Source organism: Ursus arctos, unplaced genomic scaffold (genome assembly GCF_023065955.2).
Source record: "Ursus arctos isolate Adak ecotype North America unplaced genomic scaffold, UrsArc2.0 scaffold_26, whole genome shotgun sequence".
In the NCBI taxonomy this organism is placed as follows: domain Eukaryota; kingdom Metazoa; phylum Chordata; class Mammalia; order Carnivora; family Ursidae; genus Ursus; species Ursus arctos.
The window spans coordinates 40343216-41496648 of record NW_026622941.1 but is presented as its reverse complement, the minus strand read 5'-3'; the positions used below and the strand labels follow the sequence as shown (position 1 = coordinate 41496648).

The 1153433-nt window shown below is 42.6% G+C and overlaps 24 protein-coding genes and 2 long non-coding RNA genes across 101 annotated transcripts; 13 read left to right on the top strand and 13 right to left on the bottom strand.

Moving 5' to 3' along the window:
* The first annotated feature begins 12450 nt into the window (after positions 1–12450).
* On the top strand, positions 12451–46733 carry GALNT6 (polypeptide N-acetylgalactosaminyltransferase 6). 3 transcript variants are annotated; one of them, XM_057319040.1, is made up of 12 exons: positions 12451–12534; positions 19134–19256; positions 23380–23972; positions 25697–25869; positions 34732–34881; positions 35958–36192; positions 39336–39453; positions 40854–41054; positions 41590–41721; positions 42328–42429; positions 43860–44012; positions 45034–46733. In XM_057319040.1, exons 3-12 carry the CDS (start codon positions 23482–23484, stop codon positions 45145–45147), a joined length of 1869 nt encoding a protein of 622 aa, XP_057175023.1. In that variant the 5' UTR covers positions 12451–12534; positions 19134–19256; positions 23380–23481; the 3' UTR covers positions 45148–46733. The 3 variants fall into 3 exon arrangements, with proteins under 3 accessions (XP_057175023.1, XP_057175024.1, XP_026357629.3); XM_057319041.1 differs by lacking the exon at positions 12451–12534 and adding an exon at positions 14268–14435; XM_026501844.4 differs by lacking the exon at positions 12451–12534 and adding an exon at positions 15236–15355.
* A 3697-nt stretch (positions 46734–50430) lies between these two features.
* Positions 50431–67501, top strand: CELA1 (chymotrypsin like elastase 1). Its single transcript, XM_026501851.3, has 8 exons — positions 50431–50470; positions 51134–51216; positions 52335–52435; positions 53328–53453; positions 54721–54857; positions 56337–56482; positions 66468–66617; positions 67374–67501. Exons 1-8 carry the CDS (start codon positions 50431–50433, stop codon positions 67389–67391), a joined length of 801 nt encoding a protein of 266 aa, XP_026357636.1. The 3' UTR covers positions 67392–67501.
* Positions 67502–70101: 2600 nt separating this feature from the next.
* BIN2 (bridging integrator 2) lies at positions 70102–99076 on the top strand. Of its 5 annotated transcripts, none has more exons than XM_026501848.4 (13): positions 70102–70230; positions 76882–76962; positions 84844–84898; positions 85191–85285; positions 85855–85950; positions 87349–87456; positions 87776–87861; positions 89008–89083; positions 89952–90034; positions 93389–94139; positions 95836–95916; positions 97325–97399; positions 98587–99076. In XM_026501848.4, the coding sequence occupies exons 1-13, from the start codon at positions 70150–70152 to the stop codon at positions 98614–98616; spliced, it is 1698 nt and encodes a 565-aa protein (XP_026357633.2). In that variant the 5' UTR covers positions 70102–70149; the 3' UTR covers positions 98617–99076. The 5 variants fall into 5 exon arrangements, with proteins under 5 accessions (XP_026357633.2, XP_026357632.2, XP_057174989.1 ...); XM_026501847.4 differs by having other exon boundaries at positions 93386–94139; XM_057319006.1 differs by lacking the exon at positions 70102–70230 and adding an exon at positions 74155–74233 and having other exon boundaries at positions 93386–94139.
* Positions 99077–103053: 3977 nt separating this feature from the next.
* SMAGP (small cell adhesion glycoprotein) lies at positions 103054–117601 on the top strand. The gene is made up of 5 exons (XM_026501855.4): positions 103054–103146; positions 103265–103670; positions 104428–104499; positions 116073–116153; positions 116859–117601. The coding sequence occupies exons 1-5, from the start codon at positions 103054–103056 to the stop codon at positions 117035–117037; spliced, it is 831 nt and encodes a 276-aa protein (XP_026357640.2). The 3' UTR covers positions 117038–117601.
* Positions 117602–118792: 1191 nt separating this feature from the next.
* On the bottom strand, positions 118793–126005 carry DAZAP2 (DAZ associated protein 2). Of its 2 annotated transcripts, none has more exons than XM_026501853.4 (4): positions 122740–126005; positions 121629–121747; positions 120978–121223; positions 118793–120245 (listed from the first exon to the last, which is right to left on the bottom strand). In XM_026501853.4, the coding sequence occupies exons 1-4, from the start codon at positions 122750–122752 to the stop codon at positions 120117–120119; spliced, it is 507 nt and encodes a 168-aa protein (XP_026357638.1). In that variant the 5' UTR covers positions 122753–126005; the 3' UTR covers positions 118793–120116. The 2 variants fall into 2 exon arrangements, with proteins under 2 accessions (XP_026357638.1, XP_026357639.1); XM_026501854.4 differs by having other exon boundaries at positions 121055–121223; positions 122740–122860.
* An 11576-nt stretch (positions 126006–137581) lies between these two features.
* Positions 137582–167766, top strand: POU6F1 (POU class 6 homeobox 1). Its single transcript, XM_026501856.4, has 11 exons — positions 137582–137862; positions 150326–150419; positions 152437–152632; positions 156395–156516; positions 157422–157647; positions 158171–158421; positions 159072–159200; positions 159818–160021; positions 162600–162741; positions 163300–163468; positions 164464–167766. The coding sequence occupies exons 2-11, from the start codon at positions 150372–150374 to the stop codon at positions 164807–164809; spliced, it is 1833 nt and encodes a 610-aa protein (XP_026357641.1). The 5' UTR covers positions 137582–137862; positions 150326–150371; the 3' UTR covers positions 164810–167766.
* Positions 167767–174380: 6614 nt separating this feature from the next.
* On the top strand, positions 174381–223057 carry TFCP2 (transcription factor CP2). Of its 6 annotated transcripts, none has more exons than XM_026501862.4 (15): positions 174381–175372; positions 206121–206272; positions 206782–206858; positions 207726–207831; positions 210721–210827; positions 212859–213011; positions 213852–213962; positions 214299–214387; positions 215462–215510; positions 215919–216012; positions 216922–217012; positions 218745–218866; positions 219283–219425; positions 221077–221128; positions 221548–223057. In XM_026501862.4, the coding sequence occupies exons 1-15, from the start codon at positions 175251–175253 to the stop codon at positions 221583–221585; spliced, it is 1506 nt and encodes a 501-aa protein (XP_026357647.1). In that variant the 5' UTR covers positions 174381–175250; the 3' UTR covers positions 221586–223057. The 6 variants fall into 6 exon arrangements, with proteins under 6 accessions (XP_026357647.1, XP_026357648.1, XP_026357645.1 ...); XM_026501863.4 differs by having other exon boundaries at positions 174536–175372; positions 221551–223057; XM_026501860.4 differs by having other exon boundaries at positions 174536–175372; positions 215462–215528; positions 221551–223057.
* Positions 223058–229596: 6539 nt separating this feature from the next.
* CSRNP2 (cysteine and serine rich nuclear protein 2) lies at positions 229597–244966 on the top strand. 3 transcript variants are annotated; one of them, XM_026501864.4, is made up of 5 exons: positions 229597–229833; positions 234616–234852; positions 235958–236217; positions 239198–239494; positions 241496–244966. In XM_026501864.4, exons 2-5 carry the CDS (start codon positions 234702–234704, stop codon positions 242417–242419), a joined length of 1632 nt encoding a protein of 543 aa, XP_026357649.1. In that variant the 5' UTR covers positions 229597–229833; positions 234616–234701; the 3' UTR covers positions 242420–244966. The 3 variants fall into 3 exon arrangements, with proteins under 3 accessions (XP_026357649.1, XP_026357650.1, XP_057174855.1); XM_026501865.4 differs by lacking the exon at positions 229597–229833 and adding an exon at positions 229840–229942; XM_057318872.1 differs by lacking the exon at positions 229597–229833 and adding an exon at positions 230125–230647.
* On the bottom strand, positions 237453–242047 carry LOC130544870 (uncharacterized). Its single transcript, XR_008961553.1, has 2 exons — positions 241291–242047; positions 237453–241069 (listed from the first exon to the last, which is right to left on the bottom strand). It is a non-coding gene; the product is annotated as an uncharacterized LOC130544870 (long non-coding RNA).
* Positions 244967–245429: 463 nt separating the features above from the next.
* On the bottom strand, positions 245430–254224 carry LETMD1 (LETM1 domain containing 1). 6 transcript variants are annotated; one of them, XR_003317000.3, is made up of 10 exons: positions 254073–254222; positions 253377–253528; positions 251232–251347; positions 250524–250606; positions 248578–248764; positions 248353–248454; positions 248095–248247; positions 247565–247661; positions 246287–246423; positions 245616–245718 (listed from the first exon to the last, which is right to left on the bottom strand). XR_003317000.3 is itself a non-coding variant. In XM_026501866.4 (9 exons), exons 1-9 carry the CDS (start codon positions 254192–254194, stop codon positions 246353–246355), a joined length of 1083 nt encoding a protein of 360 aa, XP_026357651.1. In that variant the 5' UTR covers positions 254195–254224; the 3' UTR covers positions 245430–246352. The 6 variants fall into 6 exon arrangements, 5 of the variants coding, with proteins under 5 accessions (XP_026357651.1, XP_057174856.1, XP_026357652.1 ...); XM_026501866.4 differs by having other exon boundaries at positions 245430–246423; positions 254073–254224; XM_057318873.1 differs by having other exon boundaries at positions 245430–247661.
* Positions 254225–272501: 18277 nt separating this feature from the next.
* SLC11A2 (solute carrier family 11 member 2) lies at positions 272502–328659 on the top strand. Of its 13 annotated transcripts, none has more exons than XR_007189460.2 (19): positions 273756–273954; positions 287136–287207; positions 288821–288969; positions 289537–289662; positions 290060–290179; positions 291627–291733; positions 292267–292337; positions 292442–292509; positions 293755–293910; positions 294633–294791; positions 295569–295655; positions 296540–296659; positions 297033–297182; positions 297723–297796; positions 298383–298536; positions 300493–300546; positions 306315–306478; positions 307885–307992; positions 327934–328659. XR_007189460.2 is itself a non-coding variant. In XM_057318871.1 (17 exons), exons 1-17 carry the CDS (start codon positions 272613–272615, stop codon positions 306390–306392), a joined length of 1791 nt encoding a protein of 596 aa, XP_057174854.1. In that variant the 5' UTR covers positions 272502–272612; the 3' UTR covers positions 306393–307586. The 13 variants fall into 13 exon arrangements, 6 of the variants coding, with proteins under 6 accessions (XP_057174854.1, XP_026357657.2, XP_048072729.1 ...); XR_007189458.2 differs by lacking the exon at positions 327934–328659 and adding an exon at positions 324566–326492 and having other exon boundaries at positions 273876–273954; XR_008961552.1 differs by lacking the exon at positions 327934–328659 and adding an exon at positions 317743–321673 and having other exon boundaries at positions 273876–273954.
* Positions 309530–325347, bottom strand: HIGD1C (HIG1 hypoxia inducible domain family member 1C). The gene is made up of 3 exons (XM_026501879.3): positions 325252–325347; positions 320658–320792; positions 309530–310208 (listed from the first exon to the last, which is right to left on the bottom strand). The coding sequence occupies exons 1-3, from the start codon at positions 325343–325345 to the stop codon at positions 310144–310146; spliced, it is 294 nt and encodes a 97-aa protein (XP_026357664.2). The 5' UTR covers positions 325346–325347; the 3' UTR covers positions 309530–310143.
* An 11565-nt stretch (positions 328660–340224) lies between the features above and the next one.
* On the bottom strand, positions 340225–348013 carry TMT1A (thiol methyltransferase 1A). Its single transcript, XM_026501880.4, has 2 exons — positions 346960–348013; positions 340225–341826 (listed from the first exon to the last, which is right to left on the bottom strand). Exons 1-2 carry the CDS (start codon positions 347455–347457, stop codon positions 341590–341592), a joined length of 735 nt encoding a protein of 244 aa, XP_026357665.1. The 5' UTR covers positions 347458–348013; the 3' UTR covers positions 340225–341589.
* A 9984-nt stretch (positions 348014–357997) lies between these two features.
* TMPRSS12 (transmembrane serine protease 12) lies at positions 357998–393059 on the bottom strand. The gene is made up of 6 exons (XM_026501618.4): positions 392859–393059; positions 383465–384038; positions 382582–382777; positions 375376–375644; positions 360716–360858; positions 357998–358327 (listed from the first exon to the last, which is right to left on the bottom strand). Exons 1-6 carry the CDS (start codon positions 393057–393059, stop codon positions 358076–358078), a joined length of 1635 nt encoding a protein of 544 aa, XP_026357403.3. The 3' UTR covers positions 357998–358075.
* A 10141-nt stretch (positions 393060–403200) lies between these two features.
* ATF1 (activating transcription factor 1) lies at positions 403201–476419 on the bottom strand. Of its 5 annotated transcripts, XM_026501883.4 has the most exons (8): positions 476284–476419; positions 470025–470123; positions 434668–434787; positions 432152–432252; positions 417196–417326; positions 413588–413770; positions 413347–413506; positions 403201–406254 (listed from the first exon to the last, which is right to left on the bottom strand). In XM_026501883.4, the coding sequence occupies exons 2-8, from the start codon at positions 470115–470117 to the stop codon at positions 406110–406112; spliced, it is 933 nt and encodes a 310-aa protein (XP_026357668.1). In that variant the 5' UTR covers positions 470118–470123; positions 476284–476419; the 3' UTR covers positions 403201–406109. The 5 variants fall into 5 exon arrangements, with proteins under 5 accessions (XP_026357668.1, XP_026357666.1, XP_026357670.1 ...); XM_026501881.4 differs by having other exon boundaries at positions 413347–413770; XM_026501885.4 differs by lacking the exon at positions 434668–434787.
* Positions 476420–486664: 10245 nt separating this feature from the next.
* DIP2B (disco interacting protein 2 homolog B) lies at positions 486665–700261 on the bottom strand. Of its 13 annotated transcripts, none has more exons than XM_026501889.4 (38): positions 700015–700261; positions 599246–599317; positions 578765–578893; positions 563802–563927; positions 553251–553463; positions 550441–550596; positions 549809–549928; positions 546317–546514; positions 543655–543746; positions 541743–541853; positions 540297–540420; positions 539583–539692; positions 536959–537061; positions 535544–535608; positions 533242–533335; positions 532639–532758; positions 531132–531246; positions 530438–530577; positions 529459–529595; positions 526661–526741; positions 524413–524540; positions 522528–522642; positions 519135–519336; positions 513436–513545; positions 513216–513296; positions 509080–509203; positions 507710–507831; positions 506347–506458; positions 504101–504210; positions 503242–503372; positions 501493–501661; positions 500226–500396; positions 499130–499191; positions 498149–498206; positions 496015–496089; positions 494428–494605; positions 492409–492532; positions 486665–490752 (listed from the first exon to the last, which is right to left on the bottom strand). In XM_026501889.4, the coding sequence occupies exons 1-38, from the start codon at positions 700112–700114 to the stop codon at positions 490500–490502; spliced, it is 4731 nt and encodes a 1576-aa protein (XP_026357674.1). In that variant the 5' UTR covers positions 700115–700261; the 3' UTR covers positions 486665–490499. The 13 variants fall into 13 exon arrangements, with proteins under 13 accessions (XP_026357674.1, XP_026357673.1, XP_057174850.1 ...); XM_026501888.4 differs by having other exon boundaries at positions 549806–549928; positions 700015–700248; XM_057318867.1 differs by having other exon boundaries at positions 541761–541853; positions 700015–700248.
* Positions 700262–721635: 21374 nt separating this feature from the next.
* LARP4 (La ribonucleoprotein 4) lies at positions 721636–914453 on the bottom strand. Of its 9 annotated transcripts, XM_026501893.4 has the most exons (19): positions 914210–914453; positions 901236–901344; positions 791356–791685; positions 767847–767994; positions 767055–767207; positions 765127–765202; positions 760787–760923; positions 759037–759140; positions 756437–756547; positions 755478–755531; positions 742202–742414; positions 741496–741599; positions 736705–736917; positions 736018–736066; positions 735568–735672; positions 733129–733287; positions 727809–727933; positions 727526–727694; positions 721636–726178 (listed from the first exon to the last, which is right to left on the bottom strand). In XM_026501893.4, exons 3-19 carry the CDS (start codon positions 791365–791367, stop codon positions 725840–725842), a joined length of 2271 nt encoding a protein of 756 aa, XP_026357678.1. In that variant the 5' UTR covers positions 791368–791685; positions 901236–901344; positions 914210–914453; the 3' UTR covers positions 721636–725839. The 9 variants fall into 9 exon arrangements, with proteins under 9 accessions (XP_026357678.1, XP_048072735.1, XP_048072736.1 ...); XM_048216778.2 differs by lacking the exon at positions 735568–735672 and having other exon boundaries at positions 901236–901341; positions 914210–914390; XM_048216779.2 differs by lacking the exon at positions 735568–735672 and having other exon boundaries at positions 736018–736051; positions 914210–914372.
* Positions 793828–854385, top strand: FAM186A (family with sequence similarity 186 member A; the record flags this gene model as incomplete). Its single annotated transcript, XM_057318828.1, has 12 exons — positions 793828–794004; positions 825226–825442; positions 826360–826530; positions 835429–838085; positions 838152–838901; positions 839046–839405; positions 839550–840131; positions 840378–842062; positions 845761–845953; positions 848311–848462; positions 849719–849901; positions 854364–854385. Coding segments are annotated over 12 exons (7149 nt in total), but the record flags the coding sequence as incomplete, so codon positions are not given.
* A 30882-nt stretch (positions 914454–945335) lies between the features above and the next one.
* Positions 945336–1001842, top strand: LIMA1 (LIM domain and actin binding 1). 2 transcript variants are annotated; one of them, XM_026501899.4, is made up of 10 exons: positions 945336–945471; positions 959364–959409; positions 967766–968230; positions 980840–980924; positions 982008–982156; positions 984776–984883; positions 988520–988577; positions 990189–990298; positions 997292–997425; positions 999554–1001842. In XM_026501899.4, exons 1-10 carry the CDS (start codon positions 945353–945355, stop codon positions 1000563–1000565), a joined length of 2286 nt encoding a protein of 761 aa, XP_026357684.2. In that variant the 5' UTR covers positions 945336–945352; the 3' UTR covers positions 1000566–1001842. The 2 variants fall into 2 exon arrangements, with proteins under 2 accessions (XP_026357684.2, XP_026357683.2); XM_026501898.4 differs by having other exon boundaries at positions 990186–990298.
* A 3752-nt stretch (positions 1001843–1005594) lies between these two features.
* Positions 1005595–1034885, top strand: CERS5 (ceramide synthase 5). Of its 6 annotated transcripts, none has more exons than XM_044385476.3 (11): positions 1005595–1005911; positions 1024210–1024306; positions 1024892–1025022; positions 1025870–1025927; positions 1027794–1027844; positions 1028531–1028623; positions 1030341–1030469; positions 1030603–1030709; positions 1031485–1031641; positions 1032651–1032759; positions 1033936–1034885. In XM_044385476.3, exons 1-11 carry the CDS (start codon positions 1005715–1005717, stop codon positions 1033941–1033943), a joined length of 1137 nt encoding a protein of 378 aa, XP_044241411.1. In that variant the 5' UTR covers positions 1005595–1005714; the 3' UTR covers positions 1033944–1034885. The 6 variants fall into 6 exon arrangements, with proteins under 6 accessions (XP_044241411.1, XP_026357687.1, XP_026357686.1 ...); XM_048216780.2 differs by lacking the exon at positions 1005595–1005911 and adding an exon at positions 1006070–1006096; XM_057318863.1 differs by lacking the exon at positions 1005595–1005911 and adding an exon at positions 1012415–1012482.
* Positions 1034886–1048681: 13796 nt separating this feature from the next.
* LOC113257633 (cytochrome c oxidase assembly protein COX14) lies at positions 1048682–1053644 on the bottom strand. Of its 3 annotated transcripts, none has more exons than XM_026501909.4 (2): positions 1053542–1053644; positions 1048682–1049089 (listed from the first exon to the last, which is right to left on the bottom strand). In XM_026501909.4, exon 2 carries the CDS (start codon positions 1049079–1049081, stop codon positions 1048908–1048910), a length of 174 nt encoding a protein of 57 aa, XP_026357694.1. In that variant the 5' UTR covers positions 1049082–1049089; positions 1053542–1053644; the 3' UTR covers positions 1048682–1048907. The 3 variants fall into 3 exon arrangements, with proteins under 3 accessions (XP_026357694.1, XP_057174843.1, XP_057174844.1); XM_057318860.1 differs by lacking the exon at positions 1053542–1053644 and adding an exon at positions 1053353–1053445; XM_057318861.1 differs by lacking the exon at positions 1053542–1053644 and adding an exon at positions 1051563–1052274.
* A 681-nt stretch (positions 1053645–1054325) lies between these two features.
* On the bottom strand, positions 1054326–1063344 carry GPD1 (glycerol-3-phosphate dehydrogenase 1). Of its 7 annotated transcripts, none has more exons than XM_057318859.1 (11): positions 1062714–1063344; positions 1062341–1062573; positions 1061936–1062035; positions 1061162–1061360; positions 1060480–1060657; positions 1059534–1059674; positions 1058802–1058940; positions 1058451–1058563; positions 1057550–1057783; positions 1057223–1057329; positions 1054326–1056214 (listed from the first exon to the last, which is right to left on the bottom strand). In XM_057318859.1, the coding sequence occupies exons 4-11, from the start codon at positions 1061200–1061202 to the stop codon at positions 1056118–1056120; spliced, it is 1050 nt and encodes a 349-aa protein (XP_057174842.1). In that variant the 5' UTR covers positions 1061203–1061360; positions 1061936–1062035; positions 1062341–1062573; positions 1062714–1063344; the 3' UTR covers positions 1054326–1056117. The 7 variants fall into 7 exon arrangements, with proteins under 7 accessions (XP_057174842.1, XP_057174838.1, XP_057174840.1 ...); XM_057318855.1 differs by having other exon boundaries at positions 1062341–1062556; positions 1062714–1063229; XM_057318857.1 differs by having other exon boundaries at positions 1062345–1062556; positions 1062714–1062799.
* Positions 1057542–1066563, top strand: LOC130544869 (uncharacterized). Its single transcript, XR_008961550.1, has 2 exons — positions 1057542–1057805; positions 1065896–1066563. It is a non-coding gene; the product is annotated as an uncharacterized LOC130544869 (long non-coding RNA).
* Positions 1064177–1076703, bottom strand: SMARCD1 (SWI/SNF related, matrix associated, actin dependent regulator of chromatin, subfamily d, member 1). Of its 4 annotated transcripts, XR_008961548.1 has the most exons (14): positions 1076408–1076693; positions 1075569–1075756; positions 1075241–1075283; positions 1075024–1075146; positions 1074446–1074568; positions 1073295–1073411; positions 1071912–1072013; positions 1071460–1071621; positions 1071268–1071365; positions 1069548–1069683; positions 1067489–1067611; positions 1066018–1066119; positions 1065262–1065891; positions 1064177–1064763 (listed from the first exon to the last, which is right to left on the bottom strand). XR_008961548.1 is itself a non-coding variant. In XM_026501907.4 (13 exons), the coding sequence occupies exons 1-13, from the start codon at positions 1076582–1076584 to the stop codon at positions 1065838–1065840; spliced, it is 1548 nt and encodes a 515-aa protein (XP_026357692.1). In that variant the 5' UTR covers positions 1076585–1076693; the 3' UTR covers positions 1064177–1065837. The 4 variants fall into 4 exon arrangements, 2 of the variants coding, with proteins under 2 accessions (XP_026357692.1, XP_044241415.2); XM_026501907.4 differs by having other exon boundaries at positions 1064177–1065891; XR_008961549.1 differs by lacking the exons at positions 1064177–1064763; positions 1065262–1065891 and adding an exon at positions 1066236–1066410 and having other exon boundaries at positions 1066033–1066119; positions 1076408–1076703.
* Positions 1076704–1078330: 1627 nt separating this feature from the next.
* ASIC1 (acid sensing ion channel subunit 1) lies at positions 1078331–1118443 on the bottom strand. Of its 2 annotated transcripts, XM_026501906.4 has the most exons (12): positions 1118407–1118443; positions 1100270–1100647; positions 1099408–1099603; positions 1083321–1083471; positions 1082577–1082704; positions 1082141–1082291; positions 1081707–1081763; positions 1081097–1081250; positions 1080574–1080665; positions 1079986–1080065; positions 1079793–1079897; positions 1078331–1079636 (listed from the first exon to the last, which is right to left on the bottom strand). In XM_026501906.4, the coding sequence occupies exons 2-12, from the start codon at positions 1100629–1100631 to the stop codon at positions 1079532–1079534; spliced, it is 1581 nt and encodes a 526-aa protein (XP_026357691.1). In that variant the 5' UTR covers positions 1100632–1100647; positions 1118407–1118443; the 3' UTR covers positions 1078331–1079531. The 2 variants fall into 2 exon arrangements, with proteins under 2 accessions (XP_026357691.1, XP_026357690.1); XM_026501905.4 differs by lacking the exons at positions 1099408–1099603; positions 1100270–1100647; positions 1118407–1118443 and adding an exon at positions 1086117–1086776.
* A 4185-nt stretch (positions 1118444–1122628) lies between these two features.
* RACGAP1 (Rac GTPase activating protein 1) lies at positions 1122629–1149950 on the top strand. Of its 3 annotated transcripts, none has more exons than XM_057319054.1 (17): positions 1122629–1122747; positions 1129369–1129453; positions 1135258–1135460; positions 1136469–1136605; positions 1137568–1137637; positions 1140204–1140257; positions 1140905–1140985; positions 1141631–1141748; positions 1142311–1142441; positions 1143112–1143276; positions 1144472–1144567; positions 1144818–1145016; positions 1146760–1146865; positions 1147041–1147173; positions 1147294–1147429; positions 1148375–1148483; positions 1148812–1149950. In XM_057319054.1, the coding sequence occupies exons 2-17, from the start codon at positions 1129369–1129371 to the stop codon at positions 1148885–1148887; spliced, it is 1899 nt and encodes a 632-aa protein (XP_057175037.1). In that variant the 5' UTR covers positions 1122629–1122747; the 3' UTR covers positions 1148888–1149950. The 3 variants fall into 3 exon arrangements, with proteins under 3 accessions (XP_057175037.1, XP_026357698.1, XP_057175038.1); XM_026501913.4 differs by having other exon boundaries at positions 1122630–1122747; positions 1129365–1129453; XM_057319055.1 differs by lacking the exon at positions 1122629–1122747 and adding an exon at positions 1134889–1134987 and having other exon boundaries at positions 1129366–1129453.
* Positions 1149951–1153433: the final 3483 nt, after the last annotated feature.

Below are 1153433 nucleotides of genomic sequence, written 5' to 3'. Positions count from 1 at the left end.
GTGCCTAATGTTAAACCAATCACTTGTGGCCAAAGGATCACAGGTCCACTGTTGGTGCTGGGGAGTGAGTTGGGCCTCATCTGAACTTCATGGAGGAAGAATCAAAGGGAGGTAGTCCCCTGATGATCTTCTAAACAAAGAAGGTGGCTCTTTACACTTGACCGTCCCCATCCCTGTGTGTCCTTGTGCATAGGTAAGCTCCCCAATCTCTCCTGCATTCGGGAGTCAACTTCTAGAGACTGACAACGTTATTCTCAGCAGGCAGCCCGAGGTTCCAAAGCTGTCATCGGGTTCCAGGCAGCTCCCGACATCAGATTTGGGTCTGCTCTTAGAGAAACGGGAGCAGTGGCTAAGCAGCGAGAGTCCTAGCGTTCGTCCCTAAGTCAGGCTTCACCCCTAGCGAAGCCCACCTCCCTTATCTACCGGAAGACAGAGACCACTATGGTGGGCCCTGGGCAGAAAGGGGGCTCCAGGGCCCTGCGGCCGTGGCTGGCACACGTCCTTGTGCAGCTTGTGTCCTGACACGGGGCTGCATCTGCCCAGAGAAAGGGGCACCCTTGAACAATTCCAGCAGCTTCCAAGAATTCATCAGACTTCTGACAGGCTAACAGCCACTTACATGCAGCACAGGGACAGATAAGGGGTCCTTGCGTCAAGGCCGACACAGGAAGAATTTCCACGCTTGGACTTAGACCCGAGCGACATGGCTTGGGTATCGGCATGATTGCTTTATGAGGTATCTTTGCTGTTCCTGGGTGCGATGTGGCTGGGGTATCAAGATAGTGAACCCGCAGGCCTGCACTGCTCTGGTCTGGCAGACACCTTGCTCCCCATTGCCTGCCAACGCCTCCAAACTCTGCAGTGGGGCCGTTTCTCTGTGAGCTGATGCCCGAGGCTTCGGGGGGTGGCGGTCACCCACCTGCGTGGGCCTTCATCTCCTGTCCATCCTGGGCGCTGCTTTCAGCCACTTTAGGAGTAAACCAGAATGCAAGAAATTTGAACAGGATCCAAGTGGTCACTCTTGCCCATCCTCAAACCCAGACCAAACTTCACGGGTCAGTCAAGTTCATGGAGCTGCGAGGCTCCTGCCCAAACTCTGAAAATGAGGAAACAAAACTGTCAGGTATAGTTACAGGTGCATCCCAAGAAAGCTACACGTTGAGGGGCGCCTGGGTGGTGCAGTTGTTCGTTAAGCGTCTGCCTTCGGCTCAGGGCATGATCCCGGCGTTAGGGGATCGAGCCCCACATCAGGTTCCTCCGCTGGGAGCCTGCTTCTTCCTCTCCCACTCCCCCTGCTTGTGTTCCCTCTCTCGCTGGCTGTCTCTGTCAAATAAATAAATAAAAACTTAAAAAAAAAAGAAAGAAAGAAAGCTACACGTTGGCTCCACTGACCCTTCTACTCAGGCCTGAGCGGCCCCCGCACGTTTAATAGAGTTCAGTGGCTCTCCTTGGTGGGAGAGGGGAGTGGCCTCGGGGGCCTCTGGGGTTGTTGTTGAACACGGAGTGTCTATCATCTCTGAGCAACTTAGTGATTTGCGCATATCATCTCATCTAAATCTCACAGCAGACCCACATCATCTCTGAGGACAAGCGGCTTGTCCACTTTACGTTCATGAAATCACTCTCTGAGTCTCTCCTTTGATTGGGGGGAGGTCTGTGAGGGCCTCCCAGCCCCACATACTGAGATGTGCCTCTTCCATAGCCTCGAGACATGGGGTGACCCAGGTGAAGTGACTTGGCTCCTCTAGACCACTCCTTGGACTTGAACTCCCTGCTTCCAAAAAGGGACGTACTCCTCTGCAAGGTCTCAGAGAGGCTGCTCATATGGGCAACAGCCTCCGGATCCCATTCAGACATGGCTTTCTGGGTCCCTGGAGTTTGAAGGTTCTTTGACTCCCCGGGTAGGATTGTTTCCACTGTTGGATTCCAGGTTCTGGAGAAAATTCTAGTTTTTGTAGGCTCAAAGCAAAATCTTAAAGCCCTTAGAGAAGGTCTGAGCCCCTTGAGGCTGGTTTTCCCCTTCGATCCAGTCAGCCCACTAAGTTCTGTCACCTTAAGGGATGCCAGCGAGGGGTGGACCTCGTGAGCATGGTAAGTTCCAGCTCAACTGTGCCAACAAGGGGCCCAGGTTCTGTTGTCCCTCTGCTCCACCCTGTGACTGTGTGGGCTTTATTCTCAGGGAGGCTTCTCAGGGGCTATCCTTTTCTTGAAACTGTTTTTTTGTTTTTTCGTGTTTTCGTGGGTTTTTGTTTTGTTTTGTCTTTTAAGGAATGAGAGCTTTCTCAGAGGTCCCCAGCAGACACTCTTCTTTGCCCATCCCTGGCAAGAAGAATGGGATCACTACGTCGAGCTTAGATTAATCACCAACGGACCACGAAATGCCAAGGGGTAAGCTACCCTGACCACTCCAGCCTTATGAGATATTATGATTTATAAGAAATATATATTTGGTCTTCTCCCAGGGTTCCTGGCTCACAGCTCTCAAAACCTTTGCCATTTCTGGCAGCACTGAGAGCTTAAAGGCGTCTCTTGTGTTATGCTAATAAGGTGACTTTTGGAATGCACCTACAAATGGGGCTGGTTTCGAGGGGAGCCAACCATGCGATCAGGAGGGTTAGAACCTTCAGTCCTACCTACCTCATGACCTCCAGGGAGCGGAGGAGGGACTGGAGGTTGAATCATTTCATCACGGTCAGTGATTTTCAATGACTCATGCCTATGTAATGAAGCCTACATAAAAACTCAAAAGGACAAGGTTCAGAGAAGCTTCCATGTTGGTGAACACATGATTTGGGAAGAGGGGCATGCCTGAAAAGGACTTGGAAACTCCACAACTCTTCCCACATTCCTTGCCCTAGGCATCTCTTCCTTCTGGCTATTCCTAAGTTACATCCTTTTATCATAAACCAGTACTCTAGTAAGTCAAATGTTCTTCTGTGAGCTGCTCTAGCAAATTAGTCGATTCCAAAAAGGGGTCTTGGGAACCTCTGATTTATAACTAGTCCATCAGAAGCATAGGTAACCAAATGGGCTTGCAACTGGCATCTGAATTGGAGGCGGGGGGCAGTCTGGTAAGATTGAACCCTTACCCTGTGAACCCGATACTAGCTCTGCACAGATAGTGTCTGAACTGAGTTGAATTACAGGACACCCAGCTGGTGTCTGAGAACTTGCTGGTGTGGGGAACACTCCGCACGCACGCACGCACGCATGCACGCACGCACTCACGCACGCACGCATGCAAGCATATCAGAGCATATCGGAGGTGGGTCCAGGAACTTCATTGACCTTGAAGTTTAGAACCTGTGGGTTCCTCAGAGCATTGAATGCTAGGACAGGATAGCTCATGACAGAACCCGTCAAGGTCCTAAAACTCCATCTCCAGCTCCCTGCAGAGGACATGCTTCTATTCTTGAGGCATCCTTGTTTGGTACCTGGTAAGCCTGGAATCGTTTTCCAGGCACCTCTGAGAACAGCTGAACCCCAGGATATGTCAAGTCTTGACAATTCATGAGTGGAGCCAGTATCTTTTCAAAGTTTGAGGTCACCCCTTATTGCGGCAAAAATCCCTGTCACATCTCACTGCAATCTGGCAGAATGTGCAATTATCACGGAGCCGCTCTGGGTCTGCCTTCTCCTGGTGGTATAAGATGTGAAGGAGTTCCTTCATGGGCCTCTAAGGTTCTGGTAAAATAATTACGTCACGTAAATGAACTAGATAATCCACATCCCACCTTGCCTTTAGCACGGAGTGGTTAGAGGGATCAGGGGTCCCTGAGGTGTTCTGGGCATCCCTTCAAGTTGCTAAAACACCACAGGCAAGTAAGAATATATTTTTTTCTTTCCCTCACTAAGCATAGATTTTTCTTAATACCACTCCTCATCAAACACCAACTCCCTGTATGGCAGTAGGTCCCATCTCTGAGAAAACCCATGCACACCCCCATTGTGTCCAAGCGTTCTACCCACTACCCGGGAGTGGGGAGTTCACAGGGCCACACTGATCACCAGTAGTTCCTCAAAGCGTTTCTGTACATCTCTAATTTTAAACAATAAAAGCTATCTTAACCTGCTTTCAGCAAACATGAGCCACACTCCTTTCCTGGAGAAAGAAAAGCTTACTCTAGTTGAGCTCTTCCTTTTCAGCCTCTCCTCCTGATCTCGGGGTGGTTAGAAATCGCTGAGATCAAAGCCCTCCGGATTTATCCGCAGGCCCAGGTAGAAGAAACCCAGAGGAGAGCAGGGGGTGGTACCTGGCTCTGTGTGGCCTCTGCCCACTCTACCTACCACATCTGGGGAGGAAAGACCACTTTGCACCGACACACTGCTTTTGGAGAATGCTATATTTTATACAGGCTGGATTTAAAAATCAGACATCTGGTAGCTGGAAGAGCCAGGATTCAACCCAGGTCTCGCTCCAAAACTGTTTTCACTTTGCCAAAATTATATGTTGTTGATATGTCTGTCTACTTAGAAAACCCAAGAGAATCAATTAAAAATCTATCAGAGCCGCAAAGATAGCTCGGTATGTTGACTGCTTTTAAAATAACGTTAACCATTTCAGACAATGTAATGAAACCATTGACTACTTAAGGTACCTGCAAACATCAGGGTGACTCCTTCTCTAGGCTATGTTTCTAGAAAGAATCAAAAGAAACCAGGAACCGTGGCTTCTTCTGGGAAGGAAAACTAAGTGACCCAGAACGGGAGTAGGAGGGAGACTTACACCTCACTATTCAACATCTGATCGTTGTGCCATGGGTACATGTTACCTATTGAAAATCAAAATTCCGTGGGATTAATAAGCAGTGAGGCAAAAAGCTGAGGATATCAGGGCACCTGCCTGGCTCAGTCGGAGGAGCCTGCGACTCTTAATCTCAGGGTCCTAAGTTCGAGCCCCACATTAGATGTAGAGATTACTAAAAAAAATGAATATAAAAAAACTTTTTTAAAAGTTCAGGATATTAACAGGACATTAAACATCAGGACATTAGAACGACTGTTGAGTCATTCTATCACCTCTAATCATTTTCAACCTAAAATAATATTAAACGACACTCAAACGCTATCAGGTAGCATTTCAACCCTCTCTAATTAAATTTACTGTTTTTTCAAATGTCTAAGAAGATGGGAACCTCCTCTCCTCTTTTTAAGGGATAGATTAACAAAGGTTGTGCTGTTACCCGGAGGATAGGTTGCTCTGAGGGATAGTTTATTTCTCCTGTTATTATTTTCCTCTGGGTAAAATGACTGTCAGGTTAAGATCCAATTATCTCTGTCTCAGAAGGTTCAATGTGCATCTCTCTCTCTCTCTCTCTCTCTCTCTCTCTCTCTCTTTTTTAAGAAAAGCTATTATACAATACGATATCATTAATTTGGGGCAGAAAGAGTTCTCACAGCAAAACCTTACGAGCATTTCGATGTTTTATTCTTTCCAGTTATTAAAGTTCTCTTTTGCAAAAGGTACACATAGATCGTGGGCACCCTGAGTGCTTTTAAGGAGAAGAGTCCATTGTCACAGTTTGCCAATCCCATGTGATTTTCCAAGACAGGGAAAACTATTCATTGTAGCATAGAAGGAGGCCTCTGTTATACAGAAGAAAAACTGACCAAGCGTCCCCTGGAATAGATAATATTTACATCAGCAACCAAAATATAAAATACCAAGAGATCATTTTAAGAACTGTGCAGACTGGGGAGGGAAAACACCAGAAAAAACTTTCTGAGCTTCATAAAACAGGGACTTGAATAAATGGAGAGACTTGCAGAAAGTAATGGCAAAGACCTCAGCCCCTGGAGTCCCAGGCTCTGCTGATGTTATAAACTGCTCACTTGTAAAAATGAGGGGGTTCCTCGTACCCTCTACAGCAGAGAACAACAGAGAGACGCCTACAGAGAGGGGGCACTGTTACCTGTCAAGTAGTCTGTGTTATGCTGGGTTTCACAGAGCCCAAAGATGCCAACATTTCCTGCAATAAATGGGGCAGAGGCCTAGACAAGTTGGGCCTAAACCTGTAACAAGCTGTTTTTTCTAGCGGATTCTCCATACTTGCCCAACGTCCACAGTCTCACCTCATGCATGGCTGTCATATTAGTCAGGTTCTCTAGCGAAACAGAACAAGATATACAGAGAGAGAGAGAAAGATTTATTTTAAGGAATTGGCTCATGCAACTGTGGGGGCAGGCAAGTCTGAAACTTGCAGGGCAGGCCAGCAGACTGGAAACTCAGGCACGGTTTCTACACTGCGGTCTTGGGGGAGAGCTGATCCTTCCCAGGGAGACCTAAGCTTTGCCCTTACAGCCTTCAACTGATTGGATGAAACCCACTCATATCATAGAGGATAATCTGTTTTACTTAAAGTCAACGGACTCTAGAGGTCAACGACATCCACAATCTGGAGGATCTAGACCAGGGTTTGACCAACCAATTAGGCACATAGCTTGATCAAGCGGACACAGAAATTAGTCATCACAGCCACCTCCCAATACAAGCGATCTCCTGGACCCACCACTCAGGCCATCACCTCCTTCCTTGCAGGTGTCCAGGGGTGTAGCATTTCTCCTTTGAGATTCCCCTAACGCAGAAAGACCGATAACAGCTCACTTTCCTATAAGCTGGATGGCTACCTTCTGTGGGACCCTCGGTGCCTCCCAGGGTGGTTACCACACACACACACACACACACACACACACACACACACACACCCCTACTCTCGGCGGGAAGGAACTACTTCAAGGTGAGTTATCTCAAGCTGAGCTCAAAGGTGAGTTATCCCCCAAATGCCAACCACAGTGACTTTCTGGCTCCTCTCTCATTGGAGAATCAAGTGAGCAGGAAAGAAAAACACATACAGATTTAACCTCTAATGGGACAGCCAGCTACACATAATAGGAAAAAAAAGACAAACAACCTTAATGTCCCGAAATAGGTGGTGGGCTAAGAAAAAAAGAAGGCTTGTCTATGCAACGACCACTATGCAGTGATTAATGATCTCATGTGAGATTATTTCATTACCTTGAAAAATATTCACAATATAGTAAGTCAAAAAATCGGGTTATAAAAACAGCATATTCAGTATGATTCCAGCTGGTCGTATGCATATAGTAATTAAATGCATATGTAATTCTGTACGTATATATATAATTCCATGACTATATATATAGTTATTTAACATGGATTTGTAATACAAATCAGTATATTATATACCAGTAAATGAAACATTGCTAATCAAATTATGACATCATCAATATAAGATACATCCTGGTCTCGGGGCCCCTGGGTGGCTCAGTTGGTTAAGCATCTGACTCTTGATTTTGGCTCTGGTCATGATCTCAGGATTGTGAGATCAAGCCCCACATGGGGCTCATGCTTGGCTGGGAGCCTGCTTGAGATTTTCTCTCTTCCTCTCCCTCTGCTCCTCCAGCCCCACTCTCTCTCTCTAAAATAAATAAATCTAAAAAGAAAAAAAAGATACATCTTGATCTCAGAAATGTTAAAAAGTGAAAAAAACGCATCTCAGAATTGATGAATGCACATGTGCATGTGAATTATATATACACAGAAAAAACCAGAATTGTAAAAAACCAAAACTGAAACAGTGGTTTTTAGGTATCATAATTATGAATAGCTTATTTTTTTGCCTTTGTGTTTTTTGTGTTTTCTAAATTTTATATGTTGGACATATGATACTTGAGTAATTAGAGAAAACAACATGCTATATTACCTACCCTGCAACTCTTCTAATCCCTCTTCCCTTATGGTCCATCGCCTTCGGGTTCTTTGGCCCCTAATCTCGGGCCAGGCTGAGCCATATGGGAGCCGGAGGGAAAAGGAAATTGGCTTCCATGAAAGCAAACTTATCGATGATGTTTTCAAAATCTAATTCCTTGCCTATTTCACTTTCCACTGAGAGACTGTCATGCCTGACAATTTTTTTTGACCAAGTGATCATCTCAAAGAAATTTTAATTAATTTCTGCTGAAGTGAGATCATAGTAAATTCACTTTTGGTATAAATTAAATATTTAAACTGAAAATAATGTTGTGAGTTTTAATACACCTACTTCTCAATTTTTCAATAGTTTTTCAGTGATTTTAATGTTATAGAAAAAAATAACACTGAAAAATATATTTTAAAATCTATATGGAGTGCGTGAGCCTTTTCCTTTTGCCTCATGGACGAAGAGTCTTTCAGGATCTAGACAGTAAAAAGGAGTCTGAGCAGACACCATCTCCACAGCCACGGGCAGCATTTTATAGCAAGATATACACAGCTCTTTCTCTTTATTTGATAAAGTTTTGTACAGAAGACAGAAGATAGCATGTCTTTAAGAGCTCTTAAAGTGGGTGGGGGAGGGAAGAAGGGGTTGTTAAAAAATGAATTGAAATTTTCTGCGATATTAAGCTGGTGCTAAATAAGAATAATTATAAAAATTTTTCTAACATCTCAAAAAACAATTGTTGAGGGGCGCCTGGGTGGTTCAGTGGGCTAAGCATCAGCCTTCGGCTCAGGTCATGATCCCAGGGTCCTGGGCTCGAGCCCCCTCCCGCTGAGCAGGAAGCCTGCTTCTCCCTCTCCCTCTGCCACTCCCCCTGCTTGTGCGTGCTCTCTCTCTGTCGAATAAATAAATTAAATTTTAAAAAATTGTTGGTATTTTGTCCAAGATAGATTTTTGCATTAATTTGAGTGTGTTAAAATATTACATTATATTAATGTAAAATATTACATTAACTATTACTTGATTACTGAGGTTTTCAGTGTTCCCTTCAATTTTGCACCTAAGGCTAATACCTCACTCACCTTACCCTAGCCCTGGCTCCTCCCCAGTCATCATCCTTTTTACATTTTTTTCCTGTCCCACTAACAAAGTTTATTTTCTATAAAGTTGTTTTGTGAAATGGTTTGTGTACATTCGTACATTTATCAGCCTCCCTTCTTACACTGTAGGTGTCCTGAACAGAGAGCTGGGCTTATTTACCTTTATATCTCTGTGTCCTACCCCATACGGAGGCTGGCCTGTGCTGGGCTTCCACGCCGTTTTGCTGATGGTAGAAGAAGAAGGAAAACAGCTAATGATAATAGTCAACATTCTAATACTTACTGAGCGCTTATTGTGTGCCAGGCGTTGGGTTAAACATTTTATTTATTTAATCTAACAACTCAATAATAAAAATAATATTTATACCCATTTTACAGATAGGGACATTGAGGCACGCCCAGGTGAGTGAATTGTAATGCTTGAGGGATTATGGCAGAATTTGGGACAGCTCTGCTTGGGTTCCTGAAACATTTTTTGCCTTGAGGGTTTCTGTTTTGGGCCTGAGGGAAATGAGATGAAAAGGAGGAAGGGGAAATATGGGCGGAAAAGATAAAGAAACAGATGTAACAGAAGAACCGAATTATCACACTTTCACATCAGTTATCTGCTCAAGCTTTACAACAAACTAGGCATCATTAACCTCCCTTTCCAGATGAGAAACGGAGACAGAATGAAGTTCAAGGATCTTATTCAGTTCCTTCTGCTGGTTGGCCACCTGCGGGCGGTGGAGGCGGGGTGGAGTGATAGCCAGGGTGGGCAGGCTATCAGGCAAGCCAGATGTACCCCACCAGCACCTGCCCGGCAAACTCACGGCAGCTTCCTGTGTGAACTTGGTCTGCTAAGTGGAGACAGCGCCCTGGCCTACTGGGCAAGTCTCCCTCCTTCCGCACCATCGAGAGGTGGGCGTCCCCTCTCTGGGACTACACGTGGAAGGAAGAGACTTGATAAGGGCCAAAGCTGATCTCAATAGCCTTGCAGAGCTGCCCTTGTCTTGCGTGCTTCAACCGATCTGTTCCCCACCACGTTTCCTGCCTTACGGGGGAACCCCCTAAAACACACCAATGTCAAAGGCGAGACTCAGAACACCCAGAAACAAAATCTAAAATGACCAAGAAAGAAAAATAAGACTGTAAGAAAATAACGAAATTCACAGGACTTCTCGAGGAATTCAGGCGTGTTCTACAGAAGAACTTAGTGATGGGAAGAGCTTCGCTCATGAATATGCAGAGATGATTTCTGGAGAGGACTGAAGGTCTAGGAAGGAGAAAATGCACCTTCCTTTTTACAGTGCTTGAAAAAAAATTTTAACCACGTGCCTATATAACTTTTTCAATTCAAGAAAACTATTTTGTTAAGTGGCTTGCCACCAGTGACAGCTGAGGTCACAGTCACCATTCAGCAGTGGCCCACCTCCAGACCTTCCCGGAGTGGAGGGCAGGGAGCCCAAACTGTCCTTCCAGCTAGGAGTGACAGCTCGGTGTGTGACACATCAGGGGTGGGTCACACATCCTGCAGACTACAGGCACCTCCAAATTAGGCAGCTAATTATTCTAAGGACTCAAAGTCATGTCTAAAATTTGAGTCAGCTGAAGTAAAATGGGATGAGTAATTTGCTTCCGGAACGTGGAGCACACAACACAGACAGGTGCGGCTTCCTGGAGAAGCCGGACAACACCCTCTCGGGAACCCCAGGCTAGGGTTGGTGGTCATGACTCTGCCATGACCTGGGGAAGAAGTGAGGCTTCGGGTCCAGCCTAGCCCATCACCCTCAGGTCAAGCTGGGTCCTGACTAAGGCTCAAGGGCCAGGCTGGGATCACACAAGCCCAAGGGTCCCAGAGGCGAGTTCGAGGAAGGGCGGAGCAAAGACAAAAGGATCAGACCATACAGGAGTGTCTAGCCCCCAGAAGCCCAAACGAGGAGCGGCAGCCCACAATCTTCCATAGGAAATGCCCTTAGTCTGAGTAAGACAGCTGTTGAACAAGGCAAGTGACAAGAATGGTAGCAGCTGGAGCAGTGGGCGTTACAGCCCCGACGGTCTGTAAAGGCGCTAAAAGGGATGATCCAGGTAAATTCTGGAGAAGGTCTCTCTTCCAGAGTTTACACCCCAGAGAGAGTCTAGTGTGAAAGTAAGGGAGTTGGGGGGGGGGGGATTGGAGTTAAGAGAGAGGTGACCCTGCCAAGAGTGCATGGACGCCTCTCTTTTCACCTCCTTTGGGGAGAGCCGTCCTTCCTGGTCCCTTGATCTAATGTAGCCGGGCAAGGTCTTCTCCGGGTTCCCTGGCCTGCCTCCTCTTTCCAGACTCCATCACCGGACAGCCTCTGGCCTCTTTCTGAATAAATAGTTCAATTCTACCTCGGGGTCTCAGATTAGAAAAGAAGATGACTTCCCTTAGACCAACCGTGGATCACCAAGTGGCTTCTCTGCCCTCCCGGTTCATGTAAGAGCAGTCTCCTCGCTCAGTAAGGGCAGTCTCCTTGTTCAGATTTACGCACCCACACGCCTGCTCCCAGAAATCCACGCGCATTTAAATACTCAAACAAAAGGAAAAACAGAATCAGTGGTCCAAGCTTCTACCGCAGAAAATTTCCAAATAACCAGCTCTTTGTAGCCATCCCTGCTACTTCTCTATGACTGAGATAAGGCCCTAAAAGACGACGTCACAGAACCGTAGAGCTGGAGAGAACCGGTGCGCTGCCCGAGGCTATGGCAGGGAGTATTCGGAGCCTGGGCTTCGAAATTGAATTTATTGATTCTCATCGTAGCCCTGCCACTACTTGTGCAATGGTTCTCAAAGTTGAGCAAGCACCAAAACCACCTGGAGGTCTTTTAAAAATGCACACGGCTGGGCCCCATCCCCAGAGTTTCCTATTATTTAGGTCTGGGGTGGGGCCCAACAATCTACGTTTCTAACAAATTGTCAGATGGTGCTGATGCTGCAGGTCCGGGAACCACACCTAGAGCCACACTCTAGCTGTGTGATCAGCCGCCTCCCGAGTGTATGCTGGCTAACAACCGGAGTCGTTGCTGGGGTCGGGGTTTACTTGAGACCTGGCGGACGAAGCCCTTAGCACTGGCGGTGGCACACAGTTACTACCCGCTCTCTTCGTCGGATGGAGGGGAGGAGTCACTTGCCCAAGACCACCCCGCCAATGAGAAGCAAACCTGGGACGGAGCCCCGGGGCTTCTCGGCGGCCGGCCGCGTTCCTCCCCTCCAGCGCCGCTGCCTCGCGGTTCGGAGCGCTCCGAGCCCGCGCGCCGCACGCTGCGGTTCCCTGCACACGCTGCTCCGCGCCGCCCGCGGCTCGGCCTACAACCTCTGGTCTTTGGGGTGACTAGGGCGCTCCAATCTCTTTCGGCGCTGAGAGCCTGGCCGCCGAGACTGCACCCCCGGGTGGGCTGAGAGCTGGAGAAGCTGGAGAAGCTGGAGACGCCGGGCTTCTAGCAGCGGCGGGGCGGGGAATGCCTGGGGCGCGGGGCGCCCTCCGCCCGGCCGCCAGCCTCCCGGCCGCCCTAGGCTCCCCGGGGCGTTCCGCGGTCCGCAGCGGCGCTCTAGGGTGAGCCGGGCGGCAGCCGGCACCTAGCCCGGGAGGGGCGCGAAGGGCGCGTCCCAGCCGCCGTGCAGGGCCCGCCCCGGCCCCGCCCTCCAGGACGTCCCGTCGGGAAACCCGCGAGCCGCACCGCGCAGCGGCCGCGGCTCTGCCTCGGCGCGACAGGTAAGCGGCAGAAGCAGCCGGCGACCCTCGCAGGCCCCCGCGACCGACCCCCCGGGCCTAGAGCGCAGAGCTCTCTCGCTTCTCGGGACTTCCCTCCCAGTCGAGCTCGCTTCTGCCAGGTCCTTGCTCCCCACCTTCCTCCTCCACTGACCTCCTCTTCTACTTCCTCCTCACCCCCCCCCCCCCCGCCACCCAGTGAAATGAAGGGGTTGGGCCAGACTGGTCCTAATCTGTCTTGGTGGCCTCTAGCTCCTCCCTCGGTAGAACCCCCCCCCACCCCCCTCCACCTTTGGAAGATGAATGAAAAGTTCAGACCTCTGGGACTTGGAGGGGTGGGTGGTAGAGGGACAGGCCGTAGCAGTCCCTCCAGGGTTCTACAGCCTTTTCCCTTTACCCGCCCATGCCCTCGCATCCCTTCTGTTCCCCTTCTTCCCAGATTGGGCCACCCCATGTGCTCTGGGTGCAGGAACCCTTTCAGAGAGCTATCCTCCTGCCAGTGCCACGTTGCTCCTGAATATAGGTGGGGTCTCAGATGTCCTCTCTCTGGTGTCTTGGGCCTTTTGGGAGTGGGAGCTGTGTGGTATTGTGGGAAGGGAGTCTCATGGGCGTTCATGACTATGACTGTCACCAACTTCCCGATTTCCCCGTCACTTGTTCCGACAAGCCCCAGGCGAACTGAAAGGAGAAACCGTTTGTTACTTGCCCAGGGAGCTAGTCATCTCAGACCCTGACTTCTGCAGAGGGTAGGACAGGGCTCTCCTGTGTGTAGGGGGGAAGGGGGGCTCAGTTTGTCAGCAAAGCTTAACACAGACCCCCTCTATTGGCGAACGCCCCATTGCAACAGTGTCAGGAAGGGTTTTAACGCTGCCCGTCCAGACCCACAAATGCAGTTTACAGGCACTGTAAGGTGAGGTTAGCAACTCTAGACCACCAAAGAGATGTGTGGGCTTCTGCTCATTTTACCAGAGATGTGTATGCACCACACAGGCCCTGTTCACCTCTCCAACATACGAGCCCCGTCCCTACCCATCAGAGGAAGGGTAAAAAGGATGAGACAGGCAAATTCACGGACAAGGTAAGGTGAGGGGTTTGAAAAATACTTTGGTTCACATTATCGTGCAGAAGCCAGTATCACTGCAGATACTTCCCTAGCTCCTGTCCCTCAGCCCCATTCATGTAGGCACACAGAGGTAACAAGAGAAAACTGCTTTCAGGGCCATCAGGACAGAAAGGACAGGACTGTCAAAGAGAAGAGGGCGTCTGGAGCCAGTAGAACTCCGAAGGATCCCAGGCTGCCCGAGATGGCCTAGTCCTTGGTAATCACTGCCCACAGTTGGCAGGACAGCTCATACCCACCCACAGCAGCGTGGAAGAACTCATGCCTGGAAAGGGGAGGTGCTGATGCATGTTGGATGCCCTCTGAGATCAGAAACCTCTCAGCCCAAGTTCAGTTGTCCTGGACAGGCCATAGGACCCTAGGCTTAGTCCAGGTAGCCATTGCCTAGAACAGAAGTGAGGAAGAGGAGGGGCGGCTAACCCTAAGACCAGGGGCCTCCCAGTGCAGCCAGGCAGTTGGGTATCGTGGATCCAGGCAGCTGACTTAGCTCCGTCTCTAATTTAGCTGTCTACCCTTAGCCAAATCACATAAACACTCCCTGGGTGGGGAGCAGATGAGGAGGTGTCTACGAAAGTGCTTTGGCAAAGCTCCAAGCAACAGCCAAATAAGAGGCAGCGTGGTGTCCTGGTTAGGACAGTGGGCTTTGGAGAGACCTGGGACCAAGTGCAAATTCTGCCTCTGCTGCTTCCTTGCTTTGTGACCTTGATCAAGTTACTTAACCTCCCTGTGCTTCGGCTTCCTTCCGTGTAAAATGGAAAAGATAACTGTCACGTGACTTGCTGTGGTGAGTAGTGATATCAAAAGCGGTGGTGGTATTGCCCTCCGCCTCCTCGGGCTCACGCAGACCTCACCAGCTCTGGAAGGCAAGCTGAGGATCAGAGAGGGTGTCTGTGCACCAGAGGGACCCAGCGAATGGCCATGCCAAAGACTTGGGTGAACTTGGTTCTTCATACAGCCCTCTGTCCCACTCTGGGAAAGCCCAAAATGTCCATTCTCATTCAATGAGAATGAGAGTGAGGGTTTGAATAAGCAAGAGGTCAAGTGCAGGGCAGTGCCTGTCTCTGTGTTGAGCTCAATGCTGTAATTGTGCTGTGTAAAAGGCTCGCTCAGTGAACAAGGTTGGGTTCAGTCTGGGGGAAAAAGGACTGTTAGAAGACTCTTTTGTGGCACCTGAGAGCCCCATGGGGGCAGGTTATTCTCCTGTACCCTGTGCAACCTGGTCCTAAGCTCTAGGTAGGCTTGAAGGAAGGGAGAAACCCAATCCGCACCCTCAGCTCTACCTAAAACAGAGAACAAAGGACAGACAGACCAAGGCAGTCGGAGAGCATGCCCAAATCCCCCAGGGCTGTGGGATGCCGTGGGGCTGAGAAGGCTAGCTGGGCTGGTCGGGGAAAAGCATTCTGGAGGCGGAAGATCGAGGACGAGGAAATTTAAGGACTGAGAAGGAGAAAGCAAACAATCTAGGTAACCTGAGTGCAGGCCTGTAGGTTCTCCGTCTCTCACAAAATCTAGTGGGGAAGTCCCACAAGGGGGAAGTGTGGGTGGTGAAACTTAGAAACAATACACAGGGATCCTGAGGGCAGGACGAAGCCCCTTAGTCTAAGAAGGCTTCTTGGAGGAGGGGAGCCTGAGGAAGACTTTGAAAGAGAAAAGAACACAGCTCGTTTAGCAAGAATATAAGGGAAAGGCTGTGAGGAGGAAAAGGTAATCCAGGGAGGGTGAGTCACAACAGGAAGCCGACTGTCCAGGCCCCGGTTCTTGCTACGATCAAATGGCGCTAAGGGAATAAGAATACAGCTGTTCGGACTGTGGAAGGGGGGGGCAGCTCCTGCTGATCCTCCAGATGTGGCGAGATAAGGATGCTGTCTTGAGAGGGAGGGGAAGAGGGGGATCCAGGAGGCAGGGAATGAATCAGCGGGACCTGGGAGTGGGCGTGGAGTGAACCTCACATTGAGAAGGCACTGAAAACTATTGTAGGTGCCTGGGAGCGGGGCAGGGGCAGGGGCTGTTGGCAAGGATTTCCGTGCTACTGGCAGCGACGGGACGTCGGGAAGGACAGCCGACTTAGGGGGCGGGGCGTAGACCCCGCACTCAGGGTGTGGCAAGCTGAGTGTGGGTGGTCCTGGGTAGCAGCCCTACACCCGGGAGCAACCTGTGGGGTGAGGAGAGGAGGAAAAACCACAGTTCTGCCCTCTCCCCTTCACCACCACCTCCTCAAATCTGGGGCCCTGCCCAAGCCTTCAGAAATACCATTTGGGGGTCTCCCCTCCCCCCCCCACTCCGGCAGGGAGGAGCCAGCAGTCTCGAGCCTCCTCCCTTCGAGGTCCTCTAGTGAAAAACCTGTGAGCTATTGAACTTTGTTTGATCATGTATTATTTTGATTTTCAGTGGCTTTTGCAGACTTGGAATAAATTAACAAACATTTATTGAGCACCGACTACATGCCAAGCACTGTTCTTGGTATATGTTGTGAGCAAAATGTGGGTTGCGTTTTTCAATGGAATATCCATGTTTGGGTAACTTTGGCTTAAAATGTTATGCAAACATAAAATGAACCTAGATACCCCCGGGGGGAGGGGGGACTTGAGAGATTAGCTACAGAAATAACTTTCGGTGCATCTTTCTGAGAAAATACGCCACAGTCCTGCAGCTTGACTCTTGAGGAAAAGCTGAACCGTTTTAAAGGTGTAATTAAGGGGAAAGTGAAAACCTCCTGGCATTCTGTAATCAAAAGGGTCAGAGGGTGGGAGGAGGGGTTTGCAGGAGAGAATTTGCTACTCATGAGAACAGAGGAAGTGAAATGAGTGTTGTGTTTGATGGAGAAGTGCTGGTGACAAGAATCATCTGGCCCCAAAGGGCCTCTCAGTGCTCTCCCCCCACCAGTCGCTTGAAATTGACCCGCCCCCTCCCCAGCATGATGTCTAGCTCCACACACCTGTGCCCTCGGTGAGAAAGGTGACAGTCATCGCTTTTTCAAAGAACCTGTAATTGAGCTGTAGTCTGAGTAACTTGAGCAAACATCCCCGCGGTGCCGTCGACTGCTTACTTCCTGGCTGCCACGTCTCCCGGAGGTGAGCAGCTTAGCTGATAAACAGAAACTTTGTTACAAAAAGGCCACCTGGCCAGCAAGGGCGTGTTCTGGGGTGGCTGACTCTGGTTGTCACAAAAGCTGACACTTTGCCTGGGACTTTCAATTTTGTTATTGTTAAAGCATTTGTAGTCGTAGGTAGGATCTGGGGGAAGGCAGGTGCCAGGTAGGGGCGGGGCCCCCGTGAGAGTGGAGCGGTGGGTGGCAGGGAGACTCAGAAAAATAGCCAGGCTCCCAGGAGCCTCACCCAGTCCCCAGACACCCCCCACTGCCGCCCCAGGTGACCTCCAAGAGGGAGGTAAGAGGACAGGAGCAGAGCAGTGGCCTGGGAGGTGGGAGACTAGCATCTGCTCTTAGGAGCCACAGCTGTGTGATGCTAGAGAAGCCACCTAACCCCTCTGGCCTCTCCTGGAAGAGGAAGGCGCTGGACTCGCAGACAGACCCAGTTAAAGTGGCCCGCTGAGCTGGAACAACAGAATATCACGGACCTCAAGTGCTCGCTGCTTTAAGTGCATTCAGAATGTCTAGCGAGTTCAGCGCTTACCCTTGTAGCTTGGAACAGGTCATTTTAACCCCTCGGGCTTCATCTCATTGAACAAGGGTTTATGGAGTATCTACTCCCTGAAAAACTTGTGCTAGACTTTGCAAGTGACAGAAAAGGCGAAAACACCTTGCCTCTCTGGCCAGGCGTCCACGAAGGGGTGAGAGAGAACAGACTCCTCTGACCCGAGGTGGGCAGTGAGGAGGGCAGCGTGGAAGCACGCAGACAGAAGGGGGGAGAGGGGGGAGAGAGGAATTCTGCTGGGAGATCCGAAGGGGCTTCTTGGAGGAGGCTAGGATATAAAAAGGAGAGACTGCACTGCATCGCTGGCTTTCAGACTTCTGGGACTGGGCCGAAATATGACAGACATTTTACAGCAAGACCTAGCGCCCACTCACATATGAGGGCTGTCCCAAAAGTCTCAGGGCACTTTTACACTTTACTCCCACTGGAGGTATGAATTCTACACACCGACAAAAAAGCATCTTTCACCTCTATTGAGTTTTATGAATTTTAAACAACAAAATTTGCCTTTTAATTTTGTATCAGCATGTGTGGTTTATCATCTCCAATGGGCGGAGACAAGCATTAAATAAAAATTTGTTACTCAAAATTAATAAAAATCAAGAAAAAATTCTGGTAAAAGTTTCAAATGATGTTCTTAAGTCTGTAGTGTTCACACTTCTGAAGTTATTAAAGCTTAAAACTGCTAAGACTTGGTACGCTCTACGTGTATATGTAATAACTGATATGAAATTTTAACAAAACAATACTTACCCATATTGCATGTGATACACTTTGGTATTTCTTTTTTCTATTCTATTCTGATCTTTTTTTCTAAAAGATTTTATTTATGTATGTATTTATTTATTTGAGAAAGAGAGAGAGAGTGCACGTGGAAGAGCTGGGGGAGGGGCAGAGGGAGAGGGAGAGGGAGAAGCAGGCTCCCCACTGAGCAGGGAGCCTGATGACAGGCTCTTCCCAGGACCCTGAGATCATGACCTGAGCTGTAGGCAGACGCTTAACCGACTGAGCCACCCAGGCGCCCCTCTATTCTGATCTTTAAAGGATATTTTCATGCTGATTTGCAACACTTTAAATTTATTCCACAGTCCTACAGTGGGTTGTAATCACTGGTTTAATGGACCCTGGGGCTGGGTAAAACCTCAGTGAGAAAAAGTAACCTTGTGTTCTGGCTAGTGAGGCCAGAGGGGCAGGTCCCATTTGTTCAATCTAGGAAAGTTTCCTGGAAGAAGAGGTTTTCTGGCATCCTCTCAGTACTGAAACTAAGATGGCTCCATGTGCGGCAATCCCACGGGTGGCTGGAGGAAAAAGAGTTGGAAATGAGTGCTCGGCAGTAGCAGGAGGGGAATGAGTGGGTGAGGGCTCTGGACATGTTTGCCAGTGGTCCTGGAGGCCAGGTGTGGGAGCTCAAAGGTGAGGGAGCTATACAAGACCCTGGAGGGAGGATCCTGTGAACTTGACCAAGTACCACATACAATAGGGACCACTCCTTGACCAGGCTGGTGGAGGGCGGCCTCCCCACCCTTGCTAACCACACTTCTGGAAATCTCCCACGCAGAGGCCAGGAATCCTTACTCCCAAAGTCCTCTGGCTTCCATCCGATTATGTGTCCCTTCTATCAGGCTCTTTCCTATTGCCCACATGCTGAGCAAACAGAGACCTAGTCCCTTACCGCCACGGCTAATCACAGGTGTCTCATTTCATTTCAGGATGTGGTTAGTACCTTGAGGAACTGCAGACTCCAGAGAGCAAGGCTTAGACAGGCAGGCTGGATTGAGAGAGCAGATGCCTGGGAAGAACTCAATTTAACCCTAGGTCTCTTTATCCAGGGGACATAAAAGGAGCAAAGGTGAACCCCACTGCAAAGGACCACGAGGCAATGCCAGGACAAGAGAATTGGAGTGACTTGGGTGATTCTGAGTGAATCAGTCAGGGAGGCCTTCCTGGAGGAGGTAAGTCTCGAGCACTTGGAAGCAGCTGGTAACCAAGCTGTTATCAGGTCTTTGTTTCTAACTGTGTTCCCTCTTTCTTGCTGGAGTGGGAAGGTAGACAGAAAGTATCAGGGAAGATGCAGCCTGCAGGATGGTTCAACACGGTCATGGCAAACACTCCCCACTTTTCGGGTCCTGTTGTTCGTGCTTAGCTGGGGCAGTTCCAAAATTGAGGCGGTGTGTAGCTCAACTGCTTGTGCTGCCCCAGCATCGCTCAACCACTGGGGCAAAAATCTGCTTCTACACTGACTCCCCGCTTGAAGCCTTCTTCAAGCCCAAAGAGAGATCTACCTCTCTCAACTTAGCACTTTCTGTCTGTGCTGTTATTAAGTTTTAATTTTATTAATTCTTGAATAGGTAATGTGGTCAGGGTTCAAAGTGCAAAAAGGTATTCCGTGCAAGCTCTTTTCCCTGCTCCCGTTTCCTCCCTGGACGGGTGCCACCTGGACCCCGGGCTAGCAGTGCTCATTCTCCACCTGGATTTTAAAATCCCTTGGGGAAAGGAATTCTCCCTATCGCTCCGTGTCCCTTTGTGTCTCAGCTAGGGTGAGTTCTCCCATCCCATCACCCAAGGCAGTTTTCCTTGCACCACGTCCTCCCTCCTCATCCGCATCGCTGCTATCTTGGGTCAGACCCCCTCCCTCCCCAAACCCCCCGCATTGGCCATCCAGCTGCCAATCAGACCCATCTCCTAGACACCTTCCACCAGCTGTCATTACTGTTTTCCTGGAATGCTGGGCTCTGGCGAGGCTTTCGTTCTCCCATACCTCAGGTCAAGGGCAAACTCCTTGGCATGATGACCCAGTGGCAGCCACCTGTCCAGGCCCGTCCTCAGCTATTCCTGTCTGTCTTCTTGCTCCCACCGTACCGAACTACTGACAGTTCTCTGCTTGGCCGTGCTATTTCCTACCTCTAGGCCTTAGTCTGTGCTGTTCCCTGTGCCTGTAATGTGCTCACCTTGCCTGGCCAGCTCCTACGTGTGGGTTAGTGCTCAGGGCAAGCTCCTCCCACTGTGGGACTTCTTCACAGACACCACCCTTCCCCACTTACTTAGTTTCCTGCGTCATCTCTTCCTGGGCCCCGAGGGTGCCTGTCTCACTGGGCGATCTCCATTTAAAATCTGACTTTCCAGTCAACTATACTTCAATTCAATAAAAAAATCTGACTTTTCCAATTGACTACGTATGCTCCTTGAAGGCTGAACTTGCTCATCTCTGTCTCCCCCATTGTGATGAGGAAAACAACTTTTCAGAAAGACTGCTTTGTTTTTCTGAGTTGCTGCCTCGGCATTTTAGCGAGTATGATTACCCTACTCACATCCAGAGTCTGGACGTTTAGATAAGGACTTGAGTTTAGAACACCTGCCAAAAGTTCCTGCTTTGCTTTTAGGAAGACACCTTTTAAAATAACTTAAGAGTTAGGCCTGAGAAAAGTTAGTGACCTCCGTCCCAATCGCCTTTGAGTATAGGTCTATCTCTGTCTATCTCTATCTCCGTCTCCTGCTTGCGGCGGCCCCTGGCCGAGGACTTCCCTTCCCCCGGCTCATTACGCCCCCTCGCTTCTGGGATCCGTAAGTAATAATAAATCTTGTGCCTCTGCTTCCTTTGCTGGTTGTGTTGAAACTGCGCCTTCAGTCAGAATGACCCCACGTGTTTCACTTCCCCAAAGTGGGACCTCAGATGCTGGGGGAGCCACCTGCCGATGCCGTTGGGGGCAGCTTGTGCCTCCTTGTTCAGCAGGTCGTAGCCTGAATATTCTTAATTCGGTACATAAGCTCCCACTTAACACACCCGTGTCTGGCAGAGCCCCTGGCATGTAGCAGGTATTCAATCAATGTGGCAAAATGAACATATTTCCTCTCCTATCTCCTAGACAACTCCTGATACAAAATAGTTTCTCGAAGAGATTTCATTTTATTTGGGTTTTGACGATGCTCTTGAATCCGCTGTTATAAAAGAAAACCACCTGTCTAGCCCTGCGCCCTCTTGAGATCACGATGGACACATGTTCCCCAGATCCAGGTGACTCCAGACACCAGGCTTCTCTCCATGGGCAGGAAGGAGCTTGCATGTTTCAGTAACAGCATTAAGTAGCTCAACTGGCATTACGTTTAAAGAAGACATGCCACAGGTAATGAATGTGGCTTTGGCCGAGGACCAGGTACTCAAGGATAATTGCTGGGAAGCTGAGCAGGGATTAATTCATTATAATAATAGAAATAATTGATAGCATTTATTGAGGGCTTAGTATGTGCCCGGCACTCTGCTGAGTACGTTACGGACATTATCTCTGATTTCATCCTCACTGCAAACCTGTGTGTTAGGTAGTAGTTACCCCCATTTTCTAAGTGAGGAAATGGAGCCCTAGGGAGGTGAACTACTTGGTCCCAGGGACACACCGATGCTAATAATGGACACTAACATTTTTTGAGAACTTACTATGTACAGAGACTGCTAAACTTTTCTGTGAATTGTTTCGTTGAGCTTAAACCCTTATAACAACCCTAGGAAGTGGGCGCTATTGTTACTAGAAGGGGCAAAACTGGGATTTGTACCCAGGTCTCTTGCCACCAACATCTCGCATTTAACCAATAAGCCTTATGTTTTCAGGGGCGCCTTGGATGGCTCAGTCGGGTAAGTGTCTGCCTTCAGCTCAGGTCATGAACCCAGGTTCCCTGGGATCCAGTCCTGCATCCAGCTCCCTGCTCAGCGGGGCGTCTGCTTCTCCCTCTCCCTCTTCCGCCCCCCCTTGACTCACACGCATAAGCACACGCATGCTCTCTCTCACAAATAAATAAATAAAAGCTTTAACCAAAAAAAAAAAAAAGTCTTATGCTTCTAGAGTTCTCCGCAGAAAGTTTTGCACTCATCCTTCGAGCCATGCTACTAGAGAGCCTAAGGCTGGAAGCTGGTGAACACGTAATCCCATTTCTGCCTGCAAGATGTTGTCACAGAACCTCAGGGTTTGTTTTTTTCTTTAATTAAATATGAGTAGATACAGAAGAATATTTATAAAATACATGTAAGGGAGTAGAGAATAACAGTTCCACCAGCAGCCACTTGAGAAAAACTACTTCCAAGTCCACTGTGGGCTTCTATTCCCACACATTTTCCTCCCTCTCCAGAAATTGTGGTTTTCCTATTCCTTCAGGGTTTTTTTTCCCCTTCATTTTTTTTTATAGCTTGACCGCTCATTCATTTTTGTGTTCGTACACAATATATTTCGTTTTCCAAGGTTTTGAATTTTGTGTAAGTGGGTTCGTCCTGTACGTATCTTGCTGCAGCCTGCTGTCTGGCCTCAGCGGTTGCCCCGTGCAGCTGCTTCTAGAAGTAGCTCGTGTTTTGTCACTGCCGTAGAGTTCTCTGTGCTGCCGGTATTTCACACTTGTTCTTTCTGTGGGTGGACATGGGATTGTTTCTAATTTTGGCCATTTTACTCAGTGCTGCTAGGAACTTTCCCGTACGTGCCTCCTGGCTCATAGACGCAGAAGTTTCTCTGGCATGTAAAACTGGGAGTAGAATTGGAGGGTCATAGGGTGTGTGTAGCGTATTTTTTTCTTCTTCATTATTTTTCTAAAAGATGTATTTATTTATCATTGGAAAGAGAGAGAGAGTGGGAAGAGGAGCAGAGGGACAGGGAGAGAAAATCCCAAGGAGACTGCCCGCTGAGCACGGAGCCCGACCTGGGGCTCAGTCCCACAACCCTGAGATCGTGACCTGAGCCAAAACCAAGAGTCAGAGGCTTAGCCTTAACCCAGGCACCCCGGGTGGGCACATGATAAATGTTGCTTGGTAACGCCACATTGTTTCCCAAAGCGGTTATGTTGGTTAAACCTCTTCATGCAGAATTTCAACGTTCATAACATCCGATCCCTGAGTGTCACAGTCTTCAAGCAGGAGAGAAGCACTGAGTCTGGTTCCTCATCTTGTGGATAGAGGAGATTTAGGCACGGAAGAGTTAAGTGGCTGAGCCGAGGTGTGGTCACCATTCGGCAGCAGAGCCTGGACGCAAACCCCCAAGCCCCCAGACTCCCTCCATATCTCTGCCTTGGCTCATTTCTCTCTCTCATCCCTTCTCTTCTCAGGCTGAGGCCTGAGGTGTGGCCGCCACAACCTCTGGAGCTCTTGCCGGGGTCGGGCCCAGCACCCGGAGCTGACCCAGCCAGGGTGCCCGTCGGTTCCCCAGGATGCGGCTTCTCCGCAGACGCCACATGGCCCTGCGCCTGGCCATGGTGGGCAGCGCCTTCGTGCTCTTCCTCTTCATCCTGCACAGGGATGTAAGCAGCACGGAACAGGCCACCGAGAAACCATGGCTGAAGTCGTTGGTGAGCCAAAAGGATCACGTCCTGGACCTCATGCTGGGGGCCGTGCACAACCTTAGAGATTCGATGCCTAAGCTCCAGATCAGGGCTCCAGAGCCCCAGGAGACACCAGTCTCCGCAAACCAGTCCTGCCTGCCTGGGTTCTACACCCCAGCGGAACTGAAGCCCTTCTGGGAACGGCCACCCCAGGATCCCAACAGCCCCGGGGCCGATGGGAAAGCGTTTCAGAAGGAAAAGTGGACCCCCGTGGAGACCCAGGAAAAGGAAGAAGGCTATAAGAAGCACTGTTTCAATGCCTTTGCCAGTGACCGGATCTCCCTGCAGAGGGCTCTGGGGCCGGACACCCGACCCCCTGAGTAAGTAGCACCCAGAGTCCTGGGGTGGGGCCAGGGCTCTGCCCGAGGTGTGACTGGTGTGGTCATGGCCATGGGCCAAAGGCCAGGTAAAGAACTGTTGGTGATTGTATGATATGGGCAAGGATTTCCTCTAAGCCCTCCCTTCCTTTCCTGAACAGTGCCCTTATCTTCACGGTTGGTATCGTGGTCAGGCCAGAGGCCCAGGGAGACCATGACAGTTAAATGACCAATTATGAAATTACAGTTACGAAGGTGACAGGATCCAGGAGGAGGAGCGCAGGGCCTGGGACCAGGACCTGGCATAAGGGTAACTGGAAGGGATGGTTCCAGACCTCAGACTCCACAGAGGCCTGCCCGAGAGCCTGTGGGACTCTGCCGTTGAGAAAGGGACGTTTCCAGACACAGCCCGGATCGTCAGGACTATCCCCCCGCCTCCTGGTTTCCCTCTGTGAAGGGCCACAGGACCAGGAATTCATTCCAGCCTCTAAGTGAAGCCGTGTATACTTACGGTTCTGGGCAGTGAACCAGCACTTGGATCTCTGAGCTGTGGCCACCTTGCCCCGAGGCTGCCGTGGCTGAGCTCACCCGGTCCTCAAGTCAAAGATGTTGTCTCTCCCAGCTCAAGAGTTAGACCCTTTCTGGCCTTTTCTTACAGGGCAGGCCCCTCCCTTGAGTTCAGGATTCCTTAGGGCTGTGAACCTAGGGTGCCTCCGACTTGGCCCAAGTATGAAAGCCCTAGAAGGTGGGGCCGCTGGGAGTTATCAGGAGCTCCTCAGCAGGGAGGCGGGCAGGGCAGGAGGGCAGCCAGTGGAGGAAGCTGGGGAGTCTGTTCTGCAGGATTCGTAAGCAATCTTTCTGATGGCAGAGGCGGATGAGAAAGGCTGTCAGGGGTGCCTGGGGGGCTCAGTCGGTTAAACGCCTGCCTTCGGCTCAAGTCATGATCCCCGGGTCCTGGGATGGAGCCCCACGCCCGCTTCCTGCTCAGTGGGGAGTCTGCTGCTCCCTCTGTCCCTCCCCCTGCTCCTTCTCTCACTCTCTAATAAGTAAAATAAAATCTTAGAAAAGAGAGAGAGAAAAAAATAGAAAGGCTGTCAGACCACATGATTCGCTGAGGTCTAGGATTCACACTGTCCCACCCCCAGGCGAGGCAGAGTGTCAGGAGTGTGGCGGCGTGGCCACATGCCCAGCGTAGCTGGAGTGGAGTCAGTGAAGACAGAGGAAAGGTCACAGGAAATCGTGCGTGATGGTAGTATCAGATTACAGGGGATTAATGAGGAAATGAGTTAAAGCAGCACTGTAAATTGTAAAGAAAAGAGTCTTTTTCTCTCCTTGAGTACGGAAATTGTAGCCACTTTTCTCAGATGTCAGATTTGCCCTTTATTACTTCCCCTCGGGGACCTCTGGATTGGATTACACTTCTTGCAGTACGCACATTACTGAGGAAGAGAGAGCCAGCCCTGGGAACTCCTAGAGCAGACGAGAGAAATCGCGGGGAGGGCAGGGGAGCCCTCCGCATCGGAGCTGGGGCACCGAGCCAGCTGTGGGGCACATGGGGTTTGGAGTGGGTTCACTAGGACCTGTGCAGAAGCTCAGAGTCGGTGGAAAATCAGAGTAAGCCGGGAACAGGGAGCAGAGGATGGTGATGGCAGCCTGTGGACAGGGCCCTCCCACCCCTGGAACTCCCGGGGACCTGGAGAGCTGTATCTACGCCTCCATCCTTCTAGATGTGTCGACCAGAAGTTCCGCCGCTGCCCTCCGCTGCCCACCACCAGCGTCATCATCGTGTTTCACAACGAGGCCTGGTCCACGCTGCTGCGAACCGTGTACAGCGTCCTGCACACCTCCCCTGCCATCCTGCTGAGGGAGATCATACTGGTGGATGACGCCAGCACTGACGGTGAGGCCGGAGGGGGCCCTGAGGAGGGGGCCGCTGTGTCCCCTGTACTCTGGGGAGGAGGGCGGGTCCTCTCAGGGGCGCAGGCACCCCCACCACCTGTTGCCTGACACCACGGTTCATCTTAAAGGCCAGGAGCAGGGAGAAGGCAGGTAAGGGAGAGGAAGGTGGGGACAGGGGGCAGGTAGACCCCATTCCCGGAGCCTGAATTCTATTCCCACTTCAGCCAGTGAGTTCCCAAGGCCTTGCAGTTCTGGTTTCTAAGACTCTTAGAGCTGTCCAGCCCAACTCCAGGTCAGACGTGCTGGGAGAAGGCAGGGCAGCGGTGGGGGTGGGCCTTCCTCTCTGTCTTCTACCTGCCAGAGCACTCTTCTACTCCCGGAAGAATCTAGCTCAGACGCTCTCTTTGCTGTAGTCGGTGAGAGGTAAGTGAGGTTGCTACCCAAACTTCCACCCTTTAAAGAAATTCCACAAACACCTACTGAATAGTCTGCCTGGCCTTGACCCAGGCAGAGGGGACACCATGACAAATGACAAAGGAGACAGAGCTGCCCTGAAAAGGCCAACAACCCACATAGGTCAGAGGGCCGCTTACGACACCAGTCACGTGGTGTGGCCCATAAGACAGCCCTAACAAACGTGAAAGAACATGGACTCGAGGGTCTGACACCCAGGAATTCAAATCCTAGCCCTGACTCTTCCAAGCTCTGTGACCTTGGGCAAGATACTTACCCCCTCTGAACCTCAGTTTTCTCTCCTAAAAATGAAGACGGTTGACTCCCTCACATGCTGGGCGAGGGATCCGAGATGGGGGATAAAGGAGATAATTCACGCCCCACGGAGAACTCAGCATCAAGTAAGAGCTCCGTAAGCCTGAGATTCAGTTTATTCTTTGTACGGGAGCAGTGCGCCGTGAGGGTACGTGGCCAGAGTTATTTCTGCATGGGACGCCGAGAGTGGCCCACGGTGCAGGCCAGACGGAAGCTGGGCCTTGAAGCCCGGGTGTCTGGGGAGAGACGAGGCGCTGAAGGGCATTCCTAGAGGAGAGAATAGCAAAAATTGAGTCCTAGAGACGTAGTGTGGACAATCGAGAGGTTTGGTGTGGCGGAAGCTTAGGTTTGTTGTAGGAAATAACACAAAAGGTGTTGAATTGAAATTCATGCCATGCTAAATGTATTTAGGACAAAAATGAGGAGTCATTGAAGGTGTTTAAGCTGGAGAATGACATTATCTTAGAAGGGTGGCAGCTTTGGGGAAGGGTAAGTGTCAGGAAGGGAGGCAGAGGACCCCAACTCTGGAGAAGAAGTTCTTAGAGTCACCTGAGAGTGGGATGACGGGCCAGAACGAGGACAGGGGCTGTGGGACCGATGCCATTCCCATTAGGCTTGGCACCTCCTCCTCTCCCCTGTGGCACATGACATCTGTGGCTCTTCTGACTTGGCCTCGGGCACCTGTGCCCCCTTTTCAGGGGCAGGAACTAATCCCACACTTCCCAGTGTATGTCCTGGGGCCACTCCAGTTTTGCTGCTGCCTCCATACCTTCCCCAGTCTCCCTCCTGTCCTAGAGGAAGGCTGATGCCAAAAAATGGAGTAGGGCCAGGGAAGGTGCTAGAAGGAGGAGCCGAGTGTGAGCACCATGCCTGCAGGGTGTTCACACTTCCCCAGGGAGAACAGACACCCAGCAGCAACACTTAGAAAGCAAGGGCAAGCCAGTATCTGGGATGCAGTGAGAGGGTCTGGTGGACAAGGGGCTAGAGATTAGTTTTCTAGAAGGGAGGAACACAGAGTTTGGCAGACAGAGGAGTGGCGTGGGAGGGTCCTGCAGGGAATCTCGGGAGCAATGGGATGGCTGGAACGAGAGCAAGTGTATCAGCTGCCCTTCCTCTCAAACACGGTTCTCTGGAGACCCTTCTCCCCACCACCACCCCCCGCCCCCCACCCAGATCTTGGCTGCCCAGCCTGCAGAAGCAGCTTACCTTGAATCACAGGTGGTGGAAGTTCTAAACTGTCTCAGCTTGCCACCCGGAATTTTGTGCATCCGTAAGGGACAACTCTTCTGACCAGGCAGGACAAGTGACATAATGCCAGGCTGGCGTGGGCAGCATCTGAAGGGCACAGCAGCCTGTGCCTAGTGGAGTGGACTTGGCGGGAGCCCCCGTGGCTCCTCCAGAGGGTCTGCCCCTAGCTGGCCCCCAGACACGTGCTCCCATTCTGTCTCAGAGCCGGTTCCAGTGACCCAGAATCACCTGCCTGAAAACCAAAAGCAGTCCTTCTTCTGCGGCTGCATCCTGGCCTCTTTGACAATCTGTTAAAAGCTCCGCCCCCCTCCCTAGAAGAGCGTACAATTGCTACATCAGTGGGCACGCACCCACATTTTTGGCATGTAATTCCAGGGAATTCGCAGACCCTAAGATAAACCTTGAGGGCTTTTGGACCTAGAGGTGCTTTCAGCAGCGCTCAGTTCCGTGGGGAAAAGGAAAAAAACTCAGATCCATGGTCAGAGATCACCACAGCCCACAGCGGGATAACATTTCCCACGTGTCTGACCATTTGATCAGATTAACTGGCTCTCGTTACGCGCGCGCACACACACACACACACACACACACACACACACACACACACACGGGCTGTGTCTCTGCGGAAACACAATGTCCGTGCTCTCGTGCCCTCCTCTCTGGCGCCGGGCGGCAGCGGTGTGGCCATGAGTGTACTGCCATTGGATACTGGCCTGGCGGGAAGAGGCCTGGGGCCAGGCTGGGGAACTTTCTCTTTCCCACTTTGGAGTCCGAAGCCCAGGCAACCGTGCCCCCAACAGGGCATCACTGTGTTGAAAGCCCTGCCCTGCCTGTCGGGGAGCCTGAGGGGGAGGGAACCTAGGCCTCCCTCCTGTGGGAATTTGCTAGATGGATGGGAAGAAAGGGAGCGAGTACCTTAGGGAGAGAGGAGTGAGCAGGTGGCGATGGCAGCAGGCGTTGCTTTAGGAAGGGAAGGAGGGAAGGGCAGCCCCGGAGGAGGGAAACACACTGAAACCCAGGAGAGGAGACATTTGGGGAGCACTTTGGATTAATTCAAGATTTCCCCCACTTCCATCTCCCCATGCTGCTCAGAATTGGAGTGGTAGGTCCGCTCGGGGCCTCCTGAACTCCTGAGTAATGCAAGTTGGGAATTGTTCAAAGCCCCTGATTTCAGTCGCATTACAACTTCCAGTGTGTATTTCAACAGGTCAAGTTGCCGGATCACCTCTAGCTCCTCCCTCTGCACGTGTTTTATGATATAAGAAGGCCTCTTGATGGTAACTCTGTGTCCTGGATTTTCCGGGGAAGTTTCCATTTCGCTGTTTCCTTCTGTTTCTGCCCATAGAGAAATTCTGTTTCCACGTGTTATTTCATCTGCCGGCCTCCTCCTTACACCTGGAAATGGAAAGTGGCCAACAATGAATCGTGATTTAGGTTTGAACGTAGGGCCCTGTGTCCGTATCTTCTATCTGGACCAGTGCATTGTTGAGCACGCCCAAAGGGTGTCATACTTCTTTATTTCTCCTCTTATCCTTCCAAAGGGATTAATCAAGAAAAATTTCCCAGTTGCAGTTAGATTCAAGGCTGAATAGAACACAGATGGGCATGAAAATAGAATAAAAACAAACAAAACAGGAAAAATGAGTGAGGAAGTCCTGCCTACAAGAAAGGCTTTTCTCTTGTTCTTTTCTAGCTTTTTCAGAAGCCAAGGAAGAGTGGGACAGCCCACAAGAGAAGAGAAAACAAAGGCAGGCTTTCACTGATTTGCTTAATAAGGTTTTTTTTTAGTTACCTACCGGGGACCACACCCTGTGCTGGGCCATGGGGCGACAGCAGTGAACACGCAGGGCAGGGTCTCTGTCGTCTTAGAGCCTACTTTTTTAATGGGAAAGACAGAAAATAAATAACTTCAGATAATAAGTGCTCTGAAGCAATTAAATTAGAGGAAAAAGAAAAAGAATGCAGGGTGATGGGCTAGTGAATAATCAGGGAGCTCTTTTAGTCACAGTAGCCAGGAAAGGCGACTCTGGCTGGTCCCCTGTAAAGGGAACAGCAGTGGAAAGGCCCTGAAGCTCGGTGTATTAATGGGGCAGAAATAAGGCCGCGAGGCTGCAGTGAGCAAAGAGACAAAAAGAATACTGGTACAAAGTGAGTTTAAGAGATGAGCAAAACTGAATCACAAGACCTTTGTAAGCAACGGTCAGTGTTTGGATTGTTCCTGTGTGTGTATGTGTGTGTGGTAACATGTACATAACACAAAATTTACCATCTTAACCATTTTTAAGTGCACCCTTCGGTGCCGTTTAATACGTTCGTATTGTTGTGAAACCATCCATCACCAGAACTCCCTCATCTTCCCAAACTAAAACCCTGCACCCTTTAAACAATAATGCCCGCATCCTTCCTTCCCCCAGCCCGTCAACCCCATTCTACTTTTCTGTCTCTCTGAATTTGACTAAGGACCTCATACAAGTGGAATTATTCAGTATTTGTCCTTTTGTTTCTGGTTTATAATGTCTTCAGTGTCCTCCGACTCTTGATTTCGGCTCAGGTCATGATCTCAGGGTTGTGCGATTGAGTCCCACATTGGGGCTCTGTGCTCAGCAGGGAGTCTGCTTGTCCCTCTTCCTCTGCTCCTCCCCCCACTCGTGCGCGCTCTCTCTCTCTCTAAAATAAATAAATGAAATCTTTAGATTCCACAGATGAGTGAAATCATACAATATTTGTCTTTCTCGGCTAACTTCTTTCACTTAGTGTTACACCCTCTAGGTCCATCTATGTTGTCACGAATGGAGAGATTTCATTATTTGTCATGGCGGAGCAGTATTCCCTTGTGTATCTACACCACATCTTTATGCATTCAGTCGATGGATGCTTAGGTTGCTTCCGTGTGTTGGCTACTATAAATAATGCTGCAATATACATAGGGACGCACATATCTTTTCAAATTAGGGTGTTTGTGTTCTTCAGGTAAATACCCAGAAATGGAATTAATGGAGCGTTGGTACTTCCATCTTCAGTTTTTTGAGGAGCCGCCATATTGTTTTCCACAGTGGCCGCACCAGGGCACATTCCCCCCAACAGCGCACAGGATTCCCTTTTCTCCTCCTCCTCACCGACACGTGTTTCTTGTCTTTTTGATACTGGCCATTCTGCCTGGCGTGAGGTGATATCTCCTTATGGTTTTGATTTGCATTTCCCTGATGATGAGTGACGTCGAGCATCTTTTCTTCATGTGTCTGTTGGCCATCTGGGTGTCTTCTTTAGAAAATCGTCTATTCAGGTCATCTGCCCACTTTTTAATCAGGTTATTTGGTTTTTGGTGTTGAGTTGTATGAGGTCTTTATATATTTTGGGTATTATATTGACTATATCATTTACAAATACCGTCTCCCTTTCAGTGGGTTGCCTTTTCATCTTGTTGATGGTTTCCTTCTCTGTGCAAAAGCCTTGTGATTTGTCATAGTGCCAATTGTTTATTTTTGCTTTTGTGTCTCTTGCCTGGGGAGACATATCCAGAAAAATATTGCCAACGTTGATGTTCAAGAGATTACTGCCTATTTTTTTTAGGAACTTTATGGTTTCAGGTTTTACGTTTGGGCCTTGAAACCATTTTGATTTTATTCTTGTGTATGGTGGAAAAAGTGGTCCAGTTTCATCCTTCTGCGTGTGGCTGTCCAGTTTTCCCAACACCACTTATTGAAGAGACTATTTTTTTTTCCTGCAATGTATGTTTTTGCCTCCTTTGTCATGGAATGACTATATAAGCGTGGGTTTATTTCTGGGCTCTGTATTCTGTTCCATTGATCTATGTGTCTGTTTTTGTGCTTTGAACACTATAACTTGTGGTTTGAAATCTGGAATTTTGATATCTCTATCTTTGTTACTCTTTCTCAAGATTGGTTTGGCTATTTGGGATCTTTTGTGGTTCCATGCAACCTTTAGAATTATTTGTCCTACTTCTGTGAAAAATGCTATTGGTATGTTATAGGGACTGCATTGAATCTATAGATTGCTTTGGGTAGTAAGGACATTTTCACAATATTAATTCTCCCAATCCAAAGCATGGTATATCTTTCCATTTATTTGTGTCATCTGCAATTTCTTTCAACATCTTATAGTTTTCAGAATATAGGTCTTTCACTTCTTCGGTGAAATATATTCCTAGGTATTTTATTCTTTTTTTTTTTTTTTTTTAAGGTTTTATTTATTTATTTATTTATTTGAGAGAGAGAGAGAGAGAGAGCATCAGTACTGGCTGATGGACTGATTGTGGTGAGTGAGAAAAGGGAAGAATCCAGCATGACTCCTGGGTTAAACCAGCTGGAGGGAAGCTGGTACCACATACTGACAGGGGGAGACTAGCAGGGGCAGGTTGGGAGAGAATCTGGATCCATTTTGGGCGTGTTAGGTTTGTGGTTCTGTTAGACACCCAAGTGGAGATGGCAAGGCCAGGAGAAAAGACCTAGGAGCCGCCTGCGTATAGATGCTATTTCAAACCATGGGACCGAGTAATGTGCGTGTGTCCGAGGTCCCAGGAGTCGCATAGACTCCAGTCATGAGGAATGGAGCTGGGCTGGGGTGGTGGGTTGTTGAACCCAAGTTAGGAGGTGAACGTCTGGGGGACATAAGAGAGTAGGGATGGGCTTGCCTGTATCCCCACACTCAGGTCAGCTATGCTCATCTCTGGACCATATGTTCGGTGGGTCCAGGGGTGTGACGGGAAGGAGAGGCATTACTTAGGGGAGTTGTCCCCTAGAAGGGCCTGAGGCTCATGCTCAGAATCCCCAGGTCCAGCCTAACCACCTGAGACTGGAAGGAAGGCGTGGGAGGAGGGCTCTGTAGAGCTTAGCACCCCCTGGGGTTCACAGCTCAGCGCTTCTCAGTCTCTTACCACAAAACCCACTTCCTATGATGCTTTGTCCTTGGGTTATCTCCACCACCATGAACTTCCTCTGAGCACAGTTAGGCAAGTTCTCAGGGGGACACATCAGCCACGCTGAGATGGTGAGGCTCCTGGTTGGTGTTCCTCCCTCCTCCTTCCTGTTAGAGCCAGCACTTGGGGCTGTCGTTACATTAGGAGTCCAGGAGCTTCTTGAGGGCAAGACCCGGACCAGGCCCATCCCTGCCCTGGATGATGTCTGGCACCTGGGCGGCGTGTGAGCAGGTGTTTGTGGAGTTCTGGGCTGCAGCTGCCAAATGAGGTCGATTTGGACGCCTAAACGTCAGGGACAGTGCCCCGGTTTCAGAACATGTTAGTCTTCCTAGGAAAGAATAAGTAAGAAAGTCAGCATGTAAGCATCTTGTTCAATGGCAGCCACGTGGTAGGTGCTCAAGTATTTGGGCATAGCGTGTGCGTGTGCGTGCGTGCGTGTGTGCATGTGTGTGTGTGTGCGCGCGTGTGCGTGCGTGTGTGCGGGTGTGCGCGTGCGGGGGTGTGTGCGTGTGTGTGCGTGCGGGTGTGCATGTGTGTGTGCGTGCGTGTGTGTGCGTGTGCGTACGTGTGTGCGTGTGTGTGCGCGCGTGCGGGTGTGCGCGTGCGGGTGTGCGTGCGGGTGTGTGCGTGTGTGTGTGTGTATATGTGTGTGCATGCGCGTGTGTACGGGCATGTGCGTGCGCATGTGTATGTGAGTGTGTGTGTGAAAGGGAGAGAGAGGGGGAGGGAGAGAAATCAGACTCCCCCCAAAATGAATTGATTTCAGGCCCCACCGTTCGTATAACACCACATTTGAAGCAAGGCCCAAGCACTGGGCTGATCCCAGAGCCCCGAACAGAAAGGCCACACTCCTCTGTCACGCCTGCCCTCTGCCTCCTCTTTCAAAACTCTAGGCCCCTCCATTCTGCACAGTCGGGAACAGAACTGTGGCACAGATAAACCATATAGTGGTGAATAAACCATAAGTAAGATTCCGAATGTGGTTCAAGATGGATTATTTCAAAAGAGAGCTATTTTTAAGCCCTGAGGATTTCAGAATGAGTAGCAGGGTCATGAAGTAAGCCCCCCACTCTGAAGGAGCTGGAGATCTCAGCAGAGCTACTCCCCCCCGCCAAATTCAGGATGTCTGTGCCTACTGCAGGCTCCCCCAGCCCTGCATGACCTCTGGGGGGGTCACTGATCACCTCCCTGCAATCGCCACTTCCCTGGGCGGCAGGCTCACCCCTGTGCCTGGCACAGGGCCAATACTTGGTACATGGTTTTTTTTTTTAATTTAATTAAAAAGCTGCTCAGTATCCTTTCATCTTCTTAAAGATTTCTCCATGCAGAGGGGTTAATAAAGAGGATTAGAGTACGACTTCTTGCTGCTGACCCAGCAAGCCAGCAATCAGCATTTGTGGTGCCCTACCTGTCCGCTCACTCGGAGGAGCCTGGGAGACAGGGAGTCAGAGGTACTGAGAGAGGACTGCCACACCCCCAGGCGTGGAAAGGAGAGGAGGCCGGAGTCACAGTTCCGAAAGATAGTGGCTGAGAAGATGCAGAGACCAAGGGGCCGCCGAGAGCCTTTGGCGGAAGTTTATACTTGATTTGAGACCAAAGAAACGCAACTCCGAGGTCCTGGCTTGGGGAGTAGAAGAGGTTCCTAGGTAAACAGGCCCAGGATCGGCAGGGCAGAGCCAGGCTCCCGACACGGTGGGCTTGGGGTGCACGGGGTGCTGGGCCACACGCAGGGCTTCCTGCTTGCACCCGCCCCCGACCTCCGGTGCCTACGGCATTCCCTCGTTCGGTAGGTGTCCGGCCACCGGGAGCCCCGGGAGCCCCGAGAGCCCCGGGAGCCCCGAGAGCCCCGGGAGCCCCGAGCTGGGCGCTGACGGAGCCCTGAGCCGGCACCAACGACACTGTCCCTTCCAGACTACCTAAAGGACCAGCTGGAGCAGTACGTGAAGACGCTGCAGGTCGTGAGGGTTGTGCGGCAGGAGGAGCGGAAGGGCTTGATCACTGCCCGGCTGCTGGGGGCCAGCGTGGCCCAGGCCGAGGTGCTCACCTTCCTCGATGCCCACTGTGAGTACAAGCCGACCAGCCTGGCACCCAGGAGGCCTGAGGGCGGGCCGGTCCCCTCCCCCGCTCCCCGGCAGAACGAAGAGCCGGGGCCAGGGCATCACCAAGGCCCCCGCTCTTCTGGGATTAAAGGTGGCTTGGGGCTCGCGTCAGCTAGCGTCAGCTAGCGTCTCGTGCCCTCTTCTCATCCCAACCCCAAGGATGTCGAATCAGCAGGCACACAGGGCCCTAAAGTAATCGTCACCCCGCAGTTGCTGGGAGTGTGCTCTGGAACCCCAGACTCCTCTCTCTCTTCCTTGCTTGCTCTGTCCCTCATTCTGAGCTCACCCCTCGGAGAGGCCCCCTGTCAGCACTGGGAACTAGTTTGTGGTGCTGTCCCATAGGGCCACGTGGAGCCGAAAAGGCCTCCCCTTTGCCCCACACCCAAACACCTCCCCACGGTGGTCTGGAAGGAAATTGTTCCCTGAAAGCAGTGATATGTATTAGGGAAAGTTCTAGACTCGGAGTCAGGAAACCTGGGTTTGCCTTCTGACTCTGCCAGTAATTAAGCCTCAGTTTCCCCATTTGTAAAGTGGGAATGAGGATACCAACCCCACCCACCAACAGAATTACTACTCCAAGGGCCAGATAAAGTAATCTATACAGTTCACTGAGAATCTCAGAGGGCTAGACGAGCGAAAGGGATTATTGTTCCGCAAGCAGAACTGAAGCTTGAGGTGCGGTCCCCCTGGGAGAGGGGACACCCCCCCTTCTGAAATCCACACCGGGGTGGGGAGGGCGGATTCGGACAGGCTGGAAACCCGGGCTCTTCCCTGTGCTTTGGATCACTCCAGTTGACTGTGTTATTCCCCTGAGACCTCCAGTCTTCCCTTCAGAGTTACCTCCACCTTTTGGGGGTGGGTAGGAGGGTCCCAGGAGATCTCTCTCTGCTTTCTACAACTGTGGAGCTTGCCCATGTTTCTCGAACTCTGCGGAGTAGGGGGAAGGTTCTCTTGTCCTCCTGAGTCTCCCTGTTGGTGTGGGGCCTGGGCTCAGCTGTGGCACGACCCTGACTGCTGTCTCCTGGCCCCGACCTGCAGGTGAGTGCTTCCACGGCTGGCTGGAGCCCCTCCTGGCTCGCATTGCTGAGGAAGAGACAGCGGTGGTGAGCCCAGACATCGTCACCATCGACCTGAACACTTTTGAGTTCTCCAAGCCCGTCCCGAGTGGCAGAATCCACAGCCGTGGCAACTTTGACTGGAGCCTGACCTTTGGCTGGGAGGCTCTCCCCGCCCATGAGAAGCAGAGGCGCAAGGATGAGACCTACCCCGTCAAGTAAGGACCGTAGCCTGCTCAGCCCCAAGCTGGCTTCCAGGGCCCCGGGCCGTCTTAGGTCCACATTTATCAGGCACGCCACAAAGCGTGGGATGTAGTTTCCTTACTCCTCATCCCCTGTGAGGCGGATACTAGGATTAGCCTATTTGACGGGGAAGAACACAGCCTTCTAGGGGTGAGCAGTCGGCCTCAGATGGTGCAGCTAGCAGCTGGTGGAATAAGGATCCAGAGCCCACGCCCCCAACCGCGGCCCTGCGCTCCCTGCCACCATGACCGACGGCTCTTCTTCACCACTTGCTCTGCGCCAGGCACTAAGGGCTTCACGTAGTTTGTCTGCTTGTTCCTCCCCGCACTAGAAGGTCGTGACGGGTGCGTGCAGAGGTGCCGAGGGCGGGTAGAGGCCACTGTTACATCGCCTAAACATTCTGCCGTTTGCAGTTTGTTACAGACGCCCTGAGTTTCTCCGGTAGCGGGCCCGACAGCAAGTCGTTTGGGTTCTGCCAGCTCCGGACAGTCTGTTGCGTATTCTTCCTTGTTGTTAGTTTTTGTGTCACCACCGTTGGAAAGTGTAAAAATCATTCTTTGCCCAGCACCTTACGAAGTCAGGCCGGCTCTGGCCCGTAGGCCGTCGTGTGCCTGCCGCTGAGTTATACGGTGGATACTTGAAAGTTTACCCACGGGTTAATGCCCAGCCGGGTCTGCCCCTCGTTCCCCCGCCCTGGCCTTCCCTCTCCGGATTGCCCGTTGGCATTGTTAGAGACGACAAGTTCATTTCATTTTGTTTATTTTTTTTTAAAGTAGGCCCCGCGCCCAACACAGGGCTTGAATTCACCACCCTGAGACCAAGAGTCGCGTGCTCTGCTGACTGAGCCAGCCGGGCACCCCCACCAGTTTCTTTTAACAGATGTCTCAGCCAGCCTGAGTTGGGGAGTGACTTTTAGAGAATCCTCTGGTTTTGGATCGTCTGTGCCACTGGGTTCCCATACTGGCTAGGAAACTTAACTGATTATACTTCAGGGATGGAGGGAAGCAGAGGCTGGGGATCCAGTGAGCAGAGAGGTAAGAGGAAAGGCTTGAAAGGAGGAAAGGGTCAGAGTTCCTCCCCCTCCACGGGCCCAAATCCTAAGACATGCCGCCCAGAGCCTCAGTAGAGTGGACCCTGTGGGGGCCACAGGGAGGAATCCCATGGACCCTGAACAGCCTGCTTGCTTTGGCTCCATTAGAAGGAAAAGAAGCAACCGGAGAGGGAAAGAAGAGAAGGCAGGAGAGAGAAAAGAAATTGGAAGTCCCTATTGACCCTCCGCCTGTTTCGTAGATGTCTTGTGTTTGGTGTGCACAGCACCAAAGCCCCCCTCCCCCAAACGGGGGGACAGGCATACAGTGGGACAGTCAGGGACAGGGCACCTGGCCCCTGCCCATCACTGCTGGCCCCTGCTCCAGTGTCCGAGGACCATGCAACTAGAAGACAAAGCTCCAGTGTTCGAGGAATGAATTTGCTCCAGGTGTAAGCGCCCTGGTTGTATGCATGGCTTCCCCCAGGCATTTTGCATGGTGCCCCACCAGGAAGCCTGTGGGCAGTACCCTCCCATCCTCATTCTCGAAGCTAGCAGGTGCCTAAGAGGAGCGGTAAAGGACCCAGGAAGTACAGGGTGTTGCCAGAGGAGTGTTGGGTGTGGGTCTGCAGTGAAGTCCCCAGGTAGGGCTTATCCTCAGAGGTAATTGGTCAGCGCCATCTTGGTCAGAGAGACCCCTCAAGGCCAAGAAACAGGCCCAGGTCAGAGAAGCTCTCAAGAAGAAGCAGATGAGCTCCAAAGTGCTCACCTGGAGTCCCAGGGCTCTCGGAGTCTTTCCAGGACTTCTCTGGGGGGGTGCTTAGAGTGCCTGGGAGAGGCCAGAATCAGGGACAGAAAGCCTGCCTGAGCACGAGAGTCTGCTGATTGAAATTCCTTCCAGAAAGTGGCTCTGGGAGCCACCTCCTACTTAAGGAGTGACAAGTGCAGCCACAGGGTAATGCCAAGGTCAGGCTTCTAGACCACTCAGTCCAGTCTGGTGAATACTGACGGAGGCCCTGCTGTGTGTAAAGCACCTTGATAGGTTCTGGATTTACAGAGAAGGTTTCAGCCCCTTTCTGCTTGAGTGTGGCACCTACAGCCACCCACTGAGGGCAGCAAAGCCCTACCCAAGCCAGGCCGGGCAGGGCGCGGATGCCAGCGGCTTATGATTACGTACAGACCCCCGCCCCTGTCTTCCTCGGGTTCCGACCCTGCCCTCAGCCCTTAGCCCAGCCTCTCTTGTGAGCAACGTGCTGTGTGAGGTCTAGGACTGAGACTTTTTTTTTTGGCCAGTTTGGCTTCCAGTGGATCTGCACCTCCCTGCCTTTGTCTGAAAGCCAGGAGAAGCTTCTTGGAACATCCAAATGCTCCCGTTAGTCCAAATGGAGCCAAATTTCACCTCACTTCCTACTCTGGTTCCGGGAGCATCTCATCAGTTTCCTCTGCTCAAAGCAGCTGGCAGCTTTCCCCAAAGCGGAAGTTTCTCATGCAGCAGGACTAGGCCCTCCTAACACCATGGTTTTCTAGTCCCTGAAAAGGACCAGGGATTCTGAAACAATGGGGTCCCTCCAGGTCATGACATTCATGCGTTCCTGGTTTGAATCCTCGTTCCGAGGACAGTTTGACACAGCTTCTGACAACAGTATTTACAGCGCTCTAGGAACTTTGCCGCCACAAAGCAAACGACGGTGCCTCTCCCGTCGGCTGCTGGACTGAGCTCTCAGCCAACGAGAACTTTCTCGGCTGCATGACTAATGGGCAGCATGGGCCCTGGTGGCCCGTGTTTGACATATCCTGCCTGGAACGAATGAATGAGCGCCTTTTCAAAGAGAGTGATGATAATGACATCTCTCCTTGACCTGGTCCCAGAAGGTGGGAAAGAGCACATCAGAGCTCCGGAAACGTTTGCTGAATGAATAAGGTAGTGGAAGAGGGGCTGCGCATCCCAGGAAAGAAGAAAGGAGGCAGACTGGGGGCAGGGGGAGGGGGCCAGTGGCAGCCTAGCACCAAGTCCACAGCTTTCCACACCAGGCTTCTGCTTGTCTTCCCCCCACCCCCAAGATGCACTTGCTTCTCCCTCTGTCTCTCCAGATCCCCGACGTTTGCCGGCGGCCTCTTCTCCATCTCCAAGGCCTACTTTGAGCACATCGGTACCTATGATAATCAGATGGAGATCTGGGGAGGGGAGAACGTGGAAATGTCCTTCCGGGTGAGAGTGAAGAGGGCTTCGTGGGGGAGCCACCATGGCCCAGGGGACGGCCTGAGCCCCTGTCTCTCAGGCCGTGGCAGCCTCGGGGATATCACAGCTGGAACTGGACTTAAAAGGGTGTTTGTTTCCCGTCCTGGCGGCACCTTTCCTCTGCTCCCCCCACCCCCGTCCGTGGCAGGAGGGCTTTGGGAATCAGATTGGACAACTCGGAACAAATTACTGGGCAGAATTCCTCAGAGGGAAGGGATTATAGTGGTAAAGGAACCGGACGTCTGAGGCTCGGTGACGGCTTTCGTGAGGTCTGTGGGGAAAAGTGTTAGGGCGAAGGTGGAACAGCTCAGTCAGCAGTCACTGTCCTTTCTCAGGAGAAGTCAGGTTTCCCCTTCCAGGTTAGAGGACACAGGCCCTGGTGGCCTTTGAAGCTTTCCTACCCTCTGCTCAGCAAGCTGTGTATCACTGAAGATGGTGGCCCCAACTCTGGTGGACCCCACAAGTCTGAGGGAATTCCGGGAATAAGGCAAATCAGGATTAGGTTAGGAAGAAAGAATTCCCCCTGCATGAAGTCCGCACAAATCCCCGCGTGAGGGGGGAGAGGTGATTTGCAAGTAGATGAGCTCGTGTGCGAAGTCACCTCTCACGGCATCTGGCATGTATCAAGCATGTCATTGATGCCTGTGTCACTATGACTAGGACCGTGTATTTCTGTTGCTGCTGTACGAAAATGAGTAACAACTTATCTACTAATATAAAACCTAAGAAAGAGAGGACGCAGGTGGGAGGGATGTCTTAACCCAGCCCGCTAGCATAGAGACGGGCCACCAGGTCCGGCCCCGTAACTCCCAGGGTTCTGATTCTAGGCTCATCCAGGAGCCTCTGACCTCTGTTCTCTCTCCTGGGAAGCTAATGTGCTAAAGGTTCAGGCGACTACCCCAGCCCCCCTGGAAATTGACTATCCTTGCCATAAGTGAGGCACCAGTGCTCTCATGGGATCACAAGTGTATCTTGATTTGAGGGAGCTTGAGTTTCCAGTAACACCTGGGTGAGCTGAATAAAATCACATTTCCAGGTCAACAAGCCAAGGGACCGGAGCTCAGAGTAGGTATACAGACAACAAAGTTAGCCGACCATCTTTTCTCTAAAGTGGGCCTTGACAACCCTCAGGACCCTGCAAATCTCCATTTGTGTAAATAAGAGTTGAACTAACACCATAGAGCGAGGGATTGCGTAGTCATGGCCTAGGAAGGATCCTGGTCCATGCCCTTTTTTTCTAGGAGAGAGAGCAGAATTTCCCTGAGTGCTTAGACCTGGGACCCTAGTGCCCTGGGACTAGCACAGCTGCTTGGGGGGGACGGTGACCCACGACCCCTCTGATGGCCCTATCTTGTGTCCTCTTGTGGCAGGTGTGGCAATGTGGGGGCCAGCTGGAGATCATCCCCTGCTCTGTGGTGGGCCACGTGTTCCGTACCAAGAGCCCTCACAGCTTCCCCAAGGGCATCAGTGTCATTGCTCGCAACCAGGTGCGCCTAGCTGAGGTCTGGATGGATGGCTACAAGGAGATTTTCTATCGGAGAAATATGCAGGCAGCCAAGATGGCCCAAGAGGTGAGAGGAAATGGCGCTGGGTAGGGGTTGGGGGGAAGAGAAGTGCAGCATCCCAGACCCTAGTCAGGGGCTTAATGGTAGAGGCCCGCCCATCTCTCCCAGCTGGTGCCTCCCTTTACTCCTCAGACCCTGTGAGCTGGAGCCCAGGGAGGCCAGAGTTTGAAGGCTAGCGATGAGAGGAGCCTGAGCAGTCCTGGCATCTTTTAGGAGGGGAAGGAGAATGGACTTGAAGAACCTCTTACAGGAGGAGGGTCTTTGCTCTGAGAGGCTGAGAAGTGAGCGCTGGGAGGAAACCGACAGAGAAGTCACAGGAGATGCAGGAAGGAGGAGGCTGTGGGTGGGGGTCCCAAAGCCAAAGCGGAGGAGGGGGCAGTTAGATGTGGGGCTAAGCCAGTAGCCCCAACAGGTTCTGAGCAGGAATGAGCAGGAGACCCATTCTGGGAGAAAGTGGCCCCAGAAACTCTGGGCAACTTCATCCGTACAAGCAGGTCAAGGCCGGCAGGACTGACCCTTTGGGGCCTGGCTTGGTTGGCAGAAATCTTTCGGGGACATTTCGGAACGACTGAAGCTGAGGGAACAGCTACACTGTCACAACTTCTCCTGGTTCCTGACCAACATCTACCCAGAGATGTTTGTCCCCGACCTGAAGCCCACCTTCTACGGAGCCGTAAGTCTCACAGGCCAGCTTGCCCACCCATCTTCACAAGAACCCCCAGGAGTAGTTCAGAACCACTTACCCCACCCAGGGGTGGCAAAAAGAATCCATTTTTACTCTCTACACTCCTTTATCCCAAGGAAGACTGAAGGGCCACTCTGGGGCTTCTAGAGAGAACTCAAACTTTGTAAGGGGGAAACGACCCATAAGCAGTGGTTCTCAAACATTCACCTGCATAAGAATCACCTGGAAGGCATGTTAAAACACAGATTGCTGACTCAGCAGGACTGGAACGGGGCCTGAGAATATGCATTTCTAACAAGTCCTCCGGTGAGGCCGACGGTCTGGGGATCACACTTGGGGAATCCCTGCTCCTGAGGAAATTCCCACGTGCTGAGGGCTTCTCGCAGAGACCTGGCAGCCTGGGAGGCTCCCCAGCCGGCCCGTGCCCAGCCTCTGGGCTCAGCACCTCACTTTGCTATTACGTCCAGGCGTCTTGGGTCCGTGAGCAGAGGAGAAACCCAGCCGTGCAGATTGAGTCCAGTTGAGCCCCACACCACAACCCAAACCATTCCTAACCGAGCCATCCTGGCTCCCCTCTCTGCTCTCATCCTGCAGATCAGGAACCTCGGCATCAATCAGTGCCTGGATGTGGGTGAGAACAACCACGGGGGGAAGCCCCTCATCATGTACACCTGCCACGGCCTGGGCGGCAACCAGGTACCCAGCCCCCCACCGGAGCCGGCAGGCCCCGCGAAGCCAGCTTCTGGAACAACTCCTCTCTTCACGGGCTTCTTTCTCCACTCAAAATAGTCCTTTCCTGGGGTGCCTGGCTGGCGCATTCGGTTAAGGGGCCAGCTCTTGGTTTCGGCTCAGGAGGTGATCTCAGGGTCACGGGATCGAGCCCCACGTTGGGCTCTGGGCTCTGCGGGGAGTCTGCTTGGGACTCTCTCTCTCCCTCTGCCCCTCCCCCTGCTCGCACTCTCTCTCTCTCAATAAAATGTTAAATCTTAAAAAAAAAAAAAAAAAAAAAAAACCTTTCTGAGGACTAGGGTCAGGAGATCCAGGGAGAGGAAGAGATAGCAGTACCCCTGCCCTCAGAAAGCTCCCCGTCTGAGATGGACGCGGTCTGAAGTATGGAGTAGGCACATCTCGGGAGCACTGGGCACCAGCGGCAGGGCCTAGAGAGGGCGCGGGAGGGGATGATTATTAATCAGGAGGGCTTCCTGGAAGGGCCCAGTTGCTGAGGGAGGTTTTGGAGTAACTGTGGAAACTTTTGGAGCACTTGATTTCACCCACGCCCAGCTTCAACGCCTCCCCTGCCCAGAAGCCACCGCTCTGACTCTGTCACCCAGCAGTGACCCCAAAACAACCATCTACTGACATGTCACAGTTACCTGGCCTGCTGGGAATGTGCCCCATGTTTTACGGTGTCCCAGCTCTTCCCTGAGGACTAACTAGTGACCTCCCTGACCCCGGTCCCTCAGCCTGCTCTGAATGCCCAGTGTTTGGTAAGGAAGAGGCACTTGACCCAGAGCTGAAGCCAGGAAAGGAGTGGCGTGGGACACTGGACAGGCTGCCAACCTGTGCAGTCAAGACGAACTCATTATCAAGCCATGTCCTATACCGCTGGCCCACACGATGATTTTAGCGGTACCTTGGTGAACATTTTTTGTTTTAAACAAAGAAACTAGCGTAGCAAGCCCATGATTTCACAGATAATGCATACAATGAGGCTAAGTTAAATTTTGAATGATTTTAAAGAAAAAATACTGGGGCACCCGGGTGGCTCAGTGGATTAAGTGTCTGCCTTCGGCTCAGGTCATGATCCCAGGGTCCTGGGATCGAGCCCTATATGGGGGTCCCTGCTTGGTGAGGAGACTGCTTCTGCCACTCCCCCTGCTTGTGCTTTCTCTCTCTCTCTGTCAAATAAGTAAAGTCTTTTTTAAAAATAAAAATAAATATTAAGTAACTATTATTCCAAGTATAACCCAGATATGGTAAAAATCCTGAAGGTAGCACACGAATTACCGATGTCTTGGCGCCCCCTCCCTCGCCTCCCCCGGAAGGTCAGGCCTGGTGGAATCTTAGGCAGCTGGCTCTGGAAGGGAGTGGGCAAACTCTCAGCCTCCTCTTGTCTTGACTCCTAGTACTTTGAGTACACGACGCAGAGGGACCTTCGCCACAACATCGCAAAGCAGCTGTGTCTACACGCCAGCGCTGGCACTCTGGGCCTGAGGAGCTGTCACTTCACTGGCAAAAACAGCCAAGTCCCCAAGGATGAGGAATGGGAATTGACCCAGGTGAGTCAGCTGCCCGGAAAGCTCAGAATCGAGAACCTTCAGCCACGACCCTCCCCCCCCGCCCCCCCCCCCCCCCCCCCGCTTCTTTTCTGCATCTTCAGCCATGTAGCGGATCAGAACAATGGAGAACGTCTGGAGAGAGTGGGCTTGGTCACGGGCAGGGTTCTCGGGGCGTCAGTGATGTCTGGTGAGGTCTGGCTCTGGCTGATACAAAGTTGAGGTTGGGAGTTATGGTCCGTGGCCATCACTGTCATGGCTCAGGTATTTTTAAGGCTGAACCCAAGTCGATGAAGGTGAAGATTCACCCGTGGCTCCTGCCCGCCCTGTGTGTGCCAGGTACAAAGCTATGTACCCACACAGCATGAGTGCGGCTCCTCTCTCAGAGGCTCTTCCCAGGGAGGGAGTGCCCCCACGTGTAGCGATGAGCCAGCTGAAGCCTCAGCCAGTCTGTGACTGGCCCAAGCCCCATCGTAGTAAGTGGCAGACCTGGGATTCAGACCTAGATCATTCTGACTTAAAAGCCTGGGTTCTTTCTAGTACACCACACTGCCCCAGGGTGTAGAATGTAACTTCTATAATACTGGACCCAAACTAGCACGACCCATGAGCCTCCACACCCCAGCCTCCCCCAGTCTTCAAGGAAGATCGGGACTCTAGGGAAGGGAAGAGTATAAATAAGATTGAAGGCAGAAAGTGAAAGTGTGCAGCGGGGGCTCAGGCCTTTGAGCCTGGGCATCCAGAGGAGGGGTCCCTGAAAGCGTTAGCCCCGTGCCCGGCCTTCCTCTATTCCAGCTGCTCAGGCTAAAGCCGGAAGTGGGAAACTGACACTGGACACAGGGGCAAACTCAGGAATGCACCCTGTCAGGGTATCTGGCATGCAAAGAAAGAAATTTGGAAGTGTCTTCTTTGTGCCTTGTTGTATTTCCTTTGCTTTTTACTTATTGTTCCCCATCTCATTGCCCCTAGTAGCACCGTTAGAGATCTGAAGCCCAGGTTGACCTTTTACTGTGTCATCTTTTAGGACCAGCTAATCAGGAACTCAGGATCTGGTACCTGCCTGACGTCTGAGGACAAAAAGCCAGCCATGGCCTCCTGCAACCCCAGTGACCCCCACCAGCACTGGATCTTCAACTAAGCCCTCGGTCACCCCCGTGGGATTTCCCATGGGGAAGCAAGCCTCTCAGGAAATAGGATTTTAGAGAATCTGATATTTGAGAACCTGATTATCAGCTTCTCTATGGCCTTAAAGATGGATTTCTAAACCCAGTGGCTGTCAGGGCAGGATCTTCCTACTGCTTGCAACAACACAGGGCCCATTTTCCTTCCTCCACGTTGACAAAAGAGGCCGTTGGAACACATGACACTTGGTCTAGGGCTTGCCTCCTGTCCTTGAAACAGACTTCCAGGCGGAGAAGGCAGCCTAGGGAGGGCGCGAGGCAGCAATACTGAATTCGAGAAAAGTCCCTGGCCATGCGGGGCACCCACAGACTAGTGAGGTAGCACCTTCGAACAGAGACGAGGGGTCTACAAGAGTCTCCCTGCTCATATTGCCCGAAGGTCCTAGAGCCAATTAGTTTCTAGAAAGCACTCTGATAGAAATCCTTCATCTTCTTTCGTCTGCACAGTAACCCTGTGAGGAAGACAGGCCGGGAACCACCAGGCCCATTTTACAGATAAGAAAGCAGAGGCAGAGAGAGAGAAAGAGGCTTGTCTGTAGTCCCACAGCTAGTGGATGGTGGGAGCCAAGACTGAGACTTGATCTCGAATGCTGGGCCGGAGCTCCTTCCGCCACACCACAAGAACACTAGACCCCGAGCCATCAACCTTCCCGGTCTCTCTTCCCTCCGTGTTGACCACTTCCGGCTGGCCTGCTTCCGTACAGCCTAGAACGGCGGCTCCAGGCAGCCACGAGGGAGACCACCGTTGGGCGTCCTGGGATGTTAGTGCCGAGAGCAAGCTCGTGCAGCCAGTGAGTCTCAGCTCTCAGTCCCAGAAGCCTTTTTTCAATGCCCCGTATATAACGTAGATGACAAGCCGAGTGGCAGGGGCGAGGTTGAGGGTAGGTGAGGATAATCCCGACAGCCCCTGAACTTCTAAAGGTCTGTGAGCACCATTCGAAACTGTTGTTTTAGTCTAACCCTACCGTTTTCCTATTGTGAACCTGAGGCCAGATGAGTAATTTGTCTAACACCACACGGCAAGGTATCGGCAACCTGAGACCAGACCCCCGATGAGTCCAGCAAGAGCCCTGGGCAGTCTGAGGAAGCGGGGACAGTGTGGAGAATTGAGCATGACCACAGCACTGGCCTCGTCTGCTGTACCCGCACGGAGTCCCCGCGTGGGGCAGACCCACACGCGTGTCATCTCTTCTCCAAGCAAGTTGGACCCCACCATGCCTGGCCACTTGGCCTGAACGAGAGAGCCCAGCTGCCCAGAAGGGCTTCAGACTTTCGGTAGCAGGCTGTCATCTCGGGCATCCCCACATGAGGGTGCCATGGGACCACAGCCGCCTCTCCCGGCACAGCCCCCACTGCAGGGGGTCTCCTCAATTCTGAGAGCCTTCGCGACCCTGTAGGGGAAACATTCTGGGCTAGCCCAGCTAGTGGGAGAGGAGAGAGTGGCCAGGATACAGCCAGCGATGGGGAAAGGGAAAATTCTTTGCTGGAAAGAGAATTGGACCTGAGATCCCAATGAAAATAAAGGTCTTATGGCGCTGGGGAAGCAAACTTGCCTTTTGTTCCCCCTCCCCCACGTTGCCCCTTAGCTGGCCCATTGGAGAATCCATTGATTCAGGCTGTGGAGAGCCACACACGTCTGAAAAGTCCTGTCATGTCACTGTCTCTTGTCCCCAGACATCCTCTGGCCCCCGATCTTGCCTACATACTGTGTGTCAAGCCCACGTAGACATGAGGTGATGTTAAGATGAGACTCTTCCCCCGTGGAACCCACACTCTCGCTGGGGAAGCAGATGGAAGCCAGTCAGGACGAGCCTGGAGGTGTTCAGAGCTGTGCTAGGTGACATGGAAAGAGCAATTCCTGCCATCTAGGGGAATCGGGGAAGGCCTCACAAAGACGGTGACATTTGACCTTCGGCCTCAGGGATGAGTTCTTAGCTGGGATCTCACGCAAGCAGGTGGGATCTGGGATGAGAAAAGTCACAGAGAGACGAGGCTGCAGTGGCTCTGAGAAAGCAAGGCGACATCAGGGCAAAGGAAGAGTGGATGCAGAAGCGGAGGGTTGGGCCACATGACTCACGGGACCTAAGTCCTCTTGTCTTCACAAAATTCTTAAATTATGTTTTACAACTGCATTGGTACAAAGATGAATATAATCCAGGCTGATGGTATTCCTTTTATTTCTTCTGATTTTTAAAGAAACTAAAACTGTGGGCCCTCGGCGCTCTGCCTGCTGTGCCTACTGGGTAAGTCAACCCTGTTCTACAGGCTTTGAAGGTCATGCTCATGAGGGTAAACCATAGGGAGCCATAGTTCCTAATTCTAGTCCTAACGCTACTCTTGGTTCCACTAAACATCCGGATGTTTGTCAGGTGTTGATTACTTGCCAATTATCCCACTTCCCCTCCTACTCTCTGGCATCACTCAACAGCCCTCCAGCCCAATCTTATGCTATGTGCCCAACCGAGGTGCCCCGTTGTGCCAAGCATAACCTCTCCTGGGGGCAGGCAGCTAAGAGTGACTCACAGGGAGTGAGAGGTGCAGCAGAAGAGGGAAAAAAACCACACACCACACCTAGAGAGTAGGCCCAGATTTGGGGGCGAGGGGAGGACTAGGGAAGGTACGTGGTCCAGAAGAGGGAGAGGGCACTAATGGGGTGGTATAAGGCTTCATGGCCTCCCCTTCGCTGAGGCTGGGCTCACCGTAACCCAGTATCTACACAATTGCTTAAATTCATCCCTCTGACCATTCTCAGAGTTAACCTAAAACCTTAAAACCTTGCTTACATCTCGCTTAAAACCTCGACGCTACCCCTGTGCCACTATCTCCCGGCTCCAGAAGCCTCTCGCCTTGGCACTGAATGGCTGGTCCCTCCTAGGGACCTGTTTCCCACCTGAAGAGTATTGGTGCCATTGCCAAAAACAGCTAATACCTCAGAAGGTATTCTTATTTTTAATTACAAAAGTAATGCTGTAGAGAAGCCAAATAATACAGAACAATATGAATTTAAGAAGTGAAATCGATCCTCACAATGTCCCCAGACCTATCGATTCATTCTCTGGACGTAATAACTTCTGTGTATAGACCCTTCCGTCCCCTCTTCCTATGCGTATACGAATAGACACACACCCAGGACCATATCATGTGCAATGGGATGCCTTCATTCACTATCTCGAGGACATCTTTTCATGTCCATTTAAGTCTAACTCATTCTTTAGAAGCTGGAGAGTATTCCATAATATGGTTAAACCCAATTTCTTTAACCTTTCCCTGCTGATGAATACTTGGGTTTTTCCCAAATTTTGCGACAACTTGGTGACAAACGACATAACCCACAGCCTCGTACATTTATTTGTGTGCATGTGTTTATTTCAAAAGGATGCATTCCTAGAATTAGAATTGCTTAGAAGAAACGCAGTGCCTTGAAATTGAAACCCAGACCACTGTCTACGCCTAACCCTAGGAGTGAGACTAGAAGAGTCAGCCCAGCAGGAGAGGTGAGGCTGCAGGTGCAGGTGAGGCGGGCTGTGAGGGCCTCAAGCGCCGACCTAAAGAGTTGGGGTTTTATGCAAATACAGATGGGGCTGCTCTGAGATAGGCCAAGCATGCAGAGGTGGATGGGACCTTGGCCCTGCCCTTACAGGCTCGCTTTGGAGTATGTGATGTGGAGGAGTGACCTTTAGGTGGCGCTAAAGCCTCCTCCTGGCTCCTTGTCCCAGGGCTAGAGCTGTGTCCTTAGCTCCAGAGCAGGCAGGGAGGTGGGGGGAGGATGACAAAAAAGGCCCTAGTTTCCCAGCTAAGCTCAGCCCTCTTCCCCATCTACTTCTGTTAGAATACTGGGGATGGGGCTGGAAAGGGGGCCCTCGGGGTGACCAGAGAGCCATATGTGATTGCCCTGAACACCTCAGGGACGAAGAGTACAGAACTCCTTCCAACAGCCTTTTCCGGGCCTCTCCTGCACCTGCAGGCTCAAAACTTGAATTCTAGGGGCGCCTAGAATTCTAGGGCGTCTGACTCCTGGTTTTGGCTCAGGGCATGATCTCGGGGTCGTAAGATTGAGCCCCATGTCGGGCTCTGAGCTCAGTGCAGAGTCTGCTTGCGATTCTCTCTCTCTCTCTCTCTTCCTCTGCCCCTCCCCCTGCCCATGTTCTCTCTCTCTCTTTAAAATAAATAAATAAAATTGTAAAAAAGAAAGGAACGAAGGAAGGAAGGACAAGAAAGAGAGAGGAAAGAGAAAGAAAGAAAAAGAAAGAAAGAAAGAGAAAGAAAAAGAAAGAAAGGAAGGAAGAGAAGGACTAGAATTCTTGAAAGCATCTAGGTCACAAACCCCCAGCTGAACCAGGTGACTTTGCTGCCTCGCTACAGGCTTCCTGGCTCCTCTTTGCCTAAATCACAGCTCCACTCATGGTCCTCCCTCTGGGGCCTCCCAACCCGAAGTCCTTTCCCACCCAGAGCACCTGCTCCTTCCGTCCTCCCTCCCGACTTTGATGGGCCGAGCCTTGCCTCTTCTGCAGCACGTGCCTGTTCCCCACCTGCTCTCTGCCCTCCATGCTCACAGCCCTCAGACTCTCTCCCTAGCCCGGGAGCCCCCCCTTCTAACCTGCCTCACGTTCTCCTTCCCTGGGAGCAGCTCTCTTTGTGGCTCTCCGTCTGAGTCTCCCCAGACCTGTTTCTTAGTACCTTCCTGCACCGGAATTCTCTCCACTGTTATCTACTCTGCTTTATCTCCCTGCGTTTACACCTCTGTCTGCGTCCTGCGAGCATGTCCCACCTCCCTGCTTGGGCAGGGGGCCATTGCTGTCTCTTCTTTTCGCTGAGCACCCTTCCCTCCTCCACACCTACCCCTTGCCTCCAGCTCCCCGTGCGCGGAATGGATGTGTGCACCTGCAGCGCCGTGAGGACAGGAAGGCAGTGACAGCCCATGAGGGGGGCACTGTGAGGACAAGGCCGGTCCTGGCCCCCGCTTCTCATTTCTGAGAAGGAGTTTATTGGATGCTTTTCGCCTGAAGGCAGATGATTAATTCAGCCCTAACCGGACCTTGTTCTGTCTTTGAACAACAGACAAATTAGTTTACTTGAAAATCGATCTTTTCGTTTGTATTTCCATGTCACCTGGGATTTTCCCGCCTTCCACCCGCAGCCCTGCCAGCTGGCAGCAAGAAGGTCAGCAAAGCTGCTGATGAGAGGACTATAAAGAAGGCTTGGTCCATGGCAAGGGGGCAGTGGTCTACTCAGCTGGCAACATGCTACGTTTCCTGGTGTTCGCCACCCTGGTCCTTTATGGTAAGTGGGTCGTTCGGCCTGAGCTCTAGAAGGGGGAGGATTTGAACAGGAAGGTTAAAAGCGATCCTTAATCCAGGCCTGTTCTCTATCCCAGAGCGGGATGGAGCATTCTGTGAGTCTAGCAAAAACTTTACCCTCCTGGAGCCCAGGACAGGAACAGTCAGGGCACTCTCCGTGCAGAACCCTCTGGTTGGCAGGACCTTGAACCACGAAGCAGAGAAGCCCCTTTCGGGGGCCTGGGCTTTCTCACCACCCCCACTGAAAAGGAAGACATCCTCAGCAGGTGCTGACTGGGATGAGCACTGCCTTCCTTGCCCCCTGGAGAACCGTGCCAAAGACTGTATGTGTGGGTAGAGATGGGGGATCACCTCAGGCCATGAGATGCCCCGAGCAAGGCTGAGGCACAGGGAGCCTCTAGAAACCCTAGCCTAGTGACGTGAGATGCCTCCTTCACAGCATGCGACAGTTCTGAGGACGCCTGGGGGAGGCAGAAGTTGTTCAGACTCCCCCATTGTCAAAAGGGGCTCTCCTAACTCTCAGCGGGGCCCCTCATTTGCTAGGGAGGAACTGCGAATTCGCAGACAAAGCAAACTGCCGCCCTGCCCCCCACCCTGAGCTGACCCCATGCTTAGTCATCACTCACTTTTCTTCTGCCCCACAAAGGACACAGCACCGAGGACTTTCCAGAAACCAATGCCCGGGTAGTTGGAGGGACTGAGGCCAGGAAGAATTCCTGGCCCTCTCAGGTGGGTGTTCCTTCACAGCCCCGGACTTCTAGCAAAACAAGCGTTGCCTGTAGCTGGTGGACGAGATTATGTGTGTTTGTGTACGCCCGTATCCAGAAGAAGCTCTCCGACTGTCTGGAGTCTAGATTTAGAAGATGAATGGGACCAGGCTTAGGTGGAGAAGGCACGCGAAGGTTTTGGAGGAGGGGATTTGAACCCCAACCCCACTCACTGTCCCAGGACACACCCAAGCACAAACCACATTTACGTCCCCAGAGACACCACTGTGCCGCACTAGCAAGACTGTGCCAGACCCACACCTCCGACTCCTCACACACACCCCCCCCACTGCGCACCGCGTGTCTCTGCATCCGGGCACACCCCCACCCCGAGGAGAGCTTGTTGCTTATTTGGCTATTTAGAGTTTCTACCTTTGTAACAGGCCAGCCAGGCTTTGATTCAAGCAGTTCTAAATGTGTAAAACTGGCAAATGAACTGGCGAATGGCCACATTTTCAGAAGCATCACGACAGTTAGAATGAAACTCAGTTCACAAAAGTCTGCGGCGCAATTTTCAGAAGTAGAGCTGTTGTGGAATAGCAGGTGCTGAAGACGACCTGAGCTGATAAAAATGAGTATTTCAGGGGCCATTCTGAGTATTCCCTGAAGGAGGGGGACAGGGTATGTCTTGACCTTGGAGGCGGAGCTCTGGAGACCTGAGCCTGTGGGCTCAGGTGATGGCGAAATTCCATGGCCACATTTCCTACCAAGAGGGAATGGAGGTAACAGGACCTGGGTTCTTGGCCCTTTGCAACAAGCCAGAGTAGGGATGTCAAATACACTGTTGTGTGCCTTTCCTCCCTCACCCATGGACACAGCAAACATCACCCAACAACGGAGCACTCTGCTGCTGATCCCAGGGCCATCTGCACACCCCCTCTCGCCACCACTCCAGGAAGCCACCAGCAACCGATCAGTAGCAATCGGCAGGTCCAACGAAACGCATTGGCCATCTCTGGCCCACAAAGTTGGAGAAAGTTCTGAAGGATGGCAGGAATTGAAGGAAGTGTAACAGGTAGTTTGGAGCAAAATCTTTTAAGAAACCCCAACCTCTCCTTCTTTTCTCCCCTCCCCTTCTAGATTTCCCTCCAGTACCTGTCTGGGGGCAAATGGTATCATACCTGTGGAGGGACTCTCATCAAACAGAACTGGGTGATGACAGCTGCTCACTGCGTGGACAGGTGAGAAAAACAAAAACCAGCCTTGCTGAGCCCCTAGAAGGGGAGGAGTCTGGCCTTTCTGCAGGAATATGTGTCTTTGAGCATTCGGGGCAAGACTTTAAGGGAGTGTTGGGGGGCCGGCAGGGAGGTAGTAGGATATAATGAAAAGTACAGATTTTGGCACCAGGCAAGCTTAGGTCAAATCCCATCCGACCTTCTTCTACCTTTGTGACCTTGGCTGACTTACTTGGCTTCTCTAAGCTCTCATTCTCTTATTTCTAACATGGGGTCGCAATACCCACTTCGTAGAGTTACTAGGAGGATTAAGTAGATGAACATCTCCGTGCCTGGTCAACGCCTGGCTGGTAACCATTTTTTTCATATTTGCCTTGAGCCATTGTTCTCAAATCTGAGCATGAGTCAGAGTCACCTGGAAGGCATGGATTGCTGGGTCTGGCCCGGCAGCGCTTCTGACTTGGTAGGTTCAGGCTGAACCTGATAATCTGCATTTCTAACAAGTTTCCAGGTTATGCTGATGCTGCTGGTCCAGGGGATCATGCTTTAAGAACTGTTGGTTTATAATCTCCCTCAGATCCCTCTGTGGCCATGAGCCATTACATCATTCATGCTCACCACGCCTCGCCCAGGTTATGAGATATTCAGTCCATGAGGGTTAGCTTCATGAACTGGGCAATGAAGTTGATGGTAGTTTTTGTCCCTCCACCAAGTCAGTAAATTAGAGGAGGAGAGAGCTTGGTACTTGCTCGCCTTCCAGGGTCTTTCGTCCGCCCTCTGTCTGGGCTTGAAAAATGGCTTCCTGTCTTAAAGACAGGACGTGAGATGGTTTCCCAGCTTTTCTCTGAGGGGAAAGAGCCCCCTGGATCCCTCAGGGTCTTCTCTTCTGTCACTGCAGTCAAATGACCTTCCGTGTGGTGGCTGGAGAACACAACCTGAACCAGAACGACGGCACGGAGCAGTCTGTGAGTGTGCAGAAGATCGTGGTCCACCCATCCTGGAACAGCAATAACGTGGCTGCTGGGTAGGGGCGAGGCTGGGCTGGCCTTGGGCTGGGAGGTGGAGGGCTGGCTGGCCAGCAACAGTGTCTTGGCGTCCCTCACGTTCATCCAGAAGGACTCTGACGATTGGGATTTTGGAAGGCTTCGGAATTTTTGAAGGTCTTTGGGATTTCTTGGATCTAAGCTGGTCTGCATGACTGGATCCCCTTAAACTTCCCTGCAGAGTTTAAGGGCTCCATTTGTGTTGTTATTATTCATTTTCTGGAAGAGACTCCATCAGCAAAAGTACATTTCTTAAAATGAATCTTATATGAAAAAACTCCTGCAATACTGAGCTGTGAACTTTTGGAGAGGAAGTGGTTAAAATGGTGGTGGGTTTTCTGGAGTGGGGGCATTGGTGGGGGGGGGGATTCGGGTAACTGGGATATTTCTGCAGAGCTTTCAGAACCACGCAGTGCTTTTCATCTTTCTTCTTTGAGAATTTTTCTCTGCTACCAAGATCATACCACTTGGCTCCTTTCTGATTCCCCCTTCATAAGTGAAAGCTGCAGGCTCCACTCCCCTGGGTTGCAGAGGTCGCAGCTAGACCACACCAACAACAGCTCGCCAGCAGGTGCTGCTGTTAGACAAGGAATAGCCTACCACCCGGCTATGTCGCCTGTGAGCCCCAGGGAATCAGTCCCCTCCTCCTTCAAAGTCATTAGTTTCTTTTTTTTCTAATAACTTTTTCTTCTTTTCTTTTTTTTTTCCTTTAAAGATTGACTTGTTTATTCTAGAGAGAGAGAGAGAGAGAGAGACAGTGCATGCATGGGGGAGGGGGAGGGAGAGAAAATCTCAAGCAGACTCCCCGCTGAGCGCAGAACCCCATGTGGGGCTCGATTCCACAACCCTGAGATCATGACCTGAGCCAAAATCAAGAGTCGGACGCCTAGCCAACTGAGCCACCCAGGGACCCCTAAAGTTGATAGTTTTGGGTTTAAGATTTTATTTATTTATTTATTTATTTATTTGAGAGAGAGTGCACTAGAGAGAGAGCAAGCACAAATGGGGGCAGAGGGAGAGGAAGAAGTAGACTCCCCGCTGAGCAGGGAGCCCAATGTGGAACTTGATCCCAGGACCCCGAGATCATGACCTGAGCCGAAGGCAGACGCTTAACCAACTGAGCCATCCAGCTAAACTAACTAACTAAAGCTGTTAGTTTCTGATTCTCTGGGGACACCAAGACTTAGTGAGGGCCGGCCCCTACGCTGACCTGAAGGAAGGCCTGAGCTGGCTCCTTTCCTCCCACAGCTACGACATTGCCCTGCTGCGCCTGGCCCAGACAGTTACCCTCAACAGCTATGTCCAGCTGGGTGTTCTGCCCCCGGAGGGAAGCATCCTGGCCAACAACAGCCCCTGCTACATCACAGGCTGGGGCAGGACCAAGAGTAAGTCACCTGCATGGGCACCACCCACCACGTGGATCTTGAGAAGGCAGCAGGGTTTCTGGGGCACATTTTCCTGTGGTCCTAGTTGTTCAGAGCCAGAATCAAGGAACCAGAGATAAGATAACTGGGGCATGAAATCAAGCTAAGAACGGGCCACGCAATAGTCAAGTCACTCACCCGCGTCATAACTAAAACACAACAACAAAACAAAAACAAAAAACCCTACTGCAGAGAATATTTTGTACCCGCCTCTCATTTAATTTAATTTTAAAAGATTTATTTATTTATTTGAGAGAGAGTGCGCAAGTGAGCGTGGTGGGGAGGAGCAGAGGGAGAGGGAGTCTCTAGCAGACTCCCTGCTGAGCCCAGAGCCCCCCATGGGGCCCGATCTCAGGGTCCTGAGATCACAACCTGAGTGGAAATCAAGAGTCGGACGCTTCACCGACTGAGCCACCCAGGCGCCCCTGCCTCTCATTTTATACGTGAGGAAACTAAGGCCCAACAAAAGTAAAGACCTTGTGTAAGATCATGTGACTAGTTAGTAACTAGTTAGCTGGGGCCGGGACCCAGGTATCTTGGCTCCCACTTTGGTGGTCATTACACCATCATGCTACGTCCGTAGATAGTCACCGGGCTGTGGGTTGGAGAGAATAAACCAGAAGGAGCTGTAGGTCCAGAGACGTGAAGGCAGAAGAGGCCTCAGCTCTCCCCTGACCATCTTGGGAAGACTTCTGGTGGGGACTGCCCTCCAGACGACATGGAAAGGCAGGAGGGCTTTGAGCAGAGACAGTTAAGAAGGGCAGAGACAGTGGGCCTGACAGAAGTCTGTCAGCCAGGAGGCAGTATTTGAGCTCTGGAGGAGAGGAGAGGCGAGGCCTCGCTCTAGGCGGCCAGTCTACTGGTAGAACCAGGAGCTGAGAGAGAGAGAGAGAGAGACACGCTTCTAATGCAGCTGCTCTCAGTTGACTTAAAGTCATAGTGGTTCTATCTCCTGATCTATAACTTGAAGGGGTTGTTGTAAGGATACAAAGAAGTAATTCATGTGCCAAGGCTTTGGAAAGTCCAAAGAGCCAGATAAAGGAAAACCGCACCAAGCTCTTACGGAATGAAAATAAGGGTGTACGGTCCCAGTTCTGCTTCCTACGGTTTGCAGTGTAAGGTAAAAGCAGGAGAGTCATCAGCAAAGAAGACCATTTTGTTCACTTTCTTTTTTTTTTTTTTTTTTCTTTTTTTAAGCAGGAGTAGAGATTGGAGGTTGGTGGTTTGGAGCTTGGGAACAGTGATGGAGGATGACCCCTGAAGGAAGGGGCCTGTAGCTTCCACAGAAGGGGGTGGGGTTCTATGGAATGCAAGGTGCAGAGAGAAGGTGCTTGCCCTGAGTTCAGCTTTCAGCAGAGCTTGGGAAGGCTAGGCGGGATGTGGAAGGCTTTCCCCCTGGAGAGCATCTGGGGTTGACCTCCAGCTCTGTGTCCTGTTCAGCCAACGGGCAGCTGGCCCAGACCCTGCAGCAGGCTTACCTGCCCACCGTGGACTACGCCACCTGCTCCAGCTCCTCCTACTGGGGCTCCACCGTGAAGAACACCATGGTGTGCGCTGGAGGAGACGGGGCTCGCTCTGGATGCCAGGTGAACACGTGCAGGGAGTGTCAGAAGTCCCACACTAGGTCCCTCCCCTCTCTGCCTCCCACCCCCTACCTTCTCCTCACTCCCTTTTCCATACCTACTCCCACCCCCACGTACAGACCTGACTTGCTACTCTGGCGTCCGAGTGAGAGTGAGTCTGTGCCCGGAACTCTAGACTCACAGAATCTCAAAGTTGAAACGACCCCTAAAATTCATCGTGCCCAATGCCCTGACCTCAAAAGCTGGTATGTGGCCCAACATTTGTGTGTTGGTGTATGCGTGTGGTCCTTAGAAGCTGTTAGCCACCTAGACTTTTTACAGCCCAGAGTGGTGGTTGCAATTGTGCACGAGGAAGCTGTCTTCCCATCAACCCCAGCTTTTCTTGAGTTCCTCCTCCACCAGCCCTTTACCTCAGTAGTATCTCCAGGAGGATAGACAGGTGAATATGGCAGGAGAAAGTGCACAAAATAGTGTTATAATCATATATATATATATTTATGTATAATAAATAGAATCTTCTTCTATTTAGACAAGATCAATCAGCAGTATACCATCTTACAGATTTCTTAATGCAGGTCAACAAATGTTCTTGATTACCTGTGAAATGCCAGGCACTGTGCTAAGTGTTAGGAATACAAAGATGACTCAAACTGAATGGTCAGTGGAGGAAGGACAGGAGCAGACACGTGATGGAACATTGTAATACAATGTGAGTAAGTGTTATAATAAAAATATGCAAAGAGCAATATAGGAGCCTAAAAGATAGGCACTAACCTGTACCTGTTGGAGTCGAAAAAGACTTGCCTTCCCCAAGAAAGCAGAGTCTGTAGGTGAGTCCTGATGCTTACACAGGAGAAAGCCAGGCAAAAGGGGAAAAGCTATTCAGAGAGAACAACATGAATGAGGGCATGGGCCAAGAAACCATCTAGAACACTTGAGAATTACAGGGCGTGCCCTACAGCTAGAGCAGAGGTCAGAGCCCACAAACTTCCAAATCCTGCCTGCTGCCCGTTTCTCTATAGTCTATGAGCTAAGAATGGTTTTTACATTTTTTTAAAGTTTTTTTTAAGGTTTGTTTATTTATTTTGAGAGAGAGAGCACAAGCAGGAGGGACAGAAGGAGAAGGAGACAGAATCTCAAGCTGACTCTGCTCAGTGGGGAGGCTGACGTGGAGCTTGATCTCCCCACCCTGAGATCACGACCTGAGCCCAAACCAAGAGCTGGCTGCTTAACTGACCAGCACCCAGGCGCCCCAGTTTTTACATTTTTAAATGGTGGAGAATAAATTTTAAAAAGAATAATGTCATGACACATGAAAAATATAAAATTCCAATGTTTATAAAAAAGCATTTAATTGGAATAAATATAGCCATATTTGTTTCCTTGTTTACTTGCATATTGTTTATGGCTACTTCCATAGAGTTGAATAGTTATGACAAAGACTCTATAGCCTGCAGAATCTAAAATATTTTCTATTTGGCCTTTTATAGAAAAAGTGTGCTGACCCCTGGGCTAGAACATAAACTATCCCCATACCAGGGAATGTCAGGAAATGACGCTAGAGGCAAGTAGGAGTCTCTTGACTTAGTGCTTCAAGTGCCATGTGTAGGGGAAGAAAATTTTTCCCTTCCTCCCTTCTAGGTTCTTTGGCTCATCTAATAATTAAATTGGCATAAGACAGATTAACAGGAGAAAAACAGATTGAATTTCATATGTGCAGAAGCTCATAAAAATATGAGACTCAAAGACAAAGGCCTTTTAGATAAAGAAATAGTGAATTTGTGAAGAATTGAGAGGGCAAAGAAGTTTGGTCTTGGGGTAAATGAGTGAAGAAGCAACAGGGTGAAGTTAACAAGGTTTGTCATATAGCCCTCAATTCCCTCTCTCTAGTGATAAAGAGATACCTCCTGGTACAGGAAGAGTGCCTTTCACATGGGAGGTTATTTTCTGCTTGCAGAGGAACAAAGTAGGGTTAGAATGTCCTTACACTGTCTGTTCTTAAGTAACTTCAATTCAGAATAATCAATAACCCGAAGTGGCATATGTGGGGGCAGCAGCCAGCCATGAACCTCCACCATATGCTTAGGGACATGAACTTCATCTCCTAGGCCTGGGAAACCATTGAAGAGTTATGAACAGGAGAATAGCATGATCAGATTTGCCTTTTAGAAGCATTGTCTGATGACAAGGTAAGCATGTCTTTGAAGAGGGTAAGGTTGGCCAAGACAGGTTAGGAGACTACTGTAATTATCTGGGCAATAGATTTGAGGGCTTGAACTAGGGCAGCAGAGAGGAGGGAGAAAGAAGGAGGATCTGGAATGACTTTCAGGCGTCTGGTTTAAGCGATCTGGGGAGGGGTTTGTTGCATCCAATCAGAGAAGGTTTATAGGACTTGGGAGAGAAGGTGATGAATTTGGTTCTGAACAAGTTGAGTCTGAAATCCCAGTGGGACCCTCAGGTATAGTTAACCAGTAAGTAATTAGATATAAGGAAGTAGAACTTGTGGGGAGAGCCAGACTAGAGATACAGCAAGTGAGATCCACCCCCCAACCCCCACCCACCGCCATCCCACCGGGGAGAAGTTGTAGAATGAGAAAAGAACAGTGAGTTGAGGAAAGAACTGTGATAACATGAATACTTGAGCACTTCTGGATAGGTGGAAGACAGAGAACCCGTAAAACTAGAAAGGGATTAGAGATCATAAGGGTTTTCCAGAATGTCAGGAAATACTGATGTGTCACACACAGTATCCAGTGCATCCGGGAGCCACAGGAGATAACCAGAAGCGCCTACTTGGGCAGTTGGTGGGTCACTGGTAACTGAGGCAAGAACAGTGTCAGGAGAGGGCAGAGGGGAGAAGCTTTATGGAAGGTAAGAAATGAAGAGGCAATGAGAAACATAGTAAGGAATGGAGAATCCTCTTCCAAGAATCTTGGATGAAAGAAAGGGACTAGTCGGGTAGCTTTCAGGAGGATGGCAGGTCACGGAGGGGTGAGTATAGTATGGTACCACTGAGTGTGTTAATAGGCAGAGAAGAAGGGATCTTGTAGAGTCAGAGAGAGGAAGGAGTGAATAATGGCACAAGATCCCAGAGGAGGAGAGGAGGAGCCAAGGGCACAGGTGGAGCTGGAACAGGAAGGGAGACAGCAAGAGACCAAAATGTGCACGGATCTGAAAGAGTGTGAGGGCTGGGCCGCTGGGGGACGACAGGGGTTCTGCATTATTTTTTCAATTAACTTGTAAACTAGCAGCCAGTTTGAACACTGAACATGAAGGAGCAAGGGTTGTACGGGTCTGGATTAATGCAAGTGAGTGGGACAATGATCGGCCTCCAGGATGTTCCTGAGAGGCTGGAGACCACGCAATGACTGAGTATATGATTCATTCCGTTTAACTGGAGACCCAGTTGCAGGGAATGGGTTAATCCAGGGCTGGGTTTTCCTGCCTGAACTGGAGCAAAAGGACAAGAGTGCAGACCGACGGCAAGGTCTGCGACAGGTGAAACAGAAGCCAGCAGCAGGCTGGGAGGCTGACTGAAATAGAATCGAATGATCAAAGACTTCTGGTGAGCACTTAGAACCACGGAAGTAAGGCGGGCCAACGCCTCCCAGTTTGCCCAGTGTCCTGTATCCTGGGAGCCCCACATGCAAGTAGGGCCTGATACACGAGGCAGTCTCTGCCAGGTCGTCACCCGCTAGCTTCCCCTTTTACCTTAAGGTTTAACCTTTCTGAATTAATTCACTTTCCCTCTGCTCTCTCAGAGTCTCGAACTCTGAAAAAGTAGAGTGCTTTTCTTCTGGCAGTTGGCTCCAAATTGACAATTCTCTGAGGCAGTTGTGTCTCCATGGCTTTTCCCACTGCAGTTTACCAAGACTATGTCTTCTGGGTTTTCAGACTGCTGGGCCCCAACCCTTTCCCTCAGACTGGATTCGCTGAGCCCCTCTCGCCTCGATCCACTCATTCCCACTGAGCTCTTTTCCGGCTCTTCCTTCTACCCTCAACTCCTCAGCCACACCTTCCATCTCTCCAGAGCCTGTTTCTTTTTAGTTCAATTAGCATAGGACAATAGAATTATATATAACTTAATTACCTTCCATTCCTCTAGTCCTGAAATATTCTCAAACCCCTACTAGAATTTGGGGGGAAGAGGGGCGCCTGGGTGGTGCAGTCAGTTGGGCGACCAGCTCTTGGTTTAGGCTCAGATCGTGATCTCGTGGTTGTGATCTCGAGGTCACCGGATTGAGCCCCATCTGAGTCTGCTTGCAATTCTCTCTCTCCCTCTGCCACTCGAGCTCTCTCTCTCTCTGAAATAAGTAAATCTTTAAAAAAAAAAAATCTCCCACTTTTGATCAGCGTCTCAGCTTAACTGAGCGGTACGATCAAAATGGAAGGCATTAGGGCCGCTCTCTGCTCCTGCTCTGAAGTTCTCACGGCTTTTTGTGAAATTCTGTTGATCCTTTGTGTGGTATTCACAGGTCACTGTGGTTTTTGGCTTAACCTGTGATATTCTACAGGCCAAGCGACATCAGGTTCACAATCTATAAGTTGCTCATTCTCTTCATTCCTTTCTTGGTGTTTCTGTTTTGGGGAGATCATTTGCTTGGTGGTCAGTGCCTGTGAACATGCATTTGAAGCTGTTGAGAGGATAACAGTGGGCCAAGGAGACTATGATGATTAATTCCTGGTGTTTGGGAATGCACTTTGGAGCCATGGTCCCCAACGCCCAAACCAATCAAAATCAAAGAAGTCAAAGGGAGGTCCCATTGTGGGGTTACCCTTTTCAGTCAAGTTGGCTTGCTCAGTGATCTTATGTGAGTTTCAACTCCTCCAGAAGTGTTCATCCAGGTGCAACAGGTGGTGTTGGCCACAGCGGGGACATCCCCTTGCTCAGCTAAAGATAATTAAGGACTATGCTATCAGCAAGAGCGGCTGTGGCCAGAGAATCTAAGGGTCTTTGATGGGCAGCTCTTATCTTTGTCTTGGCAACAGACTTTACCATATCTTCAAGAGTTAAAGAGGTTTCTGATCATATTCTGATGTACATTTCCTCTACTCCTAACCAGGGAAGTGTGGCTCTACCAAAGGAAGTGAATCCCGAGTCATGAATAATCAATGATTCCTTTCTAACTCAATTCTTCCTCTAACTCGATGATGTAAATCCAGGGGAGTCGTACAAGGAGGGGTCTTAGTTCATAGATGGCAAGCTGGGGACACACTTGGATGACCTAAAAGGCACTTCCTGGCTGTGTGCCAGCTATCTAGTCCTTTGGAGGCCCAAGGAGAGTGCTAACCACCAGGGACAAAGACAAACCCTCTCGGGGCACAAACCGCTTCTCGATCAGGTGGCACTGTTAGGTGGATTCATTCTCGGGGATTGTTGCGTTTGCCCATTCGAGCCAGGGGTCAGTTAGGTCTTCTCTTAGCCTGAAATAAAAAGTTGTTCTAAGTTCCAAAGGTTACCCCCTCCTTAGCCGTGGCCCAGGACGATGTGGAGGATGGTGTTATCTTTCCAGGCCAGCACCAGAGTAAAGGAAAGGGAAGAGGAAAGGACTTCAAATTCAGTTAAAGTATGAAGTCTTGATCTGGCGTCTTGGGAGGAAGCAGTCTACCTCGACGTCAACTACTTCTCTCCCTAGTCACTTTGACTGGGAGGTCTCTAACACTTGTGTGGCACCAGATGTCAGGTGGGGCCTTCTCCAGCTGTGAGATGCATATCCAAGGTTTAAGTCCCTGGAGACTGGCTGCCTTCTGGGTGGTGAGGAGGACCTGGTGTCCTCCCTTCGAAGGAGATTCAAGGGCAGTCTTTGTTCTTAGTGATTCCAAATCAGAAGGGTGAGAGAAAATTGGAAGTGTTAGTTTGAAGAGTCATAGCCAGATTTTTCAGGAAACTAGAAGAATTCAGGATCCAGTCCAATTGACAGGTATATAATTAGAACCTCTAAGACAATTAACAGGATTAGACTCTAATCCACAGGAAAGTGTAAACATAATTTCTTCTCTCACAATTACCTTCATTTTTATAGTAAAACTAATTTGTTTGCATTAAACTTTGCCTGATTATTTACATAAGTGAAGCAAGAATAGTGATTACCACGTAAGTTCTTTTTAAAAAAATGTTTAACTTCATTTAAATCCAATTAATTAACATAGAATGTATTATTAGTTTCAACATAAGCTCTTTTTAAGACTGCTTTGCTGGAACCTTGTAAGCAAAGTACCAGCTCAATTTTTCCCTGAGACTTTATTGACTCTGTAAGGTCAACCTTAGTTCCTTAAAACTGTCTGGTCATATCTAAGTCTATGCACAACTTTCTCAAATATGATATTCTAATCAGAGCTTTGGTAATATAACCAATGTTTCCAATTGTGTCTTGTTTTACAAGGAGATCAGATTCTCATTGAACCTATATAAATAACAACAGTTTCCCTGGAACAACATGGGTTTGAACTGTGTGGGTCCACTTACATGTGGACTTTTTCAAAAAATATAGAACAATAAGTGTATTTCTCTTCCTTATGATTTTTAAATAACATTTTCTTTTATCTGGGTTATTTTACTGTAAGAATACAGTATAGAACACATATAACAAAAAATATGTGTTAATCGACTGTTTATATTAACCAGTAAGGCTTCTGGTCAGTAGTAGGCTACTAGTAGTTACCTTTTCTTTTTTTTTTTTTTTTAAGATTTTATTTATTTATTTGTCAGAGAGAGAGAGAGCACAAGAGCACAAGCAGGGGGAGCAGCAGGCAGAGAGAGAAACAGGCTCCCCGCTAAGCAAGGAGCCCCATGCGGGACTCAATCCTAGGACCCTGGGATCATGACCTAAGCTGAAGGCAGACGCCTAACCAACTGAGCCACCCAGGAGTCCTGTAGTTACAGTTTTGAGGAGTAAAAAGTTATACGGGCATTTTTGACTATGCAGGGAGGGACGGTCGGTGTCCCTAACCCCCATGTCGTTCAAGGGTCAACTATATATTATCAAGAAAAGAATACTCGAGAATTTTTGAATTCTGGAGAGATCAGGTAGGGAGAAAAAGGAAATGTTTCATCTTTGGTCACAAAGATATATCTCACCAAATTGTTGATAGCTGAAAAGCAAAGAAAAGAAAAAAGGTTTCCTAAAATCTGGAAAAGCAAAACATTAGAGAACCAGCAATGTTTTAAACGAGAAGTCATACAAATTATAATCATCCTCCCCAATTCATGAGGGCCCATGAAATTAACATTCGTCCTATTTGAATCCATTTTTTTCCCCATTAGTTCTGGAAATTTTCAACCAGTTCAGTTGCTTGATCTGAAAGTACCAGAAACCTACATTCTAGAGTACTGTCAGATTCTTTTCCATGAATTTCTCTGAAGATAAAACACATCTGCAGGAAGCTTTTGTAAAATCATCTGAGTAAAACAGTAACTCTGTAAATGATAAAAGACTTCAAAATGCCCATTTTTAAAGATCTGATGAGAGTTCATTATAATGGAACTGACAAAGGGACTTACCTGTGGCCCTTGGAAATGGCGAGAAAGACCGTAAACTCAGTGTTCGCAAAATGTCACCCATGCCTATTTCTTGGTGTCCCCAGAGCTGTCAGAAGTGTCCTTTGGTCTGGCCTCTGCCACCAAATCTGTTAAGTAACAAAAATTCAGCTGAATAAATTTAGAGATCCAAGTGGCTTCACTGATTCATGAATCAGATAGCATCCTATCTAGAAAATAGAAAAGAGCTTCATTAAACTGTGGAAAAGAAAAAGGTTTTAAAGGCAAAGAGAGAATGGAAAAAGGAAATTATTAGCAAAGAATACCTTGTTTTAGGCAAGGCTGCCCTCCTAAGAGGTCTATCAGCGGATTACCTCCTAGGCTGACTGGGAAATTCTAGGTTGGCTGGTTAAAGGTCCCATTTCTGGGAGAAGCTGAAGGTACAATTAGGCAGGTATTAAGTCTCAGTAGAGTTTGGCATAAGTGACTTTATTTGGGGCCTGCTGTCATTTTTTAACAGTTGGAACATTTTGGAAGAGTGCTTTGTGATCAAAAGCAGCTTATAAGTGAATTATATATATCTTCATGGAGTCAACAGCTGCTCTTGTCTGTCTCTGTTCTTCCAGAGACATGCTTGGCACACCCAAGCGTGTATATGTTTTATTGTGGGTCCCTGGTCATGTGTTCCTCTATTTCTCTTTCTTGTCTTAAACACTATTTGATGTTGCAAATCCTTCAGTAAGTTCATGAGAAAGGGAAGCAGGTTGTTTGGGGTTTTTTTTTCCATTTCTTCCCCCACCCCCACCATCCCCACTTTGGCAACCACCAGTCTGTCCTCTGTATCTATGAGCTTGTTTTGTTTTGTGTTTAGATTTCACATAGAAGAGAGATCATAATGGACCTGTCTTTCTTTGTCTGACTTGTCTCACTGAGCATACTGCCCTCGAAGTCCATCCATGTCCTTGCAATTGGCAAGATTACCGCTTTTTTCATGCCTGACCTCTCGTCTGTATTATATTCTAAAATTACCTTTCATTTCCTGCAGAACTTTGTTTTCCCTGGAGTTAATAACTGTCTTTTTAATTTGAATAATGTATATTCCTCTCATCACTAATTCAGCCCCACACTGGTTTGTAAGTGACTTACTTTATCCTCTCTTGACCCCAGGGTGTTGTGTCTTGGTATGGGTCTATTTGCATTTATTGTGAAAGAGACTTGGGGGGGTTTTCTCATTTTAGAAACTCCAGAACTTTGGTTCTGAAAATGTTTATTGGTTGATGATTTCCTCCTCTCCATTTTCCTGTTCTCTCTAGAATTTCTGTTATTCACCTACTTACCTCCTTAGTCCTCTTATTTTCTTCGTTTCTCTATATTTCGTTTGTTCTGTTTTATCTTCCAACCCTTCTGATCTTTCGTTTCTATGATCATAGTCATAATTTCCAAAGGTTCTTTTTGTTTTCTGAATGTTCTGTTTAATAACATGCTGTTCTTGTATCACGAATGCAATATTAATCATAGTTTTCTATTGCTTGTTTCCTTCTCCCTGCAAATCTTGGTTGCCTTCATTTTTTTATTTCTTTGTCTCCTTGTTTTGAACTTTATTGTTACATTAGGGGCTTTCTTCAGATGTTTGGTACGCCTTCACCATCTGCTCTTATTTCAGAGTGAGGGTAATAAAAAGCTGATCAGTACCTCTGAGCCTTCGGTGGGATTCATCCACAGTAAGCTGGTCTTTAGGGTGATTTAGTGAGGCCACGGCAGCCGGGGACCTCCAATGGCTGTATCATCTGGTCTTCCCTCTTATGCTGGTCAGATTTTCCAGAGAAATATCTCCATTTTCTGTCTGGAATTACAGAACTGGCACCCTGGGAGCTGAATAAGGAGGAGAGTGTCAAGGTCATATTCTATCCACCCAGGTTCCTCTGATTCTAAGCCTGAGCATGTAACCACTACCCAATATGTCACTTTCACTCCTCTTTACCCAAGTATTTTTTTCCTTACCCAAGTTTAGTTTAACATGTTGACTACCCACCCTGTGTCTAAACACTAAGTCTAATGAGAACCATTGGTCTGTGTGCTGGGGATGAAAAATTCCTTAGAACACTCTACTCCCCCTATTCCCAGGTGCGATGTAAGTCAATAAAAGCTATTGAGCTTAAGATGGTCCAAGTTCTATGCCAGCATTGAGGAGAGGAAACATATCAGTGAGACACAGTTCCTGTCTCAAGAAGCTCATAGATAGGCGTGGCAGGTAGAAACAAATTATGAAACCAAAATACAAGGCAGAACACGACATGAGTGCAGCAAAAGAAAGGAAGAGGTACTGCGGTTGTTCGGACAGGAAGAAGAGATTTCATCTGCATTGTGGGGATATGAAGGAAGTGGGGGTTTCAATTGGAGCTTTAAAACTCACCGGATTTTACAAGCAGAAATGGGGAGGGGGTATAAGCAAAAGCAAAGGCTCAAAGATTTAAAAATGGAGTTTTAGGCCCCTCCTTCTCCTCCCTGCAGGGTGATTCTGGGGGCCCCCTCCATTGCTTGGTGAGTGGCAAGTACACCGTCCATGGAGTGACCAGCTTTGTGTCCAGCCTGGGCTGTAATGTCTCCAGGAAGCCCACAGTCTTCACCCGGGTCTCTGCCTACATCTCCTGGATAAACAGAGTGAGTCTTCGCACATGACAGGTTGAAACAGGGTCACCTGAAGACCCATGCACTGGCTGGGTGGGAGAGCAGAAGCTGGCCAGGGGAAGCCGTCATCTTCCTCACCACATTCATTTGTTTATTCCTGTCCCTTGCCTCCGTGGGGCACTTTCCCTCGATAATGCTGCAGTCCTGGGTTCCCCTCCGCATACCCACTCGGGCTTCACCAAAGTGTTTACTGCTTAGGGCAAGACAGTGACAACAGCAGACCTCAACCAGGCACACATCAGTGCTGTCCTAAGTCAAAGCCAAGGGAAAAACGGCTGCAGCAAGGCCCCCGTGCTCCCAGGCAACAGAAGAGTCACTAACATTTTCTCTCATGAGCTCTTTCTAAGGGCATTATGAGGATCTGCTCTACCCTTTGGCAAGCGGTTTTACTATCCTAGACAATGCTCAAAGGTTAGTGAGACTTTACCTACACACTGACCTAATGGCTTCACCATCAGCCCGCCTATGCCCTCCAGCCTTCAAACACACTCGGGAGTCTTGTGGCATGAACTTTGCTTCACAACCATTCCGAGGCCTGTCCTTGCCACTAAGTGCTGGGTATGTGCCTATAACACCGAATTGTCCTGACACAGCTGAGATCTACTTCCTGCCCCCCCCAACTCCCCCAGAAACCCAGTGCAGGGCCACACTCAACCAGGAGTCCCGGAAGAAAACAGAAGGGAGGTGGGCAGAAGTTACTGACTGTGGACATATCGGCTTTTCCTCCAGGTCATTGCCTCCAACTGAAAATCTTCCTTGAGTCCAATGGCCTGCCCAGGATGATGCTTAGGTCCACACTAGGACTTGAGGCCATCAAGGAAAAACCATTCTGAGAGACCACCGAGCCAGATACAGAAAAGCAAATAAAACTGAATATATACATTATCATCCTGAGTCCTTTCATTTGCAATGGAGCCTTCTAAAGGAAATGCAGTTCTAGGGTCCACATGGGATGTCACCATCTCTGTGCTCGTTCTTCCATTTACCGCCTCCTCTACCAGTTCACAAACTAAGCCGAGTGGGAGTGGTTTTACATTACCCTTTTTGCATTATTTTCGGATCTACCTATCTATCAACCTGCCCATCTGCTCTTCCTCCCACGTAGATTTGCTATATTCAAAGGCACAGAGTGCTTTAAAATGGTCTTGAGTGCCTAAAAGTGCCCAGACTCTCCCAGGCACACTGTGGGCTCATCCTTCTCTTGTTCCCGGCCTTCAGTGCCTAGAACAGGGGCTCCCCCCAAAGTTCTGGGTGATGGCAGCTACTAGCGTACACTAGAGATAGGAGTATAGGATTCGGTGGTAGGTCAGAGGCCAGCAGAGAAAGAAAGTGACAAATTTCAAAGGAGACGAGGAAGGCAAGAATAGAAACCAGGAGAAAAGAAGATACTGAACAAAGAGAGGAAAGGGTTGAGCAGAACAAAAAGGAAGAAGAGACAACAATATAGGGCCTCCAACTAAGTGTGAGTCAGCATTTCAAGGCTGGGACTAAAATAGACAACCGGATCCGGGGTTCTATAAACCACAGAGAACTGGGAAGCTGATATTCTGCCCGATCCTGGCCTGGGTTCAGTCTTTCGGAGTGGCCTACAATAGACTGAAGAGGGAACTGAAAGAAGGCGAAGAGGATGAGAAGCAGATGTTCATAGCGATCCCGGAGGACCAGACAAGAGGGAATAGGTAGTTAACGTTATAACCGGAGAAACCGGCTAAGACCGGTCCTGGCGTTTGTAGGCTGCAATGTCTGCAGAAGCCTCTGGAACAGTATATGCACTGTTAGAAGCTGGGTCAGGACGCCGATGTTCCCAACTCAGTTCCAACACTGGGGAACTGGGTAACCTTGGGCAAGTCACCAGCTTTTTCTGTGAGTTTCCTCATCCAGTCAACTTCTAAAGATTGTCCCTGCTCTAAAACCACATGATTTGATGACCATCAAATGACCATTTTCGTTCCTAAGAGATTGGCACAGAAGAGGGTTTCTTAGGAGGCATTGGCTGGGCTGCATTGCTGACGATGCTGTGGACTGCCGAGAGGGACAGAGGTGTTGGCCTCCTCCTGCTAGTTACAGACCCGTTATCGCGACCATCTTCTCTCAGTATTCCCACAGTACCGCCATCCCCTGGGCTTCTCCCCTCTTCTTCCTATCCAACATCAAGTCCTTCCATTTTCAGCACTCTGCCCCTTCTAGACCATCCCCACAGCTCACGTCCAGAATAAACCCCAATGACCTAGGACCTGACAATTTTGTATCCATCTCTATAAATGCATCAAGCACACAATATTATAATCATCTGATGACCAACCTCTCTCCACCTCCAGACTTTAAGCATCTTGAGGTCAGATCTCTCTCTCTCTCTCTCTTTTTATTTATCCTTGGTTTCCTGACACTTTCAGCAATGCCCGTCACACAGCTGACCCTGAGTGCAGTATGTCTGTTTGGGGGAATGGCCTAGAAAATGACAGCAGACAAGGGCCTCCAGCTTCCCTCTCCACTCCTCAGGAAAGTCATCTTGACCCTCTTCCCCTCTTGGAGGAAAGTTACACCACTCTAAAAATCTGTGAGTCAATGATACCTCCAAACCCAGTGTCCTAATATCCAGCTATCCCCCTCAAAGGGTCAGCCTGGCTTAGGAGACCTCGGTGGGAGCAACAGGTGTGTCTGGGCAGCCTCGTCCCCACTTTCCCAGCCTGTGTCTGTCTCTGCCTCCACCCAGTACACGCACCAGTCCGTCCAGCTAGGGAAGTGTGCTCCCCTCCCCAGCGCGGGCTTCCATTCTCTCCTCCTCAGTCCTTTTCCAGTAAGATCCTCTCCATTTCTACCGCTGGCTCCTCCCTTTCAAATCCCACCGTGGAGTCCTGCCCCTTCCCGCACTCCGTCCCTACCGGTTCTAGGCTTACAGCCAACGTCCCCGGCAGAGGCTTTCCATCTTTAAAAACCGTAGCCTGGAATAAGACGAGCATTTTACCCGGCAACCCAGAGGACACGCGCATGCAAGTGAAACAACGTTTCCCAGTACTCTGGCTAAGCGGAAATCGCAATCTTTCTACCCCATCGTTCCAGTTCTTTCCCAGTGCTGATGGTTATGGCGAATTGCCTGCGGGCACGAATGGGTCTCGGCCCACTTTCGAAAACTCTGTTCCGTGGGGCGGGTGCTCCTGTCCCTGCGGGGTGCGCAGCTTCGACGCTGGATTTGAAGGAGCACCCCCTGAGGGCAGGCCCAAGTGTCCAGCCTCCTCCTCCGAACAGGGGCAGCCCCGCCTGCGCTCCTGGGGTCCCCCTCGGGGGCCGGGGCTGAGCGCTGGTGGCCCCGGAGGCCTCCGGGCCGTGGTGGCTGCGCGCGGAGGGGGCCTCCCGAGGAGCCTGCGCGGCCGCGGGGGTCGCGAGCGGCGTGGGGCGGGGCGGCCACGGCCACGGCCGGATGCGAGGCATGCCGGGAACCGCACTTCCTCCTCGGGGGCCTCCAGAAAACCACAGGCCGCCGGGCCAGGCGCCCGGAGCCGGCAGGATGGCGGAGGGCAAGGCGGGAGGCGCGGCCGGCCTGTTCGCCAAGCAGGTGCAGAAGAAGTTCAGCAGGGCCCAGGAGAAGGTAGGTGGCCGGGCCGCACCACCCGCCCGTCCCGCCGGCCCGACGCGGACAGAGGGGCGTGCAGGGTGCCCGGGGGGCCTGGGCCGAACTGAGGGGTCCCCCGCTTCCCCGGCAGACGGGAGTGGGACTGGGTTTCCCTTAAAACGGAAAGATTTGAGAGCACGGAGGAAATCACCCGATCTTCGGCAAGGATAGAGACGCAGAGGAGACAACAGTCTCCCTCTGGAACCCTAAACAAGGCTCAGGCCGACCCAGAAAAGGTGGGAGTTTTTGTCCTAGCAGCCCAGCGAGGACGGTACTTTACAGATGATGAAATTGAAGGTTCGAAGGAGATACTCTGCGCAGAGTCATAAGGCAGCCGTGACCAGCTGTGCTGCCCGCGAGGACCACCTGGTCCACAAGCACAGAGTAATTCTGCAGGGCTCCCTCTGTACCCACCCCTGCCTGGTCTCTGTGCCTTGTTGAAGCTGATGTAAGCAGTAGCCCGTATCTGCCTTCTGTGCGGTCTCTTTGGTGTTGGAAAGTACCGGCCCAGGGTGATGAAGGAGCCTCTCTTTCTAGATTGTGTCCTTGGTTTAGCTCTGGGTGGCCCTACTCCAGCACTGGCATTTAGGTAGGCTGTCCCCCCGGAACACCTCTCTACACATTTTAATGACATTCTTGTTTCTACCTGTCCAGAGTATGTCCTTCCCTGCTAACCTGAACCTCTCTGCTCTCTACCTATCAACCCTGGTAGATGAATCTCCTCTTTCTGTCTTGAGGAAGCCAGGGTCATGTGAAAGAGTGGAGGAAAAGGAAAGATTCTGTGTGGCTGGACTTCATTACTTCACCTTACTCTAACTTCACCTTGATCGTGGTTTCAGCATCTTGAAAGGAGGTCTAGTTACAAATCTGATAGCGATCAGAGCCTGTGGGTAGGTCTAGTTAGAAGGGGTGTGGAGGAACAGAAGGCACCCGCTGCACTATGGGTTGGAAATACAAAGAAAACCCAGAAGACCAAAAACTCATGGATGAGAATTATTTTGAAAAGACACAGCAATTGGGGGCGCCTGGGTGGCGCAGTCATTAAGTGTCTGCCTTTGGCTCAGGGCGTGATCCCAGCGTTCTGGGATCGAGCCCCACATCGGGCTCCTCCGCTGGGAGCCTGCTTCTTCCTCTCCCACTCCCCCTGCTTGTGTTCCCTCTCTTGCTGGCTGTCTCTGTCGAATAAATAAAATCTTTAAAAAAAAAAAAAAAAAGACACAGCAATTGATTTTACCTCACTCTTTCACCATCTGTCCTCATCCAGCCTATCATCAACGCTACGCCCTTGGCGTGGGATTCCTTTCCTTTTCTAAACATGGACTCCAAAGCCTTAGATAAATAATGTCTCTGCTCTGGGCTTCAGATTCTGCACCTGTAAAATGAGAGCGTCGATGTTCAGTGATTTGGAAATTCAACGTGGTAAGGATAGCAAAGCGAGAGAAGGGGCGAGGGTGCCTTAAACCTCGGAGGCAAATACTTCCCAAAGGGAGAACCAGCCACCCAGGTACACCCTGGTCTGAACCCCGAGAAGAACAGAGAGAGGAGCCACCTCCCATCTGCCTTAGGGAACTCGCAGGTTAAGGCTGAAAACAGGAAGATGCTGTGAACCCAGACATAAACACAAGGGCAGGCAGACACTGAACTCGGAGCAGTACCTCTGGGCCCTAGAGGTCGTGGATGCTGCTTGGATAGAGCGGGGAAAATGGCCTGGAATGCAGGGAGGGGCCAGTCCTTGAGTCTTGGGAGGTTTCTGAAGGCAAGCAAAAGAGAGGAAAAGCTCGGGTCAAAAGAAAGGAGTCCCTGGAACACTTTATAGTTTACTGTAAGCTGTTGGCTGTAACCTTCTGACTAGTATGAGGTAACTCGGCTATCAAATAGATGGCTCAGATATCGAGCACCTACGATTGACAAGGCACAGGAAATTAAGGAAGACACGATCTCTCTCTTTATGGAGCCAACACTCATGACACGATCTCACTTCATCTTTGCAACACTTGGAGGATGTTATTAACATCCCAATTTTAGAATGAAGAAATGAGACTCAAAAGAGATTGGCAAGTGGCAGAACTGTCACTGAAGGCCAGGTGGCCCGCCTTGGATCCCAACCTCAGGCTGCGCTCTTGACAAAGCTCCTGATGAACCATTCTCACATCTGGGTCTGCCCACTTCCTGCGGATCTCTCAGGAGCAAAACCAGGAGTAGAAACACCTTCTGCTCAGGCCTCCTCCTCTGAAGTGCTAGGAGTGAAGGCCCAGGGACTGTTACACACAGTGGAGATGAAGTGTTCTTCTTGTTTTATTTTCCAGTTTCCACCCAGACTCAACATAAGACTGAATTGTGTTTTTACAGCAAGATACTTCTTCGCATTTCAGATGAATGCTTTCACCATCTGTTTGTGATTTCTCTGTGGCAAACCTCTCCGTTCTCCCCGGAGAAGGGGCATTGTTTACCACTTCTTTGTTGGTCTTTTCCTCTACTGACTTTTACTCAACTTGTCTCCCAGAGGGTTCTGTCAACAATACTTACAGAAAAATTCCTTTGTCCAGGATCCTGGCCTGGACCCAGGAAGGAGTTTAAAGATGAGTAAGAGGCACTCTCGAACCTGCCAGAAGCTTACAGTCTAGTTTAAAAAAAAAAAAAAGGGTGCAATGAGTCACCTGAGAGATCTGCACTCTGTGGGAATTCAGAGGCGAGAACGACGGAGGAGAATCGAAGGAGGTTTTGTGGTAGAGGGCGGAATTTAAGCTGGGAATTACGGCTGATTAGTAGTTCCTCAGGCGAGCGGTGGGGGAGCATTCCAGCTGAGGAATGCCAGCATGAGCGCGGCCTGGAGTGTGGAAACCGTTTTAGGCAGAACAGTGAGAAATGCAGCTGAGCTGGAGTACAGGGAGTGGTGGCAGAAAAGGCTGGAAAGTATTTTACGGCCATGTTAAGGAAGAGCCTACTTTAGCATATATCCTGAAAATGAGGATTTCTCACATAAACTACAGTACTGTTATCACACCTAAGAAAAAATTTGTAACAAAATTCCATAGTATCTTACCCGGGGCCTCTATTCAAATTATTCCAACTGAGAGAGTTAACTAAAATATAATAAGCGATTATGGGGGAGGGTCCTGGTAAAGAACTATAGCCACCGAACATATCTGCAATGATTTTTTTTTTTTAAGCTTTATCCTCATACCCCAATCTACGTAGACGTTAAAATAGGTCAAGAACCCGGGAATATTCTTTACCTTTTTCACCAAGCGTTAACATTTTGCCACATTCACTTTGTCTCGTGTTCCTGTTCTTTCTGTCTAAATGTCTCTGCCCCCCCCCCCGGGGGCTAAATTCTTAGTGTAGCACGTTAGGGACTCTCCTTGGGTGGGCTTTCATTGGGAAGTGGCCCAAAGGTGGAATTTATTCGGTCTTTCAGATCTTTGTTGAGCACCTGTGCGTTCTCTTCCGTCAGGGAACTCTAGTTCTAGCGGAAGAACGTCAGTAGCATAGTTCACGTGCCCTGATAGACCCAGCCCTGTTGCTAATGGCAACAAGCGACTTTGGGCCTGGGGCACTGGGTTATGCTTTCAGGGTGATCACACTCCTTTTTTCAGTTTCAGAGTTAAAGGTGGGAGTGTTCAGCACACGCACTCCCACCCCCTTGAAGACTTTTTGCCTCGAACCTTGTGGGGGCTGGGGAGATGGGGTATGCCACATTAACTCTAGACTGAGCTGACCATCCTTTCAGCCCCCTCCACCTAAGAAGAACCATGCCCCGGGCAAAGGAAGGGAGGAGTAGCAGGAAGGAAGTGAGAGCAGTACTTACCACTTAGACAAGGTGGTTTTGCAACTTTCTGGTAGAGGATGGTGTTTTGTTGGCGGGGGAGGGAGGGGAGGGTCAGGGAAGCCGGCAGACTCTGCGTACCCAGGGTCAGGTGTTCGGTGAGATGAAGTCAGAGACACAGACGTCTGGCTAAACTGAGAAGGAAACAGACAGGTACTCCTAGGGAAGGGGGTGGAACTGCACAGAACAATGGTGGATTTGTGTTAAGCGCTCCCTGCAGGGCCGCCCTGGGAAAGCATTTACAGGTATAATGTCGTTGAATTCTCCCAACAGCTCCAGGAGGTGCTGTTATCTTAGTGGGGGAAGGGGAGTTTTGTAAAGGAGACTCAAGAGACGCATAGGCTTATTTGCCCAAAGGCTTATACCGTAAGTGTAAAGGCCAAGGCAGGGCCTGTATCTGTTTGACTCTGGAGCCTTAGATCATAACCGCTCCAGAGAGAGCTCCAGAAGTCTGAGATGCTAACCCCGGGATTAAGAATGGGGACACATGGGTCCGAGGCTGTGCATAGAGCCTTCCTCACTCCCGAGACCCTGACACTTTTGCGTATGATTCACAGCCCTTCACGGTGAGACTGCCATCTCCGCTTCTAGCCCCCTTACCCACCACGCCCCATGACACACCCTAAAGCAGCCACACTGAGCCATCTCATGGAGCTGTGTGAGGATCGGTACTTACTTTCCTGACTTTGTCTTCTTTCCACTCTCCCCCCTTATACTCTATTCCAGTCTAGCAAAATCTTCGTTTTTTAAGATTTTATTTATTTATTTGAGAGAGACAGAGCATGAGCGGGGGGAGGGGCAGAGGGAGAAGAGCAGACTCTGCTTAGCAGGGAGTCCAAGGCAGGGCTTAATTCCAGGAGGGTGGGATCGTGACCTGAGCCAAAGGCAGACACTTAACCAGCTGAAGTACCCAGATGCCCTGTAGTTTAGCAAAATCTTCATTTAAGGCCCCCCCAGTTGATCCTCTCCTATATCAGGCCCACTCTCCTTCCTGTTAGAAGTATTAAGTATCTCTTTGCTGGATACTGAGAAATCTAGATGAGTAAGGCAAGTACCCGCTTCTCAAGGTGCCCACAGTTTAGAAGGAGACATAATTAGATAAATACAAATAATAAAACAGTAATAGAAGTGTCTGCAAGGTGCAGAAGGTGCAAGCGCTTAGGAGGGAGTGATTAACTCAAGTAACAGGATGAAGGAGAATGTGGTTAAGTGTCATAAAGGATGTGGAATATGAATTGGTTTTTTTTTTAATTTTTTTAAGTTTATTTACTTAAGTAATCTCTACAGCCAACCTGGGACTCAAACTCGCAACCCTGAGATCAAGAGTCTCCTGCTCTTCTTCTTCTTTTTTTTTTTTTAAGATTTTATTTATTTATTTATTAGAGATAGAAACAGCCAGTGAGAGAGGGAACACAAGCAGGGGGAGTGGGAGAGGAAGAAGCAGGCTCATAGCAGAGGAGCCTGATGTGGGGCTCGATCACATAACGCCGGGATCACGCCCTGAGCCGAAGGCAGATGCTTAACCGCTGTGCCACCCAGGCGCCCCGAGTCTCCTGCTCTTCTGACTGAGCCAGCCAGGTGCCCCTAAATTGGGGCATTGTTTTTTAGATAGTTGCCTGAGAGACAAGGAGGGGAAGAACATTCCAGAAAGAGGGCACAGCATCTACAACGAGCCACAGGACGGCTTAGTCAGGAAACTAAACAAGTGTTAGGGAAGGAGACCTGCAGGAAGGAGGAATAATGGGGGGTGAGCTTGCTGCGGCGTCGGATCGTGGAGACCCGTCTGCATACTAGAATTTGAACTACAGCAGATAGACACGTATGGGCATTTACTACAAATCCATTGAGCAGACGAGTGGAGAATCATTAGAAGGTTTTAAGCAGCAGCATGATAGGCCTGTTGAAGCAGGCCAGGCGAGAAACAGGGAGTGCTGAGAACAAAGCCATGATGGAGAGACTCGAAGACGTGGGGTGGTTTCCAGAGATGGGCACAGTGAGGAATTCCATGAAGGAGGTGAGAGAGAAGTAGTTGAGGGCAGCCCTGAGATCCTTACTTGGACCTGGGGGAGTGTTAGTGGTGCCTCCTTTCAAAATGGGGGCTACAGGCAGTAGAGCCAGGGCTTGCTTGCTTGTTTATAGGTGAGTGTCCCCTGTAAGAACAGGCACTGTATCTTTTTCATTTCCCTCCCCTTTGCTTTAGCACTGAGACCAGTGTGGTGGCTGGCTCTCAGGTCCCCAGGGGAGAGGAGACAGACACAGAGAGCATTCATTTTGAGCTGAGTGTTAAATGCCTTCTATCTGCTCCTCACAGTTTTCCACAAGGGGCCTCCCAAGAAAAGAGTCTCCTGCCTGCCTTTCTCACCTCATCTATCTAGAGGAATCTGTGGCTGTGGCTGGAAGAGTGTCTCTCAAGTGAAAAGTCTTCAAGGCTCATGTTTTACCTTTAAAAGCAACGTACCTTTTACATTCTTCTTATTAATCCTTGTTTTAATATAATACCCCCCCCAAAAAAACCCCACTGTAAATAACAATGTCATTCCCAGCCTATATGCCGTTTATTCCAGGCTTTCTATATACCCCTTCGCACACTGCTACGTACCCACAGGACTATCCCAATTTGAGAAGAACCCCAAAATGTGATCTTTTTTGCAGCAATGTGCTATATTTTAAATTCCACTGGGCTGATAGAAACACAGACCCCTTCAACTGCATCTGAGACTCAGAAGCCAGGGTCCCATGAGGCCAACGGGTGAGAGAGACTTGACTATAACCTTGTGGCCCTTTCCAACTCACATTCCCAGGTACTGCAGAAGTTGGGGAAAACTGTGGAAACCAAAGATGAACGGTTTGAACAAAATGCCAACAACTTCTACCATCAACAGGTAATCCGGAGGGTAGGGAAGGGAGGCTTGGAGGAAGCAGGAAGGGAGGGCTGACTGGCAGGAGAACAGCAGGCTCTGAGAACCAAAAGGCATCCCTCCTAAGCCATCTTCCCCCCTGGGGAGAGGGCCACAGGGTGACCTGCTGCTTACAGAGAAACTTCCATTTCCCGTTCCTGCTGCCCTGGGTTTTGGGGGACAGACAAGTGCTCTTCTTTTCTCTTAGTGGTTCCCCCAGCTACAGTGGCATCACCAGGTCCTTAGACAAAGTTGTAGCGAGCCCCCGCTCCCTCTGTTTTTGGCTTATCACTTCCCCAGGGTGCCTCTTTCCCACCCTCCGGCTCTTCTCGTCAGAGTAGCACCCTATTTTCCTTGTTTCCTCTTTGTCCACTCCCTCTGCCTCCCCTGAGCCCTCGTTTCTAAATCATCCCTCCGTCTTTCACCTGTCGTTCTCCCCAGCAAACCTCCTATTCTCCCTGCGCCTTCTGTCTTCACTGGATACTACAGGTAATTTTATGTAGAAATTTCCATTAAGAAGTGGATACCGGGTTTCACCTCCCAGGGGATATTTCATTTCCTGTCTCCATGTGCGAGGCACTGTGCTGGGTACTTTCATGCACATGATCTCATTTAACTGTCGCCTCAGCCCCGGAGTTTGGAGGTTGCAATCCCCTCCTTGTCATAGAAGGGGGTTATTAACCTCCATGAATATCCCATTGTCATGCAGTTTCACCACTTAACTCCGCGGAGTCAGGTCACAGCTCAACGTTAAGGGCACAGTCGCCCACTAGACTGCTTCGCTGCAGACACCAGCCACAAGCCTGGAGCTCCCAGGCCCCCTGCACTATACCAACGCTATAGACTTGGGGGTTCCTACTAGCCACTCAGCATCCACAGTCCATGAGAACAACTCACAGAACTCAGGAAACTGCTCTATTTACAATTACTGTTTTATTACCAACGATACAAATGAGGACGAGCCAAGTGAAGAGACACATAAAGTGAGGTCTGGGAGAGCTCCAGACCAGAAGCTTCTGTGTTCCCAAGACATGTCACCTTCCCAGCACGTTGATAGAGGATTACCAACCAGGGAAGCTCACCCACATGTCAGGTGTCTAGAGTTTTTTTTAATTGTGATTTATTAACCTAGTAAATCACTGGCCACATGATTGAATTTAATCTCTAGCTCCCTTTCTCTCTGGCTCCACTGGAGGTCAGGCTGACATCACCTGTCTCAAAGGCCCACCCCTCTCATCACATGGTTCCTCTTTCCAGCCTGCCGGCCACCATCCTGAGTCATTTGTTTCGCATAGACTGACTAGGATCTGAGAGGCCCACCATGAATAACAAACACATTCCTATCACTCAGGAAATCCGAAGGAGTTAGAAGTTACTTCCCAGGAACTGGGGACAAAGGCCAGCCAACTTCTTTACTGGACAGTATCAGTAAATTGAATTATATGGAAAATAATTCTCTAAAATTCTATTAAAAGGTCATTCACTATAATCTAATTCAGCAGTTGATTGTATATTAGAATCATTTGGGAATATATATATATATATATATATATATATTTTAAGATTTTATTTATTTGAGAGAGAGAGCATGAGGTGGGGGAGAAGCAGAGGGAGGGGGAGAAGGAGGGGGAGAAGCAGCAGACTCCCTGCTGAGCAGGGAGTCTGATTTGGGGGAGGGAGGTTCGATGTGGAGCTCAGTCCTAGCAGCCTGGGATCATGACCTGAGCCAAAGGCAGACACTTAACAACTGAGCCACCCAGGCGCCGTTTGGGAAATATTTTTACATGTGAGGTCTCTGATAGTAGCGCTTGGGAATCTGTACTTTTAAACTTGTTTTAATGGAAGTTTTCAAATATATGCAAAGCTAGGAAAACTTGTATAATTAATCCACACGTACATACCCATCTCTCAGCTTTAATAATTAATCAGCTCATTTCTGTTTCCACCTACTTTCCCCCATCCTTGATTACTATGAAGCAAATTCTATGTATCACATAATTTTATCCATAAAAATTTCATTATCAATCTCTAAAAGATAAGGACTCTTTTAAAATATAACCACAAAGCCATTATCACACCTAAAAATATTTTCTGTGAGATATTTACTCATTACAACTAACCAGAAAGGACAAGGAAAACATGAATTTAAAAAATCCTGATTTGGAGGCACCTGGGTGGCTCAGTAGCACCTGTGTTCGGCTCGGGTCACTATCCCAGGGTCCTGGAATGGAGCCAAATGAGGCTCCCTTCTCAGCGGGGCGCCTGTTTCTCTCTTTCCTTCTGCCCCCCCCCATGTGTTCTCTCTCTCAAATAAACTAATAAAATCTGTTTTAAAAAACCTGATTTCACACCGTCCCATGCTACCACCACTGTTGTTTTATATCCTTACAATCACTCTGCTATGAATGTGTATGATCTTTAAGTAAATCCACAATAAATAAATAGGTTTACAAAAGTGAGATTATTGGGGTGCCTGGGTGGCTCAGTCGTTAAGCGTCTGCCTTCAGCTCAGGTCATGATCCCAGGTCCTGGGATCGAGCCCCGCATTGGGGTCCCTGCTCAGCAGGAAGCCTGCTTCTCCCTCTCCCCCTGCTTGTGTTCCCTCTCTTGCTGCCTCTCTCTCTGTCAAATAAATAAATAAAATCTTTAAAAAACAAAAAACAACAAAAAAAAAACCAAAAGTGAGATTATTCCATTGATACTGGTTTTATAACTTGCCCTTTTCAGTTAACAATATAATACAAATATCTTTTCTGATATTCCACTAAAATGTAAGATTAAGTGGTATCTTTAAAAAGTAGGAATAATTTCTTAATACAAAATATCCAGTCAATGTTCACACTCCCCTAACGATGTCTTTTTTTTTTTAGTTTGTTTAAATCAGCAACTTGTTGGCATGTTTAAGTCTCTTAGGTTTAAAGTTAAATCCCTTCATCTGCGGGTTTCTGATCCCTCCCTCTTTGCGGTTTGTTTGTCGGTGACACTGGGTTATTCTCTGGAAGTTTCCTGCAGCCTAAACTTGACTGAGTCCCCACAGTACAGTTTAGCATGCTCCTCTGTCTCTGGTATTTTCTGTAAATTAACAGTTAGATTTAGAGGCTTGATGAGATTCAGATTTTTGTTTTTGTTTGTTTGGGTGGCAAGAATACTTGTTATTTTTATAGGTGTGAGAGTTTTCCATCTGGAGGCACAGAATGTCTGCGCGTCTCCTTTTTTCGTGTGACATTAACAGCCTTGGTTGATCATTAACCAGGAAATCTATGTTTTATATAAAGTTTCCAGGTAATTATGATGTAGTAGCTAGTCTGAGAACAGCATTTGGCAGCCACTGATTTGGTCTAACTCTGGGCAGGGGGAGTAGGATCTGAGAAGGAGGTGATTTAATCAAGGGAGGAGCCTCAGAGTTGCAGAGCTAGGGCTCCATCTTAAACCCTGTGCTTTTCCGCCAGCACCTCACTAGGAGGCCTCCGCGGGCCTCCGCTCAGCGGCAGGGACTGTTTGCTTCTAACTGCAGCCTGAAACGAATAGGAACCAGTAAGTCGACACCCACATCGAGAGGTTTCCGACTCTAGGCCCATTCTGTACCTCGCTCTTTCCTCTTCCTCTCTGCCTTAAAGGATGGATCTACCGATGAATGGCAGGTGTGTGGGTAGAAAGGGTAGGAGATGAAGGAAAGACCGTCGAGAAGAAGAAGAGGATCACATGTTGACAGTCCCCTCAGAATTTCGCGGGTGAGCCCACCAACTGAACATCGCTTGAAGGGGAGAGGAGCTAGATTTGAGAAATGAAATGGAGGTAGCCTAGGAATAGGGGAGACTTTTCTCCCGAGAGCAGGATTTTCCTCTAGTAACTGGTGTTTGAGCATGCGTGGAAAGGTCATTTCACAAGCATGTCACGGGAGCCTGCTGCGCGCCGGGCATCTGTGCTACATTCTGGAACTTTGCTGTGACTAAGACAACACGCCTGCCCTCAGGCTGTCACGGTTTCAGGAGAAAGACAGCGACAATACAGTCCGGTCTGAGACTGGACCTGGGGTAGCTAAGACGAACAGGAGGGCAAAAGACAAGGTCAAGGAGTTTGAAAGTGAAGTATACCAGAAGGTGGACCAGTTGGCCATGTGCCCAGTGCCTTAGCACAATCAACTTGTAGGTAACTTTTCATTAATAAATAAATATCACTCCCGAACTTCCCAGCCTGAGTTCAAGGCCTTGCCACTTGCCTGGGTTCCTAATCAAATTTCCATGGGTAAGTTCTCCTTGAGGGCTCTGCTTTGCTTCCTCTTTAAACTATATGAAATAAGAAGAATTGTTACCCTCAAGCAGCATTTTAGTCTCTTGTTTCTGGTAGTGACAGCTGCTTCCAGTTCATTGCCTTTAATATCAAACCTAATGGGGCACTTGGGTGGCTCAGTAGGTTAAGCCTCTGACTCTTGATTTCGGCTCGGGTCATGGTCTCAGGGTCTTGAGATCAAGCCCCACATTGGGCTCCATGCTCAGCAGGGAGTCTGTTGGAGAGTCTCTCTCCCCCTGTGCGCGCGTACGAGCTCTCTCGCTCTCTGTCTCAAATAAAATCAAATCTAACAATTCAGCCTCTTCTCTCCCTTCTGGACCTCCATCAGATCAAGCACTTTCAGCACTTGCTCAGGATTGGTCATGCTCCTTACTGTTTTGCTGAGTGTTTGGGTTTCTCTGGGTCCATTTCTCTCCAGCAAGCGGGGAACCCCAGGACAAGGACCTCCTTAGCACATAGCTTTGTCTGCCTAGGTGCTGAGGACAAGCTTCCGGAGTGAGTGGTCCATTAACTGAGGGCTGGGGCTGTTTGTGTAAGGGATAGGAAGGGCCAACTCAGACTCTCTATGGTGCTGCCAAGAATTTGGCAAGGATTCAGAGAGCCAGAGTGATAAAATCATAAAGACTAGAAACGCTGTTACCCGACGTTTATAGAGGAGGAAAATAAAGCCAGAAAAGTGGAATAACTTGCAGATTTTTAACTCCCAGACAAGTGGGAACCTAAGAGTGTGAAAGTTGTATCTGTCGAGAAAAAAGAACGGTGCTGGGATTCTTCAGCCTGGAGACATTTCAGGCCTGGGGGACAGGGACAGACAGGCCAGCGAAGTAAAATGACACCCAGTGGTGTCCTACCACCCCACTTCCCGCTACCACCACACATGCGTGCGCACGCACACACGCACACACACACACACACACACACACACACTTCACCTTCTCAAAGGAAAGAACAAGAGCATAAAGAAAGAACTTTGACCTAAAGGTTTGATCCTAAAACACGGAAGTGGGGTTGGGCTTTTGTGAGGCGCAGTGGAAGGCAGCAGACATTCACATTTTATGGACTGGGGTATCAATAGAACGCCTGGTTTTGAACAGCCGCATACAGCCTGCATAGTCATGCGTGGTAGCCTTGATTACAGATCCGATTTTTCAGGCCATATAATATCTAATGGAATAAAAAACCAATTTTGATTTGTAGAAATTATTTGTAGAAATTATGCAAGATGGTTTAACAGCTTTTGTTACTCAGATGTGTATTTTGGAGACCAAATTTCAGGGTGAAGTAAAAAGTTGAGCCCATGTTCTTTTCTTTCAAAAAAGAACTTGAAACCCTTGTTGATTTTTATAATCCTCAAAACTTTTTCAGAGCTCTCTCGAACCTCGGCTATCACATTTTTAAAGCTCTCAAACTTAGACACACCTACCATATCCATGTTTAAAAGATTTTGTGTACATTGAACATCTTTAGATGATTTCAACTTTTTTCCCATAAATGAAAAAGCAAAGAGGAAATGAGACATCCTTCCTGGTGAATGCTGAGTGTTTCTGAATTTTGGTGACTGACTGTCTCCATCATGCTGTTGAAAGCACTTTCTCAAGGTCACCGGTGACCTCCAGTTCCCAAGTCCAGTGACTGTGACGGTTCTTCCTGCCCTCTAACCTCTCCGTAGCATCTGGTCCCTCCTTGGTCATTTCTCTGACGCTCTCCTGATCCTCTCTTGCTGTGACACCCCACACAATGTCGGTTCTTCTCCCACCTCTCTGACAGTGTCCTAAACTCCCTTGAGACCTTCCCTGGGTTTGTCTCCCTTGAGCCCTGGCATTCAGCCCCAAGGACTTTTAACCTGAGGTATGGTCAAGAGTTCGGACTGGCTTAGAAGTGAGGCAAAAAGATGGATGAAATAAATAGTCCAGTTTTCTTTGACTGAGTTGACCTAGATTTTCTCTTGCTAAATTTACATCATAATGATCTTTCCTGCAAAGATTTCTACAGATTTAAAAAAATTTTTTTGAAGATTTATTTATTTGAGGGAGAGAGTGGGGGGGGGAGGCGCAGAGGCTGAGGGGGAGAGAGAACCCCAAGCAGACTCCCCACTGAGCACGGAACCCAACGTGGGGCCAATCCCACGACCTATGGGATTACCATCTGAGCCAAAACCAAGAGTCAGACACTTAAGTGACTGAGCCACCCAGGCGCCCCCCCCAACAGAGATTAAACAATCTTTGTTAGATAGATTTTCTGATTTTCAGTTTTTCCCCATAAATTTTTTTATACCGTTGTTATGCTCAATAGCCTTTCTAATGCTGAACACAAGCAAGTAACACAGATGAACAAGTTCACAAGTGCTTTATGGTGGACCGCATCATGCATCTTAGCTTAAATCCTCCTCCTCCAGAACTGGCGTGAGGATCACTATTCTGACCCATAGGCCCTGCCCAGTAGAACACCCTTAAGTGGGCTGCCCCTTTCAGTCCAGGCCCACACTCCTGAAGTCAGGCTCCAAACGTCAGTAGTCTGGCCTCAAACTCCCTTCTCACACAACTTCTAGAAGCTGGAGTCCACGCAGAGGAAAGACACCGGAATCGGAAGGGGCTCTAAGTAACGCCGTGAGGAACAATAGAGGGAGTCGATGAAAGAGAAGACTCAGTGAGGAGTCTGTGAAAGATGTCTTGCAACATATGTGCAGGAGTTATCAGGTCTGCTCTGAGTACGGAGGACCAGCCCAAGGCCAGTGGGCCAGGGCTCTAGTAGAGCTCTTGAAAGCTGAAGCACAACCTTAGCAAGAGCTCATGAGCTTCTGGTTGCTGGAGGTATTCAGCAATGAATGAACATTTGTCAGGGTTAAAACCAACGTGGTTCATCTGTTGGCTTGAGATGCGATCTTCCAAACTTAAATAATACCTTCCTTTCCTTTTCTTCTTTCTTCTTTTTTTTTCCCCCCAGGGAGGAGATCTAATCTGTGTTTGGGAGGCCTAGCCTAAAAAAATAAGAATTCAGACACAGGAGCAAAGATAGGACTGGGTAGATGGATAGAGATAGAGATGAGGCCATCAGAGTTGGGACAGAGGGAGAATCAGTGACAAGCCATTTGGAAGAGAAATGTAAAGCACGTGACGGATGGAAGGGAAGGGCAAAGGGAGGCAAGGCAGAGAAGGACGTCGGGGGAGGAGAGGAATGGCTGTGTGGGGGTTCACAGGAGGAAGAAGGCGGAGTGTCTGCAGAAGATGGTGGCAGTTTACTCACCCAGAGAGGAAGGCGTAAGCCAGAGGCTCACAGAGAGAGTGTCACACAGGACACTTAAATTTCAGCAGAGGAACTGGGGTACAGGCTTTAGTTCACCAGAAGGGAGAACAGAGGAAAGAAGGCCTGCCAGTGCCGTGGGAACAATCTCCAAACAAAAACTACCCCCCAAAAGACAACCTACATCTTCTTGGTAAAGAGAACAGAGGCTCATTTATAACGTTTGCAGATTCCGGGATTGACTTCTGCTTTTATTAACCTCTTTTTCTACTTTGACCTTTAAAGCATCTTTCCAAATGTATCTCTTTAGTCACCAAAAGCACTTCTCCCTTTCAGGCAGAAGGCCAGAAGCTCTACAAGGACCTGAAGAACTTCCTCAGTGCAGTCAAAGGTGGGTAGCGTGTAGCACAGGAGAAGCGAGCTCCTGAGAGCTCTGAGGATGGAAAAGAAAACAACCTCTCAGGCGTTTTCACTTGCCTGCCCCTGATGCCCGGAACTTGTGGGCATCAGAAGAGCGACTTTTCCTGTCCCAGCCCCGCCCAGCTTTCCTCACGGGTCACCCGAACCTTCTGGGTGTGCTTGTCCTTCTGAAGTGGACCTGCTGCTCTGCCCGTTCACCGGTATGATTATAGCAGCCTGCTTTGGGGGAAGCTGTGTGGTAGGACCGACTTCTCTCCTTTCAGTGATGCACGAAAGCTCGAAGAGAGTGTCAGAAACCCTGCAGGAGATCTACAGCAGCGAGTGGGACGGTCACGAGGAGCTGAAGGCCATCGTAGGGGTAAGAGTGTCCCGGCGTCCAGCTCCTCAGCGCTCACTCTGCCCTCAGCTCAGCCTTCTCTTAGCTTCTCCATCCACGCAAATAGGAAAGCAAAGGAGCCAGTCCGCCTCCTTCATGTGTGTAGCCTCAGTCATGGGTGGTAGCACAAAGCCACAGCCATGAAGGTCAGACCAAGCGTTCCCTGATCTGCGGATTCCTCTGCGGTCGGCCATCTTCCCCTCTTTAAAGCCTTATGGACGTTGTGCCTACATACACCCAACTGGTTATCTTTGAGAACTAACTTCATGTAGTTTTTCCCCCCAAATTTCCCTGTCCTTCAAGCTCTAGAGTGCAAGACTGACCATCTATTCCTGCCTTGACCCCTGAATGTATGTCCAGTGTCTTATAGGGCAGTTTCTAGGGCCAGGGCTGTTTCTTCATCTGACTCTTCACCAGAACCCAACATGACATTCTCAACACAGCGCTCCAAAAAGGAAGTTTGCTGCAGGAAGAATTTGGGTTTTTCCCCGGTATGCAGTTGTTTCCGAGAAGCAGGGCCCTCACCTCTGCCCTCTGCCTCTGCCCCACAGAATAATGATCTCCTTTGGGAAGACTATGAAGAGAAATTAGCTGACCAGGCGTTGAGGACCATGGAAAACTACGTAGCCCAGTTCAGCGAGATTAAGGTAATCAGTTTACGACGCCAAGGGTGGCCCCCAGACGTTAGAGAACCTATGGGGTAAACATCCTAAGTAGAGTTCAAGCCCATGGCTAGGAATGAAATTTCGGAAAAAGGATTAAAAGTCGGGGAGGTTAGGGGAGAGGATTAGAGGTGTCAAGGGCATGTTTAGAATTAGGTTTTGGTGAACTAGATCCGAGCTGGTTTTGAATTAGATCCAGGTCAGGGCATCCCTTTTAGTGGTGGGAAAAAAAAAAAACAACAACAACAGCTGATAGGGACATCTGGGTGGCTCAGTTGGTTAAGCGTCTGCCTTCAGCTCCTGTCATGATCCCAGGGTCCTGGGATCGAGTTCCACATCAGGCTCCTTGCTTCCCGGAGAGCCTGCTTCTCTCTCTGCCTCTGCCACTCCCCCTGCTTGTGCTTTCTCTCTCTCTCTCTCTGACAAATTAATAGATAAAAATTTTTTAAAAAACAGCTGATATGTTTATTGTAGAGAAGAGGAAACTTGGAGGAGTCATAATAATTATCTTCCAATACTGGGAGGTCTGTTAGGTGAAAGAGGGACGCAGCCTGTTCTAAACGGCCTCAGAAAGCAGAGTTAGAATTCATGTATTCATTCAACTCAGATTTATGAAACGTCTACTCCGTCAGGCACTGCGCTGCTTGTAGATTAATAGGGAGAAATTAGAGGGATCCTGACTTGTTTCTCGTAGAGCTTTCCAACACTGACATATACTGTGAAGTTGGGAGTTGAGTTCATCTTCAAGCAGAAGTTGAACTACTTATTTTGAATATTACAGAGAAGCTCCATGTATTAAATAGGAAGTTGGACCAGATAATCACGAAGATCCTTGCAAAGTCTATGATTGGATTTGCAGTTGGGATGAGCCTGAGTAGACGCTCCCTCAGTGCACACAGTAATTTACTATTTTTATTATGCTTTAGGGTTTTCAAAGCACTTTGTAGTCAGCGTTTGATCTTTAAAATAACACCGTAGAGCAGATGAGGCTGCTGAGGTTCCAGAAGAGATGTGCCTCACCCTCCGTCACGAGGCCAATAAGTGGCAGCCTTGGGAGTAAGACCCCAAACTTCTGACTTGAATTCAGCTGGATCCTCAAGGCCATTTCTCCTGGAGGCTGAACCCGTTTTTAGGGGGTTCATAGGAAATATTAATACTTAGTGCAGGCTTCTCCGTGCTCTGTAGGATTTCCCTTTCTCTCTCTCTCCCCTACGCTCTAACGAGAATTCCCGTTCTATCCAAATAGTGAGGGAAGTCCCATGGGCACAAAGCTGTTAGAAAGTGAAATTTGGTAATAGGACGCAATAATCGTGCTACTCTGTTATCTTCCTCCTGGCCCCTGAAAAGTGAATATCAAGGCCCTCTCTCCTGACTCTGGGTTAGGAAAGAATTGCCAAGCGGGGTCGGAAACTTGTGGACTATGACAGTGCCCGACACCACCTGGAGGCCGTGCAGAATGCCAAGAAGAAAGATGAGGCCAAGACTGCCAAGGTAAGAAAAAAAAAAAAGCCTGGTGAAACCTTCCTGCCCTCCGTCCCCCCATAACGGTGGCAGGTGGCTGGGCCAAGCCGGGTGTAGGAAACGATAAATTCAGCATCCAGCGTCCTGAAGGAAATCCTGTTTCCCCTGACACCGGTGCTCGAAGGATAGTCAGAGACGCAAGGCTGGGGAGGGCGTGGGTCTGGGAAGGGAGAGGCATGCATGGTTCCAGGGAAGCCTAGTCCCTGAAAGAATGCGGGGAATAAAGGAGGCAGTCTGGAGCCTTCGATTCGGGATTGAGGGAAGCGATCCTGTCTCTCTTACCCCCCAGGCAGAGGAAGAGTTCAACAGAGCCCAGAGTGTGTTTGAAGACCTGAACCAGGAACTACTGGAGGAGCTGCCCGTTCTTTATCACAGGTAATGATTGACAGGCAGGAGAGGCCTGGATTCCGGGGCCACTGGAGGCCCCGGCGACCTGGCAACCCAGGCGTGTCACCTCGTGAAAAGAGCTCTGTTCGAAGAGTGGGATGTCGCCTCAGCCCTGCTACTGACCTGCTGGGTGATAATAGGCAAACTGCCTTATTGCCCCAGACCCTGGTTTCTTCATCTGCAATACCGAGATAGCCGAGCTTGCCCTGCCGGCTTTTCCGGTTTAAAGGCAAGATGCTTCTTGGATAGGAGAGATCTTGGCAAGTAAACTACTGTCATCATGGGAACTAGGAATGTCTGGTTTCATGCTTAAGTGTGTATTGTTTTAAACTAGCTTGGTTCGTGAACATCCAGACCTCGAAGATAAACCATGGGATGATTATTTCTATTAATGATGTCTTTGCTTCACAGAAGGTAAACGTGTTTTAGGTGTATCTGCATCGAAATTCTATTTGTATCCGGTTTTCATTGACAAGATATGCTGCAATGCAGTTGTAGTCAGTATTTTATATTGCTACTTAAATTTAGTCTATGTATGATGGAGCCTTTTTAATAACTACTTGTATCCTGAAACACTAATTATGTGATTCCTAATCTAAATAGCATTGAAATTGAATACAGTTTCTTTAAATATAAACTTCCCCAATTCATTTATAGTAGAATTCCATTAATGTGCGTACAGCTCCATAGCAGTCCAAGTATTGCATAGTAAGAAAGAATAATTATTTGTTATGATAATTATAATTGTATGACCATATATTTATAGCACACTTTAAAAAACCTTCAGAATACTTGCATTCCTATCACTGTAATACCCAACGAGCCTGAATCAAGAGAGCTTCATGCAACTCGAGGTCTCTTATACTTTGGTGTCAGACGGGGCTGATAAGGGTCTCCGTTGACCTTCCCACCCTTCCGAGAGTCAAGTGTGCTACTGGCCTGGCTCTGCTGAATCCAGATCCCAGAACATCCCGAGTCTAGGGTGTGGGGTGCTTTTCTCTGGGGAGTCTTGGTGTTGGCTGGCGTTGGCTTAAGCTCCTACCTTGTATTGCAAAGGTTTCCTTTACCGACCCTTACCTGTATGTGGGGTTTTTTGTTTTTGTTTTGTTGTTGTTGTTTTTTGCCTCCTGATAGTCGTATTGGCTGTTACGTGACCATCTTCCAAAACATTTCCAATCTGAGGGATGTCTTCTACAGGGAGATGAGCAAGGTGAGAAATCTCTGGCCCACGTAGACTCCTAGGTGGGTTTTTCTAGGAAATATGAAAGTAGCCCTAATTTACATCATCGCCTTGAATATTGATATTGGCACCACAGGTTTTTACTTTTCTCTCGTGATAAAAAATAGCACTTCGTTGACTGTGTTGAACTGCGGTAAAGCACATGTGTACCTATCAGAGGGTCCACCCGATCGCCATTAACCACTGAATAATGGCGTCCAGACTTGAGCTTCAGATAAACAAAGGAGGTTAGGCCTGTGGAAGGAATAGCTGGAATGGGGAACCAAGCTGTGAAATCTTTATCTTTCGTTGCTAGGGAGCAAAAAGGGCCGTGTTTAAACACAGGTCAGTCTCTCAGGTATTTGGGCGTGAATAGGGAAGGCCAGTCCTGTTCGGTGACAGGAAGCCCCAGAACACCACCTCCTGGGGCCTTTTCTAGTCCTGGGATTCCAAGACTCTGCTGTTCCAACATTAATTAAATTCGTGCACACATTTACACATTTCTCTCCATAGTCGCTTTAGCTAAATTATGGTTTGCCTCGTTAGTATTAAAATGGATTTTCCTTCCCTGGATTACCTGAGAGAAGCTGGAACCTCAACTCAAACATGAAACATCAAGGACCCAGCCTTGAGAGAGCCTCCAGTCTGAGGGAAGAGGCAGAAATTAAGACACAGACAGTTGAGGAAGAAGGGGCGGCAGGACAGGACCCTGAACACTAGTGCAAAAGAGACGAGGGGGAATTTTATAGTTCAGGGTGGGGAGGTTTTATTTGGGGAACCGTCTGAAAGGGAGGAGACGAGGGCTATGCCCGTCTCCGGTTCCCATTGGCTAGCAACCCATCTCTCTTGCTGGCTGTAGCTGAACCACAGTCTCTACGAGGTGATGAGCAAACTGGAGAAGCAACATTCCAACAAAGTCTTTGTGGTGAAGGGAGTATCAAGGTGAGCAACTCCGGAGACTCTCTGCTCCTTCGCTTGTCCTGCGAACGTATGCCTCACCCTCATTTCCATCCCCGATCTGGCCTTCCCTGCGTGTTCACGTGCATGAAATTGTTTGTTATCTGCATTATGCCGTATATAAATGCTTTTTCCTTGTATGAAATATTTCCGCTATCACTAAAGGTATAAAGAATAATACACTAAATGAGAAGAGTACAGTAAAGTAGCCATATAGCTACCAAATTTAAGAGCTCAGCTATTCTGTGTACTAGTGAAGTGCCCAGTGTCCCCCTCCCCACTCATCCTGCCCCTCAGCAAAGGTAAGCACTGTCTTGAATTTAGTATTTACTTTTTCCATGTTTTTCTTTCTTACTTTTCTTATACACATATATACACACACAGAAAATATTGTTCTGCGTGTTTTTAAACTTCATAAAATGGAATTCTACTGCACGTGTACTTTGGCAACTCCTTTTGTTCTCTTTGTACTGTTGGCGAGCTTCATTCATCCTGTTGCTACACGCGGTCAGTCTTCCCTTTCCCCAACTGTTATGGATGCTGTTGCGTAGCTAGTCTGCAATTTATTTATCTGTCCTCCTGCTAATAGACATTGGGTTGTTTTCCAGGTTCTTGTTATTACCAATAATGTTGCAGTGGACACATTGTCCACTGCTCCTGTGACCATTAGCAAGAGCGTCTTAGGGTGCGTAGTGGGCGTGGAGTTGCTGAATCAGGGTCTCTGCCTCTCGGCCTCCTCAGCCCTGGCCTAGTCAAATGGCTCTCCTAAGTGACCGGTCCAATTCGCAGCCCGCCAGCCGTACATAAAGCCCCCGCTGCACCGTATTCTTGCTACACGTGACTGACTGCCAGACTTACTAATTTTTCCAAACTGACAGGTGTGAAGTGGGATTCTTTGCAATTGTAATTCATATCTCCACAGTTGCTTGAACATCTTTGCATGTTATTGGCCATTTAAGGTTCCTTTCTGTGACTTTCCTCTTTATCCTTGTTTTCACATTTTTCATTTTGATTGTTTACCTTTTTTTATTTTTTTTGGTAAGATTTTATTTTCTTACTTATTTGTCAGAGAGAGAGAGAGTGAGCACGATCAGGGGGAGCAGCAGAGGGAGAGAGAGAAGCAGACTCCCCGCTGAGCAGGGAGCCTGATGTGGGGCTCAGTCCCAGGACCCTGGGATCATGACCTGAATGGAAGGCAGATGCTTAACCGACTGAGCCACCCAGGTGTCCCTAGATGTTTACCTTTTTAAAAAAATTGATTTGTAGAAGGTATTTTTGTGTGTGTTTTTCGGGATATTACTCTTTTAATGATGTGCACGGCAAATATCCTGTTACGGTTTACTTTTCCTGTGTGTGTGTTTGCATACATTCTTTATGCTGATAAACATAACCAATTCAGTGGTCCTTTAGAATGTGGTCACTTTCTCGTTCTGAAGCCTTTGTTCGGGAAGATTTAAGCTCCTTCTATGTACAAGGTTTTATGCTGAGAGTTAGGGATCCGAAGACAGAGGAGACGTGTCGTTTGGGTGATTTACCGAAAGTTGGAAGGACAGAAAGTATGTACCTAAGGAGACAAGGAACGATATAAGCCTGCCCATACTAAGTACCTAATGAGACCAGTAGGAATTCCAGAGAGGTAAGTACTTGCCATTGTATGGATGGGCAGGGGAGACTTTAAAAGGAGGTGGTGAAACTGATCTTGGGACTTGCAGGAAGAATCGGGCTCACGTTTGTTATTTGTACTATTCATCTAGCAATTTGTTACAGACCATTAAAAATAATTACTTAAGGGTCAATGTAGATTTCCTAGATGAATTCCATTTTGCTCCAAAAATTCTGTTTCTCCTTTTCCCAGCATGGAAAGCCAGAGTTCTTTCTCATTGTCCATTCATCTGAAACCCACTCTCACTTAAACCAGGATGTCCCAGGACCTTGTAGGGAAATCTGTTTTTTTCTTGCTATGTCCTGGACCTTCTAAACCTGCTGACCCCGAGAATGCTAGTGCTGGAAAGAACCTTTGTCACTCAACTTATCTCACATCAGAAATGCCCACAAGGCAGGAACTAAGTTTCTCTCTCTTCCTCTCCCTATCTCCCATCCTTGTGCCCACATAATTGTACCTGTCGAGTAAATATTTGTGCGTTGCTTAATCAGCCTGTGGACAGTACGTAGGAGGAGGTGAGTAGGAGACAAGCTGATGTTGGCTGTAGAAGCACCCAGTGGGGTACCCAGCATACTCGCTAAATGTTCTAGTCAGTTTCGTTATTCGTGGCACTTGCGTTCTATAAAGTCACAGGGAGCACTGGATTAGTGAATACCGAACCATTGCTGCTAAGGGGAACACAGAGTTCGGTTCCTGTGAGCCCCTGCTCCCAACATTTTCGTCAGCCAGTCAATACGTAACCTTGTCTCATGTGTGTTTCTGTTTAAAGGCACCTTATTCAACACATATTGCTGGGGTGCCTGCGTGGCTCAGTTGGTTATGTCTGACTCTTGATCTCGGTTCAGGTCATGATCTCAGGGTTGTAGGATCTGGCCCTGAGTCGGGCTTCACATTCAGCATAGAGTCTGCTTGAGACTCTCCCTCTCCCTCTGCTTCTCCCCTCCCCCCCATTTGTGCTTGCTCTCTAAATAAATAAATAAATAATGCATATTGTTGATTCCTTCATATTGAACTCCTAGCCAGCAGCACCAGTGCTCACGCTGGAGTGAAGCTTCTCTAACGTGTTTTTTCGCTGTAAGGCACATCACAGTCTTCTGGCTCTAAGCACTTTAGTGCCATAGTTGGAGGCCATTTTAAACAGTAAAATCAACAAAAAGCACAACAATCTGAACAACATGGCAAAAAGGACACATTTGCAGTGTAAGAGTTGAAACAAGGCAGAGGACTGCCTTCTTAGACCTCACCTGGGAAGGTGCTCGCCAGGAGCTCGTTTTTCAAAGCTCACATATGTCCGTGGCTGGCTGCGAAAGTATCATGAGTATTAATTTTGCAGTTGCAAATCCATTGAGTGAATTTGTAAATACAGAATCCTCAAGGATTGACTGTATATCACCCACGGAATCTTTTCCACGGAGAAAATATTTTGTCAGTGTGTTGCTGTGTTTCTTTCTAGTCTTGTTTTCTTTATACATTTTTACATCCTTGAGATCGTGATATGGATAACATAGCCTCTTTTTCGCTTTGTGAAGCATTATGGCAACGTATACAGACGTTCCCATATTTTACATTGCTGTATTCTGTTTTATTCTTATGCGCGTGCGTCATTATTTCTTTGGGGGTGTCTGGGCTGCTTCCAGGTTTTCTTCTGAATCTGAATGCTTTTACTTTCGCAGCAGCAGCCGACGCTCCTTAGTCATCTCTTCCCCAGTCCGCACGTCCGCCGTCTCGAGCCCCCTGACCTCACCTACCAGTCCCTCTGCGCTTTCTTTGAAGAATGAGAGGGACTCCACCTCAGCAAGTGAAGAAGAGCTGGCATCTGATGTGGCCCAGGGAGAAGAGGATTCTGAGACTAAAGAGCCCTTCAAAGACAAGGAAATAGAGGAGGAAGAGTCTGAAGCAAGCTTGTCTGAGGAGGAAGAGCCTCTCTCAACTTGCAATGGCCCCGCCCAGGCCCAGCCCTCTCCCGCCAAGGAGGGCAGCAAGCCCCAGGAGGAAGTTGTCCCGTGCTCACCACCTCCATCACCAGGCAGTGCCCTTATCCCTTCAGAGCAGCCCTCATCCCTCCCAGAAGTAGTCCTCCGGACCCGCACCTCAAGTGAAGGATCTGAACAAGCAAAGAAGAAAGCTTCTATCCAGAGGACCTCAGCACCTCCGAATAGGCCTCCTCCACCCAGAGCCACTCCCAGCCCCAGGCTGTCCTCAGGGAACATACCCTCCAGCCCTCTAGCCACTGAGCAGGGTTCACCTCCCAGCCCCAGGGCCTTCTTGGGGGCTGGGACTCCAAGTCCTAGGGCCTCCTTAGAGGTGTCTCCTGACCCACAGCCACCAGAGAAGCCAGTAAGAACTCCTGAGGCCAGAGAAAAGGAAAACATCAACAATCTGAACCCAGAAGAACTTTGTACTTCCCCTACCCTGATGATGTCTGAGGTGAGATTGGATCTGGTTGTCTTTTTTTTTTTTTTTTTAAGATTTTATTTATTTGAGAGAGAGGAAGTGCACGAGAGGGGGGAGGGTCAGAGGGAGAAGCAGACTCCCCACTGAGCGGGGAGCTTGATGCAGGGCTTGGTCCTGGGACCCTGGGATCATGACCCGAACAGAAGGCAGACACTTAACTGACTGAGCCACCCAGGTGCCCCCAGGTTGAGTCTTTATTCCCTTTTATAACCTCCATATAGATCATCTTTACTATAGTCAGCTGGCCCCAATTGATAAGATCTTATGTCATTAGATTACAGTTTTAAGGATCTTCTTGGACACGTTTTTTGGTTCTGGGGATTGTTTCACATATTCATGACCTGTACTCTTAGGGTAGTTGACTTCTGCAAAGGATTGTCTCTAATATTATTATTATTATTATTATGAGCAGATTCTTGCTAATTTCTTTCTTTTGCTCCAAGTTCTGGGAGTTCCCAATATAAAGAATCTACAACTGGCATCCTGAGCTTTACCTTCTTTAGGGGCATGGGGAGGAGGGTCTCATTTCAGTTTGTCCTACTTATGACTATGGTCAGCAAAATGGCATTTACGAATTTCCGAGGTCTATCTTCTTTGATGAGAGAGGCGTAGAAGAAGGAACTCACCGGGGAAAGTAGAGCAAAAGGGACGGTCTTTTGAAAGGTGAGGATATGGATGAGAGAAGGATTGTGTTAAAATAGTGGCGGAGATCCCGTGGAGAGCAACCAGTTCCATGAAGGATCTGGAAATCAAGTCATATTCTATTCAAATTATATGGAAAGGCTTATCATATAGGAGAGAGGTTGGACTTGTTTTATGAGATTCCTGAGGGCAGAACTATGTGTAAAGTTTTTTTTTCAAGTACATTTTGGATCAGTATAAGAGGAACTTTCAGCAGTTAGCTCTGTTAAAAAATGATACGGAAAACCAATTTGAAATATAGGGGAAAGGGGGCACAGGGACTTCGAAAAACAAAAATAGAATAGGCCACCTTGAGAAATAGCCCTCCTTCCTTGCTGTTAAAAGCTGAGGATATATGATCACCTGTCAGGTGCATTGTAGAGAAGATTATGTGAGACATCTAACTAGAGATGGCACCAACATTCATTCATTCATTCATTCATTCATTCATTCATTCATTCCCTAATTATTTACTGAGCCCCTGCTATGTGCCAGGCACTTTTCTAGGAGGTGGGATATTACAGTAAACAAAACCAAAAATTCTCTGCCTTCCTGCATCTTACATTCTGGTGGGTGGGGGATGGGAGGAAAAAGGGAGATACGCAAGAAACAATAAATAAGTAAAATGACAATTTAGTGATGATAGAGGTAGAAAAATTAATAGGGGAAGGTACAGGGAGTGAAGGCTAAATTGCAGTTTTAAACAGAGTGGTCAGAGGAGACATTTGGGCAAAGAAGGAGGCCAGGCCATGAGCCATGCAGATATCCGGGAGTCTGAGACTTCTGGCGCCCCCCAGTTCACACCACCCTGGGACTGCCCGTGCCTCACTGAAGGCTGACCGGGCTATGTTGAGAGCTTCCCGTTCTCTGGACACGGGTCCCATGCCGCTACCGTGGGTACCGGCTAGCACAGACTAAGTGTCCCGGGGTGGCATCCAGGGTGTGGAGGTGTGGGACTCTCTCCTACGTTGTCCACTTTGATCCACAGGTATTTTCAGAGTCTGACACGGCAAAGAAGATCGAGGACAAGGAAGAGAACAATCAGCTCACCGCTGCGGACTCCCCTGAGGTAGTGACATCTAAGTCGTCGGTGCTATTATGCTCAGGCTTGATTCACCCGAGGTGCGGGACGTCCCAACGGAGCAAGAGATGAAACTTTCTCCCTTCGTTGGCTCCTAGGCTGAGGAAGCTCTACTGATGGGGGGAGATGTGCAGGGCGTGTAGACAGTGAATAAGCCGCAGGAGAAATGTGCGGTTTTGAGTAGGTAAAGTGTAGCCACTTTTCACTTCCCTGCACTAAAAAAAGAAATTCAACAGCGTGGAAAATTCAAAATTAATTTAAATTGGACTTCGTCATGTATTATATGATTTTAGTATGTGGGGTCCTCAAGAGTGAATAAAACAGGTTTGCCTCTTGGACGTTCTCTTATTGTAGGGAGATGACGGGGGCCAAGATACTGTCTATTTTTGAGGAACAGGCTGGTAACGCTGTCCTTGGGAAAGAGATACAGGGCACAACCTCCTTCCCCCTGAAGATACCTCCTTCTGTTGGAGATTTATAGTGTTCTCTACTCTCAGCCTCTCCTCTGGGATTGCTTGGTCATCAGCTAAGGAGGCATATTTTTCCTGTGGAATTAAGCAGCTAGCGCTTAGATCCTAGCCTGTCAGAGTCCTCAACCTCCTGAGCCTGTGTCCTCCGAGATCTGTTCACTTCCCTTACAGAGGCGCCATAAGTCATGGTTTCCCTCAAGCAGGATTACGGATAGATCACATATAAAAACGGGTAAATAAACCGCGAGCAAATCTGTTCTTGCTCAGCGTTTGAATCACCTGAGAGAGAACAAAGGTTCTCTGAAAGAACAGTGACTTTCTGGGAGGTGGTATTACCTTTGGGACCGTTCAGAGCCTGGAATTGGAGGAGGGAATAAGGAAAATTCCTTAAAGGCTAAAGCACTCTGAGTGCCAAGGTCTTCTTCCCCTGGCTTAGCTTTCCACACCTCGGGTTCCCATCTCAGAACCGAGAACTTTTCCCAAAGAAACCGTCGTACCGCTTGCCTTTCCTAACCACCACGGCTTAGGATCACGTGAGTGTGAGAGCTGCGGTGCGTTCCCAGGGAGGGTCAGTCTAAAAGTGGTAGGTAGTGGTTTTAAGGCCTATATTTATACCCTCATGGACTCCCACGTAGATTTATATACAGATGCGTGTCACACAGATCACACGGTGTCTGATCATGGAAACAATGGGAGTCCTAAGACCTGGTTCCCGCTCCCCGGAGGTCATTTGACCCTTTGAATCTCGATCTCTTGATCCGTGACAGAGAGTGACAGTAAAGCCTTCCCTGATGCTCTCAGGCCATAGGAAAACGACATTGTAGGTCTGCCCTTTGTATTGTCTAGGACCCTCGTAAAGTGTAGGGCGCAGAAGACCCTTCTAAGGGTTGAGCCACCTCTCACTGGCAGCACTCTTCTTTTTGTAGAGCCAAGATCTTCAGCTTCATGTCTCTGCAGTTCCAGAAGAGAGCAATGTCATGGCAGCTGCGCCTCAAGAAGAGGTAAGGAGGCCAGATTACACAGAGAACGGGGCGAGTGGTAGGACTGGGCATTGGGGGTGGACGGAGGTTTGGCTACAGGCTGGAAACCTCACCATGGGCTACCAGGGGAACCCGGCTGCGAACAACATCCTCAGGGCAAAGTCAAGCAGGCGGGAGCCAGAGGAACCAAGAGTAACCTGGGACTTTGTGGTTTCTGTGCCCATTTCCCAACATTTGGCCTTGAACCTCTTGACCTCTCACCATAGCCTTGTCTCCTAAATATTTTTTTTAAGTTTTTATTTATTTATTTGACAGAGAGAGAGCACAAGCAGGGGGAGAGACAGGGAGAGGGAGAAACAGACTCCCCAGGGAGCAGGGAGCCTCACGCGGGGGCTTGATCCCAGGACCCCAGATCACGACCTGAGCCGAAGGCAGACGCTTAACTGACTGAGTCACCCAGGCGCCCCCTAAATATTTTTATCTGAACTTACTGCAAAAAGGAGTTAAGTGGGGCGCCTGGGTGACTCAGTTAAGCGTCAGACTCTTGATTTCAGCTCAGGTCATGATCTCAGGTTCATGAGATCCAGTCCCACATCAGGCTTCTCGCTGGGCATGGAACCTGTTTAAGATTCTCTCTCTCCCTGCCCCTCCCCTCCCCCACTTGTGTGCACGCATGTGCTCTCTCCCCCCACCCCAAAAAAGGAGTTAAGATATATAAAAGGCACACAAAAAGGTAAATACACACACACAAAATATACTCAGAAGTACATTAGTAACAGTGACGTAAAATGGAGCCATGAATTAGGCAAATACAAAAATGCATTCTATAAAATAATAAAATTACTGAGGATGGACCACAAAGTTGGTTTCACACTTGCTAACATCCAAGAAGAAGAGGCAAACCTGGTCAGTTCACCCAGTTCATGGTGCCCATTCCTTAAGAGAGCAACAGTTCCAACTACTAAGATGAAAAAGAAAGTTCTCCTGTGAATCCTCTTAAAGAGAAGGCAAATGGTTCAGTGAGTATCTGCAACAAGTCTTCACGGTAATTCCAACAACCAGTTTCACACACCTTTCTCAACAGAGGCCAGTGCCTTACAAGAAATAGACTTCGATAGAAGCAAAATGAATCCTTCCCTCCCCCCCCCCCCCCAGTGTGGTTGGTGGAGGGCCGGTCAGCATCTAACCCAATCCTGTTTACTCTCCAGGTATCTGCAGTTCAAACTGACTGCCTCTGAAGAGGAGCTGCCAAGACCTCCACACACACCTCCCCAGAGAAGCCCCTCAGCTAGAGGGTACATAGGTCAGAGGCGCTTAAGATCTAGCGTTCATTTTTAGGTTGTCCAACCCTGTGAATGCTGGCAGTCTCTAAAGATCTAGCATTAATGGAGGCTGAGGAGCAGACTTAGGGGAGGGAGGGCGGCAGGCTTGGGAGAAGAAACTGTTAGATCCCGGGAATATTTAATTCAGGCTTTAGCATTGTTAGAATAAGAAGACTTCCCATGTTAAGCAAAGTGGGCCTAAAATGACTAGAAAGCGTGAGCACCTGTAGACAGAGACAGGTCCACATGGAAACGCATAACCACACAGACTCAGAGAACAGTGAACCGATCTTTGCCTTACCACTCATTTTGCAAGACTTAGAGCCAAAAGAACAGATTTTCGGATTGTTAAATAAAGTATTATTCTGACTGTGTACAGATTGGTTTGTTGGACCCAGGGGGCTGCGCCAGCCCCGCACTCCGTTCTCCTCTCAGGTAAGCTTATTGCTTCTACCCCGCGTTCAGATAGCTTTACTCACATCCTTGACCCCCAGCCCCAGTCGGAACCACGCCAGGGGCCACAGGCTCCTTTCCTCAATCCAGATGCCCCACGGCATGCCCCCCCCCCCCCCGCCCGCTTCCAGCTAACGAGCAAATACCCTGGGAAAGGGGTTACATTTTAGAGCTATTGCTAGTGTGTACAGTCCGCCACCTGGTGTAAATGAGCATCTGAGCGGGGTGGAAGGAGAAATGGAACTCCCAAGTGAAGGCAAAGGATACAAAATATAACAATAGAACGGAAACGGTGCGGAATTTAGAATCCGAAATCCTGGATTCCAGTCCTATCATTTACCTGTGAAAACATTAAACACTCACTTTGAAGTCCTGCCGCCCCAATAAGCACATATGTGCAAATGCCCCTCCCTCTTCGCTGGCCTCGGGGTTGTGGACGATGTCACCGTTCAGGCAGTCGTTCCGGCAAGCATTCATTAGTCGGTGCTCCAGACCAAGCACCCTACCAGGTACTAGAGAAACAACGAGGAGGAAAGAGTGAGAACTTCATGGAGACAGGCTGTTGAGCAGGGAGCGGAAGGGGTGAGAGGAGGAGACATGACTGAGGTCGTGAGGAATTACTCTGGGTTGGGCTTGAGAGACTAGGATTTCGTGGAGCCATTCTCTGAAATGGTGACTATAGGAGGACGGCATCATTGCCTGTGGGTTCTCTGGTTACAAACAACAAACCGCCCCAATTAAGCAGTAAAGAATATGTTGGAAGGACGTGAGGCAGCTCACAGAACTGAAAGAACAGGAGAACCAGCCCAGCGATGTCTGTGGCAGGAAGGTGTTAGACTGCCCCTCTAAGCAAGACTCAGCTGCCACCCCCTTCTGCTTCTGTGTCCTTTCCAGATCCAGGTTCCCTGGAGAAAGAATGACACTGGCCCAGTTTATGGAGAGGCGTGGTAGTGTCTACAGTGACCGGTAGACCAGCGGCGGGGGTGGGACGGGGTGCACAAGGGAACTTTTAGAGAGATGGAAATATGCATAATGTTGTGGCGATTGTTTACTGACTACATACATGTGTCAAAACTGATCACATGATACACCTGTGTAGTTTATTGGGCGTCCTGTACAAACGTCAGATACAAGGAGCTTGAGAACTTGCAGGACTTTCCAGAGGATGTGTCCGTCAGGGAGCTGGAAATAAATGTTTGTATTTAAGAGTCATTCTTCTAAGATCTAATCCTGCTACTCTCAAAAGATTTCTGCTGAAATGGAGAAGAGGTTGCATGCCCCCTATGAACTATATTTTAATACCTACTGCCTATATTTTAATACCTTCCCCATAAGGCGTCCCATTCCCTTGGCACTCAGAATCACGGCTGGGAGAGAGACTCCGGGGGGATCGGCAGCGTGGGGGAGATGCTGGGAATACAGGCCCCTAGCCGTCCAAGGCCTTCCGTGACCTGCTTGGAATCGCCTCTCCCACATTCATCCAGCAAAATCCAATTCGAGCCTTTTCTCTGCAGGGCTTTCCCTCCTAGGAAAAGAGTGTGCCGGCGAGGACTTCTAGGGACCTGCTTCTAGGGGGACAAGCAGCCAAGGTAACTGCTACGACAGGCACCACAGAAGTGGAGACATTTACCGCATTTTGAGATTGACGCTTCGTGAGCAGGTGGCCCTGTAGGAGGTTCCAAGAAGGAAGGGGAAGGGGCCAGTATGCCGGAGTAACTAGAAATTTTGCTTATTTAAGGCAGATAGTCTTGGCTAGGAACCAAGTTGTTTACCGATTTACAAAATGGTATAGTTGGGGCTCCTCCGTGGCTCAAGCGTCTGCCTTCGGCTCAGTTCATGATCCCGGGGGCTCAATGCTCAGAGGGGAGTCTGCTTCTCTCTCTTCTCCTCCTCCTGCTTGTGTTCTGTCTTTCCCTCTCAAATAAATAAATACTATATATATATATATATATATATATATATATATATGTAATGGTAGAGATGTCCAGGGGAAAGCCTAGGATTTAGAAGACTGCCATCCTGCAGCAGCACAGGAAGGGGCTAGAAGCCGATCAACTGACCAGAGATGAGTATCTCTCATTCCCTGCCCTGAGGCCCCTGAGCTCTGTTGACAAAAGAACCGCTGCTCCAGTTTCTGAAGTTTAGCATTCACTCCTTGGAGAACACCGCCAGTTCACCACCAGTGAGGCTCCATTCATCATCCATCTGTATGCATCTCTATATAAAATTAATTGCAAGAACATCACCCAGTCCCTGCCTTCCGGCGATCTGAAGGACAATGTTGACAGGCAAGGTGAGATATCTGGAGAACACTGGAAACATGACAGTGTTATGTCATGTTTATACAGGATACACCAAAGAACAGCATCCGCACGCTGTTTACAGTGTTGCTGTTTTGTGCTAAATTAGGTGCTGAGCATAGGCATAGTGGATCTTATTTTTCTGCATATTTACACTTTTTAAATGAATGGTATGTGCCTCCAGGGATAAAATCATGTACCAGCAAACCTTTTAAGGTGACATTTTAAAGAGAAAAAAGTTACTTGTGAGTGATGAACCATCAAATTGTGAAAGTAACATGTTTCAGTAGAGTCTGTTGGGCTTGACGACTCCAAGTCCGCGGTGGGTCGGGAGAATCTTTAGTACATAATGGAATAGGCTATGGGGGAGATTAAGCAGATAACAAAAAATCTCAGCCTGTCCTGGAATTCTTGATCAGCTTGTCAGGAAATGCAAGCAATTGTCCACCTTTGGAATATAACCCTTAAGATTTGAATTTCCTTTTCTCTTGGGTATTCTTTTATCTGAGAACTGGCCAGGCTGACCTTTTTCTTAACTTACATACATCTTGCCTACATGTTACTTTCTTTGCCTTTCTTAGTTGGACTGGTAGTTTTCCCACACATGAGCTTTCTTCTTCCTCATTGATAACTACCGTGCCTTTAAAAATCTATTTAAATAAAATGAATTTCATCAATTTACTGTTTTTCCCTCTGGTTTTTACCAACCAAATAATATCTTTAGGAATGAATGCAATCACCCTTATTTTATGTTTTTGCTTTTTTTCTCACACTACGCCTCTATTCTCTGAGATTTTTTTCTCAGTCTTTGTTCGCAAATAACATGCACCAGACCTATCAGTCTATAGAAATATTGATTTCCAAAACTACAGAACTCCTCACAGGAATAAGTATGCAAGGAAATCTCTTTCACTGGCAGAACAACCACTTGAGTCCTAACCGTAAATAGGAAGCCAAGATACGTGCCGGGTAAGGTTCTAATGCTTTAGATGTATTAATTCATTCTCTCCCCCCAGTAACTTCAAGAGACAGATACTGCCCTAGGGAGAGAAAAGAAACCCAAGTCGCTTGTCTGAGATCACACAGCAGAGGGGATTCCAGAGCCTGTGTTTATAGTATTACATCCTTAGTCACTGAGTTCATTAATTTGGGAACATTTCCTGCCACAGAGAGAAGTGAGTCAAGATGGCTGAAGTACGGCACTGATGAGCAGTTAAATTGAGGCGCTCACCATGTGCTAAACGTGTGCCTATGATATGGCTTCATTTCAGGGATGAGGCCACAGATTTTAAAGATGTTAAGTAATTCGCCCAGAGTCACACAGCGAACAAGCGGCGGGGCTGGGGCTGTTTGAACCCGAAGTCCATGACACTCTTAACCTGTATACCACCCGGCCTCCGAAGAACGTCAGCCGAGGAAGATCCGGATGGGGCACCGGTCCCCACCCCCCCAATCCTCCCAGCTTCGCGGCCGCGGTGCGCCTACTGTGCTATGTTAGCTTACTCTCCAAGCTTCTGGACATCGACCCATTTACGTAAATGATATGCAAACGCAAGTAAATGTAACTTTCCACATTTGCTGGAAATTCAAATTAACGTCGATGGGGGCAAGCGGACAGATCCCAGTTATCCCAGTTCCGATCGCACGCCGTCTGGAGCCTCGGGGCGAGGGAGGAAGCGGCTCCGGACGAAGAGTAAAGTGACAATCGGACAAGGAAAAGCAGCCTTTCCTCCCGGGGGAGCAGCGGCCGCCGGGCGGGCAGAGGGAACCTGCAGAGGGCGGTTTCTCTCCTCTTTTCCTGTCCCACCCAGTCGGCCGGTCCCTCCACCCCCCCTCCCGGCCGGCCTCCGCAGCTCGCTCGGCGCGTCCGTCCCGTTTCCTCCCGCTCCGCGGCCCGCGGCCCTTCTCCGCGAATCTCCGCCGTTCCCGCCCCCGGCGAGTTCAAAAGGACGCGCGGAGCGGCGCCCGGCCCTCCCCCGGCCGCCCGTCCGACTGGTAAGGTGAGCACGCGGAGGAGGGCACCGGAGCAGGGCACGGGGGAGGGCGGCAGGGCCGGGCGAGCCCGGGGGCCGCACGCACACCGCGGTCGCCTCGGCCACGGCAGCGACGCGAGCCCAGAGCGGCCGGAGCCTCCCGTCGCGGCCGCTCGGAGCGGGCTGCCCCGGACAGACGGACGGACGGCCGCGCGCCGCGGGCTGCCCCGGGAGCCGTGTGCCGGTAACGCGGGAGGGCCGAGGCGGGGGCGGGGCCGAGACCCAGTCGCTGGGTCCTCGCCGCGCCAGTCCCGACGTCCGCGCCGGGCGCCGAGTCCCGGGCCGGGCCAAGTGCGGTCGGCGCTACCGGCCGGCCGGTGGGGTGCGGTCGGCGGTACGCGGGCGGCACAGCGGACAGAGAAGGGACGACTGGGCGGGAGCGGGCCGGGGCCGGACAGCCGCTGCTCGGGGACGCGCCTGAGGGGACTGAGGCCCCTCACCTCCACGTTCCTGTGTCCGGCTCCCCGCCCCCAGGCCCCGGCCCTGCCCCCACGCGGGCACCGGAGCCGGCGGGTCCGGCCCTCCCGGCCCTCTCCTGACCCCTAGTGGACGTCTGCGCGCAGACTCCCGGCTCGGGAGGAGCGGGGTACCTGTGCCTGCCTCTGGGCGAAACCGGGTCCAGTGCTAATTTGCATACCTTCGCCTAACTTTCTCAGGCCGGGAGAAATCCCTTAGGTAAATGTGGTGGCCAGGTGAAAGCATCTCGGGGTAGTACGTTCAAAGGCAACCGACAGCAAGTACCAGACGTCTCGGCTCTGCTCTTGGCACCTGCAGCCTGAGGAGATAACTCATGGAAACCAAAAGAGAAGGGTTTAGGACTTCCCATAAGGGAAGGAATCCGGGAAAACCTGGCCCCAAAGGCTTTCCTGGGACTTCAGCGTCTCCAGGCCCAGGGAGGGGCCCGCGCATCTCATTGCCTGTCTTTGTCCCGCTTCCTACAGATCTGCTGCTGCCCGGAGGTGCCCATCCCCTTGCTGCAATGCCTAGCCTGCTAACCACGCCTTCTCCTGGAGGTAGGTGAAGGCCTTTCCCAGTAGCAATGGTAGAGAACTGTTAACATTCCCCCACCTCCAGCCCAGGCCTGGAATTCCCTGAGGCCTCAGCCCAGATGTGTTGACCCTCCCACTTCCATGTGCCCGCCTCACACCGGAAGAGGTCCTGGGAAGCTGCAGAGGGCAACCAAAATGCTTACTTCGGTGCATTTGGAATCTGAAGTCTCACGGGCCTGGGCCAGTTCCCAGTACCACCACTTAAAGCTCTGTGACCTTGAGTGGGTGACCACTCTGTAAGCTCCAGTTTTCTCATTTGTAAAATGGAGGAAATAGTACTTATCTTATGAGATTATTCGTGAAGATTAAGTGAGATAACCCATATAAAATACCTAGCACCAGTGTCTCATATCTAGTAAGCACTCAGTAACACAGGTTGTTATTATTAACGGGTGCTTGTTAGAGACCCTCTTTTCCTGGAAAGGAATTGTGCCTGCTGTTTAATTGCACTCCTCTGATGATACACTCCAGCATCAAAACCCGTTGTTTCCTGGAGCTGTGCTCAGGCAGGGATCCACCTCTCATCACACTGAGAAAGAATTCCCACCTTTTGTTAGTGACCAAGGTGAGCCAGACAAACCAATAGTCGTTGATGGTTTTGTTGTGTACTGTAGGGTAAGGGAGGAGCAAAGCCTTGGTTGGTCTGTGCACCTCTGTTTTCATGTACGAAGTCTCATTCGTCATTCATTAGGGCAAATATTATCTACTGTCCTGATGTGGAAACAGGTGAGTGACAACCCCAGGGAAGTTGAAGACGCTGTCCTCTGTGACCGTGATGCACGCAATTCAGAATGGCTATTGTCCAGCGAGAGACGAGAAGAGGGAGAAGTGGATAGAAGTCTAGATTGGTCAGCAAAGGCTTCATGCGTAGGGAATGGGATGGGATGGAGCCCTTACCAATGAAGAATAGCTGAGGTCTGTACAGACCCAGAAGGGTGCAGTGGCTGTTCCAGATCAAGTTAGTGTCGTGCGTGAGACCACGGACTGCATCTGTCCTGGCAGGTGTTCTGAAGGAGAAGGCAGAGGACCTCTAGAATAAACCTGCCCATAGGGAAAAGAGGTGATGCTTTGGCAGCTAACTGAGAAGTTAGGACTTGGGCAAATTCTTTTGTTTCTTGTTTCTTTTTTTAAATTTGTGGTGAAATATACATAATATAAATGTTCCCATTTTAACCATGTTTTGGTAGTTCAGTGGCAGGAAGTATTGATTAACGTTCACACAGTTGTGCCATCTTCATTACCATCCATCTCCAGAACTCTGTCATCTTCCCAAACTGAAAGTCGATTAAACAGAAACTCCCCATCTCCCATCCCTCCAGCTCCTAATGACCAGCATTTCACTTTCTGTCTGTATAAATCTGACTAGGTACCTCATATAAGGGGACCATACAGTAGTTGTCATTTTGCGTCCGGCTTTTTCGCTTGGCATCTCAAGTTCATCCATCTTGTAGCATGTGTCAGAACGTCCTTCCTTTTTAAGGCTGGATAATATCATACACCTATCATTATATATACATGTAATACACCATTTCGTGTGTCCACTCCTCCATCAAGAGATTGCTTCCACCCTTTGGCTGTTGTGAACAAGGCCGCTAAGAATATGGGTCTACAAGTTTCTTCTCGAGTATCTGCTTTCAGTTCTTTCGGGTATATACCCAGAAGTGGAATGGCTGGATCACGTGGTAATTCCGTTTAAATTTTTGAGGACCTGCCACACTGTTTTCCACAGCAGCTGCACCATGTTACAGCCCTACCAGCAGTGCATAAGGGTTCTGATTTCTCTGCATCCTTAACATTTGTTCTTTCCTTTTTCTTTCTTTCTTTCTTGATAGTAGCCATCCTTTTTTTTTTTTTTAAGATTTTATTTATTTATTTATTTATTTGACAGAGAGAGAGAGACAGCCAGCAAGAGAGGGAACACAAGCAGGGGGAGTGGGAGAGGGAGAAGCAGGCTCCCAGCGGAGGAGCCTGATGTGGGGCTCAATCCCAGGACTCTGAGATCACGCCCTGAGCCTAAGGCAGTGGCTTAACGACTGAGCCACCCAGGCGCCCCTATAGTAGCCATCCTAATGGGCCATCTGCATATCTTCTTTTCTCTTTTTTCTTTTTTGCATATCTCCTTTAGAGAAATCTCGTGTTCAAGTCCTTACCCATTTTTTTTTTAAAGATTTTACTTATTTATGTGACAGAGAGACAGCCAGTGAGAGAGGGAACACAGCAGGGGAGAGGGAGAGGAAGAGGCAGGCTCCCAGCAGTGGAGCCCGATGTGGGACTCGATCCTGGAACGCCGGGATCACGCCCTGAGCCGAAGGCAGACGCCTAACGACTGCGCCACCCAGGCGCCCCTTACCCATTTTTTTTAATTGGCTTGTTTTGTTGTTGTTTTTCATCTTGCTTATTTCTTATCCCAACCTTGTGAACAGGTGTTATTCTCATTTTACAGAAGCAAAAACCAAGGTTTGGGACAATTAAGAAATTTCAAGAGGTTAAATTCTCCCAAGGTCGTGTGACTAATAAAGGCCGAGGCAGGATTTTGTGCCCAGTCTAGATTTACTCCAAAGCCTGTGTTCTTTCTGTCATGGTACACTGCTCTCAGAGTCTCACTGCACCCCACTGGTCCAAGGACACGAAAGAGAAGGAATGAGAAAGGAAGCAGAATTCCAGGGCGGGTTCCCATGGAAAGGAGAACTGGGGGAGCCGCCCTTTGTTGGGTAGGTCTAAAGCAAATAAGTAGGTTGGCAGACTCAGGTGGTAAAGGATCTGATGCCTCGGTGATAAGAGATTTAGCCTGGAAACAAGGGCCACAAAGAAACCAACAGGTATCTGGGTCAACAACAACCAGAAAAAGGTACGGAAGCAAAATAGATCTTGAAGTTCGTTTGCTGTGGGTCAGGATTTGGGTGGAGCCTCAAATCTTGTGGTCCTCTACCCCAAGGCCCCCCACCAGAGAGAAAAATGGTATTACAGTCCTTCCTAGCCTGAGGAGAGGGAAGGAAGAGAGTAACATCCTTTGTTTGAACAGGGAGACAGGAGAGAAATGGTACAGAAACGAGATAATGGGGGGAGAGCGGTAAGCCATTCACCCCCTTTTATGCCAGGCTTCCTGAACTTAAGTTTACTTTGTTGTTCATTTTTTCATTAAAAAGCTCTTACATGCCCCTTAAGGAATAGCCTTCTAGACCTTTTCTGTGTATGTGCAGACATATATATGTGTGTGTATGTGTGTTCATAGTTTCATTTGCTTTTTTTCAAACATGTAATCTTACTACACATTACTGCCCTAGCAATTTGCTTTTTTCATCTCAAGATATATCCTGTGGAATTACAGATCTACCACATTCCTTTTGACAACTGTATAGTGTTTCCAGAATGAATGGCCTGTAATTTATTTAATCATTCCTCTGCTGATGGACATTCAGATATGTGTCACTCTTGCAAACAGTCCTACAGGGAACACCCTTTCCGTTCTGCAGTAAAACTCAGGGAACCAAACCCAGTGGACACATGAACAAAATGGTTAGCTGAGGCAGAGCAGAGATGTTTCCAGAACCTGGAGAGTTGAGAGTATGTGGTGGGAAAAACCTTGGAATGAGGAGATAGATTCGAAGCCCAGGTCGGCCAACAGCTGAGTGAACCTGGGCTGGTCGATGCAGTTTGCTGAGCTTGAATGTAATGATGATACCAGCCCTGCTTACGTCACTGCCGTGGAGTGGAGAGAAAATAATGTATAAAGTTTTGTAATCTGTAAATAACAAATATAGATGACAGTTCTTTTTTTTTTCTTTTTAAGTAGGCTTCACGCCCAACGCGAGGCTTGAACTTACGACTTTTAGATCCTTAGATTAACAGTCGCGTGCTCTACCGAGTGAGCCAGCGGGGCGCGCCCACCGATTACGGTTCTGGCACTTGAGGCCTGAAGACCCTAGCTCATTAGCACGTCGTAGGACACCTGGGGACCTTTAGTCTGAAACAGTGCTTTTATGTGGAGAAGAGTTCAAAAATTTGATTTTTTTTTTAATGCAAACATTTTATTTTGGAGTCATTTTAGGTTTATAGAAAAGTTACAAAAATAGTACAGAAAGTTCCCATGTGCCCTTCAGCCAGTTTTCCCTAATGTCAGTATCTTATATGACCATGGCATGTTGTGAAAACCAAGAAATTAACATTGGTATAATACTGATAACTAAACTACGCCTTCGCTGAGATTTCACCTGTGCAAAACTTTGGTTTTGAGGAGAATTCTGATAGAACACTTCCGATTTATAAAAATTCCAAAATTAAGGCTGAGAAGGGTCCTGAGGGTCAGCTGGTTGAACCACCCATTCTGTGCTAGAATTCTCTCTCCAGTGCCCCGTGAAGCTTTGACCAGTTTTGCTTTTCCTTCTCTGGGAGAGAGCTCTCTCTCCCATTAGTTTCCGCCGGGGGTCCTCTTGCACGGGTTATCCATCAGCATATTTGAAGATAGCATTCAAGTTCTAGGCTCTCCCGAAGTTTCCTCTCTGGGCTTTCTTTTGCCAGCTTTCCTCACCTGATAGAATTTCCAGGCCATTCACTATGTTGGCTGCTTACCACAAAATTGTCATACCCAGACACCGCTCAGCAGCCTAAGAGCGGCACAAAGTAGGGCCGCACTGTTGCCTCCATTGTTAAAGACCATATTCATATTAATGGGGCCTAGAATAACAGCAAGCTTTAAAATTTTTTAGATTATAAAAGAACAGTTGACCCTTGAACAACATGGCGACTAGGGGCGCTGACCCCCACAGTCAAAAATCCACGTGTAAGTTTTGACTCCCCCAAAACTTAACTGCTAATAGCCTACTGTTGACCAGAGCCTTACCAATAACAGTCAGTTAACTCATATTTTACATGATATACGTACTATCTACTGTATTCTTGCAATAAAGGAAGCTAGAGAAAAAGACAATGTTGTTAAGAAAATCATAGGAGAAAATATAGTTACAGTACTGTACTGTATTTGTGGTAAGTGGACCCATGCAGTCCAAACCCATGTGTTCAAGGGCCAACTGTATCATCTTAAGAGATTTGGAAGATAAAGGGAAGCATATAGAAGAAAATAAAAGCCATCCCAAATTCTACAACCTAGCTGTCACTCATGTTGCCATTTGAGGGTATATCCTTCCAGTGATCTCACTCTTTTATATAAGCTGCTGCCAAGCCATGGCATCCCCATTCTTTCTTTGTCAGTAGTTGAGCAAGACTGAGGAATCTGTCAGATTCTCGTCTGGTTCAGTTTGGCCCATTTCTCCAGTTGTTTGAAATCTCTCTGGTTATCAACTTATTAGCTGCCCCTCTTGTTTGGAGACTTGCACGAATTTGCCAGACTTTTCCTGGGCCTGCAGGAGCCCGCGTTTACCCAAAGGGCACGAAGCCCTTGCACACCCAGCTTATGTGGAAGGCACCAAGCAAGCAGGTCACCAAAACAGAGATCTTGCAAAGAATTGAATGTGCAGTGTTTTAGAAAAGTCAAGCAAAAAAAAGCCAGGGAACAATGATATCGAACTTTCTTATACCTGTCTTGTGATGTCATATTTTTATTTTGAATTACAGGAAGACCTTAAGTTTGGTCCTGGCATGGCTTGACATGAGAGTATCAATCAAGGTCCAATCCCAGTGGAAGGAGCTGTGGTTAGACTTGCACCGCTTCATTCCTTGATGGCCGGTTACTGCTCGACCTAGTCCTTAGAGCCAGGCTGTATTACCTCGCTGGAGATTATAAACAGTCTGTTTAAAAATATTTATTTATTTATCTGGGGAAGAGAGTGTGGGCATGAGCTGGGGAAGGCAGAGAGGGAGAGAGAGAAGCAGACTCCCCCCTGAGCAGTCCCCGGACCCTGGGACCATGACCTGAGCTGAAACCACGAGTCAGAAGCTTCACTGACTGAGCCACCCAGGCGCCCCTATTATAAACAGCCTTATCCGTGTTCTGTGATAAGGCACCATTTATTCCTGCAGCACCTTCAGCTCTCCTTAAACTCCGATCCCCATCCTCACTCTCAGTGATGACCCTGCATTCTATTTTCTTGAGCAAATTAAAGTTCTCAGAAAGAACTGCCAAGGCCCCCACTGCCCCCATCTCTCTGGCGCCTGCCTCTGTTTCCATGTGCATGTCAGTAGCGCACACTCTGCCCTGTCTGCAGCCAGCCCCTCTCTCCAGGCACCGGATCCCATCCCTTCGAGGACGTGCTTGCATCACTGTCTTCCCTCAGCATCCCCAGCTGCTTCCTCTCATCCAAGTTATTCCTATCCTTCCTATCCGTACATAAACATGCTATCATTTCTCCCATCCTTGAAAAAACAAACAAAAAAACTTGAACTCCCTTCCCCCTCCAACTACAGCCCCATTTCTCTGCTCACATTTACAGAAAAAAAGAGTTTATCTGTATTCTGCCTCCAGTTCCTCTTCTTCCTTTTTTTCTTTTCCCCTTGAATCCAGTGTCACCCAGGGTATTACACACAGCACGTCACCAGAGCCTCTCTTGTGTGGGTCTTTCCTGAGCCCCGCATAGCAAAACCCAGTAGTCCTTGTACTTGATCTGTTTGCCTTCTACTTCTCAGTTTCTTTTGCTCTTTCCTTTCTGGGCTCAGCCCTTTGGGCCTCTTTATCGGTACTTCTTCCATTGATGATCTCACCCATACTCAAGGGCTTAAATATGCTGACTCTTTAAATCTCCAGTCCAGACCTCTTCCCAAAATTCCAGTCTTAATAGCTGCACTTGGGTATCTAATAAGCAGTCGTGTCCAAAATTGAACTCTGATCTTCCCTTCCAAATCTGTTCCTCCCGTAGGCTTCCCAGCTCGGGTGACACCATGCTTCCTTCTCTCCAGTTACTCAAGCCCAAAACCTTCATGTCATCCTTGACTCCACCCCATATCCTGTCAGTCTTAGCGTCGAACGCCTCCAGAATCCTACCACTTTTTCACTGGGCTACATTGGGCTTCCTCACAACACGGCGGTCTCAGTGTTTCAAAAGTGTGTTCTTTGGAATTTCAGGCCTTACCCCAGACCCCCTGAATCATTTTAACAAGATCCCTAGGAGATTTTTATGCACAACAGAGGTCGAAAAGCACTGCTTTGAATATAAATCCAGTCTCTGCCCCAAAACCTCTAAAAGGTTCTCATTTCAGTCACTGAAAAAGCCAAAGCCCTTCCATGGCCTGCAGCACCCATAGTATACAGTCCCCTGGATTTCATCTCGTCTTGCCTCTCCCTTGCTCTGTTCAGTGACCTCTGTGCTGTGCTTTAAGCACGCCAAGCAGGCTCAGCCTCAGTGCTTTTCACTCTTGCTGTTCCCTCTGCCCAGATCTCTGCCGGCCTCCCTTTCTCACCTTCTAGGGGTCTTTACTCAAGCCACCTCCTCAGGGAGACTCCCTGACCACCCCTGTCCACATGCCAACCCCCCGCCCCACTTCCTGCTCTTCTATTCTGCATAGCACTAATCAGCATCTAATACAGCATATCTTTCACTTATTTACTTATTTATTCCCCATCTCACCTTCTCAGAATGTAAACTGGATGAAGCAAAGGGTTTTTTTAATTACAGTAAAATTATACATAACATAAAATTTACAATATTTAAGGATACAATTCAGTGGCGTTAAATACATTCACACTGTTGTGCAGCCATCACCACTATCCATGTCCAGAACTTTTTCATCTTCCCAAACGGAACTTCGTACGCGTTAAACAACAACTCCCAGCCCGGGGCCTCTGGCTGGCTCCGTCAGTAGAGCACGCAACTCTTGATCTCGGGGTTTGAGGTTCAAGCCCCACATAGGTGGAGAGATTACTTAAAAATAAAATCTTAAAAAATAAAAAAAAACAGTCACAGCTGCCCATCCCCTCTCTCCCCAGTCCCTGACAACCACCATTCTACTTCCCCCCGTCCCTATGAATCTATTCTAGAAACCTCATATAAGTGGCATCCATTTCATAGCATATGTCAGAACTTCCTTTGTTATATTGTCCCGCCTTAAAAACAAAGGAAATTCTGGCACATGCTACAAAATGGATGAGCCTTTGTTCCTGAGGTGTGTGCTTCCTCCTTTTAGAAGTAGATTCCAGAGAGCCTTTGCTCCCAACAGAGACCAGTTTCATCAGAAGTAAAACTCTGATGCAGGGTCGGCCTCCTGCATTAATCCGTTGTCTTCACGAAGAGGTAAATTTCTTGTAGCCCCTTCATCACCAGATGGCTTATTCTAAGTCCAAACCAACATTAACTGCGTCCAGGGAAGGCACATCTGTCGAAGTGTGTGTTTCTTTTCTTTTTTAAGATTTTATTATTTGTATGAGAGACAGCAAGAGAGCACGCGTGGGAGGGGGGTGGGGGTGGAGGACCGGAAGCAGGCTCCCCGCTGAGCAGGGAGCCCAGCTGGGGACAGGACCCTGGGACCTGACCTGAGCCAAAGGCACACGCCTAACGGACGGAGCCACCCGGGCGCCCCGAATCGTATGTTTCTGAAGGTCTTCCTGCGTTGCCGAAATGTGCTCTGTAGTTGTAGCGAGCCTGCCTCTGAGCCCATGAAGCGTTCGAGTTAGGGAGGCTGCCCGTGAAGCAACACGCTTGCCCCTTTCACTGACGTCGCTGCCCGCTTACCAGTTGCCCCGGAGCAGTCCACATTAAGGACACATTCTTTGTGGCCCAATAGCGTAGAGTTGATTGTGGTCAGCTGGTGTTCCTCCCACTTTTAGCTCTATTTTTTAAACCCTCGAACTTTCTGGAAAGCTTGTTGTGCTGCCCCGTGGTAATCTTTCATGATCTCTTCCTCTTGTTCCCTGTTGGAAAAAAGAAAAGGACACAGGAGGAAGGACTAGTATAAATGCCTCGCTTGGGCTTTGGGGAGGGTAGTCCTGGATTCAGATCCTGGCTCCGTGCACTGTTCCTTCATGTGTGATACGAGCCTTGTCACTTAACTCCCCCAGGGCCTCGGGGTCCACGTTAGCAAATAAAAACCCCTACTTTGAAGTGATTGATGTGAGGATTAATGAGTATGTGTATAAAGCACGCAGCTCGAAGCAGGGACTTTGTAAGTGGCAGCTGTTATAATCGGGAGCGTCTGCAGAATTTCCCAGCTAGCGATCGTCCTCCGTCCTCCGGGAGTCATACGTACCTGTCCTCTGAACCCTCACTGAGATGGAGCTCCATGGTCCGGGCCCTGGCTGACCTCGTCACTACCCCTTTCTCAGCATCTCTGACTGTGCCGCCAGCACGTGGTGGGGGCAAAGTAAATTGCTGTCGACTGATTGACCTGAATCTTCTGAATCTGCGTCAAGCTTCCGTACATAAGCTGTTCTTCTCAGTGCTCTGTGTATCTTACGTTTTGTGATGTTGAAGAAAGGCAAAGCTAAGAGCATCGGTGCAGAATTCCAGATCAGTGGTGGGAAGCTGCAGTGCAGCCCCCGGAGGTCTGGGGGAGGAGAGCGTGCGCGGTGAGGGCCTCAGTCTGAGGCAGGGATCAGAAGGGTGAAGTTCAGGGCTTCTCTTTGATGGAAGGCACAGCGTGATCTCAGAAGTGACAGCCCGTCCCTTTTGCTGTAGTCTCTCTGTGAGAAGCCAGCCCGTGGGTCCAGCCCACACACAGGGAGAGGGGCTTAGACAGGCTGTAAATAAATACCAGGTAGCAGGGGCCACCCGGAGCTGGAGCCGCCTCACCAGCCGCCCGCCACACTCCCATTTTGTGATTCAAGAAACTAAAGCTCAGAGAGGTTTAGTAACTTCCTTAAGGTCACCCAGTAATATGCTGGGGCAAGGTTCAAACCCCGAGTCGCTTTCCCCTTTAACCACCAAGCACATGAACAGCGTCACTCTGTGATTGCTTCCTGCTCTGTCACTCAGGCCTCCCGCAGAGTTGGGCTAACGTCGCCCCCAGTGGCAGCAGGAGAGTGCAGGAGGGAATCCAGAGAAGTAACCATTGGGCCCGGCCTTGGGAGGGGAGGTGCTCTAGACAGCCCATCCTGCTTTCTCTGTTGCTGGACCAGGTTCATCAGCCCTCTTCTAGGCCTGTGTGAAAAGACCCCCCAACACCAGTGGCCCCTTTCAGCACTGCTCGCAGGCTCCCAGGCCCAGCGCTGGTGACTGCATCTCCCTTGCCCTGGATGGAAACCCGAAGGCAGCAGGCGTCAGCCAGGAGTCAGGTTGTGCCCTGTGCTCCAGCCGCACCGGCTCTTGTTCCTTTTACCCCGTAAACTGCCACCCCTGCTTCAGCTCCCAGCTCAGATCTCACCTCCGGGGGAGGCTGTGCCTGCTGGAAGACTAGATCAAGGCCCTCGGTCCCGTGCTCTCCTGCGCGCCCGAGACGTCCTTTGTCTCGTGTACTGCAGTCATTCACTGTGACCCCTGGCATGGTGGAGGGTCCGCTCCATTGCTTACCATTATATCCCCAGTGCGCCTAGCCCCGTACCTGGCGAAGGGTAGGCGGTGAATGAGTGCTGCTATTACTTGTTGAATGAATATTGAACAGCGCCTCCTGTGGGCGATGTCAAGGTCAGCCGGCCTGTTCTCCCCAGGATACTTCTGTCCTGCAGTAACCTTAACTCGGTGCCTTTTCAAATCCCTACACTCAAATGCTAACTAGGGGCAGAGCTCAGGGACTCCCTGACTGCCTACGTAAATACTTTTAAAAGGGACCCCTGGAGACCACTAGCTTTGAGTGTTCCAACCCTGGGTAGTGACTTCAGGGGTGGGGCTCACAGGCTGTAAAGGATGGATAGACCAATAGCAGGAGGAGGTGTGCGATATATCTTAGGGTTAGAAGAGGCCTTATCTCAGAACCTTTCAATTACAGGGCCTACTCTGGTGCTGTAGGAAGGGGTTTTAATAAGGGAGGAGCATTATTTCATTATTTAAAAATAATGTTGGGCGTCTGGCTGGCTCAGTTAGCAGAACATGTCACTCTCGATCTCGAGGTCATGAGTTCAAGGCCCAAGGTGGGCATGAAGCCTACTTTAAAAAAAAGCAATTAAGAGAAAAAAACTAAATAAAAATAATGTTTACGAACAGTTTGTAAGAACATTAAGGAAATGCCTGTGCCAATATAATGTAAATATGTATACACGTATATAGAATCATTATTTGATCTCATCTTTGTAAAAGCTAATAATAGCTTACCCTTATTGAGTTTCTTACTACCTGTCACAGCGGCCCTATAAAGTAGATACTATTATCTCCATTTTGCAGATGAAGACGCTAACGCACAGAGGGGTTAGGTGATTTTCTGAAGGTAACGCAGCCAGTAAAGGACAGAGCTCCAATTCGAACCTCATCAGTTAGGCTCCAGGGCCCATACTCTTAACCACTATATTGGACAGGGAGAAATCCATCAAAATGTTAATTGTCTTTGGATGGTAGTTTATTTTCTCTTCCGTTCTGCAGGTTTTTCTATACAGATTTCCTATAGGAGTTGAATGATAAAGTTTCTCAGGGAAGAGGTGGGGTGGTGAACTTTGAAGGACAAATGTATGCCTTAGGACAAAAGAACTCACCCCATTTCCTTTTTCACTTTTCTAAATGTTCTAGAAGAACTGATGACCACCCCAGTTCTGCAGACCACTGAAGCCCTGTCCCCAGAAGCCGAGGCCAGCACAGCACTCATTGCAGGTAACAAAGGCCCTGAGCCACATCCAGAAGGCTTTGTGAATTCAAGGGCTGTCTCGCTCCATAGACTGGGAAGCCAGTGTGGTGATCAAGGATTTTCCCGACGCAGGAAAGCACCACATAGTGGAGACCAAATCCGTTACTGGGGTCCCTTTGGCATGTAGGTTATCTTCTACGCACACACGCAAGGCTATAAAAGACTTAGAGGCTTCACGCCAAAGACACTGCCAGTGAGCGTGGGACGTGGCCACCAATAGACGTTAAGTGTGTACGGGCGCGACACTCCGGTGTGCGGGTAGGGATGAGGGTCTGCGTGGTTTGTCAGGTGGGTGAGGACGAGGATAGGAGGGATTAGAGACATCCCTGCAGGCGGCTGTGGATTTAAAAACGCCTTCCTGTTGGGATAAGCTATTTCCTGTTTCCCTCCTTCCTGTTTCTATCAGAATCATCAGGCACTGGTTGAGAGGGGGTTGTTTTGTTAGAAATCAAAAGCCGCGTGTGCTTAGTTTAAGCACCAGGGTATTCTGGATACCATGCACCGTGGAAGTGGACTTGGGGGGAATATGGATCTTGGAGGTGGACGCCGGATAACTAGAACAGGAGGGTCCTTATAAAAAGTGAGGGAATCATTGATTTCGGGGGCCCCCATGAATTCCGGAGACAGCCTCAATCCTGACCCTCTCTGCATTCTCCCCTCTCCTTTCCAAGTCGTTATCACCGTGGTCTTCCTCACCCTGCTCTCAGTCGCGGTCTTGATCTTCTTTTACCTGTACAAGAACAAAGGCAGCTACGTCACCTACGAACCCGCAGAAGGCGAGCCCGGCGCCGTCCTCCAAATGGAGAGTGACTCAGCCAAGGGCAGGGACAAGGAGGAATATTTCATCTAACGAGTCCCGGGCCCCAAGGAGCTTTTCCAGGCTCCAGGGCTCACACACTATTTATTAGGTGAAAGTTTTATCTGAAACCAGTGAGGAGCACTGACTGATATGGGCAAACCTGAGCTCCTTCTAGGACACAGGCCCAAATGCCAACATCACTGATGCCAGGGACACAGAGAAAGCTGTCGATGATGTCTTTAGCCAGGCCCTTGTGGTGTAGCTGGGTTTGGTGGCTGCCCAACAGGGCAGAGCGACACGAGGCCATATGAGTACGTGCCCAGTCATCTCCACTTTTTTCAAGATCGAAGGGAAGGAGAGTTAGGGTCGCTGGCTGCTCCTCTGTCCCCTGCCTGGTCAACTGGTGACAGCCCGAGCAGGGATAAGTGTCCGCAGAAGTTCTTCCCAGGTGCTGGATGCCATGGTAAAAGGCCACGCGGGGAGGGGCAGGAGACTATGGAGACCCCACCCCCTGATGAATGTGTTCTATCTCCTAATCTGAGCCCTTCCTGCCCATATTCCCCAACAACCTTATACTGATGTTATTTTTACCACAATTAAAAATGTTCATTGATACAGAAATCTGATTCTTACGTGCCAGAAATAACCACCTTTATATTTTGACTTATCCATGCTTAAACTTTTTTGACATTTTCTTTTGCTTGTTTAACTCGTTTGCCTATGTTCTCCCAAACAAAAAGAACCCTAGGGAAGTTTCAGAAGTTCCCACAACAGTCTCAGGAGTTTGAAACAAAGATGGTTGTGGGAAGCTTGTCCCAGGGGAGTGTCATTAGAAACATACCCTGGGAGATGAAATGGTTTACCTTCCATCCTGGCAAGGGCCAGAATTTCTCAGACTCGTCTTTTTTTTTTTTTTTTTTTTAAGATTTATTTATTTGAGAAAGAGTACACTCGGGAGAAAGGATGAGTGAGTGGGGGAGGAGCAGAGGGAGAGGAGAAGCAGACTCTCCACTGAGCAGGGAACCCAACTCGGGACTCCATCCCAGGACCGTGGATCATGACCTGAGCTGAAGGCAGATGCTCTGCCGACTGAGCCACCCAGACATCCCTTCCCAGACCCATTCTTTGTATACACAGAGGGAACCAGAACAATCACCCTACCACTCTTCCCACCAGTGTCCTTTGAATCAAGCCCAGAGAAGCTTCTTGGTTCTCAGTCCCCAGATGAGATGTGTTTAAAAGACACAACGTTTTCATAGAAATCATAGCTCCGCAAATACTGTTTACTTTGGAATTAAGCTAAATCTCCTTTGAGGTCTTAATTGTATTGCCTCCCTTGTCCAAGCTCAGTTCCTCCCGAGGTAAGACCCAAGAGTTGAAGAATCAATTTTGACAATTCGTTTTCAGTATTTCTCCACACAGAATTTTGGAGAAACTGAAGGTCACCTTGAACTTACACAGACTGTCATACTAAAATATTTTCCTCAAGTCAAATTCTAGAGCAAGTTAGAATCAGTCGTTGCCTTATTTCTAAGTTTGTGTTCTGAATACCTCTGGCATAACAGGCTCTTAAGATTCTGAAAGAGCTTAGGAAGTAAAATGAAGAAAAGTAAAACATTTAGTTTGGGACTCATGAAAATGGTCAGATCTTTGCCTCGTACTCCTGAATTTATTTCAAAGGCTCCATTTAAAAAAACAAAACAAAACCACCGAGAACAGCAGCAGCACCTATCTGAATTCTGGGTAGGACGTAAAAGATAGATGGAGAAGAAATGTAAAAACAAGTTGAGTAAGGAATCCTTGAAGTGAGGTGTAATGCAACTTCATCACTTTATTCAAATCTTCAAAATAGTCTTTATTCTACATTTTTAGTATAAAAAATCCACAAGTTAAGTGCACCACAGTGTAGAGAGAGACATACAACGCTGAACTTCCATAACAGTCAATGGTACAGTCAAACATCACATGTACAGAACACAAAATTTAGATGAACTGAAATTATAAGATAAAATAAAATAAAATCCAATTTCAGAAAACAAAAATCAAAATATTAAGGATCCCTGAAATAGTCTTAACCCTAATGAGATTTCACTGGACTCAAGTCATTTTGTAGTGAGGGATTCATAAAATGACCCCACGAACCCAGCTGAGGAATTCTCGGGAGCCACGAGGGCCTACATCAGACGCTCCGACAATAAACGGTAACCAATTTTTGGATGGGAAGACATCCCCTAATTTGGCTCTCACGTCATCAGGCTTTTGAAATGCATCCTCCTCCTTGCCCCCCCGTTTTACACAAACCCGTTTACAGTACAGTTTGCATTGAAACCCTTTGTTCAAACAGAGCTCTGTTTTTCTGGCACCGAAGCAAATTTGGGTTTGGTTCATGGACGAAGAAACAACCTATGAGAAGGGTCCTAGAGGCACCCTCCACTTTTGCCTGAGGAGATGCAAAAGCAGAAGTAATGGGGCCTGTGCTCGGGGCACAGAGGGGGTTTCAGAGGATCCTTGTGAAAGACTAGTGAAAAGATGGCGAGTGGGGACAAGTGCAAGGAGAGAAGGAAGTTAGTTTGACTGGCTTTCTGTCCTGCACCATTGATTCAATGGAGATTGGCGGGAAGGAACTGGAAGACTAGGGGTGAGGGTGGGACATGGGGCAAAGGATGGAAAGGGAAAGGCAGACAACTAATGCGTTTCATTTATAACAAGTAATAGAAATCAAAGACTTAAAGGAGATTAAAGACCAATCAGAATAATTTGGCAACTTTAATTCTTAGGAAGATCAAAGTTCCCTCCAAACCTAATTTGATGTTTTATTACTAAGAGCAAAGACCAGTAAGGTACAGTATTACTCCAGAGGAATTAAAGGAAGATCCTTAGGGCTGCTTTACCCACATTCATTTTATGAATGGATGCCTCCCCTACCTCAAAATGCTTTAAGGAGGTACTGCTACCAATACATGGTTCCTTATTAAGTTTGAAAAGTGCCTGAAAGTTTGGGCACCAGAAAGACACCCCAACAACATGTGTCTAAACTGCAACTTCAGGTTAATATGACTAAAGCAGTTACATTGTGAGAAGTGCTGAAGGTATGTGATGTCTTTCCCGGCACAGAGGTGGCCTTGGTTCTTCACCAGATGGTGTAGCCACCATCTGAGCCACCCATGAAGAAGTTTCCCTTCCGCTGAGTTACGAGGACATTGGCTCCCTGCATGACTGCAAGCTGAGCAGCGTTGGGAGGGCATCCAGGGGGTGGAGGCTGGAAGGAAAAGACAAGGTTGATTGGGCACAGGGCAGCTGAGACAAGGGAGGTGGGACACAAGGGAAACAGGATCCGTTAGGAAGATGGCAGTGTGCTGACCAATTACATCTTAAAGCTAGTCCTGCCACCAATTTGGGTTGTAAAGCAGGTCTGTATTCTCTGTGAACCCAGAGATACAAACAAGAGCCTACCACTCATTCAAAAGCGTTCTCACCTCATTTTAGGTATATGGTTTTGAGTGGATGGCCCCAGGGAGGACCATTTGGGCTCTAATCCCTATCCGTGGGAGAACTAAGCCGGAAACAACTAAAATTTCTAGTATCTTTCTAAACGCTACTTAATAGGGATGATGCTTTCTCCATTTTTAATCATCATGGTTCCTGATGGAATGCCGTGCTGATGGCAAATTTGAAGTAAATGCTTATGGAATGAATAAGGAGTATTACTAGACCAGTTTCAAACTGGAACTGAAAAGGCAGCAGGCGGGACTCCTCCTAAGATAGGAAAACAAAGGCATCTGGTTAACTCAGACCCCAGGGAATGTGCCAGATGCTACTGAGTTGCCACAGTTCTCCTGCCCCCTCAACTGCTTTCTGCCTGACTACTGGGTATCAGTGGTTACACCAAAACCACAGCTATTAGCCAGGGATGGTGAAAGGATGAATATGTAATCTCTTCTGAAAGTTAAAACACACAAGAGCGGAGTTTTTCTGGTAAGGTCATACTCACAGGAATGTTGCCAGCGGTAGCCCCAGCTCCAAATCTGGCACCTGCATCATACCCTCCTTCCACCAGCACTGCTGAACCAGGTGGATAGATGGGACCAACTGGATAATAAGCCATAGGGATTGTGGAACCCAAAGGTCCAACAGCTACAGATTGGGCCATGGGAAGATACAGTGAGGCGCCAGGAAATGCAGCTGACATGGTGGGGACTGTGGCAGCCCCTGGGTGCACAAAGCTCGGACGATAGAGCTAGAAGAGAAGGGAACAAGTTACTTTACGACATTCCAATTTCAGATCTCTTTCATGAGTCAATTCTTAATTGTCCTTGTGCACATTACACTGTGAGTTACACAAACTGCCTTTCCACTGCCACTCAGTATTCTCCTAGGTCACTTCCTGCTATAGCTAATGTTAGGCTCAAGGAACGCAAACTCATCTTCTTAACCTCAGCCTGTGCCAAAAAAAACACAGAATAATCAGATAATGCATTCTCAACCCCAACAGAAATTGCTGAAGTATACAGTGCTTCAGACTATTCATGTGAGCACTCTCTCCTCTTCGTGGAGAGTAAATAACTATGTGGAGTCAGGCTTAGCTAAGGACTGAAAGCGGGATCCAAGCGTATTCAGTTCAAGTCTAGTAAAGTGGAAGCACCTCTGAGTAGGCAGGTGGGGCATCAGTATAGGGTGGAGCCTGAGGAAGATGCAAGGTCTGAGGGTACACTGGATTCCCAGGAGGCTGCACGGGGTAGGTTGGCTGCGTTGGATATTGACCTGGAAAACAAGACAAAAATGCACGTTGCCTACCATACAGAGCCACCAAAATGGCACAGAGCATACTGGGTAGCTAACCCTGTGGCAGCAAGCAGATTTGATTTCGGAGGCCAAGAAAACTACGCATTCTCTTTGCACCCTCATCCCCACTTATAGCTGAAGATGTTGGATTCTAACTGGACAGAAAGAGCGCTCTTCCATTAACATACTGGTGTAAGGGAAAGTCTAGCTGGACCCAAGTTTCTCCACCGATGCAAGGCAGGTCTGGGCACCCCAACGGTGGGTACATCCTGCCCCTGCTCTGGGTGGTCTTCACAAGCCTGGTGTAACGGCCCAAGACCCCGTTGAGTCATAGTGCTTATGACTATTTGCCGCATAGATGCCTACTCAAGGTCGACTTCCAAATAAAGTGAGTGGTGGAAGTGAACCTTCAGACTCGAGAGAAGATAAAGGGAAACGTCCTGAGAAACAGCTGAGGATCGTGCTCTGCCAGGCACTAGTACAATTACAAGAATCGGGAGAACTTCGGGCCACCATCGAAGGAAAAGGGGGAGAGAGAGACCCTTCTGGCCCCCTGGTCCGCCCACCAGCGCCGGCACCTCACTAGTTAAGCCCGGGCGCCAGCCTCTGGTTCCGGAGCGCGGCGCCCCGCCTCCGCCGGCTCTCCATTGGCCTACCCAAATCCCTGCTATAGCTCCCCATTTGCTCCTGCAGATGCCCATCATGACAAGCCTTTCCCCCCCCACCCCTCCACCCGAGCCCGCAGCTCCAAACTGCGCCACAGAGTTAAAGGAGGAAAGGGCCGGGAAGGAGCGAGTAGCCGTAGTTCGGGGATGACGAAGGCGTCTGGCGCAGCCGCCGGGACTGCAGCTGGTCCAGGAGCGAGGCGCAGCTCGCCCCAAGCCTGGCGCTTGGCGACCCTGGGCTCCGGGCCCACTCGCTCCAGGCTAGCACTATTCCCCCCGACGGCCCCAGCCGCCCCCTGTCCTTGCCTTTGCTGTTCATGGTGGCTGCTGGTCCGGTTCGGCTCGGCGTCGCGGACGGTTATTTTTTTCGTCCTCTTCCTGTTCGTAGTCACTTCCGTGTCACGTGACGATTCGTCCGCCTAGCGTCACCCGACGCCCGACTGCCGCTACCACCGGAAACCCCGCCCCTTTGCCTGGCTTCCAGTAGCTAGAGGGAGGGCTCTCGTGGTCCCGCCTACTCGCGCGCGTTGGGCCCGCCCCTTGGGTCTTGTCTTCCAACCCCCACCCGCGTCCCACGACGGGAAGAAAACCAAATACAGGTATTGTCTCAAAACAGGAATTTTTTCTCTTTTGGGCACTCGGAGGCAGAACCATTAAACTATTCTCCGGAACCTTTTTCCACCTACGCGCAGCAACTCAAGGTCACCTCACCTTGACAGCCTTTCCAAAAGGGGCAGGGATTTCTCATTGCTTCCCTAACTGCCTGAAATACGCTCCCCGAACCTTAACCTATCGAGCAGTTTCCCTCCTACGAAGCCCGATTTAAGCCTCAGCTCCGTCCAGATTTATTTTGCCAGTCTGGCTGTCATTGTCCTTTTTCAAGGTAGACCATCGGCGGAATATTCGTTGCCTTGTCTGTTCCACCGACAGGCTGCCAGTGTTTACTTGTGTCGCCGTCTTTCTTACCAAAGGCAGGGCGTGCGCTGCGGTGTCTTCCCCAGCAGCCAGCACTAAAACCGACACGCTCGCGGTTCCCAGGGAGTGCTTGTGGCCCCTGCCCTTGGTTTGGCACTTGTTACAGGTGACCTGTATGGTGCCTTGTGTATATTTTCTCTGTTTCGTTTCGCCCCTAACCTAATTGTCCTTAAGGGCAAAGATGCCATCCTTGAGCGCAGCAATTAAGATTTTCCTTACATCCTACATTTTATAATATGCCTCCTATGTGCAAGTACAGAGATGGAACTGAGCAAGACATTTTTAATTTGGTTCAGACTAATATTAGTATTGAAAATCCTATCATATTTACCTTTTCCTTTGTGTTTGACTCTAATCTTCCCGAAGGCGGCATAGTGTTAGATATTCACCCATTCAGCTTATTTGTGAAACACAAATGCCACGCACTGCTCTACGACAAAACAAAGCCCTTGCTCTCTTGAAGCTCACCTTCTGGTGCAGGGGCTTGCAAACTTTTTTGACCACAATCCACAATGCTATGGTTTAAATCATGACCCAGTGCGCGCGCGCGCACACACACACACACACATTTATAACAAAAATTTTTTTGACCTAGTATTTAATCCTTCTACATACAGTGCACTGTAGTATTTTCTATTCTCGTGTTTATTTTTTTCAAATCTGGTTGTGGTTTCTCATCCCACTAACAAGTCAGGACCCACAGCTTGAAAAACAGTGGTTTTTAGTAGACTTGGATCTCCAGAGCCCTGTACTTTTCTTAGCATGAAGTTTGCAGTCAGTAATTGGTCAGTAAAGGAGTGAATAAATCCTTGAAGGTCAGATCAGACAAATCTTCCCTGTATCCTAACTTTTCCAAATTAGATCCTAAATTGAGTCTACCCCAAAGCCTGAAACTGGAGAAGTCACTAATCTATCCTAACTCTTACCCTATGCTCAAGGCTTCAGAAAATAAAGGACTGAACCTGGGAAAGGTTTTCTTTCCTTATTCTCTCTGTGGCCCTTGGGGACCCTAAAATTGTGTTGACTGAAGCAGCCCGTGTCAATGAGAGTGTAAGAAGTGGCCACCAAATCAAGACACTAGTTCTGGTTCTCACTCTGTCACCGACTGATTTTGGTCCTCATCTATTCAGCTCCCACCTATCCCATACTATTTATTAATCAGATCTTGCACGGGTGAACTTAACAGATGTGTAATCCATTGTCCATCGCAGACTGAGGAAAGGTGCAGATCAGGAAACTGTATTTCAGAGCAGTTAAGTAGTTGAACTAAGTTACACAGCTGCAAAGCCAGTATTCAAACTCAGGTCTGTGACTTTATAAGCACTGTTTTTAATTTGTTCACATTGTTTAATCTGTTTACATTGTTTTTAAATCTGTTGCATCCCAAGGGTCTCAGTTTCATTGTCTGCCAAAAAGGTCACACAATCCTTGTGTCACCTCCCACTCTAGACTCTGTTTTAGGGAAGGAAAGGAGCAAAGGGAAGCCTGAGAGGACAGAGGGGAAGTGGGCAGAGCTGATAATCAGGTTGTAAGTTTTGGTCAGGCCCTACCAGGTGTTAAAAATTCAGATACTTCTACTGGATGGTAAATAGCCATTGCCCCAGATTGTCTCCCCAAGTACACCTCTCTGCTCTGGCCCTCCACTGGAGCCCACCCCCAGCCCAGGACCTAGCTCCAGCCAAGGCAAGTTGCCCTCAGATTGGTCAGTGCCTCCCCTGCAGGACGTTAGGTATTTTGCTTATCACTCTGGGACCTGGGCAGAGAGCAAGGGAGGGCGGAGCCAAATGAGGTTACCAAGAGAAATGGAAGGGTCACAAGCCACTGTTTTCTCTGGCAGGTGGGATTACGGAGCAACTGGCTACTTTCTTGGACAGGAGTCAAGAACCTTTCTGTTTTCTTTGTTCTCCTGGGTTCCCCCACCAAGAGGAAATGTTCGTTTAGGCATTTATCAGACATCCTTTCTTGAATGAATTCAGCGACTATTTATTGAGCACCTACTATGTGCCAGGCCCTGAGATAGGCACTAGGGAAACAGTAGTGAAAAAGCAGGCTTAGTCCCTACCCTCCCAGAACTCAGTCCAACCAATGAGAGAGACAGAGAAGTAAACCAATAATCCTAACGTAATGTGACTAGCGCTGACATGAGGACAGTGTGGGGTGTTAGGAGAACACACAGATGAGGTTCCTAATCTCTTGCACGGGGCTCAGGGAGGGCTTCCTGCTGGGAGTGATGTTTGATAGGAAATCTGAAGGCTGAGTGTAAGTTTAGCAAGTGAAGGGAATTCCTCCAAGAAGGAACAGCTTATGCAGAGAGCTTATGGAAAGGAAAGGGAGAATGTGGAAACACTTGAGTATGGCGGGACCATGGAATGGGAGGTGAAGTCTAGTAAAACGTGACGCTAAAGAGGTAAACAGGAGCCAGACCATGCAGGGGACCTTGGAGCTTGTGAAGGATTCCATCTTAAGGCATTGGATACTTGGGGGCACCTGGGTGGCTCAGTTGGTGACCTCAGCTCAGGTCATGATCCTAGGGTCCTGGGATTGATCCCACATCGGCTCCTTGCTCAGTGAGGAGTCTGCTATCTTAAAAAAAAAAAAAAAAAGACATTGGTTTCTAACTAAGGGCACTGGTTAGCCACTGAAGAGTTTTAAGCAGAAAAGTGACGTGATCCTGTTTTTATTTTAGAAATAGCTTTCTGGCTACAAAATGTAGAATAGATTAGAAGGAGACAAGAGTGGAAATATGTCTGGGAGAGCAGTCAGAATACCAATGTAGTAATTTTAGTGAGTGCTGATGGACGACTGGCCCAGGGAAATGGCAGGGGGTAGAAAGAAGGAGGGCAGCATTCCAGAACTACATAGGAGGCAAAAACGACTGGACTAATACTCAGGGTTAATGTCCATGACTAATTAAGAGAATTGATATCAGGGATGAAAACTACATAAAGCGAAAAGACAAATGACAAATTGGAGAAAAGATATTTGTGATTTGTATCACAAAGGGCTAATCTCCCTGTCCCAGAACTCACAGACATCAGTAAGTACAGGACCAGCCATCAGAAAAAGTAGAAAATGACGTTTGCAGACAGTTCAGAGAAAAGGAGATACAAATGGCTTTTAAACATGTGAAATGCTGTTCAGCTTCACTCTTAATAAGAAAAAGGCAAATTAAAAACCACACAAACACCGTTTTCAGATTGGTAAAATCCAAACATTTGCTAACTTTATTTGCAGTGCTGTGAATAAAACACTCTAATTTATTTCTTTTTGGGTTTTTTGAAGTTTTTTTTTTTTAATTCCAGTTACTTAGCATACAGTGTAATATTAGTTTCAGTTGTACAATATAGTGATTCAAGACTTCCATACAACACTGGGTGGTACTCACCACAACAAGTGCATTACTTTTTGGGGGCGCCCGGGTGGCTCAGTCCTTAAGCGTCTGCCTTCGGCTTAGGGCATGATCCCGGTGTTATGGGATCGAGCCCCACATCAGGCTCCTCTGCTGGAAGCCTGCTTCTTCCTCTCCCACTCCCCCTGCTTGTGTTCCCTCTCACTGGCTGTCTCTCTCCCTGTCAAATAAATAAAATCTTAAAAAAAAACACAAAAAAACCCCACTTACATTTAACAAGTGCATTCCTTCATCCCCACCACCTATTTCACCTACCCCCCAACACCCCCCTCTGGTACCCATCAGTTCTCTATAATTAAATCTGCTTCTCAGTTTGTGTGTCTCTGTCTCTCCATTTTTCCCTTTGCTTGTTTGTTTTGTTTCTTAAATTCCACATATGGTATTTATCTTTCTCTGACTACAATCTAATTTGATTGTGGGAGTGTAAATTGACACAACTCCTATTGGGTTTATTTGGCAATATCTGTCAATATTATGCATTACCATCCCCACTTCTTCTTCTTCTTCTTCTTTTTTTTTTTTTTTAAGATTTTATTTATTTGTCAGAGCACAAGCACGGGGAACCACAGGCAAAGGGAGAGGAAGAAGCAGGCTCTCCGCCAAGCAGGGAGCCCATGCGGGACTCATCCCTGGACCCTGGGATTGTGACCTGAGCTGAAGGCAGATGCTTAACCGACTGAGCCACCCAGTTGTCTCACCATCCCCACTTCTAGGAATGATCCCTACAGATATATTTGCGCTCATGAGACACAGTGTGTATAAGGTGTTCACTGCAGTATCATAATAGCAAAAGATTAGAAATAACCCATATGTCTAGGGCACCTGGGTGGCTCAGTCACTTAAGCATCTGCCTTTGGCTCAGGTCATGATCCCAGGGTCCTGGGATCCAGTCCCATGTCAGCCTCCCTGCTGGGCGGGGAGTCTGCTTCTCTGTCTGTCCCTCCTCCCACCCATTCTCTAATCTCTCTCTCTGTCTCTCTCTCAAATAAAAATAAAATCTTTTTAAAAAAGAACCCATATGTCCATCAATGGGGAATTAGTAAAATAAATCTTAGTACGTCCATACAATTAAATACTGTGTGGCTGTTACAAAGAATGAGAAGGCTCTCCAAAATGTTTTTTTAAATGAAAGGTTCAGAACAGTGTGGTTAGCTTGATACCTTTTGCAAAAGAGCAGAAAAACTAAGAATATTCATTAGCATTTGAGTAAAGAAATTCTGAAAGAATACACAAGATACCTATAAAAGTGGTTACTGGTTGGCATGGGGAGACGGAGGCAAAAGTGAGACTTTTCACCGTATACCTTTAAATTTTAAAAAATTTTTTGAACCATGCGAACTCTTATCAAGTCAAAAAAGTAAAACAATGTTGGCACACCTATTAAAATGGCTAATATAAAAAGCCTGAATATATCAGGTGTTAGAATATAGAGCTATTAGAACTCTTACACACTGCTGTTAAGAGTGTAAAATGGTACAACCACTTTGAAAACAGTATGGCAGGATCTTTAAAAGTTAAACATACACATAACTACCTTATGATCCAGCAATTGCACTACTACGTATTTACCCAAAGGATACAAAAGTACTAATTCGAAGGGGCACACATACCCCGATGTTTGTCGCAGCATTATCAACAGTAGCCGAATTATGGAAAGGGCTCAAATGTCCGTCAGTTGGTGAATGGATAAGATGTGGTGTACATATATACAATGGAATATTACTCATCCGTAAGGAAGCATGAAATCTTGCGATTTGCAGTGACCTGGATGGAACTAGAGTGTATTATGCTAAGTGAAATAATTCAGTCAGAGAAAAGACAAATGCCATATGATTTCACTTGTGTGGAGTTAAAGAAACCCAAAATAGATGAACATGGGCGGGGGAAAAAAAAGAGGCTAACGGTAAAACAGATTCTTAACTGTAGAGGTTGCTGCAGGGGAGGTGGGCAGGGGGATGGATTAGATGGGTGATGGGTATTAAGGCGTGTACTTAGTGACGAGTACTGAGTGTTGTATGGAGGGTGATGAATCACTGGATTCTACTCCTGGAACTAATGTTGCACTATATGTTGACAAACTGGAATTTATTTTTTTAAAGATTTATTTATTTATTTATTTTACAGAGAGAGAGCGAGCAGGGGGAGGGGCAAAGGGAGAGGGAGGGAATCTCAAGCAGACTCCCTGCTGAGCGTGGAAGGCGCTCAGGACCCTGAGGTCAGACCTGAGCCGAAACCAAGAGCTGGGCGCTTAACCAACTGCGCCACCTAAGCGCCCCATGAACTAGAATTTAAATAAAAACTTGAAATAACAAAAAACAATAAACAAAATAATTTTTTTTAAATTAGACATTCACGTACCATATGATCCAGCCATTCCACTCCCTTTAACCCAAGAGAAATGAAAGCATGTGAGCACACAAGGGTTTACCAGGGTATCTATACCAGCTTTAGTTGTAACAGCCCCAGACTGGGAACAACACAAATGACTGGCAGTAGGTCAATGGATAAAGATATTGCCGTGCAGTAAAAATGAATGAACCATGGATCCACACAACATGGGTGATGCCAATTATGCTGAGTGAAAGAAACCTGGCCAAAAAAAAACCAGAGAGAATGCATACTGTAGGATTCCATTTATATAAGATTTTGGAAAATATAAATTAAGCCGTGGTAACAAAAAGCCTGGGGGAGAGGAGACAGGAGGGAGAGATGGACTCTGGGAAACTTTGGGGGGTGATGGATGTGTTAATTATCTTGATTGTGGAAATGGTTTCATGGGTGAATATATATGTCAAAAATTATCAAATCATGCATTTTAAATGTGCGGCTTATTGTGTGACAGTAAAGGTGTTTTAAAAAATAATGTTGGGATGAAGAAAAGGGAAAAGCCAAGGATGATGGCTAATGAACTGCCAGTGTGCCTGGCAAGACAGACGCTGGGAGCAAAATTCGGGCAGAACTTGGTAAGTGCTGCAGTAGAGATGGGTACGCTGTGGGCTGAGGGCTCAGGGAGTCCCCTTGCCTCCTCCTGCTGGGTCCCTACTCCCAATCGGTCAGGCTGGGTAGAGCTATTTTATGTACCTTTATTGAACACCTACTATGTGTTCTGCTCGTGACTCCTGTAACTGCAAGAACAAAACCACCTCGCATTTTCCAGCCCAAAGAGGGAGGGCAGAGGTTTGTGGAAGAATCCAGTCAGGCTCTTTGAAGCAGCTTTTTGAAAGCTTTGGCTGGTTTTTGTGTAACTAAGGGAACAGGGATTACAAGATATCTGACTCAGAAATGGACCCTCCTTGCTCATTCCAGGCCAGCCTTTGTAGGAGAGGCACTAACCCAGCTCTGCATAATAATGCAGAGGGCGGGCTCCCCCGTGGCAGGGGCAGCCTAGGAAATCCTGCGGCTGTGTCTCTTCTTTGGGGGTTTTGATCAGTTTTTCTCAATGTGAAATCACAAGCTACCTGCATCAGAACCATCCCGTCCTCATTAAAAGTCAAAGAAATGGAGTAATGTTAACACACACCGACGTTTGCCGGTTTGGGGGTGGAGACTTCATTTTCTCCTTCAAGGTGTGTGTTTGTGTTCCCAAGATTACTTACTTTCCAAAAGACAGAAGAATAGAGCCTCATCTGCATCTCAGTCTGGCCAAGAGACTGGAACGGTTCTGGACTTGGGCGCCAGCCCCCGCTAGACTGTTCTGCCGGGTGGACGTACTGGGACACATGCTGTGTGGCGTCTTCCCTCCGTTTCACCACACACACTCCATTCACCTCTTCCAGACTGGATTTGTCAGATTTAGGGGAATATACTGGGGGTAGCTGAAGAACAAGAGGGAGGGAGGGCCTGGAGCTTCCCAGAAAGAAATGGAGATTTGAAGGAGGAGTTTCTGGGGAGGGAACAGACCTGAGGACAGGGAGCCAGGTCAGGGTCGGGGCTACACCCATGAAAGGAACAGACCCTTTAATAAAGATTGAACTTCTCAGCTGTTTTTCATTTGGCTTATAGGCAAAGTTAAAGGCAAATTTTAAGCTTTCCCTTATTCATTGGAATTCTCTTTAGTCTTCCCCCAACCTTCAGAAGAGAATACTGTGTGTAGTCATGTTGGGGAGAATTCACAGCTCTGCCCCACTGTGAATACAGTTGCATTTCATCCAGAGGAACCACACCAGGAGGTCCAGGCTGTGACCAGCAGCCAAGTGAGTGGCCCAGGACCAAATGGAACAGAAGGTCAAGCAGAAGATTTGGGAGACAGGCATGAGACAAACCTTGCCTTGCATTCTGCTTCCCCAAATACACTAGAAAGAAGTGACCCTTAAAATGGAGGGGGAAAAGAGACGAAAATGCTGACACTTGGGTTTCATATACATTATCTCCCTCAACACTTACAAAAACTTAGGAGTGAGCGTTATTCCCATTCTCCAAATGGGAAACTATGGCTTAAAAAAGCTAACTTGGCCAAGGTTGCACAGCTCGTAAGCGACCATGGTCACAGCTGAACGCAGATCCGTGGATCTGATTGGACTATAACATCCCCAGCTTGCTCCTGTGGCGGTGGGGGTTGGCAGTCACAGCAGCTAACTACCTGTGCAGGTCCCAGGGACATCTGTTATTCTCCATTCTATGGAACTTAGTATTATTTGATGCTTTCAAGCCTAGACTGCTTTTGCAGTTCACAGAAATAATCCAGATACAAAAAAAGGAAAATAATAAAATCAAAGGTTCATGGAAAGCATTGTGAAATGCTTCTATCTTGGGACTGGTGGGCTTTATCATCCAGAGGCCTTAGGAAGACTATATAAAGAACATGGAATGTGAAAGAAAATGTAGGCTCTACTCTTGGTCTGGTCATCACCAGCTGTCTGGCCTTAGACAAGTGACTTAACCTCTCTGAGCCTCAGTTTTCTCATCTTGAGCATTATTCCTACCTCACAGATTTGGTGTGAAGGTCAAATAAGAAGATAAATGATAAATACTCCTTGAGTTGTAGAATGCGACCTGTCTCTTAGTTAATGTAAGTACTCTATCAGATTTGCTGAAGCTGCTCTTTTATTGCAAGGAAGGATACCCCCTCTGGCCACTTCCTGGGCACAATCTCTATGCAAGCAGGAATCAGGGGCCTTTAGCCAAGCTAAATGAATGGTGGTTGATTCTGCCAATTTATTTCCTACTCCAGGCTTTCTTTCCCTCTTATCTACACATCTGCATGTCAGGAATAAATTTCTGCTTCCTACAATATCATTTTTTGATGGAAACTTCCAGACTTACTCAGATGGGAGAAAGGAGGGGGGAGAACAAAAGACCACATTTCTTCAGCATTTCAATCAACAACCTCATTTTCTTCTAACAGTTGAAGTGAACTTCTTATGAATAATGGATGATGGCCTGATGAATATGCACACAGCCTATTACGCCTGTGAGGTTTGGTAAATAATTTATGAGCTAAAATGTTCCTCACCTTGTTACTATACAAAAATTATGGGGAAAAAACCACATATTTACCCTTTGAGCTGGTAGGGTGATCTGTCAGAGTGACAGCAGCCTAGTACTACAATTCTACATCATTGCTAAAATTAAAGTAAATAGAATAAAATATACGCATTTCAGGGTGGGAGGTCTGTGAAAAAAAAATGGAGTATGCGTAGCCCTACTCTCTGTCACAAGTTTTCAAAAACTCTGGCTTCTTGGGGAAAAAAAGAAGAAGAAGAAAACCCTTCTGGCTTCTCACCTTAAAATATCCCGCATTGTCAGCGGTCCTCGGGGACCTTCTCCTTCATCACCCATTCTCACAAGGACTTCAATATGACAAGTCAAGATGGACAACAGCTTCCTTGTTTCCTGAAAACTGGCCGACCACAAGCTATAAGGTGGTAAAATTGAGACTCCAGAGATTTAAAAAAAAAAAAAAGCCTAATAGCTTCCAGAGAGAACAAGCAGGTAGCACAGAGAAGGGAATAAAGTGGCGGAGAAGCCCTTGGAAACGCATCGCTGTCTTTCGCCTCCTCCCCGTTGGGAGGCTTTTCCCGCTGACCACCCTGACTCCCTCGGTACCATCCTGCGACTCACGCCCACCTGCCCACCCTCATTCCCTTAGCAACAGCAGCGCAGCCTGTAATCTGGTGATTAGAGAGGGGGAGGGGCAAAATCAACTATGGACACAAGGAGGTGTTGGGGAAAGTAGGCGTGGGTCCTGGAGAAATGTGATCGTTCCACGACAATTTTTGAAGACCTGGAGCTGGGTTAGTTCTCAAGGCAGGGAAGACAGGACACCAGGGATTATTTGCTCAGATTTCCAGAGCTTTCCAGGAATGGAGGACAGTGCTAAGGGAGCCTCTTCCTGTCAACAGCCTCTTGCTGTCCCCCTGATATGCTCAGTGCTCGGAGGAGATCAGACAAAAGAGGAAATAAGGCCCTGCCCCACCTCTGTTGGGGAAACCAATATAGTCTCCAGAAAAAGAATGAAACCCTATAAACTACCAATTATATAATGAAGTCATTGGAACAATGATGTAATTAAAATAATACTAATTAGAACAATGTGCTATTATTCAAGAAGGCTTTTGGGAGGAGATAAACGTTGAGTGGAGTTTGCAAAGAAAGCAAGAACCTAATTAAACTGAAAGATTAGAGGTATATATGACCAGGCCTTCCCGATGTGGGCCCGGCCTGTCTTCCCAGCCCCATTTCGGGCCACTGTCACTGGCTGTGTTCCAGCCATATGGATCCTCTTTCGGTTTCTTAAACGCCAAGTTCTTCCCTGCCTCATGGCCTCTGCCCTGCCTCTGCTGTTCCTTCTGCCTCCTGCTTGTCCTGTCTTTTACGCTTTGCATTATATTTGACTCCTTCAGAGGTCTGCCCTGCCCTGCACCCCAGCGTTACTCTTTTGTACCACCGTGTTTTCTTAAACATCACGTGTAATGATATATTTGTGCTTATTTTTTTGTTTAATGTCTGTTTCCCTAGTAGACTATAAATTCCAAGAGAGCAGTCCGTTTTGTTTCCACTGGACACTTAGCACCTGGTGCACAGTAGATAATAACGATTTGTTAAAGAAATGCAGCCTCAGAAGGCTCGGAAGGCATGGGAAGTGGGAGTGCGGGAGAAAAAGAAAATGTGCGGGGCTGAGGAGACTGCAGAAGAGTTGTCTTTGGCATGGGAAGCAGAAGGAAGCCACTGGCAACATCTCTCTCTACCCATCCATGAAAATATTTATATTGTTGAAGCTTTTTTCTGATTATCAAATACATACTTATTCCAAAAAAGACTGTGCTGCAATGTTTTTAAAAAACTGTATTACAAGTGTTGGAGGGGATGTGGAACAACGAGAACTCTCCTATGTTACTACTAAAGAAATAAATTGGTTCAAAGATTGTTGAAAACTAGCAGTATCTACAAAAGTTAAATATATTCTCCAAACCTAGCAATTCCACTCCTCAGTATGTACCCAGGAGAAATGAGTGCATATATTCACCAAAAGACTTGTACGAGACTGTTCATAGCAGCTTTATCCATATAAGGGACAAAACCAGGAGTAGCCCAAATGCCCATCAATAGTAGAATGGATAAATCATGGCATAATTACGCAATGGAATATATACAGCAATAAAAAAAGAACAGTACTGCTAGACACAACAACATGGATGAGTCTCAGAAACGTATGTTGAGTGACAGAAGGCAGACGCAAGAGCACATACTGTCTGATGCCATTTATATGAAGGTCAGGAACCAGCAAAACTAATCTATGGTGGTAGAATTCAGAATAGTGGTAACTGGGAGTTTATTGACTAGCAAGGAGCACAGGAGAGTCGTCTTGGGTGTTAGAAATGCTCTTTTCTTTCTTTTTTTTTAATTATTTATTTATCTATTTATTTATTTATTTATTTATTTATTTTTAAGATTTTATTTATTTATTCGACAGAGATAGAGACAGCCAGCGAGAGAGGGAACACAAGCAGGGGAAGTGGGAGAGGAAGAAGCAGGCTCATAGCGGAGGAGCCTGATGTGGGGCTCGATCCCATAACGCCGGGATCACGCCCTGAGCTGAAGGCAGACGCCCAACTGCTGTGCCACCCAGGCGCCCCTCTTTTTTTTTTTTTTTTTTTTAAATAGGCTCTACGCCCAACATGGGGTTTGAACTCACAACCCTGAGATCAAGAGTCGTATCCTCTGCCACCTGAGCCAGCCAGGGGCCCGGAAATGCTCTATATCTTGTTGTGGGTGGTGATATAAAATTATGTAAAAATTCAAGTTGTACTTTTAAGACTTAGGTACTTTACTGTGTGCCCATATTAGACCTGAATGAAAAAATTAAACATACAAAAAAGTTAATATATGCTCATCATCAAAAATTCAAGCAATGTAGAAGTATATACAGTATAAATTAAAGGTTTCCTTTTTCCAGAGAAAACCACAATTAACATTCCGGTGTATGTTTCCCTCAACCCCTTCCATCACATCCATTTCTTTCTCCCAACTATCCTTGGCAGGGCGCCCGGGTGGCTCAATCGGTTAAGCATGTGCCTTCAGCTCAGGTCATGAACCCAGGGTCCTGCGATCAAGTCCCACACTGGGCTCCCTGCTCAGCGGGGAGTCTGCTGTTCCCTCTCCCCTTGCTTCTCCCCCCTGCTCAAGCTCTCTCTGTGTCAAAAAATAAATAAATAAATAACATATTTTTAAAGACTATCTTTGACGTCACGTCATTCAGAGCATTTGAGCTGTGTGAAGCACCAAACCAGGTCACACGGACCGAGAGTTTCTGCCTTCGTGTGACAACATCCAACAGCAAGACTGTGCCCCTCCTTCACGCAGAGTAGTAGGAAATACAAGAAGGATTAAGTCACACCCTGTGCTCTCGAGGAATTTACAGTCTGAGGGGAAAACCAGAGAGACTACAGACAGACCAGACAAAACTCCCAAGAGACAGAATACCATGACATGTGTCAGAGGCGCACAAGGCCATTAAAATGGATGCGACTATGGGACACCTGCGTGGCTCAGTCGGCTAAGCGTCTGCCTCCGGCTCGGGTCATGATCCCAGGGTGCCGGGATCCAGCCTGCTTCTCCCCCTGCTTGTGCTCTCTCTCTCTGACAAATAACTAAATAAATACAATCGGTTTTTAAAAATGGTTGCAACTGTAGAGAGCTTATGGTTTTCAGAGAGCTTTCACATACATCCTCCCTATCCTCACTGTTCAACTTCTTAACCCTCTGAAGTCGAGATCATAGATAGCATCCTCATTTTATAAGTAATGAAGAAGTGAAATTACTTGCCTGGACTGTGAGCAGAAGAGTTGGGACTCACACCTAAATATTCTGACTCCTAATCCATTGGCTTCTTATAAATCTGCCACCAGCCTTACCTCCTCGCCCTCGGGTAGAAACAGCAAACGGATAGAACCCCGAGCCCTGCTGGCCAGGCAAATGATAACGTCAGGCCTCAATGGAAGCTTTCGTGAGCAGGACCTCTGGGGGTGAGCAAGCGCCAGGCAGCCAGGCAACATTCTGGAAAAGTGTGTACTAGTGCCGGTGTGGAGCCACCTGGGCTGCTCCCCCTCTTCTCCTCCCCTGCAGTGTCTTCCACCAGGGGGCTTCAGGAACAGTCCTGGGCGGGCTGGGGCTCCACTTCCCTTCTCCTCACACTATGGAACTTTCTCCCCGCTCTCCATTAACCACCAAATTGGGGAGGGAGGGCAGGCGGGGGCGGGGGGGAGGGAGGGCAGCCCAGACGGACAGCAGGCCGCCTACCTTGAGGGATCCCCAGTCTGAATTTACAGAGCCTCCCGACTCAGTTCTTCTCCCCTCATTCCTTTTCTTCCCCTTTGGTCTTCAACTCCTTCCTCTTCCACTTGTCAACTACCTCTCCAATCTGCTCTACCCTCGGCCCCAAACTCTTCCAATCCCTTCCCCTTCCCCTACCTTCAAAAGCCTCTAGATAAACCAAACCGTCTGCACCATCACCACCAGCAAAGCACAACGTTGTTCTTTTTTTCTACTGAACTTTTTTTTTCTTTACATTTTCGTGGCTATTTGGATAAGAAGGCAGGGAAGTTGTCTTTAGACAATACAGCCCACAACCAACCGCCACTGGGGTGAGGCGGAGGGAGCATTCAGGACCTGGGTCCCCTCCCTGAAATGGAGCCGGGGCACAACCAACTGGAGGTTCGACGCTGCCTGAACGGCCGTCTGAGCCCCCCTCCGGTCTTGCACTGGGGTTCTGGCCTGGGGTTTGGGAATGGCCTGAACTTGACTTTCGGCGATGAGGCGCGCAGTTGACTAGACAGGAAAGGCGGCGGTGGCTGGGAGTCACCGCCCCAACCCTAGACTGAACGGAATGTGGCATAGGGTGACCACTTCGGACTCCCAGGCTCCTGCTCGCTCTCTCGCACCTTCCAAAATGAAACCACCTCGAGCGGCACCTCCGAGGGGGCTGCGTGACCCGCCCCACGGACCCTCCACTCCAGCCCGGGAAGAGAGCCCCTGGGGCCTCCCGGCGTGACCGAGGGCTGAGGGTGCCCACCCCACCCCCACCCCTCCTCTTTCCCGGCTCCCCAGATGCCCTCCCTTCCTCCACCGCCCGCCCAGCCCGCCGCCCCCGGCGGCTGGCGCGCGCGGTGCAGCATGCGGCAAAGCTCTTTGCATAAATTATGCTCATGACGCAGCAGCTAAAAAAATCCAAGTAGCAGAAGGAGGGAAAAAAGGGGGGGGAAGAAAAAAGGGGGGGCTGTGGAAGGGGGAAAAGAAGAAAAATATATATACCTGCCCGCCCCCCCCCCGGGCTCCCCCTTCCCGCTTCCCGGCCGCCCCCCTCCGCCCAGCGCAGCCCGCGGAGTCCCCTTCGGCTCTGCCTAGCCCGGCCTGGGGGCCCGGGGGTGGCGGCGGGTCCCGACCGGCTCCCGGGCCGAGCCGAGCCCAGCCAAGCCGCACTGGCTTCTTTGTCTGCGGGCGGCGGCCGCCCGGCCCCGGCCCCGGCCCCCTGGCCCGAGCTGTGAGATGAATCTCTAATCGGTGGCCGCCGGGCACCCGGGGCGAAGGCGGCTCGGGCTCGGGCTCCGGTAAGTAGCGGGGTCCGGGGCGGGGAGGGGTTTGCACGGAGGGGGAGGGGGCCGGGCAGGGGAGGTTTCGGGTTTGGTTAATATGCAATGCCCGTAATTAGCATAATTTATATATTTATGATAAAGAGAAAAAATGCCGCGGGGCCGGGGTGCCGGGATGCCGGGCCGGGGCGGCGGGGAGCTCTGGGAATGAGACTGCGCGCGGCCGCCCGCCTGGGGCCGGAGACCCCGGGGGCCGCGCCCTCGCCCGCCCGGGGGCCGGCGGGGACCGGGGCAGGGGAGGGGGCGGCCGCCAGGTGGACCCCGTGGGGAGCTTGGACCTGGCCCCTCCCCTGGAGCCCAGGTGGGATACGGCCCAGAGCGGACGTTAGACACAGACCCCGTGGCGACCGGAGCGGATTCCCGCCCCACCGGCGAGCCCGGACGCCTGGGTTCCCGGCGGTTAAGGTCAACTGAGTCAGCCTGGGCGACCTGTCACAATTCTCCCCAGCCACAGTACACTGGGAGGACTGGTGGGTCTCGGGATTAGGAACCCAGACGTTGCTGGAAGCGTGGAGGGATGGTGGGAGGGTCACCATCGAGCAGAGCATGAGCACTTCATAAATATTTAATAACAGTATTATTATTAATAAATAGTCATAATAATGGGCCCGCTATGTGCGTCCTGGCCATTCTCACCTGGCAAGGCCAAGGGAGCCCCGGGTGCCTTGTAATCCCCACGTTAGCGTTGGGATCCCCCACTCAGCGGTGATTGGAAGCCTAAAATCACAGACTAGCCGCTGCTGCAGAGCAGGGGGAAATGAAACACGGTCAGCGAGCCTTTCTGGGCAAATGAAAAGAAGTTCTTCGCAGAGATTTTAGCCTCATCTGCCTTTCCAGATTCCTTGCTCCAAAAGTAGGGGCTGGTCTTTAATTGTTCATGGACGTATATCCCCCTCCTCCCCTTATCTTGGTATTCTAAGGCAGCCGACAGTGACAAGCAGGGCCTTTCTGAGGAGTCATTACATTTATTCCATTTTGATTGAAGTCCTGGTGCTCAGGGTGGTAGTTCTGTGACCTGTTTTTTGTTTTTTTGTGTTTTTTTTAAAGATTTTATTTTATTTATTTATTCGACAGAGATAGAGACAGCCAACGAGAGAGGGAACACAAGCAGGGGGAGTGGGAGAGGAAGAAGCAGGCTCCCAGCAGAGGAGCCTGATGTGGGGCTCGATCCCATAACGCCGGGATCACGCCCTGAGCCGAAGGCAGACGCTTAACCGCTGTGCCACCCAGGCGCCCCTGTTTGTTTTGTTTTTGTATATGTGCAGTAGAACTTCATTTTGTTCATCGGTCGAACAAAAATACCTAGTACGTGCCATGCTCTGAACAATACAGATAGAACTTCCCTGTCATGGAGTTTTCATTTCAGGTTAGGTGGTGGTGGTGGTGGTGGTGGTGGTGGTGGTGGTGGTGGTGGTGGTTAGGGGTCAAGGGAAGGCAGATTGTAAACATGAAAGCGTACAAGGTAATTCCATCACGTGATAACGTGTGCGCGTGTGCGTGTGTGTGTGTGTGTGTGAGAGAGAGATGAGCTATTTCTTCTCTATTGAAGGTACTACCTAGGAACTAAGAAAAAGTGAATCAGAAGAAGTTTGCTTCCCTAAGGGTTCTCTGCATTACGAAGGAACGTGGGATAAAATCATATTCCTCTCCCCAAGATGTACTGGCTATAAGATCGTAATAGCAATGTTTTATAGTTTTTAACACTTTACAATTGAAAACATTTTTATACGCATGCTTTACTTCAATGAAAAATAATAACAATTATTATTTTACTGAGCCTGGGTGGTTCAGTCGTTAAGCATCCAACTCTTGATCTCAGCTCAGGTCTTGAGTCAGGTTGTGAGTTCAAGCCTTGCGCGTAGAGCCTGCTTTAAAAGTAATAATAACACTAGTAGTAACTGTTACATAGTGTTTGCTGTGTGCCAGGCCCAGTTCTAAGTGCCTTACATAAATGTTAACAATTTATTTATTTATTTATTTATTTTTTTAAAGATTTTATTTATTTATTCAACAGAGATAGAGACAGCCAGCAAGAGAGGGAACACAAGCAGGGGGAGTGGGAGAGGAAGAAGCAGGCTCATAGCAGAGGAGTCTGATGTGGGGCTCGATCCCACAACGCCGGGATCACGCCCTGAGCCGAAGGCAGACGCTTAACCGCTGTGCCACCCAGGCGCCCCTAAATGTTACCAATTTAATCCTTACAATAACCCATGAGGTGGGTACTATTATTTAGCCCCATTTTACAGATAAGAAAACTGAGGCTTAGGGCGATTACCCAAGGGGAAGCAGTACCCAACCTGGGTCTTCTACCTTTAAGCCCCAAGCTATTTCTGTGTCAAAATGAAGGTCAGTGAGGCCACAGAGGGAATGGGAGGGAAGCTGGATTGCCACATTAGGAAGGGTAAGTGTGGTTACGGTTCTCCAGAACTTACTGCTACTTCTTTGAAATAATTTTTAAGTGGTCCTAGGACTGTAAATGAGGGCAAAAAAATCGAAATAGGATCTGTGTTTTGAGGGAGAAGGTGGGAAATATGAGGAGAGCAAGTGATATGACCTGATTTCTTAGTTTGTATTTTTGGCTCATAGTCATGGACACCCCCCCCCCCCCGGTTATATACCATATTATACCAGGCACTGGGGTATGTTAATAAGTAGATATGTCTTGGAGCTTACAGGCTAGTAAGGGAATATTCCTACTTTTTATTTTTCACATTTAGTTTGCCCCCTCCCTTCACCCTGCCTGGGATGAATCATGTTTGGGCACAAGGGAAAGGGAACAGGAGGAGAAACTAAATATAAACGTGTCCTTATTAAGCTAGTGTTTACTGTTTGTCTATATATGTCTAAGATTATACAGGATAGTTTGGAAAGGGGGAATTAAAGTTGTTCACTACTTTCCTATCTTTTTCTCCTTCCCTTTTTTCTGGCCCATGTGAATGCCTACCTGGTCTGTCAACAGCTTACCAAGCTATTTATCTCTGCTCATGGATGGGGGTGGGAGGGTGCTGGAGGAGAACTGAGTTTCCATTTTACAATGTGTCCTGATCCTTGGGGGCCAAAATAGGCCCCTTACAATTCCAGAGAGGAAGTTTGGTGTTGTGTTAGGAGGATAGGGGTCTGGGACAGGTGGACACTGCACTGAATTTTGAATCTGCCGTTGACTTTCCTATGCCCTTGGGCAAGTCACCTGACCTTTCTCTACCTCCATTTCCCTGTCAATAAAACTGGGGATCATAATAAGACCACCACGCTAAGCATTTCACTTACATGATCTCGTATCACTGTTATAACAACCCGATGAGGTTTTCCCATTTAATCACCATTTTATTTATTTTTCCTTAAAGATTTTATTTTTTTATTTGAAAGAGAGAGAGCATGAGCCGGGGCGGGAGGGGGGCAGAGGGAGAGAGAGAAGCAGATTCCCCACTGAGCGTGGAGTGGGGGATCCCAGGGCCCCGAGACCATGACCTGAGCTGAACTCAGGGGCTTAACTACTTAACCGCCTGAGCCACCCAGCCCCCCTTAATTTCCTCATCTTTAAAATGCCGATTAGGGGCGCCTGGGTGGCTCAGTAGGCTAAGCATCTACCTCCGGCTCAGGTCACGATCCCAGGGTCCTTGGATCGAGCCCCACGTTGGGCTCCCTACTCTGTGGGGAGTCTGCTTCTCCCTCTCCTTCTGCCCTTCCTCTCCTCCCCCCACTCATTTTTGCTCTCTCCTTGTTCTCTCTCTCTCTCTCTCCCAAATAAATAAATAAAATAATTTTTTTGAAAAAAAATTTTAAAGATTTTATTTGTCAAAGAGAGAGAGAGCGAGCACAAGCATGGGGAGAGGCAGGCAGAGGGAGCAGCAGACTCCCTGCTGAGCAGGCAGCTGGATGCGGGACTTCATCCCGGGACCCTGGGATCATGACCTGAGCCGAAGGCAGATGCTTAACTGACTGAGCCACCCAGGCGTCCCTAAATAAATAAAATCTTAAAAAAAAAAAAAGATGAGGAAATTAAGTTTCAGAGAGATTAAGTCAATTGCCCAAGATCTCACAGCTATTTCATGGCCAAACTGGGATTTGAGTGTAGGTTTCCCTCCAAAGCCTATACTCTTACCTCTCTTTAATCCTCAACTTTCTATCTATAAAAATGGGAGTAATAATAGCTAATTGTTCTTAGCGTTTTATACAATAATTCCGAGGTAAGGTTTCCTATTATGTATCCCTCAGAAAACAGAGAAGTGACCTGCCCCCCTGTGGAAAGTCACACAGTTGGTCAAGTTTCAGTGTGTGTTTGCACTATGGTCTGGGGGCGCTGGTGTCAGAATTGAGTAATAATAGTTAATATACATTGACCCCTTATGCGATTTACTGTAATGCTAGCCCTGTTTCAAATATGATAACTGAGGCATAGAGAGGTTAGGTCCTTGTCCAAGGTCTCACAGCTAAGAAATCTTAACACTGAGAGATGACTCTAGCTTCTTAACTGCTGCCACTAAACTGAAATGACATCATGTATGTAAATTTTTATAACAGCTGCCATTTTCTGAGCCTTTACTATGTGCCAGGCATTGATCTAAACTTTTTACATGCATTAATTTTTTTTTTTTAATTTTACAGAGGGAAATAGCGGGAGAGGGAACACAAGCAAGGGGAGTGGGAGAGGGAGAAGCAGGCTTCCCGCTGAGCAGGGAGCCCGATGCGGGGCTCGATCCCAGGACCCTGGCATCAAGACCTGAGCCGAAGGCAGACGCTTAACGACTGAGCCACCCAGGTGCCCCTACATGCATTAATTTATTCAACCCTCGCTATAACCCTAGGAAGTCGGTGCTAGTTCTCTCATCTTTTCCGATTAAGAAACTGAGGCACGAAAGTTAATCATTTGTCCTGAGGCCCACAGCTAATAAATACCAAAGCTGAGATGATGAACTCGACAGTCTGTCTCCAGAGGGTGTTCATGATAATACTGTGTGTAAAGGGCGTGGGTCCCCATAAACTAGCAATGATTATGACTCTTCAGTAGGTTTAAGGAGGGAAATCTGTCGTGGGACCAGAAATGGGGAAGGATGGGGGGACATGCAGAAAATCCATCAGGCAAGAATGACTTAGAGGTGGCAGCCTCTCTGGAGTCTGGCAATTTAAGAAAAGGGCCGATAATACTTGTGTGCGGGGATGTGGTGTCCTTCGCACCAGGTACTAAAGCGTGTGGACCAGCGTGGTGCTGTCAAGTCCGGAGTTCTGGGCCTATTGGAAGGGAGAGCCCGTGGGATTCGGTGAAGGAGCAAATGTGAATAATAAGAGAGAAGGCAAGGATGATGGCAAGGTTTGTGGCCCGAGCATCTATGGAAGGATGAAGCTGCCCGTGGGCTGAGATGGGGAAGGCTGCATGCGGGTGGGACAGGTTTAGGGGCGTCTGGGCGGCACAGTCAGTTAAGCGTCTGACTCTTGATCTCAACTCAGGTCTTGATCTCAGGGTCGTGAGTTCATGCCCTGTGTCGGGCTCCACATCGGGTGTGGAGCCTACTTAAAAAAGAGAGAGAAATCAGGAGTTTGGTTGTGAACATGTTGAGGACGAGATGATACGAACAATCGGTAGGCGTTTGGGTATCTGAGGCTGCCGTTCGCAGATAAGGTCCCAGCCGGAGATTGAGATTTGGTCCTTGTGTGACTGAGTGAGCCCATCTAGGGAAGGGGTAAAGCGTTGATGGCACCGCCCAGCTCAGCCCCAGTTACCGATCTGTGCCGGTCTCCTGCGTCCCGGCATTGTGTTCCTTTTGATTGGCAGCTCTGAAAGAGGTAGGTGCAGACCCAATTTAAATGTCAAAGTAGCTCAGCGCTGGACGGACTGATGCCCACAAAACCTAGCCTGAGAGAATTAAGACAAATTTTTGAAGGGTGATTTCCTAGAATAAATGTGGCTTTCTTTCTTTTTCTTTCTTTCTCTCCCTTTCTTTCTTTCTTTCTTTCTTTCTTTCTTCTTTCTTTCTTTCTTCTTTCTTTCTTTCTTTCTCTTTCTTTTTCTTTTTCTTTCTTTTTCTTTCTTTCTTTCTTTTTCTTTCTTTCTTTCTCTTTCTTTCTTTCTTTCTTTTGTAAGATTTTATTTATTTGAGAGATAGAGTGAGCGAGAGAGAGCCCATGAGCGGGGGGTGGGGGGGAGTTGGGAGAGGGAGAAGCAGGCTTCCTGCTGAGCAAGGGGCACGATGTGGGGCTCCATCCCAGGACTCTGGGATCATGACCTGAGCCGAAGGCAGATACTTAACCAACTGAGCCACCCAGGTGCCCCAATGTGGCTTTCTTTCAATTGATTACAGGTAAAGCTGATTCAGCTTAAGCAGCCATTCCTTAGAGCCCACTAACTTCACGAAGAGGCTCTCCCAGCTCCAAAACGGACTGTAGACTGAGAAGGTATCTTACACCTTGAAAACCTCAACCACGTGAAGTGTGAAGGGAGGGATGAAAACCACAGAAACGAGGGGCACCTGGGTGGCTCAGATGGTTAAGCTATCCATGATCTCCAGAGTCCTGGGATCAAGCCCCACGTCGGGCTCCCAGCTCCGCGGGGAGCCTGCTTCTCCCTCTGCCTCTGCCGCTCCCCCTGCTTGTGCTCTCTCTGTCTCTCCCTCTCTGACAAAAAAATAAATAAAAAATCTTAAAAAAAAAAAAAACCACAGGAATGAGTCTGAGTTAAAAGTCTGCATCCCATATGAGAATTTCCATTTTCCTCCACATGGCAAAAGATTCTTCATCCATAAAATTTCATGTTGGAGCCACATGCCACCCAGGAACAAGGGGGGGGAGGACCGCCCCAAACTGCCGTAGGTAACCCTTCTGTGGATCCTCTAGCACGGACTGTATTGGGGTTCTCTCTTTGTTTCCTTGACTCCCATGTCAGACCGAGGGCTTCTCGACAAAGCCGGGGAAGGTTTTCTCCCCCGCTGTACCCCCAACGCCCAGCACGTAGTAGCCACTGAAATATTTGTTGAATAAATGAAGGACGAAACACTTCAGGATTTTTCCTAATAGGATCTCAGGCTATTCTAGGGGGTTCGGATGTGTTTGAGATTACTTTTTTTTTTTTTTAAGATTTTATTTATTTGTCAGAGAGAGAGAGAGAGCACAAGCAGGGGGAGCGGCAGGCAGAGGGAGAAGCAGGCTCTCCGCTGAGCAGGGAGCTCGACGTGGGGCTCGATCCCAGAACCCTGGGATCATGACCTGAGCTGAAGGCAGATGCTTAACTGATTGAGCCACCCAGGCGCCCCTGTTTGAGATTTCCTAATGCTCCTCTGGGTGCCTTGGAAGGTTGCCCTAAGCAAGCCCAAAGCAGTTGCCAAAGGAGAATGAACATAGAACCAGGCCCCCTAACTCAGTCCCCTCCGCTGGAACTCCTGGATGGTCCCAGGCCTCCGATTTTCGGATGGTGGGCAAATGCCTCAGCACCCGCAGTTCATCCCCCCACGAGGTTACCTGCGTTTTTAGATGTTAGCCCAGGAAAGCGAGGGGTAAATGAACTCTCTGGGAACCAGCTGAGATGCTTTGCCAGGTTTGAGTCAGGTGTTTGTCCTTCATCTCCCTGGAGAAAGAAGACCAAGGAGGAGGCTCTGGGTGGGCTCCAGCTCCCGTCCCAGCTTTCCCTGGAGCAGCTCCACTGAGCACCCTGTATGGTGTGGGCTTCTACTGCCAGGGCCAACACAGGAGTCCCTTCTCTTAAAACAGACTGCGGATCGTCTCTCCTCACTGGCTGTCAGGCTATGGACACGGCGTGGCCTTGTGAGCTCAAAGGAGGCCGTTCACCCCAGTCATTGGGGAACTGGTCACAAAGCGAACTGAAGACGGCTGGCTCGCCAGTGAGACCAAGCCACAGCCTTACGCTTGAAACTCTTTTTTTTTTTCTGGACAGAGAGCAGGAGAGAGCGTGAAAGAGCACAAGCAGGGGGACGGGCAGGGGGAGAAGCAGACTGAGCGGGGAGCCCGACCTGGGACTCGATCCCAGGACCCCAGGATCATGACCTGAGCCGAAGGCAGTGGCTTAACCGACTGAGCCAGCCAGGCACCCCCAGCTTTAGGCTTGAAAAATGTGGAAAGTTCCTGACAAGGGGCTGGAACCAGGTGCAGGAGAATGCCTGCCCAGATACTGAGCTAGGGGACACACAGGACAGAGCTCCGAGTCAAAATGCTGAGTGTCTGCAGCTTGGAGAGGTGTTTCTGTCGCATGCATATCTCTGATAGGAGCCATCTAAAGCCAAGACGAAGAGAGACAAGTAAGTTCTGGGGTCTGAGATGAGGGAGGCATTTGCCTCTCTTCTGCCTGCATTTCCGGTGGGAGAAGCCTGGTTGGTGGGTCAGAGTGCGCCTGTGTGTGGCCAGAGCCCTGAGCCAGGACTGCCTTTTCCCTTGGTACAAAGGACTAAAGATTGAGGACCCACGTCCGCATAAGCTCATAGAATTTCGAGGGTGGAAGGGGTGTTAGAATTACCCGAGCCTCTCTACTGCTTGAATTCCCCGAATAACACAGTCATAAAGTGCACACTTGCTTAACCACTCCCTGCGAGTGGCCCTGACTGGCCCCAGGGAACCAGTGGCCCAAGACTAGGAGCAGGCTTTAAGCCCTTCTTGAGCAGATGGTCCTTGCCCCACAGTGCCTGGCTACTGAGGCTTCCTGCCCAAACGCCTTTGGAGTTGGAAAGTTCTTCCGCTGTGAAATGTATGTATCACGCTATAATGGGCCCAAATTTACTTTGCACACCTTTCCACTCTGTTTTGTCTCTGCCTTTTATTTGAATTTGCAAAATACTTGCTAATTAACTTCTATACGTAACGAATTTCATGGCTCATCCCGATTCCCATCCAGAAGTGTGGTAAATTGCCAAGTTCTTGGCAAAACTCATGGAAGGCTCCCATGTACAAAATCTGGAGGAGGACGTCACCCAGGAATGAGGCCAGAGTCCCGGTGAGGGTGGGAGATGCCTACTAGCTCTTCCAGCAAATTCCTCGGCCCTTCCTGCCCTCCCTTGTCCTAAAGGGAAGCCTTGTTTACTCTGTTTTTTTTTTTTTTTTTTCAAATTGCTAGGTGTCTTGAATTCCTTGCCCTTCCTTTCATCTCTACTCTAGGTGATTAGGGAAAGAAAGGGCGAGAAGGAACCTCATGGTTCTCCTTGCCTCCTTGGCCAGGGAACATTCTGCCAAAGAGTGAAGACCCTAAAATCTCTGAGGTGAGCCAACAGTTACACTCTTAGGTATATACACGAAAGAATTGAAAACAAGGGTTCAGACAAAAACTTGTACAGAAAAATTTACTGAAGCACTATGCACATAGCCAAAAGGGAGAAACAATCCAAACCAGGGGCGCCTGGGTGGCTCAGTCGTTGGGCGTCAGCCTTCGGCTCAGGGTGTGATCCCGGAGCCTGGGATCGAGCCCCACATCGGGCTCCCTGTTGGGAGCCTGCTTCTTCCTCTCCCACTCCCCCTGCTTGTGTTCCCTCTCTCGCTGGCTGTCTCTGTCAAATAAATAAAATCTTTGAAAAAAATTAAAAAAAAAAAAAAAAAAGAAACAATCCAAACCACCCACTGATGAATGGATAAGCAAAATGTGGTGTATCCATACGATGGATTTTTTTTTTTTTTTGAGACATGAGAGTTTAATTGCCTACTAGACCATCCAGATGGAAATATGTGGTAAATGAATGGAAACCAGGGTCACAAAATTAGGAGAGAGGCAGGCATTTTTAGACCAGTTCAGGTCTAGACATTCACCAGGTTGGACTTTTTTTTTTTTTTTAACATTTAAAATAAAACTTTTGGGGCGCCTGGGTGGCACAGCGGTTAAGCGTCTGCCTTCGGCTCAGGGCGTGATCCCGGTGTTCTGGGATTGAGCCCCACATCAGGCTCCTCTGCTGTGAGCCTGCTTCTTCCTCTCCCACTCCCCCTGCTTGTGTTCCCTCTCTTGCTGGCTGTCTATCTCTGTCGAATAAATAAATAAAATCTTAAAAAAAATAAAATAAAATAAAATAAAAATAAAATAAAATAAAATAAAACTTTTTACCACAATAAACAGAACAATATGTTAAAACTGACTCTCAGAATTGTCCAAATTATTTTTTAATCATGATTAAACTTTTTCGTATTTCTTTAAATATCACATTTTCTTTGGCAAATTTACTCAAAATACTCAATTTTTGTGTGATGACTTAGTTTATCTAACAGAATGCCCTACATTGACGTTCAGCAGGATACCTTTCTCTAAGCCCTAATGGTTTATATCTTCCCTTCAAAATGTATAAATATCTTTAAAAGGTGTATAAATATCTTTAATTATGTTATCATTTTCAAAGAAATCCTAGGGGAAAAACTATGAATTAGACCCCGTAAGTTCTTCATTTCTGCTGTAGGGCAGCAGTGGGCCTTCTAACCCGGCGTGGACTGGCACCTGAGCAAGGCTGAGCCCACTGCCCCGCGTAAAGCAACAGCCGGTCACAGCTTCTCCACTTCTCTTCGAGCCACCCCGTCCCTGACACAAGGCATTCTTTGGTCTGTACCTGATGCTAGTTTTGGTCCCCGAAGAAGGTGTTCCTTTTCCTGAACCTGCTTCCTCCGGTTTTGCTTGGTCTTCCTTTCATCCTTGTTTGGGAATCCTCATTTCACAAAATCGTGTTGGAGACCGCTGCATGACCCAGGATCAAGTGCATAGATTCACGTGCATAAATATTCTTGAAGGTATTTTACGGAATTTGTGCTTTCTTCACATTCACGATCTATGTGTTTAAAATGTTCTTAAAATTCCAAAGTTTCCTTCTGGCAAAGATGCTGGTTTCTTTGAAAAGGTCTGATAGTCTTCTTCATTCTCGACTCCAGGACATGCTGTAACGGGGATTAAGTGAAGATCTTGTTTTCCTTAATCATTGTTTCAGTGTTGCCCTTACAGATTTTTCTCTGGAACTGCTTGTGTGGGGAGGTGGTGGGTCGGCACGGGCCTCCGGGAGTGCTCGGTATAGTCGCAGCTCGGTCTCTTGCACTTTCCATCTCGGAAAGGAAACCTCGGTTTGCCCCTCCCTGAGCTGGTGCAGAGAGTGCCAAAAACCCACCCAATATTATCCATTATAACATCGCTATAAAAAGGATTAAAGTCTCGATACGGGCTACAACGTGGACAAAACATGTTGCTAAGTAAGAAAAGGCAGGCACAAAGACCACTGATTGTACGATTCCGTTTATATGAAATATGGAGAATAGACAAATCCATAGAGAAAAAAGCAGTTTAGTGGCTGCCAGAGGCTGGGGGTGGCAGAGAAAGGGAGTAACAGCTAATGGGTGTGGGGTTTCCTTTGGGGGTGATGAAAATGTTCTGGAACTGAATCGTGGTGATGGTTGTACCACATTGTAGATCTGTTAAATTCCACTGAGTTTGGCACTTTAAAATGGTTACAGTGGTGAAGTTTATCTCAATCCGTAAAATAACAAAAAAAAAGGAAGACCGATCAACCAACCCAGGGTTGAAAGAGGAGGAAGGGAAAGATCGGGAATCTGGAACATTTCTCTGAGTTTAGTTTCCTCATCTGTACCGTGGTGGTAATAATGCCCCATCCCCCCAACTGTTGAGTAAGGAGCACGAATAAAGTGTTACAGAAACACTTAGCACCGAGGCACTCAGGGTCAATGTTGATTGCCTTCTTTTCTATGTAAGTATCTAAACCTATTTGTCCCCTTTTATATCTTTATTTCTTATGACCCTATGGGTCGTGGCTCCAGTCTGCCGATCTGTTCTTCACAAGGGCTCCTCCCACTCCCTCTCCCTGCCTTGGGCCAGATGCATCTGGGAGGTTGTCCTGCCTCTGGTGTGAAAGGCCAGTAGGGTCGTTAGGCCACTGCCACAGAATCACTTAAGAGCTGATTTTGTGGGACTCCCCTGCTGAATCAGACTCTCTGGGGATGCTTGCTTCAGGGGAATCTGGTGTCTGTATTTTTCATAAATGCTCCAGGTGATGGTCGTGCATGTTCAAGTTGGGGACTGCCGGTTTCATTTATTCCTGTCTTTACCGTCTCCTCCAGGAAGTCTGCTCGGACTCCTCCCCTGAGAAGCGCTCTGATTAGCCAGAGTGCTCCTTCCCTGTGTCTGAGGTTCTTAGTGTCTGGGCCAAAGTCAGCTTGGGTTCGGCTGGGTCTGCTCTCTCCCTACAGACCAGGGGACTCCCAGGGACAGATGCCTGGCCGTCTCTTTCCTCTTGTCACCCTGGTTCCTCCTGAGTGTAGGCTCTCCGGGGATGCTGTAGGAAGACTCTTCAGTTTTAAAGCCTCTAGAATCCTGTTTACTTCTACCGATATTTGGGAGAACTTAGATTCTCTCTCTTCCTACCATTCTACTCCTGACTTTTCGAGATGATGCAGAAATTGTATTACTGTGTCACATCAGCCTTTGCTTTTCCTGTCCCATGTCATCCCACAGATGTGCTAGGTTTGGGCTGGCCCCCACCCCACCCTGACAAGTGACCATGGATCCTGGAGCCGGGCCAGAGTCATCTCTGACTGTCAATGAGCAGGTATATGCCGGGGCAGGAAGAGGCGGGGGGAGTGAGTGTCATGGACCCCGGGGTATGGCTGGGAGGGAAGACTCCACAGAGCCTGTCGGTATCTGTTTCTTACCAAAGTTCTTGGTCACTTCACCCATCCAGATGTAGTTACCAGCTAGGGCTTCTTAGGGGCTGAGTTGGGGGATTTAAGCTGTGACTTCATTTTTTTTTTTTTAAGATTTTATTTATTTATTACAGACAGAGAGTGTGAGAGAGAGCACGAGCTGGGGGGGAGGGGCAGAGGGAGAAGCAGGCCCCCGCTGAGCAGGGAGCCCTGATGCAGGACTCGATCCCAGGACCCCGGGATCATGACCTGAGCCGAAGACTGACACTTAACTGACTGAGCCACCCAGGTGCCCCTAAGCTGTGACTTTAAAAAGTGAAATTAAAATAAACAAATGTGTGTGGGGCACCTGGCTGGCTTGGTTGTGACTCTTGATTTTGGGGTCCTGAGTTCAAGCCCCACACTGAGGTAGAGTTTACTTTAAAAAGACAAGTTAGGGGCGCCTGGGTGGCGCAGTCGTTAAGGCGTCTGCCTTCTGCTCAGGGCGTGATCCTGGCGTTCCGGGATCGAGTCCCACGTCGGGCTCCTCCGCTGGGAGCCTGCTTCTTCCTCTCCCACTCCCCCTGCTGTGTTCCCTCTCTCGCTGGCTGTCTCTGTCAAATAAATAAATAAATAAATCTTTAAAAAAAAAAAATAAAAATAAAAATAAAAAGACAAGTTAAATAAAAATTTAAAAATATATACACCAATATGTATATGTTTACAGAAGGAAAGATTTGGACATCATGTAATTTACTGTTTTTTCTTATATATATTTTATCATTTTTTGTACTGAACATATTTATTACATCACTTTTTAAAAGGGAAAAAAAAAGACTAACATCTCTTAAAATGTAATTGGACTGAAGTCCCTCATAGGTCAAGTTTGCATCAGAAAGGGAACTGCTTTTGGAAGTTTGTTTCACTCATACGTCCCTGATGGGTTACATTGTCACTTTTTCCAGCAATCTCTGGCTGGATTCAATTTTCAGGCTTCAGGACTGTGTTGTGGGAGTGCCTTTGGGTACAGGCCAAGTGCAGGCGAGGCCTGACAGAGCTTTTGAATATACAGAGTGTTCCTGACTCTTGAGTGGCCCAATTCAGAGCCCATCAGTGCTGGAGGTAAAGAGCCAAGGCGTGTTGGCTGTTGGAGCAGGAGAAGAAGACCGGGTGTTCCAAGGAGGCCCAGGGGCTGCCTGCACCACTGGGATGTGGAAGCTTCCCTTGAGGTCGGGCATGCCCGCAGATGGCACGACTGGACCTGCAGGCAGGCCCACAGGGTCCAAAGCTCCAGTCCAGGGAGGTGGGGCATGAAGCCGCATCTCCAGGATTCCTGACCCTCATTTCAGGAAGTTAGCTCGCAGGGAAATCTTGGCCTTTACCCCGGGGTCTTGGAAATAAAGGAATCACGAGCTTAAACAGTTACTCAACATTGTGGAGCATTCATTTTCCACCCCCTTCTATCTTTGAGGGAACTTCTATAAGGTTTCCAAAGAAGGGAAGAGGGATTTGCTTCTTGGCCCAGCTGAAGCTGTGGGTACTGTGTGAGGGACCTTCATCCCCACACTCCGATATCCTAGCAGCTAAGAGGACACCCTTGCAAGGCAGTGGGATAGGCCACTTGCCACTCCCTGAACTGAGTCCACGAAGGGGGGCAAATAGAAATATCCCCAAGTGGTTTGGCTCTGTGGGGCTTTTTCCAGCACATGTCAAGCCCTCCCCTGTCACCAGGCCCCCAGTTCCTTTTAGAAGCTCCTTTCCTGGAATCAGGGAGCTGCAGCCTGCCCCAGGCTGTGAAATTGCCACAGAGGACGCAGCCCTCAGGCAGGAGGTCCGAGTCTTGAAGTGCCCTCTCCGCTGTCGCCCAGCAAACCCAGAGCTGTGCGCCCCAGGAGCTCGACCGGCCGCTCCGCACCAGCGAAGTCCCCTGTGCTGTGTTTGCAGGTCATCGTGATGTCAGGCCACGAGACCATCCGCGTGCTGGAAGTCGGAGTGGATGCCCAGATCTCTGCCGAGGAGGAGGGCAAAGGGCTGGAGGGTGTGGCTGCCGAGGGCTCCCAGAGCAGAGGCCCTGGCGAAGCGAGTGAACCCGCTGGCGAAGCCGGGCCAGACAACCCGGACTCCTCTGCTGAGGCAACTGGTATGAGGCCATCGCTCCTATCTGGCATTGCTCTACCCGAGTCTCTTTCTCGGGCTCCTTGGAGAGCCAGCATGAGCCCCTGGGCCCTGGGTGGCCTTAGGGTCTTGTTGTCTTCCTGTCCACTGGGCAGCCTCTGGCCACAGCTCTCCTTCCACTCAGCTGCCAGGGCTGTCCTGCCCTCCTTGTCCCGGGAACTCTAGATCTGGTTTCAGTCACTTCCACACCTGAGCTGAGATGGTCAGGCTAAGGTGCATGGGGAGAGGCAAGGCTCCGTTGAAGGGATTGAAGTCACCTGAGAGAGGGAGCTCTCCCTGTCTAGGCCAGACCCTCAGGCCCAATGCAGAAAGGACTAGGTCTTTGGGATCCTGACAGCCCTTCCAACTCGGTACCTTCAGTGGTACGTCTGGGAGGTCCCAGCAGCTGGGGGTAGGAGGGCATGTTACCCCCCCCTGGACTGAGGGTGTGAGTGAGGTAGGACCTTCCAGAATCTCAGCTCCTTACTTCCCAGCTGGGCTGCTGTGAGTCAAGCCTGGTGGCCTAATTTGTGTTGTCCTCTAAAGACAACTTCGGGGCGAGAGTTCGATTCTCCTGTATGGGGAATGGAGAGACGTGATTCACCCACACGGCCTCTCCTAATTACCCTGCAGTGTAGCTGCGACACAACCAGGGCCATTCTAGAGGCTGGGACTGGTGCCAGGCGTGGTTTTCTCGCCGTGGGGCACCCTTTCCTGGACTTTCGTCACTGATGCTTTCCAGCTTTTGCTGGAAACCTGGGACCTCCTTAGTCAGTCCCCCCAGAACTCCACGATTCATCTCCCCTAGGCTTCTGCTTATCTTCCCTTCCCTAGGTTGGAGATCTGGGCTGAGATGGGGGTGGGCCAAGAGCCGGAGCCAAGAAGAGAGCAAGTGAGGACAGGCTTTCGGGAAACAGCAACTCCCGAGTAAGAGAACTGCAAGGCGTCGCATCCCTTGCTATACCCGCAAATCAGTGTGCAGATTCACTGGGGACCCTAGTAACCCTGGGTTATTTTTTCTCCTTTTGAATAAAGGAATGGCAAGAACATGACTGTTTTCTCCTAGCCTAGAAATGCTCCGATCCGTGTTGAGGCCAGGGTGGGCGTCACCTGCCCCCGTGGGGCAGTGCCCTGGAGAGCAGGCAGCCAAGACAAGGATGTTCATCTGGCCCCCCTTCTGATTCCTTTCCATGGTGGGGATCGGGCCCCTTTTCAGAAAATTTGGGAGGTATCCCAGGTTTATCCACAGTGTCCTGATTTCCCTATTCACTCTTTTTTTTTCTTTTTTAAGAGAGGGAGGTCAGGGAGGGGCAGAGGGAGAGAGAGAATCTTAAGCAAGCTCATGCTCAGCATGGAGCCTGATGTGGGGCTCGATCTCAGGACCCTGAGATGGTGACCTAGGCTGAAGTCAAGAGTCGGACGCTTAACCGACTGAGCCACCCAGGCGCCCCATCCCTTTTTACTCTTTAATCTGTCTTCCATATCTCATTTCTTCTGGTGCCTTAATTCTGTTCTCGTCCAAACCTGCTCTCAGAAACGGACCCTAAATCAACTATTTACACCTTAGTATGACTGTTCATGGCAGTGTGCGTCTTCTTCCGGAGGTTTGTATATTTAAGCCTTTCACGAAAGTCCTGTTCTCTGGAAAGGAAATTTTAGTGGTCACCAAGAAGGTAAGGGAGGCATTTTGACCGTACCTCCAAGAAGTTGCCAGCTTAGACTGTGGCCTTGCAGTCTTTCTAGTTACGCAATATTAAGAAGAGTTTCCTCTTCAAACAAAACTAAGTAATGGGAAACCTTTTCAGGATGAAAAAGATCGAGTGATTTAGATCGCTCTAAATTACTACCCGCTCCTTGTCGCAAGTATGTGTTTATATGGTTGTGGCCACCAAGGGTAGACCGTAATAGAACACTTAACCACCATATTATTCATAGGCCCCTTTCCTTATTGTTATAGATTCACACACCTGATTCTGGGTTTGGCTGTGGCCAAACTGTCTGGTTGTTCATTGTCATAACCGGTACTGCTTTGAGTGCCTTTGTACTGGTCCTTTGAAAAATTTGTTTTTTCCTTTGAGGTATAGTCTACTCGAATTCCTTTTGAAGAGAAGTCCGTTGTGTACATAGGAGGGAGTCATCACATGGAAAAATACAAAATCTATCGATGAGAGGACATGTAATTGCCTATAAGGTACCACAGGCCTATTAAGCCAGAAAAATAAATAAACAGTGATAAAACCTAAGTTGGGTGGCCCTGTGAAGAAATAGGAACATTATTGAAAATGCTGTGAATTGGTTCAGTCTTTCTGAAAAGCAGTCTCACAGGAAGTGACAAAAGCCCTGACTGTATGCAAACCCTTGGACCCTGGGCCCCACTTTGGAAATAAATCCTAGTAAAATGAACATGTCCTTTCTTTAGATGGTAAGCTTTTTTCATTCATGTCCATCACATTCCCATGTTCCTACTTTCTCTTTTTTAAATTTCATAAAATTTTGTCAAGCAAAATATTTTTTAAATTTTCATAGGTTCAGAGTGTCCTTACGTTCTCTGATTTTTTTCAGTAGTTAGAACTGTATTTCCCCTCCACAGTGGAGATAAACCTGCCATTTTGTTTTCTGTTTGAATTTTAGAAGGCTTTAGTTGTTGCCTGTTTGTCTCTTTAATTCCTTAAGCAATTGGATTTTTTGTCATTATATACTGTGAACATTACAGGCCGGAGTTAGGTTGCTGCCTTTCCAGATTAAAAGGGGGGCTGGGAACGCAGGTTGGAAGGCTATCTAATTCTGTGGCTCCCACTCTGGCTGTGAGCTGTATCACAAGTGAGCTTAAAAGAAAGAAGGGAGAGAGGAGAGGTTGCTGGCCCCCACTCCTGGACATTCTGATTCAGGAGGCCTAGATGAGGGCCTGGAAATCCATGCCCAGCCAGGCTTAAGAGGCCACCAATCTGGTCTAACCTCCATCACCCCATCCATAGTCTCACCATGTATTAAATAATAGCCCCTCTCCTTATTGTTGTGTGGCTTTGAAGAGGTTTCCTGGTGGGGGTCCTCAGGACCTGACTAAGCCAAGGGAACAAGGGGAAGCGATAACGTGGGTGAAAAGCTCCGGTTTATAGGACGTTCCTTTAGAAGCTCAGTGAAGCTTCTCTTCCAGACTTCAGACCTCAGGCACTGGCAGAGAAACGCTGCCCAGCCTGGAGTGCCCCTGGGTTCCGGAGTCCAGTTTTCAGGGACTGTCACTTCAAGGGCTTCACCCTACGGGAATCCTTGTGGCCTTCCCCAAGCCAGCACCTGCATCCAAAAAGAAGCCCGCAGGTGGCGTGAACCGTGATTCTGTCACCTGATGAGCCAAGGAAAGTTGCTCCCATCCATCCTAGCTCCTTCCCTCCCTGACACGCATTCCCTTCAGGCCCTTCTACTGATTATGTGATAGGCCACGGTGTCCTGCGGAGCCAGGAAATGAGAGACAGAGCCAGCTGTGCATACCTGCGTTCTCTTCAACTAGAGGTGGGAAGAGGGTAACCTACCTTGCAGGTCTGGCACAGGGCTCCCCAGCCTCCCGTTCTCACAACCGGCAGCACTGGGGAAGCAGTCTCTGCGGGGCCAGGGAAGGCCAGCGATTGGCCTTGGGTTATGCAGAAACACAGTGTGAGGCTGGGAGCTGCCACTTCAGGCTACAGCAAGATGCTGTGCTCCCTCCGCTCACGCCAGGCTCACTCCTTGTCCTTTCTCTCCATGCCACGTGAAGTGAAGTCTCTCCCGGGGATCCCTCCGAGCCCTGCCCCTGCTCTTGCCACCTTCAGCCAAGCCCCGAGCCAGCCTCAGGCATCGCAGACCCTGACGCCACTGGCTGTACAAGCTGCCCCCCAGGTAAGGGCCACCCGGAGAGCTGAACAGAGGGTCCCGGGCAGGAGCAAAGCATGGGACAGCCAATGTGGGGTGGCCGCGGGATGTGGGAATTTCCACGGGCAGAACAGGGAAGGGGCTGTGGCGTGGAGGAGGGAATCCCCTACTAGGCACCCCCTGGCCTCTCCCCTACCCCAGATCAGGCCCACTGGGAAAATTAGATGCGTGTTTGCCAAGTCATATCCGTGGGTCCAGGGAGGACTGTAGGGAGGGATAGCATTAACTCTTTGGTGCCACAGGCGTCTCCATTTATCTCATGACTAAAGGAGTGAATGCCCTTGTTAGCCCCTCCAGTGGGGATGCCTGGAAGAGTTAATGGATTGTTCAGAGTCCTCATTTCGAGCCAGGGGGCAGCCCCAGCGCAGTGAGAAGCTGCCTCCCGGATCCCCGAGCCATGCTGAGCTCCCTGTGGCCTTTCGCTCCAGGCACAGATTTGCCAGGCATCCAGCAGGGGCTTCCTCTATCAGAGCTTCCCAGAGGCCCGTGTCGGCCCTCAACCAGTTGGTTCCACCAGTGCCCGCCCCTGCTTCCTGGCCACAAAGCACCAGTCCTGTGGGCAAGGGCCGAGGAAAGGCCTAGGAGGCGACAGACGGTGCCTGTGCCTCCTTTGCTGTCCCGTGAGCAGGGCCAGGCGCTGTCTCCGATGGGGGCAGCTTCTCTGAAGACAGGATCGTGCGCTCCAGGCACCCCCTCAGGGTTGGGCCTCCGGCTAGGGCTTGTCTCTTCCCCACCCTCACGCGGCCTCTCCCCCCACCGCCCTCAGAATGCTTTGTTTGTGCTCAGCTGGGTCCGAGAGACCCGGTGTTTGCGCTATGGATGTTGATTTTTTATTTTTTCTTTTCTTTTTGAAATCTTGTTTGCTTTTGCAGGTCTTGACTCAGGAAAACTTAGCCACAGTTCTGACAGGAGTTATGGTTCCAGCAGGGGCAGTTACTCAACCTCTTCTTATCCCCATCAGTATTGCAGGTCAAGTGGCTGGTCAGCAGGGGCTGGCCGTGTGGACAATTCCTACAGCAACCGTGGCCACCCTCCCAGGACTGACAGCTGCTTCTCCCACGGGGGGGATTTTCAAGCCACCTTTAGCCGGTCTGCAAGGTAACGGCAGCTCTTCCCCAGGACTGCACCAGGCCCCCCACCACCCTATACTACTCTCCCTGCACGCGTGCTTGCCATGTTGGACTCAGAACCCTTGGCCCACCGGGGCCACAGCCCTGGAGTCTGGATTCGGTGTCCCAGGCACCCAGCCACAGAGCTGCTGCACCACCTCGGACTCTAGGCCATGACACCATGCTGGCCCAGCAGGCCTCTCCTACTTCCGCCAACTGAGACTGCCCCTCTCCCCCCACGCCAGAATGCACCCCATGACCAGCCTCCTGAGAAGGACTGCAAGAAGATCCGACTTCTGGTTTTGAACCTCTGCATCTCCAGGCCCAAGGGAGGGGGGATGAGAGATGTTGTCTTGTGCTGCCCCTGCAAGGATCAAGGGAATCACAGCCGCCTGTCCCCTCTGCCCCGCTCTCCCAACCCCCTCTCATGCTTGTGCCACATCCCTTGGGAGGAGCCGCTCTGGGGCCGCGGCTAGGCGTTTGAGCACCCCTGTCTCTGCCTTGCTCCGTAGCAGCTGCCGTGCTGAACGCCGCTCTCCCGACACCGGTACAAGCCGTCCCACCGGTACAGGCCGCCTCCTCGCCCACCCAGCCCCGGCCGGCAGCCCAGCCCCAGACGCTGTTCCAGACCCAGCCGCTGCTGCAGACCACGCCTGTTCTCCCGCAGCCCACTGCTGCCGCCGCTACTGCCCCCACCCCCAAGCCGGACACCCCCCCACAGATCGCCGTCCAGCCTGCGGGCTTCGCGCTGAGCCCAGGAATTGTAAGCTGACCAGGGATGGACCGAATCTTGGGCCAAGGGTGGAAACTGGCCCTTCCCACAGGGGAGGAAGGAGGTGGAGGACCAACCCCCCGAATACGGCTCTTTTCCAACACATCAGCAGAGACGGCTCCCTCTGAGGCCTCCTCCTTGTGTCTGCCAGACAAGAGCAGACAAGCTCCGCCAAGAGGGCCGGGCAAATTCTCCAGAACCTGAACCACTGGACCGGCCTTGGAGGGTGGGAGGATGTCTGGGGATTGCACGCTTGGGAGCCGTAGCTAAGGCGGAACGAGAGGCTCCCGGCCCCACGCCAGCGTCTGGCCAGCGTGGCTCCTGGCTTGGCAGGGGAGCTGTTCGATGTGACTAGAATCACATCGGTTCCTCCAGTCTGGACTTTCCGTCCTCCCAGGCCTGGCCTGAGAGATGAGCCAGAGTTACCCTTCCATGGCAGCGGCCCCACCCCTCCCTGCCAGCCCCCTGCAGCCCCTGGCCCTGGATACTCTTCAGCTGGTGGACACGGGCCTGCAGGCCACAGTCACATCTGCCCAGCGCCTGTATCTCTCCCCGCCCCCCCAGCCCTCAGCCTTCTCCTCTCTGCCTTGGGCTCCTTCTTGCCCCTTGGCCTCTGAGCAAGGCTCTTTCTCCACCCACAGATCAGTGCTGCTTCCCTCGGGGGACAGACCCAGATCCTAGGCTCCCTCACTACCACTCCGGTCATTGCCAACGCCATTCCCAGCATGCCGGGGATCAGCAGTCAGATCCTCACCAACGCTCAGGGACAGGCAAGTGGTCAAAGGCAGGGCCGAGGGGCGGGGGCCGTGGAGAAGCTGCCTGGGGGGGCCACGACTCGGGCGAAGTGTCAAAGAAACTCGAACAGGGTGTCTGGCCGCTGTCGCTGTGCCTGGTGCGGCCGCTCTGCGCCGGTGCCAGGCAGGGGCATAGCCCCCACCCCGCCCTCTAGGCGTTCCCTCTAGTTGGGGGCTTTCATCGGTGGAGCACCCACTCTGCAGCCCGGCTCTGTGTGAGGTGCTTTCTCACACATCAGCTCACCTCAGTTTGAGTGCAGGCCTATTAGGTGGAGATTTTCATTCCCCTTTCACCGGGGAGAAGGCTGAGGTTCGGAGAAATGAAGCCACCTGCTAAAATGTGGCAGGGCAGGGACTCGCATCAGGGCTGTGTGAATCACTGTGCAGACCCACTCCCGCCCCACCACCACTCTGGAGATCGAATAAAGGGAACGGCTCCCAGAGGATGAACCCTTTCTTTAGTGATGACGAAACTGAGGTGCAGAAGGGTGAAATGATTTAAGTCCCTTCCCCTGCCAGCGTGGGGGTTTGGGTCAAGGGCAGGACTGGACACTGGCCTCACACCCGCGGGGCCCTGCGTTGTTTCCTCCCAGGTTATTGGAGCACTTCCGTGGGTCGTGAACTCGGCCAGCGTGGCAGCCCCAGCACCAGCCCAGGGCCTGCAGGTCCAGGCTGTGACACCCCAGCTGTTGCTGAACGCCCAGGGCCAGGTGATTGCAACCCTGGCTAGCAGCCCCCTGCCTCCGCCTGTGGCTGTCCGGAAGGCAAGCACGCCTGAGTCCCCTGCTAAGAGTGAGGTACCAGGGCTGGGGTGGGGCAAGGGCAGGGGTGGGGGGGTGGGCGGCCGTCAGGGCTGTCTGGCATGGGCTGCCTCCCTCAAGACTGCAGGGCAGGACAAGATTATCTTCTGAAGTCCCTGGGAAACAGAGCATCTCTCCAAAGTGAGGGGAAATCCCAGGGTAGAAGGCCCAAGAGAGTCCCCACATACTCCCCCCTAGGGAAGGAGCACTCCCCCACCCCCACCCCCACACACCCAAAACACGCGGACGTGCCCTCAGAGGCCAGTGTCAGGCTGAGAAGGCCAGAGAGGTGGTCAAAGTAAACTGCGTCTCGATCAGCTCCGGGGTGAACAGACCACCAGAAGAGCCCCAGGAGGTTATTTGGCACCCCCTCCCACCTCACCCCTTCACTCTGCACTGTGGCTTTGATTATTCCTTTATTTGTTCATTCCAGGAGCAGTTTTTGAGTACCTACTATATTCCAGGTGCTGAAGATCTAGACATGAGTAAGACGTCCTTCCTAGTCTTAGGTAGCCCAGCGCGGGAGACAGTTGCAAGCCAGCGTGACAAAGACTATGATAGGGACCTGATAAGATGCCCTGGGGACCCAGAGAAGGGAGCTCCTGACAGACTGGGGAGTTCAGCAAGGCTGCATAGAGAAGGGACGGTGAACTAATCTAAAGGGATGAGTTGGGTGGGAGAGTGGGCCCCCCTTTACCTAATGCAGGAATGATAATGTGCCAGACAGAGCAGCGGTTCCCAAACTTGAGTGTGTGTCAGGACCACCCGGAGGGCTTGTTGGAATGCAGATTCCCGGCACACACACATATCCCGCCACCCCCAGAGTTTCTTATTCCGTAGGGCTGGAGTGGAGCCCAAGAGTTTGCATTTCTAGCAAGTTCTCAGGTGATGTTGAGGCCATGGCTCTCAAATGCAGTGTGCTGCTTCCAAGCTTTGTGAATAATGCCTTAGCCTATCTGTAACATGGAGATGATCAGAGTACCAACTTCAGAAGGTTATGAATGTTAACGGATATGTTACACATAAGACAGTTAACATTCTGGTATACAGGAAGCACTGGGGAAATGGTGCTTTTATTTTATCACTGTTATTATGTAGCGGGGAGTCATGGAAGGGTTTTTAGCAGGGAAGTGGCTAGATGTGTATTAAAAAGAAATTGCCCCGAGGGGAGCCTGGGTGGCTCAGTCAGTTAAGCATCTGACTCTTGGTTCCAGTTCAGGTCTTGATCTCAGGGTTGTGAGTTCAAGCCCCATGCTGGGATCTACTCTAGGGATGAAACCTACTTAAAAAACACAAACAAGCATTAGCTCTTATCCAGGTGGAGCTAAGAACTGAACAGTGGCAAGACTTGAGTCCTTGTCCCCTGTGAGGAAGCAGCTGAGACGGTTCTAGCAAGAAACGAGGAGACCTGACCAAAGGCTAATAAGGTTCTGGAGTTGAAGAGGGAATAGACTTAAAAGCTATCAAGAGGTAGAATCCAGGGAATAGGACCCAGCCTAGAGAAATCTGCACTTTTCAGGAAGCTTTAAAAAAAAAAAATCATACTGGGGCACCTGGCTGGCTCAGTCAGTAGGGCATGGGACTCTTTTTTTTTTTAATTTTTTTTTATATAATGTTAGTCACCATACAGTACATCCCTGGTTTTTGATGTAAAGTTTGATGATTCATTAGTTGCGTATAACACCCAGTGCACCATGCAATATGTGCCCTCCTTACTACCCATCACCAGCCTATCCCATTCCGCCACCCCCCTCCCCTCCGAGTAGAGCATGTGACTCTTGATCTCGGGGTCATGAGTTCTAGCCCCATGTTGGGGGTAGAGTTTACTCAAAAAAATCATACAAAAAATACTAATTTCATATATTTATAGTTTCTCTTGATGATAAATATGATACATGATTTTTATAACAATCCCAATATTATGTGTAATGGAAAAAAGTAAAAATCCTTTCCAGTTCCACCTCCAGAGATGACTTCTGTTGACAACTCGCCTTATATGCCTCCAGATTTTTTTTTCCTGGAAACTCATATGTATTTTTAATAGGAATTATTCTCCAAAAACTGTTTTCACTTTACCTTTTTTTCCACTTAGCACTGTGACCCAGAGCTCTTTGCTTGTCAGTAATTGGAAGATTTACTCTACTCTTTTTAATAGCTGCACAGAATCTCACTGTAGGGAAGTCCCAGGAATCACTTGCCAGTTCCCTGTCAATGGACAGTTTGGACCTGGGAGGCCCTAGAATCAGGTTTCGGTTTCTGCTATGAGGGAAAGGATTTGAGAGCAGTTATCTCAAGGGTGGACACTTGTTGGGGCTTTGACCAAGTGTACTGAGCCCTTCTGAGCCTCTGACCTGCCTGCGTCACAGGTGCCTGTGAGGCTCCAACTTGGTCATGATTGTTGGGTGAGTGCTAGTAAGTAGCTTCTGGTCTTGCTTTGTGATGGCACATAGGTAGGAGTGTGCCAGGTGAGTGAGGATTTCATGCCCATCTTACCCTGCCTCTGGTCCTTGCAGGGACTGCAGCCCCCTGAGCCAGGCAGGTGGGCGGTAGGGACTCATTGGCTCTCTTCTCATAGGTGCAGCCCATCCAGCCCACGCCAGCCGTGCCCCAGCCTGCGGTGGTCATCGCCAGCCCAGCCCCAGCGGCCAAGCCGTCTGCCTCTGCTCCCATTCCAATCACCTGCTCTGAGACCCCTACTGTCAGCCAGTTGGTATCCAGTAAGTGGCTCCTGGAGAAGGTTGTAGAGAAGAGGACAGGAGGCATTAATTCAAATACCTCAGCGCCTTTAGATGCTGTTGTCCTTAATAAACTTTCTAGAGTCCAAAGGGGAAGGGCAAAGGCCTGACACCTGGGATTGGTTTTCTTATTCTCATTCCTGCTGAGCTGGATTCTAGGCATAATGATAGTGGAGGCTGCTTCCTTGAGAAACCAACCCATTGGCTGTCTCTCCTTTGGTCTCTCACCCAGTATTTGAGGAATGTGGATGGCTATGGTGTGTTTGGAGCTAGGAGTAGGGAGAATGGGGGAGGGTCGGCCATTAGAGCGAAAAGAACTTGAAAATAGACCCCTACTTCCAGACAGGTTAGTCCAGGCTCCTTTCCCACAAGTCTTTGTGTTTAGGGAATAGGGGTGAGGAGGGTAATAAGGGTGGGTACATGGGCCTTTTGTCAAATGTCCTCATCCCTCACTACTTTACCAGGCCAGGCCAATAAGCTAGATAAGCAATGATATCCTCTGTCTTACACACTCACCTCTGGTCCCTTCCTCTGGCCTAGAGCCACATACCCCAAGTCTGGATGAGGATGGAATCAACTTGGAGGAGATCCGGGAGTTTGCCAAGAACTTTAAGATCCGACGGCTGTCCCTGGGCCTCACGCAGACTCAGGTGGGTCAGGCTCTGACTGCCACGGAAGGCCCAGCCTATAGCCAGTCAGCTATCTGCCGGTGAGTAAGGCCTGCTCGGGCCCCTCATGTTGCCGGGCACTCATCGGGACCTAGGCGCATGGCTCCTTTCCATGTTCTCCTGTGCTCCTGCCTCCTTCCACATCAGGAAGGCTGTTTTAAGGGTCGACATGAACACCTAGAGTAGCCAAAGACTGATCCCATCCATCTGAGGGCCCTCTGAAGTTTATCCTCCAATTCTGAGCATTTCTGTGGTCGTTTGGTGGGGAGAACCCAAGACCCTAATCCATTCAGGAACCCTACGGGGAAAGAAGTACAGCCTATGAGGCTGGTCACAAAAGCGGGACCTTCCGTACTGACTGGGCTCTCCACCGCGCCCCCGCTCCCCCGGCCCCTGTCATGCTCCATCTCCCACTCCTCCAAGCATGACTACAAAGGGATGGCGCTGGGTTTTCTGTGTGCAGTGTTCAAACTGGTGCTGGTGCCAGCATCAAAGGAGGGCAGAGGGTTTCAAACAAGAAGGAGCGCGTGGCTCAGGGATGGCCCAAAGGTGCCTGCGCGCTCCCCGGGTTAGCCGAGCGTGACTGCTAGAGCGGGTGCCCGGTCGCATCTGGGCTTGGCCAGAAAGAGTTGCTGACTTAGTGACACTGCTGTGAGGCTGAATTGGAGAGGTGGCACTCGTGACATCCATGTGCCATCTCTGAAGGCCTCTCTAGACAACTCCTCAGAGGACCTCACTCACTGGGGTGTGAATGTTCTGGAAGAGTTATTCATACAGCAGTTGCGCTGTTAACCTTGCACTACTGAACTGAGGCCATGGGAGTGGTCTCCCAGGTATGACCTGGGATACAGGACAGTCTGAGGAGTCTGGGCTTGGCTGGGCCAGGGTGGTCTTGGTGGGGGCGGTGAGGGGTACATTTAGTCCAGTGTCACCACTCCTGAGAGGAGTGGCCCCTTGTGGAGAGTACTCACAGCCCAGTGCAGGGAATAAGACATTCTCCCTGTCCCTTCCCTGGCCGGCCTCGGGTCACCCACAGGTTCGAGAAGCTGGACATCACGCCCAAGAGTGCCCAGAAGCTGAAGCCAGTGCTGGAAAAGTGGCTGAATGAAGCCGAACTCCGGAACCAGGAAGGGCAGCAGAACCTGATGGAGTTTGTGGGAGGTGAGCCCTCCAAGAAACGCAAACGCCGCACCTCCTTCACCCCCCAGGCCATAGAGGCTCTGAATGCCTACTTCGAGAAGAACCCACTGCCCACAGGCCAGGAGATCACCGAGATTGCTAAGGAGCTCAACTATGACCGGGAGGTCGTGCGGGTCTGGTTCTGCAATCGGCGCCAGACCCTCAAGAACACCAGCAAGCTGAATGTCTTTCAGATCCCCTAGGGCTCGGCCCCCAGCCCTGCGTTCCAGCACTTTGTACTTTTCCCTCGGCACCGGCTGCAGCCACTGCCGGGACGGCACCTGTGTTCTGCCGCGTGCAGCTGTGCTTGTCCTGGGTCGTGAGACTCCACTGTGTGCATGTGTGTCCACTGCCTCCCTCCTCTCCTCCACGTCTCTCACAGCATGGGGAGGGCGGAGGGGCCCACCGGAGAGCCCCAGGCTCGGGCCGGTCACGCCGAGGGACCCCTCCCTTAAGTGGTGTCACTTAAAGAAGCACTTTGCTAATGTGGTTTTCGAAGGGTGAATTCTGGTTGGGAACCAGACACGCCCCGTCCTTGGGGCAGGGCCGCAGCAGCCCCCAAAGGACCCCTGGCCATTAGCTCTTGTTTTTGATGGCATTCTCTCTCCGCCCTCTCTTCCCCTTTGCTCCTGTGTGTAAGTGCGACAGGTATAGCAGCTTGCCCGTGAACCCGCAGCCTCCCCTCCCACCCTTTGCCTGCAGGCACACTGTCCCCCCCAAAGGACCCAAGAGGCACAGGTCTGAAAAGTGTGATGAACTGCTCAGAAGGTCAGGCTCAGTGTCTGCCTTGCCTTCAAGGTCAGAAGGTTCCCACAGCCCTGGGGCTAGAACACGTGATCTCCTTTCCCACTTCTTCCTGATTCCTTTTGGGGGGAATTGCACTAAAGCAGAATCTTTTCACTTTAATCCATGTTGGAAGGAAGCAGCTTTGAATTCTAGCTGTCCTGGAGTTGACCTGGGCCGACAGCAGGGTGGGAACTTGGTAAATAAGCCCATCCTCCCAGACTTTCATCTGATCCCTGCCCTAACCCTATCTCCCCCACTAACAGGGAGGGTTAAAGAATGGGCAGCCTGGAAAATCCCATTGCCCAAGCTCGCAGCAGCCTGGAGAAAAATGAGGGAAGGAACGCTGACTCTCTCTCTGGTCCTCCTACTCACCCCCCACCCAGTACCGGGCCTTCTCAGAGGGGGCAAATGAAGCACTAAACCAGAGCAAGGCCCTAGGGAAAAGGCCAACATCCAGAAAGAACGGATGGCAGCCCAGGAAGGTCTCTTGCAGAAGGTGACTTAACTCTAATTTTCTTTGAGACTAGAGCCTTGGATACTGGAGGAGAAATCTTATTTTGTCCAAAGTCGGAGACCACGTGTTTGTGCAAACAGTCCCTGTCTCCCCCCATCCCCCCCGTGCTCCTCTGAATCAAGAAGACCCCCAAGGCAGGATGGGTGTCACCTGTAGAGAGGCTAGCTATGGCACGTTGAGGGCTGGCATCTCGTCCGAGCTGCTAAGTGAGTTTGCAGCCTCACGGTGGCTGGACAGCCCCCGGAACTTAGTATTATTTCTCTGGGAGGTCAGGAGAGCGCTAAGAGGAGAGCTTAGGTGAACCCAGACTTGCTGTGTAGACCGTCCCCTAAAGGGGCACAAGTCACAGAGCCAGGTCCGTAGCAGCTGCCCTCCACCAGACCTCACACGATACAGCCTGATGAAGTGGCTGTGAGGCGAGGGCACATCCCCACCCCCACTGTCACTGGTGGCAGAGCTGTCACCTAGTCTGGCGTCCTCTGGCTTGCTGTTGTTTCCTGCCTACACCTGGTCCCTGGCAGGCCCTCCCTTGCCGCAGTGGCCACCCTCTTGGTAGCCCTGCCAGTGAGAGGACAAGTGTGTGTCAAATTGCCACACACACACACACATCCCTACCTGCCCCACTGCGTTCAGACCAACTAAACCTTCACGAGTGTGGTGAGAATGAGGAAGCAGGCGGGCACCTTGCCTGCCCCAGGCTCCCAGGAGACAGAGTGTCTCCCCGGGGTGGGGGGGGAGGCTTCACACTCAAGGTTAAGGTTATCCACCCTGTCTGCATGGGGTGAGGAGCTCACTGGGGAGAGACATGGTAAACATTTTCAGTAAGAAGACAAAGTACTGGGGTTGGTAAAGGATTCAGTGACTTACCCTTCAGTAAATTAGAGAGAAGCAGCTTTTCACCCTCGAACACTTGCGTTCAGATATGCGTTCTTTTTTGGGAGAGACAAGTGGGTCACAGCTGGAGCCCTGGGAGTAGCCTATAATCCAGGGTGTGTCCATAGCAGGGGAGATGCAGGGGGATACCATCTGTCCTGGTCTGGGAAAAGAAAAGAGATAATGAAGTTCTGGTCTAAATTAGGCCTGGCCATGCTTTCTCAGCTCCTCCCTTTTCTAAATCTGTCTTCTGAGGCTGGACGAGAATGAAACCATTTTGTCCTCTCCAAGAAGGATGGGTAGGTCTTTCCGAGGGGCAGAATTTTTGCAGGCTGAATTCCGCAGGCAGGGGCGTGCAGAGTATCCCTGATAGGGCCCAAGGCAGAGCTCACAGGCTTGCTGTCTCTGCTCCTGCTCCCCCACCGTAGGCCCCTTGCGGAGCAGCTATCTGTACCCGAGGTGGGTTTTCTGCTTTGTTTCTGGTAGCACCAGGCTCCGAGGGGAGTCTATATAACTTTTGTTTTGAAAGCACCTTTCTGGACTCTGGACGGAAGCCAGAGCTTAAGCAGGAGAAGGGGCAGAAGTGATTTAACTGTCTGCGTGTGGTATTGTTTGTTTTTGTTTTAAATGAAAGAAAGACCAAAACTTTCTATGGCCCAGTGAATCAGCTGGGGTCTTCGGCCCTGCGCTATCCACGGCATTCTGTCCAGTGGGGGCCCAGGAAAGAATTTGGCCACGCAGATTGAGAAACACACTTGAATTTGGAATGAGAGAGACACTGACGTTTTTTGTGTCCTTGGACCCACTCACCTTCCTATGCCTAGATTCCCTTCCTGTCTCATAGGCCAGGCCCTGACACTGAGGTTCTGACTGTCCCCCCGACAAGGGGCAAAGCCTGCTGAGGGCTGGAGTGCGGGGTGGGGAGGGAAGAATGGGGAAGAAGCACTTGATGTAGTTGTGTGGAATAAACAGTATTTTTCTTTTGTACGGATCTGCTTGTTTATCCTTCGCCTCTCAAGGTGGGGCTGATAGGGAGGAGCCAGAGAAGTACTGGGGAGCTGCCTCTATCAGAGCTCGCAGCCTGGAAAACCCCATTGCAAGAGGGCGAGGGTCAGTGCCGTGGCCTCTCGCTTCAGAAAGCCCTGCCGTGACCCTCCAGCCGTGACCCTCCCCACGGAATGCAGAGTCAAGAGGATGTGCCCTTTCTCCTTCCAGGACCTCAGAATTCCCTGCAAAGCCCACTTCCGACCTCTCTTCTCTGGGTCTTGACAGACTGTGCTGTGGGTGTGCACTCTCTTACACCCCAGAGGTGACCAAAGGGCGACTATTTGTCAGAGAGCTGAATGGATGGAGCTTGGATATGCAAGCTGGAGTGTTTATAAATAGCCACAAAGCCCTTTGCCGTGTGAGGTGGGTCTGCCAGGGGAAAGAGAACGCAGGCTGTAGGCTGGGGACCAAGGCTGCGGAACATTCTAACACAGAACTTCAAAGAGTGCTAGAAGTCTAAATTCAAACCTGGCCTTCCAGGTTATTATGAATACGAGACGAGATCATTCCTTAGACTTGACACAAATTTAGCTGTGTGGTAAGTGGATCTTAATTTGTGCTCTTCCATAGGCCTACAAATGTTAGGGGCAGACCTGGCACTTGGGCTTCGAGCAGGGAGAGCATGACTGCAATACAGGCCTCACTCTTTACTTGTCTATCTCCTAGGAGTTGGGTTCATGCCATGCATGTCTGCAGCCCTCCCTCCTCCCCCTTCCACCTAGCTGGTATTGGAGAGGTCTGGGCTCCATCATCTAAACTGGTGAGAGGAGGGTATCACCTTTGATTTCACCCAATCAACATCCCTGAACCAGGCCCCGTGCTGGATTCTAGATCATGCCCTATCACCCCACGTCTGCTCAAGGGACAATAGGTGTCCAACATTCTGATGCAAGGCCTAGGGATCAGAGGAGCTTTACAGCACTCTGAACTAATGGGGCAGATAGAAGCCAGCGCTTACCTCTGCATAGATCTCACGACCCTGATATTAGCTGTCCACACTAGGCTGGGACTCCTCAGTACCCAGGTCAGGGGCACACAGTAGGTGCTTAATGACTGAATGCATTTGCTGTCCTCTCCTTCAAGGAAATAATGAGAGCTGAGTCCCTGACTTCACACTACTGGGAGAAAGCAGGTACAGGGATTCTGCTTAGCTATGCAGGGTTTAGTCTGTGATATGTGGGAGTGAATGGAATCTGGGCAGCGACTGGCCCTGACCCAAGAAAGGCAGCTCCCAGCTGCTCCCACCAGAAGAGTTTGTGGAAGCTGATATCTCTGGCTTAAACCAGTTGACTGTGGTTCCTGGCATTGGGCCCCCCGACAGCCTGAAAGGAATGGGGGTGTGTGTGTGGAAGACTGCAGTTTCTATTCCCAGGCCTGAGAAGTTCTTTTGGGTTCCCAGACCCAATACCGATGTGTGTGTGGAAACGTTCCCATACCAATAAGCAATTCTTGGACACCAACAAGGTATTCACTAATTCAACTCAATTCTGACACTATCTACCTGAAGATAGCATCAGATTCCACAGGTAAAAGGCTCAGTCCCACAAGACCACCCTCCACTTGGGACACCATCACACACCCAGGTTGTTAACTGTGCTTCTGACTGACCAGCTACAAAGTGGAGGTTCCAATGGTTCCCTTCCAACAGGATGCCAATTCTGAGTATAGGTTGTTGTTTTTTTTCCCCAAGATTTTATTTATTTATTTGACAGAGAGAGACAGTGAGAGAGGGAACACAAGCAGGGGGGAGAGGGAGAGGGAGAAGCAGGCTTCCCACTGAGCAGGGAGCCCAATGCGGGGCTTGATCCCAGGACCCTGGGATCATGACCTGAGCCGAAGGCAGATGCTTAACGACTGAGCCACCCAGGCGCCCCTGAGTATAGGCTGTTACCCACACTTCTGATCAACGGGCTCTAAATGAGAGGTTCCCATGAATGCTTCTTTGGGTTCAATTAATTTACTAGAATGGCTCACAGAACTCAGGAAAACCCATTTACTTGCTAGATTACTGCTTTATTACAAAGGTTATTAAAGGATACAAATCAACAGACCTATGGAGAGATTCATACGGCAAGGTCCAGAACAAAGGAGCTTCTGTGTTCATGGAGCTTGGGGCCCTGGCGCAGTGGCACATGGAATGGTTCAGTTTCCCAATCTGGAATCTCTAAACACCCTCCTTTGGGATTTTTACGGAGGCTTCATTACATAGGCATAGTTGATCAATTCATTGGCCATTTGTGATTGATTCAAACTCTAGCCCCTCTCCCTTTCCCAGAAATCAGGGACTGGGACTAAAAATTCAAACCCACTATTCATGGTTGGTTTCCCTGGCAACCAGCCCCCATCCTTAAGTGCTTTCCAAAAGCCATCTTCATTAACAAACCCATCCGTGGTGGAAAGGAGCTTGTTATGAATAACAAGACACACATTTCACCTTCATGGCTCTGAAGCATTTTCAGGAACTGAGGACAGAGATCAAATATCACAGAAGATGTTCCCATAGCTGTATTGTTCAGGAAATTCCAACAGTTTTGGAAGCTGTGAGCCCATAACTGTGGGTGAAGACCAAATATATGTGAGAACATATTTTGGTCATCTGGATGTATATATATTTCTTACAAATCACAATATTGCAGATGTCTACTGTGCTGAGGACTGCTGTGAGGCGGGAACGGATCTTCTTTGGACTGGAGAAGATGTGGGCTTGTTTCTAGATTACAGATAAGAGACGAAGGGAACCCAAAGTTGCTTGGAGCTGCATGGCTGTGAAAGGTTTTGATTTTCTTTTCTCTCAACTACAGAGTCCTTCAAAGAAGCCAGACTGTGGCTCACAGTCTTGTCTGGGTGGGATGTAGGAAGATGTGAAGAGTTGAAATTAGGTGGTCAGTCCCTCAACAAGGCCTGCCTGGATAATGGTTTCTTCCTTTATCTAGAAGAAAATGTCCACTAACTGGGGAACCCAACAACAGTGACTGATTTCAGTAAATCAGTGGCAAGCCTAGGGGATAGATGGGTGCTGACCCAGAAGCTTGAGCCCTCAAGCCTCTGAGAGAATTGGTTTCTTTTGAAAAGTAGGCAGGACAAGTGCTAAAGTCCCCTTTTTGTCATTCATAATAGCTAACCCTTACTCATCACTGACTATGTGCTAGGTACTCTTCAAAGCACTTAACATGCATTATGTCAGTTAATTCTCACCATAATTCTGTAAAGGAGTACTATTATACCCATTTTATAGATAAGGACTTGAGGCACAGAGAAGATGAGGAATCTACTTAGGGTTGCTTTGTTTGTGAGCTGCAAAACCAGGTCTTGAACCCAGGTAGGTTGTCTCTAAAGCCTGTTGCTTAACCTTACCCCATGCAGGATGGCACTTGGGAATTGCCCTTCTGTCCTGATCTTATTGGGAGGATTTCCACATGTTTTTACCACCCAGGGTTAGCTCTGCTGTGTTCCGTAGAGGAGGAAGAATTTTTCTTTACCCTTTTAGGTTCTTTTGGTGGGTCTATTAATTACATTGGCAAAGAACACACAAACAGGAGAAAAACAAATCTAATTACATATGTACAACAGCCCCATAAGAATATGAGCCCCACAGGTGGTCAGGCAATTGAGGCTTATACCCATCCTGAGCTATGGCAAAGTGGGTAGGGGTCTGAGACTTCAAAGGGGAAGAAGATAATTTACAGGAAGATGGGAAGAGCAAAGGTTTGGTAAGCAAACGTTTGCCATGGCATGCAGAGACAATGGAGCCAGAAAGGAATCTGAACAAACAGGCCCTACTGAGCTTTCCACAGCTACCATACTTAGCTCATCTTCTTTGTAGTTATCTCTGATCATAGTTTTCTTTTTTCTTTTTTTTTTTTTAAAGATTTTATTTATTTATTCGACAGAAATAGAGACAGCCAGCAAGAGAGGGAACACAAGCAGGGGGAGTGGGAGAGGAAGAAGCAGGCTCATAGTGGAGGAGCCTGACGTGGGGCTCGATCCCGTAACGCTGGGATCACACCCTGAGCCGAAGGCAGACGCTTAACCGCTGTGCCACCCAGGCGCCCCTGATCTTAGTTTTCTTCCTGGACTAGGTCCTCTATCTAAATCATTTTAGGCAGTGAAAGGGAAGATAAAAGCTCTTCCTTAGCTTTTCAGGCCTTGATTGACTTCAGCTCAAAGTAATCCTCAAGCCAAAAATGCATATTTAGGGGAGGCTCATTCTGAACCCCTTCGGTTCCATCTAAACCGTGTCTTGTTTCAGGACGTAAATCTAGGGAAATAAACCACTTACAGATAAGCCTGAATTCCACCCAATGGTCCAGAATACTGAATTTGGAGCTCTGTGCCGTGGGTGCTCTAATTAATTAGTCATATTTATTCTAGCTAATAAGAACCATGATTTTTGTTGTGGGATAAATTTTACCCATACAAAATTTGGTTTATTGATAGGTGGTGCTGGATTTCCGGGGGGAATACCTGGTAATTATTTTTTGGAAGCAGAGCTCCCAGGGCTATCCCTGAAATCCCTATTTCCAGACCTGGCACTCCAGTATCACTTTTAGTTACATTGGGAAAGAGAGAGGAAGGGAAAAGCTCACTCCCCCCAGTCATAGCATTCTAGGGGTAAACAGTCTGTAAAATCATTTCCCCACAGGGGGATCTGGGCTCACAGACATAAATCTCAAGACTGATCTGCATTCCTGTTGGGAGGGGCCGAGGCTTAGGAATTACTTCTCATCTTATCTCAGTTTATTTTAGAATTAATAAATGACAAGGACTTTTGTGGCCTTTATTTTGGTTCAGATTTTAAACTTAAGCTCAAACATTTCTGAGAAAGACGAGACTGTTTTTTTCTAAATATTTTCCAGAGGACAGGGCTCCATAAGATTCCCGGATATGGTAATTATCTCCTCCAAACATCTAATATGAATATCTCTTGTTTTATTTTAAATCCATTCACTTTGAGCTGGTTTTTTTTTTGCATATTAAAAAATGCTTCATCCAAGATATCTTCATGTGTGCATTTTTTGATAATTTAATATTCTTACCTCCACAAGCTTCAAAATTCACCTCTGAAAAGAAGAAGAGGTAGGAAGCAGATCTTTTTTAGATGTCCAGACTATGAGATCAGTCAGGCTTCACCACTCACAAGCTGGGTGATCCTGAACAAGGCAATTAATTTTTCTAGGCCGTTTCCTTATCTATGAAATGAATCTAATCATGGTACCTTTCTTACGGGAGTGGTCTGAGAATTAAATGAGATTCTATACATAGAGCACCTCGTCAGGGCTTGGCACCGAGGAGGGGCTCAGTAAATATGAGCCTCTCATTATTACATCAGGGATTTAAAATTACTTGCTGAGATTATGCAGGTGGTGATGGTGCTGTTACTCAAGGAGGCATGGTTCCACCTAACAGGCATGTAAAAATACTCTAGATATAATATTTCTTTACAAAGGACTTTGATTATGGCATCTCTCTTTTGGTTTCTGAGCCCAGGACCAGTTGCTTTACTCATAAGCACGTGTTTTGAGATAAAACTGGCTCAAGAGAAGAAGAAATGGCTGGAAGAGATATTGAACATCCCAGGAACGAACCAAGACTTGGATGCCAGGGCTTATGAAGGTAAGCCTAGAGCCCTCAAAGAGAGAATCTTGTGGCTGAAACTGGGGGCATGCTGTTAACTTCACGTCAACCTCTTTCCTTTCTTAATTCAATAAGATTTTTTTTTAAGTCCTATTGAATGCAGAAACTATACTAGGAGATACGTAGAACACAAGCCTGAAAACGATTTATTTTCTCTTATTTAGGAAATCACAGTTTAGCGAAAAAGGCAGATATATATGACTCAAGACAAATTGTAAAAAGTCCAATAATGGAATACAACAATGAACCACTACTTTAACATATAGACAATATTTTATAGAAAAATTTCAGGTTTTGGAATCAGCTCTGAAGTTGGCATAGCAATTTAGCCGTGGCAAATTTCAGCCCGTAGGCTTCTTTCCCTACTGGTAAAATGAGGGTCATCATATTTAACTTTAGAACTATAATTCTAATTACAAAATTGCCTTGAGGATTACTAATGATGTCATAAAGTTCCTTGTATATAGTTGATGCTCAATTAAAAAACAAGGAAGGTGGAGCAGGGATGGTTATCTCTACTTTTCAAATGAGGAATCGAAATCTTAACGAGATGAAACCATTATTTGAGAACCACCAAAGTAGTAAATGCCAGCCCAAATCCTAATCTTCAGACCACGACCTTTTAAAAACTCCAACTTTCACCTATCTCCTGCTTTCCTGTTCAAATGCATTAGGGAGAATGCGGAAGATCAGCATAAGCAGAGTCTTGACCTTCGGAGAGGTGAGTTTAAGGAGAGAGGATTCCGGGAGCAAAGGAGCCCTACAGGGTACGCGGTGGGGGGGGGGGGGGGGGAAACGGGGCAGAATCCTCCAACGGTAGGGGTGGGTTCGTAAGACTAGAGTGAAGGCTCCACCCACGCCTTAGAGTGCCAACTCAGCACAAGGCGGAAGGCAGTCGCCAGGTAGCCACAGAGAGGGCCATTTAAACAGGAGACACCTGACGCACGCCGGGTCCTCTCCCAAACCGCCCAGCCCATCTCCGGGGGCGGGGGGCCGTCGCGCCGCTAGCCTATTATCACTGCCCAAGCCCGCGAACTCTCTTCCTCATTGGCGAGCCACAGGGTGACGTCACGTTCTCCGGACCTGCAAAGGAAGAGGGCGCCATGATTGGTTGGCGCTGGGGCGGCGGGCGGTGGAGGACCCTCGCGAGTCTGGGTTTCCAGCCGGTGCTGGACTTTCCCCTTCCATGTTCCGAGGCCGTGGGGAACTGCAGAGGGCGGGGAGTTGGCTCGGCGGAGACCTGGATTTGGTTCTAAGAGCCTTGGGGTTGAGAAGGGGTGACCGGAAGTGATCGTGGGACTGACCGGAAGCGAGGCCTGGAGGGGAAAGAGAGAGCGGGTCCCCGGAGGGAGGGGGGCTTCCCGCAGAAGGGGACCGGGGGAAAAGGTGCGAAAGCGGCGTGGGAGCGCCGGGCAGTCAGCGGGTCGCTGCTGCTGGTCTGTTTGGAAGGCAGCAAGTGACTACCACGAGCTCAAGGGGAGAGCCCAGGGATTGAGAGTACGGGAGTCCAGGGCTGCTTCGGGGGAATCTGGAATAGTTAAGCAGAGGGGCCCGCGCGTGGCTCCAGAGAGCTGGGAGGGAGGGATTTTGGAAGTCGAGGCAGGAGTTAGGAGCCGAGGGTACAGCAGATTAGTTGTGCGGGCAGTGCGGTTCAGGCTTGGGGTTGGCCAGTGGGAACTGCGTGGGAGATCTTGGTTGGAGTTTTCGACAGTCTTGGCCCCATTGGGTAGAATCAGACTACTTGCCTTTGTACAAGAAACGGTGTCTTCTGGGGCAAGGAAGGAGCCAGCATGGCCTGGGCTCTGAAGCTGCCTCTGGCCGATGAAGTGATTGAATCTGGGCTGGTGCAGGACTTTGATGCTAGTCTGTCCGGGATCGGCCAGGAACTGGGTGCTGGTGCCTATAGCATGAGGTGAGTGAGATTTTTCCCAGACCCTGCACCTTCTAAATAACAAAAGCAGGAAAGAGAATAAGGGGGTGGGGTGGGGTGGAGGGAGGTATTTAGTTAAATAAGCTGTCTGCGGTTAGGGAACATTGACTTGTTTCTTTGTTGCTTTGAATAGTGACTATTGTGGAAGAAATGGAACAAGAGATTGTAGGCAGTGTCAAGTCTGTGCAGGATCAGTGGAAGAAGCAAGAATGGCCCTTGGTTAGCAAAACAGATGAATGTTGAGAGGCTGTTTGTTGTGCCAGTGTGGGAGACTTGGAGACCCGATGGTGTGTGTGTATGTGTGGGTAGGTTGGACTGGAAGTGTGTAAAGGGGCCACATTGAGCATGTTAGGGATGTCTCGGGAGTTGGGAGCTGGGGCTTAATGGTGAATATTGGTTGACTGCTTGTTGCAAGGAAATGTGAGACCTTGGTGAAGAAGTCCACACATCTGTACCTTAGTCAGCTTTAAGGAATAATTGTAGGATGTCTGCCTTTTGAAACATAAACTATGAAAAGAAAAAGTGTCAGAGAACTTTTAGATACTTCTAGACTTTAGTGTATCAAGTCAAATGTTGATCATAAAAATCTCCTATGAAAGTAGCGTAACTTCCCATGTAGTTTATTTGCATATGCATTAACTACTTCATTCCCCCAGTATGGTTTCATTTATGAGATGTACAGGAATCATGTCTGGAAATGTTGAAACATATGCACCTTAGGGTTACATGGAATATAATTGGGTTTCCAAATGCATTATAAGGCTCAATCTAAATAAGTGAGGCAAAAGAGACTTTAGAGCGTCAGTTCGAATTTATGAGTTTATAGGGGAAAGATTTTTTTTTTATGGGGAAGGTAGACAAATTCTGTATTCTGATAGTGAGATCCTTTGAGAGTTATGTAATGTAAAATTCTTGTCTCTATCCCTGCTAAACCAAAATGGATTTTCCTCACTGAAGTAAAGTAATGAGTTAGAACTTAATACCTCATCTTCAGGAATCTTTGCTTACAGTTAGAATAATAAAGGCTATCCTTGTATACATAATTTTAGTGATTTTCAGGGAAATTTAAGCACTATCATGCAGTGCTCTTAGTGTTGAGAAATTTAACTCTGGTTTTGCCTGTCCGTGTTTACATAAGTCTGCCCTTAAAAATAGAGATTATCTTGGTCTGAAAGTAAATGTCCCAACCCTGAGCTTGCACAGCAGTAGCTGACATCATATTTGACAATTCATGCTGTTGTTCACGTAAAGACTAACACAGCAAAAAGTTTAGTTTTCTCTAGATTATCAGAGGATGAAGATAATTAAATATAACTGTACTTGTTATAAAAATAGTTGACATCGTCACCAAACATTCTGTTAATCTGTTATGTGCTTTCTGTACCAGGCAACCTTACATTTAAAAATGCTTCCCTATGTCATTCCCTGAGTGATCTTCATTGGTATTAGCACAGGGGTTTGTGTATTTACACATTTAGAATTTTTTGCCAACATCAGTTCTACAACAGTTTTCAAACATCACTTTCTGTTTTCCCTAGAGCACAGTGTGCCAAAATTTGAAGTATTTTTCTTTGGTTTTTCACCTTCCTCTTTTTTATGCGTTTTGCTCTTGTCACTCTTCCCTTGACTCTGATACATATTTAATCATTTGTGTTAACTTGGGTTGATTAGATACCAGTTCTCAAACTTTAGTGTTCATGAGAGTCATCCAGAGTACTTATTAAAAATAGTTTCCGGGGGCACCTGGGTGGCTTAGTTGGTTAAGCATCTGCCTTCGGCTCCGGTTGTGATCCCGGGATCCTGGGATCGAATTCCGCATTGGGCTCCCTGCCCTGCTGGGAGCCTCCCTCTCCCTCTGCCTTCCTCTCTCTCTCTCTCTCTCTCTCTACCTCTCTCATGAATAAATAAAATCTTAAAAAAAAAAAAAGATTCCCAGGGCCTCATCTTCAGTGATTTTTCTGGGGCAAAGGCCAGAAATCTGATTTTTAAAACAAGTTCTGAGATTTTGATGCAGGTAGTCCAATGACCACATTTTAAGAAACACCGGCTGGAGGAGTTTTCAAACAGAAAGACAATGATTCTTTGCTCTTTGTGTTTCTCCCTTTAATTAAACCTTATAATCAATTTTCCTACACCCTCTTAGGGAAAATGTTCTCTTTTATAAGCTATTTGGTTTTGTAAAATATATTCCCTAGTGTAGTCATTTTACCCTAATTTGCATTTTTTGCTGCATCTTATAATGGTTGCACTTCAAGTCTATTGATTTATATTTTATAAAGATTCATCTTAACTGGATTTCTGTTTTGGACTCTTGGTCTGCTGTTGTATTCAGTAATGTTCTTTTTCTAAGTGGTTCTTTAATATTCTTACTTTTTTTTCTTACATTTTAATGCATGGAACAAATTTTATAGTTAAAATAAAGGAAATTCCCTGAAAACATGCTAAGTGAAAGGACCCAGTCACAAAAGACCACATAGCATATGATTCCACTTTTATGAAATGTCCAGAATAGGCAAACCTATAGAGACAGAAAGTAGAATAGTGATTGACTAGAGCCTGGGGAAAGAGGGGATTGATTGCCAATGGTATTGGGTGTTTTGGGGGAAGGGGGTTGATAAAAATGTTCTAAAATAGTGGTAAGGGGGACCTGGCTGGCTCAGGTGGTAGAGCATGTGACTCTTGATCTTGGGGTGATGAGTTTGAGCCCCATGTTGGGTGTAGAGATTACTTAAAATACATACATACATATATAAAAATAAATGTGGGATGGTTGCACAATTCTGTGACTACACTAAAGACAACTAACTATACACTTTATTTATTTATTTTTAAATTAAATTAAATTTAATTTATTTGACAGAGACAGCCAGCGAGAGAGGGAACACAAGCAGGGGGAGTGGGAGAGGAAGAAGCAGGCTCCCAGTGGAGGAGCCTGATGGGGGGCTTGATCCCAGAACGCTGGGATCACGCCCTGAGCCGAAGGCAGACGCTTAATGACTGTGCCACCCAGGTGCCCCTACACTTTATTTTTTTTAAGATTTATTCATTTATTTATCAGAGGGAGAGAGGGCGCACAAGCAGGGGAACAGCAGGCAGAGTTGAGAAGCAGGCTCCCTGCTGAGCAAGGAGCCCGATATGGGATTTGATCCCAGGACCTTGGGATCATGACCTGAGCTGAAGGCAGACACTTAACCGACTGAGCCACCCAGGTGTCCCTGAACTATACCCTTTATTTATTTATTTTTTAATATTTTATTTATTTGTGAGAGAGAGCAGAGTGAGAGCGTGCAGGAGTGGGAGGGGGAGGGGCAGAGGGAGAGAAGAAGCAGATTCTTGGCTTGAGCCGGGAACCTGACATGGGGCTTGATCCCAGGACCCTGGGATTGTGACCTGAGCCCGAAAGCAGACAGTTAACGGACTGAGCCACACAGGTGCCCCTGAACTATACGCTTCAGATGGGTGAATTGTATAGTGTATGAATTATATCAGAATAGAGCTGTTATTTAAAAAGTAAAGAAGGGCTCTTTCTCTCTTGCTCTCTCTCTCACAAATAAACCTTTAAAAAGAATGAAGATTAAATTTTGTAGTTTATTTATTTATTTTTCAAAGATTTTTATTTATTTGAGAGAGAGAGAGTGTGCGAGCAAGCATGGGAGGGATGGTCAGAGGGAGAAGCAGACTCCCTGCTGAGCAGGGAGCCTGACACTGGGCTCTATCCCAGGTCCCTGAGATCAGGACCTGAGCTGAAGGCAGACACTTAACCAACTGAGCCACCCAGGCGCCCCTATTTACTTATTTATGGTGGGCAGCAAAGCAAGGTTTATTTAGAGTACAAAGCTCCCAAAGAGTGAAGGGATCCAGGAAGTTGCCTAAATTCTGTAGTTTATAAAGAATTTTCCATCTTTCATTTTTTTGAAGTTGATGTGAAATTCACATCATAAAAATTAGCCATTTAAAAGTGAACAATTCAGTGTTGCTAGTCTATTCACAATGTTGTACAACCACCACCTCGTCAGTCCAAAAGAAAAACCTGTACCTTTTATGCAGTGGCTCCCCATTTCCCCCTCCCCTTTCTCCCTGGCAGTCCGTCTGTAAGGATTTACCTATTCTGGATATTTCATATAAATGGAGTCATATAATGTGTGACCTTTTGTATTTGACTTCTTTCACTTAGCATCATGTTTTCAGGGTCCATTCATAATGTAGCATGTATTAGTACTTCAGTATTTCATTCCTTTTTATGTCTGAATAATCTATAGATAGATAGATAGATATCACAGCTCGTTTATCTGTTCATCCATTGGTAGATGTAGGGGTTGTTTCCACCTTTTGACTCTTATGAATAATGCTAGTGTATCATTATGTTTATAAAGGAGATGACCATGAAATATTTATAAGCATTCGTGTACAAATTTCTGTGTAGATTTCTTTTAATTGGGGTATAATTGATATATAACGTTGTATTAGTTTAAGGTGCGGAACATAATGATTAGATATTTGTATAAATTGCAAAATGATCAGAACGATAAGTCTAGTTAACATCTTTCACCATACATAGTTATAAAAAAATTGTTTTCTTGTGATGGGAACTTTTAAGATCTACTCTCTTAGCAACTTTCAAATATGCAATACAGTATTATTGACTAATCACAATGCTTATTAGACATAAGTTTTCATTTCTTTTGGATATATTTCTAGGCCTGGAATTGCTGAGTCATATGGTAATTCAATGCTTAACTTTTTTTTTTTTTTAAATTTAAAGTCTTTTTAGAGCAATTTTAGGCCCACAGAAATAGTGAGAGGAAGGTACGGAGATTTGCCATATACCCCCTGCCTCCACGCTTGTATATACTCCTCTTTTATCAACAGCCTTTACCACAGTGGTCCACACTCTGTACCTACATTGATGAGCCTGCATTGACATACCATAATCACCCAAAGTCCGTAGTTCACCTTAGAGTTCACTCTTGGTGGTATACATTCTGTGATTTTGGACGAATATATAATGATGTGTATCCATCATTAGAGTATCATACAGAGTATTTTCCCTGCCTTAAAAATCCTGTGTTCTGCCTATTCATTCCCCCACTCAACCCTGACAGCCACTGATTTTTTTTTAGTGTTTCCAATTTTGCCTTTATAGAATGTCATATAATTGGAATCATGCAATATGTAGCCTTTTCGGGTTTGCTTCTTTCACTTAGAAATATGCGTTTAACATGCCTCCATGTCTTTTCATGGCTTGATAGCTAATTTCTTTTTAGTGCTCAATAATAGTCTGGTCTGGATGTATCACAGTTTATTCATTCATCTACTGAAGGATATCTTGTTTCCTTCAAAGTGTTGGCAATTATGAATAAAACCGTTACAAAACGTCCATGTGCAGGGTTTTGTGTAGGGAGAGTTTCCAACTCCTTTGGGTAAATAATAGCAAGGAATGCAATTCCAGATCATATAGTAAGAGTATGTTTAGCTTTGTAAGAAACTGCCAAACTGTCCTCCAAAGTGGCTGTACCATTTTGCATTCTCACTGGAAATTAGTGAGAGCTCCCTTTGCTCCACATCCTTGTCAGTATTTGGTGTTGTCAGGGTTCCAGATTTTGGCCATTCTAATAGGTGTGTAGTATATACGAACCTTTTTCAAGAACTGTCAAGCTGTTTTACACAGCAGCTGAACCAGTTTATGTTCCACCAGCAACGTGCTAGTGGTCCTATTTCTCTACACTCTTGTCAGCACTTCTTTTTTCCTGTTTTTGTTGTTGTTGTTCTGATTAAACCTATCCTAGGGAGGGTGAAGTGGTATGTCATTGTGATTGTGTTTTGTTGTATTCCTTAGTCACCATGAAGTTGAACATCTTTTCATGTGCTTGCTGGCCATTTCTATGTGTATCTTATTTGGAGAAGTGTCTATTCAAGCCTTTTTTGTTGTTTTGGTTTTTTTTTTAATTAATTAATTTTTAGAGCATGCATGAGTGCATGGGGGAGGAGCAGAGGGGAGGATCTTCAGGCAGACTCCCAGCTGAGTGCGGAGCATGTTGTGGGGCTTGATCCCACTACCCATGAGGTCATGACCTGAACCAAAACCAAGAGTTGGCCACTCAACCGACTAAGCCACCCAGGTGCCCCCACTTTTTTTTTAAGATTTTATTTTTAAATGATCTCTCCACCCAATGTGGGGCTCAAACTCACAACCCCGAGATCAAGAGTCACACGTTCTACCGACTGAGCCAGCCAGGTGCCCCATCAACATATGGTCTCCAAGTTACGATGGTTTAGCTTATGATTTTTTCACTTTACAATGGTGGGAAAGTGGTATGCATTCAGTAGAAACCATACTTCTAATCTTGAATTTTGAACTTTTCCTGGGCTGGGGAGATGCAATACAATACTTTCTCATGAAGCTGGATAGTGGCAGTGAGCCACAGCTCCCAGTCTGCCAGGCGATCACAAGCGAAAACAAATGATACGCTTGTAACTACTCTGTATCCATACAACCATTCCATTTTTTACTTTCAGTACAGTATTCGGTAAGTTCTATGATATTCAGTACTTTATTATAAAATAGGCTTACTGTAAGATGATTTTACCCAGCTGTAGGCTAATGTTAAGTGTTCTGAGTATACTTAAGGTAGTAAGCTAGGCTAAGCTATGATGTTTGGTAGGTTAAATGTACTTTTTTTTAATGATTGCTTGATTTGACACAGACAGAGAGACAGCCAGTGAGAGAGGGAGCACAGGCAGGGGGAGTGGGAGAGGAAGAAGCAGGCTCCCAGCGGAGGAGCCTGATGCGGGGCTCCATCCCAGGACTCTGGGATCACGCCCTGAGCCGAAGGCAGACGCTTAACGACTGCGCCACCCAGGCGCCCCGGTTAGATGTATTAAATACATATTTGACTGACAATATTTGCAACTGAGGATCGGTTTATTGGGACATAACCCCATTGTAAGTCCAGGAAGATCTGTACATGTCTTTCATATCATTGGTTAAATTTATTCCTGTGTATTTTATTCTTTGGGTTGCTATTATACATGTAATTGTTTTCTTAATTTTCTTTTGGGATTGTTTATTGCTGGTATGTAGAAACAACTGATTTATTTGTGTGTGTTGCTCTCATACCCTGCAACTTTGCTGAATTCATTTATTAGCTCTGGTAGTATTTTTCTGGGTCCTACAGGATTTTCTATATGTAGAATCATGTATAGCTTCATTTTTCTTTTCCTATTTATATGCCTTTTATTTCTTTTTCTTGCATAATTGTTCTTGCAAGGACTTCCAGTACAGTGTTGAACAGCAGTGGTGAAAGTGGCCATCCTTATCTTAGTCCTAATTTTAGAGCGAAAGCTATCAGTCTTGCACCATTGAGCTGTGAATTTTTCATAAATGCCCTTTTAATGTTAAGGAAGTTTCCTTTTATTCCTGGTTGGCTCTGTGTGTGTGTGCGTGCGTGTGTGCGTGCGTGTGTGTGTGTGTGTGTATGCTTTATCATGGTAAAATACACATTAGATTCACCATTTTAGCTGTTGTTAAGTGTGCAGTTAGTTCAGTGGCGTTAAATACACTCACATTGTTGTGCAACTACTACCACCATCCATCTCGAGAATTTTACATCATCCCAAACTGAAACTCTCTACTCATTAACCACTAATGCGCCTAGTCTCTGGCACCACCGTTCTAGTTTCTGTCTCTGTGCGTTTGACACTCTGGAAATCTCATGCTAGTGGAATCGTACACATTTGTCCTTATGTCACTGCCTTATTTCACTCAGCATAATGTCTTCAAGGTTTTGCTGAGTGGGTTTTTCAGGCAAATGTGTTAAATTTTATCCAGGACTTTTCTGTGTCTATTGAGATGATCGTGTGGATTACACTGATTTCCTTATGTTGAACCACCTTGTATTACTGGGGAAATCCTACTTGGTCATAGTGTACAATCATTTTAATGTGCCATTGGATTCAGTTTGCCAGTATTTTGTTGAGGATTTTTCCGTCTTTATTCAGGGATGTCGGTCTGTGGTGTTCTTTCCCATGCTATTTCTGTCTGGCTTTGGTGTTGGATAATGCTGGCCTTGTAGAATGTTGGAAAGTGTTCTCTTTTTTTGGAAGAGTTTGAGCAAGATGGCTGTTAATTCTTTAAGTGTTTGGTAGAATTCGCCAATGAAGGGATCTGGTTCTAGACTTTTCTTTGTTGAAAGGATTTTGATTACCGATTCAATCTCTTGTTATCGGTTTACTGAGATTTGTTACTTCTTCTTGAGTCAGTTTCAGTATTTTGTTTCTAGAAAAAATTTTTGTATCTAAGTTATCTTATTTTTTGGTGTAAAATTGTTCATCGTGTTCTCTTAATAATCCTTTCATTTCTATAAAATTGGTGGTAATAGCCCACTTTCATTTCTGATTTATTTATTTGTGTCTTCTCCCTTTTTTTCCTGGACACTCTAGCTAAAAGTTTGTCAGTTTTGTTGATCTTTTTAAAGAACTGGCTTTTGGTTTTGTGGATTCATTACTATTTTTTTTTTATTTTCTACTTCATTTTTCCCTCATCATCTTTATTATTTCTTTCCTTCTGCTGGTTTTGGATTTAGTTTGCTTATTTATTTATTTATTTATTTATATTTCCTTAAGATGTAAAGTTAGATTATTTGATTTCAAGTCTTTCTTCCTTTTTATGTAGGCATTTACAGCTATGAATTTCCCCAAGTACTGCTTTCACTGTGTCCTATAAGTTTCGATATCTTGTGTTTTCATTTATTTCAGTATTTTCTAATTTCCCTAGTGATTTTTTTTCTTTCACTTATTGGTTGTTTCAGAGTATGTTGCTTAATTTCCACATATTTGCAGATTTTGCAGTTTTCCTTTTCCTTTTATTGATTCCTAGCTTCATTCCATTGTGGTCAGAGAAAATCGGTATGATTTTGATTTTTTAAAAGTTACTGAGAATTGGTTTACGGCCAAACATGTGGTCTACCCTGGAGAATGTTTTATGTGTGCTTGCGAAAAATATATATTTTCCTGTTGTTGGTTGAAGTGTTCTGTATATTTCTGTGAGGTCTAGTTGATTTATAATTGTTCAAGTTGTTCAAGTCCTCTGTTTCCTTATTGATCTTCTGTCTAGATGTCCTACTCATTATTTAAAGTGGGGGTATTGAAGTCTCTAACCACTGGTAGAAATGTCTATTTTTACCTTCAATTCTTTCAGTGTTTGCTTCTTATATTTGGGGGCTGTGTTATTTGGTGTGTACATATTTATATTTTCCTTTTTCAAGATTTTATTTATTTATTAGAGAGAGAGAGGGAGAGAGGGAGAGAGTGCATGCCCAAGCAGGCAGAGTGGCAGGCAGGAGCAGGTGTCTAGCTGAGCAGAGAGCCCTATGTTGGGCTTGATCCCAGGACCCGGAATTGTGACCTGAGCCAAAGGCAGACACTTAACACTTAACCGACTGTGCCACCCAGGCACCCCTTTAATTATATTTTTTTGATAAATTGTCTTTTATTTTATTTTATTTTTTAAAGATTTTATTTATTAATTTGACAGAGAAACAGCCAGCAAGAGAGGGAACACAAGCAGGGGGAGTGGGAGAGGAAGAAGCAGGCTCCCAGCAGAGGAGCCTGATGTGGGGCTCGATCCCAGAACGCTGGGATCACGCCCTGAGCCGAAGGCAGACGCTTAACGACTGCGCCACCCAGGCGCCCCCGATAAATTGTCTTTTAAATCAATATAAAAGTCCTTCTTTGTCTCTTATAACAACTTTTGACTTAAGTTCTATTTTGTTTGATATTTGGTTAGTCACTGCAGGTCTCTTACGGTTACTATTTGCATGGAATATCTTCTTCCATTCTTTCACTTTTAGCCTCTTTGTGTGTTGTATCCAAAGTGAGTCTTCTGTAAGCAACATATGGTTGGTCATTTAAAAAAAAATCTTTTCTGTCAATCTGTGTCTTTAATTATTGAGTTAATCCATTTGTACTTAAAGTGATTACTGATAATGAAGGACTAGTTTCAGTCATTGTGCTATTTTTTTTTTTTTAAGATTTTATTTAGTTTAGAGAGAGAGAGACAGCAGTGGGGGAGGAGCAGAAGAAGGGGGACAAGCAGTCTCCATGCTGAGTACAAAGACCAACGTAGGGCTCCATCCCACAACCCTGAAGTCATGACCTGAGCTGAAATCAAGAGTTGGACGCTCAACCAGCTACGCCACCAGGCGCCCTGTGCTATTTGTTTTCTACAGGTCGTGTTGTTGTTATTGTTGTTTTTCAATTACTCTTCTTTTGTGTTTGATTTTTTCTAAGGTACCATTTTAATTCCCTCTTTATTTCCTTTTTTTAATTTTGTATATTTTTTAAGTTATTTTCTTAGTGGTTACTGTGGGGATTACAGTTAACATCCTTAGTATATAGCGATCTGATCTGATACCAGCTAGACTTACTCTGGTGATCATTTTGCAGTAGACATAAATATGTATAGATATCAAATCATTATGTCGTACACGTGAAACTAATATACTGTTATGTCAATTATATCTCAGTTTTAAAGAACAGCATACATTAACTCTGTTCCTATCCAATTCCATTTCCTGTTTTTATTTTCTTATTTTCACCAATTATGTCTTTATACATTGTGTGCCTGTTACCATAGATTTATAATCATTGTTTTATTCGTTTGTCCTTTTTTTTTTTTTTTTTTAAGTAAGTTCTACACCTAACATGGGGCTTAAACTTACAACCCTGAGATCAAGAGTCATGTGCTCCACTGACTGAGCCAGTCAGGCACCCTTACGCATTTGTATTTTAAATCGTATAGGAAACAAAAAGAGGAGTTACATACCAAAAATACAGTATACTAGCTTTTATATTTACCTATGTAACCTGTATAATGATCCTTTTTCTTCATATGCCTGTGAGTTACCATCTAATGTTTCATTTCAGGCTGAAGGATTCCCTTTAGCATTTCTTGTAGGGCATGTTTACTAGTAATGAACTCCTGTAGCTTTTGTCGAAATATAGCTTAATTATTCCATCATTTTAGAATTCTTGGTTTTTAGTTTAATCACTTTACACATATCATCCCACTGCCTTCTGGCCTCCATGTTTTCTGATGAGATATTGGCTGTTACGTTCATTGAGGTTCCCTCAAAATGTGATCTTTGAAGATTCTGTTTTCCAACTAATGCACATTGGTGTGGCTTTCTTTGAATTTATTCTTTCGAAGTTTGTTGAGCTCCTTGGATGTGTAGGTTCCTGTCTCATCGATTTGGAAAGGTGTTTTTTTTTTTTAATAGATTTTATTTATTTATTAGAGAGAGAGTGCTTGCATAAGTGGGGAAGGGCAGAGGGAGAGGGAGAAGCGGAGTCCCCTCTGAGCAGGGAGCCTGATGTGGGGCTTGATCCCAGGACCCTGGGATCATGACCTGAGCCAAAGGCAGATGCTTATCCGACTCATCCACCAGGCGTCCCAACGTGGAAAGTTTTTAACCATTATTTGTTTTTTTCTTTTTTTTTTTAATTTTTTTTAAAGATTTTATTTATTTATTTGACAGAGAGAGACAGCCAGCGAGAGAGGAATCACAAGCAGGGGGAGTGGGAGAGGAAGAAGCAGGCTCCTAGCGGAGGAGCCTGATGTGGGGCTCGATCCCAGAGCACCGGGATCACGCCCTGAGCCGAAAGCAGACGCTTAATGACTGCGCCACCCAGGCGCCCCCTTAACCATTGTTTCTTCAAAATTTTTTCTGTGTCTTCCTCTCCCTCTTCTCTGGGAATCTCATAATATGTACATTGTTACACTTGATGGTGTGTTATAGGCCTCTTATTTCTGTTTGTTTTTCTTCATTTATTTTTCTTTCTGCCCCTCAGTCTGAGTAATCTCAATTTGCTATCTTCCAAGTTTGCTGATTCTTTATTCTGCTGATCTGATGTGAATCCCTGTAGTGAATTTTTAATTCCAGCTCTTGTACTTTTGGGTCCAGATTTTCTATTTGTTTCCTTTTTATAACTTTTATCTTTTATTGCTGTTCTTTACTTGTTCATACATGGTTCTCCTGATTTCCTTTAGTTATTTGTCCACGTTTCCTTCAGCTCTTTGAGCATATTTAAGGTTTTTGATATTAAGTTTAGTATCTGGGCTTGCTCAAGGATAGTTTCTGTCAATTTCTCTTTTCTTGTGAATTGGCCATGCTTTCCTTTGTCTTTATATATTTTGTAATTTTTTTTGTTTAGAACTGGACATTTTGAGTATTGTAATATGGTAACTCTGGAAATCAGATTCTACTCCCTCCCTGGAGATTACTGTTGTTACTTATTTAAAGCTGAAGTCATCCATTTGTTTAGTGACTTTCCCAAAGTATTTTTGCAAAGAGTATGTTCCTTGTTTTATGTGGTCACTGATGTCTCTTCTGTTACGTCCATGGTCAGCCAGTGATTTGACAGAAATTCCCTTAAATGCCTGAATCTAATAAGAAGAGAGGAAAAAAGAATGTTCTGTTTCTTTAAATGCCCTTGTCTGACTCTGCTGAGGAAGCCACCTCAGGCACGGGGGTTGGTACAGTGGCCAGCCTGTGTGCCAGCTCTTCAGCAATCCAAAGCAGTGATCAGAACATACAACCTTGATTTTTGGAGGACAGGGTCCCACCCGGACACCAGCAGCCTGCAACAGGATCTCAGGCTATGGTCCCCACAGCTGCCTGCCATGGGACTGGGAACTGGGGGAAGATAGATGGTAGGCCAAATGCTGAAATTCACTAACATTTACCAGCGTCTTTCTTCATCAGGCATTCCCTTGGATGCTGCTGATGTTTGACTAGATTCCAGGTTTCCAAAGTAGTTGGTTCAAGCATTTCTGGCCAGCTCAGTAGTTATTTTTGGTGGAGGGACCAATTCCTGGAGCTTCCTACTTTGCCGTCTTTCATGACCGCTGGCCTTAATCTGTAGCAGCCTTTTAATTGGTCCAGCCCTGCTTCCAGCTCTGCACTCGTTACCCCCGCAGCCTGTTCTCTACACCGAAACTTTTATAAGTGCATGTGTATTTTGTTTATAAAAAATAGTAATTTCAGACTTGCAAAAACACTACAAAGAATTTGTAAATACTCTTCACCGAGATTACTCAGATGTTAACATTTTGCTGTATTCGTTTTATCTTTTTCCCTCCCTCTTCTCTCCAACACCTATAATTTTTTTTTCTGAACTGTTTAAGGGGTTCCTTTGGTGGCTGAGTCGGTTAAGTGTCTCACTCTTGGTCTCAGCTCAGGTCTCGATCTCAGGGTCGTGAGTTCGAGACCCACATTGGACTCCATGCTGGGCATGGAGCCTACTTGATTTAAAAAAATAATAAACTGTTTAAGTTGCAGATGCAGTGCCTCTTAACACCTAATGCTTCAGTGTGGTTTTTGTTTTTCAAGGATTTTATTTATTTGAGAGAGAGAGAGAGCGAGAGAGAGAGAGGGAGAGTGTGTGCACGACTGAGGGGAGGGGCAGAGAGAGAAGCAGACTCCCCTGCTGAGCAGGGAGCCCGATGCAGACTCAGTTCCAGGACCCTGAGATCATGACCCAAGCCGAAGGCAGGCACTTAACTGACTGAGCCACGTAGGTGCCCCTTCAGTGTGTATTCTCTTACATAACTGTAGTATAATGATCAAAATTAGGAACTTAGCACACGATATTGCGATCTAATCTGTGGACCTTACTCAGATTTTGCCAACTGTCCCAATAATGTCCTTTATAGCAGAAAAATATCCAATATTGTATTGATTCAGTTGTCATGTTTTTTGTCTCTTTTAATCTAGAACGGTTCCTGACTCTTTGTTTTTTTGTTTTTTTTTGTTTTTTTTTAAGATTTTATTTATTTGTCAGAGAGAGAGTACAAGCAGGGGGAGCAGCAGGCAGAGGAGAAGCAGGCTCCCTGCTGAGCAAGGAGCCCGATGTGGGATTTGATCCCAGAACCCTGAGATCATGACCTGAGTGGAAGGCACCCGCTTAACTGACCAAGCCACCCAGGCATCCCTGTATTTTTTTTTTTTTTTGAGATTTTATTTATTTATTTGACATGCAGAGAGAGCCAGCATAAGCAGGGGGAGCAGCAAGAATCGGGAGAGGGAGAAACAGGGTCCCCACTGAGCAGAGAGCCCATGCGGGTCTCGATCCCAGGACACTGGGATCATGACCTGAGCCGAACGCAGAGGCTTAACTGACTGAGCTACCCAGGCGCCCCTGACTCTGTATTTTTATGATATTAACAACTTGATGAGTATAGGCCGGTTATTTTGTAGAATATCCCTCAGTTTGGGTTTGTTTGAACTGTTTGCTCATGATAGATTCAGGTCATGCACTTTGGGTGTACTACTTAAGAAGGGATGCTGAGTTCTCTGTCGTATTAGGATGCACGTGCTATTGATTGGTCCCGTTACTGGCAATGCTAATTCTGACTACTAAGTTAAGGTGGTGTGTGCCAATTTTCTCGATTATAAATTTATTATTTTGCTTTTTGTAATTAGTAAGTATCTTGTTAGGATATATTCTGAGACTGTGAAAATATCTTGTTACTTTCAAACTTTCACCTACCTTTTATCCATTTGTGGATGATTCTTGCCCCAATCAGTTTTCTTTATGATGATTGCTAAATGATGATTTTCTAATTATGTCTTTCCTTCTACATTTATTGGTTGGCTTTCTGCTGTAAGAAGGAACTTTTCCCTCTTTATTTATGTTTAACAATGTTGCCTCGGAGATTTTTACTTTATTCAGTATGTTGTAATCTTTTACTACCACTCTATATTTTGATCAGATTGTTCCAGATTTGGCCAGAAAAACGCCTTCAAACTGGCTGTGCAAAGAAGCCTTTTAAAATTAAGGTCTTTTTTTTTTTTTTTTTAAAGATTTTATTTATTTATTAGAGAGACAGCCAGCGAGAGAGGGAACACAGGCAGGGGGAGTGGGAGAGGAAGAAGCAGGCTCCCAGTGGAGGAGCCTGATGTGGGGCTCTATCCCAGAACGCCGGGATCACACCCTGAGCCGAAGGCAGACGCTCAACGACTGAGCCACCCAGGCGCCCCTAAAATTAAGGTCTTTTTTTTTTTTTTTTAAAGATTTTATTTATTTATTTGACAGAGATAGAGACAGCCAGCGAGAGAGGGAACACAGCAGGGGGAGTGGGAGAGGAAGAAGCAGGCTCATAGCAGAAGAGCCTGATGTGGGGCTCGATCCCATAACGCTGGGATCACGCCCTGAGCCGAAGGCAGACGCTTAACCACTGTGCCACCCAGGCGCCCCTAAAATTAAGGTCTTAAAAAAAAAAATTAAGATCTTGTTAATGTCTTTTGTCCTGTGGTAACTACTAATAACGCCTTCGTTCGCTCCCCCAAGTGTCCCTGTTTAAATGATATATTTATGATCATTAAATCATCAAGGTGATAGGATCACCTTATTTAAAATGTAGAGAAAAAAATAAATAAGTTATTTTTTCTTTCAAAAACTGTCCAATGATTTTGCATCTCACTTTGAATTCAAGCCTCAGTTCTGGTTCTGGTGTACACAGGATGCCCTTCTAATCATCGCGTCTGTATGGACTCTCCTCACAGCCGGCTCTGTCCCAGCCACATCTGGCTGTCTTGCAATTCCTAAAACACTATGCACACTCCCACCTCAGGACCTTTGCATTTGCTGTTACTCTTCCTGAAACAGCCTTTTGCATTCCCCACTTCCTTTAGGTTTCTGCTCAAATGTCACTTTATCAGGGAGAGGTTCCGTAGCCACTTTCACATAAAAGAGCAAGCGCCCCCTTCTCGCCGGTACTCTGCCTTCTCCACTCTGCTTTATCTTTTTCTGAACATCTGATGTCTTATTCATTTGTTTGCCTCTTTCCCCAACTAGAATAAATGTTCCACGAAGGCAGTATACCATGTTTTAGAAGGGTGTACCTACCAGGTAGTTTGTGTGGATTTGTTGGGTATGTGAACTGAACTCACTCACTCCTTATTTTGTTTGAAAGGCAACTAGTGGGGGCGCCTGGGTGGCTCAGCCGTTAAGCGTCTGCCTTCGGCTCGGGTCATGGTCCCAGGGTCCTGGGATCGAGCCCCGCATCGGGCTCCCCGCTCAGTGGGAAGCCTGCTTCTCCCTCTCTCCCTCCCCTTGCTTGTGTTCCCTCTCTCGCTGTCTCTCTCTCTGTCAAATAAATTAATAAAATCTTAAAAAAGAAGAAGAAAAGAAATGAGTAAGAATGTTTAACTCAAAATTCAGGTTGCTGTTGCCTCTGGAAGTCGGAGGGGGGCATAATGGGAGAAGGACACAGAGGGCTTCACCTGTTAGTGCTCTGTTTCTTAAACTGAGTGCAGCGTACACAGGTATCGATCAGACTTTTTTTCCTTTTTACATGTCTGAAATAGCGCATCATAAATTTAAGGAAAAAAGTGTCCAGCACATAACGATTGCTGGCTAGCTTTCCTCATCTTTTTAAGTTGTCCTATCATTCATTGCCTTTTTTACCAAAGGTCTGTAAATTTTTCTTTGCTTCCTTACAGTTTCTCGCTCTAATAATTCTTACGGAAGATGCCCTCCAGTCAGTGTTGCCGTTCCTTCCTTCTCCTACTTTGTTACCTTCTTTCTTTTTTCCTCCTCCTCCTGCCCTGCCCTCTTTCTTTGTCCGCCTTCTGGGCAGTAATTGCCATTTGTAGCTGAGAGCTGGTTCTCCTGATGCATCACGGAGCTAGAATCTGGGAGAAAGATAGATTGGGGACTTTGGATACACAAATTGTTGTTCCGATTTTCCTTTCGCTGCTAGTTCGTGCTTGGTGTGCACATCAAGTCTTGGTTGATTCAGTCACTCAGCAGATTTTTCTTCATTCCACAAATATTTGAGTGCCTTTTGAATGCTAGGTTTTGTACAGCTTGGCTGTGTAGCTTTGAGTCTTTACCGTATGCTCCTATATGCAGTGCTGTGTCTGGTGCTATAGGATTAAAAGACAAATCAAGCAGGTTTTTGTCTCTATTTGCTTACAATTTGCTAGAGAAGATGAGACATGTATATAAGTAGGTATGATACAGGCTAGAAACTGATATGCCAAAACACTTATAAAGTGCTGTAGGAGTTCAGAGCATAGAAATACTACTTTTACCTCCTGAGGGGGTATCTGAAAGAAGAGTAAGGTTTGGCCATGCAAAGGTGGAGAAAGAAGATAATTCAGGGCAGGGGGATTGTAGGATTAATGTAATTGCTGGATTATGAAGTTTGTGTATCTTTATACAAAATAATACTAAATTGTTTTCCCTGGTATACTTGGGAGTTTAAGTGTTTATGTTGTTATATATCCTAACCAGTACTTATTTAGTCAGTGTTTTAATTTTTGTCAGCGGATGTGAATTTCATCGTGGTTTTATTTGCATTTTCCTGATTTTTGATGAGTCTGAGCACCTTTTTAATATGTTTACTAGCTAATCCTGTTTTCTCCTGAGAATTAAGTATTCAAGTTTTTTTTTTGGGGGGGAGGTGGGGTTTGGTCTTTTTCATATTAATTTGTAGGAGTTTTAAATATATTTTGAGTCCTCATTTTTTGTCAGTTATCTGTATAGCTGGTATTCTTCCTGTTTATGGATTGTTATTTCACTTTATGTGTCTTTGGTTCCAAAGTTCTAAATTTAATGTATTATAACTTATCAAATCTTTTCCTTGATGGCATATGATTTTTATTTCATCTAAGAAATTCTTCCTACTCTAAGGTAATAGAGTTATTCTCCTATCAGTGTCTTCTGAAAGTTTTACATTTCTGAGGCGCCTGGCTGGCTCAGTCTGTTAAGCGTCAGACTTTTGGTTTTAGCTCAGGTCATGATCTCAGGGTCCTGAGATCCAGCCCCAAGTCGTATTCTGTGTTCAGCATGGAGTCTGCTCAAGAATCTCTCTCCCTCTCCCTCCCCCTCTGCACCCTCCTGCCCCCGCACTTGTGTTCTGTCTTTCTCAAATCAATCAATAAAATCTTAAAAAAAATAAGTTTTACATTTTTTATTTTCATGCTTAAGTCTTTAATCCATTTAGAATTAATTTTTAAAAATAATGATTTTCGTACTGAGTGTTGGTGAGGCTCCAATTCCATTTTTCCTCCCATATAGATGTTGACTTTTTCCCAGCATTATTTTTTGAAAAGTTCAAACTTTCTTCACTGAGCAGCAATACCACCTCTGTCGTAAATCAAATTTTTGTATATGCAGAGTTGTTTTATGGGCTCTGTATTCTGTTATATAGGTTAATTTATCTGAGTCAATTCCATGATGTCTTAATTACTAATGCTTTGAAATAACTCTTGATATCTGACAGGATAAATCTCTAGTCTTGTTCTTCTTCAAGAGTATCTTGGCTCTGGGCGCCTGGGGTGGCTCAGTTGGTTAAGCATCCGACTCTTGGTTTCAGCTCAGGTCATGGTCTCAGGGTCATGAGATCAAGTCCGGCATTGGCCTCCACTCAGCTCTGAGTCTGCTTGTCCTTTTCCCTCTGCTCCTCCCCCTACTTGTGTGTGTATACTCTCTCTAAAATAAATAAATAAATAAAATCTTAAAAAAAGAGTATCTTAGCTCTTCTTGGCTTTGCTCATTGGTACACATTTTTGAATTAATGTGTCAAATTGAATTTATTGAATCTATAGATCAATTTTGGAAAAATTGACACCTTTATCCGTCTTTCAGTTCTTGAACATGATATAGCACTCTGTTTAGGTCTTATCTGAATATCTTTTGAATTTGTCCCTTTGTCTCCCTACTTTCATTGCTGGTTCAGATTATCATTTCTTACTTGGGCTATTGAATTAACTTTGAACTGATCTCTGTATCTTTAGTCTCCTTTTTGCAAGAGGCAGCCTGGCATAGTGAGGTCTGGAACCAGATTTAGGAGCTTGAATTCTGGTTCCATCAGTATTGGGCAAGTTAACTTTAACCTCTCTTGCTTTAATTTAAGAGATAATAGTAGTACCTACCTCATGGGGTTATTATGAAGATTAAATGAGTTAATATATGTAAGATAATTAGGACAGCATCAGGCAAACAGTAAATGTTCAATAAATGCTATTATTAATTTTTTTTAGATTTTTTATTTATTTGAGAGAGAGGTCAAGGCCCACATTGGGCATGGAGACTATATACATACATACATACATAAATAACAATTAAAAATTTTTAAGTAATCTCTATACCCAACATGGGGCTCAACCTCACAACCCAGAGATCAAGAGTCACATGCTCTACTGGCTGAGCCAGCCATGCGCCCCTCGTTTGAGCATTTTGATTGATCATATTGCCATCCAATACAAGGGTGAGAAACATGGCAGGGAGGTAGGCTGGGTAGGAAAAGCAAGAGTTCTTTGAGTCTGGTCCATTTGCTATCCCTGAGAGGCATCAAGGAGGCGAAGTTATGTAGGTATTTAAGTATTTAATATTTTTGTGAAGTCAGTTATTGATACCATCATTCTCGTAGTATGAATTGAACCAATAGCCACATGGAAGTGTTGGAACACACCACCTTTAGAAATATCTTTGAAGCATTGAATGGAAGCTTTTGATGATGCTTTTTTCCTCAGGAATGTTTTTGTTGTTTTTTGTTTTGTTTTTTTTATGAAGAGTGGGAGAGGGAGAGAGAGAATCTTTTTTTTATTTTTATTTTTTACTTTTATGTGTTTATTAGCGAGAGAGAGGGTGAGAGAGAGAGGGAGAGAACACAAGCTGAGAAGAGGTGGCAGAGGTAGAGGGACAAGCAGACTCCCCACTGAGCAGGGAGCCTGATGTAGGGCTCCATCCCAGGACCCTGAGATCATGACCTGATGCCCAACCACCGTGGCACCCCGAGAGAGAGAATCTTGAGCAGGCTCCACGCTCCATACCCTCCCTGAGGGGCAGGATCTCACACCCCTGAGATCATGACCTGAGTGGAAATCAAGAGTCGGAGGCTTAATGGACTGAGCCACCCAGGCGCCCCCCACCAGGAATCTTTTGAACAGCTGCTGCTTTCTGCCAGTCATTGAGTTATAATAAAGAAGGACAAAATTTGGATAAAATTTGTTTACTGTTTCCCCACGGCCTGAAACAGTGCCAAGGAGGCACATAAGTGCTCACAAAAGTATTTATTGGATGAATGGATGCATAAACTCGGATTTATATCTGCTTTTCACAAGCTGTGTAACCTCTCCTATTACTTGAGTCTCAGTTTTCTCCACTGGCAAGCGAGGAGGGGGAGACAGTTCCTCCTGCCCCGCAGCTTTATTATATGGGTTAAATGTGAATTTATGTGTAAAAAAATCTGTGGCAACAGTTGAGTGGGAGTGAAGAACAAGGGAAAGGAACTGCAGTTTGTTCGTTTGTTGGCTGGAACTTTTAAAAGGGGGACAGAGATGTGGGACATATGAGAGATGAGACATGAAAAGGTAAACTGGGTCCACTTTGGAAAGACCTTGGGAACCCAGTTGAGGAGCTAGTGCTTTACCATGATTTCCCTGGGAAGTGATGAAGAGTCGTCAACAGAGTAATGACATTTCAAATTTACATTTTTAAAGGTTACTCTGACTGCAGATTGGAGGATAATGATAAAAAGCTAGTTATCATTCCAGAGAAGGGTTGAAGCTTAGTGAACTGGGTATCTTCTGCTCTGCATATCTTTAGAAATGCAAATTATACTTTCGTCTGTCTACTATCCATAAAAGAAAGGGAGCAAATAACAGTTCTGCTCGGATTACATCATCAGGCCTAATTTGAGATACCTTGAGGGAGTGTGTTGGCCATTTTAGAAGACTGGGCTTTCATCAAGTATGGTCTGAAGGAAGAGCAATTTGCAGAGTCTTACCACTGTGAGCATGAAGGGGAGAGAGATAGCTAAAACCTTTTTACCATTTCATAGGACTAATGCTCTCGTAGCTTTAGGATTTTCCCAAAAGTCATTAGCAGTTAAAACCTTAAAAAAACAAAAAGATCTAGCCTTGTCTTCCACTGCGGGGAGGAATGGGAGACCAGGGAGATTTGGGGGCTTTGAAGCGAGGCCGTGGTAGTGGGGATGGGACAAGCATGGCAGAAGACCCTCAAAGGATAGGTGCGGAGTGATGCTTGCCCATGAAGAGGGAGGGAAGCTGAACTGGAGGGAACCCAAACAACAAACTGGTAGACATTTGGACCTGAAAAGAAGCTTCGAGGCTCAGCACCATAAGGGTCTAAGTGTGGTTTCCCTTGTTGTTTTCCCATATAGTCATACTATGATGGTAGATACCAGATTTTGAATACTGAAATGGGAGTTCCACTTTCTATATCAAAATTGTCAGATTCTTGGAATATATAACCCACGCATATTGTTGCAGGCTGCCATTCATCACCTAATGCGAAGAGTCGGTAATTTCAAATTTAATAGAAGAGCCTGGTACTAATGATGCCACAGGTGATGTTTTCAATTAGCAGTGTTTTAATGAGATTTATAGGCTGGTAAGAGCTAATCCTGTAATGTAGGAAAAAAACTGAGAAAGCAGGCCTATATCTGGCAAATCTCCTGAGGTGGGGCTTTGCTGATTCGGATCTCTTTGATTAAACTTGTAATATCTTACGAGTTTTCTGGAAGTAGATTTGTATCTGACATTGGTCAGATACTTTTCAGCTTCCAAAGTAGTAAGGCTTGCAGACAAGTTTGAAGTGAGAAGGTTTTTTTTTAGTGACTTTCTAAGCTAAAGGAAAATAAAAAGCACATTGCTCTAGAAGTAAGTAAGTAGTAATTGGCAAATAATTCAGCAGAGTAGAAATGAGGAAGATTCAGAGACTGGGGTGGGGGGAGAGAAATTAGCTTCATTTTGGGGTAAACTTTGAGATATACGTAATGAATGACGACTTTCAAACCGCTGGTCTCTCATAATTGTGAAGAAATAGAATGGTTCATATCTAGAAGTACTTCTTAAAGTGCTTAAAGAACAGTAAGCCCAGAATTGAGATCTAGAAAGAAGTTTTAGAAGTACTGTTTCTAAAGAGAGACTTGTCGGATGACCAGTATCTCTGTCGGGGCAGCGTCCGCATAAAGTCCGACGTGGTGTTTTAGTCTGCTGCTCACTTGCCTTCTAATGTCCTACCCACTGGACAGTCTGCACCCCAGGTTTGAAGTTGGAAGGGCGTCGTGGAGTTAGGCTGCTCGGGGCAGAGTTGCATAAAACACCTGCTAGAGATATACTAAGCCTTTCTGAGTTACATCATTTTTGCTCTATATTTTAAAATAATTTATGCTTACTTGTAATACTGTAAGGACAATGAACTGGAATGTAGGAAAACAATAGGTATTTATAGAATAATGCAGTATGATTTATTGCTGTGCAGAGATAGAAATTTAGACAATGATGCAATACTTTGTAAGGGGACCTCATCTATAACTTGATTATTGTTCTAGCCCTGCCACCTAAAATAGACCCAGAAGATAATAGGTGCTCAAAGACATTTGCTGAATAAATGAAAAAAAAAAAAAAAAGATTGAAGAGATTTAGTGATTCAATGTCAAGCTGAGTGTTTCCCTTTAGTAGTTGGCTTTGGTGATATATGCATATGCATAGACCTGAACAAACTCCCTTTCCCTTAGAGATGATGTTTCAGGATGGCTCAGTGAGGACCTCTATAAAATCAGATTTTGGTATAGAGAGGTGGTCATCTTAGATGACAGAGATCAAACCCATTTCGTTGACTTATTAAGACATAGCATTTAGTAATTAAGCTCACGATCTCCCCTCCCCCTTCTGATTTAATTGGCACAGGATGTGGCCTGGAAAGAAGTTTTAACCAGCCCCCCACCCCCGCCATGATTGTTAATATGCACCCAAGGTTGACAGCCACTGCTATTTATATGCCTTCCATACAGACCTGACTCCTTTTAATTTAGTTACGCAGTCTACGAGTTACGGCAGAAAATGACTTGAGAACTATTTTACTTCCAAATATTTTCTGACTTAAAAAGCAGGATCGGGATTGCAGTTTTTAAGACAGTCTTCAGTGCTACCATGCTGGCCGTTGAATTTAGCATTGCTCTTTGTTGCTTTGCAGTGAAGAGTTCTGTGCTCTATGAGTTTAAAAATGAGAGAGCCAAAGGGGAGCTAATAAGAGCTACTTTCCTGTTGGGTACCGTCTGTGTTTACTCTTTGTGTGAGTCTGTATTTGGTTAATTATCTGTTAGAGTAGATCTCTTCTTAAGTAGCTGAATGACAGTCTGATCTGGAAGACTTGTCTTTTATTGTGTTAGTTGTTTGTTTTGTTTTGTTTTGTTTTAAGATTTTTAAATTTAGGGCAACCCTCTCGGGTCCCCTCCCTCCTGAGAAGCTTTGTACTATCACTTTACTATCACTCAATACACCTTGGTTTGCTGCCCACCAAAAGAAAAAAAAGAAGATTTTTTAATTTATTTGAGAGAGAGTGCGTGGGCAGAGGGAGAGAGAGAAGCAGACTCCCAGCTGAGCAGGGAGCCCAACTCGGGGCTCCATCCCAGGGTCCTGGGATCATGACCCAAGCAGACACTTAACCAACTGAGCCACCCAGGTGCCCCTATATTAGTTTTTTGAATACTGTTGAAGGGACTGTAAATTAATTTAATTTAGTGCAAAGTTTTTTTTGTTTTGTTTTGTTAAGATTTTATTTATTTATTTGACAGAGAAAGAGCACAAGCAGGGAGAGGGAGAGGGAGAAGCAGGCTCCCTGCTGAGCAGGGAGCCCGATGTGGGGCTCAATCCAAGGACCCCAGGATCATGACCTGAGCTGAAGGCAGACGCTAAACGGACTGAGCCCCCCAGGTGCCCCTTTAGCGCAGTTTTAAGGAAAAGATGAGCAGCAGTGTTTTCAAACTGCTGGTTGTGGTCAGCATTTTACAAACTGAAGTCAAATAGAAAATACCAACAGTAAGAAGTATTGTTTTGTGAAACTTGTTTCAGTTCTGTAGACACGTACTGGGTCTTAATATAAAAATGACTAACTCGGGGCGCCTGGCTGGCTCAGTCGGTTAAGTGTCCAGCTCTTGATTTCGGCTCCGGTCATGATGTCAGGGTTGTGGGATTGAGCCCCACGTCAGGCCTTCTTAAGATTCTCTCTCTCCCTCTTCCTCTGCCGCCCACCCCCAGTCACTTAATGTAAATGGTATTCAGACAAATTTGAGGGACGCCTGTGTCTCCCTTTGCCTGCCACTCCCCCTGCTTGTGCCCTCTCTCTCTGACAAATAAATAATATATTTTTTTAAGTAAAAAAGAAAAGAAGAAAATTGAAAGCCGTAGGACTAGAAAAAGATGGAGGAAAGAGGTGGTCGTCCTATTATTCTCTTAACGGGGCCAGACTCTCTTTTTCTCTTACTGTCTCACACTTTTGTTTTTTTACCCAGTTGCTTATTCTTTGGATCTAACCACATTGTTCAAATTCTTTACTACTGTTTCTTTACCAGAAGAGTGAAAATAAGTGTGTTTCATTGGCAGTGTAGTTTTTATAGCATTAACCTGTTTTTTAATTAATTTATTTATTATTTACATTTTTAAAATTTGAGTATAATTTACATACAGTATTACATTAGTATCAGGTGTACAACACAATGATTCCACTTCTCTGTATGTCATGGTGTGTTCACCACAGGTGTAGCTGCCATCCGTCACCATACTACGCTCTTACAGTATTACTGACTGTATTCCTTACGCTGCACCTTTTATCCCCGTGACTTACTCGTTCCATAACTGGATGCCTGTATCTTCCCCTCCCCTTCACCCATTTTGCCCATCCCCTCCCTCCCCTCTTCCCTTTGGCAGTCATCAGTTCTCCACAGGTCTGATTCTGCCTTTTGTTTGTTTACTCATTTGTTTATTTAGAGTCCAGATATGAGTGAAATCATATGGCAGTTCAAGAAGGTTCCCCAAGACACAAAAGTGAAAGCTGACTATCCTTAAAGATTACTCCCGGGGTGCCTGGGTGGCTTAGTCCGTTAAGCGTCAGACTCCGATTTCTGCTTGGGTCATGATCTCACAGTCATGAGATTGAGCCCTGAGTCTGGCTCCATGCTCAGTGTGGAGTCTGCTTGATATTCTTTCTCTCCCTTTCCCTTCTGCTCACATGTGCGTGCACGCGCGTGCTCGCTCTCAAAATAAATACATAAAATCTTAAAAAAGGTTCTCTCTCTCCCTTGCCCTCTGCCCCTCCCTGCTAAAAAAAACCCAAAAACCCACAACAACAAAGAACAAGGCTACATTTGGATCACTCAGATTTCATTTATTTCCATTTCTCCCCGAAGGTCTGTGTCCAGCATTTGCTGTGCTATAGATAGGGACTGTCTAGCAACTGTTTAGTATAAGTTAAGCATAAATTGAAAAGAACTTAATAAATTGGTTAGGGGGAAGTGAGTACAGGATGGAGAACAGATGATATAAACTTTGCGTTAAATTGTAAGAACTAAAAAGATGTCCCATTCATTGCCTATTACTGAAACATGGAAGACCAAAGGGCGGGGGAATAAAAGAAAGAAGGAAAATAATTTCACTTAAAAAAATTGATACATAGTTTCTAGTACTTAGAATAGTGTCTGGCACTAGTAGGTACTCAATAAATATTTGAACGAATAATTGAAGTTTTCTTTTTAGAAAGGGAGTTACCAGTACCTCAGGAAACTTGTGTTCTACTTACCGGCTGGTTCATACCTAGTTTAGAAGAATGTATTCTGAGAGTGTAGTTCATTAGAATCATGTTTGGCTAAATAAGATGTGGGCTTTTTCTAAGAATTCAAAACCTTGTATGTTTTGACTTTAACTGAGAATACCATTAATTTTTTTTTTTTTTAAGATTTTATTTATTTGTTAGCACAAGCAGGGGGAGCGGCAGGCAGAGGGACAAGTAGGCTCCCCCCGGAGCAAGGAGCCCGATGTGGGACTCAGTCCCAGGACTCTGGGATCATGATCTGAGCCAAAGGCAGCCACTTAACCAACTGAGCCACCCAGGCATCCCGAGAATAGCAATTTTAGAAATTGTCTATGTTAAAGAAAACAACAGTGATGAGTCTTTTGGATTTGGTATACAGAAGAGTTTGCATGCCTAGATGTTGTCCGTGCCTTTATGATGATTCATTTAGTCCTTGTTTTGTCATGGCAAATACTCAAGGGTCAAAATGAAATTAAAAACAACAACAACTGCGTAGACAGGTTTACAAGCCAGTCGGTCTAGCCAGTGTATAGGCTTGTGTAGTTACCATTCGGCTGCTAGCTTCTGTAGCAGATGCTGTGGAATAGACGTTGGACTATAATCACAGGGCAATAGTGAGATTTCCGCCTGCTAGAGGCTACTGTATACCAATTACTACTTTCTAATAATCCGTAGGAACCCTAAGCTTATCTCAGTGCAGCTGCTAAAACCCAAACAGCCTCAAAACATTTATTCTTTTTAGAATAATAAAATAATAGAATTGATTTGGAGGAGATAAAGGTCAGCTTGTCCAACCCTGAACTGATGATTAAATCTCTTTATGGAGCAGACCTAACAAGACTTTGCTTCAGACAAACATCCTCATTTCCTTTACTTCCTCTTCAGATGGCATGACTCCAGGTCCCCTCACTCTTTACTTAGATTCCTAAAGTCCTCTCTCTCTCTCTTTTAATTTAAAAGATTTTATTTTTATTTATGAGAGAGAGAGTGAGCGGGGGGAAGAGCAGAGGAAAAGGGACAAGCAGGTTCCGCACTAAGTGCGGAGCTCAATGTGGGGGTCGATCCCACAGCCCTAAGATCAGGACCTGGGACAAAACCAAGAGTCAGACACTTAACTGAGCCACCCAGTCGCCCCTTAAAGTCCTCCTTTTAAAAGTCCGCGCTCAGAACTAAGCACAGTACTCAAGTGTAGTCTGATTTGCATAGAGAAGAATGTCATTTCCCTTATCAGACTTTGTTTTTAACAAAACCTGCTATCAGCATTTTTGGCAGCCGTGTTACACCGTTCATCTCATTGAAATAGATTGCAAAGTCCTAGTCTATCTCACATGTATTGGCCCATTTTGCTGTTTTTAGTTCTAAGTGCGTGATGTTATATTTATCCTTATTAAATCTTACCTCGTTAGATTTAGCCTCCTGTTCCAGCCAATTAGAATTACTTTAAAAGTTGATTCTATCGTACGGGATATTTGCTTTCTCATCCTATCATTTATATATTTGATCATCGTCCTCTTCAGTGTCCTCATCCAAGTCATTTTTTCTTAAAATTTTTAAAAAAGATTTTTATTTATTTATTTGAGATAGAGAGCAAGAGCAGGGAACAGAAGGAGAAGCGGGTTCCCCACTGAGCAGGGATCCCAATACAGAGCTCGATCCCAGAACGCCGGGATCACACCCTGAGCCGAAGGCAGACGCTTAACGACTGAGCCACCCAGGCGCCCCCAGAGTGGGTTTTCCTAATCAATGCTCAGTTTACCTCTGAGAAGGAGTAGACTTTTGAATTTCCAAAATTGTTGCTTACTTAATCTGTTACTGTTTTGCTATAGACAGGGTCCTAGAACTGTGCTCACCAGTGACCTTTAGCCTCCATCTCTAGGAATGTGGAACTGAATGGTGCTCTTGCTCCCACAGCAGAGAAAAAGAAATGCAGTGTAGCAAGAACATGAGTAATTCAAATATATTTGAGGTTTTTGGATCTTAAAATCTCTCTCTTTTTTTTAAAAGGTTTTATTTTATTTATTCGACAGGGAGAGCCACAGAGCACAAGCGGGGGTGGGGGGTGGGGAGGATGGCAGAGGGAGAGAGAGAAGCAGGCTCCCCGCAGAGCAGGGAACCCCCTGTGGGCCTCGATCCCAGGATCCCGGGATCATAACCTGAGCCGAAGGAAGGCAGATACTCAACCGACTGAGCCACCCAGGCGCCCCAAGATCTTAAAATCTCTGATGAGAAAATATAGTTTTGTGTATTTGGCTGTTTTGTGTTTTTTTGGTGTTTTTTTTTTTTAAGATTTTGTTTTAAAGATTTTATTTATTTATTCGACAGAGAGACAGCCAGCGAGAGAGGGAACACAGGCAGGGGGAGTGGGAGAGGAAGATGCAGGCTCCCAGCAGAGGAGCCTGATGTGGGGCTCGATCCCATAACGCTGGGATCACGCCCTGAGCTGAAGGCAGACGCTTAACTGCTGTGCCACCCAGGCGCCCCATGGTTTGGCTGTTTAGAGTAAGCTAATTTTAGGGGTAACTTTTAGAGTCATTTTTAAAATTTCAGCATCAAATTGCTTAGTCATGAGGGATTAGGTGTAAAGCCACATTATATTGAGAAGACTAGGGACTATTGCTATGTATTAACCTTGCTAGGCAGTAATATTTGAGAAGAAAAAAAAAAACCACCCTACATTCTAAAAGTTTGAGCTGTTGCTATGTTGCAAAATCCGATTTGCCTTGATTCCTGATAATCTTCCCTAATCTTTCAAGGCGTCGTCAGCTGTGGTGTATTTGAGCATGATAGGTATCGAGATACTTGTTGAGAATGATAAGGCAACAAAGTCTCCCAAAGACTAGCACCATGTTTCTGAAGTTTTGTAGTGTTTTGCTTTATTTTCTGTACTATTTGTTGTGGGAGGATTGGTAGCTTCCTGATTTTGAGAAATGGAAGAACTGGGTTAGTACTTTTCTAGGAAACCCAGTGCTTCCACAGTTTTATATAGTCTCAAGGGATCCGTAGTATGTTTCACCTGACAATATAGACAGAAAGAAGGATTCCTCACCTTCTCCACTCAACCCCAGTCCTTTGAGCAAAGCACACACACCTCCAGACCTCAGGGAGAGGAAAGCACCCTTTGCTTTTCTAGCCTTTGAAATACTTTTTAGCAACAAGAAACTTGTGTTTCATAAAAACTGGTTTGCATCTCAGGTGCCCGGATTCAACTAATAACCTATAGCCTTGCTATTTAGACACCAGCAGAAAGAGAAGTTTCTTTCTTTTCTCTTCCCTCCCCCAGCGCCCCCCCCTTTTTAAGCATTTATGCCATTAAATGTTTATTAATCCTATGTGGATTGTTAAGACAATAATCAGAAAATTTTCTGCTTATTTTGTTTTCCATAAGAATTTATAATGTTTCTAAAATTTATAGGCATTCAGCCATTTTCCTGTCAATGGTGGTTTTTGCCTGAATGTAATGATTCTGTAATGTTTGGGGAGAATGTCTCCTGCCGAGGGTGCGTATAAAGAATTGCCATGTAACCCACACACTTAGCGTTCTATAGAACATTTTTATCTCCCCAGAAAGTTCCCTTGTATATCATCCAAGTCAGTCTCTGCCCTGCCAGGAAACCACTGTTCTCCTTAGCTTTGCCTGTTTGAGAACATCATATAAATGGAATCATACATTATATATTCTTTTTATCTAGCTGCTTCTGTTCAGTATTATGTCTGCGCGATGCATCCATGTTGTTGCATCCGTTTGCTTTGCTGACTGGTATTCCATTGTGGGAATATGCCACAGTTTGTGCGTCCCGTTCTCTTGATTACAAACATTTGGATTCTCTCCCATTTTTGCTTTTATGCTGTGAGCATTTATGTACAAGCCTTGAGTGGACTTATATTTTCGTTTCTCTTGGATAAACACCTATGAGTAGAATTGTTGGATCAAAGGGCAGATAGATGTTTACTTTTATAAGAAACAGCCAAACCTTTTTCTAAATTGGCTGTGTTATTTTACACTCCCACTGGCAAAGGGTAGGAGTTCTGGCTGTTCCACATCCTTGCTAGCTTTTGGGTTGTCATTCTTTTTCACTTTAGCTGTTCTGGTGAATACAGGTACAAATTCTATAAGTGAATCAAAATACATTTTTGTAAAAGATTATTTATTTGAGAGGGAGAGCGAGAGAGAGCGAGAGAGGGAGTGTGCGCACGCGCGAGCACGAGTGGGGGGAGGAGCGGAGGGAGAGGGAGAAGCGGCTTTCCTGCCAAGCAGGTTGCCGCAGGAGGGCCTCAATCCCAGAACTCCAGGATCATGACCTGAGCCCAAGGCAGACGCTTAACTGACTGAGCCGCCCACGCGCCCCTAATTTGGTACATCTCTTAAGATTCTTTTAAAGGTTCGTCTGGGGCGAATGTTAATCGCAGCAGTAGGTCTCCAGGATAGGGCCCAGGATATTCTTTGCCACTAATCCGTGGCTAGAGTTTATGAGGGAAAATTAATGTTAATCCTGTACATCAATTTTAGTCCCTTGTGGTTTCCAGAATATTTTCTCACATATTTACTCTAGATAGCAAATGTGATTCCCGTTTTATAGATGAAGGAATGAAGACTAGAAAGCTTGTCTAAGATTTGCCTAAGGCTTTTAGGGACTGAAACATAGCACTTTTAGTTAGTTGTATTCCACAGAATGTAAGCTGACCTTGAAATACATCCTGCTCATTGATTTGTCCTTTTCAAGTGGCTTCTAGGAATTCTGAATCTCGTTTTAGTCCCTAGAGTAGATCAGCTGATATGGTTATAGAGATACCTGCAGTTGGTGCCTTTCAAAGAACAAATACATTACTGAGTGTCCTAAATTGACATTTTGGAACTCTGCGTATAATTTTCAGAGCCCTTCTAGGAACCCCTGTGTAAACAGTTTTAGCAGTGAGTATCTGTCATTGCCCACGTTGTTGTGGTGAGGGGTGGTACAGCAGGTAGTCTGAACCGAATGGTTGGGAAGAGACTTCATCAAAATGAGTAGTGTTTATAGTTTTCCAAACCGAATTGCAGTCACCTTGTCCAACACAAGTCCGCTTTTGCAACACGGTCGGCTGTTAACATAAGTTGTTTGCTTTATTTCAGTGATGTCCTTGCGTTGCCCATTTTTAAGCAAGAAGAGTCAAGTTTGCCCCCTGATAATGAGAATAAAATCCTGCCTTTTCAATATGTGCTCTGTGCTGCCACCTCTCCAGCAGTGAAACTCCATGATGAAACCCTGACATATCTCAATCAAGGTCAGCTGCTTCATTATTTGTTAGTATTATTGAAGATCTGATGGATTGATGATATTTTATTAGGTGTACTTATATGTAAAAAGTACATCTTTCTAGTGTGACCTGTCAGAGTTGAAGCCTTATATCAGAGATTTTCACTTTCATGTCATATTTGATGTATCTCACTGACTTCTTTTGTGTACCTGCCCAGTTTTAGCTCTTATCTCCCTCTTTCTTTCTAATCCTTACCCAGCTCTATTCACCAATTGTGTGACCTTGGACAAGTTACTTAAACTCTTTACATTTCAATTCCTTTATCTGTAAAAATGGGATTGATAATACTTTTGAGACTTGTATCGATTAATGATATAATATATGAAAACACTTAGCACTGTGCCTGGCATATAGTAAAGGATTATAGTTGTTACTAATACTAATAATATTATATTCAGTCAGCTGAATTTTATCCTTTCTGAATCTTGCAGAGTTAATTTATGATGAATATAATATATAGCTACTTTTTCTTCCAGGACAGTCTTATGAAATTCGTATGCTAGACAATAGGAAACTTGGAGAACTTCCAGAAATTAATGGCAAGTTGGTAAAGGTAAAAGAAAATGAAAAAATCATTCCTCTGCACAATGTCCTTTTACTGACCCTTTTTGGGTAATGTTCGTTTGCTTCTTTGCTACTACCATTTGCTGGCAGGGTGGTAAACTGTTATTTCTTTGGAGTGAGTGAGCCCCCCCCATTCACATGGATTTTTTTCAGAGCTGCAAAAACAGAAGGCTTATTACTCCATGTCAAAGTTGTCTCCTGGTTCAGTGAAGTTCTTTGGGGTGGAATAGAGTGACCTCCTTGAGATTTTTAGAGAAACTCCAGTCTTTCATTGGATGTGTGGTCTAGTAGCAAGAAAAACAAAAACTACTGTTGACAAATAGCAGTTTCCTTAGTCTAGACTTACAGCAATGGATTCACAGCACAATTGGGACAGAGGAATTTGGTCAGCAACTATAAAAGTTAGTGGGAGGGATATTAATAACCACCTTCACAAAGTAAGAATAACAAAAGGAAAGTTGACAGATACAACCCCAGCTCACTCTCAGTGCTTGACTGGTGGGTTAGCAAGCAGGGAACTTGGTGAAGAGCTGAGCTGGCTATTACATGGTAACAGTAGAGACAGGTAGGAATGCTTCTCGTAGGAGTCCTTTATGCCCGGTCCATGAGGACTGATGTTTAAGCCAAGTTTTAAATATGGTACCACTTAACTATAAAGATTGTATCTGAGCAATTATAAAATTTACCCTCAAATAGAGTTTGGTATGGTATGGGTTTTAGAGTGAAACAGATCTTAAGAAAAATAATTTTACATTGTATCTGGAAACCAACTGGAGGTGACTTCTGATAGTTTTCCTTTATCAGCGCTGATCTTTAAAGGATCCTATTATCATTCGATTTTGTTGCTTCCGTTTAGAGTATATTCCGTGTAGTGTTCCATGACCGGCGGCTCCAGTATACTGAACATCAGCAGCTGGAGGGCTGGAGGTGGAACCGACCTGGAGATAGAATTCTTGACATTGGTGAGTTAAGGGAATCTCTTGCCCAGGAAATGCCTTTAAGTATGGTCTGAGAATTGGTTTTCCTTCCTTGATGTTTACGTTGACTCAGAGTGCCTCAGGGGCTCAATTAGCATAAACCCGGAAGTATTTATTGACTAAACATAAAAAAAATTACTGGGATGTTAATACCAAAATTGAAGTTGGAAGTGTAGACAATTCAGTTCCGTAACATTTGCACATCTATTACTTTAGGGTGATTTTATTTTGTTTTTGTTTGTTTTAATGTAGTTGTGGTAAAATACACATAACATAAAAGTTACAATTATGAAACATTTTAAAGTAAATTCAGTGACATTAAGTACATTCACATTATGTAGCCATCACTACCATCCATCTCCAGAACTTTTGTCATCTTGCAAAACTGAAACTCTGTACCCATTAAACAATAACTCCCTATTCTCCCTATTCCCTCTTCTCCCCAGCCCCTGGCCACCACCGTTCTACTTTTTGTCCATATGACCTTGATTACTCCAGGTGCCTCATATAAGTGAAATCATCCAGTGTGTGTCTTTTTTGTGATTGGCTTATTTCACTTAACCTAATCCTCAAGGTTCATCCGTATAGCAGTATGCATCAGAATTTTCCTCCTTTTAAAGACCGTATAATATTCCGTTGTGTGTGTGTACCACATTTGGTTTATCTGTTCATCCTTTAGTAGATACTTGGGTTGATTCTACCTTTTGGTTATTGTGAATAATGCAGCTTATGGACGTGGGTATACAGATATTTAGTTCAGTCTCTGCTTTCAGTTCTGGGTATATACCCAGAAATGGGACTGCTAGATCATATATGGTAATTCTATTTTGAATTTTGGGGGAACTGCCATACTGTTTCCACAGCAGCTGCGTATTTTACATTCTCATCAGAAGTGAACAAGGGTTCTAAATGCTCTACCTCCTTGCCAACACGTGCTATTCTCTATTTTTTTTTAATAGTCGCCATCTTAATGAATGTGAAGTGGCTGATTGTGGTTTTGATTTCTACTTCTCTAATGATTAGTGATGTTGGGCATCTTTTTGTGTATTTTTTGGCCATGTATGTATCTTCTCTGGAGAAATGTGTATTCGAGTCCTTTCCTCACTTTTGAATCTGGTTGGTTGGTTTTGTTGTTATTGAGTTGTGAGTTGTAGGCATTCTTTATATATTCTGGATATTAACCCCATATCAGATAGATGATTTGCAATATTTTCTTTCCTTCTTTGTGGGTTGTCTTTTCACCGTGTTGATAATGTCCTTTGATGCGTAAAAGTCTTACATTTTGATGTAGTCCGGCTTATTTACTAATTTTATTGCCTTGCCTATGCTTTTGGTGTCATACCTAAGAATATCGCAAAACCCAACGAAGCTTTTCCTGGTTTAGGTGTTTGATCCATTTTTTAGTTGATTTTTGTATATGGTATAAGGTAAGAGTTTGCCTTCATTCCTTGTATGTGGATATTGTTTTCCCAACACCATTTGTTGAAACAACCATCCTTGCCCCACTGAATGGTCTTGGCGACTTTGTCAACCATCATTTGACCTTGTATGTGAGGACTCATTTCTGGGCTCTCCATTGTATTCTCTTTGTCTATGTCTCCATCTTTATGCCAGTACCACACTGTTGATAACAATAATTTGTAGTACGTTTTGAAATCTGGAAATGTGACACTTCCAACTTTACTTTTCAGGATCGTTTTGGCTGTTCAGGATCTGATCATTTGTTTTGTGTGTCTGTAAGAGGGGCCAGGTTTTTTCCCCAAATGCTGCAAGTTCTTTTATTTCACTAATACCTGAGAGGCAGATTAGTGGTTCGTTTTACCTAAGTTAAGAGACCTGGGATTAGAATCTATGTCTCTTGATTTGCAATTTGGGTTTCTTCCCTACTGCTCTGCTAAATAGAGTAGAGTTTATTTTTCTTAAATCATAGGGCTTAAGGGAAGTTCCTTTACAAACATACATGTGGTCTCTCTTCATGAATGTACTTTTAATCCTGGCATCTATGTCTTTGATCTTTTATTGGTCATTATCTCCAACTAGTAAACACTGTTGTTTATCAAAAAAGTACCTACTAATTTTACCTGAGAAAACACTGACTCTTGTGCAGATATCCTGATACCCATTTGATAAAGTGACCTTAGGATAAATCCACTACAGCTCACACTGTTGGAGCCACCTTCTTGTCCGAACTGACAGTAAACAGTAGTATAGTGATAGTTACGATCATAAATATCAGCCCGGTTTTCTCTCCCCAGTTTGAATATCAGTAGGAGAAGTCAGGAAATGCTATTTGAGGAGAGGCTGTGTAGAATGGCAAGCAGCGTCCTGCTGGAGCTCGTTCAGGTTTGCTTCCCTCTTGAGTATCAGATTCGCTGCTCTGTTACAGGGCTATTTGATGACTTGAAGGCCAACATCGATCTTTATGCTAATTTTTTCCCACTTCTATCTGTAATACAATGCTTCTACCTTTATTCAGACACTCTGCTTTATCTTTCTGTAGCAATCCTGTTACTGTACTTCTATCAGTAACTCTAATCCTAAGACTGTAAGTGAAGCAGATAATATTACAATTTTCATGACACTAGAGCTAGCGTGTAGACTAAATCTATCTTTAAGTAGAATTTTGGCAGATTAAAAAGAAACTGTGTTTAAATTGTCTTATTTAAAAAACCTTTTAAAATGGAAAAAAGATAGAAGGAAAGTACTTAGGTCAATTTTAGCTCTAAACAAACCTTTTCATTGGCAAAAAGAGGTTTAGGGCGTAATAACGTAAAAATCTTGGTAACTGGGGACCAATAATAAAACAATCAGTACTATCTTATTTAAACCCAGTAGCCCTCACAGTTGTTCAGTGATTACCATTTTGTTTCTCAGATATCCCAATGTCTGTTGGTATAATCGATCCTAGAGCCAATCCAACCCAACTGAATACAGTGGAGTTCCTGTGGGACCCGGCAAAGAGGACATCTGTGTTTATTCAGGTAGGGCACTGCAGATGGGGTTCCAGTTATGAGGAGCATTTCTTCCTACCAATGTGTTTCCTTTTTTTTAAAGATTTATTTATTTATTTATTTAGGAGAGAGAGATGCGAGCGCAAGCAGAGGGAGGGGCAGAGGGAGAGAGAATCCAAGCAGACTCCCCACTGAGCACACAGCCTGATGCAGGGCTTGATCCCAGGACGCTGAGATCGTGACTAGGGCCAAAATCAAGAGTCAGATGCTTAACCTGCTGAGCCACCCAGCCTCCCCTGCCAGTTTGTTTCTTGAAGGATAAAACATGTTGAATTTGAAATTTTTATAGGGTTCCAGCCTGACTATCAAGTCCAGACTCCTCAATACTTGCCTGAGGGCAATGAGGAGTGCCTGAATTGCCCTTCTCATTTCCCCAATTTCTTTATTTGCATGACAAAACAAAATAAACAAACAAAAAAGTTGCTTGCTAATGGCTGTATAATATTCCGTTCTTTGGGTGCACTATAACTTCCCTCTTATGTAGCATTTAGATTGTTCTAAATTTTCCCTATTACCTGTAAAGTTATTTTGAACATCTTTATGCTTAAAATTTGTTTTACATATCCGATGATGTCTGTTGGGCAGACTCCTTTAAAATTCTTATTTGTAATGGAGGCTGTGGTTTATTATGTCCCATTAGATAGTCACTATGTTAAGTAAACAGTTTGTGTACATGATTTTATTTAAAACTTTCAGCAGTAATCCTGTAGAGTAGAAATCGTTTTGAGACTTAGAAATGAACAACCTACCTAAGCTAATATTTGGTCAAAGTTTCACTGTTACGATTCACGAGGTCTTCACTTTGTGCGGTAGCAAGCGAGTCTTTGCAAACCTTTTTCCCACTGTTGCCTGTGCGCTTTCATATTTGCTGTTTTCCCAGCATGGATGTTGCCTCTGCTTTCTCAACTTTAACTTCAAGTCCAGGAAACTTACTAACAGAAATCATTTCTCGTTTATATTAACTGTATTCTCTGAAACAGTTAATGAATTTAGTTCCTCCCAGTAAGTGTTGTTAGCATTGGATCTGTATATTTACTTTGTTTCATTTTTTTAAAAAAAGATTTTATTTATTTATTTGACAAAGAGCGAGCCAGAGAGCACCAGCCAGGGGAAGGGCAGAGGTAGAGAGAGAAGCAGATTCCCCGCTGAGCAGGGAGTCCTGTGTGGGGCTCCGTCATGACCTGAGCTGAAGGCACTTAACTGACTGAGCCACCCAGGCGTCCCTACTTTGTTTCATTTGTAAATAATTAAGTTTCCTTATTTCCTCCATTAGAACATAACACTCTTTAACATCAAAAGGAGAGTAAAAGGGGTTTTTTAATTTTTTAATTTTTTTAAGGATTTTATCTATTTATTTAGAAAGAGAGAGTGAGAGAGCACTCAAACACAAGCAGGGGGAGGGGCAGAGGGAGAGGGAGAGAGAATCTCAAGGAGGCTCCGCACTGAGTGTAGAGCATGACACAGGGCTTAATCTCACTATCCCGAGATCATGACCTGAATAGAAATCAAGAGTCGGATACTTAACCGAGACATCCCTCAAAGTTTTTCTTTTTTTTTTTTTTTTTTTTTTGCCCCCAAAGATTTTATTTATTTATTCGAGAGATGCAGAGGGAGCAGCAGGCTCCCCAAGGAGCAGGGAGCCCGATGTGGGACTCAATCCCAGGACCCCAGGATCATTTCCCGAGCTGAAGGCAGGTGCTCAACCGACTGAGCCACCCAGGAGCCCCTAAAAGTGTTTTTTTTTTTTTTTTTGAAGGTTTTATTTACATAGATGTTTTTAAGTAAAGTCTACGCCCAATGTGAGGCTCGAATTTATGACCCCGAGATCAAGAGTCCTATGCTCTACCGACTGAGCCAGCCAGGTGCTCCTAGCATAAAAGTTTTTTCTATAGGTGTTCGTAGTGTTTTTAAAGGTTTTGCTGTTAGTAGTTGCTCAAAAAATATCGTTGACTGATGTGGCTAGCTGGCGGTACTGCAACCTGGATGCTGTATTCTTCGTAGGTACACTGCATTAGCACGGAATTCACTATGAGGAAGCATGGAGGAGAAAAGGGAGTGCCGTTCCGAGTACAAATTGATACCTTCAAGGAAAATGAAAATGGGGAATATACTGAGCACTTACACTCCGCCAGCTGCCAGATCAAAGTCTTCAAGGTATTCCTGGGCCTCCTGCTGTCCCTTCTATCTTTCCCCCTCATCGTTTTAACATTAGCTACCAAGTCAGAAAGTCATCTTGTCTTTTCTCAACAACTGTGAAAATTCAGTCTAGGCTAGAGTCCTTGAGATAATTCCTGAGATGCCTGGAAATGAATTTATTTGGGGTTGGGCATGGGAGAAGAGGAACTTGGAAAGGGAGTTAGAGGCTAAAACATGGATTTTCACCGAAAGCTCTTAAAGTCTGTTGAAATTACAAGCTCTTGTAAAAGCTCACAAAATTATGAAATGTTTATAGTTTTGGTTACGTTGGTACTTGACTTTCTTTTGTTAATTTGGTCTTTATTTGTTTTTATCATATGGATAAATGTATTCTCATTGCAAAAGATTCATTAATACTGAAGTATTCAGACCAAAGTGCCCCTTTACCAGTTTTACGCTGACTTCCCAACCTTTCCCAGAGATCGCAGCTATCATAATTTAGCACGTATCCTTCTAGTCCCCTTCTGTGCTTTTATATACGCATGTACATAAGTATATACGTATTTTCTAAAAACATCAGTATGGTTGTGTTGTATGAATTGGGGAGGCTCGCTTGTTTTTAGTTAGCTGTGTGCTGTAGAGATCTTTCCATGTCCATCGCTATGGATCTCTTACTCTTCTTCAACTCCATCACACTGTTAAATTTCCTATTTTCAGACTTAGATGCGAGGATGCCTCTTGTCTTTACATCATTGTACATACATCGTTGTTTTGCATGGGACTGTTTAAGCTTTTAGAAATAATATTGTTGGGTCAAAAGTCAGTCGATGAGTCAAAACAAAACATTTCTCTTTCCAGCCCAAAGGTGCAGACAGAAAGCAAAAAACGGATCGGGAGAAAATGGAGAAACGAACACCTCACGAAAAGGAGAAATACCAGCCTTCTTATGAGACAACTATACTCACAGAGGTGAAAGGATTTCTTTTGGTGATGATTTCAGTTGATACATTCTATTCTTAAAAGAAAATCCCATCATTTTGCATTATATACGTATATCAAATAGTTATGTTGTACACCTGATACTAATGCAATGTTGTGTGTCATTGCAAACAAACAAACATAACAAACCCATAATTCCTAGCCTGGTCAAGATTTACTTGTCCTGGGTATATTTTCTCTTAATTATAGGGCCCTCCGTGCAATTAAGATTTACTAGTCAAGATGTGCTATTCATGTAACGGTATTTTGGTGGGACACTAGGGTCAAATGTACTTTTTCAGTATTTAAGTTGTTCTTTGTTTTTAGTGTTCTCCATGGCCTGAGATCACATACGTCAACAATTCCCCATCACCTGGCTTCAACAGTTCCCACAGCAGTTTTTCTCTTGGGGAAGGGTAAGTGTGGGAAATGAAATGAGGTTGTATTTGTCCTAAATACGTCTTCTTTCATTATCTGCCATGTAGAAGCTCTTTCTAAATCAGTACGTCCTATTCGGTCCCGCTTCGGTAGATCCGTAGATGAGCTGAGGTTTGGATTATCTTCGAAAGTGACTGAAGAGTTCTATGCAGTCCTTTCTCCTCTTTTTTCTTCCTACTAGAAAACAGCATTTAAAGAAAAAAAACCAGCATTTATAGTCGGTTTTTAGTGATTCAGAGACTGATTTTTGGGCTTTTCACTTCTTGCTGTCACTGCTTATCTTGTGGTCATGTCACTTCCTGCGCATACTTTCACCAGTGGTCCTCAGGAACTGAAACACAGTTGTACAAACGCGAAAATCTGTTTTGTTACTTTTTTAAAAATTATTTTACTTTTTTAAAGATTTTATTTACTTATTTGACACAGAGAGAGTAGGTAGAGCGGCAGGCAGAGGAGGGAGAAGCAGGCTCCCTGCTGAGCAGAGAGCCTAACTTGGGGCTCGATCCCAGGACCCTGAGATCATGACCTGAGCCGAAGGCAGCCACTTAATGGCTGAGCCACCCAGGCGCCCCAATATTGATTGCTTTTATGTTCTGATATTTTTGTTTCTATTCTTATAAATTTCTTACATTAAGTATTCTTCATGCCATAATTTATCTAGTGAATCCCAATTTACTGAAATTTTCATTTTTTTTCAATTTGTCCAATAATAAAAAATGTTGGAAATGAGAGTTTCTTCCCCTCTCCCCATAATCTTAATGTTAAATTAACAGATAACTGAAGTACTGACTATCAGACGAAGACTGCTTTGGGAGAGAGCACAGATTCCTTTAAATCTCTAGCTTGAGGGCCCCTGGCTGGCTCAGTCGGTGGAGCCCTTGATCTCAGAGTTGGAGTTTGGGGCCCCATGTTGGGTGTAGAGATTACTTACAAATAAAATCTTAAAAGAAAAAAAATCTTTAGCTTGAGACTTACTATGAGGATGAAGAATGAGATGATGAACCCTAGTAGGTGTCGTGGACTCATCCTTTTCATTTTCAATGTTTCCTTAGAAATGGTTCACCAAACCACCAGCCAGAGCCACCCCCTCCAGTCACAGATGTAAGTCTAAAGTTAAATGTAAGTTATTTGCAATGTCTAATACTAATACTTTGATAAATGTGCAGTTCAGTAGAAATGCCCAACTTTTAAGGAATAATATTTATTCATTCATTAAACAGACATGTATTGAATTTTGACTATGAACTAGACACTATGCTGGGGACCAGGGATGTGAAACAAGTTAATGCAGGACCCCTGCATTTAAAGAGTTTATAGTCTAGTAAGAAAGATAAGGATGGAATCCCGTGGGCTTCTTGCACGGTCAGGGAAAGACTGATGAGGTATAAACAACTTCCAAGCAAACTAGGCCCGAGTGCGGGTGTGTTTAGCTCCGTATTACCTAATGATGTCAGAGAGAAATCTCTCTACTTACCAAAAAAGAAAAAAAATGCTTGCTTTCTCTTTTAGAACCTCTTGCCGACAACCACACCTCAGGAAGCTCAGCAGTGGTTGCATCGAAATCGTTTTTCTACGTTCACGAGGCTTTTTACAAACTTCTCAGGTTAAATTTATTTGTCCTTTTGTTCTTCCCAACACAGGATATTCCTTTACATTCTAGGGCCTCCTAGCATCCGTGTGAGGGGGTGTGTGTGTGTGTGGTGTGTGGTGTGTGTGTTGGGGAGGGAGAGGGAGGAAGGGAGGGAAGGAGGGAAGGAGAGATCTTCGTGCATTTTTAGGATTAAGTGAATTTCATAGAACCCTTCAGACTTTCTCACCAGCGGCATCTGTGCTGTGAAATACTTAAAAAGAAAGACTTCTTAATTTAAACTCACTTTAATTTAAAAATATTTATTCTCTACAATACTTTTTAAAGTATATTCCATACAGTATTTTATCAAGGGCATTTGTAGGTGGTCTGAAACTCCCCCCTTGATATCACTGTGTTGTATTTTATTTGCACATCCCACCTTATTTAGCACCTCCTGGGTACCAGGTATGGGAGGACTACACAGATGGGTAAGACATACTTTCTGATCATTCATCATCTAGTATCAAAAAACAAAAAAACAAAAAACACCCCAAATCAAATCAAAAGAAAAGCCTGAAAAAACAAGTAACCAGTTGTGACGCAGTAGATGAGTGGTACAAAGCAGGGTGTTGGGAGAGCGTCTGTGGTTAGGGAGCGTGTGTAACGCACAGGGTAGATCTTGTCTGTTGGTCAGACAGTGGGAGATATTTCAGTCAGGAGGAACAACCTGCTCATTAGACCCCATCAGTATGATGAAAGCATAGGGTTAAGTGGATGAGTTAATGGGGTGGCAGTTGAGGTGAGAAAGGAAACGGGCCAGGTCATGGAGAGGCTTATGTACCATGTAAAAGATTTTGGACTATAATGTGATAGAGCCTTTTCAGTGGTCATTAACAAAGACAGTCTTTGCCTTTATCACCCATTTTCTTATATTTATTCCAGGGGCAGATTTATTGAAACTAACTAGGGATGATGTGATCCAAATCTGTGGCCCTGCCGATGGAATCAGACTTTTTAATGCATTAAAAGGCCGGTATGTAATTCGTGTAAAAAATATCAGTGAGGTTGAATTTCAAATGGATTTGGATTCAGGGATTCTTCACAGTATTCTTTCCACAGCTCACTGCATCTTGTCAAAACATTCTTTTTGAATGCCAGCTATGTACCAAATAAACGAAGACGAAAAATAATGTTTCCTACAGTTGATCCGAGGAATTCCTCATGATATCCCGTTTTTCATTTCTAGGTAGTTTTTTCATTTGATAAATACTCATTATCCCTGTTACAAACCAGGTACTATTGTAGGCTCTAGGGATACATTGGTGAGTAGAACAGACAAGGGACCATTATTAGGAGTTTACTTTGTAATGGGGGGAGAGAGAAAAATATGAACAGTGAATATTTTTGATAGTGGTAAGTGCTTTGAAGGAAAACCAAACAAATAAATAAAAACAAGGTTATAACCTGTAGAGTACCCAGAATATGGTCAGGAAAGACCTCTGTGAAGCAGGGGTTATATGGGGGGGGGGGCGGAGTTATGGGGTCATATGAGGGAAGAACACTCTAGGAGGAACAAAACAGGTGCAAAGGCCCCGAGTCCACTTTCACTGGAGAAGAGGTCATTCTTGAATTGTATAGGAACTACTTAAGTGTCCACTTACAAACTGTAAAACAGAGTAATTGGTAGTCCCTATTTGGGATTTTCAGTTTCAAATAGGTAATAGTATTAGTGGAAAAAACATACAGGTTAATGCCAGAGAACCAAATCAGTGACTCAATAATGAAACAGACCATGAAGTATTTTGTTTGGGTACATCACAAGAAATGTCGAATCAGGTTGGCTCTAATCTTGGAAAATTTTGAAGAAAGAGGAAAAATTTAGGGGTTGATGATTTGGAGAAAAAAGAGTGGGTCTTCAGTTTTTTAAACATACTATTTAAAGAGCATTTAAGGGGCACCTGGGTGGTGCAGTCAGTTAAGAGTCCGAGTCGTGATTTCAGCTCAGGTCATGATCTCATGGTCATGAGATTGAGCCCCTCCTTGGGCTCTGCACTGGGCATGGAGCCTGCCTAAGATTCTCTCTCTCTCCCTCTATTCCTCTCCCACCCCCACCCCCCACCCCCGCCCCGGCTCATGTGTGCACATGTGCGCTCTCTTAAAAAATAAAAGAACATTTCAAAATAGAAATGCGATGATCAGATCGAGAGGTAGTCGAATTCCATCGTCTAAGAAATAAGAACAGACAGGAGGCTTAGGCTACTTAGGAGAAGGTAATGAAGGAAATACGATTCTTCGTTTTATAGCGGGGCTTTTCAGGAGAATGGACCCACGCAACAGCAGCTCCCACGTTTCGAATATTTCTAACATTTACATCCAAGGTCATAAACTCAAATGACTACAGAGGCCGCATGTAAACGAGAGGGACAGTCAAATCTGGGGTATACTGAAGAATGCATGTATCATGCAAGGAGAACGGCCGATTGTCTTCTTGTAAGAACGAGGGTCTCAGATTGCCAGACCTGATTTTTCAAGAAAAGCCCAAATCGCAGAGGTTGGAACGAATTCCGTTAAAATGCGTGCACGCGCGCTCTCCTGCGCACACGTACGCCCCAGCGGGGGGCTAGCGAGCGGCGGATGAGCCGCCTCGGCCGCGGGCTGCCCGTGTTCGACTCCGCTCCCTAGCGCTCGTCTAGGCTCGCAAGTTCTCCCTTGAAATGTGCTTCCCACGACAACCGTAAGACTAACAGCCTTGTTTTCCTCCTCAGGATGGTGCGCCCAAGGCTAACCATTTATGTTTGTCAGGAATCCGTACAGTTGAGGGAGCAGCAACAGCAGCAGCAGCAGCCGCAGAAGCACGAGGACGGAGACGCAAACGGTACTTTCTTCGGTAGGTCGTTCTGGACGGGCCAGGACGCGCGCTAAGGCCAGGGGAGGAGAGGCCTTAGGAGCCGTGCGATCAGACGGCAGAATCAGCGTTTGCTAGGATAATGGTAACTACCGACGTTTACGGGGTTCCTCCTACGTACCGGGCACTCTTCTCAGCGCATTTACGTGCTTTAATTTATACAAGCGGTATCTCTTCCTTGCAGTACCGTTGTTGTTCTCGCCGGCACGTAGATGAGAACGTGAGGCTTAGGGGCGTTACGTAGCTCGGCCCAGTCCCGCAGCTGGCAAGTGGCCGAGCCAGGATTTGAACTCGGGCAGTCCGCGAGTCCTTTAGAAAGGTGGGCATCCCTGGTGATGGGGTGACCTTTCAGAGCAGAGAAACCTGTGTTGACTGCCTTTGCCCTGTCCCTTTTGCAGTGTACCACGCCATCTATCTAGAAGAACTGACAGCTGTTGAACTGACAGAAAAAATTGCTCAGCTCTTCAGCATCTCCCCTCGCCAGATCAGCCAGATCTACAAGCAGGGGCCGACGGGGATCCACGTGCTCATTAGCGACGAGGTAGATTTCAGTGCCGCTGAAAGGCCACGTGGCGGTTTGTCAGGCCGCGTGACGGGAGCGAGAGCCGTCCTCCTGGGGCGCAGGCTCTGTTTACCAGACCGGGGCTTTTCGAATGTTTTCGCTTACTTTCCAAAAGAATTTTTTAAAAAACCGTGTATCCCCTTGCACATTTTTAGGTTGACTTAAAATTTTTTGTTTTAAGTTTAAATAGTTGCAAAATATGTCATTTCTGGGCATATTATATAACCTTTAAAAAGGAAATGGTCACATCACTATTCTAACTATATTCCATGTAACCCAAATAGAAGAGTGATTTAATACTGCCATCACTGTCTTAAATACATGAATATACTTTTCTTTAACAGAGTTTTTATATCATTTCTTTCTTTCCTTGAAGTCTTATTTCCAGTCACTTCTCCCATAGAATTTTATCTTCCCATAACCTGTTTTTATGTTCAAACATCTTTTATTAATCATCCTACCGTATTTCTTTGAAACAAATTTGCTTCAACCAAAGAATTTGTTTCAATAAAAATTTAAAAATTATTTCTTCTGAGTAGAATGATCACCACTATATAATCAATGAACATAATGTATTATATGTTTTGATAAATTTTTAAACATTAAGAAAAATGTATTAGAAGTGTATCTATTAATGAGATGGATGGTATTGTCTGATTCCCTGCCCGCCCTGCCCACATTAATTCATGTATAGGTGAATACTCTGTACTGATCTCTAGAATGAAATAGAGTTTGGCACCACTTCCGTTCTGTTTTATTCCCCTAGATGTAGTGCTGTGGAATCTGATTCACATAAATTGACAGACAGGAATGGATGGAGTTTTCTTATAACAGAGTCACTGGAATTTTTTTTTTTTTTTTTTTGAACTTTGGAGTTAGGTACCAAAATTATATAGTGATGTTACAAAGAATTATTTTGAATCACCTATCATTTGACAGTTTGTGATTAGGTCAGTCTTCAGTTCTGGTGCAAGGAACGAATTAGAAACCATGTGACTCACAGAAGACTTTGTTACCCAGTCATGAAAGTTCACATTAACAGTTACACTTTGGCATTCTGTACCAGAGGCTTTTGTACCCTGGGGTGGGCCATCTTGGTAAGATTCCAGGAGGGTGAAACGTCTGACTCTATTTTATAAAATGGGAGAAGGGAGTTTAGAAAGGAAAGTGGGTAGGGAAAACCGAAGAGGTGCTCGGGCAGTTTTGGGAAAGAGTCATATGGCAGATGAAGACCTGGAAGTCATTTCTCCCGAATGGGCCTACCAGTGTCTGTGTACCCTTGCAACGTCTTGGGGTTATTCCAGGGAGATGCATCCTATAATTTTAAGATCACTTGTTTTAGACTGCTTAGCTTTTATTTTTATTTATTTATTTATTTTTTAAGTAGGCTCCAATGCCCAACATGGTGCTTAAACTCATGACCCTGAGATTAAGAGTCACGTGCTCTACCAACTGAGCCAGTCAGGCGCCCCTAGACTGCTCAGCTTTTAAAACTTAAAAACTGAGCGGGAGAAAACAAAACCAAGGATTATTTTTCCCTTAAGTCCAATATAATAAAAAGCCATCTAGTCTAAATAAATGCAGCAAACCCAAGTTTTTAATAATTAGCAACTTTTCTTGCTTTTCTCAGATGATACAGAACTTTCAGGAAGAAGCCTGTTTTATTCTGGACACAATGAAAGGTAATAAAATAGTAAGACAGATGCCTCTCTCTAAGGAGTTTAAGAGATTTTTTTCTTAGTTTACTTCTTTGAGGAGAGGGGAAAGTATCAACCACCATATTTGAGGTAGAGAAGGTGATGTCTTTGGAGATTGTTCCTTTGTATGAATTGGCTTCTTGCCATTATCAGAATGGACTAAGTGTAACTGATGACTCTACTCTCTCCCACCTTCCGAGGACAAATGAGGAAATTAAGGCATGTTGTTTTTATAATGCATATTTATTGTAACTATTGTGTGATAATAAGTAGGTTGCCCTTTACCCTGCTGGGGTTTTTTCCCTTCTCAAAAGATCCTTACCATATGTTTTTTTTCTCCTACTCTGTTTTAGAGGTGACTAAAGATGATTCTCTCTCTGTCTCTCTCTCTCTTTTTTTTACAGCAGAAACCAATGACAGCTATCATATCATACTGAAGTAGGTGCCGGGCAGTCCGTCCGCAGTGGCTGCTGCTTCCTTCAGCCCCTGGAAGCTTCTCTCTTGAAGGGAGTCGCTCGCTAACGGAGATTGGAAGGTCTGCAGGAACTGACCCATCTGACTGTGGGGGGGGGAGTCCAGGCCACGGAGGCAGAATCCCAGCCATCTGTTGGCCCAAGCTCTCGTGGCACCCACGGATTATTGCCCAACATGCATTTCTGCAGCTGTTTCTTAGTTAAAATTTATGGACCCTGTTGTTGTTGAATATCATTAGAAACTCCACACCATTTAGGGTGTTTGTAGGGCATAATGATGATGAGAATCGTGTGATGTTTAATGGAAAGATGTTAAATTTTGTGATATGGAGCCATGTAATTTTTTTCTAATATAAAAGCGAACGTCTATATTCCTAAGACTAGACCCTCAGTCTCTTTTGCATCGTACATACTAGCTTTCGCCACAGTCGGCCCCTGAAAACCTCACCAAAGAGGAGAAATACAGAGATAGAATAGAATTTTTCTTTTGGTTGCCCTGTAATACCAAGACTAATAGTAATTTTAGCTAACATTTACTGAGCATTTACTTGTGCCTAGTAGTGTGATAAATTCTTTAAGTGGATTACCTTGTTGAACTCCTTTTTAATAATCCTCTCTGAAGGAGGTAATGATGGCCCCTAACTGAAGGTGAGGAAGTGGAGACCTAGAGTGGCTAAGGAGCTTGCCAAGTGACAGGCACCTAGCAAGCGGTGTCGCTGAAATCCAAACCCAGGCAATCTTGCTCATTTTAACTGCCGGCCACGACGCTGCCCTTGCAGTACCCGTGCTTGTCGCCGTCTGTAACCGCGGCTGTTCTGGTGGATAGGACGGAACACCGCCTGACAACCAAGGAATCAACCACTGACAGGGACAAACCACACCTAAATAATGACGCCCAAACGAAGGCCTACAAAAACCGAAAACACACGTGCTTTTGAAGCATCAGCTATCAGATTCACAGACTCTGAGGTAGTGAAGACGAGGGGTCATCTGTAACTCCCCAAATTCACTGTTCCTGAATGAGCTTCTCGAACTATTAATGAGTTTGGCTAGCCCCTGCTTTCTGTTCCCCTCTCTGCATCTTTCCTCGGTATAGGAAGTTCTTTTACTCCTGTAGTGCTCTTTTATATAAGCTTTATGAGACATTCATTCCGATCCCCGTCACACTCTTCCCATTTATCTTAGTTCTTGAAGAGTGTGCGTGTGTGTGTCCGTGCGTGTGTATGCGTGTGTGTGCATACGTGTGTAAGACTATGGGTTGTCTTTTTTCACATGTAGAGTTTTATCCAGAAATCCCTTTACACATTACGTTGAGGTGAAAAAAGATAATGTTCAAAGCTTCTGTAATGGATTTGGATCTGTGCGTGTGTGTTTTTAAAGCATTTGATAAAGTTTCAATGTTTTTATACAGAGAATTTTGTTCATTAAAATCAACCCACAATACGGTCTGATTTCTTTTGGTTTGAAACAAATTGAAGACTTTGAAACTGGAAAATGAAGTTAAGTGACTTTTAAAAACTGACCTGGGCAATTTGACATACCAGGCAAAAATACTTTTTAAATGAAAGTATTGATTACCAGATGTCCCTGTTTCAGAAGGGGGACGTTTCTGGTTGTATTATGTTCCTGGGACTGTTCTCAGTTTCAGAGAAGTCAGTTCTCTCCTCAGCAGGCTATTAGTTTTTTGTTTGTGGTTGTTTTTGTTTTTGTTCCTGTTTTTTTATGATTCTGTCTGAATATTAGGCTGGGAGGGTTGGACTAGATGACTTTTAAGGTCCCTTCTCAATCTGTGATTCTTCTTTCCTGTAAATGACATATAGAAATATTTTTGATGTATTTACCACAAATTACAGTTACTAATTAGGGTTAGAGTTTTTTCAGAGTAGTCTTCAAATTTATTATAGAATTTTTTTTTTTTTTTTAGAAATTATAGGGGCGCCAGCATGGCTCAGTCAGTTAGTTGGGCGTCCAACTCTTGATTTCGGCTCAGGCCATGATGTCAGTGTTGTGAGATCGTGCCCAGCATTGGCATTGGGCTCCGTGCTTGGCAGAGAGTCTGCTTGAGGTTCTCTCGCTCTCCCTCTGCCCCGTCCCCCACCCCTGCTTGTGCACACTCTCTCTCAAATAAACCTTTAAAAAAAAAGAAATGAGTTTATACGAGTTTGCAATCACAGATCCTAAATTAACCAGAAAATCGTTTAGGCTTTCTTTAGCTCCAAAAGTATTTATAGTGCCAATGCTATACAATTGGTAAGAATTGGTATAGTGATAGAACACTGTGATTATTCAACTTGCTTTTAAGAATCACATCTGTTTACTATTATTGATCCTTTCAATTAAATGAAAATTTTAAACTAGCTTTTTTATTATGAAAATAATACACAGTGATAAATCCAAACAGTAAAGAGGGGTATAACTTTTTTCTACTTACCTCCTAGTCCCACTCTAAAGAGATAATAACTGCAAAATACCCCTCATCCCCCTCCCTCCTCCCTCCCTCTCTCCCTGTCTCTCGCACACACACAAATACTCAGATGGGCTCATGTTACACTATGGTCTGAGGTTTGCTTTTTGTATTTAACGTATTTTGAACATCTTCCTATTAGAATTTATAGTTCTGCATCGTTCTCTTTCGAAGATGGCCTTTCCCTGTGGATGTTGTTGAGGTGAAGTGCATTTTTTGCATGTGCCTCTAAGATATATTCCTAGAAGTAAAATTTACTGGATTTTATCTTTTTAACAATGTAACAGTTGATACTTAAACTGAGTAGACGGTTTAATGATTTTATTAGAGTGAAAGTATTTGAGAAGGACGATGGTTCGATTTAGGCCCTCCTGAGAAGCGGATTGGCTCCTATTTGAGTATTGTGTGTACTGTTCCCTTGAAAGGGGTAGGATCTATCTAGAAGAAGCTATGTAAAGACTTGAGAGTTAAAAGGGAGTTATTGGGAAATAAAAGGGGGGTAGGTCATTTTAGGACTCCAAGGATTAAAGTACTAGTCATTATGGAAACATGGCTATTAAATAATAAGATTGTCTAATATTATGGCCTAGGAAGAATGTTTACCCACAGAAATGATTTATTCAGGAAGCTATTTAAAGGAAGGGGAAATGGAAATGGTCGTAGTGCCTGGAAAGAGAGTACAGTACACCAAGCACAAGACCGTCGGAGCCCGAGAGACCTGAGAAAGTGAGAGTGCCTGGAAAGAGAGTACAGTACACCAAGCACAAGACCGTCGGAGCCCGAGAGACCTGAGAAAGTGAGAGTGCCTGGAAAGAGAGTACAGTACACCAAGCACAAGACCGTCGGAGCCCGAGAGACCTGAGAAAGTGAGGTTCACACGAGGGGTCAGATACTCTGATTCCTGGATGTTGGGCACAGTCAGGCACAGTCAGGCCTACGTATGCTGTGAGGGGTAGAGCGTGATCTCACTGCTGGGTTGGAGGAGTGCGGGGAGGCTTGGTGAGTGAAGAAGGCTTGGCAAAATGGAACTAGTCCTTTCTAATTTATGGCTAATGGAGGAGTGTTCTGAAAACCTTTTGTCCCCAAATATTCTCAGCAAAAAAAATTTTTTTTAAAGATTTCATTTATTTGATAGAACACAAGCACAAGCAGGGGGAGCAGCAGGCAGAGGGTAGAGGAGAAGCAGGCTCCACACTAAGCAAGGAGCCCGATGTGGGGCTCAATCCCAGGACACCGGGATCTTGACCTGAGCCGAAGGCAGATGCCCGACCGACCGAGCCCCCCAGGCGCCCCTCAGCAAATCTTTGGGCAGGGTTGCCGCAGAGATCGGGGCTGCCTTGTAAACTACTGTGAAGGATTGAATGAAGGTTCAGTTTTTGGCTTTGAAAGCAACACAGATTTGGGGTGCAAATATTTGAAGTCAAGTCTGAACTTACCCCTCTTCACTGTAGCTTTTTTCTCTAGCCAATACATAACAATTCCAGATAGCTTGATCAGAGAGCTGAAGTTGAGCCGTTTTTATCATTTTACTGAATTGTTCTGCTTCTTTGGCTGTGGATGGGTCCTCTATAGGAATTTGATCTGTTTGTAGCCTCTCCTGGTCTGTTATGAGAACGCCAATCTCAACAGGAATGGCACAAAGGCCCCACCTAGCTGCATCATTTATGTACTAATTCATACAGAGTATCCCGCATCATTCTTCTGCTTCTCCTAAAAATGATCTATGTTCTCAGTTGTAGGCTAGGGCTTTCCCTAGAGCTCAAATATTTATTTTTTTTAGTTTGTGATTAAATTTGTTTCATTATACAAGCTCTAAGGTTTAAATGAGAAAGAATTTACTACCACTGCAAAAATGATGGACTGGAAAAAAGATGTCCTATGTGACATCAGCATCTGTTTTTTCCCCCTGAATTGTTAATATTTTATTTCTCCTTGCTTCATTTAATGACCTTATATTTTACCTTGATCTTATATGTCCATCTATTTCCACTTCCTCCTCTTTCTTCATCTTTCTTTTCACTTCTAGATCTCCTCTGTTGTTCCTTATGAACACAGGCCCAATCAACAAATTGTACCTAAGTCTAGCATTTGCATTCTCAAATTCAGAAGTTTAAAAGTTCTATATGAATTAAAATTTTCAATTGGCTTAATTTGAATTATAAGGAAACTTGCTATTTTAAAAACACTAGTGTATTTATATTATCGTACTATTTTGTACTAGATGGGCTCTTTGTGGGCGTGAGTACTAACCGGTCTCGTGGAACCTGTGTTGTCACACGTCTGTATAAGTGGAGGTCAGCAGCCCTCATTTTAATCCCTACAGATTCCTGTTTTCTTCCTGAACTCTAATGACTGATTTTTTTATTTATCTTTCCCTACACATCTTTAAAACTTGGCTTCAGACTTCCATTCACTTCCTTTAGGCTTATTAAGCTGGCCCTGGCTAAACTCAACCCTTGCTCTCTACCCCCTTAAATCCGATTGTTATTTCGCTTTTTTAAATAGGGTGTGTGTTGTGCACATATATAGACTAATTTGTGTGTGTCCTTTTTGAAATCTTCCTGAAGCATACGGCTCCTTCCTTATTTGTGCCTTTAAATTGCTGTGGCACTTCCCCCCAGGTTGGTGCCTCCTGATCTCTCTCTGTTGTTGTGCACCTAGTCACAAAGAGGTGCCTGCCTCTCTGGATTTGGATTATAATTAAATGTAAATTAGTAAAGCAATGTCAACCTCAGGGCTAAATCTGCAGGTTAACTCTTTTTCTCTAAGAAGTTAAGCACATAGTATCCTCTGACCTTTTCATTTTCAACCCCCCCCCCCCCCCCCCGCAGAGTGTATTCTGGTTCGGGTGGTAAAGAATAGTTGATACAGTATGTACTTTGGTGTCAGATAAGCCTCTGTTCAAATCTCAAATCTTGCTCTTCCCGGATGTGACCTTGGACAAAATATTCTCTTCAACCTCGAGGTTCTCTTAAAAGGGAGATCATACTTAATTCATACGATTGTTTGGGACATTAAAAAGGATATTGAGTATAAAACACAGTTTTGTATTTAGTACACTCACCCAGTTGCTCAGTAAGCTGAGGATACTACTGATTACAAAATCACCTCGACGTGTAGAGACATAACAGCGAGACAGATTTGTAAACTGCCTCGGACATGAAATCTGACCTTTGGTTTCCATCTGTGGCTGCTGTTCTTGGTTGTATGTCTTTTCTTCCTGTTCTGCTTTGAGATTTTTGTCCCTAAAACAAACCACCCATTCGTGATTTGTGCATTCTGAGCTGGTTCGTACATATGTTGCAGTGTGGTTTGGAACAAAGCAGTAACATTTAGAATTAGATGTCAAAGGCTATCGGCACTTCTTTTCACTTTGTTTTTGTCAGTTTCTGTTCCGCATTTGAGCTTCCTGGTCATTTGCCCTCTAGAGGCCCTGCTTAGGTGGGAGGCAGAATTGCAATTATGGGCAAACTGGCACCATTGTAGTAACTTACCTAGTGTTTCTACCAAGACAGTGCAATATGGTGAATAAGTGACTCTGTGATATGTAGTCGTGATGTTTGCTACAGGTCCAGCTGATCTTCTGACTAATACAGAACTTATTGCCAAGTTGGATTCTGCGGTGATTTCAAAGCATGTGCTAACTTTGGTTTGGCTCTCTTCTAATTTGGCGTCATTAACCTACAAATCATGGGCATTGAGGCTGATGGTACCCCGATGAATTTCCATGACTCAGACTGTGGATCCGTAGGCATATGAGACACTTTTTAAGCCTATCCAACATGGCCTTTTGGCTATTACTTTGTAACTCCACTCACTGATTCTACAGAGTGGTCTGGGGCTTTCTCTTTTTGTTATCTGTGTGTCCAGGAAAGACAGAGTCATGAACATTTACATAGCACTGACTATATTGTAAACATTTGATACTATATTAACTATTTAATCTTCATGAAATCCTATGAGATATATACGGTTCTCCGTATTTTGCAGATGAGGAAGCTAAGGCACAGAGAAGTTACATACCTTGCCAAGGGCTATACTACTACTGAGTGGAGGAGTGGGTTTGTATTCAGGCAGTCTGGCTCTGGATCACATGTTATATCATACCTACATTTCAGCAGATAGGGAGATGATCAGTGCATGGTACGCTAAGGACTGCTTTTTTACGATGTGCTTTTTCACTGTTGTTTCCTGGCCTCATGGAGCCTCTGATGTCACCTAGGTGAGAGGACTGGAATTTTTGGCATTATATCCAAGCCAGCCAACTTCTCAGTTCTAAAACTGAGATGGCTTGGTAGCCAGCAGATCTGGTTCCATAGTTCTTGGTTGCAGTGAAAAGTGCACTAGGCTATGGAAGCAGCCTAACCTGAGTTTAAGTCCTGCCATCCAGCCACTAAATATCCAGTAAATATCTAGTGAGTTCCTAAATGTCAAATGCCAGGCCTTGTAGGGGATGCTCACGATGCGAGTAAACAAAGCAATTCCTTGTTCTCATGGAATTTAGTCAAGTGAGAGAAGACTGAAAAATATACATCAGGTGGCAAATGCTAAGAAGAAATCTAAGTCAAGAGGATAGAGACTAAGGGGAAGAACCATTTTAGAAAAATGGTTAAGGGAAGCCTGATATGGGGATAGTTGAGCAAATAATTAAGTGAAGGAGTGTTTTAGGGAAAAGGCCCCGAGGTGAGAGCACGATGGTTGAAGGAACTGCGAAGAGGCCAGTGGGCCGATGTAGTTAGAGTACAGGAGGAGAATAATAGAAGGAAACAAGATGGATGACAGATAGGATAGGGGGTGGTGAGGGTAGTGGGGAGAGGGGATGTACCTACCTATATGTGGTAAGGCCTTATAAGTCAAAGAAGAGACATACACTTGTATTCTGAGTGAGACCGGAAGCCAAGGCTGGGTGTCCTTGGCAAATGACATATAACTTCTGACTTCTGAGTCTTCGTTTTTTCCATCTTAAAAATGAGTTGCGAAGTTGTGAAGATCAGAGATCATGTAAGAATATTTTTGACAGAAAACACATCAACCCGTCATACGTATTGCGGTAACAATACGTTATATTTCCTTCTCTATACCTTGGGCAGGCTGCAGCACTTCATGCTGCTTAAGACTGAGCTCCCATGGGCGAGCGAAAGGGGGATTATGTTCTTTAGGCATGGGAGTGTGGTCCTGGAGAAAGGAAAACGGGAGCTTTAGAGGCAGGTTCCTTTAGTCATTGAAGATCTGTGGCTGAGGCTGTCCCCCCTCCTGTTCGAAAGGCTGCAGAGGCGCCAAACTCGCTTTCCCAGGTTCCACTGCAGCAAAGACCCCGCCTCCAGAGCCCATCTGCAGGCGACTTTCGGCTCTGCGCCGGTCGCCGCCTCCAATTCCCGGCATGCCGCGGGCGTGGGGCTGGCACGTAGACTCCATTTCCCAGCTTGCCCCGGGGCTCGGTCAGGACGTGCCGGCGCCTATAAGAGCCAGAGCGCTGCGACCGGAGCCTATTGTTAGCCGGAGCCGGGGCGGTTCTGGGCGTCTGCTACCGGGGGCGCCCGAGTTGCTGGAGCCGCCCGCCCTCCGCCGCCTGCCGGCCGATCTGCCCACCCGCCCTCCCTCCCAGCCCTGCCGCCCTGGGAACTCCCCGACCGTCGCCCCGGGCCCGGGACTCGCTATCTCCTCTCTCCTTCCCACCCGGGCTAGGGCGGCGGCGGCGGCGGCAGCGGGGGCGGCAGAGACCATCACGGGAGGAGGCAGCTGCGGCGGGGCCGGTAATGGGCCTGGGGGTGCGGGGCAGAGGGTGCCGCCTCGTCCTTTCTCGGGATCGGCCCTCGGGCGGCTGTGGAGGAGTGGTCAACCCAGAGCTGCGCGGATGGAGGGGTCAGAAATGAGGGAGGCTCGGACGGGAGCGGTCGGGGGGCGGGGAGCCAGGGCGCCGCTGGGAAGGGAAAGAGTCGGGAGAGGCGTGGGAGCTAGGGGCACGGAGGACGCGGGCCCGGACTGCGGGGGCAGCTCGGGGGAGACCGATGGGCGGCTTGGAGGCTGGCAGGATTGCGGATGAGGGTTGAGTTCGGAATGGAGTGGAGATGATGTAGGATGGAGGGAAGTGAGGGAAGGGGAGGGCGGATAGAGGAAAATGTGGGAGGAGTGGTTGGGAATTTGTGAGTAGCAGGCAGGAAGGGATGAGGAAAGCTGGGCAGGGGCTGCAGACGATTGGAATGAGCGGGAAGGTTAGCAGGAATCAGAGAAATGGGACGGGAGCTGAAGGGTTCAGCATGGGTGTCCATTAAAGGGAACTGATGCCTTGACATGTCCTTTCAGCTCAGGTTCCTGATGTCGCCCATTTTTCTGGCGTTGTGGGGGAAAACGAAAGCATCACTTGCCCTGGCTGCTAGCTTGATCATTTTTCACAGGCCCAAACACGCAGCTGACTGCCATCCATCCCTTTTAGTGCCATGGTCTTGATTTATCCCTTTAAAGGGGTTAGAGTGGCAGTGTGATACACAAACCGTTCTTCAATATGCAATGTTAGAAGTTATCCCCAAGAGACACAGTGTCCTCTTGTCCTGCAGTTTTCAGTTTAAGGTAAATCCGTAGTTGATTCAGATTTTCATTTTCTTTTCTGACTTCACATCTTGCTAATCTCCAAAGCCGGGAGGATGTTGGTGTGTGCCAGAGTTAGAAATGACTGGATATCCTTGAGAGTCAATGGTTCCTGCAGCATCATGTGCCTGGTCTTCCACAAAGATCTTGTGTCCTCCATACGATGGTGGTTTAGACATGGAAACCAAATTCTAACCTTGTGTCAGTGAATGGGTAAAAAAACAAAAAACGTGAGGGTTAGAGGGGGGCTTCCTTAAAATACCTAGTTTAAACAGTATGTTTGCACTCAAGCACTTTATAAGTTCATGATCCTGGTAATCACAAGGACACATGGATCCATGAAATTCATAGTATTTGAGAATCAACTGCAATATCTTGTGAAAGGAGAAACAGGTCAGGTCATCTTACTCAGGTTTATCCAAACATTTAGCAGCAAGCCTGCCTTCCTCTAACCCAGCTACAGAAGGCAACTCCGACAGTCTTACCAGAGATTTTCGTCCCTTGACCTTTAGCAAAAGGTTGGGTTCCAGTGGAGTGAGGAGGCTTTCTCCTGTGAGATCTACCTTGTCTTATGATTTTATATTCAATTAAGAGAGAGGCTTTCGTTACCTAACTTTGCAAATAACATTTTGAATCCACAGACTTTTTTCTGGCGGTCCCTTTTTTGCTGGTCTCACATAGGCTGTATTTTTTGTTTTGTTTTGTTTTTTGGGAGGTTGTAATAGGAATCCTACAGGCCTGAAAAGGCTTAGATGTAGGACTACAATGCATATACGCTATAGATCCTTATTTGGTGCTAGCCTCGTATCTTCTCTTTACCGTGGATATGCTTTATTTCATATACCTCTGGGAAATATTCAGCTAGAAACACTTGAGAAAAGACCATAAGGCATGTAGCCAGAAAGTGTCAGCTGACCTTTCATTTCACTGGCATTAAAAAGCTTTTATAGGGGTTTGTATTATTTTCTCCAAAAGCATTTGTTGTTTGAGTTGGTCATTTTGACAGTTAACTGTCAGTTATGGCCTGCGTTTCCAGTCTCCCCTTCATTATTTCTGTAGGGGTTTAAGTGCTTGGAGTGTAACTCGCAAGTGTTTCTCGAACACAGGCATTGATCCTCTGCCAGTGAATTGTTGAGAGAGGTGGGAATGACGGATTTCGAATTATGGTTTGAAAAGAGATTGATTTGATGAACTGGAAAGTGTGGGACCTATTCTAGTTCTTTCTGTTGCAAAGAAAGGTCTCTTCAGGCCACTCTGGAAGTGGATGGGAGGTTTGCTTTTGGTGCCCAACGAGTATCTTTTTCTGACAAGTTCACACCAGAGTTGGACAAGGAAGGCTGGGTTGAAATTTAAATATATACTGGTTGTCAGGACAGAATCGATGGATTTTATTTATGTGTGTGTGTGTGTGTGTGTGTGTGTATAATATATATATAGTGGAGTGAAAGTCAGAGAACGTGATGCAGACATCCTGGGTAGGGTGAGGAGAGCTCAGTCGGTATGCACACGACTCACACATGTAGCCATGGGTTCAGATGATTCTCCGGCATTTTAAGGAAAATATCTTTCTCCTAGGTTTCACGTCTTTTCTTTCTTTTTTTTTTTCCTCTTTCTTACCTCCCTCTTATCATTGCCCAGAAGCCACTGTTCCGGGAGTGGGAGTGGGGAAGACCTAGAGACAAGGGCGAAGGAGAACGGAACAAAGAGCCAGCAGTCCTTGCTGCACCAGAGGAAGCCGTACCCCTGAGGGCAGTTGGGTTAAGCCAGTGAGGATTTTAATAATAAAGATGACTTTGGACCAAACCCAACCTCATGCAGGGCTTAAAGAGAAATATTCAAAGGGAAGCCACAACTATTGGAAGCAAAGGGACACGGGAGGAAAGAACAGGTCTCCACATTTGCTTCCAGTCATAAAGCCCTGCATGCTTCCTGACTGAGGAAAAAGCCACTTTCCCAGTAGCAACACTAGACATCTCAGTTAAAACTGAAGCTGGGCTTATTAGGCCCTTTCTGAGAAAGCAGATTTTCAGCTCCATCTGAGTTTTCATGTGGTTGAGAACGTCTTCAGGTGGGGAGGAAAAAATTCGGTGGTCAACACTATTCTCTCTCTTTTTTTTTTTATCCCACCCACCTAAGTTCTCAGTTGTAAAGATTACCAACCCCCGTCTTCGAATGGAATAAGAAATTTGTTAGTTAAGAGGTGTCTTTAAACCCAGCTCCAACCTTACCCCATTCAAAGGTCCTTGGCTCTCTCCATGCTTAATATGTCCTAGGAATGTGAGCTCTAATGGGAAGATCAGGAACCTGAGGAACAGAATTGACACTCTGGGTTCGTTTTTAAATTTCATTACAATTCTTACCAAGTACTTGATTCCCCCCCCCCCCCGGCCAAATTTATTTCAGGAATGTGCTTGTCTGAGACCTATGATGGCTGAGGTTTCTTAGGTACATCTTGGGACTCGAATGCAGAATTTTGATGAGAGCTGGATGGATAGATCAGGAAATCTCTTTGCTCGAGTACTTATTAGGTCTGGTTGACTACGTAGAGCTGATCCAAGAGCAGGCGAATTGCTTCTGAGAGACACAGACCAGAAAAACAGCTCTGTAGCAGGCATCTCTTGACACCACAGTATATTCTGGGTAGCTCTGCAGTAATGCGGCCCTGTCTTTCTGGGCAGTGTTGTTATTCCTGCTGCATAATTAGCAACTAGTGAGATCATAGTCTGGGGAGATTCGGGCATTACTGAGGCGAAGCAGGGAGGCTTCGTATCATCACATGTGGCCCCGGCTCTGACAGCATTTCTGTCAAGCAGATTTATCTTCTTGGGAACTTAAGTCCAAAGAAGGAGAAGGAGAAAGATTTGTACCTGGGAAATGGACCATCCCAGACTCTGTGTGTGCGCGACATGTTGAAAACACTGCCCGCCATATTGATGTCACCAGAGTCCACTGTCACTTCTTTAGCTATTTGTTTTCCCCTTGCCAGCTTCTTTACGGAGGACTAAAATGGTAAAGCTAAGTTTTCCTCGCACAGGGGATGATGATGATAGACCCGCTGAGCCCTATTTTATGGAGCTGTGTGAGATTGGAAGAGATTCTGGGTTTTGAAGGCAGTGCAGATTCTAACCTTCAGTCCATTCTTTGGAACCAAATTTGACCTTTCTAGGAGCCTGGTGAGACACTTCACCCTTGTGAAAATCTGGGTAAAGTGTTTCCCTGGCTTCTGATGTACTGTGAACCTTAGAACCGAGAGCAGTATTTCCCAAAGTGCGTTCCAAGAATCATTTGCCCCCTGAGACGCTCTGGGAACAGGGTTCCATAATCGGGTATGGGGACCCCTGCCCTGTGTTTGCTCTCACCCTTCACCATGCTTATTAACATATTTAAAGCCTCCAAGCTATCCTCTCAAAAGCACTTTTCTAAACTGTTTGGAGACAGCGGTCCTATTTCCATGTAAAGCTATTAATATCCATGGAACTGGTTTATTTAATATATACACTTTGGGAAAAGCCAGGCTAAATTTTCACTAGGAAAAATAATTGGATCTACTCTAGGTTCAGGCACAGCCTAATTCTGCCTCTGATCCCCAGTCCCTCCTACTGGCCCCTTGGAGAGCTCTCCTGTGTGAGCACAGGAGCAGCTCCCGTTATCCCCGGGCTAATGAAACCCAGAGCCCAGCTGGCTTGGAACCAAAGGCCTTCACTCTGCTCGGAAAGGTGCCGCTGTTACTCATCTCGTTATTCTATGAGCCACTGAGACTGGAGGGGCTAAAGGGAAATAAAAGTAGGAGATTGTTGGCCAGAATAAGTAGAGAAATGACCTAGTCTCGAGAGACCAGACATCAGTGCTAGCTCAGGGACTCTCTGTCTTCGCTTGGAGAGCTGTGCGTATAGACTTGGGAGGGGTCTGGCTCAGGATGGGAATGCTGATTCCTCTTTTCCCCTGGGCAGAATCCTAATGCACCTGGCTAACTGGTGGTGAGCAGGGGCTTTGGGGCCAACGTGGTGGGCTCCCCAAGGAAACCCCTTTGAAACCAATGGATGCATTCGCGGGCTCGAGTCTCAAGAGGAAGTTTGATGATGTGGACGTGGGCTCATCAGTTTCCAACTCAGATGATGAGATCTCCAGCAGTGACAGTGCTGACAGCTGTGACAGCCTCAATCCTCCTACAACTGCCAGCTTCACACGTGAGTGAGCCCCTCCACCCCCTGCCTCCACCCACATCCTCTGAGCATCAGAGCCCATTGCAGTCCCTGAGACAGCTTCTCTCTGGCTGGGGGATTTTCCCTTAACCGTGATCTTTTCCACTCTTAGCCCAGCCTCACTCTTTGGAGGACTTTATTGCTCTAATATCATAGACGTAGGTCTGACTTATTCTAGCTGATTTTTCTTACGCTGTGGTTTATAGGTCCCCAGAATGGGCTGAATTAAATTGAAGAAGCAGAAATCCAGGATTTTACCCTTACCCACCAGAGTCCCACACAGTTGTCACTCTAGCAGGACAAATGGTGCCTGGACAACTGGGGCAGCTCCGGATTTCTTAGTTCTAATGGCTCCGTTAATTTCTTGGAAAGAACTTCTGATTCTATAGACCAGAGGTTGCCTACAGACCAGATCTGGGCCACTGCCCATTTTTGTAAATAAAGTTTTATTGGCACACAGCCACACACAGTGTAATTGCTTTCGTGATACAGTGGCAGAGTTGAGTAGTTGCAGCAGAGACCTCATGGCCTGCAAAGCCTAAAGTATTTGCTGTCTGGCCCGTTAGAGAAGAAGTACACCATCCCCAGCTATAGAGAACACTGTCCAATAGAATTTTCTGTTATGATAGAAATGTTTTATATCCACACTGCCCAGTACGGTAGCCATTAGCCATATGTAGCTTTGAGCACTTGAAATGTGATTGGTGTAACCGAGGAGCCGAATTTTAAATTTTCTTTTAAATCATTATTTTAAATCGCCACGTGTGGCTAGTAGTTGTCGCATTGGACAGTGAAGCCATATAGATGGTTATATCCTGAAAAGATTACCTAGAGATCCTCTTCCCAGCTGATGTCCAGAATTAGCTCTTGTGGTCATCTGTTCGGGGAAGTCAGTCTGGAGGCCGTGGTACGGACCTGCTGATGTTCAGGGTCCCTCCCCACTGTGCATTTATCATGTGAGGATTAGAACTGTCTCAAGGTACAGAGAGCGCTTCGGACAACAGTTGAGTGCCTAGCCGGATGAGAAAGAATGAGGGCCGCGGGCAGGCCGATTCGGGGTTGGTGAGACCGCTCTGTGCTCCCTTCTCAGCCACCTCCATCCTCAAGCGGCAGAAGCAGCTGCGGAGGAAGAATGTGCGCTTTGACCAGGTGACCGTGTACTACTTTGCCCGGCGCCAGGGCTTCACCAGCGTGCCCAGCCAGGGCGGGAGCTCTCTGGGCATGGCCCAGCGCCATAACTCGGTTCGCAGCTACACGCTCTGTGAGTTCGCTCAGGAGCAGGAGGTGAACCATCGGGAGATTCTTCGCGAGCACCTGAAGGAGGAGAAACTCCATGCCAAGAAGATGAAGGTGCCCAAGGGGCCTGGGGTCCGGGTTCTTAACCATGTGCCAAGATAAAGTGGGAAACTGCCTAGGTCTCTTGATTATTTGTTCTTTTTAATTTCACTCTTGCCTTTGGCATGTAAAGATTCCAGATCTTTCTAGTGAGAAGCCTCACATTTGGAATCAAATCTCGGTCTGAGACACCTCCTTGTTGTCTCTGGTGGGGATACAAGATAGCAAAATGGCTTGCCTAGACTTCCCTCCCCTCGCCCCCTCGGCAGATTTTTTGAAAGTTGGAGGTGCGACTACCTGAAAATATTCAGGTGCGCCACCGGCGGAACCTGAGGAAGCACAGTGTTGCAGGCTCTCGTCAAACGACCGTCTAGTGTCCCGGGGCACAGAACGGGTTTCCTCCGAGAGACCCTGCGGTCTCTGTGACCCCGTCTCCCGCGGGGCGCTCTGTCGGGTGTCCGCCACAGCGTTGCCAAAGGGCTGTTTCACTTCGTGGGGCGCCGCGCGCCCTCTGCCGCCACACCAGCTCTTCAGGCGCCGGAAGGGGACCCGGCTGTTCCAGGGCGCCCTTCGCAGCTGCCCGTTTGCTCTCGGCACCGCGTGGCGCTCCACGCCAGGCCGCAGAAACTTCCCCGGAGCTCCTAGCTCCCGGTTTGGGCACCGCTGCTTTCGGCCTGGCCAAGTTCCGTGCGGCCCTATTCAAACGGGGCTGCGTCTGCCAGGGTCCAGGGCGAAGTCCTCACGAGCCACGCCAAAATGTCGTGTGGCCGGAGGATGGGGGCTAACGACGTCCCCTTCCTCTCTCCCTCTGACAGCTCCGTCCCCTTCGCGCAGCCGCCTCCCAAAGCCTCCCACCTGTTTTTCTGACTGGAACGACATCGAGGCGTCCCTTTCTTGTGTCTGAGGAATTCCGTCCCTGACCCTGTGGCCTTCCCGCTGCTATAGCAACAGCGGGGGAAATAAACACTGTTCTCCTCGTTGGCCGTGAAGGCTTTTCTTCCTTTTCCCTAGAAGAAATCTCTCTCCTGGATCTGGTAGAGGGATGACCTGTCAAAGCATGATTCCATCCTGTTCTGTGGCCCCTTGTCCGAGGTCTAGGGACGGAGCTGGGCAAACTCAAGGCCGACAGAAGACTCCTGCTTACTAGCCGATTTGGTGAACAGCCGCACTAGTGGCAACGAACGCATCTTTGTGTCGAGAGAAACCCTCACTTTGCCCTTCCCGGGTCCAGTTTACTCTTTTCTTAGAAATTTTTCTTATCTTTAATACTCTACAGGGGAGACTGTCGATGTAAAAAAAATACATCTTTCACATCTCCGTGTGCCGTCTCCTATTAATTTTCCTCTTTAGGTTGTCCCCTTCCCCCCAGAAAAGCTGGTGCTCCGTAGCTTTAATGACCTATACTTCTTCTAATACTTTCACTATTTTTTAAAAAAAATTTTGGCCTTTTATTCACTTGGAATTCATTATCATGGGTAGTATGAATTGGGAATCCAACTTCACTTCTTTTTCAGAAGAATATCCAGTTATCCCACTATCATTTAATGAGCAGAGTACTGTCTTTCTCACTTGGTTTGAAATGCCACCTCTGTCGTGTTGCATGAAATTCTTACATCTACGTGGGTTTCTTCCGATTGCATCTCTGATCTCTTTCCCTTGAGAGGACAGCAGGAGGGAGGGTGCTGGGGAGGAAGGAGGCCATGCCCAGCAAAACAGGCGGGAGCAGCCCCAAGGTCGGCAGAAGGGCCCCTCCGCGTGGGTCTGCCTGGGACAGAAATACCAGACCAGGAAACCCCCAGAAACACCACTGCGCCCCCCCCCCTGCCCACAAACAAACAGAACAGGTGTGGCGCTGATTAGCGGCCCTGTTGCATCATGTCTGTCCCAGGAGTTGTTCCTCCACGAGCGCGGCTGGGTCTGATGAAACGAACCCGCCCGCCAGGAGCTTGCCTCGCATCCTGCTAGGAGCTTCCAGAGCTCTGGGAATCCCGAAGTCTCATTTTCTTTCCTTGAATTCTCCACTGAGTTTTCAGAACTCATTCAGCCAGCTGTCTTCAGCCCGTCCTTCCACGAACACTCCCTTTCCCGGTTCTCCGTCCTTCTTAGCCCAGAGAACCCAGATTCCTGCGTACAGATCGCGCCTCAGTATCATACATGCCAGCCTACGTCACACACGGCTCTTCTCTGAAATCAAACAGGGAGGTTAGAAAGGGCGACGACTACATTCTAGGCTGTGGCGTTGGAAGTGCGGGCTTTCTCGGAGAGCCGTGAGGAATTTGGTCCTTTTCTCCTCCTCCCAGTGACACGAAGCTCTTCTGTGTCTGCAGATGATTCTTCACACTGTGGGGATTCAGGGTCATTGACAAAGACCTGGTAGCCTCGTTCTACACTTTAGTGTGCTCTTCTTCCCACAGTGTGGTTTTGGGTCCTTTGGGGTGCAGATCGAAGGGTGTTTTGCCAAAGGTTATCTGTACATCCAGAGGTTATCTGTACATCCAAGGAACATCGGCCATGGATAGACCTTCTCCTCCCTGTGTTGGAAGGCAAGTTAGCTGAAGTTACGGGACACAGGTCTGGGGGGTGGAGGGTATATTTGTGGGAAAATCCTATCTTCTGGGAGGGAAGATGAGACGCGGGCTTTGAGGAACTTCGATCTGGAAAGGTGATAGCCCCTGTGTTGACAGGGAGGTGACAGAGCTGCATACGGCTTCCTGCCGTCCTGCTCTAGACTGATTCTCTTCAACTACCCAGTATGGTCGTGACTAGCCACGTGGGGCTATTTTTACTTTATTAATATGAAGTAAAATTAAAAGTCCCCCTTCTGCTTAGCACTAGCCACGGGTACAGCGCGCAGGAGCCCCGTGTGCCGCGAGCAGCGCGGATGTGCCCCTCATCGCAGAAAGTTCAGTTGGGCTCTGCAGCTCTAGATGCTGGGTGTGGGGCGGCGCCTGCTGAGGACACTGGAGGCTAACCTTCCCTTCCCGTCTCCTGGCAGCTGACCAAGAATGGGACAGTGGAGTCGGTGGAGGCCGACGGCCTGACCCTGGATGATGTTTCAGATGAAGATATTGACGTGGAGAACGTGGAGGTGGACGATTACTTCTTCCTGCAGCCCCTGCCCACCAAACGGCGACGAGCCTTGCTGAGGGCTTCGGGGGTCCACCGCATCGATGCTGAAGAGAAGCAAGAACTGCGAGCCATCCGCCTGTCACGGGAAGAGTGTGGTTGTGACTGTCGCCTGTATTGTGATCCAGAAGCGTGTGCCTGTAGTCAGGCTGGGATTAAATGCCAGGTCAGTCCAAGTTGGCCTGAGACGGTAGATCTCCTCCAGAGTCCGGGGGATGTGATGGGGGTACCAGGGAACACGGGGGGCTGCCTATCGTCCGTGGGTGGATTCCCCAGGGCTGGGAACACTGCCTAGTTCCACAGCCCTCCTCCACCAAGGGAAAAACCAAGCATGGCGGGATTCCTAGGCTGGGGAGATAACAGTGATCTTTTCTGTAGTTCTCACCTCATAAGTGATAAGCAGCAGCTGTGAGCAAAGGGGGGAACATGGGTTAGTAAGTTTAACATTAGTAGCTGTTCCTTAAATATTGACTGATGTCATGAGCTAAAGAGAAGCAGAGAGATGGTGTAGGCCTTTAGATCTTATCTTGCAAACACTCAGAGGACCTCTACTCCAGTTTTGTGAAACTCACAGTAATTCTCGGGTTTCTGTAACTCAGGATCGGACTTGGCCTGGCAGAGCTTAAGTCCAGTGTCTTAAAAGATGGAAGACATCATCCGCTAGCTGGCCTGACAAGGAAGGGACAGTTTAGAAGGCATATCTCCGTTGAAAACAGCAGTACCATCCCAACGGATGACATTTATTTCAAACTTGTATACTGAGGATGTGGGTGCCGAGTCCTTGTGGTTGAGTATATGCTAATGAACTTTTTCTGTCTTATTTTTAGGTAGGTAATAGCGGTAGCAGATCTGGCCAAACACTTCTTTTCAGACTGAAGTCCCATAATGAGTCAGTCTGTTATACAGTCCTGAGAATAGTCCTAAGAATTGGACTGCTCCTAAGAACTGGAATGGAGAGTTCTAGAAGTTGATACCATAGGAAGACATTGTGTATTTGTATATACATATTTGCTTACGTTTATTTTATTTTATTTTTGGTATGTGTGGGCTTCTTTCCTTTTGGGAGTCCAAAAGGGGGATAAGGAGGCAGAGAGGATCTCCTTTCCAGATATTCCTGGTCTGTAAGTTCGTTATCTTAGTAACTGCTCCAGACGCAAACTGGTCAACCGTCAGGGAAAAATGAAGTGGGTGGTGAAAAGCTGGCCGTTATTATGTTTGAATCGTCACTACAGTACCCTAGCAAAACCAAGGCACTTCCGCTTAGTTTCCCTAGAAAATATTGCTTTGGACCAAGCAGCTAGATCTTCTGCTTCCTTTCCCTGTCGTTGCAGAAGGCAGTAGGCTTGGGCCTCTGCCTTTGTTTTCTCAATAGACTAGGGAAGTTCTGGAAGTCTCTGAGGCACAAAAATTTCTTCTACTCTGAGAACTGTCAGCATTCAGAGCGGTATCTCTGGACTCTTAACTGGAAAGGCCCTTTAACGTGATTTTTGGCTACATTTTATTTGGAACAGGAAACAAAGCCCTGGAGAGATAAAGGACTTTTTTTTTTTTCTTTTTAAAGATTTTGTTTATTTGAGGGGCGCCTGGGTGGCTCCGATGGTTGGGCATCTGCTTCTGGTTCAGGTCTCAATCTCCAGGTCCTGGGATCAAGCCCCAGGGCCGGCTCCCAGCTCAGCAGGGAGTCTGCTTCTCCCTCTCCCTCTGCTCTGCTCCCGCTCTCTCTCTCTCAAATGAATAAAACCTTAAAAAAAAAAAGATTTTATTTATTTGAGAGAGAGCACAAGCAGGGGAAAGGGCAGAGGGCCAAGAAGACTGCGCTGAGCCCGGAGCCCGATGCGGGGCTCCATCCCATGACCCTGAGATCATGGCCTGAGCCTAAACCAAGGGTCGTATGCTTGACTGATGGCACCACCCGGGCGCCCCTGAGGTAAGGGGCCCTCCTGAGGGCACAGTGCTACTTACTGGCTGTGCTGGAGCTGAAATGCAGGTGGTCTGATAACTACCCCCTGGTGCTCTGGTCGGTCAGGCCGCGCGTTACATTTGTCCTGCTTATTTCTCTTTTAAGACCTCGAATCCCAGCTGCCTGTGTTTGCCAGCTCATGTCTCCTGTCTCCATCATTGAATCTGTGGGTCTCATCTTCCCTCACCCTTCTCGTCCCCTCCTCAGGTGGACCGCATGTCCTTTCCATGTGGCTGTTCGCGGGACGGCTGCGGGAACATGGCGGGGCGCATAGAATTCAATCCAATCCGGGTCCGGACTCATTACCTCCACACCATCATGAAGCTGGAGCTGGAGAACAAGCGGCAGGTGAGCCGCCCCCCCGCCCCCGACGAGGAGCCGTCCCCCGCGGCCAGCGGCAGCCCGACAGGGGCCCAGGGCTCGGAGACACAGGACTTCCAGGAGTTCATTGCCGAGAACGAGACGGCGGTCATGCACCTGCAGAGCGCGGAGGAGCTGGAGCGGCTCAAGGCAGAGGAAGATTCCAGCGGCTCTAGTGCCAGCCTGGACTCCAGCATAGAGAGCCTGGGCGTGTGCATCCTGGAGGAGCCCCTGGCGGTGCCCGAAGAGCTGTGCCCGGGCCTGACAGCCCCCATTCTCATCCAGGCTCAGCTGCCCCCGGGCTCGTCGGTGCTGTGCTTTGCCGAGAACTCAGACCACGCTGCTGCCTCGGCGGTGAACAGCCCATCCTACTTGAACAGTGGGCCGCTGGTCTATTATCAGGTGGAGCAGAGGCCGGTCCTGGGGGTGAAAGGAGAGCCGAGTACAGAGGAAGTCCCACCCTCTTTCCCCAAGGAGAAGGATCTGAGCGTCTTCTCTCTCCCTGTTACCTCACTGGTGGCCTGTAGCCCCACAGACCCAGCCGCCCTGTGTAAATCGGAAGTGGGGAAAACGTCCACTCTAGAAGCGCTAGTGCCCGAAGATTGTAACCCTGAGGAGCCCGAGAATGAAGACTTCCGCCCCTCTTGGTCCCCCTCGAGCCTCCCCTTCCGCACGGACAACGAAGAGGGCTGTGTGGTGGAGAGAGCCTCACAGCAGAGTGAGGACAGGCCCCCCGAAGATTCTTCCCTAGAACCCCCTCTGGCAGTGTGACACGGGGATGGAGATTCTGCCTCTTACCCGTTCTCTATTTATTCCCTTATTTTACCTAACACCATTTCAAAACAAAACTGTAGACGCAGCTGCTACTCCCATGTTATTTTATTGGGGTCTTGGGGGAATGGGTGGGAAAGAATTGTTTGTAAAGGTATTTTTTAAAGGGTAAACGGAACCAAGGAGATCAGTCCCGGCTTGATCTGGGGAGAGTCCCGGGGCCGAGGCGGCTGCGTGGTGCTGAACGCTGAGCTCTCTGGGCCACTGGATCAAAGAATGAGGATCTCACAGGAGAAGCTGGGTAATTCAAGCAGCTATTCTTTATGTAGGGACCAGAACACAATAATTTGAACAGCATGGCAAAGCCCCTTCTCCTTTCCTGAGCTCCAGATGGGGTACAAGCTCATTGTCTCATCAGTCAGCCCGATACCCCACTTTGGTGTTACCGTCATCAGCTGGAATGTCATCTGGTCACATCTAAGGAGGAGTGGATCGAAGGGTCTCTGCTTCTGTAGACGACCTCCAGGATTTATACAAATGTACCCTGCCTTCCCTGGCCCCTATTTGGTAAATAAGTTAATATTTGACATGTTTGGTGTTCTCTGACCTGTTCCCCACACTGGGGATTCCTGGTCTGTAACTTGAATTATTTCTTTCACATGTTCTTAGGTATTAGAGTTAAGCTTGTCCATTTATCTTTTTCCCCCCTCCTCTGTTTCCCTCGAAGAAAAAGCTAGATTGGCTAGGGATGTGGCCTGAAGAGCCGGAGTCTTCTGTCTGCGTCTAATGCCCGCTCTGTCAGGCGGCTCTAGGCTGGGACTCGCACGTCCCATGGGAGGCATATACGGAGCACTAACTGCGTCCAAAAGAGGCAGCAGGAACAGGCTGCCGTCTGGAAAGAAGACTTTATTTGTGCCACACTTGCTTTCTCACCCAGGTCCCTCCCACTCTGGGAGGTTTGAGCTTTAAAGGAACATAGGATGTGGCAATCTAAAGTCACTGACTAGTTTTTGTTCTTTTTTTCTGTATCTACCCTCGTGGTCCTTGGATAGACAGGGTTGGAGAGTTCTTAAACTATTCCTGTCCACCCACCGCCCCCGCCCCAAGAACTGCAGACGTTTATTGGGTCCCTCCATCTTGATAATGTCAAAACTGCAAGCCAAACTAATTCTTAAATGCAGCTCCCAGGTTCCAAAGAATTCAAGTTCTGACTATAACCTTTGAGATCGATCAAGTGGGACGCAAACTCAGTTCTTACCTCTCCGGGGGGGGGGGGGGGGCGGGCACAGTTCCTATTCACCTTATGTCCAGCTTACGTTCCAGGATGTGCTCCACTGACCACCACTGAATTCTTTTTATTAGCAGTTACCTCCGCTCCATTCGGAGGCAGGAGGGAGCAAAACACTCTTCTCCAGCACCCTTGACATCATGCTTCACTTCTGGTATGGTTCATTAACCAGGAAAGAACAGCGATAAAACCTTTTCGGTTTGGGTGGGGGAGAGAACTCTTCCCACTTCCCTTGCTCACCGAGCTGCTTCGTGGAACGTTAACGCACCCTGTACGTACGTCGCAGCAGCGTCCCACCCATGAGAGCTCTCAACTGAGCCTGCGAGGCCTTGTACTTAGATCTTGTAACCCAGTCTGCCTCTCCTGTTCATTCTGGTTTTGCTTGGTTTTACATTTGGAGGGGAGTTCTTAAGTACAGGACCTTGTCTCCCCCCATCCTCTAGCCTCACGAAACAGTCTTAAGTACCCGAGATCTAGACACTCTCCCACCTTCAGCCGGCTCCTTGAATACAAGTCTGAAGCTTCGCTGCAAATTTGACTCCGGAGAAGAATCTTCCTGAAAGTTTGTGTTGGAGGGGGAGGGTGGGCTCCATACATTCCCTCCTTAGGAAGGCTCCAGCCTCACCTAGGAAGTGGATTCCAGCTGCTCATTAAGAGACACTTTAGCCTTTGGGATCAAACCAAGAATCTGAATCTAATTGTCAAACTGCCTGCCAGCCCCCAAAATATTTGGTTTTTCTGAAACACTAGTTTCTTCACTTGATCTTAGCCAAAAGGCCAAGAAGCGATATCTGAAAAACTAGTTTCTTAATCCAAGTCCATCCCTCCATTAACAATTCTGACTCATGCTGATCCCGAGTTTTTAATGCTGAATATTAACATTGAGCATTAATTGTCTTGTCAAGCAAAGGGCCTTTTCTACAACCTAGTCCATCTCGTTTCTGGTGCTACCTGAGCTGGACAGAATTCTAGCTCACGGTTGCTAGAAAAGCTAAGCCTAGGCCTCTGATCACAGGAGCAGATGGCTTCGGTCCTGCTCAGTCTCGGCCTAGATAAAGGAAATCTTATTGCAACTCGTTATTTTCCAGTTTCCTTTCTCACAAACTGTATACAGGTAGTATTTTCAATGTGAATCCAAAGCTTGTCTGGTTCTCCGAAAAGTTTTTTTTTTTTTTTTGCCTTTTAGGTCCTTTACATTGTGATAATGCTGTATTTAAAGAGAATATTTAAATGTAATATTAAAGAAATATTCAGAAGAACAGTGTGTTATTCTTTATCTTGGCAGGCTCGTTACTTGTTAGAGAAAGGGTATTTCTCTAGCGTCATACATAAAACTAATTAGGTCAGTTAGAGATTAATGTTAACAACATTATGGTGGAAAAAACCAGAACATTCTCTTTGGAGCATCAAGAGCTTGACTTGCATCATAGGCCCTTATGCAGCTCTTCAGCTGAAGCAGGCCTCGACCCTGCGCTGTTGGAGCTTTTCCCTTCCTGTAGTCCCTCCTCTGGGGGCTCATTTGTTCATTCCAAAGTCTCTATTCCCTGTTACCATCTTAAAGTCCAGCAAAAAAAGAGGATCAATGTCAAATCAGTTCCCCCCGAACTTCCACCAGAAGCTTCTATTCCAACCGACTACCTCCCCCATTAGTTCGGTTTTGTCAGTCTTGTCAAAGGAGCTTCAGCAAAATAATTAGAGTATGCAGAAGTCACTTCCAGCAACTGGTTTCAGGCAATCTTTACTTGGCTTTAAAACAGTGCTTCATGCATGCACAATAAGTCACTACAGGTCAATGTACACAGACAACAGCTAACCCCAACTCACAATGCGGGCCTCTCCTGGGGTCCCAGGCGGGGCGGGATCAGTACCTTAGAGGTTTACTCCACGGCCCGGAGGAGGCAGCCCCCGGCCGGTACAGCCGGACCGCTGCAGCACAGTGGAGGTAGCGGAGTTGAAGATCCTTCGGGGCTGCACCACAGCCCAGAAACGAGTAAGACAAGGGGGGTGAAGGCTGTAAACACGGGAAGGGGCAAGAAGCACTTGGCATTTCCTTTCATCTTTTCCATTAGAAAGTGCCCATGTATGAATGACTATTGGCTTTTAAAAAAAAATGTTCAAGGATTAGGAAAGGAAAGAGAGTGGTTAACCCAGTGAGGGGACCAAAAAATTTTTTTAAAAAGCCTATTTTTGGTCATCACAAAAAAGATTTGAGGGCAGCATCGAAGTACACGCAGAGACGTAAATGCTCCAATTTAAACAGCGCCGTCCCCCCACCGGCCAGAAAGCGTAACAAAAACGCGGCTGTGAAGAACGTGGCAGCGGGTAAGCCCCAGGGTTTCCAGCTGAGGCAAGAGCCCGCTTCCTCAGCTCTGAACCTCACACGCCACAAGGAAAGGCCAGGGCAGAGGCTGCTGCCAGCTCGGGCTGATTCCGAGGAAGCTGGGTGACAGCTCACGTGGGCCGCCCCCGGTCAGAGGGCGTGTTTCGGTTCCAGCTCCAACCCGGGCACCAGGCCGCGAAGGCCAGGCGCCTGGTCCTCCGCCTCCCGCACACCCCACCGCGCACAGACCCCTGCTGACCGGTGCCGCTCGGGACGCATGCCGCCCCGTGTGACTGCAGGACGGTGCCGTCCGCGCCACGCTCGCTCAGCGCCTCGTCCCCGTGTAGTTGATGGAGAGCAGGACCACGCTGTGCAGCAAGAGGGACAGCTCAGCTTCTGTAAACACCGTAAGCGTCAGTGGCCGGGCCAGGAACAGCGAAGCCTCCTAAGCCTCGGGGGACAGGGCTTAAGACAAGAGGCGGAAGCCGTGCAGAGGTGACGTCAAGGGGCTACTGTTCTCAAAGTTCCCCTGCTTCGTTCCAGTCCCTGCATGTATGTTTTCCTTTCCTTCAGGATACTCCTTTCTACCCCTCCTCAGTCCTTGACTCTTAAGGGGGGGCGGTAGAAAATCAGGAGATGGTAACGATACTAAACACCACTGCCACCCTTGGGATTCTTCTGGTAGAAGCTGGTGCTCTGGAAACATTTCTTGGCTCCAAGGAGAGTAGTAGGCCTACCCTGACATTCACATGCTTAGAAAACATCAAGGCCTAGCCAAAGGTTCCAACGAGAGACCCACAGGCCGAACACCCACCTGCAGGTACTTTTTATTTAACCAAATTGAGTGTTTTTGTTCTGAATTTGAGTGCCTTTCGACTAGTGCTCCTCAGTTGAGGTAATTCTATTCTCCTCTCCCCCACTGGACATCTGGCAATGTCTGGAGACAGTTTTGGTTGCCAAACTGGTGTGGAGGGGCACCTGGTGGCTCAGTCGTTAAGCATCTGCCTTAAGCTCAGGTCATGATCCCAGGGTCCTCGGATCGAGCCCCCCATCGGGCTCCCTGCTCGGTGGGAGGACTGCTTCTCCCTCTCCCACTCCCCCCGCTTGTGTTCCCCCTCTCGCTGTCTCTCTGTCAAATAAATAAATAAAAATCTTAAAAAAAAAAAAAAAAAAAGAAAGAAAAACAACTGGTGTGGAGGATGCTGTTGGCACCTAGTGGGTAGAGACCACGGATACTGCTAGAGATCCTCTAACGCCCAGGACATTAGCATCGACAGTGCTGGGGCTGAGAAGCTGCCTCAGACGGGCATGCGTGCCGTCTCGGGCTCCCACAACCCTCACTACTCCCTCTTGTCTTGTACAGTCCACTTCATTACCTGCTAAGGTCCTGCAGGCAAATGAGTTTATGCCCTTTCAATTAGATACATACATTAAATAAGGGTCTCACAGTACTCAATAATCAACTCCAAAATAATCTTAGAATCAAATAGAAAAATGCTTCGGATTTTAGTGTCATAACCACAGGGCTGTGTCTTACCTTTCAGGCTGCAGGAAATCTGTAGCCACTCTCCTAGCCAAGTTCGACACCTCTCTTCAGCAATATGGGTTGAATTCAGGCCACGAAGATAACAAGCCTGTATCACTCAGAAGGGAACAGTCCTCAAGAATCACATAGCAAATATGCCCATGAAATGTAAACCCACAAATAATACAAAATATAACAAAAGTTATAACCTCACGCCCACAAGAAACCTTTCTCCACAGCAATCTGAACTACGACGGACAAGAGGACATGCAAAGGGGCCTATATAATCGGAAACAGTAGGTCTAAAGAATAGTGTCTTTGGTTTCTGAAGGGCCAAGAGAAACATAAACCAAAATTACTATGGGCAATTCCTTTTCCATGAGTTAAGTTCGCTGAGAAAAAAGACACAGAAGTGAGGTGAAAGAATAAAGAGTTTGGGCTTTGTTCTAAGAAGCAAAACAGGGAGCTCTCTGTAAGCTCCCAGCCCCGTGAGCCCAAGAGCCCACCAAGGACCGAGGGTTGATATCGCAATGAGTTCTTACCGATTTCACCTCCTGAGGAGTCAGCTGGCTAATCCCGAGCTTTGCCAAAGCTTTGTCCAGTTGGTGAATCACAGTGGTGTGAGTCTTTAAACGGTGCCTCAACAAGAAAGGAGGCAGATAAGGCGTGAGAAGCATGGCTCGACTCAAGGCTTTCTGTAACACAACAACACAGGAGGAGAAAGTCAGCACGGTTATTACCACACGCAAGACCTGAGGCAAGGTGAGGCTGCGGGACACAGAAAGCCTCAGAGTGCTCACCATTTGCAAAGCATGGAGTTGCTTCATGCCCAGAGGATGGTTAGAGAAACACTCTCTCAGAGCCAGGATATCATGTATTGCTGGGTGGGTACCATGCTGGATCTTGGGAGAGGTGAGAGATTGGTAGAGGTTAGGAAGGTTCTGCCTGGCCCTTTGTCCTAGTTTTAGTGCAAACGGGATCGCACAAGAGTCGGAGTTTGCAGGAAGGGTTAGCTGGAAGAGTACCTTGGTGCATAGCTCTGTCATATGCCACCGGAGTCCTGCATCAGAGACGAGAGGGAGAGCCTTTTCTAAATGACAAAGGATTTCTGGGTGCGACTGCTTCCGGCGAGCATGATAGATATCTAAGAAATCAATCTGTTGCCTTGGGGTCCAGAAATGTTGGATCAGTAGCTGCCTAGGAAACAGGTACCTGAAAGGAAAAGGAACCGCGAGGTCACCTGCTGAAACAGGCATCTTTCAAAGCGATCCAAGAGAGCGTTTGGAAGACATGAACGCCAGGAAGGAGAGACGGAGACGTGACTTCCCTACCTCACTGCTCTTTCCTGTAAATGAGTCTCAGACCGAGGCTTAAAGGTACACGGAAGCACAATTCCAGGCAACATGACTGAGGTCACGTGAAAGGACGCGGTAGCGGGGCAGCCTCGCGTGCGGTCACGAGACGAAATGACTTCACGGGAACTAAAGCATTTGAAGAACACACTTTGGACCGAGCTGGAGAGAGCTGCAGACAGAGCCGGTCACCGTATGTGACGCTGACAACCTCACACTGTAGCGCAGTCCGTTCGTGTGTATAAAATGTTCAAGGCAAAGGCGGTTTTAATTCATTTTTCTACATGGGTGGTGGTTTAAAGCATGGCCGCAAATTCCCTGGCATTCCTCTTATTGAGAAGGTCCCTGTCTCCTTACTTTTTAAATCCGGGTGACTGATTGAACCAATAAAACAGAGCAGAGTGAGTCTTTGTGACCTCGGAGGCTAGGTTATAAAAGGTCAACCAGATTCTTATTTGCTGAAACACTGACCCCCGGAGCCCTGAGCTGTCAGGTAGGAAGCCCCATGACTCTGAGGCCACCATATTTAAGAGGCCACCCGTAGGCACTCTAACTCAGAGCTCCAGCCTTCCAGCCATCCCTGCTAAGGCACCAGACAGAAGAGTGACTTTAGACCATCTAGATTAGTCCCTTCATCAGCTAAATACCCCTGAAGGACTTCCGTCAACACCACATGGAAGAGAAAATTCAGTCACCCACCTGAACCCTGCCCAATTTCCTGGCCCACAAAACCATGAAAAGCTACTAAGCTTCGCGGCTGTTCGTTATATAGCAACAGATAACTAAAATACCATGCAAGATCAGAGCTTAAAAGTGTCACCTTTGGGGGGCCTGGGTGGCTCAGTTGGTTAAGTGTCTGACTCCTGATTTTGGCTCAGGTCATGATCTTACCATTATGGGATCGAGCCCCCTGTTGGGCTCCATGCTCAGTCTGCTTGAGATTCTCTCCCTCTGTCCTCCTCCCGAGCTCACTCATTCTTGCTCTCTCTCTCTCAAAATAAATTATTAAAAAAAAAAAAAAAAAAAAAAAAAACTGGGGCACCTAGGTGGCTCTGTCGGTTAAGTGTCTGCCTTCAGCTCAGGTCGTGATCCCAGGGTCCTGGAATCAAGTCCTGCATTGGGCTCCCTGCTCAGCAGGGAGTCTGCCCCTCCTTCTCCCTCTGCCCCTCCCCCAGCTCATGCTCTCTCTCTCTCAAATAAATAAATAAAATCTTTAAAGTAAATAAATAAAATAAAATAAAACTGTCATCTCTGGATACAAAGTAAAGTAATAAAGATTTATGTTATCAGAATATGAAATGCATTTCTCTCCTGAAAAAAAAAAAAGATTCTCCCAAATTGCTATGCTTCTCAGGGAGTGGGTTGCTGCCTCTAGGGATGATGGAAAAGGTCATAATATTATTGCCCATCACATAGGGGCTGCTAAGAGACGGGTAAAGCTAGGCGACCTACACCTGCAGCCAGCTGATCCAGTAATCCAAGTGCTACTGAGTGGCTCACTGGAGCAGGAGGTGTGATCATCTCTGCCTACTTCTGAAATGGAAAGTTCTTGAAATAATTTTTAATTAAAAAAATCTATATTTCTTCAATATGCTGGCAAGACAGAAATCTGTACTCACATTAGCAAGAAGACCAGGTAGTTGGCAAAGGGTGGAATGGAAATAATACCTAGGAAAAGACACTTGGTGACGTCTCGACGGAACTAAGCAGAAATAAAGACAGATGCAGTTTTAACCCAAGTAAGTTCTTAATACAATTAACAATCCCTCCCCCACACTGTGCAGTAAACTTCTATTGCGCCCAGAGAAGGATCAAGGTTATTTCTATCTACCTCTGGTTAGCAAGTTCCTCGGGGACAGAAGCCCTGATGTGTTCATTTTTGTATCCCAAATAATGTCTAGTACGGGGCCCGACATTATGCTAAATCCCTCAACAAATTCTTCTTGATATGCTGAACGGGTCCTAGGTTCTCACTCTCAGCTTCAAAACTACCCATCAAGTCACCACCAAATACTACTTTCCCGCTGCCTTTTGGATCCTTGCAGATTTTTATATAGTCAGAACTGGATTTTAGTATTTTATCACTTTTATTCAGGACGGAGGCCAGAATCGCCACGGAGCTCTGTTACAGAGGGCTACACCTCTGAATAAACCCAATGCTGACAGGTTATAACCTGACGCTCTCCTTTAGTTCAATACTTTGATCTCCCAGTGCAGGGGAAAAGGGTGATCGGGGGTGAACAAGATAGGAAAGAAAAAAGCTTGAGCCCTTGGTTAACTTGAATTACGTCACCATGAACTTCTGGATATCTGCCCCTGGCCCATACCTGTCTCAAATGCTCCATCTCCCGGTACGGAAGTTGATGAAACTTTATATTGTGCTTCCACATATTTGCCTTTATTCTTCTAGCCTTTTTGGCATCAGCCCATAACATCTGCAATCCTGCCTCATTGAAGTAGAGGACAGAGAGTGATGTTATCCCAGTTTGAATCTTACCACAGCTTCCAACTCCACGTTTACCCACAACACACATACTTGTCCCTCCCCAACACTACTCTAAATCAGAGCTCTAACCTAGGACACTTGAAACTCTTGTGAGGCCAACCTAGATCTCTCTTCTCATTCCTTATCCCCCCAGCACATCACCTTTCTTCCAGCCAAGTTGGCCTTCTGTGATCTACTATGGGATGCTCTTCCTCTTCCAGTTCACTACTCACTCCCTCTTTAAGACAAAAAATCAAAAGCTCCCTAACCTCAGGAAATCTTGCTCAATTAACCTTAGGTAGTCCCCAACCAGATATTAACTTATTTCCTTTCTAGAAGACTTTCAGAAATATAATTCAGGGGCGCCTGGGTGGCACAGTGGTTAAGCGTCTGCCTTCGGCTCAGGGCGTGATCCCGGCGTTCCGGGATCGAGCCCCGCATCAGGCTCCTCCGCTATGAGCCTGCTTCTTCCTCTCCCACTCCCCCTGCTTGTGTTCCCTCTCTCGCTGGCTGTCTCTCTCTCTGTCGAATAAATAAATAAAATCTTTAAAAAAAAAAAAAAAAAAAGAAATATAATTCAACATATTTCTATGACTGCATCTTTTTTGTTGTTGTTCATCTGATAATTCTTATATTTTACCGAAGGCTTTAGTTTTTTAAAAATGCCTTCCTATTTATAAATGAAATGATATAATGTCTAGGCTGGCTTCAAAATAATACAGGCGAAGGCAAGTGTATAAATGAATTGAGATTGATGGCCACGAGTTGATAATTGTTGAAGTGAGGCTGAGTACATGAAAATTCATTACATTATTCTATATTTGTGTATATTTAAAATTTTCCATAATTAATAAGTTTAAAAACAGGAGCACCGGGCTGGCTCAGTCAGTTAAGCGTTCTGCCTTTGGCTCAGGTCACGATCCCAGGGTGCTGGGATCGAGCCCCCAGTCGAGTTCCCTGCTCAGTGGGGACTCTGCTTCTCCCTCTCCCTCTGCCTGCCCCTCCCCCTGCTCGTGCTCTCTCTCTCAAAAATAAATAAAATCTAAAAAAAAAAAAAAAAGCTTAAAAACAAACCAACCAAAATGCTTTTCCAGACCCTTTTCTCATTTAATTCTAGTTATAAACCTGGTAGCAGACAAAGCAGCCATTCTATTTCTACTTTAGATTTTGCAAGTCCATGAAGTTAGTAATAGTCATGATAATATTCACAGCCGACAATACAGTAGTTTATTGTAACTGCTGTTACGATAAAAGTATAGAGTACAATAATAGGTATAGATACATTTATTGAGCACATACTATGATCAGGCCATAAGTACTTTACATGTATTGATGTATTTATTTAGTTTTCACAACTACGTGGTCAGTATGTAGGTCCTATTATTTTCCATATTTTACAGACAAGAAAATCAAGGGACAGGGACGTTAAGTAACTAGTCCAGTCACACAGCCAGTGACAAGCTGGGATCTGAAGCCAGGCAGTCCGGCACCGGTGTGGACACCTGTCATTATACCATCTTCTAGTAACCAGCACAGCTCTGATCTGAATGAAAACATTCAGAAAATAAATATATGTAGTGCTATTTCCACGATATGCTACCTAGGGCAGATTTGTGACAAGCATTAGACCACATTTTCTTATGGGCCCAGTCAACTGATGAATCATAGGGCCGGTCTGTGAAGCTGTAGATGCCTGGCCTTATACATGTCAAAGAATTTCTGCAACAGTCAGCTGTGTGTGGTTAAGAAAAATGCAAAAATACCTATATTCCCCCTGGATGTTGTCATAAGTTGTTTGTCATAATACTTTTCTAGAAACATTCTTCAGAAGTGCTAACTTAGAAGAACTAATTTAATCCTCAAGCATTTATGAAACAGAGAACACCCCAGTTCACACCCACATAGCAGAACATGCAAGTAATCTTACTTATTCTAAACTCTTTGGCATTGCCCACGAACGGATTCAAGGGATTTGTTTTGGTTTTACCTTTCATGAAGACTGTGTACAGGACATAGAAGCGGGGGAAATGACGACCCAAGAAACGATGATATTTCCCATTAATCACTTTAGTCTTGGCCACCACATAAGAAATCAAGCTCTTCACATCTGCCTTTGGTGAAAGGTGAAGCTTTGAAGACCTACAAGGAAGATCAAAGAGACTGTCTGGGAATCAGTCCTGGAGCCCCTTTCACTAATGTAAAACACCAGTCTCAGAAAATGTATTCTAAGACCTGAATCTTCTGAAATCCAAGGAAGATCTTGGGCACAAGGACAGATAAGCAGACGGAGAAAAACATCGGGCAGTTGAGACATCAGGCAGGAAGCAATGTCGGGTGTGGTAGGAGTCTGCAGGGAGCGCAAAGCCTGAGGGACCATTTGAACAGCATGCTAAGGCCAAAGAGATGGGATCCAGATAAGAAGCCGTAAAACCTAAGCCAAAAAGGGAGGCTGAAGGATGAGTTCAGGACACTTGGGTATTTCGGAAAACATGGGGCACTAAGAGTTGTGAGGGTCAGGAAGCCGTATCACTAGCGGCGATCGGGATGCGAGTTCCCAGCAGCATAAAAGCCCCCGGGCCAGGGCGTGGAACGCTGAGAATTAAGAGACAGCATGCAAACAAGGTTGAGACACTTGGAAAGGCCTGTACGTCAGAAACGCTTTCCTTTCTCCCAGGTCCCTCACCGAGGGGCCCCCCAGGCCAGGCCACAGCGAACAAGTTGCAGCTTCCGGGTGACATGAGGTCCGGGAGTGACCGCTGAACCCCACAGAGCAGCCCGAGCCCAGCACACCCTGGAGAGCGCCATCTTCACAGCGAGGGAGGGGGAGAGGAGAGGAGGTCGCCTTTAGGTCAAAGTTCACCGGACGTCACGTTCGTTCCAGAACGCATGCGCCTTTCCTGAGTGCTGATTGGTATCCATAGCTAGCCTGCCTTGCGCTCCCCCGGTGAGGAACCGACGCTAAGACTGAGTGGCGAAAGAAGGACCAGGATTGGACGCAGCCAGTATTTCCTGATTTAAAGGCGCCGGAAACGGGCTGTCCTCGAGGCAGTGAGGACGTATGGCAGTGGTCGGGTTTGTGATCCTGAGGGCGTCCTCTCGCTGAGGGCCTGCTGATCCCTCGCGATTCCCTAGGGCTTCCTAGCGCCGCCCTTGCCCTCTGTCCGTACCCCGGGCTTCGGGGCCACGACGCGGTGGGTGCCAGGTGTCAGTGTAGCAGTGCCTCAGGCCGCGGCGCCTCCTGGGGCCTGGGGAGACCCGCGGCGCCCTCTAGTGGTGGCGGCCAGACTAGTCCGGGAACTGTCCAGTGCCAGTGAGGTGGCCCGCGTTGGAGGCCTGGGAGCGGCCCCTGTGCACACTAAGTACGTTTTTATTTTAGACGCTGGTTTCCAAACTAGGTTTGTGGGGAAATGCAAACTTTCGTTAAGCGCCTCCTGAAGACCAAGGTCGGGTTTCAAATGTCAGTTTTCTAAGAGGCTTTCTCTGACTACTCTATTCAAAGTAATGCCCATGATAAGGATACACATTTACCTCCATCACCTTGTATATTTTCTTTATAGCATTTCCCACTTAAAACTGTTTATACATTTGTTTCCTTGTTTGGCCGGCTCCCTCAACTAGACTGAGGGCAAGCACCTTCTTGCCTTGTTCATTGCTGTACCTTACTCCTAATCCTAGGTGCCATTCCTAGAATGTAGTAGGTGCTCAATAAATATTATGTATTTTTTTTAAGTAGGTTCCACCCCAGTGAGGAGCCCAATGCAGTGCTCGAACTTACTACCCTGAGATCAAGACCTGAGCTGAGATCAAGAGTCAGAGTCTTAACCAACTGAGTCATCCAGGCACCCCTAGGTGCTCACTAAATATTGTTGAATAAATTAATTACTGAAACTGGGAAGGATTCTTAGAAGTAGCACTTAGCTGCCTCTGAGAGTTTACTGTCTCAAGTACATATGAATATTTACCCTCCATGGAGAGTTGTAAAAAGCATCCCATTTGGAAACAGGATCTAGGTTCAAATCTTAGCACTGCCATTTCCTTTAGCATGTGTGACCTTGGACATGTCACTTTAGCTCTGGGCTTATTTCCTCTGCAATAGTACTCATTTTATAAGAATTCTGGGAAGATTCAAGAAGAAAATGGTTGTGAAAGCTCCATAGAATGCCTAATGGGTCAGGGAGCATTCTATTAGCATAGGCTGTTTATGACTGCACCACTCATGAAGTCAGAGAAAGTGTTCTCTAATGACGATCTCTACAAGTGTTGGGTAGATGAGGTGGGTGGGATAGAAAGTTGACTAAAACATGATCTCTGTCTTCAGGCAGTGTCTAAGTTCTCTCAACCACTATGTATCTCAGAAATGTTCAGCTCTAAAATTCTAGAACACTCCTGGAAAGAAGGGGACAAGATCAATCAGAGTCAGTTTTGTAGAGGAAATGGGAAGGTATTGTGCCTGGAAAGATGGCGTAGAGGGAAGGCATTTCGTGCAGTAAATATGGCAGGAATACGAATTCCTTCCATCCCTCCTTCCTTCCTCAAATACGTGTTTATTGTTTAGTGCCTCTCCCTCCATGCCCCCTCACTGCAGCATACACCCAGTAAGTCTTGCTGGTTCTGCCTTCTAACTATTTCTTTAGTCGTCCAGTTTACTTCTCTCTTCTGTGCCACCACCCACCCCTGATCTAGAAGACTGGATCAACTTCCTTACTGGTTTCTCTGTCATCTATTAAATAGAGGCCAAAGGCCTCTTTCCAACCAGTTTCCCATTCCATAGCCAGAGAAAGCTTTGAAAATTGCAAATCTAAGCTTGTCACTCCCCTTTATAAAACCTTCCAGGTTTCCTCACTCTTAGGATAAAGTTCAGACTCCTTAACCCGACCTACAAGGCTTTGCATTATTGACCTCAGCCTGTCTTCGCAGCCTCATCTCATATCTCATGGTGTCCTTTGCCGCTTAGCTTTCTATGCCTAGAAACGCTGGCCTTTCAGTTCTGTAGGCCAAGCAACTTTATGCTCTGGGCTGTTGCTCATGTTGCTCTTCGCTTAGAGTTTTTTCTTTTCTTTCTTCCTTTCCTTGAAGATTTTATTTATTTATTTGAGAGAGAGAGAGTGAGAGCGAGTGGAGGAGGGGCAGAGGGAGAGAATCTCAAGCAGACTCCGTGCTGAGCAGGGAGTTTCATGCGGGACTCCATGCTACGACCTTGGGATCATGACCTGAGCCAAAGTCAGACGCTTAACTGACTGACCCACCTGAGCACCCCTGCTTGGAGTTTCTTCCCTTCCTCCCAGCTTGTCTTTCCAGTTCCAGCTGAAATGACAATAACCGCTGGCATTTATTAAGCAGGGACCACGTGCCAACATTGTACTTAATGCTTTATGTGTATTAAGTCATTTAATCATCAGTGTAACTTCATGAGGTAGGTACTATTGTTAGCTCCACTTTATAAATGAGGAAAGTGAGCCTAAGAAACCTATTCAAGATCTGAGTCAGTATTTGAACCCAGGTAGACTGGGTACATGAATTACTGCTGGACTGTATATAAATAGCACTGTTGGAGAGACTGTTTTTTAAAGTTTTTTTTTTTTTTGACAGAGAGAGACAGCCAGCGAGAGAGGGAACACAGCAGGGGGAGTGGGAGAGGAAGAAGCAGGCTCCCAGTGGAGGAGCCCGATATGGGGCTCGATCCCAGAATGCTGGGATCACGCCCTGAGCCGAAGGCAGACGCTTAACGACTGAGCCACCCAGGCGCCCGAGAAACTATTTTTTAATCCCACAGACTTAGGTTCCTCTATTACACCTCTATCTTAAGTATCCAGGTATATTTAATAGTGCTTAAAAGGATCATAATTAGCTGTGGCATTATACATTTAATGACTGCATTCCCCATGGGATTCTAAGGTCACTGTATCTAGTCCCTGGCACAGTGCCTGGCACACAAGAAATGCTCATTAAATATTTGTGAAATGAACAAATGTCTCATATACCTGAATATAAGGTTTATTTTTCCTCTCAAAATAATTTTTCAGAAAAGAAGTTGCCTTGTAATTTGTGTTCTTACAAAGCCTCTTATTAGAGTGCATGATGTCTCTTTTATACATTTTGTTTTGAGTTGAAGGGTTTGGGGAAGATGCATCCTGAAATAACCTCAGTTGATGCTAGTTCTTTTTTTTTCTTTTAAGATTTTTAAAATTTATTTATTTGAGAGAGAGAGAGAGATTGAAAGAATGAATGGGAGGAGGGGCAGAGGGATCATGACCTGAGCCGAAGGCAGATGCCCAACCGACTGAGCCAACCAGGCGCCCCAGTTGGTGCTAGTTCCACAAGCTTATAGACATCACTGGATGGAATCACTTAAAAACAAAAAGGAGGCCAAAAAACTTAACATAGATTTAAGGAATTATTCTTGGATTAGGACTTTACAGTTTCAAGTGTTTGATCTTGTTGTAAGCCTTTTAGAAAGCAATAGGAAGGAGTTATACTGTGGATATCAGGAATATATATGCATGGTATGAATTAAAAAAAAACTGTCCTCAAACAATTTGGATATATGTGAGGATGGTGTGATCTGTAAATTGAGCTAATTAATGATGAAAGTGGCTTGAATGATGAAGAAGGCATTGGTAATTTGAATTGTGTTATAAAGTTTGAGTGAGAAAGCATTCTCTCTAAATAAATATTTCACACGTGATTTTAAATATGTGTTGCTGAATGATGTTAGACTTATATTTTCACTAAATTAGTACCTACTTAAAGTAGATATTTGACTATTCATATATATGAAGTTGACCAAAATCCTTTTTTTTTTTCAGTTGTTCTTTTTGAGAAAACAAGGCACTGCCTTGTGTTTGGGCACATATATTAAAACTTGCAATACATTTTATTAAGTGCTGTTTATTAAGTATTAGCAGACACAAAGATGGGCTGATAGGAGCTTGGCGTATATAGAGAACAAGAAGAAAACTAGCTGAAACAAATGATTATATACTAGGAATAGTTCGTCTGTTCATTAACTTACCAATTATTGAGCATCTCCCCCAGGCCAGCCATTGTTCCTACTTCTCGGAATAAGTCGGAGGTCAGACAGGTAAAGATTCCAGCCCTAGAATGATCGAGCGATGTGTTTGGAATACTAAAGTGAGGCTGCATTTCTGGGGGCCTCATGTGTGAAAACTAGAGATTTAGATTTGATTGGAAAGGGTTAGAGAGTCCTACTGCATTTTGCCCAAAGGAATGACAAGGTGAAGATGATGTTTTATAAAAATTAGTCTGGAGCGGTGTCCAGGGTGGATCAGAATGGGAAGAGACTGGAGATTAAGGACACCAAAAAGGTTTTTATAAGGATCTGGACAAGACATAGTGAGGAACCAGTAGAATGCCTCAAAATGGTGACCATCTTTAAGTGGCCCAGATTTGCAGTGTGAAAATGGGAATCCGATTTGAGCTCCCAAAACCCATGTAATTTAGTTAGCCATCGGAATTTGGTGTTCATTTTACAAACATCTGAGGGTCCACCCTACAGCCATTCTGCTAGATTCTAGGAAAATAAAGGCAAATAAGAGGCAGGACTTTCCCTCAAAAAGTTCAGATGTTTAGTAGAGAAGATTCCATTCAAAAATTATTGTGCTATCACATGATAGGTGCTGTAACAGAGAAATGTCCAAGGCACAGTGCAAGTTGAAAGAAGGAGTAGTAATTGATAAATTCTGGTGGTGGGGAGTAGGGCATCCAGATGAAGAGAAGTCAGGTTTGAACTAGATCGTGGGAGATGAATTGGAGAGTGCCTGGCAGACAAGTACTGGAAGGAAGGGCTTTGTGAGAAGAAGCAGCAGCATGTCCAAAGACAGGACAGACTGAAACTTCAGGGAAAGAGAAATCTCTTTTGCTAGGAGAAATACCAACCGCAGTGATTTGCCAACTTCAGATACCAATTCATTGAGTTTGACAGGCTGCCTTTGGCAGGTTATTCTTCCCACGGCACTAAAATAAAAAAAAGTCCCAGGATGAAAGAGTTTTAATAACCATTGCTTAATACAATTTTATGATACCCTCTCAAAATTCTGAGCGAGATGAAAACTTCTTATTTGCATTTTTTTCTTCTGTATTAAAAATGTTGTTGGGGGGGTGCCTGGGTGGCTCAGTCGGTTAAGCATCTGGCTTAGGCTCAGGGCATGATCCAAGGGTCCTGGGATCGAACCCCACGTCGGGCTCCCTGCTCAATGGGGAGCCTGCTTTTCCCTCTCCTGCTGCTGCTCGCTCTGCTTGTGCTTTATCCCTCTCTCTCTGTCAAATAAATAAATAAAAAATCTTTAAGAAAAATGTTGTTGGGGGGCATGTGGCTGGCCCAGTTGGTAGAGCATGTGACCCTTGATTTCAGGGTGGTGAGTTTGAGCCCCATATGGAGTGTAGAGATTACTTTAAAAAATAAAATCTTAAAAAAAAAAAAAAAATATATATATATATATATATATATTTTAAAGTAGGCTCCACACCCAACTTGGGGCTTGAACTCATGACCCTGAGGTCAAGAATTGTGCACTCCATGGACTGAACCAGGCAGGCATCCCCCTAAAATAAAAATAAATAAAATAAAAATGTTGGGGTGCCTAGTTGGCTCAAAGAGCATGAACCTTTTGATTTTGGGGTCGTGAGTTCAAGCCCCACATTAGGTGGAGATTACTAAAGAAATCTTTTTTAATCTTTAAAAGGAAGAGAACATAATACTATAACATTCATTTACATATCTACCACCTAAAATCCCATTTTATTCCCTTATTGGGCATCCTCTTTATATCAGTCCACTTTTAATACTTTGAATATATATATTATAATATATAATTATATATTGAATATATATTATATATGTATGAACATATGAATATATTACACAATTATATATATTAAATATATATTGTAGTGTATAATATATATCTTTGAACATGCATATATATATCTGCACAAATAGTATTTGTACTTTTATTTTTTTTATTTATTTTTTTTTAAATGATTTTTTATTATATTATGTTAGTCACCATACAGTACATCCCCGGTTTCCGATGTAAGGCTCGATGATTCATTAGTTGTGTATAACACCCAGTGCACCATGCAATACGTGCCCTCCTTACTACCCATCACCGGTCTATCCCATTCCCCCACCCCCCTCCCCTCTGAAGTCCTCAGTTTGTTTCTCATAGTCCATAGTCTCTCATGTTTCATTCCCCCTTCTGATTACCCCCCCTTTCTTTATCCCTTTCTTCCCCTACCGATCATCCTAGTTCTTATGTTCCATAGATGAGAGAAATCATATGATAGTTGTCTTTCTCTGCTTGACTTATTTCACTTAGCATTATCTCCTCCAGTGCTGTCCATGTTGTAGCAAATGTTGAGAACTCGTTCTTTCTGATAGCTGAGTAATATTCCATTGTATATATGGACCACAACTTCTTAATCCAGTCATCTGTTGAAGGGCATCTCGGCTCCTTCCACGATTTAGCTATTGTGGACATTGCTGCTATGAACATTGGGGTGCATATGGCCCTTCTCTTCACTACGTCTGTATCTTTGGGGTAAATACCCAGTAGTGCAATGGCTGGATCATAGGGTAGCTCAATTTTTAACTTTTTAAGGGACCTCCACACTGTTTTCCAGAGTGGCTGTACCAACTTGCATTCCCACCAACAATGTAGGAGGGATCCCCTTTCTCCACATCCTCTCCAACAATTGTTGTTTCTTGCCTTGTCTATTTTTGCCATTCTAACTGGCGTAAGGTGGTATCTCAGTGTGGTTTTGATTTGAATTTCCTTGATGGCTAATGATTTTGAACATTTTTTCATGTGTCTGTTAGCCATTTGTATGTCTTCATTGGAAAAGTGTCTGTTCATATCTTCTGCCCATTTTTTGATTTGTTTATTTGTTTCTCGTGTATTGAGTTTGAGAAGTTCTTTGTAGATCTTGGATACCAGTCCTTTATCTGTAGTGTCATTTGCAAATATATTCTCCCATTCCGTGGGCTGCCTCTTAGTTTTTCTGACTGTTTCCTTGGATGTGCAGAAACTTTTAATCTTGATGAAGTCCCATAAATTCATTTTATCTTTTGTTTCTCTTGCCTTTGGGGATGTGTCATGAAAAAGGTTGCTTTGGCCGATGTCGTAGAGGTTGTTGCCTATGTTCTCCTCTAGAATTTTGATGGATTCCTGTCTCACATCGAGGTCTTTCATCCATTTGGAGTTTATTTTTGTGTATGGTGTGAGATAGTGGTCAAGTTTCATTCTCTTGCATGTAGCTGTCCAATTTTCCCAGCACCATTTATTGAAGAGACTGTCTTTTTCCCACCGGATGTTTTTTCCTGCTTTATCAAATATTAGTTGCCCAAAGAGCCGAGGGTCCATTTCTGGGCTCTCTATTCTGTTCCATTGGTCTATGTGTCTGTTTTTGTAGTATTTGTACTTTTAAAAAAATTTTTTAAAGATTTTATTTGAGAGAGAGAGAATGAGCAGGGGGAGGGGCGGGGGGAGAGAGAGAGAGAGAAACAGACTCCCCACTGAGCTGGGAGCCCAATGGGGGGCCCAATCCTAGGACCCAGAGATCATGACCTGAGCCGAAGACAGCTCAACTGACTGAACCACCCAGCTCAACTGACTGAAAACACCCCAGTGTTTTAAAAATTCATACACAGTTGACCTTGAACAACATGGGTTTGAACTGCACGGGTCCACTTTTTTCAATAAATGCAGTACAGTACTGTAAATGCATTTTCTCTTCTTTATGGTTTTCTAAATAACATTTTCTTTTCTCTAGCTTACTTTATTGTAAGAATACAGGCTATAACACACAGAACATACAAAATATGTATTAATTGATTGTGTTTTTGGTAGGGCTTCTGATCACTAGTGGGCTATTAGTTGAGTTTTGGGGGAGTCAAAAGTTATACCTGGATTTTTGGGTTTCCTGGGTGGCCCAGTGGGTTAAGCATCTGACTCTTGATTTTGGGGTCATGAGTTCAAGCCCCATGTTGGGTGTGGAGCCTACTTAAAAAATATATATTTGTTTTCCAAATCCATCCATGTAGACAAATTCATTAATTTCAGCTGCTGTGTGGTATTCCATCACATGAATATACTCCATTTTGTCATTCTATTTGTTACTAAAAACATTAATGTTGTTTTCAGTGTTTCATTATTACAAACACTGCCTTGTAGGGAACACCCTTGAACAAATCTCCTTGTTCTTATGTATGGAGGTTTCTCTTAAGCAATGTTTTCAGAGTGGTTTTTTTTAAACCATAACTCATAGTACAAAATACATTTTATATCAAGACTCATTTCATATATGAAATGAAAGTTTAGTGAAGTAATATGTACTCAGGTTATATGCATTCTATTTCCTATTCTATTTCATTTTTGTAGACTACTGGACCTGAGTCCCTAAATTGATTTCATGACCCGCTCATGGGTTGAAAACACGGCTCTAAGGCAGTGGACTTTCTGCATCAAAGGACAGGCACAGTTTGGACTTGAGTAAATGTTGCCAGGTTGCTTCTCCAAAGTAGTGGTGTCGGTTCTACAGGATACGCAAGTCCTAGTTTCTCACCAACACTTAGCAATGGTCGGACTTTAAAATTATTGCTAACCCAATAGATATGAAATGAATCTCATTGTTAGTTTACTTTGCATTTTCCTGGGTACTGGAGAGGTGGAATAGATTTTTACATGTATTATTGCTTATTTGAATGTCTTCTGGTAATTATCTATTTATACCTTTTGTCCGTTTTTTCATTGGGTTGCTTATCTTCCTTTTGTTATTATTAGTTCATAGGAATCCTTTCCAGATGCTAAATACCAATCCTTTTCTGATATGCATGTATATTGCAGATACCTTCTCCCTATCTCCCCCTCTGTCATTTGTATTTTAACCTTGTTTAGGATATCTGTTGAGGGTCACCTGGCTGGCTCAGTTGGTGGAGCACGTGACTCTTCATCTCAGGGCCGTGAGTTCAAGCCCCACGTTGGTGTGAAGTCTACTTTAACAAAAAGATGTCTTTTGTGTGCGAGTTTTTAAGATTTGTTACAGTCAGTTTTATCAAAATTGGCTCTTATAACTCCTGCTTTTTTATAATTTTATCTTTTATTTTTAATTTTTTTTTTTACTTTTTAAAGATTTTTATTTATTTATTTGTCAGAGAGAGAATGAGGGCGAGCAGGGGGGAGCAGCAGGCAGAGGCAGAGGGAGAAGCAAGCTCTCCGCTGAGCAGGGAGCCCGATGTGGGACTTGATCCCAGGACCCTGGGAACTTGACCTGAGCCGAAGGCAGACGCTCAACCAACTGAGCCACCCAGGCGTTCCCATAGTTTGGTCTTTTAAATTCTATCTTAAGATCATAAAAATATTCTCTATTTTTCAAATAATTTTGAAAGTTTTGTTTTACAATTTTAGGTCTTTAATTCACCTGGAGTTTCTTTTTGCCTGTTCCTTTCCGTCTCCTGAAACATGTGGGGCTCATCATTTGACTCTACCACATGTCCCATTTCAGTAATTGTCTCGGGCACCCTAGGCATCTTATTGCCTCCTCCCTCTAAGTCTTTCTCTTAGAAATAACAGAATGGGACTATAAATGATCTCCAGGCTAAGGAAAGTAGCTGTTTGGAGGCCTGTAAAGAAGAAGCAGTTGGCAAAAATGAGGTGAAGAGAGTCATCAGGAGGAATCTCTGGAAAAGATGATACGCAAGGATGGTTCATCCTTCACAGCGGGAACCTGAGGATCCTGGAAGGAGAACTGCGTTTGCAGGGAGAAAGAAGAGTGTCTCAGAGCTGGCCCTGAAGGAGAGAGACTTCTGACAGGATCCTTGTATCCTAATTTTGAAGCCCTTCCACATCTACCCCATCTTTCTTTCTTCCTTTCTTCCTCCCTTCCTTCCTTCCTTCCTTCCTTCCTTCCTTCCTTCCTTCCTTCTCCGTCTTCCTTCCTTCCTTCCTTCCTTCCTTCCTTCCTTCCTTCCTTTCTAATTTTATTTATTTATTTGAGAGAGAGAGAGTGAGCAAGAGAGAGAGAGCACACGAGCACGGGGAGAGGGAGAAGCAGACTCCCCACTGAGCAGGGAGCCCGACGCGGGGCTCAATTCTATGACCCAGAGATCATGATCTGAGCTGAAGGCAGATGCTTAACCGACTGAGCCACCCAGGTGCCCCCCATCTAGTTTCTTATTTTACCTCTCGTCCGTACCTGCAAGTCCTGTGAACCTCTTCTGTCTTGCACTAGAAGAATGTGAAACTAAGGCATGTTAAGAATCACATGGATGTTGATGAATCTGAGATTAGAACCCAGGTCTCCTGGCCATCAAACTGAAAGGTGTCAGCTGAGTCCAGTGGAAACCAGTTTGCAAGAAAAGACTTATGAGAGAGGAGGTTAGCATTTCCAGAGGGGCAGCAGTCCAAAATTACAGCAGGTAGCCTTTGATTTCTAGTGTAATTTACAGTCTTAATCATCATCAAAAAGCCTTTATCAGCGCCTGCTTATAATGGGCAATTAAGGTAGACACTGAACTAAATGTAGACTATATTTTTCATGAACATGGTCTAAGAATTCGTACTCTATGAAAATTAATATAAACAGATAAGCAAAGGACATATCCATCTGACAATTAAAAAAAATGTAGACCAATCTAGCCACTGTGGACAGTAAAGAATTAACATCAAACATGCCAGAAGTCAGGTCAATTCAAGGATAAGGGCATCGCTGGATGAAGAGCAGGGCCAAGTAGGGATTGGTTTAGGGGTTCCAAGTTCAGGGAAATTGTCACCAATCAATTAGGGAGGGCGAGTCTCTTGCTTTCTGACTTCTCCCACTCCCTTCCACCCTCCACACACATGCCCCACCCCAAGCTTTTCTTCTTACAGGGGACATAACCATAACCCTTGCTAAGGACTGAGATCAGAGGAATTTTTCCTTTGTGTTAGTCCTTGACTTTGGATAAGGGACCTTTACCCAGCATCAGCAGGAACCACCCTCAAGAGCCACTTTGTGCTGCCTGGCACGTCCACAGCAATTAGAGCAAAAGGACAGAGGTAAGAAAACTAGAGGGAAGTTCTCCCCACCCAGTGTTGGTAGGGTCACCCAGGACCTCTACCATCAGTCCTGACATTCACTGTACGGGGCTCATTATCCTCACTTGCACCCTTTACTGAGCTTCCCCTGGGTCCGATTTCTGTTGTATGGTGAAGTTAAACAGAAGAAACCATGAAGTCTTTCTTTTCTTTTTTTTTTTAAGATTTATTTATTTATTTATTTATTCGACAGAGATAGAGACAGCCAGCGAGAGAGGGAACACAAGCAGGGGGAGTGGGAGAGGAAGAAGCAGGCTCAGAGGAAGAAGCAGGCTCATAGCGGAGGAGCCTGATGTGGGGCTCGATCCCATAACGCCAGGATCACGCCCTGAGCCGAAGGCAGACGCTTAACCGCTTAACCACTGTGCCACCCAGGCGCCCCATCCATGAAGTCTTTCTAAACCAATTCTATTCAGCTTTAGAAACTTGGTCATTCGGAATCTCTGTCATTCGGAATCTCTGACCCCATCCCTACAGAAGACTCCCCACCAATCTCTTTGTCAGTCCAGGTGACTCAGGTAGGGCTGACCACACCCCCTAGCTCTAAGGGTCAGCTCGTGTTCCAGGCACCCCTGGAGCACTGTTTTCAGCTGATAATACCTACCCATGCTAGGTAACAAACAGAGCCCTCCCTGACACTTCTGCTGGAACAGCAGGGGAAGAGGTACTCTAACCTGCAAGCTGTGAGGATGACATCAGTCCAGGGCAGACGGTGGCTGTTGTCCCACCGAGCAAGGAGAACCTGCCGGAGAATGAAGTCATGCTCGGACTGATGCAGAGCGCAGAGTGAGAGAGAGAAGGAGACAGGTGGACAGTGGCTTGGCGATATTTGAGTCCTCAGATCCAGCCCAGCTCAAAGCTAGATGTGCCATTGGATTTCCCACTGATGTGAGAGATTCATTTCCCTTTGAGCACAACAGATCTGAATGGGTTTCTGGCTGTCACTCACAATCAAAAACAAGACGAAAATCATGCCTAGTGCACATTTATTTTTATTTCCTAGTGCACGTTTAACTGTAAAATTTGTACCACATCGATTTTCACTTGTTTACTGAATAACACATGCAGGTTTTTACCTAAAATTTTTGAACACTTTTATACTTCACAAAATAACCTCGTGTGTGTTTATAAAACTTAATTTTTTAAAAAAAATTTATTTGAGAGAGAGGGACCAAGGGGTGGGGAGGGGCAGAGGAAGAGAGAGAGAGGGAGAATCAGACTTCCCACTGAGCAGGGAGCCCACCCTGGAGCTTGATTCCCCTGACCTGCAGATCATGACCAGAGCCAAAGGCAGACGCTTAACCAACTGACCACTCAGGCACCCCGAGGACCTAGTTTTAACAAAGTTATGTGAGGTGGGATGTATTTTATTCCTTCAGTTGGTCAAACTGAAGCTCGGAGAAACCCAGCAGTTCATTCAGCATCACACAGCTAATAAACTCTAAAGTAGGTCTTCTGGCTCCAAATCCCAGGCCTATTCTATAGCTCTTCATCTGCGTAAGTACTTGTAGGATTTCTTCAGGAATTAATTTTTTTGTCTCTCTTGATACAAGAGAAGCTCACTTAAGGACAGGACGTTGCTGTTTGTGTTGAGTCCCTGTTTGACTTCCCCTGACAGCTTCCTGGTATGAGTGGGACTCAGAGTAGGGGGTTGGCTCTCGCTGATGGTAAGATTAGGGTTTGCCAGATCTGCTTTCTCTCATCAAGGAGCTTATAATCAGCTGACTGAAATAATGCATATGTATTACAGCGGTGTTTTTCTGCCTTTTCTGACTGCAATGGTAAGAAACTATACACACATTCTTAAAGTTTAAAAGCAATACCTACCTTAGTACTTGTGACAGTCTTTGATGTTTCCCATTTCACTTTTTTAAAATTCTGATTGTGACCCGCTAAACTGATTTCATCATTCAATAAAACGCATTGAAACCCAGTTTGAAAAAGCACTGTTACAGGTTACGTATATGTAAAGTCAAATCCAAGCTAAAGTCCGATATCACAAATGCTTATTGAGTGCTAAGTATATTGCTAGGTGCAATGAAAGATACAAATAACGTATGTATAGCTATATGACACTCATAATCTAGTGACAGAAATCAGAGAATAAACTCAAATAATTAATAAAGGGAAAAATATGAGCCAAAAAACCCCCTGCAAAGATTCAGGTGCAGTAGAAATCACATCCTGTGAGAATCAGGAAAAGCTTTAAGGAGCAGGGAGCATTTGAGTTAGGTCTTGAGAAGCGGCTATTAGAACTGTGAGTGGAGGTAACAGAAGGAGCCAGCATAGGGTCAGGCCATGTGTTTGGGAAAGAAAATGAAATTCAACTGGAATGAAGGCTTTGCATGGTGGAGAGGTGGAAGATGAGGTGGAAAGAAGGCAGGAACCGTGGCGGGAGGAGCTTTGTCAGATGAAGTCTGTTCTGTATTTGAATGTGGTGTGTGTGTAAAACATCCTCCACATGGCATGAGGTAGCACTCAGTTAATAAGACCTCCCATTTCCTTCTTTACTCCGCAGGCAATAGGACATTTGTAAGTGGGGAACGGAAATGCTCAGGTCGATTGGGGGACATTGAAGCTGTGAGGTCAGTGCTGTGGAGGCCCAAGCAAAAAGGTAGCAGTTGAAATAGAAGGGGACAATTGACCTTGTGCAGGTAGGCAACGGTAACTGGCATTATTAGATGTGAGGGAGGGTGAGGAATCCATGATGACTTTCAATTTTTAAGTCCCAAATGCTGGGAATGTAGGAAAATTTTAAGAACAACCTGGTTTGAATAGAAAGGAGGATAATTAGAAATGTTGACTTTCTAGGTGGACAGCCAGGGAGAAAGTCCAAGAGGCAGTTGTAGCTTAGGGAAAGAGGGTGCAGGGAGTAATGGCATTTGGGAATCACCATCGAGAACGTGAAATGGTGCCATGGCTATGAAGGGATGTGACCGTGGCCTTGGAGTCCTCCTTGAGGATACACCACTGAACATGACAAAAGTCCTGGCTCTCAAGGAGAAATACAAACAGCAAAAGCAATTTGTGGGGGTAGTGCTATGGAAGGGAAGAATACAGCCTAGTGCACATAGGACTACATAGAAGACAGGCCTCACTCAGACACTAGCCTCAGGGAAGGCTCTTGCAGGAAGAAGCATTTAAAGTGACACCTCAGTGGTGACGTAGGAGTCAGCCAGGTGAAGGATGCATAAATCAAGAATGTTCCGACAGAAGCACAGCATGTGAAAAGATGGGGAGGCAAGAAAGAACACTGGTACGTTTGGGGAACAAAAAAATAGAGGGAGCATCTTTATGAAGTTGGTATCATCCCCACTTCAGATAAAGAAATGAAACACAAAGATTTAATAACATACCCATAGTTTCCCAGCTGGCTAGACCCGGAACCCTGGTCTACTTTACTCTTAAGAGGTTGTTCTTTCCATTATTCCAACCTGTCCCACAAATGTCTCTAATGCTGGGTGGGTCCTGGTATTACATCGAAGTTGCCAAGATTAGGTAGAGTTAGAGGACTAAGGATTGAACCTAAGGAATGCCTACATTTAAGGAGTAGGAGGAAAGAGAAGAAAAATAGCAACTGAAGAAAGCTGAGGAAGGGCAATCCAAATAGGAGAACTAGGGGCGCCTGGGTGGCTCAGTCGGTTAAGCAACCAGCTCTTGGTTTCAGCTCCGGTCGTGATCTCGGGGCTGTGAGATCCAGCCCGGTGTTGGGCTCCGTGCTCAGTGCAGAGTCAGCTTTGAGGTTCTCTCTCCCTCTCCTTCTGCCTCTCCCACTCATGCTCTTTTCCTCTCTCTCTCTAAAATAAATAAATCTTTAAACAAAACAAAATAGGAGAGCTACCCAGCAAACACAGTATGATGGAATCCAAAGAAAGAACTGGAACAGGAGTGGTACAACATTTCAAATGTGGCAAGAGCTGAAGAGTTTGTGGGTTCTGACCATAGACAGCCAATGATGATATCACTTAGCTAACAAGAAAGCCATTTCCGGGGTGGATCACAAAGAGTGGAAAAATACATGGGTGTTCAGGAAGCAGAGTGAGTGCAGATCACTTTTTCAGAAACACTGATTTTGGGTTGCGGGAGGAATTAAGAAGGGAAGCCAACTCAGATGGAGGCAGCAGTTTTATTAGGAAGTGATCTTGAGATCGCCGCTAAGGGAAGGGAAGGAAGCAAATCTGCACAGAAGGAGAAGTTGGGCTGTGACATAGGACAAAGGCTCAGCCAACCTTCAGAACTGTCCGTTTGGGATGAGAAGGATGAATCTTTATACTCCCACGTAAATCAGTCATTCAGCATGGGCTGCCTGAGAAAGGGGCATGACAGGACGGCTGAGGGCCAGCTGCCAGCAGCATTCCCTCTTCAAACAGCTGGGGTCCTAAGTCCTTCATTCTCAAAGGGGGTCCTGCCTGTGCATTCCAGCATTTATCCCAGGAAGAGCCTTACAAGGCTAGCAGAAGTCAAGGGAGGAATATTTTTAGGATAGGTAAGACTCAACTTTGGAAATAGATACATAAATAGAAACAGATATATCCTAATTATTATTCTGTAATGCCCTGTCAGGAAACATGTCAGCCATAACATATTAAAAAGCGGGCTAATACATTTATGAAACACCTCCCATATATCTGGCCTTTGTTAGCAGCAGGTGTACAAAGATAACATAATCACCCCTAGGGTACCTGGGTGGCTCAGATGGTTAAGCGTCTGCCTTTGGCTCAGGTCATGATCCCGGGGTCCTGGGATTGAGTCCCACATCAGGCTCCCTGCTCCTTGGGGAGACTGTTTCTCCCTTTGCCTCCCCCCATGAATAAATAAAATCTTAAAAAAAAAAAAAGATAATCACCCCTATTGAGAAGCTTACAATTTAATGGGAGAAGAAGAATGTATAAAAGCAATAACCCTATGAGGGGCTGTGCTTATCTTATTTGTGCCATTATCTGTACCACCCCGTGTATGCCTAGCACATAGTAGGCTCTCAAATATACACAATGAGCCAGTGGTAGAGTAGAACAAGAGGTCCTTGGGTAGAAGACAAAATGTAGGGCTAATGCTGCCTGGAGGAGTCAGGGGGGTATATTTTAAGGGAAGCTTAAATAATAATAATAATAATGTCTACCAGGTAACGAAGGGGAGGGGTAGGAGTAGTTAAATTCCAGGCAGCTGTTTCAGGGAAAACAAAAGTAACAAAAAGAATACTTGGAGAGTGAGTAGAAGGTAAGCATGGAAAGAAAAGTCTTCTGTTTCAATAAAGGGCACACATGATGCAAATACTTATTAACATCTACACAGAAATGAGTTGGCCTGGGTGGTAGTGTGGAATGTTGAGGGAACTTACAATAGGATGTTACGAAAGATTATTTTCAAGCTCGATGTGAATGAAAGGGAACTGTTTCGGGTGTCCACAATAGAGGCAGTACAGAATAGTAGTTGAGGGCTGGTTCCTGAGGAACAGATTTGTGCTCAAAGCCTGGCTCTGCCACTGACAGATGTATGTACTTAGGTAAGAACCTCCCTAAGACTTCGGTTCCCAAACTGCAAAATATAGTTCCTGCCTCACAAATCTATTGTGAGCATAATTCAAGTTTGTGACGTTAAATGTGGTGTTTGATATAGATATGTAAGAAAAAGTGAGCTAATGTTGTCAGTAGGAATTGCAGAGCTGGAAGGCACGACTGGAGTGTACGTGCTGGGAGAAACTGCTGGGAAAGGAGACAGGAGCTATGGTGGAGTCTCTTATAAAATCCACTCCTATTTTTGGAATTCCTCAACAAACGTAGGGCTTTTTCTTCCAACATTTGAGTTTGTGGCTGATTTCATATGTACTTCTGTTTTCCTGTGGAAGGAGACAAATTGGTGGCCAACCCCATCTAAGGCAGCTTTAGATTAGGGAACTTGTCTGAGGCAGAACAGGACAGGGAGCAGGTCAAGTTGTAACGGTAGGACTTTGAGTGCTTGTGTGCGTCCTGGAGTAAAGAGATCTTCATCTGGGTCCAGGGCAGGAGATCTAGAGATCCTTCTGCTGACCCTATGGCTGTTCTGAGTCGGAAGCAGAGCCACTTGCTAGAAGCCTACTTTGACTAATATAAATCTATTACTCTTTTCTTTCTTTTCCATTGTAAGATATTTCTTTCTATCATACTTAATATGCGTATGTTTCTTATGGTATTAAGCAGATTTTCTTTAAAACTATCAGGAAACTTTCTGAAGGCAGCAACTTCTTCCTCCCAGTATCCCACTTCATTCTCCTCACCTCCCCCTTCTGTCTCCTTTCCACCTGTGCCTCCAGCTGGCCTACTAAACTATTTGCCAGAGGCATCATTTCCTCATTCTTTCAGTTCCCTTCCTCCCAGACTGAGAAATTCTGGACTTGCTCTGGATTTGTTTTTCTCGAGTCTCGGGTTTTTTTTTTTTTTGTTTTGTTTTTTTTAATTTTGTTTTGTTTTGTTTCTTTTGCTTTTCCGTCAGGCATCCCAGTCCTGGGTTTGCATGGCTTTGTAGTCGGCCTACGGATCACTGATTAACCAGGTTGATGCCAGCAGGTCCCTCAGATCCCAAGGAATAGACTGGGCGGTATTTTTACCCACACACTGAGACACATCATAATTGCATCAGTGCTGCACGCACCTATGGAAAATACTAGTAGACTGTCAGGCTTGGGGTTAATTGGTTTCAGCTCACGCCTTAGGGGAGCAGAGTCCTTGCACACTTGCTGGCCTGGTACAAGTGCCGCAACCAGCTTCACACTAAGGGGAGTGGCGTCCTGAAGGAAAGCAATTCCTTTAACTCCACCCCTTTCATCCACTGGCATTCACAGGCTGCCCTCCATCTCCTGCCAAACGCATCAAAGACGAAATCTTAGAATAAAAGTTTTCTAACTCAATTAATTGCTCATTAATATCCAGGAGTGGCCGATATATGATGCTTCCCTTTTCAGGGCAGGTCAAAGATGAAATCTGATCAGGCTTGGAAGGGTGTGGCTTGCCTCTTGAAACTCCCCGCTGTGTCTTTACCAATGCGGTGTTGCTCAGGGTAGCCCCAAGTGACCTTATCTAACCAAGGGAGGCGCACTTGTCTGCATATATAGAGGCAGGAGGCGACACTGGGAAAAGTCAAATCCAGTCTGCACAATGAAGAAGCAACCGAAGACGGAGGAAGCCCCACACTGTGAGCTCAGTAAGTAGCCAGCAACTATGCAGAAGCCCAAGGAGGTGGCTCAGCTGAGCAGGCCTGGCAGGTGACAAGAATGGCTCCAGCCATTTTACTTTCTAGCGGCAGCAGAGGCTCCCAAAGGAAAGGTTCTGGTCTGGAGGGACTTCATCAAGTCTTGCTGAAACTACCCAGATGTTTTGTTGAGAGATTCTCAGAACTAATCTGCGTTTTCTTTCTCTCTCCAGGAGCAATTCTGTATGGAGAACAGCCTGTATCAGATAACTGACGATGCTCGGCCCAGTTTTTTTGTCCCTGAGTTTTTTACTTTGTATTTGATTTGGATTTTTCTTTTTGCAGTTCACTCTCCTATCGTCCTCTCTCGGACTCTTTTTACTATCTAATAAAATTTTCTCCTAGCAGTTTTTACATGAAAAAAGAAGTTGGAGGGGTTGATGCTTTTCCTTTCTAGACCTACAATTTGGTTAAATAAGCTTGGTTATCTTTAATGTAAGCTGTAGGGGGGTGTCTAAGAATGCTTCTGGATGTTCTGAAGGACACTACAGAAAATGAGGGTGGCTTGTCAGACCATTTTCCTTCCCTCCAAAGCACTACTAGTCTGGCCATTATCTTCAGGGAAAGACTGGCGCGTGAGGTTGAGACTAGAGTGGGACTGCTTTTAGGTAGACAGAGATAAAGCCTGGGGGGAGGAAGCGAGACAGACCGGTAGGATGGGAGCAGCGCACCTGATGCGGTGGAACTGGCTGCACTAGCTGCCGTTTCGCGGTTCCTCCCAGGTATGGATTGCTTTTGGCGAGGAGCAGATACTGTGATGTGGCTCTGGGGACAAGAGGACACGGTCCTGCCAGGTTGGCTAAACTTTCTGTAGTGGAGCCCTACCTCGTAGAGCAATGTCTCCAGAAAAAAAAGGGGGCTCGACCGCCGGTACCTAGTGTGAGGCAGCGGCTAACTACGGTAGGTAATTTATGTGACCCGGGAGCGCCCGCGCCGTGGGAACTTCCGAATCCACACTCGGCCAGCAGGACGCGCGCAAGCAATGGCTCCGCTGTAGGCACCTCCCGCCCAGGCCGCCGTGGCCCCGCCTCCAACTTGACCCCGGGGCGGGCGGAGCCTCGGGACGCCGTCGGCTGGCCACGCGCGCCCGCAGCTACGGGGAATACGAGGAATCCAGCCAATGGGAATGTGCAACTGCGGTCCTGTGGGCCAATCGCGGGGCGTGTAGGGGGTTGGCCGGCTTGGCGCTAGCTCCCGGGATATGGAGCGGCCAGCGCGAGGGCCTCTTGTCAGGTGGTTGCAGAGCCGGTAAGGCGACGGGCCGGCGAGGTCGGGGGTCACGCGCCCGCGCCGCTTTCCCTAGGCGGGCCGGGAGGGCGCAGGGCGGCTCGAGGGTGCGCCAGGGAGCAGGCGCCGGGGCCAGTATGGGGCGCGCAGGGCGCCGCGCGGAGCAGCGAGAGGCTGTGCGGCTCGGGAGGGCCTGAGGCGCGGGGGGCCAGTCGGAGCCGCATTCTTAGAAGGAAGACGGAGAGCGGGGGGCGGGAAGCGGACGCCTGAGGTTGTGGGGGCCTCGCCCCTTCCCCGCCGAGGCCTAGGAGAAATGGCAGAACCCCCGGCCGGACCTGCCACCGCGCCGGAACCCGTGACCGAGGGTGCGCTAACCCGCTTCACGCCGCGGTGGAGGCGACGGGCACAGGGCAAGGTCCCGCCAGCCTCCTCCTTATCTGCAGAGCCCTGGGCCCGCGCCCGCTCCCTGGGCCTCCCGCCGCTCCTCTCCAACAATAAAGTTCACTTCAGTGCAGCCAGCATCCGTGGAGAGCTATCGAGTGCGGGGCCTGGGGAGGCCGCTGAGTACTCGCGTGTGGATCGGTTTTAGGACTGTTTGTGCGCCTGCCAGGCTCCAGGTCCTTTTATAGGGCGGCATTGTGGCGCACGGTGTGTAATGGGGTAGATGCTTTCCGACTGTTCGGTTTCTTATAGCCCTACTTTTAAAGCTGTATTTTGATATTCCGTCTTTGGATTCTTTTCCAAAAGAATATTAAATTATCAAAACAATTCTTTTGATCTCCCCCCCCAAACCCCACCTCATGTATCCTACGATTTCAAAGAGCATCATTAGGAGAGAAGTTGAGAAACCTGGGCGCGAGTTTTCCTGTGCGTGAAATGAACATGTTTTCATGTTGTCTATTGCTTTAAGAGGAGCGCTGTGAAGTTAAAGGAACGTGGCATATCTTTGAAGTGGAAGACAAAAGGAAAAATTCTGTGGAAGGAGAGGCAAGGGCAGATAGGCTTCCAGAAACTCTTGCTGGCCATAATTTTAGTGAATATTGGTGAAACCGGGGGACACTGTTTACCTTGACTCCTGTGAAATCGAAGGCCCACCAGTTTGCACCACTTCTTGGCTGTGTAACCCTTTGAGCAAGTTGCTTAGTCTCTTGGTTCTTTTGTTTCCAGGTACTTAAAATGGGGATTGATAATACCAATCTTACAGGGTTGTTGGTGAGTATAAAGTAACAGTACACATAAGGTGCTTAGAACAGTTCTTGGCATGTAGTTTTTATTACTTACCTGTGCCTTCCTTCCCCTGAAGATTCAAAACTAAAGAATTCTGACATTACTACTTAATGTTTGCTCAGAATCCTGAGCCTATTGTGAAAGAACCCTTAGGCCCTTGTTTTCTATCCGTGACCGTAATGTTGACCTGAAGGTATAGTATAATTCCATATGATTAGAGGCTTTCTACTGGGTGTTTATTTTTATCATTAAATAAGGTTGGAAACTATCACTATACTAGGTGTGTCTGTGATAGCTGTGTTGGGTAAATGAAACCTTGGAACTTCTTTGGCTGTTTAGTTTTTCATCGGAAAATACTTCATTTACGGTCTTAGGCTAGGCACAGTTTATTTTGGATCCAATACCAAAAAGGCCATGATTGCAGCAATACTTGGTTTCTCATGTTTCCGGAATGGCTGTGGGACTCGGGAGGGGAATTTCTGGGCAGTCTGGCAGCACTTCTTGTTAATGAATGGGGAAGCTTGGTATGACTCTAATCTTACTTTACTGTTAGGATATCAGCAGTAGTTCCTTGGATTACTCTCTGGAGCAACTACTAAGCAGCTTTATGTCAGTTTGGACTCAGGGAAGGGAAGGTTAGAGGTTAGAGAATGGTATCCATAAAGTAGCATCTTTTGGGGGGATGCTGTGGAGTCAGAGACCTCTTTATTTATTCCTTGCCTTCTCTCCACGTACACAAATACAAATGTCTGCTGACAGATAGATACCCTTTCTATGAGGTTAGTTTTAAGTTATCTGGAAGGCACTACTGAAAGACTATTCTGTCTTCTGATTCTTCCCTTCCATGAAAGCTGCTTTTTATACACATAGGATAATCACAAAATGAGAAACTGAGTTTATGAAAAAGAGCACCGCTTAACTGCAGCAGTATGCTGGCCCGATTTGGGTGAAGTAGGGATGCTATAAGTTCACTTATTTAACTTTGGAATGAGGCAGTTTAATAGTTCTGTAGGGTTGAAAGTTGAATTTGGTTTGTTGAGAGTAGAGAACAGTGTCGTCTTGGAACCTCTTTATTTGTTCCTGAATAAGGAGGAAGGGGAGTGACGTCTTGGAAGAGTTGAGTGTTTGAGGCAGAAGGGGAAGCATTTTGCCCTGGTATTGTTGTCATCTTTGTCTCTGTGGTTTGAATAAAATATTTTGGAAAAGAAGGCCGGGAGCATCTGAATGTGCAGAATATAAAAATTTGGAAGACCCTGACCCTTGTCGTCTCACTCATCAGATGCCATTTATTGTTTTGATAATTTTTTTTTTTTAAGATTTTATTTATTTATTTGACAGAGACAGCCAGCGAGAGAGGGAACACAAGCAGGGGGAGTGGGAGAGGAAGAAGCAGGCTCACAGCGGAGGAGCCTGATGTAGGGCTCGATCCCAGAATGCCGGGATCACGCCCTGAGCCGAAGGCAGACGCTTAACGACTGCGCTACCCAGGCGCCCCTGTTTTGATAATTTAACAAACACATATTGAACAGTTGACATTTATTGGCCCGTGGAGACACAAAGAACAGCCCTTCAGGTATCATCAGGAATATCATGGATAAAATGCGACATTGTTTGTATTATAAACTATCATAACATCAGAATGGAATGTAAAACATTTGGCCGGGAATGATAAAAATATATTTATTGTCTCATTCCTCTTCCACTTTTAATTTATGAAGTAACTTACGTTTTTTTTTGACGTAAGGACCAAAGCTTCCAGTAAAAACTTAAATTGGGAAGTTAGGGTTCTCAGTCTTGTCTTTGTGCTTATTGCTAGTGGGTCATCGTGTATGGGTTATTTTTGTTTGTATTGGTCCCATTTATCACTAATGATCAAGTGTCTGTTAAAACTCCTAGGTAATGGAAGGAGAAGGCTACAGGTTAGTTATTAAAATTTAAACAGGCTCCAAAGAGCAGAAGGAGGCATATGTGCAGCCGGAGAATCTTGTAGTAACTGTTGTCTGTCTGTACATACAATTTTTCTTTGCTTTAAGAAAAGGCATGTCGAGGAAAATATGTACTCAAATTTTTAAGGCCAGACTATATCCAAGAGGGCAGTATGTGTCATTGGAATAAATGAATTGAGTAGTCTAATAATAAGCATTCTTCACATTTGCGAGAGAAAAATTATTCAAACAAGTGTGAGGGCAGAACATTTTTTCTGAGGCATGAGTGGGTGTAAGTTGGTTTAATAGACTGTATTATTTCAATATAAAGGGTCTCTGAAATTGTTCACAGAGCTTTGAGTTGTGTTCTAGGATCAGTGTGTCAGGCCGGGAGGCCGTGTTGGTTCACCCAAAGGGAAACACGCTGCTATATACCTCTGGTTAGGAGGAAATCAGAGGAAGCTCTCTGTCTGAGAACTAAGAGGAACAAAGACCAACCTATACAGAAGCAAGACTTCAGTGCCCCTGACATGTCAGCAGCCAAAGAGGTGTGAAAGCTGGTTAAGCCTCAGCTTCGGGCAGAAAGTGTTCTGTTTAGTAGGTATCAGGCCCTTCTAATTCTGAAGTCTCTGTTTGATGAGTGATATTTTTGTCTAAGAGATCAGTACTTCTTGACAGCCTGGCCACATTTCTCCCAGCTGTTATCATCTTTGACACCCAGTCAGCCAGTTTCATTATCAGCTGTCCTCTTTCTCCCCATATCTGACTCTTCCCTCCTTGCTGCTTAACATTTTCTTTTTCTTCTTTTTTATCATTAGATGTTCTCAATGTCAGGTTTTTATTTCAACTCTAAAACATAGATTCTCAGAAGTCCAGCTTAGGTGAGAAACCACAGACTTGACGGTGAGTTGAAATTGTGCTGTCTGGTAGACTAAGCAAGATTCTCCCAATTTCGAGATGATTGCTACGGTATACAAAGTCAGTAAAAGGAAGAGCAGCCTAAGCTGGTGGCCGTTGTGCCAGCGTGAGAAAGAGCGACACACAGAAACCCTGATGCGCGTTAAGCACACGATACAATAGGAGTACTGTTTGTACTTTATGAACTGGGTGTGTTTGTGTGGCTTTTGGCTGAAAACATTCTAATATGAAGACATTCTCTACTTAGGTAGTGTGGATTAGAATTTTCAGACCTTTTTCTTAAACTAACACCACAAGGACTTTTCAGTTTGTTCCTTCACAGAAGTAGGTGTAATCAGTCCTCAGCCTATCTTTTCTTCATTTTATCATTTTATATCAAATTCATCTTCATAAGAGAAAAATAGGATACACTTATCCTTAAATTTTAAAAATTGTAAACTTCACATCCCCAAGAATAATTCAGGAGTTCACATGGCTCTTTAAAAAATTAATTACTATAGTTGACATACAGTGTTACCTTAATGTCAGGTATACAGCAGTGCTTTGACAATTCTCTACGTTTTGCTTACTGCTGGTAAGTGGAGTTACCATTTGCCACCATATCATGTTATTACAATATTATTGACTACATTCCCTATGCTGTGCTTTTCATCTCCTTGACTGACTACTAATTTTATAAGTGGAAGTTTGTACCTCTTAATCCCTCTTTACATTTTGCCCATGACAACTATATGGTCAATAAACCATCAGTTTGTTGTATATATTTAAGAGTCTGTTCATTTGTTTGTTTTGCTTTTTAGATTCCACATGTAAGTGAAATCATATGGTATTTGTCTTTCCCTGTCTGACTTGTTTATCTTGGCATAATATCCTCTAGGTCCATCCGGGTTGTCACAAATGGCAAGATATCATTCTTTTTTATGGCTGAGTAATAGTCTACTGTGTGTGTGTGTATTTATCACTTTTTCATTATCCTTTCATCTATATACACTTGGGTTGTTTCCATATCTTGGCTTTTGTTAATAATTCTGCAGTAAACCTAGAGGTGCATATGTCTTTTTGAAGTGGTGTTTTCATTTTCTTTGGGTAAATACCCAGTAGTGGAAATACTAGATCATATGGTATTTCTGTTTTTAATTTTTTGAGGAATCACCATTTTCTACAGTGATTGCACCAGTTCACATTCCCACTAACAGTGCACAAAGGTTCTCTTTTCTCCACATCCTCATAAACACTGTTTTGTGCCTTTGATACTTCCCATTCTCACTGGTATGAGGGGATACCTCATTGTGGTTTTGATTTGCATTTCTCTGATGATTAGTGATGTTGAGCATCTTTTCATGTGTCTGTTGGTCATCTGTATGTATTTGGAAAAATGTCTGTTCAGGTTCTCTGTCCATTTTTAATCAGATTTTTTTTTTTTTTGGTTTGTTTTCAGTTTTAGAAGTTCTTTATGTATTTTGGATATTAACCCCTTATCAGATATATCATTTGTAAATATCTTTTTTTTTTTTAAGATTTTATTTATTTATTTGACACAGAGAGAGAGACAGCCAGCGAGAGAGGGAACACAAGCAGGGGGAGTGGGAGAGGAAGAAGCAGGCTTCCAGCAGAGGAGCCTGATGTGGGGCTTGATCCCAGAACGCCAGGATCATGCCCTGAGCCAAAGGCAGATGCTTAACGACTGAGCCACCCAGGCGCCCCTCATTTGTAAATATCTTATCCCTTTCTCTAGGTTGCTTTTGTTCTGTTGATGTTTTCCTTTGCTGTGCAAAAGCTTTTTATTTTGGTGTTGTCCTAGTAGTTAATTTTGCTTTTGCATCCCTTGCCTGAGTTATATCCATAACTATGTTGCTAAGGCCGGATGTCCAAGAGATTACTTCCTGTGTTTTCTTTTAGGAGTTTTATGGTTTCAGATCTCACATTTAGGTCTTTAAATCATTTTGAGTTTATTTTGTGTATGGTGTAAGAAAGTGGTCCAGTTTCATTCTTTTACGTGTTGGCTGTCCAGTTTTTCCAACACCGTTTGTTGAAGAGACGGTCTTTTTTCCATTGGATCGTCTTTCCTGCTTTGTTAAAGATGAATTGACCATATAGTTGTGGGTTCATTTCTGGGTTTTCTGTTCTCTTCCATTGAACTATGTGTCTGTTTTTGTGCCAATACCATCATCAGGGAAATACAAATCAAAACTACAAGGAGATATCACCTCACACCAGTCAGAATGGCTAAAATTAACAACACAGGAAACAACACGTATTGGTGAAGATGTGGAGAAGGGGGAACCCTTTTGCACTGTTGCTGGGAATGCAAACTGATGTAGCCACTCTAGAAAACAGTATGTGAGCTCCTCAAAAAGTTGAAAATAGAACTGCCTTACAACCCAGCAGTTGCACTATGAGTTATTTACCCAGAGGATACAAAAATACAGATTCAAAGGGTTAGGTTAGGGATTTCATTGAATCTGTAGACCGCTTTGGGTAGTATGGACATTTTAACAATATTAATTCTTCCAATCCATGAGCATTGGTGAATCTTTCCGTTTGCTTGTGTCATCTTCGGTTTGTTTCATTTATGTCGTGTAGTTTTCAGAGTACGGGTCTTTCACCTCATTGCTTAATAGATTTATTCCTAGGTATTTTATTCTTTTTTGGTGCAATTTTAAGTGGAATTGTTTTCTTAATTTCCCTTTCTGTTACTTCATTATTAGTGTATAGAAACACAACAGATTTCTGTATGTTAATTTTGAATCCTGCAACTTTACTGAATTCAGTTCTTAGTTGTAATAGAGTTTTCCTGGGGTCTTTAGGATTTTCTGTATATAATATCCTGTCAGCTGCAAGTAGTGCCAGTTTTACTTCTTTACCATTTTGAATGCCTTATTTGTTGTCTGATTGTTGCAGCTAGGACTTCCAGTACTATGCCGAATAGAAGTGGTCAGAGTGGACATCCTTGTCTTGTTCTTGATCGTAGAGGAAGGGCTTTCAGCTTTTCACTATTGAGTATGATGTTAGCTGTGGATTTGTCACATATGGCCTTTATTATGTTGAGGTATGTTCATTCTGTACCACTTTGTTGAGTTTTTATGATGAACAGATGTCATATTTTGTCAAATGCTTTTTTGCATCTACCGAGATGATTGTATGGTTTTATCCTTCCTCTTGTTAATATGGTACAGCTCATTGATCTACAGATATCGAACCACCTTTGCATCCCTGAAATAAATCCCACTTGATCATGATGAATGATCCTATTAGTGTACTGTTGAATTTGGTTTGCTGATATTTTGTCGAGGGTTTTTGCATCTATATTCATCAGGAATGTTGGCCTATAGTTTTTTGGTGTGTGTGGTTTTTTTTTTTAAGATTTATTTGTTTATTTATTTGAGAGAGAGAGTGAATGGGGGTAGGGGCAGAGAGAGAGGAAGACAATGAGAATCTCAAGCAGACTCCCTGCTGAGCACAGAGCCCAACATGGGGTTTGATCTCACGACCCTGAGATCTTGACCTAGACCGAAATCAAGAGTTGGATGCTTAACCGACTGAGACACCCAGGTGCCCCCGAAGTGCTTTGTTTTGTAGTGTTTTTGGTTTTGGTATCATAGGGTTATGCTGACCTTGAAGAATGAAATTAGAAGTTTTCCTTTCTCTTGTATTTTTTGGAATAGTTTGAGAAGAATAGGTATTAACTGTCATTTAAATGTTTGGTAAAATACACCTGTGAAGCCATCTGCTCCTGCACTTCTGTTTGTTGGGAGCTTTGATTACCATTTCAATCCCATTACTAGTAATTGGTTCACATGGCTTTTCTAAGCTGTTTCTTTCCCCCCTCATTCCCAGTGGGGGCAAATTGAGTTTTGGAACTAATGAGGTGGACATCCTCAATGGAATGACTCAGAAAATGGTACTTATTCATTGATTTGGAATGAAAAACAAAACAATAATCTCTTATTTAAAAAAAAAAAGTGGCTAGTAATCTTCCTTATTAAAATACATAGGGTTCAGAAAACGATTAGCTCTGTTCAAACCACTTGAATATTTCCGAGTTTTGTTGACTTGCAGTCATCCAGGACAGGAGCTTACTTTCATGAAGAACATCTTATATGACGTAGGTTGTAGATCAATAATAATGGTTTAAGAGAAATATCAACTACTTTAGCCATAAAGGAGACTTTTAGGGAAAAGGATTTTAGATCTGGAAATTTTTACATTTCAGGACAAATGGAATTTTTCTTTTTATCACAATTCCTGTTATTCTCAAATAAGTAACTCGGGTATCACTTTCTAAAGCCTTGCTCTCTGCGTTTGGCATTTTTGATTGTGTCACCAGCATGTTGCTGGCACTGAAAAATTGTCTGAGGGGAGCATCAAGAGGGAGAAGAGGTGGTTTTGCCAGTCAACCTCATTTTATTTTATTTATTATAATCTATATTTTATTTTTTCCCCAGAGAACAGTTTTTGTTCGGTGTTTAAGGACTTAGCACCTTACATATGCTTTGGTAGAAGTTGGGACGGCACCAACAGGTCTAAATACAGGTGGAGGTGTTTGGTCTTTCCCTGTTTCGCAAGAACGATTCCTGACTGCCTTGCTGTGAATTTTGCCAGTCAAGTTAAACATTCCTGTTCACATTTATTTAACCAGTTGCTACCATACAAACACTTCCGGTTCTCTCTATAAGAGTTCTTTTCCTACTTTAATGCTGTCTTTGATTTTAGTCATGTAGGGAAGGGAAGGTAAAAAGAGGGGATGAATTAGAGGACTGTTCAAAAACATTCCTCTTTAAACCTTATAATTAATTTTAGGGAGACCTTTGCAATGTTGAACACAGCTCTGAAATCAGTGAAATAATTTCGAGGACCTTTGTTTTCTATAGGGGAGTTTTATAAGAAAGAAGTATTTCAAATTCAACCTTTCTTTTAACCATACGGGGAAAACATTTAAATGTTTTTTAGTATTCAGTATTTCAGACTTTCTTAGGGGCAATTTTTAAAACAGAGTTGGGCTATCTAAATTGTTCTTTTTTTTTTTTAATTTATTTATTTGAGAGAGAGCAAAAGCAGGGAGAGTGGCAGAGGGAGAGGGAGAAACAGGTTCCCTGCTGAGCAGGGAGTCCGATGTGGGGCTGGATCCCAGGACTCTGGGATCATGACCTGAGTTGAAGGCAGATGCCCAACCGACTGAGTCACCCACATGCCCCTATCTAAACTGTTCTTCAGAAAATTGTTCTTCTAGAGTTCTTGTGAATGCTAAAAGAACACGTGAATTCATGTTACTTAGATGTTCAAAATTGATTATAGCTAGTATGTGTTTGGGGAGATACCCAAATTATCTTTCCTGACGACGTGGCCTTTAATTTTTTGCGTTCATGTGAAACTCCCAGTTCATAATTGCAGAGCATGGCTATTTGGGCACTAAGACAAAGTAGTAGTAAGTTAAGCTTAAGACAGTGTGTGCCTGCCAGCTGGATAGGTGTAGATCTCTGATTATCCACTACAGAAGTTTTGTCAGACAGAGTTCAACTACACATCCTGAGAGTGTTTGTTTGGAAGCTGAGTGAATCCATATGACCTTTATATTTTTTAAAAATAAGTAATACAAGTACATGACAAAAATTTTTTAAGTGCAAAACGGTGTACAGTGTATATTCAATGAGAGGTCTTCCCTTCACCTGACCTCATTTTTGCTCCCCCACTCCTTCATCTTGGGGACAGCATTACAGTCTTGGTGTGTGCCTCGGGAGGAGACCATACATGTACATGTGTGTATTATCTCTCTTTCTTTTTCTTCTTGACATAAATGATGCATGCCATTCTATACATTGGGTTTTTTTACTTAAAAACATGTCTTGGAGATTGTTTCCTATCAGTACATTTAGATTTGCTTGATTATAGTAGCTGTACGGCACGCCATCCTGTAAATGTACGTAGTTTATTTAACCAGTCCTCCACTAATATCTAGGTTGTTTGTAGTCTTTTGATACTACAATGTTACAGGAAATTTCCTTGCACATACTTCCTTGTGTGAGTATTTCTTTAAGGTCCATTCTTAGAAATAGAATTGGTGGGTCAAAGGGTATGTGCACTTTTGGCATTTTAGACAGAAAGTGTAATTTTATTGGCCTTTTTATCTTGTAAAACTTTTTTTTTTAAGTAACCTCTACACTCAGTGTGGGGCTTGAGCTCATGACCCTGAGACAAGAGTCACGTGCTCTACTGACTGAGCCAACCAAGCACCCCACTTGTAAAACATTCTTAACAACCTCTTTTTGGTGGAGGGGAGGAAGGGCAAAGGGAGAGAGAGAATCTTAAGCAGGCTCTGCACTGGGTGTGTGAGTCTTGCTCTTACAACCCTGAGATATGATCTGAGCCTAAGTCAAGAGTCGGACACTTAACCGACAGAGCCACCCGGGCACCCCCATTCTTAACAACTTTTGATAAGGAATGGGGTAAAATAGTTATATTACATTTAACCAAGAGTGCCATTTTTTCTGCTGTTAATTGCTGTTTGACAGGAGGAAACTTACTGGATTTGGAAGAAAGTGACACTTTATGGTTGAGGGTGAGCTAGAATATAAAAGCTATATTAATCATAATTATCAAAGTATTGTCAGATTGATTCTGGTTGCTTGTGTTGCAACTTGATCTTTTCATTAATATAGTTAAACGACTGAAACAACCTGGTGGCATGGTCCTAGAAAGCAAAACTGTTTTAATATTAACTGCTTCTGTATGGGTCTTAAATTTCCACGGAGATTAAATACTGTGCAGCTCACCAAGTATAACTGACCCACTTTATTTCCTGCCCTAGTCACGTTCCGTAGACACTGGAAGCAATAGAGCTTATAGTTTGGTGACTAAAAGTTTTGATGAGAAAGTTGGAATCTAGAATCATTTTTTCCTTCTTGGAATAATATATTCCTGAGCTTTCAGAGAGAAGATCAGACTTCTTGTGTTTATTAGCTCTGTATGTAAGTAACATAGAAATAATCCCTTAGGATACTAATAACAATTGTTTAAAATTTTATAATGAAATATTTCTATCTAAGATTATTCAACTATCACTTTTTTTTTAAAGATTTTATTTATTTGAGAGAGAGCAAGAGCATGAGCACAAGTGGGGGGAGCAGCAGAGGCAGAGGGAGAAGCAGACTCCCTGCTGAGCAGGGAGCCCGATGCGGGACCCCATCCTAGGACCCTGGGATCATGACCTGAGCCGAAGGCAGAGCTTAACCGACTGAGCCACCCTGGTACCCCTGACTATCACCTTTATGGACTACAGACTCAGGGGAAAACGCACTACTATCTCAATTGTTTGTTTTTTAAATATAATTTAAAAGCTTATTTTGGGTAGGAAATTTCCTCAGATGCATTAAACACTTCTGTGACTTACACAGGTCGTCACCACAAAAGTAATCTAATTTAGTCAGTTCTTGGTAAGTAGAGCCACATTAGAAGAAACTTGAGTTATTCTTAATAATAATATAATTAATAATAATAAAATATTAATAACATTATTTTTAATAATAATGTTCTCAGAGTTGATCAAAGTATAAAGAAGAGCTCTTTGCCTCATATGAAGTGGCCCAAGACCTTTTCCTATAAGAGTTAAAGTCCTGGAGCTGATTTGTGGTGTCTAATTTATTATGGGTTAGGATAACCTGGCTTCTCAGAATTGTGTGTAAAATAAAAGTATAAAGGCTCTGGGTGGGGCCAAGGGGCTGAGCTGTAATTGGAATCCAAGTGTCTACTGCTGTTCTCAGTGGTCAGATATGTAAATCCCATTCGGATGAGATGCTAAAGAGAGTTTGAATGTAGTCAGTGTTACTGGCATATACTGGCTGGTGTTTAGCCATCTAGTTGCTTAAAACCTGATGGGAGAGACATGGCTAGTTGTCCACTGTAACAAAATACTTGATATTGGTGAGTATAGAGGTAAAAGATTATGTTATCCAAATTAGCAAGTGGTGGTTTGTTTTACATTTTGGAAGATGGATGAAACCTAGAACCCTTGCGGTCTGAATTCCATAATTCTTTAAAACAAATACGGAATATATTGGTAAATTATCTAAAAAAAGAAAGTAGAAGAATGTTCAGATAGGAACAAGGGAGAAGAGAGAAAAAGACTTTCTACAGTAAAAGATAACTAAGGAGAGACTTTATAACTTTTTTAGTAGGATCGTTCTTAGTGGGATTTAAGTGGGGGTTGGGGCTAACAGTAAATATTACCTCATCTTTCTCCTTCTAAATTTCAAATCACCTGAGAAATAGATTCCTTAATCAGTAGATTAAATGTAAAAAAAAAAAATCAACCTTATTGGTGAGGTTGATTGGAGAGTATTCCGTAGACCTGTGGCCACATGGGCTCACCACCATCCCTCCCCTCCCTCTAGTTAAACTTAACCTAATAGGGTGCTAGACCTCTGGGACAACCCCTCGTCCTTAACTCCCTTGCCGGATGGAGAGAAGTGCTGGCATCCTGCAAACTATGCCTAGTCTTCCTGGTGCCTCATCTCTCTCTGAGTGCCCAGGAAGGTAGAGCCATGGTGATTAGTTTCTTCTTCTGGTGCTGAAGGGTTGGGGAATGAGAAACATTATAGGGGAAAATTCTGTCTCCTCAGGGAAATATGAGGCTGGGAAGTAATGGCCCTCCACTACTAGTATGGTGGTGAGGTGCTTTTCTCCTTCCATTCCAGAAAATTGAATCGTGAGCTTAAATTGTTTCTTAGATCAGAGAGAGTCATAGATCTTTGTCCTTAAAAATTTGTAAAAGTTGGGGGAAATCAATCTGGTTTTAAATAAATATTTGAGTTAATGTCGAAGCAAAGGCAGAGAGACTGGGGGATTGCTTAGCAGCCTGTTTGTGGGTGTATTAAAAGTATTCACCTACTTCCCTGAAATACCTTTTGCTTCAGTTTGGTTTTAAAGTCTTGCTAGCAAAAAGTGATTAAGACTTTTTAATTTGTACTAAATATCTCTTAATCATTTCTGAAAACTGTAATTATTTTCAAGGTTCTCTAATTTAGTAGAATTATTCTTTTCATCTAGTATGGGTCAGTTGTACAGAGTAACAAAATGCTGGTTCTGAACTTGTTAGCTTTTTCTTGCTGATTCTTGTCTCCCTTTTCTCCTTTCCAGAATCCTATTCTAAGAACTTGGACACTCAGGCATCCACCATGGTGTTGGGTCCTGAACAGAAGATGCCAGATGGTAATTTACAGCTGTGTTATTGTCTGGTTTTTACTTGGACTTAGGTTTAAATCAGCAATAAAAATTGACCATAATGTTCTTCTTGTCATCTGTTACAACAAAAATTGTCCTTCCCTAGCTAACAGTGCCATCATGGAGACCTGCTCCAATCAGGTCCAGTCCAATCACATCTAGTAACTTGGGCTGTAAATGATAACCATAAAGATCTGTCTCCTGTCTTATTTCCAATTCTGAGATGAGCCAAGATTAGCTGCAAGTTTGGTTTCTGTAGCAGTGATGCTTGCAAGGGCAAGTATTAATCACAGGTTTGGTGTAAAAACCTTTAGAATGCTTGGGCTCTTCACAGCACTTCAGGTACGTTAAGGAACCGTGAAATACCGAGCGCCTGCATTAAACTCTGTATTCTGTTAGAGCTTCTGGAGTGTTCTAATTCTTTCTAGTTCTCAGTTTCACCTTATAGAATTTTCATTCCTTTTCTTTAAATTTCCTCTTCAATTCAGGGCCATTTCACACGAAGTGGGTCAGCTCCCTATAAAAAGAAAGCTTTTGTTTTTCTAATTGGATGTTGCCATTTGATGATTACCAAACTGGGCTTTGTATCCTTCTGGCAGATTAGCCCTTTTCTCCTAGACCCTCCCCTTCCCAGCATTTAAGATTACCTGTAAGATGCAGGACTCGGAAACACTGATAAGCAGTCTAAGATGAGTCCTCCTGTCACAAGGGTGCCCACACCCCGTGACCTGAAGCGCTTCACTGCAGGCCTTAGTCAGGGTTCCTGTTTGGTGGTTTCCCTGCAGCTTCAGATTTTAGCCCAACTGGCAGGATTTTTCAACTTCCACGTTTTTTGAGAAGCCTGATGGAGGTATAATGTCCAAGGATGATTCTTTAGCGAAGTCCTACCAAATAATGGTTGGGGGTGGGGCGGAGGAGAGTAGTAACCCACTAGACAGATGTAGTTCTGTTCTTCTTCTTTTTTTTTTTTTTTAATTTATTAGAGAGAGAGAGAGAACGAGCAGGGGGAGCAGCAGAGGGAGAGGAAGAAGCAGGCTCCCTGCTTAGCAAGGAGCCTGATGCAGGACTTGATCCCAGGACCCTGGGATGATGACCTGAGCCGAAGGCAGACGCTTAACCAACTGAGCCACCCAGGTGTTGTCCCAAGTTCTGTTCTTCTCGAAGTTAGGATTTTAGGTTACCAATGTGGCTCGTTGGGGAATGTTACATTTTGAGCCCTAGGCATCAATGTTTTTAGAAGAAAATGAAATGATTCTAAAAATTGCCAACTGGGAATACAGAAATGTGAAAGTAGGAAAACCATTGTGAGATGAGCATTAAAACTGATCTAGAGCAAAGTGACTGGGGAGGAGGGGTGAGAGGGAGCTTTTTTACCATCAGCTTGTTTTATTTCCTGAATTTCCATCCATGTGAATATACTGCCTAGTTAAGAATTAATTTATTAAAAATATAGATGAAAATAAAATATTAGAAATAAATTGAGTAGAGCCAGGTTGGTCTTGTGCATTTAGGTATTTAAAAAATTTAATTTAAAAGTTACTAAGAACAAGTTGTTAGTGTATTTTGTTCATTTTTATTTCTTCTCAAATCTGTCAATTTAGATGATGCTTCTGGAGACCATGGGGACTCTCCCAGTCTTGGTACCCTCAACCCTGCCTACAGTAGCTCATCTCTCCCCCAGTCCGCTGAGGACTCACAGGAGCCCTTTACCACCTACTTTGATGAGAAGATCACCATTCCTGAGGAGGAGGTTAGTGACAGATCCTTGGAGGAAAATGTTATTTAGGGAAGACTTAGGAGTGAAAAGTCTACTGGACACTCAAGATCAACAGCCTCAGATCTAATTTTGGCAAGCAGTCTCTGAAGATGACTTTTATAATCAGAGTAACTGTTTACAGTAACCGTTCAGGAAAACGAGGGCCTTGAAAACAGTTGCCACATCGTACTAGTGATTATTTTTTGATCTAGAAAGTATGAATTTCACGTTCTTTTTTTTTTTTTACAGTGGCTTTTGTCCCTTTTGGGTAGTGGTTGGGCACAAGGGTACTGATACTGTTACTCAGGTTTTAGAATGAGAGGCTGATTGATGGAAAGAGCGGGGAAGGGAAGGGCTCCTATTTGGACAGAGAAGTGGCCAGTTTATTGATAAGAAGTGGGTAAGATGGAGGTTTGACTTGGACATACCTAGTATCCAACATCCTAAATCCTTTGTTCTTGTAAAGCTGATATTGTTGCTTTATATGTGAAAAAATAACAGATAAATTAGATCAGTAGTTTGGAGGTGACAATTAGTTTGATCTCTTCTTCTCTTGTATAGCATTCTTGTTTTAGCTTTCGTAAACTCTGGGCTTTCACGGGGCCCGGCTTTCTTATGAGCATTGCCTACTTGGATCCAGGAAACATCGAATCTGATTTGCAGTCTGGAGCAGTGGCTGGATTTAAGGTGAACATCTAGTCCTACCCCTGTCCCTTTTAAATGCACACAGTACACCCTCACATCCTTTCCCTACTCTGCCTGTTGGATATCATCAGCCTTAGCAGTTACATGCACACAGCTTCATTGGCAGTGACACTTAGGTGACAAGTACTTTGCCACCTGGTTTTTAAAGTTTATTTTATTTTATCTACTCCGCATAGTTTTCCTTGAACTAGGGAAAAATTAAGGCTCAGAAAGGTTTGAGGTGACGTAGCAGGATATGTGCAGAATCTGATACAGAACTCAGGTCATTTGATTCCTGACTTGGGCTCTTTCCCGAATGTAGTATTTCTCATTCACATCACCAGACGAAAACACTCCAGTTGTCTAATGAGTGTTATGATGGGATCTTGTTCTTCTCTAGTTGCTCTGGGTTCTTCTGTTGGCCACCATCGTGGGGCTCCTGCTCCAGCGCCTTGCAGCCAGACTGGGAGTGGTCACGGGGTTGCATCTTGCCGAAGTCTGTCACCGTCAGTATCCCAAGGTGAGCAGTGGAGTGTCCTGTTTGTCACTCATCTCAGAGAAACCTGCGTGTCTGGCAGAGTGTGCTGGCCTTGTGGTATACTGAAATAGTGGAGTACTTGGTGGTCAGTGACCCTGCAGATGAGTCCCAGGGGGAATTCTGTAGCCCCTCTTGCTGCTAATTCATATTTCTGTACGCCTTCAGAATTTAACTTTGAGATTCACTTTTTGCCAGAAAGCTTCCTTAGAAAAATTCAGTTTGAGTAAATATTTACCATTCATTCTGCCTTCTGACATCCAGCAGCGCCCAGCCCAAGGAGGGGTGGGAGTGCTATAAGCACTTTCATTCATACATCCATATTCCTGTTATACATATTTTCTTTTTTGTTTGACTTTGTCATCAATTTGAAAAATAAGGTTTTCTCTTTTACTGCAAACTCTATGTGGCAGGATCTTCGGATTTGTTAATAATTATTCTTCAATTTACCCTGATCCTGGAGGTTACACTGTCTTCCACAGCTTTTTTTCTGGACATTTTGGGCCTTTCTTACTGCTACCTAAGGCAGGAATGGACCCTATGTCTGGAAGGTAGTTGTAACCTAGCTTCATCTTGAGATAAGATAGTGATCTGCCTCTGGTTTGTCCTAAGTGTTTAATCTCCTTTCCTGACTGTGAAAAACTATCCTTACCTGTTTTTTTCCCCCTTATATGCTTCTCAAAAAAACCTTAGTAATTTATAATTTCTTGTAGTTTCTCTTCATGTATCCTAACAGTTGTTTTTTGTGACAATTTTTTGTGTAGTAGATCCCGGAAGGTGGTTTTTGTTTTGTTTTTTGTTTTTTCTTGGCCTCTGTGAGCCAGTATTAACTAAATCTGCCTTTCAGCTGGGTGGTTCGACCAGATTAGGTACCTGTTTTGTTATGTGCCACTCAGTTTCAACCACTTTGCCCTGAGTCCCTTTACATATTTGTCCTTTTTCACTTGCTTATATATTATCATTACATTAAGGTTGACCCTAACCTCTTCATTTTTGTTTTGTCTCTTCAGCCACGGTCAGGATATTTTCTTCTGTGGCCATTTTCTGTTCTCTTAACAATATTTTGACCATATTAGCATCTTCATTTCCCCCTAAAACTTTCGGATTGTTTTTAGGCAGGAAATTAAGTGTAAATTAGTGATTGGAGATTCCATTCCTCTGTTGAGTGGAAGGTAAGAGAAGAAATTAGGATCAGCTGCTGTCCTGACCTTGGTTTATAGGCACCACCACATAGAAGCACCCTTGCTTTCTCCAGCTGGGGCCCACAGTGCAATGACAGGCCACGTGGAGCCCAGTTCTGGTACTTCATCTCTAGACTGAAGCCTTATGGAGGACTGTTGATGGGTCAGTGCCAAATGTGAATTCCAAACTATAGAGAAAGTTCTTAGAAATGATTAATTAGAACCATGTCTTTCTGCTGTTTGGTATTTAGGTCCCACGAATTATCCTATGGCTGATGGTGGAGTTGGCTATCATTGGCTCAGATATGCAAGAAGTTATTGGCTCAGCCATTGCCATCAATCTCCTGTCTGTAGGAAGGTGAGGGGGTTTTCCTCCAGAAAGTAATATTTTGCTAGATTTCAAAGCAAATGTAAAAACAAAAACCAAACTAATTTTCAATTTTCAAGGTTCAATTCAACTATTATTTTTTCTGTGGAACCTTTCTGGAGCCACCTTCTCTCCCAGCAGCTGTAGGCTCTATATGTTCCGTGTTCTCATGTTGGGTTGTGCATCCCTCTATTATACAGTGTGTGACATTGTGCGTTACAATTATTTATTTGTATATCAGTTTGTCCCACTAGACAGTGAGCTCCTTGAGGGGTAAGACCCACACTTTTCAGCTTTGTATCCTAAATGTCTGACTTCGTAGACAGTCAGTGTTTGAATGAATGTACTTTATTCGGTTGGTGCTATGTTCCTAAACTACCCAGGGCCTGACCTCCTGCCACTGTCCCCTCTCCCACGAGTCCTTGCTTCTCCAAGTATTGTGTATCTGGAGAGCTGTTCTGAAGAAAGTGTTCTTCAATGTTTCCTTTCTTCCCACTAATCTCCATTTCTTATCTCTGACCTAGGGTTCCTCTGTGGGGTGGAGTTCTCATCACCATTGCAGATACCTTTGTATTTCTCTTTTTGGACAAATATGGTAAGGAGAGTGGGAATGGAGGGGTCAGAGGGGCTACTTTGCAGCAAGTAGCTGATGGAGAAGTCTGCCCTTTTGTGAGCTCACTGTTGCATTTTCCCCTCTAGGCTTACGGAAGCTAGAAGCATTTTTTGGCTTTCTCATCACCATTATGGCCCTCACATTTGGATATGAGGCAAGTGTTGCAGGCTATTCATTACTTTTTAAAACAAAAAAGATTTTTTTTGCCTTTTCTTTCAAGACTGTATAATGGTAGGATGGTTTAATTGTATCACATATTAACAAAAAGCCAATTCAGCCTAGGCCAGTTTTGAAGAAATACGATCTATAGAGACCAGTCTCTGGGAAGGCCTGCTGGGTCTCCTAGGTCAAACATAAGCAGATTTTTTAGGACTTTCTAGACTAGACTCCCTGGTTCCAGGTTGGCTAGCCCCACAACAGAGCAGCCTTGGAGAGGGTTAAGGAGGGAGTTGCAGGGTGATTCCTGGCTATTAACTTAGAGGGGTTCTGGTTTTGCTTATCCTGGTTTATACCAACTGCAGCTTGAACTTTCTCTGTATTGCAACTGTTAATGAGCTATAAGGTATATAATGGATATTTCCTGATTTGTGCTCCAACCCAGATACTCCTAGGAATCAGTACCATTATATGCAGTAGTAGTAGCTTTCTATATCCAATTGTTACAAACTCATTTTTGCTCAGTGGCCTGACTAAACTTTTAAAAGTACATCTAATCTGGGGTGCCTGGGTGGCTCAGTTGGTTAAGTGTCTGACTCAATTTCAGCTCAGGTCATGACCTCGGGGATCTGATTCTCTCTCTTTCTCTGTTCCTCCCCCTTCTCACGCTCTCTATCTCTATTTCTAAAAGAAATAAAATCTTTAAAAAAAAAACAGCATATCTAATCTCCGAGTAGATTATGCAGTAGATGAGTCTCAGGCTTCCAAGAGAAGTGCTGAACCAGGAAAAAGTATGTATGAGAAGTATTTATGAACGAGTCTCAGCATACGTTAGTGGCACACGTACGTGATTTTTAGATAAACATAGGTGAATAGAGGTGTAAGGATGGATAATCAAGAATTGACTATATTCTTGGGTCTGCCTCATAGGAGTGGTTGTGAAGCTAATGTCAATGAGGCCCTTAGCCGCCAGCTAATTCTTTAGAATATTAAAGACATTCTCCACACATCTTCTTTGTATACCTACAATATGGTGTGAAATATTTGGATATCCCAGTCCTGAATTCTCAGACCTCTGGAAGCAAGCACTCATGCTGCTTGGTTTGCTGATGGTGCTATAGTCCTCATTATTCTAGGTGGTTGTTGAAGAAAGTGTTGTAAGGAGCAATGGATGCTGAGTGTTTCCTGGTACGATGCTACTCCCCGGGCCTCATATTCTAATAGTTGTTATGTTGGTATGTAGTATGTTACAGTGAAACCCAGCCAGAGCCAGGTACTCAAGGGCATGTTCCTGCCATCCTGTTCAGGCTGTCACACCCCGCAGATCGAGCAGGCTGTGGGCATCGTGGGAGCTGTCATCATGCCACATAATATGTACCTGCATTCTGCCTTAGTCAAGGTGAGCATGGCTCTTCTATCCGTGCCGTCCAGATAGTTCATGTTTCCCGGTTTGTGCCCCAGCCCAGATACGCCTAGGAATCGGTACCATTATATGCAGCAATAGTAGCTTTCTATGTTTTTAGTTGCAGGGGACACACACTTAGTTTAAAAGCGTTAGAACCCTAAAGGAGTGGAAGGTTTTTTCATGGTTGGATGTTTATAAACTTCACACACTCAGACTCTGTTTTTATCACAAAGGTGACAGAAATAAGTGACTCCACAGAGAAAATGGGACTGAAATTCTTCGTAAAAGGTCCAAAAGTATGCCACATCTCTTGTGTTTAAATCCCAAAAGACTGAGTGACCTTGAGATCAAGAGTACAGAGCCCAACCAAGGTTTTATCAGTCTTACACAGTAGTTTGCTGGGAGATTTCAGAGACCTTTATAATTAAGGTTGTTAGGACTGAAAATCAGGTTGTTTTTGTGTGTCAGTGGTTCTTCTAGCCACAGTAACTGAGAGCTCAGTAGCATGTAGTCATCATTTCCTGTTTGGGGAACGTACAGTGTTGTCAGAGGGTCACGAAGTCCTTACTTCACGAGCTAGAATGTAAGTTTTCTCACATTTCTTATGGTCAGTTGTTTGCCCTCTAAACCTTTCAGCTAACTTCAAACTCATGGAATATTACAAGGAAACTTGTTCTAACTAATCAAAAAATGACTACTGCTGTTTATCTCTCTAGTCCAGACAGGTAAATCGAGCCAATAAGCAGGAAGTCCGAGAAGCTAATAAGTACTTTTTCATTGAATCCTGCATTGCTCTCTTTGTTTCCTTCATCATCAACGTCTTTGTCGTCTCAGTCTTTGCCGAAGCATTTTTTGAAAAAACCAACGACCAGGTGGTGAGTAAGCCAGGGTCGTGAGTGATAGTGAACGTTGAGGGTAGTGAGGGCCGGAATGGGGTAGGCAAAGTGACAATGACTTGGAGCTCAGGGAAGACAGATCTCCAGCCTCAGGGCTGCCCCATCATCACTGCACTAGTTAGGGTCTAGAGTCTGGGGGCAGACCAAGCCTAGACCCATTTTTCCCAGCTACTGGCTCAGAGTGAGTTTGCCTCAGAATAAAGGTTGCCTCACACTGTTGTGTTTGTGGCTTCATGTGTGTTTGGTTCTTTGTCATCCCCTTTTGTTTCCTGTTTATCAACTGCCAGCCTGCTTTGCCAGTCCTGTCATTTAGTGGTGAGGATAGGTAGGAAGGAGTCAACAAGCAGAAAGCAGAAACTGGCCTTATACTTTTCTGCATTTTGAGTTCTCTATCATCTTGATACCCGATTGCCTATCTGTAGGACTCCTCTGACCCAGGAGTCCTCTGCTGTTTCTTAAGGGCCTCTGCTCCTGCCGTCACTTAAAGTGAGCAAGCATTCACATGCTACCATGCACACTCTTAACTCAGTAAATATTTTTGATGGCATGACGGTGTAGAAGGATTATGAAAGAAGACCACAAGTGCCATTGCTGCCAGTCCCTGCTCCCGTTGCAGCCTGTATCCAGTGTCTTACCTCCAGCCTTTCTCCTAGATGACTTGAGTGTGACCTGTAGTTTGTGGTCTGCCGGAGAGTTCTTCTGGTCTGGTCCTTGCCTCAAAAATAAAAGTTGCTTCTAAACTGCTTTGTGTTCCAGATTGCAGTCTGTAGAAATAACAGCAGTCCCCACACTCACCTTTTTCCTGACGATAACTCGACACTGGCTGTGGACATCTACAAAGGGGTAAGCCTTTTCAGATTTGTGATCACTGCCCCTGAATCCGCATTCTTGCCATCGTATCTGATCTTCTCTGTGGGTTCACTTCGGAGCTGAACCTATCTTCCTTGGAGTGTCATTTATTTCAGAGTCTAGATGCCAGACAAGCATTTTTGGATTACGTGGGAGGGAATAGAGGATCAGCTGAAAGATGAACTGTATCAGCAATCCCAGAGTTATGTTGGTAGTACATAGTTTTGTAGGGTGTTAATAGGGGGAGACTGAAGAAGGTGCTCCTGGTAAAGTATTCTTTATTGGGACCTCTCAGTCTCTTTTATGCTCATTACATTATGAATCTCCCAAGAGTAGAATACATAATTTATGTCGTGTTTCCCAAATGTGCCGACCTTTCTCTTCACTGCTGTTACTATCTTCCAGAATAGTGTGTTAAGTAATATAATTTGGGAAATGTTGTGTAGACTGCCTGCCTTTCTTTCTTTCTCTTTCTTTCTTTCTTTTTCTTTCTTTCTTTCTTTCTTTCTTTCTTTCTTTCTTTCTTTCTTTCTTTCTTTCTTTCTTTCTTTTTCTTCCTTCCTTCCTTCCTTCCTTCCTTCCTTCCTTCCTTCCTTCCTTCCTTCATATTTAAGATATAGGTTGACGATGAAGGCTTTAGGAACTTGGAGAAAAGACTAAGCAGAGGAGTGAAGGAATATCCAGGAAAATTTAGGTTGAAGGCCTCTAAAATGAGGTCAGGTTCTGAGTCTAGCTTCTGGGGAGTAGCACCCAGCACAGCACTTGGTGTAGGTTGGTACGTAGCAAAGAAGAGGGAGAAATGTTGCAGAGAAATTCTGTTTTGGTCATTGTCTAAGCAGACCACTGACACAAACATCTTTTTCCCTTTCCTCTCGCAGGGCGTTGTTCTGGGATGTTACTTTGGGCCTGCTGCACTCTACATCTGGGCAGTGGGGATCCTGGCTGCAGGACAGAGCTCCACCATGACAGGAACCTATTCTGGCCAGTTCGTCATGGAGGTATGTGCTGTTTTGACCGGTATAGATTAGAGGAAGAAAATATTGCTTGCTTTTTTGTTACTTTTTTTTTTATTAAGATTTTTTATTTATTTATTCGACAGAGATAGAGACAGCCAGCGAGAGAGGGAACACAAGCAGGGGGAGTGGGAGAGGAAGAAGCAGGCTCATAGCGGAGGAGCCTGATGTAGGGCTCGATCCCAGAACACCGGGATCACGCCCTGAGCCGAAGGCAGACACTTAACCGCTGTGCCACCCAGGCACCCCATCCTTTTTGTTACTTCTTAATCCCATGTTTCTAGGGTCTTCCCGAACCTCCCCAAACCTTTCTCTGTTTCCCATTCTTGACATTCATCCTGCTTCTGTTTTCTTCCAGGGATTCCTGAACCTAAAATGGTCACGCTTTGCCCGAGTGATTCTGACCCGCTCTATTGCCATCATCCCCACTCTGCTTGTTGCCATCTTCCAGGATGTAGAGCATCTAACAGGAATGAATGACTTCCTGAATGTTCTGCAGAGCTTACAGGTGAGGAGGGAGCTGGGGAAACTCCCATCTCATTTAATCAGGCGGTATTATGTATTGCCCTTAGGTACCAAGCCTGTAGTGCTGGGTTCTGGGGACAGTTCAGAGGAAGAAAGAGGACACAGTCTCAGTCTACAGTAAATGTATGGAATCCCTGGTATCTAAAAAGCTTTTAGAAATGATTTGGTTTGTAAAAGCCTGTTGAATGGGAATTATCTGCTATAATTACATATAGAGTATAAAATTACTGTTTTTTAATTCAAGCAAACATTAAATAACTTAGGACACTGCTAGGTCCTATTGAGGTTAAAAAGGCAAGGCAGATACGAATGTTTATAAAGATACAGGATCAGAATTGATGCCAAGTTAATGATGGCTCTACAGGTTTCAACATAATGCACGAGCATCTTGGGATGATAGGAATAATTTCTCATGGGGTTGATGAGGCAGGATGTGTGTTTCCCTGGTGCTAACAGTGCTGCTCTTGAGGATAATACAAGGATCTCCAGTAGCCCCATCTGATCTTCATTCTTTCTTTTCCAGCTTCCCTTTGCTCTGATACCCATCCTCACGTTTACGAGCTTGCGGCCAGTAATGAATGACTTTGCCAATGGAATGTGAGTGTACTTCTCTCAGTTCCCCAAAAATATGTGGGGAAGCATATCTTCATTGAATTAGGCCAGTCAGAAACTGAGTCATGTAGGGGAACCACATGTGTTGAGAGGTGAATGCTGGACCTGCCCCTCAGTCTTTGGCTCAGAGAACAGAGACTGTGAATGTGGTAAAGAAGGCAAGCACGTTTTTCATTTCTAGCACGAGAAAGTTCCGCTCTTAGGGCTTTAATTCTTCAGCTTTAGTCACTGAACTGTAAAGCACCTTAATTCCATGTTAAATGATCTTAATGAGAAAAGCATAAACGAATACCTTTATATACATCTTTAAATGGTCTGGGGTATTTGAAATTACTTGTTGCATCTGTAGGTACTCAGGACTTGTTGCATTTCTAGGGACTTAAATATTAAGGATTATTTGATAGTATTTAACCCCCTCTTTCTCCCTGTTGATGTCTTGGGACATAGTAACAATTTTCGGTTCATTTTGAAATGCCTCTTACTTCTGTCCTGTCTGCCCTACAGGACAGTGTCCTTTTCTGCTTGTGAATGGGTTGGACTGTTCCACCAGTGACTGATGATTCTTTTACAGAGGCTGGAGGATTGCAGGCGGGATATTGGTCCTTATCGTCTGTTCCATCAACATGTACTTTGTCCTGGTTTATGTCCAGGAACTCGGGCATGTGGCATTGTACGTGGTAGCTGCTGTGGTCAGTGTGGCTTATCTGAGCTTTGTGTTTTACCTGGTAAGTCCATTCAGGAGGGGGCAGGGGTATAGGTATCAGAGATGGTAGAGATGGGGGTTATTAACACCAAAATGGAAGGACCCAGAAGAGCACATAGCAATCTTTTTTTTTTAATTATAGCACATAGCAATCCAATCTCCAGGTTAATGAGACAGTTTACATGAAATTGTTAAGTCACCTGTGGTTAAATAATATTTTTAACCATAAAATTTATTTTGGCTCTTAAGAGCTGTCATGTTACTTCTATCTGGTTTCCATCCTTAATTCCTGATAAGAGGGGCACCTGGGTGGCTCAGTCAGTTAGGCATCTGCCTTCGGCTCAGGTCATGATCTCAGGGTTCTGGGATTGAGCCTCATTTCAGGCTCCCTGCTCAGTGGGGAGTCTGCTTCTCCTTCTCCCTCTCCACTCATGCCTGCACTCTCTCTCTTTCTCTCTCTCTCAAATAAGTAAATAAATCACTTAAAAAAAAAAACCTGATAAGAGAGTATAGAGTGTTTGAGGAATTAAAAGAACAGTATAGAAAGTAGAGAGTGATACAAGATTTTAATAGCTGTCTACTAAAGAAAGAAGAGTGATATTCTCTCATTAAATTACTCTAGAGTTATTTAAAAATGATGGTTATAAAATCATAGCTGCACAGAAAATTACTGCAGAATAATGTATTCCAAGATAGTCAAATTTTTCTTCAAAAATCCGGGGTAAATTATGTAAAAAATGGTGATAGTAATTGTGTTAGGATGTTTCCTTGATGGTATATTCTTTTCTCTATTTTCCAAATCTTCTTTAACATTACTTAGAGTGATGGAAAATAGTTCTAGCAACAAAGACAACAAACCCACCTCCCTGTTTTATACAGGTTTCTCTGAAGAATGCATGTGTGGAGGGTTAGGGAGAGCAGAATTTATACCACATATGCTGCAGAGAATGGTTAAGGATGGAGGCTGGAGACCTGCTGATCTTTTTAACGCTTACCTGGCCTGCACGCCAGTATCTTGACACAGGTTAAGTACTAGATTGAGAAAATCACTGTAGTAACTATTGAAAAATTATGTCCTGGATTGATTTATTTTTTCTTCTTTCCTCCCCAGTAGCCCTTGAGCATGCTAGGGTCATGCTGAACCTGTGTTTTAGGGATTTACTCCAAGGAAACCCAAGTAACTGAACATGTCTTTGACAGGAATTATTTAAAAAATTCATTACAGAAGTTAAGAGAATCCTTCCTTCCTGCAAATTAGCTATGGAGAGACTGAGTTGTCCTCAGTCACCCTGAGAATGTCGAGGTTGTTGACACATTTTTAGGCTGAGGACTAATTCCAGAGTCGGTGCTGTTAAGCCCCCAAACACTTCATAGAGCAGTTTGGGATACAATCCCAGTTGTGTTGGTCTGTCAGTCATTACCTCCACGTGCATCATGACGAATGGGGTAGGACTGAAGAAAATGGTCTTCAGGGAACTCCCAGTTGGACAAAAGAAACAAACTACAAACAGCGGTAGGAACAGGGAACTCGATATTGAAAATAGTACAAAGACATTATGTTGAGGAAGGCAGATTCCAGGATGTCTTGGGGGTGTGGGGTTGCAACCTGGGTGGTAGGAGATGAGCAGAGCTGGATGTTCAAGGAAGAGAGCAGGGGGACGCCTGGTGGCTCAGTCGGTTAAGCGTCTGTCTTCGGCTCAGGTCATGATCCCAGGGTTCAGGGATCGAGTCCCACGTCGGGCTCCCTGCTCAGTGGGGAGTCTGCTTCTCCCTCTGCCTGCCACTCCCCCTGTTTGCGCGCTCTCTCTCTCTTCCTCTCTCTCTCCCTCCCTTCTCCCCTCTCTCTGACAAATAAATCTTAAAAAAAAAAAAAAAGAAGAGAGCAGGTTTGCATCTGAGCAGTGCGGTGTGAGCAGTCGTGATGGGACGAGGGATCTGCAGTGCGGTTGGTGAATGATGACTGTACTTTATCTTTCAGGGTTGGCAATGTTTGATTGCATTGGGCATGTCCTTCCTGGACTGTGGACACACGGTAAGCATCTCTAAAGTCCTGCTGACCGGAGAAGCCACTGATGGCTATACTAAGTAAACACTGGATCAGTCTGTCTTCCACAGGTAGCCATCAGAGCCAGTGTGTTTCTATGGTTTACTGTGTGAACATAGCCAAAAGTATGTGCTGTTGCACAGACTGCACTTAAGACTCAACTCTTTGTTGGGAAAGACTTTGTTTCAATATGTGTTCGAAAGATGGAATTTTTTTTTCTTCCTGACCTTCTAACCTGGGAACTAGATTAGATAGGATCCTTGAAAAGCTGACATTTGCTGCTGTCATTCCAACACAAGCTCTTAAGTAGCTGCCCAAGGGCCAGCTTGTTTTATGCTTGTGAGAGATAATCCTATATGCATGATTCTTAACCAGGCTATGCATTAAAAGAACATATTTGAGAAATGTGATAAAGTTTTCATAAGACAGATTACAGAATGGGTATGCAGGTTTGGTTTATAAAAAGCTAAAAGACTGAGAAATAACTTCTCTTAACGCGTACCCCATCAATTATTTTAATTATAAAAAATAAAATCTCAACTAAACTGGTTTCATCCATAATAAATATAAAATTATGAAACATCTACCTCTTTCAGGTTTAACTTCTTTCCACTTTAAATTTCTTGGTGGAAGTTAAGAGGGATGAGAAAGGATAAAGAGGGTAATAAGTAGTAAAGCTGACATGTCGGTGGTGGTTATTAATCACCTTGGAAAATCACTGAGCAAATTTTCCTCAGAGATTGAAGGCTTATCAGAGTATTCTTGCGAGTCCTGATTTCCTTAACTTTCATGTTAGTACGGAGTTTTCCTGATGACACTTACTCTTGAGCACATAGAGTTGTAAATCCTTCACCTTCCTCCTTCAGGAGGTTGGTTATAAACAAGATGGTAGCGTTTATGAACTGACATTCTCATGAGATTTTGGAATGAGAAAAGACTTTAAAGGAAAGAAGAACCACTTGTTTTATTCCTAAAAGACACCTCCTACCAGGATTGTCGTGGTTTTCCGAAGCATGCCCAGGACAACTTGCAAGGCAGCCTCAGGAGCTGTGGACCTAACCGTTGCAAAGCTCTTTCTCTCTCTCTCAACAAGTCAGTAGGAATCACTATGAGGGAAAGTTCTCTCTCAGCAAGGTTGCCCTGGGCTCCCTCTCTTCAGCCATTCCCTCAGAGGGAAAAACTTTTGAGACCAGATGGTGGAGCTCTGGAGTCAGAGGAAATGGGTCTCTTCAGCATGATGCTGCTGCTCTTCAGCCACTGCTGACATTTTTACATGTGGAGCCTGAGATCATGTGATTATATCAAGTCAAATCACACTTGTCTGGTGGAGATAAATAATCAAGTCTGGTAGAGCCATTGACTTGACGAGAACAGTAATGGGAATGGCGTTTGAAGGACTTCTCGGTTTTGGAGCTTTCCTTCTAGAGTCCTGGTTGATGGACATTCTCTATTCATCTGAGCCCCTAAATGCATTATTGCTGATATTTTGCACACAGTCAAGAGTACAGACTGGATGGCTTGTCTTTTATAAGCATAAGGATCAACTGCTGTGTATCACTGACCATATTACCTTAGCCCCTCAAGTAATATAGCACAGGATCATGAAAGATAAATTTCCCTCACTCTTCCTCCTCACATCTGCCCCTCTCCCTGTCGTCACTCCCCAAACTGGTCATAAGGGCACTCTGAAGATATTGGGGACTGACATCTTCATCTCTCATCTGGCTGGACTAGGTGAAGGCAAAATTGACAAGAAAAATTCTTTGTAAAGACAGTACAATAACACTACCTTTGTCCTGAGTCTGGGTGGGTCCAGTCAGGCTCAGATTCACACTATTTAGAAGTTCAAGTAAAGCTGCTTGTTTTCTTTTAAAAGTTTTGTTTATGACTTAAGATGATGGAAAATTTCTTCCCAGTTAAGTGGCATTTTATAATATTATGTGTGTAGTGTTTGACAGTGTTAAAAATACTCTATACTGTATTCCATTTGATCCTGTCAGCCAGTACTCCGGGTGCAATAAACAATGCTTATGAAGCCTCCCAGTGCCAGCATGCCAGTGTTTGTGCCGAATGTTAACGGTATACAGTTGTACCTTATGTAAAGTGGTCCTTGTCCTCCATAAATGTAACATGAAATAATTGTGCTGTCACAGCACACAGGGAGCTAATGGATGGGGAAGAGCTGTAGTTCGGCTCCTGTGAGGTCCTGCTAGTGGTATTACAAGTGGTTACACTGAGCTGTTAGTGCCCATTTAACAGTATGTAAACTTGGTTTGTAATTAAAAAATTTTTTTCCTTTTCCTGTTTGGTTTCCTGGGTATTTTTTGAATCTTGAAAATACTTCCGGGGATACCGGGGTGGTTCAGTCGGTGAAGCCTCTGCCTTCGGCTCAGGTCGTGATCCTGGGGTCCCGGGATCAAGCCCTGCGTCAGACTCCTTGCTCAACAGGGAGCCTGCTTCGCCCTCTGCCTGCCGCCCCCCCTGCTTGCACTTGTGCTCTCTCTCGCTGACAAATAATAAAAATAAAATCTTTTTAAAAAAAGAGGAGGAAATACTGCAACATCAGCCACCACCTGCATGACATTTTAAGCCCACACTGTTAGTGATTTTCTCTTTTAAAGGGACGGAGGTGTAAATAGGGTTAGTCTCAAGAAGACTTGATAAACTACAGACACCAACCACTAATACCAGTTCACCCACTTATTCAGATAGTTCTGCTGTTGCTAAAGGTCACATCATTGCCATATTTAGACTCGAAAAAATTTGTTATTCTGCCTTTCTTTGCTCTAAGCTTAAGGTTTTTCTATCTCTAGTCTGGTTTCACCATTGAAGTAAGCTTTTATATTCCGTATATGCTGCCAATGAAACGTAAGAGTATTTGAAAAGAGAAACCAAAATTGTTTAGCTTAAAAATTGAAAGCATTTTGGCAGAACTGATATAAATGGAAATATTGGCACCATTTAATAAAACAGACAAAGCTCAGGCATACTGAACTACAGGCCCTGTCACCATATGAGTGACAGGAAAACTGAAGTCAGCACTTCATTTATCCCAAGGTTGTCACTAGAATTTCACCGTCCCTTTCTCTGTTGTAAGCTTTTCCTGTGTGTCTTACAGGAGCCAAATACCGTAACACAATAGATGTAATCTGGGAATTTGTTCTCCATGTTGTCCTCCCTCATTTAGGTCTCCTTTCTTAACCTGGGTTTAATTTCAAAACTACATTAGGATGCAACAATGTGGAGATCATGATTTGAGATGTTTCTTTTAGCTCCACCCTCTGGAATGCTTTTGGCTTCTTTATTGGATAGGTGTCAGCTTCTTTTGGCACTTTAGCTTACGAATGTTAAAAACGGCTCCCACTGACTAGTGTGTGCTAGTCCTGGTCTGAGCGCCCCTATCATCTCATTTAATTGCTATAACAAGAGGATCAACCTCTTTATAGATGAGGCAACTGAAAGGCCAAAAAGGAACTTCCCAGCATCACATTGCTGGTAAATAGGCAGTTGGCATTTTGACTCGAATAGCTTAACTCCAGAGCCCACATAGTCATTACCAAACCATCCTATATAATACATAGGACACACTCTGTGCAAGGGTAAGACACCAAGCTGGGTGTTTGGCAGGACCAGGAACACATCAAAGCATTTGGGTGATACTCTGATTAGTGATAGAATATGTTTTAGCTCCCAAGTTGCCACCTGGAAGACTAATTTTGTTTGGCCTGTTCTAAATTTGAAACAACTTGGAATGATTTTTGGTAAGCGCAAAAAATGGACAGGGCAGGGCTCTGTGATCCTACCCCAGGAGTAGCTAAGATCTGTCAAGCTTACTCATTTGCACTACCTCTCTGCCCCTGACAGTATATAGCCTATTCCTGTGTCATTTAGCCCCATTTCTCAGTGTCACAGAGCAAGAAGACAAACTCCTCCAACGAGGAGGTTCTGTCTAGTAAGGCATCTGAGTGACTGGGGATCACAGGACTAATAATGCAGCCCTTGCCTGCTACATAGTGAGGAAGCCCACCACTTCAGCTCTTGTGAAAAGGCTTCAGTGAATTCATAGTGTATCTGACAATCGCTCTTGGTTACTAAAACCTGAGATGTAAGACCCTGAAGTGAATAAGGAGGCTTGACTGAAGAGTTGTCTCTTTGGCCCAAGGCCAGTGTTAGTCATTTCCTAGTCCACTGTTCTTAGAATGGTTTTATCTTGGGCTTCATCTGGGGTCATCTTTTACAAATAAGTAGGAGGAGGCTCCAAAAGGGTACACGAACTTGCTTAAGGTCACAGGAAGTGACAGGGTTGGAGCTTGAACCCAACTCTGGTGCCTTTTCCACTACACTACTCGAATAGGGACATTCTCCTTCTGTGGGTTTATGGTCTACGTTCTGCATTAACTCACAGGCTGTTGATGCCAAGGGGTGATAGCATTCCTAAAGCCCTAAGTAATAACAGTAGGGCTAAATTGAGATTCAGTGATTATCTCATGGTGTATGCAGAGGAGAGAAAAGGAGTCAAGTCCAACTTTACGGATCCCAACACAAACTATAGGGATACAGAAGAAGAAAAAAGGGGCGCCTGGATGGCTCAGTCGGTTAAGCATCTGACTCGTGATCTCAGCTCAGGTCTTTATCTCAGAGTCACGAGTTCAAGCCCGGTGTTGGGCTCTGTGCTGGGTGTGGACCCTATTTCAAAACAAAACAAACCATAGGGATTCAGGTTTCCAGGAAGGCAGTCTGGCAGTGTTTTTTAAAAAGCAGTCCAAGTGATTCCAGTTCAGCCTGACAAACATTTGGGACCCATAGTTCATTTCCCTCTCTCAGCACTGTTTTTTTTTGTTGTTGTTGTTGTTTTAATGAAAGGCTTTCTCTGCTCAGGTGCCAGAAGATCATGAGGCCTGGATAATACGGCTCAGGATTTAGAATGAGCTCAGGATTTAGAATTAGTATTTAATTCTAATAATTTAGAATTAGCATTTAATTCTAATATTTATTTTAATTATTTAGAATTTATTTGATTTCTAAAACAGTAGAATACAAAAGCACCCAGTGTGTTGTTGGCTCTCAATGCCCTTATCAGAAGTAGCCATCCTGGGGGTCTGGTTGGTTCAGTCAGTTAAGCGGCTCAGGTCATGATCCTGGGGTCCTGGGATCCAGCCCCAGAGTCCGAGCTGGAGGAGTTGGAGTCTGGGCTTCCTGCTCAGCGGGGAGTCTGCTTCTCCCTCTCCCTCTGCCCCTCCCCCTGCTTGTGCTCTCGCTCTGTCAAATAAATAAAATCTTTAAAAAAAAAAAAAAGAGCCAAGTGTGTCACAAGAATAGTCACAGTGCAAACTTGGCTGAGGGCATTTGGTACTATCTCAGTTCTTAACTGTTTCAGCTCCGAGCTATTATTTCATGTGCCATAGACCATTCATGTATCTGTAAGCCATTTCTTTTCTGAAATAAAAATCAATATAGCAGTACTGAAAAAAGGCCTCTGTTGATGTGCTGATGATAGGTCCCTCACATGCCAGTTACAGTATTTAAATACTTGCAAATCAGGGGGCACCTGGGTGGCTCAGTGTCGTGGTCCCAGGGTCCTGGGATCAAGTCCCACAAGGGGCTCCCTTCTCAGCGGGGAGCCTGCTTCTCCCTCTGCCTGCCACTCCCCCTGCTTGTGCTCTTTCTGTCAAATAAATAAAATCTTTAAAAATAAATAAATAAATAAATAAATACTTGGAAATCAGTCTAACCCTTTTCCGTTTTCTCGTCCTTAGTACCGTCTGGGATTGACAGCTCAGCCTGAACTCTACCTCCTGAGCACCGTGGATGCTGACTCACTTGTGTCTAGATGACCAACAGCCTGAGACTATATAAGAACCCCTTTGCCTTAATCCTTTTGTGCCAGGTGTCCTGTTAACATATCTCTGTTAGTTCAGAGGTGAGTTTTGTTCAGATGTTTTGAACAAAAGGCAAAGATTTCCTCATGGGAAGGGCATTAAAAGCTGACCGCTCTAAGTGTAGGACAGAGACCCACCCATCTCAACAGTCCTACAATAGCCAGAGTTAAATGATTGGCCTGTCATGGCCACACACCCCTATGGGCTTGTGTCTTGACTTCTGGTATTTTAAAAAAATATATATGTGTATATATTTATGTAAACCTGAACATATCAGTTTGGGTAGAGTTTTAAGGTTATATAAAATTGATAGGCCTGTCTTATTTTTTTAAAGATAGTATTCAGGTAAATCAGATGCTTATTTTATCTGGGTCCCAAGTGAGAAAGGAGAGGGAGTAATGCTCTTCTTCAGAATGATCTGGTCAAATTAACTTACCTTTTAAAGTGATACTTGACTATGGCCAGTTAAATTCCACGTCGGTTTTCATCGACCAGACCCTTAGCGACTCCTTCATACCAGCACATCATTTCTAAGGAAAACATTTCCTCTTTGCAAGCAGTCATATTTGGTCCTGGTTATTGGCATGCTTTGTAATTACAATTCTCTCTGTTGCTTTTCTTGAAATCTTGTCAGAGGTATGATGGTATTTTCCAAAGAGCTTAATACCTTGTAATAAGATTCAGAAACCGTGCTCTAACCAATGATCAGTTTTCCATGTGACATGGTAACTCAGCCCATTCTAGCCTTCAGGTTTTAGGTATAAAAGAAGAAACTTCTAACATTTAATTTTGTAAAGTTCCAACAGAAGATGTTGGAGGTGTTTGTTTTCTTTCTAATGTTTGTAGAGTCCTACCATGTCTTTTCTTCCCATTTTTCCCATTAAAACTCCAAACACCATTTCTGGGTCCAAAGTCTATTTCCGGGAATGGCTAATATTTCTAATGTTGAATTTCCCTGAATGCTAAGCATTTTATTTTAAGATATTTATACCAAGTAATATGAGATTAGAACTAGACTAGGACTTGGACAACTAGTTCTTATGTCATAAACCGCCTGCCTACATGTGGGTTATAGACCTTTTTGACCCCTTTTCTTCACTGGGACTTTTCCCTTATGATTTTTGTAATAAAAAAGTTAATACTTAAAAATTGAAAGCTTTTGCATAATTATCTGAGTGAAAGAAGATTTTCAGCACGGCTCACGTTCCTGCATGGAATCACAGTTGGCTGGGATGAATGGCCGCTGTCCATCTTCGTGGACGCTTCCGCGGGGCGGCACAACTCCTTCATTTCCTTCCAGCCACAGAGGCATTGCGTTTGCAAACACTGCGGCTTTTGTATGACTTTGAGAATCATTTTCCTCTTTCAGCTTAAAAGGTAAATATCTGATCTGTCTTATTTTAAAATTTAGGGATTTTCAGTAAGACTTTTCTTTTGTTAAACCCAGACAGTGCTCATCTTCATTTATAAAGACTTGGCCCTCTAAGCGGCGAGTTTTCTAAGAAGATACTTTAAAATTCTCTCATTTCTACGTCAGGGGCCCTCGAAACTTCTGGTAAGTGTAGCATCCTTACAACGAACATTAGCATCCTTCCAATCTTAAAAATGAAACTGAGTTAGCATCAATGAACAGTTTTCACTTGAAAAAGAGATTTTTAAAATGAGTGTCAGTATTTTAGACTCTTTATACACAGAGAACAATGCTAGATGTACCAATTTGGATTTTTCTCCCTTCCTGGGCAATTAAATTTCTCAGTTTTATTACTAGAGAGTGTTAGGAGAAAGAAAAAAAAAAGTTAAAAAATCCTGTTTTGCCACTCCTAAAAAGATGAGGTGCTTGGTTAAACAGACACTAAGTACTTGGGGGATTCTGTCACTTATCTCTCTCCTTTAGCTATATGTTACTAGGAAGAGATTACAGTTCACAAAAGTTTATAAGTATACCCTCAGGTCATATAACTCCTGTAATCAAAAAATTTGATAACCTGAGTCATGCTAAAACCAATAGAGAAGAGTGATTTCTAAAGAGTGAGTCTTGGGTACACTTCTTTTCTAAGTTAAGAACACTTATTCTCTAATTTATGATTTACAAATCTGGATTTCTTTTCTTTTCCTTTTTTTTTTTTTTAGATTTTATTTATTTATTTGACAGAGAGTGAGAGAGCGAGCACAAGCAGGGGGAGTGGGAGAGAGAGAAGCAAACTCCCCAAGAGCAGGGAACCTAACTCAGTGCTCCATCCCAGGACCCTGGGATCATGACCTGAGCCTAAGACAGACGCTTAACTGACTGAGCCACCCAGGCGCCCCCTTAAGTCTATTTTTAATGCAGAGTGTATACTTAGAGAGTAGAATCTTCCCAGTAGCCTGATTAGAAATATCTTTTCATTATGTAATCAACTTGAAGGATGACATTTCTATGCCAGCTGTTCTCAATTTCCCTGACCTCCATGGAACATAGTAGGTCCAGCTGCTGGACTATTTAGTGGAATAAAGTAGTTGGATTCTTTCCTTGCCTATTTTCTGAAGAGGACAGTGTTGACCAAAATCTGTATACTTGTTGTTGGCCCTAGAAGAGCCTCGTGATAGGTATATGACAATTTTAAAAATTATTACCTGTGCCAATGGAGAAAAGTATATATAATACACAGAACAGTGGGTTAATATCGGGAATGCAGACAGATTTTCAGATATTCTTACATCTTTTCCTCTTCCAAATACTAGACTTCACCTTCTGTCAAATTAACCCTCCGCTAAAGGAGACATCAAGGAAAAGGAAATCACCACCACAGGTCATTTTATAGTACATGCTTGATTTTATTTCAGTGAATGTTTTTTCATTTGTTTTTTTCCCAGGCTTGGAGTCTAAGGGGAGTAAATCTGAGTCATAACAGTTAGGACTTCAACCAAGTCTAGTTAATTTTTTAGAAGCTTAGGGCAGTTATAGAGGAGTCTGGGGTCACAGGCACAGTTAACATTTAATGTCTGCTTTGGTTTCTGTGTTTTCTAGTGTCATTACTAGTGTCATTACTAGATTGGCAATAGCATGAGACTAATTCCTTTCATACCCACAATTGCCATCTGGGGGAAAGGGATTTTTTTTTTTTTTTTTAGCAATTTACCTTTGTTTTCCTAGAAATAATTTCAAGACGTATAGAAATGAGTACACAGATATAGTTGACTGTTAAACATTTATGTTTGTGGCAAAATAGTCAAGTTTTTAGATTAGAGTAAGGTGCACAGCGGTAAACCAAATTTAAATAACAGCATGACCATTCTCCTCTTATAATTGTTTCCCATTCTCTAAAGGAATTTATAAAAGCTCTAATTACCTTGTCCTGTATGGAGAGAATTAAGTGATGACTTGAGCATCACATTTAGTATGGATATAGATAACTTTTCTGTAGCCACTATATAATTTCTAATTTTCAGATTGGTTTGGCATAATATAGATTATTTTTTGCCACTAACAAGAAAATGAAAATTCTGAAAGTCAGAAAATCATGTCCTAGGTTCTGAAAGACAACAAGGATATTTTTAAGTTGACTGTGATTGTTGATTTGGAAATTAACTTTGTAAACAATTGAGACTTACTATACAAGGCTATGAGAATCCTGTCTCATTCTTCTGCAGTATAATTTGCTACATATTGAAAATTTATTCTTCATAATAAATAGTGTTCAGAAGCCTTCTTGTCTTATACGTAGCTTCATTTTTTGGACCCACTGAAGAATCGAGGTCTGACGTAATCCTTATACATAGAATAAAGAACACCTAGAAACAAAAAGACATATATCAATACGGTATTTGTGGAAAACAAGCACTGAATTTCTTACATTTGTGTTCTTCCAAAACTATCCCTCAATTTATTTTATTTTATTTTTTAAAGATTTTTTAAAATTTATTTATTCGACAGAGATAGAGACAGCCAGCGAGAGAGGGAACACAAGCAGGGGGAGTGGGAGAGGAAGAAGCAGGCTCATAGCGGAAGAGCCTGATGTGGGGCTTGATCCCAGAACGCCTGGATCACGCCCTGAGCCGAAGGCAGACGCTTAACCGCTGTGCCACCCAGGCGCCCCTATCCCTCAATTTTTTTTTTTTTTAAAGATTTTATTTATTTATTTGACAGAGAGAGAGACAGCCAGTGAGAGAGGGAACACAAGCAGGGGGAGTGGGAGAGGAAGAAGCAGGCTCCCAGTGGAGAAGCCTGATGTGGGGCTCGATCCCAGAACGCCAGGATCACGCCCTGAGCCGAAGGCAGACGCTTAACCGCTGTGCCACCCAGGCGCCCCCCTATCCCTCAATTTAAAAACAAATGCCTTCCATCTTATTAACTTTTGGCTTGGATCATGTAAGTGGCTCCAGACAAACAAACCTAAAAACGTTAGAGCCCTTTAAGAGCAATATAAACCTAAATCCAAATTTATACTGTTACTATGCCGCCCTAGAATTTGAATGTTAACATATTGATGGAGAGGGAGAGTGGGGAGATTCGGCTAGATAATAAGATAGAAATAATAAACATCTCAACCTAGCACACCTGTCTGCAGTGCCTACTTGTGTTCAGTGTCTCGAGGGAAACAGGTGAAGGGATCGAATCCTTGCTTCTAGAGGTTTACAGCCTAGTGGTTAAATTAGCTGTGAGCTAGGCAGAGAGATTGATGCAGGTCTTCCGTAAGGGTGAAGTCCTAGGGCTGTGCAGAAAGGGTAAGTAGTCAAGGGAAAGAGCCTGAGGGCTAGAGTTGTTTTCACTGACGTGTAGGAATGTCAGCATGTGTTCACAGAGCGAGTTAATAGAGTCCGCTCACCTCCCCCCCACCCCCACCATATCAGTTATCCAGACACCAGCTATCTAGTCGATTGTCTAAACTAAATCCTTTACTTCCTTTCCTTCTGCTTTTTTTTTTCTGACGCTGCTTGTTAGTATCTTCAAAGAGTGCGCAGAGAGTAAAGGGTGGGTAAAGTTGTTATTCTCGTCTGCACACTGCCGCCAGGTGAGGCAGCTGTCTGCAGTTTTCTAACGCAATAGTAGTATAACTCACCGATGTATAAAACCCAAGGCAAAAACATGTGTACTTGATGCCCTGTGGTATCTATAGAAACATTCTCAGATGCAGAGAGAATTGCAGAACTCATTTCCCTGTGCTTACTAGACAAAGATAATTCTTACCTCTTGCCTACCTCTTAAATGTTGGTGTTCCCTGGAGTTCTGATCTCAACTCTTTTCTCACCTCATTCACACCTCTTGCTTCACTGGTAAGCAAGTAAGATCTCTCTTCTGAATGTGAGACCCATATATTCGTTATACCATATGTGAAATTTCCACATACATAGATAGGTGGCGGCCAGACACTTAAATTGTGCATAAATAAATAAGTTGAACATGCCCCTCAAAGTGTTCATTTATTTATAAACAATAGAAATGTACTATGGCTGGTCTACCTATGAGGAAAGCTTTTCTGTTTTCAAGATAAAAATATTTTCGGGGGCGCCTGGGTGGCACAGTGGTTAAGCGTCTGCCTTCGGCTCAGGGCATGATCCTAGCGTTATGGGATCGAGCCCCACATCAGGCTCTTCTGCTATGAGCCTGCTTCTTCCTCTCCCACTCCCCCTGCTTGTGTTCCCTCTCTCGCTGGCTATCTCTATCTCTGTCGAATGAATAAATAAATAAAAATCTTAAAAAAAATTTTTTTTCGGGTAGCCCTCTTGGGTCTGCCCCCTCTTCAGAAGCTTTTGTACTCTCACTCAATAAACTTTATTATCGCTCAATAAACTTCGCATTGCTGCCCACCAAAAAAAAAAAAAAAGATAAAAATAGTTTCTTCCTGCATACCCATGGATCTCCGTATACATCTCCTAGGGTATGAGTACTCTGATTTGGAGACATCTGCCATAGGCACCTCAGTCAGTATAATATAAAATTAAGGGTTCCGGCTCTGGAGTAGATAGCCCATGCCATTGTGAGTGAGAAGTTTTTTTCCTCTTTAAGCCTCGGTTTCCTTATCTGGAAATGGGATTATAACAGCACTTACCTCTTACGGTATTGTTGAGAGAGACTTTGGTCTTTGTCCGGAGTTCCTGGCATACAGCTTCTAAAATGCTTGGAATTTCCCAGCTAGAGAGGGGCGCCTGGGTGGCTCAGTTGGCTGAGCGTCTGCCTCTGGCTCAGGTCATGAGTCCAGGGTCCTGGGATGGAGCCCTGCCTCAGGCTCCTTGCTCAGTGGGGAGCCTGCTTCCCTCTCTTACTCTGTCTGCCACTCCCCCTGCTTGTGTGTGTTCTTTCTTTCTCTCTGTCAAATAAATAAAATCTTAAAATTTTCCCAAATAGAGGAGTATCCCCCTTGGATTATACCGAATTTCTGTTAATGGGGTTACCCATGCTAGGCTCCTAGATAACTTCAGGATGTGGCTAGTCATGCCAGAAAGACCAACCGTATGATCAGAGGGTTCTTAGACCTCCAGGCTCTTTAGACCTCCACGGAGGGGAGTAGGACTGGAGATTGAGCTCTGTCGTGGGGCCAGTGATTCAATCATGCCTACATAATGAAGCCACAGTAAAACCTCTGGAGGCTGAAGCTCAGTTGAGTTGCTTGGTTGGTAGACACACTGATGTGCTGGAGGGGTGGCATGCCCTGATTCCGTAGGGAAAGGGTATAGAGCTTTAGAGTTTGGGACCCTCCCAGACCTTACCCTATATGTCTCAAATTGCCCGGTCTTGACTTATATACTTTATAATAAAACTGTAGTCATACGTATAGATCTTTCCTAAGTTCATAAGTTCTAGTGAAATATCAAACCTGAGGGAGTCTTGGGAACCCCTGAATTTGTAGCCAGTTGGTCAGAAGGGCAGGTGGCCTGGGCGCCCCCTCGTGGCTGGTGTGTGCAGTAACCGCAGTCTCTGGGAACCATGTGCGTAAACCTGTGGCATCTAAGGTGAGCTGCAGACGGTTGGCATCGGTACTGAAGTGCACACCAGGTGGTGTGAAGGTGGTATTTATTAAGATTAAATCACTGTAGTGTATACCTGAAACTAACATCATACTATATGTTAACTATACTGGAATGAAAATAAAAACTTAATAATAAAGTTTACCTACCAAAAAAGATTAAATGAGATAGTGTGATATATAAAGCAGAATGGCTTGCACATCATAAACACATTAACTATTAGCTGTTACTGTTTTGTCCAATATGCACTTATCCTCGCACCAACCCTGTTCTTCTTCATTCTTTATATTAGTGAAGGCACACCTTTTATCTGGTTGCCCAAACCAGAAACCTAGGAATCATCCTTGATTCCTCCTTCCTTCCTTCTCCTAATCACTTAGTTGCTGAGTCCTGAACATTTCTAGAATCCACGTCCTCTCCATTTTCATTATTACTGCTTTAATTCAGACCTAGTTCATCATCTAATTGACTTCTCTGCCTTTGTTCTCACCCCTGCTCTATAAACCCCCACTAACCATTTTCTTTTTCCTCATAGTGAAATATAATATGCATGGGAAATGGTAGACACAACCTAAACGACCAGATTAACAGACAGGTGTAGAGTGAATTGCCTGGAATTGCAAGTCAAGAAATAGGATGGGGCAAGCATCCTGGAAGCCCCTAGGTTTCCCTCTCTGACCATATCTCCCACTCCTCTCCATAGATAACCACTGTTCTGACTTTTCCGGTTGTGACCCTCTGTTGAAACAGTTTCATATCGCCTGTGTGAAGAGGCATCTTTCTCAGCTGCCATCCTGACTACGTTAGTCCCCTGTTGAAGTCTTCCGCTGACTCGTGTCATCTTGTTGACACCTCAGCTTGCAGCTGTATACATCTACCGGGGATTGTTTTCTTTCTTTCTTTTTTTTTTTTAAAGATTTTATTTATTTATTTGACAGAGATAGAGACAGCCAGCGAGAGAGGGAACACAAGCAGGGGGAGTGGGAGAGGAAGAAACAGGCTCATAGCGGAGGAGCCTGATGTGGGGCTAGATCCCGTAACGCCGGGATCACGCCCTGAGCCGAAGGCAGACGCTTTAACCGCTGTGCCACCCAGGCGCCCCCCGGGGATTGTTTTCTATCAGTGTAGCTATGCTGTCACTGTTTTTTTGCAGAATTCCTGTCCCTGCGTATTTCTGGGTTAGCTTGGCTCATAAGAGACATTTTGCTTGAGATTTGAAGGTGGAAGTTGAAGCAGCAGCTGCTATGGTCTTTTTACACTTGGAAGGCTTGGTGCAAGGTGCCAGGCGCTGTTGCACTTGGGCATGTTGTTTACCTGCTGGCTCACCTCGCCATTGCTGGGCAGCAGTCAGAGCCACAGATCCCTCAGCTCCTTCTGGATCTCCCCCTTGAGCTTCTTCAGCTCCTAGGCCAGGGGATGAGCTTCATGATAGAGGGTCCAGCTTCTCCTACAGGTCACGCCATGATCAAAGTTGGAGTCAGTAAGAGACTGACTCGAGTTTCTCACTCTTTGTGAGAAACAAAGATACAAAGTTTGGTATCCGAAGCTTCTAGAGGAACATAACCATGAAGGTAGGTTCTCTGAATTGGTTCTGGGTCATCTGGAATTGGTTCTCTGATCTGATTAGATTTAAAGATATTAATGGCTATTTTTTTTTCAGTAGTAAAGAGGATGCTAGCAGTCCATGGCATGCAGTAGTAAAACATTTCTTTAGATTGTCACCTATAGGTAACCTTAATTAGATGCCTACAGAAAACAGGCTTTGGGTGATCAGGTATTTACTGTCATAGAACATTTAGTGGAAATAAGGAGTATAATTAGGTTGGTTCCTTCCAAGTGTGCTGGAGAACTTGGGAAAACAAAATGATGGGCTCAGGGCTTTCAATTCCTTAATCCAGGTCCTGTGAAGGACCTGAAAGCCTTATGACTTTCCAGAAAGAAACTTAGCTCCCGTAGCTATGAGGCTGATATTTTTGAAAAACATACACAGGAACTAATCCTGTTAGTGGCTACTCACAACAATAATAAAATCCCCGACCTCACAAAGTCTCTTATGTCCAAGTTAGGGCATTGCTTTGGAAAGAGTGGGATCCTGAAAATTGGGATGGGGGACCTATGGGCAGGTTTCTGTGAAACAAGGTCCTTGAACCCCTATATCTGACTGAGACTCCTTTCCACTCCTTCCTGCGAATGACTAAAACTTGGACCAAAAGGAAATCTCCACTAAATGAAGTTGAAATGCCAGAGCTTTCTTGGTGTACGTCCAGGGTACAGCAGGGATTCTGTACTGGCAGTCATTCTTTACGGGGGCAATTTTGTTCCCCAGGGAAATCTGGCAATGTCTGGAGGCATTTTTGGTTGTCACATTGGAGGTGGGTGGGTGCTATCTGCGTCTGCTGCGTAGCTGCTGGGGATGCTACTGAACGTCTGGTAAAGCACAGGACAGCCCTCCACAACAGGGAACATCCCGTCCAGAAGTCAGCAGCGCGGAGGTGGAGAGACCCTGCCGTTACGGAAGGCATCCAAAGGCTTAGGGAGATTGGAATGTTCAAGTGATTTATGCTGCTCACTCACCCCCTAAATATATCTATTTCCTTCACCAGGGCTGTGAGAAATACATTTGTGAAGGGAGTCCCTGGCATCCTCGAAGAGAGTTCCGTGGTGACTGTCTTCTGTAAGCCAGAAATGACAGTGGGAATTGCTAGGCTCCCTGAATTCAGTAGAGATGGTGGGATCCTGAGTGGCAGGGGTCAAGTGGCATCACTTAATTGACAAACATGAGGAAAGCATGATTACTGTAATGGGCAGCAAAGACTAAACAGTAATCAGGATAGTCTAAGCCACAAAGATCTTTGGCGTTGGCTAATCGATTATGGTGTCCCTGGAGATAAAAGAGATGGGCAGCATACAAGCAGAAAAGCTCTAGGTTTGGTGAGTAGAAGTCTCAGCTGAGTCATCACAGTAGACAGCCATGTCCTAACCAAGTCCCAGATTTGAGTCACTTCACAGACCCGAGTCCCTTGAATAAAGGAGAGGTCAGATCTCCTTAAGAAAAGACCCTGTTACACAGCCAAAAATATAAATACTGTAAATACTCCATCTAGCCTTTCCTAAAGGGATCTGTGACCGACCGTTCACCAAGGTGCCTGGGCACGAGGAAGGGCAAATAATCACATTTGTGGGAGATTATTAAATATTGGTTCTGAATTGATACCAATGCCTTGAAAATTAGGGTGGTCTACCAGTCAAGCTAGGAGTTTATGGAGGTCAGGTAGTCAGTTGGCCTGGTGGGTCCCTGAATTATTTCCCCAGTTGTGGAATGTGTAATTGGAATGGACAAACCCAGCAACTGTCAGAATCCTCACATCACTTCCCTGACCTGTGGTGTAAGGGCTGTTATGGTCGGGAAAGCCAACTGTAAGCCATTCTACTTGCTTCTATCTACCAATAGAGTAAACCAAAGCAATACTACCTTCCCAGATGGATTGTAGAGATTAGTGCCATCATCAAGGACTTTCAAGATGCTAGGGTGGTGATTCCCACCACATACGCATTCAGTTTGCCTCTTTGTCGGGAAGACATGGATTTTGGAGAATGATAGTGGATTTCTATAAACTGAATCAGGTGATCACTCTGACTGCAGCTGCCATTCAGCTGTGGTTCCATGGCTAGAGCATGTTGGTACAAACATATTTGCTATTTGGTTTGCAGCTATTAATCTGGTTGATTTGTTTGTTTGTTTGTTCCTGTATACCTTTTAATAAAGACTCTCAGAAGCAGTGTGTTTTCACCTGGTAGGGTCAAAAGTATACTTTCACTATTCAGTCTCAGGACTACCTGAAGTCTCCAGCCTACACTGTAATCTAGTCTGCAGGGACCGTCATCATCTCTCCATTCCACAGGACATCACGTTAGTCCATTATATAGATCTGATCTATCAAGGGGAAATTAGGTCACTACTATACAAAGCTGTGTGTCTGGAATGTGTATCTTCTGGGGTATTTTTTAGTACTCCCATATCCTGTGATTAAAGACAATGGAAAACTATACCCAATACAAGCAGGATGGCTAATGACCCAGACCATTTAGGAATGAAGGTATGGGTCACCATGCCAATCAAATAACCTTTAATAGCCAAGGTGCTTACTGAAGGAAAGGGAGTATGAAATGGCTCGAACATGGTGATAACACCAACCATGACCATCTGACCAGTTGTAGAAACAGTCTGATAGCTAGGACTATTTCTTCCTTATTTTGATTTGAATACATTTGTGTATACATTAACCTTTTTTTTTCCTATTTGCCACTTCCATTTATCTACTGTCTAATGTAAGAAGTATTAATTATCCTTATATTTCAGGATTTAGCTTACAGGATATCAAAGGGAAATGTGACTCTGCTCAAAGACAAATCAACGCCACTCAAAGAAGGATAAACGGATTTTGTATTCTCTTTTGGGAGAGAATTAACATGTTTTTGGTTATACATTGGATGGTTGACTTTGCCATCGTCTTTATTTCAAAATTAAGTGTATTGAAAGAGGTGTAGATGGATGCCAGGTTGACAAGGGGTAGACAATGGTGAATTTGTATTGTGTCAGCTTAGCTAAATTATAACTACATTTTCCAGAATTCCTTTCCTTTTATTCCCTGAGTTATTGCAAAAGGGACATTTAAAAATTTTTTTTATTATATTATGTTAGTCACCATACTAACTTCCGATGTAAAGTTCGATGATTCATTAGTTGCGTATAACACCCAGTGCACCATGCAATACGTGCCCTCCTTACTACCCATCGCCAGTCTATCCCATTCCCCCCCCCCCGAGGCCCCCAGTTTGTTTCTCAGAGTCCATAGTCTCTCATGCTTCATTCCCCCTTCTGATTACCCCCCCTTTCTTTATCCCTTTCTTCTACCAATCTTCCCAGTTCTTATGTTCCATAGATGAGAGAAATCGTATGATAATTGTCTTTCTCTGCTTATTTCACTTAGCATTATCTCCTCCAGTGCCGTCAAAAGGGACATTTTGCATAAGATTTAGAAGGCAGAAGTAAAGCAGCAGCCAAATTCATTTTATGCTTGGAAGGCACTGCTGAAACATATTTTTGCTTATCTGCTGGTCCCCTTTGTTGGCACAGGGCAACAACTAGGAGTACAACTGCTGTGGCTTCTGTCACATTTCCTCCTTCACCTTTTCTGACTCCTTGGCCAGGTCCATGTTTAGCTCCAATGAAGGGCATCATTTTTTCCCTCTGTCACTCCCATCATCGAATTTAGAGGCATAGAGATGGTGAGAAATCCACAAGGGTTCCAAACGGTCCATCCTGTGTGTTCCCAGCTCATCCTTGCAGGTTCCAGATTTTTCTTGCTTCTCTCACTTTACATCTACTTTTTCATTCTAAGTGCTTGCCCGGCCCACTGCAGGCCCCAACTGCTGATACGTAGGCGAGAGCCTCACAGTTACGTAATTCCAAATGCCTATAGTAAGTCTCTTATATATTACTGCTGGTAGCTCTGCTTCTCTCATCGAACACTGCCTGCTTCACTCACCACACCAAGCTACGTCGAGTTCCACAATGTGCCATGCTTCTGTGTCTTTGTTTTTTCCTCTGTCTCGAATCGCGATCTCCTTCTCTGCCTAGCTAATTCCTCCACATGCTTGGCTCACATAGTTTCCATCCTTAGAGAAGCCTCCCCTGGACTCTGGGCGCTAGTTAGAGGCCCCTCCTTTGTGCTTGTGCTCCCAGAGCAACTGTGCTATCTCTGGCATGGTATCTGCGATTTTATACTGTCTCCTTCTGTTCTTGGTCGTTCTCCCTAAGGAGACTAGCCTCTTTGAGGGTAGGGACTGAGTCTTATCTTTGTATCTCTAGACTGGCACAGGCCTTGCACATGGCAAGTGCTCAGGAGATGTTCGCTAAATGATGAAAATGAGCATTGTGATTCTGTAGTGAAGTTTCTTGTATTTTGTTCAACACCTGCATTTCACAGCCCATGGTAATAAAGTAATTACCATATAACTCCCTATACGCAAGCCCCACACCCATCATTCTGTAATCCTAGACCTCCTCTTAGGCTGACTCAACTCTGCACAGCATGAAGGAGAACTAAGAGCATTGTGACTTGTTCTCACTAATGTGCACAAAAAGAAAGTTTTAGATAACTAAGGTCCCGAAGTGGACTTCTTGTTAGAACTATCTGGTTTAGCTATTGATATAACTGAAATTAACCAGATAATTTGACACCTGTTCTTTGGATTCGACTGTGTTAAATATTGCTTAATTTATGGGCTAATTAAAAAAGGTTTGCCTATTGCTCAGACTGGGAATAAAAGGAGAACAGATGTTGAGACTTGTGGGCTCTAAAAATATATTCTTCCCAGTTAAAACTACATTAATAATTATATCTGCTGTTCACGTAGGCTGGGAGCTATGACTTAGGTGAGCGATAAAGGCTGGAATCTAGAACCACTGCTTTAGTTGGGCTCCATAGGGTACAAACCGTTCACTGCTCCTTTCACTATGCAAGATAACAGAACCCATAACCTAGTTCTCTACCTTTTTAAAATTTTTTAGGTATAATTGACCTACAACATTATATTTGTTTCAGATGTACAAAAGTGATTCATTATTTGCATATACCGTAGTGATCACCACAGTAAGTCAGTTAACGTCTGTAACCATGCATAGTTACAGAAGTTTTTTTCTTGTGATGAGAACTTTGAAGATCTACTCTCTTAGCAACTTTCAGATATACCAAACAGTATTATTAATTATAGTCACCATGCTGTACATTACATCCCCAGGACTTATTTTATTTTTCATTATTTATTTTTTTTAAAGATTCAATTTATCTGTTTGAGAGAGAGAAAGAGAGAGTGCATGCAAGAGCCGGGGTGGGAGAAGGGTGAGGGACAAGCAGACTCCCCACTGAGTGTGGAGCCCAATGCGGGGCTCGATCCCATGACCCTGAGATCATGACCTGAGCCAAAATCAAGAGTTGGACGCTCAATGGATTGAGCTACCCAGGTTCCCCAGGACTTACTTATTTTATCACTGGAAGTTTGTACCTTTCGTCTGCGGTTTTTTTCTTTCAGTGCTTAAAATACCAAGAAGTTAAAGCCTCTTATGGGGAAGTAACTTCAACCAAGTGAAGTTCTCTGTCTTTCTTACCATTCCTCCTCCATTATATCACCTTGACCCAGTATTCATTTTCTAAAATAAATTAAAATATTCTTAAAGACAGCTGAACACAAGATAGGAATTAAGCAGGTTACCTAGAGTCACAGCTCCTACAACAAATCCTTGGGCAGCAACTCTCATGTGAATAAGATGGATGGACATTTTCTGATCTTTTCTGTACTTTAACTTGTAAAGACCATAGGACACCACAGTCATAAAACCTGCTATTCCTGTGAATTAAAAAAAACAGAGGTTATGTAAATAGTAGGCTAGAATCCCCAAGATTTAGAGAGCTTTACAGAAGACTGTCCAAAGGATCAGTACTTGGAAGATAAGCAGGCCAGACACCCAAGAATACTTTAAGAAGAACCCTGCTGGATTTGATTTGATTTGATTTGATTTTTTTAAGATTTTATTTATTTGACAGAGAGAGCGAGAGAGCACAAGCAGGGGGAGCAGCAGAGGGAGAAGCAGGCTCCCCACTGAGCAGGGAGCCCAATGCAGGGCTGGCTCAAACCCAGGACCCTGGGACCATGACCTGAGCCAAGTGCCCCTGATCCGCCAGATTTTAAAATAGACCCTTAACAAATGTGGATTCAATATACACGGTTTTGACTCTTACCAGAAAAACCTGAATCATGTAGTATAGTAATTTCTAATGTTCCTGAGGCAAAATCTTCTATTGTGCATGCTGAAAGGCTTTTATTTGAGGCAAGTCACTAAGCCAGTGAGCAAACCAACCAAACATCCCAGCATCCATAGCTTTCAAATGTTTGGCTTTCCTCCTCTCTACTTGTTATCAAATAAGGAGTTAACCTAGTAAGGTGATAAAAATTTTGATCTTCTAAGAAATGAGATATTTAAGTTTTAATGAGATGAAAAGGTATGAATATTTTCACAAGAAATATGTGACTCCAGAAAGATCTGTGACTCTAGAAAACTCCAGAAGCACACACGAATATTTCTATATTCCCCACAAATGTCAAGGGGTGAATATACTGCTGTGACAACCAAGATCCTGTAATTGGCTCTAAGACAGAAAACTGACCAACTGAATAGGAAAGATTCTAGAAAGAGATTTAAAACACTGTGAGAACAAATTCATGACAAATCAAAATAACCAAATAACATAAAGGAATAGTTACTTAATAAATACCATCAGTACAATTTTTTGGTATGGTGAACTAATTTGGATTTGTATCTCACAGCAAACCGTACAAAAAAATCTGCATGGGTTAGATTTAAATGCAAACACAAAAATATCAGTAAAAACTAGAAGAAAACAGAATAGCATATTTATAACATCTAAAAGAAGGTAAAGTAGACTTTAGAGAAAATGATGAGGACAAAATGCCATATTTTGACATAAGAATAGAGAAATCCTTGCATGATAAAAGCATGGGTCTATTTTTGGGGTTCTCTCTTCTATCTTGTTGATTATGTATTTATCCCTCCAGCAACACTACACTGTCTTGATTACCATAGCCATATAGTAGGCCTCAATATCAGATACAGTGATTTCTCCCAATTTATCCTTTTTTTTTTTCCTTTAAGATTATTTTAGGACTTCTGCCTTCACATGTAAATTTTAGAATAAGCATGTCTTATCTACAAAACCTTGCTGGGATTTAGATAGGAATTACATGAAACCTGTAGGTCAGTTTGGGGAGAACTGACATATATTCTTTGTATTTATATTCTTCTTTACTATATATTTGGTCTTGCAATCCGTGGACACAATACCACATGTAGTCTTTACATTTATTTGGGTCCTTTCTGATTTCTTTCATTAACATTTTGTAATTTTCAGCATACAGATTGTATACATGTTTTGTTACGCATATATCTAAGCATTTCATTTTCTTTGGAGTGATTGTGAATAGTGTTATGTTTTTAATTTCAGTTTCCATATGTTTGTTGCTAATATATAGACATGCAATTGATATTTATGTAGGATAGCAAGTTTGGATTATTTATGTTGGCACATGTGTGTCTCTGGGTGGGTGAGGATATATTCTTTCAGAATCCATTTATTTTTTTTTTAATTTTTTTTAAAGATTTTATTTATTTGACAGAGTGAGAGGCAACCAGTGAGAGAGGGAACACAAGCAGGGGGAGTGGGAGAGGAAGAAGCAGGCTCCCAGCGGAGGAGCCTGATGTGGGGCTCGGTCCCAGAACGCCGGGATCATGCCCTGAGCCGAAGGCAGACGCTTAACGACTGAGCCACCCAGGCACCCCCAGAATCCATTTAATAGATGGAAGTAAGAGAGTAATTGCATTTACACGTATATTTTATAGGCTGATTAGCAAGTGAAATAAAAATTAAAATGACAAAAACAGCAAAAAACAAATAGTAATAAAACAGTGGTAGGCACATTGACAAGCAGGTGCAATGCTGAAAGCTCTGTAAGTTTAGCCACATCTCACCAACTCTGGAAATATATAGTAAGTGGTATTAAACTGAACATCCTTCCTGCCCTGGAAATTCATATTCCAAGGAATTAAGCAAAAGAAACATCAAGAAGTTGACAGAGATATTTATGGCTACACTACGTATGAGGAAAAACTGAAAAACAGCAACAAAAACTGAACAACAAACTGAAATGGCCCAAAGAGAGGAAACACTGCCAGAGCTATGAAAAAAGTTGTGAAGTATAGGAAGTGCTAAAACACAGAAATATACATATGAAAATGTTAAGTGAAAGGAGCAAAAACAAATTATCAACAGAGTTTCAGTATATATGTAATGTATGCACAGACCTTAACAGTGATCATAAGACAATATTAAACAATATAAATAGATTATAATGATGGAAGTTGTTTAATAAATAAAAATGTTTTATAAATTTCCTGCAGCAGGAAATACATCGTAGATATTATTAAAATAACAATAGCTAAACTATTCAACAATATTCAATTTTATCATTTATTTTCTAGCAAAAACTTGATTCTCTTCCCTTATCAAATCAAGGCTCTGTTCTTAGTTAAATTGTTTTGTTTCCTTTGGAGATTAAAGTCAGAACATTTACTGTTTTCCATATAGTGTCACTGTAGTTTGTATATAATTGAATTTAGCTAGAAACACTTTTATCTTTCTACTTTAATCACCTTAAATGTCTCTGGAAAAATAATTTGATTTATGATAGCCACACTGATTAATCTCTGTTCATGACAGTGGTCTGTCTGTACAAGTGGCGTCAAGTTCTTGAGTTTTTTTCTAGTTAAAAATGCTAAGGAAGATGAATTGAATTAATCACTATAACATTATTTGCTCCCATTTTTTATGGGTGTTATTATCACGTTGTTGTTTTGTTTTGTTTTAAAGATTTTATTTATTTATTTGACAGAGAGAGACAGCCAGCGAGAGAGGGAACACAGGCAGGGGGAGTGGGAGAGGAAGAAGCAGGCTCCTAGTGGAGGAGCCTGATGTGGGGCTCGATCCCAGGACTCTGGGATCACGCCCTGAGCCGAAGGCAGACGCTTAACGACTGCGCCACCCAGGCGCCCCTATTATCAAGTTTTAATCAAATTAAATTAGACTTCTAAACAGCATATTACTATAAAGTAAAATTTTGATTCTTTTTGATATGCAAATAATGACATTTATGAAGTTGCTAGATTGGCAGTGACAATGAAAACCTAACGACATGCCTGTTGGGAAGGTCTTAAGGAATTAATCACTTACGTAAATTACACTTACATAATGTAAGTCTCATTTAAATAAGCTATTTTAATAGTTTCCAGACCAAATGAACACCAGGAAAGAGTCAAGGCTGCAGTATATAATAATGCTTAGATTAGCTTACGCATCCAAAAGAAGAAAGAGAAAGCTTCAGTTTTAAAACATAATATTTTGTGCTTATGTGCTTAGATTTTGTGGGGTCTTTTAAAGTCCAGATACAGAGTATTTGTTCTAAATGTAAACATATTAAGTCTGTGTTGGGAAAGGATAAAGAGGCTAAGACTCCAGGTCTAATTATAATCACACTTCTTTAATCTACAGTTTACTTAACCATCAGCCTCCACATCTGGAACACATTGGGAAACCTGCAAAAAGGGCCCCGGGACACAAGCATCACGAAGTCCGTGCTCTCCAGTGCACAGACAGGCAGGGAGGCAGGGGGCCTAGGCTTTCGTTCAGAGCTGCTTGACTCGGAAGTGACTCACAGTTCGTGAAACTTGTGTATCTAGCTTCTGGTGCCACCGAATGCTAGAGGCAGGTTTTGATTGCACTCAACAGTAATGGAAGCGACAGAAAAACCTGCAAATACCAGACACGAGAACTTAAGGGTTGGAGTGAGAGGACAGAGAGACATAACGCATCTCCGTCGCTAACAGACTTCCAGTATAATGAGCCCATGCTGCTGATGACCTTGAGTCATCACAAAAGTGTTAAAGTTCATTCACTCTATTCCAGTTAGCGTGGCTGGGAATCAGTCATTTGAGATGGACCTGGAATGAAGGGGACTTAAATAAACAAGATTTGAAGCTTCATAATATTAATAGCTAACATTTACTGGGGATTTGCCATATACTAGAAACTGTTCTGAAAGTTTAACTCACTTTAGAGGGGGTTCGCTTCACTTAACATGAAAAATTCAATGATATAAAACATCTCATTCCTCAAAGATACTGGGTAAAGCATTATTACAAAGAGTTCCCCGGTGTCCAGTCAAGGCTTGTACTTACCTACGGGGACAAAGGGGGAGTCCCTAGATTTCCTGAGCAGTCGGGAGAGTTGGCCTTCTTCCTCATCTGCTGACCACTGGTTATCTGAAGACATATTTCTCTCTAGTAACAGGAGGGAATAAATGTGGTTGCTGCAAATCATTAAAAATCTGTTTATCCTCTCCTACTATGTTGTTGGTCATGTGTTCGACTGTCTTCAATTTGCTTGATCTGCCTGTCTGCTCAATGGAAATAAACAGTCATGTTTCCTTCATCCTTTTCATTATGGAATCCTTTCATTTTGTTTGGGTTAAGGGGTAATGATAATCAGATTCCATGAATACAGAGTAAAGACAGATCGTAATTGGGTTATTCAGTCTCCTTTCACTGCTCAGCATTTGAGATCATTGGGAACCTCAGCACTGCTTCCACAAACAGAAAGAGCGTACTTTTACAAAATATCATTTGAAAGAACGATGGCAGTGCCAACATAGGCAAAATTACCTCCCAATTTACAGGTGATGGGAGAGGGATGTGCAGGGCATTATGAAGTCATTGAGAGATTTACCAAGCACCGACCACGACCCAGGTGCTATGCCAGACAGTGGAAATAATCTCCCTTGTCTACACAGGAATGAGGAAACTCGCAAGAGCAACCATAATCACACTCACCATGGTTTAGCAAGCACCTCAGTCCATTATTTGTGCAACCCACCATTTTCACCTAAAAATTCAAATACGGTGGTTTCATCCTATGAATCCGCTTTCATCAGAAAATGTAACCTGGCAAGTGGCAGAAGGAGCGTACCTTTGGCGTAGCCCACCACCTCTGTCTGTCTCCTGGTGTTCCTTCAGCAGGACGCTGTAGATCAGAAGAGGCTTTTTAAGTCCAGGACACATTTATGTGCAATTTCCTACTAATTGACAATGGGAAAGCCCAGGACCAATCCTCCCCCACCCCAGGGGGCGTGGCCAGCTGGTATTGGCCAAGGTTTCCACATCCCCAGCTTGGAAACTCGCTATTAACAGCACCTGGACCACAAACGCTAGGTTGTCAAAGACGTTGAAGAAATATTAAGGCTTTGAAGAAGATGCTTTTACTTTTACTCTGCCTTCACAGGGAGCTCCCAACTTCCCTCTCTGGCTGTGAGTCCCCCTACCTGATTCCAGGACCCCAAGTTAAGAGGAAAGTGGGCCCACTGTTACAACACTGGGCGTGGGTGGCAGCGGACATTATTAGCCATCTGAGGCCAAGATTTTTGTCTTTAAAGAATATGCACTTGCGAGAGGGACACCTGGGGTGAGGTGCCACGGGCCTGCCCGGGGTCACCTGGAGGCGAGGCCCTCACACCTGTGACCGCGGCAGAGCCTCGAGCTGCACGAGCGCCCCGCTGGGAAGGGCGGGAAGTCCCTGCACCCGCGGCCAATCCGAGGGCCGGGCAGGTGGGCGGGCGCCGGGAGGTGCTGAGTCAGCGGCTGCCCTGAGCCCGTGCGGGGAGCACGAGTCTTGGACGGCTCCTGGGGCAGGCTGGTGTGGACGCCGCTTTTGCCCCCCGGCGCTTGAGGCCTGGGGAAGTCCTGGCTCACGGCCTCTTCCTGACTGCAGCCACAAAGACGGGCGCAGACGACCAGGTAGCGTTCACGGTTTTTTCCTTACAGCTTTAATTTTTTTAAATAATTTCAAATTTACAGAGAAGTTCCTAGAATACTACACAGAATTGCAAGCCCGACACCCAGATTCCCTCTTGTTAACATTTAACCACATTTGCTTTATCATTTTTCTCAAGAAAAATCTCTCCCTTTCTTCCTGAGAACCATCTGAAAGCAAGTTGTATACTGGTGCGCCCTAACCCCTAAAAACTCTTGTAGGCTTTTGGGGCATTCTTTTCTGTAGCCATAGTACCGTAGTCAAAATCAGAATAGTAGTATTGCTATAATACTATAATCGAAAGGTGTTATTCTTATTTGACCAGTTAAGGTCCCAATGAAGACCTTAATGACCATTTTTTTTCCTAGTGTAAGACTCAGTGGGAATACATACTGAGTTTGGTTGTCACGTCTCTTTATTTCCCTCTAACTTGGAACGTTTCCTTAGTGGTTGTATTAGTCAAGATTCTCTAGAGAAACAGAACCGGTAGGAGATACATATATACACACACGTATGTATGTATGAGCTCGCGTATCGCCATAGGCCTCTGTTCATGTATATATACTTAGAGATGAGGAGATTTGTTGTACGAATGGGCTCGTGATTGTGGGGGCTGCGAAGTCTCATGATCTGCCATTTGCAAGCTGGCAATGGTGTAAGTCCCTGTCCAAGGCCAAGGCCTGCGAACCAGGAGCCCTGATGTCTGAGGTCAGGAGAAGATGGACGTCCCAGCATAGGCAAGGAGCAAATTCCCCCTTCGTCTGCCTTTCTGTTCTGTTCAGGCCCTCAGTTGGTTTGATGATGTTCAGCTGCATTGGTGAGGGTGTTCTTTATTCAGTCTCCAAATTCAAGGGCTAATCTCTGTGGGAAACACCTTCACAGACACACCTAGAAATAATGTTTTACCAGCTATCTGGGCATCGCAGTCCAGTTGACATAAGGCTAATCCTCACAATCTTCTTTTGTCTCACGACCCTGATATTTTGCTAATGCAGGCCAGTTAATGTGTAGGATGGTTCTCAATTTAGCTTTTTCTGATCCTTTCTCATCATTAGGTTGAAGTTACACGTTTTTGTCAGAATACCGGAAAGGGGATGCTGTGTCCTTGGTGTACGATATCAGAGGCACGTAAGTTAGTTTGTCTGGTGGTAGTAACTTTGATCTGCTGTTCCGATAAGTGACTGACAACTGGTTATCCAGAGGAAAAAGAGCCCTGATTTGTAATATTTGCCCATTTCCATGGTGTAAATACGCCCACAGTGGCCAATTTCAAGCTTCCGTTTGTCATCACCAAACACAAATTGGCAAGAGATGTGCCACTCCTGAGTCGGTGTGAGTTTACTCTGGCACACCACAGTTTTGATCATTGGGATTGAGGTGGTATCTGCCGATTTCTGTAAAGTTACCATTTTTTCCCTTTATACTATATAAGTATTTTGTGAGGAGCTACTTTAATATGATATAAATATACTGTTATTTTTCAAACCTTTACCCATTAATTTCAGCATCCATTGATGACCCTTGCCTGAATCAATTAATATTATGTTTGCCAGATGGTAATTTTCTAAGTCCATCATTTTTATAATTTTCACTTGGCATTCTAATAAAGGCATCGCTTTCCCTTCTTTCTTACTTTCCCCGAGGGAGAGAGAATCCCAAGCAGACTCCCCACTGAGCATGGAGCCTGATGTGGGGCTCAATCCCACAACCCTGAAACCATGATCTGAGCTGAGATCAAGAGTCAGATGCTTAACTGATTGAGCTCCCAGGTGCTTCCCCCAACCCTCACATTTATTTTACTATTTTTTTCTTCTTTCCTATATAATTATTCATTTATATCTGTTTGAACTTATGAATTTCTATTTCATTCAGTGGCTCATAATCCATTGCTATCATTATTTATTTTGATGATCAAATTGTCCCAGATTTGGCTATTAGGAGCCCCTTTAAGCTGGCTTCTATGTCCTATTGACATGACCCCATCATTCTTTAAACATTCTTCTTTATATTCTGGCATAACAAGATGTTCCAGGCTAAATTTGTACTTTTTCTTCCCCAGTCCTGAAATCGGCCATTTCTCTATGGAGCCCTAACTCATTTTAGTGAAGAATGGTATTTAGAAACCAAGTTCTGGGCGTTACAGGTGTTCATCATTACTGGAGTGTCATTACTTCTAGGCCCTCTCAGCAGACAGAATTAGGATTTGTATCTGTGTCTAGTCTATTTTATTCCTATGTATCTATCTATATTAAAATCATGAGTGGGTAGTAACATCTCCAAGTTTAACCCAATTCCACAGGGTTCATTCTGGTCTTCCCCTTTTCATATTTGTGATTCTCTCTGAGAAGACTCCCACTATCTTCAGGATATTTACTTATTTGCCTAATTCTGGAGAACACAAAAATTCATTTAAGAATTTCTGACCCATACTTCTGTGAAAGACAAACCTATTAAATATTTCTTATAGTTCTTTTTTGTCAGAGGGAAAATAGTCAAAATACTGTCTTCAAAAATCACTTGGAATGAAAACATATTTCTTTTTTTTTTTTTTTAAAGATTTTATTTGTTTATTTGACAGAGATAGAGACAGCCAGCGAGAGAGGGAACACAAGCAGGGGGAGTGGGAGAGGAAGAAGCAGGCTCATAGCGGAGGAGCCCGATGTGGGGCTCGATCCCATAATGCCAGGATCACGCCCTGAGCTGAAGGCAGATGCTTAACCGCTGTGCCACCCAGGCGCCCCTGAAAACATATTTCTACATGAAAACTTGTGTGCAGATATCCATAGCATCATTATTTTCAGGACCAATAAATGGAAACAACCCAAACATCCATCATTTGATGGAGAAAGAAAATGTGATCTATCCATACAATGGAATATTACTTGGGCATAAAAAGAAATGAAATACTGATGTGCTATACAATAGATGAATCTTGAAAACATGCTAAATGAAAGAAGCCAGGCACAAAAGACCATATAATGTGTGATTCCATTTATATGAAATGTCCAGAATAGGCAAATCTATAGAGAAAGAAAATCGATTAGTGGTTGCCTAGGGCTCTGAGAGACAGTGGGGGGAAAATAGGGAGTGACTGCTCATGGTTACAGAGCCTTTGCAGGGGTTAATGAAAAAAATTTTAAATAGATTGTGATGGGGGCACCTGGGCAGTTCAGTTGGTTAAGTGTCTGCCTTGGGCTCAGGTCATGATTCTGGGGTCCTGGGATCGAGCCCGGAGTTGAGCTCCTTGGTCAGTGGGGGAGCCTGCTTCTCCCTCTCCCTCTCCCTCTCCCTCTCCCTCTCCCTCTCCCTCTGCCTCTGCCTCTGCCTCTGCCTCTGCCTCTCTCTCTCTCTCTGTCAAATAAAATCTTAGATAGATAGAGAGATAGAGAGATAGAGAGATAGAGATAGATGATGGTTGCACAACTCTGAATATAATAAAAACCAGTAGGGGCACCTGGGTGGCTCAGTTGCTTAAGCTGGCAGCTGTTGATTTAGTCTCAGGTCATGATCTCAGGGTCCTGGGATCGGGCCCTGGGTTGGGCTCTGCACTCAGCACAGAATCTGCTTGAGGATTCTCTCCCCCTGCCCTCCCACCACTCATGCTCTCTCTCTCTCAAATAAATTTAAAAATCCTTCTTACAAAGCCACTTAATTGTATACTTTAGGCAAATTTTATGCTATGTGAATTATATGTTAATAAAGTTTTTTTTTTTTTTAAGTTACTTGGAAAAAAAGCTGTTTGGGTTGCTTTTTCTTTCCCCCCACTCCTGCATCAATGTGGTTAGTCTTCGTTTGGAATACAGTTAGATGTTTTTTTATTTTTCCATCTTAGGGCCCCCCTCATTTTTCTTTTTTCTTTCTTTTTTTTTTTACATAGACATTCTTTTGCATATTTTATGTATGACATTAACATGGTTGCAAAAATCAAAACTAAAATGATACATTTAAAAACGTATCACTTCTCCTCTTTATTTCTACTCTCTTCCCACCCACCCACTAAAGATAACCAATGTCATTAGTGTCTGGTTTATTCTTCTGAAGTTTCTTTCTGCAAAAATAAACACGTACCTATGTATTTTCTTATTTACCCTTCTTTTTTTGGAGAAGGTACCACACGATAGACAGTTTTACCTAACAGAGCTATTGCTTACTTAGTATTTCCTTGAAATCACACCTTATCACTTCCTGGAGCTCTGTGTCACCTGCCTTAGGAGCGTGTAGCGCTCCACTGTGCAGAAGGCCTCGTCCGTCCAGGCAGTCACATGTATGAGCACCCAGCCTGGGAACATTACAAGCGATGCCACCACGAATTATCTTGTGCATCTGGATTTTCTTATTGTTGGAAGTGTATCTTCAGGAAGAATTTCTAGAGGTAGGCTTGCTGAGCCAAAACGTAAATGCAGGCTTACTGTTGTTAGATATCGCCAAATATATTGCAGTATATGGAAATGCCTGTCTCTCCGTGGCCTGCTCACCTGAATGTGTTGTCAGACTTTGGAAGTCTTTGCCGATCCGATATGTGAGAAATGGTACCTCAGAGTAGTTTTAACTAGCATTTCATGTATTGTGAGTGAGCTCAAACGTATTTTCATACGTTTAAGGCCAGTTTTGCATGTTAAAAATTATTTGTTAGGTTTCATAATTTTAAAGTGCCTGAAGAATGTGGGGAAGGCTGGAAGATAGCCTCAGGCTCATCAAAGGGTTCCAAGTTACGGGATTCATACGGGAAGGCTCCCGAAATAGAAATGATCGTTGTAACATGGGGAGATTTGTCAGGGACAGACACGAACTGTCTTATAAAATGCAGCCCAGTTTTCTTCTTGAGACCTAGAGTGTGCAGACAGCAGTTTGTCCCTTTGTAGCCCTCATTCAGTTCTTCCTGCAACTGTTTTGCCATTCCACACTGTGCTCCCCTTGGCTCTGTGTTAGTGCAATCTGGAGCCTCGTTACAGTTCCTGCTATCATTTACATACTGGCCTTTTCTTTCTTGTCCAGTCTAGCTGAGATGGTAGACAGAATAATGCCTCCTCTTCCCCACTCCCAGGTATGTCCGCACCCTAATCCCCACAACCTGTTGGATGTATTATGTTACATGGCAGAGGGAAATTAAGGTTGCAGATGGAATGAAGGTTGCTATCCAGTTGACCTTGGGATGGGAGGTTATTCTGGATTATCTGAGTGGGGCCGATGTAATCACAAGGGCCCTTGTAAGTGAAACTGGGAGGCAAGAAAGTCAGTTTCAGAGAGAGATTTGAAGATGGAGGAAGGAACCATGTGCCAAGGAACCAGCGTGGCCTCTAGAAGCTGGAGAAGGCAAGAGAAGAGATTTTCCCTAGGGCCTCCAGAAAAAACAACCCTGCCAACACCTTGATTTTAGCCCAGGGAGACCCGTTTTGGACTTTTGCCCTCCAGAACTGCAGGATAATAGATTTGTATTGTTTTAAACCACTAAGACTATGGCCATTTGTTGTGGCAGCTACAAGAAACAAATATGGCTGACACGGGCCTGGCATGCTACGCAGCCAGTCTGCCCCAAAGGCCAGGAGAGGGCGGGGATGGGGCCTTGGACGTGACAGCCCTGTTGAATTCCACAAAGGGAAGTCTGTGGGAATAGAGAGGACTAAGGGTGGAATCCTGGGGAAGCAGGGGGCAGCCAAGGAGCTTGAAATGGAGCAGCCAAAGGGTCAAGAAGACTCACGAGAGATAGAGGAAGATCTCAAGAAGGGCAGCCAGAATCAGATATTACAGCGCTCATACGGAGGACGACGCCTTCGTATTTGGAAAGCGGTAATGACTTTGTGGAGAACAGTTTCAGATAGGCTGGAAGCCCAATGATAATGGATTGAGGAGTGAGTGGGCAGTGGGGGAAAAAACTGGATTTGATATTTTTAAGAGATTTGACAGGGAAGGGAGGAAAAGAGCATAGCAATTTCAGGGGAAAGCAAAGCTAAGTTTTTTGTTTGGGTTTTTTTTGTTGTCGTGGGGTTTTTTGTTTGTTTTTAGTGTTTTGGTTTTACTGGAGGAAGGTGGTGTGTATTTTAGGATATTTGAACACAGGGGAAGAGTAACGATGCAAAAAGGAATATGACTTGGCAGAAAAAAGACTTGAAAGAGATGACTCAAGAGCTCAGGGCTGGCCTTGCTGCTGTGGTCAGGAGAGGGCACCCATGAGGTTCTTAAATCTCCCAGGCCGGCTCAGCGGCTCTCTTTTTGTTTTTCCTTCTGCGCAGTGAGTAGTAAAGTCATCTGCTGAGAGCAGAAGTGCGGAAATGAGCGTCGTCAGGGTGTGGCCTCTGTGGCAGCTGAGGGTAAATTGTGAGATTTCTGAGCAGCCCTGACATGTCTACCTCTGGCTTCCTACTCTCTCCTGACAGCCCCAGCAGAGGAGGCAAATGGCTGGAGTCGGTTGTGCGTTTCACAGAGCCTGGGTGCTGCAGATCGAAAGCTGAGTTAAGACCCGCGCCCTGTCCCCAGGAAGCTTGGGGACAGGCAGAGAGCAGACAGCCAGACAGCACAGGGTGGAGAGCCAGCGATGGGCGTGGCCTATAGAGGACCGAGCTTCGTCGCCAGGGGGACCGGATCACAAGAGCCTTGCATTTTAGGTGAAGGATTTTGAGGTTTCATCTGAAAACCGTGAGAAGCCATCAAAGGATTTGAGGCAGGAAGTGATATTTTAATTTCGGTTCCAGGGAGCGGCACTGAGACAGATTGGAGGGGTCAGGCTGAGGCCGGTTAATCCAAGTAAGGAGGGATGTGAGCAGACGTGATGGGGGAAGAAAGGAAGGGACAGTGTCTGACTGGCTGTGGGAGGTGAGGAAGAGAGAAAGCCAGGATGATGTCCTGGTTTCCAGCTTGAGTGAGAGTGACAAAAATAGTTTTGCCATTTTACTAAGATAAAAAAAAAAAAAATAGAAGCAGCAGATTAGGGTAAAGGAGACCCTGCAGTCAGAAATTGGCAGGTTTGTATGGCAAGAGGAAAAGGAGGCGTGAGTAGGAACGTGAGGATGGACTGGTTTTGACTGCTGTCCAGTCTGGTTAGAAAAGGGACGCCATGTGGGCTGGCAGCCAGGGACAGCCCGAGGCGGAGTGGTGGGGTTAGAGGTCTCTAAGCTGAAGAATAAGTTTAGTGGGGGAGGTAAAAGGCTAAAGGCTACTTCAAGAATAGGATTTCAGAGTTTGAATATTCATATGTGGCAATTTGGAAATGATGACAGTATACTCAGGCACTTGACATGTCTGTTTCCTTCTAGAAATGGTAGGTTTATTTGTAGCAGCATTTTTCCAGGGAGAGGATCTAGACCTTTCATCAGAGTCTCAAGAAGTTCCTTAGGACCCTATAAAAATGAAGAATTGATACCAGGTGGCACCATTTTTACCTAATCTTCACATTTTCAGACATATCTGTCATCCAGGTATAGGTGGTATGCACTGGCTGTGTGAGCAAAAGGCAAATGTTTTTTTATAAAATTTTACACAAGGTCCCAGAAGGCCTCCTTCCCAGAATATGAAGGGAAGAAAATAAAAGCACAAGAGCAAAAATGCGGGCTGACAGGTTAATGATTTATTAGTTGTGTCCACTTTCTCCAGTGTTTTCTCCCAGTTTCAGCATTGGGGCAGAAGGGGTTGTATGGATTGGTAAGCAGTGTAATATATGGCAACATTTATATTTATAAATAAATATTAGATATTTATTTTTATATTGCAGCTTTTGCTTTTAAAAAAGGGTTTTTAGATTTCTTTCTTCCTAAGCTTCGGTAGACAAAATCGAAAAGAAACTCTTCCTCTGGGATCAGAGTAAATGATCTGTTCCCATAACCTGAGAGGTGAGATAGAATTTGAACTGAGTGCTGCTGCTTTCATGGTCCTAATACTGCCTGCTTAGCCTGACAGGTAACATGTGAGCCAAGATCGAAAGGATTTGGGAGATGATATCTGCATCTTTAGCATTTCTGTGTAGAAGTTCTTTGCGGCATCTCGCGTAGGTGCCAAACTTTTTATTGTTAGATGCAAAAACTGGAGCTTTGCCAAGTTATTTTTTGAAAAAAATTTTAAAGATTTTATTAATTTGACAGAGAGAGAGAGAGCAGGAGCAGGCAGAGCAGCTGGCAGAGGGAGAAGCAGGTTCTCCGCTGAGCAGGGAGCCCCACGTGGGGCTCGATCCCGGGATCATGACCTGAGCAGAAACCAGATGCCAACTGACTGAGCCACCCAGGCGCCCCCATCCCAAGTTATTTTTTATGGGAGATTTCTTTAAAAGTGTACCAAGTCTCCAGAGGGGCTTCTGGGTGGCACAGTCGGTTAGGTGTCCAACTCTTGGTTTTGGCTCAGGTCATGACCCTCAGGGTTGTAGGGTCAAGCCCTGAGTGAGCCCTGAGTCGGGCTCTGCACTCAGCAGGAAGTTTGCTTAAGATTTCCTCTCTCCTGGGGCGCCTGGGTGGCACAGCGGTTAAGCGTCTGCCTTCGGCTCAGGGCGTGATCCCGGCGTTACGGGATCGAGCCCCATATCAGGCTCCTCCGCTATGATCCTGCTTCTTCCTCTCCCACTCCCCCTGCTTGTGTTCCCTCTCTCGCTGGCTGTCTCTATCTCTGTCAAATAAATAAATAAATCTTAAAAAAAAAAAAAGATTTCCTCTCTCCCTCTGCCCCTCCCCTCGCTTGTACTCACAGATGGGAGCGCGCGCTCTCAAATAAATAAATAAAATCTTAAAGAAAAAGTGTACTGAGTCCCCAGAAAGCGTTATGGTGTATAGCAATCCAGTCGATTGGAATTACAGGACCCCATTTATAGGAGTAAAGTATCTTTGCCTACACAGAAAGTTAAAGTCCGTTCTGTTCCTCTCTCAAGTGCTTACGGAGGCCGGGCCCTGCCCCGTGTGGAGAGGCTCCAGCCCCCACGGCAGTTCGGTAGCTGACCAACTCCTTTTGCATTTATGTCCTTCATCGTCACAAGAACCGTAGGAGATGTAGGTGGTGGTATCTTCTTATACTAAGTGAACAAAATATTAGTAAGGTGCAGTGATGAGATTTGGATTCAAATGTTGTGACCCCAAATGCCATGTTTTCGCCATGGGCCCACAAAGCTGAGAGAAGTGTTGAGGTGTCTACTGACAGATTCTCCTAACTGCAGAGCCGAGAAACTTCCATTCAACTTCATGCTGAGGAGCTTCCTTTATCGTTTTGAGCTGCAGGAATGGCTGAAGTGTTCTGGAAATTATGGGCATGAAGACAGAGGTGGTGAAGGCATGGAGACCCGTTTGAAGCATTTTCTAGCACGAGAGATTGTGACTTGGATCAGACACTCGTGCCTTCCTAGGAAACCATGTCTTTGTGCCCCAGGAAAGTTATTTGCTGAGGTTCTGTTTCTCCATCCTAGGTTAGTGGGGTGAATTGGGTGGAGGAAGGCAAAGAAGGTTGAGTCTGTTGCAAGAGGAGTGTTTTCCAACTACTGTATCCACATGTAGTATCTTCCCCTCACCTTAGAGCTACTTTTCTGCCATGTCCCTGAATCATGCACTACGTAGCAAGTTCCAGTGTAAATGCTTTGTCATTCCAGCTGTCCACACTCAGTCTGTATGTGCAGCCATCCAGGGCTTAGTTCCCAGATGAAGATGGCAGCTGTGACCATGCAGTAGAAGGGACCAGCTGAGAGGTGTGTAGAAGAGGCAGGACTTGATGATGAATTAATCGGTAAATACTTTTGGAGCACCTGCTATCTCCTAAGTACTGTGTCTGGCATGTAGAAGAAAGGAAGAAGAGATTGGTGGTGTGAAATCACACCCGTGAGTATGCTAAGAGATTTCTCTAGGAGGAAGCTTCTTGAAACAGCCAGCAAATGCTTTCTAGAAGGGCATCTCTTTATCTGGTCTTGGGAAATAATTATAGGTGTTGAAGAAATTGGAAAGTGTTGCTTATTTAGGGAAGGACCCAGTCAATTTTGTTTTTGACATGTTCAGTTCTCAGAGAAATGGCAAAAGTGTGAGGTTTAAGAATCTTTTTCAAATAGGTGATGGCTCACAACCTAGGAGTATAAGCAAGGCTCAAGGGATTGAACACAGACCGAAAGAGTCTTGGGGGACCATTCACCACAGGGCCTTGTGTTCGAGAAGACCTCAAGAAACACTGTAACATTGTGGAGAGGCCTGGGCTCTGGAATCAGGTAAGCTATGTAGGCATCCTGCTGTGACCACTCACCATGTGGCTTTGGGCAAATGATAGAGCATCCACTGGTCTGCTTTCTCACTTGTCAGTTGTAGTAACTTACCTGCCTTGTAGAGTTATGAGTATTATATAAAATAATTGTGTAGGGACGCCTGGGTGGCTCAGTCGGTTCACTGTCTGCCTTCGGCTCGGGTCATGATCTCAGGGTCCTGGGATCGAGCCCCGCATCAGGTTCCCTGCTCAGCGAGGAGTCTGCTTCTCCCTCTCCCTCTGCCCCTTACCCCTGCTCGTGCTCTTGCTTTCTCTCACTCTGCTTGCTCTCCCTCAAATAAATAAAATCTTAAAAAAAATAATTGTGTAAAAAGTTGGTGCCTGGCATAAAGAAGGCACATAATAAATGGACATTTATATTGTTAGCTATTCGAGTCATGGAATAAAAGATCATTCCAAGGAAAAGGTTGACATCAGTGTCAGACACATTTTAAAGATTGAGAAAGACACAGCCTGAATTAAGGCTGTTGGACATGAGAAATGTTTACTTTTAGAGTGGTAAATTCTGAATGGCCGTTTTCCTTGTTTCTATGTAATTCTTTACAGGTTCCCAAGTACTTTCCTTTGGGAATAAAATAAATACCTTTCTTGGTCGGCAAATTACTATGGTTTTTTTTGTTGTTGTTGTTATGTTTGTGAACTAGAAATTGGGAACATTGGCACTCTACATTCATTTCCTGTGCCCTCAATTAACATGACCTCTGTTCTTGGTTCTGGTGGTTCCATGGGTCAGGGGATTCTGATTATTCTTTAATGTTGCCTGAATGCTTTTGGTTTTCGGTATTGAAATCATGAAGTGATGCTTACTGAACAGTTCTCTTTTTTGCTTTTGCTGACATTAGGCGGCTGTGATTCAGTCCACTCTGATGGCCTTTAGTAGATTAACAAGAATTGAATTTCAGTTGTGTTAAGTTCTGGGTTTTTTAAAGCAATGCCAAAGGGAAAGTCTTCTGTTAAGGATCAAGAGTACAAAAGGAACTGTTACACAATGTTTGCTTCACTTGTTAGTCAAGTCTGAAGTGTGTAGGAACTCAAAAGAAACAAGTACAATGTTAGAAAACTTAGGAACAGAATGTTTTATAATATAAGTATAAGCAATTTCAGTGGTGTTTTGTTTTGCTAGCCATTAATATTAAGTATCGCACTCACAGATCCAGGGGCTTAACAAGATAAGAAGCTGGTGTAAGCCGTCAGCCCCACTCCTCCCCTTGGGCTCTGGTGCCCGGCCCTGCCGGCCTTCAGCTCCTCCAACGGATTGTGTTTCCTCCTTTTATTTGTCTATGGCTCAAGCTGTCCTCTTACACCAAAACACTAACGTCCTCTGGAATTCAGGTCGGATGTCACTTCCTCAAGGAAGCCTGTGACCCTCCTCCCCGGCTGGGTCAGATTCCATTCGCAGGGCACCTGGCACTTCTCCTCGCAGCTCGATCTTTCCCTGCTGTGGGCTCCGTGAGGCCAAGGAGCAGGTCGAGCTGAGTCAGGGCCCCGCGCCGAGCCCCGAGCCAAGTACACAGAAACTATTTGTTAAATAAAGTTCAACGTTTATTAAGTACCAAGCGCTTCACGTCCTTCATTCCTCACATTAACCCTTTAGGTGGATATTCTCATCGAGAGATGAGGAAACCGACACCAGAGACATAACTTGCCTGAGGTCACATGGTCAACAAATGACACAGCCAGGACTTTGGTCACTTTGAGGCCAAGGCCAGTGTCGTTTTGTCTTTCATTTTCCTCGTTGCCGGCGTTCTCAGCCTGGTGCTACGTGGTCTATCACAGGAAAGCAGGCAGAGGGTCTGACGGAACTGCAGCCCTGTGCTTCTAGGGGGCGTATGTGGTGGGCCTTCTCGGAGGGCAGCCCTGCTCCTCCCGGTCACAGGCCCTGTTTTCATTTGGAGGATGACAGCTCTCCCTGTCCCAGTGCATGTGGTCTGGGCGCGCTCAGCCCCAGGAATGAGGCACTGTCACCTGTTCTCGAGCCAGGCAGCACGTAATCCATCGGATCCAAACAGTACCATTGGTTCAGCCATGGGCTTGTGACTCAGTATTGCCAGTAGGAGCCAACTGAGACCCAATCCAGAACTTTGGTTGGAGTTTTTGCAAAAACAGTCGATCTCTCCAACTGGTCTTGGCCTGTGAAAGCATGAAGATCGGCGCTACTTCCTCAGACTCCGCACCTGGTAGGACAGACAGGAGGGCAGAGGGGACATCTGAGAATATCAGCGGAGCCCCGCTCAAGCCGTGCCTGAGGCTCTCTGTCCCTGTGCTTTCCACTAACTTGAGTCATAAAAGTCCTTTTTCTACAAAAGCCTTGTTTCAGTTCAGAGTTGTGCCACTCGCAATCCAAGGAATCCTAACCAGCACGGTGAATGTGTTTGCCTTTCTCTGTTCCCATTTTGCATGGGCTTAGGTCACTTCCACAGGCTGTTGGAAAGACCATACGTGTGTGTCTTCTGGCCCGTGGAGGAAAGCCGTGAGGAGGTAACATGGCAGCGATGATATCGAAACGGGTTTTGTGGTTTGGGGAATTGGGGCTTCTAGGACCTGCTCGGTAACTTGTAGAATGTAAGAAACCTCATTTATTTATTTCTCTGCATCTTCGTTTTGTACAGAATGTGAGGGTAATATTTGCCATGCCACTTAGACAAGAAGGAATTGATAAGAATGTGTGTATACTTCGTACTCGGGCATTACTTCTCTCCAGCGTGCTGGTAACATTTCAGCCTGTCAACCCGTGGTTTTTCGTATTTCTCAGTCACTAGACTAACCTAACCAATAGTGAGGTGGGTAGTTAAGGAGGGTCCTGCTTTGGGGAGACTGTAGAGGGAGGAGATTCCTGTTGTAGACCTCAGGAGGCCTTCAACGACTGTCCCAACCTCATCATAACAATAACTGTCTGCATGTTCAAGAGAGTTAGAATAGTAAGTGTCCTTTCTTTCTATGCTGTGGATTTTACAAGTGGGGGTCTTTGGACTTGAACTTTTCAAAACTCATTCTGATCCTTCCAAAATTGCTTTCTCTAAAATCCACTAGCTGCGTTTATAGTTATCTGGTAGTAGAAAGAAAAATCTGTATGTTCAAAGAGCTTAATTTTCCCCTCCCAGAGACATTAAAAAAAAAAAAAATGAAGCCAAGCCAGCAAAGATATAAACCATTTATTTCCATTTCTAAAATCTATGTGAATTGATTGATTGATTTCATATTTAAAACCATCCCTTTGTAGAGTCATTATACTTTACAGAAAATATGCTAAATTTATTAAAATACACATAAACTATTGCCGAAAATGCTATTCTTAATCCCTCTGACTGACCAACCCAACACTTGTTTTCAAAGCACTTACGATTTTCAGAGGTTTCCATGGGGGCAAGGAACGAAGAAATCATCTTGGGACAGGAGTGGAAATTTGGTCAGAATAATCCCCCAACTACGTGTCTACTTCTTTTTCTTTTATTCTTTTCTTTTTAAAGATTTTATTTATTCATTTGACAGAGATAGAGACAGCCAGCGAGAGAGGGAACACAGCAGGGGGAGTGGGAGAGGAAGAAGCAGGCTCCCAGCGGAGGAGCCTGATGTGGGGCTCGATCCCACAACGCCGGGATCACGCCCTGAGCCGAAGGCAGACGCTTAATGACTGAGCCACCCAGGCGCCCCATACGTGTCTACGTGACAGAGTGCCTAGGTTTTAGGGGCCCTTACAAAGCGTACCTAATTATACAAGGTTTTCCTTGTTACAGTGGGCCTTTTCCTTACCTACAATTTAAGACATGCAGCAAAGTATATGCTACATCATAAGGAAAATGTACTCAAGAAACCGAAGTGCCTCGGCTGTTTTTCTGGGTATACTAATGTGTCAGGTACCATCGTCATCTTAAGAACTGAAGACTGGGATGCAGGGAAACAAACGTCAGTGGAATCCGGGAGTAAAAACAACAATGCTGGGCGGAGCTGGGTGTGGCTTAATTTAGAAAACCAGCCCCCTGATACTAAGAACGACAAATAGATTCCTATTTCTCTTTCAAAAAGACCTGGGCTATTTCGATTTGGGTTTTCAGCGAGTTAGTATTTCTTGGTTCAGTTTGTGAAGTATTAAGATCTTGTCACTTCTCCCTTTTCAAGTCCTCTTTTGGGTGATTTCACTGGTTCTTAGCACCAAGCCCTTGAAGAAGGGGTGAAAGGAACATCTGCCAGGTAGCAATTGAAATAAGACAATTGGAAGGATTTGGAAGTTATCGCATAAACTAAAGTTTGGGGATAATGGTAAACTTCAATTATGAAGCCCAGCGTTTCCTTTTAAGGGAGAGCCCTGTGTTGCTTTGGTTTGGTCTTGACCCTCTTGGGAGACGACAGAAAATGGCCAAAGAGGTTATAACATAAATTCTTAGGGATGAAATGCAACTTTACCTTAAAAAAAACCCAAAGATTTCCTTTGTTCCAATTAGGATTTTAAGTGTACAAGTGTAGCCTGAAGCTATGAGCCATTGGCTCTCTGCTCCCCACTCGGGTTACTTCACAGCATACCCACAGACGTGGGGGCGCACCAGCTCCCAGGACAGAGGAGCCTGGAAGTGCTGCAGCTTGAGCTCGGAGAAGCGTGCGCGCTCCAGCGCCTTCCAGCTCTCTCTGGTCAGGTGGCACCCGTCAAACAGCATGTACCAGCAAGGATGCAGGATCTGCTGCCAGAAGTAATTCCAACTTGAGCTCTTAGCTACGACATGCTCCAGGAAATAGAAAGCCCCTCCCTGAGAAAGGAAAAAAAAACAACAAAAAACAGGATTCTAGTTTTGGAAGAACAGGTTTATAAGATGATGGAAGCTTCGATTTCAGGGGCCCTAAAGGCTAACTTCATGAGAAGGCGTGGATACATTAGCACTTACTAAGACGCCATTTCTTTTCTTTTTTTTTAAGATTTTGTTTATTTATTTGACAGAGAGACAGCCAGCGAGAGAGGGAACACAAGCAGGGGGAGTGGAAGAGGAAGAAGCAGGCTCATAGCGGGGGAGCCTGATGTGGGGCTCGATCCCAGAACGCCGGGATCACGCCCTGAGCCGAAGGCAGATGCTTATCGACTGAGCCACCCAGGCACCCCTAAGAGGCTGTTTCTTAGTTTCTGTCAAATTTAATCCAGAGCTGCCAATCTAACGCAATTAACACATACTTTCTGATCATAAAAGCAATATGTCATGATAGCTAAAACTTGTGGCAGCTCCTGCCTGCAAGGTCCTACCCTTAATGCCGATCACGTATCCACTGCTTTAATCCTTATGACACACTTCTTCGGTAAGTATTATCATTCCTATTTTTACCGATGAGGAAAATGAGTCACACAAGAAAGAGCAACTTGCCCAAGGTCACACAGCTTATAAATGTCAGATCAGGTTTGGTTTGAACCTGGACAGTCTGGCTCCGGAGGCTGGTAATACTGCCTCGCCCATATGTGGATCTTAGGGAATGTAAAAAGTCTAAACAGAAAAACAAGGACTATTCTTCCTCTCAAGGGAACTGCTGTTAAGATTTTGTGTGTACATCGTGTGATTATGCCTCTTTTCCCTAAAACTGGGACTAGAATGTCCCTTCTGTTTTGTAACCGGCTTTATTTTATTTATGCATTTGAATATTGTTCTAAAACATTATTTAAAAGCTCTTTACACAGTATTTCACGCCACTGAGGGCACCATCTCTTAATCCTTCTCATTGAAGTTATTTCTAATTTTTCATTATTGTAAATACTATTATAGTGTCTATCTTTATCCATATACATCTTGGTGCCCATCTCTATTTCCAAATAAGTAACTTGCTAAAAAGTGGAACTGCTGAGTCAAAAGTCTGTGCCACCTTGAAGATTTAATTAATTAGTTTATTTATTCTTTATTTTTAAAATATTTTTACTTATTTGAGAGAGAGAGCATGGCGGGGAGGGTCAGAGGGCGAAACAGACTCCCCACTGAGCAGGGAGCCCGACATGACCGGCAGGCCTGGATCCCAGGACCCCAGGGTCATGCCCTGAGCCGAAGGCAGATGCTTGACCAACTGAGCCACCCAGGCGCCCAGGTCTGTGCCTTCTTAAAGCTGTCGGTGCAGGTTGTCAGACTGCCCTTTGGAAGAGTCATCGCAAGTTTACATTCATACGAGCAATGGGTGCGAGTGCCCATTTCCAACAGACTCATCAGTCCTTTTTCCTCTATCCTGTCAGTTTGATGGGTGAAATGGTATTTCATTTTCAATAATATGCATATCTTTAATTTCTTAATATATATAACTTTTTTTTTTGCTAAACCTTATTGGTGATTTGGACTTCTTCTGTTTCGTCTGTTGATGTCCTTTACCAGTTTTCTAATAGGGTGTTGGGTTTTTCTTACTGCTTAGTGAGGGCATTTAGTATAATAAGACTACGTACAAACGTTTCCCCCAGTTTGTTGTTTGCCTTTTCTTTTTTTTAACATTTTATTTTTAAGGAATCTCTACACCCAACATGGGGCTTAAACTCACAACCTCGAGATCAAGAGTCCCACCTGGGTGGCTCAGTCTGTTAAGCAGCTGCCTTCCGCTCAGGTCGTGATCCCAGGGTCCGGGGATCCAGCCCCCTGTTGGGCTCCCTGCAGTGGGGAGTCTGCTTCTCCCTCTGCCCCTCCTCTGCTTGTGCTCGCGCGCTCGCTCGCTCTCTCTCAAATAAGTAAATAAAATCTTAAAAAAAAAAAAAAGTCACATGCTTTGACCGAGCCAACCAGGCACCCAAGTTGTTTGCCTTTTAACAATTTTTTTTAACTTCTTCTTCTTAAAAACTTTTTTTTTTTTTAACTTCATCTGAACATTGTTCTTGGGTTCTGCTTCGCAAACCTGTGAGAGAGTCTGAGTCCACCCCCAGCACTGCCTGAGGCTAAACAGTCACATCTTATACTTCCCTACCGTTGTCACAAGGATGTAAATACTGTGATGAATGAAAATACCGAAGCATCTAGAAGCATTACTGAAGTCACTGTACCACCGTATCGTCAGGGATTTTATTCAGTGGATATAATGTGTAAATCACTGTCCCGTAGGAATTAGCAACCGCTGTTTTCATCTAGAACAGTCCTATAAATGTGGGTGACATACAGACAAGATAGACGTTATACGTTCTCAGAAGGACTTCGGAAGGCTTCTCCCCTTCTACCTCGATGGGGAGTAAGGGGAGAGGGACCTCCAAATCCCCTCCAAAACCCGTAGTGATGGTCACACTCTTCTTAGCCTCCTCTGGCTACTCGAGCCTTGCGTGTCCCAGACAGAGAGCGGGGAGGTGGCAGTTTCCCAGTTCTGTGGTTAGGTGTAAGACCTGTGTTCAGGATTGGAAAACCTGGAATTTCCTGAGTGGGTTAAAAAAAAAAAATTTTCCGTAGATGAGAACAGGAGGAGGCCCAGGTCTGGGGAGGCGGATGTAGCCCTTGGGGTAACACAAGTTAAGCAAGAGATGCCTGTCACCCATTCAGGTGACCGTTGCATAGAGAGCTGGATATGCAGGTTTGGGGTTAGAAGAAAGATCTGGGCTAGGTATTTAGATTTGGAAACTACCTGGGTACGCAGGGTCATTGACAACTTTGGCAGGGGTGGGGGTGGGGGGGGAGGTCCATGAGATTGCCTTGGGGCTGTATTTAAGTGAAATGAGAGCCAAAAAAGAAAGTCCAGTATTTAGAGATGGGCAGAGGGAGAGCAGCCAGCAAAAGTGGTAGAAATATTGAAGTCGGAGAGATGATAAGGCCCTGATGACAAGCACTGTGATGCAGCAGTAAGAGTATTTGCATTCGAGAAAGTCAGAGCCACTAGCTGTGTAACCTTGAGGAAGTTTCTCAACCAACCTCTGTTTCCTCAACACACCATGAAGACAGTCTCTGCTTTAAAGGACTGTTGTGAGGGTTAAATGACACTGTGATAAAGCTCCTGGTTACGTTCAGCAGAGGGCGGGTGCCTCACCGGAGCTAAGGGAGATGACCAAGAATGAGATCTCATTAGGATTGCTAGAAAATGCAGGTAAGCATTACTTCCTTTGTAGGGGTAACACTGTCAACAAAACACTTACTAGCCTTGCCCACTCACTGCCCTGTCTTAGGACATAAGAACCCAGCATTTGGATGTAAAAATCAGAACATCTCAGGGCACCTGAGTGGCTCAGTTGGTTAAGCATCTGACTCTTGATTTCGGCTCGCGTCATGACCTCAGGGTCGTGGGATTGAGCCCCATGTCAGCTCTGGCTCAGCATGGAGTCTGCTTGAGACTCTCTCTCTCCCTCTGCCTGTCCCCCATGTGCTCTCTCTCTCTCTCTGAAACAGGTGGATAAGGGACACCTGGGTGGCTCAGTGGGTTAAGTGTCTGCCTTCAGCTCAGGTCATGATCCCAGGGTCCTGGGATCGAGTCCTGCATTGGGCTCCTTGCTCGGTGGGGAGCCTGCTTCTCCCTCTCCCTCTGCTGCTGCTCCCCCTGCTTGTGCTCTGACAAATAAATAAAAATGTTTTTAAAAAAAGTTTCTTGTCTATCATTCCCATGAACATACAGACATACGTATATGTACGTATGTGTGTGGGTATAAGCCCTCACACAATGGGCTTATACTCTAATAGTCTATGTTTTTATTGCTTTTTGTCATTTAACATTATCTCGGGGAGTTTTTCATATTAACATAGATAACTCTTCCTTGTTCTTTTTAACAGATGCACAGAATTTTTTTATACTATGTGGCAGACAATTTACTTGAACAGCCTCCTACTGATGGACATTTAGGATAATTCCAATTTGTGCTGTTACAAATACTCCAGTGAATGTCTTTGCATATAGACAAGTTTTTGCGTATTTCTGCTGTATAGCTATAGGATAAATTACTACTGGCTAAAAGACTATGTACACTTTAAGTTTTGAATATTATCAAGTTACCCTCCAAAGAGGGCACTTCCTCCAGTGCTATGGGGGTATTCTGCCTCTCAAACAAACCCCAATACCATATTGACCTTAAAAGCCTCTGACAGTATAATAGGTAAAAATGTATCTTGCTTTAGTTTCTTTGTGTGTAAGGTTGAGCATTTTTATCAAATAATTGGCTTTTTTTTTTTAAGAGAGCGAGGGAGGAAGTGGGGGAGGGGCAGAGAGAGAGGGAGAGAGAGAGAATCCCAAGCAGGCTCCATGCCCAGCTCCAGCCGGAGGCGAGGCGTGATCCCACTACCCTGAGATTAGAACCCCAGCGGAAATCAAGAGTTCCTCCTTAACCCACTGAGTCACCCAGGCATTCCTGTAACTGACTATTTTTATTTATATTTCTGTTCCTGCTGTTTGCCTATTTTTCTCTTCTGTTTTTCTTATTTGTAAAAAATCCTATTGATCCCTTGCAGTGTCTTTTAAAATGAAGGAGGGGCGCCTGGGTGGCTCAGTCGGTTGAGCATCTGCCTTTGGTCATGATCTCAGGGCCCTGGAGTGGAGTCCCACATTGGGCTCCTTGCTCAGTGGGGAGCCTGCTTCTCCTTCTGCCTGCTGCTCGCCCTGCTTGTGCTCTCTCTCTCTCTCTCTCTCAGACAAATAAATAAAATCTTTAAAAATAAATAAATGAAATTAAGGCAGTTAACCTTTTTGTCTATCCTCCCGGGCAAATACTACTTCTATGTTTTGCTACATCATTTACGGTACTTTTTTTTCTCTCTCTCTCTCTCTCTGTAGAAGTTTTTAAATTTTATGTACTCAGAATCAGTCTTTCCCTTTATGGCTTCTTTCTGACTCTAAGATTTTTAAAAATTCAACAGTGCCATCTCCAGTAGCCTTACTTTTTGTGTTTGAGTGTTTGATCCGCCTGAAACTGACCGAACTGCCTAGGTGATAGGGCTGCCACCACCCAGTCCTCCTCACAACCCCTCACTCACCGGCCTCAGCACCCTGCGCACCTCCTGGAGCATCTGCTCCTGGCTCTTCACCGAGCACAGGACCAGGGTACAGACCACCACGTCCACGGAGCCATCGGCCACCTGCGACATGTTCTCTCCCGCAGCCACCACAAAGCGCTCGAACTGCAGGTGTTGGTTCTCCGCAACACTCTTGATCAAGAACTTCTCGAAGTTGGGGTTGGGGTCAATACAAGTCACCCTGCATCCCGGCGGGTAGAACTTGAAGTTGGCCCCGGTGCCGCAGCCTACCTCCAGCAGGGAGAGTGTCCCGGAGGGGCCCACAAAGTCCTGCAGGTTGCCGAAGAGCTCGCGCTTCTTGCTTGCCATCTGCTCATTGTATATCACGGTGAACCTCTGCATGAAGTGGGGGAACCATTTTTTGGATATCTGGCTCCACAAGCCCAGAAAGTTCAGCAGGAACATGGGAGATGCCAGGATGTAGACGAAGAGCCTGAGGATGAAGATGGTGAGAGCCATCACTCAGGAGACAGCGAGCGACCAGTTACCCGGGACTTCTTTATTGAGAGAGGAAGAGCTCTGGCCACACTCCAGAGCCAATCAACTGCAGAGGAAAGAACCGGCTGGGAGAGAGAGAGAGACGCCGTGGAAGTCAAATCAGGGGCGAGAGGCCCGTTTCACCTAATTTATAGGCGTTTGGCAAAAGATTCAGCTTAGTTTTCATGAAGCAAAGGGAGAAGGTTCCCAGCTTCCTTTAGAAGGAAAGTTGATCACAGTCCCTTATTCCAACGCAGCGCTCGCTTCTCCTTGGCTGGGTTAGGGCTGCTGCGAGTTTCCAGCCGCAGTTTTATAAGCACAGCGCACTTACGCCCTCTCCGGGTGCTCCAATGACATCTGCAAAGAAAACAGAATCTGTGGGTGGAGCCTGGTGAAACCCTACCGGAGGGCGGCTGCCAAGTGCCCCCCTCCTACTAACCCTTTGGTCCCTCTCCTTCCCCGACGCCGTTTTTTTAAAAAGAGGAAGTGACTAGACACGCTTGCTTGGCCACAGTCAATAAGAATGTCCCCCTTTTGCATTCTGGGCTGAGGCTCTCAGACATTCATAACTCAACAGGGTTATTTTTAAGTCACTGTTTTGGCCCGCCCGTTTTTTAAAGGGGAAGTTTCATCTTCAAATTGTGCAGGACTGCTACGTTACTCAGCTAATTTAGATAAAAATCGTCCGCAGAATACTCATCTTTGGGAAACTAAAAACCTAAAGTGTAGAGAAAATAGTTTCAAGCATTCATCTGTTTTTAACAAGAAAGCCTTGGCTTTAGAGTGGGTCAGGGAACACAGAAATTTTCAAAAATAATAGTAACATTTTTTTCTTTTTAAAAGATTTTATTTAGAGAGCGTGAGCAGGGGGAGGGGGGGAGGAGGGGCAGAGGGAGAGAAAATCTTAAGCAGACTCCTGGGAGTGGGGAGCCCTGGGCTGGGCTGGATCCCACAACCCTGAGATCATGACCGGAACTGAAATCAAGAGTCAGAGGCTTATCCACCGAGCCCCCCAGGTGGCCCTGGTGACATTTACTTTTTTAAACTGGGTGATGGATACAGGAGTGTTCTGTTGTTTCATTATTGTTATATCCTATACATATTTTATAAATACTATCTCTTTTCCATTTTTAACAGCTTTTTTGAGGTGGAATTGATATAATAAACTACATAAAGTGTACAGTGCAATATATTTTGGCCTATGTACAGACTTGTGATGCCATCACTTCAAAGTAATGAACGTATCCATCACCCCCAAAAGTTTCCCATTGCCCTTTTGTAATCTCTTCTTCCTGCCCTCCTCATTCCAAGGCAAGCACTGATCTGTTTTCTGTCACTAGAGATGGATACACATTTCCTAGAATTTTAAGTAAATGGAATCCGGCATTACCATGGAATCATGTGCGTTTTTGGTCTGACTCCTTTCACTCAGCATAATTATTTGGAAGGTCAGCAACATTGTTGCATGAATCCATTGATTTTATTGCTAAGTAGCATTCCCTTGTATGGATGGATAACAGTTTGTTTATCCGTTCACCTGTTGATGGACATGTGGGTTGTTTCTTTGTTTTTGGCTTGTACAGATTGAGCTAACGTGAACGTTAGTGTACAGGTCTTTGTGGGGACATAGGCCTTCATTTCTCTTGGATAAATTCTTACGAATAGAATGTATGGGTTACATGGTAGGCAAATATTTAACTTTTTAAGAAACTGCCAAACTGTTTTCCAAAGCAGGTATAACATTTTATATTCCCACTGTAAAGGTAGGAGAGATTTAGCTGCTTACACCCTCAGCAATACTTGGTGTGGCTGTCTTTTTAAATTTTAGCCATTTTAAAAGGCATGTAGTAGTCTCTCATTGTACTTTTAATTTGCGTTTCCCTGATGATTAATGATGTTGAGCACCTTTAATGGGCTTATTTGCCATTTGTGTGTATTGTTTGATAAGGTGTCTGTTCAAATATTTTGCCCATTTTTAAATTGGGTTCATATTGAAGATTGAGAATTCTTTGTACATTCTCAGTATAAGTCATTTACCAAATGCGTGATTTTTTCCCTAGTCTGTGGCTTGTCTTTTTATTCTCTTAGCACTGTCCCCATCTTGTCCTCTCTTCCTCTGCCTCTGGCAACCACCAATCTGTTCAATAATGAATTTTTTTTTTTTCTTCTTTTTTGTGGGGTTGGTTTTCCCTTCCTTCCTTCCTTGCTTCCTTCCTTCCTTCCTCCTTCCTTCCTTCCTTTTCTTACATGTAAGTGAAATCATATGGCATTTGTCTTTCTCTTATCTCACCTAGAATACCGTTAAGGGGTGACTGGGTGGCTCGGTCAGTTGAGCATCCGTCTGACTCTTGGTTTCAGCTCAGGTCACGATGTTGGGGTTGTGGGATCAAGCCCCGAGTCGGGCTCTGCACTCAGCAGGGAGTCAGCTTGGGATTCTCTCTCCCCCTCTCCATCTGCCCCTCTCCCGCTCTCTCTCTCTCTTTTTCTCTCAAATAAATAAGTCTTTAAATATGAATCAATCTTAAAAAAAAAACGCCGTTAAAGTCCATCCATGTTGTCATTATCTTAGCTGTGTCTTATTTTGATAAAGTCCAATTTGTACATTTTCTTCTTATGGCCCATGACTTTTCCCCCTAAAAACCCTTGCCTATTTTATGGTTGTAAAAAGTTTCTCTTATATTTTCTTTCTACATGTTTTATAGTTTTAGATTTTGTATTTAGGTTAGGTCTGATTCAATTGAAGTTTTTTTTTTTTCTTTTTTTAATATATGGGATATGCGGTAAAGGACAAGGTTGATTTTTTTTCTGGTTTTATTGAGATATAATTGACAGAAAGCACTTTATAAGTTTAAAGTATATAGCCTAAATGTTAGTATTTTTTCTGTATGGATACATAGTTACTCCAGCATAATTTGTCAAAAGGACCATCCCGTCCTCCATTGACTTATCTTGGCAACTTTGTTGAGAATCAGTCGCCCATATACGCGTGGGTCTACTGCTGGGAATTCTGTTCTCCTTTATTGTCTGTTTGTCCATCCATATGCCAGGAACACACTGTTTTGATTACTGTGGTTTTATAGAAAATCTTGAAATCAGGTAGTCTAAGTTCTTTGACTTTGTTCTTCATCCGCAGAATTGTTTTGACAATTCTAAGTAATTTGCATTTTAAAATAAAATTTTGAAATTTTAAAAATTATATAAATATACATATCGTTTATTTTTCATTGCAAATTTAATTTCCTTAGTAAATACAGGAATATTAAGATTTTCTAGTTCTTCTTGTGTCTATTTTGGTAACGTGTCTTTCAGAAGTTTGCCACCGTAACAAGTCTAAATTGTTGAATATATTGGTACAGAGTTGTTCACAGTATTCTCTTCTAATCCTTTTAATATCTGTAGGATCTATAGACATGCTTTCTTTTCCATACTGATACTGATATTTTGTGTCTTTTTTTTTTTTTTTTGGTCAATTTAGCTAGAGGTTTTTGTTTTTCCAAATTTTTATTTAAATTCTAGTTAGTTAACATACAGTAATATTGGTTTCAGGAGTAGAATTTAGTGATTCATCACTTACATTTAACACCCAGTGCTCATCATAACAAGTGCCCTCCTTAATCCCCATCACCTATTTCACCCATCCCCTGCCCACCTCCCCTCCAGCAACCCTCGGTTTGTTCCCTATAGTTAAGAGTCTCTTGTGGTTTGCCTCCCTCTTTTTTTTTCTTTCCCTTATATTCATCTGTTTTGTTTCCTAAATTCCGTATATGAGTGATATCATATGGTATTTGTCTTTCTCTAACTTATTTTATTTAGCATAATATACTCTAGCTCCATCCATGTTGTTGCAAATGGCAAGATCTCATTCTTTTTGATGGCTGAGTAATATTCCATTGTAGATATATACCACATCTTCTTTGTCCATTCATCAGTCAATGGACATTTGGGCTCTTACTATAATTTGACTATTGTTAATGGTACTTCTATAAACATAATGGTGCATGTGCCCCTTTGAATCAGTATTTTTGTATCCTTTGGGGTAGATCCCTAGAAGTATAATTGCTGGATCATAGGGTAGCTCTATTTAACTTTTTGAGGAACCGCCATACTGTTTTCCACAGTGCCTGCACCAATTTGCATTCCTACCCACAGTGTAAGAGGGTTCCCCTTTCTCCACATCCTCGCCATCATCTATTGTTTCCCGTGTTATCAATTTTAGCCATTCTGGCAGGTGTGAGATAATATCTCATCATGGTTTTTTTTTTTTTTTTTAAGATTTTATTTATTTATTTGACAGAGATAGAGACAGCCAGTGAGAGAGGGAACACAAGCAGGGGGAGTGGGAGAGGAAGAAGCAGGCTCATAGCAGTGGAGCCTGATGTGGGACTCGATCCCATAACGCCTGGATCACGCCCTGAGCCGAAGGCAGACGCTTAACCGCTGTGCCACCCAGGCGCCCCTCTCATCATGGTTTTGATCTGCATTTCCCTGATGATGAGTCATGTTGAGCATCTTTTCATGTGTCTGTTGGCCATCTGGATGTCGTCTTTGGAAAGAAGTCTATACATATATTCTATTTCTTAACTGGATTATTTGTGTTTTTTGGGGTGTTCTTTATAGATTTTGAATACTAACCCTTTATCAGGTACGTCATTTGCAAATATCTTCTCTCATTCGTAGGGTGCCTTTTAGTTTTGTTGATTGTTTCCTTTGCTGTGCAGAAGCTTTTTATCTTGATGATGTCCCAGTAGTTCATTTTTGCTTTTGTTTCCCTTGCCTCTGGAGACTTACCTTGTAAGAAGTTGCTGTGGCTGAGGTCAAAGAGGTTGCTGACTGTGTTCTCTTGTAGGATTTTGATGGTTTCCTGTCTCACATTTAGGTCTTTCGTCCATTTTGAATTTATTTTTGTGTATGGTGTAAGAAAGCGGTCCAGTTTCATTCTTCCCCATATTGCTGTCCAATTTTCCCAACACCATTTGCTAGAGAGACTTTTTTCCATTGGACATTCTTTCCTGTTTTGTCGAAGAGTTTTGTTTTGTTTGATTGGGAGGGGGAGAGCGAGAGTGAGAGAGAGCGGGGTGGGGGGGTGCAGAAGGGCAGGGGGAGAGGGAAGTCTTAAGCAGGCTCCATACCCAGTGTGGAACCCGATGTGGGGCTCAGTCTCACGACCCTGAGATCATGACTTGAACCAAAATCCATAGTCAGACACTAACCCACTGAGCCACCCAGGTGTCCTGGTTGTTTGTTGTTGTTGTGTTTTTTTTTTTTTTAATTGAAGGACAGTTGACATACATAATACAATATTATATTACTTTCAGGTGTACAACATACTCATTCAACATTTATATGCATTACAAAATGCTCACCACCATAAATGTTGTTATCTTCTATTACAAAGTTATTACAATAATGGAGACGCCTGGGGGGCTCAGTTGATAGAGTGTGTGACTCGATCTCGGAGTCATGAGTTCAAACCCCAACTTGGGTATAGAGATTACTTTAAAAAAAATCATGTGAAACTTGGACTAATTTAAGAATTTTTCTTTGTACTGCTTAATTCATTTATAAATATTTCACATATGACTAGCTTTCCTGTATGTTTGAAGATGATGGCTTAAATTCTGAATAATAAATAAAAGAGGGGATGCAAATGTTACTGGGAAAAAAAGAAAAGAAAAAAGACAATAAAATTAACCCCCTACCCTCTCAGAGACCCTCAGTTCAGATTGGTCCTCATTAAGTAATGAGCAAAAGAAGCAAGGTACAAGCTTGTGTGAATGGAGAAGTGGAAAGGTCTTTGCTGTTGTAAAAGTGCTGATATTTGCTATTTGACTTTCTGATTGTGAAAATGAGAAATGTCACATTAAAGAAACAAAGTTATTACAATATTATTTACTACATTCCCTATGCTATACTCTATTTCACTGTATACTCTATATCCTTATTTATTTTATTGCAATTAAGTTTGTACCTCTTAATCCCCTTCACCTGTTTTGCCCATTCCCCTATGGCAACCACCACTTTGTTCTCTGTATTTCCGAGTCTCTGTTTTGTTTGTTCATTTGTTTCGTTTTTAAGAGTCCACATATAAGTGAAATCATACGTATTTGTCTTTTTCTGTCTGACTTATTTCACTTAACATAATACCCTTCAGGTCCATCCATGTTGTTGCAAATGGCGAGGTTTCACTCTTTTTATGGCTGAGGAGCACCCCACACTAAACTTCCTTACCCATTCATGTGTTGGTGGGCGCTTAGGTCGATTCCATATCTTGGCTATTGCATATAGTGCTGCAAGGAACACAGGGGTGTATATATCTTTTCAAATTGATGTTTTCATTTTCTTTGGGTAAATACCTAATAGTGGAATTGCTGGATTGTATGGTATTTCTATTTTTAATTTTTTGAGGAATCTCCACAGGGTTTTCCATAGTGATTACACCAATTTACACTCCCACCATTAGTGCATGAGGGTTTGATACTAGCCATTCTGACAGGTGTGAGGTGATATTGTGGTTTTGATTTGCGTTTCCCTGATGATGAGTGATGTTGAGCATCTTTTCTTGTGTCTGTTGACCATCTGTGTGTCTTCTTGGGAAAATGTCTATTCAGGTCCTCTGCCTATTTTTTAAAAAGATTTTATTTATTTGAGAGAGAGAAAGAGTGAGTGCGGGGGGCAGAGAGGGAGAAAGAATCTGAAGCACACTCTGTGCTGAGCGCAGAGACTGACATGGGGCTCGATCCCACGACCGCAAGATCATGACGTGAGCTGAAACCAAGAGTTGGATGCTTAACCAACTGAGCCACTCAGGTGCCCCTGTCTTCTGCTCATTTTTAAATCACATTGTGGTTATTTGGTGTTGCATTGCATGAGTTCTTTATATATTTTGGATATTTACCCCTTATTGAATATATACTTCACAAATATCTTCTCCTATTCAGTGGGTTGCTTTTTCATTTTGCTGAAGGTTTCCTTTACTTTGCAGAATCTTTTTAATTTGATGTAGTCCCAACTGTTTATTTTTGGTTTTGTTGCCCTTGCCTGAGGAGGCAGATCCAAAAAAAGATTGCTAAAACCAATGTCCAGGGACGTCTGGGTGGCTCAGTTGGTTAAGTATCTGCCTTCTGCTCAGGTCATGATCCCAGGGGCCTGGGATCAGAGTCCCACATCGGGCTCCTTGCTTAGTGGGGAGCCCCCTTTTCCCTCTGCCTGCCGCTTCCCCTGCTTGTGCTCACTCGCTCTTTCTCTCTCTGATAAATAAACAAATAAAATCTTAAATAAAACCAATGTCCAGGAAATTACTGCCTATGTTTTTAGGATTTTTATGGTTTCAGGCCTTTCATGTAAGTCTTTAATTGACTTTTGAATTTGTTTTTCTATATGGTGTAAGAAAGTGGTCCAGTATCATTTTTTTTTTGCATATATGCTTTCTTTTGCATATGTTTTTCTAACACCATTTACTGAAGAGACTGTCTTGTCCCCCATAGTATGTTTGTGCCTCTTTTTAAGTAACTATATAAACATGGGTTTATTTCTGGGCTTTCTATTCTGTTCTATTGATTTATGTCTCTATTTTTGTTCCATGACCATAGTATTTTTCCTACTAGAGCTTTGTAGTACAGTTTGAAGTCTGGGAGTGTGATACCTTCATTTTTGTTCTTAAGATTGATTTGGCTAGTCAGGATGTTTTTTAGTTCCATACAAATTTTAGGGTTATTTGTTCTAGTTCTGTGAAAAATGCTATTGGTATTTTGACAGGGATTATGTTGGATCTAATTGCTTTGGGTACTAAGGACATTTTAACAAAATTAATTAGTGCGTGCTAACCATAGTGTGGTATATCTTTCCATTTATTTGATTTGTCTTCAATTTCTTTCATCAGTGTTTTATGATTTTCAGAGCACAGTTGGTGAAGTTATTCCTAGGTAGTTTATTGTTTTTGGGCAGTTGTAAGTGTGATGATTTTCTTAATTTCCCTTTCTGCTATTTCATTATAAGTATATAGCAATGCAGCAAATTTCTACATATTAATTTTATATTTTGCAGCTTTATTGAGTTCAGTTATTAGTTCTAGTAGTTTTTTGGTGGAGACTTTAGGGTTTTTTTTTTATATGATGCCATGTCATCTACAAATAGTGACAGTCTTACTTCTTCCTTACCAAGTTGAATGCCTTTTACTCCTTTTTCTTGTCTGATTGCTGTGGCTGGGACTTTCAGTACCATAGTGAATAAAAGTGGCAAGAGTAGACATCTTTGTCTTGTTCCCAATCTAAGAGAAAAAGCTCAGTTTTTCAGTATTGAGTATGGTGTTAGCTGTAGCTTTGTCATATATGGCCTTTATTATGTTGAAGCATACCTCTAAATCCACTTTGTTGAGAGTTTTTCAGCATGAATGGATATTGTATTTTGTCAAACACTCTGGCATTTGTCGAGATGATAATATGGCTTTTATCCTTTCTCTTGTTAATGTGATGTATCATGCTGATTGATTTGCAAACATTGAACATCCTTGCATCCCTGGAATAAATCCTACTTGATTGTGGTAAATGATTCTTTTTAATGTATTGTTGAATTCAGTTTGCTGATATTTTGTGGAGGGTTTTTGCATCCACGGTCTTTGTTTTAAAGTCTATTTTGTTTGTTATAAGTATTGCTACCCTGGCCCTTTTTTTTCTTCTTCCATTTGCATGGTATATGTTTTTCTAGGCTTTCACTTTTCAGTCTGCATGTGTCTTTAGTCTGAAACGAGTCTCTTGTGGGTACCATATAGGTGGGTCTTTTCTTTTTTTTAATCCATTCAGTGACCCGATGTCTTTTTATTGAAGAATTAAGTCCATTTACACTTAAAGTAATTACTGATAAGTATGTACTTATTGCCATTTTGTTACTGTGTGTCAACTAGACTCAAAAAATTAAACATAAAATTGCAGTCTGTATTCTAATCGTCTCTTTTGGTGGAGGGAAATGTTATATAACTGAATTCCAGTTGCCTGACGTAAGTGATCTAAGCTGGGCAAAAGATAAGCAGTTGCTGGTAGCAGCTCCTGCCTGATTAGAAATACATACCTAAAGGGTGATTAAGACATTGCTTTGAAGTGAAAAACAAGAGCTTGCTGTCAATGTATTTTAGAAGAGTTCCTTAATATTAACATTCGGGGCTATCAAGTGAATCTGAATGGTACTCAGATAGTATAAATAGGAAAAGACTAATACATTATGCTGATTGCTATGCAAGCATTACCAACGAATTCCTTATAAGACCTTGTTAATGGGTAACGTAGGGTCTCTTTTAAGAAAGAACAGTCAGTATCCCGGCAGTGTTGCTTATAAGCTTATAAAAATCACAATCTTCTACTTCTTGAGCATTAAACCAGTAATGATCCCTAAGAGAATTTTTTTTGAGAGAGAGAGAGAGAGGGCGAGAGAGTGCATGAACGTACCTGTGTGTGTGCACGCACGCACTTGAGCACGACTAGGGAGGGGAGGGGCAGAGGGAGAGAGAGTGAGAGACCCTCAAGCAGGCTCCCCATTCAGCATGGAGCCCAATGCTGGGCTCAATGAGATTATGACCTCAGCCAAAAATCAAGAGTTGGATGCTTAACCAACTGAACCACCCAGGCGCCCCCCCTGCCAAGAGAATTAGTAAATGGAAACTCATGTTTACTTTCAGTTAAACCCTGAAATTAGGTTAAAGCAAAACAAAATGACAACAACAAAAACAAAATGCTTGGTTTTAGCTAGTTGAATATAAAAACAAGGATGAGAAAATTATTTCTCCTTTACTACATGGGTTCCCAAAGTTCAAAAGAGATGTGAATTTATTAATAGTAGATACTAATTCAATCAACTTGTTCTTTTGTTTTAAATAACTTAATTTATAGATTAGTCACCATAAAGTTTATCTCAAGTTGGATTCCCTCTTTACCTAGCGAGCATTTTAGCCACCTCTCCTCACAGTTAATTCAGAGAGCCCAAAGAATACAAAATTCAAGCATGGGATTCTAGAAACTACGTTTAAAAAGTAGGTAAAAGCTGTAAGAAAGTCACATTATAAATTTTTAAATAAGAAGTAAATTATTTGGGGGTGTCTGAACCATCATTCTTTTTTGGCATAAATTGTTTCAATTAGAGTTTTAAAAATAGCAAATACTCTTTCTCCAAGTATACTTTGGAACCAGAAAGAAGATAATTAAAAAATATATATCAAATAAATGGCTTTAAATAAAATCTAACTTAAAAGGACATGGTTTTGATTAACTTAACAGAAGAACAGCTTTCATTTTAATTATAAACTCTTTATTATTTGGCATTTATATGTAAGGTATATATTTAATAACTGAATATTCTATACAAACTCTAGGAAGATCTTCCAAATGTGAAATTATGATTATAACATAAAAAATCATCAAAATATATCAAAGAAGCATGTGATTCAGTGCCAAATTTATAACCACATATTTAATATGTCACAATCCTTTTGTTCCAAAAAACGTTCACATGAGGACTGTAAAGTGGGCAATTACTTGCCCAAAGGATAAACGATATTCATTATATAGAACATGGAGAGGGACACAATGCAAAACAAAGATTCTTCAGAATTTCATTATGGAATTGCTAGTAAGACAACAGAACCCGAGGCTACAAGGACCTGTCCGAGTAGAATATTTATGTTAAATATGCCAGTATTGCTTGCCCGGTAGAGGTGATCCGTCAGCCACTGTTGGTAGAAGGATGGCCCACAATAGACACCAGGAAAATTTTTTCGACCACAGCCATATCCGTAACTGGTAATTCCCATTACAAAAAATCGTTTATGTTCTGGTAAGTAGCACATTAATGGTCCACCACTATCGCCCTATTAAAAAAGTCCCCAAATAGGGTTAGTTGCTTCTAGCAATCTTTAAACAACAGTAAAGCTGGAATAAATTAATCACATTAATCATACATTTATATAAATACACATTTTTAATATACCTTCAAGTTATAAAGATCCATAGATTTTCAGTTTTATATTCCAACTCAGACAGGAGGCATTCAGTCTGGCCTGATATTTAGAGGAGCCATAAAGCTGGTGAATAAACTATCTGCATGGTTTTGAACCAGAATTGTATAAATCACATTGTTTGGATTTTTTAGTACAATTACTCAGGAGAAATATAATTTAGGAAATAATGTGCAAAATACTGTAAACACCAGTAGGATACTTCTGTTGCTTAATGTTTTATATGAAAAGCGTAGCTTTAAGATGGATAAAGGATTCTTTAAGGCGTGTGCGTGGTTTGCGAACTAGAGGAGAGGAGTAAACCAGCATCTCGCAACGGGTGGCGTCTTTCTAAGTGTTAACGTCGGCTGGCGCGGGGTAGCAGGAATAAATGGCTAGGGCTCTCAATTCTATTACAAATCACAGATGTCCATCCTGGTTTATGCAAGATGGTCAGTGCACCAAAACACTATTACTAAGGACTGTTACTCACTGAAAACAAGGACTTTGAGATAACAGTTTCAGCACCTGAAGATTAAGGACTGCATTTCTAAGGTGTTTTCAGTTTCTCTATATAAGGTAGGCATTGCATAGTTTTTTGGTTTTTTTTAAAGATTTTTTATGTATTTATTTGACAGAGACAGCCAGCGAGAGAGGGAACACAGGCAGGGGGAATGGGAGAGGAAGAAGCAGGCTCCTAGCGCAGAAGCCTGATGTGGGGCTCGATCCCAGAACTCCAGGATCACGCCCTGAGCCAAAGGCAGCCGCTTAACGACTGCGCCACCCAGGTGCCCCGCATAGTTATTTTTTTGATAACGACGATGTTTTGCTTATGAATGCAACTCAATTAGATTCTCTACTGTTTTACTCAGCAGAATTTTTAAGGAAAAGGACACCGGGAAGATAAACCCTGGATTACAGAAACCAGAATGAGTAGGACAAGGTTAGAGTATGAGGTACTGCTCGCGAGTGAAGTGCTGATATATTCAGAAGTAGTGAGGAAAAGAGAAATATAGATTCAAAAAGCACAAGAGACAAAACCAAAAGATAAATTGACTTCACAAAAATAAAACAACTTCTGTGCTACAAATGGTAACATCAGGGAAATGAAAAGAGAGACCACAGAATGGGAGAAAATATTTGCTAACCATATATCTGGTAAAGGACTGGTATCTAGAATCTATAAAAAAATGCTAATACTCAACAATAAGAAGATAAATAACTCAATTTAAAAATGGGCAAAGGGTCTGAATAGACATTTCTCCAAAGATCTACAAATGGCTGGCCAATAATTACATGAAAAAAGGCTCCACATCATTAGTCACCGGGGAACACAAATTAAAACCACAATGAAATACCACGTCATACCCACAAGGATGGCTCAGATTAAAAAGACAAGTGCAAACCAGGATGTGGGGAAATTGGAGCCTTCATATTGCTGGTGGGAATGTAAAATACTGCAGCCACTCTGGGATGGAGTTTGGCAGTTCTTCAAAATGTTAAACACCGACCCAGCAATTCCAGTCCTAGGTGGAATTTCCAAGAGAACCAAAAACCTGCCTACACATAAAAAAATGTATACTCAACATTCATAATGGTTAAAAAGTGGAACTAGCTCAAATATCCATCAGCTAATGAATAGATATAAAATGAGGCACATCCATACAATGGAATATTACTGTCAATAACATGAATAAAGTAGTAATCCATGCTACAATATGGATGAACCTTGGAAACATTATGCTAAGTGAAAGGAGCCAATCACAAAAGACTACATATTGAATGATTCTATTCACATGAAATTTCCAGACTAGGCAAATCTATAGGGATTAGTGGTTGCCTAGGTCTAGGGGCAGGTGGGAGGAGAATGGGGAGTGATTCATGGGTAGAGGCTTCTTTTTGGGTTGACAAAAGTGTTCTAAAATTAGATTACGATGATGGTCCCACTGCTCTGTCAATACACTAAAAATCCATTGAGTTGTACACTTTAAATGGGTGAATTGCATATATGTAAATTATACCTCAATAAAGGTAGTAATAAAAAAAAGAAGAATCCAAGGCAAATTTGTCTCAAGTTAACCACGAAACCAGGGTATCAGGAAAGCAAGAGGATTTGGATTGTTAGAATGTAGTTAAAAAGGAGGGGAAAAAGTGCAATACTTGTAAACTTGATAATTAAGACTTCTGAAAGTGATCAAAGGCCTTGTTGAAGTTTCTTTCTAGCTTTAGAAAATATTTCAAAGGAAAATTATTTGGTCTTACCCGGCAAGTATCAAAAATCCCATCTTCATCACCTGCACAAAATGAAGTATTAGGAATCATGTTCCCATAACTCTGCTCAGAATCACACATCTTTCGAGAGATATAATGCACTTTTGCTTCCTGTAACACATCCGTAACATTACCTGTGAACAACAACAAAAACGCCAGTGAACGATTTCAGAGAGCAGCCATTTTGACAGTCATAGCAAATGTTCGCGTGGAATAGATTTTCTTCCCCAGGTGGCTCAACAATTACATAAAACCGTATCCATCGGTGCACGTATGCCTAGGAAGACTGGAAGAATGGTCGTCAAATGTTAATGACCATTATCTCTAGATAGTCGGGATTTCAGGTAATGTTGGTTATCTTTGCTTTCCTCTATTCCTTGAAGGTCTTTCAAAAGGATCTATACTTTTTTGAGATTTATTCCTTTACTCGTGGGGTGGGAGGGGCAGAGGGAGAGAGCGTCTCAGGCACACGCCCCGCTGAGTGCAGAGCCCTCGCAGGGCTCCCTCCCACCGCCTTGGGATCACCACCCCAGTGGAAACCAAGAGTTGGACGCCCAACCAACTGTACTGCCCAGGCGCCCCAAGGACCTATACTTTTTACAAAATAAAGCTGTAAAAAAATTGTCAAGGGCCAAGGAGGTAAATGCTGAGATCCGTCTTCGGTTCTACGTTGTGAATAATTTTTATTAAATTTCTTAAGAATGCTAAGTTTTGAAGCATGGTCTACGTGAAAACAAAACGGGTTTTTAAATCATACACTCCCTTCACTTCTCTGTTAATTCCTGAACGTAAGTGGCTCTTTGTTACTGCAAAGAGGAAAATACAGGGCAATTCTTCAGGGACTATTAAAGGACAGATCATTTTAAGATTTGTCTGTAGAAAAGCTTCTGTAACGGCAGCCTCTGATAGTATCAGCCCCAGAGCTGCTGTCCTCACATGCGGTGCCCCAGTATTCTGTGTGCCCTGCATCCTTCCCCATTGTCCCCTTGGCCGTAGGTGGGCCAGTGATCTAACTGTTCCATTCTGAGAATTCCATTCTCCTAGGACACCGGTTGGTCTAGGAGTACCTGTTGTGTTGTGTTGTGTTGTATTTTGTTAAGTGTGAGTCTAGCCACTCGGAATGCTTCCCTAGCACTGCTTTAACTGGAGCTGCCGGAGGAAAACCTTTTTTCACTGTCGTCACGTGACTGCTTAGTTCTAAGTTCAAAGCAGCTGCAGCCAAATTTGAACTTTCTGATGACAGGCAGCCCGAGAAAATAGTCTATATGCAGAAAGAATAGGCACAGGAAATAGAAATGAAATATGTCCCGATGACATTCAGATCCCTAGATAGAGGCTTCTTTGAGGCCAGCCACATTTCTACGCTTTATTTAAAAGTAATTGAAGTAACACTGGCTGCATATAACAGAATATTTGTCACATGTAAGTTACAGAATATAATAACGCCTGTGAACCTACCACCCAATTTATGAGTCTAAACAATACTAATACTAGCAGGCATTGGTGCAAGACTATTAAAAATAACTAGAGATTTTCAAAGTGAATAAGACAGCCGAGAAACAGATGTCTGGTCTTCTATTCTGTTCACCTGGTGACTTAGAATATCCTTGCACAAATATAACAGAGACTAATTACTACAGCTTTAAAATAAACTTTGATTTCTGGATGGCAACTCCTCTAACATATTTTTCTTCTCGAGGAGTGTCTGGCTGTTTTTGGGTCTTTTAGAATGAGCTTTTTAATTGCCTCAAAACACATGTTAGGGTCTATCATTCCCTGTTTTGTTGTTGTTTTGTTTTGTTTTCAGTTTTTCAGGTAGAATTGCCATCTTTATGACAGTGAGTTGCCCTATTCAAGCATGACGTATGCCGTTCCATTCCTTAGGTGCTCTTTAATGTCTTAAAAATGTTGTAGGATCTTGCCCATAAAAGGCCTGCGATCTCTTGTTAGATAGTGCTTAGCTACCTAAGCAGTTTGGTATTATTGTACATTTAATTTGTTAACTTTCTTCTCCAACATTTTATTATGAAAAATTTCAAACAAAAGCAAAGATAAAAGAATTTCTCAGTAAACAACCATATGCCCACTTCCTATAGATTCTTTAGTATTTTTGTTTCATCTGTTAACTGTTTCTTAAAAAGATTTATTTATGTATGTATTTTAGAGGGGGCGGGGGGAGAGGGAGAGGCAGAGGGAGAATCTCGAGCAGACTCCCTGCTGAGCGTGGAGCCTGACGTGGGGCACAGTCTCATGACCCTGAGATCATACCTGAGCCGGAATCAAGAGTCAGATACTTCGGGGCGCCTGGGTGGCACAGCAGTTAAGCGTCTGCCTTCGGCTCAGGGCGTGATCCCGACGTTATGGGATCGAGCCCCACATCAGGCTCTTCAGCTTTGAGCCTGCTTCTTCCTCTCCCACTCCCCCTGCTTGTGTTCCCTCTCTCGCTGGCTGTCTCTATCTCTGTCAAATAAATAAATAAAATCTTTAAAAAAAATTTTTTTCTGAATCATTTGAGAGTAAATGGCAGACATTGCACTCCTATATCAGTAAATACTTTAGTGTATATTTCTTAAGAACAAGGACGTTTTCTTACATAACCACAGTACATTTATCAAGATCAGGAAATTTAACATTGGTACAATACTATTAACTAATTCATGTTTAATCTCCACGTATTATTGGATTTTCCAACTATCTTTCTGTTATTGTTTTATAGTTTAATTTCATTGTCTATAGTTTAATTCCTTTAAGTCACTTTCTGTCTCTATGATTTGCCCATTCTGGACATTTCATCATATAAATGTGATCAGACAATATGGCGGCTGTTAGGTCGAGCTTATTTCACTTAGCCTCACATTGTAGCACGTATTAGTACTTCATTCCTTTTAACAGCTAGGTAATACTCCATTGTATGAATATACTACATTTTGTTTATCCATTTATCAGTTGATGGATCTTTGGTTTTATTTTTTGTTTTTGCTATTTCAAATAATGCTCCTATGAGCATCTGAGTACAGGTTTTTGTGTGGACATGTGTTTTCATTTCTCTTGGGTATACACCTAAGCATGGAATTTCTGAATCGTACGGTAACTATATGTTTCATTTTTAAGGAGCTACCAAACTGTATTCCAAAACAGCCGTGCCATTTTACATTCCCACCAGCCACGCGTAAGTGCTCCAATTTCCCCACACCCTTGTCAACACTTGTTCCTAACTTTTGGTTATAGACATCCTCGTGGGCGTGACATCTGTTAACTTTGAAAGTTACATTTCCTAACTATGGATAGTGTATAAAAATGAAATAGATTTTGGTTTATATCTGGACATTTTACTAGACTCTCTTCATTCCAATGTGTTATAGATTGTTTATTGCAGATAGTCACATCACCTGTGAATAACGGGTGTTTTCTTATTACCTGAGTCTTTTTTTTTTTTAAAGATTTTATTTATTTATTGGACAGAGATAGAGACAGCCAGCGAGAGAGGGACCACAAGCAGGGGGAGTGGGAGAGGAAGAAGCAGGCTCATAGCGGAGGAGCCTGATGCGGGGCTTGATCCCATCACGCTGGGATCACGCCCTGAGCCGAAGGCAGACGCTTAACCGCTGTGCCACCCAGGCGCCCCTGTTATTACCTGAGTCTTAACATGTTTTTGCATCTTTTTCTAGTGTTACTGCACTTGCTAGAACCTCTCCTACAATACTGATAAAAGTAGTGATGGTGGGGGAAATTGTTCCTGATTTTAAGAGAAATGTTTTTCTGTAATAATGATGTTTACTGTAGCCTGGAGGTGGATAACCTTAATCAGGTTCAGGAAGTTCACTTCCATGTCTCGACTGTTATGTTTTTAACAGGGCTGCTTCTGCGCCTATTGAGATAATTTTTAAAAAAATCCTTTGATCAGTTAATGAGGTAAACTACATTAAGAGACTTTGAACATTAAGCCACCCTTAAATTCCTTAGATAACTCATCTCGATTATGTTGAATTCTATTTACACTACTCTTGATAGATGTGGTGTGCTAATGTGTGTGGAATGTCTGCATTTATGATATTGGCCTTTCTTGTACTATACTCGACTTGGGAATCATACGCCGAGTTGGGGTGTGTTCCCTCTTTTTGGATTCTTTGGAAGTATTCATATAAGATTTAAACTATCTGTGGTAATTAAGGTAGGGTTCAGTTGTTCTGAATTCTGATGTTTTATTTTTGAAAACAATAATTACTAATTCAGGGGTGCCTGGGTGGTTTAGTTGGTTAAGCATCTGAATCTTGATTTTGGCTCAGGTCATGATCTCAGGGTCATGAGATGAGCCCCACATCAGGCTCTGTGCTGGACATGGAGCCTGCTTAGGATTCTCTCTCTCCCTCTGCCCCTCCTTCTCTCTTGCTCGCTCTCTCTCAGAAAAAAAAGAAAAAAAAAAAAAAAGACTGATGGTTTCTGTCACTATAGGTTTGCCTTTTCTAGAAATTTTGTATTAATCAGTTGGCCATAAGTATAAGGTAGGTTCTTCTTCTTTTGATTCTATTGTGTTCTATTGATCTCTGTGCTCTCATTAAACAAACCAATACCATACTGTCTTGAGGCTATAGTTTTATAGTATATTTTGAAATTAGAGTAACTCCCTCAACTTTGTTGTTTTCTAAAACAATTTTGGCTACTTTAGGTCCTTTGCCTTTTCATATAAGCTTGTCAATTTGTATAAAAAAATCTTGCTGGGATCCTGATAGGGATTGCATTGAACATATAGGTCAATCAAGGTAACTGTCTGATTAACAATACCGAATCTCACAATACACAAATGTACTACGGCATTCATCTTTTAGGTGGTCTTTAATTTCTTTATGTGATATTTTGCAGTCTCCAGTGTATAGACCTTGCACAACTTTTGTTGACTACAATAAGTATAGGTATGGATCACTCTCATTTTTCTAAAAGATTTTATTATTTGAGAGAGAGAGCCAGAGCACAAGCAGGGAGAGAGGCAGAGGGAGAGGGAGGAGCAGACTCCCCGCTGAGCTGGGAGCCTGACACAGGGCTCGATCCCAGGACCCCAGGCTCATGACCTTGAGTTGAAGGCAGACGCTCAACTGACTGAGCCACCCAGGCATCCCCTTTTTTAAAAACCTTAATTGGGTATTTATTGAGCTCTTAAAAATTGATTTTTATGAAATTTAGGGAGTTTGGAGCCATATTTTCTTTGAATATTTTTTCTTACCCGTTTTCTTTCTTCCCCCTTCCAGAAATCCCATTACACACACGTTGGTACACTTGATGTTGTGCCACAGGACTCTGTGTGCGTTCGTTTCACTTCAGTATTTTTTTCTATGTTCTTCAGATTAGGCCACTTCTATTGCTGTTTTAGTTCACTGATTCTTTCTCGTGCCACTTCGAATATCTAGAATTTCTATTCAGTTCTTTTTAAAATTGACTATTTCTCCGCACATATTCCCTATTGGATAAATCCTTTTTATCACATTTTCCTTTAATTATTTGAACAATAGTTTCTTTATTATGCATATTTAAAGAGCTTCTTTGAAGTCTTTATCTGCTAAATTCAACATTTGAGTCTATTCAGAGTCAGTTTCTAATGACCAGCCCCCCCACCCCCAGTATAAGTGACGGTTTGGGGGGGAGTTTTTGCACGTCTTATATTTTTGTTGAAAATGGAGCAGTTTAGATAGGTTTGGATTCCGTCCTCAACAATGTTGTCATTCTTGAAAGTAACTCGCCTGGACTTAAATTATACAGTCTGTGTCCCCTAGGGTATGTGACTGTTGACGTCTCTGCTCAGCGTTTTAATTTAACAGTGATTTTTACCTTCAGCGCAGCTTCGTAGGGCTTACCTGGGTACCTGCGCAGTTTAGTGGTCAGCCAATGATTTGGACTGTTGGTGAATGAATGTGTGTGGGGGTTGGAGAATGCATTTAACAAGTTCAGTCAGTTTTTTGTTTTAATTTTTAGAGGTGGGGGAGGGGCAGAGGAGAGGGAGAGAGAGAATCTCAAGCGGGCTCCACGCCCAGGACAGAGCCTGACTCAGGGCTTGATCTCCCAACCCTGAGATGACCACCTGAGCTGAAATCAAAAGTGGGATGCTTAACCGACTGAGCCATGCAGGGCCCTTCAGTCAGTGTTCAAATCAACCTTAACTTTCACCTTTTTGTGAGTTCTCTTGGGTTTTCCCCATACATGTGTGGTTTCCAGTAAGCCAAGAATGTCTGGGGATCTTGTTGAGCCATTCTGCAGCTCTCTCATTTGGGGGATTTTTCTGTCAAATTTCTGGCTGTCTTACTGCCGGCTCTTTCTAGGACTATAATCCCAGGCCAGCAGCGCTGTGGATTTTCCCCATTTGTCTCTTGCTGCTGAGTCCACTACTTTTACTGACAGTGCTGCTAGCCTGGATTTTCAACTGCTCTTCCAACCAGAGTTCACCTCCTCTGGCAACAACGCTCTGCTCTTCATGGCCTTGGGAGAACTACGTACTGACTGATGGGACAGGGGAGTTGGGAGCACCCACGAGCAAGAAAGCTGCAGAGTCATCTTTTTACCCAAATTTATAGCTGTGTATGATCAATGTTCCTCAAGTTGTTGTATACTTTGGTTGATTTCCAGGACCCTGAAATGGTCGCTTTTGATGATTTTGTCCAGCTTATATTTATTTGGGGAAGAGGATGTGCCAGCCTCCCCATGCTGTTGTAGCCAAAATTCCCACCCCTTTTATTATTTGTAAATGAATCATAATCAGAGTTCACAGTTTGTACATTACCTATCTTTGAACTTGGAGTTTTGTTTTATGGCCTAATAAGCAGTCGATTTTTTTTAAGATTGATTTATTTGAGAGAGAGCGTGTAGCTGTGCAAGTGGGGGGAGGGGCAGAGGGGGAGAATCTTCAAGCAGACTCCCCAGTGAGTGAGGAGCTTGACTTGGGGCTTGATCTCATAACCCATGGGATTATGACCTGAGCCAAAAACCAAGGGTTGGACGCTTAACCAACTGAGCCACCCGGGTACCCCGAGTGGTCAATTTTTAAAAGATTCCACCTGCACTTCAAAAGAGAAAAGCCTCTGAATTTTTTAATGTACTCATTTGGCTGTTAAATCAAGCTGGCTAATTTTGTTGTTCAAATATTCCAAATCTTTACTAAGTTTTTATCTGATATGCTAACAATAAAAAGGGAGTTGTATTAAATTCTCTATTATCAAGGAGGAGTTATAATAATTGCTGTACAATTATATTTTTCTTTAATATTATCTGGGTCCTACTTATTAGGCTCAGAAGTCTAGAATTATTCTATCTTCTTGGTGAGTTGAAACTTTTCTAAATAGAAATGATCTTTTTTATCCTTTTGTCTTAAAGTCTGTTTTGTCTTACAGTCTATTTTGTCTGCAATTTGCATAGTGGTACTAGCTTTCTTTTCATTTTAATTTACTTGATATATTTTGTCTTACAGTCTATTTTGTCTGCAATTTGCATAGTGATACTAGCTTTCTCTTAATTTACTTGATATGTTTCTTTACTATTGTTGTACTTCAGTCCTTCTATATCCTTACATTTTAGGTATCTCTCTAGGTAAGCTGGATTTCCTACTCCCTAATCTGATTTTCTGTCTTTTAACTAGTGGTTTAGTCCATTAACATTTATTGGGATTATGGGTATATGTGGGTTTGTTTCTATGGTCTTATTTTATACTTTCTATTTTTCTCACTTTTCCTAAGCTTATTTCTCCTTTCTTGATTTTTTAATTAAGATTTTTTCTTTAATACAGACGTAGTGAAGAGAAGGGCCATATGCACCCCAATGTTCATAGCAGCAATGTCCACAATAGCTAAATCGTGGAAGGAGCCGAGATGCCCTTCAACAGATGACTGGATTAAGAAGTTGTGGTCCATATATACAATGGAATATTACTCAGCTATCAGAAAGAACGAATTCTCAACATTTGCTGCAACATGGACGGCACTGGAGGAGATAATGGTAAGTGAAATAAGTCAAGCAGAGAAAGACAACTATCATATGATTTCTCTCATCTATGGAAAATAAGAACTAGGATGATCAGTAGGGGAAGAAAGGGATAAAGAAAGGGGGGTAATCAGAAGGGGGAATGAAGCATGAGAGACTATGGACTATGAGAAACAAACTGAGGGCCTCATAGGGGAGGGGGGTGGGGGAATGGGATAGACCGGTGATGGGTAGTAAGGAGGGCACGTATTGCATGGTGCACTGGGTGTTATACACAACTAATGAATCATCGAGCCTTACATCGGAAACCGGGGATGTACTGTATGGTGACTAACATAATATAATAAAAAATCATTAAAAAAAAATAAGTCTGACATGTGACCTCAGCTCCTGGGAGGTTATCTCTAAGCCCTTGGGAAAAAAAAAAGATTTTTTTCTTTATTTTCTTATTCCATAGGTTTCTTATTCCATTCCAAGTTATATCCCCTATGTCTATTATTCAAATTTGACCATTCATGCTTCAATCTAATGTTAATCAGTATCTTAACACTTCTGAATAATACACAGACCTGAGACCACTTTAATTCTGATCACCATTCTGAAATACAGCTTCTCCCCAATATTTAAGTATCTATTTTTTTAAATTCCATGAATTATACATTATTTTTATTGTGTTCTGAGGTTTCCCAATCTCAGCGCTATTGACCTTGTAGGCCAATAATTCTTCGTTGTGGAGGGTGAGAGCACTCCCCCTGTGCACTGAGGACGATGAGCAGTATTCCTGGCTTCTGCCTGCGAAGATGCCGGTGGCATACGTACACCCCGCCTAGTAGGGACAAACACAGTTTTCTCCAGACAGGACCACATGTCGCCTGGGGACAAAACTGTCCTTAGCTGAGAACCACTGCTGTGTACGATATTTACCTATATGGTTAGTTATTTGCTCACTTCTGCATTACGTACCTCCCTTTTGGCGTCGTTCTCTTTCTTTCCGATACATTTCCTCTTTCCTTTGGTGAAAGATTATTGGTGGTAAAGTCAGTTCTAGTTCACTCTTACTCTCCAGTGATAGCTTAGCTGGGTACACAGTTGAAGGTTCATTTATTTTCTCAGTATTTTGACCGGGATAGTTCATTGTATTTTGATTGTCATTATTGCGATTGAGAAGTTTTCTGAAAGCCAATCTGTAGTTATTTTGTAAGGATTTTAGTTTTGTTTCTGGCTGTATTCACACCACTTTTTTCTTTCTACAACTTCATTACAGTGTGTGTAAAGGAATTACGTTTTGTTTTGGATATCCATTTGTATGGGAATATCCATTTTGCTCATGGATATCTGGGTTCATGTTTTCTCTCAGTTACAGAAAAATTTCAACCCCAATCCAGTGAAGATTGCCTGTCCTCATTCTCTCCATTTGTTCTTGCTAGCACTCTCATTACATGTATATTTGACTCTCTTATTCCATCCTTCTTCTACTTTGCTTTCTGTCATAACCTCTCCTTTTATTCCTCTGTGCCACAGTCTAGGCAGTTTGTTGAGACACAGCTTCTGGCTCACAAATTTTCTCTTCAGCTGAGTCTAGTATGACACTGAATTCACCTAGTGAGTTACAAACTTTAGCAGTTACGTTTTTTCATTTTTAAAGATCCTATTTGGTTCTCTCTCTCTCTCTCTCTTTTTTTTTGGGGGGGGGAGGACCAGAAGGAGAGGGAGAGAGAGAATCCCAAGTAGGCTTCATAACCAGCATGGACCCCGACACAGGGCTTGATCTCACAACCCTGAGATCATGAAATCAAGAGTCAGATGTTTATGCACCGAGCCACCCAGGCACCCCTGGTTCTCTTTTAAGTCGGCTTGGTCATTCTAGATAGTCTATTGCTTATTTCTAATTCTACTTTTTAATTTCCTCAAACAATTTACATATAATTATTTTGTATTCTATACCTAAAATATTAGTATTGGAGATCCTTGGGGGATCTGTTGTTTTATTTCTGTTGACTTTCATTATTATGGTTTTTCTCCTAATATGTTTGGTGATCTTTGATTGTGAGCTGATATTTGGTTGATTTCAATCTGTGGGAATCCTAAGTATTTTCTGGCTTGGTACTAATTTAGTCCATTGAGTTTATTTCAATTATCATATTTTTATTAACTTTTTTTTTTTTTGTTTTTAGAGAGAGAGCACACACACACGAGCTGAGGGGGAGGGGCAGAGGGAGAGAGAGAATCTTAAAGAGGTTCCACATCCAGTGTGGATCCTGACATGGGGCTCGATCTCACAACCCTGAGATCATGACCTGAGCTGAAATCAAGAGTCAGACACTTAACTGACTGAGCCACCCAGGTGCCCCTCAATTATTATATTTTTTAATTATTATCATTGTTTGGTTCTTTTTCATAGCTCCTTTTTATTCATATTTTTAAGCACATCTTTTATTTCTTATAATATATTAAATACCTTTTTGCAGGTCTTTTTTGGATGTTTATTGTTTCTGCTGGCTCTTACTCCTAATGCCTTATTTGCTTTGGTGTTTAGTGGTTTTTAAAATTATAATCCATTCTCATTGAAACTTTATCAGGTGGAATTCTTTTGAGGTCTTAGGTGAAATTCAGTTTCTATACAAATGATGTGCATTTGATTCTCTCAGCCACCTGGAGACCTTAACAGTCCATGACCTATTTCAACTAAATCCTAAGCTTGAGTCTTTCTATTCAGAGCGATTTGGGGCAGCAACTCCATATGAGTGGTATTTGTAATTACATGTTTTCTGGGAAATTTTCTGCCTTTTCCCCCTTCAATTAAGCAGTTTTCCTAGAAATCCTGGAGGTGAGGGTGGGTGTTGAGGATGCTTTGGTTATATCTTGTTCTTTTAAAAAAAATAAACTTCATTTCAAAATAATCATAGTCACAGGAAGTTGCAAAGGTAGGACAGTGAGGTCCAGCGGACTCTTTGTCCTGTTTCCTGCAATGGTTACATCTGTGTAACTAAAGGACAGTATCAAAATCCAGAAACTGACATTGGTACGTGTGTTTGTGTAGTTCGGGCCACTGTGTTGTATGACTATAATCTTATAATTACCTCCACAATTAAGATAGGGAACTATTTCACCATCACAAAGATCTTCAGGCTATCTAGCCTTCTTACACCTAGCAACCAGTAATTCGTTCTCCATCTCTATAATTTTGTCATTTTGAGAATGGTATATAAATGGAATCGTATGTGTCTTTTGAAAATGGCTTTTTTTTCCCACTCAGCATAATGTACGTTGATGCACGTATCAATAGTTAATTCCTGTTAACTGGTAAGTATCATTCTGGGTTAAGGATATACTACCATCTGTTTAATCATTCACCTAATGAAGGACATTTAGTTTTTCCCAGCTTTTGGACGCTGCAAATAAAGCTTTTATGAACATTTGCAAATTGGTTTTTGTGCGGAAATATGTTTTCATTTCTCTGGGATAAATGCCCAGGAGTGTGATTGCCGGGTCATATCATAAATGTATGTACATGTGTGTGTTTTTAAGAAACGATATCTCGGGGCGCCTGGGTGGCACAGCTGGTTAAGCGTCCAACTCTTGGTTTCGGCTCAGGTCATGATCTCAGGGTCCTGGGACTGAGTCCTGTGTCAGGCTTGGAGCTCCGCACAAAGTCGGCTTAGGAGTCTCTCTCTCTGCCCCACCCCCACTCACGTGTGTGCAAAATAAATCTTAAAAAAAAAAAGCGAGAGAAACTGTATTCTGGTGTTTAGTGCGTGCAGATTTAGGACCGCCATGTCTCTTTGTGGGTTTACATTTATATCGTTGTTCTGTTCCTCACTGTCCCTAGTAGTTTTATTTGCTCTTAAATCTACTTTATCTGATATTACGTAGCCATTCCAGTTTTCTTTTGATTAATTTGGCCGTGATGTACCTTTACCCACCCTTTTATTTTTCACCTTCCTATATCATATTTTAAGTGAACTATGTATAGATGAACTCTATGCTGGGTCATGAGTCTGACTCAGGTCAGCGCTCTGGCTCCAGCTTTGAGAATCTTCCCCCACACTCGAGCAGGCTTTGTTCTTCGACCCTCTCAAGGCCCATGGGACCACAGAAATTCACATTCAGTGTTACCACTGGCAAATACCCTCATGATAAAAGACAACTTCAGTGCTTCCGTTATCTAAGTTCCCATCTTCACATTCAGCCCTTGACCTATGTGTTTTCTCTCTTAATTGTTTTCACTGGGGGGCGCCTGGGGGGCTCAGTTGGTTAAGTGTCTGCCTTCGGCTCAGGGCATGATCCCAGAGTCCTGGAATCAAGTCCCGCATGGGGCTCCTTGCTCAGCGGGAAGCCTGCTTCTCCCTCTGTCTGCCACTCCCTTTGCTTGTATGTGCCCTCTCTCTGACAAATAAAATCTTTAGGGGCGCCTGGGTGGCTAAGTCGTTAAGCATCTGCTTTCGGCTCAGGGCGTGATCCCGGCGTTCTGGGATCGAGCCCCGCATGGGGCTCCTCCGCTGGGAGCCTGCTTCTTCCTCTCCCACTCCCCCTGCTTGTGTTCCCTCTCTCGCTGGCTGTCTCTCTCTCTCTCTCTCAAATAAAGAAGTAAAATCTTTTTAAAAAATAAATAAATTAATTAAATAAAATCTTTTAAAAAAATTTTAAAAATAGTTTTCACTGGGAAGGTAGGTGTGTGCATGTAATCTACCAAGTTGCTGGGGAGCCAACTTAATCCTTAAAACAGCTCTCTGACAGGTATTACCGCTCTCATCTTACAGATCATGATAATGTAGGACAGTGTGAAAGATGATATGGTGGAAACATGAGTTTTGAGGCAGGCCAATCTGGAATTGAATTTTTACTCCTCACTTAGCTGTGTGACTTTGGGTGGCTTACTTAATCTCTTTATTGTATTTATTTTTTTACTTACATACATACGTACTTATTTATATATTTATTTATTTAGATTTATTTGTCAGAAAGAGAGAGAGAGCACAAGCAGGGGAACAGCAGGCAGAGGGAGAAGCTGGCTCCCTGTGGAGCAGGGAGCCTGATGCAAGACTTGATTCCAGGACCCTGGGTTCATGACCTGAGCTGAAGGCAGATGCTTAACCGATTGAGCCACCCAGGCGTCCCTCACTCAGCCTGTTTAAATCTGTTTATTTATCCATGTCATAGTACTTCTCATGGTGTTAGTGGAGGCATTAAATGAGAAATGCATTAAGGGTGCTTAGCATTACGTACCTAGCCCTGAATAAATGCAAGCTACTCTGATCATTGTTGTTCTAATTGTTGTTAAGGGGTCAATAACTTGCCCACGTCATTCTGCTAGTATGTTGCAGGGCTGAGATCCACACTCAGGTCTGTGATTCTAAAGCCCATACTCTTTTCCCTACACATGTTGCTTTCTTAACTTGTTTAAACAGTATTCATAGAGGAAAAAAAGAAAAATAATAATTCACAGATCTTTCATACATTTATCTGTATCATATCTAAATAATCTACATTTATTTAATTATTTAAAAGTTGGGTTGTTGTTTTTTTTAAGTTAATGTATGTGTGTATGTGTGTAATCTCTACACCCAACATGGGTCTCGAATTCACAACCCCAAGATCAAGAGTTGCATGTTTTTCAGACTGAGCCAGCCAGGTGCCCCTAATCTACACCTATTTTTCTTTTTAAGATTTATTCATCCATCCTAGAGACAGGAGGGGGAAGGTCAGAGGGAGAGAGAGACAGAGAGAGAGAGAAAGAGAGAGAGAGAGAATCCCAAGCAGACTTCCTACTCAGTGGGGAGACGGATGCAGGGCTCCATCGGGGACCCTGAGATCATGACCCAAACCAAAATCAAGAGTTGGATCCCCAATCAGCTGAGTCACCCAGGCGCCCCTCTACATATATTTAAATGGCTAATTTCTCTAGTCTCAGCACTTGATCTCACAGATCACTAACTAAATTTTGATTCCGTCAAGAACAGTTCATACTTAATGCAGTACTTAGATATTCAGGCTGTGGAACAAAGAAGACCTGGATTTGTGTCCTAGCTTCTCAGCCTCTAAGATCCACAATTCCTGGTCTGTTAAATGGGAATAATGACATAAACTTCCAATTAGGAATATTTTGAAGATAAGATAAAATAATATATTTAGAAAATGACCTAAAACATGGTAAATGCTCCCAAAAGGTAACTGTTTTTAGTACCAAGGCAGAGACTATTTTCTACATTTATTTGTTCATAATTCATAATAGTTCAACCAATCAGTAATTAGTGCTCATTTGTGCACTAAAGAAAATAGCACTCAACCTGTTTGATAGTAAACAGGGTATTAAATTAAAAGGACACTTAATTTGATTCCTTACAGCCAGAAGCTTATTATTTATGATAAGCAATCCTCTTACAGAGCTGGCTCTATCATCTATGAGTCTCAGAAACTACAAAGACACTTAGAACCATCATCCTCTCTGAGAATGTTTACAGGTTCAAGTATCTTAGCATGCATAACTAGAGAAAGTCTCTATTTCTGCTTTGGAAGATAATTTTCTCTTTCCTACAAGGAAGAAAAAATACAAGAAAAAAAGACATTTCCTTTTCAATGGTTTATAAAGACCTATTGCTCAAATTCATGATATAAAGTGATGAAGACATAAAAGCGTTCACCCTCTCCAATAATTAGGGAAAATGTATAAATAAAATTCAGACTATAATTACCTCCCTCTTCTGTTCTTCCCCAGCCGCTTATAAAACACTTTGTGTTTTGGTCCAGTTTTTGGAAAACATCAAAAGGCAGACAAATAGGCTGAATATAGTCATTATACTTCACTGCTTTTCTTAAATGAAACAGGGCAATATCGTTTACATAGGTTTCCAAGTTGAAGTCTGGATGGATAATGATTGCTTTAACTTTTATCTTCTTGGACTGTGGATGACGCCTTTTTATACTATTAGTTCCAATCACAGCTCTCCACATTAAAGGGTCTCTGAAAGAGAATAAATGTTGTTATAAACGTGTTATTTAACTAAGTAAATATTCTTAATCTCCTAGTTTTTGTTGTTCTCATGTTAGATTAATAACAAATTTAATCCTACTTTCATGTACATGAAGTCACGTCAAATAAAAACCAAAAGATGATGGAGGAAGGAGAAAACTATCAGTGGGACAGAGGGTCTGAAACAGATGTGAGTACATGAGATTTTAATATACGATGAAGGTAGCACTTCTTACCAGTGGGCCTGAAGAATGAATGATTTGATAAATGGTATTGGGACACCTAGCTAACTAACTAGTTTGAGAAGTGAAATAAAATTAAATCTCTGAAAAACATTGAACAGTAAAATAAACTTGATAAACGTTTAAATGTAAAATATTTTTTAACATAAAAATCTTTAAAGTCTTTTTTTAAAGATACATAAAGTGGTATATCTGAGATTTGCTTCAAAAAATTGGAGGAGTTGGTGAAGATTAAGATGAAATAAGGTCAGGCATGAGTTGACAACTTGAAGCTGGGTGATAGCATATGGGAGGTCACTAAACTATTCCTTCTACTTTTGTAAATTTTGAAGTTTTAGAATGAAACATTTAGATATTAAATTAACATGCGAATCATAAAAATTAAGCCAGAAAGAAAATGTAGATGAATATATAGCAATGATATCATTAATATAAAACAGGAAGCAACTAATGGATCTTGACAATCTTAAAAAAACAAAGAACAAGTAAAAAACCAAACTAAAAAATCTTTTGTAGGTCAAAATCAACAATTAAAACCTTAAGTATTTAATAGTTGTTACATTTGGAATTGGATTAGGAAGGAGGACCTTTTACTTTATACATTGTTGTTTACAAATGCTGAAATTCCTTTTCATCCTTCAAATTGACAAAGTTTATGAGTGAGTGTGTGTGTGTGTGTGTGTGTATGTGTGTGTGTGTTTGATGATAATACTCAGGACAAACAACAGTCACAAAAACAAAGGAACTCTCAACTCATGTGGCAAGTGTAAACAGATGGGTATGTTAGCAGCGTGTATCAATAGTCTATAAAAGTTGCATTGTATTTTTTTAAAGATTTATTTATCTGGGGTGGGCAGAGGGAGAGAGAGAATCGCTAGCAGACTCCCTGCTGAGTGCAGAGCCCAACTCAGGACTTGATCTCAGGACCCCGAGATCATGACCCAAGCCAAAACCAAGAGTTGGACGCTCAACTGACTGAGCCACCTAGGTGCCCCAAGTTGCACTGTATTTTACTTGGCAATTCTGCTTCCTAGAATTTCTCCTAAGGAAATAGAAGACATTTAGCTATCTTAAAACTGGATTAGGTGACCTCTAGAAAGTTTACAAAAAAAATTTAAAGCTGCAGTTCTATTTTGTATAAAAAGAAATCACTGCCTTAAGCTACTTTGAAATAATGATCTTTCTTTTCTTTTCCAAACTTAGTCTACTTATATTCCTTATTTACTTTAATTTATATCAGGCCATAAGATTAAAAGACAGGCTGTATACACTGAACACTGCAAAACATTGCTGAAATTAAAGAAGACATGAATAAATGGAAAGACATCCCATGTTCATGGATTGGAAGGCTTAGTATTGTTAAGATGACAATACTACCCAAGGCGATCTACAGATTCAATTCAATCCCTATAAAAATCCCAATGATATCTTTTGGAGAAATAGGAAAATCCATCCTAAATTCATACAGAATGTCAAGGGACACCAAATAGCCAAAATAATCTTGAAAAATAAGAATGTAGTTGGAGGACTCAAATTTCCAAACTTCAAAACTACAGCAAATTTATAGTAATCAAAACAGTGTAGTACTGGCAGATACACCCCCCCCCCAAAGGAAAAGGATAGAGAGCCCAGAAATACAACCTTGTATATGGGCTCAAGTGATTTTCAACAAAAGTGTCAAGACAATTCAGTGGGGAAAGGACAGGCTTTTTCAACAAATTGTGCCGGCAAAATTGTATATGTGCGTGCAAAAGAATGAAGTTGAACACTTACCTTACACCATATGCAAAAATTAACTCAAAATAGATAAAGGCCTAAATATAAAAGTAAGACAAGGGATGCCTGGGTAGCTCAGTTGGTTAAACATCAGCCTTTGGCTCAGGTCATGATCCCAGGGTCCTGGGATCAAGTCCCACATCAGGCTCCTTGCTCAGCAGAGAGCCTGATTCTCCCTCTACCTGCCACTCCCCCTGCTTGTGCTCTGTCTCTGATAAATAAATAAATAAATAAATAAATAAATAAATAAATAAATAAAATCTTAAAAAAATAATAAAATAAAAAACACTTAGAGGGAAACACTGGAGAAAACCTTTATGATATTGGATTTGGCAATGATTTTTTGGATATGACACCAAAAACACAGGTAATCATAAATAAATAAATAAATAGATAGATAGATAGGACTTCTTCAAAATTAAAAACTCTGTGAATCAAAGGACATTACCAAGAGAATGAAAAGACAACCCACAGAATGAAAAAAAAAATCAGATTATATATTTGATAAGGGGTTGATATCAAGAATATAAAAAGCATTCCTACATCTCAACAAAAATCCCAATTCAAAATGGGCAAAGGATTTGAATCCCAATTAAAAATGGGCAAAGGATTCAGAGAAGTTATACAAATGGCCAATAAGCACATGGAAAGATGCTTAACATCTCTAGTCATTAGAGAATTGCAAATCAAAACCACAGTGAGATACCACTTTACACTCATTAGGATAGTTATAATAGTAGTAGTGTAAGAATAAGTAGTGTAAGTGTAATAGTGTAAGTTTTTCTAATCGTGTGGAGCCCTGGGAGACAGAGGAAACAAATTTAAGAGCTACTGCACAGAGAGAACTAATTCCCTAGGTGAAGGAGCTGTTGGTGATGCCATTATCTGGAAGAATAGAGAAGGAACAGGATTAGAGGAAAGATTTTTAAATTGATTTTCCAACTTGTGGAGACTGTGACTCCAGTATAAATGTAGGGAGCTGGAAATATGACTCAGCTGGAGAGACTTGGCAGTTTCCAGCACATGGTGATTGCTGAAACAGAAGTAGATGAGACATCCCTAGGAGAGAGTACAGATGATAAGGCAAGAGGATAAGAGTGGAAAAGGTTGCCATTTAGATGATGACAAAGACTCATCAAGGAAAAGGAGAAAATTAGAGAGAGGTGACTTAGAAATCAAGAAGAGAGATAGTTTCAAGAACAGTGGTCGACTCTGCCACATGTTATAAAGATCAAATAGGATGGGAACTGAGAAGCGGTCATTGGGTTTGGCATGGACGTGGATCTTGAATAGTGTGTTCTGAGCACAGAAATCAGACCGCAATTGGCATTTTATAAGTCAATGCAGATGAAGCAAAAGGGAGTCTCTCAAAGAGAAGGGAAGAAAAGAAATGGTAGGGTTTGTTGATCGGTTGCTTGGGTTTTTAAATAACGATGGAGTGACCAAAACATGTTTGAAGGTTGTAGGGAAGAAACCAGAGAGAAGATTGAAAAAAACTAGAGACAATGAGGCATAATGCAACAGCACAGGTTGAGGAACCAGGTTTAGGTCAGGGGGCTGCTATTTAACAGCAGTGCGATCTTGGGCAAGCGACCACATCTCCCTCATCTCTGGATTCCTCAAGTGTAAAACAAATGGTAATAGCTATCTCAGGGAGTTACTGGGAGGGCTTGTTTTCTTTTTAAGATTTTATTTATTTATTTATTTATTTATTTATTTGAGAGAGAGAAAGAGAGAGTGAGCACAAGCAGGTGGAGGGGCAGAAGGAGAGGGAGAAACAGACTCACTGCTGAGCAGGGAGCCCAATGCGGGGCTCAACCCCAAGACCCTGGAATCATGACCTGAGCCGAAGGCAGATGCTTAACTGACTGAGCTGCCCAGGCGCCCAGGGCTTTTTTTTTTTTTTTTAAACACAGAATTATATGTAACATACTTAGTACCTAATCTCAGAACAAGTCTTTGATAAATGGTTGTTCTAAGAAGGAAAAAGGTATAGGTGATGGTGCAAGGTTTAGGAAATGAGGGGGACTGCAGCAGAATGTGGCAAAGTTAGTCCTCTGACAGGAGGACGCTCCTGAAAAGTAGAGAATATGCCTCAGTAATGTCTACTGCTTCAGCACCTAGACCGGTCCCTAGCATATAACGTACACTCAGTAAATGTTGAGTAAAGGAGTGAAAATATCAATAAGATTTAGTCTTGAGAAATGTTAAGTGGAATATGACATTATCTTCAAATGCTTGGAAGAGGAATTGGGTTACATATATATGGCTTCAGAAAGCAAGAGACCAAAGACCAAGACCAAAAAACCAAGACACTTATTTCAACATAAGAAAAACTTCCTAAGAATTAAAGCTGTCTGAAAATGAAATGAGATTCTTCCCAAGGTAGCAGTCCGTCATCACAAGAGTTGCTTCAAGTAGAGAGCCATATGGTATAGCTTTGGTTATATGTGTGGGTTTGCATTCTGGCAAACCTGGATTTGATCCCTGATTTTGCTCCTCTCCAGCCAGGAGCAAGGTACTTAAGAATGCTTGAGTCTGGGACGCCTGGGTGGCTCAGTCAGTTACGTGTCTGCCTTCAGCTCAGGTCATGATCCCAGAGTCCTGGGATTGAGTCCCACATCGGGCTCCTTGCTCAGTGGGGAGCCTGCTTCTGCCTCTGCCCCTCCCCCTGCTTGTGCTCTCTCTCCCTTTCTGACCAATAAACGAAATCTTAAAAAAAAAAAAAAAAAGAATGCTTTAATCTCAGGGTCTACCTATAGCAAAGAGTGGTTGTGAAGATTAGTGGAAATTATGTATGAAAAAAATGCCTGGCTTAGTAAATTGAAGCAGTATTATTTTAGACTAGACAACCCCTTACTTCAATATTGTAAGAAGGATTCGTATACAGGACAGAGGATTGAACCAGACCTTTAAAATGCCTCTTTGAATGCTAAGATTCTATGACAATATAACAAAGATATGTTATTTGACCAAGGTCCTACATCTTGTAGGTTTTGGAATCTTCCTTAAAGCCACAGCACCAGAGTGTCGGGGGAAGACTAGGATACAGGTCTCCTCAAACTCATAGTTCTTCCTATTGTGTCAAAGGACTTGACCAGTTAAAGCACAACATCAGGACTTACTAGGCAAGAAGAGCTTTCCCAAGAATCTTCAAACCATACCAAGCAGGCCTTTCCTCCCTCAATTTAAGGTTTGAAAGCTATTGAAAAGCAGTTTTTAAAGATCGCATGTTGGGAGGCCTGGCTGGCTCAGTCGGTTAAGCATCTGCCTTTGGCTTAGGTCATGATCGCAGGGTCCTGGGATCAAGCTCTCTGCTCAGCAGGGAGTCTGCTTCTCCCTCTGTGCGTTCTCTTTCTCTCTCTCTCAAATAAATAAAATCTTAAAATAAAATGAAGATAGCATGTTAAGGGTATCTGGCTGGCTCAGTCAGTAGAGTGTGGGCTCTTGATCTTGGGGTCATGAGTTCAAACCCTATGCTGGATATGGACTCTGCCTAAAAAAATAATAGCATGCTATACAAGTGTCGTAAAACACCCCTGAAAGAACATAATTTATTTCTAACTCTGAAACTTTTCTTCTACCTCTCTTTTGGTACCCTTGGTACCTTAGTATCTTATTATTTTTCTACTTCTGTTTCTCAGAAGGTCAGTTTATGGAACTGAAATGCATGTTTGAAAAATGTAGTGTACAGGGGCCCTTGGCTCTCACAGTTGGTAGATCATGAAGCTCTTGGTCTCAGGGTCATGAGTTCAAGCCCCATGTCGGACGTAGAGCTTACTTAAAAAAATGTAGTATGCAGACTAAAACCATATTATGTACCCCATCAGGCCAGTTGCCCTCAATTGAATTTTGAAGTTGTTAGTTCCTCTTAAAGACTTTTCATTCTTCTCCAAGAGAGCTGTTCTCTTCAAAATTAAAGACTAAAGGGAAATTGTATGACAGGTACCATGGTTTCCCAAGGATTTTCTTAGAGCTTTGTATTAAATGGTTAGGAGGGTCATAAAGTTCTATTCTAACTGTGGCAAATCCTATTTTTCTAAGACTGACATCATCCATAGAATCAATAAACATTTATTATGTTTTCTATTAAGTAGGCCAAGTCCTATATTAGTCCGAGCAAAACAAAATAAAACATGGAGCCCTAGTTTTTAAAAACTAGTGATCCAGGGGCACCTGGGTGGCTCAGTCAGTTAAGCATCTGCCTTCAGCTCAGGTCATGAGCTTGGGATCCTGGGATCAAGCCCCTCATCCAGCTCCCTACTCAGTGTCTTGTCTGCCTCTCCCTCTCCCCCTGCTCGTGCGCACACACACGCACGCTCTCTCTCCAATAAATAAATAAAATCTTTCAAAAAAACCCCAAAAAACTCATGATCCAATGATGAGAAAGAAAAACACATGGTTACAATATAGTAATTTTAAAAGCTAAAGACAATCGTCATTATTTAAACCACAGTCTGACAAATCCTAACCCATAGGCCAAATCTGACCTCTTTCCTCTTTTTGTATAGCCCATGAGCAGGGAAAAAAAAAAAAAGTTTTTTATATTCCTAGATGTCTGGGGAAAAAAACCAAAAAAATAGTATTTTGTTCGAATTTCAGTGTTCATAAAAAAAGTTTTATTGGGTCACAGCACACTTATTCAATTGTATTGTCTATGGCCACTTTGGTTTTATAGTGGCAGGGCTGAGTCATTGTGACCGAGTCCTTAAAATTTTTACTATCTTTACAGAAAGTGTGTTGACCTCTGATTTATAGGATTCATTTCAACAAATAGTGTGCGAGTGTGAAGCATTATGGCTACTAGTAAACACACAGCTTAACTGAACATGGCTGAAATCAAACGGTCCTCTACTACTTCAAAATATCCCCCAAGAGAATAAAATAGGAGTTGTGTTCTGAATACATACCTAGTGTCCTTAGTGCAGTGGGCAGCTGTGAGGACCCACTTATTCTTCACTAAGCTTCCCCCACATATATGAGCAAGAATTTTGCCTGATTGAATCTGCAGGCTAACTACCCATGGCCATGCGCCAGTTTGAGCTGTTGTGCCCCCTATTATCCGAGACCCTTCCAGTGCATCTGCAAGTGGTGCTGTCCCACAATCTAAAAATAAAAATCATATATTATTTGTACTGAACATCTAATGATATGTATTCCTAATCTTAACAAACTAATAAAATCTTTTAGATTCCTATTTAAAAAACATAAAGCAATCTGGATACCTAAGGCATGCCATATTTTGAGAAAAAAAAAAATCTTAAAGGAGAGTTAAGACAAGCATGCCTTAAATGGTTACTATAAATAGAAAGGCATTAAATCAACACAGTTTGTTAAATTTAAAACTCAATTCCCCCAAAATATAAAAATGAGATCAGTTTCTCTGACCAGGTATCACATTGTTCCCTGTGCAAAATGGTAATTAAGAGCCTGGGACTGGTGAATGAAGAGCTGCAAGTTCTAATATTCGCCATCTGACTTGTTGGGTGAATTTTTCTCAAGTGTAGTAGGACAAGGTCACCTACCAGCCTTTTCAACTCTGAATTCCACTTAACTATTAATCTTTAAAACGGGAATGACAAACCTCTGAATGTTTTGAGCACACAGAGCTGCGCTCCACGAGCGTATGGCATTTTTGCTACGACGACTACACTGTCATAATTAATCGGACTGCGTAGGTCTGAACATTTTCAAGGCAGTTGGGGCAGCAGAAAAGGAGGGACCCAAATTCAAACACTACAGAAGTGGGGAGCACGCACGGGAGGCTGTTCAAAGAAGGGAATGAACGGATACTGCCCTCTGTGGCCTTCGCTCCCTCCTCCAGGGCCTGGAGCGCCTTCCACCTGCCGCGCGCGGCCGCCCGCCACCCGAGTACACCGGCCTGCTCCCGCCAGGAGCCGCGCCCAGTCCTTCCGGGCAGCGAGGCGCGTCCGGAGTCGGGGAGAGCGCTCCCCACGAGCAGCAGCGCGGCGCTCAGGAGCCGCAGCCCCATTTGGGAACTCCTGGAGGGCAAGATGGCGGCGGGCATTGGCCGCCCCTGGGCCGCGAGTCGCGGCCTAGGCGACGAGATGTGAGGCCCGGCGCGTGGGCCGGGAGGGCCAAGCACGCAGAGGAGCCAGGGGCGTGGGGGCGGGGGCCCCGGAGGCCGGCTGCGTGGCCCGGATGCGTGTGGCCTGTCTCCATATTCGCGTTGGCGTCCACTCATTGGACAGGTGCGCCGGCCAGCGTCTGAGTGCTCCTTAATGGGCCAGATCCACAGGCTCGTCCAGTAAAGCTGGGAGGGGGTTGCAGAGGCGCTGGGCCCTGCTAGTTCAGATTTGTAGGGCCCAGAAGGCTTCCAGAAGTAAGGGCATCTAAACCGAGGCACCTGGGAGGGAAGACAGAAAGCAGAAGACAAAGCAAGTGCAGAGGTTGGGACCTGAGATGAGATAGGCACCGAGGAACCCAGATTCTGTGATAGAGATCCCCCTCGTTATTGTTTTGGAGTAGTTCGTCTTCAACCCATCACCTCAGGGTGAGCTGATAAAATCAAATTGAAGGACCTGTAAAGTGAGGGACGAAAGCTGACTGATGTGATTGCATGCGCTCTAGCTCTCTCGCTCTCGCTTGCTCGCTCTCGCTGCCCCCCCCCCCCGCCTTTAGTCCCTAGCCTGAGAGATGAATTCTTCCTGGCTCCTCTCAGAACCCCTGAGATGCCCTTTGACATTCCAAACACTATGAGGGGAGGACACGGATAAGTGGCTCCAGTTAATGGATCCATTGAACAAGTAGGTATTAACCTCACACTATGCACCCATGTTGAAATAAATATCACATCACAAGAGGGGTGTTAAGACCTGGCCCTGGGTTAAACAACTCATTTTCTGCGCAGGTCATAATCTCAGGGTCGTGAGATGGAGCCCCGCCTTGGGCTCTGGGCCGAGAGTAGCTCCTGCTTAAGATTCTCTCCCTCATCCTCTACCCTAACCCCTTCTCTAAAAAAAAAAAAAAAAAAAAAAAAGGAGAGAGAGAGAGAGACCTGGCCCTCTAACCCAGAGAACATTATAACTTGGCTAGCAGAGAAAATCACTTGGGGAACAAAGAAATAAACCACAACACCTAAAACAAATACACATTCAGACACAAAGGATTGGTGTGGACTGTGGCAGTCTGGAAAGGTTTCCGGAAGGAGGGGGTTGTGAGCTGGGCCTAGACTGAGGGGAAGATCAAGAAGAGGAAGGAGATGTACTGAAGACCGGCTAGGCTAAAGGTACAGCATAAACAGAGGCATGGATATGTATCCATGCTTCTCCAGAGAAAGAGAACCAATAGGCTACGTAGAGATACATAAGATATTTATTATGGAAATTGGCTCACGAAATTAAGGAGGGTGAGAATTCTTGGGATATGCCATCTGCAAGCCGAAAAACTAGGAAAACCAGTAGTTCTGGTCAGTCCCAATCCAAAGGGCTGAGAACCAGGAGCTCTGATGTGGCAAGACAGGAGAGATGGCTGTCCCATGTCAAGGTGAGAGAGAGTTTACCCATCCTCTGCCTTTTTGTTCTGTGTGGGCCCTCCGTGGATCGTACTGAATGACACGTGTGTACGTTGGTGAGGGTGGGTCTTCTTTCCCTCCGTCTGTGGATTTAATGCTAATCTCTTTCAGAAACACTCTCACAGACATACCCAGAAATAATATTTTACCAGCTAGCTGGGCGTACTTTCAAGTTGATACACAATCAACCCTCAGAGTAAAAATAATGTGGTGTGTGTATGTATCATTTTACTATTGTTTTTACTGTTTTCTATTGTAGAGACAAAAGAGAGAAGCCATGCCTTACGATTTTCCATCAGGATATGTAAGAGAAAAGATTAGGTTAAAGGCTTCCTCCTGGTTTTGTGTTTGATTTGATTCTGTTTTGAGTCCAGAATCAACACATATGGCGCTTCTTCCCTTGAGCAGAGTCATTTAATATGGTTTTTAGATGTGCAGGAGTAGGTCTGGAACCTGTGTCCTACTTAGGGGTAAGGACATTAATTGATCGGCATCACCGAAGAGAAATTTCTCAGTGTGCAAAGGAAGCTGGGGAAGAGGGAGGAAAGAAGCAGACAGCCCAACAACATGGCAGAAGGCCAGTCCTGAGCCAAAGAGATCTATGAGCGTTTCACAGGGTTACGTTGACCCAGGGGTTTTAAGAACAGTGATGTCTAATGTTTGGTTTTAAATTGTTTTATCGTTGCTATCTTGAGCTGTGCTGAAGGTTGCTTCTGTTAACCCCACACCTTCCATGACAAGGGAACAGTGTGGCCTGTGGTAGTCTAGTCCCCACATGATTAAAGTAGAGGTCAGCAACAGGACAGCAGCCTGGCTCATATCATCTCTCTTGAGGTCGTCATGGTTGGCAGCATGAAATCAAAGGAGGCTATTAGTTGGGGCTGACAGGTAGTAACAAGTGGGAAAGGGAACAGATCAGGGCAGGGCTGTGCAGAAATCAGTGGGTGAGAGGTAAGGGATATCGGAGGAACCAAGTTGCAGCTTGGACTGACCCCCGGGCAGACAAGAAACAGATTCCCTGTTCCCCAGATATTTTAGTGAAAGGAGATGTTGGGGTGTGTTTCTCTGGGGGGGGGGGGGGGTTATGATCAGATTGGGTATGGATGTGAAAGCAGGTCAAATGACAGGTCTTGCTGTGACAGATAACAGAGATTTAACAAATTTCTGTGACATATTCTGATCAAAGACAGGTGCATATAGCCAAGTCACGGAAGGGCACTGAAGAATGCAGTGGACCAGTAACTGCAGAGGTCCTGTGCCTGGATTTCCTCTGCATTTTCTAGATCTAGATCTTCCCTCCTGTATTGTCACTTCCTTTCTTTGTGAGATCACTCCCATCAGCAGACAAATATGCTTGGGGAGAAAGGGGTAGGCAGCCTCCCAAATTACCTCCAATTAGCCCTCTCCTGGTATTCACACCCTCATTAAACCCCCACCGCCATTAGTGTTGGCTGTATTTAGTGACATGTTTCTAGCAAATAGAAAGTGGCAGAGGTGATGGGCTATCACTTCCAGTATTTGGTTATAAAAAGATTGTGACTTGTTCTTGATGTTCTCTCTACCTCTCTTGCCCAGAGGGAGGCTGGCTGCCTTGTTGTGAGTTGCTCTATGGAGTGGCCTTCAGCAGTAGCCAGTGAGGGACGGAGTCCTCTGTCTTACTGCCCAGGAGGAACCCAATCGTAGCACACCACATGAGTGGGATGGGAAGCAGATCTCCCCCGGTCCAACCTTCAGATGAGACCACAGTTCTGGCTAACACCATCATTTTGACCTCAGGAGAGACCTTAAGCCAGAGGCACCCCACTAAGACACACTCAAGATTCTTTCCCCCACAGAAACTATGAGCTAATTTCCTAATCCATTTTATGAAGCCAGCATTACCCTAAAACCAAAACCAGACAAAGATATTACAAGAAAACAACAGTTCAATGTTTCTCATGAACAATTGCAAAAATTACCAATATGTTAGCAAATCAAATCCAACAATGTATAAAAAGAATTGTACACTATGACTAAGTGGCATTTATCCCAGGTATGCAAGACTGGTTCAGTATTTCATTTCATTTTATTTTACTTTATTTTTGAGAGAGAGGGAGGGAGGACAGGGAGAGAGCAAGGGGAAGCAGCAGAGGGAGAAGGAGAGAGAATCTTTGGGGTTGGCTGTGTGGGGGGGGCAGGTATCAGGGTTGACTAGGTCTGGAGTTGTGCTGTACTTGGGGCATATCTGAGTTAGTTCTAGAAATCTTTTTAATAAAAATATTTTATTATGCAGACTTTAAATAATAACAATGTAAATATCCACGTACCCACCACTTCATTCACTATTTTTGTTTTATTGAATATTTAATCCATATAAAATCTAGTACAGTGTATGTACAGTTTATTTATTTATTTATTTATTTTTGGTGGGCAGCAAAGCAAGGTTTATTGAGCGATAGTAAAGTGACAGTACAAAGCTCCCAAGGAGGGAGGGGACCTGAGGGTGTTGCCCAGTGTACGTAAGGATTAAAGACTAACAATACAAGGGTACCCACTTAAGAAAAAGAACGTTATTGTTACTTTTGAAATCCCCCGTGTCCCCCTCCCTGATTCTCTCCCTTTCTCTTTCCTTTAGAAGTAACCAATATTCTAAATTTTGTATTTATTATTCCATTGATTCTCTTTATAAACCTGGGCGTACAGTAGCCACTAGCCACACGTGACAATTTGTTTGTTTGTTTGTTTATTTTATTTGAGAGAGAGCACAAGCAGGAGGAGTGGCAGAGGGAGAGGGAAAGGCAGGCTCCCCACCAAGCAGGGAGCTTGATGAGAGGCCCAATCCCAGGACCCCGGGATCACGACCCGAGCCGAAGGCAGACGCTTCACCGACTGAGCCACCCAGGCGCACCGACAATCTAAGTTTAAGTTTACATTAAATAAACGTTGAGTTCCTCAGTCGTGGAAGCCAGATCTTAAGTGCTTCATAGCCGCATACGTCTAGTGGTTACCATACCGGACAGCCAAGTTGTAGAATACTGGCATCACCGAAGAGAGTTCCATTGGACGGCTCTGCTCTATTCCATATATTGGCGAATTTTGATGTTTTTGAACTTTATATATAAAGTCGAATCATACAGTGAGTTTTCTTTTGCAGCTAGCTTTGTTTCACTCAGTATTTATTCATGTGTTATCTACGGCTGTAATTCATTTATTTCACTATTCACATCCTGTGAATATGACACAATGTATTTAACTACTCTGGAATCTATTACTGACGGACATTTGAATTGTTTCCAGAGTTTTGCTCTTACAGTTAATACTGTTGTGCATAGAAGCATGAGTTTCTCAATACCAGATTGAGATTGCTGAGTCATAGAGAATACACACATGACCTTCTCTAAATAACACCGAACTGTTTTCCAAAATGTTGTAACAACATCGTCTCCAACTAGCAGCGTATAAATGTTCCCGTTGTTCAGATTATCACCAACTCTAATTTTTTACAAATCTAGTGGCTGTGAATTGAGAATTCATGGTTTCTTTTTTTTAATAATTTTTATTTTGTTATATTAGTCACCATACAGTACATCCCCAGTTTTTGATGTAATGTTCCAGGATTCATTATTTGCGTATAACACCCAGTGCACCATGTAATATGTGTCCTCCTTAATAACCATCACAGCCTATCCCATTCCCCCACCCCCCTCCCCTCAGAAGCCTTCAGTTTGTTTCTCAGAGTCCACAGTCTCTCATGGTTCATTCGAGAACTCATGGTTTCAATCTGCACTTTTCCTGATTTTGAATGAGTTTCAGTAGTGGATTATTTTTTCATATACTTAGGGGACATTCATTAATTATTGCACATTTAGTGCCTATTTAGGTTTTTATTTGATTATCTTTATCTTACTGATTTCATTAACCAGCAGCCTCTGACCTTTTTACTGTCTCCATAGTTTGCCTTTTCCAGAATGTGATATGATTGGACGCCTACAGTAGGTAGCCTTTTGAGATGGGCTACTCTCACTTAGGAATATGCATTTAACATTCCTTCACGTCTTTTCATGGCTTGATAGCTCATTCCTTCTCAGTGCTGAACAATATCCATGGTCTGGATGCACCACAGTATCCATTCACTTACTAAAGGACGTCTTGGTTGCTTCCAGGCAATTCGGCAATTCATGATTTGGCAATTATTCTCTCTCTCTCTCTCTCTCTCTCTCTTTTTAAAATAGGCTCCACGCTTAATGTGGAGTCCAATGCAGGGCTCAATCTCATGACCCTGATATCCTGACCTGAGCTGAGATCAAGAGTCAGGTGCTCAACCCACCGAGCCATCCAGGCACCCACATAATTTGGCAATTAGGAATAAAGCTGCTGTAAGCGTCCATATGCAGGTTTTCGTGTGAACATAAGTTTTCAGCTCCTTTAGGTAAATACTAAGGAGTGCAGTTGCTGGATCATATGATAAGAGTTTGGTTAATTTCGTTAAGAAGCTGCCAAACCGTCTTCCGAAGTGACTGTACTGATTTGTATTCCCGCCCACAGTGAATGGACTTGCTCCCCATCCTTGCAAGCATTTGGTGTTATCAGTGTTCTGGATTTGGACCATTCTTTTTCTTTTCTTTTTTTTTTTTTAAGAGAGGGAGCAGAGGCAGGGGAAGGAGGGGCAGAGGGAGAGAGAGAATCTTAAGCAGGCTCCATGCTCAGCACAGAGCCCGTCGCGAGGCTTCATCTCACGACCCTGAGATCATGACCCAAGCTGAAATCAAGAGTCAGATGATTAACCATCTGAGCCACCCAGGCGCCCCTGGATTGGGGCCATTCTCATATGGTGTCCCGTGGTATCTTGTTTTAGTTTGCATTTCCCTGATGACATATTATGTGAAACATCTTTTCGTGTGTCTATCTGCCATCTGTATATCTGCTTTGATCAGATTAAGGTCCATAAGGTCTTTGGCCCATTTTTTTATTGGGTTGTTTTTTTTTTTAATATTGAGTTTTAACATTTCTTTGTATTTGGATAGCAATCCTTCATCAGATATGTCTCTTGCAAATACAGCTGACCCTGGACCATTGCGGGGGTTAGGAGTGCTGATCCCCCACACAGTCAAAACTTATGACTCCCCCCAAATTTACTAATAGACTGTTGCTGACCAGAAGCCTTACTGATAACATAAACAGTTGAGTAATGCATATTTTGTATGTTATATGTTTCATACACTATATTCTTACAATAAAGTAAGCTAGAGGAAAGGAAATGTTAAGAAAATCATAAGGAAGAGATAATACATTTATAGTGCTGTACCGTATTTATCAATACTGTAAGTTTATATCATGTCATTACCTACCTCCATATTGTCTTATACAAAACACTGTAGATATTACACATTTTGCTAACACTAGACATCAAAAGTGAAATATAATGTGAAAAATGCATATTTATTTATAGGTATCATGGTTCATACATTAATATCAAGGAAGCAACAATGTGATTGCTTTATGATAGCCTGTGTATACACCGATGAATTAATCACTATAAAAATTTTATGACAGGGGCGCCTGGGTGGCTCAGTTTGCTAAGCGTCTGCCTTTGGCTGGGGTCATGATCGAGCCCTGCGTTGGGGTCATGATCGAGCCCTGCGTTGGGCTCCTGGCTCAGCAGTGAGTCTGCTTCTCCCTTTGTCTGTGTGATTGCTTTTGCTCTCTCTCAAATAAATAAATAAAATCTTCTAAAAACATTTAAAAAATAAAAAAATAAAAAAATTTATGACATACAGTATCTCAGTAGTATTCATAATACAAGATTAGAAACATTGTCACATTTTAAAAAACCACTCACCTGTGATGATAGGCCGATGGGAAGTTTCTCCAATTATAAGAGAGAGGTGTACTGGACAATAATGTCATTCTCTGAAAGCACTTGTAGGGGCGCCTGGGTGGCTCAGTCGGGTAAGTGTCTGCCTTCGGTTCAGGTCATGGTCCCGGGGTTCTGGGATGGAGTTCCGCATCAGGCCCCCTGCTCAGCAGGGAGTCTGCTTCTCCCTCTGCCCCTCCCCCTCCACCCTGCTCCTGCACGCGCTCTCTCATAAATAAATAAAAATTAAAAAAACAACCGGTGACGGGTAGTAAGGAGGGCTCATATTGCATGGTGCACTGGCTGTTATATGCAACTAATGAATCATCGAACGTTACATCAAAAAAATAAATAAAATAAAAAATTAAAAAAACCAACTGTGAAGAGAAAACGATACACTTTTTTTTAATTTCTTTTTTTTTAAATTAATTTATTTATTTGAGGGTGGGGAGCCAGGGGTGGAGGGAGAGAATCTTAAAGCAACTCCCTGCTGAGCACTGAGCCGTCAGGCGGGGATCGATCTCACCACCCATGAGATAATGACCTGAGCCGAACCCCTCCCTGTGTTTTTCTTTTATATTTTGAAGGTGTAAAGAATCTCAAGTGTTGTCATTTAGCTTTTTTTTTTTTTTTTTTAACAAGTTAGGGGTTTTTTTGTTTTCTGTTTTTTTTAATTTAAATTCCAGTTAGTTAACATCCAGTGTAATAATAGTTTCAAGTGTACAATTTAGTGACTGAACGCGGGCGTACAACATCCGGGGCTCCTCACGGCGGCAGGAGGGGGGCTCCTGAATCCCCATCACCTGCTTCGCCCGTCCCTGACCCACCTCCGCTCTGGTAACCACAGTGTGTTCTCTACGGCTCCGAGTCTGTTCCTTGCTTTGTCTCTCTTTTCTTTTCCTTTGCTCGTTTGTTTCTTAAATTCCACATAGGAGTCAAATTTAAGAAACAAGCTGTTTTAAAGTAGAAAAAGTTCAACAGTAGGAGATAACGCCAAAGCAAAAAAATAAATCAGGAAATCCCATGTGTGGTTTTTTCCAGAGCGTGGCCTTCAGTAGAAACTGTGATTCCTTAGCATTCTTTCAAGATGGAAGGCAATACACCTTAAAAAAAAGTTATAAAACAGTAAGAAAAGTAACACATTCTTAATTTTAAATATGCGTCTGAGGATAGGCCCCCACCTCCATACCAGGCTTTGCGCCTGACGGTCTACAGGGCGGCTGCTCCGGCGGTGATGCTGGTGACGCAAAAACGCCTCAGTTTCCGCCCTACGGTTCCGAGATTTTCACGTGAAGACACGTGCACAGCAGATGCGTTTATTTTATTTTTTTATTTTTTAAAGATTTTATTTATTGGACAGAGATAGAGACAGCCAGGGAGAGGGAACACAAGCAGGGGGAGTGGGAGAGGAAGAAGCAGGCTCCCAGCAGAGGAGCCTGATGTGGGGCTCGATCCCAGAACGCCGGGATCACTCCCTGAGCCACCCAGGCGTCCCAGCAGATGCGTTTATTAACTGTTCCGCATGGCCGGTGACAAGTCACTGTTCATTCAGTGCAAGGGGATCATCCGCACTGTCTTCATCCTCGTGTCTCCTGCAGCGTTGGGGGTGGCGGAGGCGAACAGGTGCACGAGGCCGAGGGGCGGGCGCGCCGAGTGTAACTTGGCAGAAAGACGTGGTAAATTGTCTTGTTTGCTTTTTCATTTCTCTGAAAATGTTTCCACGTGATACTAATCCTTCTCGCGCCACTTGCTCTAGTTTCAGCACCCGTGTCCCAGAGGGGTCCCCGGCATAAAGGACAGCAAAAGCAGACTCGACTCACTGGAGCCCTTCTGTCCGATTCTCTCGTGTCATGGCGAGGCTTCTCCTGCGTCTTCTCGTTGTCTGGCCTGGGTTCAGAAGCACTCACCTCCATCAAGGCATCTTCTGTTAAGTCCTCTGGGGTGGTGTCTGTTCGCCCTCGAATTTCTCCAAAATTCGTCTCTTGATACCCTTCACCCCTTCCCTTTCTTGCCAGAGCCATAATCTCTTTCATGATTTGACGGGCTCTGTTGTAAATCCCGTGTCCAACATCTGGACACAGTTTTCTCCAGCAGGAATCAATTGTTTCGGGCTTCGTGGCTTTCGTGGCTTTTTCTGTAACGATGGCATCTTCCAAGGTGTAATCCTTCTAGACCTTCATGATGTTCTCTCCCTCAGGGTTCTCTTCCACGGTGTTGACCATCCTGTCCATAGAGTGGCACGTATAATGATCCTTAAGGGTTCTTAGGCTGAATCAGAGACGTTGTGTTTGGGGGCAAGCAGACGACTTCGATGCCTCTGGTGTTGAAGTCCTGCGGTTCTGCGTGGCCAGGGGCATTGCCCACTATTGAAAGAGCTTTAAAGGCAGTCTCTCACTGGCAAGGTACTTCCTGACTTTAGGCACACAATCCATCCAGAGAAAAGGTCTTGTCCAGGCCTTCCTGTCGTACAACCAAGACTGGCAGCTGGTGTTACCTTTTCCCTTTAAGCCCGGGGTCTGTAGCTTTCTGGATGAGGGCAGTCCTGGTCATAAACCTCCCTGCATTTGCATAAAACAGTAGAGCTAGCCCGTTCTTCCTGCCTTGAATCCTGGTGCCCGCTTCCCTTCCTCACTAATAAATGTCCTTTGTGGCACACACCCCCCCCCCCAATAGGGCACTTTTAGCTGCATTAAAAACCTGTTCAGGCAGATATCCTTTCTCCTCAATGATTTTTTTAAATGGCATCTGGGAACTCTTCTTGTAGCCTCTTACGCTGCTTCTCCTGTTACCTTGACTTTTTTTTAAAGCCAAACCTCTTTAAAATTATCAAACCATCTTGTGCTGGCATTAAATTCTCCAGCTTCACATCCTTCTTCTCCTTTTTGCTTTAAGTTGTCATATAATGATTTGTCTTTTTCTCACATCCTATTGGAGTCCGTGGGTATGCCTTTCTTATAGCAGTCCTGCACCCCCATAAAAGGCACATTTTCAGTACAAGATGGAAAGGGATTTCACAAAAAAGTACAAGGGTTTGTGTGCCTACTGGTGTAGCATAGCGATGGCGTCATCAATTTTTTCCCCCAGTGCTCTTTACGCTGGATTCATTTATCTTGAAATGGGCAATCCCAGCCGCAGACCTCCATCTCTGGTACCTATCAAGCAGCTAAATGTTTTCTTGTAATGTCATGACTTCTCCCTGCTTCTTGAGGGCACTTCCAGCATCACTAGTGGCATCCGTACGGATCCTATGATGTTATGCAAATGGCTTAGAGTACTGCACGAGACACGATGAAAAATACCGAGAACCTGGAGAGACCACTTTTGACTGTGATACACAGTTCACTGGAGACGAGCTGCTCATGGGGTTGGGGGCGGTGGTAGGATTCGCATCACAGGCTGCTTTCAGTGGGTCCTTGCCACACTCGCGCTCGCTGCAACGGCGACAGGAGGTGACTGAAATTCACAGAAGCGCAGCATAACCTGCGGTTAATTTCCACAGCTCTGATTTGATGCTGCATCTTGCTGTTTACCTTTCTCGACTGAATGGCACGAGTACAGCCTGTGTGTGTGTGTAAGTTTTGATAAATTTTAACTTTTTACAACAGAGTTGTGTGTATTTGATGGTAATAAATGGTAGAATAGACTAGTGTCTACATATATTTTATGCATTTATGACATACCTTTTTCTTAAATTTTTTTGATATTCCTGGGCTAAATGGTTCATCTCTACCTTTTTTCAAGTTGTCAAAAATCTTCAGAAAGGGGCGCTTGGGTGGCTCAGGTGGTTAAGTGTCCGACTCTTGATTTTGGCTCAGGTCATGGTCCCAGGGTTGTGAGATGGAGCCCAGAGTGGGGATCCGTGCCGGGCCTGCAGGCCGCTTAAGATTCTCTCTCTCTGGGGCGCCTGGGTGGCCCAGTTGGTTAAGCGACTGCCTTCGGCTCAGGTCATAATCCTGGAGTCCCAGGATCGAGTCCTGCAGTCCCAGGATCGAGTCCTGCATCCGGCTCCCTGCTCAGCAGGGACTCTGCTGCTCGCTCTGACCCTCCCCACCTCATGCTCTCTCTCATTCTCTCTCAAATAAATAAATAAAATCTTAAAAAAAAATAAAATGATTTCCTCTCTCCCTCTGCCCTCCCCCCCAACTTGCACTCTCCATCTTAAAAAAAAAAATAGAAAACCTCCAAAAAATATTCCAATATATTTATTAAAAGAAATCAGTGTATAAGTGCATCCACTCGGTTCACACCCATGTCGTTCAAGAGTCAACTGTATTTTCTCTGGGTTTATGGTTTGTCTTTTCATTGTCTTCGAGTTGGCTTTCACAGAGCAGAAATTGTTAATTTTAATGAAGTCCAGTTTATCAATTCTTTCTTTCATGGCTCATATCTTTGGTGTTCATTTAAAGTCCGCCAGATCCAAGGTCATGTATGTTATTCTCCTGTGTTCTGAGACTTTTATACTTTTGTGTTTTACATTTATGTGTGTGATCCATTTTGAGTTAATTTTTGTGAAGGACGTAAAGTCTGTGTCTAGATTCTTTTCTTCACGTGGACGTCCAAGTGTTCCAGCACCATTTGTCGAGAAGACCGTCTTTGCTCCATTGTAGTGCTTTGCCCCCTTCTTGAAGATCAGTTCACTGTGTTTGTGCGGGTCTATTCCTGTGCCCTCTGTTCTTTTCCACTGATCTGTTCTTTTGCCAATACCGCCCTGTCTTGATTACTAAGGCTTTATAGTGTGTCTTGAAACCAGGTACTGTTAGTCCTCCAACATTATTCTTCTCCTTCAATATTGTATAGTCTGTTCTGAGTCTTTTTGGGTTTTTTTAAGATTTCATTTATTTGAGAGAGAGAGAGAGAGAGAGAGAACAAGCAAGGGCAAGGGGGAGGGGCCGAAGGAGAAGCAGAGCAGGGAGCCCAATGCGGGGCTTGATCCCAGAACCCCAGGACCACGACCCAAGCAGAAGGCAGCACCCAACTGACTGAGCCACCAAGGCACCCCTATTCTGGGTCTTTTTCCTCCCTGTCTAACCTTCAGAATCAGCTCTTTGATACTTGTAAAATAACTTGTGGGGATTTTGACTGAGCTTGCACTGAATCTGTAGACCAAGTTGAGAAGAACCACCATCTTGACAATATTATCTTTCCTAACATGGCATACTTCTCCGTTTATTTGGTTCTTCTTTGATTTCTTTTATCAGAGTTTTGTAGTTTTCCTCATATAGCTCTTGTACATATTTTTTGTTGGATTTATACCTATTTCATTTGGGGGGTGGCTAATGTAAATGTTATTGTATTTTAAATTTCAAATTCCATTTGTTCATATCTGGTATATACGAAAGTGACTGCCTTTTGTGCATTAGCCTTGCATCCTGTGGTCCTGCCGTAATCACCTCTTAGTTTCTTTATTGAATCTTCTGGATTTTCTGCATAGATGATCATGTCATCTGTGAATAAAGACAATTTTATTTCCTCTGTCCTAATCTGTATACCTTTTGTAATTCCTTTTTTTTTTTTAAGATTTTATTTATTTATTCGACAGAGATAGAGACAGCCAGCGAGAGAGGGAACACAAGCAGGGAGAGTGGGAGAGGAAGAAGCAGGCTCCTAGCGGAGGAGCCTGATGTGGGGCTCGATCCCAGATCGCCGGGATCACGCCCTGAGCCGAAGGCAGATGCTTAACCGCTGTGCCACCCAGGCGCCCCTCCTTTTGTAATTCCTTTTCATATTTCATTAGCTAGGACTTAACAGTACAATATTGAAAAGCAGTGGTGAGAAATTGCCTTGTTCCTGACTTCAATGGGAAGGCTTTGGGTTTCTCCCTAGTAAGTGTGAGGATACTTGTAGGTTTTTTGGTAGATATTTATCAAGTTGAGGAAGTTCCCCTCTAGTCCTTGTTTACTGAGAGGTTTTGTTTTAATATTGAATGGGTGTTGAACTTTCTTTCTTCTTTCTTCTTTTTCTTTCTCTTTCTTTCTTTCCCTTTTTCTTTCTCCCTTTCTCTTTTTCTTTCTTTTTTCTCTTTTTCTTTCTTTCTTTCTTTCTTTCTTTCTTTCTTCTTTTTCTTTCTTTAAGATTTTATTTATTTGAGAGAGACAGAACGAGCAGAGAGGAGCAGCAGGCAGAGGAAGAAGCAGGCTCCCCGCAGAGCAGGGAGCCAGAGGCGGGACTCAATCCCAAGCCCCTGGGATCATGACCTGAGCCGAAGGCAGATGCTTAACCAACTGAGCCACCCAGACATTCCTGTTGAATTTTTCATATGCTTTTCCTGCATCTATTGTTATGTGATTTTTTTTTCTTTAGCCTGTTGTTATGGATTTATTTTAAGATGTTGAACCAGGGGCACCCGGGTGGCTCAGTTGGTTAAGCGTCTGACTCTTGATTTCAGCTCAGGTCATGATCTCAGGGTCCTGAGATTAAGCCCCACATCAGGCTCCATACCAGGCTTGGAGCCTGCTTAAGATTCTTTCTCTCCTTCTCCCTCTGCCCATTCCCCCACCTCCCTCCCCCCCCAGATAAATAAAATAAAATATTGAACCAACCTTGCACACCTGGGATAAATGCCACTTGGTCATGGTGTACAATTCTTTTTATACATTGTTGGATTTGATTTGCTAATGCATTGATAAGTTTTGCACTTATTCATGAGAAACGTTGGTCTGTGGTTTTCTTATAGTATCTTGGTCTGGTTTTGGTTTTAGGGTAATGCTAACCTCATAAAAGGAATTAGGAAATATTTCTTCTGTTTATGCCTTCTGATAGAGATTATGGAGAATTGGCATAATTTAATTAGTACAAATATAATTCCTTAAGTGTTTGGTAGATCCACCAGTGAACCCATTTGGATCTAGTGCTTTTTATTTTGGAAGGTTATTCATTATTGATTTCAAGTTCTTTACTAAACGTAAGTCTATACAGATTGTTTGTTTCTTCTCATGTGAGTTTTGGCAGGTTGTGTCTTTTGAAGAATTGGTCCATTCCATGTAGGCTGTCAGGTCTGTGGGCACAGAGTTGTTTAGACTCTTCCGTTATTCTTTAAATGTCTGTGGGAACAGTAATGACATCTCCTCTTCCATTTTAGTATTAATTTGTGTCTTCTTTCTCTTTTTCCTAACCTGTTTAGAGGCTTATCAATTTTATTGATCTTTTCAGGGAAACAGCTCTTGGTTTCATTGGTTTTCTCCATTGATTTCCTGTTTCCAATTTCATAGATTTCTGTTCTAATTTTTATTATTTTTCTCTTCTGCTTACTTACAACTGAATCTAAACATGTTTCCCTGTGTTTTGAACTTTTTTGGTGACTTTAGGATGTACTTTTTGTGACCCATTTAAGAGATCTTTCCTTAAGTTGAGGTCTTAAAGGCATTCCTTACGTTACCTTCTAAAGGTTTTTATAGTTTTTGTCTCTAGCATTTAAATCTTCCATTCACCCAGAATTGATTTTTGTGTATGGCATGAGGTAGGAATCCAATTTCCATTTTTCCTATGTGACTAACCAGTACTTCCAGCACTATTTATTTAGTTTTTAAACTTTTGGTATGGAAAAATCACATATATACAAAGAGTAGTAAACTCCATGACAATTATCATTTCATGGCCAATATTGCTACATTTATATCCCTATCTACTTTCCCCACCACCAAAATTACTTTGAAGTAAATTCCAAAAAAATTATGTAATTTTATCTATAAACATTTTATTATTTATTTCAAAAATATAAGTATTTTAAAACATAATTGCAACACCATGATCACACTTAAATAATTATAATCTTTAATAGCAACTCATTAAATAAATCCAGCATTACCCTGATACCCAAAACCAGATAAAGACATTACAAGAACATAATACTGCAGACCAGTATCCCTCATGAACAAAGACACAAAACTCTTCAATAAACATCAGCACATCAAGTCCAGAATTTAAAAAAAGATTATATATCATGACCAAGTGGTAGTTCTCCCAAGAATGCAAGACTGGTTCAATATTAGGAAATCAATTAATAAAATGTCATATAAACAAACTAATAAAAGCCACATGATGATATCAATGGGTGTAGAAAAAGCATTTGATAAAATTCAACATCTGTTCTTGATTAAAAAAAAAAATCTCATGAACTAGGAATAGACAGAAACTCCCTTAACATGATAAAACTGAGTGGTTTTCCCCTTAAGGCTGGGAGAAATTAAGAATGAAGTCCACTCTTACCAATTCTATATAACATTGTACTAGAAATCTTAGGCAGTAAAATAAAGCAGGATAAATTAAAAGCATACAGGTTTTAAAGAGAGAAAATTGTGTCTCTTCACAGATGACATTAGCGACACTGAACTCCCCTGCCCCGCTCCCGGCTATAAATAGCTATAAGAAAAAAAAAGTAATAGGTACAAATCTAACAAAATACATGCATGGCCTCTATGCCAGAAAGAAAGAAAAGAAAAAATCTGAGGAAGAAAATTTAAAAAGATCTAAATAAAGGAGATATATTGTGTTTATGGGTTGGAAGCCTCAGTATTGTTAAGATGACTGTTCTTCCCCAATTGATCTATATATAGGTTTAATACAACCCAATCAAAATCCAGCAGGATTCTTTTTTTCTTTTTATAGATACAGGCAAGTGGATCCTAGTATTTATATAAAAAGGCAAAGGAACTAGAATAGCCAAACCAGTTTTAATGGGGAAAAAACCCCCCAAAACAGAAAAGAAAACTTAATTCATACTACCTGGTTTCAAGACTTCCTATAAAGCTCCAGTAATCAAGACTGTGGTTTTGGTGAGAGGACAGACACATCGAGATCGATGGAACATAGTCCTATGAACTCAGTCCTATGAGGAATTTGTTGAGACTTGTTGCCCAATATATGGTTCTCTTTTTATAAACACTCTTACGTGTTTGAAAAGAATGACTTCTAGCTTTGTATTCTATGTCGAAGTTCACCGATTGTAAGATGCAGATTTTTAACGTTTCAACATCTCTGAAATCTGTATGCATCTGGCCATCAATGGCCTGTCCTACTTCCACTGGCGGTGGCTTTTCTTTCTTGCTGATACTTACGGGGCGCCTGGCTGGCTCTGTCGGTTAAGCATCTGACTCTTGATCTCAGCTCAGGTCTTAATCGCAGGGTCTTTCTTACTTGTACTTAATAGTATGCCTTACAATCAAGAGTGGTTTATAGTGGGTGAAATTCAGTGTATTAGGTCAAGTTTTTTACTTGTTCAAATCAATGTCTTTACTGGTGGTTTTCCTGGTTTTTGCATCAATTATGAGAGAGGTATGTTAAAAACCTACTAAGATTGTGTATTTTTCTTTCTCACTTCTGCATCTGCTTCACATCCTGACCCTGTATTTATTGTGTGCGTTCGAGGTTAGACATTTTATCTTCCAGATGAATTGAATCTTTCATTTTATAGTGACTGTCTTGTCCCTAAGTAATAATGTTTTCTTTAAAGTCTATTTTGTTGGGGCGCCTGGGTGGTGCAGTCAGTTAAGCTTCCAACTCGTGGTTTCCGCTCAGGTCATGATCTCAGGGTTGTGGGATCGAGCCCCATGTCGGGCTCCACGTACTCAGCGTGGAGTCCGAGATTCCCTCTCCCTCCCTCTTTGCCTCTCCCACTTGCGCTCACTCTCACTCTCTCAAATAAATAAATCTTTAAAAAAATAAAGTCTGTTTTGTTCAATGTAAATATAGCTATACCAGTGTTCCTTTGGCTAGTATTTGGTGTTACTTTTTCCATGTTTTTCCTTTCAACCCTTCTGTATCCTTGTATTTCAGATATACCTTTTGTAAATACCATATAGATGGATACTGTTTTCTAATTCAACGTGACAATCTTTGGTATTTAACTGGAACGCCCAGTACATTTACATTTGTCATTACTGATATGTACAGATTTCTACCATTTTACTTTGGGCAGTTTGGCCTATTTCTCTCCTTTCCTGTTTTCTTTTGGACTGATGAGCACCTTTATTAGGTATAGAATTCTAGATGTTTTACTATGTACAATGATATAGTTTTTTTTTTTTTTTAAGATTTCTTATTTATTTGACAGAGAGAGGGAGCAAGTGAGCACGAGCAGGGAGCAACAGGCATTGGGAGAGGGAGCAGCAGGCTCCCTGCTGAACACAGAGCCTGATGCGGGGCTCAATCCCAGGACCCTGGGATCATGACCTGAACCGAAGGCAGACGCTTAACGACTGAGCCACCCAGCTGCCCCAATGATATAGTTTCTCAACAGGGGGTTTTCTCTTTTCCCCAAGCAGTTTGAGCTTGTGAAACACAATGTCTCATGTTTTTGGTATTTTCACCAAGCCCAATGTTTTGTACATGGTTAATTCGTAGAAATTGCATTTGATTACTTATGAAGATAATGAGTAGTGGGCAAAGAAGTAATATGGCCTTTTCTTTTTCCTTTTTGAAATTCATTGTTAGAAAGTCTAAGTCCATTTTTGTTTAGTATTTTGTAAACTTAATCTAAGTGTCATTTGCAGAATGTTTCGGGAATTAAAAAAAATTTAGGGGGGGAGGAAGCATTCTTTTCCAGTTGTGATATTAAATATCTAATTATTGTCAGTAGAAAACAAAATGCTTTGATGTTCATTTATTTTCCCCCCAAAGTATTGTTGCCATAGATAAAATCCCGTTTTGTTTGGTCTTCTTGACCTTTCATTTAGAGAATGGCCCATTATGAAGATACCATTTATGAACTTCTAAAAAAGACAGTATCATCTAACCTGTTATTTATGGATTCATGTAGTAAATATAGAAACACAGACTTGGGGGCACCTCGCTGGCTCAGTCAGTAGAGCACGTGACTTTTGATCTTGGGGTTTTAAGTCCCAGCCCCACGATGGGTGTGATTACTTAAAAAAACAAATCTTATTAAAAAAAAATGGACTGGATTCACACTAAACACTTCATGATAGTGGTTTCCTTTAGGAAGAGAAATTGGACTAGGGATCAGAAAATGATCTAAAGATAACAGAATGTTAACATTTATTATTCTGAATGGTGGGTGTACAAGGATTTGATATGTTAAACTTGCATTGTTTTATATTTATTTATAGTTTTAAAAGTTTAAAATGAAGGCTGCCATCTAGTGGACACATTTAACAGAACTTTAAAAATCTCTGATAATGGGTAAAGACAATGGAACAAAGCTTTTCAGACACCTGAACACAGATAAGAAGGTACATAATGATTAAGATTTTGGAGTTGATTACACCTAGCTCTGAACCCTAGTTTTGTTATTTACTGTGTGATTTGGGCAAAGTATCAAACTTCTCTAGGCCTCGGTGAGTTAAAACCCCATTATGGAGAATCCCTATGAACCAGGTGAGTGCTGCTCTGGGCTATGGGGAGAGTCTCCCCCTGGGGTTTAATAAAGAGGAGAGCCTACTATTTTACTCTATTTTTAAAATGGGATTAGTGCCCTTTTGTTTATTTATCTTTAAAGTAAGCGCTACACCCACGGTGGGGCTTAAACTCACAACCCTGAGATCGAGAGTCGCACGCTTTACCGACTGAGCCAGCCGGGTGCCCCAAGACGACTAGGACCGAATGGTTCGCTATTAGGTTTAAGTCCCAGATCCCTAGTTGTTGATGCTCGTATAATCTAGACAAGTAACAAGCTCATGGGATGACACAGGCATCTAAACCAGCGCTGGAACGCTGTCTCGCGCACCACTCTCTTCCTAGTAAGGCGTGACGTATAAAAAGGCCTTTAATAAATACCCGAAGGAATGAATGCCATGACCTCAGTAGTTTCCTCAGTAAACAGGAGATATTAAGGAAATGGTAGGACTACGATGTTACATATGTAGGAATCTCTGGATTTGTAACAATTTAAAAATTTTTACATATTTACTAAGTTACCAGTTAAAAACCGCTATATGTATTTAAGGCAATTAACTACTACATATATGCTGTCCATTTTGAGGAAAAGGATCCCAACCATGAAATAATAAAGACTCGATCTCTAATGTCTAATGTTTGCTATAAAGAAACTTACACTGAGGGGTTAGGGTTACCAGACTCTGTCTCTTAAGAAAAAAAGTTAAATGGCCTAAACCTCCCCCAAATGACTGTCCTCGGAAAGATTTCTTGCCGACCGGCACCTAGCACAGGCTTCTGAATTCTACACCCTTAACACAAGCATTCCTTTACTTTGTTTTATAGTAAAAACAAGCAGTATTTATTAAAAATAAAAACCTATTTTGTATGACAAATGTAACCATAGATTTTCATATATTTGACATTATTCTGTTTCACTATAACCTGTGACTTTTCCTTAAAATCAAGCCCTTAGTCAAATTTCACTCATTTTAGATCATTTTTACAGCATTTTTTCTGAGAATTTGAACTGCCATTATTACAACTATGTAATTACAAGCCATAAATATTGTTATATCATTCCTATGTCCACATATTTTCACATTTAACCAGTAACTTTGATATAATTGAACAAATATGCAGCTGACCCTTGAGCAGCACAGGTTTGGACGGTGCAGGCCCACTTAAACACGGATTTATTTATTTATTTTTTTCGATATAGTACAGTACTAGAAATGCATTTTCCTTGTGATTTTAATATTTTCTTTTCTCAGCTTTATTGTAAAATACAGTATATAATACCTGGAACATACAAAATGTGTGTTAACTGACTGTTGTTGGTAAGGCTTCTGGTCAACAGTAGGTTCGTATGAATTTTGGGGGAGTCAGAAGTTGTGCGTGAATTTTTGACTGCATAGGGGGTCCGTGCCCCTAACCCCTGCGTTGTTCAAGGGTCAACTGTAGTAAGATTTTCAAAGCTCTAATACATGCCATTCATGCTCTGTACAATGAAACGAACATGATACCTTAATTTATATACTCAAGATTTGTTCATGGGCAGTAATTATTTCCATCAATATAAAATATACACTGGTAATAAATTTATGTAAAACAGTAAGTTGAGCTAAGGAAATAATTTCATCAGTAACTGAACTTTTGGAGTCTAATTTAGGTTTGGACTATAATCACTTTCGAGATTCCATAATCCCCTCACTGGATGCAAGTTAGACCTCTTGAGGGAGACTTATGGGATCATCAGTAGCTTGCTCGCGCCTCTCCCACGGTGCTGGCCGAGGCCCCTGCTTCAGTGAGAGCGAGGCCGTACAGCGCAAGTGGGCAGGCAGAGCTCAGTTCATAAACGTGTCAGGGCGTCAGGAGCTAAGCAGTCCCTGTGACAGCCAAGCCTAACACCTACCCTGTATTATCTTCTCAACTACTCTCGATGTAATACACTGACCCCACGCCTGCTCTTGGCTTTATACGAAATAATTAATAAGGGGGATGTAAGTAATCCCATGGCTGATCTAACTTTTTTCTTTTCATAAACTGCTGCCAAATCAACAGAGTCCCATTTTAAAAAATACTGTTAATGAAATTTTTCATTAGGATTACACAAATTTGTCAAATAAGGTTTCTCCTTAACCACGTCCTAATAAACACTTGCAGAGCAAAAAATTTAGCTTTTAGTTTATTATAACTGGTTCTGACTGAATCAAACATATACTCTCTTTTAAAATAGGCTGCGTAGACCAGAATTTTAAATTTATCCTCATTTTAAAACTAGAAAGATACTACAGTTAGTATAATGAACAGAATGGCTATCAGGAAGCTTGTTGTTCACATATCAAGCAATATATTTTACATTCAGCAAACTTAATTTTATCAAATATCCTTTAATTTCACCGACGACAATATGATACATATTGTGTAAGAAGCGCACACAGCTCTGCGTACAGTTTCGAAGTGTGTACAGACTGGAATACAGAGGTTCAACACTGGTGTACTGACGGCATTCTGGAGCTTTGGATAAAACTGCATACAAAACTTGCAATTCAAATATTAGCCGATCTGGAAACTTTAATATAAAAATGATACTTTGAGATGCAAAATATTTTTTTTTTACTAAACAAACTATATAAACATTTAAAATAATCATTAAAAACTCAACTTCAGGATTTATAAAGATTAGCTATAAAAATATATTGGCAGTCACTTTTCTTAGAAAGGTACCATTCACTACATTACAAAATAGACTCTCACATACAATTGCCGTAAGAACCACACTGTGTGAGAATCTGATAACCCTTACATTACATTGGTTATAAAATCCTCTTGGAAACTTTGGTGTGCGTCTGCAAAAGGTTTTTAAAAAATACTCTAATATCATCTCAAGGGCCTGTAAACATTCCATTCTATTAAAGCACAACAATAAGTAATGTATATTCAACTGCATACAGAATATAGAATCAAGAAACAATTTATTATATATTTGTAGAAAATCTCCATTCCCAGAGTAACCAAAAAACAAGCTATTTAAAAGTGTCAAACTTTTAAACAGAAGTTCTCTTTCCATTCTGATAAAAAAAAAAAAAGTTACAAAATCACCACACTCCATTCATGCACCTTAGACGCCTTTTAGGACAAAGCCTCAAAACCAGTTAACCCAAGCAAGTCTCAAAACCCCTCTCAAGTCCAAAAAACAAACTTTAAAAAACCCATTTACAAGATCTGATGATAGAACAAGTACACGTAATCAGAACACATAATTTATATATTTATGTATTAGCTTTTCTATTTGTAATTTAGAATTTATTGGCAGAAATAAAACAGATACACACACGCACACTCACACACACAATTGAAAAAGGTAAATTTTAGGAAACAGTAAGAAATGCAAACCTACAGGGTAAACTGATTTATTTTAAAAATCAGTTTACCAAATTTCATCTTATCTGCCACTTTTGGATTCTTGTTATTTAGAAAATTCGAATTGGTGAAAGTTCACTTGCTGCGTCTTGAGGAGGGTTACTTTTGTTTCCAGTTGTGCCAGTAACTTCCTTGAGGTTATTTTCCACTTCATCTTCCTTCTGTCACCAGATCTCTTGCATAAGATATTTATCTTTGAGTTGCAAAAGCCTAAATAAAAAGCTTCATGTTTGACCTTTTAATTTATAAACTCCACTAAAGAGAAAAGAAATCCATCTAATTTTTAGGCAAGTCTGCAAAAATATTTTCTTTCTTAATCAAACACTTTTATGGGAATAAAGATCCTTCAAAGTTTTTAACTCTTCTATTAGAGTTTTGTTTTGATTTTCCAAGACTGCAACTCGATTTTCCAGGCATTTCACATATTCTTTCTTCTTTCTGCGGCATTCCCGAGCAGCTTCTCTAAATGCAAGCATTAAAAACCAATGTTAGAAAAGAAGTTCACCTTCTTTAAGTGCTAAATGCACCTCTGCGGTCCTCCCTGGTCGTCTAAATACAGCCAAATACGTTCATCTTAGGTACAAATTCAATCCGCTTGGCAAATGCAGACACCTGTATAACCCACACACTTCGCAAGACAGAACGTCTTTGCTGCCTCAGAAAGCTCCCGCGGGCCCGTTCCTGGTCAGTCCTCTCCCCAGACAACTAATGTTCTGATTTTTATCACTACAGATGGAAGTTTTTCCTATTCTACAATCTCCTACAGAACGTCCTCGTGTCTGGTCTCCTTTCACTCACTGTATTTCTGAGGCTCGTCGATGTCTCTGCGCGGTGGTCTTTACCGTACTGTTGCTGGTGTCTCCACTGGGTGCCCGTCACCACGGTTTACTCATCTGTTCCTTGGGGCTGTGTCCAGTTTTAGCCGCTATGCTTATGCCTGTCTCTTTGTGAACAGATACCCCATTTTTCATGGATAAATACCACGGAGCGAAATTATGGGTCCTCTCATTAACTTCTGACACAGTTTCTTTAATTTTTATTTGGGTTTTAATTACAAACAGTGCTTTATACTCAGTTTTGTACATGTCCTCTTAGAGTATTTTTTAAAAAGATTTTATTTATTTAGGAGACAGAAACCTCGAGGGGTGCCTGGGTGGCACAGCGGTTAAGCGTCTGCCTTCGGCTCAGGGCGTGATCCCGGCGTTCTGGGATCGAGCCCCACATCAGGCTCCTCCGCTGTGAGCCTGCTTCTTCCTCTCCCACTCCCCCTGCTTGTGTTCCCTCTCTCGCTGGCTGTCTCTATCTCTGTCGAATAAATAAATAAAATCTTTAAAAAAAAAAAAAAAAGAAAGAAAAAAAAGAAACCTCGAGTAGGGGGAGGGAGAGGGAGAAGCAGACTCCCCACTGGGTGGAGAGCCCATGTGGGCCTTGATCCCAGGATCATGACCTAAGCTGAAGGCAGACGCTTAACTGACTGAGCCATCAAGTACCCCTAGAGTATTTCTATGAAGTCACACACATGTATTACCTACATACAGAAGTAAAAAAGTATTATTCTGAGTATTTTTGATACTATGTAATGTAGGTATTATCTGCAACTTGCTTGTTTACTCATACAGTTTGAATTATATTTCTATGTTGTACAGATCTTTGCCATGTGAATATTTCATTGTTAATTCGTTTTCGTTTCCCTAACTACTACTAGTTTGACTGAACATCTTTCCAAATATTGGTCTTTTGGATCTTATATAAACTGCCTGTTTACACCCTTTCCCAATCATACCTTGTTTTACGGAAATTACGAACCTAAGAACACTCTCTGTGCATTATACATATTAATCCTTTATCTTTTTAAAAAAAGATTTATTTGAGAGAGACTGTGTGCGCACCCGTGCACATGCATGGGGGGAGGGGCAGAGGGAGAGTCTAAAGCAAACTCCCAGCTGAGCGCAGAGCTTAACCCAGGCACCCCCCCTCTTTATCTGTTTTTATATGACTTTCTCATCTACCCATGACTTCTCATTTTTATATCTTACACCATAAATGTTTTTTAGTCTTTTTCTTGGCTTAGATTAATATTCCATGCACTGTATGTTCTTCTCTTAATTTTAAAGATCCTATGGCTTAATTTTGCCACAATGAAGTCTTTAATCCATCTGGAATGACTTCTGTACGTGATATAAAATAGGAGTCCAATTTAATTCTCTCTCCGATGTGGAGCTGTGCCAGTTAACATTTATTAAATGAACCATCCTTTACAAGTGTTCTACTTAACTAACACAAAAAGCTAATTCGGGGCTCTACCGTGTTTGCTAGTGTTACTGTCTGCCCCTCTGCTGATACAACTTTCGGGGTTTTTTGTTTTTCCACCCAGGCACCCCACTTATATCAAGTTTTGATTACAGTTGCTTTAGAGAGTAGGTTTCAATGCCTAAGAGGACAAATAATCTCTTTCTGTTCTTGTTTTTTTTTTTTTTTTGTAAGATTTTTATTTATTTATTTGACGGGGAGAGAGAGAGTACAAGCAGGGGGAGTGGCAAGCAGAGGGAGAAGCAGACCCCCGCTGAGCAGGGAGCCCAAAGCAGGGCTCGATGCGGGACTCGATCCCCAGACCCTGGGATCATGACCCGAGTGGAAGGCAGACGCTTAATGACTGAGCCACCCAGGACCCCAGTTCTTGAGCATTTTTGAATACTTTTTTCTTTTCATGTAAATTTTCATCTTATTTTGCCCAATTCCATGGAGATCTACAAAGATTCTAACTTGAATCACAATAAATTTACATGCGAATTTTGGAAGAACTGACATTTTATATTAAAAGTCCTCATTGAAGAACACTGGTATTTCCTATATGTTTGGATACTGTTTTAGCTCTCAGTAAGATTTTTAAAATGTGGATCCTATGCCTTTCCTATTGAATTTACTAAGTATTTTATGATTTGTCACTAATGTTAATATTACTTTCAAAATGGTAATTCATAGAAAAACAACTTACTAAGTTTCCTTATAAATCAGTGTAGTTTTAAAATTTATTACGGAATAGTCACACACAAAAGACTGTAGTAGTGTAGAGATCAGTTATGAAGCATAACGATAAAGTGAACACATGTAAACCGAACACCCAGCTTAGTGAGAGAGAATATGACCTATGCTGAAGAAGCCCGTGCCTTTTCCTGATTCCATACCGCTGCCTCTGGCCCGGAAGCAATTACCAGCTTCAATCTTTTACTTATTTACTAAAATTACAACTTGTTTTCCCTCAAATTTATTTTTCCTAGTATTTATTCATATTAAAGTTATCATTCACTATTACATTGTATAAATACAGCCACAATTTATGTATCCATTCTGTTCACTTACGAATATTAGGTCGTTTCCTGATTTTTGCTGTGTGAACATTCTTATGCATACTTCCTGCAATAGGCTCTCTCACAGAGAGTAAAACAGCTAAACCGCAGAGCATATCCAGGTCAACTGTCCAAGATAAGGCCAATTAACTTCAAAGTGGCCATACCAATTCTCACTCCTGTAAGCAGTCTTTGAGTTCCACTGTTCCAAAAGCTTGCCAATTTCTGGTTAGACTCTTTAGATTTTTGTCAACTGGGTGGGGATAAATGATTCTAAGTATGTGGTATTACTTTGCATTTCTCTGATTACTGATAAGGGCAAGCAATCTTTCATAGGATTATCATCCACTTGTGTTTTCTGAGAAATGCCTGTTCATCTTCTGTTGGCTTGTACTTCTTAATTTGAAAGATGTAGTTTTTCAAACACATATTTTTGGGGGGTTCGATATGTTACATATATGCTCTATAGGGGCTGAAGCTTATATTTTCACTCTATCTTCTGATGAACAGAAATTATTAATGAAGACTCATTCATCTTTATGTTAATGTTTGTGTGCAGGAGGGGGTGTGAGGTGTTTGAAGGGATCTTTCCCTATTCCTGAAACCGTAAGATTATATGTTCTCACTGAAACATTTCAAAATGTCACCTTTCACATTTGTGTTTTTAATCCGTCTGCAGTGATTTTTGTGTATGGTGTGAGAAAGAAATCCAGTATTTTTTCACATATCAATAATTATCCTAGTACTATTTATTGAAGAGTCCCCCCTTCCCCCAATAGTCTGTCCTATCGTATCAGGGTTTCATGTGTCCATGGATCTGTTTTTGAGCCATTTCTTTGGTCATTTTGGTTTTTTTTCTCAATGCCAGTTATCACATTATTTCAATTACCACAGCTTTAAATAAACTTGGTATCTCCTCACCTTATTCTTGTCTGGAATATTTTGGCTGTTCTTGCCCCTCTACTCCTCTATAAATTTTAGTACCACTTGTCAAGTTCTTCAAACAACCTGTTTGGGTTTTGATTGGAACTGCATTGAATCTATGGATCAACTGGGGGAAAAACAGTCATCTTTATAATACTGAGTTTCCATATTTATGGACACAGTATTTATTTCTCCATTTATTTAGATCTTCCTTAATGTCTTTCAAAAACACTGTGCAATATTTTTCATAAATGTCCCAGATATCTTTGGTTAGATTTATTCTCAGGTATTTTATTTGTTGATAATATAAATGTATCTTTTTAATAATTATTTATCAAACCATCACTGATGTAAAGAAATAGGATTTTTGAAAACAGGCTTTATATCTAGCAATCTTATAAATTCATTTCTTCTAATTATTTTTCTGTAAGTCCATTTTTAAAAAAAATAGGCAATTATATAAAAAATAGGTTTTCTTTTATTTAAATCCTTGTAATCCACCCCTCCAGCCCTTTTCCTGTTTTACTAAACTGTCAAAGGTTTCCAGTACAATGTTGAAGAGAATCGTTTCTTTTTCAAGCTTTCACACTTTGTAGATGATTCTCGATATTCTAAGCAGATGACTATATATTTGCTACATTATAATAACATTTTATTTTTCCCAATTTTTATAGTCTCTTGATCTTTGATGATTTTCAATGACATCCTTTCTTTTCCCTTTAAATAGAGTAGACAGATAGTGGAATACTTTACATAACTCATTCTTCTGTCTGCTCTTCTGACTAGCTCCTGAAAGGTAGTGTGTGGTATTATCTAAGTCTCTGGACTCTAAAACTTGGACGCATCTGTTTAAATCCTACCTCTACCACTTACTAAGTAGTTTAACCTTGGGGAAATAAATTCACCTAAGCCTCAGCTTCCTCATCTCAAAAAAACTGGAAATAACATATACACCTCAAAGATTTGAGGTTTGGCATAAAGGTTTGGCACATATCATGATGGAGTCCTAATTCCTTGAGCAGTCTGTGATTTTTCAACTTGTATTTGTTAGAACTCGATATATGGGAATTTGATAAAGCCTATGTTGAGATTGCTTTTTCCCCAAAAAGTTGGGGCACTATGGCCCCAGACCCGTTTTTAAATTACAGCTGACTCTTGAACAACACAGGTTTCAACTGTGTCAGTCTACTTATACGAAGATTTTTTTCAATGAATATAGTACTGTAAATGTATTTTCCTTATGATTTGCTCAATAACATTTTCTGGCTTATTTTATTTAAAGAATACAGTATATAGTACATAGAACATACAAAATATGTGTTAATTGACTGGATTCTGGTCAATAATAGGCTAAGTTTTGGGGGAATCAAAAGTTATACATGAATTTTCAACAGTGGGGGGTCAGCGCCCCAACTCCTGTGTTGTTCAAGGGTCACATTTATAACCCTCCATTTTTGGTAGAGCACTTCTTAGATGCTGACTTCACGAAGAATCTCTGATCCAGTGTCCCACCCTGAACAGAGCCCAGGCTGTGTCCCCGCCCCCTATGGGCACCAAAGCCACACGAATCACAAAGATCTGAATTCATCTACAGAACCTACAGGGGCTGCTCAGCGCTGACTAACCTCATGGTCCTGTGCTTCTGCTTCATTCCCGACCTCAACGGGTATCTCTTACTTTTCCTCCAGGCTCATCCGATCATTTAAAAGGGTGGTTTTTATATTTCATCAAGCTTTTAAAAATATTGCATAGCCTAGGCCCTACTGTCCGAAAGAGAAGTCTCATTCTAGTAATTTTTAACAAGTCTTTTGGATTTCCTAGGTACACAATCATATCATCAGCAAAAAACCACAGTTTTTTCTAGCATTTATAAAATGTACTTCAGTTCCTTGTCTTAATGCATTTCTTGGAATCTTCAAAACAACAGACAATCCCTGCCATGTTACCAAGTTCATTTACAATGATGCCTGCTTTTAGTTTTTAGAAAAGAAACATTTTATCTTGAAGTAATTAAATGTACCTCTCTGTTTCTTTTAGAATAATTTTTAATGCTTTAGAAAATCATCCTTTTATTCTAGCTTTCTAACTTATTGGTGAGGAGCTGAAAATAGAATCCTATTTAATTTTTTAAAAAATTGTTTTATTCCTGGGTATTTACCCTTTTTGGTTCCTAATATAGTTTACTGGTGTCCTTTCTCTTTTTTTCCCATGAAATCACTGCAGAAAGCTACCCATTACATTCTTTTTCTCAAAGAACTGGTGGTTTTCCATGGCTGATGTACATACATCTCATATAGCTATGTTTAAAATACATTTAAAATGAAGGGCGCCTGCGTGGCTCAGTCGGTTAAGTGTCTGCCTTCAGCTCAGGTTATGATCCCAGCATCCTGGGATCCAGCCCCGCGCCGGGCTCCCTGCTCAGCAGGGAGCCTGCTTCTCCCTCTCCTCCCTGCCTGAGCTCTCTCACTATCTCTGTCTCTCCCCCCCCAGTAAATAAATAAATAAATCGTAAAAAGAAAATACGTTTAAAATGAAAGTAAATATTTCTGGAGGTTAAATCACTGCTACATATTCATGGGTGAAATTTATTTTTTAGGAGCACTGCTGTGTCCGTCAGTATTTGCAGGAATTCTTTCCTCCCCTTGCTGTCAATGGCAAGCAGCAAATTATTATTTTCATTTTTGTCAGCCCCACAAGAATAAAATATATTGTTTGAAAAGCTTTCCTTAATAGTACTATTCAAAAGACACACTATATTAAATAAGGCGACTGAGCAATGGGACACGCCAATCCACTGGAAATGAACTAGACACAATCTAACACTCAGTTAAAAAAAAAAAAAAAGCCAATATAAACCTCTCTCATTTTTTTTTTAAAGTAAGCTCTAACCCAGTGTGGGGCTCAAACTCACAACCCCCAGGATTACAAGTCGTGTGATTCACCGACCGAGCCAGCCAGGTGCCCCAAACCTCTCTCATTTTTATTTATTTTTAAAGATTGTATGTATGTATGTATGTATTTATTTGACAGAGAGAGAGGGCGAGGGAGGGAACACAAGCAGTGGGAGAGGGAGAAGCAGGCTTCCCACTGAGCAGGGAGCCCGATGCGGGGCTCGATCCCAAGACCCTGGGTTCATGACCTGAGCTGAAGGCAGACGCTTTACGACTGAGCCACCCAGGTGCCCCCTCTCTCATTTTTAATATACACTTCCAGGCAATCCCTGGTTATGTTCTGAGATTCAGAAAAACATTACCCATTCTGGCAGTACAATTTGACTACCTACCTGTTTTTCATCAACCTTATTTCTCTTTTCAGTTGGGGGTCATCTGTCTTAGTTGTTTGAGATGTAAGAGTCACAGGAGAGGTCATCACCACGGTCTGTGGCAGCGAAGTGGCTGAAGGCGTGGTACGGATCTGGTATGTCTGCATATCTCCTGATGCAGCTGTGTGGTCAGAAGAATGAGTTAATGCGTGTCTTTGAAAGGACACTGGGATGTTTTCCGTAGACACTCGAGCATACTTACTTTGTACGACCACCTGGTTGCTGGGCACAAGAATCTGCTGTCCGTCAGAGGTCTGTGCGTACTGGAGAATGGTTGTACCTTGCTGAGTACTGCCTGAATTTGTCATGGTTAATGTCTGAAGTCCCTGTACTCCATCTGTGCCTGGACTGGCCAGTTGTAAGGCTCCATTTGGGGCAATGGCAACTTTAACCAAAGAGAGAACATAGCTATTGTAAGGCTAGACAATACACTAATTGCAAAGGATTGGTGAAAAAAAAAAACCCAAACACTAATTATTAAAACAGGTTTGAATGCAGTTCACTTCCTAACTGGCAACTACTCTGAGTGAACTATATGTAAAAGAAATAAAATGGCATTTCTCTATAGAATTTTACAGTTCAGATGCACTCATCTTAAACTTAGTCTCAAACTGCACAATAGAACTGATTAGTCAAAACACATTTTAGTCTCCGTGAAGCACTGCATGCTAATTGCTAATGTTATCACAGCAGCTCTGGGCATTAGGAGAGGGTACTTCTGGCTAACTTTTAAAGGAAAAATAAGTAGAAGGAAACATTAAGACAGTTTGTAATTTTTATTCAAATAAGCTCAAAAGTTTTGAATAGATTAGGTGTGCATCTGGAAAAATTTTACATAGGATTAAAGGTTACACAATGAAAACATAAATCTTCATACTGTTTCTGAGCGCTGCTGTCCAGTGATAACCACTGTTAAAAAGTATTAAATGTTATTTACGTAAGTGGCATTTTACAGATGTAATCGTTCAAGTCACTTCCTAGTGAAAATCACCAGTAAGGTGCTCATGAGAAAGCCCATACATAGACCCATTACCACTATGTGCCGCCCAAGCATTTTTCAATAAATTTTACTTATGTTAATGCTTTCCTCTCAAACCTTATGATAACACCCAAAAAGTTTGACTGAATAGAAAACATTTTAGCATTACTCAATTCCACATAATAAATCCCCTTTAGAATTTCATGCCTCATCTCTGTACTCTCTTATCAGATTATCATTATGCAACTTTTTTTTCTTTTACACTTTGGCGTCAGAAAGCCAAAGCACACTTGTCTGGATGTGTGTGTTTTTTTTTTTTTTAAAGATTTTATGTATTTATTTGACAGAGACAGACAGCCAGCGAGAGAGGGAACACAAGCAGGGGGAGTGGGAGAGGAAGAAGCAGGCTCCCAGCGGAGGAGCCTGATGTGGGGCTCGATCCCATAACGCCGGGATCACGCCCTGAGCCGAAGGCAGACGCTTAACGACTGCACCACCCAGGCGCCCCTGGATGTGTGTGTTTTAACTGAAAATAAAATTTCTTTCAGGAGTTTCTAATCCCTCCCCCACTGCCACACAACAAATATTCCCATATACTGTAATTTATATGACTTTAGAAGTGACAACAGTGTTTAGATGCAGACATTTGTTTTAAATTTATATTAGCAATTATTTGCAATCTCCTATAATATACATAACATACGTGTGTGTGTGTGTGTGTGTATAAAGTAAAACTCCCCATTCTCTATCCCTATTTATCCCACTAGCTACCCCACACCCTCATCCTGAAGTAACCATTATTTTTGGTTATATCCTTCCTAATCTTTTCCTATGTTCATATAGACTGATACAGTAATACACATCAAAATATGTGGGTCCATACACAATGTATAGATATATGTCTTTTGACGTTAAGTATAGGCAACAATACAGAACTGTTAACATTTTGTAACATATCTTTTTTTTTTTAAGATTTTATTTATTTGAGAGAGATGCATGAGCAGGGAGAGGGGCAAAGGGAGAGAAGCAGCAGACTCCCTACAAGCACGGAGCCCAATGCGGCCTGATCCCAGGACCCCAAGGTCATGACCTGAGCTGAAGGCAGATGCTTAACTGACTGAGCCACCCAGGAGCCCCTTCCTATTTTTGTTTTACCTGTGTATTTACCTGGTTGAGTTTACTCTAAATCTGCACTGATACAGTAGCCATCAGCCACAAGTGGCTACTTAAATTAACTAAAACAAGATAAAAAATCCAATTCCTCAGTCTCACCAGCCACCTTTCAAGTGCTCCGTAGTCACCCGTGGCTTAGCAGCTACTGTACTGGACAATGCAAATACAGACCATTTTCACCATCAAGGAAGTTCTGGATCATGCTGTCTTAAATACTAGCTGGTACTTATTGCAATTATAACATATGAAATCTCAGCCTAAGTTTCTATGTAGTTTTCATAATTTCTAATTTTAATTGTTTTAGAATAACAAACCATATTAATGTATCATAATTTTAACTTGCTAATATGCTGCTTTAAGAAAATTTTTTTTTGAAAATAGTAATGCATGTATATGGTTAAAAAAAATTTCAGTTTTATTTAAAATGAAAGTGAACTTCTCAACTGCCTCTGATCCTGCTCCCAGGTTTCCTTCCTTGCAACCACTCTTCTCAGTTTCTTATGTGTCCTCATTGAGGTGTTTTATATATATTCTTTAAGTAATTTATTCATAACAAACTTCACCGAAAGCCTACTATGCACCAGGCCTTCTACGCCTGGTGTTCACAGCTGTGAACAAGACAAAGTTCTTTCCCTCAAGGAACTTATCCTTGAGAACAGATCATAAATAAGCTGATCTATAATCTATAATTAAAAAAATATATACTTTTTTATAATTACATATAAATGCTATAAAAATATAAGAAAGTTAACTGAAGACCATATTTTCAGAAGAGCGGTCTCTGAGGAGGTGATACTTAAGCGGAGCAGGAGTGAGGATGCAGGTCATACGAGGCTCTGGGATGAGACTGTGCCAGGGAGCGGGGATGACAAGCCCAAACATCCTGAAGCAGAAACAAGCTTCGCGTGCTGGAGAAACAGCAAGGTCTGTGTTGCCAGAATGCCGTCCAGTGGCAGATGAGACAGGCGTTGGGTAAGCGAGGCCAGATCCTGGATGGAACTTACCCTACAGAACTTATTCTAGGTGTGATGGAACGTCACTGGAGGATCTGGAGCAAAAGTGTGATCTCACTGACATTTGAAATAAATCGCTTTGGCGGCAGTATGGAAAAAGTGAATGAGAGCAAGAACGGAAGCAAGATGACCACGACAGTACTGAGATGAGAGTATAAACCAAGGTGGTGGTGGTGGAGACCGTGAGAGGTGGTCAGATGGGACACAGATTTTGAGGTAAGAGTCAATTAGACTTGAAGAACAGGAGTTAGGAGTGGAAGGAGAAATCATCTACAACGGGATAGCACAAAGAATTCTGTGGGGTGATAAAACTGTATCCTGACTGTGGTAGTGGTTAGACAACTCCATGCATCTGTCAAAAATCCAAAGTAAGTGTATCACTTACAAGCTGTGTGACTTTAGGGACATTATCTAACCTCTCTAAGGCTTTATGAGTTTCCTCATATTGATAATAGCCTATCTCACAAAGCTGTTGTAAGAAGTAAACGTGATCATGCTGAAAAAGTACTTTGCATTATTTTTGGCTCAAAATGCTATTCTTCAATTATCCTCACTATTAAAGCACAACAGTCCTTCTATACATCACTTCTTTATGAAAGTTAGTGTTTGTGTGTCCATCATATACAAATTTATTCCTATACGTACTGTACTGTCCACTGCTAGTTTGATAGATGGGAGTTGGAACAGACATAGAAGTGACAGCAGAAACTCCAGGGTTTTCTCCGTCTCCTTTTCTGCCCCGTGTATCTTCAGAAGATAGATCTTTCAAAATTTTTCTGTGAAAAATAAAACTCTGTTAATTGGTAATGAGGACAGCTTTACAAAAAACAAATTGGTAAACCTTTTTCGGTCAGGTTAAAAGTATAATCGACTAGACAGCTAAACTCTTACGTCAAGGAGCCCTTTTTAGTTTAGCACAGACTATTGTAATGATGGGTACTGCAGGCTAGCTACGCTTTATTTCATGGCTACTGAAAAGAGACACTAAATAAATACCTTTCAATATACAAGGCCCTTACAGAAGTATGAAATGTCTCCCCCACAAGAGAGATGACTCCATTGTGAAGTATTTCACTAATTAACGAGAACAGTACTCATTTTCTAAATAGTGACCTTCATTTAAAAAGACAAAGTTAAAAAAAAATTTTTTCAACCTTCAACTCTATAGTGAGAAGCCCACAGTTCTAAGAAACAACAAGAAAATTAAAAATACTACTATAAAAAAGCACAGAGTATTAGTGGTAAGTGAAATTGTTTTTATTTATGAATGATCTTTTATTATTTTTTTAAAAGATTTTATTTATTTATTCAACAGAGAGAGAGACAGCCAGCGAGAGAGGGAACACAAGTAGGGGGAGTAGGAGAGGAAGAAGCAGGCTCATAGCAGAGGAGCCTGATGTGGGGCTCGATTCCATAACGCCTGGATCACGCCCTGAGCCGAAGGCAAGGCAGATGCCCAACCGCTGTGCCACCCAGGCGCCCCTATGAATGATCTTTTAAAAAGTCATCTCTACACCCAGCGTGGGGCTCAAACTCACAACCCCGAGATCAAGAGTCACATGCTCCACAGGGTAAGCCAACCAAGAGCCCCAATAAAATTGTTTCTTCCAACAGGAAGTAAATATAATTCCACAGGTATCCCTCGGACTGGGTAAAATGGGACTTATCATAGCAGGAATGTGAGGACAGGGCGATTCCTTTCTGAATCTGAAAGGAAAGACCTTCCAAAACACAACTGGGGGTGGAGGGACAAATAAACATTATTTGTTTCTAAGGAGAGAAAAAAAGGGAGGGAGGGAGGAAGGAAGGAAGGAAGAAAGGAAAAATCTTTCCATAAGAATTCTATGTTCATTGTAGAAAGATCAGAAAACTGAAATACTTGTGTGGAAGAAACAAAAAATTGTCAAAAGGGGGGAGAACCCCTTAGCACCGAAAAGGAGCTTTCATTTATCTACGCCAACCCTCCAGCCTATGCAGGAATTCCCTAACATCCCTAACAGCCTCTATTTCAGGGAATGAGGCACCCACAACTTCCAAACAGCAAACCATTCAATTACTAAGCCCTTTCTTATTTAGACCCAAAGCTGGTTCCACCCAGTGAAGTAAAGAAATTTAAGCTTAATCCTAACTCTATATCCATGCCCTAACTTTGCAACATTTGACAATTGCTACCGTCCTTTATTTGAGGCCAAATAATTTGTTCCTTTAGCTCTTCTATAACGTGTTGAAAATTGTTCTCCAGAGCGATCTCCTTACTCTGGACAATGTTCCCACAAGAGCTAATACAACTATATACTGTATCAACAGCTGTCCCACATAGAGAATAAGAGAGGTGGCTGTCCTACAGGACTCCGTGTTAGGCACCTGTAGAATGATCACACTGGTTCCTAAACCTGCTTATGTATCAGAATCGTCTGGAGAGGTTTACTGAATCCACATTCCCATGTGCTATCCCTAATGTCTGAGTGGGTCAGGACAGAAGTCCAGAATGCCTTTAACAGATGCCTGCATGGTGTTCTGCAGCTAGCCTACCATGAGACTGTGGAATGCTGTGCCCATTCTTTTTCACTTTGAAGTTATGAAACATTTTAAGCATAAAGTACAGCAATTAAAACACCTGTGTACCATATACCAAGAATTAACAGATGGTAACACATCCTGCAACCTTGCTGAACTCATTAACTACCTCTACTTCAGTGGATTCTTTAAGATTTTCTATACATGAAATCATGTCATCTGCAAATTATTTAATTCATTCCATCCTTTCCAATCTGGATGCCTTTTATTTCATTTTCTTGCCTAACTGCCTGAATACAATGTTGAAGGAAGTCATGGGAGCAGACATCCACAGCCATGTTGCATTCATGACCTTAGGGAGAAAACATTCAGTCTTCCACCATTAATGGGCTGTTGGCTAATGGGCTTTTGTAGAGGTGCTTTATTAGGCTGAAGAGCTCCCTTCTAGTCGTCTGATGAGCATTTTTATCATGGAAGGATACTCGATTTGTCAAATGCTTTTTCGGTGTCTGCTGAGATGACCATGTATTTCTTGTTCTAAATCTGTAAGTATGATGCATCACATTAATTGATTTTCAGATATCTTACATTCCTGGGATAAAATCCTACTTGATAATAATGTATAGTGACTTTTATATGTTGTTGGATTCAGTTTGCTAAGCTCATATTTTGCTAGGGATCTCTGTGTTTATATTCATGAGGAATACTGGTCTATAAGTTTTTATAATCTCTTAGTGAGTTAAATCCATGTCTTAATATAATTACTGACATCACTTGATCTACCAATTATTTGCTTTCTATTTTTTAAAGTCTTCTGGGGGTGCCTGGCTGGCAGATCATGCAACTCTTGATTTTCAGGGTCCTGAGTTCAAGCCCCATGTTGGGCATAGAGCTTACTTAAAAAAAAAAGTCTTCTGTATTCTTTTGGGTTATTGGAAGATTTTTCAGAACTCCATTTTAATTTATCACATATTTGACTAAATCTCTTAATATAATTTAGTAATTGCTCTAAGGAGTTATAATATTGATACCTTGTCTACTTAGAACCACTGTTTTTTGTTTGTTTGTTTGTTTGTTTTTTTAAGATTTTTTATTTTTTTGCCAGAGAGAGAGAGAGCACAAGCAGGGGGACGAGCAGGCAGAGGGAGAAGCAGACTCCCTGCTGAGCAAGAAGCCCCACTCGGGACTCAATCCCAGGACCCTGGGATCATGACCTGGGCCTAAGGCAGATGCTTAACCAACTGAGCCACCCAGGTGTCCCTAGAACCGCTGTTTTACCAAGTCAAGTGAACCTTAGAAAACTTACCACCATATTGAGTCTCTTTATCTTTCCCCCTTACGTTGTAGTTGTTTTTATATATTACATCTACATACACTGAAAGCCCCACCAGACAATCCATCTTTTCTTGTCAACCAAACATAGTTTAAAGAATTCAACCAGAGGAGAATAGTTCATTATACTTGCCCAAATATTGCTGCTGCTGTTTCTTCATTCCTAACCTTCCAAGTTTCTGTCTTAAGAGCTTTCTCAGCAGTTACTTCAGAGCAATGACTGCTCTTAGTTTTCTTTCTTCTGAGAATATTTATTTCACCTACCATTTCTGAGGGATATTTTCACTAGATACAGAATTCTGGATTGATGATTTTTTTTTTTCTTTCAACACTTTAAAAATGTCACTTTCTTCTAGCCTCCTTGGTTTCGATGAGAAATCTGTAATGATTCACATGGTTCCCTTTTAAGTAATGTGTCATTTTTCTCTGGCTGCTCCAAGAGTGTTGTCTTTACTCTTCAGCAGTTTGATTATGACCTGTCTGGGTAAGGGTTTTCTTATCTATGGCTTAGGATTTGCTGAGCTTTTTTTTTTTTTTTTAAGATTTATTTATTTGAGAGAGAGAGAGAACACCAGCGAGCACAGTGGGGTGGGGCAGAGGGAGAAAGAGTCTCAAGTGGACTTCACGCTGGGGCCAACATGGGGCTCGATCTCATGACCCCTGAGATCATGAACTGAAACCAAGAGTCTGACACTTAACCGATTGTGCCGCCCAGGCACTCCTGCTGAGCTTTCTGAATCCGTAGGTTTCACCAAAGATGAGAACACTCGAGCTATTGTTCCTTTAAATTTTTTTTCCCGCAACACGCTTTTTCTTTCTCCTATGACCCACAAATGTTAGAACTTTTGGTATTGTCTCACAAGTCCTTGGGAATTAGGGAATTTGTCTAATCTTTCTTATTCAGATTGAATCATTTCCAATGAACTATCTATCTTTGAAGCTGGCTATCTCATATTTATTCTCCTACTGAACTCATCCAGTGAAGTTTTATTTCTGTTACTATATTTCTCAGCTCTAAAATTTCTATTTGGTTCTCTTTATATCTCGTACTTTTTTGCTACAAGTTCCTATCTTTCCATTCATTTCAGGAGAATTCACGCTTAATAAGAACATTTTAATAATAGCTCCTTTGAAGTTTTTGTCACATAATTCCAACACCTATGGCATCTGCTGACAGTCTTCCCAAGCAGTTAAGATTCTTCCAGGTTCTCTGTATGCCAAGTAATTCGGGACATTTTCAATATTATGACAGACTCTGGGGTCCTGTTTAAACCCTATGGAGAATATCTGATATTTTTGTTTTAGCAGGCTATCAACTTCACTGTATCTAGCTCACAACTTTTTTTTTTTTTTAAGATTTTATTTATTTATTTGACAGAAATAGAGACAGCCAGCGAGAGAGGGAACACAAGCAGGGGGAGTGGGAGAGGAAGAAGCAGGCTCATAGCGGAGGAGCCTGATGTGGGGCTCGATCCCAGAACGCCAGGATCACGCCCTGAGCCGAAGGCAGACGCTTAACCGCTGTGCCACCCAGGCGCCCCCCCAGCTCACAACTTCTGACCAGTATTCAGTGGACTGTGGTTCCAACATCAGTTTTCTAAGCCTTTGTAGTGTTATTCAGATCCGGTCCCTGTGTGCACCATGAATTACTGGTCAGTCTGGGACTTGAGCCATTGTCTGTCCTATGTGTAGTTCAGTTCCCCAAATGCTAGGGAAGCCCATTTTCTTACCTATTTGCTGAACATTTATGAATGGGTGCTGAAGTTTATCAAATACTTTGCATTTATTGAGTTCTCACTAATGGTAGTTTCTTTCCTTGTATGTTTGATGATTTTTCACTGTGAATTCATATTTGGTTGGTCCTAATCTGGTGTACTCCAGAAAGCTTAACCTGGGGAAGCTTCCTTTCAGAGGTTCTAGCCTCCTGCAGGGATCCCAGCTTAATACAGAAAACTCAGGTTCAGAGTTCCTTCCTGTACTAGACCTGAAGTAATGGGTGTACCTTGGTTTTCACGCTGGCTTCCGCTTCCCATTCTGGTTTTGCCTCATGTATTTGCATTGTTAAAAAGAAAACCACAGGGGGCGCCTGGGTGGCACAGCGGTTAAGCGTCTGCCTTCGGCTCAGGGCGTGATCCCAGCATTCTGGGATCGAGCCCCACATCAGGCTCCTCCGCTAGGAGCCTGCTTCTTCCTCTCCCACTCCCCCTGCTTGTGTTCCCTCTCTCACTGGCTGTCTCTCTCTCTGTCAAATAAATAAATAAAATCTTTGGGAAAAAAAAAAAAAACCCACAGGCCCAAAACGGCATCATTTAGGATGAGACCCCAACCCAGGACTTAAAACCTAATCTAACTGCAGTTTTAACTTCCCCCACAAATGTGGTGTTAACTAGTCAGCCAGAAGTGTTCAGATCAGTGCTGATGAGTGCCGCATGGGCCCACTCCATCCCCCAAGGAAGGCGAGGTAATCTGCATCATAAGAACCCCTGCTCTTCCACTAAGAGAAAGAGACCTTGCCTGGAATAGCCCATTTCATTTGCTAAAACTTGTCCGTCCCACCCTTCTTCCAATAGAAACCTTTCATTTTGTACAGCTCCTGAGAGCTCCCCTCCGCTTGCCAGATGGGATGCTGCCTAATTCATGAATTATTTAATAAAGCTAATTAGACCTTCAAATTTACGTGGCTGAATTCTGTTTAACAGTTCTGGTGATGTCTGGATCAAAAGCAAGCTTCTGGCAGCATCTGGGGACAACAAAAAACACAGGCATGGAGCCCTATAAGCCCTTCAGAGTTCAAGGTCTTTCTCGCCTTATCTAAGGGCCCTCGGTAAGTCCCTCTCAGCTTTAGCTCTGTTCTTTTTGCATCCAGCTGCCAATCCGAATTTCCAGGAAAGGGTTAGTGGGTCAGGCTAGACTGATGAGGTTCTAAGGGAGTACCAGTCATTAACCCTTGGTTCAGCCCACACTTCCACCTTGGAATCCTTTCCTAGTTCCAGTGCACGGGCTGGCTTAGTTCACACTGGGAATTGCTCGTGGTACGTACACAAGAATTCTTTCGGCCTTGGCCACTCCACAGCGACATGTTTTGGTTACTGCTGGTGTGATGAGGTGCTCGTTTGTCTGTCTTGTGTAAATAAAGGTTATTGCTAGTGGGGATTTCAGAAACGGAAAACCCATACAAATCGGTGGGCACGGGTCAAAGCGTTCAAGAGCTTTTAGAGCGCTTGCCCCCTAACTTAAAGACTCCCAATGTTCGTACACGCTGGTCAAGGAACGGGTCAGGCTGACACGAGTCCACCCACCGACTTCACGAAAACCTGCACGCACTGTAAAACAACCCATGAATCTCAACCCCACGGCAAGTCCCTCTTCGGTGTTAGTTTGGCTCTGAGAAACCCAAAGGCCTCGTTAAAACAGATGGGATCCTTTGTATCTACAGAGCTGAGCGTGCCGCCCTCTGGCACACCTGCTTATTTATGTCTAAGCACTACAGTCCCAAAGTTAGACACCTAGCAAGATTAAACTTTTCTTTCTAAGTAAAACAATGTGGAATTACAATGGCTGTTATGAGGAACGCTGAATTAGACAAGATTATTTGAGAACCTTTACACTTGAAAGCAAGGGTTACCTGTTCTAATTGGTAAGAAGCCTCTGAAACATTTCAAAATTCCAAAACAGTCTCATTAAAAGAGTCGTGGCAAAAAGCTAATGAAAGGAAAGGGGACCTAAACCGAGACTGACGTAAATCCTCCGGCTCCTCCGCCGTCTGAGGGCTCCGCCCGGGGAGCTTCTGTCCCCACCGCCCTCCCGTTCTCCCCAGGAGGCTGTGACCTCTGGAAGTAGGACCACCTGGGGCTCCCAGTGACCCTCTTCAGGAAGCTCTTACTCCTTGCTCTAAGGCTGAACTGAAGGCCACAGTTTAAAAATTATAAACACTCTCGAGGGTCCTCCTGAGGTTTAAGAAAAGAGAGTCTCTCCTGACCCAACTGGATGAGGGAAAATAAAACTTCATCTTGTCCCTTTGTTTCCAAATCCAGACCCAACAGATAATGATCCTTTCTCTCCTGGGAGCAGCTGTTTCCTTTCCGTTTGTCTTGGTACCTCCTAAGAACAAGGCTTAGCTCCCTGCCGGTCTGGGACAGGAGGCTAGCTGTTCTTTCTCTGGCGGTCTTTGGGAGTGACCCTAGATCTTCTTAAGACAATCTTTCACTCCCTCATTGAGGAGGCATTTTGGGTCCATCGGGTTGCCAGAAATATTTACTCTTTTCTCAGCTGACAAGATATTTGAAAGGATTTAATAACTCTTTAATCAGGAATGTGGCCAAACTGGAAGCTGATATTTAAAGGCTGATAGGAAGGCGAGAGCGCGTGAGTGAGTACAAGCAGGGGGAGCAGCAGACTCCCCACTGAGCAGGGAGCCCGATGTGGAACTTGGTCCCGAGACTCAGGGATCATGACCTGAGCGAAGGCAGACGTTTAACCCACTGAGCCACCCAGGCATCCCTCATAGGAATTCCTTTTAAAAAGGCCTTATCCCCTAAGCTAAATGTACCCAGAGCGAAAGAAGACATTTCCATAAGCGCATGGGTGTGTCAGTCCTTCGGTATCCTTTAGTCACCACCCAATTCTTCTGAGGAATTAAAGAGAGCTGTCCTTGATTTAAGAACGTAGTCTTTACAGGATCAGAGGTGTGGTTCCAAGAACAATTCAAAGACCACCAATTCCCAAACCTCCCCTATTTATCTCAAAAGGCTTATAAATGTAAAAATTCTGGTTTGGGAGAACAGAAGGGAGTGGGAGGGAACAGAAGTTCTGGGAGAAGCTCGCATTTTTCTCCTGTGTCCTTAAAATGTACGTGTTCAGAGTACCTGAATGGCTCAGTTGGTAGAGTGTGAGATTCTTGATGTTGGCGTTGTAAGTTCAAGCCCCATGTTGGGTGTAGAAATTACTTAATAAATAAGTAAATAAATAAAATGTAAATCTTCAATGTTATACCTGGTCTTTTCTAGGAACTCATATCTAGTCCATCTCTTTAAAATACAAATTTAATGGAGGTAATTCTTTTCTTTTTTTTAAAGATTTTATTTATCTGAGGGAGAGAGAGAGACAAAGATAGTGACAGAGAGCACAAGCGAGCTGAGTGAGCACAAGTGGGGAGAAGAGGGAGAGCAGGCTCCCCGCTGAACAGGGAATCTGATGCAGGGCTCAATCCCAGGATCATGACCTGAGCCAAAGGCAGATGCTTAATGGACTGAGCCACCCAGGCGCCCCTTAAGAGGTAATTCTTATTAAGAAAAAACAAAAGGAGGAAAGGATGTTTAGACAGACACGTCTTTAGAACTATCCACATTAAATAGCAAACTTCCTCTGTGTAGGTCCCTGTTATCTCTTATTCTGTCAATAAAATGTAATAGCTTAGGATCATGGCTGGCTTTGTCTCATGTTCAATGAAGTTCTTGTAGGTAATCTACACATAAAGACAAATGTATGCAAGATGAAAGTTTGTCAGTGAACTTTTCAGTGATATTAGGTCAATTTGAATAGTTCTCCCCATTTATTGGGGGGGGTTAACCTAAAACCTTAAAGTTTTGCTGAGTTAGATTAAATGAGTTAAAATGCTAACCTCATTAAATATCTAAATCATTTCCAAATAAGACAAAATACTGCAACATTAATAACTAAACACAAGTTTATCTACTTCCAGCTTATTAAAGAGAGGCTAAAAGATACTTAGATATGTTAATGCTACACTGGAAAATTTTTTAAAGATACGCTGCTGGAAATTCTGAAATGTATTAATAAATTTGCAAATTTAAAGAATGCTTATATAACAGTTCACAGTTGCTTATTTCTTATTTTCACGAGAAATTAAGGCTTCTAAAGGTTAAGAATTCTAATTAACATACGTAACTAAAACGAACAATAAGGAAAACATCTCCATATGCCAGGAAAGTAGGATGTGCTTTCAATGGGAAAAAAAAAAAAAGGTAGGAGAAATACACTTTTTTTTTTGGTCCTAAAATGAGGCTAGCTGTCTACAGAGGAAAAATATAGGACAAAATCAGAATGTAGGAAAAAAAAAAGTTGTAGAAGGTTTGTGGCAGAGGAATCTTTGAAAAGGAATTTCAGTGTGTGGTCCAGCTGGTTAAGACTAAAATAAATTTATTTTAAAAAATGAGCTTTAATATCAAAAGTAATCTGATGCAAAATTACAATTTGGTTTTCTCTCTGGTCTGATTTTGGTAAGACTGTGAAAATTTCTTTACCTTTTAAAATTTCATAATGATTTGTGATCCTGTTTAGGCAAGTGCTTTAAAACCTATTTTTGAGGGGCGCCTGGGGGGGGCTCAGTCTGTTGAACATCTGACTCTTGTTTTTGGCTTAGGTCATGGTCTCGGGGTGGTGGGATCAAGCTGTTGGGCTCTGCTTGGCGGGAACCTGCTGGAGAGCCTCTCTCCCTCTGCGCCACCCCACCCCCCAACCGCATGTGTACTCTCTCACTTAAAAAAACTTTCAAAAATAGGGTTTTCTTTTCCTTTTCAAAGGTTTGTTTATATATATTTAAGATTTTATTTATTTGAGAGAGTGACCGAGAAGAGCACGGGGGGGAGGGGTAGAGAAAGAGAGGGAGAAGTGTTCCAAGCATTCTGAACACCTGTGACAGGACTTCATTCATTTGCCACCTAATACAGGGGTGATCAAATGTTATTGTATGTGTGTTTTCTGGAGATAGACTGAAGTTTGCCAGGGTGAGGGCGTATGTCTTGCAGCAGGAGAAAACCAACAAACAAAACCTTTAGAAAACGTGTTTCTCACTTGGGCTATGCCTTCTGTTGAGGCACCGAAAATCATTCAAGCCTTGAAAAAGGCCTTACAAACACCCTGGAATTATCACTGCCCCTATCACCCTCAATCATCAGGCAAGGTTGAAAGAACTAATGACATTCTCAAAATCTCTAAGCTTGCTGAAACTGCTGGATCCCTTGGCCTAAGACGTTGCTACTGGCCCTGCTCAAACTCACTCCACAGGAGACAGTCGCCGACAGACCGTGGCTACTGGCATACGACTTTCTGCTGATTCCTGGGTGTCGTGTGCTAGGATAACCACCCAGTTACTGTAAGTAAGTCTGTAATGTCTTATACTAAAGCCTAGCATCAACAGGTTAAAGGAACCTTCCCTCACCTTATCAAAGGATACTGTTATTCACAGTCTGGAGCCTGGTGACCAGTATTTTGGAAAGGTTATCAAAACAATAAATAAAATAAACAATCGAAACAGAAACACCCAGCTCTCCAGCCTGTTGGAAACTACCTTACCAAGTGCTCCTGACTACTGACACTGCTGCAAAACCAGAAGGTAGCCTTGGGTACACACCACACAGCTGAAGAAGGCTCTACCAGACACCTGGTCCTATACAGATGCTGGAGGTCCCTAAATCAAATTGACAAGAAAAGAGAAGTAGCTTACATCAAGGTAGATTGCTTCCACCCAACAAGATGGATCAAGACTTCATAGGGGCGGCACCTGGGTGGCTCACACTGGGTAAGTGTCTGCCTTTGGCTCAGGTCATAATCTCAGGGTCCTGCGATTGAGCCCCACATCAGGCTCCCTGCTCATCGGGGAGTCTGCTTCTCCCTCTCCCTCTGCCTCCTCGCCCTTGCTCATGCTCACTCTCTCTCAAATAAATAAATAAAATCTTAAAGACTTCATACATTTATTGCATTATCTGTTGCTAAAGCAACAGCAACCCCCCTAGCCAAGCTGTCCTTGATAACAGAATAGCTCTTGCTTCATCTTTTAGCTGAGCAAGAAGGTGTCTGTGCTGTGGCCAACACCACCTGTTTCTGGGCCTGGATTAACACTTTTGGAGAAGGTGAAAGTCAATTACAAAACATCACAGAACAAGACATTTGGCTTAAAAAGGGGACTCTCCTTCCACAAGGAGAGTTACTTGACTTACTTGATTTTGATTGGTTTAGGTCTTGGGGACCATGGCTCATGGCTCTAAGTTGCACTCCAAATATTGATAATTATTCTACTTATAGTAATCATAACAATTTCCTGCGTGCGCTGTATTCTCTCAAAAGCTTTCAATGAATGTTCATAGCTGCTGACCACCGAACGATGATCTCACTGAAGACTGAAACCAATGGGCACCTGGGGGCTTCAGTCAGTTAACCGTCTGCCTTTGGCTCAGGTCACGATCTCAGAGTCCTGAGGTCGAGCCCCATTGCTTCTCTCTCTCTCTCTCTCAAAAAAAAAAAGACTGAAACACAAAGACAATGTGAACCTGAAGCTGTGACCTGTGAATATCACAAAATGAAGAAGAAGAAGAAGAAAAAAGTCTGGATATCACACAAAAGGAAAACAAAAACCACAAGAACTTTTGAGTGCTGAGAGCAGCACTAATGCCTTAAAATCTGATCACATCTCAGTTAAGCTGAGTCTGATCAAAAGGAAGGAACTGTTGAAAAGCAAAGGCTCAAAATGGAATCACTCAGGCCAAGTCCCTAAACTGGGGCTTAATACTTATTCTAATTGCAGTTTCAGCCTCCCCCCGAACCCTCACAGAAATGTAGTCACAACTAGTCAGTCAGAAATTTTCAGATGAGCACCAGTGATGTAACTTGTCACATGGGTCCTCTCTATCCCCCCAAGGAAGATGAGAATCTGTATGATAAGGCCCCCTGACTGTTCCCCCTAAGGGAAAGAGATCTTGACTGGAACAATCCTTTTACTTACAACTCTTGCCCCACCCTCCTTCCTACATAGAAACCTTCCATTTTGCTCCCCACCCCCTTTTTAAAAATAGGCTCCAGGCCCAGTGTGGGGCCAATGCAGGGCTTGAACTCATGGCCCTGAGATCAAGACCTGAGCTGAAATCAAGAATTGGATGCTTAACCGACTGAGCCATCTAGGCGCCCTTCCCTTTTGTATGGCTCCTCAAAGGTCCCTTCTACTTGCTAACTGGGATGCTGCCCAATTCATGAATTCTTTAACAAAGCCAATTAGACTAAATTCTAACATTATGAATATGGTTTTTATGTTTACGCGGGAAGGTGATATTTCTATTATTTCCTATAAATGCACAATACATTAACAAGCATTTTATCCAGGAGCTGTTTTGTTGTTTGGAGATTGCATCCAATAATCTAAGGTTAAGTCCAATCAATACCATATAAGTAAGCACATATTTCTCCTGGTAAAAGTCTTTGAATTTTTCTTAAAGATTTATTTATTTGAGAGAGAGAACAAGAGCAGTGGGAGCAGCAGAGGGAGAGGGAGAGAGACCCCCCAGGCGGACTCAGAGCTGAGCCTGACACGGGGCTCAACCTCATGACCCTGAGATCACGACCCGAGCCGAGAACCAAGAGTTGGACGTTAGCCACCTGCGCCACCCAGGCGCCCCTGTATTTTGTTTTTAAACTACCTAAACGGATCATTATCATTCTAAAAATCAACGGTTCTGAGAAGTCAAAAGTCAGTGTATCTGTTAGTTCATCATTTTTTCTTATATTCACATTCCTTCCACTTGGATGGAATTTTCTTCTTCCTGAGGTATATACCCTTTAGTAATCTCTTAAATCAGTTTGAAATAATTTTTATTTCACCATTATTTTTGAGTGATTGTTCAGTTGGGTATAAAGCTCCAGAATGACAGCTTCTCTTGTCATTTGAAGATTTTCTAGGGGTGCGTGGGTAGCTCAGTTAAATGTCTACCTCTGGCTCAGGTCCTGGGATCAAGCCCCATGTTGGGCTCCCTGCTCAGCGGGCAGTCTGCTTCTCCCTCTGTCCCTCTCCTTGCCTGTACGCAGATGTGCGTGTGCTCTCTCTCTCTCAAATAAATGGAAAATCTTAAAAAAAAAATAAAGATCTTCTAGTCCATTGTCTTCTAATACCACCATTCAAAACCTGTTATCAGTCTAATGGTCATTCTTTTCTAGGTAATCTTTTTTCTTTAGAAGCTTTTAAGATCTTATTGTTATCTTTGGTGTTCTCCAGTTTTATTTAAATAAGTTACATCTAGATTTAGGTCTCTTTTAATTTATCTTGTTTGGGACCTTGTTTTCTGAAGCTGACAGATGCATGTCTCAGAAATTTCAGTCATTAGCGAAAAGCTACTGGCACTGCTCGTCGACATTCTAGGTCATTCACTTGAAGCTATAGCTCCCAGGTCCCTAATTCTCTCAATTATATGTAATCTGCTATATAACGTTTAAAATTCCTCAATAGTTTTTAGCAATTATATTTTACTATCTGAAGTTCTTTGGTGGTTTCAATCTTATTGTATCACCTGCTGCTTGCTAAAAATGGATTCGTTTCAGTTTTTTATAATTTCAGGTTGTGAGCTCATTTTAGTAGGGTTTCTTTTTCATCCCTCCCATCCCCACCAAAATTCACAAAATTTGTCTGTTCATTAACTGTTTATTCAACAGAGTCCAAATTCCTTAACATGGCAATAAGGTTCTAACAGAAATTTGGCTCTTGTTTACCGTTTTTTGCTAAACCTCTTCCTTAAGTTCCCAATTTCCAAAACGGGACAACCTCTTTCATACAATACTTTGATTACACTGCCCCTCAGCCTAAGCTCTTTTCCTGCTACCAAACCCCTCCCTGCCCCTTTCTCACAAAATTTTTCAGATTGCTGGTGATCCAAATGACATCTTTTATGAAGTCTTTCCTATTTATTCCACTAGGCAGGAATGACTATACCCTATACAGAGTTCTCTTACAACATCTAAAATCTTACTGTATTTGTTTATATGCTTTCAAAGACAGCATCTCATCATTTTTTTTTTTTTAAAGATTTTATTTATTTATTCGACAGAGATAGAGACAGCCAGCGAGAGAGGGAACACAAGCAGGGGGAGTGGGAGAGGAAGAAGCAGGCTCATAGCGGAGGAGCCTGATGTGGGGCTCGATCCCATAACGCCGGGACCACGCCCTGAGCCGGAGGCAGACGCTTAACCGCTGTGCCACCCAGGCGCCCCGCATCTCATCATTTTCTGTCTCCCTTTCCTCCTACCTTCTAGCTGTTTCATTCAACACGTAGTGACTCTTGCATGGTCACTCTGCGATGCAAAAAATTATTTAAGAGCATGGCCCGTGTACTTTTTTTTTTTTAGTTTCTTTTTAGTAATCTCTTTAACATGGGGTTTGAACTCACGACCTACCCCCAACCCCACCCAGATCAAGAGTCGCTTGCTCTTCTGACTGAGCCAGCTAGGTGCCCCTGGCCCATGTACTATTAACTGGAATTCCAACAGGATGAGATAAATACTATTAACGGGGATCAGTAAAAAGAATGCCACAAAAGACAGACCTAACTTGGTCTCAGGAGTTGGAAAGAAGGTAATCAGAAGACTCCCAGGAGGAAATAAGGCTTAAAGTATGTTCAGGAGTTACAAAGAATGCAGAAAAATGTGTTTCGGCAAAGGGACAAAGGCCCAGCGTTAGGAAGCTAAGAAAGGGAACAGAAGCTAGTTCAATTCCTTAAATCTACAGTTCTTCTTCCACGTTGCTATTAATTTTCTAAAAGTAAACATGGCAATCTAGTACTCTGCCAGAAGGAAGACTAAATTCCTCTTTAGGACAGCAATTCAGGCCCTCATAATCTGGCTCAAATCTCTCTCTCTTAACACTTCCCATCCTATACAGACACATGCTCCCTCTATATAATTTGCTTTTGCACAGCACCATTCTAACTCATCGGTATCACATCACACAAGTAGTATTTTAAACACGAGTACTCACCTGTAAGATGGGCGCCGTGCTAGGATCCCGTGGGCTTTCTGTGAGGAGCCTATACTGTCTGATGAGTCCTGAGACTCCTCACTTTCTGACAAAGATGATACCTGAAAAACAGAACTCGTTTTATGGTGATGAACAACGCAGGTGGAAAACAATTTAATTTTTACTTTCAGAAATATGTTCTGTCTCCTGCCACCCAAATTCATTTGTCATTAAATCTAAGGTCTAAAAGAAAGGAACAAAAGAAAAAGCAAAATTATTTCAGAGGCCCAAACTACTTAAAGGAACACACAAAAATACAGCATGCTCCAAATTAAGAAGACAGTCTGTCCCTAAAATAAAGCAATACTATTTTACTAGAGTTACAAAGACCAGTCTCTGATTTCTACCCTATTTCTAAAGTGATGCACAGTACTCATTTTTTAAAATCAATAATCTAATTTGGATTCTGGACATGCTAACGCTGAAATGGCTAACTTTGAAATGCTATTAGAAATCCAACTATTATAAAATTATTAAATAATAACATTGCAGAGACTGCTAAATATACAAGCCTTTGAGTCAGGGAAAAGGTCTTGGGCTGGACATATAAACTTGGGAGTCACAGATCTTTAGAAATCCTTAAAGCTGTAAGACTGGATGAGCTCAGTATACAGAGAAGAGGACCAAGGACAAAACCCAGGAATACTCTTAACATTAACAGGTTGGGAGGAAGGGGAGGAACCAGCAAGTAAGACCAAGAACAAGCCACCATTGAGACAGGAAGAATACCAGATAAGTGACGTGTCCTAGAGAGCTAGCAAAACCAGTGTATTAAAAAGAATGATCGACTATGTCAAGTGATGCTAACAGGTAAGGTGAAACAAGGACTGAGAACAGATCATTAGGTTTAGCAAGATGGAGGTCACTGGCAAGGGTGGGTATAAACATGCAATTCAGGGGCGCCTGGGTGGCTCAGTTGTTAAGCGTCTGCCTTCGGCTCAGGGCGTGATCCCAGCGTTCTGGGATCGAGCCCCACATCAGGCTCCTCCGCTAAGAGCCTGCTTCTTCCTCTCCCACTCCCCCTGCTTGTGTTCCCTCTCTTGCTGGCTGTCTCTCTGTCAAATAAATAAATAAATAAAAAACATGCAATTCAGAAATCTGTACTAATTATTAGGCTTTATCTCACTTTACAATTAAATGAGTTAATACGTGTAAAGCATTTAGTGCATGGCATATAGCACGCACATATTAAGTGGTAACTATTAATAATAAGCCCTTTAAAATTATGTCAACACAATAACCACATGCAAGTTTTAAGTTATCTTACTATTAAGAAAACAAGTTATTTTCAATTTTTAAAATATATTAAAATTCCCAACATTTGTCCAAAGTTGTACTGTGACGCCTGACTTCATCTTTATCTTAAAAAAATAAAATAACCCAAACAGGCTTCTAGAAAGGACATAACAAATCGATGCTCTACGTTACCATCTACAGAAAGCTTTCCCCTAAAAGGAATCAGACTTAGATCTTAAGCTTCCAGGGAAACTTGTTTTACATTCTATAATCTTCAAAAACAAGTTCGAGTGTACAACTACTTATTTATATCTTATATTTAATCTGTATCTTTTGGCAGAAAATGATGAACTGGTCACAACCTGTAATAATTAAGAAATAGTAACAGATATTATATTTCCTCAAGCACCATGGATATACCAATCTAACCTAAACCTTTAACTATTTTCACTGTCCCTAAATTTACTCCAAAGTCTCCCAATGAACTCAAGAAAATAATTTCTGGAACTAAGAGATTACTTATATAACTAAGATCTAATATTTCTCTTTAATGACAGCACTGGCAAATAAGAGTGAAATCTTCATATAAAAACTCAAAAATCCATGCAGTAGCCACTGTTCATACAGGAAAACCGCATTAAAGATACAGCTGTAGAGCAGACAACACCGCCAGATACTTTATGAACAGCAGGAAAAAATGAGGCATGACCAAATGCGTTCTGAGACCCATGGGAGCCAGCAGATAAAATGGGGAGAAAGAATAGAAAGAAAAAGAAGCCAGGATTGCTTTTCTTTCTACTGCTGTCAGGTGGTAATATGAAGGTAGACAGATCTTATTTAGAACTTGCCTCTACTACGAGAGAACTCTCTTATTTGATCTCCACAAAGCATAAGGTATGCACTTTTATTACTCTGCTGACACTAACACCATCGCCCTTGCTTCAGAATTCTCCTTTTCATGAAAGATACCACTGGGACAAAAAGGTGCTTTCCCATAAGGAAGTCTCATTTCCAAGCAATAACTTCCCTCCAAATTGTCTTACTTTTTCCCTGGGTAGTCTATACACAAAACTAGAAATTCTCAAACTTTTCTATTTGCCTCATTTGTCCTACAGTCTAATTTCAAAGACCACTTTATTATCTTGGCTTATAATACTGTAGCTATAGCAACTTCAATGTGTCCAAAGACTCAGGGTATAAAAGTCCCCTCTCTCAACCACTAAGTCTTTGAATTTCTGTACCGTTTGCACGTGTGGTGGGTGAATTACAGAAGACTGAGCTGTCTGGATGACCCCCTGAACCTGTACTTGCTCTCCAGGAAGAGGTATAATTGTCACTGGCGCAGATCCTCTTAATGCCATCTAAGAACAAATAAAAATTCAATTAACAAATATGTATTATACCTATGCACATAAGATAGCTGAGTTCTTAACACTGGAAAACATATGTCAGAGCTTATTATATTTAACCACATCTATTAATCAAACATTAGGTATCTTCTAGGGGCCAGACACTATACTAGGGGGTTGACATTACAAACGAATTACAACAAACCAACCAAGAGCTAAATATAATAGGAGAGAAAAAAATAGAAAATACTGTATCATGGGAGCAAAGAAAGGGTGCTACCTCATCTGGGTCTTGAAGGATAAACGATTCCCTGAAGGTGCATATGGGGGTGGGGGTTGGAAGATTCTGGGCAGAGAAATGATTGTGCAAAAATGTGGAGGCTCTTTAGAACATCTTAATCTGAAGAGATCTGGTTGAAAACCAATCCAGAAACCTAGAGTCAAAAAGTGAGAGAAATACCTACTTTGGGCAGTGTTTTTAAAGAAAAATCAAAAATTTAAAATTAATAATTCAATCATGAGATTATAATTTATTTCTACGGAAATCAAATGGGGTTTCACGGAAATACCATAATAAAATGCTAACTCAAGAAAAGCCCACCCATCATTCTTCAAGGCTCAGCTCAAGTTCTACCTCTCCCAAGAAGCTTTTTTTGTATGTTTACAGTTAACAGCGCTCTCTCACCTTCCTGTGGACTACACTGGTTCATACCATTCACCCTGGAGTTAAATAACAAAATAAAATCCAAGGCTGCTTTCTCAGGTCCTGTAAAAGTCAACTTCCTGACAGCTCCCCTTCTTTCTTTGTTTGCATAAAGCCCCCCAAACAATGCCTTATTCCCTTCATTGAAGGTTCTTTTCCCCTTCCCAAGATGGGAGTAAATTCCAGGCTCATCATCCCCCAAAATGTCCAGGTCATTAAATTTTGTATAGAAAATGTCATCCAGGTACTGAGAACTGCAAACTCTCCGGACATACAACTCCATCAGCTTCTCCCATCACATACTAAGAGACATAACCAAACACTAGTACGGCTTTTATCAGCTTAAGGTCATGTCCCTAGGATGACCCTAAGCCCCCTTAAAAGGCCTGCCTGAGAAGGCTGGTGCTGCCAAAACGACTCACTGTTTGTTCCAGCTAAAACCTGACTAGAGGTCCCTGACCTCACTTTGCTTAGACCATTTACTTTAGAAAACCTGCCGTTATAAATCCTTTCTCTGATCCTTGAGATATAAATCTTCTACAACCCAGAAATGTCTTTTCTCAAGAACCTGGGAGCCGTTGCTTTGAAATGTAATCGTCAGGAAGAATAGGGCGCTTGTCTCCCAGTCTCTGTGGGACAGAAGTCGAACTTTGATAAACATCAATGAGCAAACACAGATGGCCTAATCACATTGACCAACCTCCCAAACTAACATCTTCGGTACTTTTCCTTTAGCACATCCCGGCACTGAAAAGGGTTCTCACCTTTTATTTCAGTAGATTTGAACTCAATTTGTGCTGCAGTCTCTCTTCCCTACTGCTTTCACTATTCTGAATGAACTCTGTCTCGCTACCTTTAACATATGTCTGGCTATCTTTCTCTTTGACAGTACCCCAATAAGAGGATACAAAAATTAAGGAGTTAAAATATAATTCTCAAATCTTTAGAATCCAGCTCTAGAGTTACCATTACACTCAGAAAAAAATAAATGAATGCCCCCTTACCTTTTAGACCCTAACTGAAACCAATCACTCAACTAACAACAGGGAGAGCCTGTGGTGGGATTAATTTACATTTCTACAAAGATAAAAAGCAATCATTCATCCAGGGTTTCTGGCCATCCTTGCAATTTTGTGCAGACTGTGGGTCTGGCAGGTGGGGAAAAAAGCACCAGATTTTGTTTTAGCTATTAGTAATCCCCCACCCCTTATAACCTCACAAAATGCTCATTATTCAGGGTCCCAAAGCCTGGTATTTTCCCACCCCCACTCTCCAACTTCATAACTTAAATCCTGAGGTCACTCTGAAAGGAATAAAAGCAGCTGGTCCCCCAATTTTAACATGAGGCTGAAACAAAGCTGACTACCTCCACATTTTACGTTTCAGTACTAACCACTTTCTGCAATGGTGGAAGTGTTCTGTATCTGTACGATCCAATACGGTTGCCACTGGCCACATGTGAATACTCAGCATTTGAAATGTGGCTAGTGTGACTGAGGGACTGATTTTCAATTTTACTTAATTTAAAATAATTTAAATTAAAATGGAAATGTCCACCTGTGGCTAGTGGCTACCACAATGAACAGTGCAGTTCTAGATTTTAAGAGCTGTAGAACTTGGTAGCACACTACGGCTGCAACCTCAGAACTTCTCCTAGGAGAGATTATCAGAGGAAGTAGAAAGAAAAGGATTTTGCTGGAGCTGCTCTGGTTAAATTGGGAGCTACTGGACGAACACCCGATTTCCTCTCACTCCCTGGGGTAGATGAGCCCAAAGTTCCTCTTATATAAGCAACTACACAAAAATTATTATGCTCCTTAAGCTACCTAATTAAGGAATCCTTGGACTGTAAATACTTGGGTGAGGGAGGGGCAGACAGTTAGCAGAACGTCATGGGAAAGAAGCCTCCTGTTTTGTCAGAGTTTGAATCCAAAGTCTTTTGGCGGGGGTGGGGGGGTGGGGTGGGGGGATCTTAAGCAGGCTCCACGCCCAGCGCAGAGCCCAACTCGGCTGATCTCATACCCTGAGATCATGACCTGAACTGAAATCAAGAGTTGGGATACTTACCGAATGAGCCACCTAGGTGCCCAAATTCAGTTTTTTAACTCCAGAAAGGCACATAGGCTTTGGAGACAGATAAGCTTGGGCTGACTTTCAGCTAAAGGCACTCACTAACTCTGTGATGCTAAGCAAGTTACTTAACCTCTCAGGACCTCAGTTTCCTCTTTTGTAAACAGAACTAATACTATCTTTTTCACAGTCTTATAGTGAAGATTAAAACAAGGAATAAGGTAAAGACAAAGGGTGGGGTAAAAGTTGAAAAGAAAGAGCCTACATATATGTCTCTTATTTGGATGCTGGCTCAACAAACTGCTGAAAAATGTATGTGTGTGCATTGTGAGGAAGAGGACAGCATAGAAGGATCCTGTGCTCATCTCATCCCACAGACACACAAAGATAACAGCTACATCTGTGCAACCAACTGAACACAAGCTGAAGACTGGCAGAACAGACCTTCACAGAGAGGAGGCCACCTTGGAAAGGGTAGGAGGAGCAGAGAGGTGGGTGAAAACCAACACCCCTGGGGAGACTAACCACAAACGGGAGAGACACCACAAGCACAGAGAAGCAAGAGGATCATACCCCACACCAGACACCCCGTGCACTGGGCACCCACACTGGGAAGGCAAGTCTCCACATCTGGCTTTGAAAACCAGTGGGGCTTGGGGCGCCTGGGTGGCTCAATCGTTAAGCGTCTGCCGCCTTCAGCTCAGGGCGTGATCGAGCCCCACATCAGGCTCCTATGCTGGGAGCCTGCTTCTTCCTCTCCCACTCCCCCTGCTTGTGTTCCCTCTCTCACTGGCTGTCTTTGTCAAATAAATAAATAAATAAAATCTTTAAAAAAAAAAAAATGAAAACCAGTGGGGCTTAACTTTGGGAGCTTTAAAAATACGTGGGACTTAACTCAGGGTACTTCAAAAATCTGGGCTTAACTCTGGAAGAGCTGGAGGGAGATGGGAAATGGAGTCCCCATCATTAAATAATCAGCATAATAAGTAACCCTGCCTGAGACACAGCACAGAAGCAGTAGTTTGAAAAGTGCCTGGGGTATATATGAAGGAGATATATTTATTTACTAAAGGGGCAGGGATCTTTGAGAGACTTCCCCAAGAACAAAAGTGATGGTGGGTGCCATTTCTGTTCCTCTTCCCCAGCCTACAGAGCTGGACACTTGCAGGAGCCAGTGCTATCCTTATTAGCACCATGTGCCACACCCCAGTGTTTCTCCAGCAAACATGCCCTATCCATATGCATAACTCAGAAGGCACCTCTCCAAGGCAGCTCCTGCCCCACCACACCTTGCAAGCAGCCCCCGGAGAGACTGATGCTACTCCAAAGTGACTCTTACCCTGGTGAGAGGGGAAGATAACCACACACACCAGCATGCACACTTCCAGCAGCAAGCCTTTTAGCTGGCCACGCAGGGAGAAAAATCCTGCCCATCAGTATGTCCCCAACTGTGACAGAGAGACAAATTGCAGACATCTGCCCTGACTGCTGACCCACCTACCAACCAAAACTTCTCAGGTGGCCGAGCACAAAGAAAGCCTTTGGTGGGCAGAGAGAATAAGCGTAGACACCCAGCATGGCTGCTGACCCCGCCTATCTGCAGAGGACTCAGACCCCTCAACAGTGCAGGGACCAAACTCTGTCCCAGTAAGACCACAGCAGGAAAAGTGGGTCATTGCAGTCAACTTGGTTGAAGGCAAATGGGCCTCAGCCACAATAATACGGTGCATAAAGCCCACATACATGAGACAGCCCTGGAGCACCTGGTTCTGGTGATAAGGGAGCATTACACTACAGGGCACCACAAGACCTCTTCTACACAAGGCCACTACTTTTAAGACCAGGAGACAGAGCAGACCTCTCTAATACACACACACAAACACTGAGAGTTAGACAAAATGAGGAGACAGAGGAATATGTCCCAAATGAAAGAACAGGACAAGATCACAGCAAAAGAGTTAAAAGAAACTGAGAGAAACAATATGCCTGATAAAGAATTTAAAGTAATGAGCATAAAGATACTCACTGGACTTGCGAAAAGAGTGATTTTATTTCATCAAAATAAAGAGAAAGGAATTCCAGCCTAACACTAAAGAAAGCCATCTAACCACAAGGGAATAGAGCAAGAGAAGAAAGTAACAGAGAAGCACTACAAAACACAAAAAAAAGTAGCAGAGAAGGAAACAAATAGCAAGATGGCAATAAATACATACCTATCAATAATTACTTTAAATGTAAATGGACTTGATGCTCCAATCAAAAAACACAGGGTGACTAAATGGATTTAAAAAAAAAAGACCCACCTATATGGTGCCTACAAGAGACTCATTTCAGACTGAAATGAGACATGCAGACTTAAAGTGAAGGGCTGTAAAAACACACCATGCAAAGGGAAGGGGGGAAGAAAAGCCAGGGTAGCAACGCTGTATCAGGCAAAATAAAAGCCAGGTAGCAACACTTGTATCAGGCAAAACAGACTTTAAAACAAAGACTGTAGCAAGAGACAAAGAAGGGCACCACATAATGAAAAAGGGAACAATACAAGAGGATTCAACAATTATAAATATCTATGCACTCAACATAAAACCACCTAAATACATAGAGAAACTGACAGTAATAAAATAATAGTAAGGGACTTTAACACCCCCACTTACATCAGTGGATAGATCATCTAGGCAGAAAATCGACAAGGAAACTGGCTTTGAATGGCACATTAGACTAGATGGACCTAACAGATATATACAGAACATTCCATCCAAAAACAGAATACACATTCTTCTCAGTGTACAGAGAACATTCTCCAGGATAGATCACATTTTAGGCCAAAAAAAAAAAAAGTCTCAACAAATTCAGGAAGACATAATAAGCACCTTTACAAACACAACTGTATGAAACTAGAAATCAATTATAAAAAAAAGTCTAAAAAGAACACAAACTACATGAAGGCTAAACAACATGCTACTAAACAATCAACGGATCAACCAAGAAATCAAAGAAAAAAATAAAAAATACATGGAGATAAATGAAAATGAAAACACGAGTGTCCAAATTCTCGGGGATGCTGCAAAAACAGTTCTAAGAGAGAAGTTCATAACAAAACAGGCCTACCTGAAAAAACAAAACCAAAAACCCTCAAATGACCTAACCTTACACCTGAAAGCTAGAAAAAGAACAGAGCCCAAAGCTAGAAAGAAATAAAAAAGATTAGATCAGAAATAAATGAAATAGAGACTTGGAAAAAAAAAACAAAACAAAAGATCAACAAAACCAGGAACTGATTCTTTGAAAAGATAAAACAAAATTGATAAACCTTTAGCCCGACTCATCAGGACAAAAAAGAGACAGGACTCCAAATCAGAAATGAAGGAAGAGAAATAATCAACACCACAGAAATACAAAGGATTATAAGAGAATATTATAAAAATGTATACGCCAACAAATCAGACAACCTAGAAAGTGGATAAATTCCTAGAAACATATAATTTTCCAAAATAATCAGGAACAAATAGTAAATTTGAACAGACTGATTACTACTAATGATGTTCAGTCAGTAATTTAAAAAAAAATCCCAGCAAACAAAAGTCAAGGACCAACTGGCTTCACAGGTCAAATTCTTTAAAGAAGATTCAACACCAATTCTTCTCAAACTATTCCAAAAAAACAAAAGAGGAAGAAAAGCTCCCAAATTCACTATATGAGGCCAGCATCATCCTGATACCAAACCAGACAAAGACACTACAAAAAAGGCCACTATCTCTGATGAACGTAGATGTAAAAATCCTCAACAAAATACGAGCAAACTGAATTCAACAATACATTAAAAACAATCATTTACCATAATCAAGTAGGATTTATTCCAGGGACACAACGGTATTCGATATTTGTAAATCAGTCAGCACGAGATACCACATTAATAAGAGAAAGGATAAAAGCCATTATTATTATCCATGTATCCCCTGTACAATTATCTACTTACTAATTTTCTTTCAAGTACAGCCTCCATAAATCCAAATGCACTTAAAAAATTTTTTTTAAGATTTTATTTATTTATTTGCCAGAGAGAGAGCAAGAGAGTTTTAGAGTACAAGCAGGGGGAGCAGCAGGCAGGGGAAAAGCAGGCTCCCCGCTGCCCAAGGAGTCCGATGTGGGGCTCAATCCCAGGACCCTGGGATCATGACCTAGTTGAGGCAGATGTTTAACTGACTGAGACACCCAGGTGTCCCCAAAAGAAAACTTTTTTCACTATAAGTAAAAACAAGTACCAGTTGCCATAACTATATGGTAACTATAAAAGTAAATATAATGAAAACAATGTTGTTGTTAAATACTGTATTTTTATTTTAAAAAACCAAACAAACATCATATATTATTTTAAAACGCCTACTAAAAAACTCCTTACCATGGTCTACAAAGCCCCGCACAAACTGCCTCCTTCCTACTTCTCCTGCTTCATCTTAAACCATGTTCCCCTAGTTCTGCCCACAGTGGAGCCTGACAGTTTCTTTTACTTCTCCTGCTCCCTCCCAAGGCCTTGGCATAAGATACTCCCCGATACTCCCCCACATGCCTAGAAAGGACTTTCCTTCCTTCCTGCAAAGTTAACACCTGTTCATCTTTCAGAACTCAAACCAAGCATCATTTCCTTAGAGAAGCTGTCCTATTCCCCACAAGCTCAAATCACTATTATATAGGTTCTCATCTATCCTATGTATGATCCTTTGTACTTCTCAGGGTTACACTTTTACATCTGGGTGAACATATGGTCCATGTGTTGTGTCTTCCGATAAACAGCAAGTGCTATGAAGAAGAGGAACCTGCCTCTTTTCTGCCCCACACTGTATTCTCAAGCTAGGGTCTTAACTCCAACTGCCACATTCGATGTTAAACAAATCAAGTTTTATGAATCAATGAAATATTTTCTGATTTTGGACATTACAACTTAGTGAAGTTATTACAATGCTTTCTTCTGGCTTTGTTTTTGACTTTTCTAACTTGAATTCTACATTTCCTCACTTCAGGGCATTTGACCAACATTTTTATTTCCAACCAAGCAATATAAAGGGTGGGGCACAAGAAATGATGCTAACTTTCCCATCTTTCTCATGTCAACATGGCCAAGGAGAAATGTTTTCTGCCCTAAATTTTAGTAGGGCCATTTTCATTGTTGACAATCCAGCTTGTCCTAACCAATGCCCTAACTTTCAAGTAAGCAATATGGTATCTTTGAATTCAACACATTAAAATAAAAATGTTCATCCATGCAGCACTTAAAGAGATCTGGAGTACCACCAGTGGTGGAATGTGTACTATATTTTGAGAAACACCACTACAGAATTGGAGTGGGGGTGGGGGTGGTTAGATAAGCAAACCTAGGCAACACTGTGTTTTGAATATTAGGACTAAGAGTTCCGATTAAACAGATAACACGACCCGGTGAGAGTCACCTCTGTGCCAGGTGCTGTGCTACACCTTCAAAATAAAAAAGACAACTGACAGTCACCGCCTTCAGGGTCAATGACAAAGAAACCAATGAAACAGTTTTAAATATACTGTTTCAGTACACATATGCTTCAACATATGGCATTTATTTGTTCTTAAAAGCCTGGCTGAAAAAGCAAAATTTCACACACACACACACACACCACACACCCAAAAAGTATAAGTGTATGGGGGTATGTGTGCAAAGAGGTCGGGACGTATGCGTAACAAAAGTAAAAGAATAAAATCATCTAGTTTTCTGTCATCTAGAAAAAACATTCTGGGAAGACAGAAACAAGGAGAAAGCAGGACAAAAAGGACATATTCTTATATCCTTCTGGTTGAAAGCCAATTCTCTATGGGTCTCGTGTTTCTACATGTCTTCCGGCAGAAGCAACTTCTGTTCTGGGCTATCTTTTCAAGGATGTTTGTATGGTGAACAGCTCTGGAAGCCAAGTACATATTTTCCTTCAGGACAAAGGGCAGATCTGTTTGGTGTCCAGAGTAATAAAGGTAAAAGTCTCCTCCAGGACAAAGTTTGGACAGGCATGCTAGCCGCTTTCTTTAAAAGTCTGGGGTTTCTTAAGCTTGGAGTCCCCCTCAGCAATGATGCAAATTCTACAGTACTCTGTGCAATCTGGAGGGCAAATGAGACTTAGCAAACATGAAATTCATGCTATTTCCTATACCACGAGTTATAAGGCCCCTTTTCTCTGAACCAGGATTCTCATGTCTTCTACCAACATCCAAAAACCTGAGGCACTCTATCTTATTAGCTTGATGACAGGGTAAAATGTCAGACCTTTCATATTTCTTGACACTTCTCTGTCCTCTGCTTCACTTATACTCCGAAGACTTACTCTAGATTCTAAATCACCAGGGCAAAATCTGAGCTTAGGCAAGAACAAATAGTGAACAGAACTGCTTACCAAGGTAGATTTGAACGCTCAAAGGAGAGTGGGACATGAAAGGCCAGGGTTTTATTCTAGGTAAGGATAGGAGACCCTCCCCCGCTTTTAAGCTGGGACTTCCAAAGGGCCTCGCCACCCTCAGAGTAAGGTAATAGAAGGAAAGTTGCATGGATATGGGGAAGGGAAGGGCTGAAGCCTCAAACCCTGAAAATGGTTCCCCAGACACCTGGTAACAGTAAATTCTTTCTGGTGAAAGGCACTCTCATCCTTGTCCACAAAGAATTCCCATAAACAATTTTTCAAGATCAACAGACAGCAAAGAATAAAAAATAACCAATCATACCAAGTACCATGAGCAAGAAGAAAAACAAGAGACAGCAGAATCAGACATATTATATTATATATATCAGACATATTATATCATATTATAAAACAATTATGCTTACTATGTTTAAAGAAACACATGATGTTTCAAGATAAGCTAGAAAATATCTTCAGGAAAGACAAAACTACAGTAGGTTGGAAAATGAACGAGATATAGCACATCAGACAGAGCTAGAAGGAGAATCACTGCACTAGATGGCACGAAAGAAATTACATGAACTGCAACACAGAGACCGATGCGGAACACATGAAACATTAAGAGACATGAAAGACAGAGTGAGAAGGACAAAGAGTTGTTCAAAGGCAAAATGTGAAGAGATAATGGCTGAAAATGTTCTAAGACACCAATCCATAGATAAAAGAAGCTTAGTAACTCCCATGTGGAATAAATAAAAAGAATTCTAGGGGCGTCTGCCTTCAGCTCAGGGCGTGATCCCAGCGTTCCGGGATCGAGTCCCACATCAGGCTCCTCCGCTGGGAGCCTGCTTCTTCCTCTCCCTCTCCCCTGCTGTGTTCCCTCTCTGGCTGGCTGTCTCTCTCTCTCTCTGTCACATAAATAAATAAAATCTAAAAAAAAAAAAAAAAAAAAAAGAATTCTAGACCATAAACATAACGGAAGCTGCAGAACACCTGAAGATACAGACTTTATAAAAGCCACCAAAGGAAAGAAAAAAAAAAAAAGATAACCCATTATATTTAAAAATAGCAATAGTTCCCTGACTTCTCAAGGGCAACAGCAGAAGACAGAAGCCAGCACAAAGTTATTTTAAATGTGAAAAAAAAATAAAGTAGAATTCCATGCCCAGTGAAAATCCCTTTCAAAAATTATGAGATAGGTATTTTTAACAAAGAAAAACAGTCACCACCATCTGCTGACTTACATCAAATGAAATTCTAAAGCAGTAGTTCTCAATCAGGAATACTTTTCACCCCCAGGGACTTTTGGGGTTGTCAAAATGTGGGGTGCTGCTGACATCTAGTGGGCAGAGGCCAGGAATGCTGCTAATCATTTCACAATGCACAGTCCCCTACAACTAAAAACTATCCAGCCCCAAGTATTTATAGTGCTGAAGTTTTTCTAAAGCATATACTTAAGGTTAAAAAAAAAAAAGTAATTGCAAATGAAATTTTAGACATGTATGAAGGAATGAAGAGCAAAGAAAGTGGTAAGTATGTGGGAAAAAATAATTTGCATGAAATAATTATGATGTTTTATGGGATTAAAAGAGAAAAAGATAAAATTAAGTCCTAACAATGGTAGTAAGTTATGAAGAGGATAAATGAAAACATGTGTTCCAAGGTTACCGGATTATCTGAGAGTAAAGGTATTCACTTTAGACTTTACTAAGTAGATGTGCTGTAATTAGAATAGTCACTAAAAAAGTGGTAATCAAGTCTATGAGCAGTCCAAACTAATACAAGTAATGATGAGACAGAATAAGAAATGATGCAAAAGACAAGAAGGGAAAGAAAAAGAAACATGGAACTTGTGGGTCAAAAAGCACAAAGAAAGATGGTAGTCTAAACTTAAATGTATCAGTAACTATATTAAATGTACATGGACCAAAGTTCTGTTAAAAATCTAGGAGAGTACAGGGGTATCTGGGTGGCTCAGTCAGTTAAGCATCTGCCCTTGGCTCAGGTCATGATCCCAGGGTCCTGGGATGGAGCCCCGAGTTGAGCTCCCTGCTCAGCAGGGAAGCCTGCTTCTCCCTCTTCCCCCAACCCACTCAAGCTTTTCTCTCTCTATCTTGGTCTCTCTCTCTCTCTCGCTCATAAATGAATGAATGAATAAATAAATAAAATCTTTAAAAAAAAAATCTAGGAGACTACAATGGCATTACTATTCAGCCATAAAAAAGAATGCAATTTTGTCATCTGTGACAACATGGATGGACCTTTAGGTCATTCTGCTAAGTGAAATTAAGTCAGAGAAAGACAACCTATGATCTCACTGGTATGTGGAATCTAAGACAAACAAAAAGCCTAAACTCACACAGAGAACAGACTGGTGGCTGCCAGAGGTGGGGGTGGGAATTAAGTGAAATGGTGAAGGTGGTCAAAAGGTACAAACCTCCAGTTATAAAATAAATAAGTCCTGGGGATATGATGTACAGCATCATGACTATAATCAATAATACTACACTGCATATTTGAAAGTTGCTCAGAGTAAATCTTAAAATTCCTCATCACAACCAAAAAGATCGTAACTATTATGGTGATGTTAACAGACTTAATGTGATGATCATTTTGCAGTGTATATAAATACTGAATCATTTTGTTGTACACGAAACTAATATAACATTGTTATATCTCAAAAACAAAACAAAACAAAACAAAACACTAAACCCAACCCAACCAAACCACAATGAAATCCACCAGATGATTATAACTTAAAGAAACAAGAAACTCACAAAACCAATTTGGGCTTAGGTGGTCAACAGTTCTCACTTTTTTTTTTTAAGATTTATTTATTTATTTGAGAGAGATAGCATGCACATGTGGGGGTGAGGTGGGGAAGCAGAGGGAGAGAGAGAGAGAGAGAGAGAATCTCAAACAGACTCCGCTGAGCACGTAGCCCAACATGGGGCTCCATTCCACAACCCTGAGATCATGGCCTGAGCTGAAATCGAGAGTAGGCCACTTAACCAACTGAGCCACGCTAGCGCTACAGTTCTCATACACTTCCGATGGTATTAAAAACTGGCACAAGATTGTAAAACTGTTGGCAGTATCTTCTATAACTAATTATCTGGATACCCTATGACCAATTATGTGCAGCACAGACATATACAAGAACATTCACTAAGTATAATTCACAATATCTAATAATTGGGGGCATGGGGGGAGGAGGGGTCCAGGAGACTAGATTAAAAAAATATAGCTATAGATTGTTAACAAGAGATACATTTAAAATATAAGGACACAGAAATTTGAAAGTGAAAGCACAGGAAAAAAAGATGCCATTAAGATACTATCAAATTAAAGCCAAATAGTATCACATTAGACTTTAATACTTTAAAAAGTATTTCTGGAAATAAAGATACAAATGAAAGGGACAATTCTCCTGGAGTATTCAATAATTTAAAAACCTACAGTGCAGTAGGCAGTGCGTCAATCTCATAAACTGAAAGTCCTAAAAACCTACAGTCATATAATTATATAACATGGCCTTGTAACATACACTCAATCACACAGCAAAAATTGACGGACCACTGGAAGAAATCAGTCCACAATTATATTGGAAGATTAATACATTTCTCTTAGCCATAGATCAAGCAGACAAAAAGTGATAAAGATACAGAAGATTTTTTTAAAGATTTATTTATTTGTCGGGGGCAGGGGGGAGAACAAGTGAGCACAAGCAGGGTGAGTGGCAGGCAGAGGGAGAAGCAGGCTCCCCGCTGAGCAGGGAGCCCGATTCAGGACTTGATCCCAGCATCCTGGGATCATGACCTGAGCTGAAGGCAGATGCTTAACTGACTGAACCGCCCAGGTGTACCAAGATACAGAAGATCTAAACAACAAAATCAACTTGACCTAGTGTACAGAGCTCTGCATTCAACAATCACAGAATATACTTTCTTTGCAAGCATGCACTAACATTTTTAAAAATTTACCATAGATTCTATGAGAGCAAAGTTGTATTGCAAATTAGTTCTTGGTTTATTAATGTTGGGACCAAAATTATACACATTCTACTACTTCATGGGAAGAGACATTAAAGAACCACAAAATGGGGGAACCTGGGTGGCTCAGTCAGTTAAGCATCCAACTCTTGATTTCAGCTCAGGTCATGATCTCACGGTCACGGGACTGAGCCCTGTGCTGGGCTCTGCCCTTAGTGTGGAATCAGCTTGAGATTCTCTCTCTCCCTCTGTCCCTACCCCCACTTGTGCACCCTCTCTCTCAAAATAAATACAATCTTAAAAAAAAGGACCACAAAACTGCTTCTCAGGTAAAATACTCAAACTGTATCATTATGTAGAAAAATGCACTTAATATGAAAAATCTGAGATACAAACTCAATATTTTTTAATGAACACACCAAAGGTGGGAGTCTTAACCCTAAGGACAGAAACTTGCTGATCACAGTGCCTCTGAATGGTTGTAGGTGATACAATGTGGCGAACTTTCTTCTAAGGCCCAACTGTTCTTAGTCCTATTATCACAAAGCCTCTTTTATCAACAGAATGCTACTGTGTGTACTTGTATTTCCTATGGAGAAACTCACGCATAATCAAGACCTCTTGGGTTTCCACATCTACACATTTTCAGTATACTCACCAACTCTATCTTAACACATTGTAATACTGTTTTGCTACTACCACACTTCAGCTGTAGATGAGAATATTCATTTTGTATTTGGGGGAATATTCACCTCTTATCACAGACTGTTAAAATGAGACCTCTCATGTCAAATTCCTCCATATACATTAAACTTTTTTTTTTTTAAAGATTTTATTTATTTATTTGACAGAGATAGAGACAGCCAGCGAGAGAGGGAACACAAGCAGGGGGAGTGGGAGAGGAAGAAGCAGGCTCATAGCGGAGGAGCCTGATGTGGGGCTCGATCCCATAACGCCGGGATCACGCCCTGAGCCGAAGGCAGACGCTTAACCGCTGTGCCACCCAGGCGCCCCCCCATATACATTAAACTTAAGTTATGAACCCGTCTGCTCTATTAAGGTCAGACATGTTACTTTGCATAATTTGGAGCTGTTATCTAACATTTTTATGGGCCAACTCTGGAATATTAGAACACTACAGACACAATTATTATTATAAGATGATGTATCTAAATTACCCTAAAATGTCTACTATGGGTAAAATTTTATTACAGCCTGATACCTGCAAATCACATCTACTCTCACATCCCTCTGAAGAAATTAGATTCCTTATATATTCCTTATATATATAAGAAATTTCTTATATATTTTCTCGTATTTTCCCAAGCTAAGAGTCATTCCATTCAATAAAATAACTCATCTCATGCTGTCTGCAAAATAAACAGATAGATGATGAGAACATTTGAGCTGTTTTAACTCTTAATCTGCTTTCAAAATGAAAGATCTTTTCAAGCATCCATGGAATATTCAAAATACCATATCCTAGATAATAAAAAAAAAACCTTAACAAATTTAAAAGAATTGTAATTACACAGAATGACCATAATGGAATCAAACCAGAAATCAGTAACAGAAGTACAAGAGAACATCATTAAACACATGGACACTAAACAACACACTCCTAATTAAGCAACTGTCAAAGAGGAAGTCTGAAAAGAAATTTAAAATATACACAGAAGTGAATGAAAATGAAAATATAACATATTAAAATTGTGGGAAGCATCTACAACAGTGCTGAGAGGGAAATACATAGCATTAAGTATTCTCCGTAACAAAGAGAAAAGATCTCAAAGCCATAATGTAAGTGCTGGGGGCACCTGGCTGGTTCAGTCAGAAGAGCATGTGACTCTTGATCTCGGGATTGGGAATTCAAGCCCCACACTGGGCACAGAAATTACTAAAAAACAACACTACCACCACAACACAAAACAAACTTAAAAAAATAATGTAAATTCCTACTCAAGAAACTAGAGAAAGAAAAAGAAAGTTGAAAAAGATGAACAAAATAAACTCAAAGTGAGAAGGAAGACAATAATAAAGAGAGCAGAAATCAATGAACTGAAAACAGGAAAATAGAGAAAATCAACAAAACAAAAAGCTAGTTCTGTGGGTTGGGGGTGGTGGTCAATAAAATCTATAAACCCTGGTAAGACTGACAACAATATAAGAGAGAAGACACCAGTCACCAACACAAGTAAGGCAACGGGGGATACTGTTATAGACCTGTGAAAATTAAAGGAAAACTTACTGAACTGGAGTGGGAGGCCAAATTGGAGGGGGGGGGGTACTACTCAATGTCAATTATAGGAAGCATTATCAATTATAGGCTCCAAAAGGGAAAGATGTACACTTCAATTCCTAGAAGAAACCATCCCTGCATCTCGGCTAATGAGAAACTATCATTACCCTGAACTCATGCTTTTCTCCAATATACTCTCTTTCAAAACAACCCCTTCCAATTTCCTCCTTCTCATTCCTCTCCTGTGTTTGTGGTATGTGTCTATGGTTTTGCCACAGCTTGCATGTCTCAAACTGCAATTTTCTGTTATTCCCAAATAACAAAGATTTATTTATTTTAGAAAGATGGAGAGGGACAGAGAGAATCCCAAGCAGACTCCCCACCGACCAGAGCACAGAGCCCAACCACCGGGCTCAATCCCATGACCCTGAGATCATGACCTGAGCTGAAATCAAGACTCAGATGCCCAACCGACTGAGCCACCCAAGTGCCCCTAAGGTTAATTTTTAACATCATTTGGTGATGAGAAGTGAGGTCAAGGGAAGATTCCCAATAACTCTAAGTTTGGTAAGCAAACAGGCACCAGCCATAGAGCTGATTGAGCTCACTACTTTCTTACTCACCCTGGAGTCTGCAGGTAAGTTTCCCTCTATATTCAAACTCTGCTCTCCGTGTTTGGCCTCTCCAGGCTTTCTCGAGGATCTGCTTTAAGGCTTTGTCTTTTCTGAGAATACTCATTTGGCCTTCAGTCCAACTCCTTTTTAGAATCAGACTGTTCCGATTGAACTGTACTAACCTTCAGTCCGATTCCTTTGGAACTGGGCTGTAGCTACTGGAATGCGTTGGCCTTTGGTCTGATTCCTTTTGGAACCAGGCTGTCCCTGTTGAAACTGTGCTGTTTAGGAATTTGTTTTTTTGCTCCACAAAACAAAGAAAACCCTAAAAAATATGAGCCCGGTCATCAAAATGCTTTGACGGCCCACCTCCTACTGGGACCCTGGCTGATTTTATATTTATTTTATTTAAAAATTTTTAAGTTTTATTGACTTATAGGTAATCTCTACACCCAACAGGGGCTCGAACTCACAACTCTGAGATCAAGAGTTACATGCTCGTCCAACTGAGCCATCCAGCTGCCCCCCAATTTTATATTTAAATACTACAGTCCTTCCTTGCGCACATTTCTAGTAATTAGACCAACTGAATCAAAAGTAACTTAGAACCTCAAATGGCCATTATGGGAAACTTCCAATCTTTCCAAACTTACTTTTCTCAAAACTGAATTGAACAGCCAAGGCTCTAAAATTGTGGAAACTGAATGGGGTGTTTTGATTCATATTCTGAAGCTTCCAAATGTTATCAGGAATCTAAAATTGCCTCTCCCTAAAACAGAATTTCTAGACTAACTGAGGCAAACCTTTAAAAAAAGACAAAAAGGCTGCTGAGGCCTCTGTTCCCCCCTCCCTTGTCTTCTATGCCTCAGGACTGCAGCAGACAGAACTCAGGCCTCATTTCCAGCACCATCCACCATCCTGACCTCTTCTCTGTGCCCCCCTGCTTTCCCATGCTAATCCTTTCACCAAACTTCCTTTTTTCTCTGAACCTGTCCCCACTCCCTCTTCCTCTGAGCCTATCAGAACCTGTCCCTTTAAAGTTATCTTTTGAGAGGGACACCTGGGTGGCTCAGCCGTTAAACGTCTGCCTTCAGCTCAGGTCATGATCCCGGGGTCCTGGGATCGAGCTCCACATTGAGCCCCGCATTGGGCTCCCTGCTTGGCAGGAAACCTGCTGCTCCCTCTCACACTCCCCTTGCTTGTGCTCTCTCGCTGTCTCTGTCAAATAAATAAATAAATAAAATCTTTAAAATAAAATAAAGTTATCTTTTGAGGATCCACATGAACCCCAACTTTCCAGGTTCCCTGGACTAAGGCCAAATTGAGAGTCATAGTTAAAGAGTTTGCTAAAGTGACGGAGGGCCACCCCCATAATAGCTTTGCTGAAGAATTTATTTATTTATTTAAAAGATTTATTTATTTATTTATTTATTTGACAGAGAGAGACAGCCAGCGAGAGGGGGAACACAAGCAGGGGGAGTGGGAGAGGAAGAAGCAGGCTCCCAGCGGAGGAGCCTGATGTGGGGCTCGATCCCACAACTCTGGGATCACGCCCTGAGCCAAAGGCAGACTCTGAACGACTGCGCCACCCAGGCGCCCCGGCTGAAGAATTTAATAAAGTTACTCAAATTCATAGTTTTTCAGATTTTTATCAATTAGTCCACATGCTTGTTGGCAAGGGCCAGGCCAAACACTGCATGAAGCCAGCCTGATGGGAATATCCCGAAGGGGATTTAGAGAAACAAACCCCTAACTTTTGGCAGGATGCTAGAACACTCACTATAAATCTCCACTGAGCAACTATAGGAGCTTTTCCTAAGCCTGTTGATTGGAACAAAATTCAGGCTTGCACAAAAAACCCTGATGAACCTGTTTCTGACCACTGCAATCAACTCCAAATTGTCTTTAAAAAATTCTGGTCCTCCTTTAGATGTTGAATCTGCCTCGGTAGCGTTTAGCTGTATTTATTAATGGGCTGAACCAGTTCTTCCGGGATGGGAAACTATGCCCACTCCAGATTTAGTTTAAATTTAGCAAACCAGCTTGCTAGTACCCTAGAGGAGCCACCCAAAATAAAGACTGCTAAAATTCTCAACTTTTAACTCTGGCAAATGAAGGACGCTCATCACAGCCCCCCAGTTTCTGCTATTACTGCAAAGGGCCAGGACATTGAAAAAAGACTGTGACCAACTTAAGTGCTCCAGGAGCTTCAGCCGTCTAGTCAGCCTAACCAATATCCTCCTAATTCCCAACGACAGAGCTCCAAGAAACTACGGAGGCTCTTCCCAATCTTCCCTCTTAATTGGCTTGCAGAAACCACTCTCCATATTGGGAATGAATCTCTTTCTGTCCTTACTGACATGGGAGCTATGCTCTTGGTGCTCAACTCCAGTGCCGTAAAGCTCCTCTGTCTCAGAGTCCTGAAACAGTTCAAACAGTGGAGTCTCTAAGGAACCTCAACAGATTCCTGTCTTTGATCCTATTCCCTTTTGTTTAAGCCGTTTGAGAGATACCCATCCTCTTCTCCCTTAGCTCCTCTAGCCCTATTCATTTGTCAGGCTGAGATTTCTTAGAAAAATATCATGTGGGAATTTCTCCCAAAAGGGGGAAATAAGTCTAGAATTTGACAGCAGTAATCAAGATAGCTAACCAGAAGATTAAATTACCCTTGACATCTTTTATTTGCTGTCTCTGATGGCACTATAGCTGAGTCTGGGGACACTGGTCATTTGTTCCTACTGGATCAACTACTTTCCTCTTTAGGAGCAAAATCTTCAACTGTTAACTGGCAGCATCCACAGTACACCTCCCATCAGTATTCAGATCCCTCAAAACCTCTTCCCAGAATGAATCACTACCCTGTAAATAATGAAACCCTTCAAGGTATCAAGCTCATAACAGAAGATTACAAAGCTCAGGGCCTCAATATCCCCTGCACTACTGCCTGTGCTACCCCGATTTTGCCTGTGCGAAAACCCAATGGCTAAAGATAGAGGTCTGTCCAGGAAATAAATATCATCATTATCCCTTGGCACCCTGTTGTTCCTAACTCCCATATGCTACCGGCATTCATTCCCACCGAGGCAAACTGTTCACTATAACTGATCTATGTGGTGAATTTTTTAGTATTCCAGTTGGTAAGGGTAGCTTTTTTTCTTTTCACTTGGGAAAAACAGGCATACAATGGGACAGTAATGCCGCAGGGTTACACACACAGTCCTCTGACTTCGCAATCTTTACAAGCTGATTTGGATGATATAAAGTTTTCTGCAGGCTCTGCTTTGTCACAATATGGAGATGATTAGCTTCTCTGTTGCTCTTCTCCACCCTCTTCACAGAAAACAGCATCACATGTTAAAACTTCCAGCTGTAAAGGGACATAAAGTCTCCAAAAAAACTCCCGCAGTTTGCTCAAATTCAGATTTGATACATAGGGCACCTAATCTTGAAACAAGGTCCATATTTGGATCCAGGAAGGCTTCATGGCATCCTGAACTTTCCAAAACCTAAAACTACACACCAATTTCAAGCTTTTCTTAGACTTGCTGGCTACCACTAAAACTGGATTCCAAACTGATTTTTTATGGTTCAAGCTCTATATGCTTTACTAAAAAATGACGAACCTGATGCTATTATTTAAAAGATCAGGAAGATATAGCTTTTGAGACTTCAACAGGTTTTTTAAAAAAGATTTACTTACTTAATTTGAAAGAGAGAGAGAGCATGCATGCATGCATGAGTGTGTGCCTGGGTGGGGAGGGGGGCAGAAGGAGAGGGAGAGAATCCTAAACAGACTCTGCACTGAACGTGGAGCTCAACCTGGGGCTCGATCTCATGCCCTGAGATCACAACCCAAGCTGAAACCAAGAGTTAGATGTTCAACTGACTGTGCGACCCAGGCACCCCAGCTTTTGAACTTTGCAGAAAAGCCTGATAAAGCCCCCTCCCCTCAGACATCCTAATTATCAACGTCCCTTTCTCCTCTTTGTATGTGAGAGGGAAGGGAATGTCCTTCGAGTAGTCATCCAAAAACATGGGGACCATCATCAACCCATAGGGTATTATGACCTGTAACAACTGAAGCCTGTGGCATGGGGATGTCTCCTTTGCCTCAGAGCCATTCCTGCCACTTCCCTTTTAGTTAAAGGCACTGAAGAAATAATCCTAGGATCCCCTTTAACCCTCTGTGCCCCATGCAGTAAAGGCCCTCCTGAATTCTCCTCACACTCAGCACTTCTCAGTCATCTCACCTCCTAGGATATCCTGCTGCCAACGGCTCCTCATAGAACTCTTTCTTGCTGCAATAACCTTAACCCTGCTAGTCTTCTCCCTTCCTTCACTGCCGACACCCCTCATGACTGCTTAACGCTGACAGACCATCTTTTGACTCCCTGTGACAATTTACACAAAACTCCTCTAACCACTGCAGATTGTTAATGGTTTACTGATGGTTCTTATTTAATGCATAAAAATGCAGGGTGCCTGGGTGGCTCAGCCGGTTAAGCATCTGCCTTCAGCTCAGGTCACGATCCCAGGGTCCTGGGATGGAGCCCCATGTCGGGCTCCCTGCTCAGCGGGGAGTCTGCGTCTCCCTCTGCCTCTGCCCCTTCCCCCCCACTAGTGATCTCTTTCTCGCTCTTTCAAATAAACAAAATCTTTAGGGAAAAAAAGGGTGAAAATGCTAAATATCATGTTAGGTATGCTGTTACAACTTACTTTGAAGTCACCAAGGCAGCACCTTTACCTCTGGCTACTCAACACACTGAATTTTACGCCCTCACTCAGGCTTGTGTGTTGGCCAAGGGTGAAACCGCAAACATTTATACCCATTGTCAGTATACTTTCGGAACGTTATGAAAACTAAGGTTTCCTTACCTCTAATGGGGATAAAATTAAAAATGGCTCCTATGTCCAAAACTTACTAGATGCCACACTTTTGCTGCTGCACTTAAGGTTCCTGGGCATTGCAGACTCGACTTCCTGGGTGCCAGAGTAAACCCTGCTGATATTGCCACCCAAAACACTGCTCTCAAGGAAACCAATAGCCAAACCTCTGTCATGGTCCAAAGGGATGTTCTCCCAAATTATTACTTGGGAAAACTAACAAGAGATACCCAACAATTAGCCCCAGAGGGGGGAAAACAATATTGGAAATCTAGTGATTGATGTTTTGATAAAAAAAATGCTGGTTTGGACCAAATGACAATCCAGCCCTACCAAAAATTCTCAAGTTCCCACTTACTACTGTGCATGCACTAAACTATTGGTCTACTGACAAAATGGTATCATTCGTGAACCAGTATCGGTAGGGAAATACTAATAAGGCTACAAAAAGTGCCCATCCTCACTTGTCCTGCCAGTCCAAAGAACAATTGAGAGAAACTTGTTTGCACAAATGGATTTCATACAGCTTCCCTGTCTCATGGATATAAGTATGATTTAGTTATGGTTTGCATGCTTTCTCAGTAGACTGAAGCTTTTCCTTGTAGAGAGGCCAATGTTTTTTTTCTGTGCCTAAAATTCTGATAGAAAAGATTATCCCTACCTGGAGAACTTTTCTCTGAACCTCATACTGATTGGGAAACCCATTTTTCCAGTCAGGTGCTTCAACAAGTCTGTGCTGTCTGGCCGGTTTTACAACACTTTCATTGTGCGTACTGTCTTTAGTCCTCAAGGTCAGTGAAACACATACATGGCACTATTAAGACTCAACTGGCAAAATCTGTAGAGACCGTCCGAACACCCTGGCTAACAGTGCTGTAAGTCCTTCCAAATTTCAGATCCACCCCCTTTGGAACTCATAGATTCTCATTTTTTGAGACAGTCACAGGACGTTAATACACTTGGCCCCTGCCTCCTCTGACCCACAGTTGATAAAAAGAGATATACTCCAATGTTCTAAAGGCCTAGCTACTTCTATTCAAAATAACTATGCTTTGGGACGCCTGGGTAGCTCAGTCGGTTAAACGTCTGCCTTCGGCTCAGGTCATGATGCCAGGGTCTGGGATCCAGCCCCGCATGGGGCTCTTTGCTGGAAATGGCCTTACTAGTTACTGTTAACCACTCTTGTGCCGCCAAACTCTAAGAAACAGATTCTTGGATTCGTGTGACACATCCAAAGAAAGCACCAAACCCTGACTGGCCCTGTATGCCACCTGGTGACCTGAAAGTAAAGATTTCCTGGAACTGAAGCAGAGGACATCTGAGAAGACAGCTTTCCCAAGATATCTGGGCCAGGCCTGTGCACCCTTTTCTCACTGTTGCTGCTTCTCACTTGTGGAAAGACAATGAATGCCCTTGTCTGCATTTCCCAAACCCTTACGAAGGGAGGGAAAGCTCTTCTTTTGATTATGGCCTTTCAGAAACAGCCTCATTGTGATCCCATGACAAATTAATTTTTCACTTGCTTCTTCTAAAAGGTTCAGAATTCACAAAAGTCCTTCATCTTAACTATAAACTGACTCTTGGATTCTTATCCAAATTCACGGTCTCTGAATTTGCAACCTTACCAACTACAACACATTTGGTTCCAAACAGTTCTTTCAAGATAACAATGCCATTTTAAAATGTCTTTGAAGTTTTGCTGTTTTGCAAAAGTTCATCAGCTACCGCTTCATGTTTATACCTGCACTGTATCTTCTAAATGCACTCAAGTTAATTCTTTCGGCGTGCTCTTGCTGTATTCACTATTCTGCTTTCAGGGCAGCTTGAAGTGGAGACTTCCAAGAGACATAAACAACTTCAGATTTGCTTCCATAGGGGTAACTTCTCCCTTAAGTTGGAGTAAGTGCCAATAAATATTTTTAGTTGGCTACTTTCAGATCTAGGATCCCAGTTTAGATCCGCTGCACAATTTAGAATTATCATGTTACTTTCTTCTGTATTTGTTTCCTATCAAACTTTTGTAAAAATGATGTTCCCAATAAGGAAATGATCTATAGGGCTCACGATCTTGGTAAGTATGGACTATAAGGTGGGCAGAGCCTGAGAGGTCTCCCTCCTAACCTTCCTTGTTACTCAAATGGGACTTAACTGGTTTCCGATTGCTATGCACTTTCCATCTGATATGCGGCATGACAACCAAGAAAGGTCTTTCCTGGCACTGAGGGTCAAAAGTTCACTGAATTAAAAAAACCTGACTTTTGATCAGCTATACTTTCAGAGAAAGACCTTGATCAAAAGGGAGAAATCTGAAAATTAATAAATGGAAACCTCACTAAAGTGGAGTTGGGAGGCCAGAAGGGGGAGCCCTACCACTCAGCGGCAATTAGACTCCAAAAGAAGAATGATTAACAGGAAGGAATCAATGACAGGCCCAAAGGCAAGGACGGACACTGCACCTCCTACAAGAAATTGACTAGCCCCGCATCTCGATCAATGAGAAACAGTTATCACCCTGAACTGGTGCTTTTCTCCAATGTACTTTCTTTCAATATAACCACTGCCAGGGCGCCTGGGTGGCTCAGCCGGTTAAGCATCTTTGTTCAGCTTGGGTCATGATCCCAGCTGGGGTGCTGGGATTGGCCCGAGTCGGGCTCCCTACTCGGCGGGAGCCTGCTTCTCCCTCTCCTCCCCAGCTGTGCTCTCTCTCTCATTATCTGTCTCTCTCTCTCAAATAAATAAATAAGAAAGAAAAAGAAAAAACCACTGCCAACTCCCTCCTCCTCCTTTTCCATAAAATAACGTTCCTCTCCTTTGTTTATGGTACTGGTCTATGGTTTTGCCAGAGCCTGCATGTCTCGGATTGCAATTTTCTGTTATTCCTGAATAAACTTATTCTTGCTGGTAAATTAACTAACTGTTGGATTTTTAAGGTCACAGACCATACAGCCATTAAGTGGGATAAAAAGGTACTACTATGAACAACTTTATATTCATAAATTTGACAACTCGGAAGTAATGCATCAATTTCCTCAAAACCACAAATTACCAAACTCAGCCATGATAAAATAGCCTGAATAATCCTGTGAAGAAAAGAAATTCCAGGCTCCAGTTTCACTGGAGAGTTTTATCAAACATTTAAAGGACAATTAATGCCAATTTTATACAATCTCTTCCAAAACAGAGAAGAGGAAGGAATATTTCCTGACTTGTTTTATGAGGCCCAAGATATTACACAAACATACAAACACACACACAAAGAAAGAAAGAAAAAGAAAACCACAGGCCATTATCTCATGAATTTAGATACAATTTCCTCAACAAAGTATTAGCAAACAGAATCTAGCAACATAAAAAAAGAATATACCACCATGACCCAGTGCTATTTATTTCAGGTATGCAAGGCTGGTTTGATATTTAAAAATCAATCACTCCACTACATCAACAGGCCAAAGAAGAAAAAAATTATCACTGCACACCAACTGATGCAGAAAAATCTCATTTCATAAAACTTAATCTCATTTCATGAAAAAAAAAAAAAAACCTCTCAAAAAACTAGGAATAGAGGGTACTTCCTCAAACTCACAAAGAGCATTTATAAAAAAGCCTACAGCTAACATCAGACTTAATGATGACAGAATGAATGCTTTCTCTGTAAGACTGGGTACAAAGAAAAGATGTCCATTCTCATCACTATTCAACATAGTTCTGGGAGTTCTAGAGAGTGCAATAGGGCAAGAAAAAATAAATAATACATATTCTAATAACTGGAATCAGAATAACTTGAATAAAATTGGAAAAAAAGAAGAAAAAACATCTCTATCTTTAGATGGCATGACTCTATGTAGGACATCACAAGAACTATTAAAAATAAAACAAAAAAAATCACTCCTAAGACTAATGTTACAAGGTATAAGATCAATAAAAATCAATTGCATTTCTATATCCTAACAAGTAAAATCCAAAATCAACACAGTACCATTTACTATAGCTCCAAAGAAAATATGCAGTATTATTTACAAGTGTTCCAAAGAAAATGAAATGCTTAGGTATGAAGCCTAACAAAACACATACAGGATCTGTATGCTGAAAAAGACAAAATGCTATGTAAAGAAATCGAAGGTGATTAAATAATTAGAGAGATTTACTATATTCAAGGATTGGAAGATTCAGTAAGGTATCAGTTCTCCCGAAATTGATCTATAGGTTTGCAGACACAGACAAGCTTACTGCAAAAATTTATATGGAAAGGGAAAGGCCCTACAACAACTTTGAAAAAGAAGAATAAAATGGGACTAATCTTTCTTCTGGATGTTAAGGGTTACTATAAATAGTAATCAAGACAGCATGCTGACAGAGGGACAGCACACAGATCAATGGAACATAACAGAGAAGCAGAAGTAGGTAAGTATGCCCAAATAATTTCTGACAAAGGTGCAAAAGTAATGCAGTGGTGCTGTAGCAATTGTACATCCAGAGGCAAAACAAAACAAAGCAAAAACAAAACAAAAAACCAACCCCAAACTCTCAAATCTATATAAAAATTAACTTAAAATGGATCGTGGAATTACACGTAAAACATAAACCTATAAAATTTCTAGGAAGAAACAAAAAATCTTTGAAATTTAGGACTAGCAAGGAATTCTTAGACACCAAAAGCACAATCCATGAAAGGACAACTTGATAAACTGGACCTAGTCAAAATTTAAAACTTTAGGCTCTATGAAAGACCTGCTAAGCAAATGAAAAAGAAAAATCATTCTTCCATTCTCCCATGCCATCCACGCTGGAAACATCCAAATAAACTCACCTAGATTTCTAAGTTACTCTATAAGAGAAATCTTTCTCTACCAAAAAGTGAAACCCAGATGAGCTAGAATATCCAAGATGTTAGATAGAGTATCTCCAGGTAAGAAAGGATTATCAAAGGCACTGATGCACACACACATTCTTAGCTTATCCCTGGATGAACCTTGAGTTAAGTCTTCATGTCAAAAATATGAATGGCATGGGGGCACCTGGCTGGCTCAGCTGGTAGAGCATGTGACTCCTGATCTTGGTACTGTTAGCTCAAGGCCCACCACACTGGGGTGTAGAGATTACTTAAAAATAAAATCTTAAAAAAAAAAAAAAGAATGGCATGAAGATTAAGCTGTGTTAAAAGTGTTTTGGAGCCAAGCCTATTTGTAATTTCTTCCACTATTCTCATTTCTCTTCATATTCTCCCTGGAGGCAACAAAGGACTGGTGACTACAGACTCTGGAGTTGTGGTGGGCACTACGATGCAACTCGCAGACCCCGTTTCACTAGTAAAAGACGCATTCCCCAGCTGCTGGAGTAAAGCTGCTGGCAGTGTTCAGCTGTCAGCTGTCTTTGGAATTGCCTTGGCTGATGACTCACCTGTCACTAAAGTCTCATACACCCCTTCCCAGGTCAGTCAAGATCCAATGACTGATGCATGCTGGGATATGAAGGCCTGGCTGGCCCCTTCCCCCTATTTTGAAGAGCTATCTCATCTTCAAAGCTTTCTACAGGGTCAGCTGAGGCCTTCATTGAGACTGAACCACAGTCCCACTTCTCCCTCTGCCCAATCCTCCTTCCTTCTCTTCTTTTCTTTACATTTCACAGGTGGTAATTCCAAGAGGACGCCCTAATAAACGTCCTGCATGTTAATCTCCACCTCACAGGCCACTTCCCAGAAACCCCAAACTGTGACAGAAGTCAAACGGCTGGAATTCAAATCACGTCTAGATCCTTAGTAGTCCTGTGGGAGTTATAAAAGCAGAGTAGGCTGACATGAGGTTTGAAGGTATTAAAACATGTAAAATGCTTAGAAATGCACCTGGCAAACAGTGGACACTCAATTGTTACTATGATCATTGTTTTCCCTGTTCACACTTGATTAAAGTGTACAAATTTCTTACAATATGAGAATTACTGAGAGTTATGAGCTGGAAAAGACCTTAGTCTGACACGTAATTTCCAGATGATGAACGTCAAGTCTTACTAAATAACTGACTTAGTCAAAGCTCTAGAGTCAGTAAGTGACAAAACGTGGGTTCCGACCCAGTCTTCTGACGGCTTCCATCATTCTTTCCATTAAGCAAAACTGCCTGTCTCTCAATCTACATATAATTTGTAATTAAATGAAATTCAACAAGTACTAAGTCCCTCCCCTTCACCTCCCTGCCATGATTGAACTTCAGCTCTCTTCTCAAGAAAAGTGCCTCTGCTATAGCTCTCTCCTGCACTCATCCCATGAGCCTACAGATAAGGTGCGCGTTTCCCTTGCTTTTCATCGGTACTTTCAGACCACTGCCCCTTCAAAGTCCTCCTCTAAAAGCTCCCAACTGCAAGGCTCATAGCAGCAGACTGGCCTTATGGCAGTCACGTCCCCTCATTTCTTTAAGACATTAGCAGCCAAACCAACCTATTCTAATACCACTCCTGATAAGGTTTGTCATGATTTCAATATGCAACATTCAGTAACCTTCCACACCCAGGCCTCTGTTTTTTATTCTTCTCCAAAGCCCTGGGTTCCACCCTCCTCAGCTACCTGCTCCTGTTCTTATACTCTACAAGGTTTCTTTTTTTTTTTTTTTTTGGATTTTATTTATTTATTGGACAGAGATAGAGACAGCCAGCGAGAGAGGGAACTCAAGCAGGGGGAGTGGGAGAGGAAGAAGCAGGCTCATAGCAGAAGAGCCTGATGTGGGGCTCGATCCCATAACGCCGGGATCACGCCCCGAGCCGAAGGCAGACCCTTAACCGCTGTGCCACCCAGGCGCCCCTCTACAAGGTTTCTAAACAGGCATTTTGGGCAGGACAATTCTTCCAATGCAAAACATTTAGCATCTCTGGTCCCCACCCACTGAATACCAGTAGCACCCTCCCCACCCCCAAACACACATTTCCAGACGTCTCAGTGTGGAACCAGTACACTCCAGTTGAGAACTACTTAATTAAACCGTATCATTGTCAATAAATAAACCCCTCCATAATCTCAAATTCAAGCATCCCTCTGAGTATCACCTACTTCCAACTCATTACCTCCACTATTTGGACTCTCAACAATTCTTGGACTGCACAGGAACCTATAATCCATTGAATATACTATCTTCTTCCCTGCTCTTGACCCCATCAAGTCCCCACTTCCTTCCCTATACAGCTTAAATTATGTGGCCCCGCATCTAAATCACTCTATCACACACATCATCAATGTCCTTGCCTTTTCTTGCTTCATCATAGTCCCTTAACTAAACATCGACCCTGTTAACTCCCCTACTCAATGCCTGTAACCTGAATGCAAACCACACCTGAATTAGACTGGAGAACACATAATTGAACTTAACCGTCTCACTTTAAACTCATGATCAAACCTCAAGTGGAGTGTTCGTAATCTTCCTCAATCCTGTTAAATATCCCTAGTCCACTTACATCTCCTACTGTCCTGGTAGATGATTTCATACTTTCTCCTCCTTCCCTATCCTCTTAAAACGTTTTATTCCACTGAAAAACAAAGAAGTTATCAAAAGAGCGGTGCCTGGTGGCACAGTCAGTCAAGCGTCTGCCTTTGGCTCAGGTCATGATCTCAGGGTCCTGGGATTGGGCCCCACATCGGGCTCCCTACTGGGCAGGGAGCCTGCTTCTCCCTTGCCTTCCGCCTGCCACTCCTCTGCTTGTTCTCTCTGTCAAATAAATAAATAATCTTAAAAAAAAAAGTTATCAAAAGAAAGCTTTCAGAGTATCTCATCCCCAATCTACCCACCTAACCCGCATTTGCTTTCTTACTGTGAATGATGTACCGTGCTCATATAAGATAAAGTCTTCCACTTGTAGACTAAATCTCGTTCCTGTCCCTCCTCAAGGATGTCATCCCAGAACTGACCTCTCTTTCTGTATCATCAAGTGTTCCCCTTCTATTTAATCAATCCCACTGGTATACCAACAGGCTGTTAATTCCTCCTATCTTAAAAAGTAATAATAAAAGTAAAGCTTTGGAGCATTGACCTCCAACCCTCTCCAGCAACTTCATTTCTTTGCCCCTTTGCAACAAAATCCCTTAAAGGAGTTGTCTATTCATTCTGTTGTCAATGAATGTCTACTCTTTTTCCCCCCTTTTTCCATGCTCTCTTAGATCTAATTAGATTTTTGTCCCCGCTCCCATTGAAATAGTTCTTGTCAAGGCTGTCAATAAACTCCAAGTTGCTAAATAGTCAATTCTTGTTATTTGCGGTATATTCTATAAAGTTGCATGTACGTGGAATTAGCAAATCTGAACCACTGCTCTGGGGGGAACACGGAGTTAGGCTCCTGCAAGCCTCTGGGCACATTATTTTCATCAACTGGTCAATATATAACTTTGTTTTAAGTGTTTCTGTTTAGAGACACCTTTTTTAGTATATATATTGTTAATTCATTAATACTGAACTCATGGACACTCATATTTGAAGGACACTTCTCTAACACAGGTATTCTCTCCTCCTGGCATTCAACTCTACACTTAGGAGGCCATTTTAAACAACAAAATCACTAACAAAAAGCACAAACATGCAAAAAATATGCCATCAGTTAGACCACCAAAAGAACTATTTACAGCATGAGAGCTAAAATAAGAAGACAAGGCCCTGGTGCCTTGGTTCAATGTCAGTGGAAAGATGTGCGTCAAGTGACTCCAATTTTTCACCACTCTGGGCAATGACCACAAAAGTGCTGGACTGATTTTGGGATTACATATAAATTTTATCAAGTAGGCAAATCTGCAAATACAGAATCCTTGAATAATGAAGACCAACTGTGTTAGCAGTTGATTTTTATTTCTTATTTGACCTGACAGCACATTATACAGTTGACCATGACCTCATTCTTAACTTCCAAGATTCTTTCTCTTGATTTTCCTCTTAACTTCACTGACCACCCCTCTTCAATCTTCCCAAAGTCCAACAAATGTCGGAGAGCCCTAGTCAAATCCACAGACCTCATCTCTGAGTATACAAGACCTCCAGTAATCTCATCTAGTGCCATGAATTTAATTACCCTTGTGTTAAATCGATATTGTCCCCCACAGCTCTTAGATGCTCTGTTCTGTTTTCCCCCTACTTGTTTTCTCTTTGTTTTCAATTTCAAATTCAAATTCACTGATTCTTACCTTGGGTATGTTAAGTCTACTAATAAGCCCCAAAACATACTTCATCTATATCAAATTTTTATTTCTAGCATATTCACTTGACTTTCATATACTTTCCATTCCTCTGCTGAAATTTACCATCATACATGTTGTCCACCTTTTCCACTAGAGCTGTAATATATTATTCATTTAATTTTTTTAAATAAGATTTTAAAAAATCTTCTTCAAAGATTTATTTATTTGACAGCGAGAGAGAAAGAGGAGTGCACGCACATGCGCACAAGTGCGGGGACAAGCAGAGGAAGAGGGAGAGAGAGAAACAGACTCCCCGCGGAGCATGAAACCAACGAGGGGCGCCTGGGTGGCTCAGTCGGTTAAGCATCTTCCTTCAGCTTAGGTCATGATCCCAGGGTCCTGGCACTGAGACCCACATGGGGCTCCGTGCTCAGCGGGGAGCCTGCTTCTCCCTCTCCCTCTGCTGTTCCTCCTCCTACTTGTGTGCTCTATCAAATAAATAAGTAAAATCTTTAAAAAAATAAATTCACTGCCTGACAGTTATCAAATGTACCATCCTCAGTCTATTGGTTATTTTGGTTTTTGAACAGTGAGTAATTTTTTCTTACTTTTGTATGTTTCATAATTTTTGCCTGAATGATGGATATCATGTGTAACACAGGAGACTCAGGAAACAGTATAAAAATGGGTATGGCTCCTTTCTGCAAGCTATCAGTGGGGTGCTGAGGGGAGGGGTTGAGCAACTTCTTCGGGAATTACGCCGGGTTCGGGTTCTGCTGTTAGGACTCCCTTAGGTGCACCACCGGCTTCAAGTTCCTCTAGGACACCCTTCTGCTTAGGGTGGGAGCTGGTTTGCCGGAGGGTACTTCTCAGCCTGCTCCACCCTCAGTGCGGACTCTCCACAGTCCCCAGGGGCAGACTGCTGTTGCTTTACTTGCTAGTACGGAACGGGGAAGTTCTGTTACCCTAGCGGAGTCTCAGTCTCAGGCAAGTCACTATCCCTGCGTCTCAGGGCATAGGGCTTTCTCCCTATAGTAGGAAAACTAATGGTCTGAACCCAGAAGTTTCCTCCCCTTCCCTCCGGTTTTATGCGTTTTTGTCTTTTCACTCCTCCCAGCCACAACGGAAAATGGAGTTTATTCCCTTCCCCCAGTGGCTTAAAGCCCTTTTCCACAGGGAGAAGAGAGTCCAGGTAGGCCCATACCACCTAGTGAGCCTTACCCCTGTCTTCCTTGCTTTCCCAATCTCACGAGAAACTGTTGGGAAACCTTGAAGAAAAGCCTACGGGTGAGCATTACCTACCCTGTGTCTGCAGCTCTCAAGGATTCTACAGGCTCATGCCAGCCCACACTTAAGACTTTAGCAACTGATCAAGACCGTAGCTGAATTCTTCTTTACCCCTGTGCGAGAGCCCTGCCTTCTTCCTGCACTGTTACAGATGAGCCAGATCCCACCACCGATGAATCAAGAGAAGTTATGACTTTGTATATCATAGCTCATTCTTATTTTAGGATGGGAGCAATACTCTTTTCAGCTTTCTATATCCTAAGTGGAAGCCAGAAATCGCTTTGTGTCTTTAAATACCACCTACATATCCAAGAACGCCTACACTTAACATTTCTAGTCTGGACTTCTCCTCTGGACCCCAGGCCATATACATCCAGCTGCCTTCTAAACAGACCTGTTTGTACGGTTCGGCAGACAAACTCTAAGGAGGCCCCCATGATCCCCACCTCCCGGTATTCACGCCTTTTGAGTAATCCTTTCCTCTTGAGAGTGGGAGGGACCTGCAACTTGCTTCTAATTAGTAAAGCAAAGATGATGGGATGTCATTCCCATGATTACATTTTATGGCAAAAGAATGGGATATCACTTCCTTGATTATGTCATATGGTATTATACAAGACTCTGTCTTGCTAGCCAACTCACTCTCACCCTCTTGCTAGACTTAACAGAGCAGCCTGCCATGCTGTGAACTGCTTTTGGGGAGGGCCACACGGCAGTGAACTGCAGATGACCTCTAAGGCTTGAGGGTGGCCTCCAGCCAACAAAAAACTGGAGCTCTCAGTCCTACGGCTACAACAAAATGAATTCTGCCAACAACCTGAGTGAAGTTGGAAGTGGATTCCTCTCCAGTCCAATCCACAGATAAAAATCCAGCCTCAGCCAATACCTTGATTGAACTTGAAACACCAGAGAACCTAGCAGCTTCTGCCCTCATAGAAACTGTGATAACGTGTGTTCTTGTGAGCCATTAGATTTGTGTTAATTTGTTTTGTAGCATAGAAAAGTAATACAGACAGCATCACAAACTTAACATGCCTAAAAGCCAAATTCCTGATTGCCAATATTCCCCCCAAAATAAAAGAAAAACATGCTGCAGTGTTGTCCACCTTAAGAGGTGGCAACTCCATTCTTACCATTATTTGAGTCAAAAACTGTAGGGTCTATCTTCTTTTTTTCTCTAAAACCCACATCTAATCCAAAAGTAAACACTGTTGGCTTTACAACCAAATTATATCAAGAATCTAACTTTATCTCACTACCACCACTGCTACCACCTTGGTCCAAGTCACCATCACCTCTCACGCACATTATTTTAACAGCCTCTTAACTGGTTTTCCTGCTTCTACTCCACAAAGCAGCCAAAATGATCCTATTAAAACATCAGATAACGTTTTTACTCAAAACACTCCAAAGGATTCCCATCTCACTCAGATTAAAAGCCAAAAGCCTTACAGTGGCATTCAAGGCCTACCTTATCTGGCACTCTCCCTTCCCACGCCAAACCTCTCTGCCTCATCTTGTATCACTCTCCCCTCATTCATCTGTCTCCCACCACACCAGCCTCTGTGCTGTTCCTTAACTATGCCAAGCACCTATCAGTCTCAGCGTTTTACAACTGTCAGTTCATGTAAATGAAGAGTTCTTTCCACTAACGGGACTTCTCTGACCGCTTTATATAAAAAAACAAATCCACCTGTCCCCACCAATCCCCATCCCTCTTACCCTGCTTTGTGAGTCCCCACAGTACGTACTATGAACTGATATCTTATTGCCTGTCTCCCCAAAATTAGAAGTAAAGTTCATAAGAGCTGAGACTTCTGTTTATTGCTATGTCCCCAGCTTATACTGAATGACTGAATAAATATTACTGCATTAGATATGGTTTCCTTACAATATTTAGAGGCTAATGAAGTAATCAAGCCACAAGAATTTGGACATGAAGTCAGTGACATTATTTTCAAAATCACTACAAAGTTACTTCCACTTAGAAATGGACTTACTCACATTTCACTGAAAATATGCTTCTAAGGAAACTTAGAAAACATCCACATCGAACCAAAATAACTTAAGTATACAAATAAGCCAAGTGAACTTAAACATCTCTGTGAAGGGCTCTATTAACAGAAAGAGAGCTGAAAGACTCCAGAATTGTTTTTCCAGCACCATTTGGAGAAGACACCATTATTCTACAAGAATATAGACAAATAATAAAAAAGGATGCATCAAGCTTGAAGGATTAATCCTTTAGGGCCTTGTTTCTCAAATTTTTTGGTCTCAAGACTCTTTACGCTCTTAAAAATTATTGAGGACCACAAAGAATTCTTATTTATGTAGGCTTTTAATCTACCAACACATTTAAAATTAAAACAGAAATTTTAAAAATATTTAACAGTTCATTCTGAAGTAATATAAACCTATTAACACACTAATATAAATAACAATATGTTTTCATTTATAAAACTAAACTTCCCTCCCCCCAAATTAGTAAGAGAATGACATTTTACATTTCTGCAAATCACCTTAATGTTGAAAATGGCTGAATTCTCTTACCTGCTTTTACATTAACTATGTTGCCATATGTTGTTTTGGCTGAGGTATATGAAGAAAGTCTGACCTCACACATATATGAAGTTGAAAAAGGGAGGACTGTTTTTAATAGTGTTTTCAGATAATTGTGGATATTCTTCTTTGATACCACTTTAAAACTTAAACAGGCTGTAGTTTCTTAAAGGTTGTTTGCAACATACAATCTTAATGTTATGTATTTTTTAAAAAGACTCTATTTATTTGAGAGAGAGGGAGGGGGAGAGAACACGCCTAAGCAAGCACAAGCGGGAGTGGGGGGTGGAGGAGCAGAAGGAGAGGGAGAAGCAGACTCCCCATGGCGCAGAGAGCCCGACAAAGGACTGGATCCCAGGACCCCGGGATCATAACTTGAGCTGAAGGCAGACGCTTAACTGACTGAGCCACCCAGGCGCCCCTCAACGTTATATATTCTGTTAACATTAAAATCCACTGGTCTGGGGCGCCTGGGTGGCTCAGTCGGTTAAGCCTCTGCCTTCAGCTGAGGTCATGATCCTGGGGTCCTGGGACTGAGCTCCACATCAGGCTCCCTGCTCAGCGGAAGGTCCGCTTCTCCCTCTCTCTCTGCCCCTCCTCCCTGCTTGTGTTTTCTCTCTCTCGAATAAATAAATCTTAAAAAAATAAAATAAAATCCATTGGTCTACCTTGCACTCTGAATGAATCTTATACTAAAGTATGACTTTGTAACACAATTTTGTAATGAAAAAGTCTGTAGCTCCTGGGAAACTATAAAGCTCACAATGGTGAATACAAGTTTTCCAAAATTCTAATTTTTGCTTGAAAGTTCAAGTCTATCACTGGCAACAAATACCATCCATTGTTTTCCTTGAAGTGGGTCAGGTGCATGGATCAGACAATTTGATATTTATAAAATATCAGTTCTGCAATATGCATGCCTATCAATTTAAATTCTCTAATATGTAGTACTATTTTCCAGTTCAGCAAAAAGATTTCCTATACATCCACAATAAATCTACTGAATTGAAGATGGTTTGTCTCTTGAAACTATTAGTCTGTTTTAAGTTAGCTCAGAGATAAATTATTTTTCATTTTTCTTATGCAGAAACAAAATCAGTCTGGAAAAAATCGAAATAATCACGCACCACATAAAGTGAAATCTACTTCAAGTTTTGAAAAATATATACCTATTAAAACAACATTAAATGTACTTTATATAGAAGAAAATAAAACTGAAATAATCTTGACAGGATGTTTAAATCAAATCTACCTGCCTTCCATACATTTCAACGTTTGCAGTTCTTTTTGCTTGGTTCTTTTTCACAAAATATTCCTAATTAGCTCAACATTTTGGCTGGATCCTGCCTTACCTGTTGAGCAATATGAGAAATAGGAGCTCCCTGAACCGCTGAACCAGGCTGCGGCGCTGCCTCTGAAGTGTTACTCTTGTGGGAATCTTCCATAATCAACTAGAAGAGAAAAAAGGTCAGTTAGAAAATGATTTCTAACTTCATTTTCAAGAAATCCCAAGATAGCTCTTTCCTTAACATGTGTACTTTTCCAGAGGAACAAGGTGAAGTTTTTCTATACTACGTGCTAGCTCAATTTATCCAGACTCAGTATGTTCTGATGTTCTGTTCTGTGTAGAAATCTAATTATAAGATCTCAAGAAATGGCAAATAAAGAGCACTACAGAATATGTATAATATATTGCATGGCTGTATAAAAATTGGCAACATGGCTGCCTCTGTGGAAGAGAATTGGTAGCTATGGAATAGAGATAGTAAAGACTTTTCCGTGCATATTCTTTCACATTTTAAAAAGTTTGATCCACATGAACATATTAAAATTTAATAAATGGCACATCTATACATAAATTATTGTGACGAAGTTTCCAAATGTTATCCCACTTAAGAAGTATGACAGTCTTCCCATCCATGGATGCAAGCATTCTTCTACAGTCTCGGGAACAGTTTCTAATTGCACAGATAGTTCTACATGGAGAATTCATTAAGTGAATGCTGAAGTAAGTCAGCACAACTGTACCTAAGGAGGTTCTAGAGATCTAGGCAGTCCCGGCAGGATATGCAGGCTGGCAAAAACGAGGATAAACGGCTTATGAGCGATGGAATATGTCAAATGGGAGGACAACCACTTAGACTGCTAGAAGAATTGGGCAGAATTTAAAGTTTTTAATGATTACATACAAAAACATAAAAAGAAAAGAGAGGGGGCTGGCCAGCAAACATGAAAAGATGTTCAATATCACTAATCATTAGGGAAATGCAAATCACAGCTACAATGAGATATCATCTCAACACCCATTAGAATGGCTACAATTTTAAAAAACCAGAAAATAAGTGTTGGTGAGGATGTGGAGAAATTGGAACGTATGTGCACTATGGTTGGGGATGCAAAAAAGGTGTAAACACTATGGGAAACACTATGGTAGTTACTCAAAAAATTAAAGATAGAATTACTGTATAATCCAGAAATCCCAAATCTAGGTATATATCCAAAGGAATTGAAGCAGGGTCTTAAAGATATATTTGTACACCCATGTGCATAGCAACATTATTTACAATTGTCAAAAGGTGGGATCAATTGAAGTGTGCACAGAGATGAATGGATAAACAAAATATGGTATATTCAAAGGCTACATAATAGTCCATCCAGTGAACATACATTTTTTTTAACCAAACAATACTATGATTAATATCTTTGGTACATAAACACAATTAAAATAATTTCCAAAGAATATATTCCAGAAATGAGAACTACTTGATCAAGAAGTATGAGTAGCTCAAGTTTTCTGAAAGAATTAGAGCCCATCAGAAGCACAGGAGAAAGTAGTGCTAGGTGAGAAATGACGCACTGTTTACAGTTCCTTAATTCTCTATTAGCTGTCTTGGCCCTGTTCGTACTACTTATCCACCATTTATCACCAAATCACCAATGTTTCTCTTATTAGCCTGTCTCTTTTTTAAAAATATTTTTAAAGCTTTTATTTATTTATTTAGAGACAGTGACAGAGAGAATGTGTGCATGAGCGGGTGGAGGGGCAGAGAGAGAGGGAGAGAGCATCTCTGACTGCAGAGCCCGACGTGGGGCGTGATGTGGGGCTGGATCCCAGACCCTGAGATCATGACCTGAGTCGAAATTAAGAGTCAGATGCTTAACTGACTGAGCCACCTGGGCGCCCCAGTATATAATTTCTTTTTTTATTTTATTTATTTATGAGAGAGAGAGACAGAGAGAGCGCGCACACACGCACAAATGGGGGAGCGGGAGAGGGAGAAGCAGGCTCCCTGCTGAGCAAGGAGCCTGATGTGGGTCTCGATCCTAGGACCCTCGGATCATGACCTGAGCCGAAGGGAGACGTTTAACCGACTGAGCCACCCAGGCATTCCTAATATTTCTTAATATAAATTTCATTTCTAGCATGTGGATACAAGTATCGTGACTTAACTATGATTATTTTAAAACTTTTAATTTTGCCAAATTCATCCAATGCTTCCTATCTTGTTTCTTCAACTGCTTTTAAGCTTACATATACTCCCTTCGTTAGGAAGAGCACAGTGATTTTTAATCTTCACTAATACAAGTATAATCTCACAGACTAAACACTAAGACAGCACCAAACCTGGCAATTACATATTTTCTACATACTGTCTGTATTAAAAATGCCTTTTTTAAAAAAAGATTTTAAGTAATCTCTGTACCCAGTGTGGGGCTCAAATTTACAACTCCAAAATCAAGAGGCACACACTCTACTGACTGAGACGGCTAGGCAGCCGAAAATGCCGTTTTAACACCCCATTTCAGAAGACGTAAGTTGGAATGTAGAAAAGAAAAAAATACATAGTGCTAAAGCACTGCAAGAACCTATAAAAGATTTTTCAAAACCTTATTAAATTACTGGAAATGATACTTCTCTGTTTCACTGTGACTCACTGATTTTTCCTCTATAACAGTATTATTAAGAAGCCCTATATCTAATGGAAACTAACACAATCAACAAAACAACACTACAGTCAGCAAATAAGATTCTGGACAATTATTACAACCACATTTCCTATGGAAAATAAGATAGCCTATTTTCTCTAATTTTTTAAAAAGAAATCAACTAATCAGCTTTTGTTTTCCAAAATGAAAACAGCTTTATAGTTACATCTCACTGTAAACAATACTATATATTTTTTAACGTCAGAGTATAATCTTCATTTGCTCACTCTTTTCAGCTATTACTCTTAAAATTGAGATTAACAATCTGTTAAAAACTGGCTCAACACAGAATAAACTGTATGTGTACAAAAGCATTTTCTATGAAAATAACGTATCTCCCAGCTAGCAGAAGGAAGCTTAACATTAGACAACAGTAAGTAGGGCAGAATCACAGGGGGCAGTGAAACACAGCTTCAAAAGTGCCATCAATGGGAACGAATTTGGGAGGCTGAGAAACTGCAGCAGCCTGTGATCTCGCTGACATATAAGAAAAAATGTAAGTAAAAGGCATGGTACTTCTAAGAAAACTTGCAAAGAAAGGAATATTATATGCTAGGCACCAAACGAAGAGCTTTTTTATGTATCATTTCCTGGATTCCCTATTTTAGAGATGTGTAGATTGAGCCTCAAGGAAATTGTCATTTACTACGGAACTCACAGTAAGATGTGAATACAAGACCTGAAGCCAGAACTATTTTAACTCAAAATCCATGGTTTGTTTTTTGTTTTGTTTTGTTTTAATTCCACACTGCCCCTCTTCCTCTAACATTGCTAACTTGTCCATCTGGCAAACTCCTACTCTTTTCTAGTTTCATCCCAAACCTTAAGTTCCCAACTGCCCCAGGTTCTTTCTTCCTTCCTACTTTGACCGTGCCCTGCATATATTTCTAATGAGGTCACTGAACACTGAACTGTGTTTACTGGCATGTCTGTTTCCCCCAGTCTTTTTTTTTGCCGGGGGGCAGGCGGGTGGTGTTTCTCCCAGTCTTAAGGTGCCTAAGGACAGGGCCTGTATCATATGAATGTATGGTCTGTGCCCAACAGAGACCCCCATGCATGCCGTAAACAATAAACATCAACAAATACAGTTAGTATTCTCATTTGACGAATGAAGGTCTCGGTTTCCTCACCTATAGAGAATATTGACCTATGATAAGCTTGAGGGCATGGAGTCTCCCACTCGACATTTCCACAACTGAACTCATGATCTCCCCTCAAAATTGTGCCTATTCGTCATGCTGAATTTCTTTCAGATCTTCCTATGTGCCTACCTTGCTTTCTCTCACCTTCGGACTTTCACATATGCCACTCCCTCTGCCAGAAACACTACTCCCCTCTTCTCTTCATGTGGCCTATTCCTTTCAGTTATTTGTTCTCCCAAGCAGTCTTTCATGACTCCCTCAGACTGGCCGAGAAGCTCTGGCTGTATCCCCACAGCACATGCTACCCCCTCTTCTCATGGCACTCATCCCAGTACTGCAACGGCCTGTTTCTGTCTTGCCACCAGAATGCAAGCTCTAGGGAGTCAAAGGCCATATCCTGTTCCCAATATAGCACTAATACCTTGCACATTAATGGTGAATAAATCAACGTGTTTAGTAGGGTTTGTCTAGCTAGCTACAGACAGAAATAATGGTTAAAGAAATACGTTCAGGGGCGCCTGGGTGGCACAGCGGTTAAGCGTCTGCCTTCGGCTCAGGGCGTGATCCCGGCGTTATGGGATCGAGCCCCACATCAGGCTCCTCCGCTATGAGCCTGCTTCTTCCTCTCCCACTCCCCCTGCTTGTGTTCCCTCTCTCGCTGGCTGTCTCTATCTCTGTCAAATAAATAAATAAAATCTTAAAAAAAAAAAAAGAAATACATTTAGACAATTACTTCAACTCGGCTTGAGAATCAAGACAACACAGGCACAAAAAAAATCCTACTTTAGAGATGGAAATTCATTGTAATTAAGTAGGATAGGTGAAGAAAAAGCATTTTTAGACGGGACTACCACCTACTGGTGATAGAGTGGTACTGTACAGATGCAGCACAGACCAAACATAACCTTAAGGGATAACAGAACTAACACGGTCAGTGTTAGGACAACTGTCCTGATTCTAGTTGGGACACCGAGGAACACGCATATTATAAAATATACAGGAAAAACAGCATTTTAATAAAACTGCTTATCTCTGTTGGTAACAAAATCCTTGAGATAAAATGCATTTTGCAAACACAAACAAACACAGCATACTATCACAAACCAGGCCAGTTTGACAAAGAGGGTTGCCAAATCTGTGCTGAAAAGCCTCAGAAGGGTACTCCCAATGAATACTACAGGTATCCCCCGCTTCTTGAAAACTCGTGTTACATCACTTCACTTTTACGAAAAACCTACACTAGTACCTGATTTCACTAACCGAAAGAAATCAAGAGGATTTTCGCTTTCAGGAAAAAAAGAAAAAAGTGAAAATAGCATTCTGCGTTTGTTTCAGAGCCAGCCATCACAGAGGCAGCCCGGACCACAGCAGCAAGAGCGGCCTGGCAAGCTCCCTCCCCCAGAACTACACTTAGCATCTCAGCACCAAGTCTCCACAGCTTTGAACTGCGTCTGTGAGCATCGGGGCTTTATCTCAATTTATTTTGTTAGTAAGATGTGTCCTAAGGAATCAGAAAAGCCTGAGAGATTATTTTGGGGGTCTGAGAACACTGAAAACATTTTCCATTTAAATTAATGGTAACTGCTTCTTCGCTTTAGGCCATTTCTCTTAAGGAAAGGCTTCACAGAATGCCCTGATAGCTGAGGAAACCCGTATCAGCCCACAGCTCCTCAAAAGCTAACAAAATCAACATTATTTAACATCTACAATGATTTTAAAGCAGATTAAGCTGCACGCTCCAACGTGTAGCTGATGCTGGGAACTACCATGCTTAGTTTCATGATACGAGAGAAAACCAAAGAGTTTCCTCGGCTTGATCCTCTGTCCAGACATAAACAGAGCTTCTATTATCCCACACTCTCCTTCCTCGCCCATCAGCTACACCTTTCCATTACTGTTGCGTGCCTCTGTGTCACTACTGTCTACCTCCCCACTGGACTGCAAGCTCCCTGCGGGTAAGAGCTGTTTCTGCCCTCCACCGCCAGCCGGGGCCTCGCACGCCCGGTGTGCTCTGTGGGCTCCCTGGCGGACATAACCGGTCTCGGGCAGCTGGGCGGAAAACGCGCGGAGGCCAAGGCCACTCCGCCCTCCCCGCCCCGCCCTCCCCGCCAATCTCGAGACCTTCGACGGAGGGCGCTCGCCTTGGGCCGCAGAGGGGCCGCTTCAGAGGCGAAAGCCACCCCCGGCGGGAGGTCTCCGGTTTTATTTTGGTTGGGGGGGGTGGGAGGCAGGGGAGACCGACAACTGAGGGGGAACAGCCGGGCCAGGCGCGAGAACCGGAAGGGCGCTCGGCCCGGGGACAGCAGGCAGCCCCTCCCCCTTCCGCCGCGCGCCCTCCGCGCCCCTCCCCCACCGTGGCCGCCGCGCGCGACCCCCCCACCCGGCGCGAGACTCGACTTGGCGTCCTCGCCGGCGCCGAGTCCCCGCGCCCTCCCTCTGCCCGGGGACACAGGAACACGTCCCACCCCCGCCCCCTGCTTACCTGTGGCTGCCGCCTCGCCGCTGTCCGGGGCGGGAACTTCCACTCCCCCCTCCCAGGTGGATCCGAATTCTCTACCCACTTCCCCACCCCCTCACGCGGCGGGGGCCGTGCCTCTGTCTTAGGGGTCAGGCGGAGCGGGGAGAATCAGTGTCACTTAACAGCCAACTGTCCTAGGCTACCGTTTCCTCGGCAGTCAGGGCCGCCACTGGCGGCATGATCTACACCAGGCCGGGGGCGGGGGAGGAGAGGGGGGCAAAACTGAGTAAGTGAGCGTGGGGGGTGAGGTTAAGGCGGTCCCTCCGTGCGGGCCGCCGTCCTGCGTCACCACGTTGCTCACGTGACGTGCCGCCATCTTGTGCCGGGTTTCGTCGGACCGCCAGGTGTGTCTCCCGAGGTGGTCACTCCGGCGAGGGTCGGTCGTGAAGGTTACCTGTGGTCACTTTTCGCCTCGGGAGCTCTGCCCGCGCTCCTCCCACGCGTCTGTGTTCGGAGGCCCTGGCTGGCGTGGTGGTGCCAGGAGGCCGCTCGGTGTGAGGCGCTTTTCGTCGGCTAGTGGCGTCGCTCTCAGCTCAGCTCCTGCTTGCTCTGGTTTGGGTGATCAGACCCAGAATTGTCCCTGGCTTCGACGCCCGCCTCACCTGTCCGGACCTCGTAGAGAGAAGTGACAAGCGTGGAGGCTTGCCCTCATCGTCTCCTAGTTTAGTCAGCCTGTTTGTAAGCCCATGAAATTGCGTTGAGTTGCAGTCTTTAGCCCATGAAAGGATTTTTCCCAAAGGCTGATTTCCCACACACACACGGTGCCGGAACGGAGTTTTGAGCTCCACCGAGGGTGTCACTCCGAAACAAGTTGACCTCAGCTGTTACAGTGGAGCGTGGTAAAATAAGAGGTTATACGCCGTCATTTTAATACATTGCAAAAACTTGTAAAGATACCTTTCTGGAAAAGGGATTATGCATTATTCTGAATTTTTTTTCTGTATCCATTTCTTTGCAAAATATTTTATGGCTTTATAATGGTAACAAATAAAAAATGATAAACCTTTAGTGTGCTCTTGTCAAAATAAGTTCCAGGATTTTTCTGGAGTTTTACTAGTTTGAGGTCTCCAATGTAGAAAACTGATTTTGTGGCTGGAGCCCTTCCGGGTTTTGACCTTTAAGGCCTGGGTGGCTCAGTTGATTAAGCCTCTGCGTTGGGCGGAGGTCTCGGTCCCAGCGCCCTGGGGTGGAGTCCTGCTGCGTCGGGCTCCCTGCTACGCCCTCTCCTCCCCGCTGGTGCTCTCTCGCTGTGTCTGTCACAACCTCTGTCTCTCTAAAATAAATAAATAAAATCTTGACGTTTAAGGTCAGATAATGTGATTTAAAGCTCAAGAGTTAACTCTGCCAGGCTCCAAAAAGCTCACTAACGCTTAGCTAATGCCATTCATTCAGGAAACATCGTTGACTATTAAAACCTACAACAGGTGACTGCCTTTATTTTCGATTTTTGATTAGGCAAATTACACAAACCTCTCTAAGCTTTTCTTGTTATCAAAATTGGGAAGAGTATAATACTCAAGCCGTGTTCCAGAATCATTTAAAGAATCAAAATGTCATATACCATAGGAAAGCAAAGTGTCCTATAAAGGTAAGGAGTGAGGAAGAGGTTCTCAGACATCGGCCTTTCCTGATTAACAAAACCCAGTATCAATCATTCTGGCATCCAGAATATTAATGTCTGGAAGGCTGGCTCTAAGTTTACTCTGTGTGTGTGTGTGTGTGTGTGTGTGTGTGTTTGGTTGTTTCTTCCTTGGAACTCAGAATGCTTAACAAGTATTGATCAGTAAAAGAGGGGTGGGGGATTGAAAAATGTTATCATTAAAAGAAACTAAATTTTACTGAAACCTTCAAACTGCACCTACTGCTTCCTCTTCAGTTCCTCTTCACCTTTAAAGCATCTTAAGCTTAAATCAGATACCACGCTGAGCAACACGGCCCCTCACAAATATTTCTGCCCTACCTGTTTCTCATGGAAGTGTCACCTGCCGTACCTACCACTCTTTCTGAACCTTGAGGAATAACTGTAGGAGAAAAAAAGAAGTCTTGGTTATGACACAGTTCTGTCTGAATAGTAAGAGTTTATTTATTTATTTTTTTAAAGATTTTATTTATTTGACAGAGATAGAGACAGCCAGCGAGAGAGGGAACACAAGCAGGGGGAGTGGGAGAGGAAGAAGCAGGAGCCTGATGTGGGGCTCGATCCCAGAACGCCGGGATCACGCCCTGAGCCAAAGGCAGGCGCTTAACCGCTGTGCCACCCAGGTGCCCCGCGAATAGTAAGAGTTTATAAACCAGATGGACGGGTCTTTGACTTCAGAAGTGAGGAAATAAAGTGAAATAATATAACCTAACTTTCAAAAGCCAAAGGTAATTGTTTAAAATAAACTGGTCAAACCAGTGGTGGTACCTCTTTGGCTCACCTGGTGCGCTGTTTTCTAGTTGAGAGGGAGAGACAGTGTGAGGAAATGGGTTTAATAATACTACCTATCCCATAAAGTTTTGTGGATTGAACGAGTTTAATAGATGTAAAGTTAGAGCCACTCCTGGCACACAGTAAGCACTAAATGTTGGATATTAATATGGAAAATACTGCAGTGTGACCACTGGAAGCTTAGCTAAAAACCATTAAGTGGCCACATACCCCGGGAAGCCTCACGGTTTAACAAAAGGACTGAGCTGGAGTGGAGGACTTGAGAGCCATGAAACAGTGGAACAGTCCACCTCTCAAAAGGCAGAAATTATTTCAAGCTAATAGATGCAGACTTTATGGTCTAAATAGGCTTCATTGTTTTTGTTTCTTTTTGTTTGTTTTGTTCTTTTTCAATACTCCAGGTGAAACACAGGACAACCTAACCAAAGACAGTTACTAAATTCCCGCGTGGGCTGTATGAAACACAACCGTACTATTTCAGATAACTCAGCTCTGAAACGGCTTGCTGTTTCATGTTAACTGTGCTTGAATTGAACATATAAAACTCTCGTCTGTGGGCCCTGGGAGTAGTGGACAACTATCCCTCTTACTCTTATGGAACCTTCTCACAGTCAAACCAATCTTACCAACAGTGGGCCCCTGACCCAAGCTGGCCACCAGTCTTCCCTACGGACATTAATCTTTGACCAAAAATTGGTCTTTCTCTAGGTAAATGGACCTAAAGCTTAGGAGCTTTGTAATGAGCCTCTTCCATCTGTGAACAATGCAGATGAGCTGAGAAAGCAAACCAGTGGCTTTCTAGCCTGTAGTTTTGGAACCTGAGATGCAGCTGCCTGCCACAGCCCTTAGGTTCCACAAGCCATCCTTTGTCCTTGAAATGAATAGCACTTTTCTATTTAAGCTAGCTTACTTGGGTTGATGTTATTTCTAGAGTCCTGCCTATTACACCTGGATACAGGAGAAATAATTTCCTTGTGACTACCTCCCCTTCTCTGTACCCCATCACCTTAGTCCCAGCTGTCATTACTTCTTGCATTGTATATTGTGGTAGCCTCCTAGCTGGTGCCACTAGGAAAACCCTATAATGAGTAAGTGTTGGTTCTGTTGTGTGGTTGGATTGTATAAGCAAACAAATTATTTACCTTCAAGATTACTATTAAAGAGTTGTAGCAAGACAGCTTGGAACTAAAATTCAGCTTACTGGAGGAACCTTCTTTATGTTGGTCAGAGCAGCCTGCAGGTGTCATGTACCTTTATAAGCCCCCAGGTAGTGACACTGAGTGGTGCTCTGATGGCAGGAGAGTCAAATCCTTACACCAAAACCATAAATCTATTCACGTGAAAACAAATTACTGGCCCTTCTAGGATGGAAGAAGCCCAGTGTTGTCAACTATCAGTGGCCACTTAGTCTCCTTAAGAAATAGTGTCACGTTGGGAGTTCAGTATTGGTTTGTGTCAGTGTTTCATGGAAGATTCGGAGATAGCAATAGCTAAAAAAGCCTTGGTAAATGGAAGTCCATACTGCTAGGCCCTAACATAGTCTCCATCTCAGCCACCATGGCTACTCCATACATGTACTCATTGTGCCAATTCTGAGATGCTCAGCGGCTGCTGACACCAACCAGTCAAGTCATTTTGTTTATATGGATGTTCAATGTCTCTCCCATGGTGAATGCCTAATAGTGGGCATGGACCTGTGAAGCAAAGATCTTCAGACTTTGTTCTCCCTACCCTATATCTATCCATATACCTCTACTCCGGACCTTGTTATATCCAGTTTTCCAGGCTTTTTCCTTTCAAGACACTGACCAACTGGTTAGGCTGTTTGCCACTGCCCAGGAGTCCGTTGATATTCTCACTTTGAGCTGCTTGTTGCACAGAATGGGTGGTCATTTTAATATCTGCCTGTTGGGAAGATTTCCCTTGAAACAGAATGGCCAGAACCCACTCAGAGACCCAAACCATAGCCCACGCATATACCAAAGTTGGGCTTTTTCCACCTACTTCAGCAGGACGTTTCCCCCATGCTCCATTACGGCCATGGGTATGAGCCGAGTGAAGAACACTGGTGCAACTGTAGTGTGCAACATGGGTTTCTGGGGCCCTGCTCATGCAGATTGCGCTGATCCTGCTTAGGCTTGATCCCAGGTGTAACATTTCCATCTTATGATGGATTGGTACTGGGCCCATCTGACTTTATGACAGTGTGTCTGACGCAACCCAGCCAGTGATGGAAAGTTCCAGATGCATGGTCACTGGGTGTGGCCTGGTCAAGTTTTCCATCTCCATTGTGGCCCAGTGGCATACGAGAAGCTGCTTTTCAAAAGGCATATAATTCTCTGCTACAACTCACAGGTTCTTCCTCCAGAATTTTAACAGCTTGCATTGAGATTCTTCCACTGGCTCTTGCCATAAACTTCACGCTGGGTTTTTTTTTTTTCCCCCACAACTATCACCTCCACCACCATGGGTCTGCCGTATCATATGACTCCAAACCTTACTTAAAGCTGTCACCTGGTTTATTGTGCAGTGCAGTATTACCAGGGATGGAATGTGTTGTCTTCACAACCTGAAAAGGCCTACTAAGGACTTTGTTTCCTTCTTGGAGAAAAAGGATGTAAGATGCGTTAACTTGTCATTGCTTAAGTAAGCTATGCCTAACGTGGGGCTTGAACTTACGACCCAGAGATCAAGAGTCGCATGCTCTAACTTACTGAGCCGGCCAGATGCCTCAGTAATTTGTTTTTTTATGTCAGGAGATACGTCAGCAAAGCTGCTTGCTAGACCTCTGACACTTCCGAGTTCATTTCCCATCCTCTGGATTGCACGCAGCTTACCAGACCTTCAATGTACTAGTTCTTGCTCCTTCTGTCTCATCAGAGTGATGTAACACGGCTCTGGGACAAAACTATCAATGTATATTCTTAACCCTTCAGTGTGAATGTGAAATACTTCTGATTCTCTTTTTTAAAAACTTTTAAAAAATCGAGATCTAATTGACATACAAAGTTATATATTTCAGATGTACAACATGCTTTGATATATGTATGTATTACAAAATGATCCCCCTAGTAAGTGGCAATAGTTAACATCCATCACTGTGCATAGTTACAGATTTTTTTATCTAGTGATGAGAACGGACTGGAATAGAAAAGGACGCATTTGTCAAGGCAATGGCTGCATACCACGTACCTGAGACCATATTAATCTGATCTAGCGAAGATACCAGATCAGGTGCAACAGCTACAACTGAGCTACTAGTTGGTTAAGCTGACACTGGTATCCTGCCATCCTCGAGGACCCACGAGTTTCTGTAGAACTAGACTGGTGTGTTAAATAGAGCTTAAACAGGGACCATTACCTCTGAATCCTGACATCCTTACGGGTGGCACTAATTTCCCCATTCCCCCCCAAGATGAATATTATTATCGTTATTGATTCATTATTTGGCTGGGTTGGGAGCAGTGTCAGAGGTTTCTCCATTTATGGGCTTTCAGTTCTATTCCACTGACTGATATAGTCTATCATTACGCCGGTACCATAGCTTTGTAGTAGGTTTTGAAATATGGAAGTGTGACTTTGTTCTTTTTCAAGATTGTTTTGACTTTTCTGAATTCCTTGCATTTCCATATGCATTTTAGGATCAGTTTATCCACTTCTGCAAAATAGGCATCTGGGATTTCGAGAAAGATTGTATTGAATCTGTAGGTCAATGTGGAGAGTATTGCCATCCTAACAATATTAAATTTTCCAATCCATGAACATGGAGATGACTTTCCATTTGAAAGATTTTATTTTACTTGAGAGAGAGAGAGATTGAGAGAATGAGTGGGAGGAGGGGCAGAGCAGGGAGCCTGATGCGGGACTCCCTGGGATCATGACCTGAGCTGAAGGCAGACGCCTAGCTCGCTGAGCCACCCAGGAGCCCTGACTTTCCATTTTAAATCTTCTTTCTTTCAATGATTTTGTAGTTTTCAGTATGTTAGTTGGCACTTTCATTAAATTTATGAAGTATTTTATTCCTTTTGATGCTATGTTAAATAGAATTGGGTTTAAATTTCATTTTTGGAATGTTCATTGCTAGAAAATAGAAATAAAATAGATACTTTTGTATTGATCTTGTATTCTGCAACCTTGTTGAACTCGTTTAACAGTTCGCGTGTAGGATTTTGTATATACAAGTCATTGCATCTGTGCCTAGAGGTAGCTTTAATTCTTCCTCTCCAATCTGGGGGCCATTTTCCCCTATGCCCTATGTGCTCTCAATAGAACCTCCAGCATAATGTTGAATAAAAGTGGTGAGAACAGCTTTCTTCCATTGTTCCCAACCTTAGAGAGAAAGCATTCAGTTTTTACTATAAAGTGTTGTGTAAGCGGTGAGTTATTCATTGATGATCTTTATCAGATTGAGGAGTCACCTTCATGCTTGAAGACTTTTGCTGGATATCGAACTCTGAGTTGACAGATTTTTCCCTCCTCCCAGCACTCTAAATATATTGTCCTGTGTTCAGAACAATTGTTCTGGCTTCCATTATTTCTAAAGAAAAAGTGGTTATCATTTGTGTCAGTTTTCTCCAATATGTAATGTGTTACTTTCACTTGGCTTCTTTGAAGACTTTTTGCTTTATTGGAGTTTAGCAGTTTGCCCATGATTATGCCTACATGTGGTTTTCTTTTCTTTTAATTTTTTTTATTTGTAAAGATTTTATTTATTTATTTGAGTGGGGGGAGCAGAGGGAGACGGACAAGCAGACTTCATGCTGAGCATGGAGCCCCATGTGGAACTCAATGTCATGACCCTGAGATCATGACCTGAGCCGAAATGAAGAGTTGGATGCTTCACCAAGTGGGCCAGCCAAGCGCCCCTACGTGTGGTTTTCTTTATACTGCTTGGAGTTTCTTGAGCCTCCTCAGTCTATACATTTATGGCTTTCCAAATTTGGGGAGCTTTTGCCAGGAATTCTTCAAGTATTTTTTATGTCCCATTCTCCCCCTCATCTTTGTGGAACTGCAATTGCAGATATGTTAGACCACTTGGTATTTTCCCACAGGACTCTGAGGCTTTATTTTTTTCCTCCAGCCTTTTTTTCCCTCTGTTCTTCAGATTAGATAATCCACTGATCTATCTTCAAGTTTGCTTATTCTTTATTATGCTATCTTTAGTCTGCTGTTCAGCTCATTAAGTCCTTGAATTTCCAACTCCGGAATTCCCATTCTTCTTCTTTTTTTTTAATAGTTTCTGTTTCTCTGCTAGATTCCTTATCTAGGAATTCCTTATCATCCATTTGTACATTTCCCTTTAAGTCTCAGTGTATTTGTAATAACTGATTTAAGGCTCTTGACTGCTAATTGCACACCTGAGTGATCTTACAGTTGCTATCTTTTCCCTGAGTAAAGATATTTTTCTGTTTCTTCACATTTCTAGTAGTGTTATTACTAGAATGAATTATATTACTTTACAGAGTGATTTTTTTTTATTTCAGAAGGCAGTTAATTTGAGAGGACTTAATTTCTGGTCTTTTTCCTCTGTCGTAGACAATGGCTGAAATTTCTGCTCAACTCTTTCATTTTCCAGCTGCTTTTTTTGCCTCCACCAGGAACTCTGGGTTTTCCTCCATATAATTTAGTTTAGCCCCCAAAGATTTCGACACATTCTATATGCAGATTTGAGGACTTACACCTTCTGGGGCTCTCTCCCTTCATAGATTTCCCACCTAACTATCCTCTGACTCCCCTGCCAACATGGAACCCTGTCCTTTCATACCTTAAGCCAGTAGGCAGTGGTTATCACTCAAGCTGCTTGGAATTATGGTGATGTCCTCAGACCAAAAAAATCACAAACACACAAATGTCACCTATTGCATTTCATCTTTCAAAAGTAGTTACTCTCCAATTTCTGTCTTCTGTGGGTCATTTTCCAGTGCCTTCAAATAGGTAAAAAAAAAAAAAAAATATATATATATATATATAGATAGATAGATAGATATCTATCTATAGATAGATAGATAGATAGATAGATAGATAGATAGATAGAAAGATATTGTTCAAATCTAAAAAATTCTATCTCTGGGAGGATTAATCTGACCAGGTTATTCCACCATTATCACAAACTAGAGGCTTGTACTATTTTTGTTTATTATGTATTCAGCAATCTTATAAATGCCTATTTGTTTATACAGTTGTAGATTTGCTAGTATTTTCCACACAGACTAGCATACCCTTACCAGATGTTTCTGTTCCTTTGTATCCCATTCACACGGCTCATTTTTCTCCCTGACGCGCTGGCTGTAATCTCAATGCAGCGCTGAGTAGAAAGTGAGCATCCTCGTCGTCGTTTTGACTTTCGTGGGAGTGCTTCTCAAGTGCCGTTGTTTTCTTTTTTACTGTAGGCTTTTGATACATGTTCTATCAGTTCCAGAAGTCTTTCTTCCTTGCTTGTTGAATTTTATTAGTGTCAAGGTTTATCTTGTTTTTCCTGAATCTTTTGAGATGACCGTATGGTTTTCACCTTTAAGCTGTTGCTGAAATTCCTTATATAAATAGATTTTTCTAATACTGAACTATCCTTGTTCTGACCCTCTTTGAACCTCATCTGTTATTTCTTACACATTACTGGGTTTGCTTTGCTAGTGTGGAAGACTGTATTTTCCAGCGCAGTATCTCCACATATACCCACAAAGTCTCTCCCATCCCATATGCTCTTTCACAATCCGACTTTGCCTCTCTTTCATCAAGACATAGAGTCATCTCCCTCGAATCTGGGCTGAGCAGTAGAATGCAACCAAAGTGGTGTATGGCCTCCAAGAGTGGATGAGACGTTCACAGCCTAACATGCTCTTTCTCCTGAGGTTTCTTTTGAGAACCCGGCCGCATGTTCCAAGAAGCCCACGCTATTAGGAGAGGCTACACTGAAGTGCTTTGGTCAATCAATAGTCCCAGCTGAGCCTCGTCCTTGTTACCTAAGCCTGGGCTTCAGATGTGTGAGTAAAGACGCCTAGATGATTCCAGCCCCAGGCTGTTCAAATCACCCCCAGACAATGGAGTTTTTGCAGCCAAGGGCAGACATTTTGGAGTAGAGATGTCATTCCTGCTGTGCTTTGTCCAGTTCATGGTGCCCAGAATGTGTTTCTATGGCTTTGTTTTATGCCACTAAGTTGGGGTGGTGTATTACACAGCAACTAAAACAGCTAGGTTTTATTTATAATTTGCATCTTTCACAGGTGAGATTGCTTTATTTAAATAGAAACTGCCATAGTCGGATTCTGGTATCAAGAGGAGTTGGGTGGCTTTTTCTTGTATGTGTGAAACGGGATTCTCTTCCTTGTGGGTTTGGTAAAATTCAGATTCTCTTTCTTGAATGAATTTTCAAATTGCATATAGAAAATCATCCATTTCACTTACAATTCAAGCTTGCTGCAAAATTACAAGACACCAATAAACGTATTTTAGGTGAAAAAAATGTTCTCAGCTGCCTAAATAGGTTGGACAGTAGTAGTTCGAGGACCAGGGCTGGGGAACACGCACAAATGGATGCGCTCCCATCAAGTTTCTTGAAACCAAGACATGAAGAGCAAACGACATCACTTTAGTGAAGGCTGAAATCCAGTCCAATCACGGATTAGAAGAAAAATAAAATTTATGATCCATAGTTTAAAACTACCACATGCCGCCTGGGTAGGAGGAAAACGAAACTTTAATTGTTCCTGACAAAGCCTTCTTAGTTTTCAAAACGACCCACTTGTGTCCCTTGACTTGCCTTCCTGTCACAGCACTGATTTACTGAAACTTTGGATCTCTGTGTTTATTTTCCCTAGACCACTCGATCTATCTTTAGGTCTTACCATCCTAAGTTAAATTTACAATTTATCAGTTCCAATTGATCAATCCTGCCAATGTGTGAAGCATTAAACACAATCAGGCATCAATATTTATTAACACAAGACAAAGGAAACACATTCAATGAGTTAATAGAACACTGTCCAGCCAGATGTTAAATTTAAAAATGTATCTAATCTAATTTCAAATAAATAAAAAAACTTTATACATAATTACACGGTACTATAGTTTGAATTTGACACTGGTAAATATCTTGACAGAAAGTAAACAAAACATCATTTAGGACTAAAAAATTATTCTTAGATCTTTACACTCTCTCCCTGTGGACAAATAACATGGCCCGTCTACATACACCTAGACCAGAAATGTTGTATGAATGATAGAGAAAAGGCCTATTGTGTATTTGGAGTACTGCAGCTTCTTGCTCCAAACACTCTTGCTTTTACATCAAAGCAGACAACAAAAACAACACTAAGGCATAGGTCGTGTTGGAGTCTGAGGGTGAGGTGATAACTCCTCATTGCTTCAGTCTAAAAGATCGCTGGATATTCAAGGAAAGTAATTTATTTGGCCAAGATATTGAGCACCATGCCTGGGGCAGAGACCTTAACCAAAAAACCTAAGGCCTCAGGCCCTTTGCTGATTCAACAAAAGCATTAAGCAAGCACTGCCCAGGGACGACAGAAAGGAGACACACTTGTGTTACCAACAGACAGGCAATGGTCCCTAAAGAGCCTGAGGCAGCACGACTTCGTGAGGGAAGGACTTGATGGTGGCGGTGGTCTAGACCGGGCCCCCTTTCTGAGGCAGCAGGTTAAATAAAGGGTTCACACCGATGCCCCTTAGCGTGGGTTCACACCGATGCCCCTTAGCGTGCCGGTCATTCCCAGGGTCGCGCTGATGCAGGAGGTGACATTTGTGCAGCTCTAAGAATCCCTTGGGCTTAGGAATTTTCCTGAGGCAGCCCCTTCCTGATCCACCTCAATTACTTCTGCTGAGAGGCAGAAAGAGTTTCGAAAGCTGTTAGATGAATGGATTTCTCTTAACTGAAATGGGGGCTTGCTATTAATCTCGTCGTCTTTTTCACAGGCATAAAATAAAAACCCAGACAGAATGTGTTCCAGAGTTTTGGCTAGGCTGTTTCTATCGGTAATGGCCTTTTGGGTCTGTCCTAAGAGCCCATTCTACCACGAAGGTTCTACTTAATGTGGAAAGGGCAAGAGGGCTGTGTCATCAAGAGAAAGCTTTCTTATCCAAGTCTGTAACAGACTAGGCATTAAAACTACAGATGACCCCTCAAGCACCCCTAGGCTAACGACTGGACTCTCTTCCCCTTCCAGAGGATCCCTTACCACAGTTACTGAGAAGTTCCCAAAGACACAGCTCAGCTTTCTTTCTTCCACTAGTATATTTTGGCTTTGGGGAATATGCGAAAGATCAATAAAGCAGCCGCAAGGTAGAAAGCAAAAGCTAAGGATAAATCAGAGGCCTGAGGAACTACAAACCCAGATAATCAAACCCTAAGTAACTGGGAGTTGACCACACTCTGAGATTAATGGCGTATCTGGTTTAAAAGAATGAACACAGATCACCTCTGCCCAATGTTGTAGCCACTAGCCACATGCGGCTACTGAAAACTTGAAACGTGGGTAGTCCGAATTGAAATGTGCTTAATACACACTGGATTTCAAAGACTTAATATGAAAAAAAAGAAGAGAAAATATCTCAGTCACTTTTCATATTGATTTCACGTGGAAATTACAGTATTTTTTATATACTGGGTTAAATGAAAGATATTAAAGTCAATTTCACTGGTTTCTTTTTACTTTTTAAAATGTGGTTACTAGAAAATTTAAAATGACCGATGTGGCTCACATTATATTTCTAGCAGACACCCTAACTTGTGTAGTAAGAATTTTCAAAGTAACCCACAGGGTAAGACTCTGCCTATATTTTTTTTCTTAGAACTTGTGGATTATGAAAATTACTTTCCAAATAAGCAGGCTGTTTTTTCTGCAAACTGAACCATAGCTAGTCACTGGAATTTCTTGCCCCAATGTAAGTGCTTTTTTTTCCTGTACATCTTAGAACCTCTTCCATCATGTGTAAATTAATTTCATCCAAAATGTCAAAAAAGAGATCTGGAACTGGAAAATGTCTTGAGGTCTGGCCTCAGCGGAGAAAAAACTGGGAGGAAAAGAGGCTTGTGTAAAAGGGAGGCAAGAAAGTGGCTTGGAGCCACGGGACTGTAGGGCAGCCCCCGAGAGTGACGAAGGGTCTGGGCTTTGCAGTATAAACCTTATTTTCAGGGTAATTACAAGTCTTAAAAATTGTTTAAAAACATATTTAGTTTACATGATGTTACAGTGGGGTAAATAATATGTATTATTAAAATAGTCTAAATAAATATTTACACGATAGACCAGAGTGGGTCAAAGAGAACCATTCTGATTTAACAAGTTAACTCTGTTCACTTGGAGCTTTTTTTTTTAATTTTTAAAAATATTTCTGTAAGAAAAAAATAATAAAATTCAACTATATTCAAATACATGAAGTATCAGACCAAAGAAAGGAAACCGAGCCAGAGGCCAACTCAGTCCCACGCTCAGTCCACTTGGCCTGGGCACCACAGTTATTTCAAAAGAGTTTCTTGCATACATCAGACTTCCCCTATTTCAGCATAAGCCTAGCTATTTTGGCAACCCAAATCGGTCAGTTTCGAGATCTGTAGTTATGTCGCCTTTACGGTTTCCCGTGACTGCTGATCCCACTGCCTTCCCAGCCTGTCATTCTTGTTCCTAAAATCCCTGCCCTTATGAACTGGAAGAACAGAGGACACTCTTCAGTTTTCCGAAAAGAGAAGCTCTATGTGTAAACTGGAGACGCGGTTGACAATGGGCCTGGAAAAAGAGGAAATCCTAAATTCTTCTGCAGTCACTCTAAATCTGAAACACAGTTTCAACACTGGGGGCCAGCGTGGGTTATTGTGGTTCCTTAGGATAGGGCGGGATCTAATGAAGCTTAGCCTTTTCATAACCATTTGATTTTTAAACTGAGATTTTCAGCTTGTAGAAACAGGTTGAATTCTTAAAAGCTTAAGCTGATTCTGGGAATGCGAGCTTTAAAAACAAACATAGGCAGCTTTAGTTTATAAAATACATCAGCCAACAGAGACATAGTACAATGTGCAGCGAAACCTGCAAACAGTTTGCACTTTTTAGTTACCTATTCAATTACACTGCATTAAGAGAATATTGAAATTCTCGTAAAGTAGAAACGTTTCTACTTTAGTTGTCATGACTATACACGCCAATTCTTCAATTTTCTAGCTGAATTGTGTGTATTCTTATTTACACGTTTAAAACACTGGTCAAAATGTTTTACTCTCAAGAATTATATATATAAAGTAACTCTCATATTCAGTGGGTTATTTGATTTGCTTATGGGTCAGCGGAAAATAAGCTGAGTAGTTCCACGTTAACAAAACCTGCAGAATGTCCAGCTATGGGAAAACGGCAGAATACAGTACAGAGCGGGGAACTGGAGAACTCCGACTACCCCCTTCATGTGAATTCATTAAACTCCCTTACAAAATTCTAAAACAGCATTAGGGAAAAGTACAAGTATATACAACAGATGACAAAACTGCAACATGCATGTAATTGCTTTAGTAACGTGCTGCTCACGCTATGTCAAAGCTCATGACTAATGGACTGTTAACATTGTTTTCATTTGCTACCACGTGATTCCCCTTTCCTGTGCGTCCTGTGATCGCAGAATCCCACAGGATGAGATGAAGGATATAATGTAACCATCTCAGCTTCTTTCACACCATTTGAAAGCTCGCTCCTAGTCACCGGTCTTTGGTCCTTGTGGTTTCTCCGGACGGCCCCTGTGAGCCCCACAAGGCTGGTTACATGTTATAAGCCACATAGATGGGGTCTAACTGGTCCGCCAGGAAGCTGTCACGCAGGTGCATCCTCTGCTTCTCTCCTCTCGAGTTGATGGGGATGACACCCGGGTCCACCACCACCACCACGCCAACGATGAGGTAATGCTCTTCCAGGACCACGTTTGTCACTAAAGGAACCAGGTCTAGGGCTTCCTGTTCAGAGCCACACAGTTCCACAACCACCACAAGCAAGTTGGTCCACGTGAACACGGCACTGAAATTCCAATGACATTCAGTTAACACGTCATTACGTTCACCAGGTGTCTTTCATAGTATCTGCCCAAGACTTATTGCAATTTCTCTGACAACTGCCTTCCCTCTCGGACCCAACCAGAAGGCCAGCAGCCATGTCTGCAATGACCTTGCCCTGTGATCACAGCTCATTAGCTGAGCCATCCACAGTCTCTCGGGGGTGTGGCAAGGGGGTTGAGAGTCGTTGGCTGGTCATGTGAACTAAGCACACGTGAAAGTTCTGGCGTGGCCGGGTGTCCAGAGCGGCACAGGGAATGGCTCATCAGGGATGAGAGAAAGAACGAAGTGGTGCCCATACGGCTCTAGAAAGTGAGAGGACAGTGGTTCCTGACCCTTCCCATCCCTTGCTTCTACCTTTCTTGAGATCCATAGAGACTCTTAGGAAACTCTGAGGTAGCCGGGTATTCTTTTCATTAACTTTTTCTTTTGCGTTGTTTTTTTGGGGAGAGTTTCTGTTATTTGCAACCAAAGAGCTCTGACAAAGGTAATATTCTTAGACCTAACAGGAAGGGAGTGCACCTCTCCTCATCTGCACTTAGTGCCCCGTACAGGTGTCTCTCTCATCGGGCTATAAAGGTGACATAAGGTAGAAAGTTGCCTTATATCGAGTGGGACTGCTGGGTTAGAAGGTATGGCCCGACCTGTGATATGAAGTGTTAAATAGCTTTAAAACAGATTCCAATCATTTAAAAAAATGTACACAATATTTGGATGCATTAAAAGTCAAAGGTCTAAAATTAGAGGGTAACCATGGCACCCTACTTCTCTGTATTGTTCTTATAATTCATGGGCATTGTTCGGGTCTGGGGAGAGACTCTGACCAAAGTGAGATGATGCTGACAAAGAAGCATCTAGAAAGCATGAGCAACCACAAAAGAATTGTGGCTAGTTAGCATGGGTTAAAAAAACAAAAGAAAAGAAAAAAACAACCACCAAGGAAGGACATACCGAATTAAAAATGTAGAAAAGAAACCGGGTGGATTCTGTATTGTCAAGACTCCAGAATGAAAGCCACTGGGTAAAAACTATCGAGTTTTAATTTTAAGGAATTTTTAGTCAGTGTGAGGCTGGATGTTCCTTTATCAGGGATAATGTGGAAGGAATTCCTACACTGAGAGGCAAGTTGGATGAGGTAATAATGACCTTTTTCATCTGCTTACCATCTGACAGTTTGCAAAGCACATTCCCATTTGATCCTCCCCATAATTAGGAAATAGCAGAGGAAATATTTTACATGAGGAAAGCTGCCTACATGGGAGAGAGAGCTGGGCCTTCAAGTTGGGTCTTTTGAACTTAAAGTCATGGTCCTTTCCACCATATTACACCGACTTTCTAGAGACAGATGATGAGTTAGAGCTCTTCCGATGGTAAGAATCTATCAGTAGGGAGGACTCGACTCCACAGGGGTCCCATGGAGGCTGTCTCAGTGTCTCCACGGCCTCATCTGCCACAGCAGACGGCACACCACGACAAGAATGAATCAGTCCATTTATCTGCTTACTCCCCTTGAAGTTCTAGGTCTGTAGGGGGTATTTGGTACAGACGGCTGACTACTTAGACCAATTTTAACAGACACTACAGCTGCGATGGGAACACGATCACGTGCTGGGCCATTTACCATTCAGCAATGCTCCTGTGGATCCGGGACACGGAGGTCTCAATATCGATCGGGTGGTATCGTAAGCCTCTCAGCTCCAGCGTTTCGTCCAGAGCTCCCACCACATATAATGCATCGTGACGCTCTGACACAAAGAAAAAGAGAAATCTGGTTCATCGGACATAATGAGCGCAATACAATGTTGGAGTGAAGAGTGCCAGGGCAGACTGCCTGCCACGTCACTTGACCCCACCACTCACCAGCTGTGTGACTTTGAGCCAATTACTTAAGTCTCTGAGTCCTGCTTCCCCTCTGTGAGACAGGGAGAATACTAAATGGCTGCTGTATCAAATGAGATAATACGAGTAAGGGAGTTAATATGATGCCTGGTACACTGTAAGTGCTAAAAAAAAAATTAGCAATGATGATTACTATTATTACTATTTCTACGTCCTAGGAATTGTGTCCAGTGCTGGGAAGATGACAAAACACGATTCCCACTCTGAAGACATTTACCGTCTAGTGGGGGAGACGGACACACAACAGGTGCTCCACTGTGACGTGGTAAGCCCCGTGCTACGCGTGCGCACGAGGTGTGTGTGAAGCGAGCAGAGGACACCCCCTGCGCTCAGCTCAAGGGTTCAGAGAAGGAAAAGCCGAAACCAGGCTGAGCTTTTACGGATAAATAGGAATTAGCCAGATAACAGCTGGGGGAGGGGTGGAGCAGGGAGAGAGGATTTGAGAGGGAGAAGAAATGAGCATGTGTTGTTATTCCTAGACATCTGCAAGGGGTCCAGATATAAGGAGTAGGATTACAGAATATGGAGAGACTAGTCCCGGTTATCAATAGGCTTGTAATCCAGCTAGAACATGGCAGAAATATTTTTTTTGTCTTAAGTGCAGGCACACACCACATACATAAAGCTACATTCCTGTTTTATGTCTATATAGATACTGCATTTTGAAGAAAGAGATGATTTTGCTAGGTCTACTGAGTACAATATTTTCAGGAAAGGGTAAATTTCTGAAACACTGAGCAAAACAAAGTGCTAGAAGCTGTTGGAGAGAGAAGGATGAGAAGGTCTAGAAGATTCCCACCATATAAGAAGACCTCATAAAAACTAGAATAACAAACACGACTGAAACACAGTAGTTAATCTCACATCATTTCCACAAGCCACTGCCCAGGTAGGAAACTGAGAGGCTCAGTGCTCGCTCGAGGTCACAAAGCAAATGGCAGAGGTAGGCTTCAAAACCAGGGCACCTGGTGAGGAATACCTCCCTCTTCCCCAGTACGTTATCCTGTCTCCCCTTGAAACGTGGAGAAACTATGGACGCTGGTCACTATGGAACAACGTAAGCTGCTTAGGAGGAATGACTTTGCTCTAATTCAGACCTTTAAAGCCCGGGGAGTTATTTGCATGTGTTCTTGAAGTGATGATACAGCTTGTGTTGAGCATTTTAACACGGCGATTAACGCCATGAGGAAGGAAAGCTGACGGCAGGCGGCAGTGAAGCCATGACAGCCAACCGAGCAGCGGGTAATGCGGGGACTGCTCACACCAGAGCCTTGCCAACCAGTCTCGTATCGAACGTGAGATGCCGAAGGGACAGAGCGCGTCAGCAAGAGGGCTCCTCCACACCGATCCCCTGCTCTCAGGGATCAGGGTTGTTTCTCCTAAATCCAAAATGGGGTGCAGGAGTAGAAGAGCTACAAGATGAAACAGCCGTCCTAGGGCTCGTGCAGCGGCTGGAGTCAGCCAGGGGCACGGTCGGCATCAGGCACGTCGCCGTGACTGTCGGCTGTGCTCACCCACAGTTCAGAGATGCCGACGTGGTACCCTGGGTACCCGCATCCTACGTACTCCTCATGGGGCATCTTGCTTCAAATGAATATAAATTCACGTACGGGTTCCAGAATCACAGAAGGGAATAATTAAATACACACACTTGACAACACAAAGGCAGGCTGAGGAAGGCGAGCCAGAGCTACCGGCTGAAAAGGCAGGCTGAAGGGGGGCGTGCTGGTGAGGAAGCTACCTCCGGTGGCCGCTGTGAGCTCAGTCCGGCGGACGAAACCAAGGTACCCCGTCCGAGCCCAGAGCGTCTGGGCAGCATCTCCAAAGCTGAGGCGAGTGTTGAAATGATCAGCTTGAAGAGTCTCACTGTCATAGATGGTGTAATAGCCACTGGCTGTGTGGGGACTGTTCACCCAAATCTACAACAAGAAAAGGGCACTGGTCACATTTCAGCAGGGACGGAAGTATATCAACGCAAGTCTCTTTGGACGGATTAGTATTGTTTTAAATTCTCATTGTTACAGTAACAACATCACAACAATAAAGGCAGCTGACATTTACCAAGTGTTTCCCACGTGCTAGACAGAGGGGTAAGGGCTTTATATGCCTTATCCCCATCAGTCCTGACACAGGCGACAGTACAGTTCTGTCCTAGTTATTCCCACTTTACAGATGACAAACCAAGGAGTTAAGTAACTCATCTACGATGCAGAAACTAGGAGACCCACACCCACGCCTGCGGAGCTGCAGAGCCCATGCTCTCAACCACCACGCTACAGCGCCTCCCTGGCTCATTTCCCAGCCTCCTCCAGAGCCCGCGGATGCATCGGGGGATCATTTCTGTGCTTCTGCGCCAGCATTTAAGGCCCTCAGGAAAACGCTACGGGGTGTCTGAATTCGCACTGTAAACACAGCAATAGCCAATACTGGTAATGACACTAGTGTTTATTGAGAACTCATTATGTGACGGGCACTGTTCCACGGGCATTACAGATACGGGTATTAATGTAGTTAACTGTCGCACAATTTCATTAGGTGAAATTAGGTGGGTGCAATTATTATTTATGGATGAAAAAACTTAGGCCCAGAGAAAGTAAGTAACTTGCTCGGTAGTTAGAGGCTGGGAAGTGGCAGAGCACAGGTCATCTGGCTCCTGCACCTGCAATGCTCCTCCTGGTAAACTACGGGGTGAAACATCAGTGCCCCTCAACTACTTGAGGGAAGAAAAAGTAAGTCTTTTAAAAAATCTTTTAAAAAATATCTTGATACTAACACAAAGATGGACACATTTTAGAATAGAATAAAAAATTTCCATGAATTTTAAAGTATTTGTGGCTCCTTTCAGTTCCACCCCTTACTAGGTGGGAACAGGTAGGATTTGCCCATTTTCCTTTTCAGCTAAAGGAATGTCAGTGAACAAATCTGGGACTAGTTTTAACCTGGGTGCCAAAATGTTCCCTCCATCCTGGTCTCAATCTCTTTTTAGTCTTGAACCTTACAAAAAAAGATTAAAACCCTCTCTTTTTTAAAAATTTGACAGAGAGAGAGAGCACAAGCAGGGGGAGCGGCAGGCAGAGGGAGAGGGAGAAGGAGGCTCCCCTGCTGAGCAGGGAACCCGATGCGGGGCTCGATCCCCGGACCCTGGGATCAATACCTGAGCAGAAGGCAGATGCTTAACTGACTGAGCCACCCAGGTGCCCCAGATTAAAACTCTTTAAAAAGATGATAATTCACGATGAGGGAAAAGCTAAATCCACAGTTTCACTGTCTTCTTGAATGTGAACCCTAAAGTCTTACTTTTCAGAGTAAAAATAAAAATTATACATACCTCTCCAAGATGAGAGTCTCCAACAGGCCCTTTGGTCTCGGGATTAACAATAACCACTTTCACTCCAGGTAAAATCTGAGCATCAAAGGGAAAACACAAAGACTCAATCAACTCTAATGACCCCTGGGTGTGCAGTCACCCGCCACCCCTCCTTTGGTCAGGCGAGCGAGGGCGCAAAGGCAGGCGCTAACTGATGTGGTGCTCCCGGGACTGTCTTCAGTGGGGACCAGAGGTCTAATAAGATCCATCCTCAAAAATAAACCAGGGAACCAACCAGTCTAACCTTCCCTTCAAAGGGATGAGAAACTGCAGCCCAGAACCAAAACAGTAAGAATCTGTAATGTGACCGCCCTTTCTCGTGATCTGTCCTGTTCACTGGAGTGACGGCAGGAAAACCCCTTAAAGCAGAAAGGGCAGCAGGAGGGATCCCGTGAGAGGCTCCGCTCCCGTCTTCAGCGAGAGCTAGTGAGAGGAACGTGAAGAGTAAGAGAGGACGGTGGCAGCTTTGCAGAGAATGGGTTCTGCCCCGGGGTCATGAAAGACATCACGCGCTCGGGATCTCCCTCAGGAGAGAAAAGGAAGAACAGGTGCTGGCCGTGAGCACAGCTCACCGCTTCTCTGGTTACCCGTGTTCTGTCCCTTAAACCTAATTTTCCAGCTTGCGTTTCTAGAGTTTGAGGTTAGCTGAGAAGCGCTACAACGATTATCTAGGCTCCTACATCTAAGACCTCAAGGAAGGAAGAGACAAGACCGTTCACACTGGTCGGGGTCAGGCACTGCGTGAAAGCTTCTGAGGCGCCCGACCACGAGCTGAGGCAGCCAGGGAGCTGACAACGTGGTAAGAAGATCAACCCAACTCCACTTCAAAGAGTTTAAACGGAAGAGAGAAGTTGGACTAAGTGTCCCCTGGACTTGATCTGCTGCTTGACAGGTTAGGCAGGATCCCCTTTTTTCTTTATAATTTCCCCCTCTGCCTTTCAGAATTACTAGAAAGAATTCTGAGGCATCACTGCTATCTCTTCAAAAGAATGAGAAACTCGCTAGCTTATGATGTTCTCGCACCCTCAGTAAATGTTCAAAACCGCCGCAGACTACGGTTGTGTCCCTCCGAAGTTCGTACGTTCTGTGTCATCTACCTAAATCCCCGCTATGATGGCATGAGGGGCTGGGGCCTTCCACCACGTGAGAATACAGCGATAGGACGGCCATCCGTGGACCAAAAATCCTCCACCAGAATCTGCTGCCGCCATGACCCTGGACTTCCCAGCCCCAGAACCGTGAGAAGGAAGCATCGCTTATTTATAAGCCGCACGATCTGTGGCATCTGTGACAGCAGCCCCAAGGGACTGAGACAGTAACTGTGTCTCTGCCTGAACATTTTTTTTTTTTAAAGATTTTATTGATTTATTCAACAGAGATAGAGACAGCCAGCGAGAGCGGGAACACAAGCAGGGGGAGTGGGAGAGGAAGAAGCAGGCTCCCAGCGGAGGAGCCTGATGTGGGGCTCGATCCCATAACGCCGGGATCACGCCCTGAGCCGAAGGCAGACGCTTAACCGCTGTGCCACCCAGGCGCCCCTGTGCTTGAACATTTTAAAGCCTCGTCTAGTCTAAGAAATCTTACCCCATAGACACACACTCTGTGTATCCGCAGTCCCTTCCCCGTTTTGATTTCTCTTTCAGCTTTAAACACATGCATGCCTTCCCTCATCTTCAACCCCACCTCCCCACTACCACCCTATTTTTCTCCTTGTAACGTTTATAAAGAGAGAATTGGCTCTAAGAGCTGTTCACCTCTCCATCTTGAATATAATGAACACTGAATTTTGCTGACTTGTCAAGAAAGAATAATGTGTCAGTTGGATTTTTAAAAAGAATCTGTGGAAATTAAGAAGGTTCAAATCTACAATTCTTCTTATCTATGTACCCCAATGAATTTAAAAGTATTAGCTAAGGTGAAATTATTGAATTATCTCCAGATTTCAATGAAGGCTTGCCTTGGATACTAATACGTTACATGGCTTCAAGTTTCTTTAAAAGGAACCATTTAAAAAAGAATGAATGAATGAATGAATAAATAAACACGAACCATTTCCCCAGGCAGACCAACTTCCAATGGTTAATAGACAAATTACCTTTCCAGACTCTGAGAGGAGCAAACTCTGGGGGGCACCCCGTTCCACGAGACGAACCCTGCAGAAGAACGATATTTACTATATACATCTATACGTATATGTACGTATATTCGAAAAACAGGCAGCACCGCATCTACGATAGCTGTATACTGCCCTCCTGAGACCTTTAGTTTGTCTCTCCTTCTCATGCTAGAGCAGAGTTTCTCGAACTTGGCACTACTGACATTTTGGGTCAGATAATGTTCATTTACAATTTTTGATGAGGAGCTCTATCCTGTGCACTGTAGGCTGTTATGCAACATCCCAGGCCTCTACCCACTAGATGTCAGTAACAACCCTCTTGTTGTGACAAGCAAAACCGTCTATGGACACTGTCAAACGTCCTCTGGAGGGCAAATTCTCCCCAGGCTGAGAACCACTGCGCTAGAGAGAGGCTCTAGCTGTGCAGGCTGGGTCGGTGCCACGGGGCACATCGGGGAACGCAGCTAAAGTCGGTGGGACCTGGGCAAAGGTCCCAGAGCCCGGCCAGGCGCTCACCTTGGGACAAGCTAAAACTCCCCTGTAAGCCGATGAGGAGGAGGGCTTTTATTCCTGGGGTTTAGATAAAGTCTTGTTTCAAAAACCCTACTCTGCCTCATTCATCTTGTCTGTTCCATCTTTTATTTTTAAACTCCCAGAGGAAAGAGTCTATCCATTTTAGTTCACTTTATATCAAATGTCACAAAATATTTTTACATAGGCAGGAACTAAGTATTACATTTTAATATTAAAGAACAGCACAGCAACTCTGAGAATTGGAGCTTTCTTCTCATAAACATAAATCTTATCAGGTGTTATTAGAAACAAATTCCTTCCTTCTTCCCCTCCCTCCCTGGAAGATACAAACAAAAGGAATGAGGGAGAGTGCCAGCTTTCTTGGGGCTCAGCATTTTTTATGCTTCGAACCTCAAATCGGGAGAGAGCATAATAAATCCGCTGTACCTGTCATGTCTCAAGGACTTTAGGTCCACGTACACAGTAGTCGGGTCAGGCCCTGAGGTTCCCTAAAGAAAAAGAAATCAACGCATTGTTTATTTAAAATTTAAATGAATTGTATTTCCGTATTTCACATTCGCAAATCAAGACATAGATAATTTAGCCATATACATGAGAAATCCAAACTCCATTCTGAAATCTCCCCCTCTCTTCAACCAGGTGAGGCAGGGTTGCAGTCACACGCTGAAAGAGACTCACGGCCTCGTGTTTCTTTCCCTCCCTCCCCTGGGAGAGTAGGCCGGGGGCCTAGTCACAGGGGCTGAATCAGCCCTGAAAGGTTCCCGGGCTCAGGAGGGTTCTCGTCCCTGGGCTCAAGGCACAGATGAGACAGGCCAGCCTCCACAGGATCTTCAAAACCGACCCTGGCCTAAGCGGACAGCAAGGAGCCTGTGACGGGGCTCCAAGGTTACATCATCACGATGCTGCCTGAACGTCCCTTGCACTTGCCCATGGTCACAGCAGCCCTGAAAGTACCCACCCATGCGTGCCGTCTTCTTTTCCTCTCTCTCCTGCCCATGCCTACATTTACTGCGTTTAGCCTCCAAGCTACCAAAAATCAGACTTAGTTCTTTTCTGTTATTTAGCCACCAACAATAACATGGCAAAGTTGCCATCTGGCGGAAGAAAAGAATACAGGCTTATTTGTGCTTCCTTTGTTTAAAAAAAAAAAAAGACAGAAAAACAGAAGGTAAGATATTAATAAAATTCAAATAGGACTCAAAAATCTTGATTCATCATCATGTACCACTAAACTACTAGGGTAAACATTTAAACTGGGGCTCAACTGCTGGGCGTGGCTCCAAGCGCGTGCGCCTAGTAACTCAGTGATTCCACAGAATGACCCTGCAAAGAACAATTTTATTATCTTCGTCCTACAGGTGAGCAGAATGAGGCATGGTGAAATCCAAATGAAAAGCCCGCAGTCCCAGAGCAAGTAAGCGGAACCGGGCTCGTGCCGGGCTGCCGGGCTTTGAAGGCTCTGCTGTGGAGTGCCACACACTTCGCTTCCATTCATCATCAAGCAAGATTTCACGACAGTCACCTGTAAACATATCGCTACATTGACTCTTGATCCAAAAGTGGTGCTGACAGCCCGAGGGGACAGCCCGATGTCTTTGAAGAGCTTGGAGAAGGACTGCTGGAGGGCAATGCGGGGTCGCTCCTCGGCCACAACCACACACGTCCGGATGCAGGAGAGGTTGATTCCTCTGGTCTGTAAGACAGCAACGGCACGAGAGCTGAAGTCAGTAGGAACACAAACAGAACTGAATAGGTAGGGCCACTGTTCTAGCTCTTTGGTCGGGAAGAGCCAAGGAACTGTGTATTCTCATCTCAAACACCCAGGGAAAAGACTAAAGTTTTCAGAAATACCAAGGCATTCCACTAACATTACTACCCACTGGTAAATCTGCTCGTTCTCTATTTCTTTCCTCTTTAATCTAAAAATCTCAGATTCTTCAGTGATCCATTTTTATACCTCCCCAACTTCTGTACTTTAGATGTCTTTCTATTTCAAAATGGAGAAAGGGACTGAGAGAAAAATCTAGCACTCTAGAGATCGAATCTCATCTCTTTTTATCCTCTTAGGATTATAATTCTCTATTTTTATTTATTTATTCTTATTTAAATTCAATTAACATATAGTGTATTATTGGTTTCAGAGGTAGAGGTCAGTGATCATCACTCTTATATAACACCCAGTGCTCATTACGTCACGTGCCCTCCTTACTTTTCCTCACCCAGTTACCACCCCCCAGCAACCTTCAGTTTGTTTCCTATGATTAAGGTTTGTCTCCCACTCTGATTTCATCTTGTTTTATTTTTCCCTCCCTTCCCCTGTGCTCCTCTGTTTTGTTTCTTAAATTCCACATAATTCTCTATTAAAGAAAATCAGTGTCTTCTGTGTCTCTCATACGCCAGTCAGATACGTCATTCCTGGATACACACAGGAATGAGCTACCCTCATCTTTGGGGCACTCGCCAATTTCCACTACTCCGAGGCTGCAAATTTTTTTGGAAAAAAATTCTCCTGGAGGTCATGGTTCTCTTTCATCTTTCCATGAAGTCATTTCCATTCAGCCTCCTGACTAGTTTCACCTTCCTCTCCACAAAGTAAGACTCAGATTAAACTCTGAAAGAGCGCATTAAATTAGAAAGTGGAAGAAACAAAATTCCTGAGGTTTACAAAATGCTGACTGGCTAGAAAAAAGCAGACAGTTATGCCTGTCAGGCCCTACTCAGGGATCTTCATGCCTGGCCCGTGTCTTCCAAACCCCTCGGGACAGGCTACTTGTATAGTTGCCGCTTACCTTTAGCACCTCCACTTGGTTTCCAAGCCCTTTGGTGCAGAGCTCCATTACTGAATAGGAGCAGAAAGTGTCCCTTATTTTGTACTGGTTGACAGTGGAGAGCCAGAGGAAAAGGTTGTTTTCTAGCTCCATAGGAGGAATTAAGATGGACTGGTGACCCGAATAGACACTGCAATGAAGAAAGGCGACAGACGGTGTTATCAATTCATCCTAGACACCGGGATGTTTTAGAACAGCACCCATTCAACAGATGCTTACCGCACGTGAAGGGCAATGTAAGGTCATAGGAGATATAAAGGTCTAAACATCGGCCTTGCTCCTGTCCAACTCACAAGACACAAGAACTAGAATACAGCAGACTGTGTGGTATCTGAGATGTGAAGATCATAAAATCAAGATTGCAAAAGAAGGAGCAAGTCATTCAAATTAGGAAAGCTAGGGTGGGGGAGGCGGGTGTTTCACTGAGGTGTCACTTGAGCCTGGGCTTAAAGAATGAGCAGGAATTTGACAGTGGCTGGAGGAAATGGGGTGGTGGTCGAGAGCATTCCAGGCAGAGGAACAGCATATGCAAAGGAAAAGAAACGTAGAAGTATACGGTGTGTTTAAAGTCAGAAATAGCACCCTAGTATGAAATCCTATAGCACAGGATGCATGGGGGAGTGGTGAGAAATGAGGCCAGAAAGGTTGGGGCCAAACTGTAAAAGAGCGTAATTATCGTCTGAAGGAGTTTAAGGCTTTACCAGCAGGCAGTTTAGGCTTTAAGCTGGGGCGAGCCCAGCACCATGGAGAGGGACTGGAGACACACAGACACTGGCGAATCCCGACAGTGCAGCCAGGATAAAAAGAAAGGAATGACAGAGTCACACTTTATCGGTATAGTCCATAGCCATGAATCTTCAACTTCTGAAACCCAAGTATAGATCAGAATCATGAGGAGCCCCAGAGTCCTGTATTTAAAAAGTACTGGAATTGTGACTGCCATCTCTGGAGATCTAAGTTTTAGTAAGTCTGGGGAAGGCCCATTAATTTGCTTTTTTAAAGACCTCGAGGTGGTTCTTACGTACAGACAGGTTTAGGAACACCTGAGCCACAAAGGACATGACACTTAAATGGACATGAGATATACAGATATAGAAGTTGACGATAATGCTCAAGTTCCCGGTTTGGGCCCCTAAGGTGAATGGTCCCATCCTAACAAAGATGAGGACACACAAGGAGAATGCTGAGTTGTAGGTGTCAGTGAAGCAGTCATGGGGATGTCTACCAGGGAGGTGAAAATGCAGGGCTGAGAGAAGGTTCCCTGGGAGGAGTGGGGATCTGCCATTCCATAAGACACAATCTGGACAGGACAGGCATGCCACTTTCCAGCCACATGCTGTCATCTAATCTCATTATACTCCTTCCTGCCAAACCTAGGGGGTACGTTCTGGCTGTCAAACCCTGACATATTTCACCCAAGTATCATCCTTCTACTTGGCTCGGCTTCTAAAATAAGGATTACAGGATGGAGCAGAGAGCAAGTAATAAGATCAGTCACTTTTTGTATGAGGCATAAAACTAACGGATAAGAAAAAAACAAAAACTAAACAAAACTAAATGAACTTAAGAGATACATTGTATGTACAAATTCTGGAAACATCAGCATTTTATTGAAACATTACCAAATTAAGGGAGCAAAAGGAAGGATGAGATGGTTATAGCCCCAAAGACATCCCCACTCATTCTGTTTCTTTGCTTTTCCATTCCTACCTGCAGAGACACCAGAGTGCAAAGCCAAGTCCACAGTAAGGGTCAAGGCAGATGGCGATCTGCCGAGAAGAATACAACTCACACTGGAGCTTGATGGCTCTACAAAGAGCATTGACTGCAGAGTGGGACATCTGGAAAGTAGGGAACATGGAACAGGATGGAACTGGCATCCCCACAGGCAGAAAAAGCTCTAATGATAGTTTTGAAAAGTTTCAAATTCCCCCAAACTCCTCGAAATGATGTCTATTTTTCATTGTTTCAAAAAGTCTAAGTCAGGAGTGCCTGGGTGGCTTAGTCAGGTAAGCATCCGACTTTTGGTTTTGGCTCGGGTCATGATCTTAGGGTCGTGAGATCGAGCCCTGTGTCAGCTCCACCCTCAGTGGGGAGTCTGCTTGAGATTCTGTCTCTCCCTCTGCCCCTCCCCACCCTCTAAAATAAATAAATAAATCTTAAAAAAAAAAACTACCTGAGACTAACATAAGGTCATATATTTTTGTTCCTTAGTTAATACTGAGACTAACATAAGGTCATATATTTTTGTTCCTTAGTTAATACTGAGTTCTATGAAATATGAATCTATGGTTTCTTACTGGCTTTAACTGTGACTCTTATTATCTATTAGCTTCTAGGCCAGGTTCAGAATACTTCATAACACAAATTCCTTGGGATAACTTATTCCGGAAGAGCCAATGCTTTTATTTAAATATAGCAGGGACCTTTGATCCTCCGCCTACTGGTCTCTGGTACAACCAGTTGGCTTCTACATCTGAAGTCCCTGGGGCAGTGGTCATCTCTATTTTTTGCAGACCTGGCATTTCACCAACATCCAGAGAGAGTCACTATCTCCAGCCCACTCTACCTTCACTCCTGTCAGCATGCCAGTTGTGGAGACACTAAAATCAAGATACGCCAACATCTCAGGAGTGGGCGGTTTATACAGCTGAGGTAACCTTTTCCTGGGTAAATCATCTGCAATGAAAAAAAAAACAACCCTGTTATCAATCAGACACATTGGAACATGAAAATCATTGCTCTTCAACTGGTTTGCTAAGGCTTTGCTATGGACAAATACGGCTCCCGGGATTTGCTGAAGCTTAGGCTTCTCCTATTTAACCAAACAGCTCACGTATGTCACTCCTAGAAGTGGGCTGGGGATAAGCACACCACTGGGAAATATAAACGAAGCACACCTACATCAGGTGAATGTGTTCACTAGAAGGTTAGTGAGGGGTAGTGTAACACGGTGTTCAAACCCAGCTCTGCCATTTACCATCAAAGTGACTTCGGAATTATTTAACCTCTTTGTGTCTGTTTCCTTATCTCTAAAATGGGAAAAAGACCTACCCTCACAGGACTGATAGAGAGTTAATTCACATAAAGCACTTTTAAAACAACTCAAAAAGCTCAAAAAGCCTTAGTTGTTATCATGCTGGTTCCAAGTTAAAGTTCATTATTTACAGTTTAGTACATGCGCTATCACTCACGGACAGCTTTAGAAGTTGTTTTTCTCCAAGTTAACACGGTAGATTTTTAAGAATGAAAACTTAGAATTAGGGATTATTTTCCTTTGCTTGTTTATTTATATACCCTCTCCCTTCCTTCCAAATTTGCTTCGTTTAAGTATGTCAAAACCAAGGATATCAAGGATGTCTCTGGGCCCAACCATGCCTCATTAATGACTTCTGTGGCTTACTGCATCAAGACACAATTCTGACTCTGACTTTTAAATCTCTATATTGTTGGGCACCCATCTTTGGTCAAACCAAAGACTTTATCTATCACTTTCAACCCGCTTTTGTATAGGGTAGGGTCACTCCTGTTCCTACAGAAACCTTTGTGTTGTCTGTATCACAACCCCAGTTCAGGTCTTCCTGAAATGTCAGTGAGTCCAATAACCACAGTGGGTCTACCTGCATCCTTAGCACCAAAACAGTCCATTTGTGCCATAGGCAACCGTGCTTCCGTCCTTCAGCAACAAACGTAAAAAACTCTAGCTCAGCATCTGGCACACAACCACCACAAATACCTGCCATCCCTGAATTTAAACCCTGAGTTGGACAGACACCATGTGGTCCTTATTGAAAACAGGGAGAAAGGAAAGGAATGGTGAAGAGGCTGGGAATGGAGCCAAATCGACTGGGTTTGAATTTTAGTTCTGCTGCTTATTTAACCTCCTTAAGCCTCAGTCTTCCTATCTGTAAAATAAGGATAAAAGCACACCCATCCAGTACAGTTGGTGTGAGGATAAAATCAGGTAACAGATGTTAGATGACTGGCGTATAGCAAGGGCTCAATAAAAGATGTTATTACTATGATTATGTGCGAGGTGCTTTAGATCATGTCATTTAATCTTCATAGCTCCACGAAGTGGTTATTGCAACTCCCACTTTACGGACAGTTTTGCCCGGTTAGTAGGGATACACGGAGAGTAACAGAGTGTCAGGATTTAAATATCATCTACCTGACTCCAAAACCCACTCTCTTCCCTCTACTACCATTCTCCAGGCGGCCCCACGTCTTATTCCGTGCTTTTTTAGCACGGATACCACCTAAATTCATGTACTTTATGGTTTTTAAAGTACATTCCTAATATGCTGCACTTGATATTCTCAAAAAATATGTGAGTCAGGTAAGGGTAGGTAGCATTTTAGGAAAAGGTACTCTCAGAGAATATTATATAGCAAATAATTAGTCAAGCTTGAACTAGAATCAGGTCTTCTGACTCCTAGTTCAATGCTGCTTTAACTAGATCACATCTGGAAGTCAAGGATCAGATCGTCTCGAGATTTTATATGGCCTTACGTGTACATGGTTATATTCTGCATAAAACCTAGCCACTGTTCAAGGATGCCAAAAGTAAGAGCAAGACACTTTTTCATTTCAAGAGCTCTTAGCAGACTGTGATCTGCATCTTTGGGTCTGGCTGTTGCAGCATCCAGTCCTTTGGTAACACAAGCGAACTGGAGAGGAACTTTTGCCTCTGTCTTAGCAGGTGGGATGTGTTGCAACCAAAGAGTCGTATAAACATCTTTGGCATGAGAATCTAGGTCTCAGGGAGTGAGTGTTCTTGCTCCTTCAACAGCTCTGGAGAAATCTCCCTTTCACCTGTGTCAATGATAGTTGGCCAGGTTTTCACGTCCACGGCTGCTGCTGCCTCTCGGGACCTCAGTAGCCTCATTAGGGTCTGTGTGGTGAGAATGCAGGCTGCTTTGCTGACCTAGAAAACAAATGGACAGAAATAAGCACCAGGAAGCTTAGTCCCCATGTGGCCCCACAGGCTCTGGCTGCTGCTAAAAGCAACTCCTACCAGACTAAAAGCACACCATACTGGATAGGACAGTATTCGATTTTCAGAGAACACACAATAGTACAATGGATGCTGGTGTTTCCCCTACATTTGTCCTTCTGGGACCGTGTGACATTGAACTGTCTCAGAAGGATGGACCTGTTTACAACACGAGTTATTGTTTACAACAGAGCTTCTCAAATATTTCATAGTTATAACCTTGGTGTGGATGCCAACATCTTCTGATTTCATGAAGACCCCGATAAAGTAAAAATGTGGATTTTGTATTGCTCGGGAATGGGAGGAATCAGACGATCATCGCTGCAGGAGCTGCCACAGTCTAGTGCATGGACTAGGCCTAGAACATATCCTGAACTTGAGGGATGCGGAGCTGTCACGGAAACTAAGCTCTCCTTATCCATGGAAACTTATACACGGAAATGCAAAGTGACCAACTTCCCCTTAACTGTCAACAGAAGGAAACTCCCCTCCCTGCTGCTCTGGCCTACTTTGCAGAATGTAAAGAGGGCATTTTGCTGAGCTGAACTTTGTAATAAAATCATCTATGGTGAACACGGCTTTTATACTGCAGGCTCTAGTTGCTGACAGATCATCGGTTCTGAGAGAAACAAATGTTACACAAATTAGAATTCTGCCTCTTTGCTGTAACATGAATTAGGATATGATGCAATACAGATTTATGTTACTTCCTTCAATTCTCATAACCTTGAGAAACTTCTGTCACTTCCAGGGCAAGATCTAGATACCTTTTAATACTATACCAAGAGAATTTATAAAACTAACCAAAATAAAAATGACCAACACTGGGGAGAATTCAGTTTGGCATGTCAAATTATCTTGGCTACTATGCAGAAAAAATAAGAACATTTTTTAAGAAGGGAGATTAAAAAAAAAAAGTTTTAGGGAGAATTACTAATGACAGCTTCACCTCCTCAATGTTCATGGTAAAAACACAATTCTGTACCTCACCAATAATCACTTTCCCACATTCCCTCACTGAAAAATGCTAGTCATCTTGGTCAGATAAATGAAAAGGAGGTGGTTTTCAGGAGACAGATTTCACTTCCCAACTCAACAAAACCGGAAATTTAGTAAGGATCCTGAGCTGTCTGACTCTGAATTTTATGAGATGAGGACAAGGAAAATATACCCAGTACTTACATCAACAATCATGCGGACAGTGGGCAATGTGGCCGCAAGGTTCTGAGCATGAGGAGGTCGGACCGTGACAGGTATGCACCCCGCATACAGGCAACCATAGAACGCAGCTATTAACTCGATGCCTGCAAGACAGAGTCATTTAGCTGCCCATTATCACTGAGAAACTAAAAGGCAGATCTTCTAGAGCCAGTTTATTAAATCACATGCCAGTCTATTGAGATCATAATTCAACATAGATAACAGCAGAAGAAATTTTTTAAATCAAGAAAGAATTGAGCATAAAGAAGGAAGCTTATAGAACAACTTAAAAAATATAGAGAAGCCAAGAATGAATAACAAGAAAGGAAGTCAGAAGTAAAGAAAACTCTTGAGAGACACCTAAGGAAGGTATTTTGAAATCATTACTTGATATTGCTTAGGAGAAGTAACTGCAGAAATTAGGTCTTGTAACTTAGGCAATGAAAGAACGGGGAAAGGAGGGATGAGGAACACAGGAGCTTTAAAAAAAATATTTAGAAGGCTGCTGTGTGACTCAATTTGAAGAAGACTCCCCACTATCAGGACATGGAGAGTGGCCTCCTCAGGAAGTGCTCTGGTCCATCACCATGTCATTCGCTGGTGGATGGAAGATAATCTCACAGGAACACCAGAGGAGGGATTCTTTTACCAGATGACCCTTTAAGAAATCTTAGTATCAGTGTACATAAAACAGCATAGTGAGAGTCACAGAACAAAATGAACTAAGGGGGATAAAAGACCAGAGAAAGCCAGAGGTATGAGTAGGTAATGTGACAGAAGAATAAAGAACCAAACAACTCAAATATTTCACCTAACATTTTGAATATTTACACCAAAGTGTCATCAGATAATTCCGAGTCCCTCTTACTGTGAAAAGAACATTTTTAATTTAAATGAGAGCATGGAAGATGAAAGCAGCAATAACGAAGACTACACATCAATCAGGATATAAAGAATGCAAAGTCAAAGAGTTCACACGCAATATTCTTTAGGAACTGGGTGAAATGGTCCCATTCCTGAACATTCCTAGAAACAAAGCACCTCTTTTGAGGGTTTCCAAAAGTCAGAAAGTCTTTACTTAATTCATTCGATATTTACCATAGCACCAGGAACTATGCTAGACAGTGGGAATACAAGAGTAAATACAACAGACACCGTCCCAGCAGAGCCATGGCGCTGCCCAACACCAGGGCGTGAAGCTCGGTTCTTACCTTAGCCCTGGTGCCTGGGGCTCTCAGAGCTGGGAAGCGCACAGCCTACATGGGCAAAGATGGCGGCCCTCACTTCCTGTCCTCTCATACTCTGTAGTCTGGTAACGGAGCTTGAGTCTAGTTTACCAACCCAACACCTACCAGGTGGATAGAGCAACACCACGTTGTCTCCTGCATTTAGATGCCCCTTATCACCAAGAACTGACGCGATCCTCTCTGCTCGCTTATGAAGCTGAAGGCAACTGGCTGTGCACACAGTAGTTCCCTTTATACAGAAGAAAAGATAAGTGCGTGAAAACTCAGGAAATAAAATAGGGACAAGTACAGCCAATTCAACGTTATATCGGAAAGGCTTGTGCCTTGGTAGATTCTCTTTAGCAAGTTATCAATTCCAGTGAAAATCCCTGGTACCGAAAGACATGTGGTATTCCTTTTCTTTTTCAATGTCTGAAGTTACTCAGAGAATATCAACATTAACTTAAATCAAACATACATATTTATAGTCTTTCTTGTTTAAGACAGCTTCAAAAATACATAGGAATTTTTTATTTAAATGAGGAAGTACGAGTGGAAGGAAAATAAAGGGAATAAAAGTAGCGTGAGGACAGGAGTGAGGTCAGGACAGTCACTGTTGGCCGTGTGGCCATGTGCCTCGTATGCATTTGCTGAGTGTAACACAAATTTGGCTCTGAGTTTTCTAACAGCAAAGATGTAAACAAAACAGTACCAGCCAGAGTCCACTAGCTAATAATAAAGATTAGCAGCTCAGAAGACAGCCAACTATTCCTGATCCTGAGAATAATCCCCTGCGTGTCTTCATCAATTCCTGAGTGTCAAACCAAGTTTCACTGAGCTGGGCTTTTTGAAACCCTTTTGTGTGTAAAATAAACCACACAAATATGAAAGTGCTTAAAATATGAATGTACTGCATAATGGAAAATTACAAAGCAAGCTTCCGCAGAAGAACCAGCATGGCATGAAAAACACCACTACCAGCAGCACAAAAAGCACCCCCAGGGGTCCCCCTGGTCTAGTCTCATCCTTTCTTTCCCTCCATACGTCACTGCTACTTTGACTTTTTAATCTTAATCACGGATTTCCTTTTCCTTATAATGTTACCACCTGTGAAAGATTTGATTTTATAGAAATGTAACTGTACAGTATATACTTGTGTTTTGCTTCTTTCTCTCGACATTAACAGTCATCTCTGCTGCAGGGCACGGGTGTAGTTCTCAATTTGGTGCTGCGTAGTATTTAACCGTACAAACGACGATTTATTCATCCATTCTGCTGCTGATGGACAGTATCGTTCTTGTACATGTATCCTCATGCATAAACACATGAGTTTTGGCAGAGGGCAGACCTAGAGATGGAATTATGGGGTCACCGTGTATGCCTGTCTCCAACTTCACTAAATAACACCGAATTATTCTCTGCCTATTGTGCTAATACCACCCTATCTTAATTATTGTAACGCTATAACTCAAAACGTCTCACAAGAAAAACAAGTTTTACTGAGCTGTTTTAAAAATAATTTTTTTTTTTTTAAAGATTTTATTTATTTATTTGACAGAGATAGAGACAGCCAGCGAGAGAGGGAACACAAGCAGGGGGAGCGGGAGAGGAAGAAGCAGGCTCATAGCTGAAGAGCCCGATGTGGGGCTCGATCCCATAACGCCGGGATCACGCCCTGAGCCGAAGGCAGGCGCTTAACCGCTGTGCCACCCAGGCGCCCCTAAAAATAATTTTTAAGTTTCATTAATATAAAATAGTACATGTTCAATATGGAAAATAGAGACAAATAAAATATAAGTCAGATGTAAGCACTATCAACATTTTGCTATTTTCCTGGTTTTTAAAAAAATGAGTCTATATTATATATAAATTCACACGTGACAATAAAAAAATGTTACCATATTATACTCTCTGCCTGAAGCTGTGTATTGCATTGGTAAAGAATGTGGGCTCAGAAGCCAGCTCTGGGTTCAAATGAAAGAGGTAATTTCCTAGTCCTACCACTTACGAGACCTCAGGCAAGTTATTTTATGTCTCCGGGCCGCAGTCTCCTCGACTGTAAAATGAACTATGAAATATACAGCACCCAGAACAGAGTCTCTAGCAGGTACTCGATTACTATCACTTTTTTTTAAAGGTTTATTTATTTATCTCAGAGAGAGAGAAAAAGAGAGAGTGAGCACAAGTGGGAGGGGTAGAGGAAGGGGGACAGAGAGAGAGAGAGAGAGAGAGATTCTCAAGTAGACTCTGCACTGAGGGCGGAGCCCAATGCGGGGCTCGATCTCACGACCCTGAGATCATGATCTGAGCCAAAATCAAGTCAGACACTTAACCGATTGAGCCACCCAGGTGCTCCTACGTAGTTCATTATTTTACTGAAGTTTGATACGCTTTTTTTTTAACACTTACACATTATGAATATTTTCTGCATAATGAAATATTCTTCTATAACTGTTTTGAATGACTGTATAGTACTTCATGCCATAATTTTAATGCCATAATTTACTTAGTCAATTGTCTATTGTTAGACATTAAGGTTATAACATTAAAATGGATATCCCTTTGGCTAAAGCCAGGGTTAAATCCATAAGGCCACTTCTCATATCTTACAATAATATTCTTCGTTTTGATCCTTGGTACAGCAGCAAACTAAACCTGCAATAAAAACAATTTCCTGGGGGTGCCTGGATGGCACAGTCGGTTAAGCATCTGACTCTGGGTTTCAGCTCAGGTTATAATCTCAGGGTCGTGAGACTGAGCCCCGTATCGGACTCTGTGCTGGGCGTGGCGCTTAAGATTCTCTCTCTCTCTCTCTCCTCCCCCACACTCTGCACACTCTCTCTCTCTCAAGCAAATAAATAAATCTTAAAAAAATTTTTTTTCTGGGCATGAGAGAACAATATGATATGGTCACTAAGCTTTCTGACAGTCTGGCCTTATCCAAGGTAAAATATTAGAATATGCAGAAGAATAAATGGACTAAATGTCTTTGAGTCAACACATATATTATTTCTCTAACCAAGAAGCAAATTTAAATTCATGCTTTCTAACAAATACCTGGGGTACAGGTTTCATGGGGCTACAGCTTTACCTGTAGCCCAGCTTGGAAGTGGAGAGGGGAAGTAAGCTGGCCTGGCATCTTACTGAAATGGAAGGACCCTAATGAATCCACGGGCTTGGAGGGAAACCCACCTCATTTAGAGGTAGAACAAGAAAGTCGAGAAGTTTTCTATCAGAGCGCAATGGTTCTTCAGATTTTTAATGACTTTTCACTAAGATGTGCAGCATACTCCCCTCATTAAGTTCTATCACTACATAAACTCTCAAAGGTGTGTTTGTATAAAATACATCAGAATCTAGGGGAGCCTAGGCAGAACAGGGCTATTTGGGTAAGTGGCCTGGGAGATTGCATCAGGCCCTCCGGTCTTCCCCTGATGGTGGAAAATACTGTTATATGCCACTGTCACGGTAGTTTTAGCCTCTGATTCGGCCGTTAAAACAAATGTCAGCAAACACTCACAGAATGCCTAACTTAAGAAAATACAATATTCTGATGAGCCATCCATTAGAAAGTACCAGTTAAATGCACTTCTGAATAATTTTCAATTTGTTTTTTATCTGTTAGCAATAAATCATTTAAGTATACAGTAAAAATAACTTTGTTTCAAAAAAGTATTTATCTATGGGGCGCGTGGGTGGTTCAGTCCTTTAAGCGTCTGCCTTTGGCTCAGGTAATGATCTCAGGATCCTAGGATCGAGTCCTGGACTCCCTGCTCAGCAGGGAGTCGGCTTCCCCTTCTTTCTCTCCCTCTGCTGCTCCCCCTGCTTGTGCTCTCTCGTGCTCTCTCTCTCAAATAAATAATAAATAAAATCTTAAAAAAATTAATGTTTATCTAAAGTCTTTTTCTTTCTGGTGGAAGTCTAAGAATTAAAAGTCAAATTGGGTAAACAATGACATGACGTAATGCATCCTATACACTGTAGATCTATGGAACTGCATCGGTGGCCCTACTGGTCCTATCAGAACTGCATAAAGGCGACTCGACTGTAACACGGGGAAAGCCAGCATTAGGGAACACTCCAGGAGGTCTCATTTCAACCTTGAAGTGATTGCACAGTTTATCCTCATATGTCGAAACAAGGAGAAAGCAGTAACTCCTCCCTCAGAGTTGACAATGGAAATTTTCTGATGAAAGAGATCAAGAGTGCCTAAGATCCTCCCATAATACTCATCTGATTATATACAATTGGATTTTTAATACCTTGGCATTTAACAGCATGAAGAGCACATGGTCAGGAGTTGCCTGGGCTCGCCACTGTAAAATCTCCGCCAGAAATTGGTGCTGAAGTCATAAAGTGGAAAAAAGAACCAGGGTCAGTAACTCTGGAAAAGTTGGATAATGCATCTCCCATCTACTACCTGAAGTATAAGTTTGTCCTTGACTTTTTTTTTAATAAAAATCAACACATCTGAACTCTTACCTTCCTTACTAAGTCATTCTCTTCAATTTGCCCAAGATCTCTTCCTGCAGCTTGTGCTATGCGTTTGCCAGCAACCAGATTCCCAACCATCACAGAAGCAGGGCCCACACCTGTAAGTAAAGGCAAATATCAACACTCTGGGGGTGGTAATCCAAACTATACCCCCGAAGTATTTCCAGACTGACCCAAACTAGTTCAAATATTCATTCAACAATTCAGACTGAGTATTCTTCTAGGCACTGGGAACACAGTAGTGACCAAGACAAACAGCCTGTATTCTTTTTTTTTTTTTTTTAAAGATTTTATTTATTTATTTGACAGAGATAGAGACAGCCAGCGAGAGAGGGAACACAAGCAGGGGGAGTGGGAGAGGAAGAAGCAGGCTCATAGCGGAGGAGCCTGATGTGGGGCTCGATCCCATAACGCTGGGATCACGCCCTGAGCCGAAGGCAGACGCTTAACCGCTGTGCCCCCCAGGCGCCCCCAAACAGCCTGTATTCTATTGAGGAAAGGCGGCCAGTAAGTACATATACAAATAAATAATGTCAGGTAGTAGGAAGTGCTAGAAAAAAACAAGACAGAACCAGAGAAGAGACAGGGATTTGGAGGGTGGAGGGGAGCAGGTGGGCTCCTATACCCTGGGTGTAAGGAATGTTTCACTCTGAGAGGGTGACGTGTTCCACTAGTAACTATGGATAAATAATTTCATCAGCTCTAATTACGGTAAAGACCCTAAAAATGGACTTAACAGTAAGGAGTATCTGGTCTGGAAAGAAATCTGCCACCTATGAGAACTGAGAATGGGTTCATCAGGAATCTCAGGAGTGCTTTATTAAAGTGAGTAATGACATCCACATTGTGGGACATTCTATAATACAACTGGCCTGGACTCTTCAAAAACCATGTCTTTAAGAGAAAATAAGGCTGGGAGCTTCTAAATTAAAGGACATAACAGCCCAATGCAATCCATGACCTTGACTGGATACTAAATTTTTAAAAATCAGTTGTAATAAACAAGTGAAGAAATGTGGATACAGACTGTATATTGTTAGATGATAGCATTATATTAAGGTTAAATTTCTTTCTTTTTTCTTTTTTTTGAGAGAGAGTGCGTGTTAAGCAGCAGGGTGGGGGGGGGAGGTTGGGCAAAGGGGGAGAGAGAGAATCCCAAGCAGGGTCCACACCCCACGTGGAGCCTGAGCAGGCTCCATCTCTTGACCCTGAGTTCATGACCTGAACTGAAATCAAGAGTCAGATGCTTAACCAACTGAGCCACCCAGGCGCCCCAGGGTTAAATTTCTTAATAAAATAATGGCATTGTTGATTAGGAAAACTTTAGGACTTTTTTTTTTTTTTGTCTTTGGAAATAACATTACAGAAATATTTAGGGGTGAAATGTCATGATGTCTGCAATTTATTTTCAAAGAGTTCAGTAAAACAATGCTAACAACTGGTGAATCTAGGTGAAGGTATACAGGCGTTAACTGTGGTATTCTTCCAACGTTTCCATGGGTCTGACACTTCCAAATAAAAAGGGAGAACTCATTGAACTCTACCTCTGAAACTAATAATATACTGTATGTTAATTAACTGAATTTAAATTAAAAAAATAAAATAAAAAGGGAGAATTCTCCCTCTCTTCAAGAAAAAAGTGCTAGAGTGCTGCATGCCTTCCTTGACAGTTGCTTGAAGACTCTATTGTATCAAACTAAGCAGATAGCTAAAAGATAACAAAACTTATTACCAGCCAAGTTCTGAATAAGGCTGATGCTACATATGAATTAATACTAAATATCTTTTATTGACAAAATCTGTTGATCCTAAATATACTGAAACAGCTGGAACAAAATCACTTAAATCACAGACTCTAAATAATTAGGGAAGTATGGGTAAAGGGTATAAGGGAATTCTCCGTACTATTTGGCAACTTGAAGTGTGACATTATTTCAAAATGAAAAGTTAAAATTTTCAAATCCGATGAAAAACTCAAGAAGTGTAAAGTACTCCAGCATTCTACTGAACAATTTTAGTCTACAAAGTGTCTATTGCAATTTTAAGTGTAATATGCAAAACTCCTTCCTAAGAAACTGCATAACGAGTTACATACAAGATAGTCATATTGGCGACAGCCTTTTATATAGGCAAGGACTAAGAGTATATCTAACTGTGTTAGTTACACAATCCTGAAATTAGACTGTAAAATTAATAAAGGTGTGTGTTTTTAAAAGTGAATTTTTCAGAGTAGTTTAAAACAGTAAAAATAATTCAGCAGCAATTTCTTGAGGTCCTTCTGTGTGCATTCTTTAAGTCTAAGGATCACAGAGAGTGAAAAATAATTGAAAGCAATAACATCTAGAGGGCTAACTGCTAAAACCCTGCTGTACCTGTAAATATGCATTCTTATTTTTCCCCACAAAATTACGCAAATTTCCTGTGGCAAAGAATGCTAGTCATCAATCCCAATATCTATTCTCCTCTTCCTCCTTAATAACAGACCCCCCTCCCCCAAGTTTTAAGCTAGGCAAATAAATGCCTGGAATTAAGACTATATTCTTTAGTGTGGGAGATAATATGTAAGAGAAAGTAATAAATGCAATTTCTAGAAAATATGTTTAAAGGGCAAGGGTATTTCCTTCCTTGCCTTTTTCCCCCTCTTAGCTGGAATGCAAGAATGATGGCTGGAGGTCAGGGGGCCTAACTGGGGCCTGAGGCAGTATGCTAGGATGGCTGTGGCAGATTGTTTTATTTTCTTATAATCCTTCCTTTCCTTCCTGTTGTTGCCGTGATTATATGACAGGAGTATACCTCTCTGCTCCACTGACTCTGGGCATGGTCTGAGCTTGTTTTGGACAATGACATGTTAGGAGACATGACACGAACAGAACCTTTAAATATGCCTGTGTGGTTTGGCTTGTCTTCTTGCTTTTGCCATCTGCCTTGAGAAAAATATGGCGCAGTAACTGTTGGTCCCGTGATGAGGAGACACACAGAACAGTTCTGAACCCAACCTACAACCTGGAATCAAGCCAAGCCCAGCAGATCCCAGCCAAGTTCAGCAGAGCCACATCCCATGAGCGAGAAATGAGTGCTTCTTTGAAGCTACTGAGTTTTTAGAGTTATTTGTTATGTGGTGTATCTGTAACAACAGCTGACTGACACAATGGCGGAACCACAATGACTGGGGAGCTACCACCCTAGTCCCACACTGCCTAGCTCTGAATTTCTTTTACCCAAGAAAGAAAAGCTTTTCTCTCGTTTTTTAAGCAGCTGTTAGGTTTTTCTGAAGTCTGCAGCCAAAACCAGTCCTAATACATTTCCCATTCTTTACACAATAGCTCCAACAGGCAGCTCGCTGAGATTTCTGTCACTAGGCTGCCTTAACATCTTTTCCAATTTCCTTTTCCTTTCCTTTCTTACCTCACTCCTGTTCATCTCCACTTTCCTGTATTATTTTTAAATCCCAACATCTCATGTTATCCCCACATTATCTCTACCCCATTTATGCCATGGTTTTCAAACTGCTTTGGTCCAACCCATATCAATCCCACTGAGATATTAGCAGGCCATCACAACAGTCAGCAAAAATACAGAATCCAAACCTAATGCTTTCATTAGACATAAGCCTTACCTGTGGGGGCTTAGAAATAAATCTTTTATATAGGTTTTATCATTTAATAAAATTGAAATCTGGCCAGCAAAAGCAATGTTTTAAGCATCTACTATGTCTCTAGGTAGCACCTTTTAAGCAACTACTATGACATGAAAGGTTCGTTAAAAGAATCCTAGATTAAATGCTATTTAAAATAGCATTTTACTAAAAAATAAATGAAATAGCATTTTATTATTAAGAGTACACTTATCGTCATGAACACTGAGTAATCTATAGAACTTTTGAATCATTACACTGTATACCTGAAACTAATATAATACTGTATGTTGATCATATTTCAATTAAAAAAAGATATTTAACATATTAAAAACTATTTAATAAAACAGGATTTTCAGGGATGCCTGGGTGGCTCAGTTGGTTAAGTGTCTGCCTTCGGCTCAGGTCATGATCCCAAGGTCCTGGCATCAAGTCCCACATCGGGCTCCTTGCTCAGAGGGGAGCCTGCTTCTCTCTCTGCTTGTGCTGCTCTCTCTCTGACAAATAAATAAAATCTTTTAAAAAATAAAATAAAATAAAATAAAATAGGATTTTACTCATATGACAAATGAATGTAGGTCTTCAGTAAACCAGGCTGTGAGTTAGAGAGGGCGCTGTGTGTTACATGCATCTGCCAGACACAGGCAGGCAACGTGAAGATAGTTTTTATACATTTTTTGATGAATTACTTACAGACTTCTTGATTTTGACTGCCCCTTCAGAATATTAGCCTCCATAAACTCTTATTTCCACTAGCAGAAACTGATAAATGTCACAGATACTTTAGCTCTATACACACTGTTACTAAGGCTAGCAGGTGAGTTGACAATAACATCTATCTAATTAAACAATAAACTGTGACATCATCTTCAGCCACCAGACCACGGAAGTAATTTTTGCAGAGCAGAGTATATTAACATTTTAATAGTGTTAGGATAATGTCTTGAATAAAAATGTTTTAGACAGTAAGAGGCTAACCTTATATTTTATTATTGTACATTATGTTTACCTTTCAGCCAAAGCTGTCTTACAGAAATATGATTAAATGCCACACTTCCCCCTCCCTTCCTAATCTCCCCAACTACCCCATCTCTTCCCAACACATTTGGAGGCCAGTGTGCTGACATACGCAAGTGGGTGAATGGGAGGTGGGGAACCTCTTATTAACTTCTCAATCAAAATAAAATAGTACCAAAAAACTTAATGATTTCATGTTGGGTTGAACAGATATTTCAACATGATTGACCATCAATCAATTACTCCTCCCTTTAGCCTCTTACTCAGACTCATGACCTCTGTCTGCTCGGAAATAAGATAAAAAGGTGAAATGGACTATTTGGGTTTTTTTTCTTGTTTCCATATGGCAATTCCCATACACTTACCTGCATCTTGAATTCACAGGAATATGGCAAATGCAAAATATGCTATTTATCCTGTGTTTACAATGTAGGAAATTTCAAAATTAAGTTATCTTGCTCCCAGAGATATTATAGGCCCAAATCAGACCCCTAAAGCTTAGAAGGACTGAGGGACGACTCTTCGGTAAGAGATTCCCAACAGAAAGGCCGTATAACAGTGATTCAGAGTGTGGATTTTAGAGTCATAAGTGGTGTGAGTCTCAACTCGGCCACTAACTACCTATGTGGCTTTGAGCACAATTCTTATCTTTTCCAAACTTTATTTTCCACACCTGGGGGCAACACTTTAGGATAACATATGTACATTATATTTGGCTTTAGTAAGCACTCGATTACTAGCTATTCTTATTATTATCAGAACCTTCTCTTAGAGGACTTGTTTTATTCTAGTTCCACAAGTGAGATTTTGATCATCTTAACCCCAAACCTTACATCCGGGGGACATGGAAGCACACTACTGAGAAGTACTCAGAAGAGGACGCCAGTAATAAACTGCAGGTTCTCAATCCTCCCTGCTTTTGGTCATCTAATGCTATTCTTTGTAAAATCCGATTCTAGATGAAGAATCATGCTGAAAAAAGTCAGCTTCTTGAAGCTATAATTTTAATGTTATTCCTTCAAAGCTAGCTTATTACCTGGTTGCTTTTGTCGGGGTTTTGGCAAATTGGTCACACATGTATGTGGGCACATAAGGATGTTGCAAGGATGTAGAGATCCCTCCAGAAAGAGCTGCTTCGTCTGAGATATGTGGATCCCTCCTAGAGGAGTTTTTGGCAACGTATTGGCAGGCACCAGAGCAAGACAATACACACCCACCTGATGAATGCTATCAATTGCCTAGAAAAATACAAAGAAAAATATTCAGTGAGATTAATTTTACTGCATTTGACATCCTCCTAATGCAATCCATTATCCTACTCTAGGATTTTTCCTTTTCTATCCATCCTAGGTCTAGAATCTGCTAGATTATTCCCATTTCATACACCCGAAGTTACCTATTTCTTTTAGCAATGGCAGAGATCAAGAGGATGGGTAAGATACGATCTAAATGGACAGCAGTGGATACTGATTTCTAAGCCTCAGTATGTTCTCTCTTGAATGGTAATGTCCAAAACCCAGAAATTTGTTCTGGTTCTTTTAATATACAACATAGCTCAATTCAATAGAGGCAAGGTATTTTTATTATGAACACTAGAGAAGCCCTGGAAGTGGGGCCCTGCTTAACTGGTTCACCAAGTTACCCAGAATCCCATCTGCAAAACAACGGGGTGAGGCCCACCACATACTGAACGCCGGAGGCCACTGGCTCCCTCAGCGCACCTCCGCTCCCGGCCGCGCCCCTGCTGAACATCAGCTGTGCGTGTTTCTACACCTTTATGCTTGTTCTCGTGTTCACGTAATTTAACTGCTACAGCAATTGATAAAATAGAGTGTAAAGGGACAGAGAGCGTTGTGCTTTGTTTGGAAAGACTCACTAAAAAATTATTGTTGGTAAACACAAGTTAATTCTAAAAGGTAAGGATTATGTACTCTAGTCCCTTTGCACATACTCGCATTCTGGCCTAACTTACAGGAGACGAAAACAGAAACCACAGACCATGCAGTTTGATGCAGTTTATGGAAGCAGGCTGACCTGGAACACAAACTCATACTCACACTGCTCTGTATCCAGTGAGTGCGGGTATTTATCTGTTTTGTGTAAAAATCTAATACTTGAAGAATTTCTCATTTTTATGATTCTCTGCTTCGACCACCTTTTAAAACTAACTGACCAACTATTAATACCAGTTCCAAACATACCAGCTGAGAGAGTTCTACTGAATTACCCATAAGTCTTACTGAAAAGGAGATACAGCCTTAGAAGAATGGACCAATGGTTATAAAAGACGGACAAGACCTTTTATTAAAACAACAGTGCAAAGGAATAAACCTGAACGTCATATTCCTCAGACTATCCTACTAATCGACAGAGACAACTGGGAAACAGAAAGTCCGGCAGGGTTCCCAAGTCTTTGGTATTTTAGAATATACAGACAGTTAGCAAATATTATTACCTATAGCCTGGATTCCCCACTGAAAATACACCATCTGGCAAGTCATCAACCGACCACCTTCTTTAAAAGGTGCTGAGTTAGGTATTTAGTTTATATCATACATAGATCTGGGGTTAACCTCTGGGCTCTAACCTACCAGAACATACGGAGTCCTTACTGTTCTACTATAGGTCCAAATACCCCAAGCTGAGAAGCTACAGATACTGGGGAAATAATGCCCTCTTATTTCATGCCCAAATCAGACCCTGAATGACTTTTACAAGAATTTGGATTAGTAAGTAAGCAGTGCATGTAATTCCTATCTTTGCTTTCCAGGGAAAAATAAGAAATATCTTGGGGAATTTCAGTTTCCTATAATAGGGAGAAAATGGATAATTCATCACAACATTCTACCATTATACCTCACCATTCATTCCAAATGAAATAAGCACTTTGTTTGTTCAAAAACATGAATGGTATGAAAAATATTCTCTTTTCAGGTCTGATTCTTAGCCATCCTTCAGAGATCAGCCCAGTCTCACCTCTTTACAGTCTTTGCTGACTAGCCTATCCTCCGTAGATTCTTTCTTGTCTTTTCACTACAAATAGCCTATGCTCCCTCAGCTGATAATTCAGAACCACAGACCCCGAAGATAAAAAGAAATCTTTAAAGTCATCTAGTCCTATCACTCATCTCAGGCTTGCATCATTTCTATAACATTACTACTAACTGGCAGTGAATACAACCAAATGCTCCAAGCAGACAAGTAATAAATGTTGGGAACACTTCCAATAATATAGAATTTTCTTTGCCAAAGACAGTCCATGCTTTCTTTGGAGCACACATTATGCAACAAATATTTACTAAGCCTACTATGTGTATGTGCTGGCATGACTCTCAGGATCTGGGGACCGAACTGTGACCAAAACAGAGGAGGTCTTGGCCTTCATGGGCCTTACACTGTAGTGGATATACAGAACAATAACTATAAACACATGGTGATGAATACTGAGTAGACAAATAAGAGAGTGAAAGGGAATGTTATTTAAAACAGTGGGTCTCTCTAAACTCCTTACTGGAGATTACGCTTATGATTATTATTATTTTTTTCCCCGTGGGAATTAATTTTCTTTTTTCTTTTTTTTTCCTTTTAATTTTTTTTTATTATATTATGTTAGTCACCATACAGTACATCCCTGGTTTCTGATGTAAAGTTCGATGATTCATTATTATTTTTGATGTTAATAATAATCACCATCGTTATTTACCAAATACACCCTGTATACTTCAAATAATGATCTCACTAAATCCCTCCCATTGCTCTCTCGTTTTATCCCCACTTTACAGGTTAGGAAATAAACTCAGTAAGGTTACGTAACCTCTGGTATGGAGTGGCACTATGATTCAAAGGCTGTAATTTCAAACGAAGACTAGACTCTTCTCATCATTCTACCTGTCCTACTCCCCCCCTGCCCAACTAGTGACATATCCCTTACACAGAGTACAGGCCCTTCTGCTTCCCTAACGGCTTTCACACCTAGCTCTCTAACTCCACAGGAAAGCTCCTTCAGAGTAAGAACAGCGTCTTACATTTGCTTGGATCCCGGCACGCTCGGCACCTATTACAGAACATACGTAGTAGGACTGTTGACAAGTGGATTGATTTCTGTCAGAGATGTGTTCCACACATGGTCAGTTTAAACTCTCATGGTTACTAAACACTCAGGCACAAAAAAAAGCTAAAGAATTTGCTGAGGCAGGTCAATTCAATTGTTCTTGGCAACCTGAGCAGAAAAAGACTATGTGGTCCAGAGGGAGAAACGGTACTAATTATATTCTTTGCTTCTAGTACCCAGAATATCGGAGTGCTGACTGGCAAGAAAAAAATAAGGTGTCACAACGGGCCCAACAAAGAAAAGGCTTACTCAGTGGCCGCTGCCCCCTCGGACAGCAAAGCCAGCCCGCCCTGACAGCCAGCCAGGGTGCGCGCTCACCTGCAACACTCGGCTCATCCACTGGAAACTGTCTTCCTCTGAGGCGTCGGGTCTTTGTTCCGCAACCACCACAATGCGCTCATCATAAAATACAGACACAGAAAACACAGCAATTCTAAGAGAGACAGATCAAACACATCAGGACTCCCTTCACAAGCAGACCTATTTGCTTTGCTCAGCTGGAATAACAGAGAGGAGACATCCCCACCACACTACCCAGCAGTGAGTCGTTCAGAAAAGAAATGCCACAGTCATTACCATTAAAATGAGGACTCAGACATGTACTAATAAGCACCACTGGCATGAACAGTGGGACAGAGCGATAAATAGGGCACAGTGCCTGTCTTCGTGGAGCTTGCATGTCAGAGACAGAACAAATAAATATAAAATCATGTCATGTTGGAGTAGACACCGGGAAGAGAAGCAAGGCAGGGCGAGGGGCAGAGCGGTGTGCGGGGTGGCCGCACCACTGCAGGCAGGGTGGTGGGGGAGTGCCTCCCTGAGGAGCGGACACTGGAGCAGAGACCTGAGTGAAGTGAGGACGCGAGCCATGCGAAGATCTGGAGGAAGAGGTTTCCGGGCAGAAGGAACGGAAAGCGAAAAGGTTCTGAGGTAGGAACGAGCTTGGCAGGTTTGAGGAACAGCAAGAAGGCCAGTGTGCCTGGAGCAGAGTAGTGAAGCAGAGAGTGGTGGGGAGAGGTCAGACCCAGGCCAGGGCAGGCAGGGGCACCTGGAAGGCCAAGGGGAGGGGGATGTTCTGAGTGAGGTCTCCGCTCGAACGTCCCCTTACTAGTGAGGCATTCCCAGACCACCCTATAGAAACCAGCAAGCACACTCCCACCCGTCCCCGTGTTCTTTCTATGTGGCCCTTAGCACCAGCCCACGTGTTCTTGATTTCTTTGTCTCTGTGTTACTGTCTGTTTCCCCCAATGAGAATGTGAGCTTCACGAGGGCAGAAACCTGGCCTGTTTTATTCACTGCCACATGCAGCCAGCACAGTGGCACACAGCTGGCATCCAGTAAAGATTTGTTGAATGGATGCGTGAAAGAATGGGAGTCACTGGAGAGCTGAGTATGCCCTTCCTTCCTTCCTTTCTTCCACATGTATTTATTGAACACCAACTGTGTGCCAGGTGCTGGGACACCTGAGTGCTGGGAATGTAACAGTGACCAAACAGAGACGGTCTAGTGCCCCACGGAGTTTACATCTCAGAGGAAGCCATATCATTACAAAAACTACACATTTTAGGAACTGGTTCTCTATGGTTTCATTAATTTTTCCTACTTCTTAAAAAACTAAAGAGACACCAAGAGTGCTTTAAAGATATATATCCATGATTATAAACTACTGGATAGACATCAACTACTCAAATATATACCAAGTATCTTTTCTTGCATTTATAAGCAAAGAAAAAAGGACTTGCGATTGACTTTATCCATGGAATTTGAAATGAGCACTTGTGTACTATGTCAATCTCTGTGTTAAAATGTTGTAATAGTTTAGTTAGAGATGAGTAAGAGAAACAATTCTCAGATGTAAAATTCCTACAACGTAGCATCTATCTTAATTAGTCTGAATGGCACTATTTCTGTATTGATGGAATGTAGGAAGTTCAATGTTTTAGCAGAATTCTCCAGAGTCCTCAGAATTCAACAAATAGTAATAATTAAAAATTGAAATACAGGATACGGTTATATTTTATTCCTCTCCATTTCAACCAAAGAACCCGCCATTTAAGATAAATAGTCAAAGGCCAACTCCTGCTGTGCTTAGCCAAAAATAACCCAATCACTTAGAGACTCTACAGAATATAACTCAAATCACCCTGTAAGGATACATTCAGACTCCACTGGAAGTGCTAACATTTGAATTTTTACTACTCACCTTCCTCTATAAACAGTCTTTATTGATTCAACAGCCAATCCAGTAGCAACAATGTCATCAGCATTATGTCTTCGACCACTAACCATCAGTAACCCATCCATTTTTCCAACCACGAACACCAAACTGCCCTGTAAGGTAACAACAATTTACCTTGATTTCCATTATTTAAATAGTAAAACAGACCTTTTACTTCCTGCCTTGAAACAGAGCTCATCAAAAATATAAGAAAACAACACTGTATTTTATGGATTCTTTTTTTTTTTTAATAAAGATTTTATTTATTTATTTGACAGAGAGAGAGAGACAACCAGCGAGAGAGAGAACACAAGCAGGGTAAGTGGGAGAGGAAGAAACAGGCTCCCAGCGGAGGAGCCTGATGCGGGGCTCGATCCCAGAACTCCGGGATCACACTCTGAGCTGAATGCAGACGCTTAACGACTGAGCCACCCAGGCACCCCTATTTTATGGAATCTAAGAAAGTGTGTCATATCTCAGAAATCAGGGGGGATATCAGTAGCGTATTATAATTAATTACAGTATATAAGAAAGGAATTTTGGTTATATTTATTCTCAGGGAGGAATTTTATAAGAAAACAACTAGGACTCCACACAAACATAGTTTATTTTCCCAGCCATGATTATGTACCTATTCACAAGATGGATGCAAAGAAAAAAATTGTTAACTCATTTAATACTGGAATTAGGAAAAAATTAAAACAGCTGATTGTGAGAACGCCTGTTTTAGGTTTATAAGGGTAATGCTGTTTCCATCTGGCAAGATTAGAAATAGGCTAATAAAGAAAGGTCTAAGAAACACTGGAGAAGCCTCTCCTTCCCAAGAAGATAACACAGCTACAGAAAATGCTGCTGTCAATGCCCTAAAAGCATCATCGTACAAATAATACTTCTCAATAATTCTAGACCCACTTGCAATAAACTGACTTTTCCATTCATTACACAAGTCCTAAATTTCCTGGCCAGTTTACACATAACCAATTAACTAGCAGTCATCTCCACATGAATGTCACTCATTGAGTTATCGCACACAACGTAGTGTCATACACCAATTGGATTATATAAGTAAAACAGAACTTCTAGCCTCAGGAAGCTACTGGTTAATCTCAGAAGATGGAAAAGAACCAGATATTTCCAACACAGTCTGAAAAGTGCTATGGTGGAAGTCAGTAAAGAGAAAGAGACATAGATCTGTCCATTTCTCTATTTCTTTCACAGCAGAATTTTTAGCTGGGCACAGCTGACCAAAATAAAGACTGTATTGCAGTGCCCCCTGACCAATGAGATAAAAGGGGAAGTGTAGCTCAGCGGTGTCAGGAAATCTTCCTTAAGAGATGGTGGGACTGCACTCTATCCTGTTTCCTGGAATGCAGACGGGACGCTGCGGCTCCATCTTGGACCTCGGTCATGGAGAGGTCAACTAAAAGGGGCTGGGTTTTGGAAAACTTTTTGGTGCTAAGAGGAGAAGTCAAGACAGTAGTTATAGATTTCTCTTTCTAGGACACCGATCCTCTTAGAGGTATACCCTCACGCCCCCTGCCCCCATAAATGGTGGTGAAGAAATAAAATTAGATCTTTCCTTATGTAACATGAGTTGGTAAGAGGAAAAGAAAGAGTAAGGAGGTTGGATGGAGATATATGGGCTTAACTATGATCACGAATGTCTGTTACGGACAAAATACAATCCAAACTTCCCACTACGTCATGTAAAACCCTTCATGATCTGCCTGCCTCTCTACCTTCCTGTCGGCTCATGAAGCTGAGAGCTCTCTGAGAAGAGATTTTGTATCTTAACTGTCTCTGTCAACCCAGTGCCTGTAGATACCATTTGCTGGAAAACAAACTGTTTTCATCGTGTAGTGCTGCTGGTTTGTATGGAAATGCTTTGTACATTATTCATTATGGTCTCCCTTTGCTAAGGTAACTTTTTTTCAGCACTCTTCTAACTTAGTGAAACACAGAAATCAAATCAAAAAAATGGAGCAAGAATAAATGAAGAGTTTTTTTGAAAGTCAAAAAGTCTTAGTTTGAAGGAGTCAAATGAACTTGGGTAATGAAAGCAGTAAATGTTACCTCAGTCTATGACATTCTTACAAAAACTGACCTAAATCTAAGAGAGGCCCTGTTACACTCTTCATCTAATCCGAATTTCTTCTATTCTGTGACAGAAACTTTTGTAAAGTACAAATATCTGGATCAGATACACCAAAACAAACATGAATATATCACTTACCGGCCCTACAAACCCCAGCAGTCCTGACCGGATGAAGGGCACGTCCCCAACAGGAGAGCCTGCAGAATTCACTGGAATCACCTAAAAGACAGAAAGCAGTGAAAATCTTCACTTTTTCTTAAAATACGTATTTGATTTTTAAAAAAGTCTTAAAAAAAACTACAATGGTAATATATCGTTGTTGAAAACTTAAAATTATATAAACAGTGACTTCAGCATTCCCACCTTTAAGGGATAAACATTTATAATTTGTTGTGACTCTCTTGGACCTTTTATAGATGCATATATTAACAAATTAAGAATTTATTTTCACAAAAGGAATCATATTATATATACTGTTCTACAACCTGCTTTTTCCCATACTATATATTTTTCACATAACATACATATTTTGGATATCTTTCCAAGTTGGTGATGGTTGTTCTAGTTGTCTTTGTTCAACAGTTCTGTGATGTATCACCACATGGGGGACGGGATAGTGCAGCCCTTGGAAGTCAGAAGTAGTTCGACTTTTGGCTCTGCCACTTCCTAGTAAGATCCTGGACTTCGTGAAATCCCAGTTTCTTTCATAAAACAGAGCTCCCAATGCCTCTCACAGGTTTAGGGTAAAGATTAAGGGAACGTAAACAGATTTGCAAATGTAAGCAGTGTTTGGCCTAGAGCTGGTCCTCAGAAAACTATGAGAATTTAGTACTATTCCAGTGTAAGCAGTCTTTCTGGCTAGGCAGGCCAGAAAAAAATAATTTTATTATTATAAACGTGCTCTACTGAATACTGCTGTACAGATTTCTATGTATTTGTACAAAAGGCATGAGGCCTTCCAAGTTTTTCTCACCAGTAGCTTATTTTTATTTTTAAAAAGATTTTATTTATTTATTTGAGAGAGAGAGAGAGAGAGTGAAAGAGAATCTGAAACGGACTCCACACTGCGCACAGAACCCAAAGCGGGGCTCGATCCCACAACCGCGAGATCATGACCTGAGCCCAAACGAACAGTTGGACCCTTAACCAACCCAAGCCCCCTGCCAGTAGCTTAATTTTAAAGATACGCTTATTTTATTTTCTAGTCATGACTAGGTCTTCTGTCCTACTGAAATGTTAACTATACTGGAAAACTCTCTCAGGCCTTAAGTATAAGAATCCAGTAAGAAAAATATTAGAAACTTTAATTTACAAAGATTTTGCAAGGCAATAGTTTTCTCCTTTTTTGGTTAGGATTTTTATTCTACTTCGCTACCATTAAATTTATACTGTAGATTACAAAATTTCTTCATCACTATGGGCCTAGCAGTTTGATGTTAAAGTCTGAGAATTTTTGGCTGGCCAGCTGCTCTTGCACAAAAGGCAACGTAATAAAATATTATCAATATCTTCAAACACTTCTTGAGGATCTTGTTAAGGTAAATGCAGTGACGAATAACTCAGAGATTGGAAACCTGTGTACTCCAAGCATTTAAAAAGAAAACAAGTAGGGTGAGACTTAAAGTAGTAAAATGTATAGACACTCAGCACAGGTAATTAGTCACCTGTGAGAGCAAATCAAGACCCTGGCAGTAAACCTTTGCTTTACGAGTGTATCAATTTCCACTCCTATCAAGATGAATCGGTCACAACTTTTGAAGGCAGGCCAAGATTATAGCAGTAATAATGATGATGGGATGACGGTAATAACAGACGTTTCATAATTTATATCATCCCATTTTAGGCTGTGTCAACACAGATGATGGTCAGCCAGGAATTCTTAACCTTTTCCAGCTACCACACCATTCATACAGATAACACTGTCCCGTGAGTTACATCTGCTGCTACGTGATTTTGTACTGGCACGTACCAGTAACGGCATGGCAGACAGATGTGCCCCGCCATATGGAGACTGAGAATCAATTATAGAAAAAAGAGGCTCCAAGAACCAAAAATTGGTAGTGGTCATATTATAAGCCCTATCTAATATAACAGCCCATAAAATGGAGTTTTCTGTTCCCTAAAAACTACCCTGAGGCAGGCTAATCCCAATTATGAAATACGGACAATTCATTATACCTGCTCTGATTTCCAGGCTCGCCTGGCAAACTTTCATTACAATTTGTCTTCACATGCAGAACCGTCTGGGGGAAAGCAATGTGCTGGTCCCACTACAATACGAGCTCTTTGAGGACCTTTGTTTGTTTTCCTGAGGTACCACAAGCATCTCGAATACTGCCAGACACACAGAAGGTGCCCCGCAAGTATTTGTTCCGTGAAAGACTGACTAACGGGAGCAATCAGCCCCTGTGACAGGACGGTTCTTCATTAGTGACCCGCTGTTCTGGTTGACATCAGTCTTCGCAGGCTCAGGTTAACTTGAGTCTACTCTGGACAGATGGATCCACTGTCAGTGTCTCTTAAAATTAAATATGTGGGCTTATAGAGCTCAAAGTATGGCATATTCACCAGAGCGAACTTTTGGGAGGCCTCTTACTCTTCATTTCCCTGACGGATAAACAGTATTTCCTGCGTGCCGGGGCTGTTCTAAGCCCTTTATGAACATCAACTCATTTAGTCCACGACAATCCTGTGAGGTAGTACTATGATTTCTCACATTTTAAAGATAAGGAAATTGAGGCACAGAGAGGTTAAGGAACTACCCCCCCAAGGTCAGCTAGTAAGTGGCAGAGTCAGGATCTGAACTCAAGCAGCCTAGCTCCAGAGTACACTCTCTCAGTGCTCCATTATGCTACTTCCCATAGGCCAGCTCATCTGACTTTGTGGCACCCTAACCTCACCAAGTAAGCTCCCCCCAAAACTTTCATATCATGTACCTCAAATGTATTTTTGGTCACACCAGCAAGCCCAAAGTACATCATGCCTCCTGTCCTGGAGCTGACACAGATTTCTCCAATCTCATCTGTTTTGCAGAGTTGGGGAGGTCCGTCAGGTCTCACGATGCACATCATCCCTAGTGTGCAGAAAACACAGTTAAGGGGCAGAGGTTCTGGAAAACCTTTGTAAGATAACGGCTCCATCCCCGTGAACCCAGGAAAGTTTTGCATGTATTGAGTGGCAATAAGTAAGAATACCAAACAGGAATGTCAAAAATAGACCTGATACTACATAGGGGTATCTGAAATTTCCATCTTTTGGCCCTGCTGATAAATAATTTTTAAAGTTCAGCAAACAAAACTACAACAGATGCAGACTGAAGTTTTCAAAGACAGTAACATATCGTTTTTTCAAAGATTTCAACAGAAAGAGAGTGTGAGTGTAAGCAGGAGGCGGGGCAAAGGGAGGGGGAGAGAGAGAATCTCAAGCAGGCTCTGCGCAGAGCAAGGAGCCCAACATGGGGCTCCATCTCATGACCCAAGCCAAAATCAAAGTTGGACGCTTACTGATTGAGCCACTCAGGTGCTTCCAAAGACAGTAACATATTAAAAATGACTACAAAGTCCAAAGAAAGAGGTTAAATTAATTTACCCCTGGGCCGATCAAACTCACTCACGGAGGCAGCGTGCTCTAACTTTTTGCCAGCCCCAATGTCTTGGCAATTACAGTGAAAACCAGACAACTTTAGTGCAACTCAGTACTTAAGCTTTCCATGTGAAAAACTGTAATCAAATCATTCAATTAAATGATACAATACTGCTGGAAAGTAAGTATAATTAGAACCACCAAACTGTTAGAACTTAAGTGACTAAGTACTAAATTTTGTATTCCTGGGTGTGGATCTCATATTTTATCAGGCTCTACTATCTCTCATGGCAAATCTTTATGAAAACCCAAAAGGTGCTCCGGAGAACTCACCACCAGGCATTACGTGGCCCACATCCTGGACTGTCAGTGCTGAATTTTTATCTTCAGTATTGACCCGTATTACCCCATAGCTCAATCCATTCATCGAGAGAATAGCTCTTCCTGGCAAAGGTGCCCCTGGAACTCCAGGCCTGAAAACAAAATAAACTCATCAAATTTGGCAAATTACATGATATTAAGATAAAAGTACAAATATGTAAGAAAGCAAATTTCCTCTGGCTACCACACACCAAAAAATCCTCCTTTTCTCTGCCAAAAACATGCCAAATTAATTGACTTCACATGTACAAAGCATGGTCCACATTCGTTCAGGTGGAAAAAGGAAATTTTAAATCCAATATTAAGAATATACTGGGTTGGGTGTACTTAAGCTGTAATCAAGAATAGCCTATTTGTAGCCTAAGACGCTAACAAAGGAGTCTGAAGAGCAAAACAGCGTAGAGAAAGAACCCATTCACAAATACAAGATGAGAATAATTAAAGTAAATCTTCAGTTTACCAGTTACCCTTAGGGCAAGAGTGGGAAAAATAAATGAGATGCTTCAAACTGCTTTACAAAGTCATTTTCACTTTTAGGCTGATGAAGCAGAAAATTAGTTAGCACCCCTTGTCACTGCCTGGTAAACACCGCACATCTGATCAGGGCTGTAACATACGTCAAGGGCACTGACGTTCTGGACGATACCTGCGGATCGCAACAGTCATGGCTTCAGCAGAAGTAGCACACGGACAGATGGCCTCAGGTTTCAGTCCGTGGCTTTGGAATAGACTCAGGAAGGCATCACAGGACGACACAGACCCTAAGGAGTTGGAACAGATCAACCTGAAAGCTGCGATTGTGATTTTCATTACTGCGGAAAACTGGTAAAGAGTGGAGAGCTGACACATTTGCTTCTCATGAGAACTCGCACTGTACGTCATTAATTCCATACAGATATTTTACTGTGCCTGTGAGATGGCAGATACGTTTCAAGGACAAACAGATGCTCATCTGGCCCATAAATAGGTCACTGACACTATTCAAAGTCAATCTGAGATAGGGCTGCTCTTACCAAACTGCCCAATCAATAGCAGAGATGCACTGCAGCCAATAGGCAGCTTGTTTGGAAGCGAGCAATTCTTCCCGAAGTAACTAGTTTAGCTAGTTCAGTGCTAACATTCTCGTCTGTGTGATAATTCTCCAGTCTGTTTCTTATTAAGGTCAACCGGACACCTGTGTTTATACCAGGATGACTACTATACCATTGTGACTACTGACAGAAATCCATCTATGGCAAAGAGAACAATTTCTAATGCTTCACCTGATTCTACTCAGAGTGTCTGTGCTCGCAGGGAAAAGCAGGTAACATGGTAAGATCTCTAAAAGCTTTCCCAAAGTCCTTTGATTTGTTCATAGGGCGAATTTACATAAAGTTCAGACACTTGGTTGTATCTAGTCACCATCTTATCACTCCTTGTAGTCACATGGTAGAAAAAGGATGTAAATGAGTGCGCAAGAAGGGGTGTTTCTGAAAGCTCAGAGAAAATGGGGTGTATCTATTCAGTGAAACGTTATATGGCAATGAAAAGGAACAAAGCTTGAACACATGCTACAATACAGAGGAATCTTGAAAACATGCTACGTGAAAGAAGCCAATCACAAAAGACCTCATGTAGTAGGACTACATTTATACGAGATGCCCAGCACAGGTCAATCTAGAGACAGAGGGTGGATGAACAGCTGCCTAGGGCTAGGGGACAGAGAGGCAGAAATGGGGAGTGAGTACTAATGGATACGGGAACTTAGTTCACGGTGACTAACTGTGCATATTCTTTTTTTTATTTTTAAAGATTTTATTTATTTATTTGACAGAGAGAGACAGTCAGTGAGAGAGGGAACACAAGCAGGGGGAATGGGAGAGGAAGAAGCAGGCTCCCAGCGGAGGAGCCTGATGTGGGGCTCGATCCCAGAACGCCGGGATCACGCCCTGAGCTGAAGGGAGACGCTTAACCACTGAGCCACCCAGGTGCCCCTAACTGTGCATACTCTGAAATCACTGAGCTGTACACTTTAAATGGATGAGTTTTATGGTATGTGAATTACATTTCAATGCAGATGTTAAAAAAAAAAAAGAAGCTGATAGAAAGCTGGAAACAACCTCAACCTACCAAAGGAAAGGATATTCCCAGACCCACACTCTAGAAATACTCACAGGGATTAGCTCCGTCAGTTACAATTAACATTCGGAGAGAACTCAAGCTCACATCTCTTTGGTCCCGATGTGCCATCATAGCCCAATGCAAGTCTCGACATTTTACTAAAGCTACCCTGGCTATAAATTCAAAAAGGATAAAATTAACACACACATACATGCTAAAATTGCAATGTATTTAATACACTATCATGAAAACATTTTTACTTATTTTAGGGATCATGATTCTCACTTAAAGAAAATAAAAAAGGCTTCAAAGAAATTGTGCCAGGTGCACTGAGGCACTAACAACCGACAGAACACACAATTATTTTGCTTACTGTGACCTGCAGGCAGGCCACATAGCTCAGCTGAGGAAGCTCTGAACACTGAAGCACCCAAGAAATCTAATTCGGGGCTCAGATTCAAGCAAATTCATCTCAACTCTTAAGAAAGGATGTCGAGTGAGATGAAATAGACAACATACCTAATTTTATAGTGAATGAACTCTAAAACCTGTCAAGCCACCAAGGCATAGAATTATGTCTCTGGAAGAGCAATGTGAAAATCCCTGAAATCTTAGTTCAGTCACATGATTAAAGCTCAGATGCTATGTACAATTACCTTTGTGGGCATGTACTCTTTGGACCCAGGAGAGAGGGCAGGTCTTCATAACAGAATAGGGTACACTAATCGTATGCATCTTATTCATCACATTCTGAAAAGCAAAGAAAGATAAAAAGCAATCAATACCAAATATATACTTAGCATTTTAAAACTGAACTGATATTTTATTAATGATTTTAATCATACAAGTAATACATGCTCTTTGAAAAAATCTGAAATATTAACTCTAAGGTTAAAGTCTCCTTTGCTACCTACCCTCAAACTTGGTTCCCTCCTCCCGTCCTCAGAGATAATCGGTTATGAATCTGGCATTTATCTTCCCAGTCCTTTTTCTATATATTTACAAATATATTTGTCCCCATAGAAAGATAAAAGTATTTTTAACATAAAAGGCATCATACCATACATAAATTGGCAGCTTTCTTTTTTTCATTTAAACTGTTTTAGGCTAAATCTATTCACATCAGTCTAGGAGATCTACAGAATTCTTCTTTTGTTATCTTATTTTTTAAAAGATTTTATTTATTTATTTGAGAGAGAGAGAACATGAGAGGAGGGAGGGTCAGAGGGAGAAGCAGACTCCCTGCTGAGCAGGGAGCCCGATGTGCAACTCAATCCCGGGACTCCAGGATCATGACCTGAGCTGAAGGCAGTTGCTTAACCAACTGAGCCACCCAGGCACCCCTATAGAATTCTTTTTGAACTGCTGTATACTATTCCATAGTATGACTATATCACAATTTATTTAGGCCATTTCCCTATTATTGACAACTTTTTTGCTATTATAAACATTTCAAAGGACACGTTTATACTTACTTCCCTGTGCACATGTGCAAGTGTTTGTCCACAGTAGATACAGAAAAGTAGTACTGCTGGGTCATAGAATATATGCTTTTAAAATTCACCAGATATTGCCAAACCACCCCCCCTAACCCACTAGGCCCTGCCCTCAGGCACATGCTCACCACATAATACAAAGAGGTGGGTACTACAAAGCAAGAAATCAGAGTTTCCCTGATTCTTAGAGGAGGTCCTGCTCAGATTTATTATGTGTTGGGGTAGATAAGGCTGAGTGAGCTGAGGGGGTCCTGCAATTTGGTGTCTCTCCTGCCCTCCGAACCAAACATACCCAGGACTCCCTGTCCCCAAAGAGATCCAGCCCACAGACTAAGTAAGTCTTGGTATTTAGACTGGCCATTTTATTTACCACCTACGGGGCTCCTCAAAAACAAGATACCATTGTAAACTTCTACCTCCCTCCCCCAACTTTCTAGCTATGGTGACAAATTTCTGGATTTCAAGGACAAAATGGTGTTAATACCAATTCTTTATACATGTCCCTACCTTGCTCTTTGTATCACAGGGAGAAAATTCCCCCTAACTCCTCAAAAGGGTATTTTAACCTCTGATTAAAAAAATCAAAATGGGAAGGGCTTCGGAAATGAGCTAGAAAGTATGTACACTCATGGAACAGACTCTACTTTGAGGTGTCCTGGGTGAAAAGGGATCCTCCTCTTCTTCCTTCAGGCTTTATTTTCTACTCTTTCTCAGATCCCTGCAATGTGCAGGGAAATTGGAAGAGATGTTCTCTCAAAGGTCCTTTGCAACTCAGATCCTTTATCTCTCAGCAAGCTATCTATGGTAGCTTTTCCCACTTACCTCTTTACCTCCACACCCAAAATATCTCTGTAATAGCTAAATCTTACGCATTTCTTAAAGTCCAACTCAACGGTCACTCTTCTAGAAAAATGGTGATGCCAGAGCTGGGAGGAGCTCTCCTTGCCCTAACTCCCATAGCATGTTACCTGTTCCTCTACCATGGAAATAGCCTGATTGACCTTGTTACTCTATTCTTTAACTGTTGCATTCAATATATTTTGCCCAATGGAAAGGTTAGATGTCATTAATTACAGTTGCCAAGTTCTAAATACATTTATGTAATCCTTTCTTCAGAAAAGAGAAGAGGTAAATCTCATACTTTTGTTAATCATAAATAAATGTATAGTCATTTATAGAAAGTGGTACTATGATGGCTGATGTTTTAAAAAATTTTGATCCTAAGTTCTCCCACAAACTGTTACGTGAAAGGTATGCCCAACCACATACTGAAGAAAAAACAGAACTACATTCTCCTTAAAAAAAATTACCATTTGTATTACAAAATTCTTCTAGAAAATATTATTGATCATTATGGAGCTTAAATTACAAACAAGCACAGGGAGATGCTCTGGCTAGACAGCACACTGACCTGAATTATAAGCACAATTTGCACTAAAGACCATAATTCTGAGGAGCTTACCGCAAACATGCCATGCCACAGCCCGGCATCCTTCTTAAAGTCTAAAACATTTACTACTGTCTCCCCTAAGATTACAAAAAAAAGGAAAAACAAAAGGAAATCATGTTTAGTGTTAAGCAGCAAAATTATCTCACTCGTCTCTATTAAACAACTGATTTGTTACTTTTTTTTTTTTTTAAAGATTTTATTTATTTATTTGACAGATAGAGACAGCCAGCGAGAGAGGGAACACAAGCAGAGGGAGTGGGAGAGGAAGAAGCAGGCTCATAGCGGAGGAGCCTGATGTGGGGCTTGAACCCAGAACGCTGGGATCCCGCCCTGAGCTGAAGGCAGACGCTTAACCGCTGTGCCACCCAGGCGCCCCACTGATTTGTTACTTTTGAAGAAATCACTAAAAGCTCTTTGGATTACTTGAGGGTCCCCTCAAACTGGCTAGGGGACTGATCATAGGTCACAGAAGAAATAATGAGTTTGAAATTCCTTATGATGTAGGCACTGTCTTCTGAAAGAAAATATTTTTTTCCTAATTATATAAGGAACACATGCTTATTTTAGAAACTTCGCAAGTTGCACAAATACATGTGAAATATTATGCTTCCTAGAGAAAATTAAAAGGTTCGTGTGTATCTATATCTATATATTACATATACACACACACACAAGCGTACTTACATCCAGACAGATACCTACCATAATAAAACTGGCATACTGCTCTGTATCTAAATTGTTTCCACTTAATGATATAATGAAATAATTTCCCTATAGCTTTAATATTCAAGAACAGGAGTCTTAATGCCTCAGGGTATAACCCACAATTTGAGCATATTATAATTTAATCAATCCCTACTTTCTGGCATTTTGATTGCTTCCATTATATATACATTTTACCAGACAAGAATGCTGCTCTTTAATGAACATGTATTAACTTGTTTCATTTTATGAAAGGAAAAGAAATGTAACTATGTAAAGAACATTCTAAGGCAAACAGTCATTACACTATATCAACATATCTAAAGTTCAACAATACAGAATACATTTTTGCATTTTAATTTGTGCTTTTCGGTAGCTGATTTCTTTGACTCTAACTCCCAATGTACAGCTGGTGTCAGCTCTATATACACAGGAAGACGGAGATATATCACTTTCTGCAGCTAATAAGCACATGGTTTTAATTTGTTTTCTATTTCTACACTCTAGAAATCATGCTTTACATATTTGGTTTGCCCAGAATTTTAGTTCCTTTAAATTAGAGCGTATTTGTGAAAAAGAAGGAAAGCAAAAGCAAGCCAAGAATGTGTCTGAGAGCATTTCACTCTGAATTTGGTCATTCACTGGAATGCAGTCGCTGAGCGCTCTGCTCACGGTCACATATATCTGAGGCTCACAATGAGGGCAGTCACGGGATGAAGTCTGACCTTCAGAATAATTGCAGGCCTGGGACAGAGCTTGGCAGTGAGACAACATTGCAAGGCGGGACACTGTAACTCCCATTACACTCCCTTCTTTGCTTGTTTTATACTAGAAAAAAAAAACACACAGAAAACAAAAGCATAAGAAAACACAATAAAATGGATTATTTCAAACGACAAACTAGAATTCAAAAATGAAGCCCAGATAAGCCATGGTAATGGGCTGAATTTAATGTTTCATATAAACAGTGGAGGCTATGCACTGGGGCCCCAAACTCTAACCACGCAAAGACAGGACTGAGGCATGATGAAGCTTGACAGAAGTATGTGTGAAAAATTCTTAAAAGTTTAATTAGTCATCAGTGTGAAGTGGCTGCGAAAGCAGCTAAATAAACAAGTGACGGAGCTGCATTAACAGAAGCCTCGCATCAAGTACACGGCAAGCAGGGCTCTGCAGGGCTAAAGGTGGTTAAGACGTGATTCCTGCCTGTCAGAAGGTCCCACATTGGGAGGCGGAGCCTAGAAATGGCCGCTTTACTCCCACAAGTCAATCAACTCTCTTTTTGCTTTTTACCTCAATGTTCCATTCAAGTTCCTTTTTACCCAGACCAGCAACTTCTGATTGTTAAATAAAAAGGGTATATAACACACTTGATTTTATCTTGCATTTCTGTAACATTTGACACCTCCTTTCTTGACACCGTCTCCTTCCTTGCCTTTTGTGATATTCTTTTCTCCTATTCATAATCTCTCCCTCTCTCCCCCTTCCATTTGCTCTGCCCATCCCTTAAATGTTCGCATACCCTAAAAGTTCTATTCTGCTTTCTCTTTTCACTTCATTCCATCGGGGTACCACTCACCTGATGGCTCCCAATTCTCGATCTCCAACCCAGCCCTCCCTCCACATACCCAGACTCATAGAGTCAATTGTTCCCCTTGAATGACCGGTAGTCCTGTGAAACCCAGTGTATCCACCACTGTATTCCTCATCCCCACCCGTGCCCATGAACTTTTCTTGCTGTATTTTCTTAGTAAAGGATGCCATCATCTACCCCGCTGCTCAAGTCAGAAACCTGAGAGTCTTTGTTGCTCCTCCCTCTCCAGAGTCAGTCCCTAAATCCTGTCTTTTCTACTTCCTTACTGTCTCTCAATTCCACCCACTTCTCTCTACCCCTATCACCATGAGCTTGGGCTTACCCAGGTAACTGTAAAAGGTGGACTCCCTGTTTACCTTCTTAACCAAACCAAACCAAATACATCTTTTAACAACATATTTATTCTTATCAAACTCTTCTGACAACGCTTTAATTGCTCCCTATGACTCCTAGGTACTTTAAACTCGCTAGAAATGTCCTGTGGGTAATAAGAGGGTCCTAAGTAAAAACTGCAAGTTAATTCAGGAGAGCCGAAGCCTAGAAATGTGGACAGTAGTAATTCTACATGAGGTCAGAGAGCCAAGCAGGGGCCACACAATGAAGTGCCCTTTGCTTTTTAGGAAGAACCAATAAAGAAGCCTGAAAAGGAGTGTTCGGTGAGGCAGGAGAACTGACAGAGTGGTCACGGAAGCCAGCAAGCAGCGTTGAGGAGGATGGAGAGATAAACTATGTCCTCACTGAGAGATGATATGGATTGAGAACTGACTGCCAAATTTTAATTGCCTGTTTACTTGTCTGTCATTTAAACATACTCAGATCTCTTCCACCTTTCAAAGCGTCCACGTGAACACATCACCTCTCAAAGCTACTGCCCACTCTCTTCCCTTTTATAGCCAGTTATCACCATAGGGCTCAAGTCTTGCTGGATTTTTTCCCCTCAAACTTTTCTTTTTTTAATGTATTGATTTATTATTAATTTAGCAAACAGGTGGTGAGCATTTATCAGTATGTCTCAAGCACGATACAGAGTAATAAGGGCACAGCTTTTAAAGTGAAACAGATGGGAGTGTAAGTCCTAGCTCTGTCATTTTTGAGTCATGTGGGCTTTGGTTGCTCACTTGAGTTCATTTAAGTCTTAGTCTCCTCATCTCTAAAGCAGGTTTAATAACAGCCCCAACCTCACAGGGTACGTGTGGGGACTGACTGAGATCATGCATTTGAAGCAGCTCTTAGCCTGGTGTCTCTATGCAGGAGGACTTAATCCCTCAAACTGAATGCTGTCGATCACTCAAGGTCCTACACCGACCTTCAATACCACAGCCTCTAGCTGTTTGTTTCTTCTTGCTCTTTATCTTTCATCTGTTAAGTTCGTTCTTTTCAAGAACGGCTCTTTTTTTCCCCTTATTTCTCTATTCTTTTGCTCTCCGTTCCCCTACCTCCCACAAAGTGGCAGAGGAATATCTCTGCCTATATATCATTCCTTAAATCTCTGTACATCTCTAGGTCTTGTGTAACTCTGTTACATGACAAGGATCAATTTTTTGGTTTTTTGGCTGTCTTTCTCTCGAATGTGTATTTGCGTCAAAAACAATTAGAGGGCCCACTATAAGCATATTACAAGCCAAAAGATGGAACTCTAACAGACCAGGAGGCTTTTCTAAAATTAAAACGGCAAAAGGTTAGTTTTAAATTTTATAAGATGGCAACTGAAGCCAGACAGGAAGCCAGAATGTATGTTCTAGTCTCGGGACTTACCTCAATGTATGCTGGTTCTGTACCAGCAGGTGAGATGTGGGGCTGCCAGTCTTTAGGTGGCTTTGAAAGGTACTTGGAATCTGTTACAACCCATTTGAGCCGGGGCCAACCTAAATCAAACCCAAAATAAAAATTGAATTGCCTAAGCCATAAGGGAAGGTGTTCGTTTCAAGTATCAAGAGACCAAATCAAGGTCATTGTAAAATCAGTAAAAGGCTGTATTTTTTTATTAGTTTTTAGTGATAAATCACCAGGCAATTATACCTTCTTTCAAAAGTACAATCGTTCCACATGCTAATTCCAGGCCTTGACATTACCTCAACAATTGGGAGGTCCATTTGGCAGTGGAAGTCCACTGAGGTTAGTGGTCTATCCTCTGTCTCTATATGTAGCATTTAGCTTTAGTGAACAGAGTGGTAGCTTTTTCCAGCCATCAGCATAAAGGTTAAGGGTGTGGGCTGTGGAATCGGACAGATTTGGGTTCAAATCGCTGCTCTGCCATTTATTAGCTGTGACTTTGGACAAGTTACTTAACCTCTCTGTGTCTCAGTTTCCTCACCTGTAAAATGGGGATAATAATGGTACCTACTTCATAAGAATGTGAGAATTAAGTAAGAAAATATATGTTAAGTACTTCACTATTATTAAATCAAAACACTAATTAAAGTATAGCTTTAACTTTCAACTGATAATTCAAGTATAAATATTACTAACCTTTAAACTGTACAATTTCTCCATTCTGGGTTTTTGGCAGCCCCTTTAGACAAACTTCACTGGTAAGAGCTAAGGCAATACCACAGCTTCCTAGCAAGAAGCCAATCTGCTGCCCTCCAGCATCCTGTGGAGAGATGATAATGAGCACGGTAGGGGCGTGAACGTGAGCACACCCGTGCCCCAGACCTAACACTTAGCAATGCTCCGGCATTTGTGTGATAACATTCACGGAACCCCGCTGACACCTGGCAATTGTCAAAATCCAATGACAATATGTTCTTCCAAATAATTTCTACAATAAAATGACTTCCTGAGTACAAATCGAATAGTCTATTAATCTGACACTGCTAATGATGAATTCTACCAGTCAATGTGACCATTTTATTCAAAAGTCAGCAACGTTCCTCTTTTAAATTAATTTTCAGGCCAGTGAAATAGATGTGATGTGAACACGGTTAAGCTGTCTTGACCTAGCCACATCCCGAGATTCAAAAGCAAAGCAACCCAGGTCAGAATAAAATAATTTAAATAGACACCAAATGTTGAAATTTACAACGAAAGTGAATGAATGGTTATACCCAAATCCATATACTCCTTAGTATTCTATTTTAAAGGAGGTAAGATTAAAGCCTTATGACAACAGCAGAGAAAACAACAAAAGATATAGTCTAAAGTATTTCCATTAAAATATCACCTTGAAAGTATCATTATGAAACCACACAAACACAGCCAACTTAATAATTTAAGAACGACCCTATGATTTCCTGACTAAAGACGCTATTTCCCATCAACCAGAGTTTCAGGGATGTTACCAATTTGTTTTTTATTCCTTTCAGAAAATAACTGTTTTCTTGTAAATCCACAGTCTCTACCATACGTATTTGTCTTTATCATGATCCCTCAATAAACTGTAGAAGAAAATTAGGGTCAAACAGCTCACGCAGAGATCTTTTGGTTAAACTTAAAAATTTGCTACAAACGCTGCATGGGCTAATGTGTCATTAAAGTAAAATCTTTTTCCCCAGAGTAGTAACATGCCATCACTGTATCATCCTTCAACTTAAGGGAAATCCTGGGTTGTATAACACAATTAAAGAAAATCCCTTTACAAAAAGGTCTCACCTATTATAAATGTGGATTATCTATAGTTTCAGGAAGTAACAGGGGTCCTCTTTATAGTGGTAATTGTTGAAAAGTAAGGTATGCCCCCATGATTTTTAAATTTTATCTACAAAAATTCTTAGCTGAAAGAATATTATTTTCTGAAACTTATAAATAATAATAAATATTATTTGTCTACAACTCTCGCATTTTTAGAAAGTGAAGCTGAGTACTCAAGAAAATGGTTAGGCTGTTTCTAATATCACGATGGAGTCAATCGATCCAAGAACCCAATGCCCACCACGTCACATCAGGCTACATTCCTCTTAAACTTAGCAATGTTACCTTTCTGGTAAGAGGTACCTCTATAGGCACGGGAATCACTTCTGCCAGGAGACATCCATAAAAAGCCACCATAAACATGACGGGATCATTGTTGGGGTAAACCAGGGCTACCTAAAATGCATAATGGCATTCAATAACAGAGGAATAAAACCAGACTAATACTTTCAATATCATTCTCTAAGATAAACATTTATATATAACATGTCTCATGAACAGAACTATTTAATAGCCTAAGGAAAATTAAGTTATAGAGAAAGAGGCACAAACCTAAAAGATCTCTATCACTCCCATGATTATACTAGACACGTTTTGGAAACTATAATGCACTCATCATCATCATCAGAAAAATTTTTCACTGAACTCTACTGGTGACTGAGCAGTTAACAACTCACCTAAGTAGTAAGTTAATCACTTGTGAAACCTAAGGCAATTTACTTTAGTGCAGGATTAAAGCAATAAAATAAATGTAATGGCTCTCTCTAGATAGGCCAGCATATTAGAGAATAAGCCTTACAACTCTCAGAGAACTCACGGGAGTTGACTGACTCGATTGTCACTATAGGGCCAACTCAAGGTTTCTTATTCTTTAATGAGTTCATTGGTTAATCCTTACTCACTTAACCAACAATGCAAGTACACTAGTATGAAGGCATTAGTACTGGGTGTGAGTAATACTGGCCCAAGCCATTATGGATAAAAAGTTAATTCATCTACAAAAGATAAACAGTAAAACCCGTGTACTATGTTCAAAACTGTGATCTCACCTGTAATGCATCATAGGGATAACTGACCATTCCTAATTTACTCAAGGAACGCAAAAACCACAGAAGTCATTATCATTGTGGAGCTTATTACTTGGCTTAGGTGTTTATAGATTAACATGTGAAAATTACGTCACCAGACTCTTATTTCCCCTTCTTTTACTTTCAAATTCTCTTAGCTCACTCCCAAGATAAGTTCAATCCTGAAGTTGCTAATCTTTCCTAGAGTTCTAAAAAACGCTGATTCCACAAACATTTAAGACGACCCGTTATCTTCCTGCACACAAGTGTCCACGGTGCTAGGAAGACACAAAATGACCTTCTTAGGACCAGGAAACCCTCATGTGTCACAGATATAAGTAGAAGCCACCCTTTAGGTGCCCTTTGCCACAGTGCAAAAGGATTTTTAAGAGGCTAGTTCAGGAGGTTCGATATCATAAGCCTACTAAAAAGGAGTCTGTTGGGTAATTGGTGCTTCCTTCTACAAACACCGAATAAAAAGTAACATCTGACGGTAAGAAGTCATCATATTTAGAAAGTCGTTGATAGGAAAAAAATCTTCAAAAAGTTAGAAAAACATTTTGTTTAATGTCACCTTCAATTAAAGAAGAAGTTAAATGATGTCATTTTGTTTCTTCTTAGAACATGGGTCTCCCTCTTTCTCTTCATAAAACCACAGAAAATGTTTTGAAAAATTTTTATGGGGTAATTTGTAATGAAAAAAAATCAGAGTAAACTTTATTGCTATTTTTGTTGTCTGATTATTGAAATATTTATTTCCAGAAAGAGTTAGGTTCCTCTTTCTTTGTATCAGCACAAGAATTTACTGAGTAGCAGCTATAGAAAGAGACACGTGAATTTCCTTCAATCTATGAATACAAGAATTATCACCTGGTATTGAGCTAACTTGAGTAGGAACGAAACCATTTTCATTTTCTTTTTTCTTTTTTTGGGTAAAGCGATAGAAGTTCATTAAGTGAAGATACAGAAAAAGCTCTCAAGAGTGAGAGGGGTCCCAAAAGGGTTGCCCACTGTTTTCATTTTCTAAGAATAAGAGTTACATAAATTATGCTGTTGTGCATTAAAAATCCAGAATGTGCAGATTAGAAAACAATGAAACATCACCTCCCTAAAACCAAAAAACCAATTACCCTGTCTCCAGGTTTTAATACAGGTTCATTTTTGGTCCCCAGTTTATTAAGCAGTGTGTAGGCCAACTTTAAACTTCTGCTCCACAACTTTCCTGGAAAAAGAAAAGAATCATATAGAAAAACAGGCCTACCTCAGCGAGGGAGCATTCAGTTCATTAGCACATTTAGTAAGACAGCAGCTCTTCCAAATGACTTGTTAGACAAGCATCGCCCCCACCAGACGAAGCCCCTCCCCCACAAAAAATGCTTTATATTCACTTGAGTTTACAAAAGCCGGTCTTGTTTCCAAGCCAAAAGAAAACACTACCAGATGCTCATTTTGGTATAGATAATATTTCAAATTCTTTTGTGAAGTAATCTGAGTATCGTTAGAAATAATTTGATGTGAGCTGATCACATTTAAAGGGAGGACAACAATTTTTATAACAGGGCTGAAAATCAGAAGACTACTTCTGTTCTAAGCTTCTTCTGAAGAATCACTTACATATATGGTATTAGATACTTGAAGTTAACTGCAAAGCAAAAGTATGACCCAAATGATTAAGCATTCCATGCCACTGTATTTCAGTGAAAACAGACAATATGGAAATTAGGTGAAACATGAAGATATTCATAGATGTTAAATAACCATGTAAAGATTTGGTCAGCTAACTGCTTTAAGGGTTACAAGGATGAAATTAATATATAACTTATGAAATGAACACTGAAAATCACTTTTTGGGGGAAAAAAGTTTATCTTCCCCTCTTCCCTCCCCCTCCCTCTGACCACCCTTAGAAATTCTCAGATTATGTTAGAAAGTGAAAAAGAAATCATGTCATTTTGAATAGATATGTTAGTTATACATATAGCTCATTCAGAGGGGCAGCTAGCGTTCTAAACTCACATCAATTTGTCTGGTTCTTTAAATAAAAATTATTTTTTCCTTAAAATTATTCTGTATCTAGGTCTACGGACAATGTGCTTCACTTGAAAAGGGAAAAAGGAATATGTTTGCATAAACTAGCATAAAATCTCACAGCCTAGGTTGAATCCATTCTTCTTGTTGAAAACAAAAGTAGGGGCTCAGTCGGTTAAGAGTCTCTCTGGCTCAGGTCATCATCCCAGGGTCCTGGGCTCCCGGCTCAGCGGGGAGTCTGCTTCTCCTCTCCCTGTTCCTCTGCCCCTGCTGTCCCCACCCCCACTCAAGCTCTCTCTCTCTCAAATAAATAAAATCTTTAAAAAAATTTAAAAATTGAGGGGCGCCTGGGTGGCGAAGTCGTTAAGCGACTTCCTTCGGCTCAGGGAATGATCCCAGCGGTCTGGGATCGATGTCCCACATCAGGCTCCTCCGCTAGGAGCCTGCTTCTTCCTCTCCCACTCCCCCTGCTTGTGTTCCCTCTCTCGCTGGCTGTCTCTCTCCGTCCAATAAATAAATAAAATCTTTAAAAAAAAATTGAAAAATTGAAAAATAAAGTTATTTTAAAGGAATTTTTAAAAGAAAAATAAGTTACTTTAAAAAGTTATTTAAGGGGCGCCTGGGTGGCACAGCGGTTAAGTGTCTGCCTTCGGCTCAGGGCGTGATCCCGGCGTTGTGGGATCGAGCCCCACATCAGGCTCTTCTGCTACGAGCCTGCTTCTTCCTCTCCCACTCCCCCTGCTTGTGTTCCCTCTCTCGCTGGCTGTCTCTATCTCTGTCGAATAAATAAATGAAAATCTTTAAAAAAAAAAAAAGTTATTTAAAAAGGAAAAATCAAACCTTAGTTGTGGTGCAAAACTAAATGGAAAAGTACCAATTCTTTGGGGTTCTTTTGTTTTGTGTTTTTTTTAAGATAGATTTATTTATTTATTTATTTATTTATTTATTTATGAGAGAGAGAGAGAGAGAGAGAGAGCACGCACACAAGCAGGGGGAGCAGCAGGCAGAAGGAGAAGCAGGCTCCCCGCTGAGCAAGAAGCCCAATGTGGGACTTGATTCCAGGGCCCCGGGATCACAACCTGAGCCAAAGGCAGATGCTTAAATGAATGAGCCACCCGGCATCCCTAATTATTTGTTCATTATAGAATTTTGTGCCTGTTCTAGCAAGAGGTAGAATGAAATGGCAAAGATCTAAAAAGTAACTGATTTCAATTTTTAGATAAAAATATTGGATTTTGGGGGGCAACTGGGTATCTCAGTCAGTTAAGTGTCTGCCTTCGGCTCAGGTCATGATAGCAGGGACCTGGGATCCAGCCCTGAGTTGGGCTCCCTGCTTAGTGGGGAGCCTGCTTCTCCCTCTCCTCCCAGCTTGTACTCTCTCTCGCTATCTCTGTCTCTCTCTCAAATAAAATAGATAAAATTAAAAACAAAAAAGTATTTCTTAAAAAAAAAACTACTGGATTTTTAACATATATCCTGCCCAAACATCTTCTCCAAATCCTCCTAATATTAAATCATCAGTGGGTCTACAAAGCCTCTTTCTTCTTTCTGCTCTTTTACATATTAGCTGCTTTGCGAATATCATTTAGCAAATGAAAATACTTGACAATAGCTCTACCTAGAATTCAGGATCCTATTAAAATAATTTAAAAGATCTGTTGAAACACAAGACCAGTAACTGCTAAATAACAAGATGAAAACAGCCCCCATGATAATCTGAAGAATTACTGGGAGAAAAGAAAGAGCTGGGAGTCTTGCAAACTCACCATATGTGAGAGTGTAAACTGGTTTCCCCGTCACGTCCAGTGCAGTCAGACAGGGGCATTTTGCTTGCGTGGTGCCCCAGCGCTGCAGGGCCGACTCAAGGGCAGGAGGCCAGTTACAGATGACTCCTAATGGCTCCCCTTTTACTGGGGTCATCTGCCGTCCCTCAGGCTTGGGCTGGTTGGGGTCTGGCTGAGGTACTGTACCAAAAAAACCCCCAGAGGTTATAAAAATATTATCTGAAATTTATACAAATAGCTACTGACACAACTTAGGTCTCTAATCTCAAATATATTTCCCTTTTCTCTTCATCTTTATTTGGTTTAAACTCTGAGAAAAGAAATTTTATTGCTAGAAATGGTAAACCACAAACTGGGCCTGAATTCACTTTCCCACGTAACTGTGAAATCGTATTTAATATATTTTATGTAATAAACAAATTCTGACCCTAACAAAAAAATCACTGAACATACAGAAAAACACAGAGCATACATTCCTTTTTTAGCAATTTTATAATTTTACTCAACTGGTTTTTAAATCCTTAGATCCTTTTAATCCAGAAGTGTCTGATGTTAGAGAGCCAAGTTCCACTTCACTGGGTTATATTTAATGAAACAGCATTAAACTGTGAGTCAGAAAACCCAAATTTACATTAACGTTTTACCAGTGTGACCTTAATCAACTTGAGTGACTTCAGCCTCATTTTTCCTCATCTGTAAATCGGGGATAGTAACACTTAGACCACACGGTCATTATTACACTCCACCTTAGCCAAAAGGCAGAGACGGATCACAGGGTCATTATTAAACTCAAACGGATAATGAGCACGGAGGACAGTGTTCCATGTCTCCGTACCTTTGTACACATCTTATGTGGCCAACCCCTTTGCTCCTGGGGTATACCTGGTACTCATTCTTGTCAGCACATGCCCTGGGAAGCCGTCCCCAGTCACTCCTTCCTTAGAGCTCCCCACTGTGTGGTAGTCTACCCATGTTAAACCACTGGGGATCCTCAAGGGCTTCTTTTACTGGGTAAGCTTTTCTCCTCCTAAGCCTGACACCCTCTTGAAAGAAGGCACGGTTCTTTTGTCTTCTTATTGCCTATGGTGCCTAATACATAATGGTAGCTCGACTGGTGTCAACTGAGCTGAATTTGGAGGAACCAAAGTGCCAGATTATTAACATGGTCATTCCAGAAGTTGGAGGTGAACAGTACTTCATAGTTTTTCATACAAATAAAATAAAAGTTCTCTTAATTTTTCTACAATGAACAAATACCATTCAAATAATAAAAAACAAAAAAATTCTACTTTCATAGCAGGAATGGTAATTTACATATGGAACAAAGTCAAGTTATTTACTGAGTGCCAATGATATGCACAGGAGGTGATAAACACCGAGGAAATAAATGCTGTACATGTCACTCTTCGAACAAACATTTACTGTTTCTAGTAAATGCTAGGTGCAAGGAGCGCAGAGTCTGTGCCCTCACGAGGTATCTGGAGTGCAAGGGGGACACACATACATACATAGAACTAAGCAGAAAGACATGAGCAGTGCGCGACAGAGACATAGGGAGGGCAGAAGAAGGCCACATCACCTAGCTGAGAGGACGGAATCCCCCATGTGAACTGAGTCTTACGGGAAGGGTAGGAATTAGCCACGTGAGTAGGAGATGAGAAAAGAGGCAAAGAAAGGAAAAGAAACAGAGTAAGCAGCAAGTATTAGATGGACAAATGAAACATGACATAAATTTTCTTTTATAGCTCAACTTAACAACAGACTTGGGAAATTTACTTGAAATGTCTTGATTCTTTTTCTACTAACATAAAATTAATGAACTAGTTTCATTTCCCAATTTACTGCCCCAGATATGTAACATTTCAGCTGCCCTTCTGCTTCGTATATTCCCAGACTAAACTACCGTATTAACTAAAAAAATAAACATGGGTGATTCTAAATAGTTTTGTTTTTATGGACAGACTGTATATACGATAGGCATAGTCTTCTGGTCATAAAAGTGTGTACATTATAGCCATCCGCTAGGCCTCAATGCAGACCCTGGGGGACACTTATTCAAAGGCTTCCAAAGACATGTGGGTACTTAACTTTTCCAAAGATAATCATTATTTAAATAAGCAGTTGTTGCCTATTTATAATTAGTGGAAAGCTGTTCGTGCTATTCTGCCAATGAAAATTGTTCAGGTGTGACTCCTATTAAACGCTGACCTTCTTTTGCCTGGTGAATGAATACACAGTGCTGGAAATACTGGGGAGGCTATGACTGGTATGAGCATCGTGAATATCAGTGTATGCAGGAAGATGTCCATAGTTCAATGTGTTTAGTGACTCCTAAAGAAACATAAAGTCATCTTAACCTCATTATGTCAGGTTGCCTGTTGCTTCTGGCTGCATAAAGTGGGCTAAAACCAGATGTAGTCTATTAACATGCCTAGTTCCATTAACACGTCCAAAGTGATCAAAGCCTACTGTATTAGTCTCAGGATGCAAAAATGAACTACAAAACTACCAAGGCTCAATTCTTTTGACAAAACCTTTCACTAGGTAAATCTGTTTGTCTGTCATCCAGCTTCAATAATTATCAAATGGCCACCTTCATTTCATCTATACTCCTCATTCAACTCCCAATTCTTCCTATTAAATCCTAAATATCACATGATCTTATCCATAAATATTTGTTAAATTATTAAATAAAGAAATCACGATTACCACTTCCTCCACAAAGCTTTCCCTAACCACACAGATGGGACTGATTTCTGCCCTTTTCCCAGCTACTGTATTAATTGATACATGCTTACTGGCTAAACTATGCTTTCACGTGTATGTGTTTTACTATCAGTCTAATGTGTAAACAATATGAAGGAATGGCTGTATTTTCATAAATCTTTGAACCCTTTTCACCACCTACCATGCTGTCCTGTAGATAGCAGGCACATGTGTTGACTGGCTGATTTAACAAAAGGATTATGTTATATCAAAAAAGACTGGGCAAAAAAAAATTTTTTTTTTTGGTAAGGAGAGACATTATTTGAAAGGATTAAGGGAAGGTGGAAGGAGGGGAAGGACCATTACAAGAGTGGAGAACTCTGACAGTAAGACCTGCAAGCATCTTTGACTGGGCAAATTTTTGAGGTCAAATTTGACATGTGTATTCTAGGATAATGCAAAATGTAAATAATTTTAAAAATTTTATATTTGGGAGAGTTCCTCATTTCAAAGGGCATATTTTCCAAGGATAGTTCTATGCCTCCATAGTTATCTCTTCGCCTTTCTCTCCCCTCCCTCCCTTTTTATTTTGTGCCTGATATCTGAAATACAAATGATCCTTAGGGAAAGAAGAACAGAGAACTACGAATTCTTTCAACAAAAATGCTGCCTTGTTCATCCTTAAATCCTACGGTACCTGACATGTAGTAATTGCCTAAGATACGTCTGTTGAAGGAATATAGATGTCTTTGGTATTATTACTACTACCTTCCACAATTTCTTCAGAGTCATCCACAAAAAATTCCTTTAAGGGAGGTCTTTTGGGTCGTTTCAGAGTATTGAGAAGCTGCTGGATTTTGGTGGATACTCTGCTACTGACAGGAACACCTAGAAGGGAAAAAACAGTAAGTGAAAATTCACTGGTTTTAGGGCTATCTCAGCTTCTCAATCCTCTTAGGAGTTTTTATTTCTAATGACATTTGGCTTTGGCCCACAGTCTTACTCTATTTCAACTGGGCCAGATACGTACACATGTGTACATGACAAATTCTATGACAACACAGAACAAATATGGTGCTATTATTAGCACCCTGCTTCCAGATTTCATCTAATCCTCCTTTTTTCTTATAGCATGCTTTTTTTTTTTTTTCCCTCCACACTCAGTGTTTTGTTCAGAGTCTCTTTGGACACTGCAGACTGTCTGAACAAGTACCAGTGCTGCCACAGGGCAGGCTGTTGACAAGAGGGTGCTCCAGAGGACACGCGGGTCGTGTCAGTGGGCGGTTACAGTGGGTTCTGCGACTGCGCTGAGTGGCTGAATGCAGGCGCTGCTGTTCAGGATGTGAATTTCCCCAGTGTAACTAATATTCCCTGTTTAGCTGCCCAAAAGAACTCCCTACCATCAGCTGTATCCATAAGGCTGGACCTGTTGGATCCTTTGTGCATGCCTTTAACTATCCCCGAGGGGGGCAGATCAATATTTGCTGGGCGCATTGAGGAAGATGATGATGAAGAAGAGGTAGTTGTAGTGACATCAGGGGGAGCAGAGAAATTCTCTAAGAGGGGAGAAAACAAAATTTAGAATTATATTACAGTAGCAATAAAAAGAACCTTTAAATTTTTGCTGTTGTTTCTCAACAAGGAAAAAACTACCTAAACGGGGCATAAACTGTTGTAAGGTAACCTTTGAAATAAAATTCTACTAGTAACATATAATGAGAGGGCAAGAGGTTAAGGAAGGGCATATCAAAATCATTATTTTCAAAAACCTGAATAGCCTTAGTAAGAGCAAATCACATCAAATATTCCTGAAAACCATTCCTTCCTACACACAAAGACTGGTAGAAATTCAATATTAATAATCATAATAGAATAAAAATTCTATTCAAAATGAAAACAAAGTGAATATGGTCAGTATGCTACTGATATTCTAGTCTCAAGCATTTCTTCATGTTTATGTTGGCTTATCTATGTTTCTTCTTCCACTGAAAATGGAAGGAGTGTCTTGGGAGTGGGGTCAGATTCCTCAGGTTTCCAGATGAAGAAAACCAGATAAAACCCACTTCCAATTTCTATAAAAATAACCCACAAGAACCTCGGATCTACTTGACCAAGTTCTTCCCTTGATTGAAGCATGATTACATAATGTTATTGTACTCTGCTTCATGCAGGGATTCTTAATGTTGTGAAATTGAATGACATAAGTTGGAGGAGAGCCATTCAACAGGGAATGTGTTACAAAAAACTTAGAAAAACATCTGGAGAAGAAAAGGAAAATCAGAGGAAGTAAAATATATGATTCACAAGAATAACAATAAGCCACTCAAAACTACAAAAAAGACAAAAAGCATAATATAAACAATTTCTAAAATAAATTTGGGAGCAAGGTCTCTATGCCCCAAAAGTCTGTTATTAGCAGTTCAATAGTGTAAAAGTTGTGAATATACTAGCACAAGTATACTACAGTATACCTTTCTGTAGGATAATGTAGTAACAAAGCATTAAAAATAGGCACTTTTATTTGACCCAGAAATTCCACTTACTGGAATACATCTTAAGGAAATAATCAGACGCATGCACCAATCTGTGTATTCAAGGATGTTCATTCCAGCAGTTTTTATAATAGCAAAAAATTGGATACTACCTAAATGTTCAAAACGGGGGAATGGCTAAAAAAACCAAGGCATGGCCATATAATGGCATACTCTGAAACCATAAAAATATAGTATAATTCTATATTAATGATATAAAAGGTGTTTGTGATACACTGCTAAGAAAAGCAGGTTATGAACAATATGTGTACTAGTACAATTTCATTTTTGTAGAAACAAGACCAAAATGGTACATATTCCTATGCAAAAAAAGTCTAGGAAATATACATTAAAGTGTTATCCGTGGGAAGTAGCTTTATAGATGACTTTATCTTTATCTTCAAATTTTTCTATTGGGAAGATGAATTGCTTCTGTTAGAGCAAACATCCAAAAGGCAATAATGTTAAATAAAATGGTTTCTATGCTGTACCTGAACAAAAAACTTTTCATAGACTAGTAGAAGCAATAGAAAAAATATAAGGTCAGATGAAATCATCTTGTTAACAAAAATCTAGACAGAGTTAACCGGGTTATTAGGGCAATATTTTTAATAAGTGAAATTGCGCTCTTTCAGACAACTGTGGAAAGAAAACCTAACCCAACCATGGCTCCGTGGCTTGTCCTTCCAAACAGAAGCGATGGTGAGCATTCTCATCTGCAGCTGCTGTAAGAGGTTCAGTGAATGACGGGGCAGAGCCAAGGGTGCAAGACAGGCACCAGCTGCTGGCACTGAGCGTTTTAATGTGGGCAATCATACCTTCCAGGTAGCTATGCTCTTTACTAATTACACGCTTGAATTACAAACTTTCTAAGTTTTCCTTTTCCAAAATCAATTAATAGATTAAAGATATATATCTCTATATATATGTAAGGTAATGGAGAAAGGTCACTGATATGAAAATTACGACACCACAGACACATGATGTTTAAATACATAGCGTAGTGCAATATGTACCCCCCACTTTGGCAGAAACAGAGATCTGAGCTGTGTCTTTACCTGCAGATGTCACAAACTCTTTAAAAAACACACACAAAAACATAAAGCAGAGCCAAGCAAAAGCTACACTCCATACAGGAGCATCAGCAGCAGGTAGCAGCTCAAAGAGCACCAACATCCTCAGCCTGCACGCCCCAGTTGTAGCAATAACACAGCAGCAAGGACAATAAATCCAGTCTTTACACTAAAGACAAAGGGCTTCACTGATATTGTCTTATGCAGAATCTGTTCAGGTTTTATGGGTTTTTGTTTGAGAAAACACAGATAACAATCCTGGACAAATCTAAGATGTTACATATTTTAACAGCTTTTAATGCATGGAATATTCTCTAACAGGGATAAACCCATGCTAAGACTGGTGTTACATCTTGCAGCTTGAGTATTGCTTATGGAAATAGCTATGGCTTCAGGTGGGCAGCGCTATGCACCAATAATGCAGACGAGTACCTATCATTCCAAATGTATTGCTGGTGTTTCCTTCTTTGCCCCATTAACTGCTATGTTCTTTCTGATTTTCTTAGGCCACTCTGAAAAACCTAATACAAATCATAAAACTATTTCCTGGATGCTGGGAGCTAAATGGAACATAATTTGAGCTTCTTGGGTAGACCCAGCTCCTACCTATTCGAGTATTGGCAAATACATCAGCTAGAGACCCACTGGTTCCTTTGACCTCTCCATGGGACAGCGTAGAAGATGCGGATGAAGAAGTGGACGATCCCTGAATTGAACGGTTGATCCAGGACTCAGCATTCTGTAAGCTCTGTTGCAAGGCAGCAGAGAGCGCAGCTTGGCGTCTCAGAGAGCCCTCATCCTCAGAGGCCGAAGACGTGTCTGTGTGGAATTAGAAAAAAAGAAGTTCTCGATCCTGCCTAGAACAGAGACTTTTCAGTTCTTGCTCATTGATCACACATTCAATTTTGACACAGCAAAATATTTGCATTCTTTTTTTTTTTTTTTTTAAGAGAGACAGAGAGATGTGGGTGGGGGGTAGGGAGAGAGAGACTCCTAAGCAGGCTCCATGCCCAGCGTGGAGCTCGATGCGGGACTTGGTATCACGACCCCGAGATCATGACCTGAGCCAAAATCAAGAGTGGGATGCTTAACCAACTGAGCCACCCGGGCGCCCCTATCCACATTCTTAAGGTAGATTAGTATGTAAAGTTTCTCAAGAATCTCAAGGAAAGGTCTACGGACCAGAACCTGCATAAATGAAACAGCCTAAATCTATAAGTAATTTTAAGTTCTTAAAAAATCCCCTTTAGAATATTTAAACTTCATTTACTGCTTCTGTGTTCTGAACCTAATCAGGATCTAAATTCTGGCTTATCTACTTACATTCAAGTAATACTGAAGTGCTTATATATCTTCCTCCACCTCTTACTTAGAGAACCTTGTGATAGGTTGCTACACTGATTTTGACAAGTATTCATTAATTAGTGTCTACTCAAAAGGAAATGATCTTGATAGGGTGATATAAAAACTTACTTTTGTTAACAACAACTTAAGCGTCAAACAGTGAGTTAGGTGCTGGGGAACTAGAAATGGAATTAGAAACAGTGCTTAGCCCGGAGGCATTCATGGTTTTAGTGGAAAAGTGGTCACTCAAGCACACGTAAGCTTTTTCAAACATGACAGGAGACAACCCTGATCTGCATTGCCCTCCTTAATTCTCAGAGAAGAATTGTGAGAAATTTACTGATGTCTGTATTTGGCCTGGCTCTGACTTCAGGAAAATAAGGCCTAAATTAGAAAACCACGTTGAGAAAAAAAAAAAAAAGAAGTCCAACCAAATATAGGATAGCCGAGGGAAGCAGAAGTCAGGAATTTATTTCAAGGCTCTCAGCTTAGGAGGCATACAAGTTAAAGGGGCATTTGGTCTGATCTGAGACAAACCCTTAACGTAATTTTGGGGGTTATAATTAATGCCCTGTACACTGAATTTCATACAATTTTTCAAAAAATTAAACACTCTGTGGTTAGTCTACTGAACACTCTAACTCAGGGGAAACTGTAGGTATACATTCTGCTTTGGTTCAAAAAGCCCAAGAGAGAGGTGCCTGGCTGGCTCAGGTAAAGCATGCAAGTCTCGATCTCAGGGTTGTAAGTTCAAACCCCACGTTGGGTGCAGAGATCGCTTAAAAATAAAATCATTAAAAAACCAAAAACACAAAGAGCCAAAGAGTTAACAGGGCTAGAATGCTGCTAGCACTCAACAATGGAAATCAGAACCACAAAAGACTAATTTAACCCAGAAGCCAAATTTTGTAGGTCCAGAGCAAGCAAGGAAGTTAAAATGATGACCATATCCTGGCTTCCTGCTCTGAACCACCTCCAACTTATTATCCCATATTAAAGGAGATATGAGGCCCAAGACTGATTATTTTTACAATCTACTACGAACTACAGTATGTGCTGGAAACTATGTCAGGTTCTGGGCATTTTGAGATGTGTAAGTTCTTATGAGACAGTGCCTAAAAAAGCCTAAAAAGGCTTACGGTCCAATACAGGAGGCATAATCCCATGGGTTATCTCACAAGAATACAAAAGATGCTAAGAAACAGGGTAAGCAAAGGGTTTCCCAAGAGGGGCACCAATCCTGGCAGAGGATTTCAAGAACTTCTATGTAAATGGAGTAAAGACTTTGAGGTGTAAGGGGCAAAAGATGAGGCTGGAGAGGTAAACAGTGGTTAGACCCAAAAGGATACATCGATGATGTTCTTTAAAGGGGAAAGAGATCTATAATGCAAAAGCAGAGTGACTTAAGGAAAATATAGAGAAAGAAAAGTAACAGCATCTGTAACTTTTTATTTAAGGAAAGAGGTTTGTATCATTTCCAAAAAATATCCCAACATTTCAACGGTACCTTGGGAGGCAGAGACTTCTGTCTCTGTAAACATGCTAAAGAAAAGATGAATGGGCGGGTGGCGTGGGACAGGTGGATGTGACCTTAAGAATAAAGTACTTTCAGGGTCATACATCTCAGGATCCCACAAACTCCACTGGATTTACAGGCTGCCTTTATTGGATCATTTATTTTAAACCGCGTTAAGTCTAGAATCAGAATAGCCCAATTTTCAGAAGATAGTAAAACCAGTATTTTCATGATTAAATTGGCTCTGCTATGTTTCCATATTGGATCAATTATGTAATTAGGTATATTGTTTCAATTCAATTACCTTGTTTGCCTGCCAGTCCTCCTGAGTGTTTAGTGACTACAACTGTGGGCCGGCTTAGCGTAGTGGAAAAAACATGGCCTTGGTGTCGGTCTTCCATTTGAACTCTGGGGTCCACTCCTCACAAGCTATGTGACTTGGGGATAAAATCACCCATCTGAGAAGGTTTGCTAGTCCATCCCTTCAACAAATACCACTAAGCACTACACTAGTTTGGCAGAAATAAAATGGTGAACAAGGAAGATACGTCCCTATTCTAATAGGACTTAGAGTCTTACAGTGCAGGCACCCAAGGGAGTGAGACCTAAACCCAGGAAGGCCAGAAGGGTAAGCAGCTATTGGTTCTGAGGGCTATGGGGTGGGGGCGGGGGAGTAAAGAGTCAGGGAGAGGGAACAGCATACGAGGAAGCTGGGAGGGGACAGACAACAAGGCACATTTGAAGATCGGAAAGAAATGGGACTGGCTGAAGCACGGGAGGCTGCACTGATGGAAGACGAGGCCGGACAAGCGGACAGCGCTGGGCTGCTCAGGGTCTTTGTGCTAACTGCAGCAGGAGACCATGGAATGAGACAATGTCCAGAAGGCAGTGCCAGCGCACATTAGTTCCCCTGCTCCCCCCCAAATAATCCACGCTCTGTTAGCTCACAGGCACAAAACCGGCTGTGCAAAGCTGCTGGCGGGTCACCTATTAAGGTCACACAAAATGTAAGCCCCGCCCGGGTACTATATCTTTTTAGAAATAAAAACAAGCTCCCTTAAATATTTAAATGTTTATTTGGTAGTTTTTTGGGTTTGTTAAGTAGTTATCACCCAGGAAACCGCTGTGGATTCGTAGAAGCTTGGGCAAGATTTAACAGAAATAAAGTTATTTTCCCACTGATTCTGCTCCGGTTGAACATGAACTCACAACTCCTACCCATCACAACTAAAGTTCCTCGCCTAAACTCTACTCTTACTAAGATGAATACCATAGGTCCCATAGAACAGAAAACAATTTTAAAAACATGGTTTGTCCTTCAGCTTATAGTTGGTGTGATTTTAACACAGCATCGTTTTATATTGATAACCAGAAGCCTAAAATCCACTTACGACCAGTTAGAAAATATAACAATCAGCTTGTCGATTTTAAGGGAAGGAAAGTCCTGGATTTACTGCCTTTAACTGCTGTAGCACTTTTAGTCGAAGAGAAATGACTTCCCTCTTCTTGGCAGAAAACAGATCTATGATATCTCAAAATGTTTATTTTAAAAGTTTAAACACCTACCCATTCCACCTACTAATGGAATAATCTATCCAACCCACTCCTGGGTATCTACCCAAGAGAAATGACAATATACAAGGACTTGTACGTGAATGTCCACAGCAGCTTTATTTGTACCAGGTAAAAACTGAAAGCACCCAAATGTCCATCAGGAACTGAAAAGATAAACGAATCGTGGTACATCTGACAGACTACTACTCAGCAACAGAAAGGAATGAACCTCTGATATAAGCAACAACATGATGAATCTCGAAATAATTATGCTGAATGAAATATGACGGACCTCCCCCTGCCCAAAAAAAGTACAACAAAGTATGATTCTGTTTACATGAAATTCTAGAAAATATAAACTAATGTATAGTGACAGAAAACAGATCATGGGGAGGAAGAGAAGTAGGATTACAGAGGGATTATGAGGAAATTCGGTCGGGGGGGGGATGATGGACAATGTTCTTTTCCTTAATTGTGATGGTTTCACAGTTTTGCCATGTTTTGCTAAGTTTTGGTTAGCAAAATATACACTTCAAGTATGTTTATTGTACGCGGATTATAATTCAATAAAGCTGTAAGAAGAACTGATTTAAAAAGATTTATGGGGGTGAAAATGGCACCTCGATGAGAAGGTGGTAACATCTCAGTCAGTCTACACAACGTGAGGGGTAGTGTGCAAGCTGGACACGCTCCTGGAAAGACAGTGCCTGCCACTGGGTTCTGACAGCTGACACCAAAATCAGGCCCAGACATCAGCTTAGAATAGCAGCTAGGTCAAGATTCACTGCAAGAAAGATCTTATCCTACCAGTGACTACAAAATATATCACACAAGCTGGGCCAAGAAGCAGGAGCTTCAAAGAACAAGGAAACAACCACTAGGACAGTTAGTGAATGGCTTCTGACTAGCATGAACTGCCTGACCATGAATGTCCAAACTGGAACCCTTCTGAGAGAAGGGGTACTTGCTGTCAATAATGACTCCAGGGTCACTCTACCTGTAAGGGGCCTCCAAACACTGTTTTTCTAGGTATTTTCCCATGTCTATGAAAAAACAGTTCACAAAATCAATTAATACTACAAATAATCCTACTGCCCCTTGAACAAACACAGGGGTTAGATGCACTGGCCCCATGCATGGTGGAAAGACAACGTAGGACTTCGGACGCACCCCAAACTTAACTACTAATAGCCTACTGTTGACCAGAAGCCTTACCAATAATATAAACAACCAACACATAGTTCATATGTTACATGTATTATATACTGTATTCTTAAAGTAAGCTAGAGAAAATAAAATGTTATTAAGAAAATCACAAGGAAGAGAAATACATTTACAGTACTGTACTGTAAAAAAATCCACACAAAAGTGGACCCACACAGTTCAAATTGTGTTGCTCATGGGTCAACTACACTGAGGTAAGAAAAGAGATTTTTGTGTGTGTGACACTTATTGCCTATTTGAAAAGTTAGATCAAACATGCAGCAACTGCTAGAGCTCCAGATGTACCACAAAATACTTACTTGACACTATGGTAGAAGGAGAGGCAATCTGCCAAGTGGTTTAGAGAATGGGCTTTTTAGTCTTTAGGTCAGACTGCTCTGAGTTCTGATCTTAGCTCTGCCACTGAGAAGCTCTTGGGCAAATCAGTTCTTAAGGGTCCAATTTTGCTGTTTTTGTTCTTTTTCTATTGATTCTCTGTCATGGTGAGGGTTTTCTATTTTTGGACTGTTTGCTCACAAAATTCAGTGGATCTTTATCTCTGGGAACCCTAAGTTCCTGGGTTGAGGTTGTATCCTTGCAGAAACTATTTGTGTCCAAGGTTATCATCGGCCCAAAGACCATTTTTTAATGTTAGTCAGTTCTTACCAGACTGTATAGCAAAACTCAAACCTTGAACCCACTTGACCCCACATTCTCAGGGAAGGTCCACGCTCCTGTTATCCCAAGGCCAGGTACAAGGCAAGCTTTCTTGACAACATTTTTTGCTGGCATGTTAATTTTTTCTAGTTCACTCTTCTGCTGAAGATGTAAGCCCCTCCAGGGATCTCAATTCCAACCTCCAACCTTATTATTATTTTTTAAGTAAGCTCTTTGCCCAATGTGCGGCTTGAACTCACAGCCCCAAGATCAAGAGTCTGAGATCAACCGAATGAGCCAGCCAGGCGTCCCAACCTCTAACCTCTTATATAGGTTCAAGGTTTTATCTTTTCTATCCTTATAGTAATTAAATTTAGCCCCCTTGTTTCCTGACTCCCTGCTCCCCAGGGCAGAGAAAGTGAGCCTCATCTCAGTACTCAGATTCAGTGACTGTTTTCTCCCTCTCTTGTTCCTGTATGTATTTAAAAGGAAACTGGCTATGGTCTATCTAGCATTTCTAAAGGGAAGTTTTCTTTTCCCAGTTCTCGGACAGAATTTTCAGGTTCTCTAATTGACTACAAAGCTAGAGACAGAAGTCTGGGCAAGTTACTGAGCTTCTCTAAACCTGTTTCCTCACTTGTAAAATGGGACAGAGGACTGTAGAGGAAAAAAAAAATGAAAAAAAAATACATGCTAAGCACTTAGCCCTTTGACTAGTACACAGAGGGTACTCAATAAATGGTAATTATGAAATGAGTTTTACTGGAAGCCTTAAATTTTATAATCAGCCATTGAAATAAACAAATTCAATCTGACAGAGTGGGTCTTTATTGTGTTTTGGCTTAAAGAATACTGAATATTTACTGGTCTCCCAAGTTAACGGCAGACCACTGCTCAACCCACACCAAAAATTAAAGTATGCTATTAACATGATCCAAGGCTATTAATTAGAGCACATTTTACAGGGGTCTGATTAGCCAATTCTGTTTATTTTGAAGTTTTGAATAAAATTGGAATATCTGGGAAAAACTCCCCAAGTTGGTAATTCAGACAAGTGTCCTCTTTTAAGTTTAAATTAACTAACTAGAATATGCTTGGGGGGGCGCCTGGGTGGCACAGCGGTTAAGCGTCTGCCTTCGGCTCAGGGCATGATCCCGGCATTATGGGATCGAGCCCCACATCAGGCTCCTCCGCTGGGAGCCTGCTTCTTCCTCTCCCACTCCCCCTGCTGTGTTCCCTCTCTCGCTGGCTGTCTCTCTCTCTGTCGAATAAATAAACAAAATCTTTAAAAAAAAAAAAAAGAATATGTTTGGGGCTATAAGCTCTCAGAAGGCAACAGCTATTCAATTTGCTTAGAATAATAGCTATTATTCTAATTCTAATTGAGTGTCAATTAAGTAAAAAAGGATCTCCCAAACATGATACTTCGGTAGAGTAAAAAAACAAAATCAAGAAGACTTAAGTCTGGTACATAATCGTGCTGTTTGACCTGGGGTGAATCTATGACTACGAACCTCCTCATCTCTAAAGAAATCTGTCCTTTCTACGTCACAGAGTGGCTACGAGGAACAAATGAGGCAGGGCAGCCATTGTGAAAGCCATGTGAAAGTCCCTTACATAGTGTAATGTACTGTAATTTTATAAAGGACTACTAAAGTATGTTAGAGTACATAGCAATAGCCCAAGTCTGTCCATGGGCATCACTATCCTACATAGGAACGCAGAGAGGTAAATTTGTCCTCGTCTGGTCCCATGAATTACTACTGTAGTCACTTTCAAGCAGGGCCCTGTGTGGGACAGATGTCTAAATTCATTCTACCCAAGCTAGCTGAAATAGTGTTCTGTGCTTTGGGTCATTCTTTGGTCTATCTGGTCATCCAAGCACCCTCGGAATGCAGCACAGGGTAAGTCCACAAGGGTGGAGAAAAAATTTAGAGGGGAAAACAATGTATGCTGCAGTTTTTGCATTGTGTTTATCCGTATGAATGAGAAACAGCATTACACAAAGAACCCCTACAAAGAAAGAGCTGAGGTAATTGCCTCATGACATTGGTAAATGATTTCAGCACATAAAGGGAACTGGATGGCAGTAATTCAAGCAGTCTAAAAGACTGGAAAAGGCCACAGGCACTAAAAGAACCGTAGTTTGCTACCAATTTGGAGAATTTAAATTTTCCAATCCATAAGACAGAAATCAGTGTACATATCAATAAGCAAATTTTAGGCTGACTGACATTTTATTATTTGTGAATGATATATGAACAAAAGCCAATTATTTCCCATGCCAACTATTTATCGTATTTTCCATTCTATGTAATACTATGAATAAGGCTAAGATTTATGGCATATTCTACTTCCTAAATCCTTTTATTAAATCCTTCCCAAAATAGCTCTAAAATTTCATCAGTTCAGCAATTCTAGCAGTTATGCGTTGGATGCCTCCCCAAGAAGCCCAGTGGCCAGTGCACTCTCACAAGTATCCCAGGCGCTGGGCTCGCACAGGACAGCGCGTGCACAGTGAGGGCCCTGACGGCAAACCCGCTTTGTGAGGTGTGGCGTGAGTGCTCAGACAATGCAGCATTCTTCTGAACTTCAGTGTTTCTGGGGCTACCAGAGGACATATGCGAGATAAACCCTATCTGCCATCCCTGGGTTAGAGGGAGACAGTGACACTGGATTAAATTGCAATAGGAATAGGAGACAGCCAGGTCTCTCAGCAGTGGCTCTCAGAAGCTTGGAGAGAATGCGATCTGAATCCTAACACGAGGACAGCAAATTCCATTCCCTAAAATGAAAAGCACTGATGGATGCCTTACGATACAGTTCTTCCACACTGCCGCACGCTAGACACAGGCACGTGCGTAACTGCGGAATGAGAGCATCATGATCTAGCTCCATGTGGGGGCCGTGTGAGAAATCACTCTGTAGGGTGCGCTCAACATTTCTTCATGTTCGGAGAATTCCTCTTCTATTTGACAACATTCACATCCCTGATAGTACATTAAGGCTTCTCATATGTTATTCAGAGATCCCTGGATCTGGAGATAAATGGCTAGGAAACCTTTTTATTACTCTGCCGTGCTGAACAAAGGTCTTAGGAGACAGGACCATATCTTTATAATCACGAAATTACTTAGACACATAAGGTGACCAGGAACATTATGCCACATCTTTAAGGCTGCAGACAGAGTAGACCATTAAGTGTTTAGAGCTCCAGAGGACTGTAGTGAATTCCAAAGGACTGTGGTCTCATTCAGCAATGAATAGCCATGACTTGTTTCTGGAGTTGGTAAATTCCCCTGAGGCAGTGACTTTTGTAAGGGGAGAAAAAAGGTTTCCATTCCTTCTGAGCATTCTCAAGATCTTTTGCTGCACTCTCATATTTAACCCGAGGCCATGAGAGCAGACTATTTACTCTGAAACTGCGTTTCTTTAATACAGCTACGGAGAGGACTGTTCCTAAGAACTGCGAGTCACGTTGCTCCCTACCCTTTGCCATTTATTACAACTGAACCCTCAGCCGTGCGGTGGCAGAATCTGCCAACAAGGGATAGCTACTAAACTGAGAGCCCCCTTTGTCCACCAGGACCCATTTGGTGCTATACTAATGTGGGAGGGAAACCATCCAAGATTTGGAATGAATGGGCTGAAAGTATGCACCATTACAGACACAAAATGTCTTATTGTGAAGGTCTGCTAGAGGTATCCTGTGTTACGTTTTGAGAAACACTTGAAGCCACAAAGCTATTTCTCTTTCAAACATATTGACACCACAGATGTAGAGAAAAAAAAAAAAAAGCACACACAGTTAATGAGCCCACAGCACACCCAAATACTCTGAGAAGTTAGCCAAAATCTAGGAGAAAACTATTAACATGAACAGGCCAGGGAACAGGATCAGTGTAAATAGCTCAACTTGACAGCTGTGAATCAAAGACAATCACGACAATGTAACCTTCTCCCCAAAGATATGGTAAGTCCTTTAGAGCAGAACTACAGGGAAAAAATTTTTCCCTAAAGATTTCATTACCAGTGACATGACAGTAGACAGACAGATACTATATTGAGGCTCTGAAATAGATTTATTATGTTTAGTCTCAGAAGCCTACATGGAAATCTTGTCTGGGATTTCAGTTAAAAATTTTAAGGTTTTTAGGAACTTTGGGAAAGATTCTAAATAGACAAGACAACTTCAAGTTGTTCCAGTTGCTTCTCAGCAAGTTAAAAGTCCTAAATTTACTTTAGCAGGGGCAGAGATTCCATGTCTGGGGAATGAGGATGGGAGGGAGACACTTAGTTCTCACTGATCTTGCGAACCCGTTATAAAAAGTGGATTCTTAAAAATATATAAATGCATACAAAATATATTAGCACATACACAAACACACTTACGTATGTTTTTCAGATCTATTTAAACTTTGCACTACTGCTCTCACATCGTCTTTAATGACATATAAAATTTTGTCCCAAGTGCACTTACTCTGTAGAGACAAAGCATCTGATACAGGAGTACAAATTTGTTAAAGAAATGTATGAGTATGGGTCATATTTTAGATGTCAACGAAAATAGCTATTAAACCACAGAAGGATTTTTTTAGACCCTAAGCTTTGGCCTGTGTTTATTTATGACCATATGAGTTCGGGGGTTACACCAAGGAAATGCTGGAAATTCAGAAGGACATTAAAAAAAATAGCTTTACTCTTAAGGCCTCTTTTTGTATGTCATTTACAATGTGACAGTCAAAACCTGCCACCTTCAGTGTGTACTCCTATGCACCTTGGATGATGAGGAAAGTTCTAGCTCCTACCTCAGAGAAGAAAAAGCAGAGCTTATTTCAGGAACACCAAAGGAGTAACTGTCAGAAAGGTTCTGATAAACCTACCAGGAGGTGTGCAGGCATCTGCAGGAGACTGGACGAATGTGGACCGCCTTTTGGTTGGCATGGGCAGAGCCATTTTCTGTTCTTTATGCTTTGCCAGTGCGGCTTGAACTGCTTCCGTATGGATATCTGAAAGATTAAACATTTGCATTTATTAGCTCCTGGTTCTTTTCTTTTCAAGATTTTATTTATTTATTTGACGGGGGTGGGGTGGGGAGAACAAACAGGGGGAATGGTAAGCAGAGGGAGAGGAAGAAGCAGGCTCCCGGTGAGGAGCTCGATCACCAGGACCTGGGCTGAAAGCAGCTGATAAACTGACTGAGCCACCCAGGTGCCTCTAGCTCCTCTGGTTCTTCAAGTGTTTACTTCTGTGAGCTGAACTATCACTGCCTCAGATGTTGGAAAAGGGCTGTTTAGGTGATTTTTACTTATAACTTGTGTTGTAACAATTAAAAATAAAAATGAAAAAGAGGAGACAAAAGAAGAAGTCAAAGATAATTTTACAAAGAAAGAAAAAGAAGCCCAAAATGATTATGTGACTGCTTCGGACACGGAACAAGGGGTTAATGGAGATGGGGGGCAGGGGTGGGGAGAGGGTAAGGAGTCTAACACGCACCTGTGCCAGGCAGGGAATCCCACCTCTGAATGGAATGAGTGTTGTGCAGGTCCTAGAGGACACCCACTATTCCTCAGGAAAAGAAGCTTACGATCTGCTTAACTATCTGAAAGGGGTTGAGACCCCTCAGTTCTATACCACGGGAACAGAAGGGCTGATTCTGATCTAGAAAAAATATAAGGGCTGATGGCACTTGTTTGCCACTTTGGCCCCAAGAGAATTCAGTTCTCCCTTTGAAGTCTAATAGGAGTCTCAAAAATAACATATCCAGACAGAACTCTAGATTCTCCACTCCCACCACAAAATGCACTCTACATTTCTGCAAAATCCTATGAAGGTAGATAACAACTGAAGTAGCTTCCTAGTTCACAAGAATTTCCTCCTCTCAGGAACGGGCCCAGTCAGCGGACATGCAAACTATCCTTAGAAGCCTGTCTGTGCTATGTAAAGGTGCCCCTTATGAGAGCTGGACCAATCAGATCCTTTCATTGGGGTAGGGGGAATTTAAACTGAACCAAGAAAACACAGGTCCTAGGACTGAGTCACTTTAATGTTTATGCCCTACAAAGAAGGAAGGTTCTTGAACTTCACGGTTGAGACCCCCAAAAGCTGTCTCTCCTTTTCTAGGGTTTCTCAACTGTTCCTTTGGTTCTATAACTTACCCCAGCTATTTAAGGTAGCCTGAGATAGCCTGTTTCATGCAACAACAACAAAAAAACCTTCACTAATATAACCAGAAACATCTTTCTGCATAGAATTTCACTATATGTCTGTGCCACAACTTATTTAAGCAACTTTGTTTCCAAAGTTTTGCTATTATTCATAGCAACTATTCACAGCAACAATTCAGTATTTTCACCTTAGTACACATGTCTAATCCTGTTTCTGTAGGATTAATTCCAAAAATTGCTGAGATGTATTTCCTAAGAACAAGGATTTTACTCTTATATAACCACAGTACACTTATCAAAATCCAAAAATTAAGAATTGGTACAAACTATTATGTAACCCGTAACCCATATTCCAACCTGGCCTACTATCTCTCAGTAATGCCCGTTATAGTTTTTCCTCCTTTGTTCCTGATCTGAGACCTAATATAGAATCACACATTACATTTACTTGTGACAGCTCTCTATTATCCTATAATCTGGAACAATTTCTCAGCCTTTGTCTTTTATTACCTTAACATTATTGTACAGACTAATTATATTGTAGAATGTCCCTTAATTTTGGTTTATTGATATTCCTCATAATTAGATCCAGGTTATATATTTTGGCAGGAATACCACAGAAGTAATGTCTTTGCAAAACATGATGTCAGGAAGCATCTGCCCCATTACTAGTGATAGTAACTTTGATTACTTGGTTAAGCTGGTGTCTGCTAAAGTAATCCATTGCAAAGTTACTATTCTTCTCTTTATGTAATTAATAAATAATTTATGGGTGAATTGTTTTGAGACGATGTAACTATTACATATTTCATCCAACTTTCATCTATTAGTTTCAGAATCCACTGATGATTCTTGGCTGAATCAATTATTATTATAAAAGCTACATAATGTTGATTTTATTTTTTAAAAAGATTTTATTTATTATTTATTTGAGAGAGAGACAGACAGAGATAGTGAGAGAGAGCAAGAGCAGGGAGGAGAGGGAGAAGCAGGCTCCCCGCCAAGAAGAGAGCCTGGGATCAAGACCTGAGCTGAAGGCAGATGCTTAACCAACTGAGCCACCCAGGCACCCGCAGTTGATTTTATAACTCCATCATCCCTTCTGCATTTATTAGTTGATTCTTCTAAGAAAAAGCATCCCTTTGTCCCCCAATTTATTGATTTATATCAATACAGACCTATTGATTCTCATTTTATTCCATGGCTATTGTTACTTCCATTACTTATTTTGATGGTCCTATTATCCCAAATTTGACGAATTAGACCAAATCAAACTGGCTCTTATGTCCTTTTGACATATTCCCATCATTTTGAGCAGTAATTGTTTTCTGGTCTCAGATGTTCCAGGTATGTTCCCTGTTCCAGCATTAGAATTAGACATTTCTCTAAGGAGCCTTGGCTCCTCTTAGTGGAGAATGGTATTTAGAAACCAAGATCTTAAAAGTAGGAGGGCTCAGTGCTACTGGGGTATCTTTCTTCTAAGCCCTTTCACTGGATAAAGGAATATAAATATGAAAATAAATATTTACACACATATACCTACATCTATATTAAAAACCATAAATTCATATTAATAACTCTAATTCTATTTCAACACCATAGAATTCACTCTAACCTTCCCCTTTTCCATTTATAACTCCCTTTCTCTAACAGTAAGAAACCTGATTCACAAAATCCTCAATATATTTTATTCATTCACTCAATCCTATAATACACAAAGTAGTTTCAAAACTACTATCCCATATTACTATGAAAAATAAGTCTAACTAGAGGTTCAGTATTTGATTGTATTTCTTTTTGTCTTTACACTGAGTCGAGGTACTGTGTTCAAAAGCTATTTGGACTAGTTCTCACCACTTCCCCTTTTGGTGGTTATAATATTCCATTGAATAATACAGATAACGTTAATTTGCTTTTCTTCATATTCCATAGGTCCCTCTCAATATTGCAGATTAAACATTATGTGACATAATAAGAAATACACGGTTAGTCTCTACCCCATTTCCTGACACTGAGCTCTTGTAATTTCCTTGGTGACAGAAGTGTCTTCTGTTCTAATTAGGCATCTCTTGGTAGCCTCCTTGACAGCCTCAGGATTGGGGCTGGTCACCAGAAAGACCAAGCCATGAGTAGAAACTTGGAACTTTCAGTCCCATCCTTCATCTTCTTGGGAGGAGAGAGGGGTTGGGGATGGAGCTAATCACCAAAGGCCAATGCCTACATAATGGAACTGTCACATAAACCCTAAACAAAGAGTCTGGAAATGCAAATCAAAACTATAATGAGATCTCATCTTACACCTGTCAGAATGGCTAGGATGAAAAAGACAATAACAAGAGTTGTGAGGATGTGGAGAAAAAGGAACCCTGGTACACTGTTGGTGGGAATGCAAACTGGTGCAGCCACTGTGGAAAACAGTATGGAGGTTCCTCAAAAAGTTAAAAATAGAACTACCACATGGTCCAGTAATTCCACTACTGGGTATTTACCCAAAGAAAACAAAAACACTAATTCAAAAAGATATATGCATCCTTATGTTTATTGCAGCATTATTTATAATAGTCAAGATATGGAAGCAGCTCAAGTGTCCATAGACAGATAAATGAATAAAGAAGATATGGTATAAATACACAATGGAATATTACTCAGCCATTAAAAATAACAAGATCTTGCCATTTGCGACAACATGGATGAATCTATAGAGTATTATGCTAAGTGAAATAAGTCAGAGAAAGACAGATACCATATGATTTCACTAATATACAAAAAAACCCAAACGGACTCTTAAATGCAGTTAACAAACTGGTGGTTGCTAGAGGTGAGATGGGTGGGGTGGACAGGTGAAATAGATAACGGGCATTAAGAGGTACAAACTTCCACCTATAAAATAAAAAAGTCACAGAGATGAAAAGTAGAGCAAAGGGAAGTCAATAATATTGAAATAACATTGTGTGGTGATGATATTTATCAAGATGAGCACTGAGTAATGTATAAAATTATTGAATCACTATTTTGTAAACTGAAACTAAAATATAACACTGTATGATAATCATACGGCAATTTTTTAAAATAAGTAAGACTCAGATTTTTAAAAAGGCAGAAACAGACCCGTAAATACAGAGAACAAACTGATGGTTGCCAGAGGGGAGGGGAGTAGGGAGATGAGCAAAATGGGTAAAGGGGAGTGGGAGATACAAGCTTCTAGTTATGGAATGAGTAAGTCACGTAAAAAAGTACAGCATAGGGAATATAGTCAAAGGTATTGTAATAGCAATGTACAGTGACAGATAATAGCTACACTTGCAGGATGCTCAGCATAATGTATTGATTTGTTGAATCTCTATATTGTACATCTGAAACTAACGTAACATCGTATGTCAACCATACTTCGATTAAAAAAAGAAAAAGAAAACCTACACCAATATCCCTGATGAATACTGATATAAAAATCATGAACAAAATACTAACAACCTGAATTCAATAGCACATTAAAAGGACTATATGCCATGACCAAGTGGGATTTGTATGTTGAACCATAGGAAAATCAATAAATGTAAGACTCTACATCAACACAACAAAGGACAAAAATCATATGACCATCATAGATGCAGAACAAGCATCTGACAAAATTCAACACTTTCATGGTAAGAATACTCAACAAACTAGGAATAGAAGGATAGTCTCTCAAAATAATAAAATTCATATTATGAAAAGTCCATAACTAACCACATAGTCAACAGTGAAAAGATCAGGAACAAGGCAAGGATGATTGCTCTCACCACTTCTAGTCAACTCTATGTCCTAGCCAGAGTAATTAGGCAAGAAAAAGAAATAAAAGGCATCCAAACTAGAGAGGAAGAAGTAACTTTCTGTTTGCAGATGACATGATCTTATATGTAGGAAACCCTAAAGATTCTACACATACATGAAACTGTTAGAACTAATAAGCAAATTCAACAACTGCGGGATAGAAAATCAAGATACAAAAATCAATTGTCGCTCAATACTAATAATTAGCTATCTGAAAAGGAAAGTAAGAAAACAATTTCATTTACAGTGGTGTAAAAAAGAATAAAATATTTATAAATAAACACAACCAAGGAGGCAAAAGAATTATACACTATGAAACACTGCTGAAAGAAAGACACAAATAAATGGAAAAACATCGCATGTTCAGGGACTGGAGATTTAATATTGTTAAAATATCCGTGCTACCCAGAGTAACCTAGATAGATTTAATGCTATTCCTATCACAATCCAATGGCACTTTTTCAAGGAATAGGAAAAATAGGAAATAGGAAAAAATATCCTAAAACGTATATGGAATCTCAAAGAACCCCAAATAGCTAAAACAATCTTAAGAAAGAAGAATAAAGCTTGAAGCCTCACACTTCCAGATTTCAAAACATATCAGAAAGCCAGAGTAACCAAGATAGTATAATACTGGCATAGAGACAGGCATAAAGACCAATGCAATAAAGCAGAGAATCCAGAAACTAAGCCTTATATATATGGTCAAATGGTCCTTCACAAGGATGCCAAGACTGCATACCTGGTAATGACGGTCTCTTCAACAAATGTTGTCAGGGAAACTGAAATATCCACATATAAAAGAAAGAAATTGGATACTTATCTTACACCACATATAAAAATTAACTCAAAATAAATTAAAAACCTACACACAAGACCCAAAACTACAGAACTCTTAGAAGAAAACATAAGAGGAAAAGCTTCATAACCTTGGAATGGGTAATAATTTCTTGGGTATGACACTATAAGCACAAGCAAGAAAAGCAAAAATAGGCGGGACTACATCAAACTAAAAAGCTACTACACAACAAAAGGATCAACAGAGTGAAAAGGCAACTTACAGAATGGGAGAAAATACTGCAAACCGTATACTGGATAAGGCATTAATGTCCAGAATACATAAAGAATTCCTACAACTCAGTAACAAGTAACTCAATTTTGAAATGGCCAAGAGACTCAAGTACACATTTCTCCAAAGAAGATAAACAAATGGACAACAATCATATGAGAAGATGCTCAACATCACTAATCATCAGGGAAATGCAAATCAAAACCACAATGGTATATTACTTCGTACCAATCAGGACAGCCACAGGAAAGGAAAAGAAAAGGAAATGGGGAAGGGGAAAGGGAAAGGGGGAGAGAGAGAGAAAGGGAGAGGGGAAAGAGAAAAAAGAAAAGCGAAAAGAAAAGAGTAAGTGTTGTTGAGGATGTGGAGAAATCAGAACGCTTGTGCACTGCTGGGACTGTGAAATGGTGCAGCTGCTATGGAAAAATATGGAAGGTTCCTCAAAAAATGAAAAATAGAACTATCATATGATCCAGCAATCCCACTTTTGGGTATATATCCAGAAGAGCTAAAAGCAGGCTCTCAAAGAGGTATCTGCACACAAATGTTCAATGCAGCATTATTTATAATACCCAAGACATGGAAGCAACCTAAATGTCAATGAATGGATGAATGTATAAAGAAAACGGTGCATGTATATATAATGGAATATTATTCAACCCTAAAAAAGAAGGAAATCCTATCATATGCCACAACATGGACGAACCTTGAGGACATTACGCTAAGTGGAATAAAACAATCACAAAACCCAAAACACTGCTTGGTTCTCCTTACAAGAGATACCTAAAGTACTCCAATTCTTGATGTAGAAAGTACAACGGTGGTTGGCAGAGACCGAGGGAATGGGAAATCAGGAGTTGTCATTAAATATAAAGTTTCAGTCACGTAAGATCAAAGAGTTCTAGACAGCTATTATTTAATATGCACATAGTTAATACTGAAATGTACACTTAAAATTTTTTAAGAGGGTAAATTTATGTGTTTTTTACCATAGTAAAAACATTTTGTATGTAGTCTTTCATCACTTCTGGATTTTGAGTCTCAGAAAGCCTTCCCCCCATAAGGCTTTCTATAAGCCCAGATTATAGAAAAATTGACTGGTGTTTTCTTTCCATACTTACCTTTTTTTTTTTTAATGTAGATCTCTGATCCATTTGAAGTTTTTGCTGGCATATGGTGTGAGGTATGGATTTACGTATTTTTCCAGCTGTCCTAGCATCAATTTATTAAAAATTATATTTCAGACCCAATGATTTATAATGCTATCTTTATTATACACTAAATCCCAGAAGTACTTTGGTCTATTTCTGCACCTGTTATTCTATTTCAGTGGTCTGCCTGCCACTTTGTGTGCCATACCGCACTGTTTTAATTATAGAGTCTTTAGAGTATGCTTTAGTATCTGTTTGGTATGGTCACTCTTCATAGGTTTTCTTTCTCAGTGCTTCCTAGCTATTCTTACACGTTTACTTTTCCAAATGAATTTCAAAAACATGCTTTCTAGCTCCATAGATAAATTTGATAGTGTTATTGGGACTGAATTAAATTTATAAACTAATTTAGGGAGTCCTCCCATCTTTATCATGCTGAATTCTCCTATCAAAGAACAAGGGATGCTTTTCCATTTATCATGTCTACTTTGTATCTTCCAGGGTATGCTAAAGTTTCCTTCATAAAGGCTTTACACATTTCTTATGTTTTTCCTAAATAGGTCTTATCTTTTCTATTGCTTCTGTAAATGAGGTTTGCTCTACCATTATGTCTTTTAACTGGTTATTGGTTGCATATATGAAGGCTACTGATTTCTGTACTAATTTTGTATCTTGCTACCTTACTGAATTATTTCATTAGATTAATTTTGCCATTGACTCTCTTGGTTTTCTAAATAAACATCATATCAAGTGCAAATACAGTTTTACTTTTTCTTTTCTAATTCTTATACCTCTAGTTGATTTCTCCTGTCTATTTGCATTAATACCTCTAGTACAATTTAAATGTTAGCAACAGAGATTAAAAAAAATTCGTGCAAATAAATTTTTAAAAGGATAAACACCTCAACCTTAATAAAACAGGCTTAGGCACTGAACCATTTTTTTCATCTTTCCCCAAGAGTTAAGGGAAAAATGTTATTTTACAGTTTTAAAGTAGCTGCTCCTATTTTTGGCTTGTTTTTATGAAGTGGTTAAGACATGATGTGTAAATGCCGTAGATGGGCTTAAATACATCAGTGGGGCAGAACAGACACTAAGTGCCCTTACCTGTTAGGATGGATGGATGAAAAGGTAGGACCGATAGACAGGTAGGTAGGTAACGGACAGACTGAAAGCCAGACCCATGGGTAAGTTGAGTCAGTAAATAGACAAGTACAGTTCAAGAGTTACCTGCAAGCCATCAAGTAGTCATGCCATTTTTACCAATTTCCAAGGTACCAACCGCTTTAACATTTTTAATTATGGCAGAGGCAGCAACTATTAAGCTCTGGAACATGAGGCTATCACATTAATTTTGGCACCATGCCGTGTGCTAGTGGGGACGGACAGTGAAATTTTAATTTAATTTAAATGAAATTTAATTTGCATTTCACATTCCCCTATACAGAATGTGTATCTTTATTTACTTATTTTTTATTTATTTTTTTTAAAGATTTTATTTATTTACTTGACAGAGAGAGACAGCCAGCGAGAGAGGGAACACAGCAGGGGAGTGGGAGAGGAAGAAGCAGGCTCCCAGCAGAGAAGCCCGATGTGGGGCTCGATCCCAGAACGCCAGGATCACGCCCTGAGCCGAAGGCAGATGCTTAACGACTGAGCCACCCAGGCGCCCCCAGAATACGTATCTTTAGCCTGGAATATCTATATAGCAAATGGCGACTCATCCTTCAACACCTCCAAGAAGCCTGCCCTCGACAGCGTCCAGCTTCCAGGCTCCTCCCCCTTCACCCCCTCATCTATGCTGCCTCTACCTTGTATAAAGGATTCCTGTGTTTAAGAACAGATTCTTGTATGTCTGTCTGTGTTTCTCCAGCGTCTAAATTGTGCTCAACTCCTAGGAGGTCTACAATAAATTCTTGCGGAGTTGAAATAAACTCAACTTACTTTCCTTGGCCCAAGGAAGCATGTTAATATAGAAGTAAAATGGTCCTGGTATATCCGGGGCAGCTATCTTAGCAAATGCCACCATGTCGGAGATCAGATTTGGACAGAGAAATAAAGTTCTCAATTAGGGTGACAGAGGGAGTTACTGTTCCATTTAGCTCCCTGTATGAAGTCAGAAGAATCCATACTTAAGAGTAAAAATCATTAAGAACAATAACTGATTTAAGGCTTTAAATAATTTATCCAGGGCTATCATTTTTAAAACTATCTTTTACAAACTTACAGTTATAAAATAATTAAGTCATGGGGATGGAACGTACATCGTAGTGGCTACCATTAATAATACTGTATTGTACATTTGAAAGTTGCTAAGAGAATAAATCTTTTTTTAAAAGATTTTATTTATTTATTTAGGGAGAGAGCAGGGGAAGAGGCAGAGGGAGAGAGAGAGAACCTCAAGCAGACTCCCCACTGAGCACAGAGCCCAACATCGGGCTCAATCCCACAACCCTGAGATCACAACGTGAGTCGAAATCAAGAACTGGACGCTTAACCAACTGAGCCACCCAGGTGCCCCTAAGAGAACAAATCTTGAGTCCACACCCCAAGAAAAAAAAAAATTTTGTAACTATGTATGGTGTTGGATGCTAACTAGACTTATTGTGGTGATCATCTTACAATACTGAATCATTGTGTTATATACCTGACCTAATATAATATGCCAATTATACCTCAATAAAAGAAAGAAAAAAACTATATGCTATTTTTTTGTTTATTATATGTACTTTGTATTTTACTGCAATAAAAAAAAAACTGGAAAAAGGTACTGGAAAAAGATATAAGCACATGAAATGCTGAAGTGAAAATTTTCCCTAGATCCAGCACTTCTAAGAACTAATCCCACCTCAACAGTTTGCTACATATTCTTCCAGGTTTCTGCATCTGTGTACAAATAATATGTATAATTATTGTTATTATAAGTATTTATAAAAATCAGATCATGTGCTACACACTGTCTAGCATTTATTAAAAATATATTTTGGACATCTTGGGGCACCTGAGTGGCGCAGCTGGTTAAGCGACCAACTCTTTTGTTTCAGCTCAGGTCATGATCTTGGTGTTGTGAGACTGAGCCCCGCGTCAGGCTCTGTGCTTAGCATGGAGTTTGCTTAGAGTTTCTCTCTCCCTCTGTCCCTCTCCTCTGCTCTCTCTCTCTCTAAAATGAATAAATAAATCTTAAAAAAAAAAACCCTATATAAATACGGATACACACACAGTACATTCTCTCCATATCTGCACAAAAAATCTACCTCATTGTTTTTCTATGAGCCTTCATAGAATATGAAAATCAACTTTCATATAATTCCATTGTGTGGACCTGTTATAACTTATTTAACTATTGTATTATTATGAATAATATTACAACAATGATATTTGCATATATATCTTTGTGCACATATGTAGGCATTTGTGTAAAATAAATTCTTAGAAGTGGAATTTCTGGGTAAAAATGTATGAATACTTAAAGTTTTAAAGATATTGCCAAAATATTGTGCTGTTACCTTTAAGACCACAGTACCAACTTACTTATGCCTCGGAAATAATGTTACACTGCACTTATATTTATTATACTATTTTAGTGCCCCTGAGGTTTACTTAGTTGACTCAAGATTACCATATTTTATTGAATCTATGATGCTATCCTATATAAAACATCTCTTGATTTCAGACATGTTAAAATGTGAAAAGTGTCCTTCTTATATTAGATGAATTATGGTTCTTAGCTATTGTGGAAAACAAATGATTAACTGCTTATACTGAGAAAAAGCACTTCTTCAACAACAGCAAATCAAATGCTCACAGTTATTAATTAAAAATACTACATATCCATGGGGCGCCTGGGTGGCAGAGCGGTTGGGCGTCTGCCTTCGGCTCAGGGCGTGATCCCGGCGTTCTGGGATCGAGCCCCACATCAGGCTCCTCTGCTATGAGCCTGCTTCTTCCTCTCCTACTCCCCCTGCTTGTGTTCCCTCTCTCACTGGCTGTCTCTATCTCTGTCAAATAAATAAATAAAATCTTTAAAAAAAAAAATACTACATATCCAGAAGTATTTTTGCATGAGATATGAAACCTGTAATCGTAAACTTGCTAAAACCAGGGAATTATTCACAATAATCACGCTTTACAAGGCCCATAACATTTGGATAATTAACAATTACCCAGCATGTTCTTCTCTACCACAAGGATTCTAACATCAGACCACAGAACAAATCAAACCACCCACCTATTTTCTAACATGATAAGCCCTGGCCCATACGTCAATGTCAAAAGGAGAGGTTCACAGTTACTATATTAGCAAAGCTTCTTATTGATAATAACAGGCAGCTCTCCTAACTGGATTTGATTCATTCGCCAGCATACAATTCACCCTGATCTTTGATAAAGAAGTCACTTCTGAATTTCAGTCCCCAGACACGGCTGACTTGGGGAACCTCTGCCAGAAGCATGTGAAAGCTGGGTATCATTTCCCAGCGCTACTGTCTGCGCTGAAAAGGTAATACGGATACTTTTAAGTCCTTTTTTGTTTTTGTTGTTTTGTTTTAGGTAGCTATTGCTCAAAACTCTAACTTTAGGGGCGCCTGGGTGGCACAGTCGTTGGGCGTCTGCCTTCGGCTCAGGGTGTGATCCCAGCGTTCTGGGATCGAGCCCCACATCAGGCTCCTCCACTGGGAGCCTGCTTCTTCCTCTCCCACTCCCCCTGCTTGTGTTCCCTCTCTCGCTGGCTGTCTCTGTCAAATAAATAAATAAAATCTTAAAAAAAAAAAAACACTCTAACTTTAAAGGAGTTATCAGAATGACTTACCATAAGATCACTTTCCATCTCAGACACGAACTGTGTATTTTCTACACTTGCGACCATAACATATGTATAGAAAGGAGTATCATGCCTTGATATTCAGGGAAAAAAGGTACCAATACATGTATTTGAAATGTCAGAACTTCCTGGGTAAGTGCAAAGAATAGAATCAGGTCAGATCTAACTCTGAATACATATAAGCTCTTCACACCATGTCTGAAACATAAACTACTAAGTCTACTAAGATTTGATTATGACTAGTTGAAATGTCATAGGTATTAACAAGCCTCCACCAAATAAGAAAGGATTTTCCAGTTACACTCACTAACATCATTAAACCCCTTCTGTGTACCCACCAGTTTATTCTGAATGCTTGTGATTTTTACCAAACACACCCTATGTTCTCATGCCACTGTCAACACATGACACGTAAACATAACCCTTCCTAAGGATGGAGTGGCAAAGAGGTGAAGTTCAACTTCCAACAATTTCTACCATTTACTTGCTCTACTTCTGCTGCGACTGTTGATTTCTTCTTATTCATAGAAGCCACAATTTGTTGAGTTTTCCTTTGCAATTTGGCTAAGTGATTCCTAATATACTGAAAAATGTGATTTTCACCCCAAATCCAGGCTTGCACGCCTTTTTCATTTTCTCCCTCATGACAGTATTGCAGTACTCTCACAGCTTTCAATATCTTCAGGGCTTTTAAATCACCTTTTTCTTCCCCACTTTACCTCCTCTCCAGCCTGCTGCTACTGCGCAAAAGAAAAGGTCCCTGTGAGACAAATATCCAAAACCCTACTCTTAAACCGTCAAAGCCCCTGCACCTAACTAAGAGACTCCACAGTCTGCTAACCAGTATTTGATTCATAGGCTACATTTTCCAATATTTGGGGTAAATCTGAAAGAACTGATATAAAAGAACAGGGGCTAGAGAAGATGGTTAGGTTTTAGTTGATGAAGGTCAAAATTTTACACTAAAGGTCACTACAGCCTTTTTCTGTATGTGGTCAGCCTGCACACAGGATGTAGAGAATCACCTTTTTGGTTTCTTACTAATTCTTTCATTACATGCTGTAAAAACACCCAAAAAAGGGGGGGGGGTGGGAGGATCCACAAAACTCCCAGAAGGCCAGGGATGAGAGTTTAGAGGCCCAAACCCTTCCAGACTGGTCAGAACCCACTGCTGCTGAACCTGGGCCCCAGCCTTAAAAGGCAACAATGGGTGCCTGGGAAAACGGGCCTGGTCTCAGCAACGAAGAGGAGTTCCTGAGAGGTTTTTCTACATCCAGCTGTACCTCCCTCTAATCCATTTCTTAACTAATAACTACTTTTATTCTTTCTTTTCTCCAAAATATCTATTTAGCCCTTATATGTGTTTGGCCCTGTGCCAGGCACGGGGACACAGGAACGACAGACCATGCAGTCTGCAGCTGGAGCAAACCACCAGAACAAACACAAATCTACGTAACTGCTCTGCTGAAATCCTTCAATGGTATTCAAGATTCCTCAAGATCTCGTCCCTGGTAATCTTTCTAGACTCATCTCTCACCTATTTCTAGGTCCTTGCATTCTAAGTTCCAGTCATAATGAACCCCTTTCAGGTCTACTACCTGATGCTATCTCCCTAACACTGTCTGTCTGCTACGACACCACTCAGATGTCTTACTCTCTGAGAAAGCCTCCCCTGATTGCTCAAGACTAGGTTAGGTATAAGGGAAAATTCTGGTGTGGCGTGGGATTTCTATTTTTTTGATGGAACACTTCTTGTTCCTTCCTTTCAGCGTATAAAAATACGTATCTAGGGGCGCCTGGGTGGCGCAGTCATTAAGCGTCTGCCTTCGGCTCAGGGCGTGATCCCAGCATTCTGGGATCGAGCCCCACATCAGGCTCCTCCGTTAAGAGCCTGCTTCTTCCTCTCCCACTCCCCCTGCTTGTGTTCCCTCTCTCGCTGGCTGCCTCTCTCTGTCAAATTTTTAAAAAAATGTATCTAATAAAATCAGCTCACAAAAGGTCTGACACAACTCTGCAACCATGTCCTTTTCCTCATTTTCTCTAAAGCAGTTTCTGAAAGGATGTGATATACACTCTTTTTTCCAAGTCAAGAAAAGATTAAAGCTTGGCTGGTACAGGAGTCAAAAATATGAAGAAAGTAAAAGAGCACTGCAATTAGTTTGATGGCTGAATTCTGCTACTTTGTAAGACAGTGAATGGGCTGCAGAGATTGCCTCAGTGGACAACAGATGGGCACGGGACGGGCTGGCTATGCCACAGGTCCTCCTGAGGGTCCAGGATCTGTTTCTCTGGTCATCAGTCGTGGCCGCGATATGGCAGGGGCACGTTCCCACTGCCAGCCACAGCATGTTGCCTTTCCCTTCTTATGGGTACCTTTTGGGTCAGAAGACATAAAGTTTAAGAGTCTCCTAATTTGCAATTTCATTGTGAGTTTCTGTTCCAGCTCCATGAGTAAGAAGACTTGATCTACAGCTCTGGCAAACACAGAAGGGTCTGCCTCTTTCAACAGTCCACCGAGCTCTCCCAGTACCACCCTACATGACCCTAGCCCCCACCTTCTTATTTATTTACTCATGTTGCCTTTGTACCTGTCTGGCTCCCCTTCTGCCCTCGAGTGCAGAAACGTCGTATTTGCTGCTGTAGCCCCAGCAAATACTGAGCTTCTACCACACCTGGCACATAATGGGTAATAAATGACTGATGAATGAACTAATATAGACCTGCTGGTCCTTCAATGGAAAAAACCCAAACATTAAAAGCTTTTAGGATATAGAGCTCATGCTATAGTCACTAAAAACTCTTCTGCTGGTAACTTTCAGTTCCTTCTCACCTGATCGGTATCGTTCATCCCTGGCTCCCCCAGATCGAGTTCGGTGGTACTTAGAAGGAGCGGAAGTTTGAGCTGCAGATGGAGCAGGTGTCTGGTTTCTATGTTCTTTCTGCACTGCTGATTCAGTTTCTAAAAAAAGGAAGTTTGGAATATGGTTATCTGACAACAATAACAGCTAAAGTTTTCTGAGCACCTTATGGCATTTCCACAACACTCTGAGGTAGGTACTATGACCTCATCTATTATAAATGATTAGAGAGTGTCAATATACATACATAAAAATGATGCAAAGACATCCAGGCTAAAAAATATAATCTTACAGTCATAATTGTCAACAGGTGATGGGAGAGAAATAAGAAGAAAGTAAATGTGAAGTGAAAAGGCCATTCCAGCAATACTAAGAATTGATGGGATGAGGGGGCGCTGTGTGTTCATGACCCCCTAATCCTGCATAATGGTACAAGAAAGTTTGGGGAGCTTTAGCCTCACCACCATAAGTTACTCCATGTAAACATGTCAGTGTTTATTATGCAAACGTAGCTTCAAGTCAAGTCTACTAGCCCCTCTTTCAACTGGAGTCACTACTGAACTTGTCCCTTTCCAGTACCTGGCCTGTCCCCATTCTCTGCCCTCTCAAAATTTACTGTCTTATCAGGGATATAGAGAAGGGGGAAATATGCAGGTAAAATAATCAGAAGAAAAATACTTTAAGTTCTGGTATTACACTGCCTTTTTTTCCTCAAATGGTGTGAGCTCCTAAGTCATATTTTTAAAAAGCTATAGTAAGACCTTTTAAGATAAGATATACCCTTTTAATAAATTTAAAGTGTACAATACAGTACTGTAAACTCCAAGCGTGATATATAACAGATCTCTAGAACTCATTCACCTCACATAACTAAAACTTTTTAAAATTTAAATTTAATTAGCCAACAATATAGTACATCTTTCGTTTCAGATTTGGAGTTCAATAATTCATCAGTTGTGTATAACACCCAGTACTCATCCCATCATGTGCCCTCCTTAATGCCCATCACCCAATTACTCCATCCCCCCACCCACCTCCCCTCCAGCAACCCTCAGTTTGTTTCCTAAAGTTAAGAGTCTCTCATGGTTTGTCTCCCTCTCTGATGACTTCCCTATAACTAAAACTTTTACCCACTGGGTAGCAATTTCCCATTTCCCCCTCCCCCAGTACCCTCTCCCCCCTCAGCAACCACCATTCTACTCTCTTTCTGAGTATGACTATTTTAGATTCCTCATTAAAAGTGGAACCATACAGCATTTGTCCTTCTGTGACCAGCTTATTTCACTCAGCATCATATCCTCCAGATTCATCCATGTTGTCACATACTGCAGGATTTTCTTTTTTTACGGAATATTTTAAATTTCTTAAATAGCATTTACTTGTGCCCAGAAAGGCATCTCACACGTAGGAAATTAAGCGCCCGCTACAGTAAGATGTCACTTATCCAGCGAATGCCCTGCTCCAGATTACAGGTGAGAATCAGCTTATAAAGTCAAGAAATTAAAAAGCAGACTGAAAGCACAGTGGTCTGGGGAGTGTAAGTAATAGTCCCACATACCTTGTGAAGGCTGAGGGCATCACAGTATGACAGGAACTGAGACTCATCATGACAATGTCACATGATCTTTTAAAAATGGCTAGCACGCTAGAGAGACCATCTAAAACAGCTCCTGGTGACAGTCCCAGCTGAGCCCAGCCCTCTACCTGCCCCTGTCAAGGCACCAGACATATGAGTGAAACTATCTTGGACCTTCTAGACCCGACCATGAACCGGGTGAAAAGCACTTAGGGACCCTCGGTGGCACTGTGTGGAACACAAAAATCACCCAACCGAGCCCTGCCCAAATTCCCGACCCACAAAATCATAAGACAGAATTTAAAAGGTTTTTATTTTTTTAATAGTTAGATTATTTTTCATATACTGTTTTTAAGAAAGCAAGAAGAAAATATTTTAGGATGCTGTCCACTAAAGTGTTTTTATGGACCTAGAAATGTTTATTTGTGATGGTTCCTGGCAGCTGAAATTTTTAATGTAAAATATATTAATAGAGCAGAACATATTTTTTTTTAAAGATCTTATTTATTTATTTGACAGAGAGAGTGAGAGAGCACAAGCAGAGGGAGCAGTAGAAGGAGAGGGAGAAGCAGGCTTCCCTCCGAGTAGGGAGCCCGATGGGGGCTCGATTCCAGGACCCTGGGATCATGACGTGAGCTGAAGGCAGATGCTTAACCATCTGAGCCACCCAGGCGCCCCTGAGAAGAACATACTTTGACACTGATATTTTGAAATGTAATGTCTGGGATTGTCAATTGAAGGGTTTTTAAAAAAAGATTTATTTTAGAAAGACAGAGTGTGCACATACAAGTGGGACGGGGCAGAGGCAAAGGGAGAGAGAATCTCCAGCAAACTCCACGCAGAGCGCGGAGCCTGACACAGGCTCAATCCTAAGACCCTGAGATCATGACCTGAGCCAAAACCAAGAGTTGGGTGCTCGGGGTGTCCAGTGGCTCAGTCGGTTAGGAGGAAAGCAATCAGAATTAATAATATAGTTTAGGAACATCTAAATGCTTCTGGATTTACAGTCAGCGGCTAGATAACAGTTCTTAAAAAAAAAAAAATCAATTGCCTGCATGTACACGATTCTGCAAAAAGCCCCTCCAAATGAAGTTTTCAGCCATTCATTAGAGAAATCATTTAAAGCATATTCTAATTAACTTTAAACAGCGAACAAAAAATAGAAAGGGGCTATTTTTATTTATATTGTCAGATGATCTATACAGGAAGGAAATCCGATTAGTACACATGAGCTACTTTGCCTGTAAATATGCACAGAGAAAATGGCTTAATTTCGAGCACTAAGTTTAAAGCACTAGCTCTGTAGTACTTTGCGGGGCGGGGTCATAGTGAATCTATATCTGAAATACCCAGCACTGGTTACTTTTTAAATTAAATAAGTAGATTTGCTAGGACAGACCGAACCACCCTACTAAGATGCTAAGAAACGTGGGGCTTCCGGATTAGGTAATAATCCAAAGAATGAAAAGCATGAACACAGATTCTCATCTCACAAAAGGTGGACATCAAAGGTTTATGTATTTTTTACCATTTCTCTCACTTATGCTTTTACTCTGTATTCTTCAATGTAATTACTTAGGAGAAAGAAGATAATACAGGTTAAAGGATAAAAATTGTTTTGTAGAAATGACAGGGCAGTGATAGAGGAACTGGGAGTTGATAGGTTTGAGGAAAAATGCAAAAGAATGAGTATTTCTACTCAGGATTATCTAAGCGTTATCAGAGATCAAACCACAAGGAAACGTAACACAAATACAGACATCTGATGAGAGCTGAGAGTCAGATGACACTTAGCAAGAGATCTACTGAGCTGGTACGAGGGGGGGGGCGGTGCGGAAGGCGGCCTCACAACACGCTATTCACCAAGCAACATTACTATGATGTTCTGCTGTGTTCATCTCAGTTCTCTCAGGAGTGGAGTCATCCAAACAGACCAGGTCCCTTTTGGGTCTAAAACCATGACAATCATTTTGTTGTAGCTTGTCAGAAATGAAACCAGAAGGTCGATGTGCAGTTTCAATAAGTGGCTGACAAGTTTGTTCAGTGAGCCTTCCTCAGGTGCCCATGAAGCACAATGCCACAGAAACATGGATTTCTGACAAAATAACCTTGGCTCAAATGTGCAATACACCTCCTTCAAGTTCAAAAGAAGCTATCAAAAAAAAAAAAAAAAAGAGTAAAGTGAATTCGTAGGAATTGAATCACTTTAAGTGTAACGGGAGTTTAATAATGAAACTGTAGATAATCCTTTTTTAAAGTAATCTCTACATCCAACATGCCCTTGAACTCACGACCCTAAGATCAAGAGTCACATGACTATACCAGCCAAGCACCCCTGTAGATAATCCTTTTGAATGTAAATAATCAGTCTCCAATTTACATGAATTTTATAAATTTTTATTCCAATGAACTGGAGTTTATCTTTTAAAATATAATACTTACAAATATATATTATATGTGGATTGAAAAAACTGGAAGCAAATACAGTAAAATGTTAGTAGCAATTATCTCTAGGGGATGAGATTTTGAATGTTTTATATATTTTTCCATAGGCTTTACTGGGATGCTATAATTTAGAAATGTTATCTTTTTCAAAATATAAAAATAATATATGTTCATTACAGAACATCAAGGAAATAGTTAAGAGTAAAGAAGAAAATAAAAATGATATTGGATCTTCTTAATTCAAAGGTCATACCACATAGACTAGATTATGACCAAAATAAGTTGAAGTAATATTCAGTTTTCAGCTTCTTTAGATAAATTATGACTCTACAAGCAGGATTTTCCAATCTTCTAAAATCACTTGCCTCCTTTTCCAAAAGTAACTGACAAATCAGTACAAATTTGGAGGTGAGAGGGAGGTAACTATGTCCTGGTTGGATTAAAAGAACTGCGGAAGTCTCTTCCTACCTTAGCTGACTTGCCAGGGCAACAATTTGTCATGGAAGGGGGCAGGAAACAATGTACCTCAAGTCTCCTCAAAGAGAAGAGGGAGGATCAGAGGACACAGGAGCACAGCAAGGCACTAGTGAACAGCACACCCAATGTCAGCGAGGCAGACGAGATGCTGCTTAGAGACGAATCATTCCCTGACCAGGGTTTCACACTCCAACAGATCTCAGGAATTACCTGGGGTCTGAAAATAGAGACTTCGATACTTTGAACAAGATGTGTACAGCTGCACTATCATAGTGAGAAACTAAAAGCAAAGACAGAATTCACTACATGTATCAACATAATAAGGTATTACACACCACAAAAAAATGACAAATATGTTGACTTGGCAGACGTGTGAAATAGTCTAAATGAAATAATGTCAAGTGATAAAAGAACACAAAATATCATGTCCATAAGGTAATTACAACCGTAACTGTTAAAAACTACTTATATGCAGGGCACCTGGGTGGCTCAGTCAGTTAAGCGTCTGCCTTCGGCTCAGGTCATGATCCCACCAGAGTCCTGGGATCAAGCCCCGCATCGGGCTCCCTGCTCAGCAGGGACCCTGCCTGCCACTCTACCTGCTTGTGCTCCCTCTCTCTCTGTCAAATAAATAAATAAAATATTAAAAAAAAACTACTTATATGCAACTTATAAGGACCAAATAGGACATAAAATCCCTTAAGTAATGATGAGGTACTCCATAGTTCTTTATCATTTCATTCTTTTGTTTACTACAGAAAGTTATGTATAAGTCAAAGTAATTTTAAAAAACAGTACATACAGATACATGCTGGAACAAGAGCTGTGGACTTTACAAATCAAGTCTTCTTCAAAGCTTCTAAATTCAAGTGTGAACATACTTGAGATTCAAAGAAAAAGGATGACTCGCTGATAATTACACAATGTCAGTTTGAGGGTTCCAGATATTTTGGTCAGTTGTACAGAATATCCACTAGGGGTCGCCATTATGTTTAAGTAATGATGATGCTACCAGATTTAGTAAATTGAGGAAAAACCACAAATTTTAATTTCTTCTACAACACAAAGCCTTCCTTCTCAATGATCAACATGTACGTGATCTATTGTTCTCTGGCAAAGACAGTTTTCCATAATGCCAGTCTTCCATAATGCCACCATTTGAACACAGTAACAGTGAGGACTCAGAAAAGAAGCTGATATTTACTAATATAAAACTGCAAAATTTCTATTCACGAAGATGGAAGAAAACCAACCTCAGCTTCTTATCTTTCAATTCTGCCTATGATTACCAGATATTCTCACCTGCAAGAGTAACAGAGTAAAGCAGGATGGGCTCTGAGAACCAAGTAATGTAATAATTCAACTTTTTACAGTAAACCGAGCAGACATGCTCACTGGTCTTGGTGCTGGTATACAGAAAAGAAATTAAATAAGTGACCATCACTTCACATATATCTTTTACATCATGTATGGGCTGAGAAGGAAAACAACCAGGCTCTCCTAGCCCACAGAATGGGCAATTTAGTTTGTACTAGAATTTCAGGGAAGATCTGTTAAGAGGAGACACGGATACAAGCTTTAGTAAGGCAGAGAGAAGGAAAAGCCACTTGCTACAAAAGCATGGTATTTGTACAAGTCCAAAGAGGGAGAAAAACCTTGACGAGAGTAAGAAAGACTGATGGGGACAGTGAAAGAGATGGAGCGATACAAAACAAGGCTGGAAGAAAAGCCAGGTTGGGTCACTTACGTTAAGCCGAAAGAGAGGTCTTTGAAGGGATTTAAACAGGAAATGACAGAGTAACAATGATAATAACATTTCTATGGCTCTTTAAACTTTCATGACACCATTTCATTTTATCTTCACAATAACTATCTGATAGACACCATTAAGGAAGCAGGACACCCATCACAGATTAAATTTATTTTTCTATACTGAGAAAATGTCAGTAATCACCTTGAATCATTATAAATAGAGCCTCCACTCCCACCTCCTGCAAGAGGGGTGGGTGAGGGTACAATGAATCACTTGGGGAATCTTCCTTTTGGAGCTAAAGTACCCTCCCCACCGCCACCCCCACCCCCAGTTGCTGAGAGCCTGCCTTAGAAGGATAGGTGATTAACCTCACTGGCTGGGGAAAGGGAGGAAAGAATGAGAGAGAGTGTTCGCATTTGGAGTCTGGAAAAGGGGCCACCTGCCTGATTCCTAGGGATGGATTCTGGGAGAAAGGGGAGTGAGAGGTTCTGGGTCTGTGAAGTGGCAGGTGCCTGAACAGATCCTGACCCAGAGCTTCCCGGGCCACCTCGCATCAGGAAAATGGCTGAGCATGCAGCTGAAAGAGTACAATACCAAGAGCTCTGCCATGAGAATTCAAGAGGGCTACCTTGGCTGAGCTGAGCAGAGACTGGGCTCCTCGTCCAGGAAGCACGCTTAGCAGCCAGTTGGTACCACTGGTCACCAGGTGAGGACCAGTATTAAGTACCCCATGAGGCACTGAAAAGCAGCAGCAGACTATGGGGTGCTTCCCTTTTGGGTGTGTAAGCTGCACTGACCACCTCTCATTCTGCTCTAGCTATGTCCCAAGGGGTTCTTGAACAATTCAGAGAAGCCCCCCGAGGAAGATAGTGGACTTCCCTCTGATAAGGAATGTGGGAATAGATATGACTGCAATGTGTGTGCACTCCAGACTATAATACTATCCCAACCTAGCAAATGAAAGCACAGAACTGGGACTGGAATACAAAATTCCATGTTCTTTCCATTAGGATATGATCCTCACTCGGGAAGGAACTTTTAAATCAAAATGGAATAAAATAAAATACATGCCACCTCCACCCCTTCACACACACAAAGAGACATGCTGCCTACTTATTATTTATACAGTTGGAAGTGTTCTGGCGCATTCCAAAATGCCATACCTGATTTCAATAGCTGGTTTCATTTTTTTTTTTTTAAGATTATTTATTTATTTATTTATTTATTTGACAGAAAGAGAGACAGCCAGCGAGAGAGGAAACACAAGTAGGGGGAGTGGGAGAGGAAGAAGCAGGCTCCCAGTAGAGGAGCCTGATGTGGGGCTCAATCCCCGAACGCTGGGATCACGCCCTGAGCCGAAGGCAGACACCTAACGACTGAGCCACCCAGGTGCCCCAAAAAGCTGGTTTTAAGTTCATGTCCCTTTGAATTTCCACAGTTCGTTGTTGAGAAGTCTCTTACAATGCTTAGGTTTACTGTCTCTTTTATAATCCTCATTTGTATACCTGTCTTATCTCCCCTACTGCTGTATAAATAACTTGAGGTCAGAGTCTGATCTTAACTCATCTTGTATCTCCTACAGTAACCAGCTCTGGGTCTCACAGTGTAGGCACCCACAATTTTGGCTAAAAGAAATAATTAAGATCTTGTCTGTCTCCTCAGCTCCACCAGTGATAGTGAGTGACTGGTAAAAACAAAGACAAAAATGGAGAGATACCAATTTAAAGGGCATGGTCAAAAGCTAATCTGAAAAGCCTGCTTATTTGTGTATCTCTAAGCTATGCAAGTTTTATGCAAAAAAAAAAAAAAAGTCCCTTTCATGATTTTCATACTTATGCACAGTCACTAGGAAAAACAGGGTGGTGAACTGATGGTTACCAGACAGGAGGTGGGGGGGGATGGGTGAAATAGGTGATGGGGTTTAAGGGGTGCACGTGGCGTGATGAGCACTGAGTGATCAATATAAAAACCAAAAAAAAAAAAAAAAAGGGAAAGGAAAATAGGGTCACAGACTATCCTCAAGAGAGGTTATCAGAGGCTTCAGAGGACCGCATACAACACAAGGTTTTCTTTGGTCGTATACAGGCTTGCACAATCTCAAAGGCAGGGCCAAACGGAAAAGAACAGTGCTGAAAGGGGTGTGGAGCCACTGGCAAAGGCAGCATGTGGATGCGGACTGGAAGACCGGTGAGCAAATACCCTCCAGCAAAATAAGCAGCCACCAGAAAAGAAATCCAAGTTTGGGGAAAACCTCTGGGTCACTAGAGCGTCTTACCAGGACAAGCTAGAGAATGTCAACATATGACTGGATTCATAAACTGAAAGGTCTTATCCTTAAAAGGGCAGTAGGTGAGGAACTGGGGAAAAAATAATGTGCAAACCTAGGCCAAGAAGGAACATGGAAAAGGTGAGAGTCTATTCTAAAGCAGGAGACAAACACAATTAAATGAAGTGAAAGAGAGTGGGACAAAGGGTAAGGACGAAGAAGAAAAACAAATACACAAAGGTTGCAGACAATCTCAAATACATGAAGACAGGATGGACTGCTTACACCAATGCCATCAAAAACAGAAGCTGTAAGTAATGTCCTAAAACAAGAGACATGGGCCCCAAAGAAGATGCCACTACCGATCGAGGCTACTTATCTATTTATTTTTAGGGGGAGTGAGCGGAGAGGCAGAGAGAGAGAGAGAATCTTAAGCAGGCTCAATGCCCAGTGCAGAGCCCCACACAGAGCCTGACCTCACAACACTGAGATCATAACCTGAACTGAAATCAAGAGTCGGATGCTTAACCAACTGAGCCACCCAGGCGCCCCTTCAAGGGCAATAATTACATACATACATACATACATATATATATATATATATTTTTTTTTTTTTTTTTTTTTTGAAAAAGAATGAGTGCGAGAGTGAGAGCAAGACAGAAAGAGAACTAGACTCCCCAAGGAGCAGAGAGCCCAATGCGGGGCTTGATCCCAAGACCCTGAGATCATGACCTGAGCCGAAGGCAGACGCTTAACTGACCGAGCAACCCAGGAGCCTCAAGAGCAATTTTAAATGGTAAAGAGTTGCCAAACGGAACTGAGTAGGTCTCTTCTCAGACCCACCTGAAGGAGGGAAGCCTCCCAGTTTGAACTCATGAATCAGGCTGTTTTGGAGGCCATATGATCAGCTTGCTCGTGAACAGCAAAAAATGAGGTACTAAGGTCTTTGAGATCTTTTAGTTCGGTAGAAATTATCTTTGTACAAATTTTGAATAAGCTTCCATAGAAATGTTAGGATAAAGAAGTTTGAGTAAACATGGCAGAATGAACACTTCCATCTATCCCTGCTCCTCCCCAAGATGCCACCAGAATGACGATGAAGGCCTGTAGCAGAACAGGAAAACAAACAGTTCAGATGTGCACGAAGAGAGACAGCACCATTCTGTTTCTACGAAAAGAATAATAAAGTGATGGAGAATTCTGAAAAAAGGGAAAAAAAATGTAATCCTAGTAAAGCAAACAGCTTAGCCGGGAACAATATTTACATAATCATAATGTAAGCACTGAGTTTCCTCAGCGCCTGCTAAGGTGCTCAGTCCTTCCAAGGACGCTAAGACCGCATTCGGGCGAGGCTCTCACTTCACTGGGGGACTCGCACCACGCGGGCAGCGTCCGCTCAGCACTCGCCGGCACGTGGTCTTGGTCTTGGAGCTCGCCTGCATCTACCAGGCCCTCATCCTGCACACTAAGAGGTGATGGTCATGGAGAATAAGATCAAGGCCCTCATTAAAGCAGCGGGTGTGAATGCTGAACCTTTCAGGCGGGGCTGGTTTGAACGGCCCTGGCCAATGTCAACATCCGGAGCCTCATCTGTACCGCAGGGGCTCGTGGACCTGCATCAGCCCTGGTGCTACGGCTGCAGGAGGTCCTGCTCCCTCTACCAGGGCTGTCCCAGCCGAGGAGAAGAAAGTGGAAGCAAAGAAAGAATCAGAGGAGTCTGAGGACGACATGGGCTTTGGTCTTTTTGACTAAACCTCTTCTGTAACCTGTTCAATAAAAAGCTGAACACTTAAAAAAAAAAAAAAGTAAGGGGCACCTGGGTGGCTCAGTCGGTTAAGCATCTGCCTCTGGCTCAGGAACGTGGGATGGAGCCCCTCAGTGGGCTCTCTACTCAGGGGGGAGCCTGCTTCTCCCTCTCTCTCTGCCCCTCCCCCTGTTTGTGCGCATGCTCTCCCTCTAATAGATGAGTAAAATCTTTTTTTTTTTAAATGTAAGCACTGAATGCTGACTTAACAAAAGTAACATATTAAGCATACAACCTAGAATGAGTATGAGATGGGAGATGTGAAGGAACAGGTAAAGGGGAAAAGAGAGTGCATGGTGTCTATGTGGTTGAGGGAGGAATATGTAAGAGAGAAAGATTCTAATCTTTTCTAGTAGGAAATAAATACTGCCTCAAATTGGGGGGAAAAACAGTCCAGAAATAGTGGTAAAAATGTTACCTAGGAACACAGGTAAATGCCAGAATAAACAGTGAAAGGAGCTGAAAGAATCCATCTCTAAGGAAGAAGACACTGCCCATTTTTGTTGTTGTTACAAACCCTGTAGTCTCATTTGACTATTTAAAACAGATTCATTAATTTCATTTAAAAATAAAAATTAAATAAATACAAATGCCAAATCTCAGATGAGAACCAAAATACTCTACACAGTCTCCTGGAGTTGTAGCACGTCTAAATTAAAAGATTTATTGAGGGTGGAGACAAGCTGCCAGCATCATCACTCTCCAATCTGTACTGTAATCTGTTTCTTTCATTACCCAACACTTTCATCTTCACAGACGTTTACTGAAAGAGATACTGGAAATTCTAAATGTCCTTTCTGTTCAGTTCCACAAACACTTCTAGAATGTCTACTATATGTCAGGCCCTCATGCTAGAAACTGGGGACAGGAAGAACAAAAATAATAATGAAAAAAGAATTTTCCTGATTTCAAAGACCTTAAGACTCTAGTAGGAGAGTAAGACACATGAATAAACCATAATCCATGGGACAGTCTGAGAGAATTTTTTAAAAATGCAGCTCAGATAATGGGAGTGGGGGCTGTTTTTGATAGGGCTGATCAAGGAAGGCTTCTCTGTCCTAGCTGAGCAAATCCCTAACAGAGTGAGGGAGCAAGCCGGGGTGGGGTGAGGGTGCACAATGTCCCAGGCAGACTCAACAGCCTTGTCCAGTGCTGTCTCCCGGTGTCTCAACAATGCCTGGAACCCTGGATGCACTTAGTAAATATGTGTTGTCCGGAGTTTCTGTCAGTAACCCCATATCATTAGAACAAACTCTTTTCTATTGAAACTAGCTGAAATATCAGTTACTCGTATCCAAAGTATCTTAACTTAAAGACTAGACCTGGGATTAGCAGAGGGAAACTGCCTCCCTACATAAAACTGTCGGTTTTTCTACAACTCTGAGAGTGGGCAAGAATGACTAATTCACAGAGGAGTTAGAACACATGTGGTTTGAAATTTCAATTCTTTGGACCCTGCCAAAAGAGAGTTAATTTCTGGCCCCCTCCTCCTGAACATCTTGCTAACTGAGGTGTGTGAGAAGCTCTATACCCAGGCCCCAGTAGTCTCCATACTGAAAGATGTGCTGTGGGCCATTCCTTTGAGAGAGGCCATGGCTCAGAATGAGTAGGAGATGTGAACCTGCCAAAGCTTCATTTCTCCCACGACTCTCAATGTGCGAGCTTCTTGAGTCCCCGAGTGTGATTTTAACCTTTATCAAGGTACATATTTTTCACACGGCATGGTTCTTCGTTTACCAGATAAAAATCTGGTTTGTGTTTAAAGAAACAACAATCAGTCCCAATGCTGGGAGACTGGAGTAATTTGACACGTCACATTTTTGTCCCAGTGACTTTAGAACTTAAGCCCGTGACGCCACTGATTAAGCTATGCTTTTTATTAACCAACACTGTCCTTAGTTTCTACCACTTAATTTCCAAGTATTTTCTTCAACCTTGTGCTCTTGCACATTTCTCCATTCTCCTGCTACACTGTTAAATTTTTTAAGTCTTATTTGAGGAAAGAAATCGAAAATACATGTAAATATGCAATCCAAGATAATTTCAACTCCAAATAAATTCCATACCGAAAATCATTCACCGGGGTGCCTGACTGGCTCAGTCAGTAGAGCACGCGACTCTTGAACTCAGGGTCGTGAGTTCAAGCTCCACACTGGCTGTAAAGATCACTTAAATAAACAAAAATCCGGGGCGCCTGGGTGGCACAGCAGTTAAGCGTCTGCCTTCGGCTCAGGGCGTGATACCGGCGTTATGGGATCGGGCCCCGCATCAGGCTCCTCTGCTATGAGCCTGCTTCTTCCTCCCCCACTCCCCCTGCTTGTGTTCCCTCTCTCGCTGGCTGTCTCTATCTCTGTCAAATAAATAAATAAAATCTTTAAAAATAAATAAATAAATAAATAAATAAACAAACAAACAAACAAACAAACAAAAATCCTTTAAACAAGAATCAATCGCTGAACTTTTAGATAAGCATGTGCACATAATTGTTCTAGTAGTACAATGCTGCAAGCAGTATTAATTTTTTTACTTCAAAGGAGATTAGTGAAGAATGCCACTTTTAAACACTACAATTAGCCACCTTCACAGTGAAGCTTCTCACCATTAGATGGATGAAATCTAATAAAGAGAAAGAGCTCAGAAGAAGTTATCTTTCCAAAAGGAAAACTTAGAAAATTCTTATGAAAGCATTAAAATAACTTATTTCATTTAATTCTATATCAGACATTAATATAATTTAGTAAGTTTAAAACCTGCATTCCAATGGCCTTACAAAAAAATCAAACTAAATGCTTTCTTCAAAATCTACAGAGATATATGGGGTAAATATTCCAAGGGGTAATCTCTTCTTTTGCCCTACAACCAACCCCATTTTGGGAAAGACATGAACGGATTCAAGATCAGAGGTAGGCAAAGTGGTAAACACAAGTGGAGGGAATTCCCCACTAAGAAACCATCTCTAACATATGTAACTACTATAGGATGGACTTTAGGAAAAAGGAAATTAAACTGTGAGGAAGGACTGAGATGTATGAAGAAATGGGGAGCAAAGAACAGATATTAAGTATCATTAGCTACATAACAATAACTGATAATGGAGGAGGTATGTAAACAAGGTCGTACTAAAATGTAAGATGGAGAGTAACAGTAGTCGATATTGAAGCACTTTTAAAGTACCTGTATTGTTTGGGAGGAGAATTAAGATGTCTAATAATCTAGACAGTTTAGATTGTTTAAAAAGCCTGAGGATAAAAACACCACAGGGACAAAGACAGTTACTCATGACAAAAGGAACAATTTACAAAGAAAGACATAGTAATTCTTACTTCCTGTATTATCTAGTAACATCACGTTTTTTTAAAGATTTTATTTATGAGAGAGAGAGAGAGAGAGAGCGAGCGAGCGAGCATGCTCGTGCAGGAGAGAGCACAAGCCGGAGGGAGAGGCAGAGGGAGAGGGAGAAGCAGACTCCCTGCTGAGTGGGAATCCTGACATGGGCTCCATCCCAGGACGCTGGGATCGGGACCTGAGCTGAAGGTGGACTTTAACCAACTGAGCCACCCAGATGCCTCTAACATCACTTTTCTTTTTTGACTTTGTAAACTTATTTATTTCTATTTTATTGTATTTTTATTTTACTTTTTTCCTCACAATAAGTGTGCTCTTTAATCCACATCCCTTATTTCTCCCTTCCCCCCCACCCCCTGGTAACCATCAGTTTGTTCTCTATAGTTAAAAGCCTGTTTCTTGCTTTGTGTGTGTCTCTTTTTTTCCTTTGCTGATTTGTTTCTTAAATTCCACACAAATGAGATCATATGGTATTTGTCTTTCTCTGACTGATTTCACGTAGCAGTATACTCTCTAGCTCCATCCATGTTGTTGCAAGTGGCAAGTTTCTATTCTTTTTATGGTTGAATAATATTCCTCTTCTTTATCCATTCATCTATCGCTAGACACTTAGGCTGCTTCCATAGTTTGGCTATTGTAAATAATGCTGCAATAAACATAGGGGTACGTGTATCCCTTTGAATTAGTGTTTTTGTATATTTTGGGGAAATACCCAGTAGTGTGATTCCTGGATCCTAGGGTAGTTCTATTTTTAGTTTTTTGAGGAAAACTTCCACGCTGTTTTCCACAAGGGCTGCATCAATTTGCATTCCTACAAACAATGCAAGAGGATTCCCCTTTCTCCACATCCTCTCCAACACCTGTTGTTTCCTGTGTTTTTGATTTTAGCCATTCTGACAGGTGTGAGGTGATAGCTTATTGTGGTTTTGAGTTGTATTTCCCTGATGATGAGTGATGTTGAGCATCTTCTCATGTGTCTGCTGACCACCTGGATGTCTTCTTTGGAAAAATGTCTATTCATGTCTTCTGCCCATTTTTAATTGGATTATTTGGCTTTGGGGTATTGGGTTGTAGCAGTAGCTTTCTATATTTTGGATACTAAACCTTTCTCAGATATGTCATTTGCAAATACCTTCTCCCATTCAGTAGGTTACCTTTTAGTTTTGTTGACTGTTTCCTTCACTGTGCAAAAACTTTTTATTTTGCTATAGTCCCAATAGTTTATTTTTGCTTTCATTTTCCTTGCATCAGGAGACATACCTAGAAAAATGTTACTATGACCAACATCAGAGAAATTACTGCCCGTGCTCTCTTCAAGGATTTTTATGGTTTCAGCTCACATTTAGGTCTTTAATCCATTTTGAATTTATTTTTATGCATGGTGAAAGAAAGTGGTCCAAATGCACTCTTTTGCATCTTGCTGTCCAGTCTTTCCAATGCCATTGTTGAAGATACTTTTTCCAAAGAAGACTTTTTTAAATTATATTTTCAGTTCTCGTGTGTTGAAGATTAACTGACCATGTAATTGTGGGTTTATTTCTGGGTTTTCTGTTCTATTCCTTTGATCTATGTATCTATTTTTATGCCAGTACCATACTGTCTTAATTACTACTGCTCTGTAATATAACCTGAAATCTGAACTATGGTACTTCCACAGTTTTTCTTTTTCGAGATTGCTTTGACTAATCAAGGTCTTCTGTGGTTCCATACAAATTTTAGGATTGTTTTCTAGTGCTGTGAAAAATGCTGTTGGTATTTTTAATAGGGACTGCATTAACTCTATAGATTGCTCTAACAAAATTTTTTCTTCCAGCCCATGAGTATGGAATATCTTTCCATATCTTTGTATCGTTTGAATTTCTTTCATCAGTGTTTTATAGTTTTCAGAGTACAGGTCTTTTACCTCTTTGATTAAGTTTATTCCTAGATATTTTATTGGTTTTGTGCAATTATAAATGGGATTGTTTTCCTAACTTCCTAATTTTCACTTTCTGCTGCTCCATTATTAGTGTATAGAAATGCAACAGATTTGTACACATTGATTTTGTATCCTACTCATTTATCAGTTCTAGCAGTTTTTTGGTGGAGTCTTGAGGGTTTTCTATATATAGTATCATGTCATCTGCGAGCAGTGAGAGTTTTACTTCTTCCTTACCAATTTGGATTCCTTTTATTTCTTTATGTTGTCTGATTGCTGTGGCTAGGACTTTGGAAAAATGTCTATTCATGTCTTCTGCCCATTTTTAATTGGATTATTTGGCTTATTATATTATTTTATATTATATATTATATTATATTATTATAGTATTAAGTTGAATAAAAGTGGTGAGAGTGGACAGCCTTGTCTTGTTCCTAGTAATAGCACTTAAAAACATATAAAGCAAAACTTGACAGAACTACAAGGAAAACTGATAAACACATGGTCATGAAACAGATTTTTTAACACATTTCTATCAGAAATGATAGATCAAATAGTCAAAAAGTCACTAAGAATAGAAAAGATCTGAAAAACACAATTAACTATTTTGAATTAATGGGCCAAAACCATACATTCAACAAATAAAACACAAATAGATGAGTTATGGAAATCCTAGGCACGTCTTAACAAATAACAAAGACCTGCTTTGTACAGGCATGTTGTGTGACCGCAGTGAAATTAAGAAATACTTAAGAAAGAAGGCTGAAGAAAATCTAAACATCCAACTCAGGAAATTTAGAAAGAATACAGAAGAGTAAACAGAGTTTAAGGAAGGAAATACATATAGAAGCTGAAAATATTAAGCCAGAAAACAAAGACATACTTAAAAAGGTTCAACAAATGTGGCGCCTGGGTGGCGCAGTCGGTTGGGCATCGGACTCCGGTTTCAGCTCAGGACCATCAATCAAGCCCCGCATCAAGCCCCGCACCCGGCTCCGCGCTGAGCACAGAGTCTGCTTGAGATTCCCTCTCCCTCTGCCCCTCCTTCCTATGCTCTCTCTCTCTCTCAAGTAAGTAAATAAATCTTAAAAAAAAAAAGGTTCAACAAAATCAAAAGCTTATTCTTTGATAAGACAAACTTCTGGGAAGACTCATCAAAAGAAAAAAGAGTTACGAGTAGACAACGTAAACAAGAAGAGGCTTTAAAAATAAAGCGAGCCTTGGGAATAACAAAATAGATGATTTCCTAGAAAGAAATTAAACTTGCCAAAAATGAAGAAACAGAAAACTGACTGAACTTAGGGACAGACAAGAGATGGGGAATAAAGGACATGCTGAGGATGATTTTTAAGTCTCCAACCCTGGTGGGGTTTTCAGATGTGGCTTTGATGTACTCGGAAGGAGAAAACTAGAAGAAAAGTACAAGAGCAAGCTGGATGTCACTGTAGCTGGATTTTGTTTTTATTTTCTGTTTTGCACGTGTGCATGTTGGCAGCGGGGGTAGGGGTGGTGTATGGAAGTCATCAATTTGCTGCGTATGTTGAAAAGGAGGCCCCTTTAAGTTATGTCAATGGAAATGTTAAGTGTTCAGTTGGGTCTCGGGTCAGGAGCTTAGGACAGATTTGAGGTGAAGATACGTATTTTGGAGTTACCTGTGTTTAAATGATAATTAAAGCCACAGGTATGGCTGAAATGCTTGTAGCGCGATAGAGCATTGGTTCTCAAAGTGTGGTGTCTGGATCAGCAACCTCAACACCACCTGGGATTTAACAGAAATGCAAATTCCCAGGCCCCACCCTGGACTTCTTGAATCAGACACCCTGAGAATGGGGTCCTTCAGTTTGTAGACTGACAAGCCCTCCAGTGATTGTGATGCAGGCTGCAATCTGTGAGTTACTGCTAGAGAGTGAGACATCAAGAGGGCTTGGGGCCTTGCCCTGCGTACTCCAACACTTAACAGAGACCGAGTCTGCCAAGATGGCCAGGAGCAACAGAAAGAGGAGAGCAAGAAAATGAAGAGAGAGTTTCAAAGGAGTGTTTCAAGAGGTAGAGGGTCAACTTCTTCTGTGATGTCACTTAAAATAGTCCTAGAAGGGACTGGAACGGGCTGAGAATTGAGCAGGAGTTGAGAAAATAGAGACAGTAAGTATAGACAGCTCAGAGCAGTTTGATCATAAAGGGAAGCAGAGGGGGTGAAGATGGAAGAGGCCGACAAGGGAGGATTTTTTTTTTAACAGAACAGTAACAAGCATGATGGCCTGCTGAGGGAAGAATCTGGGTGAAAGGGACAGACGGAGTGTACAAGAGAGACAGGAACTGACAGAGACAGCAAGGGCACACTTAAGGGACAGAGCTGCTGTCTGCACCAGCAGAGGGAGCGTCTTCTCACTTACAATCTTCGAACTGCTAGACACGATAATAATAAAAAGCAGACCAACTTTTTGTTCGCTTTATTATTGTTTTGTGTGTGGTTTTTTTTTTTAAGATTTTATTTATTTGACAGGGAGAGAGACAGAGCGTGTGCACAAGCAAGGGGAGCGGCAGAGGGAGAGGGATGAGCAGGGTCCCTGCTGAGCAGGGAGCCCAATGCGGGGCTCCATCCCGGGATACTGGGATCACGCCCTGAGCCAAAGGCAGACGCTTAACCGCTGTGCCACCCGGGCGCTCCTATTATTGCTTTTCTAATTGTTACAGATGCCGCATCCCTTATTGCCTATACCAGGGGCAGCCCACTCCCACTGCCCTGTCCTCGGTGTTACCGGAGGGTAACATGAAGTTTCTGAAAACGGAAGAGGAAATGGGATCCAAAGCACAAGCGGAATGACTGGTCTTGGATAAGGGAACAGATTACCTTTTTAACCAGAAGGAAGGAGGGTAAACATGATGGGCACAGATGGAACAAGCCTGTTTGGAAGCAGGAAGCTGAAGGAGCTACCCTCAAATGGCTCCTATCTTCCCCGTGAGGTCATCTGCAAGACTCTTCCTGCTGTGAGAAGGCTATGTTCCATTCTCTTGGCCTACCTCAATTAAATGTCTGATTCGTACTCACTGAACAAACTTCTGTTTGTGATTTGGCTCCCCCTGTAGGCCTACCCATGGGGCAAGAATGTGCTGACCAAACAGACTTCAGTATGTCTCAGTGGTTTCTCATAGTAAACTGATAAACTGCTATTTTTTTTTTAAGGTTTTATCTATTTGGGTGCCTGGGAGGCTCAGTCTGTTAAGCATCTGCCTTTGGCTCAGGTCACGATCCCAGGGGCCTGGGATCAAGTCTCATATTGGGCTCCCTGCTCAGCAGGGAGTCTGCTTCTCCTTCTCCCTCTGCCCTTCCTCTCCTCTCATGCTCTCTCCCTCTTAAATAAATAAATAAAATCTTTAAAAAAAAAGATTTTTATTTATTTATTTGAGAGAGACAGAGAGAGAGGGCAGGAGTATAGAGGAAGTACAGAGGGAGACGGAAAAACAGACTACTTGCTGAGCAGGGAGCCCAACTCGGGGCTTGATCCCAGGATCCAGGGACCATGACCTGAGCTGAAGGCAGAAGATGCTTAACCCTACTGGGCCACCTAGGTGACCCGATAAACTGATTTTTGGAACATGATTTGGCTTCTATGTAGCTTGGCTACAGACAACAGATCACAGTCCTTTTTTATATTGAGTCCTATTTCTTGGTCCTATTTCTTATTGAGTTATTGTCTCAGGATCCGATTGCTTTTGCATGAAGTCATAAAGTAAATCTCTGACCCTACAGAGGCATGGGCCAGATCCACATTTAAGCAGCCAGAGTACTCCTCATCTCCGTCATGCCTTGCTCAGCAAATGCTGGCTTTTCATTAGCTGTCAATGGCCCAATTTCTACCTCTTCTTTCCCAATTCCTTTTGACATCTGTCTGTTCATTAAGATACTTTAAATTGGCTGTCACTACACTGATCTACTAGTTTTTGTAGGGAGGAATTTCCAAGAATAATATAGGAAATAAAATAAGGACCTCAGTGAAATATATTGGTATGTCACCATTATTCATTTTCTTATTCTATTATTCAGTATTTACAGACCATATACCTGTGCAAGGCTTAATATTAGAACTATGGGGAATACCAAGTCCTCAAGGTATTTATAACCCAGAAATAAAAGCAATTAGCTCCACGAAGAACAGGCTTGAGGAAATGGGACTTTGATTGCAAGGGTGAAATTAGAAATAAAGAAAAAATTCCTTATAGTAAAAGTGATTAAAGCAGAAACAGGCTATCAAAGGAAATGCTCAAATCCGAGTAACTTTAAAAAAATATGATGACTTAGAGACAGACAGCCTTGCCTACAGGCAAAGGTTACAGCAAGCCCTCTGGAATTAAGCACACAATGACTCAGGACTTTCTGACACATGAGGAACCCACCAGTCTCTTTGCAGAAGGAATAAGGCAATCAATAGAAAAGGTTATGAGGTCTCTTACCCCCAAATCCTCGGGTACTGCAACCCTTGAGTTGCCTTGCAATACTTTATCTGTCCCTCCATCTGATCTTGATGCCCTTGCTCCTCTCCACCACAGTTGTGCTCAGGCATAATTAAGATGCAGTTTTTCCATGACCTGGAATTTTCTACCATTGAATCATGCCAGCTATGCACATACACGCTACCACCCAAGCTCTGTGTAAATGATTTGATGACTTAGGTGTTTTAAAAGTGCCTAGCACACAGCAGATGCTCAATTAAGATTCATTTCCTCCTTTCCTTCCTTCCGTTTTTCTCTCTCCCCTGGTGAGGAAGGGAGGGAAAAAAAACAGGAACCAACAAAAGACAGATCTTCCGTAAGACAGCATTCTTTGGGGTAAAAATACTGAAAAGGTTTAAACCACTTCTCATTGCCTACCTTGTGTCTGCGGGATGTAGGGAGACAGCAGTTTTGACCTTTTCTTTTCGTATCCCTTCTGTGTGATATCCCCTAAAATAGCAAGAAACAGAAATAGGTTATGCATTATTCTTACTCTGTGGTTGTTCACTGTAAAAATAAAATTAATTACAGAGTGTTATAGAATTACCACATAGAGAGTAGGGGAAAAATGTATAGTTCTTTGCCAAGGACTTTGCTATGTGTGATTTCCCACAGTCTTGGAGCTGACTTCTTGTGGAAAATTGTAGGGCTTGTCTCCACACCAAGCCAGCAGGGCAATATGCTGCATACCATGTCAGAGGTTCCCGAGTTCCTAGGCACCCCTCGTTTCCCTGGTATTTACGACAGACCAAAACGGAATGCTGCAAGGCTGACAGACAAATGATCTCTCCAAAGTCTCAGTTTGACCACATGAATGCGGCTGACACAGGAGGTACTCAACTATATTGCTATATGGAACCACTTACAATCAAAAGTCTAGTTCAGGGGAGAAGTCGAGTTCAGGCACTGGGGTGGGATACCTGAAAGGTCTTTCTGCATCCGAGTACCTATGCTCGAACCAGGGCTGGAATTCCCATATCCTCTCCCCTTGGTTCACTGGCTTGTATTATTTATGTACCTAGATGTCTTTTTCACAAGGTTAAATTTAAAAAAGTATACATAAAGCACAAAAAGTACACATGCAACAAATGCAGTAAGAGTAAACTGATGAACAGAGGGCAAAAAAATGTGTAGTTGAAGTGCCAAGAACTATGCTAGGTACTAAAGAAAAGGTAGCTAATGAATGGGTAGAGAGCAGGGTGAAAAGGAAAAGGAAACGCAGGAGAACAAAAGTTCATTCAAGGGAGAATGAGTAATTCAAAGCTGGGGGAATAAATATATGTTGTGAGTTGACATGGTAGAGCATTGTTTTCTAAAAAAAGAATTTTTTTTTTTTAATTCACAGAAAACTTTAAAGTCAAAATTTAGCACAAAAAGTAAGTTATATATTAAAATTTCCAACACTGATGAACAGAGATTTGAAACCAAGGGTGGTGAATGTCAGTTGCTGTTAGCCTCAGCACGGGACTGATGGAGTAGAGGGTGGGAAGTAGCAGGGCTCACTGAGGGACTTAAGCAGGGAAGTGACACTCACAGACGGTGGAGTTCAGCAAGTCAGTTCACTCTTTCTGGGGAGAATGGGACCAAGGGTAGAGGCCAGAGAGACTACCTGTTACCCCAGTGCTACTACAATGATCTGGACAAGTTAGTAGTAGCCTAAATTAAAGACAGGGGTAGAAGGGATGAGAAGAAATGAACGCATTAAGAGAGGCATTTGGGAGAAACAGTGGACAGGATCTGGTGACTGGACGGATATGGGTGAGAAGGTTTCTGGCAGAAGGTGATACTATAACATGAGAGAGAAACACAGTAAGAAGCGCAAGTTTGGTGGGTTGAAGAAGTTGAGTTTAGGAAAGGCCCATGAGACACACAGAAGGACATGTCCATTCAACAGCTGGATGTGTGGATCCAGAACTCAGGAAAGAGAGAGAATTTTGGAACCATGAGGATATAACTGAAAAATAAACGGATACAATCTCGTTGGAGTAATTTGGCAATTTCTATCAAAATTTTGATTCAGCAACTGCATTTTTAGGAATTTATTCAATAATAATATTCATAACAGTGCCCAAAAATCAAATAAGAATATTGCCTGACCTATTCTTTGTAATAAAAAAAAACTGGAAGGAGTCTAGATACTTACATTATAGACCATCTATATATCAGTGGCTTTTAACTGGGGAGTGATTCTGTTCCCAACAGGACAACTGACAATGTCTGAAGATACTTTTGTCACAACTGGAAGAAGGGGTACTACTGGCATCTACGGGATAGAGGCCAGGGATGCTGCTAAGTATCCCGCAATGCACTGGACCGTCACACGATGAAGAATTATCTGGTCCAAAATGTCAAAAGTGTTAAGGATAAGAAACCCTGCTCCTGGGGCGCCTGGGTGGTACAGCGGTTAAGGGTCTGCCTTCGGCTCAGGGAGTGATCCCGGCGTTGTGGGATCGAGCCCCACATCAGGCTCCTCCACTATGAGCCTGCTTCTTCCTCTCCCACTCCCCCTGCTTGTGTTCCCTCTCTCGCTGGCTGTCTCTATCTCTGTCGAATAAATAAATAAAATCTTAAAAAAAAAAAAAAAAAAAAGAAAGAAACCCTGGTCTACATAGTAATAGGTTGGTACTCCAAATGTACTGGCATAGGAAGATGTCTAAAATAAATAAAGGGTAAAAGGCAAGTTACAGAACAGTAAGTATAACAGGATCTAATTTTGTAAAAAATAGAAACAGATATGTTTCCATATATACAGAAAATAGTCTGGAATATAATGTATATATACATTAAATTAATGTTTATCCTTTGGGAAATGGAATTATGAGGGGTTTCACTTGTTTTATATACTTTAACAGAGTTTGATTTAAAAAAAACAAGACTAGATGATTTGCATAATCTCAAAAATAAAGATTTCTTTCAATTAAGATGGTTCTATAGATATGTATTTGTAAACACTAAGATGGTCCTGTCCGTGTGTATATATACAGATATATAAAGACAGGGAAAAGGCAAGATACGAAACAGTTTACATAGCATATTTAATTTTTGGAATAACTATTTTTACACACACACATTTTATACATCAAAGTATTAACCGTGGCTAGCTATGGCTTGCAAGGCTATGGATTTCTTTCAGCTTCTTTTCCTTTTTGCTTGTCTGTATTTTCTCATTTTTCTACAATGAACATCCGTCATTTCAAGAAACAATAAATATTTAAAACTACAATCACAATTACTTACAAGGCCACACAAACTGAACCACAACGGCCCTTCATCTCTGCTTCTCTAGTGAAATAAGAGAAACCTGCAGTGCATTTTTTTGGAAAAAGAAACCAAATCTTGTCAAATTAGTAAACTGAAGAGTTTAGGTAATCTCAAACAATACACACAACTAACCGAGATGTGGGAGCCTACCAAGGAAACACCTCTTAAAAAGAGGAAATCAAGTCTTTTATTGCAGAAAGAAACAATGGCGCATTCTCCTGTCCCATTTCCCACTCACAAGCTTCCCTACTTCCACTGTACACATACAACCCACTCCCCGAAGGGCACAAAGACCACTTCTGCTGGCTCAGAACACATCTGATAAAGTGAAAGGCCTTTTTAAGCTTTCTTCAGGGTTTAGAGTCTCAACCATTTACTGTCAGTAACTGATCGTGGGACAAACTGGTAGAGTTGGTATCTTGGACATTAATCAACTACCATCTCAGGCTTTGAAAAAAGTCCAATTTAGCCATGACAATCAGCTCCGTCAGCTGCATAAATGAACAAGGACATTTAAGGAGACCTAGAAGATGAACTGCAATGAGAATGTGAGGACTATGGTGATGAGCCTTTAAAATGCCCCCCCCTTTTCTATGACCACAGGCCCCTGCTCAAAAGTCACCTCCCCTGTGACACCTGCCACCCCTTCATCACGTACCCCTTCACGTCTGCACACACTAGGACAGCACCTGATACATCACTGGTACTTTAATTATTTGTTTATACATCTGTGTCCCTACTAGACTGTGCACTCGAGGGCAGGGATTGTGTCGCGCTCATCTCTGTAGCCCGCCCACAGCCTGGCACCATAGACACTGGTTGAATGAGTGACTGAATGAATTAATAAGGTGGAGGCAGTGTAAGAAGAACAAATCAGAGACATGTGTACTTGGGTGGAAAACCGGAAAAGGGAGGGCTTTACGTTAACAAGGGCTGAAAGGCCCAGGGAAAGAAATTTAGTGAACCAAGTTTATTGAAACTGGACAGTGAGACTTCAAAGGTGGCCTGCCTGAAGGGAAGAATACAGTCATAAGATCACTGGGCATTCAAAGCTTCAGGAACTGCCCCAGATATCAATATATGCTTGAGCCAGAGGGCAAGACCAGACGGAAGGAATTCAGTTAGCCCACCAAACCGAATCTGTTATTCCACATCTCCGCCACTGCCCGCCGACAGCCTGTGCTCTCATCATTCTCACCACTGGTAGTTAACCAGTGTTTGCTGCACTAAAGCGACATTTTCCAAACACCCAATTTTTGAGAATCATCTGAGGAACTTGTAAAACTACAAATTGCTGGGGTGCCTGGGTGGCTCAGGCAGTTAAGCGGCTGACTCTTGGTTTCAGTTCAGGTCATGATCTTGGGGTCCTGGGATGGAGTTCCATATTGGGCTCCCTGCTCAGCAGGGAGTCTGCTTCACAATTCTTTCTCTCTGAAAGAAACAGATAAATCTTAAAAAAAAAAAAAAAAAAATCCCAGGCCCCTCCCATGAAGATTCTGATTCATTAAGTCTGGATTAAGACCCAGCTCCTTCTATTTCTAAACAGTGCCTTCCAATGAGTCTTTAAAAATCAGGCAAGTTTGGAAATGACCCCACTAGAGAATCATGTCTGCAGTGTGCTGGGCGGTTCTGCAAACTTAATGTAGAGGAGGGGAAGAGAAGAGAGGGGAAGGCTGTTGTCTCAGTGGTGACACAGCCTCAAAGGAGAGCACGGAAGGGGCTCACAGACACTCAGTCACACCACAGGCATTCTTAGTCAGAACAGATTTTGTGCCATCTGGCATATAAAACGAAAAGGAGTGCCATAACTATACCTGTATAAAATCTGCATTAAAATGGCACAGATCTAAGTTAAACCTGTTGATCAAGTTTTTTGAGAACTAAACGAATAAAGAAAGGATTAGCCTTCCCCTCCCACTAGGGTAACGCATTTCTCCGCCCACATACACACTTGGAAGGGCAGCCACTTCCAGGGGTCTGCAGCTCCCCGCAGGCGTGGAGGCACCCAGCCTGTAAGAAGATACAGGGATCCACAGGGCTTACGACTGTCCAGTTGCTAGGCACCGCTACAATACTGAATAGCCAAAACCAGAAGAATGGAAAGATACATACATGTGTGAGGCAGAACCTAAAGGAAATATGTTCCCGATCTCCCTCCTCACCTACGCGGGATCAATGAAAGCAGCTTGGCACAGGCAGCCCAGGAATCATCTTGAAGCAGAGTGAAGAGGGGGCTGGAAAGAGGTGTGTGTGAGCCTGCCTCTCAGCAGTGAGAGGAGGAACAGTCCTACAGACCGCTGGGCCGTGAGTGTACTGACACAGATGAGGCGGCACGGTGCTGTGGTTAGCACTTAATAGTTTGTGTCAGAAAGAACTACATCTGGAGCACAGCCTTGCCACTTCCCGTCTTGTTGATTCTAGACAAGTTTTACCTAACCTCTTGGTAAGTCTCGGTTTCCATGTCTGTAAAACAGGTAACGATAACAGCTGTCCTGCTGTTTCTATGGTGATTGAGACTACCTGGAATGGGTCTGGGCTACAGGAAGCACCAATATCAACAAACTTGTAGTGAAAGCCTACTGAAGCCTGCCCTACTGGCCAGGTGGGGCTAGGGGTGGGCAGCTGTGTCGCAGAGAGAGCAGAGGAAGGCAAACAACGTGACCAATGCCCCATAACTGAGTGCTGTGGGAGAGATGCAGCAAATACAGTACGGAACCCAGAGGAAGCACCACGGGCTCTGCCTGGGGAGAGGAAGGAAAGCTTTACAGAGCGGGCGACATTGTGGCTGGGGGTCTGGCCTTTCATCCTAATACCAGAAACACGACATAAACGCCTATGACGGCAGTCACTTAGCGGTTTACTCGTTTTCCTCTGCTGCTGACTGCTCTGCGTGGATATGGCCATGTCTGAGGGTTCCTTTAGGATTTTACCTCCCAGACAGAAGTAGAGCAACACTAAGTAAAGTTCAAAGATGATCTTGTACGGCAGCCTGAGCAGTTAGGTGCTAAATAAACACAGGGCTTGGGAAATTCTGGAGGGTCACCAAGTGGTAGGTATGTATAATCTTGATGCACAAAGAGCAAGGATTACAGTTCCGGCCATAACCTCTTTCTGCTCCAATGGAAATAAAAAGGCATGTGCCACTGCAGCCCTGCCTTAAAGTCCTACCTCTTCGTAGTCAGGGGTGGCAACGGCTTGGGGGACTTTGGAATGTCACAAAAACATTTTTGAGCAATGAATGGATGACACACAGAGTGTTAATGAAACAGTATCTATGTCTTCAAGAAGCTACCGGTCTAAACAAATAATTACAATAAAAGTGACAAGTGCCACACTAGAGATCGTGTCCAAAATTCTAAGGGAACAAAAAATAATTATAATAGTCCAAGAATAAGTAAATCACAGCTCATCGAGGGCTTACTATGTATAACAATCTCTGCTCCAATAGCCTCACAACATCCCAGATAAGGTAATATTATTATCAGTCGCATTTTATAGGTGAGGCTACAGAGTCACAGAAAGTTTAAGCTACTCGTCAATCATGCCTCGTAGGCGCTATGCCTAGGATTCGAATGCAGGCAGTCCTGGCTCCATTTTTTCAGAGGAAAGCTCCAAATTTGGCCTCCAAGAGACTGGGAAGACTTCAGAGAAGTTGCCCTTAGATCGGGTCCTGAAGGATGACTGTCAGGACTGTTCTCAAGCCCACAGCTGTGGAAGAGAATAGCGGACCTGGGGCAACAGAAGGACATAAAAGCTGTAAATTCAATCTCTGAAGAACAGACACTGTCCCTACTGCTGCTCCTCCAGGCCCTGCTGACTGGGGGGCGGGGGGGGGGCGGGGCGGGGGGCGCTGCACTGTTGTGCCTCAACATGGGTTCTCCACACACGTGAAGCTGAAGGCTGATATTTAGCTCATGGGTCATCAACTTACTTATTTCTTAATTAAATGCCTCTATATAACACAACCAGCATTCCAACTTTCCAAAATACTCTGATATCAATTCATCTGATTTGCCTAAAAATCCTCTTCAAGAAACAGAAAAGACACTATCTTTACTACAGAACAAAAAACTGAGATGTGAAAAGATAAATGGTTTGCTTAAAGATACACAGCGAGACTAGAATCTGGGTCTCTGGCCTTTTCTTATTGTTCTTTGTCCATTGTTTATTTGTAGGTGGCCCCCAAATCAGACGCAATAGAAGTATAAAACTAATCTATTGTTCATAAAATGAACAACATGAGATAAACAGTTTTTCTGACTCACTCCAAAATATGGATGACTTTCCAGAAGGCATTAAAAATCCACCCCCACCCCACAAGCAGGACCCTGCATGAATTGTCTCTTTAATTATCTTTTAAATGAGACAGCCAACTGTGGAAACCGGGTCCAACTGCAGTTAAAAAACAATCAGCAAAAAGTCATTATACATCATTACTAAGTATGTAGCTAACAGAGAATGTGGCCTTTCTTTTTTGTTAAGGAGCAATTAGGAGGCAAAGAAATGAGAAACTACCAAGAAAAACTTCTAGAGTCATCACCTTCTAATCTATACCTGTATCTACTCACTCCTTCTATCCTCTACTTGTAAATCTTAGACCAGGAAGGTGGTCCATTTTGGCTATGGCTGGAGATGGGGAACTAGGACTGGGGTTATGGCCATTTATACTCCATAAATGTAAATAGACACATACAGACGAAGAGCCAAAAATACAGCTGAGAATGTGAATGAGGTAGATCTTAGCAAAACGTAAAAAGGCAGAGGATGTGGACCCTATCCAGGAGACGCTGGCTAGAAGACCAAGAACAATTTTTATTATTAAATTTTATCATGTTCTCCTTACAACAATTCTATTCAATGAATTACATACACCAGCCACCCATCCTCCAAATATCCTCCTTCTAGAGATGATAAAGATTCACAACAAATACGAGTTTTTTTCTAAAAGCACTGTTTTTATTTACAGAATCCTAACCGCTTCAGCTGCAGGAGGAGTGGGAGAAGTTCACAGGCACACAGAACAATGGCCTTACCCCTTAACCCAGCTACAGGGCATTTTGGCTTTTGGCTTTCCCTATTTTTCTTGCTATATCTGAACTGAAAGTTGCCAACAGGATTCTAAAGAATTAAAAACCTTGAATTATGTTTTAAAACTCTTTGTAGTTTCTTTCTACACGTAGGTAGAATTAATCCTATGTTGAGAGAAGAGTGAAAGCTACAATATTTTCAGAGTTTAGCCAAAAATAAATCTCTGTTAAAATACTTCTATCTGTTGAAAGAAAACGAGAATTTTTATTTTAATCTAATTTTTCTTTTGAAAACAAAAACCAGTGGTTCTAAAAGTCTTCAACTGGCAGCCTATAAAAGCTATAGTCTTCTTTTAACTCAAACTTGCTACTCTTACAAAAGACTTTCAAGGAAATTAACTTCAGGACATTCAAACTTCCATTCTCAGATGTCCTCTCACCTCATTTAGGACAATAACTAGACATTTTCCATGTCAAGAACTTAAGAATAAGCCCAGATTGCTTTCTTTCAAAACTCAAATCATAGAATTGTTTTGGCTGCACAGTTCTGTTTTCTAGGTCAAATATATATGACTTCTTACAGATGGTATTTCACCTAAGGCATCAAGCAAGTTCAAACAAATAAAAAGCAACAGGGTAAAACACTTGAAACACACTGAGAAACTGAACTCTCAGCCTGACTACGTCAGCAGGCAGCTGGCTCAATTAATCCATCTAATGCAAAAGGTATATTCATTTGTCCATTAGAAAAACTATGCCTGCAAATAAGAAATTTGCTATACAAATGACCTGGATGTCGAAACAGAGCAGGAGGAATCCCTGAGATGGTTCGGTTGGTGGGAAAAGCATGGGTTCTAGCATGAGGTAGGTCTGGGTTTGGATCCCGAGTCTGCCAATTTACTGGCTCCATGACAAGTTACTGAACAAGTCGGCCTCAGTTTCATAATAGGTGAAACTGGAAGAACTCCTACCTAGAGTGCTTACGATGAGTCTTAAATGAGAGAATAAATGCAAAAGTCCCTGGCACGGAGTACACATTCCACTAGTTTTAGCTGACACCGCTCCAGCCCCAGCCCCAGCCGTGAGTCCTAACAATAGCTTTGGCCTTAAAGGGTTATCTAGAAACTTCTGGATTAGGTTTTCTTTAACAACAACAACAACAACAACAAAGAGGAGAGAGTGCATTACGCGTCTCTAAAGACACGTCAGGGTACTAGATCTTCAGCAATAAGAGCCAACAAAATTAGTTACTTTGGGTGCTAGTAGTCTAAAAGAAGGAAAACTAACATCAAAGAGGAGGTACAACTATCTAAACCAGAAATGAGCAGAGATTAGTTAAAATGAATATATGTAAATTTATGTAAATGAAATAGTGCCACTATGCACAAAACAGGATTCCATGCATCAAATTACGGGTGTTGTGACAATTTAGGGCTAAAACTGCAAGTGCCGAGGGGGGAAAAAAAAATCCCAGAAAAAGTCAGGAAGTAAATAAAAGGTAATATTTTTATAACTTCTCTACCTGACTTTTATCTTTGTGTTTCCTCAGAAAAGTCAGGAAACTGCTTCTTTTGAGAACAGCTAGGTATATTACTCTGCCTTTCTTCTGGTATCCATCAGAATAATTTTTAAAAACTAGGCATAAGTAATAACATCTACACCAATCACTGAATCTGAAGTAAACAGGTCATGTGCTAGGCATTCCTTATCGATGGTATAGAAAAAAATTAACAACTGCTCGAAATCTAAGTATGTTGTCTTGCAAGTGCAGAAATAAAGTGAAAATTTATAAACAGATGACAGATGAAGAATTTTGTTGGTAGCCAATTCATACTGGAAACCAAAGGTGCACAGGGAAAAGCGTAAGTCCGGAGAACACCGCCACTGCTACAGTACGTGGATCACGAAACGAGCAGCTCGTCTGGGTCAGCTGCAAGGGCTTTTCCAGAAGTGTGACAGGAAACAGATTATCTTTACGTGTATGGCACAGATTTATGATCTCACGTGGCAGGTGGCAGGAGACGTGTTTTCCTCCCTAGTTGCTCCAAACCAGCTCTCTGGGTCCCGGGCAAGCCACTGCACTTCTCTGGGCCTCACTTTCCTCATCTGCAGGAATGAGGATCCAGTGAGCTCTACATCAAAGGGGGCTTCTGATCAACATTTGCTGAATGCCACTTGCCTGGCATTATGACGTGTGGCAAGTCAGGACCAAAGGAAGATATCCAGTAGGCAATAAGACACATGAGCTCTAGGACAGACACAGAGCTGCTCGGCACTGGCGTAGGAGGCGGTAAGTGAAGGCCTGGGTGTGAACGATATCATCAGAAGGAATGCAGTGTGAGAAGAGACAGCGGCCAGAAAAGGAATCTGGGAGAAAACTAACATGTTAAAGAATCTAGAGGAAAACTAGATGACACTGGGGCTCAGCAGGGACACCAGGAGGGAATGGGGGGAACGGAGGGAAAGAGAAGGGGGAAAGGAAGAAGAGGAAAAGAGAGAAGGAGAAGACAAATAACGTACTATCACAGATGTAAGATAGACTGAAAAATACCTGCTGGATTCGACAGCTAGATCAACAGGGGCCCAAACAAGCACAGTTTTAAAGGAACAGTGAAGGAAGAAGACAGAAATATTTATAATACTGAAGAATGGCTAAGAGGTGAAGTGAGAGTGATAGGTTTTTTTCTTTCAATATGTTTTATTAAAAGTGAATGAGATATGGGGCAGGCTCTACAGGAGGCTACAGAGGCAAGGGGAGTGAGTCTTTTTTCTTTTTCTTAAAGAAGGAGAAATTTATATGTTATAGAGAAAGAGCTACTAGAAAGAGGTAGAAACACTGACTCCACCAACAAATACTAAGCTCTTCTTACCTGCAAAGCACTACTTTAGAGGTATGAGACAGAAGAGAACAGACATGGTCCCGAAACTTCATCATGGTCATGAAGTTTACAGTCTAGTCTCTTCCAGCACAGAGAGACATCCAAAAGCAATCATATAATTAGTGAGCGAATTACAAGTGGGCTAAGGGCTTATAAAGAGGTCATCCAGGGGCCTGAGAGACCTCTGACAGAGGCTGCGGCAGGCACAGCGCTCAGTACAACTGTGGGCAGGTTCAAGCCCCGGTCCTGGCCTAGTCTGGGCAGCTGGGGAAGGCTGCTCTGAGGCAGCGACGTTTAAGCTGAGTCCGAAGAAAAACAGACATGTCTAAATATTTTGAAAATGAAACAGGAGCTGGGGGCAGGGGGCTGTGGACCCACAGTGGTATGCTTCACATATCCCCCTGTGAAGACCGTGAGTGGGGCGAGTCTGGGCGGGAGGGAGCACAGCTGAAAGCCAGTTCTGAGCAGCAAGAGGGGTGAGAGGAGGCTCTGGAGGCAGTGGGAGCCCAGATCCTGCAGGGCGCTGGATACCATTTGAAGGTTTGGAGATTTTACTCCAAATAAGAGAGAAAGCCATTGAAGGCCTTTAAACAGGGAAGGCACATGATCGAACATGGCAAAGGAACAAGGTAATTGACAAAGATGAAAATCCCTGAAAAGATTAGAAGGAATAAGATCCAGAGCTGGCGGCATGGGCTCCCTCAATGGGTTAGCTCCAGGGCTTCTCAACCTATGCCGGGAATGTGGTATGTGTCCTCCAGCTGTGAGTGCTTTATGGGTGTGGAAATGTTTCTCCTCAGCCCTTGGGTCAGCCAGGCAGAGCTTACAGGAGCTGGAAACCCTGGGGCAGTCACCTCAAGCAGGCAAACAGCCTTTTTCATCCTGTTGTATTGAACAAATATTACCATTTTCTGTGTTTGTCAAGATGCATGAAAGACTGGAAATATCATAGGAAGTATTCTCTAAGAAAGGAAATTAGTTTTCAGTCCCAGTTTTCAGGTGACAAAGTGAGGCACAGGGAGACTGTGACCTGCACGGGGACCCACACTGGGAGAGACAGCTTCAAACCAGATTGGCCTGGCTCCAGGGTCCAAGCTCTTCACCACCACTGAAAGCTGCCTCTCTAAGGTTCTTTGCTGAGAAGGACCGGATTGCTGGAAGAAGGGGTTTTAGTAAAGACGCTGAGTTGCCCCTACGGAGTGGGAGGCATGCGCTCTAAAGCTGAGAGAGACCACAGTCTGGGCTCTGCCAGTTAGTTGTTAGCCAGTTGTGTCTGAAAAAGCTAGTGAGCCTCTCTAAGCTTCAATTACCTCAACCGTAAAACAAAAATAATAGAACCTAACACGTTGTTATGGGGATTAAAAAGATAATACAAGCAAAATTCTTAGTTCCTGGCACAGAGTAAGCACTCAATGGCATCTGCCACTCTAATGGCAGAGGGAGTTCACTAAAAAATGGAGAGCATGCCAGGCACTGCTGAGGGTTCAGGGAGACAGGACAGATCTTCTAGTGGCACCATTTCCAGTTTTGTGATATTCCCTAGCAGTCCCTGCGAGAAGGCCACTGGTTTGAATAACTTAGAGCTGGGGTTTAAGAGGAGAGGAGGATGAAAGGAAGGAAGGATGATGGGATGCAGGCTAACAAGTATTTATCGATCAATAACCAATCAATCAACAATAAATACTTGTTGAATAAGTGATTTGCAGTGTTATCAACCTAACTTCTATAACTTTTTAAAGCTTCTAGGAGAAATACACTCAGGATCCATCTTGGGATGGCAGAACACAACACCCTCAGGAAGAAAATACACTCAGGACCCATCTTGGGATGGCAGAACACATCACCCTCAGGAAGAAATGACGGGATTCCAAACAGAGACAGCTAAAAGGACTTGGGGAAGGGAAATCTGGAGGGTATATAAAGGTTCCCCACCAGGCCAGTTCTCCTTTCCTACTTCCCATACTTGCTTTTCTTTTCTCACTTTGGACCCATTAAAAACAAAACGAACAACAAAAAAACTATTAAAGACAAAAATCATGTAAAGGTGATAAAGAATAGCCAAGACCGAAGATTAGTTTATATTTGAGAAAAACATAAAAATTGAAATTTTCTTTCCTCATAAAGGCCTGGGGGAAGAGCAGAGCCTGTCAATGAAAGGATTATTACTGGTACAGGGAGAAGCTTTGGGGGACTGGGTGGTGGAAGCTGGGGGGGGGGTACAGGTCTGTTGGAAGAGTGACTGAAGGGATGGGTTACTGGGGAGGAAGAGGGAGATGAAGAAAACAATCAGAGGCAATGGTGCAGAGGAAGAGGGAGTTCCTAAATCCAACGAGGTCCACCCTAGATCAAACATTCATAAAAGACAGCCAGATGTTGTCGCTGGTTCCTCTTTTACCATGGCGAAATTTAAAATAACTGGTGGTCATTATTTTTAAAGATTAAATAAAAACAACCCACACCCCTCAATGCAGCCTCAGCAAAAGAATACACGTTCAATGTTCATAATCCTCAGGAACAGAGGCTTTCTGAGCAGGGGTAGAGAAACAAGCAAAAAGAATAAAAATGATCTTGCAGCTACATAATTTGCAATAGAAAGCTGCCATGGCATATCAGTAGTCCAAGAGCTGATATCCTTAGCAGGTAAAACAGTAGAGTGAAAGAAAGAAATACGATGAAGTGCTTAAGTATTCTCACAAACATCTTGTAATTTTATAAAACACCTATCCACCGATGTTTAGGAGCTGTAACTTTTGGTTTGGCTGATGAAGCACGGAGTGTGTGTGTGTGTGTGTGTGTGTGTCTATTGTTCCCCTAGAGATATTTAAATCTCCAATATCATCACCAAAAAATCTACTTCTTTCCTGTAGTTTCACTTGAAGGGGGGAAAAAAAACAATAACAAATTCCTTCCTAAAATAGCAAAGACAACAATGCGAGGAATAATACTTCAGAGTTTGAACAGATATTTCCTGTACTTCACTCAATGTACTAATCACAATCAAAATTAGGAATTAAAGGGAAAAAAACACCACAACTGCTACATAACAATAACAACAAAAAACCAAGTACACCATTCTTTGTTCACAGTTGCCCCTCAAACAAGATAACACCTCACATCTGAATACAGTATTACAAAAAACAAACAAACAAACAAACTCTGAATGCTGTCAATATATGAAATGTGAATACTGAGCAGGATAAACACTCCTCATGACAGTGGTGGTAGTCACAAGAAAAGCCATTATTCCACAATAAATGCTACAAATAATCAAATGCTGGTGTTCAATTATGTTTAGGTGCTATAACTATATACTTAGAATTTTTTTAAAATTAAAATTCTTGCATTACAAATACTCTATCATTATGAATTTGAAATACTATTTCCTTATTCCCTATCTCACTTAAAATCTGTTTTTGTAATACAGTTTTTTCAGAATGAAGATTTTTTTCAGAATGTAATTATGTTTTAACAGAACATGAAAGATGAGGAAACATCATTATAAAAGCCAAGTACAAAAGAAAAAAAAGCCAAGCATAAGCAATTTGTGTGCCAAGGGGTTAAAGGAAAGACAAGTGCCGCCATCATCTCTTCTTTTGTCTTACATAACAGAATTTTTAGCTGGGCAAAACAACTACTGGATAAAGACCACATTTCCCAGTCCCCTCACAGTTAGGTGTGGTCAAATAACTAAGTTCTGGCCAATGTGGTATGGACAGAAATAATGTGTTACAGCACGTCCTCTCCTTTTCTCCCTTCCTGATGGCTGAACTGGGATGTTGGTAATCAGCCATCTCGGACCATGTGCTGACAGACAAAACCAAGGATGGTGAAGGAACAAAACAGAAAGAGCCTGAAGCCCAAGGACCTCATGAAGCAGAGTTGCCATGCTAATGCAGACCATTATGTGACACAGAAATTAATCTCTACCTTGTTAAAAACCTGTTATTTGGGATCTCTGTTACCGATAGTCAAATCCATAATCCAACAAATACATAATAAATGAGATGATTTCCAGTCTGTGGCAGGAAATAATTGCTGCCACTTGATGTCCCCACCACAACCATAAACCATGGTACTTAAACTTTTAAATGTTAATTTAACGGTTATATAGGTGAGATATACCCTTACAAAGTTTTCAGTGTTAATCCCCTTGATCAATCTTTTATCACACTATCTTACATCATGAGATTTTGATCTGCACTGAATTCTTACAAAGTAAATCTGGTTTACTTATTTGAAATCACAATACTGCAAAGCAACTCTTAAACTAATATAAAATTATCTAAACACACACATTAAGAGTCTTGGAGTGGGTTCATCAATACATTGTACCAGTGTTAATACTTCTAATAGGTGCTGTTTCCACGAAAGGTTTTAGCACAAAATGGCATTTCTGCCTTGTACTTGTGTTTATTTTTATTCTTGAAGTTAAAACAGCAAGCACTTGATATGCTAAGAGTTCCCCCATCAAAATGTTATCTAAATAAACTATCAGCTAAAAATAGAAAAAACTTTGTGTGCACACAATTCCAATTACTAATTTGCCAATTGTTGAAGAACTACAGCCTGGAAACAAGCAAGCTGTGTGAGGAATGATGCTTTTCCTCTGTTTTCAGACTAAAAGCTTGCTGTACCAGAGCCACTAGTAATTCCAGGAAATTCTCCAAGCTTCAATCAGAGCAACTCTGCTTTGACCGATTACCCTTGATCATGTTTTAGTATAAGACTGTTTCTGAACTTGGGGCACCTGGGTGGCTCCATCAGTTAAGCGTCTGACTCTTGAATTTGGCTCAGGTCATGATCTCAGGATTGTGAGATCGAGCCCTAGGTCTGCTCCATGCTAGTGTGGAGGCAGCTTAAGATTCTCTCTCTCCTTTCCCCTCTCTAAAAAAAGAGAAAAAAGAAAGAAAAAAAAAAGACTGTTTCAACAAAGACCTTGACCTTAGTTAAAAGATTTTAAAACTACTGAATATATAACTAATAGTCCTAGAGAACAGTCTTCTTTTCAGTAGTTGAAATGCTGTCAGGTAAAGGAAAGGAAGAAAGATAAATCACCGGGGAGCACCCTGGCTGGCTCAGTCCATAGAGCATACGACCCTTGATCTCAGGGTTTTAAGTGGCATTGAGTTTACCGTAAAAGAAAAACAAAGGAAAAACAAAAAAGATAAATCATTGGAAAGAACTGATTTGATGAAAAGAAGTAATGAGATTATCCTTAATAAAATTTTTTTTAAAGATTTTATTTATTTGTCAGAGCGAGCGAGCGGCAGGCAGAGGGAGAAGCAAGCTCCCCGCTGAGCAAGGAGCCCAATGCGGGGCTCCATCCTAGCACCCTGGGATCATGACCTGAGCCCAAAGGCAGACACTTAACTGACTGAGCCACCCAGGCGTCCCTTAAAAAATTTTTTTTTTTTTTTTTTTTTAAATTCCTGGATCTTCCGTATCTGTGCGATCCTCTAGAAGCCAGACAGATCTAGGTTCTGGGCCTGGCTCATCACTTACCAGCTGTGTTTCTTTAATGAGTTACTTATGGCTGTGGGTCCTTGGGTTTTCCATCTATAAAATGTAGAAAGCCACACTCCCTCACAGGACTGTTACAGAAGATTAAGTGAGATAATGGAAGTAAAGCTCCTAGCAGAGTGCTTAATCCAGAGCATACACTCAGTAATTGTTAGTTTCCCTCTCCATCCACTTTGCCCCTACCACCAACCATCGAAATCTCAGAATGAATTACAAATGAAAGGGTTCTGATGTGGGCTGAATACCTTTTTGCAATGGGTGGTATTTATGTCAAAGATCGGCTAAAAACACTTCTCTGGAGAAAAACAGGCATTCACACAAAAATCCGTACAAGCCTGTTTATAGCAGCATTATTTATAACCAAAAAGTAGAAACAACCCCAATGTTCATCAGCTGATGAATGGATAAACCAAATACGATATATCCATACAGTGTAACATTTTTTAGCCATAAAAAGGAATGGAGTACTGATACATGCTACAACATGGATGAACCCTGAAAGCAATATTCCAAGTGAAAGAAGTCATTCACAGAAGACAATATTCTGTATGATTCAATTTATGTGAACTGTCCAGAATAGGGGGAGGTTGGGAAGTCACTGCTAATGGGTATGGGGTTTCTTTGGGGGTGATGAAAATGTTCTAAAATTAGATTGTTAACAGTAGCTGCACAACACTGTGAACAAACTAAAAAATACTGAATTGTATACTTAAATGGGTATGTGAATATCTCAATAAAGCTTTAAAAAACTAGGAAATGTTAATTCCAAATGATATATGCACCCCTATGTTTACTGCAGCATTATTTATTTGTAACAGTCAAGACATGGAAGCAATCTAAGTGTCCACTGATAATAAAGATGATGATATATATATATATGTGTGTATATATATATGTATATATGTGATATGTGTGTGTATATATATGATATATATATATATATGTATATATGCACACAACAGAATATTACTCAGCCATAAAAAAGAATGAGACCTTGCCATTTGCAGTAACACTGATGGACCTAGATGGCATTATGCTAAATGAAGTACGTCTGACAGAGAAAGACAAATAACATATGATTTAACTTATATGTGGAATCTAAAAAAACAAAACAAATGAACAAATAAGCAGAAACAGACCCATAAATACAGAGAACAAACTGATGGTTGCCGGAGGGGAAGGAGGGATGGGCAAAATGAGTGAAGGGGCGTGGGAGGTATACAGGCTTTCAGTTATGGAATAAGTCATGGGGACGAAAGGTACAGCATAGGGATACACGGTCAATGGTATATTACTTAAAAAAAGTAAACAACAAACAAACTACACTGCATTTAAAATTTAATAAGCCAAATCACAGCTATTCAAAATATACTGTCATCTGGAAAATAAAGTACATTGTGGGTATGTGTATATAAACTTCTAGGCTTGTCTTGTTATTTCTTTCTGTTCATTACAGACAATGGATGCCTAATCTACTGTGCATCTAAAACTGTATCAGCCATGTATCCTACTTGGGCAAGGTGAGAAGAGCCACTCAATCTCCTGTACAGCTTAATTCTCTTGTGGAATGCTAACTGATATATGTTCTTTTTAAACAAACAATACTTTGAAATTGACCACCCATGAGAACATAAAGCAAATTATGCAATTTTTTTAAAAGATTTTATTTATTTATTTGACAGAGAGAGACAGCCAGCGAGAGAGGGAACACAAGCAGGGGGAGTGGGAGAGGAAGAAGCAGGCTCCTAGCGGAGGAGCCTGATGTGGGGCTCGATCGCAGAACGCTGGGATCATGCCCTGAGCCGAAGGCAGACGCTTAACGACTGCGCCACCCAGGCGCCCCAAGTTATGCAATTTTTAAAGAACTGGTATCATACAGACCACCTCATCTGTCAATAACACCATAAAGTTATAAATCAATAAAAGATAACATTTTTAAGGGCAGCCATCAAAATGGTCTACTAAGGTGCCATTCTGTGTATGTAATACACATCACTTGATATTAGTACATAAGGAAATGGGCTGAGGTTGGATATATGTTTGTGTACCGTCAACAGATTTTCTTATTATGTTTAATACATTTATTTCTCAAAAAATGTATATAGTCAATCATATTTGGAAGCATTAGAGAATCTGCTATTTAAAGGATTCATGGAGTAAACCTTTTTGAATTGTAAATATTGCCTAATTCTTTCAAAAGCTTATTCTGTATTTAGCAGAGTATTCACTGTACTATCACTATCTGAGAGAGTACAACCCATCAGGAGTTTGCATGAGATGCAAAACAATTCAGAGAAAGGAATTCGGTGCTCTGGTCAGTGCCAAGGTCAACATTTCCCCCACTGCTCTTCTAATTCAGCAAGCCAAGGCCTGGAACCAGTCCATGGCTTTATCATTGTGGATTTATCCTTGGGCAGTTCCTGAGAAAAGACCTCCGCTGGGTCCTATCCCCGCAGAAAAATGAGACCAGGCTTTAATCACCTGACGGGACCAACTAGCTTAAAAATCGGAAGGACAGCCAATAATCTTCCTCATGGCCAAAATGGCGCACACAGTTAGAACTCTCCCTTTCCTTTCCAGGCTCAATGTCACTGACCAACCTGAACATTTTTAAAAAAGACTCAGTTCCCAACTCACATACCTACTTCTTATTAGACTAGGCAGTCGTCAGACAAAGACAAAACTAAGCATCCATTTCTTGAGCTGTGAGATTCTCTCTTCCCAATCCTCCATTCTGCCTAGGCCTCTTTTCCAAACTGGATGTATTTTCTGGACACTATATTCTTTGCTAATTTATAAAAAGGCATGACCTTGCCTATTTTTTCTTTGAAACCCTTATCACTTGTTTATTTGCTTGAGAAAAAGTCATTTTAAATATTAAATACTGAATTTTAACTGGATACCAATTACATTGCTGACACATGTATGTAGTAAATTATATAAACTTCAGTACTACCATACACGTGAGTGTGCAAAGTCCTGCTCTACCTCTGCCTCCTCTCTTCCTATTCATAGATTCCCAGGAGGGGAAAAAGTAGGAACTACTTCAGTAAATTAATACAAGAGCTTCAAGTTGGAAATATATGAACCTGCCCAGGGCTGACGAGGGGGATTTCCAGAACTCCAAGAGCTCCTTTGTGATCTAACGCTGGGTGACTAACAACAAGAATGAGAGAATTTTTGCTCTCTGATCCCAGGATCAGAATGCTGAATTATATAACAGGAGCAATAACTGTCACAAACCAGGAGAGGACTGAGCAGAGAACACAGGATGAAGATGTTGCCTACCACAAAATCATACGCAAACAGACTTGGATTCTTCAGAGACTGAGGCATGAGACAGGGTAAGATTTAAGTGTTAGAATAAAAACAGGTTCATTATGAAGCAAGAGGTAGTAAGAATGCATAGAAACATCATGAAGGCCAATAAAAACAGCCTACAGATGCAAGAGAAGTGGTCACTGAACTGGCTAAGAAGTAAAGACCAAATATACAAAATCATAAAATATTTTATATAAAATATTAAAAAGCAAACATGATTTCAATTAAAAGGCACTCTCTGGTGAGTCCATTCTACACATTTGGTACAGTCCACATAACCATACAGAAACATGCACATCCATGTGTTATTAATCTCATCTCTCATTCGGCCAACGTTAATGGCCTGCTAGGAGTCAGGCACTGGTCTAGGCACCTGGGGAGTGCCAGAGCAGACAAAGATTCCTTGGTAGAGCTTACGTGTGAGGGAAGAGACAGACAATAAACCATAAAGATAACAGGGAGATAAGTGACACAGAGTGTTAGTAAGTGGACTACAGAAAAAGAAGAAATTAGAAAAAGAAGCTCAGGCTACGGAGGAATCAGAAGGAGGAGGCAGGCTGTAGGATTTGATAGGGCGATCCAGCAGAACTCACTTGACAATGTAAGATCTGAGCAAAAACTGAAGGAGAAGTTAGCCATGCAGACATCTTGGGAAGAGCCTTCCAGCAGACACCTTCCAGGAAGAGGAACTGCTTACACAAATCAATGAACTGAGAAATATAAACATGTTTTAAGCTTTAACACTAGAAGCGAATATCAGCATTCTCCCAAACACTTATCTTTGGAAAATAATTTTCTGAGGCAGTTAAAAAAAATAAATTGGAATGCCTGGATTTTACAGAAACATTTTAAAAAGCAAGCCAATTTAAAATCTAAACAATTAAAATGATTATCTAAACAGACAGGTGAATGTTCTCCCAAGCTATGGGGGTAGAGGGGGTAGTGAGCTGTGGACCGCTAACGCCAGGCCAGGGTCCCAGGGCCCAGCCTCCCTGTTCCTCTGTCAGGCCTGCTCCATGTGGCTTCCAGGGAGAGATCATCACACTGCTATCAGGCTGCTCCCCTGCACAGGAAGCATATCTACTTTGGGACTGGTCACAGGGAGATTTGTTTTCCTCATTTGTAAAAGTGTTATTTATGCACACTATAACAGCGGCTTTTCTGTGCAGAAGAGAAATCAACTTACTCTAGTATGAATACTGTTAACAATTAAAACAGTAAGTTCTAAGAAATATTCTGTCTTCATCAAATACTAACTAGCAGGGGCCACAGGGCGGTTTTGGAAATCGACTGAAACGTCAAAAGATGTCTAAATTAACTGGCCTGGTCATATGTACAAAACGGAGGGGTGGAGATGTATTTAATTCAAACATATATGCTTCTGGAATTTACTTGTCTCCTACCCCGAGTGAATAAATGTTAATTACTAATCATCATGAAAATAGCTCTTTCTGGTACTATAAACTGACACCATCTCCCAGCCATTTGAGGTGGCTTACTAATTAAAAACAAAAGGTTCCCAATATTTCCATTTTTTTTCCTGTTCAGTTGAGCTGCAGGAAATGGAAGCAGTTGAATGTGAATGTAAATACGGATGTCCTTACAGAACTGCTGTCATAAATTACACGACCAGGAAAAGAGCAAAACAATACAAAAGATCATAATCTCAAAATCTCCTACTACCATCACAGAAAACAGGTAATTTTTATAGAAATGGTGTTGATGATAACAGTTAAACTAATAAATAACAACCAGTGACTCTAATCTCCCTCAGCAAAGCCTATAATTACACCCCGTCAAGCTTTCTCTGTTATGTTATATGGATATCTGGTTATATGAAGAAATAATAAAATTAGAACATCCCCTCAGGCAAAAACAATTGCGCAGTGTCCAAGAGTCTTTAAAATATTTATATGTTTTGACCCAATATGTTTTCTAGGAATCTTCCCAAAAGAAAGACAAAAATTTGTCCACTCAATGTTATTTTTATAGTGACAAACTGTGAAAAGTCAAAATGTTCAACAACTGGGAACAGTTTAAAAATTATTTTGGAATGCTATGTATCTAGGAAAAAGATATCTACTAAGAATTCCTATAGCAAAAAGGAATGATCTCAGTTTAGTAAAAAAAAAAAAAAAGAACTTTTTGAATATACAAGGCAGACAATATAAACAGCATTGGTTTTGGCATAAAATGATCTGGTCGATGATCTGGTTCCATTCTTCACTAGTGCCATGACTTTAATTAAGCAAGTAATTTCTAGCCATCTATCAGTGCCCTCCTCTGTAAAGTAGGGACATGAATATCCAGCATATCTATCCCACAGTGGAGGGTGTGTGGGGGGGGGGGCGAAGAATCAAAGCAAAGTAATAAATCTAAAACTTTTTGAAAGATTTTAATAAAGGATCATCATCATCATCAAAGCTGCTTTTGAAGGAATGAATAAAAAAGGGAAAGGAGGTATGGTAGTTTATATTCCTCCTAGACAAAGGAGAGAAGGAAAGTAGACTGCCTCATAAAATTACCCATTTACAGACGACCAGAGAGATGAAGCAGTGGCATTCAGGAAGAATCTGGAGTGGTACAAGGATACATTTTTGAGCAATGTGAGAGGCAGTTAAAAAGCCAGGTAAAATAATATGTTCCGAAAGTCTCTAAGGAGAGGAGGATGGAGGATGGGTGGTGGAGAAAGGTAGTCTGTGTGAGGGACCAAGGCAGGCAGACAAAAGGACTCACTCTCCTTAAGGGTAGGGGCGCCTGGGTGGCTCAGTCAGTTAAGCTTCCGACTCTTGATTTCAGCTCCGATCATGATCTCAGGGTTGTGAGACAAGACTCTCTCTCTCCATCTCCCTCTGCCCCCTCCCTGCTGCCTCCCTACCCCGACTTACACGCATGTGTGCGCTCTCTCGCTTAAAAAAAAAATATTTTTTTTAATTCTCCTTAAAGGTATAAGTTCAGGACTAAGACAACTTAACAAAACTAAGTACAAGTAGAATATATTACGAGATGCGGGTTGTATCTGCTGTTCCCAAGACACTGTCATTATCATAACCTTAACTGAGTGGATTACCCAATTTTTGTAAATCGGGATTCTTAGTTTGCCCTTCCTTTAAAGAAAAAAAGTCCTTTCCTCATTAATGAAGAAACAGGTAGGTGTGGGTGACTTGATGGTATTAAAAGAAAGGAAAATAAGTCAAATTCATTCTTAGAAATTACTGGAGTTATTTCTGAATCTGACATCAGTTAGTCACATGGCTGGTCTGAGCCCAACCTGACGGAATCAAGTGTGACCACGTTCCACAGAGTGCTCACTTCATGCCAGTGGGAGGCAGAAAAGTATACTTGCCAAATGTGATAAAGAGAACTCCGAAGGGCTGAAAACAACCAAGTCAATAAGCAAAACCATCAAAAGAACTTTATTGTTGAATCTGCAACCTTTTCCCTTAAATGTGAGCATTCACTTTAATATAATATACACTTCATATTCATAAAGACTGAAAAGATAATGACACAAGGGAAGCTATAAAATATTATTAAAGCACTCCATTGTTTCAGCTTAAACAGGAGTCAGCATTCATTACACAGATGCCACTCTGTGTCTTCCGTGACAAAGTCCAGGACCACGCAGGAGAGGTCCAAGAGCCCCCCTCACCAACTCCCAGCGTGAGTTCTCACAACAACCCTCCTCTCGAAACGCCCCCAGTCGGTCAGACCTCACAGAGACAACACCCAAAGCAGTGATGCTCATTTCTCATGACACCCCTGCGCGCACAAAAGGCCGCAGCGCTACTTAATACTGTTACATTAACATCCCATTCTCACTTTAACCTCTTCCCTCTCCGGAATAATCAGAACAGTGAGTGAGTAGCTTCTGTCTGCAAATTCTTAACTAGGAGCACAATGGACACAATAAGAAAATCATTTCTATGAGAAACCATAAAGCTGACAAAGGAGATCAACATTTCAATAAGATAAGATGCCGGCTTTTCAAACACCTTGGCTTAAATTAAAATAACTTTGAAGGTGATTTGAGTTTTGTTGTCAAATAAATGATGGGTTTCCCATTCCAATTTGCACTGTGCAGCCCTTAAAAGAATGAAGTAAATCTGTGTGTGTTGAAATGGAAAGTTCTCTAAGACACACTGAGAAAAAAGTGCAGGAGAGTTTGTAGAGTGGAGCCCCTCCTGTATAAAGAGTGTATCTCATGCATCTATGCTAGAAGGATTCACAAAAGGCTGGCGAGACGCGTGAGCTGGAAACTACCTATATAACGAAAACTAGCTTAGATAATTTTTAAAAGAAGTTAGTGGAAATTTTTACTGATCTTATATAAATCTGACAACATTTCAAGCAAATATTACCTATTCTGTCATAAAAAGTAAAAATAACCAAGCTTCAAAGAAATAAAACTGAGACAAGTGATAGCTATTTTTAAAAACATGCAAATCAGATTTGGCTAAATACCTTTGGTTACCGACCTCCTGTTACTGAATTCTCAGTCTATTTTAATTCCAATTGAAAACTGCCTTTTTTTTAGGATCATCCAAACCAGGTCAACTGGTCTTGGACACGTGTCAAATGGGAAGTCCAGGCTAGCCTGGCGCTTACACAACCATTAGGACTAGATGAACAGGAAAAGCTCTAAGATTCAATAGCCCCAGATCCGCTATGCATAGTAAAGACCATCCTCCAACTATCCACACACATTGCTTTTGTTAACCTGTTTAACCAGAGTGCAAAACTTTTAGACACAATCCTATTCATATACTCAAAACTTTATTAGACCCTCTTGCAATTTTTCACTTTTTTATTTTTACTTACGATTATTTTATATTTTTAAAACAATTCTATCTCTGCCAAAGGCCTCTTTTTATATGCTAAGTTACAAAAAGCACAGATAAATGAGATGGGATCCCTCTTTAAAAAAAAAAAAAAGATGTATTTATTTTTGCATGGACGTGAGAGAGAGAGGGAGAGAGAGCACGAGGGGGGCGCAGATGGAGAAGCAGGCTCCCCACTGAGCAGGGAGCCCTATGCGGGACTGGATCCCAAGACTCTGGGATCATGACCTGAGCAGAAGGCAGGCACTTAACTGACTGAGCCACCCAGGCGCCAGAGATAGAATCTTTCATATGTGAACCAAAGTCTTAAACCCATGGAGCTCTCAGGCTGAAATACTCTGTATAAAAAGTGCTATAAAATTATTCAGCTTTTCTGAATATTGTAAATACATAAAACACAACAGGAAAGAACCTATGTTCCAGAAGCTAAACTAGAGTTATAAGATTTTAAAGGCACGAAGAAATCCCACTCTTTGAGGGTAGAAGAGGGATGGCTAAATGTAAAAGAGGAGAAGGTAGGAGCCCTTCAGTATATTCCCAGGAGGCCATGTGCCAGGGACAACCTATTTAATTCATTTCTCATACATTTTTACTTTAGTTTATCTGGAGATTTTTCTTCTGTGAATAAATGACTTATTTTATAATGTAAATCAATACACATCCTTTTGGATAATACATTCAACTGTCACAAAGTAAGAGAAAACTGTACTTGAGCAACATGGATTTGTCTCTTAAATGACCGCATTAAGTATAATCTTTGTGTACTTGAAGCTTTCTGTTAATAAAACCTTACCGGTTTAGTCTCCAGTTCTAAATTTATTCATCAATACACAAAGGGACAGGAAACTTACCAGCTACGTGCACCACTAGCTCGCTAATACACATTACCAGAGTCCGCATGGTTTTACTCATTACAGCCGACAGCTGCCACAGTGTTACTCCTTTTAGACCTTGAACCTGAGCTCTGTGATAATTTATATGGCAAATTTAACTTAATGGTACATGAAAACAATGTTTTAAAGATATCATGTTATTCAAAGTAGAGCTCCTCCCTCTAAACAAGAAGAAAATGTCAAAGGAAACCAAAAGAATTACATTACAGCTAAAAGCTAAAAGGTGGATCATGGATTCTGAAAGACAAGACCTTTAAGATTTGTCACTCAAGACACACCGGGGCTGACACTGTTATTTTATGTTGTTAAAATAAACCAGATAATCTTATCTAAAAACCAGTCAGGCAAAATAAAAACAGCAAAACATTTAAATTGATATAAGACCAAGATAGAGGGCAAAACATACTTTATCACACATAAAACTAGAAATACCTTTTAATATGTTATATTTGAACTGGGTTAAACTTTTAAAAAATACATTATTTCAATATTTCTGATGGCCTTTTCCTATTTGACAGTTAATGTTGAGTTCTAGATTAATAATTTGATCATTAAGCTACTTCACACTTAACACAGTTATACTGATTAAGTATATAATTCTTAATCTGTCACATGATGAGGTAATATACATAACAAACTACACATTAATATATATTGACTTTACTTCATAAAATTTCTTAAAATTCTGCAAAGTCTGGGGCGCCTAGGTAGCACAGTCGTTGGGCGTCTGCCTTCGGCTCAGGGCGTGATCCCGGCGATCTGGAATCGAGCCCCATATCAGGCTCCTCCGCTGGGAGCCTGCTTCTTCCTCTCCCACTCCCCCTGCTTGTGTTCCCTCTCTCGCTGGCTGTCTCTCTCTGTCAAATAAATAATTAAAATCTTTTTAAAAAAAATAAATAAATAAAATTCTGCTAAGTTCTAAATTTCATCCAAACATCAGCCAAATGAAAAAGGGAAAAGTTTCTTTCCTTCTAGAGACCTCATCTATTAAAAATTAAACCTAAATTAATTCTCACAAAACTCCCTAAGGTAAACACTATCCTTATAGGTGTGGGTATCAGATGAAACAGAAAAGAGCAAAAGCAAAAAATGTCATGGTTCACATTTAAACTCAGGATGACATTTGCTTTTGTGCTCTAATTACTAAGGCAGCAGAGAAAGGTTGGTTGGCCTCCAACGTCTCATACTTGAAATGAAACAAAGAGGTGTGTCCCCAACAGGAACTACTGATTTCCTGATAATGCCCACACATCAGCTCCACTCGTGGCCTTAGGTGATTCACTAATCTCTGATGGGCTCTCTGTCATATGCAAAATGGGTGGAATCATTTGTAAGGTTGGGACATATCTTTAGTGAGCTGCTGCTGTGTGTTTAACACAGAGTCAACATGTTCTGTATGTCTAGAAGACTAAATTCAGCTCTGGTCTGACACCAGGACATTAAGTCTAGAGCTACACATAAATTCTACCTAGTGTATGGGTTCTAATTCCAGCAAGTGGAAAACAATGAGAAAAGTTAAAGTGTATAATTCAAGTTTAGCTCAGATTGAAATTTAGTTGCCTACCAAAGGAAAAAGAAAGAAAGAAAAAGAATTAAAATAACCCTACCAGATGGGATTAAAAAAAGAAAAAAAAATCAATATAATAACAACTTAGAAGAACTGTAGGTTGAACAACTGGGCATTAGATTTAGCCCCCAGCACCTAGGCCCTCAAAGTACATGGAGACGTAAGACAAATTATTTGATTCTTACTCTTTGAAAAGGTGGTATACCTAATTTGTAAAAGTAGATTCCCATGGGGGTTCTGGTCCATAAAAAGGCTAAAACGTTATAACATTAAAATCTTATCAATCTATAATTTTATATTAAAGTCTGAATTCCTGTTTTTAAAAAAATGCTTTCACTGGAAAAGATGATCCCAGTAATGACCCTCTAGCAGCTGGTGCTGTAACAATTACAGCAGTGATTCACTCCTTGGGCCACAACTGTGAACCTCAATCATTTCTCCAGTGGGGGCCACAAGTGGCATCTTTAAAGAGAGAAGAAAAAACCATGCTGTCAATGTTACTAAGAAGAAAGAAAAGAGAAAGGAAGCAGCTTGAGGATCTTGGAAGATAATTAGCTCCAATCAGCATTTACTTCCACTGTAATATTCAAGTTTCTCCTCTTAACCTCTTCTAATTTTTCTCCTTGATGATCCTCAAATCACTCAATTGTTAAAATTTCAATAACACAAAGAATCCTCCCGCAGGCTCACAAGAGCCTGATATCTGGCCCGTTTATGCAAATCTACGGGCCCCATCTTCCATCACTCTCCTCCTAACCCACCCTCCTCATACCCCTTGCAGCGGCTCAAATACACTAAGCTTGAGGAATCTCGCACCAATCATTTCCTGCGCCTGAGACACACTTTCCCGCGACTTTCTCATAAACTGGCTCCCCTCTCATCATTTCAATGGCTTCAGTTCATGTGCCACCTCTTCAGAAAGGCTGTTCCAGACCACCCTACAGAGAGCAGCACTGTCTTGCCCTTTTTTTTTTCCCCCAAAATGCCAAATAATACACTATGGCAATTACTTACTAAAGAAAATCAGCCATCTTAATGTAACCAGCAGAATTATTGTCACAATTTTAAATTAATAAGACATTTAGCACTTTATTTAATCGAGTGACTTTAAACGTGAGCAAATAGAAGTTCTGAACATTAAGAGATTTTCCCCTTATACTTCACTTCACTAGACCTCACCCCCATTCTCCAAACTTACAATGTTCTATAAAAACAGGCACGGAATCCAGTTGGACAGTAGGGGCTATAAACATAGAACCCAGCAGCTGGGGTGAGACGGAATTAGGGTTAACATGGTCTTGTTATGGGTGCCTGCTCACCATCCAGTAGAGGGAAACAAGCTGGAGGACAGAAAGATACTTCGTTCAGAGCATTCCCTAAAAAAAGTCCTTCTGATCTTCAGTGAAGTGACTATTAAGGAAATAATCACTGTACATGCATTTAAAAAACGCGCTGGGGAACTCCGAATCTCGTGTAAGTACAGCACAGTAGCCGTACTAACAAAACAATCTCTGAAGCTGTTTCACCAATATATTACCTCAAGGCTGGTTTTCTTGGGGGGGGGGGGGCAGTATATCTGAACATTTAAGTCTAGCTCTGCTCACATATGTTGGTATCCTACAGCTACAAAAACAGATCCCAAGCCTACAGATTACATTTTTATTAAAGTAAATGATCTCAAGAGACAATGTTCTTTAAAATGTCTTTCCTATATTGGGGTGCCTGGCTGGCTCAGTCAGTTGAGCGTCTGACTCTTGGTTTCCGCTCGGGTCTTGATCTTGTGGTTGTGGGATGGAGCCCCGTGGCAGGCTCTGCGCTCAGTGCAGAGTCTGCTTGGGATTCTCTCTCCCTCTACCCCATTCTCTCTCTCTCTCTCTAAAATAAATAAATCTTAAAAAAAAAGTTCTTTCCTATATCTACTTTTCAAACACAAGTAGGAAAGAGTTTAAAGTATAACACTGCTTGTCCTTTTGTTCTCTGAGACCCCAAAACAGAAATGCAGGCAGACCACCTGCAGTATCTGACAAGTCCATGGCAAACTGAAAAGAAGCAGGGAGAAGGGTAGATGAGAGAAGCACGGGGGGCACACAACATATATATATGGATTTTCAGCTTTCAGAAATGAACTGTAAGAGGTTAAAATATAAGATCTCAAAGCACAGGAGACACTAAGGGGAGAAAGAAAAAACTGAAAAAATAGTGGGACTAGGACTAAAGCAAATTCCTAGGCTATCACAACCAGCCATAAGTCATTTCTTTGCACCTCTATGAATTAAAATGAGGATGTTAGTTTTATTTCAGACAAAATTTAACAAACTGCCTCATGAAAAATCTTCCCTCCCCATGAAGACACCTCCACAGCCTCTAATAGGGCAGGTATTCAGAAGAAGGAGGGGCGAAAAGGTAACTGCATCAATTAGTCATCAAGTAAATACTGGAATAAGGTCCAGATACCAAATGAAAGGCAAAACAAGCGGGGTCTAAAGGCTGGGCAGGGTCAATAACAAAGTATCCATCGAATCCAAAAGGACAAGGCAATACTCATATTAAATCATCACATTGTACCCCCTAAAAAAATAAATAAGTAAGAGGACAAGGGAAAGTGTAAGAGAAGAGACAAGGGGCTCCTGACTTTGTATCAAGCTCCAATTTTATCTAGAAGCTTCATATATACTTCTACCTGGAAAGCAGAAAGACACCTGCCTAAGATACCCAGGTGTTAAAAACAAAGTAGTTGCATCTGGAAGAGAAAGACACCTGAGAGCAGACCAGTTTATAAGTTTTAGTTAATGTATACTACTTATTTTATAATATATTCACCCATGGTTCAAAACCCAAAGATACACATATAGTGAAAATATCATTCTTTCTCCTGCTTTCCAGTCTCATGCTTTCCTGAGAATCTGCCCCAAGACGCATACACAAGCAAACCACATTTTCACATGGGCACATTTTGACCTAGATATTTGTAATAACATTTTCCCCCAATACTCCTTCTTTTAACCAAACTCACTGGCATCACACCTACCTATACATTACAACTTTCCTTCAAGATACTAAAATGTCTCCAGAGAAGTAGCAGCGAAGTGCTGGACTAGGATGTGAAGCCTGGGCTCCGGCCTCAGCTCTGCCAAGTCTGGGAAAGTCCCACGACTCTGGCATTCTCCCTTATCTTTTGGTCACCTCTCAGGTCCAGGCCATTGTCAGCTCCCGCCTGGATTTGCCCCAGTCCCTCTATCTCTTCCAAATAATCCACCCCCTGGCTTCCTCCAAGCCATTCTACTCAAGAGTATAGCTGAAATCATTTTTTAAATGCAAATTGTGTTTTTAGGTAAATGCTCAACTTCTTTGCAATTCTTTTTGCCATTTTGGTGAAACCGAGAACAGGGTACGTGACCATCCACAGTGAGACTGGCAGAGCCTTTAGAGATCACTTCTTGAGTCGGAGCCCCTCACTGAACACATGAAAAGACAGAAGTCCACAGACAGAAAGTAAGAGGGCCACATCTAGGGTGCAAAGGTCACAGAATGCCACCATGTGAGAACTTAAAGGTCATTCATTCATTTATTCATAAATGTTGACCGAAGGCTAGGCACTGTGCTAGGTGTCAGGAACAGCACTGAACAGACAGATAAGATCCCTGACTTTATAAAGCTTATATTTCCAGGCACATTTCTGGAAAAGAAGTAAATAATCAAGGTAATTACAACGGGTCTAGATTATTATAGTCAACTTCCAGTCAGTCTCTCTGTGTCTTCTCTTGACCTCTGCCCTATTTTTCCACACATCAGACAGACTGAGTTTTTTAAAATGTGAATCAGATCACACCTACACTTTGTTCAAAACCTCCCACACTCGGAATAAAAATCAACTTCCTTACCATGGCCTGTGACGAGTGATCTGGCTCTTTTCCCTCTGCTCTCCCTCATTTGCTCCACTCTGGCCCCATACCTGCTGACCAGTATCCCAAGGCACCCTGCTTGCTCTTCCCTGGGACTCACTTGCTGTTTCTTCTGCCTAGAACACTCTTCCCCCCAAGTCTTCGCATAACGCGCTCTCACTTCACTGAAATCGTTGCTGAAATGTCTCCTCCTCTGGCTACCGTCTAGAACAGCATCTCTCACTTCAGTTCAACTCGGCCTGCCTCATTTATACCCACAGCAGAGATCACAGTCAGAATAGGATATATTTGTGGTCTTTCTGCTTCCCCACTATATCCAAGCTTCCTGAGTGTGTCTACCTTGTTCACTATCTCCCCAGTGCCTAGAACAATGTCAGGAACAGAGTAAGCACTTAATAAATATTTGCTGGGGAAAAAAAAAAGACGATATGACAAAGAACAGACTGAGGTGGCTAAGTGGCCACTTTGGGAAGGGTGATCAGAAAAGGGCTCTCAGACATTTAAGCTGCAACCTAAAGAACAAGAAGGACAAGAGCCAGTCCATGCGGAGGAACAGCAAGTGTCCAGGCCCTGGGGCATGGAAGATCCTGATGTGAAAGGGGAAAAGCGTAGCTACTGCATAATGAGGATGGAGAAAAGCAGCAGCTAAGGCTGGAAAAGACGACAGCACCTTGACAGCTACAGTAATAGAATAAAATGGGTGTCAGTAATGTATTCTACATGAAATGCCATCATTAAGGACTAAGCAAGGAGTTACATGATATGGTTAAATGTTTTTAATAGAGCAATCTACCCGCTGCGAGGAGAACAGTGTATACGAGACAACAACGCAAGCCCAACACCAATCAGGAAACTCAAGCAGTTATCAGTTTAGAAATGACAGTGAATCAGCACTGGAAGTGCAGACAGAGAGAAGTGAATGCATTTGAGACAGGTATTCAGGTAGAATTGAGAAGCCATGCTAATGGCTGGATAGGGACAGGGAAGGACTTAAAATGATTCCCAAGATTGTCTTGAGCAACTGGGTGTATAAGGGTCCACTTACTAAAATGAAAAAGAATTGGATAGGGGAGCCAGAACTTTCCCGTGCACCCATAAAGTATGGATCATTGGTGACCGATTGCCAAGTAGAACTCTGAGGACAGGTCTGGGCTACAGATACATCTGGAGTCACCAGCATAAAGATGGAATTTAAAGCCATGGGAGTGGGTGAAATCACCTAGGGAGAGAGTACAAATTCAAGAGAAGTGAAGCCCAAAACTGAGCTCGGAGGCAAGCCAGCACTTGAGGTCAAGCAAAGCAAGGGAAGGCAGTAAAAGAGAATAAGAAGGGCTGGTCTGTGAGACAGAATGAAAATGACGAGATTCCATCACAGAGGACCTTGGTGCTCTTAGCAAGAACGGTTTCAACAAAGTTATGAGAAATGGAAGCCAGAGTTTAAAGAGTGAATGGAAGAGAAGAAAAGGTAGGAGAAAGAAGAGACAACTCTTTTGAAAAGTTCTGCTGTAAAGGGGAGAAAAAAGTATCACTAACTACAGAGAGAAGCTGATTTCACAAGGGACGATTCCTCTCTAAGGATGGAGTGCACCAGAGCACACCTGTCTACTAACAGGGATGCTCCAGCAGAAAGAGAGTGCCTGAAGATGGCGGGCCTGGAGGGGGGGGTGTAGAAGGGGCGTGGTCTCTGTGAAGGAGATGGGGGGGCGCTCAGCACAAAGGGACTGAAGCAGTGGCTGGGGGGCTAGACGAAATGAATAACTGCTCCACTATAACCAACTGGAGGGACACAAGAGAAGAGTAGCCTCCGCTGCCCCAAAAACGTGTAGATATGGTGGAGGGAAGGTGAGGGTTTCCCTCTGGACAGATGTCTATTTTCTCAGAGAAGCATGAACCAAAGCCATCAGCTGAGACAACAGGAGTCTGTGAGGTTTGAAGAAAAGGTATCAAATAGTCCTCTCAGAAGCTGAGAATGCAAACTGTTAGTGGTGTTTCCTGGCAGTGATGAGCCCCTTGGAGGCTTGTGGTTACGTCTACGTGGAATTCTAGTAACACTTTTTGCATACAGTAAATATTTCTTTCAATCAACTTTATTATCCAAATTTATACCAAGAATTAGATTTGTGATACCATCTTTGATCACTGATCTAATATAAGTACATGTTCCTCCCTCCACACCCAGACACAATAGAGTAACATGGGCTCTCTACACATTCCCAGAATTTGATTCAGTCATCTGATTATCAGCGTCTTTAAAACAGAAACCAGACAACAAACCAAACAGAAAGAAAAAAATTATATAATCAGGGGAAATGTGACCACAGAGTATCTTTTATTTCTGGATGAAATTACAGACTGATGCTTGAGACACACTTTAAAATAAAGGGGACATGGAGGAGACAGTGAAAGTGAGTGGAGGGTATTAATGAAATTAGATTAGCCATGTGTTGGTAATTACTGATATTGGGTGATGGGTACACAGATTCCTTATACTACTCTACCTACTCTGGTATATGTTAGGAAATCTCCATTTAAAAAGGCAAAAACAATAATAAAAGAAATCTTAAACAAAAAATGTAATTATTTAAGGCTTCCAATATAAATTAAAACTCCAAAATTTCATAAATTTCTAGTTTGCTTCCTTAACAACTAATCAGGAAAAGAAGCTAAGTAGCTTTCCAAACAAAATCTCCTTCATTTCCAAAGTTCCTACGCTTTTCTTTTGTCTCTTTTGGGACGAGCCTGCCCTACTGTGCCGTGTGTCTTACTGTGTGAGGCCTGCCCGGGGCCGCAGCCCGGCTCGGGCACCCAGTTAGTTGCAGGCTCTCACACTAGGCTCTGACTGGATCACTATTAGAAGCAGTACTTTAGCCTCAAGAAAAGAACAAGAAAAAAGTAAGATAACAGTTATCATCTTTTCTTTCCTGCCTCAACAATTTTCTAATCTCCACAAGCGCATGGAACCGCTGTAACAGACAAGCCTACCTTCATTAATTTCCCTTTTAGCCAACCACAAGCAAAGTAAGGACTGGGACCAGAGCATGCTTGACAGTGGCAATGAAGTCAACAGTCCTGTGCTACCCAGTGTCCCCAGTGCCCTGCTGAGGTTAATTTATACCAGAAGTAGCTTTTAAGGACACCTACCATTGTGGTGAATGTGGGTAGCAAATGGATATTATGGAAGAGAAATCAGCACTGGGTAATCCCCCTCCTGGGACAGAAGGTAAAGCATATTTCTTTTATTCTCCTCCATCCCTCCCACATCTCCTTTCACCCTACCCTCTTCTAAATCCAAACTTGTGGAAAATAAGATGAACCAGACGCCATACGGCTGGAAAGAACCAAAATGCTACTGGGTGCCACTGCTCTAGTTCAGCCTGCCCATCCGAGGGCTCCCTGACTGGTTTTACTGACAGAACTGGTTGCCCAGGAGGGTGTACCTGACCTCAGAGCGACAAAGAACATTTTCTTTGCGGTAGCAGCCTTAGAAGTTTTTAGCTTATGAATACGCCTCGATTTCAGCGATTCCCAAATCTGGCTAATTAGAAGAATTTCTAGAGGCATTTTTCTAAGACTCAGTTGGGGCCCAGGAATCTGTACTTTTAAAAGTCATCAGGCAGTTGTACTCACTCAGGTTTAGAAACTAATGATGACTTAAGGTACAAATGTAAGTCACAGTCAAAAGAGTAACCTACCTCTAAAATCTTTAATTATTCTGAACATAAAGTATTTTCTCCAAAATAAACCCACAGTTCTGGATGACATACAAAGTAAAACCAGACTGTTCACTCAGCAAACACATTGATAAAGAGCTAACAAATAGAAAGGAAGGACTTAAATAAAGCACGATCTTTTCAGACTGGTCATTAACATTTGGGGCTAGACAATTCTTTGTTGATAGAGGCTAGGCTATGCATTGTAGGATGCTTCTACCCTTTAAACACAAATTCTGTGAAAATCTCAATGTAACAATATAATGAATGATTCTGTTGAAATGAAGGCGAGCTCTGACTTCTTTCTACTAGCCAGTCACGTTTCCCCCCCACCAAATTGTGACAATTAAAAATATCTCTAGACCTGGCCAAACGTCCCGTGAGGGACAAAATCATCTCAGTCCAAAACTACTGGACTAAAGGAACTTGGCAAAAAATAGAAGAAAGGCTAAAGTAGATTGGGGGTGAAGATAAAGAAAATAAAACTGTCTTCAAAATACACAGCACCAGCAAGAGGAGCAATGTTCCTAGCCCTTTATTTTTATTAAAAACACAACTGACGGAAATGGACTTAAATTACAAAAGAGAGCATCTAGAGGATTCAAAAGGAAAAACTTCTTAACTCCTGAGGTTTATTACAGCCAGGAGACTGGAAGGCCTTTCCTGGAGATAATTAGAATGAAAAGACTATGATATGACTCAAAAGGTGTGGGGCTGGAGTGTGTAGGTCTGAGAGACCAATGGGGAGCCCTTTCGAGCCTGAGAATCTCTCCTGCCCTGGAGCCTGAAAGACTCCTTCAGAAAGAAAGCACTTGACTCATAGTTAATATCTCCCTGTGGACTCAGGACCATGTGATGTGACCAATTCCCGAATGCACACATCGCAAGGCAACAAGGCTGGCAGGTTTGTGACCCTTCCCTGTGCTTTTGTCCCTCAAGGCCAAGGTGAGGCTGTGAAGCAGTCTTTTCCTTTGTGCCCTAGGTCATTCCCACCATTTGCCGAGAACCTGTCAGAGGCCACCAGCTGGGAGCGGGGATTTGACCAGTAATGGTATTCGACCCAGATGGGTGCACCTACAGGGTGTAGCTCACCAAAAAAAAAAAAAAAAAGGCAAAAAGAAGAAATTAGAGAAGAGAGAAAGAACTAAGTCAAGTCAGAAGGTACTTTACTATAAATCAGCAGTTCCTAAAAATGTGGCCCATGGGTTTCTGTAGGTCCCTCAAGAATTTATGAAGGTCCGCAAAGGAAAAAAAAGTATTTTAACAATGATATTCAGACATTATTTGCTTTTTTTATTGTGTAAAAGTCTATCTGAAATTTTTACCTCTCATTCTTTATCCATAATAATGGACTTCAAACTTCACACTCTTAAATTATTTACACGGATGGTGTAAAAGTAATAGTGAGTGAAACTGCTGGAACCTTAGCACAAATCAAGATGGTGGTGACCTAGGCCATGCACTCACAGTGCAAGTTATTGATTTTATTACAACTTTATGCCTGAGTGCACATCTCTTCAACATTCTGTGTTGTCTCAAGGAAAAGTATTTGCATAACTGAGTAATGAGCTGAACTGCATGCCCTCCTACTTAACACCATTTCTACTTGAAGGAACAAATGATGGACAAACTATAGTTATTCAGACTTGAGTATCTGGCAGATGTTTTCTTGAAAATGAAGGAAGTGAGCCTGTTACTGGCAACACTGATGACAATCATAAATTTTAGTGAATTGACAGTGATTTCAAGAAAAGTAAAAATTTTGGAAAACTTAAGCTTGACAGCTTCCTAATACTTAGCATTTTTCCCTTGGATAGGAGGTGATATTAACAAATATACATTTTGGTATTGTATAATGAAATGTGTCATAATTTACAAGATGTACGTAACTCAGTGATTCAATATTTTCCAAATGACCAATGCATGATGTTAAAAAAAAAATCATATGTGGGTAATAGCTCCATTCAAAGTACAAAACAGGTAGAAGGATTTTAGTGTAACATAGTATGAGATATTAATCTACATGGTTTCATAGTCTACACTGTAACTAACCTTCAAAAGACTACCACTTGAGTTTGGGTGTAGTATCCAAGAAGTATATAAGAAGAAGACTATTAAATTTTCCTGACTTTTCCAAATGAGGCCAGATTTTCTTCATATACTTCAACAAAACAATTTATTATAATAAACTAAATGAAGAAGCAGATATGAGAATTTAGATGTTAGAGTCACAAAAATGTAAAACAGTTCTTTTCTCACTAAACTTTTTTTTGCTTTGGGAAATGTAGTTATTTCTCATAAAAATATATTACCTGTGATAACACACAACAGACTTATTATTGTTATTTTAAATAAGCTAAATATCTTTAAAATATTTGTTTTAATTTCTAATATGGTAAATAATAGATATAATACACTTAAAAGCTCTTTCAGTCTCAGAAACTTAAGGGTGCAAAGTTTGAAAACGACTCTTATTAAGAACAAGAGGTAAAATTTTTAAATTGTTTTTAAAGAAACTGCAGTGACATATAAATACGGAACTGCTTCATCTTTTAAAAGTTATGAAAATCAGCAACAAAAAGGAACAAAAAGAACTACTGATATACAGAACAACCTGGATAGGGGCGCCTGGGTGGCTCAGTCGTTAAGCTGCTGCCTTCGGTCCGGTCGTGATCCCAGGGTCTTGGGATCGAGCACTGCATCAGGCTCCCTGCTCAGCGGGAAGCCTGCTTCTCCCTCCCCCACTCCCCCTGCTTGTGTTCCCTCTCTCCCTGTGTTTCTCTCTGTCAAATAAATAAAATCTTTAAAAAAAAAAAAAGAACAACCTGGATGAATCTCTAGAGAATAATGCTGAACAGAAAAAAAAATCCAGGGTGCCTGCGTCCCTCAGTTGGTTAAGCGTCTGCCTTCAGCTCAGGTCATGATCCCAGGGTCCTAGAATGGAGTACCAGAATGGGCTCCCTGTTCAGCAGAGAGCCTGCTTCTCCCTCTCCCTCTGCTGCTCCCCCTGCTTATGCCCTCTCTCTCTGTCAAATAAATAAGATCTTATAAAAAAAAGAAAGAAAAGAAAGAAAAAAATCCGATCGCAAAATATTACATACTCTAATTCCACTTACATAATACTCTTGAAATGACAAAATTATAGAAATGTAAAACAGGTAAGTGGTTGCCGTGGGGGAGGGTGGAGCTAATCTGGGAGGGGAAGTAGGTGTGGCTATAAAAAGACAACAGGAAGGATCCCTGTAGTGATAGAAATGTTCTGTATCAGTGTCAATAGCCTAGCTGTGATATCGTATTATGGTTTTGCAATATGTTACCAGGAGAAGAACTGAGTAAAAGATAAATGGAATCTTTCTGTTTTATTTCTTTATAACCACATGTGAATATATAATAATCTCAAACTTTTAAATTTAGTATTTAAAGCTATGAAACAGAAATCAACAGAATGTAGCATGATTGTATCAAAAATCTAGAAGCTATAAATCCTGTGTACCAAAGTCAAACTGATTAATGATACCTTTAAATAATATTTTTTGTATCTTAGGAATAAAAATTATTCTTCAAAACACCTATCGTAAGTATGAATTCATTACAGTTCCTACAACATGGCAGACACTGCTAGGAAAAGAGAGTATAAAAATGAATAGGACACGGGACCTGCCCTCAAGGTGTGCACAGTGTAGCAGGAGTGACTGAATGACAAATGGGTTCTCGGAGTGCAGTCTGGGAGGTGCAGTAACAGAAGTACAAAGAAGGTCGAACGGGGCCTTAACTGCATAGGAGACCGGTGGACTTAATGGAAAAGGTGACAAGTGAGCACCCCATCCAGGTTGTTCTGTTTATCAGTAGTTCTTTTTGCTCTTTTTTGTTGCTGAATTTTCATAACTTTTAAAAGATGAAGCAGTCCCCTATTTATATATCACTGCAGTTCACCTGAAGGGTGAAGAGGCTGTTGCAGGCAGAAAATAGGGGAGAAAAGGGAAAAAAAAATACAATGCAGGATTTTAAACAAGAGAGGTCACGATTAGCCATGTATTTTATAAAGAAATCTTACAACAGTATAGGAGGAAGAGACAAGTGAGAAGGCTACCAAGTTAGTCCAAGTGAAAAACAGAACAGGCAAGATCTAGGGGGGCAGTGGAGGATTGAGAGAAGGAAATAATTAAAAGTGATGTTTTGGAGGGAGAAATGATAGGACTTGCTAAGCTAGGACAGGGTTAGCCAAACTTTTTCTGCAAAGGATCAGACAGTAAATACTCAGGCTTTGCAGGCCACACAGGGTCTCTCTAATTGTTTAAAACAACTGCTTAAAAATATACAGAAACATACTTGGCTCCCAAGTCTCTGCCTGGATTTGACCCACCAGCCACAGCTTGCTGACCCCTGACCTGGAGATAAGCAATAAAGAGGGAGGAAGAGCTCGAGGTGACACCCAGGTTTCTAGCCTGACCTAGTGGACAGGCTGAGGTGCCGCTCATAAAGCCTGTGACCACGCAGAAAAAGGCAAGTTTCTGAGCTGCTGTTGAGAGAGTGGGTGGAAGAGATAAGCTTATTCTTAGATGGCCCAGATGGAACTGTGAACCAAAGTGCTGGATATACTAATACGGAGTGCAGAGCAGAGGTCTGGGTAGGAAAGAGAGAGATTTGGAAATCATGATGATATTAAAACAGTTAAAACCATGTAAGTGGCTGACGGTGAAATGAAAAGAAAATGGTCTATAATTGTGGTGAACACTCGGGGGGTGGGGTGAGAAAAGGGGTCTGTGAAGAACACAAGGAAGAGACAAAGAGGCAGGTATATTTTAAAATGCTAAAGGACAGCGCAAAACCAAGTTGTGGACCTTGCTGCCAGGAAAGAATGCTAAATCACAGATGTTTCAGAAAAGCAGCGAGAACTGCCTATGGACAGACAATTCTCATCATTCTCGTAAACAAACATTTGCCACAATGTCCAAGAGGCCAATTGCTTTAAGGTCTGTTTCCTAAAACAAAGGTTTACTCTCTGGCCTACTTAGGCTCCCATTTCCTACCCTAATTCTTCGTGTAAACCGTGCATGGAAGAAAGAAACAAGTGCTAGAGGGGACATTTATTCCTCACATCCGATGTCTCCTTCCACGATTCCAAGTCCATCAGCTGTAACATCTCTGCCATTTCTTTGCCACTTAGAAGATTCTATCCCGGGGAAGGAAGCAGCTGATCTAGTGGGCAAATTTGGGGAAAACAAACAGTCCAGTTGTGCCCTTCATCCTCATATCGGTGAGCGACCTATAGGAGCTGGGCTGGGGAGAGGGTTTGCACACCACATATACCTTCAATACAGCACCACTGTGACCGGGGGCTGGACTGCCTAATTTGGGAATTAAGTTAGCAAGCTAATTTAGCCCTAATACTACGGAAAACACATCTCCAAAATGCGCTTCAAGTACTTACATATAATTCGTAAATATTTACCTCTGGTCACTTTAAAAATATTTGAGAAGACATATTATTTGAATAAGTGAATTTAGTGACTTCATGTAAAATACTTCCCCCACTATCATACAGTACACCGTGCTGTTTCCAGTGTAAAGAAGGGAATATACACATTTGGTAGAATAAGGAAATGTAATCAAAATCGGACCAGCCGTTTTTAAAGAATGCCTCCCGTCTGGGTCCTGCCTGTTTGAACTATGGAAACCATGGGACTCCATTAGAAAAACAAAAATGTCCTGAAATAGTACCTCAGGTGGTTAGTGCTACAGTGGGCTTCTCCACCAATCACTGTAAATACTGTCCAGGGCTCGAGGCACATCTCTGTTGTTTCCAACACCACTGTCCATTAAGGATACGGTTCTACAGATTGTGCTGGAATCACCACACGGAATGAATAAGAGTCAACACCAGGTTGTGAGTGGCTACAGACCAGGTAGACCAGGAAAAAATGGACTTACCACGGGATGGCAGGTAGACCAACTAGCGTAGAGTGTTCTAAATCCACCAGTTACTTGACAGGTACTCAATTTTATTTGTCTCTTTACACCCTGAAGCACCCAGAAACAGAGCTTTACACAGTAAATGTTCAAGCAATCATCTGTTTAATGAACTGGGTGTTTGTGGCTGACGAAGCCAGAATTCTGACTTCCGGATAAATGGTTGTATTTGAAGATTTTATGGAATTCACTTCTTCTGGATTATGTGCTAATAGTGGTGGTTAGATCTAGAGGAAAGCCTAAAAGGATACTTAACCATTTAGTTCTGCCCAAATGAAAGCATGGAACACCCTACGTGGCTTTATTTATTAGAGTTCACACGCAGAATAGTTCATGTCTAATCAGCTCTGGGGCGCCAATAGTGTTCTTTGTTTCAACAGCACACTCTAGCCAAGATGCTGACACTGGGCATATTCTCAAACTCTCAACTGTCTCCTAGCGCTGCTCAGATCTGATTTAATACTATCAATGAAGAGTCACAGCACGAGAGGGGCTGGATCAAGATGCTTTATGAAAAGCAGCCACTTATATAAATGTTAATTTACAGAAGAAGGCACAAAATGTTTCCTGTTGCTTTAATACTGGCAGCACGAAGGAGAAAAAGCCACCAACATTTTAAGCAAACTCATTTTACAGATTTTCCAGCTTAGAGAATCAATAAATTAGAGCTCTAATTTTCACTATCTGGGAAATGGCAAAGATGCATAATGGAAAAGAGGAGATTCAAACGGTATAGTAAATTGTAAGGTCCTTCAAAAGAGAGCCTGTGTTTTGTTCATTTTCTTATCCATCAGAAGGCCTAGGAGTAGTGCTTTACAGCACTCAGTAAATGTTTACTGACTCAAATTGCTACAAAAGCATTCTCAGCACACCACCAATCCAGCCTGCCACACGTTTAGCAACCCTTAACTCTCTCCTTAGCAAATGCTTTCAGTTCCACTTAACCGCAAAACATTTTTCTAGAACACAAAACTTAACTTCATGATATAGAAATGAAAAAAACAAAATCTCCTCTGTGTATTTTTTTTAAAGGAGCCATATACCACGCAGCAAAGTCGGAGGGAATTATGTTCTTCTTCTGGGAATATTTGTATATCAGCACGTGATGGCCATCTTCGCTTTGAAGAGAAAAGGAAGATAAATAAGGATGATAAAGCAGAACAACAGACCCACGTTTGTGATTTCTTTTTTAAGTTTTGCTTTGTTTATACAGACTGAATGAAGACAAGTGAGAAATGTTTGTGGTAAAAAAGGAAAGGGCAACCTAAGCTCAGCAGTGTAACTGCGGCTGCGCCGTGAGGGACCGGAGAGAGCGAACGTCCGTAATGCTGCCATACGGCTGCATCCGTAAGTGTCTGTTCCTAAAGGACTAGTTAAACCAAAGGCTACACGGAACGGCAGATGCGTCTTTACATAAACGTCCGGTCCTAGACGTATGCTAAAGTCACATGAATATTTAAAAAGCCAAGGGTCACAGAGAATTTGAGTCCCATCTACCTACAGCCAAAATCATGCTTCAAGCGGTTGCCACGGATACTGCGTTCTCTGTGAGGCTTTCCTGGCAGTCCATCCCTCCCCAACTCCTCCCCCATGCTGCCATGGCATTTTCTTTCTGCACCTCTATTTAATCACTTACCTGAGCATATAATCAAATTTTAATTTCCTTTTTATTACAAATCAGTTCCTGAATAGACTGGAAGCACTTTGTGGACAGGAACTGGGTCATAGTCACTTTATTATCCCCAGTTATCTACTAAATAGTAAGCGGTCAGTAAAAGTTTTGTTGAGAATAAAGCCAAATCTTCTGAGAACACTGTTTTACAAATTTAAAGCTGCAAGAAATTATTTGTTTATGCATCATATATCTACACATTGTCTGCCTATATCTTTACACCTTAGAATGACAGCAACTATCTCAGGCAAGACAGTGTTTGCACTCAGTAGGTAATTAATAATTAATACATCTAGAACACTTCGGGTGTTCAAACATACATACATAAGACAGACAGACAGAGAATGAATATATACAATATACTACAGAATATAAAAGGCAAATTTCCTAGATCTGTTTTTAAGCGATGAAGATGTTAAATAACATATAAAGAAAAAAAAAACATAAAGGAAAATGAGAGAACTTCCTCATTTTCAATTACAACTTGGAAAATGTTCTGGAGCTGATTTCAGAAGTGATTAAGGAATCATGACATAGCAAAAATCCAGCCAAACTACTGAATCTCATAAAGGTATCAGATAACTTCATTCATAGAACTAGTGACAACTTTCTACAACAAATCCCAAGAGATTTCTGACTTGTAACAACTAGCAGATGTCAACAGAGAAGCTCGGATGTTACTCCTTCTCAGATAGTCGATGATTTTTAAACTTCTCAGTTTCACAATAAACACAAAAATACATAAAAACAAAATCTTTTAAAAGACCAGTATTCTGATATTTATATGATAACTTTAAAAATAATAATTATAGTCCATTTAAAAGTAAAGTATAGTTTTATAAGAGAGCTGAATCTCAAGCCACTATTTGGTAAAAAGTAGTTATGTATTGAGAAGTCAAAAAAAAAAAAAAAAAAAAGCCTGACAGTCAACAGTGAGGCTAAGTAATCTTTAACTGGCACATACAAAAGGCTTAAGAGCCTCAGTCTTCCCTTAAAGCCTCACCCCCAACCCACTAGATATAGCTGTGATTGATCAGCAGGCCAAGAGAAGGGGTCCAACAGTTCAAATGGTAGAATTCACATGCATAGTCTCTTCCACCTTCAAATGTCTGGTAGGTTAAAAGGATATTACCAACCACATTAACATGGCCTTGGTTTTCAGTAACAGAATGTCATTTGACAAGGCACAACGGAACAAAATTCTCCCCAAAAGTCCAATATACACTAGAGTTTTACATTCCAGACCATGGGGGTGGGGGGGAGGGAATGGCCCATGATGTAGCATTTCCTCTAGGTGACATATTTAGTAACTCTCCTTACTATCTCAGTAGTTGTTAACATACCCCTTGAAAAAGCTACAATAAGGACTCAACATTTAGCAGACTCTGGGAGAGAGAAAAACAATGATCACATTCACTGAAAACTAAACCGTCTTCATCACTAGACTTTCCCCTTTGACTAATAAGTAAGGAAAAACGCCTTTCAGACACTGGCAATCTTCATTTATATACAGGATTTTAAAGATCCATTAAAAGTATAATTATAACAGATCTAACATTCCTTTATTCCTTTTATAAGTGGAGTATGACTACTTTTAGTGAAAACACATGCATTTATAGTGTACCATGTGTGTTATGGGTTGAAATGTGTCCTCCCACAAAATTCATATATTGAAGCCCTAACCCCCAGTACCTCAGAATGTGACTGTACTTGAATACAGGGCCCTTGAAGAGGTAAAGAAATTAAAATGAGGCTCTTAGAGTGGGCCCTAAGCCAATCTAACTCATTTTCTTTTTAGAAGAGAAAGTTTGGACACACAGAGATGCCCACACACAGAGAAAAGACCATGTGAAGATGCAGTGAGAAGGCACTATATGCAAGCCAAGGAGAGAGACCTTAGAAGAAACCAGACTTGCTGACACCTTGACCTTGGACTTCTAGCCTCCAGAACTGTGAGAAAATGAACTTCTGTTGTCTGAGCCACCCAGTCTGTATTTGTTGGCAGCCTGGCAAACTAATACACAAGGTAAAAAAGATGTCTTCCACATGATCAAGAAGTGGTATGGCAAAGATGCCTAGCTGCCCAGCAGAGATTCATGTTTTCCTTCACAACTGGTGCTGGAAAGCAGGTGACAAATACGGACTACATTTTCTGCCTCCTTTTGTCCCTAGATTCGTGCTCACCAACCCAACATGCCCAGTCTGGGATGAAAGTAAGAAAATGGAGGGGCGGGGCGCCTGGGTGGCTCAGTTGTTAAAGAGTCTGCCTTCGGCTCAGGGTGTGATTCCAGGGTCCTGGGATCGAGCCCTGCATTGGGCTCCTCCACTGGGAGCCTGCTTCTTCCTCTCCCACCTCCCTGCTTGTGTTCCCTCTATCACTGGCTGTCTCTCTCTCTGTCAAATAAATAAATAAAGTGAAAGAAAAGAAAGAAAGAAAACGGAGGGTGCCTGGATGGCTCAGTTGGTTAAGCCTCTGACTTTGCCTCAGGTCATGATCTCAAGGTCCTGGGATCGAGCCCCATGTCAGGCTCCCTGCTCAGCCTCTCCTTCTGCCCCTCTCCCTGCTCATGTGTGCTCACTCGCTCTCTCTCTTGAATAAATAAAACCTTAAAAAAAAAAAAAAGAACCACACGGAAATTTTACAAAAGAAAAGTAAACTACGTCAAATAAAAAGGTCACAGGATGGGCTGAATAGCAGAATTGAAATTATAGGAGAAAAGGCCAATGAATATAAAGACAGATTAACAGAATGATTCAATTTGAAGAAGAGGGAAAAAAATGAAAAAATTTAACAGCCTCAGAAACCTATGAAACACTATCAAAAGGCTTAATATCCATGTCATTAAAATCACAGAAGGAGAGAAGAAAAAAACTGGACGGTGAAAAAAAAAAATTGAAGAAATAACGGCTATAAACTTCCCAAACTTGAAAGACACAAATTTACAGATTGAAGAGAACTCCAAACAGGATAAACTTAAAACCACAATAAGACACATCATAATCAAAATGCTAAAAATCAAAAATCATTCTAAAACGCTTAAAAGTAGCCAGGAAAAAATGTCATAGTATACACACAGGGGAACAATAATTAAAAATAAATGCAGATTTCTCATCGGAAACTATGGAAGCCAGAGGACAATGGAACTGTATTTTGAAAGTGTTGAAAGAAAAATACTGTCAATCCAGAATTCTAAATTCACTGAAGATATCCTTCAAGAATGAAGGTGAAACAAATATGGGGAAAGGCTAAAAGAATTTGGCAACAGCAGTTGGAACTTCCTGCACTATTTTCACAGTTTTTCTGTAAATCTAAACTTATTCTAAAATAAAAATTTTATTCTTAAAAAGAGATGAAATGGATAAACTTTTGGAAAAATATGAGATGCCAAAGATGGCACAAGAAAAAGTGTGAACTTAGGCTTGCCTGGGTGGCATAGTAGGGTTAGCGTCTGCCTCCTCATTTCGGCTAAGGTCATGATCTCAGGGCCATGGGATCAAGCCCCATCAGCCTCCGCGAGCCTGCTTAAAACTCTCCCTCTCCCTCTGCACCACCCCCCACGCTCTCTCTTTCTCAAATAAATAAATAAGTCTTTTAAAAACCAGCAAAACTATGGATTTAAATGACTAAGCATTAAAAGACCTGAAAGACGTAAATCAATTTTGAAAAAGACCTTTACTTTTTCATTCAAATTTTAAACCGTTTGCCAAATCTCTCAAGAAAAATACACATGGAATTTAACTGGAACAACACTGACTCTATAGCGTAATTTGAGGAAGAAATTACATATTTTTAATTTATGTACCCTATGAGTTTTTAAGACAGCACAAAGCAGAGTAATAAAAACAGCTGATACTGATATGAGAATAAGCAAACACACTCAATAAAACAAACTAAAACTCTTAGCCTTGGAAATATAGAAATATGATATATAAAATATAAGAACAGTGGTACCACAGGGGCACCTGGCTGGCTCAGTCAGTGGAGCATGCGACTCTTGATCTCAGGCTTGCAAGTTTGATACAGAGATTAAATTTTAAAAATATTTTAAAAAAGAAACAAACAAACAAACACACAAACAGTGGTACCACAGATTAGTTCATGAGGTTTGGTAAAGAGGTGTCACTACATGGAGAAAGACAGAATTGGGTTACTATTCTAAACCATATATAATGACGGACTCAGATGAATTGAAGACCTAATGTGAAAGGCTGAATTATAAAATATATAATTAAAAATGCAGAATATCTATTATATTTAGCAAAACCCAGAAAGCCATAAGATAAAATATTATAGACCCACTACATCACAGTTGGCTTCTATTCAACAAAAAACACCATTAACAAAACTAACATATGACAGACTAGGAAACAACAAATACCAGGCTAATATTCTAAACTAGGCAACAGACTTCTCTCTGCAAATCAACCAGGAAAAGATAGGAACCCTAATGAAAGAAATGGGTAAAGGATATGAATCGGTAATTCACTAATGCGGCATTCTAAATGGCCCTAATGGTATACACAGAGATACTGCAACTTGTCAGTTAATTGGAAAATGCAAATTAAAACAACAATAAGGGATGCCTGGGTGGCTCAGTTGGTTAGGCATTTACCTTCGGCTCAGGTGATGATCCTAGGGTCCTTGGATCAAGTCCTGCATCAGGCTCCCAGCTCAGCAGGGAGCCTGCTTCTCCCTCTGCCTGCCTCTCCCCCTGCTTCTGCTCTCTCTCTCTTTCTGACAAATAAATAAATAAAATCTTTAACAAGAAAATAAATAAAAGTAAAAAAAATAAATAAAACAACATTAAGATACCATTTTAGCTCTATTAGATACAGAAAAATTATGAAGGTGGATAAAGCTAAGTGCTGGCAGGAAGACAGAGAAATAAGATCCCTTCGCACACACTCAGGAACAGCCCAAATCTGACAATGATTCATCAAGTGAAGAACAATCTACTCTTGTGCATATGTCCAGAGAAAATCTCCCACAGAACCATAAGAGAACATATGCAAGGCTGTGTAGCCCACTCTCTGTGGTAGTGGGGAGTTGAATAATCTGCATGTCCATCGCTGAGAGAACAAATCATTTTACAAAAAAGTAGATGGCAGTTAGAAACAAAGAACTAGATATATACACAGAAATAAAGACAGTCCTTAAATAGGCCTTAAACAGTGGGGGGAGGGGAGGCAGAGAGGGCTAAGAACCACAACAAAGACTATATATAGTACATATATATATATAGCACAGTACCATTTAGGTGAATTTAATAACACACACCGAAAATAAAAAACCATTACATATTTACAAAAATACATATAAATACAGGATATATATCAACCACATTAGAACAGTTAACTGTGGGAAACTAGGAAGAAAAGTGGAAAGTGGAGGTAAAAGGGAAATCAATGAAATATTTTGAAAGCAAAGAGAGAGGACTGCACAGACCGGGGCTGACGGTGTGCCATGAACTGAGATGTATGATTAACTCCATCTGTGCCACCAAAGGACTGAAAAATAAACTCACCATGTGTCATGTCACCATTTCAAGACTTAAGAATCAAAGAAGTTAAGATACATAAAACAACAGCTTTACAAAAAAAAAAAAACAGAAAGGAAATGAAGTGAAGAAATTACATCTCAACAAAACATAAGCATGTGTTGAAACCAAACAACCCACTGCTCCCAAACAAATGAACTGAATGAAAAGTGATGCACTGGTCTTCTGCTGGTTCCATGAGTAAACTGAGCTGTGGTTTTTTAAAAGATTTTATTTATTTGAGAGAGAGAGAGCGCATGCATGGGGGGGGGGGGGAGCAAAGGGAGAAACGGACTCCTCCCTGAGCAGGGAGCCCGATTTGATTCAGCTGTATCCCAGGACTCTGAGATCACGACCTGAGCCGACGGCAGATGCTCAACCGACTAAGCCACCCAGGAGCCCCTGAGCTGTGGTTTTTAATCTTAAAATTTTGGACAACCATTCTCTGTGGCAACTAGGTCACCTGAGATATTGATTTTATGAAATAGTTAAAATGGCTTTGGTGGTCCCTAAGAGTTAAAATCATTCCCCTGGCACCAACTTGACTAAGTAGTTATGTGGCTTACATTTCAATATTGTTTTATAATCAGTCCTCCCCATCCCACAATGGCCATAAAGTCATACTAATTAATTGTATTTAGGTGACAAGTTCATCTGACCATTAAAAAAAAAAAAACTGAGTATATTTTAAAAGAAAACTAACTCCGTAACTTTCAAATATATAAATAGCATTGCTGAAAAGGGATGGGGAAAGCCCTGTTCTATGTTTTTAAGCACTTGCTTGACCCCTGTGTGCAAGAGCAACCTAAATGATAACTTCCCTCCTAACCTTATCACCATAAACACTCCCTCACGATGCCCCATAATCTTTTGTATTCCATATATAACCATTCCAGGTATAACTACTACTTAAGACTTGCTCTGAAATCTGGAAGAACAGCTTCTAACACTTTCCCCTCCTCCACCACCTCTTTATTTGAAAGCTTGTTCCTGGCAGTCAAGGTCAGTGAGATAACTAACACAATTCACATGTCACATTGGAAAGTGATTCCAAATATTTGAATTATGATACCATATTATTTATTCTCATTATTTCAGTCAAGAAGTACTTAATGGTGCTAGCAATACAGACATAAAAAACATGGTCCCTTCCTACTACATTAAGAACTTCTCAAAGAGAAAGAGACCAATAATTACAGAAGAGACTGAACAGTACTATGTTAGAGTCAATTAATTTCCCTAATTATGTGATAAAACAAATTTTTACATACAAAAATTACTTTATAGACAACTTCTTACGAGTATCATTTCCATAAATCCAGGTATTCCGTCATCTTAGATGACATGCTTTTATAGGTGCACTAATTTAATTCATTCTACTCTGAGGAATTTCACAGAAGCAATTGTAGAAAGACATTTGTAGCTCTCTTTAAAAAGAAAACAACAATTTAACTATGTAAAAGTCACAACGTGAGATGGCGATAATAAAGAAACGTCTTTATATAAAAGCATTAGAAAATGTCTACAGAAGATTCTTCCACCTTTCAGTATGTCTGGAGATACTCTGACAAACTGTAGAAATACGATATAGAAACACCCCTGTCAGCTTTCATTAAAAACCTGAAATGTCTCTGGATCGAAATGACGGCATACCTAATAAAGGATGACCCCAAACACAAAATCTCAAATGTCATTATTAATTGGCTTGGCCGAAAAGAGGAAAGAAAAGGATCTGGGGGTCTCCTTTTCTTAAACAATCTATATTGAGTAAATGGGGGGAAAGGCTGATGTTTTAAATATAATTTACCATCAATCTAATTCACATGGGAGTTAGGAGGAATGTGCTCTTATACAGGTTGCTATTTCCTAAAGATTTATTCTATGGAATAAAGTTCAGAAATATTGAGCCATAAAAATGTTAAAACAGTTTATTTGCCAGACAATTGCCTAAGCATTTAACGTGCTACTGTTTAATGAGAATCTCAAAAAGAAGAAACTAAACCACTGAATCTTTCAGAGATGTAATATCCAACTAAAATTAACAGACATTAGAACATAATTTGAGAAAGACCATTTCAGACTGAAAATCCTCCGCGGGTAGAGAACAAGATTTTTCTTTTTTACTTTTTACCCAGTCTTATACTTGTACACAGGTACACGAAGAATGACAGATTAACTTCGTAGGCTCCATCTTTTCCCTTCTACAAGTGCAAAGAATACATTTCAGATCTCTTTGTACTGCACCCCCTACCAGTCTCTGGTAGGGTGAAGAAAGGGCATTCTTTTGGCTGCATGGAGGGAGGGAGAGAGAATCTGGGAGTTTGACTTTTCTTAAACAGCCATTCAGCAAATCTTCCTGTTTGTAACCTACTTCCCCCCCTCCCCCATGCCAGGGGGAACTGGTCTGGCCCATTCCTGAGCCTTTTGGGTTTTCATCATGTAAATCGCCTAGCTCTCCCATTGACACTTAGATTCAGCTTTTTTGGGTCTGCTGAGTCAGTTATCAATCACCCACCTGTTTTCCAGTTCCCAAAATTTTGTTGCTGTTGTCTCTTCTGCGGTTTTGTTTTGTCCTCTGAGTTAACGCTTACATTTTTTTTTTCTTCACTTTTAGTGAGGGCTGGGAAAGAACCAAGGCTGTTAGACACAGTCATTCTGCCCTCTCTGACTACAAACTCCCGAACTGGTCCTGAGCTACTCCTCATTGGTAGAAAACACACGCAGAAATACAGAGCTGCTTACTGCACGACCTTAAGCAAACCACTTCACCTCTCAGGACCTCAATTTCCACATATATAAAAAAACGTTAGAACAGAAAACTCCTAAGGTTCTTTTCAATTCTAGGAGTATATGATTCTCAATTATTACCCTTGGCAGGAGCACAGAAACTTAAATCACCTTGATGTCTTCAGTCGGCACTGCTATATCTAGAACTATTTCCTTTTTTCTGTTATTTGTATTACCCCTAAGGGTAAAGGACATTGATCAAAACAATGCAATATCTAAAAAGTTTTTGAACTGGACTGAATTAATTTATATAATTTATATATAACATACGTAATTTATAATAAACCTCAAAATTTGTGACAATTTACACTGGGCTGTGTTGAAGTTCACCTTTTACAATCTATAAAACTACCATTTATTACTTAGTTTTCCTTGTTCTTGAAGAAATGGTTACCTAAACAAATCAGCAGTGCCAATTATATGGCAGAGAGGCAAAGCTCAACCTTAGGAGACAGAAACAAGAATACTACAATCCATTTACTAAGAATCACAAAGCTTACATAACCTAAATTCCTCCAGGGCTAAGCAGTCCATGGCCATAGATGTGGTCACAATAATGGTAACAAGATCCTTGCTGTCTTCCACCCACCAGGCGCTCCAGCAGATCCCTCAGGGAGTATCTCCCCCACAGCAGGTCACTAGCCATAGTTCAGCAGATGTCAGTCACATCATGCAGTTCTTGCAGAAGCTTCTGCCTAGGAAGCGCCTGCCACCGTTCTGAACACTAGTGTTCCCACCAAGAACGCTAGAGCCCATACTTCAGATCTGCCAGACTTAGAGAATACGGCAGGGATGGCTTCCACCCAAAAGTAGAGAGATCACCCAAGCTACAGCCATGTCCCCTGAGGATCTACTCAATCCCACTGGTGTCCACACACCACACACAGGAAATTAGCTCCCAAACCTGAGCCCGGACCATCTGCAGAAGGCAAGATGGCAGGGGATATAAATTACATATCATTTCAGAGATTTCCAGACACTTTCCACTCAATCGATCTCATTTCCTTCTCAAAGTCCTATAAAGTTGGAAGAAATTATTATCCCTGTTTTATAGATAAATGATCAAGATTTAGTCATTCAGAAAGTCTCAAAATATCTAATATCATCTCGGACCTAAACTCAGCTCTCTTGATGTAATGTTTCCTCTCTTATTCCTTAAGTTTATTTTACTTAAAAAGACAATACCTGTCTTCCTAGTGGCAAAACCCTGCAGAGAAGATGACATGTCAATAGGTAAGTAATTAGTATAAAGATGAGAAGTCAGAGACACAGGAAAAGGGAAGCCAGAATGGAAGAGAAGCAAAGTTAGGACATGTGCTAAATCAACAAAGATTTAATTTCTCAAGACTTGTGTGTGGTTTTTACTGTTGTTCAGAAGAGTTTCTTAAACGGCTAAGAAAACACAGGCTAAAAAAAAAACAGGCTAGAACCTATCCTTTGATCAGTGTTTTATATATTGGGGAGCAGGGAAACTGACAAGAAGATAAGGGAGAGAAAGCTTACCCTGCTTAGCAGAGGCACCTAGAAATAGAGAACATGAGGTATTAGAGAAGTGTGGGGTAAAAGGAAACAACAATACTTTAAAAAAAGTCCAATAAGCTGGAAAAATAAGTATTAAAGATGACAGTGGCTGGAACAAGATGAAGTCAAAGTTAGAAGTCAGAGAGGCAAAGTAGATAAACGTAGACTAGAAAACCAGCTCACAAGGAAGAGGAGAGCCAAAAGACAGTCCCTGGAGCTTCCAGTCAGCATAGCCTCTGTTCCTTCTCATTCCTCACTGAAGAGCAGAAAAGGGAAAAAATTTAAGCATTAACCCACAAGGACAAAAAAAAAAAAAAAAAAAACTTTAAAGACAGCAGCAACAAAATTCTGATATTTGGAAAGCAAGTGGATGACTCAGCACTCTCAAAAAAGCTGAATCTAAGTGGCAAAGGGGGAGCTGGGCAATCTACATTAAGAAAACCAAAGAGCTCAAGATTGGGCTGGACCAGTCCCTGGAAATGGGGGGGAAAGTAGGTTATAAACAGGAAGATTTGTTAAACATCTATTTCAGAAAAGTCAGACTCCCGGATTCTCTCTCTCTCCCTCCAAGCAGCCAACAGAATACCCTCTCCTCACCCTTCCAGAGAACACAGATTTCTGTTCTAAAGAGAGTAAAATAGAGCATCTCTAGAACGGATAACATCAGGCACAGTTGAGGGCAAAACCCTATATTGAAAAAAGTAAGAGACATGTAGAGATTCTTTCAGACATGCACTTAGCCAAAGTGAGGGAGTAAACCAAAAAGGTAAAAATCTAGGACCCAGAACATAGAGAATGCAGCCAATAAAGCAAAAGCAATCCCTAGGAAACTAGAGGACGCCCATTCTAGTGTTGTGCCGCAGACCCAGAGATCAAGCCATCAAAAGCAGAGAGGGTCTGGGGCACCTGGATGGCTCATTCAGCAGAACATGCAACTCTTGATCTCAAGGTGGTGAGTTTGAGCCCCATGCTAGGCACAGAATTTACCTTTAAAAATTTTTTTAAATAAACCAGAGTGGGTCAGAAGACTCCACGATGGATTTTGTTCAAGAAAGCAAGACTGGGGGCGCCTGGGTGGCACAGCGGTTGAGCGTCTGCCTTTGGCTCAGGGCTTGATCCTGGCATTATGGGATCGAGCCCCACATCGGGCTCCTCCGCTGGGAGCCTGCTTGCTTCTTCCTGTCCCATTCCCCCTGCTTGTGTTCCCTCTCTCGCTGGCTGTCTCTCTCTGTCGAATAGATAAATAAAATCTTTAGGAAAAAAAAAAAAGAAAGCAAGACTGATACAACATTTAATGTGAATGACCATACAGACAGGGGATTCACGCAACTGAGAGAGAGGATAAAGACATACCATTGATAAACATATAGAAAATTAGTAAATTAAAGAACTAACAACTCCAGAAGAAACAAAATTTAAGCAGGAAAGAGAAGAAATAATCAGAGTCTACAACGTAATTAAGCTGTTAATAGCATCTACATAATCATAATAATGTAAATACTGAACATCGATCTAACATTTAACCAAAATTATGCCATGACTATATGGAGAGGAAAGTGGTATGGGAAGTACAGGTATGTGGCTACGGTAGGAAGCCTATAACGCAAAAAAAACATGAAAATCAAGAAGTAATGTACGCATGTTATTTAAAGACATGAAGGTAAAACCTAAAAGAATCCATTAAAAGAGGTTCTCTCTGGGGAGAAAGAAATTGGGAAGAAGAGGTGAGCAGAGGACTACTGTTTGTGGTGAATCTTATAAAATGATTTAACTCTTTAAAATACGTGCATTGAAAATTTCAATACAAATAAAATTTCAGTAAAAATTTAATAATAAAGGAAAATAAAAATGAACCAGAGCCCCTTTGACAGAAAATCTTGAAAAGACTTCATATTAACTATTAGAATAACATTTCCATTTAGATGAAACAGATAATGCCATTAGATACATAATTTAGTCCTATCTTACAACATCCTGGCAATGATTCTCAAACTGCTCTGCAATACACAGACAGCCTCTTGCTGCATTCAGGACGGCTTAATGCATTTATTCAATAAATTCATGCTAAGCGCCAGGAACTGTGCTAGGTGCTCAGTGGTCAGCAAAACAGATACAATCTTCGCCCTCATGATCCTTCAATATAGTGGGAAAGAGATGTAATCAAATGATCACACAAATAAAATGACAATTTAAGAAACAGCTTAGGTGAGAAGGTGACAAGACCACTCAATGGAGGGCAGTTTCTTCAACAAATAGTGCCAGGAAAACTGGGTATTTGCATGAGAAAGAATGTAGTTGGACTCGTACCTTACACCATATGCAAAGATTAATTCAAAACGGATTAAAGACCTAAACGTTAAGATCTGAAACTATAAACTCTTAGAAAATATGGGGGAAAGCTTTATGACATCACAGTGGGCAATAATTTCTTGCCTGTGACACCAAAAGCACAAGAAACAAAAGCAAAAATACACTAAATTAAAATTTAAAACTTCTGGGCATCAAAGGACACAATCAAGAGTAAAAAGGCAACCTACGGAACAGGAGAAAATATTTACAAATCTCCACTTGAGACAACATGGACAGACCTTGAGGGCATTATGCTAAGTGAAATAAGCCCGAGAAAGAAAGACAAATACTGAAAAATACCACATGTAGAATCTTAAAAAGAAAAAAAAAAAAAAAGTCAAACTCATAGAAACAGACCAGGAAAGTGGTTGCCAGGGCTGAGGGGTGGGGGAAATAGGGAAGGGTTGGTGAAAAGGTACAAACTTTCAATTATAAGATGAATAAGGTCTGAATATCTAATGTATAATATGGTGACTGGAGTTGATAACACCATATTACATAATTTATAATTATATAACTACTATTATAATTATAAATTATATAATTCAATTATATACTTGAAATCAGCTAAGAGTATAGAACTTAAATGTTCTCACACATAAAAAGTATGTGAATAAAAATATGTGACGTGATAGATGTGTTAATTAACTAGACGGGGTGAATCCTGTCACAATGTATGCATATATCAAATCACCATAATATACACTTTAAATATCTTATAATTTTATGTCAATTATATCAATAAGGCTAAAATTTTAAGAACATTTACTAATCATATGTCAGATAAGGAGTTAACATCCAGAATATATAAAGAACCCTTACAACTCAACAACAAAAATATCAATCAAAAAAATGGACAGAGGACTTGAATAGACATTTCTCTAAAGATGATATGTAAATAGCCAACAAACATATGAAAAGATACTCCATATCACCAATCATCAGGGAAATGCAAATCAGAAACAAGGAGATAGCACCTCACCCTCATTAGGATGGCTACTATCAAACAAACAAACAAACAAACCAACAAACAGAAAATAACAAGTGCTGGCGAGGATGTGAAATCTGACGCAACAATCCCACTTCTGGGTATATATTTAAAAGAACTGAAAGCAGAATCTGGAAGAGATGTCTGCACACCATGTTCCTAGCAGCATTATACACAATAGCCAAGAAGCAGAAGCAACCTAAGTGTCTCCTGAGGCATGAATGGATAAAGAAGATCTAGTATATGCATAAATGGAATATTACTCAGCCTTAAAAAGGAAGGAAATTGTATCACATGCTACAACATGGATGAACCTTGAGGACATTATGCTAAGCAAAATAAGCCAGTTACAAAAGACAAATACGAGGCTCCTGGGTGGCTCAGTTGGGCATCTGACTCTTGATTTTGGCTCAGGTCATGATCTCAGGGTCGTGGGACTAAGCCCTGCATTGGGCTCTGTGCTCAGTGGGAAATCTGCTTGGGACTCTCCCTCTCCATCTGTCCCCCCCCCCCGCCCACACACATGCACACCTGCTCTCGCTCTCTCAAATAAATAAATGAATAAATAAAATCTTAAAAAAAAAAAAAAGACAAATACTGTATGATTCCACTTACATATCTGTAGCAGTCAAATTCATAAAGACAGAAAGTAGAATAGTGGTTACCAATCCTTGGTGACCAACGCCAGGGAGAAAAGGGAAACTGTTTGATGTACAGAGTTTTAGATTTGCAAGATGAAAAAGTTCTGGAGATCTATTTCACAATAACACGAATATACTTAACACTACTGAACTGTCCACTTAAAAATCGTTAAGATGGTAAATTTTGTGCTATGTATTTTCTACCAGGCACACACAAAAAATTGTAAAAAGAAAAAGGCGTAGGTGAGATGCAAGCAAACGAGTGGTAAGAGGCAGAAGAGTGGGAAGAAGGCATAATGAATAACACAGGCCCTCCGGGGCATATGAATCAATTCAATGGAAACATTTATGGCTGCTTACAAGATACTGCCCTATGTTCTCTGGGGGTCACAAAGAAAGTGAGACTGCAGGCCTGTCCTAAGAATTGACAGCTTATGACGAAGATTTATCCGGCACTGGATTATAATACCAAGTAGTATATGGTCCCAAGTAGCACAGGCATAAGTGCTGTACAAAAACAGAGAAGGTAGACTTTGATTCCCAAAGTGAGGATGGAAAAAAACACCTGTATAAAAATAGGAAGAAATACATCACATGCCAGGCAATGCACCAATGTGGAGACAGAGAAGATGCAACCACTGCCCACAATGAGCTCATAGTCTAGAGCTCAAAGTCTAATGGAAGAGGCAGAAAAGTAACAGACAAAAAAGAAGTACTATGAGAGAGCTGAGAAAAGGAACTAAGAGGGGGGCATCTGAAAGGCACCCAGAACCCAGCCCTGAGGAGTGAGTGATAAGAAAAGGAGTCACCTTAGGGCACCTGGGTAGCTCAGCTGGTTAGGCGGCCAACCCTTGGTTTCGGTTCAGGTCATGATCACAGGGTCGTGAAATAGACCCTGTACTGAGCTCCGTATGAGGTGAAGTGGGGAGGGGCTCCGCTTGAAGATTCTCTCCCTCTGCCCCTCCCCCTACTCATGCATGAGTGCACACATGTACGCAGCTCTCTGTCTCTCTCTCTCTAAATAAATCTTTAAAAAAAAAGAAAAAAAGGAAAAAAAGGAGTCACCTAAACTCTGACTTAAAAGATGAGAATGGCAAAAGGAGTAGACTGTGTAAAGAACAGAGATATAAAAATTCACAGCTTATTTCAGGACCCATAATGGTACTGCAGGACTAAAGAAGCAGGCAGGCAGGGCACAGGAATCAATTTCAAAGAAATAATTAAGAAAAGACACAGCGCTTAAGACACATTGTTTATTATAAAGCTGAAAAACAAGGTGCCTGGGTGGCTCAGCTGGTTAAGTGTCTGACTCTTGGTTTCGGCTCAGGTCATGATCTCAGGTCATGGGATCAAGCCCCTTGTCAGGCTCCACACTCAGCACGGAGTCTGCTAGAGATTCTCTCCCCCTCCTCTGCCCCCCCCCCCGTGCATTCTCTCTCTCTCTCAAATAAATAAATCTTTAAAAAAATATAAAGTTGAAGAACAGAAATAGCCTAAATGCCCAAGAATGGGGGAAAGGTTAAATATATAATATTACAAGCATACTATGAAATAGCATGCAATTATTAAAAATTATTCTGTAAAAAAAAATTACTGGGTGCCCTTTTAAGAGAATATAAGCATACTCTTTCGGGGTTATCTGATTCCATGGGAGTCTGGGCCTTTTACCATCTCATAGTTATTTTACAGTAAGTTGCAGAAAATTCATAATGCAAATGAATTTTGTCCAGAGAAAATGTAATCACTACTATCTACTTGGATCTCCCCCATTCCTAAAAAAACACCAGCTTTACATCTACTACTAAACTCATTTCAGCATTCCTGACTGCCCATATAAGTATCTGCTGTTTGGATTCTCTTTTGAATAGGTTGTAAAAATTCTTTAACATGTGTTCATTTTTTTTTTAATATTTTATTTTTTTATTTGACAGAGAGAGAGCCCAAGCAGGGGGAGCAGCAGAGGGGGAGGGAGAAGCAGGCTCTCCACTGAGCAGGGAGCCCGATGTGGGACTCCTGGGATCATGACCTGAGCCGAAGGCAGACACTCAACCAACTGAGCCACTCAGATGCCCGTGTTCATTTATTTTTCAAAAAAGTAGTGAAATTTATTTATTGGAATGTAAAGAGAACAGATTAAATTACAAAACAGTATACTCCTTTTGGCAAAGGAAAAAAAGGAAAAACAGATCTAGAATTATATTTAGTCCTTTCATACACGTATATACCTTCCTATATATATATATATATATATATATATATATATGGAGTTTAGGAGTATACACCAAAAAATTAACAATGGCTATCTCTGTGGAACATGGGTAATTTTTCAAATTGTTTCTGCTTATCTATGATTTTTTACTTTTTCTACAGTCAGTATGTATTGCTCAATGTGGGAAAAATTAAGAAAAAATTTTACTCAAATTCAAATAAAAAGTAAATGACCCGATCTCAGAAGTATCAGAAACTGTTAAAGCACAGACAGCAATCAGAGGCCAGTCAATATAGAGATGAACAGTCTTATACACCTCTAATGCCCAAGGACAACATAGTAACGTAGCACAGAACCCTAAATACTCAAAATGATGAACCCGATGTTATCAATAAAGGGTTAAATTACGCTCTGTTAAAGAAATTAGAGAAATATGTCATACAATTTCAGTTGACTTCCATCAACCATGACTCAAATTTAAATAGCTTTTGCTCGGGGCGCCTGGGTGGCTCAGCCGTTAAGCGTCTGCCTTTGGCTCGGGTCATGATCCCAGGGTCCTGGGATTGAGCCCCACGTCGGGCTCCCTGCTCTGCGGGAAGCCTGCTTCTTCCTCTCACACTCCCCTTGCTTGTATTCCCTTGCTCGCTGTCTCTGTCAAATAAATAAATAAAATCTTAAAAAAAAAATAGCTTTTGCTCCTAAAATGCACTATGGTAGTATCTGTCACCTAGGAGATTCATATATTCAAGATATCCTATTACTCAACAATAATTTAAAAGATTATATTATTATGGCTTTTTATTCTTTTGAGTCAACTACTCTGACTGATGTAACATATGACTGATACTTGAAAAAGGCTAAGTAAAAGAAGTCAGTCACAAAAGACCACATATTTATTGTATGATTTCATTGATATGAAAAAATTCAGAATAACCAAATCCAGAGACAGAAAGTAATTTGGTGGTTGCTGAGGGCTGGAGGAGAGAGAAAGGGGGAGTGACTGTTAATGGGTTTGGAGTTTCTTTATAGGATGATGAAAATATTCTAAAATTAGATAGTGGTGACTGTTGCAACTCTGTATATACAGCAAATACAACTAAATTGTACACTTTGTTTAGAAGTGTGAATTGTATGGCATGTGAATCATATCTGAATACAGATTTAAAAAAAAAAGAGATAAAGGAAAGGAAAATGCAAAAGCTGACCACAAAGAAGTTTGACAAAAGGTCAGTGTGTGATCCTCGCGTGTAAATGAAAATAACAATAACTACCTTGCAGGGTTTTTGCAGAATATATGTAAAGCACTGAGCACAGTACTTGGCACAAAAGAGCTACTCAACAAAAAGAAGCTATCATTAATACATACGTTACACAAACTGCTTTTGACTACAGATTTCAAAACTAATAAATGACAGACTCTGGTTCTCAAAATACTTCATGTTTTGTTTGTTTTTTTTTAAGGTTTTTTGTGGGGCTTTTTTGTTGTTGTTTTTGTTTTTTGACAGAGAGAGACAGCGAGAGAGGGAACACAAGCAAGGGGAGTGTGAGAAGGAGAAGCAGATTTCCCACCGAGCAGGGAGCCCGATGCGGGGCTAGATCCCAGGACCCTGGGACCATGACCTGAGCCAAGGCAGACGCTTAACGGCTGAGCCACCCAGGTGCCCCAAAATACTTCATGTTTTGAAAACACTATTGATAAACCTTAAATTTGTAGCTAAATGGAATCCCTAGAAAAATAATTTGTCGCTTGCCTGGAGACGGCGGTAGGCAGCCCTCGTTGCCGGCCTGCATTACTAAGTGCACAGAAGTTGGCCAGTACGCTGCCTGTAGATTAACAGTCACCACGAGCACCCACGGACACATCACTCCCTTCCCGCTGCAACAGCACTGTTTGGAATCTGCTTCTACCAGGCCTATCCACTTCCTTCTGTTTGAGATAACTTTTCAATAAGGTAAAATGAATCATGAGAGATGGAAAAGCCTGGTAGGTTACCCAGACCATTCCCCTCAGGAACTCTGGAATATGGGAAACTTTTATAGAGCTATTAATATACCACTGCTTATAAATAATCTCTTAGCGGTTAATTGTTCTTCTAAACTGGGTGTCTCTTATTAAACATTCATAGTTTAGACTCTGAGTAGTTCAATTTCTCAACTCAGTTGCAAATGCCATGGTCTCATGGAAAAGAAGAATGAAAATAAAAAATCAATGAAGAAACTGTCCAAAACTGCAGGAAGCTTCAAGTCTCAAAAAGTAAGCTGGCCCCACGAGTCTGCTATTATTAACCGTAAAATTAAAACCCAAGATTTCTCATAGAAATTTTAAGAACTTCATGTTATCCATTACACACAAAACTAACCAGGCCTACAAAAAAAAAAAAATCACAGTTTCTAGGCATCTCACTTTCCTTCCCAATGGCTGCTATTCTGTAGGCAGGGGCCTGATGAAGGAAAAGAGAGGCCTAGCTAACTTGCAAACTGACAAGTCCCTGTGATCTAAAACTGCCAATGAGGCTGAAAGAAGTTCAAGAAAATTTCCAAATCTGATACAACCAGATACACTGATCCTTAAATTTGGAATAGGACTTTTTCTTAATTATGTAAAGAGCTTAAATTTCCATACCTGAAAAAGAACAGGATGTCACTAAATTGAAAATCATCCAGAAACAAAATTAGGAACACACGGACATAAGCTACATATTTCTACATGTCAAGAAGATCATTCTAGAATGAATTTAAATAGGCTATCAATATCTTCTGAAACATAAAATTCACAAGTCATGAACAACTAACCACACAGGTTTTTTAAGAGCCCCCACTCTTATCCATGACATGGTCACTGGAAGGGAATTCCAATTCACAGTCCAAACCTGGAGCAGCTGTACTGGGTACTTTTTTTTGCTCAGTTTCAAAGGTCATACAGCTGGCTAATTACCATAAAATTTAAACTTTAACTCAGAGACATGAACAAGCTATAACCTGCGTTGACGAAACCCTAACACATATCACTGCAACACTAGAACACTGCACATTTCCAGAAAAATTCCTGTCACTTCTTGAAGAACATAACTATTACTGCACACTGTGTGTGACACAGGAAAAAATACTTCTTTGTGTTCTGCATTTTAAAATATACGCCAATACTAAATACCTTGTAGCTTTATCGAATACCCAACTGTACTCATTCTATACGTGTCTGCGCATGTATACATAAATATACATACACACACGAGTATGTACATACAATTTTAAAGGACACCTTTGTTAAATTACAATTTAACTTAAAATAGCTAGTTGGATCTGTATCTTCTATTAGTTTTCTTAAGATTGCTTTATTTGAAAAATCAGAGAAAAGTATAGACAAAAAATGTAAGTCACCCATAATTCTCACCTTTTTTCACACTACATCTAGTAAGAAGTGAAAGCTCCATACCCTTCTAAATCCAGTTCCAAAGGAAACCACTATTCATGTGTTCTCTCCCATGCTTACACAAAATTTAATATATACATACTTTTTTAAAACAAAAATGAAATCATCCTCTACACACTGTGTCACAGCCTGAGTAGTTTCACTTAATATTTCAGAGACTTTTTTTTAGCTCAATACATATATAGCTCTAGTTCATTTTTTTTTTTTTTTTTTAAAGATTTTATTTATTTATTCAACAGAGATAGAGACAGCCAGCGAGAGAAGGAACACAAGCAGGGGGAGTGGGAGAGGAAGAAGCAGGCTCATAGCAGAGGAGCCTGATGTGGGGCTCGATCCCGGAACGCCGGGATCACGCCCTGAGCCGAAGGCAGACGCTTAACCGCTGTGCCACCCAGGCGCCCCTCTAGTTCATTTTTTAAAATGGATGAATAGTAAAGATAAATCATAATTTCACTGTTTTTCTGTTGACAAGAGCTTAGGTTGTTTCCGACTTTTGCTCTTACAAATAATGCTTCAGGGATGCCTGGGTGGCTCAGTAGGTTAAGCGTCTGCCTTCGGCTCAGGTCATGATCCCAGGGTCCTGAGATCAAGTCTGGCATCAGGCTCCTTGCTCAGCAGGGAGCCTGCTCCCCCTGCTTGTTCTCTCTCTCTCTGTGTCAAATAAATAAGTAAAAGCTTTAAAAAACCAAACAAATAATGCTTCAATTAACGTCTCACTACATACATTTTCACGGTTCATGCTATTGTTGTTGTGAGAGACTGCTAGACATGCAACCACTGTGTCCCAGGTTATATAAAATTAACCCTGCAGAGTTACTGCCAAATAATCTTCGAAAAATGATGGTACCAATTAATACTGCCATTAAGTATTTTTCACTTACTCTTGGCTAGTGTTGTACACAGGAAAATTATTACCTCCCAGAAACCTTTCATTCTTTTCAGCCAAACTTTAACTACTAATTGAGTCAATAATCAATGGTTAAAGTTAAACATATAAGTTTGTCATTTTTTTTCTTTAAGTAGGTTCCACACCCAGTGTGGAGCCCAACACCGGGCTCAAACTCACAACCCTGAGATCAAGACCTGAGCTAAGATCAAGAGTCAGACTTGACCAACTGAGCCATCCAGGCACCCCTAAGTTTGTCATTTTTATAAAAAGCACACACACACACCCCACGCCAAAAAGGAGTGAAATTCATTGTTTAGAAAGTGCTGTTTTCAGGGCACCTGGGTGGCTCAGTCGGTTGAGCATCAGACTCTTGATTTCAGCTCAGATCAGGACCTCCGGGTAGGATCTAGCCCAGAATTGGGCTCTGAGCTCAGCAGGGTGGCTACTTGAAGTTCTCTCTCCCCCTCTCCCTCTGTCCCCTCTCTCTCTCATAAAAAAATAAAATAAATCTTTAAAAGAAATAAAAGAGGGCGCCTGGGTGGTTCAGTAGACTAGGCGGCTGCCTTCAGCTCAGGTCATGATCCCAGGGTCCTGGGATCGAGCCTCACATGGGGCTCCTTGCTCAGCGGGGAGCCTGCTTCTCCCTCTGCTTGCTCCTCCCCTTGCTTGTGCATGCTTGCTCGCTCTCTCTGTGTCAAATAAATAAATAAATAAAAACTATAAATAAATAAATAAAAGGAAAAAAAAGAAAGAAAGAAAGTGCTATTTTCACTAAAGCCAAGGGATGAACTAAGTTGGTGATTAACAATGCCATGAATGTCAAGGAGGAAAGAGAGTAAAGTAAGTCAAGGGGAACTATTAACCTTTAAGCTAGCAGCATTACTAAAGTAGAGGATAAAGTCAAACAGAAAGTGGTATATTTTAAAACTGTTTTGTAAGTTATGAATTTCCAAATTATCTATAAATAAAACCAGCTGTAAATTCAAGAGAGACCTTTCTTTTTCTTTCTCCACACCGCCTCCTACATTAGCCCTAAAAAACGAGACACAAGGCCATGATGCAACCATTCTTAGTTTAAAAGTATCCCTCTCTGAGAGCTAACATTTGTTAGCTCTGCGCCGCAGCGGGTAGGTACTTTGCGTGCATTACCCTATATTTAATCCTAACAGGTGTGTGAGGAAGGTATTAATGGACCCATTTTCCAAATAAGGAAACTGAGACTCACAAAGAATAAAGCAACTTGCCTAAAAATAGGTGTTGGAAATACCTAAATTGGTAAGGGTTCCAAAGTACCTCATTCCACCACCTGTGCCTCATTCCACCTAGGTAAATACGTGGCATAAACGCCACTCCCATAACAAGAGCAGACATTACTATTCAGTGACCCCAGGCATGGCCTCAGAATTCTCCGTAACACGTAACTCCAACTCACAGGAGGAGGCATCAGAAACTATATGCCATCTTGCCTGTCACTGACTACTAGATATTTCCAGAAGGGCAGGACCAAATTTTGCTAAAACTGTGCATGTTTGCACATGTGTGCACACACAACAAATTATTTTCATCTTTTTGAGGAAGGAAGCGTATCTGGTTGGCCTAGAACAGGGTAAGATAATGCAGTCAGTGCAGAGTGGAAACAAAGTTGACAGGCATGGCAGCCCCACTATACTCAATTGTACTCATATCTTTTCTACAGAAGGAACTGTAAAATCAAAAGAAGGAACTCTGCTTTTGTTTCTAACATGCTATACAATAACTCAATAAATCTTACTTTATTTGTACGCTGATTTTTCTCTTTGTCAAAAAGGTGTTCCATAAGTATGTTCTGCAAGTCTCTTTTAAGGTGTAAGGAAATGCTGAAATCTACGTAATTCATTCTTATAAACAAAATATAACAAGTTAGATAAGGCAAAAAAAGGCAAGAGATATTATGGTATATTAAAATTAATTAAATTACAGTTAAAAATATCACTTTAGGGGCACCTGGGTGGCGCAGTCGTTAAGCGTCTGCCTTCGGCTCAGGGCGTGATCCCGGCGTTGCAGGATCGAGCCCCACATCGGGCTCCCTGCTCTGCTGGGAGCCTGCTTCTTCCTCTCCCACTCCCCCTACTTGTGTTCCCTCTCTCTGGCTGTCTCTCTCTGTCAAATAAATAAATAAATAAAATCTTTAAAAAAAAATAAAAATAAAAATAAAAATATCACTTTGTGTCACACTACTCATTCATTCAAACAATAGCCACTAAATCCTTACCATATACCAAGTATTTTCCTAGACAACAGCGACAGAAAGATAAATAAAATTCAGTTCTTATCCTTAAAAAGCTCGGTCTAGGGGGTGCCTAGCTGTCTTAGTCGGTAGATCATGCAGCTCTCAATCTCGGGGTCATGAGTTCAAGCCCCTTGTTGGGCAAGGAGCCTACTTAAAAAAAAAAAAAAGCCAAGTCTAGTATGAGAGACATGTAAAATATTACTTACACTTTGTATGACAAATGCGGGGGATCAGCAAACTTTTTCTTAAAGAGCCATACAGTACATATTTTAGGCTTTACTGGCCAAAAGGCAAATCAAGACTATTACATAGGTGCTTACATAACCATTTAAAATATAACAATTTAAAACTGAAAAACCAGGGGCACCTTGCTGGCTCAGTATCTACAATATCATGTGACCCCTGATATTGAAAGAAAGAAAGAAAGAAAGAAAGAAAGAAAGAAAGAAAGAAAGAAAGAAAGAAAAGAAAAGAAAATTGAAAAACCATTCTTAGCTCCTGGGTCATTACCAAAATAAATAAATAAATAAAGGTAATTGATGGAATTTGGCCGTCTGGGCCAAGTTTGCCCCTTTCTGCGCTCAGGAGGACTAAGATAAATAAAGTAGAGGCTTAAAGGAGAGAACGATTTTTCAAAAGTTGTGCTGATTTGGGCCGCCTGGATGGCTCAGTTGGTTGGGTGTCTGCCTTCAGCTCAGGTCATGACTGCAGAGTCCTGGGATTGAGCCCCATGTCGGGCTCCCTGCTTAGTGGGGAGTCCATTTCTCCTTCTGCCCCTCCCCCACACTTGTGCTCACTCATGCATGCTCTCTCTCTCTCAAATAAATAAATCTTAAAAAAAAAAAAGGTTGGGCTGATTTGAATCTTGAAGGGTAAGTAAAATTCTCCAGGAAAACAGGGGTAGAATAAGTCTTCTACACCCAAAAATAAAAGTTAAAAAGCAAGAACTGGTGGTGGGACAACTGTATATCCACCAGCAAAAGAATAAATATGGACCCCTACCTCACACCATATACAAAAATTAACTCAAAACGGTATAGAGACCTAAACACAAAAGCTAAAACTATGAAGCACTTAGAAGAAAACATAGGTGTAAATCTCCATGATCTTGGATTAGGCAAGTTTCTTAGATATTTGCAAACCATATATCTAACAAGGGGTCTAGTATCTACAATATATAAAATGTACAATTCAAAAATAGACACATGACTCATTTTATCTTGTCCTCCTGGCTTGCCCACCTACTAGGATAATAAGTGTTGGCAAGGATGTCGAGAAATTGAAACCCTCATACATTGCTGATGGAAATACAAAATGGCACAGCTACTTTGGAAAACAGTTTACCAGTTCCTCAAAAAGTTAAACATAGACTTACTATATGATCCAGCAATTCCACACATGGGTATATTCCCAAGAGAACTGAAAATATATGTTCATACAAAATCTTGTACATTGATGTTTACAGCAGCACTGTTCATAATAACCAACAAGTAAAAACAACCCAAACATTATCAATTGATGAATGGATAAACAAAATATGTTATATCCATATAATGGAATATTACTCAGCCAAAAAAGAGGAATGAAATACTCATATATGCTACAACATAGATGAACACTGAAAAACACTATACTAAGCGAAAGAAGTCAGACACAAAAGGCCACATATTGTATGATGCTATTTATATGAAATGTCCAGAATATGCAAATTCACAGAGACAGAATATAATTAGTGGTTGCCAGAGGCTAGATGGAGGGGTGAATGGGGAGTGATTACTAATACGTTAGGGTTTCTTTTTAGGGTGATAAAAACATTCTGGAATTCGATAGTGGTGATGGTTGCACAATTCTGTGAATCTATTAAAGACCACTGATTTGTACACTTTTTTTTTTAAGATTTTTTTTTTTTAAGTAATCTCTACACCCAACCTGGGGCTCGAACTCACAACCCCAAGATCAAGAGTCCCATGTTCTACTGACTGAGTCAGCCAGGCACCCCTGACTTGTACACTTTAAATGAGTAGCTTTTATGGTATGTGAATTTGATTTTTAAACATTGAGGAACCAAGGGGAGCCTGGGTGGCTCAGTCGGTTAATAGTCTGCCTTTGCCTCAGGTCATAATCCCAGAGTCCTGGGATCAAGCCCCGCACTGGGTGCCCTGCTCAGTGGGGAATCTGCTTCTCCCTTTCCCTCTACCCCTTCCCCTGCTAATGCGCTCAGTCTCTCAAATAAATAAATAAAATCTTTTTTAAAAAACTGAGGAACCAAAAATAAATAAATAAAAATAAAAACTGAGGGACCAAAAGAAAACAAAAAACATCTGGCATGCTTGGAGAACTAAAAGTAGTTTGCCATGATCACTTTGAAATTCATCTCATCATTTCTCTTCTAGACCACTACAATTATCTATGTGGTCTTTGAGCTGAACCTGGCTTACCACACACAAAAATCAGTCTTTCAAAATTCATCATGTCACTCCTCTGCTTAAAATTTTTCAATGGCTCTCATGGAATACAGAATAAAATACAAACTCATTAAAATTATTCTTCAGGCTATCTGAGGCTACTCCCCCCTACCTCCCCAATGCTGAAGCCAAACCTAAGACCTGAAGTTCTATTAACTGCCAATCCCCTCTGCCTTCCTTATCTTGTCCTCCTTGCTAACCCTGATCACCTTCAGGTCTTGGTTTCAGCATCACTTCTCTGAAAGGTAAAGTTTGACACAAGTGGCAGAGACTTAGTTGATCTGCAAAATTCATCCTTCCTTTGTCCTAAGTTAGGGACCCCCCCCCCCCATTTTTAACTAAGCTCACGGGTAGGTGTGGAGTCACAGAACTAAGCTCTAACCAATGTAATGTAAGCACAAGTTCCCATGCACCTTCCTGAAGAGACAGCTCTACGCCTCCTCTTCTTCACTCCTTTCACCACCCTGCAGCCTGAAGAGAGAAACCGCCATCTCAGACCATGCGGCTGAGGCCACACATGGTGGACCAACAACATGGATACGCTAACGTCACGAAATTGCACACCAGCCCCAATCCACTCAACCAAACACTTACAGAAGAGGGAGACAAACTTCTGTATCACTTAAACCACGGTTAATTTGGGGGTTCTGTCTATCTCAGCGGAACCTAACTCTAACTCGTACAGAATTTCTTCTCTGTGTTCCCTTACTGCCTTTGGCACATTCTCACAGTAGTACCAGTGATAAGCACTGTCACTGCTTTTCGTTTGTTTTTGTTTGTTGTCTCCCTCTAGTCTAGACTGTGAATTCCCAAAGAGGGTGCTATCTAATTTATCCCAATATGACCAGCCAAGCACAATATCTGGCACTCTGTCTTGGCACATTAGTAGGTGTTCAAAAGGCATTTACTGAATGTAATTATATTGGTGACTAAGTACCAAGTTATTAACCTCAGCTATCTTGCCCCCTCTTTCTTTTCGAAGTCCAACTATGAAAGGAATTCCTTTTCTGAAGACATCTCTCAGTATTTCTCCCAAACTTCAGCCCCAAATCTCAAGCTACTTCTTTCTTCCTTTTTGAACACCAGTGGTTGAACATAAACTGCACTGTTACAAAATTACAGTGTTCTCAGCATCTCTTCCCTGTTGGCAACTCTAAAGATTAGAAAAAATTCGTCATTGACTCAAAAACCTGTATTAAGTATCTACTATGTGTCAGGCACCATGTAGGCAGCCAAGAATATTAATTAGGCATTCCTGGCTCTCATGTTCTGTTTAGTTTGGTGCTTCACTTTGAGGACCCACCCCCAGCCAAGCCAGAAACACTAAACTGTGCTTTAAGGGGACTTGTTGCTAGAAGAGCTCCATGTTTGTGAAATTTGATTCAAACCAGCTTGACATGTCTGTACCTTAACCTTTTTCTGTTCTCTATCTTTTGCCTCTCCAGCCTCCTATCTGCACCAGTCCTTCTAGTCTGATGGCTAACTAAGTAGCTTTTCCTGCGTTGACCCTCCCAATTTATTTCCTGGTCTATTTCCTATCTCCCTAGTCCTTTCATGGAAACTGTTTTTATACAGCCTTCTTGATAACTGACCTCTGATTTGGTTCTGCCCACTCTCCTTGAATACTATCTCAGGAGGCAAAGGCAGTGTGCTAGGTTTCATATCAGTGCTCTCCCCCACAGACACATCAGCCCTGTAGGGAGTGTGGTGTAATGGAAAGTCCACTGGCTTAAAAGCCAGAGACTCATAGACAAGTATGGCCTTAAAACGATTTACCCTCCTGAGCTTCAGTTTCCTCAAATATAAAAGGAGATTCCATCTTATTAGGGTTAACAAGGACTAGAGAAAATTCATGTAAAGGGCCAAGGGCAATGCCTAACATAGATTTTTAGTCACCATGACTTATTTTAATACAAAGAGGTATGTGTTACAATAGATCCGAAATCTTGTCATCAATTATAACAATTAGTATTAATTTTAAAAAACCTAGTTTACAATTCTACAACATCTATGGAGCACTAACTCTACCTAAGTTGCGCTGGATACTAGAATTGTTAAGTAGAAACAAGGAAGTACCTGTCCTCCAGAGGTTTACACGCAGGTAAGAAGAAAAGCAAGTAAAAACATAATGAGGCAAGGAACCAAATAGGAGTAAGAACAAAGGTTTAAAACAAAAGAGCATAAAATATTTGAGATACAGATTGTACATATCCAGGGACCTGAAGGAGCCAGAAGGCATGGGAGGGAGGATGGAAAGTAGGAGAGCAACAGTGAGCGCGAGACTCCAATTGTGAAATTTAAGGAAGAACAGCAGCTGTCCACTGGCCAATGTGCACTGATAACTTTCCTCCTGTTCAAATAATCAGAACCACAAGCTGGCCTACTCCTATACTCATGGAAGATTCTTATATTCCCCAGTAGTCCCCTACATCACCCTCCTCCAAATCCCAAGGTTATCAACTATCCACACTTGAACTACAATGGCCAAATACGGCACACTGGGAACAGGAGTCAGGCCCAGCAGCCAAAATAGCACTGATCCACCCAATTCGAACAAACTGTTTAAAAACAAGAGAGAGAGAAAGAAATTAATGAGCCAATTGGGAGAATTCTGAACACATGCCCAAATATTTAAGGAAATTAAGATTTTTTTTGAGAGAGAGAGAGAGAAAGAGAGAGCACACCTGCATATGAGCAAGCAAGTGGGGGAGGGGCAGTAAGAGAGGGAGAGTGAATCTCAAGAGACTCCATGCTGAGGGCCAAGGCTGTGAAATTCACAACCCTGAGATCACAACCTGAGCCGAAGTCAAGAGCTGGAGGCTTAACCAACTGAGCCCCCAGGTGCTCCAGCCTTTTTTTTTTTTTAAGTGTACACAGTTGGGCTGTATAAAACAAACTCCTGGTGTCTACCAACAAATGCTGATTGGAAGAGCTACCTACAGAGAACAAAAAATTCAGACAACAAAAGAGGCAACTCAAAACCCAGATATAATTTTGAACCCAAAAGAAGAAATGTGAGATAAAAGTTTTTGAATATAAAATTTTAACCCTTTGAAATCACCAACATCTATTTTACTCCTACTCTCTTAAAAACCCCGCTTCCTAAAAGTGCGTGTAAATTCAATTAGTCCTTACAAATAAATCTTTTTAATCTTCTTTAATCCTTTACCTCCTAATAACAGTAAACATTTACTGAACTCTCACTTGGGCCAGATACTTACCATTAATTATCATATTTAAGCCTCACAAAACCCTTACAGGGTAAACTATTATCCACATTCCAAAGGTCAGGAAACTAAAGCTTAATTAAGGAGGCTAAATAACGTACCTAAGTTGCCAAATCAGCAAATGCAAGGGCCAGAATTCCGACTTAACGCAGAACCTGAGTTCTTAGACACTAAATGATACTACCTTTCTATCTTTTTGCCCTCAGTACCTATATTTTTAACTCTCGGCTTACAGCTCTTATTTTATTCTAACTCTGGAGAAAAATAAAGTCAACTTTTATTTGTTTATATATGCCCTACTTTTAAATGGATAGATTAAAATTTATCAAGATCCTAAGCCATTGTGTGCAATTTAAGCATTAACTTGTATGTGCAATACTGCATATGAAAATGACGCTACTGGAGCGCCCTGGGTGGCTCAGTTGGTTAAGTATCTGTCTTTGGCTCAGGTCATGATCCCAGGTTCCTGGGGTGGAGTCCCACGTAGGCTCTCTGCTCAGTGGGGAGCCTGCTTCTCCCTCTGCCTGCCACTCCCCCTGTTGTGTTCTCTCTCTGGCAAAAAATAAAATCTTTGGGAAGAAAATGACTCTACTGGGGTGCCTGACTGGCTCAGTTGCTGGAGCATGTGGCTTTTTTTTTTTTTTTTTAAGATTTTATTTATCTGAGAGAGAGAGGGGGGAGCAGAGAGAGAAGGACAAGCAGACCACACTGAGCACAGAGCCTGATGCGGGGCTCGATCCCAGAACCCTGAGATCATGATCTGAGCTGAAATCAAGAGTTGGTCACTTAACCAACTGAGCCACCCAGGCACCCTGAGCCTGTGACTCTTGATTTTGGGGCTATGGATTCAAATCCCACACTGGGTATGGGGATTACTTAAGAATAAAATCTTAAAAAAAAAAAAAAAAAAAGACTCTACTAAGCCAATATTATCAGGGATTGAGCTTTTAGTCGTCTCCCAGGGTTAGAGATAAATTTTTACTTATCCATGCATGTGCTCCACTGGTTTCTCTTGCAACCAAGGGCCCATATTTACTTGTAAGACAGCTGGCACCACTCAAGGGGCAAACCATGGCCATGATGCTGGGCAAAGCCAACAACAACACAACTTCTGCTTTTATTACCCTCTTATGCACTGTCCTCCAAGTAAGTGACCTCTAGCTAGATAGGAATGAGTGTACATTTTTACCAAAATAACACCGTCAACTTCTTAAAGTTTATTGTGTGATCAAGAGATACCATTAAGAGAGGAAAAAGTCAAGACACAGAAAGAATATATCTGCACTGCATACAACCAAAGAACTCACATCCAGGATAGATAAAGAAGGTCTATAAATCAATAAGAAAAAGGCAAACACAATTTTAAGAAATGCCAAAACACTTCAACAAGTACTTTACAAAAGAGAACATCCAAAAGGCAAATGAGCATAAGAAAAGGTGTTCAATTCTTTAGACATCAAGGAAATGCAAATTAAAATCACTAGGAAATTCTACTACTATATATTTACTAGAATGGTTAAAAGTAAGAAAATAACAATACTAAGTGTTGATAAGTATAGGAGCAAATGGAACTCTCATATTGTTGATAGGAATGTAAATTGGTATAAACACTTTGGAAACTGATAAAATATCTGTTAAAGCAAAACATACACATACCTACAGTCAAGCAATTCCACTACCTGGTATATATCCACATATATATAAAAAAGACATATATATAAAAAAATTCATAAGAGCCAAAACTAGAAACAAACTAAATGTTCATGAACAGTAGAATGAATAATAAAGTATGGGACAAAATACTGTACAAAATGAAACAGAATTAACTACTGCTGTAAGTAACAACATGGAGGAAACTCACAGATCCAATGCTGAACAGAAGTCAGACACAAAAGAGAACGTACATGAGTCTATTTATGTGAAATTCAAAAACCAACTAAACTGAATTGGCAAACGGTGACTTGGCAAAGCCAATCAATGATGACAGAAGTCACAGTAATGGTAAACTTTGGGACTGTAATAACTGGGACGGGGCATGGCTTCTGGATGCTGGTAATTAATGCTCTCTTTCTTGATCTGGGTGGTAGTTTCATGGGTATGTTCATTTTGTAAAAATTCACTACAAATTCCCTAAGCCATATGTTTATTATTTGGACTCTGTTTTGTATGCAAGTTACACTTCTATTAAAAAGTTTACTTTAGGCACACCTGGCTGGCTTCAGTAGGGAGAATATGGGACTCTGGATCTCAGGGCTGTAAGTTCAAGCCCCATGTTGGGTGTAGAGATTATTTAAAAATAAAATCTTAAAAAATGAAAGTTTAGCAGCACCTGGGCAGCTCAGTCGGTTAAGCATCGACTCTTGGTTTCGGCTCAGGTCATGATCTCATGGGTCATGGGATCCAGCCCTGTGTCAGATTCTGTGCTCAGCAGGGAGCCTGCCTGAAGATTCTCTCCCTCCGCCCCTCCTCTCACTCGAGTGCACAAGCATGCGCACACACTCTCTCTCTAAAATAAATAAATAAAGTAAATATATATTTTTAAAAAGTTTATTGTAGAAAAATTTAAAGCTACCTATAATTCCAATGGTAGGTGACTATTCAAATATTATGGTATATCCAAACCAATGGAATATTACTTAGCTGTGTTTTTAAAGAATAATGAAATAGGAAATGTTCAAAATAGTTTAAAAGTTGATATAACTGAATTTGCTATATTACCTCAATTTTTAAAAATTCCATTATAATTAGTATACAGTGTTTGTATTACTTCAGTTTTTAAAAAGACATCAAAAAGAAAAATGACAGGAAAGAAGCTTACTGAAGTATTAGTATTTATATTTGGGTGTTAGGTGTGCGGAAATACTTTCTTCTTCAGTTTCCTTTTTTTTCCCATTAAGCATGAGTTATTTTTATAATAAGGGAAAAGCTATTATAAAAACATCACCAACTTGCCACAAACGCTGCAATTATTTTAACCTTAATGAATTTACCCATGAAAATCTATCTTGGTGGAGGATCTGTAGCATTGAAACCACTGACCCAGAACCAACAATACAAGAAACAACTAGAAATTTGTTTTGGTATGTGTTTCATTTTCTTTGTATGGTCAAAGTGAGAAACAGTGTAATCATCAGTCTGATTAAAGCTTTGTAATTGTTCTAGCACCTGTTTGACTTTGCTGATGACCAACACACATGCGACACACTAAAATCCAGACAGGATTTAACGAGTGAGGTATATCAAACACAGGCCTTGTTATTGTCGAGGTTTCTAGGTGTGGTTGCAGCTCAAGTATAATAAGATCATTTACATCTTTCTGAGTCAGTCACCCACTCTCCTGTCTGCGTCTCTTCTTCCATATCAGACGTGGGCAGGAGTACAACACTCTATACATAGCACAGATCTGAGCAAAATGAGTAGATTTTAGGAAAGTGATAACTCAGAAATATCAAATCTTCTCCTTTCATGAGGGAAAATGAAGAGAGGAAAAACTATACTGAAACACACATCTACAAAGATGAAAAAAAAACAAGTTTTTTAACACATTTATGAATTCCAAGACAACTGCAGCTTTTTACCATGCTATTTATGAGATTTTTTTAGTTTGCCCTATTTGTGTGTGTGCATGTGTACTTTCCCTCACAAGTGAGAGAGTAGAAGGAATTAGATTACAGAAAGTTTCAAACCTAGAAAGGTCAGACAACTTGCAATCACTATACCCCTCAAGTTTATAGAATTCTGGTAGAAATCTAGTCCAATATTTAAGGCAATATGAAATACTACAGTAAGTTGCAACAGAGGATTAACATTTTCCATTTGTATTTCTCTTAGTCTGCCTTTCTCTGTTCTCCAATCTGAGGTTGTTTGTGACCACGGATTAAAAAAAATGTTCCCTCCAAATATAAGTACAGCAGTTCAGTTCTCATACTGCAGTGATGCAAATTTAAACCCAGAATTGCAACTATTACTAACACTCTGAGCACTTTTAGGGGTTTTGAGTATCATTCAAACCAAGTACCAGTGGTTTCCTTTCACTCACTAACATGTCTTAAAAATAGTAACAAAAATGTTGAATACAACATTTTCGGTCATTTTCTCCACATTTTTTCGTCCAGACTCTCTAAATTTTGTTAGGGATGGGGCTAATCAATGAATAAGAACATTACACACTATGTGGGAAAAATGAACATTGCTCTATAATACACTCACAAATATTTTTAGTCAGCCAGGACCACAAAACACCCTCTAAAAGGCTTTCCCACAGTAGGGCACAGAAAGATCATAAGCATCTTGTTCGGTGAAATGTAAAACGGAGAAGATACAGAAAATGAAGTGCTCACATTTTAGAAGTTAATATGGACATTAAGTGGGCTCTTGCATCAACTCCAATTTTTACTTTCTAATCCCTTGAGCCACAGAATAAGTCTAAGCTATTATCAAGAAACTTTCTTCATCCACCGCCACTGTGAAACTTGACTTTCCTGAACTAAGACTGCCATCATGGCCAAATTTTTACCAAGTCTGTTCAGTACACGTTGCTGCAAAGAGATGGTGCAGGTAAGGAGATCTATGGAATCCCTCTAAAACCCAAGGTTTACATTCATTCATATACCCAACTGAGGAAAACTGCTTGCAGTTCCTTGTGTTCAAACCAGTTCCATTATCCAAATTTACTTACAGTGGTAATTATCAGAAAATTTTCAACCAACTCCCATAGTACGTTCAAATGAATGTATTACCACGTTTTATACTGCAGGAAACACCCAAGGACGCCTGCCTTAGAGAACTCCAGAGGCCTACGAGTGTTTATCCGAGGGGGTGCATCTTTAAATGAGGATCACAAAACTCTTCCACGAAGTTTAGAGGTATTTAAAATGGATTTCTCCTTACGTCTGAGGCCAAGTGTGTTAGCTCTATTATCAATCAATCCGAATTTCCTGACCTCTGTGACCAGTTGTTTTGAATGCCTCTCAAAGCTCAATCGCCTTCAGCTGAGTCAGTGAGGTACAGAAAAATTGTTACCCCAAACTGCCTATATAATTTAAGCAGAGTATCAAAACTCGTTAGCAAAAGCATTGTATGCCTTAGTCTGAAGAATCTGAGCACAAAAAGCAAAATCCAAACCCCAAAACCTTATCCATAAGCCAGTTAACCTATAATACATCTCTCGTATCTTTTCAATGCTTTAAAAATACTCCTTGACCGTAGACAGCGTAAGTTTTTGATGGCTCTTTCTTTTACATAATGTCGGCAAAGGAAATTTGAGTGAGATAGTAGATGAAAAGGAAAATAACAGAAAAGAAGTTCAAGAAATTGCAAACTTGACAGAAACTCTAATTCAAGCCTGGAGGTAGTTACAAACAGACGTCTGATATAGACACACTGCTAAAGATTCTACAAAATCATTAAGCTTGCAAAAATCATGACAGTTGCACTGATTCTTTCCACATTTATTAATGCAAATTTCTCTTATTAACCCTTACCCTTTCTGCATTTTCCAAAGGAAAATAGTGTTATTCATTTCTTTTTTTAAATTCCAGAACATAAAACTAAGGGCATTTAAGGAACTACGGAAAATACAAAGAAGTTTATTAAAGAATTTTTAATCATTCACAATTTCCTATCCAGAAATTTTGTACTATTTCATTCTAGACTTTTACATATGCATTTGAAAAGCCATGACTAAAGGTCAGGTGTATGTGTGTACACACACACACACACACACACAGACGTTTAAATACATTAGCTATACAGCAATGATGTCTCCAAGAGCAAAAATGTGGAAATGACTAAAATATCCACCAGCCAGTGACCTCATTCAGTGGAATGCTAGAGCAGCAGGATAACAAAAAGAGGGACAATAACTTGCATCAGCAAGAATGAATCTCATAAACAACGCTGAGCAAAAAAAAAGCAAGTCACGAATACATACAGCATGATTCCACTAGTAAAGTTCAGAAACCTGCAAAACTACATATTCTGTTGGGATATAGACAAACTATAAAGGAAAATTAGGTAATGAGTAACAGAACTCAGAAAGATGGCTACATTTGAGTGTAAGGGAGAATTAGCCCACAGGCCCCTCAGAGGCCCCCAAACTAGATCATGGACAATTCGTTACTCTTACTTAAACTGTGTATATACATAATATATACTCTTTTGTATGTGATATTCCATAAAAACTTATACTCAATAAGATCAATTTAACTCCAGAAGAAAACCATGCCAACTACCTATATTAATCAACCCAGTCACTCAAATTAACCATGAACAGCCATGAATTACATGACATTCACAGGAAAAAAAAAAAAAAAAAGGACCAAGATGGACCACTGGAAGAACTTGCCCCAAAGGAAATATGAGATATTTCCGGAATTAGAAGAGAACTTTTAAAAAATTCTAATCCACATACTCAGATCCAAGAGGCTATCATGTCCATAAAAATCAAGAATAAACTGCTGTTAAAAGAGAGAATAAATTTTAAAAAAGAAAAAGAGAAAACACAAAACACTTTAAAAACAAGACCCATGGAAGGAAAGAAACAATAAAACAAAATCCCTCTGAGCTGTAGAAAGACAGCCAATAAAGACAGATTGAAAGAAGTCTACCAAGTGCCAAACAGGATGAAAGAGAAGACACGCACCTAGACACATCCTAATGAAATTTCACAACTCCAAGGACAAAAAGCAAATCCAAAAAGCCTCCATAATATAAAAATATGTTACATTCAAAGAATTGACAATCAAAGGGAGATAAAGACATTTCTGAAAGGCAAGGACTTAACACTCATGCACCCCATATTAAAAATAACTATTCCAAATTTTTTTAAAAGACAAGAAAAACGACAACTTAAAGTATGAGAAACAACAGCCGCTGAGTAAGACCTAGATGGAACGTAGAAAGGAAAAAGCAATTAAAAGAGGATTCAGTAGATCTTGTTTGCACCATTCTCGTTGAGGCAGAGTTTGATGATAAAGCATCCTATTTCCTTCTCCACATGCCCAAAGCCCTTCTAGGTTCTAAAGTAATACTTATTTAATAATGATATTGCAAAAGCGGTACTTGTGGAGTAAAAACATTTAGACTTAATTTGTACACATAGCACAAAGACTACTTCTTGTTACGCAAAACAGTATAAATATTATTTACTTTGACAATATAAGAACAACAATATAACTGAAAAAACTCAGGAGGAAGAGTGCTAGAAATGGGTAAATTCCTCATTGTAAGCGGACTTACCCTATTATTGAAAGGTACACTGTTAACTACCAGAACGCATAGAAAGTGATTTCATCTGGGAAGCAGGACTAGGAGAGGAGGCTACCTTTCCATTTCACAAGCTCTCCAACAACGTTCCCATGCCTTTTTTTTTTTTTTTTTTTTAATTAAAAGGGGGTTGGAAATCATAGCATTCTTACAGGTATTCTCATACCCTTTTCCACCACAATATCCTAAAATAAATCATCTTTTTTTCCTGCTTCATACACATCCACACAGTAACAGTGACATAGGAATGCCCAGCGTTCAACAACATGGAACAGTCTGAACTGCGAAGTCAAGGCTGACGGCATAGTGTTCCTCAAGCCCACCCCTCCTCAGGGCACATTCCCATCTTTAGAGCCTACCTTCTTCTGCTTTCCTCTGGACCCCAGGAGGGCACGCCATCTGCACTAATGACTTACAGGACATCCTAATCTCATAGTTCTACGCAAATATCATGTAACCATGTCCACTCCAAATCCATACTGACCACACTGGCTCTGGCCTCCGGGTTCTGGGACTGCTTTCATTGTTTCTTTAATTCTTCTCAAACTTCCCTACAGCTGCTGCTCCAATTCTTCTCACAGTTCTCAAAACTCCAAGCTTCCATCTTTCTGAAGAATCTTCTCCCATTAATCCCACGCCAATTTCCCCTCCCCAGTTTTTTCAGCCAAACCCCTCCTACAGTCTCAGAGGGAGAGGTGCCCCTCCCTGCACTCCAGCGGGACACAGCTCCACCATCCTGCTCTCAAGCTCACCTTCTTCTACCCCCAAGGGATCCAGTCTGCACCCAAACCTCCCTAGCCAACTCCACCTTTTCTTAGCCTCCTTTCTTAGCCTTCCCAGGCCTAAAAAGATTCCTCAGGACCCTCTATTATTAAAAAATAATGACAAAGTAAAATAAGTCCTCCTTTGAATCTGCCCTTGTTCTTTCAATCTTTTCCCGAGAAGCCTACACTCATAGTTTCTACACCTCATCACTTTTCAGTCTCGCCTCTGATTCAGCCACAGGTCCGCAAGCGACTAATCCAGTCATCTGTGTTCCCTCATCTCATCCTCCTAACCTCTCGAAAGCTTTCGCACTGCCGAGTCTTTCCTCCATACCAGCGCGGCACCACGTACCCCAGTCCATCTCCTGCTCTGTCATCATTCCTGGCACTCTGGATGACTCTTCTTTCTCCTCTAGTTTCCTAAATATAGGCAGCCCTCCCCATTAGCTTCATTTTTTACTTTCCCTTTCAAAGATCTGTTTCACTCTGATAAACCGCATGAAGATGATGCCCAAATCCTTCAACTGCTCCAGGATATAAGTCACCATTTCTAACTATTGAGGGGCTACCTGAAGTCCCGACAATGCCACAGATTCCATCTTGTCCAAAATTATATTCACCACCTTCCCTCCAAAGCAGCCCCCGAGGAGTCTCTCTATACAACACCATCATTCCCCTGGTTACTCAAACCAAAATCTGGACCGTCTTTGACTCTGCTGCTACCTACTTCCTCACATCTCACCATCTTTCCTCTCCTCGGTGTTTTACAATACGAAAAGATGAGTAAGACATGGTTTCCAGTCCAAAGAAGGACAGAGAGAAATGCAAGCAAACACTTATACAGTAATCTGATGAGCATTACAAAAGAAAAATGCACAGGACGCTGAGGCTGTGGGGGATGGAAGGGCAAAGGGGGATTCAACTCACTGTAAACTCTGAGCAGAACTAAAGCCCCTGCCCAACCCTCACTAGGCCGAAACAACAACTGCATTCATCCTGAATAATTAAGCGTGTGCCTTGCTTTAAGAAAACTCAACATGTAAGTTTTGACTGACTGCATACAAATTAGGCAATGATGATTCTCACTATACATGGGTTTTCTTTAAATAAAAACTGTCCTCATGAATTTAAACTAGGATTTCCTTTTCATATATTTTCACACACACAGAGGTCGTAACAGGAATTAAAAGCTGGAAAGAACTACATTCACTCATCTAGCCACTTCATTTCCCAGAGGATAGGGGAGGTTAAATGACTTGTCCAAGGTCACAGAACTTGTAAATAATAGAAATAGTAGACCCAAACCCAGTGATCTTTTCCACGTTACTTCACACACTGCCTCTGATGTGTCTCTGCCCTCAACATGCTTTCCCAGTTAATTCCATGAAAGCCAACAGAAATGGGAATCTGGAAAAAAGTCCAGACATCAGGTGTCTTTCAAAAGACTTGAATGTGGTCTCTGAGACACACACACACACATAATATAAATTCAGGAAAATTTGGCTCTGGCTACAACTTAGTGGTCTATAATAATGAGAAATGGGTCCTCAGTTGTTGATGCCAAATTGACTAGATGACTCTCTCGTTCCCTAGGTTCTCCCCAAAATGCCAGTGAAGTTCCTTTTCTTCCGCCAAATAAAGGCCCAACTGGAGTTCTAACTATTCAACTAATGACTAAAAAGCTCAGAATGTGGGGGGAGTGAGGTAGAGGCACACGGGGTTTCCCCCCAACCCCCCATCAAATGTTAGATGGCTTAGAAAAAAATGAACTCTGAGTACTGAGCTAATTGTGATACCAAATCCAATTAGCATAGCTTAGTCAACCTGATCTCATCTTCTGTCAAAGAAAAGGAAAAAAAGTTCCTTCTCTCCACGTCTAAAAAGTGACAGGTGCTTTTCGCATCATGAACTTGTTTTCCCTGATAGGGCAGTTAAGTAGGTGATTACAACTGGCAACTTGCTCTAAGCAAAACCCCTTTTACTCTTAGAATCTGATCCCTTCTGAAAGAGCCTGTGCTCACTCTCCAGGGAACATGTTTTAACATGTGAGAAATGCAAGAACAGAAGCAGCCAGAGCTCGAGGCCAACTCTAGCTTGCCTTGTACAGCTTCACTGGCAGAGGTCGATTGTAATAATGGCTTGTAAGGTTAACAGAAGAAAAAAAATCTGCTTGTTTGGGTTATTTAAATTCAACTGTAAGCCTAGAAGACCATAAAACCCATTCTTACTACCGTATTTTCCCTGTCAGAAAAGTCCTGAGAAAATATGGAGCCTTGAACTTGATTAGACCAGAAAGAAAGACTTCTGAACAAGTGAGAAATTACTAAACAACTGTTAATTAAAACAAAATGGACACTTTAATAGTCTTTAATTCTAGATAAAACCTGATGAGGTGAACAAATATGGCCATGTCTTACTCCTTATGACTCACAGAGACACTGTCACATCCTCTTTCTCACTACTACCTCTGCTTCTAAACAGACAAATCATTTTAGATAACAGATTGTCAAAGTTGGGAAAGCAGTTTCCTGTGAAATGAATCAGAAGTAAATCACTGGAAAACCAGCCTGGTCAGAATCGGAGAACTTGCTAACAACGAGTTACTCTACTTCACTCAAGGCTCAAATTTCTGTTCACTTTATCTCAAAGAGGAAAAAGTGAGCCTCATGCACTGCCTTTGCTTCCGACTTCCCTGAGAGTGCAAGGACAATCTCCTTGTGGGTCACAATGAAATGGGGTTCTCACTGGTACCTGTATTCCCTTCTCTCAGCTCACAGCCACTCCCTACATTTACTTCTGAGACTGGAGACCTCTTGTCTCACCTACTCTTACTCATGCTCCCTGGCGCATCCTTACCTCATCTACCCTTTATGTGTGTCTACGATTATATATCCAGAACTTTCCACATAAGCACAGCTGCTTAAGTGGGAGTGGCTTTTTTGTATGACTTCACAAAGGATTTTCCAAGGATATATACATGATACTCATTTTTACTTTATTTTTAATTCAGAGACTACTCATAAGACCATCAGGAGAGAACTCCCCCAACTTCCTCCTCCACCACCTATAAATATCTACCCCTGTTCCCATTCTTTTTTCCTTTCCTTCTGTTTCAGCAGGAGTCACTCCTGGTATTTTGGATAATCACTCCAGCAGTGCCTGGGACCTCACTTTCCTGACTCATGGGGACCATGTTCCATCATGTCCTTTCTACTCTACACCTTCAACCTCTCCTCTTCAAGACTTCTTACCCTTCCAACCCACAAATGAGCATGCTCAAGTCTCTCCCCTCTTAACATAATTCATTAATACAGCCATCAAATATTTACTGAGCACCTACTATGTGCCAGCTCTTTTCTACCTGGACATAAAGTGGTAAATAAAAGAAAGTTCCACTCCTCGTACAACTTACTTTCTTTTTTTTTCTTTTTAAGACTAATTTATTTATTTGAGAGAGAGAAAGAGAGAGAGGGGAGGGGCAGAGGGAGAGAATCTTCAAGCAGACTCCCTGCTGAGCGTGGAGCCTGATGCAGGGCTTGATCTCACAACCCATGAGATCACCACCTAAGCCGAAACCAAGAGAGTCAGATGCTTAACTGACTAAGCCACCAGGCACCCCTGCAACTTGCTCTCTAGTGGGGAGAGAAAGAAAGAAGAGAGAAACATATAAGCATCCTAGCTACTATTCTTTTGCTCCATCACTTTACATGGTTTGGCCTGAAAGAGAAATGTACACTGGCTGCCTCTATTTCCACTTCCTCTTCCCCCTTGGATTCCTTACCACACTATTCCCAACAGGTCTGCAGTCCCCTGCCCCAACACAATTAAAACAGCTCAAGCAAAGGTCACCGCCAACCCCCCCCCCTTGCCTTTCAAATCTCAACGGCATTTCTCAGTCCACTCTCGGTAAACTCTCAGCGGCAACATGCACTTCTTGCAGTTCCCTGTGGCTCTGCTCTTCTCCCTCTGTGGCCATGCATACCCTCTCTGACCACTTTTTCTAAGGTTCCTTTTCTTCAGTTTTCCCCTTAAATGGTGGTGCTTCCAGAGTTCTGTGTTTAGTCTCTTCTCATTCAGTGTGCTCCCTTTGGACCACCATGCCCATGGCCTCCATGATCAGCGAGGACCACTCAGGAGTACTGAATGTGTTATCTTTAGGATAGGCCCTTCTGAAGAAGCCAACTGCTGGCTTTGGATCTCCACCTGCATGGCCCAAAGGCCTCTCCAATTCAATAATACTGAATTTATCTCTTCCCATAGCCAAAACTGTTCTTCTTCCTCTATTCCCTGTATTAGGAAATCGTGCCATCTTCCTCTCAAGATGCTAAGCCAGAAACCTTAGCGTCAAGTTCGGTTCTTCTATCATATCATATGCCCTCCTCCTCCATACTAGTCTCATCAATTCTGCCTGCTCAAAAACCTCTTTTCATTACCTCTTCCCTAATCCTACTACAGAGACCACGAGCTCATTTCGTAGCCTCCTCAGAAGTCTCCCTGTCCTGTCCTGTTCTCTTGCTCTGTTATCTATCTAGGACTGTTATGCATTATATTCAATGGGAATGGTGCCCTTTGGTTGTATGACAAAGAAGCCTGAAACCACCCTCCTCTAGGATGATCTCTACCAAATACCAAGGTCATCCACCACCGCTTACAATTCTTCAACGATTCCACATCATCTATATGGATGCTCTGTAAACTCTTTGACCTGAAAAAAGTGACAGGGGATGGAGGGTCTAGAAGCAGCACAAGGTACAGCCCGAAGAAGCCAGCCACCAGAGGAAAATGTATTATTTTTAAGTTTTTTAATTTAAGATTGTATTTTATCTTAAATGTTTGATTCTGCATAATATATTCATGTTTTAATACAGCAATAATTTCCCCAAAATCCAATTGAATGTACACTCCAAAAAGATGTACATGTTTATCCTATAGCTTTGAGTACCTCCTGGCACATTCACACAAACCCCCACTGGGAAGCAAGGACCTACACCTACATAAAATTTAAGATTCTAAGGCCCACCCCTGCCATGCTCTCAGCCCTGCTCACCTGTCCACGCTCACTAAACCTACTGAGCTTACGCTTTATGCTCTCCCAGTTACTAAATCATCTTAATTCCTCAAACATGCTACAATGATTCACAAAACATAAAGTATCCTTCTCCCTTGTCTGTGTGCCCACCAAACTCCTATTCAGCTGTTAACTACACACCTGAATGATATTACTTCAGGGATTCATTCCCAGAATACTACGGGTACGCTAATGCCCTTTGCATAAGTACCTTCAATATTTATACACACATTCCTTATGTCATTTATTAGGCAATAAAGGTGCCGTTCACAATATCTTATCTCTGCAAATAACTACCAAAAAACTACCATCATGGGGGTGCCTGGGTGGCTCAGTCGTTAAGCGTCTGCCTTCAGCTCAGGGCGTGATCCCGGTGCTCTGGGATCGAGCCCCACATCAGGCTCCTCCGCTGCGAGCCTGCTTCTTCCTCTCGCACTCCCCCTGCTTGTGTTCCCTCTCTCGCTGTCTGTCTCTCTCTGTCAAATAAATAAATAAAATATTAAAAAAACAAAACAACAAAACAAAAAACTACCATCATGTCCCATCCTCCTGACACTAGTCAACCTTACTGAAACTTGTTTTGTTTTTGAAATTTTCCTATTTCTTCTCATTCATTCATTAGCCCATTATAATCTGACTTCGTATTCCCACATCACTGCATTAAAATCACTCTCAATAAATTCATAAACCACCTGGTGGCTAAATCCAACGAATCCATCTTAATCCTTACCATTTTTGTGTTTGCAACATTTAATCTTTCCCTCTTTTGTCTTTCTGACCCCAAACTCTCCTGATATTCCTTGTCTAGCTTTCTTGCTACACTTCCAGCCACTTTTTCCTACTTGTCTTTGCAGGTTTTCATTTCTTCTGCCCATATTAGCATTCCTTAGGGTTCTGGCTGAAATACTCCTTTCTGTTCATGCTAAGCCCTCTTTCCTGGGTGAACTCATCTATTCTCAAGGCTTTAACTACCATCCTTTTGTAGATAAAGCTGGAAACCAAATTTGGGCTCTTATGCCCAATTCAGATATTCTTCACTAATCACAACTTCTGTATGGGTGGAAATTTGGGGAGTATAAAATTACAGCAGCACAGTGCTATAAAAGACTTACAGGGCTTACCAGGTGCCAGGCACTGTTGTAATCACTATACTTTTATATATTAGCTGATTTTGTTCTCACATAAATCCCATAAAGTAGACACTATTATTATCCACATTTTACAGGCAAAGAAACTGAGACAACTGTAACTGACTACAAGAAAAAAAAAGTAGGAAAGAATACCTACCTCTAATGAATAACTCTTTTTTGAATAATTGTAAGGAAAAGTTAGAAGGTGATCAAATCAAATTCAGGATTCTGAAAAATTTACTTCTGATAATGATGATTCTCTCCTAGTTAATAATAATCACCTTGGTCATGTTTTTCAACCTAATAATCATGTTAATGTTTCTTTCAATATTTACTGAAATAGGATCTTAATTATTATGATGTTTCACAAGGTCTATTTCTCAACCACGAAGATAAACTAGAAGCTCATGACAGAATAATAAATACATGGAATATTTGAGATTTTACTGTATTTAGCTATGTGCAAAAAAATTACAATAAATTTAGTGTTTGAACAATATCTTGGACATAAATATTCAAATAGGCAGCTGAGAGAAAACTGGTAGGACCTAAGATAAGAGTATTGTGTGTGTACAGTTGGACATACAATGGGTGGCCCGTGAATGTCCTCGGAAGTCTAGATGGCATATACTAGGTTAAATTGACCAAAGGCCTGAACTAGTTCAACAAACCTAATATTTACCATAAGGCCAAATACTTCACTTCCCTGGTTTTCCAACACTTTTTTTAAGTTTTTATTTATTTGAGAGGGAGACAGAGAAGAGAGAAAGCAGGGGGAGGGGCAGAGGGAGAAGCCAACTCCCGGATAAGCAGGGAAGCCTGATGCAGGGCTCAATCCCAGGACCCTGAGATCATGACCTGAGCCAAGGGCAGACGCTTAACCAACTGAGCCACCTAGGCACCCTGGTCTTCCAACATTGGGCAAAAGATATAATGTGGCCACAAAAAGATGCTGGAAAACCAGGCATACAAAATATTTAGTTTTTCCCAACCAGTTAAACCAAACTGAAGGTTGCTGACAATATCTGTTCTACAGAAAAACCCACCCAATTAGCTTACATCCCAGATCAGACACTGGGTAATACATTTGGTTAAGGTAAAAGAAAAAGGGAATCAACTTTGCATGGGCAAAATACAATGAAAGAGAAGAGGTGTACGTCCCCCGATGCAGGGAGCAGAGGCACTCAGTGGTGTGGCTCCACTCTCATCAAGCACCATACCAGGTGTGGCACCGTATCTTCTGAAAGTAGCTGCAGTAATAAATATCAGATGAACTGAATGAGCAAAGCAGTCAGGCAGGCTGATGAAATGGAAAGTTGTCACACAGCATCCAACTATAAAAGTCACATGGAAAATCAGAGGGCACAAATAGGTGAGGGAAACAAAGGAAAAACAAACAAACTTCAGAAACTAACCAAATGCCAGGAAACATCATGAGCCCCTGAGTTCCAGCACGGACCAGCTCCCACAGGGGCTCCTTTTCCTTCCTGCCAAAGGCCCTGGGGCCAAAGCCCACACTTCTCTACTCTGTAAAACTGCACCGTCTAAGGAATCCTGGTGGAATCTTCTCCTTGTAAAGACCATCTGTTCACTGAACAAGTGTCTGCTGAGAGTCTTCTATTCTAGGCTCTGGGCATCCAGCAGGGAAACAGGACAGCAAGGTCCCTGCTCCCACAGAACTAACATTTCACTAGGGGAGAATCAGATAAATAAATACAGGAACAAGACCATATCAAATGGTGGAAAGCATTAATTTAAAAAAAAATTAAAACAGAAAAAGAAAGTAACAAGAAAGAAGTGATGGAGAAAAATGGAAGGAGTTACTCGTTTGAACTTGATCAGGGAAGGCATCTCTGAGAAGGTAACTTTTGAGCTGAGACAGAAAGGAGGCAGAGTTGTTGGCCCAGTACAAATCCTGGAGCGGAGCATTCCAGGCAGAAGCAAAATAAGAAACAAGGAGGTGGGGACAAGTATGGTGAGTTCAAGGGAAAGGAAAAAAGCCTCATTGCCCTTGGGATTTTGTTCAAATGCCATCTTAGGACGAGGTTGTCCCTGACTACCCTATTTTAGATTGTAACCACCGATCAAGCCCCAGTATTCTCCATCCCTCTTCACGACTGCTCTCCTTTGAAATTTTTACCATCTGACAAGCAATACATATTACTTACTAATTTCTGTCTATTCCTACAGAATGTAAGCCCCTTTAAGGGCAGGGATTTTAGTTATTATAACTACTGCTATATTGCCTGCAGCCGTGTGGCACATAGTAGGCCATAATAAATAGCCACTAAATAAATAAAAGGGAAAGGAAAAGGGAATGGAGGGAGGGAGGGAAGAGTGAAGAAAGAACGGAGAGAGGGAGACGAGGAAGGAGAGAAGTCAGCCAGCGTGGCTGAAGCACAGATGAGAGAAGCAAATAAGGGTCGAGACTGTGTAGGCTTTGGAGAGCATGGAAAGGAGTCTGAATTTTATTTTAAGACAAAGAGAAGCCACTGAAGGTCCTTAGGGCAGGGAAGCAACATGATCGAGTTTATGGTTTAAAAAGCTCACTGTAGCTTCTACATGGAAATCAGTGAGAGAGAAGGAAGCAGGCACACTAGCAAGGAGCTAGCAAAGCCGGAGATGAGCAGGTCAGGCAATGATTAGCAATGATCAACGGTGGAGAGAAGCAGCTTAAGGATCCTTCTCAAGGATCCTTAAAGGACCAAAGGACCAAAAAAAACTACGGATGGACTAGATATGGGGAGCTGGACTGAAGGAAAGAGAGCAATCAAGGATATGTCAGTTTTCAGTTTATTACTTCTCAGCTCCAAATCTACCCTTCATTGCCTGTTCTGTGAAAATAAAGTTGGACGCTTTAAATAATTTTCCTTTGCCTGATACCTCAATGTTAAGCTTGGTCTGTAGGGGGCACCGGAAAGACATTACAAGAGGAATGGTCTTTTCTTTCTGGTTCCAGTGTGCTCCTCTTGGCAGCATAACTAGAACGTCACGTTCGGCTTTGCTGCTGTCCTACAGAGTCCTAGACAACTTATTTTAAGATCTTTTCTAATTTGAGAAGGCAAGTGGTCTAATAAACTCATGACACTTTCATGATTTCATAATTATTTTTCCTATACATACAAGGACCTGGGCACTTTATACTGTTCATTCATCTTTATTCAAACGCTCTACCATACTGGTTTGAGCATAGTAATTTTAGACTTTGTTTTAACACATGGTAAAGGAAGGACCACCTCACGATTCTGTTTCTAAATTTTCTTGGCTATTCCAAAACATTCATTCTACCACATGCACACTGAGATTATTTAATCTAATTCTCCCCCACCCAAAGAACTCTCCGTTGGAGCTATAATTGATTTCCATTATGTTTATATATATTTAGACTTCCCATCTGGGAATACATTATATATTTCCATTTTTCCAGATCTTGCTTTTATATCCTTAAGAGTTTATAATTTTCTTCAAATGGATCCTGTGCCTTTCTTTGATATTTATGCTTAAGTATTTTATAATTTTTAACACTATCATAAAGTCTTTTTCTCCTCACCAAGGCAGTTCACTCCCATACTTCCCTCTGCCAACATCCCAATGACACCAAAGAATGCTATTACTTCCCACCCATTCCCATACTACCCTGACCCACAATGTCTGAGTTTTGCTAAAATCTTTTAGACTATTTTATTCAGACAACCAAGTTTTCTGCTGCAATGTCTCTTCTATTTCAAAGATTCTTACTTAGCATTTATATTACACATTCCCTGTCACTTGCTATATATGCAATTACATATATATTATATACATAATATACATATTATGTACATATATATAAAACACGTATATACATACATTTCAAAGTCCATTGTCCATCACTGTCTCCTTTCTTCCTCCTATCCTGGGGTCTCTGTTCTGCATTAGCTGTTTGATTAGAGTATACTGCTTAGACTGGAGTCTGTGAGGGATACAATCTCTGAATCTTCACACACTCACACAGAGCTTTCTTTTCCCTAAAGGATGAATAATATCTAGATTGCATACAGGACTCTTTGGAGTAGAGACCTCTTCTCTAATCAGTAGATGTTTCTTACACCATCACCAAAGTTGCAGTATTACAAATGAGAACAGCCTATTTTGTTGTTGCTGTTTTGACTTTATCCTTCTATTTAGGAGCCTGTAGGACTTTTTTTAATCACTGAATTCAGGAATTTTATCAGAATATTCCTAGGTTTATGCCGTTTCTCATCAGTCTTGCCTGGAACAACAGTGAACCCATTCAAATCTGCAGTGTCTTTCCATTTGCAACCTTTTTTCAGCTCAGGGCACTTTTCTTCTATTACTCAGTTCTCCTTTTAAAATTTTATTTTTTTTAAAAAGATTTGAGAGAGAGCACACACGCACATTGGGGGAGGGGCAGAGGGAGAAGGAGAGAGAGAAAAACAGACTCCCCACTGAGTGTGGAACCTAATGTGGGGCTTGATCTCATGACCCTAAGATCATGACCTGAGCCAAAGCCAACAGTTGGACACCCAACTGACTGAGCCACCCAGGCACCCCATCCTTCTAAAATGTTATCATATGCATTTTAGGTTTCCTGGATTTAACTTCCAAGTCCTTTACCTTCAAGAGTTGACACTCTAACTCTTGGTGTTCTTGTTCTAAGCTTTGAAATTGTATTTTACTTAAGCTGAATTTAAAAAAACAAGGCAACAGAGATGTGCGCAAACTGCCACCTTCCCAGAATCATTTCAAATGGGATTTTTAAACGCTACCTTATCACTTAAGCAGAAAACAAAATGCTTCTTGGTGCTTAAAAGACAATTACTTAAATTAATATTTTTAAAACCCAAACGACTATTTGTTGAGAAGTTACTAGATTGAATGCACCTTGAAAGCAGGGAGTCTGCCTTCTACGCATCCCTCATCCTCAGTAGATCTCGTAAATAAATGTGTTCAATACACCTTTACATATATATTGATATATGGAGCACTTCACGAGTTCCAAAAGTAGAAGACCGTGCCATTACACTTACAAAATGTAAGGTCCAACTGAGGAGGCAAAACTAACTGAAACAAGTAACAGTGGTCAGTTAAGTGTTAAACTCTGTTACTGAACACAATGGTCTAAAAATAGAAGAGATTCATATGAACAAAAGCAGTCAGCTGGTTTCATGATCAAGGGAACATCAGCCAGGCCCTGGAATATGGGGAGATTTTAATAGGAGAAAAGGCAGTCCTGACAAAGAAAAGAGTCACTGTAAAGGCAGAGAGCTAGGAATGGGCCTGTCAGGAAAAAGAGTGAGGAAACCAGTCTGACTATAATAGAGAGTCTGTCAGAGACTAGTAAGAAAGTAAGAATAGACAGGGAGGCTGATGAGAGAGTCTAGATTCATTCACTGGTTGAATAGGTGTTGAAAATATGCATGCTGAAGGATGCTGCATGCTGTCCTCAAGCAGCTTACAAAGGGAGGTGGGAATGGGTAGTAAATGATAAGTTCCTAAGTTTGGGATCATTTGAAACATAGATAAAATACAGAGGTAACATTAGATATCAGAGCTTAGAGAACCAACAAATGAGGAAGCTGGTGTTTTTAATAGGAAGTTCATCTTCTAGTACTTCCCTTGGTCCTTGAAGAAAAACAAGCAAAGAACTATGGGAGGAAAATTCAGACTGATGCTTTTTCTACACGTTCAATTTAAGAGTGAAAGTTTCTCCAAACCAGAAGGGAAATCCAATAGTGTAAAAATGGCAAAACTTTAAAATTTTAAGAAAGAAAAAAAACTTTTTGTAATTTCATATGGCGACAAATTAGTGGACTTACTATGGTGATCATTTTAAGATACATACAAATGTCAAAGCCTTATGTTCTATGCCTGAAACTAATATAACGCTGTGTGCCAATTACTCCTCAATAAAGAAAAACGGAAGACAGCCTGTTTGCCTCAGTCACAGATTTACTAAACAAGAAACTATCAGAAGCATCTACCTAATAATTCCTGCTGGGTTCATTTTTAAGAAGGAGATTCAGTGACAAGACTGATAACACCATAATGCATGCACGCCTGACCTAAGTTAAAACCCACACGTTCCAGACTGATGAATCAAGACCTGTACCCCTGAAACAAATAATACATTATATGTTAATTTAAAAAAATTTTTTTAAATTAAAAAATAAACGTTTGGTAGAATTAAAACAAAACAAAGCCCACCGGTTCCAGGCTATGAGTAACTTGAAACAACATAATCCAAAGTTCTTAGAAAGAAACAAACAAACCCTACAGGTGCTTTAATTTATCCATAAAAGCAACAGTCCTCTAAAAATAAAGAGCTATTAGAGCACTATTCCTTCACAAAACAAGAAATAACTCCAAGAAAAAAATCAATTAAAGTACATGTCATTTACAGAAATATCTACATTAACTTAAACATTAACTTTAAACTTGAACATTAAATATCCTAAGAAGAAAACAAAGCACTAAAACTCTTCTGAACCAGAATGTAACCACAATCCTCTTACAGTCCAGAAGCTCAAGTCCAGCGCAAACGAAGGATCTTTCAAAGACACCAGACCTACGGATTTTCATTTAGAACTGTCCTGTGAAGCATCCAAAATATTTTCCTCCTGGGTTTCCCCTTTTCAGCTTCTGATCATCCTCACCTCAATTCAAGGAAGAAAAATTAATTTCACATTATTCTCTGAGAATAGGACAGAACATTCCCATCCTTTTCCCTCCAGGGAGCCCCACCTCTAAAACTCCAGAGACAGAAGCTGCATTCTAAGAAAAGTGGGGCCCAGTAGTTAGGATGGAAAAGAACTTTGCAGAAACAACTTGAAACATGATTCAGGAGACAGAGGCAGATGGCAGGGTGGAAACCCGTGGGGTTTGGAGCCAAGCAGACTTGGGTTCCCACCCCAGCACACGGTAGTCTCAGACTGCACGTTCTTTAACAAGTCTCTACAAAATGGAAATCACACACCTATCTTCAGCGGTTGTAAGATTAGAAACACATTTCAAAGACCTGCCTGAGGTCACACAGCAAGCAGCAAACACAGGGCCTAACCCAATTCTAAAATGACTGTCAAGCCCACTGCTCTGATCCCTTTGCCATTCATTTCAGAATGTAACTGTCACTGGCAGGGAGAAAGGGAAAGATGAGGGTACAGGGTCAAATCTGGCACATACCACATTCCTCTCCATTCCAGGTGCTTTCTGTTAGGCCAGTTCTGTCATCACAATAGGAGCTATTTATTCAGCACCTACTTACCGGCCAGCTAGGGTCTATGAAGAGCTAAGCACAGGGCCTGCTACATAATAAGCATTCAATAATTGATAGCTCCTTATACTGAGATCTTAACTTCTTAAGAGAGCTTAGGAAAGGCTGGCTTCTTACAGGAAATTGAGTGGAAAAGAAGAAAACCAGGCAGAAAAGGGGGAAGAATGTGCCAGAATGGGCATCTCTCAGAGAAAGGCAATGTGTACAAAGGCATGGAAGTGAGAAAGCACAGTAATGCAAGTAGCTAGGCATGCCTAGAGAGGGGCGAAAATCATGGAAGGCGCAGGAAATGAGGCTACAAAGGCAAGCAGGTCTTGGTACGCAAGAATGCTTGGATTTTATCCTGTGGATGGGGTAAGCCAATGAATAATTTTAAACAGGGGAGAGGACACGACTAGATCTGTGTTTCAGAAGGATCGTTCCATCACAGAATAGAGAAGGACGGACTGGAGGGAGAAGGGTCTGGGAAGCGACACGAGGCAGGTGGATGAGTTAGGAGACTACTATAACAATCTCAGGGTGCTGGGTGGCTCAGCTGGTTAAGCATCTGCCTTTGGCTCAGGTCATGATCCCAGAGTCCCAGGATCGAGTCCCACATCAGGCTCCCTGCTCAGTGGGGAGTCTGCTTCTCCCTGTGCCCTTCACCCTGCTCATGCTCTCTTGCTCTCTCTCTCTCAAATAAATAAATAAAATCTTTGAAAAAATAATAATAATCTCAGCAAGAGGTTGATAAGGGCCTGAACAAAGACCAGGGGCGCCTGGGTGGCTCAGTCAGTTAAGCATCTGCCTTCGGCTCAGGTCATGAGCCTGGGGTCCTGGGATGGAGCCCTGCATCTAGCTCCCTGCTCAGCAGGGAGTCTGTTTTTCCCTCTCCCTCTGCCCCACCCTCCCCCCAGCTGGTGCTCACCGCTCTCTCTCTCTCTCTCTCAAATAAATGGAATCCTGAAAAAAAAAAAAAAAAAAGAGCCTGAACTAAGACCAAAACGGTATGAATGGAGGGGAGGAAGAAGAATCAACAGGACTTAGTGGCCCATCAGAAGATAAGGATGACCCCCAAGTGTCTGACCTGATAGGTGGACATTCTGAAGTAGGGTTCTGTGGAGCGGGCTGAAATAAGGAGTACAGTGTTAGACCTACTAAGTTACCATTGCCGGGGAACCAATGGGACGTCTGGAGCAGAGGGCTCGGAGTCAGGCCTAGAGACACAGACCAGGAAGCCATCTCACAGGCAAGCCAGCTAAAGCCCTGGGCATGGACGAGATTACTCAGCAAGTTTATGTGAAGTGAGATGAAGGCTAATGACAGACGGCAAGAAAACCTGAATCAGAAGGAAGAGCGAAAAAGCTCAACAGAGAGCATAAGAAGAAATGGCAGCAGAAGGAAATGATGCCGTAAAAGCTAAGTAAGGAGAGGGTTTTTGAAGATAACTATTCACCATATCCAAAGCTGCAGAGAAAGATACTGTATCCAGTGGGTACTTTTCAGTCTGAAATCAGAAGTCATTGACGGCCTTGGAGACGGTGTTGCGGTTGTTTCGGAGGCTTGATAAGCAGAAGCAATGGACGGACCAAGGAGTGAGCAAAGGAAAGAAAGGAAGGAAAGGAGATGTAAGCTACGCCTTCTAGGATCTGCGAGAGGGAGAGAACGCAAGAGCGAGCGGACTCCAACACAAGACTGTGGGAAGCTGCTTTTTTTAAGCTGGGAGAAATTTCAGCATATTTATAGGCTGAAGGGAAGGAACCGAGAGCCAAGCGTTAAGTGAGAGGCTGAAGATGAGAGAAAGAGACAAAGACAAAAAGACTATGAATGAAGACTATGAATGAATAGATCCATCAATGAAGTAAGACGCCAAGATCACAGAGAAGGGATGGGGCTGAGAACACAGTAAGAGGGATACACCAGGGAGCAGGAAAGGGGATATTTCTTCCTCTGAGAAAAGGAGGAAAGGGGATAAGGGTGGGAACTGATACAGATAAGGCTAAGAGTGCTGAGGAGAGAAATAGGGGGAGTCTGGCTTTCCTTACAAGCTAATAATGGCTCTTAGCTTTGCTTCACAGTCCTCTTTAAGAAACTGATGAAAGGTATAGATTCTGCTCCCTAAAAAGACACATAAGCACTCACACTAAAAATTCTGCACATGATTTCAGAGCTTCCGGGTCCACTGAAGCCAACTCACGAATTCAAAGAAATTGCCTTTCGGAAGGGATCTTATTTATAGATGAGCACCCACAGGGAAAGCAAGCAAGCCACTCGTTCTAAACACAAAGATATGAAAAACTCTCACTTAAATCTTTAGGGTATGATCAATCACCGAAAGAGATGGGACTATCTGAGGTGTACAACAGCACTAACTTAGACTCTAGGGACAAGAGATATAGGAGACCATCCCTGCTTTTAGGAAACTTAGAATTTAAAGACAATGAGTGACAAGAGTCCTGGATTTAGCAATGGCTTTAGAAAAAAGCAGTATCTTTAAAAGACGAAGATCAATCTAGAACTGAAGGGAGACAAAAATCAGACCCTTAGGTCTAAAGATAGAGGACCAGACAAGGCTGGTGGTAAACACAACTCAAAAGAAAAGAGGACGCAAGAAAACTTTTGAAGGAGGAACTGAAAGGATTTGTTCACTAAAGACAAACGGAGGACTAAGAAAAGGAAGAACCAAAAAACTATCTGAAGGTTCCAAGCACCCACATGTGCCTTTTCATAACTGGCAGATGCCTGAGTCTCAGAAACCACACTTATATTTCAAAGCCATTTGCCAGAACCTACCGGCTCGGAAATGTACACACACCAGATGTCTATATGAAACAAACCAGCTACTCTGCTCTGCTCTGGTCAACTGCCTGCAGTGACCCAACATGTGTTAAACTAGGGGTAGAGGGTGCCGACAGGAGCAACTGATGGTGCAGTGAGGTCTTATTTCTAAAAAATAGGTGCACAAATTCATTCCATTCATCACTTCATATACAACCATACTTTGCTAAGTAACACGAGATATTAAAAACAGCCAAGTCACTATGCATCCATTCACTACCAGAAATAAAGATTACATGCACCAAGCAATCACTGCATGCCACACACTATATAGTCAGCTCGTTTTCAACCTTACAACTCCAATGAGACTGTCATTCCTTTAAGAATTGAAGAAATTAGGGGCGCCTGGGTGGCACAGCGGTTGAGCGTCTGCCTTCGGCTCAGGGCGTGATCCCGGCGTTACGGGATCGAGCCCCACATCAGGCTCTTCCACTATGAGCCTGCTTCTTCCTCTCCCACTCCCCCTGCTTGTGTTCCCTCCTCGCTGGCTGTCTCTCTGTCAAATAAATAAATAAAATCTTAAAAAAAAAAAAAAAAGAATTGAAGAAATTAAAATGAGGGAGGGTAGACAGTCTATCCAAGATCACAGAGCTACTAAGTGACAGGCCAGGAATGGGACCCAAGCCCACCAGATGCCAAAACCTGTGCTCAAATGATTCCACAACCGTGCCTCACACCGAAACCAAATCCCAAGACAGGGACTTTATGTTTCACTGTAAATCAAACTGAAGTGAGCAAAAATTTATTGCTCTCCTAAAACAATACAAGAAAGAAACAGTTGGGGAGCTACTCAAAGAAGTTTCAGATACGAACGAGCTCTATAGGAGCTGACACTGAGGTGAAAAGAAAAGCAATCTAAATAATTAGAAAATGTACTGGTTGGCAAAAATGGCATACACTGTAAATGATGGAAGGTGTGAAACGAGGGGCTCACGGTGGTCGGGGTTGGGTTTATAAAAAAAGCTAGCTCTTCAGCTGAACTCTTAAAGAGGAGTGGGATGGCAAGCAGGAAGGAGCGCTTCAAAGAGCATTCTTGAGAGAGGGGGGAGAACTGTCATATTATGGTACAAATACAGTGTGAGGGCTCTTTTCAGCCAATCATCTGAACTTTCCACCCTGAGGTGCTAATCCTCACACAGGCTAGGAAAGAAAGTAGCCACCAGGGGCCAGGCTAAAAGTGAAGGGTCAATGATTTTTTTTTTTTTAAGATTTTATTTATTTATTTGAGAGAAAGGAAGAATTAACGGGAGGGAAAGGGAGAGAAAACCTGAAGCAGACTCTGCGGGGAGCACAAAGCCCCACAGAGGGCTTGATCCCACAACTGCGAGATCATGACCTGAGCAGAAACCAAGAGCTGGACACCTCACTGACTGAGCCACCTAGGCGCCCCTTAATGATTTCTTTCATTCAAAAATCCAGTTCAACGCTATGGGGCTGTCAAACAATAATTTTTCAAAATACACATCAGAACAAGGGTGTCCAAACAAGCGCTATCCTTTACAGTAAGGTGAATCATTCTACCAACAAATCTGTCACTCGTCTTCTGAAATACCCTCAAAACCAGTTTACATCATTCTACTTTTTGACAGTCACAATGCCATCAGTTTAGAATCACTCTAATTTTTTCAATCACAACTAGTCTGGACTCCAAAAGAACATCACAGATTTTCTCTACTTGACTCCAAGTAACCGATAAAATGAAATTCCACCCTCAAATAAAATCTGCCACCGTGAGGATTTTCAAAGGAATGTCTCTGACCACAACTCCTAAAGATGAGTTCCAATGTAAGATGAGTATAGCCCACCAAAAATATCTACAGTCAAGTTTTAGAGAGAAGATCACTTAGATAATGCCTGGTTTGGGATATTTACAAATCCACAGCCCTGCTTTCCTTCCTACTCCTAGCATCAGGTATGACAACTACTTAGACATAATTTTCTAATAAATGTATATCCTATGAATTCACAACTATGTGTTGTATTTGGGGAAAAGTGGACCACTTTCCCATTGTAGATAAAACAGGAGGAACTCACCAGTTTCCTTTTATTTGCCCACTTCAGAGACTGTGAAACATGATGGCTAGCCAGCACCTATCACTTTCCCTCTTCAACTCCCCCACTGCTTCCCCACTCCTCAAGAGGATTCCCTTCCACTCCTAGCAAGGAGCCCTCTTTATCCCTCCACCTTCAAGGTGGGCCCTACCAGCCTTGCAGGGCTGCCAAGATAAGTGATGAAAGAGGAGAAAGGGAGGATGTGACTGTTTGTCGTATCTGTGCCCAGAGAAGTGTTCAAACAAGAAAAGGGAGGATCCCTTCCTGTGTTATTTTGTCTTCAATACCTTCCCAGTTGTCATCTTTGGACACTAAAAGACCTGAGCTCTTCCGACAAGCCACAGAAGTATGGGATTTATGTCCTCCTTTCCTTCACCTTAGGACTGAACTGCACAAGCCCAATCGCAGCCGTCTCTACTAGCCACACAGTCCAATCCTGTATTTATAGTTCTCTGCTCTTTCTTCTCCACAACAACGACAAAGCAGAGAGCTTCCTCTTTTCTTAGAGGGCAAAACCCTACCACGGTATCCTGTACTGTCTCGTTGGTATCTAAGTGATTCCCATTCCAGACTAAGGACTCCCTGAAAGCTGACAGTGCCCTGCTCACCTCTGTACCCCCGGCACACGTAGGTACAAAACAAGGGTCTGCTGAGTCAAATAAATGAATGACAGACTTGAGAAAGACTTTAGAAAGAGAATCAAGGGAACAATTTAGAATTGTGGCAAACAACTGTTACACAGAATTTCCTTAGAGTAAAAATTAGAATTGCTTGTGCCATAACAAGATATTTAAACCATTTGATGGTAACAGATGCCATAATTATATGGCAGCTTAGGATAATGGCACTTATTAGACGAGCGACTCTAGATAAAACACTGACCCTCTTAACCTTTCTAAGTTTACCCTCCTGTTAAAACAAACAAACAAACAAAACAAAACAAAGGAGGGAAAAGAAAAGGTGAACGATGGTAATGCGATCTATCTCTTCCACCTAATCACAAAGTGGTAGTGAGACCCAGATGACGTCATGTATAAGATCGTTACACAAATATAATGTATATGACAGATTTAAACAAATAAATCTCATCATTCATGTTACTTAATATGCATACACTTGAGTAAAACAAGTGAATAAAGTGACACCAGAGTTTACTGCCTAACATATATCAGATATAATAATAGTAATACAGTAATACATGTGGATCCTGAAAAAAATACCCACCACGGGAATACTTTTAGAAACCTCCCACCTATTCAAGTCATCTACAGAAGAGCTCAGGATTACGTGTAACTTCTACTCTGAGTGATTCTCCGGACAGCTGAAGCCTATTCTTTTTGGTGCAAAAACAGGAGCTTTCACCACCCAGTCCGTGGTGACCCGCCCGAAGCACCAGACACAGCCCCGGGCTCTGCAACGCGCTCTGCGGCAAACAGCCCACGGAGGCGCAAACCTGCACTTCAGCACAGAGGTGCCGAGCTATGACCAAAGCCTGCCGCCAAAAATACAGACAAGCACAAGACATTCCTTTAACAGTACACAGCTCAGACTATCACTATAATTAGGACCAACTACGGCCTGCGTGAAAAAAAAAAGAGAATAAAATCAAGGAATGAGTACACCAAAGCCAGCAACCCTTTTAACAGAGTTAAAAGTACATTTGTTTTTGGAAAGGAAAAAAGTACTTTTGTCAAAACAGCAGCTGTGGAGAAAATGCACAATAAACAAGCAAGCAGAGATTCATTCAAAATACACTACAGACATCACAGATAACACCACACCGGAGATCTGGGGGTTAGCGGGTCGTTTTAACTTCACTTGAATTCCTAAAAATGTCTACCTACTTCTTCAGTCAAGCATCCTCCGTACTTTATTTTTAAGCAAGAGAAAAAGACAGATGGCCGAGATGCTGACACTGCAGGCCCAAGATTTTTCAACTGCATTTCTTCCAGTTGTCCATTGTTAAAAGAGATGAAATACAGGACAACACAGTATAAATCCGTAAGAAACTAAATCAAACTAAGTATATGTCAACCAAAGCAATCCCGCACGGGAAAGCAAACCACACGCATTTGTCCTTAACGATGCTGATGCTGAAACCCTGACATCCACAGTCTGTAGGAGTTTCACACCTTTCTAAAGGAGAGAAAGGTGAGCTAATCAGTGTGAGTCCTAGAAACAGTTCCTCAGAATCATTTCTAGAAACACTCAGAGAAGTAAACAATAATCAGCCGGAAGCCGATATAGCGAGAATAAGGAGCTTCCAGGATCTCCCTCTGTGTAAAAGCAATCAACTCCTATTTTTAATCTCATTCTGACACAAACATCCAGCCAAACCTCTCTCTTGCTGGCTAATCAAATATAGCTGATTTGTTACTATAGAGTAACTGTTTTAAAAGTCAGATGTGAATGGAAGTCATTACAGATTTAATGACAATGTTTTAGTATAGGAGAAGAATGAGGTTATCTTGAGAGGCAGGACCCATGGTAATGCTCTAAATACGTCACAGAAACCAACCCCGTCCACCACCACTGGTTCTGGGGATGGGCCAAAAAATAACTTCCCAACTGATTAATTGAAAAATAATATGTTGGTAATTAAGTGCAAATGAAAACGGCACCTCCCTATACATTGGGAAAACCTAACAGGGTTATTAAAAATAATTATTTCCTTGTATGCCCAACAGGATTTATAACACTCAAATCTACTTCTGGTTTTTCATTATAAAGGATTAAGGGGGGATGGGGGAGAGAATGCCTCCATAAGTAAACAAAAAGTCTGAACTCTCTTGGGAACTTGTCACATTCTTCTCTTCCAATCAACAATATTTAATCCACTTGAAAAATGCTAGCAAAGAGGGCCTTTGGCAAAGAACTCGGTAAAAATATGCAACTCTGGGGACACCGCCACAGTACTGACATCAAGCTTGTAGAAAATGCTGCTTTGTCTCAGAGTCAGCCCGTGATAAAAACAGGAACTTTATGGAGAACTGATCACAACTGCACAAGAAGCCCGATCACATGCCCACAACAGAGCAACGTTTCTCTCATTGTTGTCCAAGGGACTTCGCTAATAACAGAGGCTTGATTTATTCCATTCTTTTAATTTTCAGATCCCCAACCCTCCTTGTACCAATCCATTGTCAAAAGAAAGAGGGTGCCGGCCAGGATTTGCATGTAACCGGTAGCCACCCTCCTCTCTTCAAAGACTCCAAAAGGTGATCAGATGCGGAAAATTTGCCCCGAATACAGGCACCAGGAAAAAACCCTTATGACAAAGGTGATCTGAAAGCAGCAGTGTGTCTCTCTGCGTTAATGCCACTGCTTCTAATCTCCCTAGGACCCTCAATGGCCCACCCTGCTTCTCGCTCACTCCTGTCACTGGGGAGGCATCTCGTATTGTTAAAGGAGGAGGAAGAAGAAATGCTGAGGATTTCCCATGTATCTTTCTCTTTTTCTGAAGGGGGGGAGGGGAGCTGAACCAGGCGTGGGGCCCTCCCCTCGAAAAGGGTAGAGGAGGACAGGAGAAAGCTGTCAGCCACCCTGCTCGCAGCCTCACCCCCCACCCCCACCGTGCCCAGACGCCCGGGCAGGAGCGCGAGGGCGCAGCTTTGTCTCGGGTTTTGAGGGGCAGGGAGTGCAGAAACAGCCCGGGCCCGGGGAGGACTTCTCCCCCAAGCCCCTGCTTAACCCCTTCCCAGAGAACACAATGAACGCCACGGGAAACCCACTTCATGGGGTGCGAGAGCAGGGAAGACGACCCTTCAGAGCACGGGCCAGATTTCCGGCACCCTCCTCCCGTCTCGCCCGCACGGCCAGCAGGGCGCGCGGCGGGGACTGCTCTCCCTGTCGCCGCGATCCGCAGCGGCGCCCGGGCGCTCGCTCCCCCGCCCCGCTCCTACCCTCCGAGAGCTCCAGCTCCAGCTCCGCCAGCTGCGCCCGCACTTCGGGCGGCAGTGCCGCCACCGCGGCCGGCGCGGGCTCCAGGCCTCGCTCCGCCATCCGGGCTCCGCCAGCCGCACTCCGGAAGACGAGAGAGGGGGCCGAAGGAGGGACGGACTGACGCGGGCCCACACCCCGGCTACAGGATCCGGCTCCGGCCGCCGAGCGCCGCCGCTGCCGCCGCCGCCGCCGCCGCCGCCATGAGCGAGAGTCACGTGAGCATGGCGGCCCCGCCCCCGGGCCGAGGACGCACCGCCTCCGCCGCCAAGTCCGCTCGAGTACTCGCGAGCTTACGGCGCCCTCTACTGGGGATCGCCTGAGACGGTGAGCCCAACCGGCCGCCCCGAGCTCTCCTAGGCGAAAGGAGCTTGAGGTGTTGACCGCGTGGACGCATGTAGCGTTTACCTTTTACAAGCTCATGAGCGAGGAGTTTTCAGGGGACCCAAGCCTCACTTTTTCCAGTTCTCTTCGTGTGTATGCCTTTGTCTCTTCCCCACCTCCTTTTTCCCCGAATTGACTACCCATTTATGAGGACCTGAAATCAGGCCAGTTTTTTTTTGACGGATTGATTTTTTTTTTTTTTTTAATTTTTATTATTACATCACAGACCATTTCTTTCATGGGGTTTTCTTAGTCCCACTTGCCGGGAGCTCTTCGTTTCTGTTTCGGTTCTAGCATTTAAGGCAATGGAGGGAGAATCTCCTTCCTCCTACCTAGAATTCTAAGTACTTGCAAGTGGGGAACTTAGTCTTCTTGATATCGGTTTTATCCTCTTCAGTGTATAGCTTAATAGGTGTTCCAGAAATATTAATATTTTAATTCAATATAAGGAGGATCCAAACATTTGTGTATTTTTACCAGGAAGTACTGGGGCAGATGCTTTAAATAGTTGTTCATATTCTTTCTGTTATTATTATTTTTTTTAATGCCAAAGCTCCCTTTCACAGTTTGAGGGATTTCAGTGTTTTCAGTTCCATTCTATGCTGATCCAAAATTGGTCTTTTGAGAGAAAAGGCCTCAACATCTATTCACTAATAGGAGTTTCTAGACAGTAGTATACCAGTTAGGAGCTGAAGGGAAAATTATTTTTTAGTTAAAAGAATTTCAGCTTGAAAAAGATAAATTGATATCGTGGTTGATTGAGGGGTAGACTGAAATTTCCTTTTAACTGCAACAGTGTGAGGAGAATCTTGGAAATATATATATGTCCTCTGGTTTACATGAGGACTGTTGCAGGGGGTTTTTTAAGGCTGCAAATTTGTTGACATTGCTCCCATCAAAAAGTGAAGTCCCTGTCGCCTTACCTGAATCTGGATAGGCTTCTCATTGCTTTGACCAATAAAATACGGCCCAAGTGATACTATGTAACTTAGGAGGTTAGGTCCTAGAAGGCCATTCAGCTTCCCCTGGTTCTTAGAATTCTCCTTCCCCAGAGAACCCTTCTGAGGACCCTCCCTCCCAGCGCACTCTGAGAACCCAGCAGCCATGCAGGGAGCTGGCCACATGGAAGACTATGTGAGGTGCTCTGCCCAACCGCCCCAGCTCAGCCAGCCTTTCAGTCATCCTAGCCCAGGAAGCCTCCAGATGACTCCAGGCCCCAGACATTTGAGTCTTCCCAGCTGAGGTCCCAAACAATGTGGAGCAGACAACCCATCCTTCTCGTGCCCTGTCCAAATTCCTGTGAACATAAGAAAATGGCCATCCTTTATGCCTCTAAGCTCGGGGTGGTTTGTCACACAACAACAGACTCCCATAAGAAGGATCTTAGAAGGTGTTCTTATTTACCCTCCCCGTAGCCCTTACCCCCTTTTATCCTTGTCACTAGAGTACACCAGCCCTACTGAGGCTGACTATGCCAAATACACACTTTTCTGACCTCCTTGGCATGTATGTGACCCACTGGGGGAACTCCTGGAGGAGAAATATTTGTAGAGGATTTTCTTTTCCGATGAGAGAGATGCACAAGGAGAAAACGCCCCTTCACTTCTTTCCTGTCTTTGGATGTTGTCCAGTTTAGGGCACGAGCAGTCATCCTGCAACCACAGGGGAAAGCTAAGAGAAGTACAGAGACATCACCTAGAACTTGACAGAATTGTTCTGCTAAAATAAATTCTGGCACCACCTATATTGGACAGCCATACCACCCTGAACACGCCCGATCTCGTCTGGAACCACCTATATTGGGCTTATCCTTCTTGTATGAGAAAATAGGTTTAAACCTGTTTTAGTTTAATATTCTGCTATTTACTGCCCACAGCTTCCCATCTGATGCTCAGTTTATTACCAAAAAATGGAGTATTACAAGTGAGCAAAAACGTGAAATGACTGAGTACAGTTGCAAAATGTCTAGTAAACTGTCATGACACAGATCACATGTAAACTGGAGCTGTTTTGCTAGGGAAATAATTGGAAGAATTCGAGATTTAGGGAGCGAGTGACTACTTGGTATGGCTTTCAGTAAATTCACACAAGAGATAACCCACAGCAGGTGGGGAAGTTGGGCTTTACGAAGAAGCTGTTCTGGCCACAATCCAAATTGACGGGGATTACAGGGTGGAGCTTTGTTGACTTGGGGAAGCCAAGGTCTCCAAAGTTAAATTGAGGTAAACAGAAGCAAGAGACTTAGCAGTGATAAAATTGAGAAGATCGAGGCCCCAGATCTCTGAAGGATCTCAAGACCTTTCATTAAACAGTCTTTGTCAGATGAACGAGGTCAATTTAGTAATGAATACAATAAACCTAGCAGGAAAGATTACATTAAGGGTGGTATTCCACCCCCCCCAGGTCATTAATTTCAAATTGTCTCAAGGAACAGATCTTTAAACTAAAGGAGAAGGGGTATTTGCCGAGTATAGCAGTAAGAGCTATGAGGCTGAAATTCTCGGGCTTAATGACTGATCAGTGCTATCTAATAGAAAATACAACGTGAGCCGCTTGTGTAATGTTAAATTCTACTACATTAAAAAGTTAAAAGAAACAGCACATCTCCATCCAGACTAGCTGTATTTCAAGTGTTCTGTGACTACACGGGTGGCTATCCTGTTGCTCCACGCTGGTCCAGATCTTTACCTGCCTTATTAGCACATGGAATTGACTGGATTCAACAGTCCAGAACTCCACTAAATTTTTGCAGCATATGTATTGCCAAAGATATTCCAAACTTGGTTTTAGCTGCCACTAATTATTCAACACTAAAAGCAGTCCCTAAACTTCCAACTCCCACCAACAGGAAAATGGCTGCCAAAGTTCTGCCCGGAAGGGCGTGTATATATATACTCAATGCCCATATTAGGTATGCCCGTGTAAGACAATGGATAACTAAGACACTTTCAGAGACCAGAACCAGAGGCTGCCAGACTAACACATTCGCTCCATTTGCCAGGGTCGGGCATCCTCACTAGTCCTGTCAGACAGCATGGTACATTGTTTGCAGAAAGGGCTGCAGTAACCCTTTTACCCTCACTGTATCCACTCTCCTTAGGTAAATCCCTCGTATACATTGGGTTCGATCATATGACTTGCTTTGGCTAATGAGACACTAGAAACATGACCTACAGACTTGAAAAGTCCTTGTGGATTGGGTTTGCCCCCTCTCTTTCTGCGTGTGAGACCACTGCCTTGTGAATGAGCAGGAGCTGGACTGCTGGATGAGAGACATGGCCCCGCTACCCTCACAGCTCTGGGCAAAACCCAGCCTGCCGCAAGGTATGAGTGAGGCCATAGACGGCTGTTGATTGCAAGTCCATGACCGAGCCCTGCTGAACCCAGCTCAAATGGCCAATGCCCTGGGCAAAAAATGGCTGCCATTTTAAACTACTAAGTTTTGCTGGTTTGTTACACAGCAAAAACTGATAAAAACAAGTATGATATGTGCTCAGGAACAGCGTCTGCTGCATATTTCCTTTTCTGAATGGAGGCATTATTGTCCTTAAATTCGTGGTCTGGCGTTGTTTGTTGCAGTAGTTCTCAAACTTCAGCATACGTCAGAATCACAGGGAGAGCTTCTAAAACACAAATTGTGACATCCAACGCAGGGTTTCTGATTCCGTAGGTTTGGGCTGTGGCCCAATGACTGACATTTCTGCCACGTTCTATGATGACAGTGCTGCTGCTGGTGTGAGGACCACACTTGGAGAACCAGCGGTCTGCTGGATGTGCTGGAGACAGTTACAGCTCCGGCCGCTGGTCCGTGAGGAATTATCTCCAGACATGAAGACGATTACATAGCCCCAGAGGTCTGGACTTGGAGCTAGAGGGAGTTCCTGCCTGATACTGGCGTTGTCTTCCTTAGAGGAAAGGAATGAAACTTCATGTGAGAGAATTATACAGGTTTGTGGTCTAATGTGTCATTCAAAGACACTGTTTCTTTATTGATTCCCCGCCTGGATGAGATATCCACGGACATAAGTGCGGTGTTCAAGTCCCCTGTTATTATTATGGTATTATCATCAGCTCCTCTCCTTATGTCTATTAATATTTTCTTTATGTACTTAGGTGCTCCAATGTTGGGTGCATATTTATGATTGTTCTATCCTCTTGTTGGATTGAACTATACACATTTTGAATTGTGTATAATGGAATAAAAGTGCCACAGATGAGTGGGCTCTGGCAGAGGCTGTGAGCTGTCTACCCAAAGTACATTTCCCCTCCTTTCTACTTTGTCTGGAGAGCCCACCTACCACCATAGGGGCTGAAAATGCCAGATACTCATCCTTCCTTACTGCTGGGTTATTAACATATCACCCGATCCTGGCCAAGGGGCCTGGATGGAAGTCAGCTAGGGGTCAGGGGACAATTCTGGGAACGATATTCCTCCCTGATAAGGGAGCCATCTGAAAGAATCCTGAGAACTCTGCTGGGTTCTTGGATAATTATACCCTCCGAAGAGAGTGGCAGTGGCAGTGGCAAGGCTGGCGAACAAAAGCTTGGAACAGAGGGACAGCCACTGAGTCCTGAAGGTGGTGGCAGAAAGCAGCAACCTGAAGTGACTTGCGGTCTACCTCCTGGGAACACCCAAACGTCCCTGAGTTGGGTGAAGAACAGGAAAAGGATCCTGTCTGGGAGTCTCTCACCTGTTGGCAGAAGCAACAGAATTTTTGCATTCGTGTTAATAGGCTCTCCCTTGTACACCTAGACTGAATACTGGGAACATTTAGGTGACATAAAACCTACCTATAATTGAAACCATAAAATAAAGCCCTGTAGAAACTGGAAGGCATTCCATGAAGGAACAGGTCCTGTGAGATGAACCAACATCTCATGATTAACATGGAGATTTTTATGTTCTTAAGTCCATATGAAACCGCTGGGAAAACAGCAGAAACACAGACTCTCTTCAACTTAGGAGGGTTTAGAAAAATATTAAGAAAAGGGTTATTTTCCTGTGTTGTGACATGTCGCTGGGGAAGGCTGAGGTGTGCTTTAAAAGAAAAGGCATCTCAGGGCGCCTTTCAGTCAGTCAAGCTTCTGCCTTCGGCTCAGGTCATGATCCCAGGGTCCTAGGATTGAGTCCCACATCAGGCTCCCTGCTCAGCGGGGAGCCTGCTTCTCCCTCTGCCTGCTGCTCCCCTTACTTGTGCTCTCTCTCTCTGACAAATAAATAAAATCTTAAAAAAAAAAAGAATATTCTTTTGTATATCTTTCTGATTACATATTTGAGAATTTGTTATATATACCTAGGTCTTTGCCTTTGATCTCCTTGACCTGTCTACACAGCCAAATGGCTTTCCAAATTTGTAGCAGCTAATACCGCCACAGAAATATATGAGAGTTCCCTTTTTTTTTTTTTTAGATTCCATAGATGAGTGAAATCCTATGGTATTTGTCTTTCTCAGTCTGACTTATTTCACTTAGCGTAATACCCTCTACATGCGTGCACGTTGTTGCAAATGGCACGATGTCATGCTTTTTTATGGCTGCCAATATATATATATATATATATATATATATATATATATATATATATATATTATTCCTTATCTATTCATCTATCAATGGACACTTGGGTTGCTTCCATATCTTGGCTATTACGAATAATGAAGCAATAAACATAGGAGTGCATATATCTTTTTAAATTAGTGTTTTCATTTGGGGGGGTAAAAACCCAGTAGTGCAATCACTGGATCATATGGTATTTCTATTTTTAATTTTTTCAGGAAATTCCGTATTGTTTTCCACAGTGGTTGCACCAATTTGCATCCCTACCAACAATGCATGAAGGTTTCCCTTCCTCCACAACCTCCCCAACACTTATTTCTTGTCATTTCGATTTTAGCCACTCTGACAGGTGTGAGGTGATATTTCGTTGTGGTCTTGATTTGCATTTCCCTGATGATGAGTGATGTTGAGCATCTTCTCATGTGTCTGTTGGCCATCCGGATGTCTTCTTTGAAAAACTGTCTGTTTAGGTCCTCTGCCCATATTTTAATTGGATTATTTGTTTTTTGGAGTGTAGAGTTTCATAAGTTCTTTATATATTTTGGATATTAGCCTCTTATCAAATATATCATTTGCAAATATCTTCTCACATTCACTAGAGTGCCTTTCTAATTTGTTGATGGTTTTCCTTGCTGTGCAAACGTTTTTATGTTGATGTAGAGCAAATAGTTTATTTTTGCTTTTGTTTCCCTTGCCATAAATATGTTGCTAAGGGTGATGTCCAAGAGATTACTACTTATGTTTTCTTTTAGGAGTTTTATGGTTTTGGGTCTCACATTTAGATCTTTAATCCATTTTGAGCTTGTTATTGTGTATGGTGTCTTTGTTTTTTAGTTAATCATTTTGAAATGTATGATTAGGTGCAATTGAATTCATGACATGTTTTTTTGATGGACACCTCCATCAAATTATTTCACCTTTTTACTAGACTATTCCTTGTATTGTGATAGATAATAATTTCTCTCTAATGTTCTTTTCATTTTAATTCTTTTTATCCTAATATTATTATATCAGCTCTTTTAAAATTAGTATTACCGTAATACATTTTTTCATTACTTTATTTCCAACCTTTTTGCCTTCCTCCCTCTTTGTGTGTGTGTGCCTAAGAAAGTAAATGCATTTATATTTAATATGATTACTGACATATTAAGATCTATTTCTTCCTTCTTATTGAATGTTTTCTATTTATAAATCGTTGTCTTTGTCTTTTCTTTTCTTCCTATTGCTGAATTAATAAAGTGTTGGATACCTCTCTAATTTATTCTGCTCGTTTGGGAGCTACAGATTGTATTGCTATTCTTTTTGTGACTATTTAAAATGATCTAACAATTAGAAATTTCTCTTGAACACAAGTATCCAAACTAGTTTTAACTATTTGATTAATCTCCATCCTCATTATTTTGTTACTATCTAGAATTTTAATTTTAGCTTTATTTTTTCTTCCAAATTTTTATTCAAATTCTACTTAGTTAACATATAGTGGAATATTGGTTTCAGGAGTAGAATTTAGTGACTCATCACTTACATATAACAAGTGCCCTCCTTAATCCCCATCACCCATTTAGCCCATCCCCAACCCCTCCCTCCACCAAACCTCAGTTTGTTCCCTATTGTTAAGAGTCTCTTGTGGTTTGCTTTCCTTTTTCTTTTTTCCCCCCTTCCTATATATTCATCTGTTTTGTTTCCTAAATTGCACATATGAGTGAAATCATGGTATTTGTCTTTCTCTGACTGACTTATTTCACTTAGCATAATACACTCTAGCTCCATCCACGTCATTGCAAATGGCAAGATTTCATTCTTTTTGATGGCCGAGTAATATTCCATTGTATATATACACCACATCTTTATCCATTCATCAGTCAATGGATGCTTGGGCTCTTTTCAGAGTTTGGCTATTGTTGATAATGCTGTGCATGTACCCCTTTGAATCAGTTTTTTGTATTCCTTGGGTAAATACCTAGTAGTGCCATTGCTTGGTAGTAGGGCAGTTCTATTTTTAACTTTTGAGGAACCTCCATACTGTTTTCCAGAGTGGCTGCACCAGATTGCATTCCTACCGAAAGTGTAAGAGGGTTCCCCTTTCTTCACATCCTCACCAATGTCTGTTGTTTCCTGTGTTTGTTAATTTTAGCCATTCTGACCGGTGCGAGGTGGTATCTCACCGTGGTTTTGATTTGTATTTCCTTGATGATGAGTGATGTTGGGCATCTTCTCATGTGTCTGCTAGCCATCTGGATGTCTTCTTTGGAAAAATGTCTGTTGGACCACTTCCTTACCTCATACACAAAAATAAATTCAAAATGGATGAAAGACCTAAATGTGAGACAAGAATCCATCAAAATCCTAGAGGAGAACACAGGCAGCAACCTCTTTGACCTCAGCCACAGCAAAATAAGTCACCAGAGGCAAGGAAAACAAAAGCAAAAATGAACTATTGGGACTTTATCAAGATAAAAAGCTTTTGCACAACAAAGGAAACAGTCAACAAAACTAAAAGGCGCTGTCTGAATGAGAGAAGATATTTGCAAATGACATATCTGATAAAGGGTTAGTATCCAAAATCTATAAAGAACTTATCAAATCCAGGGGCGCCTGGGTGGCACAGCGGTTAAGCGTCTGCCTTCGGCTCAGGGCATGATCCCGGCGTTCTGGGATCGAGCCCCACATCAGGCTCCTCCTCTAGGAGTCTGCTTCTCCCTCTCCCACTCCCCCTGCTTGTGTTCCCTCTCTCGCTGGCTGTCTCTGTCAAATAAATAAAATCTTAAAAAAAAAAAAAGAACTTACCAAATTCAACATTCAAAAAACAAATAATCCAGCTAAGAAATGGGCGGAAGACATAAATTTTAGCTTTATTTAAATACAAACATTTAAAAAGCATAACCAAGTTAAATTTTGCTGATATTTTACTGATTTCTGTACTTAACATTATTTCTTGTATCTCATGTCTTTCCTCCGGGCTTCAGTTTTCTTGCTGATGCACATCCTTAATAGTTCTTTTAGTGAATGTATATAGGAAGTAAATTCCCTTGCTCTTTAGTGTCTGAATATTTGTTTGTTTATATTTTGCCTTACTCCTAAAAGATAGCTTACTTGGGTATAAAATTCTAGGTTGAGAGTCATTTTTCATCGGCATTTTGAGGATTACTTCATTGTCTTGTGGCAAGTAGAGTTGTTGTTGATAAGAAGTCTGCTATCAGGCTGGTATTCCTATTTTTAGGTAATCTGTTTTTTTTTTCTGAAAGATTTTAAGATTTTTTCTTTATCCCTAATGTTTTATAGTTTCAATACAAAGTGGCTAGGTATCTATTTAGTTTATTTTATCCTTGCATAGTTTTCAGAGTGTATTAAGAGTCATTGTTTTCTTCAATACTCAGTGAAAACTCTGTTATTTTCTCCTAAAAAGTTGTCTCTTGGGGCACCTGGGTGGCTCAGTTGGTTGGGCATCTGCCTTTGGCTCAGGTCATGAGCCTGGGGTCCTAGGATCGAGTGTGGAGTCAGGCTCCCTTTTTGGTGGGGAGTCTGCTTGTCCCATTCACTCTGCCCCTCCCCCCACTCATGCTCTCTCTCTTGCCTGCTCTCGCTCTCTCTCAAATAAAGAAATAAAATCTTTAAAAAAAATAATAAGTTGTCTCTTTGCCGTTTCTTTCCATTGATTCTTCTGGAAATTATTCTAGGTATGTTTTGGAGCCTCTCAATCTATCCTTTATGTCTCTTAATGCTCTTTCAAGTTCTTTTGTATCTCTTTGACTCTTTTCTGCATACTGGATAGGTATTTTTCGTATAGTAATTTTTTTTCAATAGTTCTTCCCATTGTGTCCGATCAAAAGTTTTTCATATTTTGAATTTTTATTCATTTCATTTTCAGCCTATTTTGCCTGGTAGTATATAGCCATTCCAATTCTTTTTTGGCTATTGTTTGTATGCTATATCTTTTTCCATCCTTTTGACTTCCACCTATTTGTGTATTTGAATATAAATTGTGCCTCTTACAGACAGCATATAGTTAGATTGTGGGGTTTTTTTTAACCCATTTTGCCACTCTCTGCCCTTTGGTGGGGGTGTTTACTCCATTTACATTTAATGTCATTTTCCTACTTACTTTCTATTCGTCATTTTTTTTTCTATTCCTCCCTTGCAGCTGTCTTTTGTGTTGGATATTTCTTAGAATACTAGTTTACTTCTCTTGTCATTTTGCTTTCTTAGTTGTTGCCCTGGGGACTACAGTTGACAATTTAAAGTGGTCTAATTTGGGGCGCCTGGGTGGCACAGTCGTTAAGCGTCTGCCTTCGGCTCAGGGCGTGATCCTGGCGTTCTGGGATCGAGCCCCACATCAGGCTCCTCCGCTAGGAGCCTGCTTCTTTCTCTCCCACTCCCCCTGCTTGTGTTCCCTCTCTCGCTGGCTGTCTCTCTCTGTCAAATAAATAAATAAATCTTAATAAATAAATAAATAAATAAATAAATAAATAAATAAAGTGGTCTAATTTGTATTAATACCAATTTACTTTCGATATAGCTCTATTCCCTACTCCTCCTTTGTGCTATTATCATTATACAAATTACATCTTTATACAGTATAAATCCATTAATCATCCACACACTCTTATAATTGCTTTGTGCAGTTTTATTGTTTTGAAGATTTTATTTATTTATTTTGAGAGAGAGAGAGAGCACAAGCAGGGGGAGCAGCAGGCAGAGATAGAGGGAGAAGCAGACTCCCTGCTGAGCAGGGAGCCTGATGCGGGACTTGATCTCAAGACCCCGGGATCATGACCTGAGCCAAAGGCAGATGCCTAACCAAAACCAACTGAGCCACCCAGGCGCCCCATGCAGTTATATTTTATTTTATTATTTTTTTTTAAAGTAAGCTCTCTGCCCAATGTGGGGCTTGAACTCATGACCCCTAGATCAAGAATTGCATGTTCTACTGACTAAGCCAGACAGACACCCTTATGCTGTTATATTTTAAATCAGATAGAAGAATTGCAAATAAAAACACATTCATAATGTATTTATACTGCAGGTACCTTTACCAGTGCTCCTTATTTATTCATGCAGATTCAAGTTACTGTCTGGTGATCTTTCGTCTCAACCCAAATGACATTCATTTCTTGTAGAGCAAACAAAAAATTTAGTTCTTGTTTATGTGGGAGTGTCTTGATTGCTCCTTCAGTTTTTGAAGGATAGTTTTGCTGGATATAGAATTCTTGGTGACTGGTGCTTTTTCTTTTAGCACTTTAAATGTTATTCTACTGCCTTCTGGCCTCCATGGTTTTTGATGAGAAGTCAGCTGTTAATTTTATTGAGGACCCCTTGTACATAACGTGTTGCTTTTTTTCATGCTGCTTTCAGGGTTCTCTTTTTCTTTTGGCATTTTAACTACTATGTGTCTAAATGTGGATCTCTTTGAGTTTTTCTTTCTTGGAGTTCATCGAACTTCTTTAATGTGCTGATGAATGTTTTTTTTAGGCATTATTTATTCAAATATTCCTTCTCTTCCTTTCACTATCTCCTGTCCTTCTGGGACTCCCATTAGGTACATGTTTGCGTACTTCATGGTGTCCCATTTTTCTCTAAGGTTCTGTTCATTTTTATTGATTTTTCTTTTTGCTCCTCAAACTGGATAATTTCAATTGACCTAGTTTCAAGTTCAGTGATTCTTTCTTCTGCCAGTTCAAATATAAGGTTGAGCCCTCCACTAGTCATTTTAATGATCTTTACATTTCAGTTTCTGTACTTTCCAACTCCAGAATTCTTTTTGATTCTTTATTATTATTTACATATCTTTAATGATATTCTCTCTTTGGTCAGAGATCATTCTCATACTGTTCTTTAATTATTTAGACATGGTTACCTTTGGTTTTTTGAACATATTTATAATACCTGATTTAAAGTCTTTGTCTAGGAAGTTCAATATCTGGACTTCCTCTGGGACAATCTATTTATTGTTTCTTCTCCTTGTATGGGTTGGACTTTCCTATTTCTTTAAATGTCTTATAATTGCTGAAAACTGGACATACGGTATGGCGACTCTGGAAAGTAGACTGTCCTCTCCTCCCCCATGGTTAGTTTTTTTTTTTTTTTCAAATTGAAAGTAGTCATTTATTAATTGACCAGGTTACAAAAATAGTCATGGTAGATACCATAGTCCATCCTTCTAATAAGCCTATTGATTTGGTCTTCCCTGTTGCCAGTATCTCCACCTTCTACAAAATGGGTGGTTTTTTCTTTATTCCTCCTCATGGAGAAGATAATTTGAAGGGCCATAAAGAAGTTGTTTCCTTCTTTGAAATGTTTTCCAACAATACAGATCTTGTGAATCAGATCTTCCAAGCAGATCAGGGAATATTTACCAAGAGATTCAGCAATCAATTGTGTTAACCTTCAGGGCAATTCATTTCTTGTTGATTTTGCCGTAACCACATTTGTAGATCAATTCATTTACCAGCATCATATTTGGGTGGTTCCACATGCAATATATGGTTCCACATGCTATATATGGTTCCATGCTATATATGGTTCCACAGTGCTTGCTAGGTCCATCTATATTGTTTCCAACGGCATGATCTCGTCATTTTTTTATGGCTGGGTAGCATTCCATTGTATATATATACCACATCTTCTTTATCCATTCATATATTGATGGGCACTTGGGTTACCTCTATACTTTGGCTATTATTGATAATGCAGCAATAAACATAAAGGTGCATAAATCTTTTTGAATTAGTGTTTTTGAGGGTTTTTTAGGTAAATAGCCAGTAGTGGAATTATTGGATCATATATTTCTATTTTTAATTTTTTGAGGAATCTCCATACTGTTTTCTACATTGGCTGTACCAATTTACATTCCCACCAACAGTACCTGAGGGCTCTTTTTTCTCCACATCCTCGCCAACACTTCTTTCCAATTTCTCATGCTGACAGCTTCACTGAAGCCTTCTCCTCAGGTGGCAGTGGCTCTTTTTTTTTTTAACCATTGTTCATACCTGGGTCAGCACCCGTCTCAAGCAATGAGACTTGTCCTTGCTTTCTCCTTCATGAAAAACAATTCTAGTTCCCATTACCCTACTAGAGCCAAACTCATAGCCTGTTATGTCTGTTCTTGGCCCCTAAGTCCCACAGGACCAAAGCTTTGGCTCTATGCTCACTGCTTTGTTTTTGTTCAATTTAAACACAGACCATAAATGAATTACCAAGAAAATAGACAGATGGAAGTGTAGTCTATAGATAAGAGGGTTTGTTGGGTTTTTTTTAAAGTTTTTAATCACCTGGTGCTCATCATGGCAAGTCCAATGCTTAATCCCCATAACTTATTTAGCCCTTCCCCTCAAGCCCCTCCTCTCTGGTAACCATCAGTTTGTTCTCTACAATTAAGAGTCTATTTCTTGATTTGTCTCTTTTTCCCCCCTTTGCTCATTTGTTTTGTTTCTTAAATTCCACATATGTGTGAAATCAGATGGTATTTGTCTCTCTCTAAATGACTTATTTAGCTTAGCCTTATACTCTCTAGCTCCAACCATGTCATTACAAATGGTAAGATTTCATTTTTTATGGCTGAATAATATTCCATTGTATATATACATCACATCTTTTTTCATCCACATCCATATTAAGGAATGATTGTTATATTTTTACATATGGCACTGGCATTGTGATTATGTAATTAAAAGACTGCTTTTAAGGGGACAACATACTCAAATATTTATGGGTGAAATGGTACCTGAGATTTGCTTCATAAAAGCCCATTGGAAGGTGGGGTGGGAAGAAAGAAGTATATATGAAATATTGGCTAAGATCATAATAGAAGTTGAGTGATGAGAACATGCAGGTTGGTTATACTATTCTATTTTTGTGTATATTTAAAAATTTCTCATATCCAAACATTTTTAAGCACAGAGAAATATTTCTGCATAAGGCCATTGCTTTGTAATTTTATCTTTTTCTATTTTATCTAATATTGATGCATATGTAAGAGAAAGGATACTTAAAAACATGAACTTGTAGAACAATCTTTACTAAAAATTTCATAATTACAATGGCTGAAAAATTAGAAATAGTGTCTACCCAGAAGTCCAAGAGAATCAACTAAAATACCATAAATTCATTCATTCATTCATTCATTCATTCAAACATACTGAGTTAATGTAACATGTGAGGCACTGTCTGGGTGGTAGGGAATACAGTGTTTGAATAAGGTCCATCCTCTCATAGAACTTACAGTCTAGTTTTATCAGACTTATTATGAAAAAATTTTAAAGTGGCTTAAGATTAAGGTCAACATATAAAAATAAATAACTTTCTTGTATTAGAGCAACAGTAAATTGAAAAAAAAAATCCATTCACAGTTACAGAAAAACATAAGTAGCCACAAACCCAACAAGAAATAAAGAAAAAGCTAACTGAATGTTCTAAAAAAAGACCTAAATGGAAAAAATACATCAATGTTCCAAAAATTAATCTATAAAAATCAGTGCAATTTTAATCAAAATCCTATTGTAATTTTCTAAATTGTAACTTGACAAGCTAATTCTAAAGTTTCAGTAGAAGATAAAATGTTCAAGGGAAATCAAGAGAAATTAAAAGTAGAAAATTTAAAAGGAGGATTTGCCTAAACAGAGATCAAAACATACTAAAAAGCTAGAAGCCTTAAAACCAAAAAGTCACTTCTCCCAAAATTTCCTGTAAGTGCAATATAATATCCATAGAAACCCCAATAGAATTTTAAACAAAATTTGTTAGCCGATTCTACAATTCATGTTACAGAAAAAAAAAATCACAAGAATAGCCACACATTTTAACAAAAACAACCATGGAAGCAATTTGCCCTTTTGAACAACAAAATATACTAAAAGGCTACAGGACTTAAAATGGGGTGTTATTAATTCAGGAATAGGATAAAAGGAATTTGATAAATTTTGAAGAAACAGATTTATGCATAACTGGGAATTTCCTTTATGATAAAGGTAGAATCTCAAATAAGGGAGAAAATATCAAGAATTTAGCAAATAGTTTTTTAACCGATGACTATTCAGAAAAAATAAGTTAAACACTTCCATAATGCACCAAAATAAACTGAATGTGTATAAAAGCTAAAATTTAAAAAGCAAAATTATTAAGTATTAGAAGAAAATAGAAGAAAAAATATTTAAAATCTTCAGGATAATGAAGGCTTTTCTAAGCAAGTCATACAAGAAAAGGTTGATAGGTAGGGCTTCAAAGACAATTAAAAATACAAGAGACCATATAGAAGTTAAAATCTTAAAAATTACTGATAAGAATATATTTCCAATATATTTAACAATGAAATATCCAGAACATGAAGAAGAGCCCCACCAGTAAACAAAAAATGACAACCTAATGAAAAAATAAGCAATAAATAATATATGGCTAATAAACACGAAAAAAATTTAAACTCACCAGAAATCAAGGAAATACAGTTTTAGCAATAACAGATAAGAGATACCTAAATGATACACAGATGCTGGGAGTATCATGTCTCTTGATCTCTGGAGATCATAAGCTATGAGATCATAAAAGCCCAGAACTCCTGAGGGTGATTTGTCCTGTTGTGGAAAAGATTTGCTATCTGGACACTGGGGGAGAGAATTCTTTATCTGGAAGTCGCTGCAAGGACCATGTAAATATGTAACAGCTACTGTTCAACCCTTCCTATCATATGGAGAAAGCCCACTTGAGAAAGAAGCCAACACACGTCTAGTAGACTGGGCATGGGAGAGAAAAGTGGGGGAGAAAAGGGAGAGGGAAGAAGGGAGAGATGGAGAGATAGGGGCTCGGGTGATTATGCACTTCAATCCAGCTCCACCACTGGACATTTAAAATAGGCGACTGACTTTCCTCTATCTACTTTCCAACCTCTTTTCAACCCTGTATTACCCAGGGTCCCTTTCGTAGTCTATTAAAGGAGTCTGGTAATGTTTACCAGCAACTGCCCAGTTGTCAAAGCCAATGGACTCTTCAGTCATTATGTGGCATATCTTGAACACTCTACATGTCGGCCTTTTCTCCTTTAATTTCTTTAACATCCCTTTCTCCCACTTCTCTTGTTGGAACATTTGATGCTAGTAGCATCTGAGAACTCCCTTTTCCTCCTTTATACTTTTAAAAATTGTTTTTATTTGAAAACATTTCTAAGTATAAAGAATTATATCTGCGTATCCATCTCACCACCTATTTCTGCTTCAGAACTTTAAAGACATTATAGATACATCTAAAGGCCCTATATACATCCATCCCTGTTATCCACCTGCCTCCCCCCTCCTTCCCCAAAGCTGGTTATTTAAAAGGTATCACCATCTTGCGGCTGGTATCATTCCCAAGCATATTAGTACACTTTTATAACTTTCATTAGATGTAGCCAGAGTATATAGTAAACTTAGGACTGTAAAAAAAGTATCAAACTATACGTGCCAATCTAACTTGCTCTTTTGACACATAAGAGCTGTTTTCAGTTCATTCATTTTAAATGATGTATAGTATACCGTCGTAAGACACAGTATAATTGATTGGACATTATATTGATGGACATTGTTTTTAGCTTCACATTGCTTGGAAAAAAAAAAAAAGCTGCAAGATTCTTGCAGTGCCCATGAATGAAGTCCAGTAGTTGTCCCAGGGAATATAATCCAGAAGTGGAATCGTGATTTTGCAACGTGTGCTTGTCACTTCCTCTAAATACAGCCAAACTGCTCTCCAAAATGGTTTTGTAAATCTATACGTTCATAGCAGTATATAAAAACTATTATTTCCCATCTTTGCCAAAACTTGGGTATTGATTATAAACATATACACACACATTTGTGTGTGCGCCAATTGTAACATTTTTTCAGGATTCTGTACTTATGGCCCTCCTCTCATTCTGTAACCTATTTCTAAGTTTAGTCACTCATGACATATCAGGTTACTTAACAGGCATTTTAAGTTTTTCCCCTCATTCTCACATCTAACCAGATACCAATTCCTGTTCATTCTATTTCCTTAAAATCGTGGCTGTCGCTTTCTCTCCGTCTGATTAGTTCCCTATTGCTGCCGTAACAAATAACGATTAATGTAGTGGTTTCTAACAACACATTTATTCTCATACAGTTCTGGAGGTCAGAAATCTGAGTTTTACGGGGCAAAAATCAAGGTGTTGCCTGGGCTGGTTCCTTCTGGAGGACCCAGGAGGGAATCCTTTCCTTGCACCTCTTCCAACTTCTGGAGGCTGCTGGCATTTCTTGGCTCATGGGTGCATCACTTCACTCTTCTTCCATCATCACGTCTACTCACTCTGTCTCCTTATGACTACTTCTGTGATTATATTGCGCTTACCACGATAACCCAGGTTAATCACCCCATTTCATGATCCTTAACCACAGCTGCAAAATCCCTTTTACTAAATGAAGTAACTTCCGTAGGTTCTGGGTATTAGGATGTGGACATCTCTGTGGGAGAGAATTATTCATCCTATCACATTATTCTAACTGCCGATCTCTTAATTCCAAACATCCTGCTTACCTGGACAGTCCCAAACTATTTACACAGCCACCAGACCTGTGTTCTCAATTTCAGATCTATCCATAATCCTCTGCTTAAAGACTTTTAGTGATTCTCTGTTCCCTGCAGAATCAAGGGAAAACTCATTTTCTTGTATATGATTGGTCACAATTGAACTACAAATGAAATTCTTCAGCTTTTCTCTTGCTATATTCTATTGAAATCTATGCTCCACCCATTCCCAACCACTATGCTTAATTTGCCTTTACTTGCGCTCTTTGCTGGTATGCTGCCCAACCCTTTGCCTACCCAGCCAACTCATACTGATTAAGAGTCAACTTGAAAGTTAATGCCTTCCCCTACCAGGAGGGCTGATCATTTCCTGTGTATTCAGAATACTATGAAAGCATTCTAAACACTTCATAGCAATATGTTGGCTTGTGATGCCTGACTCATGTTATTAAGGGCAAGAATTTCATAATTTTAGCATCCCATGCACCTAGTATCTTGTCTTACAGTCGATATATAATATCAAAATGTTCCTAAGTAAAACAAGGTGACAGTTTGTGGGTATTTTCTGAAGGTCTGAATACTGATGAAAAATGGCATGCTACACAAATAGCTATACACCCACAGGAAAGTGGTAGTGGTAGGACACCACAAATTTTTAGGAAAATTTTAGTAAGTTTACATTTGGAAACTTTGAAGAGTATTGACTATTACTGCACAATTTAACAGATGAGTAAACAAGCAGAATGAAGCAATTTGCCTAAATATACCAAGATTAGTAGCAAAGATGGGTATAGCTAGGAGAAGCCTTTAATTAAAGGGGGGAAGTTTGATAGGTATTTAAATTCTACAACCTCCAAGCCATGTTTGTAGCTATTACATGATTTCTAGGACACAACTTGTTTTGCTGAGGTAGACATGAATTATGTCTTTTAGGAATCTACACAAAGAAAAATGGCACATTGATCGTGAAGAAAATGTTTAGTGGTAACAAAGTTATGACAAGCTTAATGCTTTTTATTCCTCTCCAATACATGACAGACCTTACTGGTGAAGAGTGGGAATATTGTCTTAAGTCGTATGTTAAGTGGTTAGCACAATAGTTGGTATCCTGGAAACTGTCCAGGTGGAATAGAGAATGATTGGGATTAAGATACTAATAATTAAGACAGAGAAGTAGGGACAGATATAAACCAAACATTTTTTATTTAGCCTTGTCCCTAATGGTCACATTTTAAATTAGCTCAAAGTGGAAGGCAGGGTGCAGGGGAAAAAATTAGCTGAAAGAAAATGTGATCTAATGAAAACCACCTTATGCTGGAGATGAATTATTGTCTTTTGGACTTAAAAGGAATGATTTTAGTTTAGTATTATTTTGTTCCTCCATCTCTCCATTGTTAGGATTATCAGAAATCCTGCAAAATGAACAAAACTATCTCAAAACTGTACTCAGAATTATATTTCCCTCCCCACAAAATGTTCTTTGCCAATGTATCCCCCCAGTCACGGTGAATGGTACAAACTTCCATCCAATTCCAAAGCCACAAATTCATGAGTCATTTTTGATGCCTTCTTCACTCTTCCTCCCTCCATATATCTCAGCCATTCAAGTTCTGTTCCTAGAAGTTTCTCAAATCTTCCACTTTGTTCCAACCTATCGCCATGAGGTATAATCTAACCGGTCTCCCATCTGTTCTCCATAGTGCACAAATTTCAAATTCCAGGAGTCTGGCTCTTCCTTCAGCCTCACCTTGAAAGATGAAAACAATGTCGCCCATGCTGTATGTGCAGGACCCTGTAATTCTTCCCACGCATGGTAAAGTGCTAATGTGCAAGTTGTTCCTCATCTGAACACCCTTCTGCTCATCTAACTTTAACTCCTTCAGATGTCCCCTTTCTCAGAGAAAGATCTATCCCCACACCATCCCTCACTCCCAATCACACAGATTCTGATTCCAGCTTTCATATTTACTACTGGTCTAATTTTGCAGTTACTTAGGACGACTTCATGCTAGGCACAATAAGGGCAGGAACCCTAATTCTGCTACCTAGCACACTGTCTGGAACATACCATGCAATAAATATTGGCTGACATAATATAATAAATACCCCACCCACCATCATTAACTCCAATGGTAAGTCAATACCTTTAGTTTTGATAAATCAATGTCAGTTACTTGTACAGGCAGAACTGGGAATGCAAAACTAGAACTTAGATGCATGATTCAAAATACAAGTGTGTAAAGATAAAAGCAGCATACATATATCATAGGGAGGCTGGAGTCCTACTATGGTTCATTAAGTCTGATACAGTAAACATACAAAAGGAACAGGAAAGAACACGCCTTCAAAGATCTGCAGAGCAGCTACCAAAAATGAATTTTAAAAGATGTTTAGGGGTGCCTGGCTGGCTCAGGCAGAAGAGCATGTGACTCTTGATCTCAGAGTCATGAGATCAAGCCCCACGTTGGGTGTAGAAATTAAATAAACACATATTTAAAAAAAAAAAGATAATGTTTAGGTAGCTTGTTCTTTTGTTTCCTACAACATCAGAAGAAAATGAAGGTCCGTATGTGGGGGCATTATGAAGAAAGTGAAAACATCCCAGTTCCTTTAAATCCTCACACAAACCAAGAACACCCTTGATAGTTTTGTCAAACTTTTAAGGAAATTCACCATCCTTTAGCAGTTAACTGTTAAAACTTTGCAAAAAACTTCCAGGAACATAAAACTGAAACTGAAACTTGGGAGACGTATATTTAAGTTAGCATTTTCTTAAAGGCATAGTTAAAAAATAAAATAAAGGGCATCAATCTGTTATCTTAGTCGTAAGACTCTTGAGAAATCCGTTCATTTTAAATACAACTCAAAGCCTATATAACTTAAGTTTACCAATTTGGTTATTAGTCCACTAAAAAGAATGCACAATTACACTGTGTCCTGATATGCTAAAAAAGAAATTTAAGTTATACAATCCCTCTTGGCCAAACAAACTTTACTAACACACTGATCTAAGGCCTTAAGGCTTTGTTAATGTACAACCCTGTAGACCTGTTATTACTGGGACCATTTTACTCACTGATATTAACTATCTTCATTAAAATAACTATTCATTATCAAATTAAAGGTTTCAGCTGTTTAAAGGGCAATGCTACTGAGCTAATTATCACAGTAAATGTTCACATTCAGTGTTACCTTCACGTATTTTACAAACATACTCCTATCACATAAATTGGTAGAATAGTATACATTTCTGAATATTTTTAACTAGTGACTCTAATTCGAAATTAGTCCACCATATTTGAAAGACCTAGATTTCTACTATAAAAAAGTTCATCTTAACTGGGCAACTGAAGAATAAACTGTGGTATGATAGCTATGAAACACTTCATTTTTCCCTTTTCCCTATTTTTGCCTTAGCACAGTTTTAAAAAGAAAAAGATTAAAAGATTCATTTAAATTTCCCAGTAAACTTTCCCTTTAAAAAGCTCCCCAGGGGCACCCGGGTGGCTCAGTCGTTAAGCGTCTGCCTTCGGCTCAGGGCGTGATCCCGGAGTCCTGGGATTGAGCCCCAAATCAGGCTCATCCGCTGGGAGCCTGTTTCTTCCTCTCCCACTCCCCCTGCCTGTGTTCCCTCTCTCACTGGCTGTCTCTCTGTCAAATAAATAAATAAAATCTAAAAAAAAATAAAAATAAAAAGGTCCCCAAACCCTTCAGCTTTAGATACAACAAAACAAAGATGTGGTGAAAAGCTAAAAATAACCTAATGGTTTTCTCTTGGAAGTAAGTTTAAAAGTCTAGAATTTACACACTCAGGTCAGGCCATAATCTGCCCCAGAAAAGCAAAATCCTTACATTGCACATTGCCCTATGGTTTTTTCCTCCCATCACCACTGCTTCTGACACTAAAAGAATTCAAGAGAACCCTAGGACCATAAAGCTGAATCTTCTGGCTCTCTTCCCTACTTTACATATGAAATATCACACATCCTGTACCCCAACCCAAAACCAAACCAAACCAAAGAAAGAGCTGAGACCACAATAATGATAGAGCTCAGAGAATAGGCAACATATAAAATTATGGAAAAATACATACAAGTAGTCATTAGACATAAACCACCTGGAGAAAAGGAAACCAATTCTGCTTTTAAATAATTTTATTTTGTCTAATTTTGTGTTACTTTAATTTCCCATAGCACCTTGGCAATGTTGAGAACAGAAATACAAATACAAGGATGTACTCATTTTAACATAATATGCATGAGCATGTGTCACACCATCTTCTTTTGGAGGGAGGGGGCAGTTTGGACAACAGGAACAAACCTAAGCAATGGACAAAATAGAAGCTGGATAACTGGTTCTGATCCCTGACCCCAAACATTTAACAGGGGTCACTCAAAAGACATGAAAATCAGGCAAAAAAAAAAAAAAAAAAAATTAACATTGATGTAGATGTTTATACTCATCAGTGTTTTGTGCTACAAAGCTGAAAATAAAACCATTTTATTTTATACACAGCCTGTTGACATCTGAGTTGTACTTTTAGGAATTGTCTACTCAACAATTCATAAAAAGTTGTTAGTTTTTAAAAATAAACTTAAATTATTTAATAATCAGGTGATTTTGAAAGAGAATTTACTTTCAACTTGAACACAAATTCTCTTTCCACTTCTTAGAATGTCTCTTTCAGTTAATAAAAACTGAAATGTCTACGTATCTTCTTGGAAGCTGAGACTAGCTAAGTTAGCAGACACCAGAAAAGCCTAAAGTTAAATTGATGGCCACCAGATTGTAAGGAAACATAAAAAAAATTAGGAAAAAAACCTTATCATATAGTTAAGAATTTATAAAAACCCTCAAAAGGAATACACTGCCCTCTTGCATTTTATCTTTTCTGTAAAAACAAACAAAATGAGTACTTTTAAAATATGGTTAATATACACGCCCAACACAAATATCAAGAGACTTAACCCCAGTGCTGTTCAACTGTGTCAAAATAAAACCAGTGGACATTTAAGCCAAAAGACTAAATATTAAGGCCATAACTAATAAAGCTAAAGAAAGCGCTAAAAGAAAGTAACTTTTAAATACTATTTTCTGCTCCAGCAGATGCAAATACTCCATCATTAAGCCTTTTGCAAAGCCAACCTGGTTATTTAAAAAGGAATGTGAAACAATATTCAAGCTACCTTAATTTTAGGAACAAAAATAAATTAAAAATCAACATGTCATTTGAGATCACATGCAAACTGAGCACCTAAGATGACAACAACAATAAATCCTGATTACTGAAAGATCTTCTCTTCTTCCAAAATCCAAGGGAATAAAATTTAGATGGATCACTCTTTTGAATGCCAGTGTCTGTATTTGCAAAAATGAAATCACTCAGAGTAGAGACAGGCCGTAGATATCATGAAAACCTCAATTATCAGAATAGAAAATGGAGACAGGCTTTGCAGTATCTCCAAATACCTTCTCTATGAAGTGCTAAGTGATGAGCTTGTGTGACTCTTGTTCTCGTCATGCAATAAGAACTATGACAGAAAACCACCATACTGTACAATTATCATTTGTATCTACTTTTAGCCTCCAACAACCCAAGGAAATGTTAAGTCATAAGGATGAAGAGAAAAATTTGACATTTAAATTCCTCCCTCTACAGAACCAAATAAATAGTTGAACTACAATAAACGCCCAACCCGCATCAGTTACAGAGAACTGCTGGACAAAAATCCAAACAGTTTCACACAACTCATAGGCATCATTTAGATACAAACCTTAAATCTGCTGTAATAAAATAAATGCTAAATACATACTGTGATATATATATATATATATATCACACCCACACACAAACACACCCACACACATACACACGTATTCTTCCCTATACAACATCCCACCAAACTGGGAACTATTAGCTGTAATGAGGCAAATTAAATTAAAAACACTATATATTTTATAAGAAATTTTAAAATGATCATGTCTTCAAATTTCTACTTTCAATAACATCTGGGTAAAGAAAGCAAGAACACAGTTGCTTTCTTCAAAAAGAAGACTCTTTTCTTGTGTTTCAATTAGAACACTTAGTTTTTAGAAGTTGGGTGGACTAACAGTAAGTCACACAAGTATACAAGTAATACAAGCCTATTTCTGTGACACACTGTAAAAAGTAATGTTTCACTTTAAGTGCAATAATTAAGTTTATAATCCTTACCAAGTGATTTTTATAAAATGTTTATTCTCTTAAATCCAATGCATTCACAGAGTGTTAACACTTTAAATGTTTATCATTTCCACCAACTGCAGCATTATCTAAGTAAACCAAAATAAGCACTTTTATCATAGATGTAGTCAATGATTATTAATACCTTTTTTTTTCCTTAAAGGACCTAAACTTCCCCCAGATTTCAGCACAGGTAGTTTTATTGTATGTTTCATCTAGTAGATGATTTTTAAAAATAGTGTGTAGAAATGAATAGTTTCAAACTGCTTAAATATATTATACCATGTTATCAATCCACCAAATCAAAAGCAATTGCCAAGCTGAATAATAAGTTACAAAGAAATGATAATCCTGGCTTGTACAGAAATGTGCAGTGTTTAGTTACCTACTAATACAAATCTCCAAAGCTTAACTTAGAGTTGGAAGATGAGTTTCACAGTAATGTAATTTTAACCTCCATTTACATTCATTTTAATATATTACTAAGATGTTTACTCTATGTCACAATGGTGCTTTCCAGTGTTCACAATTTACAGTTTCAATTTGTACATATGTAATTCACTAACATAAGGGACAGTTATGACTATTACAAACTATCCCTAAAAAGAAAACAAACCCCACCTTACATGGAACTCTGAAAATGGTATGACTTAAAACAGATTAATGCAACATGGTTTTTAATATTTTAGCCATTTTCTAAACACCAGCATGTAAACTTGCCTACTTAATATGACAGCTACAACTTTATTCACTGAGAAAGTATGTATTAATTTTCTTCAACCATCTTTCTCACCTTAAGTCAAAAAATCTCATGACTTGCTGGTTCTGTTTCTGTGAATTCCAAACTGTATTTTTTTGGGGGGGGGGAGAAAAGGAAGGAAGTAGATGATAAAATACACTGTAAACAGAAAAGTCACCCCCAAATTAAGGTGTTTTTTTTTGTTTTTTGTTTTTTGTTTTTTTTTTTACTTCTACACTATTTAACACTTTAAGAAATCAGTACAATGTTTCATCTTTAACACGAACACAAATAAATTACTGTAGGGTCAGTCTGACCTACCATTCTGGGATCTAAAGTTCTAAATACATGAACAGAAGAGTAAACTACTTCAATGTTCAGCTGGAGATTTAGAACAGTTATATGATTTGACTAGACTGGTCAAGGCCATTAGAAACATACAATTCTGTAGCAAGTTGGTTATTTTGCTTTTGGGGGGTGGGTAGTCAAAGAATAGAGAATAACAATGAAGTAACAAAAAAAAACCTGTCTCCTATTTTAGGGGTTGGGGGGGGGGCAAGAAATCACAAAGCAGTTTAAACCTCTGAAGTCCATCTGACTTATCCACTCAGATCTAAGACAAATTTTTATTTTTTGAATAACCCCTTTCTTTCCTTGAGTATCAAACTGATTGATAGTCACACCTCTAAGTACAATCAGAGCTTAACAGCTTGTTGAATGAAATATTAAGGTCAAAAAGACAGACTGAATTTCAAAATGGAAAAAAAAAAATCTACTCAAGTATTACATTCAGTTTTCAAATCATTTAGTAACATGACAACAGATTTGGCTTCAATCACTCTTGCACACACTCACACCACAACAGGCACACCAGCCACTGATCTGCTTTGCAACACAAGGCCATATAGGCAGAGATGGCATTCTCCAAGCCAAACTTTAAATAGATTAAAAAAAGTAATTTCTAATTTTACAGAAATGCTTCTTCAAAAAATATTTTCTCTCACTCCCTCATCTCCTGTACTGAAGGATGTGTAATATGTTTTTTTCTCAAGCTAAATCTGAACCCTCAAAATTGATTCTAGGCAGAAGATCTCTGCAAATTAAAATCAAAAACAAAAATAGAAAAATTATATTTTTATATATGTATACATATATATATATATATATTTATACTGATTGGAATCCTCCAGCATTTTAAAATCACTTTAGAGATGAATTTTGGGATTCTACTGCTCACAACTCCAAAATCCATAATGATTTAAGGACATACACTTTTCTCCTGTTTCCTTCCTGGCTACCCCCTCCCCTCCAGAACAGTTCAATATAGCCACGGCTCAAGTTTAATGGGAAGAGAGAGAAGTTTCTGATAGTTTTTTGTTTTTTACTTTGGTGATCTGGGTGGCACATATTGCTCTTTGCCATTACGTCGAGTCACTCCCTGAGGTATAGCCCTATGGCCAAACTGGCGTCTCTGTTCCCTGATTTTTCCAGCTGCTCCCCTGGGAATGGTATTGCCTCGGAAGCTAGAATACTCCTTACTAGCCCTTGCTTCTGGCTTCTCATGTGATTTCTCAATGGACTTCTCAGGAGCTCCATTCTCTTCATTTTTGGTGGGAGACACTACATTGGAGCGAAGTTCTCGTAGTGGCTGCACAAGGACTGGAGATGGCTCTTTAGGGGGCTTCTGGCACACTTCAGCATAACTTAGCTTTCGGGGTTCCTTTGAAGTGAAAATAAGAAACAAATTTTTGGTATGTTCTCTAAATAAAAGTACAAAAAGGATAGTGTGACCCACAAGAAAATCAGTAAGCTATTAGAAAAGGGCAACCGGCATTCTCATATACACTGCTATTAAAGTGTATTGGAACAATCTTAAAAAAATTTTTTTTGTTGCAATAATAAAAAGCCTTGGCAATTTATATATGATACAATAATTTCACTTGAGGAATTTATCTGAAAGATGTTCATATCAGCATTGTTTACAGTGATGAAAAAAACTGGAAACAACCTAAATGTCTAATAAGGAAGGACAGATTAAGTTAATAATGTACATTCATATGATGAAATAAAATGTTTCTCTCTTTCATGGCTACAAGGAACCCTGAGACCGATTCCACAAGAATCTCAACAGAGCAGCTGGGAACCAATAATATATTGATAGAAGACTAATTAAAAGTCTTAATTACCTCATCTGAAAAAAAAAAAAGGAAGACAGGGATGTTACGAGACTGGGATAAAGCATGTGAAACGTATTTAGCACGGGTCTTAGCATATAGCAGGCATTCAGTAATCAGCAGCTGCCACTGTACTATTATTAAATAACAAAATAAAATGTCCTTAACCTAGAAAAAAGGAACTATACCATAATGCAACTAGTTATATCAATGATTGAAAAGATTATTAAATTTTGTGTTTTGCCCTGCTTTTCTGTATTTCCCTAATTATAAAAATGATTTCTGGAAGCTGAGTAAAAATGGAAGTAGCCCTCATAAGACTTGTTAAACATTATTAAAAAAAAGAATTTCAAGGGGGCTCAAAAACCTCTTTAGCCCAAAAATTATATATTCTTCATAACCTGAATAAGAATGAAGCTTGACTCAACTAGAAGATGATCAGAAAAAAAAGCCATTTAAAAAAAACACAAAAGAACCCAGAATGGGGGCACCAAGGGTGACTCAGTCCGTTGAGAATCTGCCTCTGGCTCAGGTTGTGATCCCAGGATCCTGGGATCAAGCCTCGCATGGGGCTCCCTGCCCAGCGGAAGCAGGAGCCTGTTTCTCCCTCTCCCCCACTCATGATCTCTTGCTCAAATAAATAAGTAAAATCTTAAAAAAACCAACAAGAACCAAAACCAGAATGAATAGTTACTTCTTCACTATCTCAACATGGCTAAAATTTCCCATTTCTTCAGTGACTTTAAACTCCTTGAGCTTCATTTGAGGCAGGCAGCCTCAACTTGGGCTATTTCCAAACGACTCTGCTCTAGTAAAGACTTATGTGAAAGAAAAAATCTCATTATTCAACCTATTATTATTTTTTTCCTCACATACTAAATTTATCAAGTTACCTGTAGGGCCACAGCTACAGCTGCATTTATGTTACTATTACATGGTGAAGCACTACTTGTCCTTGATGGCTTTGCAGTACTTGGGGAAGAAACTGGCACAGTTGTCTGGTTGAGAACATCCTTCTGAACAGTGGAATCCTCTACTGGATCCTTTTCTTGCTGAGTTGTGCTAAGGAAAAGAGAGCTTGACATCAGACTAAGTACAGCACACAGAAAAAGTTGAGCAAAAGATCAGAAGAGAAAGTAGCGTCTTTGTGGAAGATCTTCTACACTGAAACTGTACCTTAACGTGGGAGGCTCAGCTGCACCTGGAGGACTGGTACTCATGCTGAGTTGCGGGGCAGAGGTGCAGTCTGTCTGGTCATCCTCTGCAGGCACTGGGCAACTCACTCTCAACTCTTCATTATCCTTAAAGTAAAAACACATTTCAAAATTAACTCACAGACACTTCTCCAAACAAGATATCCAAATGGCCAATTAGCACTTGTAAATACAGATTCTCAACCATCTCAGTCATTAGGGAAATGCGAATCAAAACCACAGTGAGAAACCACTTCACACTCACTAGGGTGGCTATAATCAATAAGAAATAAATGTTTGTGATGCTATGGAGACACTGGAACTCCCATACACTGAGAGCGGTAATACAAGATGGTGCATTTTGGAAAACAGTCTGGCAGTTCCTCAAAAAGTTAAACACAGTTACCATATGACCCAGCAGTATATACCCAAGAAAAAATGTCTACACACAAATGTTCATAGTAGCATTATTCATAGTAGCCAAAAAACTGTGAACCACCTAAATATTCATCAATTGATGAATCGATAAACAAAATGTGGTATATCCACATAATGGAATATTACTGTGCAATAAAAGGAATGAAGTACTGGTACACACTACCACAATGGATGAACCCTGAGAACATCATGCTAAGTTAAATAAGCCAGTCACAAAAAGACAAATACTATATGATTCCACTTATACGAGATACCAGAGTACGCACATTATTATATAAAGTAGAATGGTGGCTGCCAGGGGCTGAAGGAAGGGGGAATGGGTAATGGGAGTCGCTGTGTAATGGGTATAGCATTTTATTTTATTATTCTTTTTTAAAGATTTTGTGTTTTAAGGAATCTCTATACCCAACGTGGGGCTTGAACTCACAACCCAGAGACCAAGAGTTGCATGCTCTACCAATTGAGCCAGTCAGGTGTCCCCTACAGCATTTTATATTTACAAGATAAAGAGTTCTTGGGGCACCTGGGTGGCTTAGTCGATTGGGCGTCTCCCTTTGGCTCAGGTCATGATCCCAGCATCCTGGGATTGGGCCTCGCATTGGGCTCTGCTTCTCCCTTTGCCTGCCACTCCCCCTGCTTGTGCTCTCTATCTCAAATAAATAAAATCTTAAAAAAAAAAGAAAAAAAAGATAAAGAGTTCTGGAGATTAGATGCACAACAATGTGAATGTATTTAACCAACCGAACTGTACACACTGAACAATGCTTAAGATGGTGTATTTCTGGGGAGGGGATGAGGGAGAGAATGTAAAGCAGACACCACGCTGAGGGCAGAGCCTATGCAGGGCTTGATTTCACCACCCTGAGATCAGGACCAAAGCCATTTCAAATCAAGAGTCGGATGCTTAACTGACTAAACTACCCAGCCACCCCTTAAGATGGTAACTTTTATACTACATGCAATATACCACAATTTTTTTTTAAAGATTTTTATTTATTTGAGATAGAGGAAGAGAGCAAGCATAACGGGGGCGGGCGGAGCAGCAGAGGGGAGAGGGAAAAGCAGGCTCACCACTGAGCAGGGATGCAGGGCTTGATCCCAGGACCATGACTTGAGCTGAAGGCAGATGCTTAACTGAATGGAGCCACCAAGCGCCCCTTACCACAATTTTAAAAAGTAAAAGAAAAACAATAGCGAGGGACACCTGGGTGATTCAGTTGGGGAGAGGGGTGGGGAGAGCGAGGAGAGGGCTGGAAGGGAAGGAGAGGGAGAAGCAGACACCCCACTGAGCAGGGAGCCTGATGCGGGGCTTGATCCCAGGACTCTGGGATGATGACCTGAGCCGAAGGCAGACACTTAACCAACTGAGCCACCCAGGCACCCCCAAATTTCAGGAGGTTTAAAGGTAACATTCAGAAAAACTTTGTAGAAAATATAGACAAGTACAAAAATAAAAATTAGGAAAGCCAAAACAAAATCAGAGGTTCAACCTACAAGGTGCAATATCAACTTAAGAGTTCAAGAAAGAAGAAAAGAGAAGTGAAGAATTTATCAAAGAGTAATATACAAAAATTTTCTAGCATGTAAGGATGAGTTTCCAGATGGTATCCAGTGCAATGAATTAAAAAAGAGCCATAGCAAGATACACCTTAATGACATTTCATAGAATACCAGGGATGGGGCGCCTAGGTGGCTCAGTTGTTAAGCATCTGCCTTCGGCTCAGGTCATGATCCCAGGGTCCTGGGATCGAGCCCTGCATCAGGCTCCCTGCTCAGCAGGAAGCCTGCTTCTCCCTCTCCCACTCCCCCTGCTTGTGTTCCCTCTCTCGCTGTGTCTCTCTGTTAAATAAATAAAATCTTTAAAAAAAAAAAAAAAAGAAAGAAAGAAAGAAAAGAAAAGAATACCAGGGATAAATAAAAGATCCTAAAGGCCTCCAGAGAGGGAAAAAAAGAGGTCAAAGGAGGATCAGATAGGTTTCTGAAAAGGATCTCTGGAAACCAGATCGTTTCCTAAGCAAGATATAAAAAAGAACAAACCATAAAAGAAAGACTGATGAATATGACCATATTAAAATAAGAACCTGTTTCCACTCACAAATACTGAACACTGAAAACAAATCATACATTAGTAACATACATTACTGACAAAGGATTAGTATCCAAAATAAAATTTAAAATTCCATGATCTGTAAGATAAGGGATAACCCAATAGAATAAAAGGTGCTAAATACTTGACACTTTACAAAGAGAAACTCAAATGGCCAATAAAACATGAACAGGTAACTTAACCTCAACAGTAATTAAATTTTAAAAATGTCCTATCACTCAGCAATTCCACTATGTATATATCCTAAAAACAGGGTCTGTGTAGTTTGAACATTCACAGAGTTGCTTATAATGTCAAACAGCTCAAGCGTCTATCAACAGTAGAATAATGATATTCTTAAAACAGAATACAACAGTGCAAAATGAACTAGTTTTATCAACACCGATGAATTTCACACAATATAGAATGAAAGAAATAACAGAGGAATAGATATTCCATTTACGTTGTGTTCAAAAACAGGCACATTGAACAGCATACTCTCTAGGCTAGGGGCTGACAAATGAAGGCCTGCTGGCCATATCCAGCCTCTGAGTTTTGTTGGTATGGCCTATGAGCTAAGAGTGGTTTTTAAGTTTTTAGCATGTGGCCCACAAGCCTAAATATTTACTTTCTGGCCTTATTCTACAGATAAAGTTTCCCAACCTGGAATGGTAAAATTATAAAGAAAAGCAAGAAAATTATCATAGCAAAGTCAGCATGTTTCCTCTGATGGAGAGGAAGGGAAGGAATAGGAGGAATCATAAAAGGGGAGGGGAGACACGTGGCATGGCTAAGATGCTGGTGATGTTCACTGTCCACAGTTGTGGGTTGGGATTACAAGGGGAAATACACTTTATTCTTCTTCTTCAAAAACGTATGTATGTGTGAATCACACCTCACCAAATGGGAGAAGCCATCAACTATAAAATGCACCATTATTTCATGCATTACTAAGAAAAAACACTGCTACTTAAACTACAGTAACGTTTAATTACAGATTTTCAAAGGTGGGGAAACTGTCTATCTTAAGGCTGATGAGAAAACTATAATATTGCACAATTTTTTAAACAAGGGAAGACAAAGAAATACCTTCAAAATTTCACAGAAAAACGCTAATACAGAACTCTACAGAAATAAGCTACTGACCCAATGTGAAAACAGAAAAACATTTTTGGAATGCAAGACCTCAAGAAATTTATACTAAAACCCACTAATTCAGGAAGCTCAAGAAGATGTGACCCACCATATTAAAGGAAAGTAAAACAAAAGTAAGAAAGAGTGAGGAGCCAACAAAATAAAGGAAAATTCTCAGGATGATGGTAAAGTCAAGCCCCAGCTACATAATTGTCCAGCAGGCCACAACTGTATACGGAAGAAGAAATAATGGCAGTATACTACGAGGTTCGGTTATGGAAAAAAAAAAAAAAGTAGTATCAAGATGTGACTTAACCAACTGAGCCACCCAGGCACCCCTGCTTTTTACTATCTTAGTGATACTAAATTAATAGGGCATCTTATAATGGATGGTATCCTAGATATGATGCAGTACAATATACAGGGGGGATAAGAAAAGTAGTTGGCTTAAGTGAGCTAAATCCTTATATTCTAAATGGAAAGTAAATAGACAACATCACAAATTGGAAAGTCAAGAAAAAAAGTATATTGGGATGCCTGGCTGGCTGTCAGTGGAGCATGCAACTCTTGATCTTGGGGTCGTGAGTTCAAGCCCCACACTGGGTGTAGAGATTACTTAAGAAAAGAGAAAAAAGAGAAAAGAAAGAAAAGAAAAAATAGCAGTATAACCATGTTAGTTAGAAATAAAGGGGGGGGCGCCTGGGTGGCACAGCGGTTGGGCGTCGGCCTTCGGCTCAGGGCGTGATTCTGGCGTTACGGGATCGAGCCCCACATCAGGCTCCTCCGCTATGAGCCTGCTTCTTCCTCTCCCACTCCCCCTGCTTGTGTTCCCTCTCTCGCTGGCTGTCTCTATCTCTGTCGAATAAATAAATAAAATCTTAAAAAAAAAAAAAAAAAGAAATACAGGGGGAAAACGGAAAAAAAGCTAGAGTCGAAATGGTTGCAGAGGACTACTATTTTTCACTACAAGGCTAGATGTACTACGCGTATGTACTATAAAATAAAAATAAAAATTGAATTAAAAAAGGGAAGAAACTGAGAAAAATATGTGGGGTGTAAGGATTCAGCACAGGAAGAAGTCTACACTCAAAAATATTTCAGGATGGGGTACCTATCCTAAAGGCTGATATTCTAACCCTTTGATATCAACTCTCCATTATTTGAAAGCCTGAGTTTACCAAACTAACTTAAAATTCATTTACATCATTGACTAATTATAGGCACTTAAGTGCAAACACCACTTTTCACCAGCTTGCATTAATTGGTCCTCCAAGCTGAGCCGACTGATACAAAGACATGCAAAAGTGAAGAAATATTTTATTCTTTTAATTGGTTTAATTTTTATTTATTTATTTATTTATTTATTTATTTATTTATTTATTTATTTTAAATGAACATATAATATATTATTTGTTTCAGGGGTACAGGTCTGTGATTCATCAGTCTTACACAACACCCAGTGCTTTATTGGCCTGTGTAGCTTTATCATAAATCTTTTCATAACACTCAAAGTAAGATGACAATCCCATGAATAAAAACTATGATAGAAATACATATTAAATGCAAATAAAATTTCAAATAATAACTCTGCAAACAAAAGCTAACTATGGTCCTATAAGTAAAAGATGGATGCCTCAGTGTTTACCTTTTCTTTGTAGACACCTTTAACAACATCAGACATCCTGCTCTCCAGAACAAGTTCACCTGGGGTTCTTGATGAACTTCCAGGTAAAGGAGGAAAATTTGAGGCTAGTAAGTCAAACTTTGGTGTTGGAGCCTTTGCTTCAGCTGAAGACTGGGGTCTCTAAAAGACACAAATCATAAAACAGGTCACATGCCAATCTCATTCCCTAACCTGTACACCACAGAAGCTGAAAACCGTAAGGAAACAAACAAAACTCTAAACTAATGCAAAGAATTGTCTGTTCTCGTATAAATTCCTGGCTTCTCATCTCAGTTGTGCTCTCATTTTTTTATCAATCCTACTTACCTTTCGCCAACTTCCCCTCCTGTTTCTTTTGCAAACTTCGCCACACTCCTTAAGCCTGCTAACCAAATCTCCACTATTTGCTAAGTTTGTGATACTCCCTTCCAGAACAAAAATAAAAACCCCTATCTGACCTAAATTCACCATCAGCTTTTCTCCTTTCATACAGTCTCAACAGAATAATATCCTCCCTTGAAAAATCTCCTGATCTGCCTTTCTGCCCACCATCCTATACCCTCTGACAAGCCTCTCACTTGTACTTCCTCACCTCTGTACTCATCACCACTAAAATTGCTTTGGCAAGTCACCAATGCCTTCCACAATGCAAAATCTGACAGACTTTTTTTCCTGACCTCATATAGCACCTGGCATGGTAAACATACTTGCCTTTGGGAGCTCATTCCTCCCTCAGCTTCTGTGATACCTTTCTGATTTTCAGATCTCACAATCAGGTGCTTGAGTCTCTCTACCTACTCCCTTTGACAGTTTTAGTTTCTACGTGGTTACTACTCTTTCCACTTCCTACTCTCCCTGGGTGATAGCCTCTACTCATGGCTTCAATTACTACCTATATGCAAACACCTTCACAACAATCTTTTTCACTTTGGGTGTCTTTCTGGCTATACACCACTGGAAATTTACCAAAACTCACTGAATGGTACACTTTCAATATTGCCAGCCCAGACCTTTACCTGAGACCTAGACATCTATTTGCCTATCAGCCCTTTCTACTCAAATTTTGCTTGGATACTTCAAGCAACATAACAAATAATCCCATTCTTCACCCACAAAGCTATGTTCCCAAAGTTCCATTCCTGACCACTCTATTTAAATCACTTACTCTACAAGTCCCCTGAATGATTTCATCTACTTTTATGATTTCAATTACTTCGTGTAAGCTTACAAATCGTAAATTTTATCTCTAGCTAAAATCTCCTTCCTGCACAAAGGCACTTCCACTCTGCCTTTCCTACTGGAAAGCACGCTTGTCTCCTTTTTCTTCACCCCTTCAGTCCTCAATCCTCAATATATCTTCAACATATTAAATGGACTTCAAAACTAATCTCTTCTTTCCTCAATTGTTCAGGGCCACTTGAGGATTCATGTGGACTGCTGCAATAGTATCCTAAAAAAGTTGTTGCCATGTCATGGCTGCCCATGGTACAGAAAGTTATTAAAAAAAAAAAAAATACTATTTTAAGAGGTTCACAGTTTGCCCTAAAGACCATTCTGTGTAATAATGCATTATGTTTTCTTCTTTGAAAATGCTTATCTTTTCACTACTTATATATGTAATATTTGCATATATATTATATATAGCCTACATGCTATATGTATACTACACTGATAAGTGCGTACAATTCACTATTTGTACGTGTAAAATAAGTACTATACTACAATTTATAATTTATCTGTAAATTCTAGGCAGGGTTTTCTTGAGACCTCTGTGGGTTCCTACACTATTCTGATTTGTCAACCCCTTTCGCTCTCACTTAAGAGATGCCAAACATTCCCCATGAACAAACCACAAAAAACAGAGACATAATTTGAAGCTAGGTAAGTCAAAATTCAATAAAAACATGTTTAGAACTATAAAAATTTTTTAATCTATAAGCAGTTTTATAAGATTAGTGGATAGAAGAATAAGTAGTAGGTAGAGAATTCCCCCCCCCCCCGGCAAGTAACAATTAATAAACAGTTAAAGTTTCCAACACCATCCAGAGAGCTTTGTAAGTGAATGATAAACACTTTATCAAGTTGGCAAAAAGTTATATATTTATAGGGCTACTGATAAACAGGAACTTTTGTTCAATCTCTGTCAGAGTGTATACTGGCACAACCCCTATAGAAAGTTATACACTGGGGGCGCCTGGGTGGCACAGCGGTTAAGCGTCTGCCTTCAGCTCAGGGCGTGATCCCGGCGTTATGGGATCGAGCCCCACATCAGGCTCCTCCGCTATGAGCCTGCTTCTTCCTCTCCCACTCCCCCTGCTTGTGTTCCCTCTCTCGCTGGCTGTCTCTATCTCTGTCAAATAAATAAATAAAATCTTAAAAAAAAAAAAAAAAAAAGAAAGTTATACACTGGCAGCAACTTACTGAATTGTGACCCAGAAATCCCATTTCTAGGAATTCTCCTTCAGGTGTTATCGCACACATAGGAAATGATGGTGGTATGAAGTTATCATAGCACTGTTTGGAAGACTGAAAGATTGAAACTACTTAAATGTCCATTAATAATGTAATAAACTTTTCACTGAATATTTTCAATTTCTGGTTTTTCAACCATGTAAATATATTAGTATTGAAGTAATTTTTAAAAAACACGAGCAACACAGATCAAATCCCTAACTACACATGTGCTTTAAGGGTGGGGTATGGTGGTAGTAGGGGGTATTTTAGGGTCAAGGCACAGGTTCTATTTACTTTTGCCTAATACTATAATCAATAAGACAAAAACCTGGAAAGACCGACCACAAGTCAACGCCATACTAAACCACAAAAGAAAAAAATAAATGAATAAATGTAATAAAGGTAAAAAATACTTACCTGGACTCTCTCATCTTCTCGTCGTCTTCGACCTCTGAAAAGAGTTCTCCTTTTAACAACGATAAAAAAGGTGGGTATGATGGGAGGGACAACTCATAAATTTCTTCAAATATATAATACATTCTATCAAAGATGGGTGAATTTCTAGTTTAACTATATTTTCTGTATCTCCACTATTAAGAGACAAATATGTATTCTTCTGAAGGGATCCTAAACTAATCTACCAAAAACTTCATCTACTACCACCACCACAAGTAAGTTTGGCCCACTTTTATTAAGCAGTGCTCCTTCCACACCACAAGTATATCAGGGTTTTTTGTTTCATACCAGTAGAGTAGGCAATAAGGTATAACTCTGTTTCCATAGTACAGAAGCTGTAAGAAATTAAAGTAGACTGCAGATAGGATCTTACCTTTCTAAGCTATTCTTTCCTCAGTCAACCATAAAGAACTTCAGAGTACCTTTATAAACCTCTGACTCAGAGCTATATTCTATATGGGCACTATAAATTTCTTAACAATTATGAAAACTATTAACCATGTTATGTGAACACTGTATTCAATTAGCATAACCATACACCAATAGTTAAAACAAAAAATAATCACTAGATCATGTTACTTAAACATTCACATTACAAGCAAAGAATTTTCATATACCGTATCCATATTTATTACCATATCTCCTTACCTGCCCCTACCATAGTCCCCATTTTGTTCCATCTGTATAGCAGGAGTTTCTTTTGGAAGGTAGCTTTGCTCCTGATGCCCTGTCACTGTAGGGTTATGCCGTTCAGTTGGAAAGTTCCTTGAACCAGATCTGTTTAATGGTCCATCCCCCAATGACACAGAGACCTCTGTCGAGTGTTCTGAACCACTCGATGACCTAAAATGAGGCTTCACACTATAAGAAATATAAGATCACATACATGAGAGGATAAATCAAGACAGACAGAAAATCTTTCCTCTTCATGGTAAAAACTCTATTTAATGGGACAAATTAAAAATTGCCTTCTACTGTATTCTGATTTTCTACAATTTGTTATACATAGAAGTGTCACATTATAAAAATGTAAACTCTTTTATGTCTCAGATTTTTACATTTAAAAAAGTTGTTTGGAGATATTTGTGGTAAAATCCAAAGTTCTTCAAGATAAAGCTACTTTTATTTCAATACTCAAAATGCAACTAGGATTTTAACTAATTTAACACCAGTTGCAGTCTTGACACACCTAAATCAGCCAGGCTTTAAGCTTATTAATGAATTTATGCCATACATTCTCAATGGGGCAACATCACCCCTAGTGGGAGTAAGATTTACAGGGGGTCAGGGAGTGGGGAGGCCCGAGAAGGAACAAAAAAATCCCAATCTTACTCCTTTTATGCATAGGGCACAGATATACATACATTACATAAATACATACACAATATCTCCAGTACTAAATTTTCATAGAGAAAAATAGGGGGGATGTCTAAAAAGGTTCTTTAGGGGAGTGACAATGAAAACCAGAGAAACGGTGCAATATATTAAAATCCCAGCTTCTTACTAAATTAATTGTTCAAAGATCCTATGTGAAAAAAAGCTAGGAAAATATAATGCAACTAAATAGCCTGGTGTGGCTTCATGAATTAGGTATGGAATCCAGTAAAAAACAAAAAACCCCAGTAACTATGAACAAGAGTAGCTTTTATCTTGGATGATGGGTATACAAATCCATCTCTCTAACAATGTGTAAGCAGATTAAGCTAGGGTGGGGGTAAAGGAGAGGCAGAGGCTACAGTTTAATCAACAGTGAAAACACCTAAGTAAGCCCAAGCAACTGAGGATCTTGGCTCTACAGTACAGTTTATACGAGGAAGTAGGAGATTTATATTTGGCCCCTTATTTTAGTTTAAAAATTCCATTTTTACAGGCTATTTTCATAGTTATAAATTTATATTAATAAACACACTGTCAATTCCTGGTTCTCTGGAATTTGGACTTAAAACTTCAAAATAATTATAAGCCCAATAATTAAACATTAATTCCAACAATATCTCCAGCTACCCTGTTCTTAACAGAAAATAAAAAAATGAGGTTACTGCCATTAAAACTTAAAACCAGGTGACAAAGTTCGGTTGAGTTTCATAAAGATTATACGAAATAATTACTTTATGTCACAAAATAGATTATTTTTTTGTTTTTTTAAAGATTTTTATTTATTTATATGACAGAGAAACAGAGAGAGCCAGAGAGCACAAGCAGGAGGAATGGCAGAGGGGGAAGCAGGTTCCCCGATGAGCAGGGAGCCTGACATGGGATGGGGCTCCATCTGAGGATCCCAGGATCACGACCTGAGCTGAAGGCAGACACTTAACCAACTGAGCCCACCCAGGCGCCCCACAAGATAGATTTTAACAGGAATGAAAATTACAGATGTTAACACAAAGTATTTCCAAAATATTTTTATTATCCATCACATCTGAAAATGACCTCATGAGGTAGATATGCTGTTTATGTTATCTGTTCAGAAACTATCGTTTGCCTAAATTTTCTCATTGCATTTCAATATATCCAACAGATAAGTTACTAGGTTTAAACAGCCCTCAGATCTCATAATCTTACCCTTCACAGAGAGGGACTTAACAATCTCAGTCCAGGCAAAAGGAAAAAAGATAAAAGTGATAAAAGATAGAAAGGAAGAAGTAAAGTGACAGAAAGAGAAAGTATGAAAGGTAGAAAAATGCCCAGACTTCTGAAAGTTAGTCCTAGTCTCTCTAAGTAGGTCTAGTGATCATCACTGGGCTGTTACAAGGTTCATATAATAAACTACAAAAGGGCTTCCTAAACGTTACTTTCTCCTTGACTGATAACTTCAAATAAATAAATAAACAAACAAATAAAAAAATAAAGGTCTGGAAGTGGTCACTTTTTAGAAGAAACAAGGATTAGGGTCTGTCAAAAAACTCTCTTAGTTTCATCTGTAATATCTGCATTTTGTAAGAATACTCATGTATAATTTTTGTAACTAAAAATTAACAACTTGTACTGGTCAAATATATGAAAAAGGATAGTACATGAATGGTTTTGAATAACAAGCAAAATTATACTAAATCTGCCTTGTACCTTCAAAAGTTTTAGGCGCACCTCCTTAAAAACGAGGACGACTGCACTGTCATTCTTAGCTTTCTTAATGTGATTTCAACCGTCTCATCAAGAAAGCACAGCAAACAAAAACAAGTGACAATAAAGGAACACCACGAATCCATTTAATACATTTTTTAGTCAATAATCTGCAAACCACCAGTACTTTTAGTTATTAGTTAAAAATCGCTTTCAGTCTACCTTGTAAGAAAGAAGTACATTCTACTTAACTGTCTAAAGCAAAATTCACTCTTTAAAAAAAAGGTGGAATCAATACATACCTATCTACAAAGCTACTCTTTCTAATCAGGGAAATCTGTATTTTCTAGCAAGGGAAGTTGCAAGCTGTCATTTACTCTAATTAAATTATTTTTAAGATAAAACTTCACCAGCTCTGGCAGAGGAAAGGAAATGTTCTGATCTCAGGTCTGCTGATAATAATTAGCCATGGAACCCTAGCAAGATTTTTGTCCTCCGGCTTTCACTTTCTTCATCTGTAAAATGAGTTAAAACTACACCATAACAAAGGTCTTTCCACATTTGAACACCATTCTACGTGCTCATGGGAATTAATCTTTTTGAACAACAGGACGGATTAAAGGACAATGTGTGAGGCTCCCTGTACTTCTACTCATTTGACGGAGCAATACTTGAGTTGTGAAGCTGTTACTTTATTACCAAACTAAGAATCATCTACAAGAGCACAATAATCATTTCATTTATGAAGAATCCTTCATCCTTGTAATATGAAGAGATCACATCCGAAACTTCATAAAGCAGTAAGAATGGGTATATGCTGTAAAATGTTTATAACACTTAAAAACAATCTTCAAATGCTTTAACCAATTGTGTCAAAGTGAGTCAAAAAATTCTGAATAGAGGATGGTATACATGAATGCTTCCAGAATCCACGGAGAAGAATATTTAATACCACAAGGCTTCTTTCTCTAGTGCAGCATGTTTCAGGTAAACCTTAAAATTCTTAAAAATTCTTAAAAAAGAATTAAGTTCCTAGAAGTCATTTTAGAAGAACATACCCCATGTGGTCTCCTTGAGCTATGGCAAGGAAAAATCACTGAAGAAATAATTTAAAAAGCCAAAAACCCAAACCCAGGGGGCTAACAAAATAAGCAAAAAGACAATAAACGCGAAACTCTTAAATAAATCTAAGCCACTATATAAGCCCTTTTTTCTTTGGATAATCATACTGTCAAAAGCCATAATATACCAAATTATTAAGATTATCAATTAATGTTTACATAAAAAGAATAATACTTAAGAGACTTATCTTTTATATAATAGCAAACAGTTTCCAGAGTTCCCAATAATTTATTTAGAAAACCGTTTTTTTTAGTGTAGGCTCTGAAGTCAAACTGGGCTCAAATTTTGGCTCTCCCAGTTACTAGCTACATGCTCGTAGACATATTTAACCTTTTATGTTTCAATTTCTTCATCTTTTTTTTTTTTTTAATATTTATTATTTATTTGGCAGAGAGAGAGACAGCCAGCGAGAGAGGGAACACAGGCAGGGGGAGTGGGAGAGGAAGAAGCAGGCTCATAGCGGAGGAGCCTGATGTGGGGCTCGATCCCATAACGCCAGGATCACGCCCTGAGCCGAAGGCAGACACTTAACGACTGAGCCACCCAGGCGCTCCTCAATTTCTTCATCTTAAATAGATACAATAACTATCTATCTTATACGGTTATGAAAACTATGATAAAATATGTAAAACCTTAAAGACAAAGCTTTAGACACTAGTGTTCAATAAATGATAGCTATTGTCTGAACACTATAGTTCATGGAAATCATTTCAAAGGTCAATTTAAAAAAATCCTAACTCATTTTTCCAGCATTCAATACTCAAATCAGCAAACATTTATATTCTCAAAAAAACCTCTCATTCTCTAAAATGTTACCTATTTAACACATTAAATGGTATTTAAACACCAGATTTTATGTTACTGTAATAAAATAACTTTCTATTCTTTTATTATTAAAAAATCAGTATGTATTATGTACAATCTTAGTTCTCAACCTTTTTTTATACAAATTATCCACTATGAGGTCAAAGTGTGCTTATTAATTCTAGAGTAAATTGTTTTAAACTTTTTACTAAGTCTGTAAATAAGCACTGCGATTACAGTTATTCTTTAAGAACTACTGGGAATTGTGTACAATAAATTCTACTACGTTTTGTTTTTTGTTTTTGTTTTTATGTAGGTTCCATGCTGGGTGTGGAGCCCAATGTGGGTTTGAATTCACAACCCTGAGATCAAGACCTGAGCTGCAATGAAGAGGTGGATGCTTAACTGGCTCAGCCACCCTGGCGCCCCATTCCACAGTGATTTTTATCTTACCGATTTTTTTGGAATGGTCGAGGCATATTCACAGCAGCAGCATTTGTTTTATAAGATCCTGGTGCATTAAAGCCATTCACAAAGCTACCATTGGGAAAGGGAGCCTGAAAGAAAATGTAATGTTTAAAATCAATTAATGAAAAGCGCAAAACCTAGTATGAAGGCTGTAAGAAACTCCTGATGAACTAACCCAGCATCAGATTTTTAAAAGATTTTTTATTTTTAAGTAATCTCTACACCCAACATGAGGCTTGAACTTAAGACCCTGAAGCTCAAGAATCACATGCTCCACTGACTGAGCCAGCCAGCACCCCCTCAATTTCTTTTACAAGGCAAAAATAATTTTAAGCATTTTACTTATTCACTTTTGTAAAACTCACTTCAAGTATCACCTGATTTACTGAAGAAGGAATTATTAGGTCATTACTTAATAAAGTACATTTCTCTCTGAAAAAGTTTAAGTGAAAGCATTTTAAACTAATCAGGATTTACCTAATCTCTCATTTTAATTCATTCAGCAAAATCTAAAGAATAAAATTATAGGAACCAATAGCTCAAGTCTTAGTCACATGGGGATTAGATATCCTTATCACTACTTAAAAGCCAGAAAGAAACCAATATCAACACAAAACAAAATAAACTAGCTGATTTCTTCAAATTTCAGCTTGAGTGAAAAGTTTTATACTTTTGTAAGGATCTCACTTACCAGTGGTGTTTCAAAGTAAGGTGCAGGATTTGGTGACCAAGACTGAGGCACAATACTATAGACCGAGTACTGTTGATGAGGATTATATACAGGCTGCATAAAAACTGGTGAGGCATACTGTGCTTGAGTTTGAATGGGCTGACTATACATACTAGAATCCATTAATCGATAACCATTCTTAGCAAAAAATGTATTGATGGCTTTTATCCTTGCCTAGAAGCAAGAGGAACACATTATAATGAAGGACTAAGTGTGCATTTTCACAAATACATTTAATTTACATTTTAAACAAATTTTACATGACTATGTTATTTCTGCCGACTATACAAGTCAGTAGAGCAAAAGGAAATGACTGATAGCTTTAAATTATTTTAAAAACTTTTGCATGGCCAATATAACAATGAACAAGGTAAAATCACAAAAGTCAAAATAGTAAAACTAACTGCAAATTATCACAGACAAGGGGGCTAATAATCCTAATAAACAAATTTAGAGAAATGAACAGAGTTCACAGAGAAAAGAAAGGCAAATGGCTCTTAAACATATGAAAAGATGTTAAACCTTGCTTATAAGAGAAATGCAGTTAAAATGGAATTAACATTTCTGACTTACAGGATTGGCAAAATATCAAAAAATTTGACAACATACTTTGTTGATAAGGTTGTGCCAAAATACACTGATGATGGGAATATAAAATAGCACAACCCTTATAAACAAATATTTAGCAGTATCTTCTAAAAATTACATATGCATTTACCACACTCTCATCAATCTCACACTTCAAGGAATCTTTTCCGAATATACAATGAACAAAAAGTTTTAAAAAGGGATGCACATGACAGTTCACTAACACTAACTATAATAGGAAGGGGAAAAAAACCAACCCCAATGCATACACACACACACACACACACACACACACACACACACACACAATAACAGTCCATCAATGGCTGAATATACTATATCACATCCACACCATTAAGTACCATGCAGATGTAAAAAGAACTGAGGAACTGCTCTAAGTACTATTATAGAGCGATTTCCAGAATATATTATTGTGGTTTTTTTTTTAAGATTTTATTTATTTATTTGACAGAGAGACAGCCAGTGAGAGAGGGAACACAAGCAGGGGGAGTGGGAGAGGAAGAAGCAGGCTCCCAGCGGAGGAGCCTGATATGGGACTCGATTCCAGATCGCCGGGATCACGCCCTGAGCCGAAGGCAGACGCTTAACGACTGTGCTACCCAGGCGCCCCCAGAATATATTATTGTTTAAAAAAAAAAAAAAAAAGGTAAAGCAAGGAGGATAAGAATATGTATAAGTAAGCTATTGTTTAGCTAAGTCAGACAGCGATGTAATATATACTTGCATTCACACATATGTATGTGTATGTATTTAATATACTGTTTTTTTTTTTTTCAAAGATTTTATTTATTTTAGAGAGAGAGAGAGAGACTACAAATAAAGGGAACAGCAGGCAGAGGGAAAAGCAGGCTCCCCATCGAGCAGGGAGCCCGACGCAGGGCTCAATTCCAGGACTCTGGGATCATGACCTGTGCCAAAGGCAGACGCTGAACCGACTGAGCCACCCAGGCGCCCCAATATATACTGTTTTAGGTATTTTACTTTTAAACCATAAACACATCGAAAATAAAATTTTAAAAATCAACTGTAAAAGTTAAAAGCAAAATTAACCTAAATGTGCATTTGTGTTATATTAGTAATATAACAGAGAAATCCTAAGTGATTTTGAGCCATAATAAAATCAACTGTTATGAATGTTCCTTAGGAATAAACTACAAGGCAAAGTATAGCAAAAAAATTTCTTAATTTGTTTCCAGAATTATATTCCTATTGGTATTGTTATTCTGATACTTTTGCATTGATTATGGAATACAGCAAATCAGTAATTACATTGGGGTCACTGAGATCTGAGACTTTCACACGGGAGAAAGAAGACACAGATGTGAGACCCAAGAAGTGAAAACCATGTAGCCTGAATTTAAATCGGAAGCATCAGTATAAACTCACAATATATTTTTGTTAAAAACAAACAAACACACACACACACACACACACACACACACTTCATAGCTCTGTTCAATGAAAGGCTTTCAATAACCACAAGAACTCCCTGTGCCTAGCCAGTCGGCTGCAAAATATCACCTCCCCATAAAAATAAAGTAGGGACTCCGGAGACTTGACTGACCCCAGGCCTTTGACACAAAATGTACAAGACACTGGAACATCTTGTCACACTAGAGAGCAAGCAAACCACTGAAAATTACTAGGGCTGTGACAAAAGGCCTCCTAAGTTAACTCAAAGAGGCCACAATTCATCAATAAGGACAACAAACACACCAAATATGTTTAAATACCCAACGACAACAAAAATACCCAAATGGTCATTTTTGAAGGTTCCTAGGGAACCAACACATTATTTTCAAAAACTGGTAATAAAAGCTAGAACCAAGCATTTATCATGCATTCCATATATGAGCTGTACCTCAGGGTAATAAAGATGATGGCAAGCCTCCCTTTATAGAAGTCATTCAACTAATAAATGGAAAAAAAGAAAGCCTGAAAATAGCACCTCTTTGCAGCCTTTAATTAACAGATGTAGTCAATGAGCAGTAGCACCTAGCATAAAAGAGAGACAGACACAAAAACATACAGGCTTTTTGCTCTCTCTCTGCTGCTCCCAAATCAAACCAAATTTTGATCAAGGCTCTAAATCTAGCTACCAATTTGCAAGAAATCTAGGGGATGCTAAACACACTAAAAAATATAACTAGCCAATTCAAAAGTGGGCAAAGTACTTGAATAGATATTTCCCCAAAGATGTTATGTAAGAAAGGAAATTCTGCAATATGCTACATGGATAAACCTTGTGTTATGTTAAGCGACATTATGTTAAGTGACATAAACCAGTCACAGAGAAACAAATACTGCATGATTTCATTTATATGAAGTAATTAGAGTATTCAAAAATCATAGAATAAAAGAATAATGGTGGTTGCCAGGGGCTAGAAGGAGGGGAGAATGGGGAGTTATTGTTTAATAGGTACAGAATTTCAGTTTTACAAGATGAATAAAGTTAACGTGAATGGATGGTGGTGAATTTGTTTAGTACAATTGCATTACGTACTCAAAGATGGTATATTTGATATATGTGTATTTTAGCACAATAAAAAATATAGCTAGCAAAATGTATGAGAAACTCTGCAAAACAAATAACTTAGTTATTTCAACATACTTTCAAAAGAAAAAATAAATACGTAAAGGATGAAACTACAGATATAAACAAAAAAATGAGAATCAGGAAAATGTGATAATATTGTAGCTATGATTTTTAAAAAATCCCTCCTTCAAAGCTACTAATACTAGTGTATTTACAGATAAAATTAAGTTTCAAATTTGCTTCAAAATAATTGGGGGCATGAAGAAATGAGTGGGAATATGGATGAAGGAAGACTGGCCACGCTCTACCAATTGTTAAAACTGGGACGGGATTCTCAATGATTGACTATACTATTTTCTCTACTTTTACGTATGTTTGAAATTTCCTATACTAAGTTTAAGGGGAAAAAAAAAGGAAAGAAAGCAATGCTCTAGGGGTGCCTGGGTGGCACAGCGGTTAAGCGTCTGCCTTCGGCTCAGGGCGTGATCCCGCCGTGATGGGATCGAGCCCCACATCAGGCTCCTCCACTATGAGCCTGCTTCTTCCTCTCCCACTCCCCCTGCTTCCTCTCCACTCCCGCTGGCTGTCTCTATCTCTGTCAAATAAATAAATAAGATCTTTAAAAAAAAAAAAAAAGAAAGCAAGCAATGCTCTAAAACTTAATAAAATAAATCAGACCATTTGTTTACATATTGCCTGTGGCTGCTTTTGCTCCATAGTGGAAGAGCTGAGTACTAACAACAGATTTCATGATTGGCAAAATCTACAATGTTCAACGTTCTGGTCCCTTAAAGAAAAAGTTTACTGACCTTTGTTACAGAACTAAATAAAACAGCAGCTCTTTCTGCCCATGGTTCCTGTCCTGTGCTATAATAAAACCATCTTTTTGCATGAAAAAAAAAGAAGAAAAAAAAAAAAGAACTAAAACAGACGTGAGAAGGTTAGATTAGGAATCGTAAGCCTCACTAACTTGTAAGGAATACCAAGTGAAATAATCCATGTTAAAGCATAAAAACATGACTTTAACAAATGAATGAAAGGTATATTTTATAATCCTTATAAACCAGGAATCCTCCTTCCCCCAAATTGTAACCAATTAAACAAGAAATCCATAATGGCTAATCTTGAAAAATCCTTAAAATATCAAATTGACTTTAACAGGAGCTAAAAAATTTACAGCTATTGCTTTTACTGAAGTAATGTCATATGCTGTAGTTTATTTAAATCTTAAAAAATACCCCATAAGAAACTAAAAGCAAGTAAATAACATTACTTTTTGAATGTGGTCCATTATCAAGAAAATACTAGCCCAAAGAAACAGACTCTAAGATAACCAGGTACTGGAAACAGCAGACTATGATTTTAATCCGGCCATTATGAATATAGATTAAGAAAAAACTGTTCTTTTTTTTTTTTTTTTAAAGATTATTTTTATTTATTTGACAGAGAGACACAGCCAGAGAGAGAGGGAACACAAGCAGGGGGAGTGGAAGAGGAAGAAGCAGGTTTCCAGCGGAGGAGCCTGATGTGGGGCTCGATCCCAGAATGCCAGGATCATGCCCTGAACCGAAGGCAGACGCTTAACAACTGAGCCACCCAAGCGCCTCGAGAGGAAACTGTGTTCTTGAAAGAGTTGAACAAAAAGGGAAATCTCGGCATAGGGGAAATATAAAAATGGAAATTCCAGAATAGAACTTGAAGATGAATCCAAGTCTACAGAAATTATCCAATCCAAAGAAGAAAAAGAGACTGAAAAAAAAGGAACAAAATCTCAGTGACACCAAGCAGTCCAATATATGTGTAATGGTGGAATCTCAAAAGGACGGGAGAGGAAGCCAGGCAGAAATTCCTTCTGAAAAACTGGTAGTTGAAAATCCCCCAATCCGGCTGAAAAACATCAGTGTGCAAAAGCCAAGAAGTTCAGCACACACCAAGCAAGATATTAAAAAACATACCTTGAAACACAATAGTCAATCTATTGAAAACCAAACATAAAACAAAAAAATATATAGCAGGCAAAAAAGACTACATTATATAACGAATAACAATAATGCCTCACCAGAAACAACAGAAGCCAGGAGACAACAGAATACTGTAAAAGGATGGAAAAAAATTAAAACTATCAATCTACAATTCCATATGCATGGAAAATACCCACCAAAAATGAGTATGAAATATAAGACAGTTTTAAGGTAAGTAAAAACTAAGAAAATTCATCACTGGGGGGCACTATAAGAAACATCAAATGAAGTTCTTTAGGCTGAAGGGAACTAATACCAGATAGACCTCATCTATAGGAAGAACAGCAATAAAAAAAAGCTTTCCTGCTTAATTACAAGAAAAAAAAGATGAAGAAATGGAAGCAATGTACCTCAGCTCATATAATAAAAGCTCTACGGGACTCTTTCTGAAGCATATCTTTAGGCCAAAGTCTGCAAGGACTCTTGACCTTGGATATCCACTGCACAATAGTCTGAATTCTCCCAAATTATCATGGGCAATTTTAGAATCATGGCCATTATAAGTAATTTTCCAATTAATTGTGCACAAAGATATTAATAAAATATAGCATTACAGTTTCCTATAATAAGCTTTATAAGTACTTAAAATTTTTGTGAAAAATTTAGGTAACTGATTCAGAAGAAAACAATAACACAATAGATTCCTTATATATAATAGATAAAACATAAAAGAAAAGTTTAAGGTCTAAATTGGAGTTTTATTATTTAAAGGCATTATTTTTTTTTAAATCATCAATTTAATTTCACATTTTCAACTACCTAAAAATAAAAATAACTCCATTAAAAGAACACTTTTCTTAGGTTAAGAATAGAATTACCAATATTTCCATTTTGTATTTGTATATACTGTACCTATAAAGCAGAAATCAATGTATAGTAGATTAATTTTTTTACCTCATCAAAGAATAATAAAAGTCATGTTAATATGCTGCAAGAAGTGGGGTTTTTTTTTTTTGTTTTGTTTTTTTACTTTTAATACAATATGTTTTATAGATTCAGGAAAAGAATTACCAACAGATGCTGTATTAGATAATGTGGGCTACATTAATGTAACAAATACACAAAAAATTTAAAAGGCCCAAACACACAAAAATCTCTCTCTTAATAATAAATTTCACAAAATAGGCAAAGACTTATACACTGAAAACTAGAAAGCAATGCTAAGAAACCAAAAGCCTAAATAAATGAAGAGAGACACCACATTAGAAGATTAAATATTATGAAGGTGGCAATTCTCCCAAATTAGAGTCGATGAAATCCCAATCAAAATCTCCAAAGGCATTTCTGTAAAACTGACACACTCATTTGAAAATTTATATGGAAATGTTACGGCCTGGAATACCTAAGGTAATTTTGGAAAGTCAAAACAAATTTGAGAACTTAGACATTACCCAATCTTTTAACTTTTTATAAAGCTATGATAATCAAGAGAGTAGGAAACTTATTTAAAGATAAAGATAAACATACAGATCAATAGAATAGAACAGAGTCCAGAAATGACCCAAAGCATATATAATCAACAAACAGTGAACAAAGTAACCAAGTCTTTTCAACAGGTAATGTTGGAACAAATGTACATGTTTTAAAAAAGAACCCTGACTTCACAACACACGAAAGAAACTTGAAGTAGATCATAAAATTTAAATGTGAGCATAATCTAAATGTGAAAGTACAATACTTCTAGAAGAAATAATAAAAAAATATTCATGAACCTAGAAGACGTTAATTTCAGGTAAGACAAAAATAATGAACCCTAAAAGAAAAGTGAGATAAGAACAGACTTTATTAGGGGCGCCTGGGTGGCTCAGTCAGTTAAGTGTCTGCCTTCAGCTCAGGTCATGATCTCTGAGTCCTGGGATCGAGCCCTGTGTTGTGCTCCCTGCTCAGCAGAGTCTGCTTCTTCCTCTCCCTCTGCCTCTGCCTCCCCTCCCACTGCTTGTGCTTTCTCCCTCTCAAATAATAAAGAAAGAAAAGAAAAGAAAAGAAAAGAAAAGAAAAGAAAAGAAAGGAAAAGAAAAGAAAGGAAAAACTGAGGGTAGAAAAAACCCATGAAAGACATACAGAAAACAAATACCTAAAGTGGAAGAAGTATCTTTCCTTATCAATAATTACTTCAATGTAAATGGCTTAAACTCTCTTATTAAAAGGCAGAGACTAGCAGACTGAATTAAAAAACCAGGATTCATCTATATGCTACCTATAACAGATTCATTTTAAATTCAGACACTGAAAGTAACAGGATAGAAAAGGACATTCCAAGCAAATAGTGACCAAAATACATCTAAGATGACTATCCAGCTGACCCTTTCAACAACACAGGTTTGAACAGCATGGTTCTATTTATACACAGATGTTTTCAATAAATACAGTACAGTACTATAAATGTATTTTCTCTTCCTTTATTTTTTAAAAGATTTTTATGTATGTATATATTTTTTTGAAGATTTTTTTTTAAGATTTTATTTATTTATATGATAGAGATAAAGAAAGCACAAGCAGGGGGAGCAGCAGGCAGAGGGAGAGGGAAAAGGAAACTCCCCACAGGGAACAAAGCCTGATGCAGGGCTCCATCCCAGGACCCTGGGATCAAGGATCTAAGCCAAAAGGCAGATGGTTAACCGACTGAGCCACCCAGGTGCCCCAAGATTTTTGTTTATTTATTTCAGAGAAAGCACACGCATGTGTGTGTATGAGTTGGGGAAAGGCAGAGGGAGAGAGAGAGAATCTCAAGCAGACTTCTTGCTGAGCACAGAGCCGAAATCAAGAGCTGGATGCTTAACCAACTGAGCCACTCAGGCATCTTCCTTTATTTTAATAACACTTTCTTTTCTTTAGTTTACTTGATTCTAAGAATGCAGTATACAATACATAAAATATATAACATATATTCGTTAATCAACCGTTTATGGTCCTGGTAAGGCTTTCCATCAACAGTAGGCTATTAGTTCTAAATTTTGGGAGGGGTCAAAAGTTTTATGTGGGAATGCCTAGGTGGCTCAGTTGGTTAAGCGTCTGCCTTTGGCTTGGGTCATGATCCCAGGGTCCTGGGATCAAGCCCCACATTGGGCTCCCTGCTCAGCAGAGAACCTGCTTCTCCCTCTCCCTCTGCTGGTCCCCCTGCTTGTGCTTGCTCTCCCCCTCTCAAATAAATGAAATCTTAAAAAAAAAAAAAAAGTTATATGTGGATTTTTGACTGCCTGGGAAAGGAAAAGTCAGCACACCTAACTCTCCTGTTGTTCAAGGGTCAACTGTATTATTATTAGGCAAAACAGACTTTAAGTTACAAAAGGTTATAAGACACAAAGGACATTATAACACTGATAAAAGGTTCGATCCAGCAAAAAGATAAAATATATCTATCCGCCAACAGAGCCCAAAGACATATAAAGAAAACACTGACAGAATGAAAAGAGAAACAGACCATGCTACAATAGAGACTTCAAGAATAAATAATGAGACAGAAAAGCGATAAAGAAACAGAGAACCTCAGCCATAAAGAAGAATGAAATCTTGCCATTTGCTACAACATGTATGGATCCAGAGAGTATGGGAGCTAAGTAAATTAAGTCAGATAAAGACAAATACCATGATTTCACTCATATGTGGAATTTAAGAAGCAAACCAAATGAAGGAAAAAAAGAGACAAACCAAAAAACAGACTCTTAACTACAAAGAACAAACTGATGGTTACCAAAGGGGAGGCAGGAGGGAGGATGGTGAAATAGATGAAGGGGATTAAAAGTACACTTACCATGATGAGCACTGAGTAATGCATAGAAGAGCTGAATACTACACTGCATACTTGAAACTAATGTAATACTGTATGGTAAGTTACTGGAATTAAAATTTAAAATAAAATTAAATCCCTGTCATGACAGGGAAGAAAAAAAAAAAAGAAATAGAAAACTTGAACAACACTATAAACCTATCTGATCTAATAAGACAGTATTCCAAACACCAGAATACACATTTTCCACAAGTGTATATAGAACATTCTCCACGATAAACTATATGTTGTGCTAAAAGCAAGTTTCGATAAATTTAGAAAGACTGAAGTCATACAAAGTATCCTGGAATAAAACTAGATATTAGGAGAAGAAAAAGTGGAAAATTAGCAAATATGTGGAAATCCAACAACACATGTTCTTAATGTGTCAAAGAAGAAATCACAAAGGAAGTTAGAAAATAATTGGAGATGAATGAAAACAAAAACACAGCCCATCAAAACTTACTGGACGCAATGAACAGTGCTGAGAGGGAGATTTACAGCTATAAGCACCTTTGTTAAAAAGAATGTTCTCAAATCTATAACCCAGTTATCATCTTAAAAACAGGAAAAGAAAAGCAAACTAGACCCAAGACTAGATATTGCATGCAGTATCTAAAATAGGCAAATTCATAAAATCAGAGACTAGAAGAGAGGTTACTAGAGGGTGGAAGAATGGGCAGTTATTGTTTCATGGAGTTTCTGTTTGGGATGATGCAAAAAGTTCTAGACAAATAATGGTGTTGGTTGCACAGCAATGTAAATGTACTAAATGCCACTATGTTGTTTACTTAAAAATGGTAAATTGTGTATGTATGCACGTATACTCTACCACAATAAAAAAAAAATTCCAAAGAAAGCATAAGAAATGATGTTCATTACAACATTATTTATAAACAAGAGAAACAAGTTAATGCTCGCCCATGGAGAAAAATGTATAATTAAATTGTGATACACATGAACAATATTGTGTGTATACTTGAAACGACAGTGAATGAAAAGATTTGAAGATCTCTTAACTGAAAAAGAGCAGATGAATGTCTGCTGTACATTCCTATTCATATAAAGAAAGAAAATTCCTAGATGGATACAGAAAAAACCCTCATTATCTCTGGGGGAAAGAACTGGTGGAATCTGGGAAAGGGAGACTGAATTAATTAATTATTAATTACTTAATATTGTCTGACTTTCTTATAACATGCAAGTATTATTTTCACACTTCAAATTCTGAAATATATAAAAGGAATATAAACTATATATTCTATATGACATATTCTGTAATATATATCATCTATATGACACCCAGATAAACTTAACATTCTCAGTCATAAAAAGTCAATTAAAACAGAATGAAGCACTGCCTCTTAATGAAATTATCACAGGTGGACAAACATTATTCACTTAATCCCTTTGTCCTCCAAGATCACAGCTTCTGAATCACAGAATTTCAGAAATGAAAAGCATGCATTACTTCAAAGCAGCAAACCAGAACCTTAGAGGTAACCTGACATGCCCAAGATCAAAGAGCTTGTGGCTGAAAGCAGCATCAAGGGTTGGAATATAGGATTTCTGGCTCCTGCACCTGTCTTTCTGGGTGCTAAGTCATTTGGATTTAATGAATGATATAAAAATTAATGTGAATCTGTCAATCTCCTAGCAAGAACATTGCTGTGTGATGGCTAATTAAAGGAACCATAAACAAAAGCCAAATGGCAGAGAAATGATAATACTTATAATGAAATATATGCATGTTTTTAAAAGATTTATTTATTTTAGTGGGGGAGTGTGTTCGTGTACGAGCCAGGAGAGGGGGTGAGAGAGAAGCAGACTCCCTGTTGAGCTCAGAGCCCAGACACAGGGCTCAATCTCACATCCCTGAGATTATGACCTGAGCCAAAATCAAGCTGGACGTTCAACCAACTGAGCCACTCAGGTGTCGGAATATACATATATATTTTTAACGTTATACCTAAGATCTCAAACAAAATAAAATAAAACAAAACCCAATCAGCTGTAAGAAATGGGAGGTACGGGAAAAATCAAAATGATTATTTGTAGATGATATGCTGACAGATAATCTCCATTAGATATAATAAAGGAATTCAGCAAGGTTCCTGCAGACAGTGACATTTTTAAAAAAAGATCACTGGGGTGCCTGGGTGGCTCAGTTGGTTAAACATCTGCCTTCAACTCAGGTCATGATCCCAGGGTCCTGGGATGGAGCCTTACATGGGGCTCCCTGCTCAGCGGGGAGTGTACTTCTCCCTCTCCCTCCGCTTGTGGTCTCTCATTTGCTCTCTCTCAAATAAATAAGGTCTTAAAATAATAATAATAATAATAATAATAATAAACAAATAAACAAATATCAATCACTAAGATACCAAGGAGAGGGAAAAAGCAACAAAAACTACTTTAGGGAAGAAATTATAAAACACAAAGGACCTCAATTAATAAAGAAATATATCATAATGTTACCACAATATTGAATAGTGCAGGGTAAAACTGCCACTGTCTCCAATAAATCAAATATAATTCCATTAATTCCAATATGGTTTTTGTTTGGTTGTTTGTTAGTATTAGACAAACATTCTAAAAGTCATATGGAAAAAAAAGGGTCTAAGAATAACCAAGACAGTCTTAAAAAATACAAGTAAGGAGGGATGATTCTCATTAGGACAAAGGATATTCTAAACCTAAGATAATTAAAACAGTGATATTGGTTCAATAAAGAAAAGACTGATAGAGAACCTAAAGCAGATCTGATAGATGCAACATCACACACAAGTTGTGGAAGGACAGACCAAATTGTTAAGTGTTGAGACAACTGCCTTTCCATTTATGGAAAAAATTAGATTTCTATCATATCCTGTACATTAAATTAATTCCAGATGTATCAAAGACCTAAATCTGACATATAAAATTTTAAAGCTATTAGAAGACCTAGAAGATCTTTATAGCCTCATGTAGGGGAGGGAGATAATAGGGAGAAGCAGAGGAAACAGAATGACAAACGGCAGGTATCTTCATCTCTAAAACAGAAGGTAATAATACCACCTACCACACACCAATAATGAGATTTAAATATGTCCAGTCCTTAGAACAATGCCTGACATACAAGCTCTTAAAAAATGTAAGCTTCTCTCATCTTGGTTCTTCCACTTACTAGTTGTCTGAAGCTGAGTAGGTAACTCTCATACCTCACTTTCCTTACCATAAAATGGAGAAAACAAGAGTACCCACCTTATGAAGTTCTTGTAAGAATTAAATGATGCTATAAAGTGTTTAGAATAGAAACTGATACATATAACGAGCTCAACAGAATATTGTATTGCATTCACAAATCATCATCATCATCATATTACACAGGGAATAAGTAGCATGTGAAAGTAACCAAAAGTACCAAAGTAAGTGAATGCTCAGGATTCTATTCTTTGTATTTATTTTTATTTTTTTTAAAGTATGCTCCATGCCCAGCACAGAGCCCAATGGCAGGGGCTTGAACTCACGACCTGCAATCAAGAGCTGAGCTAAAATCAAGAGTTGGATGCTTAAATGACTGAGCCACCAGGTGCCCTAGGATTCTATTTTAGATGGTAGCTCTGGGAGCAAATGGAAAATGGAAAAGTGGGGGAAAGCTGAAGGCATAACAGTTAAAAGGCTACTCTAATTGCTCAAGCCTAAACAATGGCAGTAATAACTGAAACAAGTTTTAAAGGTAGATTCCACGGGATCTGAGAAAAGATAAGACCTGTAAAGACAGCGAGCAAGTGTCAGCAATGTGGTGATGCAATTAATTTTGAGATGAGGATGACAGTATTGAGAAAGTTTTCCACCTTTGTTACTAAAAAATTATTCCTGCTCTTCATTCTGGTTACCTTTTAAGTTGTCACTTCATGCTGTGTAAAGGTAGGCTTTTTGAAAGAATTGCTACCCTATCAACTAATTTTCTAGCACATCATATGAAATTTCTTTAAAATCATTATAGGTTTTTTTTTTTTTTTTTTTTAAGATTTTATTTATTTATTTGACAGAGAGAGAGACAGCCAGCGAGAGAGGGAACACAAGCAGGGGGAGTGAGAGAGGAAGAAGCAGGCTCGTAACAGAGGAGCCTGATGTGGGGCTCGATCCCATAACGCCGGGATCACGCCCTGAGCCAAAGGCAGACACTTAACGACTGCGCTACCCAGGCGCCCCTAAAATCATTATAGGTTTTATAAAATATTATCCATATGTGTTTTAAATTCTCAAATAGACAAGAAACAAAAATTTTCCTAACACTAGCTCTACTTACAAATATTTTCTTACCATAATTGGCTTGCCCTGAAATGTTTTAACTTCTTCTCTTAAGTATTTAAAAGCCTGTTAACAAAGCAGAAAATAACTTTTATTAGCATTCAAACACTTCATTAAAGCCATCTTTATTCTATCAACAGTTTGGTATTAGCAACCATCTCCAAACTAAACAATAAAAAATTCTGAAGTCAATTCCATTATGCAGGTGATAAGGAATGAAAAAGTAAAAACACCCCAGCTGAAGTTCACATTTACTGTAGATTAGCTACTATGGATCAATGCAGAAAAAAATGCACAAACTCCAAACAGACCCAAAATATCACTACATATTTATTTAAAAATGGTTCAATCAGACAGTCTTCTAAGATGAAGAATTAAAGGAAAAAAAAATCAGTGGGGTGTCTGGCTGACTCAGTTGGTGGAGTATGCAACTCTTGATCTTGGGATCGAGACTTTGAGCTCCACACTGGGAGTCGAGTTTACTTTAAAAATCAATCAATCAATCAATCAATCAATCAGTGGTTTTAAAATGCTATCAGATGTATTTTCGTTTTTATGTTTCAACGGATTATTACTTCTCTTTAAGTTGGACACGACAACAAGAGTAAATCATTAATGTCAAAATCCCCAAGAATCAGAAAGGAAGTTACATATTTATTGTGGGCCTAGTATGTACATACTAGAAATACCAACTACTGAGTACATGGTTCCCAATCTTTAAATTAATTTTAAAATTGTGTTAATTTTTTTACTGATAGGAAACAAACTTCTTAAATTGAAATTGAAAAAGCTTTAGGAAAATGATCAAAAAGGAAACCAATTAAGAAGTACCACCAAAAAGGTGAACAAGGTGCTCAATAGCTCAACAGTCTTTACAAACACTGCTGTGAGCACGTATTCTCTCAGTTAAAATGTACCACTACCTCTTCTACCACTAGGACTTCAAATCAGAAGAGAAGTTTTCTTCTCACCTGTTGTGCATCTGTGTCTGACTGGAAAGTGATATACCAGTTGCTATTATGGGCGAACTCACAGCTTATCACCTTGGGGCAGTTTTCATTCTTGAACAAAGCTTTAACTTCCTAAAAAAGAAAAACTTAAGTGTAAATTTGTACATGATTTAGAGATAGAATCTTATTTTAATATCAGCAAAACTGAAGGATTTCACTTAGCGGCAAGCTAAATTTTCCTTAACAGTAAAATCTCTCTAGACCTGCTATTATCCAAAACAGGAAAAGTATGTCCTCCATTAACATTTTCATGCATTTTTTTCCCTCCATTTATTTTCATGCATTCTCATTCAATCCAGATGTTCTGTCTACATCAGAGTCACAGATACAAACTCTGTGCAAAGGTATCTTCACTTTACCTAACTGAAACTGAAATTCCAATAACTGAAACCTAGAACAAATATGGGACAAGCAACATGATAACAGTAAAGTCTAACCTGTATTCTAACTCCCTCAAATTTTTACTACAACTGAATTAAAAAAATAACGTCTCTACTTATGCTGAAATTTGCTTTGGTCAAATACTACTCGAAATAAGTAGTGTGTAACCGGCTGAGTTTTGTGACATTTGTGAAATTGGGGAAATATCACCAAGTTCAGTTAATAAAATTCTCATCCAGTCCAGACTTACATTTCTGTAGAACTATCTGTGGGACTGCAACCCACTGATCTCTACCTTCAAAAATCCATTGATATTCTCCAAACATTTCTAATTCTCTTTATATAATGAATTGATTCATTTATTTAAATCTTTTTATTTTCAGCCTTTATTATTCTTTAGGAAGAGTTATGTTCAGAGATTTACTTTCCCAAGTATAAAAAAAGAAGTCTGGATCTAAAGTAATTTTTTCCAGCTGACAGGAACCTTTAAGGTCACCACCCCAAATCCCTCATTTTAATTCGAATTTCAGTGATTATTGCCTAAGCTGACTTTCTCTGGCTATCTTTTTTTTTTTTTTTTTTTTAAAGATTTTTATTTATTTATTCGACAGAGACAGAGACAGCCAGCGAGAGAGGGAACACAAGCAGGGGGAGTGGGAGAGGAAGAAGCAGGCTCATAGCGGAAGAGCCTGACGTGGGGCTCGATCCCAGAACTCCGGGATCACGCCCTGAGCCGAAGGCAGACGCTTAACCGCTGTGCCACCCAGGCGCCCCTTTCTCTGGCTATGTTAGTCATCTGCAGTTCCTTTACTTTTTTCTAATAAACAGTATATTGCTGCCTTGTTCCTTTTCATTTATTGCTTTTCATGTGTGTGACTGTTTCTGTATTCAGAATATAAATTACAGTAACTATAAAAATGATAATATTGGCTAATCTTAAATTTGTTTTACATGCCAAGTACTTCTCTAAATTCTTTATATACTAACTCACTTATTTCTCAGAATTTTATGAGTTACTTTTTACTATTATCCCATTTAACAGATGGGAAAAAACCAAAGCAAAAGAGGTTATGTAACTTATGCAAGATCATAGAGCTTTCAAGTAAAAAGCTGGAATTTAAATCCAGGCAGCTTGGCTTTAGAGTGCAGGCTCATATATTCTACACTGTTTCTTAATAATGCAAATATTCTTCCCATTCTGCAATTTTCCTTTCAATTTGTTACTTTTGACATACAGTTCATAATTTTAAATAGAAGATCTATCTAGTGACAGTTTCTTTTCTAATTTCTCTCACTGTTTCTAAGTTTAGGAAATATTCATTCTGGACAGTTAATACTGAATGAATCTGGGCAAAAAGATTAACTACTAATGTGCCAAATTTATTAGGTGGCAAGAGTCTAAAAATTCTTTTTTAAAAGGCTAACCAATTACCATATTATCATTACTAATTAATCCTCCTCATTTTTAACTTATTATCATTAACATGGCAACTTAGTGTGAAGTTCTGTGGTTCACTGGTTAAGAAACATGGGCTTTGGAATCAGAAAGAGCAAGTTCAAATCAGATTCTGTCATTTAAACAGCCCATGTGTCCTTAGGCAAGTTATTTAACCATACTAAGGCTCAGTTACTTTATCTATAAAACACAGATAACAAAACCCTGGTCTTTAAATTACCATAAAGTACACAGCACAATACTCTGTAGAAACTAATTATTAAATAAATGTTATCATACACACATTACTATATAAAAGGGTCTATTTCAGGATTATATTGTTTCATTCAAGTATTATTTTATTCCTGTATCTGTACCACACCATCTTGATGACTGCAAGTCTGCTTTATATTTGCTAGCTAGAATTAGTCTTGACTCTTTTTCTTCTTCATTCCTAAGTTTATTCTTTCAAATGAATACTCAAGTTCCCAAAAGAGCCTATTTATATTTTAACTGCCAGTCAAATCAATAAATTGAGAACTAGTAACATAGCAATACTCAGTCTACCATTCTAAGAACATGGAAATATATCTTCCTCCTCCCTCTGTACCATTCTTCCAGTGTTGCAGAATTTACAAAACAAAATTTATCCTATTCACATAACGATGCGAGGGCACTGACTTACTGTTTACCTCCATTTAAACAGATAAGGAACACTTAGCTTTAACAATGCTTAATAATTTACCTCTATAGGTGTCGTTTCAGGAATCTCTCTAAGAATCACAATACAACGCTTATGACTTGGTCTCACTTTCTCGCCCTTCTCATCAACTTGTACCATAGGAGAAGCTAAAATTTAAAAAAGCGTTTCATTCAAAAGTGACAAGGAGAGATATTAATATTGCCATTAAAAACTCTTTATTTCTATTTGCAAGTGAATAAATTAGCAGAGCCTAATATCCTCAAGAAATTAAATTATAGAACCAAAGATTACAGTTATAACAAAATACTTTGAGATTAATATATAAGAAACACTGTCAAATGTTATTCTTTGAACAAATACACAGAGTACCTATTTGTGTCTTGGCACTGTGTTGGGGCTGAAAAACTTTCAGGAGTATAAGACACATATCTAACAAGGCAAAATTGCCTTGTGGACAATTAGTGAATTCTGGATTTCTGGAGATAATAAAAATCAGTGTATTTGCATTCCACTCTTGTAAATGGATTACAGTATTGCCTTCTGACATGTGAAGAAATTCTTCTTAAAATTCAAGTCTAAGAAGCACTTAAACCAAGAATTAAACTCAAATGATTATAACTTCCCTTGATTTTAACATGTTTATTCTTACATACTATTACAGACACTGAGAAGCCATCTTTTAGATGCTGATTTTGAGGAAATATGTAATGAAGATAGTATCATCAAGTGAAAACTGTTATTTCTAGTCCCTTCAGAGAAATAATATGCCACATCTCTCTGAACAGGTAAGCAGTAAGAATAAAAGAAACAGGGAAGAAGAGCTGGGTTTAAGCACTAGGTTCTAGCCCTTAAGTGGAAGATTCTGCTGGTCTCTTGGCTGATTTTTTTTTCTGATGACAAGACTGGGTTGTTTTAAGAAACCACTGCACAAACCAGAGATTTCATAAATGTTTTCAGCCCTCTGAGAATGGAAATCTTCTACTCTCATATAAGCCTATTATTGGACTTGGGTGTATTTAACTTTTAAACATTTTCAACAACACATTTCATATCAAAGTGAAGAGCTGCCTTTATTCAGTCAAGTAGTTAAAACTTTGGTAAGGTTTTGCTAAGAAAGGTTAGCAAGAAATACTGATAATAAGACACAAAAACCATTAAAAATGCTTAGAACCTCGAATTCTACACCAAACTTTAGAGTAGTATTTGTCAAACTACAGACTGCAATTCTCTAACAGGTTGTGAAATCAATTTAGAAAACAAAACAAAGCAAAAGAGCCAATTCCAAGCATTTAGTATTAATCTGAATAATTAACATTTCAGTTGTATGTGGGTAGGTGGTGTGTGTGTCTGCTGGGCCATAATGTAAAAGGTACTCCTTACTTGGGTTCAAAAGTTTGAAACAATGCTTTAGAAGATGTGATAATGATACATATAACTTTCTAACAGCCTAGTAAACTGAGATTAATTGCTTATACTTGAGTAAGTGGGTATCAAGATGAACCACCAAGGTACAGAATTGATATGGAAGCTATATACCAAGTCAGTAAAAATAAATTATTACAACAGAATAACAAAAAATAGTTAACAATTTCCTGCCTGGTGAACATAGCTTAATGTATAGAATTGTGGAATCACTATGTTGTATACCTGAAAAAATACATTATATGTCAACTACAATTTAAAAAAACAAAAATAAATGGCCAACAAAAACAAAAAATTCCCTGATCAGAAATCAAAAGAATATTTAGCTTTTTGACTTTAAAAAATAAGCTAAAAGGTAGGATTTACATACATCTCAACACTTCAAGAATTAGATCAGGGTCCGTGGTCAGCTTTTTTATTTCTTCCATGTTGGCAACTGTCCAAATTGGGATGAACTGATCACTGTCCATTTGAGATATCAGGTAAAGATCCTTTGACAAATTTTCTCTGAAAGGAATAAACAAAATCAAGAGTCCCATAAAACAAAGAATTCTCAAAAAGCACCTAAAGAGGTGCCTTATTCACTTTTGTCACTAAGTCTAGTTAAACAAAATTATTTTACCAGAAATAACACAGTGAACTATGAAAATACCCATACACAACAAATACACTCTAACAACTTTCAGAAAGTTTCTGAATCACCAAATACATCATGCCCAAAAGTTTTTTTTTTTTTTATAATGATTTTTTATTATATTATGTTAGTCACCATACAGTACATCCCCGGTTTTCCATGTAAATTCCCAAAAGTTTTGAACAAGGGAACTGTATGGAAGTATACTGATATGGAAAGAGGCTTAATAAAATATTATATACAGTGTAGTTCCATCTTATAAACACTTTATCACTGATGTTAGAATATGTATATGGGGGAAAATTACAGCTTCGACTATAAGTTTAACTGTAAAGGATTTAAAATTTCCAAATGATTGTATTTTTTAAGTATGTTTGGCTTTTTATTTAAATTTAATAAATTTAAAACTAAATTTAAAACATTGAAAATAAACGATCCTTTAAGATACATTTCTAAAAAAGATATAAACACTTCTATCTTACATATAAAATCTTACGTAACAAATTGAAGTAAAATCATACTCATCTTGTTTAATTCACATCAGATCTTTGAAGCAGTCTAGTTATAAATAGCTGTAAGTCTTTGCTTAAAAGCCCTCTTTTCTGAATGACCCTATTTAAAACTGAAACCACCCAAGCACTCGATTCCCCTTCTCTTGCTTACAGTGCTCTAAATTTTTTTCCATAGTGCTTATCACCTAGCACATTTCTAAGGTGTTTATTATGCTTTTTAAAAAATTGGTTTTTTTTGTTTCCTCCAGCCAGAATACAGGTTCCATGAAGAATCTTTGTTGTTCAAAATGTACAAGGCACTAGTGCCTGGCAAAGGGTAGGGCCAAAGGCCTCTACATTCAAGTTTAATTAAAATAAAGTAATTACTTTTTAAAAATTACAACTGTCAACAGGTTGTTTTGGGGACAAAAAATAATAGAGAAGATACCAGCAAAGGTTAAACTCACTTTAGCATAAAAGGAGGAACACAGTAATAATACCTTCACCAAGATATTCTTTTTTTGCTATTTATTATAGAGGGAGGGGCAGAGGGAGAGGAGAGACAGAATCTTAGGCAGGCTCTATGCCCAGAGCAGACCCCAACACGGGCTTGATCTTACAAGCCTGAGATCATGACCTGAGCTGAAATCAAGAGCTGGATGCTAAACTGACTGAGCCGCCCAGGTGCCCCTGTCCACATATTTACACAACTAAAAAGTTGTAGCCTAAATCAACTCTGACTTTTAGCGTGTCTGTTGTTATAAAACCTTGGTCAAACCTTTTTTTTTTTTTTTTTAAATCTGAGAAAGAGAGCGAGAGACAGCATGAGAGAGAGAGATCACGAGCACGGGGAAGGGGTAGAGGGAGAAGCAAGACTCCCTACTGAGCAGGGAGCCTGATGCTGAACTCATGACCCGAGCTGAAGGCAGATGCTTTACGAATGAGCCACTCAGGCACCCCAAACCTTTTTTTAAAAGATTTTATTTATTTGAGAGAGAGTGAGAGAGCATGTGTGCGTGATTGTGCATGAGCAGGGGTAGGGTCAGAGGGAGAGGGAGAAGCAGACTCCATGCTGAGCACGGAGCCCGACGCAGGGTTCGATCCCATGATTCTGAGGTCATGACCTGAGCTGAAGTCAGATGCTTAACCGACTGAGCCACCCAGGCACCCCAACCTTGGTCAAACTCTTTTAAGAAATTATATCTCATCAGAAGTCAAATTAATGGATATAAATCACACCTATGATTTGACTACTCATGACTAATACTCGATATGTACTAATAACAATTTTGCTGAGCCAAAAGCGTCAATTGCATAGTTGGTTTGAACTGTATCAAAGTTCTGAGTAAGATGTGGTAGACCATGACAAACCAGTGCTCCTGTTGCAAAAACTGAAACAGCCTGGCTAAATTACAAAAATCACACTTCAGGAGATGAAGGAAAGAAGCTACAAGAACAAAATGAAATTCCAGAAAGATGATCTTTCTTACCTGAGGGGTCTGCAGATCTGGGACCAAAGGGAAACAGCAGAGCTTTAGGCAGTTGCACAGAACTGGCACTGGAAACTGGAAACTAAAGGAGCTCCTAACATACAGCAGATTTCCCCCCATATAACATTTCCTGAGTTCTAAGGAGGAAGATGGGAAACTGGAGCCAGGCTGAAAAGGCAGAGTTAACATTTCTGTGGTTTTGTGGAAGTTCCAGTGGAAGGAAGAAACTTGCATCAAACACAAAACAAGTGTCTCCCACAAGACATCTGCCAGATTTTGAAACTTACAGGGTTAAGAAACTAAAGAGCTAATCTCAAACCTCTTAAGAACAGGACTAAATCTCCCTTGGTGTTTCAGGATTGAGGTAGCAGAAAACAGACTTCTAAATCAAAAGACTGAAAAGGTCATGCCCAAGGAACAAAGATAAATCAGAGGCAGACTGAGTCCAATTAAAGTGGCTGCTCAGTCCTAACCCAGTTCAATTCCTGACTGGACTGAAGCAATCAATCTGCTTCTGCCTACCAGAGGAAAGCTCAAATCTTGTCTAGAGGGAAAAATTATGTCACTTGCAGCTCCTAGCTGCTTTTACATGTAATGTCCAGCATATAATCAAAATTTATAAGACATGCAAAAAGGCAGGACATTACGACAAAGAGAAAAAACTCAAATATAAGCAGACACACAAATGATCCAGTTAGTAGGCAAAGATTTTTAAATAACTATTAGAAGTATATTACAGAAAATGAATTGTATTGCAGGAACAAATGACTAAAGAAAGAGACTCCCGCTTTTATCGTTTTATCCTTACTAGACTATAAAGGCAAAGAATAAAAAGGAAGGGAAAAAAGGAGGAGCTATTTAGGATAAAGAATCAACTAGACCTGAGTCAAGAGTATATTATGTGTAAAGAAATAAAGAAGTCTAGGGGTACCTGGCTGGCTCAGTCGGTGGAACACGTGACTCTTGATTTCAGGGTCATGAGTTCAAGCCCTATGTTGGGCATAGAGCTTACTTAGAAAGTAAATAAATTTAAAAAAATAATAAAAAGGGAAAAAAGAAATATAGAAGTCGATGATAAAATCCAGGTTTCTAGCTTGAAAAATTGGTTTACTGGTTCTACCTCTCACCACATATAGAAAAATAGAAGGCATTACCTTTGCATGCATATCCAAACTTCTATTTCAGAAGGGGCAGTTTTACAACACTAGGTTTTAGGACATCTAAACTAAAAATATACCTATATAACTGTTATCTGTAAATAAGACCTCTTGGGGGCTCCTGGATGGCTCAGTTGGTTAAGTGTCTAACTCCTGGTTTTGGCTCAGGTCATAATCTCAGAGTCATGAGATTAAGGCCCATGTCAGGCTTGTGCTCAGTGCAGAGTTGGCTTGAGATTCCCTCCCTCCCCCTCTGCCCTTCCCCTTGCCCCGCACATGCACTCTCTCTCTAAAATAAATAAATTAATTAAATTAAAAAAAAAAAAAAAAAAGATGCCTGGGTGGCCAGTCAGTTAAGAATCTGCCTTAGGATCCTGGGATCGAGTCCCACACTGGGCTCCCTGCTCAGCATGGAGCCTGCTTCTCCCTCTGCCTGCCGCTCCCCCTGCTTATTCTTGCTCTCTGACAAATAAATAAAATCTTAAAAAAAAAAAAAAAGACATCTGGAAATGTTTGCCTGAAAGAAACCCTTATTTAATAGAAGATACTAGTAACATAAATTCCATGCCCATCATAACTCCATGATCAAAGGTTACACAAGCCAGCTACTAAAAATATATATTAAGAGATAACCACTGTTTTGAGAACCCTAAACCTGAATATGTTTATAGGAAAAGTATCCAATAGCCAATCCAAAAGTAATCCAATCCAGTATTTCATTATCCTTCTACTAAGACTAGATTCTTTGCATATTCAATTAGAGACTACATCTTTAAATTTAGTTAAGTAATATGCTAAAGAATATACCAAAAAAATCAGGAAAATACATCACTGAAGGAAATTAAAACCACCATTCTTTCACTATTTCACAGGTATTTTACATCTACTAACCAAACAATTCAAAAAATGAGAAATCTCAAAAAATATGAATAACATACCGGGAGAAACAGAATTCCAACTGTTTCTTCAGACATTCTTTTAGGTCTTCTGTAGAAATTGCTGAATTACTTTCTCCTTAAGGTAGAAAACAGAGGAAAAAAGTTAATACCAAATTACCATAGGTAGTAAACATTACGTATAGTTGTACTCAGAATGCATCACAAAGTACACACAATTAAAACTCACAACAAAACTATTATTTTTAGATTTCAACTGAATTCTAACAAAGTCGAATTTTAACCTATCTATTCTTTCTTTAGATAGATTTCAGATCAGTCTAAAATTATTGTAGCAAGTAATGAACAAAGCACCATTAATACTAAAGGTACTTGGCTACCCTATTGTCAAACTCTACCCTAAAAACTTTAAAAATGTGGTAACTACTTACTCCTTTAATGAAAGCTCAAAGAACAAAAGTAATAGTAATCTAAATTTGAAGGAACTAGCTAAACAAGCTGGGATATACATATCTGTATTATTGTTACTAAATCTGATGTTAGTCATACTTCTTCAACTTTTATCTCTTAATACTCTTTTCTTTTCATTCCTTGATTATAGAGCACTCTATCTTCCTAGGAATATTTAAAACACTCAAACATCCAAAGGATCAAATCAACTCTAACAGTCCTCTATGCCTTCAAGTATTTAAACCCAGAACACAAGACTTTTTTCAGAACTCAAGCCTGGAAAACCATCACTCTTTTATTAAAATCTTACACAAAACATTACAGACTCAAAGCATGTAATCTGTCCTCTTCTTAAAACAAGCATTAGTGATTACATAGGCTAATTTCCTTTAAATACAGATAATAGAATGTATATATAAAGATAAGTAAATTTTGTGCATGATTTTACCACTACCTTGTCTTAGTACTCAAGATTCAAAGTGATAGAAGATATTTACTTCATTAAAAATGAATATAAGCATTCTGTTTCTATGTACATGCAATCCTAATACAAAATCCAACCACCCAAATGTGCTACCTAAAAATGAGCAATAATTTCATTTAACTTTTCAATGTCATTACAGGAAACTTATTAAAATACCAACTGGTTGCTACATTACTAAAACCAACTCTATGTTTAAAGTACCCAGTGATTAGGTATATTACGACCACAGTAGGGAGGAGAACCTACCACCTTAAATTATTACATGGAAGTATCACCCATGCCACTTCAGAAATCAAGTTACAAATTGACAAAACTTAGAAATCTAGTCCAAATATTTATAATAAATAAGGAAATTGAAGACAAAGGTTTATATATCTTGCCTGAAGTCACAGAACGAACTAAAGCAGCAAGAGAAAACAGTACTCCTTATTACATTTATTTTCCAAAGAGATCCTTTAAATCAGAAAAATTAAGTTTGGTAGTTGGGGTCTTTGGTCTATTGTTAGTTTCTTTTAAATCTCATCCATTTTAAATCCAAGCCAACTACTAACCCATGCTAATTAAATAAATGTGAAAAAAATAGTTCACAAGTTGAACTGTAGTAGAACCATGTTTTTAATACAGCCATTTTCTCAAAATTAATTCCTGCAAATTCACATTTACAAATGTATTTCACACTAACAAAAGCAATGGGAAATTGACAGAACTTGCACTGATCCCAACTAACAGACCAAGACACCTGGGCTCTCTGAAAAATTATAATTCAGGTCTCTTTTAACTATACTATTTTTTCCTTTTATCTTTAATTTCACACTCTCTTTTAATAGGATGTTTAAACATTCTTTTTAAATCACAAGTTTCATGTTTGTACATTTGAAAATAGTACTTATAAAAATAACGTAGCATTTCATCAACATACAGTTCTTTGCAAATAAAAAAACAGATTGATGAATGTCAAAGGTTTATTAAAACAATGATAGGGGAAAAACACTAGGGTACTGTATGCTTGTTTTACCAATAAAAGCATAAAGTTTACCAGAAACATCATATATTTGGTAACTCAGATCTTCTGGCCCTAAAATCATTCCATCGGTTGATTCTTCAATGCCTATAGTATTTCTGGTGGCTTCACAAGATGAATACATTACTTCATATTCCTTACACATATCATCTGAAAGCTCTGTATTACCTGTATTAGAGAAAACATACTGAAAGTAAATAGGAATTCTTTAAATCGTATCTTCAGGAACTCTGGGCACTAGGTCTTCTATAATTAGACTTTAAGGAATTCTACCAGTTGGGATAATGTCCACATGGTTGTAATAAGAGTTCTCTTCCTGAGGAACATAAGTTTACCATTATGGACAAGCTAAAATGATTATCAATAATTTAAACTTATACAGCATTATCTGTATACTATCTATGTGCAGCTTCATGTACTTTATTCACTTGATTCTCAGAAAATCCTATGCCAAAGTAATTATTATTAATGTTTTACAGACAAAAGAAACAAGAACAGAGAAGTTATGTCATTTACCCAAAGTCAGTGAGTAAATAGCATTGCCAGTGACGGTATATCAAAACTAATTTATAACTACCATATCGTAAGTGGGTTAAATGCCAGACCCAAAGATACAGCTACTATGTGAAATCAGTGACAATCCATTCATACTAAACATAAGTAAGCACTATGTACAAACTACATGTTAAACATTTATAAATATATTTAATCAAATAATCAGAAGATACACCCCAAAGTTTTATAAACTGATTTGGCCATATGTTCAACCAAAATATGATTTGTACTGATGAAGCATTTAGGACGTACCCTCAGGATGAGACCCTGATGTGGCTGCTGTTTCATGCCAAGAGCTTTCAGTTCCATGAGTTACTTGAGTGGCATCAGTATTTCCAGGAGGAATTTCTTGCCATACTTTGGCATTAGGATTTAAGCCAGTTCCTTTAGATGTTACCTGCTAAATAATCAAACAGTCTATTTGTAAATTTAAAAAGTGCATTAAAATTACAAATTTAGATAACAGACTTTTATTTTAGTTAAACGTGAAGGAAACCCCAATAATATTAAGTAATTTAATAACAAATATTAAATAATATTTTAAAGTTTTGGGCTAATCTTGAAAATAAATCTTTTTAAGGAGATGGACTAGAAACGTACATGTATAAAACTTAGCTACCTATACAATAAAAAACCTAACTCTATGAACAATTAACACAGAAATGCCGTTTTACCCAATATACTTGCAAATGTCATAAAAATGTATTTAAACTTCACTGATCTTTGGCACTTTTTTTTTTTTTTAAAGATTTTATTTATTTATTTATTTGACAGAGAGAGACAGCCAGCGAGAGAGGGAACACAAGCAGGGGGAGTGGGAGAGGAAGAAGCAGGCTCCCAACGGAGGAGCCTGATGTGGGGCTCGATCCCAGGACTCTGGGATCACGCCCTGAGCCGAAGGCAAACGCCTAACGACTGCGCCACCCAGGCGCCCCTTTGGCACTATTTTTTTGTGTATTTACAGCAAACTGAGTTATCCAGAATGATTTTCCAGAGAATGTAATTTTTACTGCCATCTATGCTGTGACAGAGATCTTTGAGTCTGAATGATTCTATCAATGGAAAATTTTCCCAAGTCAGAAACAGCAATCTGGAGCATCTGGATGACTCAGTAAGTAGACAGAGCATGCAACTCTTGATCTTGGGGTCATGAGTTCAAGCCTCATGTTGGATGTATAGATTACTTAAAAATAAAATCTTAAAAAAAAAACAAACCAACAAAACAGCAATCTGCCTTAGATTGTGCTTTTCCATTTGTTCTGAATGTGTATATTCTTAATGTCCACAACATAACTCATTGCCATTTAAAGTAATCTTCTGCATACATCATTTAATCACAGACACACAGAGGTAAAAAGCAGAAACGGATCATGGTGTGGGAAATGGAGAAGAGTATTCAAAAGGTAAAGGAAGACGAAGCAAGCAGGATGCACAAATATATTTCTTTTATGTTGTTAAACCAAACAACAGGACTTGATCCCTCTCAAGTGCATTAATGACCTTTCAGAAAGTTTACACCCTGTCCAGAAAATTACTTTTAACTGTCCTCTCAGCGTTAGGCCTCTCCCTGGATGGCAGGCACCAGAAGGTAGATTCAAAGGGCAAAGAATTAATTATTCAAGTTTATGACCTGCAGATACTGGGAATTCAGCTTTCATGAAAAATAACTGGCACACACTGAATTTATCATTTAAATTTGTCAGAAATTCTGTCTACCTGGAGGGAGTTCTTACCACTGGCTCCGGCTCATGGGGTGGTTAAAAAAAAAAAAAAAAGGCCTTTAAGGCATCACCAACACTAAACATGGCAACCAAAGCAGGACTCTGGGTAGGCAGAGCTGCAGAGCTCCCAGAGTTGCTAAGAAGACAGCTTTTGGGAGGCCTGACTATACTTCTGCAATTAATTATATCCCATGAAATTCCCCTGTAATCTTTTAATCTAACAAACCATTCTTTTACTTGAGTTTTAAGTTTCCATACTGTGCAATTAATATGACCGACATGACTTATATGTAGGAACCAATAAAACACTGTTTCCTTGTTACAGCTTGCCATGTATTTTTTGATTGCTTCCTTTTACCAACTGAAACACAATTTGGGAAAAAGGGGAAAGCTCAGACACAATGTCCTTTTCCATGTCAAGGTTCATTCATCTCTTGGGAGCAAGGGCTGAGCCTTAAAATGGTGGTGGCAGTGGGCAGTATTTTATCGTTGACACTGTTTAGAACTGTCTGTTATAGGACAATAACAAGCATAGCCCTTTTAGTCAATTTTATTATTGTTTTAAAAATTCTCTACAGATAATATACCCCCTTTCTGCCTTTACTATGGCAGTACCCTCCCAGAACCTTACCTTTGGAGCTAATTTTGATTTAGTAATTTAGGTATAGCTTAATTTCTGACTGATGGCAGGAAAGAACCGTGAAGAGCTTGTGACAGCCTAGCTTTCCTGTCAGTGAACAGCATTTAATTGTATATTAAACACTTTAATAGAATAAAATGTATTTACAAACTTACCCTCCATCACCTTCCTCGATTCTGAGAATACCAGTGATGTATTCTCAGGAAATGGGAAATTTCCCAAGGAAATGGCAATTAATGAAGACTACAGTTTTCAGAAAGAGAAATCAAATTTCTGAGTCTTGATAAATTCAATGAAAAAGTAAAAAAATTCACTTAATAAGATTTGTACATGAAAAAGATAAAGCAAGTGGGCCAAATACTAGAAATACCCCTCATTTATAGAATTATTATGCAGAGTAGTATGTGGCTTTAATAAAGCAAAATAGAATTATTTCAAGGTACTTAATAATTACTACCTAAACATAGAATGGTTGAGGCCCTAGAATCATACTCGAATTCAAAACCCAGCTCTGACATTAACAATTTTTTAAAAAATATTTTATTTATTTGACAGAAAGAGCAAGAGCATGTAAGCAGAGGGAGCAGCAGAGAGAGGGAGAAGCAGGCTCCCCACTGGGCAGGGAGCCTGATGTGGGGCCTGGGATCATGATCCAAGCTAAAGGCAGATGCTTAACTGACTGAGCCATCCAGGTGCCCCTCACAGTAACAATTGTATGATCATGGGAAAACCTAACTCATATCTCTCGATTTTTCACAACTATAAATTGTGGTAAGAACCAAAAAAAAAAATTTTTTTTTTAAAGATTTTATTTATTTATGAGAGAGCGAGCAAAAGAGAGAGCAGGAGAGAGAAGCTGACTCCCCGCTGACCAGGGAGCCCAACATGAGGCTCAATCCCAGGACCCCACAATCATGACCTGAGCCAAAGGCAGATGCTTAACCCACTGAGCCACCCAGGAGCCCCAAGAACTAAATTATATTAATAATGGAAAAGCAATTAACACTCAGTATAATACTCCAAATCCTTCTTTATAAGGCACGTTGGTTTTGAACAGAAGGTAATCAACTGTCTCACTCTCAAAAGTATACTAACACAAACACTAATGCACTGTATCAAAATAATTGCAAGGTGAAGTTAAATGTAACTATCACGTTATAGAAAGTTCGCTTTGAAGAAACAGTCACTAATCACAAAAGATAAACTGATGACTACAGAACAAAACTGCAACAAAAAAACCCAAAAAATACAGAAAGTTGGCTTTGAAGAAACAGGTACTCATCATAAAAGATAAACTGATTACTACAGAATAAAACAGCAACAAAAAAAAAAAACCCAAAAAATAAAGACTAGATAAATAAAATTCTAGAAAAAAAAACATATGCACACAAGTAGGAAAATAAAGTACCACTTAACACTTACTAGATTAGCAAAGCACTTAAAAATAATTCCCACATAGGCATAAAATTTGCAAACTCATTTTTTAAAAAGATTATTTATTTGAGAGAGAGAGAGAGAGACAGTGAGCACAAGCCGGGGTGTGTGGGGGGGAATAGAGAGAGAAGCAGGCTCCCCACTGAGCAAGGAGCCCGATGCAGGGCTGGATCCCAGGACCCCAGGATCATGACCTGAGCCCAAGGCAGATGCTTAAAACTGACTAAGCCACCCAGGTGGCCTGCAAACTCATTCTTTAACAGAGACTGTATAAAAGGGTGCACCTCATATTCTCACATATTAGCATTATTTATAAGAGCCAACAAATGGAAATAACCCAAACGGATAAGGAATAAGGGAAATCATGACAGTCACTAGGTAAAGTATTACATAGCCATTTGGAATGATAAAGATACATCACCATATTTTACAAAATCTAAAGGGGTACTGTTATATCAAAGAAAAAAGTGCTGTTTATTAAACTATGACATCAAATATTGTAAGATGTATCCCAGTATCCAGAGAAATTACAATGTGCACATGGTAGGGTTGATGAAATACGAAAACATCAAAATGGAAAACGCTTTCACAAAATGAAGTGAAAAAAACCATAACCACCACAATAACAAAAGCAAGTATGTTAAGCAATTCTGTGGGCTAGGAATTAGTACTTATACTACTATCTCCCTTTTCCAGATTATCCTATAGGAGAAATAATATATCCAACTAAAGACATACAGAGATTAAGTACAAAGTTAGTATTAACCACAAATGATTACAGCTCACAGATGATCACAACTGCAAAAAAGTACATAAGCATGCATATGGGCTAGAGGGGAACATGATCTGCTACAATACTCAGATCAGGGATTTTTTCCTCTAATAAAGCATTCCACTGAAATATTACCTTAACTCCTGAGTCATAAAAAATATAAAACTTAAAAAACCTTTTTTCAAATTAGAGCATGAATGTTACACTGTGTAGTACATTAACATCGAAGACTATTTTATGCATTCTGTAATATACACTATTTTAGTTTTATACCAGTATGTATTAAATTTACATAAACATTGATGATTTTCTTTGAACATCATTCTTTCTCACATTTCACACCTTTCTTCTGGAATCACGTTCCTTCTGCAAGGACATCATTCGCTTTTTTTTTTTAGTCAACTCTTAAGTTGTGGCTTCTCTGAAAATGCCTTTATTTTTACCTTCTACCTCTGCTGTATAAAGAACTCTTTTTTTTTTGTATAAAGAATTCTTACGAGGTACATTATTCCCTTTCAGCATATTAAAGATATCCCCACTACCTTCTGTTTTGTACAGAAGTTGCTGATCAGAAATTTCCCGTCACTCTAGCTGTCACTCTTAATCTCTTTCCTCAAATTTTGTCATTGGTGATTTGCAGTTTTACAATCATCAATTTAAGTGTGAAATTCTTCTTTATTTAATCTACTTGGGATTCACTGAGCTCTGAAATCTGATGATCAATTCTGTAAAATTCTCAGCCATTAGCTCTTCAAACTCTGCCTCTCCATCAACTAACTGCTCTATTACTTCCTTCTGGAATGCCAATAAAATGTTCATACCTTCTCATACTATGTTCCACCTCTCTTTGTATCAATCTCTCTTGTTTTCCATTTCTTTGTCTAAGAAATTACATTGAGTGATTTCTTAAGTTCTCTCTTTCAGTTCATCAATTCTCTCTTCATCTGTTTCTAAGATGAATTTAACTTGTCTACTAAGTTTCTAAGTTCTTTTTTAATAATTTTCATTTCCTAAATTTCTTTTTGGTTCTTTTATCAAATCTGACCAATGCTTTGCTTTTCTTCCCCCCCCCCCCCGCTTCTTTTTAAAGAGAGGGAGAGAATCTTAAGCAGGCTCCACACCCAGCACGGGGCCTGATCTGGTGTTGGATCTCACAATCCTGAGATCATGACCTGAGCTGAAATCAAAGAGTCGGATACTTAACCTACTCAGCCACCCAGGCACCCCTGTTTTGTTTCTTGATCATCTTTTCAGTATCTTCATTCCTTTAAGCATATTAAATATTCTAATTTTATAGCCTGTATTTGATAATTACAGTATCTGCAATCTTTCAGGGTTTGCTTTTGTGATCTGTTGTTTCTGCTAAATCATGCTCATGATGGCTTACATGCTTTATGATTTTATATTGTAAACCCATTTTCCTTGGAACTTTGTGGGAATTCTGAAGATTATGTTTAAAATATGCTCTTTAGCAGAGGATTTGTTTTCCCTCTGCTAGATGACTGCATACTAAAACTATCAATCTTGTATTCCTTTAATTTTTGACATGGTTTTCTTTTTGGTAACAACACATTGTGTGAATTTTCACTCTATTTTGGCAAAAAGAGCATCTGTGGTTAGAATTATTAGGGAAGATCACTGCCTCACCAATCCAGACCCAAAGTAAAACTGACAAGTTTCCTTTTCACTGGGAAAGTTTGCTTTTCCCCCCCTAGTTTACCTTGTGTCCTGTCTCTAAGCACTGCCAATTAAAACTAAAGCTCTGGGCCACTAAGAACCAACAGATGCATTAAGAGTAGCCCCTGGGTTTATGACCTGCTTACCTTTTGGATGAGTATTATTTTTTATTAATTTTGGTCTGAAGATTTCATTTGCTTTCTTGACAGCTTAAAGCTCTGCTTAAAAAAAAACTTTAAAAAAAAATATCTTAACCAATATTTTCAGTTGTTTTCCAGAACATCTAATTCATAATATTTCTTAAAAAAAGAAGTATCAATATTGTCTCAATGAAGCTAAATTTAGAGTAATTCCAACAACTGAAAGACAAGTATAGTATAACAACAACAACAACAAAAAAAAACTAACTTTATTCTGCCTCCCAGTAATTATGCAATTACTGGCCCCAGTTTCTTCATTTTTAAAGACATAATGCTTACTTTACCAAAATTCCTTATAGTTTTTACACACCTTGGGCACCTAACTTTATACTGGTCATTATTTCCTCTCTCCCTCTTATTATTTGTACATGCCTTTTATTAAACTCTATAATAGTTTATTTAAATACGTGTTCTAAAGCTAGGCAGTGGGCTCAAGGAAGGCAGGAACTAGGTCTTCCCATTCTATTTCAGCTATAACACAAACCAGGCTGAGAGTAGATCTTCAACTCTTCACTTGAATGAAATAGCAGAGGTATATGTGCAAAAAAAAAAAAAGAATTTTTAGCACTTCACTTACTCTTCAGAGGTGCTACAAGATGAGAGTTGAGACAATCTTTTTTTTTTTTCATGTGGACTGAGTTTAAAATGGAAGTCTAATGTTGAAGTGCTTCTTGGTTTTTGGTTTCAGAGCTGCTAAAGGCTTTTATAATAATACCAAAACCAGTAACAAAATGCCAAACCATGTAGGGGAGCAAAAGCATCTCTGAAAGTAGTGCCATTTGAATAATCACAGCAACATCTTAGTTTAGAGATATTAACTCACAATAGCATGTCGTACCAAAATTAACTAGCTCAGAGGAAACCAACTAGTTTTCTTACAGCACTAGGTAGCCACATTCCAACCCCAGATACCAAGGTATTATTTTAAAAATTTGAAGTTGCAATTTTAGAAAGCAACTCATCTTTACATTTGCCACTATGTAGACACATGAACAATGCCTGCTGTACCAAAAGAATCTTACCAAGGATTTTTATCAGTCAATATTTAGAATCCACTCTAAGTAAATTAACAGAAAGGTAATTTATTAAAGGATAGTGTCACTGCCACCATGTCACTGAAAGGGCTGAAAATGGTTGCAAAGATAACATCACCCAAAATAATGCTGAAGTGGCTTGATGAGGAAATCACTATGCCTGCCACCACCAAGCGCTAAATGCCAAAATTCGAATCCATTACCACTGCCAGGACCAAAGTCATTTCCTCATTAGAAACTTAACATTGAAACCTCCACTTAAAGCTGACCATCTCTACTGCCACTCCTTCCTGCAAAATTGAAAGTTATGAATAGAACCCTCATTTCCTTACATTGTGTATTTTCAAGCAAAAGCGATCTGTGGGTGTGTCTGACTAGTGGCTCTTAATGTTATTTAAGATGCATCCATCTAGATACAAGAGCATCTGGGAATTTTGCCTGATTCACAATATGGACATTTCTGCAAATATAGAAAGCTACTCAAAAATTGGGCGCTCCAAATATGACAAATATTCACTATAAGATATTAAGATTAATATTTAAGATATAAAATGTATTATACCATATATATTTAATTTATAAACAATTACCCAAATATTGTGGGATTACAATGAAAAATTTACCTTTTATTGATGGGATGCACTATTTTTTCTTTTTTTTTTTTAGTTTTTAATTTTATTATTTTTTACAGATTTTATGTGAGAGAGAGAGAAAGAGAGCACGTGTGCAAGCGAAGTGCACATGAGTGGGGGCAGGTGGAGAATCTTGAGCACAATCCATGCAGAGTGTGAGCCCAGCACAGGGCTCAATCTCATGACCCTGAGATCATGACCTGAGCTGAAACCAAGAGTCAGATGCTTAACCAACTGAGCCACCCAGGCGCCCTGAGTTTTTTTTTTTTTTTAAGATTTTATTTATTTATTTGACACAGATAGAGACAGCCAGCGAGAGAGGGAACACAAGCAGGGGAAGTGGTAGAGGAAGAAGCAGGCTCATAGCGGAGGAGCCTGATGTGGGGCTCGATCCCGCAACATTGGGATCACGCCCTGAGCCGAAGGCAGACGCCTAACCGCTGTGCCACCCAGGCGCCCCCCTGAGTTTTTAATTTTCATTCCAGTATAGTCAACATACAGCGTTGTATTAGTTTCAGGTGCACAATATAGTAATTCAATAATCCTATATATTCTCAGTGCTCATCATGATAAATATCCCCATCACCTATTTCACCCAACCTCTCCCATCAGTTTGGTAACTTATCAGTTTGTTCTCTGTATTTAAATAATGAGAACAGTATTTGTGACCATGAAGTTTCAATGTTTCATTATGACATTTTTATAATCAGAAGTGTTTAAAAATATTCAAACTCATCATTCCTAGGTGAGAGCAGAAATTGACAAAATCAAGGAACCAAAAATGACAGATTTTCTTACAAGTGATTTTAGAAGTTGCTATTATTTTGTGTCAGGAGTCAGCTACTCCTTCGGAGACCACACATAATTACTCAAAGCTCAACCTCTGGTAGACTTCCCAATTTAGTCAAACGAATTATTATAATCTCCATATAGCTTAAGATATAAAGAGTGATGTCCCTATGTGTTTAATACAATTCAAAGAAATATGCTCCAAAGAAATCAGGTTAGAGATTAAATAGAGTAGAGATTATAAAAACCAAATGCATTTCAGTGCAAGTGGTGATGGGGAAAAGCCCACCTCACTTCAGGGGCAAGAAGAGACTGAGATCAGGGGCCAGAGTCAGGAGTGATGGGGCTGTTGCTCAGATAGTGCCAAGAAATTCCTGGTGAGCTAAGGTGTTATCCTATCACACAGCAATTAATTTTTGATATTGAGAAAGAAAGCTTGTCCTTCTTTTACTGAGAACTAAGTACTTGACAGGACTGTGTTGGCACAATGGCTGTTATGTGCTTTCTACCCACCTCCTGGAATGCCGGAGCTTCCTACCTTCTGAGGCACTAATGGTTTGCCCATGCAAAGGATAGAAAAAAACCAACTCAGTAACTAAAGGACCAGAGCCCATTTCTGCAAACTTGGGGGTCAGCCAGAAGTTGGTCAAAAGCCCCCAAATCACTACTGCTTCTACCACTGAAGTAAAGAGATATAAAAAGTTCGTGACAGCCTGATGCCTTCCTGTGTTGTCTGAAGTCAGGATGCAGGACTTTGGCATACAGCACTCCCAAGTATTGCTAATGGATGTTCCCTTTGACCCAGCCCACTGATATTTCTCACTCCAAGAACACGAAGCTTGCCCCAGGAAAAGGGGATGCACTATTTCATTAAGTATTTAATAATAAATCAAGATAATTAATTAGATGCCTTTCAGCAGCATACTATCCATAAATCTGATGTGTCCCTTGCTAATGGTACCAAGAATAATCATAGTGTAAAGTCTATGGCATATAGACAAGCAGTACTCCTAGCGATATTTATATTTTGCACCAGACTAGTTAAGAGTATACACTCTGAAAGCCATTAATGTACACAAAAACACATATATAAGGATGTATATTGCAGCATTGATTCCTTAAGCGGAACCCTAAAAAAAAATAAAAATCTCTATCTATAGGTAAATGTAAATAAAATGTAGTATACTTTCTAACAGGAATACTATAAAAGTTAAGGGGAAAAAAGGGATAGGCCTATATATACTAACAGCGAAAAAAAATCAAGCTGCAAAACAAGCACTGTTTCATCATTTATGTTAAACATAAAATCACTGTACAGATTAAGTATGTAAAAACAGAAAAGGTCTGAAAGGTTACAACACCAACCTTATTAACAACAGAGCTATAAATTACTAAGATACTTACCAAAGAGGGAAAATGTACAAAGAACAAGCAGGAATAGTTAACTACAAAATATCATTTTTACCTACTGAACTACTTAATGTCATTTTGACAAGTATAAAAGGACACTATCAGTTCAGTGTTGTAATTCATATAATTTTTCTAAGAGTTAGCAATGTTTATCAGTACCCTTAAAATGATGCATTCTTTTAAAAATAGAATTACCAGGGGTGCCTGGGTGGCTCAGTCAGTTAAGTGTCTGCCTTTGGCTCAGATTGTGATCCCTGGGATTAACCCTCCATGGGCTCCCGTCTCAGCGGGGAGTCTGCTTCTCCCTCTGCTCCCCCCAACTTGTGCATACGTGGACTCACGCGCACGCACGCTCTCTCTCTCAAATAAATAAAATCTTAAAAAAATAAATAATAAGAAATAGAATTATCATATGATCCAGTAATTTCACTACTGGGTATTTACCCAAAGAAAAAGAAAACTAGTATTTGAAAGATGTACTATGTTTATTGCAGCATTACTTGCAACAGCCAAGATATGGAAGCAACCCAAGTGTCCATCCATAAATCAATGTATAAAGATGTGATCTATATACACAATGGAAATATTACTCAGCCATAAAAAAAGAATAAGATCTTGCCATCTGTGACAGCATGGATGGCCCAGAGAATATAACACTAAGTGAAGCCAGACAGAGAAAGATGAATATTAAGAAACAAAACAAACAGACAAAAAACTAGATACTTAAATACCGAGAACAAACTAGTTGCCAAAGGGAAGGTAGGTGGGAGGATAGGTGAAATAAAGGGGACTAAGAGTACATTTAATGTGATGAGCACTAAGTAATGTTAGAATTGCTGAATCATATCATACACCTGAAACTAACAGAACACTGTATGTTAATAATACTTCAATTAAAAAGCACTGGGAAAAAATAAACATTCTTTGATCCAGAAATCTACGTGTCAGATCTATTCGGAAGAGATATGCAAAACTATGTAAGTACAAGGATGTTCACCACACTGATTTCATAATAGTGAAAAATTAGAAACATCTAACTGCTATGGTCTAAATGTTTGTGTACCCCCAAATTCATATGTTGAAATCCTAATGCCCAATGTGATGGATCTGGAAGGTGGGACTTTTGGGAAGTGTTAAGTTAGAAGACTGAAGTCCTCATGAATGGATTAGTGCTCTTCTTAAAAAGATCCCAGTCCCCTAGCCCTTTCCACCATGTGAAGACACTGGCAAAAAGGCACTATGAACCAGAAAGCCCTTACTAAGTACCAAATCGGCTGACTCCATGATCCTGGACTTCCCAGAATTAAATTTCTGAATTTATAAGCTACCCGATCTGCGATATTGTTATAGCAGCCTGAATGGACTAAGACACCAACCACAGAGGATTTGTTCAATAACTATAGTCCAGCCATATAAAGAATATTCCAGAGCCTTAAAATTAGATTATATATAAAACTGGTAAAATCTGAGTAAGTTCTGTGGATTGTACCAATATCAATCTGCTAGTCTTTTACATCATACTATAGTTATGGCAAGGTGTTATTACTGAGGGAAACTGGGCATAAAACTACATGACACCATCCTGCACAGTTTTTTTTTTTGGCAACTTGTGAATCCGTAATTATTTCAAAATAAAATTTTTATAAATGGGGGAAATATTGTAGAAGGCATTGAAAGTGTTCATGGAAATGTGGGGAAAAAGCAAGTTGCTACCTTATTATAGAAATTTTGAATTTTGTGAAATAATGCACAACATAGAAAAGACTTGGAGAGACTAAAAAATCAGTGTTATGACTGGTTATCCCTGAGCAGTAGCATTTTTATTTTCATTTTTGTACTTTACTGTATTTTCATATAATTAACATCAATTGCTTTTAGAATCAGTAAATATATAATGAAATATTTAAGATCCAAATTAAAAGTCACATCAACTGGGTAAATCATTCCAGGCAAGTGATATAAAGACTACTGTCTTCAAAGAAGATAAGAAAAGCACAAACAAGCGAAAAGCCAATTCACAATTAATAAACGTGGAAAAATGTTCAATCACACTAGTCACCAAAGAAATGAAAAATAAATCAATTACTTCATTTTAACCTATATGGTAAACTTCTATAAATTAGAATGCAGTAAACTGGGCAACAATAAAAACTAACACTTTTGGAAAGCAATCTGTCAATACTGATATGTTGGTATGAAAAACTTTTAAAATGTCCACTCTTTGACCTACTGCAGTAAATTTTAACCGAAAAGCTTTATACTAGAGTGTCCTATATTGAATTACACCACATAAAGAAAAATTGGAAACTGAAACGTCCAACAAAAAAAGTTGTTTTTCTATGACAGTCTTTAAAATGACAAATAATGAACCTTACAAGACAGTTTAACTACAACAAAGGCTTATTTTTCTCATTTAAATTCTCAATAACCGTGTTCGATTCATTTTGTTTAGGGTTTAATGATGAATTCCATCAAAATCCTTATCTCTTCCACAGAACTAAAAGTAAGCCCCTGAGGCAACACAGTTACATAAAACATCTATTAAAGGATGTAAACTGTCCAAGTGCACTCTGAAACTATCTGCCAAAACCACCACAAAAATATTCAAATTGTCAGTCCATAAAACTGAGAGATCAATCACCACCTCTGTATCTAAGCGATATATGTCATCACCAAATAAGCCAAAAGTAGTCTTCATTATTGGTCCATTTTATGCCAGTTTCTATGTGGGGAGTGATGATGAAAGGAAAAAAGAGAAACATCAAGTTCTTGGTAAAACGATACCCTCTAGTCATAAAAGATAGCAGTTTTAAGGTAACAGAACCGTGTCAGGAAAAAAGTCATCGTGAATATGGTGAAACTATCTCTTTGGTCATATATAGCCATTTGTTTTACTTAACCTATTTACTATCAGAAACAGAAATCCCAAGCAACTTAACCCTACAAATGCTGAAAAACAAAGTGTATAAATTGATTAAAATTATCTGTCTCATGGCAAATCAATCATCCAGGTTTAATTTTTACATCTCCAATATTGAGAGGACCACCAAATTACAAGTACTTAAAAAAAAAAAAAGACACAAAACAAACACCTGTCATTTCATCTAGGATAAAACTTCAGGGTTCTACTAGAAGATGTTTAGGGGTATTTCATGGAAAACAAAAATGAAAATTAAACTGGGAATTTTTCACCCATTCTGACAGAGAGTAACCTAACAACTAACACTAATGGAACACTTAATTCACCTTCATAACAACTTCAGTTAAATACTATCATCATCCACATTTTGCAGATAAGAAAAATGTTATTTTAGGGGAGCCTGGCTGGTGCGGTTGGTGGAGCATGTGACTCTTAATCTTGGGATTGTTTAGTTCCAGCCCCACAATGGGTGTAGAGATTACTTAAAAATACAATCTTAAAAAAAAAGAAAAAGAAAAAGAAAAGTTACTTTACCCAAAGGTAATGTGCCCAATGTCGAAAAGCTAATAAGGCAGAGGCAGGATTTGAATCTAGGCAGGAGAGTCTGCCAATACATTTGTACAGTGGTTCTTAAACACTACACTACAGTTACCTTACAAAAAAGTTTTAAGACAACCAGTTATTTGAAGAAGAAAAAAAAGACAACCAGTTACATACCATTTAAGGAATCTCCTCACCAAGCCAAATGGTCCCTAGCTCAGTTCTGCCTGGAGTGGCTAATAATCCAGAAAAAAATGGATATGCCACCAGATAACTAGGGTCCTCAGAGCAGAAGTCAATTCAGCTCTGCACTGATTTCTATCTCAGGGCCGAGGTAATTTTATATCCTAGGGCCAAAGCTAATTTTCAATTAAATAAAAAAAGATAATATTCATGGCAATTTATGCAATCAAATTTACCTTCTATCACAAGCACTTAAATCTTTACCTGAATTATTTTGTCAGCAAGGTCCGCAATGGCAATGGCCTTATGTATGGTTTACTGCTCTCTAGCACCTTGAACAGTGACTAGCACACAGGAGGCCAATAACATTTGTTGAATGAATCAATGGATGAACAAATGTTATATGAGAGTTTCTCAAACTTTACTGTGCGTAAGAATCATCTAGGGATCTTGCTAAAATGCAGATTCTGATTCAGCAGTTCAGGGACAGGGGCTGAGAGTATTCTAAGATGCCCTTGGGTAACTAAGTTTGGGGCTGGTCTACAGCTCACACTTTGAATAGCAAGGTAACTGGACCACCTGAAGTCATTTCCCCCAAATTCTTCAAACAGTCAAGAATCAGGATTCACTTACTCTCCACTGTGGAAGAAAACCTGAAGTTTATTAATCAATAAAGCTATTACTGCCGATCCTTCGGTATCAAAAGGAAAAACTTATATCCCCAAATTCCCACTACAACTCAGTCAGATGGCATCTGTTGACTGTTTAGAAACAAACAAACAAAAAAAAAACCCAAAACAAAATAGGCTTCCATAGATTAGCAGTTTAGCTTTGGGGGTGGGGGGCATCAAGGATTACTCTGAAAATGTAATCAAAACTAGACTTCTCCCTAGAAAGTTCTATAGGAAATTCATGAACCCCCTCATCAAGATTAAAAACTCTATCGGTATTTGGCTTTTAAGTAATTTAAATAATCCTCAACATATTGAGTCATTTTACTCCAAACTGTCATCTGATAAAGCCAATGGCTAACTATACAAATGAAATTTTAAATTCTAACTTCAAATATCAGTATTAAATATCAAAATAATCCTTTTCAGAAATGTGTATAGTCAAGTCAGCAAGCCATTATTTTCAAATAAAAACAACCAGAAAACTAAGATGAGACTTATCTTTCCTAAGTGTATATGAAAGCAGCAGCTCACATGTAGTGTTTATTATGCACCATACGAAGTACTTTACGTTAACTGTCAATCTTCTTAACACCCTTATGTGACCTATTAATATTATCCTATGTTATTAGTATTATTCTTTTTTTTTTTTTTAAAGATTTTATTTATTCGACAGAGACAGAGACAGCCAGCGAGAGAGGGAACACAAGCAGGGGGAGTGGGAGAGGAAGAAGCAGGCTCATAGCGGAGGAGCCTGATGTGGGACTCGATTCCAGAACTCTGGGATCACGCCCTGAGCCGAAGGCAGACGCTTAACCGCTGTGCCACCCAGGCACCCCTATTAGTATTATTCTTGATTTATACGTAAGAAAACAGAGAAACAGAGGTGAAACAACTAGCTCAAGGTCATACAAATCGAAAGGGGCTGAGCCTTGGGACGCCTGGGTGGCACAGCGGTTGGGGGTCTGCCTTCGGCTCAGGGCGTGATCCCGGCGTTGTGGGATCGAGCCCCACAGCGGGCTCCTCCGCTATGAGCCTGCTTCTTCCTCTCCCACCCCCCCTGCTTGTGTTCCCTCTCTCGCTGGCTGTCTCTATCTCTGTCGAATAAATAAATAAAATCTTAAAAAAAAAGGGGGGGGGCTGAGCCTGAACAATAGCCTGAACCCAGTGCACTGTTCTTAACCACTCTTTTGTGCAACCCTGTCTATAAATGTATCTTATCATAACTACTCAATCACTGCCCCATTTTTTTCCTTCACCTAACTCAAAAGACTAGAATAATCCTATATTTCTCTTACCTTGCTTAACTGCAAATTTTTTTAAATTTCTAAAAATTTAATTTCTCATAGCTAATTCAACAACAAATAGTTCAGCACCAACTTATGTGCACTATGTTAGTGATTTGGGGAAAAATACTGCCGGTAAGTATACAGTCTCTTCTGAAAAACTAAAAGTTATCATACAAATCAGGACACGTTTGAGCATGAAACAGGATGGGACATCTGTTCCAGAAAACAGGTGTACACTCTTAACTATCTGGGACAAAATGGGAGGTATGATCCCACTAACCAATTTCGTAGTTTGCAGTATCTAGTGGTACGAAGTACTGGCCACCCATGTACAACACAAACCCTGGATTACTCCTGACTTTCTGTTTTGACACGGAAAATGCTTTTCTTTTCCCTCAATAATATATAAACCAAACAAAACTTAACTCCTCATCCTTGGAGTCTGGCTTTAAGTCTACAGTTCATATTCTATCCCTAGTAATATTCATCTAAAGTACTCCGAAAGAAAGAAAGAAAGAAAAAGAAAGAAAGAAAGAAAGAAAGAAAAGAAAAAAAAGAAAAGAGAACGAACAAACTCCTCTGTCTTTGATTTAGAGTCAGTCATTTATAAATACAGAGATATTTTCTGAACCAAAGTTTGCCTCAAAAGTTTGGCTCTATTACAAGAAACAGACAAGAGAAGACACATGAGTACGTAATATTCAAAAGCTTCTTTTTCTTACATTTACCTATATTTGCCCATTAGAAAAAATTTTCATCGTAAAAGAGGAAATATAAACCATCTATTTGCATTTTATTGTTTGTATTCCTTTAAATTTTGCATATAAATGAGTCTGTATTTTAACATACTGCAATCTTCATTCTTGTTGTAGAAGTTTTATTTGCCCAATTAAAAGTATACTCTTAAGCTATAAAAAATTTAATAAGGTAATTACCCGTTTGGCTTACCCAGAATCAGGGTAAATTAGTAACAAGGCTCAGATCAGAACTCAAAAAGGTATACAACTCTCTCTCTTTTCTTAAAGGTTATGTATCTCTTAAATCAGTGCTATCTCACAGCAGTTTTTGCAATTACCAGTGCCATTATGATGTAGTTTTAATAAATCTTCCAAAAATGTTCAACAAATCAGGCACAAATTGCAGTCATTTTGGAAGGTTACTATTTATACACTGGACAATTTACATCACAATAACAGAGTTGCTATGATGATCAAACCGATAGTTGTCAGTTAAGCTCTTCTCTACACTGTGTTACAAGGCTTTGTACATAAACATCATAAACATCACCAACACAAACTTTGTCAGATTATTATTCCCAAATTACAGATAGGAACTTAAGGTTCCAAAAAGTTGTCACTTTAGTCTAAGGTCATACAACTAACATTTGAACCCAGGATTCCAAAATCCTTACAGAAAATCACAGTGCATAATGCAAAAGTTTATAATGCAGAAGTTTATGTTTTCAAGACTGGAAACCTTCCTCAAGAACTAAACATTAAAGAAAACAAAATTTAAGCAAAATACAGAATATAGGAACAATAAAATAAAATGCTGTGAACACTTCAGAGCTAAAGAGTCATTTTCCATTTTCACTTAAGGATCTTCGAAGAGGTTAAAAATCTTTTTAATGACTTCAAGATGATAGCTGGATTATAGTTTCTCAGCTTCCTCTACTTTCCGCTTCTCTGCAATATAGACTCAGACCCCATTTCAATTACAGGGTCAAAATCTTTTCTTAAGCTCCTAGGTAGAAAATCAAAATTATCGATTTGAAATCTTCATGACTACTATCAAGGATCATTTCCATTAGCTGGGAAGTAATATGAAAGCAATACAGAGCTCCCTGATACCCCAAACAAACCCAAATTGATATATAATAGTTGAATATCAATAGTCCTAGCTTCTGGTTTTTCAGAAAACTAAACCAGTTCACCGTAATTTGAAGCACCATAAGGTACTTTTATGTTCATTTCTAAGCATTTTATTCTACTTTTCACATTTCAAAGGTAATTCCTACTTCATTCTCAGTCCATTGTATCTGAAAATATTTCTACTTGAAAATATTTTTATTTTTAAATTCTGCATCTACCTCCAATAAATATTCCAAAATCAAATTGTTCAGAAACCACTATTCATTTATTTATTTATAATTTCTCTTGGCAATCATTTCACAATTTGTTCAGGCACTTTCTTCTTCTAAGTCATTTTTTTAAAAAATCATTTTCAGTCAGTGATATCTAATAACTTTTTAAATAAATAAATTATTTAAATTAATGGGGAAAAGCCAGTACTGTACCTGGAGTGAAAGACACAACATTATGATTACTATAATATAAATGATTTCAGATTCCAAGGTTAATCTAAAATTTAAAATGTTATTACCTAAAAAAGCAGAAAACTTCAGAAGTCAGATAAATTATTTTAAAAATTATGTAAGGGCTGGGGGAAGAAGGGACTGGGCAGCTATTGTTTAATGCACACAGTTTCAGTTTTGCAAGATGAAGAGTTCTGGATGTGGACGGACGGTGGTGATGTTGCACAGCAATGTAAATGTACTTAATAACCCTGAACTATTCACTTAAAAATGGTTTAGATCATTAAATTTCATGTTATCTATACTTTAATTAAGAATTTTAAAAGTTATCTAAGAGTTATTAAATTAAAGCATCCTAGAGTGCATAAAAGTCATTGTTTCCTAAATAAGTTGTTGTAAGTATTCATTTCCAAAGAAAAACTCAAATTGAGACAGAAACCCAATTAAAACATGGCCAAACAACTAAGACATAACTGCTAAAAATATTAGAGGGGGGAAATGATCTGAAAAACACACAAAAATGTTAGCAACCATAAAAATTACTTAAAAAAAGCGTAAGCTGTCATTTAATTTGATAGAAGGGAGGATGATGCTGTTTTGAACTTACAGAATGTGTTTTAAGGGAATTTATGTTGGTACATGTCTGACAATTTTGTGAATTATCCAAACATTTTTACCTCTTCTCAGAGAGCCAGACATTGTATATGTCTCCTTCAGAACAGAGGAAAAAACCCAATAAACTACTAAAATCAATATAATCCTCTGTCTCCAAGACTAAGTTAAAAAAAGTTACATCTAAGTATTGCTTAAAATAGGATTCCTTGTCTGCCTGTAGATTTCTATTACAGTATAGCTAGAGTTCTAATTCCAGCTTCAATATTCACTAGCTGTATAATCTTGGGCAAGCTTCTTAAATTCTGTGCCATAGTTTCTTGATTCCTAAAATGGAGATAATAATTCTACCTACCTCATAGGCAGGATCGAGTAGATGTAATATCTATGTACACATGCAAAAACAATAAGCCTCACGCACAGTACGTACAATATGTGTATATCACTATTATTATAGTGTCATTATCATTACTATTACCTATCTCACTGATTCCAGTTATAAACTAAAAGCTGGGGTGTTTCCAGAAAAATGCATACAAGTAAAAGATTTTGAACACAACTGCAAAGGGCTCAGATTCCAGATTAGGGAAGCCCTACCAAAGATGATCCACAAGCAACCTGGTTTATAGTAAAGTGGCTCTTAACCTCTCTTGCGCCATGGACCTCTTTAGCAGTCCAAATAATCTACAGATTTCTTCTCAGAATGTTTTTAAATTTTTTTTTTTTTTTAAAGATTTTATTTATTTATGTGACAGAGAGACAGCCAGCGAGAGAGGGAACACAAGCAGGGGGAGAGGGAGAGGAAGAAGCAGGCTCCCAGCCGAGGAACCCGATGTGGGACTCGATCCCGGTACACCAGGATCACGCCCTGAGCCGAAGGCAGACGCTTAACGACTGCGCTACCCAGGCGCCCAGAATGTTTTTAAATTTTGAAAGGCACAGGATCACAAAATAAACCAATCATATTATAGTTATCAAAATATTTTTAAATTTCTACTTTAGTAATAAATGTGCTTTACTAATGCATTAAATAACAAGATTTTTAAACATATAACAAGGAGTAATAAACATTAACAGTATTTCAAGATACCTGCAAAAACTGTAATATATGAAATTATTTCTTGTTGAATCCACTGCAATTTCAAGAATTTTCAATTCTCTTAGATTTTAATTAGAAGCTAGTCAAAATAAACAGGCAAAATTTTTCCCCCTCAATGAAGTTCACAGACTTCCTCAATTCTAACCAGAGACCCAGATTAAGAATCCTTGGCTTAGGGGAAAGTGCAAAAATAAGTTCTGGAGCCAGAGACATGTGTTCTAGACGCCAGACTTCAGACTTTAGTCCTCACATTATTTGCACCTGAATGACCTCAAGCATCAAACTGAGTTTTGGTTCACTCATTTAGAATAATTTCTAAATCCTATAGGTTATTCCTATAGTTCTAAGGATCAAATATTACCTAACAAAATGCCACATGACCAGTGTGTTATTATTATTTTTTAACTGATTTTAATACCATATATTCGGCCCCAAATGTTTAGTGACATTGTTAATTTTCAGTAACTCGTTATAGGAGAAAAGTTAAAAACCACATACTGAGTCACGAAGAAAATGATTAGTGTAAATATTAATAGTTTAATAAGAGCCATGATTTGGCACTAGAATGACATATATCTAAATCCCAATTCCACTACTTTTTTTTTTTTTTAAAGATTTTATTTATTAATTTGACATAGAGAGACAGCCAGTGAGAGAGGGAACACAAGCAGAGGGAGTGGGAGAGGAAGAAGCAGGCTCCTACCGGAGGAGCCTGATGTGGGGCTCGATCCCAGAACGCTGGGATCACGCCCTGAGCCGAAGGCAGACGCTTAACCGCTGTGCCACCCAGGCGCCCCCCAATTCCACTACTTCTAAATTACTTAATCTCTCCACCTCAGTTTTCTCAACTGTAAAACATTGCAATGTTGTTTTAGAAACAAGAGAGGATCTAGCTTAAACAATCTAATATGAAGCGATTATTAAAGTTCACATTTTAACAAAGCCAAAGGAATCAATTTGGAATCCAAAAGTTTATTTTGGAATTCATGTTAATATAAATAAAACTTCACACTCACTTGCCCAGCAAAACACATACATACTTAAAATCTGAAGCATTTGCATGGCATAACGTTCCTAATACAAACTGGCACTGTTTAAAATCATATCTGATTTATCCTGCCGGAAAAAACCTACAATGAGGATAAAAAACGGTCAACAGAATGGGTTCAGTAATCTCAAATCTTTTCATGATTTACTAGGAGTGTTCCAATGTATGTTTACTACCAATGTCGGATATACTCTAAGGTAGCTATCTCTTTAAAACCCAATTTAAAGCTCTCAAATTTATCAGCTACACATGGTCGGTTAGATTAAAAAAAAATTAAAGCATGTATTTACTTTATGCCGGAATATTACGGAGTAAAATCCATCCCTCCCTCCAAGAGAGAAAAAAAACAACCTGCCACAGACTGGCCCTGGCTTCTCGATCCATTATACAACCTGTAAATTCCTTCCCTCATTGAAAAGATTCTTTTTATGGGCATAGTTAACAAGTGCCAAGTTGCGAAGTTGCAGCTTTGCTGGTTTGACGTTTTCACAATGCAAGAACAATATGATCTGGAATCTACTCAAAGCATTAGCCAGGCAGTCAGCTGATGCTCACTGCACACAAGAGAAAGACAGAAATAAGAGAAATTAAACCTCGTATTTGTGTAAGACAGGTATCCACTACCTTTAAAACTAAAATAGGCCAGCAACAGACGTCCCAGTTAAAATAAAAGTATTTCTATTGTTAAATAACATTAAAGAACAAAACAAAACACCCGGCTTTCCCCGGACTAGGTTTCTCTCATTCTTGGAATTTTCCTCGTATAAGGGCTTTTATTCGTCCATAAAGCCAAACCCTCATCACAGAGCCACTGCCTGAGTAACTTTTACAAAAGGTCAAAGCGGTGCCTTTCAAGGCTTCCAAAGCCTATTGGCGTCTCCTCCGTTCACATTAATTCGCTTTCCACCCACAGAACGTTCCAGAGACTTAGGGACGGGGACCAAACAAAATTTGGTGGGGGTTGCTAAACAGCAGCTTTCAACTTTCTCTTCAACACACTTATACCGAATTTCACCTTCCTCCCTCCGCGGCCCCACATGTTGCTTGCTTCCCTCCCAGAGGGCCCCGCGAGACCTCGCTTCTCCACCACCACCACCCCCCCGCGCCCAACGCGCCCACCTGATTACCCTTTTCTCCGTAGACTCCGCCCCCGTCCTGCTGCACCCCCCCCCCCGCCTGTTTGCCTCCTCTAGGAGGTCCATATGGGACACTTTCCCCTTCCTCTAATTCTCACCTCACACCAGACAAGCCTGGATTCTCCACCTTCAATTCTCCCCCACTACGGCCCTCACTTCCCGCAGCTTCCTAAAGTGTTGTGAGAGCGCAGAGTGGAGCCGCAGGCCTGCACGGCCCAGGTGCTGTGTCAGCCTATCTGCCGGTTCCGCGGCGTGTACGGCCTGGAAAGTCACATGGCGGTGGGACCGGCCGGCGCCTCCACACTCCTGCTCTCCTCACAGCAGGACGACATTACCAAGTCCACTCACCTCCACGAAGAGCAACATGTCTTCCTCCGCTCGGCCCAATCGTTCTCGCCGCCGCGACTCCAACGGGCTTACAGGCCCGAGCCCCAATCGCTAGGATAAGGACACTCGCCTGGCCCCTCCACCCGGCAGTGGACCCGGCTCCTCCCCCGCCGTCAGCCGCTGCGGCCTGACCCGCCCAGTCCCACCTCCCTAGAAAGAGCAACTGCTTCCGGCTCTAGAGAACAATTGCTTCCGGGAGAAGAGAAACCACTCGGCGCGCTCAACTTTTGCGCTACCTTTTCCAGCGGCAGCATGGGAGGTACTATCATCAGTCCTGGGGGAGGAGGGAAGTGACCAGAGGAAAGCACCATTCTGTACCACGGGGGTGTGTAAAAATCTTATTGACGCATTTTATCCCTCGCCAAACGCATTTTATCCCTCGCATTTTATAATTAAGGAGTTTTCATAGTTCAAAATCTAGATCTGATGAAAAGCCGAGCTTGTGTGAAGTGTCCGGGACAGACGCCCAATCCTTCCGAAAAGGTGGTGGCTTGGAGAAAAAAGTAGAGAAGAAAAAAACCAAGCCGCAGTAATAGTAAATATATTAATAACAGCTGCTGTATATTAAATGCTTACTATGTGCCTGGCATTATGCTAAATATTTCATGAGAATTAATCTTTGAAAAACCTTATGCAATAGATAGTATCCCCATTTTACAGTTGAAGGAGCCCTCTAGGAGAGCAGGTTTCCCTGAGAACCGCCTTTAAAGAACTTTGCCCTGTGTTCGCTTAAATCGGGTACCCACATCTATGCTTCTTAATACTTAGTATGGATAGCCTCTTCGTTGATGTTCTGTCACTCTCACTTCAAATGAAGTACAATAAAAACAAAATTAGATGATCCAAAATCCTTATTATTTCAGCAATACCTAGCAAGCTTTATCATTCCCTATCAGTCCCACTTCTATATCCTAGTTCAGGACACTTATCTTTTGAAATAATTGTCTTGATCTTTTCTACTGATTTTTCCCATTCTGTTATTTCAAAAACCTTTCTCGATTAAAGGTTTCATTTTCACCGAACTGTACTTGCTTTCAAAACCTTACCATTCTGGTCCCATGTAATCTCCCTTACTTTATCTCTAATGAATCTACTCACTTTTTCACTTGAATACCAAATTAATTTCTCCATCAAATTCGTTATATTTGTGTTCCATCCTCTCCCTAATCTCATCCACAGTAAACTCAACATTACTTCATCTGAATTAAATCAATCTCCCCACCTTTCCCCTGAAAGACAAACTCAACACTCACCTCCAAAGCCATGGCTCAAGGTGTCTTCACTGTCTGGAATGCCTTCATTTGTCAGTCAACCTTCTCTCTCCATAGGGTTTTCCCAAAAACACTGCTCCCCACAGATTGCTTCTTCATGTCCCTTGAATATTCTATCTTAAATTATTTTTTCTTTTTTTCGTTTTTTTAGTTTCTTCACCAGTACCCTATCGTATATTCTTCACATTCTAGGATAATGGTGGCCACATAGTAGTATCTCTCAACAAATGCTTGCCAAATTGAAAGGGAAGGAGGAAGCTTTTAAGTTTTGCTTTAAAAAGCCTTCATTTCCAGTTGCTGATGAATTCCATGCTGCATAAAAAATGAGAGAGAGAGAGCACAATAATGCTAAATTAGTTTAGTTGACAAGCATGTAGGCTGCTTTGTGAATGCCTACTGGGATAAGCAATGTAAAAAAAAATCAAGAGAAATGAAAGTTATTTAAGGATCTCACAATCTAATATTATCAACAAAGTACTTAAACAGATTGATAAATTCAAGAAATGATGGATATTTTAATCAAACTTAACATTTACCAAGATAATTCTTAATTGCGGTTCTTTCAGAAAACATTTTTAACTTCCTTGAATGGACTTAATTGTGATTTATAGGAAAGGAGGGAGTAATTTTTATGACTGGGTGTGAGGGGAGGCAATCTAACAATAAAAGAAAGTATTCTGTGGCTTAGAAAAGTTTCCATAGGAATTGAGTCTGAAACGATAATATCCAAATTTTAGAAAATTTCTGAGGAGGAACTGAGGAAGAATATGTCAAAGTTTAAAACAAACAAAAACCCTAAAACACAGTCTCTGGTTTTGAGAAGTTTACCAGCTAATGGACAGAGACAAATAATAGTTACATTCCAATGAGATAAGTACTATAACAGAAAGCTTACAAAGTGTTTTGGGAACATGGAGGAGGGGGTAACTTAGACAATGGGATATTAGAAGGAAGAATATTTAATTTGCTGTCTCTATATTGATTCATTTCTTAAAAGACAACTACTTTACGTTCCCCTGTCTCCCATTCTCTGAAGGACTGAAATACGTAAATTGTTGAACTTTGTAAGTTAGCAGCAAGGTCTGAACATAGGACTAAGTTTACAGTAAGAACTCAACATAGGAAATTCTTGTAGAGAAAGTAAATTATACATCCATAATTTGTATTAAGTCTAAAACCTACAAAATGATATTATATATTTTATGAATACATCCACCTGTAGTAAAACTATATAAACAGAGACTAGACATAAATACCTCAAATTCATGACTGTCATTAGCTCTGTAAAGGGACAGAGGGGAAGGAAGGAGTCTAGGGAGAACACCAAAGGGGACTCCAACTTTATCTCTAATGCTTTATTTTATTTAAAAATTTCTGAAGCAGGGGCGCCTGGGTGGCTCAGTTGGTTAAGCGTCTGCCTTCGGCTCAGGTCATGATCCCGGGATCCTGGGATTGAGCCCCACCTGTGGCGTCCCTGCTCAGTGGCGAGTCTGCTCCTCCCTCTCCATCTGACCCTCCCTCCTGCTCATGCTCTCCCACGCGCTCTCTCTTTCTCTCTCTAATGAATAAATTTTTTAAAAATCTTAAAAAAACATTTCTGAAGCAAATATGACAAAATGTTAATATTTGTTCATTCTATGTGATAAGCATATGGCTATTTATTATATTATTTTCTGTACTGTTTCAAAGTTTTTAATAGATAAAAAAGCTACACAGCTAACAAAACTACCCTGTCCTTTAATTGCTCCAGTGTCCTAAATCTTTTCACCTCCTCTGCAATCAAAGGAGCTGCCCAGAATACTCCTCTCAGTTACAAAGCAGCATCCAGTTCCCTTCAATTTCTCCAGCCAGCTATGGAATTTCAAAACCTTCTTCAGTCACGTTCCTTGGGAAAATGAACAACTAGGCAGTGCAAAGAGTGTGATCTTCACCCAAATAATAGCTTCCAAATTATTACATGTCTAGGACAAGTTCAGGGGCCCCTGAAGACATGGTAACACAACTAGTCCATTACAGATTTAAAAATTCTTAGCCAAAACCTCAGAAAGAGAGAAGAATCAGGAGTTACATTTGATATACTGGATCTTGAATTCTAACACCTAGATTTTAAGCTTATTTAAGCAAGGCTATATCTTCTATTTCTTTTAGCGTTCCTCTTGTCTATTCTTTCCTACCCTCCCTCCCCCCTACCATCACAGCATATAGATAGAACGCCTAGTTCTCTGCTTATAGTAAGCACTCTAGAAATGTTTGAGTCATTGATGTCACAATGGATCTACTATGACATCACCAGGACTGGAATACCATGGTTAGCAACAAATTAGGGTAAACCACAACCTCTGGGAGCAGGAAAGACCTCTCCTAGCTTCCTCGTGGACACCTTTATTAGCATTTGCCTATATTCTGTGAAAAAAGAAGAAATAAAAGAAAATCACTCAACTTTTCAAAATATTTATCAAAATGCAAGGTGGGATAGACCCCGAATCTGAATCAGAAAAAGAAGTTGCAGATTCCACCATCATATCCAGCAAAGCCCTGTATAAATCAGGGGTCCCTCAGCTGGAGATCCCATTTGCAGTACAGGATGTCATCTCTAGGATTGAGCAAGCACAGCTTTATCGAGCCAGAGAGGTAGGTCGTAAATGAGAGGTTTACAGATTACTAATTTTTTTTTTTTAACTTTCAATGATAAGCTACATTTTTTTAAACTCATTTTATTTTCATGATCTTTGACTATGTTTGAGGTAACTTTGATTTCAAATAACAGTTTCACCTGACTCTGTGGATAACATGCTCCAATTTTGTTAGTCTCTTTTACTTTCCTATCAGAATTAATTAAGCCTTTTAAGAAATAAATCACATGTGCTATTGAGTGACTGGGATAGAAAGAAAAATAAAAATCTATAGCTAATATTGATATCTAATTTCAGTCAATAGTTTTCATTTGTTCTTAAGTAAACTTTTGTCAAATAGCTGTTAACAAGAAGAAAGCTGGTTTGAATTCCAGCTCATGGAAGGGGAATTTATTGGCCAGTAGAAACTCAAGGACAATGAACAAAAGCTTGAATAATATAACAATCCAATAAACCCCAAACCATTAAGGTTATACTGCGTTCTATTCTCTCAAACAGAATACAACAAAATCAGTCAGGTTGAAAGAAATTAATTCAAGAAAGTTTTTTCCTATGTTTAAGGAGTGCTAAATATTTGTACTTTCTCATTCTCCGAATAAACTTACTCCTGCTCTAACTCCCCACAACTAACAATAATAACCTGGTGTTTGCTTTTAACACCTTTATTGAGGTATAATTGACACATAATAAGCTGTAAATATTTTTAAGTATACAAGTTTAGATAATATAACCTCCTGTGAAAACCTCATCACGATCAACATAATGAACTTACCAATCTCCCCAAAAAGTTTCCTTATGCTCAGTTACAATTCCTCCTATCTACCCTTCCTGACCCCCACCCCCACCCCAATCTCTAGGCAGCTGCCAATCTGCTTTCTGTCACTATAAGTTATTTTGCATTTTAAAATAATTTTATATAAGTGGAATCATACAGCATCTATTTTCTCTCAAATAAATAAAATCTTAAAAAAAAGATTCACTCCCTCTCCCTCTGCCCCCTCACTCTCTAAAAAAATGAAATTGCTATGAATATTTGTATATTTATTCATGACTTATTTTATAGACATATGCTTTCATTTCTTTGGGATAAATACTTGGGTTAGAATGGCTGGGTCATGTGGTATATAAATGTTCACCTTTTTAAAACTACCAAACTTTTAAAAAATGGTTATATATCTGTTGGCCATCTTGATATCTTCTTTGGAAAAATGTCTATTCATGTCTTCTGCCCATTTTCAAACTGGATTATTTGGTTTTTGGGTGTTGAGTTTTATAAGTTCTTTATATATTTTGGATACTAACCCTTTATCAGATATGTCATTTGCAAATATCTTCTCCCATTCTGTAGGTTGCCTTTTAAGTTTTTTTTTATTGTTTTTATTGCTGTGCAGAAACTTTAATTTTGATAAAGCCTTAATGCCTTATTTTTGCTTTTGTTTCCCTTCGCTCAGGAGACCAATGTCAAAGGCATTGACATTGTTTACCTGTATTCTCCTCTAGGATTTTAATGGCTTCCTGTCTCACATTTAGGTCTTTCATCCATTTTGAATTTATTTTTGTATATGGTATATGAAAGGGGTCCGGTTTCATTCTTTTGCATGTTGCTGTCCAGTTTTCCCAACACCGTTTGTTGAAGAGACTATCTTTTTTCCATTGGATATTCTTTTCTGCTTTGTCAAAGATTAATTGACCATATGGTTGTGGGTTCATTTCTGGGTTTTCTATTCTGTTCCTTAGAACTATGTGTCTATTTTTGTGCCAATACCATCATCAGGGAAATACAAATTAAAACTATGATGAGATATCACCTCATACCTGTCAGAATGGCTACAATTAAGAACACAGGAAACAACAGGTATTGGATGCTGAGAAAGAGGAACCCTCTTACACTGTTGGGTGGAAATGCAAACTGGTGCAGCCACTCTGGAAAATAATATGGAGGTTCCTCAAAAAGTTAAAAATTGAACTATCCTATGACCCAGCAACTGCACTACTAGGGATTTACCCAAAGGATACAAAGATACTGATTTGGGGGCTCCCGTGGCGCAGTCGTTAAGTGTCTGCCTTCGGCTCAGGGCGTGATCCTGGTGCTCTGGGATCGAGCCCCACATCGGGCTCCTCCGCTAGGAGCCTGCTTCTTTCTCTCCCACTCCCCCTGCTTGTGTTCCCTCTCTCACTGGCTGTCTCTCTCTGTCAAATAAATAAAATCTTTAAAAAAAAATACTGATTTGAAGGGATACATGCTCTCCTATATTTATAGCAGCATTATCAACAATAGCCAAATTATGGAAAAAGCCCAAATGCCCATCAGCTGATGAATGGATAAAGAAGATGTCATATATATATATATATATATATATATATATATATATATATATATATGCAATGGAATATTACTCAGCCATAAAAAAGAATGGAATCTTGAATTTGCAATGATGTGGATGGAGCTGGAGAGTAGTATCCTAAGTGATGTAAGTCAGTCAGAGAAAGATAAATACCATGAGTTCACTCATATGTGGAATTTAAGAAACAAAACAAACGAACATGGTTGGGGGCGAGGAAGAGAGGCAAACCAAGTAACTGACTCTTAACTATAGAGAACAAAATGATGGTTACCAGAGGGGGTGGGGTGGGAGGATGGTTAGATAGAAGAAGGGATTAAGGAGTGCACTTGTTGTGGGGAACACCAGGTGTTTTGTGGAGTGTGGAGTGACAATATTGTACATCTGAAAATAATATTACACTGTATGTTAACTAACTGGAATTTAAATTAAAACTTTTTAAAAAGTGGTTATACTATTTTATATTCCCACAAGCAGTATATGAGATTTGCAATTGCTCCACATCTTTATCAACACTTGATGTTGTCGGTCTTTTTAATTTTAACTATTCCAAAAGGTGTACAATAGTATCTCATTGTGGTTTTAATTTACAGTTTCATGATGACTAATGATTTTGAGCAACTTTCCACAAGTTTATTTGCATTCAGTATGTTTTCTTTGGTAGTTCAAATATTTTGACCGTATTTTAAAAGCTTATTCATCTATGCTCTTATTATTGAGTTTTGAGTATTTTTATGTATTTTGATTGCAAATTTTATCAGATAAGTGATTTGCAAATATTTTTTCCTATTCTGTGGCTTGTCTTTTTCTTTTACTAATTGTGTATTTCAAAGAACAAAACTCCTTAGTCCAATTTCTTTCTTTCAAAGCAAACTTCGACTAATGCAAGGTCACAAACATTTTCTCCTATTTATTCTTCTAGGAGTTTTATACTTACAGATTTTACATTTAGGTCTACGATTCATTTTGTCTTAATCTTTGTATATGATATCAGATATTAAGATTTTTTTAGACAATTATTCTAGATCCATTTGTTGAAAAGACTATCCCTTCTCCATTGCATTTCATTGCATCTTTATTGAAAATTAATTGACCATATATGTATGAGTTTATGGACTCTCTAGTCTGTTCTCTTGATTTATTTATCTGTGTTTATGCTAATACTACAATGTCTTGATTACTGAGGTTTCTGGGGGTTTTTTTTGTTTTTTTTTTTTTTATTACTGAGGTTTTATGATAATTCTTGAAATTATATACTCTTAGTTCTCCAAATTTGTTCTTTTTCAATTATGCGCAACTTCTTCTCTCACATCTTCCCTTTACCCCCATTTCCTCTTTTGGGCTTCTTTCTCTGCAGTGACACACTCAAATACTCATAACCTAAAAACTGTCTTTATCTACACTGCTTTCTCCCTTTGCATTTCCATATAAAATTTAGAATTGGTCTGTCAAAATCTACTGGGGGAAAAGCCTGCTGGTATAGCTCAATTTGGGGAGAATTGAGAACTCAACAATATTGAGTCTTCTGACCTATGAAAACAGCGAACCTCTTTTTTATTTAGGTCTAATTTTTCTCAGAAGTGCTAGACCTTGCATATCTTTTGTTAGATTTGTCCCTAAGTATTTCATATTTTTTTTACTATTGTGAATAGTATTGCTTTTTAATTTCCATTCTCAATTGTTCACAACTAATAAATAGAAATACAATAGATTTTTGAGTGTTCATTTTGTATAATAAAACCCAGTAATTAGTCCTCTTAGATTTTCTTCATATTTTCCTTGGGATTTTCTACATAGACAGCCCTGTTATATGCTAATAGAGGCAGTTTGAGTCCCCTTTTCATATCTGTGTGCATTTCAACTTCATTTTTGGGGGGAAGGAGGAAAATAAATAAACTTCCTTTTAAATTTACTGAGTAGGCCAGGAACTCCAGGATAAAGTTGACTAGAAGTAATGAAACATTCTTGCTTTCTTCTTGATGTTAGGGAAAAGCATTGACTCTTCCCCCATTCAGTATAATAGTGGGGGTATATTTTTTATGGCGTTCTTTATCAAGTTGGGGAAATTCTCTTCTTTTCCCAGCTTGCTGATATTTTTAACCAGGAGTAGACACTGGGTTTTATCAAAAGGTTTTACTGCATCTATTGGGATAATAATTTTTTTTTTGGTCTTTTTAAATCTGTTAAAATAGAGAATTACATTGATTTATGACTGATAAACCAACCTTGCATTTTTTGGATAAATTCCACTTACTCCTAATGTAGCATTCTTTTTATTATTTTGTATTCAATTTACTAAAATTTTGTTAATTTTGTGTCTATGTTTATAAAATATATTGGCCTGTAGTTTTCTTTTAATACCTTGGTTTTGGCATCAGACTAATGCTAGCTTTATAGACTCAGATAGAATGTTTTTTTCAGTTTTCTGTAAGACTTTGAGAATTGGCATTTCCTTTTATGTTTGGTAGAAACTAAGTGTTTGGGTGGGGTAGGGAGAAATAATCAGTGGAACCATCTAGATTTGTGGTTTAACTCATGGGAAAGTTTTAAACTACAAATGCAATTTTAAAAAATTGTACAGCTATTCATGTTATCTTTTTTTTTAAAAGATTTTATTTATTTGAGAGAGAGGCAGAGAGAGCACAAGCAGAGGGAAGGGCAAAGGGAGAGGGACAAGCAGACTCCCCATTGAGCAGGGAGCCAGATGCAAGGCTTGATCCCAGGACCCCAAGATTGAGACCTGAGCCAAAGTCAGATGCTTAATCAACTGAGCCACCTAGCCACCCAGGTTATCTGTCTTTTTCAGTGAGCTTTCACAGTTTGTGTCTTGTAATTTGTCCATTTTATCTTATATCATTTTATTGGCCCAAAGTTGTTCACAATAATCCCTCATTATCTCTTTGTTATCTGTAGAATCTGTAATAATATCACTTTTCATTTCTGATATTAGCAATTTGTCTTCTCTCTCTCTCTCTTCCCTTATCAATCTGGCTAGAGGTTTATCAATTTTATTGTTATTTTCAAAGAACCAGCTTTTTTTTTTTCTTAAAGATTTTACTTTTTTGGGGGCGCCTGGGTGGCTCAGTCGGTTACATGTCTTCAGCTCAGGTCATGATCTCAGGATCCTAGGATCGAGCCCTCCATCGGGCTCCCTGCTCTGCAGGGGGTCTGCTTCTCCCTCTCCCTCTGCCTCTACCCCCAACTCATGTTCACCCTTTCTTTCTCTCAAATAAATAAATAAAATCTTTAAAAAAAAAAAAGATTTTACTTTTCTTTTTTTAAGATTTATTTATTTGTTTTGGAGAGCAAGCGAGCAGGCGGAGGGGCAGAAGGAGAGGGAGAGAGAATCCTCAAGCAGACTTCCTGCTGAGAGCAGAGCCTGATGCAGGGCTTGATCCCAAGACCCTGAGATCATGACTCGAGCCAAGATGAAGAGTCAGCTACTCAACTGACTGAGCCACCCAGGCACCCCTAAAGATTTTATTTTTAAGATATCTCTACACCCAAGATGAGGCTCAACCCCGCAGCCCCAAAATCAAGAGTCACATGCTCTACCAACTGAGCCCCAAAGAACCAACTTTTGATTTCACAGATTTTCTTTAATACTGTTTTCTATTTTACTTATGTCCACACTGATCTTTATTATTTCATTTACACTATTTACTTTGGATATAATTTACTCTTTTTTCTCAGTTTCTTAAGGTAGAAGCTGAGGTCATTTATTTGAGAACTTTTTTCTTTTGTGAGAAGTGGTTTTTTTCAATACATATCTCCCTTTGCAAATGAAAATGCCGTGTTTTCATTTTCATTCAGTTTTATATACTTTCTAATTTCTTTTTGACTTTTTTCTTTGACCCATGGGTTAGAATAGTGTTTATTTTCCAAATATTTGGAGATTTTTTTTCTATGTTATGTATGCATTGAATAGAATTTGTATTTTGTTGTTGAGTGATGTACTCTATTAATAATGATTATGTCAAGTTGGTTGATAGTATTGTGCAAGTTTTCCATCATTTTTTCTCAACTTTATCAATTATCAAAAGAGGGGTATAGCAATATTTAACTATAATTACAAATTTGTCTAGTTCTGATAGTTCTATCAAAGTTTTTTCATGTACTTTGAAGTTCTGTTTTAAAGATTTTATTTATTCATTTGAGAGAGAGATAGAGCATACAAGCAGGGGGAGAGGCAGAGGGAGAGGGAGAAGCATGCTCCCCACTGAGCCAGCCAGGAGCCTGATGTGGGGCTCAATCCCAGGATCTGGAAATCATGACCTGAGCCACAGGCAGACGCCCAAACATCTGAGCCACGCAGGCACCCTGAAGCTCTGTTTTAGATGCCAAAACACATGGAATTGCTATGTCTTCTCAATGAATTGGCCATGGTACCATTATGAAATGACCTTATTTATCTCTAGTAATAATTCTTTTTCTCTGTAATCTGCTTTTGTTTGTTACTAATATAGCCACTCTAGCTTTCTTTTGATGAGTGTTACCATCTTTGTGCTTTCTCTGTTCTTTTACTTTAAACATATTTGGGTTATTATATTTAAAGTGGGTTTCTTACAATAAGATACCACCTCACATCAGTCAAAATGGCTAAAATTAGCAAGTCAGGAAATAACAGATGTTGGCGAGGATGCAGAGAAATGAGAACCCTCCTACACTGTTGGTGGGAATGCAATCTCATGCAGCTACTCTGGGAAACAGTATGGAGGTTCCTCAAAAAGTTGAAAATAGAGCTACCCTGTGACCCAGCAATTGCACTACTGGGTATTTACCCCAAAGATACAAATGTAGTGATCCAAAGGGGCACGTGCACCCCAATGTTTATAACAGCAATGTCCACAATAACCAAACTATGGAAAGAGCCCAGATGTCCATTGACAGATGAATGAATAAAGAAGTGTGGTATGTATATATAATGGAATATTATGCAGCCATCAAAAAAAGAAATCTTGCCATTTGCAACGACATGGATGGAACTAGAGGGTATTATGCTAAATGAAATAAGTCAATCAGAGAAAGACAATTATCATGATCTCACTGATATGTGGAATTTGAGAAACAAGGCAGAGGATCATAGGGGAAGAGAGGGAAAAATGAAACGAGATGAAACCAGAGAAGGAGATAAACCATAAGAGACTCTTAATCTCAGGAAACAAACTGAGGGTTGCTGTAGTGGAGAGGGATGGGAGGGATGGGGTGGCTGGGTGATGAACACTGGGGAGGGTATATGCTATGGTGAGTGCTGTGAATTGTGTAAGACTGATGAATCACAGACCTGTACCCCTGAAACAAATAATACATTATATGGTAATAAAAATAAATTAATTAAAAAAAATAAAGTGGGTTTCCTATAGGAAAGCATTTAATTGGGTTTCTTTCTTTTTTTTTTTTAATATTTTATTTATTTATTTATTTGACAGAGACAGCGAGAGAGGGAACACAAGGAAGGGGAGTGTGAGAGGAAGAAGCAGGCTTCCCACCAAGCAGGAAGCCCAATGCAGGGCTCGATCCCAGGACCTTGGGATCATGACCTAAGCCAAAGGCAGACGCTAAACGGCTGAGCCACCCAGGTGCCCTGGGTTTCTTTTTTAATCCAAACTGACAGTCTCTGCCTTTTACTAGGATGTTTAGACAATTTATTTTTAATGTAATTATTGATATGGTTAAGTTTAAATTTACCACCTTGCTATTTGTTTTCTGTTTGTCCCATGTGCTTTTTGTTGCCTTTTTATTTTTTCTCACTTTTTTAGATTGAATATATTACTATGATTCCGTTTTATTTCTTATATTAACTTCTTAGCTATAACACTGTTTGACCTTTTTAGTGCTTGCTTTAGGGTTTATAGCATACATATTTATCACCATTTACCTTCAAGTAGTATCCTACCACTTTTGAATAGTGTATGAGCCTTACAGCAATATTCTACCTTTTTCCCTCTCCTGGCCTTTGTGGTATTCATATCATACTTCATGTCATACATATGTTATAAATATTTATTACATTTCAATTATTGTTTTAAATGGGCAATTACCTAGTTTTCAATTTTTTATTGTGGTAAAATATACATAACATAAAAGTTATGATTTTAACTATTTTGAATTGTATAATTCAGTGCCATTAAGTATATTCACAATACTGTGTAAACATCAACACTATATATTTTCAGAAATTTTTATCATTCAAAACAGAAACTCTGACCCGTTACACAATAACCACTTATTTCCCCCAAACTTTGGAAATCACCATCCTATATTCTCTATGAATTTGCCTACTCTAGATACCTTATGTAAGTGGGATCATAAAGTATTTGTTCTTTTGTGCCTGGTGTATTTCACTTAACATGTCTTCAAAGCTCATTTATGTTGTAGTATGTATCAAAATTTCCTTTCTTTTGAAGGCTAAATAATATTCCAGTGTGTGTGTGTGTGTGTGTGTGTGTGTGTGTGTGTGTGTGTGGATATATATATATATTATATTTTGTTTATCCATTCATTCATCAGTAGACATTTTGGCTACTTTCACCTCTGCTATTGTAAGTAATACTGCTATAAACAGGAGTACAATATATCTGTTCAAGTCCCTGCTTTAAATTCTTTGTATACTAGGAGTAGAATTTCTGGCTCATATGGTAATTCTATTTTTAATTTTTTGAGAAACTGCCATACTTTTTTTGTAGTGGCTGCAGTATTTTACATTCCTATCAGCAGTGAACAAGGGTTCCAATTTCTCCACATCCTTACCAACACTTGTTATTTTTTTTCCTTTCTGATAATAGCCATCTTAATGGGTATGAAGTATCTCATTGTGGCTTTGATTTGGATTTCACTAATGATTAGTGATGTTGAGCATCTTTTCATGTGCTTGTTGGCCATGTATATATACTCTTTGGAGAAATGTCTATTCAAATCCTTTGCCCATTTTGGGTTTATTCTTGTTGAGTTCTAAGAAGTCTTTATATATTCTGGATATTAACCATTTATCAGATATATGATTTGCAAATATTTTCCTCCATTCTGTGTATTCACTTTTTGCTGTGTTGACAGTTGTGATAATTTTATGTGTCAACTTGACTGGGCTTCAGTGTGCCCAGACATTTTGTCAAAATTCTGAGTAAGTCTGTGAAGACTTACTGGATGACATTAACACTTGAATCAGACTGAGTAAAGCAGAATGTCTTCTCTAGTGTGTGGGTGGGTCTCATCCAATCAATTAAAAACCTGAATAGAAAAAAGGGAGCTCTACCTCCCTGCCTTCCTTGAGCTGGGACATCAGTCTTTTCCTGCCTTCAAATCTGAACTGAAACATCAGCATTTTTTGAGTCTTGAGCCTGCTGACTTTTGGACTGGACCTATACCATAGGCTCTACTGGGTCTCCAGCTTGGCAACTGAAAATTGTGGGACTTCTTAGTCTCCATAATCACGTGAACCAATTCTTTATAATAAATCTCTTTACATATATATATATGTGTGTGTGTATTTTTTTAATAAATCTTCATATATATTTATCGACCTGTGTACATATATATCCCATTGTTTCTGTTTGTGTGGAGAAGTCTGACTAATACTACTAACACAGATTCTGGTATAGAGAGAGTGGTTCTGGAGGAATAGAATCTTAAGGATAAGTTTTCTGAATTGGATTTAGGATTTCTAGAATTGGCTTTCTGATTTGATTAGATTTAAAGATATGAATGACTCCATTTCCACTATTAAAGAGAGCATTGATAGTCCTTGGCATGGTCTGTCAATTAAGATATGTAAAATATCACTAATCCGGATATTGGATATCCAGATTGGATATTGGATACTCCTAATTGGATACTCCTAATCAACTACTTATAAGAAGCAAGAATCTGGGTGACTGTGTATATGATACTTTCAAACATTTTTGGCAAACTAATAAATATAATGAGACTGGTTGGTTGCTCCTAATGTCACTGGATAAAGTGGGGGGAAAAAAGGATGAGCTCAGGGATTTGAATTTCTAGCTCAAGAACCACGTGAATGACCTGAAAGCTTCTGTGTGTGTTCTGAAAGAAACCCTTATCTCCTATAGCTACATGACTGAGATCGCTGAAAATTAAACCACGAATCTCATTCTCTGACTGGATGAATTGCAATGCAAGTCGAATTCCCAGCCTTGCAGGGTGTCTACTGTTAAAGTGAGGGCATTGATTGGGAAGAAACAGGTCTCTGAAAATTGGAATGAGGATGTGTGGGAAGGCCCTGATAAAGCTTAAGACATTGAGTCTCTAAATTCTAATAGTGTGCTTCACCAGGGGAGTCACCTCTCCACCCCCCCACCCCCCCTTAGGAGCAGCTTCTTCATTCTGGTGGGAGTGGCCTCTTTATCCATAGTAGGAGTGGATGGTCCATTCCTGTCTGAAGGGATCAACCCTGCATTGTATGAGGAAACTGAATGAGCCCTTTGAGGCAGCTGCCATGCAAGATAGTGCTGAGTTTCTTCAGGAACCACTCCTACACATCTCGATGTTTCTAGACTTAGAGCTACACTCAAATCCAGCAGGGCACTAAAGATGAGGTTCAAAGTGTGATCCATGAGGATATGCACTACACTCCAAAAGAATGACTTGAGTTTTCCAAATTTTACAGACAGAAATCCAAGGAATGGATATTAAGGGTGTGGTATAATGGTGGAAGGAACAGAAGTTGGATCAGGCCAAATTCATTGATATGGGTTTATTAAGCAGAGATCCCGTATTTAATATTGCAGCTTGGGGAATTAGACAGGGTTCTAACAGTTTGGTTGGTTGGTTGGTTGAAACTTGGACCAAAAGATTGCCCACAGTGAGAAGAAATGCCAGTCTTGCCCTAGTTTAATGTAGAGGAAAGAAAAGGCTTAGGAAGACTGGAATGTTAGAGTGGATTTGTCACTTAATACTGACTCACAAAACCTGGGCAAGTCCAAAAGATATAACCTTCACCATGACTGTGAGAATTAATTTATGAGAGAGGACTGGGCATCCTTGGAGAGCTCTGATTGCCCTTCTAGGCCAGACCTTACAGGGGGAAACCCAATCACTGAATTGGGAAACCTAATGCAATGGGAATCATTGATTCTTGATTTCAGCTCAGGTCTTGATCTCAGGGTTGTGAGTTCAAGCCCCATGTTGTGAGTTCAAGCCCAGGGTGGAACCTACTTTTAAAAAAAGGAAAGAAACATCAAACTTAATGGTATAATACTAAAATTATACCCTGTAAAACATGGATAAAGACAAGGACTCCCACCATTATGACTTGTAGTCTCATAGTTCTAGACAACACATTGAGATAAAAAGACACAAAAAGAAGGGAACCTGGGTGGCTCAGTCGGTTAAGTACTCAATTCATGATTTCAGCTCAAGTCATGATCTCAGGGTAGTGGGACTGAGCCCTGTGTTGGACTCCACTCTTAGCGCAGAGTCTGCTTGTCCCTCTCCCTCCCCCCTGCCCCTTCCCCCACTTGCGCACCCTCCCTCTCTAAAATAAATTAATCCTTTAAAAAGAGATGCAAAAAGAGTATTGGGAAGATCTGACAAATAATTATTTGTCAAAGAAATGATTATCTCTCTCACACACGCACCCACGCACACACACTGGAGGAATGTACAAAATATTACAATTACCAAAAAGCCCAAAAGGTTCCTGAATATAAGATGAATACCATAGATCAACTGCATTTCTATATACTGCCAAGAAGCAGAAAACTTAAGAAAATGCACCATTTATAATCTCAATAGAAATACAAGTACTGTCTCAATCAGTTTGGGCTGCTATAACAAAGTACCATAGACAAGGGGGCTTATAAACAAGAGAAATTTATTTTTCACAGTTCTGGAGCTGTGAAGTCCAAGATCAAGTTCTTGTGACAGCCCTCTCCCAGGTTGCAGACTGTTGACCTACTACTCTGTCCATGGTGGAAAGGAGAGAGTTCTCTATAATCTCTTTTATAATCCCATTCATTAGGCTCCACTCTCAAGACCTAATCACCTACCAAAGGCCCCACTTCCTAGTACCATCATATTGGGGGTTAAGATTTCAATAGATGGGGGCGCCTGGGTGGCACAGCGGTTAAAGCGTCTGCCTTCGGCTCAGGGCGTGATCCCGGCATTCTGGGATCGAGCCCCACATCAGGCTCCTCCGCTGTGGGCCTGTTTCTTCCTCTCCCACTCCCCCTGCTTGTGTTCCCTCTCTCGCTGGCTGTCTCTATCTCTGTCAAATGAATAAATAAAATCTTAAAAAAAAAAAAAGATTTCAATAGAGGAATTTTGAGGGTATACAAACATTCAGGAAACTAGAAATAACAAAAAATAATGTGCAAGACATTTATGTAGAAATTATAAAACTTGGGGCGCCTGGGTGGCTCAGTTGTTAAGCGTCTGCCTTTGGCTCAGGGCGTGGTCCCAGGTCCCTGGGATCGAGCCCCACATCAGGCTCCGTGCTCCGCTGGGAGCCCGCTTCTTCCTCTCCCACTCCCCCTGCTTGTGTTCCCTCTCTCGCTGGCTGTCTCCCTCTCTGTCAAATAAATAAATAAAATCTTAAAAAAAAAAAAGAAATTATAAAACTTTATTGACAAAAAATTACAAAACCTTATTGAAAGACTATACAATGTTGTACATATGATGAAGCTAATGTAACACTGTGTGTCAACTATACTTAGAAGGAAAAAAAATAATGAAAGACTGTAAATTGTGAGACAAACCATGTTCATGGATAGGAAGACTCAACTATGTCAATTATCCCCAAACGAAATAGAGATTTAAAGCAAATCCAATCAAAATCCCAAAAAGGTAACTCATGAAGCATGACAAGGTGATTCTAAAATTTAATAGAGGAGCTAAATTCCAAGAATAGCCAAGACAATGCTGAAGAAGTACAACAAGGTAGACTACTATGCCTAAGGGAGATAAAGATTTATTATAAAGCTATTCTAGTTAAAACATTAAAACATTGGCACAGGGATAGATAAATAAGGCCATGAAACAGAGCTCAGAAATAGACTGTCATGCAATGTAATAAATGACAGAGCTGGCACTGAGTATCTGAGAGAGAATTGGATAATACTTAATAAATCATGTTGGAACAACTGTTAAGTTTATTGAAAAATTATTTTAGTTCCCTCACACTTAAAGGCGAGGGAGAATATTTTTATGACCCTAAGGTAGAGAAAGACTGATGACTTCCTCTACATTAAAAAGGAGATCTTCTAATTATCAAAACACTACAGAGAGGAAGAAACAACTAAGTGAGAGAAGATATTTAACACCATATAACAAATTAAAAAATAGTATTCAGAATATATAAAGAATTCCTATGAATCAATAAGAAAAATAACCCAACAGAAAAATTAACAAAAGACATAAACAGTCATTTCATAGGATAGGAAATAGTCGTTTCATAAACAATTAAAAAGATGATCAACTTCATTGATTATCATGGAAATTCAAATGAAACCCATAATTGATACCATTTCACACCCACCAAATGGGCAAAAAAATTTTAAGTTTAATAATACTACATGTTGGCAGGAATGTGAAGCAACAGATATACCTTGCCATAGAAGTATAAATTGGAATGATTATTTTGTAAAACACTCTGGCACAATCTAGTAAAGTTGAAGATGCACACATTTATAATCCTACTTTTTAAATATTAGCTATATATCCTAACAGCACTATTGAGTAGACATTTATTTTTATTTTTATTGATTTGTTTTTTAAAGTAAGCTCTACACCCAATGTGGGGCTTGAACTCACAACCCCAAGATCAAGAGTCACATGCTCTACCAACTGAGCCAGCCAGGCACCCCTTAAAGTGAACTACATATGTAACTTTAAATTTCCTAAAAACCAGGAGGCAAGGGAAAGATGGCAGAGTATGAGTACCTTAAGCTTGCCCTGTCACATGTTTACAACTAGATATCACATCCAAGTCATTAAACTGGAGAGTGATCTGAAGACTGGCAGAACAAACTTCACAACTAAATGTAGAGAAGAAGCTGCATCAGGAGAGTTTAGGAAGGGCAGAAATAATGGTTGGGAGCGGCCTACAAGGGGAGGGAGCTGTCGTCATGGAGAGGGGAAAGCACCAGAGAGCCCACACAGAAAAAATGAATCCCCATAATGTCTGGCCTTGAAAATCAGAGGGGTTGAATTCCAAGAGTTTGTATAAACAGGGGCACTTGGAGCCTGGAGCTTTAAAAGTCAGCTGAGTCAGCACTGAGTGGGCCAGGAGGGCCAGAAATGGCTGCATCCCCACCCTTAAAGAAACAACAGCCTGAGGAGAGGCAACATAGAAACTACAGCTTGCACAACAGGAGGGAGATCTGTTTATACTGATTTTGGAGCTTGCTGAGGGGATTTCTCTGGGAACAAGGAGCTGGCAGGCACCTTTCCTCCTCCCCCCAGCATAAATACAGAGTCACCTGTAGGATGCAGCACAGCACAGATGCTTGCAACCTAGCCTGCTAGCAGTGCACCCCATCCATGAGTTCTCCTGAGGCCCACCCACTAGAAGTCTGCTGCCCTGGGCAGTGGGCTCAGCGCATTTTTTTTTTTTTATTAATGCTGCATGTGCCTTGCCCAGCTTTCTCGTGCACAGATATCACTCACCCCACACACAGATGCTGCTGTACTTTGGGGAAGCCAGCCCAGGACTAGTGGCTCAGTGTAAATTTCGTAATGCTGTGCACACTCCCTGCCCAGCCACTGCCCACACAGACGCCTGGCACCCCAGGCTGCCACAACTATCTCTGTGCACTGTATCCCCAGCAACCACCCAACTGGGGGATCCAGCCTAGGACAACCCTCAGTGCAAATTTTGCTAACACCACTGCCCCACCCCCAAGCCTTTTTGCTGTCACACCCCCTCAGAGCCAGCCTGCCTGGATCTCTCTAACATCACAGAGAGCAAGCACAGCCCACAACAGACAAAGAGTCAGTGCAATCATGTGGACTGCAAGGAAAAGTGACTCAGACACAATAGCAGGACACAAACAACACACATAGGAGACTCCACTTAGGTGCCAGATTCTGGTGAACAGGGCACTGCACTGCAGGGCACTCCAGGACCACTTCTTCATAAAATCACTACCTTTAAGAGCAGAAGACATAGCTGACTTTCGAGAGAAACAAACACAGAGGAAACAGAGAAATATGTCCCAAATGAAAGAACAAGACAAAAATCACAGCAAGAGATCTAAGTGAAAGAGAAATGAGTAATATACCTGATACAGAATTTGAAGTAATGATCATAAAGATACTCACTGGACTTTAGTAAAGGGTGAGGGACATCAGTGAGACCCTTGTCAAAGAGACAAAAAACATATCAAAGATGAAGAAATCAATAAATGAAATTAAAAATACAATAGATGGAATAAATAATAAGCCACAGGAACTAGAGGAACAAATCAGTGACCTGGAGGATAGAATAATGGAAAGCAATAGAACTGAACAGGTGAAAGACAAACAAACACTGCATAGAGATAGACTCAGAGAACTCAGTGACTCCATTAAGCTAATAACGTTTGCATTGTAGGGACCCCGTAAGGAGGAAAGAGAGAGGGGGACAGAAAATGTATTTGAAGGGGCGCCTGGGTGGCACAGTGGTTAAGCGTCTGCCTTCGGCTCAGGGCATGATCCCGGCGTCGTGGGATCGAGCCCCACATCAGGCTCCTCCGCTATGAGCCTGCTTCTTCCTCTCCCACTCCCCCTGCTTTTGTTCTCTCTCTCGCTAGCTGTCTCTCTCTCTGTCAAATAAATAAATAAAATCTTTAAAAAAAAAAAAGAAAATGTATTTGAAGAAATAATATCTGAAAACTTGAATCTGAGGTGGGAAACAGAGATCCAGATTTAGGAGGCACAGAGATCCCCCCCCAAAATTCAAGGAGGTCCATACCAAGAGATAGTATTACAATGGCAAAAAAAATGTGATAAAGAATTTTAAAGGTTGCAAGAGGAAAGAAGACAGTTACAACAAAGGGGAAACCCCGTAAAAGTAACAGCTGATTTTTTTCAGAATCTTTGCAGACCAGAAGGGAGTGGCATGATGTGTTCAAAGTGCTGGCAGGGAATAATCTGCAGCCAAGAATACTTTACTCAACAAGGCTATCATTCAGAATAGGAGAGAAAGAGTTTCCCAGACAAATAAAAGTTAAAAGAATTCATGACCACCAAATCAGCCCTACAAGAAATGTTAAGGGGGACACTGTGAATGGAAAATAAAAACCGTAACTAAGAGTAATAAAAACAGGAAGTACAAAATAAAAGGATGTAAAAGATGATACTAAGTATCTGAAATGTAGAGGGGATAGGAGTAAAGAATGAGTTCAAAAACAAGTGACTATCAATTTAATATAGACTGCTATAAGTAGAAGATGTTATATATAAACTGAATGGTAACCACAACTCAGAAACAGTAATAGATATGCAAAAAGTAAAGAGTAAAGAACCGAAGTATATCCCTAAAGAAGACCAACAAACCATGAAAGAGAAAGAGAAGAAAGGATCTGAGAAAAATCACAAAAACAACCACAAAACAAATAAAATGACAATAAATACATACCTATCAATAATCACTTCGGACTTAAACGGACTAAATGCTCAAAACAAAAAATAGGGTGACAGAGAGGATAAAAAAAAAAAAAGGACACTTTTATATCCTGCCTACAAGAGACTCATTTCAGACCTTAAGACACCTACAAATTGAAAGTGAGGGGATGGAAAATATTTATCATGCAAATGGATGTCAAAAGAAACCCTGAGTAGCAATACTTATATTGGACAAAATGGACTTTAAAACACAGACTGTAAAAGAGGCAAAGAAGGACACTATATAATCATAAGAGGAAAATCCAACAAGAAGATAGAACAATTATAAATATATATGCACCTGACATGGGAGCATCCAAATACAAAAAACAGTTAATAAACATAAAGGAACTAATCGACAGTAATACAATAATAATAGGAGACATTAACACTCCACTTACATCAATGGATCAATCATCTAAACAGAAAATCAGGGATGCCTGGGTGGCTCAGTCAGTTAAGCGTCTGCCTTCGGCTCAGGTCATGATCCCAGGGTCCTGGGATCGAGTCCCACTTTGGGCTCCTTGTTCAGCAGGCAGCCTGCTTCCCCCTCTGCCTGTTGCTCCCCCTGCTGTGCTCTCTCTCTCCCTCTCTCACAAATAAATAAATAAAATCTTGAAAAAATAATAAAATAAACAGAAAATCAACAAGGAAACAGTGGCTTTGAATGACACACTGCACCAGATGGATTTAACAAATATATTCAGAACATTCATCCTAAAACAGCAAAATACACATTCTTTTCAACTGCACATGGGGCATTCTCCAGAAGAGATAACATATTAGGCCACAAAACAAACCTCAACAGATTCAAAAAGGTTGAAGTAATACTGTGTATCTTTCCTGACCACACTGCTATGAAATTAGAAATCAACCACAAAAAAATCTGGAAAGAGCAAAATACATGGAGGTTAAATAACATGCTACTAAATAATAAATGGTCAACCAGGAAATTGAAGAAGAAATCAAAAAGTATGTGGAAACAAACGAAAATGAAAACACAATGGTCCATAACCTCTGGGATGCAGCAAAAGTGATTCTAAGGGGGAAGTTTATAGCAATACAGGCCTACCTCAAGAAGCAAGAAAAATTTCAAACAACCTTATCTTACACCTAAAGGAGCTAGAAAAAGAATAACAAACAAAACCTAACACCAGCAGGTGGAAGGAGATAATAAAGTTTATAGCAGAAATAAATGATATAGAAACTAAAAAAAAAAAAAAACCCACAAAAACAACAACAAAGAACAGCTCAATGAAACCAGGAGCTGGTTCTTTGAAAAGATCAATAAAATTAATAAACCTTTAGCCAGACTCCAAAAAAAAAAAAAAAGACTCAAAATTGCCAATGAAATAGGAGAAATAACAACCAATACCACAGAAATACAAACAACTGTTAGAGAATATTATTTAAAAAACTATATGCCAACAAATTAAACAAGCTAGAAGAAATGGATAAATTCCTAGAAACATATAGCCTCTTGAAACTGAAGCAGGAAGAAAAAGAAAATAGAGAATGTAAACAGACCAATTACCAGCAAGGAGATTGTATCAGTCATTCAAAAACTCCCAACAAACAAAAGTCCTAGACATTTTCACAGGCAAATTCTGTCAAACATTTAAAGAAAATGTAATACCCATTCCTCTCAAACTACTCCAAAAAATAGGGAAAGGAAAACTTCCAAATTCATTCTATGAGACAAGTATCACCCTGATACCAAAACTAGATAAAGACACCATAAAAAAGGAGAACTACAGGCCAATATCTCTGATGAATATAGATGCAAAAATCCTCAACAAAATACTAGCACACAGTATCCAAGAATACATTAAAAAAAATCATTCACCACAATCAAGTGGGATTTATTCCCAGGATGCAAGGCTGGTCAATATTTGCAAATCAATCAACATAATACATCACATCAATAAGAGAAAGGGGGGGCGCCTGGGTGGCACAGCAGTTAAGCATCTGCCTTCGGCTCAGGGCGTGATCCCGGCATTATGGGATCGAGCCCCACATCAGGCTCCTCAGCTATGAGCCTGCTTCTTCCTCTCCCACTCCCCCTGCTTGTGTTCCCTCTCTCGCCGGCTGTCTCTATCTCTGTCGAATAAATGAATAAAATCTTTAAAAAAAAAATAAGAGAAAGGATAAAAACCATATGATCACCTCAATAAATGCAGAAAAAGCATTTGACGAAGTACAATACCCATTCATGATAAAAGCCCTCAACAAAGTAGAGCTACAGGGAATATATCTCAACATAATAAAGGCCATATATGTAAAACACACAGCTAACATCATACTCAACGGTGAAAAACTGAGAGCTTTTCCCCTAAGGTCAGGAACAAGACAAGGATGTCCGCACTCACCACTTTTATTCAACATAGTACTGGAAGTCCTAGATACAGCAACTAGACAAGAAAAAGAAATGAGGCATCCATGTTGGTAAGGAAGAAATTAGATTGTCCCTATTTGCAGATGACATGATACTGTATATAGAAAACCTTAAAGAGGGATGCCTTGGTGGCTCAGTCAGTTGAGTGTCTGCTTTCAGCTCAGTTCATGATCCCAGGGTCCTGGGGTGGAGCCCTGTGTCGGGCTCTCTGCTCAGTGGGAAGCCTGCTTCTCCCTCTCCCTCTGCATGCTACTCCCCCTGCTTGTGCTCTCTCTCTCTGTCAAATAAGTAAAATCTTTAAAAAAAAGAAGAAAAAGAAAACCTTAAAGACTCCACCAAAAAACTCCTAAAATTGATAATTTACCAGAATTCAGTAAGGTTGCAGGATACAAAATCAATGTGTAGAAATCTGTTGCATTTCTACACACCAATAATGAAGAAGCAGAAAGAGAAATTAAGAAAATGATTCCATTTACAATTGCACCAAAAATAACAAGATACCTAGGAATAAACCTAACCAAAGAGGTAAAAGATCTGTACTCTGAAAACTATACAACACTGATAAAAGAAATTGAAGATGACACAAAGAAATGGAAAGACATTCCTTGCTCATGGGTTGGAAGAACAAACATTGTTAAAATGTTTGTATTACCCAGAGCAATCCACACATTTAATGCAATCCCTATCAAAATACCAAGAGCATTTTTCATAGAACTTGAAGGAAAAATCCTAAAATTTATATGGAACCACAAAAAACCCTGAATAGACAAAGAAATCATGAAAAAAAAAAAAACAAAGCTGGAGGTATCCAATTCTAGATTTCACATTATATCACAAAGCTGTAGTAATCACGAGTATGGTACTGGCACAAAAAGACACATAGATCAATGGAACAGTATAGAAAGCTGAGAAACAAACCCACAATTATATGGTCAATTAATCTTTGACAAAAGAGGCAAGAATATGTAATGGGAGGAAAGATAGTCTCTTCAACAAATGGGATTAGGAAAACTGGACAGCTACAGGCAACAGAATGATACTGGACTACTTTCTTACACCATACACAAAAATAAACTCAAAATGTATTAAAGACCTAAATGTGAGACCTGAAACCATAAACATTTTGGAAGAGAGCACAGCCAGTAATTTCTCTGATATCAGCTGTAGCAAAATTTTTCTAGATATATGGCAAAGGAAATAAAATAAAAAATAAGCTATTGGGATTACATCAAAATAAAGAGCTTGTGTATAGTGAAGGAAACAACAAAACTAAAAGGCAGCCTACTGAATGGGAGAAGGTATGTGTAAATGACATATCCAATAAAGGGTTTGAATAAGAAATATATAAAGAACTGATAACTCAATTCCCAAAAACCAAATAATCAATTACCAAATAGGCAGAAGACATGAACAGACATATCTCCAAAGAAGACATCCAGATGGCCAGCAGACGTATGAAAAGATGCTCAACATCATCCATCATCAGGGAAATACAAATCAGAACTGCAATAAGCTATCACCTCACACCTGTCAGAATGGCTAAAATCAAAAACACAGGAAATAACAAGTGTTGGTGAGGATATGGGGAAAAAGGAACCCTCCTGCACTATTGGTGGGAATGCTAACTGGTGCAACCATTGTGGAAAACAGATTGGCAGTTCCTCAAAAAATTTAAAATAGAACTACCCTAGGATCCAGGAATTGCACTACTGGGTATTTGCCCCCCAAATACAAAAACACTAATTCAAAGGCATATATGCACCCCTAAGTATATAGCAGCATTATTTACAATAGTCAAACTATGGAAGCAGTCCAAGTGTCCATCAGCTGATGAATGGATAAAAAAGATGTGGCATATATCTACAATGGAGTATTATTCAGCCATAAAAAATGAAAACTTGCCATTTGCAACAACATGGATGGAGTTAGAGAGCATAATGCTAAGTGAAATAAGTCAGTCAGAGAAAGGCAAATACCATACAATTTCACTCATATGCGGAATTTAAGAAACAAACCAAAAAATGAGCAAAGGAAGAAAAAGAGAGAGAGAGATGAACCAAGAAACAGACTTTTAGCTATAGAGAACAAACTGATGGTTACCAGAGAGGAGGTGAAAGTGGGGAATGCGTGAAATAGGCTGTGGGGATTAAGGAGTGTGCCTGTCACAATGAGCTGCAGGTGATGTATGGAATTGTTGAATCACTATATTGTATACCTGAAACTAATATAACAATGTATGTTATGCATACTGCAATTTAAAACAAAATATTTTAAAAATTTCCTAAAAACCACAGTATAAAAACTAAGGAGATAAAGGTGAATTAATAATTTATTTTATCCCAAATACTATCATTTCAACATTTAATTAATATAAAAATTAGTAATGAGATAAACATTGTTTTCATTACTAAGTCTTTGAAATCCAGCATGTATTTGCACTTACAGTACATCTCAAATTGCACGGTAAATTTTCATTAGAAATACTTGATCTATATTTAGATTTCATAAAATTTGTAGTTGAAGAAGTAGATTCACATATCAAGTTCTTCCAAACATAAGATTTTTCCAATAAATGTATAACATGTTAGTTTTTAAATTTAAATTAGTTTAATTTAAAGTGTATTTCCTGTCACACTTGCCTTGTTACAGTTGCTCAGTAGCTCCATGTAGCACAGCTCTAGAAAAACTCTTGCATATATGTACCAGGAGGAATGTTCAGAAATGTTTGTATCATCATTATAAAAACAAAATACTGGTAACAAACCAATACAGGAATGGATAAGTAAATAAGCGTATTTGCACAATAAAAAGCAGACATCAGTGAAAATGAATGAACTATAGATATATACTTCAACATGGATAAACTTGAAAACTCAATGTTGAGAGAAAAAAGCAAGTCACAGAAGCATATAGAGAATGATTCAAGAACAGGCAAAACTACATTCTATTGTCTAGAGGTATGTGCGTGTGTGTCTGCTGTAGGGGAGGCAAAACCTTAACCATTTGAGGTTTTCAGCTAGGACTCTTTAAAAGACAGATTAACAAAAGAATAACAGTTTATTAATGAGTGTAGTACACAGCATATAGAAGAAACCTAAACAAAGAGTAACCCAAAGTGGCTTATAGTAGCATCTTCAGCAAAGAATAACGAATTTGTGGAGAAATGACGGGACAAAGGAAAACAATGGCGGCGAACTGTGGGAAGGTATGGGAGAAAAATAATGGAGTAAGGCTTATTTGCAGACTCCTTTGGTGCTGATAAATCTGTCTTGAGTAAAAAGAGTTTTATCCTGCCGTAAGGCAGAAAAGAAGTAGGGTAGAGGGAGATTTCCTGCATTTGCTGCTTCTTAATTGCCTCCGGCTCAATAGTTTTTATGTCAAAGAGGCATATTTTGGGGTAACATACTCTGATTTCTCTCTGCTAAAACAAATTTCTACAACCAGGCGGTATAAAACAACAGACCTTTATTCTCTCACAGTTCTGGAGATCGGGATGTCTGAAATGTGGGTCACTGGGCTGAAATCAAGATGTCAGCAGGATTGCATTCTCTATGGACTCTCCCTCCAGGAGAGTCCATTCCTTGCTTCTTTAGCTTCTGGTGGTTGCCAGCATTCCCTGGCTGTGGATGCATCACTCCAATCTTCACAGCCAGCAGCTGCACATCTCTCTCTGCCCCATCTTCACATTGAGCCTTCTCTGTGTCTGTATGATCTCAACTTCTGCCTCCCTCTTAAAAGGACACTTGTAATTGCAATAGAGCTCCTTGAGATAATTCAAAAACAATCTCTCCACCTCAAGACCATTAATTTAATCACATCTGCAATGACTCTTTTTCCATATAAAGTAACATTTTCCACATTACAGGGATTATGACCTGATACCTTTGGGGGAGGGTCATCATTATGTCTATTATAGTATTAAAAGTATAGAGAATAAAATTTAGGATAGTAGTTATCTCTGGGCATTAGGAAAGGGATACATTTGATATGGGGGGCACAGGAGCCTTTAAAAATATTCCGTTTCTTCAGCTGGACAATGGATACACAAGTATTCATTGGGCTTTCACGTGCATCTCAGGTTCTATCCTGCTGTAGATGAGATGCTCAAATTATGGTGATTCCTCTACTTACTCTCTTACTTTGAGTCTTTGACCCCTGTGGCACACAGTAAGTACTTAATAACCAGTAACATTTATAGTGTTTACCATGTTACCTCTGGTAAAAATTTATCTATAGATCATCTCATTTAATCCCCATGATAATCCAATATGAATAGGTATATTCTTAATCCTATTTCACAGACGAGAAAAATGAGATTTTTGAGGCTTGCTTTAAAGTCATAGTTGTTATATGGTGGATACTGGAATCAAATCCAGATAGCCTGATTTTACTTCCTGTACATTTTTTTAATTGAACAATTTTTTTAAATTAAGGCAAAATTCATGTACAATAAAATTCACCCTTTTGGTGTCTTGTTCTGGGGGTTTTGACAAAGGCATACAGATGTGTAACCACTACCAAAATCCATATTTAAAATAGTTCCATCTCCTCAAAAAATTCTCCTGTGCCCTTTTGTTGTCAACCCCTCCCCCACCCCTGGCAGCCATTAGTTTTCTGTGCCTATAGTTTTCCCTTTCTTGAATGCCTTATAAATCGAATCACCCTATGTAGTCATTTATGTTTTAGCATAAAATATTCATTTAGCAGTTGAAGGATACTTGAGTTGTTTCCAGTTTGGAGCAATTATGAATAAAGTCACTACAAACATTCATGCATTAGTTCTTGTGTAAACATAAGTTTTCATTTCTCTTGATTGAATACCTAGGGATAGTATTGCTAGGTCATATGGAACCATACATTTATAAAAAATTGCCAAACTGTTATCTTAAGTGGCTTAACTATTTTGCATTCCCACCAGCAATGTAGGAGAGTTCCAGTTGTTCTATATCCTTGTCTGTGCCGGGTATTGTCATCATTTATTTAGATCTTCTTTGATATCTTTCATCAATGTTTTATATTTTTCAGAGTATAGATCTTTATGTTGTTAGATTTATACCTCCATATTTCATGTTTTTAGTGTAATTGCAAATGGTAGTTTTATTAAATTTCAATTTCCATTTATTGCTAGTTTATAGAAATACAGTTTTGATTTTTTTAAAGATTTATTTATTTGAGAGAGAGAGAGAGAGCACCAGCAGGAGGGGTAGAGGGAGAGGGACAGAGAAAATCTCAAGCAGACTCCCTGCTGAGCTCAGGGCTCAACCCACAACCCATGAGATCACCACCTGAGCAAAACCCAAGTGTCAGATTCTCAACCAACTGCACCACCCAGGGGCCCCTATTGTTTTGATTTTTGTATACTGGTCTCCTATCCTGTGAACATGTTAATGATAGCTTTTTTTGTAGAGTCTTTGGGAGTTTTTACATAAACAATATTTTTGTCTGTAAATTAAAACCATTTTATTTCTCCCTTTCCAATCTTTGTTCTTTTATTTTTTCTTACCTTACTGCAATAAGTCGGACCTTTATGCAATGTTGAATTTAAGTGATTAGAGCAGAATCCTTAGAGCACTTTAGACTTCCACCATTAAGTATGATGCTAACTACACATTTTTTGTAAATTCTCTTTATCATTGTGTGTATATATCATATTTTGTTTATCCATTCATTAATCACTGGGCCCTTAGGTTGCTTCCACCTCTACGCTATTGTGAGTAATGCTACTATGAACATAGGAGGACAAACATTTGTTCAAATCCCTGGTTAAGTTTTTTATATACCTAGAGTGGAATTGTTGGATCATATGGTAATTTAATTTTTAATTTTTTGAGGAACCACCATGCTGTTTTCCATAGTAGCTGCATCATTTTATAGTCCCACCAATAGTGCACAAGCGTTCCAATTTTATACATCCTCACCAACCTTTTTTATTTTCTGGTTTTTTTTCAATAATAGCCATCCCAATGGGTGTGATGTGGTATCTCATTGTAGTTCTGATTTGCATTTCTTTAAAGATTATGATGTTAAGCTTCTTTTCATATGCTTGTCAGCCATTTGTATATCATTTTTGAATGCTTATTTACATCCTTTGCCCATTTTGGGGGCAACTAGGTGGCACAGTTGGTTAAACATCCAACTCTTGGTTTCAGCTCAGGTCGTGATTTCAGGATTGTGTGTGTCAGGCTCTGGACTCAGTGCAGAGTCTGCTTGAGACTCTCTCTGACACTTTCCCCTCTCTAAGATAAATAAATCTTTAAATCCTTTGCCCATTTTCAAACTGAATCATTATTTTTTTTTAACGTTGAGCTGTAGGAGTTCCTTATGTCTTATGGATATTAACTCATTCTCAGAAATATGATTTGCAAATATTTTCTTCCATTCTATAGGTTGCCTTTTCAATCCGTTGATTGTGTCTTTTGATGCGCTAAAGTTTTACATTTGATTTAGTCCAGTTTATTTTTTACTTTTGTTGCCTGGGGTTTTGGTGTCAAATCCAAGAAGTCATTGCCAAATCCAATATCATGAAGATTTTCCCCCTATGTTTTCTTCTGCTTTATAACTTTAGGTCTTATGCTTAGAGTTTTTTTTCTACCCACTTTGAGTTAATTTTTGTTATTTGCTGTAAGGTAATGGTCCATCTTCATCCTTTTGCATGGATCTCCAGTTTTCCTGACACCATTTGTTGAAAGACTGCTTTTTCCCCATTGAATGGTCTTGGCACCCTTATCAAAAATCATTTGAGGGGCACCTGGTGGCTCAGTCAGTTGAGCATCCAACTCTTGATTTTGGCTTGGGTCATGATCTTGGGGTCATGGGATCAATCTCCATGTCAGGCTCTGAGCTCAGCAGGGAGTCTGCTTGGGATTCTCTCTCTCCGTCTTCCTCTGCCCCTCCCCCTGTTCTCTTTCTCTCTCTCTCAAATGGATAAATAAATCTTTTTTAAAAACCATTTGACCATATATGCAGCAGTTTATTTCTGGACATTCTACTCTATTCCCTTGGTCTATATATCTGTCTTTATATCAGTTTACTGTTTTAATTACCATTGCTTTTGTACTAGGATTTAAAAACGAGAAGTGTGTGCTTTCCAACTTTATTCTTCTTTCTCAAGACTATTTTGGGTATTCAGGGTACCTTGAGACTCCATATGAATTTTAGAATGGATTTTTCTATTTCTGCAAAAGATACTATTGGAATTTTAATAGGGATTGCATTAAATCTGTAGATTAGTTTTGGTAGTATTGATGTCTTAACAATATTAAGTTTTCCAATCCATGAACACGGAATGTCTGTCCATTTATTTGTGTTTTCTTTAATTTCTTCTGAACATTTTGTAGTGAAAATTACAGGTGTACAAGTCTTCCACCTCCTTGATTAAGTTTGTTCCTAGTATTTTATTCTTTTGATACTATTGTAAATGGATTTGTTTTCTTAATTTCCTTTTCAGATTGTTCATTGTTGGTGTATAACACCACGATTGATTTTTTGCGTGTGATTTCATATCCCACAACTTTGCTGAATTCATTTACTAGTTCTAACAGATTTTTCCCCTCTGGATAATTTGCATTTTATTTTATTTTTTAAATTTTATTTTATTTAAATTCAATTAATTAACATATAGTGTATTACTAGTTTCAGAGGTAGAGTTCAGTGATTCATTGGTTGCATATAACACCCACTGCTCATTACATCATGTGCCCTCCTTAATGCCCATCATCCAGTTACCCCATCCCCCCCAATCACCTCCCCTCCAGCAACCCTCAGTTTGTTTCCTATAGTTAAGAGTCTCTTATGTTTGTCTCCCTCTCTGATTTCACCTTATTTTATTTTTCCTTCCCTTCCCCTATGAATCTGTTTTGTTTCTTAAATTCCACATGAGTGAAATCAAATGATAATTGTTTTTCTCTGGTTGACTTATTTCACTTAGCATAATACCCTCTAGTTCTATCCACATCATTGCAAATGGTAAGATTTCATTTTTTTCTGATGGCTGAGTAATATTCCATTGAATATATATATTATATAATATATATGTATCTATATAATATATAACATATATATATATCACATCTTTATCCATTCATCTGTTGATAGACATTTGACAAAATAGGGATAGAGGGAACATACCCCAATATCATAAAAGCCATATACAAAAAGCCCACAGCAAATATCATTCTCAATGGGAAAAAACTGAGAGCTTTTCCACTAAGGTCAGGAACATGACGGGGATGTCCACTCTCACCACTGCTGTTCAACACAGTACTCAGCAACCAGCCAACAAAAAGAAATAAAAGGCATCCAAATCAGCAAAGAAGTAATCAAACTCTCACTCTTCACAGATGACATGATACTCTACGTGGGAAACCCAAAACATTCCACCCAAAAATTGCTAGATCTCATACAGGAATTCAGCAAAGTGGCAGGATATAAAATCAATGCATAGAAATCAATTGCATTTCTATACACTGAGATAGAAGAAAGAGAAATTAAGAACCCATCCCATTTACAATTGCACCAAAAACTGTAAGATACCTAGGAGTAAACCTAACCAAAGAGATAAAGGATCTGTACTCTGAAAACTATAGAACACTTATGAAAGAAGTTGAGAGGGACACAAAGAAATGGAAAAACATTCCATGCTCGTGGATTGGAAGAACAAATATTGTTAAAATGTCTATGTTACCCAGAGCAATCTACACATTCAATGCACTCCCTAACAGTTTTTTCATGTGTGTAATCTTTAGGGTTTTCTATGTATAAGATCTTATCACCTGAAAACAGATACAACTTTATTTCCTCCTTTCCAATTAGATGTGTTTTATTATTTCTTTTTCTTGCCGAATTGCTCTGGCTAAAACTTAGAATATGTTGACTAGGGGCGCCTGGGTGGCACAGCGGTTAAAGCGTCTGCCTTCGGCTCAGGGTGTGATCCCAGTGTTCTGGGATCGAGCCCCACATCAGGCTCCTCCGCTATGAGCCTGCTTCTTCCTCTCCCACTCCCCCTGCTTGTGTTCCCTCTCTCGCTGGCTGTCTCTATCTCTGTCAAATAAATAAATAAAATCTTTAAAAAAAAAAAAAAAGAATATGTTGACTAGAAGTGGTGAAAGTGGGCATCCTTGCCTTGTTCCTGACTTTAGAGGAAAACCTTTCAGTCTTTCACTATTGAGAATATTACCTCTGGATTTTTCTTTGTCTTTTTTTAAAAAAGATTTATTTATTTTAGAGAGCGAGTGCATGAGCAGGGGGAGGAGCAGAGAGAGAGAGAGGGAGACAAGCAGACTCCCCGCCTGAGCAGGGAGCCCAACATGGGGCTCAATCCCAGGACCCTGAAATCATGACCTGAGCCAAAACCAAGAGTCAGGCACTTAACCAACTGAGCCACCCAGGCACCCTTCTGGATTTTTCATATATATTCTTTATCATGTCCAGGAAGTGTCTATCTATTCCATGTTTTTTGTATATTTTTATCATGATAAGGTGAATTTTGTCAAATGCTTTTTCTGCATCAATTGAAAGGATCATGTTGTGTTTTCCCTAGGATTCTGTTAATTTAGTATGTTTCATTGATTGGCTTTCATATGTTGAATCATTCTTGCATTACAGGAATAAATCCCCCTTACTCATACTGTATAATCCTTTCAATGTGCTGTTGGATTCTGTTTGACAGTATTTTGTTGAGGATTTTTGCGTCAATATTCATCAGGGATGTTGGTCTATAGTTTTCTTTCTTCCTCTCTCTCTTTCTTCCTTTCTTCCCTTCCTTTTCTTCTTTCTTCTTTCTTTCTTTCTTCCTTCCTTCCTTCCTTCCTTCCTTCCTTCCTTCCTTCCTTCCTTTCTTTCTTTTCTTTCTTTCTTTCTTTCTTTCCATTTGTTCTTTTGTAGTGTCTTTACCTGACCTTGGTATCAGGGTAATGGCCTCAAAGAATGAGTTAGGAAGTGCTACAGCTTCTTTAGTTTTCTGGAAGAATTTATGAGGACTTGGTATTATTTTTTTTTTCCTTCACCACTGTGCTATGGGTTAGCTTGTAGTGTTATTTTTCATCACTTGGCTTATCAAACTTTGTTTCCACTCTCCTGTGTTCCTGACTTAAATTTGCTGCTATAGCACCTCCCTCCCTTCCTTTCTTCCATCCTACTTTCCTTCCTCCCTCCCTCCCTCCTCTCCTTCCTTTCTTTCTTTTGCATCATCTCTGTTTCTAATTGTAATATTTCCAGCACCTAAATATCTGATTATTCCTTTTGCAAAAAGGGTTTGCAAAAATCTAAATCTTACTCTTATTGTAAGGAGTATAGAAAGAGTTCAGTTTGTCTGAAACCAAATTGAAAGAGTAATAAAGTTGGAAAAGGTGGAGTGGTGGTTCATCATCTATCAAATTTACTGTGCCCTTTTAAAATATTTTAACATCCCTTTCATTCCTGAGATGAAATTCATAGATAAAATATCTATACTCATACTTTAAATGATTAATGTAAGTGTGAGGGTAAATAAAAGGAAAGTAATTTTATTTCTTTTTTTTTTTAGGAAAGTAATTTCTAATAACAGGCATTTCAATGTGTAAATTCTAGGTCAAACTTCACTAGAAGACATAATAAAGAAGTAGACAGAGGCTTACACCTACATGTAGAATTAAAATAAAGTGAAAGCTACAAATGTAGGTTGATACAAAACCATTTGTGGAAGAGACTGTCATTTCCCATTGCATATTCTTTCCCACTTTGTCAAAGATAATTGACCATATATTTGTGGGTTTATTTCTGGGCTCTCTGTACTGTTCCATTGACCCATGTGTCTGTTTTTGTTCCAGCACCATACCATTTTGTTTACTACAGCTTTATTTTTTTTTTTAGAGATTTTATATATTTATTTGAGAGAGAGAGCCCAAGCAGGGGGAGCAGCAGAGGGAGAGGGAGAAGCAGGCTCCCTGCTCAATGGGGAGCCCGATGTGGGGCTCCATCCCAGGACCCTGGGATCATGACCTGAGCTGAAGGCACACTGAACTGACTGAGCCTCCCAGGCACCCCACTACAGCTTTATAGTATAACTTAAAATCTGAAATTTTACCCCCTGCTTTGTTCTTCTTCCTCAAGATTGCCTTGGTTATGTAGGGTCTTTTGAGGTTGCATACAAATTTTAGTATTATTTGTTCTGGTTCTGTGAAAAATGCTATTGGTAATTTGATAGGGATTGAATTGAATCTGTAGATTGCTTGTGTAGTATGGACATTTTAACAATATTAATTCTTTCAATACATGATGGAATATCTTTCCATTTGTTTGTGCCATCAATTTATTTCATGAATGTTTTAAAGTTTTCAGAGTACAGGTCTTTCACCTCTTTGGTTAAGTTTATTCATAGGTATTTTATTCTTTTTTGTACAATTGCTAATGGGACGTTTTCTTAATCTCTCTTTCTGCTACTTATTAGTCTATAGAAATGCTACCATTTTCTGGGTATTAATTTTGTATCCTGCAACTTCACTCAATTCATTTAGTACTTCTAATAGGGTTTTTTTGGTGGAATCTTTAAGGTTTTCTATATATAGTATCATGTCATCTGCAAATAGTGACGATCTAATTTCTTCCTTACCAATATAGATGCCTCATTTCTTTTTCTTGTCTGACTGCTGTGGCTAGGACTTCCAGTACTATGTTGAATAAAAGTGGTGAGAGTGGACATCTTTGTCTTATTCCTGATCTTAGAGGGAAAGCTCTCAGTTTTTCACTATTGAGTATATTGTTGGCTGTGGGTTTTTCATATATAGCCTTTATTATGTAGAGGTGTATTCTCTCTAAACCCACTTTATTGAGAGTTTTTATGAACAGATGTTCAATTATGTCAACAAACTAAGAATTTATTAATATATCCCCCTTCTTATTCTTATAGGACATTAACATGCAACTGACTGACATACTGCTCAATGTGCAGCGGATAATAAATCGCTACACTCTTGATGAGAACGTGCACTCTGGAAGAAAGATCTCCCTTACAGAATATAAGAAACGGAGAGTAAATTTCCTGGAGAAAATAGTTACTTACACTAAGAATGCTGAAATTAGAGAAAAGACTCTTGTGTACATCCTGGCCTGGTTGGAAGAATGGAGTAAGTTTCCAGAGGTGGTTCAAAGGAAAACCATTACTTAATGAAAAAGCTAGAGAACAGGATCTATAAATTTTTAAAGGACTAATCAGACTAAAGAAAACTAATGAGGTTATTGAGAAAAGTTATCCACTGTTTCAGTAAGTATAAAATAAGAAAAATACAGTCCTGCTCACTTAATGCCAGCTATTCTGGGCTCCTTGCTTTTCTTCTAGCATGCCAACATGCTGCTGCCCAGTGTCTTTATGCTTACTATTCCTTTGCCTGGAACATTGTCCACAAGTAGCCATGTGGCTCATTCTCTGCTTATATCTCACTTTAAAATGATCGGTTCTCTGACCATCTCCATTCCCTACTCCTTGGCACTGTCTTTACTCTTTATTTTTGTCTGTAGCATTTCTTACCATCTGACATACTATATAACTAATTTTTGTCTGTCTCCTTTCACTAGAATGCAAGCAGTTTGAAGTCAGGGAATTTGTTTTATTTAGTGCTGTATCCTCAGCATCTAGAACAATAGATGACAAAGGAGACATTGGTTGAATAAAAGAATGAATAAGCTTAGAATACAAAAAGGGGAACGTCATTAAGTTGCAAGAAATATCATGTAATGAGGGTTTAAAAATATTAGATAACTTATGAAAGGAATTAATTGGGTTTAGTTCCTCAATATTAAAACACATGCTCACATTTTTAGATACCAAGTCTTTTCATGTCCAAGATTTACTGTTCAGCTTTCTATTGCAAGTCTCTTCCTTTTTCATTTCTTCATAGAGAAAAGCTTCAGAATAGCAATAAGTGTGAGATACCTACATTCCCCAATACTACAATATGGAGTAGCTAGCCAATATTATAAGCCTATATAGTTATAATTTTTCTGCACAAAAGTTTTTGTTTTTTTTTTTTTTACTCTCCTCAAGATGCCATTTTATCTGAGATGACTGCAATTGATATTGAGGAACACCACCACTGGATAGCACAAATGGAGTTTTTACCAGAAATGTTCAAAGCTATTGAGAACAATGTCAAGAAACTGAGTAGAATTTGTGTATCTTTGCTTGAAGAAAAGAAGCGACAAAAGAAAAAAATAAGTAAGGGTGCTTTAAGACATTGGAAACAGATTTTACTTTTTCTAAAAAACAGCTTTATTAAGGTACAATTTAAATACCATAAAACTCATATATGTTAAGCGTACAAGTCAATGACTTTTAGTAAATTTAGAGTTGTGTAACTCTCACCGCAATTCAATTTTAGAACATTTCCTTCATCCCAAAAAGATCCCTCATGCCCATTTGCAGTCAGTCCTCATTCCCACCCCAGTTCCAGACAAGCACCAATTTATTTTCTGTTTCAATAGGTTTGCCTTTTTTGGATGTTTCGTAAGATGGAATCATATTATATGTGTTTTTTTAAAATATCTGGTTTCTTTTATTTAACATAATGGTTTTGAGATTCAGCCATGTTAAAGGATGTATTAGTAGTTTCTTTCTATTACCAATTGTATATCACTGTTTGCATATACCACAATTATTATTTTTTTTTTTTACGTATTCACCATTTCATGGACATTTGGAATGTTTCTACATTTGACTTTCGTGAATAGTGCTGCTATGAACACACATGTATAAGTCTTTGTGTGGACATATGTTTTCATTTCTTTTGGGTAAACACCCAGGAGTAGAATTTCTGGATCATTTATCAATTCCTGGTAAGTCTATGCTTAACTTTTTAAGAAATTGTTAACTTATTGCCCAAGTGACAGCACCATTTTACATTCCCATCAGCAATCTATTAAGGTTCGGGTTTCTCCACATCCTCAACAACACTTGTTATGGTCTTTTTTAGTATAGTCTTTCTAAGAGGCGTGAAGTGGTATCGTATCCCATTGTGGTTTTAAATTGCATTTCCCTAAAGACTAATGATGTTGAGCATCTTTTCAGCCATTCACATATTTATTTTAAGGAAATGATTACCCAAATACTTACCCATTTTATTATTGAGTTTTAAGAGTCTTTTATGTATTCTGGATACATAAAAGTATTCAGTCCTTTATCAGAAATGTGATTTTCAGGGTGCCTGGGTGGCTCACTCTGTTAAGCATCTGCCTTAGGCTTGGGTCGTGATCCCAGGATCCTGGGATTGAGCCCTGCATTGGGCTCCCTGCTCAGTGGGAAGTCTGCTTGTGTTCTCACTCTCCTGCTCACTCTCCCTCTCTCTCAAATAAATAGATAAAATCTCAAAAAAAAAAAAAAAAGAAATGTGATTTTCAAATATTTTCTCTCAATCCGTGATCTTTTCACTTTCTTAATGGGGCCTTTGAAGCCTAACGGTGTTTGATTTTGATGAAGTCAAATCAATTTATCAATGTTTTCTTTTATAGATCATGGTTTTAGTGTTGTATTAAAAACTTGTATTACTCAGTGTTCAACCAGAGAAGCAGAACCACTAGGAAATTATATACTGTTTATTTACCCCTTACAAAGTATTTTGGGGAATATACTTTGTATTCTTCTGATCCTTTTACATTTATTGGGACTTGCTTTATAGCCTACCATATGGTCTATCCTGGAGAATGTTCCATGTGTGCTTGAAAAGAATATGTATTTAGCTGTTGTAGGGTGGAGTATTCTATAGTTGACTTATAGTGTTGTTTTAGTCTTCTATATATATCCTTACTGATTTTCTGTCTAGTTGTTCTATTACTGACAGTGGGATATTGAACTTTCCAACTATTATTACTGAGTTGTCTATTTCTCCCTTTAATTCTGTCGGTTCTTGCTTCCTGTACTTTAAGGCTCTGTTATTAGGTACATATATATTTATAATTTTGATAGCTTCCTGATGAACTGACCTTATCATTATAAAATATCCCTCATTGTCTCTAGAAACATTTTTTGTCTTAAAGTCTATTTTGTTTGATATAAGTGTATTCTTTCCAGCTCCCCTGTGGTTACTGTTTGCAAGGCTGAGGCAAAGATGGTTGCTAATAGTTGGATCTTGTCAGCTTTTAAATACACACACACATACACACACACACACACAACACATATACACACATAAAATTTGGCAATCTTTGACTTATGATTGGAGTGTTAATTCATTCATAGTTAATGTAATTATTGATATGGGTGGATTTACACCTGCCACTTTGCTGTTTGTTTTTCATGTCTCATCTCTTTTGTTCCCCTGTTCTTCTTTTACTACCTTCTGTGTTAAACAAATATTTTTTAGTGTCCCACTTTAATTCCATTTTTCCCTATATTTTTAGGGTAATTTCCTTAGTAGTGGCTCTAAGGGATTGCAGTATACATCATAAATTATCACAATCTACTTCAGATTAGTATTAACACCAGCAAAATACAGAATCTTTATTCCAATAGCACCATTCTCTTCCCCTCCTTTGTGCTTTGTCATATATATTACATTTTTATGTATCATAAGCCCAACAATATAGTTTCATAATTATTGTTCTATATGATTGTCTTTATAATCAGTTAAGAGAGAAAAAAGAAAAAAATATTTTTACTTTCTTTTATATTTCCCTACATATACTGGTGTTCTTTATTTCTTTGTGTGAATTTGAGTTATCCTCTGGTATCGTTTCCTTTCAGCTTGAAGGACTTCTTTATATTTCTTGTAAGGCAGGTCTACTAGAAGCAAATTCTTTCCCTCTTAGCTTATCTGGGAGTGTCTTTGTTTCACTTTCATTTTCTTAAGGCAGTTTTAGATTTAGAGAAAAATTGAGAAAATAATACAGAGAATTCCATATATCTCTTCATAGTTTCCCTTATTGATACATTACACTAGTATGATACATTTGTTACAATTAACAAACCAGTATCGATGCATTATTAACTAAAGTCCATATGGACTGAAGTCATAAGTCCTTGTTTTTACCTAATGTCCTTGTGTTGTTTCAGGATCCCATCCAGGTACCTGATTACATTGTTGTCGTATCCCCTTAGGCTTTCTTGGCTGTGACAGTTTCTCAGACTTTCCCTTCTGTTTGATGTTCCTGACGGGCTTGAGGAGTACCAGTCAGATATATTATAAGATGCTCCCCTATCGGAATTTCATGTTTTTTCTCATGTTTACCCTGGGGTTCTGGGTTCTGGGAGGAAAGATCACAGAAAGATCACATAGGTAAAGTACCGTTGTCATCATATAATTTCAAGGCCACATCTAATCAAGTGATTTATGACTTAATGTTGACCTTGATCACCTGGCTAAAGTAGTGCTTGTCAGGTTTCTCCCCTGTAAAGTTACTCTTTTTCCTCATTTTTCCAAGCTGTGCTTTTTAAAAGTAAGTCTGTATGTGCAGCCCACACTTAAGGAATGAGGAGTTATGCTCCCTTTTTTTAGGATGAATATCTACATAAATTATTTGAAGTTCTTAGGCACTCGAGTTTATCTCTTCTTCCTTGTTTATTAATTTACTCAATTATTTATATCAAAATGAACTCACAGATATTTATTTTGTACTTTGAGTTATAATCCAATACTACTTTATTTTCTTGCTCAAGTTGTTCTAGTTTTGGCCATTGGGACCTCTTTCATTGGTTCCTGTGCCCCTTTAACATAACCCCATCAATGTGTTTTTTCTTTGTTCTTTTTTTAGCACTTCCTTACTTTCTGGCACTACAAGATGCTTCAGGTTCATCTCACATATGTCCTGCCCCAATCCTAGAATCTGCCATTTCTCCAAGGATTTCTGGTTCCTTTTAGTGGAGAATAGTATTTAAAAGCCAAGTCTGGTTGCTAGGAGTGCTCATTGCTACTGGGGTGTCATTTCTGTTCAGTTTTCTCATCTGACAGAGCAAAAAAAAATGTGTATAGAACCAATGTGTATACACATATCTATAAATATATATTTATATACATATAAATATATATACATATATATAATCTAACTACTTTAAACGTAAGTTCATACTGATTTCTTTAATTCTAATTCATTATCATATATGGATCATTCTAGCTTCTTCCTCTTGCTTATCTATAAATTACAACTCAATGAGAAACTGCCTCCTACCATCTGTTTTACTTAATTGTTCAATTCCAGTATACATGCATAGCAGTATCAGAATTATTAACCCATACCCATTGAGGAATAACTTATCAACTAGAGTACAGTACTTACGTGCAGTTCCCTTTGCATTCAGTCTTAGACTCCATTTCCAGGAACTTAGGTCAGCACTCTCCCCTCCCCATCATTCCTTTCAGTGAGGTTGTGTCATACATTTCTTATACAGTTAGACTATCTTACCATAATCTACATTCTTTCCTGGGATCCCCTGACCTCCTAAATGGGTATTTAAAAAATTTTGCATTCATTAAGTTTCATTCTTTGTGCTATAGAGTTCTATGGGATTTGACAAATGTATATTGTCATGTAGCCACCATTATAGTATCATATGGAATAGTTTCTCCATCCTAAAAATCCCCTGTGTTTCACCCATTTATCCTTCCCTTTTGTCCCCAAACTCCTGATAACCACTGATTTTTTTAATGTCTCCATAGTTTTGACTTTTCAAGAATGCCACATAATTGGAATCATGCAATATGTAGCTTTTTCACACTGTCTTCTATCACTTAGCAACACACATTTAAGGTTCCTCCCCATCTTTTTGTGGTTTAATAGCTTATTTCTTTTTACTGCTGAATAATATTCCATTGTATAGATGCACCAGTTTGTTTACCTACTAAAGAACACTTGATAGCTTCCAGGTTTTGGTGATTAAGAATAAAGCTGCTATATAAAAACATTCTCATGGACATAAGCTTTCAAATTAATTAGGTAAATGCCTAGGAGCATGATTGCTAGGTCATATGATAAGACTACATTACTTTATAAGTAACATTATAAGAAACTGCCAAACTGTCTTCCCAAGTAGCTGTGCCACGTTCCATTCCCACCAGCAACAAAAATTTCCTGTTGCTCCATATCCTTGCTAGCATTTGGCATTATCAGTTTTTTGGATTCTAGCCATTTTCATATATGTGTAATAGTATCTCATAATTTGCAATTCTCTCTCTCTTTTTTTTTGTTTCGAGTTTTTAATTAAATTCTAGTTAGTTAACATACGGTGGAATATTGGTTTCAGAAGTAGAATTTAGTGATTCACCACTAAATATAACATATAACACCCAGTGCTCATCACAAGTGCCCTCCTTAATCCCCATCACCCACTTAGCCCATCCCCCACCCATCTTCCCTCCAGCAACTCTCAGCCTGTTCTCCATAGTTAATAGTCTCTTATGGGTTTGCCTCCCTTTCTTTTTCTTTTCTTCCTTTCCCTGTGTTCATCTGTTTTGTTTCCTAAATCCCACATATGAGTGAAATTATATGGTATTTGTCTTTCTCTGACCGACTTATTTCACTTAGCATAATATACTCTAGCTCCATCCACGTCATTGCAAATGGCAAGCTTTCATTCTTTTTGATGGCTGAGTAATATTCCATTGTATACATATATATACCACATTTTCTTTATCCATTCATCAGTTGATGGATATTTGGGCTCTTTTCATAACTTGGCTATTGTTCATAATGCTGTGATAAACATCATGGTGCATGTGCCCCTTCAAATCACTATTTTTGTATCCTTTGGGTGAGTGCCTACTAGTGCAATTGCTGGGTAGTAGGGTAGTTCTATTTTTAACTTTTTGAGGAACTTCTATACTGTTTTCCAGAGTGGCTGCACCAGTTTGCAATTCTCTAATGACAGACAACCCTGAGCATCCTTTCATATCCTTAGATGCCATCTGTATGTCTTATTTCTTACCTTCACTAAAAAAAAAATAATTGTTCATGCCTGGTACTTTGAAAAGAGTTATTTCAGGGAATGGATGCAATAGACATTCTGTAACGCATTTGGAGAAGTATTGAAACCAAATGCATTAACTATAGACATATAAGTGTTCACTGCAAGTTACTTTGACAGGAGTGTTATTTCAATGAATACGGTAATATATTTAGAGAACTGTTTAAAAACACATATAATAAGGATAGTTATAAGAGCTCTATGTGCATTCTACTTTGAGAAGAGTTATTTCAGGGAATGGATGTAATAGAAATTCTGTAATGCATTCAGAGAAGTATTAAAAGACACATGTAATGAAGATGGTTATGAGAGTTGCATGTGCATGCTACTTTGGGAAGAGTGTTATTTCAGGGAATGGATGTCTTAACTTCATTTTTTGAAGAGTAGTTTAGGATACAGTAGTAGAGTATAGAGTATAGAGTAACCAAGGATATAGAATTCTTGGTTAGCAGAATTATTCTTTCAGCACTTTGAATTTGTCATCTCACTGTCTTCCGGCCTCTATTGTTTCTAATAAGTAGTAAGCTATTAAATTTACTATGTTTCCCCTGTACTTTGATTTTTGAGTCTCATTTAATTGTGATAAGTCATTTTTCTCTTTTTGCTTTAAAGATTCTTTGTGTAGCTTTCAATAATTTGACCATGATGTATCTAGGTATGGATCTTTTTATGTTTATCTTACTTAGAGTTCAATAAGCTGCTTGAATGTGTAGATTAATGTTTTTCATCAAATTTGAGATGATTTGGCCATTATTATTTCCTCAATATATTTTTTAAGATTTTATTTAAAAATCTCAAAATATTTTTGAGAAACAGAGCATGAGTGGGGTAGGGGAGGGGTAGAGGGAGAAAGAGGAGCAAACTCCCCACCCTGAGTGGGGCGTCTGACGCAGGGCTCAATCCCAGGATTCTGAGATCATGACCTGAGCTGAAGGCAGATGTTTAACCAACTGAACCACCCAGGAGCCCCTATTTCCTCAAAATTTTTAACGTCCGTCTCTCTCTCTTCTTCTCCTGGGATTTCTATCACTTGTACAAGGGTATGTTTGATGGTGTCCCACAGGTCTCTGAGGCTTTGTTCATTTTTTAAAAATTCTTTTTTCCTCCCTGTTCTTCAGATCAGACAATCTTTACTAATCTAGTGTCAAATTTGCTGGTGATTTTCTTCTGTCATTTCAAATCTACTGTTGGGCCCTTTTGGTAAATTTTACATTTCAGTTATTTTACTTTGCAAGTCTAAATTTTCCACTCGGTTTTTCTAATTTCCATCTCTTTACTGATATGCTCTATTTGATGGTAACTGTCATTATATTTTTCCTTTATTTTAAAATTTGGCTTCCTTTAGTTCTTTGAACATAGTTATAATTCTTCTTTTCAAAGTCTTTTTCTGATAAGTGCAACATCTGCTCCCCTCCCAATCCCTGAGACAATTTCTACTGACTGCTTTTATCCCCTGTGTATAAGTCATACTTTTCTGTTTCTCTGCATGCTCCTTTTATGTTAAAAACTGGACATTTTAGGAGCAACTGGTGGCTCAGTCAATTAAATGCCTGACTCTTGATTTCAACTCAGGTCATGATCTCAGAGTTGTGAGATCAAGCCCCACGTTGGGCTCCACACTGGGCAGGGAGCCTGCTTGAGATTTTCTCTCTCTCTCCCTCTGTACCTCCCCTCCTCTAAAAAAAATGGATATTTTAGATAACATATTATAGCAAATTTATTTTTTATTTTTAAGATTTTATTTATTTATTTGTGAGAGAGAGGGGGAGAGACAGAGAGAGCATGGGGGGAGGGGCAGAGGTAGAAGCAGGCTCCCCGCTGAGCAGGGAGCCCGATGGGGGGCTTGATCCCCGGACCCTGAGATCACAACCTGGGCCAAAGGCAGACACTCAACTGACTGATCCACCCAGGCGCCCCTTATAGCAACTTTAGATTCTGATTTTCCCTATAACCTCCAGGGTTTCTTTTTGTCCCTTTTTTGGTTTGCTTTTTAGTGACTTCCCTGAACTAATTCAGTGGAGTCTGTCTCCCCAACAATGTGCAGTCATTGATATCTCTGCTCAGTTATTCTTTTATTATTTTTTCATTTTTGTTTTTATTTTAAGGCCTGAATTCCTAGGGGTCACCTTTGGGTCAGCATAGCTTAGTGGTCAATAATTGGCCAATCATTAAGTGATCCAGATTGATTCAGTAAGTCTTCTATTCTTTGCTAATGGGTCTGTGTATAGGTTAAGGAAGTATTGTTTTAGACAAGGCCCCTAAGATTGGCTTTTTCCCTGCTTTGTTCCTGATCAAATCAGCCCCCCTAGCCCCTAGAGCTGTCAATCTTCACAGCCTGCCTCACTTTAGTAGAACACGCCGGCCACTGGGCAGGGAGTTAGAGACAGAAGAAGCTCCAGGCTAAAACATCACAGGCTTCCACTGTTCTTATTGAAGTTTAGTAATTTTTCTTGAATAAATGCTTACCAAATTGTTGTGTGCCTTTAGTCAATTTCCAAAGTCCTAAAATGGTCGGTTTTGGCAGCTTTGTCAAGCTTTATCATTGCTTTTTTGGGGCAAAAAATGTGCTGAGTTTCTCATTCAGCCATTCCAGAAATCCCTTCAAATATTTGGCTTTTGTCTGTTCTTTTTTGACTCTTCTGAAAGAACCAAGATTAAGTGTGATTCAGAAAAGTGAGAAAAGAATGACAGAAACCCAAGAGAGAAAATGGAAAGCACCAAGCATAATCAAAGCCAAGTGAAAGTTTTGTTATATCTAATCCCAAATTTGTCACTGAAGGTAAATTGAAATTACAAATAAAGAACAAAGACTAAATTTTGGAAGCAAAAGTTCTAGGTGATTTTGGGAAAAGAGTTATTCCTTTAAAAATAATACATTTATTTTGGAGGCAAAGCTTTTTTTAATTTTTATTATTTTTATTTTTTTTTAAGTAATTTCTACACGCAACGTGGGGCTCGAACTGATAGCTCTGAGATCAAGTCGCACACTCTACAGACTGAGCCAGTCAGGTGCCCCATGGGAGCCAAGGCTTTCTGATGAATCTTTATTCTATAGCTATCTATAAGTGTAGGCTAAATTCCTTAGGTTTTAGCATAGATAGAACACAACACAGAACAAGAAATGCAATCTCATTATTTTATGTTTTATGGGGTTTTTTCTTTTAGCATCTAGAGGTACTCTATGGAAATCTTGGAAAGAAAGAGTTATAAAGCGACCTGCAACAGCTCATGCTTTAAGACCAGATCAGATGATTAGCGATGAATTTGCAACAAATACAAAGGTTTCAGAAATCCAGTATATGCTACAGGAACTCATAAACAGTATGATGTTCAATAAGTTGGAAAACAATGCTATTAAATATATATCATCAACAATAATAAACCTTTCTAAAGCTTTGAGTACAGTAAATGATGAACTAAAAGTTTTTAACCTCCAGAGTGCCAATATGTATATAAGTGAGACAAGTGAAGAGGAAAAAGAGCTCTCCCTGAAGATAATGCGAGAGCTCAGTGAAAAAAATGAAATGCTTCAGCAGAAACTTCAAGATGCAGAAGAAAAATATGAACAATTTATTAGGTCCAAACGTGTTGTAGAACCCCAAGTAGGTACAGCATTACCCACATCAACCTTGAAAGTGTTGCCGGAACTTTCTTCACAATCATCCACTAGCAAAGCTGACATAGAAGACAGTGTAGATGATATTTTGGTTAAAGAATTTGAAAATATTATAGATGAGGCCCAAACAAAAGGGACCAAAGGCTTGGGGACCAAGTGGGACTCAGCTATTTCATATACAGCCCCAGTCGAAATGACTCCAGATTCAATTGACGAGCGATATCCTTTACTTGAAAAAAAACAAAAAGAGTCTTCTGGAGATATCACTGAAGATAAGATATCACTGAAGAAAGGTGATGACTATCAGAAAGATGGGACTGACCAGTATCAATCACAGAAAAAAAAGCGAACTAAAGGCCCATACATGCATGAGACCTCTGGATTAAATGTGAGTGATGATAAAGGTAAAGAAAAAGACTCAGAGACCAAACTTGATTACTATTTGGAGCTACAGTCACGGGAAAAGAAGAGAAAAGAAATAAAATCCTTTTTGGAAGACAAATCAAAGTCATCCACTGAATCAAGAAGTCAACATGTCCCTGCTGATTACCCTTCTGCTGACACAAAAAGCCCAGGGTTCAGAAGTGGAACAAGTAGCATATGGGAACAACTCAGGAAGCTTAAACCTGAGTATTCACGTGACAAAAGCCAGATTTCTTCAGAGAATAAAGAGGAATCCACCACTGAGTCAATGGACAAAGAGAGCAAAAGTGAGACAAGCAGCCCGGCAGAGCAATTCGCGTTCACCCAACTTGGCGATCCCTCTGAGAAAGTGAAAACAAAAGGAAAGAAACACCACATCTCTCCAGGAGCCACCACAAGCAAACAGAGAAAAGCTGAAGAGGACATATCAGTCTTCGCCAAGAAAGTCAAGTCTCACGGACTTGTGAAGCCAAAATCTAGGGTAACAGAAGAGACTTCAGAAGCTACCAGAGTTCTAGGAAGTCCAGACGGCAAAAGTGAAGAGAGTAACCTAGAAGAATTTCAAAAAGCCATAATGGCTTTCCTAAAAGAGAAAATTGATAACATAGGAAAGCCTTTGGATAAAAAGACTGTGCCAAAAGAGGAGCTATTATTAAAAACAGCAGAGGTTGAAAAATTAGGAATCATAAAGGCAAAAATAGAGGAATATTTCCAAAACGTGGCTGAAACTGTGACAAAAACCTTGAGGAAATACAAAGATATAAAAAGTGCAGGACAAGTTGAGGAAAAACCTATTAAACGAAAAAAAGAAGTCTCATTTATGCCCGGAGTGCATTTTCAGAAGCCCATTAGTGCAAAGTCTGAAATTAGCACCTTGCTGTCACCTAAGAGCATGGACCCGCTAACTCACAATTTAATACAAGCGATCTTGACTGAAATAGAAGGGGAAAAAGACGCTCCAGTAGCCTCAACAGTAGGGAGAGACCACAAGGAAAAGGAAAAGCAAAGGCGGGAGGAACAGTTGCAAGAAGGTCAAGAAAAAATATTTGGTAAGGGTCTCAAACACCAGTTGCAAGAAGGGAGTTTCTGGAAGAAGAGCTATGAGATGACAAATAAAAAATTGCAGGAGGAAGAGTCATGGCTCCAGACAAAGGAAGGAAAGCAAGGACAACAGAAGCAGAAACAGTGGCAGGAAAAGGAAATGTGGAAGGAACAGCAGAAACAGAGGATGCAAAAGCAAACTGAGCAAGATGAGGAACAAATGCAAAGTGAAGAGGAAGAAGATTACCAGAAGCCAAAACAGCAGCAGCTGGAAGCATGGAATAAAAAAATGGAAAAACAAGGGGTGCCCTTGGAGAAGGAGAAGGGACAGCAGAAGAGGCATGTTCAGAAGGAAGTGAGACATCAGGAGCTGGAAATAAATTGGGAGAAAGAGCAGAAGCAGAAGCCAAGGAGAAATGTAGAGGACCATGAAAGGCAGAGGCAGAAAAAACCAAAGGATCAGATGAAGATTAATGAGAAAAACTCCGAAGAACAAGAGATGTTCAGCCAAACTTCAATGACAAGGTCTCCCTGGGGGAAGAGCATACCAAAAGTAGCATCCCAGTTACGCCAAAGAAAAGAGTTCCATGGGCATCCTAAGGCATTACACATTCTTGCTGATGGAAAGCACGCTATACCATTCACTCCTCCTTCCTCCACACAATCGCCCTCACCCGAGGCCTTTCCAGTTTCTGGACAGTCTCCCACAAAGTTCCTCACTCTAACTCCTCAACAGGCCCAGGCACTGGGGATCAGTGTCACCACTGAGGAGGCCCGGGCACTGGGGATCACTCTCACCCCTGAGCAGGCACAGGGGATCACTCTCACCCCTCAGCAGGCCCAGGCACAGGGGATCACTCTCACCCCTCAGCAGGCCCAGGCCCTGGGGATCACTCTCACCCCTGAGCAGGCCCAGGCCCTGGGGATCACTCTCACCCCTGAGCAGGCCCAGGCCCTGGGGATCACTCTCACCCCTGAGCAGGCCCAGGCACTGGGGATCACTCTCACTCCTCAGCAGGCCCAGGCCCTGGGGATCACTCTCACCCCTCAGCAGGCCCAGGCACAGGGGATCACTCTCACTCCAGAGCAGGCCCAGGCCCTGGGGATCACTCTCACCCCTGAGCAGGCCCAGGCCCTGGGGATCACTCTCACCCCTGAGCAGGCCCAGGCACAGGGGATCACTCTCACCGCTGAGCAGGCCCAGGAACTGGGGATCACTCTCACCCCTGAGCAGGCCCAGGCACTGGGGATCACTCTCACCCCTGAGCAGGCCCAGGCACTGGGGATCACTCTCACCCCTGAGCAGGCCCAGGCACTGGGGATCACTCTCACCCCTGAGCAGGCTCAGGCACTGGGGATCATTCTCACCCCTGAGCAGGCCCAGGCACAGGGGATCACTCTCATCCCTGGGCAGGCCCAGGCCCTGGGGATCACTCTCACCCCTGAGCAGGCCCAGGCCCTGGGGATCACTCTCACCCCTCAGCAGGCCCAGGCACAGGGGATCACTCTCACCCCTCAGCAGGCCCAGGCCCTGGGGATCACTCTCACCCCTCAGCAGGCCCAGGCCCTGGGGATCACTCTCACCCTTGAGCAGGCCCAGGCACAGGGGATCGCTCTCACCCCTGAGCAGGCCCAGGCCCTGGGGATCGCTCTCACCCCTGAGCAGGCCCAGGCACAGGGGATCGCTCTCACCCCTGAGCAGGCCCAGGCACAGGGGATCGCTCTCACCCCTGAGCAGGCCCAGGCACTGGGGATCGCTCTCACCCCTCAGCAGGCCCAGGCACTGGGGATCGCTCTCACCCCTCAGCAGGCCCAGGCACAGGGGATCGCTCTCACCCCTCAGCAGGCCCAGGCCCTGGGGATCGCTCTCACCCCTAAGCAGGCCCAGGCCCTGGGGATCACTCTCACCCCTGAGGAGGCCCAGGCCCTGGGGATCACTCTCACCCCTGAGCAGGCCCAGGCCCTGGGGATCACTCTCACCCCTCAGCAGGCCCAGGCACAGGGGATCACTCTCACCCCTCAGCAGGCCCAGGCCCTGGGGATCACTCTCACCCCTCGGCAGGCCCAGGCACAGGGGATCACTCTCACCCCTCGGCAGGCCCAGGCACTGGGGATCACTCTCACCCCTGGGCAGGCTCAGGCACAGGGGATCACTCTCACCCCTCGGCAGGCCCAGGCACAGGGGATCACTCTCACCCCTGAGCAGGCCCAGGCCCTGGGGATCACTCTCACCCCTGAGCAGGCCCAGGCCCTGGGGATCACTCTCACCCCTGAGCAGGCCCAGGCCCTGGGGATCACTCTCACCCCTAAGCAGGCCCAGGCACAGGGGATCACTCTCACCCCTCAGCAGGCCCAGGCCCTGGGGATCACTCTCACCCCTGAGCAGGCCCAGGCACAGGGGATCACTCTCACCCCTCAGCAGGCCCAGGCACTGGGGATCACTCTCACCCCTGAGCAGGCTCAGGCACAGGGGATCACTCTCACCCCTCAGCAGGCCCAGGCACAGGGGATCACTCTCACCCCTCAGCAGGCCCAGGCCCTGGGGATCACTCTCACCCCTGAGCAGGCCCAGGCCCTGGGGATCACTCTCACCCCTGAGGAGGCCCAGGCCCTGGGGATCACTCTCACCCCTGAGCAGGCCCAGGCCCTGGGGATCACTCTCACCCCTGAGCAGGCCCAGGCACAGGGGATCACTCTCACCCCTCAGCAGGCCCAGGCCCTGGGGATCACTCTCACCCCTCAGCAGGCCCAGGCCCTGGGGATCACTCTCACCCCTGGGCAGGCCCAGGCCCTGGGGATCACTCTTACCCCTCGGCAGGCCCAGGCACTGGGGATCACTCTCACCCCTCAGCAGGCCCAGGCACTGGGGCTCACTCTCACTCCTCAGCAGATCCAGGCACATGGCATCACTCTTACCCCTGAGCAGTTCAAAGCATTGGTAGTCACCCTCACCCCCGAGAAATGCCAGAGCTTGGGTTTTGCACTCACCCCTGGGAAAGTTCAGGCAAGGGGTTCTCCTCTCACTGGAGCACAGGCCTGGGAACTGGGCATCCCTATTACTCCAGAAAGTGCCTTGTTGTCAGCTGTCACTCTTACACCTGAACAGACCCAAGCTTTAGGTGCCCCTCTCTCCTCAGAACAGGCTCAAGCATTAGGCATTTCTTTCTCTCCAGAACACTTCTGGAAATTTGGGGTCCCTCTCACCTCAGATAAATTCCAAGAGTTTCCCTTTGAGCAAGTGCAAACTTTGGGAGCCCCCTTCATCCCAGGACAATCCCATCCCATGGGTATTACTCTCATGTCTGAGGAGGACCAACAATCAAGTGAACAGCCCTCACCACTTGGGGCCCACCCTCCTTTAGAACAAACCCTGAAAGTTGGGATCATTCCTGTTACTGATAAGTTCATTACACCAGGTGCTCCTCACATTTCTAAGCAGTTCCCCAAATTGGCTCCTTCCAGTCTTAGATCATTTCAAAGATTGGCTCCTATTGCTGAGAAGTCCTCTGTATTTGAGTTCTCTTCTACTCCTTTGCAGATATCAGGGTCTCCTCTTTCCCAAGCCCCTGGGAAATTGCTAGGAATGAGAATTCCTTCTGACCCTGGGAAGCTCCTGGTACCACAGACTTTTCCCTCTTCTAAACAGTCCCTGATTTCTGAAGGTCAATCCACCTCTGTTCGGTTTGCAGCACCAGAGGTACCTCTGGCCCCTGGGAAGCTTGCACTGGAGACCCTTCTTCATGCTAGAAAGTTCTTGAGAGACTCTTGGACTCCTCAGCTACCTCTGATATCAGAGGACCCTCTTGCCCCCAGGCAGCCCTTTATATCTGGAGTCCCACTCTCCTCTGCACAAATTCCCAGTCTCTTGGCTCCTCTTTCCCCTAGGGAGCCCTTAGTTCCTGGGACCTCTTCCATCCTGGAACCTAGACCCTTAACACTCTCTGAGAAGCCCCAGGCATTCCAGCCCCCTGCCACCTATAAGCAATCTCTCTATCTACAAGTCCCTTCTCCTCTTGGGCAGGATCAAGCTTCCCCACTATGGATCCCTCCCATCCCTGGGCATCCTCCAACACTATGGACCTCCCCAACCCCTGGAAAACCCCAGAAAGATATGTCCTCTTCTGTATCTAAGAAAAGTAAGGAAAGATTAGCAATCATTTCTTCTCTGAAATCTAAATCAGTCCCTTTTACTGCTAAGAACTTCCAAATATCAGAGGTCTCTGACACTTCTGAAGAAATCCAGACACTCCATGATACTATTGCCATGGAACAATTTCAGTCCTATCTCACCGATTACAGGACACCAGTATCACAAGCCCCTTACATTGGTGGGAGGGCCCTTCCCCCTCTCACGAAGCCTCTTACTACTAAACTACCCAAAACATCACAGATCTCATCTTCTGAATGGGACCGGAAAACCCAGTTCCCCCCTATAGACAAGTCCTGGATACTGACTTCAGATTCAGTTACCAAGAAACCCAAGAGGATGGTGCCCCCTTCCTCTCCCCAAGAGCTCAAAGAGCAGGGGTATTTTGTTGATGTGGAAGCTCAGAGAAAGAACCTGATACTCTTAAATCAAGCCACAGAATCTTCTGGACTCCCTTCACAGCTACACACAACAGCTAGGAATCTCATAATTGAGACCCTTCATACGGACACAGTTCGGCTGGGTTACCTATTCCGCAAGTACATTGCTTACAGGCTGATCCAGCGTGCAAGGTAGATGCAAATATTGAATGTCCAGTTTTCTGGTTTAGTCCTGATTTCAAATATCTTCCTTTCATTGTCCTATAAGTATATATGTGTCTGTCATACTAGATGTTCTAGAATATTATCTTATAGAAGGTCTGTGGGATGAAGCCTATTTAAGATACCAAAAGGAGATATAATCTTTTGGAAATAAAAAATGTCATATAACATGATCTATTTCATCGATTTATATCTCTAGTAGAGATGCTAAGATACATTTTGTGGATCATGGATGATCTCCAAAATATCCACTTTAAAAGCTTGCTTCCAATTATCCTAAACTTCTAAGTATTTTAAATTTCTTTCATCTTCTTGGGTTCATCAAAAGAGGTATGATTCTTAAAATGGGAGATGGCAGGTTATATACAAGGTGTTGCCATGGCGACTTTGCTGCTGAAGTGACATGGAGGAAATAGATCCTGGTCTTGATTTTTAAAAATTGCAGAAATAGGGAAAGTGACAATTGTGCTGCTACCTTAGCATTTATGTTTGAGGTTGCCACCGTATTATTATTGTGGATATCTTTTACCTAAAATTATAAGATGCCAAACTAAAACTATACTAGAAAAGGTTATCATGAATATTATTCATTATTATTTATATATCATTAATTATAGGAACAACTTATACCATTTATTCAACAAATATTTATTGAATGTGGCAAGTATTGTATTAGGGTCTAGGGATACAGCAGTGAGTAAAACAGGCAAAGTTACCCTGTTCTCATGAAATGTACATTTTTGAGGACTGAATTAATGTGGGAACTAAGGATTAGAACAAGGTACAAAAACAGACTTATTCAAGACAAAATCAGAACATGTATTTATTTATTATTCATTCTTTCAAAATTTTATTTAAATTCAAGTTAGTTCACATATAGTGTAGTATTAGTTTCAGGGGCAGAATTTAGTCATTCATCAGTTGCATACAGTACCCAGTGCTCATTACATCATGTGCTCTCCTTAATGCCCAGTGCTCATTACATCATGTGCTCTCCTTAATGCCCATCACCCGGTTACCCCATCCCCCCACCCACCTCCCCTCAGTTTGTTCCCTATGTTTAAGTGTCTCTTATGGTTTGCCTCTCTCTCTATCTAATTTTTCCTTCCCTTGCCCTACGTTCATCTGTTTTGTTTCTTATGTTCCACATTTAAGTGAAATCATATGGTATTTGTCTTTCTCCGACTGACTTATTTTGCTTAGCATACTCCATCCACATCATTGCAAATGGCAAGATTTAATTCTTTTTGATGGCTGGGTAATATCCCATTACACATGCGCACGTGCACGCACACACACACACACACACACACACACACACACCCCACATCTTCTTTATCCATTCATCAGTTGATGGACATTTGGGCTCTTTCCATAATTTGGCTATTGTGATAATGCTGCAATAAAAATGGTGCATGTGCCCCTTTGAATCACTTTTTTTTTTTTAATCCTTTGGGTAAGTGCCTAGTAGTGCAATTGCTGGGTTGTAGGGTAGTTCTATTTTTAACTTTTTGAGGAACATCTATACTGTTTTCCAGAGTGGCTGCACCAGTTTGCATTCCCACCAACAGTGCATGAGGGTTCCCTATTCTCCGCATCCTTGCCAACATCTATTGTTTCCTGAATTGTTAATTTTAGCCATTCTGGCAGGTGTGAGGTGATATCTCACTGTAGTTTTGATTTGTATTTCCCTGATGATGAGTGACATTTAGCATCTTGTCATGTATCTGTTAGCCATTTGGATGTCTTCTTTGGAAAAATGTCTATTCATGTCTTCTGCCCATTTATTTTTTAAGATTTTGTTTATTTATTTGACAGAGAGAGAGGCAGCAAGAGAGGGAACACAAGTAGGGGGAGTGGGAGAGGGAGAAGCAGGCTTCCCGCTGAGCAGGGAGCCCAGATATGGGCTTAATCCCAAAACGCTGAGATCATGACCTGAGCCAAAGGCAGATGCTTAACGACTGAGCCACCCAGGTGCCCCTCCGCCCATTTTTTAATGGGATTTTTTTGTTTTGGGGCTTTATTTTTTTAAGTGGGCTCCATGCCCAACACAGGGCTTGAACTCACAGTCCTGAGAGTGAAAGTCACATGCTCTACCAACGAGCCAGCTAGGCACCCCAGGTTCATAATTTTTAATAATATCTTGTACTTTATTTAAAAAGGCCCTCTCCACTCTGAGAAATATACAAAATTCTTTCTAGGTTCTTTTTGATACTTTTATGGTTGGTTATTATCTTTTTTGTTTTACATTTAAGTCTCTGATTCGCAACTTTCTGTTGAGAAATATGATGTGACTTTTTTCCACATGGCTACCCAGTTGCCACATCACTACTTACAAAATAATCTACCTTTTCCCTACGGATTTGAATGTATCATCATAGATTCTTGTATCATTTAGGTCCATATATACACTTTCCATTATTTTTTGTTGATTGCATAGAGATGAGTCACTTCTATTTTTTATTATTCATTGTAGTTTTACTGTTATGATGACGAATCTTTGGATTGTCATTAGTGCTGTTTGCCAGGACTTTTTCAATGAAATTTAAGCAGAATTGATATATGTCATTTCTGGGCTGAGCTTGTCATTGTTAGTTTGAGACCCTCCAGAGTCTCCTTTTCCTCTGACATAACCCACATTGTTCAAGGTGATGGCTGTTCAGATAGCCTGTGTCCTTGAGAGTATACAATGAAGCTCACTCCCTGACGAACCATGGTGGAGTCGTAGTATGAGCAACAGATTTTGTTGTTAGCCACGGAGATTTACATTGTTCTTTCTGAGAAAGTTGCACTTTCACTAGAATTTGCATTTTCAATAAGCACCACCAATACCACCCCCATCACCCCTGCCCAGATGATTCAGTCCAGGTGATCAGGGTCCACATTTTGAGAAATACTGGTATTGTAGAAATAGAGAAGATTTGGATTTGCTTCCCAAATCTGATATTTATTAATTGTATAACTTCAGAAAACTACTTAACATTGTTCAGATTCCTTTTCCTCTCCTGTAGAACAGAGATGGCAAAACACTATCTGTTCAGAAGGCTCAAATGTGGTGGTATACATTATAGTAGAAAGAGAGTATATTTTTATGACTGTTCCTCGAGATCCTATGTAACATCTTCCTATGAAGCCTTCTTTATTCCTCTTGTCAGTATGAATTATGCTCTCTTTTTTGCTCCAACAGCATGTTTGTATTTCTATTTAGCATTTATTTCATTCTCTTTGACACAGTTAATTTATTAGTCTCCTATTCTGGCTTGTAAGTGCTTTGAAGGCAAGGACAATGCCTTTTTCACAATTGTATTAAGTACTTTCTATATGTCTTATACATATCAATACCAAAATTCTAATATTAAAATAATATATTAAACACATCTATATTAATAAACAGATTAAAATATGAAACTATTAAAATAATATTAAATATTAAAATAAGCAACACTATTGTAACACTAAAAAACTCTAAAGTGAATGAAAACTTGGCAGCCATATAGATTTTTGAAAGTTTGGTCATATAAAAAACTAGATTAAGGTCTCATTAAGCAAGTCTCCCACCCCTATCACATCCCACTCAACTTACTAAGTATGTAACTGAAAGTAACTAGGCCCAGGTTTGCTGAGTTAGGGTCAGTCATTATATCAATCTCATTCTTGTTTTTTTCAAGAAACAATATAATCAGACGATTACAAGCCATCCAAAACACTGGGAAAGGTTATGAGACCCAGAACCTCTTCATAATGCTAAGCAGAATTGATGACTACCAGAAAAAGATGATGCAGGTCTGGACCAACAAGCAGAAGTCTTTAGAGCAGAAACGGAATCAGTGCCTGAGGAAAATGATGCTCTTATTTAGCCAGGTAACTTGTTTCCTATTACCCCTCCGCAGTGTGTTGTAAGAAAAATGAAAGTGGTAAGCTTGGAAAATAACATTTCCCTGGAGATACCATGTATATTAGTCTCCTAGGGCCACTGTAACAAATTACCACAAACCTGATGGCTTAAGACAACACAAATATATTCTCTTACAGTTCTGGAGGCCAGTTCATGAAATCAAGGTGTTGGCAGGGTTGGTTCCTTCTGGAAGCTCTGAAGGAGAAATTTGTTCCATGCCTCTCTCCTGGACTCTGGCAGCTGCTGACAATCCTTAGCATTCCTTGGCTTGTAGCTGTATAACACCAACCTTTGCCTCTGTCCTTCCCCAGGCCTTCCTCCCAGTGTGTCTTATGTCTTCTCTTCTGTCTCTTATAAAGCCATGTGTCATTGGATAGAGGACCCACCTGGTTAATCCAGGATGATCTTATCTTGAGATCCTTAATTACATCTGTAAAGACGCTTTTTCCAAATAATGTCACATTCATAGATTCTGGGAAACATATCTTTTGAGGAGTTCACCATTCAAGCCAGTACAACAGGACCTCAGTGAAAACTCCTAACTTGACAACAGGGATACTGGCTGGACTCTCTAGATGGGAAAAGATTAGAATAGGGGAGACTTCCATAAATGCTCAACTCCTTCCTAGTCAACCCACTTCTACCAGCCTCTAGATATGAAACCTCTTGAAGTCACCACTCTCCAACTGATTCATGATGGTTACTTCTCTCCTCAAAACTATCAGAAAGTGGGGTACCTGGCTGGCTCAGTCAGTGGAGGATGTGACTCTTGATCTCAGGGTTGTGGGTTCAAGCCCCCCATTGGATGTGGAGATTACTCAGAAATAAAATCTTTAAAAAAAGGAGATAAGAGTTTATTTAACTTGCTTACATAGCACCAGGCACAGAAGATCCTGTTAAACTCTGACATTCACTAATTATGTCCCAGAGCTCATCTGAGATAACCATTAATATGCTTTGGGAGTGATAATGACCTTGCAAAAAGTTATAAAGCTGAGATTAGAGTTCTTTGCTCTGGGATTACATGCTTACATTATATGCTCTAGCATGGAATTCTAGAACATTCTTAGTGTTCTAGGAATATTTTATATCTATATATCCTTTTCTTCCACTAAATTAATTTATAAAATTACTTAGTGCTTTAGAAGGTACAAAGAGATTTTTTTATCAGAGCTGATCCAAATCAGACATATTCTAAATTTTCCAGAACAGTTATATTTCAAATATTAAAGCTCTTTGACCAAAAAAAAAAAATGATATATGGCCAATGTAGGTGGAATAAGGCAAGCTGAGTTGGCAGTGTCATGACCTGTCTAACAGGATGAATAAGGCTCTGGGGCCAGGGGATCAACAATCTAGATGACGAAGTGGTTATCAAGGCATAAGAGGGGAGAGGAAAAAGCAAAAGGGAGAAGAGCGTAGAAATGAATAAATACCTTACACTGGTCAAGAGGTTGGTTCTCCTACCAGATTGTCTGGGTTCAAATCAGCTCACCACATATTAGCTAAGAGAACCTGGGCAAGGTCTAAATTTTCTGAGCTTCAGTATCCAAATATAAGATGAGGATAATAACAGCACCCACCTCATAAGATTTTGTAAATAACAAATGAACTAATATGTAAAAAGCATGTAACATTCAGCATGTATTCAGTAAGTGTCAGCAATCATTAGATTTGCACAATGCTTCATAATTTATGAGGTGCTTCCATAGATACTATCTTATACAACACTCACAGCAACCTTGTGTTATTATCCTTGTTTTAGAAATGAGAAGAAAGGTGCAGATAAAATTAGCAACTAACCCAAAGTCACACAGCTAGGAAATGAGAGGACTAGGACTACAGCTTATGCAGGACCAAGGGGGTTTTCTGTTTGTTTGTGGTTTTTTTTGTTTGTTTGTTTGTTTTTTAAGAGATTTATTTATTTGAGAGAGAGAGAGCAAGCAAGCAGGAGAGCGTGAGGGAGAGGGTCAGAGGGAGAGGGTGTCTTAAGCAGACTCCACGCTGAGTGCGGAGCCCCACTTGGGGGTCGATCCCACAACCCTGAGATCATGACCTGAGCCAAAACCAAGAGTCAGATGCTTAACCGACTGTGCCACCGAGGCTCCCCAGGGCCAACGTTTTTATATAACATCGTGGCACCTCTGAAATTGGGTGTTGGAGGTGGAGGTGTGATTGGAGGAAGAGAGAGAGGTTGGAGAAAAAGGATTTGCTAGTCCATGGAAAAGAAAGAGTGATAGTTTAGCTAGGGCCAGCTCAGATCTTCCTAAAGAGTCTGACCCTTTTTTCCCATGGTTTCCTTTTCTGATTTATTTATTTTTAGCTTCAAGGGATGTATAAATTGAATCTTAGTCAACCTATCCCTTTGATCATCGACAAAAAGCAGATACCTGCCTCTACCAAATTTGTTCAACAACCATTCCTAGAGCTGCTAATAGAAGAAGACAGAAAGTCTGACACATTCAAGAAATTTCGGTATGTACTTGAAAAAGACTGACATTAAACCTTCTTTGGATGATATGTGGGACCTAATACTTTTTTTTTCCTGCCCAAGAGTTTCCCCTTCCCCACAATTAGGATATGGTGCAGTAGAGAGTTTAAGGTAGTATTGATTTCCTTAGCCAATTTAACAAGAAGCTTATTTACATATATTTCTACTTAAATATTTAACATCTAATTTTGAGTTCCTTTTAAAAAATGGTTCTGGTCTGCTTCTTGTCTGCTCTTTTCCAGGAATGATGAAAGTCCAGTTTTCCCTTTAGAGGCTCCCCTTTGTAACAATCCCAAGATAGGGGCTCTCTTGTTCCTACAGGTGACATGACAATTATGGTCCTGGAGGGAGATAAGCTGATGACATCCCTTCCTTATAATGTGTCTTGGGTGCCTCATTTCACATGCATGGACTTACCCCAAAGATTCAGCTAGGTGTCTATTTTTCCATGTCATTAATTGTGAATGCTAAAGGCTTTAAATAAATTGTTGGACCAGGCAGAACTTTTTTAATAAAGTGTTAGAATTCTTTTTCCCATACTTTTGAACTTATATCTAAATGAATCATAATTAGTGTCAAAAGATTTTTCCAGATGAAAGATTAATTTCATTAATCATATGAGGACATACATTTATAGATTTGTGGAACATTTGTTAATATGTGATGTTCTATTTGAATTTGAACTGTTTTACTTTTGCTCGCTTAATATATTAGTTCAACTTCAAAAAAATTTTTAAAATTTGAAAAATTAAAAAATAAAGCTGGCCTTGTAAAAAAAAAAAAAAAGGAAAAGAAAAAGGAACTGATTTTCCTTACCATGAAACAAATTATTTTAACAGAATGAAGAAACTTAGAAACATTATTTTTCTCCCCCTTTTTTTTTTTTAAGAAAGTAGGAGCTTTGGGAAGGAAGAGGAAAAGAACATTGCTGGGGAAAAAAACAGTTTGGATATGGTCTATATACTCCACGAAGCTAAGAAGATAGTTTTAAAATAGATTACTAGGTGAAGTAATGAAAATGCAGCTTTCAGGGAAGAAAAAAAGCTATTTCAGCAAATTCTGCTATTTTAATCCATCACTCAGTCAACGTGGGCATAGCTAAGGTTCTTCTGTGCCAGAGAGGACATTATAGGACAAGATGGTAGGGAAGAGAGAAGGGGAAAATAAGATTCATATATTTTAATTGGATATGGAGTTCAGGAGAGTTTGGCGCTTTCAATTAGTGTGTCTGATTCTCTAGACAAGGAGACCAAATGGGAGCTATCTGGAATGCTGATCTGTCAACTTCAAGCTACCCAATAACAGAGAAGACAGCAATACATTCGCCCTGGGCCCAGCTGGGTGGATACCCAGATATTCCTATGCTACTCCAGTTAGATGTTCAGTCTACCTTCAGAAAATCTCTTGCATCCATTAAATCACAGTAAGTTAAGGGATGGGAACACTTTGGTATTCGGGCCTTTGGTCATACCTTCCGTTTCCCTAACTTGACCTTATCTTATAGTACCAGGGAGTGACCAAAAGCAGGTGCTTGGTGTGAAGTTAGACATTACTTTTTCCAGAATGCCATATAAATAGAAGTATACAATATGTAACCTTCTGAATCTGGCTTTTTTCACTTAGTGTAACTCCTATGAGATTCATCCATATATTATATGTATCACTAATTCATTCCTTTTAATTTACTGACTGGTATTGTTCCATTGTATGGCTGTACCACATATTTTTATCCATTCACCAAGTAAAAGACATTTGAGTTGTTTTCAGGTTTGGGCAATTATAAATAAAACTGCTATAAAAATTCATAAACAGGTTTTTTAAAAAAGATTTTATTTATTTACTTGAGAGAGAGAGCAAGCGAGGGAGAGGGCACAAGCAGGGGGAGCAGCAGGCACAGGGAGAGGGAGATGCAGACTCCCTGCTGAGCAGGGAGCCCAATGTGGGGCTTGATCCCAGGACCCTGAGATCATGACCTGAGCCAAAGGCAGATGCTTACCCAACTGAGCCACCCCGGCGCCCTACAAACAGGTTTTGGGGTGAATGTAAATTTTCACTTGTCTTAGATAAACACCCAGGAGTGAGACTGATGGGATAGATAAGTGCTACGTTTAACTTTTGTAAGAAATTGCCAAGCTATTTTCCGAAGTGATGTTTCATCTCTACATTTATTAAGCAGGGCTAGTTCTTGTCCTGCCTCTGGATGAAAACCTAGGTGGTTCTGTGACATTTCTGGTAACTTCTCAGTAATATGTTTATCTGGTTAGTAAAATGTCCAGAACAATGTTTAAGTAAACCTTTGTTTTGTTTTAAAGTTGAGGCTTCTCTCTTCCAGCTAAGACTATTACAACCTATAGTCAGAAGGAGGATAGGAACAGCTTATTTTTTCTGGCCTACTGCTTCTGTTCCTACTTTTTTAGCTTGCTACTATGGGACCCTTTAGGGATTAGAGCTCTGAAGAAGAGAGAGAGGAAATGGAAAGTTCTTATTGACTATTACTGTTGTGTTTTCTAACATCAGTGCTTCCTGGATGTGGCAGATTTCTAAAGCTAACTCTTTCATGAGGTACTTTGGTCAGTTCCTTGGAGATCGCCATCACTGGAGATCTCTTATCTGCAGATTTCTTGATCTTGTCAAATATATTTCTATTCTGGGGCATCTGGGTGGCTCAGTCAGTTAAGCATGCGACTTTTGATTTCAGCTCAGGTCATGATCTGAGTTGTGAGATCAAGCCCCGCGTCAGGCTCCATGCTCAGTGCAGACTCTGCTTGAGATTCTCTCTCCCTTCCCTCTGCTCCTCCCCCCAGTTGCACTCTCTCTCTAAAATAAATAAATAAATAAATAAATAAATAAATAAATATTGCTATATATATTTCTATTCCAGCCGGTTGTTGACATTTGTGATACCTCCAGCTTTTCTCTGCTGAGATGTGTTTGCATATTGATGCAGTCCTCCTGGACAGAATCCATGACAACCCTATGCCATCTTTCTTGGGTAGATGTATATATATGGCCCACATCTAGTCTACAGAAAATAGTGGAGCTTACTTTGTCCAGGTAAACTCTGAGGTCGAAGGCTTATCCCAATGCAGTAGCAGCCTCTTCTTTGCTTCTACTATTAGTGCAACTAGCCAACCAATCACTGCCTTAGCCTTTTTTCAGGGACTGAATCAGGCCCCATTCTATGGGCCTCCAAAATGTGGGGGCCTGTGGTAAGTTCTTAGAGTGGAGAAAGGGTAGGAATGCTCTCAAATTCTCTTCTCCTTGACCATTTCATACTCTGAGAGTGAGTTAGATGATTAAGAGTCAATGAGTTTGTAAATCCCAGTTTGGGACTCCTCTTTGAAATCCGGTATCTATTGTTAGGGTTTCCAAATTTAGCAAATAAAAACATAGGACACCCAGGTAAACCTGAATTGCAGATAAACAAAAATGTTAGGGATGCCCGGGTGGCTCAGTCGGTTAAGCATCAAACTTCAGCTCAGGTCATGATTTCAGGGTCCTGGGATCAAGCCCCATGTTGGGGTCCCCACTTGAGCAGGGAGTCTGCTTGTCCCTCTGCCCCTCCCCCAACTCATGCAAGTACACTTGCATTCTCTCTCTTTCTCACTCAAAAAAATAAACGAAATACTTTTTAAAAATACACAAGTGATTTAGTATAAGTATGGTCCATGCAATTTTATACTTACACTGAAAAATTATTTGTTGTTTATCTAACATTCAAATTTAACCAGTCATCCTGTATTTAATCTGGAAACCTTTCCATTGTGCTTTGTCAAAACTTCTGTTTTCATGTGCTACTACATACAAAATATGTATTAGGAGTTTCTAACTTGCACAGTTAGACGCCTGAAAACTTTCAGAGTAGGAGATGGTAAAAACAGTGAAAAAAACTAAGACATTATAGGGAACAGGAGAACTGAAGTCTTGGATTTTTGCTATTTTTTCACTAAAATAGAAACAGAGAAAATATACAGTTTAAAGACATCTTAAATTAGTAATAATAGGCACTATATGATCAATTACTATCTGCCATCCTCCCCTTTTTTTCCTCACTAGAATCTCTTCAAGGTCTTCCTCCCTCAAAAAGGATTATATTTGTTTTACTTTGTGGAAGTTAAAGTACAAACTAAGAGGCTTTCTTTCCCTCTGGGTTTAGTTAGTTCTACCATCCTTTAGATCTCAGTTTAAACAATTATTCTTTCTGAGCTGTCTTCTCTAATTCCTCCTATGTGCTCCCACAGTATCTTGTAATTAACAGTATCCTAGCACTTACCATTCTATATTGTGATTGCCTCATTACTTACCTCCCCTGATTTTACACAATATGTTTTGGAGAGATTAGTTGTGTTGAACTGACTCTACTTTTGCTCTGCCTGCTTTCCTTCCAAAAATATTTACTGACTACTTACTATTTACCAGATACTATAACTAGGCACTGAGATACAATGTGTGAAAAGGGTTTAGGAGATCATAGATGCCAGGCAGAAGGAAAAAATATATGTAAATATCCAGGGCCAATAGCACATTGCTTCATTTGCTTTATCTCCTAAAACAAAAACAAAAACAGGGGTGCCTGGGTGGCTCAGCCGTTAAGCATCTACCTTCGGCTCAGGTCATGATCCCAGGGTCGTGGGATCAAGCTCTGCATCGGGTTCCCTGCTTGGCAGGAAGCCTGCTTCTCCCTCTTCCACTCCCCCTGCTTGTGTTCCCTCTCTCACTGTCTCTCTCTCTGTCAAATAAATAAATAAAATCTTTAAAATAAATAAATAAACTCTCAGACTTGTCCATACTGAACCTCCCACAATTCATCAATTAAAGTGTAAGTTTTCAGGGAGCTTGGGTGGCTCAGTTGGTTAAGCATCTGCCTTCGGCTCAGGTCATGATCCCAGAGTCCTGGGATCGAGCCCCCCCATTGGGCTCCCTGTTCAGCGCGGAGCCTCTTTCTCCCTCCCCCTCTCCCCCCTGCTTGTGCTCTCTCTCAAATAAATAAATAAAATAAAATAAAAAGTGTTAAGTTTTCTACCACACAGATTCCTTCAGAAGTGTCTGCTCATGGGTTTCTGCTCCAGTAAGTTGTGATTCTCTGTATTGCTGTCTCTCCAATTTGGGGGGCATTGGTTTGTCCTGTGGCCTCACTTCTCTGAAGGATCTAAGAAGAATTGCTAGCTTTCAGTTTGTTCAACTTTTTACATGTTGTTAGGATGGAGTAGGAATTTCTTGCATATATTTTCAAAAGATTTCTGTGCACTTGCTTTTGAGTTACAAAAATGGGCTCCTATGAACATGTTTTTTAACTTGCTTAAGTGTTTCACTTGACAGTACATCTTTAAAATTTTTCTATAGTAATATAGACTTACATCATCATTTTTATTGATTGCATAATATTCATTGTATAGTTCTATCACAGTTTATTGAACTGTCCTACTGATAGAAGTTTCCTATTTTTCAACATTACAAACAATGCTGCAGCAAATATCCTTGCATAAGTTTGTATACTTATATGGTGATTTCCCCATGAAAATTCCATTAAAATAATATTCATTTTTTTCCAATTACAAAAGCAAGGTACATTCATCATAGAAAATTTTAAAAATACAGATAAGTCCATGCCCAGAAATAACCATTGTCAATATTTGGTCATGTTCTAACGTTAGGTATAAGAAGACTGTCTAATAAGTAATAAGCTATTGCCAAACCCTGCTCTTCCTGGGAGGCATTCTGCCTTGCTAAGGTGACTTTTATAAATAGAGATTACATATCAATTTTACTAGTTTAACTTTGTGAGTTCTGAAGGCACTCTTATTTTCCCTATTAATCATTTATATTCCTACAAATGCATTTAAAGGCAATTTGTAATAAGATTAATTTTCTTGTCTTGTTTCCAGGCTTAAGAAGATTCCCAAGTGACTGTAAAATTAAACACAAGCATGTTGAAGGTAAATTCCAGTGTTGCAGTAAAATTTCTATTTTGCTCTTTCATGTATATGCATTGCTTTGCCTATTCTTTTTTTTTTAAAGATTTTTATTTATTTATTTATTTATTTATTTGAGAGAGAGAGAGAGCATGAGCGGGAAGAGAGGCAGAGGGGAAGGAAGACTCCCCACTGAGCAGGGAGCCCGATGCAGTGCTCTATCCCAGGACCCCAAGACCATGACCCCAGCCAAAGTCAGAAGCCAGACGCTTAACCAACTGAGTCACCCAAGCACCCCCACTGCTTTGCCTATTCTGTGCTTTTACATTCTGCCTATTGTTCTTTAGGTTAAACATCTTCATTTCCAGACTATTAATATGACCACTCAAGAAAGAATATCCTTCGCTTTAGATTACTAGAAACACAAAACTTCAACAAACACTGTGGTAGGCTGTCATAAAAGGTACATAATATGGCCACTGACATGATGGCAAGGTGGCACAGTCTACCTCCCAGAACCTAAACCCAAAGATGCCTCAGAAATAAGAAATGAATGGATATTTTAAAAAGACAGAGAGAAAGAAAACCAGTAGAAACCCCTGGAGGGTCAGAAAGTGATTATGATTTGGCAAAGAAGGGAAATAGTAGCCCTGTACAGAGGAAAGCCAGGCCCCCAATCATGGGGAGTGAATTTGCAGAGAAATTTTGAGCTGGGCTCTTTTCTACCCCCAACATTGCCCAGACTCAGATCACTGCCTTCCTTATCAGCCCTGCCACAATACTGGAAAGCAGATTCATAGGGGACACTATTGGGATGTAGCGTAAAACAAGCACAGTAAATGCCTGACTTAGCCAATAAGCATCAAAGGGATTCCTCCTATCTCCCCCAAACCATAGACCTTCTTTTCATCCAGAGGACTAGACGATAAAGTCTTAGAAAAGAAAAGGCTAGAGTAAGATACAGAGAAGTTCGCTAAAGGGCAAAGCCTCCTGATGAGAATGAGGATATTCAAAGCCAGAACCCTGCTCACCAGGGGTGGCACAAGCTAAGGCTTAGGTTTTAATTCCTCTCACCCTCTCTCCATCCATTACCTACCAAGATGACTGATAATTGATACCCATGAGGGAAAATGACCTCGCAGGGAAAATTAACTAGAAAATTAGAAAGGCAATAAACTAAATAACCTACTCTAGATGACAAGAATTAACAGAATACATGCCAAATAAATGTCCCTAAAGAGGATACTGATAATGAAGCAGAAACAATAATAAAGAAACAAGTAGGATTACTGAATATTCAAAACACAGTTGTAATAAACTCATTAGATGACATAAACAGCAAAATGGACATAGCCCAAGATCAGGTCAAGAAATGTTTCCAGAAGACACTGAGAAGGAATTAGGGATGAAAAATATAAAAATTAAGAAATATGGAGGCTAGACATAGAAATATCAGCATTTATATAATAGGAGTGCTAACAGAAAGAAAAAAGTAAACGGAGGGAAGATGATACATGAAAAAAATAAGGACTTCCAAAGAAAGATTGATATTGAAAGGGTATACAGGGTGATAAATAGGGTTGATATGGGAAAATGAATACTTACTGATTCAGTATTTCAATGAAATTTAAGAACTCCAAAGGCAAAGAGAAAATTCTACAACCTTTCTAAGAAGAGCAGCTCACCAATAAAGAAAATGAATCAGATGGTGTCAGACTTCTCAAGAGCAACATTAGGAGCAGGACAGCAGTGAAGAAATATTTTCAAAATATTAAAAACAGAAAGTTTTTTAAAAGATTTTATTCATTTATTTTTGAGAGACAGAGAGACTGAGAGCACATGCAGGGGGAGGGCAGGCAGAGGAAGAAGCAGGCTCCCTGCTGAGCAAGGAGCCCAATGAGGGACACCATCCCAGGACTCTGGGATCATGACCTGAACCAAAGGCGGACACTTAACCAACTGAGCCACCCAGGCATTCCTAAAAACAGAAACTCTGACTCTAAAATTTTATATTCAGCTAAGCTATCAATTAAATGTGAGGGTATAATAAATATATTCTCAGACCTTCAAGGTCTCAGCAGATTATCATAAAGACCCTATGAAAATATTCCTGGAGGAAATAATCTACCAAACAAAAATTTTAGGAAATGCTATAAAATATAAGATAGTAAGAATGAGAAAATAACTTTCTGAAGTTTATTGTCTAAAAAAGCATTGTATAGGGGCGTCTGGGTTGGCTCAGCCAGTTGAGCACTGGACTCTTGTTTTCAGCTCAGGTTGTGATTTGGGGATTATGCGATAGAGCCCCACACTGGGCCCCATGCTCAGCAGGGAGTCTGCTCAAGATTCTCTCTCTTCCTTTCTCCCTGCCCCTCCCTCCAATTTGTGCGCTCTCTCTCTCTCTTTCTGGAATGGATGAATAAATCTTAAAAAAAAAACAAAAAACATGGGGATCCTGGGTGGCTCAGTCGGTTAAGCTGCTGACTCTTGATTTCGGCTCAGGTCATGATCTCAGGCTCTGCACTCAATGAGGAGTCAGCTTGGGGTTTTCTTTCTCCCTCATCCTCTGCCCATCTTCCTGCTGGTATTCTCTCTCTCTCAAATAAGTAAATAAATCTAAAAAAAAAAAAGGCATCTTAGGGGCACCTGTGTGACTCAGTCGGTTAAACATCTGCCTTTGGCTCAGGTCATGATCCCAGGGCCCTGGGATTGAGCCCCACGTGGGGCTCCCTGCTCAGCAGAAAGTCTGCTTCTCCCTCTGCCATTTTCTCTCTCTCTCAAATAAATAAATAAAATCTTTTTTTTAAAAAAGGCATTTTATACACCTACATACACACCCCAGATATAACAAAGTAGAGTGCAATATCCAGAGATAGGGAAGAGTGCATGTGTTAAAGTATTTATCCTACTAAGTAGGAAGATACAGATGGGTATTGATAAATTTCATAAATCAGGGGAAGAAATACAAGTAAATCCCTTAACAAGTTAGGGATAACCAATGAAGAACAAATGTAAAATGCATACCTTTCAAACCCATAGATAAAACTGATTTCTCCAAGGAAATGAGCAAGAAGCAAAAAAAAAAAAAAAAAAAAAAGAGAGAGAGAGAGAAAATTTAAACAGTTCTAACATAAAAGTAATTTAATATATTAGTTAAACTCACCAAAGAAAAGATAAAGTTCTCAGATTGAATTAAAAAACAAAATCTAGGTTAGGATGGCAGAGGAATAGAGGTCCCCTTTTTCAGCTGGTCCCCTGAGTCGAGCTGGATAGGTACCAGACGATCCTGAACAACCACGGAATCAGCCTGAGATGCAGGAAGATAAATCTGGATCTCTACAAATGAACATCTCCAGCGCTGAGTATTGAGGTACAAAGCGGGGAGCCGTGAATCTGCGCACAGATATCAGAAGATAAACAGAAGGGGGAGGAAGCCACTGTGTTCGGGCGCCGGGAAGTGGTAGCCAGCTGCACTGGGGAGTGGGCTGACTCATGGACCGGCACCCGGGAGAGAGCAGACTGAGATCGTGAGCCGGGGAATGTGCGTGACCAGTCTGAAAACCGGAGCTCCGGAGTGCGTGCAAACCACACTGAAATGGAGCTCCGGAGCGCGCGGGGGTGGCTGGCAGCTGGTGGTGTTAGAACACAAAGGACAGAGACGTGCCGGCCCTGGAAGTGAGGGCTGGGATGCCGGCTGTGGGGCGCACATCCCGGGACGCTGTAGGGTTTAGCAGCACCAACAGAAACAGAGTTAAAGTGGCCAGAAGAGCTCAGTGGAGAGCGGACTGCGATCCCTCTTTTCTGAGACAGAGGCTGGGATTCGGTGATTGCTGCTCTGATTCTCAGAAGAGGCACAGCAAACCACCAGGGAAAGCCACCAGAGAACAAAAGCCTGGAAATACCGGCTCACAGTGTGCCCATCCCCACCCCCCCTCGCAGGGGACAGGGAGACTCTACCCAAACAGGGTGGCCTGAGTATCGGCACAGCAGGCCCCTCCCCCAGAAGGTAGGCTGAAAAATCAAGAAGCCCACATCCCTAAGGTCCCTATAAAACAAGTGCACACTGCCTGGGTCCTGGTCAATAATTTGGGCTCTGGACAACCCCACAACCTCTCCTCATCAGAATGACAAGAAGGAGAAATCCCCCCAGCAAAGAAAAGACAATGAGTCTGTGGCCTCTGCCACAGAACTAATGGATATGGATATAACCAAATTATCAGAAATGGAATTCAGAGTAACAATGGTCAAGATGATGTGTAGACTTGAAAAAAATATTAACGAGAATAATAACGAGAATATAGAATCTCTAAGGGCGGAAATGAGAGTGAATCTGGCAGAAATTAAAAATGCTATGAATCAAATGCAGTCAAAACTAGATGCTCTGACGGCCAGGGTAAATGAGGCAGAAGAACGAATCAGCGAAATGGAGGATGGGTTGGTAGAAGAGAAAACTAAAACAGAAACTTGGCTCAAAAAAATCCAATCTCAAGAATGTAGGTTACAGGAGATCACTGACTCAATGAAACGTTCCAATGTCAGAATCATTGGCATCCCCGAGGGGGTGGAGAAAAACAGAGGTCTAGAAGAGATATGTGAACAAATTGTAGCTGAAAACTTCCCTAATCTAGCAAAGGAAACAAGCAGTCGTGTCCAAGAGGCAGAGAGGACACCTCCCAAGCTCAACAACGACAAACCTACGCCACGTCACGTCATAGTGCAATTCACAAATATTAGATCCAAGGATACAGTATCAAAAGCGGCCAGGGCAAAGAAATTTCTCACATACCAAGGCAAAGATATCAGGATTACGTCAAACCTGTCTACACAGACCTGGAATGAGAGAAAGGGTTGGGGGGGGGCATTTTTAAAGCTCTTTCAGAGAAAAACATGCAGCCAAGGATCCTTTATCCAGCAAGGCTGTCATTCGGAATTGATGGAGAGATAAAGACCTTCCAGAATCGCCAGTCACTGACCAATTTCGTAACCACGGAACCAGCCCTACAGGAGATTTTAAGGAGGGTTCTATAAGGTAAAAAGGCCCCAAGAGTGATACAGAACAGAAAGTTACAATCTGGGGTGCCTGGGTGGCACAGCGGTTGAGCGTCTGCCTTCGGCTCAGGGCGTGATCCCGGCGTTATGGGATCGAGCCCCACGTCAGGCTCCTCTGCTATGAGCCTGCTTCTTCCTCTCCCACTCCCCCTGCTTGTGTTCCCTCTCTCGCTGGCTGTCTCTATCTCTGTCAAATAAATAAATAAAATCTTAAAAAAAAAAAAAGAAAGTTACAATCTATAGAAACAAAGACTTTACAGGCAACATGGCATCATTAAAATCATATCTCTCAATAATCAGTCTCAATGTAAATGGCCTAAATGCTCCCATAATGCCACAGGGTTGCAGATTGGTTAAAAAGACATGATCCATCCATTTGCTGTCTACAAGAGACTCATTTTGAACCTAAAGATACATCCAGACTCAAAGTAAAGGGATGGAATACCATCTTTCCTGCCAATGGACCTCAAAAGAAAGCTGGGGTAGCAATTCTCATATCAGACAGATTGGATTTTAAACTAAAGACTATAGTTAGAGATACAGAAGGGCACTATATTATTTTTAAAGGACGTATCCAATAAGTGGATATGACAATTATAAATATCTATGCCCCCAAGAGGGGAGCAGCAAGATACACAAGCCAACTCTTAACCAGAATAAAGAGACATATAGATAAAAATACGTTAATAGTAGGGGATGTCAACACTCCACTATCAGCAATAGATAGATCACCTAAGCAGAAAATCAACAAAGAAACAAGAGCTTTGAATGCCATACTAGACCAGATGGACCTCATAAATACATATAGAACACTACACCCCAGAACAAAAGAATATTCATTCTTTTCTAATGCACATGGAACATTCTCCAGAATAGACCATGTTCTGGGACACAAAACAGGTCTCAACTGATACCAAAAGACTGAAATTATTCCCTGCATATTCTCAGACCACAATGCTTTGAAATTGGAACTCAATAACAAGGAGAAATTTGGAAGAAACTCAAACACTTGGAGACTAACAACCATCCTGCTCAAGAATGATTCAATAAACCAGGAAATCAAAAATCAATTTAAACAATTTATGGAGACCAACGAGAATGAAAACACAATGGTCCAAAACCTATGGGATACTGCAAAGGCAGTCCTAAGGGGAAAATACATAGCCATCCGAGCCTCACTCAAAAGAACAGAAAAATCTAAATGCAGTTTTTATATTCTCACCTCAAGAAGCTGGAACAGCTACAGAAGAACAGGCCTAATCCACGCACGGGAAAGCAGTTGATCAAGATTAGAGCAGAAATCAATGAATTAGAAACCAGGAGCACAGTAGAGCAGATCAACAGAACTAGAAGCTGGTTCTTTGAAAGAATAAATAAAATAGATAAGCCACTGGCAAGACTTATACGAAAGAATAGAGAAAGGACCCAAATTAATAAAATTATGAATGAAAAGGGAGAGGTCACAACCAACACCAATGAAATAGGAAGGATTATAGAAACTTTTATCAACAGCTTTATGCCAATAAATTAAGCAACCTGGGAGAGATGGAGGCCGTCCTGGAAACCTATAAACTACCAAGACTGAAACAGGAAGAAATTGATTTTTTTAAACAGACCAATTAATTATGAAGAGATTGAAACAGTGATTAAAAACCTTCCAGAAAACAAAACTCTAGGGCCTGATGGATTCCCCGGGGAATTCTACCAAACATTCAAAGAAGAAATAATACCTATTCTCTTAAAGCTATTTCAAAAAATAGAAACAGAAGGAAAACTACCAAACTCATTCTATGAGGCCAATATTACCTTGATCCCCAAACCAGGCAAAGACCCCACCAAAAAGGAGAATTACAGACCGATATCCCTGATGAATATGGACACCAAAACTCTGAACAAGATCCTAGCTAATAGGATCCAACAGTACATTAAAAGGATTATCCATCATGACCAAGTGGGATTCATCCCTGGGATGCAAGGGTGGTTCAACATTTGCATCTATCAGTGTGATAGATTATATCAATAAGAAAAAAGCCAAGAATCATATGATCCTCTCAATAGATGCAGAAAAAGCATTTGACAAAATACAGCATCCTTTCCTGATTAAAACCCTTCAGAGTGTAGGGATAGAGGGTACATTCCTCAATCTCATAAAAACCATCTATGAAAAGCCTACAGCAAATATCATTTTCAATGGGGAAAAGCTGGAAGCCTTTCCCTTAAGATCAGGAACACGACAAGGATGCCCACTCTCGCCATTATTATTCAATACAGTACTAGAAGTCCTTACAACAGCAATCAGACAACAAAAAGGGATAAAAGGTATCCAAATCGGCAAAGAAGAAGTCAAACTGTCTCTCTTCACAGATGACATGATACTCTATATGGAAAACCCAAAAGACTCCACCCCCAAATTACTAGAAGTTATAGAGCAATTCAGTAATGTGGCAGGATACAAAATCAATGCTCAGAAATCAGTTGCATTTCTATACATGAACAATGAGACTGAAGAAAGAGAAATTAGGGAATCCATCCCATTTACAATAGCACCAAAAATCATACGTTATCTTGGAATTAACTTAACCAGAAATGTAAAGGATCTATATTCTAGAAACTACAAATCACTCTTGAAAGACATTGAAGACACAAAAAGATGGAAAAATATTCCATGCTCATGGATCGGAAGAATTAACAGTTAAAATGTCCATGCTACCCAGAGCGATCTACACTTTCAATGCTATCCCGATCAAAATACCAATGACATTTTTCAAAGAACTGGAACAAACAGCCCTTAAATTTGTGTGGAACCAGAAAAGGCCACGAATCGCCAAGGAAGTGTTATTAAAAGGAAAAACAAAGCTGGGGGCATCACAATGCCCGATTTCAAGTTGTACTACAAAGCTGTGATCACAAAGACAGCATGGTACTGGCACCAAAACAGACACATAGACCAATGGAACAGAATAGAGAACCCAGAAATGGACCTTCGGTTCTTTGGGCAACTAATCTTTGATAAAGCAGAAAAAAACATCCAGTGGAAAAAAGACAGTCTCTTCAATAAATGGTGCTGGGAAAATTGGACAGCTACAGGCAAAAGAATGAAACTTGACCACTCTCTCACACCATACACAAAGATAAACTCCAAATGGATGAAAGACCTTGATGTGAGACAGGAATTCATCAAACTCCTAGAGGAGAGCATAGGCAGCAACCTCTACGACATCGGCCACAGCAACCTTTTTCTTTTCTTTTCTTTTTTAACATTTTATTTATTTATTTGACAGAGATAGACAGCCAGCGAGAGAGGGAACACAAGCAGGGGGAGTGGGAGAGGAAGAAGCAGGCTCACAGCGGAGGAGCCCAATGTGGGGCTCGATCCCACAATGCTGGGATCACGCCTCAGCCAAAGGCAGACGCTTAACGACTGTGCCAGCTAGGCACCCCCACAGCAACCTTTTTCATGACACATCTCCAAAGGCAAGAGAAACAAAAGAAAAAATGAACTTGTGGGACTTCATCAAGATAAAAAGCTTCTGCACAGCCAAGGAAACAGTCAAAAAACTAAGAGGCAGCCCACAGAATGGGAGAATATTTGCAAATGACACTACAGATAAAAGACTGGTATCCAAGATCTACAAAGAACTTCTCAAACTCAATACACAAGAAACAAATAAACAAATCAAAAAATGGGCAGAAGATATGAACAGACACTTTTCCAATGATGACATACAAATGGCTAACAGACACATGAAAAAATGTTCAAAATCATTAGCCATCAAGGAAATTCAAATCAAAACCACACTGAGATACCACCTTACGCCAGTTAGAATGGCAAAAATTTGACAAGGCAAGAAACAACAAATGTTGGAGAGGATGTGGAGAAAGGGGATCCCTCCTACATTGTTGGTGGGAATGCAAGTTGGTACAGCCACTCTGGAAAACAGTGTGGAGGTCCCTTAAAAAGTTAAAAATTGAGCTACCCTATGATCCAGCAATTGCACTACTAGGTATTTACCCCAAAGATACAGACGTAGTGAAGAGCAGGGCCATATGCACCCCAATGTTCATAGCGGCATTGTCCACAACAGCTAAATCATGGAAGGAGCCAAGATGCCCTTCAACAGATGACTGGATTAAGAAGATGTGGTCCATATATACAATGGAATATTACTCAGCCATCAAAAAGAACAATTTCTCAACATTTGCTGCAACATGGACGGCACTGGAGGAGATAATGCTAAGTGAAATAAGTCAAGCAGAGAAAGACAATTATATGGTTTCTCTCATCTATGGAACATAAGAACTAGGAAAATCGGTAGGAGAAGAAAGGGATAAAGAAAGGGGGGGTAATCAGAAGGGGGAATGAAGCATGAGAGACTATGGACTCCGAGAAACAAACTGAGGGCTTCAGAGGGGAGGGGGTGGGGGAATGGGATAGGCTGGTGATGGGTAGTAAGGAGGGCACGTATTGCATGGTGCACTGGGTGTTATACACAATTAATGAATCATGGAGCTTTACATCAAAAACCAGGGATGTACTGTATGGTGACTAACATAATATAATAAAAAAATATTATGATAAAAAAACACAAAATCTAGCAGTATAATAGACTTTAAATGAGACACATTTAAAAGAAAGGTTGGTCAACTTAAAACAAAAAGATGGGAAAAGGCAACTATGAACCAAAAGAAAGCAAAGCAGATGTCTAATATCAGACAAAAATAGAATTCAAGGCAAAAAGCATCATTAAGGACAAAGGGAGACTATAGATGAAGAATGTGTAATATACAGAAAATATAATGCATCGATATTAACATAGATGTTATTACAATATAACTTCAAAATATACAAAATAGTAACTGACCGCTGGCTCTCCCTGCAGCCCTCTAAAATGATGTCTATCTTTTTTAGAGCAGGGGGAGGGGACCAGGAAGAGGATGAAAGAGAATCTTAAGCAAACTCCATGCCCAACATGGAGCCCAATGCAGGATTCAATCTCACAACCCTGAGATCATGACCTGAGCAGAAATCAAGACTCGGATGCTTAACCGACTAACCACCCAGATGGACGTCCCTAAAATGATGTCCATTTTAACTCCTATACCCCCCTCATCAGCTGGCCTGGAAATGAAGTGGGGGTCTTCCTCACTCCTCAATGCTACTTCTAGATCAGTCTTCCCTACTCTCTAATAACACCCAACTTTTAATCTCCTGTCATTACACTATCTACCACTCACTGCCTTCTCTGGTGCAGTCCTTCACCTCCTCCTTGCTTACTGTCACTCTATCCAGTACTTCTGCCATAATCCCTAGCAATTTCAATATTCATTTAGTTCTTTCTAACACCTGGCCTTGCAATGTTTTGATCTGTTCTTCTTCAGTGACTTAATCCTCTAGCCATTTAGTCATACCCTTGACCTTGTCATTGCAAAAACAAAACAAAACAACCCCTCCCAAACATTCCATAATCCAGTTTCAAATAACTCATTCTCCAAACATCACCTCTCTACAGCTCACCCAGCTAGTACCCCAACTCTAACAATCCTTTGATCTCCACAGAGACCTTTTACTTCATTGATTCTACCACCTTCATAGTGTCCCTCACCCTTTCATGTCCTCAATTCCTTTGTAACCTACTTTAAATTCCATGGTAGATAATTATAATCAGTCCCTTGCATATGCTCTCAACTCACACTCACTTGCTCCTCTTCTTGCTCCAGAGTACACCTTGGGTGACCACAGCCCAGCTTAAACCAAATTTTCTCAGCCTAATCCATTCCTGTACCCCGGAAGCGGAATGTATCTTCAGAAAAACATTCAAACTTGCTGACTAGTCTTACATTTAATAATCACTAACCTTAACTGGCCCCATAATGCTGCCTGGCAAACATACTATATTTCCCTAATCCATTTACTCTGACTTTCCTGGACAGCAATTTTATATTTTCTCCTATCTCCTCAAATTTCTGAGACATTCTCTTTCATCTTCTTTCTTGGCTGATGACTAAGTTTCCTTTTTACACTGAGAAAATGGAAGCAATCATTATTAACTCCACATATTTCTACCACCATATCTCCCTACCTATCTGCTTTTGTACCCATATATCTACTACATTTTCTCTTGTTACCTGTGGATAGTATCTGACTCCTATCTAACGCTAGCCCCTCCCTTGAACACTAGATCCTATCTCTTCTCTTTTATTCAAGGACATTGCTTCAGTAATTCTCCCATCCCTCTCTGTACCATCATTTCCCCCCTAACTTGTTATTTTTCTCAACTTTGAAAAAAATAACAAAAACCAAACAATTCTCATAGGCCCACTTCCTCCACCACTTATTGCCCCATTTCTCCCCCTTCCTTTCATACCAAAATTCCTTTTACAAATTATGTAAACTAACTGTCTCTAATTTCTCTCCACCCCTGAACCTACTCTAATCAGGTCTTTGTTCCTACTCCGTCATCAGACTTGCTCTTGGCAAGGTCACCAACAACCTCCATACTGTTAAATCCAATGGTCAATTTTCAGTCCTCTTACTTGACATATAAGCCAACATTGAAACTACCAGTCACTCTGTTTCTTTGAAATAATTGTTTCACATGGGTTCCAGGACGTTATACTCTCCTGGTTTGCCTCCTAACTTTCTGGCCCCCTCTACATCTTTTTTGCTGGTTCCTTTTCATCTCTCTGACCCCAAAATGTTGGAGTAATTTAGTTTACTTCTTGGACTTCTTGTCCTGTCTATACGCCCTTGATGGTCTCACTCAGTCTTATGGCTTTAAATACTATGTATATGCTGATGATTCCAAATTTATATCTCAGCTTTGACTTTCCTCCAAACTTTGTCCCTGAATTTTAGTCCCATATACACAACTATCCACTTGGTATCTCCACTTAGCTGAACTCCTGACAGCACTAGCCCTGTCCCTTATGCTTTGTCCCTGATGATACTTTTTGCCTTGAATTTGTAGCTTCAATTTATCTTATATAAAATAGCTACCTGTCTTATTTCTGTTTTTCATTTGTTTTGTTTTTGGTGTTTCTGTTCATATTAGCCTGGAATACCTACTTATATCTCTTTCAACTTGTCCACAGACTTTCATTTTAAGTGTGTCTCTTATAGATAGCATATTGATAGACCTTAATTTTGAAATCCAGTCTGAGATCTAACCTGAGTTTCTGCCTTCTCACTGATGGAGGTAACTGATTAACATTTATTGTAATTTCAGTTATATTGGGATTTTTTTTTTTGCCATCTTATAAAGATGAATAAGATGGATAACTCTCTAATGAGCTAATTAGGAAAAAAAGAAGATTCAAATATTCAAATAATCAAATCACATAATGAAATCATGAGAACTAGCTACAGATACAACAGAGATAGAAAAGAATATGATGAGATTAAAAGTTTCTGCACAGCCAAGGAAACAATCAGAAAAACTAAGAGGCAGCCCACGGAATGGGAGAAGATATTTGCAAATGACACTACAGATAAAAGACTGGTATCCAAGATCTACAAAGAACTTCTCAAACTCAATACACGAGAAACAAATAAACAAATCAAAAAATGGGCAGAAGATATGAACAGACACTTTTCCAATGAAGACATACAAATGGCTACCAGACACATGAAAAAATGTTCAAAATCATTAGCCATCAAGGAAATTCAAATCAAAACCACACTGAGATACCACCTTACGCCAGTTAGAATGGCAAAAATAGACAAGGCAAGAAACAACAAATGTTGGAGAGGATGTGGAGAAAGGGGATCCCTCCTACATTGTTGGTGGGAATGCAAGTTGGTACAGCCACTCTGGAAAACAGTGTGGAGGTCCCTTAAAAAGTTAAAAATTGAGCTACCCTATGATCCAGCCATTGCACTACTGGGTGTTTACCCCAAAGATACAGACGTAGTGAAGAGAAGGGCCATATGCACACCAATGTTCATAGCAGCAATGTCCACAATAGCTAAATCGTGGAAGGAGCCGAGATGCCCTTCAACAGATGACTGGATTAAGAAGTTGTGGTCCATATATACAATGGAATATTACTCAGCAATCAGAAAGAACGAGTTCTCAACATTTGCTACAACATGGACGGCACTGGAGGAGATAATGCTAAGTGAAATAAGTCAAGCAGAGAAAGACAACTATCATATGATTTCTCTCATCTATGGAACATAAGAACTAGGATGATCGGTAGGGGAAGAAAGGGATAAAGAAAGGGGGGGTAATCAGAAGGGGGAATGAAACATGAGAGACTATGGACTATGAGAAACAAACTGAGGGCTACAGAGGGGAGAGGGGTGGGGGAATGGGATAGACTGGTGATGGGTAGTAAGGAGGGCACATATTGCATGGTGCACTGGGTGTTATACACAACTAATGAATCATCGAGCCTTACATCGAAAACCGGGGATGTACTGTATGGTGACTAACATAATATAATAAAAAATCATTATAAAAAAAAAAAAAAGAAAAGAATATGATGGGGTGCCTGGGTGGCTCAGTTGGTGATGCACCTGCCTTCAGCTCAGGTCATGATCTCGGGGTCTTGGGATCCAGCCCCATATCAGGCACAGAACTTGACATATGATAAAGGTGGCATCACAAAGGTGGCAAAGCCATCTTCATAAGGAAAGAACAAATTGCTTAGAAATTATGTTGATATATGAAGAAAAATTAAGTTAGATCCCTACCTTACACTGAATACAAAGGTGAACTTCAGATAGCTTAAAGATACTAATAAAAAAAAATAAAACTATCAAGCTAATGGAAGAAAATGTAGGTAAATATCTTTGTAACTTATTCCTCAATTATATCTAAATAAAGCTGAAATTAAAACAAAAACAGAAACAAAGTGAAACTTGAGGCCAAAACTTGATGAATTATTTGCCAGCATGGCAAAATTTAATAAGAGTACCAAATCTTGGCAAAATGTGTGGGGAGACTGACCTCTTGTGTATAGGATGTGGAAGTGTAAGCCGTCTTAGCCATTCTGAGAAGCAACCTGAAAATATTTAATGAAGTGTGTGTGTGCCTTGGAATCCCAAGATCCCATCTCTTGGGTATATGTCCTAGAAGAAAATGTCATATGGGTTAACATGAGAACATATACAAAAGTTCACTCAGCTGTTTTCAAGATAGTAGGGAGGTAAAAGCAATCCAGGCATTTTAACCAGGGGAACAGTTACATAAAAGAGCGTGGATGCAGACTGTGGAAGAAATGTAGCAACTAAAAGCAACAAACCAGGTGTACATATGACAAACAAATAGATTTTAAACACATAATGTTAAGTTAGAAGAGAGAAAATAGAGGGGTGCCTGGGTGGCACAGCGGTTAAGCGTCTGCCTTCGGCTCGGGGTGTGATCCTGGTGTTATGGGATTGAGCCCCACATCAGGCTTCTCCGCTGGGAGCCTGCTTCTTCCTCTCCCACTCCCCCTGCTTGTGTTCCCTCTCTCGCTGGCTGTCTCTATCTCTGTCGAATAAATAAATAAAATCTTTAAAAAAAAAAAAAAAGAGAAAATAGAAGGCTATTTAAAGCATAACACTATTTATTCGTATTAAAAACAAATAGACACCTTGTATTATTCCCACACCTCTTCCCATAGCTCTTCCTAAAAACTACACACAGGAGAAAAGAAAGCAAATAAAAATTCCTACAACTGATACTAAAATGCGGGGGGGGGGGCGGCCGGGAATCCTACAGTCTCTAATTTATTTTTTTTAAGAAAGTGAGCACAGAGGGAGAGGGAGAAGCTGACTCTCCGCTGAGCAGAGAGCCTGACTTGGGGCCGGATCCCAGGACCCTGAGGTCGTGACCTGAGCTGAAGGCAGACACTTAACGGACTTAGCCTCCCAGGCGCCCCCTTCAGTGTCTGATTTAAATGCAAGTTGGGAAAGATAAAATAGAGACCATCCAGAACCCCCCAAGTGTGTCAAGGTCACTGAATCTGCTTGAAAAGAGTGGAGACTATGTAGTCTTAGTGTTGGTAGAACCTGGTAACATCAACAAGGGTTTGCCCTAGTAGGAAAATACCCAGCCATTAGTGGGAACAGCTGAGAGCTGGTCTGAAACCTGGCAGATCAGCACTGGCAACAGGAGTAAAAACATATAGGCTTGGAAAAGTCAATAGGAACAAGGGTACAGTCTTGGGAAATTGCTACCTTCAGGAGAAAGAGGCACTTTGGAAAGTAGTCATTGTTCCTTGAAGACAGCAGCCAGTGGTAAATGGAAGAAAGAAAAGAAGAAACTGGTAATAAGTACCCCCACTGAAAAAACAAATAGGAGAATCAGAAAAGTGACCACAGGGACGCCTGGGTGGCGCAGTCGTTAAGTGTCTGCCTTCGGCTCAGGGCGTGATCCTGGCGTTCTGGGATCGAGCCCCACATCAGGCTCCTCCACTAGGAGCCTGCTTCTTCCTCTCCCACTCCCCCTGCTTGTGTTCCAACTCTCGCTGGCTGTCTCTAACAAATAAATAAATAAATATTAAGAAAGAAAGAAAGAAAGAAAGAAAGAAAGAAAGAAAGAAAGAAAGAAAGAAAGAAAGAAAGGAAGAAAGAAAGAAAGAAAGAAAAAAGAAAGAAAAAAGAAAAAAGAAAGAAAGAAAGAAAGAAAGAAAGAAAGAAAGAAAGAAAGAAAGAAAAGTGACCACAAAAAAAAAGCACTTAAGAAAACTGCTTTTCACTATAGCAACAGAAGAGGGAGCCCTTGAGCTGAAGAAAAACCAGGGAGGCCCTTGAAACCCTGTCCATTCTCCCTTGAAAGATCGGTTAAAAGCTGACTCAGAAAAATCCAGCATGCTCAAGGATGAATAACAATAACTACGAAAATTCAGTATCCACACAAAGTTACTATAAGAAAACATGCACACACAATCACAAGTTTTGACAGATGAAAGCATACCAGAAAAAAAATGCTGTCTCAAAGCAAAACCCAAGACTAAACTACAAGATACATAAGCGTAGTGGGCCCTGTGGAATCCTCTCCAGACACCCTCTTCAGGACTGAAGCACTCATACTCCAAGTTGCTAGAATGCTGGTGGCTGAGTCCTTCTTCTGGAATATCCTCTGGACAAAAAAATTTCCTTCACCCAAGGTCAAACCCTCTTCCCAATGTCTACCTGTATCTGATGACTTGTTCATGCCAAGATATCTGAGGGCCTTGCCTCAACGTGGGGCCTTTTTTTTTTTTTTTTTTTTTTTTTTTAGGGTAGGAATGGCCTTTATTGTTTGCAATAGGGAGTGAAAGAGGAGGGAACACAACAGCTCTGGCTGGGGGGGGGGGAGGGTATTCCAAAGACCTCTTCTGTCGTTGTCCCCCAAAAGCAAGGTGGGACAATTCTAAAGGGCCATCCCAACTTCAAAACTCCTCATGGGATGAGCTGAGACCTTTGTTGTGACTGATCATGGTCAACGGTATACTGGAGCTGGCTCCTACTGGCCCATAAGAGCCAACTGTTTACATTTTTAAAAATTTTGCAAGCAGAGGGCACCTGGATGGCTTAGTCAGTTAAGCACCCAACTCTTGGTTTTGGCTCAGATCATGATCTCAGTGTTGAGGAATCAGGCCCCGTGTCAGGCTCCATGTTCAGCAGGAAGTCTAAGATTTTCTCTCTCTCCCTCTCCTCCTGCTCCTCCCCCTGCTTGTGCTCTCTCCTGCTCTCTCTCATAAATGAATAAATCTTTAAAAAATTTTTTTGCAGGGGCGCCTGGGTAGCACAGTCGTTAAAGCGTCTGCCTTCGGCTCAGGGCGTGATCCTGGCGTTCCGGGATCGAGTCCCACATCAGGCTCCTCCGCTGGGAGCCTGCTTCTTCCTCTCCCACTCCCCCTGCTGTGTTCCCTCTCTCGCTGGCTGTCTCTCTGTCACATAAATAAATAAAATCTTTAAAAAAAAAATTTTGCAAGCAGGTTGTTAAACACAGCTACTACAACTTAAATTATATAAACTCAATACTAAATAAATTCTATTCAAAACCAAGGTAACAAATACTCATCACTTCCTAATTATTTTACTGCATTTATTATTATCTATGCCCTTGAGGTAACATCTGTTGTTTCTGTATGGGTGTTACTATGCATTTCTTTCCAGATCCATGTTCAGTGATGTCATGTTTGTAGCTTAAGGTTGGCCATGATAGAAGTATTTATATGCTGGAAAATGTTACAAATCAGAGCTTTTTATCCCTTTGAGAATTGGTTATTAAAAATTTAGCAGCACACCACTAATTACAGTTCAGCATCTCCTCCTGTCCCATCCTCCTTCCTTCACATCATCTTTAAGTGTTGATCCCAAGGGTAATCTCTAATAAACCTCATGCACACAATTCTCTGTCTCAGAGTCTGTGTCCCAGAGAATGCAATCTAAAATGACAAAGAAGAATAGCTAGGATCAAATGTATCATATAGGACATAGAGGATGGAAATAAGAAAAGCCAAGAAAAATGAAATAAAGAGATTAAAACAATCAAGGAGAAAATAATATAAAAATCAGACACCCAACATCCAACATGCATTGAAGAAGACAATCAAAATAATAAAATAGAATTAATAGTTACAACTATAATTCAATAACATTTCTTTTGTAAGGGTGGAGGGAAAGAAGACATGAATCTACATACTGAAAAAGACCTAGATTAGTCAACAGTTAGATTTATCTTAGAAAATTATACTTTAATATAAAGGAAAAAATTACCTGTTCTTTCTGTCAAAAAGATCAAGTCGCTTTCTAAGGATAGCAAATCAGTTTGGCATCAGAGTTCCCAGCTATTTTCAAAGCCAGAAAACAGTAAAGCAACAGCTATAATATAATCAAGGGAATAGAATTCTAAAGGCAGACAAACCATCCTGCAAGTAGCAATTTTTCATGTTGATAAACACCTGGGATTATTATACTCATGAGTCCTTCCTGAGGACAAACTGTACCCAACTAAGAGAGGACCTAGAAAACTTCACCAAAGATACTGGTGGTGTGCACTGAATACACCTAGCTATATAGCTAAGACTAAAACAAAAGTGGGAGTAAGAATAGCATATAAATTTTCTATGCTCTGACAGTGTAGTAATAACTTTTAAAAAAATGAAAGAAGTGGGGAGAGAGAAACAGGTGGAACAGCTCACTAACAGGTAAAAAGTGAGAGTTAAAGGGGGTCATTTAAAGCCAACAGATTGTAATCCAAAACATATTCAGGACAAGAATCAACATTAAGAAAAAGAATACTGTTAACTAAAATTGAATGGTAGAGGGCACAGAAGAAAGAGAGGAGGAGGTGGTGTCAAGTTCTTTCATTATCGCTCTGAGTAGGAAACTAATAGCCAATGTATAAAGAAAAAGAGGACCAAGGTATTATGTGAGTATTGCTATAAAGGGAATTTAGAACAAAAACATAAATTTCTGTAATCGTTAAGAAAAACACACACACAAAGAAAAATACACACAAATAAAGCAACAAAGAGCAACGGAAACTGAACACACAGTTACTAGAAGACTATGCATTGTTTTGGGCATATAAAGATGACATCACTGAGATCAAACATAGTAGTTCTATAAATGTATACATATAAGTGGTCTTAAATCACTTATTAAAAGATTTTCAGACTCACAAAATGAAACCCAACTCTGGACTGTATATAGGAGAGCCTAAAATAAAAGAATATGGGCAAATGCAAATTTTAAAAAGGGCAGTATCAGGCAACATAACATTCAAGCAAAAAAAATATTAAATGAGACAAAGAAGGACACTTCATAGTGCTAAAAGCTACAATTCACTATGAAGATATAAGTCATGAATATCCATGCAATAAATAATACAGCAACAACTTTTTGTAAAGTAGTAACTACAGAAGATTAGAGAAATAGAAAATGCTAATAATGACTTTAATACATCTCTCTCAGCCCAAGACAATCCAAGAAATAATAGCAACAAAAAAAGTAAGAATTAGGAGAACTAAACAATGTTGGTCTGTAAGACAGAAAAATTTTATCAGTTTCACTGTAAAATATTATATAATGGTATACCAGTTATCTATTGCTGCATAACAAATTACCTCCAAAATTTAGTGGCTTAAAACCACACACACATATATGATCTCACAATTTCTGTGGGTCAGGAGCTCAGTACTGGCTTGACTGGCTGGTTCGGGCTTAAAGTCTCTCATGAGGTTGCAGTCAAGAGGTTGGCTGGGGCTGCAGTCATCTGAGGGCTTGACTCTGGCTAGAGGATCTGCTTTCAGATTGGCTCAGGCACATAGTTTTTGGTGAAAGGCCATATAGACATCTCCAAAGAGCTTCTAGATACGTGACACTCAAGGGAGTATGACAAATGATCCAAGAGAGACAGAAAGGATGAAGCCACAATGCCTTTTTATGACCTAGTCTCAAAAGTACCACACTGTCATTTTTGCCACATTCTGTTCATTAGAAGCAAGTACCTAAGTACTGTCCTTGTTCAAGCATATAAGACAAATACCATATGACTTCACTCATACGTGGAATCTAAGAAACCATACAGATGAACATAGGGCAAAGAAGAAGAAAAAAAGGGGGTGCCTGGGTGGCTCAGTTGGTTGAGCGACTGCCTTCTGCTCAGGTCATGATCTTGGAGTCCTGGGACCGAGTCCTGTATTGGCTCCCTGCTCAGCAGGGAGTCTGCTTCTCCCTCTGACCCTCCCCCTTCTCGTGCTCTCTCTCTCTCTCTCTCTCATTCTCTCTCAAATAAATGAATAAAATTTTTTAAAAAAGAAAGAAAAGAGAGGGAAACAAACCATAAGAGACTATTAACTATAGAGAACAAACTGAGGGTTGATGAAGGGAGGTGGGTGGGGATGGGCTAAATGGGTGATGGGCATTAAGGAGAGCACTTCTTGTAATGAGCACTGGGTGTTATATGTAAGTGATGAATCACTGAATTCTACTCCTGAAACCAATACTACACTATATGTTACTAGAATTTAAATAAAAACTTGAAACATAAAAATATGTGTGTGTATATACATATACAAAATGATTAAGATGTATATACTTCAAAGCCATACTAAGGGCAGTTAAGGGGGAGAGAAAAAGAATGAGGAAATTGTATTTGAGATAATTCATTCAATAAATATTTTCATATCTACACATGTGCCTTTAAGCACTGGTGATATAATAGTGAACAACCAGATAATCCCTGCTGTCATGGATTGGAAGAAAGTAGTAAAGGAGACAAATAAGATTACCATATTTTTAAAAATGTTATTTAAATTCTAGTTAGTTAACACACAGTACAATAAAGATTTCAGGAGTAGAATTCAGTGATTCATCACTTACATACAACGCCCAGTGCTCATCACAACAAGTGCCCTCCTTAATGCCCATCACCCATCTAGCCCATCCCCCACCCACCTCCCTCCGCCACTCCTCAGTTTGTTCTCTATCGGTAAAAGTCTCTTATGCTTTGTTTCCCTTTCTCTCTCTTTCTTCCTCCTCCCATATGTTCACCTGTTTTGTTTCTTAAATTCCACATATGAGTGAAATCATATGGCATTTGTTTCTCTGACTTACTTTGCAATTATAATATTTTTTGATAAATTCAATAATAATGGGTACATTTACAGGTTAATGAGAGATTGTAGAAGGGGTGTCAAAGGAAGATTTCCAAAGGAATGACAACCGGGATGGTGAATGAGGAAAAGGAATTAATCAAGTGAAATAGCGGAAGAAAAAAGTATTACAGTTTAAGAGACTTTCATGCAAAGATTCAGAGGCCATATTGAGCATTGTGTACTTGAAAATCTAAAGGTCAGAAGTGCTGGGACCTACCTTGTAGGGAAGTGGGAATGAAGGTAGAGAACTAAGAAATGAGGCTAGAGATGTATACAGGCATCAGGTCATAGTAAGGGTTTTAAATTTTATACTGAGAATAATGAGAAGCTGTGGATAGATTTTAAGCTGAGAAATAACAATAAAATTTTCATTTTAGAGCACATACTCTAGTGGTATACAGAATGGACTGGAGGGGACAAGACATAGAAAAACTAGCTAATGAAATTGTGCTTGCCTAATCCATGTGAGAAGTGGAATGTACTGGTACCAGCTGGTACCAGGTAGAGCACACTATACCAACTACTGAGTTATTCTCTCTCAGTTCCAAATCCTTCCCCCCACCCAAATCCTTCTATAAGGATTATATAATCCTTCTATAAATCCTTCTTTGCTTTGTGGTGCTGTCTGCAGAAGTACTTTACTAAATCTGGAATTTATTTGATAGGAGATAGGGATGGTATTTCCTATTTTTCCATTTTAACAGCCAATTGTCCCAACACTCCTTACTGAATAACTCACCAGCTAGTGATCTGAAATGTCATCTCTAAACATATATCAAATGAATCCTTAAAGATAGAAAAGGCCCTATTTTCTGTTTCACTGATTTACACACATTAATACCCATAATACCATATTGTGTATTACAATGACTTTTATTTATTCTATAACTGAATCTTTTCTTGATTTTTTTTCTGATTTTTTAAATTTAAGTTCAATTAATTACCATACAATGTACTATTTGTTTCAGGGGTAAAGGTCTGTGATTCATCAGTCTTATATAATAGCCAGTGCTCATTACAGCACATACCTCCACCCCCATCCCCTCCAGCAACCCTCAGTTTGTTTCCTATGATTAAGAGTCTCTCATGGTTTGTCTCCCTTTGTGGTTTCAACTCGTTTCATTTTTTCCTCTCTTCCCCTAGGATCCTCTGCCTTGTTTCTTAAATTCCACATATCAGTGAGATCATATGATAATTGTCTTTCTCTGATTGACTTATTTTGCTTAGCATAATGCCCTCTAGTTCCATCCACGTCATTGCAAATGGCAAGATTTCATTTTTTATGGCTGCATAATATTCCTCTGTGTGTGTGTGTGTGTGTGTGTGTGTGTGTGTGTGTGTGTGTATACACACGCCACATCTTCTTTATCCATTCATCTGTCAACGGACATCTGGGCTCTTTCCATAGTTTGGCTATTATGGACATTGCTGCTATAAACATTGGGGTACAGGTACCCTTTGGATCACTACATTTATATCTTTGGGGTAAATCCCTAGTAGTGAAATTGCTGGGTTGGGGGGTAGCTCTATTTTCAACTTTTTGAGGAACCTCCATACTGTTTTCCAGAGTGGCTGCATCAGCTTGCCTTCCCACCAACAGTGTAGGAGGGTTCTCCTATCTCCGCATCCTTGCCAACATCTGTTGTTTCCTGATTTGTTAATTTTAGCCATTCTGACTGGTGTGAGGTGGTATCTCATTGTGGTTTTGATTTGTATTTCCCTGATGCCAAGTGATGTGGAGCACTTTTTCATGTGTCTGTTGGCCATTTGTATGTCTTCTTTGGAGAAATGCCTGTTCATGTCTTTTGCCCATTTCTTGATTGGATTGTTTGTTCTTTGGGTGTTGAGTTTGATGAGTTTTTTATAGATTGTGGATACTAGCCCTTTATCTGATATGTCATTTGCAAATATCTTCTCTCATTCAGTGGGTTGCCTTTTAGTTGTGTTGACTGTTTCCTTTGCTGTGCAGAAGCTTTTTATCTTGAAGAAATACCAATAGTTCATTTTATCTTTGTTTCCCGTACCTTTGGAGACATGTTTAGCAAGAAGTTGCTTTGGCCAAGGTCACAGAGGTTGCTGCCTGTGTTCTCCTCAAGGATTTTGATGGATTCCTGTCTCACATTTATGTCTTTCATCCATTTTGAGTCTATTTTTGTGTATGGTGTAAGGAAATGGTCCAGTTTCATTCTTTTGCATGTGGCTGTCCAATTTTCCCAACACCATTTGTTGAAGAGCCTATCTTTTTTCCATTGGATATTCTTTCTGGCTTTGTTGAAGAGTAGTTGACCGTAGAGTTGAGGGTCCATTTCTGGGTTCTCTATTCTGTTCCATTGACCTATGTGTCTGTTTTTGTGCCAACACCACACTGTCTTGATGATTACAGTTTTGTAATAGAGTTTAAAGTCTGGAACTGTGATGCCATCAGTTTTGGTTTTCTTTAACATTCCTTTGGCTGTTCAGGGTCTTTTCTGGTTCCATACAAATTTTACAATTATTTGTTCCAGTTCTGTGAAAAAAGTTGATGGTATTTTGGTAGGGATTGCATTATGTAGATTGCTCTAGGTAACATAGACATTTTAACAGTACTTGTTCTTCCAATTCACGAGCATGGAATGTTTTTCCATTTCTTTCTGTCTTCCTCAATTTCTTTCATGAGTATTCTATAATTTTTTGAATACAGATCCTTTGCCTCTTTAGTTAGGTTTATTCCTAGGTATCTTGTGGTTTTGGGTGTAATTGTAAATGGGATCGACTCCTTAATATCTCTTTCTTCTGTCTCGTTGTTGTGTATAGAAATGCAACTTATTTCTGTGCATTAATGTTATATCCTGCCACTTTACTGAATTCCTGTATGAGTTCTAGGAATTTTGGGGTGGAATCTTTTGTATTTTCCACATAGAGTACATGTCATCTGCAAAGAATGAGAGCTTGACGACTTCTTTGCTGATTCAAATGCCTTTTATTTCTTTTTGTTGTCTGATTGCTGACACTAGGATTTCTAATACTATGTTGAACAGTAGTAGTGATAGTAGACATCCCTGCCATGTTCCTGACCTTAGGGGAAAAGCTCACCATTGAGAATGATATTCGCTGTGGGTTTTTCATGGATGGCTTTTATGATATTGAGGTAGGTATCCTCTATCCCTACACTGTGAAGAGTTTTCATCAAGAAAGGATGCTGTGCTTTGTCAAATGCTTTTTCTGAATCTATTGAGAGGATCATATGGTTCTTGTCCTTTCTTTTATTTATGTAGTGTATCACATTGATTGATTTGTGGATGTTGAACCAACCTTGCAGCCCAGGAATAAATCCCACTTGGTCATGGTGAATAATCCTTTTAATGTACTGTTGGATCTATTGGCTAGTATTTTTGGTGAGAATTTTTGCATCCATGTTCATCAGGGATATTTGTCTGTAATTCTCCTTTTTGGTGGGGTCTTTGTCTGGTTTTGGATCAAGGTAATGCTGGCCTCATAGAAAGAGTCTGGAAGTTTTCCATCCATTTTGATTTTTTGAAACAGCTTCAGGAGATTAGGTATTAATTCTTCTTTAAATGTTTGGTAGAATTCCCCTGGGAGCCATCTGGCCCGAGGCTCTTGTTTGTTTGGAGAGTTTTGATTACTGTTTCAATTTCCTTGCTGGTTATGGGTCTGTTCAGGTTTTCTGTTTCTTCCTGGTTCAGTTTTGGTAGTTTATACGTCTCTAGGAATGCATCCATTTCTTCCAGATTGCCTAATTTCTTGGCATATAGTTGCTCATAATATGTTCTTGTAATTGTTTGTATTTCTTCAGTGTGGGTTGTGATCTCTCCTCTTTCGCTAATCATTTTATTTATTTGGGTCCTTTCTCTTTTCTTTTGGATAAGTCTGGCCAAGGGTTTATCAATCTTATTCTCTCAAAAAACCAGCTCCTTGTTTCGTTGATCATTTCTACTGTTCTTTTGGTTTCTATTTCATTGATTTCTGCTCTAATCTTTATTATTTGTCTTCTCCTGAAGGGTTTAGGCTTTATTTGCTATTCTTTCTCCAGCTCCTTTAGGTGTAGGGTTAGGTTGTGTATTTGAGATTTTTCTTGTTTCTTGAGAAAGGCTTGTACTGCTATATACTTTCCTCTTAGGACCTCCTTTGATGCATCCCAAAGATTTTGAAGAGTTGTGTTTTCAGTTTCATTTGTTTCCATGAATTTTTTAAATTCTTCTTTAATTTCCTGGTTGATACATTCTTCTTTAGTAGGATGGTCTTTAGCCTCCATGTATTTGAGTTCTTTCCAACTTTCCTCTTGTGACTGAGTTCAAGTTTCAAAGCATGTGGTCCAAAAACATGCAGGGAATGATCCCAATCTTTTGGTGATGGCTGAGACCGATTTGTGACCCAAGATGTCATCTATTCAGGAGAATGTTCCATGTGCACTCAAGAAGAATGTGTATTCTGTTGCTTTGGGATGGAATGTTCTGAATATATCTGTGAAGTCCATCTGGTCCAGTATGTCATTCAAAGCCCTTATTTCCTTGTTGATCTTCTGCTTAGGTAATCTGTCCATTGCAGTGAGGGGAGTGTTAAAGTTCCCTACTATTATTGTATTATTATCAATGTGTTTCTTTGATTTTGTTATTAATTGGCTTATATAATTGGCTGCTCTGTTAGGGGCATAAATATTTACAATTATTAGATCTTCTTGTTGGAAAGACCCTTTAATTATGATATAGTGTCCTTCCTCATCTCTTTTTACAGTCTTTGGTTTAAAATCTAATTTGTCTGATATAAGAATTGCCACCCCAGCTTTCTTTTGATGTCCATTAGTATGATAAATGGTTTTCCACCCCCTCACTTTAAATCTGGAAATGTCTTTGGGTCTAAAATGAGTCTCTTGCAGACAGCATATCAATGGGTCTTGCTTTTTTATCCAATCTGATACCCTGGGTCTTTTGATTGGGTCATTTAGCCCATTTACATTCAGAGTAACTACTGAAAGATATGGACTTAGTGCCATTGTATTGCCTGTAAAGTGTCTGTTACTGTATCGTGTCTCTGTTCTTTTCTGGTCTATGTTACTTTTGGGCTCTCTCTTTGCTTAGAGGACCCCTTTTAATATTTCTTGTAGGGCTGGTTTCGTGATCATAAATTCTTTTACTTTCTGTTTGTCCTGGAAGCTTTTTATCACTCCTTCTATTTTGAATGACATCTTAGCTGGATTAAGTATTCTTGGCTGCATATTTTTCTCATTTAGCACCCTAAATATATCATGCCAGTCCTTTCTGGCCTGCCAGGTCTCTGTGGATGGGTCTGCTGCCAATCTAATGTTTCTACCCTTATAGGTTACAAACCTCTTGTCCCAAGCTGCTTTCAGGATTTTCTCTTTGTCTCTGAGATTTGTAAGTTTCACTATTATATGTCAGGATATTGACCTATTTTTATTGATTGGGGGGGTGTCTCTGTGCCTCCTGGATTTTGATGCCTGTTTCCTTCCCCAGATTAGGGAAATTCTCTGCCATAATTTGTACCTTCTGCCCACTCTCTCTTTTCTCTTCTTCTGGGATCACAATTATTCTAATATTGTTTTGCTTTATGGTAACACTTATCTCTCAAATACTTCCCTCATGATCTAGTAGTTGTTTATCTCTCTTTTTCTCAGCTTCTTTATTCTCCATCGTGTGGTCTTTTAATCACTAATTCTCTCTTCTGCCTCATTTATCCTAGCAGTTAGAGCCTCCATTTTATTGCATCTCATTAATAGCCTTTTTGATCTCCACTTGGTTAGATTATAGTTTTTCTATTTCTCCAGGAAGGGATTCTCTAGTGTCTTCTATGCTTTTTTCAAGCCCAGCTGGTATCTTTATAATTGCTATTCTGAACTCTAGCTCTAACATCTTACTAATGTCCATATTGATTAGGTCCCTGGTAGTCAGTACTGCCTCTTGTTCTCTTTTTTGAGGTGAGTTTTTCCATTTTGTCATTCTTGCAGAAAGTGGTCGCTTTTCTATTTGTAGAGCTGAGTCTGTTCTTTTCTTCAATCTTCAGTTTGAGTTCACAGGTGTTCAGAATGATTTGATAGCAATCTAGCTGAATTCCTGGGACCAAAGGAAATTAAGGTCTTCTACTCCTCTGCCATCTTGGACTCCCGTCTTACTATGACTTTTAGAATCACTTGTCAAGTTCTTGGAAAAATACTGTTGGGATTTTGATTGGATTGCATTGAATTTATAGATCAATTTGGGAAAATAGTTTTTTTTTAATGTGTGTGGAAAATAGATATTTTTGATATTGAGTTCTCCTATACACAATATGGTATATTTCGCTATTCATTCATAGCTTTTTATTTTTTTTTAAGATTTTATTTATTTATTTGACAGAGATAGAGACAGCCAGCGAGAGAGGGAACACAAGCAGGGGGAGTGGGAGAGGAAGAAGCAGGCTCATAGCAAAGGAGCCTGATGTGGGGCTCGATCCCATAATGCTGGGATCACGCCCTGAGCCGAAGGCAGACGCTTAACTGCTGTGCCACCCAGGCGCCCCAATTCATAGCTTTTTAAATGTTGTTCAATAAAATTTAAAATTTCTCCTCCATCTTGTATAAATTTTGTTAGATTTATTCCTACATACTTTATTTTTAATGTTATTAAAAATGCATTTTAAATTTTTTTCTCACCATTTGTGGCTGAAGTATAGAAAGTTATTTGATCCCGTATATTGATCTTATACCCAGCCACCTTGCTAAACTCAATTATCATTTCTAATAATTTATGGTTACATACTTCGGAGTTTTCTATGAGGATAAGTATATTACCTGTCAGTTATTTTCCTTTTCAGTTCTTGTATCTTTTTCCTTTTCCTTGACTTATTGTCCTGTCTAGGACTTCCTGTAAAATTCTGTTTAGAAGTGGTAAGGGGTGCCTGGGTGGCTCAGTCAGTTAAGCGCCTGCCTTTGGCTCAGGTCATGATCCCAGGGTCCTGGGATCGAGCCCAAGAGGTTGAAAGGTCAGGCTCCCTGCTCAGTGGGGAGTCTGTTTCTCCCTCTGCCCGCCCACTCCCTTGCTCGTGCTCTCTCTCTCTCTCTCACATGCACACACACACACTCTCTCTCTCAAATACATAAATAAAATATTTTTTTTAAAAAAGGGAAAAAGGGGTGCCTGGGTGACTCAGTTGGTTAAGTGTCTGCCTTCAGCTCAGGTCATGATCCTGGGGTCCTGGGATCAAGCCTGGCATTGGGCTCCCTGCTCAGTGGGGGGTCTGCTTGTCCCTCTCCCTCTGCTCCTCCCCTCCCTGCCCCCACTTGTGCTATCTCTCTCAAATCAATAAAAAAAAATTTTTTTTTTAAAGTGCTAATAGTAGACATTCTTATTTTGTTCCTGGTGTTAAGAGAAAATTTTTCTAATGTTTTAATGTTGAGAATAATGTTCACTTTAAGTTTTTTATAGATTTCCTTTAACAAATTAGGAAAGTTTCCTTTTTAGTTTGCTAACAGCTTTTATCATGAATGAGTACTGAGAAGGGAGGTCCAAGATGGTACCATAGGAAGATGAACTCACCTCTTCCCACAGACATACCAGATCTATAGCTACATTTGGATAATTTCCCCCAGAAAAAGATCTAAAAACTAGATGAACTTCTCTCCACAACAAAGGATAAAAGGACCACATCGAGATGGGTAAGAGAGACAGAGGCACAGTCTTGCAAAACACCCCAACGCCAGTGCAGCAGCACACAAAAAGGGACCTCACCAGACAGGCACTTCTCCTGGGGGTGCAAGGGGTTGGTGCCCTACACTGGGCACTCAGGGGCCTGAGAGACAAGCCTCTAGAGATAAGCCCCTAGAACATCTGGCTTGGAAAACCAATGGAGCTGATGTCTAGGGTCCCAAAGTACTCCAGGAAACTAAGATTTCCCTCTTGGAGGGCTTGCCTGCAATCTCACTCACACTGAGACCGGGTGAAAAAACAGCAGTTGGAAAAGCACCTAGCACAACCCACAAGCAGGAGGGATATCATAGGCATGGAAGTCCTCCTTGAAGAGTGAGGGGTTCAAGCCCTACACTGGATACCCTCAACCTTCGTACCAGGAAGACAAGCTCCCATAATGTCTGGCTTTGAAATTCAGCAGGGCTTACCTCTGGAAGAACTAGAGGGGTATAGGAAAATGAGACTTCATTCCTAAAAGGCCCACACACAAATCCACTCTGTCTGTGACGCAGCATAGAGGCAGCAGTTTGAAAAGTACCTGGGCCATATGTGAAGGAGATTTACTAATTTTAGGTCATGTGCCGGAGGAACAGGAATCTGTAGGAAATTTCTCTGGGAACAGAGGTGCTGGCAGGTGCCATTTTTCTTGCTCTTCTTCAGCCTAGCTCACCTGACACTGGTGGGTGCCAGTTCTGACAGTCTTCATCTACCCTGCTCACAAGGCTGGCTTTGTCCTGGCATTCCCCTGCACACCCACACTGCCCAACCCACCTACCCCAGCAGGCATCCTCCGCAGGTACCGGTGCACCTCTAAAATGACTGCCGCCTGGGAGTGGGGAAGTCAGCCCCACTTACCAGCACACCTGCAACAGTCCTAGAGGGCCTTCCAGCCAACCACACCATGTGCTAACCCTACCCACCAGCATGCCTGCAATAGTCACGACTGAGCCTCTTAGCCAGCCTTGCTGGGGGCCAGCCCTGACCACCAGCATGCCTACATTAGTTGCAGCTAGGCACTGCAGCCAGCCAGGCCAAAGGCCAGTTCCACCCACCAGCAAGCCCACAGCAGTTACAGCCCAGTCACAAGGAGGGCACATGCAGCCCACACACAGGACACACCTGGAGTGCCTGGTTCTGGTGATCAGAAAGGACTGCACTTCCAAACCTCACAGGATGCCTTCTACAGAAGACAATAACCTTCAAGACCAGGAGATATAGCTAACCACAGATAAGTTGCACAAAATGAGGAGACCAAGGAATATGTTACAAACAAAAGAACAAGACATAGCCCCAGGAAAAGAAATAAATGAGATACAGATAAGCCAACTGCCTGATAATGAGTTTGAAGTAATGGTCATAAAGATGCTCATTGAACTTGGGGAAGAGTGGGTAAACTCAGTAAGAACTTCAACAAACAGAAAAATATAAAAAAAGAGCCAATCATAGCTGAAGAATACAATGACTAAAATGAAAAATACACAAGGGAAGTAGATTAGAGGATGCAGAAGAGCAAATTAGCAATCTGGAACACAAGATACTGAAAATCATCCATGCTGACTAGCAAGAAGAAAAAATCTAAATGATAATAGGTTAAGGGCCCTCTGGGGCAATATCAAACATACTGACATTTGCATTATAGGGGGTCTCAGAGGGATGAAAGAGAGAGAAAGAGGTACAAAACTTATTTGAAGAAGTAATAGCTAAAAACTTCCCTAACTTGGGAAAGAAATAAGCATCTAGGTCCAGGACACACAGACAACCCCAAACAAGATGAACTCAAAGAGGTCCACACAAAGAGAGACACATACTAATGAAAATGTCAAAAATTAAAGGCAGAATCTTAAAAGCAAGAGAACAGCAGCTAGTTACATACAGAGGAACACCCAAAAGACTATAAGCTGATATATTCAGCTGAAACTTTGCAGGACAGAAGAGAGTGGCATGATATATTCAAAGCGCTGGAAGAAAAAACACCTACAACCAAGGATACTCTACCTAGCAAGGTTATCATTCAGAATTGAAGAGAAAAAGAGTTTCCCTGACAAACAAAGGTTAAAGAAGTTCATCACCACTAAACCAGCCTTACCTAGAAGTAGAAAGTTACGAAAGAAAAAAATTTCACTGGTAAAAATAAACATACAGTAAGGGTAGTAGTAGATCAATCACTTATAAAGCTACTATAAAGGTTAAAAGACAAAAGTAGTAAAATCAACTATCTACAGTAATTAGTTAAGGGATATACAAAATAAAAAGTACAGAATAAGAAATCAAATACACAAATTGTGGGTAGTGGGGGAGTAAAAATGTAGAGCTTTTAGACTGTTTTTGAACCTAAGTGACCATCAACTTAAAATAGACTGCTATATACATAAGGAATTATACATGAACCTCATGGAAATCACAAACCAAAAGCCTGTAATAGACACAAAAAATAAAAAGAAATCTAAGCATAACACTGAGAAAGTCATCAAACCACAAGGGAATACAGTTAAGAAAATAAAAAAGGAACAGAAAACTACAAAAACAACCAAAACAATTAGCAAAATTGCAATGAGTACATACCTTATTTTAAAGATAAATGATTACTTTAAATGTAAATGATGAAATGCTCTCATCAAAAGACACTGGGTAGAAAGAGGCTGGGAAGATACAACAAGATAACATTCAAATCGTGTAAATAACCTGGAAAACAACATGAAGACTGGCAGAACAAGCTCCACAACTAAAAGTAGAAAAGAGGCCACATTGGAGAAGATAGGAAGGGCAAAGATGGCGTTTGGGAGTGAAACAGATCATGTGCATCCACGGTAGGGAGCGAACCAGTGGTATAGAGAAGGGCAAAAACCAGATTATCATACAGGGGAGCCCACACAGGGAAGACAAGGCCACATAATATTTGGCTTTGAAATTGAGAGAGGCCGAACTTCATGAGTCCTTACAACCAGTGGGACTTAAAGCCTGGAATTTTAAAAAATCAGTGGGCTCGGGGCACTTGGGTGGTTGTCAATTGAGCATCTGACTCTTGATCTCAGCTCAGGTATTGATCTCAGGGTTGTGAGTCTGAGCCCCGCATAAAAATAAATCAATAAACTGGTGAGCTTAACTCTGGGAGAGCTGAGAGGCCATTAGGAACTGAAGTCCCTACCCTTAAAGAGATAGCACAACAAACAGCCAGTGGAGATACAATGTGGAAGCAGCAGTTTGAAAAACACTGGGGGCAGACAGGAGGGAGAGTTATTTACTCATTTTGGAACTCCCAGAGAGGCAGGGATCACAGGGAGACCCCTCCAGGAAAAAAGGAGCTCGCAGGCACCATTTCACTCTCCCAACCCCCAAAAGAAACACGTGGCCACCTGCAGAAACCAGCACAGTGACGACACTGCTACCTGACTTGCTTACACCAAGCCCCATCCCTGCATGATTCAGTGAATCTGCCCTTGCAGTCATGCTTGCCTCAGTACCAGTGCTTTGGGCCCCCTTCCCCAGAAGACTGGCACAAACTCCAACAACACCTTGTCTCCCCCCCACACGTTATGCAGGACATCAGTTCCAGCAATGGAGACAGGTTTCATTTTGCAAGCAGAGCAGGACACACCTTGTTAGAATGTGCTCCACCCAGCCAAGGACCAAACACTGCCCACAGCAGAAAAACAGAGTCTCTGCAGACAACTGCACTGAAGGAAAAAAGCAGCTAAGACTCAAAAGCAGGGCAAATGAGACACATATGGGAGACACTTCCTGAAACACTGGGTCCTGGGGAACAGGGAACACTGCACTGCAGGGCACTACAGGACTTCTTCTTCATAAACCCATTACCTTTAAGAGCAGGAGATGTAGCTAACTCTCCTAACACATGGAAACAGAAACAGAGAGTTAAGACAAAATGAGGAGACAGAAAAATATATCCCATATAAAAAATATATATAGGACAAAACCATCCCATGACCTAAGTGAAACAGATAAATAATATGTCTGATAGAGAATTCAAAGAAATGATCGAAAAGATACTCACTGGATTTGAGAAAGAGTGGAGGACATAAGTGAGACCCTTAATGAAGAGATTTAAAAAAGAACCAATCAGAGATGAAGAATACAAGAAATAAAATTAAAAATACATTGATGGAATAAATAGCAGGCTAGAATGAATTAATGACCTGGAAGACAGAGTAATGGGCTGAGCAAATGAGAGAAAAAAGAATTATGCAAAACGAGAATAGATGTAGGGAACTCAGTGACTCCATCAAGCATAATAACATTTGCATTATAGGGATCTCAGAAGAAGAGAGAAAAAAGGGGGTAGAACATTTATTTGAAGAAATAATAGCTGAAAACTTCTCTAATCTATGGAAGGAAAGGTATCCAGATTCAGGAGGCAAGAGATCCCCCAATAAGTTCAACTCAAGGAGGCCCACACCAAGACACACAGTAATTAAAATAGCAAAAAGTAGTGATAATGAGAGAATTTTAAAAGCAGCAAGAGAAAAGAAGACAATTACATATAAGGGAAACCCCATAAGGCTATCAGAGGATTTTTCCAGCAGAAACTTTGCAGGCCAGAAAGGAGTAGCACAATATATTCAAATTGCTGAAAGGGAAAAATCTGCCGACAAGAATACTCTACCCAGGAAGGTTATCATTTAGAATAGAAGGAGAGATAAAGAGTTTCTCAGACAAAAACTAAAGAAGGTCATGGACTCCACTCATTTAGTGGTCATGGAATATTAAAGGGGACTCTTTGAATAGAAAGGAAAGACCATAAGTGAGAGTATGAAAAGTTGGAAGCACAAACGCAGTAAAAATAAGTATACCTGTAAATATCTATCAAGGAATTCACAAAATTAAATGATGTAAATTATGATACCATATACCTAAAATGTGGGGCAGGGAGAGGAGTAAAGAATGAGTTCAACTTAAGGGACCATCAATTTAATATAGACTGGTATATGCAGAAGATGTTATATACAAACCTAATGGTAACCACAAAACAAAAACCAGTAATAGATATGCAAAGAATAAAGAGAAAGGAATCCAAGTATATCACTAAAAAGCCAACAAGCCATGAACAAGAGCAAGAGAAGAAAGGATCAGAGAAAAACTATGAAAACAACCACAAAACAAGTAACAAGATGGCAATAAATACATATCCACCAATAATTACTTTGAATGTTAATGGACTAAATGCTCCAATCACAAGACAGGGTAACAGAGTGGATTAAAAAAACAAGATCCAGGGGTGCATGGGTGGCTCTGTCATTAAGCGTCTGCCTTTGGCTCAGGTCATGATCCCAGGGTCCTGGGATCGAGCCCCGCATGGGGCTCCCTGCTCAGTGGGAAGCCTGCTTCTCCCTCTTCCACTCCCCCTGCTTGTGTTCCCTCTCTCGCTGTCTCTCTCTCTGTCAAATAAATAAATAAATAAAATCTTTAAAAACAAAACAAAAAAAGAAACAAGATCCATTTATGGCTGCCAACAAGAACTCATTTCAGACCTAGAAACACATATAGATTGAAAATGAGGGAGTAGAGAAACATTTATCATTTAAATAGGGGTCAAAAGAAAGCCAGGGTAGCAATACTTATATCTGACAAAATAGACTTTAAAACGAAGACTGTAGGGGCACCTGGGTGGCTCAGTTGGTCAAGCATCTGCCTTCGGCTCAGGTCATGATCCCAGGGTCCTAAGACTGAGCCCCACATCAGGCTCCCTGCTCAGTGGAGAGCCTGCTTCTCCCTGTCCCTCTGCCACTCCCCCTGCTTGTGCTCTCTCATTCTCTCTCAAATAAATAAAAAAAATTAAATTAAAAAGACTGTAACAAGAGATAAAGGACACTATACAATACAGAGAAAAATCCAACAAGAAGACATAACAATTATAAATATTTATGCATTCAACACGTGAGAACCCAAATACATAAAACAGGTAATAATAAACATAAACGAACTGATCTATAGTAATAAAATAATAGTAGGGGACTTTAACACCCTACTTATGTCAATGGACAGATCATCTAAACAGAAAATCAACAAGGAAACAATGGCATTGAATGACACTGGACCAGATATATTCAGAACATTCCACCTAAGACAGCAAAATACCTATTCTTTTCAAGTGCACATGGAACATTCTCCAGAATAGATCACATACTAGGCTACAAAACAAGTCTCAACAAATTAAAAAAAAAAAAAAAAACTGAAGTCATTCCAACATCTTTTCTGACATTTGAAACTAGAAATCAACCACAAGAAAAAAATCTGGAAAGAGCATAAATATATGGAGGTTAAATAACATGCTATTGGGGCACCTGGGTGGCTAGGATGGTTAAGTGTCTGCCTTTGGCTCAGATCATGATCTCCAGGTCCTGGGATTAAGCCCTATGTCAGGCTCCCAGCTCAGTGGGGAGTCTGTTTCTCCTGCTCCCTCTGCTTCTTCCCCTGCTTGTGCTCTCTGTCTCTCTCTCAAATGAATAAATAAAAAATTTTTAAAAATAAATAGCATGTTGCTAAACAATGAATGGGTCAACCAAAAAATCAAAGAGGAAATCAAATACACATGGAGACAAATGAAAATGAAACACAATAGTCCAAAATCTTTGGGATGCGGCAAAAGTGATTCTAAGAGGGAGGTTTATAGCAACACAGGCCTACCTCAAGAAGCAAGAAAAGTCTCAAATAAACAACTTAACCTCACACCTAAAGAAACTAGAAAAATAACAACAAATAAAACCTAAAGTCAGCAAAAGGAAGGAAATAATAAAGATCAGAGTAGAAATAAATAATACAGAAATTAAAAACACAACAGATCAATGAAACCATGAGCTGTTTCTTTGAAAAGATCAACAAAATTGATAAACCTTTAGACAGACTCATCCAAAAAGTGTGTGCACAAGAGAGACAGAATGCAAATAAACAAAATCACAAATGAAAGAGGAGAAATAACAACCAATATCACAGAAATACAAATGACTATAAGAGAAAATTATGAAAAATTATATACCAACAAATTGGAAAATGAAGAAGAAATGGATAAACTCCTAGAAACATATAACCTTCTAAAACTGAAACAGGAAGAAATAGAAAATTTGAACAGACCAATTACCAGCAATGAAATTGAACTATTAATCACAAAATTCCCAACAAACAAAAGTCCAGGACCAGAAAGCTTTACAGGTGAATTCTACATTTAAAGAAGAGTTAATACCTACTCTTCTCAAACTATTCCAAAAAAGAGAAGAAGGAGAAAAGCTCCCAAATTCATTCTATGAGGCCAGCATTACCCTGATACTAAAACCAGTTGAAGACACTACAAAAGACAACTATGGGCACTATTTCTAATGAACAAAGATGCGAAAATCCTCAATGAAATATTAGCAAACTGAATTTAAGAATACGTTATAAAAATCATTCACCACAATCAAGTGGGATTTATTCCCAGGATGCAAGCATGGTTCAATATTCATAAATCAATCAACATGATACATCACATCAATAAGAGAAAGGATAAAAACCAAACAATCATTCCAATAGATGGAGAAAAAGCATTTGACAAAGTACGACATCCATTTGATAAAAACCTACAACATAGTAGGTCTAGAGGGAACATACCTCAATAAAATAAAGGTTTTACATGAAAAACTCATAGCAAATATCATCATCAATGGTGAAGAACTGAGAGCTTTCCTCCTAAGGTTAGGAATAAGACAAGGATGCCCACTCTCACCACTTTCATTCAACTGTAAGTCCTACCCATAGCAATCAGATAAGAAAAAGGAATAAAAGGCATCCAAATTGGTAAGGAAGAAGTAAAAATGGCACTATTTGCAGATGACATGATACTATATAGAGAGAACCCTAAAGACACCAAAAAACTACTAAAATTGGTAAATGGATTCAGTAAAGTCACAGGATATAAAATCAACTGAGCCACCCAAGCACCCCACACTACTGGGTATTGACCCAAAGAATACAAAAACACTAATTCAAAGGGACACATGCACTGCTATATTTATTGCAGCATTATTTACAATAGCCAATTATGGAAGCATTCCAAGTATCCATCAACAGATGAATAGAGGGGTTGGGGTGCCTGGGTGGCTCAGTCAGTTAAGCGTCTGCCTTCGGCTTGGGTCATGATCCCAGGGTCCTGGGATCAAGCCCCACATTAGGCTCCCTGCTCAGCAGGGAAGCCTGCTTCTCCCTCTCCCTCTGCCTGCTAATCCCCCTGCTTGTGCTTTCTCTCTCTGTCAAATAAACAAATAAATAAATAAAATCTTTAAAAGAAATAGACGAATAGATAAAGGATATGCTATATATATACAGTGGAATATTATTCAGCCATAAAAAGGAATGAAATTTTGCCATTTGCAATGACATGGATGGAGTTAGAAAGTATAATGCTAAGTGAGATGTCAGTCAGGGAAAGATAAATACCATATGATTTCACTCATATGTGGAATTTAAGAAACAAAACAAATGAGCAAAGGAAAAAAGAGGCAGAGAGAGACAAACCAAGAAATAGACCCTTAACTAAAGAGAATAAACAGATGGTTACCAGAAGGAATGTGGGTAGGGGGGATGGGTGAAATAGGTGATGGGGATAAAAGAGTATAGCTATCATGGTAAGCACTGAGTAATGTATAGAATTGTTGAATCACTAAATTGTATACCTTAAACTAATATAACACTGTATGTTATCTACACTCAAATAAAAATTTAAAAATACTAGAAAAGAACAAGTATGAAAAAAAAGATACTGGGGGATGGAATGGATAAAAATGGAAGACCCATCTATATATGTTTTCCTATAAGAGAGTCACTTCAGACTTAAAGACACATACAGACTGAAAGTGAAGAAACAGAAAAAGATATTCCATGCAAACGCAAAAAACAAAAAAGCTAGGGTACCAATACCTTATCAGGTACAATAGACTTGAAAACAAAGACTACGGGGCACCTAGGTGGCTCAGTCATTTGAGCATCCAGCTCTTGATCTCAGCTCAGGTCTTGATCTCAGGGTTGTGAGTTCAAGCTCTGTGTTGGAGTCCTGTGTGGCAGTGACTTAAAAATCAATCAATCAGGGGCGCCTGGGTGGCACAGCGGTTAAGCGTCTGCCTTCGGCTCAGGGCATGATCCCAGCGTTATGGGATCGAGCCCCACATCAGGCTCCTCCGCTATGAGCCTGCCTTCTTCCTCTCCCACTCCCCCTGCTTGTGTTCCCTCTCTCGCTGGCTGTCTGTATCCTGTCAAATAAATAAATAAAATCTTTAAAAAAAAAAAAATAAAATAAATAAATAAATAAATAAATAAATAAATAAAAAAATCAATCAATCAAAGATGATAACAAGAGACAAAGAAAGGCATTGCATATGATAAAAGGATCAATCCAACAAGAGAATATAACAATTGTAAATATATACCCAACATAGGAGCACCTAAATATGTAAAGCAAATATTAACAAACATAAGGGGAGAAATGACTTAATACAATAATAGTAGGGGATTTTAATACCTTCACTTATATCAATGGATAGATAATCCAGACAGAAAATCAGTAAGGAAACAGTGGCTTTAAGTGACACATTAGACCAGATAGATTTAACAGATATATATATTCCATCCAAAAAACATCAGAATACACATTTTTTTCAAGTGCACATGGAACATTCTACAGGACAGATCATATACTAGGCCACAAAACAAATTTCAGTAAACTTAGGAAGACTGAAATCATATCAAGCATTTTTTCCTACCACAGTGGTATGAAACTAGAAATCAATTACAAGGAAAAAAACTGGAAAAAACACAGGTATATGGGGGCTAAATAACATGTTCATAACAACCAATGGGTTAATGAAGAAATCAAAGAAGAAATTAAAAAATGCCTTGAGACAAATGAAAATGTAAAGACAACAGTCCAAAATCTTTGGGACACTGCAAAAAAATAAAAAGAAAGAAAATTATAAGCCAAAATCCCTGATGAACATGGATGCAAAAATACTCAACAAAATATTAGTAAACCCAATTCAACAATACATTAAAATTAAATACATTTACCACAATCAAATGGGATTTATTCCAGGGATGTAATGTTGGCTCACTATCTGCAAATCAACCAAACAATATTAACACAATGAGGATACTAATCATATGATTATCTCATTCCTAAATCAGGAAAAGCATTTGACAAAATTCACCATTCATTCATGATAAAAACTCTCAACAAAGTGGGTTTAGAGGGAACATACCTTAACATAATAAAAGCCGTGCATGACAAACCCACAAGCTGAAAGCTTTTCTTTTAAGATCAGGAACAAGACAAGGATGTCCCTCTTGCCACTTTTATTCAACATAGTACTGGGAGTTCTAGACACAGCAATCAGATAAGAAAAAGAAATAAAAGGCATCCAGATTGCTAAGGAAGAAGTAAAACTCACTGTGCAGATGACATGATATTATACATAAGAAACCCTAGTGACACCAGCAAAAAACTATTAGAATAATTCCTATACAGAAATAAGTTGCATTTCTATACAGTAATAAAAAAAGATCAGAAAGAGAAAAAAATAATCCCATTTATAATTGCATCAAAAAGAGTAAAATACCTAGACATAAATTTAACCAAAGAGGTGAAAGACCTGTACTTTGAAAACAATAAGGTATTAATGAAAGAAACTGAAGATGACACAAATAAATGGAAAGATATACCATGGTCATGGATTGGAAAAACTAATATTGTTAAAATGTCCATAATTCCCAAAGTGATCTACAGATTCAATGTAATCCCTATGAAAATACCAAAAGGGGCACCTGGGTGGCTCAGTCGTTAAGCATCTGCCTTCGGCTCAGGGCGTGATCCCAGCAGTCTGGGATCAAGCCCCGCATCAGGCTCCTCTGCTGGGAGCCTGCTTCTTCCTCTCCCACTCCCCCTGCCTATGTTCCCTCTCTCGCTGGCTCTTTCTCTATCAAATAAATAAATAAAATCTTTAAAAAGAAAAAGAAAATACCAATAGCATTTTTCACAGACCTAGAACAAATAATAGTAAAATTTGTATGAAACTACAGAAGACCCTGAATAGCCAAAGCAACTGTGAGAAAGAAAAACAAACTTGCAGGTATCACATTCCAACAGGTCAAACTATACTACAAAGCTATAGTAATCGAAACAGTATGGTGTTGGAACAAAAATAGATACATATATCAATGGAACTGAACAGAGAGCCCAGAAATAAACCCATGCTTATATGTTCAATTAATCCAATTAATCTATGACAAAGGAGGCAAGGATATACAATAGAGAAAACACAGTGTCAATAAATGGTGTTTGGAAAACCTGACAGCTACATGCAAAAGAATGAAACTTGATCACTTTTCTCACACCATATACAAAAATAAACACAAAATGGATGAAACACCTAAACGTAAAACCTGAAACCATAAAACTCCTAAAAGAAAACATAGGCAGTAAACTCATGGACATTGGTTTTTGCAATAATTTTTTGGATCTGCCTCCTCAGACACGGCAACAAAAAGCAAAAATAAACAATTGCGACTATGTTAAACTAAAACTCTTTTGCACAGCAAAGAAAACCATCAACCAAATGAAAAGGCAGCCTACTGAATGAGAGAAGACATCTGCAAATGATATTTCTGATAAGGGGCTGATATCCAAAATATATAAAGAACTCCTAAAATTCAACACCAAGAAAAACCAGAGAATCCAATTTAAAAATGGGCAGAGGGCCTGAATAAACACTTTTCCAAAGAAGACATACAGATAACCAATAGGTACATGAAAAGATGCTCAACATTATTAATCATCAGGGAAATGCAAATCAAAACCAGAATGAGATACCACCTCATACCTGTCAGAATGGCTATTATCAAAATACCAAAAATAGCAAATGCTGGCAAGGATACAGAGAAAAGGGAACCCTTGTGCACTATTGGTAGGAATGTAAATTGGGAGCAGCCACTATGGAAAACAGTGTGGAGGTTCCTCAAATACTAAAAATAGAAATACCGGGGTACCTGGATGGCTCAGTCAGTTAAGTGTCCAACTCTTGATTTCAGCTCAGGTCATGATCTCAGGGTCATGAGATCAGGTCCTGTCGGGGGCTCCAAAAACTGTCTCTCCCTCTCTTTCTGCCCCTATCCCCCTCTCCCTCTCAAAAAATAAAAATAAAAATAAAAATAAAAATAAAAATAAAAATAAATGGAAATACCATATAATCCAGCAATTACACTTCAAGGTATTCACCTAAAGAAAACGAAAACACCAATCCAAAAAGATATATTCACTCCTATGTTCACTGCAGCATTATTTATAATATGGAAGCAATCGAAGTGTCCACAGATATATAAATGGATAAAGAAGATATGGTGTATACACACACACACACACACACACACACATGAATATTACTCAACCGTAAAAAAGGAATGAAATCTTGCCATGTGTGACCACATGGACATATCTAAAGGGTAGTATGCTAAGGGAAATAAATCAGAGAAAAGACAAATGCCATTTGATTTCACATATATGTAGGAAAAAAAAAACCAGGAATACTCATAAATACAGAGAAGAAACTGGTGGTTGTCAGAGGGGAGGGGCAATGGGGACATGGGTGAAATAGGTAAGAGGGATTAAGAGGTACAAACTTACAGTTAAAAAATTAATATGTCACAGAAATATAAAGTATAGCATAGGGAATATGGTCAATAGTATTGTAGTAACTTCGGTGACAGATGGTAATTACACTTACTGTGGTAAGCATTTTGTAATGCATATAAGTGTTGAATCACTATGTTTGTATACCTGAAACTAATATAACATTGTATGTCAACTACACTCCAATTAGAAATACACTGAAAAAATTACAAAGAAATAAAAACTTAAATTTAAAAAATGAAAGGGTACTGAATTCAAACGCTTGTTCTACCTCTATTGAGATGATCATAGCTTTTTCCTTATTATTCTGTTAATATGATAATTTACATTGAAAGTTTGTTTTGTTCTGAATGTTAAACCACCCTTGCATTCCTGGAATAAACCCAACTAGACCTTGTTTATTATCTATTTAATACACTGTTGGATTCAGCTTACTAATAATTTACTTAGAATTTTTGTGTCTGTGATAATGAGATTGGCCTGTAATTTTCTTTCTCTCCCTATCTGGTTTTGGTATCAAGGCTATCATGGTCTTATGTAAAGAGCTGGTGAATATTTCTAATTCTTCTCTGTTCTAGAAAAGTTTATACAAGATTTAACTAAGCTGGTCTTTGAATATAAATAAATAAATAAATAAATAAATAAATAAATAAATAAATAGTAAGAAGTTAGTCTTTGAAAATATGGAAGAACACCTAATAAAGCTACCTAAGTCAGGTACTTTATTCCTGACTGAGTTTATTTAACGGTGCTTTCAGCAGCAAATACCAGAATATCCGTGTAACAACGGCTTAAACAATAAAGATATTTAGTTATTTCTTCTGACTAGAACTCTCACCAGAAAAAAAGTGTTAACAACTGAGTGTTTTTCTTACTCTTGAGAGTGTTACATTTGAGTGTGATACTATAACAGGAAGTATAAAATGTTTTTATATACATCTGAGCAGGCTCAAATTTATACATGAACCAAAGGAGAAAAAGGAATGAGCTTTTGGAAATCAAACAATAAAATACTATTTGATAGGTGTTACAGTCTAAGTTAAACATACATACATACATACATGGGAATATATTTTATATATAGAATCAGAGAAACAGTTCAGTATATTTTTGTCTGAGATAGATCTAATGCACTATGCCATTAAATTTTTGTACATGTGAATAAACAGAATTAGTGATTTTGAATTCTAATCCTAGCTCGCTTTCCTTATGACTGAAGTATTAAGGTCCAAATCTTGTACTTTTGTATTCTCAGGGCCTAATACGGTACATAAACAGTTTATAGAAAGTCTGTTCTTCATTAGAATAAGAATACTGATACACACATAAAAAAGTTAGTATGATCAGTCTGATTGATTGAGAGTATTTTGTGTTACAACAGATAGTCTCAAAACAGGAATTGGTAATTCTTCTGCAATATCCCAAACGTACATTAAGATAATTGTACACATAATTGAGAAACTGTTGTTTGCTAATAGTGATGTCCAGATCTTCCTAATACATAGCTAGGGCATTTTGAAAAGTTTTTACTGCCTTTAGGAATGAAATTAATTGTAAAAGGGCAGATGTGTTGGGGAGCAGGGAGGAACCAGAAACAACTATCTCTTAAATTAAGCAGTACCACTATCTCTTTCACAGGATAAAGGTGGGAGGAGGTAAAGAGGGTCAGAATCTGGTAATTTAAGGTGACAGGCACTAATAAAAAGTGTCTTTGAATTTAAAAGCTACAGCAAGAGAGGACATAATTAAATTACACAAGGACAAAGAAGGATAGAGAAAGTCTAAAGGGTGTTCTCAGGTCAGCCTTCCACTACAGCTGAGTACTGTTCTCACAGAGTTCCCTAGAGAGTCTTCTCCCATCAAGTGACATTTGAGGTATTAAACATGTGAGATAGGATTGGACACCTTGAGCATATGATCCTTAAGGGGTTGACAGTGCATACTTCCTGCTGAACTAGTTTCTTATCCTAGAGTCTGATCCCTGAGCTCAGATGTTCTCCTGTTTTCCAGTACTGTACAAACTTCTATCATTCTGTTACTAAAAGAATGAGGAAGAACCAACAGATCAGCTTCTGCTGTGGGGTATGCAAGTTACCTCCAGAAAATTAAGCCTATATGAGGAAGGACTTGGTGAAATGGAAAAGGAATCTAATATTTACTCAGTGTATTTACATGCGAAGCAGAGTACTAGGTGTCATTTAATTTAATCTTCATGATAACACTATCACCGAAGTATTATTATTGCCAAGGAAGAAGCTGAGATTTAGAGAAGCTAAGAAACTTGCCCCTTGACTCATATTAAGAAGTCAAAGAGATGAAATGCAAATGAATTCTGACTCCAAAGCCTACACTTATTCCAGCAGAGCAAGGAATTCTTCCTAGCGAAGGGTTAATGCATGGGTGTTTCCCTCCCTCTTAATAATGCATCATCCCCCTGGTTCTGTAACATTTCTACAAAGAGCAACTTTTTACTGAAACAATTTAACATTCTGCAAACTAAGAATCTGACAAAAACCCAAACGTTTATGAAGTTCAGGAATATTAGTATACATGTATTTAAAATCCTAAAGGATTGAAAGGAAGTATACTAATCTGCCAACAATAAGTTTTTTTAAAAAGGAAAATCACTTCCTCCTTCATTTATTGGAATTGCTTGGAAGCAGAAGTCAGGAAATCCCCTTCCTTGATTTGTGGTATTTATGGTTGTTATTCCCAAAGAACAGAATTTATTCTGCTTTATCCTCTGAAAATTTCAATATTTTTTTTCATTCTTCATTAATAGAACATAGTTTTGGTTGCTTTAAAGATTTCTGCATCACAAGAGCTTATTTTACCCCCTTTTTTACATTCTGAGAAAATGAAGGTATAAGCAAACAAAGGATGCCTAATTACTTCTTATACATTAAAAAATGTATATTCCAGGGACGCCTGGATGGCCCATTGGGTTGAGCATCTGCCTTCGGCTCAGATCACGATCCCAGGATCCTGGAATAGAGTCCGGCTTGGGCTCCTTGCTCAGTGGGGAGCCTGCTTCTCCCTCTGCCTGCCACTCCCCCTCCTTGTGCTCTGTCTCTCTTTTTCAATCTCTCTCTGACAAATAAATAAATAAACAAAATCTAAAAAAAAAAAAAAAAAAAGTATACTCCAGGGGCAACTGGCTGGCTTAGTCTGTAGAGTATGTTAACTCTTGAGGTTGGGGTCATGAGTTCAAGCCCTATGTTGAGTGTAGAGATTACTTTAAAAAATGTATATTCCCTACAATGATAACTTACTATCCTAGGAATTACTTATGGGAAAATACCTTTAATACACATATACATTTCTGGTCTGAGTAATAGCTGGGAAGAATGCAAATTGTTCACATGTATAGGATTTAGCCCTTTTCCATAATACCCAAGAATAACTTCAGAATACTTTTTACAAAAGTAAAATAAATTATTTTCATTACTGAAAGATTACTGTTGACACATAGTTTAATGGAATAGAATAGAATGTCCAAAAATGGGTCAACACAGGGGCACCTGGCTGGCTCAGTCAGTACAGCATGCAACACTTGGTCTCAGGGCTGTGAGTTCAAGCCCCATATTGGGTATAGAGCCTCCTTAAAAAAAGAAATTTAATAAAATAGACCAACATAAATATATTCATTTAATATACAAATGAATTACAAAAGCAACTTAATGGGGGGCAGATAGCTTTTCAATAAATGGTGCTAGAACAACTGGGTATCCATATAGAAAAAAGCCTTGACACTTACCTCACACCATATGCCAAAATATTAACTTGAAATGGATCAAATCTATAGGTAAAAGCTAAAACTATAAAACTTCTAAAACTATAAAACATAGGTGAAAATCTTCACAACCTTGGGTTAGACAAAGATTTCTTTTTTTTTTTTTTTTTTTTTTTTTTTTAAAAGATTTTATTTATTCGGCAGAGAGAGAGACAGCCAGCGAGAGAGGGAGCACAAGCAGGGGGAGTGGGAGAGGACGAAGCAGGCCCACAGCAGAGGAGCCTGATGTGGGGCTGGATCCCGTAACGCCGGGATCACGCCCTGAGCCGAAGGCAGACGCTGAACCGCTGTGCCACCCAGGCGCCCCTAGACAAAGATTTCTTAGAATGCAAAAAGCACAAGCCATAAAAGAAAAAAATTGATAAAGTGTACTTCATCAAAACTTAAAACTATTTTTTGAAAGATACTATTTTTTTTAAAGATTTTATTTATTTATTTGACAGAGAGAGACAGCCAGCGAGAGAGGGAACACAAGCAGGGGGAATGGGAGAGGAAGAAGCAGGCTCCCAGCGGAGGAGCCTGATGTGGGGCTCGATCCCAGAACGCTAGGATCATGCCCTGAGCCGAAGGCAGACGCTTAACGACTGCGCCACCCAGGCACCCCGAAAGATACTATTAACAAAAGTTAAGAAACAGACCATACATGATCTCAGAGTCCAGGGATCGAGCCCCGCATCCAGCTCCCGGCTCAGTGGGGAATCTTCTTCTCCCTCATCCCCCCCCCCCCCCCCGCTCATGCTCATGCTCTGTCTCTCTCTCTCTCTCTCGAATAAATAAATAAAACCTTAAAAAAAAAAAAAAAGAAAGAAACAGACCATAGACTGGAAGAAAATACTTTCAAAGCATGTATCTAATAATAAACTAATAATAAATCCAGAATATGTAAACAATTTTTACAACTCAATAATAACAAATAATCCACTTAATAAATAGGCAAAAGACTTTAATAGATACTCCACCAAAAAAAGATATATGAAAGGCAAATAAGCACATGAAAAGATGTGCAACTTCATTAGTTTTAGGGAAATGCAAATTAATCACAATGAGATATCACAGCACCCACTAGAATGGCTAAAGCTTAAAAGACCAACAATACTAAGTACAGTGGAGAATGGGAGCAACTAGAACTCTTATACGTTGCTGGTAGGAATACAAAATAGTACACTCACTTTGTAAAAGTCTGGCAGTTTTTTAAAAATTTAAATGCATGTTAGAGTGCAACACACTCCTAAACAATCCCACTCCTAAGTATTACTCCAGAGAAATGAAGACAGATGTCCATATTAAGACTGGTGTATGTAAATGTTCACAGCAGCTTTGTTAATAATAGCCCCAAACTAGAAACTGCCCAAATGTCCATCAGCTGGTGAACTAGTAAATTATGATATGTCCACATAATGGAATATACTACTTACAATTGAAAAGGAATGAACTATTGCTACATAAAACAACCTGGATAATCTCAAAAGCATTATATTAAGTTAAAGAAGCCAGAGCCAGACACAAAAGACTACAAACATTTATATGAAATTCTAGTAAAGTCAAAATTGTGATGACAAAAAGCAGATCAGTGGTTGCCTGGGGCAGGAGTGAGAGATTAGGGGAGGAGATTGATGAAAATGGGGCACAAGTGAAAATTTGGGGGTGACAGAAATACTGTATATCTGAATTGTCCTGATGGTTACACCGCTGTACACATTTGTCAAAAACACATAAAAATGTATACTTAAAAACTGACCGATCTTATATGTAAAGTATACCTCAAGAAAGCTTATTTTTTTAAAATGGTCCTCTTCCTTTGTGAGAATCAGAGATTTAGAAAAGACATATTTCTGATCATGTGACATTATTAAAGCTTCAATAATGTCCTTTCCTTCACAGTTTTTAAGATAAAGAAGAGGAGGCCATTTTTTGAACTAGACTTTTTGAGGCAAAAGTATCTGATAAATGCATTATATATATATTATATATACATCATGTAATATATAGTAAATATGCAATTCTAAAAGAATTTAGATAAGAACCACAAAGCTTCTCAAATTAAATTTTCATCCCTCTATTAAGATTTGAAAAAATAGGGGCACCTGGTGGCTCAGTCGGTTAAGCGTCCAACTCTTTGTCTCAGCTCAGGTCTTGATCTCAGGGTCGTGAATTCAAGCCCTCTGTTGGGCTCCACACTGCGCATAGAACCTACTTTAAAAAAAAATTTTTTTTTAAATACACAGAGTTCAATTTTTTCATACATAGTTATCAAAATGATTCCTTATGGGCCTACCCAAAAAGACAATTTTACCTAATAGTTTATAAATATATACCACTTTAAAGTTCAACTAAACTATTGAGTATTTTTGTGGTCACAAACTCTTTCTTACCTTACTTTTTAGATGTTTTCCCCTAATTTTTCTCTATACCTAAATTAAAATAATAGTCATGGTTGGAAGATAATGTATAACATAATAAAACCCCTGTTGTTTTTTGCTCTATATATTCTCCTAAGGCAATCTCATCTTTTCCAGGGGCCTTTGTTACCATTTTTATGCTGATGATTTTGACATACAGCTCAGAGGCAAACCCAAAGTTTTCTAAGGCCTGAAGCTTACACAATTAGGGAGACCTTCTTAAAAAAATTAATATAGCTTGGGGTGCCTGGGTGGCTCAGTCATTAAGCATCTGCCTTAGATTCAGTTCATGATCTCAGGGTCCTGGGATTGAGCCCCGCATTGGGCTCCCTGCTCGGTGGGAAGCCTGCTTCTCTCTCTCCCACACCCCCTGTTTGTGTTCCCTCACTCTCTCTCTGTCAAATAAATAAATAAAATCTTTTTAAAAAATTAATATAGCTCTTCAAATATAGAATTGTTAGGGCCTATCTCAGGGCCTTTTTTTTTTTTTTTTTTGGAAGATTTTATTTATTTATTTGACAGAGAGAGAGCACAGGCAGGGGCAGCAGCAGAGGGAGAGGGAGAAGCAGGCTTCCTGCTTCGATGCAGGGCTCGATCCCAGGACCCTGGGATCATGATCTGAGCCGAAGGCAGATGCTTAATTGACTGAGACACCCATGTGCCCCAGAAATAAATGTTTTTTTGGAAAGATTTTATTTATTTACTTGTCAGAGAGAAAGAGAGCACAAGCAGGGGGAGTGGCAGGCAGAGGGAGAAGCAGGCTCCAGGCTGAGCAGGGAGCCCGATTCGGCACTCGATTCCAGTACCCTGGAAGGTAGTCAAAGGCAGATGCTTAACTAACTGAGCCACCCAGGCATCCCTTGTCTCAGGGCCTTGAAAAGGACATTCACAAGAGAGGTCTGAAGGTTAACTTCATCAGCTTCACAGCAAATCTACCTCTGCTATAGCTATATCTTAAACCCAGATATTTCTTTTTTTTTTAAGATGAACTTATTTATTTGAGAGAGAGAGCATGTGTGCACATGCACACATGAGTGGGAAGAGGGGCAGAAGGAGAGGGAGAGAGAGAGAATCTCAAGCAGATTCCTCACTGAGCATGGAGCCTGACACAGGACTTGATCTCACAACCCTGAGATCATGACCTGAGCCAAAATCAAGAGTTGGACACTGAAACAAGTGAGCCACCCAGGCGCACCTCTCCTCCCCACCCCCCAGATATTTCTTTTAGTGACTGGAGAACTATCCTCCATCTGCCTACTGGATATCTCTACTTTTAAGTCCCCCTTAGAACTAATAGGCCTGCAGATGAACTTGGTGTCTCTCCTTCCTACTCCCACCACTATCCCCAAGAAGTTGCTGGTTTTCCTACATTCTTCAGATTAGGAAATAGCATCAGCATGCACCCAGTTGGAGAAGTTACCTCCATATCAAAACAAACCATCAAGTCTTGACAATTCGTCTTCTAAATAAATTGACTTTCACCTCTCTCTAGTTCATCTACTTCTCTCCAACTCCAATCCTACTCTAGTTCAGTCCATCCACTTCTCTCATCCAGTTATTCCAACAGCCACCTAATGGGTTGTCTGGCCTCCAGTTTTACCACCTTCAGTGGTATTCATTCCATACCTATCAAACGTATGAATATTTAAGTCTGATAATACCAACTTTTGGCAAAGATGTAGAGAAATGAGGTCTCACAGTCTAGATAAAAGGGTAAACTTGAGGTATGTACATAGAAACTCCAGCATACAAATATAAGAATGTCTTCTTAACATTGTTTATAATAGTGAAAACATGGAAATAGTCTAAATATCCATCAGCAGCAGTGGATGTGCCAATAGAACACTTTAAACCATGAACTAGGGCCACACATATGATTATGGATAGTCCCCACAATAAAGAATAAAGCATTACAAGATCTACCTGAGGAAAACTACAAAACTCTGATAATCGAAATCACGGAACTAAAATGGAAAAATATTGCATGTTCACAGATAAGAAGAGTCACTATTGTCAAGATGTCAGTTCTTTCCAAATTGATCTATAGAGTCAGTGCAATCCCAATAAAAATCCCAGCAAGTAATTTGTGGATATAGATAAACTGATTCTAAAGTTTATATGGAGAAACAAAAGACCAAAATAGCCAACACAATATTGAAAAAGATGAACAAATCTGGAGAATTGACACTAACTTCAAGACTTACTATAGAGCCACAGTAATCAAGACAGTGTTGTATTGATGAAAAACAGACAGATTGACCAATGGAACTGAATACAGAACCCAGAAATAGACCCACATAAATATAGTTAACTGAACTTTGACAAAGGAGAAAAGGCACTACAATGGAGCAAAGATAGTCTTTTCAACCAATGGTGCTGGAAGAACTGAACATTCACAATGAAAATAATGAATCTAGGCACAGACATTATACGCTTCACAAAAATTAACTGAAAATGGATCATAAACCTAAGTGTAAAATGTAAAACTATAAAACTCCAAGAAGATAACATAGGAGAAAACTTAGATGACCTTGGGTATGGCATGATGTTTTAGACACAACACCAAAAGCACAATCCATGAAAGAAATATGGATAATCTGGACTTCAACAAAATTAAAAACTTCTATGTGAAAGACAATGTCAAGAAAATGAGAAGACAAACTACAGACTGGGAGAAGGTATTTGCAAAAGACACAACCAATAAAGGAGTATTATCCAAATATATATATATATATATATATATATATATATATATATATATATATAAACCTCTTAAAACTCCACAATAAGAAAACAATCTAATTACAAAATGGGCCAAAGACCTGAACAGGCATCTCACCAAAGATATACAGATGCTGAAAAAGCATATGCCAAGATGTTCCACATCATATGTCAGAAAGGAAATGCAAATTAAGACAATGAGATACCACTACATCCTTATTAGAATGGCCAAAATCTGGGACAATGACAATACCAAATGCTGATGAGAATATGGAGCAATAAGAGCTCTCATTCTTGGCTGGCAGGAATAAAAATGGGACAGCCCCTTTTTTAAGTAGTTTGGCAGTTTCTTACAAAATTTAGAACCTATGAAAAGACATGAAGGAAATTCAAATGCATATTATTGAGTACAAGAAGCCAATCTGAAAAGGCTACATATTGTCTGATCCCAAGTACATGATATTCTTAGAAAAAGGCAAAACTATGGGGGCACCTGGGTGGTGCAGTCGTTAAGCGTCTGCCTTAGGCTCAGGGCGTGATCCCAGCATTCTGGGATCGAGCCCCACATCAGGCTCCTCCGCTAGGAGCCTGTTTCTTCCTCTCCCACTCCCCCTGCTTGTGTTCCCTCTCTCGCTGGCTGTCTCTCTCTGTCAAATAAATAAATAAAATCTTAAAAAAAATAAAAAAGAGGGCGCCTGGGTGGCACAGTGGTTAAGCCTCTGCCTTCGGCTCAGGGCGTGATCCTAGCGTTATGGGATCGAGCCCCACATCAGGCTCTTCCGCTATGAGCCTGCTTCTTCCTCTCCCACTCCCCCTGCTTGTGTTCCCTCTCTCGCTGGCTGTCTCTATCTCTGTCGAATGAACAAATAAATAAAATCTTTAAAAAAATAATAATAAATAAATAAATAAATAAATAAATAAATAAATAAAAAAGAAAGAAAAAGGCAAAACTATGGACACAGCAAAAAGATCAGTGGTTGGGGGCACCTGGGTGGCTCACCTGGTGAAGCAAGTGACTCTTGATTTCAGCTCAGGTCATGACTGCAGGGTGGTAGGCTTGAGACCCGCATCAGGCTCTGCACTCAGCGGGGGTCTGCTCAAGATTCTCTCTCTTCCTCTACCTTCCCTCCCACCTCTCTCTCTCTCTCTCAAATAAATGAACCCCCCCCCAAAAAAATCAGTGCTTGCCAGGGTTGAAGTGGAAGGAGGAATGAATAGGTGGAGCACAGAGGATTTTTAGGGCAGTGAAAATACTCTGAATGATGCTATAGCGATGGATATATGCCACTGTACATTGGTATAAACTAAAAATAAACAACACCAAAAATGAACCCTAGTGTAAACTATGGACTTTGGATGATCATGACATGTCAACTTAAGTTCATCCTTGGTAAAAAATGAAAAAAAAGTACCATTCTATTCACCTGAAAGTAATGTAACATTATGTGTCAACTATACTCAAATTAAAAAAGAACTTTTTTAATGTACCATTCTGGTGGGGGTTGTTAATAGGGCAGGCTGTGCCTATATGGGGGCAAGGAGGATATGAGAAATTTCTGTACCATCCTCTTAATTTGGCTATGAACCAAAAACTGGTCTTAAAAAAAAATCTTACAAGGGGTTTAACACAATTGGAGAAGGGGAAGCATTGTAAAGATTTGGGTTTTTTAGAGAGACAGAGCATGTGTGCAAGAATAAGCCAGGGGAGGGGCAGAGGGAAAGAAGCTCAAGCAGACTCCCTGCTGAGCACAGAGCCAGTTGTGGCTGCGGGGCTTAATCTCACGACCCTGAGATCATGATTTGAGCCAAAATCAAGAGTACGGCACTTAACCAACTGAGCCACCCAGGCGTCCCAGGGGAAGCATTTTAAATCAATAGCTTTCTAAGAATATCCACTCTTGCTATCATTTTTTTAGTTAAGAACTTCCTTTCATAGTGGGGTGTTATCCACCAGACAAAGCAATTTAAGCTAAAATGATTAAACCTTGCCCTCTGAGATGTTACAGTTAGAGGCTCAAGAATGTAAACGTCAGAATGGGCACATTTTTCTGAGGCTAAGTTGTTTCTCAACTATCCTAGTTATTTCTCAAAGATACATGCTAATGGAATGTTACATTTTTTTTTAAGCTTTATTTATTTATTTTAGAGAGAGCGAGAGAGAGCAAGAGAGAGTGGGGGAGGGGCAGAGGAAGAGAATCTTCAAACAGGACTCCCCACCCCCCACCCCCAGTGGAGTATGGCGTTGATCCCACCACCCAAGAGATCATGACCTGAGCTGAAACCAGGAGTCGGATACTTAACTGACTGAGACACTCTGGTACCCTGGAATGTTACATTTTCAAAATAAAACACTAAAAAAGCTCAAGAAAAAAAAGAGTGAATTAGTGCCAGTGTGGAGAATCACGAGTCTTTAAAGAAACACAGGACCCAACGCAGAAGAAAAGCAAAGTAACGGTATATCCATCAGCTGATGATCCCAATCTGCTAACTCTTTTTCCAATAAATTTTGTGTAATTTAGTTTGATATGTGATCTACTATTAAACTATCATTTCTCACCTTGTGCAAATGCCATTAAAAACACTCCTGACTACAATAGTGCTATTTTTTAAAACTTTTTGTATAGTTCCGGGGATTGTAACATTGTGTGACTCTACATTATTATCTACGAATTCCTGAGAAACATTCAAATTATTTCATGTTTTAAAATTTTATTTAATGATACAATTTTCTCCTACCAGCTATTCATGGTGAAGTTAATTCTCCATAAATCCAAGGAGATAGTCCTAATAAATCAAAACAATTAAGATGCTTTGTTTCTGGGGCACCTGGCTGGCTCAGTCAGTAGAGCATGGGACTCTCGATCTCAGGGCTGTGAGTTCCAGCTCCATGTTGGGTGTGGAGACTACTTAAATGAATAAAAGATGCTGATGCTTTGTTTCTAATAAAAGACATAAATTTATTACTCTTTAGTAATATATTCCTAGACAGATCTTCAAATTTATTAAGTGGAATGTCTTTAAACATATTTGACTTAAATCTTTAACATGAGATTCATGCTTTTAGGGGCACCTGGGTGGCTCAGTCGTTAAGCGTCTGCCTTCGGCTCAGGGCGTGATCCCGGCGTTCTGGGATCGAGTCCCACATCAGGCTCCTCCTCTGGGAGCCTGCTTCTTCCTCTCCCACTCCCCCTGCTTGTGTTCCCTCTCTTGCTGGCTGTCTCTCTGTCAAATAAATAAATAAAATCTTTAAAAAAAAATGAGATTCATGCTTTCTAATACCAATTTAAAATTTTCCAAATCTTTTATGGTACACTTAATTTTTTTACTTTGTGAATGTTAGTTGACTTTGACTGCAACGCAATAGAAAAGAATGAAGATTCTTCAAGAATGTCAATCATTCAAGCAAGGTCTTGCAAGAAATTAATGTTAGCTAATCTCTTTGCTAAACCAGAATAAAAAGAATGAGAAAAATGCACATATAGTGAAGAATATGCCTGATATACAGCAGTGGCAGTTTGTAAACTACATGCTACCCATCTCAACCTCAGTATTTGACCAGTTTTAATAATTTCAAGTTCTTTATAGTTTCTAAGTCAATTTAATTGTCTTAGATTGGTGATAAAAAGACTAAATTTTATCCAGAATATTTTTATTTATTTATTTATTTTTTTAAAGATTTTATTTATTTATGTGACAGAGAGACAGCCAGCGAGAGAGGGAACACAGCAGGGGAGTGGGAGAGGAAGAAGCAGGCTCATAGCGGAGGAGCCTGATGTGGGACTCGATCCTGGTACGCCAGGATCACGCCCTGAGCCGAAGGCAGACGCTTTAACGACTGCGCTACCCAGGCACCCCTATCCAGAATATTTTTAAATGACTGACTTATTTTATTTCAGATATTGAATTGTAATTGATGACTTAGTGCCAAATGATGACTTCAGGAAAATTTTCTAAAAATTTGTAGCTTGACTCCAAACTTCCTTCCCACTATTGTACAAATACCATTAGAACGAAATGCAATTAAGTTCTCTTTCATTCATTATCAAAGCCACAATCATTTAAAGTAGACAATAATGTATCAGAAATACACTCCTTTGTGATTGACACCAATTCTTTTAAAGCAACAAATATTAGCAGTACAAAACCTGATTCAATTGTGTACTGCAGATAATTCACTGGGTGCATTTTTTCAGAAGTGTAGATGCCTAATCAATTGTAGCACATATTTGAAACTCTCTTCTACAATATTGCTAAATATCTTCATATAATTTCTTTTGCAATATGTCCTGTTGTTCTTGTTGCACTGCACTGGGTATGTAAACAATTGCTTGTATCTACTCCATTTTTTTTCTTAATTTTATTGCCTCCCTCACTATCAGATAAAGGCCTATTATGTTTTACTCAACTGTAGACTACTAAAAACTTCTATGATAGTGTCAATATCTTTATGATTTAGTTTTACCATAAATTGGAAATTGTGCCAGTTGATTCTAACAAATCTTGGATTTCAGTACAGTCATTAGAAAAATGCTGTTCTCTTTTTTTTCCCCTTCTTTTTTCTTTCTTATTTTATTACTTTCAGGAAAGTCTGTTTAGTTTTAGTAGTACCATTGGGATTACTAAACATCCCCTCTATTTCCTGGATCATGGACATACGTTTCTACTGTCACTACTAAATGCTGAACTACGAAACCATCCATACATCCTAATTCACCTTCTTTTATTTCAAACCATTTGTACTGTTCCAAAAACAAACACTTGTTTTTCATTCCAACAATCTGGAAGCATAAGGTTATCTATTTCTTCCTTTGATGAACATGATGGTGTTTCTTCAATGATTGATCACTTAACAACTTTGAAATTTTCCATTAGCTTAGGTATCCCACAGTTTTCTCTCCTACCATTTTCTGTGTCTATTTTAAACTTCTTCAGATTAAAAAATGTATATATTCTTCAGATTTAAAAAAATAAGTCACTCTGTTAACTTGGCATTTTAGGGATCAGAATTCGAAAAATAATTTTGTTATCTTAGGAAAATTCAGAATACAACTTGGGAGTTAATACAAAATTTTTGTTAATAATTTTAATGTGCCTTTGGAAAAAGCATAAATTTCACTTTTTAAGAAAAAAAATTTTTTACGACATTGTAATTAGCTAAATCAGTATTTTTTTACCCTACTTATTAATGGAGCTGGGTAAAAATAAGTCATAGATAATTTGCTTGGCTTTTGGTTTTAAATATTTTAATGTGAATTTCTAAGAATATGCTAATATTTAGTTTCATCTTAAAGATTTAGAATGTGCTATTTTACTTTCATTATTATGAAATAGTAGGTATATAGAAATAATAGGTATATAATAGGAATAATAGGTATGCAGCAGTGTTTTAATATATTACATATAATATACCTGTTATATACATTAGCATACACATAAACATATATATATATAGTCAACATTTTGAATACAATTCAAAATTTCTATATCTTTTATATCAACTACATTTTTTCCCCAAGAATCTCTATGTCCAGTGTGGGGCTTGAACTCAAGACCTTAAGATCCAGTAGCATACTTTACCAACTGAGCCAGCCAGGCACCCCTCAACTACTACATTTTTGTATTTTAGCCTTTGACCCCCTTCACCCATTTCTCTTACTTCTCACCTCTAGCAACCACCAATTTCTTTTCTGTATCTATCAGCTTCTTTTGTTGTTGTTGTTGTTTTTTAAAAATTCTGTATAAGAAATCATACTGTATTTGTCATTCTTTGACTTATTTCACTTAGCATAATGACCTCAAGATCCACCTATGTTGTCTCAAATGGCAAGATTTTATTCTTTTTTATGGCTGAATAATAATATTCCATTATATAAAATATATTTCATATATTCATGATTTCTTTATCCATTAATTCATTGGTGGACACTTAAATTGTTTCCATATCTTAGCTATTGCAAATAATGCTGCAATGAACATGGGGATCTTTCTGAGTTAGTGTTCGTGTCTTGTTTGGGTACATACACAGAAGTGGAATTACTGGATCATATGGTAGTTCAATTTTTAATATTTTGAAGAATATCATACTGTTTGCCAGAGTAGCTGCACCAATTTACATTCCCATCATCAGTGCACAATGGTTCCCTTTTCTCCACATCCTTGCAAACTTTTGTTATTTCTTGTATTTTTGATAATAGCCATTCTAACAGGTGTGAAATGATGTCTCATTGTGGTTTTGATTTGCATCTCCTATGATTAATGACATTAAGTACCTTTTTAAGCATGTCCTTTTGGAAAAATGTTTATTCAGATCTATTTTTTATAATTTTTTTAAGATTTTATTTTTTTATTTGAGGGAGGGCAGAGAGAGAGGGACAGAATCTCAAGCAGACCCCTCACTGAGCAGGTCTGATATGGGGCTCGATCCCAGGAACCCAAGATCATGACCTGAGCCCAAATCAAGAGTTGTACATTTAACCAACTGAGTCACTCAGGTGCCCCATTCTGCCTATTTTTAAACTGGATTGTTTGCTTGTTTGCTATTTTATGAGCTCTTTATATATTTTGGATATTAGGTCTTATCAGATACTTAATTTGCAAATATTTTCTCCCATTCAGTAGGTTGACTTTCCATTTTGTTGATGGTTTCCTATGCTTGGAGAAAATTTTAGTACGATGTAGTCCCACTTACTTACTTTTGCTTTTGTTGCTTTGCTTTTGGTATCATATTCAAAAAAATATTGCCAAAGGGCACCTGGGCGGCTGAGTTGGTTAAGCCTCCGCCTTCAGGTCAGGTCATGATCCTAGGGTCCTGGGATTGAGCCCTGCATTGGGCTCCCTGCTCAGTGGGGAGACTGCTTCTCCCTCTCCCTCAGCCCCTTGCCCCCTACTTTCTCAATCTCTCTCTCAAATAAAATCTTTTTAAAAAGTATTAAAAAATAGGCAGAAGATCTGAATATCCTCTCCCTCCCCTCCCTTCCTCTGCCCCTCCCCCCATCTCAAGCTCTTTCAGGAGCACCCTCTCTCAAATAAATAAGTAAAATCTTTAAAAAAATATATATTGCCAAGATCTATGTCAGGGAGCTTACTGCCTCTGTTTTTCTCTATGAGTTTTATGGTTTCAAGTCTTATGTTCAGGTCTTTAATCCATTTTGAGTTAATTTTTGTGTATGGTATAAAATAGTGGTAGAGTTTCATTCTTTCCCATGTGGCTGTCAAGTTTTCCCAACACCATTTATTGAAAAAACTATCCTTTGCTCATTATGTATTCTTGACTCTTTTGGTGTTTTTTTTTTTTAAAGATTTTATTTATTTATTTGAGAGAGAGGGAGGGAGAGAGAGAGAGAGATTGAGAGAGCACAAGCAGGGCCAGGGGCAGAGGAAGAAGCAGACTCCCCACTGAGCAGGGAGCCCGATTTGGGGCATTTGGGGCTCCATTCCAGGATGCTGGGATCACAACCTGAGCCAAAAGCAGACGCCCAACCACTGAGCCACCCAGGCGTCCCTTGACTTCTTTGTTGTAAATTGACTGGCTATATATGATTGGGTTTATTCCCGGGCTCTCTGTTCTGTTCCATTGATCTATGTGTCTGTTTTTATACCAATACCATACTATTTTAAATATAATATAGTAAATGTTTTATAGTTTAAAATCAGGGTGCATACCTCCAGCTTTGTTCTTCTTCCTCAAGATTGCTTTGGCTATTTGGGTTTTTTTGTGGTTCCATACAAATTTTAGGATTATTTGTTCTATTTCTTTGAGACATGCCATTGAAATTTTGATAGGGATTGCACCCAATCATGGATTGCTTTGGGTAGTAAGAACATTTTAATAATATTGATTCTTCCAATCCATAAGTACAGAATATCTTTCCATTTGTGTCCTCTTCGATTTCTTTCATTAATGTCTTGTAGTTTTCAATATACAGATCTTTCACCTTCTTGGTTAAATTTATTGTAGGTATTTTGTTCTTTTTGATGAAATTGTAAATGAGATTCTTTTATTTCTCTGATAGTTTGTTATTAGTGTTGAGAACAGATTTTTGTGTATTGATTTTGTATTCTACAACTTTATTGAATTCATTTATTAGTTCTCACAGGTTTTTTGGTGGAATCTTTGGCAGGATTTTAAACTAAAATACTTACTTTGCTTTTTGGCCTATGTCTATACTTTGTGTGACCTGCTATTTCTATAAAAACCATCAGTTTTGATTCACTCTTTTTCCAACAATACTTCACAAAATCAGACTATGAACCAGACTATGAACAAATGGTTGATTACAATTTGATTCAGCAAAAAAATGCTCACATCGCTGTCAAAGAGGTGTAACTCAAACATGGATGTTGGTTGATATTTTCACTTAAGTTAACCAGTAACGCGAAAGTAAAATAGCAAAGAGGTATGTTGGAACTTCACTCATTTATCAAAGACATTAGCAACTTCTTTGCTGAATTGGATAACAATTTTTGAATACTGAAAGAATACTTCCTCAATTTTTTGTGCTGTTCACAATGTCAAGGCCAGGAATGTGATACACTGTTAAGTTTAATTCTGCATTATCAACATTTTCTCTACCAGCCTACTGACTGTTTTGTAAATAAAGCTTTACTGGAACATGGCCACACCCAATTTTAATGTAAGAGTTGAGTAGTTGTGACAAAGACCATATGTACTAGAAAGCCTAAAATATTTACTATGAGTTTACAAAAGAAGTTGGAGATACTTGGGCCTGGAAAATCAACAAAACAATAAACCAAACCCTTATTTGTAGCATTTGCCAACTTCCACGGTGTAAATATTCCTATTGCAGCCAATTTCAAACTACAAATATGATTTCTCTGACCAGAGTTGGGAAGAGATGCATATATTCCCATCATACAGATAAAATACACAACCTCAGGGGCAGAGTTCTTAGTAAAATTAAATTTTAAAAAAGTGATGAGTTTTGAGTATTATCTGGTTTTAACATATTTAATTATAAATTTATACAATTTTGATTTTTACAGTTGTTATGTTTAACAACTGGCTCATAAAATCCCCCAAACTTAACAATCAGCCTTGCAAACTGGTAAAAGTCAGCTGTGAGGTACTACTAGCTCTATTTTCAAAAGGACACTAAGGGAGAATTTTGGAGTAATTTGCCTAGTTGGTAAGCGGCTGTGTCAAGATTCAACGTAGGTCTAAAACTTGGACCCAGGTTAGGCTTCTTAGCCTTCTTGGTGAAGAATAAGGGCCCTTATTGGCTTGATTTTTTACAAATTGAGTGTGTGTTTGTGACATCTATTGAGGGAACTAAGCCTGCAAGGGAATGCATTTTCTGGAGTACCATCCCATACTGATACTTTTACAATCCCATGCTTTCGGCCAGTTTTGCTAGTTTTGATGCTTGGTACCTATTCAGAAATCACTCTAGGCTGGTATTTGAAGGAAGAAGGGAACAGATTGGTCTATCCATCTGCTGTTGGAAATTTCTCTTATTAAATATTTTCCTTAATTGCTTCAGGAAGTGTAAGTATAGGCATTTAGTACCACAAGCCCCTTGGAGTACTTACCAAGCTACATGAACTCCAAAAACCTTCAGAAAACTTGTGATCTGAAACCTTACTACATTTACGGTGCAGGAAAAGGAAGGACACTATCAGAGGGTACTCATGCTGCCTCACGGAACTGGGGCAAGAATTTGGGGACAGGACGGCCAACTGGTAGGCCTCTTGACGTACTCAATCTTTCACACAGCTCCAATTCTAAGTGTAGGAATAATAACGGTTAGAGCTGTTGGAGAACTAGATCTGCCCTGTCCAACCACTTCACTTTTACAAACACAGCCCTTGTGAGGTGAAGCGACCTGATGAACGCCAGGCGGTACAGACAGGATTCATTCGTAGCTCTTTCCACTACACCACACAGCCTCCTCTAAAACACCTCTCTGCACAAAACTTACCCCGAAAGCACCAGGAACCTGGTTGGGGACTGACCTACAGTTGAACCTAGGTCAAACGGCCCAGTCGCTCCTGAGTCAAACTGCGGAAACTCTGGCTCAGAGTTAAGGCCAAAGTAGAGAAGCACAAAGCTCAAGGTTTCATTAAAGGACCGTGGCTCCCTCACAGAGAAGCGCGCAGCTAGAAGCAACCCCTTGGAAAAGCGGCCACGCCTCTCACGACGCCAAACGCTGCGCGCGGCGGAGCAACCCGAGCAGCCGAGAACGCAGGGCACGCAGCCGGCGGCGCGCACGCCCGCCCAGAGGCCGCACGGGAGGCCGGCGGGCGTGCGCGCCCCCGCAGCGGGGGGCGGGGCGGGGCGGGGCGGGGCTCTGAGCCGGACCGGGGCGGGGCCGCAGGAGCTGTAGGTGTTGCAGCTGGGTCGCGACAGGTGCGCGAGCCAGAGCGCCTGGGACCCGTGGCAGGGCTGGTAGCAAGCACAGAGGAAAGACCGATTTTAGCCAGGTAAGCGCCTTCTCTCTCCACATCCTCCACAGCCGGAGAGTGCGCGAAACCCCGGCTTCCCTCCACAGTTTCTTTCTCCAGCGACTTCTGGGGCAGGGGGAGCACAGGGAGCGTGAACCCCTCCTCCGCGCGCGAGAGAGTAGAGGAACCGCTGATCCTCTGCTCTTTCCTCACTTCTGGGTACTGCGCTGGGCTTGGGAGTAATTATGTAGGGCCGAACCTTTGCTGCCTGAGGGCGGGAGCTGATAGGACCACCTCTTCCATCGGAAACACTGCTTTCTAACTATATACCTTTTTGGTATGGTGGAGGAAGGCGGCAGTTCATAAAAATTCAAAATAGTCTCCTAGGGAAATAATTCTGATATTCAACTGCTCTTTTCCCATCTTCATTTAAAGCCATTGCCTCCGTCTTCGATTTTTCCCACCTTCCATTCTGCCAACTGAACTCTAAGACACTTACAGCCCTTTGAGGCATGTTGAGAATATAGCAGTCCTTGCAGTTGGGTGTGTCATCCTCGAATCGCTGTCGTGTATATATCACTGTTACCTGTAACCAGCATACGTAGGTGTTAATATAAGGTAACTGTACACTCGTGGCTACACCTACTAAGCTTGAAGTTGTAGGTGCTAGGAGCCAACCATCTGGCGTCCTTCCTTGCCTCCTTACTGGTGCTTACAACAACGAGTTTAGCTGATCCTGGTAAGAGATATTTGAACTACTATTGTCTTTCACCTAATTCCAGCTTTCAAAAATCTGCCTAATCCAGATGGTTCTACTGACTTGGCTTGTCCAGTTAGTCGAAGGTATGTAGGGAGTTATCAGCCTTAAGACAATACCCCTTTAGGGGAGAGGTCTTTTGCATTAAGTATTCTTTCTTTTGCTGTTGATTTAAGTGGTTAAACAGAATACTTCTTATCCTCATGGTTACTAATACTATTCACAAATGATAAATATTTTAGGAACCATGAAATAACACTTTCTTCTGAGGTCTGATGTAGACACAAAAGAAGATGACCCTCAACAAGCATTTTCTAAGTTTCTGTGGAGTTACAGCCTGGATGAGGGATGATTGTGTCTTAGGTAGACCTTCAGAAAGTTATAGAATTAGCAGGAAAGAAGGTTAAAAAAAAAAAGTTTTGCATGCACATATATTTCCTTGTTTTGCATTGACGGAAGAGTACATAATATGGTATTAGGTAATTACTTTAGGAACTTATTTCATTTTCTGGATAAAACATTTATTGAGTGCCTCTTGTTTTGTCAGTCCTATTATGGATTCAAAGTTTCGAACAGCCTGACTCTAAAAAAGCTTATTTAAAATCAAATGGGCTAGGCAGAATCAGCAACTACAACTCCAGGTCTGGTGAGATCAGTGCTGTACTAGACTTCAGCCCAGAGTGTTGTAGAAGCATAGAAAATAGAGTTTTAAAAAATGTCCCTCTTTGGGGTGCCAGGGTGGTTCAGCCGGTTGAGCACCCGACTCGATCTGTGCTGGGGTCTTGATCGCAGGGTCAGGTTTGGGCCCCACACTGGGCTCCACACTGGGCATGGAGCCTACTAAGAAAAAGGGAGGGGAGACCTTTCTTCTACTTTTTCTTAAAAACAAAATAAACAAGAATAACAAAAAACTTTGAGTAATGGTGAATTATTTTCTTCATATATTTGTATGGCTCATATTTTTTACGTTTTTTTGTTTTGTTTTGTTTTTTGTGTTTTTTTGTTTGTTTGTTTGTTTGTTTTTTGCCAGTGGTATGGCCTTTTGAAGATGGGATAAGGACCTGTCCCTAATTTTGTGTCAGTTCAGTAAATAGTTGGTGGAGCTGTTTTTCACTGTTCTGTATTGGGCCTCAAAGTTGTTATCATGTAGTCCCTGAACTGTAGAGCTTCTGGAAATAGAATAGTGTATTGGCAACATCAGGAAAACAGTGCCATTTTGTAAAATTGCTTCATTGTGCAACTTTGTTTAACTTGGTACCTTCAAGTTTTGTTCCAGATTCCGGTTTAAGGTGGGCCAACTTTCAACCTTCTAATAATTCTAAGAAAAGAAAGCTTTAGAAGTGAAAACAGTTCTTTAACAGCACATCTTGATGACAGAGGATACTTTTTCTTTCTAAGGTGACTTCAAAATGTCTCTTTTTTTTTGAAGTGAGGACAGGATGGGTAAATGAGTGAAGGAGGAAAGGGTCAGAGTGTTTGAAGATTCTTTGCAGTTTTGATGATCTGAAGTCTGTGGTAGTCTTAAGCACTCTTCATGTAACTGCAGGTTTTTATTAATGTGTTTATTAATATGTGCCAATGATCTAGTTTACAAAGGATAAACATGACACGGTCCCTTCTATGTGATTGTGTTTTTCATTTTTCTTATGTATTTATTTGTTTGTTTGTTTATATATAGGCTCTATGCCCAGCATGGAGCCCAGTGCTGGGCTCTAATTCACAACCCTGAGATCAAGACCTGAGCTGAGACCAAGAGTCGGATGCTCAACTGACTAAGCCACCTAGGCGCCCCTGTTTGTTTAAATGGAGATTCTGAGTTAATGAAACAGATGGTGGTTGTCTCATTTTGTAATTTGAGCCATGGTACTTGATGAACACATTTCTTTGACATTACTTACCTCTTTTCTTTCTGCTTACACCTTAGGAAAGTGGTGTCCACTGGGAATTTTTGGAAAGGCAGTCAGTATTTGCATGTATTTTGGGTATCTACAATGATTATGTTGTTTCCTTAAAATGTTTCCAAGTGCAATTTTAATGATCATTCTTCATAGGGTTTCAAATTTGTGACTTTTCCTCTGATATTTTTCAACAATCAACTGTAGTTAACTTAGGGCTTCTGTACTAGAAAGGTTCATCAAAGACATATACACCCAGACACAAAAGAAGATTGAGAGTATAGGAGATCATTAGACATCTTTGCCATGAAAAGCCACCGAGCCACAAATTGGGAGAATTTGTCACTGTTTCTGTTGACAACGAAACTAGTTTTCAGGCGTTCTTAATTCCATACTCTCAGAAATAGGCGACTTTTATTTAGATTGGAATTGTACTCTTTCTGCAGGTAGGAAAATTTTTGACTTGTCAGGAATTTCCATAAGAAAAAACTTGTTTTTTCTTAAGGTTACTATGGTCTTTCACTGCGTGTTTTGTGATAGGAAGTTAAAGTACTTTATTTTGGATTGTGAACAGTAATCTCCAGGTGATGTTAAATTACTTAACACAGACTCTCAAGGTTCTTTAGTAACAAATGAGTGGTTGTAAATTGAGTAGTTTCTTACTTAATGATTGTGGAATTGAGATTCTATGGTAAATGGTATGCTTGGTAGGAACATACTGCTATGTTTATTGTGTGGCTGGATGCAAAGTCCTTGAGACTCAGTCAAATTATTGTGCAAATGCAGATCTCTTTTTATTAAAAGGACAAGATTTGACCCAACAAGCAATCCATTATTTAGCATGTCAAATGATTTCTTTAAACTTGAAAATGTTTCTAGAGACTTCATATGTGCAGCCATGAGAAGTTAACAAGATACCATGATATATTACATTCATTTTATTTTCTTATAAAGAATTTCTTCATAATGCTACAATGAAACTAAGAACTTCCATCTTTAAGAGAAAAAGGATGCAACTTCTTGTGTTTTTAAAAGAAAAATTTTGTTTTAAGTAATCTCTCCACCGAACATGGGGCTCAAACTCACGACCCTGAGATCAAGAGTCGCATGCTCTACCAACTGATCCAGCCAGATACCCCCACCCTTTTAGAAAGATTTACTTTTTGTACTTCTGATGACAAGTGTGGAGACATTTTCTCTAATTTATCCTATAACAGAGCTAACTTTACTATCCTTCAAACATGTTTTTTTCTTGCCAATTTTTGGTTCATTACCCATAGATTAGTAATTCTGATATACTTGTACTTGGTTTTAGATTTCCACAGTCTTTTTTTCCCCATAAACTGAAATTTAAGCAAATGGCCCAGGACTTCTTTTCCTCATAGTCAGTTTCACTGAATAGGTAATTTTCAGATTTGGCTTCCACCTCCAGCAATAGAGGAAACCTGTCTGCCCTTGCATTGTACCCAGTGATTTCCCTGTAATGGCCCTGTCACTGTCCTCCTCCTTACCACTTGGCAACATTTGACCAAGTGAGCAACTTTCTTGGTTCTTTCTTTTATTTGGCTTTCTTGGCATGACTTTACTCGGTTGTCCATCTTCTAATCTAACACTTCCTCCCATGCCCCTTCACTAACTCACAGTCTTTTTGCCGCTCAAGTGTGGGTGTTTGCCATGGTCCAGCATCCTGTTCTTACACTCTCTTCCTGTGCAGTCTGATCTATTTCCATGGCTTCAACTAACATCTCCATGTGAGTGATTGGCAGATTATTTTTTAAACCTCTTTTCATATTATATATATAATTCTTGTTTTATTTTCACATACAAACATGTGTACCCATTTAGAAGATAAGAATTGCATAGGCTTATTATGGAAAACCTGAGGAAAAATAAATTATAAAGAAGGCAAAATATTCCACAATCTGTTCCAGAGAGAACTATTTGGTATATTCTCTTTCAGTCTTTTTTTTTTTCTTTGATACACACACAGAGGTAATTTGGCTCATCCTATTACAGTAGATACAGTTTTGTATCTGCTTTTTCACTTAACACTATGTCATAATTTTCCATGGTATCAAAATTATTTGAAAACAATTACAATTTAACTGTGTACTTGGGTATTTCAATTGTTACAACATTATTAACAAGTGAAAAAATTGAGGATAAATTAATGCATAAATCTTTGTACAAACCATTCACTATTTCCTTAGGTTAGATTCCCAGAAGTTGAATTACTGGGTCATAGGGAATAAAAATTAAAAAACACTAAACCTGCTGTCAAATTGCTTTTCATAAAGATTAGACTAATTAAATTAACATTCTCACCTGCAGTGATTGTGAGTGCCCATCTGAGTGCATCGTTCTTAATACTGGATCTTAGTTTTTTATCTTTATTGACTTGTTAAGCAAAAGTGATTTAATATGTACTTTATTACTAGTGAGAGCGAACATTTTTCATATGTTCATTTCCATTTCAATTTCTTCTGTGCATTGTCTTTTGGTTAATCCATTCCCATTTTTGGGTCTTAACATTTTAATTATGTTGCTTTTTGTTTGGGGTTCTTTCATTTATTTGGGCTTTGGGGAAGGGAGTACAGATTTTTATTGGGCCAAATCGAATGAGTGGAGTGATAAAGTGGAAAATGTACACAAGTTGAAATTGTGGCATTTTAAATGCCTGTTGGTGTGAGAAGCCAGAGCTTGTGATTGTTGGAGCAACACTGCCAAATGGAAACCACTTCAGTGATCTTGGGCAAGTCATTCATCCTCTCTGGGCCTTTTCTGTAAAATGGGAGGGTTGGGTTATTGATCCCAAAGTCCCTACAACCTCTTTGCTGAAAGGATGCTTTACAAACCACTGCTCTCTAGACATTGTGAAATTATTTTTTGTCCCATCCTTAACCTTTCACCCCGTTTAGATATATAGAGCCCAAGGAAAAAGACTGGAATGCAGTAAAGGCAATTTTCGTAGGGGTAGCAAGGCTTCATGGAACCTAGAGGCCCTTCAATGTGTTTGTGCCCTCAGAACAATGCAAGTTGCAAAGACTGGCATTTTTGAGGCACTCCCATAGATTGACACTTGGCAACCTAGTTATGTAAATCATAGAAGCCCTGCTGATCTATGCCACAAAGCCCCATCATTGCTAATGGATGTAAAGCAAATCTCATTTTATGACAAGAGGTTTAAGTTGGCAAGCCAAGTTACCTAACAACTTCCACTTTTCTATACAGAAGCTATACTTAGTGGGTTTTTCTCTTTGTCATTTGTATGAACTCTTCATTTTAATTTTTTTAAAAGATTTTTATTTGAGAGAGAGAGTGAGAGCCAGAGAGCTAGCATGAGCAGGAATGGGAGGGGCAGAAGAAGAGGGAGAAACGAACTATCACGGAGCAGGGAACCCTACACAAGGCTTGATCCATGACTTGAGCTGAAGGCAGACACTTAACCAACTGAGCCAGCAGGTGCCCAGCTCTTCATTTTAAGACTATTCTTTGCCCTGTGGTCAAATGTTTAGTTATTTGCCTTTTAATTTTGTGTATATTATTACTTATCTATAGATCTTTTTCTTTGGGATTTCTTTCGTTGCTTTTATGTTGTGAAGCCTTTTGCCATCCGAAGCTGGGTTAAATATTCACTTCAGTCGCCTTTCTAATTTTTATGATTTTTATTTTTTATAATTAATTTTTTAATTTGTCTTGAATTTACCTAGGAGTATCAAAGCAGTATGTTTAGTGCCTTTGCATAGCTTCTGAGCTCCCGATCCATATTTCCAACTACCTGGCACACCATGTAGATACTCTCTATGTACCAGGCACTTGTGTCCACCTCGTTTCCCTAAGGAGAAAGCTTGAAGTTGTCTCGAATGCTTCAGTCCTTCTCTTCTCTTCTCTTTTCTTTTTTTTTAAAGATTTTATTTATTTATTTAAGAGAGAGGAAGAGAGAATGTGTGCACGAGAGGGGGGAGGAGCAGAGGGAGAGGGAGAAGCAGAACTCCCCGCTGAGCAGAGAGCCCAGTGTGGGACTCGATCCCAGGACCCTGAGATCATGACCTGGGCTGAAGGCAGATGCTTAACCAACTGAGCCACCCAGGCACCCCAGTCCTTCTCTTTTCCCACATTTAATCAGTCGCCATGTTTGGTTGATTCTACCCCAACAGTAATAATGGCTCTTTGTCATTGTTCTAATTCATACCCCCCTTTTTTGCTAAAGTCCTTAGAATTGGCTTCAGTTTTTCCCTTTTAGTCCAGAGTTGTCATTTAAAAAAAAAAAATAGAACACTGGTTTTCAAAGTATGGTTCCCTTAATTACCTGTTTTAGAATCACCTGGGGTGTTGGTTAGAAAAATAGGTTCCCAGGTCCCACTAGGCTTACAAATCAATACATTTAGGGGAATGGGGCCTGGGAATCTGCAGTTTTAACAAGTACCTCAAGAGATTTATTTACACACTTAAGGGGAAACAAAGCCCAAGTAAATTAGATCTAAATTTCTCTGGATGCCATTCAAGACCCCCACTCCCACACCCTGATAGCCTATTTTTCCAGGCTTATCTCTCACATCACCACCCACCCACCTGGCATTGTAGCCACACAGTGATTCACGGTTTCCTGGACCCACCCTGTCCCTTCCTGCCTCTGTGCCTTTGCTCATGCAGTTCCCACAGCCTCAGGCTCCTCTCCCTCCTCCCACTCCTACATAAATCTTTTTCCTTAGGAGCTCAAATAAAATGCTCCTTTTAAAAAATAAAGTCTTTTCTAATGTCTTCTATTTTAATCAGTGGCTCCCTCCCCAGTCTTCACTTAGCACTTTATTTTTACTTCATTTTTTTACCTCAATACTGTCACTATTTATGATTTATTGCTTCCTTACAAGATTATAAGTCTTCTAAGCTTGAGAACTCTGCCATTACTTTTTATTTAGTAGCCATTATACATATAATAGGCAATTAAATATCATAAAGTATATGAAATATGTCTCTTCTTGTAAGCACTGTTACATAAAAATGTTTGGCTTTGCCTCACACTTAGAATAAAATTAAGATCTTTTACCACTGCTTAGCATTTGTCTGCCACTCAGCTCTGTCATCATCTTATACTTTTCATTTACTCCCTAGCCATTTTATTCCTGCCTCAGGGCCTTTGCATTTGCTATTTCTTCCATCTTGAAAGCTCCCACATCTCTTCTCTTCACCTGGCTGGCTGCTTATGTCCTCCCATCATTCAGGTTTCAGCTCAAATGCCATTCTCCCAAAGAGGACTTCCCCAGACCGCTATCTAAAGCATCTGCCCCTTTTCTTACCACCACTCCAGTTACTCTCTTTGTATTTCCTTCACGGCACTAATCACAGTATTTAATTGTCCTGTTTCCCCAGTAGAATGGAAGCTTCATGAGAGCAGAGACCTTGTCTGTCACTTTTAACATTATGCCTTTAGCAAATAGAGCACTGCTTGACACATGTAAGCCCTCAATAAGTATTTGCCGAATGCATGAATAAGCCTTTGAAGATAGACTTCTCATTTTAACAAGTCTTGTTTTGGTTTGCAATCCAAAGTTTTGTTGTTGTTGTTGTTGTTGTTGTTGTTGTTTAATAGACAACAGCTGAGGTAGTTCCGTCAGGGTTCAAAGCAGGTAGCAGCCTCTGAGGATTTCTGAAGGAAGCAGGACAAATGGAGGCTGGGATCGCCAGGATTCAGTTCTGTCCCAGTGCAGGTTTTCCAAGGTGTTCCCAGGATCCAGGCCACTAGTTTATTATCACTGTCAGCATCTATTTCCAGGGTTGTTACTGCTGCCCAATATTAGTCCTTTAGCTCTCACTGCATTTTTAAAAGCAAGCAAAACTGGAATCCAACTGACTAGAAGACTTATGGCAAAACTAGAATCCCGAACAACTAGAAAGCAACCGAAAGTTTTCTTCTGCTTTTCTTTTCTATAAGAAAAACAAGAAAGCTACGTAGAATCCTCAAGGAAAGATGAAATTATGTTCATTATACTTACTACACGCCTATTGATTTGAAAGATTTTTAGCAACAGCTTCAGACAAGGGGTTTCTTGTTAACATCTAGTTGAACCAGACAATTGAAATCATCAGTTCTAATTTCTTCCAATTTATCTTCATTGGGTAGACTTATTCTTTTTTTTTTTTTTTTTAATATTTTACTTATTTGAGAGAGAGAGAGAACATAAGGGGGGGACAGAGAGAGAGGGAAAAGCAGACTCCCTGCTGAGCACAGAGCCTGACTCAGGGCTCAGTCCCAGGACCCTGCGATCATGACCTGAGCTGAAGGCAGACACTTAACTGACTGAGCCACCCAGGCCTGGGTAGATTTATTCTTTAATTCTTTTTTTTTTTTTTTTTTTTTGCTTGAAACTGGCTTGAAATTTTATTAAAAATTACAGTCGTTTTTATAGCAACTTTAGTTTTTAAAGTATTTTACTTTTATTCTCTCATTTAATCTTCACAACCATCCCAGGGCTCCTGGGTGGCTCAGTCGGTTAAGTGTCCAATTCTTGATTTCTGCTCAGGTCGTGGTCTCAGGGTGGTGAGACTGAGCCCTGCATCATCGGGCCCTGCACTGAGTGTAGAGTCTGCTTAAGATTCTCTCTCTCGCTCTCTAGAAAATAAAACAAAACGACAAAAAATTGGGAATCCTCACAACTATCCCAACCATCCCTTCTGAGTTGAAGAAACTGAGACCCAAAGAAGTTGATTGACTTTCCCATGCCAACTAAAAGACCACTACTCAATAAATGCCTCTCAAAACCTTTTTTAAAACAGCATCATCATTTGATGTAATTTTTAGAAGGTAAACATTAAAGCGTAGTTAAAACCCTAACATTAATATGTTTGTGACTAGTCACTAAGAAATCAGCTGCATAGCATTGATTAGGTAGCAAAGTTTTATCACTTCTGTGGCTCTGTGGTTTGTAAGCCTTCGTTTGACCAGCTTCAGCTATGCTTGTCCTTGATTAAAGCATTGTTCTGGGTTAGCTTCTCAGATTTGTACAGAAAGGAGAGATTAGAGAACTTGCCTAGAGAAGAGTCACTTTTCAGTAAACCCGTTTTAATTCTCCTCATGCTCGAAGGGATTGGTTAAATTGATCTGAACTGGCTTTTCAGATTGAGCAAGTCCTTGGAAAAAAAAACACATCATCTAAAATTTCAGATAAGAAGAATGGAAGCCAGGCCCTTCCTGAAAATGGCCAGGCGTGAAACTAAGAAGCCCTGTATTTGGGGAAAACTAAATTAATTATTAAGGACAAAGGACTGGTATAAGGAGGTTATATCCATAACGGAAGCAGCCTTCTTAAAACAAGTATACATATTTCTTCTGCTTTGACATTGTGAAGAAGACTCTTTAGTTAGCTACTTTGTGTTAATTAAGCATGTAATTGACAAGACGTGTGAGCATGTGGTTTGTAGACATTCAGTTATGTAGGTAGGCCTTTGCTGAGATAGGTGGCAACTGAGAACTAACATAATACTGTTTTTTATTCATATGACAGATTTTTATTGAGCCTCTGCACTGTACCAGGCACTGATATTTGATTCATCTGATGTTAAAGCATGGAAGGGTGCAAAGGTTGAAGGAGAAACAGGCTATTCAGAGTAAATCTATGCTTTCTGTAATAGTCAACTATAAATTTCCACATTCTTTTTCCAATTAACTATGTCTTTCACTACTTTTCACTTTAAATTTGAAGTTACTGACATAATTTTCTGTTTTTTCTACTTACTAATGGAGATTTTCCTTACTATGTGTGAATAATACTGAAAAAAAAACCTCAATCCACTGGATTCTGTTTGCCCTTAACAATAAGTTAATTATCAACTGGGCAGGGGAAGGAGGAAGAAGAACCAAGCAAATAAATAATAAATTAGACTTGAGAGAGAGGTAGAATCAAACATGGAGTATATTGGGTAATATTTAATTTAAAGAAGAAAAAAAAAAAAGATCAGGTAGGTTCTTGGGGGTTCTTTTTGACCTAAAAATTTTAGACCAAAGTCAGTTCTTAAAGGCTGTAATTGGAGGTTACTCTTTTACCTGTCCAAATAGGATATGTGAAGGTTACCACAATTATGTGAAAAGCTAATTTGGGTTTCAAAAGTGCAAGAAGAGGGGCGCCTGGGTGGCACAGCGGTTAAGCGTCTGCCTTCGGCTCAGGGCGTGATCCCGGCATTCTGGGATCGAGCCCCACGTCAGGCTCTTCCGCTATGAGCCTGCTTCTTCCTCTCCCACTCCCCCTGCTTGTGTTCCCTCTCTCACTGGCTGTCTCTATCTCTGTCGAATAAATAAATAAAATCTTAAAAAAAAAAAGTGCAAGAAGATAAGATATTCAAACTGATGAATAAAGTAATAGAAGCCATGTAGGACCTTGATAGTTATGTATATATTATTTTCTATTTAGAGTTTTCACAGAAGTATTGAGAACACCTAAAATGTGGCCCTTACACAGTGAAAGAGAGAGATTTGAGAGAGATTTAGATTTTTGTGTGCAGAGAAATGGTGTTCCTGGTGGTCATTGCCAGTTTCTCAGAGATAACATTAGAGATCCTCTTTTCTTATTGCTGATTTAACAAAAACAAGTTGACCCTGAAATACAGTGTACACTAGAATGGCATTTCTGGTTTATTCTCTGTACTAGACATCATTTTATTTTCATCCCAGCCTCCTAAAAAATGAATACATTAACATTTATTTGACTTTTCTGGGCCTCAGTTTCTTTATCTGTAAAGTGGGACAATAATATTTCAAGTGTGTTACTCTGAGGATTAAGAAATTTATAGATGCAAAATGATTAGAATAGTATCTGACATATGGTAAGTGTTCAGTAAATTATTGCTATTTTTTTTAAAGATTTTTTTTTTAATTTGTCAGAGAGAGCGTGAGCACAAGCAGGGGGAGCGGCAGGCAGAGGGAGAAGCAGGCTCCCTGCTGAGCAAGGAGCCTGATGCGGGACTCCATCCGAGGACCCTGGGATCATGACCTGAGCCGAAGGTAGCCAGGTGTCCCAATGTTTGATATCTTTATTACCGCTACCACCGTCACTTTATTAAGCACTTATTTTAGCACTGAGCTAAAGGAACATTTTAGATAGATGAGACTAAAGCTTAGAGTAATTTTCCTAGCGTTACCCAATAAGTAAGTGGTAGGCTGAAGTTGTCGACTTGAGCAGGAAGGAATCAGGGACAGAGTGGGCTTAGATATGGAACAGGCTGAGGCCTTTGAACTAGTTTCAAGATACTTAGGATGAGACTGCCCAGACCACCCCCAGACACCAGGAACAGGTGTTTTGCAGTAAGTCATTGGAGCATGGACACTGGCGTCTGTCAGACTATCTAACTAGTTGTGTGATCTTGAGCAAGTTATTTAACCTTTCTGAGCCTTAGTTTCTTTCTCTGTAAGATGAGAATGATATCTGTTTCATGGTATCATAAGGACTAAGAGAGTAAAATCGAATGGAATGAATTACCTTGCGTATGACCAGTGCCCAGTAACCGATCCCCAGGCTTAATGCTAAGGTGGCCTAGATTTTTTACCTGATTCTGACACAGTCCATCTAGATGGTGGGTGGTTCGGGCCAGTGTCTGCCTCCCTGCTGAGGCCCAATAACTCTGGGATTAAACCAAATCTAAACTCCCAAAGCCGTTTTTACACTGGAATCGTTGGGGAGTCTTTTAAGAAAAATTAGAAGTATTTGGACTCCACATGAGAGATTCAGATTCCAAAGATGATCCAGATATTCAGAGGACCCTCCCCAATCCCTCCCTCACTACCCGCTCCACGCCCCCCACCCCTCTTACCCCCCGCCCCCACCCCCGTGCAACCGAGAAGCATTAGATTGGCTAGATGAGGGTAGCAGCTGAAGCACAAGCCCAAACAGTGATCTTAATGCTCGGATTGTCAGTGTCAGTCACGCTTCTCACAGGACTGTGCTCTGTTGGGCATAGTAATGAGCAGTCAAGGGGCAGGTGCCCTACCGAAGGGCACTCTACAGAAACGATCTCATCTGTATAGTCAAGCAACATTTCTGTTTGGAAAGAATATTAATGAGATCTGGATAGGAATCAGACACCAGGAAAGGACAGCTGCTGTGAGAGGCAATTTGAATTGTACAAGGAGTTACACATGATATTAAGAAAGTCCTTGTGCAACTTTAAGAAGTAATTAAGTTGTAGAGATAATAAACAATTTATAAATGATGTTAAAAAGTAAATGTAGTTTCAAAAAATAAATGTATTGAGGGGCCAGCACACATTTGAAAATGTGTTCAACCTTCCCCATGAGTAAAGGAATGAAAACTAAAACAATAATGTACCATTTTTCACACATCTAGCCGATTGGAAAAAATAAAAAGGATTAATCATGCTCAGTATTCACAAGGATGTGGAAAATAGTCTTTCTCATGTAGCTAGTGGTTCAAATATAAATTGAAGCAAATATATAGATACAGATATAGATGCAACTTTTTTGGAGGAAAATTTGGGAATGTATATTAAAATTTTTTAACGCATAGGCCTCTTAAGCTGGAAATACTGCTTCCAGGAATTTACAGCATAGATGCACACACCTCCAGGTAGCAACAGTAGAAAGATGTTCATTGCAGTCTTGTTCTTCATTGCGAAGCACCTACAGCAACCTGTGTAGTCACTGACAGGGGCCGGGTGAAATAAGTTACAGAAGCTTGGAGTGAAAGAGTATTTGGTACTGAAAAGCTGAGGTAGATCCATGTGTCCTCCTCCATCTCTGTGTCCTTCCCTGTATGTCGTCCTCTCATGTGTGGGAAGATGTCCAGGAGGAGACAAATAATTGCTGAATAGCCCTTTAACATAAAATCACTAATTTTTATAAAATGTATGTGTTTATATGTTGGTATTCACATCTCTGTGCCTGACAGTTTCCTCATTTGTAAAATAGGCATCACTGTAGTATCTCATGAGTTGTGTGGATAAAATAATGTATGTAGAATGCTTAGGACAGTGACTGACCTATTGTGCTGTGTGTTTGCGGTTATTATCACGTATAGGCAATATCGGAAAGTTTATACTCCACAGTGTGACAGAGGTTATCTTTGGCAAGTCAGATTGTCTTGGGGGAAGGGGCGTACAAGGCCAGGCAGAAACTTCTGTTTCTCATATTGTATGTTTCCACGTAATCGTTTATGAGAAGTAAGATTGCTTGACCAATCACTCTGACAAGGAAGCAAGGCAATGACAAATGGGCAGCCCCCATTTGGAGTGCTTGTTGAGAATTGCGTAGGAGAGGCTCTCCAAAGGAAAGGAGGAGGGTGAAAGAGGGTGGTGGTGTGCGGAGATGAGAGGGATGCTTGGGAGTTCCACCTTAGCTGCTGAAACGCTATTTGAAAACCATTGACTTAATCAAATACTGAAAATTTTCAAATTGCACAAGAACCTTATGAAGTCCCCACATTTTTTTTTAAAGATTTTATTTATTTATTCGACAGAGATAGAGACAGCCAGCGAGAGAGGGAACACAAGCAGGGGGAGTGGGAGAGGAAGAAGCAGGCTCCCAGCAGAGGAGCCTGATGTGGGGCTCGATCCCATAACGCCAGGATCACGCCCTGAGCCGAAGGCAGATGCTTAACCGCTGTGCCACCCAGGCACCCCTGAAGTCCCCACATTTATATCTGAACTTTTCCTTTTTGCAATTTAGTTACTTTTGTAATAAAAGTGATTCATGTATAATTTGACTTTTGGGCAAAAGCTACAAAAACTAATTGCTCACATGTCTAAAACAAACATTGAAGAGGAGATAGGTAATTTTCCTAATAATTATGAAATAAAAATTTCAGTGTTTTAAAGAGACCACTAATTTCTTTTCAACTAGTGTTACTACCTCCATTATATAATATTACAGAGTAAATTTTGCACTAAAAACGTCAAGTGGCCGAAGACTATGTTACGTTTATGAGTTATTTTAATCAGAGTCTTAGGACATAGGCCTTAAGACAATATGACATATAAACTAAGCTAAGCCCGTATATGTAGTCTGTTAACTAAACCTGTAGAATAATGTTTATTCAGTGTCTTAGACACAGAGGCATCCAAAAAGACCGACAAGATTTGGCTCTGACCTCAAGCAATGTGCCAGGCACTGCTTTGCATTTATTCTCTCCTTTTATTTTTAGAATCACCCTGTAGCTTAGGTGTGTCATCCTCATTTTATGTAGAAGGAAAGTGTAGCACAGAGAGGCTGCCATGCATCTGGTTAGCCCTGGACTCAAGGCTGGAATCAGCGGGTATTCCCATGGCCCTGCTCTGCCTCCAAATAACCAGGATATGAAATAGGTGATGTGAGCCCTGGGTGGGGGGGTGCACTCAGAATTCTCAGGGACCTCAGTGATCATCTGTCATCTAGTCTAAGTGACTTCCAAACTATAATTTTTAAAATAACAGTTTTATTGACATATTCGTATACCATACAATTTACCTATTTAAATTGTGCAGCTTGGTGGGTTTTGATATATTCACAGAGTTGTGCAACCATCGCCACAATCAATTTTACGACGCTTTCATCACCTCCCAGAAAAAACCCATACCCTTTAGCAGTCAGTCGATCCCCTTCAACCCCCTGCCAGGGCTAGTCAACCATAATCTACTTTCTATTTCCGTAGGTATGCCCATTCTAGACATTTCATATAAATGAAATCATAACGATATATGATCTTGGTGACTGGTTTCTTTTACCTGGCGTAATTTTTTCAAGGTTCACCCATATTGTAGCATATATCTGTACTTCATTCCTTTTCATGGCCAAATATCATACCTTTATATGGATAGACCACATTTTGTTTATCTGCTTCCCAGTTGATGAACATTTGGAATGTTTCCACTTTGGGGCTGTTGTGAATAATGGTATTATACACGATCTTGTACAACTTGTTGTGTAGACATGTGTTCTTTTTTCATTTCTCTGTGTGTGTGTAACCCCCTAGGAATGGAATTGCAGGATCATATGATAATGATGTGTTTAACCCTCTGAGGAGCTGCCAACTATTTTCCAAAGCAACTGCATGATTTTACATTCTCATCAACAGTGTATATGAGCGTTTCAATTTCTCTACATCCTCGCCAATACTTGTCAGACTATAATTTTTTTAACCACATCCCACAGTAAGAAATATTTTACATTCTTACCCAGTTTATATGCACACAAATAACTGAAACAAAAGCTTTATAAAAGAATACTTAAACTCTGTGTGATGCAGCCTGACATTTTGTGTTTCATTCTATTCTTTTTCTTTAGCACAAACGTCTTGGTTCCAACCCGTTAAAATTGATTTCACAACTCACTAGTTGAGACCTGCAGTTAGAAAAGTACTAGGCTATTTTAACCCCTTCATTTTACACCAGAGGAAATTGAGGCCCTGAGAGATGACTTCTTAGCAGATGATACTGCTAATTAGTTGTAGATTAAAGATTAGAGCCCAAGTCTCTTGGCTTCCTGCTTTAACTTTTGACATCTCAGATTTAGTTGCTCTCATATGTGGTAGGTAAAAATAAATTGGAATTTCTGCTCAGATACCGTTTTAAAAATTCTGTATACTTTTCTCAAGCAGCACTTAAAATTCAGTAACAAATCAAGCTAGAGAAAAAAAGAGAATAAAAAGAACACAATTTTATTACCATGAGTCATTAGTCTACAGAGTAATTTTGTGCCTGCTGGGCAGGCAAGCTTTTTTTGTGTTTGCTTTGTTTTGTTTTTGGGTTTTTTTTGTTTTGTTTTGTTTTTTAAGATTTTATTTATTTGTGAGAGAGAGAGGGAGGGAGGGGCACAGGGAGGAAATCTTTAAGCAGACTCCCTACTGAGCATGGACCCTGACTCAGGGCTCCATCTCACAACCCTGAGATCACAGCCTGAGTTGAAATCAGGAGTCAGATGTTCAACCCACTGAGCCACCCAGGCGCCCCTTGAATGGCAATATTTGAAAGTAAGCAATATAAAAATCTTTTATGCTTCTGTTTTTCTATTTTTCTTGGAATACATATGGGTCTTAAACCCTTTCATTTTAGTGTTTTCCAACATGTGATGGGGAAACCTCTGACACTAGAATAACTTCAAGGTTCCTGTTAAAATGAGGTCTTCCCAGGCCCTACTCCAAACCTAATGAGTCAGAATTGTGGGATGGGACCTGGAAATCAGTATTTAAAGCAAACTTCCCTTGTTTGTGGAAAATCAAGACAACGTTTCCAACCTGGTGATTGATGACACAGATCTGAAACGGGTGGCTTATGTATACAAGTGTGTCAATATGACATTGCAAACTAGGGCAAAATTCACTCCATTATGGAAGGTAACTGTCAGAAACTTGGTCTGGTGTTCAATGATGTGGTACGCATTGTGGAGATAATCCATAGTAGGGATGTCAAAGTTCAGGTCATGGGTGAAGTGTCAACCATTTCCATCAACAAAACAGAGGGCTGCCATGTTTACCTGAGCAAGAATTCCCTGGGTTGTGAGACAGCCAGTGCCAAATCTGAGATGAAGGTCCTCATTCCTACAGAAGGTGGTGACTTCAGTGAATTCCCAGTCCCTGAGAGGTTCAAGACCCTTTGAAATGGGCAGGCGTTGGTCACCACAGTGACAGAAATTGCTGGATAAACAAACTGCCGCTGGGTTCTTTGCCCTCTCCTTCATACCATGGGATAAATCTGTATCAAGATGGTTCTTTTTTAGATTTCCTCTACCTTTCGAGAAGCATAGCTACCTCACTGAAATATACCTCACGCTGAAATTTGGGGCAGGGGAGCAGGTCAGCTGATCTTCTGCGGGAAGGTGCAGCTTTTCCCGGTGCCCTCAACCACACCGCCAGTCCATTCTTAAGGAACCATACACCAGACTGGGGTGTTTTGACTTCCAGCCTTTGGAGGTTATTTGACCAACAGTGTTTGGGGAAGAATCAAGCAGTCGCCAGGAATCAGCAGATCAGAATGTTCACACAAGTTCGTCTTTTTCCAACAATGAGCATGAAGGTAGCAGAGGCTGGTGTGATTCTAGCTGGTTCTTCTAACCAAACTAACTTTTCACTGTTGACAAGTGAGGCAGGGGTTGCCCTGGACCGAAGGCTGAAGCTTGGCCATCTAGCATTCCAAGAAAAATTGTTTCCTTATAAGCATTCCTTTTATTTTGCATTCCATCTGGGTCTGCCTGAACCTGAGAGAGGAGGCTCTCCTGTATCAGCTGCTGTGGCAGTGTCCTGCACCCAGGTCAGTTAAAGGATTCTTGGACCCTTTCTTTCTGTGGGATCCTTGCCCAGCACCTTCCTACAGAGATGACTTAAACAAGGGAAAAAAAGAAAAGAAAAAGATAAGGAAAGGAAAAAAAAGAAAAGAAAAAAGAAAAAGAAAATACAGTATTCCAAGGAATCTGGAATTCCTTCCTCCTTCCATGCCTGTCCTCCACTGCCTCCTTTGCCCTGTCATGCTCAACTGCTTCTGATTTCTGTCCAGGCACCTGAACAGTGGACTAAAATCTCCACTGCAGCCTGGTTTTAAGTCTTATAGAAGAATCTTGCTCAGCAGAGCGCCTGGGTGGTTCAGTCGGTTAACGGTTAACGTCTGCCTTCGGCTCAGGTCATGATCCCAGGGTCCTGGGATGGAGCCCCGCTCCCCCTGCTTGTGTTCTCTCTCTCTCTGTCAAATAAATAAATAAAATCTTAAAAAAAAAAAAAAGAAGAATCTTGCACAGCATTGCTAATGTAAATTACAGTTTTTTCTCTCTAGGGCACTTACCAAAATATGCAACATTCTTGGTGAGAAGAGAGATTGTCCTGTGACTTCTACCCACTTCCTGAGGCCTGTGGAAATAAACCTTTACGTACTTAAAGTTATACCGAAAATAGAATAAAATTAATATCAAACTTGAAAAAAAATAGAACATACTTCCTAGGTGATTCTTATTTTATTCAAGGTGTGACCTACTAAATTAAGGGTTTCAAAAGCCAAAGAGTTATTTGTAAGAAATAGCATTTGTAAGAAAAGACCTGAATTATGGCAACAGAGGGAGTTAACTAAAACAATCTGTATTGATAGGGTTCAGTATTTTTCTACCTGAGTTTGGTGCTAGAAATCATTTTTTTTATGGCTATATCCACTGGTTTCCTATAACTTGGAATAATTTGCCTTAGAATAAATAAACACAGCTTGCTGTTTCATTTTCCCCCCCAAAGCACTAGTCTATAAAAATAGTTGAATCCAACCAATGATTTCAAATACCTGGTATTCCTCCCTTTATCTTACAAATATTTGAGTATCCACCATGTGCCAGGCACTGTTCTGAGAGTAAAATACAGTGTGATTAAACAAAACAAAAGAATGTAATCAGTGTCACGGGTAGGTCTGTACTTTGGGGACTTAAGAGGAATCTTCTAGGCTTGGGTGGTCAGGGAGGGTATCTGGAAGGAAGTGTCATTTTAGCTGAGACTGACAGCATAAGGCCAGGGAGGGTCTAAAGCATTTTTAGACAGAGTCAGGAATATGTAATAAGAAAGGCAAGGGATTAAGAGAGATAAGGAGAGCCTGCCTAAAGATATGAGAAAAAGTTTATATAAAGTCCACATGTGAAAGAAAGGGTGTGTGTAAGATAATGCTTATTAATTAATAATAATAATAATAAATATTTTGAGCATTCATTAGGTGCTAGGGTGTGGTGTTCAAACTTGATGTTTAGGAACTTGTTTTAATGCTCAAAACAAAGCTATGAAGTAGGTTCTTTTATCCCCAATTTGCAGATGAGGAAACTGAGACTGAGTGTAACAACTTGCCCAAGATCACAGAGCTAGTAAGTGGTGTGAGATTTTAACAGCTAGATTCTGCTCAATTGCCTATACTCTTAGCTTCTCTGCCTTTTCCTCAAAATGTTAGACATTTTGTGTAGAACATTTGACGAGCTAAGGTAGGTGGTGGGATACTCCTCAGAGAGGTGACCAAATTGCCAGCGGTCACCACAACTAGAAAGGGCAGAGTAAGAGCCTGTAAGTCTTCTTTTTAACTTCGGAACTTGTGCGCATGTTGTTCTATCAAAGTGTACCTCATACTGTACTTGATGTGATATCATACTGTGCTTCATACTACGTGTGATATCATACTATACTTCATACTTCATGTGATATCATACTGTACTTCATACTACATGTGATATCATACTATACTTCATACTTCATGTGATATCATACTGTACTTCATACTACATGTGATATCATACTATACTTCATACTTCATGTGATATCATACTGTGCTTCATACTACATGTGATATCGTACTATACTTCATACTTCATGTGATATCATACTGTACTTCATACTACATGTGATATCATACTATACTTCATACTTCATGTGATGTCATACTGTGCTTCATACTACATGTGATATCACACTATACTTCATACTTCATGTGATATCATACTGTACTTCATACTACATGTTATATCATACTATACTTCATACTTCGTGTGATATCATACTGTACCTCATACTACATGTGATATCATACTACGTACTGCATGTTATGTCATACTATACTTCATTTTATTTAATAAAAGCAAAAATGTACATACCAGCTCATCTTGGGAGAAAAATTATTTGTGGTGAAATAAACTTAATTCGAGGAGGAGGGATAAGAGAGGATGACACATGTGATTTGGACTGTGTTATGTTGTTGATTTATGGGACATGCAGTAGGAATTCTAGGGCTGGAAGTCAAGAAGCTTTGGGAATCGTCTGGTGTAAGTGACCTTTGATGACTTGAGAGTGGCTGAGCTCACCCAGAGAGAGGAGAGTAACTGACCCTTCGGTAATGCCTAGGAACAGAGGTGAGCAGAGGGAGAGTGAAATTGAAATTGGCTTGAAAAATAGGAAAGGAATCAGGAGCATTCCAGTTAAGAAAAAACAAGGGAAAATACAATGTCAGAAATGAATCAGAATTGAATCAACAATTCAGATGACAACAGAGAATGATAAAAACTAAGGCATAGTCCTTGGATTTGACAGCAAGAGATTTTTAGGAGAGTAACATCGGTAGGATGATAGAAGTAGAAGTCAGACCCAAGTGGTCAGGGGGATGAATGGAAGATGAGGAAATGGAAACAATGAGCATCTGGAGACTAAGGTTTGGCTGTGAAGGTAGGAGCAAGGTCGAGCTGATATATTGAGGGGGGCGAAAGGCTTAAGAGAAAAAAGGATGATTTATTTTAATCTGTATATACAAATTTCTGATCTGTATACACAAACACACATGTCAGAAATGTGAGCATGGGGGCGCCTGGGTGGCACAGCGGTTAAGCGTCTGCCTTCGGCTCAGGGCGTGATCCCGGTGTTATGGGATCGAGCCCCACATCAGGCTCCTCCGCTATGAGCCTGCTTCTTCCTCTCCCACTCCCCCTGCTTGTGTTCCCTCTCTCACTGGCTGTCTCTATCTCTGTCAAATAAATAAATAAAATCTTTAAAAAAAAAAAAAAAGAAAGAAATGTGAGCATGGGAGCTCCTGGGTGGCTCAGTAGGTTAAGCATCTGACTCTTGATAAGGCTTGGGGAAGATCTTAGGGTTGTGAGATGGAGCCCTGTCCTGTCGGACTCACATGCTGGGTGTGTAGCCTTCTTAGGATTCTCTCTCTCTCTCTCCCTCTCCCCCGCCCCTCCCCACCTCTAAAAAAAAAAAAAAAATGTGACCATGGTTTTAGGTAGAGAGGGCAAAGTCAGAGGCAGAGGTGAAATGGGAGCTCAGGTAGACTGTCATGACAGTTATTTTTCCCCAGACATAGGTGAAGGGAGGAAAAGGTGATACCTAAGTGTGCTTTCTTTTCTCTGGAGTGGTGAAGTGTGAATCAGTAAAGGTGAATTTTGAAGCGTCCAGTGAAACTGGCTCTGATTCTTTGGTGAGCAGTTTCCTGAAGTAAAATTGCTTCTCAGAATTACACAACCTCCTTTTCATTACTCTGACCCTGCATCATAGTGTTTTTTAAGAACAAATATCCTTAAAAGGAGATTTTTAAAAAGAGACAAGATGTTACTGAAGTGATTTTGTCTTGATGCAAACATCTACATCCTTGTTGACCCCTGGGAATTTGATCATTGTTACAATTTTCTTATTGTCTTGGATACATGTTTCTACAGAGACCGGGCTAAAACTCTTCCAAGAACAGTAGTAATGATAATTCTAACAGACTCGTTAGACTTGCCTAACACAGTGTTGCTGAATAATAGAGTAGTGAGGCTTTTATGTACAGTTATTTGAAGTTATTAACTGGTTCTGTCTTTTTTCATATCCCTTGAGTTTGTGTCAAAGTTTGAATAAGCTAAAATTGCTAATTCACAGTTCCAAAAAATGATACATACTTTCTCAACAACTGGACTTAAGACTGCATAATAAGCATTCATTTTGTTGTACTGATAGTGTTTTGGATAAAATTTAAACCTTCATGCAATTTCATTCAAAGCATCCATAAAGTTCCTTCTATTTAGAAAGCAATATACTAGATGCCAAGAGGGCAAGAGGCAAAGTAGATCTGTCCCCTGGTCTCAAGAATCTTTCTATTGAGTAGAATTTATAAAATTATGGTAAAATAAAGGGAGTGACCTATACTGATTGGGAACAGGACTAGGGCAGTTCAGGAAAGTGTTCTTTGAGGAGGTCGTCTTTCCTGGAGTCTTGAACAGATTGAGGAAGGATAACATTCGAGGTGGAGTGAAAAAATATATGGTGTATCAAAGGAGCAGAAACTGGTAATGGCATAATTTTGGAGATTATTTTTTCCTGTCAAAATTATATGGAGTTAGGCTTCTCCCTATCAGAGAAAGAAGTTACAAATAAATAAAAGGAACGCTAGATAATGAATCTTATGATGCTAGATTGTGTGTGTGTGTGTGTGTGTGTATGTGTATCCACACCAACACACAGATAGATATAGAGTTGAATATGGAAATATATGTGTGTGTTATATGCATGAGTTAATATACATACATATACTCCTGGTTCTGTCCCCCAAGAGAGCCCAGTAGCAATGAGCACATGTAGTGCCCAGATTTGGTTTCTCCAATAAAAGGAATCAGGACTCCTTGGAGAAGTGGTTGATTTCAGGGCTGGGGCTGGGCAAATAGAAGACGAGTTTGGAACATCTTACAGTGCTAAAAAGTAAGAATGTGCTTTTAAAAAAAAATGGTGGCACATTGAACGGACAATAGAGCCAAGCTGAAAGAGCTCCAAGTGACCAAAGCTGGGAACAATTTGAGCAACAAAATAAAATTAGCCAGGGAATAAAATAACCCAAGAATTATTATAACCCAGGAAATAAAATAGATATCTTTGAGTCTGTCCTAATATAAATAAATGATTGAATAAATAAACAAGAGGGAAAGGACAGTTCTCCCTTATAGAAGAATTCCACCTAATAAAGGCAGAAGAAATGAGGGCAATAGAAAATCACCATTAGAACGTCATAATAGTTGCTGAAGGCAAGGTCAGCCCATGAATGCTAAAATTGATGAATAAAAGTTTAAGAAGGAATAGGATTAAAGGATCTCTCCCCCAGGGGCGCCTGGGTGGCACAGCGGTTAAGCGTCTGCCTTCGGCTCAGGGCGTGATCCTGGCGTTATAAGATCGAGCCCCACATCAGGCTCTTCTGCTATGAGCCTGCTTCTTCCTCTCCCACTCCCCCTGCTTGTGTTCCCTCTCTCGCTGGCTGTCTCTATCTCTGTCGAATAAATAAATAAAATCTTTAAAAAATAAAAATAAAAAAAATAAAGGATCTCTCCCCAAATATTTATGAATTCTAAAGGGAAGCATAGTAACTTTACAGTGGTGAAACCTGGCAGACACCACCTTAACCAAATGACCTAGTAACAAGACCTCAACATCTTTGCCCTCTGATAGAATACAATGAGGAAGAAGGCACATCAGCTCTGTAGTATTCTTCCCAAAATTCTATAACTTCAATCTAAGAAAGCATCATATTTTTAAAAGGAAAAACTTTTTTTTTTTTTTTTTTTTTTAGGATTGTGAGATATCCCAGGCTCATCTGGTATTTGCCCCACCCCAGCTCTGGAATCAACTACTTATTAGAGGAGCCCGGGTTCTTTTTATCAGAGGAACCGACAAACCCAAATTGAGGGTCAGTCTGTATAATACCTAACCAGTACTCTTCAAAAGTGTCCTGCTCATGAAAGACAAGGAAAAACAGAGGAACTGTCATAGAGATTGTAAGAGACTTAAGAAGACATTACCATTAAGTGTAGTGTAGGATCCTGGAACAGAAAGATGACTTTAGTGGAAATTTTTAATTTTGATAGTTGTGCTATGGTAATATAAGATAAAGCTTTGTGAAAGTTACAGGGGAACTTTTGTACTATCTTTGCAACTTGTGTAAATCTAAAAAGTACAAATAAGTTAAAAAAATATTAACTTTCAAAAGCTTTTTCAATTATGTGAATTTAGTCACCGTGTTTGTAAAAAATATACATATACCCTTAGAAATAAATGTAGGGGCACCTGGGTGGCTCAGTTGGTTAAGCATCTGACTTGATTCAATCAACACTCAAATCGGTCTTGATTTCAGGGTCATGAGTTCAAACTCCACCTTGGGCTCCATGCTGGGTGTGGAACCTACTTGAAGAAGAAGAAGAAGAAGAAGAGGAAGGAAGGAAGGAAGGAAGGAAGGAGGGAGGGAGGGAGGGAAGGAAGGAAGGAAGGAAGGAAGGAAGGAAGGAAGGAAGGAAGGAAGGAAGGAAGGAAAGAGGGAAGGAGGAGTGGGAGGGAGGAAGAAATGTAGTTTATATTCTGAAAAAAACATTATGTGGGAATATATTTCATGTTGCTTTTGTTTAAAATTTCCCTTTGCACCTTGAAGTTCTTTTAGGTTGTTTTTTTTTTTTTTCTTTTAATTGGTTGCTCTCTGACATTCGAATCACAAAAAATTCTTGATTTTTAAAAAAATGTCAAACTCCACAATCTGTTTCTAAAAATAACATTTTCTTTTAACAATTGAGTTTGTACTTTGTTCTCTCTCATTTTCTTGAGGCTGTGTTCAGGCAACTATGCCTCTTACACAAGTAATTATCTCCTGGGGATGGGGGTTGCAGGGAGTGAGAGGGAGAGAGAAAGACATGATGAGATTAGGAGATTAGATTTATAAGAACAGGATTGTATTAGTGGCCGCTCATTTATTTTCTTCCAAGCATGGATCCTGCAAGACAATTTGCTTAGTTAGGTTAAGTCTGTAAATGAATTTATTAAGGTAGGTTTCCTGGGGCAGCTACAGGCCTCACCCTCAGCAGTAGCTCAAGGAAGCAGATACCTGGGACCAAATTTCCCAGTGAGTCATTGCCCAACCCTTAAACTTGAAAGAACCTTTGTTTAAGAGATTTTATCTCCAGGCTACCGCTTGGTCATAGGACATTTAGCTACCCTACCTCAAGTTGCCAAGCGTGGTAGAAGAACTTTGAACTGGGAATTAGAACTCTGACTCTCATACTAACTAGTTGGTGAGTTGGGGAAATTATTGGACCTTTGTGTGGCTCAATTCTCAATTCTCCTACTGTAAAAAAGGGGGACTTGTTTACTTGATTTCTAAGTTCCCTCTTGATGTTAAAATCTGTCCTATGTATCTAAAACTGAAGGCATCTTCCTTCTTAGGAAACGGTCACCTTTTATCCCATTATTATTTAGTTATACCACTGTCCTTGCAATCTCTGAGGCTAACAACCTTATTTTCGTTATATCCATTTCCTTTAACTGTTGCACACAATTGACAACCAGTCCCGCAATTCTTCCATCAGAGTTGAAGTGGCGGTAGAATGCATTTGACCTGAGAGGTTGGGTGTTGGAATCTGAACACTGACTTCTGCCTGGGCCATGTATTAGCTATATGAGCTCGGGCAAATTATTCAACCTCAGTGGACCAGTTTTTTGGTGTGTTTTGTTTTTCTTTAATGGAAATAACACTATCTAACTCCAGAGTTGTTGAAGGATTAAATGAGTTAATAAGTGTCCAATAAGTGATAGCGCTTCTTATTATTTGTACATAGTAATGCAGTGGATTGGATCTTAAAGTCAAATGGGGCTCTGGAAAAAAATATTAAAAGATATTGCAGCCCAAACTGAATACCTCCTTCTGGATCGGTCTTTCCAATACATGCCTTTCTCTCTCTCTCTCTCTCTCTCTCTCTTTTTTTTTTTTTTTTTTTTTTTTGAGAGAAGGAGGGTAGGGAGGGACAGAGGGGAGGGATAGAGAGAATCTTATCTTTAAAAAGGCTCCACACCCAGCACGGATCCCAGGCGGGGCTCAATCTCACGACCTTGAGATCATGACCTGAGCTGAAATCAACAGTTGGACGTTTAACTGACGAGCTACCCAGGCGCCCCCCTCCTTTTTTGCCCCTCTCACTTTTTTTTTTTTTTAAGATTTTATTTATTTGAGAGAGAAAGAGTGAGAGAGAGCGAGAACATGAGCAGCAGGCAGAGGGAGAGGGAGAAGCAGGCTCCCCCCTGAGCAGGGAGCCCGATGTGGGGCTTAATCCCAGGACTCCGGGATCATGACCTGAGCCGAAGGCAGATGCTTAACTGACTGAGCCACCTCGGTGCCCCTTTCCCCCTCACTCTTGACAAGATTTCTAAAATTAAGGAAATTGTCCTTAAGTCTAACAATGGGATTCCTATCTAAGAGTGTGGGTAAGTAGGGAGAGCTATCACACCTTTAATTGAAGCCCACGAAAGTCAGAATATTCAAAATGGAGAGTATTTCAAGTAGGCTCAAGGTAACTCTAAGTTTCACTGAAAGAACAAATGATTATCTCTGATGCTGACCATTCTGAGAAGATCATTGCTACTACACTCTTACGGAGAGATAATTTGTATGGGTTTGCAGCTAGGTGGTTCAAAAATTTTGCTATGCAATTTTCTACTGTGGCTAAAAGTGATGGTTTTAATCATTATTCATTACTTGTAGTAGAGAGAAAATTGAGTTTGGAAATCAAAGAGAATATGGATTTGAATCCCAGCCTTGTTACTTCATAACTAAGAGATCATTGTAAAGTTATTTAATATCTCTGAATTTTAGTTTTTCATCATAAATATGACAATAAAACCAGTCTTGTAAAGTGGTTCTGAAAATTGAGATATGTACTTCACATAAGTAGATGTTGTAAAATGTTCACTTCTTTCCAAGAGTCTGATTTTTAACCTTAGCCTTTAATTTTTAGCTTCCTGTAGTGTCTCACTAGGCTTTTTCTCGTAGATGTGTATATTTCAACACGTGTAAAGCAAAATCCATCATTCTCCCCCTTCTTCCTATATTTACTCTCTCTGTTAAGACATCAGCAATCTTCTCATCATTCAAGTTTGGTGATGCCAGTGTTGATTTCTTCTCTATCCCTAAGTCCGTTTTATTCTAAGAACACTCAGTTCTCTTTTCCCACCTTGCCACTCCCTCCATCCTAATGTAAACCTCGATTACCTCTCACTTCAACAGTTTTAGGATCTTTTTGACAAGTAAATTAGACTCCAATCTTTTCCCTTCTTACCAAGTTATACACTGCTGCAGAAACAGCTTTTAAAACATGCTTCCCATTATGTTACTTGCTTTTTCGGAAACTTGCCATGTTCCACCATAGAGACTAGGGGGTGATCTGCTATAAAACTCTTATCTTACAGTTGTGGGTGTTGGGCTCAGGGAAATTATTTTTTTGATTTGCCATGAAGGTCACACCTGTGCTAGGGAGTGGCATGTTAAGACCAGTCCTTATCTCTGCTCACTCACAGACTAGTTCTTTCCACTATTGGAATATGGCCCAAACTCCTTAACATGGTTTTCAAGGCTTTTCCCATTCTGGCCCCATTAGTTCCCTACCTTATCGTCAACTACTCTTACACCTACAGTCAACTCCATTGAAGTATTCTATGCTATTTCAACTCCCTAAGAGTGTAATGCGGTTCTCTCTACCTGAGATGCACTTTCCTCCTCCCGCCGTCGGTTGATGAAATTCTGCCCATCTCTGTGTCCCAAGTCAATCTGATGTCTCTTCCCTTCCCTCCCATCAAGCCAGAAAATCAGATCCTCTACTCCTAGACCTTGCATTACCTGTAATCACGTTCGGCTTCATGCTACAATTGTTGGGGTACATGTCAGCAAGCCAACAGATTTTTTATAAAGATTTTTATTATTTGAGAGAGAGAGAACATGAACGGAAGGAGGGGCAGAGGAAGAGGGAGAAGCCAACTCCCCGTTGAGCAGGGAACCCACCCCAAGTCAATAGCTGTTACACTCTATTTGGGCAGGGCCCTGTCCCTATACCTTATAGAAAGTAGCTAGTTACTCAGTAACCTGATACCAGAGTCTATCAAAAATCATACACTGATTCTTACCTTTATCTGTTTCATAGGGTGCTAATCACGTTGTTAAGAAATTAACAGTATTGCTTCTGTAACGAGAAGTGTGGTCAGGGTGTGAGCAACCTCATTCCTTGAATGTAAAGCATGCTTACCTAGTCTTCTACCAAGGTAGGTATTCTAACTGTTCTTGGATTTCTGGTCAAGATTAATCAAAACCATGGAATTAGACTTGGGAATTAAACTCTTTTTTTTTTTTTAACTACACTCAGTGCCTCAAATAATGATTTTTCCTTTTTATAAAGAAATTTGAGAACATACCTTTTTTTTCTTTGATCCAGAATTGATTGCTATAGAAGCACTGACAACATTTATACCCACACCTACATTGGAAGCACAGTTGTACCAAACAGTGTCTTAAAGTGTTGTTCAGTATTTCCTAAACTTGGCCCAAAGGGTCATTATTGTGGTTTTACATGACTAAGTTTAGCTGAATTGTTTGTTCCTTCTATGTCTTTTTCTCATTAGAATAAGGGCTGACAATGTTTGGTGGGGCAGATACAAACTGGAAAGCAGATAGACAAATAAATATATATTATTTGATACATTCAAGTTTACTTCAAAGAACATATGTAGAGGGGCGCCTGGGTGGCTTGGTTGGTTGAGCAGCTGACTCTTGATTTTGGCTCAGATCATGATCCCAGGCTCATGAGATCCAGCCCCACGTTGGGCTTTGCACTCAGCCTGGTATCTGCTTGAGATTCTCTCTCTCCCTCTGCCCCATCCCCTGCTTGCACGCTGTCTCTCTCTTGCAAAATAAAGAAATAAAATCTTAAAAAAAAAAAAAAAGAACATGTAGAATTAAGATTATTTTATCCAGGAAAAGAGATATTATATGAAACCAACATTCATTACTTATTCTGTGTCACAGTCTTGTTTATCTTATTTATTTCTCATAAGGATATTGTGAAGGAAGTACTCTTGTTATGGATGAGAAATCTAAGTTTTAGGGACGAGGCCAGAACTCCCACTTAGATGTGTCTGTCTCTAACAGCAGACCTCCTTACCACGAGAGGCTTCTATGTTACCTTCCAGCATGGGAAGTAAACAGTAACAAGTAAACAGAACAATAAAATTAGCATTGTTTTCAGACAGTGCTTTAGTTGGAAGAATGAGTACTACAGGTGGAAAAGCAGTGTGGTCTTTTAGGGTTGCTTATCACTTACTTTGCATAAGAGGACTTTTAGTGTGAAATGGCAGCCCAAGTCGCTTGGTTAAGCACACCGTGCGTGTTCCGTTGTCGTCAAGGTTGTTAGAAGCAGTACCTGATGAACCATGCATTCTGCCAGATCAGTTATGCTTTGTGGTTGTCAAGATACCTGCAAGTAGTATTTTTCACTCTTCAAATAAGGAAACTATTGGCTCATTTCTAATCTTACCTCTTCTGAACGAAGGTTGGAACTCCTTTGGTAATTACTAGGGCAAAAACTCCTTTGGTAATTTCTGGGACAAAAACGAAGCCATCCAGATTAATGAATAGGGACTAGATATTTCAGGGGCATGCCTTTATGTATGCTTTGACTCAAAGGGATTTTAGAAAAGAATTTCAGAATAGAGGTTTTGTCCTCTGAATTTAAAGTACATTATACTGGGGCTCCTGGGTGGCTCAGTCGGTTAAGCATCTGCCTTCAGCTCAGGTTATGATCTCAGGATCCTGGGATCAAGCCCTGTGTAGGGCTCCCTGCTCAGCAGGGAGTCTGCTTCTCTCTCTCCCTCTGACCCTCCCCCTGCTTGTAATCTCTCTCTTTCTCTCTCTCTCTCAAATGAATAAAAAAATCGTTAAAAAAATATAAAGTGCATTATACTTCCCCCTGTTGTTAAGATTGTTAAAATGTAAAAATAATAAGAATTTATTTTTGTTTATTTGATTTTATACCATTTATTTTATACAAAAGCCAATTCTAATATATTATACTTAAAATGTTCTTAATACTATTATAATATACTTAGTATTTAAAATATATTATCTCCTTAAATCCATATCAAAACACTTATAATGGTAGGTATTATTCTCATTTTTCAGCTGAAGAAACTAAAACTGAAAAGATTATATATTTTGTTCAAGGTAACAAAAGTTATGATTTCAAGTAAAGTCTATCTCGACTTAAAGCCCTTGCTCTTTATATGATACCATACGGTGTCCCCAGCTCTCTCTCCAAACCAAGTGGTCAGTGCTGCAGAGTTTGGGGAGAGAGAGCAGCCAAAAGAAACTTGGAGGTAGGTAGAACCTAATTTGGACCTGAATCTACAGAGATGCCAGTTGTACTTCCCCTGGGATGTAACTCAGAAGAGTGGAATATTTCACTCCAAATGTGACTTTGGAACAGATTTAAGTTCAGGGGAAGGCCAACTGATGTTTGTACAGTGAGGTCAGTCATAAAATGATGGAACTGGAAGGGACCTTAGAGATCATCTGGTCTAACCTTCTCATTTTACAGGAAACTACAACTCAGCTATTGAATCATTTGACCAAGTTTACAGTTTCTGAGAGAACCATAGAGGAGTGTGGTTCTGCCGGTCTAGGGCTTTCTACTCTCTCTTCGCACAGCACTGCCAGTCCTTGGATGCTGGAGAATCCTCTTCTGTGTCTGATATTCTGACTTTCTTTACTCCATAGGTATATCTGTAGACAAGATGGAATCAGCTCCATTTAATAGACGGCAGTGGACTTCAGTATCGTTGAGGGTAACTGCCAAAGAACTTTCTCTTGTCAACAAGAACAAATCATCGGCTATTGTAGAAATATTCTCCAAGTAAGTACTGATCCTGGTCCAAAAGGACCATCTGTCTTGAGCAAACATTACCACCTGTCAGGGGAATCAGTAAAGGAAGTACATGGTGTAAAATGGCTTTATTGAGCACCTTCTGAAATTGAAGCACCATATGAGGTGCTTAAGGAGAAGGATGATAATAATCAGGAGACACATTCTCTATCCTGGAATTTTTTTTTTTTTTAGCTGGGAATAGAAAAAGTTACAAACACAAAAGTTAATTATAAAACACGTAATTCTTACTCAAAGTGTCAGCACATCCAAGATGAGTGGGAGTAAGGACCAGAAACAGAATAAGAGAGAGAAAGTGACCATCATGGGCAGAAGCTAGTTAGGAAGGCTTTCCAGAGGTGAGATGAGTTTTGAGGCAAGTTTTGATTTAGTTGAAGGGAGTGTTAGGTATACTCTGTATCTGCATTATCCAATATAGTAACCACTGCATATGTACCGACTTAAATTTAAGTTAATTAAATTTAAATAATATTTAAAATTCAGTTCATCAGCTGCACGAGCCACATTTCAAGGGTCCACTAGCTACATGTAGTTGGTGGCTACCATATTGGAGATCACAGAAACATTTCACCATTGCGTAACATTCTGTTGAGCAGTGCAAACTGGGCAAACTATGGCCTGCTGGCTGCCTGTTTTAGTAAATAAAGGTTTATTGAAACATGGCCATATCCATTTGTGCATTGTCTATGGCTGCTTTCATGCTACAGTAGCAGAGACCATATAGCCTCGAAGTCTAAAATATTTATTATCTGATCCTTTAAGAGAAGGTTTGCTGACTCCCTGCTTGGACCATGAGTTCTTTGATATGAGGGTCCCTTTCTTGCTTAATTTATATGCCTAGCACATGTATAGCTCGGTGACTGGAACGTAGTAGGCACTCAACAGATGTAAGAGGGATACTATATGTAAATAATATGACCAGGGATGGCAAACACATTGGCTTCACTCAAATAGAGATGCCATACTGGGAGGGGCTTAGGACAGGTGGTAGGTTTACCTCACGAATAGAGTTTGTTAATTAATAGGAAGCTCTTATACACTGAAGAGAAGAAAGATGGTCAAGATTTGAAGAAGATGATTCTGGGAACTGTATCTAGGATACAGCTAAATACCGATAGGACGCTTCTGTAATCTGCAATGTCCCCTTTTCTTCAGTGCCAAATGCATCACACACTTGTTTTCTGTGGAAAACATTGCCCTTCCAAACTGCTGGCCTTGGTTACTGCTTAAGGTAGCGTGAAGGTGGAGAGAAACTACGTAGCCCTTTTACCTTCCACATTATACATTTTATATTATTGTAATTTTATAACAAACATGTATTGTTCTTATCAAAACAAGAAAATCAATAGAGATTTCAGAAAAAAAGGGATAGAGATCTGGAAAGCTCTTAAGATTTAATCCCTGACCTCAAGGAAATTAATGGTATAGGTTAGTATAATTTACATAGTAGATGAAGTCCCCTAACTTCCTTCATCTTAAGAATCACATGGGGTGCCTGTTAATAATATGGTGTTCCAGTTATCTGTTGTTGCCTAGGGGGAAAAAAATCCCCCAAATTTAGTGGCTTGAAATACTAACATTTATTTTGCTTGCGAGTCTCCAGTTTGGGGCGGGCTTGCCTCCACTTGCCTTAGCATAAGCCAGGGTGGCTCAAATACAGGGCCCATAGTCATCTAAAGGCTCACTCACTGACAGTTCGGGTTGTTGCTGCTGGCAGTCAGCTGGGATCTCAGCTAGAGCCCTGGTCAGAGTACCTACACGTGGCTTTTCCATGTGGCTGCTTGGCTTAGTTGGCTGGGTTCCAAAGGCAAGCATCCAGAGATAGAGGAGGGAGGAAACAAAGGAAGAAGGGGGTCAGGTTCAGGGGTTGTGTGGCCTTTTATGACCTAGCCTCAGAAGTTATATAGAATCACTTTTGCCACATTGTCTTCATTGGAAACCAGTCCCTAAGGCTGGCCCATTTTCAGAGGGAGGGGAATTTGACTGTACTTCTTTTTTTTCCTTAAAGATTTTATTTATTCATTTGAGAGGGAGAAAGGCAGAGAGAGCACAAGCAGGGGGAGAGGCAGAGGGAGAGGGAGAAGCAGACTCCCAATGAGCTGGGAGCCTGACACGGGTCTCGATCCCAGGACCCTGGGATCACGAGCTGAGCTGAAGGCAGACGCTTAACCGACTGAGCTGCGCAGGTGCCCCTGACTGTACTTTTTAATGGGAGAAATGTCAATGATTTTTTTGGACATGTTTTAAAAACCATCCTATATGGCTTCCCTTGCCCCTCCCCTAAAGATTCTGTTCTGTGTTAGAACAATGCAAGATGTAATTTTAGAAACCATTTCTTCTTTTCTAGAGTACTCCATCCAGCATTCTGGGGCATTATCAGATATTTTGTTCAGGTAGTACTGTGGTCTTACCTAGCAAGGTCTGGCAACCTAAGATTACGAAAGAAGTTTTATAAATACACACACTCACTCACACTAACAAAGAGCCATTATGTAGGTGACTAACACGAAGACATTTCATAGGCAAATTGCAGTCTTAACTGTCTAGCAGCATGTCAGCTTTACAGTCAGATGCATCTTCAGTCTGACGGCTTCCCAGCACTTCCACAGCTGTCCCGGTGAGGCCGAGCTGCCTCCATCTCCCCTTAGTTTTCTGCACTAGCTCCCTCCGTGGCCTCACTACTTCCACTTCTGCTGCTATACAGTTAATTACCCACACTACAGACAAGGTGACCTTCAAGAATGTAAAACAGATCATGTCCATCATTTTTCAAACCTCTCTAGTGGCTGTTCTAATTGACAATAAAAGGAAAGTCCTTGTACTAATCTAACTGGGGAAAAAAAAAAAGATTCTGATTCCATGTATCTGGGATGGGGCCTAGGAATTTGTGTTTTCAGCAAGTATCCCAGGTGAATTTTACCTTCAGGGAAGTTTAGTTTACCTTCTGTGGAAGAGATGGACTTGTGAATTCACAGCGGTGAACTTGAACATAAAGCAGAATGAGTTCGGTTTATGATAGGTTCCACCAGAGGACTGTGGAAACTGACCATGAACAAAGGGAATAGGAAAGCAAGCAGTCCGGCATGGAGAAATACAAAAGGGAGAAGCAACTGGTACAGTTCAGTTTGGGCCAGGTGATAGAAGGCCTTGAATGCCATTCCTAAGTTTAGGATTTAGTTAGATGAACAACAGGAACAGTTGAAGGTTTCCATGCAGAGAATGACATGGTCAGACTTGTATTTTAGAAAGATGTTTCTGGCAACGATGTAAAAGGTATACTGGCAAGGTGAGAGATTGATAGCATAGAGACAAGCAGTAAGGCTCTCTTGAGAACCCAAGTGAAAGCTCTTGAGGGTGGAGGGCAGCAGGGGTGGAAAGGAAGACAAGGAATTGAGACATTGTTGGGATGTGATTAATGGGACTTGGAAACTCCCTGTTCTGCAGAGAGACTTCTCCACATTCTTACCCTTTTCACCCTGGCTAGCCCCACCTCTCTTTAGCTGAACTTGGCTCTCCCTCCACTTGCATTCTGTCTCTGAGCAGTGGCTGCTTGCTCTTTCTGCATATGCTTCCCTGAAATATCCTGGGGCCAGGAGTCTAGGTTGCTGCTCTCCTGCATCTATCCTACTGGTTCCCATCCATTGTGTTTCACTCCTTGTTCTGAAGTTCTAAGCCTGTGCTTTGAGGCTCACGTCTAACTAGACTCTTTTTATCCTCCCCTTCATTGCAGTGGTGTGCCAGCCGCCTGGCCAAACTCCTCACCTTCACTGGGGACGCTAGCTTCCAGCTTCATTCTAGTCTCCGTGTCTCTCAGCGAGGGTGCTCTGGGCATTTTCGAGGAGATAGACCTTCCTTTTGCCAGATGTTCATCATCTTGCCTTCCTCCAAACGTACCCCATGACGTTGTGCCATCCAAAAAAGAAAAATGGGGCGGAAGGGAAACCCCAATGAGATTCCCTCGCACATTTCCAAATGTCCCCCAGGGCCAGTAGGACCCCCAGTGAAGAATCGCTGGTCCACTGGAACTGTTTCATACTCTGGACTCTTAATTTCTTGATCTTCCCTACTTCTTCAACCTGCACATTGTGTCCTGTGGCCTTGAATCCGGTCCCAGCCTTATTGTCACAGAGAATCCATCTCTGGAACGTGCATTTGGAATACCCTGTCTGACTGCAGCCTCCTATCCTAATACTGTTCTACTCTTTTATTCTCACCGATGCTGCTCTTGGGCCAAAACAGAACACTGAGGCCCTGGATGTTAGTCTCCTTCCTGGCTTCACTTCCCTCCCTGCCTTCCTCGGTTGGTCACCTCAGTGCAACTCTCCCCCCTTCCTCAGTTCTCTTCCCACCCTTTTATTCTGTAATCTTCCCCCCACACCCCAGCCAGTTCTCAAAATAGAGGAATTGGGTCTTGTAGCACTGATGAGAATTAGAAAGTTGGAAAAAGCAGTTCATCTCAGGGGCCATCTTAATCTTACAGAGAGAAAGTACAAAGTGATCTTAGAGGTCACCTTCTCATAGCATAGCAGGGTGACTGTCTTTTCTCCACGAAGGTTATAAGGGCAAATGACAGCTATCCAAAACTAAGTTCCAAACCCATTAACAGAATCAGTGTGCCAGGCACCATGCTAGATTCTTAATAGAAACAGATACTATTTCTAATCCTAAGAAAAACTGTATGAGGGAGCGACCTTAGGCCTGTTTTATAGCTGAGAACACTGTGAATAGTTGGATTTCTTTCTGTCTAGGATTTTTCATCTGATTCTTGTATTCTAATGCATTGAATAGATCTTGAGGAATGAGTAGAATCGTATTTGGTAGGCTGAGAGCATGGAGGCGACACTGCAGAGAACCACGGGAGGTAGAAAGCACAGAAGTGCTACAGGGTGTCATGTGCACTTAGGACGGTAAAAACCAGAGACTTGGCCTGGACCTCTTCTCTGTTTCATGCTCAGTGGAGACCCTGAATCAACATTGCTGATCTTGCTTACAGCTTTTAGGGTTCACTCACCGTAGGTTCCTAAAGCAGATTGCAAGACTGGGTTCCGCAAAGCAAATACTAATTTCGACTTCCAATACCTGGTGATCTGATTTTCCCTTATTTTCAAACACTCCCTATTACGGGTTGTTGAGTTAGTAAATCCTGCACAAGCCTAGTTAAGAGACTAAAGGAAACCTTAAGAAGTTTCTGATCAGAGAGAAATGTAAAAGTGGTGTTTGGGGGAAGCTTAATCTGGCTCATGTTTGTAGAATTAGCTGGGCTTTACTTTCTAATTGTTAGCACATTTTACGTTTCTTTGTACGTAAGAGTAATTTTTCTAGCATCAGAGCTTGCGTCTCATGAGTTCTTTATAGCTCCAGACTTATTTCTTTTACTGAACCTCTATACTATATAAATTATTAAATTTGAGGTAAGAAAGGCCCTATTGATGGGTCCATTTAAATGGCTAGCTCTGGTTTTACTCACCATTGACTTCAGCATGAAATAATCCTTTGCTTGATGAAAAGGTTACTCTTCTGCTGGAGTTTGGTTTCTTTGCAGAAGACTCCTCTTTGACTCTTATATTTTTGGAAGTAAAGGGAATCTAGCTCAGTGGTTTTCAACCTATCTTAATTGAGTTCTTCAGAGAAACCTCAGGGGCCCGTTCTGGGAAGATGGGAAGATCTGAAGGGCCAAGCCTCAGACCTTCCACACTAGCCGTCCTGCTTTGATCCCTTTTATATGTTAGGTTCTAAATCAGATACCATTTGAAGAGAGGATTCTGCAGTGAAAAGAGTTTTAAAACCACTGATCTGGCTAACCTTTGCCCCATTCCTCTGACAGACAAGGAACTTGATATCCAGCAATTATGACTGAAGTTCACCCCCCAAGATAATGGCAAAGCTGAATTCAGCACACAGATCCCTGCCCCCCATCATCCTTCCCCCATGTCACAGTTCCTCCCGCTCTTGTTATAACTTTCCCCGTAACATAGTCTGAAGAAAGAACATGGTTTATATTTAGTTTTCTCTGACTGTTCTTCCTTCATTAAGAAAAAATTGACCCTCAGATCTCCCTGGCTAACTTCCTCTTTTTTTTCACCCCATTTTTGCTTCTCTGTAATCTTTTAGTGGTGAAATAGTTCCAGAGGAAAATACATTGCCTAAAACTTGGGAGTTTCCATTTTCCCTTTGCTGTGTTTGAGGGCATACGAACAAGACTCATAGCTCAGGAACTCTATTCTGGCCTTAGAAAAGTTTGAGGCACTGTTATTGCTCCCAAGATAATTTTAGTATCCTCCATCAGCTGCCTGCCTCACAGCTGAGCATTAATGAGCAGTTGCAAGATTAAATTCTGTGTGTGAAGAAGAGACTGGAGGACAAGACAATCCGGGAAGGGAAGAGGGATGAGATTTTAATTATAGAAATGTCACTGCAAATATTTTTTACCTCAAATTTGGATCTTTAAAATGCCTTTCCCCTCCCCTGCCCCCGCAAAATCAGCAACCTTCACATTTTGTAGTCAGAATAATGCTTAGTGGCTCCAAGTGCCTTTGAGGAAAGTCTGAGGCCTGAATCCTAGTCTAACACTGAATTCAGAAGTACGGCACCTCAGCGTCTCTTATCATCCTGGGAGTGCAAAATGTAAAAGCACCAAGGCGTTGACTTGGAAGAAAGCAGAGGTATGCAACCTTTCCTCCCTGTGTATCTACTATTTAGCAATACCTCATTGTAAATAAAGGGTGGGGAGATTGGAGTGGGAGTTTCAAAACATAATTCTAGATAGCCACCAGCGTATATACCTGTGTCTGCAGATGCCTCAGTGCTAAAAGGACAGGCTTGAAGATGAAAACTATTCTGGTCTTCTTACTTTAAATCTATGTTTCTGTTAAGACAGTAAAGGGAAGGGAACCTTTGAGCTTATTTACTCAACTAACCACAGTGTAAATACTTTGCTTAGAGAACAATTGACTAAGAATAAATCTGTCTGCTGATTGGCTCTGCCTCTCATATATTGTATTATTGCTGTAGTATACTGTAGATGATTACCCAGGGGGTGTGGAAACAAGGTTCAAGGCCAATTTTAAGTTCCTTTCCCTCTAATCCACTTTTCCCCTGCATTTCCATTTTTAGGGGCTGTCAGACAGATGTATTTTAGTACAAGTCGGGGAAAATATATGTACCAGGACATTCACCAAGTGCTATTTGTAGTGGTAGAAAACTGGAACCAATCCAAATGTGCATTAAAAGCAGTATGGGTGAATTAATTATATTTATAATGGAAGAGGATCGCCAGGGTTCCCATAGCCTTCTGTGCTTGTAGCCTTTGCCTCTCATGACTTCTCAGCACTTTGTCCTTCCCACATTTTTCCTTCTCTTGGCTTCTCTGGCAGTTTCCTGGTTTTCCTACCACCTCTCTGTCTGTGCCTTGTCATTCTCTCTCACACCTCTTTCTCGTCTGCTGACTTCTAAATGTTAGAGTCTCCAGGACTGCTTCTCACACTACACACTCTTCACAGATGATATCATTCATAGACTCCCATGGCTTTACCATCTGTGGACAGACAAGTCCTAAATTTATACTGCTAGCTCAGATCTCTCTTCTGAGCTCTAGACACATGTATCTAATCACTGCTACCACCAAACGGATGTTTTAGTTAACATGGCTAACACTGAACTCTTTATCTTCCCCATCCCCAAATTTGCTTCTCCTCCAGAATTCCCCATCCCAGTAAACAGTGATTCCATTGACTCCGCTGCCAGAAACCTGGGAATCGTTCTTGACTGCTTCTGCCTCCTCCCTTCGTGACCAATCCTGTTGATTCCACCTCTGAAATGCATCTCAAGTCTGCTCACTTTTCTTTCTCTCAAAGGCCACCGCCCTGGGCCAAGCCAGCATCACCTCCCACTAATGCTGCCTCCTTTCTCAGCCCCTCCAGTCCATTTTCCACACAGCCTCTGGAGCACTCTTTTATTTTTATTTTATTTTAGGCTAATTTTTTATTTTTAATTTTTTTATTAGTTTTGGAGGAGGAGCTTAATGATTCATCAGTTGCATATAACACCCAGTGTTCATTACATCAAGTCCCCTCCTTAATACCCATCACCCAAGTATCCCTTCCCTCTACCCCTCCCCTCCAGCAACCCTCAGTTTATTTCCTATGATTAAGAGTGTCTATGGTTTGCCTCCATCTCAATTTTCATCTTATTTTTCCTTCCCTTCTCCTATGTTCATCAGTTTTGTTTCTTTTTTTTTTTTTTTAAGATTTTATTTATTTATTTGACAGAGATAGAGACAGCCAGTGAGAGAGGGAACACAAGCAGGGGGAGTGGGAGAGGAAGAAACAGGCTCATAGTGGAGGAGCCCGATGTGGGGCTCGATACCTCAACGCCGGGATCACGCCCTGAGCCGAAGGCAGACGATTTAACCGCTGTGCCACCCAGGCGCCCCTCATCAGTTTTGTTTCTTAAATTCCACACATCAGTGAAATCATATGGTATTTGTCTTTCTCTGACTGACTTATTTTGGTTATTTAGTTCCATTCACATCATTGCAAATGGCAAGATTTCGTTCTTTTTAATGGCTGAGTAATATTCCATTGTATATGTATACCACATCTTCTTTCTCCATTCATCAGTTGATGGAAATCTGGGCTCTTTCCATATTTTGGCTATTGTGGACATTGCTGCTATAAACATTGGGGTGCATGTGCCCCTTCGAATCATGATGTTTGTATCCTTTGGATAAATCCCTAGTAGTGTAATTGCTGGGTTGTAGGGTAGCTCTATTTTTAACTTTTGAGGAACCTCCATACTGTTTTCCAGAGTGGCTGCACCACCTTGCACTCCCACCAGCAGTGTAAGAGGGTTCCCCTTTCTCTGCATCCTTGCCAACATTTGTTGTTTCCTGACGTGTTAACTTTAGCCATTCTGACTGGTGTGAGGTGGTATCTCATTGTGGTTTTGATTTGTATTTTCCTGATGCCAAGTGATGTGGAGCATTTTTTCATGTGCCTGTTGGCCATTTGTATGTCTTCCTTGGAGAAATGTCTGTTCATGTCTTCTGCCCATTTCTTGACTGGATTTTTTGTTTCTTGGGTATTAGTTTGATGAGTTCTTTATAGATCTTGGATACTAGCCCTTTATCTGATAAGACATTTGCAAATATCTTCTCCCGTTCCATGGGTTGCCTTTTAGTTGTGTTGACTGTTCCCTTTGCTGTGCAGAAGCTTTTTATCTTGATGAAGTCCCAGTGGTTCATTTTTGCTTTTGTTTCTCTTGCCTTTGGAGACGTGTCCAGCAAGAAGTTGCTGTGGCCGAGGTCACAGAGGTTGTTGCCCGCGTTCTCCTCAAGGATTTTGATGGATTCCTGTCTCACATTTAGATCTTTCATCCATTTTGAGTTTATTTTTGTGGAACACTCTTTTAAAAACACGAATTGGATCAGAGGCCATTCCTTATACCTAGGATTATGTTCAAAATGCTCACCATGGCCCATGAAACCCCTGCCTCCCCGCACCATCTCTTGCCCTCTCCCTTTCTCGCTGTGCTCCAGCAACACTGGAGTTCTTTGTGTACGTTATACACCTGAGACACTTTCTTGCCTTGGGGCCTTTGCGTGTGCTAGTTTTCTGTGCCTGGAATGCTTTCCCCCACCCCTCCGCCTTGTTTTGCCTGGCTAACTCCTCTGGTCAAACTTTAGATCTCAGTCTAAAGGTCATTTTTTCAACAAGACTTCCCTTCACACATGCAACACACACGCCCCACCCACTGCCTTCCCAATTTGGTTCCTTTGTTAGGTTATTTCATAATACTGTGTTCTTTTTCTTTGAAGGATTTTTGGTGTGCGTGTGCGTGTGTGTGTGTGTGTGTGTGTGTGTGTGTGTGTGTGTGTATTCATGTGCTTATGTGTTTAATGTCTAAACTGTAAGCTGTCTGAGAGCAGGAACTGTATCTCTTTGGGTTATTTCTTTTACTCCTTTTCTCTAGTGCTTAGAACATACTGCTTGAATGAAAATTCAGCTGTTCTAAAGTGGAAAAAGGAGATGCAGAATTGTATGTACAGGGGTGCATGGGTGGTTCTGTCAGTTGAGTGTCAGACTCTTGGTTTTGGGTCAGGTCATGAGCTCAGTGTCCTGGGATTGAACTCTATGTTGGGCTCCATGCTCAGTGAGGAGGCTGCTTAAGGTTCTCACCTCTCTTTCTGCCCCTCCACTCTGAAATAAATAAATCTTAAAAAAAAAATAAAAAGAATACAATATTATCCCGTATTTGTTATTTTTTAAAATTTTGTGTATTTTGGATGCTAATCCCTTATCAGATATGATGGGCGAATATTTTCTTTTATTTCATGGATTGCCATTTCACTCTGTTGATGGTTTCCTTTGATGCACAGGCTTTGTTAAAGTTCGGTTTGTCGTCTTTTTCTTTTGTTGCTGTGCTTTTATTCCAAAAAATCATTGTCAAAGTCAATGTCATGAAGCTCGGTCCCTATTTTTTTCTAAGAGTTGTATAGTTTTAGTTCTTACACTTAGGTCTTTAATCCATTTTGACTTAATTTTGTATATGGTGTTAGGTAAGGGTCCAACTTCATTTTTTTTGCTCCGGGATATCCAGTTTTCCAGCATCACTTGTTTAAAAGACCATCCTTTCCCTGTTAGATGGTCTTGGCTCCTTTGTTGAGAAGCCTTTGAACTATGTATGTGAGGGTTTATTTCTGGGCTCTATTCCATTCCATTGATTTGTATGTCTGTCTTTACGCCAATATCACACTGTTGTGTTGTGTTTTTTTAATTGTGGTAAAATATACATAACTTACAGTTTATCATTTTAACCATTTTTAAGTATACAATTCAGTACGTTAAGAACATTGACATTGTTGTGCAGTTGTCACCACTATCCCTTTTTCTTTTTATAGCTGCATAGTATTCCATACATGAATAGATTATAATTTCTTTACCAGTCTTCTGCTAATGGACATTCAGCTTGTTTTCAGTCTTTCGTTACTACATTTAATGCTATGACAGATAGTCTAACATAAAAGTCATTTTTGCCTGTATGAATATATCTGTAGGACAAATTCTGAAACAAAATTAATGAATCACAACATTTGTGCTTTTGTGATTTTTGTAAAATTGACAAAATGCCCTCCATAGAGGTTTAATTAATTTACTATCAGTACATTAGCCTTTTTTTTTTTTTAAAGATTTTATTTGTCAGAGAGAGAGAGAGAGCACAAGCAGGGGAAGCGGCAGTTAGAGGGAGAAGCGGGCTCCCTGCAGGGAGCCCAATGCGGGACCGATCCCGGGAACCTGGGATCATGACCTGAGCCAAAGCAGACGCTTAACTGACTGAGCCACCCAGGCATTCCTGTATATTAGCCTTAAAAAAAAAAATCTCGGGGCGCCTGGGTGGCACAGCGGTTAAGCGTCTGCCTTCGGCTCAGGGAGTGATCCCGGCATTCTGGGATCGAGCCCCACATCAGGCTCCTCCACTAGGAGCCTGCTTCTTCCTCTCCCACTCCCCCTGCTTGTGTTCCCTCTCTCACTGCCTGTCTCTCTCTCTGTCAAATAAATAAATTCTTTAAAAAAAAAAAAAATCTCTTCCTATGTCATAGGTAAAGAATTTTAGCGTTGTTTGAATTTTCATTTTGAAATTGAACATCCTTTTTGTTTAAGAGCCATTTGATATCCTTTTTGTGAACTGTACATTTGTATCTGGGCCCATTTTTCTATGAAGTTGTTTGTGGTTTTCTTATTGATTTGTAAGAGTTCTTCTTTTTTTTTTTAATTACAATGTGTTAGTCACCATACAGTACATCATTAGTTTTTGATATAGTGTTCCATGATTCATTGTTTGCATATAACACCCAGTGCTCCATGCAATACGTGCCCTCCTTAATACCCTTGCCCGGGCTAGCCCGTCCCCCCAGTCCCCTCCCCTCTAAAACCCTCAGTTTGTTTCCCGGAGTCCGTAGTCTGTCGTGGTTCATTTCCCCCTCTGTTTACCCCCCCTTCATTTTTCCCTTCCTTCTCCTAACGATCTCCCTGCTATTCCTTATGTTCCACAAATGAGTGAAACCATATAATAATTGTCTTTCTCTGCTTGACTTATTTCACTTAACATAATCTCCTCCAGTCCCATCCATGTTGATGCAAATGTTGGGTAATCATTCTTTGTAAGAGTTTTTTTTTAATTTAGGAATATTAGCCTTTGGTCTGTAATATAAGTTGCCAGGTATCTTCCCAGCTTGTCACTTGCCCATTATCTTCCATAACCTATTTATGGTCAAAGAAATGCCAGAGATTTTTTGGAAGTTGTTCACCCTACTTTATTAGAAAGCTTTGCTCAGTTGCAGAGTGATTCCCAGCCTGGTGAATGAGACGCTTATTAATATCTGATTGTTCAAATTTAAACAGTGACAGAACTGGAAGAGACCTTAGAAATCTTCTCACATAGTCATTTAATTCTGTAGATGAGGCCCAAGTAAATGGAGTGATGTAACCCAGGTTACATAGCAGGTAAGCAATGGTGGCACCGTTGTTGAGATGTCTTTGTCTATATTTGAAATATATATATACCAGAACCAGGGCATTTTTCTGTCCTTCATTTTGAATAAGGTTATTCTGTTTAACACACACACCAAGAAAGTTCTGAACTTATGAGGGTATTTTTTTAATTGAAAGTTGGTTTTGGTAGAGGCATGGGCCCTTCCCCATTCTAGTTTTTATCTTTTTCTCTCACCTCCTTTTCATTCCCCAAATGTCTTGTGAAATTGAGCAATTCTACCTTAAGACAGAACAAATGGCCCTCTTCTAGGGTAGGATTGGTGCTGAGTGGTAGGCATGTAGGCTTAAGGAGAGTCACGGGATGGGGCTTCTCTGGGTACAAGGCCTTTCCGTGCTTGTCTCAGAGGCCCTGAGGAAGCCAGGTGAAGGTTGTTCTGGGTGGTCTGGGGATTTGCTGCAGCCTAGACCTCCCAGCCCATCTTTGTCTTCAAATGGAGAAAACTAGATCCCCCCTGAAAAGCTCTGGGACTTCAGTTGTTTCTCAGGGATCTTCTGATCCAAGTAATAAAAATAATAAAAGTAATAATAAAATAATTAAATCATATATGCCTGTTTATCAAATCTAAGATGCCATCCACTGTAGCCTTGCCACTATTTTATGCGTCACTAAGAAAAAATACTGCCAATTAAAAGGACCGATGCTTGCTTAGCACATAAACTTTTCTCATGTATCGCCATTCTGCATACCTAAAACAATAAAGTAGTTTTTCTTTAAATACCAAATCATAGTGTAATTTCTTTAAAGACATTTTAAGTGGCATTTAAAACATGTGCAATACCATCAAATACATTGAGCTAAAGTGACAATACCAACAACTTAGATTAAATTCACACATGACCAGGCAGTATGACTACCTCTCCATCATTTGGCAAGAATTATAAGATTCCAGAGACAATAGTGCGGGGGAAATGTGCATCCTCTGATCAATGCAATGTTAATATCCTTTGACTAATTCTGAAGCATTTTTACACACGTGATCTCAATCTTCAAAGCAACCTGGAAAATAGATATATAGAGCCATTTTCTAGATAAGGAAACTGAGACTTGCCAGATAGCACAGTAAATGAGTGAGTAAAGTAGGACTCTAACCCCAGACTTTCAGCTCTACCTAGTTATTTCCCAGCATTTGACCTCTTCGCCTTGGATCAGTGCAGGAAGGGAGGGCCACTCTGATTTTTGCTTCTTCTGATAGAGTTGATTAAAGACACTTGCTGGCAGAAATATGTAGGCAGAAGTTGTTTTCTTAAAGATTTAAAAAGTAAAAATATAAATTTAATCTGAGGATATTCTCTTTCTCCCCTTCTTCTCTGAAGGTACCAGAAAGCAGCTGAAGAAGCAAACATGGAAAAGAGGAGAAGTGTAAGTATTGAGAAGCCCTGGGGCACGCGGGACTTCCCGAGGGGAGCCTGTGTGGCCCAGCCACCTGCAGCCTCCGCGGGGCTTGGGCTGCATGTCAGCTGAGCCGGGCATGGGTGCCAGCTGCTTTGATTTGTGCGCCATTTACTCAGGAGAATGTGGCTCGGGTGCAGGGAATCTTATTTTTCCACTCAAGTTCTCCTTTTGAACCCTTTTTTTCCTTCCCTGAGTTGAGTGAAAGATAGAAGGCCAAGTGCTTTGCCTGAGGTTAGTGAAATGGCTTACTCCTTCGGCTCAAGTTAGAATACAGGGTCCCCTAGGCTTCAGCCCTTGTTCCAAACCAAACAGCCAGGATTTCTATAGTTCTGCATTTAAATGGTAGCAGCTGTGCAGCTGTTGTCATCCTCAGGGTTCTTTGTTTAAAGCACACTTCTTGAACCACTCTAGTTAGCAAATTTCTCAGCTGCAGGATCCATCAAAGGCTAAAACCTTAGAACAAGCTCTCTGCTCATAACCATTCTGTACTCTCCCCGCTGGCTAGCCTCCAGCTGGGCTGGAGAGTGTATTTCTTTTGAAATCTTACTTGATTTAATCTTATGCGGGAAAAACCTCACATATTTGGTTAAGAATTCTTTAATTTGACTGGCATTGCAAAAATATCCTCCTGGCAGTTTATAGTACCCAACCTATTTAAATTAGTACATAACGTGCCCCTGTCAATTTGTTCTCTCTCAGGGGGTAATGCTGACCAGGTCTTTGGCTTAATTTTCCTGTAATTAAAAAATGGATCCCCTCTGGCAAAAGCTACCATCATTTCACTCAACCGTTGGTTTCTTTTCTTTCCTCCTCCTCTCTCTCCTGCCTGTTATTTTTTCCCTGCCTCCTTTCCTCCTTCCTTCTTTCCTTTCGCTCATCCATTTAGCATTCACAGATCGCCTACAACGTGCCAAGCACTGTTTTAGGCACGAATACAGATGACAGTTTGGCCATCATGGAGTTTATGTGATAGTGGGAGAGATGAACAATAAAGAAATTGTGTTGGGTGGTGATTAGTGCTAAGAAACAATGCAAAGTGGGTAAGAGGAATAGAATGTAGGGTGGTCCAGGAAAGCCTCTGATGAGGGGACATTGGAGCAGAGATCTGAGGATATGAACCAAGGAGAAGAATGATTCAGGTGAAAGGAAGAGCATATGCAAATGTTCTGAGGCAGGAAGATTCTTAACGTGTTTGAGAAGTAGGAAAAGCAAAGTCATAGAGAGCCACTCTGAGGACCTGGGCTTTAATTCTGATCACATGGGGGCCTTTGGAGGGTTTCTGTGCAAAGGAGTATTGTGATCTGACTTAAATTTTAAAAAGGAGGAAGAGACTGTAGGAACAATGGCAGAAGCATGGAGGCAAATTATAAGACAATTTCAGTGATTTAGGCAAGAGATGATAATGGATTGTACTGGAGTAGTAGCTAATATAGGTGACGAGAAGTGGTCAGGATTTATACGGAAAGTAGAGAAAGAGAGGACTTGTGAGTGGCAACAGTGGTTTGCACTCAAACACCTGGAAAAATACCATTAATTGAGATGGAAAGACTGTAGTAAAAGCAGGTTTAGAGAAGGGAAAATGATAGCAGCTTAGTTTGGGGCATGTTAAATATGAAATGCCTTAAAGACATCCAAGTAGAGATGTTATATAAGAACTTGTATATGTATATATATATATGTTGGGGCACCTGGGTGGCGCAGTCTTTAACCGTCTGCCTTCGGCTCAGGGCGTGATCCCAGCGTTCTGGGATCAAGTCCCACATCAGGCTCCTCTGCTAGGAGCCTGCTTCTTCCTCTCCCGCTTCCCCTGCTTCTGTTCCCTCTCTTTCTGGCTGTCTCTGTTAAATAAATAAATAAATAAATAAATAAATAAATAAATAAAATCTTTTAAAAAAAAAGAACTTGTATATATAAATCTGGAACTGGAAGAGATGCAGGCTGGAGGTAAGATGTGTGTGCATCAAGGATCAGTGGTATTTAAAGACATGAGATGTATGAGAACACTTGTTGGATGTAGATAGAAGAGAAGAGGTCTGAGGACTGAGCTCAGGAGCACCTTGATGTTTCAAAGTTAGAGAGTTAAGGAGGAACCAGCAAAGGAAATTGGGCAGGAGCAACTGGTGAAATAGCAGTAGAAACGAGAATGGGTGCCAGAAGCCAAGTGAAGAAAATGCTTCTAAAAGGAGAGTTGTTAGCAGAGTCAAACACACAGAGAAGCTGGGAACTGACCATTGGATTTGGCAACATGAAGGTCATTGGTAATCGTGTGCTGTTCGGGAGTGGTGGGATAAAGGCCTAACGGAGTAGGTTCAAGACAGTGTAGATAGATTTCTAGAGTCGCAGACAAACATGTATGGAGCATCTCTTAGGTGCCAGGTGCTGAAGACACAAAGAGGAATAAGATGTGGTCCTTGCCTTCAAGGGACTATGTCGAGTTTGGAAAACAGCGTTTATAATCCCAGTGCAATTAGTACCATGTTAGAGAAATCCTCATGGTGCTGGGGGAGGATTTAGGAGAAACTCATAACCTGGCTATGCCATGTCAAGTAAGGCTTCCCAGAAGTGGTGCCTGACTAAACCCAAAGGACAGATAGGAATTAACTAAGCAAAGGGCAAAGAAGTGGCAGAGGAAGTCACACTTGCACAGCATGGAGACATGAGAACAGGCACATTTGATGTTTGAAAAGATAATTGTCACATTCACCAAAATGGAGGATTCAGGAAAAGAAACAGATTAAAGGGTGAGGGGTAAAGAGAGGAGAAAGGAGACTTCAGCCTTAGACAAGGATGAGTTTAAGATGCCTCTAGGATTCCCAGGTGGAATACCAGCTAAGAAGAGATATCTGCCTGGAGTTATAGGGTATGAGTCATCAATAGGCAACTGGTGGGTCGAACCAAAAGGTAAATGACATCATCTACAGGGAATAGGTAAGTGAGCAAAGAGGACCTAAGATGGAACCTTGAGGGACCTCAGCATGTGAGGGGGGGAGGGGGAACAGAGGAAGAGAAACCCGTAAAAAAGACTGAGGAGTGGCCAGAGAAATGGGAAGAAATCTAGGGGGGAAAGGGGGGTATCTCACAGTAACCATGAAAGGAAGGAATTTTTTAAAGGGGGGAGTGGTCAGTAGTGTCCAATGCTATAGAGAGATCAATAAAATAAAGCGGAAGTGTCCATTGCATTTGCCAGTTGAGGTAAAAGGACGTGAGCAGGTAATTAAAGAAGAAACAATAAACATATGAAAAAATGCTTAGTCTCACTAATAATAAAAAAATGTAAATTAAAGTAACCATGAAATATAAATTATAATCTAAACAGTTGGCGGATCTTTCCTTAGATAATACTCAGTATGTGAGGAAATATGAACTCTCACACACTGGTAGTGATAGTGTAGTAACCATACTATGCTGTTCCACATCTTGCCTTTAAACGCATAACATGCTTTTTGGTATCTTCCCACATAAATATATATATTTATAATATCTAAAAAATACATATAGTATATAAAAAAAGGGGCCAAAAGTTGAGAGCGTATGCACCAAACTGTTGGCAGTGGGTATCTTAATGGGAAGGGGTAAGGAAGTCTAATAGGGAAAATTAGAGTATATATTCAAGACATGTGTACATTCCTGTATTGATTGTGACTCCCCCCCCATGAGTTTTATTATTATTATTTTATTTATTTATTTATTTATTTATTTATTTATTTATTTAGATAGAGAGTGACTGAAGAAGCTGAAGGGCAGAGGGAGAGGGAGAGAGAATCTCAAGCAGGCCCCATGCTCAGCACCAGGCCTGACTCTGGGCTCAATCCCACAACCTTGAGATCGTGACCTGAGCTGAAACCAAGAGTTGGACACTAAATGGACTGAGCCACCCAGGCACCCCTTTTATTACTTTTGTAATTGAGAAAATAGAAAGTTAAAAATAAGATAATAAAATGAAAATGTTAAAAAGGTAGTGGGTGATCTTGACTAGAGCTCCTTCAGAAATGTTGGGATGATAAAGTTAGCATGACTGGAGAGCGAGCAAGTGGAAACAGCAAATGCAGACAGTGCTTACAAGACCCTTAACTATAAAGTGCAAGAGACAGCAATAGCTAGAGGAACATACAAAGTTGAGGGAGCGTTACTTTTTTTTTTTTTTTTTTTTAGGAAACTTTTCATTTTGAAATTATTTTGGATTTACAGTAGAGTTCTTAAGATAGTACAGAGAGCTCCCATGTATCTCCACCTACCTCCCCCTAATGTTAACATCTGGCATAACTCTCAAACATTTATCAAAACTAAGAAATTAACTGGTGCAATGCTATTAACTAAACTGTAGAATTTATTCAGATCTACCAGTTTTTCCACTAATGACAGAGGGTTGCTTTTAAGATCCACCAGAAGCCTGAATTGTCTCCTGAAGAACAGGGAGAAATATCCATATAAATTTATAGATGTGACTGACCAGAGGAAATACTTACGTTTCTGTCATGGAAAGCAAGTTAGAGAAACATTCAGAAGCAAGTGGGTACATTTATTCCTTCAGCAAATAGTGGGTCAGGTTACATGATAGCCTAGTTTTCCAGAAATTTACTTTTCCCTTTTCCTTCCTCTTCTACTTACATCTAGGAAAGAGAAACACAGGCCATTAATACTGCCACCAGTTACATTTTCAGGTTCCTTTCAAGCATGGAATATACCACATCTTGAAATCCGTACAGTTTGGGCACTCCTCTCCATAATGACTGGCTACCACTTTTCTGGGAAGCTCTCAGCCTAGGAATTTCTTCCCTTCCTTGGGGGCTGTGTATCTCAGCAGTCCCATGTTTGCAGCTGCACTGCTAACTCCTACCCAACATCCTCAGCTTTTAAGATGAAGATAGCCCTGCCAAGATTTCAGCACTAATGCTCGTTTGACCCAGCCTCTTCATTTTAATGGTGGAATAACAGAGACCCAAAGAGAGGAAAGGATTTATCCATGGTCATACATCTCAGATGGACAGTGCTGGGACACATCCCAATTCCAAGTCAAATGCTCCTGCAGAAAAGACATTGTGTTGCATTTCCAGGTTGTATCTAATCTGGATTCAGGAAGCCAGTTACGGTCCAGAGGCAAATCTGCCAAGATCCCCAGCCTTGCTGGGTAGAATGAACAGCGTGCTGGATGTCACACTTGAGAGAGGCGGCTGTGGTCGTGTAGCAACCACTGGGGCCCTTGAAAACGTGCAGCCGCCATGACTTCCCACGGCCTCTTCTAGGAAAATACTTGGGAAAAAGTTAAAACCAACTAGAATTTCACCTTACTATGTGCCCCACACCCCCATTCTGGAACAGTGGAGACTATAGAGAGAATAGAAGGAACAATAAGAGACTGTAACCCAAGTTCAGAATTTGGGAGATGACTGGGTGCGGTGGTTGATCATCATAAGATGTGGCTGGAGGAGTAGGGAGGACCACCCACTTACTATTAATTGTCACCACTTACTGGGGGCTTTATTTATGTCAGATACTACACTACATGCTTTGATGTAGGCACGTCTCTTCTCCACAGTAGCCCAGTATGGTTTCAGAAATTAAACTTGCCCAAGGTCACTTGTCTGGGTGGGGCTGGAATAGACTAGTAACATATGTTCATTGTAGAAAATAGAAGCGGTTTGTAATCCCTTCTTCAGTGATAACCCAGGCCATCTAAATACAATACTCTTGCCATTGTGCAGCCCAGACTGTTGTAGCTATTGCTGTTCTGTACCTTCTTGCTGCTTTTTCTTCCCCCAAATCACTGCTTCTTCCCCATTTTTGCTCTCCTTGGGTCCTAAAGACCTGCACGCTTGGCATTGCCTGGGTACACTGCCAGGAGTGATTTCAGGGTGTGGGACCTTTCATGCTGTCCGACCAGACAGCCCTTTTTGTCCCCACTTAAACACTTTTGAATGTGTACCCTTAAGAATTCCTTTTAATAAAGGGCACCTGGGTGGCTCAGTCAGTTAAGCATCTGCCTTCGGCTCAGGTCATGATCCCAGGGTCCTGGGATTGAGGCCCACATCGGGCTCCCTGCTCAGTGAGGAGCCTGCTTCTCCCTCTTCCCTCTCCCCCCTGCTCATGCTCTCTTTCTCTCAAATAAATAAATAAAAATCTTAAAAAAAAAAAAAAAAGAACTCTTTTTAATAAAAGAGCACACTTATTCCTTGTTACAATGTCCCCTAAGGGATGTCCTCTACCCAGGCCCTTTTGGGGACACTGCTGGTACTCCATTCAACAGATCCCTCTCTTCCTGGTCATCATAAGTAAAGGAGAAATGGTCATTTTCGAGCTGCTTATAGTAACATCGAAACGTTTTAATATTCTGTAGATTTTTGTGATAGGAAGATGATATATAGTTCTATTTCTTATTAATTTGTGTTACATAATGAATACGCATTTATTGTAAAAAGAAAGAAAAAAGATAAAAATGCCCATAATCCATGAGCCAAAGGTAACCTTGTTAATATCCTGATGTCTTTTCTTCCAGACTACTTTTCTGTTTTTATTTATAAATGCACATTTGTATTATGAAATAGGATTATGTGTCTTAAAAAATTTTTTTAAGATTTTGTTTATTTGTGAGAGAGAGAAAGAGAGAGTACAAGCAGGGGGAGCAGCAGGCAGAGGGAGAAGCAGGCTCCATCCCAGGACCCTGAGATCATGACCTAAGCTGAAGACAGACGCTTAACCAACTGAGCCACTCAGGCATCCCTGTGGTCTTAAAATTTGCTTTTTTCCACTCAAAAGTGTCTTATGAGCATCTTTCCACGTCAATAAATATACTTGGATCACATGATCAGTGAGAAAAGTAGTGTCCAGTTACCAAGGCAAAATGACACTTAGAGTGTCAGGGCTCTTGTTTAGGCAGGACAAGGGCAGGGCAGGTGCAGTTGGAGACCCAGCTGGCTCATCCATTGTGTGGCAGGAGCTGGCATCCAGCAAAGCATGCTGCCGGCGATAAGACAGCACCAGCGTCCAGAGCAGTTTGATTCTTTTCCAGCAAGAAAACTTTTCGCGCTTCTTGTATCTCTGATCCATTCATTCTTCCACCAATGAATCATCTTGTCAATAAAGGTTTAAACCCTCAAATCAAGCAGTTGTCCTCCGTAAGTTTTTTTTCAGACCTTGGTGCTGTTTGATGAAGCAGCTCATGCAGTGTATTCAGAAGAGTAATAGGGTGAGAGACTTAATTCCCAATATAGCTGCTAATCCTGTTTAATTCCCGGAAGTCTTTCAGTCCTAGGTGGTTTGTCCTTTCTTCCTTAGTTGAAGACGGGTGAGTCACAGACCACAGGAACGGAGGGCACGGAGGTATTGGAGTTCGTGGCTTGTTGGGAGGTGGCACTGCTCGGTTTATTTATGGGAACGCTTTCAGAGTATGGGACATTGAATTTTACTTCATCGAGCATGTTTCCTCTGTTAGTGTGGAACAGTGGTGGCTGTTCCCAGGATGTTTGCAGTCCTATATGTATAAATTAATTCCGTTTTGACCCAGGTAAACGTGACTTTTCTTAGATGTGTAAATGTGTGTCCTTCAGTCAAGAAAGTGGGTTGGGTAGTGTTTTCATATGAAGCCTGGATAGTTTTCTACCAGAGGGTCTGTGAAATAGTAAATTTTCTGATAACTGAGAATTTACACGCGGACAAACATGTAGAGAAGAGCAGAGGAAAAAAAGAGGGTTAGGTTCTTATGTGAAAATAAAATTTGTTCATATGCATGTAGATTATGTCAGATATGGTGAAATATCATCTATGCAAATACGTGTGGTGAGTTGTCTACATTTCTACAAATAGTTTCAATCCTTGATGATACTATCCACAATTACGGTATTGCCTGGTTTCAGCTATACTGTGTCTTTGTCATATTTAAAAGAAAAAAAAAAAAAAACCCAGCAGGATTCCCCATGTAATTCTGTGGTATGTAACGATGAACTTGTATTAATGCATATCTGCGGTGTTTAAAAGTACCGAGTATTTTGTTTCCTCTTTCTTGTTTTCCTTATTAATCTTTGGATAAAAATCCCTTGTCTCCAATGTAACTGTCATTAGATCTGGGCTCTCCTTTCTTCTCATTTTGTCCTTATAAGGCTATCCTGTTTTATCACTTCCTGCTTCAGCTCCTGACTTTTTCTGTCTTCCCCTCTCCGTCTCCCGGGGTGGATGCTTTCTCCATGTGGCAGGGCTGTAACTGTTCACAGCTGTGTGAAACGCCAGTGGCCCAGGAGCAGCTTAGGGTTTTAACTTTCATTTTACAAAGAACATGTTTGAATGTTTCAACAGGCAAGTTATAACTGGCACTTACTTCTTGTTCCTCTAGAACACTGAAAACCTCCCCCAGCACTGCAGGAGGGGAGTCCTGACTGTGTTAAAGAAGAAGTGGGAGAACCCAGCCCTGGGAACAGAGTCTCACACAGACTCCCTGCGGAACGGCAGCGCTGAGGTCGGACACGGAGGCAACCAGCCTGCCGGTGAAGTGGCTAGAAGCTCTGCCTCTGAGGCCGAAGCCGACCAGGAAGAACGAGCCCACCCCAGACCTAGATTCGGATCACCTCCTGAAGCCCTTACTCAGTGTCCGTATCCCCGCACTGAGGGCAGTGAGCGTCCTAAAGACCACTTGAAAGAAAGGAAGAAAATGGAAAATTGTCTAGGAGAATCCAGGCATGAAGTAGGAAAACCTGAAATCAGTGAGAACACAGAAGCCGCAAACAAGATAGAGAAATACAATGTTCCGCTGAACAGGCTTAAGATGATGTTTGAGAAGGGTGAACCAACTCAAACCAAGGTAAGGACTGGGCCGGTGGCAGACTTGAGAAAGCCGATTCAAGTGATTCAACAAAGCTGTTTTTCTGATCTAGACAGTTTGAGTGGTGGCCAGTATGTCTTTTGATTCAGAATTAAATGAATTAACTAAAAGTCTTGAATTATCTACATAGATGCTAAGATTTCCGGATCTTTGACCCAGTTTCACGTGAAAGCAAGCACACGCTGGGATTCAGGTTCATATCTAGAAATGAAGAGAGTTTGGTGCCGATTAGATTTTGTGTTTTTGTACGCTTGCCCTTTTAATTTGTCTTCCTGTGCCTTTTGTCATTTGTAGCTTTGGGGGGTGGAATTACTGCCGACTCTCTCTCCGCTTGGACACAGCTGCAGGCTGAGCGTTAAGGCCGGAGTTTAACATTAAGACTGAGGCTTAGTTGTCTCTTCGCTAGCTGACTCCTCTTCTCAACTGCCTCATCTGTGCCTTCCAACAAATGTTTTCTATCAGCTAAAATCCTCTCCCAGGAAAAATCAATGAGGAGAGCCAGACTAGCTGTAGCCTTCAGGAGTTTTGACTTGCAAATGCACAGGGTTGCATTTTCCTACCACTGCTAATGAAATTTGATCCTTCGTGTGGATTGCAGACCGGGTACCCAGAGGGAATTACTTAACTAGAAAATGAGTTACATATGCTGGTGACTTATAACACAATCCAGGGGCGGCAGAACTGGTAAATTTTTCCAGTTTTCTCATACTTTCCTGCATATCTGGCTTTGTACATGGGGATGGTTTGTTACAACAGTCATCATAATGAAATAAACAGATCTGACAGGAAGCAAAGCCATCATTTTCTCTAGATTCCATCTAGATGGGAAAGCTGAAAATTTTTAAGCTAAATATTTGGCCCAAATCCCTACATGTGTGAAGTAATGGTATAAGACCTTCTTTCTGAGACAAAAACCTCGATAACTCGTCTTAGAATCTTCAGTTATGTTTGATGTGACTTAGTTCATCTCTTCCCGTAACTTGCAGTGGCTATACCTTTCCTGCCTCGAAAAGTTCTTGGGTGCTTAAAGGATCATCTATTTCGAGGATGTAGTAAGAATTTTTAAAAGGTTTGCAAACCTAGAACCCTTTCCTGTGCATGAGTTTTAGCTCTATTTTAACACTGAAACCAGTTGGCAAAAGATGTAACCACAAAGCAGTTTTATGACTTTCCTTAAACTCTCATCCCTCTCAATTTTTAGTCCTCTAGGCCTGCCAGCTCCCTCTTTCTCCTTTATGGTCTTAATAAAAAAAATTTTTTTTAGGCTTTTTTTTTTTTTTAATGGGAAGAAGAATTTTAAGTGGAAGGGAAAAAATGTCAGAAATCCTAAATAGAGAGGAAGGGGTTTTGTTGTGACTCAAAGCACCATTGTAAGCCTCCTCCTCAGAGACCCTGTTAGGGGCAGGACGGCTGATGTCATGCCAGCACACACAATGTCGATTCAGTGCAAAAGCGTGGTGCATGTCGAAACTGGCCTAAGGTAGGAAATGACTGGGATTGCAGCAAACAAAAATGCTGATTATGTGTAAGGATCTGGTGAGAGAATTTTTTCTCATAAATGTCTGGCGAGAGATGGGTCAGAACAAGCCTATCACTTTGTGGCTGGTCAGAGTAGAGAAAGACTCCTCCTATAAAGAAAGATCCTTCTAGATCTCTAATAGCATAGGGCAGACCGCCTGGTTGTTAATGGTATAGGAAGATGGGGGTGGAGGGGAAGTGTCTAAGATTGACCTGGGCTTTTTTAGGTGCCCTTTAAAACTTCCTGATTAAATAGTCATTTATCGCTTAATGGACTGCTTAGTAAAACAGAGCTGCCCTTGGTTTTATAGCTGTTTCTAAATAAGCATCCTTATCCATGTTAGGAACATGGATAGTTTACTTTTAAAAAGTTTTGTCTAATATTTTTTAAAAATGTTAAAAAATAGTTTTGTCTACTTTAGCTTAAGGAATAACTAATTAGTTTGAAACTACGTTATGGTTAATGTTAACATAATTTCAGCTTTAATGTGGATAAGGCTTTAATCGGGAAGTTACATAATTGGATCTTTGGAAGGAAGCTCTGAGAAATATGGTGGGGACTCTAGAAATCTTGTTGGGAGCAAGAGTGTACAAGAAAGAATGTGTACTTCGGATCTAACAAATGAGTACCTCCATGAGACAAGTAAATATAGTAAGTACAAATTGTGTGAATCTTTGGTTCCATAATTAAATTTTAGAGAACTGGACTGAATCTCAACTAACTAGCGGGGCAGGGTCAGGGAGCACATAGATAATGGAAATAATGCTCTAATATTGTGTCCTCCTAAATCTTTTTCTCAGTTATTTACAGGAGACAACGTTAATTGGCTTCAGTTCCACTTTTCTTAGTCTCTCTTGCTCCCTTTTGCCTGAGATGGTTCTGTTGTTGTCCACTTTTCTTCCTGATCTCTGCCCTCCTGTTTTTTTCTCTCTCCTTGTGAAATCTCATCTCTTTCCATGACTCCAGGAGGTGAACCCCCAAACTAGATTCTAATCCTCAGTTCTTCACCCAAGCTTCAGCCTCATATTTCTGGTTGCCTGCCAAATCAGACATCTCTCTTTGAATATCCCTTAGGCACTCACATTCAAGAAGGCTGAAAAAGAAATCATTGTCTTTCTAACCAAAACCTGCTTTACCCTGGGGTCTCTTCATGCATTACCATGCACCAAATCTTGTTGTGAAACTCTTTAGAATCAGTTCTTCCTTCTCCCTGCCTCCTCTTCCCAGTCAGTCACTTACTAAGCCATGTAAATAAGCCTACCCTCAGGGCGCCTGGGTGGCTCAGTCAGTTGGGCATCTGCCTTCAGCTTCGGTCTCGGTCCCAGGGTCCTGGGATCGAGCCCCACATCGGGCTCCCCACTCAGTAGGGAGTCTCCTTCTCCGTCTCCCTCTGTGCCCACTTTTGTGCTCTCTCTGTCTCTCAAATAAATAAATAAATAAATAAATAAATAAATAAAATCTTTAAATAAATACATAAGCCTACTCTCTACACATCTCTCAAGTATGGGCCATTCTGTCTGGTCCCATAGTATTGCTATTACCTCCCCCATCAGCCTCTTTTCTTTCTTCCCATCCATCTCTACAATGTTGCTCTTTATTTTTCTAAATAGATTTGTAAATTAGTTTACTCCCTCAGTCAGGAACTTTTGATGACCCAGGGTTCCACCCAGGCAGTCATAAGTGTCTGACTTTTGATTTCTGTTCAGGTTTGATTTCAGGGTCATGAGATCATGCCCCATGCAGGGCTCCCTGCTCAGTGCAGAGTCTGCTTAAGATTCTCTCTCCCTCTGCCCCTCCCACTCATTCTCTCTCTTTTTCTCTCTCTCTCTCTAAATTAAGTAAATCTTAAAAAAAATTTTGATGCCTCAGAATTAATCCATATTCAATATTTGGGTCTTCCACAGCCTGAGCTCAACCTACCTTTCAGTCTCAGAGCCAATCTTATACTTAAAGCCTGGATCACTCCTCACTTTCTAAATCATTCATGCCTGTCACCCCATTACTGATTTCTGAAATCTTATTCCTCAAGGTCTATCAAAACTGAGATTTTACCGCAGGTTCTCTCGACTAAATTAACCCTTCTTGCTCTCCTATACCTATTGAATTTTCTTTTTACTTTTGTTTGCCATTTATATCATGCTTCCCTTAATAATCACGTATAAATTTGTATACTCCTGGGGCACCTGGGTGTCTCAGTCAGTTAAGCGTCCAACTCTTGATTCTGGCTCAGGTCATGATCTCAGGGTCGTGGGATTGAGCCCCCTATTGGGCTCTGTGTTGGGGGGGGGCGGGGTCTGCTAGTCCCTCTCACTCTGCTCTTCCTTCCCCCCATCTCTACAAAATAAATAAAATCTTTTAAAAAAATTTTGTATATTCCCAAAGTCTGTAATTTCTTTCAAAGTAATGTTGTTTTTCTTCCCCAGTCGTTAGTACAATGACTTAGCTCTTAGTGCTTACTTAATAAAAGGAAGAAACAAAGCTTAGAGTTAAAATAGGTTATAAATAATAAGAGCTGATTAAATGCTCTTCCTCACTTATTCTCTACCTTTAGTGAATTATTCAGGTCATTATTCAGGTCAGATGGTTTAGTTGAACATGATGGCTCTAATTCCTATGAGCAAATGAGCAGTGGCTGGATTAATATAACCTACCATCATTACTAGGAAAAAGAAACATGCCCACCACCCCCAGTGGCATATACTGGGGTGGTCTAGCAATCCTAACTTCATGTGTATGTTGATCTGGATTTTAGGTAGCTGCGGTAACTATCCTGGACATCCTTTTATGAAAAGATAGCTGATTAACTAGTCATAACCAACATTCAGTTATCATCGCATTGACATTTGAATCCATAATCTTTAGAAACCAGAATGTGGTTATTCAAAAAATTAAGTACCTCCTCTTTTATGCCCTGGAATGACCAGGAGCATGTAAGGAGCATGTGACAGGCTCATTCAATCTCACTTCTTTCTGTTTGGTTCCTAACATACTTGGTTCACACAAATCCTTGGATAGGAGAATAAAGACCAAATATTTGGATGATATATTTCTGCCTTCATAACCCATTTAAATTATTGTCTTCTGCTTGGGTCAAGATTGAACCACTTAAGTGTAATGCAAGAAAATAGGACTAGACTGTGGATATCTGTTGATACTTTGAGACAGATGTGAACTACTGCTTCTTCCATGAAGTGTTTCCATTTTGTAGGAGAGGAGTTTGATAAAGGAAGAAAGGAGAGAAGAGGAGAGAGTACTTCCTCACCAAAAATCACTGTTTCCTAAAACACATAAGCTCACTCATTTGCTCATTCTTTGGAGACTAACCATGGATGGAAAGTCGCAATGAGAAAATAATAAGTTTGTCCATAAGTGAAAAGAATTAAACTATTTAGATTTTTTTTTCTTTCTCCTTCCCCCCCATTATTCATGGTATATTTTAATGCTTTTAGTTAGTCATATTTTAATTGTGTTAATTTGTCTATATTACAAAGGCAAAACAGTACATTCAGCTAAAAAAGAAGTATCTAAAATAAAAATGGAAGTTTCCATTGTCCCAGCCCCTTTTTCACTTGTTTGCTACTTTTCTCCCCTTAGACTCCTAAGCCCTTAAACTTTCCGTAGAATTTCTGTTCCTCTTATCACCAGGATCACTATATGAGTGGCTAGCACCAAAACACCAACAAATCCACACTTGTTAATATGAGAGTAAAACCATCCTCCTTCAAACAGTCCAAAATTTTTGTGGTTTTTCTTTGTGTAATTTCGTGGAAGTGACATTTGGTATTTTGTTTAGCTTTCTCTAACTCGTACAGAACAGTGTATATGTGTTGGTGTCCTGGAGTAAGCCGTTGAGAAAATAAGGAAACCAACCCGAAGCCTGATCTGTGTTCATTAGATAGTTATCCGTGGCCGACCAATCTGTAATCTACATCAAGGAAACAATTTATATTTGCCTTCCTGAAGAATGGATAGGTGTCCAAAGGGAATCTGTACATTGTTATAAAATTATCCATGACATTTTATTTTCTCCTTTCTTGGTTCTCTTATCCACTTAGTGTTCTCTTATCCACTTAGTGTTCTCTTAATAACATTTTTCTTCTCTTAATAACATTTTTCTTCTGCTTCCTTAATGTCTTAAGTAAGTCATTTGAAATTATATTCTAAGAAGAATAAAATTCTGAAGAGGTTCATAATTGGTATTAATTGCATATTTTTAAGCCATAATTTTAAGGTGGACTTAGGGAGTTATTGAATAACTGTCAATATCACTGTAGGACCTAATACAGTCTTTTTTTTTTTTTTTTTTTTTTTTTTTTTTTTTTTGAGAGAGAGAGAGAAAGAGTGAGCACAAGCAGGGTCGAGGAGCGGAGAGGGGCAGACAGAGAAGCAGACTCCCCACTGAGCAGGGAGCCTGATGTGGGGCTTGATCCCAGGACTCCGAGATCACGACCTGACCCGAAGGCAGACGTTTAACCAACTGAGCCACCCAGGCACCCCAATATAGTCATCTTCATGTAGAGGAGTATATCTTTAGTTTGCTTTTCAGCAAATCATAAATCTTTTTTTTTTTTTTTAAGATTTTATTTATTTATTTGACAGAGAGAGACAGGCAGTGAGAGAGGGAACACAAGCAGGGGGAGTGAGAGAGGAAGAAGCAGGCTCCCAGCCGAGGAGCCTGATGCGGGGCTCATCCCAGAACGCCGGGATCACGCCCTGAGCCCAAGGCAGACGCTTAACGACTGAGCCACCCAGGCACCCCAGCAAATCATAAATCTTAAATTGACCCAACATTAAAGCTCCAATAGATAACATGCTAGAACTTTAAATATGGACACAGTAACTGGTTTTGTTAAATAAACACAAGAATTACCTTTGTTTTTTCTATCAATGCCATCTTTCTCATATATCCTACCAAAAGTAATTGTTTTTGCTTATTTATTATATTCACCCATGATTTATAGCTTCTTCTATAATTTCAAAATGTAAGTATACTGCTCTCAGTGTTATTTTGACTGACCTCTCTAGCACATCATTTCCGGTAAAGATGTCGTACCAGTATAAAATTAAGTTTTATTTACCCTGAATTAATAACTGAGTAATTCTTTCGTCTTTGGTGGTAAGGTAGTAATGGATCCAGGTGTAGAGATGCCGGTCAAGGAATTCTGATATTTCTCCCTGTTTGTTGCCCTAAATGGCTGTTCTTGATGTACCAACTGAGACCAGTTATCTCTTTCCTGTTTACTTTCAGGCCAACTAACTACTTACTGGTTTTTAGCTGGTTTCATTACAATAAAACATGTTGAAAAGTTAAAAATCAAAACATGTTGAAAAGAAATGTCAGAGGGGCTCCTGGTGGCTCAGTTAAGTGTCTGCCTTTAGCTCAGGACATGATATCTGGGTCCTGGGATTGAGCCCCACATCAGGCTTCTGCTTCTCTCTCTCTCCCCCCCTCCCTCCCTCTCCCTTTGTCGCTCCCCACCACTTGTTCTCTCTCTCTGAAATAAATAAAATCTTTAAAAAAGAAAAGAAAAGGAATGTCAGAGGACTGGATCGTTCTGTAAGCAAGGTTGGCTCCATTAGAGTTTGGAGTGGCCAGAAAGACTTCACTTACCCCTCAAATATGACTCCCTGTATCTTTCTGGAATCAGACTCACTCCTGGATTAGACAACATAGGTGTGTGTATCCAGATGAATATGTTAGTCATTTCCTCTAGTCTTCTAATTCATTAATGAGTTATAATAAGTGAAAAATCCCTATCAATATCTTTGACGTAAATCCTAGAAACTGTGGAGGACTGTAAGGTTATTTAATCCAGCTCACTGCTCTCAGGGTATTAAAATCCCTAATTTACAGATGGAAACAACTGAGGTCAGAGAAGTTAACTGACATGCCCAGTGTGATTGGCTAATTAATATCAGAACAAGGACTGAAATTGTTTAGTGCCCTGTCTCGACCATGTAACAGTGTCTTCATTAATATTTTAGTAACTGTTTATTAGGTAAAAACAACTGGCCATGGTCTGCCTTATCTGAAACCTAAGGAAACCGGGAAAACTTTTAAACATATCAGCAATTGTATTCTCAAAGACTTTAGCTCTCTACCTTCCCACTTCCCACATTTTATAGTCTTGTAATTGAATTAAAAGCGTCATAGCAATGAAGAGAAGAAATACACGGGAATGCAAGAGATTTGTACGAAGCTCGTCCCTCCTCTCCCCTGCCACACACCGTAAACCAGAAAGGAGAAGAAAAAGCCAACTTAACAGGAAAAACCAGTAACCTTCACCAGTAAAAAGAATAAAACAGCTGTGCACAATGATATCCTATCATTGAATAACTAGTTTTTACATGGTTTTCATCCCTGTGTACTCACTGTTTTGTGTGCTGTATCTTTTGTTTGGTCTTTTTTATATTGACCTTTCTATGTATTTTCCTAGTTCATGCGGTTATCCTTTTATGGGAATATAGTATTTCATTATAGTTTAATCATGCCCCAGTAATTAGATATTTTTCTAGTCTAATAAACTCTAAGCATCTTGGCAGAAACATTTTTAGTTATTTTGGGGGCAGGGCAAATTACCGAAGTGATGTTCTCATGATCAAAGGCCATAATTCATTAAACATTTTTCTTGGAGTGCCTGGTGGCTCAGTCAGTTAAGTGTCTGCCTTCCGCTCAGGTCATGATCCCAGGGTCCCTGGATCGGTGGCCCTGCCATAGCTCTTGGGCTCCCTGCTCAGCGGGGAATCTGCTTCTCCCTCTCCCTCTGCCCCTCCCCACTGCTTGTACTCTCCCTCTCTCTCTCCCTGTCTCTCCCTGTCAGGTGAATAAATGAAAAATCTTAAAAAAAAAAAAAAAAGAGTTCTTACATATTTTCAGCTGGTTCTCAAAAATTATACTATTTTGTAACACTACTAGCGCAATCTAAGGACATATTTAATTCTCCAGCGCCTTGTCAGCATTTGTTTTTTATCACTTTTATCTATTTATATTAATAAATATGAAGTATTGCCTCTCCTTTTTTTCTTTTTTCCTAATTGTAGGAGTAACATATAATTTTTGTGGAATGCTTAGAAATACAGAAAATACAGAGAAATCCCACAACCTGGATAAAAAGAGCTCCTTCTATATATATTATTTTACTTAAAAGAGCTCCATTTTTCTTGTTTTCTTCTGCCTGAAGAAGGAAATGTTTGTCTCTCAATACTTAGAGAAATTAAGGCTAGGTTTTAGCTACACCCTTATGCACGGTTCAGCAAAGTCCCATTTTCCCTAGAGGTCATCCTCTACCCTTGACTTTGGAGGGATGAGAGTCTGAAGGAAGGTCAAAGTCCAAAGGTTGAAGAAAGTAGCTGAGAGAAGTACAAGGTAAATTAAAGTGTTGAGAATCAACTTCAAGAATTTTTCCTAGAAGTTAGGGAGACAGGAAATCCTGCTTTTTACTTGATATTTGGGACCTCACTTACTTTATTTCTTTAAGAAAATTTTCCAGAGGGGCGCCTGGGTGGCTCAGTTGGTTAACAGTCTGCCTTCGGCCCAGGTCATGATCTCAGGTACCCGCAATCAAGCCCTGCATCAGGCTCCCTGCTCTCCCTCTCCCTATGCCCCTCCCCCTGCTCCTGCTGTCTGTCTGTCTGTCTCTCTCTCTCTCTCTCTCTCAAATAAATAAATAAAATCTTGAAAAGAAAAGAAAAGGAAATTTTCCAGAGAAAAGAAATTCTACAGACTACTGGCTAAAAGCCCTAAGCTCTTTTTCTCTTATTGGGATGTGTTGATGCATTTGGTTTATGGATTCTCAGAGAGTATTTCAAGAGGCCATCCCACTGCTGAGAGTTACTACAGTCAGCTGACAGGAAGGAGGACTTGTGGGGTGGGGTGAGGCCAAGCCTTAGGAAATTCCAGAAAGTCTTGAAGTATCTTGTCTTTTCTGTCTTCTCCGAACAGGCTCCCTCAGGCGTCTGAGTAAACAGGGCTGAAATGTGATAAAAAATGTGTTCCTGTTACAGAAGAGTATTTCAGTATCAGAATTCCTGTTTTTTTTTTTTTTTTCTTTTTGTGTTCTTCTACTTCCTTGAGAAATATTAGAGGAAACTCCTCCTTCTTCCTGTACCTCAGATTAACACTTGTAAAATGAGGATCACAAAATTCATTGTAAATGCATTTGAATTCTTGTTATTCTTAATATTTGAGTGATTTGGAGGTGAACCAGTACTGAAAGAAATGCTTAGCACTTCATCTGGGATCTCATTAAAAGCTTTTCCATCTCAGAGCTGTGTTCTTCCTCAGAACCAGTATCAGTATAACTTCGATTTCCAAAGACATTTCTCTCTATCTTTCTTTAAGACCAAATGGCTTTGCACATTCACTTTTTTAGTACTTGGAAGAAAAGAATTCGGAGTACTGATACCCTCATGTACCAGAAGGCTTTAAAAAAGAAAAAGGCTCTTAACTTTATTTAACCTGAAGGTTTAAATTGAAAGCTAGCAAAGATGGAAAATTTTATGCATCTAAAACCAAAGTAAGCCTCTGCCCTGGCAAGGCATATGTTCTGGTTCTAAATGGGCTTGCTCCCAATAATGCCAGTGAAGGGACTCTGCATGAGACAGAGAGGGATTTGACTGGAGTACAGGCAGAAAACTGAGCTATCTGCAGGTTGTGACACATTACACATACTCGTGGAATCGTATTTGAACTTCATCTTTGTCAGAATGTAAATATTTGAAATATTGCTTCATTATTAAGGATGCAGAACCCTTTCTGCTTTGGTTAAAAAAAAAAAAGAAAAGCATATTTCCAGGCTTTCTCCTGTTTTTGAGCCCAGAAAATTCTGATTTTTATAGTAATCATCTTACAATGAAGCAGCATTTGGAATAAGTCTTTGGACTTTCCTTTAATTATCTGCAAATGAAAAATGTTCTGAAAATTAAAAAATGTGGATGGGGAGGGGGTCCTGACAAATGTGTCTTTTTGTTTTGGCTGATGATCTTCATTTCTAGGTGGGAGGGGCTGCTCTCAGAGCAGGACTGTGTTGCGTCCTTTGAGTCATGTGAATGTGGTTGATGTTGGTGCCGCTGACCTGAGTTGATGTGGCAAGGGTAGAGCTGCTACAGCTTATTTTTTATCAGTTAATCATGTAATTAGCAAAGCTGACTGGAGATAAATTATATGAAATGTATATTGAATTTGCAAGAAACTATTGTCATTGGTATGGTACAAACAAACGAGTCCTTGGCTCTGATTTCTGAAGTGGCATGTTTTCTCTCTCTAGTGGGGGCGGGGGAGACCTTGAAAAAGTGATAGTTCACAGTCTTAAACTTTACTGTTGCGTTGATTAGTCCATTGAACTTAAAGGTTTAATAACTTCCCTACTGTTGAGTTCAGAAGGGTGCCAAGTGGTTTACTCTTCTGTCCTACCGGATTTCAGATATCTTTCCCACTTCAAGTTCTCTGGAAATAAATTGAGATTTGAATGATAGCATCTGGTTGAAGGCTCTCATTACAAGCTGAATAAACGTGACATACTCTGTGCACTATTGTCTGGGAACATTCTGTGACAGCCAATGACCTTCTCTTAAGTTACTTTTCCAGCCTTAAAATTTTGTAACTTTAATTAGAGATCTACCCTAGATATGAGAGAGATAAATGTAGTAATTTACAGGAATCACAGAATGATTTATTCAAAAAACCTGTACCATCCATGTTTCTATTTAAAAAACAGAAACATGGGGGCGCCTGGGTGGCACAGCGGTTAAGCGTCTGCCTTCAGCTCAGGGCGTGATCCTGGCATTATGGGATCGAGCCCCACATCAGGCTCCTCTGCTATGAGCCTGCTTCTTCCTCTCCCACTCCTCCTGCTTGTGTTTCCTCTCTCGTTGGCTGTCTCTATCTCTGTTGAATAAATAAATAAAATCTTTAAAAAAAAAAACAAAACAGGAACATGGTCCCTGCCCTCAGTAGGCTTCCAGTCCAGTGGAGGGACAGACAATAAGCATTGTAGTGGAAGTGTGACCAGGTACCTTGGAACCAGAGGAAGGACTACTTAGATCTGTGTAGGAGAGGCAGGGTGGACTTCATGGAGAGAATGTTGTACAGCTTCCACTGAGTCTGGAAAGAACAAATAGAAGGATAAAAGGGGAATGGGGGAAGGGAACTCATTTACAAGCTCATGGACCTCCCAGCTGTTTGCTTTTCCTGGAGGGTAAAGGGCGAGGAAGGGAATGCTCAGAGAGGGGAGGGAGGAACTAGATGTAGAACTGGTTTTCTGTGACACACGAAGCACTTTAGATTTAGTTCTTGGAATGATTATAGGAATTTTTTAAAGCATTTTGGACAAGAGAGTGATATAGCTTTATATTGGGGGATAATTACATGACATGGGGTAATGGCAGCATCATAGAGACTTGACTGGAAGGTATAGAGGAACCAATTAGAAATATAATACAGTAGTCCAGGGAAAAGATAAAGGTGTGAACCAGGGGGGCGCCTGGGTGGCTCAGTCGTTAAGCGTCTGCCTTTGGCCCAGGTGATGATCCCAGGGCCCTGGGCTTCTTGCTCAGCGGGAAGCCTGCTTCTCCCTCTCCCACTCCCCCTGCTTGTGTTCCTTCTCTCCCTGTGTCTCTCTCTGTCAAATAAATAAAATCCTAAAAAAAAAAAAAAAAAGTGAACCAAGGCAGCAACAGCAAGGATAAAGTGGGAGGGAGAAGGGAAACAAACAGCAGATACTGCCATCCGGACTTGACCATTTGGGAGACATGGCAGTGTCTCTGGGACATGAGGATTCCCCTCCACGGCTGGTTCAAGTGCTTCGTTTTCTGGTTAAGCTGGTTAGGCAGTGATTATTACCAGAGAGAATTACCTGTATAGAGTTCTTTCTCCCTGGGCACCTGTGATATGTAGTGCTTCGTATTTATAATGCTAAAAACACATTCTGTGGAATGTAAAAACTAATATAAAATCTAATCTCTTGTGGATTTTATTAATAAAGGAGATTTGCAGGCCTCTTCTTTGAATGTTCATCAAGATTTCCCACCTTCTGTGTAAAGCTTATGGCTGGATTTTGTTTTCCGAGCAGATTCTTCGGTCCCAGAGCCGTAGTACAGGTGGAAGGAGGATCTCTGAAAACAGCTGTTCTCTGGATGATTTGGAAATAGGCCCAGGTAAGCAGTGTTCCGTGTGCGTGAGGTTCCCTAGGAAGTACACATTAGTAGCAATACCTTTTGGCCTCAAAGCCAATGCTTTTAGAGGGGGAGTGTCACATATTACAAGGAACTATATTTGTGACCGCCAAGGGGTCCCCATGGGGATGACGAGGGAAATACTGGTGATGCTTTTGGCTCCACGGTCATCTGGGGCTTGAGGGCTGCCATGGATGGACCGCAGTGTCCTCTGTCAAGATTGGTTATCCTGTATTACCCGTGGTAACATAACACCTTGAGAGCATAATAATTATGTTTGGAAGGGGGCCTTTACAGGCATTTTACAAAAGAAAAAAATAAAATCAATAGGAAAGTCATCAGCCTCCTGGTAAAGAATGCAAATTAGGGGTGTCTGGGTGGCTCAGTCTTTAAGCTCTGCCTTTGGCCCAGGGTGTGATCCCAGGGTCCTGGGATTGATCCCGACATCAGGCTCTCTGCTCCGCTGGGAGTCTGCTTCTTCCTCTCCCACTCCCCCTGCTTGTGTTCCCTGTCTCCGCTGTGTCTCTCTCTGTCAAATAAATAAATAAAATATTTTTTAAAAAAAAGGATGCAAATTAAAATGGCATTGAGATCTAGTTTTTTTCCAGTGTTAAATAAGCCAAAATATTTAAATATATAATACTCAGTTATGGTAAGGGTTCTCCTTTCGATGTTGGGAAAGTGAGTGACTATTACCTAGTAAGTGACACTTATATTCCTGGTTTCCTTCTTTGTACCCTTCATAGAAGAAATGGATTACATCCGATTCCAATAGCCCCAGGTTTAAGATCTTGAAACCGTTCAGGGGCGCCTGGGTAGCGCAGTCATTAAGCGTCTGCCTTCGGCTCAGGGCGTGATCCTGGGGTTGCAGGATCGAGTCCCACATCGGGCTCCTCGGCTGAGAGCCTGCTTCTTCCTCTCCCTCTCCCCTGCTGTGTTCCCTCTCTCGCTGGCTGTCTCTCTGTCACATAAATAAATAAATAAAATCTTTAAAAAAAAAAGCTCTTGAAACCATTCAAATCACATTTTATCTTCTGATCGAGCACATTATTTGTGTGGTTCCAGGTCAGTCATCATCTTCTCCGTTCAACGCAGAGAAAAGCGAGAGCAGGCGGAATCTGGACTTCCCACGCCTGTCAGAAACCTCCATAAAGGATCGAATGGCCAAGTACCAGGCAGCTGTGTCCAAGCAGAGCAGCTCCACCAACTCTACAGTATGTGTTCTGGGTCATCCATTCATTCATTCACTCATCCAGTCAGTGGTCGCTGAGCACAGAAACTAGAGCTGTCTCCCAGACCCGGCTCTCTCCCTGGTCCCTAGCCATTCTCCTTCCGTGTGAACCCTACCCTAGCTTCATTCAGAATCCTTATCGTGTTTGAATCCTGACTTTGCCTTCCTAGGCCTCATTCCCACCCCACTTCTTCGTTGGGGATGTTATCATCCAGTAATAACATTGGGCGTTATCCTGTCTCTTCTGCTTGATTTTGTTATTGTTGCTAAAAAAGTGGTAATCAGTTAGTTTTAAAAGAAACACTCATTTTTGTTTTTGAGGAAAGGAGAATACTGGCAAGAAATGTAGGATATATTCGACATTAATGTGGGGTGGGGAGGTTTCTTGCAATTTTTTATTGATACAGAATTCATGTGACGTAAAATGACCACTTTCACATATAATTCAGTGCTTTTTAATGTATTCACAAGGTCATGCAGCTGTCATCACTGTCTAATTCCAGAACATTTCCATCACCCCAAGAAGAAACCTCATACCAGTGCAGTCACTCCCAATTCCCCCTCCCCTCATCCCTTGGCAACCACTAATCTGCTTTCCGTCTTTATGGATTTACCTATTCTGGACATGTCATATAAATGAATCATACAGTATATGGCCTACTTAATCTTTACTTCTGATGTAATGATTTTCTAAAGAAATAGAATAGTGGATAGGTAAAGGGGAGGGAGAAATAACAGGAAGATGACATGCTCTGTAAGATAAAAACGTGGTATTCTAAATCAAATGGAGAGTCTTTCCATTTTAGATTTTCCTAGGCTTACCTGGCAGGCTGACACTACAGAACTGCTTGACCAAAGATACCTTTTAAATGCCATTTATTCATACCTACACATGCGTATAAACACTCTACACAGACATAGATCTGTGGCTCTCAAACATTTGTTCCTTCTGAGATTTCAGAATACAAGCCATGAATCTCTTGAGGTCCTGTGTTTTTGTTTTTGTTTAACAAATTTGGAAGATAGTATTGAATTTTATTTGTTCCCAGGCAGACTGAAACAAGTACCTATTAGAAGTCATAACTTGTATTCCAGGAGTTGAGCCTTCTTTTCCTCACATTATTAAGTATACATTCTCCAGTAGTACTTATTGGTGGACCAAGTCGCGGGGCAATGAATAATTTCGTCCTGAGTTTTCACTGTGGCTTTAAGAAGAGACGATGTGTATAACTCGATCGTAAAGTAGAACACCACGGACTGGTTATTTACCGACAGCATGAAAACGCGCAAAGTTAGACTTTTAGAAGGCAGGTCAGGAGATAGAGCAAACAGGTGATCTTTGGAGCTTATTTCCCTCGGTTCAAGATTTTGCTGCTTCTCTGTGCCCTCCTGCTATAAACATTCCAACCAGGTGACTCCCTAAGTGGAAAAGCCTGTTCAGTGACTTTTTTTTTTAACTCCTAATAGAGTTCAGCATTGCAGTTCTCCCGCTCCGTAAATTTTAAGAGTTGAAAAGTCTTTAGGAATTCTTGTAAAAAGTACGTTTTATCTCATCCCAAAAGAATTTCTCAGGCCCCTTACAGAGGATGGCTGTAACAAGGCGCACACACTCTGGCAGGCGGGGCTTCGAGATGGGGTCAGGAACGAGTCCTTCGGTGGTCCTGTTGTGTTCTGCAGCACTCGCTGCCCTCTCCTCATGGGTGCTTCTCCAGAGCCTGCCTTGTCCCTTAGTCTGGGACCCCACACCTCAGTCAGCACACTCACACTGGCCCTGTCTAAAGAATCATAGAGAACAGAAAGGTGCCAGACTTTCAGAAAGGTAGCAAACTAAAGGTAGGAAATGTCCATATTCATCTATACTATATTGATTGCGGGGCTAGTAGATAAAGTTAATTGTACTATTTTGCCCCAAGTGTTCTTCGCAAGGAAACAAAATGTGATTATGCTTACTCCTTATGACAATATTAATGCCTGCTTTTTTATGTTGAGGCTCTGTTCTGAGAAGTAGAATAAGGTATGTCCTTAGTACAATGTATGACTTTTATGCAAAAAAGAAGCATGTTTTTGAAAGTCTCACCAAAAAAAAGGTTGTTTTCTGGTATCATTAAATATAATTTCAGTTTTTATATGTATGCATCATCCCTGTCTCTCTTTCCAGGCCGAGCATTTATGTATATGGTCAGTATATTTTCTTAATTATTGGCACTTGGCATCTCCTTTCCCCTGCTCCAGAATGGTCTTTTCTGATACAACTCACAAGCTTTGCATTCCCACGAGCTCTGCTGCTAGAGGAGTGAATCACAAGAACGTTGTATGCTGGGGGTGGTTTCTCTGTGTCTGTGTTGATGTGTCTGTGTTCTAATGAGCATCCAGTTTTAGACTAGTGTACAAATATTTAACTCTGAGGTGTGTGTCCACAAAGCCGCTTTTGTCATTTCACTAGTCAATGGGTTTTGCTTGTGAGAATTGGGTTGATTTGACCCAAGGCTTCTTAAAAGAACTTTTCTTTTACCGTCCCAAATTTATTTAATAGATGGGCTATGAAGAGCATAGACTAGTGAGCTTTTTTTATTTTAGTTCACAGATCGTTTTTATTTTGTAGAATGACTTGAGAGCCAATGGCGGTGAAATCAGAACTCATAAATTGGAGCAAAAGGAGAATGTGCCCCCAGATCCTGAGGTCTGCATCTCCCATCAGGTTGGAGAGAAGGTGGGTTGAAAAGTCTAATGTCCAGTTGCCAAGGGAGCATGTGTTCTAAATTAGATGCTTAAAATTAGAAACAACTCTAACTCTAGGCTGCAGAGTGTCTGGGAATTTGGTAACAGCTGCCAGGACAGATTGTCATTTTTGCAGGTCACATAATTTCAGTTGGGGAACTCTGCAACTTATAGCTGACCAAATAATGAACCTTCACTGGAAAATTCTTTTGCTCAGCAGATGCTCAGATGATGTAGAGCTGAAGTGATTTTTAAAAATCTGTTTTGATTAGAGATGGTATCTTCAAGGGATTCGTATATTCTTAATTTAACACATTTTATGCAAGACAGTGTCATTCTTTCACTCAGACTGTTTTGAAAGCGAGGCACTATGCTCAGCTCAGGAAACGCTAAGCCTAAAAACTAAATAAAAACAAACCATTCCATGGGGTCTTTATCTGCAAGGGAGCTCACAGAGTAGAAGGGAGATGAGTAATGGGTTGGCTCTCCTAGAGCAGTGTGGGAAGTGCAGTGAGAGGGCTCTGTGGGGCCATGGAGGCTCTGACTAAGGACATTTAACCTGACTTTCTCAAGAAGGTGATGTCTGAGCCAAGTCCTGCAGAATGTGTGGAAGGAGACCAAGCAAATAAGGGAAAGGTTGAGGAAAGAGAAAGAAGGGCGTTCCAGGCAGACACAAACAAAGATTTGGAAACCAGAGGCTGGAACACAAGGCACATATAGGTAATGGAGAGAGCCAAGTGGAGGGAGAGGGCCGGGGCAGGTCTTGAGAAGCTTTAGATGCCACGCTTAAGACTTTGGATAGAGTCCTGCTGAGGTGAAAAACCACAGGAAGGTTTTAAGCAAATCATATTTATGTTTTATGCACCTATCATTAGATGAATGGCTTGGCTGGAGTGCATAACAACGTTTATGTCAGGTGAATTTATCATTTTCTTTGCCAGTCCATTACCCAGGGTTTGGTTTTTTTTTTTTTTTTTTTCGTCTTTTGGTCAATATGATAACCAAAATGTTAAGTTAGGTGAGGAGAAGGAGCTTTCAAATATATCACAGTGATTAATTTTAGGAGAAAAGTCATTGCTTCTGTTACGCATATTAATACCCTCGAGGCCATTCTTCCAAAAGGTGAGGAGATAATTAAAATGGATTAAGAGCAATAGTTCTCAAATATATTGGACTATAAGAGACTTTAAAAAGCACGATGTATTGACAGAATACCAATAGGAACTTATGAAATACACTAAACATTTGGGCCAAAGTAGTCACAGAGGAAAATGGTCTCAGATTAATGGCTACAAAATTTGAATTTTACGGTAAAACACGAAAAAAATTTAGAAAAATTAAATCTCTTTATTTTACAAAAACTAAAGTGTTGTTTGCAAACTTATGTTGAAATAATAAGACAAAATACTTGGCAGCCATGTGTTTCATAATCATAAAATCATCCAATAAATAATATATGTCCTTGCAGCAGTGGGCTCACCCATTAGTCCCATGAGTCACATGCCACGTATCTAGTAAGTTATTAGACTACCTGGTTTTCCCATTTTTAAGTGGGAGATTGTGTCTTAAGAATAAACTGAGTTGGGGCGCCTTGCTAGCTCTGTCAGTGGAGCATGCGACTCTTGATCATGGGGTTATGAGTTCAAGCCCCATGTTGGGTATACAGATTACTTAAATATAAAATCTTAAAAAAAAAAAAAAAAAGAGTAACTGAGTTAAAATGTTACATACTATAAAAAAAAAAAAAACTTAAGGGAAAAATATTCCCAGCATTGAAATTGCCCCATCTATTCTAGGAGCATGGTTTGAAAAATGATCATCTAGAAAATAATGCTTGGATTGTCCCTAATCTAATTTTGTGTTTCTTTCTTGATTGTCTGCACACTGATTTGAAACTGGAACTCCGAGTTGAACTGGAGGGTCAGAACACTATAATTATAGCTTAAGGGGCATCAGTGCAGCTAAACCATGAATTGAGGAGTGGGTGGGGGAGAAAGGAGATAAAGACAGTACATAGTCTTCAAGTACGTGCTGCAGGTTCATAAAGCTGGGGCTGCCTTCAAATTCGTAAAATTTTTCAGAGCTTCAGTCAGTTATCCTTTCAGCTGTTTGCCTAGCTTTTGTTAACCGATCCCCGATATTTGAACTCCAGCTTGTTACAAAGGGACGTTACTGCTCAGGTAAACTTGCCTGAAATAGAATATTTTGTCAAGATATTGTTCTTCCCTTTCTCCTCTTGTAAACGAATTTGCGCTTTCCTTTAACAAAATGTTTGAACAAAATCTCACGTGCTCGCTCCTGATGGTGCCTGAAGTGAAGTCAGTTGGTTAGGCATGTGCAATGATGTCATGATTGGCAGTAAGTTTACCCCGAAGGTTCAAGGTGACCAAAATCAGAGGTGAGAGAGGAATATCCTGGGATGGATGCACCTTCTAATTAACAAGAATTGAAGAGATTTTAATTTCTTTCATATCATTAAATGAAATAATGCATGTAAAGTGATCATTCCAATACCTGGCACATACTAAACACTCCTCAGTAAATGTTGGCTGTTATTATACTGGTTTGTTCTATGCCATGTCTGAAAAGAGAGTAAGGGCGCCTGGGTGGCTCAGTTGGTTAAGTGTCCACCTCTTGATCTCAGTTCAGGTCTTGATCTCAGGGTTGTGAGTTCAAGCCCCCCACTGGGCTCCATGTTGGGTGTGGAGCCTACTTAGAAAAAAAAAAAGTAATGAGAAAAAACAACCATGCAAAAATTCAGGTTTAGCCAGCCAATGACTTACTCTCCATTGTAAATTTATTCAGTACATTAGACATCCTGATAGAAACACTCAGCATTGCCCATAAAATCCCTGGCATCTGAATGAAAGACTTTTACACGAAGACTACACATTGGGTCACCTCTAGACCCTTCATGATTTTTAGTGTGATGGAGGATACCTGGAAGGCCTAGGAGCCACTAAAAAGGAGAGAGAGAGAAAGTAGAAAGTTTTTATTTAAATTTGCTGGCTTCTTGGGAAGAGATTTGCACCTACAGATAAGATCTGCTGTTTTGTTAAACACTGCCATTTTGAGACTGGAATTAAAAAGCAAAACTAACCTTGAAGATAATACCAGAGGTTGGTTTTTGGTAAGTTTGTCTTTTAGCTATGAAAAGGTCTTGTGTACTGGCAAGCTTGTTTCAGCAGAATGTATCTGGTTGGGAAATAAGGAATTAGGAAGATAAAGGAGTAAGAATAGTTCCTAATGTAAAGACACCATCTTGCCTTGGAGTGAATTATAGTTCTATGGTAAGGAGCTTTGTTCTTTGATAGAGGGTTTTGTTTTGCCCTTTTTTTTTTCTTGACAGTAGAAAGATATGGTTTAGAAGTTCTTTTATAAAGGGAGATGATGCACACTTTTGGCAGTTGGGTGCAGTCTGTTTCTCCCGTTATTCTGTAATTGAGAGGCATGTTAATATCCTCATAAAAGACATTTTGCTGCCTCTTGTTTAAGTGCTCAGCTGTTCTGGGGCCCGTTATTTCCCCCAGGCAGCCAGTGACTGACTAGAGTCAGCAGGTTTTTATGGCATTAACAGCAGTTTGCTCTTTTATTTTTAATGTGATTCTTAATCCCCCCTCTTTTGTAGGTTTCTGCAACTGAGAATAGCCTGGCAGTCCGTTCCACCCCTGCTGAAGATGAGTCCCGTAAGCATTTGTTCTTAGATCTGAAGGATGAGGCTCTTGTTGGGCGTTCTGTATTTTGCCCAGGAATGTCCCCATTGCTGTCAGTGCTGAGAATGTAACATATTAAACCCAGCAATTTAGCTGATCAAATCTTTCACTTGGTTTTAAGGACCGATGCTTGCATACACTTCACACAGTCCACGGCTTAGGGAGAAGTTAAATTCAGTATGATTAACTTGGGGCAAACTGAATACTTTGGGTGCTTCTCTCATTGGACGTACCCTACCTCTTGTAGCAAACCTTTTCAGCGTTCAAGCTGTAAAAACTAACTTTGAAGTTTCGTTTTAATAGGAGTTTGGCCAAAAAAGAATTATATTCATTTACAGGGATAAGGAATTGGTATTTGAATAACCTTTTAAAAATATCTTCTCTGCTTATCTACATGTGTACTACTCTAGTCCACCCTCCGCCGGATTCTAGAGATTTTCCAGTTGGTGCTGAACTTTATCACCTTTTCATCCATTTCAAGCCTCACTTCTCCCAAAAACAAAAACCTTTGTTTTTGGTTTTGTTTCTTGTTTTTTTTTCCCTTACTAAGTCCACTTTTGATTCTGATTTTCAGTATTTTTTTTTTAAATCTATGTGGATTTCTAGCTTCTCCCCAGGTTAATTACTTTACGAGACATTGAAAACTCAGCAACTAAAGTAGAAATATGCATTTAACAAATCTCTAGTAAATCCTACCTTAAAGTTTCAGAGAGAAATTTGCTACTTGAATCCAAGAACATTCCTTTTGCAGTCATTTTTCTTGGACTAGAAATTTTTCTGAGTTTTGACTAGGTTTGCAAAACATTTGAAAAATAAGCCTTAATCTTTTAGTACTTTGTTGACTTCACTCTAGATTTTAAGGAATTCTTTTATGGTTCCTTAGTAGCACTTTTCTGTGCCTGCCCAGAGTTTTCCACACAGTGACTGTATTGGCAGAAAATTAACTTATGCAGGTGACACATCAATGGTTATGAAAAAAACTTCATGGAGCCTTTTTCCATAATTTCCATCCGTGGATATCTGCTATAGGACTGACCAAAAAACAACTGTGTCAGATTACACACGTGTGTGTGCGGGCACGTTCAGTAGGAAATTTATACCCTCACATTCGTTCATTTTGCCAACCTCAGTTGAAGCACCCCAGAAGGAGCTACTGGGGGTGCTAACTACCAAAAAAGTCATCAACATCTACAAACAGCCTTTATTTTTTTTTTTTAATTCAGTTAATTAACATATAGTGTACTGTTAGTTTCAGAGGTAGAGTTCAGTGATTCATCAGCCTTACATAATACCCAGTGCTCATCACATCATGTGCTACCGATGGCCTTTAAAAATGACAAATACCACGGAAGCTGAAGTTCTTCAGATAGGGTGATTTGGATTCCTGCTGTGTGTGGCAAAGGGTGAGAAAGCCTCCTAGCTCAGAACCTAAGAGCATAGCTTTTAGCATTAGAAGAGCTGGTTTTTCCCGGTGTTGAAAGACCTGTCCATTGTAGAGGTTTCAAAGCTTTGCTCTGGGGAGGAACCATTTCTGAGACTTCCCCTGAGGTACTATAAAATGTCTTCCTTTTGTAACTCAAGCAGGTAACTCCCAGGTCAAGAGTGAGGTCCAGCAGCCTGTCCATCCCAAGCCACTGAATCCAGATGCCAGAGCCTCTAGCCTCTCGGAAAGTTCTCCTCCCAAAGCAGTGAAGGTATGATGGCAGTTTCTCCTGGAACCTTTAGACATTGGTGTACGAGTAGAGCTCGTTGCACCTTATATCATTCTGTTCATTATAACCCGTTTTTGCTTTCCTGTGGATGAAAACACCAACTAAGGGCATACTTAAGCCAGTCACTTTCCCTGGAAATTTTGTTTCTTCTCAGATGTTTGAGCCAGGAGGGGAGAGGTTCACTCATAGCTCTCAGTTTGAAATCTGGAAAATTCATGAAAGTTTTGAGGAAATCCAAAGTTAAAGAAAATGATGTGGATTTGTTTTTTTTGTTTGTTTGTTTGTTTGTTTGTTTTTGGTTTTTTGGTTTTTTTGGTGAGGGGAAAAATGCCCAAGTCCATAAATCTGTGAATGGGCAAAAGACCACAAAATGGGAAATTCAGGAAATCTGTTAAACTAAATCAGCGCATTGGATGGGGATGTGCATATCAGCTTAAAGAAAGTGGCCCCCTGGTCTGGAGAACTTGACTGTAACCTGATTGGTGGTTACCTTCTTTAAAGAAAGAATGTGTACATTGCAGTGGGGGTTGGCCAGCCCATTTGCTGTAAAATGGGGCATTCAAGTAACATTTATACTAGTATATAATATTAGGTGTTAAGGAATGTACAAAAGTTTTGTACCCTAAGAAAACTTTACTAGGCTATTCAATGTCTGGGTGCCTTTTATTCACCAGGTTTTAAAAACAGTCTTTTCTCTTTCTGTGAACAAATATATATCCTCATAAAAGTACAGGTTAAAAAAAAAAAAAAAACCCTCAATACCTACTATAGACTTTGTTACCTGACTTGTTTTAATGGAATGCTTTGCTAATGTTGTTGCTGTTTATCCATGTGGATTAATAACCAAACATACCCACACTTCTTTAGTGTCTTTCTCCTCTGGTGCTCTCTTAAGTAGCTGGGTTTGTTTAGAAAGTGTTAACATTTAAAAGAAATGCAGTAGGTAGAATTGGTGTATTGATGGTCTGTAACTGTCCCGACCTCATGCACCCATCAGCTGTGCTTGTATCTCTCAATTGTGGGCATGACTGGTGCCTTGATGAAAGTTCTAGTGCGCAAAAAGGAGGAGGAGAAGAGGACATAAGCGAAGGTTTGGAACAAAAGGAGAAAAGAAGAGAATCCGGGATTTATCTATTTATTTACTTATTTATTTTTACGTTTTTTTTTTTTTTAAGATTTTATTTATTTATTTGACAGAGAGAGACACAGCCAGTGAGAGAGGGAACACAGGCAGGGGGAGTGGGAGAGGAAGAAGCAGGCTCCCAGCAGAGGAGCCTGATGCGGGGCTCCATCCCGGGACCCTGGGATCACGCCCTGAGCCGAAGGCAGATGCTTAATGACTGAGCCACCCAGGCGCCCCCTGAGAGTCCAGGACTTAAAGGGCGAGTTAAAAAAGGGAAAGGAGAGGAGTGAAGACTGTAAATGAGAATTTTACGGGAAGCTGAGATTTATGAGAGTAAGGTTTATTGTAAAGGCGTAAAAGGTGAAGAAAGCGAGAGAAAGCAGGTAAAGGGAGGTAGGATGGAATGACAGTGATTGAGCTGCACATGTACTCAACGTGACCCCCTCTTCTGGCGGCCTTAAAGTTCAGCTCATGCTGTCATCAGCACTTTTGTCCAGTATCTGGAGTCCAGCAAAGTAGCAAATGCCGTGGGGCTCATTTCTTCTCCAAGAGCAACCCTGCCCAGATGTGAGTCCTTGGGTTGTGGTTCTGGATCAAGAACAGCCAGTAAATCTGACTGGGCCATGGACTGAGGAACTAGGGAAATTCCATGGCTTGTCTAAGAACTAAAATCTGTTCTTGAGTAGTTTGAATTCTCGACCCAGTCTCGTTTCCCTCCCTCAACTGCTGGGTCAGACCTCCTGGTACTGTGTTGGACTTTTGAGGTCCCTCCTTGATTCAGACTCCGGGATCTGAGCCGGTGAGCGATGAGTGACAGAGTGTACCTCCCTTAGGTCCTCCGTAGCATACCAGGAATGAGAGGAGGTGGAGAGGAAGCTCCCTCTGCACCTGTCCCAGACCCATGCCTGTTCTTTGGCCCTGGTCACTCAGCAGGAGAATGCCAACAGGCCTGCTTTCACCAGACGGACGCCTCAGGTTTTCAGCATTGTGTAAAGACTGGAGTAAATAGGCCTGGCTCCCTATGTTTGCCTATGGTCCAAAGCTCAAATGATTATGGTGTACAGATACAGATGGGACTCGATCACATCCCCACTTTCATCTAACGGTAGTGTATGTTCTTCTCCTCAGATTTATCCTTTACATTCTGAAGGCAAGTATATATATACTTCAGTGTTTATAGGAAGACCTGCTGGCATCGCTGGTCTTGTGGCTGTAGACCATGCGACAGAAGTTGTTTCTCCACTTGGGGAAATTACATACAGCTCAGAATAAACTTGTTCCCTCAGAATAGATTTTTTTAGGTCCCACACATCCTGGAAAAACTGTTCCTTAGTGCCTATATGTCTGTTATTGAAAATAGGACATCTAAGGTAGAGATTCGATTAATTTCAAACTTGAGCTTGGTAAAGTAAAAAAAATGATACTGGTCTTTACCAGTAGTGGTTTTATATGTATGTTTTGAACGCTGGCCAGATAGCTCAGTTGTTGAGACCTGGTGCTAATGAAACTGAAGTTGCAGGTTCACTCTCAAAAAAGATGTTCTGGGAGCAGAGCTCAGTGGACCCTGTGAGAAAGATCAGGACCTTTCTACTCAAGAGACCCAGAGGTCTCTTCAGGCTTTATGTCTTTCCATTGAGAGAAGTTATCCCCTAAATGTTTCCAGGGTGGGGATGATAGGGAGGAAGAGGCAAAGAGATGTGGCCAGCTCTGGGAACACCCACTTGCCCCCACGAGGACAGCCAAGGCTTCCTTGGCTGGTTCTGCTGAAGGAGGTGGAGAGAAAACATGGCAGACTGCAGGAGAGGACACACACCCTGGCACCCCCTCTATGCCCTGCTGGCTGTCCCTTTCTCTATGGACAGGGTAGGAGGTTTTGTTATTTTACAGAGCTATTGGAATCATGCTAGAAGGGCATCTAGAATCTTTTCTTACTATCTACCTAGTCCTGCTCTATCAGAACATGAGCCTTTCTTCTACGTGTAGAGCAGTCTAAGATGTGAGTATCTCCGAAACGCTGTCAAAAAGAGTTTCACAGAAAGGCTGCACAGAGCCGGCCCAACCATTCACTGTATGTGAAGAATTCCGGTTTAATTACCTAGATATTTTGCACAGATTGGAAAGGAGGGAATGAGAGGCATTTTGCGGTGTTCTGAGGAATGGAAGCCTGACATCAATACAGAATTTTCTTCTGACTTCACCATGTCCAAAGGCTAGTTAGCTTCACTGACTGTTGCCAGCTCTCCCCCTCATGTGTATGTGTGTTATTTTATATATATTACATGTACATATAAATATATACATATCTATAATCTCCCAACTAGAGCTTTCATTGGACTGAAATATAGGTGTAAGGCCAGACAGTGAAAGAATGCAGATGAAGCCATACACAAGTATTAGAAAAACAGCTCTGCATAGTTGCTGATCAACAGAGGGCCTGTAAGATCCCTCATATGGGAAAGACATGACAGTGTTTATGAACATCAGTTATGTAAATATTACCTCATTCATTCCTGAACATCCCAAAGATATTATCTACGTATTTTAATTTGAAGCAAAGTGAGGACTGTAGTTTGTTCAAACTGCTATAGTGAGATGATTTTCATTTGGGTTAGCATCTGCTCTCCTCCCCAAAGTTTCCTTTAGTTACGGAAAATTAGCATGCCAGGACAATTCAGAAAATGCTCTATTGGTTTGTGAATCGGGAGTTCTGAGTTTTAATTTTAATTCTGTTACCGTGGGAGCTTTGATAAGGAGTCTGACGTCCTGGTGCTCTAGTTTCTACACGTGAAAAACGGAGGGAGGAGAGATGGAAAACAGCTTACCAAGTGAAAAAATATATTTTAAACATAAAAAATGTCTAACGTTCTAATACTGGCAATGTTTTAAACGTGGCTGTGCCAAGTCCGAGCATGCCATGAAGGCATGGGCAGGATATATGCCAGGCCTATCATAATGGTAGAGATTTTTGGGCACTGACTCTGCTTCCTGTCGTCTGAATAGACATGGGGGCAATTACAAAAAAGTGGCTGAGAGCCCGGGACAGAGGAAGTAAAGGGAAGGCACAGACGCAGCCACTCTGATTTGGCATATTACCAGGTTGGGATCCTCCTGACTTCATGAAACTAGAAGGCCCTTGGGCACTGCCATATAAACATTAAATAATATTGAAAAGGGTCTATGTGAAAATTGGGTAGGAATAATGGGCCTCTGGTAGGTCTGGTTAGTTAGAAGCTTGTGGTTAGTCAGATGTTTGGGCCAGCCGCCTATCAATTTGATGCTAAGGAGGAAGGATGGCTTTTCACCCCCTTCAAGAGAGAGCCATTGTGGGTTAGGTGTGGGAGGCAGTAAGACACTAAAGAATTGTTAAGGAGACACTCCTTGTGTGGGTGAAAGCTCAGAACAGCTCTCTCTCCTGAGCTGGGACAGGTTCCAACCTCAGGTAGATAGGAGTGAAGCTGCTTTTGCCACAATTAGCAGAATTAACTTGAAAAAGAGAGAAAATGTGATCTTATTCCCGGGTCTGAGCTGAGTTTCAGCTCAGCTGCAGTAAAGTGCTCCAGGGCCCCCCCGAATGCTGTGTATTCACTGAAGGTTCCTGTTTGTCTCTTACAGCTTCTGCTTCCTGCTCCTCCGGTACCTAATTTCTGCTCCTGCCTTCCACTTTCCTCCTAACGTGAGCTCAGCTTTCAGCTTTCTCTCAGGTTCTCCTTTCTGTTCCCGGGGCCACACCCTCCTACGGTGTGTCCTCTGTGTGTGTGTGATGGAGGCGTGCTCCGGATCTCTCCATTTCCCCTGAGCACGGTCATACCCCTCTCCTCTCGTACGCTGGGAGATTCCCGTCTCCTGCTCTGTCTTCACTGCCCAGAACAAATACTGTCCTAAGTCAAATGCTCAGAATACCGAAGCCGCCCCGCAGCTGAAAAAGAGCTTCAGTCTGAGAAAGAGATACATTTGGCCTCTGACTTCTACGTCACGTGAATGGGGATCTGTACGGGCTCTCCCCCTTGCCGTCAACTGTACTGTTACACCCACGTTTTATTTTGCATTTTAATGCATGTCCTGCTTGCTAGACAAGGACCTAGTTCTTTTTAGAAAAAACCTAATTAAAACTATGCAGTGACATCTCCACTGAGTCCTGTCTTGTTAGAAGTGTCCATATAAGAATTCTGAGCTCCAGATAAGGCCCTCGTTGCTTCCAGCAGCATTCAGTTACAATAACATTTGATCATATTTAAATACTTCCCTTACGCTGGTAAACTAGGTTGAATGTGTCTTTGACTATTTTAGTTTTTCTTTTTAGGGCTCTAACCTTACGAATGGAAGGGGGCTGTGGAGGAGCCATTTCCACTTAGTTCTGTTCCTTCGTTCTTCAGTCCCTTGGTGCTATTTGGGAGTTTACCACTCAACTCTATTAAACTCTCTTTTATAGAGATTTCCCTTTATGGCCATTTTTTTTTTCTTTTGCCCATTTTCTACTTTTGTTTCCTGTCCGGATCCATTTGGGAAACCATGCCTATTTTTTGCTTTACCTCCTGGTGAATCATGTAGCAAGTGAACCAGCAGTCTGAATTTTTTATGGGACTATTTTCAATTTTTTTTAAATGAAAATTCTATCTTGCCCATAAGCTGGTTTATTTTCGGCTTATCTTAACCATTCAAGTCTTGGACCTTGGGACTAATTTGCATTATTTACCATCACACAAGTCTTGGCTGCAGAGCCCCCCCCCACCCCCCACCCCCCCAGCCAGGTGCCTGTGAGAGCTTCCTGGCCACCTTAACCCAAGCTGCTCCTGCATTTGCTGGATAAGGTGTTTCTGTTGGAGCAAGTCAAGAGTTAGTTACATATACCTAGGGACTTCTTACCAGCCCCTAGTAGCCCAGTAACCATTTCTTATGTAAAAACTTGACATTTGGGAATTCTGGCTTTCATCAGTGCTAGAATACCAACTATTTTATGTTCTTCAGGATTGGGTTTACCAGCTGAAACAGCTGTGCTTACCCCATTCTTATTCCACACTTCACAGACAGTTCATGAATTCCCAGTCTGTTATGACCTTTCACTCCCCATTACAATAGTTTTATTCTCCATTGTTTTTTGGGGTTTCTTTGTTTTTTAAGTAGGCTCCACGCCCAACATGGGGCTCTAACTCACAACCCTGAGATCAAGAGTCCGCATGCTCTCCCAACTGTGCCAGCCAGGTGCCCCTCTCCACTGGTTTCTGAGAAGATGATAGAACCTATAGCTTTGTTGGGCTATGCTTTCTTCTGGAGTCCTAATGAAATAGTTTGTCTCTTTAAAATTATTACGTGTCAGTTTTGACTTATTAAATATATTGTGCCTAATGGATAAAATATTATGCTAAGTCAAGATAATAAACAGAGGAGACTAAAAGATGCTTTATCAAATTGTCTTTTCCCAATTCCCAAAGTCCAATGCTTTTCCTCTCCTTTAAATTTATCCCCTTCCAAATCTGTTCTTATAAAAGTCTCTCCTGCTTTTACCAGGCACTTGAGTCAAACAAACTTCTGTGTGTGATGACATTTTCTCCTAATTTCCTGTCCGTGGAACCATGTTGTATGTACTTTTGTGTGTGTGTGATGGCCTGTCCAAGCCTTCCTCTGCAGTCCAGCCTCGGTGGCTGCTACACTTAGGGCAGCCAGCCAGTCGGGGAAAGGGATGCAGGAGAGCTTCCTGGCCTTAAAGAGTTAGCTGATAGAATCGTAATAGGCTTAGTGTTCCTATGAGAATTGACAGGTAAGGGAGCCCTTAGCTAACAAAGTAAAACCAGGGCACGTCTCAGCAGAGTACGAACTCATCCCTGCCTGTGCTAACGATACCCTTTTCCTTCTAGAAGTTTCAGGCACCTGCAAGAGAGACTTGTGTGGAGTGTCAGAAGACAGTCTACCCGATGGAGCGTCTTTTGGCCAACCAGCAGGTGTTTCACGTCAGCTGCTTCCGTTGCTCCTACTGCAACAACAAACTTACGTAAGCCAACCGGAGTGAGCCATCTCTTTGTGTCGCTGGACCATGGGAGGGACTCTTTGGCTTTTAGAGCACTGGTACTAGAAGCTCTTGTACTAAGAGTGCGCTGTCGAAGGTCCTTGAAGAAAGTAAAAAGTACCATTTAATGACAAGTATTACATAGCAAATGAGAGTGGTGTTTGGAACTTCTTGGTACATTGATATTTTAATTTACATGTTTAATTTACATGGAGCTTAAATCCTATGGGTGGCAGGTAAAACCTCCTGTGACTTAAATTAGTAGAATATTCCCCCTCGGTCTCATAGAATCATATAGTTAAGAAATCTTAAGAGTGCTTGTCGGGGCACCTCAGTAGCTCAGTCAGTTGAGCGGCTGCCTTTGGCTCAGGTCATGATCCCAGAGTCCCGGGATCAAGTCCCGCATCAGGCTCCCTGCTGAGCGGAGAGCGTACTTCTTCCCCTCCCCCTCACCCCACTCATGCTTGCTCTCTCTCCAGTGCACTCTCTCTCAAATAAATAAAATCTTAAAAAAGAAAAAAAAAAGAGTATACTTGTCTAAGCCCTTACTTGAAAATGTTCCAAACACCATATAAATGGTAATAATAACAATAATAGACCCTGAAGAGCATGAATTTTTCTGTATTTTGCTTCCTTTTATTTCTGAGAAAATAATTATGTATCATTTCTTCCAAGTAACTCAAGGTATGAATAGAAATATGACAAATTGGGGCGCCTAGGTGGCTCAGTCAGTTAGGCATCGAACTCTTGATTTCAGCTGAGGTTATAATCTCAGGGTTGTGAGATCAAGCTCTGTGTCAGGCTCCTTGCTCAACGTGGAGTCTGCGTGTCCCTCTGCCCTCTGCTCCCCCTGCCCTGAGCTCTCTCTCTCTCTCTTTCAAATAAATAAATAAAATCTTAAAAAAATAACAAATTGGGGACATATTCCATATTAACTCATTTAAATCATGGAGTCTTAGGGGCACCTGGGTGGCTCAGTCGTTGGGCGTCTGCCTTCGGCTCAGGGCGTGATCCCGGAGTCCTGGGATCGAGCCCCACATCAGGCTCCTCTGCTGGGAGCCTGCTTCTTCCTCTCCCACTTCCCCTGCTTGTGTTCCCTCTCTCGCTGGCTGTCTCTCTCTCAAGTAAATAAATAAAAATCTTAAAAAAAAAAAATCATGGAGTCTTAGGAAAGTAACTAGGATGTCACTTCCTCCAGCTTTGTTTTCAGAGCAAGCATTCCTTCTAAAATACTCTGGAAAGATGTGCTGGCATCCGTGTGGCACTTCGCAGGGGTTGATACCCCACTACCTAGTTCCCGTGTAAGGTAGCTCTAGCTCCACAGCTCTCCCTTCTATTGAACCAAAATGTGCCTCTGTGACTTCTCATTGGTTCTTTTCCTACGCATGGTATTAATTTTTTTTCTCCAAAGCATATATTCTAAGTTTCTGAATTTTTATATCTCTTCTGTGGAAATGCTGTTATTTTTATATCCCTTTTGGAATTTGTTACCTTGCAAGAGACACCAAATCTCCTGAAAGCCTGTCCAGCACTGATATTAGAGTAGATTTACTTCCTGGCTGCTGCTCACTGGGCTCCTGTTAACCATATTCAGTCCCTAGCATCTAGTGAGTACAGACTGTTTGCAGAGCATTATACTTACTCCTATAGAGATGTACTTTTAAATTATAACGCAAATGGGAAACGAGGAGGAAAATGATTCAACTTTGTACAAAGGAATATCATTATAGCTAATTATAGATTATAAATAGGAAATCTATGAGTGGTCAGAGATAGGTGGGCTTACCTAGGGAAGACTTCTTGGAAGAAATAATTTTTTTTTGACAGTTTTGGCGGAGGGGAGTGAAACCATTTGAAAATAGGAGGCTGTACCACATGAAAGAATGTCTTGTGAAGGTTTAGGCCTAGAAATGAGCATGCTTTTATAAGGGTAAGAAAACGCACCTGCTTGAAAGGGAGGGGGTCAAGAATTCTAGGTGATCGATGTCCTTTGAAAGATGTTTTTCTTACTTAGCATCTTTTGAAAATACTGCAGTTGCCAAAGTTCAGCCTGCTGGTATAAGTAAGAGTATACAGATCTATTAACTTTATGCTCTTTTTCTTTTAACAACAGCCTAGGAACATATGCATCTTTACATGGGAGAATCTACTGCAAGCCTCACTTCAATCAACTCTTTAAAGCTAAAGGCAACTATGATGAAGGCTTTGGGCACAGACCACACAAAGATCTGTGGGCAAGCAAAAATGAAAATGAAGGGATTCTGGAGAGACCAGCCCAGCTTCCAAATGCAGGGGAGACCCCTCAGAGCCCAGGGGTAGAAGATGCCCCCATTGCTAAGGTGGGTGTGCTGACAGCAAGTATGGAAGCCAAGGCCTCCTCTCAGCCAGAGAAAGAAGACAAGCCGGCTGAAACCAAGAAGCTGAAGATCGCTTGGCCGCCCCCCACTGAACTTGGTAGTTCAGGAAGTATCTTGGAGGAAGGGATCAAAGTATCCAAGCCCAAATGGCCTCCTGAGGATGAAATCAGCAAGCCCGAAGCTCCCGAGGACGTAGATCTGGATCTGAAGAAGCTAAGACGATCTTCTTCACTGAAAGAAAGAAGCCGCCCATTCACTGTCGCAGCTTCATTTCGAACCACTTCGGTCAAGAGCCCAAAAATCTCGTCCCCACCTATAAGGAAAGGCTGGAGCATGTCAGAGCAGAGTGAGGAGTTTACGGGAGGAATGACAGCAGAAAGGAAACAAGTGGAAAACGCCAATACCTTCGAAAAGAATGGCGGTGTGGGAAAAACAACCTGGCAAAACCAGGAATCTGGAGGAGGGGAGACAGGGAGGAGAAGTAAGGAAGATCATGGTTTTGAGATGGGGAGTGAGAATCTTACAGAAAATGGTGCAAACTTAGATGAAGATGATAGAAACCTCAACCAGCAGTCTCCACTAGAACCCACGCCTACAAATTGGTCCAGCTTTGCAGACAATACCTCCCCTAAAGAATTTACTACCCAGCATCAGGAATCCGAGGATGTGGGGTTCTGGGAGGGAGAAGTCGTTCAAGAGCTGTCTGTGGAGGAACAGATAAAGAGAAATCGCTACTATGATGAGGAAGAGGAGGAGGATGAGGAATGACCAACTGCAAATGGTCCTGGGCCTTAAATTTGTGTTAGTGTTAGTGAGCCACTGCCCTTTCTCACACTGATGCACGTACACAGGTATCTTAGCATGAACTATAATTTATGTGGAAGTAATTTTGGAAGAGTTCTTCCTTCAAAAAAAATCCCATACTGCAGCTTAAGTGAACCAATTCTAAGTGCTAGAGATAATATTACTTAAGTCCTCTATTTTAGCAATGATAATATACATAAGTGCTTTAAGGTCTTAGGGTGAGGGGGGAATATGCCAACGGATAAGTCCAGACTCCACTGTATTCCCAAAAGGCAATACAAAAACAGCTGATTAGTAGCACATTGTTATGCTAAAAATTCAATTATGGAATTAGGGAACATACAGAAGGGGTTTAGGGACCTAAACATTATGACTGAATGCACTTTAGTATAAAGGGCACAGTTTGTATATTTTTAAATGAATACCAATTTAATTATTTAGTATGCATCTGTTAAAAGAGATCGAATATTTAATCTTTAAAACACTTTTTAGGTTAATTTTCTTACTTTGATATATATGGGGAATTTATTGCTATGCATCCCACTCGCTAAACCATATCCTGAACTGGATTATTGAAATACAACACAACTGTTCTTTGGGGGCACTTTTTGAGCACATTTGGTGCTTGGAGAGATCACTATCTCTTAAATAAGCTCTGGTATTTGCCAATGAGTTTGACTATACCCCAAGTGATTGCTTTCTTCTTTGGTGGTATCTGTGCAGCTCATAATTTACTGAAAGCAGCAATATTTTTATAAGATCTTTTGTATTGTTGTTGCCATGTTGCATGTTAAAGCAAAGTGAGGAGTTTAAAGGAGCAATAACAGGAAAAACTGCCTTAAACCACTTGAGCCCGGACCCCCAAACCTTATATCCACTTCTGATATCCCCTTTCTGGGACACTAGTTTTTTAATACTTATCAGCTCTGAAATGTATTGATTTTTATGGCAGACAGTATTTCCAGGGTGCAGTTAAACCAATTATAGGCCTTTTTTGGGAAGATGGTTTTCTAGTAGTTAAGGTTTTAGAACATTATAAACTTGAGTACATTTGTTGTACATAATTGATATTCCAAATTGTATGTGGGGAGAGAGGTATTTTAAGCTATAGACTTTCTTTGTACTGCATTTTTAGAGATTTAGCTCTAATATTTTTTAGAGATGTAAAGTATTCTGCTTTCTTACAGTCTTGCTTAGTCTGAAACATTTTTATTCAATAAAGCTTTTAATTTACATTTGAACTTTTCAGTGTTCTTTTTCCATTATTATTTTACATTGTAACAGTCTCTCAGGACCTCCTTTTACCTGAGCATTTTGGGAAGAAAAGGCAAATGGGTCTGGTGCATTTTAAGTGAAGAGAAGTGTTATGAGTATATCTCACCACTAGGTGGGGGTGTTGGGTCGATCGTGGGTGCTCATCTGCCCTACAGGAGGACAAATTTTTCTTAAAAATTGAGGGCAACATGGGGGCACCTGGGTGGTTCAGCCATTAAGCATCTGCCTTCGGCTCAGGTCATGACCCCAGGGTCCAGGGCCCAGGGTCCTGGGATGGAGCTCCTTGCTTGGCGGGAAGCCTGCTTCTCCCTCTCCCACTCCCCTTGCTTGTGTTCCCTCTCTCGCTGTCTCTCTCTGTCAAATAAATAAATAAAATCTTTAAAAAAAAAAAATTGAGGGCAACTTGGCAAGAAAATTAGTGTGTACATTCAAAATGAGCTGTTTGTTTTAACAAGTCAAAGTCCGGTGGTGGTTTTTTATTGTTAATTGTACTCAACATTTAATAATTCATCTTGCAATTATGCCTAACATGCTAAAGGGAATTTCCAAATGACTCTACTTAAAAATGGGCTTGTTTTCCACTCTGGGCAGAGGCATAGTTGGTTGTTCGATATCCTTGCCTGTAGAGGCAACTGCCCCAATAGTTAAAGCACTTTTTAAAAAAATATTTATTTATTTGACAGAAAAGAGAGCACAAGCAGGGAGAGCAGTCGCGGGAGAGGGAGAAGAAGGCTTCCTGCTGAGCACGGAGCCCGAAGTGGGGCTCGATCCCAGGAACCTTGGATCCTGAACTGAGCCTAAGGCAGACGCTTAACCATACCCCAACACTTTTTTTTTTTTAATGGAAGTGTGGGAATGTGAATTTCCTTGGAGATAGTCATGCTTTTTGAGGCATCTGCTACATTTTCCAGGGTCCCTCACTGTATGTGCCAGGGTCTTGCCTGGTCTTCCAAATGGATGGCAGGGTACTACTTTCTGGTCTTGGCCCCATCTCAGGCTGAAGTCATTTAGAAAGCCCTGTTCACTCAACAGTTAATCCAGGATGACATCCATAAAATATCCAATCCTGGCTTGATTTTAGCTACCTTTACTGTGTGACTCACTGCTACTCCAACCCATCCACATGGTACTCACTGAATCTACGGATTTTATACCAAAAAGTCTGAGTACCTATGGCCAACACTTATGAATATTAGTTGAATATGTCACCATAAATCAGGTATGCAGGGACTGAGATCAACCTTCGAAGAACTGTTTTCTTTGCCTTTCAAGGGCTAAGACAGACATAGGGACAGAGAGTAGAAACAAGGACTAGCTCCATATCAATATAATAAAATGTAGTTCTCATCAAGACAATGACCAGAGGGGTGCCTGGGTGGCTCAGTCTGTTAAGTGTCTGCCTTTGGCTCAGGTCATGATCCCAGGGTCCTGGGATTGAGCCCCACATAGGGCTCCTGCTCAGCAGGAAGCCTCATTCTCCCTCTTCCTCTGCCTGCAGCTCCCCCTGCTTGTGCTCTCTCTGTCAAATAAATAAATAAAATCTTTAAAAAAAAAAAAGAATGACCAGATAATACTAAACATTCTTAGGAAACAAAAGAACCTACAGCCAAACAAAGTGTTTCTCTCGGCTCTCTGAAGGCAACTTGTTTGGGTTTGGTATGTCAGTGGTGGCAACAAGATGATGTGTTTTTCTGTTGGTGAAGCAAGAAAAGGGGCCAGCTTGGGACCCGAGATGGTTAAGGAGACTCTTCATGACTATTACAGGGCCAACTTAACCAGCTTGCTGGTTGGATCACTCCTAGACAAGGTGAAAGCTGCACAAAGTTTGCTCTCATATTATCTATTTCATCAACTATAAATTCTCTAACAGCCAAGATGTTGAGAAATGGTACAGATGTGGTTTTGGAGGGATAGACCTTGAGACCAAGATCACTGTGTGCTTGTTCCTGCATGCCAAGTTAGTATATTCTTTGTTCCTTGAGACTGATTTGAATTCCCATGGGATCAAGGAGAGTTTACTTATTTTAAGATTGATTGATTGATTGATTGATTGATTGATTTGACAGAGATTGCGCGAGAGTGCGTGCACAAGTGGGGGGAGCAGCAGCACCAGCAGGGGGAGTGGCAGGCAGAGGGAGAAGGCAGAAGCATCCCCCTGGTGCGGGACTCCATCCCAGGACCCTGGGATCATGACCTGAGCCAAAGGTAGACACTTAACCGACTGAGCCACCCAGGGCCCCAAGTTCACTTTTTTAAAAATGTACCTTGAATATAGGGTAGTTACCATTAAGCTATTGCTGGGTTAGGACAAAAATGGCTCCAGGCAGTGGTTCTCAGACCAGCTGCAGTGGCATTGCCTATAAGTTTGTTAGAAATGAGAAATGTAAATTCATAGTTCCCACCCTGACCTACCTCCTGAATCGGAATTTCTTTGGACGGGGCCCAGAAAACTTTTAGCAAACTCTCCATGTGAGAGATGGGACAAGCTAATATCCAAACTGAGGTACCCTAAGTTTGAGAACCACTGAGCTAAAGCAAACCTAGTCTACTTTAGGATGGCACCCTTTTCCCCCGCCTTCTTCCTCTCCCCTTGAAACTCTAATTTTTGGTGTTAGCATGCCTTCCTAGTTATAAAATTACTTTATCTGTCCTTGAACAAGAGGTAGAGATTCAGTTCTTTTAATCTTTTTTTCAGATCATTGTAGTTAGCCTGTGGTAATTAACCTTGCAGCCGGGTTTTAAATGACTGCACTCAGGGTTCAGGAATCTCCAGCAGTTGAGGGACAATTTTGAATATAGCTTTTTGAAGGTTTCTTGTTTATGGCTCCCCTTCTTGTTTATGGAGCTCCACAAAAGAGTCAAATGTTTAATGTGGAAACCTAAAATTAAGGAGGTTTATCAAGATAAGGCCTCAGGGTTCCAGAGTCTAAAGACTTTCTAGCTCAGAAGCCCAGTTCTACCATCATTCTATATAACCTTGGGCAAGCTGCTTAACCTCTCTGGACCTCAGTTTACCCATCATAAAATAGTAATGGGAGTTAAATAACTTGGTGTAAAATGTTCAATGCAGTATCTGGCACATAGTAAGCCTCCTTAAATATTGGCCATCATTTTTTTTCCTTTGTATTTTTCTTTGGATAATACCCTTTGGATATCTTCCATTTCCTTTTACCTGTGAGAAGAATAAAAGGATTTTCAAAAGTCCGTTTTAAGAGAGAAAACAGTGAAAGGGACTTGAGATCATGGAAGGACACAAGGAAGGAAAAAGTTGGGAGCAAAAAACGCTAGAGGTGGGGAGAGTTTAAGCGGAACCATCTGAGATGACGAGGTAGGCCCCAGTGAGGGGCTAGGAGCAGAGATGTAGGTATGGTCTGCCCGGAAGCGGGAACAGCCTTTGGGACGGCTGGTCTGAGAAAGAGGAGCATCCCCTTAAGGGAGCTAAGCCTGAAACGAGGGGTGTGGCCGTGGCTGGCGACTGAGCGAGGGAGGAGGAGAAGCGTGGCCGAAACCCTAGGCAAAAATGGGCGGGGCCAGAGCGGAAGGTCTGCGGGACCGGAAGGAGGCGGAGCGGGAAAGTGGGGCGTGGCCAGGTAGGGGCGGGGTCCCAAGGAGAGGCGGCCCTGGGGGCCGCAGTCAGGGAGGTGGGTGGGGAGGCGAGATGGGCTGTGAAGAGGCCCGGCCCCGCGGAGGAGGCGGGCTGAGACTTGCAGGGGACGAGAAGGGGCCGGAAGGGGGTGGCCGCCGGTCCGGCCCCGCCCCGGGGCCGCCTCCTCGCGGGTTCCGTTGGCTGCGGCGGCAGCTGAGGCTGTGGCGGCAGTGGCCGCCGGGCGGGCGTAAGATGGCGACAGCGGCGGCCGGAGCCCTGGGCCTGCTATGGGGCTGGCTTTGGAGCGAACGCTTCTGGCTGCCTCAGAACGTGAGCTGGGCCGACTTTGAGGGGCCGGGCGACGGCTACGGCTACCCGCGGGCGCGGCACATCCTCTCGGTGTTCCCAGTGGCGGCGGGCATATTCTCCGTGCGGCTGCTCTTCGAGCGGTGAGAGTCCGGGAACGAGCGGCGCGGAGGGCCGGGGCCGGGGCGCGGGCTGGTGGGGCCGGCTCGGGGGAGAGGCCGAGCACCGGAAGCAGAAGTGCCGGGAAAGCCCGGAAGCAGGGGGCTGGGAGAGCCTGGGCCGCCGCGCGGGATGCTCGGAGGGTGGCAGAGGTGGTCGCGGCGCCCAGGTAAAGACAGAGTTTGGGGCGTGGACAGTGAAAGAGCCAGAGTCGGGTGGGGGGGACGCTGGGCCCTTTCCGTCTTAGATCCCGGAGGTCGCCTGGGGGGGGGGGGGTCTTCTGGGCCTGCTCCCAGCCTCCAAGGATTCTACTGACGGGAAACAGGTTGTGTAGGAGCTGCGGCCGAGAGCCCGAACAGCCGAAGCGAGAAACAGGAAAGGGCCACAGGAACCAGCACTAGTTGGGGCTGTGGAAGCTGAAGGGTTAACCCAAGAGCCAGCGGTTCCAAGAGAAAGGAGTGGGTTCTTGGGAATCTGCGATTTGTGAGGACACTTCTGAGAGTTGAGGGGAACAGGGTTAGGCCCCAAGCCTTGGTTTGTTAGTTCATGGACGTGTGTGTGTGTTTGTGTGTGTGTGTATATATATGTGTGTATATATATATATATATATATTTCCAAAAAATGCTTCCAGAGCCCGCACGAGAGTAGAAATCTGGTAGGGATAAGGCGTGGTGGAGCCCGAGGCTTCCAAAGTATGGAAAGGTGTCAGATTAGTTGCAGAACAGGCCTTGGAGGCCTGAGATGGAAGGAGGAGTGGTCATTTTGAAAGGATGAGAGCCGTAGGGCTTAAAAGAGGACACCTGTATTGAGCCAACTTCTAAGTGAGTTTAGCAGAATCACAACGTTCTTTTCCTGACTGTTGTTCTTGGTAAAAGTGATTTCACGTTTCTTTGAGTGAGTGGTTAGTATCGGCTAAGATACCGTGTTCACAGAGCGCTTGATGTGGCGATTTTATAATGTGGACTTAGCGCTGTGGGTGATTTTGATCCCATCTACTCAGACTCCAGGAAAGGAGACTTCTTTCCACGTAGGTCTCAGGTAATGAGGATGGCACTTTGACATCTATTGTTCGTTTGGCCCTTATGTAGAGCAGAAATGCCCTTTCTAGGATGGGAATATATTGCAAATAATCTGTTACTCTCTGAAAAATTAATATTATGTGTTTTGGATTACTTTTCAAAACTGCCTACTATTTCTGACTAATCCTTAATAAAGCATTTTTTGTATGTAGCTAGCTTGCCATTCATCCATTTATTCATAGTGTTTCTGTATTGTTACCAAAGTGCTCTGTCAGACATTCATGTACAAAAATAAAGATGTTTTTAACTGAAGCAAATGAAACTGAAAGATCTAAATGTCTTTCCTGGGTCCTTGGGAACTTAGTGTTGCAGTTTTTAAAGTATAGTCATTGTATTAAGTATTCCTGGGGTAGGGGCACAAACCACTTTTCCCTCTTAGGAATATCCTAGGTCCAGGTACGCTCCACCTTGGCAACTGTATCTGAGGACTGAAAAAAGAGAAAGACAATATAATGACTAAAAAGGAAAATACACAATTCAGGACAGAAAATTTTAATTGTCCTAGGAAAAGGTTCTCTGCTTTTCATATAAATATATGCCAACATGGAAATTTCTTCATGTCAGTGGTAAGAGGAAATAGCTTGTTGCTTGTAAATACCCATTTCATATAAACCTGCATATATCTTCAGATTTCCAGAGTTCCCTCCGATGACTGTGAAGACTTACTATATATCCCCTGGCAGAGCCACTGGAAAGGATCCTTTACCTGTGGGAATTCTATCTGAATGTTTCTATGGTGCTCCAGTGTCAGGGGAGTAGGGGTGGATAGGGATACTGAGCTTAAAGCATTCTAGTATGATATTCCTTGGCTAGTAAGGTCAGGCATCTTGTTCATCTCATGTTTGATCTTAGGAAATTTTAACCCTAGAACCCTAGAAGCAGTCTTGCTATTTTGTTTCTTTTTATAAAACCTACTAATTTAGCAGTTGAATTGACTGCAGGATTATCAGTTCCTCTCTTGCTACACTGGCCTTCCATAAAAGTAGTAGAAGCCACTCTTACAGTATAGTAAAAAACGTATTAGTACTATTGGTGGGGTGCCTGGGTGGCTCAGTCAGTTAAGGGTCTGCCTTTGGCTCAGGTCGTGATCCCAGGGTTCTGGGATCAAGTCCCACATCAGGGTCCTTGCTCAGTGGGGAGCCTGCTTCTCCCTCTGCTGCTCCCCCTGCTTGTGTTCTCTCTCTGTCAAATAAATAAAATCTAAAGAAAGAGAGAGGAAGGAAGGAAGGAAAAAGAAAGGAAGGAAAGAAGAAAATATTGGTACTGTTAATTGTCTTTCCTACGTTTTCTCATTTTTCAAATCCTGTCTACTTGGTTTCTAGAAGTGATTCATGTAGTAATCATAGACTGTAAGAGCTAGAACTCCACAGCCTTTTTTTTTTTTTTTTTTTTTTATAGACAGTAAACTAAGGCTTAGAAACATCCTGCAGCTTTTCAGAGGTTTCATACTCCCTGGGGGACGAACTAGAACTAAGATCCAGGTTATTTTCCCAAGCCACATGCTCTTTCGTCTGTATGATATGGCCATCTTTTCCTGTTCCTTAAACCCTCTTTCAAGGATTAAGGTTTAACCCCCTCTTCCTAGTATTCTAGGATTTGGAAGGCAAACCATGCTCATCTTATTCTTGGTTATTTAATAGAATGTATTTGACTTAAAGACTATTTTTTTTTCAAGTTTTTTGTTTCAAATTGTTCTGCATATTTTAGTGAGTCTTATACTATGCCCCTTGATAAATCATTGCTTTTTGTTCTGTTTTAAGAATCTCCCAAAGAGGGACACCTGGGTGGCTCCGTTGGTTAAGCTGCTTCGGTTCAGGTCATGATCCCATGGTGCTAGGATCGAGTCCCATGTCGGGCTCCTTGCTCAGTGGGGAGCCTGCTTCTCCCTTTGCTTGTGCTCTTTCTCTCTCTCTCTGTCTGACAAATAAATAAATAAAATCTTAAAAAAAAAAAAAAATGAATCTCCCAAAGAATAGGGGCCCCGGGTGGCTCAGTCAGAAGACCATGGGACTCTTAATCTTGGGGTTGTGGGTTCGAGCCCCAAGTTGGGTGTTGAGATTATATATATATACCCCAAATGTTTTTTTTAAATCTCCCAAAGAATAAGCATAGCACTTACGGTTTGGTCTTACTTTCTCATCCTTTTCATCAACCACACTGAGCATATATATTTTTTTTAATTCCTCCATTCCCTGGAGAACTACATCTGATAGGGATGACTTGAAAAGCCACCTGACCATAATAAGTAAAGTGTTTGTATCTAGCTAACTATTTTGCTGAAGAATTGCAGGTAGGAGATTACCTACCAAAAAGTGGAGGCTTTCCTCTGTGGGCCTCTGCTGAGTGGTTGTATTGTGGTGACCTGCACCTTGCAAAATGCATCAGTAATAGCATGTGGTCAGTAAATACTTATTGAGTGTTTGAGAAGGGTCCATCCTCATCTACACAGATGCCCAGAGGAGTGACCAGAATCTAGATCTTCAACCTGAAATGTTGGCTTGACTGAGAGAGGCAAAACTAAAATTCCTCTGTTTTGGTTAATTCATCATACTATATTTGCATGTTGTGCACCTTTCTACAGCTTTTTTTTCTTTCTCACCCCCCCCCCATACACATATTCACACTACCCTGTACCCTATCAAAACAGGGACAAGAAATTCTTCCACGTGTTTTTTTTAAACTTTTCATATTAAGTTCACGATAAAATTGTTTGAAATTTAATATCTAGTCACTTGAGCACTTGTTTCTTGGGATCAAATAGGAACTTGAGTCTTAATATTGACACCATCAGAGCTATATAGGCTCATTTGTTTTGAATATGGTATTGCAATAGCAATAGGAGCTTTATGTTGCCAAAGAAAATTATTTTGTGAATTATGCAGGAGCTAGATTAGAGCTGTCCTTGCTGCTCATTCATTATTCTAGTCCCCTCTTCTCTCTTGTTACTTCCAAAGCAACCTCACTGGAGTATGTAAAGAGCCTTCTCAATACCATTCTCTGTCACAGGAGACTTGAACAGACTGACTTGCTGGCCTGTTGTGTAACTGACAACAAGAGTAGTGACTCTTTTTTGTGTGTGTGCACATTTCTCCGCTATTCATTTTATCTTCCTCTTGTAAGCCTTGCTACCTCTGCTACATACTGCCTTTTTTTTTTTTTTTTCTTGTTTTCCCTCACTTCCGCTAAGTGGAGGAAGAACTTTCTTTCCTCTCCTTGACAGGCCTGCTGCCCTCCTCCCAGATGCGTGTCAGGTCGCAGCATTGTGACCCAGTATTAGTGGGTCCTCCAGACAGGGTAGAGAGGCTTTGGGAAAAATGGACATAGCTGCTGACAGGCTGTGAGGGAGACTGCCCATTCCACTGCATCCCTAAAAGTATTCTGTTGGGCGTTATTGGATTGTAAATCACAGAACCAAAGCAGGTTTGCAGATCCAGCAGAGCAAGATTGGAAAAGACAGTCACATGGCCTTGCCCTTATCTAAGAATCCACCTCTTAATAAGCTCCAGACCTCAGAAGCCTTAAGTATTCAGAAGCTTTATGTGTTCATCCTCTCTCTGGGGAAACTTTTTTCCCCAACCCTTTGTGTGCAGTGGGTGTTAATGCTCTGCAGAAAACTCTGAATACTGTCATGCCTGAGGTCAGGTTCCTGACTTATCCCTAGAGACAATATATTCGTCACAGAAAAGAAAAGTCAGATATTTTTGCTTTAGCCACTTCCTGATTCAGAAAACTAAGATCTCCTAGATGGGTTAAGAAGAAATTAACGAAGAGGAAGCAAGCAGGTGAAATTTGCACCCTTCTTATAGAGTGGAAAGGGAGATATACCTCATTCTGACTTCCTCTCCAGAGGTACTTTTAGGCCGATAAAACCTGCCCTTTACTGAGTTTTGGACTCTTTGTGCTTGAACTCACTTCTTCTTAATCTTTGGGGAAGTTAATTGAAATGTTACAGCAAAAAGGGTTAACCATAATCATTTCTAACTTAAAAAAAAAAAACCAAAAAAATCAGTTTTCCTAGAAACAAAAACAGTTTTCCCAGATGTGAAGAATTCTCTCTGAATTATCTAAAACTATGCTATTAAGTATAGTAGCCACTAGCTTTTGGGGATTTCAAACGTGACTAGTCCAGATATGTGTTAGTTAGATGTGTTCTAAGTGTAAAATACACACAGGATTTTGAAGACAGTGCAGGGAAAAAAAAAAAAAGAATGTAATATATCTCAAATTTTAACATTGATTGCATATTGACGTGATAGTATTTTTATTTTTATTTTTTTTTAAAGATTTTATTTATTTATTTATTTAACAGAGACAGCCAGGGAGGGAGGGAACACAAGTAGGGGGAGTGGGAGAGGAAGAAGCAGGCTCACAGCAGAGGAGCCTGATGTGGGGCTCGATCCCAGAACGCCGGGATCACGCCCTGAGCCGAAGGCAGGCGCTTAACCGCTGTGCCACCCAGGCGCCCCGACGTGATAGTATTTTTAATATATCAGGTTCAACAAAGTATATTATCAATTAATTTTACCTGTTTCTTTTTTCCTTTTCTGAATGTGGCTGTTAGAAAATTTTAAATTATATATGTGGCCTGTATTATATTTCTACTGAGCAGTGCTTATGATAAGTAATTCAAACAAATATTTATAACTGAAAAGAATTTTAAAGTAAATTCACATTCGATTCATTTTTTAGGACCAGAAGGTGATCAGTGCTAAGTATATCGGACCATACTTTCAACAACAGGTTTTTCTAGAAATTGTGGTAAAAATAGGGTTTTTAAAATGTAAATCATTTCCTGATGATATAAATGACGTTATAGGCTATTTTGAGTAATCACTGAGTGATTGACAGTCTAGCCAAGCATTGGTCTGTAGTTTTGCTTTTCTGCGTAGGTCTTCTTAGTTGAGTAGTTAATGATCTGTAAACAAAAAAGTTTGTCAAGTAGTTAAATGTACATGGGGTGCTGCACAGCCCTGATAAGACATTAAGAATAATCACAGTATTTTAACTCTTCTCAAAATTATGGAGTTTCTTAAAAAGGGTATTCCTGGGGTGCCTGGGTGGCTCAGTAGGTTAAGCGTCTGCCTTTGGCTCAGGTCATGATCTCAGGGTCCTGGGACTGAGCTCTGCATCGGGCTCGCTGGTCAGTGGGAAGCCTGTTTCTCCCGTTCCACTCCCCCTGCTTGTGTTCCCTCTCTTGCTGTGTCTCTCTCTGTCAAATTAATAAAGTCTTTAAAAAAGGGGGGGGATTCCTTGTATTCTTTGGCTTTTGGATAGTGTCAGCAGTTGTAAGATGTCTCACTTAATAGGCACAGACGGTCTCAAACCCAATCAGGTTGTTGTGGTTATATTTAATTATTCTTGGGGAAATTTCCAGTTATACTGAAATTGATTAACTTGAATTTCTGCTGATTCCCCAGAAATCAATGACCTTCTCCTACATGGAGCTGGCAGGTTATCTGATCACCCAGGAGGACAGGTGGGCACATTTCCTTGAAACACTTCACCTTTGAGAATCAAGTTCCTACCCATTTTCTTTTTTCTTCAGCAATTATTTATTGAGAGCTTAGTATATGCCAGATGTCAAATTTCGTGCCATGATAAAAATGTGAGTAAGGCATGGTGTCTATTCTTAGGAAGAAAGCAAGAAAATCGGTTTAAAATACAGTGTAATAAATGTATGCATAAGGTTATTACAGGAGTTTGGAGGAGGTGGGATCACTTCCTTTTAATAGTTAACTAAAATATAGGCTTAATGTCTCACTAACAAACACTTGTTTCTTGAACTCTAAAGGATGGTAAAAAGTTCTTAAGGAAGTTTCTTGTTAACCTTTTTCTCTACCACCTCTTGGCACTTGCACATTTGTATGTTTCTACTTTAAGCAAATACATTAAGTTGCAGTCACTTGCTCATTTAAAAAAGATAAATTATGTGTAAAGACGGGGTGCCTGGATGGCGCAGTCAGTTAAGCATCTGATTCTCGATTTTGGCTCAGGTCATGATCTCAGGGTTGTGAGATTGAGCCCCCTACCCGTCAGGCTCTGGGCTGGGTTAAGCACTGGGCGTGGAGCCAGTTTAAGATTCTCTCTTTCCGGGCGCCTGGGTGGTTCAGTTGTTAAGCGTCTGACTTTGGCTCAGGTCATGATCTAGAGTCGTGGGATCGAGCCCCGCATCAGGCTCCCTGCTCAGTGGGAAGCCTGTTTCTCCCTCTCCTGTTCCCCCTACTTGTGTTCCCTCTCTCGTGGTCAAAAAATAAATAAAATCTTTAAAAAAAAAAAAAAAGATTCTCTCCCCCCTACCCAACCCCCTCCCTAAAAAAATAAATAAAAAATTAAAAAGATATGTGTAATGAAAGAAATGTATGTATATAGTTGGAAAGGGAGGAATTCTTTAACAGTGAGAGTGTCGGGGACCTCCAGCTGTTCTTCAGCCACACTTTGAGAACAGCTGCTCTATAGCAAGTACAATAGTCACTAGCTGCTATACAGTGATGCTACAACTTAGTCTTAAATTGTTCTGTCTGGGGCGCCTGGGTGGCACAGCGGTTAAGTGCCTGCCTTCAGCTCAGGGCGTGATCCTGGCGTTATGGGATCGAGCCCCACATCAGGCTCTTCCGCTATGAGCCTGCTTCTTCCTCTCCCACTCCCCCTGCTTGTGTTCCCTCTCTCACTGGCTGTCTCTATCTCTGTCGAATAAATAAATAAAATCTTTAAAAAAAAAAAAATTGTTCTGTCTGAAACATTTTAACATACATACTGTATGTAATTCTTACTATCTCAAGACTTATGTCCCTCACAGTGAGGTTAGATGTAAGCAGGATGCTGATCCTTTTCATCCCAGCACCTGGTAGGTACATCAGATCACTCAGGTATTAGTCATCTTAATGCTTTAAGGCCCTGTTACAGGTCTAAGTGAAGATAACTTTGATGAAAGTGGGAGAAGGAGGGAAGAATAGTCTGCTATAAATCCACAGTGTGTGCTTTGCCATGGTTTAGGATAGTATATATCATAGAGGCCTTTTTCTTTTTCATCTGCTTCTGCTTTAAGAACAAATTTGCTAGGGACGCCTGGGTGGCTCAGTCAGTTAAACATCTGCCTTTGGCTCAGTTCATGAGTCCAGGGTCCTGAGATCGAGTCCCTCATCGGGCTCCCTACTCAGCAGGGAGTCTGTTTCTCCCTCTGCTGCTACAACACCTTGCTTGTGCATGCTCGCTCGCTCTCTCTCTGACAAATAAATAAATAAAATCTTTTAAAAAAGAACAAATTTGCCAATTAAAAAAAGTCCTCAAAAGAAACTGCAAAGAATACACATATACATACAACAAATGTGTATAGCACATATGTTTGTAGATAGCAAATCCTATCCTCAAGAATTTACTCAGAAGGGGTACCTGGCTGGCTCAGTCGGTAGAGCATGTGACTCTTGATATTGGGGTTGTGAGTTCAAGCCCCATGTTGGGCATAGAGATTACTTAAAAATAAAGTCTTTTTAAAAAATAAAAAAAGAATTTACTCAGAAAAATACACTGACATGGGTGCATATGTGTAAGGGATATACAAGATAATGTATGGTTGGGAGTCATCAGCACATAAATTAATAGTATAATTTAGTAATTTCTGCACTTTTTGTTCTCAGCATTCTTTTTCATTCTTAAAATTTATTGAGCATGCCTTATTCCTATTAGTTTTTTCCGTATTTGAAAATAAAGTTGAGGGACACCTGGGTGGCTCAGTCAGTTAAGCATCTGCCTTGGGATCAAGTCCCACATCTGGCTCCTTGCTCAGTGGGGAGCCTGCTTCTCCCTCTGCCTGCTGCTCCCCCTGCTTTTGCTTGTTCTCTCTCTCTCTCTCTGACAAATAAAAAAATAAAATCTAAAAAAGAAAGTTGAGAAATTTAAGAAATGTACTTATTATTTCATTAAGAGTAACAGTAATAGTCATGTTACATGTTAATGTGAAACATAAAAGTAATTTCAAAAATATTTAGAGAAAACAGCATTGATTTTACATTTTTGCAAATCTCTTTCATGTCTAGCTTAATAGAAGATAGTTGGATTCTTCTCTTCTCTCTGGCTTCTGCATTCGATCTCTTGTGATACATTGTTTTGGTTGAAGTATATAAATAAAAGCTGGCCTCACGCAAATATGTCATTGGAAAGGAGAAGTATTTTTTCTTTGATACAACACCAAAACACAATAGTAGTTTCTTTTTTTTTTTTTTAAGTAGGCTCCATACCCAGTGTGGAGCCTAATGTAGGGCTTGAACTCATGACCCTAAGACCAAGACCTGAGCTGAGACTAAGAGCCAGACACTTAACTGACTTAGCCACCTAGGTGCCCCTAAGTAGTAGTTTCTTAAATGTTAGTTGCATGATGGAATTTGAAACCCTATCAATGAACTTTTCATTCATGTTAAAACCCATTGGTCTGTCTTAAATTTTGAATGGCTATCAAGGATTGGTCACTTGGCCTCATTACATCCAAGAGAGCAAGATGGGTCACCAGGAGCTCTACTGGAGCCATCCGAGTAAATCTGGCAAGAGTTCTCATGCCTGGGGCACCTGGGTGGCTCAGTCAGTTAAGTGTCTGCCTTCAGCTCAGGTCATGATCCCAGGGTCTGGGATGGAGCCCCACATCAGGCTCTCTGCTCAGTGGGGAGCCTGCTTCTCCCCCTCCCTCTCCCTCTGTTGCTCTCTCGCTCTCTCAAATAAATAAAATCTTTAAAAAAAAAAAAAGTTCTCATACTTGCCACATCTGCTCAAACCAGCATGGTCTGATCTGAAAATACAGCCTCGGTATGTGCTGGCATTGTTTCCATCAGTATGCGAAGGATATAGGCTTCATTAAGTTGGATTAAGTGAACTTCTTGAATGGTCATCTGCCTTAACTGCAGATATCCAAGATACCTATTTTCATGCTAACTCGTTTTACATAAAATAAAAGTACTTCAATAAAGAAAAAGAAAAATACAGGTTCACTGAGTTATATAGATCTCCCAAATGTCAATACATTTCTTTATATAGTATTAAAAAATCATATTAGTTAATCTCATCAGAACCATTCTTATCATGAAAGCTTGAAGCATTGATAAATTGTCAAGCTCAAAGGTGAATGTAAGTTCTCTAAAATTCCAATTTTCACTTGAAAGCTTGAATTTTATCGTTGGCAGCAGTTTTGTGTTTTTGTTTTTTGTGCGTGTGGTTTTTTTTTGGATGTGACAGGCTTATTTTACTCATTTTCAGGAAAATATTTCCTAAAACACAGATCCAGATAACCTTGGTTTGTCTGTTGGCCATTCTTTCAGGTACAAATGGTATTCTGTGAAAAAAGTGATTTATTTCAGGGCACAACTCAGTCGAACAAGTGTGTTTCCTTGAGAAAACTATATACTTTGGTATGCAGCAAAAGTGCTTTCTGGGTACTTCCCATTTTATCACAGAATGCTTTTTAAAAATATACTCAAAGGCTGAGATTGATTAAAATCAATCATTTGTATTCTTCATCAAGGACATTCTTAAGTGAACTGGCTTAAAAAAAAAAAAACAACTAAGAGGACATAGCAAGGAAGAATACAAAAACTACTACTAGTTTGCTGCCACTGCCTTGATTTATTCTCAAGTGTTATAAGTTTCACCTTCCATTGCTTTGCAGTATCATTGCAAATGTCAACACAGTAACAAAGGCAAATAATGTCTTAAACGTATTTTAAAAATAGTTTTTACTTTGTGGGCCTCTAGAGAGTATCTCAGAGACCCTCTGGGGTCTGTAGACTATACTTTGAGACCTTCTACTGTATTTTTGAGTAAGATCAACCAGAGTGAGTAAAGAGTGAGAAGAAAACCTGCATAGAACTCTGAGGAACAGCACATTTTAGCAGAGGGGAAAAAGAAACCCAACAGGAGGTAAGAGGTATGACAACCTTATAGTATTTGATAATATCAGTAGTTAGCGTTTAATAAGTACTTTGTCCCAGGCACTGTTCTGAGTGCTAAACGTTGAGTCCTCATAGTAACTTTATGAAGTAGGTGGGTATTACAGTTATCCACATTTTACAGGTGAAGAAAAGGGAGCACAGAGAAAGTTAAGTAGCATGTCCAAGTGACTCAACTAGCAGTGCATACCAAGCAGTCTAGTTCTACTGCCAGAGAGACGGAGAAAACTAGGAGGAGTATGCAGTAAGGAAGCTAAGAAAAAAGAGCCATTTCATCAGGGAGGGCATGGTCACTAACATAGAATAATGCTGAGTGGTCAGGTAAGATGGAGGACGGAAATGCATCCATTTGATTTCACTGTAGGGAGGTCATTGACAACTTTGGCAAGAGCAGTACCAATGGAGTGGAGGGACAGAAGCCATATAAGAGAGGGATGAAGTGGGAGTTAGAAGAGAAGGCTTGAGGAGAGAACTTTTCCCAAAAACTTCACAGTTGTGAGATGGGAGAGTGCCAGAGGGTGTGAGGGGCAGGGAGAGAGCTATTAAAGATAAGAAGAACTTGAGCATGTTTAAGTTCTGATGAGAAGAAAGAAATAGTGAGGCTGAAGATAAAAGAAAAAAAAGTAAATAGAATGAAATTTCAGGAAGAGAATGGATCTGAAGCACCGGGATCTTAGTTTTTAGAGTGATTCTGATGCCAAAAGTTGAAGGGATTCCCTTCTCTTAGTCAAGATGCTTAAGAATCTTAGCGATTTCCACTTCCTTCTTCTTCCTCTTTCTGTCTTCCACTCCTGTAACTCACTACTCTCTCTAGAGTCTCTGTTCTACTGGAATTTCTTTGGTGAAAGTTAGCACAGGTCTCCCAAGTTGCCAAATCCAGTGGATATTGAAATCCTTGTCTTACTTGGTCTCTGCCTCATTTGATCCTACTCTACCTCTGGCCTTCCTGTCCTCTAAGTGTACCTTTTACACTAGTATTTTCCAGGATCCTGACCTTGGTTTTCTTCTCAGTTTGTGTTCCTTTCTTGCTACAGTCACAGCCACTCCACAATTTCAGCTACCACCTATATTCTCATTCTCTTGCTGTCTTTCTTTTTTCTTTCTCAGATCTCTGTGTGTGTGTGTGTGTCTGTCTGTCTCTCTCTCTCTCTCTTAAGACCCTTTCCAAGTTTATTTGCCTACTAGACGGTTCCATTTCAGTGTCCCATGGGCCCTTCACATTGAGCATAACACAATTCATCTATCACTCCCAAATTTGCTTTCTTATCTTATGCTCTACTTGGTTGAGACACCATAATCAACTTAGTTTTCCAAGCCAGAAATATGGAACGCTTGACTCTTTCTTTTCTTTTGCCTTCTACATCTGTTCAGTCACCAGGTGCTACTAATTTTACCTCCTCAGCATCTCTTGAATCTGTCCTTTCCTTTCCATTTCTGTAGCCTTTGTTCAGTGCTTTATCACTTATACCGTGAATTTTTTTACAGTGGCTTTTAACTGATGACACTCCTTTATTAATATATAAATCTATTTATCTCGTCTCCCCACCCCCCCACGGCCTAAAGCCTTCCAATGACTCTCTATCAACTATAGGATGAAGTTCATGCTTAGCATAACATACAAGGCACCTGTGTTCTGGTCTCTAACTGGCTGTATAGCTTTTTCTCCTGCCACTGTTGCCAGCCCCGAATTTGTACATTGCATCGTTCTCTAAGCATACTTTGTTTCTTATCTCTTTGCTTTAATATATGCTGTTCCAGCTACCTGAATATCTTTTTTACTTCTCCTCTTTCCACCCTACAGAAGCCACTCAAATTTTTAATGTGATTGGTTTAAGAATTCAGTTGCAAAGTGAAAGGAGTTTTGGAATGTTTTATGTGGGACTCTACATTTGTGGGACTCTGCATTTCTTGGGGATACATATGTCTTGGGGGAGGATTTTCGAATGCTCCTTGTGTACCTAAGGATTAAATTCTCTAAACAGACTTTATCTGGCCTTAAGAATCTTTATTCAAACATCTTATTCTCTCTCTCAAATAATCTTTTTTTTTTAAGATATTTATTTATTTGAGAGAGCATGAGGGGGGAAGGGTCTCAGAGGGAGAAGCAGACTTCCCACTGAGCAGGGAGCCCGACGCGGAACTCAAGGATCGTGACCTGAGCTGAAGGCAGTCGCTTAACCAACTGAGCCAACCCAGGCACCCCACAAATAAATAAATCTTTAAAAAGGACGGGGAGGGGGGCAGGCCCTATGGATCAGCCTGATTGCTAAGAGCAGCGTCTCAGGATAAATACAGCTCAAATATATTACTTGCCGTGATACCCCAGTTGAGAAGCTTGATCTGATCTTTGAAATATATGTGTGTATAGTTCATGTCCATCAGTGATGTTGCAGTGAATCATGAAGACAGAATTGTTAGTATAGCTCCTGTCCTCGGTATGAAAAAATAAAGTAGTAAGTAATTTCATCTTAATTAACCCAGACCTCAGTCAGCTGCTGCTGTGTATCTGGAGGGCAGGAAAAGGGCAGAATGAAATGATGTCTACAAAGCAGAACAGATATATTATAATCAGGTTGGGTCACTAGACTCATGTTCCTGGAGTGGCAGGTGGATAGGAGTAGCTTACCATTCATTATAGGCCACTAACTGCCTACTAATTCAGACCTGCAGGCAAAAGGAAGTCTGGTCTTTCAAATTATTTTAAAACTTGGGCAACAGATTGGTCCTGGAGAGGACAAAAAAACACAAGAGAAATTTGATTTCTCAGTGTCATCCAGCACAGCAGTTTTCAAACTATGATGTCAGGAATCTTTTACACTCTTAAAATTGTTAAGGATCCCAGAGAATTTATGTTTGTATGGATAATATCTACCAACATGGGCTGCTTTAGAAATTAAAATGGAAAAATTTTTTTAAATTGTATTAATTCGGGGCGCCTGGGTAGCGCAGTCGTTAAGCGTCTGCCTTCGGCTCAGGGCGTGATCCCGGCGTTATGGGATGGAGCCCCACATCAGGCTCCTCTGTTATGAGCCTGCTTCTTCCTCTCCCACTCCCCTGCTGTGTTCCCTCTCTCACTGGCTGTTTCTCTGTCACATAAATTTAAAAATCTTTAAAAAAATAAAAATAAATAAATAAAATTGTATTAATTCATTTATAAATGACAATAAATTGATTATATTGGTAATATAACGAATGTTTCATGAAAAATATTTTTCAAAACAAAAAAAAGTGAGGATAGCATTATTTTACATTTTTGTAAGTCTCTTTAGTATTTGGCAGCTGTATTCTCATGTCAGCTCCTGCATTTAGTCTATTGCAATGTCATGTAACCTGTGGAAAATGCCACTGTACACTCATGAGAGAATGAGAGAGGAGAATGATTCTGAAGTTACAGAATTATTATAAGAGTGTTTGGACCTTGTAGACCTCCTGAAAGGGTGTCTGAGACCCTGGGAGTCTTTACGGCATGCTTTGATAAGTGCCTATCTAACAGAAAGGATGAATACCTAATTTCACTTTCTTCATTAAGGTGATTCAGTAAGTACCTACATAAATCTGTATATTTAATTTTTATCAGAAAAAATTCTTTTGCAATCCTAAGTCCTTATTTATGGTTTTGTGCTTCACACTGTAGCACAAAATAGGTTCTCCATAAATATTTGTCAAATAGAGAAATTTTCTTAGGGTCTGTATTTGTGTAATTGTAGCTGACTAGATGCCAGTGACTTTGTCTTTCATGCACTCTGTGAACTAATGAGGGCAGGATATGAGCTAATTACAACTCTAGGATATTAAGTCCGCTCCAAGGTCCAGATAATAAAAAAAAAATATCTTGGCTTCACCCAGGTGAGCAGGGTACAGACCTGCCCCTGTTGGTATGAAATAAGATTTCTTGCTCTTTTTGCCTTATGCCAGAGATACCATCAGGGAGAACCAAGGTTGAACTGTTCCTGGTAAAAATAATAATAACAATAATAGCAGCTGCCTTTTAATGAATGTTTACTAAATAACAGGTACTGGGTTAGGCACGGATCATGTCATTTCCTTTTTAAAATAACCCTGTGAAGTAGATATTATCCCCATTCTATAAGTGAGTAACTCACAAAGTCTTGTAGCTGGTAAAAATCTAACTTGGGGCCTTTAATCCCCTGACTGCTTCTGAATTGAGGAAAAGCCCTGGATCAGGGAGTAAGAGTAGGAATTGGAGGGGCGCCTGGGTGGCACAGTGGTTAAGCGTCTGCCTTCGGCTCAGAGCGTGATCCTGGCGTTATGGGATCGAGTCCCACATCAGGCTCCTCCGCTATGAGCCTGCTTCTTCCTCTCCCACTCCCCCTGCTGTGTTCCCTCTCTCGCTGGCTGTCTCTATCTCTGTCAAATAAATAAATAAAATCTTTAAAAAAAAAAAAAAGAGTAGGAATTGGAAAGGCTGTTTTTGTTATTGGATGTATCTCTTCATATAATTAATGTAGATGAGAGAAGACAGTGCTTTTATCTCTCAAATAGCCCAAACTCAAAAGCAAAGAATGACTGACTTAATTACTCCTCTGGATGCTGATCAATCCTGGGTGCCAACCGAGTTCCAACAGAGCGAGGGTAGGATTTGCAAGATCTGTCATTTGTCAGTTACTGAGCATCTACTGAGCACAGACACAGAACCTTGGTAAATACAAAAACAGTATTCCCTGTATATTCTGTGTTCATAAGGAGTTTAAACATGAGTGGGGTGCTAAAATATTTGTACACAGAATAATATACCAAGAAATACAAATTAAAGTATCTACTAGTGTTGGCCTTTGAAACTTTTGCACCACCTGTGTGAAAGAGGAGAGAACAGGTTACAGATGTGGCTAACTTTGTGTTCTGAATAAATATTTCTCCATGGCTCAGGAACTTTGGTGATAAGGGCAAAAGAAGTTTTCACAGAGGAAGATAATAACGTTTCTTATTCTCAGTCCCTCCCTTAGAGATAAATTCTGGATTCAAATGCAGATCAAGAAAATAGGTCAAGAGCACTCCATCTTTTGCCTCCCAGTCACAGTTCCATCTGGGGACTCCTTAAGATACTAAAACTGGTTTTGACTTATACTGAAAGCGACTACATGGAGCTTTTCCTAGAGCTGATGCTCACAGAAATTTGTGGTTGTGGAGAAGAGAGATCTCTCTCTTTCTCTCTCTCTCTCTCTCTCTCTTTCTTTCAGTAGGCTCCATGCCCAGTGTGGAGCCCAACGTGGATGCTTGACCAACCCACTGAGACGCCCCTCTTTTTTTTTTTCCTAGATTCTTTTTGTTTTTAGAGTGAACTGTGCCTAACATGGGGCCTGAACTCATAATCTTGAGTCAAGAGTCACGTGCTCGGGGCGCCTGGGTGGCTCAGTCGTTAAGCGTCTGCCTTCGGCACAGGGCGTGATCCCAGAGTCCTGGGATAGAGCCCCATATCAGGCTCCTCCGCTGGGAGCCTGCTTCTTCCTCTCCCACTCTCCCTGCTTGTCTTCCCTCTCGCTGGCTGTCTTTCTCTCTGTCAAATAAATAAATAAAATCTTTAAAAAAAAAAAAAAAGAGTCACGTGCTCTACCAACTGTGCCAGCCAGGTGCTCCAAGAGAGATCTTTCTTGAAGAATCAAAGAACAGTTCCTTAATTTTCAAAGATCTACAAGTTATAAACTAATTACAATCAATAATAACACCATGGAATCACAGATATAGGAAAAAATCTTAGGAATCATCTCATTACTTCTTCTAGATGATGAAACCAAGACCCAAGAGTTAAGTGACTTGACTGTTTATATGACTTATTAGTGGTAGCTTTGGGAATAGAACTGAACACTAATACGTAATTTATTTCTCACCCTTCCTAATTACTTTTCTTCCAGGCTACTGAAGGTTCTAAGTATTTACATAATCTTTTGATTAGCCAGGAAGGTGACCAAGACCTAGGATATTTGTATTTAGGAAGAGCTCAGTCTCAGTTCCACTGGGCCCTCTGGTTAAGATCTTGATCTTTTTTTTTTTTTTTTTAAGATTTTATTTATTTATTTGACAGAGATAGAGACAGCCAGCGAGAGAGGGAACACAAGCAGGGGCAGTGGGAGAGGAAGAAGCAGGCTCATAGTGGAAGAGCCTGATGTGGGGCTCGATCCCAGAACGCCGGGATCACGCCCTGAGCCGAAGGCAGACGCTTAACCGCTGTGCCACCCAGGCGCCCCAAGATCTTGATCTTTTGGTGTAAGGAAAACTACCATTTATTAAGCATCTTGTTTGTGCCATGGTCTTCTTTCTTTTTTTTTTTTTTTAAGATTTTATTTATTTATTCATGAGAGACAGAGAGAGAGAGAGGCAGAGGCAGAGGGAGAAGCAGGCTCTCCGCAGAGCAGGGAGCCAGATGTGGGACTCGATCCCAGGACCCTGGGATCACGACCTGAGCCGAAGGCAGACGCTTCACCGACTGAGCCACCCAGGCGCCCCTGTGCCGTGGTCTTCTTAATACATTTTCTCATTGAATAGCTACAAAGTTTTTGTGAAGTAGACCAGTGCTTCTAACATTTTAATGGGCATATGAAGATCACCAGAGTATCCTGTTAATGCAGATTCTGATTGTGCAGGTCTGGAATGGGGTTTGAGATTCTGCATTTCCAAAAGGCTTGCAGGAAAAACCAGTAATGCTTTTGGTCTGTGGCCCTTGTATTGAGTAGTGAGGATGTTGATATTATCTTCATTTTATAGATGAAAAAAAACAGACTTATAGAGGTTAAGTAAATTGCCCAAGTTCCTACGGGCAATAAGTGGTAGACTGGTAGATAAAATGATAGGTTTAGAGTCTTTCTGACTCTAAAACTCAAAATGTGATTAGGGAAGCCAGGGAAAAAATGGAAAGAGGGGAGCCTGGGTGGCTTAGTCGTTAAGCGTCTGCCTTTGGCTCAGGGCGTGATCCCAGAGTTCTGGGATTGAGCCTCACATCAGGCTCCTCCACTGGGAGCCTGCTTCTTCCTCTCCCATTCCCCCTGCTTGTGTTCCCTCTCTCGCTGGCTGTTTCTCTCTCTCTGTCAAATAAATAAATAAAATCTTTTAAAAAAATGGAAAGAGAACTTACATCCTAATATTTCTTAAACAGGTCACTTCTCACGTCAGTCAATGGCAGAATCCAGGACAAAATCAAAAAGTCCTAGTTCCCAGCCAAGTGTTTTCCCTTTTGTCTCCCATCAGTCCCCTAATCAGGATATTTTCCTCATGCTTAGCAAACCATATTTAGAATTGGCTTTGGATTTTTCTCGTTACAGGTTTATTGCCAAACCCTGTGCACTCCATGTTGGCATCCAGGATAGTGGTCCTTATCCCAATGCCATTCTTGAAAAGGTGTTCTTATCTATTACCAAGGTAAGTGGGCAAAGAAAGAGGAAGATTCATGTGAGGGGTTGCTCCACAGGGCGGGGGAGGGTAGAAAGCTGGTATCATCAAGGGTAGGGATAGGATGGGTAGTCCATGTAACTATAAGGAGAGCCTTATCCCCTCAGGGAAATACCTTTGGGTCAGGATCCCTTAAATAAGTGAAGTTTACATTTGAATTTTAGACCTAGTAGCCGCCAGAACCCTGCCTTCCCCAGACACACATCATACCTTGATTTTGGTTTTCCCTGTTCCAGCTTCTGTCATTATCTAGTTGCCTAATCAAGATAGGGAGGGTACCAATAGCCTTTGCCGTCTGGGTTTTTAATAGCTATTTTCACTCAGCTTGGGCTGGAGGGACAAGACCAAACAAGGATGTGTATAAAGGTAAAGCTCTTTTGATTATGTGAAATAGGACTTCTTACTAAAAATGAGCTTTGGGATGAAACCTAGAAAGATAAACATCCCTTAAATTGCTGTAGTTATCCCCTCCCCTTGCCACTCTGCTAGTTAAAGGGATTTAAATGAGAGTGTTGAAGAAAAAGGGACGTTCTGACTCTGGTCATACATCTACAGTATCCTGATGAGAAGAGGCTGGAGGGCCTGTCAAAGCAACTGGACTGGGATGTCCGAAAGATCCAATGCTGGTTTCGTCATCGGAGGAATCAGGACAAGCCTCCGACCCTCACAAAGTTCTGTGAAAGCATGTAGGTGTGCATAGGGAGGTGGGGAGTGAGGTGAAAGGTAGGGTGTGACTGGACTGAGGTTTTCTTTTGGTAGTTCCATAGTCTATGGATGTAGAGGGCTAACTCAATTTATTATAGGCAGGAAAGAAGAGAACTGGAAGACTGGTCACTCTTAGTGTCTTAAACATGCTTGCCACTGAGCTACATTTTATAGTTCCATTTTGTTCCCTTTTCCCAAATAGATTGGGAGTGCCTTCCTATAACTGCCCTCAGTGTGGGTAGAGAGGCACACCCTTGCACGCCTTGGTAGAGATAGTACCAGCTTGCTCTAAATTGACATTTTGGTGGGATGCATCCCTTTTCTGGACATACTATACTTCATTTCACTGGGTTATTTTACTAATTATCCTCTGGACACAGAACACAATTTATCATTGTCATGCAAAAAAAAATATTAGGCACTATCATTAGGGAGTGTATGGAAGAAAAGTTGATTAAAGCCAGTATACACTTGTGGAACTCTTTTAAGCAGAGCTGGAAGATGTCTCTGTCATTTTGGCTTTTTAGGTAACAGTATTTGTCCCTATTCTGGGGACAAATTATCTTTTTTTTTTTTTTAAGATTTTATTTATTTTTTATTATTATTTTTAAAGTAAATTCTATACCCAGTGTGGCACTCAAACTTAAAATCCTGAGATCAAGAGTTGGCATGCTCTACTGACTGAGCCAGCCAGGTGCCCCTGATAAGATAAGATAAGAGCTTATCTTATTTCTCAGCGGTAATTGCCTTATCTCCAAGTCTGTCTTGACTTCCTTAAAGACTTTCTTGAGTGACTATTCATCTAACCTCTGTTGTTTGCCCACCCAGGTGGAGATTCACTTTCTATTTATGTATATTCTGCTACGGAATTAAATTTCTCTGGTCGGTAAGTCAAAACTCTCTCTGGTCCTCTGTTGGATTCTAATTATGCCTACATCTCTAGAGATAAAAGTTAAATACCATTAGTTCTTCATTTTCCTCCTCCCCTTTTATTTTTTCTATAATGCCTACAGCCCAGGTTTATATGCTAAATAGATGGTCTTCTGTCTGGTGTCTGACTTAAGTAACTTCCTAACTTTACTGTTTCTCCCCTTTCTTAGGGGAGATAATAATAATTGTAATAGCGTAGTATAATGATATAGTATTGATTAAATCAGCATAGTCTGTGATGGTTTATAAAGCATTTGACAAAAATTCTATAACCCTTTAACCCTTTAAAAGTGTATGAAACAGGTATTATTCCTGCTTTTCAGTTAATTATCAGAGATGAAGAATTTCAGGCTTTTTGATTCTTGATTCCATGGTGGTTGGTTTTTTTTGTTGTTTTTTTTTTTGTTTTGTTTTTCACTGTACCACACTGTTTTCCTCTAAATGTTATAATTGAGGCTTCAAAACACATGAAGTAAAAAGAGGCAGAACTGAAGGAATGGAATAGACAAATACACACCATGGTTGGTGATTTTAATACTCTTTTTTCAGTAATTGACTAAATCACTAGACAAAAAATTACTAAGGATATAGATTTGTACAACACAGTCAACCAATTTGACCTGACATTTATAGAACACTATGCCAACAGCTGAAAAGTATATATAATTTTAAAGTACACATGAAACATGAATTAAGACAGACCATATACTAGGCCATAAAATAAGTCTCAGTAAATATTAAAATTTTGAAATCTTACAAATTATGTTCTCTGACCATAATGGAATTAAGTTAAAAATCAATAATAATAAGATATCTAGAAAATATTTGCAAGTTAAACTCTTCTAAATGACCCATGGATCAAACAAGAAATCACAAGGGAAGTTAGAAAATACTTAATTGAATGATGCTGAAAACCCAGCATACCAAAACTTGTGGGATGCAGCTAAAGAGTGCTTAGAGGGAAATTTATAGCTTCAAATGTTTATATTAGAAAAGAAGAAAGCTTTAAAATTAATGATAGACGCTTTTAAGATCTGGAGAAAGAAGAGCAAAGTAACCTCAAAGTAAGTTAAAGGAAAGAAAGAACCAAAAAAAAGTAAAAAATTAATGAAATATCACAGACCTGTACCCCTGTAACAAATAATATATGTGTTAGTTAATTGAATTTAAATTTTAAAAAATAATTTTAAAAAATTAATGAAGTAGGCATTAAACAAAGAGAAAATTGATAAAGCCAAAAGTTTGTTCTTTTTACGGTTTAATTAACTGTTAAGCCCCTAGGAAAAAAAAAGAAAACAAATGAGAAAACAAATGATTGATGTCAGGGAGAAAAAGGGGCTCTCACTATAGATGCTGTTGATGTTGAAAGGATAAAGACAATGTTATGAACAATTTAATATTAATAAATTCAACTTAGATGAAATAGACAAATTCTTTAAAGGACATCATTGAAACTCCATTAGAGATAATTATTTTTGACTTTTGAATCTTTGGCATGGAGATCTGTCTCGGTTGTCAAATGGAATCATTGTTTTCCTGCATCCCTATTTCCTATATCTATGTTGATACTTCCAAAAACTATCCTAGAGCTCTCCCTGCTCTTATTTACCTCAAAGTATGGTTTTTCTATTTGTAATAACACTTCCTTGTTCTAGAAGAAAAACCTAGCCATTTATTGACCCTTTAAGGACCCACAAATTCCGTCAAGAAGGATTCCCTTTTCTTCCCTGTCTCTCTTGTGCTCCTAGCGTAGAGAAAGGGATTTATAGGTAAGCCAGGATTGAATCCTAAAGGCTGACCGGGATTATCTGTTTTCTCTTAGTCACCTTGGTTCTGGGACATCCGGCAGTGCTGGCATAGCTATCCATTTCAGGTACGGTCTGAGCCCTTTCAGGACAGAGGCCTTATGTATGTATGGAAGGTACGGTAGGCAGGGCCGTCTCAGGGCAGATGGCACCTTTTCTTGGTATTCTTGAGTCTCTTTGAGTCATATATTTAGGGTATCTATTTTTGGGGCCCCCATAACAGTGAAATCCATCCATCTTTTTGTTCCAGATTCCTTATTATATTCACCCTAATTGGGGTGGAAAGAAAAGCAGCTTCCTGGCACTTAATGAGATGCTTTCTGGTTCCAGTGTCCTTTTTGAATCAAGGGGAACTTGGAGTCCCCTTAAAAGCATCTTGGTTCTAATCTATACTAGAAAAATGTCAGGGGGCTGCTAACAGGGTAGAAGAAGAGAAGACCCAAGTATCTTAAATCCCTTGAAAGGCACTAATTGTCCAGAATTCTAGACGCGCTAATTTGATTGTGCTATTGTATGTATTCACCTAATCTGATTTCTAAAGATGCGAGCTGAAAATGTGTATATGGAGGGGCAGAGGGAAGAGGTATAATTCACACCAATCCAAAGTCTGTTACCTGTTATAGATCTTGGAAGATGATGGGGAGGAAGGATGTCTAATAATTTTGGGTATTGGTCCTCTGAAACAGAGAAAGTTGCAGAGATGGAATGAATTTTTAACTAGCTGGTATTCTAACTACTACTTTCTGTCTTCCAGCCTCTCACAAGTGGGCTTTATTACTATTATATCATGGAACTGGCCTTTTATTGGTCCCTTATGTTTTCTCAGTTTATAGACATTAAACGAAAGGTAAGGACACTGGCTCCCTCAACTCTATAATTTATTGCATCCTCCTCCTTTCTAGCAGCCACCATTACTGCTATTGTGGATTCTCTGCCCTGACTGAGACCACAAAAGAGGGAGAAAGTAGGTTTGATGAGACTGTTAGCTCTTGGTAATGTTCTCAGAAATGAGACTTGACTAATGATGAAGTATATTTGAGGCATTCAGGGCAGCCCAAGATAAGAACAGTTAACCAGCTAAAAAGCATACCCTTTTCCTTATTTTTTTCTAAGGTTCTTAATGTATAAAGTTCTGGAAACTAGTCAGAACTTAGAGGTGGCAAGGCCTCATCCAGGAAAAGGCCTGCTTTCAAAAAAGCAAGATCTGGCTTTTGTTTTGCATTGGAGATCCTTGCTCTCTTTTGTTCTCCCTTCTTGGTAACTCCACCTACTCAAAGAACGTCAACTGGAAAGGGTTTTGGAGGATTTAGTTTACTGTTTTCTTGCTATCGTTTAGGAAACAAATATTCAGAGAAGTGAGTTGACTTGCCCACATAATGACAAAGTTAGAAATGACTTAACTTTTTTAAAAGCAGACAGAAAGGGTAGAATCTTCACTTTTTATTGGTATGCACCTGAAATAATGTGGTTCCAGCAGCTCTGACTTTAATCTGTCACTAACTCATGATTATCTTTGGTGAGGAAAACGGGGGTTAGCATTTATGGGAATGGACTGACACTAATCTGGGTTATTAGTTATTAGGCTCAGTACTCAGGTCAGATGTCTTTGATTCTCCTATGGTCAGGAGACTCAGGTCCCCTTATTAAAAATTTATTTTAAAACATGACGCATATAAAAGGGTTTGTAATATATATGTGGGTTTTAAAACATACTAGAATGTATACTTGTGAACCCATCCCCAGCTGAAGAACTACAACCTACCATTGTATCTATGTGGAAAGCACAGACTTCTTTCTCATCCTTGTTTCTCTGACGAAAATCCACCTGCCTTCTCCCATCCTCTGTCTCTCAGTGGGCTGAGAAGTATTTATTAGACATGTCTGATAACAGGTGTTTAGAGATTTCTCCGAGTTTAACCTTGCCATTTGAATCAAGAGGAAATTAGAGCTTTAAATCTGAAAGCAGAAGGTGCTTACAGCTAACAGATTATTTAGCATTTCTCTGACACTTTTTTTTAAAGATTTTATTTATTTATTTATTTGATAGAGAGAGGGAAAGAGCACACAAGCAGGGGGAGCAGCAGAGGGAGGGGAGAACCAGGCTCTCCACTGAGCAGGGAGCCTGATGCGGGGCTTGATCCTGGGACGCTGGGAGTTTAGCTTCGCCCCTCCACAAAACTATCTTTTCTGTTAGGTCCCTTTGGTTGAAATTTCCCTCATCAAAACAGTCTTAGAATCTCAACATACTGCTTGTAGGTCTGATTACCACCTGGGAAATTATTTCCAAGTTTCAGCTCAGCATACTTTGTCGACTTACTCTGCACCTTCCACACAAAATTGTTATTTTGTATGCTTTAAGCTATTTTCACATAGATTATGGGTCAGCTACTGGTGTAGAGTTTTGGATCAAATGCTAGCGTGCTCCATAAGGGAGAGTTTAAACAAAACAGAACCTTATCTAAGGCGTGGGATAAGATCCTCAGAGAACAGCGCAGGGCACTGAGGTGGCTAGTATCTCTAAGGCCTTGCCGTTACCTGGCTCTTCTATTTCCATTGCATCCTAGGACTTCCTCATCATGTTTGTGCATCACTTGGCCACCATTGGGCTCATCACCTTCTCCTACATCAACAACATGGTGCGGGTGGGAACTCTGGTCATGTGTTTACATGATGCCTCAGACTTCTTGCTGGAGGTAAGATCCCCCCAACCCCTCTTTCTTCATTTTTCCTCTTTCTCTCCTTTTCTTCCTGAGAACTGGCTTTCTCCCCAACTCAGTTCTTTTTCTAACCCTACCCCCAACTCAGTTCTTCTCTTCCTTTCTCCAGGCAGCCAAACTGGCCAATTATGCCAAATACCAGCGTCTCTGTGACACCCTTTTTGTGATCTTCAGTGCTGTTTTTGTGGTCACTCGTCTAGGAATCTACCCATTCTGGTAAGTGTTGGGACCATGGGGCTGTGGTCAGTATGTAGCTAATGTTGCCTTTTGCCAATTTAGAGAACAGGCCACGAAAAACCCTACTGCCCTGCCTCATCCTGGGCCTAACCTGACCGACTCCTTACGGACTCTCAGGGGCCTTACTTCCTTTGCACAGTATTTCTAGGAAGGTGTGATCCAGACTGAGAACATCCAACTCACTTGGCTATGGCTTTCCAGACTCCTCTCTGAGGAACAGCCCTCCTTTTACGCCTAAATAATTCCTTTGCTTTCTTTTGTGCTGATTGCAAAATTCTTAGGTTCTTCTTCTTTTCTTGTTCTTATACCCTCCTCCACCATAACCAACACACACACCACTCACTTCTACACTCACTGCTTTCTGTACAAAGCCAATGACTGTAGGTTGAAGATTCTCCTTAGTCTGAGGGAATCAACTACCAGCTGTCCTATCTGTGCCTGAGGAGAAATGACTAGGGTTATGATTAAAATCGCTGCCCCGGTTTTGTGAAACTCCTTATATTTGAAATGATTAATGATGGGACTTAATCCATCAGTTCCTGAGATTTACATATCTTTCCCTGCCCCGTAAGATAGAAAACTTCGTAGGCCCCCTTTCTTTATCTTTTCTCACTGTGGATGAATATCCCTGGCATTTCAACTATTAGAATGTATAGAGAGAAAACATAATGGGTTCTGTTTCCTGGAGAACTGAGCTTCATTCCTACCTCCCTGGCTTTGAAACTAGAATCTCACCACTGGCCTCCTCTTCTAGGATTCTGAACACGACCTTCTTTGAGAGTTGGGAGATAATCGGGCCTTATCCCTCCTGGTGGCTCTTCAATGGCCTTCTCCTGATCCTGCAGGTTCTACATGTCATCTGGTCCTACCTAATTGTGCGAATTGCTTTCAAAGCCTTGATCCGAGGAAAGGTGAGGACGAAAGATGGCTTCTTTCTTTGGGGCTGGGTAGCAAGATAGATTATTACTCAGTAGCGCTTCTCTGTCTAGCTTAGTGAGCCGCAGCTACTCAAGCAGACCCAGCAGAAAGCTTAGGACTCCAGAGTTTTCACCTTTTCTCTAAGCGTTTTGGCTGTTAAGACATGACTTACAGGGGCACCTTGCTGGCTCAGTCCGTAGCGCACGTGACTCTTGATCTCTGTGTCGTGAGCTGAGGCCCCACATTGGGTGTGGAGATTAAGATTACTTAGGAGGAAAAAAAAAAAAAAGACATAGATGCAGGAGGAAGGATCTGCCTTCTTCCTGTCCCTTAGGAATGCCTATGGTTAAATAATGAACAGTAGTACGTTTCGAGATGACCTCAACTATTTCCTACACCTTACCTACCTACTTCAGTGCATTTTGTATTTTTGGTTTTTAGCATAGAAACCTTTTTCCAAAGGAAATCGTATGCAGAGCTCTAAACTATAAGCTGTATAAAAGCAGCAATGTTCGATTGCCTAAGAATGGCATGGTAGTTCATAAGCCACCCCAAGATGACCACACTGTGATTTTCAAGATATGGGGCTACATACTGGCCTCATCCCACTGTTGCATGAGGCGGTGATCCTAAATGAGATAGATATTTAGGGTTTCAAATACCCACCTTATACCAAGAGCCCAAAAATACAAAGAAAGGGGTCATTTGATGATCAAACTCATAGCTGAAGTGTACAAGTTCTGAAGGAGTCGGGCTGGGATTTGCCCCTGGGCTCGGGATCCGGCCTTCAGCAGTACAGAGTACCAAGGGGTAGGGGCTCTGCCAGAGGAGACACAGTCCAGGACAGAGGGATGGAATGTACCAGGCGTATATGATCTGTTGTGTCCCTGTTCCTTACGGCTGCAACTGGTTTTGGAACTTGCTCGGCGTGCCTATGCATCCTGCTGTAGCTTCTGGGCTACTGGACATCTCTCTTCTCCCCTGCTTTTCTTTCCTGACCAGGTGACCTATCCAGGAAGGATTAGACCCAGACTCTGTACTCTCCACTCTTTTCTCATCTCCTTCTTTTTCTCTATGCCTGGTGGGAGCTGGACAGTTTCATCTCTTGCATGTAAGTGTATCTGTGCTTCTAGTGTTCAGTAAAGCATGTCTGTCCGAACGTGTCTCTCTTCCTTCCTGCTTTCCTTCCTGTTCCCCATGTTGTCTCCAAGCATGCCTCTCTCCTGACCCTGTGGGGCCATTGTTGACTGGAGCTCAAGCTGCCAGATTCTTTTTCCTAAATGGAGGCAAGAGTTGAGTCTACTCTTATTTTTTCCCCCTTTTTGAGCCTCCTTTTACCTCAAATCTAGATAGACTTTGCCCTCTGGCAAAAATTTCCAGAAGGTCAGATAATCATTTGCCTGGGTTCAGAGGTCAACAGCTGCAATAAACCAGTCTTAGAGCTAACCAAAGCAAGTGCCCCACTCCTTGGCAACAGCATTTGTAGCTCTGTTCCCTTCTCACCCCCTTGCCTCTTTCACTGTCTTTTTTTAACAAAACACATTGAAGGGCACCTGCCTGGCTGTTGGTAGAGCACACGGCTCTTAATCTCAGGGTCCTGAATTCAAGCCCCACGCTGGGTGCAGAGCTTACTTTAAAAAATACAAATTAAAAAATCCCACATTGATTATCCTTCAGTTCTGGAAGTCAGAAGTCTGGCAGGTCTCACTGGGTTTCTCTCCTTTACTTTTTATGGTCCATGATAGAGAACTGGAAACCCTTTGGTGTCATCAGGCTCTGAGTCCAGGAAGAGTAGAACTACCAGAAAAGGCCCAGTTATGGATCAGCTCTGGGGATAAACAAAAGTCAGGATGACCAATATGAGTAACTCCAGTGGCCACCACCACCAGAAGATAGAAGCAATGAGGAAAGCTAGCTGTGTCATTTGTACTGTTCTCTTCTAGTGTTTGAGGTAGGAGAGGAGAAGGCGTGTCTGGAGTTTCCCTCAGACCTACACCCGGACTCAGTGAATGATTTCAGCTCTGTCGGGCTGGTCTTGAGAGACACACCCTCACCAACACAGCTTCTTGTTCCACAGGGAACAAAGATGAGGAGAGAGAAACAGAAAGAGGCAAAGGATATTGACAGCTCTAGCCATGGCCCAGATAGCATATTGAGTCAGGTGCCACCAGAAAGTAGGCCACGGTGGGAGCAGTGCCCAAACATGGGCTCTGTGGACTGAAGTTTGTCTTACAATAGCAGACAAGTTCTGTCCTCACCTTTCCTCCCTTGGCCCCATCCCACCCAGGTGTCTAAGGATGACCGCAGTGATGTGGAAAGCAGCTCAGAGGAAGAAGATGTGGCTACCAACACAAGAAGCGCCTGTGGCAGCAGCTCCAGCAATGGCGCCAATCGGGTGAATGGTCACATGGGAAGCAGCTACTGGGCTGAAGAGTAAGGTGGTTGGTGTGGGGACTACAGCACACACGGACTCGTAGGGCCACTGGCCACCTGCTCCTCTTGGGCCTCCCCACATCTACACGCATGTGACTAGGGGGTCTGCAGGGCACTGAGGAGAATCAAAGAAGCAAATATTTTCACTTTTTTAAAAAAAAAAAAACTCTGCCATTTTGTATTTAATAGCCTCCAGGTTCTTTCAGTAATGTTATTTGCTGTGTGTGTGTCTATGTGTGTCTGTGTGTGTGTCTGTGTGTGTGCGCGCTCGCACACCATGCATGTGTATGTGTGTGTGCATATGCGTTGTGCATGTGCACGCGTTTCATTGCCTGGGTTGGGGCACAGTTCTAGACAGGAGCCACTAGGCCTTGTGCCCCCTTTGAACCCACCTCAATCCCAGATTTGGCTGCATCTTGGATAATGCTGGCTCTGGACTGTCCCCTCCCTCGTTGTCCATGGCTGTCGAAGCTCTGGCCATCTGAACGGAACCGTAAAGTTCCGCTCCAGGTTCCTGCACTGTTGTTCCTTGGAGCTGGAATCTTTCACATGAAGGTGTACAGAAACAGACAGCTGTGGACGGGATGCCCAAGATGTTTGTGGCCCCTAGCTAAGATTCCCTTCCTACCACCTGGTAGTCACAGGGACAGCCGCTGATGCCCTGCTCTTTACTAAATGGTACGCAGGGAGGAGGGGGTGGCAGAGGGTGCACGGAGGGCTGGAGGAGGACAATAGCCACTGAGTGAGCCGTTAACGGTTTATACTATTGTTTACTCTTCTGTGATTAAAAGTGCTTCAACCCTCCTCTCCTGTCTCAACCTCTTTAGTGACTCTGTCCCCAATTCCCTGAATCCATAAGCTAAGTAAGAAAATTTTCAGGTCTGATTCTGAAGGTTCTTAGACACCCAGTTGTTCCTTTCTGTGCATGCTGGGGAAAGAGTGCCTATGTTTTATGGCTTTATGTGTTAAGAAAAAATAAACATGCATAGTAGTCACAAAAAATACTGAGCAGATAAAAGTATGTATCTCACCAAACCAACAAAGGATTTGGTCGAAGACACTTTTAGTGAGATACCTCCATTTCTCATACAGAGGCTACCACTTAACCCTTAAAAGATTGTGATAAATGAGTCTTGAGATGTTTTCTCTTTTAGTTCTGTTTCCTTTTAGCCATGGAAAACAGTCTTCCTAATTCAGACTTTTCTGTAGTTGAGGTCTTTGCAAAATTACCAGTGGTAGTATTCATCTCAGGATAGTTTTCCATTTAGTGAATATTCAGATTATCAAAATATTTCCAGATGTTCTTGTGTACATCAAGGCTTATGAAATGCTTCATTGTCAGGGAGATGGATGAAAATTGAAAGAAACGGGTTACTGTTCTAAGAATCAGGTACTCACTTGGCGTTCATTGACATTATTGGGATATAGACCCTGCTAAAGTTACCTTACTGAGTGGCTGGACTTTTTTTTTTTTTTTTTTTAAGCGAGCATGCATGAGCAGGGTTAGGGGCAGCAGGAGAAAGAGAGAGAGAGAATCTCAAGCAGGCTCCACCCCAGGACAGATCCAACGTAGGGCTCGATCCCACAACCCTAAGATCATGACCTGAGCAGAAATCAAGAGTCAGATGCTTAACCGACTGAGCCACCGAGGCGCTCCTGAGTGGCTGGCTTTTAAAAAGACTTACCTTGGGGCATGTGAAAATTATTTCTGAAAAATCTTACATAGTTATTTGGTCAGAGCTAGCCTGAAGTCTTACATTTAGTTCCTCAACTTGCCATATTGTTGAAAAGACTAGTAATTGTGAAATATGAATGAAATACTTTTAAAAGGTAGGGTTTTAAGCCTTTTGAAATCTGAATAACTGCTCTGTAAATCTGGAGTTAGTTGTCCCAGTTAATCTGACAAAAGATGCAACTGAATGGTATAATAATAAAAATAATAGTCGATAACACGTAGCTCTTCATTACACACCAGGCACTACATTAGGCACTTCACATCTGATAAAAATGAAGCAAAAAGAAGTTAACTTGCCTGAGGTCAGAGCTAATAAAGAGTCAAACCCAGCGTCGCTTTTGTTTTTGAGGAGGAGGAGGAGGAGGAGGAAGAGAGAGCGTCTCAGGCAGGCTCCATGCTCAACATGGGATTCCATCCCACGAGCTTGAGATCGTGACCCCACCCGAAACCAAGAGTCAGACACTCAACTGACTGCACCATCCAGGTGCCCCAAGCACTCGACTCTTGATCTCAGCTCAGGGCTCGATCTCAGGGTCATGAGTTCAAGCCCTGTGCTGGGCTCCACACTGGGTGTGGAGCCTACTTAAAAAAAAGAAGAAGAACGTCCTGTAGAGCTGACATACATCACTTCCACTGTGTTCTGATCAAAGTAGTCACGAGGACACCTCAACTCGAGAGGGTGAGAGAGGCTGTAGCACCTCCGTGAGGAGTAGCAAGGCTCACTGCAGGACCGTGTGCAATGGGAGATACGGTTACATTCATCTTTGAAAAATTCTAACTGCCACATTGAGGAAACTGAGTCATAGAAACTGCTTAAAAAACACAAACATAGGGGCAGTTGGGATGGCTCAGTCAGTTAAGCGTCTGCCTTTGGCTGGGGTCATGATCTCAGGGTCCTGGGATGGAGCCCTTCATTGGGCTCCCTGCTCAATGCGGGGTCTGCTTTCCCTCTCCCTCTGTCCCTCCCCTTGCTCCTGCTTGCTCTCTCTCTCTCAAGTAAATAAATAAAATCTTACACACACCAGAGCACCTGGCTAGCTCGGTCGGTAGAACATGCAACTCTTGATCTCAGGGTCATGAGTTCAAGCCCCCATTGGGTGTAGAGATTACTTTAAAAAAAAAAAAACCCAAAAACCACCAACATCTTAGATTGCTTATCATGTATCATGAGCTTTCATGTTATCGCAATCCTAAAAAGACTCCCATGAGTTTAGTTAGTACGTGATTCAGTATGCCGATTGTAAACCAAATTCTTCAGACTTCAGAATATCCAGTATTCATGCAGGGAAATATTTTCAGTTCAATAAAATATTTGTTAAGTGTCTACTTTATGATAGGCACTGTGGCAGAAGATGGGGACACAAAGATGAGCAACATCTGGTTTCTACTCTCAAAGAGCTCGTGTAACCTCAGTAAGGGGGGAAAGTACTACAGTGCAAAAAGAACTTTCTAAATTATTCTTGGCAAGGTGGGAGAAAACTTGAAAGTGGAGCTTGGCCATTAAAGATGAACAGAGTTTTGTCAGGAAAATAGGAATGGAAAGGTATGTTTAGAAGAGATGTCAAAGTATATGAAAGATATCAGTTCCGGCTTAATGCAGGCTAAAAACCTGAGATAAACATCTAGAGATGGTAGATAAAGGTTTTGTTTTGTTTTGTTTGTAAGTTTGTTTTTAATGGATAACTGAGTTTCCAAGAAAGGAGACACCAAAGACACAATGAAAGGAACTGAAAACTAGTGCAGAATGTAAAACATCTGATGGAATTACGAGAGCGATAAGGGAACATAACTGAAGGACTTGGGTTTTAATGCTGACAAGAGACAAGACCATGCAGGAAGCTGGAAATGAGACCTCCAGTTAAAACTGGGACCCTGAGACAGCGCAACCTTAGTGAAAGGGGAGAAACTATGAAAAATTCATCCAGTTGGCAAAAGAAAGAAGCAAGGAAGTTTGCTTGGGCTTGTGGGGTCAGGAGTCCTCAAATTCTGGGCCCACACTCCATGTGAACTTGAGAACTCAAATATACACTTCCTGTGTGGTCTAGGAAACTTCATGACCCCTCCTCCAATCCCCTCCAACTTGCATGAAAATGGTCTCAGAGCAGTTACCCATGGCACTGCTCTGGAGAGACAGGTGTGATGATGCAGGCCCACGTGGGATTCTTACACCGCTACCACCACCTCCCAGATAAAAAAGCTCTAAAAGTCCATCTCAATCAAACCTGCAAGACATATAACTAAAATATACTAGTATCCAGAATATACATAACTACAGAAACAACAAAGACAAGCCAATAGCAAGACAAAGGCAGGGGAGGGAGCAAAGGATATGAATAGGCGATTTCTAGAGGAAGGTTAGGCTAATGGATAATTAAAGGGCGCTTCGGTGGCTCAGTTAAGTGTCTGTCTTCAGCTCAGGTCATGATCCCAGGGTCCTGGGATCGAGCCCCCAGTTGGGCTCCCTGCTCAGCACCCCCACCCATGCTTGCATTCTCTGTCTCTCTGAAATAAATATTTTTTAAAAATTAATTAAAAAGGTGCTCTACTTTACTGGAAATCAATAATATGTAAATGAAAACTAACAGAAACCACTTCACACCACTTTGGAAAACTTAACAAAAACTAGTAAAGCTAAATATTAGTAATAATTACTCTTGGAGAAACTAGCAGATGGGCCCGAGAAAACATACAAGGATAATGATCTCTCTCTAGAGGAATGGAATAAATTGATTTGCTCATGCAATTGGATGAGCAATTAAAAACTAAGGGTTTGGGGTTTTTTGTTTTTTGTCAATATGGATGTACTAGTCTGAACCTATAGGATATAAATATATAAATTTAAAAGATTTGTTAAAAGGAACTGGCTCACATTGACTGTGGAGGCAAGCAAGTCCCAGGATCTGAAGTCAGCAAGCTGGAGAAGCAGGAGAGCTGATGATGTAGTCCCAATCTGATTCCAAAGGCCTGACAACAGGGAGAGCCCAGGGTCCCGGTCAGAAGGAGAGGAAGGCCAGTGTCTCAGCTCAAAGACAGACGAGTGGAGACTGACTCTGACTCTGCCTTTTTGTTTTATTCAAGCTGACAATGAATTGGTCAAGGGCAACCGGCTTTACTCAGTCTATGGATTCAAATGTTAATCGCATTCAGAAACATCCTCCCAGATGCATCAGGAATTCTGTTTAACCAGTTATCTAGGCACTGAGTGGCCCAGTCCAGTAGCCACATAAAATTAACTAGCACAATGGATAAATAAATGTCAAAAACAATGTTGAGTGGAAAGGGCAAGTTTCAAAAGAAAATGTCCCATTTGATTCAATCAACATACTTTTTTTTAACCCCAAATAATATTAAGTGTATTTCTATAGTGAAAGTGTGGAAACATATAGAGAAGGATGGATAGTTTTTATCTTCGGGAGGGGAGGATGTGAGTGAGATGTAAGTGGTATCATATTTTATTTTTGGTGCTTTCAATACATTTGGAATAATTCATTTCAAATATTTTTTTAATATAAAAAGTATGTGGCACTTTCAGGGAACTGTAAGCTGCTGGAGTTGGATCAGAGTGGCGGGAGGCGAGAAGCAGCAGATGGCTTGGGACCATTTAGTGAAGAAGAGTCTTGTCTTGTTGAAGAGTTACATTTTAGATGGTAGGCTATAGGAGCCCTCAAAGGTTTAAAGCAACAAATGAGTCTTTTAAAAGTACTCATGGGGTAAAAAAATTAGGGGAGGGTATCTTACTAGTTGGGACTAGACATTAGAGGTACAAGAAATGGCTTTATTAAAAAAGGGACAGGATGCCTGGGTGGCTCAGTCGGTTAAGCGTCTGCCTTGGGCTTGGGTCCTGATCCTAGGACTGATCTCAGGGTCCTGGAATTGGGCCCCATGGCAGGCTCTCTGCCTGGCGGGGAGCCTACTTCTCCCTCTCCCTCTGCCCCTCCTCCCTGCTCATACACGCGCACTCTCTCTCTCTCAAACATCTTAAAAAAAAAAAAAACATAAAAAAAAAAAAAAGCAGCTGCCTTTGGCTCGGTTCATGATCCAGGGTCCTGGGATCGAAGCCCTCATCAGGGAGCCTGCTTCTCCCTCTCCCACTACCCCCCCCCCCTCTCATGGGAGCTTTCTCTCAGATAAAATCTTTAAAAAAAAAAAAAAGGTACTGAATGGGCATAGGCTGATAGTTAGGTTACAATCTGTACCGCCCTCACCTCAGCCATCTGTATACAGTTGTCTTCTCTTGTTCAATAAATTTAGTCTTCTGCAGAGCAGGCCTCACCAAATAGAGTTTAGCCACAAGCCCTAGACCTATCTTAAAAAAAAAAAAAAAAAAAAGCAGATTTGGAAATCTTGCACTAAAATGACTTCTAGGAAACAACCCTGAACTTTGTGACAGCAACAGGGCTCTGCTGTCTGATAGTAATTTCTTGTAAGGAATTGGCTCACAGAGTTACAGAGGCATCCCTTGTGATGCTCTTAGTTGTCTGCCTGGCTACATTCCTTCACTGTCCGCTCCCTACAAAGGGTGCCTAGAACAAACTAGAACCTTGCCACCAAAGCTGCCTCTAACACGGGGTGGGGAGAGCCATGGTGTCCCAGGCCTTGCCCATTAGTGCTTCTCTCCTGAGTCTTTGGCTCTGAACCAAAGAAGAAACCAGACAAAATTCAACCAACATACACTACAGACATTTATGTACATGTAAACACCCTGGAAATGGTCTGGAAGAATACACCAAACTGGTAACACCAGTGATTTCTGAGCAGGGAAATGGTGGGGAGTGGAAGGAATGACAAGGCGTACTTCTACTTATCTCTATTTTTAAATATTTTACATAGAAAATATATTCACGTATTCTTGAATTTAAGAAGCTTATAGACTAGTATAAATGATAGAAATAAACATTTTTTTCCTTAAACAAAAAAGTCTCTATTTTTGAAGCAAGTGTGGCAATAGATTGGTAACAGTTAAAACTGAGGAATGGGTATAAGGGTTTTATTTCTAGGGTGGCTCAATCAGTTAAGCATCTGTCTTCGGCTCAGGTCATGATCCCAGGGTCCTGGGATGGAGTCCCACATGGGGCTCCCTGCTCAGTGGGGGGAGCCTGCTTCTCCCTCTCCCTCTGCCTGCCGCTCCCCCTGCTTGTGTTCTCTCCCTCTCTCTCAAAATAAAATCTTAAAAAAAAAGAAATCTGCACTATAAAAAAAGGGTTTTATTTCTATTCCCTCAGCTTTTGTACATGTTTGAAACCCCCAAAATATTTTTATTATACAAACTATATATGCTCATTGTAAAAAATGCAATTAAGTACATGACATTTCCATTTGCCCCTATAACTATTAACACTTGGTATATAATCTTCCAAAACAACTTATCAGATAACCACATGAATACAAATGTTCCATTTATTTATTTGTTTGTTTATTTATTTATTTTATTTGAGAGCTAGAGTGTGGGAGGTGGTGCAGGGGCAGAGGGAGAGAACCTTAAGCAGACTCGTGCTGAGAGCAGAGCCCTATCTGGGGCTCCATCTCATGACCCTGAGACCACTACCTGAGCCAAAATCAAGTCAGATGTTTAGCTGACTGAGCCACCCAGGTGCCCCACAAATTTTCCTTTTAAAAACAAGGGGCGTCTGGGTGGCTCAGTCAGTTAAGTGATTGGTTCTGGCTTAGGTCATTATCTCAGGGTCCTGGGATCAAGCCCCGAGACAGGCTCCAGGTCAGTGGGAGTCTTGCTTGTCCCCCCACTCCTCCCTGTTCATGCTCTGTCAAATAAATCTTTTAAAAAATTAAAAGTTAGGGGCGCCTGGGTGGCACAGCGGTTAAGCATCTGCCTTCGGCTCAGGGCGTGATCCCAGAGTTCTGGGATCGAGCCCCACATCAGGCTCCTCCACTATGAGCCTGCTTCTTCTTCTCCCACTCCCCCTGCTTGTGTTCCCTCTCTCACTGCCTGTTTCTATCTCTGTCAAATAAATAAATAAAATCTTTAAAAAAAAAATTAAAAGTTAAATGAGATTATACTATACATATTCTGCTAGCTTTGACTGATTTAACATTCTACTTTATGGGTATACCATTATTCTTTAATTCTTTAACTTATTTAAAATTATTTTTAGGGGCGCCTGGGTGGCTTAGTTGTTAAGCGTCTGCCTTCGGCTCAGGGCGTGATCCCAGAGTTCTGGGATCGAGCCCCTCATCAGGCTCCTCTGCTGGGAGCCTGCTTCTTCCTCTCCCACTCCTCCTGCCTGTGTTCCCTCTCTCGCTGGCTGTCTCTCTGTCAAATAAATCAGTAAAATCTTTTTAAAAAATTATTTTTAAAATACTGCAAACAGGGACACCTGGGTGGATCAGAAGCTTAAGCGGCCAGCTCTTCGTTTTGGCTCAGGTCATGTTCTCCTGTTCCCGGAATTAGCCTGTGTTGGGCTCTGCGCTCAGCAGGGAGTCTGCTAGGGATTCTCTCTCTCCTTCCCTCTCTGGCTGTCCCCCCCACACTCTCAAAGAAATAAATCTTTTTTAAAAAATTGCAAATAGGGGCACCTGGGTGGCTCAGTCGTTGAGCGTCTGCCTTCGGCTCAGGGCGTGATCCCGGCGTTCTGGGATCGAGCCCCACATCAGGCTCCTCGGCTGGGAGCCTGCTTCTTCCTCTCCCACTCCCCCTGCTTGTGTTCCCTCTCTCGCTGGCTGTCTCTATCTCTGTGTCAAATAAATAAATAAATAATCTTAAATTTAAAAAAATTGCAAATAATATTGTTATACAAATATGCTGTGCAGTTGTATGAATATTTTTTTTAAACATTTATCTAAGAGAGAGAGAGCGTGAGTGGGGAGGAGTGGCCGAGGGAGAGAGATACTCAAGCAAACCCCCACACTGAACAAAGAGCCCTATTTGCGGCCCAATCTCATGATGTGGAGATCACGACCTGAGCTGAAACCAAGAGTTGGACCTTGGACACCTAACCTATTGACTCCCACTCCCCCCGCCCCCCACCTCCCCATTTGTGTGAATATTTCTAAGGGCTAGAGTCCTGGCGATGAAATAGGTAAGAGGGTGTAGACACGTTACATTTTTGATAAAGGCTGTACAAACTTGAATTGCCACTAGCAAGAGAATGCTGAGTTATTTAAATATTAAAAGTGCTGTGAAAGGGTATGTACTGGTTGCTATGGAGCACAAAAGAAGTCTTGAATATCATGAGAGGGAATGTGACCTTGATCCAGTAGCCAGTGGATCTTTATAAAGCCCAGCCCCTACTATTTTTTTCCTTGGGAAGGCATTTAAGGGCATACATCTCTGGGCACCATCTTGGGCTGCTGCGCTCTGCCGTTTTGTATGAAAATACTTAGTTTCATTAATTTCAAGAAAGTTGAAATTTTATTTTGATTTTTTTCTTTTAAAATTTTTATAAGATTTTATTTATTCATTTGACAGAGTGAGTGTGTGCACAAGTAGGGGGAGCAGCAGGCAGAGACAGAGGGAGAAGCAGACTCCCCGAGAAGCAGGGAGCCTGATGTGGGGCTCAATCCCAGAACCCTGGGATCATGACCTGAACCAAAGGCAGACACTGAACAGACTGAGCCACCCAGGCACCCCTTGATTTTTCTCTTTAAGGGTTGCCCAGGAATAGTTCATTTCCAAGTAGTTGAGATTATCATTATTTATTTATAATTTTATTGGATGTAACAGAGAATACAGTCTTTACGATTCCTACTTTTAAATTTGTTTAAGGATTTGTTTTAAAAATTGTTTGGGGGGCGCCTGGGTGGCACAGCAGTTAAGCGTCTGCCTTCGGCTCAGGGCGTGATCCCGGCGTTACGGGATCGAGCCCCACGTCAGGCTCCTGTGCTATGAGCCTGCTTCTTCCTCTCCCACTCCCCCTGCTTGTGTTCCCTCTCTCGCTGGCTGTCTCTATCTCTGTCAAATAAATAAATAAAATCTTTAAAAAAAAATTGGGAATAGTCAATACCCAATGTTTCTAAGTGGTCTGTAGTCATGGAAAATCATTTATTACAAATACACATACATGCACACACATGTCAGCTTTGTTGTTTCTATCATTCATTCTCAGTCCTAATTCTATTCTTCTAGTGCTGTTTTCTTTTATTTTTGTTTTTTTAAGTAGGCTCCCTGCCCAATGTGGGACTTGAATTCATGACCCTGAGATGGAGACCGGAGCTGAGATCCAGTCAGACGCTTAAGCAACTGAGCCACCCAGGTGCCCCTAGTGCTGTTCAGTTCTGAAAAAAAGTATAACAAAGTCTCTCACTGTGATTGTATTTTTCTCCTGTTCTCCTTGCATTCCTAAGACTTTTTGCTTTAGTGTTCTTAATTGCTGTTTCAGACAAATTTATGAGGGTCATCCCGTCTTATTTCTCTTTACATTAGCAAATGATCTCTCTACTGTTCAGTATTTGTTAACTTTTCTTGATATTATCACTCTTTACATGTCTGCATTTTTCAGGAATGTCTTACCCATCTATTTTCAGTCTCTATTAATAATGAGCATGTTTATTAGAAACTACATATAATTTGATTTGCTTTTTTAGCCCAATCTATTAGTCTTTGTCTTTTAATTCAGTCCATTGATAGTGAAATTACTGATTAATCTGATTGTCTTCACCTTAATTTGATAGAAAATATGTCTATTCTTCTTTATTAAATATAGCTCATGGGATGCCTGGGTGGCTCAGTCGTTAAGCGTCTGCCTTCCGCTCAGGTCATGATCCCAGGGTCCTGGGATGGAGTCCTGCTCAGCGGGGAGTCTGCTTCTCCCTCTGTCACTCCCCCCCCCCCCCCGGCTTGTGTTCTGTGTCAAGTAAATAGATAAAATCTTAAAAAAAGAAAAAGAAAGAAACACAGGGCACCTGGCTGGCTCAGTCGGTAGAGCACGCAACTCCTGATCTCGGGGTTGTGAGTTAAACCCCATGTTGAGGGCAGAGTTTACTTATAAAAAAGAAAGCAATATATACATACATATTTGGTCTTCTTCCCCAGTTATTGGCAGTTTCTAAGACCTCTGTAATCTCCAGAGTAATGTCTGTATGTTAATGAGGTGACTCGGTGGGCCCCTAGCTAGTTTCAGGATGGGAGCTGACTGCTATAGGAACACGACCAAGGCATAATTAGAGGAGCGGAATTTTCAGCCTCACTCTTACCAACCTCCAGGTTGGGGAGAAGGGTTGGAGATTTAGCTAACTACCAGTGGTCAATGATTTAATCATTTCTGCTTCTGTAATGGGACCTCCATAAAAACCCCAAACAATGGGGTTCCGAGAGCCTCTGGGTTGGTGAAGACACTAAGGTGCTGACAGAGCAGTATGCCCTTACCCTGCCTTAATCAGCTCTTCCATTTGGCTGTTTCTTTTTTTTTTTTAAGATTTTATTTATTTATTCAACAGAGATAGAGACAGCCAGCGAGAGAGGGAACACAAGCAGGGGGAGTGGGAGAGGAAGAAGCAGGCTCCTAGCGGAGGAGCCTGATGTGGGGCTCGATCCCATAACGCCGGGATCACGCCCTGAGCTGAAGGCAGACGCTTAACTGCTGTGCCACCCAGGCGCCCCCCATTTGGCTGTTTCTGAGTGGTATCCTTTCTAATAAACCAGTAATAGTAGTGTTTCCCTAGTTCAGCTCTGTGAGCCATTATAACAAAGTATCAAATCTAAGGAAGTCATGGGAACTGATTTTTAGCCAAGTCAGGCAGAGTGTGGATAACCTGGAGATCTACTACTTGTGATTGGTATCTTAAGTGGGAGAGTCTTGTGAGACCAAGCCTTTAACCTGTGGGGTCTGTGCTAACTCCACGTAGCTCAGGGCAGAACTGAATTGCGGGTTACTCAGCTGCTGTCGGAGAGGTGAGAGAATTGTTCTGTGTAGGAAAAACACATTTGGTGTCAGAAGTCTTGTGAATAGAGGAAACAGTTATCATTTAAGACCCCTTCTACTTCTGCCCTACTCCACCTCACCTCATCCCCAATATTACTGTTTTTGCGTTTGGTGTGTCCTTTCAATGTTTTTTGTTTTTTTTTTTTTTTACTTTTACAATTATATATATATAAATCTCCACATTAGAGGACAGTTTTCCCCATGGGTTTGTAATACTCTATCATACTCAGTTTCTCACATGCATGCTGATCTGTTTGAGTTTATTATATGATGCCAATGACCTACCCATCTACTCCTGCACTAATGTCACTACATCTGGATTACTCTAAGCTTTCTACTATGTCTTCATGTCTGGTAGGGCCAGCCCATCTTCTTTGTCCCTCTTCAAAACTGTCTTAGCTCCTGTGCTTTTAAAGATTTTTTTAGAAGGAAAAGCAGTATCTTCTACAGCCATGTGGCCTAGTATAGGAGGGTGAAGAGTCCAAGAAACTTTACAGGGAAAAGAGAAGATTGGGGGGGGGGGGGTACCGAGGATATTCTATTCAGAGAGAAAGCACAAACAGGAATGGAACAAGAGACAGCATGCAAGCATACAGGCAGTTGATATTACCAGAACACAAAGGATGAGGTAGGAACATAAAACGGGTCAGGTCCTAAGGACCTCATATGCCATACTACGGAGTCTGGACTTGACTCTACAGGCCAAAGATTAACCTAGTGTCAATGGCTGAGCTTCCGTGGAGATCAAAAGCAAAAGAGTCCCATAATCAAGTTAGAGGCCTCTGATAGCAATGCGGCAGATAAATCTGATGAGGTGAAGATTGGAATCAAGACCACTAAAAGGCTTCTGCAAAACTGTAAGCAAGAAGTGGTAAGGATTGAACTGATTAAGTGGATGTTTAAATGGTAAAAATTAAAAAGACATTACTTGGTTGGGAGTAGGATACAGGAGTCTAATAAAACTCCCATTATTTCTGACTTGATGATATAGCGTCATTAACTAAAGTAGGGGAGGAAAATAGGTCCTGGAGACAAGAAGGAATGTGGTTAGTTGTGGACATTGCAAGTTAGAGAGGACTACAGGATATTCAAGTGGATATGTCAAGCAACAGGATATAGCGGAGGCCCAGAAGGTCAACCTGAAAGATACAGATTTGGAAGTCAGCAGTAGGCATTAACTGTTGACATCTACTGAGCGGTTTTCATATGCCAAAGAAATACTCAATTTGAATGATTTCATTTAATCTTCAAACTAATCTCTTAAATTAGGAACTATTATTTTTTAATCCCCATTAGACAGAGGTAAATTGAGGAGTTAAGAGTAAATATTAATTGGCCGACCGCAATATGGCTAGAATGGTAGAATTGGGATACCAACACTGAGCACATAACTATTGTCATGTTAAAACCACTGAGTGCCTAGAATAATCTAGGAAAAACATACAGAATGAGAGTAACGGTCTAAGAACAAAACTCTGAAGCACATCAGTCTTTAAAGTGAGCAGAAATTCCCAAAGGAAATCAAAAGGGAAAGTCGAAGGCACGGGAGGAAACAAGATAGTGGTCCCACCCTGTGGCCAAAGCAGAACTTCAGTGCAGCTGCGAGAAACAGCCAGGGAAGGACTGAAATCATCAGTGGGTGTGACACAACAGAGGCCATGTTAACCAGGAGTTTCAACACAATGGTGGAGGTGGAAGGAATTTCAAGTCCGTGGAAGTGGCATCACAGAGACTTCTTAAATAATCCTGAGTAGTTAGTTTTTATAGGAGGCAGGGGGCCTTAAGCAAGTTTGTATACTGAGAAGAAAGAAGAGTATGAATTACAACAGAGCAAGGCCTGGGATTGAAAAAGGTAATGAGGGAGGCAAAGACTGCAGTGGAGCTGTTTGAGGGCTCTGCTATGGACACAGGCTGGACAGGAAATCAGTTTAGGTCAAGAAAGGGTTGAAAGACTGGAAGAAAATAGAAGGAATCAAAACACTTTTAGTCTCCAAGTTCTAGAGCTGAAATCAGAATGTGAGAGAGCATCTCAAAAAGCAACGATGTTTTAAAAAAAGGGGGGGGGCAGGGAAAGGGACAAGAAAAAAAAAAAAAGGCTGATGTTACACTTTTTGGAAGCACACAGGGGAGCTGGGAGAATGGTGACCCTACCATGCAGGTAAGTGAGAAAGCAGAGGCAGTGGAGTTCTTGGTTAACACAAGAGAGGATAGGAGTAAAAGGCTTGGTGGTATAGGAAGGCTGGGTGTTTTCAATCACAGAAGAGGGCTTTCAGGTAAAAGGTTTAGGAATAGGACAAAGGTCAGAGCAGTACGTGTATGAAAGCACAAGAGATGACAGATGTCCAAGGGGATTATCTCCGGCGATTACCAAGAATGAGAATGAAGTCAACGAGCAAGCCTCAAGGCTCAAAATGGAATAGTGGGAGGAAGAGCTCTCTTCATGGTTGGGTTTTACCTTGAATGCACTGTTTTCTTTCAAATCCTCTTCAAAGACCTGCAGGTAGGCTTCCCGTGCAGTGGCACATGCAGAAGTCAACACGATGCTAATGCTACGCCCACGGAGCTTAAGGAGCCGGACTGCATTACTACAGGCTGCCCAACAACCCTTCCCCTTTGGGAACTATGCCTCCTCCACTTTGCACAATTTTGACAGGGCTGTTAAACAAGGCCTCTGCCTTCCTCAATTGAGAGGTGCCCGTGTGGGATGAGCTACCCCCTTACCTGGACACAGTAATTGGTCTAGGAATGGTCACTGACCAAAGAAGGGCTTTGGTCTTTACTGAGTCTTTTTAGGGGATTTGTACAGATGCTGGGACAGTCTTTTGTCTGAGATCACGAGTTGACACTACACTCCTACAACTGCATACGCCCAGTTCCTGGGTGCTAAGAGCTCAAAATACAGAAATGCAGCCTGTGACTAGAAAACTGGTAGTCAAGGCCCCATTCTGCCTTCCATACCCTATTTAAGTAAACAAAAATACCAAGACACAGACATGGCAAAATATTTAATGTCCGCAGGTGTGCCTCATCCTCCCATTCCTGCTGGGATTCCACAGCCTCCCCGAACTGGCAGTACCAGAGAAAACAGGGGCACTTTTTCTCAGCAGGATTGGAAAACCATCAAGGCCCTAGTTCTCTCAACTTGGAAGTGACTGCAGGCGAGATCAGTCCACAGCAAGCCTCAGGCCTCTCTGCTCAAGGAGAAAACCCCCAGTTCTACAGGGCTCCTGAGGTCTTCGGTTCTTCCGCAGCCCGGCGCTGGGAGCTGCGCCGCTGGAAATAGCGGTAGGCGCGGGCGCTGCACAGGTAGCCCCCGTACACAGTGAGGAGCATCATGGAGGTAGAGAAGGTCTTGTAGCCAATGTCAGCTAGTTGCTTGGCAGTTGGCATGTTGTCCCCTACAAAGACAGACTGGATTTAGACCGAAGAATAAGGCCTCATCTGCCCAGCCCACTTCTCTGTTGAAGGCCATTCCACATCGTCTGCATCCTGCTTAGTCTGTCTGTACTCTACTCTGAATGGCCCCTACACATATGCAGATACTGTTCAGGAACTTTTAAAGATTCAGAAAAGCAAAGGCACCTGGGTGGCTCAGTCGGTTAAGTCTGCTTTCATGCTTTCAGCTCAGGTCATGATCGAGCTGGGTGCTCAGCAGGGAGTCTCATTCTCCCTCTGCGGTTCCTGACATCCCCCCCCCACCCACCCTGTGCTCTCTGGCTCTGTCAAATAAATAAATAAAATCTAAAAAAAAAAAAAAAAGACTCAGAAAGATAAAGTCTGCATATGAGATACAGAAACACAGCTGGAAATGGGTGCATCTGAATGACACTACTGGTAAAGCCTGACCCATTATGTTTGCGGAGATAAAGGACTGGTATGAACCACCCAGAAATGTTCTTAATTGTTATATGACTATAAGCACACATCAGTTTTTCTGGCTAGTAGGGAATTAATGGGGGTAGCCAGGGATTAAACATTAGCAGTGAATTATTCTCTCTGGGAGGATCAAACGGGAACCTTCTACACAATCACCAATTTGTTTCCCCTTGAAAACGATCTTGCTCGTGGTGGCTAAGTTCCCATGTTAGTCCTCAAGCATCCGTGTAAGCCAAAATAATGCCAACAGTACATTTATATTATTTCAATTATATTTAACCTTCTATGGCATTAATTCTAAGCTTCAAACATAATACCAAGAACCCATCCCAAGGGTTAAAAAGAAACTCACCGAGTCCCCAGCATTGTTTGCAAAAGATAAATTACTTCTAATTTAACTGTTCGCTGGATATTCTAAACTAGGGAATAAGATAAAGTTTACCATGGGACTTTTTCGTCCTGAACAAAATGTTCAATTTGGAACTATGAATGTGTTCTGAGGCTCCTCACTGTTGAGGGAATTGATATTAAAAGACTGAAATTAGTGAGAATGGGTTTCTTAAAAGTCAAGAATTTGGAAGAAGAAAAGCTCAGGATTAGCTGGTTTACGGGGTCAAGAGTAGAGTGACACATATAAGCGCTTCTCCAAGTCAGTCCTATTGGCTAAACATCACTGTTGAGTCAGTCCTTGAGAGTGGAACCCAAGCTGAGCTGAGGGACAGCTTCCTTGAATTATAGTTCCAAATGACTATGGAAAGTGACATTAAATAAGGTCAGAGGAAGAAAACCAAATGGAACGGTTCCGGTAAGAAAGAGTTGTATTTGGGTTATTTGAGGTTTGAAAGGACCCCAAGTTGTGCGACCGTGAAGAAAACACACAAAGAGCAGGACTAAGATGGTAAACAAGCTCCCAGCAAAGGACCTGAAACCTTCAACGTCTTCCTCATTTACTCCTTCTCCACTTATCCCCCATCACCCTGGCTAGATGCTAACGAGTCATAGGACCACTTCTTCCAGGGGCTGGAGGAAGAAGGCTGGAAGCATTCACCAGCTAACAAAGTAAAAGGATGGTACACCTTGGCTAGGAGAGAGTGATAGAAGACCTACTAACAGATGGAATTTTGGTGTCTAGAACTTCACTTTCGTCTCGCCTAATTTAACCCAAGATTTCTATTATCACATTAACCAAAACTCTCCACAGGCCCTGAGCTAAGGCAGGGCAGTAGAAAAGGAGATGCAGCAGTTATTTCAGAAGTAGAACAAGATTTATTAACGGAATGGATTAGGGCAAAGCTGAAAATATCTCCAAGGTAGCATCAGTAAACTCTGTGGACTGGGATTCGGTTAATAGGAGTAAGAAAAGAAACAGATGTGTGCCACTGTGTGGATGGGGGTAGGTAGTGGCAGTGAGTGGCAGTCAAGCTCATGAACTGGGTTTTGGACATGTTAAAATTAAGATGCTCAACCCAACATTCACGTGATGATGTCTACCAGGCAGACGGGATATGCAAGTCTGAACAGATCTTGGGAGAGAGGCTAGGCTACAGATAGAGAGGTAACAACGAAGTGACACCAAAGCAGAGAATAAGACTGGAGAGAGGGGGCACCTGGGTGGCTCAGTCATTAAGTGTCTGCCTTTGGCTCAGGCCATGATCCCAGGGTCCTGGGATCGAGCCCCGCATGGGGCTCCCTGCTCAGCGGGAAGCCTGCTTCTCCCTCTCCCACTCCCCCTGCTGGTGTTCCCTCTCTTGCTGTGTCTCTCTCTGTCCAATAAATAAATAAAATCTTAAAAAAAAAAAAAAAAAGACTCGAGAGAGAAGCCAAGGGAATGCTAGTTTGAAGAAGGAAAATAATTAGTGAAAGAAAGCAGATGGGAAATTCCAGAAACATCTAGGGGGCTTTTTTATTCAAATACATCTCCCTTCCTGGTTGAAAATCACTGCTGTATCAAGTGTATCAGTCACTGCCACTGATGGAGGTGTGCTGTATCCTTACCACCTGTTGAGCCAGAATGAAAACCGGGAACTCCAAGTTAAGTGCCATGAACACTGGTCAGATGGGGTCACTGGATGGGAAAAGGTGACTGGATCACAGGTAAATATTCCTAGGGTAGAAGTCAGTTTAGTGCACTGAACTGAACAGGCATTAAGTAAATGCACAGATTCTTTTCTTTCTTTAAAGTAGGCTCCACGCCCAAAGTGGGGCTCGAACTCACCACCCAAGATCAAGAGTCGCATGCTCTACTGACTGAGCCAGCCAGGCGCCCCAACAAAGCACAGATTCTTAGGCAGGGCTCCAGCAAGCCCACAATCCCCCACCCCAAGTTTCATGTGCCTAGGCATTTTTCAGAGACAGAGAGAAACAGATTATTAGAAGGATAACCCCTTCACCTCAGAGATAAGAATTCCTATGATTTTTCTGGTTAACGGAATATAAGTGATAAGGCAGAGAAGGCAACAAGATCAAGGAGATTCTAATATGTCTTGTTTATTGATAAGGAAGATCTGAATATGCTTTAGAGAGGAAGAAGCTAGTGGCTAAACAGAGGATAAGAGGCAGGTAGGATGGAACAATATCCAGGATGGCCCAGGAAAAGGTGAAATCAGAAGCGCAGGTAGGATTTATCTTGGAAATAAGACTTTTGAGGTTAGCAGAACATTCTCATCTGAGAGACACCAATTTTGTTTAAAAAAAACAAAACAAAAACAAAAAACAGCTCAATGCTGAGTCTGTTACGGGGTGATGGGGTTAAACCAAAGGTTTCAAAAAAAAAAAAAACGGGAAAAAACACAAGCACCAATATGGAAAATTCCATAGGAGTGCAATCCGCAAATTTCTGGCTCTTTTTCTGCCCCCTAAATATAGGAGTACCTCCAAGCTCGCAGTTCTCTGGAAATCATTTCCTTCTTTTTTTTTTTTTTTTTAAGATTTTATTTATTCATTTGAGACAGAGAAAGAGCACGACCAGGGGGAGAGGCAGAGGAGAAGCAGATTCCCGCTGAGCAGGGAGCGGGGGCGGGGGGCAATCCCAGGACCTGGAGATGATGACCTGAGCCAAAGGCAGACGCTCAACCAACCGAGCCCTGGAAATCATTTCTTCATATGTGTTCCATCCACCTCCGCTTAGATTTACTCATTTAACTGTCTACCTTTCACTCCTGCTATGAAAGCCACAGAGAAGAAAAAGGCTTCTGTCTCAAAGCAGCTTATGGTCTGATGGGGAAAGCCATAGATCCCAAATTCGGTTGCGTAACGTAGAAGACCGGCAGTGACCATAAGAGAATAAGCGAAATGAGAGCTCAGAAAAAAGGTGGGGGCTCAAGAAGTTAGCAGTAAGCTGGGGAGGGGGGTGTGGCTCTGTCCTTTAGAAGCGCAGACAGGATTTACACCAGTACGGAAGAGGGAGGGGAGCGCCTTCCGGGAGCTGAAAGCGGCAAAGAAGTGGAGCTGTTTAATCCCTAAACACGAAGGGCGCCCGGGAGAGCCGCACACCAAGGCGCAGCTGGCTGCCTGTCAGGCAAGGAAGGGTCAGAGCTACTGAAGTCAGAGCACGGAGGGCCAAGACCCCGGGTTGGAAGTCAGGGCTCGACAGGAACCTACGGCTGTCAGAGGTCTGTTGGGCTGGAAGCGGTGCGGACGGCGGCTCGCGGTCCGCCGCGCAGGATGCGTGGTGATCTCAAGGGCACTGAAGGCCCGGGCATGGGAGGATGGGTAAACAAAGGCCGGCCCAAGACGGGGCGCCTCAGCGGACGGGCGGCCCCTGCGGAGACCTCGCAACAGCGTACCTGGAGGCCGCTGCTTCCCGGCGTCCAGCCGCTGCCTTTGCGGGCAGCGCCTGCCCGCCGCAGTCTGCGTAAGTTCCTAGCACAGCCGGACGCGGCACGCCGCAACACGTACGCGAGGGCAGCGGCCTGTTCCTAGGGCACTACTGGTGCGGGAAGCCGCCCTTCCTGCCTCCCACCCGTCCCGCTTACCCTCTAGGACTCGGCTCCTGACGCCAAAGAGGGTAGCACGCGGCGGAACCAACACAAATCCGCCCACCGAGCAGGGAGCCCGCGCACGCCGCAGCTCGGCGGATTGCCGCCTTTGCGCTTCCGGGCAGGTCACCCTTACTACGCATCCTCAAACCAGTCTTCCTCTCGGAGAAGACTGAATTCTGGGGGTTGTAGTCATTCTCCTTTGACAGAGGGTCTTCGGAACTCCAGCTCTAGAACCGGAACTTTTAGGATGCGCAATCACCACAGAAAGGACGGTCTTTCTCTCCGGCTCAGAGTCAGTCGATCCCCAGCCTGGGCGCGGCGACGCCTCCGGGAGCTGGGTAGATGCTCTCGGGGTCAGCCCTTGGAGGCGACCCGCGCGCCCCCTAGAGCCTGGAGCTGCCCTCTTCCGCGTGGCCGGCTTCGGCCGAACTCAGGTAGGGAGAGCCCCGACGCGCACCGCGAGGCCTGCACCGCCAAGAAGGGGGCAGGTTTGGTCACGGCGAGTGGGTACGAGGGACCAATCTCTAACGTCTGTGGCCCGTGTGGTGAACTCCCCGCTTGCAGGAGGCGTGGTAAAGACCCAAAGACGCGCCGGGATTAGGGAGCCACTTGGGGGTGGGGGGTAGGGGGCTGTGTGGGCACCCCTGCCCCGGGGCAGGAGTGGCTGGGGTAATCGAGGAGGGATTTCCTTCTCTTCTCCCTTTTTCCCCGTGGCATGACTGGAGACGTACGTGGCACACGCGCTGCCGCATGCACTGAAGCGCCCTTCCCCAACTCCTTTCTGGAAAAACCACGATTTATTGAATAGACAAGTAGTAGGCTTGACGGGAAGGCCTCAGATAGTTGACTGTGGAGTGAACAAACGTAGGCAAAGGTGTCGGACTATCTAACAAGGTTACAGCGGTAGCCGAAAGAAAAGAGCTCTCTGTCCCCACTTTGACCTCCTGGGGAGGCAGCTCTGGATTCAGTCAGTGCCCCAGCCTGGGCCCAGCCAAATCTGGGGTGGCTGTGCCCTTTACCCGCGGCCTGAGCCAGGCAGCTCTGCCCTTCACTGGTAAGACAGTGACTCCTCAAGGGCTAGGGCTGAGCGGGGGAGCCCGCCTCCCGATGTGGCAGGGAGTAAGAAAGGGTTAACATAATGCTGGCCACAGCCACAGTGTGCCAGGTGCTGCCACATAGGAAGCTGAGATCCTCTGCTGAACGAGGCTAGAGACTGGCAGGCCCACAGGGCCTATTTGTAGCCAGGGGCCCAGGCTGCTGACCTGTGACATTCCTGGCTGCCAACGCATTCTGGAACAAAGCCAGTTCCAAGCACATTCCCTCCTCCCCTCCCTGTTCTTCCCTCACCACAGTGGGTAGGGTGGTTTTAATTTTTTTCCTCCTTGAGTTTCCCAGCTCCTGAGGTGCTGATGGAGTCGTGAGAAAGCCTTCAGGTGACAACGGAGAGCTGGCCTGGGAATGTCAGGGGCCATCAACAGGGACCTGCTCACCCCTCCCTGCTCATAGTCCCTGATCAGCCTTTGGGCTGCTCTCTGACCCCCTGGCCTCCTGACGCAGGTGCTGGTTAGCTGCCCTGGCTGCTCTCGGGGCCGCTGAGAAATAGGCAGTGGATTTGGGAGGAGGAAAGGGGTGAAGCCAAGGATGTCCTTGAGAAGACAGAAGCAGGAGGGACCCAACTGACACCTCCCCCAACTAGAGCTTCAGGGAAGGGAGGCGGAGCCAATACAAAGGTCATAGGGAGCGGAGTGATCTGAGCCTGCTATGAAATGGTGTAGCTGTCAGCAGATTAGGTTCCTGCTCTCGGAAGAGGGTGCTGGACAGGCGGGCAAGGGAAGGCTTAGAAAGGTCATGCATGGTGGGGAGGAGCTGGCAAGAACTAGGAAGTCCCTGGGGAGAATGACAAGCCCTAGGGCCAGAGATGCCAGCATGGCAGCAACTCTGGTGCCAGGGCAGCCTGGGGGTGGGGGTGGGGTGGGGAGGACAACCAGAGGTTTCTGAGGACGCAGATGTTGCTAGGAGAAGCTAGGAGGGGGTTGAGAGCTTTGTATTTTGTTAACAAACACTGAGATCCATTGATGCTGTGTGGGGCCTGGCAGAGGTCAGAGCAAAGGGGTCCCTGAGGCCTGTGTCAGCTCAAAAGCCCAGGCCCCTCCTTGGCAGCCCTTGCCTCATTCCTCTTGTGGGGATTTAGCTGGGCTTGGGGACGGGACTCCTGGTCTGCGTGAGGCAGCAGTGGGTAGCGCTTGCCTCCCTCTCCCTTCATCCTCCCCACAACACACACACCCAAAGCAGGCAGCACTGGGGCTTGATTCTACCCCTCCCAGAAGACGAGGAGAAAGCCCCACATCTGGAGAGGGACAAGGCAACTCCATTTCTGGTGAGAGGTGGTGGCAGGAGGCTGTAGGCTGCTTGATGGTTCAAGGTTCCCAGGTAGATAGTTGGGCCCCACAGCCTCCTGGAGAAGAGGCTGCTCCAGGGAGCATCCCAGGGATCCTGATGGCCAGGTACCCCAAGCTTCTGACTGTCTCCATTGGGGTAAAGAAGCTGCCTGGCCTGGGCCCCAGCTCTGCTCACAAATGTTCTGGATGATTCTGCAAGCAATGGATGAATTCACCCACTGGCTGGCTCTCATAGCATATCCTGTACACAGCCATGAACAGAGGAAACCTAGAATGGGGAAGGAAAGACCCAGCTTAGCCTTCTAGTATACCCCTACCCCCCCTTACCCCTGCCCACTCCCCATCCACCTGCTAACCTTCCACTCCCCTACTCTCCCACCTTTGAGCTCAGGCAGACTCCGGCTCTCAATTTCCAATTGCTGAGAACTTGAACTTCCTAGTCCCGGGTTTAGGGTCAGGTTGTTAATTGCCCTGCTCCCTGTCATATTGAACTTGCCTGTATGATTCCCTGGCATGAATTATTTGTTCTAGTTGGGCAAGCCACTTAACCTCTGTAAACCTCAGTATCATCAACTGTAGAATGGGACCAATATAACAAAGTAGTGAAGAAGGGATTATGTATTAATGTGAAGGTGCTCCATAAATGCATTTCCTTCTTCCCGTCCTCTTGCACAGGCTGCATCCCTTACCTGGAGGCTTTCCCCTGACCAGCGTGAGCTGATCTTCTGAACCTGTTTCAGACTCTCTTATTTTAGGATTCTTTCTCTGACCGACAGAACTGTGCTCTGATCAGCCCATCACCCCAACTGTCTTTGTGCTCCCTGCAACGGAGTATCTTGACACAGAGACTGTCCTCCTCACACCTCAGCCCCCAGGACAGGATTCAGGGTACAGGAGGGTTGGCCTCCAGGTAGTGGCTTAGACTTGGGGTTCAGGGACAGAGAGGACGGATAGTCGGTTGAGTTTATTCCTGCTGCCCCAGAGTGCCAGCCCTCATAGCAAAGGACAGGAGGAAAGGACGGGAAGTGAGGCTACGTACGTGGGGGGGCCCAAGCAATGTGGTTAAAGAACACTAGCCTGGAGGTAGTTCAAAGACTATGAACTAGCTGGGGGACAGTGGACAGACCAGACTCTCTCCAAGCTCTAGTCTCTTTGTCTGTAAACATAAGGTTCCCTCTCCACCCGCTTCACAGATTGAGGAGGGATCAGGAAGGTGAATGTGGACAGCACTTCCGGCTGTGGCCCCTTCCCCAGCGGAGCTGGGGCAGACACCTACTTGTCCACCAGGTCCTTGTGCTGGAGGATGCTGTGTAGTTCCCGGGCTGTCGGGGGCCCCTGCAGCTTCTGCCCATTCAGCATCTCTTTCTCCAGCTGCTCGATGGACTGTAAAGAAAATAGGACAGTGGATGGAAATGGGAGAGGAGGGCTGTCTGTGGGAGTGGAGAGTCTGGGGCTTAGACGGGAGGTAGAGTCTTAGGAAGAAAGAAAGGCCGGGAATGTTCACAACAATCTTAATGTTTGTGATCAAGGATACCTCAAAGCAAATCCCTCTACTTTGAACCTATTGGGCCGCCCTCCATTCTCTGTTCCCCCAGGGTCCCACCTTTCCTGTGCGGGCGAAGGCCTCTGCCACCTTTCGGTTCCGCCCTCCATAGCAGGTGGTGATGAGGTCAGCGATGCCGCAGCTCTCCAAGAAGGTGACACAGGACACAGGGCCGCTGCAGAAGAGCTTGGCAAAGGCGATCATCTCCATGAGCCCCAGTCGGATCACCGCTGCCTTGGTGTTGTCGCCAAAGCCCAGCCCGTCACAGAAGCCAGCACCCACGGCCACTACATTCTTTGGAGAGTGGAGGTCACAAGTGAGAAAGGGTCCCTCCCCGCAGACCCCTCAGCACCTGCCTCAGGCTCCTTCCATCCGCCATGACACACCACTGAATAAGTGAAGCATAGTGGGTGGGCTCCTCAACTATTTCCATCTCTTGATTTTCCCACTTGCTGTACCCTTGGGCTCATGCTTCCTGGCTCCCCAACCCTGCCTCATACTCCGTCCTTGAGAACTTGCACTGAAAACCAGTCTTCTATCCAGCTGGCCCTCCCATCCATGACTATTCTGTTCCATATCCTGATGTCCTCAGCTCTATCCAAGATTCAGAGTTCTGGCCATCAGTCTGCCTGGATGTCTTATCTCCCATTAGCCTGGGTCCTTCCTCAGGACATCTCCTCTTCCCCCTGGACCACCCATTGGAGGCAGGGATAAAGATGTCCCACAGGGAGCTATAGGAAGAAAGGAAGAAGGAGGTCCAATGTTGGATAGTGAATAACTGGCAGGCCTGAATGACCCTGACCTTACTGCTATAATTCTTCCTGTGTGTGTTGGCGGGGACTTGGTGGCAAAGGGGAGCAATGGCCCGAGTGAGAGCCTGGAGTACCAGCAACCTTGTAGAACTAAGCCAGGCCCTCCTTCAGGGACTTCCCACCCCATAGCTGCCTCTGCACCCTCTCACCTTTAAGGCCCCACAGATCTCTACTGTGTCCACCTCTTGCACCACTGTGATGCGGAAATTGGGTGTCTGCATCAGCTTTTTCAGAAGCTCCCCTTGGGTCTGGTCCTTGCAGCCTAAAGCGGGAAGGGGGCAAGGCTTTAAAAGGGGATTCTTGACTCTTCCCATACCTGCCCTCAGCAGAACCCGTAACCCTTTCCCTGGGGATGTCCCAGTCCTCCCTCATCTCTGATGCTTGGGTCTCCTTCCTTTGCCTGATTAATGGGGAGAAGATGGCTACATGGGGGTGAGGGGAATACAGAGAGGGGATGTAGCAAGCTGTGCTGTGTATGTAGGTGATGACAGGGCTCTCACCAATGGTTGTCTCACAGAACTTCTCATCAGCCACCTCGCTGGCAATGTTGGCCCCCATCAGCACGCTCATGGGGATGCCAAGGTTCTCCCCAATCACTTCAGAGATGAGCTTCAGCCCCTGAGGGCCCTCGTCTACCCCCTGGGCACAGGATGGAGCTCAGGCCAGGTGTCCTTTATGCCCCACTGAGGGCTTCCCACCCAGAAATCCTGCCCCTTCCAAATCCACTGTTCATCAGTGTGCCTCCCCAAAGGCCCTGCCCCAGCCAAAGCTTGCTGTGAGGACGGTAGATCATATGTGAAAACTAATCCATCTGAAAATACTCCTTCCATATACCTTCAATCAACCTACCTCTCCAAAGCATCCCCTCCACATCCCTAAACAACCCTCCACCAAGTCCCCCAAACCAGCTTCCATCTCAGAAACGCCTCCAAACCAGCTTCCCTTTCACAGTCCTCAAACCACCCCACTTCTCATAACCCCAGACATCCCTTGTATGCCTCCTAAATTCCTCAGACATCACCCTCCAAACCAATCTCTTAACTACTCTCCAACCAGCCTCCCCTCCCCGCTGGCCCCCAGCAGCTATTTCTCAGCCTCCCCAAATCAACTCCTCCCCTCTCCAAAAAACTCTTGGCCTTCTTCTGCCATTTTGTTCTCCTCTCCTCCCCGGCCCTGACCCCACAACAGTTAGCTGCACCCCGCTGCCATCCACATGAAGATGTTCCTGGCACCTTAATAAGAGATACACCAATGGCGTTTGCCTTCAGGTGGCCCTTGAGCTGATCGCAGATCTTGCGGATGAACTGATGAGGCACCACAAAGATCAGGATGTCAGCATCCGCTGCAGCCTGGACCACGTCTGGGACAGCCACCTGTGGGGGTGACCAGTGCTCATGGGCCTCACAGACTTCTCGCCCCTGTGGAAGCCTATTCAGGAGATCTAGGAGCTAAAGAGTGAGGCTGGTGGGGGAGAAGGAAGGGCAGTTGGGGGATTGAATCTGGAAGGGCTGAACCTGGAGGAATGAAACACCGTCTTCCTCCCCCTCACCATCATTCCCTCTCACTCCAGCTGCCCGGGGCTCTTGAGGACTCCTGGGAACCTCCGCTCAGTACTTTTCTAGCCCTTGGCTGTGGGACAGTGAGGGAGGCAGTGGGAGGCCTGGGCTTGGCAGGAGGAGGCGGCCAAGTAAGATTTCATCATGCTGCTTCTTAGGGCCCCCAACTGGGAAGGGAGAGCCCTCCCTGCTGTCTTCCCTGCTCCCCCTCTCCAGGCTGGGAGCAAGCCACATGGATTTGACCAGGGACCTTAAGTCCAAGGAGCAGCCTCCAAGTCGGCTAATAGCCCAGTGAATAAGTAACAGGGTTAGAGCCTGAGGCAGGCGCTCTCAGACCCCCAGTCTTTGGTTGCCACGGAAGCCAACTTCCTTGTCCTCTCCCCCTCCCTTTTCTGCCTGGGAGCCCGTGAGTGTATCTGGGGGGTGGGAGTGGGTTCAAGTTCTCCTCAGTTCCAGAAAGTGCCAGGAGAGCACTTTGGGGGTTGTGCATAGGGGTGCCCTGTGCCTAGAGCGGCCGTCCCAAGATGCTTCCCAAGTCCAAGTAGCAGCTGAAATGGCCCCCTCTCCGCAGGAAGCACGCCTCCACTTCCCTTTCCCTTCCTTGCAGGGTTTTGGGGCTCACCACGTTGGGGGGCAGCTTGTGCCCTGGCAGGTATTTGACGTTCTCATGCTGCGTGTTGATGATCTCTGTCAGCTTTCTCCCCCCGATGTCTTCCTCAAACACCCACATGGTCACCCGTGGGTCAAAGTGTGACAGCTGGGCTGCATTGCCTCCCACAATCTTGGCAATAGCTGAGCCCCTAGTGGGAGGGGGAGGGCGGAAAGTGGAAGAGTCAGGGCACGAGGGAGGAACAGTGGCAGGGGAGGAGGCACAGGGTGGCAGTGAGGGGACAGCACAGCAGCCCACCAGATTCTTTACTTGCCATCTTCCTTGTGACCCCGTACCACCATGAAAGTGTGTCCCTGGCAGTAGAAAGGAGACTCAGTCTGCCTTAAACTTTGCAGCTGGAGAAGGGGGCCAGCCTTCTGATCTCCCCAACCCCCAACCGCAGGCAGCTTTTCAGGCAGGGAGGACTCTGGAAGCCCTCTTCCTGTGGCAAACAGGTGCAGCTGCCCAGGCAAGCAAGGACCCAAAAGGTCTGAGCACCATTTGCCCTGTGGGGGTCGGCACAGGAGATAGCAAGGGTGGAACAGAAATTGGAGGGCAATTCCTACCCACCGGCTGCCTCCTGCCCCTCACCCTAGCCCCGCGTTCTTGGGGGAACCTCCCCTCCCCCCAGGTGCTCTTTGACAGAGCCACTTACCAGTTGCCAGAGCCTACAATGCAGACTTTCTTGCCAGCCATGGTGCCACTTCTCTAACTGATCCAGCTCAGTGCTGCGCTCCCCAGCTCCCCTGCTGACTAGGAGCATATAACACCGCCACACGTGGGTGCAGCCAAGTCCCGCCTTCCAGGGGCGGGTGGGGAGGCGGGCGCCCAGGGAGACAGGGACTCTGGCAAAGCTAGGGAAAGGGGAGAAAAGGGGAGAGACAGGTGGGGGAACAGGAATGGGGCAGAGTCCAAGCCCTTCTTCCTTGCAGGTTTGCCAGCTGATGGTGCTAGTGAGCTTCTTCCCTTGGCCCCAGCCCTCCCTCCCTGTAATGGTCTCATTTGGAGGTCTGCCAAGAAATAGCCCAGATGAGGAACAAGTGACTACCCCCCCAATCCCTTCTGTCCCCCAGCACTGGAATAAATTGTAGTCAGTCCTAGTAGCAGAAACAGGAATGCTTTCTTTTCCAAGGTGGATATCACCCCACATAGCCTCCTAGGACTCCAGAATCTACCCTCCAGTTTTGTCCTCTAGCAGTGACAAAGATTATGTGTCACTGGCCCTGCACCAGCTCTACCGTAGGACTGTGTGTGAATGAGGTGGGCAGGTGTGGGCTCACTTTTAAAGATAAGACCACATAAGAGGTGAGGGCCTGCTTTGGAGGCATCCCAGCCCAAGGATAAGAGACCCCAGGAGCCCTGAGGGACAAGGGCATCTGTTACCCACAGTGGTCATCTCGGGGACTCACCCTTGGGCCTCTCTCCTCACCTCAAAGAATCCTCACTCGAATGTCTTCCAGGAAGAGAAGGTGGGAAAGGTCAAAGTTAGAAGCTCTGAGGCCAAGTGGCCAAAAATTCTCTTGCAGACTCTGGGGTTGAAGAAGAGGACAGGAGAGAAAAGACAGCGGCTAAACCGTTCATTGTCCTCAAGAGACTTTGAGCTTCCTTCAATTCTTTCTTGGGTTTCTCAGCTACCACACTAGGGGCTCCCTCAAGTTAGTGGCTCATTTGCAAGAAGCCAGAAAGGGGAAGGGAGGCAGGACCTGGGGCAGCCATAACTTCTGTGGAGCTTTGTGTTCTCAGACCCTGTAACTGAGAGTAAGTGGGGTGTGTGATTTGGGACACGGGAAGAGGTTGGAAAGAACACATCAAGCAGTCCAGGACTCTACATCACCTACAGCCATCCGTTTGACCAGGAAGAGAAGCAGCTCTGGTTTCTAGGCTGATGTGGAGTGGGGCAAATGCCCCTAACGCCGCAGCTGTCTGTGCACTTTGGCCTAGAGGGCAGACACGACTGTCTGCTCACGTGCTGAACTCCTGGCTTGGCAGATTGCTGAGTGGGTGTTTCCATCCCTTGGGGCCACTGCTGGCCCGGCAACAGCAATGAGCACTAGGCCAGAGAGGAGTCTGTGTAACCACAGAGTAAGGGTAAATGGGCCTGAGGGCAAGACTGCAGAGAAGAGGTTTTTCTAAGTTCTAGGGACTGCCCAGGGGGGGCCCACCATATTCCCCTCCCATGGCCAGGGAGTTCCCATAGGGGAACGTACGTGAAGTTGGTAGTTGGTTTCCCTTAGGAGTAAAATCACACCTGCTGCAAAGCCAGCCTCCCGGAGAGCACGCTGCATTATTGCGCTGGCACTGAAAGACAAAGGCGCCGGTGCCAAGTGCCAGCTGGGAACACTGATTATGGGTGATGGAAGAGAAAGAATGCTTCTGTCCCTGGCGCATATGGCGGGAACCCCAGAGAATGGATGTTTATGCATAAAATAACCCCCTTGTTTTTTGCCTAAATTCTCCCGTCTCTCCTTTTGCCCTTAAAATCATTTTCAGTAGTATGGAGACAAGGAATTTGTGCATTTATATAGGAATAAAGAGTGTGCAGATTCGGAACTGGCTCATCACAGAAGTTATCTGTACTACTAGAGCTCTTTTCCCAAGAGCAAACTGTAGATTATTTGCTTGAAATTAATAATGGTTCATCAGCCATTCATTACACATGTAATGTAATGGGTAAAAACAGATGCCATTTCAATGTCCTTGACATCAATTTTTTCCACTCCAAGTTATCACCCCCACACATTCTTTTCCCTACTCAAGTCTGATAAACCGCCAAGTTCCAAATTGGGAACAAGTTGTAACCTGGGTGGATTTGGTTGTATGCGAGGCAGTACTTGGGTGTTCCCATCCATGAAGCAAAGGATAGTTTCTTTACTACAGGTTTGGAATGTGGTCGCACTCATCCTGCATTCTAAACCCCCTTCTCGGGGTAGAACCAAGCTCGATAATGGCACCGAGGAGGCAAGCATGAGCCACCAGGTGAGAAGCAAGCACATTATGATGGGAACAGCAGAATTTCATGCGCCCGCTAATGGGAGATCCGTCCTGAGCAGTCTTCCCAACCCTGCCGAGGGGCAGGTTGTCTGTAGCATGAGGACAGCACAGCATTTCCATGCCGGTGTTAAGAACTGAAATCTCTCAGGGCCATGACAGTGGAACCTTAAAGGAACAGCAGGCAGAGGCACACGTCTTCGGCTGTGCGGGCCCTCACTAGACAGGAGCCCTGAGAGGAACTCGCCTACAGGTGGCTCAGGACCAGCAAGCCTAAGGAAGCGCAGGTGCCCCTGGGCAGTGCCCTCGAGCCAGCAGGTGCCTCGGGGAGCTCAGAAGGATCAGGGAGAAGATGGCAGTGCCACTGTCTTGTAGCACCTCCCGACCGAGAGCTGGGGGCACGACTCTCAGATCCAGCGAGGAAGCCCAATAATCCCAACCAGTACCCGGCCTGCTTGGCCCACTGGGCTGACAGAACAAGCTGTAAGGTGAGAACCTGAGGTCCACAGGGTAAAAACCTTGTTTCCCACCATATCCCTAGTGCCCAGCACCACAGCTGGCACAGCAGGTACCCAAGAAATATCTGTTATTTAAATAAAAACAGGTACCATGAACATGGCTAATGGTATCGGAGAAAGAGCTCAGGGAAGTGCTCTCCCTCAGTACGTAAGGGGACCCATCCTTCAGAAGACTCTTTTATTAAAACTGGGTGACATCGATAAGGAGACAGTACAAAAAAAATTTTGGTCCATGAAAAAAACATAATAATTCAGTTAATAAAAAGTTATCTTCAACAGGGACACCGTGTAGGAGTGCTGAACTTCCTTCTCATGGTTCCAGCCCCAAGGACAGAGGTTGTCCAGTGTCTGTGGGCAGAACCTTTTAAGGGAGGGATGGGATAATGGGAGGAAGGGGAAGATGGGGAGAAAATTCTGTCCCCGGTGTGGAAGAGGCAGGGATATGGGGCTGGAGGATGTGCTCGCAGGAGCCTGAGGAGGGGGTGGGGAAGCAAGGGCTTTGTCAGTTCTGTGGGTTTAGAGCCCAGGCTGAACGGAATTCCCCCTCTGTGCCCAGCTGTCTCCCACCCTGCTATGTTGAGTCTGCGAGCCTGGGATATGCTAACTTGGGGTGATACAACCTGGAAGAAGAATCTGAGGCTCTCCTGGAAAGATGCAAAACCATCTCAGTTCCAAGGGGCCAAGATCACAAGGTCCTGCTGCTACCTGAGGGGTCTGAAGCTTTGAGGGCAGGGGCTGGGGAGTCACAATCCTGTGAGGCAGGGAGAGGGAAGAGTCACAAACCCAACTCAGAGCTATTCGCCAGCCCTAGGCGCTTTCACTCCTCAGTGCCCTAGAAGTCACCAGTGGGTGTCAACTGGGCAGACAAGGGACAGGAAGACAGGGATGGCCCAGGGCTTTTACCCGTTTGATTTCAGGCCTGTTTCTCCATGAAGGGATAGGGGACGCAGGGTGGAGTGAATAAATGAGTCACCTCCAAGCAACAGCAGGAAGGAACAGCCTCTGCTGGCAATGACCATACCCCAGGTTAGATCCCTGGGGCTCTGACAGGGAAAGGCAAGATTCCCCCACCCAAATGCCCTGCGTTAGGACAGATCGACAGCAGGGAATCCTAAAAAGAGCAGCTACAGGGAGTGTGCTGGGAGGGAGCACTAGTTAAAGAACAAACTCCAATACTGATGTGGACTCCCTACGAGGGAGTAAGAGAAGCACTGAGACAGCAGGCCAATCCAGAGGGCTGCGGACTGACCTGGGGCTCAGTGGGGCCCAAGAACCGGGGTTCCTTTAGTGCTAGAGGGCGAAAGTAAAGGGAGAGTGTGCTCCAAACCTGTGGAGGGAAGGAAGGAAATTGGACTTTGTTATCCGGAGAGCCAAGATCAACTAGCTTATAGAGTGCCCCCAGGCCTGAGTCTCAGAGAAGGGGCGAGAGCTCCCAACTCCTGGGTCTCTGAAGGGCAGAATCAGTGTAGCCGGTCCCCTTGAAGACCACCTGGCCTTAGGCCCAATCCGTTCAATGCACTGATTACCACTACAGGTTCTCTCTCTAACACTATCTACAGGTCCTATGCAGACCAGGGGAGGGTAGAGGCACATGGGAACTCTGTGGGGCAAAGGGAAGCTGGGGGACAGGAAGGGATGGGGTGGGAGAAGAGGGTGACAGGTGTCTTGCAAGACAGAAATGGGAGACCCTCTTCATTCTGGTGTTGTCCGTGAACCCACAGCATCCCCTGGAAGGCCCCAAACAAGACCAAGGCAGGCGCTCTGAGGCAGGAAGCACAGGGCCCAGGTATAATCGGTGCAGCCGAACCAGGGCTGTGGGAGAGGCCTATGTATTCCGGATCCCCAGGGCTTGCTCTAATTCTTGTCGTCTCTGCTGCACCTAGGGAGAAAATCGTGGAGGGAGTAGAAAATGAGACAAACCAGAAGCTGGCACCTCATACCACTGACCCCCAACCAGGGTTCAGACCCCTCGGTTTTTGGCCGTTTCCCACGCTCAGGCACTTACCTTGGAGTAGAAGTATCGGCACACAGCCTCCTGAGCCCAAGGCTGGAAGTAAAACTCGGCTCGGCGCTCCTCCTCTGGGTTACCCACCACGTCGGTCATGGTCTGGGGGACATGAGAGGGGAGAGAGACAGGAGAACAGACTTGTTTCCCTCCTTCACACCTCTTATGGATTGAATTGTATCCCCCCAAAAGATGTCCAAATCCTAACCCCCCGGTACCTGTGAATGTGACCTTATTTGGAAATAGGGTCTCTGCAGATGATCAAGTTAAGATGAGGTCATTAGGGTGGGCCTAATCCAACATGACTGGTATCCTTACAAAAAGGGGGAACTTGGACACAGAGAGAGACATGCACAGAAGCAAGACGATGTGAAGACATGTGGAGAACACCATCTGCAAACCAAGGAATGCCCGAGGCTACCACAAGCTAGGAGAGAGGCCTGGAACAGATGCTCCCTCACAGCCCTCAGAAGGAACCGCCCTTCTGCCAACACTCTGATTTCAGACTTCCAGCCTCCAGATAAAAATAAATTCTTGTTTAAGGCACTCAGTTTGACTATGGCAGCCCTCGCAAACTACTAATACAACGACTGAAGTCACCCCCTGCTATCGATGAGTCATTGCTTTGTTCAGGGACCCTTTCTGGCACCCCTCATCCCTTGCCCCTCTGCTCAGCTTCTGTCATTAGTCACAGTCACCTCTCACAGGAAAGGAGAGAACTGAGGGCACATTTCACTCATTCAATGCTCATGCCCACCTCCCTGCCTGAGTTTACGGCGCTCCCCTCTCTGAGAAATACCTCAAATCCCAAATTCTCCAAGGGACATTCCCCCCGCTATTCTCCCCGCCTCACCCATCTTCCCTCTCCTCCGAATTATTCACTGGTAGTGGTGAGTTCTGATAATGTCTTAGGTGGTTTACAACCTTTTAAATCGGATCAGTCAGTTCCCTTCCCCTCAAAAGAAAATAACCTGGTCTGAAACAATCCTTTCTTTACCTTTGCTAGTAACTTCCTTGCTCCTCCCCCCACTCCTGTCTATCAAAACCTTCCATTCTGTACAACTCTTCAGAGTGCCTGTTTACTAGAAGGCGTGCTGCCCAATTCATGAATCATTGAATAAGACCAATTATATCTTCACACTTTAAATAAATAAAAAATAAATAAATGCATAAATCCTCTTAGCCTAGTTTCTCCAAACAGAATGCAGGCCGCTTTGAAAGCAGAAATCCAGTTTTGCACTCTGCATCCCCTACGATAGGGTACAGAGTGACACCTCATAGTAAGCACTAGATAAACACCCGATGGTTCCACCTCCCTTTCCTCACTTGATTATAAAACGGACCTGAGAGCATGCTAACGACAACCGGGTCCCACTTCCCTCTCCAGCTCTTCTACCAGATACTATGGAAATAAAACAAATGGGCGCCTCACTGACCTAAGGCCCTATGCACTTTTTCCTGGGTTCTTTACCTTGAGGTCCCGGCACTGGGACTGTAGCCAATCATTGATGAAACCCTGAGGGTCTCTGGCAAAGCTCAGCATGAACTCCCGCTGGGTCTTCAGCTGATTGATAGTTTCTATTGTCTCATGGATCTGAAAGGAAGAGAAGGGAGCTCCTAACATTTCAAACTGGGAAATGCGAAGTTAAACACAGTGTCTGCCATCTCCCCGTGCCGAACTGCTCCAGCGCTCAGCATTCTTTCAGCAGGTATGTGCACGGTGTCACACACCAACGTGGTGAAGTTTTCCTTCTGGTCCCCGCAATGTCCACTATGGGGGAAGCCGCATGGTGAATACTTAATCCACAGCACAGATAGGTGCAAAAACACTCTGAGGTTTCAGAAGCAATGGTACAGACATCTGTCTCAAAAGCTGTGGTCCAGGGATTTGTTCCTGCCCTTCTCTCATCACCCATACTCTTCCTGGCAACTTCTTCACTGATGTATCTTCCGTTACCACTGACAGGTTCATGAGTCCTCAGTCTACGGACCAGTCCATTTTCTAAACGCCAGCCACTCCAGCTGCTTGACATCTCAAGGCCTCTGCCAACTCTCCAAAACGAAATTCACTGCCTTTCCCCCTATACTCACTTCTGTTCTCCTGCTGCCGCTCTGGATGACTGTGACTGCATCCAAGCTAAACCCTGGGAGTCATAATGCCTCCTTCTCCCTCAAGCCACTCCCCACCATCCCCACCTGAACAGTATCCAAATCTCTTCAGTTCCACGTTGACACCTCTCGGATCTACTTCTTTTTTAAAGATTTTATTTATTTGTTGGGCAGCGGGGCGGGGGGGGGGGATGTGCACGAGCAGGGGGCACAGCAGGCAGAGAGAAGCAGGCTTCCTGCAGAGCAAGGAGCCCGATGCAGGACTCGATCCCAGGACCCTGGGGTCATGACCTGAGCCAAAGGCAGATGCTTAACCGACTGAGCCACCCAGGCATCCCCTGTCTACCTATTTTCATCCTTATTGTTAGTACCACAAGTTTAAGCCTCCGCACACCTCCCATGCGTTACTGCACTGGCCTCCTAACTGGGCTTCCTGCCTCCAGATCCACTCCTCTTACCGCTCACTCTCCACTTTCTTGCCAGTGATCACTCTAAATGCAAAGAGCATCCCTGCCTCCAGTCTTCGGGACAAAATAGAAACCAGCTTCCCTGTATCAAAGCTTCTTCCCGGTTAGGCTCCTGCTTCCCTATCCGGTTTCCTTTCCCCAGACTTCCCGTCCCTAGCACCCTGAAGTCCATCTAGCACACGAAACGGTTTGTACTTCTTGAACATACTTCTCTCCCATTTCTGAACCTTTACATACCCTGTTCCCTCGTTCTGGAACGTCCTCTGCCTCCCACACCCCAAGCACTATCCTTTCCCCCCTTTCATTAACTCTCACTTTGTCCTTCAAGATTTAGTTGGAACACCAACTCTTCCAGGAAAGCCGCCCTGTTCTTTGTGCTCCTCTGAACATTTTCTGGCTTTACCTACGTGGACCACGTCTACCAGGATAACAGCAGAAGTAGCAGCGGTTACCATTTGTCTTCACATGCCAGAGACCGTGTTGTCTTTATGTATGTTGTCTCACTGAATCCTCGTAACAACCGTATAAAAAAGTGATAGTCTCGGGGCGCCTGGGTGGCACAGCGGTTAAGCGCCTGCCTTCGGCTCAGGGCGTGATCCCGGCGTTATGGGATCGAGCCCCACATCAGGTTCCTCTGCTATGAACCTGCTTCTTCCTCTCCCACTCCCCCTGCTTGTGTTCCCTCTCTCGCTGGCTGTCTCTATCTCTGTCAAATAAATAAATAAAATCTTAAAAAAAAAAAAAAAAAGTGATAGTCTCTTGTTTCACAGTTCAAAAACGAAGGCTCAAAACTCTTCAAAGTTATAGCCAGAATCCTAGTGTCCAGCTCCAACCGGCACCTGTGCCGGCATATACTGGGTGTTAAGACATTCCGCACCAATGCCGAAAATCGAAAGACAGCCTCCGAGCCGTGGCAGAGGGCTGGTGGCACCCAAGCTACTCAGGGCCCCCTACCTTGTTGTCTAGGGTAGCAATCTCCTGCTGGCTGGCAGTAGAGAGCAGGAAAGAATTCATCTGGGTCTTCAAAGTATCATCCACTTCCACATCGATGTCATAACAAGCAGTCTTTTTCTGATCATTTGGGTCAACGCTGGGGAGGAAACCAAAGGGGCCCAGTAAAAGGCTTGTCCCCTAAGACCTATCTACACAAGATCCAGAAGAAGGCCCAAGAATGAGAGTAAGGGATTGACTGCAAAAAGGCACAAGAGAACTTTTGCACTTAACAGAAATTTCCCGAACCTTCTTTGCGATGGTAGCTACATGGTGTTACATTTGACAAAGTCTCAAGCTATACTTCAAGTGTGTGTGACCTATTGTATATAAACCCCTACAGAGCTATTGTTTTTTTTTAAATCAATGGTAAAAATTCAAATGGCACAAAAGATATCCACTGAAAATAAAGTTTCTCTCTTCCCAAAGGAAATTACTACTGTAGTTATCTCCTATATCTTTCTCCTTGTTAAACTAAAATTGATGCTGAAAATAAATTCAAATAAAATACACACCATACAAAATAAAGTAAAAACTAGCTTAACTTTAAGCACAAGAATACAGGACAGATCAGCTTCGAATGATCCAACATATAAACTGTAGGCTGAGTGATGCGGTTCAGAATATAAAGAAAGGAAAGCCTTTATGGGAATTAATAAAGAGCAAGGGAAAGAAGGCAAAGAGACTCCAGCCAGCGACCTGCTGCTCTGAGGAGGAGGAAGGGCATCCCTTCGCTCCATACCTAGTGAGACGCCTTGCCCATCCGTCTTCTGAGCACGAAAGTGGAAGGAGATAATGGAATCGTGGAGTCTCAGGCTGGAATATTTTACCATCCACAGAAGAGATGGTAGCCCATCCGCGATGGGCTGGTAAATGTCTAACAATTGATTCTCCAAAAGAAGAGGGAAAAAAAGCCAATTTGTAGCATTTGCTGATTTCTGTGGTTTAAATATTCCCAACATGGTTCATTTCAAGCTGCCAACGTTTTGTCACCGCTCAAGGAGCTGGATGAGACGTATAGTAACACATCATACCACGTGATGCCACTTTGCTTTTCCCAAAGACCTGTTAGCTTTTCTGAGGAGGATTTTCCTGTTCACGAAAACAGGTGAGAAGCCAAACCAGCGCCCAGCACCGGTGTCACAGCAGCATCAGAGGCAGCGCGCCCCCCGAGCGGCAAGGGGCGCCCCCAAGCTCCTTCTCTGGGAGAACTGAAGTCAGCATCTCAGCAGCAAGCCGCCAGAGCTTTGAATGGTCTGTGAGCATGTGGACTTTATTTTTATTTATTCTGTGCGAAAGTCCTTTTTGGGGTCTGGGACGCTCAAAATTTTTTCCATATAAATTAATGGTAATCAACTTTCTTGCTTTATGCCATTTTAGTTTGCGAAAAGTTTTCATAGGAACTCTCTACTTTTGGAGAGCAGGGGAAACGGATTAGTATTTCCTCTATAATATGCAAGAAACATAAAGAACCTCACAAACACAAATACTAGTAAGATGTTATAAAATAATTAAGAAATAATGAGTTTGGGGGTATGCTGCCCTCCTTTTTACAAAACTGTAAGTTTAAGTAATTTAAATCACCGCTATCTGACAGCCTGCTTCCTGCAAATCGGACAACTGGCCTGTGAAGGCTGGTACCAGCCCACTCCAGCACGCTGCCGCCTCCCCTACACACGCTCACCTGATGACGTGATTAATGATGATGGGCTCTGGAGGCATAAGCAAGGCATGGAGCCGTTGAGGGATCTCTGAAAACTTCATACGTTGAGACTCAAAGATCTGTGTGAAAGAAGAAAGGCAGCTAAGAAGTTGGCATTTTGAGCACAACTAGTGCTCCACTGGACTCTGGCAAAAGAATGGGTTCTTTTCTTACCTGCTGGAGGTACTTGTCACAGATGACAAACTCCCGCTCGTGAGGGTCCTGGAGCTTATGTGTCTTAATATATTGCCACAGTGCTTGGATGATCACTGGACGGGTCTGGGTGTGGATGCCCAGGAGCCGAGCCAGGCGAGGATCTAATTTAAACTGGGGAGGCTGCAGAGAACCAAAGAGGGCAGGGATGAAGCTAGTGAGCTGGGTCTATATATATTTTGGGGTGCTTTAGCGTGGCCATACATTCAAGCCATTCAACAAGCATTAATGCAGTGCTTTCTATGGGGCCAAAAAACACTAGGAGGAACTCAGAGATGGCTAAGCTCCTATCCTTATATTTATGGAGTTTATCGTCTGGTGACAAATTAACCACAAGTAGACTTAAACCTCTATCAGGCTGCTGACGGGAGGTGGCTGTGAAAGCTGGGTCCCCTGACATCACCCCAGAATACCTGGTAGTCCAGCATCAGGAGGACAGTACACCGTACATTCACGTCTCCTGGCCGCTTCACCTGGAAGCCATCCGTCTCCTGGGTAGTGGCGGTCCTGTGCCACTACAGAGAGGAAGATGTCAGGGGGTGCTCTCCCAGAGGGAGAGCTGGGGTGGGAGGGAAGAGCGTCTGTAATGACTGAATATTTAACTTTGATTACTGAGGCTACTGGAAAAGAGCAATAGCATGAGACATTTCTAAACATTGCATAAAGCTCTGGGATTACTGTCTGTACCTAAACAGATTAACCTTTGATTCTGCTTAGGGTCACATTTAAATTAGCCTAAATTTTCAGTGGTAATTTTATCCACAAAATGGATAATACATACATGCACGGTTTAAAAAAAAAACAAACGTGGCTAACGTTTCTTAAATACTTACTATGTTCAAGAGTCTTCTAAGATATTTACCTGGGATTATCTCATTTAACTCCCACAACATCCACATAAGACAGACACAATTAAACCTACACTATAGATGAGTAAACTAATGCTTAGAAGAGTGGAGTAACTTGCCTAAGGTCAAACAACCACTAAGTCGTGGCACCATGATTGGAGCTCTGGTGTGTCTGATTCTAGAGCCCACGTTCTTAGCCACTCTACTCTACTGCTATAAAGTCAAGTTAAATATATTTCTAAACTTCTATTGTTTCTATGACTTACTTCCCTTATTAGATGGTAAAGACCTTCCCTTGTCTCTTAGTGGTTGAGGTTAAGGGGCTGCAGCTACACTGGCAAAGAAAGGAGCAGGTTAAGTTCACTCAGAGAGCTGGACTGTCTCATTCTGTTTTGACTGTACCCCAAAGAACACTGTCGCTAACAGGGTCTTCAGAACACTGTATAACCAGGCTTTATAACAAAGGATTTCTGGTGATGTGGGATGTGAATCTAAACAGAACAGGAACCAAAGGAAGTCCCAGATCTATCTATAGAGGGAAACTTGCAAGGACTAGAAGCCTATTAGTTAACCCCCTTACAGCACCTGCTATCAGGAAAAAGTATGAGTAGGGTGTGGATAACTACATCTCACCATTATTAATAAGCAAGATGCAGAGATGACCTGGAACGTGTAAGAGGCCTCCATTAGAATTTCCCTTGGGGCAGCAACCAGGATAACAACATTAAAAAGGTGGGACAAGTCAGACTCGAAGAGCTCTTGGGTTCAAACAGTACCAGAACTAAACAGCTCGCGCCACCTGGAGGTCAGCGTGCAAACTGCAAGCTTAGTACTGTATACTGGGGGTAACCTTTTATACCTTCCCCTGTCCCTAAACATTAAAGTTTGACTCCCAAGTCCATCATCCTCCAGTCATGGAGTCAAAGCCTAGAGGACAGAACTACTCACTTCTACCAGATGGTTGTCCGGCCCATACAGGTCTTTGTCCAGTTCGATCACCAAGGACTTAAAAAAGGAGGAGAATTTCCTCTTTTGTTTGGTAGCATCATATTTGGACAAGGCTGACTAGAGGAGAGAGAGGAGAGATCTTGTTAGAAAAGGCCAGAAGAAATTCCTCAAGACAAAGTCCCATTAAAAAAGAACCCACGACAGCAATGGGGAAAAAAAAACCTCAAAAACGTCTTCTGAATCTCTCTCAGAAGATGACAAGGTCAGTGTCTGGGGGTATTAAACCAATAAGGGTAGCCACAGAACCCTGAAGAAGCAGCCAATAACATGTGCAGGGTCAATGACCTACCCACCTCATTTCCCTAAGGGAAATGAGGCAAGTTAAGCCAAACCGTTGCCCGTAACAAAGCGAGTCTGAACAGAGAAAAGTCTGACTCTAGAGGGGAAATGAATCACAGGCAATAAGCAGCCAGAACAAAAACAGCTTTATTTGGATGGAATGACACCACCAGCAGATGGACTGGACCTATATAGAGAAGGAAGCTCTGACACGGAGCCCCAGTTCTCCTGCAAAAATCCATTCAAATTAGCTTCCTTACGAACAGTTAAAAATAGAGAGTGTAAGGAATGCGAGGTGAGCTTCTGGGGTAGGAAGTTTGGGGGTTAACACCTGTCAGCTGATGTTCCCCATGAACCAAAGAAAACTATCCCACTTAAACTGTGAGAGATCTCCAATGGAAGTTGGGAAGGTGGAGATAGCACAGTGAGAATCAAGGACCTTGAGGACTCAGAGAGAAAAGCATGTCTTCAAGTGCTAAGTGCAAATTCATTTAATTTTAAAGAAAGAAAAACTAAAAACTGAATAATCTGCAGATGCTAAGTCCAATGGCCAGCACCATCAGAAGGAAGGTAAACAACAAATCAAATCCCAGAACAATAAGGTCCTCGATATGATACCACAGCGAGGGCCAAGCTGTGGGAGCCAGACACAAAGAACCATTGTCTTTTAGTGCAGGGAACACAGTGACCCTCTCCCTGCTGTTCCCAACAGGAGCTGTGAGCACCACTCAGGCTTCCTGCCAACCAGACATCACTGCTTGCTCCCAGCAGCTCCCACCCTAGACGTCAACCACAGTGGACTTTGAACTCACATCCTCCAGGAGCCGTCCTTCTACCCGAAGCTCCCAGGAAGCCACCGTCCCTTCCCCATCCTCGGCATCTGACTTAGCCGGATTGAAAGTGTTAGAAATGAAAATTCGCAGCTTCCGTTTTTGCTAAGAAAGGCAGAAACAGGATTGACGGTGGGGCTTCAGTGGTTTGATATTGAAGACAAGAATTTCCCCAAACCCCCAAATTACTTACTATCCACCCAGTCCCTGGGGTGGGTGGATAAAGATTCCATCTAGAAGAATATAGGCCACCGGCCTGAGTGCAAGTGCATACACTAGGATATGCCAAATAAACAAAGTCGTGCAAGGTGCCAGGTTCCCAAGGTAGCAGAGCAGTTATGGCAAAAACACGGATGGCATATATTTCTGGTGCAAGAGATAGCAAAAGCCCCTCCCCCTTTGCTGTTCAGTCTAATGTAATTCTCAGTTCGTAGGCGGAAGGGAGATATAATTTAAATGCCAAGGAGAGCTGCGCTGTGCCTTTGATTTCTCATCCTAAGCCTACTGAAGGTTCCCGAGTCCTCTCCTTTGGCTGTCTGCCTAGCACTCTCCTGCATTACCTTGATGGGACGTTTCAAGGCCTCCTGGATATCTAGCCGTTTCCTCATGATAGTCTGGTCCAGCTTCCTTTCAAAAGCCAAGAGATCCATATAGGCCTGGGATTCTGGTACCAGCTCACGGATCTTAGGAACAAAAAGATATCATTGGGATCCAGAGCTGACCATTTCTATTTTCAAACTCGGCACATCCTCAAGAAGACCTACAGCCTGGACTCACCCTTTGAGGTAGAATTTTGTCAGCCATCTTCTTTTTCTTTGCACTGTTTGGAATAAATACTGTTATCAGGTTGGGATGGAACTAGCCAGAACATGAAGACAGACTGGTCAGCACCTCCGTTTACAGGAAAATGAAGGGACTGCAAAGTGTCTCTCAAATCAAAGACACTCCGCCCACCCCCACCCCCACCCGTGTGAGGCATTCTGAAGAAGGAGCACCCATCTGCAGACACAGCACCACCACTTCTGGGTTCGGGTTCTCCCATCACCGGTGTCCTCAAGGGCTTTCTCCCTCCTTCCCTCCCTCCCTTGCCCCAGGGTCATCTTACTTGTGGTTTCGATTTTGGACCGCCTGCTGCTGGACCTGCTGTATCTGCTGAGGTGCAGGTCTCTTGCGGGACTGGTCCATCCCTGACTGGGCCAGGCCAGGTCGGACTGAAGGGTTCCCCCCGTAGCCAGGGGGTCCCATGGAAGGTCCCTGAGGTGTCATTCGGCTGCCTGGCAGCATACCTGGTCTCTATAGAGAGGAGAGGACCCAGAGATGTCATGGCTTCCCTACTAACCCCACCAAGAAGAAAGGGGAGATGCCTGAGTTCTTTGAATGGGGGTGCGGTGGAGCACAATGGGAGGAGAGCCCTCTGTCTCTGAAACCCAAAGAACTGGGGCTTCCTGTACTCCAGGTACAATCCCAAGGGGAATATAGCCCCGAAGCTAAGAGACAGCCAAACTCTACTCAAATGCTCCCCAGTCTATTTTGTATCTGACACATTGGGCATCTTCTCTAAGCCCCACATTTACTCAGAAAATACTGCCAGCTATCGTCTCCTTAGAAGCTGACCTCAATTTGCTAGCTACACCTTCCGTGTTCCTCCGGGCCCTGGAGCTGCCCTAACCCTCTTGCACTCCGGTCCTCACGTGCCCACCTTTCGCCCCACTTCATCCACGCTGTTTCTGTACCCTGACTCCCCAACGGAAACAATGCTCCCAGGAGCAGGTGGGGATGCTAACCGCCTCCTTTCCCTTCCTCCGCACTGCCTCCCCGCACCCGGACTCCGGGCCCGAATCCCTCCCAGGAGAGTCCCTCCTACTTCTCCCCCACCCCTGTCACTCCCAGGCCCCCGCTCGGCCCCGCCCCCGGCCCGCGCGCCCCTCCTCCTGCCCCACTCACCGGATAGGCCGCTCCGGGCATCGGGGAGCGGTACAGCCCTTGACCCGGCGCCGGGCCCATTCGCACGGGAGGCCCCGGAGTCCCGCCCGGACCCAGGGCAGCCGCCGCGCCCGCCCCTCCTGAGGCTCCGGCGCCGCCGCTCGGAGCCACAGACTGGAAACCCGCCCGGGCCGCCATCTTCCCCGGAGCCGCTGCTGCAGCTGCACAAAGAACCGGAACCGGAACTCCCCCCGCCCCCCGCGGGCCCCCCGCGCGCCCGCCTGTCCGCCCGGCCGGCCGGCCGGCACGGGAGGCTCAGGGCAGCGAGACTGTGGGCTAGAGGGGGGCGACTAGCGGCAAAGGCGTGCTGACCACTCCCTCCCGTCTTCGCGGTCCGGGAGGGAAGACCATAGAGAAGAACTCCGGGATAGAGAGGCCCTGTGAGCGGGCGCCCCCAGGCCGACGGGAGGAAGACAAGGCCCTGGAAAGGGGGACCACACCTCAGCCTCAGCGCTCTGATGACGGGGGTGATGGAGTAACTGCTTCATGCAGGCGCAGGAGATTTAACTTCCCAAAGCGCTTTGTTTTTCGTTTCCTTCTCTTACTGCTGTAAGCCTGGGGGGCTGAAGAGGAGAATGCACTGTTTATTCCATTTTACAAACCGGAAAGCTGATCTTAGTGAATGACTTGGCAAAGATCAACCAACAAGTTAGCAGTAAAGCCAAAGCCGAGAATCCAGATCTTCTAGCTCATGGCCCAGGGCTCATTCCACAGATACAGTGCCTTAATAACTACCTCAACATCAGAATTTGAACCCAACTTTGTCCCTGACCTTTAAAACCTAACCTGCTGCCAGATTTTATTTTGGATTTTGACCCTGACCCTCTCCGAAGAATCCTTTGTGCTAGGACTTCTCTTTGGGACTTTTGCTGCTTTTGACCTCTCCCTCTTTCCCTGGCCAGTGGTTGAAACCATTCCTGGTGTGATGGCCGGTCTGCCCCATCCCAGGAGGCTCAAGCCTTGCTTCTCCCTGATTGTTTGGCCCCAAGCTAAGCTCAGCTCTAGGCACTTCGTGGGAAGGCCTAAATACTATTCAAATAAGAGAAGAACGACACTGAAGAGATGGTTGAAACCCAGTTTATTAGACCAGAGGCATGCGTCACCCATAGCCCTGCCTGCTGTTCCCCATCCGGTGCACACCCATTGGCCTTGCTCCTGCTTCCCTCTGGAGAGATCTGATCTCCAATGAACTTCTAGGAACCAGGAGTTCCCCAAAATCCCATAGCCTTACTCTCCAGCTCCAGGCCAATGCACAGGTGACCTGCCAAAGTCCTGTTCTAGGGTTGGAGACCAAGAGAGAGTTGGGCAGAGAAGGCCTGGGAAGGGGTAGGGCTCTGGCCTAGGAGAAGTGCCTGGGGGAGGGGGCATGGCAGGCCCTCTACCTCATTCGTTTCTCATTAAAATAGGAAGGGAGGGACAGAACAGCAGAGCTTTCGACTATCCCCCTAGGCCTGTATTTTTCCCACCATTACCAAATCGTACCTCACCAGAAAATATAACTGGTGGGCTTGGGTATCAGGTGAGGAAAGGAGGCTGGGCACCCAGAAGAAAGGAAAGGTCACTGACTGAGGACCTCAACTTCTGCTTGTCAGCACCCCACTGCTCTAGCTACCAGAGTCACCAATCCACAGCTCCCCTTGTCTCTGATACCTTGGCTTAGTATGCAGAGTAGATCTCCATTCCCTGGGTGGGGGCTCTGTCTGTAGCTACCCCTTCCCTGGGGAGGCCACAGTCAGCCAGGCAAAGGGCATTGGGATGATGAAACAGGGGAGGGAATGTTAAGGCTACAGGGAGGGCATAGGGTGCCCAGGGTTGGGGGGAGAGGGTGAGGCCAGAAAGAGGCAGAGCTTGTGATTCACAGCTTCCTTTATGTCGCCACCGAGACAGTGTGAAGGTTACAATGCGCGTGTCGTCTCCTTGTGCTTCTCAGAGGGATGTGTGTACACAGTACAGACACCAGGGGAGAGAGTCCAACTCTTTATACAGGCGAAGGCATTCAGAGACCAGGGAGGGAGTAGAAACACAGAAAGGGGAACTTTGGGTGGGAGGATGGTTCTTAGAGACAAGAGGGGATGGGGTAGAGACAGACAGAGTTAGGGGAAAGTATATACAGAGATATAGCAATATAGAGTCTGTATCATATAGAAATAGAAAATGCAGATGAGGTTGTTGAGAGAAGCAAATGAAGTTGGGGAAGAGGACTTGGGAGAGTTCCATAAGAAAATTTATGGATGTGGCCCTCTGCAGGGGCCCCTGGGAGAAGGACCAGTGAGGTTAGGCACCAGTGCCCCTCTCCCTGAGCTGGAAGCCAACCAGCTGGATCTTTCATGGGATGGTAGAGGAGTGCTACCTCTTGGAATTTCTCTCCAGCAGTTGCAGGGTGGGGGTGAACTTATAGGTATCAGGATGTGGCCTACAGCACCAGGGCCACATCTTCTCCCCATCATCCACTTCTTCCGGGGATCCCCTGCCCCCAACTCCCTAGAGACTTCACATGTAAGGGGGTGGGGATGGGGACTAGGGTCTTAGTTCCTGCCTGGAGACTTGGGGTTGGGGGGTCACTGGGCTGAGAGGGTCTCTTAAGGCTGGGGAAGCCCCCCCCACTAGCCCTCCCCTTCAAGGTACATTCTCTGGTTTGGGGCCAAATTCTAGACCCCAAGGATCCCCTCCACCCCCCACTGGGAGGGGCTTTGGTGACTGGTGGCAGCAGAATGTAGGTGGACACTCAGATGACAGACAGCCAGACAGACAGAATTCAGGCTGGGAGCTGGGGGAGGCAGCATGGAGCAGAGAGGGGCAGCCTGAGGTCATCTGCCCCATTCTCTCTTTTTAGTTTAGTTGTTTTTTTTTTTTTTAAGATTAGTTTCAGTAAAAATAAAAAGAATGGGATAGAGGCAGGGAGAGGGCTCTATGGTCAAGATTCCTTCCTCACCACAGATAAGAGGAAAGGACTGCCCAGGAGTGGGGAACTACCTTGGGAGGGGAAAGTGAGTCCCCAGGGCAGATGTGGGGGGAGCGCGGCCGAGGGCCCCCTTACTGTCCTAGCCCTCCCCACCTAGGCCTTTGGTACAGTGGCCTGCGGGGCTCAGCAGGTAAAGTCCTCAAAAGTGCCTCGGGCCGGATGGTGAGGTAGGATGTTGGCAGCATACGTCATCCCAGCGGGGTGGCCCCGGAGGCTCTCACACGGGTTCTAGGGGAACGGAATAGGACAGGGACTGGTTATAGGAAGGGCCACAGGTGGCCCTGGGGCGTGAGGGAGGCAGAGGAGAAGAGGTGGCAATGGGGGGGTGGACCTGGGGTGGGGGAAGGGGCGGGGCCGGAGGGCACCTCTCTCGCGCTCCCTCACATGTCTTTTGACGTCATCCAGGCTAAGGGCCACACCCTTATCAGCGCTGCTCCGTTTGGCCTCCTTCTGGCACTTTCCTCTTCTGCACAGCTTGTGCTTAATGACCTGGGACGGAGGTGGGGTGGTGAGTGGTTGGGCGGGCTGGAACCCCGCCCCTCCCGTGGCTCCACCCCAACGCCCCGCCCCCGCTTACCTCATAAGCGTAGTCGAAGAGCTCCAGAACCGTGAGGATGCTGGCCCCAATGAACAGCCCCATTTGGCCCCCAATGTCACCTGCGAGGGTTGGGGGGGCGGGCACGGGAAGGTCAGTGGTGTCAGGACACCGTGGAAGCAGCCGAGCTTACTGGGACAGGGGCAGGCAAGTCATATTTGCAAAAAGATTGACAGCTTTTGTACAGAAGGAGCACAAAGCAATTCTGGTGGCGTTCTTATTTTCTTCTCTCTGTTTTTCTGCATTTTTCTACTTTTCTAAAGCAAACAGGTATTATTCAGAAAATATAAAATACCCCAATATTCATTCTCTGGGTAAATTTTCACAGGCTTATGAAATAGTCCCCCATTTATGCCCACAGGCCTGTCTCTTCCACTTTGCCCTAAGCGAAGGTTCGGCCCCCTCCTCCCACTACATACCAAGACAACAGAGTTTGGGGAAAGCCCTGGGGGGGGGGGGTGGCAGGGGAGGAAGGAACTTATGGGACAGAGGTGGGCAGCCTGCTTTGGGTGGTAGGCTGTCGTACCATGCCCACGGCATGGGAAGGGGACAGTGCCATGAGCAGCTCACCCAGGAGCCCTGCAATTTCATAGGCCTTCTTCTGCTCAATAGTCTCATAGTTGAGGACTTCAAAGAAAATGTCCAGCACCAGGATGTTCTCCCTGTAAAGGGGTTGGGGGAGGAGGTTCAAGTCACATCTCTGTCTCTCACTGGCGGTGACCTTAGCAAGTTACCCTCTCTGAATCTGTCTCTGCATCCATAAAATGAGATGTTGATGGGGGTACGTGCCTTGTAGAATTGTCATGAGGATCAAATGTGATGGCAAAAACGAAAAGACGCTCTGCACGCTGGCAAGCATGGCGTGATCCCAGTTACAGCCGTGCAGATGAAGATGCAGAATGAAACAAGGAGGAAAGAGAGGTGCTTCCTTTGCTTGTTCCAGCTTGATCTGCCCTCCGTGCCCATCCCAGACTCTTTGGTTGCCTTCCCTTTGTCATCTCAATCTCCTCCTGTCTGCTGGCCCCTCAAAGCCCACTCACACCCTTGACAGTCCCAGCCCAAAGGCCCTGCCCTGCACAGTCAGAGCCCTTACCCTATGTACTGCTCAGACTTGTTGAACTTCTTGGCCAGGTACTTGGCTGATGCTTTGCTGGGGATCTTGACCATGGACAGCTCCTTGCCATAGCGGGTTAGGTTGCATGGCATTTCACACACACAGTACTCCTGGTCCTTCTCCACCAGGAAGTCTGTGCCCGACCAGGCGAGAGGCATCAGTTGAGTGGTGCCCTTCGGCCAGCACCTTCCCAACGGGAACATCCTGGCCCTGTCGAAAGGAAGCCTGGGCCCCTTTCTCTTTTTCTGACCTGTCCTTTACCTCAGCCCTGTGCCCGCCCTGTGCTGGTCCTCACCCAGCTCCCCACGGGTATTTCTTAATCCTGTATCTCATTGCCTTAGGGCCCTCAGGGGTCAACCAGCTGAGATGCTGATGAGAGAGGGTGAGGCCCCCCCCCCCAGGTACTCCCGCTCATTTTTCACAGGGGCCTTTAGAGATGCTATTCCCAGCCTTGCTAACGTCAGACACAAGAGAGTTCGAGCGAAGCCTGATCCAGGAGTTATTTGAAGCTTCTGGGAACTTGGTCTGCAACCCCAGTGCACGGGGCTCCTTCGTTCCCCCGGAACCGCCCCAAGACGGGGGTGCTCACCTAGAGCAGGATCCGCACACTCCTTGTACTGTTCCGGAGTGCAGTATGGGGCATCCCCTAACCGAGGAGAAAAGACAGTGGTGCAGGACGGAGATTAAAGGGTCTCGTGATGATGGTGCTACCAAGAGCCTAGAAACTGGAAGATGGGAGCGGGCGGGAGGGCAGACTAGCCAGCCCCCAGTGTGTCCTGAAGGTGACCCACCGCACAGTCTGTCCCTCCTAGACCCCTTCCTGCACATTTCTGTGGGGACAGGCAGGAATTGAGGTGAGAGGGACAAGACCATAGAAGTATGGAATGGGGCTAGAACTGGGGTGGGGAGAAGCCATTGAATCCTGCTTCCATGTTGGCAGGAGGCTGATATGCGTGGGGAACTGGTGAGGGGCCATGCAGGCTGAGGGGTCCCCAGATCGTGTTTGGAGCTTTGGGGCCTGACCTGGCATGTGCACCATGCGACAGTTACAGTTCTCCACCAGGTAGCGTGTCTCACAGTCGATGCGGCAGGCAGTAATGCTGTAGGAGTCGAAGAAATCCGAGTCCATGGTAACAGCTTTGCAGGTGCCCCAGGGCGGGGGCAGGTAGATGAGCTGCTGGGAGAGCCGGGGAGCTGGGAGGGGGTGTGGGGACTTCTCCCCGAGTCACCTTGATGGACTTCTCTGACAAGACGCAGAACTCGGGAGTCCTGCTCCCTGTCCCTCCGCAGACTCTGAGGGTCTCAGAGTTTACAGAGCATTCCTGTTCATTCATGCTGCTCACTCGTCAGATCGGTACCCAGGCCCTAGCTCACCCGTCCCTCCTGTATTGATTACTCACCACTCCATCTTGCCCCCTCAACACCCCACCCTGGGACCAGCCTCCTGTGGCCCTCTCACCCGCTGCTCCTGGCAGGACACAAAGGTCTGGAACCCTGGGGCCACACCAAAGCCCAGCTGGTCGATGAAGGGAGGTTCATCCTGACTGTGGATCTGCACTTTGATGCCCGCTTCGAAGGACGTCTCATCTATGGGAATGAGGGGCAGGGGGTGTATCGGAAGGGCTTCTGACTCCCTAACCTCCTTCAGAGCTGGGGCCATGCTACCTCTCCTAGGGATAAGCACAGTGCATACTGGGACACTGGGGGAGGGGTTAGTCTATGGGGGCCCTAGCTCATCCCCAGCCTCCTTTCGGGTTCGCTAGCTGCCCTGATGAAACTTGTATCCTACGTACTTTTCTTACCTGGCTTCGTCTATGCATCTTGGTGTTTCAAATTCTTTTCCAGACACTCTCTATTTCTCCCCCTCCTTGTCTCCTTTCTCCCTAGCACTCTCAGCCCCAAGGTCCCCCGAGACCAGGCTGACGGCAGGCAGCCCAAGAAGAGAGGGAGTTATAGAGTGAGTGGCGGCCACTGATGGAAAGGGATGGCTGGTTACCTTGGAGAGTAACTGAGCCAGGAAGGGGGAGCCAGAGAACTGTAAGGGTGGCAGTCAGGTAGAGTCGGAGATGGAGATGGCAAGATGCTGGGAGGAAGGGAGGAGACCCCAAGTCCTGTCTCAGGTCTCACAGTGGATCTCAGGAGTCCCCTGGTGGAGGCCGAAGGCTAGGGCCATGGGAAGGGGCCCCTGAAAGAAGTGACATACCAGTCTCTCCCCATACAGGCAGGTACTCGTCCTGCTGGATGTCCAGCATGATCTCCAGCCCATTGCCAGTCCCACCCTTCATGGTCTTCAGCCGTGGACGCCCATCTCGGCCAGAGTTGAATGTGTAGCACTTGCCATACCGTGTGAAGACCTGGTGAGGGCAGAGCAGAGAGCCTGAGAGTCCTGCCAGCACCCCCTACCTACTAAGGGCTGCTCCAGACCCTTCTGCTGCTGGGATCTCAACACACTTCAAGAACTGTCCCTTCTGTGCAGCCTATTCTCCGTTTGCCCTCCTTCCCGCTCATTCTCTGCCCTTCTTTGCCCTGATGTGGGCCTGGGAAAGCTGATCCCAGTAGAGCGCACAGCCCGTGCTCCTCTGCCACTGTACAGGCTTTGGGTTGGGTTTGGTCAATGGGAGCCATCAGTGAGGGATCAGAGGGCAGAAGGAGGGAGAGCTCAGGGTATTCACCCTTCCCCACCGCTCACCCCTCCGAGAATGCTCTGGCAGTGGTTTCTACCCTCTGAGACTATACATCCTGCCAGAAGGGCTCCCTGCAAAGGACTGCTGCTTCCCTGTGCCCCTTTAGCCTGTATGTGACAATTTCCCACTATCACTAGGTGCTTCAGGCCCCTTCAGGCAGAGTTTTCTTCACCCTGCCCATGGCTCTACAAACAGTCCCTTTGTTCAAGTCTTTTCAATTGAACTATCTGAGTGGCAGTCTTTTTCCTGCTGGGACCCTGACATATACAGCTTGTTGCCAGGATCCAGTCACTGCCATACTCCCGGTCCCTCCTTGGGACCCTCTCCTCAGGCCCAAGCTCACGGGGCCTTCTGAGATAGATCTTCTCTTCTCGCGGATTTTGCCCCAGGCATCTGAAATCCTGCTCTCCCCAACGTCCTTCCTCCAAGCCAAGCTAAGCTTTTTCGTTTTCTCCAGCCATTTCCCCTTGTGTCCATCATTGTCCCGTCATCACCAGAACCTGAAAGCAGACCCAGCTGCCCTCCCAAGGACCATGCTCACCCAAGCCCCAGCCCCTCCTCGCCCAGGATTTGGTACTAAGCATCCAGGGCATGACATGTGCTTCTGCAGAGAACTAAGAGGGCCTCAGTGGAGCGCTCAGCCCTGGGGGCAGTCTTCCCACCCCATGCCTCAGAGCAGCCCTTATCACAGCTCTGATGACACAGCCTCAGAGACAAGAGTGAACCCATTCTTTATGGCCCTCTCCCCACGGTTTCTCGGAATGTTTCCAGATTCCCACGAATGGGGTGAATGTGCTTTTCCTACTGTGATGGTGACAGCCCACAAAGTGAGTCAGAAGGTAAGTACAGACATGGCGCAGAGAAAGAGAGAGACCGTGTCAGGCCAGACCAGAGCAGTCATGGGTGTGGGGGTTACTAGTCCCCTTCCCACTTCCTAGAACAGCCTCCTCCCCCATCCAGAAAAGAAAGGGCAAAGTTCACAGATGAGGCAGAGAGAGAACTCCAACGACTCCTAACCCCCCAGCCTGCTACGAGGTTTTATGGCATTCGGTCACAGGCTCCAGACGCACACCCGTGCCCACCCTCCATCTGGGAACCTGAGGGACTCCAGGTGGCTGAGAACGCCAGCCTTGCTTGGGCTGAGCGCTGTGCTGGGGACCCGTGGACTGCTGCTGCCACCTGGTGGTTCTGTGTGAGAAGTGTCTGCTCTACCCTTAGGTCCGGAGGAAGCCTGGTTGACTCCTTCTTTATCCCATGTTCCTATATTTCCTGGTCTGCCTGAGGCCCAGTGGCCAAAACCTCCAGATTCCTGTCTGCAATTGGTCCACGACACGCTTATATGATGTCACCCACCTGCTCCTGCGCCAGGGAGGAGGGGGACTGGGGGATAGGTGTGTGGGAAGGGAAGGCCTGGCATCTGGCACCTGGAAGGGGGCAGAAGAGGAGTCAGGCCAGACAGAACTGGAGGCTGAACTGGGGAGGGGATGGGGTGTCACTTGGTCCCTCAGCAAGGAAGGCCCTAGACTCCAGAGTGGGAGGGCAAGCAGGAGGCTGACTCCCCACTGAGGGCTTCCCCAGGCAAGAGGATCCCTGATCACTTAGAGCTGGGGGGAGGGGAAGATTTAGAGGAGGACTACTATTCTCCCTCAGATAGACACACACACACACACACACACACACACACACACACACTGTAGGAGGAGCACTGAGAGAACAAGTGAGGATGCACTTAAGTCCCCACCGTGGTCACTACTGAGAAGGGGCGTGGCAGGGTGGAGTCGGGGACTGTCCTCACCCCTTCACCTCCCTCCCACACCTTTCTCCTGCACCTCCAGAGACCAAGTGACACCTGCCCCAGCTCCAGTCCAGGGGTCATAGTCAAAATTGTTAAGGCCAGCTATGGGTACCCACCATCAGATCAAAGGTTGACCTCAAAGACAGAGGAAGGTCCTAGGCCCTGCTGGATCATAGGGAGGTCTGGGGAAGGACTGGAGATGCTGGAGAATATTCAGGGAGACACCAGGGGCCTTGGGGCAGCAACTAATTACCAACCGGCACAGATATATTTCCAGATTCTAACAGGAAGAGCAGTACTGGTACAGACCTGAAAACAGCAGCCTAGCCCCAGACCCTGGGGCTCCCAGGGCGAGCACAGTGGCCAGGCCTCCCTGAGGCCTGTCAGGAAGGGGGGGGGGTTCCAGGAGAGGTGGGGGAGGAGCAGGATGGCCGCCAGCCCCAGCCCCAGGAGGCGACACTCAGGGTGAGCCACGGCAGACACTCTTGGGGTGCTGCGCCAGGCGTGGGCCCCCACTCACCACTGAGAAGTTGTGAGGGCCACAGGGCCCCCCACAGTAGGAGCAATAGAGCAGCATGTCCTCCAGCCGGTGGCAGGAGCGATTGTAGAAGCGGTGCAGGTTAAAGGGCTCCCCAGAGAAGGCCTCGGGCCCCGGGGGGGCGAGGGGCACCCCAGGGTCATCACTTTCATCCAGCCCCAGCATGGGGGCCAGGTAGAGCAAGTCGGGGTAGCTGAGCTGGGACAGGCGCACGGCATTAGCGTTGCAGAGGGTGACGGCCGGGAAGGCCAGCTCCGTGGTGGCCACCTCGTCCAGCAGAGTCACGTGCGGGTAGCTGAGGTAATAGGCGACGCGGTCCCCCACCTGGCACAAGAAGGCGCCCAGTGCCAGGACAAAGGCCACTGCCCACAGGGCCTGCCTCGGGCCCGGACCCCCCTCCACGAAGATGTGACTGGCGCCGTGCAGGGTGCAGCTGTTGGCAAAGGCCACCAAATCCACGGGTGAATCCCCCTCTCTAGCCGCCTTCCTCACTGCCTCCTTTTCCTTCTCTTCCTCCTCCTCTTCTGATTCTGAGTTGTCCCGCTGCCGCCGCCGCTGCTGGGGACCCCAAACATCTCCCAAGGGCCCTGGGGCCTCCTCTCCAGAGGAGAAGGACACAGAGCAGAAAATCTGGATGGGCATCTCCTTCCGGGGCTTCCTGGCACCGGGGGATCGGCAGGAGAAGGGAGAAGCAGATGTGAGCTCGGGCAGGATCCGGCAGGGCCAGCCACCCAGCCCGGCCGCCAGGTCTCCGCAGCCCGGGCAGCCGGCGGCTCCTCCTCGCCGGCCTCGGTGGCCGTGTGGCTGAGATGGGGCGGGGCGTGGAGAGGAGGACCCGCCTGCCCTGCCAGGACGGGCAGGCGGGCGTCTGGGCTGATGAATAATGGATGGCAGTGGAAAAGGGAGGCAGATGGAGAGGAGGGGGGCCGGAGCCCCTTTCTGGACACCAGCTCTAGCTGGACAGAGAGGGTGGAAGATAGTGGAAACCCTGGAAAAGCCTCGGGGCTCCAGGTGAGATGGGACCTGGCCGATTCCTCTGCTCCCACAGTCCGGAGCAACAGTCCCTGCCCCTCCCCCATGACATTCAAGCTCCCCGTCACCCTCCCATCTGCTCCTCAGCATCTCCCTGGGTCTTCCTACCCCAATTCTGGGTCCTCGCCCCCATTCTCTCCTGGTGCAGCCGTTTTCCCCTGAGACATTGGAGCCTCCGCACTCCCTCGGCTCTCTCTCAGACCTCTGATTCCTCCTTGACTTCCCCTGACTCATAATCCCCCCAGTTATTTCACTGACCACACCCCCACCTTCTCCCAATACACTCCTAAGACCCCAGTTCCCTTTCAGTCACTGCCGTGACCCCAATTCACTCTGTTACTTCCTGAACCCTTAATTCTCCTGCAATCATTGTCTTGACCCCCACTTTCCCTCCAGCCAGTCCTTGACCCCATTTATCCTCCCCTCCCTCCCCTGACCCTGGCTGAGCTTCAAGTCAGCACCCTCCCCCATGCTGAGCTGCACTTAGGTCACTCTCCCCTCCTCCACTTTTCCCTTCTGTGGCTTGGGGGGCAGCCCAGGTTCCATTAGCAGAGGTCTCTCACTGACCACAGACTCATTTATGGCCACTTCCCGGCACCAGGGGGGAGGGACCCCGACTCTTGCAGCTGAAAAGCTTCCCGTCAGATCACCACCCCCCTCCCAGCTTGCCCACCCCTCAAGGTCCAGGAGAGGAGTTCGAGGAATTCTTTCTGGTAGATGGAAGAAAGTGAGATCAGAGCAATCTGCTAGGTCAGGTGGAGACCATCAGGAACCAACCTGGGGTGCCCCCCAAAACCCTCAGCCTTAGCCCCTCAGTCTCTGACACTCCCCTTGCCCCCAGTTTACCATTCTCTGACCCCAAGTCCCTGGCCCCTCTGTGTGCTCTGGTTACTCAGGGCCACTGATTAAGGAACTTGAGCCACCAGTCAAGTCTCCAGGGCCTAGAAGGTGACCTGAGGGGAGGAGTGGAAGGGAGGGAGGGAGGGGAAGCATGTTAACCCTTTCTCTGCAGGGCCAGAGACAAAGCAGTGGGGGTCAGATGAGTCTACTTGGGCCTCGCCATTCCTTAACCGTCCCACAGCCCCCGACCCCCCTCCCCCTCCTTTTTCCCCCTCCCTCCCTGCTCCTATACCTCTTCCCTTCTCCATTTGCATGCAGGGACCCTGGAGTATGTTAGGGATGGGAGGCAAGATGCCAAGTTCCAACAGAACTGACTGATGTGGGACCTCGGCCTCAGCTTTGCTGCCAGGGACACAGAGGCCCCAAAGGAAGAGCAGCCTTTGAGATCTGGCTCCTCTCCATCCTTTCACCATTGCCCTCAGACCGGCCTCCACCTCTTTCTCCTAAACACTGGCTTCCAACTGGTCTCCCTAACTCCCTACCTCCCCACAGTTTCTCCCCACATTATACAATTCTCTATGTAATTCTGACTGTTCTCTGGTGCAGAGACCTTCTTCACTCCCTTGTGCCTCTTGGTAAAATCACCCCCATCTCAGGAAAAGCTATGTGAGGCCTTTGCAATTGACCTTCCAGACTCCCTTCCCCATCCCTCCATAGCAGTCTAGCGTCCCGCCACCATGCCCTTCTCCCATTCTGCAGACCTGCTAGGCTCATCCACAGCTCCACGCCTTCCCTGGACTCCCATCTGGAGAATTTCTCTTCATTTTTCAAGACCTTACTCACACATTACTTCCTCCAAGAAGACTTCCCTGACTGCACAGGACATAGAGAGTAGCCACCCAGGAAACAGAATGAAGGGGCCAATTCTGTTCAAGTCCCTTCAGGCATGAGTAGTAACCAATAGCTCCTTGAGGACAGAGACAGTGAGAATGAAGGAGCAAGACTCAGGGACCATGTGAAGAAACGAGAACCAAGGAAGACCAGGAACACCCAGGGCAACCACAGAAGTCACTGCAGAGATGAGGAGCGAGAGAAGCCCCCACCACACCTCCAGCCGTTGTCCTCGGGCTACTTCTGCCTGAATTCAGGGCTTCCTTTTCTGTTTCCGGTCCTGTGGGCATTTGCTTCCCCCTCCCAGACCTCAGCTCTCAGAGGGCCCTGCACGACCTCAGAATGTGCTACAGAGGTAAGTTCTAGCCTGGGGGGGTGGGGGGGAGCTGCCGCTGCCCGTGTGTTTCACACCCACTAGAGGGCGTCGTTCCCCTCCTTCAGACTTCCTGGAAGGGGAAGTGGTTTAGCCCTCCAGAGGGAAGAAACTGAGGCAGGGGACACTTCCCCCTCGGGGCTTCACCAGACAGAAGGACACGCTCACACACAGCAGCTTCAGAGGACAGCAAATCCAGGGTGGTGTGGGCCTCCCCCACACCAACACAAACACCCACACGGCACACCTACACATCACCACGCACAGCTCCCTTGTGGGGCAACACACACACACACACACACACACACACGCACACACACACACACACACACACACACGCACCCCAACCGCATTTCCTCCCTCCTCGAACATCCTCTCCCGCCTCATCTTGTTCCGGTAGACAAATCCAAAGTTTTCGCGGTAATGAGAATTAAGGAAAGTCTCAAGCAGCACACACAGACCCCCGAGCACACAGGGGCCCCAGGAGAAGTGGCCAAGCAGACACCCATGCAGGACAACACCCACTTCTGAATCCTCTGTCCAAGGAGGCAACCCTTCCCCATGTCAGTCCCTCCCCGGTACCGCTCTTAAACTGTGTGTGGCCACTCAGTGGTTTCTGACTTTCTCCGCGTTTCCTTCTAAACACGCCGGGCTGCTCCCCACTTCTGTTTCATGCTTTTCAGTAGCCACCTCATGGGATCCTTACACAACCTAGCGAAATAAGCAGGTTTGAGTAACCTCACCCTTATATGACAAATGAGGAAACTGAGGCACTGTGACCTGTTCAAGTTTCATGGAGAGCAAGTGGTGGGCATGAGACTAGAATTAGGTCATTCCCCCTGCAAATGCCTCCCTCCTTCGTTCTTTCGTTTACTCGTCAAATATTTACTGAGTGTCTATGTGCTGAGGACACATGGAGAATAGACAGTGGACCGCGGTCCTGCCCTTGTGAAGCTTGCTGTCTAAAGGGGAGACAGACACCATTTTCTAAAAATTGCAAAAGTAAGTATTTATTTGCAACTCATGATAAGTGCTATGAAAAGACAGTCTTGCTCTATGGGAGTGAGTGACAGGGATCTGACCTGGCTTGGGGAATCAAAGCAGGTTTCTCTGAGGAAGTGATGCTTGAATTGTGATCTAAAGAATAAGGAGAAGTAATTAGGTAAAAGTCTGTATGAGGTGGGGTGGCGGAAGAATATTCCAGAGAGCAGAGCCATGCAAAGGCCCTGAAGACCCCAGGTGGGGTAAGGGGAAAGCCCGAGGAGAAGGGTATAGCTGGAGAGCCACAGCGGGGTAAGAAGAGCCTGGAGAAACAGGCAGGACCCAGACCCCTCGGGGCCTTGAAGGCCACAGCAAAGATTCTGGTCCAAGGACAACAGGAGGCGCACCACGGGGGTGCTGCAAGTGATCAGAGCAGTGTTTTCAAGAGACGACTCTGGAACAGCCAGAGGGGGTGCTGGAAGACCTGTCAGGAAACCGTGGCAGGGTGTAGGTGAGACAGGGAGTGGACTGGCTTGGAATGGGGTGATAGGGTGGAGATGTTTAGGAGGCAACAGTGGCAGATCCCGTTAAGGGAGGTGAGGGAGACGGAGTGTCAGGGCTGCTTGCTAGTTTGCATAAGTGGCTGAATGGTGGGGTGGCTCCCTAGGCCAGGAACACAAGGAAGGGTCTAGTCTGGGAGATAAGACGGTGAATCTGGCTTTGCACCTGCTGGTTTTCTCGAGCCTCGGGGACATCCAAGTGCAGATGTGAAGGGGGAGATTGGCCATCGGCACGGAGGCTGAGAGGACGGAGCTGGACGGAAGCACACGTCTGGCCTGCTAGGGTCTAGATGCTGACTGGAGTCATGAGTGAAGACGAGACGGCCCAAGAATAGAGGGTCAAAAGGAAGGAAGGAAGGAAAAGAGATCAAGCCTGATTTGTCAATATGCACCAAAGCCAAACAGAATCTCAACCTTTGACTTAAGCACGGCCCCTACTTATATACCCAAAGTATGAGTACATAGGGCAACCAGAAAGCACAAACAAGAATGTTCATGGTAGCTTTATTTATAATAGCCAAAAAACTAATAACAACCTAAATGTCTAGCGAGAGTAGAATGGATAAATACATTTTGGAGTATTCATATAATGAGATATTACATAGCATTGACAAAGTGCTAATTACCACCACACAAAATGAGACAGTCTCACAGACAAAATCATAAGCAAAAGAAAACAGGCACAGAAGTGTGCATACTGTATGAGGATACATATACCCAGGAACTAGAACACATGGAACTCATCTGTAGGACAGAAGTCAGAATAATGGTTAACTCTGGCAGGGTAGTATTGACTAGGAAGGGGCCCAAAGGAACTTTCTGGAGTGTTGGGAATATTTTACACTTTTTTTTTTCTTTTTTGAGAGAAAGAGTGTGTGATGAGTAGGGCTGAGGGTGGGACAGAAGGACAAAGAAAGAATCTCAAGCAGACTCCCCGCTGAGCACGGAGCCAGATGCAGGGGTCAATCTGAGATCATGACCTGAGCCGAAATCAAGTGCTGGACGCTTAACTGACTGAGCCACACAGGAGCCCCAGGACAGAACAGTTTAAAAAAGAGGAGATGGTCAACCATTTTGAATGTTATTGAGAGATTAAGAATAAAAAATGTTTGCAGGATCTGGCCACACGGAGGTCGCTGGCGGCCTTAGCCCTAACCGTTTTGGTGGAGTGCTGACGGTGGGAAGAAGGCAGCCTGAAGGGGACTGAAGAGTGAGTCTGAGATGAGAAAATGATGACAGTAGAATATACACATCATTTTTCAGAATTTCGTCTGGGAAAGAAAGCACAGAGAGAGAGAGAGAGAGAGAGAGAGGGAGCTGGAGAGAGCCGTGGAGTTGAGAGACCTTTGGTTTTCGTTCTTATCTTAACCTCAACCCTGATACCTAGTTAGTGCTCAATAAATATCAGCTGTCATTGTAGCTGTATATTTCAAGACGGGGGAATCTCAGCATGTTTCAGTGTCAACAGGTAGATTCCACTGGAGAGGGAGAGACTGACTGTAGACGAGGGAGAGGCCGAATCTTTAGGGTAAAATTCCTATACGGGAAGAAGATCAGATGGAAAGAACAGGTTGAGATTTCAGCCTAGATGAGAGGGATGCTCCCCTCCGGGAAGGGTATAGGCTTGGCTGAGGCTTCTATCTTCTCTGTGAAGCAGGAGGCAAGGTTATCTGCCGAGGGTGCAAGGGGGGCCAGGAAGGGTGGCTGTTGGAGATGAGCGGAGAAGTTTGCAGTAGTCATCGGGACGAGCAAGGTGACTTGGAAAATACAGTGGAGTTGCCAGGGGGCAATGCACGCCCATTTCAGGATGTCGACCGTGAGCACAAGGTAATTTCAAGCTGGCCTCTTGTGTGACCTCCTCTGGGAGCACTTCGCTGCCCTAGAGCCATCTGAGGAAAGCCAGTGGTGGGGCCTATCTGCTAGGGTTGGGATTTGGCCAAATGGTGCAATGAAAAGGCAGAGGAGTCAAAAGGCTTTGGTGTAGCCAACCCTTGTCTGGGGTTCCCTCTCCTTTGCACCCTCGCTTTTCTGCCCTGCCTCCTGCGTCTTTAGAGAGCATGGCCAGCTGGGGCCAGACACCCTCCTCCCCTGGCTCCACACGCCTGCTCCTACAGTCACACGCAAAGAACTCGGACTTCGAAGATCTGAAGTCAAGGTCCCACTCTGGCATTCACCGGCTATGTGACCTCGGGCAAGTCACCCAACATCTCAGAGCCTCAGTTTCCTCATCTCTCAAGTGAAGATATTAATATCTGCCTGCACCCCAGAATTGCAAGGCTCATGAGCTAAAGTAAAGGGAATTTGTAAATTGCAAAGCTTGACTGGAAGAGATGATTAATTTTGCTGGGATGTGCTCTGCATGCGACCAGAGGTTTGCCTGCACACAGGCTCCCTCCCACAACCGCACTGAGCTGCGTGCACCCTCAAGCACATCCGCACACGTCCACTTCGCACCCTAATCCACATCCACGTTCCCAGACACCCCCCACGGAGGTGCACATGGGTGCTTGCACACTTGGGCCACACATGCAGTGAGCGTGTCACAGGAAGGCCGAGTTGGCTGCTGTCCACGGTCAAGGCCACTGCAGCAGTCTCACCCCAGGGAGGTCCCCAGCCTGGCTTGATGCTGTGACGCATCAGTTAGAGACACACAGCACTAAGCTACACGGCCCAACCTCCCAGGCCCCCGGGACTGCAGCCACGTCAAGGGGGTGTGGATGAGAGGGGTGGGAAAGGGCTTTCTTTCCAAGAACTCACAGTAGCTCAGAAAAACCACCACTGGCCCTCCCTCTCCCCGGGGAGTAGCCTTGGGGGAGGGGGGGCAGAGTCTCTGCCCTTACAGTTTCTTAAGGGAACTTCCCCTCTAGGTGAGTGCAGAGCTGCTTCAGGCTCCTTTTACAGTTTTCCACGAGGAGGATGTCTGATCCACGAGTCTGGGAACGTCAGTACCGCACAGCCGTTCCACGTAGGGGCCAGCGTGGGCTTAGCCCGAGAGTCCCAGAGCTGAAGGAGGGGCTGCCCCTTGGCAAAAAATAATTTAGCCATCCACTTAGAGCCTCCTTTCCCACAGGAAATTGTGCCTAGAAGCTGAGAAACGGAGCCAGATGAAACTATGCCTAAAATAGAACCCAGGGGGTCCCAGCGCCCAGCCACGTCCTGCGCCAGAACTAGGCACCACTTCTCAGTCCTGCTGCCTGCTTCCCAGTTTTGCCTCCTAGAATCCCCACACAGGCGTCCTGACTGGAAGGTTCTTGGCCGTGGGTAGAAGCTCCTGGAGCCGCCCCCTCAGACCTCCAGCGCTGGCAGCCAATGACCCCTGCTGGACAGCGGGGGGCCGCGCCTCTGCTGGGGGAGGCCGGTGTGGGGGAGAGCCCCACGTTCTATAAACTGGAGTTTCTGAATAGCTGAGCTGGGCTGGGGAGATTGGAAGGACTCCACCTAGGTGTCCAGGGTCCTCTGCTACCTGGCACGTCACTCCTTGCTCCCTAAGGCTGCCTTTGTTACCGTCCCCACCCCCTCAGCTCCGAGCCTCCCTGGGAACCGCACTTCACTCTGTGCTCCCCGAGGGCAGGGACGGGGTCGGTCTGTGCGCCCCTACCCTCCAGTGCCCAGCGCAGGGCCTGGCACTTGGAAGGCGCTCGTTCGCAGGAAGGAACCGAGTGGAGCTTTGCGCTTCCAACCCCGGTCTCCCATGTCCTTTCCCCTCCAGGACCGAAACTGCCTTCCACAAAGCTGAAGCGCGCTCAGAAGCAACCATCCACGGCAGACACAGGGCACCTCTCGCAGGCCTCCCCCCTGCGGCTTGCATGCACACTAGGTGCAGCGGTGACCCCACCTTCGAGTTTTCTGCAGGCTGGGGCAGGAGAAAGGCCAAGCCTTGGAAGCGCTCCTCCTCTCCACCCCTGCGCTCCCGACTCTGCCCCCAGAGGCACTTAGTTACTTACATCAATTCCCTATTACTTTAGCCAGGAGCCGGGAGATCAATTAACTTAGAGAGTAGCCTCTTAGCTAACTGCAGTCTGGGAGAGGGGTGGGGCCCAGAACGGCAGGGGAGGAAGGAAGGAGAGGGAGAGCGGGTGAAAGAGGAAATACGTTTGTGTGTATATGTGTATGAGAGAGGGACAGAAAGGGAGGGAGAGAGACCCCAACCTGGGTCCTCTGGGTTCTTGCAACTGGCTCCACTCCGGTCTCCTCCCTCCAACCTCAGGCACTTCTGAGGGGAGGGAGAGAAAGGAAGGATAGGCTGGAAGGAACGCCCTCCTCCAAAGTTAACCTCTCCACTCCAGCCTCTCTTCTGTCCCGCTGCAATCTGTCATGCTCCCCTTACAGCCTTCCCACCCGCCCCCCCTCAACACACACAAAGACCCCCAGGCCTCTGCCCCTGGGCCGGGTGGCCCAGGACCCTCCTCTCTGTAGCAGTCTGGGCAGCCTTTTCCTTCAGCAGCCCCTCCACGCCCTGCAGACCCAGGTAGTGAGGCTGGGCCCTCCCCAGGGACTCCTGGTCTGACTGCTATGGGGTGGGAGGCGGGTGAGGCAAGCTCGTGTGTGCGGGTGTGAGGGGTGTCAGTGAAGGGGCAGCGCTAAGTTGAGGATAAGGGAGCCCCTAGGCTAGGGCTGGCTCTCTCTGGGACCTGTCATCCCTGGCTCAGCTTGCTTTAAGATGGCCTCTCCCTCCCCTCTCCAGGTCCCAGGATCACCCAGCTATACCCACTGCTTCTATGGGCAGCTCATCCCTGAGACGCTCCGGAGGAGTCCTGTCCCCCTCTGGAACCTTAAGGGGATTTCTGTGCCAACCCCTCTCACTCCATCTCTCCTCCAGGGAATTCCTGCCTCCCCTCCAGGGTCCTGGGGGGACTCCTGTGGGCCCCCTCAAGGATTCGTGTCCCCTATCCCTTGTCCCCCAATTCCACCCCCTCCTGAGAGAAATTACTGTCTCCACTGCACACTCACCCCCAAGATTTCCATTTTCTGCCCTCCCCTTCCTTTTCTTCCAGGGTCCAGAAATGAATTGCCTGCTCTCTCGCCCCCAGGCAGAAGCTCTGGGTCTCAGCTGGAGGAGGGGGCGGCAGAGGGCTGACTGGGCCGCCATCTGCCAGCCCCCTCCCCTCGGTGCTGCTCAGCATTCCAGCCACACAGGCGCTCCCCCTGCCAGGGACAGATAACGTGCAGCTGGAGGCTGGCGGCAGCTGCGAGTGCGTACACTCCCTCCGGCCCCCACCCAGACACAGGCACACAGCTGCGCCCCCAGTCCCCCCCCGTGGAACCCCTGCCCTGCCTGGACCTGACTGGCCTAGACGCGGGGTGGGAGAGCAGAGCCTCAGACCCTGTTGCCCTGGCAACCAAACACCCCACCTCAGAGGACAAGAGGTGGCCAGGGAAGAGGGGTCCTCGAGAGTGGGATCATTGGTTGCTTTTTTGGTGGCTCAGGAGAGAGCTACAAAGGTCTACCCTCTGCCTCTTCAGTCTGAAACCAGTTTCTCCCAGATTTAGCCCAGGTTCCCCATATTTATCCCCACTCTCCCCAGCTGACTCAGCTACAGCTGGGGGATGGACCCAGTCAGACACTCTGTGACCACCAGTCCATCCCCCCGTGGCTGAGCTGGATTCAGAAGCACATCTGAGGGGAACACCTGTCACTGCAGAGCCCCGCCAGAGGAGCTGGGGTCTCTGAGGGACCAGGGTATGCCCCTTCCTATGCCTCCCGAACTGTCCTCTGTGAGCAGGGTTCTCACAAGTTGGATGAGCTCTCTCACTTGGAAACTCACAGCGGACTTCCCATGCACCTGCGCACATTCTATTTTGCAAAAACTCTGAGCCAGGGCTTGGACTCCCAGTTAGAACTCTGTTTCAAAGCAGCAGAAGATGCCAAGACAGTCTCTCCTAAGCTCTGACCCGATAGGCAAATGTTTTCTATCAGTGCCACACCTGGCCAGGGGCTAGATACACACCTCTTGGCCCAGCAGAGAATGGCAGGGCTGGAGAGGCAGACGTTAACGATTACACCAAAGGAGAACAGAGAGAAGGCGGAGCATCAGGCAAGGAGTGTCTACACCCCTTGGTACCAGGGAGCTGGAGGAGGGTGCCGGAGCCCTTCTTTTCCCCCAGGGAGACATCAGACATAGACTCACAACCAAACTCGCATCTGTATAGGAATATCCCTACGGGCAGATGTGGTAGAGTTCCTGACGTGGAAACGGTGGGCAGGGAGGTCAATGAGAGAGGGGGTAGAATGAGGGGCTGAGCGCCTTGGGTGCAGCCAGATTCAGGGTCAAGTCTTTGACCTGGGCTCAGAAACATCAAAAACCTAGTCTTCCCTGGCAACCCAGAACCCAGAAATGCTAGTGCTGGGCCTGCCTGCAGGCTACTAGCTCTCATACCCCCCCCCACCCCCACCTCAAGCAAGAGGAAAAACTCAGATGGCTCCAGAACTTTGTGAACCAATCATATCTCCATCTGACTACTTAGAATTGTCCCCTCAGATAACATGGACCAGTCACATTTCAGTATCTCCGTTTTCATGAATCCAACATGTCCTAGCATCACCACTTGGAATCTTTCTGGACACGAGGGACAAATGGAGCCCCAACCGAACACTTTCTATGGACTAAGTGAACCCCCACCTTCTCAGTGTGAGCCAGGTATTCTGCCCTTCATCCAGTACTACAAACCATCCAAGCTAATGGGTTTTCTCTTTCGTGTTGCGCTCTTCTGCTGTGTATTGGGTACGATGCAGAGGAGGAAAGCTCGGCCTTTCATGCTCACCTAACTTCTACTACTCATGGCTACATAGTTGGTGAGCCTGGGAACCCTTTGGTCTCAGGCTCTGGAGAATCCAGGACTTTCCTGAGCTTGGCTCAGCAAGGAGTATGGTCATGTAACCTTCGCGTGGCAGGGCTGACAAAAGCCCAAGGAGACTGGTCTGCAGAGCTGCGCTTAAAGAGATGGGGAATTCTTGTGTAACCTCAGCAGGAAAAAACAAGCAGTACCATGGCTCCAACATTTCTACACCAACAAATGCAGTTATGCTCCCATAATGCTAGGAGGTAGCAGGCAAGTAGGGGAGAAAATGGGCAGGGAGAAAAGGGAGTCTCTGAGAGCAGAGAATTAGGGGCAGGCATGGAGAGCAAGGGGGTCCTGGGGAGACTAGGTTTTCAAAGAGCAACGATCAGACTTGGAAGTGGACACAATGACTCCACGGGCAGCAACAGTAATAAAAAGAGCACACTAGATTGGAACTTTACAAGACATGAGTTCTAATCCTGAACCTGTCACTAACCAATTGCCTGAGCTCAGGCAACTCATTCCACCTGTCTGTGCCTCCGTTTGTGCGTTTGTAAAACAGAGATAATATGGCTATTTATCCCAGGGATTGGAAGAGAGCCTACAAAGCATTCTGAAGAGTTACAAGCATCATTCTCTCATCTGGTGTTATTTTTCACATCTGGCTTCAGGTCCTCTGGTCCCTTTCCAGCCTCTGTCTGGTTGTAACCTCTCGGGAACCTGCATGACTTGCCCAGGACCACCTGGCACGTGAAATGCAAGTCCATTCCCCTAGCCCTCCCCCAGACGCTGGCTTTGAGGCAGCCCCCTCTGTGGGGACTGGTGTGTGGGTCTGTGGGGCATCTCCATTTTTTAAAAGATTTTATTTATTTATTGGACACAGAGAGAGAGCTTGTGCACGCACAAGCAGGGGGAGCAGCAGGCAGAGGGAGAGGGAGAAGCAGGCTCCCTGCAGAGCAGGGAGCCAGGCAGGATGCGGGGTTCCATCCCAAGACCCTGGGATCATGACCTGAGCCGAAGGCAGCCGCCTGACTGAGCCACTCAGGTGCCTCTGGGGCATCTCCACTTTAAAAAACAAAGAGATGATGAAAAAAAAAAAGCAGCAGCAGCAAAGGGAGCCTCCAGTTCGGCCATGACTGTGTACCCCAAATAATCTCTCCTTCCTCAAACCCTGGCTCTTGCTGGCCGGGGCTGGGCGGGGGGCGGGGGGGGGGGGCGGACACACAATCAGACAGTATGCATGTGTGTGTGTGGGTGGCACAGAGAGAATTACCTGTCTAGCTATGTAAGAGAAAGCTTCCCTTTCCCCAGGTTTCACCATGCTTCTCAAACTTAAATTCCAATCACCTGTTATAATGCAAATTCTGATTCAATAGGCCTGGGAAGTGGGTTGGCTAAGTCCTGCGGTTCCTTCCATCTCAGGCAATGGTGGTCCTGGACCGCATTCCAAGTAACAGGGCTGCAGCTTACCCACCACCACGTCCAGCTCTGACACCTTTGGCCCAAAAGGTAAGCCTGGGTGGGGTGGGGGTCACGCCAGGCTCTGTGTGTGTGTGTGTGTGTGTGTGTGTCCACCTCTGTGTGTTGTGCCCTGAACGAGCTCTTTCCTGTCATGTGGACACGAGGCTGATGCTGAGGCCCTCACACAGAGCAAACGAACCCCTGCGCTAAACCAAAGCCCTCCTGACAGAAGCAAACCCCAGAGACACGCAGCTTCCTCTCCGGGAGTAGCAAGCTTGATGGGAGGCCGCTGGGTCCTAATCCTCTCCTCCTCCTTCTCCTCCGGGTCCTGCCCCACACCAGGGGACTCACTCACCACCTTGAAGTCTTCAGCGCTGCAGACCTCCCCCCGGAAGTGGCAGGAGAGCAGCATGTCTCGAATGTCATGCCCTGCACGGTCGTAGAACTCCCTCATGTTGAAGGGCTTGGGCTTGAAGCTGCGGAAGTTGGCCTTGTCCTGCAGGATCTCCAGCTGCTTCTCATCTGCCATCTGTGTGTCCGGTATCTCATACCTGGAGCCCAGGGGCGAGCGGCGAGTGGATCAGCATGACCTTCCGTCCCTGCCTCCGTTTGGCCTCCAGGGTCCCATACCCAACCTTGGCGGGGGAGGAGGAGGGGGAGGGAGGCAGGGAGGAGGGCAGCCATCAGCCCCGGGGATCAGGCCTGGGCACAGGCACAGGAGAGCTGGGTGTGTCCAGAGGACCGGCCCATGGGGTCTGAGAAGACAGTAGGATCTGCAGTAGCTGCATGGGTAATACGGGAGCGGTGGGCAGAGAGATCAAGGCAAGACCTGTCTTGTGTACTACAGTCTCCATCCTTTAAAGATGGTCTGCCCCCATCCCTCCAGTGAGGAGATCAAGACAGTGCCACGAGGGTGGCAAAGATCACTCCAGAGGGGCTGCTGATGTCTCACAGCTCAGGCTGGGTAGGGGCCGAGCTGTTCGGAACTATGCTGGAATCAGAGACTGGGTGCCCTTAACCGCATTGCTCATCAGTACCCCAATTCCTTTGCTGTGAGTGGCAAGTTTGGGGGGGGCCTGGGAGACAGGGTGGTTCTGGGGTCTACGGTGGGTTTCAAGAGGCAAGCACCCTGATGGGGGTAACCAGGAGCTGGGATGCATGCAACTCCTCCGGCCCAGCTAGCAGCGGGGGGGGGGGGGGGGGGGGGAGCCGCCCACCTGTTGTTAAGCAGGGCCAGCAGCTCCCCAGCGTGGTACAGGTCATTCTTGGAGACCTGGCTAAAGCGGAACTCGTTGAGATTGCACAGCGTGACGGCGGGGAAGGTGAGCTGGGAGGCAGCCACCTCATCGAGCTTGGTGACGTGGTGGTAGTGAAAGTAGTACTGCACTCGCTCCGTGCACACACACAGCAGCACAGCCAGTGAGCCCAGGAAGCATAGGGCCCAGAGCGCCCGCTTCAGAGACAGCCGTTCGTAGGAGAAGATGTGGGCCAGGCCGTGCAGCGTGGAGCTGCTGGCGAAGGCCTGGATGCTCACCGGCTGGACGCCACCCACCTCCTCCTCCTCGGCCTTCAGTTCCATCCTGACCAAGGGGATCCTGGGGAAGGGGGGGAATCTGTTATTGCCCTGAGATAAGGGGACACATGGGGGTCCCCGCAGACGCGTCCATTCGGAATCCCCATCACCAGAGGTCACTGCCTCTGGGGCAGGTGACTTCCCTCGTGGGTGAGCCCAGAGGCGGCTGACCAAGGGACACACTCCTAGAAAAGGGTTCCTCCAAAGGCAGGGGCTCTGGGGTCAGCTTGGGCCAAGAGAGTGCTCCCCCAGAAAAGCTTCCCAGGCCAGGGGAGACCCCAGATGTAGTCAGCCAAAAGCGAGAGGGAAGTCTCAATATTTCCACAGACAGGCACAGGAGTTCCCTCCAGATGTGGGGTCACTCTGGGACAGGAGTGTCCACCCCATCCTGGAGACGAAAACTCCCCCAGACGGACAGAGCCCAGGGTCAGGAGCTCCTGGCCAAGGGTGTCCCCAGGACTGGGCTTCCACCCGGGTAAGCTAAACCTGGGCTAAACCCCCCCCCCCCCCAGGGAGGTGGGGAGCGGCCCAGCCCGAGTCCTCACCTGCGGGCGTCTCCAGTTCTCCTAACAGCGCAGGCTGTGTCTATGTTTGGGGTGGGGGGTGGGGGGTGGAGGGCAGCCCGAGATGGATGCATGGGGGGGGGCGCGGTTCCCTATGACAGCTAGCTGTCCCCGCCCCGGACGCAACCCCCCTCCAGTCCAGCTTCTCGACGCAGCCAGATCCCCTGCTCGGCCCCCGCCCCCCTCCCCAGCCACCGAGCCGCCCCAGCAGCTGGGGAAAGCGAGAGGGGAGGAAAGTCCTGGCTTCGGGGAGCTGGGGAGTCCCGCAGCCAAAAGCGGGGTATCGGAGACCCACCTGAGGGGGCTTCGGGAACCCGGCAAGCGGCGGCGGGTCCTGGGGCGCGGGGCCGGACGCGGGCTCAGCGCCGAGTCGCGGAGGGGCTCATGGCCCGGAGCGGGAGCCCGCGGCTGCCGCGGCACGCCGCGCAGAGCCCTGCAGGGAGCGGCCCGCCCGGCCCGGCTCGGCTCGGCTCCGTCCGCTCGCCCGCGCGCGCTCGCTTGCTCGCCGGCCTCCGCTCGGTCCGCCCGGGCTCGGCGCGGTGCGCGGTGCTCTCAGCCCCGGGATCTGCAGGGATCCATCGTCCGGCCGGGAGGCGGCGGGAGGGAAGGCGGAGGGGGAGGGGAGAGGGTGCGCGTGCGCGCCTACGAGTGTCTGCGAGGGTGTCTCTGGGCCGGTGTGCGCGCGGGGCCCCCGGACGCGGGAGCGGGACCGAGGGCTCCCCCCGCTGCCTCGCCCCCTCCTCCCGGCCGCTCTCGGAGGCTCTGCCTGCCTCCGGTCCGGGAGCCGTCTCCCTGCCTGCGAGGCCCTATGGCTTGTGTGTGTGACTATGTGTGGTGTGTGTGTGCGCGCGCGCGCCCCCGCGCGCGAGAGGGAGGGAGTCTGCCCCCAGCGTCCCCCTCCCCGCGCTGTCTCCTTCGGATCGATGCTCCTGCCTCTTGCTGCTGCTTCCTCTGGTGGCACACGCGTGCGCGCGCGCGCACACACACACACACACACACACACACGCGCCCGCGCGCGCGAGCTCCAAGTCACACTTGACTGATTCAAGCACTTGCTGGTGTGGAGACACAGACACACGTAAGACCAGAGTCACACTACGCCACTCACAGTCACACACACACACACACACACACACACACCCCGACTCCACACATCCCAGAGGCCTGGCCTACAGGGTAGGCTCTCAGGAGCTTACACCGATTCACCTGTTCTTATCCCTGCTCCCACCTATGTGTGACATGTACACACATGTACATATGTAAACAAACATACAGCTTGGCTGTTCAAACCCCATCCTTGTAGCCTTGGGCTTGCCTTTAGAGGGTGGCATGTTTGCAGCCCCTCACTGCCAAACCTCTCAAGAAGGAGCATAGAGAAAGAGATAGCCAGAGGTCAAGGGAATTTGGACAGAAGTCAAGAAGCAGGGAAAGGGAAGGGGGTGGCATGAGGTGGGAAGGGGGAGGTTTAGGAGGGTGGGGATGGACAGGATGAGGAAAGGATGGAAAGAGGAACTGTACTCAGGAATTCTGGGGCACGAAGCCCAGGCCTGGGGGCTGCTCCTACAGCTCTCACTTCTCTCCTTCTCTCTCTCCCTCCCTTCTCCTCTCTGAGAGGCCTTGGGGGGCCCTCCCTATCCAATTAACAGAGAAGGAGCAATCAAAGGGAAGTTGTTAATTTGCTGATGCTCATTAGGGGCTCTTAGCACGGAGACTGTTGAGGTTTGATGGTGTCAGATGATGAGGAGGGGGGTGTGGGGGACCAGAATTCTATCTCTAGCAACTCCTTCAATCCACTTGCAGGCTGGCACAGCTCTGGCAGAAGGAAGGTGAGAGGTGTGTTCCCAGGGCTTTAAGTGAGAAGAATGAACCTGTAATGAGAAGAGTCTGGCAAATGGTAAGAAGTTGGATGAGAAGTTGTGAGGTGTTGGGGGCAGGGGTATGTGAGAAACCAGAGAAGGGAGCTAGAGATCCTTAGAGGGAGAGTGGGCTTAAGAGCCCAGGAGGGAGAGTGGGATCCTTTTACTAGGGGCCTGCTTATGGTGCTGCCAAAGGGAAGGGAGGATCTTGGGTTCTGGTCTTGAGTTGGGGAGCTGTCCAGCAGCAACAGAGTGCTGGAGGGCTGCCATATCCCTGGGCAGCCACTGGGTGGCAGCACTATTCCAGATACTTAGAATCAACCCAAGGGGGCATTTGGGAGTGGGAATTTGGCCCCAAACAGGGACCCGGGGGTGGGGGTGGGGGTGGGGGGAGGGGGAGCATGGGGCAGGATTCTTGAATTCCAAGTGTCTCTGGGGAGGGGAGGATCATCTTGGAGCATCTGTGATTCCCATAACTCCCCACCCTCACGGGTTGAGCGACACATGGAAGTTTCCTCAAATGGCTGCAAATTGCTTCAGTCACCTGGGATGTTATTGAGGGAGCAGCGGGGGTGGAAGGAAGGTGATGAGGTGAGGTGGAGGCAGACAAGGACTAATCAAGGCCAACGAGCAGCCTCAAGAGTCTGAGGAAGATGAAAGTTGTGAATCAGGTAATCTCAGCTTCCAGAACTGGCCCTGCCATTCATTAGCACGGGCAGGTCTGTTGACCTCTCTGAGCTGAGTTTCCTCATCTGTAAGATGGGGATAATATTTATTTCACAGGAATTTCTCAGTATTATATAAGCTAATGCATAGAAAGTGCTAGCACAGCAGCTTGTACCTAGTGAATACCCAATAACTATTATTAGTAGTATTAACGTTCAGATCCAGATAAAAACACAAGTGCAGCCAAATCAGGGCCGAATCTGAGAGTGGTTCTCAGCCCAGGCTGCACATTTGAATCACCTGGGAAGCTTTTTAAAGTGATGCTGTGGCCCCACCTTAGTCCAGTTAAATCAGAGTCTCTGACTGTGGGGCTCAGATTTCCCACCTTTTCAAGACCTCTAATATGTAGCAGCCAGTCTTGAGAAACCTTGATCTTGAGAATCCACAGGTCTGAATCTAGGCTTCAGTATAGTTCCTTGTATGACAGGCCCAGCCTCAGAAGTTCTTTCTTTTTTGTTTTTTAAAGATTTTATTTATTTGAGGGGCGCCTGGGTGGCTCAGTCGTTAAGCGTCTGCCTTCAGCCCAGGGTGTGATCCCAGAGTCCTGGGAGCGAGCCCCACATCAGGCTCCTCCGTTGGGAGCCTGCTTCTTCCTCTCCCACTCCCCCTGCTTGTGTTCCCTCTCTCGCTGGCTGTCTCCCTCTCTGTCAAATAAATAAATAAAATCTTTTAAAAAATAAAATAAAATAAAGATTTTATTTATTTGAGAGAGAACAGGCACCTGGGTGGCTCAGTTGGTTGGGCGGTTGGGGGTCTGGCTTCAGCTCAGGTCATGATCTCAGGGTCCTGGGATGGAGCCCCGCGTCTCAGCAGGGAGCCCACTTCTCTCTCTTCCTCTGCCTGCCGCTCCCCCTGCTCCTGTGTGTGCTCTCTCTCTCAAATAAAAAAAAAATCTTAAAAAAAGAGAGAGAGAAAGAGTACACACGAGCAGGGGTGGGGGTTGGGGGAAGGCCAGAGGGAGAAGCAGACTCCCTGCTGAGCAGGGAGCCAAGGCAGGCCTCAATGGGGGGGTGGGGCTCATCCCAGGACCCAGGGATCAGGACCTGAGCCCAAGGCAGATGCTTAGCCAGCTGAGCCACCAGTTCTTTCTTATGCACAAGCCACGTGCATCATGTTATTGTTTCCTCTTCACTGAGCTGAGATGGAGTCCTCACACAATCCCCCATCCCTGCCCTGTACATCTCAGCAAACCTACACTGTGTCAAACCCCAGGACTGGCCCTGGGGATGCGGTGAGGAGTGGCATGTCTTCAAAATTTCCCAGTGTCAAAGGAGAGAGGAATGTGTTGACAAGTGCCTCTAGTGCAAAGGCCAGGAGGGAAAGTGAGGGATGGGCCAGGGCCGCTGGCAGAGAGTGGCAGAGGAGCAAGTCATACTGACAGGGGTTTGGGCTGCAGGGATGAGGAAAAGGGGAAGTCAGCTTCAGCAAGATGACACTTGAGGGATCCAAGGACTGTGATCAGTGTCCCACTGCTCCTTTCTGCTTCTCTGGACTCTCCTTCCTCTAATGCAGGATGTGACAGGTTCTAGCTCCTTCAGCCTCCTCCCAGTCCCTTGCCCACACTTCTCTCCTCTCTGGCTCCTATAGTCCCTGGACCTCAGTGCCCTTTCTCCCCTGGGGCTGAGAGAAAAGTAGGCCTGGAAATACTCTTCCCTCTACTGGCATGCAACATCTGGCCAGGACCCCCTCCCCAACCCTCCAACCCCCCAACCCCCCTACCCCTGCCACCGGAGCTTTGGCATTCTGCTGACCTGGGATTCAAATTCCACCTCTGTCACACCAGTGCTGTGTGATTATGGACAAGTTGCTTCACCTGTCTGAGCCTCACTGTTTCAATAAACTGTAAGATTTGGCTAAAGCTCACAATGATGAAATAATGTGTGCCTAGCAAACAGTAGGTGTTCCATCAATAGTAGCAAGTATTATTTTCATCCCTGAGAGGCTGATGGGGGCAAATTCCCCATGGACACTTCCTTTGCAGATGGCCCCATCTGCTCTAGGTACTGAAGCACCCTCCAGCCTCTCACAGACAAGGGGGAAGGGAGGAGGGCAAAGAGGGGGGCGAAGCCCCCTGGGACTCCCAGGCAGCTCTTCTCTGCTCCCCCATGCGTGAAATCACACAAGCCCCAATCTGTCTGCACCCACTTCATCTGCCAGCTCAGCAAATGCAGAGACAATTAAGGAGTTAATTAGCAGGCGGCTGGGAAGGGGCTGTGGACCTAGGGCTGATGGGACCCATCAACACACCCCTCCCTCTCCCCTCTGGGCTCCATGTTGCCCCTGTGATCCTCATTTTCCCCTCTGCTTTCTCTTTTCTGGTCCGAATGCTCCTCTTACCTTCCTAGCTCATTTCTCTGTTACCCTCGCCTTTTCCCCCCAGCCCCATGCTGTCTTCCTCTCTTCCTCCCTGGTCCTGTCTCTGATCTCTCTCCTCCCCCATTTAGCTTGCCCTCCCTTTCCCAGCCAAGTCACTGCCTCTTCCATCCTTCAGAGCTCACCCTTCTCCCCATGTCCTCCTCTTATTCAGGCCCCACTTCACTCTCCACCCCTTCTCCCTCTGCCCTCATCACCCCTCCCTCTCCAACTTGAATGTAGGTCTCAGAGAATGTGGCGTGTTCGCTCATTTGGAGTGCTCCAGGGCTCCAGGAGTCAGGGTTCAAGGTCACCTGCCAGACTGGGTCCCCACTTCTGTGATTTGAAGAGGTCCCCTCTGGTCCTTACCTTCTCCCAGCACCTCTCACTCCAGCACCTCTCACTCCAGAGTATCTGTCTCTTTCCTGTGCCAGTGCCTCTCTGGGGGCTCTCTCCCCAAACTGCTCCTGCTGACATTCTCAGGGTCTTGGCAGTTCTTGTGCACATCCAGGACCATGCTGGACCCTTCTTTTTTCTCCCTTCCTCCCCAGGGAAGGGGCCAGCAGATGGGCACCTTTCTTCCATCATACACCCCAGTTTGTGTGTCATCATGACACTCGGGGAGTCACGGCTTCAGAAGAAAGGGATGATTAAAGAGAAAACAGAGAGTGGAGAGACGGAGAAAGGCAGAGTGCAAGGGAGAGGTGGAGAAATTGGGGCCAAGGCAGAGATTAAGAGGGCAGACGTGGTGGGGAAAGGAGGAGGAGGGAAGGAAGATTGAGGCGAGAGAAAGGATGAGGAGAGAAGGTGGTAAATAGAGACTGAAAGATTGGGAAGAGACTGCTAAGGTCCCTTCCCTGCTTTAAAATTCTGGGTCTTTGAAGAGTGAACAAAGGAGAAACAAAAGACCCACAGAGTGTCTGGGCCTTTTCCTCTTCCAGGAAACTTCCCTGGTTAATCCCTCACCCTAGCACTGACCTCCCATTCCCTGGGGCACCAGCTGCCTTGGTGTCTGTTCTGTGAGCTCCGGCTGCCCTGACAGCAGGTCTGTCCTGTGTCATTCCCTCGTACCCCCTCCTCAAGGTGAAGTGCTTCACCGGAGTGGGTAGTAGCTGTCTAGACCTCCACGGGAGGGAAGGGGAAAGGGTTGTGGACAAGGCAGATGGAAGTGAGGGGATGACTGGGCTCCACCCGCACTCAGTCAGTCCCCTGGATCCTGGCTACGTTGAGGGCAGGGACTGCGTCTGCAGCTCCAGGAGGCCAGGACCGGGCCCTGGCCTGGCACTTCGAGCTGCTCAAAAGTGTTTGGTGAGTTGCATCAATGAGGAGTATCCCTGGGGCCAGAGCTGGGTCTGAGGGTCCCCTGGGCTTGGGGATATCCTCTATCCTCTGCATCAGTCGGCCCTGTGGGGCGCGTATGTCTCTGAGCTGTCCCTCTGCTGAGCACAATCCTCCCCACCCCAGGAGGACCCTTCTACAACCCATGGCTTCCCCATGGACCCTCCTCCCACCTTACCCAGGCCCCTCTGGAAGGCGCAATCTCAGCGCTCAGGGCAGCCTTTGAGCCGGAGGAGGCAGTGCCGGTGAATAATTCATGGGGCTGGGAGGCCCTTATCTCCCAGGCCGGCCCCACCCGGGGCCCCTGCGCCGGGCTGCTGTCCCGCGGCTCCCCGCTTTATCTCGACGCCCAGCTTGTAATGCAGCCCGCCATATCACAGGCAGAAGGGGAGATTAATTTTCTGGTTTTGCATGGGCGGGGAGGAGGAGGGGGCGTGGGGAGGTGCCGGGGAGCAGAAGCTGGGATCTTTCCGATTTCAGACTCCAGCGGCTTAATCCTCTCCCAGGCCCGCAGGAAGGGGAGGAAGAGGGTGTTGCAAGCCAAATTTCATCATCAGCGGCAGCCCCAACAGAGGGAGGAGGAGGCGAGGGGCAAACAGAAGGGAGAAGCAGGGCTCTGGCGCAGAAAAGGGAGTTGTTTGGAAACAGGGTAAAAGGCAGTCCTCTCAGCCTGGGCTTACAGACTGCTCGGCTTGTCAGGAGAAGAGAGCCGGGCACGTGGGGCGCACGTGTGGGCACACACATGTGTACACATGGAAGTTCCGGGCCCACGGGCGTACCTCTTAGGGAAGTGGCACCAGCACTGGTGTCTGTCACACCTCACACGGGGCCTGGCACGCAAGAGTCCAAAAACAATGTTGACTGACTGAGGGGTTGACTGTCTGGGAGAACACTGGTGAACTGAGCGGATAGAGCTCCACATGCTCCTGGAACGTGGCTCTGCCATTTTTCATCCGCTCCACGGGCCCCAGCACACACAGGCTGCGGGCTCCTTCGGTGTCCTGTGTCTCTATGGTCTACATAGGCCAGCGAGGGTGAGGACACTGGCCTGGGGAGCCTGGAGGTCCCTGCAGCTTCTGCTTAGATGACACAACCACCCCGAGCTAGAGGACTCTAACACCTGTTCACTGAGCGCTTATTACGCGCCAGGACCTGGGCAGGGCAGCCCTGTGCTCCCCAAGATCAATATTAGAAGCGAGTCTCACCTTCAAGGAGCTTATGGACCAACTGGGAGGACCAGACACATAAGGAAGATGTGATGCACGACAGAATGTGATGTTTGCCATGAAAGAACTATTAATCAAGTGCTCCAAGGAGGAAGAGAATGGACGATGACCAAGAAAATGTCCTGGAGGATGGAGCATTTGAGATGGGTTTTGAAGCATGGGTAGGAGTTCGAATTAGCCATAATGGCTTAGGAAGGAGGCAAGGCATTTTAGGAGGAGGAAGAAATGGGAGAAATGATCATAGAGGATGAGGGTGAAGCAAATAGATAGTAACCTTGTCTGGTGGGTGAGGGGGAATCGTGAGAGCCAAGGCTGGGAAGCAGGCAGAGGTGAGGACATGAAGGTTCTTGACATATGGAAGGAGCTTGCATTTGTCTGGGGTCATTGGAGAGCAACTGCAGGCTCTTGAGCAGGATTAAAGTGGTATGGGGGGAAGATAAAGATAGCCAACATTATTGAGCTGTTGCACACTGGGTATTGTTCTAAGTGCTAGGGAAGCAATTCTCTCATTTAATCCTCACAGCTACCCTCTAAGTAGGTAGTAATATTATCCCATTTTATAGATGAGCAAATGGGGTCACAGAAGTCTTGGCAAGAGGATGGGAATTAATTGAAGAAAGCAGGAATCACAGATGGGAAGTTTAGGATGATAAATTCTTTAATGTCTCAAGCACTTTTGGGCATGGAGGGGAATACTCATTATTTTTTTCTACTTTGATGTCCAGTTTATTAATCTTTATTCAATTATTAACATTCCTCTAAATATTCTCATGCCACTTATGCAGCCAATAAATCAAAAACTTATGAATTTGGCAAATTGTATTTCCCCAAATATTTAAACATCGACTGCAAGTGAAATTAATTAAACTCTTCATAAATCAGGTTTTCTTAAAAACTCGCAACATCTTAAAGCGCAGACAAAACAAACAATATTACTGGGCGCTGGGGTGGCTCAGTCTGTTAAGTGTCTGCCTTCAGGTCAGGATCCCAGGGTCCTGGGATGGAGTCTTGCATCCCGCATGAGGCTCCCTGCTCAGCGGGGAGTCTGCTTCTCCCTCTGCCCCTCCCCCCACTTGTGCTCTCTCTTTCTCTCTCTCAATCTCAAAAATAAATAAAATTAAAAAAAAAACAATATTACAATGATCACCCCCCCCCAAAAGCCCATTACAAAAACAATATCTTGAATTTAAATTTCTTTGCTCAATATTTGTAATATTATTTTCTTCATTCTTATTCTCTTTTCTTCCTGGGATAGGATTTTTCTGACTTAACCTAGAAAGTCAAGGTTTACCTGCTCCAGCAGGCTGAGGGTGCAGATTGAGTTGCCTGGAGTTGATCTGGGACCAGGCACAAGGTCCTGTCTGGGTGGGGCTTCCGTAGAGATTCTCCTGGACTTCATTATGCAGCCCTTCACCTATTCCATCAGGAACGGTCCTCTTTATGCTTGGACCAATCACAGATTCTGAATTTCTGTGTGTGACCCTAATCTTTTCCCCAGAATGATTCTACTTCTGAGTGCCTTATCTTTACAGTACAGCCCACTGTGTTCTGAGTGGGGCCTGGTCTGGTTCAGCTAAGTCTAAGCCCTTGGTCAATTGGTTAACCGGAACTACAGCCTTCCCTTCTCTGCTGCTACGACCTGCACTATTGTGAACTAGGGCACTGAAGCAAGGGTCTAAGACGAGGCATTAAAGGCTTGAATTAAAGCAGTGGCAATGGAAATAAAAAGGAAAGGACAGTTTTCAGAGACTCTGTGAAGGCAAAATTGACTTCTATTAAATGGAAGAGAATAGTTCACCTCATAGAATCAAATAAAAATACATGAGAAGGTCCTTTGTGGCGTATAAGAACCGCTAAATCCGAGTTGTTTTTGCTTTTGTTATTATGTTACCATTATGAGACGGCCAAGGACAAAGCCTTAGGGAGTTCACCCAAATTTAAGGGGCGCGCAGCAGGACCAGAGGCAGGAAAGGAGGCTTGAAGAGAAAGGGAACTGAGGAAGATCGGTCAAAGAGAAGAACCAGGAGAGAGAGGGGGTCATGCAGACCAAGCACGTGGGAAGCATGAGCACGGTCAGGAGTATCTTCCAGAGGCCCAGGAGGGAAGAGGCTAAGGTCTGAACTAGGGTGGGGACAATATGCGTGTGTTGGGAGGAAGAAAGGAAACAAAAGAGGTGAGTGGTATCTTAAGAGACAGAAGTGGCAGATGCGGACTGTCCGGACAGACTGATGAGGGCCAGAGGGGGAGTTGCAATTCTAAGGTCATGCACCTGGGGGTGGGGAGACTGGGCAGATGCAGGAAAGGAAAGTTGGGGTGGCCCGGGGTCCTATGGTACACAGAGTGAAGGCGCCCCACTATGACCAGGTTTGACTATCCTTTGCAAACAGACACTATTCTGTCAGTCACATGGCCCTTGGTCTTCTAGCCTGGTCATCATCCACTCAACCTCTACCATTCTCATGGGAATTTGAATCAGAGAAGTTCAGAACTGGCAGGGTGTTCAGAGGTCATCTGATCTACCCTCCACATTCAACTACCACCATTAAACAGATGAGGACATTGAGCAGAAGAAGCATGGTTAGTGAGTGACAAATCTGGGATTGGAATCCTGGTCTTTTTCCTCCCAATCTAATATACTTTACCCTTGTCACTCAACCCGATGGTTCTACTTCAAGAGGACTTGGGTCCATGGCACCCAATATCACCTGTCTGCTTAAAGAGACTTTTCCAGATAATAGGCTTTATGTTGGCTTACCTGACCTAAAAACCTTGGCATTGGGGTGGGATTAGGGGGCTTAGTGATAGTCATGGAAGGTATGAGACATCAGAAGGGATGAGCCTCTTCCGTGCTTGTCAAAGAACAGAGGTAATATTGGGGGGATTTTAAGAAATAGCAAGTAGTCAAAAGTGGGGAAAGATTAGAGGAAGGAGCTAGAGGCAGGGGGATTGGAGAGGATGGACTAGCCTGAGCTTAGCAAAGCTCTAGCCTAAAGCCTATGTGAAGAATTGAGAGAGGGAAGATACAGTGATGGTGGTGGTGGGCTTTGTCCTATGGGAACGTGGATGTGAGGACACAGTGTAGGATTAGGGGGATGGCCTTATCTCACTTGTGAGAACTGCAGCCCAGCCCCCAAACTGGCAGCACCTCTCTGTCTCCCCTGGGCCTCTGACCACTCTCTTCTCCTTCCGTCCTTTGATTGCTGGTGGTAATTGCTCTCCATTTGGCCATTACTTAGCTCATTAATTGCCTACAGGAGAACATCAGCCTAGGGTGGGGGTGATTGGCAAAGAAAGCAATGGGGAGGGAGGACTCTAGGGGAATGGATATGGACCTGGACCTGGGATGGGGCTGGGGTGCAGGGGAGGAGAGTGGGTCTTGTATATCTGGCCCTAGTCAGCGGCACTCCTCTGCCCAGATCTAATTTGGAGGATTCACTTTTCAACTCTAATATGGACACGAATACTTTCACTCTCTGATACCCTACCATCCCGGATGCAATCATACTCTCCATCTTTCCTCCTCCACCATCATCATTACGATCATCACCATTGTAGTAGGCAGCCTTTAAGGTGACTCCCACTGGCCACTCCCAGTATTCATGCCCTTGTGTAATCCTATCCCCTCAAGTATGGGCTGTATTAGTGTTGGCGAGAACATGGAGAAAAAGGAATCCTCGAGCACTGTTGGTTGGAATGCAAGCTGGTGCAGCCACTGTAGAAAACAGTATGGAGTTTCCTCAAAAAGTTAAAAACAGAACTACCCTACGATCCAGTAATTGCACTACCTTTAACTGACTGAGCCATCCAAGTGCCCCCCTCACTCACCTCTACTTTAAACTCAAATGTGGATTCTCTCATGAGCACCACCCCCACAATCACCTCCGGCTGTAAATGTTTTCCTAACACCCAGTATGTACCAGACTCCCTGCAAGCCCCGAGAGTACAAAGAGGTAGGAGATAAGACCATAGTCTGGGCCCTCAGAGAATCAGTGGAGACTCTCTTGTGGGATCAGGACACATTCATAAAAAGCGAACAGTAAGTCAAGGAAGTCTATCCTTACTGCCACTTTGCATGGTAGGCAAGGCTTCACGGAGGCCTCGACGGATGGGTGAGATCTCGATAGGCAATGGGGGAGGCGAAGACATGAATCAGCCCGATGTGTCAGCAGAAAATAAAGTGAGATCTGGCCAGAGGGGAGAACCATGCAGGGGGCAGTGGGAAACGAAGCTGGAACCAGAAAAGAAGCACATGAAGGTACCATGCATTTGTGCAGGGCTCTACGCTTTCCAAAACATTCTCTGTGCTCAGTTGAGTAAGTAGTGCCATCCTCTTAAAGCCCTGCCCAGGTTCCCAGCTCAGCCAAAGGAACCAGGCCTGGGACTGAAGCTTCAAACCTTTTGCTCCAATCGGAGGCAGCATGGAATGATGTTGTCCAGCCCACCTGAGTCACAGTTCCTTCCAGCATATAAAAATGGGCAAGTTATCCAACCTTGTGTTGGTTACATCCCCTTCTCAAGCTGATGTAGAGACCAGATATCATATGAAAAACACTGCAGATGTTTCCAGGCAGCCTGGAGAGGAATATTAATCCCATCCCCTAGGCTCCCTGCGCGCTCTCCTGCCTAGTGCCTTGTCCATTTGCCTGGAAGCTGGGCAGAAGTCACCTCGTTTGCATCCACTGCACACCTCCAGGGGGCAGTTAGCCTATAAACACGAGGGTAGAAGGTTGGAAAGAGACACTTATTGACCAGCTACTTCTAAAACCTCCCCCTCCAGGATGTCTTTCAGGATTGGCCCGGGGGAGTCAACTGCTCAGTTCAGGCCCGTTTGACAAACAAAACAAAACAAAACAAAACAAAACACAACAAAACAAAAACCCGACATCCGCCTTTTCCAGAGAAACTACTCCCTCTGCCCACTGGGGAGGGTGGGGCCCAGGGCCGTGATCCTAGAACTGGAAAGAACCCTCTAGAGCTTCTGGATGAAGCGCAAGCCCATCCTGGCCAGGGAACATACCAGGAATCCCCATGAACACGGAGACGACAACGCTACCACACTTGTTTGCGGTTTTCTTATCCTGAGGCTTTGTTGACTCTCATCACTGCCCTAGGACATAGATAGGCCTTACTACCTGCTTCATCTCCACTTCACAGATGAACAAATGCGAGCCCAAAGAGGTGAAGTGACGTGACCCAACACCACTGAAGTGGTGAATGGCTGAGCTGACCTCAGGATGCCAAATGCCATGTGGTCCCCCAACCCCACTCTGCCCCAGGCTCAGAGACGCTCAGTGACTTGCCTGAAGTCCCTCGTAGATGCAGCAGGGGGGCTAGAACCCAGGCCTCCTCTCCAGCCCCTAGAGCAGTGTTCTTTCTGCTCCATCACCCTGCACCGGGTAGAAAAACTGCTTCGGGGAAGCACAAGTTTGGCAATGGGAAGGGAGAACTGATGGGAGGGGAGGGGAGAGGAAGGGAGGGAAGCTGCAACCCTGCGGGTGACTGCGGAGGATGGGGTCGATATGGAGATGGGAGGGCTGGGACTCAGGGGTCCCCAGCTGGCTGGGCCTGGGACCAGCCCTCCCCACTCCATCAGGCCTGAGGCTGCAGGCTGCCAGTGTTCCTCCGCCAAGACCCCTGGAGAGCCCGAAATCAAATATTCCTCTTCCCCTGTTCAGGCAGCCTTATTGCCATTGACAGCAAATGTATTGCTCTAATCTTTTCTCATTTTGCCAAGATGGGCTCCATTCTGACCTCCCTCTCAGCCTTGAAGGCTTCACAGAGGCGGGAGGGATGCGCTGGGGTGGGAGGGAGGTGCAGGGGCTCGGCTGTAAATGGGGCAGCTGCAGTGATCCCAGATTTGATATGGCCTTGTCTCTCTAGAAGGCTGGAAGACTCAAAAATTGAGAGATGTCTGGGGGGAACCCATGACTGAGGGATCCCCCATGAAAGCAGATGGGAAAGGCTTGGTGGGCAACGGGGAAACAGGCCCTAGGGGCCCCAGGGAAGCAGACAGGCCTGGTGTGTGCGGGTGTTTGTCTACATACGCTTGTGCGTTGGAACCAAAACTCTAAGCTTGGGAGATGGTCCTGTTGAGATGGGGGAAGGCAGGGTGGGTGCACCCTCTCCGGAGTGACCGGCCTGCCCCGCCTGTCCTGCTGTCTACTCTGCTGTCCAGAGAAGCCTTGCCAATATGAATGCCCCCTTCTTTTCTGCCTCTCCTTCTGGTCTTTTCTGCTTAGATGAGCACAGCAAGCTTGGCACACCTCGGGAAGGTATTGTGGAAGGGCCAGAGGTGTGGGAGGGCAGAAGGAAAAAGGCTTGGGAGACATGCAGCCTGGGGGTCAGGGCTGGGACCCAGAGCCCAGGCAAGGGGGAAGAGGGGCCGTGTAGGGCAGAGTGGTTGTGGGAAGGAATTCACTGCTTAGAGCCAGCTGGGATACATAAGAGAGGAACCGAAGATGAGTGGAGCTTGGCCAGGAAGGAGAAGTGTTGGCCCATCTAGAGCAAGAGTAAGGCAGTAAGGGGTGAGGGTCCAGTGCTCTGGCCCAAGGGGGCTGGGGGCCCTGGGTCCTTCTTCATTTGTTCTGCTAAGATCAAGCCTGAGAGAGAGAGAGAGAGAAAGAGTCAGTCCTAGGGGGTGTAGAGTCTCTGTGTCCCATCACGGCGAGCACCTGTCTGTGTTTACCTTCAGGTGGCGCTGGAAAGTCTTCTGGACCCTGACAATTTGAGTATGACAGTCTCAGCCTCTGGGGTCTGTGTGTGGAAGCCCCCTTCTCTCTGGCCCTTGCCAGGGAGAAATCCCTGACTGGAGAGGCTGAGCTGGGTCAGAGCTCTGCCCAGGGTTCCGCAGGGCTGGGCTGGGCTGGGGGTGTGGTGAGAGTGGAGGGGGGTTGCTGGCCTCTCCTATCTTCCCCTCTTGCCCAGAGCTGCTGCCTCCTCTTCTCAAGCGAGAATGATTTCCCTTTTTATACAGAACTCCCTGCCTGACCTGACCTTCCTGTTCCTCTCTGATTGTCCTCAGCCTCACCTTCAGAAAGGCTTCCCTGCCTCCACGGGTCTTCATCCGTTCCCTGCACCCCTGAGCTGAGTGCCAAAGCCACTCGGGAGGGCCATCTGTGCCTTGTTTGGTACCTTTTCTCCCCTCAGTCCCCTTCCCTTGCCCCAGGATAGCTGAGGTGAAATGTGAGGACACTTCCACGTGGCAGGCTAGGAAATGGAGCTCCAGGTCCAACCAGAGGAGAATTACCGATCACTATGACAGGTGCATGCACAGTGTTAAGTGCCCTGGGACCCAGGTCACTGTCCCCTCTGGGTCCCTTACCTCCCCCAACTCTGGAGATACATCTCTCTTACAGAGCCTATATGTAACAGGTCTCAGCTGTGGTCTCTAGACCCAGGACTCGAACCTTGGTCCCACCCTCTCTCAGTTTGGCACAGCTGTCTGGCCTTTGGGCCTCAGTTTCCACACTGTACAGGGCTTCAGCGCCCCCTAGTGGTCTAAAGTCCATTCACGGTGCAGCTGTGTATGGTGATAGTTGCAAGGGCATTCAGAGGATACTTAGCCCAGAGGTTTCCAACCGTTTTAATTCCAAAAAAAATTCCATGATCCTGACACGTTAACAGTCGTATTTTTTAAAAAAGATTTTATTTATTTATTTGACAGAGAGAGAGGCAGCCAGCAAGAGAAGGAACACAAGCAGGGGGAGTGGGAGAGGAAGAAGCAGGCTCCCAGCGGAGGAGCCCGATGTGGGACTCGATCCCAGGACTCCGGGATCACGCCCTGGGCCAAAGGCAGACGCTTAACGACTGAGCCACCCAGGTGCCCCAACAGTTGTATTTTTTAAGTAAACTCTACGCCCAATGTGGGGCTCACACTCATGACCCAAGATCAAGAGTTGTGCGCTCTACCGTCTGAGCCAGCCAGGTGTCCCAACAGTTGTATTTTTGATATCTGTTGGTTGAGAAAATACATAATGACTGAATTTTGGGCTGCATCATCAAAACTCATTTGTATTTTATTCTCCCCCAGCAATCACACAGTTACACATAGAGTTCCTCAGAGTCTTCAGGGGGTCAGGGGCCGAGTCTCCTGTGATCCCTCCACAGCCTCTACAGTTTGGGAACCACAGATTGAAACCACTCCTCAGGTCACAGATGATGAAACAAGCTAGAAGGGAAGAGATCTGTTTAAATTCACATAGCGAGTGAGGGTGTTGCACCATACTTGCTATGATTTACATAAATCTCTGGTCTTTTTAAAGAACCAGTTATTTTCCTCTCTCATTCCATAGCTATTGGAGCGCAGTGGTTCTCAAAGTGTGGTCCCCAGACTAGTAGCATCGGCATCGCCTGGAAATGTGTTAGAAACGCAAATTCTCAAGCCCCACCAAAGACCCAGTGAATCAGAAATTCTAATGGTGGGCAAAAAAAAAAAAAATTCTAATGGTGGGACCCAGCAGTCTGTGTTTTAACAAGAACTCTGGAAGGGGTTCTAATGCACACCTACATCTGAAAACCACCGGTAGAGAGCAGGGACCTACTGAAGGTCAGGCACGTTGTCAGAGATGCGACAAAGTGGGGTCGAATGAGCTGTGGTCTCTGTTTTTCAGAGAGACTGGAATCTGGGGGAGTTGAGCTCAGTACAGTAACTACAGCCCTCCTCTAAGCAAGGCTCCTGGGTGCTTGGGAGAGGCCCTGGTGTGTTTCTGAAGGGGCCTTGGTTCTATTATGGTCTGATTTCGTTGGACACCTTATTCATTGTGAGAGGGTGATTCCTAGGCATGAAGTAGGGAAACCATGGATTGGGGAAGATTTGTTTTTGTTTTTGTTTTTGCTTTGATGAGAGGGAGAAGGATCATCAGAAGAAAGAGACAAGGGGCGCCTGGGTGGCTCAGTCAGTTAAGCCTCTGCCTTCCACTCAGGTCATGATCCCAGGGTCTTAGGATAAAGTCCTGTGTCAGGCCCCTGGGCTCCCTGCTCAGCAGGGAGTCTGCTTTTCCCTCTCCCTCTGTGCGTTCTCTCTTAAATAAATAAATAAATAAATAAATAAATAAATAAATAAAGTCTTAAAAAATTGTCTAAAAAAAGATGAAAGAGACAAAAGAAACAGAGAGGAGGACAGGGAGACACAAAATAATTGTAAGGGATACTCAGGAGCACTAACTATGTGCCAGGCAATGTGCTGAGAGTTTTGCAAACACTGTTTCATTGAATCCTCCCAACAGCCCTTCAGACTATCATTCTTATCCCCATTTAATAGATAGGGAAATAGAGGCACAGAGAAGTCAAGTTGCCCATCACACAGGTCAGAAGTGATGGAAGTAGACTTTGAAACCGGGCCGGTATAATCCCAGAGTTCACCCATTTAACTACTATACTTTGCTGCTTCTTTTAGAGAAATAGAAGTAAGGCTGATGGGGCATCCGGATGGCTCAGTCGGTGAAGTTTAAGTGGCTGCCTTCTGCTCAGGTCACCATCTCAAGGTCCTAGGATGGATGGGGCCTCCCCCTCAGCAGAGAGTCCGCTTCTCCTTCCGCCCCCACCCATGCTCTCTCTCTCATTTTCGAATAAATAAGTAAAATCTTAGTAATCCTGCCATTTGCTCAGAAACCTTCAACGGCTCACTAGTGCCTCGAGAATGAAATTGAACTTATTTGGCGCAGTATTCAAGGTCCCTCACACTGTAAAGTCAAAATTCTTTCCAGTTTTACCCCCACTCACCAAACAGGATCCTTGTACTTCCGCCACACTGGATCAACTCACTTCTCCGCTTTCTCTTAAAACTTCCGGACCACTTCACTTCCTACTCTCTTCCCCGTTGGGATCCTATCCAAACTTCAAAGCTCAGCTCAAATGCCTCTTCTTCCGGGCAGACTTTCCTGATCCTCAGCCAGAAGTGGGGCTGGCTCTCCCTGAACCCCAGAACACAATGCCCACCTCTGCACTTCTGCGCGCTTTGTACCCCCACCGCACCCCCACCTCCGTGCTTAGCACACTGCCTGGAACGCCGAAGTGCTCCCAGCATCTCGGCTTAATTGACAGGGAGAACATTTCTCGAATGGAGGTAGGGAGTGAGACCTCTAGAGACGGAGATCAGAGGAGAAGGCACGAGGAGACAGAAACCGAGACCGGCGGAAAGGATGAAGACGAACACCGGGGTGTGATTAGACGGACCGCAGCCAGGGAGCGGGTCTCCCGTCGCCCCGCCGGGCCTCTTCCCACCGCCCGGGGACGCACGGTGACAGTTCCTCTGTCGCGACTTCTGGCCAGGCGGCCCGGCCCTGGAGAGGTGGGGCGCGGGGGCGGCGGGGCGCGGGCGCGCTCGGGCGGTCACCCGCGTCCTCGTCATTAGCATAAATCCCATTAGCGGCTCCCGGCGCGAGGCGGCGGCGCGGGCGGCGGGGGTGGGGGGAGCGGGCTCAGGTGACCGCCCTCCCCCGCCGGCGGCGAGGGCGGCGGGCCCGGGGCTCACGCGTCCTCCGACGGCGCGTTAGGAGGCAGAGGCCCTTTTACAGCCATTACCTCGCTGGCACCGCAGAACCACCAGGCGAGTGAGACTCGAGAAGCAGGAGATTAAATAACCAAGCCCAGATCTCGCCTCCAATAAGTGGCAGAGCCGGGAATCAAACCCATGCTTTTTGGCACCAGCTTTCACGCTTTTCCCTTAGCAGGTGCAGCCCAGGATGCCTCCCTCCCCAGAGAACTGTAGTTTGGGAAGAAAGGGGGGTTAAGAACCTTCCTCTTTCCCCCAGCCCCCCCCCCCCCCCACAACCTCACCTTTTCTGTGTCTTCTTTTCACCGGGCTTGTGCGACACGAAAGGGGCTTGAGTGGAACGGGAGGGGTGTGGTGGTGCCTTGGGCGGAGGGAGGTGTAGGCGGGCAGACAGTGTCTCCAACCCTCATGGCTACCACCATCCCACTGAACTCACTTCTGTTCACTCAGATGGCTACTGGAGCTGCAAAAGCAAGAGAATAGAGCAGTAAATGAGAGGAAGAGCATCTTTAGTTCGCTGCGAGTTTATAGTTTAGTAGGGGAGATAAGGAATATTTACTGAGCACTTACTGTGTGCCAGGCACTATGCTACATGCTTTAGGTTGTATCTCATTTATTCCTCTCAACAACTCTATGAAATAGGTACTATTATGATTTCCATTTATAGACCAGTGAGCAAAGGCACAGATGACTTGTGAAAGGCCATGGAACTGGTACCTGGAAGAACCCCAGTAGGAATGAGGTGACGTGTGAACGGGCGGGGGACAGGGTGCTGGGGGAGCTTCTAACAAAGGCATGGCTCCAGAGACCTCTGAAACAGGCAGAAAACTCTTAAGCTGCCCTGGAAGGAGGGTGAGTAGAACTTAGCCAGGTGAAAAGGCAATGAGGGTGGGGAGGAGGAAGTGCAAATAAATGCTAGAAGGGTCAGCAAGTGCAGTTCCAGGGGCAAGCCAGGCCAGGTTAGGGGAGCCTTGGTAGGGATTTTGGTCTTTACAAAGGAGGAAGTTGAAATCATTAATGATTTTAAACAAGACAGAGACATGATTAGAGTTGCATTTTTAAAAGATCACTCGGGTGTAAAGAATGCAAGAGAGGGGTAAACAATTTCATTGGTGGTTAGGACTACTGAACTGGACTAGGGTGGTGACGGTAGGAAGGAGAGAAGTGTGCACACAGGAGATACTTAAGAGTTGCGCTCAGTAACTGGACAAGAGGTGACAGGGAGAGGGAGAAAGCTGAGTCATTTTACACCCTCTTCTCTTTTTCCAATCATTAGGTCCAATCGTTTAATAAATGCACTTCATTTCATGAATATCTTTCCCATTGTCCCCTCCTTTCCATCCCTCCTGCCACTGGCCTAATTTGGCTCTTGTCTTTTTTTCCCTAACGACACAGGAAGAGCCTTTCTACTTTCAGATTTTTCCCTCTCCAGACAATCCTCCATGCCAGCCGAGCATATGACCCACATAAAATGCAAACCTAGTCAAAGTCAGTCTGAACCCCATTGTCTTGTCATTGTGTCTATTACAGGACAAAGTCCAATTCCTTTCTAGTCTGGTCTCTACATATTTTGCTAGCTGCTTCTTCCCTTCCTCAAGCCAGAGCTGCCTAAGAAGACATCCCAGTCACTGAACCCCCAGTGTCACCTGAGTGTTGAGGTAAATGTTCCTTCACAGCCCTAAACATTCATAAATTGTTTGCTTGTGTATTTATTAAATATACACATGACTCATTCCTGAGAGGTCACAGGATCCTCCCATTGCTAGGAATGTGCCACCCCCTTCTGTCTGGTAAATTCCTATTCACATTTCAAGTCCTAGCTCAGACATCAAGTCTCTGTAAGCTTTACTAACACTCCCACTCCCCAGATAGGATTAACTGCTTCCTCGTCCGTACTTCTAAAGCACTTTACACATACTGTGTCCTCATACTTACCATATGGTAGGTATCTAAAGCCACAGACTAATGCAATCAATGAATGCTCCTGATCTTAAAGGGTTGTGGGGAGGATTAAGTGGGATAATACCTGTACAGTCAATATTTACTTTCATCATATCTTCCCTAATAATATTATTAACAATCTGTATTACAGCTTACAAAGTATAAACTTTGATAGCTTTCCACATACGCTTTTGTTTGGTCTGGGACTAAACTGTGAGATAGGGATAGTACTATTGTTTCTGTTCTATAGTTGGTGAACATGAAGTACAGAAGGGTTACAAAGTGATAATGCAACTGGTTCAGTGGTATGCCTGCTGCACAGAAGGGCTCCAACGGTATTTGTTTAAAATGTTTAAATGGAGTCAAGTTTTCTGGTTATAAAAGCTGTGACCTTTCCTTTAGACCACACTGCTTCTTGTATGCGTTAGCCAGTATTTTTTCAAATTGCGGGTAGCCACTCATTATTGAGTAATGAATCCAATGACATAGAGACAACCAACATGAATGTGGGGGTGGGGGAGAATAGAGAAGTTCAGAGTACATTACATTGTAGTAAGGATGAGCAGAATTCTGTGATATTTGGTTGTAATGTAAAATGTATTTCTCACTGTGAGTCTGCATGAAAAAGTAGAAAGCTCCGTGCTTAGCACAATGCCAAGTTCTAAGTGGACACTTACTAAACGGAATTATAGCACTTTCACTTTGCATCCCCCCCGCCCCCGGGCTGTCTCTTCCATTCTTGGCTACTGGAAAGCAGAGATCATATCATCTTTTTTTTTTCTTAAGATTTTATTTATTTATTAGAGAGAGAGAGCGCTCGCACGCGCGCACGACCAGGGGGGGAAGGGCAGAGGGAGAAGGAAAATCCACACTCCCCACTGAGCAGGGAGCCCCACGTGGGGCTGGATCCCAGGACCCAGGATCATGACCTGAGCTGATGGCAGACGTCTAAAACCAACGGAGCCACGCAGGCGCCCCTCATCTTCATTTTTCTGATACTTTGTAGAGCCCCTGTTACGCTTGCACTCAATAAATGTGTGTCAAGTGAAAACCTGGATGAATGTATCAATAAATGAAGGCATTATATAGCTCAATAAATATGGTTACAAATGACTATTCTATCTCCTTCTGGAATTCTTTCTGTTTAACAGCAGGACCTGACACTGTTCAGTCGAGAATTTCCCAAAGCCCTATTTTCTTGCCTGGGGGAAACTGCAAGGCCAGGCATGATCTGCATTCAAGTATCACTTGCCCTTAGTCAACATGGTATCCTGAACGGCTTCAGAAAAGGGATCTGGGGCGGGGGACCCTAAAAACAAACAACGCCCCCGCCCATCTGCTGACCTTAGTCAAAATGGCTACCTTTGGCGTCGTTTCATAAGTATGCGCATGCCTGGTTCTGGCCCCGCCCCCTCCACCCCGTGGCGCTGATACGTGCGTCGCAGCGTAGAGGGATAGCGCGGGAGGAATAAATTTCTCTGTGATTGGTTGGTGCAGGATTTCAAACCCGAGCTGGAGGCGCGTCGCCCCTCTGCCGTTGGGTGAGGCGCGGAGGGAAGTAAGTGGAAGGCGGCCCAAGTGGGGCCAGGCGGACCCGGCCAGGTGGGCGCTAGGGGCTGCGAGAACAGGTGCGTCTGACTCTGGGTGTGTGGTAGGAGGGAGAGTGTCCGAGGTGGTGAGCCGTGGCCACCGCGGATTCAGGGAGAAGACCGCCACCTACAGCCCCTGCTGTGGGGCTCTCCTCGGGCCGGGGGAGGCAGCGGCCCGAATGGGCGGTGGCTGGGAGTGGAGGGCTTCTTTCTCCTAGCTGTGCTTTGCGGAAAGCTGGGGGCGTCTTCTTGAGGTGGTGGCTTGAACAGGGCAGGAACCACCCCCAAGAAGTGACTTTCACTTAAATACAGAGTTTGGGAGTGGGTGGGGTAATACCCCCATTCTCTTTGGAAGAGCAAGGCGTTTTGGAAGGGAGAAGCCCTGGTATTTGAGAGGCCGGGGCGGCTTGAAGGGCAGCCTCTCTCCCTTGTGGGCTGTGTGTATCCAGGTAGGCCGGCCGAGGCAATGACATCTTGCCCGTCCCATTCTAATTCTTAGCCTTAGGAAAAACGAGGCCTTACTTTTACAATTTCACGTACGTTTCTCTTCACTGAATTTCGTTCGTAGGCGGAGGGAGTGTTGAGCAATGTGGGGTGGGTGAGAAGATAAGCCCCCTTTTTTTTTTCTTTTTTAAGAAATGTCATTATCATTCCCTTGAATGTGTGGGGTGAGCTTTTCGAGTTATTGAAAGTGTTTAGAGAAGGCGCCTTTCCTATAGCTTAATCATTCAACAGATATTTAATCAGTGCATAATATAAGTACAGTACAATCTTATTTAGCCTTAAAGGAGCTTGCACTTTTTTTGGGCTGATAGAACTTAAGATAACTGAGGTGAATCTAGTAGGCCTCTACACTATTGAGTATACTGTACATTCGTATAGCCCTTTTAGAAAATAGTTTGGCAATATTTATCAAGAGCTATTAGAGGTTTTTACCTTCCGATAGAGTAATCCCAGCCTTGGAAATCTACTCTAAGGAATACAGCCACCTAAAGAAAAAAACCTGTTCACAGTGATGTTCAGTTCATTCATTCAGTGAATGTATATTGATCATTTGCCAAATGTCAGGCCCTATTCTGAGTACAGGGGCTCAGCAGTGAACACAACAGACAAAAATCCGTGCATTCTTAGAATTTAAGCTGTTGGGGAGGCAGACAATAAACAAATAAGTTAATATGTAAGTATGTTAGATGAAGGTAAGTGTTTTGGAGGAAAATAAAGCAGAGAAGTGTTGAGGGTAAAGGCTGGAATTGAAAATTGGGTAGTTAGGAAAGACCTTAATGAGAAAATGACATTTGAATAAATCCCTGAAGGAGGTGAGGGAGTGACCATACAAAAAATTCCATAGATGTAACTGAAAAACTGAAAATTACATTAATATCCAAAGAAGAGAATGGTTAAATAATTGTTAATCAACTTCTTGTAACTTAATGGAAACATGGTGGAGAAAAGCAAAACACAACATTGTATCAATCTATGGTTGCAATATTATGAGATATAAGTATATAGAGGCCAAAGATTAGATAAGGAGATGCATATAATTGTTTAGGGTGGTGAGGTTTTTGTTTCACTATTAAAAAGCATTAATTTTTTTTAAATTCACAGTTGAAGCAATGGTTTATATCTGCCAAATGAATATTATTGATAATAGAGATAATTTTGGACTGAAATTGTTAAGGAATGCTTTAGTGAATTGATAAGACACTAGACCCTGAAGAATGGAACCCCGCAGGATAAGAAGGAAAAAAAGAGACCTTAGTATACTAAACTGGTAATAATTTTCCAAGAAATAATAATTCAACTCCTCTTTTTATTTTAGTCTTCATTCACATTGGACTGAGAACATTCTTTTTACTCTTTCTGCAATTTATTTGTTCATAAGAACATTTGGTTTCAAGATATTCCTTCTGTCTGCTAGGTGTATAGAGGCTTCTGATAGAGTAAAGCAGAAGCTGGACGTTTAGGAAAAAGAATTGCTCTGAAATGCTTTCATATGAAAGAATCTTGTAGTATTGAGACTGTCTCAGGAGATGGTTTTCTTTGGCAGTGGAAAACCTGTATTGCTGAATTCTTGGGAATCTCCAGATTGAGTAATGTTTGTGAGAATGTTTTTCATTAAAACTCTTTCCTGGAAAACTCAGACAACCTTCCATTGCTTTGTCTTACAATATTTAACACCCTTGATGCTTCTAAAACGTGATGTATAGATCTCTTAATAATGTTGTTTCTAGGAGGAAGAAGAGGATAGAGCCTTTTCCCAGGATACTCTGCAGTTAAGATCTGTAATAGTCTGTTATTCTGAAGGACGATGTCTGTCTCTTGGCTGGGTGATTGAAATTAAATTGGGGACTCAAAGCAATCACATCAAGCTGAGACTCTTTCCTGGTGATGTGAAATTGCTCCCTCAGGGATACTCACAGATTGGGAGGCTGTAACATAGTGACTTCTCCACCTCTGGGGCTTCTCATCAATAACAACTGAGATTCTCTAGCACCTTTTTGTTTAAAGTGCTCCGCAAACTGATTTCCTTGCTACACACAGGGATCATTTCAGCTTTCCCAAAAGGCAGCGGCCTCGGTAGTGAAAAGTGACAGCTGTTTTACAGCTGCAGAGCAATGTACTACAATATGACTTTGTTTTTGTTTCCTTTCACATTAGTGTATCTCCTAGCTATGGAACTAAATAATAAAGGGGGAGAAATAAAGAGTGTTCATGTGGGTGAAAATGTGACCCAACAGGAAAATTAAGACCATTTTTAATTGACATTGAATAGGATGAGTAAATTTTAGCTTTTTGAGTTACAATTTGGCTGAGATATCAGAGTTAGTACTGATGCAGAAAGATATTTTTGTCATCTATAAATAATTCCCGAATGTCACTTCTATAGAACATTAATAAAAATACATGGTCCCCTGGCATATAAAGAGAAGAGGATTATATTTTGCTAGTGCCGTTTTTGGATTACCCTAAGTAAACCTGTGTTAGAGGAAAAGCTATTTTCAGATGCTACAAGCCTCATGTAAGACAGCTTGCTGAAGAGCCTAGACCTGGTCAAATTTTGCTATCTTCTCCATTCTCTTGGTCTGGGTTCCAGCTATGATTTGGTAATCACTGGGGTAGGATGTAAATAACAATTATCAGGCCAAAACAAGAAACAAAAAAAATGTCATACCCCCTATAATACCCTATAGTAAGGTTCAATTTATACATTATAAAACTTTTACCTACGTGTATTGATGCTATCCTGTGAGGTAAATGGGCCAAGTGTTATTGTTCCCGCTTATAAATGAGTCTCAGAATTCGACTTACCCCAGGTTATACTAGCAAATAGAAGAACTAAAACTTTATCGCAGGGCTTCTGTCCAAGCCACACCTTTTTTAAACTGTTGTTTCAGTTTTCATCTTTATTACACATTGAAGTTCAGATAGAATGGAAATTCTTTTAACAATAGACTCATGGGTGTGTGTATGTGTTCTCTGGTTTCCATTTATCATTTATTTATTTAGTAAATTCTATGCCCAACGTGGGGCTCCCACCCATGACCCTGAGATCAAGAGTAAGACCCTGACTGAGCCAGTCAGGCACCCCTATCAAATATTTATTTTTAAATATTGAGTGTGTATAATACAATAGCGCCAAAGGTAACGTTTCTCCTCTCACATATACAGTCTGCCTGGGATATAGGGTAGAAATGTGGTAAAGTTAAAGTAGAGGGCAAGGTGTATGTGTCTGAGTGCCAACTGAGCAAAGCAGTGGGGGAAAGGTCAGTTGAAGTGAATGATGACCGCCTGCCAAGTGATTAGGGGTTGGGTAGAGAACATGAGAGAAAAGTCCACAGGTATGATGATGATACTTGTCAGAAAGAGAGGAACTTACGGTGATTCTGAGGTTTGGAACTGAGTGAATGATAAGGAAATCAAAATTGGGAGTTGGTAGAGTAGGTCAGTGGGTAGAGTAGTTGCTAATATATATGATGGGGAAGGATAGAGCGAAGGCTCAGAATCAAGCTTCCCCTCCAGGGCATCCTAAGCAAATTAAGACCTACAGGACTGCAGTTAGGAGAGAGGCTGGAGTGGGATGGGCTATCATCTGGAGAGGATGGTTTTGATAAGTTCTTCGAAAGATTTTCCCAGGACACTCTGCAGGATTGAATTTTAGGGAATATCTGGTGTTGAGAGGGAAGAATAGAAAAAAATCCATAAACCCTTCGTAAAACTCTAAATCTGGAGACTCTGATGGTCTGAGAGTTGAGGGTTACCCTCTGTTGTTTTATAGCAGAGCACTGGGAGTTCAGTTAGACATCTGCCTCCTGGGTACCAGGCATCATGTTTGGACAATAATGTCGATGGAGGTAGTTGTATGAGATAAACCGTTACTACAATGAGCAGATGTCCCCAGGTAGGTTCTCTGTGTCTTTAGTCTTTTTAGGCATCTGGTTGTGTTTTCAAGACCGTACCTCCCCACAACCCTCACTCTAGGGAGTGGTTTGCACAAAGAACATAGGCGAGAAGAATAGTGGGCTAGAGGAACTTGAGGAAATGTGAGAATTTCTTTTAAAGGGGACAAAGAATCAGGTTGTTGTATTGTCATTTAAAACATCAAACCTTCTGATTTTTTTTTTTTTTAACAACCAGTTTTTAATACTCTAGTTGCACTGTGAAATCTTCCTTTTTCTGCATTCTTGGGCAGTTAGAAGTTTTCCTATGTGCGGAGCTCACAGTCTTAGAGTCTCAGAATGTATAGATGACTGCTGAGATAATGGAAATCAGTGCCCTACATTAAAACGGATCAGTCTCTTCCCATTTTTACTGGAGCCAAAGGAAACCATTATTTGAATAAACTACTTAGTGCCCTGCTCCTGCCCTATAGCATTTGGGTGTATGTGCCTGTTTTGTCATACTCTTAAATCCACGGGCATCTCCACAACTTCCAGATCTCTTCCTGCCGGTTTTAATGCTATTCTTTTAGTTTTGTTCTTAGTTTAGAGAAAGATCTTTGTAATAAATTTGTTAGTCTGGTTGCTTAGCAGCTCGCTGTGATTATGTAGCTTGGAACAGATACATTGCCATTTGAAAATCTTGGTTTCCGGCCCTGATTCAGGTATACGTTGCCTCCAAGCTTAGAATTGAAAGGTTTTTGGCTATTAGACCAATCATCGTTTGAGTACAAATGAATAACTCTTGTAGCATTTAGTAGATAATATTTTATGTTTATATATTCCTTTGTCCTTCGTGGGTTTCGGTTGTTTTTTTTTTAACTCTGTTCTATCCTCATAGGTTATGGTACAATCTTATAAACATTGTAAAATCACTAAACCTTCATAAAAGAGTTATTTCTTTTCTTTTTTTTTCCTAAAGAATTTATTTATTTATTTATTTATTTATTTATTTATTTATCTATTTTTGACAGAGCGAGAGCACAAGCAGGCAGAGCTGCAGGCAGAGGGAGAGGGAGAAGCAGGCTCCCAGCTGAGCAGGGAGCCAGACACAGGGCTCCATCCCAGGACCCTGGGATCATGCCCTCAGCCCAAGGCAGATGTTCAACCAACTGAGCCACCCTGGCGCCCCCATAAAAGAGTTCTTAAAATTTTATTTAGATGCATGAAATAAGGGCCTAGACTAGAATGTCGAAGGGTGATTTGGAGAAACACAAGAATCCTTTAATGGTATTTCTAAGGACATTCAATTTTCAAATGAAATTTATTTTTTGTTTCATTTCCTTGATAATTTTTGTAACGTCCAGTTGATGTCTTTTTTTCTTGACTGTTAAATGAAGATCTTATTTCCTCAAAGTGTTTCCAGTTAAAGTCTATTCAGAACAGAACTGTCGGTAAGGACACCGTTTTTGCTGTGATATCAGCAGGTCTTGGGGGGAAATATGAAGCCAGAAATTCACTATACAGAACACAGTAGCAAATGATTTTTTTCCTTTGCCCTTCTAACTGTGAAGGTGGTGTATTGTCTCCTTGATGCCAGAATGTGGTACAACATAATCCTTTGCCTATACTTAGTATAAATTTATTAGACATAGTCCCTGCACACAGTCCAGCAGAGAGCCCTGCATTACAGAAATAATTCTTGTGCTGCTGAGCTGGCGATTTCCTCACTTAATCACTCGTGTGACGTCATCTGTGCCGTTGGTAGGAAATGTGCTGACCATGTGCTGCATTTTAAAAGGCAGTTGCAATAAGGGTACTAGCTAAAAATGAAATTAAAAATAAACCTTTCAAGTTGTGCTGGAGGTCTTCAAAGTCCAGAAGGGTTAAAGTGGCAAAAGCATTATATTAATCAATAGACTAAGAGCCACATTTTATAGTTGGTCACCTCGTAATCAGCTGACATGCTTGTCCTTAATTGCTTTCCTCACAGCTCCAGAGTGATTGCAGAGTGGAGGAAAAGACGTAGGCAGGAAGGGTGTGTTATATTTGGAGGTCTGAAATGCTTTTCTGATTTTCAAATGAGTGTTAAACATTCCAACTTTGTTTTTGTAATAAAGATAGTACAAAACACTGATCGTTGGCTTGAGATCCTTATAATGGTAGCTTACAAATGGAAGAGTCCAGATGTTAGTCACTGATGGCTGTGTGGGATTGCTGCTGAATCTTTTGTCTGGGGGAGAAGGCAGGACCCCTAATGTATATTTGATTTCTTGGCAGAAAGATGGATACGACGATGCTGAATTTGCGGAATCTGTTTGAGCAGCTTGTACGCCGGGTGGAGATTCTCAGTGAAGGAAATGAACTCCGTAAGTCATCCTGAGCTGGCCTGCATGAGGAGAAAAAACAGTTTTCAGATTTGGGTTTTCTGCAAAGCTGAAGTGTATTCCAATCTTAAAATTGTTTTTCATTTGGGCTTCCTAAAAAGAAAATGACGGTCACTTATCCATGCTCAAAGCTTAATGGACACTCATTCTAACTGGTCACTTTTTTCTATAGTTGTTCTTAAGTGGGTGCACCCAGATTGCTTTCATTATCAAGATTCTCTTTCCATTGACTATTTGGCATTAGTTGCCAATTCACGTTCGTACCAAGAACTGGGTAAAATCTGAAGTTCCAAGGATGTTGCTTCTTTCTTTAGAGTGGTGGTTGTCTATATTTTTTATCCTGGGCTTTCCCTCTGTGCTATACATTTTCAGTTGAAGAGGAGAAAAACGTCATAATTTCTTTTTGAAGAAGGGACTATTCATCTGCTTTCATCTATTTCATGTATTTGATTCTTTTTTTTTTTTTAAAGATTTTATTTATTTATGTGACAGAGAGACAGCCAGCGAGACAGGGAACACAGCAGGGGAGAGGGAGAGGAAGAGGCAGGCTCCCACCCGAGGAGCCCGATGTGGGACTCGATCCTGGAACGCCGGGATCACGCCCTGAGCTGAAGGCAGACGCTTAAGGACTGCGCTACCCAGGCGCCCCCCTCATGTATTTGATTCTTAGTAAGAAATTGGGTAGAGAGCTGGGGAGAAGAAGGAGGTGGTGATAGAATGGTGGTCTGGGAAGTAGATTAGTGAAGAAGGAGGGGGGCTGATGGCCCTGACTTAAGTAATCTAAGGAATTATTATTTTTTATCAGCTTTTCTTTGGGTTGCCATCGTCTTCCATTTCAGATTTTCATTAATACCTAATTTAGTAATCATTGCTCTTAAGTCAGCCTCTGGTATAAAAGTAATGGAAGAACTGTGTCTCCAACTTTTTTTTTTTTTTTTTTAAGATCTTCACAGTACTTAGTATGGTGTCCTGCTTATGCCATTCAGCATTTCCTTTAATTTGATGTTTTTAATAGCTCTTATCCATTTACAGGCCTTTTAAAACAATATTCTATTTTCTCTTAATAGCTGTTGCATGACCCTATCATCTGATACCAGCTCAGTAACCATGATGGCATACTAATTAGGCTTCTCTTTGAGGTCACATCATCTCAGATGGATTACTTTGGAGCCCAGTGGGGAAGAGTATTGGATAAGAGATCTTAAAATTCAGGCTCATTCAGCAAATATTTAGCAAGAACCTAAAACAGCTTCTAGCACATGTTGAGTTGAGGGGAAGGGATGACTAAATGCGCTCATGGACAAAAGTAGGTGGAGCCGTAGATGTGGGGCGAGATCCCAACAGACACAGACGAAAGAGGGCATTTAGGGTAGAGGCAAGCGAGTGTGGGGCTTGAGGGGAGTAGGAGTAAGGGGGGAGTGGCATAATCAGAGCAGAGCTTTTGGAAGATGACCCTGGCAGAGGGGGATGCTGGGAGACCGATGAGGACGTGCTTGCCGTGGTTCAGGGCAGAGGCAGAAGGAGCCCTAGCTGGAATGGTGTTTATGAAGACGGAAGTCAGGGGAAATGGGTAGAAGAGACTGTGATAAGATTTCTACGAGGAGGCAGCCAACAGGATGTGGGGGCAGAGGGAGGAATCTGAGGTTTGGAGTCTCAATAACTAGTACAGGCTTTCAACTTATTTCTGTGTCTATTTCTCCATCTGTAAAATAGGAATTCAAATGTCTTTATCTTTGAGGGAGTGCTGTGAGTGTTTGGGGATAAAAACAAGATACTAGTTAGTTGTGAAAATACTTTGGAATAATTATGCCAAAAAAAATAGATATCTATTTTTACAAGTATCCTTGCTTTATAAACACATTTCTATCTTCCCATTGATTCCTGTTATAAAATAGAGGTTTGTTTTGCCTCCCTCTCCAGATCCCTAACTTGGAATGTTGGCTTTTGAGGAAATAGAGTGGCTTCATGTTTTCTAGACTCTAGAATCTCCTTTCTACAACCATCTCAGTCTCTGTCCTCTTCTTTGATCCTAGGAATTCCTCCCATGATTAAGTATCCTGACTTCTTATTCTTGTCTTCCGTCAGTTACTTCATTCTTCTCTCTCCTTTTTGTATAGGTTTGTTCATCTTGTTGTTTTTAGCTAAGCCCAAGGTTCCTGAAAGATCAGAGTGAAGGTTAATATTCAAATAAAATGACTTTAATAACCTACTTACCTTTGATTTCCCCAGTCTACATTGTTTTTATCTTCTATTCTTATTGTGAGCTGCCTGAATATTTTTTATGCCCTTGGTGTGTAAATTGGGAATAAATATAACTTAATTTTTATCAGGTACCTGTTGTGTGCCGACACAATGCTAGGTTTGTGTTATGCTGTATACAGTAGGTGATACTACAGTGTATATGACTTGGTGCCTATCTTCAAGAAGATTATGGTATTTAAGTTTCAGAGATAGGTTTCTTATGAAACAGAAGATTACAGTGTCAAGATATATGCTTTTGGGAAGTATAGAAAAACGTAATGTGGAACAAACAGATTAGGAAAGGATTCATAGAACAGATGGGACTAGAAGAATGGATACATAAAGAAGAGTGTAGGTAGAGCATTCTGTTTGGAGTACACAGCTTGATCACAAGGGAGAAGGCAGAAATAAGCATGGGTCTGTTCTGGGAGCGGGGACAAGAAAGGGTATTGTGTAGTGGTGGGAGGTAAGTTTGAATAGACTGGTGAGGTGGGCTTGGATGCCTGGAGTTTAAATTTGATCTAAAGAGCAATTCACGGGGCGCCTGGGTGGCTCCGTTGTTGAGCGTCTGCCTTCAGCTCAGGGCGTGATCCTGGCGTTCCGGGATCGAGCCCCACATCAGGCTCCTCCGCTATGAGCCTGCTTCTTCCTCTCCCACTCTCCCTGCTTGTGTTCCCTCTCTCGCTGGCTGTCTCTCTCTGTCAAATAAATAAATAAAATCTTAAAAAAAAATAAAAAGAAAATAAAGAGCAATTCTTCATTTATTTGTTCAATGAATATGTAAGTGCCTACTGTGTGCTATAAGGCACTGGAGATAAAAGAGACACAGCGCCCTTGTCCTTAAGAAGCTTAGAGAGTGGTGGGGAAAACAAAGGGAAGAGCCTATGCAAAGGCCCCAGGAGGAGTGAGCTGAGAAAACAAGATCTCTGGGATGGTTTTTGTTTTTTTTTTAAAGATTTTATTTATTTATTTGACAGAGATAGAGACAGCCAGCGAGAGAGGGAACACAAGCAGGGGGAGTGGGAGAGGAAGAAGCAGGCTCACAGTGGAGGAGCCTGATGTGGGGCTCGATCCCATAACGCCGGGATCACGCCCTGAGCCGAAGGCAGGCGCTTAACCGCTGTGCCACCCAGGCGCCCCTCTGGGATGGTTTTAATCTATTTGCTGAACTATGAACCAAATCCTGTTTTGTTTTGTTTTTAATGAATCAGAGATTATCCTCAATTTGTTTTCAGGAAATTTCCCTTAATTGCTTTTTGATAGATTCATTTTATAGTTTAATATATACATAACTTTTTAAGGGAAGTAATTTGAAGTTAATAAATCTTTTGAACGTGTATGTACTTCATGAAGGGGGCTGGTACCAAGTTGGAATTGTGATTCACAAACTGACCCAAAAAATGCCATGTTTTTTGATCTCCAGTATCAGAATTTTTCCTGATCTGTGATCTAATGTGCCGTTTTGACCCATCCTAGCAAACTTCATAACAGAATTGTACCTAAGTAATATCTTAGGTATGCAAATGTTCTGGTTTGGTCTAATATAAACCAAGTTGAATCATCCATACTATTAAAATAGGAACTGTCCTGGAGATGAACTGATACTTTATTTGATTTGAGTTCCATCGTCCAGTTCAGATAGACTTATATGCCAATTAACAATTAATAGGGATTAAACCCCAAATTTAATAAGATTTATCAAGTATGTCCCTGGGGCGCTTGGGTGGCTCAGGTCATGATCTCAGGATCCTGGGATGGACCCCCACATCAGGCTCCCTACTCAGCAGGGAGTCTGCTTCTCCCTCTCCTTCTGTCCCTCCCCCCCACTTCTGCTCTCTCTCTCTCTCAAATAAATTTAAAGAATCTTTTTTTTTTTAAAGGAGTGTCCTAAAGAACAAATGAGCAAAATTAGGTCCAATGGAAATCTTGTTCATTCTCAAAATAGTTTTTCAATTCAGTAGATATTTGAGTGTGTATGTGGCACTATATTTAGAAACATTTAATTGACCACAGTGTGGAGCTAGAAAGTTTTTAGACGTGTAGTTGAAAAGTATATTTCTTGTGTTTTATATTTTTGAAATCGAAGTACCATTACATACATCAGAAAAGTACACGAATCCTAAGTGGGGTACTTGATGAATTGCCAGAGTGAACATGGCTAAGAACCAGCTCTTTAAAAAAAATTTTTGTGAATCTGCATTGTTGAAATAGTTTAATTGGCAAAAGGATGTATTTTCTTTTTCTTTAAATTAAGAAGGAAAAAATTTAGTTATGTGTTCTAAACTTAACAAAACGAACATACTATTTAAAGCTATTTGAATTGCAGCCGTATATATATCTGTGTGTATGTATGTGTGTGTATATATATTTATTTTTGATAGTTGCATCGTCTAAGGTAACTAGGTCATAATATCCTGTTCTGCTGAAACCTGTTATTTGTTACAAACTGAAGTGTCCTTATACATAAGACTTGCTTTCTCCAGATTGAATTGGCATCCTAATTTGTAAGTTTGAAATTCAAATTATTAAGACTGAAAAGGGCACTCTATTCATTGCTTCTGTGTTCTCAGGTTAAATTCAATTAGGAAAAGTGCCCTTACTACCCAAGAATCGGCTAGCTTTGTGTGCCTGTGGCCTAGTTTCAGCTGTAAACTGGGTTAGTTTGGCCAGCAGCAGATGTACACCTTGGGAACTTCCTCCGTGGAGGTGGTGGGGAGTGATGCCTAGAGATAGATCGAGGGTAACGAGAAAATAGGAAGGCACTGTAGAACAGTCTTTGCCAATAGCAGGTGGCAAGTGTGAACGCCACCAGGGTCATCATGCTTTGAGGCACTGCCTTGGAAGTGATGCACTCTCTGCAGACACGTGGAAAGAGTCCACATTCCGCCATCGGTGACTCACCCGAAGTTAGTATGATCTGTTCTTACTGTGTCTTTCCCGCTGAAATGTTTATACACCCTTCAGGGCAGTGTTAAACAGCACAAGCAAATTGGCTCTTTACTTTCAAATCAATATTTGTATAATTATATAGTTGAATGGAATTGCAGGCCTAGACATCTATAATATTAATCTACATCTACTGGAGCATATTATAGCAGTTATATTTGAATTTGCTGTTTAACGTCTCTCTGGCACAGCAATGCGTGACTCTAAAGGAGGCTGTTTTTGTTTTATAGCTGTAACTGTCCTGGTGCGTGACAGCTGCCCCAGAGGTATCCCTCTTTGATTGCCTTCTGTTCAGGAGCTTCCAGTGTTGGTATTACATCTGGAGCCAGGTGACTAATGAGTTCCTTATTCCGTAGCAGATGCCACTGGCTAAGCCAAAGTGAGTGGCCTATCGAAACCGGAATTGCTCTCCACAAAGCTGTCGTGCAGGGTGATGAACATATATCCAGGGTCGTCTCCTGGTTATTTTCAGCTGGCTTTGCCCCGAGTTTAGCTGGTCCCTTAATTATATATTTGGAGGAAAACTAACTAGAGGACTCAATTGTTAGAACATTAGGACTGTGTTTGCTCCAATTATTGAAGTTTCCCCCTTTCCTTAGAATTCATCCAATTGGCAAAGGACTTTGAAGATTTCCGTAAAAAGTGGCAGAGAACAGACCACGAGCTGGGGAAGTACAAGGATCTTTTGATGAAAGCCGAGACCGAGCGCAGCGCGCTGGGTGTTAAACTGAAGCACGCACGCAACCAGGTGGATGTCGAGATCAAACGGAGACAGCGAGCCGAGGCCGACTGCGAGAAGCTGGTGTGTATTGTTCTCTACGCCGGAACTGTGGCCATGGGGGGAGGGGCAGCATCATCTGGTCATGTTTCCACCTGCCAGCTATACTCAGTTTCTTCTTCCACGTTAAAGAACTAAAAGCAACCCGTCCATTGACAAGTTGGCCTTGACTGGAACCGAAATTGCATCGTAGGAATCCTGTTCAGCATAGGCTGAAATTTAAATTTTTTTTTCTCTTTAGACTTGGAACTATGACTTAATAGATTTCAGATGAGAATTTAAATAATTAGGCAGGGAATGCCTAGCATGCTTGCTCTGTCACAAGACGTTGGCTGTCTCTCATGCCACCCAGAATATCCTCATCCTTTTGTCAATAGCTAGTACTTTGTTATTGATACAGGCAAGACAAGTCTAAGGTTTTGCATCATTACTGCTCCTAATTCAGGGTAAGGGGCTCGATGTATGTTGAGCAGTGTGACTAACGTGGAACACTATCATTTTGATGTACCAGCGTGGGTCATGGTACAAAGGAAAGCCTTTTCGAGGAGGCACTAATCCATCTTGGTACAGTGTTAAATGCCTCAGTAAGCTCAAATTGACTGGTTCCAGTGTGTCACAGCTTTGTATCCATTTTAATGCATTTTGCTCCACCATTTAGAAAGGTGGGTGGCTGCTTTGATCCATAGAGGAAGCCAATAATTGTCCTGATAAAATGACACTAAATTGTTTTTGCTATGCGAAATCTATTTTGGGACTCTTCATTTTGCAGTACTGTCTTGGATTAGCAGCTTGACCCAAAAGTCTTGTAGCAGAAAGCCCACTATTCTGGATGGAGTTCATTTTACCAGTCAGAAATCAGAGACACAATCTGGGCTTGATGTGAATTAATATGCTATCGGTGTAGCAGCCTTCCTGAAGGCTCATTTGCATAATGCTGTATTTTAATGTCTTCTGGTCTGCCTGTCCCATAAATTTGAGGTGAAGCTTTCTCTCCTGGTTAGTTAGGATGTTTTACTCTGCTTTGGTCTGCAGGAAAGGCAGATTCAGCTGATTCGGGAGATGCTCATGTGTGACACATCTGGCAGCATTCAGCTAAGCGAGGAGCAGAAATCAGCCCTGGCTTTTCTCAACAGAGGCCAGCCGTCCAGCGGCAATGCTGGGGGCAAAAGGTGGGGAAACCGCATCTGCTGTTATCTGATCACGAGCAGCGCCGCCGTCAGAAGTTCTTGTTATCCGAACTCTCAAATAGACTGTTTCTGGAATGTGTGCTGAATAAAGCAGAAAAAGACTTGGGAGGAAGGGTGGGTGGGAAATAAAGGCACAAGGGCCTCCCAATTTCTTTTATCTTCTTTTGTGTTTGATCTTTCCTTAGGATGTTGTTTCACCGTGGGTAAAATTTTGATGTTGGTGCTAAATTACACATCAAGAACTGATCCCGCTCATTGCTAAGAAAACGAAAGGTGAAAGTGGCAGTTCAGCAGTACTTTCAGTGTTTACTCTCCAGAGAGCTCTTGCGGCTCTTCTGGTTTCAAAGGCCTTCTGTGAGCCAAGACCAGACAATAACTTTGGGTCCCCTGCATCACTATTTAAAAGAGTCTCACCCAGGCCTTGAATTGAACACCCCCAATACAATACGTAGGGAAAGGTCAGCACTCTTAGAGCTATTTATTTTGTTGCCTGGTTGTTTTATGGGGAATCTTTATCACTGAGGAGTTATATGGGCTTAATTTCTTCAAAAGCTAATGCTGGGTGATACTCCTTCTTGTAGAAAGCAACCACAATTGGGATCAGATTAAACTTCACTCTTCCTTCAGCCTGTGCATTTTTAGTAGCCTTCTCAGCAGGGAGTAGCACCCATGCTCCTGACTGTAACTTTCAACTGCTGCTGTGAGGTCTTTGCCGAAAAAGCAGCTGTGCTGCGTGTGTCCTCACGCGTGCACAGCCATGCTCTCCCATGGAAACCATAGCAAGCGGCCACCACGACTAGGCTTTGAACTTGTAATTGTCTCCCTAGGAAGGCACTGCTATGGAATTGCTCGTGTTACCTGACCACTGTGACTCATCTGGGCGTTCATGCATTTCACTTTCCAGAGTCTTCTGTATCTAATACTGTGTTGTTTCTCTCACCTAGGTTGTCAACTATTGACGAATCTGGTTCCATTTTATCTGATATCAGCTTTGACAAGACTGACGAATCTCTGGTAATAAACGTTTGATCTCTGAGAATTGTCTATTTTTCTTACCTCTTCTCCCTCAGGAATCTCTCTCCTGTTCTCTCTTCTGGAATTCCTTTATTACTGTTTTGTTTTGTTTTTTTTTTAAGATTTTTATTTATTTATTTGACAGAGAGAGAGAGAGCACAAGCAGGGGGAGCAGCAGACAGAGGGAAAAGCAGGCTCTCTGCTGAGCAGGGAGCCCGATGTGGGGCTCGATCCCAGGACCGTGGGATCATGACCTGAGCTGAAGGCAGACACTTAACCGACTGAGCCATCCAGGCGCCTCCCCTTTATTACTGTTTTATTAGTTGATGTGTTACAGATTCTGAGCTAGCATTTTATTTTATTAACTAATTTATTTAAAGACTATTTATGAGAGACACAGAGAGCGCACAGTGCGGGGGAGGGAGAGGGAGAAGTGTCTTTTTTTTTTTTAAGGTGTCGTGGTTCTCCTCTTTTTTCTTTTCTATTTTTTTTTAAAGATTTTATTTATTTATTTGACAGAGAGTGAGACAGCCAGCGAGAGAGGGAACACAAGAGGGGGAGTGGGAGAGGAAGAAGCAGGCTCTCAGCAGAGCAGAGAGCCCGATGTGGGGCTTGATCCCAGCACGCTGGGATCACGCCCTGAGCTGAAGGCAGACACTTAACCACTGAGCCACCCAGGCACCCCGAGAAAGTGTCTTTATGCAGACTCCACTGAGCGTGGAGCCGGACGCAGTGGGGCTCGATCTCAGGATCCTGAGATCATGACCTTAGCTAAAACCAAGAGTCAGACGCTTAACCAACTGCACCACTCGGGCGTCCCTGAGCTAGCAATTTTTTTTTTTTTCAAGATTTTATTTATTTATTTGACAGAGAGAGAGACAGCAAGAGAGGGAACACAAGGAGGGGGAGGGGGAGGGGGGGAAGCAAACTCGCGCTTGAGCAGGGAGCCCAATGCGGGGCTTGATCCCAGGATCCTGAGATCATAACCTGAGCCGAAGGCAGACACTTAACGACTGAGCCACCCAGGCGCCCCATGAGCTAGCAATTTAAAATAAAAATCCACACAGGCCATAAGAGACTGGCTTATATATTTAGTTTCTGGAAGTGAGAATATAGAACTCAGGATTTGGTATGAGGTTAAATTTATTTAACGGATCTGTGAACTACATGTGCTAATTGACTGTATCGTGGCTTATTAAAAAGTCCCAGCTAGCAATAAAAAAAAATTAGCAAGATTCTACCCAGGCAGGGTTTATTTGCTGCCCTTGGAGAGAATAGACTTGTGCCTTATTTCAGAATTAGATTGGTTCTTGAAGAAAACTTAGTCGTACTTCACAATTAGAAGGAAAGCAGCGCTCTGGAACTTCAGCCTGAAGACTGACAAAGTTTCCAGGCACTCTGTCATGCTTTGTTCCACAATGGTTAACTGGCTTAAACTCTTTGTCACCCTGCTTTGTGGGGTAGCACCCTTTTCTTAACTTACAGTGGTGTTTCTGCATAGAAGGTCATCTCCCGATATTTCAGTCTTTGATGTTCAGAGACTGGTGGTTTATTGGTTTGTGTATCTTTCCTGTTTTACTGGCTGAAAGCTAACAAACAAAGCAATAAATCAGGAGGTTACTCGTGGCTAGTTTTCTGGTAGTGAAACAAGTGATGACTACTTGTTAATGTGGGCTAGGAGCGTTCTGTCCCAAATCAGTTTTGGGAGAAATCATTGCTATTTTATAGATATAAATAATAGGTGTCACCTTTTTGAAATAAGGGATGATATGAATAGGTCTGGGATATATTATAAAACTAGAACATATCAATAGCTGATTTTGGAGCTGGACCTACTTATGGTGTATCTGTTGTAATCCACACTGAACCAAATAATCAGGAGCTAAATTAAATTACTTGACCAGGAGTTGGAGCGATTAGATTTCACTTAGCTAAGCTACCATTGGCTCTGTACTACTGTTTCTGGGTTTTGTGATTTCAGGGATTATCAGGAGTAAGGAAGTCTCATGAATGTAAATGGTTAAAATAAGTGAAGTGAAACTAGAGCATGGTAAAACATATAATTCTTCAGTGGTGAATGTCTTTGTTGGGGCTCAAGGAAGATGGATGTTTGAGAAATGTAAAACCCGAACTACAACTTTTTAAGTGGCTACATTGTACAGAACGTTTGATTAGACTGCAGTCCCTTAAGAGTGAGAAGGACATCGAACCCGATCACTCTAGTGCCTGAGAGTCTGTGAGTTCCACAACTAACTACAGGAATAGTCAGAAATAAAGGACCAGGCACTGGAGATAATCACGACAGAAGCTGATTCTCTAACCTTTTCTTGCCTCTGTGGTATTGACTTCTGACTCTATTATAAGAGCTTCAATTTTGGGAAGAAAGCAAGTTAACTTACCATAGCTCTATAGCTCCGGCACTTGAGACCCTCCCTTCCCCCTCTCTCCGAATTGTAAGTTAGGCAGTCTAACTCAAAAAGCCTTTAAAGTTCTCTGAATTTATTTGCACGGGGTTTAGGGGAGCCCTAACCACAGAAAGAAATTAATACAATGTAATTGTCAACAGGATTGGGATTCTTCTTTGGTAAAGACTTTCAAACTGAAGAAGAGAGAAAAGAGGGTACGTATGGTTTTGTTTAGTTTTTGTTGTTGTTGTTGTTACAAAATTACAATAAAGGAGTTTTCTCTAGAAATTTTCCCATGATACAGCATTCCTGACATTGTTAAACACCTAATGCAAATGAATTCCTGCTGGGGGGCTGTATGGACCCTCCTCGAAGTAGTCACTCAGGACAGAATCCTGTCCTGTTTCACTGTTCTGGCTGCCTCAGTTCATTCAAGGAGTGGAAGAGGGTATACTTGAGTTTGTTTTGAGCTGCCATGGGAATTTTTATGCAGGACTTCAGTACTCTAATATACTGTTCAGATGAAATGTGTGTATAGTGGGATATGCAGAGCTCTGTCTGTGTGTGTGCTTGTTTACGGTACTTAATATGTTTCCAAAGACTGCATGTCCTTAGATAGGATTGCAGCTCTACTTTTTCTGGTGCTGTCATCTAAATTGTTTCTTTCAGGGCACTGAGGGCATTTTTGTGTTGGTACAACTTAAGCTTCATGTGGAAATAGAATGAGAGAGAGCATGTTGTTATTTACCATAGCACTGGTACCTAGGACTTGCACCCAAGTTGTCTAATGGAAAAGTTTTATCTTCTGTGCTTCAGATCTTCTGTTTGGCACTGAACTCCTTGGTCTTTGTCTCCTTTCCAGCGCTCTAGTAGCCGACAGTTCGTCGATGGTCCCCCTGGACCTGTAAAGAAGACTCGTTCCATTGGCTCCACAGTAGACCAGGTAAGAATAGTCAGGCCAAGAGAATTGTGGTTGTGAAACACATCAGAGGTTAGTGGCCCCAACCATTAAGAATTCTGAGTCAAGGGGCACCTGGGTGACTTTGTCGGTTAAGCATTTGACTTTGGCTCAGGTCACAATCTCGGGGTCCGGGGTCAAGCCCCGAGTTGGGCTCCTTGCTCGGTGGGGAATCTCCCTGTCCTCTCCCTCCCCTTCTGCCCCACCCCCTGCTTGTGCTTGCTTTGTCTCCGTCAAAATAAAATAAATAAAATAAAATAAAATAAAATAAAATAAAATAAAATAAAATAAAATAAATAGAATCCTGAGTCAACGCTGCAACGTTATTTTGAGAGAGAGATTTGGTGAGTTTTTCTCTGTCATAACAGGGTCCTTATCATCCATATGAATGAAATCACTCTGATTGAGTAAACCGTCAGCTTTGTATTTGATTCTTAGTTTCTTGTATATATGCCTCTGTGACCTATATTTCTGTTCTAAAGGATGAGGTTTCATCTGAGTGTTTTTGAGCTGGGGCTGCAAGTCCTGACCAAGATTCAGGAAATTTTCAGCCACTGCAAAATTACCCTATAGTAGAGGGGAAATTAGATTCACATGTTTGTCCTTCCCTCATTTCTACTTTTGTTTCAGGGGAATGAATCCATAGTTGCAAAAACTACAGTGACTGTTCCCAATGATGGTGGGCCCATTGAAGCTGTGTCCACAATTGAGACTGTGCCATACTGGACGAGAAGCCGAAGGAAAACAGGTCCGTTAGCTTTGTAGCTATACTGCCTGTGTAAAACAACTGGTAGAATTTGGGGAGACTTGGCTTTTTAGAGCCCTTTGAGGCAGGGATTGGATATTGTGGGTAGTTTTCTGCTGCCCCTTGCTGACGGCCGGAGCACCGTGCCATTCTCTACCTTTGGATTGCTAGCCTGGCCGACGCCACTCACACATAATATGTTATTCCTTTTTTTTTTTTTAAAGATTTATTTATTTATTTGTGAGAGAGTGGGGGGGGGAGGAGCAGAGGGAGAGGACCTTCAGGCAGATGCCCTGATGAGCGTGGAACTTGGGATCAAGCGGGGCTTGATCCCATGACCCATGAGAACCTGACCTGAGCCGAAACCCGGAGTCGGATGCTCAACTGACTAAGCCACCCAGGTGCCCCATAACTCATTATTCTTGAAATGATTTTTCTGCATAGCCATTGTAGTCACTTCTGATTATGGTTACAAATTACCGGTTGTCTACCAGTTATATGAAAGTCGGGATTAAAATTCAGAAGGAACAAAAAATTAAAAAGCTTAAAGTTGCTTGTTTTCTAGGTACTTTACAACCTTGGAACAGCGACTCCACCTTGAGCAACAGACAGCTGGAGCCAAGGACTGAGACAGAGAGTTCTGGCACTCCACAGAGTAATGGAGGGATGCGCCTGCATGACTTTGTCTCTAAGACGGTAGATCTGTGATCTCTCTTTCTTCTTTTGGGCACACTGAATTTTTTGATTGTGAAAGTAATAGATACCAGGAACAGATTTAAATAACTTAGTGTTAGAAAGTTAAATGTCAGATCTCCTTCTTTCGGTTCCACTCTTCAGGGCTAACTACTGGTTACAGAGGGTGTCTAGCTTTCCATTCTGTGAGTAACATTACGTTAAAGCAGCTTTTCAGAAGCAGTTGTTGATGCTTTTTAGTGATACATATTTACATAGTAAGCTTGAATATAGCAGACTTTGCCTTTGTCCCATTGGATTTCCTCATAAAAACCCAAGCAACCTGAGGCTCCGAAGAGTTAACTGCCTTGTTTGGGCCACAGGACAGTCAGTGGCAGTGTTAACATGGCGATTTTGTGACTCCTCATCACCAGGTTCTTTCCGCTACTGTACGCTGCCCGCTTCCAGCTGGATGACCTTATGATGCAAATTACACGGCCTCTTTTGGCTTCTGTGTCCTTAGCTTAAAGAACAAAACCTACGTTACAGGATTATTGTGAGAATTACACAAGTATGTGTAAAGGGATTAGGAGGTTGTTTGGCACATACTAAGTGCTTAATAAATGTTGGTTGTTGATGATGGTAATTTTCTAATTCAGACCACTCTGTTATTTCCGTCCTCTTTCATCCCCAGGTTATTAAACCTGAGTCTTGTGTTCCATGTGGAAAGCGGATAAAGTTTGGCAAGCTGTCTCTGAAGTGTCGAGACTGTCGTGTGGTCTCTCACCCAGAATGTCGGGACCGCTGTCCTCTTCCCTGCATTCCTACTCTGATAGGAACACCTGTCAAGATTGGAGAGGTAGGACCTGTGGGGGTCATCCTTGTGTTATGGCTTCTTTAGCTTTTTCAAAGCTTAATGTCAGTTTTTACCCTAAGATAGTTTTTCCCACGAATGATGAAGAGAAATGATCAAATCTTAACTTGTAGCCGAGTCCTGCTTGAGTTTATTTGGTAACTTTTCTACACCAGACTTTCCTTCCCTCGTTCCACCCTCTCCCTTCTTCCCTACTCATCCTCCCTCCCTCCCTTTCCTTCTCTCCTTCCTTCTTCCTCCCTCCCCCTTCCTTTCCTCCTCTTCTCTTCCTTCCCCTCCACATCCTATTCCTATTTTATAAAATCCAAACATATACAGAAGTAGAGAGATTACGATACCTAACCCCTGGTTCCTATCTCTCAACATCTGTGATTACTAGTTCATGTCCAATCTCGATTTATCAGTACCCGCATGTCCTCCTCCTGGCCCTGTCCAGTGAATTATCTTGAAACAAATACCAGCCATCATGTAATTTCATCTGTGAATGTACTTCCTCTTATGTTAGAGGTATCCCATATTAAGCTATTAAGATTAGAGTCCTTATTTCTAAAAACTGATTCAATCTATTAAGAAATTATTTTTGTATGAACAACATTAACAAGATTCAAAACAAAACGATTATGCTGCTGCCCAGCCCCTAGCAAATCAAATGTTGCTTTTCTTTAATCTTAACGGTTCTTATTCGTGTACGTGATTGGTTACAAATTTTCTCTACTCTGATAGAGAACCATGGAATTCTCCCCTACAGATAGGTTTGTGTCCTGATCAACTGTGAGTTGTGTTAAATAATTTTTCTTACTTAAGAATAATTAAAGGGTAAAGAAAGTTTTCTTTTTTAGAATAATAAATTAGTTCACATTAAAGGCCGTACCTGTAATCTCATTATTGCTTGCTTTCTGAGGCCCTTGAGTAGAGGACAAGTGGGGGCAGAGTTGTAGCTAGTGGTCTTATTACTTGTTCATGCACGAGTGTGGTATATGTGACCCTAAATCAGTCCTGTAGTGGTTGTAGGAAAAATATAGCTGAGAGTCTCTGTTCTAATATATGCTTTTGGGAGTAGGAATTTACAAGTAAACATGATGTCCCAGCCTTAGTATTAGTTTGAAGATGGTTTTTCCTACTCGTCTTGATTTGCTGGTCTAAGTGGTATAAATAATAATTTAAAACTCTCCCTTTCCAGGGAATGCTGGCAGATTATGTGTCCCAGACTTCTCCAATGATCCCCTCCATTGTTGTCCATTGCGTAAATGAGATTGAGCAGAGAGGGCTGACTGAGGTAAGAGTCAACCTTCAGGGGTGCCTGGGTGGCTCGGTTAGTTAAGTGACCAACTCCTGATACCAGCTCAGGTCATCTGTGAGATCGAGCCTGTGTCAGTCTCCGAGTCGGATGTGGAATCTGCTTAAGATTCTCTCTCTCCCTCTGCCCTGCACTCTCAAAAAAAAAAAAAAGTCTACCTTCAGAGAGCATGAATTTGTTATTGTGTTAATTTAGGACTTCTTAACTGAAAGTGTCACCTTGGTAATAGACAGGCCTGTACCGGATCTCCGGCTGTGACCGGACAGTAAAAGAGCTGAAAGAGAAATTCCTCAGAGTGAAAACAGTACCCCTCCTCAGCAAAGTGGATGATATCCACGCTATCTGTAGCCTCCTGAAGGACTTCCTCCGAAACCTCAAAGAACCCCTTCTGACCTTCCGGCTAAACAAGACTTTCATGGAGGCAGCAGGTAAGAGCAGATCTTAAAACTAGAATGTGAGTCCCCCAGGGGCGGGAATTTTTGGCTCTTCGTGTACCGCCCGGTCCAGTGCGTGCAACGTTGTGGATGACACACGCTCTGATGGGAGAATAACTATATCCGTGTTCTTGTGCCCGTCCTCTTCCTGTCAAACTGTATAGGCTACTAACTCGGGGTTTTTTGTTGTTTTTGGTCAAGTTTGAGGCTGTCCTTTTGAACTTGGAGCCATCTTTGATTCCTTTTCCCCACACCACATTTAATCCATTGACAAATCTTGTCAGCAAAGGTCTTGTAAAATTTATCTTAAAATTGAAATTTGCCACTCCTACTGCTACCACTCTTGACATCTCTCATCCCGGAGTGAGAAAAGAACCTGCTAATTTTCCTCTTTCTATTCTAGGTCCCTCTACACTGTGATCCTCAAACAGTATCTAGAGGGGTCCTTCTAAAATTTAAATTAGATGATGTCTCTTCTTTTTTTTTTTTTTATTACCATATAATGTATTATTTGTTTCAGGGGTACAGGTCTGTGATTCATCAGTCTTACACAATTCACAGCGCTCACCATAGCACATACCGTCCCCAGTGTCCATCACCCAGCCACCCTCTCCCTCCACCCCCTCCCCTCCAGCAATCCTCAGTTTGTTTCCTGAGATTAAGAGTCACTTATGGTTTGTCTCCGTCTCTGGTTTCTTGTTTCATTTTTTCCTCTCTTCCCCTAGGATCCTCTGCCTTGTTTCTCAAATTCCATGTATCAGTGAGATCATATGCTAGTTGTCTTTCTCTGATTTATTTCTCTCAGCACAATACCCTCTAGTTCCATCCACGTCATTGCAAATGGCAAGATTTCTTTTTTTGATGGCTGCATAATATTCCATTGTGGATATGTATACCACATCTTCTTTATCCGTTCTAGATGATGTCTCTTCCGTCCTTAGTATTCTCCAGTGACTTCCCAGTGCTCTCAGAATAAAATCCACAGTCCTTCACATGGCCCCAAAGAACCCACCTGTAGGATCTGGCTCCTGGTTACGTCCCTAGCATCATTTCTCTCAACACCCTTCCCTTCTTTCTTTCTTCTCCCGTTACGCTGGCATGCTTGCCGTTCTTAGCACCTAACCACGCCTACTCCCCTCTTCTTGCATTTGTTATTGTCTCAGCCTGGAATGTATTTGCATGATTTGCTCCTTTGTTACTTTCAGGTTTCTTTTTGGGTATCTTGTCCTCAGAAACACCTTTCCTGATCATCTTGTCCAAAATGACCGCTCCCATTACTTTCTAGCTTCTACTAAATAGCACTGCCTGATAGATACCTGCTTTTTGACTAACTCCTCCAATAGAATGTAAGTTCCATGAGGCAAGGTCTTTGTTTAATTCTGCTTTACCTGAGCACTTGGAATAGTACCAGGTCCATAGTAGGCCCCTGACCAGGGTTTATAAACGAACACCTTGGTAATTGTCACTGCAGCTGTGTGCCTGCCTTCCCAGCACACGGGTTGCTAGCTGCCTTCCCTAACTGCGGGAGCCGAGTTTTTTTTAAGGGTTCTGATTTCTAATATTGAGCTGTTGGCCAGTGTCCTGCTTGTTAATGAAACCGGAGTTTGATGCAGTCATGAACCTAATCAGAAGTTTCAGGCGCTTACTGTATAGATGAGACTTTGTGGTCGATCACTTGGAAGCACGCTGTCAGGGGAAAGAAGTCTAGGCCTCTTGGTGTTTTCTTTTCATTTACAGAAATCACAGATGAGGACAACAGCATAGCTGCCATGTACCAGGCTGTCGGTGAACTGCCCCAGGCCAACAGAGACACACTGGCTTTCCTCATGATTCACCTGCAGAGGTGACTACAGCAGAAACTTCCTCCTGGGAGTTTGGGAATTTGCCACGGGGAACAGAACGTGGGTTGGGTGTTAGGGAGGGAACGTGAAGGGTGAATTGTTTTCTGGTAGATCTTATATTTTGGTCTGTGTTTAAGCGGGAGAGCAAGTCTTCTAATTGAATGTTCTCTTGCTTAGAGTGGCTCAGAGCCCAAACACTAAAATGGATGTGGCCAATCTGGCTAAAGTCTTTGGGCCTACCATCGTTGCCCATGCTGTGCCCAATCCAGATCCAGTGGTAATGTTACAGGACATCAAGCGTCAGCCCAAGGTAGGCAAGTGCACTATATCTATAACATATATAAACCCGTGTGACGGGATAACATGAGAGAGTGGTGAGAAGTAAGGCCCGAGCTTTGGAAGTGTGCTAACCTGTTCGGTGGCTGTTTAGGTGGTAGAGCGCCTGCTTTCCCTGCCCCTGGAATACTGGAGTCAGTTCATGATGGTGGAACAAGAGAACATTGACCCCATGCATGTGATTGAAAACTCAAATGCCTTTTCAACGCCACAGACACCAGATATTAAAGGTAAGGCCCGAGTTGTGTTTCCTTAAGGGACCTGACTCCCTCTCTGGTTTTTTGGCCATGTACCCTCCCCCTGCCTTTGCTAGAGCTGTTTGGAATTCATATTCTTCAATAAAAATTAAATTCATTATGAGGATTCTTACATTAAAAGAAAATCTGTACAGTTCTACCATTCTGACTTGTTTTTTCACTTTTATGGAACATGGTTCTCCTTCTTTTCCTTATATAATATATGGATATTTTAGAAATATAGTAACAATTCAGAGATAATTTGATCTTATTTCACTTAGCATATTGTGAGAACTCTTTCTGTTACTATATAATTTTACCATTTTTATGGTTGTAAACTGTAATTTACTTAACATGTTCTATTGGGAATTGATGTTACTTTTTAGTTTTCGTAGTTATTAAATAGTGCTGCCGTCAGCATTATATGTATATACACCTCTGTTTCCCCTAATGTTAAATTCCCAGGAGTGGGAATCGCTGAATTAAAGGGCTTGGACATTTTTATGTTTCACCAATTTGATTTCTTAAAGGCTTTTGCCAATTTGTATTGCCAGCAGAAATGTCGGAGGTTGGTTTCTTCCGACTTTACTGGTGTTGGAGACTTGACCTCTCATTTTTGCAAGATCCTTTTTAAGAAAGAACGTTGTTTTTTCTAATGTAGGTAAGAATCGAGTGGTCAGACATTAGATCTGTGAGTGTTGGAGTTTGCGAATGGCCTAAATCAGGCAGCGAATGTCAACTGTTCATCGAGCAGTTGCCTGCGTAGTTCCAATGATAGACTGCCTGTCACAGATGATGGCCAAACTGATCGCTGTGACTTTGCTTGCGTCTCTAACCTTAGCTCTTAAGGGCTTCATGGGGTGTTCAACTTAGAACTGGCCACCCACAAGGGTGCTTGCCTTTTTGCCCTTCCTTTAAAAATATGTCTTAACTTTGAAGTGAGTTTACTGGGACCCGTGACCACTCCTGAGCATCAGCTTCTCAAGACGCCTTCGTCTAGTTCCCTGTCGCAGAGAGTGCGCTCCACCCTCACCAAGAACACGCCCAGGTATGTGGGACTGGCCGGCTTGGGAACTGAAAAAGGACTCTTTCCCGAGACCTCTCTTCCAGCATTCCGAAGCTTATTGAAGGGAAAATTGAATGAGGCCTTAAGCTAGCAGCTAGCCATTAAAAGCTAATCTGGAGCCATAACGACCCCTTTTTGGAAAGGGTCTAAAGGTTTTGTTTCCCCTCTCTCATCTCACGTGACCAAAGAGTAGTTTGCAGGGTAGTTGTTGAGGGTTTCCTGTTTGTAGCTGGTAATGTCAAGTAACGTTAGAGTTGGTTATTTTTTTACCTTCTTTTCATAGAATACTTTTTTGGTTCATTCTCTGTAGATTTGGGAGCAAAAGCAAGTCTGCCACCAACCTAGGACGACAAGGCAACTTTTTTGCTTCTCCAATGCTCAAGTGAAGTCCCGTGTCCTGTTACTTGCCAGCGTTTACGACGGCGAGGAAGGGCGCACCTGTACTCATTACCACTTTTAGCATTCTCCAGGCTTTTAATCAAGTTTAATTGTGCATGGGGGTTTTATTAAAACTATATATATCTCCCTCTCTTTCTCCTCAAGGAATGTAATATCAACACCTTGTGCTGTCGTTGTTGGGAACTTTTAGATGGGAGCTCTGTACGGCGGTAGAAGGGAGAATTCGGAATTCATTGTGATTTGGGGGGTGGGGCGGCCAAGGGCGGCACATCCCTCTGGCTTAAAGCCAAATGCTGCTCATGGACTGATCTTTCTCTGGTGTTATTTAGAACTAATTTCCGTGAGACAATGACAGAAGCTGTACCTCTTTGGTGAGACTGACTTGTCTCAGGGTGGGAGGTGGGCGGGCAGGGTAAAGAAAGGTTGGGCAGGAGATTTAGGATGGCTCCTTCTGAGAACTTGGAGGTCCCCTTCCCCCAGTAGGAGCTAAACTGTAACGTGGAGCTTTCATAAAGATGGGATAGGACGAGGACAGAACTAGTGATGGGGGTGTGCTTAGCTTTCATTCGGATTGAGTAGGTTTAATAGTGTTAAGTGGCACAACCTTGTAAAAGTGATATTGCACCCGATGGGCCTCTGGCTGGACTTCGGGGTTGGTTGGGGTCAAAGCCAGTTTGTATTTCAGCTGAATTCGTGCTGATGCTTGAGCCTGCTGTCCCCTTGTCCATTGGAGCCCTACTTCTAAAGGTCATATGCCGTCTATTTGGGGCCCCAGTTCACAATTAAGAGTAGGCCCTATGGGGAGATTGTCAATATTTTGTGTGGCAAGAAAAGTCACAGTCATTTTGTCTTTGCACTTTGGTTGCTAAACTCTTCCTATGGAACATAGCCACATCTAGATAAATATGAACTTTTTCTTTTATTAAAATTATTTCCAATGTCTATGAAAATGCTCTCTTCTGTAGAATGCTTTTGACCCATAGTGACCTTTGTCTGTAAAACACATATTTAGAATAATATTTGGAAAAAAAGTAAATTGTTTTTTCAGAAGGACTGCGAGGTTGGTTTTCTTGTCCTGGAAGGTAACCTTCAATGCCTTTTTAAAGAAAATATTTTTCCTCGGTGTTTTGGTCTATTATTCCTTTTCATTTTCTCCCCTCCCCCAGTGCGGCCGCCACCAGGAATTTTTTTCTTCGTTTCTCATTCAGTCTCTTTCATTGTCCAAATTGAAGTCCTAGATTTGTCCTTTGACTGTTATCCTCTCATTTGAAGAAACTGCTTTAAACAAAAACCAAACTTTTTAAACAAGTCTTTAGGGACCAGAATGGTGCAGTTTAAAAAAAAAAAAAAAGACGCCTCTGGCTGGCTGGCCGCCTGGAACATCCGTCACTGCTGGAAGTGCCTCTGGAGTGAGCGGGGTGATTAACCGAGGGCACCCGCACTTGCAGCTCGGAAGCCGGCGAGCAGCCTGTGTCTGAGATCGAGCGGAAACAGTTGCAGGCTTAATATGTAGCCGCGGAGAGAGGAGGCAACCTACCGGCTTTTTCCCAGGAGGTGGCAGCTCTCACAGCAGGGAGATTTTGCCTCAGCAAATTGAAAGAGGACAGGTCCTCTCTCCTTTTACCCCCTCTTCACACACACACACACACACACATGCGCCTGTTAAGTTTTATTTTTTTAACTTTGTCCTAGATGCCATCTCTCCTTACGTCTTTGCAAGCCTGGTGTTGGCCTGGCTCCATACTTGCTGTTCTGTAGTATCTCCCCGAGGTGCACTTTACGTCACTAATGTGGAGGAAGTCAATGGATTGTATAATGTTAGTGAAGGCAAGACTACCCTACGCAGGAACTGATGGCCCATTAACGAAAAAGGAAACGGTCCTGTGTGTCAAATGTTGGCAGCCAATTGCTCAGTTTCGGGCTAGGCCAAGAGACCTCAGCCATGAAAATAATTCTGATATTAGCGAAGGGAAATATGTACCCACCTTCAACTTCTTTAATAGTACTTCATGTGGAACAGCTTGACTTTCGAGGGTTTTCTCAATTAAATTGTATTTCTTTGATGTGAGATCTAAGGAAAGGGTCCAGTGCTTTGGAGAAGCAGGAGAGGCTCCTGCCCCTAACCCTTTCTGATGCTGCCCCCCTTACCCCGCCTTTAATGCAGTTTAATTTTACTGTCTCACTTGCTAATAACCAGAATCGAAAGTTTTAAGTCCGTTCTCCATCCGTGTAGGTAAGACTCCTAAGTCTGATGTATATTTAACTGGGCAAGCATTACATGGTTTGATTCAGCAGCAACAAGTTGCATTTATTACTAGGTGTCTAATGATTTCTCCTTAAGAAGGTGAATTCATTGCAGAAATAGAAGGCATCCGAGTTTCCATCAGAGGACTATAGAGCGCTCAAGTGATTTGCCATGACAAAAATGGCCATTTTTGGCTATGAACTGCACCTGTGGCATCGAAAGGGGTCTTGAATTCTTAAATTCCTGCTTAAGTTTTTGGGCAGCACAAAGTGACGAGGAATGCTGAGTGCAGGGAGCAAGGCCGTCAGCCCTGCTGGGTTGGTCCCAGCCCCCTCCCCTCCTCAAGCTTCACAGACATAAACGCCTGTACATACGGTATGTGATAGACTGTGCGATTTCCCGGCGGAAAAACATTTGGGAGACCCACTGTGGTGAGCCTGGGGTACTGAGCAGCGGTTTGCTTACTCAGCGGTTTGCGTCCCCTTTTCTGAGGCTCGGCAAGGCGCAAGGAAGGGGCTGTCATGGGGTCCAGATCTGAGAAGCAAGGGAGCCACCGAGTTCAGTGTTTAAGTCGGCACAGTTCATACAGCAGGGTCTCGATCCACGTGCTTCCATGATAGCCTGGTCATTCGGTTTCAGCCACTGGTGCGAAAAGCTTTTAAGCCTGCAGAGTTGGGGCATGTTAGTCATTGTGCTTTTTGTATAAACAGGATTTGGAGAATGGTCACTTAACCTAGGAATTTAGTGATTTTAAAAAAGATCTGCTCCCCGTAGTTGATCTGTTTTGTAAATAAGTGAAGGCCCCAGGCCAGGGGCCAGGATCCTTCACTTGTATAACTTATTAGACTCTGGTTCTCAGAGCCTGTATTTGTTGATGGTTTCTATTCACGAAGTCAGGCAGAAGGCAGTTTGACGTCACTAGGAATAACCTTGTAGTGTGTGGGAGCCTTGTCCTCCGCAGTCGTGTGGGATGGGAAAGGAGGCCACTTTTCAGGGACTCAGAGTTGGAGGCAGGAATTTTCCTTTCGTCTACCTTCTCCCTCTATAACTCTCGCCGGCTTCATTTAGTATTGTTTTGCTACAGATTGCTCGCACATCTCACACAGTTGGACACCATCTGCGCGCTAGGCTCAGACACGTATAAATGGATATTTAGATTTCTAATGAAGCACTTGTCAGTTAATATCTTCTCTGGTCTTCAGTGAAGACGGAATTAACCGATTCCTCGTAAAGTCTCTAGGAAATGTAATATGGTGATTGACCGTATGCCAAGTGCTTTCAGTCATCACCTTACCTGATGTCGCCACATCCATGCGGGGTGGGCAGGTAATCTTATCCCAGTTGACAAATTCGGAGGGGTGATTCGGCTTAAATTCCCACAAACTAATCTGTAGTCTAGCGGGGATAAGAACCCGGGGATTACCGCTCCTCCTGGGGCTCAGCTGCGGTGCTTGCTCTTTCAGATCAACATTGTGGGTCTGCTGATACGTTATTAGGTACATAAATGATTCCTCTCAAGGCTGTGTGCGGATGTGCTTATTGACAGATGACCCAGAAAAAGCAGGGAGGCCCAGACTGCTGGGAAAAACATTTGGGACGGGAGAATGGAATGTCTTAATGGTTAGGCTTCATTGTCCTGTCGAATGGGAGCCCCGGGCTTGGTTGGGGACCCAGGGCTGCTTTTTTTTTTTTTTTTAAGATTTTATTTATTTATTTGACAGAGAGAGAGACAGCCAGCGAGAGAGGGAACACAAGCAGGGGGAGTGGGAGAGGAAGAAGCAGGCTCCCAGCAGAGGAGCCTGATGTGGGGCTCGATCCCACAACGCCGGGATCACGCCCTGAGCCGAAGGCAGACGCCCAACTGCTGTGCCACCCAGGCGCACCCCAGGGCTGCTTTCTGTGTGGAAGGAGGTGGAGGGGCAGGTGTGAGTGTTTGAGGCCCCTCCCGGTGGAGGTCCGTTCCCCAGTCCCCCAGGTGCATCTTGTGGGCTCTGAAGCTCAGAGCCAAGAACAGCCAGGTCTCTGAGCCAAAGCCATCAGCCTGCTTCTAGAAACGTGTCAGCGGATTAGCTTATTGGCTTTCCCCCTGAGTGGCATTAGCTCTCACCCCGTCTCATGTTCACCATCTGGCTTTGAGTAAGAAGTCGTCGAGTGATCTCTCTTCAGCAGCCTGCTCTGTGCCAGGGCTTTCTGAGGGCTGTTCGGCTTTCTTCCTCAGCAACCCCAGGGCCCAGTGCTCTCCAAGAAGAAGTAGTCAGTCTGTTGTGTCCACATACATGCACGCCTGG

Coding starts and splice junctions, on each gene's coding strand:
- ATF1 (XM_026501881.4), bottom strand. CDS start 470,117: ATGGAAGATTCCCACAAGAGTAACACTTCAGAGGCAGCGCCGCAGCCT. Junction 432,253..434,667: donor ACCCACCACACGTGCAAACG/GTACAGAAATTC, acceptor TCTGTTTTTCAG/GTATCATCTTTGTCAGAAAG. Junction 417,327..432,151: donor GCACGGCGCCCATCTTACAG/GTGAGTACTCGT, acceptor TATTTTTCACAG/AAAAATTTTGAAAGATCTAT.
- CSRNP2 (XM_026501864.4), top strand. CDS start 234,702: ATGGATGCATTCGCGGGCTCGAGTCTCAAGAGGAAGTTTGATGATGTG. Junction 236,218..239,197: donor TCCATGCCAAGAAGATGAAG/GTGCCCAAGGGG, acceptor GTCTCCTGGCAG/CTGACCAAGAATGGGACAGT. Junction 239,495..241,495: donor AGGCTGGGATTAAATGCCAG/GTCAGTCCAAGT, acceptor TCCCCTCCTCAG/GTGGACCGCATGTCCTTTCC.
- TMT1A (XM_026501880.4), bottom strand. CDS start 347,457: ATGGCTCTCACCATCTTCATCCTCAGGCTCTTCGTCTACATCCTGGCA. Junction 341,827..346,959: donor TGCGCAGGGTGCTGAGGCCG/GTGAGTGAGGGG, acceptor TTCCTTTCTCAG/GGAGGGGCTTTCTATTTCCT.
- SMAGP (XM_026501855.4), top strand. CDS start 103,054: ATGGGGGCAAGCGGACAGATCCCAGTTATCCCAGTTCCGATCGCACGC. Junction 103,147..103,264: donor GAAGCGGCTCCGGACGAAGA/GTAAAGTGACAA, acceptor TGTCCCACCCAG/TCGGCCGGTCCCTCCACCCC. Junction 116,154..116,858: donor CAGCACAGCACTCATTGCAG/GTAACAAAGGCC, acceptor CTCCTTTCCAAG/TCGTTATCACCGTGGTCTTC.
- SMARCD1 (XM_026501907.4), bottom strand. CDS start 1,076,584: ATGGCGGCCCGGGCGGGTTTCCAGTCTGTGGCTCCGAGCGGCGGCGCC. Junction 1,075,284..1,075,568: donor GTCCAAAATCGAAACCACAA/GTAAGATGACCC, acceptor TATTCCAAACAG/TGCAAAGAAAAAGAAGATGG. Junction 1,074,569..1,075,023: donor CCTTGAAACGTCCCATCAAG/GTAATGCAGGAG, acceptor TGCCTTTCTTAG/CAAAAACGGAAGCTGCGAAT.
- TFCP2 (XM_026501859.4), top strand. CDS start 175,251: ATGGCCTGGGCTCTGAAGCTGCCTCTGGCCGATGAAGTGATTGAATCT. Junction 206,273..206,781: donor CCTGACATATCTCAATCAAG/GTCAGCTGCTTC, acceptor TTTTTCTTCCAG/GACAGTCTTATGAAATTCGT. Junction 215,529..215,918: donor ATGTAAGTCTAAAGTTAAAT/GTAAGTTATTTG, acceptor TTTCTCTTTTAG/AACCTCTTGCCGACAACCAC.
- GALNT6 (XM_057319040.1), top strand. CDS start 23,482: ATGCGGCTTCTCCGCAGACGCCACATGGCCCTGCGCCTGGCCATGGTG. Junction 42,430..43,859: donor ACGGCCTGGGCGGCAACCAG/GTACCCAGCCCC, acceptor CTTGACTCCTAG/TACTTTGAGTACACGACGCA. Junction 44,013..45,033: donor AGGAATGGGAATTGACCCAG/GTGAGTCAGCTG, acceptor GTCATCTTTTAG/GACCAGCTAATCAGGAACTC.
- TMPRSS12 (XM_026501618.4), bottom strand. CDS start 393,059: ATGGCTCTGGCAAGAAAGGGAAGGGGTGAAGGGTATCAAGAGACGAAT. Junction 384,039..392,858: donor AATCGGACAGAAGGGCTCCA/GTGAGTCGAGTC, acceptor CTTCCCTCCCAG/GTGCCTCGGTTTAGATGCCC. Junction 382,778..383,464: donor AGCGAAGGCCACAGAGGGCA/GTATCCGTTCAT, acceptor TTTTATTTTTAG/ATTGTGGGACAGCACCACTT.
- ASIC1 (XM_026501905.4), bottom strand. CDS start 1,086,776: ATGCCCATCCAGATTTTCTGCTCTGTGTCCTTCTCCTCTGGAGAGGAG. Junction 1,081,251..1,081,706: donor GTGTGCGGATCCTGCTCTAG/GTGAGCACCCCC, acceptor GGTCGGGCACAG/ACTTCCTGGTGGAGAAGGAC. Junction 1,080,666..1,081,096: donor AAGTCTGAGCAGTACATAGG/GTAAGGGCTCTG, acceptor ACCCCTTTACAG/GGAGAACATCCTGGTGCTGG.
- POU6F1 (XM_026501856.4), top strand. CDS start 150,372: ATGGATCCTGGAGCCGGGCCAGAGTCATCTCTGACTGTCAATGAGCAG. Junction 156,517..157,421: donor CTGTACAAGCTGCCCCCCAG/GTAAGGGCCACC, acceptor TTGCTTTTGCAG/GTCTTGACTCAGGAAAACTT. Junction 163,469..164,463: donor AGCCAGTCAGCTATCTGCCG/GTGAGTAAGGCC, acceptor GGTCACCCACAG/GTTCGAGAAGCTGGACATCA.
- LOC113257633 (XM_026501909.4), bottom strand. CDS start 1,049,081: ATGCCAACTGCCAAGCAACTAGCTGACATTGGCTACAAGACCTTCTCT.
- DAZAP2 (XM_026501854.4), bottom strand. Junction 121,224..121,628: donor CCCCACCTGCCTACTCAGAG/GTGCTTCCACTT, acceptor CTTCTCTTCTAG/CTCTATCGTCCGAGCTTTGT. Junction 120,246..121,054: donor TGGTCCCATCTATCCACCTG/GTTCAGCAGTGC, acceptor TTTTCCTTCCAG/CCTCCACCCCCTGGATGCCC.
- RACGAP1 (XM_057319054.1), top strand. CDS start 1,129,369: ATGGATACGACGATGCTGAATTTGCGGAATCTGTTTGAGCAGCTTGTA. Junction 1,129,454..1,135,257: donor CAGTGAAGGAAATGAACTCC/GTAAGTCATCCT, acceptor CCCTTTCCTTAG/AATTCATCCAATTGGCAAAG. Junction 1,147,174..1,147,293: donor ACATCAAGCGTCAGCCCAAG/GTAGGCAAGTGC, acceptor GTGGCTGTTTAG/GTGGTAGAGCGCCTGCTTTC.
- HIGD1C (XM_026501879.3), bottom strand. CDS start 325,345: ATGTCTTCAGATAACCAGTGGTCAGCAGATGAGGAAGAAGGCCAACTC. Junction 320,793..325,251: donor CTCCCCCTTTGTCCCCGTAG/GTAAGTACAAGC, acceptor TTTAATTCACAG/GAATAGCAGGTTTTATGACT. Junction 310,209..320,657: donor TGTAGGAGCTGTGACTCTAG/GTAACCTGCTTA, acceptor TTTTGTTTCTAG/GTGTTCTTTATTCTATGTAT.
- CERS5 (XM_026501901.4), top strand. CDS start 1,005,715: ATGGCGACAGCGGCGGCCGGAGCCCTGGGCCTGCTATGGGGCTGGCTT. Junction 1,028,624..1,030,340: donor TTATAGACATTAAACGAAAG/GTAAGGACACTG, acceptor ATTGCATCCTAG/GACTTCCTCATCATGTTTGT. Junction 1,030,470..1,030,602: donor CCTCAGACTTCTTGCTGGAG/GTAAGATCCCCC, acceptor TCCTTTCTCCAG/GCAGCCAAACTGGCCAATTA.
- SLC11A2 (XM_026501870.4), top strand. CDS start 274,247: ATGGCAGAACCCCCGGCCGGACCTGCCACCGCGCCGGAACCCGTGACC. Junction 295,656..296,539: donor CTGTGGACATCTACAAAGGG/GTAAGCCTTTTC, acceptor TTCCTCTCGCAG/GGCGTTGTTCTGGGATGTTA. Junction 297,797..298,382: donor AATGACTTTGCCAATGGAAT/GTGAGTGTACTT, acceptor ATTCTTTTACAG/AGGCTGGAGGATTGCAGGCG.
- DIP2B (XM_057318864.1), bottom strand. CDS start 649,672: ATGAGGAGTAGCTCAGGACCAGTTCGGGAGTTTGTAGTCAGAGAGGGC. Junction 539,693..540,296: donor AGAAATTGTACAGTTTAAAG/GTTAGTAATATT, acceptor GGTTTGATTTAG/GTTGGCCCCGGCTCAAATGG. Junction 509,204..513,215: donor TCATGCTGTTAAATGCCAAG/GTATTAAAAATC, acceptor TTCTGTATAAAG/GGAACTACTGTGTGCACAGC.
- BIN2 (XM_026501847.4), top strand. CDS start 70,150: ATGGCGGAGGGCAAGGCGGGAGGCGCGGCCGGCCTGTTCGCCAAGCAG. Junction 84,899..85,190: donor CTTCCTCAGTGCAGTCAAAG/GTGGGTAGCGTG, acceptor CTCTCCTTTCAG/TGATGCACGAAAGCTCGAAG. Junction 97,400..98,586: donor CAGCTGCGCCTCAAGAAGAG/GTAAGGAGGCCA, acceptor TTTACTCTCCAG/GTATCTGCAGTTCAAACTGA.
- CELA1 (XM_026501851.3), top strand. CDS start 50,431: ATGCTACGTTTCCTGGTGTTCGCCACCCTGGTCCTTTATG. Junction 54,858..56,336: donor AGGCTGGGGCAGGACCAAGA/GTAAGTCACCTG, acceptor TGTCCTGTTCAG/CCAACGGGCAGCTGGCCCAG. Junction 56,483..66,467: donor GGGCTCGCTCTGGATGCCAG/GTGAACACGTGC, acceptor TCCTCCCTGCAG/GGTGATTCTGGGGGCCCCCT.
- LETMD1 (XM_057318873.1), bottom strand. CDS start 254,194: ATGGCGCTCTCCAGGGTGTGCTGGGCTCGGGCTGCTCTGTGGGGTTCA. Junction 250,607..251,231: donor AGATGGAGCATTTGAGACAG/GTATGGGCCAGG, acceptor ATTTCTGCTTAG/TTCCGTCGAGACGTCACCAA. Junction 248,765..250,523: donor TACCTGGTCTTCTTGCTAAT/GTGAGTACAGAT, acceptor TTTTCCTTTCAG/GTACCTGTTTCCTAGGCAGC.
- LIMA1 (XM_026501898.4), top strand. CDS start 945,353: ATGGAATCAGCTCCATTTAATAGACGGCAGTGGACTTCAGTATCGTTG. Junction 959,410..967,765: donor ACATGGAAAAGAGGAGAAGT/GTAAGTATTGAG, acceptor TTGTTCCTCTAG/AACACTGAAAACCTCCCCCA. Junction 982,157..984,775: donor GCAGCTCCACCAACTCTACA/GTATGTGTTCTG, acceptor TTTATTTTGTAG/AATGACTTGAGAGCCAATGG.
- LARP4 (XM_026501891.4), bottom strand. Junction 736,918..741,495: donor CGACCATTCCAAAAAAATCG/GTAAGATAAAAA, acceptor TATTTCTTATAG/TGTGAAGCCTCATTTTAGGT. Junction 733,288..735,567: donor GATTTCTGGGTCACAATTCA/GTAAGTTGCTGC, acceptor TGTGTCTTTTAG/AGACCCCAGTCTTCAGCTGA.
- GPD1 (XM_057318854.1), bottom strand. CDS start 1,061,202: ATGGCTGGCAAGAAAGTCTGCATTGTAGGCTCTGGCAACTG. Junction 1,058,564..1,058,801: donor GTTCTGTGAGACAACCATTG/GTGAGAGCCCTG, acceptor TTCCCGCTTTAG/GCTGCAAGGACCAGACCCAA. Junction 1,057,330..1,057,549: donor CCTTCGCCCGCACAGGAAAG/GTGGGACCCTGG, acceptor TTTTCTTTACAG/TCCATCGAGCAGCTGGAGAA.